Raw genomic sequence first — 1,153,433 nt, forward strand, 5'->3', positions numbered from 1 at the left:
TCTTCCTCTGAGAGGACAAAATGCCTATGTGCTGAGATGAAGTGAGGGGATGATGTAGGCACTACGATGTAGCATTTGGCTATTTATCGGAAGTAGGATCATTTGCTTCTAGACTGAGGTTGACCACAGGTAATGAAACTGCAGAAAGAGAAGCTACAGGCAAGGTGGGGACTATAATATCTGATAAAATATTATCCAAAATATGTAAGGAACACCTACAACAACAACAACAAAAAAAAAAAAAAACCCTAATGTCCCAACTTTCCTTTTTTTTTTAGAGTGAGCTTCACTCCCAGTGTGGAGCCCAGCTTGGGGATTGAACTGATGACCCTGAGATAAGACCAAAGCTGAGATTAGGAGTCTAGCACTTAATGACTGAGGCACCCAGGTGCCCTTTAATGTCCTAACTTTAGAATGAGCTATTCCTTTCTTCTTGCAACATTTTCTTCTTGGTCTTCCATAACACGACACTTTGCTGACGTCCTTCATACCATTCTGGCTACATCCCTTAATTTTCCCTTTCTAGGCTTCTTCTCTAATAAGGCTTCAGATATTGTAAATCTACTATTTGGCACTAGAGCTTGTTCTTTTCCCATCCCTCATACTCTTCCCTGATTCTGACAAATAAATCATGAGTTTCTTTTTCTTTTTCGAAGCCCTGTTTTCATCTCTGTAAACTATTCCATGATATGGAGCTCAACCATTTATTTGAAACCACTGGGGTCTCTGGGAGCATACAAATTATGTACCTTTCAGATGTTAGATAGACCCATATGGGGTTTTATAGAAATTACAACTGGTACATGGAGCAACACCAAGTTTATAAATATTTACATTACGTGAGCCTTACTTTTAAAAATATTATACAGCTTCATATCAATTTAGATCATTTTGCTGCCAAATCAGTTGCTGTGCATTTATGAGAACATCATTTGATTTTTAAGGAACTTTAAATTTCAAAAACTGTAATAAGGATTGTCAATACATAGCTCTCCTTGGATACCCCCCTCAAAAAGCAAAACAAGACAAAACAAAACAAAACCACCACCAAGCACAAAAACCAAATCAACAACAACAATAAATCCAAGAAATTCCAAAGACAAATTCTGAATTATCCCACTCCAAGCTTATCTTCTTTCTCCACCTCAGTTACCAGAACTATTAAATATTAAACATTGAGACAAACCATATATCTACTAGTTGAATTTAAATTTTATTTCTCTGTCATATTCTATGTCTACTTGAGAAGTATTCAGTGTTATTTTAAACATACATTCATACACACAGACTTGCAGTGCACACACACACACACACACCACACTCACGCTCCTATAGCCTCCATTCTTTCAGTTTACCCCATCTTTACCAACACTTTCCATATTCAACTACTGTCATTGTCCAACTGGTACATAACAAAAACCCTCACACTAGTCTTCTATCAACCACTTTTGGTCTCTTCCGAACGATTCCTTTTCTTTAAAGACCTAGTGATCATGTACATGCCAGAGATTCCCACACAATGATATGACATCCCATGGTTTTTCCTCTACCTGGAGTCAAACCTTTCTTTCTTATTAAAATCTACTTAAGATGGGAGATAGTACAGCTGCAAGATGCTGCAAAGTTGCTCTAGAGTTTGATTATCTGGATTTTAATCCATGATCTAAACCAAATTAGTTATGTGATATTTTTTCTTTTATTTTCTTAGCACTTATCAGAATTACAATTTTATATTTTTGTTTGTTATATTTTTGTTCATTTAATAAAATAAAATATTGTTTTATATTAATCTTTATCACTGAACTGCAAACCTAAAGAAGAAAATAACTATTCTAATTTAACTAATCATTCTATTCTTAACAGATTATCTTACATATAGACTACATTTTAAATAGCGTATAAATAATGGATAATGTAAAATGACTTGTAAAGTTTAAGTTGTAAAAATAATTGAGTTGTAAAATGATACAAATGAGTTATAAAAATAATTAAATAACTATTTTTACTTGAAACAAATTCTTGATCCTAGCCACTTATACTGGTAACTTTCAGTATGTTAAGAAATAAAGTTACAATCCTCTGTATAACTGGGTTTTTCAAATGTGTGAAAGGTGATGGGATATACTTTCAATGTTATTTTTAAAGATATCAGTTATGAATTGGACCTATAAGAAAGAAAGAATGTCTCCAAAAACTTATTCCCTGAATAAAGGTTAACTTAAATGCATAACTTTATAGGGCTTTTGTTTGGTCTGATACTCTTTTTAAATGCCAGACTACCAGGCTCCCTCCCTGAAGAAGTTCAGCATCCATAATAGAATAAAAATATTTATAAATATTTTGAAATTATTTAAAATATAATTTTATATAAATGGTAAGAATTAATTTGGGAAACAAAACATTGTAATTAAATTGCAAATTATATTATTACTTTGAATAAATTTTGGCTTTGGTTTATAATAGGAAAGATACAGTTTGCTGTACATCACAAAGTCAAAAAAATCAATATAAATTAAGTTGAAGCTTGAGAGAATAGCTCTGTTCAAAATCAGTGTTGATTTAAAAATCAATGCAAGTTTAAACAAACATGTTATGTTTTATTGATATAGCATGCATAACAGTAGGACAGGGTAAAGAATTTTAAAAAGAAAGAAAGGAAACCTTGAATGCCTCTGTGAGCTACCACCCAATGTGCCTACAAATAGATGAAGACCCGGGGACATCAACACAGGTCCAGTCTGCCCACCAATCGGGAAATTCAAACATGCTTCGCTAATAAAGAGTCTTATAAACCTACATATACAGTAGGAAATATTGATTTGAATTTGTTTCTGTTCTATAAATGTAATACCACTGCTTGTTCATTGTATAAGCCTGTAACTTAATTATTGTTTATAATATGCATCCTCAGCCAAATCAGCATTTGTAAGTTGAAAGGAAGAAAGTTTTCCTCTAATTATTATATAAATCTATCTGCATTTTCTGGAGGTAACATTGTTTGCCTACTGTTTTGTTTTTTTTTTAATCAATTACTCTCAGTTCCGAGACAACATTTAAAGCAAATATTCTTTACAAATTAAATATATATGGGTATTTATACATACAATACAATTTATTTTCTATTTCTTCAAGGATTTTATTTATTTATTTGAAGGACAGAGACAGTGAGAGAAGGAACACAAGCAGGGGAAGTGGGAGAGAGAGAAGCAGGCTCCCCATTGAGCAGGGAGCCCAATTCGGTGCTTGATCCCAGGACCCTGGGATCATGACCTGAGCCAAAGGCAGAGGCTTAATGACTGAGCCACCCAGGAGCCCCTAATTTATTTTCCACTTATAGTTAGGTTTTTAAAGCCCCAACAATATTTCTAATGAAAAGAAAAAAAAAAGTGTTTCTAACTATAGCTATGTCTCTCTACCTTCAAAATGAAGTAATATTTTGTTATTTTATATGGTTGCATGTTCATGTGTTTCTTCAAGTGGATATGAATGAAGAATATTTAAAACAATTGCAGATAAGTCAAATTCTCCAGTCCTGTATTCCAGGAGGTGACTTTAATTATTAGTTTCCTGTATTCCTGTCAAAAACTCTGAAGTGTCTGAGACTTTACCCTACTTACAAACAAATATGTTCAACTGTGTAAAGGAATAACACTCCTTGTGTGCCTTTTCAACACTCAGTACTGCTACAACACTACTTCCCTTTTGACCTTCTAGTTCCCGGATGTGTGAGGGGTTTCCCACACCAAGCAATTCTGCCACACCAGCTGACTCCTACAATTCAATTCATTTCTGACACTCTATGGAGTTAGTGTCAGATCCCACAGGTTAAGAGCTCAGTCACACAAGACTGTACCCTTCCCACAGTGCTTTAGACCTATTAACTATAAATCAGTGTCCCATCACCATCTCCTTGCATTTGATTAATTGGCTGGAGCACCTCACAGAATTCAGGAAAACAGTTCACTTACTAGATTACCAGTCATTATAAAAAAAGATGTAACTCAGGAACAACTAGACAGGAAAAGATGTATAGGTCTAAATATGTGGGAAGAGGTCAGGAGCTTCCATGCCCTCAGAGCAGATCACCTAGCATCTGCACATGTTTACCAACCTGGGAACTCTCCAAACCACATCCTTTTGGCTTTTATGGAAGCTTCTTACATAAACATGATTGATCAAATCATTGACCACTAGTGACTGATTGAGCCTCCATCCAGTCTCCTGGAGAGGTGGGGGTGGGACTGAATGGTCCAATCTAAGCCTGTGGTTGGTTCCTCTGGCAACCAGCCCATCCTTAGGGGCTTCCAAAAGTCACCCTATTAACATAAACTCTGGTGTGGTTTTAAAGGGTTTCTTTAAATAACAAAAGACACCTTCACTGCTTTTATCACTTAGGAAATTTCAAGGATTTTAGGAGGTCTGTACTAGAAGTGGAGATGAAGATCAATACATGTTTCTTATTATAAATCACAGCATCACAGACTGCCATTCTGTGATGTTGTGATTTATAATAAGAAATATGAAGAAATATGAAGACCACAGTTTTCATAGATCCCAGCAGGTAATAGGTGACTCCTGGGTCAGAGGCAAGGAACTGGATAAACTGCGGCCCAAAAGGCAGCGTGAACATGCTGTCCACACTAGGTCTACATCCCCTGGGAGTGATGCCCATCAGACAGGTGAATGCAATGTGATAAAACCCAAAGATATAAGATACACTTTGAGCACTAAAAAAACTCTAATACTTAATGATTATTTTAGTCTGCAAGAAAGAATAAGAACAAATTTGCTAGGTGAGTTAGAAGTAAGCCTCAGTGATGTTGTGTTATAAAAACAAGGGAGTGTTTGGTTGAAGTGTCCCATAAGATGAGTTGTTTAAAAATATTCATTGACCATAGCAGAAAGGAGTGCACTGGTGAATATAGACATTTTTTTTTTTTTGAAGGAGTGATGAGAACACAGACTTTGTTGGGATATATAGTTTGTAAGGATGTGAAAAGGTATGACATGATTTTATGAAGTGTTCATTTTCAAATAAGCAGGGAGGACAATATATTCTGAGCATTTAAAATAAGGTAATTGACAGAAGGAAGTCAATTATACAAGGGAGAAATGGACTGTTGGTGAGCTTAGAAAAAGTAAAAGACCCAATGCACAGAAATTTCCAGTGAAATTAAAGGACTTCCAAAATAGGATTCTCATACCAGCTGGAAACAGAAATGTATGAATTAATAATCTTGGACATAGAGCAAATACAGTTGGTAGTAAGGCCCAAGAAATCATGGGAATGAGTGACTTAGCTAAAGGGAAAAATAATTTCTTAGAAACAAGAACAAGGAATTGAAAGTGTAGAAAACTGAGAGGATGACATATCAGCACATTAAAATTATTCAAGATTGCGACAGGATGTGAAATGGAAAGGAAGACTGTTAGCTACGTGTCAAGTTGTTAATAAATAACTGCATTTTGGTAGATGTTGGAAATGAGATCAAGAAAAAGATGGTATAGTGAAATGCATAAGTCAATAACTGGGAATTTTTTTTTATCATATAATACATGTAAGTATATACTCATGTACACACCCAATATATACAAAAATTGATTTATAATAGTGAATATCTTAACATATACTATATATAATAGAAAAGTAACCATTATTACCATCTTTATTAAGTGATAGTTTGTAACTCACATTCTAATAACTTAGTAGAGAATATTCACAATAAAAGTATAAAAGCCATTTACCAATAATTTTCTTTTTTTACAGATTTATTTATTTATTGAGAGAGAGAGAATGTGGAGGGAGGGAGAGGGAGAGAGAGAATCTCAAACAGACTCCCCACTGAGCACAGAGCCTGACAGGGGCTGGACCCCGAGATCATGACCTAAACTGAAATCAAGAGGTGATGCTCAACCAACTGAGCCATCCAGGCCCTCTGAACTCTTTAACAATTTTCTAAATAATGTTATCTGGTGTTTTTTTAAAAAATAAATATTAATAAAACATTAATAAATAATGTTATCTGGGGGTGCCTGGGTGGCTCAGTGGGTTGGGCCTCTGCCTTCAGCTCAGGTCATGATCTCAGGGTCTTGGGATCGAGCCCCACACCAGGCTCTCGGCTCAGCTGGCAGCTGGCTTCCTCCTCTCTCTCTGCCTGCCTCTCTGCCTACTGGTGATCTCTCTGTCAAATAAATAAATAAAATCTTTAAAAAAAAAAATAAATAAATAATGTTATCTGGTGTTTTATATTTCTTCAGTTATAACATATCTCTAATACATTTAAATACTAATATGCTACAAGAAAATCCATTCTTGACATTATAATTTGAGAATATAATAAAACAATACCTAAATCTAGTTTCTTATTTTGTCTGAAATACATTTAATCAAAAAATACCATTTCAAACATGGAAGGGAATGAACTCTCCTTATCTGTGCTACTTAATTATTTTTTTTTATTTTGATGAGCTTTTTATTGCTCAAAAGGTAACCTATGACTCATCTCTTTTTGAAATATTTTCAATAAATGCAGATTAAGGATAATTTTTTACTGTATCTATGTATTTTGTCCTTCATTATTTTTTTCCTTACATGCACTTGAAGTCTTAACACAAAGTCAAGCAGTGCCTGGACGACTCAAGGAATGGAAACATTTCAGAATTTTTTTTTTTGCTCAGTCTTCCCCCCCAAAATATTTATAAACAGTGTATTTAGGAAATAGGATCCCATCATTCTCACACTTCAGTGATCAGAAATTCATTTATAAATTCTCAGAACATTAAGTAACTGTAGTGTTAAAAACAAAAAAATAATAAAACATTAAGAGGGAGTTATTATTGTTAATGTTATTCCAGTGGAAAAAAGGAGGATAAACGTAAACTGACTCACAGTCACATTGCCAGTAATGATGTGAACTCAGGAACCTGAGTGTTCACTCTTACTAACTGTGCTGATCTGTCTCTATCCACTGTCTTCCCCAATCCCTCATTGTATGGCAGTGGTTCACCTTCCCATTTCTCTAATGTCTTCCAAAAGGCTTCTATGAACCTTATATTTTCCTGGAAACTCTGTCAGAATCCATGTTTGGTGAAGCAGATGACCTCATTTCCTTAGGTCAGTCCTAGTCTTCAAATATTTTTTTTAAGTAATGCATTTTAAGGGGCGCCTGGGTGGCTCAGTGGTTTAGGCCACTGCCTTCGGCTCAGGTCATGATCTCAGGGTCCTGGGATTGAGTCCCGCATCGGGCTCTCTGCTCGGCAGGGAGCCTGCTTCCCTCTCACTCTCTCTGCTTGCCTCTCTGCCTACTTGTGATCTCTCTCTGTCAAATAACTAAATAAAATCTTTAAAAATAAATAAATAAATTAATTAATTAAGTAATGCATTTTAAGATCCTAGGAGATTTGCACCAGCTGAAAGGTGTTATTTTTGTTTTTGTTTTTGTTTTTGTTTTTTGCAGCTCTTTTACTCTGTAATGAAACTGATATCAAACACTTAGTTTATTCTACCTTATGGCACCTCCCCTACATCTGTTTACCTTTTAGAGGAAGATGTGAGCACAGAGGCACCTGGTAACAATAAAATAATCCATATTATTACTGCTTTTTGGTTAGAAGTCATTGGCACTTCAAAACACCAAACATATCTTCCTTACCTCATTTCAACATGGACAGATATTTTTGTGTTCTTCAGTGGTAATATTAGAATTATGAAAATTTTGGATAGAATTTTTTAAAATTTTAAACACAGATTTTTGTCTTTTCTCTTCTCCCTTTTTTCAAAATTTCCATCCTGGAAACAATGGTTCAGTGTGAGGACTTGATATTCTGAAGACTTTCATATATATATGAGTGGAAATGAGCTTAAGAATATTATCAAGGAAGGATAGCAAGACCCACAGACACAGAAAATTATTTTTTTATGTGATGACTGCCATATACTCTTCACTGATGAAAAGTTGCTTTTTGTATTGATAGGCCACCAACTAAATCTTTTGTACCCCATCTTGGATGCTCTTCTATGCATTTGGTATCAGGGAAAAAACATAGGTGCTCCTGCTTTACTATGCCTAGATAATATACACCATTCTTACTTCTACCCTTGGCTAGGGAATGTATCACTGTGGATTCTCTGTCTCTCTTTCTCTTTCTCTCTCACTTTTTCCTCTCTCAGTGTTTCTGAAACTCCCTTTGTCTCTGTCCCTATCTCTTTTTCAGTCTCTCTCTCTCTCTCTCTCTCTCTCTCTCTCACACACACACACACACACACACACACACACACACACACACACATGCACCACCACCACCACCACCAACACAGAGGTTGCCCTGAATGGGAGACCTCTCCTTTAAGGACCTTCCTGATGCCTAAATACCTTGTCTGCTCTACAATTCCCTTTTCTCCAGTCTACTTTCCCTAACTTTGGAAATAAGAATATAGTTCCTGAAATACAGACAGGAATTTCATTGTAATTCTTTTCACAATGTTCCTTTCTTATAACCAGCTCAATGATCTAAGAATTAAAATATAATAATTGCCAGTCATTTTTCTTGGCTTCTACTATGACACTTCTCTTCAGATAACATCAGGACTCATGGCTTAAAGCTCAAAGGAGGGAAACCAGTAGATTTATGTAAAGTTCTGAAAAATCTACACTGCAATTAACACTTTTCATATCATATGCCAAATTCTCATTCCTTTTAAGACAACTATACCAAGGCATTCTTTTATTAAAGTTCAATGTCAAGTCCCACCTAGGTAATTAGCATTAATAGAGAGCAGTAGAAGGGAAGACTGGCAAAATGTCAAAGAATTTAAGATCTTACAGTAAGTATTTTCAAACGGTTTACACCTGTGACAACACATGAACAACAGATGAATTTGAAATACATGCCACTGTGAATCCACAGAGAGCAGCTTATTATATCTAATTGGGTAGAGTGTTGCATAATTGCACTTCCCCAAATCCAGTGACTAAAAAAGATAATTTCCTTCTACATGTAGAAGCGTATCAGAAGTACGTAGCTCTGAGGTCTAAAGGTAACATCCAGATGCTTAAAGGCTTGCAAAGAGACATGATAAACTATTGCTATAAGTGAGATAATTCAGTCTGAAGCATTGCAGCTTCTAGAATTTTTCTGTAGTCATTTTCAATATTTAATGAGTACCTAAAATATGATGGATCCCCAAAATATTCATTAGATATCCAGAAGGATTTTCTTACATTGAGTATGACTCAACAAGCACACAGAGCATGCAATTTTCATTTGCATTTGCTAAAAGACATCACTCCAACCAATTGGCTAAATGAATAAAAAGAAGTTATTTGTTCACATAATTGAGAAGTTCAGAAGTGGAAGAGGCTACATATAAGGCTTTATCCAGTCAATGATATCATCATTTCCACAAGTGGGAAGAGAGACTTTTTTTCATTAAACATTTAAATCTTTACACACATAATCTTGAAACTTTCTCTGTGGACAGGAGGATTCTGTGCACTGAAGATTTTAATTGGATGTGTAGTCCCGAGCTAATCACTGTGAAATGGGATGAGATGATATAATTTTTACAACTAATCAGGGACCACCCTTAATGCTAAGGACACTATGATTCCCTCCTAGGTTTTCAGCATAATTAGGCAGGGGAGGACTGAATTTTCAGAATGTAAAAATAAAAATACCCATTGAAGATACACAAATAAAAAAATGCTGAAAAGTCCTCTTAATTAAAAAAAAACAGAATTTAGGGGAATATGTCATTATAATTCTGATTGATAGCATGGTTGTTTCTTGTTGTGTTAACAGTAACAATTTTTGAGTTGCTCTTAGCCTTTGTCCTTTCTGATTTTATTCTTGCCTTCTCAGGAAATATGCATAGGTAGCATTGGGTCATTTGGTAGAAGTAATAAGATTGCTGAAGAGCTATAGACCCTTTGCTAAGCAGCTCTATGAGTGCCAGATATTGATCTAGCAATGTACTGGCTCAAATCCATTTTAATTTGCTTTTCCATTTTTATCTTCCTATGGGGGGCTACATTTCTGCCTAGTATGCTAGAAAATAAACTCGTTGTTAATTATAGTGCTTGTATATCTCCATGTAGCTAGCAAGAGCAGCACTGACATTGAATTCTGCGCTATAAAATAATGCCCACACAGAAAATTAATATGATTAGATTTTTATTCTTGAGCCATACTCATGTCATTTATTTAATTGCAGAGGAAATTAAAAATAGCTATATTGTATAGTCCGGAACACAGCAAGTCAAGATGGTCTTGGATAGCTGTTCTGTATTATAGCCCATAGAATGTTACAGAAGCACATTGCTGGTGCGGCATTTGTTAATGAGAAAACAAGGCATATAATTATGGCACATGAATCCATACCACTTAAAAAGAAAAAAAATCTTTTTTTTAAGTTTTTTTTTTTTTTTTTTTTAATTTGACAATGACAGAAAGAGAGAGCACAAGCGGGAGAAGGGCAGGGAGAGGGAGAGGGAGAAGCAGGCTCCTGCTGAGCAGGGAGCAGGTCCTGAGATCATGACCTAAGCTAAAGGCAGATGCTTAATAACTGAGGCACCCAAGTGTCCCCCCACCCACCTCCCCCCCCCAAAAAAAAGATCTTAGCAAGAGGTAAAGTTAAGACATTCTTTTTATTTTAAAGTTATTATTAAACTATAAATAAAATTCACTATCCATCAATACATTAACCACACTTGAGGGTCATTAAAAATTTAAGAATCATTACATTTTAAGAGTTGCTTCTGGATATTCCTACAACATATTGAACAGATATTGGCATTTTAAGTTTATTAGATGGGAAATGGGAACTCCTGCTGAATTTATCTTTCACCAGTCTCATTGTTAGCTTAGTCGTATCTATATAACCTGTTAGGCACTGCACACAATATACAGCAGAAATCTCATTAAGGCAGAAAGTGAAGTGATTAGCAGATTGTCACTGGTGTCCAAAGAGAAAAACATGAGAGGGTTAATATTAATTTCTTCCAGGAGTATAATGGCAATTATATTTTTTTAAAAAATCAGATCAGTCTATTTATTAATATACTATATAACTTATGACTTCCAGTAATATTTAAGAATGTACGATATTATGTTGAATTTAGGAAAGAATGTTACTTTTGAACATGACAGATTAATTGGACTTTATAATAATAAAAATTTTGTGGAACATATTTACATTTAGTCATTAATTCATTGACTGCTGTCAAATAACAGTATTTTGTAAACTGTAGTTAACTGCAAAATAAATAATTTAACTATGTTAAAGGAAGGGAACTTTGTTGACTCAAAAAACATTTTAAATGGGATCGTACTTGTGTGTTATCTATCGTGCATTGTCTAAAAAGCATTGTTGTAATATCTTGTGCAGTTTTTTGTTGCTTAAGGAGGAAGGTAAAACTGATCTAGATTATTCCATTGTAGCCTTCCTTTCATTAACTTTAAATGTGTGTGAGGTTTACTCACAAAAGCTGTTAATGAACTGCTAAGAACACCAACTCTCTAAAAATATGTCATGATAATGAAAACCACAGAACTCCTGGATTAGTTCTTCTCATTCTTACTCAGCAGTTAAATAAAATGTAATAAAATGAATCTGCTCTATTTATTCAAACCCAAAGACAATGAGAATTACGTCCTTCAACTTAACTTGCAACAAACAGAGCTGTTGCTTTAGAGAAGCGGTGCTAGAAACCAGCTTCCAATAGCACAAGAAGCAAGTGGAAAAGTAAGCTCTGGAAAGTTTTTGTTTTTTTTTTTTAATTTCGTGTGTGTTTCCTGCTCATTGTATATTGATGTATATATGTAAGTACATAATCAGTACTTCTGAGGACAGCATTGCCTCTTTTTATGTATATAAAATAACATACTTAGCTAACACCATATGGATACATAGTTTTTTGCCATATTCATAAAAATAAATGTCATAAACACCCTTTGATGTATTCATATGCATATTTGTGAATATTTATGATAAGGATAAATTCTGAGAATTGTAATTGTTCATGATAACAGGCACATACATATTAACACAATTGTCAAGTCCACCAAAAAGTTATTCCAATTTCTAATCTTATGAACCATTATATAGAAATACTAATTTCTCTTATAATTTTATATTTTAGGAATTCAGAAAAGATTGGCATACCTTCTTAAAATGTTAAGTAACATCTTGTTTTTAAATGGCTTGGAAGCTTGAAATTGAATTCTTACTTGTGTAGACTAAAATTAATATAAAGCATTTAGCAAATATTTTATTTACTTGTTTAACATTAAAAAGCCTAAAAATTATATCTAAAAATCCTTTTTTTCCAACAACATCATTGGAAAACTATAAAATCTTTCTTGGATTAAAGTGTAACAAATAAGATTATAATGTGTTACAATCTGAAAGTGTTACTAATTTCCACTTTAACATTTGTTCATATAAGATGCTATAAATCCAGGGGCACCTCTGTGGCTCAGTCAGTTGAGCATCTGACTTTGGTTCAGGTCATGATCACAGGGTCCTGGGATGGAGCCTTGCATCTGGCTCCCTGCTCAGCTGAGAGCATGCTTCTCCCACCCCCTCTGCTACTCCCCCTGCTTGTACTCTCTCATTCTCTCTCTCTCTCTCTCTGTCAAATAAGTGAATAAAATCTTTAAATCCATACTATAGTGGCAGATTTCTTCAATTTAGCTACTTGAAGAAAACTCTAATGTGTTAAATATTCTGTGTAAGCCTCGGAGGTAATATGGTTCTCCCTTTTCTGGGGAGTGCAGTTTACGTCTGAGGTCAGAACATCCTGGTATTCAAGTTGGTAAAATTTGGAATGTTCTGCTTGATGTCATTAACTGTAGGAGTAACGAGACACAGACTTCTTGTGATATATGGGCTATACGCATATCGAGGTCCTAATATGTGATTTTCCTTCCATATGATTAAATAAAAACACTGGCAATTTCTTCTTGTAGTAATAAGACATTCTGGCATTCACAAATCCAGTAAATAACAAATGCCAACAAATTGATTTGTAATGATTTCTTTCCCCACTCCCTCATAGACACACACACACACACACACACACACACACACACACACACAAGGTAGAGAGAGAGCCAGAGAATCACTTTATTCTTTATTATTGTATTGACCAAACCAGTTGGGCATGCTTTCCCTGTTAACATTTATATTTTTTAGAACAAAAGTAACACATTGAACCTACCATACTCCAAGAAACAGACTCAGTTCTTTTTTTTTTTTTTTTTAACTCAGTTGGTTTTCAAATATATGTGTTCAGCAAAAGTCTTTAAGAGGGCTGATGAGGTATTTGCTAAGTCCCTTTGCCATCACTTCAGCCAAGATTTGCTTTCAATTTCTAAGGCATCCTATAGCTTCAGAGGAACTGGAACAGCACAGTATGGACTAGGCTACTTCCCCACGGGCATGCTGACATTTTACCTCAGAGGATCAAGATCATCTTGTCTCTCTGTGTTTTGCATCAGTGTAACAAAAAGACTTCCTAATCCGTCACTCACATTGAACTGAGGTGGATTCAACCCCATTGTTCAACCATCTAATCCCAGTTTAAAGAGTAATCGCACCCATGTTGTTTACGATTAACAGAACAATCATATTTGTATATTAAAAAGTGGAAATGTTTATTTGGACACTACCGTTATTAATATTCAGTGTTATATTTGGTTTTAGATTTCTGCAGGACAAATATGGATATGTCGGAACCAATTTCCACTCATCTTTAACATGTCACCTAAACATGCCTGTGTAACTGTTATCTAGATAGCACTACCTAATATATTATGTTCAGTTTTAACTTTTATTTACAGAGATGTGTATAAATAGGCTTCTGGATACAGGTGTATGGAAAGATTTTTAAAGGTGTAACTTAAAAATAATTGCATATTTTTTCTTTTTACACTGATAAAAGCACTCAGTTCAAGACGTGATGATACAGCCTGGAGAGTAGAGAAAAAGATCTAATGCATGGGATGGTACCATCAATGACTCAGCTGGATGTGGTGATAAGGAGAAAACCTATTGACTTTGGAGAGTGTTATGGAAAGCATTCACCTCTTGCTTCCTGATGTTATTTCTATAAATTATTAGTACTGGGAGCACTCTAACACAGAATAGGGAACTCTCACATTCCTTTGACTTATCACAGGCTCAAGCTGTGATGACTAACCCTTTTACCCCTAGATGGCCGACAGAGAAGTTCTCTGGCTGATTTCAGATATTATTTTTTTCACAGTAAGAATGCCAGTAGAATAGCTAGGAAGAATATAATGAAGTAAAATTCTGTTCTCTTTTCCTCCCCTCTAGGTATTTTCCAACTGGCAGGTTTTGTTGTGGTTGCTGATAAAAATAAGGTATAGATGCTCCAACCCAGTAAGGGGTCAAGATATTAGAGACATAATAGAAGTTTTTGGTCACATATCACCGTATCAGTGAGACCCAGCCTGACCCCTTTGACCTCACTACCACACATGTATGCATTATAATTCAAATAGTTTCTTTAGAACTCTGGATCGCCTTTTCTGTTCTCTATTTTTATAGTATGCTATCATACTGGATAATGCATTATATTATTTGCTTATTTGTCAGACTCTTTTTTAAATTATTACTTAATGGACAATGTTTTTGTTTCTTTTGTTCACCTAGAAGAGTATATGGCACATAGTAGCCACTTAATAAATACTTGTCAAATAGAATAAACTATTTTGTAAATGTAGAACTCCCATTTGGCTGGACAAAGTTTTGGTGTCTCCTTTCCATCTCTCCAGAGATGGGATAAAATCAAGCAACTTCCTGTCACTGAACCGCAAGAGGAGAAGCTATGGTAAGAGAAAAAGAAGATGGGTGGTTAGAAGTGAAACCATACAGTATCTCATCTTCACTTCCTAATCATATAATCTTGAAAAAAATTGCTTGATATCTCCATTGCACATTTTTTTCATCTGACATCTTATCTCACACTTTAACTCAGTTTTCAGGATATCATGTGTATAAACTGTTTACATAATAAATCCTATATGGTTCTTATTATCAGGACAGATAATCTGGCTGCTTTTCACAAAGAGCAGGAGTGCAGGAACTAATAGAACCATTAGACTATGGTGTCCTGGATTTTTTTACTCTTATGATTACTTTTTTGATTTGGAGATAAACATATGGTAGGAAAATTAGTCTAATAGGAAAGAATTCCCCCTAAATGATACCAAAGTTATTAGACTCTAAAAAATGGTATGAATTAGCTTGCAATTCAATGAACTAAAACAAAGCTGTTTCTCCTTTCCTTTTATTCTTTACTTATTAAAATTGACATTCCTTCCCTGGAGCATATTAAAAGTCAGGTAGCAAGAAAAGTATTGACAAACTCCATGGTTAATTCTGCGTTTTTGAATTGTCATTTTCATTTGGAAAGTAATGTGTGAGGAATTTATATGTAGAGTGTAAACTGAAAAAATGGTTATATTTAGTTCTGAATTTTTCTTGTGCTTTGTAAATTTTGTAGATGAAAGACTCATGATGTAATAGTTTAATATAGTCTGTGACTCATTGCAACTTTGGAAAGTAAGGTACTTGAGAGCCTTTGCATTGGAAAGTTCCACTTTGGAAGTTCTTAGGAAGCTAGTTAAAGGCCTTATAGGAGAATATGACAAACTTGTATCAATTATATTAGGAACCCATATACACACAAATCTGGTTTGGATAAGACATAGGAAAGGGGAGATAATATAACAACTAGATTTTATTTATAAAATTAAAGTGAGACAACTCATTTTTTGTCTTTTTTTTTTGCCCCCTCCCCCAATGGTAGCAAAATATTCAGGAAATCTCTCTGAACATGGAAAAGAGATCCCATCAGTAGTGTTGTGACATATTAAATTATTGCCAATTGAATATTTGCTATTATATGGAACTCATTTTATAACCTTGTCTCATAAGCTTGGGTAAACAAAAGAGGAGAAAAAGGAGTATAATTTGAGGTGGAAAATAGAATAATGACTTCTTGATAATGAAAGTAGTTTTAAGAATGTGTTCCACAGACACTTACGAGTTCATTGACAGCAGCTCTTTGGTACATGAAATCATGTCACACAGCTTTATTTTTACATATTTTAACTAATTTCTTCAAAAAGAAATGAGGATGGAGAAGAAAGGTGACCATCTTCCCAGGCTAAGTATAGGCATTTAGGTAAGGATTACATTCACATTGCCAAGCAGAAGTCATCTTATTATTATTATTATTTTTAATTTTATTTATTTGTTTGACAGAGAGAGACATAGCTAAAGGGAGAACACAAGCAGGGGAAGCGGGAATGGGAGAAGCAGACTTCCTGCTGAACAGAGAGCCCAATGCTGGGATCCATCCCAGGACCCTGGGATCATGACCTGAGCCTAAGGCAGAGGCTTAACGACTGAGCCAGGCTTAACGTTAAGCTGCAAGGTACCCCAGAAGTCACCTTATTTTGATATTGTATTTCTTTTTGTTCTTTCCTATACTTTTTGTTTCTCTTCTCAAATACCCCATCTATTTTATAATTATCCACTTTTCCCCATTATCTTTTGTAATGTATTTAACAATGTTATTTTTAAGTCGTGATCTGCTCATCTCAACTTCTCAATTATCTGTCACCTTCATTGATCTTGTTTTTGCTTTGTTTTGTTTTTTTCATTGACATTGGGTTGCCTTGCTGTTTTTTTTGCTAATTTTGCTTTATTTTTGTATTTTAGACATTTTGTATAAAACAAGAGTGGAGCTTAATGCAATTAAGTTTTATCCCCAGAAAAGAGAGAAAAAGAGACTGCACAATGGTGAGGGAGATAATCAAACATATAGACAAGAGTTCAGCATGGGATCTAGCAAGCAGAATTCCAAGATGGTCACCATGATTACCTCCCCTTGGTGCACTGGTCCTGCTTGTTCTTCTCCCCTTGAGTATAGCTAGGACTGTAAATATGATAGCGAATCTCTCTTGGAGTTAATTTCCATTATGACAAACGGGAAGGGTTTTTGTAGATATAATTAAGGTGATAAAAGAGTTGATTTTGAAATAATCGAAGGAAAGATTATCTTAATTTTCCTTCTGATTCATTCAAATGGGAACCCTTCAAAAGGGTCAAAGATTCAAAGGGAGAGAGATGTTCCTGATCCCTTTGATGAGTAACCTGCAGTTTTGTGACATTTGGGGAGCCTTCTTATTGTTGAGAGCAGGCCAGACAACAGGTAAGAAAACAGGGACCTCTGTCTTAAAACCATGAGGAACTGGATTCTACTGAAAATTAGGTGGGCTTGGAAGATGACCCTGAGCCTCAGATGGAAGCACAGCCTTAACCAACAGCTTGATTACAGCCTTGTGAGATCCTGAGCAGAAGACTCAACTAACCCACCCTCAAACTCTTGACCCAGAAATACTTAAAGATCATAAAGCTGTGTCCCCTGAAGTACTAAATTATGATAATATGTTCTACTGTGCTAGAAAACGAATACACTGCAGTTTTGGCATCATTAACTTATTTCACCATGGCTTACATGTTTTGAGACTGGGATCAGGACTCCTTCAGCCCAAACACCAGCTTTCTGAACTGTAGATCTGTCTCTGCTTTGCAGCCCACCACCAGCTTTTAGTTTTCTGTAGAGATCACTTGGTTCCAAGCTCTGTCCCTGGTTTTCTGTACGTCTAGAAATTCTTTCTGTTTTGCTTTGCCTTGTCTGAGACTGAAAACCTTGGGGGAGCTCTCACAGTGATTTTGTCACTGCCATGTAATTGGTATAGTTTGTACCCCTAAGGGGCATTTCTTCTAATGCTTCAATCCTGCCGCAGCCTTGGTTGGGCTGTGGTGGCTATACATCAGGAATGGTCCTGTTGGCTGTGCACGTGGTATCAGTCAGCGTTCCTGCTCTGCCTTTAGTCTTTTAAGAGCCACAGTGATGATGCATCTCTGAAAGGCCCTCTTCAGCTTACATCTGTCATAGTTTTTCTTCCATGTCCAAAGATTTTGACTGAGGACACATTCTGAGAGAGGTTCTTGAATCCCATAAGGGAGATTTCTCACAATCATTTTGTCCTGTCTTGAGCAGTGGCAAACACAAGATCACTACCAGACACTATATTAGTGTTTCTCAAAATTTTTAGACTTTTTTCCTAATAACCTCCATAAAATTTTAATGCCACAAATACACAAATAAATTGTACATGTTTACAGACTGTGTGTGTTTCTTTGTTTTACACATAAGAAGAGTAAGATTTTTTTTTTTTTTTTTACCACGTGGTGACCAGTTTTTACCTCCTTACGTGTGATGGCATTGCCTTTTGATAATACATGTATGAGGTCAAAACCCTATGGAAGAAAACTAGTGGGTAGGTCACCTCCTCTTTGTCCTTCATGACAAAGGGATTCCAACTCTAAGGTTATGAGGATGACTGACCATACAATCCACAATAGACAGATAGAACTGAGAGTAGTTTATTAGTCAGATATAAGCACTCAGAGAGGATGATCTCACCTGTCATTCAAGATCACTCTGGAGTTGCACTCTGGAAGAGAGTGAACAACCAGGGACTGTGAGAGGTTGGCTTTGTGGTGTCAAGAGGGTGAGGTGACCCTAGTTTCTTATAGGGAGATATGATTGACTTAAGTTGAACTGAAGACCATTGCTTATTACTCTGGGATAAGCAGATTAGGAGGTCTATTTGGTCTATTGATAGGGAGGATTGTTTTCTAGGACACTATATCTGTGGGAGTAGAGTAGAGAGGAGAATTTATAGTTAGATCACTCAAGTCCCTTCTGATTTTATCAGATGTCAAGGCAGTATAAAACATGAACTATAGTGTTAGGTCTCACATCACAGTGAAGGTGGGTCGCCTTATGGCTGGAGTTCTTTGAAATTCCAATCCTTTAAGCTAGCTTATCAAAGCAATGAAACTTTGACATTTTCCATTTACCCCTTCCATAGAAAATTCATACCTCCACACTATGGAAGACTAGAAATGATATTAATGAAAGATCTTCTCATTCCTTGAGGCTCAACCTTTTTGAGCCTTAGTTAATTTAAGTTTCTTTTTACCTCTAGGTCCCTCGTAGATTTAAAAACAGCTAGTATTTGTATTTATAGTTTATTCAATTTATCATTATTATTAGCATGAGAGCAATGATTTCTGGTGCTTTTTATATTCTAATGAATCATAACAGATATATCTCAGGAAATTCATGAGGGTATCTTTCTATATTATATTACAAATTTTATGTATTTTACTTAAAATGATGGTAGTCAACATGGAAAATTGTTCTAATAGAAATGTTTCATACAATTCTAGATGTGTTTCAAGTAACTGAAGATACTTTACCAATTTTTAATAAGAGCAAAATTTCCTGTGGATAATATTAATGAGAGATGTGGTAGGCAGAATGGTGTTTACTCCCTCCTCTAAGATATCCATTTCTTGATCGCTAGAACCTGTTAATACGTTATTTTCTCTGGCAAAAGGAACTTTGCACATGATTGAAGTTATAGATTTTGAGATGGAGATATTGTTTGGGATTATCTAGAAAGTAGAAAATCATTCCCTGCTAGGATTGGCAACAGAGATACGACTATGAAATAAAGGTTATAAATATGCAATATTGGTTTTGAATATGGAGGATGAAGTCATAAACCAAGGAATACAGATAACCACTAGAGAAAAAGATTATGAAAGAGATACTCACTTAGAACCTTGGAAAGGGAATGCAACCCTGCTAATACATTCATTTTAGCCCAGTAAGACACATGTTGAACATCTGACTTCCAGAATTGTAAGAAAATAAATTTCTGTTGTTTTAAGCAAGTAAAATTGTGGTCATTTTTTTATGGTAGCAATAGAATATACATACAAGAAATGATAGAAATGTTTGTTCTTTCCTATAAAATGCTAATTATAGACCCTATATATCTTTCCCTATAAAATGCTAATTATAGACCACAAAGAATATCACATCCAACTTTTTTAAAAGCTTTTAATTTATTCCAATTAGTTAACATACAGTGTTATTTATATTAGTTTCAAGTGTAGAGAATAGTGATTCAGCACTTCCATACAACACCCAGTGCTCTTCACAAGTTCACTGCTTAATTCCCATCACCTATTTCACCCGTGACCCCACCCCTCTGGTAACCATCAGTTTGTTCTCTATAATTAAGAGTCTGTTTCTTGATTTGTCCGTCTCTTTCTTTGTTTTCCCTTTGTTTGTTCATTTTGTTTCCTAAATTCTACATACCAGTGAAATCGTATGCTATTTGTCTTTCTCTGACTGACTTATTTCGCTTGGCCTAATACTTTCTAGCTCCATCCATGTCATTGCAAATGGCTAAAATTTCATTCTTTTTTTTATGACCAAATAATATCCCATTGTATATGTCTCTTTATATCTATCTCTATCTATACCTACCACTTCTTTATCTTTTCATCAATCCATGGACATTTGGACAGCTGCCATATCTTGGCCATTATAAATAATGCTGTTATAAACATAGGGGGACATGCATCCCTTTGAGTTAGTGTTCTTGTATTCTGTGGGTAAATGCCCAGCAGTATGATTCCTGGATCATAGAAAAGGTTCCATTTTTCACTTTTTGAGAAACCTCTATACTGTTTTCCACAATGGCTGTGTCAGTTTGCATTCCCACCAACAGTGTATGAGTGTTCCTCTTTTCCCATATCCTCACCAGCACCTGTTGTTTCTTGTGTTGTTGATTTTAGCCATTCTGACAGATGTGAGGTGATATCTGATTATAGATTTGATTTGCATTTCCCTAATGATAAGTGGTGATGAGCATCTTTTCATATGTTTTTTGGCCATGTCCTCTTTGGAGAAATGTCCGTTTATGTGTTCTGCCCATTTCTAATTGGATTATTTGTTTCTTGGGTGAGGATTTTATAAATTATTTAAATATTTTGGATACTACCCTTTATTGGATATGTCATTTGTAAATACTTTCTCCCATTGCATAGGTTGCCTTTTGTTTTGTTGATTGTTTCTTCTCTGTGCAGAAGCTTTTTATTTTGCTATATAGTCCCAAGAGCTTATTTTTCTTTTTTGTTTCCCTTGCCTCGGGATACACACCTAGAAAGAAGATGCTGTGACAGATGTCAAAGAAGTTACTGCCTGTGTTCTTGTCTAGGATTTTTATGGTTTCCCGTTTCTTTAATCCATTTTAAATTTATTTTGGTGTATGGTATAAGAAAGTGGTTATGTTTAATTTTTTTGCATGTTGCTGTCCAGTTTTCCCAATAACATTTGTTGAAGAGATTGTCTTTTTCCCATTGGATATTCTTTCTTGTTTTGTTGAAGATTAGTTGACCGTATAGTTGTGGGTCCATTTCTGTGCTTTCTATTCTGTACCATTGATCTGTGTGTCTGTTTTTTGTGCCAGTACCATGCTGTCTTGATTACTATAGCCTTGTAATATAACTTGAAGTCTGGAATTGTGATGCGTTCAGCCTTGCTTTTCTTTTTCAGGATTGCTTTGACTATTCAGGGTCTTTCGTATTCCATACAAATTTCAGGATTCTTTGTTCTAGCTCTGGGAAAAATGCTGTTGGTATTTTGATAGGGATTGTATTAATGTGTAGATTGCTTTGTGTAATATAAACACTTTAATAATATTTGTTCTTCTAATCCATAAACATGGACAATCTTTCATTTCTTTGTGTTGTTTTCAATTTCTTTCATCAGTGTTTTATAATATTCAGAGTACAGGTCTTTCACCTCATTGGTTGGGTTTATTCCTAGATATCTGATTATTTTGGATGAAATTGTAAATGAGATTTTTTAAAATTTCTCTTTCTGCTTCTTCATTGTTGGTGTATAGAAATGCAACAGATTTCTGCACATTGATTTTGTATCTTATAACTTTGCTGAATTTATTTATTTTTCTTGTAGGAGTCTTTAGTGTTTCCTATATATAGTATCTTATGATCTACAAATAGTGAAAATTTTATTTCTTCCTCACCAATTTGGATGTCTTTTCTTTTTGTTGTCTGATTGCTGTGGCTAAGACTTCCAGACTATGTTAAATAAAAGTCATGAGAGTGGACATCTTTATCTTATTCCTGACTTAATGGGAAAAGTTCTGTTTTTCTCCACTAAAGATGATATTAGATATGGATTTTTCATTTATGGCCTTTACTATGTTGAAGTATGTTCCCACTAAATCTGCTTTGTTTAGGGTTTTTACCATGAATGCATGTTGTACTTTGTCAGTGCTTTTTCTGCATGTATGCAAAAGAACATATGCTTCTTATCTTTTTTCTTATTGATGTGATGAAATCTAGCTTATATTTAATGGGGCAAATGTTCCTTTCTCTTCACAAACCCTTGTGTCCTTAGTGGAAGAAAGGCTTTATGTTTTGTGAAGCTTTCACAAAGACTTTCCAAGTTTTTGTTGAGTTTAGGTAGTTGATCTCCCGTCTGCATTTGTGTAATTATATTTTAAATATATAACATATATTACAATTATTTTCACCAGCAGACCTGTAGCATTTGTTCCGCCTCCATGTGATATTCAAAAGTACCATATGCTATATCTTGAAAATTATAAAATCATGTTCTTTTTCTATAGAAAGAGGTTTAGCATTTGTTGGATACAAACATGTATGTCAATAACCTGCCCCAGGGCACACATAACCCTTCACAATCAGGCATATCTATAGATTACTGGACACAGTTCCACCCCCTGTCATCCCTGGAGTAGGGCGAGGCCAGTTCTCCACATGACTGAACTGGCTTCAGAACTTTGTCCAGAATTTCAATTCAGGTTGCCCTTGATATTTTCCAGGGCCCAAGTTGGGAATAAAGCATATTCTATTAACTTGCATATCCTTAATATCCACATGACTGGCACCTTTCCCAATGCAGGGCTCCATATCATTGCATATACCAAAGTGTCTATTTTCTAAGACAGAATTTTTATTTTCTTGAGGCAACACACTGTGCAAGTTCATTTTGACAGGGACTAGTTACAAGACAAAAATCTCCTCAAGCACTGTAATCTTATCTTTCAATGTTTAGCTTAACAAAATGACAGAGCTTACATTTTCATTCCTATTTCGTAACAACAAAAGAAACTTATGAAACTACAGGGGTTAACAAGGGTCCTTAGGCCTTATATACTCATGGCCCTAGGTGATCTGAATTGAAAGGTACATGTAGAATTTGATGGGAATCTGTGGGAATATAAAGAGAGAGAGAAAAAGAGAGAAAGAACAGAAGTCTCTAAAAATAATAAACAGAATTTTATAAATGGCATAGCCAATTTGGATTGGGGAATTTAAAAAAAGTATATTTAACACTGCTGAATCTTTAAATCACATAAGTCAGAAGGAACTGTGATATTCACCATAGGCTTGAGTATTTATTTTTTGCCTTATAAGTGGATTCCTGAGTGGAGATGATAACTGAAGAAACATACTTTATCCTAGGGAAAATTGTCACAGTGAAATCTGGGTACTTAAAAAAGAGAAAGGAGAAATTATACTTGGTAAACTTTAAACAAAAAAACAAACCAGAAACTTGAAATACTTATCTATAAGATATCTATTTACGTATTTGTGTTTTAACTTTTCTACTCTATGGTGACATTGAAGTATCATTTCTCAGGGACACGATGTTGAAAAGCAGAGAATTTTGTCTGGATAAAAATAATTCATAAGTTTTCTTCCTAATTACCATTAATTTTATTAAAATTTGGTATGTAATAAAATGTCAGTTGTTAACATATGCTAATCTTACATTAAAATGGCACCAAACTAAAGTGTTTTTTGGATACACATTTATCTTTATAAAACACTTATGATGCCGACTGGATGGGTCTGAGCACCAGGAGGGTGTCCTGTGGGGTCCTTGGCTTAGCACAGGATAAAAATCAAACATGAGCTGAAAGGAAGTGAGAACAGAGTTGATTAAAGAGTTAGAGAAAATGTAGATACTGATAGAGCATCCAGGAGACTCAGAAAGTTTAAGAGTGAATCTTGTCTCTGCTTAGGGTCTGGGGGTTGGGGATCGGTGCATATATGTTCTCAGGCATCCAGAAACAAAGATGAGTGTTTAGGTGCCCTCCATAAGTCGCTTATGGCCTGGAACCAGGGGTTTTGGAAAATGTTCATGACAACCCCGGCCAGTCACTCCTTAGATATTATTCATTGTGCTGACAGACCCCAGAGAAATCATTAACTCTTGAATCTCTTACAAGGAGGACATACCTTACTTGTAAAGTGTATTAGACGAGGGTGCATATCCTAGCAAGAACAGAAGCAAGAAAAGGAACAAAAAGCAGTTCTTTCATGGGGTCCCTTCACTTTCATTGTTTCACTTTCAATCCCCAACACAACCAATAGTTGTGAGCTAGTACTGCTGAGCTTAACCACGAAAGAATTGTAGCTAAAGTTGAAATTGTGTTGTACAATCAGTATTTCTTGGTTTGTGTTTGGAACATTGTTTTCTCTCCCCTCATTTCCTTTTTTCATGTTAACTGAACACGGATATCTCTTTCGGTAAGCCCTTGCCTACAGACCAGCATTCAGAGCTTACCTTCCTGAGCATGCACCAGTCTCCAGGCTACCCTTCTCCTAAGGGTACTGAAGGAGTCATTTCAACCACAGGACACACACTGGCATATCAGTAGTGTTCTTAAGAAAATATGTTCCTTTCTAAACCCACTATCAAGTCCTTGAATGCTTCAAAAAATAAGGTAAGGTAACCAAGGTGTTTGCCACTTCTGACCAGATCCTGTGGTTATCAGAAGTTTCTTCATTCATCTTCAGGGATTCTAGTCTCCAGACCATATTTTCTATTTTGTTCTTACTAGTTTCTTACTTCTTAGAGATTAGGATCTGTATGCATTCTACCCTATGGATTTACAACTGCCCCAAAAGTTTACTCAGCAAAGTGCAATAATTGAAACTTACTATGGTCAGGCATTCTTCCAGGCATCTGGAATCATTGTGGATGGTCGGGGGGGGGGGGGGGCAGTGTATGTGTGTGGAAATGAACAAAAACCCCAGACAAAGATCCTCTGAGAAGAAGGGGACAGACAGCAGACAATAAAGATAACACATAATTTAATTATTTAATTACATGTCAAAGAATCAACTGTTTAAAGAATGGGAAATTTTTAAAAAAGTCAATTTGGGTGTGGTTTGAAAATTCATATTAAGCAGGCACATTTTTATGTTGATATTTAAGCATGTATTTAGAGACTGCCTCTTCACTGCCGTTGCCCTTTATTGGGAGATGTATATATGCAAGGTAATATTGATCCTCATACTGGGTTTCATATATCTTTTTTTTAAATTATTTTATTTATTTTAGAGAGAGGGGGAGGCACAGAGGGGGAGGCACAGAGGGAGAGGGAGAGACTGAATCTTAAGCAAGACTCCCTGAAGACCACAGAGCCATGCCTGAGGCTTAAACTCACAACCCTGAAGTCATGACCTGAGCTGAAAACAAGAGTTGGATGCTTAACCATTTGAGATACCCAGATGCCCAGTGTTTATTAAGATTAAACACACACACACACACACACACACACCTTTTTTAAACCCTTCTAGATAACTATCCCAACCTCATATGATGTGCCCCAGTCAACAATTTCCTAGTGTATGCATTCCCAATGAAATTCTTCATACATTTAATCCTGGATTTTCCCTATGTATTAGCATTGTTGGAGACTATCAACATATCTTGTCTGCTTAATTTTAGTCTTGACGGACGGAGATGAATAGAGCACGTTTACTGTTGAAAGGTGACACGTCTTACTAAAAAGAGGAAACAAGTCAAGAAAAACTGGCACGTATAGAATTTCAAAAGGACTGAAGTATAAAAAGTGAAACTAAGTAGAGAGAGAAGGTAGGAAGAGCTAGATCCTTTGAATTTGCCATTTCAGGAAATCATACTACGCAGAGAAAACTTTCCTAAGCATGGTGGGAAGTAAAGGAACTACTCAGGAGACTATTCTAATGGTCCAGGTAAAATATCATAGTTAAAAAGTTTAATTAACTGCTTGTTCTCTATAGTTAAGAGTTTGTTTCTTGGTTTGCCTCTCTTTTCTCCCCTCGTGTTCATTTTTTATTTTTTAAATTATTTCCACATATGAGTGAAATCAGGCGGTATTTGTCCTTCTTTGACTGATATATGCTGGATGACAGAATACATTAAATGGATGATGGGGATTAAGGAGGGTGTTTGTGATGAGCACTGAGTGTTGAATGTAAGTGATGAATCACCAGGTTTACACCTGAAACTAATATTGCACTATATGTTAAGTAGGTGGAATTTAAATAAAAACTTGGAAAAAAAAGAAACATATAAAAAAAGTTTAATAATTGTTGAAAATGAAAGAAAAGCAGTGAGACAAATGCGAGATGAGTGAAGTTATAACATATAAAAGAAATTAAGAATCAAAAGTTACAAATTTAACTTAGGATTGAATGGAAAATGCACTGGATTCTCTGGACAGTACAAAACAAAGATAATAATGTTATAGTTACTGGGAATAAGTAGATTGTATATATAACTTTTGTAAGGATATGATGCATGAAATATCAAGTGTCAATTGTGAAATAAATAAGTGTTCAATTAAGGAGCTAAATGCAAGATAAAACCAAATACTTAAAAGTCAATAATAGTTACAGAGAAATTCTAATATTTTTAGAACACTATTCCACTCATACTTGGAATAAAACAAATATTTAAAATGTATAAACATAATTTCATATAATATATAAATACTAATTTGATAAAATCACAAATAGAAATATCAAATATTATAAATACTATTTTATAAAAACACATTTAATGCAATTACTATAAAATTAAAATCTAATCTATATTTAATTTAATGTAACTAATCCAGAGTAAATAAATATTAATGAGTAAGAATAGCTAAGGTATTTAAACAGGCAGGCAAAATTTTGTACATACGTATATTAAAATACATCATGAAATGAAAGTAATTAAAATCTATAGCCCTGTATAAGTTTAGGGAAATAATTGATAGACACATTGTTTTAATATATTTTATATACATCAAATGATAAAGTTAGTAGCATAAATTTATGATGTAATAAAGTATATTAATTCCTGATATTGGGCTAAATGATGAGATATTTAAGAAAAATTTAATGAAGTTATACTTTTTTCCCCACAAACATAGACCACATTATATCCCAGGTGAATCAAGGAGTAAAATGTCAAAAATAATTTATGCATTATAAGTGATTATAGGTTAATAAACAGCAAATCTGTGTGTGTGAAAAATTTTTCAACTTTTAGAAACATACTTTTAACTAAAGAATAATTTTAAAAATAAGCAAAATATGTGTGAAAATTTTTGTAACTAATGTGAAAGACAAATTAATAACATTATTAACAAAAATTATCTCATATACATCAAGGGCTAGGTACTAATAAGCAAAATGATAAATGTAAAGAGTCATAGTTCACATTAGAGAAAGATATAAAATTAGTTAAAATACATTCAGATTTGGGGGAGATAAAGAAATTCAATTCACTACAAAAAAATGGTAAAACAGTAAGATTGTGACTTATACACTAAAATTGAGAGTATAGAGGGTGCCTGGGTGGCTCAGCGGGTTAAAGCCTCTGTCTGGCTCTGGTCATGATCCCAGTGTCCTGGCATCTGGCTCTCTGCTCAGCAGGGAATTTGCTTACCCTCTCTCTCTCTGCCTGCCTCTCTGCCTACTTGTGATCTCTGTCTGTCAAATAAATAAATAAAATCTTAAAAAAATAATAAAATAAAATAAAATTGAGAGTGTATATTGTTAGAATGTTTTCGAGGAAAAAAAAGCTTTTCAAACATGCATATCAAAATTTATTTTAAGTTTTCAATAATTACATTTTATTTATAAGGTATCTTAAAATAAGAAACAGATTTATCTACTAAGAATTTCACTTCAAATATGGCTAATTTCATATGGAGGTAATTATATTACAGCACATTTTTGGATCTGTAAAATAATGACTATGGATTGTATAAACATTAACTAATGATTGAATTGAGAATCATAAGTGTATATATACACCATAAGAACAACTGCATTCAATTTAGGAGGGTTAAAAAAAAAAAATGTCATGCATTTGGAGGATGTAGTAAATACCAGTTCTTATTATTTATTTATTTTTATTTATTTATTTTTTTTAAAGATTTTATTTATTTATTTGACAGAGAGAGATCACAAGCAGGCAGAGAGGCAGGCAGAGAGAGAGGAGGAAGCAGGCTCCCTGCCGAGCAGAGAGCCCGATGTGGGACTAGATCCCAGGACCCTGAGATCATGACCTGAGCCGAAGGCAGTGGCTTAATCCACTGAGCCACTCAGGCGCCCCCAGTTCTTATTTAATTGGCACAAAGTTATGTCTTCAACAAGGCATTTCCTCTAAAAATTAGATACAAAAATTGGCTAAAATAAATATTTGACATTACTGTTTAGGGTTCCATTATCATTCTTTAATTCAAATTTCTCTTGTCAAATATTTTTGTATTGTATTTTTAAAACTTACTTTTGTGTGAAGGAATTTAAAAGATACATGGTAAAATCAAGATAGCATATGCCATAATATTACCGACAGATTCTACAAACTTGTTAAATAAATGAATTCCACGAGTAACCCAGAGAAGTGATTTTCTGAGTTACAGAAGGCACCATACTCCTCTAATAGCCCAGAGAAATTTTGAATGCCCTTTAAAAATGATCACAATTATTATTTTTAGTACACAGTATTTTAGAAAATTTTCCCTATGTTATTAAATGTTTATATGTAAGTAATATTTCATGGCATTTAGTCATATACTTGAAACAATTAAGGTTTTAATATAAATGTGCTTAAGGAGATCCAGGGAATTGTTTTATTTATTTATTTTTAATTTGATGTATTTTTTAAAATTTAATTTAATTTAATTTTTTTCAGTGTTCCAACCAGGGAGTTATTTTAGACAGCAACAATACGACTTAAGTTTCCCCTCCCTAAGACTATTGTTTTGTCTTATCCTGTTTGTATATTTCTATTTTCTCTTTTCTTTATTTTTTCTTATCATTCTACCCCATTACTCAAGAAACACTGATTTACGGCACCTGGGTGGCAACTGCATTCAGCTCAGGTCATGATCCTAGACTCCCAGGGATAGAGTCCTGCATCAGGCTTCCTGCTCCGCGGGGAGTCTGCTTCTCCCTCAGAACCTCCCACCACGTGCTCTCTCTCTCTCTCAAATAAATAAATAAAATCTTCAAAAAGAAAGATAGAAGGAAAGAAAGAAAGAAAGAAAGAGAGAGAAAGAAAGAAAGAAACTGATTTAGGAGTGCATCCCTGGATCAGTCAGTAAAGTACGTAACTCTGGATCTCAGGGTTGTGAGTTCAAACCCCACGCTAGGTGTAGACATTACTTAAAAATAAAACCTTTAGGAAAAAAAAAAAGAAACATTAACTAATAATAGGTGTTTAAAAGAGACGACCTCATATTTCTCTATGAGGGATTACAGTGGGAATTTGGTTAGAACCAAGGATATCTGGCTATGAGGCTTGTTGGAAAGGACACTCATACCGCTTGCAAAGGCCTATCCACATACCTGTGTGTGAGTATGTGTGAAATACATCTCAAAAACACTGAATCTTCTTTTAAGTAACATATTATAGGTATAGAGATAATACTTTTGAGTGCATACCAGTCATTTTCTTCAGCATAATCACTTACACAGCAAATATTTATTCATATAAAGCAGACAGTGGTACTAGCTTTCTTTAGTTTCCATGACTAACAGTCGGCAAGACTTCCATGAATTTGTCTCACTCTGTTCATCTTCTAAACATTGCAGTACTAAGATGACCACAGGAGCACTATGAAGATATAACAACAGTAAAACAATGTGGTCAATATGAAACTGAGCTAAGAGGCTACATGAGAACAGCAAGGAATTCTTGCAAGATATGTAAAAAATTGAATCAGCAAAGAGGGTAGACAGTTGATGGCAATTGCTTTGGAAATAATGAGTGTAAAGAGGTTGGGGCAACCTGAGGGTTTTGAAGGGTCAGGGGTGGGAGGTTGGGGGAACAGGTGGTGGGTAATGGGGAGGGCACGTTTTGCATGGAACACTGGGTGTTGTGCAAAAAGAATGAATACTGTTACGCTGAAAAAATAAATAAAATGGAAAAAAAATAAAAAAAATAAAAAAAAAGAATTTGAAATGTGAACAATGCATAGGGTATCTAATTGGTGACAAGTTAGAAAAGTCCAAAATATAGGATGTTGCCAGTATGAAGAGGGCTTTTTTGCATTAAAATTTTGGACTTTGTTATATCTTCCAAAAATACTGAAACCATACACATTTGAGGTAGGCTATGCCAGTAAAAATGACATCAGAAAGCATCTATTTTATGGAAATAGGTTTAAAATGTAATAAGGAAGCTGAGAGGAAAGTTAGTGAATGAATTGATACTTTAAGAGTGGAAAAGTAATGTTTAATTTCATTCATTTGTTTTTTCATGCATTCATACATATAACAAATTTAGGCAAGGTGGCAGATATTCTGAATACAAAGATACGTGAGATTTGCAAATGTATTCAAAGGGATGACAATGAAATGTTTTAGAAACGTTAATTATATTATATGATGTTGACATCTATGGTTAAGAGGTTAGAAAAGAGGGAATAAGTGAGGATGAAAAGTAAGGTAAAACATCACAGAAGATATTAAATTTGTATATCACAAAGGATTATTAGAGTTTTTCCAGATATGCAATCTAAAAGTTAAGTGTTGAATCGTAACAAGGGTGCAGAGAATATCTCACTTTCATCTCATTCAAATTTTGAAGAAGTGTTTTATTACAGAAAATAACCTAAGGTTAATGTTGTACTAACATCATAAAGTCTTCAGTACATTGGCATAAGACTGAAAGGGGAGAATTTATGTTTCATAGCTGTGGACCAAACTCAATTATGGAATGTACTAGACTTGAGGAACAGGAATCCAGAGCCCTGAGATGATTCTAGTAAAAATTCAAAGACACCTAAGAATTGACCTGTAATTCACTCAGGGTTGTTTGTGCAGACTACCAGATCACCAGATTTCTAGAAACCATTGGTAGATGCTAGGAAGTTTCTATGTGATAAGCCACATGAGCTCTGAATTGGCAAAAGTGTGCTTCTACTGGTCTGACAAACCTCATTCTACGTCAGCAATAGCTATCTATTTTTTTAAGATTTTATTTATTCCTTTGAGGCAGAGAGATACAGAGAGAGAGCATGAGCAGGGGGAGAGGCAGAAGGAGAAGGAGAAGCAGACTCCCTGCTGAGCTGGGAGCCTTATGTGGGGCTCAGTCCCAAGACCTGGAGATCATGATACAAGCAGAAGGCAGATGTTAAACCATCTGAGCCACCCAGGCTCCCCAGCAACAGTTATCTAAAGCAACAAGGGATTTGACAAAGTTGAAACACTGTCTTTCCACCTATAAGTATTTTTTGTGTTCTTTTGTGTCATGAATTTTGTACATACATATTTTATCCTTTTGTTGTGTCTGCTGACATTTTTAAATCAATCACATTAATTTCTTCTAATACTATGTAGAAATATAAATATGCTATATTTTCTAAGCTATATTGAATCTAAGGGATTCAAGATAGGAAAGAATAAAATATCTCCTAGGAACAATTGTCATTTATTACTGATGTTAGAAAACATTTTGAAGATTTTCTTACTGCATGGTTACTGGCTTGCTGTATTGCCTCTTTGAGGGGTGTTTATGTTGTGGCTTGTGGAAGGAGCTGGAGAAAGGGTAGTTCTGTCCCTCGAAAATTAATTCTCATACCTGAGAGATCAAAATGTTCTGGGTACTTGAAGAGGCATTTTCATATACAAATTCCATTTTTTATGTTTAAACTTCCTCACTTCAGTGTGTATTTTTAATAATAGTTTATAATATGAACACTCCAATTTTTTAAGATTGTATTTATTTATTTGAGAGGGAGAGACAGAGAGAGAGAGGGAGAGGGAGAGAAAGAAAGCATGAGAAGAGAGGAGGTGCAGAAGGAGAGGGAGAAGCAGGCTCCAGTTGAGCAAGGAGCCCTCACGTGGGGCTTTACCTCAGGACCCTGAGATCATGACCTGAGCCAAAGGCAACTGCTTAATTGACTGAGCCACCCAGGTGCCCCTGAACACCCCAAACTTTAGCATTATTCATTTATGTAAATCATTAAGATTTCTTATCCCTAACTTAATCTTCTGTATTGCATTCAAAAACTTAAGAACAAAACAAAACTTAAGGTACATAAAGAGGTAAAGTGTTAGAATAACAAGCTGATATGGATAACACATGATTCTCAAGACAGTACACACGCAAACACACACACACACACACACACACACTCACACACACACACACACACACACCCAGGTCCCTGGGATTACTACCACCATGATGGTAGTATCATGATCCCATGATTCCCTGGTAGCCTGCCATCCAAAGACTATAATTTCATATCCTAGAAATTCACTGCTGATACCTGTGTTATAGTTATGGAATATATTTATAGCATTTTTTATATCACTGAATCCCCAATATGGTTGGCCTAAATTTTGAGATTACATATCTCAGCAGCATAGATGCCTGGCCACTTTAATAATATAACTGTGTATTATTATTCCTCTACAAGGTTTGTTAGTTACTCAGCCATAACAGGATATGGGAATGGCTTTGGAATAGAAATGAAACATGTATCCTGAACTTAAAAACTAACACCAGACATTAAAAGGAAGCTATAACTGTAGTCTCAGCAAAAAATGTCCCTACATCTTTCCAGATACTCATTTTTGCATAAACAGGAGCACCCTAGGTAAGGATATGATGAACTTGATGAGCTTTAATTTAAAAACACTGGTCCAAATCTCTTAGAGGACACCATTGACTAAGTATAGTATTGGTGAGGAAATTTGGAGTGGGGGAATAAAATTATAACCAATCTTAGTAAAGAATATATGTGAGATTGGATATTTATAGAAGTGGGGGTTGAGACTGATTATGATAATAAAATATTTTTACATTTCTAGAAAAAGACTGTATAGATTCTTCAATAACAATGGTACAATTAGGAAATAAAAAACAGATTTGAGACATGTTTAATTGATCAGTGACAACCAACCTCAGTTTGATTTGAATTGTTTATCCCTAGAACAGGCAGCCAACAACATAAAGAAACTTTTTTAGTTTTTTATATTAGTTTTTTTTAGTTTTTATATTAATTCCAGTTAATTAACATTTTTTTGTTTTTCTATTAATTCCACTTAATTAGTATATCAGGTAATATTAGTTTAAGGAGTACAGTATGATGATTCAACACTTCCATACAACATCTGATGCTTATCATAAGTGCACTCCTTAATCCCCATCATCTATTTCACCCATATATCCCCCCACACCTCCACCCACTTCGCCTCTGGTAACCATCGGTTTGTTCTCTATAGTTAAAGAGTCTGTGTGCTGGTTTGCCTCTCTCTCTCTATTTTGTTTTTGGTCCCTTTGCTCATTTGTTTTGTTTCTTAAATTCCACATATGAACATCATCATGTAGCATTTGTCTTTCTCTAACTCATTTACTTCGCTTACATAATACTTTCTAGCTCCTACCACATTGTTGCAAATGACAACATTCTTTTTTTATGGCTGAGTAATATTCCATTGTATGTCTATGCCACATCTGAACCTGACTTGAAAGTTGTGAATCCTAGCAACATTTAGTCATTTTTCCATATAAAGAGTTTAATACCCTTTTATCTAGTTCATACATAGACCTTGGTCAATGTCTTCTTTTTTTTTTTTTTTTTTAAGATTTTATTTATTTATTTGACAGAGAGAGATCACAAGTAGATAGAGAGGCAGGCAGAGAGAGAGAGAGAGAGAGAGAGAGAGGGAAGCAGGCTCCCTGCTGAGCAGAGAGCCCGATGCGGGACTCGATCCCAGGACCCCGAGATCATGACCTGAGCCGAAGGCAGCGGCTTAACCCACTGAGCCACCCAGGCGCCCGGTCAATGTCTTCTTAATACATATTTCTCACATATCTTTTCTTTATTTCTCTCCTAATATTTTATGTCATATTTTATACAGAAAAAATTTAAAAAGCCAACAAAGACTCCACTGGTCTCCAGGATTTGAGCTATACAATGGGAGATGGAAGTCCCTCTACAGAGCATATTAATTACAACTGTATCCCTTTATAGGTCTTTTGAAATACTCTCACCACCTCAGTTATTTTTTTCCTCTCTTTATACAGCTATTTTAACCATTTTATGTGTTAATGGAGACATCTAATTGAGCATCTAATTTTTCAAAGGCTAAACACACTTCTTTCCATGTCCAATTGGTTCGTGTAGTTATTGCTTCAAATCTGATTTCATTGCAGCATCCAGAGCATTTTGTTATGCTGTGGAATCATGATTATATAATATTAATATTCACTTAATTTCATCAGTCAACTGGCAACCTTTTGTTACATTATATAGCTGTGTCAGATTAAATTTATGTTTGAAAAATTATAAATCAGTTAAAATTACAGTTTCACTTTCCATTCTTTTCTAATAGAAATAAACTTTTTCCATTTCTTACAAATTCCAAATGACCAGGACTATGACCAGAGTACATTGCTCAGCCATTTCCAGACATTCTATCTTGTTTGTGAACATAATCATTTTCTAGATACATAATACAAGTTGTTACATCCATGGGCTTCCAGTTGTCATTATTTAACACTGCCTAACTTACCCTCCCCCAGTTATGGATGACACAATGATGTTCCTTCATTTGACCGATGTCAACCAGTTGCACAGCAAGAAGAAAAAATTCTCATTTTTGTATAGTAACCGAGACATTAAAGAACAACAATAAAACATAGATTTCTAGTAAAACCCTAATTATTGACCTTAATTTTTCCATAAATTCAGTTCTGTCATTTTGTTCGTGACCACAGGCAGTCCCTGTTCTTTAATAATGGGAGATTCTAAACTGATTTCATTTTTCAATAGTTATTCTTTTTTTTTATTTTAAAATATTTTATTTATTTGACAGAGAGAAATCACAACTAGGCAGAGAGGCAGGCAGAGAGAGAAGAGGAAGCAGGCTCCCTGCGGAGCAGAGAGCCCGATGTGGGGCTTGATCCCAGGACCCTAGGATCATGACCTGAGCTGAAAGCAGAGGCTTTAACCCACTGAGTCACCCAGGTGCCCCTCAATAGTTATTCTTGAATGAGAACATAAGTCTTTTTCCAACATGTCCATGGGATGGTGCTTTTATAAAGCTAATATTCAGTTAGTTATTCAATTTGAGGTGTGTTTTCTCTTCATGTGTATCCCAGACGTAATCTGTATCCTATCAGAGAGTTTCCCTTTTCCCCTGCAAATCTTTTTTATTGAGAAGTCAGGGCTCTTGGGTCATTATTTTGCCTGACTCAGTATTCTGAGACCAGATGCTAACTTCCCAAAAACATTTGGTAAGTTGGGATAGTGCTGATCAAGCCACCATATATGTCATTGCCATTAAATATTAATTAAATCCATGCCATTGGAGAAATATACTGTACCCAGAAATATGCATTTTATAAGACTGTCCATTTAATATATTGTACCCTTAAATGCACCTCTGTCTTCTTTTGCCATTGACTTTACATTAATGTCCTTTGTGTCCTCCCACAAGTGAGTAATCTGCAATATTCAGGCCACCAAGTTGCACTCAAATCAGCCCATGGATGACTGGATTCCATATCTCATTTCATTCAATGAATTACTTTCACATTCACATTTTACAAAGGGGTGTATTATGCTATGATATAACTGAACAGATAGCCATAATCTGATTTATATCACACCCAGGATGCTTTCTTAGCAAATGTCATCTTAATTTATGTCCATAACACATGCAGAAGCATGTCGTTTAGTCTTCTAATGCCTTATCCTATTAATTGGTTGTGCTTCTTCCTGAGCATTTATTTATATGAAAAATAAACAAAATGGAAAACAGCTTATAAACTGCATACTAGCTAAATGATCGTTGTAGTTGACTACCTATAAATTGAGTCACCTGAGAATGTTTTGTCACTTTTTTTTTTTTTTTTCCTTCAGATTATCGGCAAGAAGTCTTTAGATAGAAGGAGCTTGCTGGGGCACCTGGGTGGCTCTGTCATTAAACATTTGCCTTCAGCTCAGGTCATGATCTCAGCGTCCTGTGATCAAGCCCATTAGCCTCCCTACTCAGTGTGGAGCCTGCTTCTCCCTCTCCCTCTGCCTCTCTCCCTGCTTGTGTTGCCTCTCTCGCTGTCTCTCTCTCTCTCTGTCAAATAAATAAATAAAATCTTTTAAAAAATTAATAGAAGAGCTTGCAGACCAGTAGGGATAAAATCTTCTCTCCTCAGAGACATAAGATGTCTCTAAGTACTGGCCATTAATCCACACTAGACCTCAAATAGATACCTTCGAGTTTCCTTCTCTTGCTCTAAATCACTTTTGTGAAAATCATTAGGTCCCACTTTGAAACTCAAATTCACTTAAAATCTCCTTTATTGTCTTTCTTCTGTGATCTTACTTGTTTGCTCTTATTACTAGTTGGACCTCCACACACCTTTCTCTCTGTAATCATCATTTCAAACGCTACAGAGCTAATGTTTCCTCACAGGATTTGACAGGTGAAAAAGAAATCACAAGACAGTCCCTGCCACTTTGGATGGAGCCACAATCGTGGGTAGTCCTGACTCAGTTAGTGTGTGATGCAATTGTGTACTACCTTATAGAACCATTAGGAATTTACACTGTTAAATTCAATGATAGTAACCTTGTGTCATGGCCCTTGATACTGTTTAGAGACAATTCTCTATGGTCTCTCCTGTTTATGCATCTCTTGAGAGCAGAGACATCAGCAGCCATTCATTCTGGTCCAAATTCTTAAGGTTATTTTTATAGCAAATGGACATTAAAATTAGAAACAATGTCTTCTTAGGGAGCAATCGGTAAGTTTGTTTGTTCTACTGTATATAATAAAGAAATTGTCTCCACCAGGGAAATGTTAGTTAGGTTTGTATGCTACCCAAAAAAGATTGGGATTTCCTAAACTTGGGACTCCTCTCCTATAACTCAGCCACTGTGTGTGTAATTCTCATTGCTCTCTTTATGTCTCCCTATGAACATTTGATCTCAGATGGTATAATTGGCCTAAGATAATGTGGATATTCTAACTGCTAATTGCATAATGAGAAGAAAGCCATACAAAACCCAAGAATCTCATGGTTTTTACTAGCATCCATAAAACTGTAGCTGGTAAAGTTGCTAGTAAGTGGGCTAATAAAATCTAGGAAATTTAACAGCTCTAGACAAATGTCATCTTTCTTGGATATATGCAAATTTAAAGCCAAATTAAATACCAAAATAGAACTTATGTGAGGTAGGAAACAATCATAAGGTATATCTGTGTCTTCTGAAAACTCTTATTCCCATCTCCTGGTGCAGTAGACTCTCTAACTTTTTCTCATATTCAATTTTAGGATACATTCTTTTAGCTAATTAAGTTAAAACTTACAACTTATTTTTCCATGTATTTTATGGAATATGTATATCAGTTGCCAGCTTTGCTTGCTGAGACTCCTGCTCTGATGTTCATCAGAAATATGAAATATATATATAATTTTATATTTTCTTTCTCATTTCTATATATTGATAGCAGTGCAAATATTTACCTTGGTTCAAAGAAATAATGATTGAGAACTCACTCTTCTAAATTTTCAACTATATGCTCTGAGGTAGACTTGGTTATGAAATAAGCAAAATTGCTTCTCATTTTCAAACAACAGTGAAAGAAAGTCACTAGTGATGGCTTTTGTCTCAAACTGTCTTTTTGGGGATACCTGTATAGGTAGGAACCTTGAAAGGTAGACACTTGTTCCTTACTTTGGACCAAATGACAGGTTCATTTACTTTTCAGTATCATGAAGATAATGCCTCCCTCAGAAGAAAATAACAATCGTGCTTAATTTACATTAAAAATAATTCAAGTTCCATAAACTTGGCACTCTTCTTTCATAACACAATCTGTCATGTGTAAATATGTCACATGGATTTCTTTGGATCATTCTGTTGGAATTGGGAGTCAGGAAATAGGCCCAAATGCTGAAAATCTGGCCACTTCTATTGCTGTAATAATTTGTCCTTTGTCTCTGATCCAGGAGCCACACATCGTCTGCCAACGGTCATGACGCTTGTAAGCTAACTTGCTGGTTGATAAGTAGGGTAAAAAACTAAGACCCTATGCAGTTCTTGACACAGCTTAAAGCCTTCCTCTTCAGCTCCCTTTCTGGATCCTCTAGGCCCTTATAACAGATGTCCTTTGCCACACAGCAAGTGGGTACTTACATTGCTGGGTTAATTTTTTAAAAAATACACCAAACAGATGCTTTGCTATATCAGTATGATAATCAGTCAGTAAATATTTATTGAACAATCAATAAAAAAGACTTAACATTTAAAGAAATAGAAAGTAACAGAGCATCATACACTCTAAGAATTGCATGATATAATAGAAATAAAATTTATAATCATCATTGTCATCACTGATTAACTACTATGCATCAGACACTATGTTAGAAAGAGTATCTTGATGTTTTTAGAAGTCTATGAGTTATCAACTTTTATTATACAGAAATTTTAGATAAGGAAATTGATGCTCTAAGGTATTAACTGATAGATATCAAAGGCTTGTAAATGTGGACTTGATTTAAACATGAGAAGTTCCATATACCATCTACCCAGTGTACTCTATATTTGAGGAAAACAGTAACAAATATAAAACTAACAAAGTGAGGTTGCACAGTCAATTGCCCACCTTTTTAAAATAATGTACTATGATTTGTTATTTGCACACATATGTATATTATATCAAAGGCCTTCTAAAATAATGGTTTTGATAAATAGCTTAAATTTGTAAAAATCATTAGTTATTAGAGGTCAAATATTTATTATCTTGAAGTGATATTAAAACAGTTTTGTATCTTCTTTTATGTCTTCTTTACTCAAAAGATCATTTATACAAAATGTACTAATAGGAACATTTTTATTTATTTAATGAAACAGACAGAGTAAACTGACCCCAGTTTTCATCTCAAAGGTAATTGGTTCACTCAAATATAGAATTATAGGTAAAACAGAGTTTCTCAGGGTGAAACATATGCATATTTATACATGTGCATTTAAATTTCTAGCAAGTAATTGATATGTAGTTTACTAATACCTTGTTACATTCATATTATATTACCTTTGTCCCCAACTTAAGTGTAGGTTAATCAAAAACATTTAGAACTTATATTTTGGGGGCACCTGGGTGGCTCAGTGGGTTAAAGCCTCTGCCTTTGGCTCAGGTCATGATCCCAGAGTCCTGGGATCGAGCCCCGCATCGGGCTCTCTGCTCAGCGGGGAGCCTGCTTCTTCCTCTCTCTCTGCCTACTTGTGATCTCTGTCTGTCAAATAAATAAATAAAATCTTTTTTAAAAAAAGAACATATTTTGGAGTAAATATATGCTTGTTGTGTGTTTACTTTTAAGTAGAAAATAAATACATTTCACATTCAAGCCTTATATAAGACAGTACTTTTGACACCAAAGCTTAAAGAAGAGATTATAATATTAGTTTATTATCAGTAGGTTAAATTGTACACCTCCAAAACAAAACACAAAAAGTTATACTACCAAATATGCCTGTCATTCAAAGGCCCAGATCTCTTCTGCAGCAATAATGGGGCACAAAAAAGACAAAAATGCATCAATAAGCAGTGAGGAATTAGATATATTCCTACAATGAAAAGATCTTCAGAGTCAATGGCACATAAACACATAACAAACAAAACTAGAAATCACATAATTTTCTGTCCAAAAGAATCACCAAAAAAGTCAATTGTTATCTACCTTCAGACAATATTTAGGGAAACATACACATTTTGTTCATTGAATTATAAGTTGGTAAGATTTCACTCTAACCCTCAAGGAGGGAGAGAGGTGAACCAAGTACTCCCTCTCCTATTCACCTTCCAGCTACATGTGTGTGTTTTTCTTCCAAACACAGTAGCCACGGACAACGCACATACAGTTTATTTATTGTCAAAACTTCTTCCCCACTTGACCTACCTCTAAAGTTTTTGGCTAGTTTTTTTCACTCTGCCTTTATGAATGTAAATTTTTGCATTCTCATCTCCCTCAGCTTGCCTACTGGTATGTTCTATGTATAATATTTATGTCTGCAAGGTACATTTCCTGATTTAGAAAACTTTGTAGCAAATACTTCATTGTTATATGAAAATTGATTTATTTTTACTGCTTAATGTCGATGGTCTTCTAATATATTCCATTACTCTCTTCAGTTAATCAGATACTCTCAGTGTGCATAAATCAAAGAATGCTCTCTGTTCACATGACTTTGCTTTAAACTTTTCTCCCTATCCTCAACATTCTAAACTTAAAGGCCCAAACACAATCAGGTAGTAAAGTCCTAGTGAGGGATCCAGTGTTATTATTTTATCTTTAATGAGGAATTCAGTGTTTCCCATTCACTGAACTTTTGTGATTCTGGTCTTTTATTCAAGGACATGTCATTTTTATATGCACCCATTTCACAGATCCACAAATTCCTGAGTGGAGCTTAAGAAGTCAACACTTCTAACTCAATCATAGAATGAACACTTATCTGTAAATATTATAAAGACCTGAAAACGAACTTGTCTCTGACTACATGATGTGTCCATTCTATAATCCAAAAGCTTTTAAGGAAAAACAACAACAATAAAAACACAGAACACTTTTTTCCCAGCATAAGGCTCTTAGTTCATTGTATTGAAATTTAACAAAACAATGAAGTCAACCAAATAAAACAAATTAGTTTTATCCTGTAAAAGCTTTGGGAATATCTGGGTCAGTTCTCAGTTCTGATGGAGCATTAAAGCAAAGCAGAAAAACAGTCTCAACTCAAATAGGACAAAGAAGCCTGGGTTGGTTGAAGAAGATATTTTTAATGTGAAGTAATAAGCAATGACAAAAGACTCCACTTAATGCAATGGGAAATGAACAGGCAGAGAATAAGATAAAAGAATTTGGCAAAAGAGTGCAGTTGGTGGGTCATAGGGTAGCTCTATTTTAAATTTTTTGAGGAACCTCCACACTTTTTCAAAGTGGCTGCTCCAGTTTGCATTCCCACCAAGAGGGTGAAAGAGGATTCCCATTTCTTGACAACTTCTCCAGCATTTGTTGTTTCTTGCATTGTCGATTTTTGCCATTCTAACTGGTGTAAGGTGATATCTCAATGTGGTTTTGATTTGAATTTCCCTGATGGTTATTGGTGATGGACATTTTTTCATGTGTTTGTTAGCCATTTGTGTGTCTTCTTTGGAGAAGCGCCTGCTCATGTCTTCTGCCCATTTTTTGACTTGATTATCTGTTTTTTGGATGTTGAGTTTGAGAAGTTCTTTATAGATCTTGGATATCAGGTGTTAGTGTCATTTGCAAATATCTTCTCCCATTTTGTGGGTTGCTTCTTTGTTTTGTTGACTGTTTCCTTATCTGTGCAGAAGCTTTTTATCTTGATGAACTCCCAAAAGTTCATTTTTGCTTTTATTTCCCTTGCCTTTGGAGACGTGTCTTGAAAGAAGTTGCTGTGGCCGATGTTGAAGAGGTTACTGCCTATGTTCTCTTCTAGGATTTTGGTGGATTCCTGTATCACATTGAGGTCTTTCATCCATTTGGAGTTTATCTTTGTGTATGGTGTGAAAGAATGTTTCAGTTTTGTTCTTCTACATGTTGCTATCCAATTTCCCCAGCACAATTTATTAAAGAGACTGTCTTTTTTCCATTGGATATTTTTTCCTGCTTTGTCAAAGATTATTTCACCACAGAGTTGAGGGTCCACATTTGGGCTCTCTATTCGGTTCCATTGGTCTATGTGTCTTGTTTTTGTGCCATGCAGTTTTGAAGATCCAGCTTTGTAATATAGCTTGAATCAGGCAACATGAGGTCCCCAGCTTTTGTTTTTCTTTTTCAACATTTTCTCAGCAATTTTGGGGTCTTTCTGGTTCCATAAAAAAAATAGGATTGTTTGTTCCAGCATTTTGAAAAATGATGTTGGTATTTTGACTCAGATGGCATTGAAAGTATAGATTACTCTGGGCAGCATAGACATTTAAAAAATGTTTTTTCTTCCAATTCATGAGCATGGAATGTTTTTCCATCTTTTTTTTGTCTTCTTTAATTTCTTTCATGAGTGTTTTATAGTTCCTAGAGTATAGATCTTTTACTTCTTTGGTTAGCTTTATTCCAAGGTAGTTTATGGTTTTTGGTGCTATTGAAAATGGAATCAATTCTCTAATTTCACTTTCTACAGTTTCATTGTTAGCTTATAAGAAAGCAACTGATTTCTATGCATTGATTTAGTATCCTACCACATTAATGAATTAGCTGTATGAGTTCTAGTAATTTGTGGCTAGAGAATCTTGGGTAGAGTATTATGTCATCTGCAAAGAGATGAAAGTTTGACTTCTTTGCCAATTTGAATATATTTTATTTCTTTTTGCTGTCTGATTGCTGTTGTTAAGACTTCTTGTACTATGTTGAACAATAGTGGGAAGAGTGGGCATCCTTGTGTTCCTGATCTCAATGGAAGGCTCTCAGCTTTTCCCCCATTGTAGTAATATTTGCTGTGGATTTCTCATAGATGGATTTTATGAAGTTGAGGAATGTTCACTCTATCCCTATACTCTGAAGAGTTTTAATGAGGAAAGGATGCTGTATTTTGCCAAATGATTTTTCTGCATCAGTTGAGAAGACCATGTGGTTCTTGTCTCTTCTCTTATTTATGTGTTTGATTTGCAAATGTTGAATCACCCTTGCATCCCAGGGATAAATGCCACCAGGTCATAATGGATAATCCTTTTAATATACTGTTGGATCCTATTAGGTAGGATCTTGTTGAGAATCTTGACATCCATATTCATTAAGGATAATGATCTGAAATTCTCCTTTTTGCTGTGGTCTTTGCCTGGTTTTGGGATCGAGGTAATGCTGGCCTCATAGAAAAAGTCTGGAAGCTTTCCTTCTGTTCCTATTTTTTGAAACAGCTTTAGGAGAATAGGTATTATTTCTCCTTTGAATGTTTGGTAGACTTCCACAGGGAACAGGTCAAGCCCTAGAATCTTGTTTTTGGGAGATGTTTGACCACTGCTTCAATCTCGTAATTGATTATGGGTCTATTCAGGTTGTCAATGTCTTCCTGTTTCAGTCTTAGTGGTTTATAGATTTCTAGGAATGCATCCATTTTTTCCAGGTTGCTTAATTTATTGTCATAAATCTGTTGATAATAATTTCTGATATCTGTATTTATTTCCTTGGTGTCAGTCATGATCTCTTCCCTTTCATTCATAATTTTATTAATTTGCATATTTCTCTTTTCTTTTGGATAAGTCTGGCCAGTGGCTTATCAATCTTATTAATTCTTTCAAAGCAACAGCTTCTAGTTTTGTTCATGTTTTCTACTATATTTCTGGTTTCTAAACCATTGATATCTGCTCTAGTCTTAATTATTTCCCTCTCGTGCATGGGTTAGGTTTAATCTGTTGTTTAGTCTCCATATCTTTAATGTGTAAAGATATTTTGTGTATTCAGGATTTTTACACTTTTTTGAGTGAGGCTTGGATGGTTATGTATTTCCTCCTAAGGACCACCTTTGTCATATCCCATAGGTTTTGGATCACTGTGTCTTCATTCTTTCTGTTTCCTGTGAATTGATTAATTTCTTCTTTGATTTTCTGATTGACCCAAACATTCTTGAGCAGAATGGTCTTTAGCTTACAAATGTTTGAATTTCTTCCAAATTTTTCTTGTGATTGAGTTCCAGTTTCACAAAATTGTGGTCTGAGAATATGCAGGGAATAATCTTAATATTTTGATATCAGTTGAAACCTGATTTATGACCCAATATGTGTATTATAAAGAATGTTCTATGTGTGCTCGAGAAGTAAGAGTATTCTGTTGTTTTAGGGTGGGATGTTCTGTCTATATCTATGAGATCTATCTGGTCCAGTGTGTCATTCAAAGCTCTTGTTTCTTTGTTTATTTTCTGCTTAGTTGATCTATCTATTGCTGAGAGTGGAGTGTTGATGTCTCCTTTAATTAATGTTTTATTATCAACATGTCTCTTTATTTTAACTAACAGTTGGCTTATGTAGTTGGCTGCTCCCATGTTGGGGGCACAGATATTTACAATTATAGATCCTCTTGTTGGATAGACCCTTTAAGAATGATATAGTGTCCTTCTGTATCTCAAACTACAGTCTCCAGCTTAAAATCTAATATGTCTAATATAAGAATTGCTACCCCAGCTTTCTTTTGAGGTGCGTTGGCATAAAAGATAGTTCTCCATCTTTTCACTTTCAGTCTGGATGTATTTTTGGTCCAAAATGAGTCTCTTGTAGACAGTATATAAATGGGTCCTGTCTTTTTGTCCAAGAAACAACTTGTGCCTTTTTATGGGAGCATTTAGGCCATTACGTTGGGAGGGATTGTTGACATATAAGCTGTTATTGTCATCATGTTGCCTGTGAAGTCCTTGTTTCTATGGGTTGTCTCTGTATATCTCTATTCTGTATCACTCTTGGGTCTTTTTCCTTTTATAGAACCCCCCCCCTTCCTTAATATTTCTTGCAAGGCTGGCTTAGTGGTCACATATTCTTTTAGTCTCTGCTGGTCCTGGACACTTCTTATCTCTCCATCTATTCTGAATGACAGCCTTGCCAGATAAGAATTTCTTGGCTGCATATTCTTCCTACTTAGTACCCTGGATATGTCTTGCCAGCTCTTGCTGGTTTGTCAGGTCTCTGTGGACATACCTGACATTATTCTGATGTTCCTTCCACTGTACATAAGGAATCTCTGCCCCCTAACTGCTCTTAAAATCGTTTCCTTGTTTCTAAGATTTGTGAGTTTTACTATAACATGCCTGGGTGTTGGTCTTCCCTCACTGATCTTTCAAGGTGTCCTCTCTGCCTCTTGGACACAATTGCTTGTTTCATTCCCCAGAATAGGGAAGTTCTTGGCAACAATTTGGTCAAATATACCTTCTGGCCCTCTCTCTCTCTCCACCCCTTCAGGGATCCCAATAATTCTGACATTGGAATGTTTCATGATACCATTTATTCCTCTAATTCAGTTTTCATGGATTTTAAACTGTTTGTTCCAGGTCCCCTCTTGCTCCATCTTCTCTATCAGTTTGTCTTTAAGATCACTAATTTGTTCTTCTATGTCATTTACCCTAACTGTTAAGAGTAACTAGATTAGGTTGTGTCTCACTAATAGCATTTTTAAGTTCTAACAGATCTGCTGTCATTTTTGCCCTTAACAAATCTGTATTGCCATTAATAGTTTTCTCCAACCTGACTATTGTATTCATAACTCCTACCCTGAAGTCTATTTCTGACATCTTGCTTATATCCATATCCATTAAATCTGCTGGAGAGGCTGTTGTCTCTGGGTCTTATCTTTATTGGGAGTTCCTCCTTCTTTTCATTTTATTGAGTTGTGGTTGAGGGGATGTACAGCCAAAAATATCAACCAGTATATGCTGTTTTCCCTTGGTGTTGGGGTTTTACAGTTTTACGGGGACCCTGGTTTTTGTCCTCTTGTTCTTTTAGCTTTCTTATGACCCAGCAATTGCACTACTGGTTATTTACCATAAAGATACAGATGTAGTGAAAAGAAGGGCCATATGTACACCAATGTCCACAATAGCCAAAACGTGGAAAGAGCCATGAAGCCCTTCAGTAGATGAATGGATAAAGAAGATGGGGTCCATATATACAATGGAGTATTATTCAGCCATTAGAAAGGATGTATACTCAACTTTTGCCTCAACATGATTGAGACTAGAGGAGATTATGCTAAATGAAATAAATCAAACAGAGAAAGTCAATTATCACATGGTTTCCCTTATTTGTGGAACATAAGGAATAGCATGGAGGACATTAGGAGAAGAAAAGGAAAAATGAAGGAGGAGAAATCAGAGTTGGAGATGAACCATGAGAGATTATGGACTCTAGGAAACAAACAAACTGAGGTTTTTAGAAGGGGAGTGGTGGTATGGAGATGGGTGAGGCTGGTGATGGGTATTAAGGAAGGCACGTATTGCATAGAGCACTGGGTGTTATACACAAACAATAAATCATGGAACACTACATCAAAAACTAATGATATACTGTATGGTGACTAATATAGCACAACTATAAAAAAGAAAAGAGGGGCACCTGGGTCGCTCAGTGGGTTAAAGCCTCTGCCTTCAGTTTAGGTCATGATCTCAGGGTCCTGGGATCGAGCCCTGCATCAGGCTCTCTGCTCAGCAAGGAGCCTGCTTCCCCCCCCCCACTATGTCTCTGCCTACTTGTGATCTCTGTCTGTCAAATAAATAAATAAATCTTTAAAAAATTAAAAATAAAAATAAAAATGAAAAAAGGAAAGAAAAGAAATAGATCTAATACACAAACACACACTCAAAGAATTTGGCAAAAGAACTGAATCAAAAACAATCTGCCAGTTTCCAGGACATTTTAAAAGTAAACAAAACCTCCCTTTTCTTATCTACTTTTTAATGAGACTACAGTGTCTTCATGAAGGATGGCCATATATGCCAGTTTAAAATAAGATTATACATTTAAATGACTTCTTACTTGGAAGGGTCTTATCTGCTAGTTTATTTATATGAATTGGAATTTAAACTGTTTAACATACTGGACTCAACACCAACTTATTGCACTTGTGTATATATACTTATATACATGAATGTATTTATATGTACATATATACTTGTTTATATATTTATGTATTATATATTAATATATCATATACAGGTATATTATATGTGAATTATATATTAACATATGCTATATATAAATATTTGGTAAAAGCTTTAATAACAGCTTTATGAAATAACTCTTGTACTTAAATTATCCCCTTAAAGCACAGAATTTAATAGTTTTAGTATAGTAACAGAGTTGTCCTACATTAGCAAGATCTAATTTTAGAAAAATTTAATTATCCCCCAAAGAACCCTGTACCCATGAGCACTTACTTCCCATTGCCCTTATCATTAACACTACCCACTTACTTATTTTTTAATGAGTTTTTTAAAAATTTATTTTATTTTTTTTTCAATGCTCCCAAATTCATTGTTTATGTACCACACCCAGTGCCCCATGGAATATTTGCCCTCCATAATATTCACAACCAGGCTACCACTTTCTGTTGTTTTCATTATAACTGTGCTAGGGTGGGTGAACTCATTGCAGTCTTGATTTGCATTTCTCTGATGAACAATGATGTTAAACATATTTAAATGTCCTTATCTTCTATTTGCATTTTTTCTTTGGAAAGTATCTATTCAGATTCTCTGCCTATTGTTTAGTTGGATTATTTGTCTTTGCTCTTGCTATTGAATTGTGAGTTCTTATAGAGTCTAGATACATGTTCCTTAACAGATACATTATTTATAGATATATTTTCCATTCTATGGCTGGATATTTTACTTTTTTGATAGCGTCCTCTGAGGAAAAAAAATTAAATCCAATTTATCTATTTTTTATTTTGTTCCTTGTGATTTTAGTGTCATATTTAAGAATCCCTTGTCTAATCCAAAGTCATGAAAATTAACTTCTATGTTTTCCTTTAAGGTTTTCATAGTGTTAATTATTATGTATAGTTCTATGATCCATTTTGACAAATTGTTGTGTATAGTGGGGAGGAAAGTGTCCATCTTCATTCTTCTGCATGTAGATATCCATGGGTCCCAATACCATTTGTTGAAAAAAAAATTTAAGGAGCTCCTTTCCCATTGAATTGTCATATAACCTACTCTACAAAAAAGAATTTCATTGACTGGGGCACCTGGGTGGCTCAGTGAGTTAAGCCTCTGCATTCAGCTCAGGTCATTATCCCAGGGTCCTGGGATCAAGCCCCACGTTGGGCTTTCTGCTCAGCGGGAAGCCTGCTTCTCCCTCTCTCTCTGCCTGCCTCACTGCCTACTTGTGATCTCTTTCTGTCAAATAAATAAATAAAATCTTTTAAAAATAAATAAATAAATAAAAAAGAATTTCATTGACTTTTATGGCTGGATTCCGAGACAGCTTTTAAATCCATGAAATTTACCAAGTTATAAGAATGTTTGGGTTACTTATGGTGAGCCCTGATAATTTATGCTTTCATGGTGACTCAGGATGGTGGATGACCACAGCAGAAAGATCAACCAGATGATCAGAAGACAGATGCTTGGAGTCATGTGATATCAGAGCAACCCCAGGGGGCATGTGGGACTGAAGATGAGTTTAGTTATGTGATCAATGATTCTATCACTCATGTAATGAAATTCCAATAAAATCTCTGGATGCCATACTTAGAAAAGTTTCCCTTTGGCAGTATTCTGTGTATAATTTTATATGGCAATGTACTAGAAAGGCGATAATGTTTTTGCGTGTTTGAAACCTTCCCAAACCTCACCCTATGTATCTCTCACTTTTGCTGGTTCTATTTTTATCCTTTTGCTATAATAAAGTTATCCATAAATAAAGCATTTTCCTGAGTTTTGTGAGTTGTAAGTTATTGGACTTCAAGTACTTTTTTAAAGATTTTATTTATTTATTTTTAGAGAAAGGGCATACACGGGGTTTGGGAGGAGAGGCAGAGGCAGAGGTAGAGAGAGAATCTCAAACAGCCTCCACCTTGAGCAAGGAGCCTGCCACAGGGCCCAATCTTACAAGCCCGAGATCATGACCTAAACTAAAATCACGTGTCTGATGCTTAATTGACTGAGCCACCCAGGCACCTCAGGACCTGAAGTATTTTTTTTTAAGATTTTATTTATTTATTTGAAAGACAGAGATCACAAGTAGGCAGAGAAGCAGGCAGAGAGAGAGGAGGAAGCAGGCTCCCTGCTGAGCAGAGAGCCCAATGCGGGGCTCCATCCCAGGACACTGAGATCATTACCTGAGCCAAAGGCAGAGGCTGTAACCCACTGAGCCACCCAGGTGCCCCAAATTGAAGTATTCTTGTTAGTATTTCTTATATGTCTGTTTTTAATCTGGTAATGTCTTTATTTCTCTTTTATTGTTGAAAAATAATTTTACTGGCTATGGAATTCTTACTTGATAGTCTCTCACTTTTTCTTTTCTAACACATTTGAATATGTCACCTCACTGACATCTGTCCTCTGTGGTTTCTGATGAGAAGTAAACTGTTAATTTTATTGAGCACTAGCTGTAAGTAATAAATCTTCTTTGTTATTCTTTTTGAGACTTTCTCTTTGTTTTTAGCTTTGAAAACTTTGAACAAAGTGGTTTTAGGTATACTTTAAGTTTATACTATGTGGATTTCTTTGAGACTCAGAAATGTGTGGATTAATTCTTTCCATCAAGATATTGGAATTTTTTGGCTAATTCCACTTCAAATATTCTGTCCTTTTCTCACTTTCCTCTCTTCCTGGGGATCCATAATGTTGCTATGTTGTTGGCAAGTTGGTTATTTTCTTGATTGCTTTTTCTTTCTAGAGCGTAGACTGGGAAATATCAATAGACCTATCTTTAAGCATGCTGATTCTTTTTCTGCTAAATCAAATTTCTATTATGTACCAGTAGTAAACTTTTCATTTTAGTTGTAATATTTTTAACTCCAGAATTTTTATCTTTTTTCTTTTTACCATTTTCTATCTCTTTATTGTTTTCTATATTAGGAAGATATTATTCTCATACATTCCCTTACTTCTTTAAACATGATTTCTTATAATTCTTTGCAAATATTAGTAGTTTATGAGTTTTATCTCATAAGTCCAACTTTTGGACTTTCTCACAGGGAGTGTTTCTATTTACTATTTTCCCCTTTGTCTATAGGCCATACTTTCTCTACATGTTTTATGAATTTTAGTTGAATCTGGACATTTTAAGTAGTAAAATATGACAAGTCTGGAAATCTGTACTCATCACACTAAAATTTGTTGTTTTCGTAGCTGTTTTTTGTAGACTTCCCTGGACTATGTCTCTAAACTATGCATCCTTTGTTGTGAGAAGCTACTGAAGTCTGCTCATGATGGTCTTTAATGGCTGGACAGAGGTCACTCTCTAATTCTCTAACCACTAAGTCTTCTACCCTTTGCCTAGTAGCTTTGTGTGTGTCTTGGGAATAATGTTCAAGCATTGCATAGCTTTGCCTTAGTCTTCACTTTCTGCTTATATAGAGCCACAAGTTCAGCCAAATGTATAAAAAATAGACCTTCTAGGTATTCCTTGGGTATTTGCACACTCTTGCACATGGCCTTTTAGAACCCAAGAAATATGTCAGAGCTTTTCAGCCCTGTCTGTGGTTATACCACTTCCCAAATTTTCCTTTTAATAGCTTTTTGTTTGTTTCTCCTGGTATTACAGGCTTAGGCAGCTATGATGTTAAACAATTGCCACCAATTTCTTTGACAAACAACTGGAGGGTAGGATTTTTCTCATTGAGCAAGCCATGTTGTAAGGTCAAATAATAGCAAACTGCCATATGGATCAAATATTGACACTACTCTGTTAATATGATTTTTGAGAGAGCTCCAGACCTCTGCACATCTCCCCTCTGAGACTTTTAGGTTGCCAGTTTTCATAGATACTTTTGTTAAAGTAGATTTTCAGTGGTACCCTGGAGCTGGAAAGAGGAAGTGGGAAAGACAAGTTAAAAAGCTATAAAGCTCACTGTTCATGATAGCATTCAGATGTTTGTTTGTTTGTTTTCTCCTTGGATAAATGCTTATGAAATTTTTACAAACTTTGGTCAATTTCCAGAATTATGAAAATGTTGATTTAGACAATTGGCCTGTGTTCTCATTGCTTATGTTGAGAAGCAGATTTTAAGTTTGTATTCCACCATTTCAAGGGTGTTTTGTCCCCTACACAATTTTCTTTCTTTTTAATTTAATTTAATTTAATTTAATTTAATTTAATTTAATTTCTTTTCAGAGTCCCAGCATTCATTTTTTAATGCACTAAACCCAGTGCTCCAATCAATACATGCCCTCCATAGTACTCATCACCACACTCACCCAACCCTCCCACCCCCCTCTCCTCCAAAACCCTCAGTTTGTTTCTCAGAGTCCACATTCTCCCATGGTTCATCCTGCCCTCCAATTTCCCCCAACTCCCTTCTCTCCATCTCTCCATGTCCTCTGTGTTATTCCTTATGCTCCACAAGTAAGTGAAACCATATGATGATACTTGACTCACTCTGCTTGACTTATTTCACTTAGCATAATCTCTTCCAATCCCATCCATGTTGATACAAAAGTTGGGTATTCATCTTTTCTGATGGAGGCATAATACTCCATTGTATATATGGACCATATCTTCTTTATCCATTCATCCCTTGAAGGGCATCTTGGTTCTTTCCACCCTACACAATTTTCTTAGTAAAAAACTCTATTTCAATTTGACACATACACCTACCATTCAAAGAACCTGAGCAAGTTCCATATACCTCCCAAAACTACAGAGGCTGCCCTACAACTCCCAAAATCATGTTTTCAAGTGGATAGCATTCTTTCATTGTAATGATAAGGTCAGGAGGTTTTCTGCTTTGTTTTGTTTGTTTATTTACTTGAGAGGGAGCATGGGGATTGCAGAAGATAAAGAGGGGCAGGGGACTGGGAGAGGCAGGCTCAATCCCAGGACCCTGGGATCATGACCTGTCTCAAAGGCATATGTTTAACCCACTGAGCCACCCAGGTGCCCCAGTAAGATGAGAGGTTAAGAAATTTCCCACATTTCTCATAGAAGGAAATTGCAGGGCAATGAATGATGGTATGGAGATTTTGTTTCTCCCTCATCTGGATATAGTCATTACAAAAATTAAATTCTTTTATTTAATTATCAGTGTTATTAGAAGCATCACAGCCCAGTTCTGCCCTTCTCTGTTCCTATAATTTAGAAAGTTTTTTTTTGGTGCTTTTCATTATGGAAAAAATACTATAAATCCCAGCACATTAGTTTTCTCTTACGAACATAAGAGACACTTAGTGATTTACTTATGAAAATAACAAATTACTGAAGCAGAAATTTTAGAAGGATATCATACTGAACTTTTATCTGTTTTAAAAATTATTTTCCAATATTCAAATAGGACATATCATTTGACTTAATATTAACATAAGAGGTACATTTCTATCAAATCTTGTATAATAATTATGATGAATGTTTTTAATATATTTTCCAGACGGATCCCTCCTTTTGTTATTTTCACACCAAATTTAATTTGTTTCCAAATAGAGATATTCTTTTGAAAGTATTTTGCTTTTGTATATCACTTGTCTTTCTCCATTTGAATAAGAATCTCTCATGATTCTGAGCATTTTGATATGCTATAGCTTTAGGCCGACACACACACAAAAATGTAACTACTTTTAAGAAATGTTGTCTCAAAAATATAGCCTTGTGTAGTCAATTATAGAACAGGCTTATTTATACTTAATTTAAGTTTAACTTTGGCCTTTGATATTTATGTTATACTTTACTGCATAGCTGAGTTTGCAGACTGGTTTCCCTCCAGCTACTTCACTATGATCACAAAATTAATTATATATGTACCAGCAGATGCCAACAATATGCAACTGAAGAATGTAGTAATAAATCTAAACTTGTCTACAAATATAATTCTATTAAATATCATTTCATATTTACTCCTCCTTCCTAAAGTAGCTATGAGCATAATCACATACAAATGGCGTTGATATGTAAACTTACCAATTTAAATAATTGGGAGCCTTTAATCACTTTGTTGATTTATTTTGATGTTAGAACTAATATTAACTGTGATTACTACAGGAGACAAACAGGTCAAATAAAAAGTTTCCCAAGTTAATAGTTGAAGAATCTTAAGTTTTTGTGCTTCATGTATTCATGTAAGGGTTCTGGTTACAATTGCAGATTATACTTATACAATTTCAAAAATATATATCAATGATAAAATGTGCACTCCTCATTCATGTCTTCAGGTCATTAAATTTCCCTATATATTTTTTAGAGTTGCACAAAAGAAACCAACTTGAAATGAACTATGACTATAATTTTTAAGGAAGATTGTCTTAAAACGGTAACCATAAAATATAGAAGATATTATATGTTTGGTTATACTTATTTATAATTGTATGTTGGGTTAAAGAAGTTACAATTACATACAGATACAAACACACCTACATATACGTGCCTGTTCCATTACTACTAATTTATTCCAAAATTTTACTGTAGGTATCTATCTCTTTTTAAACAATACACTACACACATGGGACAATTTACATTACTACCAATTTTTCATAACAATTATTTGCAGATATTAGTGGACTTCTGCTTTCACTGTTAACTTCGGATGACTTTTAATTAATTTTCCAAAACTAGATGCTTTTGGAAGTGAAAAAGACATTAATCACATTAGAAAAAGAGAGTGAAACTGGGATATATTGTCACTTTTCAAACCCTGTAATCTTATGTATGCCTAAATTCACCCTTCCTTCTCTCTATTTCTGGGTGACCTGATTAGGTGTCATTCCTCCTGTCAAACATGAATTGCTCTACATAGACACTGGATTTCATAACTCCCTTCACTTACTATGTGCTCTGATTAATTATCTGCTTGGGATTCTTTAAACATTCACCTGGCTTTGACTTTCCCCTTTGAAAGAATATTTTCATTCGTGGGTCATACAAATTCTTTTAAAATGTACATCAAATTATTTCTCTAATTTGCTCAAAATTTCCTTATTTTCTAACTTCATTTTCACTAAAATTTACATTTCTTGGCCTGCCCTACAAAACTGAAATGAATTTCCTGCCTTGCTGCCTCTCCCATCTCATTTCCTACCAATCTTTTCTACTCTACTGCTACTGCAGCTCCAACAGTCTATCTGCTCTTCTTGAAACCTGCCAGGGCCACCTCATTGTCTTTGTATGTGCTGCTTTCACTCCTTCCATGCTGCTGCCCAGATCAGCTTATGGCATGTTTCTCATTTCTCTCATTACTGTCTGAGTAATGAGAGTACTGCCATCTCCCCTGAGAGGCCTCCTCTGACCATCCCATATTTAGTAGCAGTTCCATCACTGTCCTTTTAACTGAGCTTTCTTTTCCTTTATCACGTCTATCATAAGCTCATGTAGTATTGAATATTACTTTGATTGCGTATCCCCTCCCGTTAGAATGTAAACTAGATGATATGCATTTTTTACTTATGTCATTCCACAGCTTATGCAGAAATATATTTATTGAACTACTGACTGAATGAACGACTTGAAAAAAATGAATTATACAGAATCGTTCACATCATTTCAGTTCTCATATATCACTACCCGCATTTAATCATATCTTTTGATTTGCTGAGTCTTACACCTTGCATTGCACCCCATTTGGTAGGCTCATTCTTCTTTGAATCCAGACACTTCTACTTCTTCCGGAGCATTTCACTTCTGCGACTATCCTCTTTCCTGTATCGTCTCTTTCCCCTCTCTTCTGGATCAACTCTATCTGTATAAAATCCGTCTAATATTTTCCTTTTCCTTATTTATTTTTAAAAATTTTCAAGATTTAGTTACTTGTTTTAGAGAAAGAGCAAGAGCAGACAGAGGGGCAGAAGGAGGGAGAGCGAGAGAATCCTCAAGTAGACTCCCCCCTGAGTGCTGAGCAGGATGCCGGCCTTGATCCCAGGACTCTGAGATCATGATCTGAGCCAAAATCAAGAGTGAGATGCTTAACTGACTGAATCATCCAGGCGCCCAACATTTTCCTTTTATAAAAGAAAAAAAAATTTCCTCTGTCCTATGGTGAAGTCATGATATCATACAATTACTTTTACTAGTCTTCATGGCGAAACTTTGCTGTATTTTAGTCTCCAATTGAACTTCTTATTCCCATACATTCAACACAATGGTACTTCCATCAGGCTTACAAAGTTACCAAACACATCTCCAGTGTAAATTCTAATGTTCAGTCTTGTGGGACTGTACAGCAGGATTTGACACAGTTGACAGATTTGTTCTCCTGAGGAGTGTCTTCTCTCTTACGAAGTAATCCAATCCTGCCTTTCACTTTTTCCTTACTAGCTACTCTTGTTCAATCTCTTTTTCTGAGTGTTACGCACTAAGCATTAATCATGAACTCTAATCTTTTCTCAATATAAACCTCCTCTCCAAGTGATCTCAATCCATTTTTCTGCCCTTAAAAAAATATCTCTGTGCCTACACTCCTCACCGAACTGCTTACTCCATATACCCATTTGCTCAGACAACTTTTTTTTTTTAAGATTTTGTTTATTTGACAGAGATCACAAGTAGGCAGAGAGGCAGGCAGAGAGAGGGAGGAAGGGAAGCAGGCTCCCTGCTGAGCAGAGAGCCAGACACAGGACTTGATCCCAGGATCCTGAGATCATGACCTGAGCCGAAGGCAGAGGCTTTAACCCACTGAGCCACCCAGGTGCTCCTTTGCTCAGATATCTTAAACTTAATAAATTCAAATCAAAGCTACTCGTGTTCTGCAGCTTGTTGCTCCTCTAAACGATCCCTTCTGTTGTGTTCTACATATCCAGAGCTTCAGTCTTTTTGTTCAAACCAAAAATATAGAGTAATTCTTCATTCTTCACTTTACTTCAGCTGCAGTGTCAAGTATATCAGCAGGTTTTTTAGGCACTTTGGCTATATGTATTCAGTAGCTTCTAATTTTTGCTTATTATTCTCCTTTTGAAAATTATCATATCATTTTTCCCAATATAACCGTTTAAGTCTAATCTCAAATATCATTACATTAGTGGGTTCTCCAACTGATATCTTTCAAATACCTCCTTCCATAACTCTCCATTGTACTAAATTACCTTTTCCCCATTGGAGTTATCAATATCTAAGTACATTGCATTTAACTTGTTTCGTCTATATTCTGGTTTCTCACACTAAAGTGTAAGCTTTATGAAAGCAAGAATTTGTCCATATTATTCATTTCTATATCTTAACATCAATGACAGTCTATCAAGTAGTAGGTTGTTGAATAAATGAATAAAGCTCCCAAAATGTCTTTCATCTAGAAATATATTTCTTATGATAAACAGAAAACAGTTTTAGTTAGATCTGTTTGTTACATTTTTGCCACATGGAGGTCTGTCTGGGAACCAGGAACTGATGTCCTAGGTTCTAGGTACAGATTTGCCATGTGACTTTAAAAACTTTACTTAGGGGGCGCCTGGGTGGCTCAGTGGGTTAAAGCCTCTCCCTTCAGCTCAGGTCATGATCCCAGGGTCCTGGGATCCAGCCCCTCATCAGGCTTTCTACTCGGCAGGGAGCCTGCTTCCTCCTCTCTCTCTGCCTGCCTCTGTGTCTACTTGTGATCTCTGTCTGTCAAATAAATAAATAAAATCTTTAAAAAAAAAAAAAAGCTTTACTTAACCTTCCATTTATCATTTTCAAAAAAAAGCTTTACTTAACCTTCCATTTATCATTTTCAAAATATGGTTCTTGCTGTCTACAATCATTCTAATAAAATTAAATGAAAACATTCTATAATATTAGCTTTCTTTTTCACAGGTATTTTAACATTTTTTTTTCCAAACACAGAAAGAAGCATGATAGGTCTACTTTAATTAATGTTAATCCTCTAAGAAAGTGTAAAGAGAAAAAAAAATACATGGACAATAAGAAAATAATCCTCATTTTACTGGTCTTTGGCATACAATAAGAACAGTGTGATGGACGCACATTGCTGCTGCACATGAGAGTTAATGACTGAACCTTGAGATCTGTCACTTGCTTTCACGGCTAAAAGAACAGTTTGATTTTTTTCATCTAAATTATTATTTGGGGGCACCTGGGTGGCTCAGTGTGTTAAAGCCTCTGCCTTCGGCTCGGGTCATGATCCCGGGGTCCTGGGATTGAGCCCCACGTCGGGCTCTCTGCTCAGCAAGGAGCCTGCTTCCTCTTCTCTCTCTCTCTGCCTGCCTCTCTGCCTACTTGTGATCTCTCTCTGTCAAATAAGTAAATAAATAAAGTATTTAAATTGTTATCTGGTCTTCTTAATAAAATTACTCATTTTACATTATCTTACCTATTCACTCCGAAGAATGGGAGAAGTAAGTAAAAAAGAAACTGCTTTTGGTTTGCTATTGTGATTCTTTTCTCCCTGTATTTGGATTTGGAATGAAAGCTTTTTCATTCCAAGAATCATTTCTGTAGTTGGAAAAATAAATTAGAGTAGGAAAGAGAATAAAGAATAATAATGAAAATTTGTTAATAGTTTGAAACAGTAATTACATTTTATACTACCCTTTTTTATAAAATATTATAATAATTTAATGCTGTGCTCTAATAAATATGACTCATTTGATTTTATAATAAAATATCTGCAGCACGGCTAACTCTCATGACCCCATTAATTTACTAAAAAACTTTAAATTTATTTTTACTTTGTGAAGGTCACTGCATACAAACATTAAAGAGGATACTTGTTAGGGTACACATTTATTCCTCTTTTTATTCACATAGACAATAACAACAAAGTCAGTACAAATTAATACAAGAAGCTGGTAGACATGAATTACACATTTCCTGTTGTTTTTGATGTTTATTTGCTGATTTGTTTTCTTGTCACATTTCCTAAACTTCATTCCATCCATTATCAGGGATGATAAAATTTTGGCTTTAATCTATTGCCTATTGTAAGTTAAGAGACTAAAAGTACTTTTGTGTCATAATATTATTTTCCTGTCCTCACTAGATATATGATTTTAATTTTATGCATTGTTTCAACAATGCGTTATTTTTAAAATTTTATATGCACTATGTAAAGGTGCAAAATAAAATTTAAAGTATCCAATTTAAATGACAATATCAAAATGCTTTTGTGAATACATATGATGTGCTCAACAGTTTGCATATATTTTCAGAATAATCTTCACCGTAACTTTGAGTTACAGATAATGAAACTAATATTCAAATTGGTTAAATCGTTTTCCTAAGGTCACACAGCATGTACAGTAAAATGAAAGCAAGTAAGACTTAATCCTCTTGTGGTAGAATTACTTTGTACATGCAGCATTGTAATAATGAGAGACTTAGACTTAGTTCTAGCCAAACTCTTCTCAAGGACAGATTCTTTCATTTCTATGACTCTGTTTTTCAGTCCTTTGCCCTGACAGGCACAATATCCATTTCATGTATGTTATCGGGACTTTTAAAATCTTAATTTCTATAACGTATATGATTATCTGGATAATTATTTTTTTTTAGATCTCCAAGTAAAGATCTGATGTTGTGGAAAATTTATACAGGTATGTTACAGAAATGTCCATAACAGACTACTGACCATGCAAAAGGATCTTGGAGTCCTTCGGAGATAAATCTGTGTAAAACACAAGGCTCAACATAAATCCATTCATGGAGATTTAGGGAATGTCAGTTTTGACGTCCAATTTGAGGAAGCCTTGAGAAAGAACTACTACAAATGGCCATATTTAGGATTGAAAGCAAGGGATAAAGTAAAGCCAATAAGACGGCCTGAAAAAGCAAGATGCTTTACTAAAATTAAGACAATAGTATATGTTATAAATTTCCTCAGAGCTGTAATGTCTGAAAGTAAAGGAGTTTTATAAATCTTAGTCTCCCAAAATAAATAAATAAATATATATATATATATATATATATCAATAGAATTTTGCATTCCATGAAATAAAATATAAAAATCTATTTTAAGATTACCAAATTACTAAGTAACTGATGCCCAAAACTCGACATGCAATGAAAGTAAACTGGAGAGTTTGAGCAACACTCTATCACACAAAGTGATAGATCTGCCTTAAGATTAGTTAAGATGTCTGACCAGAAAGTGTTGTTATTCTTTCAGGATCAAATTTGATCTGGTATTAAAGTGTGAGTGTCTTTAAAAAAAAGCGTGTTAAATTTTTTTTGGTAGTATAAATAATCAAAGGGTAAATGCAGTATGTTTAAAAGGGTTTGGTAGCAAAATATCCTGAGAAGCCACCACACATCAAAACTTGATGAAAGTGGAGAAGATAACCAGGAAGAGTGCAAATACACCCATGCTGGAGAGACAGGCCAGGGAAAACACTCGTTTTAATTGCATGTGGAGAAGGATTTGTTGAAAGAGTTAATGGTGGTCTATAAGACGAAATTGTTGCTCTCATTCTTCCCCCACTTGCAATGGCTTTATATGCTCACACTCTTGCTGGGAACCCATGATGCACAGAGGGCACCACCCAGATCATTACCTTCTTGGGCTGGACCTTATGAATTGAATTATCCAGTGTTTTGGTAGCAGATGTAACATAATCAGGGGTTCATCCTGTTGTGTTCTAATTCCCTGTCAGAGGAGGAATATGCCCGGGGTAGTCACTGTCCATCATTCTGTGCTAAGAATAACACACATGAGGGGCAGGATACAGTGTCTGGATAACTGCTGGCACAGGTGATGAATGCAGGGCAGATCTGAACCTGGTGCCTAAGAGTCTTTTCAGCCACACTGGCCAACAGACTAATGCTGATCACCAGATGTGAGACTCACGGGTAACTGTTTTCAGAAACTGAAACTGGGGTGTTGTATCACAAAGCATTGTTGTGGTAAATGCTAACTCTTACACATAGAAATAAAAAAAAAAAAAAAGGACGGACATGGGATCAGATAAAATTTATACTAACTTAAAAATGTGTTAACTAGGGACGCCTGGGTGGCTCAGTTGGTTAAGCGGCTGCCTTCGGCTCAGGTCATGATCCCAGCGTCCTGGATCGAGTCCCGCATCGGGCTTCTTGCTCCGCGGGAAGCCTGCTTCTCCCTCTGTCACTCTGTCTGCCTGTGCACTCTCTCTCACTCTGACAAATAAATAAATAAAATCTTTTTTTTTTTTTAAAGATTTTATTTATTTATTTGACAGAGAGAGATCACAAGTAGGCAGAGAGGCAGGCAGAAGAGAGTGAGAGGGAAGCAGGCTCCCTGCCGAGCAGAGAGCCTGATGCGGGACTCGATCCCAGGACCCTGAGATCATGACCTGAGCTGAAGGCAGCGGCTTAACCCACTGAGCCACCCAGGCGCCCCTAAATAAATAAAATCTTAAAAAAAAAAAAATGTGTTAACTAAAAAACATGATAAAAAAGATCTTCAAATTCATATAGAAAAAGAATACAGACCATTTTGTCACCTTGATGGAGAAAGAAATCTAATTAAAAGGTTTATAAAATTTCATCTTTTGGGTTTTAAATTTCATTTAATTAAAATTTTTATTTACAAAATGTCAGGTTTTAATATTTGACATAATTTGGGCTAATTTTAGAAGATATATACGTAATTTGAATTTTGGAAGAAGTAACTTAATCAATATAAAGGGTAAATATGAATATGTTCAAATTAGAAAGAAAGTGTGCTAATGCTTTAAGAGTATTTGGATCCCTGATTATGAAGAAATGTAATATATTCTGGGTTATTTTTACCATTTTCCCCCTCTCTTTTCACTGTTCCCCCAAACCCCAGGTCCCATTCTGTCTCAATTTCTTTCTCTTACTGTTCACAGTAGATTTTTAAAATGATCCCCAATGACTCTTGCCATTGTATAATCACCCCCAATTGAGGATAGAACTGTGGGTATGACCACGTATCACTCCTATGATTATGTCACCTGATCTAATCATACAAACCCATTAAAAACAGAAGGTTTTCTCAGGCTGGTGGCAGAACGGGAAAGCTAAGAGATTTAAATCATGAGAAGGGTTCCTAGACTATTAATGACTTCAGAGATGGAGAGGGCCATTTGCAGGGATCAGAGAGCACCTTTTTTTAGAAGTTCAGAGCAATGTTTGATCAAAACCCAGGAAGGAAACAGTAACCTCAATCCTATAGCCATACCAGACTAAATTCTTTCTACACCTTGAAAGAACCTGAAACAAATTCTTATCCAATGCCTCCAAATAGGAGCCTTAACCACCTGAAAACTTGATTTTGACCTTTCAAGACCCTACACAGATAACCCAATCAAACCGGCTTGGACCTTCACCCATAGAACTATGAGCTAATAAATGGATATTACTGATGTAAAGTGTACAATTTATAGGCACAAAAGTGTGCATGAAATCCAGTAAGTGCAGTGTCTTAGTTATTATTACTATTGTCTGTACATTTACTTGTATCATCTAGACATGAGTAAAATGTTTCATCTAGATTTAAGCTAGAGAGATTTAAGAAATAACATTCACAGAGTTATGTAACCATTACCACAATCAATTTAGGACATTGTCGTCACCCTCAAAAGAACCCTGGAGCAGTCACCCCCTCTTCCTCCAACTTTCTCCCACCAGTCCTAAGAAAGCATCCATTTTCCTACTGTCCCTGGGGGTTTGCCTATTCTGGACACTCATGTAAATTTAATTATATAATATGTAGTCTTCTGTCACTGGCTTTTTTCAACATAGCGTTGCATTTTCAAGGTTTCTCCATGTCTTAGAATATGTCAGTATTTCATTCCTTCTTATGGTTGACTAATATTCTATTATATGCCTATGCCCCATTTACTTACACATTACTCTCTTGATGGACATTTTTTTTTTCCACTTTTGGCTTGTATGAATAATGTGGCTATGAATATTTGTGTTCAAGTTTGTGTGTGGACACATGCTGTCACTTCTTTACAGTATATATTCAGAAGTGAAATTGCTGAGTCATATAATAACTCTATTTAACCTTTTGAGGAAATGCCAGACTGTCTTCCAAAGTGACTGCCCCTTTTTCCATTCTCGTCTGCATTGTGTGAGGGTTCAAATGTCTTCACATCTTCACTAACCCTTGTAATTATCTGCATTTTTTTAATTATAGCTATCCTAATGCATATGAAGTGGTACTCGTTTCGGTTTTGATTCACATTCCCCAGATGGCTAAGTATACTAAGCATTTCTCAAGCTTTCTTTGACTGTTTGCATATCATCTTTTGAGGAATGTTTATTCAGATCCTTTGCCATTTTTAAATTGAGATACATATCTGTTTTATTATTGGATTGTAGAATTTGTGCTATATTTTCCAGATAAAATTGTGTTAGCTATATGATTTCCAAGAGGTTTTTTATTTTTAATTTTTTCCACTTTTAACAGATGGTTTCCTTTGAAATGCAAACATTTTAAAGTTTGATGGTGACTAACGTATCTATTTTTTCTTTTGTTGCTTTACTTTTGGTATCAGAAGTACTTACTTTTGACACTTATGTCAAGATATCTTTTCTAGGCGGTGGGATCTTTAAAGAGGTTAATTATGTCAATAGTGCCCAGTAGATAGTCTAAAATAAATTTCTTAGTAGAAAGATTAAATTTAAATCAGAGATCTAAGTCAATTATTCAAATAATTCACAAAAATTGTTTAGAGAACTTGCTTACAGAAACCAACTTCTATTTGATAGTAGAGCTGAGTGTTAAGGACAATGAAATTGGAGTATGATATTCTCCATTTGAATCATGGCCTGACCACCTTCCAGCTGCATAACATAATATATATGCATCTCAGTTTCCTTCATTTCCAAAGCTGTTAGCATAACAATTCTATCTTCAAAGTTTCTCATGAAAATAAGTTAATATAGAAAACCCACACAGAAGTGCCTGAAACCTCATTGATCCCAGTATGTTAGAAATCATACTTTCACTTCTATACTTGTTTATATATTCTTGGTGTGACAGTAAATGTTTCAATTCAATTGAACTAAGATGATTTAAGAAATAATATGTATTAAATTGAAATGATTAGAAAAATATTAATATTATAATGATGCCAACGTAAATATTTGCTGCAGCATCTATTCTTATAATTCATGATACCAAAAATACTTTTCCATATAAGTAGAAAATGCCACGGTCATATCGATGAGTAAGAATATCTCATATTATCGAGCTAAAATTAAAGCTTTAAACTGAATGGATAGTAAATGTTTGGTTTATAGAGTTCCTTATTTTTAAGTAATGGGATATTAAGAAATTAATTTGATATTTTTCTTGAGACAAAAAAAAAACCTTACAACCCATATACTTTATTTTATTCTGATAAAAAATGAATTTGCACTTGTTTTAAATATAATATCCAGAAACACATGAAAACACCAAAATTATTTACATTTCACTAACAGTATTTACTCTTATATTTTATGTATTTATTTCTGGTCTCTTATTTTTGCATTCTGTGAAGGTGTGTGATGTATATATTAAGGGATGTTTTGGTACAGTAACTTACTTTCTTTAGGTATAATGTTGACTTAGAATTCTAATTTCTTAATTCTTGTTAGTTTTCTACATTTTTTCATTAATTTGGTTTCTAATACTTTGAGCTCAATGTAAAGTTATCTAGATTCCACCCTTTTTTAGTGGAGAATTGTTATTAGTATTTTACCTTGGTTGTATATAATATTTAAGATGTAGAAGTTACAAGAGACAGTGGATTCCACCCTAATTACAGCAACAATATAAAAAGCTGAATACACTTCTGGTTGTTGTGGGGATGTATTCTGTCTGTGTAGTTGGTTATTCTGTTTTGTGTCTGTTTTTTTTCTTTTTTTTTTTTTTACATTTTATTTATTTGACAGACAGACCACAAGTAGGCAGAGAGTCAGGCAGATAGAGAGAGGGGGAAGCAGTCTCCCCGCTGAGCAGAGAGCCCGATGTGGGGCTCGATCCTAGGACCCTGAGATCATGACCTGAGCCGAAGGCAGAGGCTTAACCCACTGAGCCACCCAGGTGCCCCTGTTTTGTGTCTGTTTTTAAGAATAATTGGATATCTGAGAATCCTACAAAGTCTACATAAATTAAGTTCTGGAAAATGACAGTTTTTTAACATTAGAAAGAAGAGATCTATGTCTGCTCTTAACCCTATTGTCGCTTGGGGAAAGAGCAGAAATCCCTCATAGGAGATAGGAATAAGGGGAAAACAGCTAAACCTGAACAAATATTTAATTGCTGCATTTGGGATGGCGTCCCACGTAAAAATTCTGAGGTCTTTGACCTACAAATCAAGTGTGCATCTAGCCGCCTATTCATCCCCAAGGTCCCCTATGGAGGATAAGGGTACAGGACTGAGGACAACCAAGATATACAAGATGTCTAGATTTTCCCGATAGCGCCTAGCCAACTGGCTGCAATCAAGAACACTTAACAGCAGTACAGTGTTCTTTCTCCAACTTACTACCAAGGAGATACCTCTTTGGATTTAAAATGACAAGGAAATAATCTTTCTGTGTGACTTTAACTTGATATGGGAACACGAGACACGATTTTGCTGCCTGCCTTTCAAATAACAGGCAGGGGGTTAAGCAGTCAACAGTCTAGTTGATTTTGAAAATTTTCTGTTGTTTCATATCTCAGAAGGTATATTTTTGGGGGAGCAGTTCAAGATCAATGAAAACTTAATTCTGTGATTAGATGAGAAGACTTGATAGAGTATCATGAGTTTCTGAGTATGTTTGCTAAACGCATGTCTAATATTTGTTGAATTCAGAAGAGTTTTAAGGGGAAAAAAGAAGTTAAATGTATGTACTTAGAAAACCAAAAATTATGTATTGACAATTTGTTTAAAATCTCGATGGACACAGATGGATACTATCTAATAACATTTTAGTACTATAAAACCAAGCTGCTACTAAATTGAAAATCGTGATTAGTAAACACTTATACTTTATTACTACATAAGATATGAACAAAATTAAAAAGAAAATAGAAAATGCATATAGGCCCAATTAAAGAAGAATTAAATTAGAAACACTAAAAATTATAATTTGATACATACCCTTGCAGAGATTTTCTTCTATATATTTGTATTTAAGTGTGTGTGTATAGGTGTATATTGATATAGAGAAATTCAAGTTGTAAAAGCCATTTGTGTAAACAAATTATTTTTATCTTCTCTTCTTCCAGGTCAATATTTCCTATCATAATCTTACCTCAAAGACAATTTTTATTATCAGTTCTCTATTTGGGGATGTTAAATGTTATCCAATATTAATTATTATCAACTCCATGTACTTACACATCTCCATATATGTCAGCTTCTTAGTAATATTAGCTTATATGGAAATGTAAGCCATAACAATCTCTCTGCTCTTAGCTTTTCACTCTTACAATTTTTCAATGTATTGATTAATGTTTCTAAGATTATGTCATCATTGTATACAGTTCTAATTCTTCAATAATTCTCCCAGTGATAAAATCTGAGAGTGCCTCCAATCTTTGGTTAAATAATTAACATTGTAATGAGAATCATCATATATGTCTTTATTTTTTTATTTATTTTTTAAAGAATTTTTTTTAATTTATTTGACAGACAGAGATCACAAGCAGGCAGAGAGGCAGGCAGAGAGAGAAGAGGAAGCAGGCACCCTGCTGAGCAGAAAGCCCAATGAAGGGCTCCATCCCTGGACCCTGGGATTATGACCTGAGCCAAAGGCAGAGGCTTTAAAGCACAGAGCCACCCAGGCACCCCATATCATTGGTTTTTGATGACTCAATATTTTTGTACAACACTCAGTACTGATCACAACACGTGCCCTCCTTAATACCCATCACCCAGTTACTCCATCCCCACAATCCCTCCCTCTGTAACCCTGTTTGTTTCCCGAAGTCCATAGTCCCTCATGGTTTGTCTCCCTCTCTGATATCTTCCCATTCAGATTATTTTTATTGAAGTATAATTAACATACAGTGTTATATTAGTGTCAAGTGTACAATATAATGAGTTAACAATTCTATACATTACTCAGTGTTCATCAGGATAAGTGAACTCGATCTCCTTTATCTATTTCCACCCATCCTCCCCTCTGGCAACCACCAGTTTGCACTCTGTATTTAAGAGTCTGGGTGTATTTTGTTTCTTTTTGTCTTTGTTTATTTGTTGGTTTTGTTTCTTAAATTCCACATATGAATGAAATTATATGGAAATGGTCTTCCTTTGCCTCACTTAGCATTATGCCCTCTGGGTCTATCCATGTTCTTGCAAATGGCAAGATCTCACTCTTTTTATGACTGAGTAATATTCCACTGTATATTTATACCACATCTTTTCTTTCTTATTCATCTATGGATGGACACTTAGGTTGCTTCCATATCTTGACTATTGTAAATTATCCTGCAAGAAATAGAGGTGCATATATCATTTTAAATTAGTGTTTCACCTTTCTTTCTTTCCTTCCTTCCTTCCTTCATTTCATTTTCTTTAGCATTTTCATTTCTCTCTAGTGGAATTTATTGGATTTTATGGTAACTCTTAAAAATTTTTTTGAGGAACCTCCACACTGTTTTCCACAGTGGCTGCACCAACTTGTCTTCCCACCAACAGTGTACAAGAATTCTTCTTTCTCCTTGTCAACACTTGTTATTTCTTGTATTTTTGATTCTAGCCATTCTGAGCAGTATGAGGTAATATCTCATTGTTGTTTAGATTTGCATTTCCCTGATGATCAGTGATGTTGAGTATTTTTTCACGTGTCTTTTGGATATGTATGGGTCTTTTTTGGAAAAATGTCTATTCATGTCCTCTGCCCATTTTTCAATTGGATTATTTGGGTTTTTTTGGTGTTGAATTGTTTAATATTTAATATTATTTACTATTTAATCATTTAATTAATTAATTAATTAATATTTAAAATTTATATATCTGAATATTATCCCCTTGTCAGATATATCATTTGCAAATATATTCTCCTATTCACTAGATTGTCTTTTAGTTTGGTGGTTGTTTTCCTTCACTATGTGAGAGGTTTTTGGGGTTTTTTTGTTATGTTTTGTTTTGTTTTGTTTTGTTTTTTCCTCTTGCTATAGTCCCAATTGTTTAATCTTGTTTTCACTTCTCTTTCTTGAGGAGCCTTTTCTAGAGAATATATTTCTATATTTCTACAGGTGATACCAAAGATATTACTGCTAATGTTTTCCTCTGAAAGTTTCATGGTTTCATATCTCATCTTTAGGTCTTTGAGACTCAATTTTAAATTGCCTACTTGATGAAAAAAGGTAATGAATTAAGTTCTTTACATTTGGAAAATAACTTTTTAGACTAGCTGTAACCATATTAGTCATTGTGATAAACTATTGCATTATCTGGAATATTTGGTGTTTAACGTTCTGGAGATGACAAAGGTTTGAGAAGGGGTCAGGTCAAGTAGATCAGAAAATAAAACGTTTTAGTTTGAACAGACGAGCATCATTGCCTCTCATACTTTCTCAAGTCAGAGTTGATACCAGTGTCCTATAACATTTGGCTTCTTCATTAATCACTTTATTTTCAAGTTGCTTAACCTATGGACTAAGTTTGTACACTATAAAACACTGGCCAGATAATTTGTTAGCTTAATTGCTTAGTTACTAAGATCTTTTTTACTAAATAGCTAACCATTTAGTTGCCGTGATGGGTTTTCATCATATATAGGATCAACAATTTTAGAAAAAGCACTTTAAGTAGTTTTTCAATAATAAAATATAGTATTGGAATTTATTATGATAATTGATTTCCATAGACAATAATATTTTTAAAAGATTTTTATTTATTTATTTGGCAGACAGAGAGAGAGCACAAACAGGGTGAGCAGCAGATAGAGGAAAAGGAAGAAGCAGTCTTCCCACTGAACAGAGAGCCCGACATGGGGCTCCATTCTAGGACACTTGGATCATGACCTTAGCTGAAAGTACATGCTTAACTGACTGAGCCATCCAGATGCCCCATAAAGAAAATAGCATTTTAATAATATTTTCAAATTATGTGAATTTATCTCAACTTAAACTGCAGGTAGCTTTCTCACTCATTATTAGCACTATATTAGATTTACCTAACTTATAACCTGACATTTTCAAGTATAAGATTAAGTGTTTGAAAGTTTTTTCATTCAGTTTAAGTGTTCAGAAACAATGTGACCCTAGAGAGTATGGAAAGATTTCTTAATAAAGACTATTTTCAATATTTCTTTATATCCAAATATAGACATATTGCAATCAAAATGCAATGCACACAATTGCAGGACTGGATTTTCTTCAAATGAATCTGTCATAGGCCTGGGATGTTTAGCCTACTTGGATAATGATCAGTGAGATGGGTCCTTGGAAGAAACCACTTGAACTCAAAGAAATGGCAGTAACTAGTCTTATCAAATATCTAATCTCCTTGCTTGTAAAACCTATGTAATCAATTTTTTCCTTGCTATAGTGCTTCAGTGTGTTGTGTTTGTTTGTTTGTTTGACACAGAGTACTATATGTATATAATCCGTGGTCATGATGTGATTGTATCAAAAAGGTTAAAAATTGACTTCAGCCCTGAATCAGATGAGGTATGCAATTGATCACCAGTTGGTGCCTTTGAATAATCAATGTGTGAAATGCATTTTGTTCATTTATTTGCACAGAAATGTCTCACTTTGCCTCTCAACATAGCTGATGCTCTGTCGACCGTAGTCCTGAAGCATTTCTTTTGAGAGTTGACCTACAGCTCAAAATAATGCCTAATATAGTAAAAAAATCTCTTCCTTTAGGAGGGGTTTCAATGATAAATATAAACTTTGTAGAGTCATTTCCTTTATATGTGACATACACATATGCCAAGAGTTGATTCATATTCTGCACATCAGTGGATTTATTAATCTATAAAGTGAAATACCTACCACCATGGCCAAATGATGGCAATTGCTCTTCATGTTTTGTCATTTATATTATAAAATGTCTAATAGTATCATTTGAGGAAGAAACACTAGCAAACATACATTGTCTTTTCCTTCAAAGCACACATTATGGCATTAATGTTATGTTTATGTTATAATGTTATGTTTGACATTATAAATGTCTTGGTAATAACATTACATGTACTTATCTTTTCTATATAAAGGCATGACTTAAAGACTTACTCTGGTTTTGTTTAATTTTCTGTGTTTAGCCTATTTTGGTTCTTACTGAAAGACCTTAATGCATTCAGTGAAATATAAATATATATAAGTATATATATATAAGTATATATATATATATCTCCAATTAAATTTGCCACTAGATTTGTGTAAAACTGAATATTAAATTTTGATGACCTCATTACATTAATTTGACAGAATCTGATAACAGAAACCACAGAGGAAATTAGGGACCAAGGGATTTCTGGACCAATAAAATCCCAGTCAAATGTTTTTCCATATCTCTGTGTGCCAGAGTTACACTTGTTGATTTATACAGATCCTATACAGATCAAAAACGTCAGTACATCGTGTTTAATATAATGTTATTCTGCAGTATCACTACACAATGTTTCACCAACATCTTTGGGTTATTAATTCATTTTAAGTGGAATGAGGATATAATATCTCAAAACTAAAGTAAAATTTAAGTTTAATAGACACAAAGAGTAGTACATAATTGATGTGTAAATGTACAATTAATTTACTCTGTTAACTAAATTTATTCAAGACAAAGTACTAAACTTTCCTTTGTGTTATGTTTAAAAGCATAAGGATGGCTTTTACTATTTTACATATGTATATGTGTATATATATATAATATGAATTAATATATGGCTTTCACTATTGTATATGAAACATAAATTATATAATATATAAATATATAGTGGCTCTTGCTAGTGTATGTAAATAATAAATATAATAGCCATAACAATATTTTATTTAATATATAAGTAATATAATAATAAATATATTACATATATGTACTTTAAGGGGACTCACTTAATGAAGTAATAAGAGAATCCAACTTAGGAAGGTATAAGGAATATTGCAAAGCCAAATATGTTAAGAGTAGAAGAGAACTAATATCGCTTAGACCTTACATATTGATGCATTTGTCCTTCTTATGTCTTTTTTCCTGACTGGATATTTGCAATTACAAATTAAAATCATAAAATACTAAAAATGAATACATAAATCAATTAACTTGCATTTTTAAAGTTGACAGCTGAAGCTAAATAAAGTTACGCCCCCAAAATATCTCAGCTAAAAGCGTAAAATAATAAAATCCAATAGGTAGTATACAGGGCAAATAAAAACAGACTTATTTGTATGTTGCTGCAAACCAGTGGTAGAATGATAGCCTGTATTTCATTCTTGGGGGCTCTAAGAACAGATCTACTTATGTGATATCCCCAGACAGAAGGAGCAGAGGACCTCCTTAAATAATTGGCTGCAAACAACAGAAAGCCTCTGTGTTATTTTTTTTCTTTTTTTTTTTTTTTTTTATTTTTATTTGTTTATTTACAGCATAACAGTGTTATTTTAAGCAAAAGATTTAGTTGAAAAATACCGAGGCCTCCTAGACTCATTAGGATGATAGGAGATTGGATTTGGGGAAGCAGCAGTTCCCAGAGGAGCCCTGGAGGATGAGGCAGCAGAGACACCAGCAAAGGTTGCTCAGATAACAAACTGGTCCACAAACTGCAACTGTCACTGTAATGAAGGAATTCCCTGACCCCTGTGTTGCAGTCACAGAAGTTCCAAAGCACTGAAGGAATTATTGACTAAGCCTACATCATTTCCCCTCCATTGACTGTGCCCTTTGACTGTCTTAGCAAGAAATATACACTGAATCCCATGAAGAAGCCACATTTGGGGAGAATTTTCCTCAAGTGAGATTAAAGAGAAACAAGAAAGTGGGAAGACTCTTAGATTAGAGAGGAAAAATTCTTCATGTTTTCAGATCATGTTCATTTATACAGGACTATTCTCTGTGTGTGATTCATGCAATGGACACTGCAATGGTAATAAATCCTTTAATATCTTATCAATTAAATTAAACATTTTAGGTTGTTGTCAACCCAAAATGAATAGAGATTTTAGAGTTTTATTCAAGGCCAAGGGAGACAGCTACCTGGGCTTCACAGTCTTCACAAAGAAGAGAGTGATCCAGGAGAAAGAATGTTTAATACAGGGTTATATATGTATTTTGTCATATCAAGAGTCACAAATGATCATGACATAGGGCATTCCAGAAAATTACAAACTTTTATCTTATACTTTTAGTGTGTGCAAACTTGTAGGCTTCAGAGGTATAGGAACTTAGGGAGATTTTTACTTTTATCTTAAGTTTGAAAAGTTTCTTTTAGGTTATTTGCTAACGAAGTAGATGTACAATGTGTGCTCAGGGCAGAAATAGAACCCATGCTTTGAAGTTTGGTTAAGTCATTATGACCTCAGTAAAAGTTAAAGTGTAGCTTCCCTAGGAGCCCAGAAGCAGGGTCTACAAACATTAAGAGTGAAAATTTCCTTTATCATTGTTCATATTAATAATATTTCAGAGGCCTGATATAAAATAGAATCAAGAGATATAATTATGCCATATTTCTACGAAGTTTTGCTGCAGTATGTTAAAGGTTCCCTATGTTTTATTCATTCTTTCACCACCTATTGGATTTCATTACTTTATACTTTTTAGAAGGGTAGAAAAGGAGATGAAAACTTAGGCAAATTCTGTCTCTCATTAACTGATTTTTAAGATAAGTTACTTTAAAGGCCAGATAGTTGTATAATAACTATATTTTTTTTCTTTGTTTCAAACTTTTTTTTTTTTAATTTTAAATACCTTTCTTCTTCTTATCATCTAGAGATCTGTTCAATTATGGTCCTGGAATCAAGACTCTTAAAAAATTTAGAAATATTTTAGTTTTGCTTACAACATCACAGACTATTCTGACACAAATAGTCACCATCGTTCAAGAGACATAAAAAAAAAAAAAAATGCTCCTGGAGCAAAGTACAAAGATCAAAACAGCAAGCATGTTTGTCTCCCTCAATGGGTTTCTTCCATTCAGCCTTCCTCATGTGAGTGAATGGAGCTATTTGCAAGAAGGACTCACTGTTCAAGCAGAGATTCAACCTGACCCTTTGTACAGGTTTTTTTTTTCCTCTCTCTCTTTTTAAAAGATTTATTTATTTATTTAAGAGAGAAGGCGCATGAAACAGAGGAGAAGGGAGAGAGAGAAACAGAGGAAGAGGGAGAGAGAGAATCTCAAGCAGACTCTACATTGGATGCAGAGCCCACGCAGGGCTAGATTTCATGACCCTGAGATGATGATCCTGACATCACAACCTGAGTGAAAACCAAGAAGGTGCTGCTCAACCAACTGAACCACCAAGGCACACTTGTACAGACTCTTTCTGATGATGATTCTGAACCTGGGATTTTATTCTGACTCAACAATAGACAGTTTGCGTCAATGGACAGCATAGACTTTTATGAATTTTATAGCAATAATTTGTACATTAAAATTGTATGAAAGCAGGTGTGATTAAAAACTTTGCTTTTAATACTTTACTTCTTATTTAAAAATAATTTCAACACAAAGATGAATTGTAAAAGTGAAAATAATACAAACAACACCTGTATATCATTTATCCAGATGTGGCTATTGTGGAAAATTTAACCTTTATTTTATCAATTGGTTTCCTCCCCATTCTCTCTCACTCTCTCTAAACACATCTTTTTCTCCCTGAACAGTCACATGTACCATAGATCTTTACACCTCAGTACTTCAATGTGTGTTTTTTTCTTATATGACCACAGTACAGTTATCAGCTTCATTAAATTTAAAATGAATACAATATTTTTATCTAATTTCTTGTTCATTTGCCAACTTGTCAACTAATGTCCTTTATAGTATTATTTTCCCCATACTGTGTTGAATCCAACCAAATCTGTACTTAATTTCTTGAACATCCTTTTATCTGTAACATTTTCATAGCCTTTCATTGTTACTTCTATCATTGACCTTTCTAAACAATACAGCATTCTCTTTTTGCAATTGGAAAGTCCTCATTTTGTGTGTGTTTTTTTTTTTTTTTTTTTTTTTTTTAGTTGTCTCTTCATTATTAAGTTCACATAATGCTTTCTTGGCTACTATACTGCATAGATGGTGTTCCTTTTTCAGGGTGCTGCATTTCAGACATGAATGTCCAACTGTCCTTCACTGCTGATATTAATGTTGATCACCCAGTCAAGGTGATGCCTGATTACTTTATAAACTGTGTGTGTGTGTGTGTGTGTTTAATTTTTTTTCACTTAGCATAAGTAGTTTGTGGAGAAGCACTTTAAGACGATGAAAATTTTCTTCTCAGTGAAATCTCCCCCAAATTTAGCACCAATTGATTATTCTTTTCTGATCCAATGGTTACTATAATGGTTACAAATGTCAACTTTGTAGTACTTCTTCCACATTTGTCTTTGGTCTTCAACATAATACCATAACCAAAACCCAGAGACTGTCTTTCCCCCTAATTAGTTAATTATTGGTATGAAACCACAGATTTTTATTTGTCTCAAATTAAATAATTCTTGTTATTAATTATATATGTGCTCAAATTATCCAGGATTTGGCCCTTCAACACTGTGTCCTATGTTACATATGCCCATAAGGGTTGATCTTGTTTTTGCTTTATTTTATTTTCTTTGGCATTTCTTACTTTCTATGATAGCTACATACTTCGGACTCATCTCATATTGAACTTGTTCAACGTTGATATTTGCCAATTTCTAATTTTGTTTTAATGGAGATGGGTTTAGAGATCAGCACCTGGTAGCTAGGTATGCTCATTTTTACTGAGGTACATTTTTTTTTTCTATCTTTGTTTTGGCCTTTCTATTGGACAAAACTAGGAAATATACACAAGAATATGAACATACATGCATGCACATATGAGCAAATATTCATACACATACACATCCATGTCCATGTGCAGGCGTACACATATAATCACATACATATTTTAGGAATCATGAGTTCACAGAAAAATCTCAAATTTAATCCATTCCCTGGAGTTTTTCTTACTCTGTCCCATTACATGCTAGTATGTCCAGTCTTCTGCAGTGAGAACGCTCGATCTTGATGTCAATGTAATTATTCACTTCGTTACTCTTATGATATTTATTAACTGAATTTAATGTTCTGATTATGTAATATGTAATATATTTTCCAAAGCCAAAAAAAATCTATATACAGAATAGTATCACTCCCTCTTAAATGTTTTTTACTTTTCTACTCTCCATTCCTTATATATAACCAACTCCAATATTTTTTGGTTATCTTCTCTATTTTTTCTTTTTGTAAATTTATGCATATTTTGTCACTTTCCCTTCTTTCTTACTTAAAAGAGTAATAGATTATACACGATCTTTCACATGTTTCTTTTTTCATTTACTATCATCCTCTTCAGAGACATTGTTATTGATAACCTTTGATTTTTTTGGCCAATTTAAAGGGTTAGAAACTGTATTCCACTTCTAATTTTGTATATTAATTTTAATTTGCATTTCTATCATGAGTTCATATATACAAAGGCCTTTTACATCTCTCCTGTAGATTTTTCATGTCTTTTGCCCATTTTTCTATAGAATTTTTCTTGTTTTGGTCAGCTTCTAAAAATTCTTTCCCTTATAAGCTTGAAATATTTAGGCCATTACCTATAATATTTGTGAACAATATTTTCTTGTTACTTACCCCTTTTTTGGTCTTTGTTTATGACATTTTTCTCCCTTCAGACAATTATTTTTTTCTAATTTTAGTTAAATTTACAAATCTTTTCCTTTATTTCCTCTTCTGAAAACTTTTCCCTACACTAAGGTCATAGAGGAAGTCAACACAAAATACCTTGCTTTGAGGTTAAATTATTTGCCTTTAGCCCAGAGATGTAGTGGTGACTGATCTCAAACTTCACATCTGAGTGACTACAAAAGCTGCAAGTGGATGTTCCCTTCAAGAAGATGATAACATGATAAAACAACTCTGCCTAGGGGATGAGAAGTTATAGAACCAAACAATATGAAGCATAAACAGGCATTTTAGAAAGATGTGGCATTCTACTTTCTCAGCACCAAAATCTGGAGATTCTTACTCAGTTTTGGAGGCCATGAGAGGTATAGAAGACAGGAGAAAACACCTAGAATCCAAACTCGACATAATTCAGGCAATCTCTGAACAAAGGTGAAGATCTCAGATAACAGTGCTCTCACTGAAATGGTAAATAGGTGGAGAAAAAAGCCAAAAAAAAAAAAAAAAAAAAAAAAACTAACCCCCAGCGGGGGGAAAAATGACAAAGGAAGATGTTTATGTTTACAAAGAAAGAAAAAAATATCAAAATTTCTGACTTCATTCACATACAGTTTTAGCACAAATTAACATGTGAAAATGTAGAAAGCCTCACATCCATCTTCTACTGGGCAATAGTTTGGGGATTGCATTTCATTGGTTTTCAGCGGAGTTATTTTTATAGATTTGCTAATAATCATTAGCCCAGTTCTATCCTATGCTAACTTGAGAATGCAAAGATGTTTGAGATTTTTAAATTATATTCTGGAAGTATTCTTTTTGGACATTCTGTTTGCAGCATAGAAACATGTGGTGGATATATTAATCCTCTCTTTGTGTTGTACTAGTTGAAGTGTAGGGTTAAAATATTACAAAGGATCATTTCTCTCAGCTTGCCCCGATGAAATAATAAAATGATAACAGTACTAACCTTGGGTCTTCCTTCTTCTTTTCATTATTTTGCAGGCTTTTACACCTGTAAGAGTTGCTTGAGAATGAGTTGTTCTAGTCAGTAATGGGAAATGGGAATGTGGGAAGTGGATATTAAGTTTTATAATCATTTTAGCACTTCTTTCTAGCTTATTTCTTAATGTAATAATTTCATGAATAGAAAAACTGTAAAACCATGAGAGCATCCTCAGTAAGAAGAGGAATTTATATTATTCTAGGCTTATTTCTTGCAAATGGTTTTAGAAAAGCCAGAATCCTCTGTGTGCCCCTCTGGGAACTTCTGTTTCTCAGTTATGGTAGGATTTAGAACAGAGCTTTTTCACTGAGACATTAGGGAAAAGACTAGTGTTCTCATTCCATTTCTGATAAAGCAAAAACCAGTGTGTAAAAATAAAAGTTTAAAAGTATAAATTATATATTAAAATCATACCTTCTAGATTGAAGGAGTACTTTTAATAAAATAAAGCTGTAGAACTTATTATGACTTAATACAATAATTTGTAAAGTCAATGTTGGCAGCAGCATCAGAATAAATGTAGCTATACAATTAAAACAATTACCTGTGCCAGAGTTTTAAACATAGCTGGAGAATTTCCTCAAAGCCATTATTTCAATATCACAATTAGAGTCCTGAAAAAGAGAAATACAACTACGGCAGTCCTTGAAATATATTAGGTCTTCAATAAACATGATTTTTCTTCTTTTCAACATTGAAATTTAACTGTCTATACTTCATCAAGACATTTCCAAGTACCAACTCATTAGAAATCCCGCATAGTAAATAGGGAAAGATAAAAATACCACTTCTAATTATATAGTACTTTTTAAACTTACAATCAGGGGTTTCTATGAACTGCTTCATGGCAGAAGGGAATACACGTTATGGCTCAATTTCCTTCTGCTTCAGAATGGAAATACTAAATAAGTGTTATAGTAAAGTGTTTTCTGGGAATCAAGATTGCTGAGATAGGTGAAGGGGAGCAAATTTACATTTACAATTCGCACAGGTTTGTATATGGCTGCCCAAATACAATCCATCACCTCATATTTTTTTTTTTTTCTTTCTTTCCTTTTTTTTTTTTTTCCCCTTTTTATTAATTTTTTCAGCGTAACAGTATTCATTCTTTTTGCACAACACCCAGTGCTCCATGCAAAACGTGCCCTCCCCATCACCCACCACCTGTTCCCCCAACCTCCCACCCCTGACCCTTCAAAACCCTCAGGTTGTTTTTCAGAGTCCATAGTCTCTTATGGTTCGCCTCCCCTCCCCAATGTCCATAGCCCGCTCCCCCTCTCCCAATCCCACCTCCCCCCAGCAACCCCCAGTTTGTTTTGTGAGATTAAGAGTCATTTATGGTTTGTCTCCCTCCCAATCCCATCTTGTTTCATTTATTCTTCTCCTATCCCCCTACCCCCCCATGTTGCTTCTCCATGTCCTCATATCAGGGAGATCATATGATAGTTGTCTTTCTCCGATTGACTTATTTCACTAAGCATGATACGCTCTAGTTCCATCCACGTCGTCGCAAATGGCAAGATTTCATTTCTTTTGATGGCTGCATAGTATTCCATTGTGTATATATACCACATCTTCTTGATCCATTCATCTGTTGATGGACATCTAGGTTCTTTCCATAGTCTGGCTATTGTAGACATTGCTGCTATAAACATTCGGGTACACGTGCCCCTTCGGATCACTATGTTTGTATCTTTAGGGTAAATACCCAGTAGTGCAATTGCTGGGTCATAGGGTAGTTCTATTTTCAACATTTTGAGGAACCTCCATGCTGTTTTCCAGAGTGGTTGGACCAGCTTGCATTCCCACCAACAGTGGAGGAGGGTTCCCCTTTCTCCACATCCTCTCCAGCATCTGTCATTTCCTGACTTGTTAATTTTAGCCATTCTGACTGGTGTGAGGTGATATCTCATTGTGGTTTTGATTTGTATTTCCCTGATGCCGAGTGACGTGGAGCACTTTTTCATGTGTCTGTTGGCCATCTGGATGTCTTCTTTGCAGAAATGTCTGTTCATGTCCTCTGCCCATTTCTTGATTGGATTGTTTGTTCTTTGGGTGTTGAGTTTGCTAAGTTCCTTATAGATTTTGGATACTAGCCCTTTATCTGATATGTCGTTTGCAAATATCTTCTCCCATTCTGTCAGCTGTCTTTTGGTTTTGTTAACTGTTTCCTTTGCTGTGCAAAAGCTTTTGATCTTGATGAAATCCCAATAGTTCATTTTCGCCCTTGCTTCCCTTGCCTTTGCCGTTGTTCCTAGGAAGATGTTGCTGCGGCTGAGGTCGAAGAGGTTGCTGCCTGCGTTCTCCTCAAGGATTTTGACGGATTCCTTTCTCACATTGAGGTCCTTCATCCATTTGGAGTCTATTTTCGTGTGTGGTGTAAGGAAGTGGTCCAATTTCATTTTTCTGCATGTGGCTGTCCAATTTTCCCAGCACCATTTATTGAAGAGGCTGTCTTTTTTCCATTGGACATTCTTTCCTGCTTTGTCGAAGATTAGTTGACCATAGAGTTGAGGGTCGATTTCTGGGCTCTCTATTCTGTTCCACTGGTCTATGTGTCTGTTTTTGTGCCAGTACCATGCTGTCTTGATGATGACAGCTTTGTAATAGAGCTTGAAGTCCGGAATTGTGATGCCACCAACTTTGGCTTTGTTCTTCAATATTCCTTTGGCTATTCGAGGTCTTTTCTGGTTCCATATAAATTTTAGGATTATTTGTTCCATTTCTTTGAAAAAAATGGATGGTATTTTGATAGGGATTGCATTAAATGTGTAGATTGCTTTAGGTAGCATAGACATTTTCACAATATTTATTCTTCCAATCCAGGAGCATGGAACATTTTTCCATTTTTTGGTGTCTTCCTCAATTTCTTTCATGAGTACTTTATAATTTTCTGTGTATAGATTCTTAGTCTCTTTGGTTAGGTTTATTCCTAGGTATCTTATAGTTTTGGGTACAATTGTGAATGGGATTGACTCCTTAATTTCTCTTTCTTCAGTCTTGTTGTTGGTGTACAGAAATGCAACTGATTTCTGTGCATTGATTTTATATCCTGACACTTTACTGAATTCCTGTACAAGTTCTAGCAGTTTTGGAGTGGAGTCTTTTGGGTTTTCCACATATAGTATCATATCATCTGCGAAGAGTGATAGTTTGACTTCTTCTTTACCAATTTGGATGCCAGATGGACATCACAGATATATTCAGAACATTTCATCCCAAAGCAACAGAATACACATTCTTCTCTAGTGCACATGGAACCTTCTCCAGAATAGATCACATCCTGGGTCACAAATCAGGTCTCAACCGGTATCAAAAGATTAGGATTATTCCCTGCATATTTTCAGACCACAATGCTCTGAAGCTAGAACTCAATCACAAGACGAAAGCTGGAAAGAACCCAAATACATGGAGACTAAACAGCATCCTTCTAAAGAATGAATGGGTCAACCAGGAAATTAAAGAAGAATTGAAAAAATTCATGGAAACAAATGATAATGAAAACACAACAGTTCAAAATCTGTGGGACACAGCAAAGGCAGTCCTGAGAGGAAAATATATAGCGGTACAAGCCTTTCTCAAGAAACAAGAAAGGTCTCAAGTACACAACCTAACCCTACGCGTAAAGGAGCTGGAGAAAGAACAAGAAAGAAACCCTAAACCCAGCAGGAGAAGAGAAATCATAAAGATCAGAGCAGAAATCAATGAAATAGAAACCAAAAAAACAATAGAAAAAATCAATGAAACTAGGAGCTGGTTCTTTGAAAGAATCAATAGGATTGATAAACCCCTGGCCAGACTCATCAAAAAGAAAAGAGAAAGGACCCAAATCAATAAAATCATGAATGAAAGAGGAGAGATCACAACTAACACCAAAGAAATACAGACAATTATAAGAACATACTATGAGCAACTCTACGCCAACAAATTGGCCAATCTGGAAGAAATGGATGCATTCCTAGAGACATATAAACTACCACAACTGAACCAGGAAGAAATAGAAAACCTGAACAGGCCCATAACCAGTAAGGAGATTGAAACAGTCATCAAAAATCTCCAAACAAACAAAAGCCCAGGGCCAGACGGCTTCCCAGGGGAATTCTACCAAACATTTAAAGAAGAACTCATTCCTATTCTCCTGAAACTGTTCCAAAAAATAGAAATGGAAGGAAAACTTCCAAACTCATTCTATGAGGCCAGCATCACCTTGATCCCAAAACCAGACAAGGATCCCACCAAAAAAGAGAACTACAGACCAATATCCTTGATGAACACAGACGCAAAAATTCTCGCCAAAATACTAGCCAATAGGATTCAACAGTACATTAAAAGGATTATTCACCACGATCAAGTGGGATTTATTCCAGGGCTGCAGGGTTGGTTCAACATCCGCAAATCAATCAATGTGATAGAACACATTAATAAAAGAAAGAACAAGAACCATATGATACTCTCAATAGATGCTGAAAAAGCATTTGACAAAGTACAGCATCCCTTCCTGATCAAAACTCTTCAAAGTGTAGGGAAAGAGGGCACATACCTCAATATTATCAAAGCCATCTATGAAAAACCCACTGCAAATATCATTCTCAATGGAGAAAAACTGAAAGCTTTTCCATTAAGGTCAGGAACACGGCAGGGATGTCCATTATCACCACTGCTATTCAACATAGTATTAGAAGTCCTAGCCTCAGCAATCAGACATCACCTCATATTTAAGCCTGCAGAATCTCACTGCATATAAGGTTGGCAAAACACAATATAGGCCTGCCATAGAGCTGTTCTTCATTTAGGGAAATGTTGTTATACCACTATGCTGTGTTACCTCTTTCAGAGATAAGGAATAAATGTGGGTATATTTTTTTCAAGCTTTCAAGAAACAGGTAATTCTCTTGTTATATAAATATTCTGAGAACAATTAGACTTCCTCTCCAATTGACATTGCCGGACTTCCTTTATAAGAAGTCCAAGAGCAGGAGATGTTATTCTATGGTATATAATTCAAAATTTGGCATGAGGCTTGAGCAGAGAGAGGCGTAAAGAAACTTTGTCAGACAAGAGGAATACTCTATTTCTTTTTATTTGCACTGTGGTTACTCTGCATGCATAATTGATAACACTCTTCAAATTAAATAAGTTTGATTTTAAAATTTTTTTGCATGAAAACTATATCTCAACAGAAATTCTCTCTCTCTCCTCTCTCTCTCGCTCTAGTTATCCATGATTTGCATCTGTTGGGATCCCACAAAAACAAAACAAAACAGAAAAATACCAGAGACTTCTTTAACTGCTTCATTTGGGAAAGAGCGTAATATTCAAAGGTCATTCAGTATTTACAAAGCTGCTAAAAGTCTTGAAGGGGAAAAAAAAAAGTTATGAAACGGACTTCTAACTCCCCATTTCAACTCTTTCTTTCAGAGCCTCAAGAGGTTGCAGAAAAAAGGAAAAAACCTATAATGCACTCAGTGGCTCTGAAACTAAGCTGGATATTTTGTTGTTATGCTTATGGAGGTCAGCTTACATTTGCTTCTCTTCTATCCTATCAGTTGTGTAAGATTGGCTTCCACTGATGTAATATAACATTGAACCCTGTTGGCAGAGATTCTGAGAAATGTAAATCCCAAGAGAACACACAGGAGGCAGAAATTGTGATGAATTGCCTATTATCTATCATCTATCATCCATCTATATATCTATCTGTCTACCATGTATCTGGAGAGAAAAAGAAGGAGCAGGGACAGAGGAGAGAAAGAAAATTAGGCATTTTGTTGCAAGCCAATCTATGTTTCATTTCTTTTATTGCTCATCAGTATTCCATCACATGAATATATCACAATTTTTCTGTTAGTTATTTGGCATTTTTCCAAGTTTATTGTTAAAAAAAAAAATGCTGTTGTTTTGCAAGTTTTTCCAGAGAATCAAGTTTTCATTTTTCTTGGCTAAAAACCTTCAAACAAAACCTTGGTCTTGTTAGATATAGCAATTTTTTCAATATCAGTGGGTCTAAATAGTGTCAGACATCATTTCTTTGCCTACTGATTTTTGTTCTACAGTACTTTGAAACTGCTGAAAGGGAAATGTTAAAATCTCAAAGTTTGATTATAGATTTCTCTGTTTCTTCTACTCCTCATTTTTTTCTTCATGTATTATTTTTGTAATTTTTAAAAGATTTATTTAATTATTTGAGAGATAGAGAGAGCAGACACACAATCATGGGGAGTAGAACAGAGGGAAAGGGAAAGAGAATCATAGGCAACCTCCCCATTCAGCATAGGGCCCCCGCTGTGGGGGTGTTAGGGGGTGGTGGTGGAGAGTTTGATCTCATGATCCTGAGATCATGACCTGAGCCCAAATCAAGAGATGGATGTTTAACCAACTGAGACACCCAGGTACCCCATTTCATGTGTTTTTAAACTCTAATCACATGCACAAAAATTTAATATTGTAATCTTTTTGATTATTTTTCCTTTTTTATCTTTATGAACTATGCCTCCTTATCCTTGTTAATAATATTTACTAAAGCATATATTTAACTGATATAAATGAAATCACACTGTTTCTTAGGTTTAATGTTTGTAGTGTATAATGTTTTCATTCTTTTGCTTTATAGTCATGTGTTTTTACTATTTAAAATGTGTTTCTTATAACAAACCTACCTTTAGAATTTGCTTTTTATCTATTCTGAGAAACCCTTCCTTGTAATACATGTACTTAGTATGTTTACATTTAATGTAGTTATTGACATTTGCAATTCAGTAGAATATTTATTTTCTGTTTCTTTTTTCTCTTCTGTTTTCCTTTGTTCCTTCTTTCTGGCCCAATTTTGGGTAAAATGAGTGCTACTAATAGTCCATTTTGTGTTTTTTTTTTAGCTATCTATCTTTGTGACTTTTTGTGGTTGCTATAGTTTCAAATATAAATTTTCAAATTTATCATGCCTTACCCTTAAATAACATTAGTTTGTGAAAAAAGTTTAAATCTTTCAGTAGCATAATGATCTCTTTCCTAAAACTCCTTGCAGTTATTCTGTCATATATTTTACTTTTAAATATTTTATAAAACACATAGTATATTACAATTCTTACTTCAAAAATATTGGTAAAGTTTTAAGTTGATTTACATTTTCACATGCACACTCTTTTTTCTTTGCTCAAGTATTTACCCTCTGTGATGCTCCTTATTCTTTGCTACAGATTTGAAGTTCCCTCTTAGAGTAAATTCTTTCAGACAGAAGAATTTCTTCTAGCATTACTTGTAGTGTAAAGTTGTTGGAAGTGAGTCCCTTCAGCTTCTATCAATTTAATAATGCCTTTTTTTAGTTTTCACCTTTGAAGGATATTTTCGCTGCATACCAAATACTAGATTGATTGCTTTATTTTTTCTATTAGTACTTTAAAAGCATATTTACATTGTCATTTCAACTCTATTTTAAAAAGACAGCTTCCATACTTTCTTTTATTCTTATGTATATATAGTGTCATTTTCTCCTATCTCATGGAAAATATTAAGATATTATCTTTGGTTAGTTTGCAGTTTGACTCAGATGTTCCCAGATGTGGTAGTTATTTATTATGATAACCAATATTAGCATTAGCTTATGAATTATGCTTATAATACTCCTTAAACATAAATTTGAATGATTTAAAGAGCATTGTAAATACTTATTGAGTCCAGAAAGAATATATAGTACATAGTGTAAACCAATTTTTTAAATTTATTTTTTCAGTGTTGCAAGATTCATTGTTTATGCACCACACCCAGTGCTCCGTGCAATATATGGAGCATATACCCACCACCAGGTTTACCCAACTCCATCCTCCCCCTCCAAAACCCTCAGTTTGTTTCTCAGAGTCCAAAGTCTCTCATGCTTTATCTCCCCCTCCAATTTATCCTAACTCACTTTTCCTTTCTTTCTCCTAATGTCCTCCATGTTATTTCTTATGCTCCACAAATAAAAGAAACGTATGATAATTTACTTTTTCTGCTTGATTTATTTCACTCAGCATAAACCAAATTGTTTAATAATAAGAGGCAATTTATAACTTTGATTTTTTCTTCCAAAGATGTGATCATTACTGAAAATTTGACAGCTCCGATATATGTTCTTTCAAATTTATATGTATATATATTTATTTCTGCCAGCACCTTTCTGTTTCAAAATCTTAAGAGAAACTTAAAAGTTTTGAAATCTTTTAAATAAACCCATATTTTGAAGAAGATATAACAACTTCTATATTCAATGTAAATAACACATTGTTTCTGTTTTTTGTTTTAAATATTTTATTTATTTATTTGAAAGAGATCACAAGTAGGCAGAGAGGCAGGCAGAGAGAGGGGGAAGCAGTCTCCCCGCTGAGGACAGAGCCTGATGTGGAGCTTGATCCCAGGACCCTGGGATGGTGACCTGAGCCGAAGGCAGAGGCTTTAACCCACTGAGCCATCCAAACAACACATTGTAATATAAACTATATTTATGCTTTGTTTTCAAAGGCTACTCTGAAAATTTATGAACATTAGCTACTGACATGATTTTTGTTTTGTTTTGTTTTTACCATAAAACAATGTCTCTTGAAGTTGCTTCTACTCACCACTTAGTTCAGAATCACCTCAAGTTCTTGTTAAAAAGGCAGCTTGGGGCACTTGGGTGGCTCAGTGGTTTAAGCCGCTGCCTTCGGCTCAGGTCATGATCTCAGGGTCCTGGGATCGAGTCCCACATTGGGCTCTCTGCTTGGCGAGGAGCCTGCTTCCCTCTCACTCTCTCTGCCTACTTATGATCTCTGTCAAATAAATAAATAAAATTTAAAAAAAAAAAAGGCAGCTCTCTGGAAGTTACCTCAGGCTAGGTGAATAAGAGAGGGTAAATGACTGGTGGGCATCAGAATATGCATTTTTATAAGCTTTTCTCTTCACTTCTAGGCAGAATAATGTTGAGGAATCATTTTTCCTAGACATATATACAGAGGGATATTTGTAGAATAGTGTAGCCCAGCTCAGATAAAACAGTAAACTAAGATTGTGACTTGCCGTATGCATTACACTATTTTATAAAGATTAACTTCAAAGACAAAGATATTTTAAAAACAGAACTTTAACTTTGCTCTTGTGTTCAGGGCTACTGTACCTTGCTGTAGGTCGCTCTAGAAATTATCATTTTCCTCTCTATTTCAGGCTTGTTGTTACATATTTTTGAATAATGTATAATTTTAGTAAAATCTGTATTATATTTCATGTCTGAAAAACAAAGTACTTCACAGTTACTTGTGTAGGAACAAAACACAATAGTTATTGCTTACACCATGCAAATGGTAGTCGATTAACCTTGATGGGAACATAATCACTATCAGTTACTAAACACTTTATATTCTGTAAGCTTCTTTACCATTTTCAGTTTGGGCTTAGAATAGATGAAATGGTTTATATAAAATTTCTGGCACAAAGTGATACCTTAAAAAAGTACACTTTTGTCAGTTTACTTTTCATCAAAACATGGAACTTAATATCTACTTTATGCACAGAAGTTTTGTTCAAAGGAAGTCATATATAGGAGCTCAGAGTCTCACAGAGAGTAAAGCCTAGCAGATCTGCAATTTAGAGCTGCCCCAGAGGCACTTTTCCCAACACTGAGAGCTTAGCTTAACCATCGTGTTTAATCACTGAACAGTTATAATGAATCTAACCCTGGTAAAGTCACAGAATTCCTTATTTTCTAAATATTGCAGCTGAACTCAAATCTCTCAACCTTGACTATTTCCACATTTCCTTTTTCCTGCTTATTACCTCAAGTATCTTATATCTTATATCCTGGCCTAAAGTATAAGGTAGAAGGGTCAAAGTGCCAGAAGGATTAGATTGCTATAGCAAAAAAAAGATCAAGGTAAGACTGCTTAGCCGATCTAATCAGTAGTATAGAAGGAGACAACCCAAATACATCAACGAGCAAACCACAAAAGTGCCAAAACAAAGAACAAAGGCTTGAGTTCCTGTGAAGGCTCTTTCCTTAGCTTTGATACCACTCACTGGATTCTTGGGGTCTAATATATCCTGCATATGTTCTTGTGTGTGCTTGGCAATCAACTGACAATGCTTGCAGTAAAGACAGATTTCATGGCATCATCGTAAATTTGTGAAAACTATACCCACAGTTTACACCTTGAAATCTGCTTATTTATCTGGTGAATATTGTGTAGCTCAAAATTTGGAGTCACTCATTTACTACATGGAAATGCTTGGCCAGATTGTAATTTTTTAGCATCTTTGGATAAAGAAGTCTTTTACCTTGAGGTTCTTGATAATAATACTGGGAACGGTACATGTCTTTGTTTTCTCTCATTTGTATGCCAGGTGGATAGATAATTCTGAGAGAATTAATGGTTAATGTTACCCACATAGATTTGAAAAATGTCCTTTCTTCATAGAATACAGGTGTTCATTTCATCATAGCTCCCCCTTCCAGATTGGTTTCTACAAACAGATATCGGCTTAAATATCCTTAGTAGAGCACTGTAAAACTGCAATAGATTTTTTTTAAACATACACTTAAAAGGTTTAATGTATTTATTTGTCTATTCTAGCCTCAGTAGCAAAAGGATTAGAATTCAGAATCTCTTCAACAAATTAGCTAATGACTATACTTCCCGAGAGACTTTACTTTTGTTGCAAAGTAAAAGCCATTAATGTTACCTTTTTTTTTTTTAAGAAGACTACTTATTCTTCTAATCATTTTTCTTTCACTATCACTGTAATCCAACCAGAAAAAAGAAGTATCTTGCACTATACATAAATTAGCCATTTGCCTTTCTTCATAATTTTACCACCTATGTATGTATCTGTAAACTATATGCTTTTTTTTTCTTTTTAAAAACATTTTGTAAATGGAACAATGTAATTTCCAATATACATTTTTTATTCTCTCAACATCTTTTTAAATGAAGACATGTTTATTCATCCTGTAAATTAAACATACATTTACATGTTCTAATCTTGAAGGATATTTGAGTTCTTGGTTCTTCCAAAGGAGCAGAAAAGCTATATGAAACTTTATAGTGTACGTTGGCAAGTATTCTTTCTGGAGTGCCTACAAAAGGGTGAAGTTGATGGGTCATGGGATGCACATATTTTCAACTTTAGTGTAAATGCCAAACTGTTTCCTAAAGTGTTTTTACCAATTTATCCTCTGACCAGCAATGAACGAGTTGCTCATTGTTCTCCACGTCCTCACCAACACTTGGCATTTTCTGATATTTATTTTTTACCAATCTACTGGATTTTAATGAAATAAGATGAGTATATGCAATTAATAAGCATTAATCTATTCATGTGGTTATTAACTCTTTAGTCCTCCTTTTGAAAATGGCTATTCAAGTTTTTAGTCATTTTTCCAATGGACTATGGATGCTAATCCTCTGTAGGATTTCAATTTATGATTCAATCTCTATGGTGTTTTTTTAAATAAACACATATTACTTATTTCAATGAAATAATTATCATTCTTTTTCTTTATGATTTGCCTATATGTTTTCAATATAATCTTTAGGAAATCCTTTTCCTGTCACAAGATTATACATTTATTTCTCTATATTATTTTCTGTAATTTTTATAGTCTACATTATTTTCTGTAATTTTTATATTTTTTTCATTCATCTTTTAAGTATCAAATCCACATGGAATTGATTTTTAATATGAGTATACGGTAGTTACCTAATTTCATTCATGTTCCCTTAATAATCAATTGTTGTGGACTCCTTTTTGATTACTCAACATTTACCATACTGATATGCAATGTGAACAGTTAATTACAAGAATATGAGGTTTTGTCCATTTATAGATCTGTTTTTGGTCTCTTCATTTTGTTCCATTGACTTTTTGGTCTATACCTGTGCCAAAACCATACTGTCTTATGCATATATGCATATAATTTCTGGTCTGTGTGAGACAAGTCAGGGTAAGATGTGTCCCACTTTTATTCATGATTGTTCTTTTTTTTTTTCAAGGTATATTTTGGTTTTTCTTCATTTGAGTTCTCTGTGAATTCTTTCTCACGTGACAGGTATGGAAGGGTTAATGTCATACATCCCAAATGTTTTCATCTTGGGGCTCACATTGACACCAGTAGAATTAGTAAAATATACTCTGGTTAAAAAATGAGATTGTGCCCATAAAACATGAACAGTCTGAGTAGGAGTGGGGTGTGTTCCTGGCTTCCCCCCAAACTTTCACAATCCCAAATCTAATTGATCATTGTTTTTACCCACTTGTAACTTATTTTCACCCACTTGTAACCTGTTCATGGCACAGACCTGTCATATGACACAACATTTAATTTGAGAAGCTATTTATTTATTTTTTTATTAGCTAGCATCCAGGCATTTTAGACTACAGGGTAGTTTTGTTATGGTTGGAAATGTGTTTCTTTTCTAAATGGCGTTCTACTTATGCTATTTGGTTTTGATGAAGTCATTGGAGTTATGGATGTCGCCATTCCTATTAATTTTGTTTGGTTTTTAGTAGAGTGTTGGTTACACCAAAGTTTTTAATAACAAATTTGTGTAAATCTTGATTTTTGGACCATATATCTAAATACAGAAACATTATAGAAACCCTACAATAAGAACCGAAGCCTTTCTTTCTCTTCCTTCCTGTTTCTTTTTAGCACTATTTATATATTAGTTCTAAAATTTTTCAAGTGCTATGGGCACTAGATCATGGTTAAAAGAATTATATTTTGAATGCTGCTTTGAGTCTGTGGGATGTAACATTCTCTGTAACGATTTTATTATTGCTAAAGGCAAGAAATACTTTATTTCCAACATCAAAAGTAAATAAGATGTTGCTCATCTGAGGAGCCCAGGAATGTATAATAGGACCAGGATTACCTCAGGAGATAGAAGTTAACATTTGTAAACTCTGAAGAGTTTAAAGTTGTTATTCTTTCTACAGACAGTGCATAACTTCCTCTGAAACAATATTCTAACTTTTTAATCCCTTCAACTGCACAGCTGTACCTGAACTGTTAGAACAAAAAGTAAATAGCCCAGGATAAACAACAGCTGCAAGTCTCTATTCTTGGATGGAGACCCAAGTTCAGTACTTGAAGGATTAAAATATAAAATTTAAGAAAAAAAACTACAGGAGGTAATAAGTATATTATCTCACAAATAGATGGAACACTTTTTTTTTAAGTCAAGTTTCATTATTCTGCTAGGGTTTTTAAATATGTTCTACCAACTGCAGTGAAGGGCAACGTGAGAAGACTCAAAAGCCAATGGTTGTTTTCTTAATTTCTAGCTCTTTCGTTATTGTTCTCCTTAATGTTTACTTAAACACTTTGTATTAGGTTTCACCTACTGACGATACTTTTTTTTCACTTGCAATCATTGGTAAATTGTAAAAGGTGATACATATATAAGAGGAAAATATCTTTTACAGAATATTTATGGGAAAGCTAGGGTCATGATTAATGTTTCTTTAAGAATAGAATGAGATTTATCTTTCAACTATGCACTCGTAGGTTTTCTTCCTTCTACTACTACTACTACTACTACTACTACTACTACTACTACTACTTCTTCTTCTTCCTCCTCTTCTTCTTCTTCTTTTTAATTTGAGGGGGAGAGAAAGAGCTCAAGTAGAAGCTGGGAAGGGAAGGTTGGCGAGTGGAGGAGTGGAAGGAGAGGGAAAAGCAAACTCCCTGTTCAGCAGGGAGCCTGATGCAGGGCTTGACACAGGCTCCATGTCAGGCTGGATCCCAGGCCCCATAGGTCATGACCTGAGCTGAAGGCGGATGCTTAACCCACTGAACCACCTGATCACCCCCCTTCTTTTCTTATTTCTGAGTGTTATGGTTTATCACATTTTTATATCACTCGACTTTCTTCTATGGAGTGTCAGTATTTTCTAGTTAGAAATGTAAAGTCTATCACTAGTGACTGCTTGTAGTTTTCTGCTTCAATATAATTCAGCTTGAGAACTTCTAAGAACACAGACACTTCTTCATTCTCAACTACTTATGGACCATTAAATTTGGTTCACATATGCTAATGGCATAATTGAAGCAGACATAGTTTTCTGCCTTATAATTGGTTTTTATATACACTCTACTTTTACCCGAATACTCCTTTAATATTTATATCATAATAAAGGTATACATATTTTTAAACCATTATTCTAATATAAATTAAAATTAAATTTCAGAGACTTGGAACCAGGTACCATTATCTTCTCCAGAATGAGTGCTTACAGAAATTCACTAAACAAGCATGCAGCCTTCATTTTTCCGTGGGAAATTCCTAGTATACACAGGCAATTAGAGACCAAGGTGTGCATATAAGCCTTACAACGCTTCGACTTTTTTTTTTTTTCCTAACATGACAGAGTTGCTACATACTTGTGCTGTATTCATTATCGACGAAAAAGAAAAGGTGGATATTAGGAAAATGGTCAAGAAAATTGTGAGGAGCTCCAGATGAGTTCTGATTTTGAACTCTCGCACCCAATACTCCTATGTTTCTCAATCTTGTCTAAGTAACAAAAGAGAAAAATCAGTTGGTAACTTTGTATTAGAACTGAAAACAAGTTCAGGAATCATCACATGCCACAAACTTTAAGATAAGTAATGCAGAAATGACTGATGGGAGCTACTGACTTATTATTGATTTTCTGATAAATAATTTCCTACCATATGTATTTATTCAGTCATTCTACCAATTTGCACTGAGTACTTACTAATTTCAGGCACTTTTTAAGATACTGTGTTGAAGTAAATATCTGTCCTCAGGAGAGAGATAGCTGTAAATATAGGTAAATAGGTAGATGGACTGACAATAGCTATTGAAAAAGGCTAGAAAAAATGGATAATTAAACAACTATAAAGGGAGCAAATCTAAATACAGGATACAAGAAAAAATTTTTAAGAATTTATCAACAACTGGGGTGAATGGGTGGCTCAATCAATTAAGCATCTGCCTTGGGTTCAGGTCATGATCCTGAGGTCCTACAATGGAGCACAACATGGGCTGAGCAGGGAGTCTGCTTCTCCCCCTCCCTCTGTCCTTCTTCCTGCTTGTGTGCTTGCTCGCTCGTTCACTCTCTCTCATAGATAAATAAATAAATAAATAAATAAATAAAATCTTAAAAACAAATAATATACCAACAAAGCTGAAATATACTCCACTAAAAGTAACCAGACAGTGTAAGAGGTTATACAGAAAAGATTACATATTACATGATTTTAGTTACAAAATGTTGAAAGCCATGAAACATGATCTACAGTGATGGAAGTGAAAACAGTGATTATTTTGTGGCATAATGACTGGAAAGGGACATGTAGAAGCATCCAAGGACTAAATAATACTGTAAGTGAAGTTACATAGTTGTGTGCACTTTATGAAAATTCACTGAGTAGCGCTGTGTACGTTTTTCTGCTTTACATTCTTACACAAAATTTGCACATAAAAAAGCCCTCTGATGATTGAGGACTTAGGGACAGCATGGTTCAGATATCACAACAGCTTGTAGAAAGAAAAATCCAGGAAAGAGAGCAGCTCTACATCTTCTTGAAGAACAAGGGCCAGACTGGAGCCCTGGAGCACCAAAAGACAGAAACATCTAGTAAATATGGTCAGGAAGGATATTGGAGCAAAATCATGTGGGAAGTGAAAGACCATAGGACAGAACTGAAATCTAATTTTTTTTCTTTTAAGATTTATTTATTTATTTATTTATTTGACAGAGAAAGAGATCACAAGCAGGCAGAGAGGCAGATAGAGAGAGAGGGGGAAGCAGGCTCCCTGCTGAGCAGAGAGCCTGATGTGGGACTTGATCCCAGGACCCTGAGATCATGACCTGAGCAGAAGGCAGAGGCTTAACCCACTGAGCCACCCAGGTGTCCTGAAATCTAATTTTAAATGTGAAAGAACGCTCAGGAGTTCTGAGCATCAGAGTGAGGAATAACTGAGCAGTAGAAAAGGAACTTCATATGGAGAAGGAAGTAACTGATCGTATTACCCAGTGAGGAAGGTGAATCAGCAGTTTAAAAGTTTAGAAGGTAACCATGAATGCTAATACCTTGGGGAAATAGCAATCCTGAAATAATACCAAAAGAAAAACACTGGAGTTTTCTTTCTAGCCATGGGAGATCCTTTAGTACTTAAATTTCCCTTCCACTAAAATCAATTAGAAAATTGGATTACAAAATAAGGAAGAATACTGTCTAGGTATTAAAGGACAGACATGGCCTGGCTGCTTTCCTTGGCAGGATGTAACAACTGAGCCTCACCACTGCTTGGGGTCACTTTCTTTCTTTTTTTTTTTTTTTTTAAGATTTTATTTATTTATTTGACAGAGAGAGATCACAAGTAGGGAGAGAGGCAGGCAGAGAGAGAGAGAGAGAGGAGGAAGCAGGCTCCCTGCCAAGCAGAGAGCCTGATGCGGGGCTCGATCCCAGGACACTGGGATCATGACCTGAGCTTTGGGGTCACTTTCTTGATGGAAGTTCAGAAAAGAAGAAGAAGAAGAAAAAAAAAAAAAAGTCCCACACTGTTCTGCGTAAAAGAGAAAGAGACAGAAAACAGAATCGGAGAAGACAGAAGTATTTGCAGTTAGTGGGACAAGGTACTGCGAAAGTGCCAAGGAAAGGATTGCCAGGGAGCTGTGAGCTGAAAGATACTGAAATTCTGGCCTGCCAAAGTTAAAAAAAAAAAAAACAAAAAAATGTCACTGAACATGGGAGCATCCAGTAGTGATCCCAGAGTATCATACTTTCTCTGTGGGGCTGAACTAGTCAAAAAGTTTACTTTAGACCCACCCTCACAGAGATTAAGAGCAGGACTTAAGGGCACCTGGTGGCTCAGTCAGTTAGTGTCTGCCTTCCGCTCAGGTCATGATCCCAGGGTCCTGGGATGGAGTTCTGAGTAGGACTCTCTGCTCAGCAGGGAGACTGATTCTTCCTCTGCCCCCCACCCCCCAAGCTTGGTCTTCTCTCTCTCTCTCTCAAAAATCAATAAAATCTTAAAAAAGAAAAAAAAGGCAGACATTAAAAAAGATTAAGCTGGTCTGTAAATAAAAAACAGCTGAGGATAAATTGAAAATAGTATTTAAAGGAAGATCGCCCACTCTGTAATTTAACAACATAAAATTAATCCAATAATAAAAAGAGGCAGAAAAATATGACCCCAAACTGGGAGATTAAATAGAGCAAAAGAAATTGTCCTCAAAATCACGGAAATGATACAATAAATAGAAAAGACTTCAGAGCAGTTATAAATATGCTTAAGTATTGAAAGGAAATACTGACCCCCCAAAATCAAGAAATGGATGCCATATAAAAGAACAGAACAAGGTACTTCTAGAGCTGAAAAATACAATAGCAAAATAGAAAATTCACTGGGTGTGCTTAACAACAGGTTAGACATTGCAGAAGAAAACTCAGGGGACATGAAATCATAGTCCTCTAGACTGAAGCAGAGAGACACAAAGGCTGAAAAACAGGACCGCAACTTCAGGAAACAATGGGACAATATCAAATAGTTAATTATATTTGTAATTGTAATACCAGAGAGAGGGGTCTGAAGAAAAAGACATAGCGTACACAGATTCAAAGGTAAAAATCCTATTGAGTTCTTCTCAGAAAACAAGAAGAAGGAAATATTTGTCAGATTTTAGTACAGGCTTGTAACATAAGATTTGATAGCTTCAAATCTATTTCCTGAAAAGGTTGCCTAAGGTTGGTCATGTTTCTTCCGTGAATATTTGCTAAAAACTCATAGTGAATTAACCTGGGCTGAAAGTTTTCTTTTGGGGAAGTTTTTGAAGGACAAATTCAAATTCCTGTATATGGGCTACTGAGGTTTTGTAGTTTTTTCCAAGCAATTCTGGTAAGTAATGTTTACCAAATTTCTTCTAATTTTTAAGCTTCAATGCCATGACATTTTCTTTTTTTTTTCTTTTAAAGATTTTATTTATTTATTTGACAGAGAGATCACAAGTAGACAGAGAGGCAGGCAGAGAGAGAGAGAGGGAAGCAGGCTCGCTGCTGAGCAGAGAGCCCGATGTGGGACTCGATCCCAGGACCCTGAGATCATGACCTGAGCCAAAGGCAGCGGCTTAACCCACTGAGCCACCCAGGCACCCGCCCCATGACATTTTCTTATTAGTCATTTAATATCTATGCAATTTCTGTTGATAACTCCACTTTCATCCCAGATATTGATGATTCTGTACTCCATTTTTTCCTTGACTGTTGGAGCTATTAGTTTGACAAATTAAAAGAAAGCTTTTGAAAGAATGAAATCTTGGTTTTATTTAATTTCTCTGTTATCTGTGCTAATTTCTATTGTTCTCTGTACCTACTTTGGGATTACTGATTTTCTTTTTCTTTTTAAGAATGAATATTAGACCACAGCTTTCAGGTGTTTCTTCATTGCTATTTTAGGCTCTAAAAGCTATATGCTTTCAGCTAGGCACTGCTTTAGTGGTGTTGCATAAATTTTCATATATTACATTCCATTATCATTCAATTATAATTATATTTTATTCCTCCTGTAATTTAATCTGTGATCCATTAATCATTTAGAAGTGCACTGCTTAATTTCCACATATTTAGGGTTTCAAAAATAACTGTGAATCCTTTTTAATTTAGTTCTGTTGTTGTCAGAGAATGCACTCGGTGTGATTTTGATATTTTTAAATATATTTGGGAATCATTTTAGCCCAGAAAATGTTCTGTCATTGTGAATCTACCATGTGTTTTGCAAATTTCATTTAAATCCTTTGTGACTTTACCAAATTTTTGTCTACTTGTTCTATTAATTGCTGAAGTATGTATGTTAAAAATCTCCTATCATCCTTCCAGTTAAGTCTGTGAATTTTTGCTTCATAAATTTTAAGGCTCCATTAAATGCTTGATCTGTATTTTTTAATGGATGTTCCCCTTTATCATTTCAAAGTGTCCTTTTTCTCTAGTAATATTCTTTGTCTTGAAGTCTATTTACCCAACCTTCCAAGATCCCTTCCAGTTTTCTTAGGTTTATTGTGTTTGCAGTATGTCTTTTTGCATCCATTTATTTTGATTAATCTGTATATTTAAATCAAAAGTGTGTAAATTATATAGCAGTGTCAGGCTTTTTTAATGCACTCATTAATTTCTGCCTTTTAGTTGGTTGTGTAGACAATTTAATGTAATTATTTATAAAGTGAAATTTAGATGTATAATTTAATATTTGTTTCTGTAGGTTCCTTTTCATTTTTAAAAAATATTTTATTTATTTATTTGACAGAGAAAGACACAGTGAGAAAGGGAACAGAAGCAGGGGGAGTGTTAGAGGAAGAAGCAGGCTTCCCGCCAAGCAGGGAGCATGATGTGGGGCTCAACCCCAGGCCCTGGGATCATGACCGGGGCCAACGGCAGATGCTTAACAGTTAGCCACTCAGGCATCCCAATTCCTTTTCATTTTTGCTATTCTGCATGCTCCCTCTTTTTCCCTACCTTTTTTTTTTTTTTTTCTTTTTGGATTATTTGAGTATTTTTGGCATTCTTTTAATTTAAATATTCTCTTTTTAGACATTTTCTAGTGGTTATTCTAGACATTATGATACAATTACTTAATGTTTCATGATGTGTATATAGGTAATAATAATATAATTATATACGTTATTATATAACACATATTAATATAAAAATATAACATACAATAATAACAATAATAGGTTCTTCACAGATAATATAGAAATCTTATAATCATATAGCCTCCTAAATCCTTTCCCTAATTTACATTTGACTTAGTTATCATATATATTATTATATATAATATAATATATATTATATTTATTAAAAAGTTCACCATTTTTATATATGCATACATTTTTAAAGAATCGAACACATTTTAAACAATTTAAGTGAGCAAAATAGTATGTTACATTTATCTAGACATTTCTTATTATTGTTACTACTTCATTTCCTTCTAAGGATCTGAATTTACATCTGGTGTAATTTTCTTTAAGCCTAAAGAATTTTTTTTATAGCACTTTCTGTAGAGCTTGTCTGGTAAAAAAACAAACTTCTTAGATTTTCCTTAATCAGAGAATCTTATTTTGGTCTTTATTCCATATGTGAGCCATTTCTCCACATTTGATTCCCCAGGATAGAGTCCTCAAATAGTATTTTTATTATTATTACTTGGTTCAGAGTTTGTAGTGAATGGGACGGAGGGTCTGTACATGAATTCTGCCATAGTAAAATAGGCCCCTGTTCTAGCATCCCTATTTATTTCATTAACTATTAACAAAATGTTCTAGTGCTGAACCCAGATCCCTACCATCCTATGCCATAAATTAAAGGATGTCTATAATTTATAAAGAATGATATATTTTCTCTACTCCTTCTTCCCAAATAAATATTTAAAATAATATCTCTTCTCTATTGCTATTAATCTATAATCATTGTTGTTCACTTTTATATTAATATATACTACATATATTAATATATGTTATATATATTAATGTATACTTATTAATAATATGTATTAATATATAGTCATTGCTATGTATATTTTGATTGGCTGAACAAATATGTCTTGTATCCCTTTTTTCTGGAAATAAATTATTTTTAATGAATAATAAATATATTCATTTTCAATTATGTAAAATCTGATGAAGTAAGGTTAATATTGCCAAAAGATTTTCTGTTAGGCCACCATTTTCAGGCACGTTAGCTTAATGAGGTGTATCTATGCCAATAACATAGACATTTAACAGCTTCCAAATTATACATACATCCTTTTTATGTTGTGATTTTGAAAAGTCTGAAAAATATTCGTTATTTTCCATTATTTTCACTCATGGTGCATTATTTCTTCAGAAGTCTAGTTATACATAAAATCTTAAATTAAACTACATTTTAAAAGAAATTTTAAAATACTAGTAGCCATTGCTTTATATAACCATATGTAAGAGGAGAATATTCTTTGCCTATTATGGATTCTTGGCAACTTGGTTGAAGACCAGTTGGCCATATATGCTTGGGTTTATTTGTAGGTTCTCTTTTCTGTTCCATTTTTGTATCTGTTTTTATGCCAGTATCATACTGCTTCAACTAGTGTAGCTTTGTAATATATTTTGAAATAAGAAGTGCAATGCCTCCAGCTTTGTTCTTCTTTCTCAAGGTTGGTTCGGCTATTTGGGGTCTTTGGGGATTCTATGTGAATTTTAAGACTTAGTTTCTATAAAAAATGTCATTGGTACTTTGATAGGGATTGCATCAAATCTGGATTGCTTTGAGTGGTATGGACATTTTAACAGTATTTCCACAAGCAACAGAATGAAATTTGACTTATATTTTATACCATACACAAAGATCAACTCAAACTAGATAAGATATATATATATATATTTATTTATTTATAGATAAGATATTTAAATGTAAGATATGAAATTAGAAAAATCCTAGAAGAAAACAAAGGGGAAACTTCCATGATATTGATCTAAGCAAGGATTTCTTGGATATGACATGAAAAACATAAGTAACAGAAGCAGAAATAGACAAATAGGACTACCTCAAACTAAAAGAATTTGTATAGTATAAGAAACAATCAACGGATTGTTGAAATATAGAGTAAATACAGGTTTCTGAATCAGAAGGAGACTGAGTAAACTGAGTATTTACTAACAGAATACCTTAGTGCTGATTCCTCACTCCCCAGTTTCTACTCAGGGGAATATGATGACGGCAGATGACGTCCACTCCGGGGTGAGGGCACTCGGTAGTAGGTAAGAGGAACCCCAAAATTATTAATCTCAACTCTAATGCAGAGAAGCTTGCATAACAGCCTCTCCTCTTCACAAAAAAAAAAAAAAAAAAAAAAAAAAGCTGAGGAAGAGAACTTCCCTTTCTAATGTAAACAAATCCTCTTGGAGAAAAGGAGGTGATTACCTCTGGATTATGAAGAAAGGACTCCAGGAGCATTAAATCTGTACATCTCTTTGGAGATCTCTATATTTACATTCGGAGACTTACTTACCTTTCCCTTACCCTTTGACCAACATAAGCTGTATTTTTTACTCAAAAGCAACTTGACCATGCATAAACATAAAAAGTTTCACGCAGCACATGAAGTTTCATGGAACACAATGAAGACTCACAGACTTCTAAAGATAATCCATTTTCAGATTCAATTAGTTTGTGTGCCTTCATTGGTAATGAAGACATTTCAAAAGTTCTTTCAAGTACAGCATAAAATTTTCAAAAATCACAGCTCTATATTTTTCCACACCCTCACTAATGTTTTGTGAAATTTATAAAATTTAGATCAAAAGCTACATACAAAATTTAACTCTAGGGAAATTGCAGACTCTCGGGGAAAGAACAAAATCATAAATTATACCTAGAGAGAAAAAAGGAAGGTATTTTAAAAATTAAGGTCACTCAAAACCCAGAAATGCATGGAGAATGAAAGGTAAATTTTTGAAAATTTATTATATACAGTGTAATAACTGAATGATAAGTTAGTCAGTATGGCTAGCATATATTTGTTATTACATTTAAAATTCATTTACTCAACACTTGGATTGGGACTTTAGATACATAATCTCTGCTATAAGTACTAAGAATCCAAAGATACATAAAATACTTTAATTGCTGGTGGTAAGGTGCAAAGGTAGAAAACTGAAAAGCCAATTATATGCCATGGTTCTTTCATCTTACAGATAGTTGGGGTTGTTTTTAGGGCCCTTAGCTCTAATACTTCAGCAAAAACTCTTAATAATTGTTGAATATTTTAAGTTGTTTTTTCTTTTATTTTACCAAACTCAGAACTTGAATGTGTATTTTCCTCAAAGGTGTTTTCTATGTTATGTTTTCAGTAAGGATGATTTGTGGTAAGTTTCCTTCTGCCTGAATTCATGATTTTTCTGTTTATAAAATGAGAGATGGTGGCCAACATTTCTGTGACCACCTCAACTGTTTGTTTGGTAGGTTTGGTATTCTACTTTCAGAACACTGCATCAATGTTTACCCTCTTAACTGGAAAGAGAAACAAAATGATCAATCTTTTGATGTCCGCTATGGTTTCCCCCTTCACATTTTAGAATAGACTGTAGAATATTCTGTGAGAAAGAATGTTGAGGAGAAGGAAATGAAAATTTACACAAATGTTTATGAGAGACAGGTTTTCTTTTCTTTTTTTTTCTCTTTCTTTTCTTTTTAATATCATCTGCGTGTCTTTGTATCAAGGTTATACTAACCTCACAAATGCGTAGAGAGTTACTCCATAGTCTTCTATTTCCCAGAAACTGCAGAAAACTGGTTTTAATTTTTCTCTAAATGTTTGGTAGGATTCTGCAGACAAGCATTTTGAGCACAAAGATTTTTTTTCAGGATTTTTAAAATGCTAATTCAATATTTCCAATGGTTATAGAACTATTCACAGTATAATGGTTAAGTTTTGACAGTTTATAGTTTTCAAGGAACTATTTCATTCTTCTGAGTTGTCAAAATTATAAGTAAAGTTTTTCTTAGTATCTCTTCAATAATTTCAGTGGCTTCATTGTATGGTGATGTCTCTATTTCATACTAGTTATCTTCTAATTGTATTATTCTCTCTCTCCTCCCCCCCCCTCTGTCTCTCTCTCTCTTTTACAATTTATTTATTTGAGAATGAGAGGTAGAACAGACAGGGGAAGGGACAGAGGGAGAGAATATCCAAGCAGACTACCCTAGAGCACTGAGCCCAAAACAGGGTTTAATTTCATAAACCATGAGATCAGGACCTGAGCAGAAATCAAGAGTTGGGTCCTCAACCTACTCAGCCATACAGGCACCCCTGTATTTTTCTCTCTTTATAGTTGTTAGTCTTGATAAGGGTATATACATTTTCTTGTTCTTTTTTTTTTTCCCAAAGAAAAGCAAAAGCAATTTTCCCCCTCTGTTGTTTTCCCTCATCAATTTCATTGATTTCTGCTCAATCTTTATTATTTAATTCTCTCTTCCTTCTTTGGACTTATTATGTCCTTTTTTTCTAGTTTCTTGAGGAAGAAACTTAGATTGTTGAGTTTTTTAAGTAATATAAACATTTGTGCTATAAATTTCCCTCTCTGCATTGTTGTAGTGTGTCCCGCTTATTATTTGTTATATTTTCATTTTCATTCAATTCTATGTACTTTAAAAAATCTCTTTTGACATTAACTCCTTGACACATGTATTATTTAGAAGCACAGTGTTTAATATCTAATTGCTTAGAAAGTTTCCTGTGGTCTTTCTGTCATTGATTTCTAATTTGATTTTATTGTGGTCTACTGTATAATTTCAGTTCCTTTAAATATACTGTTTAGACTAGATTAGATTCTGTTGTTTGGTTCTCTTGTCTGGTTCTTTCTTCCTACAATATGGGGGCAGAAGTTCAGCTCCCTGCTGAATCTGGTGCCAGGGGAGGTGGAAAAAATTAAAAGTACCATTTAGCTCCATCTCCCATCTTTTCATTATACATTTTGTGATGCTGGGTAAGGAAAGAGGCTCAGTTCTCCTTGCAATGAGCTGACAACAGGTTTGGGCCAAGTAGGTGGTCTGCCTAACCCTAAATCATAGAGCCCTGAATTCAGTCTTGTTGATGCCAAGTGGATGATAAGGCTCAAGGAATTGGTGGAGTCTGCTGACAATGCCCAGTGGGTTGGGAAGTGGATTGGTAAGTGGCTTCTCACAATGTTTCAGGAAGTCTCAGAGTGGGGGTGGAGGTTCAACTCATCGCTGTAATCCAGGCACACAACCTTGATTTGGGATTAGAGTAGGAGCCCTTTACTTCCACAGGAAGGTCAACCTAGTGGGAGAAGTTGACTGTTGCCTTCTACCAAGAAAGTGGGTGGGGCTAAAAAATCTGTTACATGTGTGTGGCCCTACCAAAATCAAAAATAGTTGTGACTGTTATGTTGGTGCTTGGATGAAGTAAGGTTAATATTGCCAAAAGGTTTTCTGTTCGGCCACCATTTGCAGGCACTTCAGCTCAGAAAGAAAGACTAGGACTTGTGTGTGTGTGTGTGTGTGTGTGTGTGTGTGTGTGTTGGTTCCAGGCTGCCCTTTATAGGACATGTGGAAAGGGAAAACAAAACCCAGGGACTTCACTACTGTGTGGTTCCTCAAGTGTCTAGTTCCCTAAGGACTCTACATTTTTCTTTCCAACTTTCAGAATCTTTCTATGCTTGTTTATTATGTTATATCCGGGACATTGCAGTTTATGAGGGAGGAGAACCAGGAAGCAATGGAGCTGATTTATCTTGGTTGAAATCTGATGTATATGGATTGAATTTTAATGATTTTTTGTATTGAATGAGATTTTCAAGCTTGATGAAAATGGCGGTTTATTTTGAATAAGGGGTTTGTTTTACTTTTTAAAAATGTTGTAATGTTCCACACGTTTTGCAAAACTAAAATTCTCTCAAAATTCAAAGCTTGCAGTTTTGACATCTTTTCTAGCCTTGCCCAAACAGAAATATTACATGTGGGACTTTGAGAATATTAATTATGCCATTTTCTTCATTAATATTCTTGAGATCAACTCTTGCTGTGTTCTATGATTACTTTTCTGGAATTTAATATCATCTACATGAACTGATAAGAAATCTACTCCAAATTTTTTGTCTTGCTTTAAAGATTTTGATATTTTATAGTGTGTATATATTAACATTACAATGAAAATGTGGTGAGCTTTATTTAAATGTTTCAAAGCTTATCAAAGAATCATAAAAATGACTAATAACTAGTTCAGACTGTGTTCACATTAATTTTTCTAATATTCCTTAGGATTTCAGAAAATATTAATTTAAAGATAATTCAATTTTGTTTCAATTTACATACATTTTTTTACATAAAAATCCAACCAATTCATAGGTTAGCAGTTTAGAGATAGACTACTTTACTTCTAACCAGAGCATTCCTCGTATTTCTAAGTTCTGCAAACTTTTCCCATTATAATAATTGAAAACAAGTTGTGATCAATTAATATAACTGTATTATATGTTTACTTTATGATGTAGTCAGATTTTTAAAAAGATTTATTTTATTTTATTTATTTGACAGAAAGAGAGAGAGATCACAAGTAGGCAGAGAGGCAGGCAGTGGGGGGGGGCAGGCTCCCTGCTGAGCAGAGAGCCGGATGTGGGGCTCGATCCCAGAATTCTGAGATCACGACCTGAGCCGAAAGCAGACACTTAACCCACTGAGTCACCCAGGTGCCCCCAGATTATTTTTTAAAGAAAAAAACAAAGCAAAACAAAAAAAGTAGAGTGTGAGTTTCAAACCTAGTTACCCAGCTTTCCTTTAATATAATAAGCAGTACTGAGCACAGGACATTAATCTCTAAAAGACTCTCAAACCCAATTTCACACCACCTAGATAATTTCTCCTCTCTCTCTCTCTCGTTGAAGAATGTGTTTGTGAATATTTGTGTGATCATCTCTATATTATAGGGTTAAAAAAAATAAGAAAACAAAAAATATCTGAGAAATCTTAATTACTGGGTGTAAGATTATACAGAAGAAAGCAGTTTCCTATATTGGCTCATATGGGTCCAAAGTAGTATTTTTCATGATGTGGGTCTTCTTCTTATCAAAGAATATAGCCGGCAACAGATGTAATAGTGGTGACTGTTCTTAGATCATATCTGGTCTTCTGCAGAGTTCCCCTATTTTCAGTTACTTAATCACATAAAAAAGAATTTAGTAGAGTATCAGAACATAACAAAATTACATGTGTGTGCACCATGCATGTGTGCATGCGCATGTGTGTGTGTATGTGTGTGTAGGGGTGTTTCGATAGACCAACGATACTTTATAATTTTTCCCACAAAAGCAAAGCTCAAATGCCACAGAACTCTCTCTACAGCAATGTTTACATTTTCAGTAAAGCCATCCCTTTCTTCCTGTTCTCCATATAGAATTATGGTTCTATTATTATTGACGTATCTCCTGTATTGTATTTGGATTAAGAAGTTTTTTGGTTTTTTTTTTAAGATTTTATTTATTTGACAGACAGAGATCACAAGTAGGCAGAGAGACAGGCAGAGAGAGAGGAGGAATCAGACAGCAGAGAGCTTGATGCGGGGCTCAATCCCAGGACCCCAGGATCATGACCTGGGCTGAAGGCAGAGGCTTTAACCCACTGAGCCACCCAGGTGCCCCTTAAGAAGTTTTTTTAAGGTTAGGCATCATATTTTTTTTGTCATGGATACATTTTGTCATCCTGTACAAATCTCATTTATTTTCAGGATGCTTGGGTGGCTCAGTTGGTTAAGCGTCTGCCTTTGGCTCCCGTGGTGATTTCAGAGTCCTGGGATTGGACACCCCCCGTCACCGCCTCATGTCAGGCTCCCTGCACAGCAGCTCAGCAGGGAGTCTGCTTCTCCTTCTTCCTCTGCCCCTCCCGCTGCTCATGCATGTTCTCTCTCTTGCTCTCTCTCTCTATATATATAATTATCAAATAAATATTTTTTAAAATTTCACTTATTTTCTTAAGATACCTGCATTTAAAATTAAAATTTAAGAATATATATTTGGGGCTTTCTCATTTTTAGCTTCTCAAAAATAAAATAATCATAATCTTTAGTGAAGAATGCCTCCAGATTCATGTTAAAAATGTTCACTTTTGCTATTCTGCTAAAATATTATCTTAAAAAACATGAATAAAGGTCATATAAGTAATTACATTCAGTTACATACATTTAAGCAATGGAACTAGGGTTCAAATCTAGTGACCTTTAAAGTTCTATCTCATGTAAGTCATATTATATCTATCATATAAATTCCCAAATCATGGAAAGTTTAGCATATTCCACAGCTTTCAAAATTAGAGAATAAACACACCTTTTAAAAAATAGTATGTAAACATCTCTTTCCCTCTTGCTCTTTCTTTCTGTGGACTTGGGCACACCCCTCCCCACATATTTTATATAATTGTGATAGCCTACTTAAACTTAATCTCCCCCTTGTCATTAATTATATTTAATATATTCATGTATACCATTTGTTCTAAGTACTTAAATATTAACCCAGATTAAATTCATTGTCTTTTTTTATAATATCTACTCTAAATTAATGAGCTCTCTATCACGAACATGTGAACTCAAGTTGATGCTGTAATTAAATTTATTAATGAATGGAACAAGATAATTTTTCTTTACCTCTCATACAAATAATACCTGATTTTCTCAATAACTTGACTCTTGCTAATGTGTGAGAGAAGGACTCCATACTTTAATGCTAAGTTTTATTCTTGATTGATAGATGCCCCATAATAACAGTAGACAGAGCAAAGAAAAGTGAAATTCTTAGTATAACTTTATTGTGAAAGCCTATGATTTAGAGACTAATACAGTAGAGCTTATTGTGCAACTTATTGTGAAATTTCATGATTTATTATGCAGTTCTCAGGAGCTTATTGAGTGTCCTTATTGTCACACTTCATGATTTACTGAGCAATACAGAAGAGCTTATCACATAACTTGATAGTGAAATTCTGATTTACTGTGAAATAGTTGTTCAATCTGTTTCTACAACGGGAAGTTTATCGAATGTTTCCTAATTATAGACAAGCCTCATCAGACACTTCATTTTGAAAGCAAGTATTATCTCTAGCAGAGCTTTGAATACATCTTTTGCAAGAGGAAAATTTCTTCTCGCAAAATGATCATTTATTCTAATTTCTGGAAGCTTTCAAGTCTGTAAGCCAGCCCTAAGAAAATGAAAGGCTGATTCTACTTTATTTAATAATATGACAAGATAACACATCAATTGATGATACAGTTATTTTTCAAAAGACTAAAGCTCAATTTTTCTAAAAACAATAAAGTTGTTATCTTTGAAAAAATTGTTTTTAATTATTTTTATAAGAGTTGATTCATCTGTTTCTCCCTCTTTTACTTATCATTAATCAAAATCTTAAGGAATCATTCTGTAGCAAGCAGAAATGAATATTTATAAATTGCTACTACCATGGTGCTATGCTTTTGTAATATGTGTGGTGGTGTGTGTCAGGCTTTTTTGTTTGTTTGTTTCAACTACATGAGGAAATGTTACAACATGGACTGATTTTCTGATATGTAAACTATTTATTTTTTGAAGTTATTTTAATTTTTCAACTTTATATAAGCTTAATAGCTATTAATTATCTTTAATAGGGAACATGTGATCTTTGAAAGAACCTATAGTCTTAACATTTAATTTCGCTTATCTGAAACTGCACTATGCAAATATGACTTCTATCAGTCAAGCCATGCATATGCACCGATGTAAAAGTCATTAAATGTAGATGGTATCAAATTATGAAAATTAGTGTATGCGCAGATACAATGCCATTCATAGTTTGTGGAATTCCCCCCAGGCATCATGCAAGATACAGAGGCATGTTTTTAAACAACAGTATGTCTACAAAGAAAGTATTAGATCTTTCAGCATTAGGGAGTAAAGAGAAAATGTGAGATCTCTGAGAAAATTTTATAGCTAGGAATAAAAGAAGTAAAAACACTGACTAAACACAACAGACAAATAATAGTTATGTAGATCCAAAGGCCAGAATCTAGAGGGTATAGTGTCTCTTGCCACCTTAAACCTAGAATGATTTTTGCTGTTTTTCTGACCTCTGCCAGACTTTTTCTTTACCTGGTAGTCAACAGGCAATTTATGCAAAGCTCAAAAAATTGTTACATAATACAGCTGATTTTCTGGCAGATAAATTTGAAGAAAAAAAGTAAAAAGCAAACCCAAAACAATCAGATCCAAAGGATAGCATTACAAACACCTAATGGAATATCCTCCCCGAAAATGCAGTCAGTAGACTAGTTACATAAGATAGAGACAATGGCGTGAAAACCATACTTAGTTTTCTTAACTAACAATGGCATGAAAACTATAAGTAGAATATGTATAGGAAAGAGTATGTAAAATAAAAATGGATAAAGGAAAAGAGGAAATTCAGTTCGATTTTTAAGAATTGAATACATGACACCAGAACCTTAACCAGCAAAACTTGAAGAGAACTAATTTGAAAACATAAGACTAAAAACCCTTAAAATAGATGTGGGATAAGGCAACCACCGAGAAACAAGATGGCAGAAACCGGGGTGAAATCTTGGCCAACACCACATCTGTGATCTTTTATGAATCCTTAATGAGAATGGGGGTGTGTCTATAACCAATCATGACCACACATTATGTATAAGAGTTATTTCTACTAAAATGTTTATCAAAGTCACTTAGAATGCGTATGTGCTTTTGTAAGTTTGGAACTTTGGTTTTTTACTTGGTATATGAATTCAGGGAAATGTCATTCTGTCCCAAACATACAAACACATGCAAACACATATATTAACACACACTTTCACATGCATATTCACACACAAGTCCTCAATGAAAAACATTTAAAATTTGAGTTTTGATGTTTGAAATTCACAACCTTTGTCAAATATTGAAGCAGGGGTGGGTGGAAACTCATTTATTCTACTTCATTTCTCTACACTGCCTGGAGCCAAAAGTTTGAAAGGAGCTGATATTCAGAATACCACCTATATTTGTGCTATATTTGATTCAATCGCATTTCATTCTCCTATTCTTCCCTGATTGTTACAATTACCTAAATAATTGACTAATACAGAATAAAAGAACTTTTTTAGGAGTGTTTAAACCATCTAAAGTATAAATAAATAAAATCTTAAAAAAGGAGAGGCACATGGGTGGCTCTGTCTTGGCTCAGACCATGACTGGGATCCAGTCCAGCTTTGGGCTCCTTGTCAGCAGGGAACCTGCTTCTCCCTCTCCTTCTGTCTGCTGCTGCCCCTGCTTGTGCTCTCTTTCTCTATGTCAAATAAATAAATTAATTAATTAAAAAATAAAATATAATATAATTGTCCTAGAACTGGATCCTATCCAGCTCCCACTGACAGGCTCATACTGCAGTATCACATGCAATATAGATTCTGTCAAAGAACACCTTCCTCTGTCTCAACACACAATTCATCCTTTGTATACCTGCATTGATAATATCGCTCATCCAGCCCCACCTGTAGAAAAATGGGCTTCGGTATAGGTTTGCTTGTACTTTGTTTCTTTAACAAAGCTTTCAGAAGTTATTTTATAATTTCAAATTATTGTGACTATAATAGTAGGCTCAGTAGTAGTCTGTTTATAATGAAAATGATGGCCTCAAGGGAATCATACACTCAGCACTCAAGTGGTATATTGGAAAAATAATGCCTTTATTACAATAGTAAACATAGTCAACTACACAAATACCTTCTTATCTCATTTCAAATGTGCACATTGCTCTATATCATGGATTTTACAAGTGCATTATTTTCTCTCACAACAGAGAAGTCATGTAAAGAGCTAAAACTTTAAAAGCTTTGTTAGACTTGTACTGATAGGGTATGCATTATTAGATGTATATTAGGGAAGCATATTTTCATGAAAAGAAATACGTATTCTATTCAGCAGAAATGTTCTCTGCTTCTCAGACTCTATAAGATGTTTGGCTTCCTGTGGTAGGCTTTTTAGACAATTTGTTGGAGACTTTCCAAGAACAGTCAAAATGAAATCTGAGGTTGTAGCATTTTAATGTCTCCTCTCAGATATCTGCAAATTCACCAGCACTCTTCTGGGCCTTTGCAGAGTGCTGGTAGTAATAAATTGTTTCCTAACAATGAACTTTGCAGTGATAAGCAAATGTTTATTTTATTAATTTTAACAAATGTTGAAGGAAATATTAACCTGCACTATATGCTCAATTCAGTTTAAAATTTTTATCTCATTTTAACAGAAATATGTAAACACAAATCATAAAAAGTTCATCTAAATCTAGTTCTGAGAAAAAGAAAGTTTAACCAGTAGGATAGTCAGAAGTACATGTAAAGATTAAAAAAAAAAAAAAAACTATGGATTTTATATATTACTTCAAAATCAGTAATAGAGTACATAACTCAATCTCTGATTTTACTTGAGGGCCCTGGCTATATGACATAATAAAATAACATATTTTGTGAAGGAACAAATGTCTACAATTGTGTAAAGGGACATATTCTTTAATTAAAAAAGTGTTTGCTCTTTTCGATCTTACTAATACAATTCAGTTGCAAAGAAGTGTGCTGTCACATGCCTTCTTTGGATATAAGAATATCATACATATTTTCCACAATTAAATGGATAGATGGATGGCAGTGACCTCTGACATAGAAACAGAGTCAGGGAAACAGAAATATCCTCAAGCATTTACTATGGTCATGTTCCGACCTAGACTTTTTGCATATACACGCCTTCCACATCCACGTCTACAATTCCACTGTACTGAAAAAAGTAACTCCTAAGGAAGTGAGCTTTCTCTGTGTTGTTCATCACTCTAGCTCTATCACCTGGACCCATCCCTAGAAAACATGAAAAAGCAAATAATTAGATAGCTGATAGATAATCGATACATAGATGACAAGAGATAATTGAACAAAATATTTTGGTGAGTGAATGATTTATATTGTTTGGTCTTTACAGGAGCATCCCCACCCCAGTCAAATCTTTTATCCAAAATTCTACAAATAAACCAAAACTAAATGTTTTACTCAAGGCAAGTACCACAATAAATGTCAATCCAAGTTCTAGATTATCAAGCCCAAACTTAGTAATATATGATCTTTTATTAAAGCATACTGCTTTTTATTGCTATTATTTTTATGCAAGTGTATGTGAATATATTCTACTTTAATAAAATATTTACAGGTATAATTATAGTTTATTTGGCAACTGTCTTTAGTCTTAGCCCCTCTTTTATTTATAAGCCATATATAAGCCAAACTCTCTGCTTTATGTATGACTGTGTCATTTAATATGAGAGAGAGAGAAAGATTTAGCCACGGAAAAGAAAATGTTCTATAAATTGTCAAGGTTACAAAGTTAGAAAGTAGTGAACCTGGGATTTGAACTTACAAAATCTGTTCCAGAGCCTATATGGTTTTAGTCACTAAGGTCATTATGCTCTACTACCTCCTGGTGAAATAGATTTTTAAGAAGTTTTCATAGGAAGCCAATAATGCAATGCTATTATACTAATGAATAAACCAAAAAGAGAGGATCATGATTAGAACACACACACACACACACAGGCATACATACATATGCAAAGGGCTCTAGAGAAAACTAAAAATATTAGCTTATTTTGGAAAGAATATTTAATCGATGAGAAAAGTCATCAACAAAATATTAGCAAATCCATTCAGCAATGTATAAAAAGAATTATGCAATGCAGCTAAGTGAAATTTTTTTCAGATACGCAAGACTTTTTCGACATTTCAAAATAGAAGTGACAATGGAATAAAGAAGAAAAATCATATATTCTTATCAAGTTACATGGAACAAATTCCCACATCCATTAAAAAAATAAAACTTCCTAAAAATTAGGAACAAATGGGAACTTTTTAATTTGATGAAAAGTAGTTCCAAAACTTCTACAGCTAAATTCATTCTTAATGGTGAAAGATGAATGACTTCCTTCTTAGGGAACAACGCATGAGTGTGGACATCTACTCGTCAATCTAGTAGTAGAAATTCAAACCACTACAGTAAGGAAAGAAGAAATAAAGTGCATACAATTTGGAATCTACAATCTGCATATTTTTGCAGATGACGTGTTTATTTGTCTATATAATTCCAGAGAATTCATGTGTGTGCACACACATACACACACACACACCCACACTCACACACACAATCCCCTAGAACTGGTAAATGAGTTAAGCAAAGGCATAAGATATATTGTTGATAGGAAGATTTCAAAGATTCTTCTCCTACTCCAGAATTATAGCAATAGAAGATGTTACCAGGGGAGGAAATTGGGTGAAGGATATATAGATTTTCTCTGTATCTGTAATTATTTCCAAAAAAACAAACCAACCAATCCTTAACCCTACTAACAACTTAAGTTCATTCCATATTTCAAATATCATATTTCACATATCTACTGTATTTTTGTTCTTTAAAAAATGCATGTTGTTTTATTGGGTGTCAATTTTTCTTTTTTTTTCTCTCAAATATGAATTGGTGTGTGTAGTAAAATTATCATAATTATTTGAGGTGAATGACATCATTTTTATCTTTGACTGAAGATCTATTTTATTTTCCTGTTGAGGGGACCTTAAGCTTTTTTTACTTTCATTCTGAAAGAATTTTGAAATGAGGTCAAGTTTAGATGAGATGTTCTCTAATTAGATATTACAGTAAAATTAATTCATCAGAAAAGATTTATAAAGTTTATATTACCAGTATCCCTAGAAAATGTGAATTAAGTAAGTCCAAATCTTAAAATATTAACAGTGTTGTTTGTGTTATGTTGTTGTATTATTTTATGGTTAGTTGGTGTTTCTAATGCTGGAGACAGGGGGATGTCATAGCTTTATATTATTTTGTGAATGAGTGATCCACAGTGTGAGGACATTAACGTGCTTTGAATGCAAATGACAAAACTAATTTCAAATGCAAGAGCTAAATCATAAGTTCAAATTATGTTTACTGTTTGTTAGTTTTATTTGGGATTGGTTCTATCAAGGGAGTTGAAATTTACTTGTATCTAAAGGAAATAAAGAAATTAGGTTTAAGAAATAAATTTTTAAAATGCCACATGATTATAATTTAGATCGAAACTCATAAACCATTTTGTATTTTTTGTTTCAAAGGTATTCTCTAATTTGTATTGCAATACTTTTACTGTGAAATGGAAAGTGGAATGCATGTTTCTATGGTATCATTGTGTGTATATGTATGGAAATCAACTGTGACCTTTCACTAATATTTCAGATAGCACATTTTAACAGGGTTTTATTTATGATGAGTTCTGCAATCATCTGTATAGTTATATTTAAAATATGACACTAATATATAGTATAAAATAAATCATTATATTTTCTTAAAGACCAGGTAGAATATTTCTCCCAGATGTGGAAATAATCTTTAGTCTTAATGAAACTGCATTTTTCTTTTGCTCACATATTTATACTACCGTCCTCAAACTATAGAATTTCTTGTGCGTGTATCAATTTTTAAGATGTATGAAGAAGTGTTCAATGCCAAGCAAAAAAATGATTATGCAATTGGAACTTATTAGCTTAATTCAGCGAACCAGTATAAAAAATATAGGCAGTTTATATAACTTAAGAAATGTAAGAAGGTAGCTCACTTCCCCCCACAAATAGCTTTCCCTTCAGCAAATTTTAATCCCTTGTACCTATTGAAAGCAGAATCTTTATCTTTATTATAAACTGAGTGCTTTTCTAGCTAGATAAATTTTGCCATTATACTGCAAACACCAGAGCATTAGCATACGTTAGACAAGGAAGGGCCTTCTGGGGAAAGGCTATAGCCCTGGGTATGGTAGAAAGATAGGAGAGTTCAAAGTTAACCCGTAGGACTCTTGCATGCCAGGCGTGGGATAAGTGCTGGGGCAATGTACCAGAGACAAGATGGACCCTATTCATTCACCTGCTTAAACATGATGATCTGCTGGTAAACAAATTCAGAAAAAAAAAAGAAAAAAAATTAGAGTATATAGAGTTTAAAGCAGAATAAATAAATTCACAAATTAAATGCTCTGATTTTTCTGTGAATTTTAAAATTAATTATCACCAAAAATGAAGCTAGTGAACAGAAATTGTTATTGCAATTTTAGGTAATTAATTTCAGGTAGAGGAAGATCCATCACCCTTGACAGGAACTGGCTACTTAGCGATCTAAGTTAAATTGTTTAAAATCATTATATTCACATAAAGCCCAGGAAATAAAATAAACATGAACATATTGTTCTGATCAATATGTAAAGAGGCAAACTGACAAACTTTCTCATGCATTTGGGCAGTTATTGCCAACCTTTGAATAGACAGGATGAAGTAAGAAGCAGTGTTTTGTTTTGTTTTTTCAATCTATTCTAGATAAGCTTGTGTGTAAACATAGTGCTTTATTAATAAAGTGGTGCTAACATTCTGTCATTTCAGAAGTATATTCTTTGATAAGAAGAAGACCCACATCATGAAAAATTCTACTTTGGACCCATATGAGCCAATATAGGAAACTGCTTTCTCCTGTATCACCTACACCCAGTAATTAAGATTTCTCAGCTATTTTTTGTTTTCTTATTTTTTTTACCCTATAATATAGAGATGATCACACAAATATTCACAAACACATACTTCAACGAGAGAGAGAGAGAGAGAGGAGAAATTATCTAGGTGGTGTGAAATTGGGTTTGAGAGTCTTTTAGAGATTAATGTCCTGTGCTCAGTACTGCTTATTATATTAAAGGAAAGCTGGGTAACTAGGTTTGAAACTCACACTCTACTTTTTTTGTTTTGCTTTGTTTTTTTCTTTAAAAAATAATCTGGGGGCACCTTTTGTAAAGTCCAAATCTCCAGGTTAGAAGTGAAATTTAAACTAAGTGGTTCAGATGGCCCTGAGCTAAATCATTGTACCAACAAAAATTTTCCAGTTGGAAGACTCTAGATTTAATCACTTGCAAGTGTTAGAGCACTCTTAAAGAGGACTAAAGATAAGTCACAAAGAGTCAAAGGATATTTCACCCTGCCCCCATTTCTCAGCTGTTGTATTTTTTGCTACTAATATAGACACACGCACAGCAAAAATTTCAGGCTTATACTTGCCTTGGTTAGGCTGAAAAGATGTTCACTTCCTCTGTGTTCAGTAACATCTGAAATCCTAGAACCGGATGGGAGCTTCCATATCACTCCTCTTATGGGGATAATTGCTTATCCTAGTCGTTTGGAAATTTGGGTTGATAAATCACTTAGGAACATCCAATTATCAACAGTTAAAACATTGGATGATTGGGGGGCTCCTGGGTGGCTCAGTGGGTTGGGCATCTGCCTTTGGCTCAGGTCACCATCCCAGGGTCCTGGGAGGGAGCCCCACATTGGGCTCCCTGCTCATCAGGGAGCCTGCTTTCCCCCTCACTCCTCTGCCTGCCTCTCTGCCTACTTGTGATCTGCCTGTCAAATAAATAAATAAAATCTTTCAAAAAAAAAAAAAGAACATTGGATGATTGGGTATTATACTATACCACATGATTAACACTCAGAAGTAAGTCTTATAATAGACATGTTTTTCACTTGGATCCTTTAAATGTTTTATTGCAGAATAAAGCACGTGGAAAAGTGCATAGACTAGAACTCAACTCTACAATTCAGCCAACAGATTTTATTTTATTTATTTATTTTTAAAGATTATTTATTTATTTGAAAGAGAGAGAAAGAGCATGAGAAGAGAAGGGTCAGAAGGAGAAGCAGACTCCCTGCTAATCGGGGAGCCTAATGCCGGACTCCATCCCAGGACTCTATCCCGGGACTCCAGGATCATGACCTGAGCCAAAGGCAGTTGCTTAACCAACTGAGCCACCCAGGTATCCTGAGCCAGGCAACAGATTTTAAAGCATACATCTATTGTAAGTACCATTGGGTCAGAAGCTTACTTTATATATCTTGTCAATTACAACTCATCATTCCTATCCTCAGATAACTACTGTGATGGATATATTTTTAACATGTAGTTTCTCTTCTAAGAATAATGCCACCTGGAGACATGTACTTTCAAACAATATATATAAATATGAATTGCAAATTAAACACTAACAAGCTAGTAGAGGCTAAATTACTACATCATTTTATAAGCTAGACACATTCTAGAAAGAAGTACTATTTATCCCAATTGAACCATGATGAAATTGAAGTTGTTTTCCATAAAATATTTTAATTTAAAGAGTACTTAACTTTAGAACCAGGTCTGGAACCCATTCCTCATGTCTCTCTCACCCATTTTTATTCCCTGAGAAACTAGAAAGGAATCTTGTTTGTAAAAAGAAGCTGAATTAAGAATTCAAAGGCATGGTACTCTTCCAAGGTAGACTCATTTTAGCCTCTGTACTGCACAAATTACTTGATATAGAAGTGAATATAAAATATGTTGAGTTTGTAGGCAGCCACGGACTGGGCTGGAGTCATGAGACCAAACCAGGCCCCAACTCGTACCTCCTAGAAGCCCAGGGATTAATAACCTTGTGGGTGGAAAAGTTGAGTAGCGCTTGAGAAAGGGCCTGAGCTATGGATCCTAGACTCGCTGACATGGTTGCCTGCAGGTGCTTCTCTGGAGTGGGCAAAACAGGCCTGGTCAATAAATCATTGTGGGTTTGTGCTGTACTCGCCTGGATCATAAACTATGTCTTGAGTCACTTTGAAGTCAGTGCAGCTGGTTAAGGAGTTATCTGAAGACAGAGACCACTGGCCTCGGAGGGTCTGCATTTAGACCTTGAGAAGTAGATAATGAGGAAGTCTGGAGTGTTTTATGCGCATGTAGCAAATTCTTTTGTAATCAGTTAAAAATAGTTACTGTTGGCTATATAATGCCTTGCTGCCTTGAATAAAATTGGCATTGTTCGGACATATCCACTTTGTCCCTTCTGCTCCCATCTCTTTGTATCTTAACTTCTTTTCACCATCCTCTTACCCTCTCGACCCTGGTCATGTTGTCCTGCCGGCCGCAAAATGAGTTATATCAAAGGACCTAGTAAATTAATAATTATAAAGGGTAGGAAATAGATTATTTTCTTTTTTTAATTGAAATGCTAATCATGACACAAAATAACTGCTAACAATGGCTGATAATAATTATCATTTATTAAATGTTTACTAATTGTCACACACACTAAACACTGTGCAGGTAGTTTCTGATTTAATCCTGTTAATTTAGTGATAGAACCAAGAAGGAAATCCAAATTCATTTGATCCAGAGACCCCGCTCTTATCAGCTCTCCAAAACCTACACATGCAAACACAAAGTTCTACACAACAAAGTGAGAAAAACCTAGCACAGTTTAATTTTAAAGTTAAGATAATAATATACATTGGATATGTGCCCACACATGTGATTTTTAATGTGAAAAGCCACCTTTTCTGGCTTATTATTTATGTCAAGTATTAACACCTGGTTAGCATATGGAAAAGTTTGAGAAAACAAAAGAAACAGAACCATATCAATTTAAATGATTTTAGAAATGATACTGGAAATCCTTATTAAGAAAGATATTCGGGGGGCACCTTGGTGGCTCCGTGGGGTAAGCCTCTGCCTTCAGCTTGGGTCATGATCTCAGGGTCCTGGGATCAAGCCGCAAATCAAGCTTTCTGCTCAGCAGGGAGCCTGCTTCCCCCACTCTCTCCCTTCCTGCCTCTCTGCCTACTTGTGATCTCTGTCTGTTAAATAAATAAATAAAATCTTAAAAAAAAAAAAAAAACAGATATTCGGGGTGCCTGGGTGACTCAGTTAAACGTTGGCCTTTGGCTCAGGTCCTGATCCCAGTGTCCTGGGATCCAGCTCCTCTTGGGGCTCCCTGCTCAGTGGGGAGCCAGCTTCTCCCTCTGTCACTCCTCCTACTTGTGCTCTGTCTCTGGCAAATAAATAAATAAAATCTTAAGAAAAGAAAGATATTCAATATTACTCAGACAGAGATACCATCTTTCATGTTTGTATTTCAAAGACTTCTTCAATATAGTCTGAGTGATTTAATTATATGTCTAAAAGTCTTTAGACTTATGTAAGAGTTTCATTGTTGACCAAGTCTCTATCAAAAAAGCATATGCTACAGAATAATTTGCTCATACTGCAAACAGGAGGCATATTTTTTGCATTTATAAGTTTAAAAAATGCTAAATCTTGATAAGAATGATCTATGTAAAATCATACATAGAAATATTTATGATTCATTTTATTAAAATAAAATAGCAACTCAAACCAAGGATTCAAAATTAATTATTTAAATTATTATTGATTCATTTAGTTGCCTTTATATACTGTTTAAATACAAGTTGATAGTTTACATTTGATCTGGTGAAACTGTTAGTATTTTTATATTTTTATATTACCCATAATAACCCTGTGTTTTCCTCCTTTTCTTTCCTCCCATTTCCTCTTTCCCTTCTTTCTCCCCTTCATTCTCTCCTTCCTTCCATCCTTCCTTCTTCTATATGGATAGAACATAATGGTCAAACTTAATTTGATTAACAAGAATTGTAAAACCAGGTAATGTTAACTCAACTATCACAATGATTTGACCCGACACTTATCAATATAGGACTACAGAGAAAATGACTATAAAAAATATATATGATATGAACCTATTCTCAAAATAGAATGATTATGAATTTGGAAATATCATTCCCTGAAGGAACACTTAAAATTAGGGGGAAATGTACATCATTGGTTTTATTTTTCTCCATTATTTTTCTAGTGATAATATTTGAACTTTCATTATATTATGTCCTTAACCATAAGTATATATCAAATCAAATGAATATAATTAATTGTCCCTGGTTTTATTTATTTTTAAGTATATATCAAATCAAATGAATATAATTAATTGTCCCTGGTTTTAATAAATGTTAAATTGATGAACTATACTTTTTCTTTAAGTTTTTTTTTGAATGTGACAACAGTTAAGAAGGAAAAATACAATAGCTAAATTTCTTCTAAAAGGACAGCAGAAACAGAGATAATAACTTCTGAATTCAAACCTAAGTCTACTTGGCAACTGAGTAAAATTCAGAAGGTTGTAAAATCACACATTTGGAAAAATAAAATTCGAAATTCAGTATAAGGTAGACTCATTTCAGAGTTTGTCTGTCCAAATATCAGAAACTATTTTATAGAATTTAAAAATTCAAAACATTCAAGAATGACATTAAGAGACAGACACATATCTTAGATCATCTTAGACATTATATTTACAATCTCATAACATCTTACAAATGAAATTAGATATAATAAACTTTCCAAATGTTAGTACATAAAGCTTCACCTAATTTATTTATACATTTAATCTTTTTTTATATATCCAGGTAGACTCAGTTTATAAAATATATGTACCATACAGGATTTATGAGATTAAAAAATATAGGATTGGGGTGCGTGGGTGGCTCAGTGGTTTGAGCCTCTGCGTTCTGCTCAGGTCATGATCTCAGGGTCCTGGGATAAAGCCCAGCGTTGGACTCTCTGCTCAGCAGGGAACCTGCTTCCCCCTCTCTGTCTGTATCTCTGTCTATTTGTGATCTCTCTGTCAAAGAAATAAAATCTTTAAAAAAAAATAAAAATATAGGATTTATAGGACTATAGAATTATAAAATAAGGGAAAGTATAATCATTTGCCTGCAAAAGTCAATTTTTCATTAAGGGCAGATTTTGCTATTCAGGAGAAATTAAATGCTCTCTCCATTTATTTGTATATTTATTTTCTTTGAGAAAAAAGATCGCCTTGTGGCAGGATAAGTAATTTCTATCTCAACTTATTTGAAAAGCTATTTTTGAACTTCATATGGCAAAACATTTCATTTCATTGTTATCCTTTAAATCCATAAATCAATGTTTATATTTTATAGTCTACTGAGAAAATGAATCTTTGAGTTTAGTCAAAACTTCCACTAAATTTTGAGACTCTCCAATAATATACCTTCTGAAAAAGATTAGAGAGAGAAAGAGGTATGTTGGTAAATAGAGAAATATAAATGTAGATATATATTATAAAAATCAAATCTATACACTATATAGTATATATCAATATTCATATGAGATATGAGTAAAGGTCAACTACTGCAAACCTACTTTCTAGAAAAGACACTGACAGAATGAAGAATTAATTTGTGCATTATGTTTTATACTAAAAAATAGAATTGATTAGTAAGATTCTCTATGAAGTCTAAATTTAAACTGGTTTTGACATCATAACTTGGACATTTTTTTCATTAAAGATATCAAAATTATTTTTTGTGGAACATTCTGGGTCATTGATTGCCAAGTAACACTTGTTTGATATCCCTCTAAGAAACATGTTTGTTTTTTTGTATAAAATTTGCTTGCAGTGTTTTGCGTCAAAAAAATTCTCAAATTTTTTTATCTAGTTCTACCAGTTCAATATATCAGTTGTGGATGTTGAAACTAACAAATAACTGTATCCCAAGCTTTATAAACATATGGCTTTTCGGAAGCTGTGTGCTACCAGATGGGAGATTGCATGTTATGTACATGGTAATTAGGTCCTAACATCTCCTGATAAGGCAGACATTTCCTATAACCAAAATTACTCATCGGCAGTTTCTTAAATAAGCCATAGAGTGCATTTGGGGCCATCTAGCAAGTCTTTCCCACCTGGTTTATCTGCCAAGAATAGAACAGATCACAACTTCTTGGCTGAGCCCACTATGAAGTAGTTTGCATTTAGGAGGCAAGTGAAAAATAATTTCTACTGTGTCTTTAAATACCAGAATCACACTCAGGAGAGTGAGAATGTCACACGGTGAGAGACATAGGGGACCAAGCTGAACAAAGGCAAAAACAATGTTAACATCTCCCATCTCATTTCCTATTCCATGGCATATGTTCTTTGAATAAAATAATCCACCAATCACTTTAAGTACATGTCTACATTTCTATTACTATTGCATTACAATTGTCTTGCTTCTCTCCTTTTCTTGTCTCTATCCTTCTCCCCCACCCTTTTATTTCTCTCTTGTTTCTTGGTACACATCTTAAAAATTCTACTTTAAGTGTATGAATCACCTGGTCTTAAACTAAGCTATTACTGTTGTTGCTGTTTTAAACCCATGGTATATAAACTAATTCTTCATTAAGTCTTCTTTTTAAAAATCTCTTCTACCTGGTGCTTAACTCAATACTGAGTTCCTACATCATTGCCGTATGGTAAAATAGGCTCCCATTACCTAAAGCCTGCCTTTTAGGTTAACAAATTATTTTTTCTTCAATCAGTAAACATAGATATTAATGAACTAAAAAAGAACACATGGTTTATGTATCAATATTTTCTCTCAGCACTACTTCCTTTCCAACCAACACTTCCCACAATGGACAGGGAGGCAGCTGGGATATAAACATTAGGGGATACAAGGAATGGTGAGAAAGAGAATTGAAAACATTAGCTGCACAGACCATATCTTTAGGCAGGTCTGTGAGGATCTCACTGAAACTGCCTTATTGTTTCTCTCACCACTAATTCCATTACAAAGCTTGTTTCAGCACTTTTCGAAGCCTATGAGCTGACAGGAAGCTATAAGACACAGGAGATTCTCACTTTAAAAATTTTTGAGGCAAAAAGTTCAAAACATGTTTGTTTGATACTTCTAGGGACAATAGCCAGAAAATTATCAAAATAGATATTTTGGTATTTCGTGGACAATTACTCAAGTTCCTAACATTCTTGTGAAAAATACACTTTTCATTAGTTCAGTAGCTTTCATGTCTGAGAAAATATTTTTTTCTCCTTGTGGGAAGAAACAGAGTACATGCATGGGCTATCACTTCCACTTTGAAATGGGTTGATAAATTTGTCCAAGCCAGAATGTGGCGGAAGGCCAAATCCGTATTTCTTTAATGAGAAAGAAAAAAGATCAGGAGATGTTGGGTTTCTATCCCTGTGGTGGATATTCCTATGGCAGTAACTTCGGTTCGCCCTCTTTCACCCTCAGCAGGTGTCTCAATGTGCAGCCATGATCAAAAAATGTATGAGCTATTCTTTTAGTTTTTTTACAAAGTCCATCTCTTTATCTTGTATTTGCTTAAATTGCTTCTTGCTCGTTTGGTAGAAACAGTCTGACTTGTCCACATTCAGAAATTATTTCCTCTCTCCCACCTGTTATGTTTTTGTTAGCTCCACTGACATGCCGACTTGTGAAGTTAGTCTCCCCCGCCCCCCAGCTCATTCCCCATGGTTCTTCAAGGGCTCAATGCTACATTCTAGAATTTTCATGTGATGGGAGAAGCTTTCTTCATGCAATATATGTGGTGTTTCTGGTGTTTGGTGGAAAAATGTGCTGTATATATCAAACCTCTAGGTCTTTTTTACGGAAAAGAGTTGAAAGTTGATTCTACTTCTCAAACATAGCATTCTTTTCATGCCTCTCCTCTTTCTTCCTCTGATCTGGAGAGTACCTTAGTGACAAATCAAATTACTGAGCTGGGATTTCTTCCTGAAGTTCTTATCTGGACAGAAAAAAAAAAAAAAAAAAATGTATCAGACAGAGCCTGGAAAGGTATCCTATAGCTCCTTTCAGGAAATACTGTTGCAGGAGTGACCGAAGTTGCACCCATGGTTGATGGTCACTGGGTCTTCTAGTAATCCTTGCCAAATGGGGCAGCTAGATTCCTCTTGGAGATCTGCCAAGGCTGTCACATGCCTGGAGCCATGAACAAAGGTAGTGGCTGAGGTAATGCTCCCTTCATCAGGGCCTGTGTCTCAGGAACTCCAGATTGTGAGAAGTGTACTTCCCTCAGACCTCAAAGGCTGACTAGCTTCAGGCTTCACTGGCCTGTCATGCTGGTGGCAGACACTACAAGTCCTCTAAGTTTTGGAGGTAACAGCCAAGAAGTATACACAGCTTCCTGGCCCATTACATATTTGTCATATAAAGTTAAGTTCAGTGACTTTCTTCTTCCAGAAAGTAGCTCCAGTCCAACCAAGGGATCCATCATTGCTTTACAACATAGACATGCGGAGAATAGCACCTTCACTAAGGACTAACTGACCACCTGGGGCAGGTAGCTCAGAGGCTCAGGCCCTAGACTGTGCAGGAGTCTCTGGGCTGCATGAGACAGAGCAGAACCCAACACATTCCTAAGCACTCAGGCCCTCCATCAAGAGTGCACACTTGTCCCCTGAGGCAATTAGTATTTCCTGGAAGTGGCCACTAGAGTCTTTTGAAGAACATCATAATGCACATGCACATACACAATCTAACAGAAGCCAGCTATTCCCTGTAGAACAGAAAATGAATTCAACCACAACCTACAGAGAGAGGCCTTTCCCCACTGCTTTCATCCTTGCGCTGCTTCGGTCTCTTTCCAAAAATAAGCTAGATTAATTGAATTAAACATTGCATTCAATCCTCTACAGCAGTGATTTTTAAAAATGTGGTCATTGACTATGGACTCTGAAAAACAACCTGAGGGTTTTGAAGGGGCAGGGGTGGGAGGTTGAGGAACCAGCTGGTGGGTAATAGGGAGGGCACGTACTACATGGAGCACTGGGTGTTGTGCAAAAACAATGAATACTGTTACACGGAAAAAAATAAATTAATTAAAGTGAAAAAAAAATGTGGTCATTAGTCCAGCAACAATTTCTGGGGTCACCTCCCAGATATTTTGAATCAGAAATCCTGGCAGCAGAACTCAGCAATCTGTATTTTTATATTCCCTCCAAAGTGTTTCAGATGTACCTAAATTTTGACAGTCACTGTTCTACACAAAACCTTACAATGACTTAGTCAGATGTAAGGCCAACGTCCTTGTGATGATCTGAGTCCTAAGAATACTTCTCCTATGCCTTTTTCCAATTTGTTAATCTCTTCTACATGGGTCTCCTGGATGTTCCTTGAATAAGCCATATTTTCTAACATCTCTTTACATTGTACTGTTTCCTTTCTTTGCCTAATGTCTTCTAGTGAACCACATACTTCAATCCCCCCCTCTTCAGTGGATTGTCACTCTTACAGTGAACTCTTGATCCATTGCCTAAATGTATGTCCTTCCACTGAGACTCTGTACACTTAATATTTATTCCTCACATTGGAACTTATTAATGATTTTCTCTCGTAAGTCTCACCATTGATCCACTTTTACAAGTTTATTGTAATCAGAAAGAGAGAGATGTTTCAACTTATCTACTCTTCTATCAACTTGGATTCAAATTATTTTCTTGCTCAAAATTTGCCGTTCAGTGTCAGAACTCTATTATTCTCAGTGATGCCAGCATATGTACGATCTTCCTTTTCTGGTTTTCCCCCCTTTTGTTTAGCTGTATCACAGAAATTTCACAGCAAAACGTCTCTTTAATAATTAATCTGTCACAACGACCTCTTTTCTTTTAATTGTATTCTTGGAATAAATGAAGGGACGAATGAATAAAGGGATGGATGGTCAGTTTCATTTGGGACAATAACACTATCTTGACAAATACCAATCAAATAAAAATAACCATGGTACATGGTCAGATAGCCATGAGAAGTACATTGTTTTAAAAATTTTCGATGTTAAGAAAAAAAATTCTAGGTGGTTAAATATTTTAACAGTAAGTTTAGGGAAAGAGAAAACCTTTTATTTGTTAAAAATAAAGAATAGCCCTTTGTTAATTTATTATGAAAATTTTAACTGTAAATGATTTTCTTTAATTGGGATGATAAATGGAAAAAAAAAGAACAGGCATTTTATATAGCTCTAGAGCCCTGAGGTTTCAGTTATATAAACAAGGATTGAAATAAATACTGTATTAAAAATGTATGAGTTTTATTTATTTATCAGAATTACTTGGTACTTTTTCTTTGTAACTTCAATATATATATATATATAGTTTATTTTCTAGTCTCAGGGTCAACTTTCCTCTAAGGGCACCACAGAATTTCTAGAAGTGTTGCTATTAGTTGCTACTACCAGTTCTTTTTTTTTTTTTTTTATTACCTCTGTAGATCTTATCTATCTGCAGTTCTCTACTTAACTTAAAATGAACCTTACTGTTTTATCAACTCTGGATATATCTGGGAATATATCTGGGTGTATCTGAAGTAAAAAGAGGGCCTCAAAATAGGTAATATGAAAATTTTCTCCCCATCCTCTGACTTACTCAGAATGTTGTCACTTATAATCCAAACAATCATGATATTTCCCATGTGGCTAATTCTCTTATCACTTCAAAAATATTTATCTCTAATAATTTTATTTAACAGACAACATTTTCTAGAGAAAAATATCTAAATAGTCTCATTTTTCATCTATTTCTCTGCAATGTATTTGTATCTGTGAACCACCTATTCTCTCCTACTGCTTGAATAATTATGTGCTAAACTATTCCTTAAATAATTATGTGCTAAACTTGATGAACTTATTTATGACTTAGACTTTCTGACAACAGAATTTCTATCATGAACAACAAAGAAAAAACCCCAACAGATTACATATCTATTTTTAAATACATAGACTCAATTCTTACTATAGTTAATGGTGGTCGTAATAAATAGACTGACTGTAACTTCTTTATCTAAATGGAGCTTAACATTTAGCGCACACTTTGTGTTTGTTTAGAATTGAGTTTTAAAATGTAACCAGATTCTTTTCCTGAAAATAGAATTATTATCCTACCTATAGGTATAATTGCTAGACCTAAGCAATTCATGATATAGTTTTCTTTTTTTTTTTTTTTTTTTTTTTTAGATTTTACTTATTTAGTATATATAGAGAGATCACAAGTAGATAGAGAGGCAAGTAGAGAGAGGGGGGAAGCAGGCTCCTTGCTGAGCAGAGAGCCCCATGTGGGGCTCAATCCCAGGACCCTGAGATCATGACCTGAGCTGAAGGCAGAGGTTTAACCCACTGAGCCATCCAGGCGCCCCATGATATAGTTTTCTCAAGAGCATTGAATGTAGTTACTTTAGAGAAATAGATTGAGATCGCGGATTGCATGAAAAACAATGGAGTGATATGAACTAAAATGACTAAGATCATGCACAGGCCACTGAATGAGGACAGTTAGCATCTCCTGAGAGCTAATAACCAATACATGAGGAGTATGACAAGCCTAATAGAATGTACCCCAGTTACCAAAAATGTAAAGAGAGGAAAGACTGCATATAGGGCATTTTAATGTTGGTGTTCAAAGAAAGCTTTTTGAAGAGGTGACATGTAGGACAATAAGGGGATAAGGACATCTGACACCATGTGACTCAGAATCCATGAAGACCCAGATTTCTGGAGAAAGGATTTTGGGCAGAGAAAGGAGCCCATGCAAAGCCTAAGTTGGGGAGGATTCTAATTATACATAATACTGGAGTTTTTTTTAGCATGGGGAGATGAATAATTTATTTTAACTTCCCTTCTTATACTTTCCTATTTGTCATTTTTTGACATTGATTTGAAGACTCATTTATTTTATTCTTACCTAATAATAAACATTTGAGGATATTATTTTTATGTGTGAACACAGACTTTACTAAGTCACATAGTTGCATTATTTAGTAATTTTAAATATTTCTTCTCATCTATTAATTGGAGATAACAGCATGCATTTTCTAAGATTATTCTAAGGATTAAATGAGTTAATATATATAAAGGGCTAAGAAGAGGGACAGAAATATAATAATTGCTCAATATGTGTTAACTACTTCTCCTTTATCTTTCTATCATTAATATCCATGTTTTGTGCATTATGCACACATAATTGTACATCATTTGATTTTGTCTAGTGCACCTTATTGGCTCAGATCATGTTTTTATATTTCTATTTCATAATTTATGAAATCTAGGTTGCATTTTTACTCCACTATCATAACCATAAAATATTAGAACATATATTTCCTTCTTGCACATCACTCATTCTATATTATTTCTTATTATTACCTCCACCTTCACCATCCATTTTAACTCTATATGTGTTTATAGAAATTGTAATCTGTTCTGTAATGGAAGCCATGTAGCATTCTCTCTATAGTTAAACAGTTCCTTATTTTTAATCACTGGGAAAACAAATTATTCCAAAACTTAGTTACTTAACACAGCAAACATTTGTTACCTCGGCTCCTAGGGGCCCGAATTCCGAGTGTTGCTCTGCTGAGGGCATCCTGCCTCTCCTTTATGCTCCCTCATGAGGTTGCATTGAAGCCGCGGTTGGGGGCAGTCTCATCACAAACAGGATTCTGCTCCTCACAGGCTGGTGGTCTGAGGCGCTCAGGTTCTCCTGGATTTAGCTCCTTTCTCTGCAGGCATTTCTCAGTGCAGCTCCCGTCCTAACAGCTACAAGGGAGGGAGAGAGAGGTCCATGAAGAAAGCCTCTGTCTTTTTTTTTTTTTTTTAAGAAAGCATCTGTCTTTTACAACTTAATCTAGGAGCTGATGTCTGCCATACGCTACTCCTTAGAAAGAAGTATACCGAGTCCAGCACACATTCAGTGGAAGGAATTACACAAGGGAATGAAGACCAGGAGGCAAGGACCTTTGGGGGACCTCTTCCAGGCTGCCTGCTACAGATAGATTTACTGCTCATAACCTGATCTTTTAGAGTCACAACTTCGCACTATTTCTTTGGAATCATTTTCCATTTGTTCCAATTTCCCAATATTTCATAGATTCTATTATTCTAAAACTTGTGACTTGAGTTCTGGATTTTAGGGTTTGTGCTTTATGAGTTACATTTTGCCCCCTCCCCCACAGTAAGAGGATCCTAGGTGTTGAAATTCTGGGATCTTTGCCTTTTTTGAGATGTCTCTCTGTTGCCTTCACTTAAACAACTATTCCCCCGGTGTCAAATTATTGGCTTTTACTTTCCATCCATTAGGACTCTGGAGATGTTGTATCACTGTGCTATGGAGCTTTATGTTGTGGAAAATACTATTTCAACTCAGCCTCATTTTCTATTGTAGATTTTCTTTATAGACATGGACCAATGATATCTTAAAGAAGTAGAAGGATAGCAATGATGTGGGACAGCTAAAAATTTCAAGTTTTTTAGAATATCTCCTACCAGTTCTTCACAAATCAGTTGTGACTTTTACCTTAGGAGCATATTAATGATAGCTAACATGAACCGAGTGATAATGAAGAGATGCACATTGAAGTCCTAACTATTCTACATTATTTTCATTGCCATAAAAATTCTATGTAAAAGATACTATTTTCTCCCAATTTTATAATTGAAATAAGAGGTTTGCAATCTCTTAGGCAGACATTTTGAGCCAGATGTGCTTTAGTATGCAAAATATTTCATAGAGGTAATATGATCCATCTACTATGTTTTTGCCATAATTCCAAGATTATCTACAGTATTATTCTAATCAAACATAACGATAAAATACTAAAATAGCTTTAGTAAAACATTTAGATATGCATAGTAATTGGAGTTAATAGAGCTCTAAGTGTCTTCATGGTCATCAGATTAAATTTTGCCACCAAGTAGGTTACACAAAACCTACAAAAATTGTCAATTGTCAGAGTTTTTGAATTTTGGAATTGCAGGTAAGGGGATGTTGACATGTGAATTTGTAGAGATGTTATGCCCAAGGCTAGTAGTTTGGCAAGTTGCTTCCTGGAATTTCAAGCCATGTAACCAAACTCTAAGACAATATTCTTAAGTGCTACGCACCGTTACCTTAATGACTTATGACTCTGAGTTTGGAGATTCTCCCTTCTTCCAAGATTCCTGTCACCCGAAATCACATACTGATTCAGACACTTACTAAATGTGATTTTGATCAATTGTTAGCCCTTTTGAAGTTTAGGGATTTTTTTTTCCATTTGGCAAATGTGAATAATAACTCTTTTTGCAAATGATTTTCATGACATTAAATACGGTAATCCATAAAAAAGACTTACTTGAATTTCTGCTCTATGGTTCATGTTTACCCACAAATACTTTTTATGAGTTGTATGTTTAAATGCTGTATAATTCTCCTAATAAATAAGTATTGCTAGTGTATCTAGAATTCTTCCCTTCATCATATACATGCTTTAAAAAAGGACTGAATTTAGTGGGTTGTGTTAAAAAAAAGGTTTTCTATGAATCCTGTATGACGAAAGGGTTAAAACATGGCATATAGATGTGGAATCTTTCTCTCTTTATATATATGAGAGAGACGAACCTTTTGGCATTGAAATCGCCAATAAAATAACCAGAAAATCAATACAAAATGTTCCATTACTAAAAGGAATCAAGGGAAGCATATGGTGTCTGATATATACTACTGGACAAGAATAAGAAGGCCTTCCTGGCATGGTGTAGATAGTTGCATGTGACTGATTAATCGGGCAGTTTTGGATTCCAGTCTGTGAGAAGATCTCCATTGTCTTCTTTGACTGCATGTAAGATAGTAGTTGAATACTAATTAATTAAAATTAAATTAATTAATTCCATTAAAATTAATTAATTCCATTCTGGGACTCACCACTACCCTAGAGTACTCCTTATCAATGTGAGGTCAGGGGCCACTTTGTCAGGCTTCATGGGGCAAAACTAATTTAAAAAAATAAGTCAACACTTTATACATTTACAATATCTCAGATCAGTGAATCAGGCCATGAAATCCTGTGTAGACTTATTCATTGAGTCTTGACAATGATGGTTTTGAATCCTTAGCCATGCATCCACTGCTCTGATCATCCCCAAACTCCAGATTAATGATTTCTCCTTAAATGCTACAGTTGAAAAAATATGGTCTGCAGGAACGAAGCTGGGGTAATTTTTCTGCTGCTGGACCATCCCTGTATGAACAGATATTTAAAGGACAGTTTGTAAGCTATTTTATTTGTTTGCGGTGTGGGGAATGAATGTACAACAAAAGAAGCAAACTTATTTTCACTCACCCACTCCCCTGGCCAGGTTTGCTGCCATTACTAACAATAATGTTAGTCTGACAAAAAACATTTAGCTTTTGCAGCCCAAACAAAAAAATTATTCCACTTCGAGCCATGTGATGATTTGTGGTAACACACACACACACACACACACACACACACACACACACACAATATTTTTATTGAGTGCCAGGCTTTGAGTTCTGCTCTTTGCTTCCTCTGCTTTAAAGTCCAACATCTTGTATTGACGAATATTTGGGATGACCATAGTGGCAACTGCCACATTCCATTATCCTGCTATATTCAACCAAATCTCTTAAAACTTTTATTTCAGGAGACAAATGGTCTGAATCCCAAGATACCCTAAAACCAGATGCTTCCATACAGTCAAGTTCCTGCCCAAGATAAAGGGAACTACAACCATTTCTCTTCCACTTGGAGTCAGCTAACATGCCATATTAAAGACAGTCATTGTGTTATTTCCAATTCCTGGTTAGTTTTAATAATAGTCAGGATACCTGGATGTAAGTTAAGGATGTGCCATTAAAATGCCTGTAAATAGTATGGTAGGGAAATCAGTTTTAAACTAGTTTGAAATTTTAAATATTCATTGTGTACAATGATCTTTATATTCTTGTTTTATTTCTCTTGCCTAAATTCAAGTATAGTTAAAATATGAGAAAATAAATGTATTCTACTGACTGAAGTAAGAGCAACTACGACCATTCTTATACATTTCCATTTTCCTTGAGAGGAATACTTTTGGGAAGCTATTGTTTACACTTCTCAATCACGGTTCTATACTTTTACTACATACATACAAATATATTACAGCGTTGCTTATAACTGCAGATTTTGGAAATAACCTACATGCTTATCAATATGGAAATGGATATCCCAAATTTAAAATATATGCACATAATAATGGTAATCATACATATTTATTATTAATGAATGAATTCGTTTTGTTAATGAGTAAGAATACCTATTATATTGTGATATTAATGATTAATAATTGTGATAATAATTTATAATCTATAAAGATCATATATTATTATATTACATAGCATACAGTATGATTTTAGAATAACATGTAATGTAATTTTATTCTAAAAATAATATTATGGTAATATGAAATTAATGTGATTACAGATAATATTCATAACTGATCATTACACAGTAATGACTAATGTTGACATTATTATTACTGTTTTACTATTGTGTCAATAAATATATATACTTATATATATTACAAACATATATCTAATTTTTAAATGTTCACAGTACATATAGCTTTGACCTCTTAAAAATTCTTTAGTACCGATACAGGAAGAATGCTTGATAAGGTTGTCTGCATTATCAAAGTTTGGTTGGAAGTTTTTTCAAATCAAAAAAGTTTCCTGTAATGTCCTCAGAAAGTATTCTTCAGAATGACTACTGACTAAAAGCTACAACATTATGTAGCTAACAAAAGAAGTACAATTAGAAAACGCTGACAGTAATACAACTCTGCCATAGGGTACAAAACATTTTTTTTTCTTTCTCCTGTGATGTAAATTATGCTGACAGGGAAGTATGGTAGCAACTTTTGTCAAGTGTGAATTTATTTTTTGCTTAGCAAAGCTAGAAGTCATGTAATAATGTCCATCTGGCTGACCTGTGGGTTAAAGTTTAAGTGTATCTTGCTAAATAAGTTGTCTACTGTTCAATGCCGCCCATAGATTTTACAGCTCTCTGGTTTTAGTTGTAAAATCTCAAAGAGGCATGAAATAAAAATTAAAGAAAACATTTTCAGTAAAGTTTTCTGTTATTTACTGTGTATTTCCCAATTAATTAAAGGAGAAAATTTATAAGACTCATGATGTCAAATTTTAATTAAATAGAAAGGAACACATTCATATTCACGAGCCTAGGGAAATCTTGACTATTTGTAATCAATGAATTCCTATACCACAGAGAAAATCATGGTGATATACATAAAAAAAACCATTGAGTTGACTGCAGATTCCAAATAAATGTCCTTTAAATCTTTATAAATAAAAAAGCACGGGTTCTGTGATTCAATAATGCTATTTTTTTTTTCAGCATACCCAGTGGCTGGTAAAATTATGAAATTATCTCGTCCTGATTTATTTATATAAACAAAAAGCCATTCTACATTCAGGTTTTCAGCCTGCTACTTATTTTCTTTTACTATCTCCTCATAAGCGGAGCTTCCCTGGGCTGCTAATTGTGTAGGGTTGTCTTATTTAGGTTAAGATTGGAACTTGACCAAGGTGGTCAAAATCTAAATTGCAGCCAGACTTTGTCTAAGAATTGCAATTTTTTAAAAGATTTTATTTATTTATTTGACAGAGAGAGAGAGATCACAAATAGGCAGAAAGGCAGGCAGAGAGAGAGAGAGGGAAGCAGGCTCCCTGCTGAGCAGAGAGCCCCATGTGGGGCTCCATCCCAGGACCCTGAGATCATGACCTGAGCTGAAGGCAGAGGCTTTAACCCACTGAGCCACCCAGGTGCCCCGCAATTGTAATTTTTATTGCTTGATCTAATCCGATTCTTACTTTCTTTGGTCTTCCATGAATATAATGTAGAAGCATGAATAGAAGGAATTTTCCATTTTGAAGCAGAACAATGAAAATTATTTGAGCTATGGTAAACAAGAACTAGTGAAGATACTGTAGCTTAGGGCCTTACAATTGTGTTTTCCTTTGACATATATTTAATTTTAGGGTGGACTGTACTATTTTCTATATCCTTGTAGTATTCATTCTTGAAAGCCAGTATATGAAGTCAATCTCTTCCACAATTAACGCCACTTAAACTCATACGACAGAATTAAACTTAATACTAGAATACTTTAGGATAATTCTATATATGAAATTATATGCTTCCATATGAAAAATTATATGCAGAAAAAAGCAAATAATATATATTTCATAATGAAAATTAATAAAAAAGTGAAATTTAAATTAAATTTAATTTAATTTAAATGAAATTTAAACTGAAATTTTCATAGATCATTTTTTTAAAGATTTTTATTTATTTATTTGACAAAGATCACAAGTAGGTAGAAGGCAGCCAGAGAGAAAGGAGGAAGCAGGCTCCCCACTGAGCAGAGAGCCCTATGTGGGGCTCGATCCCAGGACCCTGGGATCATGACTTGAGCCGAAGGCAGAGGTTTTAACCCACTGAGCCACCCAGGCGCCCCTCATAGATCATTTTTGCCCTTAAGTAGTTCTCATTGTTCTTATGTCATAAATTCCAAAGTAAAGGATTATTTAGTTTGCTGTCTCATTAATAATTATTAAGTCACAATGTCTCTTTTCTACTCTATTATACAGAAAAATAAAGAAATATACTTGGAAAAACTGTATCATAGCATGATAACGCATTGTGACAGTTAATTCTAATTGTGTACCAATGTTTTCTTTCCTTCTTTAGAAGGAATCTGGAAATTTTACTTGGGCATTATATAATCCAGAATAAAATACATAGTTAATTATCAATATCCCTTTCAGCTATAACTGACCAGATAACCACTTCTGGCCGATGAAATAGAAGCTTAAATGTTTTATGGGATTTCAATAATGTCTCATTAAAAGTGGGAAGGTGTGCCCTTCTGCCTTTTCTCCCTGCCTGCTGAGTTAATTTAAGAAACATGGCTACAACAGAAAATAGATAATATAAAGAGCTCAAGTTAATGATAAAAATATGAGGCCATAAATACCATTCCTACAGGTCTAGATCAAGAATTTATTTTTGTATAAAAGAAGTAAATGTCTATCATGCTGAAGCCATTGTAATTTTGTAGTTGCTAGAAGTAGGATGCAATTCTTAATTGGCCCAGAATTGGGAACTAGAAGGTGGGTTCTAAAAGTAACAGAAGGTTAGAGGTGATGTACTGTGGTGAAAGAGACAGACACACGTACTGAAAATCCAGAATTTGCAGGATGAAAGCCTAGTAATCCTTCTAATGTGGTGGTCAAATTCCAGTTATAAAGTAAAGAAGTCACAGGGATATAAAATATAACATAGGGAATGTAGTCAATAATATTGTAATAACTTTATGTAGTGTCATACGGTAACTACACTTATCATGGTGAGCATTTTGTAATATATATAAATGTCAAATCACTCTATTGTACATTGCAACTCACATAATATTGTAGGTCTACTACACTTCAATTAGGAGAAAATTTGTTAAACTTTTACCCATTTGTTCTTGTAAATCAGATAAATTACTGGCTGAGATAATAGTATTAAGATAATTATAATGAGATATTTAGAGTGTTAGTGATTACTCATTCTTTCTTGATTATTATTTATTTTTTTTCTTTTTTTTAATTTATTTATTTTTTCAACATAACAGTATTCATTGTTTTTGCACAACACCCAGTGCTCCATGCAAAACGTGCCCGCCCTATTACCCACCACCTGTTCCCCCAACCTCCCACCCCTGACCCTTCAAAACCCTCAGGTTGTTTTTCAGAGTCCATAGTCTCTTATGGTTCGCCTACCCTTCCAATTTTTTTTTTTTATAAACATATAATGTATTTTTATCCTCAGGGGTACAGGTCTGCGAATCGCCAGGTTTACACACTTCACAGCACTCACGATAGCACATACCGATTATTATTTATTTTTAATTTACTTATGCGTCTTCTTCTAGACTCTCACAAGGGAATAGGATGTACATTAACCTTCTTGCTTTATTTTATAAAGTCTTGTAAGAGATGAACTGTGACTTTAAACAGCCCATGGGAAGGAATGGAAGGAAGTTTGCATTATTAAGGGAACTGCTCTCAATTTGTGGCTTACAGCCTAGGATGACTGAGTTCCAAATTTGGTCTTATAGGTTGAGAAAGCCAAATGCTTCTGCATAAAATTATGCATAAATTCTGCATAAAATAAAGCAGTTAGAAATGATGACCATGAAATGGCAGGCATAGAAGTAATTAAGATTTTTTCCTACTATATGAAATCAAGGAATCTTCAGAAAAAGTCAACTGAAGATATGAACAGCCTTTCTGAGATGATTGTTTTAGTATTCTTATATTATCAGCCCTAATTTAAGGATTAAGAACATAGGAAGACCAAATAATACAGTAAGTAAGAGCCAAGTTCATTCAATTTTTAACAGCCATATATAGGTCAGGGCCTTAACTGTGGATTTTCTTGTAACAAGGCTTAAATACTAAAAATCCACAAATTTTTTTATTGTTGTTGTTATGGAAATTTCACACATACTCAAAAGGAGAAAAAAATGTAATGATTCTCCAAAGTATACAGCATCTCACTTTTTTTTTCCCCCATTTTATTTATTTTTTCAGCGTAACAGTAGTCATTGTTTTTGCACAACACCCAGTGCTCCACAGCATCTCACGTTTAACAACTACCTGTGGTCAGTCTTTCTATCCCTGTGTGCATACACTGTGGTTTTTGGTGCGGGATGTATGGGTGGTAGTATTCCTTTTTTTTTTTTTTTTTTTTTAGATTTTTTTATTTATTTATTTGACAGAGAGAGAGAGATCATCAGTAGGCAGAGAGGCAGGCAGAGAGAGAGAGAGAGAGAAGCAGGCTCCCTGCTGAGCAGAGAGCAGGATGCGGGGCTTGATTCCAGGACGCTGAGATCATGACCTAAGTCGAAGGCAGAGGCTTTAACCCACTGAGCCACCCAGGCGCCCCGGGTGGTAGTATTCCTAAAGCAAATCTAAGACTTCTGAACATTTTACACAAGAAAATCTCAGCTTGTTTCTTTTACAGATAGAACTTTGCTTTAACAACCTGTGTCATTATCCACTAAAGAATGTTACAATATTTTGTCAGTATCACCTAATAACCAATCTGTGTTCAATTTTCCTTAATTGATTTAGAAATGCCTTTCTATAATTGGTAGTTTCAGATCAGCATGTAGTCATACCTGCACTCTGCATTTTGTTTTTCTCTCAATCTCTTTACCAGGTCATCCTGATTTTATGTATTTTCTCCTGGTTCATTATGTAGTTAGAGAATAAACTGCTATTTGGTGGTCTTATAGGACTTAAGAAATACATTCTGGATTCACTGCTTATATTGTTTATCAACTTCCTCTATCCTCTGTATTGATTGTACTATAGGTACATCTAAAATTTGATTAGATTTTGATTTACTTTTTCTTTGGGGGGGGGAAGCAAAACACTTCTTACGTAGTGGTATGCCATTCCTATTATATCATTTAGGAAGAACAGATGTTTGATATTGTCAGATACCTGATGCCTCTTTTGTTAAAAACATATGATATCCGACTTTGGAAAATTTTAGGTTGGGTGTAGGTGATATGTGCTAGATACAACAAACATAAAACCGGTGATTATGTTTTTATGAAATGGTTTTAGCACACGGTCATGATTATTACCTAAATCCATCACTTAATTTTGGAATGCAAACTGGTGAAGTTTGAACTCTGTCATTCTTTCTATATTTAAGGCCTATAATGCTTCCATAAAGATAAATGACCCTAAGGAAAAAAAAAAAAAAAAGATAAATGATCCTAATCAACTACTTGACTATCCTGAAGTGCAGTCAGTAGAGGAAAAATAGAATAAATTATTCTATTATGTCTTTTTTGAAATCAGTTTTTAAATCATAAGTTGGTGTGTTAATAATCCATATTTTATATACCTTTATGAGATCAAAGATTTTATATATGTGATGAGCTCCAGCTCATTACAGAGTTAAGTAATTTTGCTGAAAAATATTAACAACTGTTCAGTTAGTCATCACTATCTTTGACTATTGACCAAATGGCCAAGTCACCCTGAATTTGATTGTAAATATACAGAATAGGGGAAAACAATTTGTCACCAACTCTTAGCTGGATGTGGTGTTCCGTATTCAAAGAATTCTACAGAATTAAAAAGGTAAAAACATTGTCTATTTTTGGAATGGATAAAAGTGAGAATAGAATGAATTTAAACTGAGATGGGAAAGGACTCCATCCACCGACCTCTGAACCTGCAAAAACATGTGACAAACCCATAGAATGGTGAAAATACTAAAACTTGAACTAATTATATGATAACTTCTGGCTATTCCTAATGAGAATCCCCAATACAGTAAATGAGAAAAGTAGCGATGAATGGAGAAGCTTGAGTTGTCTCCTCGATGTGACCCTCTTATTGGGAGGACAGAAGAAAATATATAAGGTTATGGAAATCAACTGTCAGGCACCTGGGTGGCTCAGTCGGTTAAGTATCTGCTTTTGGCTCAGGTCATGATCCCAGGGTCCTGGGATAGAGTCCTGCGTTGGGCTCCCTGCTCAGTTGAGCATCTGCTTCCCTTTCTGTCCCTTTCCCCAGCTCATGAACTCTCAAAAATAAATGCATAAAATCTTAAAAAAAAAAAGATCAGCTGTCAAAACCCTCATGCATAAGGTTTGATGGGTAAAATATGGAAGTTTTTTACAAGAAGAAGAATAGATGAGAAAAAATAAAAGAGATAGTAGGAGAACTAACTATACAGAGGAAAAGACTAAGTCAGATGTTCATATTTAGACAATTGACAAAGAATGGGATAAAGATGGAGGTGAGTCACGATATTTCTGCAACGACTTAGTAATTATTTCTAGATGGGAAGAGAGAGACTCACCCCAGATCAGGTGGTCATCTTGGCTATGGGGCATTTTATATTTAGTGTTTTAAGTTCCTGTAGGTATATTTAAATTCAGAGATGTTGTCTTGGATTTTGAGAATTGAGAAGTAGTTTTTAGAACAAAGTGATACATTTATTTCATTTCATGAGGGAAAGGAAGACAAACATAATGGGTATGAGGTCAGTGACTGGAAGCAGCCTGGGAAGAGGTCACAGTGGTATCAGTGCATGAGCCTATTTTGAGGTGCAGTTTCTGGAGACTTTTTGCCAACCAAAAGAAAACTTTTCAAGTTTTCTTGAAAATGAGCTGAAGGGTACAATTCCAGGGAGACTGTGAATGGATTAAAAAAAACAAAAAAAAACAAAAAAAAAACTATTGCCCAGAAGATCAGCATTCTCATAAAGTTGTCTTGCAAATATCAAGCAACAAAAGCAAAAATAGGTGGGATTACATCACCCTAAAAAGCTTCAGTACTAGAAAAAAACCCAACAGAGTGAAAATACCACCTACAGAATGGGAAAATTTTATAAACCATACATTTTTTTTCAAAGATTTTATTTATTTATTTGACAGACAGAGATCACAAGTAGGTGGAGAGGCAGGCAGAGAGAGAGAGAGAGAGGGAAGCAGGCTCCCTGCAGAGCAGAGAGTCTGATGCAGGGCTAGATCCCAGGACCTGGGATCATGACCCAAGCTGAAGGCAGAGCCTTTAACCCACTGAGCTACCCAGGCACCCCATAAACCACACATCTGATTAGATCTTCACCTTCAAATATATAAGGAACTCCTTCAACTCAATAGTAAAAACAAATAACCCTATTCAAATGAGTAAAGGACTTAGACATTTTTCTAAAGAAGATATACAAATGACCAACTGATATTTGAAGAGGTGTTCAAGATCACACTAATCACTAGGGAAATGCAAATAAAAAACACAGTGAGATAATAACTCACAACTGTTAAAATGACTGTTATCAAAAAAATCAAAAGATAAGTATTGGTGAGGACATGGATAAGAGAAAACCCTTGTACCCTGCTGGTGGGAATGTAAACTGGTACAGCCATTATGGATAATAGCAGGGAGGGTCCCTAAAAATTTAAAAATAAAACTACGTTCCGGTCACCCCACTTCTGGGTGTATATTCAAAAGAAATGAAATCAGCATCTCAAACAGGTGTCTATACGCCATGTTCATTGCAGCAGGATTCACCATAACCAAATTATGGAAACAACCTAAATGCCCATCAATGAATGAATGAATGAATGAAGAACATGTGAGATATAGATGTATATTTTTTACCATTAAAGAAGAGGGAATCCTTCCATTTACAACAAAATGGATGGATTTAGAGAACATTATGCTAAGTGAAATAAACCAGATACAGAGAAACAAATACTGAATGATCTCAATTATATGTGAAATCTAAAATAATCAAACTCACAGAAGAAAAGATTAGATAAGTAGTTGTCAGGGTCAGGGGAGGGGCTCATAGGGAGATATGGTCAGGCAGTATAAAGTTTTTGTTAAGCAAGATTAATAAATTCTGGAGCAAGACCTTATGTACAATTATGGAACTACATTAACAATATGGTATTGTATACATGAAATTTGCTAAAAGGGAAAATCTCAAGTGTTCCTGCCCAAAAGCGTTGGGGGAAAAAAAGAATGGTACATACTTGAGGTGATGGATATGTTATTTATCTTGATTATGGTTATTTCACAGTGTATACATATATCAAAACACTTTAAATACATACTTTTTTTTTTTTTTTTTTGGTCAGTTATGCCTAAACAAAGTGAGATATGGGAAGAAAGCTCCTTTCTATTGCTAGCTTACCACATATTTTTTGTTGATTTCTATAAGCCCAAAGCGTCTTTGTTTTCACAAACTATTCTACACTCAAATAAATATGCATGTGAGATTTGTTCAACATTCTTTTAATTTTCTTAATGTTATGGATTAATTTTCAAATGATAAATCATGTTTGCATTCCTAGAATAAAACTCATTTTATGGTAAGGTATTATTCTTTCATTAACATAATGTAGATCTTTAATGTCCTTAATGTTCTTTCCTAACAGAGCTCGTTAACATTTTGCTTAGAATTTTGCACTTATGATCATGAGATACTAGTCTCTAATAGCTTGTAGACTAGTTTATAATCCTTGATATAATTTGCTATCTGTGTTCTGTCCGACTCCAAATGTGACTTCTATTTTCTGGAAGGTTATTGTCTCCTTAACTCCTTGAAAGAATTAATCAGTGATATCCTCTGAACCTGATGGTTTATTTGAGGGAAAGAATTATGGATTCAGCACTTTTTTTAAAAGATTTTATTTACTTATTTGAGAGAGAGAGAGAGAACAGGGGAGACGGCCAAAGGAGAGAGAGAGAACAGGGGAGACGGCCAAAGGAGAGAGAGAATCCCAAGCCGTCTCCTCGGTGCTGAGCATGGAGCCAAATGAAATCTGAGAGATTTCTATATTTTAAGCTATTTTGCAGTCTGTGCTCTAAATATTTTTAGATTATTCTATTGTATGCAAAAAACACTATGATTATTGTTTGAGTTTTTCTTAATTTTATGAAATCCTTATCTCTGGATATGGTTTCTGCTTTGAAGTCTGCATTGTCTGATATGAATATAGTTATACCAGCTCCTTTTTGTTGATCTTTGCATCATCTATTTGCTTCTATCTTTTGCCCTTCAACCATTCTCCTTATTCTACAGCTTTTTGATAATCAAACATATGGTTAGATTTGTAATACCTAATTTGATAATCTTTGCTTTTAATTATAGTATTAATCCATTTACATTTTATGGAATTATGGCAATTATGGTTTAAATATGCCACCTTACTATTTATCTTATATTTTTGTACTGCCAGATAAGGAAACATAAATACTAAGGTGGTATAATTCTCATCTCGTGAAATATTTCTCTTTTTATGGAATAATCAAATATATACTATTTCTTTTCCCCTCTCTGTTCACTTATTAGTAGACATTTATTTTATTTGATTTAATGACTATCTACATATGATAATCTATGTTCTTGATTTTTAAAATTCTATAACAAATTACTATTTTCATTCCATAAAAAAGTCAGTATGTGCCCTTCTGTCTTTAATACTCATATTCTGTGTATTTCATTTCTGCATATATTTTAAACCTTGTAAGACATCACTATTATTGTTTTAGGTTAATGCTATTATATTTCCACTCTTCCGGTTTGGAAATTAACTGCCAGCCTTTCTTTTTTTTTCCTTTTTCTTTTAGTATCTCCTTGAAGTTGTAGATTTACTTCAAGTATTCATAAGTTTTAGAATATTATTCATTGTCCACATTTTTTTTAATTATTGGCTCTGAGTCTTTGTTTTTGTCTCCCTTTCCTGCAGCTTGATTAAATTCTGTCACTGTAAACTATATGTCTTTTAAAAACTATTATCTTTTAAATCCATTTTAGCACATCAATCCAGACAGTTCATCTTGACCTAACTTTCAAGTGTATTGTCCTTTTTCTTCTATCATATATTTTTAAACAAATCAATTGTATTCTTAATTTGTTATTGCATTATTCAATTCTAGAATTTCCATTTGACTTATTTCACATTTTCTTTGCTCAAATTCTCTTTTTGTTAATATTCTTGAATATCTAAATCATATTAATTTTCAACTCTGTACCCAATGACCTCATTTGTTCTGGGTATGGACTATTTTCTTATTCATCTCTGCTGATGTTTGTTTATTTGGTCCCCTTTCTGGTCAAGCCTTTTGTTTTTTAATTAAATTCTTCAAACTTGTATACAAAAACTTGTAGAATACCTGGATGTTATTTTCTGCCACAGATGATTTCCTTTTTGTACCATCGCTTAGAGAACAGGAAAAATGTCCTTAATCCAGATGGATGGAAAACATAACCGATCTATGCTTACACCTAGGGCTTCAGCCTTCCTGATTTTCCTACCTGCAAACCTGGGGTGTTTACAAAGGGCCCTCCTCCTGGGGGGCCACTGAACAGCGTATTCCTTTCCTCAGAACTGCGCAACTACTGAATCTCTGCTTCGCTCTTTAGGTTCTTAGCAGCTGTTTTATGCTTTGCTTTCTCTGAGTCAGTACCTGTGCTTGAAGAGTGTAAAAGTCGAAAAATGTCTTACAGCAATCCTGTACTCAGAATGTCTGGGTCATTTCTCTGTGGTTTTCTTTTCTCCTAGGGTATTGCCCTGCATTCTTCGTTGTTGGGAAACATAAATCGCAGTGATTGCTTTCTTAGCCCGGGAAGTGCTGCAAACACAGGGTCGCTCCTCTCAGTTGGCCCCAGTGTCTTGCACCTAGGATCAGCAAAAAGCTAAAAAGCAAAAAGCAACAGGGAATGCAGGGCTCATCAATGCCATACCCTTCCTCAAGGATTTTGACCCTCTAGTTCCAACAGCCTTTGTTGTTTTATAAATGCCTTCAGTGATGTTTAAATATTTTATTCCTCTTTTGTAGTTCTTTTCAGCTGTAGGTTAGCCTCATGCCTGCTACATCCTGCTGTTTCTGTTGTCAGCAGCTTTCGCACATTAATTGCCATGCACATGCTTATATGTGGATGTGTGTGAACATATGCACACGTGTATATAATTTATACATATATTATGCATAAATTATATAGTCATGTGTGATATACAAATTATATGCACATACAATTTTAGAACTACAGCTTCTACTTTTTAATTGTGCAATGGAATAATTAACTTTTGGATGTAAATCTGAATTAAGGGCACTTTACAATCAATTCTACAACCATTTCTTTCCCATGGGTTTGTTAATTTAATAAGAATCTGGTTGTTGGGGTATTTCTTAACCCACCAATACTCTGCTGTGTTAAAATTTGGATTCATATCATTACTACAAAGCACATAATTCATACATTATTAAAATGTTAACTGAATGTAAAAAAATGTTAACCGAATATAAAGTACCTTCATAATAATGAGTATTTTCAACCTTGATAAATAAATTTTTAAAACCTTCACTTTGATTTCATAAATCAGATGATATACTCAAAGCATTAATATTCTTGCTGATTTTCACTCTGATGTCTCTGATAATATTGATATAAAACTGAAATCATTGTACTGTTTGGATACGTTTTCTGATTATGAATCCCATACATTGTTAATGGTTGTTGCTTCAATTTGCCTCTCTGTGAAAGGAAACTCAGAATAGGAGCAGCGGGGACTCAACAGCCATGACTGCATTAGGATGAAAGGCATGGTCCACAGAGCCATGGGAAATGGGCCCTCTGCAGCAGCCCGAGGGAGCTCCCCACCTTTGGGCATATTTTTTTTAATAGAAATTTTGCTTTGGAGGTAGATGCTAGCTTTTCTTAATTAGTTTAGTCACTTGGTTTTCATCTTTCAGGATTATCAGCTCAGCCCTAGAGTAAATGATAACTATCTCAAATATTTTGTCTCCATTTACAGATTCATAAAAAATAAGTCAATAAGAACCTGCACTTCATCATTCGGTGTTCCATTAATTTCCATTCTTTCTTTTCTTTTCTTTCCTCCCCCCCAACCTTTTTTTTAAGAGGGGGAAAGAGGAAGCAAAGGAAGAGGGAGAGAGAGAAGCTTTTTTTTTTTTTTAAGTGATATTATTTATTTATTTGAGAGAGAGAAAGAGAGAACAAGCAGGGGGAGAGGTAGAGGCAGAGGGAGAAGCGGACTCCCTGCTGAGCAGGGAGCCTGATGTGGGGCTCAAGCTCAGGACTTTAAAATCATGAACTGAACTGAAAGCAGATGTTTTTTACTGAGCCACCCAGGCAGTGAGAGAGAGAGTGTTAAGCAGGTCCACCCCAGCATGGAGTGCAACATAGGACTTAATCTCAAGACCGTGAGATAATGACCTAAGTCAAAATCAAGAGTCAGATGCTGAACCCACTGAGTCACCCAGGCACTCCCATTATTTCTTTCAATTTAAGTTTCTGAAGTTTTGCCAACCAAAAATAAATAAATAAATAAATAAATCATCATCATCATAGACAAAAAGAGCATAATTAAATAATAAATAATATAAGAGGATTTTGACTCACATTATATATAAAAAAAAAAAAGACATAACCACTGTTGTTGTAAACCTTCGGACCTTTCTCAATGGGCTCTACATACTGATGCTCTACTTTTATTTCTTGCACAAATTTCTTATGCACATAGCCATTCATTTTCCCGGCTTCCCAAAGACCACAGTGACTGGAGACCAGGCAGCTCTTTTCTTCTGACTGTTTTTGTATAGGCCTGGACATAAATCCCTGAAGAGGGAACATCATCAAACCTCTAAGGCTTCCTCATCTACTGGGTCTGGTTAACTCTCCCTGTTGGTTTGTGTTTGAGTACACATTAGTTATCAGTGAGCACCCTGTAGTCTGTCTGTGCAAAGAGAGGTTATATATGATGCTTCTGGGGATGGTCAATAAAAGAAAGGCAGGTGTTTGCTCCTTTGCTTCAGGTTTAATGATCTAATACCGTGAGGGTGTTTTTATTGCACATGCAACTCATCCACTAATAGATGACACCATATTAAAAACTGAAAGTGAAGATGGGAGCTATCGCAAAATCCTCCCAGCTTGTTTTATTGCGAACATAAATAAAATCCTTTGCCCAAAATGACAAGTATTTGACAAATGTTAAACTGAGGGTGTAAAGGACAAGGTATAAACCAGGACTCTCTCAGGCAAACCGTGATATATAGTTAGTTATTCATGATACATAAAGCAAAATAGAATCGATCTTTTGTGAAATGTTTATCATAATTCCCATAATTGTTCCAGATAAAGGTGAAAACTCATTCTATTCTCTGTGCTGGTATATGATATAAATAATACACATTTAAAGATAAGAAATCGGTTCAAAATATCAACTGGGCAGGTACGTGCCTCTGTCATAGTGTTTGTTGAAAATGTTACTGAAGAACTAATAAATACACTTACATGAGCCGATCGATTAAAGTCAATATGAGACCTGTCTTTGGCAATGTGTTATAAAAGGACATTTTGTATACCAATCTGTGTCATAGCCAAAAACAGAGAATTTAATGAGCAGTATAAATGCACAGGAACAAACAAGGCAGAGGAAGTCCACAAAAGAATAATGTTGCACCCTGGGGTTGGTAAAAATGCAGGCTAAAAGGGTGGAAGCAAACAGAGGAGCTCAGAAAAAGAGCACCTGAGGAAGGCAGTCTTGTAGGAGCCATTCTTGGTCAAGGGATATATTAAGCACATGGAGAAAAGAGTGGCTGCATAAATACCCTGCCCTCAAGCTCCTCTTCCTCCTGACCTCTCTCTGGGGCGACCCATGGATGGATATCCCCTGGAGGACAGAGAGCAACCATCCAGCCTGCCTCCTGGGGACAAGAGGTGGTCAAGGATAAAGAATAGTTCTGGAGGGAAAAGCAGAAGATGACCAGCAAAATGTTATTTCTCCCTTTTAAATAATGAAAATACATAATTGATTTTACTTTGATTTCTGTCTTTGCTGCCAGGAAAGTCTAATTCAAGTGACATTTGTGTCTTATTAATTTATCTCAGGTATCATGTTTGAAAAGCATTCTCAAGTCATTTGAAGAATGAGGGAGGAATGATTGATTTTTTTTTAGAAGGATCAAATAATTAAAAATTAATACTTAAAATGTTTAACATTATCCAGAGCTACTCTTATAGACATTTTCCTTAATCATTATTCTTGTATTCTTCATAAAGAGAGAAAGAAAAAAAAAAAAAAAAACACCAACCAAAAAAAAAAAAAAAGGTTTTTGATGATCACAGCCTGACCTGGCCCTCTCAGCTAAGCCATGTGATTCTATTACACATCACAATGCCACACAGCACCAACTTCAGACAGAATCTAAGACCATGATAAAATGAGGCAAACAAGACCACATTATACAGGTGTCTAGGCAACAAAACAAAAGCTAGGTTGCTCTGCAACCCACAGATTAGCAAATATCCCACTCTCACTAAGCAAGTGGCAGCTACTTTTTAACCCAATCATAAAATTGTGACTGCTTTTGAGTATCATCCAATCTCAGATCAATTCCCAATTTCTTAGACCTTCCCACAAATCATCGAACCAGACACCAAATCTTGTAACAGTTTCTTTTTAAGACCCTGTTCCTGAGATAGTCGGCAGTTCCCTCTAGAAAGCCTTCACCCTTGCAGCAAGGAGTAATAAATGGAATTTGTGTAACCACAGCTGTGCTCCTCATGGTCTTTGGTTGAAGAGCATTGGCAGGAGCTAGCTATCCTTGGAGAGATACTTTGGTGCACCTCACTCATTACTTGCATTCCAGCATGATTTTCTTAAAATAATTCAATAGATAATCTGAAAAGGCCAAGTCATTACAGCTTTATTAGGATCAATCATATCGAGTGTCAAAGGAGGGACATTTTTTTCTGTAAGTAAATTATCATCAGCAGCAAAGCTTTTAAAATGACAATCGCTAAACCTTTTTATAGCTAAATTGTATGTTAATTATTAAAATTCTTTGATGGTATTCATTGATTGTAGATACGTTTCACTTCAGTAGAAAGTGGTGTTAATTTTAGAACAAGAAGATGACAAGTGATTAGATGTCTACCTAGACGAATTTATCAGGTCAATCTTTATATCAAAGTAGATTCAAGAGAAAAGAAATATTTGAGAAGATAGTGAGAAATGTTTTTTAAATGGTTAATCTGATGTATTACCAAAAATGACTTTTAGACTTCATATATCAAAAACATCCATGAGTTGTAGAAAATGTGTATGTTAGATTTTCTTTAAGACTGGAATAGTTTTCAAAATTTAATTTTCAATTTCACATATAAAATCAATCACATAGTGGCACATATTTTAATTAGCAACTATATAACAATGTAACAGACCACAACTCTGGAAATAGCTGCTTAATGCCTCTCCATTACCAAAGGTAAAGTAGCTCATTTTATTTTTATTTTTATAAAATTTTATATATATAAATATTTTATATATTTTATATATAAATATAAAATTTTTATTTTTATAAAAATAAAATGAAAGTTTCAAACTTGTGCTTTTTAACTTTGTCTCCCAGTGTTAATAGAAAAGGGTACATTTTTGTGAAATAATTTGTTTTAATCATTAAGTTTTATTTTCATAAAATGATTAGTCTCCCTGAGAAGCCAAGCATGTTGAGTTAAAAATATCATCATCCTTAATGTAGCATTTTGTGTCAACTATTGGTGTTCAGTATTGGTATTCAGTATTAATCAGCAATTATTACTGAAGATACAAAATAGTGTATATGAGTTTGTTAATCTAAGCTTAGTGATGTAATTTTCTGTAGAATATAACAGCATAGGCAAAAAAAAAATGTTGATAATTTTCTATGCCTCCAAAAAAGACAAAATATAAGCACATGATTATTAATTTACATGCAAATAAAATCTTGAAATAGCAGTGAACTAAGGGTTTATTTAATTTTAATTCTCATAATAACACTGTGAGGTAGGGACTGGTGTCTTCAGTTTGTAAAATGGATTTAGAATTCAGTGAATCTAAAGATTAGATTTTTCATATTTTATCTCTTACCACATACGTCAAACTGTTCTGGCTAGGATTTGAATCAGGATGTCTTGCTTAAGTAACACTGAACCATTGGACTACACAGCTCTATTCACTATGAAAACTTATAAATATTTATAATTTTCATTAAATTGCTTTCCATTCTGTTTATTATGTGCCTGTTTCTCACAGTAAGCTATAATAATATTTATATTAGAGCTGGTCACACTAACGTAACAGTAACATCATAACTGCTTTTTGAGAAATGAATACACAGACTTGGTTTTATATCAGTTAACTGTGAGTTCATACAATATGATAGGGTAGAGATAGGAAGAAAAATGGGAAGTGCTACATGTAAAATGAAGAGAGGACCACCCCCAGTGCCTTTTCTAGTCTCTGGATTATATCCCTCCAAAATCAACTTCTCAGTGTTCTTGAGCAAATCAGTTGACTAAGGGCACAAAATGCCCCCACCCCTTTGCAAATATAATTCATTTTCCAGAAACAAGAAAAGACTTTGTACTCTTGTAAAAGAAAAGGTAATACATTAGAAAACGAACTGAGAATTCAATATTGAATTGAGAATTCAAAATTCCCTTACGGAATTTTGCACAGCACACTATGTCTTTTGAACAGATGAACAACAAAATTATTCTTATAGTTCTCCAAATTCAGTAGTTTAGTGTTAATTTTAAATTCAGGAACTATAAAGACAATATTAATTTTAAGTTTTTATATTCCTTATCTTTTCTTCTGACAGAGCAGTTTTGCTTCTTTTTTTTTTTCTCTCCAGAAGTCTTTTACAAAAATGAATACCCATTTTGCATTAGCATAACCTTTAAACTTCATAAGCTGATAAAGTACAAAGCTTGGTTTTATGCTGACTTCAGACATAGCTTCATCTTGAGAAAGTTTTCTCAGGGTTCTCTAGGGTTTCACGACATTTGAGAGTATGTACTTCAGTAACTACCAATTACAGGCTTGTTATTTAAGAAAAGTCAATTAGCAATAGAGCATGAATAACATAAGAATATAAACTTTAAACTCTTCAATCACATATTAAGTGACATATTATAGTTGGGTAATATTTTGTGCTCTTTTATCTTTAATTAGCATGTGTCCCTCCACAGTGGAAAATCTAAATATTTAATAAATATCCTTAATTCAAATTTAAAATTAATAATTATGGTCTTTAAACATAATTTACTTGTAACTCAAAAAACATATCTCCCTGCTTGTGCTTTCTCTCTCTCATACTCTCTCAGATAAATAAAATTTAAAAAAAATTAAAATATTGTAATGTATATAAACAATGTCATTTTTCCTACTGATGTTGTCTTTTAAAGCTCTCACATATTTATTTTTATTTTTTTCATTTTATCATTAGGAACATAGTGCCATTTTAAATAATCTCAAAATTCATCTATTGCAAAAACATCTTGATCCCTGCTATATCATAATATTAAAGATTCTACCCCAAATAATCTCATCACTTTTAATTACCTCTGTCATTTATGAAAATGAAAATAGCAAGGCCTTAAAATTAGGAAAATTTATAACTAAATAATAATTAGAGATAGTTTGGTACATGAGTAATTGTTATATAATGTTTTATAGTTAAAAGACAGCAAAAAGTTGAAATTTTCATTGAGTCTTTAAATATTTATTTAACTTAGACTATGTGTAAAGTCTTGATCTTTGAGGGGTTCACAATTTAATGGAGAAGATGACATAAATGATAAGTATAAAAGAACATATGAGAGAGTTCAACAAACATACTCTCTTAAGTGCCTGATAACAAATATTTTCAGCATTGCAGAACATATATTCTCCATGATAGCCACTCAGCTCTGCTGCTAAACACAAAAGCAACAGCAGACAATATGTGATTGAGTTGGATGTGTTCCAATAAATCAATTTATGGACATAAATTTGAATTTCATTCAATTTTTATATGTCTCAGAGTATTATCCTTCATTTGATTTTTTTTCAACCACTTAAATGTATAAAAATCATTTTTAACTTGCTAGCTATACAAAACCAAGCATTTGGCTGAATTGAGCCAAGAAATCTGTATTATTTTCCCATTGCCATTGTAGCAAATTACCACCTACATGGTGTTTTAGAACAACAGAAATGTATTCTTCTACAATTCTGGATGCCAGAAGTTTGAAATAAATTTCAAGGTGTTGGTGGGGCTGCATCTTCTCCAGAGGCCTCAGGGTCGGCTCTATTTCCTGCTCTTTCCACCTTCTGGTACCTTCAGCTACCTTCCAGTACCTTCCAGCAGCTGCTGGCACTCACTGCAATCTCTCTATGCCTTCCCGTGCACATTGGGGTCCTCGTGTGATCCTGCTGATTCTCCTGCCAGCAAGTTCTAGCTTGAACCAAGAGTCTTCCTGGTGATCACTCTGGTTTGCTTTACACAAGAGAAATAATGGAAGTTTTCTTGTTGATCTGATATATAAAATTATTTATTTTGGGTAAAGAAGTAGTTCAATATTCCAAGGAACTGGATAGTATGAGTATAGCCAGAGAGGTAAAATTAAGGTAAGCAGATAAATATAATTTTAAAAAAATACATTATAGCTATGGAAGAATTGTAGTGCTTCTGGAGAATAAAGTAAATGGATGAGATTGATGAATTGTGAACGGGTAAAAATGTCAAAACCATAGTGATAAGCTAAGACTTTATTCAACTGCAGTGATTTGGGTGGGTGGGAGGATGAATGGTGGGTTTTGCATTTTGAGTTTTGTTACCATGGCTGCAGTAAAGAAGACAGATTTGTAGGTAATTCAGGCTGCATGTAATATCTCTTTTCAGGGGACCAGGTGGTATAAATTGAAGACTGAATTTAAGTTGTTCTTGACGTGTTCAAGAGGAAAGGATGTATTTAATATATACACTACTTGGAAGCCAGGTGGAAAGAGCTGGATCACTTGGTAGTGTGTTGTATGCATTTGGGACAGACTCAAATACATCTCCTAGTGTCTAACTTGGGTGAAAGTATACGATGGTGCATAAAATGCAGTAAAGGCTGTAGGTGACTGATAGGAGCTCAGCTGATCTGGAAGAGAGAAAACTGAATTGTCAAATGTTGAAGTAACCCATCAAAGCCAAAGGCCCAAAGTGAAAGTGTATGAGCAAGAGCTTAAAGTGGGAGGAAGCACGCGGTGACCACTGCCATCCATACCACCTGCCCTCGTGTTCCACCAGTGGAGGGTCAGGAGGGTCAGCATGGACTTAAGGGTCTTCCTACTTTTGAGAGAGCTCAAACAAAAGGCTTTAGCAGTCTTATGGACCTTGGGGTGAAGGGGGGAATTTAAGAGAGGGCTCAGAGCAGGAAAGCATTGGGAATTGAGTCAAAGTGGGGTAACCTGTCTGGTTTTTCCATTCGAGGCTCCCCCCTAATCCCTTTGTAAAAGGCCTCAACAAGGATTCCCCAAGAAGACCTCTGCCCAAAGCCTCAGATAAAGTGACCTAGGAATGATGGTGCCCCAACTACCATTGTAAATATGCAAGGAGCATGAAGGTCAGGGGTCTTGAGCCCTTGGTTGCAACTTTCTTCAGTGACCTCAGTGCTTGGACTGTGCCCTCCCACCTGGGTGGCAAGGGCAGCTTCTCCCCTGAAGCCTGCAGGTAAAGTCCATTGCATTGCCTGTGATCAGACCTAAAAAATCACATGTAGGCTTTTAACCAGGAGGAGCCTGACTCCTCAGTGACAAATACTGTTTGTAAAGAAAGATCTTTTTTAGTTTTATAAATGCTGTTTTTGATGAGATTGTGAGACAAGAAATTGTAAATATCTAGTGTAAAGGTGAGAATAACTTTGAGAAGAGTCAAGGTAGAGATCTGGGAATTTTCACCCTTTATTGTTAATTGAAACAAACAAAACAAAAAGATGGGAGAACAAAGTCAAGACTGTGATGAACAGAAAGAGTCAAACAATAATCAGAAGGAGATCATTCAAAAGATAGACAGATGAGATAAATAAGTTTCAGTGTAGACTGAAAAGAATCTTGTCACAATAGAACACAAATATGTAATTTTGCAGAAAAAGATTAACATACAGAGAAAGAATAGTGGTTTAGTTATAAGTAAACAAAGTCAAAACAACAGAAACTACATCATCTTTCATGCTACAAACTCAGCTATAAATTTGTGCAGGTTGAAAAAGTTTGATGGGTTTCTATCCAAGGTAATAAGTAGAGCATCTGTGCATTGCAAGACACAGAATCCCACATGCTACCTTCACCTCTGAGCCTCACGGGATCCAAGGGGTTAAGCATAAGTCCTTTTTCAAAAGATTTTACCCCCCACCCAGCAGGAAAGACTGCCTACCCAGCTAGTTCCCATATCAGAGAGACCACCTGTACCCTATGTAGTCCTCAACCTTCCTGCCAGCCCAAGAAACTTCAAGCAAGTCAATCACATTCTCCTGTAGGAACTAGATGGTACCCCTCCTTCCCATTAATGCAAGGCACACCTTAAAAGCCCTGTCTGTTCAACTCTGCTCCTTAATGCAAACCTTCTGGAGCCTTGCATTGCATGTGGTGTCCTCCTCCTTTGGGGTTTAAATATATGCGACTAATAAAATACTATTGACCACATCTTCCCAGGGCCGTGTGTAGTGTATTTGGCCATCTTGTACTATTTAGGGTCAGGAAACCTCTTCACCAAGAGAACAATCTTCCTCTGAAGGTTTATCTAAATGACAATAGAAATGAAAGAAGGGAAATTAATTTCAGTTGCCTTAGAAACGACTGAGTGGAAGTCATCTATGATCCAAAGATTTGGGAAAATATTAGGAACAGAGAAAGATGGTAGAAAGATACAGATGGACAGAACAGAATGGGTGTCGTTACATCCCAGAAAACACAAAGGAGATGTTATAGGAATGATTCTTCCTGAGAAATTCTTCAGAGATATCCAAAACAAAAATCCCTTATAAATTTGATCTGAAATGGCTGCACCATTCACCATGACCCCCCTCTCTCTGGAACACGTGCGCGCATGTACGCGCACACACACACACACACACACACACACTTAGATTTGCATTATTATCCTTAGGAGAAAATGAAAATATCTCAAAATTATTTACTGATATTTGTGGGAGACTTTTTTTTTTTTTTTTTTAGTATGATAAACATAGAAACCAGGATAAAGCCTTCCTTATTTGGCAGTGGAATGGACGTATGTGGATCTAACTCACCTGCTCACTCCTTATTCATCCTGAGGTCCAGTCGGTCCATCAACACCCTTCCTCCACGGCCGAGTATACTGTCCTCAAAGTCAGCTCATAAATTCAGGGAAAAATATTTTTCAGGGATCCAAGACTATCGAAGAAAACTGCAGTATAAAAAAGAAGAACTAGCTGGAAACAAAAATGAAACACAACAGACAAACAAAAACAACCAAAAGTAACAGGGACAATTCAGAAAGAATTTAGAAGTTAGTCTATTTGACTTATCCTTCACAAGCAAACCATGTTTGTTTGTTTGTTTGTTTGTTTTTCCCCTCTGAGTTTCCTTTCTATCATCATTATACTGAAATGTCATAAGAAAGTTACTAGGCATTATTTACAACTCCTTCCTTCACTGGTTGCTCCTTTACACTGATTTTCATCTGGATAAGTACACTAGAATCCCTAGTATCCTTCAAGTCTTTATGCAAAGCTACCCTCTTTGTGAAGAGTTCCTTGACCACCCTACCTAAAATATCAACCTACTTCCTGGACATTTTGTATCCCCTTCCTTGATGTCACTTACTCTCTTTAGAACATACCACTCTTTAATATACTACATTTATCTTATTTATATTGTTCTTCTCCTCCATTAAATTGTCTGCTCTGTAAGTGCAGAGATATTAATTTCTTTTGTTTTATCATTGTATTCGCAGTTCCTAGAGTATCTGGCATATTATAGTTGTTCAACTAATGTTTACTGAGGGAAAAAATAACTCATTTGGGGGGGTAAAACAATATATTATTTTATTTTATTTTATTTTATTTTAAGCACAGGCTTTTTGATAGTTGGGGGAAGTGGTTGAAAAAAAGGAACTAGAGTTAGTAGAATTAGGAAGAGGGGAGATGAGATGTGAATGAGGGGTGAAATTTCTGGAAAGATACAAAATAAGAAAAAGAGTTGGAAAATTAGATTTTAAAACCTGAGATGGAATAATATGAGGAGGTAACAAGATCCATGAGGAAATCTACTGTATCATAATAAACCCTGAGGGCAAGTAGACTGCAGGAGCTCCAGCAGAATTGTTGTTGTCTTAGAATACAGTCAAGATGGCAATATTAAGAAATATATCGTGTGGGGCGCCTGGGTGGTTCAGTGGGTTAAAGCCTCTGCCTTTCGCTCAGGTCATGATCCTGGGATCGAGCCCCGCATCGGGCTCTCTGCTTGGCAGGGAGCCTGCTTCCTCCTCTCTCTCTCTGCCTGCCTCTCTCCCTACTTGTGATCTCTATCTGTCAAATAAATAAATAAAATCTAAAAAAACAAAAAGAAAAAAAAAAAGAAATATATTGTGTGTAGGCAGATCTGTTAGCCAGGGTTCTCCAGAGAAACAACCAATGAGATCCATATAGATAAATGGAGAGAGCTTTATGATGGGATTGGCTTATGCAATTATGGAGGCTGAGAAATCCTATGATTTGTTGTCTGCAAGCTGGAGGCCCAGGAAAGCCAGTGGGATAATTCCAGTTCAATAACAAAGGCCTGAGAATCAGGGGAGCCAAGGTATAAATCTCAGTCTTAATCTGAAGGTCCAAGAGCTGGAGGCTAATGGTATAAATCCTGGCCCAAATCTGAAGACCTGAAAATCAAGAATGCAGTATCTTAGTTCAAGCAAAGAAGAAACTTGCCCTTTTTTTCTGCATTTTTATTCTATCCAGGCCCTCAGTGGATTGCATGATACCCACCTGCATTAATGAGAGTGATCTTTAGTCAGTATACTGATTCAAATACTAGTCTGTTTGGAGAGACCATCAGAGACACACCCAGAGTTAATGTATTACCAGCTATCTGGGCATCCCTTAGCCCAGTCAAGTTGACACATAAAATTAACAGTCACAATCTATAATCAGACATGAAGAAATCACAGTTTTAGTTTATGGTGTAACATTGGTTAAAAAGGATTGACAAATGCAAAGTAAGACTCCCTTTGTCAATGGCTTCATGTTATCCGTATATCAAGATCAAATCTTCAAAACATGGATTCTAGATAGAAATCAAATTACCATACACTGGGAAGAAGAGACAGCTTTAAACTCAGAAATAAGGGAGACTGTGTTGCCAAACTTGGATCACAAGTTTGGAGCTGGATACACCATAGTAATGCCCTGTTGGTCACCTGCCTATGGGATGGTACAAGCACAAAATTTTGCATAGTTATGAAAGTTCATCGAGTAAGACTTCACTTACTAATAAATTTGTAAAACACTGCCTAACTAATCTCATTCTTTGACTATCATAACACAGTATTGCAAATTAAAAGCTATTTGAAGTTTGACAGTAAAGAAACCTGCTTTGTTGAACCTGATTTTCTCTGACCATGTTTAATTAAAGAATGCATTATTCACAGTATGTCTGTTAATTTCCTGTGGAACTGGTGAGAAATGCTTTCCTAAGGCACAGGGTGAGGCTGGGTCTATCAGCAGAGATACATTGCATCAAGTTGCTGAGAAAATTAAACTATTTGGTCAGAAAACAAAGCAAGTCAATAATATAATGTGGCATTATTTTATTAAAAATCAATGTGGCATTGATCCATGGACATGTACTTTCCAAATTTTATTCCTGACGATTGACTACATGTGTGAGAAAGCAAATACATCATTACTAGAAAGATAATTTAAATAACTAAACAATAGACACAGTGTAAACAACTGCAACACAATGATATTACTGAACAAGTCAAAGCATAATCTTTTATGGCATTTTTGCAAAAAAAAATAGATACCTTATGGGGTACTTTATATAATATTTAATTTAATTTTAATTTTTAAAAAGCTTTATTTATTTATTTTTGCAGGGCAGAGGGAGAGAGAGTGAGAATCCCAAACAGACTCCCAGCTGAACCCTACTTGGAGCTCGATCTCACCACCCTGAGAACATGACCTGAGCTGAAATGAAGAGTTGAATGCTTAAGGACTAAATAACCCAAGCACCCCTGTAATATTTCATTTTAAAAGAGATAATATTGGGGCACCTGGGTGGCTCAGTGGTTAAGACCTCTGCTTTTGGCTCAGGTCATGATCCCAGGGTCCTGGGATCAAGCCCCACATCAGGCTTTCTGCTCAGCGGGGAGTCTGCTTCCTCCTCTCTCTCTTTCTCTGCCTGCCTCTCTGCCTACTTGTGATCTTTGCCTGTCAAATAAATAAATAAATCTTCAAAAAAAAAGGAGATAATATTGTTATCAGTGTTGTTGAAAAGTGTCCCCCAAAACCCATGTTTGCCTAGAACTTATCAAACTATTTTGAAAAAGGATTTTTATAGATGTAATTAGTTAAGATTGAAAAATGTCATGGAAAAGTATGTTTGTGTATTTGCCTTGCTGTCCAGTGTAACCCTTAAATATATAAGGGTATATCTAAAGGGCATGATAAATGCATAATTTATTTATTTATTGTTCTACTTGTTATTTTAAGGTCCATACATTTCTCTAGTGACCTATGAAGTATTAATTCCTCAAATAACATTAAGCATATATTTTCCATACCATAGCAAACTCTAGAAAGTTTCTCTTAGATTTTTTTTTTAAGATATTATTTATTTATTTGACAGAGAGAAAAAGATCACAATTAAGCAGAACAGCAGGCAGAGAGAAAGGGGGAAGCAGGCTCCCTGCTGAGTAGAGAGCCCAATGTGGGGCTTGATCTCAGGACCCTGAGTTCATGACTTGCCGAAGGTACAGGCTTAACCCCCTGAGCCACCCAGGTGCACCAGATTCTGTTTTGTATTAGAGTTTGTAAACACAGCGAATTTATTCCACTGCTTTATGTGTAATTTCCCAAGCATGGAGGTAGAGACTGAAGTTCAGCTTGTCATTTATTCACTCCTACTTACAATTTAATTGATTTTATGATTGGTCCCAACAATCTACACAAAGTTGTAGTGAAATTCTCAAGAATTACCTTATTTGGGTACAAAGTATAATAAAATGTATGCTTCTTAATATGATCATTAAAAACATAAAACATAGGTTGATACGTTGTTCCACATGATTGACACACTACTGAGACACACAAATTTTTGTTGTCAATTTTTCCTTTAATTTCAAGGAGATTTGAGAATTATAATAACATGATTTTCAAAATATTTTCTTGGTTTTAAAGTTATTGCTTTCCCGGTTTTAATACGTAAACAAAAACAATACATGTTTTGAAAAAAAAAATATTATGTCTCTAACTTGAACTAGAACATTTGAGAGTCTTTATAAATAGCAGTTGGGGGGCACCTGGGTGGCTCAGTCCCTTAAGCTGCTGACTTATGATTTCGGCCAAGGTCATTACCTCAGGGCCCTGACATGGAGCCCTCAGTCAGGCTCCACTGTCAAAATGGAGTCTCCTAGGGATTCTTTCCCTTTCTCTCTGTCCCTCTTCCTGCTCACACACCACTCTCTCTCTAAAGTGAACAAATAAATAAGAAAACAAATAAATAAATCTTTATACATAAACAAATAAACAAAAAAGTAAGTAAGTAAATAGCAGTTAGGGTTATTTTTTGGTTTTTACCCCTTACCTTTTGTGGCTTAAATATCATTTAACTAGAACTAGTAAATATTTATCATATTTTCCATCATGTATTTAATATATATTACTTCAACTTGTATGTTCGTAATTGCCACCCTATAGACTTATATTCAAATAGAATATGAAATCCCAGAGGCATAAAATATTTATGAAGAATTTGATGTATTTTCTTGGTTCCTTAAACTTATTGTTAGCTTTAATATGAACAATGTGGACAATATATGTTTCATTGAGGAAACATAAAAAATGATCATATAATGTGCTAGAAAGAAGTAGAAATTGAAGGTAATGTTAAATTAAAGATGGAGTGTGAGTTTCTCTATGTGAAGACATTGTTCCATTAAAAGGAGATGGGTTTCAATAATATCTCTGTTTTAAGAAGAATAGTAATGAAAATAGGTTCATGGTATATGGAAAGACATTTGTTTGACAGGAATCAAAAAAGAGAACATTCAAAGAAAATGAATAAGGGTAAAATGAGATTAATATTGAGCAAAATAAATCTCAAAAATTATTACTGAAAAGTGTGAACTTTTTATTCCTTAGAAGCCTCCAGAACTGTGAGAAATAAATTTCTGTCTTTTAAGCCACCCAGCCTGTGGTTCTTTGTTACGGCAGCTTGTTGTTACTCTTCTCTTTCACAGTCTAGGAGATAACTGATAAGACAAATTAGTTTCTGAGTGACTTCTATCTGTTGGAAATCATAGGTACTATTATCTGCTGAACGTTTATAGTAGGAATGATTGTGTATAAACATTTCTGTGTACTAAATCATTTCATCTTTAAAATAAACAAGTGAGTTAGGTGACACCATTTCCTTATTTTGCAATGATAAAAATGGGGCACAAAGTGCTTCAGACTAAAACTCAGACAAGGCTAAGTGCATGAGTTCAGGAAATCTTGAATTGATACTTCAACCCAAGTAACGTAACTTTATAGTGTGTGCTTATAATTTCGGGTAACTATCCTTTAATAGAATCAGATACTTGGACTGGCTGTACAGTCTTTTTCTCACCCAAACTGGTAAGTTGTGTGTATCAATTTGTATACTTCTGTCTACTCTGGTGAGTGAGATATGCTTTTTCTCAATAGTTCGGCCAAATAAAAATTTGTAAGCCACGCAGAACCTTGAATCATTATTTTCACATTTTTATCACATAATTCAAACCCATTGAAAAATAGTCATAAGAATGCCAAAAGCATTTCCCTTTATCAAAGAAGAAAATGGATTTTTTTTTTTCAATAAACAGAAACTGTCAAATTGCTTTCTAAAGTTGGTTGTACCATTTTACATTTTTTATCACTGGTATAGGAGAGTGTAAGTTCCTCCACATTCTCACCCACAGTTGTTATTCTCAGGCTTTTAAATTTTAGCCATTTTAATAGGTATGTGGTAGTACTACATTTTGCTTTTAATTTGCATTTTCTTAATGACTAATGGTTTTCAGCATTTTTTATTGAAGTCTAATTGACATAAAATATCCTACCATTTTCAGGCTGTTACAGACTGTAAAGAGCAACACACTGTAAAGAGGACATCATAGTGATTAAATATTTTTATACATAATGAAATGACCGTCATGATCGTCATCTGTCACCATACAACATTATTACAGTATTATTGACTATATTCTCCATGCTGTATATTATATCCCAATGATTTACATTTTTTTTCAAGATTTTATTTAATTATTTGTCAGTGAGAGAGAGAGAGCACAAACCAGGTAAGTGGCAGGCAGAGGGAGAAGAGGTTTCCCCGCTGAGCAGGACCCCAGCATAGGACTCAATGCCAGGACCCTGAGATCATGACCTGAACAGAAGGCAGACACAACCAACTGAGCCACCAGGCATCCCCATGACTTACATATTTTATAACTGGAAATTTGTATCTCTTAATCCCCTTCATCTGTTTCACCCAGTCCCCTCATCCCTGCAAATCCTTCCCCTCGGTGGTAACCAATAGTTTCTTAAATCTATGAGACTGTTGCTGTTTTACTTTGTTTGTTGTTGTTTTATGTCATTGTATCTTTTTTCTTCATTTTTAGAGCAATTTTAGGTTCTTAGAATAATTGAGGGGAAAGTAAAGAGATTTTCCATATACCATCTTCCTTCACACACATATAGTCACCTCCATTATCAACATGGCCCACAAGGGTGCTCACAGCTTCTATTTTGAAGTATCTGTTCAAATAGTGCAAATTTTATATTGAGGAATAGTCTTTTATTGAGTTTTATGAATTCTTTATATGTTATAGATAAAGGTCTTTATCAGACATATGGTTTGCAAATATTTCCCAATGTCATTTGTTTTCATTCTCTTAACATTATCTTTAGAAGAGCAAAATGTTTTAATTTTGATTAAGTCAAATTTATCACTTGGTTCTTTAATAGTGTGCTTTTAGCATTGTATTTTATATATCTTTGTGGGGCCCCTGGGTGGCTCTGCTGGTTAAGTGTCTCACTCTTGGTTTCATCTCAGGTGATCATCTCAGGGTGGTGGGATCAAGCCCTGTACTCAGCGTGGAGTCTGCTTGAAAGAATCTCTCCCTCTGCCCCTCCCCCCACTTTCATGGGCTCTCACTCTCTCAAATAAATAAACAAATATTTATTAAAAATATATGTATATTGAACCATGAGAGACTATGGTCTCTGAAAAACAATCTGAGGGTTTTGAAGGGGTGGGGGATGGGAGGTTGGGAAGCCTGGTGGTAGGTATTATGGAGAGCACGTATTGCATGGAGCACTGGGTATGGTGCATAAATAATGAATTCTGTTACACTGAAAATAAATTAAATAAATATATATATATGTATGTGTGTGTGTATATGTATATATACATATGTATATGTATATATACATATATACATATACATATGTATATATACATATGTATACACACACACACATATATACATATATCTTTGTAATCCCAAGGTAAAAATGTTTTGCTCCAGTAAATTTTCTCCTCTAAGTTTAATAATTTATGTTTTATGTTTAGGTGTCGTATTTATTTGGGTTGCTTTCTTTCTTTTTTTTTTTTTTTAACACAGTACAAAGCATAAAGAAAATATATTTTTAAGAAAATATTTTAAAAGTAAATAAAAACACAATTTGTCCAGAGACATTTATTAGAAGTCCAACCCTTTGTGCATGAAAATTGGCTTTTTGCTTTTGTTAAAAATTAGTTAGCCATAAATATCTGTGGGTGTATTTAGTTATTTATGGATTATTTATTTATTTTTACACCAACATGGCACTTTCTTGATTAACCTACCTTTATAAAGGTCAGTACACATAATCCTATGCTATGATCCACCCATTCCACTCTTAGGAATTTATACAAAAGAAATGGAAACATATATTCACACAAATACTTGTATATTACTATTAGGAACGTTATTAGGAACGTTATTTGAAATAGTTATTTCAATATAGTTTTCAAAATAGTTATTTGAAATATACAAAAGAAATGGAAACATATATTCACACAAATACTTGTATATTACTATTAGGAACGTTATTTGAAACGTTATTAGGAACGTTATTTGAAATAGTCTAAAACTAGAAAGCTGATCAACAGTTGGATAGATAAACAGAATATTGTGTATCTATGCAATGGAATGCTATTCAACAAATAAAAAATGGAGTATTGATAAAAGTTACAATGTGGATGACTCAAATAATTATGTTGCTTTAAGGAAGCTAAACAAAGTGGACTACATTCTATCTGTTCCATTTACATAAAATTCTAGAAAATACACACTAATATATAGTGACAGAAACAAATTGTTGACTGGAGAGGAGAGGAGGGGGTCTGAAGGCATGATGAGAAGAATTACAAAGGTTCACAAAGAAACTTTGAGGTTGATAGACACATTCATTTTCTTTATTGTGATGATGATTTCACCCGTGCACATTTGATACATACATCAAAATACTTAAAATTTCACATTTAAAGGCGCCCATGTGGCTCAGTGGGTTAAGCCTCTGCCTTCAGCTCAGGTCATGATCTCAGGGTCCTGGGTTTAAGCCCCACATCTGGCTCTCTGTTCAGTGGGGAGTTTGCTTCCCCCTCTCTCTCTGCCTGCCTCTGTCTACTTGTGATCTCTCTCTCTGCAGATAAATACAATCTTTTAAAAAAAAATTTCATATTTAAGTAAGTGCAGTTTATTGTATGTGAATTATATCTCAATAAAACCTTAAAAATACAGATGAAGAAAGATTATCCTATATACTTCCACTAATTGTTCTCACCCATGATTTCTTCAACCACCGTAGATAAGTTGAGACATCAGTTGTAGTCTTCAGCTCACAATCCACCTCGTAGCTAGACAGCCATATGTTATGATTTACTGTACCTCTGCTACTGAGTATTTCATTGCATTGAATTCTTAAATTAACCACTTTTTTCTCTTAGTAGCTCCATTTGTCTCAGATAGAATTAGTATAGAAGAGACTTTTTTTTTAAAATATCTTATTTATTTATTTGTCAGAGAGAAGGTGAGAGAGAGAGAGCACACAGGCTGGCAGAGAGGCAGGCAGAGGTGGAGAGAGAAGCAGGCTCCCTGCCGAGCAAGGAGGCCATGCGGGACTTGATCCCAGGATCCTGGGATCATGACCTGAGCCGAAGGCAGTGGCTTAACCCACTGAGCCACCCAGCCATCCCTAGAAGAGACTTTTAAGGAGAATTTCAAATCCTTTCTCTTCCATGTACCAAAAATTCCCAATATCTGAGTTTTTACATAGAAAAATTTCAGGACCTTACTCTCAATCTTCTGCAATTATGTCTTTCCCCTAATTTTATTTTCAAAATATAAGTGAATGCTTCCTTTCCGAACTAGCTAGGCTCTTTCATGTCACATAGTTTCATACATATTGTTTCATTTGCCTATAAATCTGTGGCTTTATTGTTTATAAATCTTAATCAATGGTAACATCTTTATGAAGGCTTTTTTTTTAACTCCCCACTAATGTAAGAGTTCCTTTTCCTGTGGGTTCACTGTATTAAATAAACAACTTCATTGCATTAAATACATCATTTCATCATATTTGTTTAAAGTTAAACTCTAAACTTGGGAGTGGGAGGTGAGATAGGCATTTTAATTTTTACATTCTTAGGGATGAACACAGTTTCTGGCACATGCTTGGGATGTAATGAATTGTATGATATGAATAAATGGACAAGATAATTGACCATCAGGTACAGTGTTCTTAATTTGCCTAGAGAGGGACTGCCTCACTGGAATATTTTTTCTCTTCTGTAAGCATCAAAAGACAGGTTTCAGAAAGCAGATGGCACATCTATTTATTTGGCAAGATATGCCAATCTTGTTGGTACCACATTTCACTGAGTATTCTCCATAAAATTTGTGTAATAAATACTTATTGATCTAATGGATTATAGTGAAGAGTTACATAGAGCAAAATAATAGATCTGGTGTGACTATTGATTTGGTGGGTGGTCTGACTAACCAAGGTGGAACAGGAGGAGATTTCTGAATCTGGATTAGGGGAGAAGTTTTGCCCCTCACATTTCATAGGCAGGAAGGCACTGCCATGTAAATTTCACTGGTTTACATAACCACTGAAGAATGAAGTTAATTATGTATAACTAACATTTTTGAATTAGCTTGGTGGGAAAGATGTTCAATAGATAGAATTATGAAAATCATGGACCATATCCACTTTTAGGGATGGTGCTGCTGTGTTAAATATTCTGCATGTTTCCTATGTAATTCCTTCCTTTTTCAGCTTCCCATGATAACTGAGAAATGTTAATGCTTTCTATTTCTAAGTTGTGTATTGGAAATTGGTAAATGAAAAATCACAAAGGGCATTTTAACTTGCCTATTAAAAGTGTTTCTCCTCCTCTTTGTTCTCTTCCTTTTCCTCATTGCTCCTTCTCCTCCTTCTCATCGTTATTAATGTTATCAATCCATTACCTTAAAATTCATGTTCTCTCAAGTTCCCTTCTATGCATCTATTCTTTTTTTTTCCATTTTATTTATTTTTTCAGCGTAACAATATTCATTGTTTTTGCACAACACCCAGTGCTCCATGCAAAACGTGCCCTCCCTATTACCCACCACCTGTTCCCCCAACCTCCCACCCCTGACCCTTCAAAACCCTCAGGTTGTTTTTCAGAGTCCATAGTCTCTTATGGTTCGCCTCCCCTTCCAATTTTCTTTTTTTTATAAACATATAATGTATTTTTATCCCCAGGGGTACAGGTCTGTGAATCGCCAGGTTTACACACTTCACAGCACTCACGATAGCACATACCCTACCCAATGTCCATAACATCCTCCCCCCTCTCCCAACCCCACCTCCCCCCAGCAACCCCCAGTTTGTTTTGTGAGATTAAGAGTCATTTATGGTTTGTCTCTCTCCCAATCCCATCTTGTTTCATTTATTCTTCTCCTATCCCCTAACCCCCCATGTTGCTTCTCCATGTCCTCATATCAGGGAGATCATATGATAGTTGTCTTTCTCCATTGACTTATTTCACTAAGCATGATATCCTCTAGTTCCATCCACGTCGTCGCAAATGGCAAGATTTCATTTCTTTTGATGGTTGCATAGTATTCCATTGTGTATATATACTACTTCTTCTTTATCCATTCATCTGTTGATGGACATCTAGGTTCTTTCCATAGTTTGGCTATTGTAGACATTGCTGCTATAAACATTCGGGTACACGTGCCCCTTCGGATCACTATGTTTGTATCTTTAGGGTAAATACCCAGTAGTGCAATTGCTTGGTCATAGGGTAGTTCTATTTTCAACAAACATTCTTGGAGCATTGCATTATGTGAATTTAAGTGCAGGTGCACTGAAGACAACTCAGCTAGATAATATTAGTCATAGGATAAAATTCTGAGATTATATTATTCACTGCTTTTAGATCAATATACATCATTGAGCACAAAATATTTTAAAAAGAAGAAATTTACTATAAAAAATAACTTGAGGGGCACCTGGGTGGCTCAGTGGGTTAAAGCCTCTGCTTTCAGCTCAGGTCATGATCTCAGGGTCCTGGGATCGAGCCCCACATCAGGCTCTCTGCACGGCAGGGAGCCTGCTTCCTTCTCTCTCTCTGCCTGCCTCTGCCTACTTGTAATCTCTCTCTGTCGAATAAATAAATAAAATCTTAAAAAAAAAAACTTGAATCCAGTGAGGCATACTGGAACTTTCCACCAAGCAGTCCATCTACAGCCCAAAATATAGGTCCTATCTTCAAGTCAGGCATGGTACCCTTGATCATAGGCCTGGCCAAGTGACTAGCTTTGAACAAGGGGTCATGAATAGGTACTGTCTTCTCACCCTTTGGTAATTGGCAGCCTTCTAGAAGTGGAACAGCACTTCAGCTAAGTACATTGTAGAACGCCTTTGTTTCTCTGCACCAACTTGCATTGGTTTCATCCTGTGAGAGACATAAAATATTTATTGTGCTAAGGTGCTTCATTCTCACTGTTGTTTTCAGTGTTATTCAAACCTGAATAATTCAATCAGAGAACAAGGAGGGTGCTTCATCTTTTTCCTTCTATATCTTTAAGCAACTATGTGAAACCACCTGCCTGCAACAAATAATTTTTGTAGGATTTGTTATGTTGCTTTCTTTTTGTTGTGATTTGATGTAGGCATTTTAGAATGAAAATCTAGCAGATATACACGTGACACATGCACCCAGATTATGAACTCAGGTATGTGGACAGGTGCTTTCTTCAAAACAAAACAGAGATGAATAAAATCCAGGGAAAATATGACCACTGGTTTAATCATTTGCTATCATGAAATCACTCTCCTTGTCGCCTCCCTGTTAAATGGGTATGTGAGGGTTGGCACTGAATATATGAAAAATAGAGTAGTGGAATAGGTTATTATAGATTATAGAATGTTTTAGCCCCCTTGTAATCTTATTAAATGTTTGCTAATCTAGAAAAATACAACAATTAGTAAGTTGTCATTTTTCTGGGCAAGTTGGAATAATAAAGTCATATATTCATAGCCTGAAGACCAAATCAATTTCACATGAGTTTGGTTTGAGGTGGACAGTTGTAAACCAAGCAATATTTTTAAGTAAAGAAACAAAAGTATTGCCCCACATTTTAAAAATATACATACCTACTTTTCTACTAAGAAAACATTTAAGTGTAAAGCACCTACATCCATTTCAAAGGGCATAAACTCTTCATCACAATGGTCTTCAAAATTTACTTTTCATTCTTATACCCAGCTGGTTTTATGTCTCTCTTCTGCTGGGCAAGTGAATATTTTTATCTGCTGATATAGAAAATAAGTAATGTGTGTTATTAATAATTTACATGATTCATTGTGACAATTAGCAATAGTAGCACAATTCAGTATTTAATATTGGGTCCTCTAAGTCTAAGGAACTGTATTAGATACTACAGATGTGGTTTAAACTTACAACTTATTTTGAGATTATACCTTTCTGTTAAATTGACTCAACAATATAAAGGAGGTGGAGAAAGATGAAAAGACTGAACATTTTAATTAAAAAATGGGAACCAAAGACTCAGAGATCTGTTTCAGACCATAAATCCGGATAATTAAGTCTTTGGCTGGATGATTGTTTAATAACTTAATCCAGTATCTATGCATATTTAGGTATACTTTTCTGATGACTTTAAGTTCATCAAACAGTGTCTTAAGTCTTCAACTTGTATAGTTTTAACATTAAAAGCAATAGAAATATAAATAAAAACATTTCTTATATTCTAGAAATAGACTAAAATCCCTCTGCTCATGAAAAATAGGAATGAAAATGTTAATAGCTGGTCTTGTTCATTGCCTCAATCAATTCCTTCATTCACTCAAATAGCTTTGCTTATTCTTTGTGTGAAGGCACTATCCTAGCAATATGGGTACCATCGGTGACCAAAAGGGAAAATACTACATATATGTCATTGACTCATACATATTCTTCTGTGCAAGGAGAAATCACAGAATACATATAATGAATAAATAATATAGTATGTTAAATATAATAAATATTTTGGAAAACTTGATGAGGGTTAATTGAATCAGGAATGCTGGGATGAGGAGTTAAGATGAGAAGCAGGTTGTCATTTCCTTTTAAATAGGATGGAAAAGGTACATTTCATTAAAAGGTCACATTTAAGCAAGAATTTGAAGGAAGTCAGGATGATAGCCCAATGAATATCCAGAGGAATATTCTTGACAAAGTGAACAGCCTAAGCAAAGGGCCTCAGAAAGGATTACTCTTGGATTCTTCAAGGTTATTAAGGTGGTCCAGGTGGCTGGATGAAGTAATCAGTAGGAAGGAAGGAAGAACTGAAATTTGAGAGGTAACACAAGGCCAATCAAATAGTATCTGTAGCCCATTACAGTGATAATGCTGCTTGTCTGTGTAAGATAGGAAATCATTGGCGGGGGTAGGGGGTTGTGTATAGACAGAAAAATGGCATTGACTGGCTTACAGTTTCGAAGTTTCACTCTAGACACTCAAGAATTTAGGGAATAAAGGCAAGAAGAAGGAGGCTCCTGTGATATTCAAGGACAGCCTTCTACTGACTTAGAACAAGAAAATTGGAGTGATGAAGAGTTAGGGTTAGATTAGAGGCTAGGTATATTTTCATGGTAGTGACAATAGCATTTGCTGTTATATTTATCATGCTTATGAAAGAGAGAAAATGAGGATGACTCCAAAGTTTTATACTTAAATGAGAATAAGAATGGAGCTGCCATTAAGTGAAGGAGAAAACTTCAGGTGAAGGAACATGACGCATGTTCAAGAAAGACAGCCCTGAAATTGGGTTGTGGACATCGATGGATATCTGTTAGATGTGGATATGAATTGGTTTGATGGATTGGAAATTCCAAACAGTTGTCTGGCCTAGGAGAAAGGTTGGGCAATTATTGGTACACAGATGTCATTTAAAGACAAAATTTGGTGAAAGCATAGAAGGAAGTTATTTAGATAGGCAAGAGAAGAGGATCAAAACTGAAAACTGGAATAGTTCAACCTTATCAGATGAAGAATTCACAAAGTTATTAAGAAGAAGGCATGATTCCAGGTAGGCATTGAAGTAGTTTTTTGTGACTGCCATAACAAATTACTATAAACTCGAAGGTATGAAACAGTAGAAATTTATTCTCTCACAGTCGTGGAAATCAGAAGTTCAACACGAGTTTTATTGAGCCACATTTCTTCTGGAGACTCTGGAGGGAATCTTACCTTGCTTTCTATAGCTTTCCTTGGTTCCTCTACTTCTCTGCACAACACTCTAATCACTTCTTCCGTCCTCATGTCACCTTTCCTGTATGTACCAAATACATCTTTGCACCCCTATTTATAGGATAATTGTGATTGAATTTGGGGCCTACTTAGAAAATCCAGAATATTCCCATGTTTAGATACTTGACCTGATCACCTCTACAAAGACCTTTATTTTTCCTTACAGGTTAGCCTTTATAGGCTTCAGGGATTAAGAATTGTTATTTTGGGGTAGCTGTTATTCAGCATAAAAATACAAGTGTGCTGATCAATTGCAACAGAAAACCTAAAAAAGAAAATCACGCATTAAATTTATCAATATTGAGATTATGTGTTCTTGAAGAGAGCAGGTAAAGTGTAGTCATGTGAGTAAAGTCCTGAATGAGGTGAAATTAAGAAAGAAAGGGAGAATAGGAATCAAACACTATGTTTTCAAAGAATTCTGCTACAAAAAGGAATGAAACAATCAAATATAAACTGAAGGGTAAATTTAGACCAAGTTTTGTTTTGTTTTGTTTTCGTTTTTTGTTTTTTGGTTACTTTTTTAGGATTGAGGAAGTGTGATGGAGGTAGAGAATGGGGATTGATGATGTTTTAAAGGGAGATGCAAATATCAGGGTTGATGCTGTTTATTTGGTGATTTCCCCAGAAACACACCTTAACATAAGAATGAGTTCAAGTACTATATTTGAGTAATGGGGAGAGACAAGGAAGGGAAGGAAGCCAGTAAGTGTGTGTTATGATAAGATGAGCGCTGTGGGGAATTGCTGTTCAGTTCCACTGAGATTTGGGGATACCATGTGGAACACAACTCAGGGTTTTATCTGTCAAGGAGCAAGAGAGTTAAGGTACTTTACTCACTAACTCTTGTCTGTCATGGGACTAGGGCTGCTCTGAGGAGTCTTCATTCCAGAATACTTCTGACCCAACCTGCGCTTAGTCTAAGCATATTCCTACAGAAGAAGTCCTTTTGAAGAGAGTCATAGGTGTTGGAATAGGAATTCTTCACAGTATAGGAGCAAAACTGGGCTATAGACAATAAGAACTGCTATAAAAGGGGAGGTATGTGAGATTAAATCTCAAAGATCAATGTCGTTCATTTGCATATTTTGTTTAAAAGCTTTCACGTTGCCTACTGGGTATCTATATATATGAGTCTATATGTATATATTTAAATTGAGTGCAAAGGAGAAATTAAATAAATTAGTACACTGAAGCCTAGATGAAGATATCCTTACAATTCCAACATCTATCACCTTTCAAATAAATGTTATTGATGGCAATTACAAAAATTGTTCCAAAACCTAATGAACTTTATATGGTGGAAGTGACTACTGCATGACTTGTATTTCTATAAATATGGAAAGCAGAATATTTGCTTCATTGAAACAGCAAAAATATTTTTTGAATGTGTGCCAAAGAAACATTTGAACCTTAGAGACATGGTTCTTAATTTTTTAATATTTGCCTTGATGATTTAACCTTTGCTGGAAAAGAAATGTTTAGTTTCTGTTCAAGCTATTTGAACAACGGCATTATGGCCCATAGATAAATTTAGCATATAATGAGCACAGGAAGATGGACAGATTTTTATTACCATCTGTCTTTGGGAATTACAAGAAATTAAATATTGTTTGTTTTCTCTGATAAACTTACTAAAAAAGAATGTGAGGAATTATCTATGGCAAAATGAAATGTGTATATTAGCTGCTTTCCATTTCTGTTGTGTTTTTGTTTATTTTATATGTTGACAATTTCCTCGAAATTGATTATTAAAGAACTAAGTATATCGTGGTTTTATAAATCTACCGAAAGGAAAGTCATTACATCCTTCTAGACTCTAATAGATTTAAAAATGGCAGACTGATTCTATTCACAATATTAAGATACTCAAGCAATAACTATATTTAATATCTAAGCTTTGCCTTTCATATTTTTAGATAAGATAATATGTATCTTTGTGACCTTGAGAACATCTTTTAAAACACGATAGTCAATATCTCTAATGTCAAGAAATACACATCTATTCATAACATCCTTCCTCTCTGCCTTTTGGAATTTAGACCAATCACCACCAAAATCACAATATTTCTGGTTGGTTTTAGCTTCTTGCTGTAACGAAAAGTTGATTAAGCCCTGAGAACACCACTTTATCTGCAAATCTCTTAGTTTCTGTATTAGTTTCAGTAATAAACTGTCAGAAATTACATAGCTTAATCTTTTTTTTTTAACTTTTTTTTTTAAAGATTTTATTTGTCAGAGAGAGAGCGAGAGTGAACACAAGCAGACAGAGTGACAGGCAGAGACAGAGAAAGAAGCAGGCTCCCCGCCACGCATGGAGCCGGATGTGGGACTCGATCCCAGGACGCTGGGATCATGAACTGAGCCGAAGGCAGCCGATTAACCAACTGAGCCACCCAGGCGTCCCAGAAATTACATAGCTTAAAACAATAGAAATTTTTTCGGAATTCCGGAAGTGAAAAGTTGGAAATCACAGTGTGGCCAGAGCCACACTCCCTCTGACTGCTGTACAGAGGAATCCTTCCAGCCTCTTGTAAGCTTCTGGTGGTTGGTAGCAATCATGGCATCCCTTGGTTTACAGACACATCATTCCAGTTTCTACCTCTGTCATCATGTGGACTTCTCCCTATATGTCTATATGTATGTGACTCATTTTATAAGGAAAACAGTCATACTAGCTTCAGGCTCACCCTAGTGACTTTGTCTTAACACAATTACATCTACAAAGGCTCTATTTCCAAATAAGTCACCTTCCCAGATACTGGGGGGTCAGGATTTCACCTATCATGTTGGAGAATACAATTCAACCCACAACATACTGACTACTTTTTATAAGTTTAATTTAATGAGGACTAGTATAGAGTAATATAGATTTTTTGTTTGTTTGTTTGCTCCAGCTCTAATAACACTGGATTGGGAAATGTTCTCTTTCTGAAAGTCACTTTCAAAACATTTTGCATTTGGCGTGCCAGGGTGGCTCAGTGGGTTAAAGCCTCTGCCTTTGGCTCAGGCTGTGATCCGGGAGTCCTGGGATTGAGTCCCACATTGGGCTCTCTGCTCAGCAGGGAGCCTTCTTCCCTCCCACCCCACCGCCTGCCTCTCTGCCTACCTGTGATCTCTGTCTGTCAAATAAATAAAATCTTAAAAAAAAAAAAAAATTTTGCATTCAACGTCCATAAAAACATTTGGCCTTGAATCTTGTGTTTTCTCATTATGGCAACTAACACCCTCTCATTTTTTGATGAATTTAACTCACTCTAATATATTTAAATCTATGTTAACCAAATCTTAGTGGTTTCCATTCTATCTGTGGAAGATCCCTTAGCAATATGGACACTTGACACCTTGAATATATCTCTCCCTATGATCTTGTCGTCCATCCTTCTGGGGCCAATTACTCCATGGTTATGCCTAAAACCTGTGTCTTAATCAATGGCAACATGCTATCCATAATCAAAACTCCATGCATGGCACTTGCTGATTAATGTGTCCTATATTTTAAGCATATATTCTCCAGTTTTCTTACTCTAAAGAGTTCCTCCTACTTTTCATTTTGACTATCTGAGCTCCATTAATTCTATCAACTGTACATTATCTTCAGTTTGATGTATTCACTTCACTCTTTCAAAAGCTGAAATTCCATAGTCAATCATTTTTATGATTGACTCTCATTCTCTTCAGCTCAATTTCTTTCTCCACTTTGTAGTGCTCATATGACAAAGTAGCCCCAGTTAAATACAAATTTCTGCCTAACAAACATCCAAATCTCTGTAGTAGAACGTGGCTGAATACATTATGTAACGGTAACCATGTTTTATTATGCTTTTAGATTTCTTAAAATTATTAAATATTTAAATTTTCATAATTTTCCTGAATGTCTCTTATACCTCTTTTTTCAAACTTTTTCAAAATTGAAATGTGTATATGAGTTTTAGGTTTCTAGCATAGTGATACAATATTTTATACATTATGAAGTGATCTGTTGGTTATAACTACAAAACTGTATCCTTAATGTAATTTGCAACCTTAAGTGTGCCCTTACTGCTGTCCCCAAATCTTACTTTTTGTATTCATTATTCACTCTACCTCTCTCCTTGGGGACTATTTCATAACCCCCTACATTCTTCTTGACATTAAATTCTACCTCTCCATCCGTCTCATTGGAATTGATTGACTATATTGCTTCCTATTTCACAAGGAAAACGAAGCAGTAGAAGAGGGCTTAATGAGAATTCTATCATCTTACCTATGGAGATATTTGCATGAACAACCACATAATATGGGCTCTTACCAAAATAAGGAAGATGAACATTTGTATCCTTTTGAGTTCTGTTTGTACATTTGTTTTACATGGGCAAGTCCCATTTTATCTTGTTCCTGATTTTAGAAATGAAATAATTTCGAGAGAAGACTGACAGTCTTTGTGTATATGTTTGTATATGTATGTGTGTGTGTGTGTGTGTGTGTGTGTTTTCTCAGAAAGGGTGTTCTACATTTTAGCAGATTCAAATCTTTGACCTGCATCGATGTCATAAAAGATTGCAGAATTCTTTGCATAATTTGTTGGATAAAATCTACACTGATCAAAAGAAATTAATCAAAGATTCTTAGCTGTGAAATTGTCTACATTTGAAATCTGCATTGGATGTTGTATGTCACAATATTTTGCCTCATTCGTTTTCTCTCCTTTTTATGTGCTATGTTTTCCTCCTCCTGCTAATAAATTTCAATTAACTAATTCAGAATATTTTTTATTTTGTATAAGGACACAGTTTAATTATTATATGGAGGATGGCTGGTAAAAATTGAAAAAAAATAACACATTTTATAAATGAAAATATTTGTTTGTATTTATTACTTTGACATATAAATATATACACATTTTAAAAAATCTACCTTAGTGACTGGAAGTTCCATAAGGAAAAAAATTGTGTCTTTATCTTTGTATACTTCACGTAAGCTAGCAAATGTCTGGGTCCATTGGTTAAAATTTTTTCAATCCATGATTTACCAAAGAAAGGAATATAGCCATTGTTTAATGAAGATTTAAACTCAACTGTGAATGATTTCCTTATGATTTTTCATGCATTCCTAAAACTCTGGGATTCTATAAGATCATGCCACCATATTTCATCAAGATGTCTTTTTACGTAGTTTACTATTGATTTTTTAGATGAAACATGTGGTTCATGGGAATAATGGAAAATATAGCTGTCTTGTCTATAAGCACATGAAATACAGTGAAAGTAAAAGATCTTCAGAAACATGTTATTCAGAACTAATTCAACATGGGATTGCTCTATTCTAACATTACATGTGATTAATGGGTAGTATAATCCCATGTGCGTTGTCACATTAAAGAGTTCCATCACTCCAAAATTTTATTGTTAATGGCAATGAGCACTGTGTGTAATAGCTGACACATTAGCACAGAAATGCTTCTTTTTTTGTCACAAATGTATTGTTGAAGCTGTTTAATACTTGTTTGCTTACCCATAATGGTACAAAATGCATCTATAATTACTGTCACGGGGCTGAGACTATACCATCTGGTATGAAATGGAAATGGTTGTATCTAGGCTTACCAGAGCAGAATATATGTTCTGAGCCATTATTGTAAAGCCATTCATTCTATCTAATAACTTCTTCACTATATGAGCACAGACTAATGAGTATAAACACAGTTGGGGCTGAAAACGTTTAAGAAAATATTATGTTCTATAGAATGTGCTTGATCTCTCAGGAAAAAAAATTACAGTGTATCTTCAGCACCACTTTTGATGCTACTTGATGTCCAAAAACACATTTGTTCCCTTGTGACTATCAGAACATCCTAAGGTTAAATAAGACATCATTTTTCAACCTGAGTATTGCTTATGGATTCCTTGTTTTTATTTCAATAATTATATTATCTTGGGTTTACACTATTTCTCTTTCCTCTTAGTAAAAAAATATTGAACTCCTTTTGCCTCTTCCATATATTTCCTGTCTATAGAACATCTTATTATGGTGAAAAGGAGTCATATTTTTTTTTAAAAGCACGCCAGAACAAAACCTATACAAAGAAAATCATAAGATTACCTTATCCAGAGATGTATGTGACATAAAAGAGAAATGAACAGATAGAAAAGCAGTTTCTTTTCTTGAATAGAAATGCTCAAGAGATATTAGTTCTCCCTGAGGTAATTTATGCTTTAATGTTACCCATTAAAATAACCATTTGTTATTCTGGAGATAGATAAATTGATTATAAAATTTATTTGGAAGAACAAGCAAAAAAAAAAAAAGTAAACAGAAAAATACTGGGGAAAGAAAAAAGAGTGAAGAGAGAATAATTAGTCCCGCCAGATATTAAAATATATTTTAAAGTGTATATAATTACAATGGTGTGTTATTGGCACATAAGAAGAATGATCAGCTGATGACAGAATAGAAAATTCAGAAAATGAATTTCCCCATTTGTGGGTCTATGTGGCCACAGTGGTTACATTTCAGACCAGTAGAGGTATTGACAGACTTAAATAATTCATGTGAAGATAGTGGATTAGCCATAAACAATTAAAAAAAAAAGAAAACAAACAAAAAAAAACCCCTAAACTCATTCCTGTGTATGGATGAATTTCAAATGGGGCAGAGTTAAATTCAAAAACCAAACCAAAACAAAACAAAACAAAAACATAAAAGAACTGGAACAAAATATGAATAAATTCCACTTGGCTCTTCTGCTTGGCAGGTTTTCTTTCCTGGGCTAGCCTTCACTGATCTCAGTTTGGCTTCATCACATGTCTGCAGTCAGATGATGAGTTAAGTGGGGGTAGGGCTGGCTTCAGATGGCCTTATCCCTAACTCTGAAAGTAGCTGGGGTGGTATGTCTCTGAGCATCAAGCCAGCTAGTCCAAACTGGGCTGAGTCTCGATGCAGGAAGGCAGTAACTCCCAAAGTGCAAGCATTTTTCAGCCTCTGCTTGCACCTGTCACTCTTATCAGAGCTTCACTGGCTACTACATTGCAGGTCCCCGAGTCAACCCAGCTTAAAGTGGTGAAAAACATACTTCATTTTTTTTTTTTTGAGAGGAGTGAAAGCTTGTGATCAGTTTTACAATCTACTATACCTGAAAATGAAGAATAAACCATCCTAACCATGCATCAAATCCAGAACCACTAAGGGAGAAAGATAGATAAATTTGATAAATTAACATTTTTTTTAGTTCATATTAAAATAAATCATAAGCAGAGTAATGAGAAATCTAACTGGGAAAAGAAACATTTTTCACATATCACAGACAAGAAGTTATATTCCTATCACAGAAATACCTTCTAAAAATAGACACATAAATATCACCAATCTAATGGGGGGGCATTAAATAACGTGAAATACAGAAATAAAAAGACAGTTTGCAAAAAAAGAAATACAATGCAAATGGTTCTTAACAGTATCTAATCATGCTCAGCCTTTTAAGAAAAGCAAAAATAAAATTATATTGAAATATCAATTCTTACCTATTGGATTGGCCAAAATTTAAAAGCTTAAACTCAGCTTCTGTTGGTGAGGTAGTGAGAAAATAGTTCTTATATGAAATATTGGGAATCCCAATGTTTCATATCCAAGGAAGAGACTTGAGTAATATTACCAGCATAGCTTATGTTCCATTTGATGCAACATCTCACTTTAAGGAATTTATCTTAAACATAAAGTGTCCAATATATGAACAGAAAAATGAACAAAGCTCTTCATTGTTGAACTGTTTTTCATAGAAAAGATGGGAAACAACCCAAATGCTTATCCAATTGATTGAATAAACATCCACACGGAGTGAATTCTGTAGCCATGCAAAGTAATGAGAAATATTTTTTATATCCTACTATTGGATGATTATTTGGATCTGGACATTAAAAAAAAATAAGCTATATTTAAACATTAGTGACAGTTAGGGCCACTGGGTGGCCCAGTCAGTTAAATGTCAATTCTTGGTTTTGGCTTGGGTCATGATCTCAGGGTCTTGAAATTGAGCCCATGTTGGGTTCCACACTCAGTACAGAGTCTGCTCGAGACTCTCCCTTTCCCTCTGCCCCTCCTCCACTCTCTCATTCTTTCTAAAATAAATAAATAATTATGTATATCAATGATTTATATTAATTATTAGTGATGGTTATGCAATTGGAAATTGTAATGCAGGATATTTTAAATTATTAAAACATATTAATAATTATTTTTAATATTTAGGGGTAATAATGGTAACCTGGCTATTTTTATATTGTCCATAAATTTAAAGACACATAATGCAGTATTTAAAGTTCAGATAATGAATGTGGGATTTGTTTTAATAAAAAATGATGGAAGAATGTGAATGAAGATATTGATAATTGACTGTAATTAGTAATTTTTGAAAATAGTGAATGGATAAGTGTATCGATAATTTTGTGTAGGTATAATTGTTTGTATGTATAATTTTATATAACATAATGTTAAAACAAATAAACAAAACAACAATCATATTTACTTTCAAATATCATGGAGAAGCAAATATTATGAGTATCGCTATACCAAAATGACTCAACCAATATTTCAAATAAATGTTCTGAGATAGATTTGCTAGGAATTTTATCTTGGGAATTTTGTTAGATTTTTTAAAACAAGCTAGAAGTCTGGAAAGTTTCGCATTCGTGACCATTCATGCAAGCTTAATGTAAGCCTCTTCTATTTACCCCTGGACCTTAAACATTAAAAAAAATAATAATAATAATGGTGGAGTTATTTAGAGAATAACTGTCAACAGGAAATTTTGCCTTAATTTAAAATTTTATGTTGCATATTTTCAAACAAAATTGGATAGAATCGATAATTGTATTTCAGAGTTATATCAGATATTTTGAAAGTTTTAATAGTATCTCTTGAATAATTCAAAATTTATTTTTATAATTCCACAAGAAAAGTATGGTTATGTTAAGAGCATTCAGTACTGGAGAAATAAAAGAGGAAGTGTTTCTTTTTTTTTATATATATTTATTTTTATTTGTTTATTTACAGCATAACAGTGTTCATTGTTTTGGGATCACACCCAGTGCTCCATGCAGTACGTGCCCTCCCTATTACCCACCACCTGGTTCCTCAACCTCCCACCCCCCCCACCCCCCTGCCGCCCCTTCATAACCCTCTAGTTGTTTTTCAGAGTCCATAGTCTCTCATGGTTCATCTCCCCTTCCAGTTTCCCTCAACTCCCTCTCCTCTCCATCTCCCCATGTCCTCCATGTTATTTGTTATGCTCCACAAATAAGTGAGACCATATGATACTTGACTCTCTCTGCTTGACTTATTTCGCTCAGCATAATTTCTTCCAGTCCCGTTCATGTTGCTACAAAAGTTGGGTATTCGTCCTTTCTGATGGAGGCATAATACTCCATTGTGTATATGGACCACATCTTCCTTATCCATTCATCCGTTGAAGGGCATCTTGGTTCTTTCCACAGTTTGGCGACCGTAGCCATTGCTGCAATAAACATTGGGGTACAAATGGCCCTTCTTTTCACTACATCTGTATCTTTGGGGTAAATACCCAGCAGTGCAATTGCAGGGTCATAGGGAAGCTCTATTTTTAATTTCTTCAGGAATCTCCACACTGTTCTCCAAAGTGGCTGCACTAACTTGCATTCCCACCAACAGTGTAAGAGGGTTCCCCTTTCTCCACATCCTCTCCAACACACGTTGTTTCCTGTCTTGCTAATTTTGGCCATTCTAACTGGTGTCAGGTGGTATCTCAATGTTGTTTTAATTTGAATCTCCCTGATGGCTAGTGATAATGAACATTTTTTCATGTGTCTGATAGCCATTTGTATGTCTTCATTGGAGAAGTGTCTGTTCATATCTTCTGCCCATTTTTTGATATGATTATCTGTTTTGTGTGTGTTGAGTTTGAGAAGTTCTTTATAGATCCTGGATATCAACCTTTTGTCTGTACTGTCATTTGCAAATATCTTCTCCCATTCCGTGGGTTGCCTCTTTGTTTTGTTGACTGTTTCCTTTGCTGTGCAGAAGCTTTTGATCTTGATGAAGTCCCAAAAGTTCATTTTTGCTTTTGTTTCCTTGGCCTTTGGAGACATATCTTGAAAGAAGTTGCTGTGGCTGATATCGAAGAGGTTACTGCCTATGTTCTCCTCTAGGATTCTGATAGATTCCTGTCTCACGTTGAGGTCTTTTATCCATTTCGAGTTTATCTTTGTGTACGGTGTAAGAGAATGGTCGAGTTTCATTCTTCTACATATCGCTGTCCAGTTTTCCCAGCACCATTTATTGAAGAGACTGTCTTTTTTCCATTGAATATTTTTTCCTGTTTTGTCGAAGATTATTTGACCATAGAGTTGAGGGTCCATATCTGGGCTCTCCACTCTGTTCCACTGGTCTATGTGTCTGTTTTTATGCCAGTACCACGCTGTCTTGGTGATCACAGCTTTGTAGTAAAGCTTGAAATCGGGTAACGTGATGCCGCCAGTTTTGTTTTTGTTTTTCAACATTTCCTTAGCAATTCGGGGTCTCTTCTGGCTCCATACAAATTTTAGGATTATTTGCTTCAGCTCTTTGAAAAATATCGGTGGAATTTTGATCGGAATGGCATTAAAAGTATAGATTGCTCTAGGCAGTATAGACATTTTAACAATGTTTATTCTTCCAATCCAAGAGCATGGAACAGTCTTCCATCTTTTTGTGTCTTCTTCCATTTCTTTCATGAGTGTTCTGTAGTTCCTCGAGTACAGGTCCTTTACTTCTTTGGTTAGGTTTATGCCCAGGTATCTTATGGTTCTTGGTGCTATAGTAAATGGAATCGATTCTCTAATTTCCCTTTCTGTATTTTCATTGTTGGTGTATAAGAAAGCCACTGATTTCTGTACATTGACTTTGTATCCTGCCACGTTACTGAATTGCTGTAAGAGTTCTAGTAGTTTGGGGGTGGAGTCTTTGGGGTTTTCCATATAAAGAATCATGTCATCTGCGAAGAGAGAGAGTTTGACTTCTTCCTTGCCAATTTGGATACCTTTTATTTCTCTTTGTTGTCTGATTGCCGTTGCTAGAACTTCTAATACTATGTTGAACAAGAGTGGTGAGAGTGGGCATCCTTGTCGTGTTCCTGATCTCAACGGGAAGGCTGCAAGCTTTTTCCCATTGAAGATGATATTTGCTGTGTGTCTTTCATAGATAGATTTTATGAAGTTCAGGAATGTTCCCTCTATCCCTATACTTTGAAGCGTTTTCATCAGGAACGGATGCTGGATTTTGTCAAATGCTTTTTCTGCATCAATTGAGAGGACCATGTGGTTCTTCTCTCTTCTCTTATTGATGTGTTCTATCACACTGATTGATTGGCGAATGTTGAACCAACCTTGCAACCCAGGGATGAATCCCACCTGGTCATGGTGGATAATCTTTTTAATGTGCTGCTGGATCCTGTTTGCTAGGATCTTGTTGAGAATCTTTGCATCCATATTCATCAGTGATATTGGTCTGAAATTCTCCTTTTTGGTAGGGTCTTTGCCTGGTTTGGGGATCAGGGTAATGCTGGCTTCATAAAAAGAGTCTGGAAGTTTTCCTTCTGCTTCAATTTTTTGGAACAGCTTCAGGAGAATTGGTGTTATTTCTTCTTTGAAAGTTTGGTAGAATTCCCCAGGGAATCCATCAGGTCCTGGGCTCTTGTTTTTTGGGAGGTTTTTGATCACTGCTTCAATCTCATTACTAGATATCGGTCTATTCAGGTTGTCAATTTCTTCCTGGTTCAATTTTGGGAGTTTGTAGCTTTCCAGGAATGCATCCATTTCATCTAGGTTGCTTAGCTTATTGGCATATAACTGTTGGTAATAATTTCTGATGATTGTTTCTATTTCCTTGGTGTTAGTTGTGAGCTCTCCGTTTTCATTCATAATTTTATTAATTTGGGCTTTCTCTCTTTTCTTTTGGATTAGTGTGGCCAATGGTTTATCGATCTTATTGATTCTTTCAAAAAACCAGCTTCTAGTTTCATTGATACGTTCTACTGTATCTCTCGTTTCTACCTCATTGATCTCTGCTCTAATCTTGATTATTTCCCTTCTTGCATGTGGAGTTGGTTTGATTTGTTGTTGATTCTCCAGTTCTTTAAGGTGTAGAGACAGCTGGTGTATTCTGGATTTTTCAATGTTTTTGAGGGAGGCTTGGATGGCTATGTATTTTCCCCTTAGAACCGCCTTTGCTGTATCCCATAGGTTTTGGACCGAGGTGTCTTCATTCTCATTGGTTTCCATGAATTGTTGAAGTTCGTCTTTGATCTCCTGGTTGATCCAAGCATTCTTAAGCAAGGTGGTCTTTAGCTTCCAGGTGTTTGAGTTCCTTCTGAACTTTTCCTTGTGATTGAGCTCCAGTTTCAAAGCATTGTGATCGGAGAATATGCAGCGAATAATGTCAGTCTTTTGGTATTGGTTGAGTCCTGCTTTGTGACCCAGTATGTGGTCTATTCTGGAGAAGGTTCCATGTGCACTTGAGAAGAATGAATATTCTGTTGTTTTAGGGTGGAATGTTCTGTATACGTCGATGAGGTCCATCTGGTCCAATGTGTCATTCAATTCTCTTATTTCTTTATTAATTTTCTGCTTTGATGATCTGTCTATTTCTGAGAGAGGCATATTAAGATATTCTACTATTATTGTATTCGTATCAATATGACTCTTTATCTTGATTAATAGTTTTCTTATGTAATTGGGTGCTCCCATATTGGGGGCATAGATATTCCCAATTGTTAGATCGTCTTGGCAGATAGTCCCTTTAAGAATTATGTAGTGTCCTTCTGTATCTCTGACTACAGTCTTTAGTTTAAAATCTAATTTATCTGATATGAGAATCGCTACTCCGGCCTTCTTTTGAGGCCCATTGGCATGAAAGATGCTTCTCCATCCCTTCACTTTCAGTCTGGGTGTATCCTTAGGTTCAAAATGGGTCTCTTGTAGACAACATATGGATGGGTCCTGTCGTTTTATCCAATCTGCAACCCTGTGTCATTTTATGGGCGCATTTAGGCCATTCACATTGAGAGTGATTATTGAGAGATAGGTTTTTATTGACATCGTGTTGCCTTTGAAGTCTTTCTGTCTATAAATTGTTTCTGTATTTCTTTTCAATGATATTCTTAGGATTTTTCCTCTCTTATAGGACCCCCCTTAATATTTCCTGCAGTGTCGGCTTGGTGGTTGCATAGTCTTTTAAGCCTTGCCGGTCTTGGAAACTCTTTATCTCTCCATCCATTTTAAATGTCAGTCTTGCTGGATAGAGTATTCTTGGTTGCATGTTCTTCTCATTTAGTACTCTGAATATATTTTGCCAGCCCTTCCTGGCTTTCCAGGTCTCTGTGGAAAGGTCTGACGTTATTCTAATGGGCTTTCCTCTGTATGTAAGAAGCTTCTTTCTCCTAGCTGCTTTTAAGAGGGTCTCTCTTGAAACAAAATTCCCCATTCTAACGATAAGGTGCCGTGAGGACTTTCGGGAATCTAAAATCTTGGGAGGAAATCTTTCTGCCTCTAGTACATGAATGTTGTTTCCATTCGTGAGATTGGGAAAATTTTCATAGACAACTTCTTCCACTATATCTTCTAGACGTCTTTCTTTTTCTTCCCCTTCAGGGATTCCAATAATTCTGACGTTGGAACGTTTCATGGCATCGTTTATTTCCCTGATTCTGTTTTCGTGGCTTCTGAGCTGTTTGTTCCAGGCTTCCTCCTGATCCTTTCTTTCTATCTGTTTGTCCTCCAGATCACTAATTCTATCTTCTGTCTCAGTTACCCTAGCTTTTAGAGAATTTAGATTGGATTGGAACTCATTGAGAGCATTTTGAACATCATCCCTGGTGGCTTTCAGTTCTGCCCTAATCAATTCTGTTTGGTCATCCATGGCTTTCTCCAACCTAGCTATTGCCTGGATAATTGTTAGTCTGAATTCCTTTTCTGACATATTGTCTATGTCGATAGCCATTAGCTCTGTTGCAGAAGGCCCATCCTCTGTATTTTTCTTCTGTTGGGTATTCCTCCTCCTAGTCATTTTGGTAAGAGATGACTAAACAGATGCAGCTGGACTTATCGATTGTGGTGCAGTCAATGTGCACCCTGGAACGCTTCTGTGCAATCAGGATTCCACACCCAAATGAGAGAAAAACGAGAAGAAAAAGAAATAGAGAAGAAGAAAGAAAAAAAAAAAGAGGGAAAGAAAAAAGGAAAAAAAAAGAGAGAGAGAGATAGGAAAAAAAGGGAAGATAAAAGAGAAGGCTCAGCCCAAATGGGCCACAAGGTAAGATTTGTGGAGTATACAAACAAAAACAGACAGACAAAAAGAGTGATAAAAGTATATGACAAGAGAAAAAAATATGTATATATAAGCAAAAAAAAAAGGGGAGAACCTCATCAGAAAGAACCCCAAGTATAAGGTTTATATATTAACAGGACAAACACAAATTCACAGAAACACTGACAGAAGGAAAAATTGGGAGAATGGTTATATTTCTCAGTGTGGGTGAGGAAGGTTATTTTGATTCTTCCTGAAGGTATCTTGATGTTTTTGTTAAGGGACTCAACTTTCCTAAGTTACAGGGGGATTAGAAACTGGTTTGCCTATAGGGGTAGCATTGATTGGGGAAAGGGGATTACCTTGAAGTTTAACTCTATATGTATAGTAGAAAATAAAAATTAAAAAAAGAATAAACTAGACTAAACTAAGTTAAAATTAAAAAAGAATTAAAAAAATAGAAAAACAAAAGAAAAACATGGGTGTATGTATCAAAAAGTTCAGGTTAGAAGGTTATTAAAGAATTTGATGTACTGGACATCTCGGTGTGATGGTAAATAGGTTAAAAAATTATCTGTATGTATAAAAAAAAAAGAACCAGAATATTGGTAAAGAGTTAAAAATAAAAGTTGTATTTATGAAGTAGTGGTGATTGTTCTCTTGTAGTCTTTTTTTTTTTTTTTTTTCTTCCTTCCTGGTTGGTTTTCTGGGGGAGGGGCCTGCCACGTGGGTTTTCAGACAATGATGTTCCCTGAGTTAGGTCCTCCCGCTCCCCTCAAGGTGGTGAGCTCTTTTTTTTTTTCAGGAAACTGTTTTTTTCAGCCTTTTGTTCTCTGGGGGTTTTTATGTTCTTTCATCTGCTTTCTCTCACCTTGACAGCTTTTGATGGTTTTTGGAGGTTTAGAGGAGAGCAAACAGCACCCCAACCTCCCTCTCAGAGAGAAGCCTCAGACTGTTTTGCAAAAGCTGCTGGCAGAGTCGGTTCTGAGTCACTGTCCCTGGGGATGCAGGAGCTCCTCGTTGTACCCAAAACCAGGGCAGCGGTGGCTGTCTAGGCAGCTCCAGACCGCCAGAGAGGTTCTGAGCAGAGATCGCGCACTGAGATTTTCCCGCTGTCCCGGGCTTGGAATGTCTGGTTTTTCTGGCTGCCAGAGCGCCAGGCTAGCGCCTATGAGCACCTTTCCCAAGGGAGGGTGTGGGACGCGCGCGTTTCAGGATTGCCGTCTGGCCAGGCTCCCAGCCCCTCACGGGAGCCAGACCCCACTCGTTCTCTGGCGAGCTGGCGTTCAGGTGCAGTGGCCGCTCAGGGACGGAGACCTGATTTCTCCGCCGCACTCTCTCTGGCTCCGCGCCAGGGGAGGCTGTCCTGGGTCCGGGGACTTAGGTCCCTGACCCTAACTGCCCAGGTTCCCACTATTACCCCCCGCGATCCTTTGCTGTTTGTTTCTTGAGTGCTTTCAACCAGACTCCAAGTTAATGCTGGTCCCCAGACACAGAGCACTCTCGTGTTGGGGTGTTACTTTCCAATCGGTCACCTCTGGTGGCTCCCTCCCCCTTTTGTTTATCTTCCGATATCAGTCCGACGCTCCCAGTCTGCTTTACCTGCCACTGGCGTCTTCTGCTCCTGTAGAGATCCAGACGTGTATAATTCTGATCTCAGGCTGATTTCATGGGTGGTCGGAGTTCTTTGGTAGGTAATCAGCTCACTTTAGGGTACAGGTTGAAATGGTGCCTCCTCCTACTTCCCCGCCATCTTGACTCCTCTTTTTTTTTTTTTTTTTTTTTTTGAGGAAGTGTTTCTTAATGTTGCCTAGAACGTAGAGGCATAGGCCTTTTCTTAAAGGTCAGTAGGGCCCAGGTAAAGGGTTGGAGAGTTGTCAGTTTCTCAAAGGAAGAAAGTGAACAAGGGCTCTAAGAAAAAATAGTAGCCTTGCTACAGTGCCAAAACCTGACAAAGATTGGCAAAGAGGTAGAAACCACAGATCGATATCAGTATCATTTATAAATATACATATGAGTACCCTACATAACGTGAAAGTATAGAGGTTCATGTTTTAAGAAGGATTAAATATGAGGAAATATTTAAACATATTTTATAATAATAATGGATCTGAGGACTAAAAGCATGAATTTCCTGAATAAACATCTAGTAATTTTTTTTTTTAAGATTTTATTTATTTATTTGACAGATAGAGATCACAAGTAGGCAGAGAGGCAGGCAGAGAGAGAGAGGAGGAAGCAGGTTGTCCACAGAGCAGAGAGCCCGATGTGGGGCTCGATCCCAGAACCCTGAGATCATGACCTGAGCCGAAGGCAGAGGCTTTAACCCACTGAGCCACCCAGGCGCCCCATATCTAGTAATTATTTGACAAAAATCAGAATACATCTTAATTAAAAAATAAAGCCCTTAAGTAAACTAGAATTAACAAATAATTTTTTGCATTATATGTATGTGTGTGTGTGCAGAGATATGTATGCATAAATTTATACATATGTACAAGTATGTATATATGTGTACATGTAGGTGTGTGTAAATGTATGCCTAAATATATATGTGCATGTATATTCAATCTAAATTACACATCATGTGGGTATGTATATGTTTATATCCACACAATACAGACACATACATATACATTTTACATATATAAATGCAAACATCTGTGTGTGCCTTTCTATGTATGTCCGTATTAGTCCTTAAGCCAGGATCATATTTAATTTGGTTTAATTTTAGGCAGTCCCACTAACATCAGGAACAAAAGAATAACCAACATGTTTCTATATTTAATATTGGAGATGATGGCCTATAGACTTTTATCAAGTAGAATGATGTGATGTGTATAAAAGTAGACAAAGGTTTTATGACTATCATATTTAAGGACTTGTCAATATCAAATTTTAAGTATTATTTTATTTATCTACTCTAAGAGGATCATTTAAAAATTGTGACTACAAATAAATTCAGTAAATTACTGGAGTGTAAAATTATTATGCAGACATCATTAACTCGCCTATATAAACTTAATTTGAAAACGTAATGGAGGAAAACACTGAAAGCTACAACATCTAGACATAACTTATATCTAGACATAAACTTCACAAGAAATGTTCTAGATTAAATAAGAATTCACTTGGGAGGTGGTCAGGGGATGGGCTAAATGAGTTGGATATTAAGGAGGGCACTGGGTGTTGTACGTAAGTGATGAATCACTAAAACCTACTCCTGAAATGAGTATTGTACTATGTGCTAACTTACCGAATTTAAACAAAAAATTTCAAACAAACAAAAATAACTTCAGTACACCTCTGAATAACAGAAAATTAAATTTGAATATAGGAAAAGCTACTTAATAATTTTCAAGAGAAAAAATAAGCATCACAAAAATATCATGTAGGTCTTTTATTAATGCATTCAGATGTAATCTAATACATTTCTGAAATTAGACAATTTTAAAATTTATAAGAAAAATAAACAAAAATACTATAAAAATCCTCTGAAATAGTATGACAAAGGCGGTGCAATGTCCTCATCCAAATTAGTGTTTCATGGTACAAACAAATGAATAGATGATATTTTAACAAAATATAAATTCCAAAAACAGACACAAAGACTTACAGTAATTTAGCATATAATGTTAGAATTTCAAATCAGTGGTGACACAGATGTAGTTTTAAATCTGGTTGCAGTAAAACAAATGTATTAGAAAATAAAACCATAAAATCTAATGCTATGCGAATTGTTAAATAAATTGGAGTGGCTCCGGTATTACTAAACATTACTAAAAAAAACCAGAAATAACAAAATATTCATATAGCTGACTACAGAAAATAATATATTTCCCCTTTAAAAAAAGACAGCATTCAGAAACAAATATCATATTAGGAAAAATAATTTAAAACATGTATCACAGGGGCGCCTGGGTGGCTCAATGGGTTAAAGCCTCTGCCTTCAGTTCAGGTCATGATCTCAGGGTCCTGGGATCAAGCCCCACATCTCATCGGGCTGTCTGCTCAGCAGGGAGCCTGCTTTCCCCCACCTCTCTCTGCCTCCCTCTCTGCCTACTTGTGATCTCTGTCAGTCAAATAAATAAATAAATATCTTTAAAAATAAATAAATAAATAAATAAAACATGTATCACAGATAAAGGGTTTTTTCAGATTCAGATGGCTCTTAGACATCAGTAAGACAAGAGCACACATCCCATTAGTAAAAAATCACATAAAGGAGATATACAAGTCTTAAAAACATATAAATATATAAAATATATAAATATATAATATATAAATATATATGTATGTTAATAAAACATACAAGAAGGTACTCAGCCTCACTCATAATACAACAAATATAAATTAAAACTACAAGTAGAGACCATTTTTCACCTATGTGATTAGCAGACATCCAAACATTGACCATGTATTCTATTTGCGAAGTCGTGGAAAATAAGACACTCTTGAACATGGCTTTTGGGAATGCAAAATGATTTAAACCTCAATGTGGGGATTTTTGTCACCCATTGTAATTAAAATTAAATTAAATTTTCCCTTTGATTCTGTAAGTTATCTTGTGTTTGTACATCATTATTTGTTACAGCATTCTTTCCAGTAAGAAATAAAAAAAGGGAAAAAACACAAAATACTAAAGACACAAGCAAACCATAAAAACAGACTTTTAACCATAGAGAACAAACTGAGGGTTGCAGGAGGGGAGGCGGACAGGGAGATGGGTTAAATGGGTGATGGAGGGCACTTGTGATGAGCACTGGGTATTGCATGTAAATGATGAATCACTAAATTCTACTCCTGAAACCAGTATTATGCTACGTATTAAGTAACCGGAATTTAAATAAAAACTTAAGACAATACTTATCTTTGGGGATCTTATAAAATAATTTACGCTATATTCACTTACTGGAATATTGAAGAGCAAGACAAAAATAATGAGAAAGATGTCTCTACTTAGAAATATTTCCAGGATATATTGCTAAGTGGAAACAGATGATGTTGAACAGCACACATAATACAGTGCCTATTGTGAAAGAAGGAAGAAAATAGAAAATTTTCTCATCTGTATAAAGAAACATTAGAAAAAATTCCTGAAACTTGAAAACTTATTCCCTTCAGGGTTTAGAAAGTAGGTATGGGATTAATGAAAAAGTGGATAGGGGAAATAGTTTTTGCTCAATACTAGCTTGTATTATTTTTATTTTAAGTTATGTAAGTGTTTTAACAATATATTACCTCTTTGAAAAAATAACTTTTTTATTTTTTTAAGATTTTATTCATTTATTTGGCAGAGAGAGATCACAAGTAGGCAAAGAGGCAGGCAGAGAGAGGGAGGGGATGCAGGCACCACGCTGAGCAGAGAGCCCCATGCGGGCCTTAATTCCCAGGACCCTGGGATCATGACCTGAGCTGAAGGCAGAGGTTTAACCCATTGAGCCACCTAGGCACCCTGAAAAAATAACTTTTTAAAAGACACCATCCCAAATATTGGATGACATGATAAAAGGTGCATAGTTTGGGAACGGCTGGGTAGCTCAGTCCTTAAGTGGCTGCCTTTGGCTCAGGTCATGATCCTGGGGTCATAGGATGGAGCCTGCCTCCAGCTCCCTGCTCCTTGGGAAGCCTGCTTCCCCCTCTCCCACTCCCCTTGTTTGTGTTCCGTCTCTCACTGCGTCTCTCTCTGTCAAATAAATAAATAAAAAAAGGTGCATAGTTTGAAAAGAGCCCCTGAGGATACTAGTAATTATTGAACATTGGGAAAGGGTAACTGTGGATATAATTAGTTAGCCTGTTGCCTGTGTAGTGATAGAAATTGTTCTTCTGCCAATTGTAAATAGTTCTGTTCTGAGCATAGCCTTACTCTAAAGGAGTAATTTTGCAGTGTCTTATTGTAACCAGCTATCGTAAGGCTCAGCACATTTCTTAGGCCATCAATTATGGATGTACCAAAACCAGAGATGACTTCTAATTTGCTCTCATGAACAATGGTGCATGGGGATTTTTATAATTACTTTATCATTTGGAGGCATATTTTACCTAACACTATGAAAATGACAATGCTGCTGCCTTTCACGGGCAACGGATGCCGAAGATGACAAGGCCTAGTGATTCAAATTGATAGGATGCTTGTTTTTACGTCATTTTGATAAATTCTGAATGTCATTTGTTCTTTAGGTCGGTACTTCATCTTTAGAGTCAGCTTTGTACATCCTGAAATCTGTCCATAATGAGTGCCTGTCGATCATGTGAGTGAAGTCGATATTTCTAGACTGTTTTAACAACTAACCCAAACCATTTCCTGCTACAGGTGTAGCCACTCGTGCACAAGAGGAAAGCTGTAGAGATTTTCTAACTCTACTGGGTGTTCTGTATCTCAAAGTAAGTAGTAAGCAAAGTCTCAGTGCCAAGCCTGAGTAAAAGATGATTTAAGAAACATTGTTATAAACTCCAGGATTGTAATAGCTGATCTCAGGACTTGACATAGTGGTTGGAAACCTCTCCCAATCCAGTATATAGCCATGCACATATGTGTGACAAGTGTGTAACATGGAGGAAAATGTTTGAAAAAAGACAATCTTCCTTCTGTACTATGCTTTTTTGGAATCTCTGAGCCATTAAAATTCCCATTTTCTCTTGGTTTTATGAGTACTTCAGCACCAATCCTTGAAAAATCCAGATTCCTAGGAATCCTTTTTAAACCTATTATAACTCGGGGGCACCTGGGTGGCTCAGTGGGTTAAAGCCTCTGCCTTCGGCCCAGATCATGATCTCAAGGTCCTGGGATCAAGCCCCGCATCCCGCTCTCTGCTCGGGGTGGGGAGCCTGCTTCCTCCTCTCTCTCTGTCTCTCTCTGCCTGCCTCTCTGTCTACTTGGGATCTGTCTGTCAAATAAATGAATAAAAATCTTAAAAAAAAAAACTATTATAACTTAATTAGCAGCAAAGTAAAAGAAAAAAGCAAAGTTCTCTTTCTTTCTGAAGTTATTTATATGCTAATATTAAGTATGTTGTCAATAAAATTACTATAATTTAATAAACCTGCTCTCATTAAGTCTATATTCTCACTGCTCTAGAGTAGGTCAAAATTATAATTTATACTTTAAAAAACTATTCAGTTCTATAATTATTTTCCTCTATATATTTTCTAAATTTCTGTATAAGTCCTCCTTACTTTTTCATGATTATTAGCTAGAAATCTATCTTACTTTTAGTTTTCATGTAATCTAGATTTCTAGCTCTCAACTATCACAATCTTTCCTAACTCATTAAGTTCTTCATTTATATTTACTATTATGTCATTCTTATTTCCATCCATATACTTGTGTTCTTTTTTTTTCAATAATTGGAGTTGCATACTAAGCCAGTTGATTTTAACTCTACCTTTTATTGATAAAACCCATACAAGATAGAGAATTTTCTCTGAGCCTCAGGGTATCTGCATCTCAAAGTTTCTGATATTAGTATTTCAATTACCTCTCTTCTCTAGAAAACATCAAAGTGCAGTTTGTATTCTTCATGACATAACAGAACAGCTGCTTAAAAATCAAGTTATAAAAATTCCAGATGGAAGCCGGTGTTTGATTTCTGAGTTTTTAAAATTAATTTCTAAGTCTACTGCAATAGAATCAGAACATATTGCTGTAACTACTATATAACATTTTAATTTACTTGTGATTTTTCCTGATAGTTATAGTATACACACATATAATCTTTTAGATCCACAGTATCAATAAGGTTCCTTAGATTTTCTAGTTTTTCTCTATTAATTTTTGTTCTTGTCCTCTTGATTCATACTGGAGTGAATGAAGTGCATTAAAACCTTTTCTTGTTGTTGTTGTGTTTCTATTATACCCCCATTTCCTGCTTTAAGAAAAATTTTTTCTCATATCTGCTTCATAGCTATGTATGTCTATTGTGTTTAATTATAATATTTAGGGGCGCCTGGGTGGCTCAGTGGATTAAGCCGCTGCCTTCGGCTCGGGTCATGATCTCGGGGTCCTGGGATCGAGCCCCGCATTGGGCTCTCTGCTCGGCAGAGAGCCTGCTTCCTCCTCTCTCTCTGCCTGCCTCTCTACCAACTTGTGATCTCTCTCTCTGTCAAATAAATAAATAAAATCTTAAAAAAAAAATTATAATATTTAGCAGTATGATGTGCAATCATTGTCTTATGCAATGTTTTGGTATTAATTCTATCCATTATTCTTTCTGCTTTCTTTATCTTTTCATGTGAATACATATACTTAATCTTTTTTTTTCTTTTACTCTCTTAGAGCATAGTTGAGTTGTATTTTTTAGAGATAAGAATGTAATTTTTTTAGAAACAATTCTCTTAATTTGTTTTCAACTTTAAATATTTTGAATTGTATTAAGATAATTATGATTTTTAAGAATTTCTTTTGTGTCCATATTTTTTCCTTGATATTTCTAATTTTGCTTATTTATGCTCCTCTCTTTCTCTTTGATGACATTAGCAGGGTTCACCAATCTTATCAATTTTTTTTCACATTATTGTTTTTTCTTCATCAGCGCTTTAAATTATTCCTTTTTTAAACCCACAGGGAACATTTCTTCTGATTTCCTTCAGAATACCAATCCTATACCTGTGTCCCATGAATATTGCTCTGTTGGAGAGGGATGACGCCTGTAGCTTGCATGAATCTTGTATGGGAGGTTGTCTATAAGGGTCTACCAGATGCCTGATGGCTGCAATAGTAGCCTCTGGCTAAGTAGAGCTCATTGATGGAAAATATGTCCACTACATATCAGATCCTCTACATCTTCCTGCCTCAGTAGATCTTTCTCTCCACTCTGATTTACTCTTTCAGTAGTTACTCTTCTTACCCCAAATTAAGTCACATGTGGTGTCTGGGAAGAAACATCTTTGCAAAAACATAAGTATTTCTCTCTCAGAAGTTCAGTTGGCCACTTCTTTCTTTGAATCTTTGATCTGACATATAAGTGTGCATTAGGCCAGGAATATACATCAGGATTGGAGCTGTAGTGAGAATAGAGAGCAAGAGGAAAACAGAACAGGCAATCACGGATTAATTCTTCATGATATAACTCTGCAACTTTATTCCAATACGAATTTATTCACCCTTTACATAATGCATTCGTATCAACTTCAAAACAAGTTCTATATAGGTCAGAGCTATTATTAGTGTCATTACTGATGTCATGGGGTCTATCTAATAAGTAGCATCATGATGTTGATGTTCCTCGGGTGTCTGGATGAGCATTCATTAGTTCCCACTAGTGCCATCTCACACTGATTTTTCTTCTTTGGCTATGAGAACTTAGGGTCACCTTAAGGGAATATGCCCTTTGTGGCTCAATAGCCATTAGTGTAAACAGGTAATTTTGAGAAGAATCCATGCTGATGAAATGATTAGGCTTGCAAAGTGGGGAAGACCATTATGTATGCAGGAAGTGCAGAGATCCTATGGTTCACAGTAAGTCATTTTGTATGTGATTATGTTGCCTCTGAGTCTCTGCTGAGTAACATTAGTATAGAATTTTAATGAAAACAAAACACAAAATAAATGACAAAGTTTCATTAAAGACCTACTTATTTTTGTTATCATTTCTCTTCTTACACAATACCATTAGTGCTCGCTTCGGCAGCACATATACACAATACCATTAACCATATTCAAAAAATATTAAATGACCATCATCAGCTGTGTGTGCAATAATATGCCGGAACAACAACAAAAAAATCTTGGTCCAAAAGGGATTTGGAGTTAATATTTACCAAAGCCCACTTTCATTTTATAACATAATGTTTCTGATTTAAACAAATGCCTGTTTATGTATAAAATTCATCATTATATGATTGCATGGAGAAGCAAAAAGTTGTATACACACAGATAAACATAATTTGGTCTTTTTTTCAGATTTTTTTCCTAGAAATGCATGTGTGTGTGCACACACTCATATTTGCATATAGTGTTTTTATCATTCTGCCTTGAATTTCATTGTTCTTATTTTTTTAAAAAAATAACTCATTTTACTAAGTCACATATAAATACATATCAAGAATTAATCTAGATAAACTGTGTTCCATGCTTGCAGTGTTTTTATTTTTGAATGATGTGTTGAACAAACATCTTACAAGTACATAAAAGACTTAAAAATATTATACTTTCTAGGAGGATGGCTATCTATATCTCATGAACAACTGAATCATCTTTGTTTAAAGAATATCCACACGGTATTAATTATAGAGGTTATATAGGATGCATGGAGGATGTAATAACCATTATGACTATCAATAATATATCAAAATAGTTTGCATGTTGATTTCATTAAATTGCAGAAATCATACAGGCTTTATATTTCTGGTAAGGAGTTTGTGGCTAGAATGAATAAGACAGTTAGTGAATGAATGTAGGTCTCGTAAATATGTGTTAAATAAATGAATGGTGTTGCCTGTCCATAATTTTGCCGCTCAACCACTCATTGTAATGATTTTCAGGAGGGGCAGATCAGTTTTGCCTTATTTTATGGAACAGTAGGGCTTTACTGAACACTCTTTGGACTCTGTCTTTCCCTCTGTCTGCTCTAGCTCACTATGCTTCTGTAAAACTTAGCAAAAATGAGATACATTTACCAGATATTCCCCTTTAGGAAGATTTCAGCCAAACTTCAGAGACCACCTTAATGTCCTAGAATCCTTAGAAAACAAAACAACAACAACAACAAAAGTCATAGGTATTTTCCCAGGGAAGATTTATTCACAAATATAATAGGCAGAATCAACATGCAATTTTAGCTGAACTAGAAATAAGGATCTACACTTTCTAGACAAAGAAAGAAAACTATTGTATTTTCTTATTTATATGTGGAATTTTAAAAACCTGAAGTCACAGAAATAGAGAGCAGAATGGCGGTTACCAGGCTGAGGGACAGGAGAAATGGGGAAATGTTGATCAAAAGGTACAAAACCTCAACTAGATGATGAATGAGTTCTGAGGATCTGGTGTACAACATGGTGACTATTGTTAAAATTATCGTATCCTCGAAAGTTGTTAAGAGAGCAGATCCAAAAGTTACCACAAATACAGTGATTTTCTGGGGGATAGAAGTGTTAACTAACCCCGTGCTCTTATCAGGCTTTTTCTTTCATGTTATGACTAGACCCTTTTTCCTGATAGATACCGAATCTGCAGTTTCATTTTTATCACCATCATTGTTCTCTTTTTCCCTTCTAGTATACAAAAGACAACAAAAGATATCTACAATTAAATGAAATCCCTGAGGGAATTCTTATCAACTTTATTCAAAAGTATTTCAACTTGAGGAGATCTTGAGCACTGCCTTTCCCTGGAAATCACAAGAGGTAGGAAAGAGGGGACAAGAGAGCAATTCTTTAAAATGGTAATTGTGGCTTAGCTTATTTCATACCAACATTAATGTAGGAATCAAAGTGAATACCTGAAGAAAAATATCTAGTTTTAAAGGTGCTGGAGAGCTAAACAAGCAGACAAAGATGCCAGAGAAAATAAAAGTCATTTTGATAGTAGATTAATACTTTTGGTCCTTGAGAGAGCCATAACAAGAGAAGCCATTCAAATGCACAATGAATACATGAATACATTCCCAACTTCATTGGTCATCAGAGAAATAAAATTTCAAACCAAAATACATTATAACCTTGTACCTAAGGCAAACGCTATGATAAATAAGATGGATAATAACAAGACTGGTATGGAGGTAGAGCAATTCAAAATCAGACATTGCTGTCGAGGGGGTAAATTGGTACAACTGCTTTAGAAAAGTGCTTAATAATATTTACTAAAATTGTATATATGCATACCCCTGCAATATATTCCTCAAAATTACTGACATACATACCTATGTACAAGAAATGACATATCAATAATGTTTATATCATGAATTATAATAATCTCAAATTAGAAAAAAACTAATAACTACTATATAATAACTACTAGGATAAGTGTAGTATATACTACTAGTATAATGAATAACTACTAGTATTATAACTAGTATAATAACTACTAGTATAAAGCAAATGGACAGATACAATGGAATAAAACTTAACCATGAAAACTAAAGTTCTGCTGCACACAACATTGATGGCTTTCATGAGTATATTATGAAAATATTATTAAAAATAAAATATAAAAGGGGTTCCTGGGTGGCTCAGTGGGTTAACCTTCTGCCTTTGGCTCAGGTCGTGATCTCAGGGTCCTGGGATCGAGCCCTGCATCTGGCTGTCTGCTCATCAGGGAGACTGTTCCCCCCCCCCCCCGCCTGCATCTCTGCCTACTTATGATCTCTCTCTCTCTGTGTCAAATAAATAAATAAAATATTATATATATAATCAATTATAAAATTTATATTATTTATTAAATAACAAAATATTATAGAATACTTATATATTATTTTATAATTAAAGATAGTGACTTCTACTGGGGAGGAACTGTAGAGAATGGGGTAGCATGTGACCTGGCCGATGGGATGCTGGTGATGTCACAGCATCATTGCCAAGTGAACAACGCATAATTTTGTGTTATGTATCTGTTTAAAAATACTTTGTTGAACCTATACCTTGAATTCATTAACATTGAACTTATGTCGAGCACTGTAATTCGTGCTTTAATGAACCTTACCTAACACAACGGTTTTATCTATAACATGTCTCACAGAATTCCTGTGCCTGGGTAGCCCACAGAGCACCTCATCAGTATCTTAAGAATCAATTTTAAACATTAAACAAAATTTATGTAAAAAATAACTAACAAAAAGCCCAAGAATGTGAAAGACACAGCACTAACTAGGAAGCAAAAATGACACTTAAAACATGAGAGCTACCTCAAAAAGGCAGTGTGTGACTTGGTTGGAGCTTGAGTGGGAATGTGCGCTTGGGTGCTCCAATTTTTGCTGCTACGCAAGTGTCTGAGAATGGCCGTGAAATTACTGGGAGTTTGGTTTCGGGGATCACACATCAATTTTAGTGAATAGCTGAATTCACTAATACAGAATCCATTAAAAATGAAGATAGGCTCTGTGCCCCTATGTGAGTGTGTAAATATATGATACATGACATGTCACATATATGTATTTTTTTTTCCGATTGTATATATGATATTGATTCCTGAACATGGACATTTTCTAACAAGTTTAACTGGTACTTTTCATTCTGACGCAGAGCAGATCCTAGCCATTTCTCACCAATCTCATCCTGGAGAGGGATGATATACTCAGAGTAGTTCATTTTCTCACCTCCTTCATGCCTGGAAGCAAGCCTTTGGGGAACCTAAGACTCTTAACCAGCAGGAAGTCCCATGGTGCTGACTTCTATGCCAATGCCTGTGTTGCAAAGTTTTCTTCCACATTCAAAAACAAAATTCTTGCCCCTAAACAATACCCAAGATTGTATTACTATTCCTCATTCTCTCTGTCTTTGACCATGATAGAGTGTCAAGGCTTGCTTTTTCTACCTGATCATTTCAGTTGCATGGAGTTACTCAACCATCTGCCAATAACAAGGACTAGAATTTACCTCTGAAACTTTACCCTTTTCCTTGTGTCCAATATTTCTTCTAATTAAAAAGAAAAGAAAAGAAAGAAAGAAAGAAAGAAAGAAAGAAAGAAAGAAAGAAAGAAAGAAAAGACCGTGACATTGCCATCCTGTTGCCTCTTACTTTCTGTGTCAGCAGAATCAGATTTGTGCTCTGCAAGGATGGCCCCTAATAGCTCAAAGAAAAGATAAGTTATTTCCTCAAGAGTTTTCCCAACAAGTTTGTTAACTAGTCATCAGTCATACAGTATTTAGTGTTAAGTTTAGACAAGTAAATCTAAAAAAAAAAGTAAGAAGTATATTCTAATCCCTGATGTTCTTGGTTTGTTTGGTTTTGCTTGTTTTGTTTTTAACTGATGATGCCAAAACAGAGCAATTTGATAGCCTTCATGTAGACCATCTGTCAACTGGTCATTAACTGGCCCAGTCCCCAGAGAGATGACAGCACTTTGTTTCCTATTTTCATCCCTTTTCTACTTTCTAAATCTGTCCACTAAATTATGCTTTCACATAGGCTTTGGCCAAGGGTGATGACTCTTTTCTCAAAGGGTAGCTATAACCAGAGACATTGCCTTTCTTTGATGTCATATAGTGCACCAGGTGCTGCTTGGGAAAAAGCTTTGTTATCCGAGAGACTTGTGTATGTTGTGTATGTGAGACTTTCTTGTGTGCCTGGGTAACTTAAGGACAGGAATTCAGGTGAGAAGGAAAATAGGTGAGGAGGCACTGAGGAAGAAATATGGAGATATTACCCCTGTGACCCATTGTTACTAGAGTATTCTAAAATTCTTGCTTGCATGCTAACATGTGAGTTACAGAGCAACAACAGTTGACATGCACCAGAACACAGGCTCTATTTCTTTATATCTGTACCCGTGACATCACTGAAATGATGTAATGTTGAGGCCATGCCTTGCAGGATGGCCAACGATGAGAAGGAAGCAGTGGTCAGGACATCAGCCCACCTGTGGCTCAGGGGCTCCGACCCGTCTGAGTCTGAAACGTTGGTTCTCCCTCCTTGCCTGATTCCCAGGCCCATGTAACCTACTGGCTTCTGCATTAACCCAGGAGTGCCTCACTTGTGTCTGCATTTAGCTGGGAACTTGCCCACTATAATGAACTGAATAAGCTGTTTATACACATAAAAAATGAAATAGAAAATGACGCTACCAAAACAATTGAATAATTTCAGCTGAATTCATTTTTGTGTCTATTTAATAGACATTTGTGTTTCCCTTCTCTCTAAATTTGCATTGAAAGACCCTGCCCAAGCTTATATGAACATTCATTACATTTACTTCCTAAAAATTCTATATGAAGTCCAACTCTTTAGGAACACTCTCCTACCTCAAGAGACTTGGCAGAGTTTTTCCTATTCTTGCATTTGTTTTAATGACTGGACACTAAAGTTTATCATTTCTACAATAACAAATATAGTTCCCCAAAACTAACGTTACTACTTGTGGGCGGTGGTTTTCTGAAGGAAGAATTGGCCGAAAGAATAAAATTAATGATGGGACAGTATTCAGCTAATGTTTGTGGAATCCATGTGATATTCGATATGGAATATATGTATATATACAAGATATACTCCATCGTATGGAATCCATACGATATTCGATCCTCTGTTTTACACCACAAGTTTGTTTAACTCTATTTTAAGTACATGTTTCTGCAGTACTTTCACTTTCATATTCTACACTCAAGATTTTTCTAAATCATCTTGTTTTTTACTCTCCTGTTCTGGGCTACATATTGTCTTCGGTTCTTCTCTTTGTTCTTTGCCCTGTGTCAGGTTCCACAGAACTTTGCAGCAATTTATAGCTCAGTGAAAGGTAACTGGAGTTTTATGACCATTAATTAGGTAAAGAAGTCAACCAAGATATTTGGTACCTGCGTTCACAACCACAACCTCTCACTGAACCTCGCATCTCTACAAAACAGCTGTTCTGGAGTAAAGCGGTTCCCTCTATCATGGACTGACTAACCTCCATTCGTGTCCCAGGTCTAACATCTCAATATAAAATCTAATTTGTTAGATTGCTATTCTTGTGGTATTCTCTGGATTTCCCACTGAATTCATCTCTTCATTATTTTCTCTCATATCACTTTACTTTCTTTCAGGCACTTCTCATCACTGAAAAAGAAAAAAAAAAGAAAGAGATTTTTTAAATACTGGTACTCCCACTTGGATAAAAATTTCATAAGGACAGAGATTATTCACTGTGTCTTGTCTATAAAGTCCTGTTTCCAAGAACAGAATACCACAGACTAGGTGGCTTATGAACAATAGTAATTTATTTCTCATAATTCCGGATGCTGAGAAGTCCGAGTTCGGGGTACTAGCAGATGAGGTGTCTGGTTAGGGCCCATTTCCTTGTTCACAGAAATCTCCTTGTGATATCCTCACATAGCAGAAGGGACAATAGAGCTCTTGAGGGTCCTTTTATAAGGACGCTAACTCCTTTCATGGGGGCTCCACCCTCATGACCTAATCACCTCTCAAAGACCCCGCCTCCTAACACTGTGACATTGGAGATTAGGTTTTGAACATGTGAATTTAAGGGGGCATAGTCATTCCATTGCATTTTGTGTATGGTTTCATTCACTAAGGTGCACCCATGTCTGGCACAGAGCCTGCCCAGTGCCCAATGCTCAGAGACTATTGCTTCAGAGAATTTAAAAACATAGTGTTGATGAAATATCTCTAGATGTCCATATGTGCTTTTCAGGACACTCATCTTTTTGCCCTTCATGCTCTCTTTCAGTTACAGTCTCTCCTGTCCCCTCTGCCAATGAGTCTCCAAGGTACCACAGCAAAAGACACGCCCACCAGCATGCCCACGTTCCTAGCCACAGTGTTCGTGAAGAATCAAGCTGAGTGCAAGCCCCCGTGGAAGAAATAAGGTATGTTGCCTTCTATGTGTACATGGGTGTGTATGTAGGTATTATTTAGCTGCAGGTGGTATAGCAAATGAACCAAACTAGGCAGCACCCAGGCCCTAGTTCCTGAGCAGTTGTCAAAGGACACAATTAAGATGAGTGAGATTGACAGAAAGAAACATCTTTTGTCTATTTATATAAACTAGCATAGGATTTAGCTGTCTTTCAGCAAAAGCTCTTGGAGGCCCAGATGTAGGTTTTTAAGACTGAAATGATATTTCGTGACAAGAGTTGCCTCATTCTGCCCAGCCTAGGTCAGCTCTACACCCCAAGAGCTAGATGGAGAGAAAGAAATTGTCCTGCATGGACATACTCAGCTTTTACAAACTGTCCTGGCCTCTCATAGTGGATGGAAGACAGCCATATTTCAAGCTGTTGATCTTGGAAAAGGTTGATTTCACCATTCCTAATTTTAAATCTATCTCCACCTAGCAGTTCTCATCAATGGTATGGAATGTTAGGACTGAGTTTGTATTCCCCATTCTTCTTTTTTTTTTTTAAAGATTTTATTTTATTTATTTAACAGATAGAGATCACAAGTAGGGAGAGAGGCAGGCAGAGAGAGAGAGAGGAGGAAGCAGGCTCCCCGCCAAGCAGAGAGCCCGATGCCGGGCTCGATCCCAGGGTCCTGGGATCATGACCTGAGCGAAAGGCAGAGGCTTTAACCCACTGAGCCACCCAGGCGCCCCTATTCCCCATTCTTTATAGTTCCTAATTTCCACTGGGGTTTGTGAATTCCTCTACGTAGTCGTACTTGATTGTGGGGTTTAGGAGAAGGAAAAGTCTGCTTGGGCCTGTCCTCTCTTTTAGATCCTGCTGCCTGAAGATAAAGTGGAATATATTAGCTTGCTCTTTGTGTCAAGTTTATGAAGGCGATTCTCCCTGGCAAAGGCATTTTGCATACCTGGTTTTGTCAGTGACCCTTTGAGAGAATGTATCACACGAAAGAAATACATTCGCCTGCCCATTGACTCTGTAGCCAAAGCTGTGTCTCCAATCTGCTTCATGAGTACTAAAGGATATCCTCTCTCCCTCTATTTTCTTCACCTGCTTTTTTCTCAGTTAGTTGTGAATGACAGAAAAAAAAGAAGGGGTGCAATATATTGGCCACTCAGAACTGCACTGTGTAAGGAGCAAGGAGAATAATAAATGTGCAGGGGGAGAATCTGCTTGGATAAATAAATTCATTGTAAGGAAGGTGACCATTGAGTAGAAGGTTAAAACATGAGTATATTTTCACTAAACAAAAAAGCAGGTTGGGAATAAGGCACAAAAATCAGAAACAACAATGAAGTAAACTTTCATGTTGTAAGAACCAAAGTTAGTTTACTTATGGCAGACTTAGATTTCAAGATGATGAGAAAAAGAATGCAGTGGGAAAGGCAGACAGTGTGCATATGATATCTGATACCCTGAAACCCTGGTATTGTTATTGTTATTATCATATTATAAACCTCATATCAAATGTGTTGTAATGACAGGTATTGAAAACTTCAGGACCTTATACCTGAGGGGTAGCTTTGTGGTATTATTGATTTTTTTTTTCCATTTTCCACCTTTTATTGCAGTATATGGATTTCTTTTAACCAAATAAAATTACACAATGTTAATAATGACAAGAGGACAGGGGACAAGGATTTCAATCTACTGGTGCAAGAAATAAAAGCTTAGCTTTAGGGGCGCCTGGGTGGCTCAGTGGGTTAAGCCTCTGCCTACGGCTCAGGTCATGATCTCAGTGTCATGGGATGAAGCCCTCCATTGGCTCTCTGCTCAGTAGGGAGCCTGCTTTTCCCTCTCTCTCTGCCTGTTGCGCTCCTCGCTCCTCCCTGCTTGTGTTCACTCACTCTCTGGCAAATAGACAAATAAAATCTTAAAAAAAAAAAAAAAAAAGCTTAGCTTTTAAAGAAGAGCTGATGGTTGAAAAACCAGTAAAGTCTCTGGGTTTGGTCTGTGTGTTTGCTTCTGTTAAACATATAAGTAAGTTGAGTGGTACTAACCTCCTAAGGAAGGTGTAAGTCAGTCGGCGTCCAGTGGTTCCAGACAAGTCGATGAAGACATTCTGAGAGAGAGGTTGCATAATTTCACTTAAATTTCATTTAAAAAACAGAAGGTGAAACCAAACCATAAACCAAAGCCTGTTATTCGCAGCTATCAGAAAACACCACTTTTTTAAAGAAAAAAACCTGGGGAGTTTTTGTGGAAAGGATCTATAGGTATTAGGTGATCATGGTTGGGGAAGAATAGGGTCTATAGGAATAATGAATTTGACAAAATGACTTTAAGACCCGATGAGTTATGGGAATATAATTTATTTTAAAATAAGTTCTCTAGTTAAGAAAACGATGAGAGATGCTAGCATAGCTGATCTAAAATGCCTCTTAAAAAATGCCTCTTAATAAGCATCAATAAAACACAATGAGCAAGGACAAGCAAATAACAGCAACAAAAGTTCAATTTCAAACTTTAAACATTAAAAAAAAATCAGAAATTAGGTATCTCAGCATGATAAAACAAAATCCCTAAAGGAAAACATATTTTTATGTCTATGTTGGTAAATATTAATGCTATGCTAATAAGCACTATTTTCGTTCACATACTGAATCTATTTTCAAAACAAATCAGAACAAAAATATTTTTCAAAATGAGTGAGTATTAAATTAAATATAAACACAAAAATTCATTTTGTTTTTTCTTTTTATATTAAGAATCTATTTTTTCTCCAGTTTTCCTGCATAATCTAAATAACAATGAAATGTCTCATTTATTTTTAAAAACAAACAAAAAAATCTCTGAACATAATTTGCTAGATAAATAAACCTGTTGGGGTTGAGAGTCTCACTGAATATTAATACTAGGACAGAGACATGTTGGAAAATGTCTCCATCTATTGAGAGCTCCTTATACAAGACTGACATTATTACTTCTCCAGGTAATTTATTATCTAGCCATGCTTTCTTTCTTTGTTTTTTTTTTTAAGATTTTATTTATTTATTTGACAGAGAGATCATAAGCAGGCAGAGAGACAGGCAGAGAGAGAGAGGAGGAAGCAGGCTCCCTGTTGAACAGAGAGCCTGATGCGGGGCACGATTCCAGGACCTGAGATCATGACCTGAGCTGAAGGCAGAGACTTAACCCACTGAGCCACCCAGGTGCCCCGTAGCCATGTTTTCTTACACAGAGTTTTAAACATAATGAAAAAATTCTTATTTCTTCAGTGTAGTTTACGTACTCTTCTGTGTGTAGCCTAACTTCTCCTATATAAAAATAGGCTATTTTATGCTTATCTGGTATCCCCACTATATTGAAAACCATATAGGTCAGAAACAAATTATTAATGTTCTATTTTTAATACTGAGCAAAGAACATGAGACATAGCTCTTAGTCAAAGATGATTTTGTTGAATTAAAGGTGTGATTAATATGTATTTGATGTTCTACTTCAGACACTTGAAATAAACTGGATATTTTATTGTACAATAAGGTATATAAAATAATTTCACTGGGGCTCCTGTGTGGCTTAGTTGGTTAAGCATTTCACTCTTGATTTCAGCTCAGGTCATAATCTCAGGGTCCTGGGATTGAGCCCCACGTTGGGTTCCATGTTTAGCCAGGAGACTGCTTAAGGATTTCTCTTCTTCTCCCTCTGCCTTTCCCCCCCACTCACGCTCTCTTTCTTGCCCTCTAAAATAAATAAATAAATGTTAAAAAATAATTTCATCAATGGCCTACTTTTGAAAAGATAGTAATTGGTATATTCAATTTTGTTACAATTATATTATAAAATCATGATCCATTATCATGTGGATAATTAAAGACAATGAATAAATTATTCATAAAGGTCAACAGTAAGATTAAAGGAATTTAACTATAGTCAAGTAAAATATTCCCAAATAAAGGTTTTATTTAAAAAAAATACTATTGCTATCCCAAATTATATTACAGTAAGTTTGACTTGGAAATCAATTTCTATCTTAACTGTATTTTATTTACAACACTTTTTAAACATACATTAATTACTTATTTGCTATATATCACAAGTTTACATATTCTCTTAGAAAAATAAGTCAATATATAACAACCAAAAATTATATTACCTATTCAAATAAAAGACATTCTTAGAGGGGAAAAATATATATGTATATTTAGGTTTGGTCTTTTTAATAATAAATAATGTTAAAATTTAAAAAGTTAAGAGGGCATGGTAAAAACTCTAGAGCTAACACTGAAAACAATACAGAGGTATAACTAAAAGCTAATAGAAAAATTTAAAAGAATGAAAAAATATATTCAAATAATCCATGTTGATACAGGGGAAAAAATACAGAAGAATGAAAACCAGAGAAGACAAACAGAAACAAAATAGGAAACAAGTGTTCCTAAATCCAAATACAGGAATGATTACATTAAATACTACTAGGCTATACATTTGAATTAATAGGTATTATCAGAATGATTAAAACAGTGAACCCCAACTCTATGCTATCTACTAGAGATGCACATGATTGTAAGAACACAGACACTTGAAAAATATCTATGGAAACAGAGATATAACATGCACACAATAAATATTAGAAGGCCAGATTTGGATATTAATATCAAAATACAGCCCATTATCAGAAAAGATTGAGGATTTTTCATAATGACAAAAAAGTGAATTATTTAAAAACACCAACTCTAAATAAGCATGCTCCTATTAATACTGTTTCAAAATATATGAAGCAAAATTGACTAAAACTATTCACTCCTGAAGTTATAGAAAAACTGGACAAAAAAATAAAAACAGGAATTATCTGGAAAATAAATGGAAAGACATTGAATTCAATTATAAATGAAATGGATTATAATATTATGGAATGCAGCAAAAGCAGTGCTTAGGAGGAAATGAACATCTTTAAATGCTTAGTGTAGAAATAAACAAATGTCTAAATTTTAATGATCTTAACTTTCACTTTAAGAAATGTAAAATGAAATAGTGATTCAGAACCAAAGTGAGTAAAAATAAATAATAAGGAGAAAATCCATGCAAATAAAACAGATGAACAGCTAAATCAATAAAGCCAAAATTTATATTTTAAAATAATTAACAAAATTTATTTATAAAAAATGGAGAAAATCTTAAATTATTAATACCAAGAATGAAAGAAGGGATGTTGCCATAGATCCTATAGAAGTAGAAAGAGTGAAAAAATTTGATGAATAAACCTTGACAAATTTGACAACGGACAATACAATTTTTTGAAATTACTGATACAGGAACAAAACAATCCATTTACAACCATGTGTGTACACACACATGTATGCACAGATTGAATTTTTTAATCAAAATATATTTTCAAAAAGAAATCTCCAAAACTAGGTGCCTTCCTTCATGAATTTTGTCAAACTTTTTTTTTTTTAAGATTCTATTTATTTATTTGACAGACAGAGACTACAAGTAGGCAGAGAGGCAGGCAGAGAGAGAGGGAAGTAGGGTCCCCACTGAGCAAAGAGCTCGAAGTGGGGCTCGATCCCAGGACCCTCAGACCATGACCTAGCCAAAGGCAGAGGTTTTTTTAACCCACTAAGCCACCCAGGGACCACTCAGACAAACATTTAGAGAGTAAATACCATCATTCTTTTACACAATCTTTCAGGAAATAGAAGAATAATTTTTTGACATTTTCCCCACAGTTTTTATTTAAATTCCAGTTAGATAACATACAGCATAATATTGGTTTCAGGAGTGGAATTTAATGATTCATCCCTTACATACAATACCCAGTGCTCATCGCCACAATTACCCTCCTTAACACCCATCCCTCATTTATCCCATTTGCCACTCACCTCTCTCCATCAACTCTGTTTTTCCTCTGTCCTTAAGAGTTTCTTATGGTTTGCTTCCCTCTTTTTTTTTCCTTCCCCTATATTCACCTGCTTTGTTTCTTAAATTCCACATATGTATGAAATCATTTGGTATTTGTGCTTCTCTGACTGACTTGTTTGACTTAGGATGATATACTCTAGCTCCATCCACATCATTGCAAATGACAAGATTTCATTCTTTTTGATGGCTGAGTAGTATTCCTGTGTTGGTGTGTGTATGTGTGTGTATACCACCTTTTTTTATCCATTCATTAGTATTCTTTCCATAGTTCGGACATTTGGACTCTTTCCATAATTTGGCTATTGATAATGCTGCTATTAACATCAGAGTGCATGTGGCCCTTCAAATCAGTATTTTTGTATCCTTTGAGTAAATACCAAGTAGTGCAATTGCTGGGTCTAGGATAGTTCCATTTTTAACTTTTTGAGGAACCTCAGTACTGTTTTCTAGAGTGGCTGCCCTATTTGCATTCTCACCAAACTGTAAGAGGATTAACATTTCTCTGCATCCTCACCAACATCTGCTGTTTCCTGTGTTAATTTTAGCCATTCTGACACTTGTGAGGTGGTCTAAATTATAAGTTTTGATTTGTGTTTCCCTGATAATGAGTGAGGTTAACCAGCTTTTCATGTGTCTATTAGCCATCTGGATGACTTCTTTGGAAAAATGTCTATTCATATTTTCTGCCCATTTCTTAACTGGATTATTTGTTTTGGGGTGTTGAGTTTGATGAATTCTTTATAGATTTTGGATACTAACCCTTTTTCAGCTCTATCATTTGCAAATATCTTCTCCCATTCCATAGGTTGCCTTTTAGTTTTGTTGACTGTTTCCTTCTCTGTGCAGGTTTTTATCTTGAAAATTCCCAATAGTTCATTTTTAGTTTTGTTTCCCTTGCCTTTGGAGACATGTCCAGTAAAAAGTTGCAATGGCCAAGGTCAAAGAGGTTGCTGTCTGTGTTCTTCTCTAGGATTTTGATGGTTTCCTGTCTTACATTTAGAACTTTCATCCATTTTGAATTTACTTTTGTGTTTGGTGTAAGAAAGTAGTCCAGTTTCATTCTTCTGCATGTTTTAATAGTCCATCATAACCCTAATAACAAATATGATAAAAACATTACAAACATCAAAGTACTGAACAGAATATTTGCAAAACAAACCCAGGAATATACAAAAAGAGTCATATATTGCAGGATAGCAATTTTTTCCATAAGTTCAAATTCAATTTGACATTCAAAATTCAAACAGAATATTTTACATACTAACAAATAAAAGATAACCTATAAATCATTTTGATAGATGCATAAAAATCATTTGAAACATTAACACCGTTGGGATATCTGGGTGATTCAGCCAGTTAGGTGTCCAAGTCTTAATTTTGGCTCAGGCCATGATCTGGGGGTTCCAAGATTGAACCCCGCATTGGGCTTTGTGCTCAGCAGTGTTGGGATTCTCTCTCTCCCTCTACCCCTTACTCCCTAAAATAAATAAGCTAATCTTTAAAAAAAGAAAATTTAACATCCATTCATAATAAAATAATGTCAGCAAACTAGGTTTAGATTTTCTTCATCTAATATCAAACATCCATGAGAAATTAATAGCACACAGTAGGCTATGAATGTTCCATTTCTTTCACCAGGAATGACGCACAATGTAGAGTGCTGATACTCACCTATTTCAAAATTTTTCTGGAGTTTATAGTCAAGAAGAAGATTAAAGTGAATAAAAAATCAAAGATAAATCTCTCTCTATTTGCAAATGAAGTGATGATTTCCAAAAAACTTATAATAGAATCTGTAAAACAGCTATCAGAAATAACAAGTTAATTTAACAAGGTAATAGACTGTAAGCTTTATATACAATATTGAATTTCATATTTACATCATATTTATATAGTAATATAGAGTTATAATATATTTTTATATATTATGTATATATAATATATATTTATATTTTATATTTATATATATAAATATGTGTATATTTATAATATATTTACATCATATTATATAGTAAATTGTTTACAGCAGTAAACAATTGGAAAATAAAAGTAATTTACTATTGATGTGGCAGAATGGGTCTGAGGACCCAGGAGAGAAGTTCCAGGGGAGAGGTTCCACGGGACCCTCTAAGAGGGTAGTTGGCTACACACAGAATAGAAATCGAACATGAGCTAGCAGGAAGTAAAAGGGAGATAGAGAGAGAACAGATACAGTGAGGGTGTCCAGGAGGCTCAGAAAGGAAAGGAGGGAATCTCATATTTGTTTGAGGCCTGGGTTTTTTTTTTTTGTTTTTTTTTTTGAGGCCTGGGGGTTTTTACCTATGATGGTGTTATGGTGTACACAGATTCTTAGACATCCAGGAACTGGTTTGAACAAAGACAAGGGTTCAGGTATTATTCCTTGGTGCCAGGGGCTCCTAACTCCAGTGGTCTGGAATGTACATATGATAGATTCATCAGGTCATTCTCACCTGGTCCTTCCATAGATGTTATTTATTCTAGAGAATCATTGACTCCTTGTTCCCTACAAGGAGGACATATGTTACTTGCCTTACAAAACATGTGTAGAATGGGGTGTGTGTGCAGGCCCTAGCAAGAATAGAAGTTTGAGGGGCGCCTGGGTGGCTCAGTGGGTTAAGCCGCTGCCTTCGGCTCAGGTCATGATCCCAGGGTGCTGGGATTGAGTCCCGCATCGGGCTCTCTGCTCAGCAGGGAACCTGCTTCCCTCTCTCTCTCTCTCTGTCTGCCTCTCTGCCTACTTGTGATCTCTCTCTCTGTCAAATAAATAAAATCTTAAAAAAAAAAAATAATAGAAGTTTGAAAAGAAGTAAAGAGAAAAAAAAAAAAAGCTTTTTCTCTCATGGGGTCCCTCTGGTTTTCTGTCTCAATATTGTAAATAAATAAAAGTAGTGCATCACTGTAAGTTACCAAAGACTTTAAAAAAAAAAAAAAAACCCTTACAGTGAAATTTAACAAAATATGACCAAGATCTCTACATTGAAAATTACAAGGTGTTGATGAAAAGAATCAAAGACTCTTAAAAGTAGAGAGATATACCATGATTCAGATGCTAATTTCACCAAAGGGATCTAATAGTCTGATGCTAGCTCAGTCAGAATTTTTTTGGAAATGCATAGGATCAAGAATGTCTAAAGAAATCCTGAAAAATAAGGGAAAAATTTGGAAGACTTAAAGTATATGATTTCAAGATTTAATAGAAAGCTATGTTATTCAAGGTAGGATAGATATATAAGAATTATTAAACAATTTTTATTTACTGACCACTATAATTTTATCAATATTTCCATGTTTTCAGAAGTGTAGCAGCTTTATATAGCTCAATGCCATCATTTATGCTGCAAAATAGAACTATATACACAATGATATTTCCTCTCCTGTTTGTGTACTGACATCTCCTCTTCTTCCCTTACAGATTTTTGTTCCCTGCTTCTCTCAAAAAAGTCTGTAAGACTTTTTCTTTTTCTTTTCTTTCTTCTTCTTCTTCTTCTTCTTCTTCTTCTTCTTCTTCTTCTTCTTCTTCTTCTTCTTCTTCTTCTCCTTCTTCTTCTTCTTCTTTTTAATGTTTTGGGATGATTAGAACAGTGGTTGTTCAAAGGAGACAATACTTATAATGCATTCATTTGTCAATAGACACAAAACTGGTTAGGAATTTCAGTGTTTAGGCCACCATTATTTAGTAATAATTTGGGAAGTAAAGTAATCCATTATAGGACTAGTATGAAACAGACTTTCTACATTAAAACATATTTGTGAATATATATCACATCTTCTTTATCCATTCATCTGTTGATGGACATCTAGCTTCTTTCCATAGTTTGGCTATTGTGGACATTGCTGCTTTAAACATTAGGGTGCACGTGTCCCTTCGGATCACTACATTTGTATCTTTAGGATAAATACCCAGTAGTGCTATTGCTGGGTCATAGGGTAGCTGTATTTTCAACTTTTTGAGGAACCTCCATGCTGTTTTCCAGAGTGGCTGCACCAGCTTGCATTCCCACCAACAGTGTAGGAGGGTTCCCCTTTCTCCACAACCTCACCAGCATCTGTCATTTCCTGACTTGTTAATTTTAGCCATTCTGACTGGTGTGAGGTGGTATCTCATTATGGTCTTGATTTGTATTTCCCTGATGCTGAGTGATGTGGAGCACTTTTTTTTTTTTTTAAAGATTTTTTATTTATTTATTTGACAGAGAGAGAGGTCACAAGTAGGCAGAGAGGCAGGCAGAGAGAGAGGAGGAAGCAGGCTCTCTGCAGAGCAGAGAGCCCGATGCGGGGCTCGATCCCAGGACCCTGAGATCATGACCTGAGCCGAAGGCAGCGGCTTAATCCACTGAGCCACCCAGGCGCCCCTGTGGAGCACTTTTTCATGTATCTGTTGGCCATCTGAATGTTTTCTTTGCAGAAATGTCTCTTCATGTCCTCTGCCCATTTCTTGATTAGATTATTTGTTCTTTGGTGTTGAGTTTGTTAAGTTCTTTATAGATTTTGGATACTAGCCCTTTATCTGATATGTCATTTGCAAATATCTTCTCCCAATCTGTCAGATGTCTTTTGGTTCTGTTGACTGTTTCCTTTGCTTTGCAAAAGATTTTGATTTTGATGAAGTCCCAATTGTTCATTTTTGGCCTTGCTTCCCTTGCCTTTGGCTAAGTTTCTAGGAAGAAGTTGCTGTGGCAGAGGTTGAAGATATTGCTGCTTGTGTTTTCCTAAAGGATTTTGATGGATTCCTTTCTCACATTGAGGTCTTTCATCCATTTGGAGTCTACTTTTGTGTTTGGTGTAAGGAAATGGTTGAGTTTCATTTTTCTGCATGTGGCTGTCCAAATGGAATACTATGCAGCCATCAAAAGAAATGAAATCTTGCCATTTGCAAGTTCCATGGATGGAACTAGAGGGTATTATGCTGAATGAATAAGTCAGCAGAGAAAAACAATTATCATATGATCTCCCTGAATATGAGGAAGTTGAGAGGCAAAGTGGAGGTTTGGGGGAGTAGGGAAGGAAAAAATGAGACAAGATGGGATCAGGAGGGAGATACCATCAGAGACTCTTAAACTCACAAAACAAACAGGGTTGTGGGGGGGTAGGGAGAGGGTGGTTTGGTTATGGACATTGGGGAAGGTATATGCTATGGTGAATGCTGTGAAATGTGTAAACCTGGCAATTCACAGACCTGTTCCCCTGGGGCTAATAATACATTATATGTTAATAAAAAATTTAAAAATTTTTAAAAATGTATTGGTGAAAATACAATTCACTTATTAATTAAAACTCAGCCTCCTTGGCTTATGCAAGGAAAAAAATCCTCTTTTTACTATATGTGCAGTAACTGGGCAGTATATTGCAGATGAGCTCATACTGAATTCCTAATGACTATTTTTCTCCTTTGGCCTTATTTAAACAGTATTGTTATTTTAATTTTCTGTGATATCATCAAGGTTAAGTTTTCGCTTACATATCTTGACCACTAATATGAACTTGCTAATGCTTCAATTCCATGCTAATTATGAATGATCTAATTAAGACTGAAATTCTTTGAGATATTCAAAACAAAATGTATTGATTAACTTTTGACCTATGCCACAGGAAATGGTGAAGAATCCAATAATGATTAATATACAGCAGTTACTCCTACTATCTGTTGATAGAATTTCCTTAAAAAACAAAATAATAGGGGTGCCTGCGTGCCTCAGTGGGTTAAAGCCTCTGCCTTCGGCTCAGATCATGATCTCAGGGTCCTGGGATGGAGCCCCACATCGGGCTCTCTGCTCCGCGGGGAACCTGCTTCCTCCTCTCTCTCTGCCTGCCTCTCTGCCTAGTTGTGATTTCTCTCTGTCAAATAAATAAAATATTAAAAAAAAATAATAGAGACAGAACTGGGGCAACTTGTCCTGTTACACTAGTTCAGCCATTCCACTATTGATATTCATAGAAAACATTTGCTCATGCAGGAAGTGAACACACCATAGAGACCAGCCTGTTATGGTTTTGAGGATTACTTTTATATTGCCAAATGCCAAAATACTAGGATTTATAATGTGCAATTAAGCTTTTACTGCCTAAACTTTCCATATTAAATTTTGCAAATATTTTCTCTGTTGTTGTATTTTTGTTAATTTAACACATTTTTAATAGATTGGAATGGAAACTTATTTTAAGCAGATTAAAATCACAATGAAAACCCTTATTTAATCATGCTGAAAAGTAGGGTAGGGGATGCAGTCAAAAAATATTAGAAAGCACAACTACAATTATTATAAAAGCTTAATAGAATTCTTTCTAAAATAAGCTGCCTGTTTCATTTTTATGCATGATTATATACAAAATCTTTATGAATCTATTGTGATAATCTATGAGGTATATACATATTAAGATCTCGGTGGTTAACAGAATTAGATATTCTCCCACTTGTATTCAGTAATATACATTTTTGTCTTCAATTTGCATATAAATTTTATAGAATACGAATTAGATAAAGACCCTTCCATTTATATTTGTCCCATTACTTTAAATTCATAAGATTCAATTTAATACTTGTTTCAAATTAGAGTATTCTAACATTATGCATAATTTGGAATTCTACTTTCCTAATTACTGCACTGACTGGATGTAGTAATAGCAGAACTTGAATAAGAGATTCTCAAGCCAGACACTGTGGGTTTCAATACTCTCTCTGGCACTTACTGGCTCTGTGGACTTGCTTGGGTAATCTATATAACTGACTCATTTTACTCTTTGTTACAATGGAGATCATAGCTTCTCATCCACAGTGTTTTTATGATGATGATATAATATAAAATCCCCCCAGGATATCATAAGTGGCAGCAAAATTATTTTCCACATTTTTTTAGGTTTTTTTTAGAGTCAAATATGGGCTGAGCACATTCTTTTTATTATTTGTCTAATTATCTTTTTAATCCTTCTAGGTGGGTTAGGAATAAAACTGAGCTGTCTACAGTAAGCAGGAACACAGAGGAAGAGGACTGGGGCAGTAATAGGAAATGTTGGACTGTGCAAAGCGGAGAACATAAGTCCTCTGTAAGGCAGGTTGGTATTAGTTCCCGGTGATACCTGTCATGTTAAAATGCTAACCCAATGTTGTCAAAGTTTCTTATTTTTTAGAAGAAGCCAGTGACCTGTATTTGTACTTCAAATCCACCATTGTTTAAAGTCAGGAAAAATTAAAATAATTTCAGACTTTGAAGAAGCTGGCATCATATGAGACAACAAAAATATGTGATGGCTATGTGTTTGGTACCTGGGATTGGCATGACTACCTCAACTTCACAATGGAGCAAGAGAAAACTTCCAGTTTACATAAGGTCATGAAGCATAGAAATGACTGAGCCAGTATTTTAAAGTACCATCCATTTCCACAGGCTCTTTTTATGGTGTCATGGCCTATGGTGTCATGATCTCCAGGCCAAAGTGCAGAATTCATAGCCACTTGACAACATTCTCACCTTTATTTACCACAACTCAGAAGATGCCTTTCTAAAAAAACTAAAAATCAGTTTCAAAACATTAAATTTTTTCCTTACGTTTTTATTTCAATAACATCTAGAACTACTCACCATTATTAAGTAGAGCTTCTTTGTTGAATACTTAGAAGAATCGGCACCTTTGTCTACTTTTCTACACAGTTACTGCAACCACTTGTATGCAGGACCAGCGATGCAATTTGTAGGGCCCAGAGCAAAATGAAAGCGTGTGGCTCCTTGTGCACCCACAAACTGTCTATGACATGCAGTGAGATGCCGTCTCCTAATTGAGCAAGTACCACACTATCCACAGATAGGGTTCAAGGCTCATTAAACTTGGCTTAAACTTTTGTTTTTTGGCTGATACATTATTTTTTCAGTTTTGTTGAGATATGCTTGGCAGATACCATTGTGTAATTTTGGGTACAATTTGATGATGTGATATATTTATATATTGCAGTATTAGACTCCACATCCCCCTTTTATGTTTTCAACATAATATGAACAAGTTAACATGGAAGAGAAAAAAAACAAATAATGTAAATGATTAACAGTGAGATAATGGAAAATACTCAGGAATATTTACATAATTGAATATTACTATATAATTTTGAAACTAACACAAAACATTAGAACTATTTACGCTGTGACATTTGATGGAAGAATTAGGTATGCAATAATATAATAGATGTAGGACTATCTACATTTAAACCATAAACAAAATATACCAATAAATATACCAATATATAATGGTCTATGTGAAAATACAAGTAATAATTTAGTAATTTCTTTAAAAGAGATTATTATTTATCAATTACATTATTTTTTTTAAAGATTTTATTTATTTATTTGAGAGAGAGAGAGAGAGACAGAGTGAGAGAGAGCATGAGAGAGGAGGTCAGAGGGAGAAGGAGACTCCCCATTGAGCTGGGAGCCTGATGCGGGACTCAATCCTAGGACTCCGGGATCATGACATAAGCAGAAGGCAGTTGCCCAACCAACTGAGCCACCAGGCACCCCCAATTACACTATTTAAATAAAAACTTTAAACTACAGAAAATATTGTTGATAAATTTGAAGGGATGATGTCTTTTGAAACATATTTTAGGATTATCATTGAAAATTAAATATATTTCATTTAACTTTAACATATTCTTCAGGAAAATATTTTTTTTTCTTTTTTAAATATAAGGGAGGTAATGATAACCATATCTTAATACTTATAATATTTCTATACAAATTTAAAATCACACAAAAAATCTCTAGTTAATAAGCTAAAATTGAATGTGAGTTGGTTCTTAAATATGTCATACAGTTAATGTAAATTGGAATGAAAAGGTATAGTTTGTCTGAGCTAACTGACATTCAGTCTTCCTCACCTCTATTCTTTCATGTCTAGAAAATGTGCTCAAAACTAGTCTTCATAAATTCTTGGAACCCATTGTAGTTTTAGGGTATGTACACAGAATCTTAGTAATGAACAAAGTTAGTAAACCACTACCAAAGAAGAAGGGTCAGTCAGCATTTCTTTTTGACATGGAATTGTATTTATAAAATAATTATATTTTATATATATAAAAAATTTTATATATGTAAATCGTATTTATAAAATAATTATATTTTATATATATAAAATTTTATATATATAAAAATAATTTCTAGTGAGGAAAAAAGAATAAGAACCTTTTCTAAATTGATATGGAATCGATATCCTTTTCTAATACAAGGAAACTACTCATCAGTCTAAATTCACCCCCTTTGTCTTTCCATAAATTACTCTCATAACACAAAAAAGAAACTACTAGCCAACCTGAAAGTTTGGCAAACTGTGATTTTCTCTTTTTATTTATTTTTATAGTTATGACATGGCAGGCAAAATGAAGATTTTTAAGGATGTTTAAGGATATGGCCAGACAGACATGTGTTCAAAGATACAAGTTACCACCTAGCAGTTGTTATCCTAAGTCCTTGTAAACTTTCTAATTAATAAAATGAGGATACACACATATTAGCCTAAAGGGTAAGCTGCTACAACCAAAGTAAAAATAATAGCAATAATAATAATTAAGAATAAGTGAAAAACAAAATAAGCTAAGGGTTAAATTAATATTTATTTATCATTCCATCTGATACTGATTGACTTATTAATCAGGACCATATGTATGCTCTGTATCTTGAAAATGTTAGTAACGAGTTTCTTAAACTAATAAAAGGGGGAGAACGGTAAAGCATGGAGAAAGGAAAAAGAACAGAAAGAAGAAAGGAGTAAATAATAAAGGAGAAAAGTGGTAAAGGAGAGTGGGGGAAATTTATCTGCATTTTTCAAAGTAGTACTATTAATTCTGCTCAATATTGAGTTTGATGAAACAATAATGCCTGTGGTTCAAAAATATTTTCTCTAGTTTTCTAATCAACTGTGCTATTCAACTCCTTACAAAGGATGGTTGATGATCAATTAGGCCACATTCTTTCACAATTTCACTTGATGGAAATAACATTCAGGATATGGAGAACCTATGTTACTGTTCCATTTTAGTAGCACTGAAACTATGTATCATTTTCTTTAGTAACATGTATTTTAATGGGAAATTAGGGACAGGAGTAACAAGGTAAGCTATTTCTAACATAAAAAGTTTATATGAAACATTTTCTTTTCAGATTAAACACTTAAAAGCAAACAGAGAACAAAGTTTACATGCATACAAAGACACAAACACAAAGAGATAGTCAATAAATTTAATTAAAAACAAGCCAATATTTTTGTATAGGAAACTAATATTTTGGGGCTGCTTGCTTTGTTTTTCAGATAACAAACCTGCATTGTTCAAGGGAATGAAATAATTTATCTTACGTATTAATGCTATGATTAATCAGTGGGTTTGGCATAATATGTTATTAATTAGTACTATACTTAATGTACAATTGGAAGATTATTTTAAAATCAGCTGAAAATATGGCTTGAAAAATATTTATTCTATATTTACATAAAATTCCACCAATTTGTAAATGGATAGATAGTCAACAAACTGGCATTTCTACATTCTTTCCATGTGTTTAGAATTATATTTTGTTTTGAAAAATGTGAAAAATCAATCCTAAAATAAATTTTGTATTATATTATTGTTAGGAGTATGTCTGCATTATATGAATGGAAGTCTCTATTGGATATGTCATGAAAAGATTGACAGGGGGATCCACTCTCAAATACAGACAGCCCGAAGGAAAGTGGCAAGTACAAAGCAGTTTATTAAACTGAAAGGGCACTCTCAAAGTGGGAGAACAGAGTGTTTTGGAGTTGGATATTAGTGGGTTTCTGGGCTGGGAGGACCTGTGAGATATAGTGAAGTGATGTCTAATGGAGGGTGCTTCCAATCATTTTGGAAACTCCTATCAAAGGTTGGGAGGGGCAGTTTTGGACCTAGAATGTTTGTACCTCTTGGCAGCCTTTCTGCATAGGTGCGGGTAGAGGGATTGAAATGCCATGCAAATGTATTATTATGAGTTTAGGTGTTACTACCTAGACTCCATGAGGTAAAGAAATAAGCTCTCATAATAAATGAAAATAAAGAATAATTGAAAAGACAAATAGAGACCTGTATAAAATTAATCAAAAACCCAAACAAAATAATTAAACAAATTAAATTGAACAGAAGAGAACTCTCTACCTGAAAATGGAATATAAAATATGGGGGAAATAATCATTGGATAAGCTTAAGAGTGAATGGAGATGACTGAGAAAGTAAGTAAACCTCCTGATTGATCAACAACAACAAAAAAATACAATCTGAAGAAAAAGACCCCCAAAAAAGGATTAAATAAAAATAACAGAATCTCAGAGTTGTGTAGGATAGTTTCAATATATTAAACACATTTGAAACTGGAGTCCCAGAGGGGAGGAGAAAGAGAGAATGGGACTGAAAAATTAATTTAAGTGATATTGGGCTGAAATGTTCTAAATTCAGTGAAATACTTAAATTTATAGATAGAAGCAGCTTAGGAAACTCCAAATAGATAAAATCAAAGGGAAGAATGAATTGCCATATTATAGTCAACTGCTAAAAAGCAAAGATAAAGAAGCAATCTTGAAAGCAGTCAGAGAAGAATAAACAACATGGTTTCTCTGGATGCTTTCCATTTCTTCAAGCCCTCAATACAGTGGGTTCTCCATATTTAATGCTCAAAATAACAGAACTCAGTAATAATTATAATAATTTCACACATGCTATTTAACTATCACATATTCCCACTTTTACTAAAGAAGAGATGCATAGGATACATATTAAGCAGGGGACATTATTATAGGGGTGCCAGGGTGGCTCAGTTGGTTAAGCCACTGCCTTTGGCTCAGGTCATGATCCCTGAGTCCCAGGATCGAGTCCTGCATCAGGCTCCCAGCTCTGCAGGGAGACTGCTTCTCCCTCTCACTTTCTCCTCTCTCATGCTCTCTCTGTCTCTGTCTCTCTGTCTCTCTCTCTCAAATAAATAAATAAAATTTTAAAAAAGAACATTATTATAAGTTCTTTCTATAGATTCAGGGACAAATTCAGGATTTTCCTCTTCTTTAAATCTAAAAATGAAGAAGAGAAGATGAAGGAGAAAAAATGAGAAGGAGAAGAAGAAGGAGAAGGAGGAGGAGGAGGAGGAGGAAAGAGAGATGGGGCTTTTTCTGCATCCAACAAAATTCAAGGTATAGATTCTTAAGTTGTAAGTGGTGAAATGTGAGCAAGCAGTTATTGAAATACATGTTAGAGTATAAATGGGTCTTTGGAATTTGGGAAGACTGAGAGGTGAGTGTCCAGCTCTAAGTGACTCAAAACAAGATTAATCAGCTTTTGTAATATTGTCCTTTTCTAAATGCTCAACATTACTTGGCATCAGGGAAATACAAATCAAAACTACAATGAGATACTACCTCACACCAGTCTGAATAGCTAAAATTAACAAGTCAGGAAATGACAGATACTGGTGAGGATATGGAAAAAGGGAATCCTCCTACATTATTAGTGGGAATGCAAGTTGGTGAAACCACTCTGGAAAACAGTATAGGGGTTCCTCAAAAAGTTAAAAACAGAGCTACTGTAACCTAGCAATTGCACTACTGGGTATTTAGCCCAAAGATACAAATATAGTAATACAAAGGGGCACATGCACCCCAATGTGTGTAGTAACAATGTCCACAATAGCCAAACTATGGAAAGAGCTCAGCCATCCATTGATAGATGAATGGATAAAGAAGGTGTGATTATATATATATAATCACATATATTATCACACATGGATAAATAAGATGTGATTATATATATGTATATATATTATATATTATTATATATATTATCACACATGGATAAAGAAGATCTGATTATATATAATATATTTATATATAATCACATATAATATATATTATTATATATAATAATATTATCACATATATTATCACACATGGATAAAGAAGATATGATTATATATATAATCACATATATTATCACACATGGATAAAGAAGATGTGATTATATATGTAATAACAATCACATCTTCTTTATCCATACACACACATATACATATATCTCACATATATTATACAGCCATCAGAAATGAAATCTTCACATTTGCAATGACATGGATGGATCTAGAGGGTATTCTGCTAAATGAAATAAGTCATTTGGGGGAAGACAATTATCATATAATCTCAGTGATGTGTGGAATTTGAGAAACAAGACAGAGAATCATCAGGGAAGAGAAAAAAATGAAACAGGAAGAAACTACAGAGAGAGACAAACCATAAAAGGCTCTTAATCTCAGGAAACAAAGTGAGGGTTGCTGAAGTGGAGAGGGATGGGAGGGATGGAGTGGCTGGATGATGGACATTGGGGAGGGTATGTGTTATGGTGAACATTGGGAATTGTGCAAGACTGATGAACCACAGACGTGTACCCCTGAAACAAATAATACATTATATGTTAATATGAAAAAAAGAAATAACCACACACACACACACACACACACACATACAATTGTCCTTTCTGTGAAATACAAGAAAGAGGGTTGGTTGGAGGTCACAGAAGAAGGGAATAGATATGGTCAGGTTGGGAGAGAGACTTCCATCATCATTAGAATCACCAATATTGTTATAATTACCCTCAGCATATTTTCCTTCTTATCATTATTCTTCCTTAGTGAGAATCAGTTGGATGATATAAAGGTAAAAGGATGGGCTAAACCTTGAACCTTGAAAATTGCAGGTAATAGTAGAGCAGCAATCGTTTTGTTTATTATTTTAATCCATTGCTACTCTATTACCTGCAATTTCGCAAAGAATGTAACTTTGTTCTCATAGTTCTCTAAGTCTTTGTTCTAAGTCATGGTTGAAATTTCTTTTTAGACTTTTTTTAAAGGTATTTTTTCAGGCATTATTATGTTTCAGAACATTTAATTTTAGTAATTATGAAATAATTATAATGTAATACTTGTAATTCAAGCTAATAAAAGTTCAGATTCAGATTAGGAAAATTTTTAACTTTTGGCTTTTTGTTTAAAACCTTCCGTTGGGGCACCTGCGTGGCTCAGTTATTAAGCATCTGCCCTCAGCGTGGGTCCTGATACCAGGTTTCTGGGATTGAGCCTGGCATCGGGCTTCTGCTTGGTGGGAAGCCCGCTTCTCCCTTTCCCACTCCCTCTGCTTGTGTTCCCTCTCTCCCTGTGTCTCCCTCTGTCAAATAAATAAATAAAATCTTAAAAAAAAAAAAAACTTAAAATGACAGGTCTCTCATCTTAACTTACTGAAATAAAGAATTTATTATAATTGGAACCTTGCTGGTATTTCAGCCCCGTTATTGGTTTAGTCTTTGGTTTGAACTGTTTAATAGATTTTCAGTTATTTCAACTCAACATAAAATTTCAGCTTTGTTTTCCTTCTAAACTTATGTAAATCATAATAAATTCTCCTGGACTCTTGTGACATATTATCAATATTCCTTTCACTATTTAACTTTACAAACAGAATAGCCAGTCTGCTGGTCAGTTATCATATTGATCAACTATACTGCATTTTAGAATATTTATTCAATTCTTGCATAACCTATTAGCCACTCACACGAAGCTTATATTTTGTGTTATTAAATTATTCAAGCCAAAGACTACACTAATAACAGGACTGAAATACCAATAAGTTTCTGATTTTAATAAATTTTTATTAGTAATATTATTATAATATATAATATAAAATATTAATATTATCAATATTTTATTATTAATATATACTATATAGTATGTATATTTTAATATATAAGTATATATTTACATATATAAATAAATAATAAAATAAATATAGATAAAATGTTTAAAAATATATATACTATATATAGTATATATATTTATATATATCTTTAAGATCTATATAGTTATATATAGTATATATATTTATATATAAATATATGTATATTTATATATATCTTTAAGATATATAGATATAAATATATATCTTTAAAAATATATATATACTATATAGTATATATATTATATATTAATATAAAATTATATATTTATATATAATAAATAATAAAATAAATAAAATCTTTTAAAAATATACACATATACTATATGTATATATTTTATATATATACTATATGTATATATATTATGTATATACTATATGTATATATATTTTTAAAAGATTTTATTTATTTATTTGACAGACAGAGATTACAAGTAGGCAGAGAGGCAGGCAGAGAGAGAGGAAGGGAAGCAGGCTCCCTGCTGAGCAGAGAGCCTGATATGGAGCTCGATCCCAGGACTCTGGGATCATGACCTGAGCCAAAGGCAGAGGCTTTAACCCACTGAGCCACCCAGGCGCCCTAGTTTATATATTTTAATGTAAATGTTTCAAAAAGCAAATTATGTTTTATTTTAATCCATTTCTTTTATTTTAATCATATGGGTTGGCATGACCCCAGTTCACAGAGCTTCATTTATTGGAATACGGTTCTATTGCCATATCAGAAGCACTCACAATGCCACATGCTGACATAAGCTCAAAACAAAACCGTGAAGTAAGATATACGATTCTTGGAAATTCATATTAAAGTAGTCTTTAATTTTACTTTATTCTTCGGATAACACCTTACTCATATGAAGGCATCCTATTTTGAGAAATCATGCTTCTGAGCTCAAAATACAAGCCCAAGAATTTCTCAGGTAACGATTTCGTAATTTTGAGATAAAACATCTGAATTCATTGCTCAACTTCATCGTTAGTCCAACTACAACAAGAATACGCATAAAGCTAAAATCTAGCATAGGGGACAGGGAGACTCCAAATTATTCCGTTATTTTCTTTGCCTCTCAGGCATCTTATCCTGAAGTTGTAGATGATCACTGTAGATGATCCTTTCCAATTCCGTATGTTAAAGGTTAGAGAAAAAAGAACATCCAGTAACTTATGGGTTTGCCTCTTGTTAGTTCAGAAGGCCACTGCTGCAACTCAGAGAGGTCCTTAGAGAATGAGGATTTTCTCTGACAGCATAATTTCCCCAGTATCAAACTCATTTTGAGGAAAGAGTGTCACTTTCCAGTTGATCAGGGGTCACAGGTGGAAACAGAGACCTCAGAGCATCATAATCATTCCCTACAGGTGAAGACTCAGTTGGAGTGTGAATGGCAATGGTAACAAGACAAAGAGCTTCACCACTAAAATTCCATCAGAGAAGTTATTACAGTGTTTGGCTTTATGGATTCTGTCGAAGAGAAATGACTTTTGCTGCTGCCGACTGCTAGCTGTAACCCCTGCCAAGTTCTATATACAGGCTAGTAGAACAGCTTGTTGAAATTTCAATAGAGCCTGACTCAGGGGGAAAAAAAAAAATACTAGCGCCATATACTCTTCATCTGAGCTGCATCATGACATCAGAGAATTAAATATATAGTCTGTGTTTATTTGCAAGTGTAAATCCAATTTGAGAAATCCCCAATTGTATGGCTCTCCCAGGCATTTGGCTTGGTACAACTTCACAATCATATAAAACTTGCCTAGTAAGTAAATATTTAAATCTAAAAGAAAACTATTTTCTCTGTGGTAGCAGCGGTGAGGTGCCCCCCCCCCCACAACCGCAGTTTCATCAGGCTAGTTATTCCTTCAGAGAAAAGAACAAGGAGTCATGTCATCACTTTTTGGTGTGCAAATTTCAGAAAAAAAAAAATCCTTACCAATTAGAAATGGATTAAAGAACATTGCAAGTTGCCAAAATTGGAGCATAGAAGAATCAATATTTCAGAATGCATAAAATGCACCTATAAGACCGTACCTGGATAGTAGTATACAAGGAAGAAAGTAGTCAACCATCATGGAAGCTCTGTGTCATCTCACACACGAGGTATTGACTGGTTAAAACAGGCATTTATACAAATTTCCATTTGTGAGATACTGTTCTTCAAACATTTTCAGGCCTCTAGAGGAAAGACAGTTTAAATTTTGTTAAGACTATCAGAGAATGTAAGGCCATCTATCTCATTGAATTAAAAGGTTTTCACTGAAACTAAATATATCTTTGCTGTTGATCTTATCTTCAAGTTAAAATCTTTGCAAATGAACACCATTGAATCTGATCCTGTGCCAGAGAAAAGCAATACAATTTTATTACATTTTACCAAGAAAGAGGAAAAATAGCTTTATTTTTTAGGCATTTATTCTATCAGTCAATATCCTCAAACAGGGTAATATTTATACACTTAAAGAGTATTTAAATACATGAAAATAATTTAAAAATAACATTTTTGCTTATATGTCATGATCTTCTGAAGAAAATCTTGAGAAAAGAAAAGAGAAAATAACTTACTTATAAAAAACTCACTACCTTTTACTTCGGATATGGGTTAAAACAGCAATTCTAGATTTCATTAACAACATATGATGAAAGCATACTATAAGGAAATCTGATTATCCAATCTAAAATTATTTATTTAGGTTTGAGACAATAGGCAACGATAGCCACCTGCTTCCAGGAGATAATGGCTTAGATCTTCCTCTGTTAAGACAATTAAAATGTTTTCTTCCTTTCTATACATTGTCTTTTCATTTTCTTGAATCTTTCTTTTGCTGTGCACAAGTTGTTAAGGCTGATGTAGTCCCACTTGCTTACTTTTGTTTTGTTGCCGATACTTTTGGTGCCATATACAAAAATTCATTGCCAAGACCACTATCAAAGAGCTTTTCCCCTATGTTTTCTTCTAAGTTTTTTTTTTCGTTTCAGCTTTTGAATTTAAGTACTTAATCTATTTTCAATTAATTATTGTGAAGGATGTAAAATAGGGTTCAAAACCATTCTTTTTCAGATGAATATCCAGTTTTCCAAAACCATTTATTGAAAAAAATCTTTTTCCCCTTGTGTATTCTTGGATTCCTTGTCAAATATTAATTGACTCTGCAGGTGTGGGTTTATTCCTGGCTCTCCATTTTGTTCCAATATTCTAGGTGTTTGTTTTTCTGCCAGTAACAAACTCTTTTCATTACTGAACCTCTGTAGTATAATTTGAAATCAAGTGTGATGCCTCTAACTCTGTTTTCCTTTCTTTTGGTTGCTTTGTCTCATGGAATTTTTGTGTATACATATTAATTTTAGGGTTTCTTTTTCTATTTTTCTGGGAAATACCATTGGAATTTTTATAGGGATTACATTGAATCTATAGATCAATCTGGGTAGTATGGACATTTTAACAGTATTAATTCTTCCAGTTCATGGGCACAGGATATCTTTTTATTTGTGTGTGATATCTGATAAGGGGTTGTTTAACACCTAAAATGTATAAGGATCTTATACAGCATAGTAACAGAAAACAATCTGATTAAAAAATGAGCAAAGGACCTAAGAGACATTTTTCCAAATATGACATACCAATGGCTAACAATATATGAAATGTTGAGCACATCACTAATTATCAGAAATTTGAAAATCAAAACCACAGTGAAATATCACCTCATACTTATTAAGATGTCCATTATCAAAAAGATAAGAGATAATAAGTATTGGTGAGGATGTGAAGAAACAGGAACACTTGTGTGCTGTTGTTGGGAATGTAACTTAGTATAGTCATTATGAAAAACAATATGGAGTTTCCTCAAAAAATTTAAAATGGAATTACTATATGATCCAGCAATTCCACTTCTGGGTATATATTTGAGGAAATGAAATCACTATCTGAAAGAGATGTCTTCACCTCCATCTTTATTGCAGCTTATTTATAATAGTCAAGATATGGAAACAGTGTAAGTCTCTGTCAATAGATGAATGGATAAAAAAAATGTCAGGCATATATACAATTGAATATTATTAAACAAAACAAAACAAAACAAAAAGGAAGACGGATATTCTGCCATTCACAAGAACATAGCTGAAACTTGAAGGCATTCTCCTTAGTGAAGTAAGTCAGAGAAAGATAAATATTGTATGATTTCAGTTACATGTGGAGTTTGAAACAAGTCTGTCTCATAGAAACAGAGAAGACTGGTGATTGCCCTGGGCTAGGAAGTGGAGGAACTGTAGAGATGTTTGTCAAAGGGCACAGACTTTCAATTATAAGATGAATAAATTCTGAGGATCTAATATACAGCATGATGACTATATTTAACAATACAATATTGTGTTTTATGCTTGAAATTTGTAGAGAGAGTAGATTTTTTTTTTTCTTTTAAGAGAGGGAAGAATAGAGGGAGAGAAGGAATCTTAAGCAGACTCCATGACCCGTGCGGAGCCCCACTTGGAGCTTGATCTCACAACCCTGAGATCAAGACCTGAGCCAAAATCAAAAGTTGGATGCTTAATCAACTGAGCCATACAGACACCTTAAGAGAGTATATCTTAAATGTTCTCATTTAAGATATTTAAATATTTATATTTATTAAATATTAATAAATAGTAAATATTCTCATATTTAAATGTTCTCACACACACAGAATTGGTAACTATGTGAGGTGGTAGATGTGTTAATTAACTTGATTTGTGGTAATCATTTCACAAAATACACATATATCCAATTAATACCTGTACACCTTAAATGTACACAATGTAATTTGTCATATCTCAAAAAAGCTGGGGAAAAAAATACCACTTCCTGTGTCTTTTGACATTAGAAGAAGAAAAATATAAAAGTAAAAAACCTCATTAACTAGCATTTCAGTTATATTTTATTTTATGTGTATAATCCATTGGGATTTGACCTAAAAAAATTCAGGATGCATCTTTACATCCCATTAGACTGAGATGGAAAAGAGATCATAAAAGGCTATGGAAAATAGAAATTGTTTGCTTCTCAGTGAAGTTGAAGAGCATAAAGCTCGGTAACAATAACCTCTAGGTACTCAAAATGAGAATGAAAAATACAAAGCAAATTCAGTGAACTGCATCAATCTGCCCTCAATTACAATAAAACTTAACTTGAATGTTTCTAATAAATATACTGACACCTGCTTTTTCCATTGGTAGAATTAAATTCAGACATCATAACTTCATAAATGGCAAGCCAAAAACTTGAAAACGTTATAAAAAGTTATAAAAAGATCCTAATTGCATTCAAGCTGGAGATGCTTCCCCAAATGGCTGGAAGTAGTTTATAATTCAATTCCCTCTAAAGTTCCAAGTTTTAGTCATTTGTCAAGTTCATCCCTAAATTGGTAACTTCTAGTAATTATTTTGTTTGGAGGTTAGTTTTGCTCCTTGTTGGGTTGGTTACAGACTTTTTCCCCACCAAAATATCTTTCATCATATCTAAGGCTGAACTATTCCAGCTCCAAAATTATCAGTTGTTTCTCTTTCCAATAGCACAAGATTATTATAAGTTCTCATCAATACTAACAATAATTTTGGTAAGAAACACAAGCATATCTTGAAAACTAAAAAATATACATACTCCTATCCCCTTCTGTGGTAGTCTTTGCTAGATGAAATTAATACTTTAAAAACTGTAATACATATCTTAATGCAGAACATTTTTGTTCATTCCAGCTGTAAATCAGTATACAATTTAGTGTTATCCAGGAGGAGGGAGAGGCAGAAAATAATTTTTCTGGATTGCTAAACTTGTCAATTGTTTTAGATTCATGACAAGTGAACTCAAAAACACTAATGGCAGAAGCTTCCTATTGAAATATTAGCTATGTCCTATTTGATTTGTTATGAATTCATGCCTTTAGCATAAATAATCTCATGGTTATTTAATCCCTGCATGTTCATTTCCATTGTTTCACAATGACCGGCCTTCATGGGCCACGGAGCAGTGAACATTTCTATTACTCCCAAATCTTCCTTTTGCTGAAATTTTTCATGTTTTCACAACAAGAAGAAAGGTAACACAGATATGCCTTTATATACCTTTATGTTTCCTATATACTGATCACAGAAAAAAAAAAATATATATATATATATGACCAGTTCTAGTATAATGATTCTTTTGAGAAAGTAAATTTGTTCCAAGGAAGCTGATATATTAGGGAACAATTTGAGAATAATGTATTGTGTTTGTTAATGCATGATTTCATCTGCAGAACATTAAATAAATGCAACAAACTGCACCTGATTGAACCTTGAGGAATAAGAATGTGCAAAATACACACACAAGCATACACCATAAATGTCTACCAGGAACCTCAGTTCGGTGTGTGTTTTGACTTGGATCCATCCACGTGTGCTGTTACAACTTATAACTTTGTCTGAATGACAGATAACCCTACTTCCACCTCTTCACCCTCACTCACAAGATACAAGTTTTCAGAGTCTATTTTTTTAAAGATTTTTTATTTATTTATTTGACACACAGACACAGAGAAAGAGCATAAGCAGGGGGAGTGGAAGAGGGAAAAGCAAGCTTTCCACTAAGCAGGGAGCCCAATGTGGGGCTCAATCCTAGGACCCTGAGATTATAAACTGAGCCAAAGGCAGATGCTTAACCAACTGAGCCACCCAGGTGCCCACAGAGCCTATTTCTATAAGCAAACTTCAGTTTTCATGCAAGGAAAGATACCACATACATCGGAGTATCCTATTTATGTATTTCTTAACAAATTAACATGTCTAAAACTGTGCTACACCTTTTTATTAGTTTCCTGTTTTGTTTGTTTGTTTGTTTCCCTGAAGAAATCTTGACTATTGTGCCCCAGAACCATTTCCCCCATAAATCCTGTTGCTTCATTGTGCAATTTTGGATAGCTTTGATAATTTTGCAGAGTGGGATGATTTATAATGAGATGTATAATTTTAGACCTCAAAATTTGAAATTCTAGATGAAATAGAGGTATTAAAAAAATTGAATGTACTGAAGGTGACTCAACAGGAGAAAAAATATAAAGGTTACCAAAACTCGAACACTAAAATAACAGCAAAATTCAATGGTTTTATATGTAACCTCAAAAGCACTGATAATTACTAAATTATGAAAATGATTCTAGAAAATAAAAATGCAAGAATAACTTTCTACCAAAATAATAAGTAACTGTGCAGTTATTATCAAAATTATACTAATTATATCTGAAAATCATTCCTAAATTGACTATACAGAGAAATAACCATAAACAACATTAAAAGTGCAAATGATAGACTCAGAGTTTTCTCACTACTTTTAAGAGACAAAAGCATCTCCACATCAATAACTAGAAGGTAAATAATCCAGCGGAAAAACTGGTACAGGCATTAGTAAAGTTTATAAGATTAAAAAAAAAAATCCTTCAAATTATAATCAACTTCTCTACTGGAAGGAAATAAACTCAAAAAAATGTCATTTTTTCCTATAATGGATGTAAAACATAGAATTGTAATTTCTACTTTTGGTGAAAATATGAAAGAGTTGTCACTAATCAGTGTTTACTGTTGCTTGGGGCATAAATCTGTACATTTAGATTGACTTTACCTAATAATATTAGAAGTATGAACTATCTATAATTCTGCTCTCCTACTTTCAGGAAACTAGCATAAAAAATAATCATTTTAGGGGATAAATATGTATGCAAAAATATAACATTTTATGTCTCTTTTCCAAAAATAGGTGGCAAAATAAACAAAATATCTCTAACTAAAGTATAGGCTAAATAAAATATTTTATATCCATAGGATGTCTTACTTAGCAGCAATGAAAAGAATAATATAGTATTATGTACATTTCATATTTCATAAAATGCATAGAATATAATCTGATATTAAACAGTGTGTGTATAGGGGTCTGTGTGCGTGCATAAATATAAACAACTCTCTGGAAAGATATTCTCTCAACTGTTAATGGATGGAATTGGATGGAATTGAAGAGATATGTAGAGGTGAAATAAGGAATTAGAATTCTTACAATAGATTCTTTTAAACAAAAAAGCATTGTAACTTTTAAAAAAACTCTATCATTCTCTATTTCCCAAATTATTTGAAAATTGAAATATAAAAAAGCCCATTAGGGAGAATTGTAATTGGGCTTTTACAAAAGAAAGAATTGTCTCTCTCAATGTTACTTTGCATACAATAACTAGATGTGTTTTTCAGTTCTTTATGGCTCAGAAATGTAGCTTTGTATGATCTGTAGCTTTATATGATCACACACAAAAGGCAATCTTTCACATTTTATTTACTTATTTGACAGAGAGAGATCACAAATAGGCAGAGAGGCAGGCAGAGAGAGAGAGGAGGAAGCAGGCTCCTCAGCAAACAGAGAGCCGATGCGGGGCTCGATCCCAGGACTCTGGGACCATGACCTGAGCCAAAGGCAGAGGCTTTAACCCACTGAGCCACCCAGGTGCCCCTCACATTTTACATATAGAAGGGAAAAAATTATTCAATTATCAGTAGGGTGAGACAACCAAATCTCTGTTTCCAGCCCACCTGATACAGTAAATGATGGGGACCGAGTCAGAATCTAAAGGCAGGTATTCAGGGTCATCAAAATACAATGTATCTCATTCTTCAATATTTACACTGACAAAGAAGCTGCTGGTGATAGGTAGTGACTGGTTGAGATAAGCCTTGATTATATAAAGACAGAACAAGAGATAATATTGAGTAATATGTAAGATTGGGGAAGAGAAAATTAAGAAAGATCATGTAGATACTCGGTTTCTACCTTTTTGACTTTCTTCTCACTGAGACTTTGCACTTTGAAGTCCATGAAATTAGCTTTTCTATACATTGATTCTTCATTTATCTGAACGAACTTGAGTGAGTTTCAGTTTATATCAACCAAAAGGTGTTTAATTAGAACATTCGTTATGATTTTTCTCTAATTCTACAATTTGAATGATTGCACTTACCAAACCACAAATTCATTTCTACTAAATCCAAATACACAAAGTACACAAATTCTGAGCCTAATGAAATAATTATTTCATTTTTTTCATAATATCAGTGGAGCCTATTATTTTATATTTAAGAAGTTCTTCCAGTGAAAAGGTGTCAAGAAGTTGGGAAGAAACATACTGAATATATTATTTAAATGTGTAACCAAAATACTATTTAGAAATGGGTTTACTGCATTTTCTAGGCTTTGTACATAACCTATAATTCTACTCAATTAATTAATTTACTGACGTTCTTTGTTTGACAGGCTATAAATACTTTTTTGAAAAACAAAGCAATAAATGAAGACATTTTACTGAATTTAACATCTGGATTGCAAAGATAATTTAAGAACATAATCTACCTTTTAGTTACTATAATTACTGATCTTATTTATGGATAACATGGCCATTTATGTTTGCATTTAAACTTCCTCTGAATTTCTTGTAGGCAAAGAATTTCAATACCAGGTGTGTGCTAATTGGCTATTATTGTATGAAAAAGCATGGACAATAAACAACACAAATAAAATACTTCCGTATCCACAATTGATAGTAATTCAAACCAAGAAGACTCCAGAAGAATTATGAAGACATCAGTACTCGTGGATGTGATAATCCTTTAATGCTTCTCTTTCTGTCTCCATCTTTTATGTCTGCCAAGAAAGAGTCTAAAAGAATATGGTTGAAGGCACATTTGAATGAATACATTAGTCGATTTCTTTTCTTTCTTTAAGGATATTTGTATTTAAATCTTTTCCATCTACATTTGAGTAATGAAAGATGATGCATTGCTAAGAAGAGTGGCATGAACAGTGAATAGTTAAATGCAAGTTTAAGTGAGGGAAAAGAACTTCACGGTTATCTATTGAGTGAAGTGGGTAGATCAGTCTTCCACCTACATCCAAATCAATCTTTCTTACTCTTTTTATGTACCCATCCTGTGATTTCTAAGTACTTTGCTACAATTATCTATCTGTGACTCTCTTCTGAGGACTGCCCTTGAGCTATTTAACTGCTGTGTTGGCAAGTACAGGGAGCAGGAGGTACCTGTGTTGGGACTTTGCCAAGTCATAATTTTGCTCAGCTATTTCCCCTGTTCTGCTCTGTTTCCTTGACTTCTTTATCAGTCTTGACTCCATCGCTTCCTCAGTTCTAGCTTGAGTACAAATTCTTATTTAAGACCTGCTTGTGGAGCACCCAACCTAAGACAACACCTTTTTATCTCTCATGCAAGAAAACACACAGCACACCTGCACACACATACACACAGACAGCAACACAGTGATAATTATGGTGCAGCAATAAATAGACTGATGACTAAGCCCTATTATAAATGACCTTGCTTTATTCATTTCAGCAATATTTTTTCTTTTGAAGCAATATTTCCAGATCACTTTCACCACTATTATTTCATATGATTTAAACAAACAAACAAAAAAATGAATGAAAATATCTTACGTTACAAATTAGGAATCAGAGTTAATATAGTTCACTGTAGGCCTAGTTCCCTTGACCGTATGATTTTAGAGTATAAGAACAGAAGTATCTTATCTTACTGACAATTTATCAGTGTACTTATCTATTAAATGAGCACCACGGGTGGACTAATTAGAATAGGGAGTCTAACTTTATTTTTTTCCTGTTTGGTTTGGTTATTTTTTTTATTTTTTTTTAAGATTTTATTTATTTTTTTGACAGACAGATCACAAGTAGACAGAGAGGCAGGCAGAGAGAGAGAGAGGGAAGCGGGCTTTCTGCTGAGCAGAGAGTCCGATGCGGGGCCCGATCCCAGGACCCTGAGATCATGACCTGAGCCGAAGGCAGAGGCATAACCCACTGAGCCACCCAGGCACCCCTGGTTTGGTTACATTTAAGAAATATTTTCAATCATGTAATAAACAAAATCTTTTCCTTTAAACTATCAGAGCTGTACCTAGTAGAGCCTCGGTTCCCAAAGTATTGGATTTGGAACACCGGTAATTATTAAAACTTGCTCCTCAATGGAATCATTTGAATACAAGGAGTTTATATAAATGGATTTGATAGGGTTAGAATGGGACCCAAGAATTTGAGTATTATGTATTGCCAGGATGAATTAGTACCCAGAATACTGTATTAGCCTCTCTTGGCCAGAGTCTTAATTCTTTCCTTCTTACCCAGTCTGAATAAAGATCAACCCTTCACTTCTAAATCATCATTTTTATTCTCTCTTTTTTAAACCTCATGGGCCTTTATAATCTAGACCAGTGTAATCCAATAAAAATATAATATAATCTACATTTTTAATTATAAATACTATGGTGAACACATTTTTCAAAAGCAAAATTAAACATGTAAAATTAATTCTCATACTGCATTTTACATGGTGTCCAGTATATGCAAAATACTGATTTGACATAAAATAAATACAAGAAATTACTAACTAGATAGTTAACATTGGCATTTTGGTACTAAGTCTTCAAAATGTGGTGTGTCCTTTATACATACAACCCATCTCAATTTGTATTAGTCACATTTAAATGCCTGAGAACTATCTTATGGACAGCTGTGGAGCCTTTTTTTTTTTAAGACTTATTTGTTTTATATTAGAGAGAGAGAGAGAGAGTGTGTGAGCACGGTAGCAGGAGGGGCAGAGAGAGAGAGAGAGAGAATCTCAAGTAGACTCCATGTTCAGCTGTAGCTAAGGTGGGACTCAATCTCACAACCATCAGAACACCTCCTGGGGCAAAACCGAGACCTGGCTACTTAGCCCATGGTGCCACCCAGGGACCCCTATGGAGTCTTTTTTTGCACTTGTTTTGTTTGTTCTTCACTAATCATTTTTATGTCACATATGAAGTGTATACAGTTTTAAAAAAATGAAGATGAGGGGCTCCTGGGTGGCTCAGTGGGTTAAAGCCTCTGCCTTTCGCTCAGGTCATGATCCCAGAGTCCTGGGATCGAGCCCCGCGTTGGGCTTTCTGCTTGGCAGGGAGCCTGCTTCCTCCTCTCTCTCTCTCTCTCTGCCTGCCTCTCTCCCTACTTGTGATCTCTGTCTGTCAAATAAATAAATAAAATCTTTAAAAAAAAAATGAAGATGAGAGGATCCAATTAGTTACAAATATTGCTAACTCAGATTCAAGGTCTATTCTTCAAATGCATGTGCCTCTCAAAGTGTGTGTCTGTGTGGGGGAGGTGCGTGCAAACACTTGTATTCTCCCAGTTTCTATGGGTCAGGACTCCGGTGTGACATAGCTGGTTGCCTCTGGATCAATGTCTCTCAGGGGGCTGCACTCAAGCTGTCACCCAGGGCTGCGTGCAGCCTCATCAAAAGATTTAACTCGGGGAAGGTGATGGGGTTTATTGCCAAGCTTACTAACATGATTATTGTCAGGCCTCAGACATTCACCACATTGGCTTCTCCATGGGAATGAATGTACTACACACATGGGCAATTCAAGATAAAACAAGAGAGTGCCCAAGGCGAAAGCCAAAGTCTTTGATAATCTAATCTTGAGAGTGAAACCCATCATTTCTGTCTTTATCTTTTGGATTGAAACAAGTAAAAAATCTCATTCCACTTTCTAGAAGATGAGATGAGATAATGGCAGGAACACCAAGACTCAAGGATCACTGGAATCATGTTAGAAGCCACCTAACCTGGGCGCCTGCGTAGCTCCGTGGATTAACACTCTGCCTTGGGCTCAGGTCATGATCTCAGCGTCCTGGGATCGAGCCCCAAATCGGGGGCTCTCTGCTCAGTGGGGAGTCTGTTTCCCCCCCACCCTGCCTGCCTCTCTGCCTACTTGTGATCTCTCTCTCTCTGTCAAATAAATAAATAAAACCTTAAAAAAAAAAGAGAGAGAAAGAGAGAGAATCCACCTAACCATTGTCCTCTTCCTGGTCCCCAGTGACCCACACTCCTTCCACATGCAAACTATACACCCCTCTACTTCAGGTCCCTCAAAATCTCTTCTCATTACAGCATTAGCTCAAAGTTCAGAATCTTGCCTTCTGGTTCAGACCCAAGTGTGAATGTCACTCTAGCACATCGAGCACAGTCCTTCTTGATGTGTACCTATCACCTTAAAGGATCGGGCCAGCTTTCTGCATGTAGAATCGTGGGAGTTCAAAGACTTCTCCTTATTCTACAGTTATTTCTCAGCACACTCTGGGATTGTTTCTGCCATATAAAGCACTTTGAAGAACTTTGTGACTTTTCTGAAAATCTTCTTGGGATCCTCCATTACACCAAAGACACACCCACAAATCTCCTCCAGATAAAACTTTCTCAAAGGGGTGCTTTGAGGAGAATGATGAGGCATACCCTTGATGGCCTTAAAGGCACACAGGTCTATGTGGCGGAATACTGTTCTGAGATACCAACTGATGGCATTCTGAAAAATTTTAAAGAGATTTCATAGTCACACTCAGTTTCCCTTTAGGCCACATTCTTCGGGTAGTATTCTGGATTTGATTTTTCCTCTTAAGCCATTCATTAATTTTAGCATTTGTTTTTTCTTTCTGGAGGGTTTGGAATTTTCAGAATCCTTAAGTCCTAGTTCCTTTTTATTTAAGTGTCCTTCCCTCAATCTGTCTCATTCCTCACACCCGTATCTCCACCCAGAGATCTTCCACTGCCCCCCCCCCCCCGATGCATATAGTGTCCATTTCTCTTCATTTTCTTGGGTGCTGTGTGGCTAAGTAGCAACATTTAACTCACTGTCAATCCTGTAATGAATAGCTAGATAAACCTAGCAGTTTGCCAAGTATAGTGGGTCGCATTACCTTCAGACTTTGATTATAAATGCTTTTCCTGGACCAAGTGATCTTCCACTTCATTCCCTCCCCCCGCCCACCCCCGGAGTAAATCAACCTTCTTCAATTTATAAGATATACTGGGATTCAGGGTAAATATCATAAAACAGATTGTCAGGACTGCTGTTTATTTAGGCAAGATGACTTATTTCAACTTCTAACAACCAGCTGGGCTCATGAAGCAAGAAATCAAATACAGATTTGTGGAATTGTTAGATTATTAATATGGAGTCATTGAGTCATCTTACCTGAAGACCAGTCTGGAAGATAGTGTTAGGGTAACGGTTCTGAGTTCAGGCAGATTGCCAGAAAGCTCTCCCAGATACAATCCATATATCATTTGAACAATTTACATGGATGGTGCCCATAAACAGGGTTTCACAAGTTACTTTTTACAGGGAAATTAAATGATGCACCTTCCACCAAACAGACCAAACCCTACAGTGTAAATTAAGCAACTATTCTCAGCAAGTGCAAGCTTATTTCTGCTAAGTTGGTATTCAATCTTCAATCTGTACATACAGGAATTAATGTACAACATGTACTGGCCGATCTATGGTCAATGGAAATCAGCAAAGTATGAGAAACTAGTTACCAAGAATAAATTGTTAATATTATCTGGGCTTCCAGCATTTTAATAAGCCTATCTAGGATCTGGCTGGTCTGTAATATCATGTTATGCAAATGAAAAGAGAACTAAGAACGGGGGGGGGGGGGAACATCTTAAATTGCCATAAGTCAGCCCTACTGAATGTTTTTTAAGTGAATATTCATTTATTTCCACATAGATTATATCTTTATGTATGAGTGTAACTAACACATTCCAGTTGCCTAGGAAAGAAAAACAGGTAAATTCAAAATAAACACAGAAAATATGTGTTATTTTATATAATTAATATAATTATATAATATAATTAAGGGCATATAATTAATATTGCATGCTTAACATAAAGGAACAAATAATGTTAATAACAAGTCAGTTTTTTGTTTCTAAAATTTGGATTCTCTCAGTTCCAATTTTTGGAAACTCGAGTATTAAGTTCTACATTTTTAAAAGATTCTTGTGTATTTGTTTAAGAGAAAGAGCGAGCATGAGCAGGGAGAAGGGTAGGGAGAGAAGGAGAAGCAGACTCCTGTCTAGTCAGGGAGCTGGATGTAGGGCTCAATCCAACCCAGAATCCTGGGATCATGACCAGAACTGAAGGCAGACACTTAACTGACTGAGCCACCCAGGAACCTGAGTTTTACATTTTGAATTGTACATTATTTTAAATTGCATTTGTATTATCTCAAATTGGACAGCATTAACCATTTCTCTCCATTTTCTTGGGTGCTCTATGGCTAAGTAGCAACATTTAATTCAGGAGTTCTGATCTTGGTTTAAATTTGTTTACATCTGTTGCACATCTAACATTTTATTGCATGTTGCAGAAAAAAGTGTCTTTTTTTTTTTTTAAGATTTTACTTATTTATTTGATAGAGATCTCAAGTACAGGGAAAGGCAGGCAGCGAGAGACAGAGAGGAGGAAGCAGGCTCCCCGTGGAGCAGGGAGCCCAATGTGGGGCTCAATCCCAGGACCCTGGGATCATGATCTGAGCTGAAGGCAGAGGCCTTAACCCACTGAGTCACCCAGGGACCCCATAGAAAAAAGTATCTTAACACAGGAAGCAAGTTCATTCAGGGCAATACAAGTGGAAGTATAATTACAGCTCATAATTTCAGTCCCTATGTGGAAAGAGAACAGTACGTGTACAAGGTCCTCTAGTGGTGATATCCTCAATGCACAAGCAAATGCGGCATGTACTTCAAGGATATTCCATCTGGAAGAAATGCTTATTAATGTTTGCAGTCATGGTCTTAGTCAATTAAATCTTAGTCAAGACCACAATTCACAAATGTATTTATCGGCCTGTTAAGCAAAGTGAAGCAAGGAGGAGCTGATTTTATTGGGGATAAGGGAACATTTTTGGAACGAGACCAAGCTCACCTCAGACCTGACAGAATAGAAACGTACAGCTTTTGAACAAGTGCAAAGTATTGAGTTTGCTCTTCCAGCGACACGTTCCCCTTGGTCACGTTCCTCATCGAGGACTGAGGGACAGGCCTATTAATTCAGAGGGAAGAACCCGTCCCACATGGAGCAGGAAGGGTAGTGGCAGAAAACGATGTGTATTGTGTTTGCAGTATTTCAAAAGCTAGGAGGAAGTGAGGTTATTTGGATGTGCACTGGAAAAAGAATATATTATTTTTCATTGGGTCCCTGGAAAACACACTTGAGAAGCACCCGTACCAGTCCCTCCGAGCAAAGCAAACCTTGAGATCTTACTGGGGTCGAAAAACACACTGATAAAAGTCGAGTGACTCCGCATTCACATCAATATTGCTTAGGGGGTTGCTTTTGCTTTTTTGTCTGTTTGTTTCTCTTTTTTTAAACCTGGAGTCTGTTTGGAGAAAACACTGGCTACCATCACACTTCTTCTCATAGCAAGCACACATCCTACTCTGGAAAGGATTACTAGGAGATAAAGATGAATGCAAAGAAAAATAAAGACATTTCAACTATTGAAAATATGAAATAGACTATGAAATGTCTAAATATTTCTGCCAAATACTGAGAAGTGACAAGACTGAACATTTAAAAATAAGCAAAAACCAAAAGAGACTTAATGTTACATTCAAAGAGAAAAAGAAAAGTTTTCCATAGATAATAGCTCCTCCTCCCAAGATGTTGCATTTTAGTACCATAATTAACATTTTAAAAGATCGTTAAACATTTTTTTTCTTGTTATTATAACAATAGTGGCTCATTGCATCGAATTACAAAATAGCCTCCTGATGCAAGTGTTCTCTAAGTTTTAATTTCACAGGTGGTAGAGTCTGGACAGCTGCCATGGATCAGGGAACAGCCCGTCAAAGCCAAAACTATTAAGTCTAATCAAGTTCAGGTTATATGAACTCATAGTACATCTCCCAACACTGCTCTATTACAATATATTACAGTTTCAATGGGTAGTAGAAACTTGCACCCTTGAGAGAACCGGAAACTCAAAGATCTCTATCCTCAGTTTAGAAGGATTATAGAACTGTCACCATCTCAGAGAAAGGGCACAGGAGCACAGTCTCCATTTTGTGCTTTTGATGGGTAAAGCCTTCTGAGAGAAATCAAAACCTTAAGGCAAAGCTTCGTTTAACTATTAACTATTTCAACTGTTCAGAGTGGATGGGAATCCACATGCCATAAACAAACATAAAAATCTAGTTGAAATTGATTAAACACTTGAAAAACCCGGCAGGAAAAAAATACTCTGAATCTTCAAAACCATGCCACATTAAGTATTCTCCCTGAAAACAGTCTTCATTGAAGATTGGCTAACAATACAATAAGTAAAATGTAAGTTAGTAAAAACAAACAAACAAACGCTACTGATCCTCAGTGAAAGTTAACAAGAAAACAGTGGAGTACCACATTAAGACCTTTAATAAAATTTCACTTCTGGCAATGTTGGACTTTGTGTTTTACAAACCCTCTCACCTAGGACAACAGGCTAAGCTGAATGAGTCGTATGAGTTGTGTGTGTGTGTGTACTTTTTGAAATGATGTTGGAAGGATCCCAAGGTTGAAAGAATTTGAATGGCTCAGATCCAGGAGTGAAGTTATACCAAGAGTGAGGAGCTCGGAAATTGTATTTTCTACCCTCCATAGTATTATATATTTCAAAATTGGTTTTGGAGAGGTTGAATTTGCTTTAAGCAGTCTCATGGGCTGGGGAGATTAAGAAAAGAGAAATAAAAAAAAAGGTTACGGGGTGCCCGAAAAAGGAGGAACTGGCAAGTGCTCATGATTTCACAGGGCACAGCCTGGTAGCAAGATGCATTGTAAATAAATACTCCAATTCAGCAAGAGAGGAAGCCCTGCTTAAATTCACTCAGTCATTTATTGATTTAAAGTGAACCAACTCTACCACAGCACTCTGTCCAGAAAAAAAGTGAACCATTGTTGGAGGGAAGTGACTCAAAGTCTCAAGTATCTCCCCGATATATCATGTTGCATATCTGGCAATTGTTAAAAATAAGCAGAATTGTGTGATGAAAATATTTAATTTTTAAAAAAGCAAAACTCAAACAAAAGATATAAGTGGAAGAGCAGATAATAAAATCATTAGACACGGATTCTAAAATAATTTTATTTCTGGGACACTTAGGTGGCTCAGATGTTAAGCATCTGCCTTCCACTTGGGTCATGATCCCTGGGAGTCCTGGGATTGAGCCCTTCATGGGGATCCCTGCTCAGCGGGAAGCCTGCTTCTCCCTCTCCCATTCCCCCCTGCCTGTGTTCTCTCTCTTGCTGTCTCTCTCTCTCTCTCTGTCAAATAAATAAATAAAGTCTTAAAAACAATAAAAAAGTAACAATTTTATTTCTAACTGTTAGGTTCAAGGAATGGTCAGGATTTTTTGAAGCAATAACTGCATATTACAATAATCATACAATTTTGCAAATAAAAATACAGTAAGCAAATAGAAAAAAAAGACATACGGAACAACAGATTAAATACATCTAAATCAGTAATAAGTGAACCGGAAGACAGGTTAGAAGAGAGTATCTGCAGTGAAGTTTCTACATGCAAAAGGACAGACATCACAATTAATGCTAACATATCTGCCATTGTATTATCATAATGGAAGTTGTGAGAAAGTGGAAAAGAAAGTTTATATATATATACATATAGAAGGGTAGCTGAAATTTTCAAGCTGCACAGTCAGTGCACAGTCAGAATTCACTATAAACCTCAAGCAGATGACTAATAAAAGGGGGGAAAAAGACCACATCTTGGCATATCATTTGAGCCAGAGGGGAAGAAAAAGAGAAAACAAATTTTTAAGATTGACAAATATAAATCACATATTGTATAAGGAAAAAAATGGTATAACCACGTCCAATGATAAGGATGACATCTGATTTCTAAACAGAAATAATGGAACCCAGATGAGTTAATGAAAAATTCAGAATGCTGAAAGAAATAACTGTTGATATAGAATTGAAATGTTGAGAAAATATGCTTAAAAAGAAGGTATTTTCAAACAAATAAAAGGTTAATTTTTCTATAGCATATCTATTTTTTTAAGATTTTATTTATTTATTTGATGGAGAGAGAGACAACAAGGGCAGTAACACAAGCAGGAGATTGAGAGAGGGAAAAACAGACTTTCCCACCTAGCAGGGATCCTAATGTAGGACTCGATCTTGGGACCCTGGGATCATGACCTGAGCCAAAGGCAGATGCTTAACACCTGAACCACCCAGATGCCCTAGCAGACTGATGTTAAAGGAAATAATAAATAAGGTTTCTTAGGTACAAGGAAAATAAATCAGATAGAATCCTAGATGTGAAAGGAAGACATGAACAGCAAGAAGGCATGTGACGGTACATCTTAATAAATATTGGTTACATAAAGCGACAATGAAAACCAACATAATAATTAAAACAACAACATATTGTGTATATAAAACATAGAAAAAATATGTCAAAAGTAGTGTATTGCTACTGGCATAAAGATACAGAAACATACCAGCGGAACAGAGTAGAGAGCCCACAAATACATCCATTTATGGCAAAATGATTTCTGACAAGGGTGTTAAGACTACTACAATGGGAAACAGAGTCCTCAAGAAAATAATATTGAGAAAACTGGACATTCACATGTGAGAGAATGAAGCTGGCGTGCTTCCTTACACCATGTGCCAAAATTAATTAAATATGGATTAAAGACTTAAATGTAAGACTAAAATTATTAAATTCATTAAAGAAAACAGAAGAGAAAAGCTTCAGGGCATTAGATGTGGCAATGACTTCTCGGGTAGAATACCAAAATCATAGACACCAAAAGCAAAAATAGACAAATGAGACTCTGTCAAACTTAAAAACTCTGTGCATCAAAGCAAACAGTCAGCAGAGTGAAAAAGCAACCTATAAAATGGAAGAATATAATAGCATATCACATATCTAATAAGGGGTTAATATCCAGCATATAAAAGGAATTTCTGCAATTCAACAACAGTAGTTATAAATAATGCAACTAGAAGATGGGCAAATGACTTGAATGCACGTTTTCCCAAGGATATACAAATAGCCCATATGCCCACACAAAAGTACTTAACATCACTAACCGTAAGAAAATAAAAATCAAGACCAATGAGATCACCTCATAGCCTCAGAATGGCCACTATCGAAAGAACAGAAAATATATTGTTGATGAAGATGCAAGGAAGAAGAACAGTGTGCTTTTGGTGGGAATGTCAAATAGTACCAGCACTATGGAAAAGAGTAAAAAAAAATAAATAAATAAAAATAGAATTACCTTATTATTCAGTGGCTCACTTCTGGATATGTATGTATACCCAAAGAGCAAGTGATGTGAAATAATCCAGCCACAAAAAGAAATATACTGCACAATTACACTCATATGAAACATATAGAATAATCAAAATCACAGAAACAAAAAGTAGTAAAATAGTTGCTAAGCACTGGGAAGAGGAGGGTGGGAAGTTGCTAATTTTTGTGCGTCGGGTTTCCGTGGTACAGGATAAAAATGTTCTAGACATCTATAGCACACATGAACATGCTAAAACTCTACACTTGAAAAGGGTTATAATGGTAAGTTTAATTATGTTTTTTATCACAGTAAAAAAAACTGTAGTACTTCAGTTAAAAAAAGGTGACTAAGTAAAAATGTTCTAATATGTTTGAAATTGTAGAGAAGTATTAAAATTACTAATTTTTATTGTATTTCAGTAAGTAAACACATGGTATTCACTAAATAACCACTAATCAAAGAAACTAGGTAAGATGGAATAACAAAATAATAAAAAGAAATAAGGGTGTATAAAGCAGAAAGGAATAATAGAAATAAAGTACCAAAATGGTAGGTGCAAATATCAATATATCAAAGGCACAAGTCAGGCATAACTGCTAAGGACTCAGTTGAAAGACAAAATTTTCATACTACATTAAAAAACCTTCTGGTTATTAAAACAAAACAAAACAAAACAAAACAGATTTAAACATAAGAATACTGAAAATTTCATTGAAAAATGATAAGTTGTACCATACCCGCACAAAATAAAAGTTGATGTAGCTATCTCAACATAAGACTTTAAAGCAAGAAAATTACTAGAAACAAAAAAATTCAATTCGTAAGTAGAATTTTTAGTAGGAATAATGGAGAATCCAAATAAAGGGCAGATTTTCTACATTAAAGATTTGAAAGGTGCAATACTGCAAAGACATCGGTTGACTTCAACTTCCTGTAGAGATTCAATGTAACCCCAAAGAAAGGATAGGATAGGATTATTGAAACACTATTTCTAAAACACATATAGAGCACTGGGTGTTTTCTACAACTGATGAATAACTGAACTCTACCTCTGATACCTCTGATAGTAATACATTGTATGTTATTTAATTGAATTTAAATAATAAGAAAGTCAAACCCATTACCACATTACCTTACCTAAAATACCCTTTAATGATTTTAACTGAAGAAGAAAAATAAAATTCCTCCTCAAAAAGTTCGTCATCAGTAAATCAGAAATGAGAATCATTGAAAAAGTCTCAAGAGCCTACCTTTCAAAAATGCTCCAGCTAATTGTAATGTCTATTAATATTTGGCAATCACTGCTTTAAAGAATCTTGTATTTTGGGGCACCTGGGTGGCTCAGTGGGTTAAGCCTCTGCCTTTGGCTCAGGTCATGATCTCAGGGTCCTGGGATCGAGCCCCACATTGGGCTCTCTGCTCGGTGAGGAGCCTGCTTCCCCCTCTCTCTCTCTCTGCCTGCTTCTCTTCCTACTTGTGATCTATCTCTGTCAAATAAATAAATAAAATCTTAAAAAAAAAGAAAGATTTGGTATTGGTATAAGGTCAGGGAAATGTGCCAGCGGAATGATAAGGAGATCTGAGAAGTGGTTACCCACAGGCATGCATGATTTATATTTATGATGAAGTTGGCAGTACAGGGAGCAGAAGAAATGAAAGACTGGAAACACATGAGAATAATGCAATGGTTTCAGCAAATATAAATGTTATATAAAAATGTCAGAGCTTTGTTTATATGACAGGATATGCTTGACCCAAGTCTTTAGGAGTGTTCAGGGGAATTCACCAGGTTAAAAAAAATAAATAAATAAAACTCAAGTTGTACCATGTTCAAGAGCATGAAGGAATGGGAACCTGGGAAATATTCTGTAATGCGATAGAAGGGGTTTTGTTGAAGGCGACTGAAAATGAGAATAAAATATAGATTGTATAAAACTAATAATTTTAAGATTTTAATTTTAGACAGCTAGGAAGACCATTCAGTTTGTAGTGTGCAATATGAGATTTTACCTACCGAGAAACGAGGAAAGGATGATGCCCTTAGGATATTCTGTCCATTTTTCATAAGGGTTGTCTTGGTAATAATCTAGTAGGACTTTGTTGTTTCTCCACCATTAAACTGAAAGAAATATCTGTGAAAAGCAATATACTATTGAAAACAAAAAAAGAAAAGAATAGTGTTACCATTAGCCATCCATGAAAAAAAATTGGTATATGTGTCTACTGTTCAAAACACTATCTGAATTGGTATATGTGTCTGCCATTCAAAACACTATCTGAAACCTTAAACCTCGCCTAGTTCATGGTGTACCCTTTAGTACTTTAAGTGTTTTCCTCAGACTCTGGATTACTGTACAGTTAGCATCTCAACGACTATATCACCTTGATATGCCACACCTTCTGTAGAAATGAGAAGCAGATTTAAGAAGACATGTCAACAATAAAAAGCATTAAGTTAATTTATCTGAAGGCTTTAGGGGAAAATAATTCCACATTTTCTGAAATGCTTCATGTTTTTAAACCTGTTGTCACTTGGTCAGAAAATAGTATGCCTCTGAAATTTGGGGTATTAACATTTAGGACTAGAGAATCCTGAATACCAGATCATTTACTGTGAATCTTGACAATTTAATTCCATTTTATCAATAAGATGTAAATTGAAATCGAGAAAGGTATAAACACACGGTTGAGTGGACATATTTATCTTACTGCTACGATAATTTAGACTAAACCCATTAGCAGAAATCCCTTGGTAGCAATGGATTTAAGGTCATTCATTTTATAATCAGACCTTATAAAAATGCAAAACTCACTCAGCAGGAACAGGAGTGTGAAACAAGAGTATCATCAGCAGGAAACAGAGCTCTATGAAGAGTATTTGATTCAACACAGGATTTGGAGCTGAAAACATACTTACCCACTCTGGAAACAGCCAATGCATATTAAGAGTATTTTCCCTCTGATCTCTAGTTTTCATTCTTCTTTCTGTGCCCTCTTCTCTTTAGAGTCCTTTGATGATTTCCTCTGGTTCTCACCCTTATCTCTTATCTCTTATCCTCTCAAAAAGACTAAAATTGGCAGTCTTCCTGGGGAAGACATAATCTACCTTAGGTTGCTGTTTAAAAGCCACAAAATTCCAGGGTTTGAATTGTACACAGAAAAGCAATCAAACACATCAACTGGAAACCACCCCTCCCTGTGAGAGGATAGACCAGCGCAAACAGCGTGTTCCACTTACCCTCCTGGCAAGGCTGTAAAAAGCGAAGGCAATGCAGGCATAGCCTGTCGTGTGGCCCTTGAAAGGGTGTTTACTCCTGTATAGAAAAATAGGTTATACTTTTTGGGGGGCATGGAGTGTTTGAGAATTGTTAAGTGGTTTCCTACCCTCAAAAGAGGCCGATTCTTCTCCTGGAGAAAAGCAATCTGAATCTTAGAAAATGTATCTTTTCCACATTACGAGTTCTCATCAATTTAACTGGTAGTTTTGGATTTAACTGGAAACAGACATTATAGGTATAATCTGTAATTTGGTCCCAAAGTAACTCATTAATATACACATTCATCATTTTTTGTATAGTGCATGAGCGCCTGCATAACACAAATAAGTCTCTGTTTTGTTTTGTTTTTTCTTTTGTTTTTTATCATATTACAAAAAAAGAGCTAGAGAGATTTCTCCCAGATTTTGGAAGATCTGTTTGACATTGTGTACCTCAAAACACAGTGCAGGCATCCCCATTCTTCCGCGCTTCACTTTATTGGGCTTCAGGGATACTGTGTTTTTTACATATTGGAGGTTTGAGGCAACCCTGTGTCAAGCAGGTCTACCGGCACCATTTTTCCAAGAGCGTATGCTCACTTTGCTTTTCTGCGTCACATTTTAATTATTCTTCATTATTTTATACTTTTTATTCATATTATACTTGTTATGGTCATCTGTGCTCCGTGATTATGACTTCGTCGACGCTGAGGTGATCGGTAGCGTTTTGAGCAATGAAGAATCCATAACTAAAGTATGTATCTTTTTTAGACCCAAAGATGTTGCACACTTAATAACTGAGTACAGTAGAGTGCAAACATAACTTTTACATGCACAGGAAAAACAAAAATTCATTTAACTCACTTTGTTGTCCTATTCATTTTGTTGCAGTGGTTTGAAACCTGCCTGCATTTGACATCTGCAAAATCCATTTTGGGGAGACTCCGAAGTGTACCTCAAAGCAACAAGTATTTATCCATAAGAATCGTGACGAACATCGATTTATTTTTGCCGTTAAGCATTTTGATTGAATTCTAAAATAGGAACAATGGTTTGATTGAAGTACAACATACACAAAAGAGTGCATAAATAAACTCTAATTGCATAACTTCATGCATATTCTGTACAAACACAGATCAGGAATAATAACATTTCCAACCAAGTGGAAACCCAGCTTCCCATTTGTTACGCCTGAAAAGCTCATTAATACATTGGCTTTGGTTACCGTATGGTAGTTTTGGCTATGCAAAATATTATCCAAGTTGAACATAGAACATATACAAATGGAACAATTAGAGCACTTTGAGGAGATTTTTGTGTTTGAATCATCATTTTGTTTGTGTGATTCATCTACTAGCTCTGTATTGCAATAGGTTGTTAATTCTCATTTCTCTCCACAATTCAACGCAAGAATATACCAAAATTTATTATATATCCTTGATGAACATTTGGTTTTGTTCTTGTTAATGGTGATAAGGAGTAGTAAGAAGCAATAAATAGTAAGAAATATTGTGAACATATTTCTGTCTTTATTTTCCCAGGACTCTTTTTTTGTATTAAATTTTTGCAACATCTTAAGATGTGTAAACATAACATTTTTTTTAGTCTTTTTTCTTTTCTGTCACAGGCCTTCAAGGCTATTAATTTCCTTTTCATCACAAATAACAAATTATTAAACACTGTATTTTTCTTATTCAGTTCAAAATATTTTCTATTCCTCATTGTGGGTTCTTTTCTGTCTCCTGGATTGCTTTGAAGTATGTTTCATTTTAAACATTTGTGAGTTTGCGTGTTATTTCTCTGTTCATGACAGCCAGCTTAATTCCACTGTGGACAGACAATAGTCTCTAGTTAGTTATCATACTTGACGATTTTCTGAGACTTGTTTTCTATCTTATGTTGTGGTCACTTCTGAAAATGGTCTAGGTAAAATTGGAAACAATGTATGTGTGGTTGTTTTTTTCATTCAGTGTAATGTTGAATGTGTGTCAGTCAAGGCAAATTTGTCAGTTGTATCACACAGATCTGATTTTTTTATTGATCTTTTTGCTGGTTTAACCAATTAGAGATTGACAGAGATGCTTTAATTTCACCAATATCATTCTAAGTGTATATATTTCTACTTTTATTTTTGTTAAACTTTATTCATATGTTTTGAAGTTATGAGTAGCATGCAAATTATACCTTCTAGGTGAATTTCCCTTTTACACTCACGATATTTCTTTTTTTTTTTTTAAAGATTTTATTTATTTATTTGACAGAGAGAGAGAGAGATCACAAGTAGGCAGAGAGACAGGCAGAGAGAGAGGAGGAAGCAGGCTCCCTGCGGAGCAGAGAGCCCGATGCGGGGCTCGATCCCAGGACCCTGAGATCATGACCTGAGCCGAAGGCAGCGGCTCAATCCACTGAGCCACCCAGGCGCCCCTATACTCACGATATTTCATTCCTTATTTCTATTTATGTTATCTGCTACATGTGATATTTAAAAAGATACACCAGCTTTCTTCTCATTAGTGTTTAATTATGTTTAATTTTCCATGTTTATTTTAAGCTTTTCAGTTTTCCTATTCTTAGGGGCTATGTCTTATAAAGAGTACATAGTTGGATTTTTTTCTACCCAACTATATGCAAGAAATATGTGAGAAATTGAATTGTACTACATCCTCACCATGAACTACTATGGTCAGTATTTTGATTATAGCCATTTTAATAGGTGTAGTAATATTTTGTGATTTTTATTGGCATATCCCCTATGTCTAATCATGATGAAAACTTAAAAAAATACTTTTTTAAAATCGCTTTCTGATTTATACCATAATGTGAAGTAAGGTACAACGATTTCCCAAATACTCCCTTCCCCCACACGTACATAGCCTCCCCATTATCGACATCCATCACCAGAGTGGTGCATTTGTTACAATTGATGAACTTACATTGATACATGATTATTACCCACGGTCCACAGTTTGCCTCCTGGTTTACTTTTGGTGTTGTACATTCTATGGGTTTGAACAAATGTGTGACATGTATCCATCATCATAATATCATACTGAATATTTTCACTGCCCTAAAAATCCTCTGTGCACTGCCTATTCATCCATCCCATCAACTCCAACCTCTGGCAAGCATCGATGTTGTTACTACCATCTCCATCATTTTGTCTTTTCCAGAATGTCATAGAATGGAAATCATACTGCATATAAACTTTTTAGATTGATTTATTTCACTTAGTAATAAGTAACAATCTATTGCATAGATTGTTGTGCAATATGAATAATAGGAAGTTTCCTCCATGACTTTTCATGGTTTAGTAGCTCATTTCTTTGTAGCACTGAATAATACTCCATTGTCTGAATGAACCGTGGTTTATCCATTTACATACTGAAGGGTACCTTGATTGGTTCCAAGTGTTGGCCATTATGAATAAAGCTGTTTAAACACCTGTGTGCAGGTTTTGTATAGACATAAATTTTCCAGCTCCTTTGAGTAGATAACAAAGGAGTATGGCCACTGGATCCTGGTGGTAAGAGCATGTTTTACCAACAGTGAGTGAGAGTTCCTATTACTCCACATTCTCATCAGTATTTGGTGTTGTCAATGTTCTGGTTTTGGCCATTATAATAGGTACATAGTGGTATCTCATTATCGCTTTAATTTACATTTCCCTAATGACATATGGTTATAAATATATCTATAGATATAGAGATAGATAGATATAAGTATATATAAATATATAAATTATAAATATAGAGAGATTATAGATATAGATCATAAATATATCTATAGATATAGACAGTGAAATATATATGGTATGGATACCTGTCTCTGTGTCTCTGTTACATTTTGATCTACAAATATTTTCTCCCACTTTGAGTCTTGTCTTTTTTATTCTCATATGAAAAGCATTTCCGAAAGCTAGTTAGTTATTAAGTTTTTTTGTTTATTTGGTTGCCTTTGGTTTTGTTTTTGATTTTCCTGCTTGATGTCATACTCTCCAACTATATATAGCTCAAAATTCAGCAATTGCCCTCAGGGGGAAAACTCTGAATACAGGAAATCATTTTCTACTCTGCTATAGAAGATTTTTTGATATCTTGATTTTCTTTCTTCCTTATTTTGTACTCATATGTATGTGTGGACATACACAAATAATTCCTATTAAAAATGTATGGAGGGTTGTTTTTTGAATATTGATTCAAAAATATTTTTATTCTTACACTAGGTTGATAGTGAAAATTTGATAGCTAAAAATTTCTAGCTTGAAAGTCATTTTCATTTAGGGATCTTGGGGGCATTTTTGTTTGGATTATTTTCAAGTTTCTTGTGTTAATAAATTTGATCTTTTTTTTTTTAATTGTTGAAGTCACATATTTGGCCTGATAGAGATATCAACATCCTCTAGCATTCGTTGCTAAGATCAGATGGAGATTGTCACAGGTTGAATTTTCCAGGAAGTGAGCTCTGAGAGGAAGATCTGCATACAGAAAGATACTGAAGAATGCTTTCTTGTTCAAAATCTGTTGGGAAAAGAAATAAGCCTTATACTGATCATGATTGAATGCAAGCTGCCTCCAGCTTATAGAGTAAGGTGAGAGTAATAAGGAGATAAGGTGACTTACTTTGGTAAGGTGGCTCTTCTTACTGCCAAGGGCAATGCCAAAAATTGGAATTCTATGAGCTGTCAGCTAGCCATTGAGAGAATATATAACGCAGCCTTGAAGGGAGGGCTGATCTGGGCAGTGCCCCTATTACAACGTACTTCAGTGTATGTCGGTTTTTGTTCAGTATGCTGGGAACTTGTGGCATTTTAGTTTTGAAACTCATGGTTTCACCTGAGGAACATATTATTAAATTCGTTGTCAGACCATTTGGTAACCTCTCAGCTTCCATTTTCGGTTTTTGGAATTGTATGAATAAATCCTCTAATCTTCTGATTTTTATTTTTATTTTCTTCTTTTTTTGATATTTTGTTCCACTTTTTAAGAGAGAGAGATCTTCCTCATTTCATTTGCTACCCCCATCTCTATCTTGTCGGAATTTTGCTAATGAGTTCTTAAAGTTGCTTTTAAAAAAAAAAATGAGAAAAAGAGGTTTATGTTTTAGTTTCATGTATGCACTTCCTTCCCTATCTGTAATATAATAATATTTTTCCTATTTCTTTTCTTTTTATTTATTTGTTTGTTTGTTTGCTTGTTTGTTTTTGCTTGCTTCCTGAATCATCTACGTTTCCACCAGATTTCTGTTGTGGTCTCTTTTTCAAGAGCTAGTCTTTACTGTAATGTTTGATGATTCTCTGCTGTCAGCATGCATTTATGGGAATTCATGAAAAGGAGATCAGGAAGTTTATGCTTAATATTGGGAACGAGAATGATTGGTCTCAGCAAGGTGATGGGGCACCAAGTGGTATTTATTATTAAGGGAGCCCCCCAATGCTGATACTTATGGGTGTTTTCTCAAGGGCCATTCAGGTTCTTCAGGGATTTGAGGGGTAGTGTACTCTAATCTATTCCTAGATGTGTGTTTGTACATGAGTGGATGAACACAAGCATTTGTGTAAAGCTGGTGGTCAGAATTCCAGACAGGAGAGGATACAAAGTAACCTGTAGGATTTCCATGAAGCAACATGCAGATTGACTCACTTTCCACTGTCCTGTAAACTGAGTGAGAGGCTCTTCCATTCAATTTCTCAGGAAAAATACTCTTTTTCTTTCTAGGATAAGGAGGATGGAATCTCAACCTGAGGATGCTCATGGCCTTTTTTTTCCCTCACTGCTTTTTATCCATATTCTTGTCCAGACTTTTATAATCATTCTGATTTATATGCCCCTGGATTTCCTACCCAGCAGCCTTCTTGAGTTCTAGATCTTGAGGGGAGATTTGTCTTACTTTACGTATTTCCATCCTCTAAGAATCTGTCAATATTACTAACTCATTATTATTTTTCCTTTAAGGGTATCTGTTCTTGCACATTAATATTTTTTTATTCCTTCCTATAATTTTAATGAACTTTCAGAAAGGTGTGAAAATGCACACATGGGTGCAAATTTTTAACATGAAATCAATATTTTATAGAGCTTTACTAATGATTTTTGTGCACTTCTAATTCATTACCAGTGTTCCCTCTAAATTTTGTATAGAATAAGCTAATATATTGACAAAAATACTACTGTGTAGTAATGTTATTTTTTCTTGTGGGTAAGGAGGTAAGTGAAATCAAATTATCGGGATTTAGAAATGGTAAAATCTAGAGACTTGGAAATAGTTTAAAAGTATTGATGGATTGCTATGTAAATTTTATGGTTGTGAACCAGAATTTTATTTTTCAATATATTGATACTGTAATTCATAGAAAACTTGTTGGGAAATCAAAACAAAAATGCTCCTCTGAATGGCCCTGTATATGCAATCCATTCAACAGAACCAAATTCTGTTTAAAGACTTCCATTAAATGCTATAATAAATGTGCATTTGTTGAAGTTCTGAATTGAAATAGCAAGTGTGTGAATGTATATATATACTATATGGACTATATGTATGTGTATACTTTGCTTCCAAAATTTCCATACAACTATTCCCTGATATTAATTTGCTTTTATTTTTATTTTTTTAATATTTTATTTATTTATTTGACAGAGAGAGATCACAAGTAGGCAGAGAGGCAGGCAGAGTGCCAGAGGAGGAAGCAGGCTCCCCTCTGAGCAGAGAGCCAGATTCGGGGCTCCACCCCAGGACACCAGGATCATGGCCTGAGCCGAAGGCACAGACTTTAACCCACTGAGCCACACAGGTGTCCCTTAAATTTGCTTTTACTAGTAAATATTTCCACTGTCCAGAGAATAATAAAATCATAGAAGATACTGTAAGGGCCTATTTAGCCAGAGTGATTGCATCCGGTTAAACAGTGATTTTGTTGTTTATGCAGTAAAACTTAAACTGACCCTTCCCCCCATCAGGGAACTTATTTAAAAGCAAGTCTGGGAAACCAGTCCCAGGTAACAAGCCCAAATACAAGGATGGGCCAGGCCAGGTGGAGGTATCCAATCAGTGGGGGCACATACTGTCTCCCTAGTTACCAAGGAGTATGGGCCCCACCCTTTGGGCTCCTTTTGGGCACCGATTTTGACCAAGGTGATAGGCTGGTTCAAATATCTACTAGGGTAAATTGTAATTCAGTTGGCCACCCGTGTGTAAACTAGCATGACTGTGCAGGTTTCTCCGTGTGTTACAATCTCATTGGCCACCTGTGTGTGGCCAGGCCCAACCACATGGCCCTTGCCCTTTAAAAGTTAGTCGGTAAAGCAGGGAGGAGTCACCTCTTTGTAAGAGACGGTCCTGTCTGGTCAGTTTGTTTCTCGATGCTTGGCGCGAAATAAAGCTTTGCTTGACCTTTGCTTTGTATCAGTCTTGTTCCTTGGACCATGGACCCAATAACACTATTCCGTTCCTAATGTTTCTGAATCTCTCATCATGATATTTATGAACATAATTAGAAAAACAAACCAGTAATGAAAATTTTCATTATAAATAATATTTATACAAATAAGAACATGAAATTATTTCCAGATTTGGGGATAAGTCTTCAGTTAAAAGAATGTTTATCTTTGATTTATATTTCTTTCTATCTGTAAAGCAATTGCCAAGAAAAAAAGTGTCAAAGTTGAACTGCCCAAGTAATTCAACTACAGAAAATCTAGGGAACAGACAACAAGGTTACCAGCAATTCCTAATCTGGGTTTCCATTAGACTGGGGAGCTCCATGTGAGTGCTTACAGGCAGGCAGGCACACACACACACACACACACACACACACACACGTGCATAAGCTATTAAAGAGATTAAAATTGGTGGGTAGTTTATAGGGAGATAGATAAGAACTATTGTTCTTCTAAAGTATTGGATCTGTAATGCTTATTCAGAAAATGTGATCATCGTGTGGCCTTTGCATATTATTGTAATTGTAGAACTGCTTGCTACATCCACAGCTAGAAAATTAGAAAGCATTCCTTAGTTAGTTCTTTAGTTATCCGGGATGGCAAGAGAAGAGAGTGTCAGTCTCACAAAAATGTGAGAGAAAAGCAAAGGTTGAAAGGTGAGAGTGTCCTACACAAGCTTCCCTCACTAAATTTTTCCAAGATTTTCAGAATGAAAACTTATCACTGCATATTTTAAAGCAGTTTTCCTTCTTCTTCTTCTTTTTTGTTTTTTGTTTGTTTGTTTTGTTTTGCTTTTTAATTTTCTCCCTAAGAGTCACTGCTGCTTCACAAATTAATGGAGAAAACAGGTTCTTATCTGACTCGCTATGGACAGAGAATTACGGCAGTTACTGACTGCGATGCCCAAAGACATGACAACTGGGTCTGGGTTATTAGAGAAAATTAGAGGTAGGAAACATTCCAAAACATTCCCTGCTGAACTTTTGACTTCGGAAGTGGTAGTGCTTCTACCCTGTTTAATGGGTTTGAAGTTTCCAACCTGCAGAGTTGTAGCAGCGTCCTGTGGTCAGTTGAATGGACTCATGCCGTGTACTTTGTGCTAGAAATCCTTTCATTTCTCTGGAGTATTCTTTCTCCACATAATGGGAAACAATCAAAACCAGAGAAATCAGTTCCCATTTAAGAACATTAACACATAAAATGGACATTTATACAAGTCTGCTCATTTTATTTGATTTTTATGTGATTCAAAGGACAAAGAGCTCCTTGTTTTGCTTCAGTTGAATCTCTGTCAGAATTAGAAGCTTGTGAGCTAAACAATTAGATTATATTCCCTTTATTTGTGTGGAGATATTAGATACTTTGTTAGAAACATTTTGTTCGTGGTAACTCCAGGTGCAAAGATGAAGATGTATGAGACACAGCCAGAGAAACCTGTGAATTTGCTGGCTCTTCCAAATAATGATACATTATTTTTTTCTTTTATTTATTTATTTTTTGGCGGGGGTTGGGGGAGGGACAAGAAAGGAAGAAAGGGTAAGAAGATCAGAATCAGGTTGATCCCCTGTTACTTATTTAGGCCTTTTGGCTGAATAACATTTACTTATTCATACTCTGTGGTAGTGGACCCAAAGTTTTGCATGACATTCACAAATCCACTCTTTTGCTTAAGTTAAACTCATCAGTCAAATAAATATTGATAGGTAAGTTAGTAGCACATTCCGATTCCATTCCTGTACTTTGTTAATTAACATAGTAAAAAAAAAAAGGAAAACAAAAGTAAGAGAAAAATATAAATTGCAATCCACATATGGATTTCTTCTGATTTCTACACAGCGTAGGTGTTCCTGGCTTATTTCCTACATATATGTACAAATTTATACCTTCCCAAATGCCTTTATATCTCTACCAAGTATGTACATATTGATTTATTCAGCAAATAATTATTGACTATCTGCCTCTTAGGTGACAGACGCTTTAGTATCCATGTTTCAGGATTCACATCAAATGTCACCTTCACCACAAATCATATTGTACAAATTAATTATAAATAATCTGTGTATATTTCCAAAACACACATTCATTAGTTTAGTTCATTGAACCTTAGAGAAATGTGATTTATGCTCTTTTGTGCCCGGAATGACCAGAAATCCCTGTACCGACAGATGAAAGATTACCCCAAACTTTGCTGCACAAGAGAGGAGAAGGCAAGGAGGTCAATGCTCAGAGGTGAAGACCCTTTTGCTCTTCTTTGCTCCCACTTTTATTGGTTTTTCAGGATAGTCACAAATCCTTATCACTGTTTCTCAAGCTCAGGTTGTGAGAGAAGGGGTCTTCTGAAACTAAGAGGATCTGTTTATGGGAAAGATAAGATATGCTAATATGTGTGCTCTACTAAACACAGCCCAAGGGACAATGCATACAGCTCTTAGATCTTGGGACCATTTGGGCTAAGAAAGCTTGTGGAAGGCAACTCTCTGCGGCATTCCAAAGGCAGGGTGGTCCGCAAGCCTTGGAATTCCAAAGGCCCACATCCTCCCCAGAAACCTTAGTTCACCCCCAGCAGCCATTGTGTTACATTTTAACAAGCCAGATATTACGTCTAATTTCGTGTTCTACATTAACCTCAACAATTTTGAGCTGTTGGGATTTATTGAAATTTTATAGCGATAGAAGATTAGGATAATTGGATGTATAATACATGGCCACTTGAAAAGGAAAAAACAAAACAAAACAAAATAAAAACAAGCAAAACAAACAAACAAAAAAAACCTATCCCAATAGAAAGAACCACATAGAGGCTGTTTCACCTCTTGCAAGATAGCCTTGCAAGTCACACACTGTGTGCCTTGGTAGCAGGTGAGTGAGTGGCTAAAGCCAGCAAATAGTCAAGGGACGGTAATATCCTTGATGAAAGGAATATCAAGTGATTTATTTAAATACTTGAAAATAATCACAGTTACCATTCTGACCACAAATTACTCACTTTTCTTCCATATACATATTAAACCTCCCCAAATCCTCCAAAGTCTCCTTTCTTTCTTTCTTTCTTTCTTTCTTTCTTTTTTAAGTGGCAAAAGGAGAGGAAGAGAGAGAATCCCAAGCAGGCTCTACGCCCAGCAAGGAGCATGACAGGGGACTTATCCCACAACCCAGAGGTCATGACCTGAGTCAAAATTAAGTGTCTCCTGCTCAACCAACTGAACCACCCAGGCACCTCAGTTTCTATAAATCCTACTGGAGTTCATTAGAAGCTTTATGAATTAACGGAGATTTATGTGGCACAGCCTTACTACCTTTACAAACTTGTTGTCTGTTTCAATGATTTATGATTTATGTAAATGTTTCTAAGACCTTAATCAACCACTTTAGTATCACACCCTTGGCTTTATCTTTATACCACATTTTCCTGACAGCAAGCTGAATGTGATTTTGCTTGGAAACCACTCCTTAATTTGAGAATTATTTAGAGATTCTGAAGAAATCTGGAAAGATTCGGAATAGTTCTATTTTTGAACCCACTCAAGTCTTGGTTTTGTTGTATACAACAGTGTATACTTTAGTCTCTGGGTTTCTTTAACCCCCAAAGCAATCCTGCCTGGGTTAATAGATAAAATATCTTATATCATCTCTCTGAAGATACTGATAATGTTATTTATTATCTCAAATAGTAATTTACATACAAATACATATGTATTCACACAGATGGCACATAGCATTTGCCTTGTCTCTATCTTTGTTTAAATCTTCTATTTACATAGTTTAGTTTCCTTTTTTTTTTTTTTTCATGCTGTAGGTTTCCTGAAATAGTTTTTAATTTTGGCCATCAGTTTAAGTGAAAAATCACTTGGAAAAATCTCTTGGAAAAGAATTATGTTTTAAAGTGTCTGGTCTAAAGTGGGAAATTTGGAGGGAAATGAAGCTGGGTATACTTTGTATTAATTTATATATGGAGCTATAATTTTGGAACAGCTGGCTCCTTTCCTATCATGGCAGCCAAATCTTACTTAAGACTCTATCCTAGTTTTCCCTCAGACATGAAAATGCACTCTAGAGTATCCAGGACAATCATCCTATTTATTTACCAAGTTAATCTCAGAGTATTAGTCCACGTTTAAATGCATGAGCCAGACAATTTGCAAATAAGAAATTGATACACAAGAGAAACCTTTTCTTAAAGCTAATTGCTCTTGCAATTTCTGTTAGCAACATCTCTTCATAGCCGTGCTTGGCCCTGATTTGGATTTTTCATTCACAGCCTTGATGTAAGAATGATTTTTGGTTGTGGTTGGTTCTGTCTTATGTCTGAACCCACTGAGAGTTTTTCAGGTTTTTCCAACTTTGATTGGAACTGACTGTGTGTGTGTGTGTGTGTGTGTGTGTGTGTGTGTGTGTGTTTGGGTTCTGCAGGAAATAGTTACCAAGACTGAGTAAGGGTTTACTGAGCCCTCCTATAAAGTGAGGAGAGGGCGCCTGGGTGGCTCAGTGGGTTAAGCCGCTGCCGTCGGCTCAGGTCATGATCTCAGGGTCCTGGGATCAAGTCCCGCATCGGGCTCTCTGCTCAGCAGCGAGCCTGCTTCCCTCTCTCTCTCTCTCTCTGCCTGCCTCTCTGTCTACTTGTGATCTCTCTCTGTCAAATAAATAAATAAAATCTTTAAAAAAAAAAATAAAGTGAGGAGAAGTGAGTTGGGGAAAATCGGGGGGGAGACAAACCATGAGAGATGTGGACTCTGAGAAACAAACTGAGGGTTTTGGAGGGGAGGGGGCTGGGAGGTTGGGTGAGCCTGCTGGTGGTTTTTAAGGAGGGCACGTATTGCATGACGCACAGGTTGTGATATATAAACAATGAATTTTGGAACACTGAAAATAAAATAAAGTTAAATTAAACTTTTTAAAATACTATTATATTGGGGGGAAAAAGTGTAAAGGGGAGAAAATATTGAGGTAAGTAGGGGAAGCCTTTGAACATGATTCAGGTCTGGCTCCACTGAAGAGAAATTGGGAGGGAAGGAAAGGACATGGAGAGTCTCAGACTCCAGTGTAGCTCTGAGAAGTTTGCCCAAGCTGATGGAGAGATGCCAAACAAAGATTGCCCATGAGAGAAGTCTTGCCTTGGTCAGGAAGGGCTGAGTTCTAGAATATCCACCATTTTTAGTCATTGGCTGGGAGCAGCCAGGGATAGCCAGGCCTTTGTTCCAGTGCTTCAATGAATCCTGAGGCCATTGCAGCTGGGGCTGTCAGCTAATTCTGCTTCACACAGCAGCTTCTCTCTCTAAAAAGATCTAAGCAATCTATTCCCAGGTCTCTGCCACAAAACATTTCAGAAATTCTTCAAATGTTATGGGCTCTTCATATGGTCTTTAAGCAGAGCCAAGTATTTAAAATATTATACCTTTCTTCTATTACTCTTTTGAGGACAGAAGGGTAAATACTTAAGATGTGTCAATTGTATTAAATATAAAAAAATAATTTAGATGGAGATATTACGGTTGAGTTAATTTGGTATCAATTTCCATGTAACAGATTATATAACCGGTATTTGCAATTCTAACCTACTTAATGGCAGAAGTTTCACTCTTCTTAAGACCTGGTTTTTATGTCTGAAGTCTAACCATAAAAGAGTAGAGAAAATATTTTCTAATGTATCTCAAACAGGAGAAATAGGAAACATTTGAAGTTAGTGTTCTAGTACTTTTTTTTTTTAAGAAATAAAAATTCAAATGAACACTGATAAAAGTCACAGTTCTTGCTTCTCCATGTCTTCATATCAGGGAGATCATATGATAGTTGTCTTTCTCCGATTGACTTATTTCACTAAGCATGATACGCTCTAGTTCCATCCACGTCGTCGCAAATGGCATGATTTCATTTCTTTTGATGGCTGCATAGCAACATGGGGGGGTAGGGGGATAGGAGAAGAATAAATGAAACAAGATGGGATTGGGAGGGAGACAAACCATAAATGACTCTTAATCTCACAAAACAAACTGGGGGTTGCTGGGGGGAGGTGGGATTGGGAGAGGGGGAGGGGGCTATGGACATTGGGGAGGGTAAGTGCTATCGTGAGTGCTGTGAAGTGTGTAAACCTGGCGATTCACAGACCTGTACCCCTGGGGATAAAAATACATTATATGTTTATTAAAAAAAAAAAAATTGGAAGGGGAGGCGAACCATAAGAGACTATGGACTCTGAAAAACAACCTGAGGGTTTTGAAGGGTCAGGGGTGGGAGGTTGGGGGAACAGGTGGTGGGTAATGGGGAGGGCACGTTTTGCATGGAGCACTGGGTGTTGTGCAAAAAGAATGAATACTGTTACGCTGAAAAAATAAATAAAATGGAAAGTCAAAAAAAAAAAAGTCACAGTTCTATCTCCTCCATTCTAATTTGAACTCTGAATAAACATTTCTATTCTATATTTCCCCTCACTGATTACTCAGTTACAGAATACAAAATTATGTTCTTTGAATCAGTATGTGCACATTGCTAAAACATGGATAAAGATGCTTAAATAGTTTCTACATTTTGCTGTAGAATTGTTTTTATTTTCTTATTTGTCAGGAAAATTTTTATTTTATTCCTTTTTCTGCTTTTCTTCTCTTTTTTTACTTGTTGCAATTTAAGCTTAACTGTTGGCAGAAAGCAAAAGGAAGTGCATCTATTTTTGTATTTTTTTTGTTTTTTTTTTTAACATCACTGAAATTTAATGGTTGAGATTGCATGCTGCCCTTTTATACCCCCCACTGTTCTACTTTGTGTTTGAATTGCTTGACCTGGTATAAAATTTACATTTACATTTCCAAAATTATAGCTCCCTCTTCAAATTACTATGAAGCCTGGCCAGCTTCATTTCCCTCTGGATATGCACTACAACTTTACAATGGAAAAAATAGTTCAAAAAATAAATTCAGATTTCTGCCAACTACTATATAACATAAATGATAAACATTTCCAAACCAATGTACTCTAAAAGATCGATATAAAATATGCTTTACTAATTTGATGTTCAATATTTATAATATTAAAAAATAGATGTGTATTATTAAATAATATATTAATGCCCAATGTCTCTTTACTTTTTAATACCAATGTCTCTTTAGAGAAATAAATTCAGTGTTGATGAGTGAAAGAAATCAAAAGAAAATACAGTTTTAGTTGGCTATGTAATGGGTTGGGATCCATGACATGGGTCCTGGACCTATTTTACCACTCAATTAACTCATGACCTGAGGATGTGTACTCAGAATTTCTGTCTTTTTCTTCTTCTATAAAATAGAAAAGGAAGGGGGCGCCCGGGTGGCTCAGTGGGTTAAAGCCTCTGCCTTTGGCTCAGGTCATGATCCCAGGGTCCTGGGATCCAGCCCCTTGTTGGGCTCTCTGCTCGGCAGGGAGCCTGCTTCCTCCTCTCTCTCTCTGCCTGCCTCTCTGCCTACTTGTAATTTCTGTCTTTCAAATAAATAAATAAAATCTTAAAAAAAAATAGAAAAGGAAGTATGAATGGGTAACTTCAAGATTTAGAGTACTCTATTGCTTTTTGCTGTTCCTCTGAAATAGCTAATATATTATTTTTTATCTAATTAAGAGCATTAAATTTCTAGAAATGCCCCATTTTCAAAATAAAAAAAGAGAGAAGAAACATTTATGCTTAATAACTAGAGTTAATTTTTATTATTTATGTTATTTAACAATTTGAGGTAGTCAAACCATAAGACTCCTTGTTTTATGAATATTAAGAAATCTAGGGCACCTGGGTGACTCACTGGGTTAAGCATCTACCTTCAGCTCAGGTCTTGATCCCAGGATCCTGGAATGGAGTCCCTCGTTAGGCTCCCTGGTCAGCACGGAGCCTGGTTCTTCCTCTGCCTCTGCCTCCCTCTCTTTGTCTCTTGTGAATAAATAAATAAAATCTTTTAAAAAAAAATCTAGAAAAAGATTCAAGTTACATCTGAGGATATATTTGACAACTGAAGCAGTGTGAGAGGTTTATATGCTTAATATTTCTTCACACTCTTATGGAAAAGGCATACTGAATATAGGCATTTAATTTTTTAAGTGAATGCCCCTCTCATGGTTAACTATAATTTCATGCACCTTAAATAATTCACTAAATAGCTGCGTCTCATCAATGTTGACCAGGTATCTGTCATTCTGTTTCTGTTCCAAAATATATACAACATAATTGAAATCACTTATATGGTAAAGATAAAAGTAATATATAAAAAGCCATGGATAAGTGTAGTTATATGACACAAATAAATTTAAAAAGCCTCAGTTCAATAAGAATATTAACAATTCTGAAAATGTATGCACTCAAAATATAGTTCAAAATTATACAAAGCAAAATTCAACAGAAGGAATAATGAATCTGTGATCTTAGTTTAATACTTTATACAATTCTAAAATAGCTGATAGAAAAAGCAAACAACCAACCAACAAGTATGTCTACCTTAAAAATACAATTAAAATTTCTAATAAGGTGCTAAAATTCATAAACAATATGGAAAAGCAAAATAAAGGCACAAATATCACCACGTAGGTGATATTATGGTGTTCTGCTCAGATACCCTAAGAACTGACAAATCCGTCTTTCAGCTTCTGGAGACAGTCTGGCCCTTTTCTTCAGCTGAGTCAGCTCTGAAGTGTCAGCCAAACCTCACAGCTTCACATGGGATTTAAACTGTGCACCAGCTTCTTCTTCTACCTCATCCTGCATTCCTAATTTCCCTTTAGGTATTGTCTCTTAAGAGTACTCTCCAATAAAGCTCCTGTATGGTATTTTCCATAACAAAATTTGTTTCCAGGAAACTTATTTTAAAATAATTGGTACCAGATTGGGCGATCTTAGGGAAAAAGTTTACAATAGGATTTTGGGACTGTATCACTTGCTGGCTTGCTGATGAGAACTGAAGTAGGCATAGGGTTTCTTGGCATGGTCTAGCCATGTTGTTGTTACATTTTTCAATGGCAGAAGGAAAAATAACTGCCTGGTGAGATCTCTTCGACACTGGGTAGGTATGGAGGAATGGTAATTATAATGACTATGCAATTTTTTCCCTGTTGGTGAGCAGGATGGATGCACTGAAAAGGGAGAAAGGCAGGTTTAAGATGATTAAGCATCATTGTAAGGACAAAAAATTGAAAGCCAAAAAGCAACCCTGGAAGGATTTTAGGAAACCCTAACCTTCTCTAGCCAGAAGACAGACAGAATGGAGTTCCCATCTTTAGAGAACGAGTCTGAACTTGAGAAATGGCTAAGGTCTGGAAACCAATCAAGGGGTTATGATTTTAACATCGGTATCCTAATTATCCTCTGTGTTTTTTTTATTGTATTAAATTAAGTAATATCCTTGATGATGATTCATGTATCATATTTTTGAGAAAATCATATTCTATTAATTTTCTTCATAAATTTCTATGGGTTGTGATTCTGACTGCTACTTAGATTTTGCCTTTGATTGCACTACCTGGCTTTATCTTTTTCGGGATGGTATTGTTCCACTTGGATTCAGAAGCTCAGATTCTATAATGCCATTGCCTACCATCAGCACTGGACTACAGAGAATGATCGTAACTTAGTTTCATAACAAGGCTATTGCCTTCACACCAGTGCATTCTTTATTGTTTTGATTAATGGAATGTCCTCTTGGCCCACCAATGGAAAGCTGTAGACTGTTAAGTTTTCTGGCATTTGGTAGAATATCCACGCTAGAATACACAATTTTTTTGACTTTAACTCCATTTTCCCCCTCCACTGGGCAATTCTAGCATTTCTACCTCATTTACTATGGACTGCCGTCCCCTCCCAAAGTCTCTCATAACTATCTCAGCAGTATATCAGCACTTCCTCCCAAGGCCCTTTCCAGGATATTAAATCGTGTATCACAAAAAATGCTCCCCCATTGTTAAAATCTCCCTTATCCACGTTTATAGTCTATTCTTTGATCCAGCACCCTCTGGTACACTCTCATCCTTACTCTCTCTGAAGTAGCTGGTGCATAGAGAGATTTTGCAACTCTATTGGCATATAATCCCTTTTCACACTATATTCAGACTACACTAACATCTGATCCTTATTCCTGACCAGTTACCAACATGGGGGATGAAGAAAAGATTATCTCATGAAGCGCCTGCCTTATTTGAGGCTTGTGCATGGTGTTTCACAATGAGAGGCTACCCACATTCTATCAATACAGAGTGGACACTGATATATCAAATTCCAGACTGAAGATCCCATCTCTCTTTCCTAGGTCCCTGATCTGAGCTGAAGACACTTTGCAGGGCTGAAAATTCAACTTTGTCTGAATCTCTGCCACTCATAAATTTAATTCGTAAGGCTGGATCTAGAAACCAATAGGATAGAAGTAGGAATAAGATTGGTCACGGTCCTTTTGGTGACCCGTTGGGGAATTGTGCTTCTGATTTGCTATAGACTGAATGTTTGTCTCTCCCCAACATCCATGTGATGAAATCTTAGCCTATTAGGCAGTGTGGCCTTCAGGAAATGACCGGTTCATAAAGAAGCACATGAATGGCATTAATGTCCTTATTAAGGCAGCCTGAGCAACTCACTTGCTCCTTCCACCTTGTAAGGTTCCTCAGTAAGAAAGTGGGCTCTCATCAGACATCAAATCTGCTTAGCCTTGATCTTGGACTTCTTAGCCTCCAGAACCATGAAAAATAAATTTCTGTTTTCTATTAGTCACCCAGTTTGTGGTATTTTTGTAATAACAATTCAAACAGACTAACACAGCCTTCTGAAATCCTGGGCAATACAGTTCTAGATACCTTGCTTCCCAAAGGGGTCATGTTCTTCCTGGAAAGCATATTAACGGTATCACTTACCTGTAAGCTCTAGCTGTGTCTGGTCACTTCAGTCTCCTCCTGCCAAGAGATCATCAGGTAAGAAATGAAATCACAGTAATCTGCAGGGATAATGACTGTTATCATCAGGGAAAAGCAGGGTTGCTGCTACACAATGGTAGAAGGGAGGGATGTTTAGTTCAGGTGACTTATATTTTGAGCTCATGAGCCCAATTTTAACTGTGAATTCACACACAAATACAACAACCATGGTATGAAGAAATGAAGATATTCCAAGGGTTATACTCCTCAAGGCTGTACGCCTGAGTCTTCCCAGTAGGCCTTCCACCTACACTAGCCTGAAGTGCTAGCTAAGGATGAGAGAAATCTAGACTCAATGATGGAATAAGGGATGATAAATTTTAGTTCCTTCCTTGTAATCAATGTTGTTCCATTAAGTGTTGTAAGGTTCTCAGAAAAAGGACCAGCAAGAATCCTGTTTACAGCTGAGGTCAATTTACTATGAGAAGCAAATAGATATGAGTGGGGCCAGAAGGAAATTATAGTGGATAATACTTCCTTGTGCTAATATGCACATGCCTCAGTTGCTGGATCTATAACCTGCAAATGATTCATGGCTGTGTCTCTCGCTGAGACTGGCTCTTGATTGCTTTCTTTCAGGTGTCCTTCACCCAGTGATTGAACTAGTGATAAAAAGACTAATTTCCTTGCCTAATTTTGAACAACTCAGAACTGCTATTCCCATCCCAGAGCTGCTCATGGAAGGCATGAGAAACCAGGAAGTCTGAAAAGTTGGAGTAGGAGAATATTTGAACGATTTATATCTCATTTGAAACAATCGATGGTCATCAAAAGGTGATGACAGTTTTCTCGGGAGTTGAGGAGGTGGATATGTAATTATGTTATGAAAATTATGCATCTACATGGACATTTTAGTATTTTAACACCTGACTGCTAGGACAAATATCAATAAACTAAACTGAGGAAAAATTATTACTTATGGAAAAATAATTGTGACTATTTCTAGAGTGCATAGCTTTTTTCATACATATTAAAATAAGTTTACACATTTTTTTTCTTATATTGTCTTTAGTTTGGGCATCTACATAACATCAACCTCATAAAACAAGTTTCTCACTCTTTCTACATTCTGCGGTGACTAATAGAAGATAATGAATAGTTCCTTGAATGTTTAATAGAACTCACCCACCATCTTGACTATTTTTTTTTTTTTTTGTGATGGAGAGCTTTCCTTGCCATTTCAAATCATTCAATGCTTATTCATCTATAAATGTTTTTATTTTTTTCCAAAAATTGATCCATTTAATTTAGCTTTTCAAAGTTCTGAACATAGATTCAAAATAATATTTAAAAATTATTTTTAGGAGCCACATGCCATCTTCATTCTGTATTTTATTTTCACATTTGTTTCTTGATCAGCATTTTTTTAAAAGATTTATTTATTTATTTGAAAGAGAGGGTAAGAGAGAGAAGGGGGAGGGGGAGAAGGAGAGAGAGAGAGAGAGAGAGAGATTCTCATGCAGACTCTGCTTTGCAGGTGCTCACTGGCCAGTCTAAAGAAAGAGCATCTATCTATTATTGTCAAAGATTTTATTTTCTTCATCCTGTTTTGTAATTCTGCCCTCATTATTCTGCTTCTTTCTTGAATTTGGATTCACTTTGTGGATCTTTAACCCAACCTTTGATATTCAAATTTTCAACACGTTTTATGTTTATGTGTGCTTCTTGTAGAACTCATTCTGTTGACACTGTGTGTGTGTGTGTGTTTGTGTGTGTGTGTATGTGTGTGTGTGGTATTTTAATGAAATCTAAGACAATCTGTCTTTTCATTCATTATGTTTTAAGAATATACACATAAACTGAGTTAGATATATTTTCCCTCCCCTTTTATGCTTTCTGTCCTTTATTTTTATACTCTCAAGTCATTTGATCACTCTTGCTTCCCATATCTGTTGTACATCTATCTCGACACTTTTTCTCCTCAACAATGTCTACAAGGTGGTTTTTTGTGGTGCGATCTTTCCCAGACATTATATGCTTGAAAATAATATACCCGTCCACTTAAATGACAATTTGGCTAGACATAAAATCTTAGGTTCAAGTGTTTTTATTTTCAACATGGAAACAATTATGAACCTGTTAATTTTCTCCCAGTATCATTATTGAGAAGCTTGAAGCAAATCTGATTTCTGTTCATTTGAAGGTGAACAATTCTTTTTCTCTGGCAATTTATAGAATTTTGTCTTTATTTTTGGTATCTTGATGATTTGAGAATATTCTGTTTGCATTTGCTCTATGACATTGTTACTATGATCCTAGGATATACAACTATTGATGCTTTTATTTTTCTGTACACCTACTCTTATATTAATGATTATGCTCATTTTGTATTTTATATCACATTTGCTTTAAACACTTTTAACTTCAGAAAGCAATAAATGTCTATGTTAAATAACCCAAATTCTGTAGCCATCTTCGACACTCTGAGTTACTTAACCTGTACTGCCAGGACTATGAAAATCCCAACTGAGCTATAGTGAAGACACTACTTGCCATATCAGCAGAAGTATAACCCTCTGACTCCTGGGAGCTTTCCCTTTCTCCTGTTTGAGCAACCTGAACCTGAACCAGCACATATTTTGGCATAAGTAACATGTGAGCAAAGCAGATGCTGTAATGGTCCCCTCCTGCAGAAGGAGGATTTATTGCACTGTGAAATTTTTAAGCAAGTCCACTGTGCTAATTAGCAAGAGGGCATATACTTACACAGGCAAATATTAACAAGATCTCTAGACTGTTCTTTGGCTCTATCTTACTAAATTGCTTTCCACTGACGATCCCTACCAAAGGCCCTGTTCTCCATATGCACGGAAATCATGCTGGCCAAAAGAACACAAGTAAAAATGGTACTAAAACCCTAAATCTCACGGGAAGACATAGATTTCCCTCATGTATATATCTTCCTGATACCACCCAGAGATTAAATAAGCCATCATCTAGGGCACCTGGGTGAATCATTTGGTTGGGCATCTGCCTTCAACGCAGGTCATAATCCCAGGGTCCTGGGATCAAACCCCACAGCAGACCCTCTGCTCGTTAGGGCAAGGAGTCTTCTTCTTTCTCTACCCTGACCCAGCTCATGCTGTGTCTCTCTCTCTCAAATAAATACATAAAATCTTCAGAAATAAGTAAATAAGTCAATAAGCCATAACCTAGTCTTTACCTTTCTAATCCATAAAATCAGGAAGTTAGAAATTAGACCGTATGCTAAATAAATGTAGAAGTTATAGCAAAATGCTAGTTTCAGTGAGTAAAAAAATCAACAACTCAAAAAAGATCAGCTGATGGTAGCCACTGGTTAAATTGCCATATCTATGTATTATAAACTTCAGAAAGAACTGAATATATGTATACTTTCTGTCAACTGGCAATTGTTCAATAAATAGCTTATCAGTGGTATTATTCAGTTTTAAAGCACTTACATGAACTATGTGTCTTACACACATTTACATTTACTGTATTAGAGAAATAGAAGCAATTTTACATATTTGAAATGCAAACTGAACCCAGTTAAAGTCATTCACCTTGAATCTTAATCTCATCTAAATCTATTTGGTATGTGGTTTGGGGCAGATCTCAATCTTTCTAGACTTCATTTTCTTATAATGTAAAAGAGGTATTATTAAAATCACTTCAGTACTTAAGAAAGTAATTGAAATTTGGAATAAGCACTATTCATGGGGTTATTATAACGATAAATAGAACAATTCCTGAAACTGCAAAGTTATACGTACTTAAAAAAAACTATTTTTCCCCCTTCAGACTCACTGAATATGCTTTCTTGACTGCCTTTTCTGAACATTGTAGATCTTCTCCTTAATAGTACCCAGTGAATTTCTTTAATATGGAAAATTAGAATGCAACAGAATGATAAGTTGCAGAATGAAATAAATATTGACAGTTAATTTACAGTTTACTTAAGGAACATTTGCTACAGCAACTACCAGTATACTGAGGCACAATTCTGGTACTGTTCTAATGTTAACCACCTCATTTTACTAGGATCTGCTGATGTACATGAAACCTTTGATCTGAATCAGTAGCAGATTTATCTCATTTAAAAAACCTGTGACTCATTATTTTCAGTTTCCATCCACAGACTTCTATGTTCCACATATTGGACTGGCCCATAATGGTGAGCGTGTCACAGTTCTTCTCTCAAAGATACCAGATTTTAGCTGGAAATCTAAGTAACTTCAATGAACCAAGTATTATAGGAGTTATAGGAGCAGAGAAAATGGAGGATCCATTCGGCAAATGCTTTAGAAATATTATCATATGAGGTTATGTTAGAGCCTCATGCAGTTCACTAGGAGATTGGGACCATAAATGTCAGTCTAGGCTGGAGGAAATTAAGTGCAAATTCTCAGATACGTAAATGTGGAGTGTTCAAAGAATTACAAAGAGTTGTGAAGTCTCTCAGGAAAAGCAAGTCCACCACTAGGTTATGAAATACATTCCCACTTACCATTGATTTTTATCCTTGCAATCAATGCAGTAAAGTCCCTTTCCAAATGGACAAGGCAGTGACTATCACATACTAATCAGTGCAACTCAGGTTGGTGTTCGACCTGGTGGGAAAAGATAGAGCCAAGTAGAATATTATGTACGAAAGAATAATTTTCACACAAAATATTTTCTGTAAAAAAATCAATCCATAAAAAATGAATAAGAAATTTCAAGCAAAGAAGACTCTGTATTTATAAAATTCATTTCTGGGAATCTTGTATTGAAAACATATTCTAAAGAACTTTCTCCTGAGAATGGTCTTGACTAAGAAAATAAGACCAGCTTTTTTGGATTTCTTAGATATTTAATGCAGACATAATTGAATAATCAGCAAGACAAAAACACTTGGCATGGTACTACTTTATTTTATATTAAAAAAAAAAAAAAATTAGGCTTGGGGCACCTGGGTGGCTCAGTCAGTTTAGCAGCTGCCTTCAGCTCAGGTCATGATCTCAGGGTCCTGATTCAAGTCCCACATCAGGCTCTCTGCTCAGTGGTGAGCCTACATTTCCCTCCCCTTCTGCTGCTTCCCCTGCTTGTATTTGCACGCTCTGTCTAATAAATAAATAAATAAATAAATAAAATCTTTTAAAAAATTTTTTGTTAGGCTTTTTTAATGTCTCCAACATGTAGGGAAGTTTAAAACTCTAAATATGTTTTAGACATAAACATATGTTTATGTTTCTATGTTAATGTGAGTAGTTGAAAGAGGAATACTTATTACTTAATGTTATATTTTAGCTGTATTTTTTTTTTTAAGATTTTATTTATTTACTTGACAGAGAAAGAGAGAGAGCACAAGCAGGGGGAGCAGCAGGCAGAGGAAGAAGCAGGCTCCCCGCTGAGCAAGGAGCCTGGTGTGGGACTGGATCCCAGGACCCTGGGATCATGACCTGAGCTGAAGGTAGCACTTAACTGACTGAGCCACCCAGGCATCTCTACACTGTATATTTTTCATACTAGGAATATTTATTTTTATTTTGTTTTAATCATGTCATCGCTAATCTCAGAAAAACATTAGTAGAGCAAACGCATTTGGAGTTTTCAAAAAGAGAACCGAAGTGAAAAGCTTACACTTAAGAAGAATACATCTGGCTGTGTATCAGGTAGAGTAGAATAGGCTGCAATAACAAATAGACCTAAATACCATAAACATGAAGTGTGGTGAAACACAGGTGCATTCCATCGATAATCCTGGTAAATGGCATACCTCATAGGTCTTCTCCATAGGGGGTGGGGGAGGTGGTCAGATCTTGAGGCTCTTTCTACTTTATGGCTCTGTCAACCACTATTACTTTGTCCTCAGATTCATCTGCTGGGAGAAATAAAGAGAAAATTTGGAGACACGACTTCTGCAATGCCTTACTCTGGTAATCTCATCCAACACATGCTACATTCTCTCACTTTGGATTCCGTAGCACACTCCAACACGACTGTAAATGGGACTATGTGCCAAGAAAAAAGAGGAGCATAGGTATTATGTTGTGTCGGTGTCCATATCCACCACAGGCTGCCAATCATTACCTATGTGGGACCTAACACTCATCCCCAAAGTGAAGTCCAGACTAGCAGCAGGACTACACCGCAGGTTCCTTGAATTTGTAATGATGTCTGAAATGTATAAATATTTCTCAGTTAGGATTATCACAGAAATTATACCATGCCAGGAGTAGAAGTAAAGTGTCATAGTAGTAACAACCAACTAAGGTGTAACCTTACCTAACCTAACCAACAACAACTAAGGTGTAACTTAGTACACAGAGTTTGGAATTAATTATATATTTGTAATATTTATATATTTTTATGCATAATATAAAATATATTTTACATGTTTCTCAATATATATATGTCTCAATATATTTGAGATTTCTCAACTTCTTATTTAATGGGGGTAGTTGAATTTCTCAATATATTAGTCTCATGCATAGCTAATATATTTGAAAAAAAAAACTAAGGTGTTAAGTTTTTCCCTGTTTTCCATTATTTTTCTCATGTCTTTATTTGTATTGGAAAATGATGTGATAAAAACAAATTACTGTTTTAATAAAGCAGATAAAATTTATATAAAAAAGAAAATAATATACTTTTAAAATCCATTAATATATGGTAACAAGCCCATTTTTATTTTTAGGTTAATCCTTATACTAAATGATTAGACCAGGTTCTGTCTCTGTAATTCTCCATGCTTGTGCATTAAGCTGCCATTCGTTACATCTGTTTGCATTAGTCATTTTGACTCATAATGCATGGTAAAATAAAGAATAACTACAGATAAGCCAGAAAATGTGGTAGGAAAGTATGATGAATCATTACGTTATTTTTTATTAGTCCATCTGGATGGTAATTGTACTGATTTGTGTATTCTTTTTAAGGTGTAAAATCACGGTACAATGATCTTTTCAGACGATTAAGTTAGTTTTTGGTGACACCTCACTTGAAAAAATACATATTTACATGATTTCCAAATGATTTACACATTTCCAAAATGTAAAATCTAATAATACTCATGACCTTAAAAATATTCATTATTGACATAAAATTCTAAACAAAAATGTCAAGATTGCTAGATATAATATTCTAGTTTACTGATGTAACTTATAATTCTTCCGCAAGGCTTTTTTGCATTGTGGCACAATCAATCACACATCTAGAAAATTCCTTGTAGCTAGAGTATAAAACAAATGGCTGGTTATTACAGCTGTAGGTTTAGAGGAATGTAATCTATAAATCAGCATTAAATACAACTTTAGTATCAAATTTCATTTACTATTATTCATTGACCAGTTTAGTTTTGTGGTACAGATAGGATGAGTTAATTAAATTCTGTCCTACATTTTTCTAAAGAATTAGAAGAGCTAATGTTTATTTGGGAACTTGGTAATATACAAGGATTATCTCATTCTGCAGACACTAATAAAGCTTAGTGTGACATTGACCAATGGAATATTAACAGGAGTGGTAAGTACTACTCCCAAGGGTTGCCATTAAAAGGAATGTGTATGATTTCCTCCTCCTACTTCCTCTTGCAGGTCAGAATGGAGGTAAGGGAATTTGAAGTTGGAGCAGTCATCTTGGACCCTGAAGGGACTTTAGAAATGGAACTTAGGGATGGTGGAGGAACCTATGTCTGCCATTCTACAGGGGAAAGAAATAATTTTATCAAAGTCATTTATATTTCTATAACAGCTATATTTCTTTAACAGCTGAGGTAAGTCCTAATCACGGAACATAGTACACCTTGCTAAGACAGAGCTTTTAAAGATTTTATTTATTTGATAGAGAAAGATCACAAGTAGGCAGAAAGGCAGGCAGAGAGAGAGAGGAGGAAGCAGGCTGCCCGCCAAGCAGGGAGTCCAATGTGGGGCTCGATCCCAGGACCCTGAGATCACGACCTGAGCCGAAGGCAGAGGCTTAACCCACTGAGCCACCCAGGCGCCCTAAGACAGAGCTTTTAGGGTAACCAGGAAAGTTGTACCAATTATTTGTTTAATTACATACAACTAGTCGTTAGGACAGTATGTGAAGCCATCTTAAACAATTATTGAAAGAGGGGGAAAAGGAAAACTTATAAATCAATGATTTTTCTTTTACCATTAGTGGTCTTTGAACAAATTGCAAAATTTTTGAAGTTAAGCTGAATATTTTTATTAATTAACTGCATACCAGGACCCAAACACATAGGAATGTATAAATTAAAAGGAAACTGCTGATTCTGTCCTAGTCTTAATGAAATACATTGGTTTACCTTCATCTGTCATGAATCTAAACCTCTTAAGTAATATTGCCAAACACTATACGTTTCCCTTATTGCATGAGGAGTGAGGCAATAATGTCTTTTTTTTTTTTTTTCTATCCTTAGCTCTAGGCTACTTGGACATTGTTAGTTGCTAAACATACTTTGGAGTCACAGTATATGCACAAGAAGGTAAATTTTATAAAACTTTAAGTTATGAAGTAAAAATAAAGATTCATGCTTGCGCTATTTTTTTTTTGACATTTATTGCCATACATTATAAGTTTTGAAATCCTTAATGGTAATCACTGGTTTGCTGTGATTTATAAACACATATATTTTTAATACTTTACTATCAAAATGAAACTTTGCTGGGGAAACAAGAGATTACAGAAGGGATGAAAGAGAAGGCTGCACTTATAAATTTAAAAAATGAAGAAGAATCTAGAAGAATTCCTATAGGACACCCAACAAGAGGAAATATTGATTATGGTGGATTTAAGTTTTCCACTTACAATTATTATTATTCATTATGGTCCAATCAATAATTTAGCATGTCTAGAAAGGCAAACCCATAGACATATATACATACTTATACATGTACAAATATATGTGTATCCCTAGTATCACAAAGGTTTGGAAAAGCTTACAACAAGAATGTGTAGGTCCAATTATTGTCAAAATATGCATAAGAATTATGACACAAGACTCGGGAAGATAATGATTAGTGTAAAAAAGTAAATAATGGTTTGAAAAATATATACTCTACTTATTGAAGACATCATTGAATTATTAATTTATAATGTTAATTGATAAAGTACTGATCTATTAATATTTTAAATAAAAGAATGTAAACTCTTGTCTCACTTTCCCAGCCGTGGCGAGATTTCTGGAACCTGCTTTCATCTGACATACTAGCTGTAATAAAGTTTAAGTCTGAAAAGCGCTTGATGGACGTGGTATAGATGCAGGTAAAACATCATTATTAATGGGATGCATTAAAAAGGAATAAAAAAGGATAAGGAGGAAATATTAAAAACCCAGAATGAATTGCAATCATCATCCATTATAGAACAGAAGAGGAGTCAGGGTTTCCAATTATAAAATTCTCTGATAGAAGATGACTTTTGTTAAGATTCTCAGCTTTTTTTCCAACTGAATTCCTTTTGTCTTTTCCTTGATTTATTGTGTCTTTCCACTAAATAAAGGGTTATCCACTATTTTTAGATGAGCACCCGGGGCTTTTCAAAAGCTAATTGTCAATTGACCTCTTGGTGCCTTTATTTTTGCATATGAAAAAATAGATCATGATACATAACTCCAAAGTTTGTTGTGACCGCAAACTACAGAGTGGGTGTTTTCTAAAATAACTAGATTGTGCCTGCAATGGAGACTCAGTTACTGTTAGAGTCCCTGTTCTTCCCCTGATATAAAAAAAATATATCTAGTTTAATTTTATATAAGGATAAAGTGTCCAGGTCAGGTGTCTTACATTTGATACTAATATAATGCTTTTGAATTCTGAGTTTTGAATTTTATGTGTAAGAAACATTAGAATATGCTGATATGTAACAAAAGCTCTAAATTCAGACAACATAGATTGAAGTCTGGTCTTGATCACAAGCCATCAATTTGATGTTTAAAAAAAAAAATAGAGGGGCGCCTGGGTGGCTCAGTGGTTTAAGCCTCTGCCTTCAGCTCAGGTCATGATCTCAGGGTCCCGGGATCGAGCCCTGCATCGGGCTCTCTGCTCGGTGGGGAGCCTGCTTCCTCCTCTCTCTCTCTGCCTGCCTCTCTGCCTACTTGTGACCTCTCTCTCTGTCAAATAAATAAATAAAATATTAAAAAAAAATAGAGCTTCCCCTTGAACAACACAGGTTTGCACTGTGCACGCATATGGACCTGCATGTAAGATCCACTTATATGCAGATATTTAATAAATATGATACAAGACTATAAACGTGTTTTATCTTTACGATTTTCTTAACAACATGCTGCTTGTTCTAGCTTACATTATTGTAAGTATAATATATAGTACCTACAACATACAAAATATGTGTTGATTAACTGTTTATGTTATTGGTAAGGCCTTCAGTCAACAGGAAGCTATTAGTAGTTAAATTCTTGTGGAGTCAAAAGTTATATGTGGATTTTTGATTGTGTGGGAGGTCAGCACATTAACCCCTGCATAGTTCAGGGGTCAACTGTATTACTTAGTCTCTCCAACTAACCCATTTCTTAATCTAAAAGTGGGGTTAATGAGAATTCCCCTGATATATTACTAAGAGTTATATAAGACCCCCAAAAAGGAGTTGAAATTGTTCTAGCATAGATATAGATATAGATATAGATATAGATATAGATATAGATAGATATAGATATAGATTTAGATTTTAAATATATATACATATATGTGTATATATGTGTGTATATATATATATATACACTTAGCTAACTAATATCAGTGGTAGTAATTATTAGTAATCATAAAGTCTTATTAGGTAATGTTAGCAATAATAATTATACCATAAGAAAATACTATTTACTGAAAGAAGGACAATAAAGAGTGTCCTCATGATAATAATTTAAAAACTACCAGATATAGGAAGAAGGAACAATAAAATGATAATATGGATGATAATAAATGATAATAAAATGATTACTTTGGATGCTCAGACCAGCATCCACCCTGGAATAGCTCTTGCTTGAAAGGAGGAATAGAGACTCCTTCCTTTAGAATCAAAGAATGAAATTCTCACACCAGAATCCTTACAAAATCCTATTTAACTACCTTCTACTTTCTCAGGCAAGTCTGTGTGTTTCCTTTCATTGGAGTATATGGTCATTGAATACCTGCACAGTTTGGGTTACATGGGTGCTGATTTTTTTTTTTTTAATTTGCTACTGTTTTCCAGTTGTTTGAAATATCTTACCCCAAGTAATTATGATAATCACATTAAAGAAAGGACGGGAAGATAGTATGGAGAGAGGAAAGAATGAAAGGAAGTAAAATAAACATAATTAGATAAGATGTAAAAATGGCCCCAGCACAGACCACTTAATTTACAAGGCAGAGAGCACAACAAAGATAGAGGGCGTCCTGTTCAAAATTTATTCAGAATTGCAAGATGGCAGGGTGCCTGGGTGGCTCAGTCAGTTAAGTGTCTACCTTTGACTCGGGTCATGATCCAGCGGTCCTGGGATTGAGCCCCGCATTGGGCTCCCCTAGCAAGGATCCTGTTTCTCCCTCTGCCTACTGCTCCCTTGTTTGTGTGCTCATTCTGTCAAACAAACAAACAAATAAATAAATAAGTAAATAAAATCTTAAAAAAAAAAAAAGAATTGCAAGATGACAACATCAAAGCTTTGAATTCTATGTGACTCAGTATGTCACATATAACCTTACCTGGAATAACAGAAAAATATAAATTAATTATCTTAAGGTATTCAAAAATCAGAGAGAAAAATAATATTATTGTCAAATATATCCGTATTTTAAGTACAAAATGTATTCTGATTTTAACTTAATTTAAATTATTTTAATTTTATTTACGTTTGGAAGTGTTTTAAGGATGCCATATTTTGCATTCCAATGGTGTTCATCAAGAACTACATATTTAGTTGTTTATAAGTTCTATCCATAGAATATACATCCCAATACAATGATTGTGATATACCTAACAAATCTGAAATTAACTATTTTTTTTTATTTTTTGCTCTATGCCTGTACTTGCTCATTGTCATTTACACATCTTGCATCCTAGACATACTATATTAAACTTTTGAACACGCTCTGCCAGAATTTTTGGCTGTGGAAGACATATAGTCTCCAATAAAAGAAACAGATAAATCTCCAAGGAAGACTTTTACAACTGAGGGGATATGGTATTCTTAGTTTCTAATACCTTTTCTTAAAGCCCTACAAGCTCAATTTAGAAAAATTATATTTTGCCATGAATCTGACAATCGTTTTCCACCTACAAACATATTGGTCTTGCTTCCCCTCAGAAGTTTTCTCCCTAATGTAATTATTTTTTTTGCTCTACTTGTTCTAGTCTTCTCAAGAAAACTTGTTTTGGATTTATTGGTTCTTTATTATTTGCCTTCTCTATTAATAAATCACACCTAATTTTTTTTTAATTTTTTTGCCTTTTCCTAAGATTAATCGCATCTGTAATCTGTGTCACTGAATCAGTTACACAGTTGCAAGGCACCAGTTCTGTTGTCTTGCAAACATGCCACAGCTTTTGCATTTCCTTTCTTTTTTTCTTTTTTTTTTTATTTTAAACTGTACTCTCTCTTTCTGGTATCTTATTTTGTTACCCAAACATTGTTGTTAGGACTATACGTTCCAGTTTCATGGGGACCTATTGTTCTCTCATTCTGTGGTGGGAACTAAAAATTTGTGGAATTTTCTTCTGCATTAGTCAATAAGTCTTTTCAGATGTATGCCATTTTTTGGTTTGTGTATCTTCATATGTCTGTCCTTTCATTATTTGTCCTTATTTTGAATTGAGTTGGATTCAACGAGTATATGCCTCATGTTTTATTTGTCTCCTCAACTAATATCTTTGAATGTTCAATATTAGCCCAATTTTAAGGTTTTCTAAATGATTTGTCTGAATGGATTGCCCTGCCTTGACACTATGTATGGTTTTCTATGTAACTGTCCACATCAAACCAGACATCAGATTGATGTCTAAAACTTCCTTTCAAACTCTTACCTTCCAGAGGCTTTCACCCAGTGTACTTCCTCACAGAAAAAGATAATGGCTTCTTAAACTAGTATATTGTTATCAAGCAATTTGAACTGATGGAGAACATGAATGAAAGATCTAAGGTATGCTCTGCTGAAAAGTTTTGCCTTTCTGTCCTCATTAGTACTTCAATTTTTTCATTTTTATTTTATTATTATTATTATTACTGTTATTATTTTTATTATTATTTTTGTGTGTGGAGACTCCATCTTCCAGGATAGAAATCACAACTAACTAGTATCCTGTCTTGATACTTATTTTACTTTCTGCTTTGAATGTTTTGGAAGGGACTACGGTCTAGTTTTCTGGTATGGGACTTATGTCTGTGAGATATTGAGTACAGAAGATATGGCAGTGAGTCTTTCTGACTCTACCCTGCTATCTGCTTTTTTTAAGTTATAATTTTATTATAATATTGGACAAAAGAAATAAATTTTCTTTCATTTTGTATTGCTTTGATCTCGATCAATTCTGTTTAATATATGCTGAGGATACTAAAGTTTTCTCTCATTTTCTTATCTGATGTCATTTTCTTTGTGTAGGTCTATTTTCTGTCATCTTTGGTATTTTTAGGAGATGGTGGTATGTGTTTAACTTAAAGTTCCTATATTGACTTCATTATGACTGGTGGTCTCTAGTTCATAAGCCAAAAAATTTTAATGCAGGTGGCATTCACTTGAATGAACATGTAAGGGTAGTTTCTAACAGTACAGTCCCCAGAAGAGTATATGCATCAGTTGTGAATCATTTGAATCAATTTGATTATTGCTAGTGGCTACTGTTCAAATTAAAATCTTTGGAGATTTTCAAGTATGAGCATGACTTAATCACAGTAAACATTTAGAAGTATTACAATGGCAAAAGTCTGCAGATTAAGGAATAGAAAAAAACACAGGTGGAAAATTCTGTTAGGCTGTATTGGATCAACCCAGAAGATGAGGGTCTGGACAAAGACAGTGGTTGACAGCAATAGAAAGAAAAGATAAATTAGATATTAGTAGGATTTTATGATTCATTAAATATGGGAAATGGAAAATATGTTTATAATAACAAGTTTTTTTTTAATTCTAAGTGATATGTGGGATTAAGTAATAAAAGCCCATATAATCAAATATTTTATCATTGAAACTTTAGTCATTATATCTTCATTCAAACTGCTATACACCAAAGTACAGAAGGTGGTTTATAACCAACAGAAATTTATGTCTCACTGTTCTCAAGGCTGGAGGTCCAAATCAAGGAGTCAGCATGGTCAGGTTCTAGTGAGAGCCATCTTCCTAGTTGTAGACTGCAGACTTCTTGTATGTCCCCAGGTGATGGAAACAAACTCTTTTAAAAGGGCAGAAATCCCACTCCTGATAGCTCTGTCCTCATGACCTTATCTATCTTGATTACGTCCAAAAGCCCTACCTCCTACTACCATCATACTGAGAGAGAGGGTTTTAACCTATGAATCTGGGGAAAGGGGACACAAGCATTCAGTCCATGACATATTAATTTTATAAGAAGAAGTATTCAAGAATATAATTACAAAACATCTTTGGAGAGCTATGAAATTCATAAAATCACATCAAGAGACAAAAATAAACTATGGATATATAAAATGTATGATATGAGTCATGGTTCCCTAATGGCTGTATAAAGCAAAATATCTAGAAGTTCAGAAAACACACTAATTCTGGTAACAAATTCTCCAATTATTCTTAGGAAGCTGGGAGGTTAGTTTGAGAGTTAAATACTTAATCATTGATTAATGATGTGATCAAGGATTAAAAGAACCTTTGGGCTTTGTACTATTTAGTTAATAAAGGAGAATTTTTTTCCCAAAGTTTATTCTCATAATGTATTTTAGACTCAGTCCATGATACAATTTTTTGGAATGCTTTTTGACTTAAAATAACAACCATGGCTTAATTCCCATCATCCCTAAAGTAAATCCCATGTTTGGTGATGGAAGATGAGTTTTTTGTGTGTGTCATATGGTTATTTTTCTTTACTTTCAATTTTCTAGCTTAATAGTTTTCCAGAATCTAGAGATATAGAAGTTATACTTCCAATATATTCATTTTCTAGCCACACAGTCATGCCTAGTACAATATTGTTGGGATTTAAGAAAGCTCAGTTAATAATACAATACTTTTCACACTACCGGGTGGATTTGTCTGTGATATTTCTTTGCTCCTCATTTTTTTTTTTTAAGATTTTATTTATTTACTTGACAAACAGAGATCACAAGTAGGCAGAGAGGCAGGCAGAGAGAGAGGAGGAAGCAGGCTCCCCGCTGAGCAGAGAGCCCAATGCGGGGCTAGATCCCAGGACCCTGGGACCATGACCTGGGCCAAAGGCAGAGGCTTTAATCCCCGAGCCACCTAGATGCCCCTTCACTCCTCATTTTTGCATGGAGAGAGTGTTCCATTGAAGTATTATACTGGGCACATTCAAGCATTTTCACTCACTTCTAGTGGGGAAGAAATAAATTATCTAGGGAGTGAATTTGGTAAGATGAACAGAGAATTAATATGCAAGCCCTTCTGATTCTTTTTGGGATCTGTCCTCTGCAAATAATTCTACAATCCCACGGTCTAATTTTTGAGGTTACAATTACCAAAGTGAATTGGCCAATGACTAGAGGCATAATTCTAATTCGAAGATATTCACAGACCTAAGCCATATTTTTCAAATACTTAGGTGATCATAAAGTGCTATTTTCATTTCCAACTATTCTTCTTGTTTGATTTTAAACTGCATGAGGAAAAAAGGAGGGAAACATTATTTATTAAACTTCAAAACTCCAGCACATGGCATTAATTCTAGAACAAGAAATCTGTTCCTTTTTTTGTAGTCCCTTCTCTTATTAATATATACTACTGTTCAGTATAGTAAGATTAGAAAACAATAAAAGGAGTACCACTCTGTTCAAAAAGGCAAATATCAAGGATTTAAAAATATGGGTCTGTCACTTGGTTGTGTCACCACTGAGTAAGTATTATTTATGTTTTCTGATTATTGTTTCTCTGATAACTTTATTGGTAAGTTGATGGAGTTAGTCGAGACGACTGTTGGGATTTTGTCCTTTGAATTCTTTTTTAAATCTCAATAAAGTCCTTTCTTGAAACAAAACTGAAAGAGCACCCCCCCACTGCAAACAAAAGTGAATAAATGATTATTTGAAAATTTAAAGATCTATAGTTTAACAGATAATACCACCAAAGTTCTTGATATCTAAAATTGTATTTTTAAAATGATGTCCAAATTAATTTTTAAAAATCTATTACATGCATTTAACCCATCCAATATAAACTCATTTTCAGAAGCATGATCATATCCATCCATGATTTGAACATTAGCAAAGTGAGATTACATTTCTAACAACTAAGAGGAGTTTATTTGAGAGCCAAGTAAATGATCCTGAAAATAGCTTTACACCAATGGCTTCTAAATGAAATTTAGGACAGTAATCTTAATTTCACCAGCTGTTCTTATTGGAATAGGAAGTCTCATGAAAAACACAAAGCTGCAAGCAGGGATTTACAAACACATGTTGTAGGTGGTCAAGCAAGATCTTAAAACAACAAACTTTCTAAATTGAAGCCATATTTTTTTTTTAAATCTTAGTACATACCACTGCTTTTCAAAGGAGAAATTGTTTGTGACAGTGTAATTCTATGTACACAAAAACTTATAGACTAATATTTAAAGGACCATTAAACATGATTTATAGTTCAAAGTACCATCTTGTATTTATTTTTCTTTTGATACTATTTATTAACCATGAACCAGATGCTGCAATGATCTCAAGCAAGTAATAATTTAAAAAAAAAAAAAAAAACTACGGTCAGATTTTTGCTACTTATTTGAATCTGTTCCAAACATATAAAAATGTAACTATGCTTGAATATTTAAATAAGGAAACTATTTAATATTTTCTGATCTCCCTTTACATAATCAGAATTCCTTAAGCAGAAGCCAGGATATACAGGAAAGCCATACTATAAGTTTAAAATATTAAAAAAGCTATAAGACTGATTTCTCCTACGTTTTCACATATTTAACACCTTCAATTAATACTTTATTTTGTGCATTTTAACGTTTCCTCTATTGTATCCTATCAACAAACACATTAAACTGTAGTTAAAATAAATCAGAACACCTTAAACACTTACCGTTCTTTATTCTAGCAATTGTCCTGTTTTGGATTCTCCTTCTCACATGATAGTTTGGAGAATTATCGTCATTTGATGCATGTACTTCATCACTGTCTTTCACTCTCTGAGTAACCCCTCATCACATCCACTCAAGACAATCAAACAAGAACATTTTTTCCAAAATAAATAATGACTGTCATGTTCCCAAACACAATGACCGTATTTAAATATTCATATCATTAACTTCTCTTTCTCATTCATTGTAAATGGACTTCTCACTCTCTTCTTTTAGATTCTGAGACTTAACAGTGTCCACTCCCCATCCATAATCTCTTTGACTTTAATTTGTGCCTTGACTGTATTTTCTATATAGCCTAATGTCTATGCTGTGACTTTGCCAGGGCAAATTTCTGGGCCCACTGTTTGCCTATCTCTATAATATGTCTCCAATGAATTTTTCATGTTTTATTCAATTTTTTATTTTGTATTTTTAAAAATATTTTATTTTTATTTATTTTTGTGTGTGAGAGGGAGATAGAATGTGTATAAGCAAGGGGAGTGTGTTAGGAGGAAAGGGAGAAGGAGACTCCCTCCTGAGCAGGAACCCCAATACAGGACTCCATCCAAGGACTCTGGGTTCATGACCCAATGCAGTTGCTTAACTGACTGAGACACCCAGGCACCCCTAATTTTCTATGTTTTAAACTTTCCTTTCCCATGTTTTCAATGGAGTCCTTATATTAGCAAAAAATATATATATATATATTTTAAATCCAAATAAACTTCTCTCTAAACATCAGACCTATAAGTGAGTCATAGATTTTAATACATTTCCAATATGAAATACTTGATTCTCCTACATACTTAATGCTTCTTAAGTTCATTTCAATAAGTGGCTCCATTATATACCACATTATTCAAGATTGTGTCAAGGGAATATTTCTGCACATCTTTAATTTTTCTCATAATAAAAGCCAAATACTTTAACAGGGAATACGATATCCTGGATGTTATGTCCACTGCCTAACTTAATACCTTAAAAATGTGGGGCACCTGGGTATCTCAGTCAGTTAAGTGTCTGCCTTCAGCTCAGGTCATGATTTCAGGGTTCTGGGATCAAACCTGCATCAGGCTCCCTGCTCAGTGGAGAGCCTGCTGCTCCCTCTCCTTCTGCTGTTCCCCCTGCTTGTGTGCATGTGTGCTCTTCCTCTCTCTCTCTCTCTCTGTCAAATAAATAAATAAAATCTAAAAAAAAAAAAAAAAGACCTTAAAAATTTGCTACATTGAGAAGTCTATCTCCACAAAAGTGAAGTAGACATGTTTTCCCTGTTATTTTTCCTAAGTACAACTACAACACTTGGACGTTGTATATTAAACAAATATAAGAAAACTTGGACAGAGAGAGAAAACACTAGAGAACTTAGGGTCCAAAGTACAACTCAGTGTGTTTTCTTTTTGCCTCATATATCTTAGACTTGGATATGAAGGAGCCAGCAAGCCAGAGACATCAATAGATACAGACAAAGAGAAAAAAAGAAAAGGAAAAAATAAAATCTCAGTAAGAGCCTGTTCTCTCTAGCCAAAGGACCAGGAAAAAGAAGCTTAACAAGACAGAGACCTGTGAGGCAAGTAATGCTCATTCCAGTCAAATGCCATGGAAATATGTGTGGTCCTACCTTTGTCAGCAAATACCAAGTGGGAAGCGTCTGGATCCCCTCTTGCGAAGCTGTAATGAGGTACTCCAACACTTCTGTCATATTGGTGTTGAGAAGGCCAAGCAGGAGTCAGGACGATCATCTTCACTGGCTGCTAACAGATACTGGTCTTCCACAGTGTCGCAGCAAACACAAGAGTAGCCCAACTTACCACCCACCCTGACAATAATGAGGTGCCTCTGTACTCCACTTGTCATACCAAAAACCAGGGAGATCTTAAACCCAATGAAAAATGACAATGAGTAGATTAAAAACCTGAGATAACAGAACTGTTAGAATTAAAGCTGTCATGATAATAATGTTTTAGTGCAGGGCACCTGGGTGGCTCAGTGGGTTAAAACCTCTGCCTTCGGCTCCGGTCAGGATCCCAGGGTCTTGGGATCAAGCCCCATGTCGGGATCTCTGCTCCACGGGGAGCATGCTTCCTCCTCTCTCTCTCTGCCTGTCTTTCTGCCTACTTGTGATCTCTGTCTGTCAAATAAATAAATAAAATCTTAAAAAAAAAATGTTTCAGTGAGCAATTGTGTGCATACATGAAATAATAAAAACTAGAAAGGATCAGAAAAGAAATGTTAGATGTAAAGAAGTACCAAACAGAAAATTTCAAAAAATTTCAAACTGAAAAACACAATTATCAAAATAATTTTGACAATAAAACCTTAAAAACCTTCATAAATGGAATAAACAGGATATTGGAGGGAACACAGGAAAGATTTGATGAATGGGCAAATAAAGGAAGAGAATTTAATCTGAGCAACAGGGTGCAAAGAGAATGAAAATAAGTGAATAAAGTCTTAGAAACCTCTGAGAATATAACAAAAGGTCTAACATTCATGTTATTGGAGTCCCAGGAAGAAAGGTGAAAAAAGGCAAATTTTAAAAGTACTTGAAGAAATGATGTCTTAAAACTCCCGAAATTTGAAAATGATTTAAACCTACAGATTCAAGAAACTAAACATCAAGACACATTTTAGTCAAATCTTGAAATCTGAAGACAAATGAAAAACATTCTGGAAAGCAACACACACACACACAAATGGACACTTATCCTACAAGAAAAACAAAATTTGAATGACAGCAGATTTCTCATCAGAAATCAAGAAGACCAAAAAGAATAAGAACAGAACTTTTTTTTTAGGACTGAAGAATAAGTACTATTCACTCAGAATACTATACTCAGCAAAAATATACTCCAGAAATGAAGGGGACATCAATATATCTGTTGTCTACCCTGAAAGAATGACCAAAGGAAGAAGTTCTCTAAAAAGATAGGAAATGTTTCTTTTCTTAAAGGTACATTGGAATGTGAAAATGGAAGAAAGAACATGGTAAGCAAAACTATAGTTAAGACCAAGAGAATTCACTTTTTTTTGCCTTCTACATTTTGTTTGACAACTGAAGTAAAATTGCAACACTGTGTGATGCAGTTCTAAATATATGTATAAGAAATATTTAAACAATTATATTGTAAAAGTGGGAAGTTGAGAAAAGATATGCAAAGTCTGATAACATTTCTACACTTTTGTCACACTGTTAAAATGACAATACCAGTAGAAAAGCTGTATGTCTAGTGTATACCTAGAACAACCACAAAAATCACTAGGTAAGTAAAAAATAGAATCCCAAAAATGTATGGGCAAACCACAACAAAGCAAGGGAATGAAAAAGAAAAAATATATATATAATGATTTAGCAGAGAACAGAAAAATAAAATGGCAGATGAAAGCACTAACAAGGGGCGCCTGGGTGGCTCAGTGGGTTGAGCCGCTGCCTTCGGCTCGGGTCATGATCTAAGGGTCCTGGGATCAAGTCCCGCATCGGGCTCTCTGCTCAGCAGCGAGCCTGCTTCCCTCTCTCTCTCTCTGCCTGCCTCTCTGTCTACTTGTGATCTCTCTCTGTCAAATAAATAAATAAAATCTTAAAAAAAAAAAAAAAGAAAGCACTAACAGATCATTAAATGCAGATGGTCTACATATAACAATTAAAATACAGAAATTGGCAAAAAGGATTAGAAATCATAATCCAACCATATGCTGCCTACAAGAAACTCGCTTCAAATATACTGATATAGGCAGCTTAAAAGCAAAAGCATGAAAAATGTTATATCATAAAAATACTGATTAAAGCAAAGTAGAAATGGCTATATTATACCAAAAAAGTAGGTTTCAGAACAAACCAAATTACCAAAGAAAAAGAGAAACATTATTTAATGATGAAAAGGGCCAATCTAGCAAAAAGACATAACAATGTCTAGAGCCAAAAATCAGTTGATCAACCTGGGCCTGAAGTTAAGTCTCACACCTTACTAAAAAATTAACTCAATGGGGCGCCTGGGTGGCTCAGTGGGTTAAAGCCTCTGCCTTCAGCTCAGGTCATGATCCCAGGATCCTGGGATCGAGCCCCACATTGGGCTCTCTGCTCAGCAGGGAGCCTGCTTACTCCTCTCTTTCTGCCTGCCTCTCTGCCTGCTTGTGATCTCTGTCTGTTGAATAAATAAATAAAATCTTAAAAAAAATAACTTAAAATGGATCATTGGCTTAGATAAAAAATATAAAATTATTAAAGTTTTCAATATTAATATATGAGAAAATCTAGGGGTAAGGAAAGAACTCAGACCCAATACAAAAACACTGTCCACTAAATGAAAATTTAACCACTTGGACTGCATCAAAATGTAACATTTTGGGTCTTCAAAAGATGTTGCAGAGTGGGGGAAATATTTGCAAACCACATATCTAGCAACAAACTTGTACCTAGAATATATAAAGAATCCTCAATACCCAATAGCAAAAATCAATTAAATTTAAGTTGGCAAATTAGTGTAGGAAAAGATGTTATATATCACTAACCATTTGGGAAATGAAAATTAGGACCACAATGAAATGGCACTATACACCTATCTGTATGGCAAAAGAAAGACAAAAATAATAACAACTCTTGTTGTTGTTGAGGATGTGGGGAAACTAGATAACTCATTCTCTTGCTGTTTGGAATGTAAAAATGATACAATCCTTCCCAAAACAGTTAGGTGGGTTTGTTTGTTTGTCTGTTTATTAAACTAAACATGAATTTATCATATAGCACAGCAATTGTATTCCTGGACATTTATCTGAGAGAAATGGATATCTTCACACAAAAACCTACTCACGAATATTTATAGAGTTTTTACAAGAACAGCAAAACTTGAAGATAATTCAGATGTACTGGAATGAGGGAATGGCTAAATGAATTGATACATCCATAGCATGGAATACTGTTTAATATTAAGAAGGATGAGCTATTGATGCATGCAACAACCTTTCAGAATCACCAGAGGATTATACTCAGTGAAAAAAAAATTTGCAAAAAAGGTTACATATTGTATAATGCCACTTACATGATGCTTTTGAAATAACAAATTATAGAAATACAGGACGAACCAGTATTTGTCAGAAATGAAGCAGGAGAGTGTGGGAAGGGAAGTAGATGTGATTATGAAAGGGCAAAATCATTGTGGTGATACGGTATTTTCACCACGTCAAAGTCAATATCCTGATTATGATATTGTAGCAGACTTTATTAAGATGTTGCTATTATGGGAATCTGTATAAAGGGTATATAGTATCTCTTTGTATTACTTCTTTCAACTTCCTTATGATTTTTTTTTTTTAATTGCAAGGAAGGGAGGAAGGAAAAGAGACAGGGAGCAAAAAAATGATTACATACCTGAAAAACATTGACTTGGAGCATTTGGTTTTTAGTATTTTAAAATGTGTTATTGTTATATTTCACATTCTATTTTTCATATTAAGTCATTGAACTGCAGTGTGTATATTACATTTGTGATGCCTAATGATTTAGACCAGCCACACTTCAAGGGCTTAATAGACATATGTAGCCAGAGGTTACTTATTGGAATGTGTGGAAATAGATGCTTTTTGAATATTATTGGGAAAAAGAGGTGGAAGCTGGGAGAGCAAATGAAAGGAAAAGATGAAAGGAAGAGAGAAAATATTTGTGTAGTGGACGAGATGGTAGATACAACAATTTAATACTAGCCATCTGAAAATATTAATCAATAGAAAGTGTATGGCATACCTAATACAGCAATATATTCAAAATATACAAGGAATTCATCCAATTCAATGGTAAAAAATTTTGATTTCAAAATGGGCAGAGGAATGGAATAGACATTTTAAAAGAAAAATGTCCAAACAGCTAACAGATTAATGAAAAAGTATTAAACATTACTAATCATCAGGGAAATGCAAATCAAAACCATGATGAGATATTATCTCATACCAGTTAAGATGACTATTATCAAAAAGATAAGCAATGATTGTTGGCAAGGGTGTGGCCAAAAGGAAAGCCCTGTGCACTGTTGATGGGAATGCGAATTGGTACAGCCAGTATGAAAAATAGTATGGAAGTCCCTCAAAAAAATTAAAAATAGGACCACCATGATCCAGCAATTTCAAATCTGGGTATATATCCAAATGAAGTGAAATCAGGATCTAGAAGAGATATCCATACTCCCACATTCATTGCAGTATTAATCAAAATGGCTAAGACAGGGAAACAGGAAATCCTGATTACGATATTGTAGCAGACTTTACGAAGATGTTGCTATTATGGGAATCTGTATAAAGGGTAACTCAGAAACAACCTGTTTATGGATAAATGGACAAAGAAAATATGGTATATATCTACAATGGGATATTATTTAGTCAGAAGAAAGAAGGAAATCCTGCCATTTGTAGCAAGATGGATAAACCTTAAGGGCATTATACTAAATTGAATAAGCCAAACAAACATTGTATGATCTCACTTGTATGTATAATTAAAAAAAAAAGCCAAATTCATGGAAACAGAGAGTAGAATGGTGGGTTCCAGAAGGTGGAGAGTGAAGGGGAATGGGAAAATTGTTGATCAAAGAGTACAATCTTCCAGTTATAAGATGAGTAAGGTCTGGGGATCAGATGTATAGCATGGTGTTTATAATTAATTATACTGTATTATATACTTGAAAGTTGCTTAAAGAGTAGATCTTAAATATTCTTATTACAAAAAAGAAAGGATAAATGTGACATGATAAAAAAATGTGACATGATAGATGTGTTAACCAGTTCTATGGTGATCATCATTCTACATTATATAAATATATCAAGTCAACACATTGGACACCTTAAATTTACACAATATTATATGTTAATTTCATCTCAATAAAGCTGGAGGAAGAGAGACAGTACTAGCTTTCAGGGACATAAAATGTGGGTATTAAGTCAATTGATTATGTGAATTTTAATAGTCAGTTAATAAAGCAACGTTTTATCTTTTGAGAATTAGATAAAATATTTACAAAGAACAAAGGTAATATTTACAAAGAACCTAGTACAATGTCTGTGATATAATGATCTCTAAATAAATGTTGGCTATTATTAGAAAATTTCCTAACTTTGATCAGTAGGCATTTGTTCCTACTATAAAAGGAAAAACATAAATTGTCCAGCAATACTAATCAAAAATTACATTTTCATATTTTGTGTTACAGAACTTTTTGGAAGTTGAGAGTAGTTATCACGTTTGACAAAAAGACATTAAATAGAAACAGTTAAAAATATGTTGGATTGCTTTTTTTACCAAGTAAAGACAGAAAAATTCTGGAAAGCAAAAAATAAATAAATAAATAAAGGAACTAAATGTTTTAAAAAATCCCAGAGTTTATTTGGGCAATACCGTATATCTTCCCACACACCAAAGGAAAGAAATGTGTCTCCAAAGCTTTAGGAAAGAGTCAGGAGAGAAGGTATTTATCCATAATGTTCCAAATTACCCTTTTCAAGTGAAGAACAGTGAAAGTCATTTGTAGATATTGGATAATTTTAAAAGCATCACCATCCTTGTATGTTTTCTAAATAATTTGTGCAAGGTTGATCTTCAAATCATATTTGATCATGTTCTATTAAAAATAAAATTAAAATAAATTAATTAAATAAAAATAAAATAAAATAGATCACATGCCCTATAAGAATGTATTTACTTAAAAAAAAAGAATGTATTTACTTAAAATTACATATGCATATACTTTGCATAGATTAATATATATTCTGTGCATATAAATTACACATGTTATATATGCATATGTATAATCGTTATAGATTTTTCATATTTTAAATCAGCATAAATACAGTAAACAATCTAGATGAACAAATTTGATTATTGAACGATATTTCCAATCTCACTATCCCTGATCTCAGGTTCTTGTTTTCCATAACCAAAACAAAACAATTGTATCATCTATCTTAAGTAAATTCAGAAGCATGTTATTGGTGGATATTTTTCATTTTAGTTTGTGTTACATTCTTCCCACTTCTGCCCCTTCCTTTCTTCATTTTATCACTTTGTTTGAAGGTATGTTTATACCTGGTACCACCTTATGTCAGTCTAGACCTGATAATGCATGTTAGCTTTCTTATTGTTTATCCTACCAAGACTTTTAACCTCCCCAGTTTGCAAACATGTAATCAGATCCCACTACCCTTACTAAGAGTATTTTATTTTACTGTATGTCTTTAATCAAAACTCAAGAAAATATTTACCACAAAAAATTTATCCAAAAATACTAATTTTTTGAAGTTTTTAATTTTAATTTCAATATAATTAACACACAATGTTACATTAGGTTCAGGTGCACAATATAATGGTTCGATGATTCTGTATATTACTTGGTGCTCATCATAAGTGTCCTCTTTAATCGCCATCACCTCCCCTCTGGTACCCATCAATTTGTACTCTGTAGTTAGGAGTCTGTTTTTTGGTTTGTCTTTCTCTCTCTTTTCCTCCCCCTTGCTCATTTATGTGTGTTTCTTAAATTCCATATGAGTGAAATCATATGGTATTTGCCTGTCTCTGACCTAGTTCACTTAACATTATACCACAAAAAAAATGGAACACTTCACAAATTTGCATGCCATCCTTGTGCAGGGACCATGTTCGCTAATCTTCTCTATATCATTCCAATTATAGTATATGTACTGCTGAAGCGAGCACTGTAATTGTTTTTTAAATAAACCAAACTACCATATGACTTCATGTGTAGTCCAAGTAAACAGCAATGAAAGATCATTGTATCTACTTCATGTCTTTATACACCTAGATTCATTCTTGTACTATAAAGCTTTCCTCTCACTAACACATATCCAGAATCACTCATGTTCTGCAATGATCTCCCCACGGCTATTTATTGTTTGGCAGTCACTTTACAATGAAGTAACTCCTCAGCACTTCCTTCTATTAGAAATCTGAATCTTCTCCTGCTTTGAACAGTGCTTTCCTCCTACATGATGTAGCAGCTGTTCAGAGAGCATCATAAACCATGCTTGCATTTCGGAGGGGAGAGGAATGATCCTGGGTACTGTTTTCTCAATTTTCCTGGCGATGGACAAGTGGCCTTGGCCTCTGATGTTTTTGAATGCTTCTATTTCCCTCACCATGATCTCCTCACCTGTCACAGGATCTATGCCTCTGACATGCAGTACCTCGTGAGCATCAGGTGCTGAGGAAACTCAGCATGTTTTCAATTTTGGCTGTCAGCAACCACATTAAGGAAAGAAAACAATGACAGTCCAGAAACAATTTGGCATTTTATTTGTCCACTTTTCTTATGTTCTCGTATGAAGTCATTAAGTCTTTGTCAGAGAAAATGTCATCACTCCTCACAGAAGAGGGCCATGTCAAAAGGGCGTGAACAGATTAAATAATTATTTCTGAGAAAAGGTGGAACACTGTCAATCGCAGGGTTAAAATTTAAATATGTGTTGCATGTATTTAGTTTTGTCTAATGGTTAATGATATTTTTCTGTGGAAAAAAATCATTCATGAGAATGTTTCATTCTTTTATTTTCTGAAGACTGGCCATGTATCCTCACAGTTCCTCATTTAATATCACAGACTTAGAGGCTATGGGGTAAGGCAGACATCTACTCTTACAGTCCCATTGGAACTTTAATTCCTTAGAGGCTTCCCTAATGAGAATAGAAGACACTGAGTTGAGTAGACTGATGAGTGGAGAAGTGGGCTTTCTCCTCCTGGATAATATGGACACCCAGAGTGGTACTTCTTCCCTCTGACCACACCACCACCACACATGATGCCCATATGCGTTGAATGAGACCCATGAATGTGAAAAACAGTTTTAAAGAAGAATATTGTTCACTAGAAAACTCAGCTCACATCATGACAATGAGCTGTCTTTGAGATTTAATCTCATAAACTCTCTTCATGTCAAGCTTTAAATAACACTGAAATTGTGAACCTACTTTTAAGGTGGTTTCTTATAACCATTGTATAGGCACAGAATTCAGAAGCACATATAAACATATATGTGTATTTTTAATACTTAATTATTATAAAGTGCTTAACCATTCCTCTCTCTTTTAAGAGAGCTATCAATATCTTGCCTCTCAAAAGGTTAATCTACTATGTTAAAGTGATTGATCCTATTATATTGTCTACAAAATTAAATCTATATCCCTCTGTATTCTTCAGCAGAAACTATGATTCCAACAATCTTCCCCATTTCTTCTTTCAATACTTTCCTATATTTCCAACATTTCTACAAAGGTGGAGTATTTATTATTCCTTGAATGTGTCCTGTATTTTCAATGTCATTTGAAGCTTTCCTTAAGCTCCTTACTCTGCCAACAGTGTGTTTCCTCTCTCCTTTATTTTATCTCACTTCTCAAGCTTACTTATTTTCAAAATGTCTTTGGGACCGATGACTTCTGGAATCAAGGCTTGGGGGAACTCTGTGGCCCTTCCCTGAAGGAATAATAATAAGAGGTGAAAATTAGGGAAAAAAAAAAAAAACAAGTAAATGAGCTAAGGAACCATTTAAAATCTCTGTAAATTGGCCAAAGGACATGAAGCAAGGTTTTTTGAAGAAAACCTACTAAGTCTCATAAAACTGAGTCTATGACAGTTGGGTCATGTCCCTCACTCCCAGCAACAAGATGGCAACTACATTCTGAATGGGTGACCAAGAATCCCTTCCCTAGATTCCAGTGTAGGGCAGCAGTTTCTCCCCACAGAAGGCAAGGTACAGCATTTCTCATCTTCCAGCTCACTGTTTCAGGGATCCCCTTCCTCTGTGCACTCATAGGATAAAACCTCCATAGTAGACACAGTAGTTAAAGAAAACAAGAGACCCCAATCACCCTCCCTTCAGCTCACTTGTAGCGTGGAAATTCCATACCCAGAGAAGCAAGCCTCGAACAGAGAGAACTTCCTGACCAGCTCATTGCTCACAGAACAAGGGCATCACTCTGAGAGGAGAGGGTCCTTGAGCTTAAAAATTGCCAATTCTGCAAGTATCAGTAATCAGTAACTCATGTTAACATGAGTCAGGGAAATAACTAAGTATTTTCATCAATTAATTCATCATTTTCTGTATTTCCCTAAAATTATAATTGCATAATTGCTGTTTCCTTAAAATCTATAGATTGTTAACTCAGAAGTGACAATATAATACAGATTTTATGTGTCCTAAAATAACCAACCAAAGAAAATACTTACACAGCCACATCAGACATGATAAAAAATACATTAAAAAGTATCTAGGCTCTATGGGGAGAACATTAGAAAAATATTTTAAAAACCATAAATCTTAAATAAAAACCTTTGAAACGTAGACATGAAGTAAGATAAAATAATTTAAGTTGCAATAACATGTATAAGTTATATTTATGAGTAATGTTAAATTATATAAATTTGTTTTTAAGGTATATATTTGTTTTTAAGTTATATAAATTAAATAGGTGACTTACTGGTCCTACTTTAAGGTTTATACATGGAAATCATGACTCATAGATGTTTTAGTTTCCTGGTTTGTTTATATTTTTAACACTGAAGGAAATATTTTCCAGGAGAAGTGATGATAATCACATGGGTGTACTATATTTAGCAAGGCGTTATATAATGGTTTTCATCTGACATAAAACATCTGGAGACACAAATCAGCAAAGCCTTCTGTTTCTTACTTTGGATAATTATATATAAATCTTCATTCATATAGCTTCTGCTTGTTATGGGATAGAAAAAGTAAATCGGATAGTGTGGGGAACGAGATGTGCATCTGGAAAAGAGATAGTAAAATAAGAATCTTTTAAGAACTCTGAAAATATTTGGGAATGCACTATATATATCACTTTTTAGATTTAACAATTCTTGCCAACCATGAAACAAATTAAATATGAAAAAGTGGCAATATATAGAGTTATAACAAAACATCCTCAGGTGCAGGGTAACTGGGTTTGCAAATCATTGCACTTTCCTCAACAACCTTTAATGAAGATTTTTGGCTGTTAATCTCACATGGAACTGTCTTCCATATCATAAAATTGCATCACATATCGTTAGGCCAGAAAGAAAAGCAGTAAAGCATATTAACTTGTTTTTTATGGGTGTATGAAACTGTTATAATTAAAAGAGGAAAACAATGCTTGGCTTCTTTTAAGCAGTAAAGAGAGTAAAATACAAAACTGATTTTTATATCTTTGTGTTTTAATTAGTATATGAGCTATTACTAGAGAATTTTAATAATGTTATTAAATTTTGGGTTTTCCATTAAGATTGACCTTAATGAACTACTTTTCATAAGAACTATTCAATGTGTCTTTCAAAATGTTATCACAGTTTCTTTTAAATCTTTTGAATTTTATTTGACAGTCTAGCCAGACTACTCAGATGCAGTCATATTTCAACCCAGAAATGTTCAGATATTTCCCAGTCATTTTTTAAGCCATATTTTTTTCATGCCCACATTCATGGTCTCAGTCCTTAATTCTCCTTACACTAAAATTGTCTTCAGTCTTCAATAATATAATATAATACTGGTACTTGTGCCCTTACTAATGCTAATGTGCTGTTATTACTGCTACCAATAGTAATGGCAATCATAACAATAAGAAGATATTTTTCTATTGCTTCTCTGGCCATGATATATGCCCATATACATTGCACAGGCAATAACATATTTCATTTTTATAAGATGCTGTTTTTTAATCATAATCATATTAATCATTTTTTACATACCGGGAATTATAATTACTTACATTCATACAAGCAATATGTAGTTGAATTCATTTTAAAGTCTTTAGATTCTGGATTTTTCAGTCCAGAGATAAGGAGGTTTTTCTTATTCCTGGAATATTCTGATAGAAATCACCTGTTTAGTGCTTGTATGCTCTCCTTTTTCAGTATTTGCATAATTCCCTTTCCAGAGTTTAGATTTCTGATTCATTTGGTAGTTAACGTTGCGTACAGCGTGACATAAGCATCCAACTCTACCTTCTTTCCCAAATCACTGTCCAGTTAGCTCCACATGATCTATTTTTAGATCATCTCATTTCTCCATGAATTTGAGATGCCGCTTTTAGCCCATGTGAAATTTCTACATGATCAAGTCCATATCTGAATTTCTATTATGTTCCAACATATGCTCATACTTCAGCAGATAATCATTTAAAATATAGAAGTTTTATGATAAAGTTTCCTAGCTGATTAAGCTGTGCACGATTCAGGGTTCAATCAGAGAAGCTGACTTCCCTGTGCACTTGTTACAGAAACGTGTGTGAGACTTTAGAGATGAGTGAAAAGAGTCTGTCTTTTGCCTTTTGATGTGATGCTGAACGCTAAAGCATGAAGAGGAAGCAGTCAAGAAAGGAAGCTGGTGCATAGTGGAGGAGAGCAAGGACCCGTTGCCACACACAGCAAATAGGTGGATACTGATTGTGTTGTCTCTCATCACCTCCCAATGTCATGATGTTGGTGTCCTGCAGGGAACTTGGCAAACCCACACAGACCTCAGCCTGTATCTCACTGCACATTCGGGGAAGGCACAATAGCTTCTGGGGCACTGCTGTCCTTTGCCCATGAGGGGAGCCAGAAATTAACTACCAACACGTGGGAGCTGAAACAGCACCTGGTGCTTCTTCACTGCCTTCTGATTATGAAAAAGACACGGATGCTGCCTCATGTTCACCTTCCAAATCACACAGAGTATATCTCTCCTGGCCTCCCCTACCCGGAGTATGTTGGGAAGAAAAATTTTCAGAAAGGTAATTTAGCAGAGTCGTGCAGATGTACCGTAAAGCCACTGCAGTGCAACTCATAAACCCAGCATCCAAACAGGACTCCTCAAACCATATGTAGCTTCTTAATAAAGCACGAGTGGAGTCATGTTCTACCAGCTCTGGTACAACTGCTGTACGTGCAACTGAAGACAGGCTTGCTCTTATCCCCACAAAAAGATAGGAAAACCGTTTTCCCCCTTTAACTGATGTTCATGGTTTTTCCACGTTGGGTCTCACTCCCCTGCTTACAACATAGATACTGAGATGTAAAGTTGACTACCATTAACATACTTTGTTGTCATTGATAGGGGAAGGTTAAAGGGGAAATGCTTATACATGCATAATGTCGGGACTTTAGCTAAGCTACTCCATGTTATTGCTGCCTCAATCTCCATTTTCTTCGGCCAGGCAACCCGTGGGGGCCTCACACTAGCCCGTCACACAAGCACATGCTCTAGGTAGGAGTCTGCAAAGTCACAGCCCTTCTGGTAAACAGTCTCTTCTGCCTCCCAAGCCCTTTAGATAAAAGCCCATGGAGATTACCAAAACCCCACGTTTTTTTGTTTGTTCGTTTCAATTGCCCAATCTGGCCATAGCCTGGGAATCCCAAAGCACTCCACCCATGGACTCTAATAAAGGCATTCGACCCAGGTTCTATCATATGCTTTGCCTGCACCTTTCTTCAGTCTCCCCTTGCAGCCCCTCCAGGTATGCCATGGACTTCCTCCAGGACCCACGAGGGACAAACTTCTCTATTTCAATTTCTCTTGTGCTCTTTTCTTAAACCTTGGTTCACCATCCAATACCCCGAGGCTTTACTTAAATGTTCATTTAAAAAAGCCGTAACACATACCTACACAAACAAATCTACTCGTATGAAAGGAAGGACGGACTACTGACAACTATGTAGTTTTGTTTCTGCAACTCTTCTCATAATTACAGCTGGTATTTGTCATTACCTTCTCCCCCTAGCCAATCTATATGTCGTTGGTCTTAGAGAGAACCTCAGCTGGTTGTGTTTTTTGTTGTTGTTGTTGTTGTTTTGTTTTTGCCAGCTGGGATGACCTAAGCCTTAGTCCCTAGGGCATGAACAACACTGGGATTTCTGTTGTTTCCCAGTGATTTCAATCATAGGACATGGCCTTACTAAGGAACACCCTGAGGAGATTTCCTACCTTCCAGACGTATTCGTCATTCCTCTTTCCGCATGGTAGCAACCCCAATTTGGCCTCAATATGAGGCACCCAAAGTGTTTATGTGGTAGTCTCCACTTCTCCATGAAAGGAACCACTGTTTGTGCACTGTGGTGGAAGTACCCCAGATCTGGATTTAAGAACTTGACGTCTCCAGAGCCCAACACTGCAGGGATAAGAAAAACATTTTGCCATTTGATTACTACGTGATTATCTCCATAAATATATTGCCACTGCATACCCCTTTAGTGCTAGAACAGAGTCAACAACACCTTAACATATAATCACATTAGAAAAACAACTCCAGATAACTAAGAATCAATTCACAGAACATATCCATTAAGGTTTTGTTTTCTGAAAACATTTTTAGTAGAAAATTGTCTGTCAGTTCATGTTCAGTCAAAAAAGCAGAACCACTAGAAGGGAGATAAAAGACTGTTTTTAAGGCTTTTGTCATTGTATCTGATACTGCAGCTTGAAATCTACAGAGCAGGCTGTCAGGAATAAAAACCTTTCGTACTTTCCTTTTGTTTTTAAATTAATATTGGAAGAGACAGTGCTTCTCCCTTGATAGTTGCAAATATTACACATGCAAGTTTATACTCATTTTGTAAATTATTCAATTATTTTCATTTCATCTGCAATCAATCCTTCTCAAGATGGGTTTGTTTAAATTTTTTTTTAATTTACTTTTATCTATGTTTATTTTCTTTTCTATTTACTTTTTTTCCATTTGGTAAGCTTATCTTAGCTTGAGTTCTACTTTTGCCATCTTTGTCTCTTTCCATACTTCATGTTTAGTAGTTTTTTAAGTTGCCTCCATGCTGAGGATGTGCTCTGAAATCCTGAAGAAATTACTTTATCTGTAACTCCAGACTCCTGCCCTGTGGTAACATGGAAAACACACAGACTCAGACCTCAACCCAGCAGGTAGGCCTATGTAGTTTTCTTTGCCCCCTCAAGTGTTGTTTTTTTCTTCCTGTTGTTGTTATTTTGTGTTTTGTTTTGTGGGAGGAGATAAGAGTTTCATCTTTATGTAAACATCTTAGAATAGGCAGTTCATGTCATAGTTTTTCATGTGAAATCTCCTATGAAATTTCATTTCATGGGCTTGGGAGCACAACCATCTCCCATTTCTGAGCTGAATTCAGACTCCTGGCTTGCCTTCTCATCATGCATTTTATCAGACTTAAGGGTTAAATCAGTGGTACCGCATTTCTTTTTTCTTTTTTTCCCCTTTTTTGGGGGGAGAGTGTCTTTATTTTTTTATTTTTCAATTTTATTTAAATTCAATTAATTAATATAAAATGTATTATTAGTTTCAGCGGTAGAGTTCAGTGATTCATCAATCTTAATAATACCCAGTGCTCACTGTATCATGTGCTCTCCTTAATGTCCATCGCCCAGTTACCCCATCCCTCCATTTCCCTTCCATTCTGCAACCCTTAGTTTGTTTCCTATGATTAAGAGTCTCTCATGGTTTGTCTCATGTTTCTTTAAAGTGCCCATTAAAATTCCTTACCAAATGCTCTAAAGATTTTACACAACTTAATTTGGAACTTAGCAGGCCATAGATGAATTTTCAAGATAGGTACATGTGTTAAAACCACCTTGAAATGATTTGTGAGGAATATGCTGAGTTTAAAAGGTAGGATGTAGAATTTTATTTCAAGACCTTTGCTTATTGGTGAAGTAGAGAGCTGTTGTTGGTGTCAGGAGGAAGAAAGGATAGAAGATAGAATCTAGAAGGACATAATGACACTGTAGGCAGAGAAAAATGATGTAGTAAATATAATAATGTGTCATTTATTGAACACTTACCATGTGCCAGAATTTTAAGTTAAATGATTAAGGTAAATTATTACCCTAATCCTCATCTTATTGAATAGATGTTATTACTATTATCATTGCTATTATTGGTAAATTCAAGAAATAATAAACTTGATAAATTTGAGAAAATAAGACATTAAGTCACTTATCCAAGATTATATACTTATTAATTTAATACAAATAGAGGCTATCTGAATACAGAGTACCTGGAATCTTAAAAATTTTATCCTATGAGGAAGGGGAGTGACGAATGAAATATCATTTGCTTGATAGAGGCAATCCTTTTCCTCACTCATACACATATCACATATATAATGAGCAAGTTGATCAAATATGAGACCAACTAGAGTAGCAAGAGCATGCAACCAAAGTTGAAGCAAGGTTAGTACAGAAGTCTAGCATCGAAAAGCTAGAGAATTCAATTTTATTATTTTCCTATTTTGATCTTCTATTATAACTTCCTAAAAATATTTAAGGAAGGAGCAGATCAAAAATAGCAAATAAACTGATATAACTGAACATGATCAGGGATAAGATGACAAACCAAATTTCTGTTCCTTTGTTGGAGGAGGTAACAGAGAGGACATGAGCCTCAGTTGCCCCATGAAGTTGGAGGCACCTCACCTTCTCCCCTGTGCTTGAAATGTACTCTCGCCACTGCTCCCACAATGGACGCTGATTCAAGGACCAGACTTGAGAGAGCAATTGTTGAGACCATCTGTGTAACCATCCCTCAGAACAATGTAGTGCTTAAAATATAACCTATGAGAAATTATACTAGTTACCAAACATGCTTAGATATAGCCTTAAGAAAAACATGTACTGGCAACAGGTCTCTGGGGGAGAGGACGATATAAGTCCTTGAAGACGAGCAGCTGGGGATGCACGACTCGTGCCCGGTTCACTCAGGATGGACTGCTGCCTGCTTCATTTTTCCTTTATCTCCCCTTCCCCAGAGAGCATCAGCAGTTAGTCAGAGAATCCTTTCATTTGGGTTTGCTCACTATAGGTCATGTACTATGTAACCAGACATATTTTGCCTTTCTTCTTATGTTTCTACAAGACTCATGGCCCATGTGTAATCTACTCCAGCTTTGTCGATTGTTACTCACTTTCTAATAAATATGAGACTGAGAAGTTGTTTGGGGTTGACAGTCTTCTTTACTGTAGCCCCCTGCTCCCATTCTCTTGCATCTAACTTGTTTGTGCCTCATTCTCCCATGCACTGTCAGGAGTCACATCTGGGATTGTACACTGTGACTGAATCCAGTTAAGATTCTATATAAATCTTTACATCATGGCAGGTGGGTGCAGAGATCTGTGGCTACCCAAGACAAGCCTCAATGAATATCATCCTTAGTAGGGAAAAGTTGACAACCTTCGTTGTCCTGATCTTTGAGATCAGGAACACGACAAGGATGCACACTCTCACCACTCTTGTTCAACATAATACTAGAAGTCCTAGCAATAGCAATCAGACAACAAAGAGAAATAAAAGTTATTCAAACTGGCAATGAAGAAGTCAAACTCTCTTTCTTCGCAGATGACAAGATACTTTATATGGAAAACCCAAAAGACTCTACTCCCAAACTACCAAGACTCATACACCAATTCAGTAATGTGGCAGGATACAAAATCAGTGTACAAAAATCCGTTGCTTTCTTATATGCTAACAATGAAAACACAAAAAGGGAAATTAGAGAATCAATTCCATTTACTATAGCACCAAGAACCATAAGACACCTGGGAATAAACCTAACCAAAGAGGTAAAGGATCTGTACTCGAGGAACTATAGAACACTCATGAAAGGAATTGAAGAAGACACAAAAAGATGGAAGACCACTTCATGTTCATGGAGAAGAATAAACATTGTTAAAATGTCTATACTGCCTAGAGCAATCCAAACTTTCAATGCCATCCTGATGAAAATCCCACCAGCATTTTTCAATCCTAAAATTTGTACGGAACCAGAAGACACCCCAATTTGTTAAGGCAATGTTGAAAAAGAAAAACAAAACTGGGGGAATCACATTGCATGATTTTAAGCTTTACTACAAAGCTGTGATCACCAAGACAGCATGGTACTGGCACAAAAATAGACACATTGACCAGTGGAACAGAGTAGAGAGCCCAGATATGGACCCTCAACTTTATGGTCAAATAATCTTGGACAAAGCAGGAAAAAAATATACAGTGGAAAAAAGACAGTCTCTTCAATAAATGGTGCTGGGAAAATTGGACAGCTATGTATAGAAGAATGAAACTCAACCATTCTCTTACACCATACACAAAGATAAACCCGAAATGGATAAAAGACCTCAACGTGAGGCAGGCATCTATCAAAATCCTAGAGGAGAACATAGGCATAACCTCTTCGACATCAGCCACAGCAACTTCTTTCAACATATATCTCCAAAGGCAAAGGAAACAAAAGCGAAAATGAATTTTTGGGACTTCATCAAGATCAAAAGCTTCTGCACAGCAGAGGAAACACTCAATAAAACAAAGAGGCAACCCACAGAATGGGAAAAGATCTTAGAAAGTGACACTACAGACAAAGGGCTGATATCCAAGATCTGTAAAGAACTCCTCAAACTCAACACACACAAAACAGATAATTATGTCAAAAAATGGGCAGAAAACTTGAACAGACACTTCTCCAAAGAAGACACACAAATGGTTAACAGCCACATGAAAAAATTTTCATCATCATTAGCCATCAGGAGATTCAAATCAAAATCACATTGAGATACAACCTTACAGCAGTTATAATGGCCAAAATTAACAAGACAGTAAACAATAAGTGTTGGAGAGGATATGGGGAAAGGAGAACCCTCTTACACTGTTGGTGGGAATGTAAGTTGGTGCAGCCACTTTGGAAAACAGTGTGGAGATTCCTTAAGAAATTAAAAATAGAGCTTCCCTATGACCCTGCAATTGGGTATTGACCACAACGGTACAGATGTAGTGAAAAGAAGGGCTAACTGCACCCCAACATTCACAGCAGTAATGGCCACAGTCGCCAAACTGTGGAAAGAACCAAGATGCCCTTCAATGGATGAATGGATAAAGAAGATATGGCCCATATATACTATGGAGTATTATGCCTTCAACAGAAAGGATGAATACCCAACTTTTGTATCAACATGGATGGGACTGGAAGAGATTATGCTGAGTGAAATAAATCAAGCAGAGAGAGTCAATTATCATATGGTTTCACTTATTTGTGGAGCATAAGGAATAAAACGGAGGACATGGGGAGATGGAGAGGAAAAGTGAGTTGGAGGAAATTGGAGGAGGAGAGGAACCATAAGAGACTGTGGACTCTGAGAAACAAACCGAGGGTTTTGGAGGGGTGAGGGGTTGAGGTGAGCCTGGTGGTGGGTATTATGGAGGGCACGTATTGCATGAAGCACTGGGTGTGGTGCATAAACAATGAATTCTGGGACACTGAAAAGAAATACAAAAAAGGAAAGAAAAAAAGAAAAAAAAAGACAAGTCTCATAAGTAAGTTCCCTTGCTTGTTTAACCTGTCACCTACCAGTCTGGAATGGCTGCCTCTTTCTTTGGTCTCCCTTCCCCTCTGTGTTGGGTGGATAGTTTGTGAACCAACATACTTTCATTATATTTGCTTGAGGACATATATCAAAATCTCCAAGTCTTCATCAAAGAGTTATACTAATTTTCTTACTAATGAAAGAAAGTGAAGGACTACCTCTAGATTGCTTTCTATCTTACTCAATCCACTGGTATCAAAGATGCCCTTGAAATAGTGGAGCTGGTTTGAGTGTGGGGAAAGAATGGGTAATAGTACAAAACCACAGAAAGATGAAAGGAGACTAATGCAAGCAAGGAGCTTGAAGAATAGTACCGAGGACTCAGTGAAGCACAGTGGGAAACAATATAACAGAACTCCCTACTGATGAGAAGTGAGACCTTCCAACATCCCATGCAGTCATGCTGGTGTCTGAGACGGAGCAACTCAATATAAGCAAAAACCTCATGCTGTGAGTGAGGAAAAGGAGTGTTGCTGAAAAAGATAATGTGAGCCATGATCAGAGTGATGATTAAGCTGTTTCTCGCTCAGTCTCTCCCTCTCTCTATATATATATGAATATATATATTCATTCAAAAATATATTCAAAATGTATATAGTGTTTATAAATTCTATAAATGTATATATGTATACATATTCAAAATGCATATAAAGAATGAAAATAGAAGGACTATCCAAGCATACTGAGGATTTCACATACAGTTAAGAACTTATAAGTAATACATTTGTTAGGAACAGAAAATAAGGAAAAAAGGAAAAGAAATAATGGTCTAAGCTTTTAAAAACGTAATTTTTCCCTCTATTCTTTCTGATATCCATTCCTCATTATGACTTTTGCCAGATTTTTCTTTAGCAAAAATAAGGTGTTCAAATGCATATAGCCATTTCTGGCAATTCATTTTGTCGGATGAAATGTTCACTCTTGACATATATCTCTTTCTCAAGAATGAAGTCAGAGCCTATTTCACTTTCCCCAATTCATTTTTTTTCTCTTATAAAGAAAGTGTATTTATTTATTTGAGAGAGAGAGCACGAGGGATGCAAGGGCAGAGAGAGAGGGACAGAGAGTCTCAAACAGACTCCCTGCTAAGCAAAGTCTCCATCTCAGGACCCTGAGATCGGGAACTGAGCTGAAACCAAGAATTGGCCTCTTAATTGACTGAGCAACCCAGCTGCCCCTAATTCATTTTCCTCCTGACTGCACTTCCCCCGCTGTTTTTCTTTTTCTCCACCTGCCCCCTCATTCTTATTCTCTCATCTATAAAAGGATTTCTATAGATTTATTTAAACTTTGATGATATGTTTATGTGACAAAATATTCCCTGAGCACCAAGTAATACAAAAGATGACTTTTTGAGAAATAAAAGATAACAAATATTAATCCCCTCTCATATTAGAGCATTGATAGAGTCATCCTTTGCTTCCTCTCATCTCCCACACCTGGGGGTTTATCTCCTTCTCTGTACACACAGTGTGGCATTGCATAATCAAAACCCTCTCTGAAATCTCTTGCCTGGTTAGGATACCTCCCATTGCTCAGCACGGGCATGGTCTCTCTCCACAGGCACGTTAAATCTCTATTGTGAATGTTCTGTATTCCTAGAATTATTTTGGCTGTTCTTTCTGAAGGCGACCATTGGCTGACTGTCCTACGGAGCTGGGGTGCTAATGGGCTGCTGCTCTGAGTCAAGCAGGCTTTCTGACATGAGTGGGCTTTCTGTATGTGTCTAGGCTGTATCAAATGCCACTCTTCTTCTGTGTACCGGGCCCCTGATAACAGGTTGAGAATTTACCTGACATTCCTTCCACATCTGTGGCCTCTTGTCATTTCCCTTTTTTCACATTAGTAAGAGTTGAAGATATAGAAATGTATTTCTATAGAAATATAGAAATGTATTTTTATAGAAATATAGAAATGTAGAGCCCTTGGGGCCATGCTACCCAGACCCACTGTCAGCAAGCTCTTTTTTCTTTTTTTTAAAAGATTTTATTTATTTATTTGACAGAGAGAGATACAAGTAGGCAGAGAGGCAGGCAGAGAGAGTGAGAGGGAAGCAGGCTCGCCACTGAGCAGAGAGCCTGATGCGGGACTCGATCCCAGGACCCTGATATCATGACCTGAGCCGAAGGCAGCAGCCTAAACCACTGAGCCACCCAGGCGCCCAGCAAGCTCATTTCTTGATTTGATGGTTCTCCTCTTCTCTTCTTCTTGTATCAGGAAACTGATCATATGCTTTCCTGTCACTCCATTTTTAACTTAATTTTGATGTATTTATTTTATTTTTTTAAATTTTTTTAAATTTATTCATAAGAAACAAAGAGAGAGAGAGGCAGAGGCAGAGGCACAGGGAGAAGCAGGTGCCCCACAGAACATAGATCCCTATGCAGGATTCTATCCCAGGACCCTGGGGTCATAACCCAAGCCAAAGGCAGACGCTTAACTGACTGAAACACACAGGTGACCTAATTTTACTGCATTTAAATTATGTTGTAGATTATTTACTTAATTTATTCAAATCACTTCATACAATGCAGTACAAGTTATTACTATATGAAAATTACTGTATATAATATGGTTTAAATTTTTACTGCATTTAAAACAGTTAAACTGCATTTAAAATAAAACATAGAACATAAAACTGCATTTAAAATTAAAGCTATTTTGGTTAATTGTCATTAAGGTAGTTAAGCAGGATCTGGGTATAAATACAAAGTTTTATTGTTAGGTCCCTATTCTGCATTTTTGATACTATCAAATGTAGTTAAGTAATCATATATTATAAAATCACTCAGGGTAACTAGAAGAAAATGTCATTTTTTTATTTGTATGTTCTTTCATGTCAACCTTAAAATATAAATGAGAAAGATGTAAATGATTAAAAGTGGCATAATTTGCAGTATATAATTCAAAATGTCTGCAGAGCGAAGCACTCAATAAGCCAAAATTGAAGAAAAAATTGCAATATGTATTAACTTGTTATTAATAGTCTATGGTTCTAATATTGTTCTTTTGTAGGAATAAATTGCCATCCCTTTTTTGGAGGGCACTTTATAATCTAATTTTTTTTTGACAAAACAATCCCACTTGAATGAAACTAAACCTGAAGAAATAATTTACAATCCTGCAATTCCACTGCTGTAAGTTTTTCCTGGGGAAATATCTGAAATGGATATCATCTGCAATTCTTATGTATTATTTAAAATTGCAACCAATTAGAAGCAAGGAAACTAAATGTCCAATGAAATGGGAGAGGTAATAAGTTTGTCTCATACAATGTAAGGTAGTAATATGCATGAATTAATACTATTTGGGAAAATATTTAATAATGAGGAATCATAGACGTTGAACTGTAGCAAAAATTTCATTTCTGTTCTGTTGGGCTTTCTGAGCAAACTTTATTAAAATTTGGGACCTGGGTTAAAAGTTGACCCTTAAAGCTAAATTATGACTGTAACTAGGGAGATCTGCAGGGAGATTTACCTCCCCTGAAGGTATGTGATTACATTTCCAGGAGAAATAAGAGATGGAACTATTGAAACCATTCCTGAGAACTGAAGAAAAGGGTTTCACTTCCTGGAGGAGGAATTTATTTACATTTTAAAGAGTAAAGGGTCTGGACCTTTCTTTTTTGTATTTCCAAGGAAAAATTGGAAATTTCTCTAGGGAGTGAGAGACCTCCTACTCAGGAGAGAAGAAACAGCTCTCCCTCTTGTATGTAATTACCCAGCTTCGTTTTCCATGAGCTCCTCACCGCAGTAGACTCAGTTATGTGTAAGATGACATCCACCTCTGATCAAGTTGATCAGGGGCTACACAGGGCACTAGGGTACTGGTGTGGTGATTACTATGAGTAAGGAAGAATGATCTGTTCCGCTCCAGAAACCTCATGTTGACATTTGGGGTAATACTCAGAAGTATAGATTCAAAAAATCAGAATATACTAGTAAATGAAAACCTATGTCTTGATAGATAGTATGATCCTAGTTCCAGAGCTTTTATTTACTTGTGCCTGTCTATCTACAATTCATTTAGTTAGCATATACAAACATAATAATACAGATCAAAAGCTAAAATATTTAAGAATACACTAATATGCAATGTTAGTTTGAGTAAAATGTGCTCTAGTAACCATTTTTAAATATTTAAGTACACTTTACCAAGACTTAATTTATATACAAAAAAGACATCCATTTAATTCTAAAATATGATATAAATGTAATTATACAATAGAAAGTCTCTTGGGTCTGGCATTTTTTTGCTTTGCAAAATGCTTTTAAAAGTCATCCCTGTTTTTTTTGTTTAGTTTGTTTTTGTATATCAGTAATTTGGACTCTTACATTGCTGAGAGGTATCACAGGAATATACCAAGATTCGGTGATCCATTCATTTGTTGACGGATGTCTGGCTTCTTTCCAATTTTGGCTTCTGAAGAAATATGATGCCTGGCTTCTTTCCAATTTTGGCTTTCAAAGAAATAACTATGAGCATCTTTTGTATAAGTCTTGATGTGAACAAACGTCTGTTTTTTCTTCAGTAAATATACAAGAGTGGAATTGCTGGGTCATTGGTCAAATTTATTTTCACGCAATTAGAAACTGAAAAATTATTTTCCAAAGATCATGAATATGTTTTACTATTTTTCTCTAAGAAGTTGTTTAGTTTTTATGTATGTATAGATAGATGACCCATCCACATAAGGTCCTTTTCTAGGTAGCTTTTTCGTACAGTTTGAAGTAAGGTTAGAGATTCACATTTTTATTCTATTCATTTCAACATTATTTCTTGAAGACATTATTCTTTCTGCATTGTCATCTTTGCCGAGTATCAACTGGCCATAAATGTGTAGGTCCATTTGGAACTTCCTATTCTATTCTGTAATCCTAATTATCAGTTTATACTAAGTCTTGATACCAGGTAGCATAATCCTCTATTGTTTTCCTTTTTCAGACTTGTTTCATCTATCCTAGATCCTTTGTATTTTTAAATAAATTTTATTATCAGCTAATCAATTTGATTAAAAATTAATAGGATTGTTAATAAGTTTAAAGTTATTTGAAACCAAATGTCATCTATAAGCATGTGTATGCAAAAGTATGTTCATAATTGTCTTTTCCAATTTTGAGAGTAGTTCTGAGTATAGATTTTGGCTTTCAAACAGTGTATTTAATAATATATAGTTGTTAAGCAGTATCACTCTACATACCTCATTTATATATGCCTATGTATTAATTAAAAACATCTTTCCACTAATTGCAATTAATATATTTTACATTTAAAGAATTTTCTTTTAGAGAACTTTTATCCAAAATCTTTCATTTCCATTTTGGGGATTCTGAAAAGCAGATAAATTGACTCTATTTCCCTAACAGCTAATATATGAAATATATTGAAAAGTTTATCTATTTGAAATATGATTTTGAACAAAAATGCCTTTTAATCTCTTTTTTTGTGAAGGAATAATAAATCAGGGACAGAATATATTATACCTGTTTGTCATCTTACAAAAGAGGAAGTATTTTGTAATTATGCATTTTTGCATTAAGGGAAATGTATTCTTATGCACAGAAATCTCAGATTTACTTTGGTTGTCTATGAAACTGAAAATATATCCCCACAATTTCATGTAATTATTTTTATAAAATTATGTCTTTACATTATTAGTATCTACTGGAAATTTTACAGGTGTCTAAATCTGTCATCACCCAGTATAAAAATAAATTTAAATGTTTAATAACAGTGTTTCCTTTTTTAAGAAAGACTTGTGCATATCCTTATTATTCTCTACATGTAATATTGCTAATGTCCTGTAGCTCTCATCTCCTTTAACTCTCTTATAACTCATAATCATTATTAATAAAAAGTATATGTCAAATCTTTGAATGTGGTATATTTATTTTAAAGGATACTTATACAAAGAAGGACTAGTAATTAATTTACTCATTTAACTTGTGATAGAATTAATAAAATGCATTCTGATTTTGCTGAGTGCCGGTGAACGAGAGGTTCATTTAAACACGAGTTTATTTATTTATTATTTATTTATATTTAATTTTTTTTAGTGAGAGAGAGAGAGAGAGACTGCGAGAGTTGGGGAGGGCAGAGGGAGAGAGAGAATTTTAAGTAGGCGTCCATGTTCAGTGTGGAGCCCATTCGGGGCTTATGATTTAACCACCCTGAGAACATGACCCAACTTGATATCAAGAGACTGTGGTTTAACTGACTGAGCCACTGAGACACCCTTAACCACACTTAAATGATATAAAAACAGAATATGTAACTGGATATCACATAAATGTTAAACAAAATAATGTTTTTTAATGAAATCACTGTCAATTAGAATTAGTTGATAAGGATTTATGAGAAAGGTCTGTTGGTTGACATTTGGCTAAATAGATGATAAAGAGGTTAAGAATGAGGACAAACCTGATTACTAGACATTTGAACCAAAGTATGGGGAAATAGTCTTTTCACCAATGATTCACCTAATGGTATTTGCCAATGGTATCTGTTGTGTGTTCTTATGCTGTGCAACAAAAATAAAGAACAAAAAAGATCTTCCTGACTTCATGGAGCTTACAGTCTAGTAAGTCTCAGCTAAGTTTTTCAATAAATGGCCAGATAGTAAGTGATGTGAGTCTGTGGACCAAAAGGCAGTGCAAGGGATGTTATAAATGTGCTCAACTAACATGACAGAAAATAAATATCCTTAATGTTTTATAGATGATATATAAAATATGATAATAGTAATTAAGATGAATATAATGCATGAATATGGTTGAGTTGGAGGAGAAAGGAGGCAGAGGGAAGACCTTGAGGGTGTGGCAGGCAGAGAGCACCAAAGTCAAGATGGCCTTCTGGGAGAGAAGAGAATGCAGTCATGTCTCCAGTGGAAGGGAATTCTTCAATGTTCAGTTATGCTCAGAGACTAAGGGGGATGGAAATGCCTGTGGTCAGTGGGTGTGGAATGTAAAGTTGTCTATATAAGAGGTAAAAACATAAATTGGACAGCAACAGGTGAAGTGTGTGAGGACCTGTTCTGATCTCTGATGCAATTACTCTGTAGTTTGTAGCTTGAAAGCAGCTACAGACAATACGGAAATGAACAGGCATGGCTCTGCCCCAGGGAGGCCTTATTTATGGACACTGATATTTGAATCGGAATCTTATACCATTTTGAATTGTGACAGATTCTTATTTATTTACCCATTTAAAAATGCAAAAAAGCATTCTTAGCTCATACATGAATGGACCGTGGTCCACAGTGGGCTCACAGTCCACAATTTGTTGACTTTTGGTTGGAAATGGTGTATGAAGGGATAAAGAAAAATATGCAGTTTGCCTTTGTTTTTCAAACTAGCTAGCTAGCTAACTCTATATAACTATATATATGGCTAATTGAGAAGCCAATTAAGATATATTTTATACACCTGCTTTCCACCAATTTCTTTTAAATATTTTATTTATTTATTTGACAGAGAGAGAACAATCACAAGTAGGCAGAGAGGCAGGCAGAGAGAGAGGGGAAAGCAGGCTCCATGCCGAGCAGAGAGCCCGATGTGGGCCTCAATCCCAGGGCCCTGAGATCATGACCTGAGCCGAAGTCAGAGGCTTACCCCACTGAGCCACCCAGGCACCCCGCTTTCCACGAATTTTAAAAGAAAACTTTAGGGTCACCTGGGTGGCTGAGTCAGTTAAGCATCTAACTCTTGGTTTCAGCTCAGATCATAATCCCACTATCCTGAAATAAGGCCCCACCTTAGCCTCTGTAATCAGCGTGGAGTCTGCTTGGGATGCTCTCCCTTTTTCCCCATCTGCACTACCCTCTGGCTCACTCTCTTTCCTTCTCTCTCCCTAAAATAAAAAGAAATAAATTAAAACTTTAAAAAATAAAAAAATAAGGCTTTATGAAAAAACATAAAGCCATAAAATAAATAAATGCATAATAACATAAAGCTAAAATCTTCAATAATCAATAAATACTAATACTTTACCATTTAATAGAAAATAAATATATTGACTGTAATCAGTCATCATAGAAATCTATACCTAACTGAATGAAGTAAAACTCAAAAAGTTTGTGTTGCGCATCCATGTTTAAAAATGTGTTCATTATTCACACTAAATTAATAATCTCAAATCACATTATTAGTGTTCAGTCTGACCATTTGGGAAATCAATGACCACATCACACTAAATAGCTGCAAGATTGATACATGAGTCTGGGAGATTCTAGTGAGCAGATAACAATTCTAGTCTCCAGCACAAGGCATGACATTCTCAGCACAACAGACAGTGCACAGATATGAGAGGGAAGTTCCTGAAACCTGGAATGCATACAGGGTGGGGAGGAACATTTCATTTACTATAAAAGTTTGTTCCACATGCCATTACTTGGAAAGGGAGATGGGGTCCTGAGCTAAGAGAGTACCAGGTAAAGGCTTCAGGGAGGGCACTGTTCCATAATAAATTGAAGGTGCTTTGAGTACCTTCCACATTCTGTTTTATTCACAGAGAATTCTTTTTTTTTTTTTTTCCATTTTATTTATTTTTTCAGCGTAACAGTATTCATTCTTTTTGCACAACACCCAGTGCTCCATGCAAAACGTGCCCTCCCCATTACCCACCACCTGTTCCCCCAACCTCCCACCCCTGACCCTTCAAAACCCTCAGGTTGTTTTTCAGAGTCCATAGTCTCTTATGGTTCGCCTCCCCTCCCCAATGTCCATAGCCCGCTCCCCCTCTCCCAATCCCACCTCCCCCCAGAATTCTTGCAGTAAATAATATACCAGTAATGTTGATTGGAAGCATGAAAAATATCCTATGTTCTGATTCACATATCCCAGCCTTAAACTTGGTAACTACCACACTGCTGATTATAGGCTCAGGTTTTTATGACTTACTTTTTAAAACCAATCTTATTCCATCTCTGCAATGACACCCTCAGGATACACAGACTTAAGATTCTCATTATATCTTTTTTTTCTTTCCTGTATGTACGGACATACACCCTGCTAAAGCAGAAATGTGAATTTAATCAGATGCAATATAGCATCTTTAAAAAGATAGCACATCTCTAACACCTGTCAGCTCATCAATGTCTGGTCTACTATGCTACAAATTACTACATATATCATTCCTGACACCTAAACTGATGTAAAGAATAAAACACAACTTATAAATTTTCTAAGACACAGAAGCAAAACATATGCAGCCGAGTATATGTTCTCAAGCTTGGTCTTAGACACTTAAAAAGTAATGACAACCTAAAACCATTTTTGTTTATCTGAGATATGTTATGCATATGCATAACAATTCAACTGCAATTGCAAAATTTAAAAATACACAGAGAGGCAAGGCATGAAAGACAGTTATATAAAGCAGGGAACAATAGATCACCCAATTAAATAAGACAGTTGTCTAGGGTAAATGCATTGAAAATGCAGCCTGGAGCTTCTGTGCTTCTCAGTGCAGAGGCCAAGGCAATCTGTAGGCACTTGAAAGACCAGAGACACAAACTGAACACCCCAGACACACAAAAAAGGCTTTGTGATGCCAGCAGTTATTTTTGTTGTTGTTCCATTGCATTTTAAAATGTTGTATTGTATCATTTGAGAATCTTCTTGAACTTCCTGGATGAAAGCTTGAAAATCTGACCATAAACTATCTTAAATGCTTGAACTTTGTCAGCTTTATAAATGAGGATATCTAATGGATACATAAGAACATTTTTCCACTTAGTTGTCAGATGCTATCTGTCCCACATATTTGTCCCCCCATCCTTGAATATTTGTATACTTTACTTGTAAATCTCAATCACTCAAATATCAGGGAGTTTAAGTTAAAATATTTTAAAGAAGCTACATTACTGAATTTCAATGTCAAAATTTATTTCCAATATTCTTTTTCAGATCATTCATTAAAATTAAAATAAAAATGTAAATCTCTAGAAGATGACATATGAAATAAACCAAAATGAATCATATTTGATTCTATTTAACCAAATTATTAAAAATGGACAACTCTTTTGGTGATGAAATAAATGAGAATGAAATCAAACAACACCATTAAAGCATTATTTTAAAAACTTAGATTGCTGTAAATACTGATTAATCTTTCAGTTAGTACAATCTTATTCTCTTTAAAAATGGTTAGTAGACACAGCTCAGCTCACTGAAAATATGCATCAAACATTCAGAAGCATGATCGGAAGGGGCACGTACACCCGAATGTTTATAGCAGAAATGTCTACAAGAGCCAAACTATGGAAAGAACCTAGATGTCCATCAACAGATGAATGGATAAAGAAGAAGTGATGTATATATACAATGGACTACTATGCAGCCATCAAAAGAAAAGAAATCTTGCCATTTGCGACAATGTGGATGGAACTAGAGGGTATCATGCTTAGTGAAATACGTCAATCGGAGAAAGACAACTATCATATGATCTCCCTGATATGAGGAAGTGGAGATGCAACATGGAGGTAGGAGAAGAATAAATGAAACAAGATGGGATTGGGAGGAAGACGAACCATAAGTGACTCTTAATCTCACAAAACAAACTGAGGGTTGCTGGGGGAAGGAGGTTGGGAGAAGGGGGTTTGGTTATGGACATTGGGGAGGGTATGTGCTATGGTGAGTGCTGTGAAGTGTGTAAACCTGGCGATTCACAGACCTGTACCCCTGGGGATAAAAATACATTATATGTTTATTAAAAAATAAAAAATAAATAAAAAATTTAAAAAACCACAAAAAACAAAAAAAATTAAGAACCATTTTATGAAAATTTGAATCAAAATTTAAATGATAAGGTAACAAATTTTCTAATTCAATGTGAAAATGAAAATATTAGCTATGCTATTTTTAATATTTACCTGAAAGGAGAATATGATTTACAAAAAGTGCATATGAATGCTTACTTAAACAATACTTAATAACATTTCCTAGCATATTTTTCATCTCTCTATAATTCTAACATTTAATAAAATCAATAATATATTGCTTGGCTAGTTTTCTCCTTTATGGAGCTAGGATAACGTGTTTCTCAATATCTATATATAGAAAATTTTAACAAATGATTTAGTAGGGCTCAATATGCCCTAGCATGAGGAGCAAAGAAATTCTGGAAGCCACAGACTTGAGAATTAATCACTAGTCATAGAGGGGTAGAACATTTTACTCACAATGCACTTCCTTCTTTTCACAGAAGAGGCAAATTTGGAAGTAATTTTTTTCAGTTAGAAATCATATTCTATAAGGTTAGAATTTCACACATGTAATTCATTTAACTAAAATAGTAACATCAAGTAGTTGAAAATAGAAGGGAGTGTCAGTGAGAAGTTTCCGCTGTTCTGCATATGGTAACACTGTATGAGGGAATTTATGGACCTGCTATTCCAAAAACATCTTTAAAAGCAGACTTCTGGTTAGTTTCCTGCCTCTTCTAATATAACTCCATTAGCATTGCTGTTTTATTATGCCTTTATTATGATGGATTGCTGGTATAATGTATTTTATATTGGATTTTGTTTTCTTACATGGGTTGATTTTAACATGAGACCCTCTTCTAGTCTATCTCCTGTAAAAGTATGAAATAGCCTTCTTCTTTTCAGTTAAGTAAGAACTGCATGCATTGTAGTTTGTGTTCTTATTTCCTGAAATACAGTTATTTGCCAGATTAATTCTTACTTTATTAGTTAATCTTAGAAAATAATAAATGTTGTGAAGACAACAAAGTGGGGTAATATGACACAGAGATTGGATCCGGAAAGTAATTATTTTAGGTATCATGGATTTAAATCCTATTTGCAGGAGCACCTGAGTGGCTCAGTTAGTTGGGCGTCTGCCTTCTGCAAAGGTCATGATCCCAGGGTCCTGGGATCAAGGCCCACATAGGTCTCCCTGCTCAGCAGGGCATCTGCTTCTTCCTCTTTATCTGACCTCCCCCTCATTCATGCTCTCTTTCTGTCAAAATAAGTAAATAAAATCTTTAAAAAAATTCAATCCCCTTTATGTTAAGACATGTATTATACAGACATGAAGACATTATTTGTGTAAAGATGAAGAAAATGTTTGAGAGAGAAGCAAGAGCAAGCATAATGATCCCAAATTATGAACACATTTGCTGCCTTAGTGTGAGGAAGATGCCTGATATGAGGTCAGGGAAGCAGTAGAATGGCAAATTATGTAGGATCTTAAAGGATATGGTAAACAATTGCCATGAGAATTTACCCCACTATCTTCAAACAATGGAATTAACTATGGAAGCAGCCTCTATTTGATTATAAAATATAATAACCTATGCAAATGTCCATGCCCTAATTCTCTGGACATGTTATATTCCATGAAAAAGAACTTTGCAAATGAAATTGGGTTATAGATTTTACAGTAAGGAGATTATTCTGGATTAACTGGATGAGACCAGGTAATCACATGGGCGCTTAGAATGGAAGAAAGTAGAAAGATAGGTCAAAGAAATGTGTGATTTCATTTATATCACATTCTGGAAAAGACAAAAGTATACTGATAGAAAATAGATTATTGGTCGCAAGATGATGGGAGTCTGGGGAAGAGTTGACAATAACAGCCTAAAGGAAAATTGGGGAGAAGTGAAAATATTCTACATCTTGATTTGTAGTGGTTGCATGACTGTATGCATTTGTCAAAAGTCATGAACTCTTACCAAAAAAAGAGTAAATTTTACTATTGGTAAATTATATCTCAATAAAACTTTGTTATAGAAAGTTGCAAATATTTTACTCAAGTGTTTAGAAGAAGACTAAAATAGCACATAAAAATAAAATAAAATAAAATAGCATAGAAAACAAATAAAAATGGGAAGTAAATGAACAACAATATAAACTAACTACCTGAAAAATACAATAAGAATTTAAAGATACTGTTACATTTTAAATTTGGCTTCTTTAACATAGCAAAATGTGATGAAAATTCATCTTTATAGTTTCATGCACCAGTAATTTTCCCTTTTATTTTTTTAATATTTTATTTACTTATTTGAGAGAGAGAGAGAGAACATGATTGGGAGAGGGACAGAAGAAGAAGCAGTCTCCCCTCTGAGCAGGGAGCACAATGCAGGGCTAAATCCCAGGACCCTGAGATCATGACCTGAGCCAAGGCAGAAGCTTAACTGACTGAGCCACCCAGGTGCCCCTCCCTTCTATTTCTAATTAATCTTCTATTGTATAGATATATTGTATTTTTTTCTATTTCTCAGTTGAAGGACATTTCAATTTTTTCAAATTTGGGGTGATTATGAATTAAAGTGTTATAAACATTCAAGTACATACCTTTGTCTGAACAGAAGTTTTAATGTCTCTTGATCAAATTCTCAAAATTAGAATTACTAGGTCATACATGAGGCTTTTGAATATGTTTATAAGAATCTAGAAAACTATCTTCTAAGTAGTTGTAATAATTTTTGAACCCACCTGAGATGGAGGGGATTGGCTACCACTACAAGAAAGTCACAGAAAGCAGTTTTAACCAAACTACACAAGCTTTCATACCTCCAGGGCACTGGGAAAGACCCATTGAGTTGAGTCTGGGAGAAGGAAAACAAAACAAAACGAAAACAAAACAAAACAAAACAAACAAACAAAAAACCCTCCAGTTTCAAAGGAGTGCAAGAAATCTATTCTGTGTCCATACTATTAGTAGTTTCCTATTTTGAGGGATCAACATAACATTTTACTGCATAACATCCACCAGATAACAAAGGACAGAAGTAGGGGGTCATGAAAAGGAGAGGCAGGGTACTGGCAGCTTTATGGCTTCTATTTTTCATGATAGATTGTAGCTTCATGCTTGGTAGAAGTTTTGTTTGTGTGATCATTTTCAGGAAACTTTTTTACTATACATAATCTCAAGTAGGCTTGCTTTTGGGAAAGTGACCCTCCTGTGTAATTTTTGTACTTGCTTCTGTTATCTGCCTCAAGAGTATCATCAGCTTTTAAATTGCTGAACCATTTGTTTAATTGGACGAATTATAGAATCACTGTATTATAGACTTTTATATTTCAAGTGTATAGTTTTTATCTGTTAATGAATCAGAGTTACATTTTCTTCTTTTTCTAAATTACAAAGAAGTCGTTTCAGCCATTTATACAGATCAATGAAAGATTTTTTCAATGTAAAAATTTAAGTAACAATTTCATGATTAATTTTCCTTTATTTTGAAAATCAATCATATTCTAGCTGTTATAAGAGCGTGTTACTTTTTTCCATTTCACAAGCTTTTATTGAATCCTAGTTAGTGAGTATACAGTGTAATATTTGTTTCAGGAGTAGAATCATCACTTAATATAACATCCAGTGCTCATCACAACAAATGCCCTCCTTAATACCCATCATGCACTTTGCCCATCCTCCCACCCATCACCCACCTCCCCTGCAGCAGCCCTCAATTTGTGCTCTATTGCTGAGAGTCTCTTGTTTTGCCTCCCTTTTCCCCCCTTCCCCTATGTTCATCTGTTTTGTTTCTTAAATTCCACATAGGAGTGAAATTATATGTTGTCTTGCTCTGATTGACTTATTTTGCTTAGCATAATACACTATAGCTCCATCCACATTTTTGCAAATGGCAATATGTCCACTCTGACCATTGTTACTTAACATATCACCGGAAGGCCTCACCTCATCAATAAGACAACAGAAAGAAATAAAAGGCATTCAAATCAGAAGGAAGAAGTCAAACTTTCACTATTCACAGACACAATACTCAATATAGAAAAGTCCAAAGACTCCATCAAGAAATTGCTAGAACTGACATGCAAATTCAGTAAAATCACAGGATACAAAATCGACATACAGAAATCTGCTGTATTTCTATACATCAATAATAAAGCAGCAGGAAGAGAAATCAAGGAATCAATCCCACTTACAGTTGCACCAAAAAGATGTCTAGAAATAAACCTAACCAAAGAGGTAAAAGACTTGTATTCTGAAAAATATAGAACACTGAAGAAAGAAATCAAACATGAAACAAAGAAATGGAAAAACATTCCATGCTAATGGATTGGAGGAACAAATACTGTTAAAATGTCTATACTACCCAAAGCAGTCTATACGTTTAATGCAATCCCTATCAAAATATCAACAGCATTTTGGAATAAACAATCCTAAAATTTGTATGGAACCATGAAAGACCCCAAAAGCCAAAGCAATATTGAAAAATAAATGCAAAGCTGGAGGCATCTCAATTCCAGACTTCAAGTTATACTACAAAGCTGTAGTGATCAAAACAATGTGGTACTGGTACAAAAACTGATACATAGATCAATGGAACAGAACAGAAAATCCAGAAATGAAATCACTATATGGTCAATTAATCTTTAACAAAGCAGGAAGGAGTAGCCAATGGGAAAAAAGCACTCTCTTGAAAAAATGGTATTGGGAAAACTGGACAGCAGCATGCAGAGGAAAAAAACTGCACCACTTTCTAACACCAAACACAAAAATAAATTCAAAATGGATGAAAGACCTAAGTATGAGACAGGAAACTGTTAAAATCCTAGAGGAGACAGCAACCTCTTTTATCCTGACCACAGGAACTTCTCACTAGACAAGTTTCCTGAGGCAGGGGAAACAAAACCAAAAATGAGCAATTGGGACTTCATCGAGATAAAAACCTTCTGCACAGGGAAGGAAACAATCAACAGAACTAAAAGGCAACCTACGGAATAGGAGAAGATATTTGTAAATTACATATCTAAAAAGGGTTGATGTCTAAAATCTATAAAGAATTTATCAACCTCAACACCGAAAAGCACATAATCCAGTTAAGAAATGGGCAGAAGACATGAATAAACATTTTTCCAAAAAAGGCATACAGATGGCTAACAGACGCATGAAAAGATGCTCAATATCACTCATCACCAGGGAAACACAAATAAAAACTATCATGAGATACCACCTCACACCTGTCAGAATGTCTAAAATTAGCAACACAGGAAAAACAGGTGTTACCAAGGATGCAGGGGCAAAAGGAACCTTCTTAAGTGTTGGTAGGAAGGCAAAGTGGTGTAGTCATTCTGGAAGACAGTATGGAGGATCCTCAAAACATCAAAAATTGAACAACCCTATGACCCAGCAACTGCACTATGAGGTATTACTCTATTACACAAATTACTTTCCATACCTAGGCATGTGTGTATATATGATAGTAACTTCTATGAAAATGTATCCTATACAAAAGACTATCTTTTTAGAGAGACTGCCCATTTTATCCCTTTCTCTGCTATATTCTATAATCTTATGAAAAGATAAACTTAATTGAAAATAAGGATGAGAGTGTATTCTTTTTTTTTTTTAAAGATTTTATTTATTTTTTTGACAGACAGAGATTACAGAGAGGCAGGCAGAGAGAGAGCAGGAAGCAGGCTCCCTGCAGAGCAGAAACCATCCCCCCCCAACGTGGGGCTTGATCTCAGGACCCTGAGATCATGACCCGAGTGGAAGGCAGAGGCTTTAATCCACTGAGCCACCCAGGTGCCCCAATGAGAGCATATTCTTAATAAACCCTTCTATCCAGAAGAAATATTCTAGGATTTTCTCTACATTCTCCATTTATTTAGGTCTGAGGATGTTATCCTAAAGGCAATACTATATAGCAGACAAACAAATGTACAAAAAAGAAGAAGAAATTAATAAAATCCCAGATGTTAGCCTTTAAAATTCTGTTTATTTATTTAATTTAGTAAGAAAATTTTAAGCTTTAGAATGCATAAGGATTGTTTTAGCATTTATATACATAATGAAGTATTTCAAAATTGCATTATATATATATATAAACAAACCTGCTTATTTAGTCTTCAAGACCATGTACATCAAATGTGAATAGGGAAGTTTATAATGGGGTATCACACTGACAGTAATTAAAGATAACAGCTGGCATACTGATAACAGAGAGAGAGAATGACAAATAACATCCTCAAAAACGCACAAAGTTAAGAAGTCAAGAAAATTTAGCAGTGTGAGCTATCCTTATATTTACTTGGGTTCTGAGGATATATTGTAACACAAGAGGATGTAGAATTAACATTCTCAAGGGTCACCTGAAATCACTTGAATCTATTTTGAATATTTGTCTTACAGCAGTGGGGAACTTTGCCCTTGCCTATTCCATCCTTGGGTCAGGTTTTGCAAATGACCAGTTGTAATAAAAAAATGTAAAGTCACTGTATTAAAAGACACCATTCATTGGGTGTACGCATTCAATTAAATAAAAATAATAGGAAAGTATGCATTCAATAAATTTCAATTACTTTCTTTTCTTTAGTTCCTAGGGGTAGGTCTCCCCAAATTATCAGGGTTATTTAGACCTGTTCTCTAATACAAGAAGTGTATTAGACACTTAGTGTATTAGACAGACAACTCACTAAGTTCATATTTATTATTTATATAATTGGATAAATTAGAGGACTGATAATTTTACAAATATATTGGATAACATATTTTAAATATCACATTCACAATATTTTTAAAAATTAATGTGGATACTGATAAATGTTATTAGACATTAATTTAAAATATAAAGAGTTTATGTCCAGATCCAACATACTTGAAAATATATTTTTCGCCCAAGTCCGAAATGGTGGTAATACTATTCAAAACCCTATAATGTAAGTTTAATGGTGAAGACTATAGTTTGTATTATTATTTAGTCTTTCCAGATCAAATTTAATTGCAAATTTCAAATGAGTATTATTTCTTCAGCAGATACACATACTTTTACTGTTTTTTAAAGAAATATTTTTTTATATCCCAGAGAAGATATGTCGAATGTTCACCAAAACAAAGACGTAAGTCAGCATTCTTAGCTTTCAGTAGATTATAATCTTGATCCTTGATCATTTGTTTTTTAAGCATATATAACTCTGTCAGCCTACAGTAAAGAGTATTTACACCTCAAACACTTTCCTGTTTAACGTATCTTCTTAAATATAATCTATTGTAGGAAGTTATCTCCCATATATTTTTATGATAGGTCAAAATATATATGAAACAAAATTAATTATTTTATCTTTAGAGCTACTAAAGAAACTTAGTAGCTCTTAAGATCAAATCTATTTTACCAAAAAAAAAAAAAGGAAGATAAGAGATGAGCAAGATTATATATGAGAGATGGAATTATCAGCAACTAGCAAACTACCTTTGTTCATTTCCTATGAATAAATTGACCTATTTTATTTCCTGGTGAGATGTTGTAAGAGGGAATCATAAAAGGTAATTAATGATTTAATAATAGTAACAAACTATGCATACATTGACATATACTTCCCTTCTAAAAGTGACATGAATGTACATAAAAATATGGGGCCCATGGCTTGGGATAGGAAAGGAAGGAGACAGAACTATAGTAAATATCTATTTTCCTTTTAATTTTCTCCATACTGCAATTAAAGTGACATGATAAACATAATTAGCCTATGCAAATACATAAGGCAGAGTTAAAATTGCATTGTTACAACTCTTAAATCTACTTAAAAGCTACCTACAAGACATAAGAGATCATACAAAGGACATTTTTGCATTTTTTAAATTCTTTTAACTCTTATATTTCTATCAAGTTAAATCTCCTAAACTCTGTATTTGGTTTAAAACTCTATAGCTTCCTATAGTGATCTGTGGGCATGGCTACTTCCATATAATATGCATTTGAATTGATGAAATTCATTATAAAGCATGTGTATTTTATGCATGCACTGCAGAAATAAAATTGAGGGGAATGTTTATTACATTACCTTATGATTTTTATAAAATGATCCATGTGCTACATTTTTAAAAGAATTCAATGCTAGGAAAATTTTTGTCTTTACAAAAAAAAAAAAATCACTTAAAGTAAAACACTAAACAAGAAAATACAAGAAAAACACTAAAACAGTTTTATTTATAACAAAAATGAGAACCAAACATCTTTGCAAGTTTTTTTTAATGTCTTGACTTCCAGAAAGCTAACAACATAAATCTTCTAACTTGATTACTTTGTGAAATTTTACCTGATAAAATAGTTATTTATGTAATCATGATGCTGTGTTTTATATTTATTAAATATGTACATACATTGTGTATTTTATATTACTTTACCTAATGTTCTGTATGCCAGAGAAATATGATTTATAAGGATATAATCTCTATTTCAATAAAAATATGGGCCTTTTTGTTCAAACAACAAAACACTTAGTAGTTATTAAAGCCATATTGGTGTATTCTTGAATATTATATAACCTTGATAGTTTATGTAATGATACAAAAGTATTTGTTAATATATTTTTTTTCCTCTTAGTGAGTCCATCTTTCTTTTAACACTTTATGGTTCCTAGGAATACAGTTTGAAGATATCTACTACATACTAAAATTTTTAATATTTTAATAATACATTTATTAATAAATTTAATAAATATTTAAAGAACATTTAAGAATGTATTGATTTTTCTAGACATAACAATCCATTCCATATTTTACATATTTAAAAATATACATCTTTATTAATGCTCCCCCAAATTTTGCTTTATTTTTATTTAGATAACTTAGAGGCAAGTTCATTAACTTTTTACTGTAATTGTAAGAGAGAGCAATCCACACTTGTGCACATGTGTACATATAAATTTTAAATTTTGCAAAAATAGTGCAATCATTTATTTCTTAAATAAGAAAGCTCACCTATATCAAACAATTGTATTTCATGGCTAACTTCAAAAAATAATCTGATTAAAACATATTAAATTACCAATTTGGTTTTTTTTTAATTAATTTATTTTTTTCAGCGTAACAGTATTCATTGTTTTTGCACAACACCCAGTGCTCCATGCAATACGTGCTCTCCCTATTACCCACCACCTGGTTCCCCCAACCTCCCACCTCCGCCCCTTCAAAACCCTCAGGTTGTGGTTTTTTAAAAAAAGTTAAAATTTAGAAATTTCCCTTGGTCCAATCTAATCCAAAATCTTGTGCAATTAGATTTTATTAGCTCTGTGATTACTATTCTTTCTGAAAAGGGTTACACACTTGGGAATTTAAGCAGAAGTTTATAGTTAATCTGAAAAATATAAATAGCTCAACCATAATTAGAGAGAGCACTTAATTATCTATTTTTTAATGTTTTGTTTTGTTTTGTTTTGTTTTTTGGTTAACATATAATGTATTGATTGTTTCAGGGGTATAAGTCTGTGAATCATCAGTCTTACACAATTCACAGCCCTCACCATAGCACATGCCCTTCCTAATGTCCAATGCCCAGCCACTCTATCCCTCCCCCAACTATCCTCTCAGCCAACCCTCAGTTTGTTTCCTGAGATTTAGAGTCTTTTATGGTTTGCAACCCTCCCCGGTCCCATCTTGTTTCATTTTTCTTTCCCTTCCCCCCACGTACCTCTGCCCTGCCTCTCAAATTCTTGCTATCAGAGAGATCATATAATCATTGTCTCTCTCTGATTGATTTATTTTGCTTAGCATAATACCTTCTAGTTCCATCCATGTCATTGCAAGATTTCGATTTTTGATGGCTGTATGGTATTCCAGTGCGTGTGTGTGTACACATACATATCACATCTTCATTATCGATTCTTTTGTTGATGGACATCTAGGCTCTTTCCATAGTTTGGCTATTGTGGACATTGCTGTTACAAACATTCGGGGGGCACTTGTCCTTTCAGATCACTGCATTTGTAACTTTAGGGTAAATACCCAGTATCAGCACTTAAGTATTTAATCTTAAATAATGGCTCTCTCCCACTGGAATGGTTTCTTCCTTCATATTCTACCTGTGGCCCCTGGAATATAAATAGTTCCTAACTTTTTGTACTTCATATTTGAGGGTATTTTTCAATACAGTATTAGATTATTTTATCAAAAAGATTATCATTGTATGTTTCTGATCAAATACAATTGTAGTAAGTTCCTAAACTGAGATCAAAGAGATTATGGATTTGTAGTAATCATTTCCATACTTGCCAGAAAATTCATATATATCATCAGGTCTAATTTCCAAAGTTATATCTCTTTTGTTCAACATATGCCACCATATATATTGAGGAGCAAGATGAAGAAAAAGAAACAATGCTAGAGCTCATTCATTCATTCCCAAATATTTCATTAACATAGTAACAGTTATTAATCTTTCCATTATAAGCAGAGTAGTAATTGGACACCAAATCTTTCAAACAAAATAAAAAAAAAAAAAGATTTGTTTATTTGTTTAACTCCCATAACTCAAGTGTTCAGTGCAAGTGCAAATTGTTCTAATTATAAGACCAGAATCTATTATTTAAGTCTGTGCCCTGTAAATTGGTTTTATACCCAGAGTCTACTTTGAGATCTCCCAAATGCTGAAATTTAGCATTTTTTTTTTCAATAGTCCTTGGCCTCATAATCTCATACTATCAGTATATGTGTTCTCATTAATTAAGTGATTCAAGGTCTATGTAAGGTTTTGGAAGCTATAAAAAAACAAGATGGGATTGGGAGGGAGACAAACCATAAATGACTCTTAATCTCACAAAACAAACTGGGGGTTGCTGGGGGGAGGTGTGATTGGGAGAGGGGGAGGGGGCTATGGACATTGGGGAGGGGAGGCAAACCATAAGACACTATGGACTCTGAAAAACAACCTGAGGGTTTTGAAGGGTCAGGGGTGGGAGGTTGGGGGAACAGGTGGTGGGTAATGGGGAGGGCACATTTTGCATGGAGCACTGGGTGTTGTGCAAAAAGAATGAATACTGTTACGCTGAAAAAATAAAATGGAAAAAACAAACAAACAAAAACCCAACTAAAAAAAAAAAATCATGATGAAATAATTAAAGTTTCGGTGCTTGTATAATTTACCACACTCCTCTATTGTGGCCCTGGTTGACATTAACACATGATAAATGTTCAATAAATATGGAAATAGGCTTCAGAATTACTATGACTACTTTTTTATAATTGTTAAAAGTAAACCACGGATACACACACACACAAATTACTGCATCAATAAAATGTTTTCTGCAACTCAATTGTAAAATCTGATTTATTTTGATCACTTGGGACCATTACAGTGCTTTGTTCTGTAATTTGCCGCATGGTCATAACTCAAGAAAGTAATGTCCCTTCTATGTTCAGAATCTTTATCAAAGAAAAGTCACATTGACTGCAGCCTTCTGCTATGGGGTGACATTAATTTCTTCCATCTCAAGCCCAGTTGACTCTAACCTGGCACAAAATTATTTCTAAATGAAAAATTTCTAGTTTCACCTTAGCCTCTGTTGCCTCCTACATGGTGCCTCTGCTGGTGAAAAGTACCTACCATGATGTGAGAATCCAGGTGCGGAAAGCTTCTTCCACACCTGGAAATTTTGCATGGTATGCTTGTGTTGGATACGTCCAGTATCATAGTAATACAGCACTATATGGGCTATATTACAGCACTATAACTGGATCCAATTTAAACTAGCCCTATGTTCCCAATAGTCTTATTTTAACCCTTATGAGGCCGAATTACAGATGTTTATTCTGCTTTTTCAGGATTTCCTAAAATTATTTTTACACCGCTGTGTTAGTTTTTGTGATGGGAAATGAGTCAGACATCGATGCTTTCTGTCAATCTGATTCTACACCTCGATTAAAACCAAATCCTTCCCAAGACTTAAAGATGCCATAGAATCTGTCCTGTTGTTAAGTCACTGGCTTCATTTCCTACTGCCCATTAGGCCTCGCATCCACTTCAGCTGTACAGGCCACCCGTTACGCCAAGCATATTCCCATCTCAGGGCATTTTTGCTTACTGTTCTCTCAGGTAAATTCATCTGTCAGTTGTTCCCAAAGGTTACTCACTCGCTTTAGTCAAATCTTATCAAGACTTCTCTTTAAGTTATTTTATACTTTCTTCATATACATTGAACACTATTCAACATTTCATATACGCATATGTGTGTGTAAATACATTGGCATGTCCACGTATTTTTTTCCCAAATAGAATGTAAAATTCATCCACGTGGGATTGTCTTTCAGTCTTATTGGTCTTGTCCACACTTTATGCTCACTGCTCAGAATAGTAACTGGGCTGTAGTAAGACTTCAATAAATATTGTTTGAACAAATGGAATAAATAAGTGAATAGATCTGAATCTAAGGAATATTATTAAAAAGTTATAAAGTCATATAAATATGAATATGAATATAATTCAGTGACGCTAATGCCAGCCTGGTAAGTGATGGAGCTGTGCTCTTATCCAAGTTTGTAGTAGCAGAAGTTTTTCATAAACACACCGTATTTTCCTAAACAACAGGTCTGAGTTCAATTATGGCATACATTCTGATAAACAGTGTTTGAATTTTGTAGCACAGCCTAATTTGAGACAATAATAAGATCTTCCGATTAGTTTTAATTCTTCCAATGTGCCCTATTTGTAAATTATTCTACTACAATGGTTGTTTCTCTCAATTGTTTGTATGTTTCTAACTGAGTGTTTTGAGTAGTTTTCGATAGACATTCAGTCTTGGTGTTTTTACTGTGTTTTCTATTTCCTTTACTTGTTTTTAATTCCTTTAAATTTTCCTGCCATGTTGTAGCGAAACTAAGTATGTTTTGTCTTAATATCTAGATTTAGCAACATGCTAATAGATCTTGCAGCTGTTTCCAAACTTTCTTCTACCTGCCCAGAAATCCCGAGATATCAATGCATTTTTTAAGAAATAACTGTCATCCTGTTTTCTACCATTTACAATTTGTTAGATATTTTTTCTCTATGCCCCAGGACCTTTTCCTACTTGCTTCAAACAACAACGTTACCAGTTCCTACAAAAACTGTCTTTTGCAGAGGTTTTGCCTTGCAGGGCTATGAACAGATGAGTAGGGTAGGGATTCACACAGGCCTGCAGAAATCCCCACCTTGGTTGTCTCTACTGGCACTTTTTATCTTTGGTCGTAATAATTTTAAGCTTACTTCTCCCTTTTCAGTTTATCTCCGAAGCTGACAAAATATGTTTCCAAGCAACAATACGCAATCCCCTTCTTCAGTCTTTCCAAGGTAAAGTTACTCATAATGCTCCATTTGTACAGAATTACAATTGAAAAGAGTCAGAGATCACTACACCCCCAAACTATCTAATCGTTCAGTAACCATGTGATTCTTTATGATATATCTTCTGAGTTACGTATAGTTTTATATATAGGCAAGGCACTAAGTGAGAAAACCAACGCAAGGAAAGTAAGATTGACTTCATGTATCATACTCTAAATGGGTGTGGTATACATCTCAGCACTGTCTCTCCATCACCATCTTCTGATACTCTGGTGATTAGTAACATGAAAATCAAGGCACTTTCTTTCTCATCGATGTAAAATGATGCTTGGGCATGTGCTGTTCAAGGTGATGACTTGCTTTGCTTGAAGGCATCAGAAGCTTTTAAACAGCTGTCATAATTCAAGATGAAGTCAATTTATTTAAAGCTGTAAAACATATGTCATATACAAATGCATAAAATAAAATACGTGTTTAGGCAGATAGCTATTTTTGTGTTATTTTAGAGGAATATGAAAATAAGATGTCTTTAAAAAAATTTAAGCCCTGGACAATATTAACATGACACACTGGTATGTAGTTAAGACAGTAATAAATGGAATCTACTGGTCTGGTCGGCAAAGTGGACACAACATAATAACAAGAAGCAGTCTGTAATTCCAGATAATGACTTCTTTGGTTGGCATACCTTTTGTTGTATCTATTTTATTTATTAAGTTAACAAGTTGCATAGTTCAAATGTTTGACATATAGCATAAATACAGTGCTTTTACATCTAATGTAGGATACTGGTTATTATATTTTATGGTGCATTTCTTTTCAGATTTTCTGAAGACAATGTAGAAATGCTTTAAACGCTTTTTTTTTTTTAAGTTTTGGAATGCAAAATAAAAATTTCTTTTCACCAGAAAAACCAGTTACTATTAGTAAAGTCAAATATTATGAGAGTTATAAGTTCTTCTTTTTTAAGATTTTTATTTATTTGACAGACAGAGATCACAAGTAGTCAGAGAAGCCCACAGAGAGAGAAAGGAGGACGCAGGATCCCTGCTGAGCAGAGAGCCTGATGTGGGGCTGGATTCCGGGACTCTGGGATCATGACCTGAGCCGAAGGCAGAGGCTTAACCCACTGAGCCACCCCCGGTGCCCCAAGAGAGTTATAAGTTCTTAAAGCACAGATACTTCCCCAAGAAAGAAATATATGTGTTATATATATACATATATATATATATATATATATATATATATATATATATACCTTCAAAAGAATCACTTCTGGGTTTACCAGTGTTCACTTTATTTTTCCCTACATATTACATTTATGTTATAAATTACATTTATGTTATAAATATAACTTTATATATGCACAATAAAAAATGTAAAAACAGAAATGGGTTCTAAGATCCAGTTGCAAAAAGAGGTTTTAGAATTACAGGCATATTTGCAGATCTAATGCAATATATCTTTTTTCATAAGCTGAATGAGGAAAATGTCCAGCTCTGTACTATTGTATGTATTATTTAACATTAGCTGGTTCCTTCATCACTATTCCAGAAACACTGGAAAGGAAGAGGGAAAGTACATTTTTATTTCAGAGCTACTATGTGTCAGGCTCTGTTTTAAATTCTTTAAATATTGTTAAAAGAATCACCAAAAATTTTAGAAATAACGAACAGATATTTATTAAAATCCCTTTTTTTCCATTGACTGAACCACCTTTTCCCACTTTCCATCATTAACCACTAAGAAATAGGCTTTATCTGTGTAAAACTATTGCCTTTACTATTTTCATCTCTACAAAAGCTGTAAACATTGTGTTCTACACCTTCATAGGTATATATGCTTGTTTTCCAAAACTGGAGATTACCTTCTAGTTCTGCAACTACATTTTGTTACCATTTCATTACCCTGACATTTTAAGCTTTATGTGGGCAGAAAATAAAATGTTGATATTTAAAATATGAGTCATCATTGATATCTTAGAGTGCTTTATAACTTTTTTAGCATTTAGTCTATCTTATAACACATTTTTCTTACTAAAATCTTTATCAATTCAAATGAAAATCATGAAATATGCTATTAGAAGAGTAAAGCAATCACCCAAATATCTTGCATCTTTATGCTGTGCCTTGTCATTTTAGTTCTATATTTTTGATATGTAAGGAAAGGATAAAATTTTCTTTCTTCGAATATTGTCTTAGGTATTGTCTCTGTCTGTGGTCTTAAAAATGATACTTTTATATTTAAAAATAAGTTATGTTTAAAAATTAAGTACATTCCCACTTCAAAAAATTAGTTTGAAACAATTTAGATTATAAATGAATATATTGAAATAAACATATGTAAATGCATATCCAGTTATGGATACAGCAAAAAAAGTCTTAATTTCAGTTTCACAATTTCCTTTAATAACACTGTGTTCCTTTGTTCATTTATTCCTTCCTTCCTTCCTCTCTTTTTTGCTTCTTCCCCCTTCCCTCCTCCCTCCTGTCTGTCTTTCTTCTTTCTTTTTCTTTCTTTCTTTCTCTTTCTTTCTTTCTCTTTCTTTCTTTCTTTCTTTCCTTCCTTGTTCCTTTCTTTCTTTCTTTTTTTTTTTTTTCTTATTTGAGTATATTGGACAAAATGTTACATTAGTTTCAGGTGGACAACATAGTGATTCAAAAGTTTATACATTATACTCTTAGGTCAAGAGGAGCTAACTAGGTGTTTATTTTGCAATCAATTTCATTAAAAGACACAATCAGTCACACTAAAACATGAGCAAAATAAGTGCAACATATAGACAGTTCAAATGTTTGAGGAAGGTTTTAATATTCCACATCCAAAAGTATTAAGTATTTGTAATATTGGCATTTCTTCTACAAAATGAGTTTTCTTGAGAGAAGTTGGTAGTTCAAAAAAATTAATTAAAGAACACTGTTGCACTTGCCTAGTAGTTAAAATAAATTTTCAGTCTTCAACTAACAAAAGTCAGGATTCTTGCTGCAAGTAGATAAAGAAGCTCTTACCCTCTAAAGAAGGCAGATTTGGTTGAATGGTTTAGTGCTTCGTTTATCATAACAATGGGTGATAAGGCTAATAAGAAGTTGTGTGCTGCTAATGGTTGTGATAAGAAAAGACAGGACATTACTCTCGGGTAAATCTAGATAGGATCAAATTCTGGATTGGTTCAGTGTTGCTGCTTAAACCCAACCATCCACTCTAAGCACAACGGAGAAAGAAAACAAAAAAACAAAAAAACAAAAAAAACCCAAACCCTTAATGTAGAAGATCTTTAGGGAAAATAACTCAGGAATCTTAAAATCTGTACTTCCTCATCTACTTTTCTACACTGAGCCATTATTATTGTCATAATACGGTTTTTGATAATTTGTTTCTTGTGAACATGACAGCATCTATTGAACATCTTACTTTTATATGAGGATATAAAGAACTTAGCCTAGAAGGCTAGGCATTCCAAATTAGAGATATATATAAATATAAATATATATATCATATATAAATATATAAATATAAAGGAAGTTTTGTTTGAATGCAAAGAATCACCATTCATCTTCATTCGAGTTGGTGTTAGGAGACTGAGTGGGTTTTTAGATAAGTAAAGTAAGACTATTTCAGGGGGCGCCTGGGTGGTTCAGTTAGCTAGGCTCTTGATTTTGACTCAGGTGATGATCTCAGGGTCCTGGGATGAAGTTTTGCTTCAGGCTCCAGGCTCAGCAGGGAGTCTACTTGAGGATTCTCTCTCTCCCTCTCCCCCATGCATGCACACTCTCTTTCTCTCTCTCAAATAAATCAATCTTTAAAAAATAAATAAATGAAAAGAATATTCCAGTAAAGGGAACATAAAGGTCAAAGGCAGATGTGAGAAAGAATGGTTGTGAGTGAAATTCAGATAATACGTTACAAAAGGGAAAGGTTGGAAATGGGGCCAGAAACAGTAACTCATTGGCAGATTGCATTGAACTCAAGCAGATGGCTTTAATCTCAGAATGTGATTTTCTGTAGTCCAGAGACCATCTATATCAAAGCCACCTGAGGGGCTTGTTAAACTTTAACAAACCCCTTGATCTTATGCCCAATAAACTTTAAGCTTCATTTTTTATGGATGGAATCCAATGTGAAATGAGCATACCTGGTGCATTGCCCAAGATGAAACAGTGATAAATGAGTTAAGAAGACAGCATTAAAATTCTGCTCGGTTTTTGAGAGGAAAGAAAGTGTGTGTGTGTGTGTGTGTGTGTGTGTGTGTGTTAGAGAGAGAGAGAGAGAGAGAAAGAAAGAGATGGAGGGAGAGAGAAACAGAAAGAGAGGGAGGGAGAGAAAGATGCTTCGTTATTATGTCATGTAAGTAGATAAAGTATCTTTCATTTGGCCCAGATATCACAGTCCAGTGTGTAATACATCCTCAGAGAAGAGATTTTCCTCCCATACCCATTTCCTTTCAGTGTGTTGGGATGTATTACAGTTTAGATATGATGGATTAAATTGTTTTATGTATTGGGCGCCTGGGTGGCTCAGTGGTTTAAGCCGCTGCCTTCGGCTCAGGTCATGATCTCAGGGTCCTGGGATCGAGTCCCACATCGGGCTCTCTGCTCGGCAGGGAGCCTGCTTCCCTCTCACTCTCTCTGCCTGCCTCTCTGCCTACTTGTGATCTCTCTCTGTCAAATAAATAAATAAAATCTTTAAAAAAAAAAAAAAAAAAAAAAAAAAAAAAAAATTGTTTTATGTATTATTTTATCTCCCTTTAACTGAACTTGTGTTCAAGCTTACAGTTAAATCTGCCATTTGAAACCACATGTTTTTATGAGCTGTTTCAACCATGAAAACCATTAAAATAAATATCAAGCAAATTGACTTCAGCACTTCCTCAAAATGCAAAATAATAATAATAATAATAACAATAATAATCACTTTGAGAAGGAAAGTATATTTATACTATTAATACATATGTAGAAATTAAACTCATGGAACTACATGTTACTATTAAGCCAGGAGATATTTCATATTGATAGATCTTCCTTTTATAAAAGAAATGTTGTGATGAACAAAATGACAGCATAAGAAAGGCCATGAAATTGGACAATTCTTTTTTTTTAAAGATTTTGTTTATTTATTTGACAGACAGAGAGAGAGAGATCACAAGTAAGCAGAGATGCATGCAGAGAGAGAGGAGGAAGCAGGCTCCCCGCGGAGCAGAGAGCCGGATGTGGGGCTCGATCCCAGGACCCTGAGATCATGACCTGGGCTGAAGGCAGAGGCTTAAGCCACTGAGCCACCCAGGTGCCCTTGGAAAATTCTAAAATACAAACTATTATCTTGCTTAAGAATTTTAATAGCTCCCATTGCCTGTGACAGTGACCTTCAAACATTTTTTTTCTTTTGATCACAGAATCATTGTGAATAATTGTAAGCACAAACACCGTGGTTGTCTGCTTTTATTTCTATAATAGTCCATCCTATATTGCCCTATTATAAATATGACAAAACTATTTCAGAAATAGAAATAAAATGAAGGGAAAAAAACAGTTAAAAAATCAATATTTAAGGGGCGCCTGGGTGGCTCAGTGGGTTAAAGCCTCTGCCTTCGGCTCAGGTCATGATCCCAGAGTCCTGGGATCGAGCCCCACATCGGGCTCTCTGCTCCGCAGGGAGCCTGCTTCCTCCTCTCTCTCTGCCTGCCTCTGCCTAGTTGGATTTCTCTCTGTCGAATAAATAAAAATAAAAAAAAAAATCAATATTTAAAAACTGATAGTACCAATTTCTTAACTTTAAGTATTAATAGAAATTGTGGAAAATCAGGGCAATGAAAGGCATATGGTAAGTACTTAATACAGATTAGGTCATATTATCATCGCTGCTATTAGTGTTCATGTCCTTACTGGCTTGAATGTCTCTTTCTTAAAATTGCAGGACCCAACAAATTTCCTTTTTCATTCTCATCATTTCTTAACCCTGGGTTTATGATTTTATGAAAAAATATGTGCTATTAAAAATAACTTACACTTCAGATAGTGTATTTAGCTCTTTTCCTCCCTGGCTGCTTGAAGCTTGGCTGCCATCATAAACCATCTGGACAGTAAGTGTCTGGACTCGGAGGTTCATGACCAACAACTATTTCAGCAGATCTAATAGTCACTCCCACCCTGGGAAGGTGACTGCCTAAGACAGAGAGTCAGGGAAAACTAGCCAAAATGCACAAGACCGCGCCACTTTTCATCTTTGTATTTGGATTCAGAACCCATTTTGGTGGGGCAAGAAAACTGGCTCTGGCATGATTTATGATTCTTTGCACAATGCAAAGAAAAATGAACCCCGATAAGATTTTTCAAGACATGACCCATATGAGAAGAAAAATTCCTCAAAGAGAGAGCAAAAGGAACGCAGGAACAGCATGAAGAAAGTCAAGGGGAACGCAAAAGCCAATGTTGGTGCCAGCAACAAGTTAGCTGGAGAATGGACAACAGGAGTGAAGATTCTGCATGACATCATCTGTGGTGATTGTACACATTTCTCATGAGAGGACTAATAAGCTAAGAACTTGTGTGTGAAAAAAAATCGTATATTTAGTGTGTATTCTAAACGGATTTATTTCATGTAAGTCAATGGTACAGATGAATAGGTATAAAATTGCTTTAGATATTCTGGGTTCTTTTTGTTATCCTATACTTTGTATCAGAATGCAGTTTTCCATACCTCAGCACCTCGCTTCAAAATACAAAAGAAAGCTCTGATTCTGTCAGGTACACTAGACATGAATTCAGGGCTTATAGCCACAAAGTAGTTTAAGCTGCACTTATAATTTTTTTTTCTGCACTTAATGAAAGAAAAGTTATGTTTTTCTTTTTTCTCCAGAGGTTGCATTTAATGTCACTGATATTCAAAAAGTTTTCTTTCAGAAAAATGCAGAGGCAGTTTTCTATTTCTCTTTGATTGTATTAAAACTTGTCTTTGGGTAGTGAAGACTAATGAGACAAACATACTTCTCACAATATACATCTGATATGTCTAATACACAGTATTAGGTATACAGTATTTTAAAAGTAGCAATTGAGGGTGCCTGGGTGGTTCAGTGGGTTAAGTCTCTCCCTGCAGCTCAGGTCATGATCTCAGGGTCCTGGGATCGAGTACCGAGTCAGACTCTCTGCTTGGCAAGGAGCCTGCTTCCTCCTCTCTCTCTGCCTGCCTCTCTGCCTACTTGTGATCTCTGTTTGTCAAATAAATAAATAAAATCTTTAAAAAAAATAGCAATTGCTAAGTTCCTTATAGATTTTGGATACTAGCCCTTTATCTGATATGTCGTTTGCAAATATCTTCTCCCATTCTGTCAGTTGTCTTTTGGTTTTGTTAACTGTTTCCTTTGCTGTGCAAAAGCTTTTGATCTTGATGAAATCCCAATAGTTCATTTTTGCCCTTGCTTCCCTTGCCTTTGCCGTTGTTCCTAGGAAGATGTTGCTATGGCTGAGGTCGAAGAGGTTGCTGCCTGCATTCTCCTCAAGGATTTTGATGGATTCCTTTCTCACATTGAGGTCCTTCATCCATTTGGAGTCTATTTTCGTGTGTGGTGTAAGGAAGTGGTCCAATTTCATTTTTCTGCATGTGGCTGTCCAATTTTCCCAGCACCATTTATTGAAGAGGCTGTCTTTTTTCCATTGGACATTCTTTCCTGCTTTGTCGAAGATTAGTTGACCATAGAGTTGAGGGTCGATTTCTGGGCTCTCTATTCTGTTCCACTGATCTATGTGTCTGTTTTTGTGCCAGTACCATGCTGTCTTGATGATGACAGCTTTGTAATAGAGCTTGAAGTCCGGAATTGTGATGCCACCAACTTTGGCTTTCTTTTTCAATATTCCTTTGGCTATTCAAGGTCTTTTCTGGTTCCATATAAATTTGAGGATTATTTGTTCCATTTCTTTGAAAAAAAATGGATGGTATTTTGATAGGGATTGCATTAAATGTGTAGATTGCTTTAGGTAGCATAGACATTTTCACAATATTTATTCTTCCAATCCAGGAGCATGGAACATTTTTCCATTTTTTTGTGTCTTCCTCAATTTCTTTCATGAGTACTTTATAATTTTCTGTGTATAGATTCTTAGTCTCTTTGGTTAGGTTTATTCCTAGGTATCTTATAGTTTTGGGTACAATTGTGAATGGGATTGACTCCTTAATTTCTCTTTCTTCAGTCTTGTTGTTGGTGTACAGAAATGCAACTGATTTCTGTGCATTGATTTTATATCCTGACACTTTACTGAATTCCTGTACAAGTTCTAGCAGTTTTGGAGTGGAGTCTTTTGGGTTTTCCACATATAGTATCATATCATCTGCGAAGAGTGATAGTTTGACTTCTTCTTTACCAATTTGGATGCCTTTAATTTCTTTTTGTTGTCTGATTGCTGAGGCTAGGACTTCTAATACTATGTTGAATAGCAGTGGTGATAATGGACATCCCTGCCGTGTTCCTGACCTTAGCGGAAAAGCTTTCAGTTTTTCTCCATTGAGAATGATATTTGCGGTGGGTTTTTCATAGATGGCTTTGATAATATTGAGGTATGTGCCCTCTATCCCTACACTTTGAAGAGTTTTGATCAGGAAGGGATGCTGTACTTTGTCAAATGCTTTTTCAGCATCTATTGAGAGTATCATATGGTTCTTGTTCTTTCTTTTATTAATGTGTTCTATCACATTGATTGATTTGCGGATGTTGAACCAACCCTGCAGCCCTGGAATAAATCCCACTTGATCGTGGTGAATAATCCTTTTAATGTACTGTTGAATCCTATTGGCTAGTATTTTGGCGAGAATTTTTGCGTCTGTGTTCATCAAGGATATTGGTCTGTAGTTCTCTTTTTTGGTGGGATCCTTGTCTGGTTTTGGGATCAAGGTGATGCTGGCCTCATAAAATGAGTTTGGAAGTTTTCCTTCCATTTCTATTTTTTGGAACAGGTCAACTAATCTTCGACAAAGCAGGAAAGAATGTCCAATGGAAAAAAGACAGCCTCTTCAATAAATGGTGCTGGGAAAATTGGACAGCCACATGCAGAAAAATGAAATTGGACCACTTCCTTACACCACACACGAAAATAGACTCCAAATGGATGAAGGACCTCAATGTGAGAAAGGAATCCATCAAAATCCTTGAGGAGAATGCAGGCAGCAACCTCTTCGACCTCAGCCGTAGCAACATCTTCCTAGGAACAACGGCAAAGGCAAGGGAAGCAAGGGCAAAAATGAACTCTTGGGATTTCATCAAGATCAAAAGCTTTTGCACAGCACAGGAAACAGTTAACAAAACCAAAAGACAACTGACAGAATGGGAGAAGATATTTGCAAATGACATATCAGATAAAGGGCTAGTATCCAAAATCTATAAGGAACTTAGCAAACTCAACACCCAAAGAACAAACAACCCAATCAAGAAATGGGCAGAGGACATGAACAGATATTTCTGCAAAGAAGACATCCAGATGGCCAACAGACACATGAAAAAGTGCTCCACGTCACTCGGCATCAGGGAAATACAAATCAAAACCACAATGAGATATCACCTCACACCAGTCAGAATGGCTAAAATTAACAAGTCAGGAAATGACAGATGCTGGCGAGGATACGGAGAAAGGGGAACCCTCCTACACTGTTGGTGGGAATGCAAGCTGGTGCAACCACTCTGGAAAACTGCATGGAGGTTCCTCAAAATGTTGAAAATAGAACTACCCTATGACCCAGCAATTGCACTACTGGGTATTTACCCTAAAGATACAAACATAGTGATCCAAAGGGGCACGTGTACCCGAATGTTTATAGCAGAAATGTCTACAAGAGCCAAACTATGGAAAGAACCTAGATGTCCATCAACAGATGAATGGATAAAGAAGATGTGGTATATATACACAATGGAATACTATGCAGCCATCAAAAGAAATGAAATCATGCCATTTGCGATGATGTGGATGGAACTAGAGCGTATCATGCTTAGTGAAATAAGTCAATCGGAGAAAGACAACTATCATATGATCTCCCTGATATGAGGACATGGAGAAGCAACATGGGGGGGTAAGGGGATAGGAGAAGAATAAATGAAACAAGATGGGATTGGGAGGGAGACAAACCATAAATGACTCTTAATCTCACAAAACAAACTGGGGGTTGCTGGGGGGAGGTGGGATTGGGAGAGGGGGAGGGGGCTATGGACATTGGGGAGGGTAAGTGCTATCGTGAGTGCTGTGAAGTGTGTAAACCTGGCGATTCACAGACCTGTACCCCTGGGGATAAAAATACATTATATGTTTATTAAAAAAAAAAAATTTGGAAGGGGAGGCGAACCATAAGAGACTATGGACTCTGAAAAACAACCTGAGGGTTTTGAAGGGTCAGGGGTGGGAGGTTGGGGGAACAGGTGGCGGGTAATGGGGAGGGCACGTTTTGCATGGAGCACTGGGTGTTGTGCAAAAAGAATGAATACTGTTATGCTGAAAAAATAAATAAAATGGAAAAAAAATAGCAATTGATTAATGAAAAATAACTAAACCAATTCATTCCCAATATCATACCCCATAGATTGCTCCTGTTAACATTTTTAATTTACATTTTAGATATTATTTGATTACAAAACAATATACATGATGCTAGTCATATCACACATAATTTTGTACCATATGTTTTGTTTTAAAATGATATTGATTTTAGGGCATCTGGGTGGCTTAGTGGGTTGAGCCTCTGCCTTTGGCCCAGGTCATGATCTTGGGGTCCTGGGATCGAGCCCCGCATAAGGCTCTCTGCTCAGCAGGGAGCCTGCATCTCCCTCTCTCTCTGCCTATTTGTGATCACTCTCTTTCTGTCAAATAAATAAATAAAATCTTAAAAAAAATAATGATTTTACACCCAAAGGTCACTGAAAATTCTTTATTAACAAGAATTGCAAAGGATGTATCATATTCTGTCATGTATGTTAGGTTCAGACCAAATACCTTGGAGTCATTTATTATTCCTCTCTTCTTCCTTAACTGCAGCCAATCTATTGGCAATTTCTGTTTAGGGTAATCCTTCAAAATATAATCAAAATCAGAATACCTTAACCCTTTTTATTGCAAATAAAACAAAATCCTGGGGTGCCTGTGTAGCTCAGTGAGTTAAAGCCTCTGCCTTTGGCTCAGGTCATGGTCTCAGGGTCCTAGAACCTAGCCCCACATCGGGCTCTCTGCTTGGCAGGGAGCCTTCTTCCTCTTCTCTCTCTTCCTGCCTATCCCTCTACTTTGATCTCTGTCTGTCAAATAAATAAATAAAATCTTAAAAAAAATCCTAAATTAGACAAGGCCATGTCCTCACTTGAAATCCAGTGATTTCACATTGTGCAAAGATTATGCTACAAGTACATATAAACCAGCCCAAAGTGATAATGAAGTAATGTGGAGGCGTTGGTTATTAATTTGGCACACAGTAAAATATTAAAGGCCTATCACAAAAGGTGATAAAAAATCCTAATTAATTAGTTAATTGTATAACTATAAAATATGTTGTTCAAGAAGACTTTAGAAAGATATAATAGCATATTGAGAAAGAATATTCAAGTTAATATAAAAATGAAATACAATAACAGAAATGCTTGTTTTAAATAAAATCTTACATAAGGTTAAATTTTGTGATAAAGGAAATCTCCAATTGAAAATAGTGGAGCAAAGGGATTGTTTTCACCATAAAAATGAAAAAAAAAAAAGCACAAAGAAATAATGTGGCATGACATGTGGGGAATATTTTATTTTATTTTATTTTTTTTAAATATTTTATTTATTTGACAGAGAGAAATCACAACTAGGCAGAGAAGCAGGCAAAGCTAGAGGAGGAAGCATGCTCCCTGTGGAGCAGAGAGCCCGATGCAGGGCTCGATCTCAGGACCCTGGGATCATGACCTGAGCCGAATGCAGAGGCTTTAACCCACTGAGCCACCCAGGCGCCACATGTGGGGAATATTTTAAAAAATATTTTTCAAAAAAAGGAATAGTCAAACCCCAAGGCAATAGAATAGTGAATGAATTAATTAATTAATTCATGAAAGAATGAATGAATGAATGTTCCAAACAGTGAAACAGTAATAGAAGTGATAGCTGAGGTTTTCATTGTCCACTCTCCCCAAACTGTATGTCAAGGATAAGCAATAATAATTTAAAAAATTAATATTGGTTTTATTTATAACAATTAAGGTACCAGACAATGAATAAAGAATATTAAATGAAGTATGTCCCAAGAAAACTGAGTTTAGACAGTGCACCATAGGTTCAAAAAATTACAGGCCATATATCTAGCAAGTTCAGAATTCAATGTGGTAGGAAATAAAATACAGAGTTAGAAGTTATTTTAGAACTAATAGAAATAGAATAAACATGATAGGAAATCCATCGGAGACGTGGGAAACAGCGTTGAGGAAATCATACAAAAAGATGAGAAGAACAAAATTCTAAAACTGATTGTGGAAAAGATGGGATAGAAGATAGAATATACTGTGTGTGAGTAATATGCTCCTGGAAATAACAGGGAGAACAATTAAAATGGGGGAAAAAATATTCGCAAAGACAGAAGAACAAACCTGAGAAAGAAGGACTAAAACTGCTGAGAAGGAGGAAAAATAACATTCGAAGAGACCTTATTTCAGCAAGAACATTTTCTAGGGAATTTATTCACACAAGAATGTAGGCATCAAACCCAAAGTAGTCACCTGCTAAATGGTGGTATGTGGCATTTGTTAAGCAGAGTAGCACAGCAGAAGTGTGCTGGGCCCATGTGGCATTTGTCAATAGTCATGGATGAGGATCCACTGTCTGGGCATTTGCAGGTTCAAGTTCCATCTCCTGTTAGTAGATTGGCCACCGTGAACAGTTTCTCCATCTGAACACCTCTTTTCTAACGTTTAAATGGATTTAACAAAATGCCAGCATAAAGGCACCTTCTGTACAATAAACTAGAGAATGTGTAAAGGGATTTAACAGATCCTCAACAAAACATAAGCTTCCTCCAAGGTATTATACACAAAACTTCAAGAACTCTGAGAGCACAGCACCCATGCTTGTTCCAGGCTTCCTAGAAACAAACAGAGAGTAGACAAAGTTCTCACAGAAATAACAATATGAAAATAAATAAATAAATAAGTAAATAAATGAAGATGTTAAAGGAGTAGTGGTATGAAGTCCACTAAAATAAGTTGAATTGTTTTTAGCTGTAGCGCTCATGGCAACGTAACATGTAGAAATATTATAAAAGCTGACACTGTAATATTAATGATACAGTCATAGGAAATGAGAAGACAAGTACTAGAGTTCAGATGTTTTGCACTAAGGAGTTGCTAGATGTTGTTGAATCATCCAAAAATCAAAAGTACTCCAACTGCTTCATATTTGTCTTTATACATTTTCTGAAGTTTAATTAGATTTTAGAAACTATTATCGCTTGTTATGAAGAAATGTTTACTAAAAATTAACAGATATCCTTTACTTTGTGTCTGTTTTCTTTATGGTAAATTTAAATAAAACTTAGTGTAATATGTTTTATTTTGAATTAATAAGTATTTCATCACATTTTCTAAAATACTTCCCGTTCATGAACTCTATATTATCTGCTACTTATCTGATATCTACATTTACATATACATATAGAAAGAATGGGGGGTATTGTTAATGATTCTTTATGAGAGATGAAATTCATAGTCGGCTTTTTTTACTAAAAATTTTCCTGATTTCTTTGTGTCATGAAGAGCATATATCCTTTTTCTATATTATAGTTGTAAGATCTGTCCACAGTGTGTTGCATAGCATCCCATTACATGAATATACCATATTTTACATATACGTTCTGCAACTGATGGACATTTGGGATTTCATCAAGTTTTTTCCCTCCTTCTGGATAACACTGCATAAAAACATCCAGAAAAATCTCAGTGGCTTCCAACAATAAATGTTTAGGTTACACTTATGTGTTTACAGATTGGCTAAGATTTGGGCAATCTTATTTTGGGCTACTATGGATTAAATTGGACCCAGGACTCAGTTTAGGTCTGCTCTAGGGGACCAAGACTAAAGGAACACCTAATATCTAGGGGTCAGTGTTTCTGTTTGTTTGCATTTGTGTTAGTTTTTATCATGGGGGATAAGAGTGGAGGTGGACTGGAAGTTATCGACCATGTCTCTTATAAGCCTCAGTTCGGACCTGGTATACTATCATATGCTAATATGATATTAGTAAAGCAAATCATTTGGCCAAGTTGAAAGTAAATGGAGAAGAAACAGATACAGGATTTAAATTACTTGGGAGCACTGCAATGTCACATTTTAAAAGGAAATAAATAACTTTATCATATATGTAAGTAGGGAAAAGTTAGAAACAAAAAGTATACTGTACTATTGAGTTATCTCCAAACTTCGACTATTGCCTACTATGAATAATGGTAATGTGAGCATTCTTATACAGATCATTTGAAATGAAACCCTAATGCCTTTCTGTTCAGTATGTAAATAGGAGTTGAAATGTTGCATAGTAATTTACTCAGAGATTCCCTATAATTTGTAATGTCAAACAGTTTTCCAAAGAGGTTGTACCAATTTATACCTACAGTTAGAGTTAATATTTTAAAAATATTTTTGCTTAATGCTCAGACCAGTCTATACTTTTATGGTAAGATAAATCTTTGTTTTTTTTTTTAATAAAGGTTATGTTGAGCTCATTAAAATAATGGAGAAGGTACTCTCTGGAAGACTTTCTGTAATATTAGTCATATTTCCAATCACCTGTCTTGTCTTATTACCCCATTAACTGGATAATGTGTAGATCTCTACCTTTTGATTTTCAGTTTTAGGGTCCTTGTATGACTGGTAATTGCTAAATGAATGCTATATATTATTTATGAAAAGATCTAAATTATTTATTTTCTTCAGGGAGGATCTGATTTCTCTATGGCTGGTGGTTAGAGAATATTCAAGCATCTTGATTCTGTCAAGGATTGTCATGTTTCAAGAGTAGAATTCAAGCTTTCTAAAAGCTAATCATTTCTAGTTTGCCTTTGACCCTAACCTGGGTTATTTTCCTGAAAAATTTCCTGGGATATTTTCCTTGCTGTGTGTGTGTGTGTGTGTGTGTGTGTGTGTGTGTGTGCATACATATAATCTGTATACACACACATATGCATATATATACACACACACCTTGTCTTTTTAGAATTGTGAAATTCCTAAAATTCTGTTGAGTTTTTTAGCATCTTAGCTATCTTAGCTGATGCTATGAGTTTTTACTCCTCTTGCCATGTGCATGCACAGCTCAGGAAATGGTGAAATCCTCAAAGGAAAGCTGCACATAAAACTTCAGGTTCATATCTCGCAGGATCCCTCTTCTCCTGGATCTTGGCCTCTTGATCCCAGATGCCATGCAATCCAGAGTTGCTACTGAGTCTCCCGCAGCCAACAGAGATGGATACGAACTCTGAGCTGAGGCTTTCAGCCTGGCTTTTATGCTCAATGCTGAGTATGTGTGCCTGACCCAAGAGGAAAAGCTTCAAAAGTAGGACTACCTCAACACATCTCTTCATTTTCTCTCCTCTCTGGTAGAATGGCTCAGAAAGGCTTGGTTGCCTTAGTTGCACTCCAATGACTTCAAACACCTTTTTCCCCAGGGCCCTTATGGTCATTGTTAGAAGAATTATTATTTTTCTTATTTTATAATTATACTTTATATATTTATATGTGTAAATTATATATAAATTATAAATATATTATCTGTATATAATATAGAATTATATTACATTATATATTATATATAATAATATGAATTATAAACATAAGTCCCAATTATAATTTAATTTATAAATTATTATTATTATTTTTACAAGTTATTCAGACAACTTGAGAAAGTGGAAATTAGAGAATACATTAAAGTTTAAATTAAGAATATTTTTATTTGAGGGCGCCTGGGTGGCTCAGTTGGTTAAGCGACTGCCTTCAGCTCAGGTCATGATCCCAGGGTCCTGGGACGGAGTCCCACATCGGGCTCCCTGCTCCATGGGGAGTCTGCTCCCTCTGACCTTCTCCCCTTTCATGCTCTCTCTCACTGTCTCTCTCTCAAATAAATAAATAAAATCTTAAAAAAAAAGAATATTTTTATTTGAAAATACAAATTCCCTGACACTAATTGTGAAAAAAAGGTGATTCAAATGAATGCTTACAGTGAAAAATAGTTATTAACTTATTATTTGTTCTCCAAGGCAGAATAAAGCTATTGTACTCTTAGATTCAATTATTTTTATTCTCACCTTATTTATGATTTATTTTAGAACTATGGGGGAAGTGTTTATATAACATGTGTGTATAACATGTGTATGCATGTTATAATGCATTGTTTGTGTCAAGTTTTCAGTATATTTATTTATTTAAAGATTTTATTTATTTGACAGACAGAGATCACAAGTAGGCAGAGAGGCAGGCAGAGAGAGAGAGAGAAAGAGGAGGAAGTAGGCTCCCTGCTAAGCAGAGACCCTGATGAGGCCCAGGACCCAGGGATCATGACCTGAGCAGAAGGCAGAGGCTTTAACCCACTGAGCCACCCAGGCACCCCAAGGTTTCAGTATATTTAATTAAGAGTAAATACTTGGCAAGGTTATCAACTGTGAAAAAATAGATTCTCCTTTCTAAGCTAATGATATTTTAAACATTTCAATCATCTGTTCTAACCTATTATAAGTATCTCCAGAATATATGTTGTTTCTAATGCAAAAAGAAGAGCTTATTTTTTCATATGCAATGTGATACATGCATACAAAACCTACAACTTTAAAATCTTTAAATAATCAATTACTTTACCACCAATATTTCAAATCCCTACTGCACTGGACACTTCAAATATTTTTGTTTCAATATTTTTTTCTGTGAATAAGGAATTACTATATTTCATATACATGATGAGGTGTATATTGCAAATAATAGTAATTAGTAAGAATCAATACCATTTATCGTTCCTTCAGTGTCATCTGCTATGAAAACTCCTTTATAAACCTGATAAAATTTTGTTCCCCAATTTTCAATTTTGAAAAATTGCAAATCTAGGAAGCCATCTTGTCTTCTAAATCCCATTATCCGTTATGATGAGCTGGACTCACTGGAGAAATGGCTGATTTCAAAGCAGATGTCTTGAATAAAAAAAAAAAAAGTAAGTCAGCTTGAAACAACTTGTGTCAGAAAGAACTGTAGTGTTGAAAAATACGATTTGATTTTATTCACAGATCAACTCTATAAAAATGATTATTCCCCTTAATGAAACTGAAGCTCAAGTACCTTCCCTAATGACTTATTCAATCCCTAGTCTGATTTAAAATCTAGCTTTTTCCCTCTAATCCATTTACTCGTCCATTTATTCGATGAAATTTATTGAGTATTTTCTGTGTGCCAGGAATGACATTATACTTCGAAAATATAGAAGGTTAGGCTACTCTAGAGATACTCAGAGGCAATTTGTTCATTTTGGAATTTCTTACAATATATTACTGTGGCCACTTCTGTGTCTGGACAGGACGCAAGCCATCATAACATCAGTTAGTTCAATATTTGCTGGAATGCTATGGGGCTATTTTAGCTTGGGTTTTTATTGTGAGGGAGGGCATTCTACTAGAGAAGATAGGCGTTATCAAGCAACTCTGAAAATATCTGACGCAGGTACCACATCCCGACAGTCGATGGCCCCGCCCCCTCATTACCTCGCCCTGGCTAACCCTGACCCTTGAGATCCTCTTGCCCTTAGGCAGCTGGAGTTCCCACGCCCAACCAGGTCCCACACCTGAGGCACTTCACTGTCTTGCCCTGGTCACCTGTAGGTAGGATAGTTAAAATACATAAAGAAACAAAAAATCACCACAAAACTGGGGATATTGGGACTGTCTTATTTTTTATTTTATTTTAATTAATTAATTTATTTTTAAGAAATATATCTTAGATGTGGCTTATTGTGCCTAATTAGTAAGTACTTTGTTTAACTGATGATTTTAAAATATGTTGTTCAGTAGCCAAAAAACTTGATGAAAAATGTTGGAGGCTATTTCTTATTTATCTAGAAATAAGAGAGAAACTGGCAAGTCTTTCAGAATTAGTATATATTCTAGCAGCTGTAGGAATACATTAATTAAACATTTAAAAATATTGTGTTGAATTTAGGCTCCATCCAAAGTAATTCTAGCCTCCAGTGGAAATGATTCTGGTTATATCCTGTTATGAGAACTTAAATATGTTAAGTGTAAATCACTAAAATTATACCGTTATTTTAAAGTACTTAAATTTTATAGTGTCAACACTGATGAAGAATTAAGTCTACTAAACATAAATATGTTCATGGTTTCACTTATGAGAGATAGCTAATTCTCTCCATGTGGTTTATACCTTTTGAGGATTTCTGTGACTTCTGCTTTCCTGATCTTATACTTGCCTTAGACAAGACTGGACATTGACTCATTCACTTATATTATAGCCTCTAAACCTCAGACCATAGTTAATTGTATCAGAAATGGCCACTAATCAGGTCAGGACAATCAGATTCCTTTTGCCAGAATTTGGAATTGGGAAAAATAATTCATTTTAATCATTTTTATTTACTTGAGGACATGGAATTCTGGAATGATGAAGTTGTCATGTTTTCAACAGGAATTTTAAAGACATAAAAATTCAGCTTACAGAGAGAGGGGAATGATTTAGAGACACAAAAAAGCAGAGATGTGAGTCCATGTAAGTTAAACATAAGCAAGTCAGACACGAATAAATGTCTCTCAAATTCCTGAATATTCCCCTCTTCCAAGGTGCCAACCTATAAGAATCCTGGTGGCATTTCTTGGATCCCCTGTGCTTAATTTCATTTTCTGCTTCTGCTTTTTAAAAATTATTTGCTGTTACTTGGAACAAAGCATCTTAACTATCCAGAGACTAGTAAAGGATATGGGAAGAATTGTTATCTAATAAAGCATCCTAAAACTAATTAGTGTATTATTAACATACATAATAATGGATTAAAATAGCTGTAGATAATGTTTATTTGAATCAAATTATGTTATTTGAAGTCAAATATTAAACTTTATTACTAAATTTCAAGTCATATAAATAATTTTGATCACATCAACTCTTAACAGTCACAGACAACATTTCTAAATAAATTTATTCAGATGATTTTTTTTTTTTAATTTGACAGTAACAGAAAGGGAACACAGCAAAGGGGAGTGGAAGAGGGAGAGGCAGCCTTCCCTCTGGGCAGGGAGCACAATGTTGGGCTGTATTCCAGGACTCTGGGATCCTGACCTGAGCTGAAGGCAGACACTTAAGGACTGAGTCACCCAGGTGCTTCTATTCGGATGAATTCTTAATGCAGTGATACATTTAGAATGAAAATCTAGGGGTGCCTGGGTGGCTCAGTGGGTTAGAGACTGCCTTCTGCTCATGATCCCGGGGTCCTGGGATCGAGCCCTACATTGGGCTTTCTGCTCAGCGGAGAGACTGCTTCTTCCTCTCTCTCTCTCTGCCTCTCTGCCTACTTGTGATTTCTCTAGGTCAGATAAATAAATTAAAAAACTTAAAAAAAAAATCTATATTCAAGTAAGTAAAATTATGAAAGAAATTTCAGAGGTACAAATGAATTTGTCAAGTATCAATAGAAGATATATTTTAATTTTCTGTAAAATCAATAAACTCCAACTAAACAGCAAGATGAATTAGATAACTTACAGGATATTAAAGTAAAATAGAATCTATACTTAGAAGGGAACAATACGTATAATCCTCATGGAAAACATTATAATGACTAAATGAAGTGTATGATTTGTACGTTTCCTTTTAACATTTTGAATAAAGCTTCTGTCCACTTTTCTTTTTTTAATAAAATCAGGGCTTGAATAATTTCTTCAGACTTTGGCTGTTTCTCAACCCCTCTATTTTAATTAAAGTTCTATAACCATTAATGCTATATCCTAATTAAGAAATCCATTAAGTCTCTATAATAGTTGCTTTAAAGATAATATTAAATTTACTGGAGTTTTACATAATAAATTCATGTGATGGGATTTTAATGTGCAATAAAGGAGTTATTAATATTTGAAAGAAACAGTCATTGCTTCTGTGTTCAATCAATACTAAGTTTTTGTCATATACTTAGTTATCAATTTTATCATTTCTAGTATTTCATGAATACTTTTAAGTGTTCACGGAAAGGGATATCTTACTTAAGTGAACTTCTTGGCTGAACAACTTATATTCATTTATCTAAAAAAAAGGAAAAAAAAAAGGTGCCTGATATAGATTAGTTCTACCTCTTTGTGAAACGTAAACTACTATGACTTTTGCTCTGTCAATATTTTTTCATTCTTGATCCCCCAAATGAAAATTTGTATACTGTATAGTTTATACTTGTAAAGAAGATGATGGGGAATTTTTGAATCATAAACTACCCTGACGGGACACCTGGGTGGCTCAGGTCATGATCCCAGGGTCCTGGGATCGAGTCCTACATTGGGCTCCTGCTTCTCTCTCCACTTCTCCCTGCCTCTCTGCCTACTTCTGTGCTCTCTCTCTCTCTGTCTCTGACAAATAAATAAATACAATCTTGAAAAAAAAAAAAAAAAACTACCCTGACAATCTAGGGAGCTAAATGGAAGCCCTGGGACTCTTGCAAATTACCTCAAACTCTTCTTTGGGCATCTGTTTCTTCATCTGTAAAATAAAGAGTCCCTAATAGAATGAGCTACGTTTTATCCACTTAAAAAAAAATCTATTTTAGCTCATATAGTTGAGTAGATTTCTAGGCTGTTACAAAAGGCACATATAATCAATTCAATTGTGCTTTGAAATATTTTATAAGTCATAAACACACTCATGTTTTTTGACATTAAAAGTGAAAATATATTTTAATTAAATTGATTATATACTAAGCTTTTTGTGCAAATGACAAATTAAGAGGGGTAATCTAATACCAAGATAATGAAAAATCCAACTTATTTTTAAAAATTCAGTTGGTTCATTATGTGATTTTATCACTTAAAAGAGATTGAAATAAAGCTGAAGGGATGGAGAAGGAAATACATTAATATTATCATAAGGCAAGGTACTCAGTAGATAATTTATGTTCAAGAACAAGGATTTTCAAAGCCTTAAGATAGGAACAAAGAGCAAAGAAGGTGCTTGCAACCAAAATATGCAGGAGTGAAGAAGAGAAGGAGATAAATCTCATAGTACAAGGGCCAGAAACTAGCGCTCTATAGACCAGGACAGTGAGGTTAGAAGTTGTTGTGAATGCAGTGGGCTGCAATGGCAGAGTTTCAGCAGGAAGCATTGTAAAAATTATTAATATTATTTTAACTTTTTAAATTTGAAATAATATTTGAGGTACTGAAAAGCTATAAAGATAATTCAGGGAATTCCCATATGCCCTTCATGTAATTTCTTCTACTAACATCATAGGTAACCATGCTACATTGAACAAAATTAAGAAACAAACAAAATTGCAATACTATTAAATGATTCTCTGGATTCAACAGTTTTTCCACTTACGTTCTTTTCTGTTGAAGTATCTAATTTGGGATGTCATGTCATCACGCCTCCTAATCTTTCCTTGGTCCATGACCGTTTCTTAGTCTTCCCTCAATGTTCATGACTACTCGAGTATCATGAAAAATATTTCTTGATTTGGGTTTCTGTGATAGTTTGTCATGATTGGACTGGTTTTGGGGGGAGAATGAATACCAGAGAAATGAAATGGCCCTCTCATAGTATCATCTGAAGAAGGATGGCATGGCATCAACACAACTTAGTACTGGTGATGTAACCCTTGATCCTATGAAGAAGCTGGCGTCAGGTTTCTGTATGATATTTCTTCCCCTTTCTGTACTCTAGTTATTAGACAGAGTAACTAAATCCACTCCTTACCAAAAGGAAATAACATTGAACTACACCTCTCTGGATGGAGTATCAAAGAATTTCTAGATATTTTTAAACCACCACAATGTTTAATAAATGCTTTGGGGGTGATAATTCAAGGTTATGCCACAATGCTGTTGTTCCTTCAAGTTTTGCCTGCCAGTATTAGCACATACCTGTAGATGTTGCCTTTGGGAATTATTACTATGCTACTCTAATGATGATTTTCTATTTCCACATTTCTTCTAAATTTATTGTTTGGAATTCCTTAAGGAAATCTGTGCCTTCCCCTGCATTTATTTATCTATTAAGTCACTTATTTATCTGGATGGGTTCGTAGATATGTATTTTATCTTTTGGCTATAGTCCATTGCTACTATTATTTAAATCATGGCTCAAATTACTCCAGACTTATCTACCAGGAGAGTTTTCTGCTTGGTTCCTGTGTCCCTTGGTTCAACGTGGCCCTGTCTCTTTTACTTTTCTGCCAATACAATATGCCATATATTCATCTTCTATTTCTCCTACCACAGCCTTAGAATCAGCCATTTCTCCAGTGATCCCAGGTTCCTTTTCGTGAAGAATTGATTTCAGATATTGAGATAAGAATGCTAGGTATGCTCACTGCTGTTGGACTTGTGCTGTTTCTAGGCCATCTTGGTACACAGAGCTAAGAAATACATGTGTGCGTATTATCCCATGTCTACACACATGGGTATAGTTACTTCCTCTTCTGTCTATGTCTATAGAAAAGAAACGTGAGTTCCCACTGATACTCCAAAGCTTAATCCAGGACCATAGGATTCATGCACCTGCATTTATCTAGCCTCCTTTAATATTTATAACTTCTTTTTTGGACAGAGAAAAACAGGGCTCCTAGTGTCAACAATTTAGTTCTTCAACTCCAATATTCAAGTAAACAAGTTGTAAAATTGTTAATCCCTACACCTGGAGAAACAAATTAACCAATTGAAGTATAGTCTTTATGTTCTTTTGTTCTTAACTGTACAGTATTCAAAATGTTCTTTTCCAAAGTTGCTTGAGTTAGTTCCCTTTTTCCTCTTTCCCCTCCTCCTTTGGTGCACTTATGCCATACATTTGTAACACAGCTAGATTCAGTTGTCACAGTCTGCATTTCTTCCTGGAGGTCCCTCGATATTTGGGTAGATTTTTAAAAAAGTAAATTTCACTCTTTATAATGTACAGGTTCTTTGGGTTTTAACAAATGCATAGTGATTATTATTTTCTGTATCATTGTTGCTCTCCTTGAAAATCAGTTGGAGCAAGGGAGAAGCATTGTGGGCAAAATTGATAGCAATGAGAATAGTTTTAAAGTTATTTCTGTAGTCTGTGGGAGAAATGATGGTGATTTTAACAAGATGGATTATTTCTGGATTTCCAGTGTGATTAATATTATATTCTCTTCCAGACAATCAATGTTCTTATATTTTGAGGTAGAGTTTTAAAAAACTCAATATAAAAGAGATTTAGTTTTCTAGTTTGAATGTAAGGAAAACTTTAAAGTATATGCTAGATACAACCTCACGTTACCTCTTTCTTATGATACATGGTAAGATGTGTGTTTCAAAGTAGAGCTAATATGCTTCACTGATAAACTAGGTGGGGGTCTTGATGCAAAGAGATGATTTAAGAATAACTCCAAGGATTTATCATCAATAAATGGTGGCATCATTTGAAAGAGGTATTGAATACCTTTACTAATTGGATGAAAACATTTTATTTTCTAAAACAACAAAAACAAAACCAAAAATTATATAGATGAAATGAATGATACAAAATTTAAATGATAAAGGTTTATTCTTCTAACTAGATATATTAAAAAATTGTGATTAATTTTAAACTCAAGAAGTTTCTTCTGTCTTCTAAATGTACAATGTAGGAGAATGAGCTTGCATAGAATACATTTCCATTAATACATTTGTATCAGTGAAAGGTTCTCTGACATACATTCTTTACAAATCTTGCTCTTATAAATCTTGTAAAATAGAAGTAATTTGTTTATTCTGTTCCTTTACCAGAGACTGTAAAAGATACCAGTATAGTAATTTTTGAAAATATAAGATTTTCTTAACATTCTTTCCTCAAAGACTACACAGATATTATCCTGATTTAAAGCAAGACTGAATCAGAGATGCATGAGTTAGTAATTTCTCCTTTCAAGTTATAACCACAAAGCCATCAGACAAAAATGGAATATCAGAAGTCTATTTGTTATCTGGTACCTACCATTCCCAACTCCCTCTAGTAGGCTACTGCCCACTTTTTTCATTCATATATCATCTATAACTATTTATCTTGCATACCTGACAGGAAACTTCAAAATGGGAAATAAAATGTCATCTTTCTGCCTGCCTTGTTCTTTTAATTATCTACTTTAATTTCTATTACTCTTCACTTTTTTTATATCATAAATGTTTGCAAATGTTTTTTTCATTTGGTCTTTTATTGAAATAGTTTTGTTAATCTAACCAGGAGAAAAACCCAAAAGGTGCTTATTCCTCTAAAAAACATTAAAAATATATTTAAAAATAAATTAGCAAGTCTCTGGTTTTACTAAGCCTTTGAGCTGTTTAAACTGCTTGATTTTTATGTAAAAAAAAAGTATTTGGCTGTTCAACAAGGTGAGTTATATCAGCCAGTAAAAGATAAACAGAAGAGAGAGAATTTAACATATAAATGACTATATTTTTAACATTTTTTTTTGAGGTCTGAGAAAATGGTTTGATGTTAGGACTTTAAGTGAATAGCTAAAGATTATCACTCTGTTTATGTAACTAAAGTCTGCACCGATCCTTTAGAAATCAAAACCATGTGAGAATACACATTGATGATAAACATTTACCTCTGAACCAGTGTGCTGACCACTTGTCATCATAATCAGATAATGAAGTAAAGTTTGGAAAGAACAATGAACTGTCCCAAACAGGAGAATCATGCTATTTTATATGGATGGGAAAAAAAAAAGAGGAAATTATATAAAATAAGGAGGATTTTGTAGTTTATGCTATAAACAGGTCATTCAAAATGTCATTTTCAAGGCGAAAAAATCCCTCCTGCTAATTAAATACAACATAGAGATATATTCCGGAAAAATAGGTAATGCCTTTTGCCAATAATTGGATAAAAATACAGCACCTTTGATGGAAAACTGAAGTTAATTTGAAGGTGTATCTAGTATAACTACTATTACAAATTACTTATATTCAAACTAGAAAATCATACCTGTTGCATATGTTATTTTTTTTAAATCTATCTCCTAAATTTAAACATAAATCAAAAAGTCATGGATATATAACATGCAGCATGGTGACTACAGTTAATAATATGTATTTAGGGGTGCTTAGGTTGGCTCAGTCAGTTAAGCATCTGCCTTCAGCTCAGGTCATGATCTCAGGGTCCTGGGATAGAGGCATGAGTCAGACTCTTTGCTCAGGAGGGAGATTGCTTCTTCCTCTCTCTGCTTGCTGCTCCCTCTGCCCGTGCTTTCTTTGACAAGTAAATAAATAAAATCTTAAAATATATATATTGCATTGAATATTTGAACATTGCTATGAAAATATATCTTAAAAATCCTCATTACAAGAAAAATATTTCATACTATGTATGGGTAAGATGTTGACTTAGTGCGGTGACCATTTCACAATATATACTGGAATAATGAAATCAGTTTGTGTTTAACGATGGCAGTTAATAAATTCATTTTCTGTGATTAATATTTGTTGAGGGACTATAATATGCAAAGCTCCATGAAGTTATATTTTCAAGTAAAGGGGAAAGCACCAAAGGAGAGTGAATAGTGGCACTTCCTGCCCCCAAATATGCTACTTTGGCATGAGGATTATTTTGAGCTAAAGGCACTTTAAAAACAGCAAGTACAGGAAGGACATTCTAAGTACCCCTTTTCTTCCTGAAAATTCCTAGGTGAAAGATGCCCTACCTGTTTGAGGGGGGAAAAAAAAAGAAAAAAAAAAAAAGATATGTCTTTGGCAGGGAGCTGAAACTAAGAAATTCTGCACAACAGATTTTGTTAAAATATTTCTTAATCTTCTTTAGCCGCCCATATATTTCAGTTACTTTCCCACAAATGCTTCATTCCAAGTGTAAAATGTGAAAGCCACTGGGTTTTCATTCCATAATTATGGAGGCTCTCATTTCATGTAGAAGTTAAATACACTTGCATGCCTTTCTCTTGTTTATCTGTTTAGTATCAGTTTAATTTTCAGGCTAGGCTGAAAAACTCTAAGAAGGTGGAGGGAAATTTTTGCCTCGTCTACAAAAGAATATGCTTAAGACTAATATAGTGGTTATTAACATATTTGGGAATTTTGCAATTTAATGCCTATCTAATATCTGCATAAATCTGCTGAACAAGTTTTATTAAAAATTTTTTTCCAGCTTTTCATCTTTATTATTATTTTTTTAAATTTCTTTTCAGTGTTCCGGAATTCATTGTTTATGCACCACACGCAGTGCTCCTTGCAGTATGTGCCCTCCATAATACGCACCACGGGGCTTACCCAACCCTCTTCCCCTTCCCCTCCAAAACCCTCAGTTTGTTTCTCAGAGTCCTAAGTCTCTCATGGTTCCTCTCCCCTCTGATTTCCCCCAGCTCACTTCTCCTCTCCATCTCCCAATGTCCTCGGTGTTATTCCTTATGCTCCACAAGTAAGTGAAACCATATGATAACTGACGCTTTCTGCTTGACTTATTTCACTCAGCATAATCTCTCCCAGTCCTGTCCATGTTGATACAAAAGTTGTGTATTCATCTTATTAAAATTTTTGATAGTCTAAAACTATATAATCATTTTCAAACAGTCCTAGGTCACATTTGGCCATAAAATAGATTTATTGCACCCAAATAGGAAAGGAGAATCTTGTTTGTTTGCTTTCTATCTTTTACTAATTTTGTTACTGTCTCTGGGGTTCTGCTCCAGATTCAAAATATTTTTAAGTTGCTTCCTGCCTAATGGATCATCTCTCTTTTATACCTGAAAGAGACATGTACTTTCCAGTATAAGATATACTTATATCTTGTTTTATCTTATATCTTTGTTTTGTGCAAAACAAACAAACAAACAAACAAAACTTAACATCTCGTCACATTCCACTTACTTATTCAACATTTATATAACCACCAGACTTGATGTTCCACCCTCTGGGTAATTTATTGAGCAGGACAAACAAGATACCTGCTATAATAGAGGTATACTTTAGTGTAGGAAACAGAAAATAATACAACAAATGACTCAAATAAATATAGATTATTTAAGTGCTATGAAGGAAATGCTGTGATTTTGTGATGCGGAGAAACAAGGAGCATGAGCATGATACTCTCGCTGAGGATCTTCAGCTGAGACCTTCAGGAGACTAGGCTCCAGGAATGCCCGGTAGCAGGGGAATATAGTGAATAATAAATGCAACAGTTTTGCAATAGGGAGAATGTGGTACGTTTGTTCTTGTAATTGCCAAAAGCTATTGTGATCATAATGAGAGAGTGAATAAGTTCTCAGAGATGAGGTCAGCAAAGTGGACTAGGAAGGATTTATAGGTTCTGGGAAAGGGCTTCAAATACTTTCTAAGCATAATGAAAAATCACTGACTTTAAGCTGGGAATAGTATAATTCCATTTGTAAAAAGATTTCTCTATCTGCTAAGCGGAGAGGCTGAAGAAAGAAAAGAGGGAAGCCAGATAGGAAGCCAAGGCCCTCACCTAAACAAGCACACGATAATGACTTTACTAAAATTGTGCAGAGAGAAAAATGAAGATGCATCAGACATACAAGTTGGAGGTGACTTGAACAACATTTGAGGACTGATGAAACTTGAGTGTCTATGGATTTAAGGATGAGTGCTTTGTCCGATTATACTAATTTCGAAGATGGAGTCTTCTTTTTCCTAAATTGTATAATCATTTTTACTAAATCCAGGTTTTCCTGAGAAGGACAGCACCAAACAGCATGAGGAAAAGGTTTCATATTCACCATTACTTACTAATAAATACAAAAGATAAAAGATAACCAAACCACTTTAGTTAAAAGTTGGAGCAAAATATAACCGCCAAGGAATTCAAATAATTTGACTGGGTGTAGTACTAAATGAACGAATCAGGAAAAGTTAGCAAGAGTTCAAAACAATTTCCTTGCATGGGATAATAATGACCTACCTCAGGAAGAAAGCAGAAGGAATTCTGACAAACCCTATGGATAGCCCATAAAAGTTCAAAATGGATCATGTGGTCTAGCCACGGAGAAGTGGGAATCTCTTTTCTGGGAACCTCTTTCCTCATCTCAGAGCAGCATATTACGGTGATTCATGGAAGACTTTCAGTATTATACTGAATATAATTTTTTAAAAATATTATCATGGGTTGCATTCAATTAAAAGAACCCCATTTCCCCCATGTCTGTTATCTGACTTTTGTTTTCTTATTTTCTTCTAATTTTGTCTATATTAAAGTTTCTCCTTTTCCTAGATTATCTTTGTTGTTGTAACTTTCAGCTTTTTGAGTGAAATGATTAGTGTATTTTTATTATTTAAGTAATGGAATTACAAGTATAGATTGGTCAATTCACACAGATTTTTCTGTGTACTTTTCTCATGACTGGTATTTTCCAAATATTTTGTTTAAGTCACTTTTATGGGGTGCCTGGGTGGCTCAGTTGGCTAAGCGTCTGACTACTGCTCAGGTCATGATCTCAGGGTCCTGGGATGGAGCCCGGTATCAGGCTTCCTGCTCAGCGGGGAGCCTGCTTCTCCCTCTCACTTTCCTTCTGTGCTCTCTTCCTCTCTCTCAAATGAATAAATAAAATATTACCTGGGTGGCTCAGTTGGTTAAGCATCTGCCCTTGGCTCAGGTCCTCCTGGGATTGAGTCCTACACTGGGCTCCTTGATTGGCAAGGAACCTGCTTCTCCCTCTGCCTGCTGCTCCCCTTGCTTGTGTTCTCTCTGGCAAATAAATAAATAAAATCTTTAAAAAATTTTTACTTTCTACATGTATATTATTAGATGATAGGAAAACTAGAAGTTTTATCAAATATTTTTCAACATTCAATTAGATAATTGGTTTATATCTTTATAAATGAATAAAATAGAAGACAAGATAATAGTAGTATTTTTAAAAAGTAGAAGAAATTAAAGCCAGAGATTTTTTTCTCTGTAAGGATATGCTATCTGTTCATATACAATAAATTTTAAAACACATATAAATCATTGATTTCTTGAAAATAGAAATCCATTATATACTCAAAATGTTCAATTAAAATAGTAACTTTTGCAAAGTAGGACATTTTAGCAAAAATTATGTATACTTAAGGTGTACACATGATGATTTGGTGTACCTATACAGTGAAAGTACATACATACACGTGTGATGATTTGATGTACAGATATATAATGAATTAATATTTCTCACTTCACATAGTATCCTTTTTTATTGTTATTGTGGTGAGAGCACCTAAAATCTATTCTCTTATCAAATTTCCAGTATTCAAATCAGCATTATTGACAATAGTCATTATGTTGTACATTAAATTTCTGACTTATTCATTATACATAAATAGATTGTGTGCTCTTTGATCAATATCACCCTATTCCCCCACTTCTCTGCCGCTGGTAACTAATGTTCTACTCTCTACATCTGCATATTTGGCATTTTTAGATTCTACACATGAATGAGATCATGCAGTTTTTTTCTCTCTGTCTCTCACTTACTTCACTTAGCACAGTGTTCTTAAGCAGTGTTGCTTAAATAAATAGTAGGTTCCTTTTTATGGATGAATAACATTCTATTGTACATGTACACCACATTTTCTTTATCCATTCATATGCTGATGGAAACTTAGGTTGTTTCCTTATTTTAGCTATTGTGAATAATGCCACAGTGAACATGGGGGCACAGATATCATTTCAAGGTTCTGATTTCATGTCCTTTGGGTGTATGCCACAAGAAGGATTGCTGAGTCATGTGGTAGTTCGATTTTTTAAACTTTTGAAGAACCTCCTCACTGTTTTCCAAAGCAGGTGCACAATTTTTACAATCCCACCAAGACTGTGCAAGGGTTCCCTTTTCTCTACATTCTTGCCAAAATTTGTTATCTTTTGTCTTTTTGAAAATAATCCTAATAGGTGTGAGGTGATATCTCATTGTGGCCTTGATTTGCATTTCCTTGATGATGAGTGATGTTGAGGGCTGTGAGAGTTTCCCCTATTTCATTGTAGTCGCAACCCTAAGAAATAATTTTTGACAGAAATATTAGTTCCTAGTTCTGTAGTTGAACAAATGAATGTAGTCTATAAGCTATGTCCTCTATTTTTAATCAATTTGGGGCAAATTAATGAAACATCAAGAGATCTGCTGAAGTGATAAAGGGATTAATTATTTCATGGACAGAAAGTCACTTTTTTTTTCAATTTCATTCCTTTATGGTAATACCACCTATATACATTTTTCTTTTTTTTTTCCATTTTATTTATTTTTTCAGCGTAACAGTATTCATTCTTTTTGCACAACACCCAGTGCTCCATGCAAAATGTGCCCTCCCCATTACCCACCACCTGTTCCCCCAACCTCCCACCCCTGACCCTTCGCATAGGCAGCTTGCTTTAAAGCATTAAAAAAGTGACTTTCTCACCAAGAGAAAGTCACTTTTTTAATGCTTTAAAGCAAGCTGCCTATGCGAAGCTTTGAAAATGATCATCAGTATAATTGAAACAATTTCACTAAGAAATATATGCTTAAATTCTAGAAAATGTAAATTCATTAACTGACCTAATGGGAAGTGTGCAGATAATTTCACAACTAAAATAATAATGCTATGCATAGCAAACTACAAAATGACAGTAATTAAAGTAGACAGACTATCTAATAACTGAATAAAAGAATTTTGTCAACAGTTTTCGAACAATCAAAATTAATGTCTAGAGCATTTGAAACACCATTGCCTTCATTTTATAAAGCCAAAATTAATAATCTTTGTCAAATTATGAGTTTTTACAGTCCTTATAATATCCATATAACTTGGGGCGCCTGGGTGGCTCAGTGGATTAAGCCGCTGCCTTCGGCTCAGGTCATGATCTCAGGGTCCTGGGATCGAGCCCCACATCGGGCTCTCTGCTCCGCAGGGAGCCTGCTTCCTCCTCTCTCTCTGCCTGCCTGTCTGTCTCCTTGTGATCTCTCTCTGTGTCAAATAAATAAATAAAATCTTTAAAAAAAAAAAAATATCCATATAACTTTAATTGGAAAATACATGGAACACTTTGGGGGAAAAATAAAAGAATAATTTCTGGAAGTTCAATGCAATTAGAACTATTTAACATCAAAAAGATTTGGAGGAAATATAATTAGCTGCCTATAGTTACTGCTTGATAATCATAATTATTATATAACAGAAATGATTCTCATTTTATCTATATATGCTCATATTTTTAATATATACATGTAATTATTATATGTATCTAATGGATCATAACTTACATCCTTATTTCTCTTAATGGATACATCATATTTGAAATATGATATGATAAGTTGTATATTGTCTCCCCTATCCTAAGGCATGCATATCTTAATCTTCAGACCTGTAAATTTGTTACCTTATATGGGAAAAGGATTTTGCAGATGTGATTAAGTTAAAGATCTTGAGATGGGGAGATAAGCCACATTATCCATGTGGGTACCATGTAGTCATAAGTGGCCTTATAAGAATGAGGCAGTTAAGTGAGAGGCAGAGAAAGAAGACAATGTGTTGACGGAAGGAAGGAGAGGGAGCAAAGGTGACCTGATGCATGGCCACAAGCAAAGGATGAGGACAGCCTCTAGAAACTGGCTAAACAAGGAAATGGATTGACCTCTCCAGAAGGCACTAGCTCTGCTGAGATCTTTAGCTCAGGCTTTAAATTCTGACTTCTAGAATAGTAAGATAATAAACTTAGGTTTTTTAAGCCACTAAATTTCTATTCATTTGTCATAGTAGCAGTAGGACACTAGTACAGATTTGGTATGAGAATAAGTAGTACTAGTGCAAGAATGGGATTTTAAAGTAGCAAACATGTAAAAATGTGGAAGTGGATTTGGAATTGGGTGAAGAGTAAAGGCAGGATGAATTTTGAGAAGATCGGTAGAAATGTGAATGTTACAGGCACTGTTAATTAGGAATCAGAAGGAAATCAGGAACATGTGATTAGGTATGGGAGCAAAGCGGATTGTCATTATAAAGTGACAGAAAGCTTGGTTGTTTGAGTCCTACAGTTAGTTGTATAAGAAGCCGAATTTATAAGTGATGAACTTGGATATTTTGCTGAGACTTCTCTGCAGTGCTGAAGGTAAAACTTGGTTTTGTAATGCCATTTATAGTAAAATGCAAGAGGAGAAAAGATAAACTGAAAGTAGTTGTGTTAAACAAAAATAATCAGGGCTTCATCTGGGAAACTTTTAACCTATCCACATTGCAAAAGAACTAAAATTAGGAGGTTCCTGGAAGGAAAGAATTAAGAGAAAGCTGCAGGTGTGCCTAATGCCCCAGAAGGAACAAAGATGCACCTCATTTAGTGACACAGAATATTCTTTGAAGATATCAGGCATTTGACTCATAGATCCACTCAGCCATTTTAGTGGAAACCAAAAATAAGGTTGAGATTATCTAGGAAAGACCTTTGCAGAAGTCTACTGTCTAATGGAGTGACTCCTCTGGATATACCCAGGAAAGCCATAAGATTCCTGAAAATGTAGTATCAGCAGAAATGTCACTGGCTTGGACCAAAGGAGACAGAGAGAGGGCAAATGACAGAAGGCTATCAAACTCCCAAAATTCTACTGGCAGGAGACAGATTGATAAAACCACTCAGCTGTAGGGGCGCCTGGGTGGCTCAGTGGATTAAAGCCTCTGCCTTCGGCTCCGGTCATGATCCCAGGGTCCTGGGATGGAGCCCCACATTGGGCTCTCTGCTCAGCAAGAAGCCTGCTTCCTTCTCTCTCTCTGCCTGCCTCTCTGCCTACTTGTGATCTCTCTCTGTCAAATAAATAAATAATATCTTTAAAAAAAAACAACAACACTCAGCTTCAAGTACAAGCTACCTTTCATGAAAAAAGAAGCCTGACTCATAAGGTAGAACTGAGGGTTCAGACACGGAGCTGAGGGATCAGAGGGTAGAGCTTAAAGCCAAATGGACTACTCCCAATCCTTGAAATTCAACAGAGTGTATACAGTTAAATTTTGAATTTTCTGGGAACTGATGACTTTTTTTAAAAGATTTTATTTATTTATTTGACAGAGAGATCACCTTAGGCAGAGAGGCGAAGCAGGATCTCTGCTGAGCAGAGAGCCTGATGTGGGGCTCGATACCAGGACCCTGAGATCATGACCTGAGCCGAAGGCAGAGGCTTAACCCACTGAGCCACCCAGGTGCCCCATTTTCTTCCTTTTGAAAGGAACTTACTGATGTCTTATGTCTATCACTCTCATATTTTGGGAGTAGATCTATTGATTTTTAGTCCAGGTATACATTTGGCAAGGAATTTTGACCAGTGTAGATCATGTGGATGGACCTAATGATGCAGAACAATAGTAAATTTATATATGTACCAATCTTTTCTGACAGTGCCCATCGTGATCACCATCAACAATTATTATTAACTGTTTACTAAGCATGTTGAGTAACAGAGACTTTCTTAACATATTCTTATGTCTTGGTAAATTGTTAACATTATTTTATTTAAAATCCTGTTAAAGATGGATTTCATCATTCACAGAGAGGAGGACAGGAGTTCTCAACTACACATAGGTATATGTAAGAGAGCAGGTTTAGAAGAGTTGTTATATTTATATAAATCAATGAGATCACATGGTATTAAAGGAAAAATAGGAGAACAGGAAAATACAAAGACCCAATATAAACTTTAAACAATATGAATATTAATTAAACATTGGGTAATAAGGATAAAATCCAAAAATGACTGAGTTACAGGAACAGTTGGTAGGATGAAAAAAATAGCATTGTTTAAAAAATTCAAGAAAAGAGAAAGTTTTAAAGGAATTACCATCTAAAGTAACAAATATATGGATAACTCTGAATCTGACAATTAGAAATTATTGATCACGTATTTCAAGAGAAATGTATTAAGCTTGCCATCAGATGCCTAACTGTAACAGTGGAAAAGGATTTTCCTTTTAGTTTGTATATATAAATTAATGTCCCAGAAATCATTTTCCCCATGTGATATACTTCCAAATAGTAAAATTTTGTCTAAAGAAATTACATAATAAGGTGTAGATAAAAAGACAATTTTAAAAACTAGTTGCAAAATAAAGTGGATAATGGGTCATGTTTTCTTTTGCCTTGATTTGTTCTTTTGTGTTATGTATTTCCTGACCAATATGTGATTGACTTCTAATCTATTTCTAGGAAAAGGAAGAGGGACAATCTAACACTGAAATTATTACATTTCACAGCATTTGCATAAAATATATTGAGTCCACAGATGATTTATTTGATAAAATTTATTGAGCTTCTACTAAGCAAAGGACAGTTAACAGAAAATGCCATATAGAGCCTTTAGAAAGTTTTCCTAAGATGACTGATGTTAATTTTGGAGGTTCATCAAATAAATATAAAATTATCACTGAAATAACTTGAAATAAAATAAACATCTAAGTTACTGTGAGACCATTTGACGTACCATCCCTTTTCTCATTAACAAAGCTACAAGAGCTAGAGAAAAGAATACTTTAGAATGCAACTAATTTATAGATATGGTCATGTGTCATTTGAGAAGAGTATCATGTTCTTTCATTAAAATCTAGTTAGGGTTGTCTGGTTGGCTCAGTTGGTTAAGTGACTGCCTTTGACTCAAGTCATGATTCCAGAGTCCTGGGATTGAGTCTTGCATCGGGCTCCCTCCTGAGCAGAGAATCTTGTTCTCCCTCTGACTTTCCCCCCCTCTCATGCTTTCCCTTTCAAATAAATAAATAACATTTCTGTAAAATAAATAAAACATAGAATATCTTGTCAAACATAAATCTTTGCATTGATTGTTTTATTTGATTGTCATTTACTTTTATAATTGAATGTAATGGGAAGATAAATGCATCATATATAATTTTGCAATATAGACAAAAATTGAGCATTGCCCTTTAAAACTCAACAAACCTGTATTGTTGTCTGAACTGTGATAAATATTATTACTGTTACAAACTGCAATAATACCTAAAAATGATTCCCATTTGCCAAACACTGTTCATTACACATATTTAATAATTTAATTAAGTAATTAAGACAAAGATTTTTTTAAATTATGTTAGAGCCCACGTCGAGGTATTGTGAAATAGACTCACCCATCCTTTCTTGAGAATCATTTCTCGAAATATGAAGCAGCAAAATAATCCCTTGAAAACTGGAATCAAAGATATCTGGAAGCTTATTTCATTATTAAATGTTATAAAAAGGCAGTTGCCAATTGAATAATGATGCTTTCTTGTCATTCAAAGGGCAAGAAATTTTACCTGACATTTTAAAATGATACTGTAATGAAGTATCTCTGTCTTTTTTTTTTTTTAAGGATTTTATTTATTTATTTGACACACAGGGATCACAAGTAGGCAGAGAGGCAGGCAGATGGAGGGGGGGAAGCAGGCTCCCCACTGAGCATTGCGCCCAATGCAGGGCTGGATCCCAGGACCTTGGGATCATGACCCGAGCCAAAGGCAGAGGCTTTAACCCACAGAGTGACCCAGGCACCCCTGAAGTATTTCTTTTCTGAAAACATCTATAGCTATCTTCTTTGAAGACTGTTTTAGTTACCTCTGATTTTCCACAGCTAAGAAATGAAAATCACTAAAGCATGTGAATCATTTTAAAGTTAACTTTTAAGGTAAATAAACATAAATCATTTTAAAAATATGACTATTAGGTTACAGAGGAATCAGGCAAACTTTTCATTCATGTTCACCCATTTAATGAATATGAATCATATATGATGTGCCAAACATGAGGATAGTAGGGATGATGGGTTTGGCAAGAGTCCTCCTTCCTCAAAGAATTCATAGCTTGAGATAAGAAATAAAACAAAAAATGTGATTCTATTCCAACTCTTACTCTGGGGATATGCATAACCATAGGTATCTTTTGGAGCTACCAACTAACATGAAGCATGAAGAACCACTAATTAGCAAGTCAAGGTAAATGGGATTCGAGAATAATTCAAAGATATGATAAATTGCATGTTGGATGCTTCACCCATGGCATTCACATCATGTTCAGTGTCTATGTAATTCCTCTTCGTGTACTCTCATGTTGTGGTTTACTCTCAAGTTATACATTTATGGAAGTGAGGAGTTCCTTTTAATTCTAGTATCTTTTGAGCAGTTACATTCAGAATAATTAAGTATGCTTTAACAACTAATGTCCTCAGAGCCTCACCTTTAGATGTTCTGATTTATTGAGTGGATTTTTTAAGGTGGAGAATTGGTTGGTATTGGGCAAAATTTATGACATAATTATGTACGATTAATGGACACAGAGAGACTACACTCTTAAAGAAGTCTATCAGTAAAATATTGTCTAAGAGAGCTGTTTGAGCAGAAGAGATTTTACCCAAATGAACAAACTCTAAGATAGATGGGCTTGCAGAAATTTTGTGAAGCAATGAGAGAAATTATTTATTGATTTATGGTTTTATCTTCTGGGATAGGGATTTCCTAGAACCAAAAATTAAGTTACAGTGACACAAACAACTTCAGTTCTTCATCTTTATTGTTATGTGGATGCAAGTGGTCTTAGCTCTTAGCACTTGGAAAGTATTTTTAATTATTGCACAAAAAATATTTTTATCAATGTCTTACATTCTCAAACCAATTTTTCTGAGCAATATAGTATATTGCCTACATGTGTTTTATCATGGTATTATATTTAAACATTTTTTTTACTTGACCAAATTGCTTGATGTGTTGATTCACCAGGAGTGTGTGAAAATTCCCATTTCTCTATATCCTCTCTATATCTCAAGGTTTTATGTTTGTTTCTATGATTGCAGTCATTCCTCATATCTATTGACCTTTTATAGTTCTTTCTTTGGGAATGTGTTTTTATATATATATATTTTTTATTTATTTGACAGAGAGAAATCACAACTATGCAGAGAGGCAGGCAGAGAGAGAGGAGGAAGCAGGCTCCCTGCGGAGCAGAGAGCCCGATGTGGGGTTCCATCCCAGGACCCTGGGATCATGACCTGAGCCGAAGGCAGAGGCTTTAAGCCACTGAGCCACCCAGGCGCCCCTGGGAATGTATTAGTAATAGCATTTGCATGTATTTTTTTTTTTTTTGCATGGTTTATTTCATCCATTTTTAGGGCTTCTAACAATTTTGTTTTTCAGGTATCGGGTTGAATATGAAGCTCTGTGTAAAGTAGAAGCAGAACAAAATGAATTTATTGACCAATTTATTTTTCAGAAATGAACTGAAAATTTTAGAGGAGGGCAAAAAACAAAATCAAACCCCAAAAAACCTCTGTACTGTCCCAGTGACTTGACTAATGGCCCATGTATGTCCTGAGAGATGGTGTGTAAGGAACGCAGCATCTCTGAAGGCAGTGAACAAATCAGGGAGCTTGTCGCAGATGTCCGTGCGCAGCTGCTGGCAAACACCTGTGGCCACAGTGATCCAAGCTCTCACCTCTTGGCATTCTTAACCTGACCTGAGCAGTCTGTAAACTCGATTTTTTTTTTTTTTTTTTTTGGTAATTTCACAAAGCTTTGGAAAGGAAGAGCAATAAATTATTGTTTTCAAATGCTCTGATCTCCCTCTTTTCCTGGTGCCCTTGAAGTGTACATTTAACACCTTGAGAGAACCCTGGACTCTCGCGCCCCTCCCTCGGCCACGAAACAAATCAGGCAGTGGTCAGCAGGTGCCTTTATTTGGATCAGACACATGAGTCAGATGATACTCCCAACAAGCAGACCAGCATGGCCTGTGAGCAAAACAGACAAAAAGAGGGAACCAGACAGGATCAGTTCTCATTTCCAACGTGTGTTCACAGGTATGTGTGTGTTTTGAGTTGACCCTGAGTATGATTTAGAGAGCTAGGAACCCAATGAAGCAAGCCAGCATTTACACAATGGACATGGCATGCCTTGCTGCCCTTTTACTCAGAGAACAAGCCAGGAAGGGTGACGAAATCTCAGGAAATGTGCAGTTATCCAACAGGAAGCACACTCCACATCAGGTGTGAGGCACCAGACCTCAGAAGGAAGGGACTTAATTTCAGGTAGTCTGTAAAAACATAGAAGATTAAGGTTTGAAAAGAAGGAATCAGGAGATTTTAAAAAAAGTCTTTTCTGGGATGATCTGTTGAATACAGAAACAAAACACCTTCAAGCTTATTCCATTTCTGAAAGTCAGGCCAGAGCTGAGCCTTGAGTAAAACTGAGTTTAGGCCTCTTGCAGAAACTTTCCCCCAACCAAGGGTGGAGGCAAAAAAAATAGAAGAAAATTTTCTTCTATTGGAGGTTTTTAAATATATTTTTATTCTGTTATTGACACTTTAAATTTTTCTTAAGCTGTTTTTTTTTGTACTTATATAGTATTCAGTTTTATAAATTTTACTTTTGATATAATACAATTTGCTATTCTTTGGTTACTCATATATTCTGTTTCTTCTCCTTAAAAAAAAATTTCCTACTTTACTGTTACTTGTTTTTCATTTTCTTTTCCAAGTTTTAAAATGTTGTTTCATGTATTCAATGTATTTGTTTACTTTTTTTTTTCACAAGTCAGGGATATTATTTTATTTTAAATATTTTATTTATTTATTTGAGAGAGAGAGCATGAGCCAGATGGAGGGGTAGAGAAAGAGGGAGAAGCAGACTCCCCGCTGAGCAGGGAGCCCAGTGAGGGACTCTGTCCCAGGACCATGGGATCATGACCTGGACCAAAGGAAGGTGCTTAAATGACTGAGTCATCCTGGTGCTTTAACATTTATTTGAATAAACCTAAAGCTATGCATTTTTCCTCAAATACTTTTTGTTTTCATTCCATAAATTTTGATATGCAGTATTTTTACATGCAGTCCAGTTTAAATATTTCAAAACTGCATTATGGTTTTCTCTTTAATTTTTGATTTGCTGAAGAAAGTGTATATGAATTTAATTCTCATAGATGTTGTTTTATCTTTTGTTGTTATTGCTATTGTGATATTTCTGTTTATCTTTTTACTATTGGTAATTTTTAACTCAGCAGCCCTGTGGCTCCTGATATGGAAACAGAATGTTTATCTATGTTTATCAAATTTTATGTAAGTCTAAATTTATTTAATATTTAATATTTTCTATTCACTCTCAGCTTCTAAGAATTTTATCAAGACTTATCTCCCTACTTAACTATATTGTCTCTCTCTCTTACTGTTCATTTCATTTCTGTATGGCCACTGTTTTCATTTGAACCCTTCTTTAAACAAAAAGTTGTTATGGTATTAATATTTATGTCCTTCAAATTCATATGCTGAAGCTCTGATTTAGCTATGGCTATAATTAGAGATTGGGCATATAAGGAAGCAGTTAAGGTTAATTAAGGTCATAAGGGTAGAACCCTGTCAATGCACTTACTGTCCTAGGAAGAGACACCAAAGCACCAAATTGTTCTTACTGATATGTTCACTGAGGAGAACTCATCTTTGAGAGGATGACTCTCCACAAATTAGAAAGAAAGCTCCTGCTGGAAACAAAATCATCCAGAAGCTTGGTCTTGGACTTCTGGTCTCCAGAAATGTACAAACAGACTTCTCAGTCTTAGTGTCTCAAATTATTACATCTTCACCGTTCTCTCAGAGGGCTTTTTGAAATGCTACTAGGTATATGTTAAAGTCACTCAATGTTTATCTCTTAACTTCATACTATAACTGTTTAATTCTCTGTCTTCGTGTTTGGTTCATCCACTTATTGCACCCCTTCTGTTAACTTGTTGGTTGTGTGGCTTGTGTTCTGTCCTGTTTTGTGTGCTTTGTCCTGCTTTGTGTTAGAAGTCTAATTTAATCACATGGTGAATTGCCATTGAGTTTAGAATCCTGAACCCACTGTATAATTGTGATTTAACTTTGCTTTATGATTGAATAGAGCTGACGTTATGGAAAGACACAACTCGTGTGTGCACCTTCATGGAGTGCTCACGACAACTCACAATCGTGTGTTCTATTCCACATCTGAAACAGATGTGAGTTTACTTTGTTTTGAAGCAGCAATCTATTGACTTCTTCAAACAACTGAAATTGCTATGGGTTGTGAAAAGGTTATTTTAGTTACGTGTTTGTTTTATCATTGTTAAAGCGTGGACTCTAAGTGTATCTTGATGTAGATGAAGGTTCACCACCTTTCTTGGAGGACAAAAAGAAAATAAACCCTCCCTCTCTATCTGAGATGTTCATAAGCTTAACAAACAAAAAAATCAAACATGAAGTACACCTAGAAAAATGTAGACAAAAAAGAGAGAAGCTGCTGTCTTCTTTTATCCTGTGTAGTGATTTAATTTTTCAGAAAGGAGTAAGATAAGTTATTTATTCATGTGATCATTAATTTAATGATATACAAGGGGATAGGTACTAAGAATCTATGAGCAATGTATTAAATTTAACTGTCCTTTTTTATAATTAATAATCTCTGGAACACATAGTAAGCCTAAATACCTGAATGACTTTATATTGAGGGTCATGATGTTAAATCTCCACGATAAATCTCAGTGAATTTATAACAAGCTAATGAACATACTATGTAGTACAATTATCTCTTAAAGTATTATGACTGACAGATGTTCTGTTTCCAATCCATAACACCATAAATTGTAGTTCAAATGAAATTTTGAATGTTTAAGCTGTTTTTATTTATGTCTTGATTTTATTACAGTATTTTTTAATGATTCAAAATACAAAGAACTTAAAAAGACAGTTCTAAAACAGCTTGACATTTTGTGAAATTTTAATATTCTGAACTCAGGCTCAAATTATTTCTAAGATTATGTTTGAATTCATGTGTAAGTTTTTACTGTCCTCTGGAGGCAACTCCTTGTCCTTCTATTCCATAGAACCGAATTAAACTATAAACACCTCTTGTGAAAGACCCTAAATAAGAATAAAATGGAGAATTACTCAGTTTTCTATCTACCATTGGCAAATATATGTAATTTCTGTCAAATGTTTAACTCTAAACTATACAACTTTAATATTTACTGACATATTGTATACTAAAATGAATGTATTTGCATAATTATGCACATATTATCTTATAAATACAAGAAAAAATAAAAGCACTTTTTTAATCCCACCTACCAGAGAATAATATTGTTGACACAATGCTGTATTTACATTTATTGTTTTTTATTGTTTTTAATGAACATATCAATATATGTATATCCAATTTAAAAATAAATATTTGTTTATTTTTTGACTAAATAATTCCTCATGCTGTGAAATAATTGCAATAATAGTGTTAGTAGTTTCATAATATTCTGGTCTGCAAAATTATAGTACAATTCTGATATGTAAGAATGAAGTAAGTGACCTATGATTGTAAATTTCAGTTGTTGTCTTGGAAAAAATATCGCTTTTCTTTTTTAAATCCTAAATATATATTATAAGTATTAATGTATCTATCTTTTCTCTAGTATATGACACAGAGATTCAATAAATATTTGTTGGAAGCTTGTTTACAATTGTTCTGTACAACTTCTTTTTGTGGAGTTCAAATATACATGATCTGTGTTTTTATAAATAATTGAATGATAAGTCTATGATAACTAAGTTCATCATGTTTTCCAATATTCATTTCAACATTTATAGTGAATCTTTCTCAGGAATAGCACTTGCTTAGATGTTTTATTTATTTATTTTTTATTTTTTTTTTCCCAAGGCAGTCAAAACCTATTTATTCAGCTATTGTGTTCTATTGTCTCTTACACTTGAACTCCAGATGTTTTATTTTTGAAAGGAGTCCCTGTGTCTGAAAACAGTTTCAGGCTTCCACAAGAGAGCTGGGAATAAGGATCACCACACTCAGAGAAATTCAGAGCTGTGGGTAACTAAAAGGTATTTGCTGTTCTCCCAGGCCAGATGCAATATTCCCATCAAATGTCTTTTTACATAGACAGTGCTTTCTTAGATCACACAGCACCTCATCAGGTTATCAGAGGAACAAAGCTAAGTAGTTAACCAAAGATCAGCTACATGTAGAAGAGGAAGGAATTGTGTTAACTCTTTGCCCACATATAAGGCGCATATCTTGCCTTGTATACATTTTGGTTTCTACACCTTTCTTGACAAAATGTCTTTATACCATTTATGTATAAATCATTTATAACATTTATATGTAAATTATATACAAATGGCATAAAGTATATATGTATACATAAGTGGTATAAAGAAATTTGTATATAAATATATAACCTCATTGTTTAATTCTTGTGTATATGTATTATATATATATAGTGACATCTTAGAATATGGGCAGAGCTTCATTTCCTTTTTCTCCCTCTAGATTATCATATTTATGATAAAATCCCCTCTAGATTTATCAAATTATGATTGACAACTAAAAATTATATATATTTAATGTTTACAACTTGACAATCTGTGATATCTATACATTGTGAAATATGACCACAATCAAGGTAATTAACATATCCATCACCTCACATAGTTACCATTTTCTTTACTCTTTTTGTGTGATGATAAATAACACTTAAGTCCTGTTCTTTTAGCAAATTTCAAATATACAAATTACGTTAACTATAGTCACATTTTTATACACTAGATCTTCAGAATTTTTCATTTTCTATAACTGAAACTTTGTACCCCTTGACCAACATCTCCCCATTTCCCACTCCTCCTGCCCTTCATAACCATTAGTCTATTCTCTATTTCTATGAGTTTTACTCTTTTAGATTTTACATAGAAGTGAGATCTTGCAGTTTTTGTCTTTCTGTGTCTTTCCCTTAGTGCAATGCCCTCCAGGTTCACCCGTGTTGACACATATGGCAGAACTTCCTTCTTTTTCATGGCTGAATTATATTCTATTGTGTATATGTGGATGGTATGTATATACCAAGACTGATTCCATATCTTGGCTATTTTGAATAATGTTGAAATGAACCTGAGAGTATAGCTCTAATCAAGATCCTTACTCACTTCTTTTGGCTATATATCCAAAAGTGAGATTGCTAGATGATAAGATAGTTCTTATTTTATTCTTTTTCCCATATTCTTTGCCATATTAGCCGTGGCTTAATTTTATTTTAGCATTTTCTAGAAATAATTTCCTCTTATTGTTTTTATTTTTGATAATTTTTTTCAGCACAGAAACATAAATTCAATTATAAAATTCATAGGATCATAAAAAATATGTCTCATACCTTTCATTGCTATTTCATTGTTTTAACACATCTGGAATGTTTGTTTCTAAATATCAGTTCTTCATGGTTATTTATATGCAACATACTTTTCCTCATTTCTAGGTCTTTGCCACAATTCTGTCCCTCTGTTTCCAAAGTAATGTATTATTATTACAATTCCTAGTTGTCTGCTGCTTCCTGACAGCACACGGGAGAAGAATGAAGCACAAACAAGGCAGCTTCAAGAGAATGGGAGCAGAGGGACAACAGTAGAAAAGACTGTTGCGCCGAACAAATTCTCAGTCTCATATTTATTAGAAAGTGAGTAAAATCCAACAAAGAAGCCAGAGTAGATTACACATTGACCATGAGTCTTGTAGATACATAAGAAGAAAGGCAAAATATGTCTGGTCACATAGTACATGACTCAGAGTGAGCAAGCCAAATGAAAGGATTGTCTGACTGTCTGCTGATGCCCCCGGGAAGGGGAAATAGGGGAAAAATGAAGCAGGAGGCGTTCTGCCCTGAGCGAGTCGGGCATCCCCAGCTGCTCGTCTTCAAGGACGTATATCGTCCTCTCCCCCAGAGGCCTGTTGCCAATACATATTTTTCTTAAGGCTATATCTAAGCATGTTTGGTAAGTAATATAATTTCTCATAGGTTATATTTTAAGCAGTATGTTGTCTGAGAGGCGGTTATAGTTGTCCTTCATTGGCCACTTTACATTTTGCTTGTATAAGAAATTTTGGCTTCTCATTTTTATAATGAAGGACAAATTTAAATAAACCCATTGTTCTTCCATATTTAACATTATTATTTTAATTATTTTGACTTCTTATTATTTATTCTTATCATCATCTAGTTGTTTTTTGTTTTTCTCAGTAGATCTGGTAAACCTGATATCAGTCGGTGGAGATCCACATAAAACTGATTGAAAATCCTGTTTCTACCTTATGGAGACTCCAAGGTCTCACTGAAATTTTCTGTTGACTTCCTGAGTTTGTATATTTTGAAGGATAATTCAATCTTCCTCCTTCCCCACCCTCCATACACACTAACTCTGCTTTATATTAAGTTAATACAGAACTATTCTTGGCTATTTTGCTCTAGCTACCACCCACCACTCAAACAAACAGACAAACACAACCCATAGCACTGACATAATTTGCATTCGAGGTAGTGAAATTTAATCTTTTAAATAGCATGATTTTAAAAGGTGATGTGAAAAAATAGTAAAAAATAAAAGGTGATGTGTTCTGTTCATTTTGGTGATGGTAGTAGATTATATACAACATTAGAGAATGGTACTGGAAACCAAGATCTGGGTGCCAGATTTGTTCATTTTTATTGGGATGTCATTGCATCTAGGAATCTTAGCTGACAGAGCAAGGAGAGGGAGGTTACATGAATGTATACTAACCCAAATATATATACTTATCTACAAATATTTCTATGCATAACCATCTGTATCTATATAAAGCTAAAGATGAGTTCATACTAATGTCTCCAACTGTCATGCATTACCACAAGGATCATTCTGTCCTCTTCCCCTTGCTTGTCTTCACCTCCCACTTCAACAGCGAAGAACCTGGCTCCCGTTTATCGCCATTCATTTACTTAATTGTTCAATTCCAGTATACATGTTTAGTAGTTTCAGAATTGTTAATCCCTATCTGCATGGAAAACAATGTTACCAAAAGTAAGGTATGCATTTGATTTTGAGTTCTAGTTCTGTTAATTTCCACCATCATTATCTCACCCTTAATAACTAATGAACATAAATATTTTTACTATGACAGAAATATGAAAGGAAACTAGAAGAGAGAAGCTTATATATGTATATATACATATATATTTTTATCATAAGTAGACTATACATCTATTTATACATATAATGCATCTACAATAATAAAAACAGATGGATGATAAAACATACCAGTTATTACCTTATTTGCACATCTAGCTTAAAGTATGTGTAGGTAAGATAATAACTTAAAGTAATAAGCTTAACTTAAAGTAAGATAATAACTCATACGCTTTACAGTGTAAAAGTCATTATCTTATTTACACATCTAGCTTCAAATATATGTTAAGTAGTTGTTTGTTTTAACTAAAGCTAAGCTACTGTATTTGTGCTTATTATATGCCTACTAAGGATACTCTGTGGTGAAAATTTATCCCCAGGAAAGAAAGAATTTGAGTCTTGACCCATGAACAGTTATAAGGTATTGAAATAACTTAAACAATAATGTGTATATTATTGCTCAATTGATTGAGTGGAGGACTCTTGGTTTTGGCTCAGGTCATGAACTCAAGGTCCTGGGATCCTGCTTCCGTGCTCAGTGGGGAGTCTGCTTCAGGATTCTCTCTCTCCCTCTGCCCTGTGCCTCTACCTGTTCACCCTCTTTCTCTCTCTAAAATAAAGAAATACATCTTTTTAAAAAAAACAGCAATGCATATGTGATTTAAAAAAATAACTCCTTTGGAAAACAAAATGGTTTAATTAAAAAACACTAATAATTTTTCTCTTCTACATATTGAACCTGCTTAGCAGCTTCATCTCCCTTAAGAACTCTGTTGGTGGGTTAATGACCTCACAGTTAGTTTGGACAGAATCCAGTGACTTGACTTCAATATCTTTCATTCAGAACACTGCCTACATTCACATGTTTAATTGTTTTCAAACTTCATAGTGTTGAATTCCTGCATAAACTAAAATACGATGCCCTCTCTTTAGTCAGAAAAATTACATTTGAGAACATCTATTAATTTTGAGTCCTGACACACAGCAGGATAGAAAAAATATATATAATAAGTAAGCTAGATATAGTCAGGGAAAATGGAAACATGCACTCGTTTGATAAAAAAATTCTGAACTTTAGCTGTTGTCAGCTAGTTGTTGGCTATTTTTTGTTAACCTTTAGCAAGTGTAAAATACTGACATAATAGGTGCTTACCTATGAATAAAGACATGCCTTTGGTTTTCCATCACAGTGACGCTTGCTACCGTCACTAATGTCCCCCTCCTTTAGTAATATGGTATGAATCCTTTTGAACATTCCCAGTCTCTTTCCTGACCAACAACTTGCAATCCAAAAGAAAATTTTATAAATAGAGAGGACCAATTAGTACACCGTCTTTCAGTGTGACCTTTGTAGAAAGCGTGAAGGTCTTTATTAATTTATGTTTTGGGAAAAGCTTAATATTATGTAACAAGTGAGGTATAAATCATTTTTTGTTTGTGAATCCTTAAAGAACTTGGCCCAAAAAGTAGCTTAGTAGTGATAAATGCATTTGACTCTTTAAGTTAGTTGGGAAAAATAGCGAACTGCAGCTCAGGAGTTTTTTGTGCTTGTACACCTCTGGGACTTAAAGTTACTATTTCCTTCTCTCTGGGAGCAGAACCTGTCAAAAGGAAATTTATGGAGGATTGCCATTCCTGTATAATTTATAAGACCAATAAAGAATCTTGGACATTGCTGAGTTCTAAAGAACATTTAGCAAGACTTTTTTTCTTTGTTTTGTTTTTTATTTTGTTTTATTTAAATAGGAGATGAATATATTGGAATAGGAAAAAAATGAAAGATAGGAGTGTGTGGAGAGAATGAAATAATATTAGGAAAGGAAAAATTGTCCAAATGAGAAATTCTCTGCAGGTAGAGGAGTTCAAGTTCTAATAAAATTTTAAAGAAGTGAAATTGTTTAGAGACTGTGCAGTTGTTATGGTCTCAGTTTATCCCCAGATAATTAGGATAAAGGAAAACCTAGAACCAAGTTACAAAAATGCTTTATGGAGACCCTAAAGAAAATGAGTACATTGTGTATCTGTCGCATTGCATAATCTCTATCAGATTATGGAAACATATAAGTTAAAAAGAGATATAAGTTAAACATATAAGTTAAAAAGAGAGGTCCGTCTATTTATAGGGTAGGTTATGGTGAACTGGTCATTCCCTAGAATAGCTTTGGAGGGGAGACAATGTGTGAGCATTGCACTATTTTAGGACTCAATCCTACAAGTCTACCAAGAGTAGCCAGATTTTTTTTTAAAATTTTATTTATTTCTTATTTTTTTATAAACATATAATGTATTTTTATCCCCGGGGCTACAGGTCTGTGAATCGCCAGATTTACACAATGGAATACTATGCAGCCATCAAAAGAAATGAAAGAGTAGCCAGATTTAATGGACTAGCATCACCCCATTCAAAGTTGCAGTCCACTATGATGTGCTATAACCCAGTAATTGGTAACTACTTTAGACTGAACTGCACATTTGGTGCATGCTGGAAAACCAAGAGATGAAGGCTGCAGGCAGAAAGAGGACATTTCTCTCTTCACCAGCTGATTATGCCTTACAGGTAAAAGACAAAGGGACTGATCTGAACCACTTTAACTCTTACGATTTTTTTAGTGTCTACAAAATTTTAGCTGAGGACCATTTTTATTCTTTATTATTACAATATTACACAGGCTATGCTAGAGTGGTAGTTACATCTAATATTTGTGAGGCTCCACAATTATTGGACAGTTGTTCTGTAGTAATTATTTCTGTCAAGGAAAGTCAATTATTTGACGAACTTGATTAAAGAATTACTAATTAATAGCATTATCTCAAAGTACCAAGCTCATGTTAATTGTGAATTGTGGTAGAGCAGAAGAAATGAGAGAAAATTAATATGTGTGCAGATTATCACAAAAGATTGATTTATTTAAATTCTGTGTAAAGAATGTCCTAGATTGCTTAGTAGCAAGCTAGTTTAGTTTCAGACTAGCAGATATTTTCAGTTTAGGAAAGTAGATAAACATGGTCTTTTGGCCAATAGGATATATATATATATGAATTTGAGAATGCCTTAGAAAAATCTCTGAAATTTAAGCTTCCTTGCAAACACTGATGTGTCAGGATGTTCCACTATATTCAGAAATATGAATTACTGACAGGTGAATTACCTACCTATATTTAGATAGCAATTGAATAGAAAGAGGTTTGGCAAAGCATGGTCAATGAATTTGGGAAAAAAAAGATTCTAACATAGCACATAGTAATTTTGTCATATTGTAGTGGAGTATTTTGGATCATAATAACAAAATAAGCCATAAAGAACATTAAAAAAATTAGCCTTCGCCATATTTTTTAGCCCTACCAATGAATGTGAAGGAATTGAAAGTGTTTGGAGGTTAGTAATTATTTTAGGCAGTACGTCAAAGAATTCCCTAAGATAAAAAGAAAATCTCATATAAAGTTGGTGTCGAAAAACCATACGGCAATGGATTAGCTCGGCGTGGGCCCAGAACGGATATTCTGTGCCCCTCTCCCCCACCAACAACACACCGTTGTGGAAGAGTTTCTCCTTAACTTTTGCTCCTCATTGCTGTATTTATTTTTATTAGTTCTATCATGTGTTTATATTAAATGTTGATGCTGTATCTGGGTTTAGGGTGTAGCATATTTCTATGGGAAAAACATACCACATTTTCTCATGGATATCTGACTATGAAACTGTATTTCTCAGCATTCTTATTTGACAGCTACAGAAAATAATGGGCTAATTCAAAACAAAATATGAGTTTTGTTTGATGATTCTAGTATGTGAAGTTATTTTCATGCAGCCTATCCTTAGTATACAAGGGAACTGAATATTGTATTTTCTTTACAAAAGTGAAATTGCTGCCAAAGCTAGCATATTTATATCTATATATTGAGAGAAAGTTTCAGAAGTGTATTATATTAAGGCTAGAATGATAAAACAATAGAAATATATCTATTCACAGAGGCTCAGTCGCAATTTTGCCTGTAAGAAGTGGTAAGCTTAGGGGTGTCGTGGTGGCCCAGTGGGTTAAGTGTCTGCCTTTGGCTCAACTTATGATCCCAGGGCCTTGGGATCCAGCCCCATATCTACTTCTCCTTCTCCCTCTACTGCTCCCCCTGTTTGTGCTTTCTCTCCCTCTCTCAAATAAATAAATAAATCTTAAATAAAGATTTATTTACTTAAAAATAAATCTTAAATAAATAAAATCTTAAATAAAGAAAGTGGTGAGGTTAACAAATTTACAAGACATGTAGAGGAGACACTACCAGTGTTTTCACTGTTGTGTTTGTGGGTTTGATTTGTATTTGGTGATGAAGAAGGAGCCTCATGTGCTGAAAGTTTCTACTTCATTGTGGATGTCTCGGGCCATACGTCCAACTTTAAAAATCTTTTAATAGTGAGAATGTATATATCAAATATAAGACATTTCTTTTGCTACCCAAACATAAGTGATGTTAGTGGTATTTGGCTCACTGATGATGCTGAGCATATTCAAACTAGTGGTAGACTTTACATCTTTAGAATTTGAGCTGGGAGTCATTAAAGGAAGCTGGTATGATGATGACAGCATGAATAAGTGTTTTCCCAAGATAGACTTTTCTGTTTCTGGTCATTTTTGTCAGAACACAGTATGCCTCCCCTGTAGACCAAGCAATCACAATTCTGCCCTGGTACTCCTCCGAAAACTTTGTGTCTTCCTACATGAGTCACCACCATGAACTACCAGTGTGCCAGGTCTAATTGGACAACTACATTGTTAGATCTGCAGTTACTCAAACGTTGAGCACTGAAAATTAGTTTGGTGAGGTTCACTGATCTCCATTCAATAATTTTGTCAGAAAAGGCAACATCACTTCAGTGGTCCCCATTCTCTATCACTTTTAACTGCATTGGGACATATCTTTGCAGAAATATATGGTTTCAGGATCAGGGACAATAGCAATCTCATTCAACATGTTTGCTGAAAAGATGGAACTTTAGTCTTTGGAGAAATGTTTAGATATTGGTACTGAATACAATAATTACCAAGGAACAAAAAATGATAGCTTTGTTCTTTAGTATCACTCTTGTTTTGGGTAGTAAATTTTATTTTATGTATTTTTCCAAGGTTTTGTTTAAATTGCAGCCAGTTAATATTCAGTGCAATATTAGTTTCAGTTGTAGAATTTAGTGATTCACTCTTACATATAATATTAGGTGGTAATTTTTTAAAAAATGGGTTCCTCACTTTTGTAAACCTAGAAGTCCTTCCAGACATATTTTATGGTACTTCTCAGTGACTTCTGTAACACATGATAGGATACTTAGCGATATCAAAGATAAGACTGACTTAAATACTATCTTGATGTAAGTATCTCATTTGAAATTACTACATGTCTGTTATATACAAAGCATTGTATATAATATATAATAGATATGACAATGTAGTTTTCCATTTAGACCTGGCACACTGGTAGGTCATAATGGTGACTCATGTAGGAAGACACAAAGTTTTCGGAGGAGTACCAGGGCAGAATTGTGAGTTGCTTGGTCTACAGGGGAGGCATACTGTGGTTCTGACAAAATATTTGGTATTTTTAAAAACAGGTTAATGTGTAAAATTGTAATGTATAATATTGTAGATTTAAAAAAAAAACATAAAATTAGTAACTGGTGGAGCTAAATTCAGATTTAGATCCACATAATGCCAAATACTGTACTTTTTTTCTTCTATAAACTTTTAGCTCTCAGTGTGGTATTTGTGTCTATGTCTAGGCACCAAACTTAGTTAATACATACCCTGTGTGCTCCCTAAAATCTAAGGGAGTTTGTGTTCAAAGGAATATGAAGTTGTTCAGACCGAGAAGAAAAGTCCATAAAGAAGATCATGGGGATAAAGAAAAGAGGTCTCATATGTGCAAGTCACACTGTGTGCTGTTGGTTTTTCATCAAATACACAGAATTTCAAATAATATGCTTCAACATAGTTATATATATGTTATTTATGTGTGTTTAATTCCAATATGTCATAAATCTTACTCTCATTCTGCCATATCTCATCCTAGGATGCCTGAGATGGTCCCTGAATTTTATTTAGCTCTCTTCCTTAGTAGGCCACATAGCTCTGTTTCAAACAATTTGACACATGTTTAATATTTTCTCACTTCTTAGCTCACATTCTATAATTAACCCAAAATGTGGAACAAGAGAAATGATATGTGATGACATTGTGTGATATGGTATCACATATTACATTGGATTATATATGCTATATTGTAGTTTTTCACATCATATCATATTATATTATACCATTGACCTCTTAATGATTCAACTCTGGCCTAAAATAAAGAGACAGGTGTAACTAGTTCTATATTATCAAATTTCAATATTTTTATGCTATAAACGTCTCACCAGCTAATGAAGTGATAGAAACAATCATGTAGGCACGGTATATTATAATAACTGTTTTAGTCACCTAAAAATGAGCGGACAGGGGGGCCTGGGTGGCTCAGTGGGTTAAAACCTCTGCCTTAGGCTTGGGTCATGATTCCAGGGTCCTGGGATCAAGACCCACATCGGGCTATCTGCTCGGCAGGGAGCCAGCTTCCTCCTCTCTCTTTGCCTGCCTCTCTGCCTACTTGTGATCTCTGCTTGTCAGATAAGTAAATAAAAATCTTAAAAAAAAATAAATAAATAAAATACTAGTCACTTATCTCTTAAAAAAAAAAAGAAAAAAAAATGAGAGGACATTATCATACTTCATTCGAAAGAATAATATTGCTTCTTACTTACTTGATAAATTTTCTTTTATTTCCTGTTTTGTTCAACTACGCTAAAATTGGTCTCATAATATGTAGAGATATATCTGTAGCTTAAATTGCATTTGGAAGTAAAAAAATTCCAATAATACAAATTCTTACCACTCAAGGGAAACATGCCAAATTTTCTAAAACTTTCCCCACACAGACACTCATTTGAGTCTTTCTGCACAAACAACAACAAAGTGTTCATTTTCCTCGCTAGCTCAAAAGAAAAGAGAAGCCACAAAAGACACTATCCTTCCAGTTCTCACAGGCTTCAAATACACTTTTAAAAGTGCTCTCTATCATAAAGGTGAACTTCAAGCTTCATACAAGTATTTATTTAACCTACAAAAATATTCCAAAAGAAATATAATTTAGCCATTGACCAACATGTTATTCCCTTTTCCAAGCAGATGAGTGTTTTTTTCCCCCAAATATCATTGTTTTGAGGAATTGTTTTAAGATTAAAAAAAAAATTGTTTTCCCCTTTTCTTGAAGCAAAGAAAAAGCAAATATTTTGTGATTCTTCCTTATCTAGAGTATTCCATTCAGTTAGCAACCAACTTTCATGTTCTTATACTAATAAACCAGCCCTTTCTTTATTTCATCAAATGCAGTTCACATCTGGCTTTGGTGATTGTTAATCCATGCTGTCATGAGCAAGGCCACTTATGGACAGAAGAAATACTGCCACTAGGAGCTTTTGTTTGGGATTTTTATTCCTTTCTTCTGTTTGTTATGAAAAGACACATACAGGGCATTTTTGATTCTACAAAAACATGTTGTAGATAAACACTTATTCCTACTCAGACATTATCAGTTTTTAACAGAAATGAATTCTTGACACAGTGTTTTGTAGGTAATTAACCAATTCTGTAATCTGCAGAAGCAGAAAATAAATCTGTACCTAAGGGTGAGTGGCCAATATTTGAGATACTAAGCACTTCCTTTTTGAAATATACAGTTTATATTTAATATGGGAATTAAAATTAGTCCCTGCCAATAGACTGGAAGGAAAGACAAGAACTCATTAAAAATTAGAGAAATTTAATCCTTTTTTAAAGCCTTCATTATTGGTATCATTCTTATATATAGTCTTAAAGGTATACAGATGCAAGAAATTATTTTATGTGATTCTTATTAAACATTCCAGATATTAACCACTATAATCAAATTTATTATATTATACTAAGACATGATTATTCTCTTTGTTGACATGTGTAGAGAGAGAATATGGTTTTCTGTGCTTCATGATTACTGACATTCTTTCTGGTTTATGCAAAGACAGAACACAGTTTGAAGAGAGGAAGGTCCAAGGGGGAAACTAATGCAGGAAATATTTTATTTTATGGATGAACAAAGGCAAAAATGGCCTATTGGAGAGTAAGGTGGTATAGCCATATTACACAAAAACAAAAAACAAAAAAGCCCAAAACAAACACAAACAAACAAACAAACAAAAAAACAAACAAACAAACAAACAAAAACAAAAAAACCACCTGAGAGAGACCAGCTTCATTAAAAAACAAACAAAAAAACACCCACAACTCAATAAAGAAAAGCCTTTCAAAAAAGAGGTATTTTTTAATAATGATTCCAAGCAATTGAACCACATAAGGATGAATTGTGACCTCTGGATATAACACCAGAGAATTAGGTGGATTTTATTTTACGTGTAGATTTGTGAGTACAAAGAAGCTAGACTTGGGGAGAGTGTGTTTCTCTTTCCATTAAGTCTGGTATGGTCAAAGGACTTACATGAAGAATAAAAGCAAACCATAGTATTTTTTGTTGATGATGTTGTTTTTGTTGTTTACAAAGAGACTTTAGTCTAAGACCTCTACATTGCATGTTCTGCCTAAATATTAGTGAACCAAAATGTACATTCTGACAGAGGAAGCTACAGGAAAAGGGGATTTTGAAGTCCATCAGTGGAGGGAAGGACAGAAAATACAGCTAGTTCTTAGAAGAGTAAGAAAGGAATGTGTTGAGAGGACAATGAAAGAGTAGGGAAAGGCCAGCAGTATGAGAGGAAGGTATAAAGTCAACAGTAAGGATGATAGAAAGTTATGGAATTCCAGGTGTAGGGAACATGCACCAAAGGGGGAACATGTCTGCCATGTGGGGTTTCCTATTTAGATTTTAGAAGATTTTAGATTTTAGACGAGGTTTGTAGAAGAAAAGGAGGTTAAGTCCAAATCAAGTTTATCAGTAGATGAGACTAAATTGCTCTCACAGCTCAGCGGTGCTACCACCAGGAGAAACACTGAGCTATCTTGCAGTTGGGAAGGGAAGTCCAGCAAAGCATATATAGAATTTGAATGAGGGCACAAAGTTCGATCTGACAAATGAACATATTTCACAATCCAGGGAATTCCCTAATGTTATTGTTAGCTTTTACTTTGAGATTATATGTAGAGAGTGAGGTCTCTGAGGAAGAAATGAATGCTGTGCTATGGTGGGTAAGTGGAGGTTTTGTAAGCAGGATATTTATGCACATTTACATGTCAGGGGTTTCTGACCAAGACAGAGCTTCTGCTCAGCATACAAGCTGTGCCCCTACTACCATTTTCCTGTACACAAAGTATCGTCTTTTCACCAAGTTATCCAGATGCAGGGCTGAACCCATCCAGAAAGGGGACTTTTGTTTTGTTTTGGTTTTTTGTTTCTAATTTATAGAAAGGCGACTTACAGGCTATACACAGGTCTTGAGCAGGAGCAATCTTTATCTCTTTCATAGAGAATATGAACTATTTTGCTTTCTTTTTTTTTCTTTTACTATGTTCATTTAGCCCACATATAGTATATCATTAGCTTTTGATGTAGTGTTCAATGATATATCATGAACTGTTTTCTTAATCATAACTTTTTATATCTGATAAGAGTCATTATGAGTCCTGTTAATTTTATTACTTCATGAAGTTAGACATTAAATATATATTTAAATTAAATATGTAATATGAATCCACCATAAATGTACATAAAAGACCAATAAAAGACAAAAGAATAAATGTGTGAAAGGGCATGAGAGGTACAGGCTTCCAGTTATGGAATGAATAAATCAAGAAGATAAAAGATTCAGATTTAGTCTTAGGGACTATAGTCAATGGTATCATAAAAGTGTTTGGACAGATGGTACTTGTGGTGAGCAGAGTATTTCGTATAGACTTGTCAAATCACTATGTTGTACACCTGAAACTAACATTGTGCGTTCACCACATTGCAAAGAAAAAGAATAAAAGAATAAAGGAAGTTAAAAGCTGAACCAGAAGAACAAAATTACCAGAAAATATTAGATCCATGAATATATAAAAGGAAAAGAGTAAGGTGTAATGCATTACCTACAGTTATGTTTATACATTTAAAAATCAGATCAAGTAAACTGAGTTCTACAGTGAATGGCATGATGCATAGAGACAAAAGCAACATGCCCGTACTCCCTCCTGGAGGCAACAGTGAAGAGGTTTCTGCAGATGAAATCAGGTCACCCCCCTTTATTTTTTCCCCAACTTATCAAAAATAGTTCCTTGGCATATGAGGTCCTCAGTTTGGGGGTGCTCAAGGGAAAGTTCTTTATATTCCATCCCTTCTCTTTGTGTGTTTCCAAGCTGAATCTGTGTATTTAGAATTGGAAGAAATTGTTTGGGATGGGCTGGGGTGGGCGTGGGGGTGGAGCAGGTGGGAGAAGAGTTAATTAATCCTTGCCAGGACATTTGGGCTGCTCTGTCTGCTGCCCCAAGCACTTCTTAAAGCTGACCCAGGCTAAAATTAAATGCAACTTTAACACCATTTCATTTTAAATCAGTTTTTAATAAATTGTAAAAAATACTACATAATGATTTTAGGATAGCTTTCAATCATTCCAAAATAACTTACCTGCACATAGTTTAGCTCTCAGAGACCAGTGTCTGGGTATCAGAAATACAATTCCAAAAAGATAAGTTGACAAAAGTTTATCGATACTGTGGTGTCAAAAAGCCGAGAGAAAATATTTGTAAATACTCATTGTATAAAATAGCAGATGCTAGCTTGGATATGAAATCAGTTGATCTGAAAAATCACTTGTCTGTTTCTCTAACTGATGAAGATCATTTTATATGCGTATTCAAATAGAGAAAATTACCAATAATATCAATATTAATATTTTTAGAACTGTTGTTAAGTATTTTGTGTACATACGATTCCTTAAATGCTAAAAAATATTTTGTATAGAATTATTCTGCCATTATTAGGCTCAGAAATTGAAATTGAGCCATGACTTATTGTCTCATCAATGATAAATTTCTACCCGAATCTCTTTGCAATTTTTGTGGGATTATCTGCACTATTCTTTTTAATTACAATGTTCATATGCATTACTCTGTGGCTATTTTACTTCTAATTAGGTTTATTTGAAAAAGCTAATTACACGCTACTCATTTTCTTTCACTTACCACTTAATCACAACAGATTCTCAGTGATCCAAGAGGCAGATACTCTGTTAATAAATATATCATAAAACATAAAAATAGGTTTTGGCAGTGTATTTTCAGTGTACTATCAGATTTATGTATTATTTTGTTATCTTTTTAAACCCTGTATATAATTTATAAATATTTTTGCTCATATTGTATAAAATAGTGAACACTCGTGTTGAACAAGCATGTACATTCCATATGGTTTCCTGTTAGATTCATTTTGTTGCTTTGAGAGATTAAAGCACTAAGAAATGATTATTGCTGTGTAAATAATAAAAAGGACATCAACCATCATCATAATATCCATCAACACAATAGCACACTGAGCTTCTATAAATATGTGGTGCCCTGCTGGCATTCCATAAACCAAATTATATAGCCTAGTCCCCAGTACTCTATAAATTTACGATCACTGACAAAAGCATGCCCTTATAACCAACCAACAAACATGAGAAAAGATAAACATTTAGAACATACATAAATATCAATAATGATCACCACTAAAAAAAAAAAAAAGTGTTCAGTAGGGGAGAATTATTTATTACAGCTGAATGTAAAAGAAATGAAATCAAAAGCCAATGCCATTCTATTTTTATGAATTCCTTAATTAACTTTATGAATTCCTTAATTAACTTGACGGGGCATTTTAGGATGAGGAAAGCAAGAATATTCTGGTTGCATAAATGATATAAAGTGCTTTACATTTTTTTCTATTCAGCTAAGATGCTGTCTGATTATCAAATAAAATCTGCACCTCAACAAAGCTTTCAAGAATTCTCCTTTTTTTCCATTTATCTTTTGCAATTGAGAGAATAAAAGCCATGCCAGCATACTCTCCTGCATGAGGAATAGCTGCCTTATTTGGCTTGTCAGGCACTTTCAAAGAAGCTGAATACTTAGAAATGTAAATAATGAACACTTCTCGCAAACCTAAGGTATCTTGATACGTGGATGCTTTTGTTGACTGATGCAGTTCCTCATGTGAAAATGAATGTTCACAGCTCATCAAACAATCCAGCATTGTTGTTTTAAGAAGATAACTTTGCATATTCTAGATTTATCACTAGGCTTCATTTATGAAGATTTATGAGCTATACCTAATGTCAAAAAGAATATAAGCATTCATGTTTTATAATTATATCAACCATTGCTAAAGAAACCAAGTAATGTGTTTATAAGAATATGTTTGTAGCTGGCACACCCATGGGACAGCAGAGAACTAGGTGGGTTTCCTCCTTTCTCTCCACCCCAAATCTACCTGATCTTTGACACAAGCTTATATTTGGAAAATAAAGTCCCTTAACAGATCAGATCAAAATCTTCAAAAAATTAATAATAATAATCAGGCCTACCAAGAAAAGAGAGGGAGAAGAGATCCACAGGTTGTAAAGACCTAGAATCCTATGTTGGAAGATAACAAACCTCCTCAGGAACTTGGTCCACAAAAAAAGTTTTAGAGAAAATAAACTTTGATTTGATTTCATGCAGAGATTAAGAGTTTTGTTTTTGTTTTTGTTTTTGTTTTGTTTTTCAATTTTTAGCAAGCATTTAGTCTAAGGAAGTGGCACAGGGAATGGTTTGGGATAAAAGCAACACAAGTTTTATTGAAGAAGATCCTTAGACTCAGAATGAGCAAAAGGAGGTCAAAGTGCAATATAAAAGACATTTTTTTTAAAGATTTTATTTATTTATTTGGCAGAGAGAGAGATCACAAGTAGGCAGAGAGGCAAGAAGAGAGAAAGGGGATAGCAGGCTCCCTGCTGAGCAGAGAGCCCAATGCATGCGGTGCTCGATCCCAGGACCCTGAGATCATGACCTGACCCGAAGGCAGAGGCTTAAACCACGGAGCCACCCAGGCGCCTCTATAAAAGACATCTTTACGTAAATGTTCTTAGATATCTAAGGTGAAGAAATTTGGGAATTTATATAATAACTTTATTTGGATTCTCTCTGCTTTTTTATATTTTTACCCCCCCAAAAAGATTCATATAGATAGGATTTGTCATTTTCATTTATTTATTTATCTAGAAATATTTAGTTAAGTAATTATTTTAGGAATAATTAAGTATAGAGTAAGAAACTATTACAACCCAGATCATGGTTCACAGAACAAAGGTAAGCAACTTTAATTAAAGGAACCTATGTAGTTACCTAAAAATCTAAAGGCCATAGGAAATAGAATTATGAATGATAAATAAATTATCTTCTAGGTATATATAGTCTACCAGGGGAAATGAAGTATGTGCTTAAGAAATATAGTAGGAGTTTCAAATGATGTTTCTGAGTGTAAAGTTCAGCTATAACTTGTTTTAAAAAAACATCGTTTTGTTCTAGAATGATTGATGTATTAGGGATGATTTGAGCATAATGTAAATTTCACGTTTGCTTATGTGTTACTCTGTTCATGAAAAACACCAGGTGAATGCAGAAAACTCCACCTAGTTACACGAATCAAGACATGTGGGAATATATAAAATTCACAGAACACACACACACACGCGTGCCCCCCTCAGACACCTGTTAAGAACAACTTCAATTCTGAGCCTGTTTCATAAAACCCTCCTGTCACCACTTCACCACACCCACCCAATGCCCAGTCCATACTGGGTCTTTTTCAAGACGAAGTGCCTTTCTAGTATTTATCTAGCTCTTAATCATCTAACATTGGTAAAACCGTGCTGCCATATTTATTACACTCGTATCTTTCATTGTGTTTGTATCAAGGAAGTTTTTTAGTATTTTGTCCTAACCTTACTTTTCCCGTAAGTCCCATGGATTTATCGGACAGTTCTGCGTAAGGCAGTGCTATTTAGCAATGCATGGGGCACTTTATAATAGGTCGGAAGAAATAGTATAGTCATACACAGAGTCAGAAAAGTTTACCCTATTGTATTTTTGCAAAACTTGAAGAAATGTAGAGAAATTAAAAACCAGAGGGGCATTTCAGCATTTCCAGTGGCAGAAAGCCAGAAAACAAAACGCACTAAGAGGGAAAGAGAGCACGGAGCACCCGTTTTGGAAAACAAGGAAATAAGCTGGTTTGGGCTAAAGGTTACATCAATTGAAAAAGAAGTAAGGATGTATCCTTAGTGAAAATATCTTGAGAAGAAGATGTACTGTATCTTAATTACAACACTAAAATGCACCCTTTTTCCCTCAAAACATGTAAAGCAAGGAAGATGAAAGCATATCTTTTCTGTGTCATAGTGAATTATTTAAATAGGCCAAACTAAGATTATTTCATCCTTTAAGATCCCAGATATCATGGAGTTTAATGTAGAATATTGTTTGTTAGAGACTTAAATATACAGTTAAAAGATAATCTAAGATTGTATTTCCCTTAGGGACTATTTTAAAATTTCTGAAGGAACTGAATCATTCTTAGGTTGTTTAGCTTAGAATTAGTATGATGAAACCTTTTTTACATAAGGGTAGCCTTTCATTATCAAATTCAGATAGTATGTTTCCTTCTGTAGGTTTCTATTTCTGCCGGGGGGGGGGGGGGGGGCTCTAGAACAGTAACATTAGTGGTTGCCACATGTTAATCATGTCTAACAGGTGGAGAAGCTCTTTTTGGTTAGTTTCCTGGCTTTAGTTAATGGTATTTCTTTTGAAAATCAGCTGTAATTTACTCATTCCTGTTCTATCTTTTCTTCATTCCTTGGAAGGAGGCTCACTTCAAAGGCAAGAACAGGATGCTAAAACAGGTTGGACCAGCAATCAATCATACCACATTCCACCTGAGACCTTTAGGAAATTAATGAATTTAATTTATATGAGTTATTTTGACACATATGAAATGAGTGTCTGCAATGTGATGGGAAATGTGATTAGGATAGTGGTTTTCACACTGAGCATAATACAATTTTCTATTGTCAAGGATGGTATCTGTAAAAGGATGGGACTGGATCCTTCCTTAGTTTCCTTTAAATTTGTCTGATTGACACAGCATTTGTAACAGACTCACTCATCTGACTGCTATATTTGTCTTAATAACCACTTATTGCCCAGTTTAATAATGATAATAAATTCTAGTTTAATTTTTTGACAAATTATAGACTTGAACATAGATTATGTACTGGGACTATTATAATTAATGCAATTCTAGAAATAATAGATTATTTTTTAAAAAAGATTTTATTTATTTATTTGAGAGAGAGAGAGATCACAAGTAGGCAGAGAGAGAAGGGGAAGAGGGCTCCCTGCTGAGCAGAGAGCCTGATACGGGCTCAGTCCCAGGACCCTGAGATCATGACCTGAGCCAAAGGCAGAGGCTTAACCCACTGAGCCAAGCAGGTGCCCCTAGAAATAATAGATTCTTAAGAAGGTATTGTATAACACGTGTTTAAAGGAATCTATATTCCTTTAAATCAAAGCTATGACAATTATAATTGTATAAAAATAAATTTGTCATATATTTCTACTATTTAGGAAGATGTATGGTGAGTACTTACAATTTGCATCTTTATTTAAAATGATTTATATTAAGGAAGTAAAAAAGATCCATGTTGAATATATCAGTGTACAATTATATTTTTAAAACAATCAAGAATAGCCCATTTTTGCTTCAAACATCCTGCTTCACATCTGTTTTTGTACACTGTAAAGTACCATGTAATATATTGGATTACTAATGTCATTTATACTGTCAGATCTGTAAAAAGCTTCATATCACTATTTCTATCACTTTAAAACACATGCGAAGTTATAATTGTTTTTAATTTATGTTATTTGATTAACAGATTTTTTCAAAAGCACGAACTAAGTATTAAAGATTCTTCTTGACTTTGGGACTATCTTGGTGAACAGAAACCGGTATCAAGAATCTAATGATTGATCAGAAAAATGGGTACCATTCAATCAGATGACTGCTCTGATATGTGCAAGCACAGATTTCTAAAGGAATACATAGGAGTGACAACTAACCCAATCCTGGGAAGGGCTTTTAGGATGTCACAGAAGAGTTCCTTTTAAGCTATAGCTGAAGAAAGTCATCTAAGGAACAAAAGAAACCCCCAATTAGATGAAGGCATAGGAACCCAGAGATGAACATTATCAATGGACTCTTGCAAGGTTTATTTTATTTACTTAGTATTTTATCTTATTTTAAATTTCTATCAATTGACAAATTGTCTACGTTGTCTTATTAAGCCAAAAGCAGGGTCAATACTGTTTCCTCATTGTCTTATGATTTTGCAAATGCTGCAGAATGACCTGTGAGAGATGGCACGATCAAGATAGTTTTGTTGAGATGCTGGTGAGGATGTGGAGAAAAGGGAACCCTCCTACACTGTTGGTGGGAATGCAAGTCGGTGCAACCACTCTGGAAAACAGCATGGAGGTTCCTCAAAATGTTGAAAATAGAACTACCCTATGACCCAGCAATCGCACTACTGGGTATTTACCCTGAAGATACAAACATAGTGATCTGAAGGGGCACATGTACCCAAATGTTTATAGCAACAATGTTCACAATAGCCAAACTATGGAAAGAACCTAGATGTCCATCAACAGATGAATGGATAAAGAAGATGTGGTATATATACACAATGGAATACTATGCAGCCATCAAAAGAAATGAAATCTTGCCATTTGCAACGAAGTGAATGGAACTAGAGGGTATTATGCTTACCAAAATAAGTCAATTAGAGAAAGACAACTATCATATGATCTCCCTGATATGAGGAAGTGGAGATGCAATGTGGTGGGGGTGGTATGGGGGGTAGGGAAAGAATAAATGAAACAAGATGGGATTGGGAGGGAGATAAACCATAAGAGACTCTTAATCTCAGAAAACAAACTGAGGGTTGCCAGAGGTAGGGGGGAAAAGGGTAGGGAGAGGGTGGTAGGCTTATGGACATTGGGGAGGGTATGTGCTATGGTGAGTACTGTGAAGTGTGTAAACCTGGCGATTCACAGACCTGTACCCCTGTGGCTAATAATACATTATATGTTTATCTTTTAAAAAGATAGTTTTGTTGATTTCATAATTTAATCTCTAATGTAAACATCATCCATCTTTAAAAATATTTTATTTTTTTTAATATTTTATTTTTTTTAATTTAAAAATAATCAAAACAGTATAGATGCCGTCCTGGAATTTTGCATATTGTCTGATGATTGATTTGGTATGTTTTGCACTGATATCCTAAAACTTTCTCTGATTGTTTCAGGTTTAAATAAAATATTTAAGCAGACCACTAGTTCATCTTTTGTGTGTGTGTGTGTGTGTGAAGGCATTTGGGGTTCCATATTTATGAAATTACTTAAGTATTCAGTTACACTTTGCTGCAGTTTTAAATAAATTAACCTTCTGTCTGTTTTTCTTTTGCTCATCACTGAAAAAGGCCTAGGTAGATTTTTAATAAGTTTGGGCAATATGCTTTGGCGGATATCCTTTAAATGTATGATTTGAACATGTGAAAATTTTATCAGTGTTGCAGCCCAAAGACAGAGACAGTCCTCAACTTAATCACTTCATAAAAAGTGATTTATAAGATAAAATGCACGTGTGAGATGATCAGGAGACTCATCATATGTTTTAAGTTAGTGGACAGAAAAAAAAATCAACACTCATTTTGTGATAGGAATCTTGAATCAAAAGAAATAGGACAAATTCCTCTAGACTTTAGATATTGATCATTTTTATAACTGCTTCTCATATACACAACTCCATCATTTTCTAAGAAAAAGTAACAAGGATTTTATGTATCGTCCTGTGATTAATCATTCCTTATAGGCAATCTTACAGAAAGATTCAGTTACTTTGTTTAAATAAATAGAAAATAAAAGTTATTGAATCTGTTAAAAAAAAGAGGATTATAAATCTAATTCAGTTGAAACAAATTTATAAACAAAGGTACAAAGAACTTGAATTTCATCTTCAGATGAAACATTCATGGGACTTCAGCTCATCTGCTTTATATGTGAGTATTAAGACAGAAAGTAGGGCACCTGGTTGGCTCAGTGGGTTAAGGGTCTGCCTTCAGCTCAGGTCATCCTGGTATCCAGGCTCCATCAGGCTCCCTGCTCAGTGGGGCATCTGCCTCTCCCTCACCCTCTCCCTCTGCTCCTGTTCTCTTTCTCTTAAATAGAACAAATATTTAAAAAAGAAAGAAAGAAAGAAAGAAAACAAAAACTAAAGACAACGTCTAACTATCTAAATTCCACAGATTAGTTTTATAACTATGACTCACTGTGATTTAAATTCCCCTTAGATATGTACAATTCGACAAAAATTCATTCCGTTATTTAGAATGCATTATTAGGAATATACTGTGTAAACAAGTAAAAATTGACACTAGATTTTTGACATACATATCAAGCAGAACTTTGACACGGGTGAACAGAACCACAAATAAGATGCCCAGCTTGATTTAAGCTGCTGAAATAGTGATTTTATTGCCAAGACATGGGCTGCCTGCTGTTTTGAGTCAAGTGCCAAGGATACTCTGTGGCAGGATAGTTTCCATTTTAGACATTAGCTATTTCTTTAATTATAAAAGAGCATCTGTTTTGTAACAGAATTGGTGATGAACCTGTACTCCAAAAACCTGGATCTAGGGGAGGGGAATGGTGTAATTTCCTCATTATTAGACATTAGGTAAATTGTATAACTTCTTGATTCTGCCTTCACCTGCATAAAATGGTATGTTAATAATTGTGCTGAAAAGCTGCTAAAAATAATTCAATGAAATCATTATAAAAAGGCACATGGGAAATATAAAATGCTATCTCCTACCTTCTCAGACTGTTTCTTTGCTTACAGTTCTCCAAGCACACTGACCTCCCTACTGTTCTTTGATGATCCCAGGTTGTAGACAGCAAGGTTTTGGCATTAGCTTCTCCTTCTGCCTCTAACAAATGTGTATCCTGCAGGTCTTTACTCCAAAGTCCTTTACTCAGTGTTGCTTTTATTGGTCACTCTAAGATTCCCCCACCACCTCCCCACACGTTCCTTACCATCCTTTCATGCTTTCTTTTATCTTAGAGTTTACTTCTCTTTAACCAATTAATATCTTATTTATTCATCTATTCATCACCTCCCCAGTTTGAATGTAAACTCTATGAAAGTAGTGAATTTTGTGTATTCGTTGACTGTCAGAAACCAGTGTTTGGAGAAGCGCCAGTGATGGGTAAAGGCTTAATATTTCATTCAAATGAATAAATGCTCCGTGGGTGCTAACATCTTCTGTTTTTAAAAGGAAAAGAAAGAAATTCCACATTTTCGAGGGAGGAACTGCCTCTTTTTATTTTTCTGTTTATAAGGTAAAAGTGAAGGATATTCATTAAGGAAAACATAAAGAATTTGTATGGCCAAGCAAAAATGACAAGTGCTCTTTTTATCATTCTGTCTGCACTCTTGGAGGCAGCTTCCTGGATCATTATGCTGAAGAAATTTGTTATCCTAGATACGACAAAAAGACTTTAATCAGTTAAAACGCCTGTCTTTGTGTCTGGGGTTGGGGATGGGTGTCAAACGAGTGACAGTCTCTGTGGTACATATGTACAGATTACATAGTTCAGGAAATCTTACCAGTAGATATTTGCAAATGTAGTGTAACAGATTAACTGGTTTAATACCATCCATCTGAACTGGTCAAGTACCAGTCACTCAGGTTCTTTAAATCAGTGACAAATTTTAATTCCGCTGTCGAGAAAGATGTCCACTTACTCAAAGATCCAGTTAAAGCCCAGTAGAGCCCCTAAAACTTTCACAGGCCATCATATAAAGGAAATTTAACAACAGAACTTTTATAAAGCATAAAGTAATTGATGCAATAAAAATTGTGGGTTCTCAGAATTCACATAAGTTTTTTTGGAATCATTTGAGCAGTTCGATGTTGTGAAATAAAACATATGCAATGCCCAGAGCTAGAATAAGTTGTCGGTACAGTTAGAACATCAAGTTTATGGAGGTTTTTTTGTTTGCTTGTTTGTTTGTTTGTTTTTCTGTTAAAAATGAGAGGCAGGTAGACTGGAAGAAACTATTTGCAAAAGTCATTTCTGATAAAGGACTGCTATCCAAATATACAAAGAACTCTTGAAACTCCGCAGTAAGAAATAAACAACTCAACTAAAAATGAACAAGAAACCTGAAAAGAACTAGCAAGAAGATATACATATAGTCAACAAGAAAATGAAAAGATGCTCCACATTATATATTCTCAGGGAAATACAGATTAAAACAGTGAGATAAAATTGTGTACCTATGAAAAGGGGTATCCAAAAAATCCAAAACACTGTCAAAACCAAATGCTGGTAAGAGTGTGGAGCAATAGGAACTCTCATGCACAGCTGGTGGGGATGGAAAATGGTATAGTCACTTTGGAAGACAGTTGGCAGTTTTCATTTTTTTTCTTAATAAACTAAACATATTCTTACCATATGGTTCAGCAATTGTGCTCCTTGCTTTTACCCAAATGAGTTTAATTCGTGTCCCATAAAAATGTGTACACAGATGTGTAAAGCAGCTTTATTCATAACTGCCAAAACTTGGAAACAACCAAGATGTCCTTCAGTAGGTGAATGGATAAATAAACTGTAGTACATTAAGGTAATGGAATAATGTTTAGTATTTAAAAGAAATGAGTTATCGGGGTGCCTGGCTGGCTCAGGGGGTTAAAGCCTCTGCCTTCAGCTCAGGTCATGATCCCAGAGTCCTGGGATCGAGCCCCACATCTGGCTCTCTGCTCCGCAGAGAGCCTGCTTCCTCCTCTCTCTCTTTCTGCCTTTCTGCCTATACTTGTAATCTCTGTCTGTCAAATAAATAAATAAAATCTTTTAAAAAAAAAAGTGAGTTATCAAGTCATGACGAGACAGAGAAGAACTTTAAATGTATCGCACTAAGTGAAGGAAGCCCATCTAAAAATACTACATACTCTGATTCCAAATACAAGACGTTCTGGAAAAGGTGAAACTGTGGAGATAGTATACAGAGTATTGGTTGCCAGTGATTATGGAGGAAAAAGGAAAAATAGGCCGAATATAGACGGTTTTTAGGGCAGTGAAACTATTCTGAATGATGCTGGGTTGGTAGATACTTGTCATCATACTTCTGTCAAAATCCATAAAATGTTCAACACCAAGAGTAAGTTCTAATGTAAATTACAGATTCCGGGTGATAATGATAAGTCGGCGTAGGTTCGTCAGTTATAACAAATACCTACTGTGGTGTAGGATGTTGATAGTAGGGCACGCTGGGGTAGAGAAGAGTAGGGAGCGGGGGGAGTGGGAAACCTCTATACTTTCTTCTTAATTTTTCTGTGAAACTAAAATTGCTTTAAATAAAGGACCTATTAAAAAAATCATCTAAACCCCATTTTTTATGTTTGCGTCAGAGAATGTATGTTAAGAAAAATTGGCCTGGCAACTGTTTTTTTTTTTTTTTCTTCCACTTTTCAACTCATAGAAAAACTTTTATATTTCATTTAGACCTCATGACCTCATTAATTCAGGTCTGCTCATTTCAAATGCATGATATTCAAGCTGTACTGAAGACTACTTTTGTAGTCCTACCCTATGCCCCTCAAAAAAGGGATTTTCTGGGGCGCCTGGGTGGCTCAGTGGGTTAAGCCGCTGCCTTCGGCTCAGGTCATGATCTCAGGGTCCTGGGATCGAGTCTGCTTCTCTCTGCCTGCCTCTCTGCCTACTTGTGATCTCTCCCTCTCTCTCCCTCTCTCTCTCTCTCTCTCTCTCGCTGTCAAATAAATAAATAAATTCTTTTAAAAAAAAGGGGGGGTTTTCTAAGGGAAAAGAAAACTTGAATAGAGAATTCTTATCATTCTTAAAATATTCATCTGTTTTCAATTATTTTAAACACTTTAAGAGAATCATTTACACATGAATGGCTGAAACGCTAGAATACAAAACTCTTATCTATATAAAAATACCTATCTGCAAGTTTTTTTCCCTTTGAAATTTTTTCTTTATATAGCAATACAAATGTTTGCTTTTTAAAATATCTAAAATTGACTTCTTTTGCTAAATGTTTGATTCCCGCCTCCTAAAACTTTTCAAAATAAATTTTGATGCTATTTGTGTATAAATGCCTATTTCTGAAAAGTTTGTTTTTTGTTATAATATGAATAACTTCTAACTTTTGCCTTATTTAGTTTTAAATAATGTATATTGTTCTACTAAGTAGAAAAAAAAATCAGGCCTTCAGATTTGTAAATGCATTCCATACATCAAAGACCAAATTCCATTCATGAAAATGAACTTTAAAAAGTACCCCCCCCAAAAAGTAAAACACAAATAGATAACTTTAAAATAAACAGCAAGTCTAAAAACAATATAAACAGGACAGCATGTATGTTCATCTGGGTGCTTTTTCTGGATGAGGTATCTTGAAATACGAGTCCAGTGAATTTGAGATTATGATTTTTTTATATTACTGTCCTTAAGTATCTACTTTTTTTTTTCTGAAAACACTTTTAAGAAGCTCAAAATTTGGATTATCTAACCTAATGTAAAATTTTTGTTCAAAAATACTTCTGAATGCCTTTATTAAATGTCACAAACTTGCCCCTTCAAACTCTAGCTAACATTTCTTAAAAGTTACTTAATGATTTTGGATCAAAATTAGTACCATACTCTAAAGTACCTTTTTATGTTAACTTATTTATTTCCTATGTCATACAATAGCTTTCCAGCTTTCTTAATTGTAGGTTTGTGTTGTTTTTTTTTCCATGAAGTGTCAGGTTATTTTTCTGCAACATATAAAATTTTGTTTAGTTTCATTTACTTCACCTTACATTTTAACTAAAAATGCTTTTATTTTTAATCAACATTAATAGTATAAACCCAACACCAACTGAATTTTTATCTAGGTCAAGACCATATTTTAAAAATTGTACATGTGTGTTTGGTAATTTTTAACTAGATCTAGTTACAACAAGAAAAGAAAAGTTATTAGTTAGGGTTTGAAGAAAATATAAATTATTTGTTAATGCAATTGTTGTCACTTACTACATACAAAATATTAAGCAAAGGAAATGATCATGTGGAGCACCTCTTAAGGAAACATGACTAAGTCACCAAACTTACACACCTGAAATTTACACTTCATAGTTGCAGGACCTTGACAAGAAAATTAAGCTTTTTTCAAATATATATTTAAAGGTTTTTAGAATATTGTGGATTCCATGTGATAATAAGCAAAGGTACCTTAGCACACCATCTGCTATAAAATATGAGCTCCATTAATTACTACCTGAAATGAAATAAATGAGGAAGATGCAGTGGAGACACAGGAACATTTCCACCAAGTTCATGAGCAGGAGTTAGTTAGTTATGGTCTATATTATAAAATATGTCACTATCTTTCCGAAGTTCATTGTGTGGACATCTCACATCTTCAATATGTCTAAGCACTAATAATAAAGCAAAAATGTTACTAAATACAGAAATACATTTGTCAAGAGTGTACATTGGGCTTTAGGGATTTTATTCATGAAAGTCTGTTTTAGTCTTGTCTAGACCTCTGACGTTCGTTTTAAAAATAATGACAGTATATTTGTGAACACATATAATGTCCACATGGAGACTACAAATCGGGTGTGGGAGGAAATGGCAGCAAGAAAAGATAAAGAAGTAATATTAATAATACAAAAAAGAAGAGTGGAAAAAGTGGACACATTAACTTAAGAAAGAACAAACAGTATTCTGTAACCAAGAGATGCAGAGCTATTTAATACAGGGCTATTAAAAGTCTAGACATGATAATGAATGCCCAAGACACCACCAAATAACTGTACAACACCTCAGAGAAAACAACTCCCTTCCTTATGGACACAAGAAAGTCTGTGAAACCATTCATCTAAAGTTTTTGTCTAAGCAATTAAAGAGATAATGTGTGTGTGTGTGTGTCTTTGTGTGTCTTTGATATCAAAGAAAAACCTACCGAGAAAACTTTATTAGCTAGAAATTCTCAATCTTCTGAAAATACCAGATATGAAATATTTTAGTGTGGTTAAACATTCCTAAGTTTTGACTTTTAGAATGCTGTTTTTGATAAAACCCAGGGCTGCTGCAATATCTAAATCTCACCCTACTTCATGAAAATATGAAGTTTTATTCCATCATTTGCAGTAGGAAAATGAGTATCTGATCATCCTTAGAATAGAGTCCATGAAATGCCTTAGCTGGCAAAAGAAACAGAAAAAGATAGGCATATAACTGAACTTGAGACAAATAGAAGAAAGCTTCCGTCCGCTCTGTTTTTGTCAGCAACTTCGAGCAGTCAAGTTAATAATAAAAAAATGCATATTGCTCAGCAAAATCCCCATGTATATTAGGTGTGTGTGTGTGTGTGTGTGGTGTTCAGGACACACTATGACATAATATGGTACTTTGGTATATTGGATATTTTAAGCTGAGGGAGTTTGAGTAAACTGCAGGAAGCAGAAAGTTCAGGCTGACATCGTCCCAGCCCTCTTCCTCTGAAACAGGTCATAAAGCTGTCATGTGGAAGTTGCCCTCCCTTTACCTGGAACAAAGGGACACTGAGAAGAACCTCAGCAAAAGGTCTTGTTCTTTCCCCAACTGTACTACACCTACCCCACTCTCCTTAGCCTATCATGTTCCTCCACGACTGCCTGCTCGCATCAAACTTAGTATCAAAATACTCTTGGTCTGTTCTTTTGGTTTTCATTTCCTTATGAAAGCTCCAGAGTCACATAAAACTCACATTAAGTAGATTTTTATGCTTCTCTCCTGTTAATCTGTCTGTGTCAGTTTAATTTTCAGACCCAGCCGGGGACCCTAGGGATCTAAGGAAATGTTTTCCTCACCTACAGTCTGTTAGCCTGAGTATGTACATTTTTAGATCATAGCTTTCTAAAAATTGTGTGGTAGATATGAAATGAGGCCAAATTTTTAAAATACATATAAAAATACATCACGGATTGGTACTAATCATTCAAATGAGAAAAAAAGAATATTAATGTAAAAGTTATTGCATGGATTTTTTTTGATTTCTGAATACACAATATCAGATTTTATTTTTTTCCATCCTTCACTATAGTGGAAATTTAAGGGTGAGTTGGCAACACTACTGAAATCATGCCAATTCTTTTAAATGTTACTACATTAAGGTGGACTTCTACAGTAATGCCTGTTGTGATTCTCCCAGGCAGAATCTTTAATTACTAATCTATACAACTAAGGTCTTCCCTTATGTTCTCTCATTATGACATTTACCATGTTTTATTGCAGTTATTGACTTTCTTGTGCTTCTCTTCATTGCCCTGTCCTTGAGGAAAAGTACGTCTTTTTGTATGCCTAGTCCTAGGGCTTAAAATAGCAAAAATAATGGTTAACAATAATTGAATGCTTACATTGAAACTATGAATTTGTCTATCCATCTGAAAATAAAACAGTCTCTTATTCTAATTGTTATTGGGTTTCATAATTTCTGTCCATCTTCCTCACAATAAAGGGAATAGCAGATTACTTGTATGTTTTGGGACTATCTAGTATAAACATTGAGAATAAAAAAAAGCCAGAAATCAGAAAAAAAAAATTCTGATTCCCCCCAATTTTTTCCTGAGAGCATATAAAATTTGTTTATAAATATGCCTTATAATGGGTTTTCTTAATCTTCAGAAGACTTGTGTTTTGGTTCCCAGGGTAACTTCTACACTTTTTTATTTTTTTTAATATTTTATTTTTAAGTCATCTCTATGCCCAATGTGGGGCTCAAACTTACAACCCCTGGTATCAAGAGTTGTGTGTTCCATGTACTTAGCCATCCAGGCAGCCCTCTTCTGCTCTTTTAAAGAATTAAGTATATAGATAGAAATTTATAAGATTTAAGAAAACAAAACCAAGATTAAAACCTTAGTGTTGAAGATGATTAAATCCACTAACATGCTAATTATTGAAAAACATTAATTCAGAGATTAATAAAAAGGTCTTTAAAATTTCCTGCATTCATTTTCTGGCAATTTTTCAGAATTATGTAAAGCTTTAAAAGGTCAGCGTAGATACTCACAAACATAAGACAGCTAATATTACTGGAGAGATCACCATGGGTGGTAGATATTTTGTGAAAACAGTTTTAAGTTAAATGAGTTGTGATGTTCAAATAAAGGTTCTGGTTTAATTTAGTTCTCTCTTTAAAATATAAGAATACAATAGTTGTCTTGATTGCCTGTTTTGTTTTTTATTTTTTTTTTGTAGTAATTACAAGACAATTTCCTTTGAACAGTGTCTGTTTCTTAATCACAAGTAACAGCAGGTACTGAGCAATTGATATGCCACACATCTGATTCTGAAAAACACCCACAAAAAAGCTATATTAAGATAAACACTAAAGAGCTCCAAATTAAATAATGATGCTGCTTTTTTCCACTTAACAGTTGTAACAAACTTATTAGAAATGCGTTCAGAATTCATGTATTCCCATGTATATATGTTATTGTAATGGGGTTTTCTTGCTGCTGTTGTTGTTGTTGTTAATTCATATTAAAATTTTAAGAAAATTTTAGAGAAGTAATTTTTTAATATTGATCATACTTTTATTTTTTTTGTTTTTAGTTTTTAGTTTTTTAAAGATTTTATTTATTTATTTGACAGAGAGAGAGACACAGCAAGAGAGGGAACAGGAGCAGGAGGTGGGAGAGGGAGAAGCAGGCTTCCCACCAAGCATGGAGCCCAATGAGCGGCTCAATCCCAGGACCCTGGGATCATGACCTGAGCCAAAGGCAGACACTTAATGACTGAACCACTCAGGCATACCTGATCACACTTTTAAAAGCATATACTGTTTGAATCAGCATTTCCAGTTTTACCTCATAAAAATAATTTCTTATGAAGTATGTTTTCAAATATACTTTATATTGTATAGGAAATCAAAACAAAATAAACAACCACAAACACTGACCACTCATCTATCTAATAATAAAATAGTTGCTGAGTAAATTATGGACGAATGCATCAAAGAATTTCATGGACAGAGTTAGGAAGTCAGGCAAGGGAGACTTTATTAAAGACTTTTGTAGTAAGAGTCAAGACTATTTCAATAAAAGAAACAAATTGCAGTCAATTCCCCTGAAATAAAAGATGAGTTTTGATGTGCTAATGCGAGGTGGAAAAGTACTAGAGCACATTAGGATTGATTAATGTGGTTGTGTGTGGATTTATCAAAATTAGGCTCCTACTTCCCTATGAAGACTAGGAGAGAGGGGTCTTACCTTCCCTGATGATTACATTACAAATGGATGACTCCTGGTCCCTTGAGAAAGACAGTCCTGGGTTGTAAAATTGGCAAGAGGCTGGGAGAAGGTTTATATCTCAAAGGAGCAGAGAAAGAGTTTACATTTGCACGTTTTCTAAAGTAAATGCTCTAAGAAAAGAGAGGGCAGGTGCTTGGAGTGAGAATAAGCCTGTATAAAGTTTAGTATCCAGGGAACATTAAGGCTATCCTGAGCATCATACAATAATACATGATAACTATTGACAAGGAGATAGCATGCGGTACTTTTTGAATATGCCCTAATCCCCTCAGGGAGAAAAGAGAAACTACGGTGGAGAATGAAAAAGCTTCATAGAAACTAGGGAACAGAATACCACAAACTGTATAACGAATGCCAGTGGGGCCAAATGACCGGTGGCAGGAGACATATATATATATATATAAAAATCCTAAGAGCAGTAGCCAGAGGAAGAGAGAGACAAGAGGCATCCATTGGTTCTAAGAACCAGATAACCTAACAATCACCAACTAGTTCACACATTGGGAAGAACACTGTCACACAGGTAGGAGGCCCCAAGTGCTGTTCTGTGAACAGCAGATAAACTGCACAAGGGGATTGCAAGAGATTTATAGGGGATTCAGAGGATCTAAGGGATTGTCTGGATTCTCAGAACTTTCAGGAATAGTAAATTAAAAAAAAATAATAATAGACTAAGTCCCATAATGAGGTGAAAAATAGAACACACATATGAAAATAGATCAAGGCAGGCAATTCTGAGGTAAAGGAGAGAGAAATCACTAGTAGTAAATGAATGGGAGGAGGGACAGAGGAGTCATAGATTATAGAGCATATGACAAGAGGATATTTTAATTACTTTTTGAGAACAAGAGTAGAAGGGATACTACAGATGTAAACCTTGAAGTTATTCTGATGTATCTTGGCCCAACAGAATTTTTTTTCCATTTTCTTGGCTACCCCAAAGAAGTTCAACTCATTTAAACATGAGAAATAAAAAAGATGAGCTTTTGAACTCTATTCAATGATACTTCAAAAGAAAAAAAAAAAAGAAGAAAAAATGTGAGTGGCATTCTTGAAAAAAACACCAGAAATACAAGGCAAGATATAGAGGCCAACTAAAAAAAAAAAAAAAAATGAGTGAGGGATATAAAGAAAATGATACAAAAATGAAAAACACGTAAATCAGAATTAGTAATATTTAGAAGTAAGATACCTGGTCAATAGGAGGAAGTGAAAACGTACATTGTTTGCTCAAGAAAAAAACTAGTAATACCAGGAGAAGATTTAAGAAATCAGGACCAAACTAGAAGTAACACAAGAATAAACAGCTATCTTAAAAATTCATATATTGAAACCCTAACCCCAGTGTGGCTACACTTAGAGGTCTACAACTTAGAGAAGGCTCCATTAAGGAGTTAATTAGGGTTTAAGTGAAGTCATAAGTGTGGGACGCTAACTCAATAAGACTGGTGTCCTTAGAAGAAAAGGAAGGGCCACCAGCAGCTTATGTGCATGAGGCAGAGACCATGTGAGGACATAAGGAGAAGATCATCACCTGAAAGACGCGGAGAGAGGCCTCGGGAGAAACCAACCCCGTCAGCATCTTCACCTTGAACTTCCAGCCTCCAGAAGTATGAGAAAATAAACTCCTGTTGTTTAAGCCACCCAGTGTATGATATTGTGTTAGAGCACTTTGAGTAGGCAAATGAAACATTTAAAGAAAAATATATCCTATAAATGAAAACAAATTAATTGCAACAAAATTTTGAAAAGAGATACAAAAATTTTTGTAGGACAATTTTAGATATAGAAGACAAGCAAAGAAGACCTATTCTCCAGATGATAGTAATTCTCAAAGAAAACAATGAAAATAAGAGAAAAATATAGGCCGACTTTTAAAAGGCACATTGTTTAACTGTGGAAATTAATACAAAATGGGTAATACTGAGACAAATCTAGTAATAACGGACTATAACGCAAAGGAACAAAAAATAATTTAGCCACACAGGCAAAAGACCAGATCACTTTTAAGGGATAGGAAATTAGATTAGTGTCAGGCATTTTTGGTGGCAACATGTGCCCCCTCCCCAAAAATAAGTAAATGTGAAAGAAAATGTGAATCAGGGATATTATATGTACTCAAATAGAACTTCAAATATAAAGGTCATAGAACAACCTTTAGGATCATGTAGAGATTCTAGAAACCAAGATATAATTGGAGAGGCTTTCTCAAAAGCCAAAAGAGGTATACACACACACACACACACACACACACACACATGCATATATATATATATATATATATATATATAGTTTTTTACATATAGACAAAAATAGACATAATGGTGATTGAAGAGTTATAAGTGATTCATGTTCTGACAACATAGATCTGACAGAATTATTAAAAAATGTGAGGGACGGGGAGGGAATGAGAAAGTTGAATAAATTCACTGCTATAAGCAGAGGTCAATAAATTAAGCTTTGAGACAAATCCAGCTTGTTGCCTACTTTTGTAAACAAAGTTTTATTGGAACACAGCCATCTTAATTTGTTTCTATTTTGTCTGGAGTTCTCTTATGCTATGAAGGCAGATTTGAGCAAGTGTGAAAGATTGTATGGACCACAAAGGCCATACAATGTCAACCTTTACAGAAAAAAATACTGTGTACCACTTCTTAAAGGTATTAATTGAGAATGAGGAAACTGTATGTGTGTGTGTGTGTGTGTGTGTGTGTGTGTAAGGGTACTTGATGCCTTTTTAATGAATTCCCTTCCTAATTCTATATGCAGAATTATTTTTCTTTTGCTTGTAACTGCGATCCCAAATGGATAAATGCTCTTCAAAAATCCCTTGCCCTGTGTCCATAGTATACAAAAATATGAACACCTGGAAGAGTGATTATTAATCAACTTGAAGTCAAAGGTATTTCATCCAGTCTGTTTCTAGTCAGGGAAAAGTAGTAAATATAGTAATCTTCACTGTCAGGCAACCGACTCCATTTATCCTTTGTAATTACAATTTAAACCAAACAGTTGAACAGAAATTGAGATAAAATATACTAAATTTCCAAAGGCAAGTTATCCATTAATTATAGAAATAGAAATACAGAACAAAAGGATAAAGTCTCTGATGCCTTTTCCACATAAAAGCTTTTGCAAAGGAAAATACTACAGTAGCAATTAACCATGAAATATGAGTATGTGTAATGGCACTTCTGAATTAAAACTACCCAAATCATTCAACTAATTTAATCTTCTATAAAGTTAGTTGTAGTAGATTGGCTTCCCTGGACATAGGCTCTGGGAAGGAGGTTTACGTGCAGGCAGATTCTTGGAGAGTGGAGGACATAGACTTGCTCAAAGGGAGGAACAGGAACTGCAATGTGGTCACAGCAGAGGACTTGCCAGTCAAGACCATGAGAGCTCCTGGAGCTGGCATGTCTCTTCAGAATTCAGACCGTCTTTGAATGCACACTGTCCCAGAGCCATATTGTAAACTTAGGGAAGGAGGCTTTTTTTTTAGCCAAAGGCAATTCCTAAAGCTTAATTCCACTGAACTCTCAGGCTTATACTGCTCCCAGCATCAGGGGAAGGAGTGACTTGGTCTTCAAGAACAGATCTTAATGGCACAAGGATTATAATCCATTCCTGCTTTATTCCATATTCCTTTTATAAATAATTCTTACAAGAGCTGCTTCAAAATTGTTGTTTCTTTTCTTAGGGAAATTTACAGGAGGACAGGCGGTGGAAACAAGCTAGAGGCTACAAATGATGTTCATCCTCCTCCTCCTGTACTCATTCCAGATTTCCATCACTACCCGGGTCACTTGCCTGGTGGGGAGACCCAGAATCCCATCCTTGGTGGATCTGAGATCTTATCATTATGACCCATACAGTCTATGAATGCTTAATTTATTATCAAAACTGAATAAAGTAATACCAAGAGCTTCCATGTAAATTCCCCTATGTGTTGAAGATATTAACTGCCCTCATTTGTTTTCTCTTTTGCACTTCTATTTTTTTTTCTTTTTTACTGTGGTAAGAACACTTAATATGAAATCTACCCTCTTCACGAATTTTTATGTGTACAACACAGTACCGTTATCTATAGGGACAATGTTGCTCAGCAGATTTCTAGAACATTATCTTGCATAACTGAAATTTTATACCTGTTGAATAACAATTCCCCATTTCCCCCTCTTCCTCGCCCTTAGCAACCACTATACCACCTTCTGCTTCTATGTGTTTGGCTATTTAGGCCCCTTATGAAATTAGAACCATGTAATATTTGTCCTTCTCTGATTGGGTTATTACACTTAGCTTAGAGCAGTTATTAAGGCAAACAGTATGGAAGTTCCTCAAAAAAATTAGAAATAGAAATATTGTATGGTTCAGCAATCCCACTTTGGGTTATTTATCCAACAATATTGAGTTGAAGATATCAGAGATATGAGAGATATCTCCATTCCCTTGTTCATTGAAGCATTGTTTACTGTGGTTGAGACATAGAAACCATTTAAATATCCATCAATGGATGAATGAAGAAAATGTTGTATAAATGTATAATGGAATATTACTCAGTTAAAAAAAAAAAGAAATCCTCCTATGTGAGGCAACATGGAAGAATGTTGAGGATATTATGCTATGTGAAATAATTTCTCCTTCTTTATTTGATGACACCCTGCCAATCTTTGGCTCAGCATGGGTTGTACCATCAGCATGATCAGTTGTACCAGGATTGGGACTCCTTTCCTTGTCTGCTAATGTCTTAACATAAAAAGCCCAAAGTAGGGGCGCCTGGGTGGCTCAGTGGGTTCAAACCTCTGCCTTGGCTCAGGTCATGATCCCAGGGTCCTGGGATCGAGCCCCACATCGGGCTCTTTGCTCAGCCAGGGAGCCTGCTTCCCACTCTCTCTCTCTCTCTCTCTGCCTACTTGTGATCTCTATCTGTTAAATAAATAAATAATTTTTTTTTTTAAAAAGCCCAAAGTCACTAAGTGGAAGCCATAGCTTAAAGTTTAATTTTACTCTTGTTGTATTGTCTTATGGAAATGTTTCCTCTTTGGAAATCGGGACCTCAAACATATATAGCCCAGAGTTATGAGAAAGAAAACCACAAATTCTCCAAAATCAAGTCGGATATATGCAGCAGGCTTCTCTTTTTACCTATTGTTTCCTAGGTTGAAGCTTTCCACCTCATTTCTTCATGGCATAATTGTATTTGATTTATGGTGGATAGTGCATTCTGAAAAATGACACTCTATCCTTGAAGAACATCATTTCCAAACTGGTACTATAGTTGTGTCTTCAAAAAGCCAATCAATTACTTTTTCATGCTGGCATCTTCTGCATGGTTCAGTTTATAAGATCTGTGGATCCCATGGTCATGTGCCAACAGCTATACCTCCTTTGCTATAAAATGAATTCTTAGTCCATTGTAATACTCTATGGCATTCTATCTTGGTAGATCATGTGTTCAATAAATCCTTAGGTAATTGTGCCTATGAAAATGTGAGCAGAAAAATCAAAACATGTCCAGAATATGTGCTATTTTCAGTTAAGGTATATCATTGTTCTTACAGAGTGGAAGAAGTATAACATAATCACTTACCACAAAGTTTTTGCTGTGGGTCTCCTTTTGTGGCAGTGCCGAAATGGAGACTCAGCATGGATCTCATTCTGGGAGGTTAGATATGCAGTAGCAACAATAGTTCGATCAGTTTTCATGTATAAGAGTGCACAATGCTGGGCCAGTTCATAGCCTGCATCTTCCACCGCTTGCATCATGGCTACCATCCAATCAGAATTGTGCTGGTCGTGGTCATTTGGCAAGGTCATTTTGCACGCTTAGTTGGTTATTGCCTCTTTAACAATGTATATCCTTCAGTGAACACTAACATGCAACACAAAGCCCTTTACGATATGGGCTCACCCCCATAGGTCAACCACATTCTGCTTTCCTAGACTGACATGCTTCTGAACTCCTAATCTTCCTGGGTTTCTGACCAAGCAGACAAGCCATTTGCCACCACCCATGAGCCCATGTGTATTTTTATCAGCCCTTTCTCTTTCCACATGAAGTGGATCACTAGATATACATTCCAAAACTTTGTCTACTGGAAGGAGTTCTCTTCTTTTCTGCCATTCACAGCCATCCCAGAAAGAAGGGACTGTAACATAAAGCAGCTCATTTTCAGAATGTACCCATATACTGACCATGAAACAAGGCTGCCACTTTTCTCGTCTGCATTCAGGTCAAGAAGTACCCCATCATTTGGCTGTGGGTGGGAATGAAAAGGTGCCAGTGCATCACCAGTAGATGACATTAGAGTCAGGGCCACTTGCTCATACAGCTGTCCTGTGGCTTTTTTGTGCTTGCTCTTGTCCAATCCCAGAGGTATCACTTTCAAGTTATGACGGACTGTGTGGGTGAATCTGCAGACCTGACAGGATGAAGCCACTGTGGGACATTTCTGATCACATGATCATTGATATTCCATTTCATGTGTTCCCTCTTTACCAAGGCTCAGCTGCATGACACCAGCTGTTTGTAAAATAGTACATAATTATCTACTGCACATGGCATTATATTGCTCAAAAACCCTAGAGGCCTACGTTGTGATAGTTCAATTAGAGCTTGTTATAGACTCCATGCATTATAGTTTCCAAGGTACCTTTAATACCATAGGGACTGCAGATAGTTTGGACCAATCAATGATGCTGTTTGCACTGCTGCCTCGGCCTGCTTTTCTTAACCACTTTCAAAGCTTATAGCCTATTGTGTGTTACCCAACAGAAGAGGAAGAGAAATGTTCTAACACGTGAAAAATGCTTCCCCAGAAGAGGTCTATTATGCATTATGCTTCCTTCTTAGAGGTAGGAAGTGTGAGATATACAAATTTGTCCTTCATTTTGGAGCAGATGTACTGATGTGCCCCAGACTCCAGCTACTCCTAAAAATGACTTCTCAGACTCTGACGGCTTCACAAATTTATTTCCCATCATTTGGAGCACATCTTTCTTACCACGTCCTCCAACTTACTTGCCACTTCTTGATGTACAGTTTAATTTCCATAGTATTCTTTAGAATGTCCAGAGAGTCTCAAGTCCCCATGGCCTATAATTTAACAAAGGTTAAAATACTAGCATAGCACTAGGACAAGGCAATGAATGCAGACTGTTAGTTGGATTATTATGTGATTTGACTTTTTCTATAGGTTTTGGCCGAGATCAGGGATAAAATTGGGGTAGGGTGTCTTGTCAAGCATTATCTTTTGTATCAAGTCTAACAGAAAGAAGTGGGAGGGCTTTGCTGCAGATTCAAAGTGTCCATGTCTTTGGAGGTTTCAAGGCTTTTCAATTGGCTTGACCCAAACATTGCCATCCCAAGTCAAAGAATCTCACTCCTTCCAATTAAGCCTTTATTTTTTTTTTGTAGGTAACTAGCTAGAGATGAGAATTCAACCTTCTCTAGGGTTCAACTGTTTTTAAAATTAAGTGTAAGGTTTTATCATTAGCTCTCACCCTCTTCCTACAGAAATAAGTCTTTTTTACACACTGCAAAGGAGGCCTTCTGACTTTCAGCATTGACTCTCATTTAATAAATTGATCATTCTCAGCATTTTACTCTATTTCTTCAGTGCATCAGTGTTTATTGTCTTTGCAATTACTACTGTATTTGAACCTCTCTAAAGTGACCTATCATCCATTAGTGCATTCTCTCTCATTGATATCCCATCCAAATCCACCACTATGGGGAGGGGGCACAAGAAGAAGAGGAGGAAATTTAACAATTGCACATGATATGCTAAGATCATTGTGATGTCTACCATCATTGCTGGAAGAATTGTCAGCTTCCAGCAGATATTGGCTCCAAAATCCCATGTTAGAGTCTATTTCCTTGGACCTTGTCAGGTACAAATTCTCTTAGGTAGGGTTTTCTGACAAACAGACTCAGATTGATATTTACCTGCAGGGAACTAATGGGGAGAGTTTTGGGATCAGCTACTGTGAGGCAATGAAAGCAACGACTGATCAGATGGAGACCTTGCCTGCAGTGCCGTCATAACCAAGGTCCCAGTCAATTCCACAGAAAGCTGGGAGCTCAGATGGTCCCTAGAGTTGTTCCAAATTCAGGCAAGGAGGCCAGGTCATTATACATTTGATAATAATCAAACCAAACTTTACTGAGTGAACTATGTTAGAAAAAAGGATAGCTAAAGAGTGTCAGAGCTGCTGTGAAATTATGGAGTAGAGCTAAGATCTAACACACATTGGTCACTTCTGTCTACTTCTCCGGTGTAAGCCCTGACCCTGACACAAAATAAGTAGGAAGATGTGATGGAGTCAAGTGTACAAATTTGGCTCCATTAAAACTTGAATACACTGGCATCCTTTTTTCCATTCTTACCTCTCTGAGGGATATGGAAAAACTCTGAACCTCAGAACCCCAGTGTCATCTTTCCTAGGTGAAGCTGAGGACAACACAGATGCCCTCACAGGAGCTGAATTAGGAGAAAGAGGAAATAGATCCATATTTTAATTCCAGTTTTAACCTTCAAATAATGGGCAATTGGTTCTGGTGATTAAGAACATTTCAGAGGGAGGGGCGCCTGGGTGGCTCAGTGGGTTAAGCCGCTGCCTTCGGCTCAGGTCGTGATCTCAGGGTCCTGGGATCAAGTCCCGCATCGGGCTCTCTGCTCAGCAGGGAGCCTGCTTCCCTCTCTCTCTCTCTGCCTGCCTCTCTGCGTAGTTGTGATTTCTCTCTGTCAAATAAATAAAATCTTTAAAAAAAAAAATTAAAAAAAAAGAACATTTCAGAGGGATTCTATTCTGTTCTGTTTATTTGTATTCCCCTTCTCTCAAAAAGAGAGGAACATTTTAGTAATCAATAACATATTATCCTTAAATTTGTATAGATGTGTTCTAGACATGAATTACATAAAGTCTAACATAGTTTTCATATAGGAAATTAGATGGATATTGGTCCACAGAATTATAAAAATCAACTTTGTCTTTTATTAAACTTTAAAATGCTATTCAGAATTATTCAGAATATTATAACTTAATTTTATTAACTAGAATTTGCATTTAAATTTTAATGGACACTTTAAAAGTTTTGAGCAAGATAATCTTTGCTCAACTATGGAAATAATAAAAAAATCTTTTCTTATTTTGTATTTAACTTGCATGTTTCATAATATATTTATCAGATAACATTGTACATTTTATTATGTAACACTTTTGGTGATTATTGCCAATAATTATATCTTACATCAAAATTTTGATTATAGGAACATGATACATAATTATTCTAAATGAACCCTAACACATTTCTATTTTATATTTTATTACTTAAGAATGTAAAATATAATTAACATGTTATTATTCAATCCCTGTATTATTGCTCCATGACTTTAAAGTCTCACAGATTTTACCCTACTTGCAAACTAACTTGTTAGCTGGTCAAAGTCTTATGGTTTCTGTTAAAAACCCTTGATTTGGAGACCAAAAGCATTTTATTATTCATAGCAATGATGGTAGAGAATTTACATTTTCATGGTGGTTACCCAAGCCCACGTCCCACAGTGACAAAAAAAAAAAAAAAAGCCAGTGGGTTCCGAAACCCCAATCTTTAATAATGGGATAAACAAACCTGTCATTTGCTTTAGTGAACAATATTATTATACAAGGCTGTTCACTATACAAACATTCTTGAACACAGTCTGAAATAAACCTGAAACCAAGGTTAGTCAGTGACTTTGCTTACAGAGTATAGAAGAGACCCATGAAAGATTGTCTCCCAACAATCATTACTGCAATCAAATATAAATTATGTGAGAAGCTTGATTCTAACAACTTAAGTGTTTCTTTCTGGAACAAAACTTAAAAATTTTAGAACAAAATATTTTAAAACTACTTTTTTTAATTGCTCATCCAAATGTTCCCTGATCATCAATAGAATATCTAGATGTTTGTAGTATTAAATTCAGCCATCTTTTGCATACTTTCATTCATGTAAATGCCATAACTTTTCATATATCTTTTGTTTTAAAGTTTTCTAATTGTAAGATATGTATCTCATGGTAGGATATATTTTACTTAACATTTGTGGCTTAATTTATAACTCTTAAATATTTAAATGTATTATACTTGAGTTTCCATTTGTATTCTTGTTGAGATGTCAATAGTATTTTTATGTTAATTCAACGTTTTGCAGCATAATATTCCTACGTGAAATCAAGTTGTCAATAATACGTTTTAGAGACCTCACTGAAATGTAATTTCATTGTCCAGTTGGATATATTACCTGAGCTACTCTTGACTATTGCTCAGGTCATTGTTACAGTTTCATTAGTCCTATGACCATTTAACATCATTGAACTAAGGTCAATTTTTGTTTAGTAAATCAACAATTTGACTTATGTCATGTGTATGTATCCACAGATCACTATTCCAAATAATAGAAATAGTCATGTTGGGCAACATTAGAAACAAATATAAGGTTCAAGACTGGCACAGATCTCTCACTAAATGTATACAAGAGCAAAAGTTTAAAGTCCCTGCATTAAACAGAAAAAATGAGGGGCACCTGAGTGGCTCAGTGGGTTAAAGCTTCTGCCTTCAGCTCAGGTCATGATCCCAGGACCCTGGGAGAGGGCTCTCTCCTCCACGGGGAGCCTGTTTCTCCCCCAGCCTTTCTGCCTGGCTCTCTGCCTACTTGTGATCTCTGTCTCTCAAATAAATAAATAAATAAACAAACAAACAAACAGAAAAAATGGATTGCTCTTCCTTTGCCCAGTGACTTAAAGGCAATTTTTAATTTCTCTGTATTCCCCATTTGACAAACAATTATGGGAGACACAGAGAAATTGCCCAAATCTCAGCAGTCCTGCATTATTAAGAATTAATATTAGCATACAGATGCATATCAGAGACAATGAGCAAACCAAGATACTGGAGGCACTAGTGTCTATGAAACTTAGTGGTTAATATCTCAGGGTACAATGCATAAGCCTTCAGAGTTAATTTATAATTGCAAATTGTCAGGTGGGATTGAACACTGAATCAAAATCACAGTGACTTGCATGAAATTGAATTTATAATTAAGCAGAGCTTTCCTTAAAGAACAGAATTGCTTTCAAAGAGATCATCAAAAACTAATGCACTTCAATGCACGTATTTCTCGTAGTTTTCAGCGCCACAACGTCTTAATATATTCAATAGAAGGCTACTAAATATATACTCTTATTTTATAGAAATAATTCATTTTCTGGGCAGTGAATTTTCCCTTAGTAATTTGAAATGCAAGTTAGTGTGCCCCTATGGAAAATTCAAAGTTGTAATGGTGTGTTTCATGGTGTATTTGATAAAGAAAATCATGTGTATCAAAAATTTAAAGAATGCTTTTTAAACTGTACTCTTAAAAAAATAGTGCTGAGGGGCACCTGGGTGGCTCAGTGGATTAAAGCCTCTGCCTTCAGCTCAAATCATGATTCCAGGGTCCTGGGATCGAGCCCCGCATCGGGCTCTCTGCTCAGCACGGAGCCTGCTTCCTCCTCTCTCTCTGCCTGCCTCTCTGCCTAGTTGTGATTTTTCTGTCAAATAAATAAAATATTAAAAAAAAAATAGTGCTGATACCATCAATTGTTACTTGTTCTAAGCTCTCCCTGTAATGTATTGTTTGCACTAAAATATGACCTGTAATTCCAACCAATTGTAGTTCCAAGGCTTAATTCCAAGAATTAATAGGGTAGGTATTTAGCAAGTTGCCTCACAGAAGCCATATTTGCAGCTTTATGTAACTAACAAGAAAATTTCACTTCACAGATTTTTTTTACAAACAGGTTAAATATTAATTAATTAATTGTATTTGTTTAATTCATCTCCACACTGAATAATAAAAATAGTTATATAAAATATAGCACATTCACGATTGAATATTTATTTATGTAACTAATGACATATGCAAAGACTCCAATGAATAACCAATAATAATAGCAATAGCAAAGCAGTATAAGTATACAAACATTCCATGTAAAATTATGTGAAAATACGAATAAACAAAAGTAGTAAATAAATTAAAAAAGTAAAAATAAAAAATCGTGTTTAAGAAGTAAGCATATGAATACAATCCTCTTGGATCAAATATCTTTTAGGTTACTATATCAGTATTTAAATTATAATAAATATTAAATTATAATAAATATTAAAAGGTATTTATGTAGGGTAGCAGAAATTCAAGCTCAAATTATATCAGTTTCCACAGCATTCGGGAAATTAATCAGTGTAGGTAAGTTTGCATATTTTTTATCATCATTATAAAAATATAAAAGAACAAATCTAAAGGAAAACTATGTTTCATTATATACAGTATATGTTCACCATTTCAGTTGCAGTCAGCATATACGGTGAGCATGAATATAATGTATAATTAACTTTGTTTACCCACCCTAGAGCACAGGGTTGCTTTAAGTAGTGGAGAAATAAAGATAAAGATAGAAAACACCATTTTAGCTTGTATCCCCTATGAGATAAGTAATTCTCACCCCTTTCATTGATGAAAAGACTGACATTTTATAATAACTTGATAGGATTTCCATAACAAAGTATTATACACTGGGTGGGTTAAGGAAACAAATTTATTCTTTCAAAGTTCTGGAATCTAGAAGCCCAAGGTCAAGGGGTCAGCAGGGTTGTTTTTTTCTGAAGCCTGTCTCCTTGGTTTATAGATGGTCATCTTCTCCCTACATTCCACATGGTCTTCCCTCTGTTCATGTTTGCCTCCAAAGTTCTCCTTATAAGGACACTAGTTATAATAGCATTAAGGCGCTCCTTAATGACTGCATTTAACTTCATTACCTCGTTAAAGATTCTATATCCGACCACAGTCACAGCTGAGCTCCTGGGCGTTAAGATTTCAATACACGAATGTTTGGGGACACAATTCAGCTCATAACACACCTGGTAAGTTAACCAACTTTTCCAGGTTCCATAGAAAATCTTGTATTCTTGAATTCCAGAAGATTTTTTTTTCCATAAAGAAAAGCTGGAACAAAATATTCTAAAATAAAGAAAATAACATGGAATGTCTTCTTTACAAAGCTCATAAGATCCATCCTCACAAAATGTTTCATCATAAACTGGAACATATATAAAAATAAATTGATCATCTGTGCCTCAGGCTGACATTATACAAACAATTTGCTTAGACTTTTTTCTCCCAGAAGTAGTCATCTGTATACCAGTTATATGTTTATACAAATATACTGTTTGGAAGTTTTCTCTCATAAATATTACTCTTTTGTGGCTTATTAACCCATATCCTAAAGGTTTCAATGCATGTACTTCCAATTTCATCTACTTTTTAAAAAATATTCCTTTCAATATTGCCCATTTAAAAAATCATATAATTGAGTATATAGATAAAAAGCACTTTAAGCAGCAGATAATAGAGATTAAGTATGTGTTGTAACAGTATTACATGATATGACTGATATCTTGTCTGTGTTGTAAGGCAGTTGAATTCATCTTTTCTTCTTTTCCTTGTGTCCTTTATCCACGATGTTGTGTTGCTCATTAGTCTCCCTTCTTTTTTATTTGTTTATTTTTATTATTAACAAATAATGGATTATTTGTTTGAGGGGCACAGGTCTGTGACTCATCAGTCTTACACAAATGTTCTCACCATAGCACACACTTTCTTCAATGTCCATCACCCAGTCACCGCATCCTTCCCACCCCTCTCCAGTCCTGCAATCCTCAATTTGTCTCCTGAGATTAAGAGTTTCTTATGGTCTGTCTCCCTCTCTGATTTCTTCTTGTGTCATTCATTGGTTGCCCTCCATTCTTTTCGCCACTTTGGGCCTCAGAGCTGCCCCAGGAGCTAGCCATGCCACCCTTCTGCCCACAGCACTAATCTCTTCCATTCTTGCTTTCTATCATGCTTGTCCTCCTTCAGGTTCCTGTTCTCACTTTTTCCTTCTCAGTTAAGAAATCTTTTTATTATAAATGGTCAAGTTAGGAGGCAGATCATCTGCTGAAATAAATTGGTCCCTGACGGCCATCCACTAATGACTATTTGCATTTTATACTTTCATACTTTTTAACAAAACACACTTCTTTCCACTTAGTAACTTTATAGATTAATTAACAAAAGGTAATCTAAAAATCTTCTTATCCTTTGGATGAGGTAGGACATTTATAGTTACTCTCCCACTTCTTGGCTAATGAACCATAATATTTTTTAAACAACAGTGATGCCCTCCATGATATGACTCACGATTAATCTAAATCCGTAAGCTAGAGTAAAATATGTGTCCCGACAGTGACCTCTGAGACACAGGGAGGCCTATTTTGCATTGGTGAGGCAAACCATCAAGGAGTCTGAGTGCCCCTGCCCATTCTTGCTGGATACACAAAAAAGCAAGGCCCTGATTGCTCTTTCCCTGGGCTGATTTTCAGGTTGTGTTTGTAGGGATGAGTCTTGAGGGCTGAGATAATGTCTCCTTCTGGGAAAGACACAGACTTGCTTATGGTTTACTTGCTCACATAAAAGAATAGCTTTTCCAAAATCAGTGCACGCACAACATTCATTAGGGCCCACACTGCATCCTCCCCATGGGACCTGGTGCAAAGGGAACCAGAGCAAATGCTGATGGTCCTACACTTACACTGTAAGTTAAAAGGCCTATGACTCTGGCCTAGAAATCTTATGTCTATGCCAAATCCGTCAAGACTGACGTTTCTAACATTTTATTGTACCCTACTTACAAGTTAATAAGTTGATCTGTTTCTTTTCCTGGATATTACCAGAATACCTGAGAAATATTTATTTCTTGTTAGGAAAGAGGCATGTGAAAAACTTACTTGGCTCTTCTCAACCCTGTCCCTCCAATAGACAACTTGTTAATTTTGAATGCATTTTAAATGTCAAAGGAATTAAATGAAGGGTGTGGTAATGAAAACTGGGGACAAAAATGAAGGGGAAACCTCAGGCAAAGTTTAAGATTAATTTCAAGTGTGGGATGCTGGGAATGGCCAGCAATCTCTGTACCCATGGATGGAAGATTAGTCCAAACTTTGCTGTGAAAATAGAGGGAAAAGCAAGGGGGTTCAACACTCAGAGAGGAAGACCCTTTGCTCTTCTTTGTCCTTGCTTTTATTGGTCCTTCAGGATAATCACAAATCCTTATCACTGTTTCTTAAGCCCTTGATGTGTGACAAGGGGTCTTAATGTAACTAGGAAGATATGTTTACAGGAAAGATATGATATGCTAATCTGCGCATTCTGTGTTCCATGAATGTTGCTAAACATAGCCTAAGGGACAATGCATACATCTCTTAGATCACAAGGCAGCTGTTTGGGCTAAGAAAGCTCCAGGGAAGGCAAATCCCTTGGAGTTTCCAATGCCAGAGTGGTGACGCATTTCAAAGGCCTATGCCCTTCTCAGAAACCTTCCATAGCCCTCAGCGGCCTCCATGTTACAGTTTAGAAAACCAGGTATTATGGCTGATTTCCTGCTCTACATTAACCCCAACAGTGGGGCACCTGCTTGGTGCAGTCAGTTAAGCATCTAACGCTTGTCTTTAGCTGAGGTAGTGATCTCAGGGTCGTGAGATCAATCCCTGCATTGGGCTCCAGGCTCAGCTCAAGTGAGATTCTCTCTCTCTCTCCTTCTGCCCCTCCTGCTCATGCTCTCTCTCTCTAAAATAAATAAATAAAAGAATATTTTTTAAAAGATTAATTTCAAGTGAATTAAACTTGAGTACAATTTTAAGTGCTGATGTCAGTAGGCATGACAATGGCATAGGCCACCACAGTTACTTAGGTCAATGAGCACAGCTGTCCTTATTTATTGTGTATTTTGGAACCTGTCACCACATTACATCTGTGTGCATTACAACCCATTTGTGTATCATTTAGTGCCTACATTTTAAAGAAAGGAGACACATCCTTTTCTAACACTTGTTCCTTTATCAGGTTATCATATTTCCCACGTTAATATTGTTTGGCTGCAGTTGACAGCAAAACTGATTAATAGTAGGTCACCTAACAAGTCTGGAGAAGATTCTATTTTATGCAGCAAGACTCAATTTCTTGCTCAACTTCCCTACAGCCTATTCTAACATGTTTGCTTGTTTTCCTTAGTTTTCTTTCTCACGGTTACAAGAAGACTCAAAGTTCCAAACATCATATCCTCCTATAAGTATTTCCAAGGGGAAAAAAGACAAGGACAGGGCATCAATTTTATCAGGAAGGAAATGCTTATACACTAACTGCAGTGGAGGCTGGGAGAAGAAATTTGCATTTCCTTAATAAAGAACAATTTTGACTCCCTCTTCATGCATCAATATTCATATCCCTTCTTAGATGAAATGTAGATTCAAATTATTTATTTTTAACTGAGTCATTTCCTTTCTTCTTATTGAATTACAAGAACTTTTCATAAATTCTGGGTGCAAATTCTTTATCATATCTGTGTATTTCAAATGTTTTGTGTTAATCCATAGCTTACCTTCTCATTTTCCTAACAGTGTTTTTAAAACAGAGAATCTTAGTTTGCTAAAGTTCACATTATAATTTTTCCTTTTCACATTTCATGTTTTTTGTGTCATCCATAACTAATTCTACATAACCACACATGACAGATTTCACCCTACTTCCCCAATAATTTTATAGTTTAGTTATTACATATAGCTCCATGATTTATTTCACATTTTTTTATATCATGGAAATCAGAGTCTAAGTCATGTGTCTTCTATGGATAGGCAGTTAATCAAGCCCCATATGTTGAAAAGAAGATGTTTACGCTATTGAACTGTAGTGTTTTTGTTTTTGTTTTTGTTTGCTTTGTTTTGTTTTGTTTTGGAAGATCAATTGTCCCTAAGTAGGTGACTGTATATTTTGATTCTTTTTTCCAGCGATCTATGTTTCTGTCCTTTCGTCAGTACCAAAATGTCTTCATTGTATGACTTTGTGATAAATTTTAACATCAGATAGTATAACTCTACAAGTTATTTTCTTCATTTTAAGACTGTACAACAGTTCTAGGTTTTTTATTCTTCCATGTATGTTTTATAACCCAATTGTTGATTTCTAAAACAGAAAAAGAAACAGTTGAAATTTGTATTGAGATTGCATTGAATGTATAGATCAATCTTTTTTTTTTTAAGATTTTATTTATTTATTTGACAGAAAGAGAGGGAATACAAGTAGGGGTTGGGAGAGGGAGAAGGAAGCTTCTCTCTGAGCAGGGAGCCTGATGCAGGGCTCCATCCCAGGACCCTGGGATCATGACCTGAGCCTAAGGCAGATGCTTAACGACTGAGCCACCCAGGCTTCCAGATCAATTGATATCTTAACAATATGGCGTATTGTGTCTTCTCTTTTCTTAGGTTTCTTTATTTTTTCCATCCATGTTTTTTAATTTCAGCATATATATCTTGTGCATGTGTAGTTAGATTTATTTCCAAGTATTTCATTTTTGTTGATATTTAAATTTAATATATATGCACATTTAATACATGTAATAAATTAAATACAAATATTTTCATTTTGCAAATGTTTGCTACCAGTTAATAGAAATACAATTTAATTTTGTATATTGAATTTTATTTTTGGACCTTGTTACATTCACTTATTTAAAAGTACAAATTTTTAAAGAACTTTTAGAATTTTATATATAACCAATCATGCTGCCTGTGAATACAACAGTTTTTCTTTTCTTCCTTTGTAATCATCCAGTATGCCTTCCAGTAAAATGTTAAACAGAATGTTATTGGCTTGTTATTAAGCTTAGAGGAAAAGCATCCATCTTTCACTATCAAATGTGATTAGCTGTAAATTTTTATGACATGAGAACAAAATTTGTTGCAGTTTTCTACACCCTAACTGGAAGTCTTGAGGGACCTTTTTGATTGTCATAATGCCCTGGGAATACCATTGCTACCTAATATGCAAGGGCCAGAATTGCTACAAAATGCCAGTAGTGATTCCCACTGAGCCAGTGCTGGGGCCAGGAAGAAAAAAATGAGACTTTGCTGAGAAATAATGAAAAAAAAATGGGCTTTTTTGAGGAAAATTTTAACGTCTTCTTCATCTCCTTTTTTTATCCAAATAGTTGTAATTTCTACAATATTTCCAACATTTTGTATTTATTTATGAAGTAAATGCCCTTGTGTATATTTACAAATACTATTTTACAAGAATATTACAGTTTCATTTAGAATCTGTGTTTCACCAAGTTCTTAATATTTTTCATTCAGTGGTTGGATTATCAAAGATTATATACACACACATATGATATACTTTATATAAATTATATATATAATTTTTCCTAAACAGTTCATTGTAGGCACTAAGATGGCATACTAGAACTAAAATATATGTAATATATGAAAATGAGACATATACATGAAATAAGATCTACAGTGCAATATTTAAAACTCAATATGGTAAATGTAAAATTAAAGGAACGCACTGAGTTCTAGTATTGCAGCACTCAAAATATTTTCAACTTTTATACCTTTATTGTGGATTCATATTAAATAGAGCTCATATAATGAGAATTGGAGTTCTTCCAAAAATGTTTCTTACTTAAATATAACAAGTATTTTAGACAGGGAGTTGTTCAGGATATCTTTTGAAAAAAATCAGAATGAACAGAATATTAATCTTATAAGCACTTCTAAAAAACAGAAAATAAACAATTTGTAAATACTGAAGGCCATGCTTTGGGAAGCAACCAGAAACAAGAATTATGAGTTGAATTTTACAGGGTAATATACTCTACAGAATTGAGATTTGTAAGTCATTATCTAAGAAGAAATGTATATCTACATTCAAAAAGCAAATAAGAATTGGAACTGGATTGCTAAAAGAGTTAATGGTAAATTGACAACAACAAAAGACAGGAGAATTGCTGTTTCAGAAATTAGTTAATATTCACTTAAGTTGCTGAATCTAGTATCAGTCATGCTAACTTTACAACAGCGTATTTAGAAAGGATTCTTCATGGACTATCAAAAATGAATGCCAAATCCCTGATTCATTCTTTTTTTTTTTAAGATTTTATTTATTTATTTGAGAAAGAGAGAGAATGAGAGACAGAGTGTATGAGAGAAAGAGAGAGAGCATGAGAAGGGGGAGGGTCAGAGGGAGAAGCACTCCCTGCAGAGCAGGGAGCCTGATGCCAGACTTGATCCTGGGACTCCAGGATCATGATCTGAGCCAAAGACAGTCACTTAACCAACTGAGCCACCCAGATGCCCATCTGATTCATTTTTAAGGGGAAAATGGAATGAATTTAGCTAAAAGGAGAGCGGATTGGGAGGAAAGAGAAAGTGTATTTCACTTTTTGAGATCATGGGAAATGTTTATTTCACTGAAAATAGACTGTTCTTATTGACTTTATTCATCATGGCTGCAATACTTTGTCTTTCATATGTGCTCTGCCATATTGAAGTAGTTACAGATGTCAGACAAAATGGGCACTAGGAAACATATAGCAATGAATGGCTTCTGGACTACACTGCACCCTTACTTATCACCAGATGTGGTTAGAAAACAAATGGTAATTTCCAATTTCAGATTAGATTAAATGACCAATAAATATTCTGTAAAACTCCTGATATACCACATTAAGAAAAACATTCTTTGAACAGTTTTGATTTGCATCCCCTGTTGGTCCCGAGAGCTTCACAGACCACTGGCATTCAGCTCTAACAGATGTCCTAACCCCCAGGGAATTTCAAGAACCTACTGAACTATTTATTATGCACCTTGTGAAGGTTAAAATATTTCATGTTGCTAACTGACTTTCCTTCTGTTTGATACCTGCCTCAGATCCTTTCTAGAACAGAGGGACACATAGACTCTATAATAATGGATAGATAGATAGATAGACAGATAGATATGATGGATAGATGATAGATAGATAATAGAAATATAGATGATAGATAGATAGACAGTTTATATACCTATCCCCTCTACACAAAAACACTCATATATATTTACATGTCAGTTCATTCAAAACTATTAAAAATGAATTACACCTGAGACCAGTTAGCTTCAAGTTAGAATAAGCTTCTTGATTTGAAATAGTATTTTAATTAGCTTTGAATCACCTATATCAAGTACAATATTGGACTGTAAATGATCAAATAGCAAACCCAAAATAGCAACAAAAATGAAATGAACTAATGAAGAAAATGTTGTAAGTTTCAAGTGATAATATTATATACAAACACCCCAAAGAATACTTGATTAGTAGATAAACTGGTTATAGACATCCTACAATTTCCATTGCATAGGAGACAACTTATCACACTTAAATAATCACAAGAACTCAATGTACTATAAAACCATCAGTAAGGAAAGAATTAAGGCTGCCATTTGAGGGTGAGGCATAGGAACAAAGTGTGGGAGTCTTCAATGAAAACTGAGATGGTTACCTCTGCAGGAGGTGGCTCCTCAGTCAGGAAAGACTGAGCTAGGAGATATCAGCATCCCGTCTTGAGAGCAGCGAGGGTCCATTTAAGATGGAGATACTCTATTTCAAGGGCGTCTTCCATCATATTCAGCAGCATTGTGGTAGGCATTGTCTCGGTGAAAAATTGGACTTAAGTAGAATGGAAGCAGAAGAGTCGATGTGTATGCAATAGAATGATTTCAATGATTTATCATGGTACTTAAAAGCTAAGAGATAGCATCAAGAGATCATGGGAAGTGAAAATAGCAGGACCAGTGGACTGAAGAACCCACTGGAAGACAAAGGATTCTTTAAGTTGAGGTTAAAAGGGGGGATGGTGAATGGAGAGTGATAAGTGAAAAATTTAAAGCAGGAGAAGAAGGATTGTTGATAAGAAGGTAGTGGCTATGGGAGACAGAAATTGAGGTGGGGGCAGATGTAAAGATCATTAGAGAGAAGTCGAAGAAATCGAGAGCCTTAGACATTAAATGTTTCACCTATATGGATCTGGAAATCAATTAAAAAAATAGATTAGAGACCTACAGTGAACTATAATCACTCGTTTACTGATGATAGATGATTAAGTCTTTCATTTAACAAAATTAAAATTGAAAATTAGCTGGGGTTTATAATTCGTCAGAGGTCAAGCAATATGTAAACTATAAAATACATATGATTTTGTGAAGAGTAGGAATGCAGTTTCTCCAATTTTTAAGAATAATCTTGGCAACATAATACAACTTATTTTTAATGGAGAGTATGGTTTTACTTTGAGGGAAAAAAGTAGCAAAACAAATCTTTGGAACATTAACTTCCATAATAATAATATAATAAGCTAATTTTGAAAGACAGTGGTTATAATATCTGAAGTATATTCATAAATAATAACCTTGTTATAGAAATGAATATATGTTATTTAGGATTCTTTAAACTTAGGAATATTTTACAAAATAAATACAGTGAATGTGTTCAAGATCAAAATAATTTACAGAATATGAGAGTATTTATATGTATATGCCTTTACAGCAGTTTGAGGAAATTTAATTTTAAATCTTTTTTTTTTTAAGATTTTGTTTATTTATTTAACAGACAGAGATCACAAGTAGGCAGAGAGGCAGGCAGAGAGAGAGGAAGGGAAGTAGGCTCCCCGCCGAGCAGAGAGCCCGATTCGGGGCTTGATCCCAGGACCCCGGGATCATGACCTGAGCCGAAGGCAGAGGCTTGAACCCACTGAGCCACCCAGGTGCCCCGAGGAAATTTAATTTTAAAACTAATATTTTATTCTAACTTAATTTATATTTACCCTAATAAAAATGAGTCACTTAGAGGGCACCTGACTGGTCCAGTGTTAGAACATGTGACCCTTCAACTTGGGGTCATGAGTTCAAGCCCTATGTTGAGCCTAGAGATTACTTAAAAAAAAAAAAAAATTAAAAAAGACTAATTTACGTGGATGGAACTAGAGGGTATCATGCTTAGTGAAATAAGTCAATCGGAGAAAGACAACTATCATATGATCTCCCTGATATGAGGACATGGAGAAGCAACATGGGGGGTTAGTGCGATAGGAGAAGAATAAATGAAACAAGATGGGATTGGGAGGGAGACAAACCATAAATGACTCTTAATCTCACAAAACAAACTGGGGGTTGCTGGGGGGAGGTGGGGTTGGGAGAGGGGGAGGGGGCTATGGACATTGGGGAGGGTATGTGCTATTGTGAGTGCTGTGAAGTGTGTAAACCTGGCGATTCACAGACCTGTACCCCTGGGGATAAAAATACATTATATGTTTATAAAAAAAAAATTGGAAGGGGAGGCGAACCATAAGAGACTATATATAGACTCTGAAAAACAACCTGAGGGTTTTGAAGGGTCAGGGGTGGGAGGTTGGGGGAACAGGTGGTGGGTAATAGGGAGGGCACGTTTTGCCTGGAGCACTGGGTGTTGTGCAAAAACAATGAATACTGTTACGCTGAAAAAATAAATAAATTAGAAATTTAAAAAAAAGAGTCATTTAGTAAGTATACTGGGCAAAAATGGGTCATTATTGGAAAATAAGTCAAGTGTGTTCACTCTAAGCTTATGGAGGAATAAAATATATACTGATATAATGAATATGCAATTTCACTTTTATTTTCAAAATGAATTCCCACCACTTATAAAAATCTATAGATCTTACCAAGAAGAATATACCCATTTAAAATAGATTTCAAGTAGTACATTAGTCTCGTTTTTAAAAAAAAGTTTTAAGGGTTTCCTGGTGGCTCTGTCGGTTAAGCACCTGCCTTCAATTCAGGTCATTATCTCAAGGTCCTAGGATTGAGCCCCACTTGGAGTCCCACAGTTGGCTCAGTGTTAAGTGGGGTGTCTGCTTCTCCCTCTCTCTTGGTGTGAACTCTTTCTTTTTCTCACTCGCTCTCTCTCTGTAGTCAACAAATAAAATCATAAGAAGTTTTGATAATATAAAGGGAATTGAAGATTATGAAGTTAGATAACTGCTAATGTAGCTGCCTACAGATTTGAGACTTACTTAATTACATATATTAAATGTTTTCATAATGTTTTATTACCTTTAAGTAATCATAACTACATTCAACTAAAATATGTTGCTAAATAGTCTACAAGACATGCACTCTATTTAATAGATAAAATATGTCAGGATTACACTTCTGGTTTTGGTATTGATGCATCTTGTAATCTTATTCTCTCTGAACTAAAAGTTTTTCATTAATAAGATGGTAGATTGACCAAGACTATTTTATATCATTAACACCTTTCAAATTCGACATTGTATGAACAATTTAGATGTAATTAGATTTCTGCTGTGTGTGCATATAGTTAAAAAGAGCTTTGAAGAAAAATTAATTTTGATCTTTGTTAACACTATCAGCAACTCAAATGTAAGTAATTGGTCCCAAAACTATTCAAATTATAAGAGATTACAAATTAGGGAAGTTACAAAAGTGAAAAAGTTCAAAAAAGTGACTTTTCAGAGAGTCATGGTGATGAAAAGACACAGTTATATTCAGGTAAAGAGAACAGAGAACTTGATTCATTTGGGTTCACTATGCATGGTAATATATTTAAGGTGACTATTTATTTATTTATTTAGAACATGATCAAGGAGGAGGGGGCAGAGGGAGAGGGACAGAGAATCTTAAGCAGGCTCCAAACACAGCATAGAGCCAGAGGTGGGGCTCAGTCTCACAACCTTGAGGTCATGACCTGAGCCGAAATAAAGTGTCAGTTGCTTAATTGACTGAGCCACTTAGGTACCTCTTATAGTGACCATTTGTAAGCTTGATATTTTTTTCAATAACTGGACATTTCTAGATATGTAATCTGAACATTAGTGGGATTGAACTTTTCAATTTTTTTTATTTTTAATAAATGAACTCAGAGAAACTAAGGAGCATCTACTATTTATTTTGGTGTGCTATGGATCACACTTAATAAAATCACATGCTCTTGACTTCTGCTCCTATCCCAAAGATTACAGTTAACTGTTTTAAAAAATAATAAAAAGATTGTTTCCTTAAATATTTAAAAGAAAAAAATATTAATGTATTTTTTTTGTTTTTATTTAAATTCCAGTTAGTTAACATACAGTTTAATATTAGTTTCAAGTATACAATATAGAGATTCAACAATTTCATATATCACCCAGTGGTCATTTTAGCAAGCACACACCTTAATCCCCATCACCTCTGGTAATCATATTTTGCTGTTTATTCTTAAGAGTCTGTTTTTTGGTTTGCCTCCTTGTCTGTCTTCTTCCCCCCGTTTCACTTAGCATAATACATTGTAGCTCCATTTATGTGGTCGCAAATGGCAAGATTTCATTCTTTTTAACCACTGAGTAATACTCCATTATACATATATATCACATCATCTTTATCCATTTATCAGTCCATGGACACTTGGGCTGTTTCCATAATATGGCTATTATAGATAACCAGGGCATATGTATCCCTATGAATTAGTATTTTTGTAAGTGTAATTATTTTTAAGCAGAAACAAATATTAAGTTCTAGGAAGTAAAATTAAGTAACATCTACAAACACACAGATTATACATGTACACACATTTAACTCTGTTTATTTTACCAGTAATCCAAACCTAAACCCAAGTTTTAGCTTTATGAATACAATTAAACAATAACTTTTATTACAGTCAAAATTTTCAAAACCAATAAAAACTGTCACTGAGATAATTTAACAGAATGTTTTTCAAGTTTTAAAATTTAGAGAAATAATCTTTAGATCTTGTTAATATTTTTCAGAATATACTGTACAACCAGGATCTACAATATGTCTTAGACCATATAATGTCACTGCATGAAAAGACATTGAAAAAAAAAAGAATGCCTTGAAAGTTAATAAAGCAATGTAGGAATGATGAATTCTGCTCCATTATTTAAGTAGCCTAGGTCCAACATTGCATTAAGAACATAGATTAGATGCTTAACTTGCAGTTTTGTTAAATTCTGACAAATTAAATTTAAAAAAACTTATTGTACTTTACACATTTCTGTAATTAATAAATAAATTAGAACCTTCATATATTTAAAAAAAGTTTTGATGCAAATTGGCAAATTGCTTATCCTGATAATTAATTTACTTCAGACTTCAGGTATTCATAGATTAAGCTATCATGGACCATATTTTAAACAAGTATCACAATAATTTTGAATGGGCATTGTGTCTCTTATCTCCCTTTACCCATTAGTTTATTTTAGATAAATTATCCATATCTGCTTCCTATTTCAAATTGATTATGCTATTACTTAAAATAATGTGATGATTTCCAAGATTAAATTGCAGAAAGAATATTGACAACTGGGCACAGTCTTTTTGAGAATGGTCTTTTTAGAGACTAGCGATGGTATTTTTTTTTTCCCATTTTATTTATTTTTTCAGCGTAACAGTATTCATTCTTTTTGCACAACACCCAGTGCTCCATGCAAAACGTGTCCTCCCTATTACCCACCACTTGTTCCCCCAACCTCCCACCCCTGACCCTTCAAAACCCTCAGGTTGTTTTTCAGAGTCCATAGTCTCTTATAGCGATGGTATTTTATTATGATTGTGCTCACTGAATGGCAAAGGAATTTATCCTATTAGGATGTGTGCAAATCAAGAACAATTTTCTTTTGGCATTATCATTTCAGACCAGTAGAACCCTCATTGTGTAAAATGTATCTCTGATTAAAAATGTAGAAGCATAGTTTAATTAAAATGCATACTTCTTACTGAGATTAGGATCAAATTCTAAGAAACAAAAACTAAATACTTCAATCTAACATCAATTAATGGGAAATCCTATCACTGCTTGGAACATTAAGATTTAAGAATGTAATAAGAGACTATGGACTCTGAAAAACAACCTGAGGGTTTTGAAGGGTCAGGGGTGGGAGGTTGGGGGAACAGGTGGTGGGTGATGGGGAGGGCACGTTTTGCATGGAGCACTGGGTGTGGTGCAAAAAGAATGAATACTGTTACGCTGAAAAAATTAATAAAAGGGGGAAAAAAAAAAAAAAAAAAAAAGAATGTACTAACCAAAGAATAACAGTGACAAAAGCACAATGAAACAAAGGAGCAACAATAATATCTCTGTGAATGCATGTTTGTATGACCCCTTAGAGAGGTAAAGTGAAGAAACACCAGGAGATTCATCAGTCCCTTCAGTGGAATGACAATGGAAGGTGTTTACTTTTTTTGTCCTTAAGACAGCCTTGCTTGTTTTAGTAGAACCAAATTTACCTAAAAAGGAGTTTCACACTACAGGAAAAACTCATAATGTAGTATATGCTGGCTAACCGAACATAATAAAAAATAAAATAAAATAAAATAATGTTCTGTCTTTTTCTGTAAGTCAAATATTCAGATACTATGACACGTTATTCTATCTACAGTTTCAACACTTCTATTTTTGTATAATAGAAAATTTATGTAAAAATGACATCAGTGGAATTTTAGGTTATTTACTCTCCTTGTTTCTCTTTTGAATGTAAATATACATATCATTGTGTTTAGGTTGATCTCATTTTATTTAAGGTTAACATTTATATTTCATTACATGGATATTGTATTCTTTATGTAAACAGTATTCTGTTGTTGGATACTTAGTTTGCTTCATTTTTTGATATTACAATGCTACAGTGAACATCTTTCCACTTACAAATGAACTTGCTTTTGTAATAATATCCTTATAAAAATTTAAAGCAAAAAATGTGCACTTTAAAGGTTTACCAATGTCATATTGCCGACCAAATATCTCCTTAATTATACTCCTCTAATTTTTACCATACTGCTATCAAACTTTAAAAAGGGTTTCTTTTTGCATATCATTAGTTACTAATAAATGCAGTATGCTTTCTGATGCTTATTTTCCATTTATTTTTCACTGTTTATGAAACTTATTAACATTTGTATCTATAGTTTTAAAAAATGAGGGGCACCTGGGTGGCTAAGTCATTAAGTGTCTGCCTTAAGCTTCCTGAGATCCAGCCCCCCATCAGGTTCCCTGCTCAGCAGGAAGCCTGCTTCTCCCTCCCTCTGCTTGTGTTCCTCTCTTACTGTGTCTGTCTCTGTGAAATAAATAAATAAATTCTTAAAAAAAAATTGTTGCTCTTTCTTACTGATTATTGATATTTATAAATTATTCTTTGTTGTATTTGGTTGCCGTTTTTGTTTTAGAAAAGTTTCAATTATTATATGTAATGCAGTTAATATTTGCCTTATGGCTTCTGCATTTTGTTCACATTTTGAAATCATCAGTAGCAACTTCCATTTTCCAGATTTTTGAGGGGACAAAACACATATCTATAGAATGTAACAGGAATGGAAATTACTCTGTTCCCCTTTTCAACAAGTGTCATTTAGATATCAATGTTTGCTATAATAGTCATAACATGTGGCTATAAAATGCTTAGGTCATCATTCAGAAGTCCTCCATACTAAATTAAAGGTGACATAGAATTGAGAAACAAAGTATCTTCATCATATCATATATGTGTGTATAAATACATACATACATATATATAGTGTATATATATACACACAGTATATATATGTATAGTATATTTTACATATTGTATGTACTTACATGCATATGTCAACTCTAGTGAAAACATGATAACAACACTTAACTTACTGTTTTCCCTTAGAAGACAAAGTGTTGAATGTGCTTCTTATTAGAGGAATTAGGTTCTTGCATGTTTCCCCATCAATCTTACAATCACTAGCAGCACAATTTCCATTGTTTTTATACATTTCACCAGAAATACATCTTACATTTTAGTTTAAAACATCTTATAGACTTTAAATCATATAGGCTTCTGACTATATTTGTTTTTTGTTAAAATTAACATATAAAAAGCAGTAGGTACTTATTGGATTTATTGTAAGGATTTCTTTTTTTTTTTAAATTTTATTTATTTATTTGACAGAGAGATACACAGTGAGAGAAAGAACAAAAGCAAGGGGAATGGGAGAAGGAGAAGCAGGCTTCCCCACTGAGTAAGGAACCTGATTCAGGATTTGATCCCAGGACCCAAGGGTCATGACCTAAGCCAAAAGCAGACACTTAACAACTGAGCTACCCAGGTGCCCCTTCTGAAATAGTAATATGGAAAAAGTGACCTTTAAAAATTTCTATACTAATTTTGTTTCAGATACACTTAAAGATTTAAATCAAGCCAGCACATTTTATTTTTAAACCTAATTTTTAACACATATAATTATGTAAACTATCTTGCTGCCACTTTAAGCAAATCTGTTTTTCTTGCTATGTATTTGAATAATGATTTATGCAAACAGTGACCTTACATTTAGTTTTTCTCTTTCTAAATTTATATCATTCCAGACTTCACACCTCCATGTCATTTCTTACCTGCATATTCATGTTTTTTTATGATTTTTAGTATGAAAAACATCTTTCATTTTTGTCTAGACAAGTAAATGACTAAAGAAAATTATGCATACATTTTTTCAATTTTTAAAAAAATATCATTTATTTTATAATTATGTTTCATTTGTGTATTTTTTCTAAGTTTTCTCTCCCATTTTGTCCCACAGATATTGTTATATTGTGTAATGCAATCTAAGTTGAGCTCTATGATAGCAATCTTTATATTGAATTGAAATTCTTTGTTTATGGCGCTCTCTCCTTCACCCATTTAGATACCAAGTAATTCAGAAGTAAAAATAACCATAACATATTTCATAAAATGTAATAAATTTTTGTTGGTTATAAGATCAGCTCTATTAGTTAATTTCTTTGGCTTTTATATAAGAGAAAATGATTCTATATTGCTTTAATAAAAATAAATAAATAAAGGAGTAAAACTGAAATAGCATTTGCAAAGGTACCAATAAACACAGTGGAAAAATCTGGAAATAGCTTAAAAAGTTGTAATGCTTGACTGATGAATCAAACCTGAGAAGACCAAGAAATAGGCCTGTTCTGAGGATATCAAATAAATTCATTAAGATTCCTTTCTAAAGGCCAGTCATCAAGTCATACGAATCTAGGCTTTGAATGCCTTGGATTAATATTCTACTTCAATGCAGAGGAAAAAACAATGATAGTCATGGTGCAGTATAAATTTCTCCTTTTAAATTATCTATATTTCTATTTTATCCATACAGTTGAGAAATAATGGCTAGAGGCACTTTCTGGTATATTAAGAGTGATTCCCAAAGAAGATGAATTTGGAATTAAATAAGCAGCCAAACCAAGATATGTTTAACACATAATTCCAGTGTTTGCTTTGAGGATTATTAATTATAATACTAATCACAATATATTGAGACCATAGTCCGTGCCAGATGATAGGTTGGAAACAATATCTTCCTAAATCCTCAAAGCCACCCTGCAAGGTAGGTATTATAATAATCCCCATTTTATAGGTAATGAATCTAAGGCTTAGATGATTTCATTAGCAGTGTTCTAATATTTTCCCATGTGCATATTTTCCCCTCTGTTGTCACAATTACATTAAAAAAAAGTTTCACATTTATTATGATGTATTGGATTTGGTCATCTTTCAATAATATCATTGTGTGGTGAATGATTAAGTAACTGACAAATTTATTGAAAATAAATACACGAAAAAATTATAAAGGCTATACTTATTCCTAATAATGGAGAAATGCACAAATTTACTTTGACAATAATTTTAATGATGACATAAGAATATAATTTTACAATGAGTAAGAATCAATGTATCAATATTTGTATCTATGCCTAATGTAGGGGAGGTAATTTTTTCTCTCTACTCTCTTAGGGTTTTTCAAGTGTGCTTGAGAATTAAATTGACATAAGGTGGGTTAACAGGAGAAAAACATATAAATTTACGTATGTATTTATGGGAGCCCTCATAAGAAATGAAGTTTCTTTTTTAGTAGGTCAGTGCTTTTATAGTAGATATAGTCAAACATAGGCAATTGGTCTTTTTGAATGGAATTCTCTGTGTTTACTTCTCGTACTTTATGGGAAGAATGTTAACTTTCCTTCTGGTACCAGGAGGACATCTTTCACATGGGAATTTCATCCTCTGTTTCTAAGAAAAAGAAGGAAGATCAGAGTGATTTTTATGCAATTGTTATTTTTTAAAGTGCCTTTAACTCAAAATAATCTTTATGCCAAAGTAGCATTACTTGGGGTGGCATATTCTGTCCCCCTTCCCTTATACCTATACTTACTATGGCCATGCTTATACATATGTCTTATTTAACGTCTATGTCATTATCTACCTATATGTCTATATCTACATCTATATCTATCTGTATCTATATGTATCAACTTCTATAATTGTATCTTTATAATTTACTACAAAACAATAAAAGTAACTTCATACGTTTTTTTCTTGGATCAGAATTATTTCTTGCATATTTCTTGCATCAGAATTGCATCAGAATTATTTCCAAAAAAATAATAATAACAGGGAAAAACTTGAAGAACTTTGGGTTAAGATTATCATAAAGCAAAAATTTTATATCAATTTCTGTTGCTTTCATATATGATGTTAGGCATATGTTAGCAAGAAGTTTATGTCCAAAATTGAATATTATCAAAAAATACTTTAAATTATGTTTCTTAGTCAGAAAAAGGACTCTGTGTGTGTGTGTGTGTACACGTGAACATGCAAGTTTGTTTGTTTGTTTGTTTAATCTAGCAAATGCAGAATGACATTTTTTTTTAAAATCTCAAGCAAACCCTTAAAAGAATAATAAACCGGTATGAAATAATGGTTGAAAAGCCCACTCTCCAGAAAGTTCTATTTGCATGGACTATTTGTTTTCTTTATTATTATTTATTTATTTATTTATTATTTTTAGAAAAAAATAATTTTCTCTTAAAGATTCGTGTTTTAAAAGGCAAAGATATGCCCGAGTCAAAAGTTGTGTAGGTTGGCCTCATTGTGAGTTTGCGTGAATAAAGTAAAAAATTCTTCAATTGCTGCTAAATCTTCCTTTTGTTGATGGTCAACTGCCCCTTTTTATTACATAAATGTTCATGTTTAAGGCTGTAATTTGCATTTAAGCAGCACATCAACGTTGTCCTTTTCTGGAGTTTGGGCATTCTAGTTCTTTTAATTTGTGTTCCTCCTCCTTCTTGCCTATTATATCCTATACTTCCAGATTGTGAGTTCATGCTCAAAGTGATTTTTTAAGTGAAAATATTGAAAGCCCTGGGTTGAGGGTGTGTCCCTATAGACCTGGCCTGTTTGTACAGTATCCTAAGAGTTTTATTGCTTTGGAACCAATTTACAGGTGGTGGGAGGAGGGTGGATTAATTGTTCGGGGGCTTTCTGGAACATATTTAGTATAAATTCTGGCCTCAGACCCCTTAAAATCCAATTTAGGAGTTATAAATTCTAAGAATGAAGAAACGTTGTACCCATGCATCTAGCAAAAGCGGTGAATGTTCTTTGTGCCACTGGGCAGATTCTTTTCCTCAAATATAACTTTTACTTTAAGGTGCAGCTTGTTTTAAGGGTCATAGTCCCAAACCTCCATTTATATTTTATCTCTTTTTTCATGAGAAAGTGTGTAAGATTATACCATATATACTTGATTACATATACTTCTATTTCCATAAAAGAGTGTGTGTGTGTGTGTGTGTGTATGTGTGTCATATATATATTTTTAACATAAATTATAATTCTGTTTTAGTAAATGTTGGGGTTTGATAAAATTAAAAAAGAACAAGTAATATGTCATTATAGCTTTTTTCTATGAATATTGCAATTTTCATCAAAAGAAATGACTTAATAATGTGTATGTATGTATAAGTAGGTAGGGGTGTATATATATATACACACACCCCTACCTACTTATACATTTCTTTTGATGAAAATTGCAATATTCATAGAATATATATATATATATATATTTCATATAATCCCATACCCCAAGGTTTGTGATAGCTCAGAATCCTTCTTTTGATTTCTGTGAGTTCCATGATGTCATTCATCAGGTATTTTCTACTTCCACACTGAGCAATAAGGTAGCAATCCCAGCGTAAATTGCACTCCATCATCAGTGCCCACAGACAATCCATTCAAACTGAGCACTTCTTTAAATTAACTGCACCAGAGATTTTGCCTTTCCTGGCAAAGATTCAAATATCTCAGTGGGCAGGCTCCCAGTTATCTTGCAGGTCTCATTGTCCTACATCTTCCTTCATTCTTTCCAAGTTAGAACACATCCTCATCACCCACTGCACGCTTTCCTCCATCTAAGAATTCTTTTCACACCTAGGTCTCATGCAGGACAAGTTTATATGTCCAAATGCTTTTCAGGATATTTTACAAACAAATGCAGATTCTTAAGAGGCATTCTAGTGGCAAATATTGATGGGAAATGATTTCGTACTTTTGGCAAGTGTATATACAGCTATTTTTTTTTTCTGCTTCCTCTTTTCTTCCTAAGAGCAAAGAAAGGAAAACTCAATAAGATGAAGTTCATTGTGAGTGATAAATTTCACTTTACGTCAATAATATATTTCATTAAGTGGTGGTGTTCTAAGGCTGATGTAATCCCTTGCTTCCTTGGATACCTGATCTGTCTCAACTGGTGATAGTAGCAATGTTTTGGGATAGTGAAAATGTCTTTGTTAAGAGAATATTACTCTCAGGCATTATAGTAGACAAATGAAGGAGGCTTTTCCCCATCAACATACAGACTGCAACTCGGAAAGCTATTGCAAATGTGCAAATAGTCAGGCTAGTAAACCCCCTCCAAATGTGTGCTGATAACAGGGTGAGATTAACATTTGCTCCAGTTGTATTGCTGGATATGCAAGAACAGAAGGCAAGTTAAGTCAAGCTAAACTTTCTAGGATAATTTTGTATATGAAGAAGTATAACCCATTTCTGGTTTCCTAATTTATGATTTTATTTTAATTTGGGGAGACATATTTTTCCCAAATTTATCATGTTTATTTAGAGATGTATTCTGTTTTAAAAATACATAATCTTCATTTATCTTGTAATGATTTCTTAAAAGAGTGATGCTAACAAAATAAGTAAGTAGAAGTTGCTTCAGCCATCTTTTTATAGACATGGCTTTCTTAGAATTGCATTCCTGTTCCAGAAGTCCATATAACTAAATGCTTTTTTATCTGAAGCAGTAAGAAAATAAGGCCCTGGAAATTGTAGTTTCTTTATCAACAATGTCATGTATATTATGAAACCCAATAGAAGAATATACATGCCCTACCATGATCCTGTGATTTTTTTTTTAAAGAAATGGTTCTATTTGCATTTTACTTTCTGAGCCAAATGTTACCGCTTGTGGCCAAAGAGTGTCCTCTGAAAGGTGTCATTGTCAGAGAAAATTAATTCATGGCTTACACTCTGCAAAGTCAGCATCAATTGTTATCTTTCTCTTCCTCCCTGTCATTCAGATTAATAACATAAGTGGCGCTATATGCTTACAGCTTTCTTCCCCTTGTCATTTGACTCAGAATCTCCTCGGTACAGGTAATTTTTCTTCAGCAAATTTAAATGTGTTGCAATGTATCTGCGTTTAGTTAAAAGTGCTATACGATCGGGGCGCCTGGGTGGCTCAGTGGGTTAAAGCCTCTGCTTTCGGCTCAAGTCATGATCCCAGGATCCTGGGATGGAGTCCCACATCAGGCTCTCTGCTCAACGGGGAGCCTGCTTCCATTCCCCTCTGCCTGCCTCTCTGCCTACTTGTGATCTCTGTCAAATGAATAAAAATCTTAAAAAAAAAAAGTGCTATATGATCGTTTCTCTTCTGACTACTCTTATTAAAACTAACTTAATAGACCTCTTTCTGTTGTAGGTTTTTATTTCCTAAACACTTGATTGCAGAATAAATTTGAGGTCTTACAACAATTTTTTGGTTATTGTCTGGGACTAACATTATTTTAATGTTGTCTATGATGCCTCTTAAAGCAAGCTTTTTATTAAAAATATTAAATCACTAACAATATACACAATGTAGTCACTTTTCTTAAGTCTCATGGTTATATGATTCTTGCCAGCTATTTATGGAAATCATCCACACAATGTAAATTTATGCATAAATGCAGTGAAAGTGGTAAATTATCTATATTCAAACATAAATGTAATCAAAGAAGTGTAATGTTTAAATGTGCAAGTTTTATGTTCAAAAGAAATTAAGTGCATGTTCCACTGAACAAAGAAAAGACCAGAAACCTTGGAATCATCTTCATTTATAAACCAAGAAGCTATCAAAGCAAGACACATCATTTTTGAAAGATTTATAGGATAGACTTACATTTTGAAGATGCTTATACAAGTTTTAATGCAAAAAAAAAAAAAAGAAAAAAGAAAAAAGAAAAAAAAAAAAAGAAAAGAAAAACCTGCAACAAGTATTTCACATTTTAATTGTTGGAAGATTTGGAAGATATCAGTTTGAAGTCAGGTCATTGTCACCAGGCTTCAAGTTCATGCTGTGGCAGCTATTGCTGCAATCCAGAAGTCATCAAAGTCTCCTACCAACCACTCAGGCTTCAGGATGCTGCATAAAATTTGCTACTTTCAGAGCTGCCCTGCACCGTAAAGCTTGTTCTTGCACATTGAAGCACAGAGGCTTTCTGTTCTACAAACTCGTATCAGTCTCCACTGCAGCTTAGGGGTGAATAGATCCTGCCTTCCCAATCGTGCATGGGCTCATTTCCTCCTATCAACCTAAATCATATCTCACACTTATGTAGAAAGAATCTGGGATTGTGGTTTTTAGTCTTTCAGTCCTTCCGGTACGGTGAGAGCGGGATGGAGAGTAGGAATGAATGCAGGGTGTGTGTGACAATAACCAGGACAGAAAGCATTCACTGACGCACAAGGCACTGTTATTGGAGGTGTTGAGTGTCTCCACTTTGCAGCTTTAGAGATCGGGGACAAATAGAGTCATAGGATGTGTTCTTCAGCATTGCAGTGACTTATCCTTCTGACTACCTGCTTCAACTTTATGAGAACAATCTTTCCTAAAGAAGGAAATGAAAATCTGAACATCTAGGTTATGTCATCAAGGTCCTGGAGAGAGGGAGAGGTGGTGTGTAATCTTTACAGCTCTCTATTGTGTCCTGGTGAACCTGAAGAGCTCTGGGTTTCCAAAGCAGGGGAGAATGCCAAGGGACTTGTCGATCCCTCCCATATCCTCCTCTGTGACACTGGCATATGCAGAGACACGTGTTGGTATTCACTCTAACTCCTTTGCAAAATCTTCATCTTTGTGTCGGCAGAATCCGTGACTTTCTTTTCACCAATAGAATGCAGGCAGAAGTGATCAGATGTCATTCCAGTGACTACATAACATCACATACCAAAGGCGATGGGATATCCCATGATTGTTATGTTGTATAAAATACCATCTTGCTAACTGACTTGCTCTACAATCTCTTTCTCCCTTCCTCCATTGCTCACTTTGAAAATTCAAGCTTCCCTGAACTTTTCAGCTGCAGGAAAATGAATACAACCAACAACCTGTATGAGTGGGAATTGTACCCTTTTCTAATCAAGCCTTCAGTTAAGAACCCAGTCCTGAGGACCATCCTGAAGAAGACACAGCCTAGCCACACCCAGACTGGTGACCCACAGGTACTGTGTGGGATGTTTTAAGATGCTAAATTTGTAGTGATTTGTTATATACCAATATAAATCTAATTCAGGGGATATGGAGAATTGTAAATAAGCTAAAAAAAGAGCAATTTCAGGAGAAAAAAGCTTCAGAAGATCTTGCTATCTTAACAGTAAATAATTACAGTGAGTAAAAGAAATATTATATAGTGCCCAAGTTTGTGACATTGTGGATTGCCAACTCCTCACCCTTTTCCCACAATCTTTTCTTATGGCAAGATAGGGATCAGCTATTTTGACATCAGTGAAAGGGATGCTAACATGGTCTTTGCCCTTAATGAAAGAACAAGGAATCATTTGGGGGAGTATAAATCTAAGTGTGAATATTATCACAAAATATTAGGGCATTAGCATTGACTTGGTAATTGCTCACTTGCTATAATTTAAGTTAATTTAATGTTCAGTCTCATGAAGCATTTAATCTGTGGTGATTGAGTTTAATAAAAATAATGACAGAATTATGGAAAATATGTACCATTTAAAGGTATAAGTGCATCAGAAAATATTTTGGGGTATTGGAAATAATAGCTGTCATGTGTTAAAACTATATTTACTTTCATAGTTCAAATCTTAACGATAAAAATGATGGTATCATGCCCATTTAAAAGATGAAGAACGTGAAGCTAAATAAACTCATTTTTTAAAATAAACTCATTTTCTCCGATATAAATTTAATAAGTTCAATCTTGATTGCTCTCCAAATTATGCTTTAAACTGTTTCTGTTTGTGTGTTTGGTTGTGTGTTGATGAATTTGCTGTTGAATTATATATTTGGTTGTTTTACCTCCAACAAAGTTCTGTGAGCCTTGACTGTGATGCAACAAGGATAAGCTCTTGGAGCATCTGGTTATCTCAGTTGGTTAAGCATTGGCTCTTGATTTCATCTCAGGGTCCTGGGATTGAACCCCACAAGGGGCTCCCCACTGAGCGGGGGAGGGTCTGCTTGTCTCCCTCTCCCTCTGTACATGCAATCATTCTCTTTCTTTCTCTTTCTATAAAATTTAAAAAAAAAAACTTTAAAAAAGGATAAGTTCTTATAAAGATTAATTTCTCAAATTTATTTGACTACAGATGGCATTGATCACAGAACACCTAATATTATCTAGAGCCAGAATTCACCAAAAACACTTTTCATGAATCATTTGTCTAGAGAAATATATAACAACTAATTCCTTCCAAAATTCCTCAAAAAGCTTAATGACTTAAAAAATTTTATTATATCCTATTTGCCTAATTAAATATAGAGGAAAGCAAGGAAGACTTACTCTCATATACATTGAAGCTATATGAAAACTATACATTTTTATTTGGTTACATTTAATGAAAGCCATTTATGCTATGAAGATGTGAAATATGTTGCATATGTGTGAAAATTTCAGCATATGGATTATAAAAATATAATGCAAGTTATTTTCCACATTTTCTATATATGTAGAAAATTAAGTATTCTTATAACAACAATATTCCTATAGTACAACAGTAAATTTATTTTAATAAATTTGGGATTCAAAATAGAGCAATTCAATAGAATGTATTAGTTCAACTATTGCCTAAAACATGCTTTCGATGGCATGATTCAGCTCAGTCTATACAGATATTTTAAATAACAAGTTCCAAAAAATAAAATAAAATAAAATAACAAGTTGCAGCATATATTTATTTCCTTCATTAATTACTTTAGACCATTCCGAGTTTTGGTAAATTTGAGATTTTGTGCCTTAAATAAATAAGAATTCAAGAAGCAATATATGTATTATAGTATGGCTAACTGAAATTGAATATTACCTCATGGTGTTTTGTGGAAAAAAAGACTAAGTATGAAGGAAAAATCCACATAATGAAAAAGATATAAAAAATCGAGAAGAGGAATGGGTGGCCATTATGAATAGTTATGGAAAAATCAGATCAATTTTATAACTATAATTATACCTGGTCAACCTTAAAATTAAAGCACATATGAACATTTTCCAGTTCTCTGTATTATTTTTCTAGGTTTTATAATATATTGGTTAATTCTGAATTGTTTTTAACAACAACAGTAACAATAGAAGTTAATCTCCACACAGGCCATTAATAAATTTCACATAAGTATATTTATATTGAAGACATTTATCAATGAGAGAAGTTTCCTTTCAGTAGAACTAAGAAGCCAACAGGAAGTTTTGTTTTGTTTTTTACTAACCAAATATGTAGTTTCGCATATAATCCAGACTCCCAGATCGGCATTTTAAGGAGAGCAGGCTATACAGAGTGTGGTATGACATTTTATTGCAAAATATGTCTTAGATATTGGCACTAACAATCTCTTAGGAATAGCTAAGTGTATGGGTTTTTAAAATAGGAAGATACTATTGAGTGAGAATCTACAATAGGTAAAAGACAGTTTTGAGTAGGAGGAACCACTGAATTCCCTTCAGATTGTGTCTTCCATTTTTTATAAAATATTGGTCCAATTGAGAATATTTCTACATCTGAGACTGGTGACCATTTTATTCAAATTAGATGCAACTCTTTAATTGCCTGGAGTTAATACTCAGTATCGACATAGTGAGCATATTAGGAAGTTTTAAATATTAACATAATACCAATAATAATAAGGACATTAATATATATTTCACCATATATGATGTAAGAATATTTCTAATAGCATTGAATTGGTGAATTAGTGATATTTCTGATGAGTTTTCTTTTGAAACATTAATTTAAATTAAGACTGTTTTGCATCTAATGATGTACTGAATGGCAATTGAACTCTTAAGACAGACTACCTGTACTATAAACTCTCAGTTACCATTTCTGTTTCATCTTCCATCTTTTCATTTTTATGGGGTAGACCCATACCTAGCAGATTGGCCTGTGGTTTATGAAAGAGACTGTGATAAAAATTTCTGTGTAACCTCAATAGACTCTGTATTGAGAATGTTGATTAAGGAACAACGAGGGAACCACGTGGATGGAACTAGAGGGTATTATGCTGAGTGAAATAAGTCAGTCAGGGAAAGATAATTATCATATGATTTCCCTGATATGAGGAAGTTGAGATGCAGTGTGGGAAGGGTTGGGGGATAGGAAAAGAATAAATGAAATAAGATGGGATCAGGAGGGAGACAAACCTTAGGAGACTCTTACTCTCACAAAACAAACAGGGTTGCCTGTGCGGGGGAGGCGGGGAGGGAGAGGGGGGTGGGGTTATGGACATTGGAGAGGGTATGTGCTATGGTGAGTGCTGTGAAGTATGTAAACCTGGTGATTCACAGACCTGTACCCCTGGGGCTAATAATACATCATATGTTAATAAAAAAATTTAAAAAATAAAAAAAGGAACAATAAGGGAATCTGCTGCATAGTACTGGGATATTAGGCAAGAGTAGCTGAGCCACATTAATAGTGATGTAACAAAATCATAATTAACGAGTAACTTCTAGAAGTGTCCTCTAGGGTGCCCTGATTTCAGTTACTGTCTCTGTGAAACCACAACCACTGCCCTCAAGCTCCAGTGAGAGACTTGTCTTTAGTAATAAATACCTTTTTTTCTGTAGCTAGCATGATGCTTAGCCAAAAATGAAGCAAAACCCACAGAAAAACAGTTTTAAATTTCACAATATCCAATTACCATGGGATTCTTGTCAGCAATACACGCTATGTTGTCCTTCCGGGCTACCAAAGAGGATGATACTAATTTTTAAAGTTCTTGTCTGATACTGGCTTGAAAAAAATAAAATACATTGAGAATTCACTGAGGAAAGATTTTAAGAATTGAACATTCAGTGTGGAGATCTGTAAGACACATTTATAAGATCAAATTAGTGGAAGTCTAGCACACTTTACTTTGAAGCGAGTGCTTTGTCAGACATGCTTATCTGTTATATCAGCACAGCGACTGTCAAACAGTAGGCATTTTGGTCACCGTATTACTGCTAATGGGAAAACATCCAATTAACATTCCAAGGAAATGTTTTTACTGCTATCAAGAGCTAACATAAATGTCTAAAACTGAAAATAATTTTTCAAGATTTTTCTTAGTCATTCTGTCTCTGAAGAGGACAGAAATCACCTTGCCGTATATTAATTCAGTCATTTCAGTTCCCCCTGCTCCTGGTAGTCATTATAATTTAAAATTCTAGTTGAAGCTGATTAGGTTAGGTGGCTCAGAGCCAGCAAGTTCTATGAGTTCTGATTTTTCCTAGTCTCAGTTTGATTCCTCGAGAGTTAAGTAGGGAGACCTGATGTGTGTGCTCTCTAATGGTACATTCAGAAATGGTACTTTTGAGAAAATCAACCAATCTAGTGCACTACATTTTTAAATTTAATTCTGTTATCCCTTCCGTTTAATAGTTAAGAATTAGACTTGTGTAAAATGGAATCCTTGTCTGATAATCAGTAAAGCAACATCTCAAAAACTCATCAACCAAATCTCATGAACTGCTCATCATGATCTATGTATATTACAATTTCGCACATTTACAGGCTGTGAACGAACAGAAGATGCCCAGCCAAATACTTTATTTCTTCATAATGCATTAGGAGATTTAGATAAGATAATGTATGCACAGCATTTCGAAAAGCACTTATTTAGTAACTATAAAATAAAAGTTTATTCTCATTTTGTTTTTATCAATATGCATCTTTGTTATTATCTACTTTAGCTGAACTCAGTAAAGGAAGATGCTTTGTTCAAATAAAAACGTTTTTTTTTTAAGATTTTATTTATTTATTTGACAGAGAGAGATCACAAGTAGGCAGAGAAGCAGGCAGAGAGAGGGGGGAAAAGTTATTTTTATCACTGTATACTTACTACTAGCTTTCCCTTTAAACCATCTATTTTTATGTCATCACTAAATATTGTACAGGTGTGATCTCACGTGCGGTTTGGATTCAGATAAATTGGCATTGCACTCTGCTCTGCTACATAGAAACTGTGACTTTGAACCAGTCATCTAATTTCACTGACCTCACAACCAAACTCAAAGCAAAAGTAGTAAATATTAAGAGGATTATTATAAAAACTGAATAAAATGAGAGAATACAAATAAGGTACTGAACACATTGGCTCTCACAGTAAAGGCGCCAGAAGAATTTTCTACCTAATGTTCACTTTACTTGTTCTCTTAATTCTTCCAGTATACTTTATCTCCTTCCCTTGCTTTATTTTCACCATAGCTCTTAAAAATTTCCTTCATACTAGATATGCTTATTATAACTGAATTTGTTGTCTGTTTCCTCCCCATATGAGATCTACGCAGCAAATTGTTGTGTACTGTGATCTTTGCTGTGTGTCTACCACCTAGGACAGTGTCCAAACATAACAGATATTGAATAAAGAGTTATTGAATCAGTGGGTAATATTTCTTGTTTTTTTTTTAGATTGATTTATTTATTTCAGAGACAGAGAGAGTATCTGAGCGAGCAGGGGGAAGGGGCAGAGGAAGAGGGAGAGAGAGAATCTCCACCAGACTCCCCATTGAGTGAGGAACCTATTCAGTGTTCCATCCCACTACCCTGAGACTAGGACCTGAGCCAAAATCAAGAGCTGTATGCTTAATTGACTAAGCCACCTAGACACCCCAGCAGGTAATATTTCTGAACATCATTATTATTATTATCATCATTATTATCAAACAAAAATTGCTGGATTTTTTTTTTCTAAAATACTTTATTTATTTGACAGAGATCACAAGCAGGCAGATAGGCAGGCAGAAAGAGAAGAGGAAGCAGGCTCCCCACAGAGCAGAGAGCCCAATGTGGGGCTCGATCCCAGGACCCTGGGATCATGACCCGAGTCGAAGGCAGAGGCCCCAACCCACTGAGCCACCCAGGCGCCCCTGTTGGATGAATTTTATTTATGTGTTTACCATTCTCAGCCATCCAAATTGACTAAATGTATAATCCAAAATGCCAATCCTTTTTTAGACAAAAATGATTAAATAATTGCAAATTTCCTTATTAATTCGGGAGTTCATATAGGATATGAGTTATGATTTTTAAAACTCTTGATGTAAATAATAAATGCCTAAATCCTATTTGCCTTTATTTGAGTTTTGAATAGACGAAAAGATATGAATTTTAGTATATAACAGCAAATATCCATGCACTCTAAATTCATACAAGGCTTTCTTGCAGGTGCTGGAGATGTAGTCGGGGCAAAAGAATTCCCTCTCCTTGCAGAGTTCACATTTTATGTAGGGAGGGAGGTACACAATAAACAAGTTAAAATAAAAAAGAATTAAAATAAGCAAATACAATAGAAAATTTGGGGGAGTTAGTAGTGATGGTACAAGAAACAGTTAAGTAAACACTGATCAGCGACTTTTTTATATGGAGTGTTCAGAGTTGGTCTCTCTGAAGAGGTGACAGCTGAGCCGAATCCAGAGCAAAATGGCAATGTTATCTCTGTGAATAAATGGTGGAAATGCTTTCTGGATAGAGGGATCAGTCTCTGTAGAGGGCCTAAGGAAAAAAGCAAAATAAAACAGTTGAGAACATTAATAAAATTATTTTGATTATAAATGAGAAAAATCAAGTTCAAAAACAAGATTTTTAGGCATTGGGAATAATTTCAATATTTTTTAGTATAGTAGGAAGTCAATGAACATTTTAGTTCTAGAAATGAAGTCATGTTTATTTGTTAAGAGTATAGATTTTAGGAGACAAGGGTAAAAACAGAAAAACTAGCAGGAAATCTATCGCAGTTGTTTCGGTGACAGATGACCATAGCTCTTTGACTTAGAGACGTAGACTTAGATTGTACTGATTGTGACAGGTGATGCGAAGTCACTGGGTTTGAGATAGATTTAAAAGTAGGGTTGAAAGGAATTACAAATGAATTGGATGTAAGCACGAGAAAGGTAAAGGAATAGTGAGAATGCCCAAGGTTTTTAAGGCAAGCCATTCTATGAAGAGTGTCATAACTCACAGAAGATTAAAGAATGAATACGTGTGTGGTGGTCAGGAGCAGTGGTAGTTGAAATCCAAGAGTTCTTTTTGGACATACTAAATTTGATAAGCTTTTAAAATTTCCAAGGGAGTTGTCAAGTATTCAGGTGAATATATTATTCTGCGTCGAAAGAGATGGGGGCTAAAGGTTAACGTTTTGGGAATCACTAGCAGAGAGACATGATTAAAGCTGTGGAAGTGAATGCTATCACCTAGGAAGTGAGCGTAAATAGAAAAGGCAAAAGATCTAAAGAGTGTGTCTTAGGCTATGGCAGCATGTGTACTTTAGGAAGAAAAGGAGAGACCAGCAAAGGAAACTGAAAAAGAAAGGCTGGATGATGGTGGCAAGACAGATGTATGTGTTCTGTAACCCAGTGCTGGAAGTATTTCACAGAATAGAAACTGATCCAGTTTGTCACACTGGTGAAAGATTACATTCTATGGTGACTAAAAATTAATGCTTGAAAATTTAACATTTAGGTTAGCATGATAGAAGGAATGCACATTTAATTGGAGTAGGTTAATAAAGGGTCATGTGTGATTAAGTATAGACATTGATGATGAATTATAGTTTTGTTTTGGGTTTTTTGTTTTGTTTGTTTTGTTTTGTTTGGGCTGGGAAGATGGGTAGACATTGGGCAGAAGGTATATGATGACTTAAGTGAGTTCTTTTTTCCTCTTAACATGACATATAATCTACTATGTTTGCTAAAGATAGTTGTTGAACAAATAAAAATATTATAGAACATAAAAAATAATAACTACATGCTTTTTGTCCTTACTGTTTGGAACTAAATAGAATCCAGTATACCTTAGAAAGGTTGTCTTTGACTAGAAACACTGACAGGTGAATGAATTTATAAAGTGGGTATATATATATATATATATATATATATATATACACACACACACACACACACACACATATATGTTAGTGTATATGGACACATTGAAATTCAAGTTGCCTCATAAATTTAGAAAAATGATAAGCATGATGATGATAATGATGATAGGCACTACTCTACTTTTCTAAGTGAAGTGAAAGTAAGAAGTAAGTGAAGTAAGTGAAGTAAGAAAGATAATTCTAAGTGAAGTAAGAAAGTGAAGTAAGTGAAGTAAGAAAGATAATTCCCTGAAAGTGAAGAAGAGAGAATTTTATGGTGGTATAAGGAGTTAGAGATTCTTCAGTTTATTAAATGAGTAGGAGAGTGAATATGATCATAATTTGAAACATCAACAACAACGACAACAAGACAGCACAGTTAACTTTTCCCAGCCATTTTTAGCTATATGTAGGTAGAAATTTGGGTATAATCATGGCCAGAGTTTTTAACCAGGGAAGCATATGGAAGACAATGACAAGAGAGTTTTGAACATGTGCTGGAGTGAACTGGGCTTTGTAATCTAACATGGATAAGAAGAATAGAGATAGACATAGAGCAAGGGAAGATGGAAAGTCAATTGATAGGATATCGAAGTAAGGTCGAAGAATCTTTGGAGAAGAGTTAATGATGGCAGAGATCTGGGGTTCAAAGAAAATGTTACTATGATCTCAGTATCAATAACAATGCAGTAGTTGATGTCAACAAGGTCTAGAGTATAATTTCTTGGCTGAAGTCCATTGAAGAAATAGATAGTGTGAGGAGGTCAAGGAATTAAAAACCAAGGGTTTTGGATCAACTGACCATGTGACTGACTACAAAGAATAGGCTGTAGGAGCATGTAATAAATATTCCAGCATCTATTTAGGAAAATTCGATGTTTTTGGAGAGAGACCTAAGCTTTTCTATAAATCATTCTCGTTTTCTTACACTTCTTTATGTACCCTATTTACTGTAATTCTTAATTCCTCTCCCTCTGCCTCCCGCTCTACCTACATGTGCTCTCTATCTCTCTGTCAAATAAATAAATAAAATCTTAAAAAAAAAGATCTACAAAGAAGAAAGAAAACTTATCCATAAGCCCACTACTCAGATAAATATTATTGAAGAATATCACTTCTATGTACAGTGTTTAAAAGGAAAAGCACAGAAAATATATGCAGATTTAATAAACATATACTATTATGCAATATGAGTATTTTATTCACTATTTACACAATTCTACATTTTTCAACCTACAGTTTCTCTTCAAAATGTTTATATCTTCTTCATTATAGAAATAAAAATAAAAACTCATAAAAGCCAATTTATAGAAATGAGAGTCCTCAAAGGCAAATTTCTATTTCAAAAGACATAGAAAACTTTGTTCTCATCTCTAAATTTTTTAAAGAATTTTGTAACAATCTATAATAGTATGAGCTAAATCAGACAAATCTAAATCAGACAAGGACTCCATGAAAAAAGAGAACTATAGGCCATATCTCTGATGAACATGGATGCAAAAATTCTCAACAAAGTACTAGCAAATTGAATCCAATAGTATAGTACGAGAATCATTCACCATGATCAAATTACGTGTATTACTGGGCTTCAAGAGTGGGTCAATACTCACAAATCAATCAGCATAATATACTACATTTATAAAAGAAAGGATAAGAACCATCTGATCCTCTCAAGAGATGCAAAAAAAGCATTTGACAAAGTACATCTATACTTGATAAAAACCCTCTACCAACTAATGATAGAGAGAATATACTTCAACATAATAAAGCCCATATATGAAAAACCCACAGCTAATATCATCCTCAATGGGGTAAAACTGAGAACGTTTCCTCCACAATCAAAAAGAAGGGGATGTCTACTCTCATCATTGTTATTTAACAGGTACTGGAAGTCTTAGCCTCAGTAATCACACAACAAAAAGAAATCAAAAAATAAATGAATAAATAAATAAAAGGCATCTAAATCAACAAGGAAGAAATCAAACTTTCACTATTGACAGGTCACATGATACTTTATATAGAAAACCCCAAACACTTCACCAAAAAACTCCTAGAACTGGTATGTGAACTCAGTAAATCACAGGATGCAAGATCAATGTACAGAAATCTGCTGCATTTCTGTACACCCATAATAAAGCAGCAGAAAGAGAAATCAAGGAATTGGTCCTATTCACAACTGTAACAAAAATGATGAGATATTTAAGAATAAACCTAACCAAAGAGGTAAAGAATCTGCACTCCAAAAACTATAGAGGACTGATGAAAGAAATTGTAGATGACACACAGAAATGGAAAAACATCCCATGCTCATGGATTGGAAGAACGAACTTTGCTTGTCTATACTACCCAAAATGGTCCATATGTTTACCTTGTGCCCTGCAACTTTTTTTAGTGGATTTATTAGCCCTAGAGCTTTCTTGTGGATTCTTTTCCACCTTCTATATATAGGACCATGCCATCTGTGAGTAGAGATTTTTAAAAATTTCTTCCTTTACAATTTGGAAACCTTTTCTATCTCTTGCTTGTCCAATTGCTCTGGCTAGAACTTCCAATAATATGTTGAATAGCAGGTGGTGGAAGAGGATATTCTTGTTATATTCTTGATATTAAGGGGAAATTTTTCAGTTTTTCAGTGTTGAGTATGATGCTAGCTATGGGTTTCTCATAAATGTCCTTCATGATTTGGAAGTTCTTTTTTTCTTAAGCTTCTGAGTGTTTGTATTATGAAGTATTGTTGAATCTTTCTTTCAAGTTACTTCTTCATCAGTTAAGATGATCAAAAGTTGAGACTCTTCCCCCCTTCATTCCATTAATGTGATATATCACATGGTATTAGTTTTCTTACATCAAATTACCCTGCATTCTTTTTTTTTCTTTTTTTTTAAGATTTTTTATTTATTTATTGGACAGGCAGAAATCACAAGTAGGCAGAGAGGCAGGCAGAGAGAGAGGAAGAGAAGCAGGCTCCCTGCAGAGCAGAGAGCCTGATGTGGGGCTCGATCCCAGGACTCTGGGATCATGACTTGAGCGAAGCAGAGTCTTTAACCCACTGAGCCACCCAGGAACCTCTCACACCTGCATTCTTGGGATAAATTCCACTTAGCCATGGTATATAATAATTTTTTGTATCGTTTTAGATTTGGTTTGCTAGTATTTTTTTTTTTATCATTTTTGACTCTGTATTTATGAGGGAAAAGATCTGTACATTTCTTTTACTGGATAATGTTGTTCTTATAAAATGACATGTTTCCTCCTCTTCACACATTTTTGGAAAAGTTTGAGAAGGATTTCTGTTAATTTTTCTTTAAATGTTGAATAGAATTTACCAGTGAAGCCATAGGGTCCTGGACTTCTCTTTGTTGGGAATTTTTGGCTAGTGATTCAATCTGTTTACTTATTTCAGGTCTGTTGAAATTTGCACTTCCTCTTAAGCCAGTTTGGGTAATTTATGCATTTCTCAGAAGTTTTCCCATTTCATCTGGTATGTCTTATTTGTTGGCATACAAATCTTTATAAACCTTTCCATGGTGTCCCACAAATTATTATCAATTCTAATTTTGTCATTAGTTCATTTCAGAAAATTCTTATCAATCTGTGTTTGATTTCATTGATCCTATGTTCTGTGTTCTGCTGAATTCTATTAAGTCCTAACAATGATTTCTTGGTGTCAAATTTTTAATTTTTAATTATGTAATGTCCTTTTCTCCCAGAGGTATTTTCTTTGTTTAAATGTATCCTTTTATTCACTCTTTCTTATATCATCTAAATTTTTTTGACTAATTCTGACTTGGCTATCTTTGAGCCTACTTGTGTTGTCACATTTATTTCTGTTGATTTTGAATCTCATTTATTTTATTCTTTATATGTTAGCTTTTCCATATAAAAGAACCCTGACATGAAAGTTTTTTCTTTCCACAGAGAAAGCCAGCATTGTTTTCTATTAGAAAAATAGCATAAGAAAACTGAATAGTTAGATCCACTTGGAAGTGAACTAGGTCAGGGCTGGGTTGTATGTTTTGTTGACCCAAGTTCACTTATGGCTTTAAAAGTCTTGATGAAAGAACTGTTGGATGATTGTCTCTGCTTCTTCAGCCCAATACCCCATCCACAAGTGTCACCTAAGCCCTGAACATGCTCAAGGGTCAGAACATCAGATGGGGAAACCAGTCATGTGTTCTAATCTGGTCACAAGGCCATTAAAAGCTTCCTTTCTTTTATTTTCACCAGCAGAGTCCTCTTACAGATGGCAATCCTGATCTTCTATGAGTGTTCAGAATCATACATGTGCATAAACAGGAAAATAGCTATTGTTTTCACTGTGTGCAGGAGTCTGGTGCAAATTTCCACATCCTAAACAGAAGCAAACATCCTCTTTAGTTTTCTAATGTCCATTTTTTTCTCATATTTTAACATCTCTAACAATGGAATACATCCGAATCCTTGATATTGCACAACTACAGTTGGTTATCATTCAAACATAATTATATCAGCCATGCATGTATATGGACATACAAATTTGGCCATGGCTTTTCATATTTTTGACATTTCAATTGAACTATTATTAATGTTATATATCCGCTGTACTTAATTGCTTCTCAAATGTCTTTGAAATATGGCATTATAAATTGGATTGAAATACTAAGTCATTTTAATTCAGAAAGGTACTAAAACAGAGTAGGGGCAACAACTTTTACTAATGAATCAAATAATCATCGTCAGAATAATGACTACAATTTGGTAATTTATTTCAAGGAAAAAAACCAAGTACTTAATGAAAACCAAGGACAAGGGTGCCTGTGTGGTACCATGAGTTAAGCATCTGACTTGGTTTTGTCTCTGGTGGTGATCTCAGGGTGTGAGATCAAGCCCTGCACTGAGCTCCACACTCAGCACTGGGCTCCTAACTTGGCTTGAGTTTCTCTCTTCCTTGCCCCGCCTCCTCGTGCTCTCTCTCTCTCTCTCTCTCTCTCAAATAAATCTTGAAAAGAAAAGAAAAGAAAAGAAGGGAAGGATAGGAAAGGGAAGGATAGGAAAGGAAAGCCAAGTAATGACCACAATTAGGTAAAACTTTATTTTGTTACTGAGATATGTGAAAAATATGGACTATTACAAACTGAGCAAAGCAAGTCAAGAGAATTAGTCAAATCCTACAGAAGAGATGATAGATATTTTAAAGTAATATGAGGCTGATCACATTTTGCTTAGGACTGTCATTAAAACATGAACATCAAACATGTCAGTGGCTCATTGTCCCTTACACAAGAGGGATTTAAAATTTAGATAAATGTGAATCTATTGAAGGACAAATGGAAATGTGATTTTAGAAATAAGGAAGATGGATACCTGGGTAGCTCAGTGGGTTAAAGCCTCTGCCTTAGGCTCAGGTCACGATCCCAGTGTCCTGGGATCAAGCCCTGCATTAGGCTCTCTGCTCAGCAGGGATCTTGCTTCTCTCTCTCCGCCTGCCTCTCTGCCTACTTGTGATCTCTGGTTGTCAAATAAATAAATAAAATCTTTAAAAAAAATAGAAATAAGGAAGAATTGGCATCCAGATTTATAGAATAGGGGGTCAGTGTCTTGGAAAAGACTTCTGGGAAAAAAATAGTTGAAGTAATATTTTAAGATAAAAACAGATGGGACAATATTTCAAGAAATGCTATATCACCAAGAGTTTTTGGATTGTGCCAACAATCCTTTGATGGCATAAAAGATCGTATTATGTGGGAAAAGATGTTATTGATGACAACAAGTAGTAAATGACTAAAAACAGCCAATTTAAAGAATTTACTTTTTATGTATATATGCACAAGAATTACAATGTTAAAAAGCTAAGCACTTTTAAGTATAAAATAAGTATAAAATGAATTTTAAGTAATAAAGGATAGCATTAAATTTTAATTTATAGACATTTCTTTCTTGATGTATAAAATAATGTTAATTTTTAATATTTATATCATCTTGGAACTGACTAAATGCTGCATAAACTAATATGTTAAGTACCTAAAGAAAGTTTTCCCAATATCCTTGATAATGTGAAATTACCTGTTAAATAAATAATAATGTGAATATATGAATAATGTACATATACACTTCATACTATCTTTTACAATTAAATTTCCTATTTTAAGTCACATTTTCTTTCTTTTTTTGAAAGATTTTATTTATTTATTTCAAAGAGAGAGAGAGAGTGTGTGAGTACAAGCAGGGGGAGAAGCAGAGGGAGAGAAAAAGGAAGAAACAGACTTTGCTGAGCAGGGAGCCCAGTCTGGGCATCCATCCCAGGCCCCTGGGATCATGACATGAGCTGAAAGCAAATGCTTAACTGACTGAGCCACCCAGATGCCCTTAGTCTTTTTTTTTTTTATTAATACCCATCCCAATCATATTAGCACCAGAATTTAGCACCTTGCTGGTACATTGCAGTTGCTTTGGAACTCTGTATTTAGTGAATGAATACACATAGTATGGAGGTTTGCAGAGGATGGAAAACCACTCAGATGGAGAGAAGAGTGAAAGTAAAGATATGTGTCTTTCATGTACTGGGTTGAACTCTAGAAGAACCTATAGAGTTCAGAACCTCTAGAAGATATTGACATGATGACTAAAAGCTGCAATTAGGAGACTGTGTAGAAAATGAGAGCTTAAATCAATATTTAGTTTTTTTAATTAAAAAAAAATATTTCCTTGAATGTAATATGTATATGTTATCTGTATTATTTTATAACCCTGTTTTTCCAAAAAAATTAGTAGTAAATTAAAATCATTAATCTATACTCACCTCACTATAAAAATTCTCTAATTATTATTGCCTCAGAATTCCTTAATAGTTTCACAGTATTTTAGTGATTGTGTGATTCCATAGAGCTACCCAAGGAGGAAGACTTGTTCGGACTTCTAAAATGGAGGGTTTTTTTTAAATTAATTTTTATTTCTTGGGGCGCCTGGGTGGCTCAGTGGATTAAAGCCTCTGCCTTTATCTCAGATCATGATCCCAGGGTCCTGGGATCACGCCCTGCATAGGGCTTTCTGCTCAGCAGGGAGCCTGCTTCCTCCTCTCTCTCTCTCTGCCTGCCTCTCTCCCTACTTGTGATCTCTATCTGTCAAATAAATAAATAAAATCTTTAAAAAAATTAATTTTTATTTCTTTATTAACATATAATGTATTTTTATCCCCAGGGGTACAGATCTGTGAATCACCAGGTTTACATACTTCACAGCACTCACCATAGAACATACCCTCCCCAATGTCCATAACCCAACCACCCTCTCCCTACCCTCTGTTTTGTGAGATTGAGAGTCTCTTATGGTTTGTCTCCCTCCCAATCCCATCTTGTTTCACTTTTTCCTTTCCTACTCCGCAAACTACCCACTTTGCCTCTCAACTTCTTCATATCAGGGAGATGATATGATAATTGTGTTTCTCGGATTAACTTTAAAATGGTGGTTTTAATATTGTTTGAGTCAAGCACTTCCATTTCTTATTTGATGAAGTGCATCCAACTTAATTTTATGAAAAACCATGATGCATTTGCATATCTGAATCAGCTCATGTTTCATTTGTTCAGTGGGCTTTAAAAATTAATTCAACCAATATTTGTTTATACTTATTTCAAGCAAGTACCAGGAACTGCTGTTAAAATGGAAAATAAGGAAAACAAAGTTTCTCATTTCATGGTAGTAAGACAACATCAATAAAGTCATAAAAGTCATGGTACTTTTTATTTTAAAGGTAACTAAGTATCTGAGAAAGATAAATGGTGAGTAGGAGTCTACTTTACTTAAAACGTATGCCAGGAAAAGTCTCCCAATGAAATTTCATAATTCAGCAGACATCTAAAGGATAAAAAGCATAAAGCTACAGGAAGGGGCAGGTATGGAGTCGCTTCCAGCCTCACATGGATAAACGTCCCAATATGAGAAAAACCTTATATGTTCAGAGAACTTCAAGAGGATCAAGCTAAAGAACAATAAGCTGAGGCGACCATTGCAAAAGTTGGGTTACCGAGAAAACGATCACAAAGCAGAGAGAATCGGATGTTAAAACCATCGTACGGATTTTTGCAACATTCAGTAGCACTTCAGCTGTTCCTTAATAGGAAAAAGTCTGAAAAGACTAAAATATATATCGTTGAAGCAGATTTAAGTAGAAACAATAATCGTTTGAATACAACAAACAGCTTCCAAAGCAGTCAGATGTCAATGAGAACAGAAGCTCATCGAGCTAAGTGTAATTTTTTTGCACACCACTTCTCCTCTTGGGCATTTACTGTTTCTTCTATAGAGAAATAAACTGATGAGAATCTGGACAGATAAAGGCTTCTGGGAGACAGAAGCTAGAATTGTGTCTCCAACGGGAGATACAAGCTGCAGTGTAAGGTTATCAAAGCAGCCTAGTCCTAAGTGACCAAGATATAGGAGGTAAGGGAATGCAGAGAAGCAGGCCTGATACTCAGTATCGGTTTTCCCCTTCAAAGAGTTAGCTGATTAAGTTGCAACGACAGAAAGTTTACAAAGTCTAGAATAGTTAAAATAGCTAGGGTTTGGGGAGTAATAGTTCAATTTCTAAGGATTATTTGCACATTTATTAGTTGACATATCCCTCAGTTGTATACTGATTCAGACAGAACCTCTGTCCCATATCCTGTAATTTTTTTCCTTAAGTGTAACTTGTCTGACCACCCTATTTAAGATGACAGCCTTTTTCCTTCTGTGCTTTATTCTCTTCACGGCAATTAGCATTATCTAATACGCCATATATTTCACCTATTTTGTGTATTACTTCTTTTCATCCATTCCAGAGTTTTTGTTGGGTTGTGTTAGTGCCTGGCAAAATTCATGTCCTTCCTGGAACTTTAGAATGTGGACTTACTTAGAAATGCAGTCACTACAGATATAATTAGTTAAGCAAGATTAGGTTGTGCTAGCGTAGGGTGGATTTTTAATTCAACATCCTCAGAGGAACAGGAGAAAAGACACAGGTAAAATGCCCAGTAAAGAAGGAAGCAGATATTAGAGTCCTACTACAGAAAGCCAAGGCATGCTGAGGCTTGCCAGCAACCACTGGAAGCTGGGAGAGAGGCATGGAGCACAGTATTCTTCTGAGACCCCAAGAAGGAATGAACCTTGCCAGCATCTTGATTTCACACTTATGAAAACTGCGAAAGAATATGTTTTTATTATTTTAAGTTACTCAAATTCTGTTACTTTGTTCCAGTAGACCTAATAAACTAATAATGTGGTATAAGTTCCTTGAGGGCGAAGATTTTTATCTTTTTTTTTTTTTGTGGCTGAGACAGAACCTTCTAGTATGGACTGTACTGTTGTTATTACATACCCTTCACTTCTTGAGAAATATACCATGAATTTATTGATGCAGGCTTTTTTTTTTTTTTTTTTTTTAAACACAGAGAGAGTGAGACAGCACAAACGGTGGGAGCTGCAGGCAGAGGGAGAGGGAGAAGCAGGCTTTCAGGACCCTGGGGTCATGACATGAGCCTAAGGCAGTGGCTTAACTGACTGGGCCACCCAGGCGCCTCATACAGACTTTTAAAATTCACACAACACCTACGAACTACTTTCAGATGAGGAAATATTTTTTTGTTCTTTGTTAAGTCACATAGTTTAATGTTTATAATTCATATTAGAGTTTATATTTTTTCAAAGTCTTTATTTTCAAACAACGCTGCATTGCAACATTAAAGTTTCCTTTGTCTTTCTTCCCATTCTCCCTCCCTCCTCTCCTCCCTTCTTTCCTCCCTCCCTCCTTCCTTCCTTCCTTTCCTCCACCTTTCCTTCCTTTCTTCTTCCTCCCTTAACTCTTCACTCTCTCCTTCTGTCTCAGTCCTGAACTACAACCTCTAGCTCTGCAGATAAGCTGCAGTACTGAAACTTTCCTCAATGTTTTTGTTTTTAGTCAAAATGGATGTTATGTTTCCCCTTTGCTTTTGTCAAATGACCTTCACCAATAACTTTCTACATAATGAAAGATCCAGAGTTTTAAATTGAGTAATTCAGTTCATCACCACCTCAATTATGTTTTCAAGTAATATATTACCAATTCTTACAAATTTGCTATTTGAGTACATGTTAGTGTGTCTGTATTATGTGACTCTGCCATAGGTTATGTTTTGAATTCCTATATGTCTTTCCTAGAACCAACATTCACATTGTAAGAAGCCCAATATTTAATTTTTTCACTTTATCAACACCCCATCTTCTGAAGAATGCAAATGTCTTGTAAGATGAATGGATGTTTCTTCCAAAGTGTTAATGAATGATAAAATCATCATCTTGTTTAAGTAAATTACACTCATTTTATTTAACAACATTGAGTATAATTTTCCAAATTTCTATTATGCCATGGTCAACCGACATTCAAATATAAACAATCAAATTTATCTTCAAACACACTTAAAACTACAGTAGAAGCAGTTGACTAAATATTTAAATTGGCCCGAGTGTACATTTAGCAGACTTCTATTTTATCTGGCTAAGTTCATTCCACCCATTATTAGAAGCAAGTGCTTAGACATTATGTGTGTTTAATTTATTTTGGGGTATTATTTTAGTTGCAGTGAAGCTGCTCTGTGAAGATAAACTTTGGACATCCTGGCTTATAATGTGCTCTTCCTGATTTTTGTATTACCTTTTATGCCTACAGAGATTTGCATTCATTATTACTGTAGAAGACCTACAGATTACCTTTGAATATCTAACAGTGACATGTGCTTTTGATACATTATGGGTGTGAGATTTAATAGTCTTGGGAAGCTTAAATTGTATTAAACTTTTATTAACTAAGGATTTTCTCCATATAATTGAATAACTCAAAGCTCTGACAGCTAACATGACTTAACAAAGATTAAATCTTCACATTAAGTTAAAAATAACTTTCATATTTTGAGCTAAGAAGGTAAATAAGTGGAAAAAAACTTCAGTAAACTTCATTTATGTTTGTTGCTTAGTTATATTTACTTACATCACTCATGACCTAAATGATTCTTCATAAATATTAATTTAAAGTACTTGTCTTTGAATATAGTTTTGGATTATAAATCCTGATGCACCATAAGCAATAAAAATTCATTTTTATTTCCTATCAAAGCATTTTTGCAATTTTTTTTCATGAGCAAATGATACTTGCATATTTTGATGCAAATTACATTATCATATTTTCAAGATGTTTAGTTTTCTGGTATTAGCTTTTAAATAAACTAAATCAAACATATCACTTTATTATGTTCATCGACTTACTTCCCTTGATGCATTTTATGTTACTTAAATTCTTAAATTGTATTTCAGTGAGACCAGGAAAGCCTTTGGAAAAGCTTAATGTGCTTCATTGCCTGATTAACTTCTGAAATTTCATATTAAGATGTAATTTTACTACAAGTTAAGACTTCTTTATTAATTACTAATTGCCTTTTATGGATGAGGTAATATAATTTGATACGTAGTTTGATTCAGGAATTACGCATATCCATGCATATTATATGTATATAAAATGATGAAATAACATTAAAACTACTTTTGCATGCTTTTTAATGGATTTAATTTTCTTTATGTAAGATGAAATCCCCCTTTTTATCCTCCTCTTTCTCAGTCTCCTCTTAATTTTCATATTTCTCTGTTTTTCTTATCCATTGTTTTTAATCTCTTAGCATTTAAAAATTAGCCAGTATGGGGCGCCTGGGTGGCTCAGTGGATTAAGCCGCTGCCTTCCGCTCAGGTCATGATCTCAGGGTCCTGGGATCGAGTCCCGCATTGGGCTCTCTGCTCCACAGAGAGCCTGCTTCCTCCTCTCTCTCTGTCTGCCTACTTGGGATCTCTCTCTCTGTCAAATAAATAAATAAATAAAACTAAATAAAAATTAGCCAGTATTAGCACAGGCATTGATTCAGACAGTCCTGAGCTGCAGTCTTTTCTCCACCAATACTTTCCTGTGCAAACTTGGAAAAGTGACTTTTTTTCCTATAGAATTTAAAGTTCTATAAAATAGGAATAATTACAGATTCTAACTCAAGGTTGCTGGAAGGAATATTATAAAAATATAGAGAGACTATACACTATCCCACACACATAACATTAATGTATTAATATACATTTAATACATTGCATATTAAAATTAATGTATAATAACATTAAGAATCTACTTATATGCTACCTAGGTTCTCAATACCACTTATCTGATATTGACGTTAGGGCTGATGAGAGTAATCATTTTATAGTATCATCTATGAGGCAATAAGTTGACATATACTATCCAGTTCCATGTTAATGTTACCCTTAGAGGTATTTTGTTATTTTGTGCTATTATGACCATTTCGCAAATGGAGCTAGAGAGGTAGAGGGACTCCCTCATGTTATACAGGTATTAAGTAACAAAGCTGATTTTAAAAATCATACTGTATTAAAAATATCATGCTATTTCCGCCTCATGAAGGATTTTTAATTATTTTGAAGTAAATAACAGTTGGAAGATGAAGAAAAAACTGTATATGTATCATCATGCGATATATGCCAATATATTATCGGGCAGGGGCCATGTTTTGAGTTCTGAGTGTTACAGAGAATACAAAGACAATCAAGTTGTTTGCTTCTTTACTGAGGAGGATTCGTGGAGTCATAGGAGCAGTAACTGGAAAGAGACTCAGTTCCAGTGATGGTGTGGGCACCGGAGATATACCCATGGAAACGAGACCCCTACACAGGGCATAGTGTTTAAAAACAGGATAGTGACAGTAGAAAGAAGAAAGGGAATGGGGTTGAGGAAAATAGAAGGGTCAAACAGAAGATAGTGTGTTCCCTGGCAGATGAGTCACCCAGCGGGCAATGGGACTCCCTGTGCCATTTTAAAATCAGAGATCCAAAATGACAACTCTGCATTTGGAGTTTAGGAAAGTCCTTTAGATGTCAGCAGAGATTATACTACATGGTGGAAGACACTTTCCATATTTTTGAGGGAGAATAGCTTGAATTTAGGAAGTACTAGAAATAAACAACTAGAGCACTTCACCCACATGAAGAAAGGAGCATGAACATGGGCAAATGAGGTCTAAATACATCAACAGACTCAGAGCAAAAGATGGACATCCTGTGACTTGAGCAGATATGGATCTAGCCACTGTTTGGCCTGAAAGCTGAGCCTACCCACAGAACTACTTTTCTTTGTGTTTATACCATATTAACCAAATAGAGGGTCTACTATTCATTCATTATTTTCTCATTCATTTACACACTCATTTATTTATAAGTATGGGTTGAACAACTTCTTCCAGTCAGGCATTGGTTGACACACTAGGAACTTATAAATGAATTAAATGCCGTACTTGCTCTTAAGAAGCTTATTATTTAATGAGGTATTCAGAGAAGTAAACAAACTATTACAATATAGTATGATGTATTTAAGTACATGTTTTCGAGAAAACACAGAGGAAAAGTTACTTAGTCCAGCATTCACGTATGGCAATGTTATTTGGAGAGGATGACGCTTAATTTGTCTTGAGAATAAATTATCAGTTTTCTACTTGAAAGGACTAGAGAATGCAACCTTTGAAAACACCTAAAAAATCAAAGAATGTACTTATTAGGGAACTCTCAGATGTGCGCTGAGACAAGATAATGGTCTGCTAATGATCAAAGTATGGAGACTGGTAAAATACGAGGCTAAAAATGATCAAGAATCCAAAAATGCCATACATACCACACAAGTTAGTTTTCAGTCTAACTCAACACAAGGGAGAGTAGGTAAGGTAGGGGTTTTAGGAAGGTTGCTGGGACTGACGCATGAAAGGTCAACTGAAGAGGAATAGGATTGAGTAGCAGAGCAAAGAGTATATAGTTACCATCTTAAAATGGCATTTAGAGCAGATGCCAGTACATGAGAGATAGAGAGATAGGTAGGTGACTGATAGATGGATGATTGATAGATGGACAGACGCTGCCTATACAGAGACGTCATTCCTCTGTGGTGAGAAAAACAAGATCCCATTTCCTTTCATAACCAAGATACAAATACTTGAGCCTCAGACAAGCTACTTGTCAAAAATAATTTCACCAACACTTTTACCCAGCAATTTGGGAGAGGTTTCAAAGATATAGCCTCATATATGTGTTTAGGGGGGAAAAAAAAAAACCCAAAAACCTTTCAGGTTATTATCAGGCTTTCTCATTGTCCACCAACTTGACATTTTGTTGTTAGCCAGCAGCCTAATCCCAGCAACCTCATCTCTGTAACTACCGCTTCTGTTTGTGGGAAACCAGAGCGGACACTGCCCTCTTCTGTACTTATCAGTACAATCAGAAGTCTCAAAATTCTCCAAAGCACAAACTGATAGCTGCATATAAATTTTAATGAGTATTTTCTTATAGTCCAACAATAATGAGGCACAGTGCAATAAGGACCAGTAGTTCAAGGTCAGCTTGCATAAGAATTGCCTGGAGAGCTCGTTAAAACAAACATGTCCAAACCCCTCTCCCAGGAGTTTTTGTTCAGTGGGGCTGGAGTGGACTCCAATGTACTACATTTCTAATAACCTTCCAGGTAATGATGATAATTCTAGTCCACAGACCTCACTGTGGATAACAGAGATCTATAGAACTGCCCAAACTAAGCCATAACCTCGTCTCTTAAAAGATCTTGTTCTCTCATTTTTATCTGCCTTTAAATTTGTACAGGAGTTGCTGATCCCATTTCTAAATGTAACTGACCCTATTTCTGAGAAATCTTTAAGGAAAAAAAGAGCAATCCCTGGTCTTGAAAGTTTTCCTCTGATTTCATGTAAAGAATGTGTCCTTCAATTCCTCACATACTGTCCAAGATTATGACTTTCTAAAGATAAATTCTAATAGAATATTTAGTTTCCCTCAGGAAACCTTCTTAAAGACGTGGTCTGCTGTCATCAGGACACTTTTTATCCCATTTATTTAAGTATTTGTTAATACCTACATAGAACTTACTATGTACTTCTAAACACTATACAAAGATGGATTCATTTAACCTTTATAAATTTATTATAAATTATAAAATGCTACTAACCCTCTATACAAATATGTAGACTGAAACATAAAGGGTTTAAGTAAATTTCTCATCCTCACCATGGCTAATGACAGAGAATGTGGTCTGGTTATAGACTATCCTCCTAGCTATTATTCTCTGTTTTCTCTCCATTTCTCTCTACAGCCACTAAAAATCTGTATTATTTTACCTTTTCACACCTACCTTATTTGTACTAGACGGTAACTTAAGTTTGTGCAGAAGGTGGAAAGGCAATGGCATGAGGAACAGGGACCAAGATGTAGAACGAGAGGTAAGGCCACAAGTTGCAAGTTGCGTTTCTACTGTATTTCTGGCATTATGAATGTAGAGCTTGTCTTTAAAAGGACCATTGTGACATAGGGGATAGAAAGGAAGGTTGATCTCAACTTCAGACAAATTAACACAAGCAAAAGTCAGAGAATGAAGTATGAACCACCTCTAGAAAAAAAATAAGGAATACCTTGGGGGCTGGATTTCAATCATAATAAGAAGAAATAACAGCACAGAACAGAAAAAATTGGAATTTTGATAAAGATTACACGAATTTGTACATTGTTTTGGGTAATATGGGCATATTTTTAAAAAGATTTTATTTATTTATTTATTTCACACACACACACACTCACAACACACACACACACACACACACACACACACACACATACACAGAGCGCACAAGCAGGAGAATGGCAGGAAGAGGAAGAGGGAGAAGCAGGCTCCTGACTGAGCAGGGAGCCCCATGCGGGGCTTGATCCCAGGACCCTAGGATCATGACTTGAGCCAAAGGCAGAGAGTTAATCGACTGAGCCACTCAGGTACCTGTTTGGACATTTTAACGATATTAATTTTTCCAATCTGTAGGTATGGAATATCTTTCCATTTATTTGTGTCTTCTTCGATTTCTTTCCTTGATGTCCTATAGGTTTCAATTATAAAGATCTTTCACCTCCTTGGCTAAATTTATTCTTAGATATTTTGTTTTTTTGGTGCAATTTTAAATAGGATGATTTTCTTGATTTCTCTCTTTGATAGTTCATTATTAATGTATAAAAGCACAACAGATTTTTGTGGATTGCTTTTATATCCTGCAACTTTGCTGGATTAATTGACAAATTCTAACAGTTTTTTAATGGAGTCTTCCGGGATTTCTGTATATAATATCATGCCATCTGTAAATAGTGACAATTTTACTTCTTTCCAATTTGGATGCCTTTTATTTTGTTTTCTTGCCTAATTTCTTGGACTAGGACTCCAATACTATGTTAAATAAAAGTGGCCAAAGTGTACATCCTGGTCGTGTTCCTCACCCTAGAGGAAAAGCAATTTTGGCTTTTCACCTTTGAGTATGATTTCAGCTATGAGAGTTTCATATTAAGTTTTTCTTATGCTGAGGTATCAGTTTCTTTAATTTATTTAGAAATTTACTTTCTAACAACGTATTTCTAAGGACTTATACTTCAGGGATTTTTCTTATTTTATAAATTTTACTATAACAGTTTCTCTTGGTTAATGTTTCTTTGTAATATATTTTTTCCAATTTTTACTTACAGTCAATATATATCCTTTGTCAGAGATGAACATATAGTTGGAAATATATATCCAGTCTAAAAATGTCTTTTTATAGAGAATTTACAACATTTTTTAAATGTACTGGTATACAAGTATCCAATAGTATCTCAATGCATTAACTACTTAGTTTAAGTAATAAATGGTGATAGCTGAGAGGGTGGCAAAAAAGATGGCAGGAGGGGCGCCTGGGTGGCTCAGTGGATTAAGCCGCTGCCTTCGGCTCAGGTCATGATCTCAGGGTCCTGGGATCGAGCCCCGCATCGGGCTCTCTGCTCCGCAGGGAGCCTGCTTCCTCCTCTCTCTCTGCCTACCTCTCTGCCTACTTGTGATCTCTCTCTCTGTCAAATAAATAAATTAAAAAAATCTTTAAAAAAAAAAAAAAGATGGCAGGAGATATCTTAAAAGTTCATCTGACTTTTTTTTTTTTTTTTAGTTCTGATATTTCAAAGCCAGACTTTGAATAAGGGTTCAGATGATGAAAAATCAGCTTATTTGGTTTCAACTACATTTTTACTAACTGATTTCTTCTTGGTTTAACATTTTGATATTTCTATCTCCTTTGTATTTTTTGGGATTCGTATTTTTTGTTGTTGTGGAGTTCATTATGGTATTAGTACTAACTTTTTTGTTCATAGTCTGTATCAGGTAGAGGGTTTTCCTTCTATCCTTAGGTTTCTGGGGATTGCTTTGTATTGTTTTGTTTTTTCTAATTATGAATGGGTTTTGAATTTTGTTAAATACTTTTTCTGTTCCTTTAAGAAATTGTATCATATACATTTTTTTCTCTTTTATTTACTAAGTGATAAATTATACTGAAGGATTCTCAAATGTAGAAAACAATCTTTGCATCTAAGAGATAAACCTACTTGGAAAGTAGCATCATATTTCCTATATATAGCTGGAATTAATGTGTTATATCTTACCATTTTTGTGTGTTTCTATGTCAGGGTTATGTTGACCTAATAAAGTAAGTCTAGCATTGCTCTCTTTACCCCTGTTTTTCTAAAAAAATTTATATATTATTTCTTTCTTCAGTGTTTTATAAAATGCACCAGTGAACCTGGAGTTTACTTTAAAAGTTGTTTTTAATTCAATTCAATTCAATTCTTTAATCAATATAGTGGCATTCAATTTTTCAATTTCTTTAATTCAATTTCTTCAATCAACATAGTGGTATTTAGATTTTATAATTCTTCATGGTCTTAGCTTCAGTTGTCTTTTCTTCTTCCTTAGTCAGTCTAGTTAAAGTTTGTTAGTTTAATTGTACCTTTCAAAAACTAACTTTTCATTGCTCTGCGTGTTTGAGTGTGTGTGTCTATTTTAATTTCTTTTTGTTTGTTTTCCAGTTTATTTATTTCTGCTACTATAATTATTGCCTACTTTCTGCTGAGTTTGGTTTAATATGCTCATCTTTCTCTAATTTCTTAAGGAACTCTTGGGCATTATCTTAAGCCTTTCGTCTTTTGTAATATAAGCATTTATAGCTATAAATTATTTTAAACATTTTTAGCCACATCCTACAAATTTTGACATTTTGCTTTTAATTTCTGTTTAAAATATTTTCTAATTTTATTTGTAGTTTCCTCATTTTTTATTGTTTCATGTTGAATTATTTGAAGATTTTTTTTAGACACCTTCTGATTATAGATTTCTAATTCAATTCCAGTGTGGTCAGAGTATACACTCTTCATATTTTCAAATGTTGAGATGCATTGGGATTCTTTGTTTTATGACCCCATCATATGGCCTATTTAGTACACTTAAAACTTAGCACAATGCACTTGAAAATTATGTGCATTTTGCTCTTCCTGAGTACAGTGTAGTATTATTTATGTCTCCAATATCTTACTGATTTTCTGTCTACTTGTCCTATTGCCTGCTGGGAGGAAAGTAGTGGTATTTCCAACTATAATTATGAATTTATCTAGTGTCCCTCATTTCTATTTATTATTATTATTATTTATATGACAGACAGAGATCACAAGTAGGCAGAGAGGCAGGCAGAGAGAGAGGGGGAAGCAGGCTCCCTGCTGAGCAGAGAGCTTGATGCAGGGCTGGATCCCAGGACCCTGAGATCATGACCTGAGCTGAAGGCAGAGTTTTAACCCACTGAGCCACCCAGACACCCTTTCTGTCTGTTTTTGCTTCATATATTTTGAAGCAACATCCACGATCATGTCCATATCATTTGTTTAATTACTGTAATTATTTTCTTATAGATTTTTTTAAGATTTCTTTTTTCATTTATTTGAGAGAGATAGAGAGTACAAGGAGAGGGGAGCAGCAGAGGGAGAGGGAAAAGCAGGCTCCCTACTGAACAAGGAGCCCAGTGCAGGTCTTGATCTCAGGAACCCAGGATCTTGAACTGACCTGAAGCCAGGAGCTCAACCAACTGAGCCACCCAGGCACCCTATTTTCTTATAGTTTTAATAGTTATTCTGGTCAATAGAATACTGGCTTCTCAAAGATACCCATGCCCTCATCCCTAAAACCTATGAATATTTTAATTTACATGGAAAAAAGGTACTTTGTTGATGTGATTAAGGTTAAGGACCTAGATATGAGGAAAGTACCCTGGATTAGCCTGGTGGGCCCAGTGTAATCGCCTGAGTCCTCACTATTGAGGAATTTCCCAGCTGGTCGGAAAGCTGCAAAAATGGAAGAAGAGTAAGAGTAATTGTAATTGTGGCCTGAAAAGGACTCACCTTTGGACCTCAAGAATGTAGGAGGAGAGCATGAGCCAAGGAATGTGGTGGCCTCTAGAAACTAGGAATGACCCTCAGCTGTCAGGAAGAACATGGGAACTTCTATTCTACAACCACAAAAAACTAAATTCTGCCAACAACCTAAATGACTAGGAAATGAATTCTCCCTTAGAACTGCAGAAAAGAATGCAGTCTTGTTGACACCTTGACCTTAGTCCAGTGACACCATCCCAGTCTCCTAGATTAGACATGTAATACAATAAATGTGTGTTGTTTTTTAGTTTGTAATTTGTTATGGGGACAATAGAAAATGAATACATCATGAATTTAAAATGTACATTTTTACCTTATTACAAATGATATTATAACACTTCATATATAACAAGACCTTCCATTTGTGTTCTTTCCATGCTTTGTCCTATTTTGTCATATATTCTACTTCAACATACTTAAACCTATGACACATTCTAATATTTCATTCTTGTTCAATCTATTTTCTCATTCTTAACTTACTTTTCATATTCCCCAATGTCTAATTCAAGTTCACTTTTCTTTTACATTTCAGGATTTATCTAATATGTTCTTACGCCCTTGTGGTGAGTTTATAATTTCAAGTATCTTTTTCCTTTTAGTTTAGAACTCCTACTTGGTTTTTTAAAATATAATTTCCACTTTTCTGTGATATTCTCTTCCTTTCTTTGTCTTTATATTATCAAACACATTTAGTAGAGGTTAGAAGAGTGAAAGTCCTGGTGATTTCATTCCACTGCCTCTGACACTTCTTAGTTTTCCCTATAAACTCATTTTCTCCCTTGTTTATTGTCTTGGGTTTTACATCTTTGCACTGTCAATAATTTATGACTGAATGGTGGACATTATGAACATTATGCTATTGAATGTTTGGACTTTATTGTCTTCCTTAATAGAGTGTTTGATTTTGTTCCAGCAGATGGTTAAAGCCTGATGGACCATATTTTATAGCATATTTTGAAACTTTGTTCATACATGTCTTGAGCATCTTATAAGCCTAGATTAGTACTGCCCTTAAAACACAGCTTGTCTTTAAATTTACTGAATGCCCAGCTTGTTCAATGTTTCTCATATGTGGCTTTTGGACCCATTGGCCCTATGCCAGCTCCTGTAGTTTTGTTGTTGTTGTTGTTTTCTTTTCTTTTCTTTTCTTTTCTTTTTGCTCTCATGTTCTAGTATTTATTCCTTCCCCCGTAGTTGTTTTTGTCTGGTCTCATGACATTTCTCATAAAGCATGTTCAGTTTAATAGCTGGCTAAAGACTGGAAGGAACCCACATGCAGATTTCTGCAGCTTCCTTGCTACGGAGTTCCCTCTTCTCTTACACCCAGCCCACCACATAAATTCTCATCACTTTAGTACTTCAAATGTCAATCTTTGTTTCCTTACTTCAATGAAACCCTATCGTTGGGCTTGTTCTCTCTGCATTGCTGCCAGGAGAGCTTCCTGTAAGAAAACTGAGGCAGTGATGGATCTTGCATTGCCTGCTTCCATTTGCTCTCAGGGATCGTAATTTTCTGCTTTTTGTTCTTCAGATTTGAAAATAGTTATTCCGTTTGATTTTCCAGTTTTTACAGTATGTTTAGCCACTTATCCTGCGATGGTTAGAAATGAAAATCACCGCACGCACACTACAGAAAATTAAGTTTATTATACAGTGGACATTGACTTAGATTTACCCAAATTCGCTAAATGTTTCATAGCTCTTTGTCATTTCCTGTGTCTCTGATATTCCATTTTGGATACATTTTTCTTTGGCTTAAAGAATAACCTTTAGTGTTTCCTTTATTATGGTTCTATTGGCGACAGAATCTCTCAGCTTTTGTTATCCTGATGATGTCTTTATTTCATCTCCATTTTTGAATGTTGGCTTTCACAAAGGAGGAAAAATGAGGCTATGAATTAAATGAATGGTTATTTCTCAAGTTATAGGATTAAACACAAGTTTAGTTTTATTGATAAAATGGCCTTCCAGAGATTACATAAAAGGTAGTTTTAGGGCAATCTATAGCTTCACCAAACATTTTGAAGGCTTATATTTTTTATTTTCTTTCTGTGAGCAGCCAATTTACACATAAAGCTTAATAGTATTTATTTTTACCATAATATTGTATTGCAACAGTCATTTGGTCTTGCATCATGCAAATAAGTTGTGCTAATTTACTTTTAAGTTTTAGTTATTTTCCAATATTTTTCCAATAAATTTTTTAACCATATAGAATTTGAAATTTGAGTACAATGAATAATGATGTATTCCCTAAATAGGTTCAGCTGATTTAACAATTTTTGCTCTCTTTACATTATGTATAATAAATCAACTATATATAATTGTATATTTAAGTTTTTAAAAAAATTGTATTGGTGTTGCAAAATCATGCGAAAGTAAGATATAGATATCATGATAGTTCACTGTTAAATACCTCAGAATGGTTATGCCAAAAGTAAACCATTTTGCATAATCACATTACTATTTTTGTTCATCCATCCATTTATGTTCATCTTATATCATATAATAATATAATTATCTGATACCTAGTTCATTTAGAAAATTTTCCAATTTTTATAACTTCAATATTATGAATCATTTTAGGTTCATGCTTTTCAATTATTTTACTTCTTGTGTATCTTTTAGTGTGGAAGGATTCTCTCATTTATTTTTTCTAATGGCAATACTTTGAGTAATCCAAGTCAGCTGTCTTCTGTGTTTTGTATGTATCTGATTACTTTATTTTAAAAATATGTGACTTACTCATCATAACCTCTATATTTTCTCTAATGTAGATTTTAGAAATTAGAGGCTTGATTAGATTAAAATATAGTTAAACATTTTGAAGTAAGAATATTTCAGATGATATTCATACTTCATATTGCATGATTCACCTACTGTTAAGTAGTATGGTGGATTAAAATTTTCATAATCTTTTGTGATCCTCCTATCAGTGCAGATGGTCTGTGCAGATGTTGTAACTACTTTAAATAATATTATACTGCATAAAGATTTAGTGTTGGTTTCTCTCCCCAAGCCTTAAGAGACTGGAAACTTCAAATTCTTCTGTCTGTGACAGCTGACATGTAAGAAATGTGTCCACCCTGAGGCCACCAGACAGTGAGAAGCTTAAAACCCATAAGGAGAAGCCCAGGATTAAGAGACACTATGTGAAGAGAGAAAGAGTGGTGGGGAAGGGGAAGGAAAGAGAAGGAGAGGGAAAGTCAAAGGAACACCAAAGTGTCAAACATGTCACTGAGGAGACCATCTTAGAACAGAATCGTTGTCATGGATTGGACAGTATTCCCCCCAAATTCATGCATACCTGGAATTCCAGAATGTGACAAGATTAAATCCCAGATGAATGTGGGCCTTAAATGCGATGACTGACATCATAAGAAGAAGAGAGGATACGGAGAAAAATACCATGGTGAAGATAGAGGCATGGAGACACAGAAAGAGACAAATTGCAGTGATAGTGCTATAAGCCACAGCCTGCCAAGGATTTCCAGGAGCCACTCTCACAGATAGGAAGAGAAAGTGAGGGACTCTTCCCCAGAGTCTTCAGAAGGAGCATGGTGCAGATGGATAGTGTGATTTTGGACTTCTAGCCTCCAGAACTGTGAGAAAGTAAGTTTCTAATGTATAAAGTCATCAACTTGGTGGTAATTTGTTATGGCAGCCTTAGGAAACTAAGACAATCTTTTAGTTCAATAAGGTGCATGATGTTGATGATGTGTGAGTCACAGATGAAGTACTGAGCTGAGCCTTCCTGAATTTATGCCCCCCAAATTGTGAACAAAATAGAATAGTTGTTTTAAGCCCTAAGCTTTTGGATGGTTTGTTTTGCAGCGATAGATGTTTACAGCAGAATTTTCTACCTGGAAGTGAAGTACTTCCATACCAGTAACAAAACATATGGAACTGACTTCAGGATGAGATAGCAGGCAGAAGTAGAAAGGGCTTTGAGGAGATGATTAGTAAATGCTTGAAGGGCTGTGATCCAAATGTTACTAGAGGTTGGAGATGGAAGATGCTTATAGTAGCACAACATTTTAATTGAAAGATAGAAGACCTAATTGACTTGGGGAAATGTTAAATCTGGTCAGGCTGTTGAAAGGACCTACTGGATTCCTCTCACTGCCTATAATAAAATAGGAGAAGAGAAGATGAACCCTGTAAAGGAATGTTCAGTTTGTAAACAGGATTAATTGGCAATAGAGTCTAAAACAACCTGGCCACAGAGCAAGCTGTCCTTGAAGGAAGTAGGGTCTTCAGGCAAACACCAGTTCTAGATCATGAAGATTTAATTTAAAGGTAAAGAAACTAAGAGTGTAATACAAAACGATGCTCAACCTACAGAAGATTTCAGATGGAATTCCATTTACCATCTGAGTTACATGAAGCTTTCTAAGTATCATAAGAGTGAAAACTTATGGACTAGCTCTGTTAATAATAAAACTTCTAGGAATTTTAAAGGTGTCATATCATCATTGATTTTTAGGGTACCAGAGGCACAGAAAGGTTTTGTTTGAATTGATTTGTGTGTTTGCCTTTTTCTAATAGAGTCCATTATAGTTTGATATTAGGGAATTACTAATATTTTTGAAGCCAGTACATAATAAAATTGGGCTGAAAATGACAAAGGTTTGAAATCAAAAGAGCCTTTGTACATACAACCTATTACAGTTAAAATGCAGATTGAAATATTATGTATCTGCAAAAGAAAAAGCCAGAAAGAAATAAAGAAAGAGAGAGAGAGATAAGAATTTTTCTTATTAAACGATGATTTAGAGAATAAGAGAAAAAGCAGAGAACAGAGCCAAAATCTCCAGCTTGCCCTTCATCCTTCTTTTTGAGTAGAATCATGAGTACTCTCAATTTCAAGTTGATATGTCCATTTCATAATTAACATCCTAAAGCTTTTCTTGAACTTTCAAAAATTTATGTTTGCAGTTTGTTTCTATTACCTTAAAAATCAAGTTTCAAAGAAAGACTTATCTCTTAAAAACTTTAACTCTTGGCATTTGTTTATAATAAGCATAAACATTTTCAAAACCTGTAATACCAGTATTTTTTGATTCTAGAAATAAAGTTCCTTGGTGAAATTCAGTATTTCTTTGCAGTTGCTTTTGTGTGTATAAAACATCCTGGTTAAAAAAAAAAAAAAAAAAAAACTCTACTTAAAAGTTATTTGAAAAAATATTTTCTATTTGATTTAGAGTTAGGTATATTCTCCTCCATGTTCAGTTTTAGGATTGGATTTTGTTCTTAATTAATGTTTAATAAGTTATTTGCATGGATCCAAATCAAAGCTTTGTTAAAAAAAATTTAGAAGTCTTACTCGCATTCCTATTTTCTCCATTGAGTTCAACACCATTAGGGAATCATTTGATTAGGCTTTGGTCTGCTTTTCTATATTTTGATGACCTAAATGAAAAAAAAATTAATTATTTAAAACATTTTAAAATATGATTTTTAATTATTTATTTTAAAATTAGTCCTGTAGGGGCAGCTGGCTGGTTTAGTTGGTGAAGCATGTGGCTCTTGGTCTCAGGTTCATGACTTCAAACCCCACATTGGTGTAGAGCTTACTTGAAAAACAGTCATGAAACAATAAAATGAATAAAATTAATATTGCACTATTAATACATTATATTAATATTATACTTTAATATTTATTTTTTTATTTTTTAAAAAATTGTATATATAAATAATTGTATGTACATATGTATATGAGCATGTTATGTTGTATCTATATAACTATATACTTAGAAATACATCTTTTTTCTAAAGGGGATTAATAGGTATTAAGAAAGTAAATACTTGGCCATGGCTTGTCATGAGCGAACACTATAAAATCCCATTTTTGTAATTACATTTTGTGAAGGTTACAATCACTACTACTTTCATATCTAAACCTACAAAATGACTAGTCTGAAGGTTTATTTTTTTAAAGAGAGAGAGAATGAGCTGTGGGAGAGGGCGGAGGGAGAGCAGAACAAAGAGAGAGTGTGTCTTAAGCAGGTTCCATGCCCAGCATAGAGCCCAACAAGGGGCTCTATCCTACTGACCCTGAAATCGTAATCTTAGCTGAAATCAAGAGTTGGAGTTTCAACAAAATGAACCCCAGGTGCTCCTGAATTTTTCTTCCTTTTTAAGAGAGACAGAAAAAGAGAGAGAAGGGAAGAGAGAGAGAGAGAATCTTAAGCAGGATCCATGCCCAGGGCAGACCCCGACTTGAGGCTCAATCTCACAGCCCTGAGATCATGACCTGAGGCAAAATCAAGAGTTGGACACCTAACCGACTGAGCCACTTAGGTCCATATCCTTAAGGATTCCACCAGAAAATAGAAAACACTTTAAATATTGATGGACAATATTTTTTGATCAATCGATTGATAATCTCCTTTAATATGCATATATGTATGCAATTATTTAAAAATGTACATATGGAGCAATTCTCAAATGTTTGGTCCCTTACATGCAACAGGGCCCAAAAAGTTTTGAACCTGGGCACCTGGATGCCTCAGTCACTTAAGCATCTGCCTTTGGCTCAGGTGGTGATCTTAGAGCTCTGGGATACCATAGGGCTTTCTGCTTAGCAGGGAGTCTGCTTCTTCTTGATCTCTCTCTGTGCTCTCCCTCTCACAAATAAATAAATAAAATCTTTAAAAAAGAACTTTTGAACATGTTAAGTTTCAATGTGTGAGTTAGTTTTTCTATGTTTACTGTACTAAAAATAAAACTAAACGTTTTTAATATATTATTCATGTAAGAATATAAAAAATAAATACATTAGATGTCAATATAAAATGTATTTTTAAGGAAAATAACTGCATTTTTTAAAACAAAAAAAGGAGTTAATGAGAAGAGTGACATTGCTCAGCATTTTAGCTGATCTTTTTAATGTCTGACAAATAGAAGGCAGTTAGATAAAAAAGAAGAATATTGTAATAATTTTCAGGTAATTGTTAATATTTTTAGTACTACACCATAAGGTGACTGATGGTAGTTTCTTAAAGTTCAGCTATAATGTAGAATCTGAGAATATAGCAATGAACTTTTTCTATTCTTTTTTTTATTTAAAGATTGTATTTATTTATTTGACAGAGAGAGGGATCGCAAGTAGGCAGACAGGCAAGCAGAGAGAGGGGGAAACAGGCTCCCAGCTGAGCAGAAAGCCCGATGTGGGGCTCAATCCCAGGACCCTGAGATCCTGACCTGAGCTGAAGGCAGAGGCTTAACCCACTGAGCCACCCAGGTGCCCCTAAACTTTTTCTATCCTTACACATTAAAATTCACTGGACTAATTTTAACTTTGAAAAGATCTTTTCCCCATACATACTTCTGTATCTTCATACATTGGTCATTTGTAATATATCAGTTCACGGAGTTATGGAGATGTTCTTAAAATTTGACATATGTAATTATTTAATACAAAAATATTGTCAGTCTCATTAGAAGTTTCTTAAGTATTACGAATCTGTAAAAGTTATAGTGGCAGATACAAGCTTTATGGAATTCTATTATTCCTCAAAGATTGGTTTTTACAATTGGCACCAAATACCATCAGCTTTCTTGAAGTGGGTGGCTTACTTTGTTTATTTTTAAGAAACTCCCTAAAACCCCAAACTGATAGCTATATTTGTCACTCATTCTTTCAAATAAAACTGGTATTTTGTGAAAAAAGCAGCTACTTCAGCTTATAACTCAATCACCAAAAATGCTTTTCCTGAACACAATCATTGCAATTTTATAAGTACTTATCTTTTGTCACACAGAATATTTTTGTAAAGTACTTCAGAATCAAGATGTGAGAAAATAAATAATTTCACTGTTTCATCAGAGAAAGACTCCTGCGAAACCAACTCCTTCCCACCCTTCCACCAGTGAGTGTATGGTAGTCCAGAGTATAAACTATTAATCCAGTTTGGAAAGACTTCCTTTATTAATGCCAAGATGGAGGCAGTTTTATCCACAATTTCATGACAGTTCTACAAGAGTCAACATAGTGAAAAGGCAAATATTGTCTTACCGTTAGTATGAGAATGATCTTGACCTTTAAAAACCTACAAGTATCTCAGGGAGTTTCAGAGTCGCTTAAACCATATGATGAGATCCCATGATTTACTGATTATTTCTGTGTGTGTGTGTGTGTGTGTGTGTGTGTGTGTGTGTGTGAAATCCATTTTTCCTATATAGCACACTTTCTAATTTCAAACAGGTTGCCTTATTTGATTTATATGTAGCTTAAAGTTTCACAAAGCTTGTAATTTTTAACTTAATTACTATCATTAATGCTGACAGTGATTTGTATAGATCAGTTAACTGGCCCTTTCCAAAATATTTCTTTTTTTTTTTTCAAGATTTTATTTATTTATTTGACACAGAGACACAGAGTACAAGCAGGGAGAGCAGCAAGGAGAGGGAGAGGGAGAACCAGGCTCACTGCTAAGCAAGGATCCCGATGTGGGACCTGATCCCAGGACCCTGGGATCATGACCTGAGCCAAAGACAGATGCCAAACCAATTGACCACACAGGTGCCCCTCCAAAATATTTCTAATCTGTAAAAACTTAACTACCTATGGCCTGTTTGAAAGTGTTACTAATCGGTATTCCAATAGCACAAATTACTGTTGTTTTAAAATAATTTAGAATTCACAGAAGCAAATTGAATTTCAAATTCTCAAGGTTTCTGCTGAAAAAAAAATTATGAGCTATCTTTAGTGAATTAAGTTCATACTTCTCAGTCAGAGTTATTGGTTTACATCTCATTCTATAATGTTATTACTGTATTTATTCACAGAAAATAAATCAGTGGAGAATATTTTTATACCGTTTTAAACAAAATACTTATGAGAATTAAATCCTTGGGTACATATTTCTCTAACATTAGTCTGGGAAGACGTGTCATTGCCTTTTTTTGTTTTGTTTATTATTATTTTTATTATTATTAGTTTATTGTTAATTTATTATTAGTTTATTATTACTATTTGTTTATTATTAGTTTCTTATTAGTATTATGTATATTTTAAAAGGATGTGGTTCAATTGAATAAATACATGAGAAGAGAGTTTAGGAGAGGTTTATTTTATTGCCCTATCCATCTTGATCACAAGTTGTTTCTGCATGAAATATTTATCCTCCTATTTTCCGTTAAGTAAACAAAAATTTTGAATGGTAATGGGAAATATGGAGGAAATTTTATTAAATGTTTTTTTCACATTATTATTTATTTAATGACTTTTTTATTAATGAGTCATTCAGTTATTTTTTGAAGTCTTCATAAAAATATTATATTCTAAAAAATATTATATTCTAGCACTTTAGAATCTCAGGATTGGTCTCCAGAAAATATTTAGGATAAACTTTCTGCTTTTTATTTTAATAGTTATTTGTTTAAAAATACTATTTATAATATTAAGTTTTGATATAACCTAAAAGGAAAATGTTCCCTAAGACTTTGTTCATAAATTTTTAAATAATTTGTACCCTATAGTACCTCAAAGGTATTCAAAATGAACTTAATTGTATGATTAAATTTACATTCATAGCTTAGATCTAATGCTGATAGTAATAATTTATTATGTTTATCCTAGATATTAACCTCTTACCTGATACATAATTTGAAAATATTTTCTCCCATTCTGTAGGTTGCCTCTTTATTCTGTTGATTGTTTCCTTTCCTATGCAGAAGCATTTCAGTTTGATGTAGTCCCACTTGCTTATTCTTGCTGTTGTTGCTTGTGTTATTGAAATTATATCCAGAAAATCATTGCCAAGACCAAATGTCAGGGATCTTTTTTCTATGTTTTCCTCCTGGCATTTTAATGTCTCAGTTCTTCTGTTTATGTATGAAATGCATTTTGAGTTTGTTTTTGTGAGTGGTGTAAGACGAGGTCTAATTTCAGTCTTCTGTATACAGTTATCCTGTTTTCCCAATACCATTTATTGAAGAGACTAAACTTTTGCCCTTGAGTATTCTTCGCTCCATTGTAAAACATTAGTTGACTGTATGTGCGGGAGTTTATTTCTGGGCTCTCTATTTTACTCTGTGAACTTTGTGTCTGGTTTTATGCCAACACCATGCTATTTTGATGACAATATATTTATAGTATAGATTGAAATTAGAAAGTGTGATTCCTCCAGCCTTGTTCTTTCTCAAGATTGCCTTGTTTACTCAAGGGTTTTGATGATTCCATATGAATATCTGTATTGTTCTTTTCTATTTATGTGAAAAAATGCCACTGGAATTTCAATATGGATTGCACTGAATCTGTAGATCATTTAGGGTAAAATGGGTGGGCATTTTAACAATATTAATTCTAATCTATCAACATAGGATATCTTTCCATTTATCTGTGTCTTCTTTAATTCCTTTTAAGAATGTTTTATTGCCTTCAGTATAGATATTTCACCTCCTTGGTTAAATTTATTCCTAAGTATTTTATTGTTGTTGGTGCTATTATAAAGGGATTATCTCTTTCTTGGATGATTTGTTGTTAGTGTATAGAAATGCAACTGATTTTCATATATTGATTTTTATATTCTGAAACTTGATTTAATTAATTTTAGTTCTAATATTTTATTGGAGGAACTTTTAGAATTTTCTTTAAACAAGATCATGCCACCCACAGAGACAATTTTACTTCTTCCTTTCTGATTTCGATGCCTTTTATTTCTTTTTCTTGCCTAATCCCTTTGGCTAAGACTTTGTGTACTATGCTGTATAGGAGTCGTGATAATAAGTCTTCTCTTATTCTTGATTTTAGAGGAAATGCTTTCAGTTTTTCAGTATAGAATATGATGTTAACTGTGGATTTACCATACATGGCCTATGTTATGTTGAGGTATATTTCTTCCATACTCAGTTTGTTTAGAGTTTTGTTTTTGTTTTTTTTTTTTCCCCAAGAAAGGGCGTTGAATCTATTTCTGCATCTATTGAGAGAATCTTTTTATTTTTATCCTTCATTTCAACATCTTGCAAATGTATGTAATGTATAAAACATTAAAATGTCTGTAATGTATAATGTATGTAATAGTAATGAAAGAATATTCAAGTTTATTGTTGAAACAAATTAAATTAAGCAGTCTATAACAATAATAGTTGATAAATTCTGAGCAACAGTGAGACATCTTATAATAGATTTCTTTTTAATAAATGAACAATCTTGAAAAACCCTCAAAGGGGATTCTGCATATTTGCTGTTAATGGATGTTCACTTATAATAAGAAAAATTTTAATACTTCATAAATTCTCTAAGAAAAGAGTTGTCGGAAATTAACAAAGTATCCATATAACAGCACACTGAAGAATTTTATTGTGAAGTATCAAATATGAGAAAAGTCAATAGATGAAATTCAAAATGTTATTTTGAACTTCAAACTTTAAAACTTTAAAATGATATTTGATTATTAATTAGTGGGTTATAGAGTAGAACATTACACTGTGCACACAGGACAAACGTTTTAAGCACAGCAAAAGGTACTGACTGAAATAAAGAATAACTGGGACACCTGGGTGGTTAAGTCTGTTAAGCATCTGCTTTGGCCCGGGTCATGTTCCCAGGGTCCTAGGATCAAGTTCCGTATCCTACTCCTTGTTCAGACAGGAGCCTGGTTCTCCCTCTGCCTGCCTGCTGCTCCCCTTGCTAGTGCCATCTCTCTCTCTGACAAATAAATAAATCTTTTTAAAAAAATAAAGAGTAACTCATTAGCACAGAATATATAGATCATCTTTAATGGAATCAAAAATTGTCAGTAAAATAAAGCACAGTTGCAAAGATTTTCATGGTTTGAAAGAGAAGCAATCACCATCCTCAAATGTATCTTTACATTTACATTTACACATTTACATTACTAAATGTGCTTTAACATATCTATCATTTATGCAATAATTATTTTTAACTAACAGTAATTATGTTCAATGTTGGAATTTGAAGCTAAATATATTTGAATAATTTGAATATCATATAAATTTGATAAATATAACTATAACTTTATTATTATGCTTTATTCTAGTGATATTAAGACTACAAATGTTCATTTTTCCTGTTAGGCAACGAGTATGTCAAAAATATAATCATTAAAATATCCAGCATTTAAATGATAAAAGAGGTTAAAACATCTTTGAAAAAGACAGATTCTACTGCCACAATGTAAAATGAATTGAAAATTTGAACATGAGGTGAATTATAAAATGTTAATTCTTTCTGTTTTACTGATACAGTTAAATATAAAATGTACATGAAATTTTTTTAGAAGAATCAGAATTACATAAATGTTAAAATGTATTCTATCTTGTTTCTCATGACAAAATTCCTTACGGCTATGTTGAGAAAATCTATTTTTGAAAATAATTTCCTTCAAAGGTGAATCCACAGACAAGAGATCCTTACTAGACTTTAAGAAAAGTTAAGGAGGTAAATGGAGAAAGAAGAAAAAAGACATTCCAAAAGAGACATATGAAAGTGGAAATGCTTTATAAAAGTTAGGTTTCCTGATCTAGTGTAGGCAAGTTTTATGGGCCTCAGGGGACATTTCTTCAGCCAAAAATGTAGTGGCCTTAGACTTTATGTCTCTAAAATGAGGAAAAAAGAGAGCTAATAAAACTGACACTTTTCTTTCACAGACTTTGAGACTCCATTAAGTGTGTATGTATATATGTGTTTTAAGACTTCTTAAAGAACACACATAAAAAATCAAGCAAAATGGGAGAAAAACAAAGATCAAGGGAGAACAAAATTAGTGTTTAAATAAACTTACCACGTTACCTTTTCCTACTGTTAACATAGTACTATTAGCATATTTTGAAGTAATAAACACTTTCAGAAGTTTATTCCTTAACAAGAACAACAAAAAAGACCAATGCAGAATGATCAATAGGATCACTGCTGTAAAATTTGAATTAAAGGCAAGCTATAGATAGTGCTTATCACTGTTCTCTATGTGAGCACTAAAGATAGAGAAAGAGTGAATTCTGAGCAAATTAAAGGAACTCTGGGGAAATGATAAAGGAGAAATGGACATAGGTCATATTCTCTTAAAACTTTTTCATTAAAGCAAGGGACTTTTGTAAGAAAAATCTATATTTGAGAGACACTAAAAAATACTTGTCCTTGAACTTAATATTTCAACAATGAAATTGGAAGAAGAAAAAGTTTTAACATGATAACTGAAAAAAATCCATAAAATTCTGCTTCAGAGATACAGTATTAAAAAACAATTTTGAATTTAAGATCAGTATACATGAATTCTCACATGACTTATATAGCTTAGACAAATACATTGATAACTCATAATTTGTCTACAAAACAATTCTCTTTTAATTGAATTTTAAAAATTGGAGATGATTTAACATGTTTTTGCAAAATTTTGAGTAATCTGAAGGCTAAAGAAAAATAAATTCACTTACCTGAATATTTCTAGTATTTAAATGTATTCAACCAACAAAAATTCTTACTTTATTATTACATTTACATTATTGTTAGTTACTATCTTCTAGGTCCTATAAATATAAATAACAGAATAAATAACTTCCCTAGAAGTCCTACAATCAGCAGCAGCATAGCACAGGAAATTACAATGATCTTTGAAACCAAAAGAACTTGAATTCAAATCTTATTTCTTAAGTTAAATAGATATGAAAGTTTTGGTTTACCTAAATTTACTGAGACTTAGTTTGCCTTCTGGTAAATTGGGGTTAATAATATGTATCTCTTAAAGTGATAAAATTATGTAAAAAACTCTCCTGTGCATAGTAACTATAACAATACTATTTCATCAAACTACAATTGGCTTTTACTAGGTTGTGAACATCTTGAAATAGGAACCAGGTGATCTTTATTATCCAAGTATCTAAAACTTTGTTAGAATATGGAAATTGTTTGAACTTAATTATGTTCTGTATGCATTTGTTGAATTCAATTATTCACTGTAGCTTGATTTTACATATTACTGGAATATTGAAAACTAAGTAAACAAAACCAAAACAAACTCCAAATGCCACGAAATCTTGGTAATACCACAAATACTACAAATTATTTACATAAATGTACACTGGTTATTCTAGTCGCCTTCCCATGTTTAACTACAATACCACAGAGAGATTAGGATAACAGTATTATCAGGAGCTCTCTCAGCTTCTAAGTCCCTGACTTCCTAGCAGCCAGCGTATTACCACATTAATAGAGTTTACAATTAAATAGTGACTTGTCTCTTAGAGGAGGGTGGTTTGGAGATGATTGGCTATCACTGTTAGAAATGTATTATTTTCCAGTGTGGAAGCTGAAGTAATTATGGGTGACTAATAAATTATATTCTTGGTCTTGAAATTTAGTCTGTACTCTCCAAGAGTCTAGTTAAAGTGGTTCTTGCATCTTATCTGTATATGAAAAATGTCTGGGAAACTTTAAAAAGTAACTTTGCTTCCTTTCAGATCAATTCAGTAAAAAAGTTTTAGGGCTCTGATAACAAAAGTTTCACAGATGGTTCCAATGGAAACCCAGGTTTGAGAATTACTGTACTGATACAATCATGTCTTTTTCAATTACCCCTATTTCTTTAGGTGAGCTCAAGATCATCTGGAGAAATAATTTAAAAACAGGTATGTTTATCTTAGTTACCACTTGGTAATTTAACTCTTAATCTTTACTACCATGTTTACTGAGTCTCACAGTTTGCCTGGTTCCCACCTCCTTGGTTTTCTTGGTGTTCTGCTGAACAATGTACTGGTCACAATATCGATGTTATCATTTTCATTGAACTTGGTGACCAGAAAGTAGCAGGTACATTAGATTTCTGAGTAAGACACATGTATGCCAGGGGCTTTCCACAATGGTGAAATTTTTAGGAATCAATGGATCTGGAACATGCCAGGACATTTCCTTGAGGGTAAAGGAAGAGTTTTTGTATCTTGTACCTCCCACCACTAAGGATGCCCAATTGTCCAAGGGTAACTATTTTAGGAGCAACATGATAGCCCTGGAAAATAGTTCTGAAGTCCATTTGTCAACTGAAGTCTGAAAAGCAGGATTTGCAGCATATGTAGGCTAAGGGAAAAAAGACTTTTCCGTTTATGCTGCATTACCTACATATACAATTGTTTAAGAGCCCCTGATGGGTAAAAATTCTTCGTGGGGAAAAAAAAAATTCTTTGTGGAATTTCTAGTAAGTCCTTACAGAAGAGATATACATAGATCCCAAAGACTCTAGAACAATGCTAGGCCATCTGCTGTGGAGAACTGCACTCCATCAGAAAACCAGTTTCATAGTATCATAGGATAACAAGTGACTATATCCAGCCATTAATGAGATAAAAGTTGAGCTAACCATGATTCAGGAAGTCCAATCAGGTCAATTTCATGCCATCCTGAGCTGGTCCAGAAGGTATGAATAAAGTGTGTGAAGAAATGGCTTAGACTCCCACATCACCTATCTATGTTATACTGACAATTTTTCTCAACCCAAGTCTATGGCCCCACAGGTGATTTTCTGTGACAACAAGGAGGAGGAAAGAAAGTGAGCATGGCTTAAAGGCAGGTGGTATAATTCATTGGCAGTAGCTGAAACTACACAGTTAACCACAATATAGCTTATTTACCTGCTGAGGTGAACCTAAAGAGATGTGATGAAGGGGAATTCTCCTCAGTGGGTAGAAGAATTCTTGTCAGTAGGTAGCCATCCAATTTGTGTAAGTGGCATGTGGCCTGAACTGGGGATATACACTGACTCTTGTGCAGGAGAAAATAGATTGGCTATAGTTCAGGAGTCTGAAAGGAATAAGACTAGAAAATTCAATGTCAAGGCCATCTGGGGAAGTTTCATGTGGAAAGAACCTGTGGGAATGAGAAAAAAAAAGTAGTACTTTCCAGAAAATATCTATTGTAGTCTTGTCAATGCAGTGGACATATTAACTCTTTCCAACAAATCAACCATCCTCCCTCCAAAGAAAGTGGCCATGATAACAGAAATAAACCCAGAAGTATCAATTTCTTCCCACTATACCTTATTTAGCTAAAATAACTGTTCAAAATCTCTACTTGTCAGTGGCAGAAACCAACACTGAGATCTCATTATGGTCACATTCTTCATGTTAAACTGCCAGGAACCTGAAACAGGTTGATTATACCAGGTTTCTTCCATGTTGGTGGGGGCAGTAATTTTTCTTAACAAAACAGTATATGCTGTAGACAGGGGTTTGGTTTCCTTGTGGACTAGGCTTCCACCCTACACTACTATTTGTAGACTGCCTAATGAGTTGACCTAGTATCCCATACAATTGGCATCAAGGAAATGGACCCATTTTAGAGCAAAGAAGAAGTAATGGAAATGACCATATAACTAAAAAATTCATTCCAATATACACCAATACCCCAGCACTGAGCAGTTACCAATGTATGGTTTGTGTTTGGAAGTACTCAGAGTTTGGAAACTGAAGGGTATGACTGACTCATCAACATTCCCAGTGCATTGTTTGTGAAAATTTGTGGTTCTCATCTCGACAACCTTAAGTCCTATAGTGAAGAGTACCTGGTTCTTCTTTGGTAAACTGTCTTTCCAGAGGAAAGCACAGAAATTTCACTGAACTAGAAGAGGCAAATACAACTAGGACATTTTAAATTCTTTCAGCCAGAAGACTAGGATGCAAAGAAAGGCATTATGGTACATGCTGGAGAAATAAAAGCTGTCAGTGTTTAAGTTTGCTGATAAACAGCAGGAGTTGGGAGAAATATTTCCAGAGCATACACAATGTTCTTGGGTATGTTTTGGTACTTTTTATGCCTCACAGTAATGATAAGGAGGAATGGCAGCAAACATGGCTTAACAAGCGCCCGGCAGATAGAGGTCTGGGACATCTAGCAGAGGTGAGATGATAAGGAACTTTTAAGTCCGTAGCAATGGTTGTTGATTAGTTTACTCATCCATTTCAGTCTTTCAAGAGAATACAACTGGCCTTTATGTTGAAGGATTACACTTCTATGAACCCTCTTAGGAAGGAAATGAGGGATTTTTTGTTCTCATAGGACATTCATATATTATAAAACGATGGGAGTGGATACAAGCCCAAGGAGAAACTGTGATTCACTCAAGAGATGCGCTTTCTCCAGTTTTGAATGCTGGGTGGCTGATATCTCCCAAAGGGTATTACCTGGGACTCATTAAGCTTCAGGGTCTTCACAGTCACCAAGTGTCTGTGGCTGCCTCCAGCTGTTACTAACCCAGGATCTGAGCATTCTACCCTCTATTGTGGGAAGACCTCTCTGCTTTTTCACTTACTGGGCATGCATCAAGGAAGAGCACGTGACTGAGAAGCAGGGAAGAGTTAGTTCCCCAAGGATGGGGCTTTAATGTCCAGGAAAAAAAATTTCTAGGGATCTGTGACTTAAATTCTTCCCTCATTTTCCATTTAGATAGACAGTTCTAAGGTACACTTGGCTTCTGTGGAAATGTGGTCTGAGCCCAAGCAATCATTCGTTACAAAAAATAAAAAGACAAAAGCACTTTTTTCCTCATGTGTTCTTCATTTTCCTTTTGCTCTGTATACTCTGGTTTCCAGGGAATTGGGTACCTCCACAGAGTTTTCCATGCAATTTCTTCCTCAGATTCTGTTTTCTAAAGAACATGACCTAAAACATCAATCATGAACTATCTGCAAAAACATACATTTATGAATAACTTGTACACCAAAGTACAAAGAAGAGACCAAAGAAGTAATTGAAATGTATCTTATCATTACTTCTTGTATTTAGTCGGTGGTTTAAAGTAGACTAATATATCTGGATTTAATTTAAAAAAAAAACTAGGAAATAAATCCTCTATAATTAGAATACTTTGTTTTTCCTCCTCTTTATAATCAATATTCATTGCAGGATATCACTCTGCTCTCCCTCTCTCTCTCTTTTTCTAAATAAGACCACATCCCTCCTTCACAACTTCATCACTAGAAGAAAAATATAGGGACCCCCAAATACTGAGTGACTCTGATAAGATCACCTCTCCTCTGTACCCTTATCATACACATCAATACTGCAACTGTTAGTACCAACATCTTAATGTCAGTGATCACAATAATACTGGTATCCTCATTGCTGAGACTAGTTACCATGAGGTCATGCACAACTCCTTCTCTTAACCTATTTTCCAGCCCCAAATGACTTTGAAACCTTATCAGTGGTTTCTGGAACACCGAGTTGGTAATTAGTGAATTCCCTTATAACCTGAAAATCTCTGAAAATTTCCTTTGCGTTCTTGTTTTAACTGAAATGTAGCTTTTCCCCAGATACTGTTTCCCATTGTCTTGCTAGGGTTGGATGTTGTTACATACACCCTCATATAGTTGTGTTGCCGGTTGAACCCTGGAGACCCTAGGCCCTGAGGACTCGACCCAGCCTGTTCTAAAGATGTTGAGGAAGATTCTTGGTCTCCTTATGAGAAAGAACTCAAGGAAGACATGCAACACAGCAGACAAGCAACTCAAGCAGGAAAGTTTATTAAAGTGAATATACACTCACAAGATGTAAAAGTAGGCTAGCCAGGGGTAGAGGATGCAGAAAGAGAGAGAGAGAGAGAGAGAGAGAGCACACACAGAAGTGAGAGAACTATGTGCCCTGGGGTTTGTGTTTCTATCTTTTACTGAGAGTTATTAACTAGGGGGCAAAATATTCCTTATTTGGGGGCGGAGATTTCTTGGAAGCAGGGTTTCCAGCCTTTCCTTCCTTATTTGGTCAGGGGTTTCCTATCATGGCATCTGCCTTCTCGGGCCTGTTTGGTTTGATCTTCCTTCTTGTGGAGTGTGGCCTGGATGGGCCTCTGACTTTCCCAATAGCTGGCTATGGCTACATCTTTGCTGGCCTTCAGGTATCCTTTAGAATCTAATGAACTGCCTACTTTAAACTTGGAGTAGGGTTGGTGTCTTCTTTCATCTTCACAGCTACTTCTAGGCTATTCTTCTCTCTCTTCCCTAAAAACTTAAGGTTTGAATTCAATGGTATTAAAATATTCTGTATTTTATTAAGTTAAAGTAATCTGTCATCCCCAGAACCTCTCCTTTTTTATTCCCCAGCCTATAGCTTCTGACTTGTAGTCACTCTTTCAATTGCCAAGCCTACCAACGTCATTTGTGATTTCAGTTTGTATCTAGATTCCCACAATAAGCAAGTCTCTCAGTTCTCTGAACACCTAGATAATAATAGTCTCATCCCCTTTCATACTTCATCCATTTACTTCTTTGGTCATAACCTAAGACTTGTCATTATTTACATATTTTTGTCATTATTTATAAATAAAACTTCGTGATTTTGATTTCCAACATTCCAGTTTCAAAGCCAATATTCTAGATTATCCAGAAGTAAATAAACATAATGATGTAAGGATTAAAGGGGAAAAAAAGCAAAAAAAATCATCTTTGATCCCAGATGATGTAATTTTGTTCACAGAAAATCCAAAATGAAATCTATCAAAAAAAAAATCTACAAACAAATTGCTAGAATTAATAAGGAATTTAGTCGGTTGGAAATGTGATCTTAAATTTTTTTTTCTTTCCATTTGCAAGAGAAATTAGAGAATACAGTAAAAATAATACATATTTACAATAACATAAATATAAATATTTAGAGAAATTGTTAACAATTTATGAAGGAAATTTATGGAGAAAATTTAGTTTTTTTGAAAGACATTAAAGAGGGACACCTGGGTGGCTCAGTCTGTTAAGCATATAACTCTTGTTTTCCACTCAGGTCATGGTCATAGAATTGTGAGCCTGGGCTCCACACTGGGCCTAGAGCCAGCTGGAATTTCTCTTTCTCTCAATTCCTCCTTGCAACACACCACCCTACCCCACGTCCTCCACTTACACATGCTCTCTTTCACTGTCTTAAAAAGAAAGAAAGAAAGACAGAAGAAAATTTATATATGAAAAGATTTTGTCTCCACCAAATGAGAGGCAATATTGTAAAGATATTTATTTCACCCTTATTTACCTAAGAACTTACTTTAAGTTGTAGATCTCATGGAAGTTGTCTATATTGTTTCATTTAAATTTTATCCCAAATTTGGCCAGAAGACCAAAATTCCATTAAAAAAATGAAAAATACAGTTTTGGGAGTATAACTAACAGGCTACCAGAAGACCTTGAGTTAGACACCAGGATTGTAATCATGAGAATTTTATCACTGGTAGAAAATACAACTCCTGGGGAAGAACTGTATATCTAATACATTTCTATTAGTTATAACTGATTTTTTTTAATTACTTGAACAAACTAAAAACTCAGATTATCCAATAAGTAAATGTTTTATTACTTTCTGAGCAATTGATGTAGTAACTATAGGTAAATAATCTTCCAATTCATAAAAATAAAACAAAACAATAAACTTGAAATGCAATTAAATGATTTCTTCAGGAAAAAGAGTATTTTTCAATAATTTTTGCGAATTATCATTTTGATAGAAAGGAATTCAGTCTGCATAGTTACAAAGCATAAATAATTAGTTTAATAAGGATGTATTGTCTTCCTTAATTTTTTTTTTTACAGTCAGTTCAGGTCCATAAGAAATTATATGCATTTTTTGTCATATTTTATTTACACTGCTGTGGAATATACATGCAGGGAAAATAAAATATGAAGTGATACTGGTTTCAATTTAACATAGTTTAACTGCTTGTCCTTGGAAGATACATTATTTAAATAAATGGCATAAATGAATGTTTGCATTCCTAAAAATGGGGACAAGCTCCATATATAATGTATAATTTTTAATATTGCAAATGACCAAGTCATTCTTTGGCCAATTTCTATTCTCTATCACTACTATGATGTAGCACCTTAATAAATCATTACTGGGACACTGCTCTGAAGATATATTAATGCATCATCAGAGCTACTGTGATAAAGGCTGCCCTTGTGATGGTACATTGGTCTGACTCATACATGCACATTTAGAGCATACTTACTAGAAAATTAGACTCTTCAAAGGACCTAAATCAGCAACACGCATAGATGATAAGGAATACTGCATGTTTGATTGCTATACAATTATTCATCAAACAATAGCTGAGTAGAGAGATGGCTATACAAGAGCCATTGAAGAAAGATCTCTATCGTGTGTTTTCTGAATGAGTCATATTTAATTTTTTTTTTAAATTTTAAAGAGTACCAATTAAAAGGAAGAGGAAATGTTCACTGAGAAGATTTCCTAATGCCTGGAGTTTCTAGTACCTAGGAAGTCTAATATATATATATAAAATACTACATATAAATAAAGGTTGACTGATTGAATGACAGATTTGTTTCTTCCACAATACTTCAATTAGTTAGTAAATCGTTTGTCAGTAGAAAAGTCATGGTTCAAATAATGGTCAATCTAAATCCAAAGCCAATACTTGAAATTATCATTCCCTAAAACCTGTCAGCAGTCATGTAAAGGAACTTAAATTGTTTTTGTTTTGTTCTTCCCAATGGAATGCTTTATTGGTGCAGTCTCTGAAGGATGTTATTAAATGCACTATCTCAGCTTATTAGAAACCTTAAAGCATCAACTACTTGCTTGATGAACTTCTTAAATACCTTTGATTGTTAACTCAACTTCTTGAGTAGTAAGAAGTAGGGGAAGATTCTTATGTTATCCTTTCTGCTTAGATGTCCCATCTCTGTAGGGATTCTTTCAGCAAGATTAAAGGATAAGAAGTTTAGGAAATTTGTCAGTTTGCTGAGAGGTTAATGTCAGCCTACCTCACAGTAAATCCATTCCCTCCATTTTTTTCTGATAAGTTTGTACTTTCGGATTGAATGAATGATTGTCTAAATCCTTCCTTACTGCATCTAAAATGATTTTGAAATATTTTCTATATGCTTATAACTATGCTAAAGGTTGAAAATAACAGAGTGGAAAAAGGGTCTCACAGCCTATAGGAGAAAGCAGATAAATAATTCTAGCAAAGTCAGAAATTATAGAATAAACACTTAAACACTAACTAATAAAAAATTTTTACTTTTCAAAATTTAAATTCAGATTTTTTGGTAAGTAAAATTATAACTTATTCTTTATTTCAATGTAGGATATTAATTTGGCTGTTTCAAGATGGGTATTTTTTTTCCTCTGTAAGAAAATTTTAACTTTCATATTTTTGACAATTTGGTTCTAAATTTCTACAGACATATTAAAATAGTAGTGTGTTTTCCACTCTTACCATAGGATGTAAGGTATTCAAAGTATCAAGTCAGTACGAGTATAGGAATTGAGTATAGGAATTGCCTCCATTGGATAAGAAAAAGGACAAAGCCTACATACCTTTTTCCAGTTTATTTGTTCTTGTGCTTAAGATGTTCCTGTTTTGTTCCAAAATAACTCGTCTAAATGTATACAATATGTTTTTGTTGCAGGTATTTGTCCTTACCTATAGACTCATCTTCCTGTTCCACTCATGTCCTTCATAGTCCTTTTTACACGCAGCAGCCAGAAATGTTAAAATGTCAAGTGAAATTTTAAGAGTGTCCTTGGCTCACAATCCTCCACTCACTCAGGTTAAAACCAGTACTCTGTGGTGGCCTAAGGCTCCATGTGACCTCCTCCATCTCTAACTCTTCTCCAGTGATACATTGCAGTGCCTTCAACATGCAATTTGAATGCAACAGGAATACTCTCCCCTTCCCCCTTCATCATACAAAGTGAACATTTTTCTCAATACCTATACCCTTGCTATTCCTTTGAACAGGAGGATGATTGAAAAAACTTGGTGTTTTCCATAATCAATAGTAATCACAATTTAGATGACACTACCAATTACATGTTATGAAACAAACAAACAGAAACAACACCTTTCTACACTGGCAATTAAAAACAAAAATGAATTTTGACAAACTATACCAGGGAGAAGACTGAATTATTTTTCTACCTTTCAAGAAAATTCCATAAACTCTATAATTGGAATAAAATGTGTGCCAGAAGTATAAGATCCAATATACAAGGAGTATACAGTCAAAAAAATGCAGAGAAGGGGCGCCTGGGTGTCTCAGTGGGTTAAAGCCTCTGCCTTTGGCTCAGGTCCTGATCCCAGGGTCCTGGGATCGAGCCCTGCATCAGGCTCTCTGCTCAGCAAAGAGCCTGCTTCCCTTCCTCTCTCTCTGCCTGCCTCTCTGTCTACCTGTGATCTCTGTCTGTCAAATAAATAAAATCTTAAAAAAAAATGCAGAAAAAAAATTATAGAGATGCACCAAGCAGTTAATTATAAATATTATAAATATAGATTATGTTTGCATGCATATCTATTTATAAAACTCAAATTCATCAATATAACATGTTACTTTTCTGGATTTTGACATGTGTTATTTCCAGCTTATTTAAATTTATGGTTGGTTATGATTTATTTTCTCTATCTAAATAAATGTTTACTTTCATGACTAATTTTGTATTATTTTTCTTGAAAAGAACTCTGTAATTGCATAAACTTCAAGTTCCACAAGACTGGGACCTACCCTGCTTTTAGCTCACAAAGAGGCAATAACAATCTCTTCAATTCTTTCTTAAGGTTCCCGAACAGCCTAAGTCCAAAACGTCCCTATCTCAATTTCGTGCTTTCTATCTCAACCCTCATTTTCTTTTTCTGTTACTTCTATATTTGAAAATCCTATAAATCCAATATGTGGCATATTATTGGAATTGAAGCTGACAAATACTTTCATAAACTGTGTAAAACTTACTCATAGATAAAAGACAAGAAAGAGGGCCCAGCTAGTCTAGCCATATCTGTTTTTGAGAAAAAATGAACATGAATTAACTCACCATCTGTTTCTTCCCTTAAACCTTGTTGTCCATATTATGCTATATTTGACATAAGAAACACATGTATGATTAATATTTTAGAGGCAACATATTTACTCTTTTTCTTCATTGTAATACTGACTTTACTAATAATTGCCAATCATGTCTTTATATTTTGTCAATTACTTTCAGAGGGCACAGAGTTCTAGTCAAAGAGATTATTTGTTTTTTTTCAGTGAAACATGGGTATACCATTTTGTCCTTAGTTATGAGGCATTTGCATGGTCACATTAGTCGAGCCCAATTTCCTAGAATAATTCAAAAAAATTTCCATGCTAAGCCTCCCAAAGAAAGCTAGCTAGAGGGAACAGGGATTCATTCAGTGGCAATATATTAAATGTTTGCTTTTTTTTTTTTTTTTTCTCATTTTATTTATTTTTCCAGTGTAACAGTATTCATTCTTTTTGCACAACACCCAGTGCTCCATGCAAAACGTGCCCTCCCCATTACCCACCACCTGTTCCCCCAACCTCCCACCCATGACCCTTCAAAACCCTCAGGTTGCCCCAGCCTCCCACCCCTGACCCTTCAAATGTTTGCTTTTAATTAAATTTTGTGTCACTTAGCATTTATGGAATGAAAAATGCCATGGCAAGTATGAATCAATAAAAATAAATTTTTTTATTCTCTTCCAGGATACTCATTGCTAAATTAAATAAATATGAACTAGAAATAAAGTCTTAAAAACACATTTTGCTATTTAGAGTAAAGTCAATTCATCTGGCCAATGAGGAGAAAAAGTTTTGTTGTTGTTTTTTTAATATATTTATTACAGCTGTCTAACAAAATGCTGGTTTTAGCATTTGATTCTGTATTTATAAGAAATAAAAATGTTTCCATGATATCATATTATATTGGTGTTTTGTTATTCCCTCAATTCTTATTTGAATAAAACATTAGTTCAACTACAAAAAGTACCTTTTTCTTAAGTTTAAAACTCATGTTGAGAATTTTATACTAATATCTACTTTTTATTGGTTTGCACTATTTTTCTTAATTCTTCTCATACTGTAGTTATTGACAATGTTAAACTTTACCTAAGCTCTGTGATTTTGGAAAACAGTTATGGTTAAAGTGTCTCCCTCCCACCACCCTTTTGTATTCTGGAAAATGGCTCACCATAAAGAACCACCTGTCCTCATAAGACTTGGATAAAACTTAACTATGACAAGGCCAGGCATGGTTTCCTAATTCCCATTTGCACCTTATAAACTATTATCTGAACAGTTTTGTACCTAGTTATCAGTCAGCACCAAAGCCAAAGTTCAGTTAAGGATTTTCTCCTTCCATTGGGAACCCTGAAATTTGGTCCACCCTCAGACTGATCCAGCACAGAGCCTTTCCTTAAGAGCCACTCCTGGAGAGAATGTCTCAGCATTAAATTTTTTTTTTTCATCTAATCTCCAATTATACACCACTCTTTTATTTTACCCCTCCACCCCTAGTTCTTTCTAGCCTTGTTTATTCCGTATAAGAGAAAAACCCTCTTGCCCAACTCTTATGAAAGATTATATATTCAGTGTTTTTATTGCAATTGTCTTTTCTTTTTAAAAATTTTTTAAAGATTTATTTATTTGAAAGAGAGAGAACACTAGTGGTTGCTGGGGTAGAGGGAGAGAGAGAAACTCAAGTAGATTCCTTGCTCAGTTCAGACCCTGAGGCAGGGATGGATTCTACAACATTGAGGTCATGATCTGAGCTGAAGTCACCAGTAGGTCACTCAACCAACTGAGCCACCCAGGTGCCCCTGCAACAGTCTTTTCAAATGAAGTCCCTCCTCACCCAAGTCCAGATAGATTGTTAATTTAATTTTATATAATTAGGAGAAGTTCTGTGGAGGCATATGGTGTCAACCTTAAAAGTACAAGCAGTTATTTTTCCAGCAAAATGACTTATTCAGGAATAGTAGGGGAATGGCAATTTGAGACATGCAAGCTAGGTAAAAACACAGGCAAGTCTGGAGATCAAAGGAGAGAAATAATAACATCAAGCAAAGGAGGAAGTTGTGAAGAGCTGTTTTGAATGCAAGTCCATTGGTAGAAAGGGAGAGTTCAGGATGGTGACATTTTCTTATTGGCTGAGTTGTGGTATTATCTTATTGGCAGTGCTTGTTGCTAGGCACGGAGAAACCCTTCCTTCCTTCCTTCCGCTGGAGTAGTAATGCAGACTTCTTCCTGCTGAGACTGTAAGGTGTGTCTTCCTATTGGAGTCTGCAATTGAGGAAGAGGGGTGGTGTGTAAGAGCTTTTCCTCAGGCCTCCTAACTTCATTTTGAGTGAGGTTTCCTTTATTCGGTTTTACAGTGGGGAATGAAAATCCCCTGTACTATCTTTATATTTCTTATGTGAAGATTCTTGAAAATAAAAGTTAACGAAACCAAAGATGTTTTCCAGTGTACCTTCTAAATGTTTGGAAATTGTTTTATTAACGTGATAAGTTGATAATTCCTGAGGGGGAAAAAAAAAGACAGGAAATGCAGAGAGTTTGAAATATGACTCTATACTGACTCAGTATCTACATGAAGACATTGATTAGGGGAGTGGTCATAAGCAGGCTTCTTGATAAATTCCTTCTTGATATATTTGTATTACAAATTCTTTTCCACATGACAACCCATGATTGCTCCCACTCCTTCTCAGAAATTTCTTTTGATTAACAACTTTCAGGGGTCTTGTACTCACAGATAACAAAATTTTAGGAGGTTATTTTAAAAGGAAAACTGATCATGTATAAGTGGGAAAAATGGTAAACAAAAATGGGGTTAGATTTTTTAGGTATTGGACAGGGGTTATATTTGTTCAAAAGAATGTATAACACTAAGTATTTTTGTTTTTTGTTTGCTTTACTTTTTAACTGAGTATTATGACCTATCCATCTTTTAATTATGAAGGCTTGAATTCTTTACTTTCTTTTCGAATACAAATATTATTTTCCTGGGACTTTTTTGACATATTTTTCTTCCTACTTCTCCAGACATTCCTTTGTCCCATACTGGCTATTTCTCTTTGTTCTTTCTCTCATCCCTAGATGCCTCCATTTCTATACAAACTATACATCAATGTCATCTTCTTCCCCCACTATATTTATTCCCACATAGCATCTTACTTTTTTTGTTTGCTTGTTTGTTTGTTTTAGGGCATATCTGGTATTGTTTTACACATACGCCTTGTAGAATTTAAAAAAAAACTCTCTATGGTAGGAATGCAAATTGATATAGCCATTTTGGAAGACAATTTTACATTGTAGGGGAGGAAAAATAATTTTCTTCTACACTTCATTCCTCTTGGCTGAGACCTTTTCTATAAAAAAGATAGACTAAGAACAGGAGAAAAAAAAAATCGCCTGCCTATGTATGTACAGGAGCAGGATAAACTGTGGAAGATTTGGACAATGAAATATTATGAAGCACTTAATAGAAATGAGCTAAAAAGCTGTGAAAATACCTGGAGGAACCTTAAATGCATGTAAGGAATGAAAGAAGCCAATGTGAAAAGGCCACTTGGTGTACTCTGAGTCCAACAGCAGTAGTTTGCCCTTATCTGCAGTTTTGCTTTCTGAGGTTTTAGTCCAGAAGGAGAACCTTACTGATGTGTAGTAAGAAAGTTAGTAGCTGCCAAATGGTGGGTCACAATGCCTGTGTCACTCACCTCATTTCAGCTCATCATGTGGGCATTTCACCCTCTCACATCATCATAAGAGAAAAACACGAGTACAGCAAAGATATTACAAAAGAAAGAGAGGGAGAGACCACAATCACGTAACTTTTGCTATAGTATATTATTACAATTATTCTCTTTTAGTAGTAGTTATTGTTATTAATCCCTTGATGTGCTTAACTTATGAATTAAGCTTTATGATGGATATGTATGTAGTCCCAAAAAAAACAGTCTATATAGGATTCTGTACTCTCTGTGGTTTCAGGTATCCACTGCGGGGTCTTGGAACATACCCCCCAGATAAGGGGAGACCTACTGTATATGACATTCTGGAAAAAGCAAAACTAGGGAGATAGTAAAAGATCAATGGTTACCAGGGGGTTCATAGGGAGGCATGGGTAAATAGACAAAGCAGAGGATTTTTTAGGGCTGTGAAAGTACTTTGCATGATTCTATAATGATGGAAACTTGTCATTATACATTTGTCTACACTCATAGCTTGTACAACAGGAAGAGCAAACATGTAGGTAAACTATGGAATTTGGGTGATAACGATGTGTCAATGTCAATTCATCAGTTTTAATATATGTGCCATTCTAGTGTAGGATGTTGATTATAAGAGGGGCTGTGCATGTGTGAGAGCAGGCTGTATATGGGAAATCTCTGCCTTTTCCTACCAGTTTTGCTGTGAACTTAAAACTACTCTAAAGATAAAGTCTTTAAATATGAAAAAAAAATCAACTATTTTGAAAGCAAGAAGAATAGCAAAAAAGTTCCAACCAGTGCTATGATGATAGCATTTGTATTCTGAATATTTCTTAGCTGCAATTTGTTTTGAAATTTAGGTGATTTTGTTATTGTTATTGTTATTGTTCAGAACACACGTGATAGATGCTTGGTAAATCCTCTTTAATACAGACCAGATAAAAATTTTTATTATAAAAAGAATGTAAAGAAATTGTTTGAATTTGAAAAGCTTTAAAATGTCATAGTTTACATGAAATTACAAAAGGTGATTTATATTTCATTATTGTTACATCACTAGTCACTTTATTTGCTTAATGAAATAGAAGGATTATAATAGCAGAAGATCTACAGGCTTGTGACTGCCAAACAAGAGGCAAGTTGACAATAAAAATGAGAAGTGGATAGCAAACAGAGTGCCTGAGGCCAGGTGCAAATAATAGCTGAAGTGAGAGATTTCAGAAAACGTTATTTAATATAGGCAGGTCTGAGTTGAGAGCCTCTAGAGGTATGCTTTTATGTCACGCCTGAGGTACTTCCCAAAGGAATTCCCTGAGAAATGTAACAGTATTTTTAAAGCCTAAAGTGGTAGTCATTTAACTCAAATGCCCCTTAGCCCTTCTGGGAGAGGTTTAAGAAAGCCACAGGTACATAGTGGAAGGCAACTCAGGAATTAAAACTTTAAAATTTATTGAAACCAATCTAGCCCTGATCATTGCTCAATTTAGGCTTCTAATTAAATAGCAACGATTGAATTCCAAAACATCTTTGCAGGCTATGGAAACAGGAAAAAGGCAAGAGGTTGTCTGGCCAGTGAAGGGTAGTAGACCCCAAAAGGCCACCCCTGTAAGCCTGTGTCAATTCAGGAGATGCTAAAACATACGACTTTGTCAAGGTTGATTATTTGGAGCTATAACCAATTGAAAAACAAGAAATGCAAGAAGAGGCTTTCTCTGAACTCCCCTTGTCTGCCTAAAAACAGATATTCCAAAAGGAGCTTAGTTGTCATAAATCCCCTCCCCAGGAGTTTCATTAGCCAGAGAAGATTGACTTTTATCACAGAAGAGAAGGCTAGACATCTGTACCACACCTGGACAGATTGTCCCAGCCCATCCTACCTCCCATCTTTTCTTCGTCAGGCCCATTCATCTTCTCTGAAAATCATTCATTCTCCCTTAAAAGACACACATCCCTCCCCCTTTTCCTGTTAAAATGGTATTTAAGCCTGAATTCTATGTCACCTCGGGGAGTTAGTCATTTCCTCTGCGTATCTTACCATGTGAGGTTACAAGGTAATAAACTACTGTTTTTTGTTTCTGGTTTTGGTTTTGTTTTCTCTTGTTAAGTTGTCGTTTAGTACAGTGGTCTCAGCTAAGAACTAAGAAAAGTAGAGAGAAAATTGTTTCTCCTTCTCCACACCATCGATCATATTTAAAATCTAAAATTCTAACATTTTATTCACAATTTAAAACTAAGTGTATGGGACAGGGGAGAATATGAGAAAGAGAAACACATATATCAGAGGGTAATTTTTTTAATCATACAAACACAATATTAAGTACCACTGAAAAGAAAAATTGGAGTGAGACATTTTTGTGTTTCTAAGAGTTGCAAGCTGAATAAAGTAATGTGAAACTATTAAATGAGATGACCTGACCCGCTAAAAGCAATTTAAATCTCACTAAAGGAAACATTCAGCACTTTTCACATGTAGATGGAAAGAGTTGTCTTCCAAAGGGTCAGTTATGTTAGAAAGACTAAAACATATGGGGGAATATCAGAAAATTGCCCTTTGGATACTTAATGGAGAGCATTATAAATGACCTTGTGCCTGGTGAATTGAGTCTGAAAAGATTCAATCAGCTTGCAGTGGTGAGCATAAAACAATTTTTTAAAACTTTAATACCTAGTTATTTTCAGCCAAGAGGCAATTATTTTTTTCCCTAGTAGAGTAGGCATCTTGTGGGTCCTGTTTTATTTTGTGGCTTCAGAATATATCAGTTTTTGAATCCTTAATTTGAGCAAAACCTGTCTTGAATAAATACCTTTATATATTTACCCTAAATATATTATAGATTATACTAAGAAATATATATGATGCACAATTGTTTTGCTTTCTGTCGAGTAATATATTGATAGTCTATCTTTCAAACTATCAGAAAGGAGTAGTCTCCATTAAAAATTTATTCTAAGGGAAAGGTAAAATAATGAGTTGTGGTTGTAAAATACATAATAATATAGCTACTCAGGAAAAGAATCCGAAGGAAAAATGAGAGTAACAGAAATGGAAACATTTTATGACAAATATCTATTTCATAAAGTATCTGCAAAGCTAATTGTAAACAGCAAATAGAAACACCCTAAATAGCAAATATTGAGTTTCTCTATTTTACATATTCTTGTATTTTACATACAGCAAGGGACGCAATTTGAAATATATTTACCACTCTGAGGCATATCTTGCTCTTTAGAATTCAAACTTGCCTTCTATATTATGTTTCTGAAAATGTTAACTGTTTAGGAATGATCATGTGATAGCTTAAAACAAATACAACTATAACCTCTGTCAAGGGCAGGGATTTTCGTGCATATCCAGAAGATGGGACTGGTAGGCATTTAATATTTATTGGTTGGATGTATACAGTATAGGAATTAATGTTCAAATATTTAAAGATTTTCCTATCATATTAATGTTTCTATTTTTACTCTGAGAGTTCATCTGAGAAGATATATCATCATGTAATAATAGAAAAAATGAATTTAGATCGTTTCATTTCTGATAGTTATTAACTGAGTGACATTGGGCGTGTCACATGGCCATCTGAGTCTCAGTTTCCTCATTTCTAAAATGTAGTTCATATTTATTTTTAAAAATTCTATTCTATCTTCTCTGGGTTCCTACAGGCATATGTGTAAAGTTACTTTATTAACCTAAAGCTCTAAAAACTGGTAAAAATACTCAATTTGATGATCTTTGAAATTTAAAAAGTACATTTTTTAAATCTTCCTGTTTATTGCACAAAATAAATATATATAATTATATATATGCTTATATACTATATAAGATTTTGTTTTACCAACTATATTGCCTGGCATAATTCTGAATATAGTTATTTATAAAAAATATGCCTGCTTGGCATCTTTTCAAATGTTTGCTGAGATTCAAAAGTCTTTTTTAGAAATAATTAATTTTATATATTTTCCCACATTTCTCATGATCTTCGCTCTGATGTCTTTAATAGCAGTATCCACACTTTGGAGAAATAATGCCATATAAATTCTAATATTATTATTCTGCCAAACTGTTATTAGTACAGTTTACAAACAACCTAACATTACAAATCGTGAAGTAACCTATTTAACTTTACATCCATAACTTTACCTACATGATTTTTTTTACATTCATACGTAGATAAAAACAAGTACATGTTAATTCTCTTTATCAAGCTCTGCCTTTAAAATAAAGTGACTGTATTCTTCACATAGCACTGTGATTTTCTGTTATATTGCTATCCTGTTTGACTCTCAAAGGCTTTCACACTTAATAATCTGATTTGTTTCACAATTTAAGCATGCTTGTATAGGAGTTCAATGGAAGGAAAGAGAAATGTCTACATCATAAGAACAAATTTATCCATATATCAATGAAGTCTTAGAATCGTTAATCTGAACAAAAGCATCTTTCCCTTCTTCTGCTAGTGGTGAAGCTCTTGGAGACTTGGAGGGGGTTTCATTGCAGTGCTGGCTAAAATAGTACATTTGACTAATAATTATTCATATAATTCTATTTCTTGAGTATCCTTATATGCCAGGCATAGGGCTAGCTGATAGGAATAGAGCAATAAATGAAAGAAACCTGATGGCTACCTCGAATGGTAACCCATAGTTTCCTGTGAAAGACAAACATTGGGTAAATAATTAAATAACTAACTGTAATTATAATAAATCCTATAAAAGACAATATAAGGTGCTTAGAAAATGTGTATCAGGAACACATGGCCTAGTCTTAGCAGAGAAGGTGCTTTTAGAGAAATGGCAGCTATGTTAAGACATGGATTGATTCTTATTTTGTGATGCAGATTATCACAGATGTTTCCTTTAAGGTGATATGTAATATTCTTCCTCAGTTTTAATTGTAATTATTTTATTGAAATTTGCTTGTAATAAACAATTGAAAAATATTATTTATGTAAACCTTGAAGGATGTTACAATAGTACTTCACAAAAATATTAAAACCTCCATACTCAGGAGCAAACCAAACAAAGAAATAAACAACAACAACAGCTATAACAAAAATATCAAACAAATAAACTCCACCAGATTTGGTGTTTCATTAGAATAGTGGACTTTGGAAATACACTATTCCTGGTTGTGAATTCGACTACTAAACAACACAACAATTCCATGCTAATAATCAGCAGAAAGACATATATTTACTAACTGATTCATTTAAATATGTGCGCCATTGATTTTACATAACATTTAAGATTATTTTTCTTTATATCCTCAAAATTAATTCTAGTTCCTAAAACTTGCAATTGTATTGTTTATGCACTCTGTTTATAAATTGTTCCTTGCAGAAAACATATTTTCTGCCATTTTAAGTGGATCATTCAGTTATACTGTCTTTAGATTTGCTCTTGAATGTTTTATGATGTATTTGTCAGTTTATATCCTTTAGGACTATATGTAGACTTCATGTATTTAAAATGAAAATTAAAATTTTAATTCTCTATTTTATTTACTCAATTACTTGGAAATATAGCCATTATTTCATCATATGGATTTATTATATTCATAAAGATTTGAACTCATTAAGTATGAGTAAAACTGCATTAACATTTGGAAAATTTACAAATCAATTGTATTTCATGTGCTTTTTATTTAAGAATTTCAATGTAAAAAGTACTGGAGAGAAGCATAACTTTGAAAAATAATTTATTTGCTATTATTTTAGAATAATGTAACTGAAACTTAAAAATATCATTCTGTAATTATGAAAGTCTTAATATAATGAATTGTTTTAGCTAATGGGCATGAATGACTGAAAGTATAGCAGTTAGGTGCAGAGACAGGAATAGCTTGAAGCACGTTTGCATCTGGGTGGAGAAAAAATTGATTCATGTTCTGGGCACTTGTTCTAATTCCTCATTTTCTCCTCATCCTATATGAGGTTGATTAAATTATGCCCTAGTGACAAATAGTCTCTTTAAGTAGTCATTCATTTAATGGAATGAAATAGCCCTAATAGGGGATATGGGTCATTTGTCATCTTCTCTGAACTCCCATCTGTGTGAGGGGCTGTCTCATAGGATCTGCATGCTTGGGAGTTCTGTGATGAAGGAACAGTGCAGGCTGGTAAAGGGTTCTTGTGGACTAATCTTAGCTGGTTGACAGGGCCCTATTAGAGAACATTAGTGAACATGACCAGGTTCAGTGGCAACCCTAAGAAAGACGAAGTCTCTTATCATGCAGTCCATCTGTTTGGGGGCTCTGCCTCCAGACCAAGAGGCTGGGAGCACTGCTTTAGGAGTCAAAGCCACTGCATGGATTCGAGATATGATTTTCAGTGAGTGAAGAGGGTGGACTTAGAGTTTATTTCGAAACATACTTAAGATAATATATATAGGATAAAAGAAAAGCAAAGAACTACCAGATATAATGAGAGAAAATTAAAAAATCAGTGGCAAATTTTGATGACCTATTGTGTTCTCTGAATCAAGGCCAAGAGATTTTGAATTCAAATTAATTTTCATTGAGTGTATACTATATACAAACAATTATAACAGACGGACTTCCTTAAAACAAACAAAAAGGTATGAACACTCATGGAGTTTATGATCTGCTGAAGAAAGCAGACTTACGGAATAATTGTTAGGCCAGAGTAAGAGCTTTAGAGATATACACACAGGTCATAAACACCATGCTTACAGGAAGCGCGTCTGTTTGGTCATCAGTGTATCTGGGGCCTAACACATTATTTGCACATCGTAGATTTATAATGATATTCACTGAGGTAGAATGAAGATATTTAGGCCACATTATACCAGTCCTTAAATATCATGCTAAGGAGTAATAATAGGAGGGCTGGGGATGGATGCCAGAGGTAGTGTTTATTTTTTTTAGTATCCTGTCAACTCAGCAGTGGCTTTTAAAGTCTTGGCTGATACTGCCCTGCCCCAGTTAATGTTTGTTGTACGGACATTGCATTCCATGTTGACACACGCCTTCTTCCTATGATGTGGTGTCACCACAGTCATCCCTGGATTTATTCATAACCTAGAATGGACCTTTGTTGTTTGTGGTTTCATAGTACCATGCCCTTACCATGTTTGGCTACACACTTTAATATATCTTATAAATATATTAATATATCTATCACCATAACAATTTTACTAAGATGACTTCTTTTTTCTCATTTTTGTTAGGTCCTGTTGCTCAAGCTTATGTTCTTCAAGGGCTAGAGGAAAAGAGAAGTGATAGAATCACAGCCACGAAGAGCAACACAATCTGAAATCAGGTGTTTCTTTGAATCCTCTTTGGTGTTGGGCCACTCTATTTTATTTTATTTTATTTATTCATTCTTTTATTTACTCATTTGTTTATTTACTTTGTTTTTCTAGGACAAAAATTATTTATTTTGTCACCATGGGTAGTCCATAGATGGTTCACAAACACTTTGAAAGATATAAAGATGAATACAAATATTTTATAGGGAAGAATATATAAGGATTTTGTAAATTTCTCAGGATTTCTGTGGTTCAAAATTCAAAAGGTAGAAGAAAGGAAGAAGGGGAGGAAAGGAGGAAAGAAGGAAGGATGAAAGGAAGGAAGGAGTGGTCAAGGAAAGAAAATAGCCAGAGAGGATTAGAAGGCCAATACAGGATAAACATTTAAAAATATGATGTGATCAGTTATAGAAAACATCTCAAAGTTTTACATAGATCTAAAATAAGAAAGTTATTTGTGAAATTGAGAGCAATTGTAGCCAAAGGAGAGAGGAATCTTATTGAAAGGAATTTAGAAACGTAGTTATTAAACCATTTTAAAATATCCTTTTAGTCACTTTTATTGTTCAGAAATGGTTCAGTTATGATCAGATAATTCTCATTTTGTTTATAGGAAAATAACATTTTAGAGGAGTTTAGAAACTTGTTCAGGATATATATGAAAATACGAAGTCAGAAATAGAACTTTGGTCATGTGACCATTAATTTCCTACTCATAGCACTATAGTCTTCATCCTTTATTATAGTTAGATCTGGTTTATTCACATTTTTTTGTGGTTTAATTTACTTTACTTAAATTCACAGTAACTTTCACTATTGAGGATATGTGCCAAAAAACACTCTATTTTTTTGGCTGTATCCATATGAACAGACTGCTTCTTTGATAAAACAGAACAAATCAAAAGGAAAAAAAAAAGCACTACTTGATCAATGTACACTTGGGAAAAGCTCACAGTGCAAAAATATAACTTTAAACTAGGTATTCAGACTTGTACAAATGAAACCTCAATAGCATTCATTCCACTGAAGATAAAAAATCAATAAAATATGTTTAATCTGGAAGAACTGTGCCTCTTTGATTGTATTACTTCAAAAGGTGTTGGAATTATGCAGAAGCAACAGTTTCATACATTTTTTTTTTAATATTTTCAGAAGTTATCATGCTCTGGGATTATCTGTTCTTCTTCAGATTTTTTTTTAATCATTATCCAAAATGTTTAGTGGTCTCCATCTTTCATCCTCCTGCCATGACAGTTACTTTATCACATAGTAAGACACCTGCTCCAGGCATGACTTTCCTCATGAGTAAGCTGACACCTAAGACTTATTTGAAAGGTAACAGGTAGGCCATCTTCATTTAAAAACAAAAATCTCCTCATTCCTTGTGACAAATGCTTGGATTCCATTAAATCATTTACTCAAATTAAACATTGCTAAAAATGAATACTGATGGGCACATTTATAAGTCATTTATCCGCTAGCATGAGAGAGTATATTTTTCCCCAAAACTTATCTTTTATAAGAACTGGAAAGCCCTGCATATGGGGAAAATGGAGTTAGAAGTCATTTCAAGGTCAAGTGTGTCTTTGAAAGCTAGGGTATATCCATCAGCCATAGACACACACACACATTAATAAGAAATTAACTGTATGGCACATGAAATAACTGAAAATAAATATGGAATAAGAAACAATATTTTAATAATCATATTATCATCTTATTAACATTTTCCTAGTCTCCCCAAAGTCCAAAAATTCATTTCTTAAGAGCAGTAAGCGAAATCAACACTATGGAAATTAGCAGAAAACCAAGAATACAGCCGACTTTGGATGCACCCAATATGTCAGCGTTAATCTAGTTTTATATAACTTGTCAATTTAATTCATACACATACGATATTTTTCAGAAGCTGCAGAGTTTACAATCCATATTACCTTTGCATTCTTCATGACATTGCTGCAATGCTGGTGTCATACCCAGTTCTTTTACTCCTTCAGTATTACCTTTATTTGGGTGTTATTATCAGTCAGGAAGCCTTTAATCACAAGTCACAGAAGAACTAACAGAAACTTACGCTTTTATCATGTAGGAGAAGAAAAACACTTTTTCCTCTACCCTTTTGAATTGTTAGCGGAGACTCCTATAATAAAAGACAGATTAACAAGAGAAAAACAACCAGAAGTGTGTTAACACAAGTACCTCATGTATACATGGGCGATACCCAGGAAAAAATGAGTAACTCTCTGAAGTGACTTACATTCAGGTTTCAATACCATCTCCATGGGGAAAGGGGGGTGTAGGAAGTAGGCCTCTTGGAGGATAGCAACTGATGTTTTAAGAAAGATGAATGTGCCCCTAGAAGAACAGATGGGAGGTATGATAGTTTTTGACAAAGTCTATCTAGATGTGGTGTCCATTTCTAGTCTCTGAGAAGCAGACTGTGATAAAAGTCAATTTTCCCCGGTTGATGAAACTCTTAGAAAGGGGATTTATGACAACTGAGTTTCTTTTGGAGGATCTGTTTTTAGGCAGATAAGGAGAGTTCAGAGAAAGCCACTTGCTGCAATTTTTTTTTTTTTTTTTTTTTTTTTTTTTGGTGCCTACAGCTCAAAATAATCAATACACCAAAGCAGTACATTCTGGGGAGGCATATTTTGCTACATTTCACTCACAAAATTTGTAGGCAGGTGTTTCTAGTTTGGATGAAGCAGCCTTGTGAAGTAGTTAATGTACCAGAAACCCTCTATGTATTTATTCTGAAATCCTCAAAGACTTGGCATTTTGTCCTATTATTTCACGATCACATGAACATTATAATTATCTCCTGTTATCGCATCCTTAAATCATGTTCAAAGAGGAGAAACAAAGTGGGCAGCAGAAATTAGTTATTCCCATGATATGTCTGCTATCAGAAAGCAATAACTTCCCCACAAAACACTCTCCATACCCTGCAGGTTTCCCTTTATGCTATAGTTGCCAAAAGTTGGTTACGTGACCACCCCTGGCTATATAAGGAAAGCTGGATACATGAATATCTGGCAGAGGAGAGTGGGCTCACCATAATTGCTTAAGATTAATCAGGATATATCCCTGTGATGAGGGACTTAGTGGCCCTAAACAAGATTCGGATTTAGTTGGCAAGGAGGGAGAGAGCAGCTAACAGTGCTTACCACAAATGAATATAATTCTTCAGGGAAAACATGATTTTCCATGCTAAATATTTGTGATATATGACTCTGTTCTCTTGAAATGAATATAAAATGTGAATAAACATATTGTCACTGTCAAATTTTAATGGTAAATAAAGCTGACCTAGTACCTGAGGCTGTGGTAGGAGTGTTCTACCATATCATTCCATCACATTCCTTCACAGAGTTTTATTTTTCTGAGATGAGGAGAGAGCTAGATATATGCATTTCAACCAAGAAAAAAGAATGGTATGTATTTGCATCTACAATTGGGCAGCCAGTATAAATGTAACTTTTATGTATGTTTCATTTAATTCTCAAAATAAAACGTGAGTTATCTGTGATAATATACATTTTGCATAGCAATAAGTTTAGATTCAGAAATGTTAAGTAAGGCATCTTTATATAATGTTTTATGAGTAAAAACATCAAGAGAAACTTAGAAGAGGGGCTCCTGGGTGGCTCAGTGGGTTAAGCCTCTGCCTTTGGCTCAGGTCATGATCTCAGGGTCCTAGCATCCAGCTCCATGTTTGGCTCTCTGCTCAGCAGGGAGCCTGATTCCCCCTCTCTCTCTGCCTGCCTCTCTGCCTACTTGTGATCTTTCTCCTTTGCCAAATATATAACTAAAATCTTTAAAAAAAAAAAAAAAGAAAAAAAAAGAGAGAGAGAGAAAGAAAGAAAGAAAGAAACGAAAGAGCTTCACTACATGAGTTCTTCTCACATCATTTGGAATACTTCCATATCACTGAATAAGATTTCACATTAATATAGATCATTTTTAGATCACACTTTTAATGATGTCTTCCAAATGAATTAAGGTATGACAGGGTATTGGTGCATAAACATACAAAATATGCTCATCTGTTCATTCATGCAATAAATGACTTTTGAGCATGTAGTAGGCTGTGTTAAACACTCAAGATATTAAAAGCAATGAAAATATATTAGATAAAATCCCTTTTCCAAGAAGCCTTCAGGTTAAAGAGATAGATAGACAAAGGACACCATCATTTTCTCATAAATGTTACGGAAGGGATGTTCACATGGTAGCATCAAAATAATGAGAGCACCTCCTAAGCCTGCCATACGCTTCCTGGATATTTATGTATCTGAACAGAGTCAGCTCTGTGTATATCAGGGGGATGGGAGGCAGAGGTGGGGGCAGTGTTTGAGGTATGTCCCTGGCAAAGGCAAGAATATGTGAAAACAGTAAAAGGCTGGAGATCACATGGTCTAGATACCAAGGAATATTTGGATTTAAGTACAGCTGAAGTATAAATAGTATAAATATGGACATGAGTAAGGACAGGTATGAAAGATCTAATATGCTATGGAGAGACTTTGGACTTTTTGTTCAAGGATCACAGGAGTGAGCTCTATTATATTTGTGTCTTAACTAGATCACTCCTGGTGTAGAGCAGAAAATGGGTTTATGGTTAGTAAGGGTGTAGGCAGGGGAAACCTGGGGTAGCTTCATCAATTGAACATCAGAATCTTGATTTCAGCTCAGGTGCTGATCTTGGAGTCCTGGGATAGAGCCCCTCTTCCAGCTCCCAGCTCAGCAGGAGTCTGCTTGTCTCCTTCTCTCTCTCTGCTCCTCCCCCCCATCGTGTGCACTATCTCTCTCTCACTCTCTAAGGTAGTTAGATGAATCTTAAAAATAAATAAATAAATAAAAGAATGTAGGCAGGGAGACCAGTTGCTGAAAACTGGATAAGAGTTGATGATTATTTGAGCTAAAATAATAGAAAGAAGGATTTGGAAATGACACGTGTGGATGGATTTGGTGAGGGCAAAATGTCTGGATATGAGACTATCTACATAGCTCTATTATGTTTATATTTATTATGATTTTAAAATATGTGTTATGTGTGTGTTGGTAACTTCATATTCTAGCACTGTTGTTGCTCTTGCATTAGCCCTAGCTCACTGATCCTGCTCAGGATCCTAGACTGTAACATAAGCAGTCATATCTTCGTAAGTTCTGAAAAATTCTCAGCCTTTAATCTTCGAATGTTTTCTTTCCTTCATTCTTTCATTCTGAAATTCCTGCTCAGCAAATATTTAACAGAGTCATTATGAGACTTTCCAACCCTGCAGTAGATTTTCATAAGTATACTGTGAGAAGCACCGAACTTCCCAAATTATTTTGTAATTGTCAAGCTGGTGACTCTTGAGAGTGGTGAATATTTTAAGACTTTCTCTTCTTCCACCTTAGGACATTTTAGGTCCCATATAATTTGGAGAGACTTCTAGAAGAGTTAGCTTTTCCACTTATATTAAGAATTGGATTAACACAATTTCAGGGCTGTGTAACATATAAATAATGTGCCCTATTATTATTTTAGTTTCACATAAAGTATATAGATTAAGAAAATCTGCTCCGACTTCCTATCAATTGTCTGGGGGAATAGCTTCATATGTAATATAATACATATATAATACAAATATTACATATATGTTATCAGTGTGGTCGTCCATTTTATTCTACTTGGGTTTAAGACCAGGTGCCAATTCTGATCTAGTGCTGAGTGTGTGGGTTCCTTTATATTCACTTATTCATATCTATAAAAGTCATTCACAAATTTCAAGTTAATAAATATCACATAATTAAGATACATGCAGATTTCTCCACTTGCAATGAATAGTATCAATCTACACAAGGATTATGATGAAATATAGATTAAATGATAGCCTTCAAAAAAAGTTTCTGAGTGCTCTGCGATTCAACACCACTGATATGTGCTTCACCAAGCCATGAAGTCTAAGGGTTGGAACGTTCAACTAGCATGAGTTTATTTTTGTGAGCACCAGTCCCCTTTACCTCTTCCTGAGCTTTCCATAATTTTCTGCAACCATAGGAAGTTTACATAGTTTTCATTATAGCTCTAATATGTTTGCATATAATCTTTTGGTTATATGGGTTAATTATTTTTCCCAGCTCTCTGGGTGTAAGAGCTAGAAAAAAACATCTCCAATCCCTCCTTTCCCCATCTCCAAACTCACATATCTTTTACTCTAAAGCCTGTAGAGCCATGGGCATAGTTTCCAACCACTGAATTAAGTCCTCTGTAAGAGTCCCTGTTCTCCAGTGGTACATGACAGAAAGTCGATGCAAACTAGCTCAAGTTCAAAATGAGATTTATTGGTCCACACATCCAGGAAGGGCAAGGGTGATACTTAGGTCGAATGGAATTAGGAAACTGAATGTCTTCAGGATTCTCTTTACATTACTCTTTTACAATTTTCCTCTTAGGTTATTTTAGTTACATTTTAGAGCAGTCAGGGCTATCTCCATGAAGGATATGTTGGTGGTAGTTCTGGATTCACACTGACAATTTCATGGCCTGTCAGGTAAAACCTTTCCCACTCACACTTAGTAAATTCTTGAAGAATGAATCAAGTATCCTGGTTTGGACCATGTCCAGCTCCTGATTTTAAGAAGTGGATTGGCATGGGTGCCTGGGTGGCTCAGTGGGTTAAGCCTCTACCTTCAGCTCAGGTCATTATCTCAGGGTCCTGGGATCCAGCCCCGCAGCTGGCTGTCAGTTCAGCAGGGAGCCTGCCTCCCCCACCCCACCCTCACCTTCTCTCTGCTTGCCTGTATTTCTGCATATTTGTGTTCTCTCTCTCTGTCAAATAAATAAATAAAATCTTAAAAAAAAGAAAAAAAAATTTTTAAGATTTTGTTTATTTATTTGACACACATAGAGAGAGAGGTCATACATAGGCAGAGGAGCAGGCAGAGAGAGAGGGGAAAGCAGGCTCCCTGATGAGCAAAGACCCTGATGCAAGCCTCGATCCCAGGACCCCAGGATCATGACCTGAGCGGAAGACAGAGGCTTTCACCCACTAAGCCACCCAGGTGCCCCTGGACTGATATTTTTTAACAGAAATAGAATGAAAGACATTTGAGATAAACCACACAAAGACACACTAGTACACACACACACACACACATGTTCTTCCATGAGTGCAAGAAATACAGATCTCTGGCTCCATACTTCCAGAATTATCAAAGCTTTTATGTGGTCAACTTATATTCCCTTGTTTGGTTTTCGTCGTTTATTTACCTTTTGCATCTTGTAATACAAATACCATAAAGGCTGTCTGTGGTATGGAAACTTTTTTTTTTAATTAAGTGTACTTTTCAGGAGTACTGTTGTTAATATTAATGCTTCTTTGAACAATCCTTCCTTTTCATACCATCATCTGTTACAGTGTCTTTTACCTTAATACAAAAGAGAATTAATTTGTTTTCCCTACCCTCTTATTACCGACATTTCTACATGAAGAGGTACCACCTGCATCTGTGCAGGTTGGAAATGCCACATATCTAGGCTGTGCTTTTCATCTAGACTACCAAGTAATAGTTGGTTTTAGCATGAATTCAACTATCATCAAATATTTCCCCATTGTTACTGAAAATTGTTTACTACAGGAATATAGTTAACTCCCAGTGTTGGATATTAAAGCATTCCCTTGAACATTCTTAGCTTTTAATACTCCTGATACTCAAGCTAAATTGAACAGTTACATCACTTATTGCCCAGTATTACATCCCTGATTCTTAGAATACGCCCATGTTTAAGGTCCTTACGGCCAAGGTCTTGGGTTATACCTGTTAACAGATACAAACTTTATAGAAATTAATATTACAAGTATGAAGGCTTAAAAATTCTTCCAAATCTTTCCTTATTTTCTTAAGTTACCAAAGAACAACTAATATCATCAGGAAATCCTACTAAGGCTGTGTTCAGTCTTTCTGTATGCCTGAACATTCAATGAAACCTAGGGGATTTAACCTATGCAGTTTTTGTTTTATTTATTAGCAACTTCAACATTTTTCAGTGGTACTTTAAAGCTAATAAATAACTCAAAGAATGCATCTGTTATGGGATATTTGTTTTCTCTATTACTATTGCTTTCCTACTTAATTCCGTTTTTGGTAATTAGTATGCAGTGAAGATGTGCACCATATAATTTTCAGAAAATTCTAGATTAGGACCTTAGACATATCTATAAAAAGTTTTCTGATCTAAAGATTAAATATTTCCTTAATATTTATTTTAAGGAGTTATGCTCTCCAATAATGTCAAATTAACAAAAGTCAAGTAGATGAAAGATGTTCAACATCACTACTTATCAGGGAAATGCAAATCCAAACCACAATGAGATTTCACCTCACACCTGTTAGGATGACCATTACCAGAAAGATAATAGATAATAAATGGTGATGAGGGTAAAAAGAAAGCAAAATTCTTGCACACAGTTAATAAGAATGTGAATTGGTACCACCACTGTGGAAAACGATATGGAGGTTCCTCCAGAAACTAGAATAGAATTGCTATATGATCCTGTGACACCACTTCTGGGTCAACATTCACATGAAAAGAAATCATGTCTTGAAGAGATATCTCTACTCCCAGGTTCCTTGCAATTGTTCATAACAGCCAAGTTATAGGAACAACCTAAATGTCTATGGATATATCAATAAAGAATAGATAGATAGATAGATGATAGATAGATAGATGATAGATAGATAGATATAATGAAATGTTATTCAGCCTTAAAAGAAAAATATCTTGCCATTTGTGACAACATGATGGAGATTATGCTAGGTGAGATGAACCACATAGAAAAAGACAAGTACTGCATGGAACTATCTATGTGTAAAATCTTTAAAAAAAGAAAAATACATGAAGTGATGGATGTGTTAACTTTCTGAAAATAATCCTTTCATAACATATGGGTAGAGCAAATCATCATGTCGTAAACCTTAAACATGTTATAATTTTATTTGTCAAATACATCTTAAGAAAGCTAAAAAAGGGGGGAAAAGGCATGGTAAGTAAATCTGGAGAATTTTATATCTAAAATGTCTCCATTCTACCTTAATATTCGATCAATAATATAGTTTACAAGTATTTTGGGAGGTCAGGGAGGCTAAGTATGTCTGTCCACTTATTTGGGTTAGGAAAGGGTTTTATTTGCTCATGTGGTAACAGGAAATGATGGAGACCTGCGGAACTCCTAATTTACAGCTTTAGAGGGCTTGCAGGAAGACTTCTAGAACTTTTCAGTCTGGAATATTGATACGATCTCGGTTGTTCTTAATTTGTCATTTTGTGTTTCAGGACCTCTCTTTAATAATTTAGAAAAATATTTTTCCCCCTACAGTGGATGATTATGAAGTAAGATCATATGAAGCACAAACATGGCATAGTTGAGGGTTAGAGCATATTATGGTTAAGAACTTGGGCTGAGGAATCTGTATCTGAAACTTGGCTGAGTCATGTGCTTGCTTATGTGAAGTATGCCAAGTTGTATAACTTTTCTAAGCCTCAATTATTCACTTGTAAAATTAGGATAATAGCAACTTCCTCATAAAATTATTGCAAGGTTTGCATATGATATAGAATCATTGGTACAGTATTTAGCACAGTTCTGGGCACAAAGTAAAGTACAATAGGTATTACCTGCTATTACCATTTATAAAGACAGTATACTCAGAGATTGATGAGATTGACATAATCACTCAAAAATGCAATTTTTTTTAAAGTTCTCACCATTTCATTTGCTAATCTTTTAGGAATCCATAGCCAAAACTTAGCTAGGTAATTCAAGACTTTTTTCAAAATAATAACACTAATTGAAACACTACTGTGAACATCCTTATCAGTATTTGATGTGGAATAATGTTCAATGAATAGACCATTTTAAATATGAACCAAATACAACACCAGGTAGCTACATTACACATATATTGCAAGCAAACTGTAGAATTTCATGAAAAAGCATCATGGAACAACTATGAAACTGGTTTTTAACTACCCATCATTATATAGTTCTTTTTCTAGGAAATTGAAGACTGACAACCTTGTTTCCATCTGGAAACATCTAACATCTGTGATTGTAAACATCAAAACACAGCTGTTGTAGCTCTGAGTAACCACTCCAATTTATTTATTTTTGACTTAAAAAAAATCTTGAGTTTTCATCAAACATCACAGTTGTTAAGCCATGTTCTTACAGCAGGAGGAAAAACAATTAAGAGAAATCATTCTATCAAAGATTTAAAAACAATACTTGAAAAAAAAAACAAAATGTGTTTCACTTAAAGGAGATACGATCTAGCATCAATCAAAAAATATACTTTGCGGGATGTCTTTTTTGGAAACCACAGAATTTAAAGCTATCAGGATGTTAGAGATCCTGAGTTCATTTTATAGTTAGAATATTATAAGAAGTTTTCGTCAGGGCAGATTGGGCTACTCAAAGTTACTCAGGCAGGTGATGACAAGACAAGGTACAGAAGAATCATATATATATATATATATATATATATATATATATTTATTTCTATAGAAAAATATATTATATGTGTAGATAGGAGAGATAACACCAAAACTTGAATTAGTTTTACAATTCTTAATCATATTTCAAATTCCATTTTAGCTAGATGAGGTCCTCATCTACAGCCAGGGAGACTAGAGAAATGTCCTTCAGCTATAGTCCTTCCTGGATGCTCACTGGGTTTAATTCCCCACTCTCCCATCAAACCCCAGAAGGCATGAGGTTTCTGATTCCTGAGTTAGGCGTTGCTTCCGCATTTAAAGCCAGGCTCTTCGGATGGGGTCTTCGTTTGGTCTATCTGCTTTGCTTCATTCGAGCATACCATCGTCTCAGGCTCTGTTCTCTACAGTCCACAGGCAGGTACCACCACATCCTGAGCTCAGCCTACATCCCGGTTTCCGGCTCTAGGCTGCCTATTACCATTTATTTGTCTGGAAGGGAGAAATGGGTAGAATTTTCTTAACTTCAAGAACTTGAGATCTTGTGATTGATTCTGTATTGAGGACACAGTTGAAACAGCAATACCAATCCAGTAAAGCTGGGTTCTATTCACCGATATTATTGACTTAGATGTGTTTGGGAATTATTTGCATATTCTCCAATGTGGTTTAAGCCTCTGTCCTAACCTTCGAGGCTCCTGAGAAACCAAGTTCAAGGCAGAAAGTTTTGTCCTGCGGTGCAAGGGTGCCTCCAAGCGGCAGAAAATTAAGGTGCGTTGGGTAGGCCTGAAGAGTAAAGGCCATGCTAAGGTCACTCCGTGCCACCAGCACCTGGGCAGTCTTTACTCCTGACACAACTGATATCAGAGAGAGTCACAGGTGATCTAATAATATTTACCCTTTTTTTAGGGCTTATCTCAGGTTTTTAACTGTAAGCTTTTTTTGGCATAGGAAATGAGAACTATATGGTTGGCATAACCCTTCTCAATCTTCATCTGCAAGATTTAACAATAATAGTTCCTAACTCATAACATCATTGTGATAATCAAATGAATTAAAACACATATGCAAATGTCTAGTATATATAATACGAAATTTATAATGTATAGCGTATTATATGTGGTATAGAATATGTTGTATACACTAAGTAGTATGATATGTATTATATATTCCATGTGTAAATATATAATATTAAATACAATCCAGAGTAATGATATTCAGAATTTGTAATGTGGAATATAATATTAACATTTAATTGATAATATTATTATAAGCTGCAAAAATGTGTTTTTTCCTCATTTCTATCTAGCTGGAAGTTGTACTACAAAAACTTTACCTTTTCTTTGAGACATGTCCAAGAGAGCTGTCCATCAGCAGAGAGAGATTCAGGGACCTAATAAATTATGGAGTTTTTTGGCATCTTATCATGGAAACTAAGTGACATTGTTGAAACTTCCCTCTCAAATCCTCAAATTGAACCCCAATATGATACAATGGCAAAGATCCAGAGCCCTTCCTTTCTGTAGCAACATTCCTGTGGACAAAAGGAATTTTCTTAAATCTGTTGAAGATATGTGGCACTCCCTGTTTCCCTACTGTGGCCACAGATAAATGGAAATATCTGAGGCTACTTGTCTTTCCCTATTACCCAGTGGCAGCCATACAGCAGGAGACAGCTGGACTGAGCCATTATGCTATTCAAGTTGACTGGGGGTTGTCATTAACACATGGGTGACCAGTTTGTGAATGGCCAACTCACTCTTCCAGGTGATACATTTGCTCTTGTCTTATACAGAATTCTGGTTCTCAGTTCTAAGTATAGTATCTGTGATAGAGTAAAACAGCTATTTTGTGACTTACGGGAAACTGAATTGTTATTTTGGATTGAGACTATAGTAGCTCTACAGGCTGCGGATATTATTATCTAATTCTGTACACTAATGTTCCATAACACCCCAGAATTCAGCCTGTGTAGAGTCCTAATTTGGCTCACTGTTCTGAAATCCCAGTGGATTGAGATGATCCTATTCTTTATGTTTTTAAGAGCTTTGTATTAAAGCCATTTGATTTCATTGGCCTATGTGTGTAGCTTGATTTCAGTAGGAACTCCAAGGCTAAAAGGAAGATATGGAATTTTGTCTTAGGACTTTTAAAGGTTACCACTGAAATTCTGTTTAATAAAAGAAGATGAAACATTTATATGAGAGTAATAAACCATAAAATTATAAAGCATAGCCTTCATTTTAATTGTGTATTTTACTTGAAAAATATGTTTGTTTCATTGGAATAAGTTGTTGTCATAATTCAATTTCAAATATTAAAACTTTAATACAGGTATGTCCTTCTTCTACTAACACTGATTCAATAATTTTAAAAAACAGAAAATGAAGAGAAGGTTTCTCTTGTCAAAAAAAAATTTTGCTTCACAAAGAATTCACCTTGGAATTCATTGTAATAAAGGATGCAGCCTTTAATTTAATCTTCTTTGTAGTAATTTAATAAATATGTACTATGGTTTCCCATTTTATACACTGAAGAGCAGTGATGTGTGAAATTGAAACAGATGTTGGATATTAAATAACAATCCATGATATACTTCTCAAAGAGGGGAAAGAAATAATATTTATTGAATGCTTACATGGTGCCACATACATAGCAGGGCCACCTAAATCTCACAACCCTATAAAGCATATCTCATTATCTCAAATTTTCAGTGAAAGAAACTAAAATCCAAGGAATGAATGTAATTTTTTCCAAGGACAGTAAGGAAATTTGAGATGGCTGAAGAATCCCTATCATCTGTCAGTTGTCAAAGTCTGTCCACTACATCCTTCTATTTTATCTCAAAAGGGAATGTTCTTTTCTAGGATAGTACCACAAAGGGTAATAATGAGAAAAATTTTTAGGCATGTAGCCCGAAGAATGTTGCCAGGAGGTGTTTTCTTTGGTGGTATGCTGAGGAAAATTTGGTTGAAATGAAAATAGTTTCCCAGATACCAAACTACTAATTTGGATGCTGCTTCCATAGGAGTAATGAGAAAATTTGGACCTTGGAATTCAACTTTTGAATTTATTAGTCAAATGAATACCTCTGAGCTTCATAGCTAAGAGCTTATATATTCAAGCCAGTCTGCCCCCATTTAAGTCCTAATTCTACCAAAAACTACCTGCATAGCTTGGAAAATTCACTTAAAAATGTCTGGAGATTATGAAGGACATATAAGTTATTATTCATAAGAATGTAAAAACTTTGTTACATGATAAGAACAAAATACATCTATAAATACTGCTTATAATATTTTAATACTTGGAGGCAATACCCTCTGGTGTTAGTTCTTGGATGGAAGGAATTAGTTTAATATAGGCATGGTTCTACAAAGTAGTGAAGTTGATTTTAGCCTTGGCTAATCTGCAAAATGTCTATCATGAAAGAAAGAACACAATAAAGTAGATAACACAGTACAGCAGAAATCACAGGTCCAGAAAAGACAGTAAATGCCTAAGGGGGAAGTTGTAGGATAAGCAAGTAATAGATAAGTTTTAAGGTACATATTAAAAACGTTAAGAGTAATTTATATAGAATAGTTGATTTGGCGAGACATAGTCTTAAAATGAATACCAAAAGTAAACTTCTGAGCGTTTATAGGCAAAAAACTCTGAGAGTTTAGAAATTTAGGACGAAAGCAAAATAAGTCCATCTACCCTTCCCTGTTGAGTGTCAGAAGACAGAGAAGCCTGGCCATCTGGCACACTCTGCAAGCATGTGCAAGGACCCATGATGGACTGCCTCCCCAAAGAAATCATGTTTAGTGCTTATTTTTGTAACTTTCCTGAAGTGGGGAGTTAAATAAGACCCCCTCTAAGTGTTGCCACAGCAATGCATCAGCACGGATGGAAACTGCAGTTAAGAATCTTGTTCACAGCATGGGAAGAAAACCACCAACTCCCCAAATGTGATTTAATGGAGACTTATTTTGCCTTTAGTGAACTACATATTACACAGAGAAAAAATCTTGAGCTTTAGCATAATTCAATACCCAAACTGATTATGCAAAAATCAAACAGTGGCCCTAATTATATTTTAATGATTTATTCTTGTCCTTATTTTACTACATATGTTCTATGATTGGAGCAGAGGCTTGATTTGTATTCATACTCTATGAAGAAGTAAAGCCTTTATAACATGCAATCTATTTTCAGAACCCTGAATTTTTAGGACCCAAAGGAACTTAAACATCTCCCACTGTCGTCTTCTTTTTCATTCTTTGTGATTTGTTAAAAATATCATTACAAACTTTTGGTGCACATCCTTTCTTCATCCCTTATAATTAAATTGTCTGGAAGGGAGACAATTAATCAAATTGAAAATCACATCTTTGGGCTCAGCATCTAGTATCCATCCTTAGTACAAATAGCATGGCAGTTATTTATGTGAAGATAATATATTCAGTAAGAATCACTCACTCTGGGGGCGCCTGGGTGGCTCAGTGGGTTAAAGCCTCTGCCTTCGGCTCAGGTCATGATCTCAGGGTCCTGGGATCGAGCCCCGCATCTGGCTCTCTGCTCCGCAGGGAGCCTGCTTCCTCCTCTCTCTCTGCCTGCCTCTCTGCCTAGTTGTGATTTCTCTCTATCAAATAAATAAAATATTAAAAAAAAAAAGAATCACTCACTCTGGTCATAGAAATCTACTTATTTTGTTCAAAGATTATGAATGCAAATGTACATATTTCGATGAGCACATATACCACTATAGGACAATTTTAGAGCTTAAAGAACATAATTCATAAAATACTTAATTCTAAGAAAACACATATGAGGTTATTGTGAATAATGACTCCAAGGGAGGTAGGAAATACAATTTTTGTTAAATTATGTAAATAACACCATGTCATAAATTGCATTGCCATAATTTGTATAAGTTGCAAAGATTGCAAATATCATTGTCATTTCCATTGAAAAAAATTAAAAAAAAAATAATATAGTAACTCAAAACATTTTTAGTGTGAATCCTAGTTCAACTTTTGTTAATGGAAATATGTCTAAGTAAGTCATGACAACAGATATTACTGAGAATCTATTATTACCTGAGAAATCTGGAGAATCAAATTTTGTACTTTCTATAGCCTTAAATACATTTTAAAAATACATATTATACATAGAAAAAATATATATTTACTATATACTTACCATCAATAACATGGATTATACTAATATAGTCAATTAATGATAATGATAAAAGTAATAAAAGTACTATTAAAAGTAATAGTGTTAACCATTCATAGATACCAGTAATATCAATAATTTATATTCTTTAGAATAATAAAAGTATAAAATATTTCATATTGTATTTATACCAATATAAAATATAATTCTAAATTTATATTAATATCACTAAGAATTATGATCTTTACATTCTGTTTTCTTCCCCCCCCTTCTTTTTAGACCCTTTCTTCCCCATCAAAAAAACAATCATTGACTTCAGAGTATACTTAGAGCAAAAATTTGTGCAATAGAGATGTTTTCACAGGTACTGAAAGTGGTGTATTGAGTGGTCATTACAGACAAATTACTGCCTTAAAAGAAATCACCTGAAAAGTTAAGGATGTTGCTGGGTGTCCCTAACATTTCTTGCTTGATTGGCTCATGTTCTTAATCACAGGATAGCAACTTTTCCATAATATTTAAGAAATGTTTCCCTATTATAATTGTCATAATGTAAAAATAAGTATTGCTTCATATTATTCCACCTCATAAACAGATTTATATTACATAACTGGGTATATTATGAATTATTTTATTTATATATTTACTTATGGCATTATTTATATGACATTAATATCATTAATGTCATTTATATTAAATGAAATATTATCTGTTTATGTGAAGATGATTTTATTTATATTACATTCAGGATATATTTAAATTGCAATATAATATACTATTGAATTATAATAGTTTATTATATTAGTAATAAAAACTTATTTTAAAAACTTATTTAACATAACTAGTAGCTTTGATGACTTAATATGCCTAACAATTTCAGAGTAAAAGAGTATTTACAATGAACTTAAATTTACTTTGTTAGACTTGCACATTGTGTAATATTCTTAGTATACTGTTTTGCAAATATGGAAGTTAAGAAAAACTGCAGAATAGCACATCATGTTGTTTAGTGAGATTTATTGTTGATGAAATTGCATTAGGAGGAACAGTGATTCTTTTACTAAAAATGTAATGATTGCTAATGTAATATATTCATTCTGAAAATCAGATTATTGTTGTATAAAATGGAGAAAACAATCATAGTCTTTTGAGATTAAAAGTATTGACATAATATATTGAAATGATTTCCTTCATTTCATGGAAATTAAAATATAGCACTTTTAAAATAAAAACGACTACTTATAGAAGTAAAATACAAAACAATGTTAGCCTTAATAAATCATGTACCAGGGATCTAAACACATACCAGGACTCATTGTAACTGCCTTAATATGCCTATGGATTGTAAAAAATATATATGATCACTCTCTCTACTGAGAAACAAAATAAAGGAAAAAATAAAAGGATAAAAGGAGAAGACTGAAAATACAAATGGATGTTATTTCAAAATGACATTAGAACCAAATGTGCTAATGAAACAACAGAAATCACTATCACTGGGCATTAAATTGGCACCAATTACTTAAACTGTGAGAATTATTTCTATATTTAATCCACAAATAATATGCCTTCGAAGATCTAATTTTTATGAAGTTTTTGAATAATTTTTCTCTGCAAAGACATCAAATACCAATAGTTTTTTCTCCATATAGTAATGTTCCAGGTATACCATTATGGTTGTCCTTATTTTTCTCTCTTGTAGTAATCAATAAAATTGCATAAAGAAAATGTTGTTACATCCCAATTAAAAATAATTGTATTTTTAGCTAGCTGGTAGAGGAAGTTATTTTTTGAATATTCACGGGTTCTATTTACTACATATGTATTCCTAATTTTCAAAGAATTTTATTGCTGTAAATAAAGTACATTAAATATTAGATATGCACTGTACTGAATTTTATATCTTACGGATTTAAAAAGTACTTATCTCAAAACCATTATTTCAAAATTGACTTCTTACTATGGATATTTCTTGCAGGTCTCACTTCCTTAGACAGAGATCTTTTGCACATGAGCAGTTTTAACTGTCACCTCTGTGTAAAATATTTCCACATCAATATAGTCTATCTTGATCTTTATTACAAGCCTAGTCCTGCATTTCTAACTGCCATGATTTCTTACACCTAAAATTTGACATAAATTCCTCAAATGACAATCATCATTCTTATCTCATAAAATATGTTCTCATCCAGGGAAGTTGATCAAGGCTGTCATTTTAAGCTGAACTTTGAAGACCAAGAAGTGTACCACAAGTGGAGGAGAATCAAAAAGACATTCCAAAAGTGAGAAAAACAGAACTACAAAGATAAATGGGATAAAGCAGGTATTAAAAGTAAATGGCGTATTTAAAAACATGTTTGGGATTTTGTGTAATTTAGACTGTCTCTCACGCTTTCCCAATAGCCTACTAAAATAGAGTTTGAAAAAAAAATAGTTTGAAATTGCATACGATTTACCTAAAACTGTAGTGCAAGCTCTTTAAATAATGTGTGTGTGTGTGTGTGTGTGTGTGTGAATTACACTCACTTTTAAAGCTCTAGTCTTCATGTACTGGCTCATAAATTTGAGGCAGGATCATCTAGTGCCATCAGAATTCTTCCAAAGAAATTGTTTGCTAGTTCTTAGTTTTAGGGAGGGTATGAGTAGACAGTTCAGAGAAGACCTGGACAAAATACCCAAACAAACAAACAAGCAAAAACCCTAGCAGTTCAAAATTACTACTCAACAGGCAAATTATAAAAATCAACTACACACTCAGTATGGTATTATAGTCTTCAGAGAGGCAGTAATTAGAATTATTAATTTAACATTCTTTTCTGGCATCTATGGGAGGAAAAGGGATATATATATATAATGGTACAACTTGGATGGATTGTTGCTTTTCAGAAGGAAATTTGTTCATATTTCTTGAATATTTAATAAAATTAACATGTTAATAAGATCATATTGTGCTATTAATAATATATAATATCACATTATTATGTGATATATATGTTGGGGTTAATGTAGAGCATGAAATCGTCTGTAATACCTAGCTTGCTAAAATGTAACAAGGAGGTCACTGGGGCAAGGGAAGATTTTGGAGAAGAGTGTGGGCCTTTGGAATGCCAAGGCCTGCACGACTACTCTGCCTTAGGAATGCCTCTGGGGCATTCCCTTCAGGGAAGTTGCCTTTGGGGGAAGCTTTTTAAGCCAAAACAGCCCCCCCCCATGTAAGAGTTGTACACATTGTCCCTTAGCTCTGTTTAACAGACATGCAGATTAGCATATTTTATCTTTTCTGTAAACAGATCCACCCAGCTTCAGTAACACCCTTCCTCATACAGCTGTGCTTGATATGGATTGTGATTATCCTGAAGGACCAATAAAAGTGGGAGGAAAGGAAGAGCAAAGGGTCTTTGTCTCTGAGTGTTGACCCCCTTGCCTTTTCCTCTCTTTCACAGCAAAATTTGGAGTAATCTTTCATCCATCCCTACAGGGATTGCTGGCCATTTCCAGCAAAATACATATAAAATTGTTACGTGCTTATATATATAATTTCCTGGGACCTGGAAATCTCATACATGGGAACTATCACATAGAGAGAATCCTGATATTCAGGGATCTGTGTAGAAAGATATTTGTTGAAGCACTATTTAAAGTTTCTAAAGACTGGAAAGTCTCTCACTCCCACTATCTAGCTTGAGAATCCAGTAATAGAAATTCTAGAGATTATCTTCTCACTCTCTCATTTTAAAGCTCAAGAAATGAAGATGAGATATTAAAGTCACACACAGCTGGTAATTTGCTCAGTCATCTGGAATAGAAATACATTGACACACAGTTTCATTTTTACTGACAAGGAATTTATGTACTGACATAAAATTCTCTTTTCAGAATTAATCTCTGAAGGTCGATGAGACATATTCTCTAAGGATTCTTATCAGCATGCTCTATAAGAAGAGAGAAGATATTGAGGGGGGCCATGTTTCCTCAGTGTAAGTAAAAGCATTTATTTTTCATACTGCATTATTAAGATGCACAGATCATGCTTTCAGAAAATAGCAAAGAATAAACATTTTTATTATAAACACTTTATTATAAAAATAATATAGTCAATTAGGAATTTTGAAAAATGCAACAACACTAGGAACACATTTTTAAATATCATTTAATGATATTTGATTAGAGATAACATCACAGGTAATTACTGCTAAAATGCTGTTAATGTATGCTTGTATGTTTTATTTAAAAATGGGCTCATGTGGTGTCTACCAAATTTTTCAATAAATTCTGAACATTTCTTCATGCCATTAAATACTTCAAATATTTTACATGAATAGTTACATAGTATTTTATTGAGTACCTGAAGTTGATTTATTTATTAAATAAATTATCCATATTTGGAATTTGGCCTTTTCCCAAAGTAGTTCCCAAGAATATTTGCACCTATCCATTATTTAGTCAATATGTACCCATAGAAATAAAATTTAAGATGAGAAATCCAGAGGTTGTGTAAGTTTCTTTTGTTTAGTTTTTGTTAATTTTAGTTTTCTAATTGTTTAGGGTATTATTTCTTTTTCCTTGGTTATTATTAAACAAAAACGTGTTAGCAATTTGATAAATGAAATGGATAAATCATTATTTTATTTTGCTATGTCCTGAGATTGAACACTTTATTTTTTTTTTTTTAAGGATTTTATTTATTTATTTGACAGACAGAAATCACAAGTAGGCAGAAAGGCAGGCAGAAAGAGAGGGGAGGAAGCAGGGTTGCTGATGAGCAGAGAGGCCAATGCAGGGCTGGATCCCAGGACCCTGAGATCATGACCTGAGCCAAAGGCAGAGGCTGAACCCACTGAGCCACCCAGGCACCCTGAGATTGAATACTTTAAAGTGATATATTTATTAGTAGCTGATCTGTGCTTCTTGTGATTTTATTTTTAGTAACTATTTTAGGCCCTCTACAATATTTCATTCTCATTTTAAAGTCTAAAATTCATGTTGGGTTTTTTTCTTTCCATTGAAGAATTCACATACTCTCTTTTCTTGACATTGGTGCTTGTCTAGTATTTATTAAGAATCATATTTTCTTTCTTTCTTTCTTTCTTTCTTTTTTAACAAGGAGTAAGACAGAGAAGTTCCCTGGCCTTCAGAAACTTTTATTATTTTGAAGAGTCAGAGTTCTGTTGTTGTTGTTGTTGTTGTTGTTGTTGTTGTTGTTGTTGTTTTGTTTGTTTGCTTTTTTTTTGACTTTTTTAAAATTTATTTATTTTTTCAGCATAACAATATTCATTGTTTTTGCACAATATCCAGTGCTCCATGCAAAACGTGCCCTCCGTATTACCCACCACCTGTTCCCCCAACCTCCCACCCCTGACACTTCAAAACCCTCAGGTTGTTTTTCAGAGTCCATAGTCTCTTATGGTTCGCCTCCCCTTCCAATTTTTTTTTTTTTTATAAACATAATGTATTTTTATCCCCAGGGGTACAGGTCTGTGAATCGCCAGGTTTACACACTTCACAGCACTCATGATAGCACATACCCTCCCCAATGTCCATAACCCCCTCCCCCTCTCCCAACCCCACCTCCCCCCAGCAACCCCCAGTTTGTTTTGTGAGATTAAGAGTCATTTATGGTTTGTCTCCCTCCCAATCCCATCATGTTTCATTTATTCTTCTCCTATCCCCTAACCCCCCATGTTGCATCTCCACGTCCTCATATCAGGGAGATCATATGATAGTTGTCTTTCTCCAATTGACTTATTTCACTAAGCATGATACCCTCTAGTTCCATCCACGTCGTCGCAAATGGCAAGATTTCATTTCTTTTGATGGCTGCATAGTATTCCATTGTGTATATATACCACCTCTTCTTTATCCATTCATCTGTTGATGGACATCTAGGTTCTTTCCATAGTTTGGCTATTGTAGACATTGCTGCTATAAACATTCACGTACACGTGCCCCTTCGGATCACTATGTTTGTATCTTTAGGGTAAATACCCAGTAGTGCAATTGCTGGGTCATAGGGTAGTTCTATTTTCAACATTTTGAGGAACCTCCATGCTGTTTTCCAGAGTGGTTGCACCAGCTTGCATTCCCACCAACAGTGTTTGTTTGCTCTTAAAGATTTTATTTATTTATTTGACAGAGAGAGATCACAAGTAGGCAGAGAGGCAGGCAGAGTGAGAGGGGAAGCAGGCTTCCTGCTGGGCAGAGAGCCTGATGTAGGGTCTAATCCAAGGACCCTGAGATCATGACCTGAGCTGAAGGCAGATGCTTTAACCCACTGAGCCACCCAGGTGCCCCTTCTTTATTCTTAATGAATTATTTTGTCTTCATAATTCAGCTATCAATCCCTTTTATTCATTTTGCCATTTATTTTCTCCTGGCTTCAGAACACTACTTAATTCATATTCATGATTTGATGATAAGCAATATTTTACCCTATAGTTTACTCATGAATTTAGCATTGGCCACATTCTCTGCATTTCAGTGTAATACTGTGTTTACTTTATTTTATTACTATTTTTTAGTATTGTGTTTATTTTTAAATGTCTACATGCTTTAATTTTCTGCTTTAAACAAGAGTTAAGTAATATAAAATGCTCTTTCCTCCATACAACCTTATGTCTCACTCTATATTTTTGCTGTAATTTGCCTAATGAACACATATCCATTCTTTGCATTATACATATTATTCTTGCAAATTTTTTTTTCTGTTTAAGAGAAAAGATTGTCAAATTGCATCAGTCAGTGTTTCTGTCCTGGAAAACACACACACACACACACACACACACACACACACACTTTAGAAATTTTAAGTAGGAAAGGAATCAATAGCCATGATTAACTGCTCAGAAAATTATGGGAGCACTTGGAGGATCAAGGATTCATGATGACCCTGAAGGACTATGTGAACATTTTCATCGTGATTATTAATGTATGACTCTGATTCAGAACCACTCAAATCAAGAAGCATTAAATCATTGTCAAGGATGTTTTCTGGATACATGAACTTTCTATGATGCTGGAAAGCTTATGTTAGAGGTCTTATTCCAGTGGGCAGTGCCTCTTTTCTCTCCCCATGAGACATGCGAAAGGAATGGTGTCTACGTTGTTACCCAGTCCGGTTTCATACGGATATTTTCCTTGTATGTGAATGTGTTGAATTCATGTCAAAACCAAGTATTTATGGGACTCTTGAGTATATGAAGGATGTGGCATTTGGTAATAACCTACCATGCAGAAGAAGAGACACCAAGAGTTTCATGTTTCCCCAGGAACCTGTGAGCTAAGGAAAGTTCTGCTTAGTGGAGTGCAGTGGCTCCCACTCTTTCATCAGTCTTGGATCTCACAATTTCTGTGGGTTTAAATAAGCAATTTAGTTAGACATTTTGGAAGTGTGCATATGTGCACGTGTGTGGATCTCTTTATATCTACTAAGAACAAACTAAGCAAAGAATAAAACCAGGGTGTTTTTTTTTTTTCTTTTCCTTAAACTCTGTAAAAAACACCATACTGACTCCAGTAAAGAAACACACATAATCTTCCATAATCAAAACATGCAGCAGTTTAAACCAAGAAATATAACTGTGTATAATATATATATGAGGGGCAGAGAGAGAGAAAGCAAAGACATTTTAAAGAAGAAAGATCTTAATAAAATTATTCCTGCCTTAACTTTATAAATTGAGTTTGAGTTTGCAACTGTCTGATTTCCTTCTCTCCCATTCTCTCTCACATATAGCACACACAAACACACATACTTTCCCCCCATATAATTTCATTAAATCTTCTCACCTTTCTATTCATTGTTGTTAACTATGTGCCTCATATGGAGTCTGGGGTCTGAGATAGTACCGTCTAGTCTGTGTATCTCTATCTCAAAGTGAACTTTTTTCCAGAACTCATGAACCCAAATGCAATGCATTCCATACACACTTTCCCAAATATAAACCACTCATACCTGCAGAAACACATGCCATTGACAGTTGCCTGATTCCATGATAATATGATAAATACTTTTGAGCTGGATATATGCACATAATAAAATGAAAAACATCAAATTAATGGATGAAAGATGGAGCTTATGGACTGCATATCCAAGGTTGCTTTAATCAATGAAATATTGTCAGATTATATAATCACAACATATTTGGTAAATAATTTTTAAAATGTAGAAGATAGAAAACAATGTTTGATCTTTCTTAGAAATATTTTTTAAAAAGCAATAGGGAGGGGGTAAATCAGGTTGAAGTATGCCAAATATTTTATTGACATTACATAAAATGTGAAAGTAAAATGATCAAATATAATTCGCTCTCCCTCTCTCTCTCTCTCTCTCTATATATATATGGGAGTGATCAGTGATACCTTAAATATGTCTAAATTTAGACTATGTAGCCAAAATGATAAGCCGTATTACAAAGAAATTATTATTTACAGTTATCTTTGTTAGTTATACTCAGTAAATATTACAACAAAACCCAAAGGAATATATCATAGTTCAAAATACATAAAGGTAGTGTGTTCCGATTCAAAAGAAATAAGACAAATATCCTTAATTTAAAGAACGTCTAGTCTACAATATTCATAGTACGAAGTAGTAGGAGACAGGTGAATAAACCCAAAATTACTACAGCAGGTAGAGAAAAATATATATAACTATGCTAAGAAGATACAGAGAAGAGAATTTAACTTATCTTCAGTGTTAAGTAAACTCTTGGACAAGTGAGTGTCATAGATTCTAGAGTATAAATTTCATTTACATAAATTCATTTTCCAGGAGTTTGCTCATTTTAGGTCAGCAAGGTCATTGAGTTGAACAAGATATTAACCTGCTACAGGCAGGGGCGCCTGGGTGGCTCAGTGGTTTAAGCCACTGCCTTCGGCTCAGGTCATGATCTCAGGGTCCTGGGATCGAGTCCCGCATCGGGCTCTCTGCTCAGCAGAGGGGAGCCTGCTTCCCCCTCACTCTCTCTGCCTGCCTCTCTGCCTACTTGTGATCTCTCTCTGTCAAATAAATAAATAAAATCTTTAAAAAAAAATAAAAATAAAATAAAAAAAAACCTGCTACAGGCAGTGTATAACAGTGATACATTTCCACAGAACTGTGAAAAGTGAGGGTGCAATTCTGAATGGTGTGAGTTTCAGTGAACGCAGTACTGTGCAATGTGAGAATTGCTTGTACTTAATAATAGATGATTATTCCATATTTTTGTTATATAAAATTATTTTGTAGCTAGAAACTTCCCTTTGGTTTGTTAGAATCAATATATATTATGTGTATGAGTGTATGTTTACTTTTATGGACTCAAGGACCACATTGTCCAAAAATAGTACTCTGGAAATTACTTTAAGAAAATTATCATTATGCTCTCTAGCTTGCTATTATTCTGAAGAACATTATGCAGAAAATTGTCCTATCCATTTCATGGATATTATGAATAATTGGAATCTAACCAACAATAACAATGATTTCCGTAGAAATTTTGTGTAATAGACTGGTAAGAACTAAACTGACCCACTTTCAGCTTATGTCATGTGTGGCCAATGTCTTCCAGGGTTCTGTATTAGCAAATTTTAATAAGGCCAAATGTGATGCTCTGCTGAATATTCAACTAACGGATGGGGCATTTTAAACACAGCATAGCTTAATATTATTTAGCCCAGCAGCCAGGATTCCACAAGTGCTGTGCCAGAGAACTTTCTCGTCCATCGTGCTGCCACCAGATGGTATTCACCCTGCCATATGTTTCAATGCCTAGATAAGCATAATGGTACAATGCCTGCTACTTAATTCAATACTGAAATCGTGTGAATTAATACACGCTGAGGGTAAATGATAGAAGTGAAATAATGAATACGGGAAGAGGGCAATAAAATCCGCTGACGGATAATTTCAGTAATTTTTTTCTACTTTCTGTGGCTCTATTTAGGGGAAACAAGATTGAAAATATAAATTAGAATTAGTGGATAGGATAACATTTTGTGCTTTGTTAACTTCTACATATATATATCTATGTGTGTGTGCATATACATATATGACTTAAATACTCAGCAACTAAATTTTTCAATGTATAAAATGAAGACAATATAGATGATGACTAGCTTAAAATATTACCTGATGCCTTAAATCCTACAAAGTTTCTGAGTTTCTTTAGCCAAGGTCTTCCAGTATCTGACATGACTTCTGCATAACAAAATTAACCTGGGTTTTCATCAATTTTTCTAATACAGGTACAAATAGAGAAGTACATTTTTTTTCATTGTAAATACATTGGTTATTGCAAGGAAGTTATAATATTCTTGTCACAGATAATTGTTCAAATTTTTATAATAGAGTGAAATAATTTTATTATAAAAGATTTAATATACAAAAGAGTTGTAAGTTAGTAAAACACATATCTGATTTAATGTCTCATAATAAACTCACATGTGCCTGTTGTTGCTTAGACCCAAACAGCAGAAGCTATTCATACAAAATAATATTTATTTTTCCACTGAGGATATTGGGTTTGCATTTTTCAAGCCACATTCTTTCAAAAGTCCTCTTTTCAGCCAATGACATGTCTTTGCAGGTAAGCTAACCTTGAATCCTAAATATTACTCATTAAAAAGTGACATCAGCAAAATGGTGGAGTAAGAGATCCCTTCATTTTCTCACAGAAAAGCAGCAATTGCACAGCTATCCACAAATGAAAATCGCTTTGTGAGAGTGCAGGCGACCAGTTAAGAAATGATAGCAACATAGTGTAGTGAAAACATGGAGAATAATTATAAAGAAAGGGTAGCAAGAACAGTTTCACTTGGCCTGCATCATCCCCCCCCCCCCCCCCAGGCCTGCACAGCTCCTGGCCAAGAGGAAATCGCAAACCTGTGAGTGCTCCCTCACAGGGAAAAGGAAAGCAGGGTGAGCAACCAGCTTCCCCATCTTTTCAGATGGGTAAAGGACCCACTTTGGTTTCTCCATACCCAGATTGCTCAGGAGATCCTCATAGCTGAGATGTCTGGAGAAGGCTAGGATTAAAGAAGAAGGTGGGAGCTCCCTGCCCTGCAGCAGGTGCCACCATGGGCCACAGTTCTACAGAGAACACCAACAGGCTGCACTGCTGAGGACCTCAACAGCCAACACAGCTGCCATAGACCCACAAAGCAGGAGATGTTTTGTACAACCCAGGAGAAGGAGTTGCTGCTGGGCTGTCCTTGGTCAGTCATCTTCCCTCCATGACTCTCCCTCCCAACTGCACAGGCAAAATTCCAGATCCATGGTTGCTCTGAATGTGTCTGTGCTCCAGATGCTAACTTCATAGTCACTTCCCAAGAGCCCACCCTTCAGAAATTAGCATATGCATAGGCATACTTGTGCCTTAGACACTGGCATTACTCCGCCTTGGGGCAGGCCAGAACCCTGAAACATGGGGCCATGGTCACTTTCTGGAAGTCCGTGCTTTGGCCACCAGCTGCATAGCACCTCACCATTGCCAATACCTGGAACAGCTCTAGAGTAGGCAAGCCTCTGTCCTGGACACTGGTGCCACCATGTCAGGGGGAAGCCTGTGCCCAGGCCCTAGAGCCACAGTCACTCAGTGTGGGCCTGCACAGGGACACCCCAGTTCCATGGCTGGTCCGTGAGTGCTCCTGCTTGACACAATTCTCCACCATCACAGTGAGTTCATCTGTTCACTGAATACTGCAGCCACTGCTGCAACGAGCATGCCTGCATGCCGGACCTAAGGCCAAGAGGAATGCCCTTGGTCATGACTTTCCTCCATGGTGGAAAAATAGAACAAAAAGACCCCCAGAGCGCTTGCTGGTGTTGTGGACACTGAGGACCTGCACCGTTTTTGCCAATGCTGACTTCAGCTGATGGATCCACATGGAGACTCTCCCATGTCCCTTCCCAGAGCTAGAACCACTGCACCTTACCCCCACAGCACTTCCACCCACACATAGGTGAAGGTCTTTCCGTAGTCATTCTGTAAAGTCTGGAAGAGGTAACTTACTCCTCAAATGCACAGACATAAATGCAAGGCTACAGAAACATGAAAACATCATGGAACCAATGAAACACAATTAAAAAAAATGGAGATCTTCAAATGGCCCAGCAAATATTTTTTAAAAAATTAATCTTTAAGTACCTGGGTGACTCAGACAGTTAAGTGTCCAACTTGTAATTTCCGCTCAGGTCATGATCTCATGGGTCATGGGATAGAACCTTGTATTGGGCTCCGTGCTCAGCGTGGAGTCTGCTGGAGATTCTCACCCTCTGCCCCTTCCCCACCTGCTACATGGGCATGTGCTTGCTCTCTCATTCTCTCTCAAATAAACAAATAAATCTTTTTTAAAAAAAAACCTTAAACATTTTAAAAAAATTTAAAAATCATCTTAAAGAAGCTCAATGAGTAAGAACAAAATTGGATATATCATACTCCTTGATTTCAAAATATATTACACCAGCTATGTAATGATGAAAATATAGTGTTGTCATAAAAATATTCATACAGACCAATGGAACAGAATATAAAGCCCAGAAATAAATCCATGTATTTATGGCCAAGTGATATTTGACAAGAGTGCCAAGAACACATGATGGGGGAAAGTCTAGTTCCTTCAATAAATCGTGCTGGGAGAACTGGATACCCATATGCCAAGGAATGAATTAGACTCTTATCTCATGCCTCATAGAACAATCAAAATAGATTATAAGCTTAAACATAACACCTAAAACTGTAAAACTTTTATAAGAAAGCATAGGGAAAAAGCTTCCCAATAATGGTCTGGGCAAAGATTTTTTTTGGATATGACACCAGAAGTACAGCTAAGAGAAGAAAATTTGCTAAATTGGATTGGATCAAACTTTAAAAAGCTTCTGCAAAGCAAAAGAATGATCAACAGAGTGAAAAGGCAATCTACAGAATGGGAGAAAATATATGCAAGCCATATGTCTGATAAGAAATTAGTATTCAAAATATATATAGAACTCATGCAACTCAATAGCAAAAGAAACGAATCACCCAATTAAAAAATGGACAAAGGACCTGACACAGATGGAGCTATGCTAAATAATTCAGAGACAAATAGCATATAATTTCATTCATATGTGGACTTTAAGAAACAAAACAGATGATCAAAAAGAAAAAAAAAGGGGCGCCTGGGTGGTTCAGTGGGTTAAAGCCTCTGCCTTCGGCTCAGGTCATGATCCCAGGGTCCTGGGATCAAGCCCCATATGGGGCTTTCTGCTCTGCAGGGAGCCTGCTTCCTCCTCTCTCTCTGCCTGCCTCTCTGCCTAGTTGTGATTTCTCTCTGTCAAATAAATAAAATATAAAAAAAAAGAAAAAAGAAAAAAAAAAGAGGGAGAGGAAGAGAAAGAGAGAGGCAAACCAAGAAACAGACTCTTAACTATAGAGAAAAAAATTGATGGTTACCAGTGGGGAGGTAGAAGGGGATGGGTTATAAAGCGGACGGGGATTAAAGAGTGCACTTGTGATGAGCACACAGTGCTGTATGGAAGCATTGAATCACTGTATTCTACACCTGAAACTAATATCGTACTGTATGACAATTGACTAGAATTTGAATAAAAACTTAAAAAAATGAAGCCATAAAGATAATAACAGGTCAATGAAAAGGTACTCAATCATGCGGGATATGCAAATCCAAATCACAATGACATATCTCTTTGCATAAGTTGGGATGGCTGCTATTAAAAATACAATAGGTAATAAGTGTGGCTGAGGACATAGAGCAAAATGAACTGCTTCTACATTGTTGGTGCCTTCATTATAGAAAACTATATGGGGGATCCCCACAATATTTAAAATAAATTATCATATGATAGCAATTCCACTTCTGGGTGTATATCCAAAAGATAGGAAATCAGTATGTTGAATAGATAGATACCTGCCCTCCCATGTTCATTTCAGCATTAACAATGGCCAAGATAAAGAAAATGTCACACACACACACACACACACACACACACACACACAGCGTGAAATACTACTCAACCTTAAGAAAGAAGGAAAACCTGCCATTGACAAAAACAAGGATATACCTGGAGGATCTCATCCCAAGTGAAATAAGCAGACAGGGAGATGAATACTACATGACCTCACAAGTCTAAAAATGTCAAGACATCTAAAAATGTCAAGATCATGGAAACAGAGAGTCAAATGGTGTTTACCGTAGGCTCAGGAAAAGGAATATAGGCAGATATTGGTCAGTACACAGTATCAATTAAGCAAGTTAAAAAATTGTGATGATCTAATGACAGTGTGACTATATCAAATTATCAAGTTGTACACTTTAAATATATATAATTTTTAATTGACAACTATACCTTGATAAAGTTAGAATAATAAATATAAATAAACAAATGTATTTATTTGCCAATTATAAAATGAAGATATAAGTATGACCAGTCATTGTCATATATTTTGCCAATATATAATTATTGAGATCTTGAGATTATTCCTTAATAAAGATGATTATTTTATAACCATAGGTGGATACTATGCTTATCATTTCATGGTTTTGCATGAAATCTTCAGTCCATACTACATTCTTTCACTTTTTTCATTCATCTTTCATTAAAGAAATGACAAATCTATGATTAGCATGCAAATCAAAACCAAAATCAGTACACTGTTGGAATGCCCTTTTTTTTTTAATTAAATGTACTTTTCAGCAAGAGTTTGTCAAAGTGAATGTGATACTCTTTCGGCAATGGTAGTTATTTGCAAGCAGTGAAACATTAACATCAAATATTCAAAGGAGACTTTTCACAGCTGCCAAGTTAATCTCCTCTAAACCTAAATTCTGTTCATGTTACTCTCTTGCTCAGTAACCATGATTTCCTCCCCCATTGCTTATCAAATTAATTAAAATTAAGATATTTTTATATTTAAGCCTGGATACAATATGTTCTCAATCTGCCCTTCCCGTGTTCTCTATCATAGTTCCTCTAAATTGTAGTATACACTTAAGATAACTAGAGTAGTTATCAACTATAGTCTTTAAACATCTGGATTTTCCTAATTTTGAGTGTCTTTAGGTTGTTCATTCTTTCAACTGGAAATTCTTTTGGCATCATTTACTGTCAATAGAAATCTCTCTAAAAATATCTGAAATGTTACTTCCTCCAGAAAATCTTTGTTATCCTACCCATGCAATGTCACTTCCTCTCAGGACTTTTGATCGTCTGTTCTGCTTAGGTATGTAATGACTTTAATTTATACTGTATTTCATTCTGTAAGTTTTGCTCTCTATACTCCAATACACTATTCTAACATCGGATGCCTGATTAATTACAACTAAATAAAGCCATCTGAACCTTCAGCTATAACTTTCTACTGCAGATCAACTCTGTGTCATCAGCCTAGTTGACTCTACCTGACCACCTGCCTGTGTCAAGGAGACAATGCTTTCACCATTCTCTCTTGCAAGATTGTAGATAAACATTGAACACTGACGTTCTCCTTCATTATTAACTGGATGTCTTCCTCCTTTTCCTAGTTCTTGCATCTGATATATCCTGGAGAGTCATGGATTTCCTCCTTGATTTACAGCCCAAAGGAAACTAATATGTCATTGCTTAGGATCTCATGGCTTGATGCAATCTCATGAATCAAACTCATCACATATATATATCAACCTGCATTAGATGAATGTATTTTATTATCCCTTGGTAGATTTGTTCATTTGCACTGCTGAACTTTCTCTTAAAAGGGATGATCTTCTCATTCTGATCAATTTTCCATCTCTATCCTTTATCTATCTCAGTATCCACTGTGCCTAGAATTTCACTAAACATGACAACAGATTTCAACTGAGAGGCCATTTATTTATCCTTTGCCTCAATAGGAACATCTACTTAAAAGGTATTTTATAAGGACATAGAACCCTGGCACAAACTCATATTAAACTGATATTCCATTGGGATGACACATGCACTATTACTGTCTTTAAAATTGGCTGCGTTAGAATCAGCATCTGTGTCACTATAGGATTGCTCTAGTTTTTCCTTACTTTCGTGGGTGAACAAACTGTATGATGCTAAAAAATAAAAGTTATGAAGACTGTATTACAACTTCCCTGCAACTGCTACTGAAATGATTTTTACCAACCCCTTTCCCTGACCTACTTAGCTAGCTCCCAGTAGCTATTCAGAATTTGGTTAATTATCATCTCCTTTAGGAGTCCACCATGATAATTTTATCTCAAGAATCTGCATACACAGTTTTCATCATGGTAATCTATAATAATAACTCTATTATTATTATTATCATTGCCACTTTGGTCACCTATATTGTTTTATTCATAGGCTTAATCACTTCCTGAAATTAATTGTTCATATATTTATTCACATGTAGGTATTCTACAATTATTACTTAAATAAATGTAGAAGTTGACCATTACGCTATCATTATAAATAGCATTCTATACGTAGTTATTAATTCTGACTGGGAAGGAGAAATATTGGGAAATCCTTGGAAAGATGTTAGGCATTCAATTTGACCCCAAAATGGGTAAAACTTGTTCCATGTGGATAATATTTAAATATTTTAAAATATTATTTGTATTGGAACTGGCTTTATAGGTACACAGACTGGGATATAATGTTGTTTCCACATTTTATATAATTTTTTGATCACTTTTCAGGAAATGTTTTTTATAAATGTTTTTATAAATGTTCCTTATAAATTGTCAATAAATTTGCAACTATGAAATGTGTTTTGGGTTCCTTAATCCTATCATAATAAAGTGATTCAATATCACTACAAAACCTTTTCACTTTAAACCCACCCAGTTATTTTTTGTGATTTTTATCTCTTATATATCATTTAAATATTTTATCATATATTTAGATATTTAATATTAAGAGAATAAAGAGTATATAGATGTGAGATAAAAATTAAATTTCTGGGGGCACCTGGGTGGCTCAGTGGGTTAAAGCCTCTGCCTTTCGCTCAGGTCATGATCCCAGGATCCTGGGATCGAGCCCCGCATCAGGCTCTCTGCTGGGCAGGGAGCCTGCTTCCTCCTCTCTCTCTCTCTCTCTCTCTCTCTCTCTCTGCCTGCCTCTCTCCCTACTTGTGATCTCTATCTGTCAAATAAATAAAATCTTTAAAAAAAAAATAAATTTCTGAACTCATTCTTATATTGAGAAACAGTAATTCTCTCATCATTTCATGTTTGCTTCTATTTTTGCAGGTCTGCTTTTTTATTTCTAGCTTTGATGATCGCCAGAAGTCTTTGTCACATTTTTGTCCTACTTTGTGATTACTTTAGATAGACTGCAGCTCTGAGAAAACAATCTGTTTTCTTCTCTTCTCCCTTATTCCTTCCACCCTTGTTCAGCTTCTCCACTGTCTAAGATGAGAGGTCAATGTCATTTCTAAACCTAAACTCATCCATTCTATTTCACATGGCAGGGTGGCTTTCATTTTGTTTGTGGCCATTATTTCTCAATATCCAGTCAAAGAAACAGGAAGATAATGCTCATGCTTTTATCACATTTTTATTTATTTTGAACCTGTCACTCAGTTCTTGCAGATTTTTATCACAGCCTTTGACTTCCTGTCAATGTTTTTCCTCCCCATGGTCAGATTTTTTAAAAATTAATTTTGGTCAATATCAATTTTGGCAAAGATCTTTCAAATTGAAGTTTTTTTAAGACAACATATAGGGCAGCCTATGCTGGGTGATGTGTCATAAGTTATTTTTTGCAACATACACATACACACATTTACACACACTCAATCGCTCACTATTTTAGTTTTCTTTATCTGTATTCCATGAATATAACCAAGAGGGAATGTAAGAATTAGAACAGTGGAGAATATAAATCTTACTGTCCCGATGCATACCACAGATCCTATTACCTGTGTATCAGTTAAAAATTAAGAGAAACAAACAATAAATTAAGGTACAGATGTATGTCTCATATTTATCATCTCATACAAAGAGACATAAGAAGCAAATGAGAAGTTACCAACTTACCAGAGTTAACAGAACCATAATGTGAATCCCATAACCCCACAGTAGACTCAGCTGAGTCCACTGATATCACGCACACACACAAACAGAAACAGTTTTATTTAAATGACATATTTATTTGGATAAGAGATTGTTGAACATGGTCATTCAAAATATCAGGGCCACAGTGGTTTATTATTAGCACTTTTATTCCTCTATTAATGTTTTATTCTTAATATTTTTTGTGGTATATGTTGAAATGATTCACAGTACAGTTAGCGATTATATTTTTATTCATTGAAAAAGTCAATCTTTTTATAAATGTTTCTAGTTAATGTGGAATAAAATCATGAGTAATCAAAATCTGGTTTTTATTTGGAAAACAAAATGTTTAAAAAAAATTTTTTTTTAATTCAGTTAGTGGCTTGAGTTCCTAATTCTATCTCTTCTTCCTTTGATAGAAACATATACCAAAGACGTATATTAGGAAGAGCAGGGGAAGGGCAAGAAACAATCTTTCAGAGGGGTTGTGGTTTTTGCCTTTGCACAAGGTGAGCAAGGAAACATCTTCAATAGATTGTTACTTGATAGAGTCCCGAGGAATATGAGGGTGTGGGAAAGATTATTCTAAGTAGAAGGAAGAGCAAGTGAATAAGGTCTGCAGAGGAATTTTCTCAGTGTTGTCAAAGAAGGTAATAGTGCCCCGGATGGAGGTGAATGAGAATGACCAAGATTTCTAGACTGAGCAGCTAGAAGTATTTAGTTGCCATTAACCTGATTGAGAGAAGAATGTAAATGAAACAAGTTTGGGGGTGGGGGTCAGCAGAGTAAAGATTTGGACATGTTAAGTTTGAGATAGGAGATCAATATTAAATGAAATGTCCAGCAGAAAGAAACGTGTAGTTTAGAAGATCAGTCAGAATTGGAGATATAAATTTGCAAGTTGTTATGGAATCTGGACAAAATCACAAAACAAGGCTCTATAGAATGAAAATAGGTGAAGGCTAAGGCCTGTGCATTTGGGAACTCCTCCAAAAATAGAATAAGTGGAAGAACCAGCCAAGAGACTAGAACTGAACAAGAGGGATATAAGAGGCCAAGGAAAACCAAGGCAGTATGCAATCAAAGAGGAGAGAGACACCCCTTTGAAATAGTGCTGATATGTTGTCATTGACTGGAATGAGCAATGGGAAAGTAAGTTGGAATGCAGATTCAAATCAGACTGTTGCAGTTTCTGACAGGAATTAAAGAGTATTTATAGATGATCCTATATATATATATATATATATATATATAGGATATATATGGATCCTATATATATATATATATATTTTTTAAGGAACGGCAAAGAAATGGGCCAGTAGTGAGGCAAATGGAATTTTAAAAGTTTGCAGATGTTATTTGTTTCAAAAGGAAGAAATGATATTGTTTTGATATCGACAAGGTTATTTTAGAAGATGGGAAACAGGAGATATTCTAGAAGAGAAAGTGTGAACAAACACAAATGGAGTGGTGTCCTTGAGTAAGGCAAGAAGGTCTAGGGCCTGATGCACTGCACGGGTAGAGATGATTGCTCATTTATGGTTATAGGAAGAAGAAAGGCATGTGGGTACAGTCGCTGGTAAGAAAGTACCATGTGCTACATTAAAGGAGAGTAGGACCTTGAGTAATAGAGCACCAGGAATCATCCTTCTCTTAGGTGCAATAACATTGACCTGTATGATGTCAGAGTTAAGAGGACATGGGATTTGTAAAACCCATGTGATTTTTTGGGTCACTTTCTGACCATTCCTCCACAGTGTGATTTTAACTGTATAGTTAGTAAAATAGCTAGGATTCTTGTTACTGATAATTTTCTGCCTTACAACACTAATGAATTAATTCACTAAACAACACAAAACCTTTTAATATAAGATTACATCCTTCTAGTTGTTTTTATTAATATAACTAATGTTTATTGGGACTTAAAATATACTAGGCATAGTTATAAGCACTTTACACATATTATCATTTAATATATAACTTTTTGAAAACCAATGTGCATTTATTAGCATTCATTTTGGATTAAGGAATGTAGTGCCTAGGTTAAATTTTTTTTTTCTTGTATGCTGGGATTTTGAGAATTAAAAATGAAAATCCTAGCCATTGTCACGTCAATATTTCTCTTCTACCACTCTATACAAAGAAAAATGTCTACTTCCTTTCCTCACAAATCATACAAAGATTAGGGGGGAAATAAAAAGAGTTTGGTTTGGTTTAGTTAAGAGAAGACAATGAGTTCCCATTCAAATAAATTGTTAAATCGCAGAAATATCTAAGCCAGCACTTTGATTTTAACTGAATGCTGTAACTCTGAATCTTATCTTGCCATATGGCTTCTTGTGGATTAAAAAAAAAAAAAGAAAACACAAACAACTTTATGTGTTATTACTTTTTAATACACCTTTCTTCTTGATTCTTTAATTTTGTTCTATTTTATTTTTAAAGATAGTAGTATATAAAAATTTAATTTAAAAAACTGGATTTATACACTAGTTTTTAAAGAATTTGATTGGATTTAAAAAATCATTAAATGAAATATCCCAGTAAATAAATGTGAACAAGGGAATAACAGTAGAATTGAACTCTTTGTATAGCATTCTGCTGAGTCTTCTGGGTTTTTAGAAATCACATAGTTCACAAACATACATTGATATTGGGATGCCTTGGTGGTTCAGTCAGTTAGGCCTCTGCCTTTGGCTCAGGTTATGATCCCAGGGTCCTGGGATCTGGTCCCACAAGGGGTCCTTACTCAGTGGGAAGCCTACTTCTCCCTCTGCCTGCTGCTCCCTCTGCTTGTGCTCCTGATCTCTCTCCCTCTCTCTTTCTCTGACAAATAAATAAAATCTTTTAAAAAATACATCAATATTTAATATTAAATTCAATACCCATGCAATTTCAAAAATAATTCTGCTTGTATAGTATATTGAAATCAATATACAAAAAGTTAATGATATATATAATGTTTTAATGTGTTATAATGTGATCATTTAAAATCCTACCCAGGAAATATTTAATTTTATTATAATATTCATAATGTTTTTAACGAGAAATTTTTGCATTTGCTTTGATTTTTTTTAACCTGGAGGAGGAGAACACCTGGTAAATAGACTGTAAGCAAATTGTTTTTAATTCTTTTATATTCGTTATATTCCATAAGACAAATAGTAAGATTACTTGGATGGACTAGAAACAAATATTATTTCTGTATTTATGTTTAATTCTCATTTCTAGCAATTCAGTTTGGTTACCATGATCCTGATGAAGACAACAGAAACTGATAAATACTTAAAATACCTGGAATTTCTTGCTTCTAAAGAGAAATCCCCCAACAAATGGTCATTAAATAAAACTCTCTGGAGGTGCCTGGGTAGCTCGGTCCATTAAACCTCCAACTCCACTCACTCTCTCTCTCAAATAAATAAATAAGTAAAGTCTTTAAAAACAAAAACCTCTCTGGATTAGCTACATGGAATCTGCTCCAGTCTGGGGACAAGAGCTTGAATAACGAGTATATACAGAATTAGTTCACAATAAAAGGGCAGGGATTGAGTGAAAACTAAGGATAACTTTTAAATCAGACTGGAGTTATCTGGGTTGTATGAAGGTACTGCTTTTCTCCATCCTAAGAGAGAATGAAGGAACAAGGGAAGTGGAGAAGAGAAACTTGAAACTAATACAAAAAAGGAAAACATTAACAAAATATACCAATGATGTAATTCAAGAGAACTTTTACATCTGGTTGACTCTGTGTGTGTGTGTATGTGTGTGTGTGAGTGCATGTGTGTGTTGGGGGAGGGGCGTGTCTTCTTTGAAATGTGTCTTAAAAATCAATGCTAGCCAGTAAGTATTAGAAATGGGTACTTCAGTGATGTGAGTGTGTATATCTTTGTGTCTGGGTCTTGGGAAAACGTTACCTGCCATGAAAGATACTCTATAAGGAACTGAGAAAACAAAGCAATGCTAGTGTGTTTTAAGATTGGTACTGTAATGATGCTCAATGAATCATGCAAGGAAAGCAGAGGGAAAAGGAGGCAAGGGCAGTTTCTGGATATGAATCATGTGAAGTTCTTATTATGATGACAGTTATTTGTATACAAGGAAAACAGTAAACTTTACCTTCCAATATAACGTAACTTGAACTTCAGGCCTCTGATGTATTGCAAGTACCAGATGTTTTAGTTCTGGAAAGAAATATATATCATTAGTCCCCACAAATAACTATAATTATTAAATTAAAGTGCCATTACATAATCTGTAAATAGAATGCTGGGAGTGATTACATTCTGTGATTATTTAGTTCTATGCCACTGTTTCATTGTAGTCTTAAAGAGGCTAAAATGTAGAGTGGGTGAGAGTGTGGGATCCCCAGCCAGGCTGCTGCGGTTCTCCCCCCCAGCTATGAAACTGACTGGCCATGCTACCTGACACACAGGTCATAGTCTTCTTTGGTCCCTACGACTTCATCAGTAAAATGAGTACAGAAATGGTATCGATTTCATGGACATAGTGTTAAAATTAAATACACAAATACTTGTAAAGGGCATGAAAAGTGCTTGACATTAGAGAACCCAATAAATGTCCAATCTCATGAATATTGGTGAGTAAAAATGTGATTTCGATGTGAAAGGTAGAAAAGAAACCCTTTTGCAAAGTATCTATGCAGTAATTTCAGCTAAAGATTGGAGGAAATTGCTATTTATGAGAATCTTCTAACTATCAAAATAAGACTTAAGATTTTTTCATTTAAATATCATTTCCATTTCTGCATAGAATGTAATGATTCTTAATACATAATGGTATGGAAAATTTTAGCTTGTACAGAAATTATCGATGAGAACTATTTTATCCCTAAATAGCAATTTGCTATTAGTGATAGTGAGATTCAGGTTAGGTTATCTAAAGCGAAATTATTTTTTATCTTTTATTCTCACATGTTAAATTACTATGATATTGCTACATAGCACCTACATATCCTTGGGATTTCATTTGTAATCCTAGAGCAACATTAACATTAAAAGATTAGTCAATAAAGTCATTTTGACCCAAATAACCCAAAGTTTGAAATAAAGGAACAGGTAATCTCATTTCATTTAAGTAAGACAATTGTAATGCAATTTTTTTAAATGTGTATGTTAGGATTTTTTTAAGATTTTATTTTTAAGTAATCTCTATGTCCAAGATGGGGTTTGAACTTACAACCCTGATTTCAAACGTCTTATCCCCTATTGATTGACCCAATGAGACACCCTTATATTAGGATTTTATATAGACCTTGGAATTCCAGTTTTTATTATTATAACTTTATGGTGAGCTTTGATAACAAAAGTTTAAAATCGCTTAATAATTATTTTATGAAAGGAAAAGTGGGATATAATAGTAAAAGAAAAGATATAATGTACTTTTTAGCAATACTGAGTTCTTTCACACCACATTTCCATGGCAAGATGAGAAAATTGGACCAGAAGAAGAAATAAACCAAAAGTTTGCTTTATACAGTGGTAATTAACATTTATTATATTGTAGTTACCTTTGGTATTTAAGGAAAGATAAGGTAAAAATAATTAAATTAGAATTCAGAATTCAGAGATATATATATTTCAAATATATTGGGACAATAAAGGTGAAAAATATGATTCAATCAGAGAAAGACAATCATTATATGATATCTCTGATATGAGGAATCTGAAGGGCGGAGCAGGGGGCTTGGGGAGTAGGGAAGGAAAAAAATGAAACAAAATGGGATCAGAGGGAGGGAGACAAACCATAAGAAACTCTTAATCTCACAAGCAAACTGAGGGTTGCTGAGGGGAGGGGTGTGTGGAGACGGCGGTTGGGTTATGGACATTGGGGAAGGTATGTTCTATGGTGAGTGCTGTGAAATGTGTAAGCCTGACGATTCACAGACCTGTACTCCTGGGGCAAATAATACATTATATGTTAATAAAATAATTTTGAAAATATGATCCAGGTAACAAATACATAAGAGAAATGGCTGAAGGAACTGATTTCTAGATTGTTGGTAAAATGTAAACTGCTATGTCTTTGTTAACATATATTAAAAATTTTAAAAGCTCGGCATCAGGGAAATACAAATCAAAACCACAATGAGATATCACCTCACACCAGTCAGAATGGCTAAAATTAACAAGTCAGGAAATGACAGATGCTGGAGAGGATGTGGAGAAAGGGGAACCCTCCTCCACTGTTGGTGGGAATGCAAGCTGGTCCAACCACTCTGGAAAACAGCATGGAGGTTCCTCAAAATGTTGAAAATGGATTTCTACTTTTTTATTGTAAATTCTAACTTTAGAAACTTTTTTTAAAAGCAACATATAGAAGCATGATCTCTTAAAGGTATAATATTCCCCCTTTTCTCTGTAATAGAAACCATTTAAAAAACAAAGACCTAATATATTGTGAAATACTCATATAATGAACAAACATAAAGCTATTACAAATTAAGTCGTGGGGTGTCTGGATGGCTCCCCCGCTTGAGCATCAGACTCTTGGTTTTGGTTCAAGTCATGATCTCAGGGGCCTGGTATCAATGGCAGCCCATGTAGGGCTCTGCACTCTTCACAACATCTGCTTGTCTCTCTCCTTCATCCTCCCTTCCTCCCCAAGCCCAGGAGTGGGCTCTCTCTCTTTCTCTCAAATAAATAAATAAAATCTTGCTATTTTTTAATTTTTTATTTTTTAATAAAATCTTTTTGAAGATAAATGGAAATATTAAGTAAAAATCTTCATATTCTAAAAGATGACCACAGAATAATCTTTCACACTAATGAGAAAATATATTAAGATAATTGTTTTTATTATAGGATTATTGGGTGGTTAATTTTCTTTTGTGTGATTTTTTCTTTTCCTTCATATTCAATATATATTTGAGGGATACAAAATTCCAAGGATGTGTAAGAATGTCCTCAATCCATTTAGAGTAGGGTTGTTCAACCATGGTGCTATGGTCTTTCTTTCTTTCTTTTTTATTAACATATAATGTATTATTTGTTTCAGGAGTACAGGTCTGATTCATCAGCCTTACACAATTCACAGCGCTCAGCATAGCACATACTCTTCCCAGTGTCCATCACCCAGCCACCCAAACCCTCCCACCCTCCTCCCTTCCAGCAACCCTCAGTTTGTTTCCTGACATTAAGAGTTTCTTATGGTTTATCTCCCTTTCTGGTTTCATCTTGTTTTACTTTTCCCTCCCCTCCCCTATGATCCTCTGTCTTCTTTCTCAAATTCCTCATATCAGTGAGATCATATGATAATTGTCTTTCTGTGTTGACTTATTTGGCTTTGTGTAATACCCTCTAGTTCCATCCATCTCATTAGAAATGGTAAGATTTCAGGTTTTTTGATGGCTGCATAGTATTCATCTTTTTTGTACTTTCTAAATATCTATGAAAAATATGTTATCTTCATGCTCAAAAAATATTACCATCAAAAAGTAAATTAGATAACCAAACATTTACATTTATTTCACATCAATAAATTTATCAAATTAAAAATAATCTCAGAAAGGCTTTAAGAGATTTTTTCCTAAAAAAACAAACAACAAACAAATGAAATAATATAAAATAAAAAGAAAGTTGATTTTTCCATAACAAATCAACATTTAGAAAACATAACAATAGAGGCACCTGGGTGGCTTAGTTTGTTAAGTGACTGCCGTCAGCTCTGGTCATGATCCTGGAGTCCCAGGATTGAGTCCCACATTAGGCTCCCAGCTCTGTGGGGAATTGGCTACTCCCTCTGACCTTCTTGCCTCTCATGCTATCGCTCACTCTCTCTCTCTCTCAAATAAATAAATAAAATCTTTTTAAAAAAGAAAACATAACAATATACTAAAAAGAAAATTCTAAAAGACACACAAGTTAAATGGGAAAAATTATATGTTTGTAAGGAAATGTCATTTAATGTATGAAAATTTTTTTAATTTACAAAAAAACCCACACACAATATCCCCTATCTGCTGGGAGAGATGGGCAAGAAAAAGAACACATAGTTAATACAAATACTAGAAGCTATAAGGTACTGTATTTATAGGAAAACTATTTTCAATATTACAAATGAAAAATTGAAGTTAAGACAATAAAATATCAATTTTATGTCAATTATTGATTTTTTCCAAAATGATTTTACATATTTTGAGACTTATATAAATTAAATATTAAATATATTTTGAATTTATTAAAGTATACATGTGTATCAGAGAATTAAAGAAATATACACAATATAATAACATATTTTTCTTTTTATATTTTGATATTTTCTAAGGTAGCTGCAATAATCATACGCTTTTAATCAGAAAGCTACAGTAAGAAAAGAATATATGTAATTTTAAAACACAGTATTTATCCATTTTGAAAAGTAAATAGTTATTCAAGAAAATTTCTCACATTGGTTATTCCTGAGTCTAGATTCCAGCCTAGAAATATCTGATATGAATATTTTCCTTTTTACAAACTAATTGTAAAATACCACAACACACACTAACTGTTTTCACCTGGTATCTTGTAAAATTGTGGTATATCTTCCTCTTCCTGTTCTTTCTGATTTTTTTTTTATTGTTGAGATACTAAAACATCCCATTTTCAAATACGACATTAATATATGTTAAAATTACATTGCATTTCATTACTTTTGGGGTTATTTACTCCTGCTATATGGTGCTTGTCAGTTCTGGCTGCTATAATGCAATTCGGTATAATGGGTGGCTTAAACGGGGATTTATTTCTCAAAGTTCTGGAGTATTAGCCAATTTGTCTCCCCAGTGAGGAGTATCTTCATGGCTTGTACACAGCTGTCTTCTTGCTGTTATCTTTACGTGGCAGGGAGGCACATGGTCTGTCTCCTCTTTCTCATCCTATAAGGACGCTGGTTTCATTAGGGGGCCCACCCTCACAACATCATCCAAAATTAATTACCTCCTACAGGCCTTTCTTTCCAACACCTTGTGGGTCAGGGCTTCAACATATTAATGTGGGGGGAATGCACACATTCAGAACTTGACACAGACCTAATCATTTTCCATAAGTCTTTGTGTAATTCTAGGCTTTTGAATACAACCAGTTACTCTGCTTACTTTCAGTGATTAGATATTCATTTATACAAATTTATTTCTGAGTATGCTAAATATTTGACCTACAAATACAGGGTATCTTAATCTATTCTAATTGTGCTTTTTAAAATTCTTATCTCAACTGATGAGAAAAAATGTGGGAAACTATTCTAAGACAAATAATTATCTTTGTAATTTCACTTATTGTCTCATAAATAAAACAGTAAACTATTCAGCTGGAGGTTGTGTTATGCTGGTAGAAAATCCTACAGTATGAGATGTTGAGCTTCCCCTAGAAACACAGAAAGTAGGGGGCCATGTGGCTGGTTCAGCAGTAGAGTATGTGACTCTTGTTTTGGGGTTGTGAGTTCCAGCCTCACATGGGATGTAGAGATTACTTAAAAAAAAAAATAATAGAAAGTAAGAAACACTGCGCACATCTATTTTTTTTCTCTTTTGAGGACAGGATTATAAGTGGAAGGGTAAAAAATGCAGGGACTATATTAGATTCATGTTGTAGGGCACAGTTTGAATCTTCCTAAAATAAGACCTGAGTTAAAAATGAATTTTAAAAATTAGTTATATTAATGTACTGAATTACAAGGCATTTAAGAGGAGGGGTTGACAAGAGGATACTGTTCAGTTATAAAATAGAAGGAAATCCTGCCATCTGCTACAACATGATGGACCTTGAGGGGATTATGCTAAGTGAAATAAGTTAGAAAAAGACAACTATTCAGTGATCTCACTAATATCTAGAATCTAAAAACAAGCAAAAAAAAAAAAAAAAGAAAAACTCTGAAAATTAAAGAAAAAAAGAGTTGGGATTGCGAGTTTGGACTCTGATGACACAGGTCGGGGCAAGAAATGAATTTTTCCTGAGTTTGTTAGCTACCTCCAAAATGGGAATTCCAGCAGTTATCAAAGTTAATCTTATCATTTAAGAATTAAAGATGCACTTTAATTAAAGGGGGGACAAAAGAAGAAGGGTGAGAGTTAACAAGGAATTGATAGTTATTATTAGATTTATTTCGCTGGTAAACAACTTTAAAAAAATGAATTAGAATTGTTAATTATCTTTAATTCCCTACCTATTTAAATATGTATAATAAAGAAATGCAAATCCAGAAAATGTCCAGGGCAATCCCCACAACTGAAATCTAACTAAACAATATGACTAGAACAATAGGTGTCTGATGCCTGTTCCTTTACTTATTACAATAACAGCGATAACAATGCTGATTATATTAGGCAACAACGAATGTTTATTATGAGCCAGATACAGTTCTGTGCCCTTTATAGGTATTAATTCATTGATTCATTCTCATAATAACCCAGGATGTCAGGATTTTTTATTTGTTCCATATTTCATTCAGTTATTATACAAATATGTTTTCCTTTGTAATTACTTTTTATTTCATCCCATCTCTGTCAAGGAATAAAATAAATATACCACACTTCATAAAAAGCAAATATTTTCAATAACTGAATAAGTAGGTAATGCTGACATTTTTTTTTCATTCTCCAGAAATTCACCTGGAGCTTAAACTTACCCAATCTTTCAAATATTTTGCTTTTCTTAACGACTTCAAAAATGTCAGAATATTGGGTTATTTTCTTCTGGCTTTGGATTTCTGTGCTTCTCTGAAACAGTTCCTAGTTCCTTTGCAGAACTGAAATACCAAATATTGATCCTTTTAAAAATCATGAGAGCTTTCAATGTTTTAAAATTTGCCATTCTAATAATTAATATTATAATAATATTATAGAACACTTAAACTCGGCCTTTCTCAGTGAGCTGAGCTTTTTTTTTTCTTAAGAAAAAAAGAAGCTAGAGCCTTCAAAGTTTTTCCAAAAAAAAAAAAAAATCCATCACCTCATTATTTTTTTAGAGAACAAACTTTTCTTGATTTTAGTTATTAAAATATTATTTTTAATTATCCTCTCCCCCACACACTACTTTTTGGTTAATGATCGTGGTTCCGTTTGATATCATTAGAAAATACATGGATCATTTTCAATAAATCATGACAAATAGAATACAAAAAATATGTAAAAAGTTACCTACCATCTGTTTTAAGGTAGTCTGCTGCAAAATGAAATGTCCATTGAGATCAACACATGAGTAATAAGTAAGATTCAGAAGCGCTCTTGTGGATAGCACACTGAGGGAGGAATGTCCTAGTTTCCCAGATCCTTGCTCACTCTTTAGAACATTCTGCAGAGGCAGGATGGAACCCACTCAAAATCTGGTTTGTATGTCAAAATTGATGATGCCAGCCAAACACAGGGAAGAAAGAATGGAAAAGTTTATTACTAGCAAAATAAGAGTTTGGCGGAGGAAGAGTAAGCCTCCTGAGTGTGTCTGAAATGGTTTGTGAGAGGAGGGAAAGGAGATCTGCTTGGGGCTTTTATTGTGTGTGGGGATGGGGTGGGGGGAGTACGACACTGGCCACAACCTTTCCAGTTGTGGGCACCTGTTTCCCATTTGTTTCTGGGCTTGGAACCTCACACCAAGTGAGGGAGCTCGTAGACTTTGTTCACTGCCTGTCCAAAAGAGGGCTGGGAAGGGAGGAGGAAAAGCGAAACTTGAAAATATATAGCACCCAATATTAAAAACTGAAGTCAGACTAGATTACATTTGTTATGTAGGTATTTTTCTCCAAGTACTGTCACATTTGTTATTAACACAGAAAAATCTATCAATCTTTATAGATTTGCTTTAATAAAAGAGGAAAACTGTATAGATGAATCAAATCTGTCAGCATCCTTATTTAAAACGACTCCTCTCCAGTTTGTGATTTGTGTACTAATGGTAGATCGAGAGTTATGTATGTCAGTAGATATTTTAATAAAGGTGATATCCTCAAGGAAAGGAATTTAGTCTGTAAAATGAAGATTATGAAGACAAAGTAGAGGGTTTAAATGATGGAGAATGACAGGTCAAATTAAGCAAGGTGATGAGAAAATAAATTTCATCCACAAAGGGAGGAAGTAGAATACTAGTATTTAAAATGTAAATTTTGGTAAAATAGATTGGAAATTTAAATGTAAATCATGAAAAGCCTTATAATAAAGACTATCCAGTTTCATGGAGGAGTTGGGTGTCATAGGTTTTCCTGGGGGCTGACAAGAATATGAAAAAGGTAAAACAAAACAGCAGGAAAAGAAGGGATAGGTCTTCTCATACACACAGACATATATATTCTTTTTTTTCAGACATATATATTCTTTCTATAGTATTTTTATTTTGTTTTTAATAATCACATTGATTCATTTTTTGCAACTCTCTCATATTGTACACTAAATGAATCTTTCTTCTTGTTATTAGCAGAATGCTATATTTTCTGAAGTTCATTATTATTTTCTGAACTTTTTCCTTAAAATTCTGCTCTAAGTTCCCCGTACCTTCATGTTTATGATTGGTTTTCTGAATTGTCTTTTCTTACAAGTATCAACTACTCATACTTAATTGTCAGTAAAGTACTAACCTTATTCCCAGCATTTTTTGTTTTATTAAACTGTCAGCCACATTATGCAAAAATATTTGAAACAGATTGTGTGCTATTCTGCCGTGTTTTCAGCAGATGTCTAGTAATTGGAATTTCTCATAGGTGGACCAATTGTGCTAGCTTCCTAGAAATATAGAAAGACCACTACTGTATACCTTTTCTGTTGGAAGTAAGAGACAGTTTTTCTTTTTTTAAGTTCCACATGGACTGTCCCCCAGTTGCATGCGTTTAATTAGTTATACATATGTCTCCTTTTACTAAAAGTAAAAGACTTCATTGGTTGGAGCCTTCAATATTCATGTAGATAAAAAGTGGTCAAGCTCTGAAGGCGAGTCATGGACATACCAAAAGAGACGACACTCGAATAAACGATATGATGACACAGCAAAAAGTTACCCAAACTAAAATCTGTTGGTTTCTAATAAGCACTGATTTGTGGAATGGGAAAAGCAAATAATTGAGCTCATTTCTTCTATGCTAACCTTGGGTATAGAGAAACCATGTTTATCGAATTTGTAAATGATACAGCTTTCTGACATATTTTTACAGAAATCAGAATTCAGTATTATTTGATGACCTTATATAATGACATAAATAGAATTTAATGAAATGTATATTTAATAAAATGAAAAATATAATTTAAAGTTGTAGCAGGTTATATTATATGTGTATGTGTGTATGTATGTGTGTGTATATATATATATATAAATTTTTTTTTTCCCATTTCAGACCTTTCCTTTGAATTCCAGATTTGTGTTTTCAGTTGCCTCCTCTTCCCCATGTGGATATCACTTTTTTTTAATTTAATATTTTATTTATTTATTTGAGAATGAAGGAAAGAGAGAGAGAGTGCAAGAACAAGGGGGAGGGGTAAACAGAGAGGAAGAAGCAGACTCACCACGACGCAGGGAGCCCCACTAGGGGCTGGATCTCAGGATCTTAGAATCAAGATCAGAACGGAAGGCAGATGCTTAACTGGCTGAGCCACCGAGGTGCCCTAGGATGTCACTCTTCCGTTCAAACTCTTCCAGTGGTTTTCCTTTTCACTCCAATTAAAAGCCCAATGTATCACAGTACCCACAGGTTCTATGCCATTAGATGTCTGTTATCTTTTGGGAGCTCTTATTGCTCTCCCTAGCATATACAGTTGTCCTTCATAGTATTAAACATGTACGTGTATTTGTGTTTGAAGCAAAACAATCTCAATTTTCCAGTCAACCCTGTATCCATGTGTTTTAGAATGTGACTTTGCAGCTTCTCTTTAAAAAGTAAAACCTGTTTCTCCATGCCTTGCATCTGGACTGGTCCTGTGATTTTCTTTCACTTAATAAAATGTGTGTGTGGGGAGATGGTTTGTAATATTTTTTTAAGATTTTATTTATTTAAGAGAGAGAGAGAGAGAAAGTGAGAAATAGAACATGAGCAAAGGGGGAGGGACAGAGGAAGAGGGAGAAGCAGACTCTATTGGGCCCAGTATGTGAGGGATGATCCCAGGGTCCTAGGATCATGGCCTGAGCCAAAGGCAGATGCTTAAGCAACTGAGCCACCCAGGCACCCAATGGTGTGCAATTTTTGAGGCTATGTCTTACATGCCTTGCCCACTTCTATCATTTCTTTTGAGTACCTGCCTCTTTTATGAGAGGACATTAATCTAGGATGATGGAAAATAAGAGATCATTTGGAGAAGAACCTGTTTGCCCTAGCCAAGGACTTCTAGACCAGCCTGCAGCCAGCCAAGCCCCAAATGTGTGAAAAACAAAAACAAAAATCCCAGACACACTTCACAGCACTCACGATAGCACTTACCCTCCCCAATGTCCATAGCCCCCTCCCCCTCTCCCACCTCCCCCCAGCAACCCCCAGTTTGTTTTGTGAGATAAAGAGTCATTTATGGTTTGTCTCCCTCCCAATCGTGTAAACCTGGCGATTCACAGACCTGTACCCCTGGGGATAAAAATACATTATATGTTTATTAAAAAAAAAAAAAATTGGAAGGGGAGGTGAACCATAAGAGACTATGGACTCTGAAAAACAACCTGAGGGTTTTGAAGGGTCAGGGGTGGGAGGTTGGGGGAACAGGTGGTGGGTAATGGGGAGGGCACGTTTTGCATGGAGCACTGGGTGTTGTGCAAAAAGAATGAATACTGTTACGCTGAAAAAATAAATAAAATGGAAAAAAAATAAAAACCCAGACAAATTTACCAGAGTTGCTTACTTGATCCACAGCCAAATGCAGACATGGGTGAGTCCAGCCAAAATTGGAAAAGCTACCCAAATGATGCATAGATTCATGAGCAATAGAAATGCTTATTGTTAAAAGGTTCATGACAGTGCTCGCTTCGGCAGCACATATACTAAAAAAAAAAAAAAAAAGGTTCATGACAAGTTTTTGTTTGGTTTATTTGTTTTGATTGGTTTATTTGTTTTGATTGCTGTTATCACTACTATTTCTCAGCATATAAATAATATCTGATTCATTTGAAGTGCTCAATTATTTTATATGCTTCGGATCCTTTTAAAATCTAATTGAAATATTTTTTTGGTAGAATATGTGGCTTCTAAATGACTTTTGGTATCCATACTGAGACTTGTATTTTTTTTTCCTGAATATATTTTGAGCACACAGACTTCACTGTCAGGAAAAAGAATGCTTTGTATAAATTATAGAAGCTTTAATACATACCAGAATGGTAAAAAGTAAAATTTCATAATGTAAATAATTTTGATGAAAATAAATGATACTGAATCCCCATTGTTTGCTGAAATGAGTATAGACTGATGCAGATATTCTGGAAAGAAGAATGGTGGTAATAAGTAAAATTAAATACATTCATTAGATACCCCAGTATTCCTTCCGGGTATATATCCAAAAATAAAATTGTACATAAGTCTCTAAAGGCAAATTTACTAGAATGTTCACCATTGCTCTGTTTTGTTGGTTGGGTGGCTATAGAGGCAATGGCGATATACTCATCAGTAGTGGAATGAATTAGTAGCCTGCGGTAAATACACACTTTTGAATGATATGGTATTTAGTAGCAACATACAAGGTGAACAGTTGTAAACATGAGTAGAGCTTAAATCATGGCTCCTAATGAACAAAACTAGAAAGATAATAAAGTCTATATCACATTACATTTTATTTTGCATATTAAAATCTAAAACCATAAGACAAAATAATACATCGTACAAGAACACACACAAGTGAAATGATTCTCATCAAATACATTCAAATCGTTTCTTATGCTGCAAGTAGGGGATGGAAGTAATGAATGGAAATAAAATGGCATGAATAAATATATAAACAAAATAAATGAGGGTGTTGTGCAGACCGGTGCAATATTGTACCATATATAGATTATGATTAATTCTCTGTATCTGTGGTTTAAAAAGACATGTAATAATAATTAGACTAAATAGAAGGATAATGTCATCAATTGTATACATTACAGATCTCTTTTTTGAGAAGAAGTAACACAAAGAGAAACTGATAAATATTTCTACAATATTTGTTGAGATTTGAGGTAGAAAAATTTGAGACTCCTTAATGTTTTGTAAGAGCAATTTTTTTTTATTCTTTGGCTTTGTAACTTTAAATTGTTGTACATTATTAACCTTTGTAATTAAGTGTGTATGTGATTCTGAACAATTAATTGATTGAAGATTTAAGGAGAAATCTTTACTACTACTTGAGAGAAACATAGGATTTAAGCACCTTCGAATATTTCAGAACCTCTTATTTGATTGTCAATATTTGATATTTAATTTCAAGCAACTGCTCTCTGTCTACTATATTTAATATAAAATTTTCTTGGACTGATTTATGTTCCTCTGATGGTGCTTATTGCATTTAATCTTGATTTAATGGTATTCTCTATTTCAAAATACTATAATTTAAAATGTTCAATTAATTCCATTTGTGCTATCTTCATCATGCTATTGATTTTTTTCTTTCCATGCTTATCACCGTATTTTCAATATCCAGAATGTTTTCTCTGATCATTTTGTTGGTCTACTCACTTGCTGTCAACGTAGTTGATTCCCTATTGTGGTTTTTTTTTTCCATTTTATTTATTTTTTCAGCGTAACAGTATTCATTCTTTTGGCACAACACCCAGTGCTCCATGCAAAACGTGCCCTCCCCATTACCCACCACCTGTTCCCCCAACCTCCCACCCCTGACCCTTCAAAACCCTCAGGTTGCCCCAACCTCCCACCCCTGACCCTTCAAAACCCTCAGGTTGTTTTTCAGAGTCCATAGTCTCTTATGGTTCACCTCCCCTCCCCAATGTCCATAGCCCGCTGCCCCTTTCCCAATCCCTATTGTGTTTTGAAATACCTTCTGATTTCACTCTGACGTCATTCAATGCTCTATTGAATTCTTTCTATTCTTTTTCTTTAATGGATTCCCTTACTCTCAACTTCTCTAAATATTGGTGGGTTCAAGATTCAGTTCTGGGTCTTTGCTCAATATATTTTTGATATCTCTAGTTAGATTTTGCATAGGCATTTCAAGCCTAAATTCAAATGGATATTTGGTTACTACCTGTATCACCCATATCTGTTAGTAGACTTCTCTCAGATAAAGTTATTAGTATTTAATGTTTCACAGTCCAGTGATCTTGACTTTGATCTTGTCCTAAAACCTGCACATAAACAATCTTGACATTTCTAGTTCCAAATCATATTTCAAATGCATTTGCTTATCTTCATCTTTACTACTACTAATATATCCCAAGTCTCTATCATCTCTAGTCTCAACTATAATACTCTTCTAATTTGTCACACAGCCTCTTCTGTCTCCAAACCCCCAATTCATCACACTTAATATAAGTTAATTCTCTCTTAAAACTATTAATGGCTTTCCCATTGCTCCTCATCAGCACTATTAAGAAGCTGCATGATATGGACTCTTTCTTTCCTTCAAACTAACCTATCCCATTCTTTACAGTTTTATTATTTACCAGCTATATTGATATATTCTCTTTTCATCAAATACACTAATTTACATTCTATCTATTATTTGTCTATTCAGGTTTTCTCATATAAATGGAATCATGTAATATGTGCTTTTATTTTGGTTTTTTTCACTTAGAATATTTTTAGAGTTTATCAATGTTGTATGCATCCCTTTATGCACACATAATATTTAATCTTTTTGAGCCAATATTCCATTCCAAATAAATTACTAGCATGCTTATATTTGTTTAAAAAATAAAATAGTATCCAATGTTTCCTTATTGTATTTTAAGTCACGGGAAACAACTTAAGTGTCTATCTCAAAGGAGGTGGAAAGAAACCACTTCTTTGAAGGTGTAGTAAAGATCTCAGAAAATCTCATCTTCCATAAAAGTAACATGAATCCTGGAAAAATTTTTTTTAAATAAAGTTTTTTTTTTTAACTCTGGAAATTAATGAAAGACTTGTGAAAATCTGAGAAGTTATTTAAGAAATATATCTGAATGTCAGGATGAACAGCCAGTTTCCAGGTTTTTAACTTGCACTATTACACTTACCTCTTCCCAGCTCTGGGAAGCTTTGAAAACCAACAGTTAGTTTTACAGTGAAATAGCTGTGGAAACCAGCAGCCTAATATCCACTGAAGAGATGAGAATGGGTGTGGATGTCCCCCAGAACACTTTTCCCAGATAGTTATGACTCTCCGAGTAGTGAAGCAAACATATTTTAGGGCTATGAACCCAGTTTGTATGATACTGTAATGGTGAGGACATGACACTATGCATTGTCAAAACCCATAGGAAGATACAGCAAAATGAAAGAAACCTAGTGTATAGAAATTTAAAAAAATGAATTAGGAAGATGAGTTTTTCCACAATGGAATACAGATGGACCAAAAAAAGAAGAAAAAAAAAAAACAAAAAAATTTATTTTAGGTATTAAACAGATAAATGGAAAGGGTGAGCAGAAATGTCACTGACCTATGCAATTCTGGAAATGAGTGGAAACTGTAAGACTAAAGACAAAATCATCTTAGACAGGCATTGTACTCTAGCTGGCCAAGTTGTTTCTCAGTGGGTCAAGTTAACAGTTCTGAGCCACTACACTTGTGTGCGGGGATTGAACAAATATGTAAGTGGATGGTGGATGGTAAGAGCTGGGTTTCTTACTGTTGGAGGGAGAAGTTATAGATAAGCAGAGTTGGGAAGACTAAAATGAACCATATGTTGGTGGACTGGAGTTGGAGGCATGAGTATGGACTCATATTTAGTTCCATATAGACACAAATGAATAATTATGAAAGTGAGTTATATCCCCCCAAACACATACACATTTCCAGCTGCTGTTTTCTGAAAGCCTGGAAGTGTTGACACTCTAAGGACAAGTAACCTAACACTCAGAAGCTCATATCTTGTCTTCAAATACTATTGCCCAGTAAGAGAAGCTAGGAATCCCTGAGGAATTACAGATACTGAGATTGGGCCAGGAAATATAAGTTCTGAACCTGGAGTCTTCTGAAAATAAGGATGTGCTAAAAAACCAAACTGGTATAAATAGGTCAAAGGGGCACAGGGTGCAATTAAAAGGGCTTCCAAAGGTGAAAGCTAGAAGAATTTAAGCGACACAATAAATAAAGAAATACTGAATTACAAACTAAATCCAAAATTAGTATCTACAAGTCCATTCTGATATAAATGATTAATAAGTTAATAAATGAGGAAGGATAGCCAAAACCCTCCCATTCAGAATTCTAAATAATTTATATATATATATACTCTCCTCTCAAGAAAGTAGAATGTAACTCCCCACTTATTATGTGTGCGAAGCACATGGTAACTTTTTCCCAAAGAGCATTGGATGGAAAGGGTGGACAATGAATAACTTTATAGTAGACACCTGACAAATACCACCTCAGCTAGGTGGCCAAGGTCAACATGAACAGTCATAAATCATTTCCATGGTATGTACTCTGGATAGTATTTGATGAGGATCGTTCTTTTACTCTGTGTCTTCCCCATAAAAACCCCAAACCACAGTCTATTAGAAAGACCTCAGAAAAACTTGAATTGAGGGAAATTATACAAAATACCTGACTAGTATTCATTAAAACTGTCAGAGCTCTTTAAAACAAAGAAAGTCTTGGGGCACCTGAGTGGCTCAGTGGGTTAAAGCCTCTGCCTTCAGCTCAGGTCATGATCCCAGGGTCCTGGGATCTAGCCCTGCATTGGGCTCTCTGCTCAGCAGGGAGCCTGCTTCCCTTCCTCTCTCTCTGCAGGCCTCTCTGCCTACTTGTGAACTCTGTCAAATAAATAAATAAAATCTTTAAAATAAAGAAAGAAAAAAAGAAAGAAAGTCTGAAAAACTGTCAAAACTGAAACTAAGATGATTTGTATTATTTAGTATGATGACTAAAGGCAATAATGGTATTCTGAATGGAGTTCTGGAAAATAAAAATATATATATGTATTAGTTAAAAATTAAGATATAGAGAGGCGCCTGGGTGGCTCAGTTATTAAATGTCTGCCTTCAGCTCAGGTCAAGATCCCAGGGTCCTGGCATCGAGTCCCACATTGGGCTCCCTGCTCAGCAGAGAGCCTGCTTCTCCCCCTCCCACTCTCCCTGCTTGTGTCCCCTCTCGCTCTGTGTCTTTCTTCCAAATAAATAATTTTTTTTAAATTAAGGATCTAAGAATAAAGTATGAACTCTAGCTAATAATAATGTGTCAACATTGTTTCGTTAGTTGTGTTGAATATATCATAGTAATCTAATGAAACAATGTTGAATTGAATATTGTGTTAAATATATCATAGTAATGTAAGATCTTAATGAGAGGGGAACCTGGGTATAGGATATATAAGAATTCTGTGCTAACTTTTAAAATGTCTTTAATTCTAAACTATTCTTTTTTTAAAGATTTTATTTATTTATTTGACAGAGAGAGACACAGTTAGAGAGGGAACACAAGCAGGGGGAGTAGGAGCAGGAGAAGCAGGCTTCCCGCTGAGAAGGGAGCCTGATGCGTGGCTCTATCCCAGGACCCTGGGATCTTGACCTGAGCTAAAGGCAGACATGTAATGTCTAAACCACCCAGGCGCCCCAATTCTAAACTAGTCTTAAAGAAAAAGAGTATCTGAAAATATCACAAGATTGAGAAAAATAGAGATAAATAAAATTAAAGAGAATATAAAAATGATTAGATAATATATCCTGGGATTTATATATTTATATATATAATATGATATGTAATAATGATATAACTATATGATATAATACAATAATTATGATAATATAACCATGTATAGAATACATACACAGATATATAGAGAGAGTCACGCTATCTTCTTGGGTAGATATATAGTAATAAACTCAGATCTCAGGCATAGGGGGAAAATGCTCATTCAGCATCGAACAAAATCAAGGAAATAAATAGAAAACATGTAACCTGATAACATGTTTGAATTTCCAGCATGCAAGGAAATATAAAGATAAATTATCTCTGTGATACTGGTAATGTCTTAAGTGTTATAGAGAAAAATACTATTATTAAATATTCACTGAATCAACATATTACTCATGTACAAAATAACATGAAAACACTTTTTTTTCATGCACAAATGTTGGAAGTATTTCAATGAGAGTCTTCTCTGATTTCTCTATCATCAGTCATAATTTGGCCATCTTCTCATCATTGTAGTTAATATTTGAATGCTTATCACATAGAAGTCCTTTCCTAAACTTTATTATGTATTCTTTTGTTCACACTTCTGGGCATTCAGTTCTTACTATCTCTGCTTCACAGAAAAGTAAAATGAGGCTCGGAGTTTAGTAACTAATACCAAATCATGAGACATGTAACTATTTAAATCTACTTGTATTTAAGAGACACTGTAGAAAATGAAAGAATTTATAATATTTAAATATTCAAGAATTGAAAAACAGCTATAGATCTATAATCAGTTAAATTAGAGTATCTGAATAGTATTTGATAATAAGACTTTAAAACAGCAATATTAAAACAATGATTTTTTTTTAATTTGCAAGATTCAAATAAATTGAATCTGCACTGCTGACTGCTGAACATCATTTTTTTTCAAATGCGATTTTTTTAAAAAGATTTTATTTATTTATTTGTTAGAGAGAGAGAGAGAGGGAGAGAGAACACAGGCAGACAGAGTGGCAGGCAGAGGAAGAGGGAGAAGCAGGCTCCCTGCCCAGCAAGGAACCCGATGTGGGACTCGATCCCAGGACACCAGGATCATGACCAGAGCCAAAGGCAGCCACATAACCAACTGAGCCACCCAAGCGTCCCTCAAATGGGATTATTTTTATTATTATTATTATTTAGGTCACATGATCATGTGTTGGGTTTTTTGCATGGGCTGCATTCAATTTCATGTTCTATCTCACCTAGTTGAGAATGCTGGAAGATGAGAAACCCTATGGCCCAAACTCTTGCAGCTAGGGATTTCAATTACATATTTTACGTACTTTTTTTGAGACTTGGAAGCAAAAATTAGTTATAGGTCACTTTACTGCAGTATTTGAGTGATGCTGGTGAGATCAAGGACAAGGGGGTATGAGCCATCCCTGGGACATCCTTCCACTCCAGTTTGTCTGCTGGGTGTGAGGAGCAACTATGGAAACAGCAATGATATCCTGCTTCTGGCTGAGCCCCGTGTCAGCAAACCAAGAGGCAGTATGGTTCACTCACTTCTGTTAACATTCTTGCAGGAGCCTTGGAATAGAGCCTGCTTTTCTGTTTTCCCATCTATTCTGTAAACACTTGAGATGAAATCCCTTACTATATAAAATGCCTAGACTGTTTTCTTTCCTTCACCCATATGATACACCACATATGTTATGTTATACTGCTACTAATGCAAATTAAAAAACAAAGGTATGTATCTTAATGTACACAGCAAAATCCCCTTAAAATATTTACAGATCACTATCTACTTTTCTTTTTAAAGATTTTATTTATTTATATGACAGAGAGAGATCACAAGTAGGCAGAAAAGCAGGCAGACAGAGAGGAGGAAGCAGGCTCCCTGCTGAGCAGACAGCCCGATGCAGGGCTCGATCCCAGGACCCTGGGATCATGACCTGAACTGAAGGCAGAGGCTTTAACCCACTGAGCCATCCAGGCACCCCTCACTACCTACTTTTGCCTACTGTTGAAGAAGTCATGCTGGAGATGTACCCTTAGATTCTAGTTACAGAGCAGAGGCAAATAATTATGCTTTTGAGATTCAGAAAAAATGGGAACCTTTTACTGAGCCTTGAATGCCTGCTGGCACAGGATGACAGCCTAGTTCCATCTTTAATGTGATTCACAGAATCAAAGCACTTGGGACAGTTGTACCATTTCTTGTAAGCAATTTTATTTTCTCAAAATCATTCCGGCTTGGAACTCTCCAAAGTCTCTAACAAGTTATGACATGAACTCCCTCTGATTATAACAGTCACTAAGTTTCCAGTAGTTTCTGGATTTCTGGAATGTCCAGTTTGATATTCCAAGTGCTACTATGTATTCCTCATAATACCTGCTATTCACTCATGAAAGTATGTGAGAGTTGAGTGAGAAATGGAATTTTCTTCTATCACTTCTCAAAGCTTTGTGAGTGCAGGGGTTACAATAAGCCCTGTATAGAAAGGAAGTGTATAGTGTCCCAAGGTGCAAAGGGGAGATATAGACCAGGGCCATTCTGCCCTCAGACAAGTAAAAAATGCCTTTGATCACAGGCTCAGACACAGAACAAGAGAGAAGGTCAGGTATATATTCTTTCAGGCCACTCCATATTCTACAGAAATTCTGTCTTGGGTTTTAAATATATCTCTCACAATCTAAATACCCCTTCCTTTTCATATCTCATTGCCATACTTATACAGAGAAAAAAATATGTCTCTTAATTTGTTCCTGAATGGCTTAAAATAATTATTTTTACTTGTGAAAACTTGTCTAAGAAACCATTTGGCAAATCTAAATTTGTATTACCTTAAAACTCATTCTTCTGAATAAATAGGTATAAGCTATTTCAAAGAAAAATAAAACTTAGATGTCACTTTCTTTTCCTACTGTCATTAACCTAAAAATAATATTACCAATATGTATATAAATTTCTTAGAAAATAATGATATTTATTCATATGTATTGGCTGTAGTTTTGGTTCAGGTTTGTCTTGGGATATGTGTTCATTTTGTATTTTTATGATAAAATTCCCTTTCAGTTCATTATGGAGAAATTCTTTTGACACAGTGATAGTATCATTTAAATGACAGAATTTGCATCATAAATTATTATGGAAATAATTCTTATTGTGTTTCCTAGTCATTTTTAAGGGGTTCAATGTTAAGAACCTCAGTGGTTTGTTTTTTTTTTTCAGTTGGTTGATTTTTAATTTTTTTTTTCAGCATAACAGTATTCATTGTTTTTCACAACACCCAGTGTTCCATGCAAAACGTGCCCTCCCTTTACCCACCACCTGTTCCCCCAGCCTCCCACCCCTGACCCTTCAAAACCCTCAGGTTGTTTTTCAGAGTCCATAGTCTCTTATGGTTCGCCTCCCCTTCCAATTTTTTTTTTTTTTATAAACATATAATGTATTTTTATCCCCAGGGGTACAGGTCTGTGAATCGCCAGGTTTACACACTTCACAGCACTCACGATAACACATACCCTCCCCAATGTCCATAACCCCCTCCCCCTCTCCCAACCCCACCTCCCCCCCGCAACCGCCAGTTTGTTTTGTGAGATTAAGAGTCATTTATGGTTTGTCTCCCTCCCAATCCCATCTTGTTTCATTTATCCTTCTCCTATCCCCCTAACCCCCCATGTTGCTTCTCCATGTCCTCATATCAGGGAGATCATATGATAGTTGTCTTTCTCCGATTGACTTATTTCACTAAGCATGATGCCCTCTAGTTCCATCCACATCGTCGCAAATGGCAAGATTTCATTTCTTTTGATGGCTGCATAGTATTCCATTGTGTATATATACCACTTCTTCTTTATCCATTCATCTGTTGATGGACATCTAGGTTCTTTCCATAGTTTGGCTATTGTAGACATTGCTGCTATAAACATTCGAGTACACATGCCCCTTCGGATCACTATGTTTGTATCTTTAGGGTAAATACCCAGTAGTGCAATTGCTGGGTCATAGGGTAGTTCTATTTTCAACATTTTGAGGAACCTCCATGCTGTTTTCCAGAGTGGTTGCACCAGCTTGCATTCCCACCAACAGTGTAGGAGGGTTCCCCTTTCTCCGCATCCTCGCCAGCATCTGTCATTTCCTGACTTGTTAATTTTAGCCATTCTGACTGGTGTGAGGTGGTATCTCATTGTGAAGAACCTCAGTGTTTTTAGAGTAACATCACTCAAAATGATTTTAATCAAGAATCTCACTTTGAATGACTGGTCAACCTTGATGATTTTTATAATAGTTGCACATTTCAAAAGGAGTTGATGGATGAAACTTTCCATGATATTTCATGTTTTAGCCACAGGTTGGGAATTTTCTAAGATGGTCATTGACACTTTAGGATCAATGATATAAATTTTATTTTGCACTGAAAGGTAAGGTGAAATAATCAATGTACTTTTAGTGTGTTCATTTATTATATTTATTTTGAAAAATTTTACCAAAGTATTTCCTATGATCTTCATTTTATGTGTGCAAATATAATTCTAGTTATTTTATGGTTTTATACTTTATGGAATTCAATTTACAACAATAATTTCAAACAACTTTTTTCACAGAATTAGTAATTAAAATATTTTTGTCATATGAAATTGGAAAAAAAAACTAGGAAACACAATGAGAATTTGAAACTACTGCAGGTAGAAAAGAATTTATCTACATATAGAAACAGACCTATACATATCATGTTCTAATGGGAGTTACTTAACTATCACCTGCTTTATAACTGGAGAATGACCACAGCTGCATCATGGTTAATCATCATTACGGTTATAACTAGGAACATGTTTTTTGATTCTTATAACATTATAATTTTCTCTGTAGTATTTTGTTGCATCCTCCTCCTGCCCCATTTAAGAAGAGTAAAATAATGGATAAGAGCATTAACAGTTTGGTATTTTGTATGTCAGTATAACCCCAAACTGAGGTGTCCTTACTGATGATAAACTCAGGGTCACTCCCCCTAGGCCTGGCAACATTGTTCAGTCTTCCATAATAGTAGTGGCTAATCCAGAATTTCTGGAATGGAAAGGAATATGACTAAAAGGGGCAGGAGGCCCAGGGAAGTGGTTTGCATGAAAGCATTATGTCAATTTAGACTATGCATGTTGGAGTATCCTGGTAGGGAGAGAAAATTACCTCTTTTATATAAACCCATATAAGCACAAAAATCAGGACATTGTATATATATTATTTATTTGGAAGAGTAAAGATTCAGGTTAATGTAGATGAGGGGTAGGGTGGTCCAGCTAACTTATTTTTTGACTATCCTTATCATGAGAAGAGAAAAATAAACACTAAGAAAAGGTAACCCTTAGACAATTGGAGTCTCCTGGTCAGTGGGATAAGCAAGCTACATCAAGGGATCTCCTTTTCCTCTTCCAGGGCAAACGTACTTTATTGTTGCAGAAATGAAATATCTGATACCAGAATGAATTTCTTCACACAGAATGTATCAAAATTCAACCCCAAACACATGCAGATTAAATCTCCCTTCAAGAGGTGATCTACAAAATAAACCCTCTCCACAGGCTAGTCCTGATATGAGGTGATTACTTTACATACTAAAACAGTTGTATTTTCATGCTGACTTTTAAAAATTTCCCCATTTGTAACATTTTCTATACTCAGTGAATTGATTTTTTTTTTTTTTTTTTTTTTGAGCGTCTTTTCACAACGTGCTGATTGTATCCAAGCCTGGAACTGCCTCATTCATTTTTATACGGCAGCATGTGGCTAATTTTAGAGCCTCTGGATATACTTTTCACTGGATGAAAGACTAAAGTATAAAGGGGAATAATAAGAAGAAAAATAATAGTAGATGCTACCAATAATGCAAAAATCGCACAACTTTTTAGCAGTTATTTAAATCTTAAAATAATATGTATTCCTTGTCACACATTACAATAACAAAATTCAGAAATCTCAACACAGTGTAAAAAGAAACTAAAGAACATTTGTACTCTTTTCACATATAAACATCAAATTTCAGGCTATATTTTAAAAATAATGTTACATGCCATGTTGATCTCTAAATGCATTCGTCTTTATAAAAATCAAGCGTCCCACTTTTTTCTTTGGATCATCTACACAGTGGACTTGTGAGGAAACACACCAGAACATGGAAAATATTAAAGAACCACAATAACCATTCTTGATGTTTGCTTTGGAGTGATTAAGTCTTAAAAACGAAATATATCTTCTAATCTTGAATAATTCTTTCGTGGCCAGTCTGCCAGCTCAGCCTTCACTTTGTTCCTGCAGGCCTCAGGCAAACAATCTGTGTCAGCATTTCTCCTCAGCCCACAACACACACTGCTCCCACCTGGCCTCCTGTTTTGCTGGAGCCTGCAGCAGACCAGAATCCGTGTCCTCGGCTTGTCTATTTTTTATTAATTTGTAAAGATAACAAAGAGACCGTTTTAGTTTAAACCAGTTTACTATTAATTCTAGAAAGAAGAGAGGGAAAAGAAGCAAAAATAAACTAGGTTAAAATATAAGAGATACAAAAAGGGAGATTTTTAAAGGGCCCTAACATTTAACAAAACTCTCACTGTTTCTTTCTATAGCCTCTAGCCCCTGCCTCACTTTTATAGTCAGTGTCCTGAAGGTTTCAAATATTTCTTGAGGTCACTCTATTATAATAGGTTGCTATTTCTTTCTCCCCCTTCAGTACTGCGCAGGCAGAATTCTAAAGCTCTTCCTCTCCCCACAAGATGGCTTTGCTTGGCCTTTGTTATTAGAGAACTCATCTAGGTACTGTCCCCAAGGGAAGGAACTTTGCGGATGGAATTATGGTTAAGAGTCAGCTGACAACAAAATGGGGAGATTATTTTTCAATAATCTGGGTGGACCTACTATGGTCACAAGTGCCTTTAAAAAGCAGACAGGAGGGCAGAGGAGTCAGCTCCAGAAGCAGCTCTGGAAGTTAGGAGAGATGACACAGGGAAGGAAGCTGCCATTGGAGGAGGGGAGCCTGTGGGGAGGCTTGGAAAGGAACAGCATGCTGCCTTTTGAAGCACACATCAGTGGGGGTGGAAACCTCAGTCCTGTAACAGCACAGCAATCTGGTCACCACCCTGAATGAGCCTGGGGACAGATTCTCTCCAGCATCTCATGACAGGAGTAAAGCCAGTTGCTGCCTTGATTCTGGCTCGTGGAACCCACAGCAGAGAAACCAGTTACACCAACTCAGAAGTCTGCCTGCAGAATTAGGAGACAATGCATTTGTGTTGTTTGAAGCCTCTAAGTTTGCTGTAAGTTTTTAATGGCGGCAGGGGAAATCAAATACAAATCCCAAAGTCCTACATTTAATTCCCTATAAAACTATGTGAGCCCCTTGGCCATGCATTCTTTTTTTTTTTTTTTTAATTTTTTTTTAAAGATTTTATTTATTTATTTGACAGAGAGAGATCACAAGTAGGCAGAGAGGCAGGCAGAAAGAGAGAGAGGAGGAAGCAGACTCCCCGCAGAGCAGAGAGCCTGATGCGGGGCTCGATCCCAGGACCCTGAGATCATGACCTGAGCCGAAGGCAGTGGCTCAATCCACTGAGCCACCCAGGCGCCCCTTGGCCATGCATTCTTAAGTATTAGACACACAAACACAGTGAACTAGAAACATTTAGTTTAGAATTTGTAGGTTTAAATATAATTGTTCATTTATTCAACAAGATAGGAGGTTGCTGGCAGATGGCACAGACTCATTTCAAGACAACAGATGTACATTTTTAATACCCATTTTTTATCTTATTTTTAATTAGAAAGTGACACTTCAAACTGAAATTGCTAGAAACCCCTATTAAGTCAAGGAGGAAAAGAAACAAAGCGATGGCAAATTTGTTGGAAAACAACAATTAATTCAGTACAACATGATTTTTTGGATGTGTGTGTGTGTGTGTTTGTGTGTGTGTGTGTGTGTGTGAGATGTTGTAAGCCAAACAATGACCCCCCCCTAAAACACATGTGTCCTAAACCCCAATGAAAGTTAATTTATACAGCAAAAATGATTTTGGAGATGGAATTATGTTAAAGGTTTTAGGATGGGGAGATAATCCCGGATTATTTGCGTAGTCTTAATATGATCACAAGGGTCCTTGTGAGAGAGATCCAGGTGATCAGGGTGAGACATGTAACAACCAAAGCAGAAGGTTGGTGAGATGTGAAGGAGCCATGAGTCAAAGAATGCAGACAGCTTCTCAAAGTTGTTCCAGAAGGAACAGCTCTGTCAACACCCTGACTTTAGCCCAGTGAGACTGATTTTGGACTTCTATCCTCTAAAAATATAATAAATTGTAAACCACTAAGTTTGTGGTAACTTCTTATGATAGCAATGGGAAATGAATACAGCAGACATATGTGTGACCATGAGCATAGAACTAAGAGATAGGAGTGGTTCATATCCCAATCTCCTGTACCCCAGCAGCAAATCTCCATCACAAGTGTGGTAATGTACTTCACGGTACAAATTTATGTTCTACCAAACACCTTTGATTTATAAGCAGTAAGTCTTCTTTCAGGCCCCTTCTCCCCATGACACCCTTCTCCCTAAGCAAACAAACAAACAAAAACAGAAGTTACTTGAAGTCAGCAGCTTTTTGTATTCTTCCATAAAACCTAAATTCTTTAAAGAGATTATGCTAAGATGATGTGCAGAAACAGGGATACCGTGCAGGGCAGAAGATATAGAGTCTTAAGGACAACAGATAGGAGACGGTGGGTTCCAACAGCTGTGAAAAGTGTCCAAGAATATTGGAAGCATTCACAAAGCTCTCTGAAGCATCTTGAGGAAGGAACAACAGTCCACAGGGAAAGGCTATGCGGTATATCTCTGGAGAGGCTAGTGTGTCAGAATTTTGAGACTTGGCAGTTTCCTAACCATTACATAGAGCATAAACAGGAGTTTTCAAGGATCCATGCAGACTGGAGAAATAAAGGGGGTGCTTATAATGGGCTAGGGACTTGAGACTCCTCTTTTTAAAAATATATATGTATATTTTAAAATATATATTTTTAAGATTTTATTTGATGGAGAAAGAGTGAGCGAGTGAGAGAAAGAGAGAGAGAAAAACATGAGAGGGGGAGCAGAAGGAGAAGTAGAGAGAGATAGACTACCTACTGAGAAGGGAGCCTGATATGGGACTCCATCCCCGGACTCCAGAATCATGACCCGAGTGAAGGCAGATGCTTAACTGACTGAGCCACCCAGGAGCCCTGAGATGCACCCCCCCCTTTTTTTCTTTTCTTTACTGGAAAACGTATAAACTTTCCAAACTTTATGCAAGTAGAAGAAGAGTATAGGAATGATGACAGGAATGGTTAAGATTACATATTCCTGCCAGCTATTTGGAATAGGGAATAGAATCAGGGTTTAAGGATAATTTGAAAATATTGAAATTATAGTAACTCTTGCATGTCTTTTCTTGTGAAGTAAGGTTGTCTGCATACAGAACAGAAAATAATATAATAATTGATATAATTATTAAAATTAATAGATTTCAGCAGATTGATGGACATAGGATGACTGTATAAATCCACTGAATTTCTATATACTAGCAATATAGTATCTTATTTAAACAATTGATTATAAAATTGTTTTACAAATACTGAAATTTACAAAGGCAAAAAAGCATTTGGGATTTGAGGTATTGAGGTTTACAATGAATAATTTATTTTTAGAGAGAGAGAATTCATTAAAGACATAAGATCAATGTAGATGTAATATTGATGTATAAGAAAATTCAGTCTCCTAAAAAAGATGACCATTCACTCCAAATTGATCTGCTAACTTAGAGGAATGTCAATAAAAATTCCAAAATTGGTCTTCATGGAACTTGGAATATATAAGGAAACACAAAAAGCCAGTAAGAGTCAAAATGTATTTCTGTGAATATTATCTACATGAGGTAATTTGCTGTACAGATACCATGATTAATTGTAAAGCTACAAAATAATATAGATTGAAATGAGGATGCATAATTAGTACAATGAAATAGAATAGAGAGCAAATAGACCCAAACATATATAAACACTTTATTTATGCAGTGGTGGTTTATCACTGAAGACTATGAATTAATCAACCAATGTTCACTAGGTGATTGATTTATCCAGTTGGGAAAAGAAACTAAAAGGCAAGTCCCACTTCACATCACACACACATTTAAACAGAAAATGACTCAAGACAGATTAATCACTTAAATATAAGGACAACATTAACATTTTTTAGAAGATTTTATTTATTTATTTGACAGAGAGCACAAGTAGGCAGAGGCAGGAGGAGAGAGAAAGGGAAGCAGCCTCCCTCCTGAGCAGAGAGCCCGATGCGGGATTGGATCCCAACACCCTGAGATCATGACCTGAGCAGAAAGCAGAGGCTTAACCCACTGAGCCACCCAGGCACCCCAAATATTTTTTTTTTAATTTAAGAGCATATGTATATGTCCTTAGCATAAAGAAGCATTTCTTAAATAGAACACAAAAGTAAAACTATAAGGAAAAGACAAATAAATGTGGCTGCATTAATATGAAGAACTTCTGCTTCTCAATCTAATCTCAATCAAAATCCCAGAAAGTTATTTTGTGGATACTGACAAACTGATTCTAAAGTTCATATGGAGAGGAAGAAGACCGAGAATAGCCAACACAATATTGAAAGAGGAAAAACAAAGTTGGAGGACTGACGTTATTTGACTTTAATACTTATTATGAAGCTACAGTAATCAGGACAGTGTGATACTGGAAAATAGAAAGTAGACAGATGGAACAGAATAGAGAACCCAGAAAGAGAGCACTGTAAATATAGTCAGCTGATGAATTAATGGGATGATTGTGATATGTCAATGTAAGTTCATCCTTGGTAGAAAATGTTCCTTTCTGGTGGTGATAACGGGGAGGAGGCTATGTGTGCCTGGGATCATGGAATGTATGTGAAATCTCTGTCTTGTTCTCTGAATTTTGTTGTAAACCTAAAATTGCCTTTAAAAATGAAGTCCAGGGGCGCCTGGGTGGCTCAGCGGGTTAAAGCCTCTGCCTTCGGCTCAGGTCATGATCCCAGGGTCCTGGGATCGAGCCCCACATCGGGTTCTCTGCTTGGCTGGGAGCCTGCTTCCTCCTCTCTCTCTCTCTGCCTGCCTCTCTGCCTACTTGTAGTCATATGTAAAATAATGATGCAGCTTATAATCAATGGCATCTTAAGATTTGAATGAAATATGGAAACATATTTGAAGATATATAAATTGTACATTGCAGAATTTCTGCTTCCAGTTTCATATCCATTTTGCACATCATTTTTACTTAACTACATTAGTCATATCCAAAAATGTAAGCAGAATATGATAAATACCATCATGCCATGGAAGTAAAAAAAACAAACAAACCTACCTTTCAAGAATGACAGACAACTTATGTTAAAAAAGTGATGAATGTTATCCCTCCATTGTAGTAAAGCATTTTTTTCCTTCTATGTGTTCACGACATTAATCAATAAATCACTTATATTTAATCTAGTGGAGACAGTTATGAAACAGGTGCCCAAACTGGCAAAGTGTTATACCTATAGACGGTCTCTTAGCAAATGACTTTCAATCAAGCAAGGATAATAAATACTTTATAGGGGATAAAACACAGATAGCTAAACATTAAAAAAAAAAACAATGTATTTCTGTCAGATTGGAAGGTAAACTATACTACTAAATATACAGAAAGGTAGTGAGAATTCAGGTGAATTCTTTTATACCTGTAAAATTTTATGTTTTTTTTTTAAATTTAAAAATAATGGATCAATGGTGGTTTTCATAACTGTTCTGTAAGGACTCTGAACACAGCAAAGTTATGTTATGAGGGGGCCACTGAAGGAGAAGATGGGTTTGGAATGGGGGGTGCTCCCCTACTTCAACTGCAGTGGTGCTTTAGATTTTGTATTTTTCTACTGGAAAAATGTGAGCTATGTATATTGGGATCAATATCCCAATATTTATCTAAGAGTTTTTATAAAACATTAACATAAAAAAAGAAACTTTTTCTTTACAGTTTCCATTAAATGGATTTTTATAAGGATTCTTTCTATTGCAAAAGGCAGAGGAATGCAATGAAACTTGGCTGGAGCAAATGGAGAATTCACTGTCTCAGTTGATAATGTTCAGAAATTTGGCCAACTTCAAAAGCAGCCTGTTCTAGGAGCTCAAATGGTGGATCAGGAACCTGTGCAAATCCTGCCTCAGCTCCACTCTCCTCTTGGTGCTGGCTGGCATCTTACCGGGACTTTTTCATCATGGCCCCAAGACGACTGTGTCCATTCCAGATCTAAGACCCCTTTAGCTTCTCATTCAAAGGACAAAAGCAACTTCAGAAGTGTCAGAATACTTCACAGTTAAGACGAAATCAGCATAGGCCTGACTTTTACTCATGATTCAGACTGATGTTCTTATGAATCTCTCCCTGAATTCGGATAATATTATTATCCAAAAGGCCCAAGACAAGTCAGGGCCCATTCAAAGGAGAGGAGGCTGTATGCTTCCCCCAAAATGTTAAATGTGGTATCTGGAACAGCTGCACAGTTTAGGGGGGTCAAGTGCAAAATGAAATTGTAGGGTTCTTTTTTTTTTTTAACGATTATTTATTTATTTATTTATTTGACAGAGAGAGACATCACAAGTAGGCAGAGAGGCAGGCAGGGTGGGGGAAACAGGCTTCCCGATGAACAGAGAGCCCCATGCAGGGCTCGATCCCAGGACCCTGGGACCATGACCAGAGCCAAAGGCAGAGGCTTAACTCACTGAGCCACCCAGTGAGTTAAGCCAAAATTGCAGGGTTCTGCTTTAAAAATATTTAAATTTTTAATTTAAAATAAAAAATATTTAATATTTAAAAATATTAAGGATATTAAGGATTTCAAGACAGCAACAAGAAAGCATAAAACCAAGCATGGTGCCCTTCTAAGCACAGAGCCCTGTGCTATGGCACTGGCCATGTGCCCAGGAAAGCCCCATCTGCTGCATATTGTTTAACCAGAAGAAGGGTAAATAGATTCTTGGTGGAAGAAAATAACATGTGTCCAATACAGAAACTGAATTTAAGCTTGGACTCGCCCTTCACAGTTTTAATTTCAAATAATATTTTTGAGCTTTGGAAAAGTCTTACACTTGAAAAAAGGAATTTTAATAATAGAAAAAGTGCAATGCATTCTTTTCTTTCATAAACTTTACATTGTTATGCCTTGTATTTTAACTTCCATATTTTGGGGGATGTATTCCCATTTGTCCTTCATTTTCACATGTATATACCATTACCTCCTCTTCTCAAGGAAGCAGAAAAATACTGCCCCCTTAATATATATTTTCCTGCTTGTTTCCCCTTGCCTTCATTTCGTACTTTCCAATCCTTAATTATTCTTATCTCCTCTCTTTTCCCAAAGCACTCCACATGTTCCTCATTTTTGTCACCTATAAAATTCTTTCCCAGTGACAGGTTTCAGTTTTAATTATCTTTGAATCTAACCATGATGTACGAAGTATGGAGCTCAATGCCTTTCACCTAGTAGGGTCCAATCAATATTTGATGAGTGAATGAATATCATTATTTTCTTACCCACTGTTATGCTTCTTTACATTCCTCGCTCTGTTTGAATCCCCCTATTTAATTAGATAATATATAACAGAGCACCGGCATAATCCTAGGTACTAGTTAGTTCTCAATACAAAATATAACGTGATTTAAATTTGTATGATTGTATCATTTATTTAAATGTACATAAGCATACTGGGCATAATGTTTTATCTTAAATAAAACTTGTTTCTATAAACGTAGTCATATTCTGTAATTTTCCAAACTCAGAATTCTTTATCTACAAATTGTATTGTTTCTTAAGTTGTGTGTGTGTGTGTGTGATTTGCCTTGTGTTATCTTAATTATGTCCCAAATGCCATTATATTTTAATTTAGGAAAGCATTATACAAACATGAAAAAGACTGGCTTGTTGGATGACTTTATAATTGTTTCATATACCAGGTTGTCATGGCTAATTAATCACTTTTATACCTTAAAATGAACACCAAGTTAATGACACCTCATATTCTTAAACAAAATGATATTAGCACAACACTATTTTCTGGTTAAAGAACTTACTAGAGTACAAATATGTTTGCATACTTTATCTGTAATTGCAAGTGTTACTGTGGTAAGAAAGATATTAACATTATGCAGTGAACATTTAAAGAAATATTCATAGTCAAAGAGATAGTATTAGGCAGATAATTTAATTATTAGTGTGATTGCTTTTTAATCTGACTCATCAGCCTTCTGCTTCGGTGCTTATCGTAATTTCAATTCTTGTGGTGAAATCTAAGTAAAATGACCAAAAACCTCAATATATTTTCTAAGCTGTAAGTCTAACAACATCCAAAAAAAAAAAAAAAAAAAAAAAAAAGCCCAGATTAGATTTTATGTTGATTGGATGAAGCTTTGCCTTAAAAATATATTATTTTATAATTGGGATCATTTTGTATGTCTATACATGTAAAAAAAAAAAAAAAGGAAAGAAAATAAAAAGAAAAAAACCACCTTTTACTGCTCAGTTTTTGTTTTCTTTCATTAAGAACCTAATCCATGGGGTGCCCAGGTGGCTCAGTGGGTTAAAGCCTCTGCCTTCACCTCAGGTCATGATCCCACCCAGGGTCCTGGGACACCTCAGGTCATGATCCCAGGGTCCTGGGATCGAGCTGGCATCGGGCTCTCTGTTCAGCAGGGTATCTGCTTCCTGCTTCCTTTCCTCTATCTCTGCCTGCCTCTGCCTACTTGTGATCTCTGTCAAATAAACAAATAAAATCTTAAAAAAAAAAACAATATTTTCAAGAAATTGGATTGTAATAACTACTTAGTACTAAAAAAAACCCTCTATATGTTAATTTACTATGTTCTATTTATGTTTATTATATGTTTATACTTACATCTACCTGTTACATATCTATGTTCATCTACTTGTAATAAGAAGAATTAATGATATTATATACATAGATCTACAAATACATACACAGAAAGAGGTCAAAGAACATGTTTTCAGATCATTTCCTGCAGTAAGACTCTGTAATCATGAAACCACTGATTATATCCATATGATCTAAGTTCAACTGCAGGCAGGTTAATTTTATAAGTTTTCCTTAAGGGCTTAAATGTTGGGACTATAGGTTAGTCAATAATGTGACAATGCACTTGATGAAAAGTTGAAACATATTTGGCTGTTCCCAAGGCTGCACATACTTTATATTGTGTTGGAAAATGTTTGACTTTATTACAAAGTGATCTTTATGTTCATACTTTAGAACAAGAAAGATTGTAAGCAACTTGAAGAAACTGACAAAATGTCTGTGGAAGAAAAGAGGATTTGGCAACCAGAACTTGTCATGAACATTGATTTAATTCAAGTCTGTAATCACACAATAATAATCAAATGAAGAATTAAGGAATTATTTCGTCGGTTATACCAATCTGGATACTCCAGGACAAAAATCCTTCTTGATTTTCAATAGCCTGAGAGGATTTCAGACATCTGTATTTTTCATATAATTGCCTTACTGCTTTCTTTAACTTTTCCTTAATATTCAAAGCTGAACTTATCTTGCATCAAAATTTGTCCTTCAAATGTATGTAACAAAGTGCTCTGACATGAAATAAGTGGTAAAATTAATATTTTAAAATTAATTCATGAGAGTATCAGAAAAGCAAAGGGATTAACACAAATGTTCCTTTTGGAATGATAGGGAAACAGATGTCTCCTTTTCTGCTGGTGATAGAAAAATATTTTCCCATGAAACCTACTTTATTTAGAATTTTATTGTTCAGTGGAAGATCAGTAACTACCCTGCCTCATGCAAATTCAGCAAATATAATGTGGATGTGTGTGTTTGTGTTTTTAATTGGGAACATTTCTACATCCCAATAACAGTAACTGCAAAACACTATGTATGGGTATATGTATGTAGTACATTTTAAAGAACAATTTTGTTTCTTTAGGGAACTGGCAGATCCTAAGAAAACCAGTTAAATATAGTATACTTGTTACGGTAAATGCGTTACATAAAAGGGACAAATTAAGATGTTATAAATGTGATAAGCCATCTGTTTCTGCTTTTGTTCTATTCGTCACATGCATCTGTTCTTATTCAGCTATAAGGAAGCACTTTGTACTAATTTACACATCAAAATATTGCTAAAATATCAATTTGTACACATAAAAACTTCTTTTCCTGAAATGAATACTAAAATCAAGGAGTAAAAAATATTCAAATTAATACTCTATCTTTAAAATGAAATTTAAAAATTATATAGATGACTAGGTAAGAGAGATCCAAATCACTTAACTAAGTACAGTTTGCTCCAAATTACTTAAATTATATAGGCATCATTTGTATCACTCATTCTGGACAACAATGAAAACTGATCTTAGAAAGGTGAAGTAAAAAAGTTTTCTCATATTTGATTGTGTTGGTATCATGAAGAATATAAATGTGTTTTCTAATAATGAGATTTTATATACACACAAACATATATATATATTATTATTTCAAAGTTTATCTTAAGGGATCATCATCCTAATGCTTTATTTTGACTTAAAATTATCTGATACAACCTTCATATTCTGAAAACTAATGGAATCAAATGAACCTACCTGCATTTCAAGTGAATAAAATAATGGCACAGGACAAAAAAGGAACATTAATCCAAATAGGTTTAGATTATACTATTATGCTGACTGCATAATTTCAGGGTAAAGATAAATACAATCACAAATAAATCTTAAAATCTAATTGGAGTTTTGCTGTTTCGAGTGGTATTCGTTCAGCAATATTGTAACTTTACGAGTATTGTACCAGTAACAAATGAATAAATGTTTGATATAGTTAAGAGACAGGGTTCTAACACTGTAGAGAGATGGAGAAGGAAGGAAGAACCCTGTACTATTGAATTAGCATGTAGAGGTATGAAAAGAAACTCACGCATGTATATACATATACAAATATATTTTTTAGTTATTTCTGCATCAGTGAGTACAAAAACTGTAAGTCTTGGTTTCCAAATACCTCATTAAACAAAACCAGTGTTCCTGGGAGTAATGGTTGATTCTAGCACTGGGGTAGGGTCAGTCTCAGATGACCCTGGAACTTTCTGTGTTCAAAAAATAAGGAAATGATTTAAAAAACTGAGATAATAAAAAAAGGCAGAATACAGGTTGAGGTGAATTTCACTGACCAATTTGTAACAATTGAGAGCATTAAAATGGATATTAACTAGAGTATAATATATTGGATAAAATTAGACTGATTTCACAATGGCACTTCATACATATGTAACAGAAAATGTTAATTAATAAATACTGGAAGAATGACAAAGTTGGAAAAGTCAAAATTCATAACAATCATTTAAATAATTCAGGTAAGTACTGTTAATAAGTGTAAAACTGTGAGTGAAAATTAATGGAATGCAGGATAATTTCATAGTCGACATTATTTAAAAATAATGAATTTATAAAAAACAAAGACCATATTAACTAAATGCAATGGATGATACTAGGAAAATTCAACAAGTGGTATTATTGAAAACTAACTTAAAACTATGCAAAGAGATAATAAAGGAATGAATCATAAGATTTGTATTTCGTGAAAGTAGGAGACATTGAAAATTATAGAAAAAAATCAAAGCGTATCATGCTTAGTGAAATAAGTCAATCGGAGAAAGACAACTATCATATGATCTCCCTGATATGAGGACATGGAGAAGCAACATGGGGGGGTAGGGGGATAGGAGAAGAATAAATGAAACAAGATGGGATTGGGAGGGAGACAAACCATAAATGACTCTTAATCTCACAAAACAAACTGGCGGTTGCTGGGGGGAGGTGGGATTGGGAGAGGGGGAGCGGGCTATGGACATTGGGGAGGGGAGGCGAACCATAAGAGACTATGGACTCTGAAAAACAACCTGAGGGTTTTGAAGGGTCAGGGGTGGGAGGTTGGGGGAACAGGTGGTGGGTGATGGGGAGGGCACATTTTGCATGGAGCACTGGGTGTTGTGCAAAAAGAATGAATACTGTTACGCTGAAAAAATTAATAAAAAGGGAAAAAAAAGTAGCATCTGAAAAATAAAATCCTAAAAATTAAAAAAATAAAATAAAAAAATAAAAGAACTTCATTCATTTAAAAAAAAAAATCAAATGAAAGAACAGTGAGTAATTTGTAGATCGGGGAACTGAAAACTACAAATCCACAGAAGGAAGAACAGAGAAGTCTGGCAGTTCAGTTTGACTATGTCATTAATTTCCAGGAATTGGGTGCACCAGCTACCATAGCAGGTGGAAGAGAAGCAGAATGGGGAAATAACCACTGTTTCTTTATAATCACCATTTCTTTAAGTCTTTCTTAAAGCAGGGAGCCCAGTGAGGGGCTTGACCCCAGGACCCCAGGACCATGACCTGACCAGACGGCAAATGCTTAACCAGACAGAGCTACCCAGGTGCCCTCTTTAAGTCTTTCAGTGACCTCTGGATATGCAGCATTACCCGACAGGATCCCTGAATGTTGTCTTTAAGCAAGACTGTTCTGAGATTAGAAACCCAAGGCGCTGATGTAGGGGGTAAAATGCCAGTCTACATTTGGGGGATTAAGAGGATGTCCTCATACAAATGTTGAAGCTTCTCGGTCCTTTCTTTGCTTCACATCTAAAACTCTCCCTCCCAAGTTGGTGATTAGCGGGCTCCACAAATACCTGAGAATTCAGAGAGAAAATTGACTGACCACTTTACTATTCTAGAGGAAAGTCAATCTCTTTTACTCTCCTATTTCCTAATCATTTAGGCTATAAGTTTATAAAATGTATTAATCTCAAGAAAACAGCACTTTGGGGCGCCTGGGCGGCTCAGTGGGTTGGGCCGCTGCCTTCGGCTCAGGTCATGATCTCAGGGTTCTGGGATCCAGTCCCGTATCGGGCTGCTCTGCTCAGCAGGGAGTCCGCTTCCCTCTCTCTCTCTGCCTGCCTCTTTGTCTACTTGTGATCTCTCTCTGTCAAATAAATAAAATAAAATAAAAAAAGAAAAGAAAACAGCACTTTGCTCCATTTTATCTATTGTCATTTCATTATTCATTTCTCCTTTTATCATTAATTATCCTGTTTCTTCTGCTTACTTTGTGTTTCATTTGTGCTTATTTATGCCATATATTAGGGTGGAAGCTGAAGTCATGATTTGAGAACATTCTCTTTTTGAAATATGAATATTCAGTATCATAGGAATCTACCTAAGCGTTGCTTTCGAGGTATTCCACAAATTCTAATCTATCATATTTTCATTTTTATTCAATTCATAATACTTTTTGATTCATTTTTTAATTAGCTCTTTAACCGTGTTATATACATATGTGTTATTTAGTTTCCAAATAGTTCAAGATTTCTCCTGTTGTTAATTTCGAATCTGATTCTTTTGTGGTTAGAAAACATACTGGGCTCAGCTCAAAATCTTTGAAATTTATTGACACTTGTTTTTGTCCCTGAATATATTTTATCTTAATAAATGTCCCATTTACACTTCAGGAAGAATGCACATTTGGCTGCTATTGGGGGAGCATTCTAGTGCCAATCCATTCACACAGATTGACAGTGTTTTTAAAATCTTCTGTATCTTTTCTGTCTACTTGCTCTATTAATTAATTAAGAAGGGTTACTGGATCTCTTGACTATAAAGTACATTTGTCTCTTTCCCTTTGAAGCTCAATCAATTTTTGTTTCATGCATTTTGTAGATCTATTATTAGGTAAGTAAATAAATTATAATGGATGTGACTTTTGATGACTTGACTCTTTTATCATTATAGAATAACCCTTGATCCTTAATAATATTCTTTGTACTTAAATCCACTTAGCTGATTTTAGTATAGGCATTCTTACTTTCTTTTAACTTGTGATAGCAAGATCTACTTTTTTCATTATTTAAAAAAATCTTGTATTTATATTTAAAGTGCAATTCGTATAGGTAGCATATAGTTGGGTCAAGGCATTTTTAATGGCAATGGTTAAAACATTTACATTTAATGTGATTATTGATAGAGTTAGGTTTCAGTCTTTCATTTTGCCACTTGTTTTCCATTTGTCCCACCAATCTTTTGTCTCTGTATTTTATTGATAGTTTAGAATGAGTTTGAGAATATATCTTTAATTTATCACAGCTTACCTTAAAATGATGTTATATAAATTCACATGTATAAAAATCTTACAGTAATATACTTCCATTTTTCCTCTCCTGAACTTGTTGCTATTGTCATGTATTTCATGAATACACATATTTTAAAGACTTATTTATTTGAGAGATAGAGATAGTAAATGGAGAGAGGAGCTGAGGGAGAGAATTTTCAAGCAGACTCCCCAATGAGCACAGAACTCAATGCAAGGCCTGATCTCATGACCCACAAGATCATGACCTGAGCTGAAACCAAAAGCCAGATGCTTAACCAACTGAGCCACCCCGATGCCCCAAATGTATACATATATTTTAAATGCATAATATATTGTATTTGTTAAAACAATTATATTTTAAAACAATGTATAATAAGAAAATGATCTTTCAAAATTACAGTTTGGTTACAATTTCTTGTGCTTTCTTTAACATTTCATATAGTGAAGATTTGATGATAATGAAGTCTTTTACCTTTTGTCTGAAAATGACTTTATTTAACTTGAAAAATACATGTACTGAGTATAGAACACTAGCTTAGCAGATTGTTTTCTTTCAATACCTTAATGATTTTGTTTTGCTCTCTTCTCCATTGCATTATTGTTGATGAGAATTTTGCTGTCATCTTTGCTTTTATTTCTCTGAAGATAACACATCATTCCTTGGTATGGTTTAATATTTCTATTTCTCAGTTAGAAAAAAATTTTTTGCTTATGGTGTGTTTTGGTATTGTTTACTTCAAGCTTCTTGTAGTCTTAACAAGGTAAGTAATCTTAAAAAAAAAATGGGGGGGGGACACCTGGGTGGCTCAGTTGGTGAAGTGGTGAACTCTTGATTTCAGCTCAGGTCATAATCTCAGGGTCATGAAATCAAGCCCTGCTTTTGGCTCAGCGTTCAGCAGGGAATCAACTTGAGATTCTATTCTCTCTCTCTTTCCCTCTGCCCTATCCACCCATGCATGTGTGTGCCCTTGAGTGACCTCTCTTTCTAAAATAAATAAATAAATCTTTTAAAAAATCTTTAAAAAGTTCTGTATATAGGATATGCTCCCTCTCTCTCTCTCTTTCTGTATGTGTGTGAAAGAAAGAGAGAGAGAAAGAGAAACCAAAATAGAGGCAGAAAATAATCAACTACATACCAATAAATAGTGCTGATATTCAAGCAGGCACCTGGCACTTTCCCTCAAGCAAAAGAAAATCAAAAGCTTTCCCATACCAATCTAACTTATACAGAAAAATACAGAGAAGCCCCCTCACCCCAACCCACACACAGACACAAAACACAAATCCTCTGAAGTTGCATTGTTACTCCTAAGACATTAAAAATCCTTGCAGTTCACAAAGTTTTAGTTGTGTATCATTCTGTGAGGGTTTTCTGCCTTATACCAGTGATTGTGGAAATGTCAGGGGACTCCTGTTCAACAGTAAATAAGCAATACCTACAATGATAACAGTTCCATTTATCTACCTCCTAAATAGCCCTTAAATTTAACTTCATATTGGCTTCCACGGCCTCAGTTCAATCTTTTATTTCTCACCTAGAAAACTGTAATATCTTCCTAACATGGAACCTCAATTCCACCTTATCATCTCTGTGGTATTGCCACAAAGATTTTGTGTTGTTTGTTTTAAAACTTTTATCTTCTTATAGAAGTATAGTAGATTTTTGAAAAGTAGTTTATGTGGAGTTCAAATCCAGACTTTATACTATCTGCAAAAATGAACCTTATTTACCTATTTCAAACTTATTCTCATCTGTAAATGGAGATTAATAGGAACTCCCTTGTGTAATTTTTGTGAGGGATATATTTGACTTGCATGTCAAGTACTTCTCACATGGCACAAAATCTAGGAAATCCTCAATGAATGTTAATTTTGTGATGTTGTTGCTGCCTATAGCATATAATTTGGCAACTTAAGAAAAATAATAATGAAAGTAGTAGTAAATAATACTTACCAATCCATTAATCCTTTATAAAAATTTTGTTTTGTTTTCTGGTCAGTGCCTGTAAATGATGCACTGATCAGAGTTAATTCTGGGGCCTGCAGATTGGATTTTTATTCTCTTATTTGAAATAATACCTTTTTAAGAATAAATTTGCAGGCCCATTTTGATCAAGTCATCAATTTTTAACCAAATCTTATAAGTGCTAATAGGTTAAAGTGAGGGTTGATATCTGATACTCCTCTCCCTCTCTTCCCCCAACCCTCTTTTCTCCTCTGCATTACTTACTAGCTAGTCTTTCACATCTTCTTTTCCAGATGAAATTGAGGAGAGTTGACATATTTGAAATATTCAATTTCTTCCTCCAAAAACATAATGTATATCTTATTTTATTCAAGATGCTTTTTTTAGTTTCCAGGACATTTTTTAGCTCTTGTTATTTGGGTCTTCCGTAGTTTTCTTTAGGCCTACACCTAATTTTTGTATAGTGGTATTATTATGAAAAAAGTGATTTCATCATTAAATATTCTAAATTTGAATTTCAATCTTCTAACTATAGACTGTAAGCTCTCCAGGTGATTCTGTTTAATATTTTGGTAAGCAGCCATATCTCCAAATTTCACCAATTTTGCTGCTTTTGCTTTTTATAATACAAATGAATTCCAAAAATTATACTGAATTCTATTCTTGAATGTTAGTGGTAAATTGTTTGTGTAGTAAAATCCAGGTTCAAACTAATCTTTGCTTGTAAATTTGAGTTGTTAATCTATTAACTTTTAAAGAATGATGATATCAAAATATTCTTATTCATGCAAAAATAATCTGTTTATGTCTTCTTTGAAATCTTTTAAAAAAATCTCCACATATTTTGTGTTTTTCTAGATACATGGGTAAGAGTATAAGGGTTCTCTTACTCATTCTTGGAAATTATAATAAGACCTTTCTTTTTAAAATGGTCTTTTTATAGAAAATTGATAAGAGAATAGTCACCTGCCTTCGACCAGAAATTTTGTTGGATTTTGCATCTAGACTATTCTACTTTTCTTGAATAAACACTCCATACAAGGTGAAGTTGGAGCTCCTGAAAAACTAAACCTAAACAAATCCCAAAGAATTGAATTGAAATTTTTGGAAAACTTTTTTGTTATCTGCTTATAAATCTTTTTATCTCTGGCAGAATCCTGCTTGAGATTTTTTTTTTTTTCTTTTTTTTTTATGACATACTCCCTGAAGGGACTATTGTAGTGAATGCAGCCTGACATCCTTCATTTACTTTACTGGAAGGTTATATTATACACCGAGAACAATTTAATGATTCTGAGTGACCAAAATGATCTTTGTTTGTTCACAATGGCATCTAAAACTAATTGTCTAAAACCTGTTTCAGAGATCCTACTCTGCTTTCAGATTTCTCTACATCAATACATGGAAACTGTTCCACTCTAGCTACAACTGCACCACAACTCTGAAATAGAGCTGAAATGTTTCCATAACTTTGTTTTTCCTTGCTTCTCCTTTGTCTCTTCTATAGACTATTTTCCATACAATAGCTGAAATGATTAAAATGTAAAACAAAGTATAATGCTCCTCTGTAACAAATTTCCTAATAGAGTTTCCCAGTTAAGGGTTTTATTCATAGTGTTTTTTTCCATGATCTGTGAGGCTCTGATATATAATCTTCACCAACACCACCAACCCCAGACACATACACACACACACAAACATCACACACACACACACACACACACACACACACACACACACACCACACTACTTTTCTTACCTTTATTTTCTACTATTTCTCCTCCAAACTCTATATTCTAGCTAGTCTGGCATCTGTGATATGCCTAAAACATACCCATTTCTTGCCACAGGTCCATTGCACATCCTATTCCCTCTCATTAGAAATGCATTCTCCAGATATCTTTACTTTAGGTGCTCTTTTCCTTCATGTTTCTGTTCAAATGTCTATGTAATAGAGATATCTTCTACATAAAATAACAGTCAGGGATACCAGCATGGCTCAGTTGGTTAAGCGTCTGTCTTCAGTTCAGGTCATGTTCCCAGGGTTCAGAGATCAAGCCCCATGTCAGGCTCCTTGCTTAGCAAGGAGCCTACTTCTTCCTCTGCCTGCTTTTCCTTCTGCCTGCCACTCCCCCTGCTGGTGCTCTCTCTCTCTGACAAGTAAATAAATAAGGTCTTAAAAAAATCAAATATCCCAACTAGTTTCCCCTTATTATCCACGTAATATCTATTACAGAAAGAAAAATAAATAGGTATTGGATGGATAAATTAAGTATATACAAACTGTTGAAAGAATTCGAAAATTTAATTGACTTCTGTAAAATAAAAAGTGGTTTCTTACCATCACAATCGAACTGCAGAGTCAGGAGTGTTAGGTTGAGAGTTAACTGCATTTTTCTCCTTACAGTCCAATAACTGGGCTTCTGTTTAAGTAATGAAGAAGGCTGTGGATAAAATTCAGTAGATCAGTGAAACTGAATGGGAAAAATTATTACATTTTTTTAAAATTTTCAACAACCTCTAAAGTTTAACATTTTCTTCAATTATGAATGTAAACAACACAGTGGAGTAGTATTAGTAGTGCCTGTGAATTTGTCACCAATACAAATCATAATAATTTCCTATTATATTGTGGTCATGGTCTTCACAAGGTAGTTATAAAAGTTTTTATGCTCTTAACTTCTGAAAAATCATGGTACTTATTAAACTTGCCACTGAATCACACATGATTACAACAGTATCTACATGACTCCCCCACTTTTGAAACAAAACTGTGTTTGGGAATGTTGTGTGGCTTTATTTCAATTTGAGTCTTTCCCAATTTTCTAAGTAGGATTTCTCCAGCATATGCTAATATCTGTGCCTATTGCCACTGTGGATTCAAGTGTTTACCTAATTCAATATTCAATATTCCCTTCATCCTTCTAAATATGAATGTTAAAAGTGTGTGAATTTCTTGGGTGTGGGGTGGAGACTGACATATCAATGCCCAGAGTTCATGATGTCATCTTACATAGAACTAATAAAATGATCTATCTCACCAATTTGATCAGCCCACTCATGAATCCATGCAAAAATGGTTGTACATTCCCTTCATCACAAAGTAGAAAAGGCTCAACTTGGTACACAGAAAACTTCTTTCACTCACCTCTGCTCATACAATGTAACTTTTCTGTTTGTTATATTATCTTGCAACAAAGATGAAAATAATAATAATCATAATAATGATAACACTTTATTGAGGCTAATATACATTCTTCTATATACTAAGTTAAGTGTTTTATATAAATTATCTCATCTATTTCCCATAACAACATAATGGGGGTACATACTGTTATTATCTCCAAATCATAAGTAAGAAAACTGAAGGTTATGAGATTAAGTAAGTTAATCAAGGTCACACAAGGATAATATTTGAAATTTAGGATTTGGACCCACACTGGTTGACTTCAGAGCCAAAGATCTTTACCTAGTACATGACAGTAACTCCTGTGAGTCCCTATGCATCCCCACAATGCTCTTGGGCAATCCTAATTCTGCATTTACCACATTGTATTCATAGAGTTTTAAGTTTGCATGCATAATAAGAAAAGAAGCTTATTTGTTTCTTTACAGCAGTATCGGGTGGCTTTCTATGCTCTGATTTTCATATCCTAAATACCTTAAATTAAAAATAGTTCTATAATTTAATAGGGAAAATAATTTTATCAAGCGTACATTCTTTCAAGTTTGAATTAAAAGAAGGGACAGAGCTCTGATTCTTAAAGAAAATAAAATGAAGCTATACTAAGGTTTAGGTACATTTCCAGCTGCATTTTTAGAAGCCTGCATTTTAAATTAGAACAAAGGGAAAAATCAAGCTGTAACAAGAAAATTGTTTTGCCCCCAAAGATCACCTCTCCCTTAAGGTTTCCCTAAAGCTATTTCTTATTTTAAGTAGACTTCTAGCTTTGCTACTGCTGCTTCTCAGGGGAACAAAGATGCAACATCCTGATAAATTTAACATTTCTTATACTGAGAATGTCTCCCAAGAGACACGACCACTTGCAGCATTGGATACAGAATCTTGGTAAACATGTTGTGAAAGCAACTCTTACAGGAAACCAAAAGCAGCAACATAAGCCACTTCCCTCTCCCCTGAAGCCAATATTTGACTTCCAGAAGTCATCCTGTTAAGAGTTTCAGAGGATTCACCTGTCTATATAGATCAATTTGCAAATTTTAAATAAGACATTAATGATAAAACTTTTGATAGCTTTTACTTATTTTATTCAATACTTATTAGTATTGAATCCTATTAGAACAATCGTGAAGCATTTAAAAATGCAGTTACCCATTATGCCTTACTTCTGAATCAGAAAGACTCTCCAGGTGGGTCTTCAGAGACCATCTGTAATAAACAGTAAAACTTTTAAAATTCTAGGCTCAGAAGGATCTTAATTCACTTCTGTAGCAATCTGATGGGAAAAGGCAGAAGCAGACTGTGGGGTATTACAGCAGGATGTAGAGCCCAACCATGTCTCCACAGCATGGAATTACTGTGGTGAATCAGCCCAGCTCAAAAATAGGATTCTAAGTAGTCAGAAACAATTATGACTGCAAATTCAGCATTTATTCATCAACCAGGCAATCACTGAGAGCCATCAAGCTCATAGGCAGCACGTATAAAGTCAGAATACCAACAGACATGTTTACAATGAGACACAAGCCAGTCAAGCTGGTATTCCCCTGTATAAATAGCAGGAGATACATATCTAAAGGTCAGTAATAATCATAGCAGCCATTTATTAACTTAAGTGGCAAACCACTACCCCAGAGGCTGGATGCTCCAACCCTACAGAGAGTACCCTCTCGTGCTATGCATGTGTCATGTGGGAAATCAGATTATCCTCAGACCTATTTTGATTTGATATGAAAACTGTAGTGTTAAGAATCATGTGCTGTGCAGTTTTCTGACACACGTCCCTCTCCACTTTAACACTCCTGGCACTGAGGCATAAAAGTCTTTGTTCTCAGGCCAAGGCACCTGCACCATACTTTGAATGTCTGCAAGGAAACTCTTGATATTTCCCTCTGTGGCTCCATTGTCCTTTTCTGTGGAAGAGCTGCCCCTTTCTGAGTGAGATTTTTAGAAAATATTATATGAATTTCTTCACATTAGTTTATAGTCAAGTCTTCTGAGTCTATAAGTCTTAAAGTTTACAGTTGTTTGATGTATTACCACTCTGATCCAAAGTGTATATGGTTTAAAATCCAACTTTCCTTTGAAAATAATATTTTTATTATTATTGAGTTCTTGAGGTCATGGGTGGTACAATTCAATTTTCCCTCCATTTTTTCCCTAAAATTTTATCATGGGTCATTCACATATTTTAATTGGAAATGTGTATTTCAAGAAAACATTTGGTAAAGGACTGTAACTTATTGGTTTTGTGGGGGCCTACTTAGCCAGAGCGACTCCATCTTGGTTAAACAGCCATTTTTTTGTTTATGCAGTAAAACTTAAACTGTCCCTGCCCCCCCCCCCCAGGGGAACTTACTTAAAAACAAGTCTGGGAAACCAGTAAAATATGGTCAACCAGTTCCTGATAACAGAGCCCAAAAACAAGGATGGGTCAAGTCAGGTGGAGATAACAGAGCCCAGAATGCAGGAACGAGTCAGGCCAGGTGGAGACAATTTCATTGGCCAGGCTCAACCACATGGGCTTTGCTCTATTAAAGCTAGTCTGTGAAGCTGGGGGTGGTCACTCTCTCCGTAAGAAAAGGCCCTGCCAGTGGGTTTGATTCTCCGTGCTGGCGCGAAATAAAGCTTTGCTTGACCTTCGCTTTGTATCAGTCTTGCTCCTTTGATCATGGACTCCATCATTTGGGGTCTCATCCGGGGTCAAACGACAAGAACTGAGCCAGCTTCAGAATTTCTGGGAAAAGCCTCCGGAGGTAATATCTCAAGCTCCCATTCTGCGAGATCCTGTCTGTCTGGTTGCAGAGCTCTAGGGGTCTAGCCCACCAGGGAGAAACTGGACACAGTATTGCTCCCCAGGGCTGGAGTGGATGCGGGAACACCCCATCCTTCCACTGGTAGATCGCAGGGGGTTCGGGTCCCCCTAGGCGGTCAGGGGACCGAGAAAATACACACCAGCGGCAGGTTCTGGGTAAGGGCTGCTGGGTCTGCGGTTGTCTTTGTCTTGTCTTTTTGTTGTCTGTTGTGTTCTTTGTTGTGTTTGAAGGAATGGGGCAAGCAGAGAGTAAGGGAACTCTGACTTTTATCCCTCCATTCCTCCTAAAAGATATGGGGCTTCTCTCTCACTCATTTCTTGTGTTAATGGCTATAACTGGAGCCAAATGTGGTTAATCTAACTCAAGACAGAGATTTTTAGGATTATTCCCAAGCAGCTTCCAAAACTCCCTTTGTTTCAGGGAAGTCCCCTGTCTTCTCTGGCCTGACATGGACTGCCTAGCCCCTCCCCCCTTGCTGGTGGGAAGGCATGCATCTGCTTCTCTGTTGGGGCTGATGGGCTCTGAGGCTGGAAGCCCTTTCTCTGCCTTCTGGAGGCACTTTGTTCTTCTGTCTCCCCATTCTGTTTCTGCACCAACTTGGATGCAGCCTAAATAACTGGCCTCTAGACCATCCTTGGTGCTTCCTGCATCATGCTTCTCTCTTCACTGTTGGGAAACAAGAAGATCACCCCCTGGACCTAACACCCCCTGACTCCGGATCTTCCCATCCGTGTCTCAGGTAAACATTCAAAGTGGAGTGGGCCCAGGTGGAACGTAAATCAGTATTTGAACTAAGTTAAGTTTGTTGGTTTAATTAGGATGAACATGTCTTTTGAGTTAACAGCAGTAAATGTAAAACCTCAATAAAAAGTTTACTGAGGGTCAAATAAGCTCATGTTATTTGTTAACATCTGTTAGCAAAGAGATGACTAAAACTGATGGTTAATTTTCTGTATCAAAGTTTTAATGGGTACTTGTTAAAGTAGCTTTAAAGTCTTTGGTAACCTGAAACTTTAAAGTTTTGTTTGGATGACAAATGGAATTAAATTTGTTGGACATCTAGGTCTTAACCAAATGGGATAAAATGCTAAAGCATTGATTACTGGAACTAGGTTTGTGCTTTTGAAACCTGTTAGTAAACATGTTTTGTGCTTAATATTTGTCTTACTAGAGATTGAGATGTTTCTAAGAGTACAAAATTCTGCTAACTGTAAGACTGAAGTTCTCTCTGTTCAAGAAGGGCAGAGTTTTCTTGGATTGGTTGATCTGCTGTTAAGAGGCTGAGACTGGGAAGTACCAACCTGTTCAGGACTTGCAGGATGTTAATAAACAGGTTGAAGATATCCACCTGACGGTGCCTAACCCCTATACACTACTCTCCCTCCTGGGCCCCAAAAGAACTGTCTATACCATCTTAGATCTCAAGGATGCATTTTTCTGTATACCTTTAGCAAGGGAGTCTCAGCCCCTTTTTGCTTTTGAGTGGTCTGACCCACAGGAAGGATTCCAAGGCCAGCTCACCTGGGCAAGACTTCCCCAAGGATTCAAGAATTCACTCATTACCTTTGATGAGGCCCTACACAAGGATTTGCATGAGTACAGAACCTCCAACCCGGGAGTTACTCTGTTACAGTATGTTGATGACTTGCTAATAGCTGCTGAGGACTATGAGTCATGCTTGTGGGGGATGAGAGCTCTCTTACAGACTCTGCAGGAAAAAGGGTATCAGGTGCCAGCAAATAAAGCACAGCTTTGTCAGAGCCACACTACTTATTTAGGCTTTGATGTCCATGAGGGAGTGCATTCACAGTCTGAGTCCAGGAAACAGGTGATCACCCGATTACCCCCACTCCACCATGCCCCGACAAGTGAGGGAGTTTCTTGGGATGGTAGACTACTGCAGACTGTGGATACCGTGGTTTGCAGAGATTGCCCAACCTCTCTACGAACTAAGGGAGGACTCACTATGGAAGAGTGGACAGCTGAGGCCGAAGGAGCATTTTGGGAATTACAAACAGCCTTGCTGAGTGCCCCAGCATTGGCCATTCCAGATGTTACCAAGCCCTTCCACTTGTATGTGGACGAAAAGGCAGGGGGGGGGGGGGGGCCAAAGGATATTAGCAAGAAACTAGATCCAGTAGAGGCTGGGTTTACCCCTTGCCTCTGCATAATTGTTGCCATGGCCCTCCTGGTCAAGGATGCAAGTAAATTGACTTTTGGTCAATATCTCATATTGACCACCACTCACGCTATCGAGGGCCTTCTCTGGACTCCACCAGACCAGTGGATGACAAACGCCTGAGTGACGCGGTATCAGACCCTCCTCCTCAACGAACCAAAAGTGACTTTCTGGCCCCCGGCGGTGTTAAATCCAGCCACATTGCTGCCAGAGGAGCTGGCTGACCACCCACATGACTGTGGGGAGGTCCTAACCCAGGTCACAGGAATAGGGCGGGATCTCAGAGACACTCACTTCCAGATGCAGAGATGACTCTGTTCACAGACGGGAGTAACTATATGGTTGATGGAAAGAGGTATTCGGGGGCTACACTGATTTCTCCTGAGCAGGAGCTCTGGACGGGAGCCCTGCCACATGGAATCTTGGTGCAAAAAGCAGAGTTGATTGCACTCACCAAGGCACCACAGATGGCCAAGGGTAAGACCACCAACATCTATATGGACAGCAGGCTGGGTAGAGGCTTTTTCCGCCAAACATGAGATGGCAGGAGTGGTAGCCAAAAAGCTACTAGAAGAGATAATTCATAGGTTTGGGCTGCCTCTTGCGATCGGGTCAGACAACGGCCCTGCATTTGTGGTTCAGTCTCATAGGCATTGGCCAGGCCATGGGCACTAATTGGAAACTACATTGTGCCTACTTGCCCCAGAGCTCCGGGCAAGTAGAGAGAATGAGCCAGACTCTTAAAGAGACCTTGACAAAGCTAATTCTGGAGACTGGTGGTGGATGGGTGGATCTCCTTCCTTTCGCCCTCCTCAGGGCACGATGTACACCCTACTTAAACAAGGTGACCCCATTTGAAATAATGTTTAGGAGACACCCCCTTCCGCCCCGTCCTGCTCTGCCCTCAGCTACAAGAGGTTGCCCTAGCAGAAATGACTGACCAGTCTCTACTCCAGTCACTGCAGGCATTACAGTTGGCCTTAAAAACAGCCCACACAGAGATCCAAACTGCCCACACTGAGACGGAGATGGAGGAGGAACCACATCCTTACCAACCTGGGGACTTGGTTTGGATACGCTGCCACCAAGTGGGAAACTTGGAGACTCGCTGGAAGGGACAATTTACTGTCATCCTGACCACCCCCAGGGCAGTAAAAGTAGAAGGCATCAGGGCCTGGATTCACGTGGATCATGTCAAACGAGCTGAGGATGAGGACGCCCCCCAGAGATGGATGCCACTGCCAATGGACCCCACCAATCCTGGACTAAAGTTAAGACTGAAAAAACAATGAGTTCACTGAGTTCATTGTTGTTCCTATTGTTAAATGTTACATTTTGACCCTTGTATTATAAACGCCCTAATGTCAATTGTACAAAAGAGGACATAGAACTGGCTGGAAAGTCAAGGATTTGGCTAATCTCCAAAGAAAAGGGGGGAATGTAAGGGCCTGTTTAGCCAGAGCAGCTCCATCTCTGTTGAACAGCCATTTTTGTTGTTTATGTAGGAAAATATAGTCGACCAGTCCCTGATAACAGAGCCCAAATACAAGGGCGGGTCAGGTCAGGGGGAGATAACGGGTCCCGAATGCAGGGATGAGTCAGGCCAGGTGGAGACATCCAATTAGTGGAGTGCACATACTGTCTCCCTAGCTACCAAGGAGTGTGGGCCCTGCCTTTTGGGTGTCAATTCTGACCAAGGTGATAGGCTAGTTCAAATAGCTACTACAGGGTGAATTGTAATTCAATTGGCCACCCGTGTGTGACCTAGCATGACTGTGCCGCTTTCTTTGTGTGTTGCAATCTCATTGGCCACCTGTGTGTGGCCAGGCTCAACCGCATGGCCTTTGCTCTATAAAAGCTAGTCTGTGAAGCTGGGAGTGGTTGCTCTCTCTGTAAGAGGCAGCCCCAGCTCATCTGTTTGATTCTCAGTGCTGGCACAAAATAAAGCTTCGCTTGACTTTTGCTTTGTATCAGTCTCACTCCTTTGATCATGGACCCCATCAGGTTTATCTACAATACCAGTCCCTTGAGAATCTTATTTGCATTTAAATTTCCAAGAAGAAAAGGAAAAAAGATAGTAATATGAAAAACTTAATTCAAAAGAATCATAGCAGCGATGCAATACTCTGATGTATTATATGCTACTTAAAGATCATTTATTTCCTCATAATATAAAAAAAGGAATAAGCTCTTCCAGGGAACCGTTTCATAAGTCCCACTTCTAATCTGATTAATTAATTATATGCTCTTGGATTCAGACAACAGCCTGTGCTATGAATGATCCTGCTGGTTCAGAGACCTTTCATTTAATATCCAAAATTATACATAACTAATACTTGATTCGTTGTAACTTTGAGTTAATCCACCAATATACAAATAAATATAGTATCATCTGAAGATACTTGAAAGAGCTTCTGATCTTAAATTTCAAATGCAAAAAAAAAAAAGGTTGAGTTAAAAAGGCTGAATCTATACCATAATGAAAATTGCATGTGGCTCATACTGATGTCTAAGTTAACACTTGCTATTTAACAAATACCTCCAGTTCTATTGGCTCAAGACAACAATCATTATTCAACTTATTATTCTGATATTTCTGGACTTTCTAATCTCATCAAGGGTGCCCTCACTTGTGTGTCTAGTGGTTGGAAACTACTGTCTTGGGAGCTTCACTCTTTTCCATCTCACTTCTCATCATGGAGCACATTAGCTAATGCACAGATGGTGACCTCAGGCTTCCAAGCTCAGCGGAGGAGGGATCACCTCAATGCACAAGCTAAGTCACATCTCCATTTATGTTACGTATCCTAATGTTCCATCAGTCAAATCAGAATCAAAAAGTCTTAACAATCAACTCCACCTCGCGAACGGAGGAGCTGCAAAATTGCAACACAAAGGAAGAGGAAAAAAATGGGATGGATTTGTGGCCATTTTAGAGTCAATTACAAATTACATATTTTATTTGTTACAGAAAGTTCTAAGGATACTTTTTTTTTTTTTCTAAACATTTATTTGACAGAGACAGATCACAAGTAGATAGAGAGGCAGGCAGAGAGAGAGAGAGAGGGAAGCAGGCTCCCTGCTGAGCAGAGAGCCCTATGTGGGACTTGATCCCAGGATCCCGAGATCATGACCCGAGCCGAAGGCAGCAGCTTAACCCACTGAGCCACCCAGGCGCCCTCTAAGGATACTTTTGTCTAAGACAGTGGTTCACAAAGCCTAGACATGACACAAGCAACCAGGAACTCTACTCATCACCCTTTCTCATACAATTCTATAACTCTCCCATGGGATTTTAGTTTGTTAACTTGAAAAGTATCCTTATGTCTGGCTAAAAAATTCTCTCAGGACCTGAAATGTGGATGAACAGCTTTCTAACTGCTGCATGGGCAGATAGGTTATATATTTTATTTGCTGACATGTTCATGATGATACTGGAAATGATACTGGAAATCTTTTTTTTTTTAAGATTTTATTTATTTATTTGACAGAGAGAGATCACAAGTAGTCAGAGAGGCAGGCAGAGTGAGAGAGAGGGAAGCAGGCTCCCTGCGGAGCAGAGAGCCTGACGCGGGACTCGATCCCAGGACCCTGAGATCATGACCTGAGCCCAAGGCAGCGGCTTAAACCACTGAGCCACCCAGGCGCCCCGATACTGGAAATTTTAATCCATAATTACTCTTCCTTATCTGGTTACTCCTTAGACATTTTTGACGTTAACCTTGAGCCAAACTGCAATGTAGGTTCATTCCTGCGAGACACCTGATCTGGGTGCTAGTTATTTCCCTGCTTGGCTTCCACGGCTTCCCTTTCAGCCATCAGAATTGTTAAATAAACCACAATTACTGACCCTTCTAAAAAGTCTTCCTGTGCATGGCTGCACACTCGTGCCACTCAGAGACACTTAGGGATGCAAAAAGAATGGCAATTATAAATGGCGAAGAAATGAGGGTAAGTGATTTGCAGTAAAGAGCTTCAGCCTGTCAAACTTCAAGAACTCCTGAGCAAGTCTATCACTGAAATATGTTTAATATGGTGTTTATTGTGAATGTCTTGCTTTTCTTATTCCATATTTACTTTAGCAAATACTTTTTTATGGGAATTTTATCCTTTATTTTTTATTTAGGCCTTAGCCCAATAAGCTGCAGAGGATTTATGTCAGATTATTTCATTTCCTGTCCTAATTTATGTTAGAGAATGACAACAACCTTAGAAGAAGAAAGTTCTGTGGCATCTTGTACTTCTCATTAATCAAAGTAGAAGCTCTGCTACTCCCCAGACATTTGACTTTCCAGTATTCTGTGAAGAGCTATGACATGCAAAGTGGGGCAAGGTGAAGCATGTTAATTAAAAGAGCCTGCAAAGCAAGATATAGGTGATTCATCTCAATTGAGAAGTCAAAAGGAATTTTTAAAACACTGAATACAATAGGTGCTTAACAATTGCTTGTTGTATCAAGATACCCTATTGAATACATGAAGCTATCAGCCCAACACACCTTTTCCAAGAGCTTTCCCTTCCGAAGCACTTGGTAAATACGATGGGTAACCTTATATTTTATTGTTCAAAACTGATGCTTTTGAGAATAACAGGGATGCTGTTTATGATCCCATGATGAAACAGGCATAGACATCAATTATTCTGGGCAAAACTGAATGCATGAGTTACCTATAAATATGAGGTCCATTCCAGTCATCTAAGTTTTGGTTCCTTGACACATGTTAGGTCAAGAAGTTCCAACAAAACAAAACAAAACAGAACAACAGAAAACCAGTTTTGGGCAGAGAGAGCTAGAAGGAAATTGCACTCTGGTAGCCAGAGATAAAACACAAGTATGCTAGGTTGAAATGCAAATAGAAAGGGAATGGAAATGAAACCATTATAGGAAAGATCAAACAACCAAATAAAAAACAGACCATAATCAGAGATGACCAGATTGAGCAAGGGCTGCTTCCTATGTTCTTCAATTCCAAGTGAATACCAGCTCTTTCCATGGTTGTGTTTTTTAAATCCTCTTTTGATTCTTGTTTTCCTTTTCTGTAATAGTTTGAGTTATTTTCTGTCATGTGCAACCAGAACGATCTAAATAAAAATATGACTGAACAGACAATATATTTTATTTTAAATAATTACATAGAAGCACTGAAGATTTAGAATTCCCTATACACTGAAAGGAAAACTCAAATGTAAAGATATTAGCTGATCTAATATTATATCATGATTTATTAATAAGCATCAAATATTTAAAACCTTCCTTTGTGGTCTCATGACCTATGAAGTCTCACTTCCACTTTTTTTAATAATAAAGTTACACTTTTATAGCCATAATTTGTTATATAACAGGGTATGCAAAATATAGTTTGAAGATATTATTTTGGTCAGAGAAATGTTGGGCCATTTCATACCTAATGTCTAATCTAGCCCAAGAATTAAAAATCTTTGTCACGAATTAAAAAAAAAAAGAAAGAAAGAAAAAAGAAAAGAAGAGAAAGGGGAAAAAAAAGAGAAAGGCTGTGTCATGAGTTCTTAATTCTTCCCAGAGAATGTAAGGTCAACAAAGAGGCCACTGCTTACAGTATGAGGTTCATAATTGCTCAAGAGATTTTTCATGTGCCATTATTTATTGAATCAAAACCTAATTAATTTTTTGTACACTTTAGAAGCTAATATTGTTAGGAGAATATTTCCTTCTGATCATTCCTGCCATATATGACACAAAGGTGCTATATTGGAAGCACCAAACACAGAAAGTAAATTATGTCTTGAAACCCAAAAGGGGAATGTTGACAAAATCAAAAATATTTGAAACTAGATATAAGCACCTAGGAAAATAGCATCTGTGGGGATTGAAGTGGGAAGATTAAGGGAGATAGGTTGTGTGCTTTGAAGTTAATAAAATATTAAATAGTAAAATATTAAAATATTTATCTTAATAAAAATATTAAGTCAATATAGAGATTAATAGATTTAAGTCATTAGAGGGATTAGAGAGACTTCCAGTAAACTTGAAAGTCATTTTTTAGGACTACTCAGTTTTAGTTGATATTCTTGTAATAGGACAAAATAGAACAACATTATATCAGATTTTTGATGAGGAAGTCAGTATCATCAAAGTAATTAAAAACATACCTCATCTTCCTTAATTTTAAGCAAGTGCATATACATGAATAATAGACCTGCAGATTGCATTTCTAAAAGTGATCGATGGAAGAGAATGTAATTTTTATCCATATAACCAAAATTATTATCAGTTATAATATTTGAAATTGAACCATTGATTCATTCTTATGAGCAAGAGTTACCATTAAAATGGAGAAATAACCAGGACAAAAACCATGTCTTACTTATATACTTATTTCCAGACTCCACCAGAACTGGAAAATACATCATGCTTAATAAATATTCGTGAATGAATAAGGTTATAAGTTCTATGTCAGTTTTAAAGTTCTTAGTGCTGTATTATGCATGTGACTTAAGATCAATATATATTTCATATTAATGTTAAATGTAATGCCAGAAGAATATAATGAGTAAAGCAGTGGTTTTCAATTTTAACTGTGCATTAAAATTACTTACGCAGGGGTACCTCGATGGCTCAGTTGGTTAAGCAACTGCCTTCAGCTCAAGTTATAATCCTGGAGTCCCTGGATTGAGTCTTACATTGGGCTCACAGCTCTGCAGGGAGTCTGCTTTTCCCTCTGCCTTCTCCCCTCTCATGCTCTCTCTTACTCACTCTCTTTCTCAAATAAATAAATAAAATCTTCTTTAAAAATTACTTAGGCAAATTTTAGAATATTGACCAGGGATGGAGCGAGGATATTGTTTAATTCTTTAAAGTTTTCTAGCTATATTTACTTTCTGTACATGGTTGAGAACCACCAATTAAGAGTTCGATTTTTAAAAAGAAAAGGATCTGTGCTCATTTTTCCAAAACTGCCTTTTACCAACTCTATGGATTTCTGAAGGTAATTCAGCTTTCCAAACCTCATTCTGCAATTATAACGAGGATAATAATGCATTAAATACAAAAAGTCCTCGAAATGCTGTTGTTGTTGTTACTATTGCCACTATTAAGTCTAATTTTATTTTAAGAGCATAAATTCTGGGTTGCTGGGGTAGTTCAGTCAGTCGAGACTCTGACTTTTAGTTTTGGTTCAGGTGATGATCTCAGATCAATGAGATCCAGCCTGCATCAGGCTCTGTGCTTAGTGAGGAATCTGCCTGAGATTCTCGCTCTCCTTCTCCTTCTGACACCCCCTCCCATAAAAATAAATCTTAAAAAAAAAAAAATTCTTCTCTATTTACATAGCTGCTTCCTGATCATTCTTCACATTTCAGTGCAAAGATTGCTTAGAGAATCTTCCTTAACAACCATTTTCAAAACAGAACTTCACTCTTCATCTCAGGTGAATCATTGCTTACCTCTCTGTTTATTTACTTTTTAACACTTATTAAAACCTTTACTCACCCTGTTTGGTGGCTCTCTCTCCATTCCACTCTCTTTCAAACTATGTAAGCATCAGGAAAGCAGAAATTGAGTCTCTGTTATTGACCTAAGTGCCTGGCACTTTACAGGTGCTGAGTATTTATTGAACACTGGCTTAGCAATGTTATAACCACAGTTTCCATAGGTTGGCCTGAAAGGAAAAAGACCTAATGTTAATATGTTGTAGATATGTCTAATTCCTTTGATTTCTAGTTTCATAGCTGTTGATAGAGCAGTTGAACAAGCGATTAGTGTTGCTTTTCATAGATTGAAATTTGTCAGTGCCAAGGAGGTGAGGGAGGAAACAAAAAGAAATAACCCTTCAATAAAACAGGAATAATGCTTCATTAATATTTGATTTTTATTTGACTGTACCATCACAAGAGAGGTTGGATAGGTCAACAAATATAAAGAGACTAGATTCCATATTCTTTTTCTACATTTGTTTTGAATTTTCTCTTTCTGATAAGTGAGAAGATTATATTGGGTTTCAGTTGGAAGCCATATCACATACTGATTGGGATTTCCAGAGCATTGTGAAGACAAGAATTATCATGATAAATGTAAGATCTGCAGAAGAAACTGCCATGATGGAGTAACATTTTATCTGGGAAAAGATGATTTGCTGGTGAAGTGTGCCATATATCTGCAAACATTTGCAACATTTTATCAGAATAGTTAAAATATTGTGAAGAATAGAGTAGATGAATTTGCTTAATGGTGTACTCCATCTCAACCATTTTATTGAAAATTTTCACCCAAATCTGTAAGAATACAGTTTTTTTTTTCTCATTTTATTTATTTTTTCAGCGTAACAGTATTCATTCTTTTTGCACAACACCCAGTGCTCCATGCAAAACGTGCCCTCTCCATTACCCACCACCTGTTCCCCCAACCTCCCACCCCTGACCCTTCAAAACCCTCAGGTTGCCCCAACCTCCCACCCCTGACCCTTCAAAACCCTCAGGTTGTTTTTCAGAGTCCATAGTCTCTTATGGTTCGCTTCCCCTCCCCAATGTCCATAGCCCGCTCCCCCTCCCCCAATCCCACCTCCCCGCAGCAACCCCCAGTTTGTTTTGTGAGATTAAGAGTCATTTATGGTTTGTCTCCCTCCCAATCCCATCTTGTTTCATTTATTCTTCTCCTATCTCCTACCCCCCCATGTTGCTTCTCCATGTCCTCATATCAGGGAGATCATATGATGGAACTAGAGCGTATCATGCTTAGTGAAATAAGTCAATCGGAGAAAGACAAAAGAATACAGTTTTTATATCTGACTGGAAAATTATGTGGTAAAGATAGTTATATGATTTAGATATTTATGTCTTGCTTTAGAAAGTAAAAAATCACTTAATGACAAGTAATAATCATTTAAATTTTGATTACAGCATATTCAAAGTAAGGTCAAAGAGCAACAATTAAAAAAATTAAGCATAACATTGAGTAAAATGAGTTTCATTAAAAAAAGAACTTCATTCTCATATAGAGAGGATTTCTAATTTAGAGATGAGGGTTGGGACAATAGTTAATTCCTCCGATCTCAAATATGACAACAAAACTTCAAATATGCTTAAGAAAGGGTGTTTCTCTTATTTATATGTGTGAAGAAAGGATATCATGAGAGAAAATAAGTTACTTGCTTATGGTAACATATTATCCATAACATTTTATCATTCAATGATTCATTCCTGAGGACACACTGGAAAAAAAAAATACTCTCTCCAAACATCAAGTCTCATAACTGATTTAAAATCATCACAGTTTACCTGTTAAAATCTAATTCTGATATTTGTATCTTAAAATATTGTAATATGACTGATTTCTCCTACTTTTTAATATTTATATTATAGTAATTCTTGATAATTCCGCATAACATGTTATGGTCAGTTGTGAGTCAAATAAATTACTGAGAAAAAGAGCAGGGGTACAGAGTAAGGAAGGGAAAGAAAACTCAGTACCTTTTGGGATAGGCAAGAAAATGGTGATGGGGTAGGAGAAACCTAAGCTCACCTTATCCCACAAAAAAGACTAGATAGCTATCAAATCACCCAAATATCCCAGAAATCAACCTGAAGTCTGGCAGAAAAACTCCACAATTAAAAGTAGAGAAGAGGCCACATAGAAGAAGGTAGAAAGTGCAGAGACATGGTTTGGAAGTAAAATGGACCATGGCCACTTTTGTGGTGAGGGAGGGACAGTTGCTGAAAAGTTTAAAAGACAGATTAACACACAGGGGAGCCCAAAGAGAAAAGAGAAATTCCCATAGAAATTGGCTTGGAAAGTAGGAAGGCCCAAATTTCATGAGTTTGCAAACAGCATGGCTTAAAGCCTGGAGTTTTAAATATGAGAGGCTTGGCTCTGGGAGAGCTCAGGGGGCATTGTGTTTGCTCTTGGAGAAAAGGCAGGGCTAAACAGCTAGTGGACTTATGGTACTGGAACAGTGATATGAAGGATGCTGGGGCACACAGTGTGGAGGTTAGTTTTTCATCTTGGAGCATATCTCAGAGACGCAGCATTCATGGAGTAACCACTCTTGGACAAAAGGAACTGGCAGGTGCCATTCCCCTCCTCCCCCACCTCTCACCATAAAAACAGAGCCATCTATGGGAATGGTACAGTGCCAAGACTCCCTACCTAACTAGCCTACAAAAGAAAACCAACCCCCACACTCTGGTGAAACTATCCTTTCCAATCATGGTTCTCTACTCCTAGTACAGCAGGCCCTCTCCCCAAGAGGACAGCCCTAAATCCCAGGCCATATTCCATCTTCCTACCCAGGATTTTCCTGAGATTGCAGTTCCAGTGACAGTGGCAACAGATCTCATTTCATAAACAAACTTGAGCACACCAAGTTAAAATATACCACATTCAGGCCAAGGACCAAATACTCACAGCTCTTGACAGGCAAAGAGAGCCTCTATGGACAACTGGCCTAAAGGTACAATAGCTAGGACACAACAGCAAAGCACACATTGGAGACAATCCCAGAGAGCCAGGCCCTGGGGAAAAAGGGACACTACATGTTAGAGCACCACAAGACCTCTTCTTCCAAAAGCCATTGCTCTCAAGAAGGGGAGATGAAACTGACTTTCCTAACAGAGAGAAACAACCATAGGGAGGGACTTAGACAAAATGAGAAGACAGAGGGATCTGTCCCAAATGAAAGAAGAGGACAAGGCCACAGTCACATATCTAAGCAAAAACTGATATTAGTAACATGACTGATGAAGAGTTAAAAAAAAAAATAGTCAGAAGACTCACTGGAAAAAGTGTGGAGAACATCACTGAGATTCTTAATATGAAGATAAGGAATATTATAGCTGAGATAAAGGGCTCAATAAATGAAATAAGAAACATGTTGATGGAATGAACATCAGGCTTAGGAAAAGCAGAGGAACAATTTAATGACCCAGAAGACAGAGTGGTGGGAAGTAATCAAGCTGAAAAAAAGAGAGAAAAAAGAATTATGCAAAACAAAAATAGACTTAGGGAACTCAGTGGCTCCAGCAAATGTAATAATATTTGTATTATAGGAGTCACAGAAGAAGAGAGTTAAAAGGGGGCAAAGAAGTTAAGGAAATAACAGCTGTAAACTTCCCTAATTTGGGGAAGGAAACAGATATTAAGATCCAGGAAGCATAGAGAATGTCCAACAAAATCAACAGAAGCAGATCCACACCAAGTCATATTGTAATTAAAATGGCAAAGTATAGATAAAGATAAAAATATTATATGCTGCAAGACAAAAAGAAGACAGTTACATAAGAACATCAGCAAATTTTCTAGCAGAAGCTTTCCAAGTCAGAAAGGCATGGGATGATATATTAAAAGTGCAGAATGGGGAAAAACCTACAGCCAAGAATACTCTATCCAGCAAGGTTATCATTCAGAATAGAATGAGAGATAAAGTTTCCTAGATGAACAAAATTAAAGGAGTTCATGACCACTAAACAAACTCTGCAAGAAATATTAAAGGGGACTCTTTGAGTGCAAGAGAGAGACCAAAAATGACAAAGACAAAAAAGGATCAGAGAAAATCTCCAGAAACAACAAAACAAGTAAAAAAATAATGACAACAAATACATATCTGTCAGTAATTATGCTGAATGTAAATGAACTGACTGTTCCAATCCAAAGAGATGGGATGGCAAAATGGATAAAAAAGCAAGACCCCATCTATGTGCTGCTGATAGGAGATTCATTTTAGATAAAAAGACACAGGAAGATTGAAAGTGAAAGGTTGGAGAAACGTTCATCATGCAAATGGATGTCAAAGAAAGAGAAGAAATACTTATACCTGACAAAATACACTTTAAAACAAAGACTGTAATAGGAGATAAAGGACAGTATATAAGAACAAAGTAGACAATCCAACAATTTTAAACATTTATGCACCTAACATAGGACCACTCAAACACATAAAACAGTTAATAACGAAGATGAAACAGGTAATTGATAATAGCACAATGATAGTAAAGGACCTTAACAATCCATTTACATCAATAGACAATTATCTAAACAGAAAATCAACAAGAAACAATGGCTTTGCATCACACATTGGACCAAAGGAACTTTACAGATATATTCAGAGCATTCTATCCTAAACTAGCAGAATACACATTCTTTTCAAGTGCACATGAAACATTCTCCAGAATAGATTACATAGATGTCAACACATCCAAAAAGAATAAAATCACACTATATACCTTTTTGGAGTGCAACACCATGAAACTAGAAGTGAACCAAAAGAAAAAATTTGAGAAGACCACAAATGCATAAAGGTTAACCAACATGATACTAAGCAATGAATGGATAAACTAGGAAATCAAAGAAGAAATTAAAAAAAAAAAATTCTTGGAAACAAATGAAAATGAAAACACAATGGTTCGATACCTTTGGGATGTAGCAAAAGAGGTTCTAAGAGGACAGTTTATAGCAATATAGGCCTACCTCAAGAAGCAAGAAAATTTCAAATAAACAATGTAACCTTATAACTAAAATGTAAACTTATACCCACAGGAGCCAGAGAAAAGACAACAATCAAAACCTAAAGCTAGCAGAAAGAAGAAAATAATAAAGATTAGAGCAAAAGTAAATGACATAGAAACTTAAAAAACAAAAATAAACAGAGCAGTAAAAGAAAACAATAGTTGAATAAAGCTAGGATCTGATTTCTTGAAAAAAAAAATTGATAAACCTTTAGCCAGACATAGCAAGAAAAAAGAGAATGGACTAAAACAAATAAAAATCACAAATGAGAGAACAAATAACATCCAACACCACAGCAATACAAACAATTATAAGAGAATATCTGTGGGGCACCTGCATGGCTCAGCTGGTTAAGTGGCTGACTCTTGATTTCAGCTCAGGTCATGATCTCAGGATGTTAGAACTGATAAACAAATTCAGTAAAGTCACAGGATGCAAAATAAATGTACAGAAATCTGTTGCATTTCTATACAATAATAATAAAGTAGAAGAAAGAGAAATTAATAAGACAAGTTCATTTATAATTGCACCAAGAATAGTAAGATACCTAGTAATAAACCTAATCAAAGAAATGCTGTACTCTAAAAATACAAAACACTAATGAAAGAAACTGAAGATGACACAAAGAAATGGAGACATTCCATGCTTATGGGTTAAGAGAACAAATATTGTTAAAATGTCTATACTACTCAAGCAGTCTACAGATTTAATGCAATCCCCATCAAAACACCAACAGTGTTTAGGTGCCTGGGTGGCTAATTTGGTTAAGGGTCTGACTCTTGATTTCAGGTCAGGTCATGATCTCAGGTTCCTGGGCTGGAGCCAATGTCAGAGTCTGCTTCTCTCCCCCCTCTGCCCCTCTGCTCCTGCTTGTGCACACGCTCTCTCTCTCTCTCTCTTTCTCCAAAATAAATAAGTAAATATTAAAAATAATTACCAGCAGCATTTTTCACAGAACTAGAACAAACAATCCTAAAATTTGAATGGATCCATGAAAGGCCCTAAATAGCCAAAGCAATCTTGAAAAGGAAAAGCAAAACTGGAGGCATAATTTCACTCTTCAAGTTATATTACATAGCTATAGTAAACAAAACAATATGGTACTAGCACAAAAACAGACGCATTGATCAATGAAAAGAATAGAAAATCTAGAAATAAATCCCCAATACTATGTTCAATTTATCTTCAGTCAAACATGAAAGAATATCTAATGGGAAAAAGACAGTCTCTTCAACAAACGGTGTTGGGAAATTTGGGTAGCAACATATAAAAGAATAAAATTGGATCACTTTCTTACCCCATACACAAAATAAATTCAAAATGAAGTAAAGTCCTAAATGTGAAATCTGAAACAATAAAAATCCTAGAAGAGAGTTTAGACAGTAACTAACTTCTTTGCCATAAATCATAACAACTTTTCTCTAGATAGGTCTCCTGAGGCAAGGGAAACTAAAGCAAAAATAAACTGTTGGGGAAAAAATAAACTATTAGACTTCATCAAGATAAAAAGCTTCTGCACAACTAAGGAAACAATCAACAAAATTAAAAGGCAACCTATGGAATAGGAGAAGATACTACAAATGGCATAACTGATAAAGGGTTAGTATCCAAAATATATAAAGAACTTATAAAACTCAATATCCAAAAAGCAAATAATCCAATTAAAAAATGTGCAGTAGACACAAACCGACATTTCTCCAAAGAAAACCTACAGATGGTCAATAGACACATGAAAAGTTGCCCATCATCACTTATTATCAGGAAAATGCAAATCAAAACTATAATAAGATATTACCTCACAATATTCAGAATGGCTAAAATCAACAACCCAAGAAACAAGAGGTGTTGACCAGAATGTTGGCAAGGATGTGCACATTTCCTTGCACTGTGTATGGGAATGCAAACTGGTGCAGCCACTGTGGAAAATAGTATGGAGGTTCTTCAAAATGTTAAAAATAGAACTACTTTGTGATCCAGCAGTTCCACTATTAGGTATTTATCCAAAGAATACAAAAATACTAACTCAAATTAGATTTATACACTGCGATATTTATGGCAGCATTTTTTACAACACCCAAATGATGGAAAGAACCCAAATCTCCTTTGATTGATGAATGGATAAAGAAGAGGTGGTATCTATATATACAATGGAATATTATTCAGCCATTAAAAATGAAATCTTCCCATTTGCAACACGGGTGGAGCTAGAGAGTATCATGCTAAGCAAAATAAGTCAGTCAGAGAAAGACAAATACAGTACAATATCACTCATATGTGGAATGAGCATGGGGGCGAAAAAGAGACAAACCAAGAGAAGAGACAAACTTTTAACTATAGAGAACAAGCCAATCATTACCAGAGGGGAGGTGAGTGGGGAGATGGGACAAATATGCAATGAGGATTAAGGAGTGCACTTGACCTAATGAGCACTAGGTGATTAAAATAAAACTATAAAACTAAAAAAGAAAAAGAAAAAAAAAAAAGCTCGTGACTTTTTGTAACAGAAAGTCACTGGGATTATTTGAGCAATTACTTTTTGCAATTAGAAAAAAGATTGTCTCATATGAAAATATAGAGATTTTGAAAGGTAGAGAAAAGTTTAAGCAACAAAATCAAACTTGCACTTAATCTCACAAATAAAAGAGGCCCTGTAATGATATTTGGCTAAATTTATACTTGCTTATAAATTTTAACTTAATGTTGTACTGTAAATATTCTTCACACAGTAAGTAGTTTTTAAAAATCATTTTAATGGATAGTCAATTTTCTGTTTTATAAATTTATTTACTTAGTCTTGTTTTAGTAAACCCTAATTTATTTTTCAGTTTTCATTTTTATAAATAATATTATGATGAAAATCCCTACACATAATTCTGCTAATATTCCTCAATTTGTAGAGAAGAGTTATGTATATGCTAGTTCCCTTATTAAGTCATGAATTCATTTCTAGCAAATGTGTTTACCAAGAAAAATTAACTTACATAATCAACATCTTTTTAAGGAAAAGTGGATTTTTGCTTTCCTTCACAAAGGAAGATTTTAAGTAAGAAAATAAAAATAATACTTAATTCTGCCAACTTGAGATAAATAATATTAGTAATTTGATGTGTTGCCATACATAAAATCTTTTTTATTCAACATACAAAATACTTAATGTTAAAATAGAATCAAGTAGACTTCAGAAATAGCATTTCATGTATTCCATACCATTATTTACTCAGCTGTACAACACATTTTATGACCTCTTTTCTGAGTAACTAGGAAGTCTAATTTAAACAGTTCTGTTGGGGCACCTGGGTGGCTCAGTGGGTTAAAGCCTCTGCCTTTGGTTCAGGTCATGTTTTCAGGATCCTGGGATCGAGCCCTGCATTGGGTTTTCAGCTCAGCGGGGAGCCTGCTTCTCCCCTCTCTACCTGCCTCTCTGCCTATGTGTGATCTCTGTCTATCAAATAAATAAAGTCTTTAAAAAAATAAAAAAATAAGCAGTTTTGTCTATAGGGACATGGTTTCAATAATTGCTACAATCCCCCACTCCCTTTTCTTTGTTCCTACCATATTTTTCATCCCAATTTTCATTCACTGGTTTATCTTTCTCACTACACTGTGAAATTTTTGAGTGGAGTTACTATGGTTTATTTATTATTTAAATGGTACCCAACAAGTAAGAGTGTCTTGAATAAAATTTTTTTTAAAAAATGAAAACAAAAGAAAAAAAAATTGTCTTCAACCTTATGTGACTCCATTATTTAACTGATATAACTGCCAAAATTTGCTGTATAAAATAGTGATTTATAATAATACGCATAATAATACATATGTATAATATAACATATAATATATTATATTATATATTATATAATAATAATATTTTATATTAGATTAGTACAATACTTCATAGTTAAGCAATTAAAATAGTATTTAAGAAACAGGACGTGATTTAAATTAACCTAGAAACCCAGCATATTTTTAATTTAAAAAATCTTTAAACATAGCTTCTTTCATGAAGACTTCATACAAATAAAAATAAAAATTGAAGCCTTAAATCATGGGGCGCCTGGGTGGCTCAATGGGTTAAAGCCTCTGCCTTAGCTCAGGGCATGATCCCAGGGTCCTGGGATTGAGCCCCAAATTGGGCTCTCTGCTCAGCAGGGAGACTGCCCCCCCCCCCCCCGCCTGACACTCCACATACTTGTGATCTCCATCTGTCAAATAAATAAATAAAATCTTAAAACAACAACAACAACAACAAAACCTTAAATCATATTGTTAAAGGCTATATTAAGTCCAGTAAAAATAAAGGTTTTTATTTTTTTTAATTTTTTTAAAGTAAAACAAATAGCTATTAAAGTTTTTGACCCAAAGCCACAAAAATGAAGGTTTTTTCCAACCATGTAATAAAATTTGTATCACTATATGACAGAGTAATTTAATTGAAAAGCAAAGTATGTCATTTTATGAAAACAGCTAACATACATGTCTAACAATCATTGTTGATACAATGGACCAATCTAATTCCTTTCCTGGCCAATTATATATATTCATTTGGGGTTATAGAGCTTTGAAGTAACCCTGCATTATTTATGGGGAATGGTGAGTTTGCTGAAGATGTTTTAGTCCGGAAGTGTGTTGGAGGAACACAAATTCATAAAAGCTCATTAAAAAAAATATTTGGAGGAACACAAATTCATAAAAGCTCATTAAGAAAAATATTGTCATAATATGTATTCCTCTCTTAATGAATTGTGTTTCTTATTACTTTCCTTAGAACTTCATAGTGACTCTTCCACCACCCCCACCAATAATCTAAGAAAACCATAGAAATATATTTTAAATATAGATAGTTGTATGTGAAAATTATGAAGTTGCGTATTATTTGTATAGAAATAGCTCTTGGTATACACGAAAATATAATTTCTTATAAATGAAACTAATTTACACCCAAATTCCCTTTCTGATTTGAACAGAAGCTTAAGGTCACGTTCTCCAGGGATTTTTGGTTAATCTTGATTTCACTCGCCTCTTTCTCTCTGGCCTTCAGGAGTTCCAGATGACTCTACAGTGCATGGTACCAATGTAACAAGCGCTGGGACACGGGACAAGCCATCCTTGGACTCTTCCAATTTGGACAAATTTCTGGGTGCTTTAAATAATGCAGTTCATTCTTATTGGGTCTCTGTTTTTTTTCTTCTCATCTCTGCAACTTTTTCAGGGCTTCTTGTTTGTCCTGAATCCATTCCGAAAAATTGTTTGGCACATTAAAATTTGTTGTTGTTGTTGTTGTTTTTTAAACCACCCTGGGACAGCAAAAATGTTTGTGAACTTGTTTTGGTCTTTTTCTACCTGAACACACTATGAACTCATTTCTATTGTCTGTTGCCCAGTATGACTTCACAAACAGTAATTCTTGCCTTCCCAGGGTCCACCCCAGAAATCAGGAACCCAGTCCTCTGCAATTTCTCAAGCTTCTCTGAAACTGCTCCCTCCTCCTCTTCTCAGGATTTAGACTCCAATGGAGGAAGGGCCAGCTCCTTTCTCCAAGACTTACCCAACAGTTATTTGCTTTCTTTTTGTCTTTACTTTTTTAAAGTTTGACTTGAATTCTTGTTTTATAATTGAAGTATATCTCCTACCCCCCCATGTTGCTTCTCCATGTCCTCATATAATTGAAGTATAATTAATATACACTGTTATATTAGTTTGAGATGTACATTACAATGTTTGAACAAGTCTATACATTACTCAGTGTTCATCAGTAAGCCTATGGTTAATCCCCTTTATCTATTTCACCCCACCTTCCATCCAGATCCTGCTTTCTTTTTGATAGAAGAGCTGGAGTGGGATTGTATTCTAGCTGTCATGGATTATTCCATCCATATTTTTAAGGTATAAACCTTACTTATAGACTATTTTAAGGCTTAACTGAGTTTTGGGTATAACATTTTTTTCTTCTAAAATTTTGTCACACCTGTAAATTTCAAAGAACTATTTTGAAGTTTAAAATATATGAAATGATTTCTTGTTTTGCTTTCTCTTACTTTATCATCATTCTTTTTCTTGAGGTAATGAATGCCACTGATAATATTTTAAAAAAAGAAAGGACACAAGTTATCAGAAACGAAAACTTTAACGGTTAATTTATGAAACTGCTACTACTGAATAATAGAATTAGCAAGTAATATCCTATGTGACATAAATAGGTTCCTTTAAGTCCCTTAGAATGATATCTCAGAAGTGTATTCATTAGCGTTGGGCTCCTCAGGCATGCTCAAGAGGTAGGCTAAGTGCTCCTTGAGAAAGCAGGCTCTGCTGTCAAAGAGAATTCAAAGAGCAGTGGCAATTCTAGTCAAAGTAAAGTCAGTAATAACCAGATAATAATACGCCTCAAGTTGTGGGGGAAAAAAAAAAATCTGGGAACAACTGTCTGGCTCCATCTGACAGGATAGATGTTTATAGATCAAGGCCACTTCTGAAGGACTCTACTCTCTCACAAATCTAATCTAGGACCCCGAAAGTATCTGTGAAGCTACCTCTTACCCAGGGAGCATAGCTGCAGTCCCAGAGGGAGGGTTCAAAGGAAACAAGGGAGATATATCAAGTCGTTTCATAGCTGCACCAATCTTGCATTTGAATGTATCGTATTCTGTTATATAATGTCAAAAAATATTTTCCTAGACTTTCAGAAACTAAGGAGTCAACATTTAAAAATAGATAAGAAAATGCAACACGTGTTTTATTTTATTTATTATGGCCACAGAAATTTTTTCAGGCATTTATCATTATCTGAAAAATGGAAAAATTTTAAAATATTCAGGGTGAATTTAAAGACATTGAAGAATAGAAAATGTACTTGCTGCTATGCCATATTCAAAAGACAATTTGGACAGATAATCCCACTTTATACTTGCCCAGACTTGACTGTTTTAAATGAAATAAAGAATATGGGAAGAATTGTAGCTAAGCGGGAACAGGACAGTTGCTCATTGTGAGCATGTTCATGGTCATGGTACCTTTTTAAATAAATGGTATATTTTAAGGGAAATACGTTGGCATGACCCAATGTCATGTTCATGGAACACATTTAAGAAAGCAGTGTTAAAACAAGTCCATGATATTCATAGGGAAGACAGGTGTGAGGGAGTGGTATTTTTACATGCTCCTTTTCACACCAACTGGAAACTTCAAATTATATTCAGTTATGCTTCCCACTCTGATGTTAGAAATTGTGTCTTCTCCTGGGATAAACTAATCCACATCAAACCCAAAAAGCTGGATTAAGGCTATACTTTCTGTTGAATATGTAAATATAGTCTTGGAAGTTTGACTTCTTCCTTAACAATTTCAAGATTCACTAAAAATTACTAAAACTATGGCACTCACAATTCTGCTCAGGGCTAAGTTCATTTCTGCTTGGTGAAATATAGAAAGGAAGTAACTTTCCTAAGAATGATGACAACAATAATGTCACACTTGAGTCTCCATAATGTGAGAAATGGTAATGAAAGCCCTACAACAAAACAGCAATAGTTTAGTAAGAATCAAGCTAGGTCTTTCAGGAGTTTCATCATTATATGCTTTAATAGCTGTCTTATTAAGTAGGAGTCCTAATTATAGTGTAGGTCAGAGCTCTTTCATGGCGATACACTGCATCCCACAGGCGAACCAAATTTCTATTCTCACACTTGTGATGTAATATATTGCTCATCAATAGCTCATCAAACTTCTTGTCTTTAAGAAAATGGTGCAAGGTTATTACCATGTATCTTATTGTTGACCTCGCTATGAGACCAAGGGGAGAAGGGAAGGCTTATCATAACTGAAAACTAAGCTGTATAGCCCAGTGCTTATTAACACTGCTTCCCAGGTCACAGCAAATTGCCAATTAAATGTTTCTGGTCACTGACACATCAGTAACTAAAATATCATGTCCAACATTAAAATAAGTATAACCAATCCCCTCCACCCCAGAAAAAAACAAAAAAAACCCCAAAAAAACCTAAACTAAATTCCAAATCATGTAGAAGTTGATTTATAACTTATTCTTTCCCTCCCTCCCCCAAATATCTATAACAAATTCTTTGAAAAAATAATTGAATCTAAATAATAGTTAAGTACATGCCTTAACAAGATACACTATTTCTGGATGACAATAGGCATAGCCATAGATTTGTTAACCGAATGAGGTAGGTGAAGGCTGCTTCTCAAAAAATGGGTCTGAGTCATTTACATGCTTTTGACAACTGACAACAAGCTCTTTTGAGTTTGTCTCATCGAGCTGGACAAAATTGTCTTCACACTGGGGTACACATTTCTGTCCATGGGGTCATCAGGAAGTACAACAAAAGGCCTCTTCCCTTTCTTAATAAATGCAAATGTGAACTTCCCAGGTACTTCCTCAAACTGTACATGTTTTATTTCAGAAAAGTGGCTTTTTAAAACACCTCTTATTTGTGGTGGTTTTGGTTTTTATGTTTTGTTTTGAGGTAAACAGGACTTCTTTCCTCTATTGCACGTAACCCAATAATCAGTTTAGGGCCATGACAGTCCTAAATTGAGCTCAAAAGGACAGTGACTTTTTAACTCACTCTCTAAAATTTACAGAGATGGCAAAGCAGTAGAATGGCTTGCTTAAAATTTTAATCCTTGTCTTGAATGGAAGAATTTTAGATGGTCTGGTGGAAGCTTTGTATTATGCAAAACCTGTCCTTAAGAACAGGATGCTTTACAGATCTGTTTCATTCATTGCATTCCTCCATGTGGAAAAGAGGATCCCACAATCTCTTAATTCAGATTGTACCTTTAAAAAAAAAAATCTACCTCCAAAAGATGGAAATTAAGGCTTCAAGGCTTGCCATTGTCATTTTAAGGGAAGAAAAACAGAAAATTTGACTGGATAAATATTATATTAAAATCAAGGAGAAAGTCTGAGGAAACAGAAACAGTGACAGTTTTTTATTATTAAAACTATCTCTGCTTTATAATAATGTCCTTGAGACTTCTTGGGAATCAACATTATCTTGGACTTTCACTCTATTCAGGCACCACCATAAAATCAATGTGTCATCTTTGGTGCCTTAGTGAAGAAAAACAATGGTTCAATTACCCTGGAGCCAAAACAAACTTGGAAAGTGGTTGGAGATCAAACAAACACTACTTTTAAGGTACAGATATAAAGATAGAAAGCAGAGTTTGAGTGCCTTTGAGGCATTAAAACTGAAGTCTAGTAACTACCAACAAAAATCACCCTTGAGAAGGCAATTTTCTTTTTCCTGGAAGCTGGAGATGTGGTTGAGTCTTGGCAGACTGCTTCCCAGGACCATTGCCAGTAACACGACCTTAATGAAGTTCAAAACATTTTCCGTACGGAGATAGGAAAGGAGACAATCAATGAATCCAGCCATCAAATGTATACCCATACTTGTACTAAAATGGGTTGAAAATTGGTCCAATCTACCAGTAATTAAATGAAACGTGGGATGTCATGCTTGTTTGGTATATTGCTCTCTCTAGACTACAGTCATTTAAGCATTAAGACCTAAATCGTAAGGACGCCAGAAAAGGAGGCATTTTATTGAAAGTTTGTTATTATTTACAGTGGAGAGAAAATTTGAAATTTTACTTTAAATATCACTGGAACATTAGCAGTCAAACTTCAGTCTCATGAAACCACCAGCTCAGTGCAAAGTGTCATATATGAAGTCATATATTATTAGGAGTTGTTCACTCCTGCATGGGGGAGCTCATGGTTCCTAATCTGATTTATACATTCACTTTGATATTATCTGGCTCACTTAATTATTTTTTTTGAATAACAAAGGCCATGAGTAAAAGAAAAAAATCAAAGCATATTTCTCAGCTGGGGCAAGGGGAAGAGAAAAACACGGCACCTGGTGGATACAGACACAATGTGAATCTTCATGAATGGAAACATTACTATTTAAATTATCTTTCAAAATTGATATATTAATACTCTGTAACCAAATGCTGCAGTTATGTTGAGCTCTCATTTCTAGAAGAAAAATAACAGGCTAGAAAAAAAAATACAAAAAAAGTGTAAAAAAGGAACATGGAGACTGAATATTCTATTAGAAGGCAGAAGTAGCTGGCCCCTCAGTGCCCACAAGGCACAGACAGAAGGAAGCCTGTCCTCAGAGGTATGTCATGACAGACTTCAAACACAAGCTATCTATCCAAAAACTAAATGCGGAAAAGTTTGAAGTACTTTTACTTCTAGTTCTGGCAAAATGGATAACCATGAGTATGCCCCCCCCCCCAAATGAAACAGTACTAAATACCCAATATAATAAAGGTGAAAGAATTAATGCATAATTGAAGAAACCAAGAGAAACCTATAGATGAGAAGTAAAATGTCATAAACCTATAAACAAATGTGGGAACAGCACTGGGAGTGGAATCAATGGATTTTGTATTGGTGAGGGTCTTGGGTGTTTATGATTACAAGGAAATTGGAACTAGTACTAAGTCTTATAAATACTATGAGGCTTGAAGATGGAACTGAGACTTTCTGCAAGGAGTATAGAAGGGAGAATGAAGTAATTTCTGACTACAAGCACAGTGATATGAAAACCAGACTTGTTTAAACAGGTGAAAACGCTTGAGAAATTCAGGCTTCCAGTTATGGATTGAAGAAGTCATGGGAATAAAAGGTACCGTGTAGAGAGTATAGTCAATGATGTTGTAATGACATTGTATGGTGACAGATGGTACCTACACTTGAGTTGAGCATAGCATAATCTATAAAGAAGTTGAATCACTATGTTTTACACCTGAAGCTAATGGAACATTCTATGGCAACTTTACTCAAATAAAACAATTTTTTTTTAAAGCAGGTTTGCTTATGATTAGACTTCGGAAAAAGACTAAATATCTTCCCTGAGGTAACATTTTCTTGAGTATGTGCTTTGTATCTGCTTACAGTTTGAAGTCATATATGCTGCAGTGCATGTAACTTGAGAAGTTAGCATGGGAAACACTGGTCTGTCTCCAAGGAGAAAACACAAAATGCTGTGGAGAGTCTATTTCACAACTTGGGCAGCATGGGCTTAATACAGATCTAAGAAATATCTCCAGTGAAGATCAGCCCAGAATTGAAAAGTTAAAATTCATGAGAAGACAATTAACTATGAGTGACAATCAGCAAGTACTTTTAGTGGAATGAGTCACAATTGATTACATGAGATAATAGATAATAGAAAAGTTATTTGAAAAAGAAAGCAAAAAACAAGTTTACAACAATAAAAGATACAAACAAAAATCTCAAAGGTAAAGATCAAGATTTATGAAAAAAATGTCAAACTTGAAAATCATAAAAAGAATTTCTGAATATTAAAAATACATTAATTTTTTTTAAAAAATTAATGGACAGAGTAAATATTGGATTAAACAAAGCTAAATGAAGAATCTGTAAACTGAAAGATAATTTAGAAATATGTCAAAAGGTACAGCTGAGAACGATGAAGAGTTGCAAATTATGAATGTAAGATTAAGATATATTCAAAACGTCAAAAATAATTTCAAGTAGAAAGAATAAAGAAAAAATGCACTACTCAGAATTATAATGACTGAGGATTATAAAAACATAATGCTTCAAGAAGCAGAAAGTATTACCAAGAGATGATAAAATAAATGCAAATGAAGTTATGTCACCATGAAATGCACCCCCCCCCAAAAAAAAGAAGAGCACAGAGAAAAATATTTAAATTAGTCAGGGGAAAAGACAGATTATTTACAAAGAAAAAACTTTTTTTTTTGCATAGCATTAATAAAGGCCAGAGGATATTACCTTTTAAGCACTGCATGATAATAACTTACAATGAGTAATGGTTGACCCAGATAATTATCAACTCAAGACTACGACATATCAGATAAAGGGCTAGTATCCAAAATCTATAAGGAACTTAGCAAACTCAACATCCAAAGAACAAACAATCCAATCAAGAAATGGGCAGAGGACATGAACAGACATTTCTGCAAAGAAGACATCCAGATGGCCAACAGACACATGAAAAAGTGCTCCACGTCACTCGGCATCAGGGAAATACAAATCAAAACCACAATGAGATATCACCTCACACCAGTCAGAATGGCTAAAATTAACAAGTCAGGAAATGACAGATGCTGGAGAGGATGTGGAGAAAGGGGAACCCTCCTCCACTGTTGGTGGGAATGCAAGCTGGTGCAACCACTGTGGAAAACAGCATGGAGGTTCCTCAAAATGTTGAAAATAGAACTACCCTATGACCCAGCAATTGCACTACTGGGTATTTACCCTAAAGATACAAACATAGTGATCCGAAGGGGCACGTGTACCCGAATGTTTATAGCAGCAATGTCTACAATAGCCAGACTATGGAAAGAACCTAGATGTCCATCAACAGATGAATGGATCAAGAAGATGTGGTATATATACACAATGGAATACTATGCAGCCATCAAAAGAAATGAAATCTTGCCATTTGCGACGACGTGGATGGAACTAGAGCGTATCATGCTTAGTGAAATAAGTCAATCGGAGAAAGACAACTATCATATGATCTCCCTGATATGAGGACATGGAGAAGCAACATGGGGGGGGAGGGGGATAGGAGAAGAATAAATGAAACGGGATGGGATTGGGAGGGAGACAAACCATAAATGACTCTTAATCTCACAAAACAAACTGGGGGTTGCTGGGGGGAGGTGGGATTGGGAGAGGGGGAGCGGGCTATGGACATTGGGGAGGGGAGGCGAACCATAAGAGACTATGGACTCTGAAAAACAACCTGAGGGTTTTGAAGGGTCAGGGGTGGGAGGTTGGGGGAACAGGTGGTGGGTGATGGGGAGGGCACGTTTTGCATGGAGCACTGGGTGTTGTGCAAAAAGAATGAATACTGTTACGCTGAAAAAATTAATAAAAGGGGGAAAAAAAAATATATAGCCCTATGATCCTCTCGTATGTTTATCTCTCAGCATTATACAGAGAAGAAGAAATGGACAATGCAAGAGGTTTTGTAAATTACACAGAGAAAACCAGCATTGCAATATTTATTATATATTTATTTCTATATAAATAAATAAAAGCTTATGCTATCTTGGCTTGTAATAGTATCACTTAATACATTTGAATTTAATAAAATCACTTAATATAAAAAAAAAAAAAAAAAAAAAAAAAAAAAAAGACTAAGGCATAAGGAAAGGAATTTTTGATGTAAAAGACTGAGTTTATGTTTGTAGAGTTATTAAATAACTAATGAATTACATACTTCATTAAGATGTAAATTGAACCCACTAGGAATGATGAGTCAGGGAAAAACTAAAAAAAAAACTTAAAATACTTTGGTAATCTAAATCAAAGTTGAATCAAAGTGCAACACCATAGCAATCAGATGTAAGACTAATGGATTGATTCGAATAAAGCAATCCATTTTAAAATTTGGATTAAATAGGAAATTCTCCTTTAAAATAAAAACAAAGAGAAAGAAACAAAATCAATAAATATTATTATATAAATTGAATCAGTGGTTTAAATAAACTTCCAAGAAATTGTTAGAATGACAAATTCTAACAAATCTGCAGGAGGAAAAAAATAATACTTGAAAAAGCTCCCAGAAGATAAAAGAACTTATATACCAGCATAAAAATCTAACAATGTATTAAAAACTAAATAATGTACATGTAGGGCTTGTTCCAAGAATGGCAGATTGAAGTTTATCTTAACATAGTTTAACATTAAATTTGGTAAAGAAGTAGTTTACCATATCAACCAATTAAAGGAAAAAAAAAACTCTGGAGACTTAAATATTTATTGTACAACTACTTTGAGCTGTTCCCAATCATTAGGGAAGAGCAGTGATCAAAACAAACAAAATATGTATTCTTAATGCTTTCTTTATCATGTAGGAAAGAGTCAGGTAAGCCAATGAATAAAATTCAACATTAAGGGGACGCCTGGGTGGCTCATTGGGTTAAGCCTCTGCCTTTGGCTCAGGTCAAGATCTCAGTGTCCTGGGATTGAGCCCTGCATCAGGCTCTCTGCTCAGCGGATAGCCGGCTTCCCCCTCGCCCTCTGCCTGCTTCTCTGACTACTTGTGATCTCTCTCTGTCAAGTAAATAGATAAAATCTTTTTAAAAAAATTAAAAAAGAGCTTTCCTTTTAAAAAAAATCAACATTATGTTGAGTAAGAGAAAATATAAAAGCAAGATGGTAAAATGAAATGTAAGTATGTAGAAGTGGATGAGGAAAATACCAAAGATCTTCATGCAAAATTATTGTGGAAAGAACAAAAAGAAGTTTTACTTTAAAAAGCACAGAAGATTGAAATATTTATAAAGATTTGTGAAAAGTCAGGAAATTTTGGTATTGTAATGATATAAACTCTCCCTAGATTGGTCTATAGATCAATGCAAAACTGTAATATTAGCTGCAGGTTTTTGTAGATGACCTTTATCAAGTTTAACAATTTCTCTTCTATTCCTAGTTTGCTAATAGTTTTCATTAGGGGTCAATATTGCATTTTTATACAAGGTTTTTTCTATTGAGATAAACATATTTTGTTTTTACTGTTGATGATGTTGTTATTTATGATAACTTACATTAATGGTTTTTTGCATGTTAAATCAATATTGCATTTGTGGGGCAAATTTCATGTTTTCGTGATGCATTATTTTTATATGTATTATTGGATTCTTTTTGCTAATATTTTGTTTAGAGCCTTTGCATCCATGTTTGTTGGGAATTTTTGTTATATTTTTCTTTCCTAGCAGAGTTTTCATTTGGTTATGGTAAATAGGGTAATGTTAACATGATGGAATGAATTAAGAAGTATTTCCCTCTTTTTAATTTCCTGGATAAGTTTGTGTGGAATTGGCATTCTTTTTTCCTTAAGTCTTTGGTAGAATTCGTCGATGAAGTCATTTTAGCACAGAACATGGAAATGTTTCTAACCATAAATTTAATTTATATAATAGCTATTAGACTATTCTTTTTACCTGTTTCTCTGGTTAAAACAGCTTTATTGAAATGTAATTTACATATCTTCACATTTGCCCATTTTAAATGTACAGCTAGTTCAATATTAGCATATTTACAGAGCTGGACAATTATCCCAATTTAATTTCTCAGAACATTCCAGGACCCTAAAAGTAACGGAATTCTTGTTATTAGATAATTCAATTTCCATATACTAACCCCAGGCCTAACCAACCACTAATCTACTTTATTTCTGAAGATTTGCCTTTCAGATATTTCATAAAAGTGGATTCAAATGACCTGTGATCTTTTGTGTATAACATTTTTCATTTAACATAAGGATCTTGAGGTTCATCATGTTTTAACATGCATGAGTCCATTTTTATTACTGAATAATGTTTTGTTGTATGGGGATACTACTTTTTGTTTATGTATTAAATAGTTGATTGACATTTGAAATGTTTCCACTTTTGAGTATTACAAATAATGTTGCTGTGAAGATTCATGTACAAATTTTTATATGAGTATATTTTTATTTCTCTTGGTTATATACATAGGGATGAAATTTCTGGGTTATATGGTAACTCTATGTTTAACATTGTTCAAAATTAGCCACATGATTTCCCAAAGCTGCTATATACCATTTTATATTCTTACCAACAATTCATTGGTTCCAATTTCTCCACATCCTGATCAATATATTAACATCCATTATTTTTATTACAATCACTCCAGTTGAGAGGTGATTTCTTATTGTGGTTTTGGTTTGTACTTCTCTAATAACCAATGACATTGAGCATTTATTAATTTGCTCATTGACTGTGTATCTTCCTTCATGTTGAAATTCCTTGCACATTTAAAAAATTGTCATATTCATCTTCTTAATTTTCAGTTGTAAGAATTTTTGTATATTCTTTAGTCAAGCCCTTTATTAGATATATGGTTTACAAATATTTTCTCTAGTATTTAGGGTGTCTTTGTATCATTTAAATTATTATTAACTAGTGATTATTATTATTAATTAGTATTATTTTATTCAGTTAATAACTTACTTATTATTTCATGTCCTTTTCATATATCTTTTGTTCGTGGGTTTTGGTACTTTCGTTTCAAAACTGCCTGCTTTATCTAAGTTGTACAATTGTTAGGAATAATGTTGCTCATAATGATCCCTTTATTCTTTACTATCTGTAGAATCTCTAGGGATGATTTTTCTCTCAATCCTTGTAAATTATACATATCTTTTGGGTTTGTTTGTTTGTTTGTTTGTTCTGATCTTTTGGTCAATTTTATTGATTTTCTCAAAGATCCAAGTTATGGTTTTGTTCGTTTTCTGTTTGTTTTGGTTTTCACATTCTTTGATTTCCTCTTAGATCTGATTACTATGCACGTATTTATATATTTTTCTTCAGTTACCAGTCTTAAGTTGGAAGCTGAAGTCATTGATTTAGTTATTTCCTTATTTCTTATATAGACGTTTAGAAATATATTATCTCCTACTACTTAGTATTTTAGCACTCTCCCACACATTCTAATATGTCATGTTTTTATTTTCATTTGTTTCAACATTTTCTAATTTCCTGTCCTATCTTTTTTGACCTGTCACTCATTTAGAACTAGTTATTTGCTTTCCACATTTTGGGGGATTTTTTAATAGGATTTTCTCTTATTGGTTTCCAATTTAATTTCACTGTGGTTAGACAACGTCATTTATATGACTTAAATCCTTATAAATTTATCAAGCGCTGATTTATGGCCCAGGATGTGGTCTGCAAAACTCTGTCAAATGTCCTTGAAAATAATATGTGTTTTGCTGGTAGTGGGCAAAGTGTTATTATATGTAAATATTATTAGGTTGGTAATTAATAAAGGTCAGGTCTATAACATTTTTGTAGATTTTTATGTGTTCTATCAGTTATTGAAAGAAGAGTGCTGAAATTTCCAATACAATTTGGGATCTCTCCTTAAAATTCTATCAATTTCTGCATCATGTATTTTTAAGCTCTCTTAATTAAGTGCCTATTGTTTGGGATTCTTATGTTATTAGTGAATTGTCACCTCTGTTTTTAAGAAATGATTATTTTTTTAACAACTAAGCTTCTTTTTTTTTTTCAAGATTTTATTTATTTATTTTTCTGGAGAGAGAGGGAGAGAGAGGAGGGGAGAGAGAAGCAAAGGGAGAGGGGTAAGCAGACTTTGCATGGAGTGAAGAGTCCAAGGCAGAGCTCAGTCTTACGACCCTGAGTTCACAACCTGAGTCAAAATCAAGTCAGACACTTAACCGACTGAGTCACCCAGGCACCCCAAGAAAGTTAATTTTTTTATCTCTACCAATATTCTTTGCGTTTAAGCTATTTTGTCTTCTGACATAGCTGTATTTTGATTAGTAGGATATAAGACATGACATATCTTATAGTATTATTTTACTTTGAAATCCAAGCCCTTGTATTTAACATGTATTTCACGTAGACAATGTAAAATTACATCATTTTTTCTTCTTTCTGAAAAACTATGTTTAATTAGGATATTTTAGTCATTTGTAGTTAATATGATTATTGATATAGTTTTCTAATTTTGCTATTTTATGATTCTGTTCTTTCTTTTGTTGACTTATTTGTGCAAATCTGTTAGGTGGTGGATGTTTTAGGGTTTAGTGGATACATAGCCTTCGAATTCAAGTGCCTAGAGGTCTCCCCTTAGTTTTCTCATACCTTAGCCATGGCCTAGAAACTCTTTCCTGATAGTGTGCTAGTATCGTTTGAGAGCTCATCTCAGTTTTTTCCTGTTCTTCAGGAATGATTTTTTGTTATTGCCTGATGCCCAATATCTAATCAAAACAAAACAAAACAATTTTATTTATGTTGTCCATGTTTTTCTTTGAGTCAGATGGGAGACTACTTGTGGTTGTTCTCAATCTTGGCCAGAAGCAGAAGTCTTTTAACACTTACTGAATGCTTACATCGGTCCCTGTAAATTGGGCACCTTTATGATTTTCATTTTTCTGCTAAATCAATATGGAGTAACAATAATTTTGCTTAAAGCATTTATTGCTTTTAATATTGCAAAAAATTCTCTATATAATACATATATAAACTACAGCTAATCTGAAAGTTGGAGAAAATTTAGATTTTGATGAATACTGCCTTGACTTCAAACATAGGACTGGCTAATTTCAATCAATAGTGACAAATTAGCTTCCATTGAAATCACATAATTGCTGGCAGCCTCTTGTCAACAGAAGGAGAGACTGAGGTTGAAAATAAAGTTACATTTTCATTCCTACCCTTATATCCTCTTTCTCTATTGTCAGGTAATTAGGTCCATTTGAAGTTTATTTTTTGCTCCACTGAGAAAAAGAGGTCACTAAGTGCCTCCTACTATAACTTAGAGAAACCAAACTTAAAATTGTTTTATTTCTATGGGTTCTTGTATGTAACAGTTTAAAATAATTTTTAACCTTCTGCCTAAACTTTCAGCATTTGTTTATCTAAGTTTTGCTTATGTTGCTACCATCCTCTGTATGCTGTATGACTAAAAATGTACTATATGCATATTTGATTTGCAAGAAATTTGATTAATTTCACCATGTTGATGAATTTGCCCTATTTCAGAAGAGTGAATCTTTTTCCAACATTGCAAACTGTACTTACTATTTTTCCTTCAGTTTCAATGAGTGATATTCTTTTTCAAATCAGTCCTCTTTGCCAGTGATCATGAAAATATCTTGTCCATTATTTTATGGAATCTCATTGTATCTGTATTTCTATACTTTCTATAAGTATTTTCTATAGTTTGGGGGGTCTTTCTGTGGATTTTTATTGTTCTTGTTCTCTGTGATTCTTCACATCTGAATAAACAGCTCAAGTTTCTCCTATTTTATAAGAACCCTACATGAACATTCATTTACCTCTACCATAATATCTTTATAATTTTTCCTTCTTTCTTTTCTTTCCTTTTCTTTCTTTTCTTTTTCTTCTTTCCTTCCGTCCTTTCTCTCTATCTTTTTTCTTCTCTTTCTCTCTTCCTCCCTCCCTTCTTTCTTTAGATAGATTGTGAGAGCAGGGGTGGAGGGGGCAGTGGTAGAGGGAGAGGGAGAGAGAATCTTAAGGAGATTCCACAGAGTCCAATGAGGGACTTGCTCTCATGACCCTGAAATTGTGGCCTGAGCTAAAATCAAGAGTCAAACACTCAACTGACTATGCCACCCAGACAACCCTCTTTATACTTTTCTTTAAATCATAGACCCTAGAGTTCAATTCTTCCCTATGCCCTTATTACTAACTTCCAATTAACTCTTTACAACTATATAATCTAAATTCTTTGTGAAATTACTTGGTTAAAGGAAGCCAACATTTTTCATGTTGCCAAATTTAATAAGCATATTTAATCATTTTGTTATTAGACACGACCATCCATTGAGTATGTTGTGTGTTCAATCTTGCATGTCCATTCTTTCCCAAACTAGAAGGCTTGGCCTAGTAAATACTGTTTCAAAGGATATTAATATTCCAGTTGGGCACCAAGCATCATGCTCAAGTAAACTGGAGAAAAGCTATGTAATAAATCTAGGCAACTTTATCAAGGATAAAGACTGGGGATATAACATAAACAAACTCAAGTGCAGTTCTAAAATTATGTTTTAATACATATAATATTATATTTTAATCACAACTTGAGTCATGCAACCTTACTCTCTTGCTTACCCCAGGACTACTCTGTCTTTAGTGTTTTATTTCTCTGAAATTTAGGTATCTATGTGAGTCTATTCTCTAGAGCTGACCCTTAAATATTAGTTCTTCCTCTTCCTACTATTTTTAATCTTCTATAGTGATTCCATATAATATTATCATTTCAACGTGTTCTTATCTTACAAATACATATCTTTAGCTTTGATGTTCATACTTTGGTAATCTACACTCAAATATCTATCTGCCTGGGGGCGCCTGGGTGGCTCAGTGGGTTAAAGCCTCTCTGCCTTCGGCTCAGGTCATGGTCCCAGGATCCTGGGATTGAGTCCTGCATCGGACTCTCTGCTCCGCAGGGAGCCTGCTTCCCATCCTCTCTCTCTGACTGACTCTTTGCCTACCTGTGATCTCTGTCTGCCAAATTAATAAATAAGATTAAAATATATATATATATCTATCTGTCTGTGAGGTAAGTCATTTGCATGCCTGCAGCCACATCATACTTAATAATTTTAAAAAAACAGTTATTAAAGTTTTCCCAAAATTTGATCTGCACTCTTTATTCCCTATATCTACGAATGTGATCACAAACAACTGAGTAACCCAAACGAGAAACTTGGACATTGTCTGAGATAGTGTATATGCCTTTACAATTTGCACATCCTACAAGTAATTTATTGCAATTTGAAGTCAATATTTGCACTTAAATTGTTCTCAAGAGAGTGTTGGCTAGCAAGATGGAAGTCAGTCTTTGTAATCTAACATGGGAGTGACATTCCCTCAACACTGCCGTATTCTGCTAGTTAGGAGCAAACTATACAAAGAGAAGAGATTATACAAGAGATTATTGGGAGTATCTCATAGGCTGTCTGGAAAACATTCCATTAATCATCAGGGTTTCAAGACAAATACTATGTTGAACGATCAATGTTATTTTATTAAGGTTGGTTTGGAAAGTGCATTTTGGACCCAGGGTCAAGGCAGTCTTCCTACCCCAAGTCCAGTGAAATGAACCTACTCCCTCATTGGCACGTTTATACATCTGCCCCTTTGAGGCAGGGCCAGGCCCAGTGGGCTTAGAAACAAAAGGGGTGGGGGAGAACGTGTTGATGATGTATAGTTCTGAGCGATATCAGTAAGAGGATGCCCTGTCAAAGAACCCAGTGATCTTATTTCTCCTTCCACAGGGAAAAATTTAAAAAAGGAAGACTCTTTCCCTCATCAGCTGAAAGAAATTTCTTGTTATAAGGAATTCAAAAAAGGAAGAAAATGTTTTTTCCTTGACATCTAAAAATCTACATGTGACAAGCATATTGTCATAGAAGAACCATTATTGTTTTATGGGATTAGTAGATTAATCTATGGAATTAATAGCTCTGTATGGAGATCTCATCCTTTCTTGATACCCTATAACATGGAAAATAATAATTCCAGCCTTGGAAAATCGGTGGGTTCAGTTATACAATTTTCTCTGACAAATCATCATTTCATACCAATGGCCAATTTTATATTTGTTAATATTAAAGAGAGACACAATCCAGAATGACCCTCTTCCTGCATTAGTTGTGGACACTTTACTGTCAAAAATTTTTTTTATTATTGAACTGTGGACTCAGTTGTTTATGAGTTCTAAAGGCTAATATTTAAGGTGAAAAATTTGCTAACCAGAAGGAGTTTCTCAGAGGTCTTTGCACTGCACCAGATATCTGCTGCCCCTTCATTTACTCCTTATTTCTCTGTTATATTCTCAAATAAATCCACACTGATGCAGGAACTCTAACTTCTGTATATGTCAGCAAAAATTTCATTACTTTCAACCACTCAACTTCATAACGATCTTAAGATCACATCTCACTCAGATCCAATTATTTTATAGAAAATAGTGATCTGTTATCCAGTTCTCTCATCCACAAAATACAAAGGAATTGATTGAATCATGGAGGTGAGATTCAGGTTAGGTATAATAAAGAGCTTCCTTATAAATGTGGTGATACCCACTGGGATGTTGTCATTTTAAACTTACAAATGATTTACTTTGAAATTGATCAGAAATAATATCATGTATTACATTTGAGAAGATACTGAAATTTACCAAGAATCCTGTCGTTATGTTAAGTTCAACATTTTAATTATTTTATAATCTCTATAAACTAATTTATCTGTTTGGCAATTACTTTCTTTCAAAATTTTTCTTAGCCAACCTCTCACACTTTGCTGTCTGTCTCCCATTACGTGCAGATATTTCTTCTTAAAGTCACTGCTTCACTTTGCATTGTGAGAAACTACAATGTATTTTAATGTAGTTTTCTTGTTGCTTGTTTATTTCCAGCAAGGTGTCAGATTCTCGATTTTAAAATGAATATGTTTAGACAGTTATGTGCCAGATAAACAGTCTGATTCCAGATGGTTTAAACAAATTCAGTAGACATTTTTAAAAAGTTAGATTGCCCTGTGCATCCCACACTAAAAATCTGTTGCTTAACTTTGTGTCTAAGATATCAAATATTACAAAAATCCACAAATTAACAACTTATGTATAAATGATTATGGATAAGAATATATGAATATTTTAGGCTGTATGTTTTCTTAATTTTATTTTTAATCAACTTTGAGCATTACTTGTTTGAAGTCAAATATAATCTTGAGAAAAGCTGTCCAGAAACAATTTGTAGAATGTGTGTATGTTATTTCTATACAGAAGTATCTATTTGTATATGTATTTCTATGTTTGCCTATTTCTATATTAAAATAAATTGACACATTCATTTTAAGAATTAATCAGTATCTAAGAAGTCAAGATGAAAACTACTAGAAGAGATCCAGAAAATTCCTGTTTCATCAGTCTAATGATAAATTTGCTTAATCGCACAACTGCCAAAATTTCCATTTTCAAGCACTGTTTTAGGTACTGAAAATATAGAGTAAACCAGAAAAGCTTAATAACTCTAAAGAGTATATATTTTAATGAGGTAGAAAGTGTAATCAGTAATTTAAGAAGAATTTTTAGATTGTGATCAATGTTATGTAGGAAATAAATAGAGTGATGTAATGGAAAATTCTATAGGTGGGAAGGTTAGCCAGGGCTATTAGGCAGAGCCTCAGTGAGAAGATTATATGTAACCCAGGCCTAGAGGTAAGAAGGACTGAGTCACATGACTGGAAGGGAAATAAGCATCTAAATTGTGCATTTGAAATATGACAAAATTTGCATTGCATCTGTTGTCAACGTGACCAAGGGGCAAAAAGGCAACTAGTGTCTTGTGAGCAAAGAAGACAGAGGTTATAGATAAGACTGAAGTGTGAGAAGGAGAAACCTACAAAATGAGTGCATTAATAATAGTAGGTAATTCCACATATTTTCTGTATATCTTTTAACTTTTAGCAAGTTCAATTCCATAGGACCTTGCAAATCTTCCATTATGGGATAATCATAATGATTTTTTTTTTCTTAAGTTTTAGTTTAAGTAATGAATCATTCACAGTAAGGTTTGTCTGCCTTGTAAAATGTATGATTACACTTCTGCCGTCTCTGGGTGCTTATTGTGTGTTAGGTTCTGAGGTAAGCTCCATATTATATTATTTAATTTTCATAATAAAACATATTTAGAAACATGTCAGTTTTATAATTGAGAAAACTGAAGATGATAGAAGTTACACACCAAAAAAAAGGGTCTGCATGACTCCGTGGAATATACACTCCCTACTGCAAAATCATTAATGTCTGATGGTCTTTCCAGCCATCCACCTCCTTCTGTCTCCAACCCCTGGATTCCTGGCCTCCATAGGTTGCTGGTTTAAGTTACTGGAGAAAGATTTCTGGTATCTATTTTTTGAAATTGTAGGAGACTATTGATTCCCATGCTGTAGCAAAAAAAATAACTCAAGCCTGGCTCAGAGAAGTTTATTTTCATAAAAGTAAATATGTATGAAGCACCTCCCCATATTGTACTATTATTGACCACCACCTCTAAATTCAATTTATTTTTCTATCACCTAACAACCTATATCTTACCATAAAAATTTAGATCTCATAATAAGCAGTGGGCACAGATACACTGGCTTGAAGTAGGAAAAAATGAACATATCTCCAATGAATGAAATAAATGCCTTCCACTCCACTGAGTTCACCTAGAAGTAGCATCTCTCATATTTTATGTGGACTTCTTGGGACATTTGATGAATTAGATTTAATTATGCTACAGTGTAGGGATACACAGTTGCCCAAATATGTTGTAATTCTTATCCTAATAATTACACGGATCAGGTTCAGTTGGCAGAACAGGAAAATAACAGCTTATGTAACCCAAAAAGAGGATTCCAAAGTGGTAAATACAAAAAAGAGAGTCCAAGCAAGCAGTTTTGTTTTTTGAGTACATGTTTTAAACATCATTACACTTCAGTCCTAAAGCATCAGGATATAGTATATAAAATTATATTATTCAAACAGTATCAAAAACATAAATTGTTGTGAAGTGAAAATAACAAAGTGCTTCCATAATATTCATGAAGAGGGCTTTTGAAAAATATAGAGAAAACATAAATTAGTGAAATGATAACCATGCTTATGGTAGGAAGAATCAACATAAGTTTTCATTTCTCTCCCAAAATAATCTAGGAAATTAGGGAAATTTCAATCAAAATGCTGAGAGAGTTTTTCACAGAACTTGAAATATTGATTCTAAAACGTATTGGGAAAAGCAGAAGAACAAGAATAACTAATCATGTTTTGAAGATGTACAAGGTTACAGAATTTGCCTTACCAGAGAACTAGACACATTACCAAAGTACAGTCAGGAAGAAATGTGCTATTGATGCAGGAAAAGATAAATAACCCATGTAGCACACTTGAGACATTATAAACAGGTCCACATATATATTGTAAGGCATCAGGAAAATCACGGTATTTTTATGAAATAGTGTTGGAAAAATTAGTTACCTACTTTAAAAAAAAAGCAATATAATTATTTATCCAAACACAAAAATTCAGTTACTAGAGAAAAGGCTTTGTTTCAAGAATTCCATGGAGTACTGGGTGTAATTCATTGTTGCAAACAATGAATCCATGGAACACTACATCAAAAACTAGTGAGGTACTGTATGGTGACTAACATATCATAATAAAAATAAATAAGTAAATAGAACTAAAGAACAGTTGATTTTATTTTTTTATTTTATTGTTTTAAATTTATTTATTTGACAGAGATCACAAGTAGGCAGAGAGGCAGGCAGAGAGAGAGGAGGGGAAGCAGGCTCCCTGCTGAGCAGAGAGCCAGATGTGGGGTTCAATCTCAGGACCCTGGGATCATTACCTGAGCCATAGGCAGAGGCTTTAACCCACTGAGTCACCCAGGCATCCCAGAACAGGTGATTTTAAACTTTCTTAGTATTCTTCTAACTTTCTCTCCTTTTGGGTTATCTCTCAAAATATTTCCTCAATTGTTGAAATAATTTTTTAAATAAATTAAAATTGAGACAGAGTTTTAGTGAAGGCATTATTTCCTAGTCTTCTTGTGACCAAAATTTTATTAGTGGTAATGATGACATCTTTGCTACTTTGTGCCCTGTGTGGCTATATTTATATAGACCGTGTTAGCGAAAAATTTTATCCATAGTATGAGAAGTCCGTGACATTGGTGGAAGATGAAAAAAGTGCTGAGAAGAGCTGGGTTTTTTAAGAGAACATATTTTCTTGGTCTTCTACTTGAATAATACTCTATAAAACACATATGTTTAATCAGTTTGGATTCACCCAATTTGATTTGTTACTCATGTACATTGTGCCTGAATTTTGCTCCTTTTTATTACCTTCATTTCATAACATCTCCCTGCTGATTTGTGTAGTACCAGGTTTGAAGAAAGGGGAGGACACAAGCACTAGATGAAGAAAGGCTAAATATTTTTCAGATTTATCACTTGGTACTGACCATATGGAGCACTATGACACAAAATGGGTATTGAAGGTTATTTGAAAGGATGTGAGGAGGTGGAAGGGAACACACCCTCCTAAGGCGGGTCCTTGGGTGTCTTCTCCATCACTGATTAAAAAGTATTCTCTCAGTTTCCAGGAAACTCACTTTTGTTATACAGCCCATGATGCTACCCCATGAGTCTAATCATTTTGCTGTGCACAGAATCCCTATTTTCCTTGATTGTCATGTGACAAAATTTCCATAGTAATCATTCCTTATCAAAACTCCCATTTCAAAAATTTTCTGCCTGTCTTCACCTGCCACCAAATGCCCCACACATCTGTTCACTCAGCAACCTTTTATTTGTACTACTATAGCTCTCAGCCCATGAACTTTTTCGAGGAACTATCAGTCTATATCCCAGGCTCTCCCTCAACCAGTCAAATAAATCGTATTTATTCACTTCAATTTTAATCTTTCTTAAGATGAAAAAGTGTGGTCAGCATTTCCTTGTTTCCAAATATCATTCCAAATAGTTCCATCCTCTTTGAAATCTTAATAGCTCCCATTACTCCAAAAAGAATATTACTCTGAGATTCATGCTCCCTCACTAAACTATCTTCTATCACTTGCCATTGTCATTACATAGGTAGATGGATGTCTTCCATAAATGTGAAAGCGGCTTGCCAAATACTAACTAAATCTTGACACATTAATTTCAAGGTGTAAAATCAAGAAGTATGTCTCACTTTTTTGTCTGAAGACTACCTCTGTGAGGTTAAGCATGAGGAATTTTATCATATTTAACAATGAAAAGACATAATTTCTATGCGTGGCAAACATGCTTTGAAAAACCCATTGTATTAAACCTAATAGTGAAAATTGAGTTATATATAGGATTTCACAAGCCTTAGATAAGAGGTTCATGACCACAGAGCCCTGTCTATGTAGCTTGCATGTGAAATGGCATTTGCAGAGTACCATACATAGATTTCTGTAGCAGGAATAAATTGGATTGATTTAAGAAGATAAATTAGTACATGGGTGGTTCTGATGGAATTTTCCTCTGCACTTCAGTGAGTTATAAAATATAAAACATTATTATTTGTTGGTCAAACCCTGGAAAACAGGAAGAATTTTGATAAATATAAATGTAGAAGACACATTATTTCAAACAGATAATTGTAGGAGAAATGCACAAGGAAGGGAAAACATGAAACATGTTTATGTTCACAAAAGTTATAAATAATGAGTGCATTCTATGAATGGAAAGTGGTTTGAATCCCATTTTGAAACACTGGAGTTTTTTGTTTGTTTGGTTTTTCCCTTAATTGGATCACAGGATTTTGAACAGAGTTGTGTTTTTGGGAGATCAGTCTTTCAGTGGAACTCCAAAGGATGAATCAGAACAGAAGAAAACAACTGGTTTTGGCAAGCCAATTATCAAGCCTGTACATGGGTCAAAGTGAGAGGTACAAAAAAGCTAATTTAGGAGGGTGACAATGGGGAAGGAAAAAAAGAAAGAAAGAGCATACAGGGAGTCAAATAATTGAATAACTGATAAGCAATTAGAAGAGTGTAAGAAAGATGTGTTTTTATTTTTAACTGAAAAATGTAAACTCATTTAGCAGATTTTCATGTTTATGTCACAGTTCTAACCTTCACTGCAATATGGTGGTATTTAGATGCCAATGTGCTCAATTAGGTAAAAACATTCACAATTAAAGATGCAATTTGATAGTAGCTTGGTCTACCTAAATGAAGAATCATGATGACCGGTATATGTACATGATAGTATCTGCAAAAAGCAAGAGGTTGACAGCTCAGGTCACAAACAAAACCACTTAATTCACAAGAATACACCATTTCCTAAAATATACCCATGTTTCTCACTTGATGGCGTGAGGATTTATTTCCCTTCTTCCGCTGTCCTCTCATTGGACAACTGAAAAGATTGGTTTTGAACATTAGCAATTTTCCTTGGTCATTACTTGAAATATAATTTTTATTTTAATTATCTTGTATCATCGCCAGGTAAAACTCCACCTGATCCTCCCCTGACATTCCACAAATAGAGACAAACCACAAACTGAATATCTAACTTCTCTCTCCCCATCTCTCTCTCTCACTTTAGCCCCCATTCAGACATTCAGATCAACCTTCGAAAACAGAGGGTGAGGCACTGCAGAGGAGAATAAGAGTAGTTAGGTCTAAAATATTAATATATTTAAAAATTCTCTCACAGAAGAAATTACTGACACTTGTTCATGTGGACCATGGTTATGCTTTGGGCTTTGTCCCTCCCCCCAAATACATAGAAGTTCTAATTCCAGGAAACTGGGACTGGGACCTTATTTGGGAAAAAATTCTTTGTAGATGTAATCAAGTTAAGATGAGGTCATACTAGTTTAGGGGAGGCCCTACTCCACTGATTATTGTCCTAATAATGAAGGGAAATCCGTACACAGACACACAGATGAGAAAGCCATGCGAAGATGGAGCAGACGTTGAGTTACCCCATCTACAAGCCAAGTAGAGACAAGGTTTGCTGGCAACCACCAGAAGCGAACAGTGGTGAGGATGTTACTCCCCTAGAGCGTTGTTTTTTGTTTTTTTTTTTAAGATTTTATTTTTTAATTTGACAGAGAGAGATCATGTAGGCATAGAGGCAGGCAGAGAGAGAAGAAGGGAAGCAGACTCCCTCCTGAGCAGAGAGCTCCATGCGGGACTCCATCCCAGGACCCTGGGATCTCCCCTAGAGCTTTTAAAGAAAGTATGGTCCTTTTAATAATTTGATTATAGATTTCTAGCCATCAAAACTGAGAGAGAATAAAGTTCTATTGTTTTAAGCCACCCAGTGTGTGGTGCTTGGTTAGGCAGCCCTAGGAAAGTAATACAGCCAGTGAATGGCATTTGTAGTATTCTCAAAATTCCCACATATTTATACCATATTTTCACAATGTATTTTGTAAGGTCACAGTTCTTTTAGTATCTCCTATTTTTATTGTGATGTCTCATGTAGTGCAATAAGTGGTTTTATTTGTTCATTTCTGTACATTTAAAGCTTGGTATTTTTTTGTATACTTTTTTAAAAAAAGATTTTTATTTATATATTTGACAGAGATCACAAGTAGGCAGAGAGTCAGGCAAAGAGGTGCGGGGGGGGGAGGGAAGCAGGCTCCCTGCTGAGCAGAGAGCCTAATGCGGGGCTCAATCCCAGGACCCTGAGATCTTGACCTGAGCCTAAGGCAGAGGCTTAGCCCACTGAGCCACCCAAGCACCCCTGTATGCTATTTTTTAAATTGAGCACTGTGACTCTAATAACTTAGTGGATTTCAAATATGGTCAAGAGATGATAGACAGATAGATAGATAGATAGATAGATGATGTAAATGATCTTTTTATGACTGCTACCACAACCACATATCGTGAATAGAGTGATGTGGCCTTGTAACAGGTCTGTCTCTTCTCTACCCTTTAAAAAAAGAACAGAAGAATCCCATGACTCCCACATTCTGAAAAAAGATGAAAGATAATGAAGATAAAAAGATAAGGTGATTGATTCTGCAAGACGAAGTAAAATTTTATGTAATTTTAGTATGGTTGATGGATAAGTAGGAGTTGGGGGCAGACACTGTGATATTTCCCATATCAGAAATACTCAGTAAAACAAATCAAAATGTTGTTGAGGAGAAATTTGCTATATACTTGCTATATACTTGTTATAACACAGGTAAATAGCTTTATTTTATTTAGAATATAAAGGAAATAGATTTTCTGATAATCACTTTATTTCTAATAGTTTATGATGTAGCATCTCCAACTCAAATATTTAAGGACATAAAGTGAGTAAGTAAAGTGCTAATACTAAGATGAATTAAGAAGGTCCTTGCTTTGATGGCATCCTAAGTCACAGCTGTGAGGTTGACACTTTAGAAGATACACAATCCTAAAAATAAGACAAAAATCTCAAATGAAGAAATGTTCCTAGATTTGAGGACATTAAATTACTAATTTGATTTATATCTTCTTTAAAATCATAACCCCATCTCCTGCCATTATAACATTTATGTAGTATTGCTATCTGGGAAGAATATAACATCACTTTAAGTATTATATTCCCAAATTCATGCCTAACTAAAAAATTAGTATAAGCTTAGATATATTCATATAAATATAATACAAATCATTTAATAAATATTTATTGTCTGCTGTATCCTAGGCACATTCCACATGCTTAGAATATATAAAAGAACAAAATATACATAAAAGTATATGCCAATGGGCAATAAACAATATACAGAATAAATAAATATATTACATAGAAAACTTAAGATGGTATGAAATATACATAAGATGAAATATGCTTAAGATGATATGAAATATACATAACAGAATAACTGGGATTTTAAAATCTACGTGTCATTGTGCTTTAAATAGTGGTGGCAAGATAGTTTTCATTGAGAAAATAACAGTTGAAGAAAGTCTCTGTTAGGCACATGGTAAGATCTAAATGAACTAAAAGCTGCACTTGATTTTTTAAGATCCTAAATGGTACAGAACAGTTTGGGACCATTTGGAGATTGTGTTAAGTTGTCAAATATGAGGATATAAATTAGTCTTTTCTGGCATGGCATTGGATCTATCTCTAGGAGTACTATTTAGAATACAGAATTAAAGCATTAGGCACAGTTTTGGGGCACCTGGGTGGCTCAGTGGGTTAAGCCGCTGCCTTAGGCTCAGGTCATGATCTCAGGGGTCCTGGGATCGAGCCCTGCATCTGGCTCTCTGCTCAGCAGGAAGCCTGCTTCCTCCTCTCTCTCTCTGCCTGCCTCTCTGCCTACTTGTGATCTCTCTCTGTGTGTCAAATAAATAAATAAAATCTTAAAAAAAAAAGCATTAGGCACAGTTTTATGAGGAACATGGAAAATGCATTACCTCACAAGTGATCACATTCCCTTTGAGGTATTTGAATTACAGAATTTAATTAAAAGGTATCACAATTAGATAATCAATAGTCTTTGCCACTGAACTGATTATCATGCAGAAGATGCAAGCATTCCATTCCCTCTGAAAGAAAATTTTCTCACTGTGCTGCTTAATTTCAGCCATTTTACCCTCAAACTTCCAACATTCTCACAAATGAAGTAAATGATAAAAGCAAAGGAGGGTTTTAATGATGAATGCACTTCATAATTTAAAAAAAAATCCACAGTGCATTAAAATATATTGAATATCAAGTTTCAGATAAAAATATGTAAATTTCCTCTGCCACAATGATCGTTAAAATATCATTTAAACATTCTTAATTTTTAAGGAAGTGAGGTGTTAGGGACATACGTAGGATTAAGTCAAGCAATTCATTCTAACACATCTACATCTCAGTAGAGTATGCATTCTGCTGATTATTTAAACAAAGTAGCCAAAACTGTAACTGCATAGAGTTTCTAAAAGACAAAAACAGCAAATACCTCGTAACAAATCAGTATTTTATGTGTCTACAACTAATTGACTTAATAAACAATTTTGTAACTGTTACGCCCCCCAAAATGGGTCTGTGATTACAGGAGTGAGACTGATATAAAGCGAAGGTCAAGCAAAGCTTTATTTCGCGTCAAGCATCAAGAATCAAACTGACTGGCCAGCGCCATGCTTCTTACAGAGAGGGCGACCTTTCTCTGTTTCACAGATTAGCTTTTAAGGGCAAAGGCCAGTGGTTGGGCCTGGCCATGCATAGGTGGTCAATAAAACTGTAACACAGATAGGAAGCTGCAGTCATGCTAGGTGACCAACTGAATTACAATTTACCCTAGTAGACATTTGACCCAGCCTATCACACTTTGGTTAGAATTGGCACCCAAAAGGCTCCCAAAGGGCGGGGCCCATACTCCTTGGTAACTAGGGAGACAGTACGCATCCCCTCACTGATCTGATGTCTCCACTGGCCTGATGCACCCTTGTATTTGAGCTTTGTTACCTGGGGCTGGTTTCTGAGACTTGTTTTTAAGTAAGTCCCCTGGGGGAAGGGGAGCAGGGACAGTTTAAGGGTTAAACAACAAGGTTATTGTTTAACCTTAATGGAAGCCTCTTGCTAAATAGGTCCTTACAGTAATGTAGTTTATTTCTTCACCCCTTTCTTTCCTTAAAGATTGTTCTCATTAATTTGTTATATTAAGCAAACCTTTTTTTAATTCATTAACTGTAACATTGAGGGCTTAAACAATCAAGACAGATGTCTTTATTGTAAATTATTTTCTACCAAGCATTAGATCTATTGTTGACCCATATACATTTTTATGAACAGTGTTGTCCATATTAGGTATTGGAGAAAACTGGCTATTAAATTCCACAGGTTTGAATACATAAAATTTTATCTTTTTTTTGAGTTCTTCCTTCTTTCCTTCCTTCCTTCTGAAATATGACCATAGTCCACTGATTTTAGTAAATTACATTTTAGAGAAGTCAATAAGGGTCTTCTGATTCTTTTTCTATCCATAAGATTTGAACTGGACATTAGGAATATTTTAGTAGTGTAGATAGCTATCTAATAGGATGGGTGTTCTGCCACACTTAACAACTTACTGTGAAATTCAATAATATATGAAAATACTTTGTACATTTTAATGCAAAATATTAGTCTTTTTTTCTACTAAGCTCTTCTACAACAATAATTTACTATATGATTTGAATTTTTCTAAATAGATTCTTTCTTTTTTGCATGCATATTACTCTTTAATCATCTTTCATTTCTCTTAAGTATGTTCTGTGTCAATAAAAATAGATTCTCAAATTTTTTTTCCTGTTTTATATCTGAAGTTAGTGTTAATAGACATCTCTCTCTGTGTATCTCTTTGTCTCACTCTTTGTATGCATGTGTGTGTGTAGATGATGGGGGTGTGTGTGTGTGAGTGTGTGGCTGGGTGTGTGTGTGTGTGTATGGTATTGCTAAAGAAAGATAAGGCAGTGGTGTATTTACACAGTTTATTCATGTGTATCTCATAACTAAAAGTTATAGCAAACTAACTGATCAGAAGAGTAGGTCAAATAATGTCAATTTCTACACTGAGAAAGTAAAAATATAGCATAATCAAAATATAGGAAAACTTAGGTAACTTACATAATTTTGAAAATTCAGCCCATTTTCAGTTTGTTAAAAACCAGTTTATGTTAGGAAAGTAAGAGATATATGAAAAAGAGACAATAATATTTTGCAAATAACACTTTAAAATTCAGTTTTGTCATACAGAATTTAAAAATGCAACTGGCTGTTAAAAAGTATATTTCACAAATAAGTATGCCTTATTTTTTCTATATTAGTCTTTTCTTCTCCCAAATAAAAATGTTCCTTCTAACAAAGAATATCACAATGTTGTAAGGTGCTTATCAGTTAGATCCCATTTTATTAACCAGCCCTATTTAATAATGGCCTTAATAAGTTATGCTGAATTTGTTCAAACCATCAACTATTGAAATCTCTTCCAGAAAAACATATTATAGAATATATTGCACTTTGAAACTTCATGAATTACATGAAATACATTCTTTTCAGGTAATTCATGATATGAAATTTGTTCTAATAATTCTTTTTCATTTTTATTATGTTCTTATGAGAGGAAATAAAAATAGTGATACCATTTTAAAAGACTATTAAAGCAGTGGTGCAATCAGATTATTAAATTGGGTTCTGAGACCAGACAGAAATATATGGAGAGTTGCCTTTTTCCTTATTAGCTTTGTTACTTTGAGCTTCAGTTTCCTTATCTCCAAAATGTATGATAATAATAATATCTTATTCATAATGGTGTCTTGAAGATTTAATAAAATAATGAAATTTCTTATCTCAGTAACTGGTTCACAAGGCTAAATAAATTTTAATGGATGATATTGTTTTCATTTGTATTATTGATGATAAGGATCACTTAAATGTCATCTTTCCAATTCTTCCTTTTTCTTATTAGAGATGATTTGCCCTATTAGAATATATAATTGTTAATTGACAGATCATACCCCTTTTTTAACCTAGTGGTCACCTAATTGTCCTTTTATTATTTTCTTTTAAATATTTATTTATTTATTTGACAGAGATCACAAGTAGGCAGAGAGGCAGGCAGAGAGAGAGGAGGAAGCAGGCTCCCTGCTGAGCAGAGAGCATGATGCAGAGCTCCATCCCAGAATCCTGGGACCATGACCCGAGCAGAAGGCAGAGGCTTTAACCCACTGAGTCACCCACACGCCCCTAATTGTCCCTTTAAAAAAGTTTTCTAGAAATGAGAATAAAAGTTACGAAAGGTATCGACTGCCTGTGTCACTGTGGCCTTACCTTAGGCCATGGAGGCAAATATAAGGCTCTTTGAACATGGCAGAGAAACTGTGTTTTCAGTTCTCTTCCTGAGAGTAAGAAGCGGGGGAGGATATTGTGATAGGAGGACTCTAAGGACAATGACCCCTTTGTTACACAGTACTGTCACAGAGCCCCATTTGTCAGTGGTCCCTGGTGTAAGGCACTTCAGATGATCGATTTTTCACCCCCAAATTGAACAGTTTCAATCTTTCACTCACTGGCCTGCTCACTCTCTCTGCATGCTTTGTATGAGAGCCTTGTATCTGACGTTTCAGACACAGAGCATTTTTGCCAAGAAGAGTGTTCTTTGTGTATTCATGCCAGAGCCTCATGTATTTACGACTATTTTTCTTTCCTCAATCTCTGACCAAGAAGTGAACAAGAACCTGATGAATGTCAAGTAACTCAGAGATATGAATACCAAGTTGGTCTGAGTGACACAAGAGAGGTGAATTATTGAACATAAATGGATCATGTCAGCACAGACTTGTGACTGGAATATGGAGAAGTTTATACTTCTTTTCCTTTTGGGTAATCAGGAATGGAAAAAAAATACAGATGCAATGATTAAATTATACTCTGAGGTAGAAAACTAAATAATTTCAAACAAAATAAAATAAACACTTAACTGGTATATTCTGAATAATTAAAATGTGGCTGTCAAATGAAACACAGACTGTTTCCATTTAGTTTTCTATAAATATTTAAATATTGACTGTATGACTACCCAGGTAATTAAGTCCTGTGAGTAAACAAGACGTTACTGACACCATCAAATGGAATATATATTTACATACATGAAATGGTCTTGTAGTTTTAGTAAAAAGTGGTTGGGTTTTTGTATAAACGATTAAAACTAGAAAATAATTGCTTTTCTTACACAATGAACATAGATATATTTATTTTAAATACATCTTTATTCATCTATGGCTAACTAATTAGAATCAGTATGTTCTCATTCATTCATTTGACAAAGTGCACATATAATTAACAGGCTTATGTGGGGCTTTAAAATTTCTGTTAGTGATTATCTCAATTTAGAGGATGAAGCAATAAGAGCTAACTGTTAACCTATTTCTGGAGAATTTCCTACATAAATTATGTCTCACCACCTAATGAGAGAATTGGACAGAAAAAAAAGTATTTAAAAGTTGGTAATTTTGAGTGAATAGAAATGCTGGCTTTACTGGTCAATACTTGTCTGTACTTTTCCTTTTTAAATTCATTAGTTTCTACTAACTCAGTTGCCCAAACAAAAGAAAACCAATTGAACTGATAATAGTTATGTGTCAATCCTCTAAGTGATTCCTTGAAAGAGAAAACAAGGAGTTGACAGCTCCTTCTTCTGAAGTAATAGCCTTGAGAGAATGAGATCAGTGTGGATTTTACCCAGTCATCATCGATGTGTCTGGAGGAAACAGATGATGCCCATTTGGACGCATCATCACGAAACAGGGCTGTTAATGGTTATCTTATATTTATCCTGTTCAGAAAATACCTGAAACACATTCTCTGACTTCTCTTCTGAATAAGAGATGAAGTCTCCAATGGTTTAATATAGACAACACATTATGTTTAATAGGGGCCTATTAAAACCATATTTCATCATTAAGCTCATCCAAGTGCTTCATTTGGCAAGAGCAAGGGAAAGGAACAAGAGAGTTGGCACTACCGATTTACCCCTTCCTTGTCAGCTGTTATTGAAGTAGTCCTATCACCACTACCTTTAACCCTTACACTTCCCCCACATACAGAAACATGCTTCCCTAAGAGTATGCTGCTCTTGTTCAACTTGACTTCGAAAATATAGTTTTCGAGTTAATTTCAAAGGTATTCTGAGATAGTCAAACACTGGGTAAAAACACATACATTATGGTGTTAAATAGATATGTCCCATTATTTAGCTAGTAGGGGGAGATAATTTTACTCAAGTCAGTTTTTCACAGGGTCTCAACTGGGGAATTAAAAGATTAAAAATCACTAGATATAGAATCTTGATATTTTATGAAATTGCTTTAGTCATTTAATTCACTGTTAGATAATGCAGGAGACTTATAATTCAGAGTAGTTCTAATACAATGTTTTCATTGATGGAAATATCACACAATCTGTGACATCTAATATGACAATAACTAGCCACAGTAACGTATTGAATATTGAAGTATGGCTTACGTGATTGAAAATTTTAAATTTTATTTAAACAAAAAAAACAAAACAAAACATAAAATTAAAAAAATAGAAAACCTAGAATTAATGTCAGACTATCCAAAAAATTCTCATATCCATTCCTTTATGTTAGTAGTTGTCATTAAGTTCCAGTGAAATTAAGGTCCTCTTCCATTTTGGTATTGTCAGTTGTTAACTGGACTATTTTCGGTAAGAAAAATGTCCATGGGTTAAAGTTAAGAATATTTTCATATACTTGCTCTTTTAAAGCCCATCAATCTCTCGATTATCTCCTCTGTTTAAAGATAAAATAAGAGGCAGGGCACCTGGGTGACTCAGTTGGTTAAAGCCTCTGCCTTCAGCTCAGGTCATGATCTCAGGGTCCTGGGATAGAACCCCGCATCGGGCTCTCTGCTCAGCGGGAAGCCTGCTTCCTCCTACTCTCTCTCTCTGCCTGCCTCTGCCCACTTGTGATCTCTGTCTGTCAAATAAATAAATAAAAAATCTTAAAAAAATATAAAATAAGAGGTGAAATTCCAGTTACAAGAGCACACTCTCAATATCAATGGTGGTGAAATGAGTTGTTTAGGAGAAGAATAAATGAAACAAGATGGGATTGGGAGGGAGACAAACCATAAATGACTCTTAATCTCACAAAACAAACTGGGAGTTGCTGGGGGGAGGTGGGGTTGGGAGAGGGGGAGGGGGTTATGGACATTGGGGAGGGTATGTGCTATCGTGAGAGCTGTGAAGTGTGTAAACCTGGCGATTCACAGACCTGTACCCCTGGGGATAAAAATACATTATATGTTTATAAAAAAAAAAATTGGAAGGGGAGGTGAACCATAAGAGACTATGGACTCTGAAAAACAACCTGAGGGTTTTGAAGGGTCAGGGTGGGAGGTTGGGGGAACAGGTGGTGGGTAATAGGGAGGGCACGTATTGCATGGAGCACTGGGTGTTGTGCAAAAACAATGAATACTGGGGCGCCTGGGTGGCTCAGTGGATTGAGCCGCTGCCTTCGGCCTTGGGCTCGGGTCATGATCTCAGGGTCCTGGGATCGAGCCCCGCGTCGGGCTCTCTGCTCCGCAGGGAGCCTGCTTCCTCTTCTCTCTCTGCCTGCCTCTCTGCCGACTTGTGATCTCTCTCTCTGTCAAGTGAATGGATGGAATCTTTGAAAAAAAAAAAACAAAACAACAATGAATACTGTTATGCTGAAAAAAAAGTCAAATTTTAAATTTTTAAATATTTAATGACATACAACATGTTCAATAACTAATATTGAATATGTATAAATCAACATTTTGAAATTTCCTAAAATATTCAAATATTATTGAAACTAAAGAGAACACAGTGAGATTTTTAAGATTCTTACAAAGATATCTCATCATTTGAGATATGTGGAAAATCTCAAAATGAAAAAGTTAATGGGGAAGAGAGTACAACTGCAGTATTATAAATACAAATAAGGATGTCTGCTCAGTTTCTGTGATAATTCCATCTCTTTCTCTATTTCTTTCTCCTTTTTATTTTTTGCCTGCTTTATTTTCTAATTGTACATACACATATAGCAGAAATGCACATATATCTGCTTACTATCTAAAGCTTTTCTTAAAACATATTTAGTCTAAACTGGATGCTCTAATATTCTTTAAATACTTTTGTCATTAGTACATTATTTATCTAAATGGTATTTTATTCTATTTTCAGGAGTAATGCATAATTATAGTCATATTTGTAAATTTAGAAGTGAAATTATATAACAAAATATTATTTATTTTATTAATTTATTAATAATATTTATTATTATTAACAAATGTATAACATTAAACTATTAACAATAGTGTAATTACTAACTTCAGATTATATTTACCAAAATGTAATCACAGGACAAAAGGTGATTTAATACATAAGATGTTTGAAAACTATCATTTAATTTTTTTCTTGAGAAAATGTGATATAAACAAAGTAAATAATGATGTGAATATTTGACAACTATTCAGTGATGCAACTTAAATAACCGGGCATACCTACCGAAACACTAAGTGTAAAAACATAGATTACAGCAATCCATATTTCTTGCCTGGATTAGTATAATGTTTAAAGCGATCACATTTATGTGTCAGGAGCCTTTATGATGCTCCTTGATCTCTAAAGCTTTAGAGCTGAAAAGATTTGGGAGTCATCGCCAGCAATAGCAGAGCTGCCATCTTATTTGTATCCCTTTGATATTTGGCCTCTTTTTAGTTCTGTGCATTCAGAAGTCTTTTTTGGGTCATGCATTAAATACAGTGGACAATGCTATTGTCTTTGAATCTAAATGAAAATATTTTAAAATATTTTTTAATATCAAAGTTTCTGTGGTTCCAAATTATCAGGAATCTAACATAATTTAAACTAATTTGTCTTGTGCCTAGGGCTTTTAATCAACCCAGAAGCAGGATAGTAGTTCTCTATCTCAATTCTAGTTTTGTTACAATCCCAGGCAAAGGGATTGAACTTTATCATTTTTCACTGAATAAACAATAAGATATATAAATAAAAGTAAACAACAATGTAGTAATAAAATAACAATGGCCAAGCAAATTTCCTCTTAATTTTATTTCTCTATTTCATTTAAAATTGATAAAAGGTGCTATCAAATCAAAAGTTGAAATAAAGATTTTAAAGTGTCCTATCAAAATTATCACTAAAGTGATTATTGCTTTTAGCATTCATTAAGAAATGAAATGGAAAAGAAAAGTAAATGATTGAAAGTTTCTTTGAATAATAATTTATTTTATTAATTTTATTAGTATTTTTATTTATTAAATTAGTATTCTTATTTATTAAATTATTTAGTCTATAAATTTTAATATTCATTTGTTAATTTATTTTATTAATTTTATTTTTGAAAGACATGTTTTCTCTAAGATATAATCAGACCTATTTCAGGATTTCTAAGTAAAATAGTATTTATCAGAGTTATACTTGCTAAGCATTAACACTTAAAATTTGTGGTCACCTGGGTGGCTCAGCTGGTTTAATGACTGCCTTCAGCTCAGGTGATGATCCCAGGGTCCTGGGGGATCGAGCCCCACATTGTGCTCCCTGCTCAGTGGGGAACCTGCTTCTCCCTCTCCCTCTGCTGCTCTGCCTGCTTGTGCTCTCTCACTCTCTCTGTCAATAAATAAGTAAATATCTTTTAAAAAAAAAGACTTAAAATTTGTAAAGGTAGAAAACAGAATTATATCTTCACTCCTACTGAATTTGAATGTCAGGAAAGATGACAACATTCTGTGCATTCAATACATTTTAAAATGTGAATAGAAACAACTGCTGCCAGAAATATGATTTGCATAAAATGCATGTCTAAATATTCTTCTATGCTCTTTTCGAAAACTAAATGTACAACTGCACACCAATCTACTCTTTGTTGTATAATTTTCTTCATACATTCTGTCCGTATAAAATTGCTCACAACCTTCAATCAATTGACTATTTTCACTTTTTTCATTGTCAACCAGATCATAAAAATCTTACACGTTATAAATAAACTGTACATTAAAAAATATTTGCATTGTACAAATGCATACAAAAGTGTGTGCGTGTGCACATGTGTGTTTGTGTGTGTATGCATAATAATAAAATAAAACCATGGCACCACCAGTCATGAATGAAACCACTGCTCATCTTAAAAACTACATCATCAAAATCATGGTATTTAATAATGTATCGCACTTCATTCAGTCCTTTCTCCTGACTCAGGAGGCAGCCACAATATTGAATTTTGTATTTGGCATTACCTTCTTTTATATTATATACATTTATCACCCATGTGTGCATCCCCACACAATATAATGTTTAGCTTCGGTTGTTCTAAACTTTGCATAAACTTTTTAATATTCACGCAAATTGTCTTTTCATGCAACATTAAATATAGTAGATGTGCCTACATTGTAGTGTTTCATTATAGCTTATTCTTTCTTGACTTGGATAGTCTAAGCTAATCATAGCTACCTCATTTTTTTAGATACATTTCTATATTCTCTCATGATAAGACCACTAATAGTATAAATTCACTTTTTTCCCCACTAGATCTTCTTATGGTGTGAGTAATTCAGCTTTCAGAATCAGACACAGTTAAATACATTATTTTTTAAAATGTTTTTGATTATGGGTAGCATAACTATGCTTTACCTGAAATGTCTGAAGTTAACTTTGGTAGTCACTGATATTTAAATTTTTTTCTTCCTAAAATATTTACTTGTTTTCCCCTTTGGCTCTCCTGAAATCTAAGAGGTCAAGTATTTATTTTCCTTGTCTTAGGCCAAACTGTTCGTTTTGGGGGTCAGAAGCAAACCAATAAAGTAATTTCAATATTAAACGCTGCCTAACTTCTCAGGGATAGAAAATTACATCAGATCAGATTCTCTTATTTCAGCTAAAACGATACTTCTCACAGCTATCTTTCCTTGGTATTAATGCCTAGTGACAAGTACTTCTCTGAGGTTTTTAGATTCTGTTGGAAAAAGCAAAATCAATCAGTTCTTCAGCCTAGCTGGGTGTTCACCAAAATACCCATATAACACGCACAAGTTTTATCTAAACCTCTTTTGTCTTCATGCAACTATTTTAAAATTGTTCTAGAGAATGAACAGGAATTAACCTTCTTGAGTACTGATTGAATATCATGCTAATAAGACAACAGTTTACAGACTACTTTAAGATAAAAAAGTAAAGTTTTAAAGAGCTCTGACTCATTACTTTTACTATAGGTAAATGAATGCTTATTATTTCTACTGTATGGCATTGCTGATGTTTCTCTAACAGGTGAGAAAAGAGTGAATTACTTCTCAGCTCTTCTAGATTCTGCCTGTTTGGAGTTGTACTAGAGGGTCTTCAAGTAGCTTTTTTTTTAATTTTTTTTCTTTAAAAGTTTATAATTATTATCTGAAACCGTATTAGTTCAATGTAAGTTACTCTGCCATTATTGGAATTAAAAAAACCCTTCCTGAAATGTAAGCTTTATCTTCAAAATAGAAAGTCTTTAGAAAAAAATAAAATAACGCAAATTTCTTAAAAACACTGGGAAAATAGATTTAAATCTGAGCTTTTTAACTCAAACTATTATTTCTTAGGAAAAAAAAGAGCATATGACTATTGATCTCAGGGTCATGAGTTCAAACTCCATGCTGAGTATAGAGATTACTTTAAAAACAAGGTTTTTTTAAAGAAAAAAATAAGGGTAGTTTGAAAAATGTTGTAAACTAGAAATTTTAAACAATCACTTTCTGATATTTACAAAGAGAGCAACCATTGTATATTTACAAGCAATTAAAACATTTGCTTTATGATTTCCTAGTTTTTATACAAGCTCACTTCATTTTTCAAATGAAAGATACTGCTACAAAGCTTTACTAAATCTATGAAGCACTCCAGATGGCAAGATACGATCACGTGATTATCAGCATCAATATTTTAATGACATCTGATGGGGCAAATGCAAGCAAAGCATTAATGTTGATATGGAAAAGCATTGACTATTTTCTACTATTGCCAGGGAATAATTAGTTGAGCTACACTCTCTAATAAGAGGTCAGTGAAATCTGGCTTCCCTGAAAACAAAGCAACAAGAGCAAAAATACCTACCTAAATTATTATTTTAATTCCACAGGAAATGGCTTTAATTGTAATTTTATGAAAGTACAACCACTCAATTTGTTGGGTATTTAAGAAGTTTTAAGAAAATATAACAATTCCTCAAGACTCCTTTATAATTGCATATATTAAGTATAACATATGTAACATAAATAATCCTTTGCTATTTTTCTCTTCCTTGAAACAGAATGTTCATATTTTCTGGGATTTTTTTTCTGGTACATTTGCATATTATCATATAATTTAATCCAATTTACAGACGAATATAGTCAATATCACGCAACTGATTCAAGTTACTAAAATTTAAGGGTCATTTACTTATTAAATACAAGGTCACGATATTATTGTGTCCTCTTAGTTTATGACATATTCCATTAGCTTTTCTAGGTGAAGATTGATCTCTATCCTCTGCTTGCTGTCTTAGATTGTCAGATATATAGTTTTATTAGGATTGACCTGTCAACCATGAGATGTTGTCAGATGCAACCCTGGAAAATAAAAATAGTTCATATTTTTCCAGAGTTCCAAAATGTGCTCAGGCAAATTTTCTAATATGTGTGCCTATTATAAGAGGTTACTCAATGAGCATTCATTTTACTTCAAAGCCAAGACCCTTAAATTAAAATGAATACATGTGATACATCATATTTGGCAGGTAAGTAAATCTTTGTCTAGGTAAGAAAAGGCTTCTTCTGGAAGGTAAGTTGCCAAATATCACTTGAATAACTCATTTTATGTGATAAAATTCCCAAAATAAGTACCAAAAGTTATTACCCATAGGTTTGGATATATATTTTTTTATTTTCTCCTATTGCAAGTTGTTTGGACCTTGTAGAAACTGCTGTTTGCATTTGATGAAAAATCTATTACTTATATTTCTAGGTTTCAAATGCACTGTTTTACTGATAAGTTAATTAGTTAATATATATTGGTACCACATGCAAATAGTCATGCTAGACATCATGATACAAAAATAATTAAAATGATAAATAAAGCAGAATCCCTGCTTATGGAACTTACAATTCAACGAGTATATATTTCCCCAATGCCTCTTAAATCTACCTGGCCATAACTGATCTTTAAATCTGTCCCATGGGGCACCTGGGTGGCTCAGTGGGTTAAAGCCTCTGCCTTCGGCTCAGGTCATGGTCTCAGGGTCCTGGGATCAAGCCTCGCATTGGGCTCTCTGCTCAACGGCGAGCCTGCTTCCCCCTCTCTCTGCCTGCTTACTTGTGATCTTTCTCTGTGTCCAAAAAATAAATAAATAAATAAAATATTTTTAAAAATAAAATAAAAAATAAATCTGTCCCATACAACAAGCAGCATCAAAAGTCTATAACCTTGTCCTGCATCTTACTATGTTTCATAATTCCTTTCTGATATCTTTAGCATCCAACTACTTTCCATAGTCCCTTGTACATGAAGTCACATTCATTTGGCCTAGAGCCTAATGCAGTCCCTCTTCCTTTGTTTTTATTTTTGACTAAGAAGACAGATTGGTGTCAGTTCCTCACTGGTCTCTAATGCTCAAGCATTCATCACCCTGGTCCTGACTCCACTTCTACCTCCTGGTTGGCATCCTGGAAGGGATCATTCTAAGCAAACGAGAATAAGACACTTACGATCCATTTTTAAAAATTATTCTTTCTGATTGATATTACTTTTTGTAAACCCTCAAGAAATATAAAACATTTTATGCTTATAGGAATATGTAACTAAAAGGTCCCCCTCCAACATTTACCAGTCTCATGTCTCTTCTTTCATTTATCTTTTAATCTACTTTATTTAATACATGTAAAAAGAATCTCTGACTGAACTATATAATTTGTGTCCATGTGTTGTGTAGGAGTCCTGTTTCAGGGTGGTCTGGAAAGTCTGCAGAGTTAGGACATCACCAATGAAGGTCAAACTATTCCTGTTTTTTAAAGAGAAGTAATGGCCGAGTGACCAGAGTTCATTGTGCCTTCATTTTCTAAAACAATTATGCCTGATTTGAAGAAATGTGTGATGGAATAATCATGAAGCGACCTCTGCCTATTATTTGGCTTCTTATTTTGCTGCTTTTTACCACCTTCCACCTATCTTTACTTGCATATACTTGCATTCTTGGATTATCAGATTGTTAATACTTTCTCAAAGACATTCTGACGTTCCATATCTTTCTGAACATACACTTATTTTTGTCACTTAACCAGAAGCCCTTCTTACCTTTTTTAACTCAAAGACCTTCCATTTAGGTTCTGATCTTAGCTTGGAAATTGTGTTTTCTATAGAGCTTTGTCGTTATAGTTTCCACTTTAATACACCCATTTTATATTTTGCCTATGCTTCTAGTTTTACATATGTAATAAATTACTAAAAGTTTTTATAAATTAATTTATATTATATAAATATAAATAAATATATATCCATATCTATAAAATGGTTTAATTAGTTTATTTATATGGCTGTCATCCCAAAAGACATTCTTAAAGACAGAAACTGTATTTTATTCAGCAATCTATCTTCTATTAATAGATGTTGATATACACAAGATGTTCAATAAATATTCAGTCACCAGCAACTGACTGACCAAATGAGTGAATGGAATTGTAGTTTTCATAGGTATGAGGACTGGAAGACAATAATGTTGATTTAGAAAATGATTACCTTTCCTTTCCAAATGGAATATTATCAAGATGGTACTCTCTTGCCCCTAAATTATGAATTTAATGTATACACATTTATTATATACAGTATATATGAATATAATTTTATAAAATGTACATATTTTTAAGAAATATTCATTCAGAGACAACAGACAGCAGACTTGGCTCCTCTTTGGCTGGGAACAATCTCTACTTTTGCTGGGTAGCAAGCCATAGTGGAAGTTGCTACAGGTGGTAAATGTCACCAGTATAAACTGTACTTAGGTGGCCACAGCGTTTGAAAGACTGAACATTTACTAGCCTTGGTTGATTTAGAGCCTTCAAAATAAAAGTAGTGGTCTTATGAGATTCAAACTAAACAAATTCATTCTAAAATATCATGGCCATCTGGCTCCTCCCAAAATGTTGATTCAGGTCCTGGGTCACGAGATAAATCTTCAGATGCTTCTAAGATCCATGCAGATCAATTAAATGTGTGAAGGTGTTGCGTGGTGCATGGAATATGCTTAAAGGCTCTGCTAAAAGGGTGTATATGCCCTTCTTAAAAGCACTGATATTAAGAAACAAATCAACGTATTCTTTAAAAATCTAACACAAGAATATTTTGCATTGACTAAATCAAATCAAACGTCTGACTAAAGCAAAACAAGACCTAGGTAGGGTACCATGATGATCACTGCTAGACCAAAAGCAATGTATTCTTATAACCTCCTTACTTCCTCTACTCTCAACTTGTCTTATTTGATTCTCCTTGGAATTCTTAGTTTGGCACAATTGCTTCACTCCATGATTATCATCTTCCTCAGTTTTCTTTTTTTTTTAATTTTTAATTTATTTATTTGACAGAGATCACAAGTAGGTGGAGAGGCAGGCAGAGAGAGAGGAGGAAGCAGGCTCCCCACTGAGCAGAGAGCCCGATGCGGGGCTCGATCCCAGGACCCTGAGACCATGACCTCAGCTGAAGGCAGAGGCTTTAACCCACTGCCACCCAGGCGCCCCTCTTTTTTTTTTTTAACCTTTAAAAAGTTTTATTGAGGTATAATTGATACACCAAAAAATGTGCATTTTAATGTATTGTATTTGATGCATACACTTGTGAAACCATCACCAAAATCAAGGTAATAAATAGCCATGCACATCACTTTCAAAATTTTCTTGTGTCCCTTTGTTTTTTGGGTTTTTAGATTTCATTTATTTCATTTTGTTTTCTTGTTATTTGTTATGGCAAGAACACTTAACATGAGATCTACCTTCTTAACAAATCTTTTCAAGCACAATATTGTTAACTATAAGCATGTGTTAATACACTAGATCTCTAGAACTTATTCATCTTCTATGGCTGTAACTCTATACCCATTGAACAATAGCTCCTCTTTCTCTTTCCCCGTGCCTCAGGCAATGTCCTGCAAAGTTCCTCTAAGTTTGAGTATTTAGATATAGAAGTATCATGCAGGATATGATCATCTGTGGTTAACTTATTTTGCTTAGTATAATATGCTTTAAGTTCATCTATGTCTTCATAAACAGCAGTATTTCCTTCCTTCCTTCCTTTCCTTTCTTTTTCTCTCTTTCTCTCTCCTTCCTCCCTCCCTCCCTCCTTTCCTTCCTTTTTTCTCCTCCTTCTCCTCCTTTTTTTTATTCTTCTTCAGTTTGGCTGAATAATATACCATTATAGGAATACATCACATTTTTTAAATCCTTTCAGCCATCAATGAAAACTTACATTTTTTTCCATATCTTGGCTATTGTGATTAATGTTGCAATGGATATGGAAGTGCACATATCTTCTTCAAGATTCTGATTTCAATTTTTTTTAATATAACCCAGAAGTGGAATTGCTGAATCCTATGATAGTTCTATTTTTAATATTTTGAGACACCTCCATACTGCTATATTTCCACAGTAGCTACACTATTTACATACACACCAATGGGGTTCAAGATTTCAATTTCTCCAGATCCTCACCAATATTTGTTCTTTTTTTTTTAATAATAGCAAACTTAACAGTTGTTAGGTGATCACTCATCATTTTCTGTTTTTGGTTTTTTTTTCCACATTTCCCCTTATAATTCATGATTTTAGAGCAGTTTCTTTAACCTGTTGGCCATTTTTATATCTTCTTTGGAGAAATATCTAATCAGGAACTTGACCTTTTTTTTTTTTAAATCAAGTTATTTGATTTTTTGCTATTGAGTTTCATGAATTTCTTTTACATATTTTGGATATCAGCCCCTTGTCAGATATATTATTCACAAATATCTTCTCTTATTTTGTAAGTTGCCTTTTATTCTGTTGATTATTTCCTAAAATCACATGATTATCTCAAGATACACAAAAACGTTTGACAGAATTCAACACACTTTTACGGTAAAAATGCTCAACAAACTAGGTACAGGAGGAATGTATCTCAATGTAATAAAGGACATATGTAACACAGCTTCAGCTGAGATAATACTTGATGAAAACAGAAAACTTTTTCTCAAACATCAGGAATAAGGCAAGGGTTCCCACTCTTGCCATTTCTATTCAACATGATACTGAAGGTTCTAGCCAGAGAAATTAGGGAAGAAAAAGAAATAAAAGGAATCCAAATCAGAAAGTAAGATGTAGGGGCACCTGGGTGGCTCAGTGGGTTAAACCTCTGCCTTCAGCTCAGGTCACGATCTCAGGGTCCTGGAATCGAGCCCCGCATCAGGCTCTCTGCTCAGCAGGGAGACTGCTTCCCCCTCTCTCTCTGTCTGCTTCTCTGCCTACTTGTGATCTCTATCTGCCAAATAAATAAATAAAATCTTTAAAAATTAAAAAAAAGAAAGATGTAAAACTATCACTATTGCAGATGACATGATCTCTTATATGTAGTAATCCTTAAAGACTCCCCAAAAAACCTGTTAGCAATAATATTTAGTGAAGGTGCAGGATATAAAGTCAACATATAAAATCAGTTGCATTTCTATACACTAACAGTAAACTACCCAAAAACAAATTATGAAAACAATACCATTTATAACAGTATCAAAAATAATAAGATACATAGAAATAAGCTCAACAAAAAAGTGAAAACTTGTACACACAACCCTATAAAATATCAATGAAAGAAATGAAAGAAGACACAGATCACTGGAAAGATAGCCTATGTTCATGGATCAGAAAACTTCGTATTATTAAAATGTCTCTTTACAGATTTAATGTTACCCTCATCAAAATCCTGATAGCATTTTTGTAAGGAAAGAGAGGAAAAAATCTTAATATTCGCGTAGAATTACAAAAGACTCCAAACTAGCAAAGTGATCTGGAGAAAGAAGAACAAAGATGCAGATAGCACACTTCTTGATTTCAAAATGTGTTTATAAAGCTCCAGTAATTAAAACAGTATAACACTGGCATAAAGATAGACATGTAGACCAATGGAACAGAATAGAGAACCTAGAAATAAACATATGTGCATGTATGTTTAATAATATATATAGTAAACTGATCTTTAACAAGGATGCCAAGAATACACAAGGTCAAAAGGAGAATCTTTTCAACAGATGATGTTAGGAAAACTGCATATATGTATGTGGGGAAAAGTGAAATTTGCCCCCTGTCTTATACTATATGCAAAAATCAGTTCAAGATATATTAAAACCGGTAACATAAGACATGAAACTATAAAACCACTAAAACAGGGGCACCTGGGTGGCTCAGTGGGTTAAGCCTCTGCCTTCGGCTCAGGTCATGATCTCAGGGTCCTGGGATGGAGTCCCACATTGGGCTCTCTGCTCAGCAGAGAGCCTGCTTCCTCCTCTCTCTCTCTGCCTGCCTCTCTGCCTACTTGTGATCTCTCTCTCTGTGTCAAATAAATAAATAAAATCCTTAATAAAAAAACCACTAAAACAAAACATAGAAGAAAAGTTTCTTGACATTAGTCTTTCCAATGATTTATTGGATATAATACAAAAGCACAGACAACAAAAATAGAGAAGTGGGACTACATCAAGTTAAAAAGCTTCTGCACAGCAAAGGAAACAATCATCTCTCAGTTTTAAATATTTCACTCTGAATTGTTAGCTTTTTGACCTCAACATTCCAGTACAGCTCAGCTTGAAATTGTATCTTGTCTTCATAAGTGTTAAAACTAATCTCTATTAGCCCTAAGCCATCAAAGGACCTCTGTCTATACTGGACCAGTCTTTCCACAATAATCATGGAAGAGAAGGAGAAAATATTAGAATATTTGGATTCCACACAAAAAAGTTATGTTAACAAGAACAACTTTATGTGGAATATTCAGGAGACTTTCTTTCAATTATTCTATGTCAGCAGGCAAAAAGATAACTTCAAATTTCATGATGCTTCTTTTACAGAGAGTTACACAAAACATTCTCTATGTCGGATAACACCATGAAAAAAAAAATATATATATATATATATTTGCTCCATATCCTGTAAGCTCCTGACACTTTGCTCTCAAGTTAACCATCAAAATTGACAACATATATCATATCACCTTAGAGGAAATACAGTTATACTGATCTTTAGCTGTGTAAATGATTTCTTGAGGGGCGCCTGGGTGGCTCAGTGGGTTGAAGCCTCTGCCTTCGGCTCAGGTCATGATCTCACGGTTCTTGGATAGAGCCCCACATCAGGACCTCTGCTCAGCAGGGAGCCTGCTCCCCTCCTCTCTCTCTGCCTGTCTCTCTGCTTACTTGTGATTTCTGTCAAATAAATAAATCTTTAAAAATTTAAAAAATATATATATACCACATCTTCTTGATCCATTCATCTGTTGATGGACATCTAGGTTCTTTCCATAGTCTGGCTATTGTAGACATTGCTGCTATAAACATTCGGGTACACGTGCCCCTTCGGATCACTATGTTTGTATCTTTAGGGTAAATACCCAGTAGTGCAATTGCTGGGTCATAGGGTAGTTCTATTTTCAACATTTTGAGGAACCTCCATGCTGTTTTCCACAGTGGTTGCACCAGCTTGCATTCCCACCAACAGTGGAGGAGGGTTCCCCTTTCTCCACATCCTCGCCAGCATCTGTCATTTCCTGACTTGTTAATTTTAGCCATTCTGACTGGTGTGAGGTGATATCTCATTGTGGTTTTGATTTGTATTTCCCTGATGCCGAGTGACGTGGAGCACTTTTTCATGTGTCTGTTGGCCATCTGGATGTCTTCTTTGCAGAAATGTCTGTTCATGTCCTCTGCCCATTTCTTGATTGGATTGTTTGTTCTTTGGGTGTTGAGTTTGCTAAGTTCCTTATAGATTTTGGATACTAGCCCTTTATCTGATATGTCGTTTGCAAATATCTTCTCCCATTCTGTCAGCTGTCTTTTGGTTTTGTTAACTGTTTCCTTTGCTGTGCAAAAGCTTTTGATCTTGATGAAATCCCAATAGTTCATTTTCGCCCTTGCTTCCCTTGCCTTTGCCGTTGTTCCTAGGAAGATGTTGCTGCGGCTGAGGTCGAAGAGGTTGCTGCCTGCGTTCTCCTCAAGGATTTTGATGGATTCCTTTCTCACATTGAGGTCCTTCATCCATTTGGAGTCTATTTTCGTGTGTGGTGTAAGGAAGTAGTCCAATTTCATTTTTCTGCACTATGCAGCCATCAAAAGAAATGAAATCTTGCCATTTGCGACGACGTGGATGGAACTAGAGCGTATCATGCTTAGTGAAATAAGTCAATCGGAGAAAGACAACTATCATATGATCTCCCTGATATGAGGACATGGAGAAGCAACATGGGGGGGTAGGGGGATAGGAGAAGCATAAATGAAACAAGATGGGATTGGGAGGGAGACAAACCATAAATGACTCTTAATCTCACAAAACAAACTGGGGGTTGCTGGGGGGAGGTGGGATTGGGAGAGGGGGTGCGGGCTATGGACATTGGGGAGGGGAGGCGAACCATAAGAGACTATGGACTCTGAAAAACAACCTGAGGGTTTTGAAGGGTCAGGGGTGGGAGGTTGGGGGAACAGGTGGTGGGTGATGGGGAGGGCACGTTTTGCATGGAGCACTGGGTGTTGTGCAAAAAGAATGAATACTGTTACGCTGAAAAAAAAATAAATAAATAAAAAGGGAAAAAAAATAATAATAAAAAAAAAAACACAAAAAAAAAAAAAAAAAAAAAAAAAAATTTAAAAAATATAAAAATAAATGATTTCTTGAGCAGATATTCATACTAAGTTCCTTGAGTATCAGAAACCATTAGAGACTCTTAACTATGGGAAAGAAACTGAGGGTTGTTGGAAAGGAGATGGGTGGGGGAATGGAGTAACCAGGTGACGGGCATTAAGGAGGGCACGTGATGTGATGAGGACTGGGCATTACAGGCAACCAACGAATTACTCAACTCTACATCTGAAACTAAAGATGTACTATATGTTGGTTAATTGAATTTAAATTTTAAAGAAGAATTGATAATTAGCAATGTATATCTATAGTAAAAAGCAAAGTAGTTCTCAGAAAATTATTTCTTATAGTAAGTTACATCAACAAGCTCTAAGGGCCTTGAATCAGTTCTTTTTTAAAAATTATTTAAAGATTTTATTTATTTATTTGAGACAGAGATAAAGAGAGCACACATGTACAGGGACACACGCTTAACTGAGCCATTGAGGCATCCCTCAAATCACTTCTTAAAGCAATTCTTTGATACTTCAAGATAATTTGATCTGAGTAACAAGTTTCTCATGTGATTATTGAATAATTAACCCCAGACTATCATGAATGGATAAACTTTCTATTGCTTTTAATTAGTAAAGTCCATATTCTTATGTGAAAATCAAAGAGCCTGGGAGGCCTGGGTGGCTCAGTTGGTTAGGCAACTACCTTTGATTCGGGTCATGATCCTGGGGTCCCGGGATCAAGTCCTGCATTGGGCTCCCAGTTCCATGAGGACTCTGCTTCTCTCTCTGACCTTCTCTCCTCTTGTGCTCTCTCTTACTCTCTCTCTCTCAAATAAATAAATAAAATCTTAAAAAGAAAAGAAAATCAAAGATCCTAACAAATGCTAGATCTAATCTAAATTATAATTTTTCCATTTTGATCCCCAAAGTAGGGATTAAATTAATTATATTAATGTAATGGTGTAAAAATGAAAATTGGTTAATGATTAAATAGTTATTTTTCTGTTATTCTGTAAAGCAAGAAAATACTCCTATTCTGTCCTATTTCCAATGATCTAATTTTCTTAAATATAAAAAAACCCATAATAACATCATATATTAGGCAGAAAAAAGGGAATAGTGTTTAGTGTATTTTCCATTTTTCTATTATAAATGTAATATGCTCACCTTCTTTAGTAGGTACTTTTGGCTATTTTAGCTTTGCATAGTGAAATTATTAATACTTACTATGCATTTTTTCAAATGTATTCGGTATCATAATGAAGATAAATTAATACTTCTTCATTTTCATGTATTTTGGGGACAACCACTAATGTTATGAGATGATATGACATATCCACATAACAATTTCTGCTTCTTCAAGGCAGACAGTGTTTTTAAGCAGTTACTCAAAGGTCTTTGGGAAGTTCATTTACCTGTACTTCGAAAGAATAAGTTGAATATACATATCCATTGCTTAAAACCTCTTCCCTTCCCTTGTTTGGCAGGAATCCCACTAGCTTCTTTATCATTTTCATAGTTCAGGAAGAAACATGCCCCTATTTTACCCTAGGTAAGGAAAAGAGAGGTTGTCATTGTTTTACCATGTCAAGGAAGGAAAGTCATAGAAGTGTCTGACAATCTCTCCTCACTAAGTCTTGTCCTGCACTCCCTAAAGTGGCTATTAATCTGAAGGCAAATGCATCTCCCACACTCCCAGGGACCCACAGAGCAACACTGGCACTGGGGCCTCGGGCTGCCTAAATAGTATTTCCATCCTCAGGCAGAGCCCTGAACATTATGGGTGGACTTTATCCTGCATGTGGTTTGAACACTTGGTAGATTATAAAGAGATTATGAAAATATATTCTTGACTTCTATTTCTGGGCATTCTGAAATTTCTAATTTTTCCTGTGTTATAGCAGATAGAATAGTTTGCTTCAGAGAAAATGAGGTAGCCATGATTTTAGGAGTCATTAAGTTGATTCCTAAGATAAAATGAAATAAAAAGATTTCACTTACTTGGCTGATTGAGGATTCATATCCTCAGGTCCCTACAATTTTGGTGAGCTATCAGCAAAGAGCATAATGAGACTTTTTCCAAAAAACTTTTCATAAACCAAAAGGTAATCTTGTTCAGGATTTTTCTATTTTTACTCTCATGTATTTTTCAGAAGAGATCACAAAATCTGATGTGATATGTTATCCTTTACTAATTTTTTTCAAATAAGAAAGCTATTTTTTTAATATTTTATTTATTTATTTGACAGACAGAGATCACAAGTAGGCAGAGAGGCAGGCAGAGAGAGAGAGAGAGAGGACGAAGAAGGTTCCCTGTGGAGCAGACAGCCCGATTCGGGACTCGATCCTAAGACCCTGAGATTGTGACATGAGCCGAAGGCAGAGGCTTAACCCACTGAGCCACCCAGGCGCCCAAGAAAGTTATTTTCTTAAAAAAAAAAAAGTAAAAGAAAGAAAGAAAATTATTATCTGTAAGTAAATTAACAAATTTTACCTCCTCTCCTGTGAACATCCACAGTAACATGGTCAAATCTATATTATGGTGCATAACATTTAAAGAAATTAATACACCTTATTTTTCAGAACAGTTTTGTAGAAATAATGAGCAGAAAGCACAGATTTCCCTTATAGCCTCTCCGTCTGTATCACCCTCAAATAGTTATTTTTAACATCTTGCATTCACGTGTTGGTACAGTATTATTAACGGAAGTCCATATAATTACATCAACATCTACATTTTGTGTTATTTTCTTTGGGTTATGACAAAAGCATAATGTCATGCATTCACTCTTACAGTACCATACAAAATGGTTTCACTTCCCTGAAAATGTCCTGACTTCCACCTGTTTATCACTTTTGCCTTTCCCCCAAAATTCTGACAAGCAATTTTTTTTTTTATGGTTTCCCTAGTTTTACCTTATCCGGAATGTCATGTAGTTGAAATCATACAGTATGTAACCATTTCATAGTGGGTTCTTTCACTTACAATATGTATGTACTGTTGTTCCATGTGTTTTTGTGGCTTGATAGCTCTTTTCCTTTTATTCCTGAATAATATTCCATTGTATGAATGCATTGCAATTTGTTTATCCACTCACCTATTTGTTGCTTACAGTTTGGGGCAGTTATGAATGAAACTGACATAAACATGCATATAAAGGTCTTGTGTGGACATAACTTTGTAACTCATTTGTTAACAATTCCTGGAAACATCCAGGGATGTGACTTACCAGCTGATGGTAAAGCTAAGTTTAGTTTCAGACTACACAGCAAAGTAGCTACTGTAGTCACATCAGCAATGAATGGCAGTTTCTGTTAATCCACATCCTTGTCAGCATTTACTGTTACCAGTTTATTTGAGTTTTAATCATTCTTGGGATGTAGTGGTATATCATTGCTTTAATTTGTAACTCTGATATATGATGTTGAACATCTTTTCATATATTTTTTTTGCCTCTGTATAATTTGGTAAGATGTTTATCCACAACTTTTGCCTGTTTTTTTTTATTTATTTATTTTTATTTGTTTATTTACAGCATAACAGTGTTCATTGTTTTGGCATCACACCCAGTGCTCCATGCAGTACGTGCCCTCCCTATTACCCACCACCTGGTTCCTCAACCTCCCACCCCCCCCCACCCCCCCCCACCCCGCCGCCCCTTCATAACCCTCTGGTTGTTTTTCAGAGTCCATAGTCTCTCATGGTTCATCTCCCCTTCCGGTTTCCCTCAACTCCCTCTCCTCTCCATCTCCCCATGTCCTCCATGTTATTTGTTATGCTCCACAAATAAGTGAGACCATATGATACTTGACTCTCTCTGCTTGACTTATTTCGCTCAGCATAATTTCTTCCAGTCCCGTCCATGTTGCTACAAAAGTTGGGTATTCGTCCTTTCTGATGGAGGCATAATACTCCATTGTGTATATGGACCACATTTTCCTCATCCATTCATCCGTTGAAGGGCATCTTGGTTCTTTCCACAGTTTGGCGACCGTGGCCATTGCTGCAATAAACATTGGGGTACAAATGGCCCTTCTTTTCACTACATCTGTATCTTTGGGGTAAATACCCAGCAGTGCAATTGCAGGGTCATAGGGAAGCTCTATTTTTAATTTCTTCAGGAATCTCCACACTGTTCTCCAAAGTGGCTGCACTAACTTGCATTCCCACCAACAGTGTAAGAGGGTCCCCTTTCTCCACATCCTCTCCAACACACGTTGTTTCCTGTCTTGCTAATTTTGGCCATTCTAACTGGTGTGAGGTGGTATCTCAATGTGGTTTTAATTTAAATCTCCCTGATCTTTTGCCTGTTTTTTAATTGTTTTCTTATCATTTCTTATTAAATCTTAAGAAACATACTTTAATTATATAAATTTATATTCTTAAGACCTTGTTTCTGTAACAAGAATTTTCTGAGGTAGAGCACAGATTATACAACATTTAAATAAATAAATAATTATATGAATGGATGATATCACAATTTTCTGGATATTTTAGATAAATAATGCTTATGTTTTAAAGATGAAATTTATGCCAAATTCTGTGCATAAATTGTGCTAAACCAGTTCAAGCATGATCTTTGCAGACTATCCAGATATACTAATTTTTTGACAGGACAAATTAAGCTCCACATTTAAAGGATTGGCAGTTTTGTATATCAAAATTTTGTCTATTAACATGTATGTTCAGTATTTCAACATGCAGATATGGAACTTACACTGTTCAAATAGAGATGCCTTACATTTTAATAATATCATAAAATTGGGTCCAGAAATCACTTGTAAATGTTCTGAGTAATTGAAACCGGCCTTACATAATTTAAAATGCTTCTGAATGAGGCAGCAGAGACTACTTAGAAAGATAATTCAACAGTGTATGGGAGCTAAGGGATTATGGAGCAATCCTGATTGGAACTGACTTGTACTAAAATCTGTATAGAATAAAACATAAGAGAACAGCAATTTTTTGATATCAAAAGCAACTTAGAAGGTCATAAAAAGAAAAATAAGCATAGCATGAATATAAGGTCCTTGAAAAAAATTAAAAATTTAAACATTGAGTTCAAATCCTATTAAATTATTTGTTTATTAAATGTATGTCAGGGGAAAATATTCATCCAATTTTATGTTTTATTTTAAGTTGTAACATTCAGTGTATTCATGGTCAATCTAAAGTGATAGTGTATTTTACAGTCAGAAAAAAGTTAAAGTCATGTTTTAAAGAGAGGAGATTTTTCTTCTGAAACTAGTTTTATAAACCTGAGTTTTTCAGTATAAAGAAATGTAATAGCATGAACCAACATGTTTAACACAGAGTTTTAATTCTGAATAAAGGTTCAAGGTATCTATGGATACTTTTTGTCTGAAATTAGACTGTAAGAATTTGTGTGTTTGTGTGTATTTTCATAAGCCATAATCTTTGAATTGACAGAGGAAATATTAACAAAATTCAAGTCCTTTGAAATCTAACAGTCTAGGGATTTATTTGTTGCTTGTGTGTTCCTTTTCCATGGATGTATTTCCTATATGAAAGTCATTTTGTGGACGTATTATTTTGTATTTCTAAGTAAATACATCACACCAATAATATTGAAATTTTAATTTTTGACAGGGCAATTACACTTCTAGGAATCTTTCTCAGGCATAAAAAGATGTTCACTTAAAGCATATGAAATACAAATAAGTATAAATGTCTATTGATACTGAAATGGTTAGATACATTGTAGTACTTCCATATTTTGGAATATTATTTACCTATTAAAATGTGTTAGACATATAATTATTGATCTATAAAGAACTAGTAAATCTTGTCAAACTAAAAAGGGCAACGTAAAAATTACATATAGTATAATACGCTTCTGTAATAAGAGATTGCATAAAAATACATTCACATTTACATACATTTTTAAATGTCTAAAAATACCACCAGAAATGATTACCTAGACACCAAAATCATGTCAAGTTTTATTTCTGGGTATTGAATGTTTACTTTATAAATACTTAAATTGCTTTGTTTAAATTTCTCCTCTTATTGTTAATTATCAGAATGCAAAAATATATGCATTTTTTCCCTCTTTCAACTATCTAAAGAGAGCAGAAGTTCTTAATCTCTTTCCAGTTCATTCCCATGCTGCCAGGCCCACTTTCTGGCCTGACCCAAGCATGCACGCGCGTGCGCGCGCGCACACACACACACACACACACACACACACACACACTGCCTACTCCTTTTCAGGTAGAACATCTGTAATCTCTGTATTCATTTATCTCTGAATGTGGTTTGAGTCCTAGCTTATACTAGTTACTCCACTACACAGCTTTCAAATCTTTCTTAATGTCTCTCAGTGAAAGACATGTATGGTCTTTCCATATATGGTCTGTCTAGATCAGCCAGAGGTATCATCATGATTTCTCTCCAGCTATTCTTACTGTTACCAAGGGAACTGTAACGGTAAAAGTGCTGGGTTATCATAATTTTACATCAACTAACAATTCTACGTTTGCTCGAAATGATGTTCATGAGCTATGACTTTCCTGTATTGCATGGTAAATCTCGGTTTAAACATTAATTTGGAGCTTTACTGTTGTTTCTATCAAATATGGACTTGATAGTCTTGTTATGTCCTTAGGAATTCTGATTCTGAACCATCCTCACCTTGTCATTTTCACGGAAAATGTTATTATCAGTTCATTATGTTTCATCTTTAATCAAGTAATTTACAAAAATACTGAAAAACACAGGCCCCAAGACATAACCCAGGGACACTGTGATTTTTCTTCACACTAACTTTTTTTTTTAATAATCTACATGAATTCAATTAGCTATAATTAATTTATATTTTAGTGAGGCCCTTTCGTTTTCAAGAAACAGACCCCAGTCATAATAAATGAGAGTTGTGTGATTTTATTAAAAGAAAAAATGTGGAAAAAATAAGGGACTAAGCTGCAGTAGCCACTAGCCGTATGTAAATATTAAGTACTTGAAATACAGCTAGTCTGAATTGAGGTATGCTATAAGTAGTACACATTAGTTTTTTTTGGGGGGGGGAGGAATGTAAAATGTTTCAATTAGTAAATTTCATTTTGACTACATAATAATAAGATAATATTTTTGATAAATAAGTTAAATAAAATATATTAAATAAATTTTACTTATTTCCATTTACTTTATTTAATGTGGCTATTAGAAAAAATTAAATTATATACATGACTTACATTATATTTCAGTTCAGAATTTCCTTTAGGGGATAACATTTCCCAAGTTCACAGACAGTACATACAAGTCATGGGCCCTGGAAGATTTAAGACTGTTCTAACCCAGTAAGTAACTGCACCAGTTAATAAATCTTTCCCCTAATGTTCCGCTATTAATATGACTCTGCCCACTGCTATCTGTCTGCTTCTTTGTCATGCTGCTGCTGTAACTTGTCTCTACCTTCAAAGTTCTCCTTTCCCTTTTGGTGTCTGCATTCACATAGCATTCCTCTCATTTTATTTTCATGCATAAATAAAATCATAATATTTCTTTTTACCTTAACATCAGAGTTTATTGCTTATTTTCAAATACTTAATTTTTTTTTTTATTTCAAGTATCCAGAAAAGAAACTTGAAATTGACTGTTACACCAATGTCTTTTAACTAGGTAGACATCACAAGTTCCTGGCCACTCAGTAAATGAAGATTTCATGAGAAAGTGGTAACATTTTTGACTTAACTATACCTAGTGATATTGCACTCATATTTTTACAGATAGCTTGAAAAATTTAGACACAATATATTTATATGAACTTTATATGTTTTATCCCAATATGATACTATATTAAATCTAAAATATTTGCATGTACACACTATTGGTATGCATGCTTTAATTCACAAAATAATGAAATCAAAACATTGTTTAAAAAAATGTACTAACTCCTAGTTTCTGTGAATCAGGAACTCAGGTTTGGCTTAGTTTTGTTCCTTTGATCAGAGTGTCTCATGATATGACAGTCAAGGTTTCAGACAGAACTGTGGTCTCATCTTATGCCTTAACGGGTGAAATTAACTGAGCTGAAGTCTAAGGCTCAAAGGAACTCAATTCCAGGATCATTTACATAGTTATTGTTAGAATTCAGTTCAGGTTTTCGTACTAAGGGCCTTTCCTCAGGTCATCACTATTGACCAGTAAGCTCTCTCTATCCCATGCAATGTAGGACTTTCCAGAGGAGAGCTCACAACATGACAGACATCTTTCTTAAAAGCAAAAGAGGGGGCGCCTGGGTGGCTCAGTTGGTTGGGCCGCTGCCTTCGGCTCGGGTCATGATCTCAGGGTCCTGGGATCGAGTCCCGCGTCGGGCTCTTTGCTCAGCGGGAGCCTGCTTCCTTCTCTCTCTCTCTGCCTGCCTCTCTGTCTATTTGTGATCTCGCTCTGTCAAATAAATAAATAAAATCTTTAAAAAAAAAAAAAAAGCAAAAGAGGGAGAGTTTACAAGATAAAGCCACAGGCTTCTTATAACCTAATAGAGGAAGTGCTATCTCATACTTCTACTGTATTCTAAATCAGTGGAAGCATATGTTTGTTTTTTCTTTTTCTTTTTTTAAAATTTTTTATTTATTTCTTATTTTTTTATAAACATATAATGTATTTTTATCCCCAGGGGTACACGTCTGTGAATCGCCAGGTCTACACACTTCACAGCACTCACCATTCTTTTTCTTTTTCTTTTAATTAAGTCACTCCTCTGCTTAAAAAAATACAATGACTTGTCATACTTAAAATGTGATTTTTTTTTTAGACTGGCTCAAATCCTGAGGTCAACCAAACTCTACCTTCTTCCAGTTGCCTGAGAATGCCATTTTATGTTGTTGTTTATGACATTTCCATTAGCCCTCCTCTTGTCCCAAGATGATTGCTGCCTCTGTCTTCATATGTCTGGGTCATTCCTGTCACTCAAACAATAGATATAATTTTGCTTCTAAGAGAGGCTTTCCTCTTTACCTCATCTAGAATAACTAATGTCACTCTGCATTGTACCATCATTTTAGTTCTGCAGATAGTCCTTACTACCACAAGATAGTTTTCTCCACTACTCTATATTTGATTATTTGATGACTTCTCTAATGGCATACAAGGGGATTTCATAAGATGACAGGAATGATCTATTTAATGCAATTTATATTCCTAAAGACTCGAAATGTGATTATTACATAAAAGGCACCTACTTATTAATAAAAATGGGAGACACAGAATGCTGAATAAAAAGCATTCTGTGAAGTGAAGGAGAAAACGTAAATGTAAGGAAAGAGAAGATGACAGATTAGCAGGTACAGGACAAAGAAGTGTTTGTTTTTTCCTTAATCAAAGAAAGAAGTCATTGTTTCGTTTCTTTTCAATTTCTGCTTTTGATTGGTCTTCCAGGAACAAGAGTAGCAGACAGAGGCTGCAATGGTCTTCAGCAGCATCAGGCTATTGAATTTTTACTCAATAGCAGTGCTGTTCTAACCCAACCATTGAAAGTGGCTCAGTCCCTGATATCCAGAATATCAGGGACACAGTCATGCGTCTGAGCTAAGGTACAGAAGGAGCTCCTCCTCCATTCTTGTCTCTCATAATCCTCTTTCTCCTTGGCTCTGCCAATAAACATTTTTGTCCAGCACTTATGTAATCAATTTCCCATAATAAATAAATATGAAACCTTTAAGTAATGGGAATTTCTGATGGAAATTTAGAACAAATGTGTTAAAAACAATGACCACTGATATTATGGAAAAAAAGAAAATACTTCTGGACAGAAGAAAAGTCAATGTTTGGAGCTTGAAAATGTTTGCTATGTGCCAAACTAATTTAAAGGTGGTTATATGTGTTTGGAGGATTGTCGTCCAGAAGACTTGGTCTGGCTAGTAGACAATTTACATTTTATTTTCAATATATCAATTTATTCATTCAAAAATGGGTCTTGATCTATTAATATTTATAAAGAAATAAAAATTAATATTTTAGCAATAGCAAAATTGACATAGTTCTCACTCTGGTGGACCTTAAATTTAAAAAGGAAAAATTCACAATTATACATACATATGAGAGACACAAAGTTCATTTTTTCTTAACAAAGAAATTCCCAGAAATGTTAGTTTAAGGATTTGAAGCTGATTAAAAGATTAAGAGGTCAAGTAAGAATTCTAATAATGGCATACTAACATTTTCATCATTCACCAGGTAAGACCTTGCAGGCTATTAACTTAAATTACTCCCCTGGATTTACTTTGCTTTCAAATTAAAAAAATAAAAAAAAAAATTAGGTGAGGAGTACTGTTTGATAAATAAAATATTAAATTAAAATTTGTTTCTTGTAATTCAAAATTATTCACATTAGCATATTGATTACTTTCATGAACATGTAGCTACTGAAAGAGGATGTTGTTGGGCAACAATTTGTTAACACCACCAGAAACTGGATGTACATTGTATTTGAGAATAAAAAGTGCCTCATAATAGCAATGTATGTAACTGACTTTCTGATAAACATATTCAGAACTTCAGGAATTTAAGAATTGAATTAATTGTCACTTCATGCTAGGCAGAGTTCTAAGGATGATTTTTCATACATACTAACATGAACAGGATGAGCAACAAAATTTGTGGAATCCACTGCCATTGGAAATGGAAGGCTCTTTGTGTAAAAAATGTTAAGAATTTCAAGATAACAACAGCAGAGGTTTAAAGAGACCTTTCTAGAGAGATATTAAGAACTGTCTTAGATCATACAATGTCTAAGTGGACAAGGTGAGATTTGAGCTCAGGTAATTTCTGACTAGAACATGTGCCTATATTTATTAGACTATAATACTTCTTTCTCCCACCAAATGATAGAAGATCCAGGTAAAAATGCATTAAATGAGAAAAATCCTTGATGTAGAACAAATATGTAAGTCATTTCCATTTTATAAGCACATATTTAATATAAGATCAAAATTTAATGCCATCAGTTTCAACATACTCATAAAATAGATTTATATGTGAAAATTATTTTCTATTCTCTTCCAAACCACAATGCTTTAGGTTAATATGTTCTAACTCAAGGTAAGCAAATAGCTTTTCTCCTTTAAACTGAGGTGAGAAGTAATAGCAAAACTCACACTACATTTTCAGTGGAACAATATAATCCATTACCTTAAACAATTTATAGTAAACAAGCTATTTAACAAAAGCTTATAATTTCATAGTAGAAAATATATGCATGTCTTTTATATATTCCATTATTATTATACAACATATGAAACACTTGTTTTCATGAAAGATTTATTTGCTTTTTTTTTCCTTTTAGCATTTAAATTTTTGGCATGCATTTATCATATATATGTAAAATCTCACAGTTTTAATTAGATCAACATGGTATAATGTAATTAATTATTAAACATGATAAAATTGGTGTACAGCATTAAATAACAAACTGATCATACAGTTACATAACAGTGCCAGATACTAAATCAAAAACACCCCCCAAATTTTTGAAGCCAAACTTTGATAGGACTTTACAAACTCTATTATGTTTTTTCAAAAAGATACTTTGTGTTCCATGAGAATACCCAGAGCAGATGCTATATGACCATAGCACTCTTGATGTCATTAAATCATGTGGTTTATTGCCCACATACTAGTTTTTAATTTCTGCATAACAAAATTAGCAGAGACTAAGTGGTCTAAAACAACACTCTTTTCTTTCTCTTTTCTTTTTTTTAACACTTTCTTATTTCCTAACAGTTCATTCTTTTTTCCAACTAACAACTTTATTTATAGAGACAGAAGCCCTTTTTAAATTTAAACTTAATTAATTAACACATAGTGTATTATTAGATGTTTCAGAGGTAGAGTTTAATGATGCATCAATTGCATATAACATCCAGTGCTCATTACATCAAGTGTCCTCTTAATGCCCATCACCCGGTTACCATCCATGCACCCACCTCCCACCAGCAGCCCTCAGTTTGTTTCCTAGAGTTAAGAGTCTCTTATGGATATGGTCGACTAATCTTTGACAAAGGAGAAAAGAATATCCAATGGAAAAAAGACAGTCTCTTCAGCAAATGGTGTTGGGAAAATTAGACAGCCACATGCAGAAGAATGAAACTGGACCATTTTCTTACATTGCACACAAAAATAAACTCAAAATGAGTGAAAAACCTAAATGTGAGAGAGGAATTCATCAAAATCCCAGAGGAGGACAGGGCAGCAACCTCTGTGACCTCGGCTGCAGCAACTTCTTGCTAAACACATCTCCAAAGGCAAGGGAAACAAAGGCAAAAATGGCATCAGGACATCATCAAAATAAAAATCTCCTGCACAATAAAGGAAAGAGTCAACAAAGCCAAAAGATAGCCTACAGAATGGGAGAAGATATTTACAAATGTCTTATCAGATAAAGGGCTAGTATCCAAAAATCTACAAAGAACTTATCAAACTCAACACCCCAAAACAAATAATCAGGTCAAGAAATGGGCAGAAGACGTGAAAAGACATTTCACCAAAGAAGACATACAAATGACCAATGGATACATAGACACATGAAAAAATGCTCAACCATCACTCAGCATCAGGGAAATACAAACCAAAATCACAATGAAATACCATACACCAGACAGAATGGCTAAAATTAGCAAGTTAGGAAACAATAGATTTTGGTGAGGATGCAGAGAAAGGGGATCTCTCTTAACTGCTGGTGGAAATGCAGACTTGTACAGCCACTCTGGAGAACAGTAGGGAGGTTTCTCAAAAAGTTAAAAATAAAGCTACCCTAAGACCCACCAACTGCACTACTGGTATTTTTTCCAAAAACACAAATGTAGTAATCCAAAGGGCACCTGCATCCCAATGTTTCAAGCAGCAATGTCCACAATAGCCAAACCTTGGAAAGAGCCCAGATGTCCATGGACAGATGAATGGATAAAGAAGAGGTGATATATACAAATAAATAAATAAATATATTTATATATATATATTATATATGACATATATATATTATATATATATATATATATATAATTCACCCATCAAGAAAGTAAAATCTTGTGATTTGCAGTGATTTGGATAGAACTAGAGGGTATTATGCTGAATAAAATAAGTCAATCAGAGAAAGACAATTATCATGTGATTTCACTTATATCTGGAAGTTAAGAAACAAGACAGAGGATCATAGAGGGATGGAGGAAGAATACAATCAGACAAACCTAATAGTTCTTTTAAAATTTTATTTCAGAAATAAGAAAACATTCTGCAAGCTCTAAATGATAAACCTAATTAAACTCTAACACAGATTATTGAATAGATGATTGTAAGCATTTACAAAAAAAGAAAAAAAAGATTTTTACTGAAAGTCACCATATGTCAACCAACAAAAAATCTCCAGAATCTAGCAGTCCTAAAGATAAGAATTCTGGTGAGTTTCACTGAGTACTTTTCTTAGGATCTCACAAGGTTAAAGTCAAGCTGTCACCAGGCTGGCCTCTATTCTGGGATCTCACTGCAAGAATTTTATTTGTCAATCATACCTCAATAAAGCTAAAAAAATAAAAAGTCCTAATGGATTTTTCCAGGCTGGGTTTCAGACTTGCTTAGGACTCATGTGTCTTTTCCTTCAATTTTCTCCAGTTTCGAATGAGTATTTCCATAATTATGTCTTACGCCTGTTCCACCATTGTATTTTTAAAGCTAATGACTTGTTTTCTAGATTCACAGGTCAATAGATATGGAGGAATTGTGCCTCAGGATGGATTATATCCAGAACTTTTTCTGAATCAGAATCAATTTGTTTAGATAATGAAATTTGGGACTTTGGAGCTGATGGGATTTAGATGAGATAGGGACCTTGAGTTGATTGATGGTGTGATGGGTTGCGACTTTTGAAGACTATTGAGATGGGTTGAATGTACTTTGTATGTGGGTAGAGTGAATTTTTAAGGGCCAGAAGGTGTATTGCTATAGGTTGAATAATGTCTCCCACCCACAAAATATGTTCATGGTTTAATCCCTGAAAACTGAATATGTTATTTTATATGGAAAAAGGGACAATGCAAATTTGATTGTTAAAGGTTTTTTGATGGGAAAATTATCCTGAATAATGTAGAGGGGCCCAATGAAATCACAAGAGTCCTTATATAAAAGCAGCCATAGGGTCAGAGTTAGAGAGAAGGTAATGTGACCTCAAAGCAGAGGTCAGAAGACAATGTTGAGGGTGTTATGCTGCTGGCTTTGAAGAGAGAGGCAGGAGCCCCAGGTTAAGGTGTGTAGATGGTCTCTAGACTGAAAAAAGCTGGGGATCAGATTGACCCCTAGAGTGTCCAGAAGGAGAACAGCCTTATCTACCTGTCAGGAGCACCCTATAAAGGCATGTACATGAGCTGTGTCTTCCCACAACGTCAGCTTTTTCAATCATAAAGCAAGGTTACCACACTTGTAAAGCATGTTCGGAATTCCAAACATAGTGACATTTCACTACACATTTAACTTGGCTTCATACACGTAACAGGAAACCAAGTACAATACAAAGTCACACAACAAATAAAATACAATTAAGTGTAAGCAGTTAACAAACCAAACTTAAAGTTCGTCTCTGAGCTTGCAGTTCAGATAAGGACTCGGTCTGGTCCAGGCCAGCTGTCACACTCACTGCTTATTATGTTCACACAGTAGAGGATCTCTATTATGTTTAGAGATCAGTCGCGCAGAACTTTCAATGACAGTTGCCATTCTAATGCAGTCAGATGTGAAAGAGTCGGTGTCTGGAGAGTCTGACAGTTGGCTACAGAGTCTTCCCTTTTTAAAGGAGTTTAATCAGTCTTGGGTCTTTGCAAGCCTCTTCTGGATCTAATTATTTCAGCTCCTGGTTCTTCCAGTTTCCTGGGGTCTTACCTGTTATCAGTCCTTAGTCCTGCCGGCCTGTGCTGGTCTTAGCTGCAATGCCGTTGGCTGCTTAAGTCACTGCTTGACATGAGTGACACCACACCTTGACAATAAATTTTCGATACCCACAACCGTAAGGTGAAAAATTTGTGTTGTTTTAAGCCACTAAGCTTGTAGTAATTTGTTGCAGCGGGGATAAGAACATGCACTGTCTGCATCCTGCCCATAGATTTGAGAAGTGGGAGCTTGGAAGCTTTCTTTTATTTTATTCTCTGGTCTCTGTAGATCAAAATGGCCTATGGTGATATAATTTCCACAAGAATCTTGTGAGGTTTGCATAGAGTTCATGTGGGTTTACTCCATTTGGGACGGGAAAAAAAAAATCTTATCTAAAGATGTTACTAAAATAACACCTCTGTTTCTGGCTTCTTCTACTAACTGGAGGAAAGACAGCACTTTTCAGCTTCCTAGAAGCCCTCTGGTTTTTTTGTTTGTTTGTTTGTTTTGTTTTGTTTTATTTATTTGACAGAGAGAAATCACAACTACGCAGAGAGGCAGGCAGAGAGAGGAGGAAGCAGGCTCCCTGCGGAGCAGAGAGCCCGATGCGGGGCTCGATCCCAGGACTCTGGGATCATGACCTGAGCTGAAGGCAGAGTAGCAGCCCTCTGGTTTGACGGAGATCTGTGGGGCACACCCTTCATCTCTTGTGTATAGACTTTGACCGTTCTATCTTTCAGTGGTTTCAGTTTGTACAGGAAGACACATGATTTTTGGGAAACATTTTCATAGTTTAACATGCTTTACCATCCGGGCAGGCTGAGAAGTTCCCAAATCATCAAGTTCCCCTTTGGTTGTTTTTTGTTTATTTGTTTTGGCTTTAACAGTTCTTCTATCAATTCATCCCTCCCATCTCACATTTTATTACAAACAAGAAGAAACCAGACCACATCTACAATACATTGCTTGGAAATCTCCTCAGCTAAAAATCCACGCTAATCATTTGTTAAATTACGCTTTCCACATAAATGAATGAGACAATTCCTCTAGGCTTTCTGTCACGACTTTATAAGGATCTCCCTTCCTTCAGGTACACGTGCCCCTTCGGATCACTATGTTTGTATCTTTAGGGTAAATACCCAGTAGTGCAATTGCTGGGTCATAGGGTAGTTCTATTTTCAACATTTTGAGGAACCTCCATGCTGTTTTCCAGAGTGGTTGGACCAGCTTGCATTCCCACCAACAGTGGAGGAGGGTTCCCCTTTCTCCACATCCTCTCCAGCATCTGTCATTTCCTGACTTGTTAATTTTAGCCATTCTGACTGGTGTGAGGTGATATCTCATTGTGGTTTTGATTTGTATTTCCCTGATGCCGAGTGACGTGATACCTAGGAATAAACCTAACCAAAGAGACTAAGAATCTATACACAGAAAATTATAAAGTACTCATGAAAGAAATTGAGGAAGACACAAAAAAATGGAAAAATGTTCCATGCTCCTGGATTGGAAGAATAAATATTGTGAAAATGTCTATGCTACCTAAAGCAATCTACACATTTAATGCAATCCCTATCAAAATACCATCCATTTTTTTCAAAGAAATGGAACAAATAATCCTAAAATTTATATGGAACCAGAAAAGACCTCGAATAGCCAAAGGAATATTGAAGAACAAAACCAAAGTTGGTGGCATCACAATTCCGGACTTCAAGCTCTATTACAAAGCTGTCATCATCAAGACAGCATGGTACTGGCACAAAGACAGACACATAGACCAGTGGAACAGAATAGAGAGCCCAGAAATCGACCCTCAACTCTATGGTCAACTCATCTTCGACAAAGCAGGAAAGAATGTCCAATGGAAAAAAGACAGCCTCTTCAATAAATGGTGCTGGGAAAATTGGACAGCCACATGCAGAAAAATGAAATTGGACCACTTCCTTACACCACACACGAAAATAGACTCCAAATGGATGAAGGACCTCAATGTGAGAAAGGAATCCATCAAAATCCTTGAGGAGAACGCAGGCAGCAACCTCTTCGACCTCAGCCGCAGCAACATCTTCCTAGGAATCTCCCTTCCTTCAGTTACCAATAACATGCTTACTGCTTCCTTCTGAACCCTCAACAGCAATGTCTTTAGTGTCCCTATTTCTACTGTTCCTTCAAGGAAATCTAGCTTTTTATCATGCTCCTTAAATTCTTCCAATGTCCACCCACTGACCACTTCTAAACAGACTCTCATATTTTAGGTATTAATTAAGGCAGTATCCATTTCCAGACGTGAAAATCTGTTCTAAATTTCTATGGGGGTGCAATAAATTCCCACAAATTTAGCAGCCTGCAAAAACACTAATTTGTTATCTCATAGTTCTGTAGGTCCTAAGTCTGGTGGAGTTAGCTGGGTTTTCTACTTTCCAGTTATAGAAGGTTAAAGTCAAATTATTGAGTGGGTTAGGCTCTTATCTTGATGGTTTAAGGAAGAATCTTCTTTGAGCTCATTATGATTACTGGAACAATTCAGTCCCTTATGATTATAGGTCTGAAATACCATTTCTTTGCTGCTTGTCAGCTGAAGTCTCTTCTCAGCATCTATTAGCTCTTTGCACTTGTTTTTGTAGCAACAGTGCATTGAATATTACATACTTGTAATCTCTTGGATTTTTGTCAACAGCTAGAGAAAACCTCTGCTTCTAAACGAATCAGGTAATTAGATTAGACTCACTGGCAAAATCTATCTTTTGCCATATAATACAATATAAGCATAGGGATAATACCACAGGGCAAAGGTCATCCAATGGTTTTTAATTTGATTATTTGTACTGTGACAACATCTTAGAAAAAAAGAATTTAAACTTTATTAAAGGTAAAATTTACGGACAGTTGATCTTGATGCTCACCTGATTAGATGACTGCACGATTAACTTCATTATCACTTGGGTTCTTGCTCACCAATGTTCAGTTTCTCCAACATTTCCTTGCTTCACCGAGTATTACACACTAACACTTTCTTCACCCCAGTGACCAAGCCCTCCCACAAAAGTACTTATAAGAAATAGCCTTTTAAGTTAAAATGAAGGCTACAGCAACTATTTTAAAAGGCAGTTTGTAAGTCCACACAAAAACCTGCCCATGGATGTTTACAGCAGTTTGATCCATAACTGGCAAAACTTGGAAGTAACCAAAATGTCCTTCAATAGGTGAATGGATAGGTAAATTGTGAAACATCCAAACAATGGAATATTATTCAGCACTAAGAAAAAACAAACTATCGAGTCATGAAAACACGGGGCTTAACTTCAAATACATATTATTAAGTGAAAGAAGTCAAACTGAAGAGGCTCTATACTGTATGATTTCAACTCTATGACATTCTGAGAATGACAAACCTATGGAGACTAGAACAGTAGCTGCTGGGTGGGGGAGGTAAAGAGGCAGAGAACAGAGGATTTTTTAAGGTGGTGAAAGTACTCTGCATGGTATTATAATCGTGGATACATGTCATCATACATTTGTCCAAAACCACAGACTATAGAGCACCTAGGAGTATACAGTAATGTAAATTAAGGACTTTGGGTGATTATGATGTATCAGTGCAGGTTCATCCGTCTTAACAAATATACCATTCGGGTGGGGGATGTGGACAACAGGGGAGGTTATGTATGTGTGGGGCCAGGATGTTTATAGAAAATAAGTAGAAAATTTCTGTATTTTCTGTCTTTTCCTTTCTTTATTTTTCTGTATCTTCTTTCCTCTCAATTCTTTAAAACTGCTCCAAAAAATTTTTAAGTCTTAAATGACAACAACAACAAAGGGAATTCACAACCTGTCTCTGCCTAGTCCTAAAATCAAGCTTATTCTTAATATCAAACTAACTGGTGTAATTTTGATGTATTATTAATCCCCTCCCCAAACAGAACTGTGTTATATTAAAGAAAACATTGACTTTTGTGCGAGTATTCCAGCAATGGCATGTAGAAATATCAGATATTGGTCATGGTGAGTGAGGATCAACTACATTCTCCACAGAATTCTTAAAAAACTGGTCAAGCATCATCATTTTCAAGATCATCTCCAAGGGCCTATAAGGGACTGATGACAGCATGTGTGGGATCTGTTGTCTTACAAGACTGTGTCTGAATTCTAAATTATAAATTCTAAATTTCATCTTACATGTTCTGTAACATCGCACAATGATCTCATCGAAGTGAAGCTTATTTGTAAAATTAAGGGTTAACAGTGGAATTGCTGTCAAAATATGCAATACACTTCAATAATCTTCTTCTTCCTTCATGATCCATTTCAAACATCTATGATTGATTTACTATTTCAGAAACTGAGAACTCTGGCAGGGAATGAAATAACTATGCCATGATTGATACTTGCTTTGTATTGCATTTCTGTCTCTCCTATTATGATTCTGGTTAATTATTGTTATAATATTGGCTGTTTCAAGAGACTGAATTGAAAAAAAATCCTTCCTATGAGGAAATTCTGTAATGTGCCCAGATTATCTGATGTCACCTTAGAAAACTATAAAATGTCTTTTCACTTCTGGTGTCAGAGAACAGTCTTAGAATTAGCTTCTAATTCACACACACACACACACACACATACACACACACACACACACACATATATATCTTTATAATATTAAGTTTAAAAAGATAAAATACCATGCTCAGAAAAAGCATAAAATCCATATTAGTAGGACCTGCATTAGAGTGGATTAAGAGACCAAGAAGTTGCTTTTTAGTTGTTTTCTGCAAAGGAAAGAATAAGATGAAATATATTTCACAAGACAACGACCACAAAGATTTTTAGTCTATAAGAAAACAGAAAGTCTCAACTCCTCAGAAGTAATGTGAAATTGGACACACTTTTCAAAATATCCCATGGAAGTGTTAGAAATTTTGAAAGCAGTGGAAATTGATAGGGTCTAGTCTCCTGTGAAATTGAGCAATGCATATTCCTCAGCTTACAAAGAAGAATAAAATAGATCAGTATCAGTCAGAACCTAAAGTCTGCAGTGCTATCAGCCTAGAAGAATAAACAAAATATATTATGCTGTTACTATGGGAACCTTAGTATTCCTCTTGGGTGTAAGGGACTTTTTTAACAAAACTTTAACTTGAACTACTAATATATGAACAACTATAATTTTCAAAGAGGAGAATTAGTAGATATAGATATTCATTTGAAGAAATTTCTTTTCAATTTGGATTTTGTAAGTGTTGCAACTTGAAGCCTTGAGCCTTATCAACTACAGTTAGGAAACTGAGCCACTTTGGGCAGTTAGTAGATAATTTTCCTATATACAAGAGAAATGTCAAATTCAGAATACTTATTAGGCAAGTCATTCGTGAAAACTGCTCTTTAGAAACCACACTATCATTAGGATAATATAACTCCAAATGTTATTAGAATTTCTTTCTTCAAAACACACAATTACAAGAATGGAAATGCAAGCCACTAAATGTGAGATAATATTTGAAAAACATACAACTGATAAAAAATTAATGTCCAAAATATATATGAAGATTGTGTAAATCAAGAAAGACAACCTAAAATGAAAAATGGACAAGAGATTTCAAGAGATACTTAGCCAAAAATGTATGTCGAAAGATGTTCAACTATATTACATGTAATCATGCAAATGCATGTTCAACAAGAACAATGAGACATAGTTACACACTCACTTAAGTAGTTATAAGGAAAAGACTGGCAAAGTCCAATATTGGTGAAGATACAGATCTACAGGAACTCTCATACACTGTCGATAGGGGTCAAAATCTCTCAGTTGGTAAAATTCTTACGAATATTATGGTTAAGTTGAACATGTTTATAACCAATGGAAATGTGTGTAAATATTCATCAAAATTATGAGTGAGAATTCTAATTAAAAATTATTATAAGGGGCACCTGGGTGGCTCAGTGGGTTAAGCCTCTGCCTTCAGATCAGGCCATGGTCTCAGCATCCTAGGATCCAGCCCCGCATTGGGCTCTCTGCTCAGCGGGGAGCCTGCTTCCCCCCCCCCCCACCCTGCCCACTGCTCTGTCTACTTGTGATCTCCGTCAAATTGGTAAATAAAAAAAAATCTTAAAAAAAATAAATAAAACGTTATTATAAGCAATAACATGGAGGACATTACTAGAAGGAAAGGAAAAGTGATTTGGTGGAAATCAGAGGGGGAGATGAACCATGAGAGACTGTGGACTCTGAGAAACAAACTGACAGTTTTGGAGGGGAGGGGGTGGAGGATGGGTGAGCCTGGTGGTGGGTATTAAGGAGGGCATGTTTTGCATGGAGCACTGGGTGTGGTGCATAAACAATAAATCTTGGAACACTGAAAAAATAAAATTAAATTCAAAGAACATTAATAAATACCAGAAATGAAAAATAACCCAAATTTTCACCAGTGGTAGAATGGATAAGTAGTGGTATTTGTGCTGTAGAATACTACACATCAAATTAAATCAGCTAACTACAGATGTTAACAACATAAATAACTTAATCAATGAAGCTGAATTCAGAAGAATACACATTATACAGTTCCTTCATATACAGTTTTAAGTCATGCAAAATGTATTATGGAATTAGAAGTCAGGAAAAGATTACCTTGGGAAAAATGGAAGTGACGTTGGGAGGTGACATGAGGGAGATTCCCCAGGTGCAGATAATAGTCTGATCCAGGATCTGGATGAGGTTTATAAAGGATCAATTTACAAAAATACATTGAGAGGTATGCTTATAATATCTGCACTTTCCGGTATGTGGGTTTCAAGTTTTAAAATATTAATTAGAAAAAAAATTAAAAGCATCCAGAAAGAACACATAAAGTCACTCCGTTCATTTCTCTCCTTACAAGAAAGAATACAGCCAAGAAAATAATATTCTATGGCTGCTGAATACCCTGCAAATAAAGGAACGGACATTAGAAACTTCCTTTAAATATTATCTACAATGGTAACGGTGAAATAATGAGCAGGCGCTAAGTCAAAGTACTCATACAGTGTTCTGAACTTCATTTTTCTTCCTAGATTAATCTTTGACACCAAAAAGACAAACATTAAATATCTATGTATATCAGCTTGGCAAGTGCTGGCTAGTCCATCAAACTTTAGTGACTTCTGGGATACTGCTGGTAATTTTATATTTTGAGATGCTTTATTACATAATTGTTGAAAATTTGGGGTTTTCAGTCAGAAAGTGAGACTCGGCTTCAAGCCCTAGTTGTGACGCTAACAGTTGTGTGAACTTGGCCGGGTTGCTTTACTACCTTATGCCTCACGTTTTTATTGGCAAAGAAGTTATTGTACAGTGCTCATTTTGTATGGTTCCTCTATGATTAATGCAATAATACAAATAAAACACATCTCCATTTCATGATCCATGGCACACTGAAAATGCTCAATAAGTATCATTACAGTGATTTATAAAATAAATAAAAAAATAAAAATATATCATTTCTAATAAAATAAGAAAAACATTAAATATCAGTGGAAATCTACTTATCTCACAATTGTACTGTGCTATATGTTCTCTCTTGAGTAGCTCAAATATTTTAGTTTCCAATTTCTTTGGAGTTTCCGGGTTGTTGTTTGGATATTGCATTGTACTAAGTTCCTTTTTCATTAAACACATTGAACTTCAGCTGAAACTTGAGTGACTCAGTAATCAGTACCAAACAGAAGGGCAAACAGCTAACCCTCAAGGATGATTTTAGGGTGAAGGTTCACTGACCTGCTGAAACTTTAAAGGCAATGAAGATGAGACTGACATTAGAGAATGGGACTGTAGTAATCTTGGGCACAAAATGTCAAAACTGTCACTGAAGTCATAACCTGTAGTTTGCCTGGAATAAAATGCCATGGAAGGGAAGGCACAGCTATGGGGAACCAAGCACTGGCTAACAGAAAACTTGTACTGGGCATATGCAGAAGACCAGTGTTCCGAAGCCCTTCCTTCTCACAGCGTGAAAAATCAAAGAGAGAAGACAACAGGCTTTTTTCAGTTCAATGCTTAAGGTACAGAAAGAAAACCAGTAAGTTTCTATGACTCTCTCAAAATTATATCAGATTGCCAAAAACCATACAGTGAATTTCTTACTAGTCTATAATAAATTGTTACATAGGTTGAATTCACAGACTTCCTAGATTTCTTTGGTAAAGTTACTCATTGAAAAACAAAACAAAACAAAACAAAAACAAACAAAAAGTCCCCTGAAAGTTGGAATGATGACATTTAAGTAATTCCAAGGATCACAAATTGCACGTTCCACTGAGCCTTTCTAGTCAGCAAAGCTAGCTCTTCTTCCACTGTCTGATGAAATCTGTCTTGCATTAATTGGAAGTCCATTAAGACCTTAATTTAGGTACTTATCTTTCAAGTGCCTGTCAATTTTCTTCATTCCTACCACTCAGCAATGAGTCTTGATCTATAATTATATTCAGACGCCAGCCTATCCCAGGGTGCCAGTTAAGAAGTTGAACCTGAGGTGTCAAAAGTGTTCCGTGGTTTTCAATTTGATATCATCAAACCATGGGTACTTTGTGAAAGAGTTTGCTAAACTAAGAGGGGAGGGAAAATGTGTTATGTTCAAAGTATTACTTCTAGCAACTAGCAATGTCTCCCTCTTTCTCTCTCTCTTTCAGCTAGATCTCTGAAACAGATTTAGGGCCAGTATGCTCAGCATGAGATCAAATTACCAGAAATTTCTGGGTATAGTCAAATACTGTTGTGTCTGATACAGTAACCACTACCTAAATGTGTTTATCAAGCAAAGGTGTCTCATCCAAATCAAGATGTGGTCTAAGTTTAAAATACACATCAGATTTTGGGGATCTAGTGCAAAACAAAAGTAGAATATTATTAATAGATGTTCTATTGGTTACATGTTGAAGTAGTACTTGTTTGAATATAGTGAATTAAATAAAACACATTATTAAAATATTTTTGAATGTTTCTTTTAATGTGGCTACTACAAAATCTAAAATTATATTTGTGGTTAATATTTGTCATGGACAAATAATTCTGTTTCTTCCATACCAATGATTTTTAGTTCAGGTATCAAAAAGGACATGCAGGAGAGGCACAAAACTTTTGTTTCTAATTTATAGGTGTTAGCATGTAATGTAGAAATAATTCCATAAGGATTCATCAGTTAATTGGCCTTAACTTCCTTCCTTTCAGCTAGACTGAACTTTACACAGTCTTTTTCCTGACTCTAGGCTCTAAACTCCCTTCCTTTCTTCCTTTCTCTTTCTTTCTCTCTTCCTTTCTTTCTTTTAGCATTTACTTTAGACAATTTGCAATTGTTTATTCTTAAACTGTTTGCAATATAAAGCCTTTTTAAAGACTCTTGCCAGATTTACAATCCAGGAATGTCTTTGTCAAGGAACTGGGAACAATCTCTTTGAAATGTGGTTATCAAAGGAGACAGGGCCCATTGTCTCCCAGTTTCTGTGGGAATGTAGAGGCCTAATTATGATATGCCAAACTGTAAAACTCCCTCTGTCATGAAAATAGCAGAAAGTTTATATTGTCTTTGAATAAAGCCAGTTAGCAAATGCAAATGGCTTATGATTCCTCCCTACTCTAGCTCTTAAAATCTCATTGACCTTTTGATTTTTTTAAAATTTAATTTTATTTTATTTTATTTTTAATTTAGTGGAGTTAAGCTCAAACTGAATTTTGGGTTCTCTCCCCTATAGGAATAGTTTTGAATAAAGTCTCCCTTGCTTTTTAACTTTGTTGAGTATAATTGTTGTTTGACAGGGTATTCAACAATGCTTCCACTGCTAGAGGAATATAGATGACTATTTGTCATTGTAGTCTTATCAGACCATAAGACTAATAGGCAAAAAAAGAGAAGTATGGTGTAGACTGAAGTGGTTATTTTTCTTATTCAACTCTGCTACATTATGCATCTGAGGGAGATTTTACCAGGAATCTGTCGTGTATTCTGCTCTGCCTTATAGTACTAGCATTCCAGTCACAAAGTTAATGAAAAACTACAGCAATCTCTTGCAAGCAAGGCTGCCAAAGCTAAAATTACCCCAAAATGAAGATTTGAGCCATGCTACAAATGAAAAACACTGACCACCCAAGCCGTGCCATGGTAATTAACCAGAATAGCTGAAGACAAAAGGAATATAAGAACAGAAAAAATAAATGTGGGAAGAGTAATGGAGGAAGGCTTTAGTTCATTTTAACTACAGTCTAGGGACAAGATAAAGAAACAAGGGCAGTATTAGCTATCCGTATTTTCTCACTTGCTCAGATTCACACTCATCCTTCCATATTGTACAGTTCGTTCCTAGTTGAGTTCTTTCTGTCTATGGGAGACATTTATGGAGATTGAAAGGGAATGGGAGAAATCATGTTTGCTTTCTTGCTTCTTGCTCTCATAAGGGGCCATGTGCTTATAAGAAGCATGAACTGAAAGCACATTTAAACACAATCTTACAATCATGAACCTATCTCACAAATAAATGTTAATATCCTAAATAAGATGCTACTAAATTAAACATGGTAACAAATTGATTAGTCAAATCTGGTAACATATGACTTATGCAAAAGATCTAGCATGTCATAATAATAATCTAGTAAATGGTCTGTGATTTTTAATATAACTCATTATATTAAAAGATAAGCAGGAGACATTCTATTAGTAAAAAGGTGATGTTAAATCACTCTTTAGGAGTAAACTTGTACTGTTTGGGGGAAAATAACTATTTAATTACTTGGGATACAAGATGAAACTTCAAAAAATTGGGTATGTATAGAACTACCAGGATGGGGAAAGACGGACACTTTGAAGTCCTGAAGAAAGCCTGGGTGGCGATATCAGACAGCACAAGGGAAAGATGTGGTTAAAAGCCAGAGAAAATAGAGATGCTCCTCAGGAATTCTCCCAAACTCTGGACTCTCAAACACTGTGAAATCATATGGGATTCAATTTAACTTAACTTTGTCTTACTGGGCTTATATCTAAGTTTATAAATTTTATGCCTGGGTTATAAATTTCCTTGGCTCATCACGGTTCACTTGAACTAAGGTACAATTCCTGGCTACAAGGCAAATTAAATCAAAACCCTAGAATTCTTCATGGAAGCAGAGATTAATTCTGACTTGATCTAAACCACCCATTAAAGCTACGAGGTCTGAAGAAATTTTTAAAGTCTTCTTTAAAATTGTCTTGTGGGGGTGGGGGGAGATAAGTGTTCCTGTACCCTTGCACTAGTACATGAGTGTGACTAGCACTGTTGGAGGGTTTGTTCTGGATGAAAGTCAAGAATGCCTAATACATGATGAATTTCAATAATATTTATGATTCAAGTATGTGTCTAAATACACATTTTCAACATTGTATTGAGGTAAAAATGAAATGTGTATCAAATATGCTTAGCTGTCAAGAGAAAAACCACCTGGAGTCTTGGATTCCCACTGTATGATTTGTGATGGTACCTGCACTGCTTCTTCTCCAGAGGCTATATATATATGTATGTATATATATATATATATATATATATGTATGTATATACATACATATATATATATGTATATATATATATATGTATGTATATACATACATATATATATATATATATATATACATATATATATATATATAATACACCAAAAACTAACAACAGGGGGCGCCTGGTTGGCTCAGTGGTTAAAGCCTCTGCCTTCAGCTCAAGTCATGATCCCAGAGTCCTGGGATCGAGTCCCACATCGGGATCTCTGCTCCGCAGGGAGCCTTGCTTCCTCCCATCTCTGCTTGCCTCTCTGTCTGCCTACTTGTGATCTTTATCTGTCAAATAAATAAAATAAAATCTTTAAAAACAAAAACAAAAAACAACGGTCTTGGGAAGTGCAGTGTCAGGGAAGGGGAGGAGAGTTTTAAATTGTGGTTCAACCTACAACCATAGAGGACTTTCACTCCTGAAGGCAAATACAAGAAAGAGATTGATAAACAGTTTCCGGGCCTGACAATAGTAGTTAAATGTTGTTTCAAGGTTGCCAATGGCTCAGAGTCCTGGTAGACTGTCTCATGGAAAGTCAAATGGATCTTCTCTATAGTGGAAAGGCATAAGTCAATTTTTTGATCATGAACCAACACTTAGGAGAAAACACATACGTTGAGATGAGATACATTTTGCAACAGACAACACATAAAGTTTCTTTTGAATGTAGTATGGTTTAAATAGCTTGGCTACAAGTAATTGTTCACTGGACCATTTTGTACTGGACTCCATAACAGCTTTCTCATGAGAAGTGAAAATCCCCTAACTTCTCTATGTTAGTGAAATTATTTTAGTATTAAGGAGAGAGGAGTCTTATGGTAGTGAATGAATGGACTCCTTTATGCCTTGATTTTGAGAGAAAGACATTTAGATTGAGTTCTAAAGAAAGAGAAGCATCTTGCCTCTGATGAGAAGAAAAATTGTGCATTACAAATCAGAGGTGGGACAAAATGAGCTTATTTGAGGTTCTGGAAAACAACCTGTATGTTGAATGCTTGGTGACCAAGAAGAAGTTCGAGGTTGCAAAGGTAGGTAGGGGCTTGATCATACCAGCATTGGAGTTTAGGTTTTGTTCAAGATATAATGGGAAGCCATCGAAGGATTTTTTAATAGAGCAGCTGAAATTGTCACTACAAGAAGGTGGGGGGTGAGGAGCCGGAGCTCAAGAAATAAAAGTAGTGACCTGGAGAAGAATACAGAGCCAGTGGGACTGGCCTATTTGTGGGAGAGAAAAGGCCTTGGAGACCATACCCTCCATAACTGCAGGAGCTTTAGGGCTTGGGATTTGGGGAATTGCCTACTGAGTAGACAGCAGGAAAAACAAATCAAAACAAAAACAGCTTTAGATTGAGATAAGGTTTTGAAGGGATAGGGAAATTTACAGCTAATGAATTGTCATACCAACCAAACATCACAATTCTTCTGTAAAAAAGTAAAAATTTTAAGATCAAAACTCAGTTTAAATAGCAACTAATGGGATCCTGTTCCAAATGCAAGGAAATGTCATGAATAAATCCCTCCTTTTATCTCATTAGGCCAGTTGTGAGGGTATGTAGTCATCTTGATTGCTGAGAGGCAGCCATTGTGAAAAACCAACCAACCAACCAACCAAACCAACCAACCAACCAACCAACCCATCCTCTGTTCCTCTGTCAATATTCTGTAGGAAGGATGCTTCACAGTTGTGTATAATGCCAGTACCGAAACTAAGAAAAATACAGTTTTTAATTTTAGGATTTTATACATGAAGTTCAGGGAGAGAAGGTGATGATTCACTCACAGCCTCACATTGACCTTCATTTTATCCTTTATACAGCTATGGAATAAACTCTTATGTAAAGTGATGTTAAAAGGCTTCAGGGAACCTAGAGAGAGACTAGTCTGCTTAGGGAAGTGAATAAAGTAACACATGGATACACTTGAGTCTTGCTGCCATTTTGTTCTCTACAATTAATCTTGCAAATCTATTATCCGGTTCATTTTGTTTTGAATTTATTATGGCTTTTGCATTTCTTATTTAGAATTTCATGATAATGTCTCTGCTTAACCAAATTTCAAATAAAGACAGTAGTATTTCTGCTAAGCAAGCATATGCCCCTCAAAAGCATAAATTGTCCTTGAGCCATTTTTTCCTTAAAAACACGAAATAAAATTTGTAACCAGTTTAACAAATACCTCTTAAATTAAACGGAATCCATTTTAATACGTCATTCTAAAAATTACTTTGGAAATTTTCTTTCCTGACATGGTATCAAGGTAATCCACTATGTATCTTCAGAAATAAATATGCAATTTAAACAGAATGATTGTAACAACTAATTTCCAGTGGAGACTAAAGCAACAATATGCAAGGAAAAAAGTGCTTAGTTATATGAATCATGAAACAATGCCTACTGACACGATTATAAAAGTTGCAGCATTTGCGGTAGCTCCATTTCAATTGTAGAACAAAATCAGAGCTAATGTTCAAATTTGTCTCATTTTTACTTGATGAACTTTTTCCCCTCTTATTTTAAATAACCTGAGCTTAGAAATGAGATATTGATTTATGTTTAATCAAGGATTAATGATTGCTTTCATTAAAATGCTTTAATTAATGTAATTAATTGAGAGTTTTATGGTCTACTAAAAGTCCTTAAGTTTCAGATTCTGGGCTGCTAAAATTTAATAGAAATTAATTTTCTTGTTGGAGGCCCTGCTTTCTAAAGAGTCCTTAAATTCCTTTGGGGTCCATATCTGTCCAAAGCCGCTGTACCTGAGGGTGTGATTTAAAAAACAAACAAAACAACAACAACAAAAACAAACTCCACAGCAGGCTTGGATTGGTTTTCCAGAGTGTGTTTTATTACTTTAGTATCAATTTCTGTGTCGTAATTAGTGGAAGTAGTCAGAGGTCCCTTATGAAATATTATATAAATCAAAACAGATGATAAAACCTATGGCAACTATTGGGGCACCTGGGTGGCTCAGTGGGTTAAGCCTCTGCCTTCAGCTCAGGTCATGATCTCAGGGTCCTGGGATCGAGCCCCACATCAGGCTCTCTGCTCAGCGGGGAGCCTGCTTCCTCCTCTCTCTCTGCCTGCCTCTCTGCTTACTCGTGATCTCTGTCAAATAAATAAATCTTTAAAAAAAAAACAAAAACCTATGGCAACTATTTGCAGTCATACCTTAAGAAATTTTTACATATTAAACAGTTTAATTAAAGCAGATCCTTGTCAGATTATTAGGAAGAATAATTTTTCTCATTATACCTCTCTTTAGAAATTTTTAGTAAAAAAGAAATTATTGATACAAGGAAATCTGAGTGATGCTATGTTGTTGTGCTTTATTGTTGTAGTATGTCCTGTTTATGAAATGAGGTTATTAAAATCATTCATTATCACTAATGATTATTTTTAACAAGTGGTTTTGTACACATTTCTCAAATCTATATGTGTATTCTCAACGAAGATCGCAAAAATGTCATCCTTGCTTCTCATTGTGAATTTCCAAATGATTCCTCCTTTCTTTTTTTTTTTTTTAAAGATTTTATTTATTTATTTGACAGAGAGAGATCACAAGTCGGCAGAGAGGCAGGCAGAGAAAGAGGGAGGAAGCAGGCTCCCTGCCAAGCAGGGAGCCCGATGCGGGACTCGATCTCAGGACCCTGAGATCATGACCTGAGCTGAAGGCAGAGGCTTAAACCACTGAGCCACCCAGGCGCCCTGATTCCTCCTTTCCAAAAAATTACTCCTGTAGGAAAATGTCAACTCTACCTAGAAAATGTCATTTACACCATCTTCTCTGCCTCTTTCTTGCTGCCACTTGTTGACTTCTTGGTGATTTACTCTCCCTGAATGAAGACTTTTGTTCTTAAATTAAACTTGTTTCTTTTTAAAAATTATTATTCTGTATCATTATTAGTGATTTTACACTAAGTAAAATGAACATGATAAGTCATCTAAAAGCCTGGATGGATTCCGTCTCTCACTGATACCCACTCTGATTACCGTATTCCATAATTATGCATCTCCCCTCCTCCACCTCCACCTCCCACCCACCTGGTAAAACCATAAACCTATTCAGTTCTCAACCATTTGACATAACCTTTTGGAGCACTATTCATCAACCCTTTTCTGGCTTCAGAACTTCTTGCCATGATTCATTGCTCATCATAAAACTCAGTCTCCAACCAATGTTCTCAAATAACTTGTGCACCCCTCACTCCATTTTACCACATAGAAAACGGTTCTGGATTAGTCATAAGAAATATCTCTCTATTCTGCAACCAAGACCATGAATATTGGTTAGTAAAACCTATACACATGATGAGACTGTTTTCTCTTTTATTTCATGAGAAACTCCATTGTTTCTCCTTTTTGGTTAGATTTTCCATCTTTTATATGAAATTTTTATACTTCTGTGCTTAGTTGCAATCTCCTTATGTTTCCACCATCAAATCTAATGTATTAGTTTCCTATTACTAACAAATTACTGCTAGGTAGCTTGAAAAACCACAAGTTTACCCTCTTACAGTCCTCGAGATCAGAATTCCAAAAGTGTGTCTTAAGGGTCTGAAATTAAAGTGCCAGCAGTGCTACATTCTTTCTGGAAGTGCTGGGAGAGAATTGTTTTTGAGCTTCTAGAGGTTGCTTGCATTCCCTAGTTCATGGGCCTCTTTCAACAACAGTACTCTGATCCTGCTTCCATCTTCCTTTCCTTTTTTATCCTGACCCTCCAAGGACCCTGTGATGACATTTTAGGTTAATCACCTCATCTCAAGAATTTTAACTTAATCACACCTTCAAAATTCCTTTTGCTATGGGAGGTAAGATATTTAGAGGTTTTGGAGAATTTAGTGGGGACATTATTCATCCTACCATACCTATGATCCTACCCAGATCTTCACCCATTCTCTTTCTTCTCTTCTAATAGAAAAAGAAAAAAAAAATGTTCCTTCATTTATCCAAAAAATCATTCCACTTGTATTCTGTTCTTTGAATCTCCAGTTCTTCCAGATTTCAGAAGAGCATTACTCCTTAATTTACTCTCACTTTCCTTATAACACCAATCATCATTTCATTGAGAATTAGTTCACCAGTCACAATTTTGGGTATAGAAATCCTCCTCTCCCCACATCAACTACTTCTCCTATAATATATTTGCATTCACTCCTTTTTTTTTTTTTTTTTTTTTTAATCCTAGTCATTTGATCTTCTGGTGGGTTTGGTGATTTTTTAATTAAATGCCAGCAATTCAGTTTAAAAATAGTCTACTGTTGTATCAGTCCTTTTGATGTTGTTTTTATTTAAAGATGGTTTTTAAAATCTTCAACTCTTTGACTCACCTCGAACTGACTTATGTTTCCCACATTTCTGTTGATAATCTTAATGGTCTACAAAATCCACCATTTATTTCATGATACTCAACTAACATAAATTAACATGTCAGCTTACTTAGCCAATTAAGAGGAAATTGGCTTTCTTTGATTTTTAAGATAGCATGTCATACTACTTCCTATTCTTAACCAATTAGGAAGAAATCAGATTTTTTTCATTTTAAGGTAGCACTTTCTACTGCTTCCATTTAAACTCACTGCCCACTTAACCTTAACTTCCTTTTCCAATTCCTTTCTTTTCTGCTTGATCCTAAATCATTCTCTAATTGGTCTATAATGTTTTGTCATTGGCTTTTTCCTAAAACTAAAATCTTTCCCCAGGCGATATCATCCAAACCCAGGGCTGAGGTCTTACCAATTAAAATCTCTATCCTTATCAAGATTTTTATGTTGTAGTCCTCTGAACTTCAACATAAAATTATTTGGCATTTCTCATCAATGTCCAAACTTTATAGAGATTATTTTCAATATGGTTCCAAAGTTTTAAACACTTCCATCAGTACTATTTTTGTGTATGCAACTATATTTTGTCTCTCAAAATATATTTGGGATATATATATATATATATATATATATATATATAGCCTACTTATCTCACTCCTTCTTCCATCCCAGTTGCACCAATATCCAGTAGTGATCCTTTTAAGATATGTTATGGCATGTCATTTCTCTGATCAAAATTATCTCATGTCTTCCTATCTCAGACTACACTTTAAGTCCCCATTATGATTTATAAGACCAGGCCACACATTATCTGTTGTCTCATCTAATTAATTACCATGAGAGTCTTAATGCTGTTTTCTTGCATTTTCATTTTCCCGACCCACATGCCTTATACTTGCTAGTTTCTCGGCAGCGAATGTCCTTCCTCCTCATATTTGTAAGGTTTGTTCACTTAATTTCTTACCTCCTCTTTACTTTTTTCTTCTTGCCACCTATCATCACTTGATCTACTATTTACCAGTTTACTGTAGAACGTATAATGAACAATCAGTGAGGGTAAGACTTTGCATCTTCAGGGTTCTGGCACCTGCTTAACTCGCTAGTTGAGTGAATGAATGTATTCAAATCCCAAATCTTAAAAACTTACTAGGTATATTACTGTTTACATGATATTTAACATGTATCGTCCTAGCCTATTACATCTGAAATTTAAATAATAGCAAAGCTGAGTACCAGAGGGTTGGAAAAAGGATTATATAAGATAAACCACTCAGCTCAGTTAATATAAAGCATTTGGTTTAGTTAATAAATGTTAGCTTTTATTACTTTATCTTATCTTTCTGGCTTCCTCCTCCAAACATGATTAATGTTATCCTTACTTAGCATTAAAAAGAGAAATATTCCAATTTCTTATGTGCAATTTTCTCTTCCAAAATTGATGCATTCTGGTCTATTAATCTAGTCTCGGGGAATTTAAAATATGCGGATTGAGGAATGCACTTACAGTGATGAGCACCCAGTGTTGAATGGAAGTGTTGAATCATTATGTATTGTACACCTGAAACTAATAGTACACTGTATGTTAACTGGAATTTACATAAACACTTTAAATTAAAAAAAAAATCACTGAGGATATTATACATGGTGGAACTCAAATAGTTCACCCCCCTTTTCTCTCTCATTCATTTCCTCTCCTTGTCATTCATGTAAATCCTGTAAAACATAGAACTGTATATTCAAAACATATAAAAACCTTAAGGGAGAATCTTATTTTATTTTATTTTTAGAATTCCATAATCATGTAAGGTAACTACACATTTCCATTTTTACTTTCAAAGTTTAAATTATTCCTTTCAAAATGACCTGTCACCTGAAACTTCCAGATGCCTGACATCTGTTTATGTCTTTTTTAAAGACTGCTTGAAAATGATAGATGAGTAGCAAGTAAGGTAATTCTTCTATTACAATGTGCATATTGCACAATGAAGCATTTGAACTGATAGTCCTCTCACTTGACAACTAATTTAATTCATGGCAGCATGATGGAGTGTAAAGATTGATTGTTTATATCCCAAATTTCTAAGGAAAAAAATATATGATCAAATTAAATTTTTCATAACCAAAGTAAATAAAGATAACTAGAGATCCATGAAAGAGCAAATAGAAAAACTATACCTCTTGTTGTATAAACATAAAATGAAGTCAAGAGTTAAAGTAATGTTCACACTATATCTCTATTTATCAAGAAAAGGAAGTTCTATAAATTCTAGAGCTGATGAAAACTTACCATTTTATTTAATACTTTCATATTCTTAACATATTTCTACACACATTAAAATAAGCATGCAATTAAAGGCTTAATTAAAGTATACATATTTGATTTATTCTTCTCCTATCCCCCTACCCCCCCATGTTGCTTCTCCATGTCCTCATATCAGGGAGATCATATGATAGTTGTCTTTCTCCGATTGACTTATTTCACTAAGCATGATACGCTCTAGTTCCATCCACGCCGTCGCAAATGGCAAGATTTCATTTCTTTTGATGGCTGCATAGTATTCCATTGTGTATATATACCACATCTTCTTGATCCATTCATCTGTTGATGGACATCTCGGTTCTTTCCATAGTCTGGCTATTGTAGACATTGCTGCTATAAACATTCGGGTACACGTGCCCCTTCGGATCACTATGTTTGTATCTTTAGGGTAAATACCCAGTAGTGCAATTGCTGGGTCATAGGGTAGTTCTATTTTCAACATTTTGAGGAACCTCCATGCTGTTTTCCAGAGTGGTTGGACCAGCTTGCATTCCCACCAACAGTGGAGGAGGGTTCCCCTTTCTCCACATCCTCTCCAGCATCTGTCATTTCCTGACTTGTTAATTTTAGCCATTCTGACTGGTGTGAGGTGATATCTCATTGTGGTTTTGATTTGTATTTCCCTGATGCTGAGTGACGTGGAGCACTTTTTCATGTGAGACAAGAAAGATAACTAGATGATTAGTACAACAGAATTTCTGTATTGTCTTAGTCAAATGTGTGTGTTAGTCAAGTGTGTGCTCAAATAAAGGATTCACTTCAGCCTAATGTATAACCAGAAACTCCATTCAGACTTCAAAGTTGAAGATTCACCACATGAACATATTTTGAATTTTTTAAAAATGTTTTATTATGTTATATTAGTCACCATACAGTACATCATTAGTTTTTGATGTAATGTTCCAAGATTCATTGTTTGTATATAACACCAAGTGCTTCTTGCAATACATGCCTTCCTTAATACCCACCACTGAACTAACCTATTACCCCACCCACTTCCCCTTTAAAATCTTGAGTTTGTTTCCCAGAGTCCACAGTCTCTCATGGTTTTTCTGTCCCCCCCTTATCTTTCCCTTCCTTCTCCTAATGTCCTCCATGCTATTCTTTATACTCCACATATGAGTGAAACAATATGAAATTTTTCTTTCTCAGCTTGACTTATTTCACTTAGCATAATCTCCTCCAGTTCCATCCATGTTGATGCAAATATTGGGTATTCTTCCTTTCTGATGGCTGAGTAATATTCTATTGTATATATGGACCATATCTTCTTTACCCATTCATCTATTGAAGCGCATCTTGGCTCCTTCCACAGTTTGGCTATTGTGAACATGGCTGCTATGAACACTGGGGGCATGTGGCCTTCTTTTCACTACATCTGTATCTTTGGGGTAAATACCCAGTAGTGCAAAGCTGGGTCATAGGGTAGCTCAGCAATTCAGTAATGTGGCAGGATACAAAATCAATGCATAGAAAGCAGTTGCTTTCATATACACTAACAAAGTAACTGTAGAAAGAGAAATTAGGGAATTGATTCCATTTACAATAGCACCAAAAACCATAAGATACATTGGAATAAACCTAACCAAAGAGGTAAAGGATCTATACTCGAAACTACAAGACACTTATATAAGAAAATTAAGAAGACACAAAAAGATGGAAAAACATTCCATGCTAATGGATCAGAAGAATAATCATTGTTAAAATGTATATGCTGCCCAGAGCAATCTATACTTTCAACACTACCCTGATCAAAATATCAAGGCATTTTTCAAAGTGCGGGATCAAACAATCCTAAAATTTGTATGAGACCAGAAAAGACCCCAAATCACCAAGGAAATGTTGAAAAAGAAAAACAAAGCTGGAGGCATTATGTTGTCTGATTTCAAGCTTTACTACAAAGCTCTGATCACCAAGAGAGCAAGGTATTGGCACAAAAACAGACACATAGATCAGTGGAACAGAATGGAGAGCCCAGATATGGACCCTCAACTCTATTATCAACTAATCTTTGACAAAGCAGGAAAAAATATCCAGTGGAAAAAAGACAGTCTCTTCAACAAATTGTGGTTGGAAAATTGGACAACCACATGCAGAAGAATGAAACTTGACCATTCTCTTACACCGTACACAAAAATAAACTCTAAATGGATGAAAGACCTCGATGTGAGAGAGGAACCCACCAAAATCCTAGAAGAGAACATTGGCCATAACCTCTTTGGTATCAACCACAGTAACTTCCTTCAAGACACATCTTGAAGGAAAGGAAACAAAGGCAAAGGAAACAGAAGGGAAATTGAATGTTTGGGACTTCATCAACATAAAAAGTGTTCTGCACAGCAAAGGAAATAGTCCAACAAAGTTCCAACAAACAGGAAACCACGGAATGGGAGAAGATATTTGCAAATGGCATTACAGATAAAGGACTGGTAGCCAAGACCTATAAAGAACTTCTCAAACTTCACATCCAAAAAACAAATAATCAAGCCAAAAAATGGACAGAAGGACATGAACAGGCACTTTTCCAAGGAAGGCAGCTATGCTCACCACTATACCACCAACGCAGACCGCACTTTTCCAAGGAAAACATACAAATGGCTAACAGACATATGAAAAAATGTTCAACATCATTAGCCATCAGAGAGATTCAAATCAAAACCACATTGGGATACCATCTTACACCAGTTAGAATGGCAAATTGAGAAGGCAAGAAACAACAAATGTTGGAGAGGTTGTGGAGAAAGGGGAACACTCTTTACATTTTTCGTGGGAATGCAAGTTGGTACAGCCACTTTGGAAAACAGTGTGGAGGTTTCTCAACAAGTTGAATGTGTTCTTACATAATGCTTACAGTCTATATAATTGCTCTTCTAGTAGTAAAATTATGAAATTATTAACAAAATGGCCAGTGACTCCAAAAGAATATTGTTGGTTTAGTAACAAAAACTGCAAGCATTTGGTATCACTAGTACCATATTTTCTGTAAGTAAATATTTCAGATAGGAAGCGCTTCCTGTTTCAAACAAAGTAATTAATTAAAGAATCTTCTTTAGAAATATTCCCCAAATGTAAATCATCCTGCTGAGTTTCTTAGATGGGATAAATTTGAACTGTTATAATAACTTTACCTTTCTTTGTTTCACTTTAGTACTGAGTTCATTTTGGGAATCCATGTCTCTATGAATTTGGTAAAATAATGTTTCTACATGTGTACTCAAATTTTGTATACAATCTGAGTATATATATTGACTCTTTGGAATTTGATCCTTGACACAAAGAAGACTATCAGGCTCTTGGTCTCTACTTATAACTGCTTCTTTATCAACACTTTTTTTTTCCAAATAATCTTCTCCATTTAAATCTTTGTGGTTAAGAAAATCAAACCATGAAAAATTATTAATAAAGTAGGATTGATATATTCTTCCATGAATAAAAAATGTAAAATTAATGACACGTACTTTACTTTTTCCTCTACATATGTTTTTCAGTTCACTTCTCGATGTTCCTATCTAAATAGAGAACTAGCGATAGCTAGTTATGTGAAACAGACTTTTTATGTTAAAATTTTATGTAATAATTGAAAGGGAAGTTTGGGCAGGTAAAATAATGGAAGCCAAAAGATGTCCACATGCTAATCCCCCAAATCTGTAAATATGCATCTTTTTTTAATAAAGGAATCCAAACGTAATTGAGTCAATAATCTTGAAATGGGGAGATATCCAGGATTGTCTGGGTGAGTCCAATGTAGTCACAAGGGTCCTTATAAAAGGGAAACAGGCAAGGAGGTTAGCATCAGAGAAGATATGATGATGGATGTATGAGAAAGAGAGAGGTCTGAAGATGTTGCTGGCTTTAGAGATGAAAGAAGGGCCATGAACCAAGGAAAGTAGGAAACATCCAGAAGCTGGGAAAGGCAAGGAATTAGATTCTCCTCTAGAGCCTCCAGAAGAAACACAGCTATGTTCACTAATTGATGACTTCTGACCTGCAGAACAGTGGAATAATAAACTTGTGTTAGTTTAAGTCACTTAATTTGTGGTAATTTGTCACAGCAGCAATGGGAAAATAATACAGAAGTTGTGAGTAGATTAAATAGGAAATTAATTATTATACATAAACATGTTAGAAAATGATTTCACTTTTAATCATACCCTTTCATTATGGCAAGTAAGTAATTGAATTAATCATTGCATTAATTTATTTTTATCACTAATACTATAGAAAGTAATTAGCAGGGAAGTTTAAAAATCTAGACAGAAGTGAGTGAAAGGAAGTTTAGTATTTCAAGATCTGATTTCACAGAAAGGAAATGGGAAAAATCTTACAATGATATTTTGATGAGGCAAAGAAAAGACTACTAGTAAACCTAAAACTTGGCTTTCTAGAAGAAATTATTTGTTAAATTTTCTTAGCTGTGAGAGAAGAGAGAGCACAATACAGTGAAAGTAGCTTCATTTACATCACACATATTAATATATAACATACATATTAATACTTTTATCTATATTTTATTTCTTAAAATAGAAGAATGTAGAAGAAAACATCTTTTTCATAACATCTTAAGCAATCTTACTTTCTAGATATACACATGCATTAGGAGAACAGGCCCTTAAATTCTCTTTAAAATAAAATAATTTTCTTTTGGATCCAGAGGATAAAATAGATAATATTTATGATGTAGTTAAAAATCATTAAGGGATTTCATAACAAAATTTTACAGATATTTTATAGGAAAAGTGAAACAATTTATACTTTTTTGTCTATTTTTATGAACAAAACAATTTCTGTGAAGCTGACTTTTGATGATTCAGGACCTATTTATTTTCAAGGCACTTCTGCTGTTCTGAAGGTTTTTGGCAGCAGGAATTCCGAGTTGGTTTTGGCTCTGGCTCTTGTGCCTTGGGGTGATAGAATGTGGGTGACTACCCAGCTGCATCAGCAACATCTGCAGCCCACATCCCACTGAGGAGCAGCAGCAGGGCAGGGCCGGCAGAAATGATGCCGGATGTGCTGTAAGGATTGTATTTGCAAAACAAGTTGGTTTAATGCACCTCATCACTTATAACACTTTTTCTTAAAATATGGCAAAAATTTGGAGCTTTATGTAGGGTTGTTGGCAATATTAAAAACCTATATGAATTCACTGGTAAAAATGAAAAAAAAAGAAAAAGAAAAAGAAAAAAGAACTTTGCTATCAGTGTCCACATTCGGAAGAGAAACCTGACAAATAGCAGAGTGTTTGATATCGTTTAACTCAACAAACGATTCAGAACCACTGCTAAGGAGAACTGATGACATGGTCTCCCTGTTCCTTTGTTTTAAATCGATCATGGTTAATGCCCAAGACCAGAATAGGAGGGTGATTTTTAAGATAAAGAACAGAAAAAGGGATCCAATTTATAAACAATTCAATAGCACTAGGCACAACCACAGAAAGATAAGTTGGCTACCGTGCGACTGTCCTCACAGATTGCGGGAGCTAGAAATAGTGAAGCATACATAGGAGATACCACGACAGGCACAAGCCCATTATTTGGCCAACACAGGTTTACAAGCCCCCTTCTCCACTTCATTCAAAGCGACAGTATGCCCAACTTCAGCTAGTGAAATGTAAAGGCAAGCTGGCTGGGAAATGTTTGGCAAAACTTCTACTTTCTTATAAAAGTGCAAGATCGGAGCTTTATGTTACTAACTTTATAATCTATTTCATCCTACCTGAAGTATAGATTTGATGCTCAAGATTGTGGCAGTCCTACTGTAACCATGAGGTGACAAAAGGAAGGAGAAAAAACCCAAAGTCTAGGATTATAGAGGAGAACAAAAGGAAAAAGAATAGATCCTGGATGATTTTGTGGAGCAAATTGATGCCAGCAGTCACCTCCATCTAGCCTTCTCGTTAAGTGGGATAATAAATCTCTGTATAGTTTAAGCCCTTCTTAATTAGATTTTTGTTACTTGCAGCTGATGGCTTTTTAAGCTGATAAACAAAATATAAATACAGTGTAGTAAAAAAGAGACTAAAGCAATTTATCTAGTTTGTAAGTATTAGTATTATATAAATTAATGAAGTAACCCAAAATATATATGTATTTTGTATATAAATCTTAAAACATGATAAGAATTAGGAGGAATATTTGATCATGTAAGGATAAAGAATGATGAGAGATGCCACTTTAGATGGGAGTTAGTGGAGACTTTTCCGGAAGTACTGATGCTACAGTCATATGGACGAATAGTTCTGCACCCTTACATTCCCCTTTTCATCTTTAGATGAAGAAATGAATCATGAGGCAGAGAGTGAAGCATTTTTTAGGAAAGGTGAAGAAAATAAGAAATACAGAAAATATAGAAAGAAGGAGTATGATATAAAAGCTGTTGAGAAAAAGAAGCCATAACATGGAATAAAAAAGAAAGCAAAAGAACTAGAAGCTTTTTAAAGGATATTTTGAGGGGCTCCTGGGTGGCTCACTTGGTTAAGCATCTGCCTTTTGTTTCTTCTGTGATCTTAGGGTCCTGGGACTGACCCTCATATCAGGTTCCCTGCTCACCGGAGAGTCTGCTTCTCCCTCTTCCTCTGCTCCCAACTCCTGTTTGCTCTCTCTAGTGCGCTCTCTCTCTTGCAAATAAACAAATAAAATGTTTAAAAAAGAATGGTTTGAAAATAAAACAGTATTTTATCTGACTACTGTGCATTAAATGGATGAAGCTATGTTTAGAAGTTAATATCATAAATTAATATTACTAGGACTAATAATATGAATACAAATACAAATATAAACATAAAATATAAACATAAACATACTTATTTCTGGATTATTTGCACCAAATGACACACATATTTGTACTTCACGTTGTGTATATGTAAAACAAAAGTTTGTATTCAGTGATTTCAGATTCTCTGTCTTCTTAATGCTGTTTTGTTTTCAATAAACTATTTTTGATGGAAACAGATTAATAATATATATGTTATAGAGTCTGTGCTTTCTTCTATCCAGGTAAATAGAGAAAAATGCTACAATTCCCATACTTGGATATACAATGAATTTACTCTTCATTAAATTTTGTCCTTCCTAGAGATAAAACTATGTATGCCTTAGTTATAAACACTTCTTTAAATGAAATGAAATGTCAAACAGGTTTTTGTCAGTAATTCTACATGTAATAATATAATTACCTAAATAAATCTTCATTGCATGCATAATAATCTACCAACATTTCATAACAGACAACATTTAGCAATCATTCAACAATTAACACCCTCATTGATAGAGTAAAATTGAGTTATGAAATATTAATAAAGATAATAGTCTATATTTCTATTCTAAATGCTATTTGTTTTTATTTACTGTCATTGAATCTGACACAATAGAGAGGGAAGTGGATCTTCTGGTCTAGGGCTAATCTGTAGGGTTCTGAGTTTGTTCTCCATACCTTTATTTGTAGTCTTTGTGTTCTATGATTAGGGTTCCAGTTAAGGTTATTTTCCCACAAGTCACTACTGCTCAAGGTTATCTTCTTCTTATTGCTCCCTTCTTTATGGTAAAGCTGACTATTCCTGTCCCTCACTCCCTTAGTTCCCTGATTTTTGCTAGGTAATTAATTAACAAAATTATTTTCAAGATCTTGTATCTATTACATAGAATGTGTTGCAATTGTATTTGCAGAAGTTCCTGGAGAGAATGCATACATCTAAAGAGTGGTAGGAATGTCAGAAAATATGGAAAAGCAAATGCAGAATATATATTATGGAAGCCATAAATATATATAGATATATGCTACATGTGACAGCAAGAGATTTTCTAAAAAAACAGTGACTAAACAACAACAAAAAGTATAATCTGAACCCTTCTCTGACTGAATCACAGTTGATGATTACCCATTTGCTCCCATTTAGGGATACATTTTTATGATGTAGTATTCTTGAAAATGATCACTGGTTATGCTAATGGTCATAGTAACATGCCATTTTGTCAGCTTTCTACAAATTAGGTGGCATGTTTATGTACCCTACATGGATTATGTCACTGATTCCTCAAAGGCACCGTACTCAAATAGATGATATCTTTATTTTCAGTGAGAAAATTGAGGTATATAAAAAGTGACTGGGAATAGGGTTAAAATACATTCATTGTGATTCCAAACCCTCACCATTATCTTCATATAGGTCTGCAACATTGCCGTAAGTGAAGGGGCAATACAACATACGGAAAATGTGCATGGGGATCATGACAGAGGGGAATGGTTTTGTTAACTTAAAAAAAAAAATCCTACACATCCTTTGGTATTTGTTTAGTGCTCACTAAAAATTTTCATAAATATATGATGAGACACATGAGCATGAGATATGTCAAATTACAGCAATCAAATTTACTTTTGTGTGCTTTTTGCTAACTTGGATTCGAGTCCAGAAAGGGGTGGGGGAGAGGACAAGAGTGTTAACATGGAACCATCATCACTCAGTTTCACCTAGGGTTATCTCCAAAGTTTTATATGTCCTTGGCCTAAGGAAGTGTATTATTCATATAATAGCTGTTTTCTGCTTTTCAGCACCTGGTTTATTAGCATTATTTTAACACTAAGCCCCCAGTTAACTATGGGTGGAAATTTATATCGCTCTTTCCCTTTTCCCATTACATACTCAGAGCTCACTACACTGATGAAGCAGCCATACTATCTCCTCCTGGGTAGCCGGTGGGGGCACATTTTTAATTCAGAACTCAGGGAGAAAGTTTTAAATGACTATAAGAACTATTGCCCAGTGAATGGCGTTATGCTTTCTTATGAAAGCAGGTTAAAGCCAAAATCACTATTAGTGGTTAAAGAGAACACAATTTCTTCCCTCTCTTTCCTGTCATTTTAATATGAAAATGGAAAGTGGAGTCACATAAGGATCCAGATGTTTTGAGTGTCAGCTTACAGGATAGAAATACCCAAAGGCTGACCAGGGGGAGAAAAGCTGACAATAATTGCTTATATACCAGTACAATATATTACGGCATGAAACAAGGATGTCCCACAATCACCAGAGAAGTTTTGAGAGACAGACAAGAGCTAGGCTAGTTAGGAACAGCTAGAATTTTGCACATGAAATACATGCCCCCCCCCAAAAAAACTTGAAAAACAGATTCTAATTCCAAAGTCTCATCTCTGTGACACATTTTAATACACACACACACACACACACACACACACACACACACACACACACCCCACCTTTGGTTGTTCATTTTACTGAGTTGCTTCCTAATTCTAGGTTTGCTATTCATTCATCACTTGCTTTACCAAGATTGCAATGATAAAACTCACATACATTCTTTCCAAAACTACTATTAACAGTTCCAAGTTTCTGTGTAATTGGATAGATCTCTAAGTCATATTTATAAATGTTTTACTATAATTCAATACAGTTTTGCTATGTTCACAAGAAATACCATTCTAGAATATTACTCTTATTCTATTATTTCTTCTATAAAAATTTTAGTAGCTTCCAATCACCCAAATGACAAAGCTCCAAAATACTAAAAGCCTTCAAGGTGCTTTGATTACCTGAATGCAGACACCATTCCCAGCCTCTTTTCCAACAAAGAATCCCACTATCTTGTACCCTCAATGATTTCAAACATATCACTGTTCTATAATTCACTCACGCATTCATTCACTTATTCATTCACTCCGTAGACATTCATGGGACACCAACTATGTGCAAGGTACAGTCAAAGAAAAATACAGTAGAGATACAAATTTTCTTTTTGCAGTTTTCATTGTTGTCAGAGTAAATAGAAAGTTGATTATTATAAATAAGCAAATTGCACTGTATTAAAGGGTGAAGAATACTAAGAGTAAAACAAAACTAAGTAAGAACATGTGAGAAGTTCCAAGAATGAGCATGTTGAGAAAAATATTTTTCTACAAACATTTAACCCTAAAGGGGAATTAATGAGTCTATCCCTTCCAGAGCAGAGAGATTTCACTTTGAATACACTGCTACTCTTGGGCAACACACACTGAAACTTTTGTTTCACCCTGCAAACTGTTCTCAAATTTGAATATTGCATTTCCTTTTTAGTGTTGAAGCCCTGATATTTAATGGTATCACTCCAGTCTCTCTTATCAAGTTGTCTAAATTAAATTATAATTATCCTATGAAAGTGCCAGCTCCCCCAAAATACTGGAAACAAGTGCTGAAGTCCAAGCCAGACAATGTGAAGCCCTTCATCCACTTCTTCTTCCTCTTCCTCTTCCTCACAAGCCATAGTCATGGCACAAAGTGCAAAGTCAGACTTTCTTGGCCATTTCAGTGGCTGACCATGTACATTCCTCATGCTGTTCTCTGTTAAATATACCCTGGTCTTACTCATGAAAGCAGAAAACATTTTTCTTTATATTTTAATTTTATTTTTAAAAATATTCTATTTATTTATTTAACAGAGAAAGAGATAGGGAGAGAGGGAACACAAGTAGGGGGAGTGGGGGAGGGAGAAGAACGCCTCCTGCTGAGCAGAGAGCAGAGAGCTGGATGCCAGGCTCATCCCAGGACCCTGGGATTAGGACCTGAAAGAAAGGCAGAGGCCTAAAGACTGAGCCACCCAGGCAACCAGAAAACATTTTTAAACTGACCATTTTAGCCATTTTTTAACATGTTTCTATCATGTTCCATTGCTATTTGGATAAAGAAATAATTTCTTCAAAAGGTTTGGATGTGATGTCATCACCGCCTACCTCTCTATCCTGATTGGTTACCAAGCTGCTCTTGGTTCCATCTGCTCAGGTCACATGACCTTGCTTCAGTTCCACCATGGTTCCATGTTTTCTTGAACCTCAGGTTCTTTAATATTGTTCCCTCCTTTCTGTACTAGTTCTTCCTTTAAGCCAAATCTTTGATAACTAATATTATGCCTTCTAACATCACTCAAACAGCAGAATTTAAGGCAGCTATAACTTTCCCTCAGATGCTTTTCCTCACTCCCCACACCCTATTCAAAAATCAAGATATTTTTCTAACTTATTTTTCACAGAACGCTTTTGCTTCTTTTAGAACATATCTCAGTTTGTAACAGTGTATTTATTATTTGTTTTTCCCCATACTGGTTATCCCTTAGACCAAAGTCCCACAGCAGAAGGGACTGTATTTCTTTTGGCTCACAGTTGTATTCCCCTTATCTAGCAGTATTGCTGGCACATAGTAGGAAATCTCATAGTACTGGTTAAATGCATGAGTGAATAGCCAAGTCTGCCTCTGCTATTTTGTAAAAACAATTTAAAACATCTTCAAAGTTCCCTTAATTTCTTATTGCAAATCTCTGTATTAATTAGGAAGGTATCATTTCTATAAAATTGAGTTAGTTGCATGTGGCTTCTAAATAATCCTTAACTATTAGACTAAGTACAGGAATAATTTGCAAGTTAAGTTACTCTTACACATTTTTACAACTTGATCTGTAATTGTGTTTTGAAAAATATAAAATATAACAGAATATAAATATGAAAACAATATAACAATATAAATATAAAATGTATATAAAATATTAAGATGACAGAATTTTATTGATTGAATTATTATTTATTGTGACATTCTGGGTAGACTTTTCTTACTTTAGTCTGTATTACTAATGAGTCCTACCTTAGTAATACTATCACAAGAACTTTTTTTTTAAGTAGAGGTTATGAGGCATCTATAACTCTTAGAACTTTTGTGATTTTTTCTTCAGAGTAACTTCTGAAGTCAAAGGTCTCCAAAAGCAAAGATAGAAGCTATAGATGAACTCAATAGGGAACAAACCACAGAGGATGAGTTGAAATGTACCACGGGAGCTGTGTTTGAAGACAGACTCTCTGGGTCAGGTTGGAGTACAGTGTTAATGTCAAACAACTAACTATCCATACAAACCAAGTTCCCGTGCAACTTCAGCAGTGATATATGCTCTCATTAAAGTAGTCAAGTATGCGTTCTCAGAATGATTGAGTCCATTTCTATAGTTACCAACCTATTCCAAAAGAAAGTATACTAGTTAACGATGAACTTACAAAATAACTTTACAAGGGATCACACTACAACTTCTGTATACTCTGTATTGCACATTTCCATACATCTTTCCAGTCTATAAAATTGCCTACCATAGAATCATGATTGTGAATAAAAAATGAAATTCTAGTGTTGAATGGGCTGCTGAATGTAGAAATAAGCCCTATATTTTCTTCATAAATTTTTTTTCTATTTTTATAATTTTTTAATTCTTTTATTTATTTCTTATTTTTTTATAAACATATAATGTATTTTTATCCCCAGGGGTACAGGTCTGTGAATCGCCAGGTTTACACACTTCACAGCACTCTCCATAGCACATACCCTCCCCAATGTCCATAACCCCCCTCCCACTCTCCCAACCTCCCTCCCCTCACCAACCCTGTTTGTTTTGTGAGATTAAGAGTCACTTATGGTTTGTCTCCCTCCCAATCCCATCTTGTTTCATTTATTCTTCTCCTATCCCCCTAACCCCCATGTGGCATCTCCACATCCTCATATCAGGGAGATCATATGATAGTTGTCTTTCTCCGATTGACTTATAATTTTTATGAATTGAGTTACTTTTACCTAACCTATTCCAAATAATAAAAACAGATGCTATCAAAGTATCATATTTCCAATCCAAATAAAGATGAATATCCAAGAAGGGAAGGAAGGAAACTATTAAATTCTTTATAAATTACAAGGATGTAATTATTTCATGGTTCAATTAGCTAATGACTAAAGTTATTTGAGTCCTTAAAGAAAGAGTTCAGTATGAATGCAGAGAGTTATAATTTTTATAAACTAGATAACTCATATTAAGAAAACAATTTCTAAGAATTAAATAATATTTTATCAGTTTTAAAATTATAGTGGTATAGTAGTACATAATTTTAGCGTAACTAGGAAAGGGAGAAAAATTAATTATGCTTATTAGAAAAGCAATGGAGATAATATTTTTAGGCTAAGAAAAACAATATAGGATAGAAAACTCATAAAAACATGATATATTTTAATGCACCTACACTGTTATTCTATCCCTGTGTTCCATAATTGTTAAGTCCAATTTCCCAGTGCCAATGATCCATCATATAAATTGACTTAGAATATAATTGATGTTCTCCTTATATCAGTAAACTTCAATTTATGTTTTAGCTATTAAAAATATATACGCAGTTTGGGCACCTTGGTGGCTCAGTCATTAAGCGTCTGCCTTCAGCTTGGGTCATGATCCCAGGGGTCTGGGTCATGATCCCAGGGTCCTGGGATCCAGCCCTGAATCAGGCTCTCTGCTCAGAGGGAAGCCTGTTTTCCCTCTCACATTCCCTCTGTTTGTGTTCTCTTTCTTGCTGACTCTCTGTCAAATAAATAAAATCTAAATAAAATAAAATAAACATATATATGCAGCATTTTCTCACTGATTAGATACAATAATAAATGTTTTTACTGAAAAAAATCAATGCAAATTTATATATTTTTTAATTGGAATGCACTGTATTTATTTGAATTCCTTGTTTTTTAAAGAACATTTGGAAATATGAAAAGCAAACAAACCAAAAATTCAGTCTAAAAAAATATCTGTGTATTTTTCCTTGAGTATTTTTTGACATTTTATTTTTTTTATTAACATATAATGTATTATTTGTTTCAGGGGTACAGGTCTGTGATTCATCAGTCTTACACAATTCCCAGTGCTCACCATAGCACATACCCTCTCTGTTCATTTACAGAAATAAACTCTCTATCCTTGGGAGTCTTGCTTTTGTTACCGAGAATTTTCTTGAGATGCTTGGGAATTTTTATTAAGTGAATGAGTTAATATCTCACTTGATCATCATCCTTGAAATACGTCTATTACTGTTCCAAACCACCGTCATAAATAAGCAGAGAATATAAAATCTTGCTGTTAGGCCCCAGGTTTAAAGTCTGGGTATTTCCTTCTATCTGCCCAGTACCCATTGCATGTAGACTACATGCCAATATTTTGACATAGTCAGGAAGACTCCACTTAATTATGATGGTTAGTTTTATGTGTCAACTTACCTAGTATATAGTAGGTTATTTAACCAAACACTATTTATTATTTATTTAACCAAACTCTAATATAGGTGTCGCAGTTAACCTAGATGGTTAGCATCTACAATAAGTTGGCATTAGTAATTACCCTCATTTATGTGGATGGACCTCATCCAGCTAGTTAAAAATCCATAGAAACAAAAATTGAGATTTCCTGGAGAAGAAATTCTGCCTCACGGTTATAACATCAACTTCTACCTGAATTTCCAGCCTGCTGACTTGCCCTACAGATTTAACCCTGCCAGTTTCTATAACTGCATGGGCCAATTCCTTAAAATCAGTCTCTTCGTGTGTCTATGTGTGCGTATGTAGACGTATCTGTATGTATACATATGTGTGTATACATGTGTGTATACGTGTGTATGTACGTATGTGCATACACACACATGCATAGCCTATTGATTCTGTTTCTCTGGAGAACCCTAATATAATGATCAAGCTGTGTCCTCTCTCTAGCCTCATTTCCCACTACTCTCCATTACTCCAGTCTACTGGAGGGAAAACCAAGTTGGATTTAACATTCTTGAATTAGAACTTTTGTTTTTTGTTTTTTTTTTTTCTTCCGGTGTTCAGTTTCCTAATTTGGTCATTATTGTACCATGGTTCTCTGGCTCTTTTAGAATTCCAATTTTTTTCCTGAAAACTATTGGCCTAAAGTCTTATCATGTGGAATTTACTTATTATGACATGGAGTTAGGAGTTTAAGATTTTCTTTTGCTTTTAATTTAAATTTTTTTTTAATTTAAAATTTTACCTATCCTTCAGATATATTAGTATTTTCATTTCAATTATTGTAAATATATTTTTTACTTAAGGAATTGAAGATAAAGATTTCATAAGGAAATTGCGTTTGGAAGAAATTTCCTCAAAAACATGATCTGTGACCTCAATTGATTCCCACCATCTTTTTGTGTTTTTCATCTATCATTTATCTATCTATCCATCTATCATCTATCATTATATCTTCTCTTTTTTTTGCAACATTATTTGAAAACTAATAATGATCTAAATTAACAAATAAATATTTGTGTGGCTTGGGTCTTGAATCTACTCATTTTTGTTTAATCTGTTTTATATCATGATATGGGTGAGGTGAATATTTTAAGATTCTTGATGTCCACTTGTTTCCCATGCACTTTAGCAGAATTTTCATTCAACTTCTTGAATTAAGTATATTTAGCCATTTAAAGTTAATAGTTACATATATACTTAGCCTTTTTCAAAGTTTTTAAATAATGTTTTACTCCTTTGGTCTTCATCATTTTTGCCATGCTAAAAACATTTGATCCTCTTTCCCTAGAGAAAGAATATCATCTTAAAATTACAATGTTCTAATTTTTTTATTATCAGTGGATCATTTACTTAATAGGAATATTTTCCTGGTTAAAAACTAACAATATAAAAATTCATAAGTGTTTATAACTGAGTCTTTTTGTTCTCTCTTGTTCCCATTTCTTTCTAATTGCAAACCATACTTCTCTGGAAAGAAGATATTTACTCCTTAATAGACTTTCTCTTCCTGCTGTTTATTCTTTAGCTAAAGTCATAATCCCACATTTGTGACACTATAATCATCTCTACAGTCACTAATTGTTCTAAAATGCTGCTTTAGGTGAAGATATACAGCAGGGAGTCAGTGAACTACCAAAAAACAAAGATGCTATTTTCAACTCTGCACATTTTTTTGTGTGAGGAAGGGGACAATTCTCAAATAGAAGTTGATTACCTGCAATTGTTTCAAGTTATGTTGCTTTATAAGTTTAAATAATTGTCATGATTCTTAACTTAGTTACATTTTCATGCTTATTATGATAGATGTTTAATAATTTTATCTGGTGACCAAATATAAATAATCATTATGCATTTCTTATGTTTTGTAGAGTACAACCTATGTTTACGTTGGCCCAAAGGTATGAAATTCCTAATTACTTTCTGAAGATAGTTATTTGGAGCAATTTTGTGTGGAAACATCCAGGTGAAAATAAATTATAAAATAAAGTCTTTGGAAATCACTTGGATTTTGAAATTAGAATTATATATGAAGAAAATCTTTTATAAAATATTAGATTCCTCTTTGGTTCAGTCTCTATGTGTTGTTATACAAATTTATATACATTTAATATAATTTAATACAAACACAGATCTGACTCCAGAAACAATAAAGGATGACTTTTATTTTTATTTTATTTTTTTTTAAGATTTATTTATTTATTTGAGAGAGAGAGAGAAAGAGTGACAGTGTGAACCGGAGAGAAAATCTCAAGCAGATGTCCACTGAGTGTGGAGCCAGATGCAGACCTGGTTCTCATGACCCTGAGATCATGACCTGAGCTAAAACCAAGAGTCAGATGCTCAACTGACTGAGCCACCCAGGCACCCCCCCAAAATATATGTATTTTTAAATTAAGTCTTCCCTAAAAGGACCTTCGTAGGTTTTTTTTAAAGTTCATTACTCTGAAAGCTCCTTAGAATTCCTCTCCAGAATTCCTTGTCTCCTTCCCAAATCCTACAATTTTGAAAATATTTATTATGCTCCGATCTCTCCTATCCATGCGCTTCTTTCAGTTATACCTCTTTCCCTTTTTCCACTTCCTTTAGCTTCCCATTTCATATGACTGTCCAACTACTGGAATTAAGTTCTATTTGCTATCTGATCTAAGTGACCTAAAGGCAATTTTTCTCCTATCATCCTGTCTTCCTGTGTCATATGTTCTTACATATATTGCTTTCCTTATGAAAACATTCATGGACCATTTCTGATGGATAAAAGTTTTACCTATTTTCATAAGGATAATAATTCTTTCCTTAGTGCATTATTAAAATAAATAATGTACCATGTTACCAATGTTATACTTAGAGTAGGATAGCAAAGAATGTTTATCCACTCAACTATTTGATTTATCAGTTTATGAATAACTCCAAACCTAACCTTAACCCTACTCTTTTAAAAAAACAGCAACAAATTAATCTAGAAATAGAATCTCACAAAGTGCCTTTCTCAAAGGTATGGTGGCCCCTTAGCTAGCTCCTTAAATAATAGCAAATATTTTCTCCAGTAATTATGTTCTTTCCCATATATTGAAATTTCTACTTATTCAACAAGTTACCATATCATATTTATATATAGGTCTGTACTTCCAAAGAAATTAATCACTCTAGAGTAGGTTTAAGTTTCCAACCCACCATATTTTCCATTATTGGAACTCCCAATGGGTTTTTGTAGAAACCACCTTGCACTGCCGTCTTCAGTTTACTCATTTGTTTTCTGAGGAAATAATCCTATTAGACTGCTATAATTCTATTATAAAGCTATAAACATTTCAAAAATAAAATGAGAATTCCAGGAATAAGAGGAGGAGACTAAAGATATTTCACAGACTCAATAATTTAGGATTGGAACAGATATAAGAGGTTCAATCACACAGTCCCTCACTATCCCTTTTTGATTGAATTATCTCAATAAGTGGCTGTTCAGCCTCTGAAAGTTTCCACTGACAGAAGAGTTAAAAATTTCCAACCTGTCCAATTTCACTTATGGGCATCTAACAGTCCTTTCATATAATTAATTAATTTCTATGTTGTTCAATTATGATTTTGAGTTCCTCTCATTGAGGCAAGGTGGTCTAATTCCTCTCATTGAGGCAAGGTGGTCAAGGACATTTATTCAACCACTTGAGTATAATTATTATAGGCCCTACAGTATTTCTCTTTTCCAAATTAAACATTAGCAGTTTCTTCAATTAATTCTGAAAACACATGCCTCTAGATTCTTGAATTTATCAATGATCATCTAGGATTCAGTCCCCACAAATAAACACACCACTCAAGTGGTCGAATTTAATCCCAGGTCAGGTGAGACTTTATATCCTTTGAATGGAAATGATATTTCAATTAATTTTGTTCAATGTGAAAATGTATTTTTCTAATAGCCCAAGCATATGTTTAGTTTAAATACAGGTAATTCTAAGATTTGAATGCAAATAAAACCATCATTCAAATCATCTGTATTCTTATTACTTAGTAAGAAGTATTTGACAATTACTGAATGTAGTTTTAAAATGTCCATGTTTGCATATGTATATGAATGCAATGGAAAGATAACGATTAATTAAATTCTGAAGAGACATGGATTGAGAGAGATTTGAAAGAGGAAGGGAGTTCTTAGACCATGGGTAAACACAATTCAGTTACAAAGCTAAATGAAAGGCAGAGTGTAATTCAAATATATGCTGTAATAGGGAAATATTATAGAAAAAAATGGAGAATCCTTGTACAGATTTATTTTCTAACATGATCAACTAAAATGGAAAGGCTTGCATTGCTGAGTAAAAACATGGGTACTAAAGAAGATATGACCTTTGAGTTGAAGATCATCACACGATCTAAGGGATAATCTATTTACTCTTATTCCCTTGAGTTCAGTCTCTGTGGTATAAACTGTTCTTCTTCTTCTTTTTTTTTTTTTTTTGTTCCACTTTGTCCATAAGAACTTTTTAAAAAAATATATTTTATTTATTTGATGGAGACAACAAGAGAAAGGAACACAAGCAGTGGCAATGGGAGAGGGAGAAGCAGGCTTCCCACCAAGCTGGGAACCCAATGTGGGGCTCGATCCCAAGACCCTGGGATCATGACCTGAGCTGGAGGCAGACACTTAATGACTGAGCCACCCAGGTGCCCATAAGTACTTTATTTTTAAATTTTTTATAAAATTAATTAACATATAGTGTATTATTAGTTTCAGAGGTAGAGTTCAGTGATTCATCAGTCTTATATAATACCCAGTGCTCATTACATTAAGTGTCCTCCTTAATGTCCATCACCCAGTTACTCCATTCCCATCTCGTTCCTCTCCAGCAATCCTCAATTTGTTTCCTATGATTAAGAGTCTCTCGTGGTTTGTCTTTCTCTCTCTGCTTTTCTCTTGTTTTATTTTTTCCCTCTCTTCCCCTGTGATTCTGTTTTGTTTCTTAAATTCCACATATGAGTGAGATCATATAGTTGTCTTTCGCTGATTGATGTATTTCACTTAGCATAATACCCTCTAGTTCCATCCATGTAATTGCAAATGGAAAGATTTCATTTTTTGATGGCTGAGTAGTATTCCACTGTGTGTGTGTGTGTGTGTGTGTGTGTGTGTGTGTGTGCGCGTGATATACACACCACCTCTTCTTTATCCATTCATCAGTTGATGGATAATCTGGGCTCTTTCCAAATTTTAGCTATTATAGACATTGTTGCTGTAAACATCTGGGTGTAGGTACCCCTTCATTTCACTACATTTGTATCTTTGGAGTAAGTACCCAGTAGTGCAGTTGCTGGGTCATAAGATGGCTCCATTTTTAACCTCTTGAGGAACCTTCATGCTGTTTCCAGAGGGGCTGTACCTGCATTCCCACCAGCAGTGTAATAGGGTTCCTCTTTCTCTGCATCCTTGCCAATATCTGTCATTTCCTGACTTGTTAATTTTAGCCATTCTGACTGGTGTGAGGTGATATCTTAATTGTGGTTTTGATTTGTATTTCCCTGATACCAAGGAATGTTGATCATTTTTTCATGTGTCTATGTATCTGTTGGCTATTCATCTGTCTTCTTTGGAGAAATGTCTGTTCATGTCTAATGCCCATTTCTTGACTGGATAATGTGTTTTTTGGGTTTTGAGTTTGATAAGTTCTTTATAGATTTTGGATACAGTCCTTTATCTGTTAAGACCTTTGTAAATATCTTCTCCCATTCTGTCAAAAGTCAACTCTTCCCTTTGCTGTGCAAAAGCTTTTTATCTTGATAAAGTCCCAATAGTTTTGCCTTCATTTGCCTTGCCTTTGGAGACATGTCTAGAAAGAAGTTGTTGTGGCTGAGGTCAAAGAGGTTGCTGTTTGTGTTCTCTCCTAGGATTCTGATAGATTTCAGTCTCATAAACTGTTCTGACACAGGGAAATGAGATAGAAATAGTGCAAAGTTCTAATTCACAATCTAATGAGGATCATTAACTCATTAATTTACTATAACAGATCCCTGGGATAAAAATTGGTCTATCAAAATGCTGTGTCTTGATATTGATAAAAGTATATTTTAAATACATCCATATAAGGGGCACCTGGGTGCTCAGTGAGTTAAGCCTCTGCCTTCGGCTCAGGTCATGATCTCAGGGTCCTGGGATCAAGCCCCACATCAGGCTCTCTGCTCGGCAGGAAGACTGCTTCCCTCTCTCTCTCTGCCTGTGCCTCTGCCTACTTGTGATCTCTCTCTCTGTCAAATAAATAAATAAAACCTTTAATAAATAAATCTATAAACAATTTTAGGGTATCTAAAAATAGAATATAATAATATTAAAAATACAATAAATAAACAAACAAATAAATAAAATGGCTTGCAGGAACAGCCATTTTGGGGGAGAGCATTAATAAAAACGAAAATATTAGTCAACACCTTAAACATGAATGCTTTCATTACCTTTTCTGGGGAATCAAATTGAGCAAAGCAAAATTTATATCTTTACTATTTACAAGAAATTCACCTAAAAATAAAACGCCACCCGAAGGTTGAAAGGAAGGAAAAGAGTATATATTTCAATTAATTAATGTGAATGAAGGCCAAGCGTAGTAATCCTAGCAACAGGAAAATCCACAGCTATGATTCTCAAAGCTTGAACAATAAATTACATAAAAATGTATAATTTCTCTGGTTACAAGTTTGAGTGGGTATACTGAATAGGCTGATGATATTGGCAGCTCAGAAAAGTTGTAATTCAAAATTTCCATTTTTTTTGTTTGGGTTTCAGTAAGTTAACAGAGCACTTTGGAGATATGCAATTGCAGGCCAGGAGTCTAGGGATGGCAGAGCTTGGCCTGCTCAAAAAATTAGGAAAGAAGAGGAGAGCGCCACATTCTGGATGATGCTGAAATTATCATCTGCTGTGCTCAGCCTTTCTCTGGAAGCCTACTACCTAGAGGGGACCAAAGGTAGTGGTGGTCTAGAGAAGCTAGAACATGTGGCTCCCTCCAGTGTGGCTGGTAGATGGGTGGCAGCATCAGAACTATGGAGGAAAGTAATTGTAACATATAGATCACATTAGGAGACTAAATCAAAAGTGGACCAAATAGATCGACCAGAATCAGAAAATACAGAACTAACTTAAAATGGGCTGACTTGAAAAAAACAAAACAAGCAAACAAAAACAAACAAACAAACAAAAAACCCACTGTGAGTCAAAATTTTCTCTAAATGTTCTAGGGAGAGAAGAATCCTTGCAAGTCTATGATTCCTTGTACCCAAGGGAAAGTGTACTGGGAGAAAAATGATGGTGGTGGCTGACTGGAGTTACAGACTTAGACGAAAATAGTTTTCCTTAAAATATATTATCAGCAGGTACAAAAACACTACTTCTGAGGGTCCCTGTCTCAGTTTCCTGGTCAGTCCTTCTCTTTAGTAAAACATTAGACCCCTGGACTCTGTGATTTGATAGTTGTCACACACATATATACCCTATCGATCCCAACAGAGAATGTCCATAAAAACTCAGTTTATTTCTGCCATTGCAATAGAAAGAGGAAAAGGACTAACATAGAAAATGTTTTGCATTTTTGCTGATTATTCAACTACTACAATGTGAAGTCTGCTGTTTGAACAAATGTTCGTATCTGAGTTCCAATTTAAAGAAATTTACTTTTGCGTTTTTAACGAAACCTCTATGAACATGTGTCACATTGTTTTGCCTTATTTTATGTCACATCACTTCTTTTCGACCATTGTATTTTGACTCAGAATAACTCTTTCTTTCCCTTGAGGAGAGGATCAACCTGAACTATTTTATTGAACTGCCATTTGAATTTGAAGGGATTTTCCATTTTGAAAGTTGAATTTTTCTAATGAGGTATTTCAGTAAAACGTACTCTGAAAATTAAACAGTTGAGGTGAACTGGTTATATACTGAATTCATTATACAAATATTAATAACAAAAACAAGCAAAAAAATTTAAAAAAGATTTTCATCATTTATCACTATCCGCACAACTTCAATAAAGCTAATTAAAAATCTCATTTTCACAGTAGGTAATAGGTTTAATCAAGGCTCTAATAATTCTTTCCAAAAATAATAAAATACAAATATGTCTTTATGCAAAGTATCAATTTTCAGGTTGAGTTAGCCACAAAAAAGTATGATTTTAAGTATAAAATGTATTATTCATCAAGTAAGTTATATTAGAGGAGTCTAAACACTGCATCTTCTAAATAAAATATATTTACATATTTATTATAGCATTAGAGATAATTAAAAATGACACGCATAGAACGCAGGTTTGAAAGCTCTTTATCTTTGCCACGGACACATCACCTGCTAGGACACATGCTATCATTTTGGCTAATACGAATTCACTGCCACTGTGAACAGCTAGGTAAGAGGAAAGACCACCTGCCAACATGCACCTCCCTGCTGGACTTTGGTTTTGTCTACATTGTTTTCAAATACCTATTTTAACACAGAGTTTCCTTGTCCACTAAATTTGAACAGAGCTTTTCAGCCTTCTGCTAAATGGGTAGTTCTTCCTCTGTGATTCAGTGTCTAAGCTCAGATAATCCAACCTCTTTTATGAAAAGGTCATTGACTTCTAAGACATCTGGTTTCATATTAAGACATTTTCTTATTTTCAGACCTTTTTTTTTTTTTTTACATTGTGCTGAATGTCTTCCATACGCAGCAGCTACTCTTCTCTTTTCTGCCCTGAGTGTTGCACTTTTTCTGTATTTAAAAGCACTCATTACTCTAAAATGTGTATATCAAGGATGTACTCTATGCAAGGTACTGTATAAAGAACAACTCCAAATAGTAACACAGAACATAAGTACGTGACATCTTTTCAAGTATTTGGAAATATATGCCTTTTTTTCCAGGCTAAAATTGCAAGTCTGTGTCAACCATTTTTCACTGATTTTTACCTCATAAACATTATATATTTATTTTCATCTTCACTGCCATTCTGTTAGTCAAAGCTTCCTAATTGACCATGAATATATTAAGCTTCATGCTAATTCTGTGTTTACAGGGTTAGTGAGCCCTAAAATATGCAAAATCAATTCACTTTCTGTTTCGTTAATATCTATTAAGCAGCTTCTCATTTAAACACGAACACAATTTTAAACATTTTGTACATAAGATATGCAATATAATTATATAATATAAAAAATTATATATAATATATTTGTAAAAATACAAATATCCTGCTTGGTCTGTCCTTGCATACTTTTCCAACATCAATTTTCACTATTCTTCCTTTTAGTCATGCCATATTTCAGTTTTGAAACATTCCAAACTCTTACCTGCTTCCAGACTTCACCATACACAACTTCTCTTCCTGGATTTCACTTCAACCTACTCTCCCTAAGAAAATTAGCTACCATTCTTTACTAATGACCTGGAAGGAAACTGAGTCTAACTATCCTGCAGATGAAATTGCTTTCAGCTCAACAAAATCCATTACGTGTACTTCTGAACTGTATTATTCAGACATGTAACCAAGTGAGATGAGGGCAGAAGTGATGTGTACCACTTGGGTACAAGACTTTAAGAAGTAGTCTACATCCTGCAGCTCGAGCTCGCACTCTCTCTCTCTCCTTCCCCCCCCCCCACCCCTTCACCTCTCCCTGAACTGATGTAATAATAAGTCCCCAGGGAACTGCAAAACTGCTTGGAAACTTTGTTATAACATAAAAGAGAGTTATATCCTAACAAGAATATTCTCCCCAGACTACTTCTCCAAGTTTAGTGTTGGATTTTTTAGTGATCATCTTCTGTTGTTTACTTTCTGCTTTGTTCTCTTCTGGATCTGCATGATTATACCACCAGGGCCAGATAATGAGCAAAATAAAATCAGTACATGCTGTTTCATTTTTGGATGGGTAAGGAATGCAATAAATAAATAGATAAATACATATTTTGTATATTTGCAGGTAGAGAGTAGTAAGGGGTTAAGCATGCTAATTCTAGAGCTCTGTTCCTCCCCAAAAGTAATTAATGAGCTGGCGAATGTGTTGGAATTGACTTTCAGAACACCAGAATCTGTTCAACACTTGCAATGGGCAGAGGAAGACTTGGAGAAAGAAGCTGATGCTCTGTGGTAAGAATGAACTGTGTGCTCTAAATGGCCTGTTATCCCCCAAACACAAGATTGGCAGGAACAGTGAGGATGGTTCGGATGGCCCTGAAGTCCTGGTTCATTCACTGGTGCCAGAGGAAGTGGACTCGTCTCGAAGGACTGTAGTTGTCCTTCAGCCTGTCTAGTGGTTTATTCAAAGATCTACAGGAAGGTTTCCCTTTCTTCTGCCTCACAAGGAGTTGTCCCAGGGCTCGACAGAGCTCTGGGCAGATTCTGCTGAAAATGTTGAAAGGCTATAGAAAGTGATCTATTAAATATATGAAGCATAATAATTTATTGTTTATGTTTATCCTTTACTAATTTCCATAGAATTAACTTATTTATGGAGAAAATCATTTATTTATTGGAATTATCATCTTGCTGCATGGTGAATCTTTTTAACATTTCCCATAGTGAAAGTATGATGGAAATAAAAACCCTTATTTCTCTAAAATATATATATTTTACCTTTATAATTGAATTTTTTTCACTGAGTATAGTGCACTGGATTTAAGGATTTTGTTTTGTGTTCTCAGGATTTTCAAGATGACATTCCATTTTCTGCCTCTTTTCATTTCTTTTGGATTTCCCCCAGAGATGATCATGTCATCTCTGAACACTTATATTTCTTCCATCCCAATCTATATACTTTTATTTCTATTTCTTATCTCATCTCATTAGTTAAGACTTCTAGTATATTGAAGAGGAGTGAAAAGAGGGAACATCCTTGCCTTGTAGCTGATCTCAGTTGGAAAACTACAAGTTTCTCACTATTAAGTATAAGGTTACCTGTAGGGGTTTTTTTTTGTTTGTTTGTTTGTTTTTTTTAGCTATGGTTTATCAGTTGAGAAAGTTCTCCTCAATTCCTTACTGAGAGATTTTATAATCAATGGGTGTTGACTTTTGTCAAATACTACTTCTTTTTTCTTTTTCTAGTTCCCTAAGGTAGAAACAGAACATTGTTTTTGGATCTTACTTCTTGTCTAATATAGACATTCAATGTTATTAATTTCCCTCTATTGCATTTCACTGCATCCCACATATTTTGTTTGATAAGTTGCATTTTCATTTTAATTTGATTAAAATATTCTTAAATTCTCTTGAAATTTCTTATTTTGATTCATGTGTTATTTAGAAGCATGTTGTTGAATCCACAATTTTGGAATTTTCCAATTATCTTTCTGTTTGATTCCTTTGTAGTCTCAGAGAAGACAAATAAAATTATGATTTCTACTATTTTATTTTTTTAAGTAAGATTTATTAATTTATTGATTTATTGGTTTGAGAGAGAGAGCACACACAAGCAGGAGGGACAGAGGGAGAAGGGGGATAAAAACTCAAGCAATTTCCATGTTCAGCATGAAGCCCAAGGTGGGGTTCAATCTCACAACCCTGAAATCATGACCTGAGCTAAAATCAAGAGATGGAAGCTTAACCTACTGCACCACCCAAGCTCCTCTCTTTTTAATTTCTTTATGTATATTTTATAGCTCAGAATGTGGCTTACCTTGACAAATGTTCCATGTAAGTGTGAGAAAAGACGTGATCTACAGATGTCAATTATATCCAGTTGATTGACGGTGTTGTTAAGCTCAACTATATCCTTACTGATTTTTTGCTTGCTGAGTCTATCCATTTCTAACCGAGGACTATTAAAGTTTTGAACTATGATAGTACATTAATCTCTTTCTTCTTGCAGTCTTATTAGTTTTGCCTCATGTATTTAACACTCTATAGTTAGGCACTTACAAAGTAAAGATTGTTATGTTTTAGAGAGTTGACCCCTCCACCATTAAACCATGCTTTTCTCTATCTCTGAAAACTTTCCTTGCTTTGAAGTATACTTTGTTTAAAATTTATATAGCTATTCTTCTTTTTAAATTAGCATTATCATAGTATGTTTCCTCCACTCATTTACTTTTAATTTGTATGTCTTTATATTTAAAGTAGGTTTCTTTTTTTTTTTTTAAGATTTTATTTATTTATTTAACAGAGAGAGAGATCACAAGTAGGTAGAGAGGCAGGCAGAGAGAGGAGGAAGCAGGCTCCCTGTGGAGCAGAGAGCACGATGCGGGACTCGATCCCAGGACCCTGAGATCATGACCTGAGCTGAAGGCAGCGGCTTAATCCACTGAGCCACCCAGGCACCCCTAAAGTAGGTTTCTTGTCAACAACAGATAGCTGTTTGTGATTTTTGTTCCATTCTGACAATCTGTGTCTTATCATTGGTACATTTAGTCATCAACATTCAAACTTATTAATATAGTTGGATTAATATTTACCATAATCATTACTGTTTTCTGCCTTATTCTTCATTTCTATTTTTGTCTTTCTGTCTTTCTTGTTTTGTGTGTGTGCTTTTAACTGAGAATTCTGTATTACTTCTTTTCTTTTTCTTTTTTTTGTAAACTTTTTTAACAGTTGTAGAGTTTGTAATATACATTTACAGCTAATCAAAGTCTACTTTCAGATAACATTATACAACTTCACAGGTACTGTAGGTACACATTAATAACAAAATAATCCAAATTCCTCCCTTTTATCCCTTATATCATTGATGTCATTTATTTACTTATATATTATTAACTTATATATTATTATATATTATTTATATGTATGTATTATATATAAGTATGTATTTATATTTATATATTTATTTATTATATTTTATTTTAGTTATATAAATTTATTTTATTATATATTATTTTAAAAATACTTATACATAAGTAAATGCATTATATATTTAATTATTTAGTTTTAATTTTTAAATAATTCTTAATTTATTATTTAATTATATTAATTTTAAATATATTATATATTATTTACTTATATATTATTATATAGTATTTACTTATGTATTAGCATAAAAAGAATATATATAATGTTATATTATCTAATCTTATACATTTTAAGATATATACATGAGAATACATAATTCATATTGCTCATATTAATTGAAAAAATTATTATCTGTGACATCAATTAAGAATAAGAAAAATAGGGGCCCTGGGTGGCTCAGTGGGTTAAAGCCTCTGCCTTCGGCTCAGGTCATTACCCCAGGGTCCTGGGATCAGCCCTGCATCAGAGCCTGATGCAGGGAGCCTGCTTCCTCCTCTCTCTCTCTCTCTCCGCCTGCCTCTCTGCCTAGTTGTGATTAATCTCTGTCAAATAAATAAAATGTTAAAAAAAAAAAAGAATAAAAATAAGCAGTTCCTGGGTGACACAGTTGGTTAAGTGTCTGACTCTTGGTTTCAGCTGACTCTTGGTTTCAGGATCTCAGAGTTGTAAGATCAAGCCCTGAATGGAGCTCCTTGCTCAGGATGGCATCTGCCTGAGATTCTCTCTTCCTCTTTCCTCCCCCTGCCACTTGTGCTCTTCCTCTCTTTTCCCATCTCTAAAAATAAATAAATAAATAAGTAAATCTTTAAGACTAAGAAAACAAGTTTTTATTTTATTTTCACTTCTTGAGTGCTCTTCTTTTCTTTATTTAGATCCTAGTTTCTAATGTATATTATTTTCTTTCTGTTAAAAAAAAAAAACCTCTTAACATTTCTTGCAAGGCAGGTCTACTGATAACATCATTCTCTCAAGTTTTATTTGTCTGAGAAAGTATTTATTTCTCCTTCACTTCTGAAAAATATTTTGCAAGGTATAGAATTCTAGGTTGGTAGGATTTTTGTTTTATTTTTTTTTAATTTCACTCCACTTTCTTCTTATTTATACGGTTTCTGAAAAGAAGTCAAATGTAATTCTTTTTTCTTTTATTAGTAAGATGTTTTTACTTCTCTGGTTTCTTTCAGGATTTTTTCTTTATCTTTGATTTTTCTGTATTTATAAATTATATGTGGGACTAAATCTTTTGGTGCTCACACTGCTTGACATTCTCTTAGTTTTCTGAATCTGCTGTTTGTTGTTGAACATTATTTTTTTTTAATATTTTATTTATTTATTTGACAGACAGAGATCACAAGTAGGTGAGAGGCAGGCACAGGGGCTGGGGGCAGTGAAGCAGGTTCCCTGCTGAGGACCCAATACAGGGCTTGATCCTAGGACCCTGAGATCATGACCTGAGGTGAAGGCAGAGGCTTAACCCACTGAGCCACCCAGGCACCCCAGTCTCTTTTTACATTTATCTGTCTTTCTTTAGAAGTTAGGCCATCCCGTTGCTTTGTAACTTCAGATATTTGATGGGCGGGTTTAGGAATTTTTTTTTTTTTTTAAGATTATCTTGCTTTTGTTGTGGAGTAGGTGGTAGAAGTGACAATATTTCTTCTTTCTAGGCATAAGTGGAATTGGTATTTACATTTTAAATTGTGTCATTTGTTTTATAATGTGCTTCTCTTTATACTCCCTAGGGGGCCCCTTTACTGTAAACAATGTAACTTAAATTCCAGGTCTACCCAATTGTCAATTGTTCAAACAATCAAACAATCTTTTACAACTTCTTATGTGTCAGTATGGCCCCAGTAATAAGGTGATATATCAATCCAAATACAACTCAGTCACTGATGTGTTTTGTTCCTGCCTGACACCTTCAGTAAGTCTCACCTTCCATATTCCTTGATCAAGCATCCTAACTCCATAAATTTCCCAGGCATATGGTATAAGGAAAGTGTCATTTATTCTTCTCAAACTAGAATAATTGTATACATTTTCAATCACTGATAAGGCATGAAATAGTCTATACTAATCCTCTCAAATCTGGACATATCAGTACTGAGTGGTTTTCTGACAACACTTAGTATTGATTCTGCCATGAAAGCTTTAAAAAGTGCTGTATGATTTTTGTCTGGTCTATTCCTGAGAAAATATTTTTCATTGGTTCACAGCTTCTTCCTGTCTCATTCTCTCTCTGCTGAATTTCTATGTGTTCTGCACTTCTCCAAGATTTCTTGTAAGTTAAAATTTGACCTTTATGGAAACTGCTTCTTTGTAGAAGAAAGCAGGCAATATATGTAGAAGCAAGGTAGAGCTGGAACTAGAAAAAACTAAATTTGGCAACCCCAATGTAAAAGTTGACTAAGGTTCATATGGCAAATGGATATAAAAACATGTTAGTGTAAATTTATTGGTAATAATATATTCAGAAGGGAAAAAGCAAACTTATACAATGAATAGTCATGACCTACTTCAACCAAGGGTTCAAAGTTAAGTATGATCAATAGCTATAAATAATAGAGAAGATTGCTCAATTGATAAGGGAGCATTTTGGCAGTCTTGCAATTTTGAAGAAACTATAGTAATTTTTTCAAATAAACAAACATACTAAATAATCATTTCCTCATGCAGGAAATGATATCACCACATAACATCTCCCAGAGCAACAACTTCTGTATTGCCTTTTATGGCTTTAATATCGGAGGGTACAGATTCTCAACCTCAGTTGTTATGCATCAACAGCAAGGAGAGGGCAATTTAAGGTGAAGCAATAGCAAAGTGGACATAATATTATAATGTTGGTCCATATTTTTATATCTATATTTGTGTTGCAAGGTATATTGTTGAGTTGAATAACAGAATTAAATTTCATAACAGTACTAAGTCACATATGTAGGTGTGTATATACACATGCATACATGAAATATTTTACTATTATATATGCACACATATATACACACATATATATGTACATATACATATATATGCACATGGTTTATAAAATATATATGTAATGTACACACATAGAGACTTTTTTTCAAAATCACAAAATAGAAAGCAAGCTAAAAAATTGTTTAAATTCTATGAGCTGAATCTGAAAATTTATCTAATCAAATGTGGGGAAATTAAAGGAGTTGTATCTTCAAATTATATGACACACATCTTTATATGTGCATACACATTTGTGTACATATGTATTTGTGCATATGTTTATATGTATTTATGTGTGTGTATAGATAGTGATATGGATAGATGATAGATAGGTAGACAGCTAGATGTGTGTGTGTGTGTGTGTGTGTGTGTGTGTGTGTGTATACACATAGCTCTGTTTTTATTGACAACATGTTTTCTTTTTGTTTTTCACATTGGGCCATTTCTATTGTGGTACTTTCAAAATTACTTTATCTTCTCCCATACCATCTCTTTAAACTGTTAATATTATCTAATAAACTTTTTTTTTTTTAAACTGCAGGTGTCATATTTTTTTTTCCATTTTATTTATTTTTTCAGCGTAACAGTATTCATTGTTTTTGCACAACACCCAGTGCTCCATGCAAAACGTGCCCTCCCTATTACCCACCACCTGTTCCCCCAACCTCCCACCCCTGCAGGTGTCATATTTTTCAGGCCTAGAATTTCCATTTGCTTCCTTCTTATCATACCTATATGTCTGTTGAGAATACCTCTTTCCCTTCATTAGGAGTATATTGTGTTAAACTTTTCTTCAGCTAAGTATTATATCTACTTTACCACGTTTTCTGATACTTACAATATCAGGATCATCTGGTTTCAGTTCATTTCCTTTTCTTTTGAGAGTGTTTGCCATTCACCTGGCTTTTCATATATTATTATTATTTTTTTTTAAAGATTTATTTATTTGACAGAGAGAGACCACAAGTAGGCAGAGAGGCAGGCAGAGAGAGAGAGAGGAGGAAGCAGGCTCCCAGCCAAGCAGAGAGCCTGATGCGGGGCTCGATCCCAGGACCCTGGGATCATGATCTGAGCTGAAGGCAGAGGCTTTAACCGGCTGAGCCACCCAGGCGCCCCTGGCTTTTCATATATTAGGTAAGATGGGAGGAGGCGGTGGGAGGAGATGGGAGATTATTTTTCTCTGTTAAGAGTTGTTTCTTCTGCTTTATCTTTCAATTATCTTAATTGGCCTTGAATCAAAAGTTGTTTCATGGGCCATATCTCTGGTCTCATTTCAGATCCTTTCTTTTTAGTTGAGGTTTTTTGGGGGGTGTTTTTAGTTTTTTGTCTAAAAAAGGCATTATAGAGAGGAGTTTTCTGCAAAAAATCAGTCAGGTCCCATCTTAGTCATGAATAGAAATTTAAGTCTGGTCTATACTCTTTTCCAAGTAAATAATACACCACAGTTTTGTGTCTCAAACTCTTTTAAGTGCTGTTTCTTTCCCCTGAAATGCCTCATCACCTTCAATACCTTACTTCAGGTTCCTAACTTGAGCGAATCTTCAAATATTGGATTTTTCTCTTTCAATGATCTGCAATAGCCCCCACTGCACTTCAAGCATTGTTTCATAATCATTGATTTATCTATTTATCCTATTAAAACATACATATCTTAAAATCTATATTCATATTTTAATATTTCTTTATATCATCAAGGCTTATCTAAGTCCTTTATCCATAACAAGTACTTTTATATATATTTGCTGGATGAATGAAAAGGTTGAGCTGAGTAAAATTAAACTAAGTCAGTCTTTATTCCTCAACATTGCCTGTTCTTGATAGGAAACTTATTTGGTGTGTCTTCCATCTGGACCTGAGGGAATTTTCAAAATTACCACAAGAAAATGGTCATGGAGGCCAGAAGAATCTTAAGATTAAGTGGAAACACATTGTTAAGCTGAATTAAGGGGGAAAATATGGGGAAGTTAGTATTTCTGAAAGATAGTCAAAACTTGCAAAATTTTACTAAATGTCACAACAAATACTTCAGCTGCCAGGAGAAGTACCACTAAGATCACTTCAAGAGCTATGCACTGTCCAATGGCTCTATTATTCACCTTAGAAGGAACAAGTCAATGAATAAATCACAGCGCAGAAATAGGGTTTTAAAACACTTTATGATTTAAAAAAAAATTCATATATATTCTGCCCAGCATTACTCAAAATCTCTGACTCACTGCCAGTTCTACTTTCAGCCTTGAGCAATAATACAGTTCTTTGTAGACTCATCTAATTATAAGTATAGTTTAAAGATTACTATTGCCTCTAAAAAATACAAGATTTTTAGATGACACCTCACTTCTAATACTCTCAATGAGAAACTTATTGAGTTTTTAAAAGATGATTAGTATTAGATAATAATGTTAATTTAAAATATATTACAAGAAATCTTTCTGTCCCATATTAAAATATAGTGAGAAAGAGGAATAATAGATTCTGATATAATAATTTAGTTTGTACTAGACACTATTATAGATAGAGATAGTTTTAAAATATCATCTTATACTCAGGGAAATTATTGTTGCTTTGGATAATACAGTGTATATAGTAAACAAATAATGTTCAGTTATGGTAATAATAGTGATTACACTGAAAGAAAGATTGGAAGGTTGAAGAATTTCATAAGATAATGGATATCAGCTGTAACCTATCCATAAAAAATTTTAGCATTATAAATCATTTTTATATTAATGCTTTTAGATAAATTATATTTGGAGTTTACACTTATTTATTTTTTAATTTATTTCATTTAGTTTTTAACTTTAGTATCTATAGTGAGTAGAAAAGTGTTAACTATATAACTTTTGTATTAGAATTTTGCTTGTAATACTAGTTCTGTTTTTGTAATTCATCTGAAAAAATCAGAAAAGTATTAACTATACAGCTTTTATATTATGAGATTTTTTGGCAATACTAATTCTGCATTTGCAAATTATCTGAAAATATCAATAAGCACAGTGTATTATTTGAAATATAGTAGCAATTAAGTTTCATCAACACAATTATATTTTCACTGATAATTATAACATGTAAGAGACAAAAATGACTTCAAACATATTTGTAAATTAGACACTCATTAAAATAAATCATCTAGTCATAAGCTTTATTCTTTTCTAGATTCCATTGAGGATAAGAATTTTACCTGGTCAGGGCACCTGGGTGGCTCCATGGATTAAGCCTCTGCCTTTGGTTCAGGTCATGATCTTAGGGTCCTGAGATCAAGCCCCGCATCGGGCTCTCTGCTAGGAGGGAAGCCTGCTTCCTCCTCTCTCTGCCTGCCTCTATGCCTACTTGTGATCTCTCTCTGTCAAATAAATAAATAAAATCTTAAAAAAAAAAAAAGAATTTTACCTGGTCTACTCGGAGGTCTGAAAGCTACTGTTTCTGTCAGTAATCACACCTGATCCAATTTATTTTTTTAATTAGTTAAAGATTTTATTCATTTATTTGACAGAGAGACAGAGATCACAAGTAGGCAGAGAGGCAAGCAGAGAGAGAGAGGGGGAAGCAGGCTCCCCACTGAGCAGAGAGCCCCACGTGGATCCTAATCCCAGGACTCTGAGATCATGACCCAAGCCAAAGGCACAACAAGCCTACACCACTGAGCCACCCAGACCCTCCTCCAGTTTCTTACCATAACCATACAAGGCTGCTTCAGGGAACTTAAGTAGTGTAACGCTAGAGGTTATGTTCAAGAGAAGATGTCATCATAACATGGGTGTTTGTCTTAAGAAAAAACAACAGCTAGGACATTTTTTTCAAAGAATTTAGGCATGAATACATGTCAAAAAAATTTTTCCCCTTGCTCTAAGGTAAAAGCAGGTAAATTCAAAGACTAACTCTCATTGGGACGGTTTTATAAGCACACCAATGCCGTTACTACAATTATCCTTCTTACCAAAAAAAAAATAATTTGGACTTTATGTTTCAGTGTTTGTAGCAACTATGTGAGTGACAAGATTAAAGCTGGGAGCCTGCTGTAAACATAGACTTTTTGGTCATCCTCTGAACTTCTATTTTAAAATAGCAAATTAAGGTGTATCATTCAGGTCCTCTTGCTTTGTAGAGAAGCTATTCTGGGAAAACAAATCCGACAATTGGAGAGGTATGAAAACATTGTACAAAGAAGGGGTGTAACAATGTTCAAATCCCTGAGTGTAGTTTCCTGAGAGGCAACTTCACTTCTGGTGGTCCTGACTTTCCCTGACAATCACTGGATCTCCAATTCCCTTTTGTTTTGTTAACATGGGCTTGATTTAACTTCCTGCAGTTTGATACAGAAGTCTCCTGACTCACAGAAAAGAAAGTTACACGAAAAGTTCTACAAGTTGTACAAGGTTTAACAGCAAGTTTGGGATACTGAAGCAGAAAGCCTAAAGCAGTGAAAAGAGAATGGAAAGGTGAAATCATGGTATTTGCAACAGTGCTTCAGTGACATTTTTGAGAATCAAGAAGAAGAAAGAAAGTTTTTATTTTCACTGGGAAGGAAATGAACCATCCTCCCCTCACCCCCACCGCCCCCCACGCCTTAATTACTCTCCTCAATACTATAAGGTCAGTTCGGATTATGTACAAACTCAACAAAATTTAAACACATTTTAGATACCAGAAACTGTGACAAACATTGACATGACAAATGAATATCCACTAAATGGTTAGATTTAGTGTTCATAGCAGTTGAAAACACCTGTGTAGAGGTAGTGTCCAAAAGACTGAAATAGAGGTGCCTGGGTGTCTCAGGAGGTTAAGTATCTGCCTTGGGCTTAGGTCATAGATCTAGGGGTTCTGAGTCCCACCTCCGGCTCCATGCTCTGTGGGGAGTCTGCTCCTCCCTCTGCCCTCCCCTCTGCTTGCACACCTGCATGCTCACTCCCTCTCTCTCTCTCTCTCTCTCGAATAAATAAAATCTTTTAAAAGATTGAAATATCATTGTGCCCAATATAGGCAATAATACAAAAGTACTGATGGTTCGAATGAATGACAATGAAATTTTTTTTTTTTTTTTACTTAAGTGCATGCTTTAGGCTGAGAAATATCAGGTAGGTTACAGTCTCATGATTTGGAGTTTCTTTGAGACTACTGCATTGTCAATTCTCAAAATCATCCTAGAAGTGAAATAAATCAAGAGTGAAGACAAGGCAAGCCATATTTAAGATTACCTAAATATGAATATTTATTAAAAAAAACTATAAGAATTTAAAAATTAAGTTTGCATATTAAACTCAAATATTTTTTAAAGTTTATTTCTAACTATAGCAATTTAAGTCTATTGTGACCTTTAAAAAATGTCTTTAAAATACAATTATCTCTGATAAAAAAAAAAATACCAGTCTCTGTTGAGGTTCAGTTTAAAAACAAAACCAAAAATTGTTTGTTTGGTATGCTGACAGGTGATCTAGTAGAAGTTGCTTTCATGCCAACTTAGCGTTTACTGTTTTAATTAAGTTAGTTTCTTAAATGTTACACTTACACACTCTTTCCTTTAAAGATGTCCTTAAATTTGGGTTCATGGAAAGGTCACTCGTAAGGATTATAAACTTTGAGTGCCTCACTGATGGATTTTTCTTCAGTTGTTCATCACCAGGGGAGTTCTATATCGAAAAAGAAAAGAGCAGTAATTAAGAGCACAGAATTCTTTAGGGTTTTTAGTATGTCTAACTCAAGCTTGGTGGGGATTAATGCAGATTCTTGCTGAAATTCCTAGTCTCCTAATGCACCCAATTACTTAGTTAGTGCTAAAATATGGCAGAATAATCTTTATGCAATTTTTCTAGCAAACTATATTACAGCCTATTAGTATGTACAGATAGAAAAAGCAATTTTGAACATTGGTTAATTGCACATTCTGTGAAAAGCTCTGGCTAGTTTCATGACAACCATATGCATACAAATTTGTGAACATATAGTAATGTGATGTAGTTAAAAAGTTCATGATAATATTGCTTCTACATTATATTAAAATATTCAGAAGTAATAATAAGCAAACATTCATTTGATATTCAAAGGAGTTCAATATAGGGGAAATAAAAATGATACATTTTTAAAAATGCTTTAAAAACTCTTTGTACATGTTATAGGAAAACAGTATCTTGAAAACTTGGTGATTATATATCTAAGAAAAAACTCCTCAGAATATAATTTGTGTATGATATTTGAATAAGAAAGTCATATACATCAATTTTGACTTACATGCCAGTACTTATTTATTTTATTTATAAACTTTGGGGCACTTCAAATTTATGTTTGTGATCACAATTTTATAATAATTTTATTAAAATGCATATAAAAATTAAACATTCCTTCAAATTTTCTTGCGGCTTCAGGGTGCATAGTTATAATTATGTTATAGTTTTTTTTTGAAAGTTTTCAATTGACTCAATCATGATATTCAAGCATAAAAACAAAAGTTTATTAAAAAGTGGCATTAATATGGTTTTATGATATAGGTCTTTTAAAATATCAGATTTAGCTTCAATATTAATGAATACTCAGTGACAACTTATACATCATAAACCTCCAATAAACATTGGAGTTGTCAGTACTTCCTCTATATTTTCTCTTACCATCGCCTGAATTACCTACACCAGACTTTTATCCCAATCAATACACATCAATTGTTCTTCTCATACTACCAGTGTTTTCCCAGATGTTAAATCCATGCTTATTTTCATGTCTTAACCTCTTGGAACCATCAACAAGTAACCTAGTTAACTTAATTAGGCCATCAGCTAAGAGTCCACCATGCGCAATCATTTTTCCCCCTCTGTAACATTTGGACCTAAAAATACTACACTTTCCAGCTTCCCTCTGTGGTAAGCAAAATGATGGTCTCCCAAAGACACCCATGTCTTAATCCCCAGAATCTGTGAATACGTTATGTTACATGGCAAAGTGGAATTATGGTTGTGAGTAGAATTAAGTTTGCTAATAAGTGGACCTTAAAGTAGAGAGATTTTCCTGTATTGTCCAGATAGGCCCAATTTGAGAGCAAGGGTCATTTTAATATGGAAGATTAAGACAGAAAAGTCAGGGTCAGAATGATAATATGTGGGAAAAACTTAACTAGCTATTATAAACTTAACTGCAATTATAGCTATTGCAATAGTCCCTACTTATAAGTAGGAGACATGTTCTAAGACGCCCAGTGGAGGCAAGAAACACAGACAGTACCAAATCCTATATATACTATGCTTTTTCCTATATATACATACCTACAATAAAATTCATTTTAAAAAATTAGGCATAGTAAGAGATTAACACCAATCGAACAATAATAAAATAGAACAATATATTGTAGTAAAATTTATGTGAATGTCATCTCTTTCTGTCTCAAAATATCTTACTGCACTCTACTCACCCTTCTCTTGATGATGTGAGATGAGAAATGTGTACGTGATGAGATGAAGTAGGTGAATGATGTAGGCATTGTGACATAACATTAGCTACTACTGTTGACTTTATGATGTGGGATGTGTCAGAAGGAGGATCATCTCCTTCCAGACTGCAGTTGACTGCGGGTAACTGAGACCACGAAAAGCAAAACTGCAGATAAGTCTGGGGGATTACTGAATTAGTTTTAAAGATAGAAGAAAACTATGAGTCAAGTAATTCAACATCTAAAAGCTGCAAGAGACAAGGAAAAAAATCTGCCCTTAAATTGCCAGAAAAGAATACAGCCCTGCAGATACATTGATTTTAGTCAGTAAGACCCATCTTCGACCTCTGACCTCCAGAACCAAAAGATAATAACATGGTTATTGTTTTAGCCACTAACTTGTGGCCATTTGTTATAGTAGCAGCAATATACCCTCTTACTTAATAACCACTCTCTCAATCTCCTTTCCTGATTCCTTCTCTCTTCTGTGTGCCAGATGAGAATCTTTGGGGCACAAATTTTCTTTACCCAAATCTGCTTCCTAAGTGTTTTTTTCCAGAACTATGGCTTGGAATATCCTCAGCACTCTGAAGATTACTGTCATGGATTAAATTGTTTCCCTTCCCCTCCCCCCTCAGTACCACTGAATGTGTGAATATGACCTTATTTAGAAACAAGGTCTCCACAGATGTGATCAAGTTAAGATGGACTGTTAGGATAGACCCAACTCCTTATCCTTATAAGGAGAAGAAAATACCTTGAGAAAACACAGACGCAGAGGAAGAATTCATGTGATGACAGACACAGCACGCCAAGGATTGATGGCCACCACCAGAAACTGCAAGACACAAGGAAGGATTCTACCCAGAGTCTGAGAAGCAGCCTGGCTCTGATGACATCTTGGTTTTGGAAAGCCTCCAGAACTCGGAGATAATTTTTTTTTTTTTTTTTTTTTTTTTAGCCACTCAGCTTGTAGTACTTCATTATGGCAATCTAAGAAACAAGGACAGCAATATGTAATTCTTTTTTTTTTTTAAGATTTTATTTATTTATTTCTCAGAGAGAGAGAGCACGCGCGCAAGCAGGCAGAGTGGCAGGCAGAGGCGAAGAGAGAAGCAGGCTCCCTGCTGAGTAAGGACCCTGATGTGGACCTCAATTCCAGGACCCTGGGATTATGACCTTAGCTGAAGGCGACGGCTTAACCAACTGACCCAACCAGGCTTCCCACAAATATGTAATTCTAATACTAACTCATTCTCTGAAAAATCGACTCTTCTATCCAAGTGCTTTCTAGATATTTTAATTAGGAATTGTATTGGATTATTTTTTTTTCCAACTTGGCATCATCAATACCTCCTTCTAAGCTCCTTTCTGCATGGTGAGGAACTGATAGGAACTACATTTTTTGGTATCTATTTCCTTCTATGGTTCTGGTGTAGTGTTGCCATTGAGAACTCATAGAATATTTGTATGGATGAAGAAAAGGAGGGTAATTATGGGAATGACATCCAGATGTATCCAGAATCACAGCCAGAGAAGTGATCACCTGCTTCTTTGTTACAGACTGAGATAGTGGGAACTTTATCAGTAAGTCATGAAAATTTCCTGGTGATACTTGAAAATTACAGCTATGTGCTTTAGCCTTTGTTTTCCTAACCTTTTAGCAATAACTTCCCAAACCTTCAGTGATGATTTCCTTAAATAGTGTACCCTCTCTTCTCATCTAATGGAACAACATTATAAATTTTAACTTCAGTATCAAATTTCTGTTTTCCTCAATGAACCCAAACACACTGAGGAGGAAAATAAGCATCTCAACTTTTGCATGTCTACAACTAACTCCTGCCCTTTTCTGCCCCATCTCCTGACTCCAAAAACTATTCCTTCACCGTTTCCCAGTTCAACTGATGGAAACTTCATCCCTCCAGGCAAACAGGCCACACATCCTGAACCTGTCCTTGATTATCATCTTTCTCACACACTCCATCCCCAATTCATTATCAAATCCTCCTGAAAAATACAATGGAATCTTACCACTTCTTGCCACTTTTTACCATCACCATTTTGAACTATTAAAAATAGTCTCTATTCTGATTACTGTAATAGTCTCTCTCTCTCTCTCTCTCTTTTTTTTTTTTTTAGATTTTTAAATTTATTTATTTGACAGAGAGAGAGAGATCACAAGTAGGCAGAGAGGTGAACAGGCTCCCTGCTTAGCAGAGAGCCCAATGCGGGGCTTGATCCCAGGACCCTGAGATCATGACCTGAGCCAAAGGCAGAGGCTTAACCCACTGAACCCCCCAGGTGCCCCACTGTTTCTTAAATGGTTTTCCTTCTTTGCTCTTATTCCCCTGCAGTTTATTCTCAACAAAGCAGTTAGAAGATCAAGATTTGTTCAACTAATATAGAAATCATCAATAAATTAACACTTTCAAAGTGGTATATACCTTTATACATAGAAATATAAGATCATATTACTCTGAGTAAATTGAAATGATGCTGTATAAAGGCTAAGAATACCCTCTCAATTTTTATTCCATCTATGGTACCTATTATGTGGGTGATCTTTGGCAAGTGACATAATCTCTTTAAATACAAGTCCTTCTTCTAGAAGAGAAAGCTAATAATACTTTCCCATAAAGTCATTAGCAAAGGACCCAGCAAAATGTGCTCTGAAAATGGTGGCAATAATTATTATCATTAGAAAAAAATGGACTCCTTTATTTTAAAATATGACTAAAGTTCATTGTTATCAGACCCCATGAAAGTTTATTTCTTCATGAGGCATAAATATAACAACATATATGCAGACGCATTTTCATTCCCAGGCAGAAATGTCTCTTTTGATTTGGCAGATGGTCCCTGAACAAGCTTGAACAATTATTTGGGATCATTAACTCTGAATTGTGTTAAGAAGAATAAGCAAAGCCTGCAGGTGAAAAACTAGTTCATTTACCTTACAAAGCAATCAAAGCAAATTTCTTGTGGGGAAGGTATTTGGACTGGCAGCAATGTGACATAATAAGAAAATACACTGAACCCAGAAAGAGAAGATCTTAGTCGTTGTCTGTTCTCTGTCTCTGCTTCTGTGTCTATACCTATATCATCTATAGAAAGATAACCTTATATCTATTAAATGTTATATAGATAAATTATTAATCTATTTATTTACATAGATTGATCAATAGATCAAAGGATCTATATATATTTTCTGGGGAAAAAAAGAGAAGTAACCTTTCCATACTTTATAAGATATCATTAATTATAAAATATTATCACTTTTAATGAAGTGCCTCCCAAAGAATGCACTGTAAGGAAAACAATGTAACTTAACCAGTTAAACTTTAACTTAGACAGTTAAAGTTAAAAAATAATTTTCAGATAGTTGAATGGCTGCTCTCTTTCCAAATGCTCTGCTTTCAGTATCGTATGGTATTGGGGCATCTAGCGGTATATGGAGAAGACTGACTGATGGGGCTTGTTGTCTATCCATGTGGTACAATCACCAGATGTGGCCACCTTTTATCAGAGTCCTAAATTATAGCTACAGGCGGGTTACTGACATTTAATTCCTTCTTCTATGAAACAAGTCTTCTTTATAATTTTTGCCTATTTAAATATGTCAGTTTTTCTTTGTACTTCAGTGGGCATTTGGTACCTAGAATAATCAGGTTGCCCCAGGGTCTCATTGTGCCACAGGAAATTGGCTGAGACTGAGGCACTTAAGACACTACCCACCTTGTGTCGCCATTTAGACTTTTTTTGTTGTTGTTACAGGATTTTTTCATCTATCATGTGTTAAAATGGGAAGTTTGCACAAAGCTTTTGTACTGATGCTTCCTATGCTAACGGATGCAATGGTCCCATCTAGGGACCTACCAACATATAACATTTTATTTTTCTCTTCTGATTCCCTAGCTCTACCTACCTGGAGAAGACTTAACAGATTTGGAAAGTTTAGGTTGCATTGTAGCCATCAGGCAATGTGCATTGAGTTCCCTCAGCCTTGATAACTCGTATAATACAAAAGCACTGTTCTTAATGTTTTTACCACCTATTGCCTGAGGCAAAAGACTCTTTCTGTGTGATATAGTTATCTGAATGTTATAACCAGCAAGATGGAAAAAAATCATATAATATTCCAAAATATCATTCTACTAGACTTCACATCATGTTCAGTCTTTCAATTTGACTCTTGTGTTATTAAAATATGCCTTCCATGTTATGTTGACAAATAATTCCGTTTTCAGGGCTCTAAAGGCTGCTTGGGTTTGGAGTTGGCTTCCTAGGTCTTATGACTACATATAGACATCTTAAAATGAGTGTTGCAGTTTACTGGCCATAGCAGGTAAATCATTCTATACTACAATAATGTTTAAGGTCCTCAAAAACTATTGAACTTTAATAAGTGAACTATCTTATTATTCTAATTATTAATGTTATCTAATTAAGATGCCTTTTGGAATTCCACACTTCAAAGGATTATAGCAGTACAACTCACTGTTTTTTTTTTTTCCCTTGATAATGTATAGGGAGAAAAAAGCAGACAAAAAATAGGCAAAAAAATCCATATTGAAAACCCTCAGATGTTTAAACTTTTTGTACAAGTATATTTTAAAAAATATTTTCTTAAAATTTTTCTAAGAGTAGGAATTTAAATTGTTTGGAAGTTTTTGTTATCATGAACACTGCATATACTTATACAGACATAAAGAGAATCATATTAAATCATATTAAAAAATAAATTCATAGGAGCACATATTCCCATTTTATATATGTGTCTTCCCAAAGACACATATATAAAATTTCAACAGATAATGCCAAAGTATTCCTCAAGTGTGGCAACAATCATCTTCCATCAAAGGTCATCTATATCCCAAATTTAACAACTGGCTTTAAAAAGTCTTAAATTTTGGGACACCTAGGTGGCTCAGTCATTAGGCAACTGCCTTCCGCTCAGGTCATGGTCCTGGTGTCCTGGGATGGAGCCCCGCATCGGGCTCCTTGCTCAGTGGGTAGTCTGCTTCTCCCTCTCCCACTCCCCCTGCTCATGTTCCCCTGTCAAATAAATAAATAAAATATTTTAAAAAAATAAATCTTAAATTTTTCCAATATAGTTGAAAAATGGTATTTTATTTTAATTTTTCTTGTAAGTTTCATATATGTATTGGCTTTTTAGACTTTCTTTTTTGAGTTGTCATTTTTATTTTGTTTCTTTCTAAAAATTTTAAAATATAGTAATCCTTTGCCTATTATTTATATTCTAATCATTTTCAAATTTATTATATCAATACATTTCATTAATCATTTCTTTAGATATTGTTTTAGATATTGCAACTTTAAGTTGCTCTTTTATTACAGTGACTATAGATTTTATTTAGTAGTGATTCTGTCCGGTACTCTTTCAAATCTAGTTTCTATTTATAATATTGTGAATTCTAGTAATTTAGGGTCTACTCATTTTTAGCCATGATATTTTGTATCACTGTATTTTCATTTCTCCCTCTCTCTCTCTTTTTAATGTCTCTGAGGGCATTTAAGCTTAAAAGAATTAAATCTCTTTCAAATTGTTCTATTATCTTTAGTTCCTGGGGTGTGGATTTGCCAATTCAGTGATGAAAGATCCTAGTTGTAACCAAATGCTCATAATTACTAATAACTGACTCAGTAACTTGGCTTAACAAAACTTTAGTATATCTTCAGAAGTTTTCTCCCCACAGACCCCTGATTTTTGCCTTGACTCCAAGCTTCAACAATCAATAAAGTATAGAATATCCCCCTTAAAAACTCATTCTTAGAACTGGCCAGCCATAGAGAGTGTATTTTTTGTTAAACAGGTCCAATGATACTGAAAATTCATTTCCTTCTGCTTGCCCATTTCCCTACAAAGTTCCTACTTACCTCAATTATCCTTTCCTATTAAACAAAAACCATTTTCTCTTTGATACTGAGGTCAGACCGTTCTTTTTATTTAATTAATCTTTTCAAACAAAGTCTCTCCTTACCAAAGTCTGGATTTTCTTTTTAATTGGCCTTTGGCAATAAGTTTCTATATACGCTTTGTGATTGCAGCATGTGAACTCATTAGCAACGGTTCTCTGTTCACAGATATGATGGCTTTGTTCAGCTCCCAGCTTTACGATGTTTTATCGGTTCTGGTTATAACCATGCATGTGTCTGATTTCCATACTAATTTTAAAATCCAAGCCACTGGGGCGCCTGGGTGGCTCAGTGGTTTAAGCCGCTGCCTTCGGCTCAGGTCATGATCTCAGAGTCCTGGGATCGAGTCCCACGTCGGGCTCTCTGCTCTGAAGGGAGCCTGCTTCCCTCTCACTCTCTCTGCCTGCCTCTCTGCCTACTTGTGATCTCTCTCTGTCAAATAAATAAATAAAATCTTAAAAAAAAAAAAAATCCAAGCCACTAAGCATATATCCAGTTAAAATATACTGAACCACTAATGCAACTTTAATTCCAGCTTACCACTATGGCTTTGAGTTCTCTTTTTTGTTAGCTCTTGGATCGCCTCCTTTCTTGTTTTTAAGCTTATCTACATATTAAAATTCTTTTGGTACTCAAGATTTCTTTATGCTTGAGGCATCATAAAATATCACTAAATAAGATATAAAATATCACTTAAATTCATCATAAAGAATTATTCTTTTGAAAGTGTGTAAAGTAATGAATTAAATAACATGTGGGTGTTAAAATAGTACAACTGCACTGGAAGAGCAAAAAATATAGTCCACATTACTGTACTATTAAGTGAAAAAAGTAAGTTAAAGAGTAGTATTTATAACATGATTTCTTTTTGTTAAAATATCTTTTGATGGTATTTGCATAGACATATATCTTGGATGAATACATATGACACTATTAAGAACAGTTAGCTTCAGGAGGTAGGATTAGAATAGGATTAAGAGCTTTTTTCTCAGAATGCCTTGATTGATGGTCCTTTAGGTGGTTGAATTTTCTTTTCTTTATTTCTTTTCTCTTACATATAATGTGTAAGTGGGCAATTGTGCAAGTACTTCTAAAAGAAGAATTCATGGGTAATACTGCCTCAATCATAAACTATAGAAGTATTTTAGTAAACTTTATTTTCAATGTGTGCTCTCTAGAGGACTTTTTAAGTTTTGTATTGTTGAATTGTATTTAAAATATGAATATGTTTTGTGATTAATAATGAATATTTAAGGCACAACCTAGTGATTATAGTCCATAATATTGTATTATACACTTTACAATTACTAGAGGACCAGATTTTAAATGTTCTCACCATAAAAAAGAAATTGTAACTATGTGACTTGATAGAGTTGTTAGCTAATGTTACAGTGGGAATCATATTGCAGTATATAAATGTATCAAATCAACACCATATACCCTGTAAGCTTACACAAAGAAATGTGCCAATTATATCTCAATAAAAATAAAATTTAACTTAAAAATGAATATAATTTCTCTTGATTTTATTTTTGTGCAAGAAAACAACATGGTTCAAGATCTTTAAAGAAATCATAAGATTCTGGTCCCCACAGCAATGAGAAATTAAGAACAAGTTGCCTTAAGGTAGGAGAGACATGTTTTGTTTTGTCTTTTATTTTTAAGTTTTGCTTTATTCTTAAGTAGGCAGGAAAAGACTTTTTTTATACTTAAATTACCTGTTTTCACCAGTGAAACATTCCTGGCCTCAGAATACTCCCAAATGAAGGATTAAGAAATAGTCTACAATAGTGTATAACTCCTCAGGTCTTGTGAATGGACTACTAAACTTCAGTGGTCAACTCACATCAAGCAGAGTGAGTGACTGAGATGCATGTAGACACAGTGAGCATTGCCCTCTATCTTCTACAAAAAGAAAAGAAAGAAAGAAAGAAACAGTGCTTATCACTAACACTCAAGGATGACCATGCACGTTCACATTGTGTCATGATAATTAAATGGAGATTCTTATATAACTTACTCCCTCAACACTTCCCTCAATAAGAAGAAGATGCTTCATCTTATTCTCACCACCTATAGGGGTCTATGAAGTTTTATAAACCAGGTGATATCTGAATTGATGTTTCAGGCATAAGTCAAGCTTTGCCAGAGGAACTGTAAGTCCTTCTAAGAAACGAAAGCTACTTGTGCAGATGAAAGATGGATGAGATGAGATGAGATGGAATCTTTAGGAATATAGAAAATGCACAAAGTTCCCTGAAGATGGGGAAATGGGATTAGCTTAGAATTTTGGACAATCCAGATGATAAAGAAATACAGGCCAAAAGGTAATCAACCAGCAATGACATGCTAAGAATCTTTGTACTTTCTTCTGAAGGGTACTAGTACTAAGAAGATTAATGTGTAGAAAATGGGTACTGGACATTTTCAAAGTTTCTAATTCAGTGGTCTAGGGTAGAAACTAGAAATTTAGTATTTGAACAACTTTTGTAGATTGAAAAATATACTTGATATTTGATATATTTGATAATACGATAAAGCAAACTCAACACCCAAAGAACAAATAATCCAATCAAGAAAAGAGCAGAGGACATGAACAGACATTTCTGCAAAGAAGACATCCAGATGGCCAACAGACACATGAAAAACTGCTCCACATCATTTGGCATCAGGGAAATACAAATCAAAACCACAATGAGATATCACCTCATACCAGTCAGAATGGCTAAAATTAACAAGTCAGGAAACAACAGATGCTGGCGAGGATGCGGAGAAAGGGGAACCCCCCTACACTATTGGTGGGAATGCAAGCTGGTGCAACCACTCTGGAAAACAGCATGGAGGTTCCTCAAAATGTTGAAAATAGAACTACCCTATGACCCAGCAATTGCACTACTGGGTATTTACCCTAAAGATACAAACATAGTGATCCGAAGGGGTATGTGCACCCGAATGTTTATAGCAGCAATGTTTACAATAGCCAAACTATGGAAAGAACCTAGATGTCCATCAACAGATGAATGGATAAAGAAGACGTGGTATATATACACAATGGAATACTATGCAGCCATCAAAAGAAATGAAATCTTGCCATTTGTGATGACATGGAACTAGAGGGTATCATGCTTAGTGAAACAAGTCAATCGGAGAAAGATAACTATCATATGATCTCCCTGATATGAGGACGTGGAGATGCAACATGGGGGGTTAGGGGGGTAGGAGAAGAATAAATGAAACAAGATGGGATTGGGAGGGAGACAAACCATAAGTGACTCTTAATCTCACAGAACAAACTGAGGGTTGCTGGGGGGAGAGGGGTTGGGAGGGGGGAGTGGGATTATGGACATTGGGGAGGGTATGTGCTATGGTGAGTGCTGTGAAGTGTGTAAACCTGACGATTCACAGACCTGTACCCCCAGGGGATAAAAATACATTATATGTTTATAAAAAATAAGAAATAAATAAAAGATTAAAAAATATGATAAATGATTTGATGTGAATATTCATATAATAAAACTAAGCTTTAGTTATAAAGACCTTTGTAATATTTACATTTTAAGACCTAAATAAGAATAGTTAATTATGAGTAAATATGGCTAGGACCGTTTAGGAGACAGAAAAGTAAAAATTAATACAACCATGTTCCAACATTCAGTGTGTTTAATAAAAGTCATAATGGGTATAGAAATCAAGGTTATTGTTCTAAAGTAACTTAAAGCACTTTCATGCCTCATATTACTATCTCTAGTTCAATTTAAGAAGATCTGTATTTGGAGAACACAGACAGTAATTCTGGTACTTCAATGAAGGAATAAAAAATTTCTCAAATTTTACAAAATATGATCCACAAGTTTTTTTATTTTCAGAATCAAAAGGTGTTTTAGTGAGATTGTGCCAGGATATTATGCTGAATGACATTGACTCTTCTCCGTCTGAGTTTCTTTACTTTCTTCACTTTTTTTACTTCCAAGCAATAGAAAGAAAATGAAAGACATAATCTTTAACATCCCTTTCAACAATAATGTTTTACTTCCACCAAATATCCAATATGAATTACCTTTGTATATGTAAATTCATCATTCGGTGACCATGACATAGAAGGAAAGGAAAATGCAGATGACTAAACAGGAATATGTGATCCAGGGGGGACGTAATGCACATTGACTTAGAAGAATATATTAAAGACACAAAAAACACTTATGAAGTTATTTACATATTGGGAACATGCTGAACCTAGCATACGCAGACACATACCCAACCTTATTTTATCATATACTACCATGCTGAATACAAATACTAGAAAATGTTAGAAAAATAATGTATGGCAATGCAGAGCAGGAGAAGAAAACCCATGAATTCACTGGAAGAGAGGATAGAAAAGCTATATGATCTAATTGCTACACATGGAGTTTAATAAAGTACTTATAAGAGAGAAAGAGGTGTGACCTTGGGCCTAAACAAGGTCAGAAACTAGAACCAAAATCAGTACTACCAAACATAATGCAAGACTCATGAGATTACACTAGAGAAAGACTGCATATGAACCTAGGAAAGTACCAGAAGTTTGCCCTGGGCCTTAATGCTGGAGGTGGGAGAAATGTCCTCTGTGAAAAATTTAATTCCCAAATTTGTTCCATGTACAATTGAGGGAGCCAAGTTTAAGGGTCTGCATGTTGTAGGAATTCAGGGAGGAGGAAAATAAATCAAAATCAGGTCCATTAACACTAAAGACACTGTAGGTCCCCTCCCCGACAACAAAAGTCCACAGTAGCACTGATTGTTCTAGAGAGAACCCGGGATTCCAAGAGTAAAAAATAATAAAGCAACCACATCTGACTCTGTTGAGGATGCCTGCATTATCTAAAATTATAAAAGACACGGAGAGTAATCATCCATGAGGGGGTACACCAGAATTAACAAAATTGAGCCATTAGCAACAAAATAATTTATGATGATAAAACAATCAGAGGAAGCCCACAACAATATCTGCATCAAGTATATAAACAGATGAAAAATCAAATCATAATTAAAGCAAAGGAAAAATATTAAGGGGCAAATTTTTTAAAAGTTATAAACCGAACATAGAAAATTTTAATGTAATTTAAAAAATTTCTTAGAGAACTTAAGCAAACTTTAGAACAGAGGAAGAGAGATTTCAAAAAAAACCTGGAAGGTAGGTTTAAAGCAAGTGGCTAAAACAAAGCACAGAAAGATGGACAAAAGATTTTGTATTATTTAATTAAGGGCAGTACCACTAGAGCTCTTACATCTAAAAGGCCAATTTTATTGAAAAAAAAAAAAAAACAAAAAAAAAAAACTAAAGATAATATAGTAACCTTCCTTTCCAGGCTCATCACATGAACAATTCCAGGGCCACATTTCCTATTAGAGCATATATAAATGGTGCCAGAGGAGTTGTGCAATCTATCACATGCATGGGCTTACTTCGTTTCCTCCCTCATATATTATTTCTAACATATATCACCTAGTTTTAATCCACAGGACATTTTATTTTCACAACTACTGTTATCAAATTAAGTTAGGTCAAGATTTCAATCCAGCTCCTACAAAATACCTGCTTAGGAATTATCTTAGAACATGAATAGGAATTTTTAGCTACTTTTAGATGCTTTAATTCCCACTAAAATTATTTCAGTAAAGTACAAGTTAACGTTAAGCTTTCTACTTCACTAATATTGAATCCAAGAAGTATTCATTTGAGAATAACTTGTATGTCTTCAGCCAATACTTTCAGTCAAATGCATTGTACGTGTTGTCATATTTTCTTCCTTATAAGAGGATTCCATGAAAGAATCCCTCCCCCTCTCTGTATGCAGTTCCAGGAAATATCAATGTACCCCACCCCACCTCCCAAATAGATATATCCTTTCTTTTGTCAGGCAGTGAACTGTCTGAATTGGGAAAATTAGTTACCTCTTTCTGTCACTCCAGCCAGCCTTTAAATCCACTACTTTTTATTATGAAAGCTCATTTCCCCACATATTTTAATGGAATTCCAGAAATTATAACAATAACACTTCACATTTGATATGATAGAATGATGCTGCCTTCTACTTTCTGCTTCAGTATCATTCAATGAATTTAAACCTTAAAAAAAAAATGTCTTCAGTGTGGTAGGAAAGCACTTCAGTAGGACTGTTACTAATGTCTAGTAGACATCCTAATAAATACACCTTTCCTTATTCTCCAGTGTGGTTTTTATTCAGTGTTACTATTCACAGTAAACAACAGACTGGTAAAATAGACAGTACAGGTTTAATGATGAATTAAACTGCATTGCATTGACATTCTCTAAGCCAGTAAGCTCTATATAATTGATTTTCTTTCAGAGGTCAATGTGAAACAGCAGTTTGAAAGTGACATCCCCAAATAAATTGTGATTGTTGACCCTTGCCATCACTGTCTTTCTGTATATCATTAGCTGAGGCATTAAATCTGTAAGTTTCTTCACCTGTATAACATGGTAAGAATAATGATTTTCTACCAGAGGATTATGAGGGTAACTGTTGACAACACAGCTTTTAAGACATTATAGAATATTGATTCCTAGTATTTTTAATGCAGATAAAATTAACATATGCCAATTTGATGATCATTATAAATATATTTTATCTCACTGTATATATATATATACATATAGTATTAAAAATTATATACATTATTGGGGTTCATTTCTAAAATGTCAAAGCTTAACTGACTTTAAATGTCAAAAAATAACCTTTCTGATTGATAGATAATATATTAGAGTATTTTAAATGAAATGCAGCTTTCTTTCATCCTTAGGGTTTGCATTTACCCTGTAGTTTTTCTGTTTTTACCAAAAATGTGGTTTGCACTCACCACATTTTTTTCGAAGTAAGCATGATTTATATTTTATTGAATATTGAGGTTTTAAAAACTGACAGTATGTTTATAATACTCATGACATTATTATTTTAATGGTGTGTATGAAACTGAAGCTCTGTAGTATTTTTTTCTGGGACAATTGTGTAAGTTGGAACAATGAGGAAGTCCCAACAACCTAGAGAGATGTGCCCAGGGAATTAAGAAAGGAAAAGGGAAGAACAAGCTGCAACTTGGGTGTCCCATTTCCTGGCTTCTCCTTAAAGAAGAATAGAGCAGAGGAAGCTGGTTATTCCTCTTAGTTCTAGGGGAAGGAGAGGACAACTCAAGCAGAAAGGACATATATTGGGTAAAGGGAAATGTTCCACTCACTGATTTAAATCTCCTTCAATGACCGTTTATAGACTATGTTAGACCTGAAGGCACCAGGGTACATGGTCTGGGGTGTGGTGCATGAAAAAATTTCAAGAAAGAAAAAGGAGATAGTAGCTTCTCCATGAGGTGATCCAAGAGTGAATATGGTGAAAGGATATCCAGATGGTGGGACTACGGCCCTACCTGCAGACCCTTTCACTGTGTGAAATGGAAGGAGGGAGGAGAAAAGAATTCAATTTGCACCTTGCATTTGCCTAAGTCATTCTACCTGGCTTTATCTTTAGAGGCAAAGATGAATACCTAAATCCATCACTGAGACTGGGATAAGACTTTTTAACACATTTCACTTTCATGAATTTTAATAAAAATTTATAATATGGAATACAGATGTATTTTTTTCCAGATTAAAGAGATATAAGTGTATCTTTACGTAACAAAAAATAGTTGTGATTAAGTTATTGCCATTAACATCCCCAACCAAATGATGATGTGTCTGGCCATGGAAAGGATAGCTGTTGACACTTCAAATATACCATCTATGATTCAGCAAAAAATAAAATGCAATAGAAGCTAAGTTATATAGCATGATCCATTAGCCTTATATATGACTAGATCGATCATACAACTCCAGTACAAGAAAATGTGATCCTGGAACCTAGAAATTGTGTCCAGATGGGGTGGCATAAAAGGAGTAACATTGGTCACATTTTTGACAAACATGTAGATCTTTGTACGGGGCATTCCTCCAGCAATACTCTTCCTCTCTATACACACATATCAGAAAATGTGATAAAAAGCTACATACCAAGGTTCTAAACTCCTTTAACAGCCATGATTTTAGGCTTCTCTAACTTTCTTTAGACTGCTGAAGCCACAAAATTTCAGGTGTGTTTTTAGGAGAAAAAAATTGGGCTCTAGAGAATGTGTGAAACAACAGTATCATTTCTCAGATGAGGCCCTCTAACAATACTTAAGGAAGGGACTGAACTTATAGTACACACTACATTCATTTTTGCCAAACTATTCAACATGGGGTATAAGTGACAGTTTTATTAAATTATGAAGTCAAGGGGCACCTGGATGGCGCAGTCATTTAAGCAGCTGACTCTTGGTTTTGGCTTAGGTCATAATCTCATGGTCTTGAGATCGAACCCAGTGATGAGCTCTGCACTCAGTGTGGAGCCTGCTTAAGATTCTCTCCCTCTCCCTTTGCCCCTCTTAATTTCCATCTGACCAACTTCAAGTTATCAAAATTATACTGTTGTTTATATACCTGTGAGAAATGGGCTACATTTGAGTTACATTATTACCAAATACAAGAGACTGAATTAAACATTTTAGCTGCTAAAGTAAGCCAGTGACATGTATGTAATACAGATATTTATTATCTAATAAAAATCTATTTTAATGAGATTCTTTATTTCATCACTATTGTTTTTTCTCTATATTTATACTTCTAAATATTTATAATTAAGAATAGCTTATATTCTTGTGACCTCAATTTTGCCTTTATCTTACTAGTCCATTCTGAGTTTAAAAAAGTAGTTATTGCAGAAGCCATTTATGTGAATAATTCACACTCTATTATATTAGAGAGGAAATATGTGATGCTAAATACCTTTTTTGAAACTTGTTGTGGGAGAAACATAGAGGAGAATAAATTAACATAATTTTTACATGGCTCAAACTTTGTCAGTCAGTCATCAGGATAGAACTTAGATGATCTTATCATGAAATACTCTGTTTTCTTCTCTTACCAAGTTCCCTAATGAGGTAATAATTTCCAAAAAGCTCTTCAAACAAGGGACTGTCTTTCCTCTTTTGGCTTACTCCACCCTCTGATATAATTTGAAACATAATATGACAACCAAACCATGATTAATTCTGAGTCACTAATTCATTCCAAAGTTATAGGAAACATGTAATCCTCTCTAACTATAGTAAGTCTCAATTGGCTTTTTATGGTGTTTCTTAAATTCAGGGATCCTTTTGGGAGGAAAAACTTTATAGGACTCTCCATGTTCTCCATAGCTTTGAGACAGTTGGCTTTTAATTTAATCTATGGACAACTAGGTCTATCGTCCATTGTGTGTATGTTTGTATATGGTACAATCCATAGATGTTTTCTTGCACACGGATATATAATTGCTCCACCACCACTTGTTAAACAGTATCCTTTCTCCCTTGAAATACCTGTATATCTGTCTGAAAATTAGATGTCCAAAAATGTGTGAATCTTTTTCTTTTTTTTTTTTAAAGATTTTTTATTTATTTGACAGAGAGAGATCACAAGCAGGCAGAGAGAGAGGGAAGCAGGCTCCCGCTGAGCGGAGAGCCCGATGCGGGGCTCGATCCCAGGACCCTGGGATCATGACCTGAGCCGAAGGCAGCGGCTTAACCCACTGAGCCACCCAGGCGCCCCGTGAATCTTTTTCTTGATGTTATTCCATTCAACCGATACATGTCTTTTTTGATACTACTACTCAAATTAATCCTAAATTTCAAATTTTGCTCTTTTTAAAAGTTACTTTGGCAAGTTAGGTTCTTTATGTCCTTATATGAATTTTAGAATCTGTTTGTCACTATCTGCAGAAAGCCTGCTGGATTTTAAGATTTCATTGTATCTCTAGAACAATGTGAAAGGCTTTGACACCATAACATTTTTATATCTTCTGAGTGATGAACAAGACATATCTCTCCATTTATCTAGACCTTTAATTCCTACCAGCAGTGGTGTATTTTCAGAGTAACAGTTTGGTATTTTTTGGTATATTTTGTCAGGTTTTTCTGTGTCTTATAATTTTAGGCTATGTAGATAACATTGCTTTCTCAGTTTCTTTTTTTTTTAAGATTTTATTTTTATTTATTTGACAGAGAGGTCAAAAGTAGGCAGAGAGGCAGGCAGAGAGAGAGAGGGAAGCAGGCTCCCTGCTGAGCAGAGAGCCTGATGCAGGGCTAGATCCCAGGACCCTGGGATCATGACCTGAGCTGAAGGCAGAGGCTTAATGCACTGAGTCACCCAGGCACCCTGCTTTCTCAATTTCAATTTCTAATTCTTTATGTAAAGATATGAAAACAAAGATGATGCTTGTATATCCATCTTATACTTAGAAACTAGCTGAACTAGTTTTAGTAGCTTTTTTTTTTTTGTAGATTCCTTTAGATTTCTACACTTCTTTCTTTGTTATTGAATATCTTTAATTTCATTTCATGTTTTTAACTTGTTATACTGCCTAGAACCCTCAGTTCAATGCTGAATAGAATAGTACAAGTGGACATCTTTTCATTTGTTTCAGATCTTATAGGAAAATTGTTCAGTGCTGCACCATTACATTGTTATTAAATATAGATTTTTCTGTTTTTACCAGGTAAGATTGTGCTTTTCTATTCCGAGTTTTTGACAGTGCTTATCAAAAAATAATGTTGGATTTTATCCACTGAGTTTTCTTACAACCTCTGAGATAACTATGAGTTTTGATTTTAGCTTTTTTAAAATATGGCAAATTACATTAATTTTTGAATGCTAAATTAAACTTACATTTCTAAAATAAACTTTCCTGAATCATGATATAATTTTTATAAATTGTTGGACTTAAATTGATTTTCAAAAATTCCTTTTTTTTTTTTTTGATTCTATGTTCTTGAGGTATATTGATCTAAAGATTGACTTGTTTGGTGATTTTTTTATTTTTTGTTTTTTGTCTGGTTTGGTATCAGTGTAAAGATAGCCTCAAAAAATCAGTTAAGGAGTGCCTGTGTGGCTCAATCATTAAGCGTTTGCCTTCAGCTCAGGTTCTGGTCCCAGAGTCCTGGGATCAAGTCCCACACGGGCAGGGAGCCCTGCTTCTCCCTCTCCCACCTCCCTACTTCTGCTCCCTCTCTCACCATCTCTCTCTATAAAATAAATAAAAGCTTTAAAAAAATGAGTTGAGAAATATTCTTTCCCCTTACTTTTTTGGAAAAAAGTTTGTGTAAGATAGGTGTTATTTCTTGCTACTAAGCAAGAATTTTCAAAAAATTCACCAGTAAAGTTTTCTGGGCCAGAAGTTTCCATTAATGGGAGAATTTAACTACAACTCTACTACGTTGAAAGAAATAGTGTTATTTATTTTTTCTTTAATGAGTCTTGATAGATTTTTATCTCAAGGACTCTGTACACCTCCTCTAATTTGTCATATTTTTGGCACACCATTTTTATATTTCTTCATTACTCTTTCACATCTGTATAATATTACAGATATTGGTAATTTGTACCGTCTAGTTTTTTTTTTGTTTTTTTGTTTTTTTTGTTTTTTTTTTTTTTCTGGTTCATTCCAGCTAGACACTGATCAGTTTTACCTATTTTCTCAAGAAAAAAGTTTTTGGTTTTATTGATTTTCTTTATTATTTTTCTATTTTGTAGTTCATTGATTTTCTCTCTAATCTTTCCCCATTTCTTTATTCTGCTCAAATTGAGCTTCTGCCTCTTTTTTTGTTTTTAATCTTTTAAATGTAAAAACTGAGTTTATTGAGTTGAGGTAATCTTGCTATCTAAGAATGACTTTACTGTCATAAATATGTGTCTAAGCTCTACTTTACAGGAATCTCATAGATTTGGTATGTTGTGCTTTCATTTTCATTAGATCAAAATACTTTCTAATTTTCATTTTTTTTAATTTCTTCTTTGACTTGTGGGTAATTTAGTAGTGTTTTATTTACTTTTTGCATATCTGAATTTTCCAGATATCTTTCTGTTGCTGATTTCTATCCATATCAATATGATCAGAGAACATATTCAATATGACTTGACTGTTGTGAAAGAAATTATTCTATGGAGCAGAAAATAGTCTTGGTATTGGAAAGTCTTTTAAAAATATCAATTAAGTCAAGTTGGTTCAGAGTGTTCAAATTTTCTTAATTATGTTCAGTTAACCAACATATAGAGTGTTCAAATTTTCTATATTCTTGCCGATTTTCTATTTCCTCCAACAATTATTGAATGAGGGATCCTGAAATTTTTTACTGTGATTATAGATTTATCTATTTCTCCATATAATTTAATGAGGTTTTGTTTCATTTATTTGAAGCTCTGTTATGAGGTGCTAACTTCTCTTGATCAATCAACCACTTTTTTTTTCTCTTTTTATTTCATTTTATTTATTTTTTCAGTGTAACAGTATTCATTCTTTTTGCACAACACCCAGTGCTCCATGCAAAACGTGCCCTCCCCATTACCCACCACCTGTTCCCCCAACCTCCCACCCCTGACCCTTCAAAACCCTCAGGTTGCCCCAACCTCCCACCCCTGACCCTTCAAAACCCTCAGGTTGTTTTTCAGAGTACATAGTCTCTTATGGTTCGCCTCCCCTCCCCAATGTCCATAGCCCATTTGCGACGACGTGGATGGAACTAGAGCGTATCATGCTTAGTGAAATAAGTCAATCGGAGAAAGACAACTATCATATGATCTCCCTGATATGAGGACATGGAGAAGCAACATGGGGGGGTAGGGGGATAGGAGAAGAGTAAATGAAACAAGATGGGATTGGGAGGGAGACAAACCATAAATGACTCTTAATCTCACAAAACAAACTGGGGGTTGTGGGCTATGGACTTTTTTTTTTTAAATCATGAAATCACCTACTTTGTCCCTAGTGATATTCTTGGTGATATTTTGGATGATATTAATAGAGACATTCCAGACTTCTTTTGACTATTGGCATGGTATATTTTTTACATCTTTAATCTTTAATATTTTCATGTCTTTATATTTACAGTGGTTTCTTATGAGGAGCACATAGCTAGGTGTTGTATTTCTGTCCCATCTGATAATATATCTCTTCCAATTGTGGTGTTTAGAATATTTTTAATTTAATGTGAATATTGATATGTTTTACTTTAAGTCTATCACCTTGTTAGATTTTTTTATTTAATCCATCTCTTTTTCTCCTCCCTTTTTTCCTTCTTGCTTTTGTCTTATTATAATATTGTTACTCCATTTTATCTACATTTTTTGGCTTTTTATTTAAAAATTCATTTTTATATCTTTACTTCATTTCCCTAAGTTTAAAAAAATATATTATTTTTATTTATTATAGCCTACCTACAAATGGTATTATACCATTTTACATACAGTATAAAATACCAGGTATTTATAAAAATTAGTTTGGAATTACTTTTTTATGGGAAGCCCAATTTTTCTAGTTGTAATACCAAAAAGTTAAGGAAAGGGAAATGTCACCTGTAGTATAATGTTATGTTTAAAATTTTCACCAACAGCAAAGTCTTAAAATTCTAACACTCATTTTTTAAAAAAACTACTTACAGGTTATTTCTCAAGGCAGGGAACAGTTTCCATGGGAATCGAATCAAGTACCTTCAACAAGAGGTTTCAGGAGTCTGTTAAAATTCAATGTCTGAAACTTAGCACTCCTCTAATAACATAATCTAATTACTAAGTGCTAAATTCAGCAACAACTTCTCAAACATACTCCTAAAGTGGCTGTCATGATTCTCTAAATAGTGACTAGCTGGAAATGAATAATCATAGGGCGGTTTTTAAAATTGTGCTATTGAAAATTGAGCATTTTTACCCTGCACAAAACCAACATGTTAAAGAATTCACAACTCAGTTGTATGTTTAAATAAAATACTTTAAAGGTAGTATCATTCTTCAGTAATGAAGATAAAGCAATTGAATTCTCAGTGGCAGCTTAGACATATAGGGTCTGTTATTTGTCATCATAATTTTGGGCTTTTAGGTTTAGGAACCAAATCCTTTATTTATCAAAATGCATACTTATGATCTCCTGATGTGATCAAATTATGATAGAATAGTAAGTTTGTATTAGTTCTACTTTCACTTGACACTGTAGGCATAATTCCCCAGAAATATTTTATTTACATATATGAACAAATTTTAGTCTCTATTTTATATTCTTTTGGGTGAAAATACATTTAAAAAAATTTGTATGCTCCAGCTTAGTAAACTTTATCCAGATGGGCAAAGTAAAGAAAGAATGCACCAATTAGCCCTGTTTCAGTAATAAGAACCTATAACAAGGCATTTGGCTGAATTATTTGGGTGTGTGTGTGTTTAATTTCTTTATGTATTTGAGGTAGAGGAATGGCAGAGGGAGAGGGTGAGAGAGGCTCCCTGCTGAGCACAGAGCCCCATGCAGGCTCCATCCCTCTACCCTGAGCTCATGACCTGAACTAAGATCAGAAGTCAAATGTTCAAGTGACTGAGCCACCCAGGAGCCCCAGAATCATCTACTTATTTATTTTTTTCATTTTGGTTGAAAACATTTTGGGGGGAATAAATAAATAAACACAACCTTCAATATACTTCTTTAGAGAGAGGCAACAGGTATAAATCAATCTCCCCCTTTACCATTTTGGATTAGATGCCCTGTGTTTATCTAATTTTCATGGTTCCCTTACAGTACATCTGAATGCAGGACTCAGTTCTGACCACCAACGGTTAGCAAATAAAATGAAGAAGCTGACCCATATTCAGTGAGTGAGAGAATTTAAACAAATCTAAAATAAATGTTAATTATAAAATTATAAAGTAAATAGATGAGTACCAAAAATAAGCCAACATTAGGAAAAAACTATATCCAAGTCAAATGTCATTTCCTTGGTAAAGTCATCTCCAACTTCCTAGAAGTACTGGGTTATTTAAGAGTTCCTTCATAACATCCCTTTGATAATATTTACCTCACTATAAGAAACATAAACAGCTGTCTTTTCAACTTAATATACTTATCAGTCATATACATCTTACATAAAAATTACATGTATTCTAACATGAAAAATCCACAAAAAATTAAGAAAGGTAATTTATCCTTTCCACCTCTCTCTTCCTGTCACCGTGTTTCATCACCCTGTGACAATTATGTTGTTAATTTCTTATGTTTTCTACCAGAACTATCGACATATATACACATACCTGTGCATTTATATTCATTTTTATATCACTATGTGATACAATGTATCATGCTACCATGCACACTTTTGAGGACCTGTTTTACCTGAAAATTACACTTTAGAAGAAAATGTAAAGCTTTTTCCTTTTAACACCTCCATAATACTTCATTGGAAATTCATTATTTTAGGGTGAATGTTTAGCATATTTCATTTTTTGTGCAATACACAAATAGAATACAGCCTTAAAATAAATTATTGAACAATTACCATATGTTGTATTTTGAAACAAATGTTTGTAGGAGTATTTATGATCCTACCTGCCATTCCAAAAATGTACCATGCCCAATCAAAAAGTGAAGCCTACTTTCCTTCTGGTTGCAAATGGCTGTAACTTTGTAAACGTTTCAAAATATAGGATTTGATTTAAGTAATAATGTAGTTTATGTCACTAGGACATAAAATGTGATGAAGCTTTAGTCTGGCTACAACTTTTGGGATACTTGCTCATAGGATGCACTCACCATGCTGCAACAAAATTCTGCAACATAGATAACCACTCCCAGTTATTCCATCTAAGATCCCTAAGTATCACGTATACCTCTTATCAGTCTAAATCCACTATCAGTTGCCAAAAATGTGAGAAAGCCTGTAGATAATTTTAGCCCTAGCCTTTGAGCTACCCCAGCTGAATCCACGTTGAGTAGAGATAAGATATACTTACTGAGTGCTGCCCAAATTAAAGACTCATGAGCAAGATAAATGTCATTATTGAGTTAGATCACTAAGTTTCAAAGTAAATTTTGACACAGCTATGGTAATCCGAATAGTCATGATGAAGTAACTAGTACTGGATTGTGCCTTTCTGCAATAAAAACTGTAAAATTAGGGGCACCTGGGTGGCTCAGTGGGTTAAAGCCTCAGCCTTCGGCTCAGGTCATGGTCTCAGGGTCCTGGGATCCAGCCCTACATCAGGCTCTCTGCTCAGCAGGGAGCCTGCTTCCCCCTCTCTCTCTGCCTGCCTCTCTGCCTACTTGTGATCTCTGTCTGTCAAATAAATAAATAAATAAATAAATAAATAAATAAATACAAAAACCTGTAAAATTAGAGGCGCACAGGTGACTCAGTCCATTAGGAGACTGACTTAAGATTTCAGCCCAGGTCATGATCTCATGGGTCCTGGGACTGAGCCCTGTGGCAGGCTTCACACTCAGCACAGAGTCTGCTGGAGATTCTCTCCTTCTGCCCCTTCTCCCACTCACATGCTCACTCATGCTCTCTCCCTTTCTCTCTCTAAAATAAATAAATATTTAGAAACAGTTGTAAAACTAGACAATATAAAGAACAAGAACAAAGTAAAGATAGCTCTTTACTAATTTTCATTTAACATTATTTTGGAATTCCTAACCAATGTAATAAGGCAACGGAAGGAAACAAAAATCAAATTGTGCTTATTTTATAATTAATGATTGTATACAAAAAAAAAAAATCTTAAGGAACCTACAAAAAGTTACTTAAAAAATCGAATCTTTAAAATAATTAATAATAATTTACATCAGCAGCAAGAATCATAAAATACCTGAGGATGAAGGCAAGATTATATGTGCAATACTTGTTCAGTGACAAATATATTTCTGAGAAAGATTAAAATTCTAAATACATAATGGATCTGAAGGCTCAGCATTTTTAAGATGACAATATGTCCTAAAGTAATCTATAGATATAAAATAATCCCACCAGATCTCCAGTGAATTAGTGTGGAGAAATTAAGAACTGAGTCTAAAATCAACTTTAAAATACAAAGATCTATAAGAGAAGAACAATTCTGAAAAGATCAAATCTAGGGGTCTGTTATTACCTGTTTTTTCAAAATTAACTATAAAGGTACTCTAATAGCCTGAAAAATGAATAAATGAATAAATCCACAGAATGAATTCACATCCTATTTTCTCAAACCTGTAAATTTTACTTCATTTGGAAAAGGGATCTTTACAGAGGTGATTAAGGATCCTGAGATGAGGAGCTCATTTTGTATTATTTGGTTGGGCTCTACATGTCATCACCATTATTCTAACAAGAAAGAAACAGGGAGATTAGACAGACCACAGAAGGAGAAGGCAATAGGACCACAGAGACAGAGGCCACAAGTCAAGGAGTATCAGGAGCCACCGGAAGCTAAATGAAGCATGGAATGAATTCTCCCCAAAAGACTGCAGATGGAGCATTTCTCTGCTGACACCTAGATACAGGCTCAGTAAAACTGGTTTTGGACTTCTCACCTCCAGAACCGTGAGAGAATAAATTTTTGTTGTTTTAATCCACCAAATTTATGGTGCTAAAAAATTCTCTTGATCAATCAACCGATTTTTTTTTTAAATCATGAAATTACCTTCTTTTTTTTTAAAGATTATATTTAATTATTGGACAGAGAGATCACAAGTAGGTAGAGAGGCAGGCGGGGGGCGGGGGGGGAAGCAGGCTCCCTGCTTCTCCTCTGCCAAGCAGAGAGCCCGATGTGGGGCTCAATCCCAGGACCATGAGATCATGACCTGAGCCACAGGCAGAGGCTTAACCCACTGAGCCACCCAGGCGCCCCTGAAATTACCTTCTTGATGCCTGGTGATATTCATTGTTCCAGAGTTTATTTTGGATGATACTAAAAGAGACACTCCAGACTTTTGACAATTGGCATGGTATATTTTTTATATCCTTTAATTATTAATAATCCATACCTTTATATTTAAGGTAATTTAAAGTATATAAAGTAATATCTTATAAGCAGCATATAATTGTGTGTTGTATTTATATCTCATTTGACAATATCTCTCTAATATCTCTCTTCCCTCTAGTACTTTTTCTCCCTCTCTCTCTCCTAAATAAATAAAAGATTTAGAATAGTGTTACCTATCTGGGAATAGATATTCTGGCACTGAAAGTCTTATTTCTTCCTTTCTGATATTTATGTCTTTAATATTTGTATACCCTACTATAATGTTAAACAGAAAAAATATGATATTAAACCATTTTTTCTTCCTAATTTTAGGATCAAAGAATTATTTCTCATTGTAATAAAATGTTCACTCTACAATTTTTGTAAGTATCCATTATCAGATTGTTTCATTTTTGTGATAGCTTACTTATAATTAATTGATAAATACAGAATTAATCAGGTTATCTTTTCTTCAGTGGACTTAGTTTATGTCTTAAAGGGAATTTTCCCATTACATCCAAGGTTTTAATTCTGTTGGCTTAACATTCTCATATTTTTATTACCTATTCAGGTCTGTAGGATATGTAATTTCTTCTATTATTGATTGGTGTTTTCTTTCTTCAATTAAAGGCTTATAATTTTTGTTAACTTTTCAGTGAAGCAGGTTTTAGATTTGTTACTCTGTTATATTTCAGTTTTTTGTTTGTTTTGGCTTTTATCTTTTTATTTTCTTCTTTCTACTTTAGACATGCTATGTTCTTTTTTTTCTCTTCCTGTGAGGGACTCTGGTCATTAAATTTTAGATCTTTCTTCCTTTCCAATGTAAGTTTTTAACTGTATACATTTCCCTGTGCATATAACTTTAGCTGCATACCTGCACACACACCAGTAACGGGCTCTCACCTGCCACAAAATTTGTTGGCACCTTCATTATGGACCTTAAGATTCCAGAATTATGAAAAGATAAAGTCTGAGGAGTTTCATGGTAGTCTGAGCTAGTCAATGCATACGGTCATATGTTTAAAAAAGAAAAGAAAAGATGTTTTATCTGCATTTGCTTAAAAACCGTTTCTTTCTACCCTTATTTGATCTTCATTTGACTTCCTCTCTTGTTATGTGGTGCTGGAGTGCTTACAGTCATTTTTAGGATCTGGCCCAGAATAAGTTGAGTAGGTAGAGTTTGAATTTTGTGGAATAAATGTTTTTGTTTACCACTGGCACCTCTAATGACAGTAAATTTTTGTTATCAATCTTGGAATAGAACTAACTTCCAGAAGTAATGGTACTCCCTACCATGCCTATTCATTTCATATTGTGCCAAAGAAGTAAAACTTGAAATGACATTATGACATCATCATGATACGACAAACTGCCTGGCATCAGATGTGAGTAGAGGAGTAATGAGATTCCAGAGGTTTGGAGCCAGAAACTACTCTATGGGAAATTATACTGCCTGGCATCAGATGTGAGTAGAGGAGTAATGAGATTCCAGAGGTTTGGAGCCAGAAACTACTCTATGGGAAATTATACTATCATCAGGAATATAAAGTTATGTGAAGAAGACTGGTTCTCATTGATGTCTATTTATTTTTTTAAAGATTTTATTTATTTCTTTGACAGAAAGAGAGAGATCACAAGTAGGCAGAGAGGCAGGCAGAGAGAGAGGGGAAGCAGGCTCCCTGCTGAGCAGAGAGCTCAATGTGGATCTCATTCCCAGGACCCTAAGTCATGACCTGAGCTGAAGTCAGAGGCCTAACCCACTGAGCCATCCAGGCACTCCTCATTGATGTCTATTTTTAAAAAAGTAATGTTCTTCCAAGAATATAAGCATTAATGTGGCATATACAATGTAAGAAAGTAATTTTTCACTTGTATTGGACTTGTGTGAAGCAGAATGAATAATCCTGGGAGTACCTCGGTGTCTCAGCCAGTCAAGCACCTGCCTCAGGCTCAGGTCATGATCCCAGGGTCCTGGGATTGAGCCCCATGATGGGATCCCTGCTCAGTGGGGAGTCTGCAGCTTCCTCTACTCCTGCTCATGCTTTCTTCCTGTCTCTCAAACAAATAATATCTTAAAAAAAAAAAAAAGAAATCCTTTATTTGTAGGGCTTGAGCCTACAGCACTGAAACAAATATTGAGTACTTAAGTGTGTGGACTGAATGTTTTATATCCTACAACTTATCATTGCATTGTATGAACTCATTGGTCATGATCTATTTGTTTTTGGTTTGATACAAAATACAGACACTGACAAAGGTAACAGGAAAACTCCATTACATAAGTAATGCTGTAGAATCATCCATGATAAACTAGTTAATTAGTAGCATCAGTTTAGCCAATATTTAAGACATCACAGCAAATGAAAACTTTCAATGCCCTGCATTTTTGTAGTCTAAGTGAAAGACTCTTGTTAATGGTTTATCCAAATTTAACAATAAATCTGAATATTTCCATGATGTTTCCAGTATAGAGTTGTGAACCCACGTGAACTTTTTTCTAAACCTGATTCTCTTTAATAATAATAATTTAAGATAAATTTTAATTAAGCTAGAGGAGAGAGCAAACTATATTTCCATAAAATTGTATTATGAAATCACTGTACTATGAAAAAGTTATCATAAAATATGCTAGTGATATTTTAGGGAAAAAAAGATATTCTTTAGCTGTGTTGAGCTGTTCATGAGTAAAATTATTTTGTTATTATTCCTGACTTTGTGAAGTTTGCAGTATCTATAATTTGTGATTTACTTTCTCATTCTAAATTTGTATTCTTATGCAAATTGGTAATTGCAATTTACATTCTTTTCCTAAGAGGGCTCCACAATTTGTATCAGCTTTAGGTACCTCAAAACCTAGATTGTCCTTTGCCTGTATCTCTGCAAAACATCAATAGCAATGATTAGCATTTGTTAAGAGCCAGAGAGAATATTATCTTTTCTATTGTTACAGTTGAGTGGACTGAGTCATAACCACATTTACACAGATAATAATTGAATTGGCTTTGGAATGCAGTCCATATCTGTCTAACTCAATAGTCTTAACTATATTTTCACTATACTCTATGGTGTCTAACACAGGAGAAGACCTGATTGCTTTCTGTTGATTAGGGTCTCCATTTTTTCAACCTGGCATTTCCTCTGCTCCATGTACTCTCTTGCTCTTAGTGCTCTGGTCCTATATATTCATTTACCTGACTGGTTTATTTCCCTCAACTTGAGCCATGTCCTCTCTGTCACCACTAAATTTTGAATATATCTTTCTCTCACTTACGTGCATGGGAAGAATGATTTCCTTCATTAATTAAATTAAACACATGTTGGTTCTTTGTACTATGTCTTACTTTCTATTACATTATTCTCTTTCCTGTGTGACTAACATTAGTGTATCTTTTCCAGTGTTACATACTAACACTGTGTCCATGGTGTTTGGCTGCTTATACTCCTTATTTTGATAAATATGAGGGAACTGTTTATGATATAGATAAGCTTGCAATTCCACAAACACATGAAGACGATTACGTATGAAAGATAATAAATTATTATAAAAAGTGGGGAAAGCCATAATGTATATATGTTGATAGTATTAAGAACTTGCAAATTATTTAAAAAAACAGCAGTAATTTTATTAGCATGACATGAAATTTCTTAAAACTACCAAATAGGAAAAAACTAAATGTGAATTGTTAAAACTCCACTGAAAAATTCTTGTATCGATAGGAGACCATTTTCCTTAAGTAAACCTTCCTATTAACAGACTGTCACAAATACTTCTCACCAATACTTTCCAATACCAATTATTAATAGTTACTCTCTAATTACTTCCTAGACCAGAAATGATTTTAATTCACACAAACTGGAGGAGCTATCACTATCCCCATTTGACAGATTATGAAATCTAGAACTTGACATATTCAATTACCTTGAAAAATTCTATCTTAAGTGTTAGGATAAACTGTCAAGCATGTGTTTGACTTTAATTACCATGCTCTTAACCACCATGATATGATGCTTTCCAGTTACATTTAGTGTTCCTTCCCTTTTAAGGGAAACCAGTAGGCACAGATAGAGCTTTAATGTTTCAAGTGATACTGTCTACTGTAAATGTGAGGTTGTAGTCATCTAAGTCTGCTGCTTGGTTTATTTAGGGGAGAAATAAAAATTCACAGGGAGTATGAATCATTCAAATATAACAAAAAAAGCACATAATTCTATTGCAAATCTATGCTATGTTGAAGACAATGAGTAATCTTTTTCATTAAATATTTTATAAAAAGGGCTATGTAATTAAAATCAAAGGAGGAATCAAAGGAAGAATATCAAACTTGGTAAGAGAATTTAAACTTGATCTTTTCCTCATCTTTCTCCCCATGGCACTTTTAAATTTCATGGAACCATATTTAATGTAAATGTGTTTTTAATATAATAGGTTTCACATGCACTGCAGGTTCTGATTGTGCAGCAAAAAACTCTGGGCTAGAAATAAGATGCATGTCACTGCAATTATGAATAAAGGCATGTACACGTGTGTTTTGAAGACAAGGCCTTTACTCCACTGGATTAGAATCTTCCAGGCTATGTGTAATAAGGGATCATTGTCCTCATTTCTTTGCATTGCTGAAAATGCTCAGTTGAGAGGCTGAATGCCAAGAACTAATAACAATTTGAAAAAGTGATTGTAGGTTATTCAAGGTTCCATGAAGTAAATTAAAAAAAAAAAAAAAAAGTTCTAGTTTCATTTTGGAAATTCTACCAGAACCAGGGTTTTATCAGGTAGATTTGGCTAAACTCAGTTGCAGGAATGAATATATATGTAGTATATATATATTTGTGATATACAAGTGTATGTGGGTATTACTTGACACCCTTCTCTTTTTCCATTAGAATATATACCCCTTTGAAAAGTATTTGATTTTCTATGCTTTATTAAGCAGCTGTATATTAACATCTATAAAACTATGCATACATTTTTATTGGATAAACTGTAAAAAAGGAAAACCTTTGATACTCTGTCTCTACTTCATTGTTTTCAATTTTATTCATTTACATAAATTAAAAGATTAAAATTATTTAAAATTTTAAATTAATGCTCAAGGTTGTTTTTACAGATTTTATTCATTTATTTGAGAGAGAGAGTGAGCATGAGCTAGGGGGAAGGGCAGAAGGAGAAAAAGGCTCCCACTGAGCAGGAAGCCCAATGAGGGACTAGACCCCAGGACCCTGGAATCATGACCTGAGCCAAAGGTAGATATTTAAGTAACTGAGTCACGCAGGTGCACAATATTAAAGGGTTTTTTTGTTTGCTTGTTTGTTTCGTTTTTGTTTTTGTTGTTTTTAAGATTTTATTTATTTGACAAAGAGAGACCACAAGTAAGCAGAGAGGTAGGCAGTGAGAGAGAGGGGGAAGCAGGCTCTCTGCTGAGCAGAGAGCCTGATACTGGGCTCGATCCTAGGACCCTAAGATTATGACCTGAGCCAAAGGGAGAGGCTTAACCCACTGAGACACCCAGGCACCCCAATTATTAAAGATATTTTAAGTACATTTGAAAAGTTGTGTTTTTTGTAATTTATGTTTAATAATATTACAGACCACATTTTAAAAACATCTATACAGACAGCAGGTATGCCTTTGCTACTCTTCATATACATGGGGCTATTTATAAAGAAAGGGGACTATTAACAGCAGAAGGAAAAGGAATTAAAAACAGAGGAGAAATATTGGCTCTCCTCCAGGCTATTTGGGACCCAAAAGAGGTGGCCCTTATGCATTGCCCGGGACACCAAAAGGGGACTGATCTGATTTTAAAAGGAAACCAATTAGCAGATTGAGCTGCGAAGCAAGCAGCCCAAGAAATAGTGCAAGAGCTGGTCACACTTCCAGCTCCAGCCCTACCAGAAATACAAGATTATTCAGAGGAAGACTTAAGTTATTTACAGAAATGGACTAAATTATATTATGAAGGGCATTGGGCTAAGGCTAGAACAGGAAAGTTAATTCTTCCTCGAAGACTAGGAAAAAAATGAGTAAGCCAAATACATCAGGGCACTCACTTGGGGACACACAAGCTTAAGGAGCTCATGGGCAAGCAGTTCCAGGTTTCTAAATTAGGGTATATGGCTCAGGATGTGGTTGATAGATGTGCTCAATGTCAGGTGGTAAATGTGGGAGGAACTAGAATGGGAAGAGGGAAAAGAGAAAGAGTTAAGGAACCAGGAATTTATTGGGAAATAGATTTACAGAGATGAAACCAGGAAAATATGGACACAAGTATATGTTAGTTTTTGTGGATACCTTTTTAGGCTGAGTAGAGGCTTTTTCCACCAAACATGAGACAGCAGGAGTGGTAGCCAAAAAGCTACTAGAAGAAATAATTCCTAGGTTTGGGCTGCCTCTCACGATTGGGTCAGACAACAGCCCTGCATTTTTGAGTTCAGTTTCACAGGCATTGGCCAAGACCGTGGGCACTAATTGGAAACTACATTGTGCCTACTGGCCCCAGAGCTCTGGGCAAGTAGAGAGAATGAACCAGACTCTTAAAGAGACCTTGACAAAGCTAATTCTGGAGACTGGCGGTGGATGGGTGGATCTCCTTCCTTTCGCCCTCCTGAGGGCACAATGTACACCCTACTTAAACAAGGTGACCGCCTTTGAAATAATGTTCAGGAGACCCCCTTCTCCCGCTCTGCCCTTGGCTATAAGAGGTTGCCCTAGCAGAAATGATTGATCAGTCTGTACTCCAGTCACTGCAGGCATTACAGTCTGTCTTAAAAAGAACCCTCGCAGGGATCCGAACTGCCCACACTGAGACGGAGACGGAGGAGGAACCACATCCTTACCAACCCGGGGACTTGGTTTGGATACGCTGCCACCAAGTGGGAAACTTGGAGCCTCACTGGAAGGGACCATTACTGTCATCCTGACCACCCCCATGGCAATAAAAGTAGAAGGCATCAGGGCCTGGATTCATGTGGGTCACATCAAATGAGCTGAGGACGAGGATGCCCCCCAGAGATGGATGCCGCTGCCGATGGACCCTGCCAATCCTGGACTAAAGCTAAGACTCAAAAAACAATGAGTTTACTGAGTTCATTGTTGCTCCTATTATTAAATGTTACCTTTTGGCCCCTGCATTATAAATGCCCTAATGTCACTTGTACAAAAGAGGACCTAGAATTGGCTGAAAAGTCGAGGATTTGACTAATCTCCAAAGAAAAAGGGGGAATCTAAGGGCCTGTTTAGCCAGAGTGGCTCCATCTCAGCTGAACAGCCATTTTTGTTGTTTATGTAGTAAAATATGGTCAACCAGCCCCTGATAACAGAGCCCAAATACAAGGGTGGGTCAGGTCAGGTGGAGATAACAGAGCCCGAATGCAGGGGTGAGCCGGGCCAGGTGGAGACATCCAATTAGTGGAGTGCGCATACTGTCTCCCTAGCTACTAAGGAGTGTGGGCCCCGCCTTTTGGGTGCCAATTCTCACCAAGGTGATAGGCTAGTTCAAATAGCTACTACGGGGTGAATTCCATTAGCCACCCGTGTGTGACCTAGCATGACTACGCAGCTTTCTCTGTGTGTTGCAATCTCATTGGCCACCTGTGTGTGGCCAGGCTCAACCACATGGCCTTTGCTCTATAAAAGTTAGTCTGTGAGGCTGGGGGTGGTTGCCCTCTCTGTAAGAGGTGGCCCTGACTGGTTGGTTTGATTCTCGGTGCTGGCGTGAACTAAAGCTTTGCTTGACCTTGGCTTTGCATCAGTCTCACTCCTTTGATCATGGACCCATCAATTTCATTCACTAAGATGAGGATAAAGCCATGGGAGGAAGTAAAACCACTTTTCTCTTCATTGACTTACTGTTCATCCTTGTTACCTGATAGGTTTTCTTTGCCAGAATTAATTGACAAGAATGGCACAAGAAGCATAATGCAAATTCCATCTGGTGGCTCTTCATAAACTAGATTGATAGCTATATAATATTGTTTAAGCGTGTAATTCCCCAAATAGAAATATCCCAAAATTTACTCAGATTTCAGAAGCATAGGAATGTTGTACAAACAATTTTACATGGAAAAAGTTCCACATAAAACCTTTGATTTGCTTCTAAAAGGAGCATTTTCTTATGGTGGTCCAAGAGCAGTTTTGACCAAAATATTATACTTAATGTCATGGCATATGAGCATTCATTTTGTATTGTCCTGACAACCTTAATGATGTTTATGCAAACCAAGAAAATACCAATTTCCCAATTCTGTGAAAGGCACATTCATTTTGCTAGGCATGCTTGCGAGGATATAGTTATGATGTATCTAGCCATAGCCATATTGTCCTATTAATAATCTTTCCGTATATAACTGTTGTGATCTCATTTAAAACTCCAATTTTTCCAAGTGGTTTGGTATAAATTTGAAAGGTGTGCTTTATTGTTTTCTAGACCATTGTTTAAAGATAATATTTTAAACCATAATTATAAGATGATGTATATCAAGTTAAAGTTTTATAATTTTCTTCCAATCATATATAGTTTTTTAAAATTTTTATTCTGAATATTTCTGCTCTGCATCGTCTCTCTTTTTTTAAAGATTTTATTGAGAGAGAGCATGAGCAGGGGGAGGGGCAGAGGGAGAGGGAGAGAAAGAATCTCAAACAGACTTCACACTGAGCATGGAGATGGACTAGGGCTCCATCTCACTACCATGAGATCATGACCTGAGCTGAAATCAAGAGTCAGATACCTAACTGACTGAGCCATACAGAGGTTCACCTCTGTTTTTTCTATTAATCCTATATTATTTGGGCGCCTGGGTGGCTCAGTTGGTTGAGCGACTGCCTTCGGCTCAGGTCATGATCCTGGACTTCCAGGATCGAGTCCAGCATCGGGCTCCCAGCTCCTTGGGGAGTCAGCTTCTCTCTCTGACCTTCTCCTCTCTCATGCTCTCTCTCACTCATTCTGTCTCAAATAAATAAATAAAATCTTAAAAAAAAATCTATTATTTTATTAATGTTATTTTTCTACCTTTACTGAGTCTATAAATCTTCACTCACACTCTATTTATTTTTTTTTAAACACAAATATTTTTCTAAACTCAAATGAATTAGCACCTTCTCGATTTGAACATTAATGGAAATAATAAGCACAAAATAATAGCAATAATAGTATTTATTACATGTATTAGGTGCATATATGCAAAATTTTATTGAGTCCTTACCTCAGTCATATAAAATAAGTAATTATTATCCTTATTAGTACAGATTAATAAACTGAGATTTAGTAAAGTTAAATAACTCCTTCATGGTATAGTAATTCAGACACTTGGTTCTAAATCTATAATGTTAATCAGCATGCTCTTTTGTACTTATCACTTTATACTCTAATTCTTTTTTTTTTTTTTTTTTTTTTTTTTTTTTTTTAAAGATTTTATTTATTTATTTGACAGAGAGAGATACAAGTAGGCAGAGAGGCAGGCAGAGAGAGTGAGAGGGAAGCAGGCTCCCTGCCGAGCAGAGAGCCCGATGCGGGACTCGATCCCAGGACCCCGAGATCATGACCTGAGCCGAAGGCAGCGGCTTAAACCACTGAGCCACCCAGGCGCCCCTATACTCTAATTCTTTTGTGAATGTATTGTCCAGTGTCATCTTGAATGTCTGTAGTGGGTGCATAATAAATATGAGGTGAACCAATTATAAATGAAGGAGTGAAGTATTTTTCTGTATATAACATGATTAGTTAATGATGCGTGAGATACAAGGGCTCCATCTGCTTAAGGAACTTAGTAAACCTTACTGGGAAAAAGAGCTATTTGGGTAACATACGTCACTGAATTTATCACATGACCATTGTGGGACCATGCTGAAAGAATGCTGAAATTAAAACACAAATAAAGCCTAAGAGAACTTTTGACTAAATTCTGGCAGTTCTATCAGCAGATTCAGTACTTATAGAACCATGACTTCAGTTGTGATGAAGAAAGATATTCACAGCCTTATTTCATGTTCAGTAACTTAACAGAAGTTCACAGTTACAGGAGCTCTTGATACAGACATCCTCTCTCAACTATAACTGCACAAGATTTATGATGGCAAATTTCAAAGAATGTCTGAGACGATCAAATCACATCGAAAAGAATATTTTGGAAACTGACAGAACTATATAGAGAGAAATTTGAGGAAGCTGAGAATTCTGTAAGGGAGAATTGGTGGGAGTTGAGAGAGCTGGCCCCTCCTTTTTTTTTTTTTTCTGTCTCTTTACAGTTATTGTAATCAACTTCCCTCATATTTGAGAAAATGTAAGTTGTAGAATTAATGGACAATTTTCATTGACATAGTTGAAACATCTAACATCTACCACATAGATATTAGAAGAGTTAAAATTTTATGTTTCCTACTTTAGACTAAGGTATGCTAAGCAAAAAAATTTGACAAATAAAAATTAACATGATGAAAAATACTTTTAGCTCTTAAGATTCTTCAAAAACTGATTGTAATTAAAAAAGGATAGCATATGTCTAAACATATGTGTTCTTTATTCATACAACAAAATTGTCTGCCTTGCAATAGTTTATGTAAGTTGTTTTGAGAACGTTACAGTTATTTGGCGATTCAACTGTTCAGTAAATCTCTAGGGTTTCACAGTGAAGGATTCTTCATTGTTCATACGAATTTCTATATTTTAGACTTATGAGATGTCTTGGCATCAACCAAAACAGCCATTATTTCCAGAAAGTGAAATGTCTAGAAAAACAACTTTGGGAATTATTTTTGTTTGTTTGTTTTAGTGTAAATAAGTGAACATAAGATTTTGATATGCTTCACAAAGTCTTTTACTTGAGTTGGAAAATACAAAAAAATTTTACAAGTAAATATTAAAGTAATTTTACAAATGAATTTGGAAATTTTTATTGCTTTTTAGAAGCATGAAATCAATAATAACATTCTTCAAGTTTGATGCTGTTTTATTTATATAATTTCTCACATGTAGAATCTGAGGAGGCCAAAAAAATTGCAAAGACCCCATATTACAAACCCAGTAAATGGAAGTTCCTTGAATGAAGCTTTTTTTCTAACTCTAGCATCCATCATGTTTCTCAGATGGTTATTTGTTAATCTGCTTTTGCTATTTTATAACTATTTATAAAATAGAGAGGAAATCATTTAAAATTGTAGTTCCTGCACATATGAAAAAGAAAACGTTGTGCTGATGATCTCTAGAGTTCTCTCAAACTCTGGAAGAATACTAAGATGACACTGATTTATTTGTATCTCTTTGTTTATAGGCCTGAACAAAGCCTTATTAAAATCAAAGGTTTGCAACATGAGTAATAACTATGTTATGTTCACTTATTGGGCTAAAAATTCTAATAAGATCAGTGAAATAGAGGGTCTAATAGGAAGTAAAAGGACTTAGAAGCATACTAACCCACACACACACACACACACACACACACACACACACACAAAAATTGTGCTGAAGAGTACAGTTATGTTGCTAGCATTGAGAATTAGTGATCAGACTGGAAAAACAAAAACAAAAACAAAAAACATAACTCCTTTACTTTACTGAAAATATTTTTTTGCTCATGTAGGCTCCACACCAGACATGGAGCTCAGTATAGGGCTTGAACTCATGACCCTGAGATCAAGACCTGAGCTAAGATCAAGAGTCAGATGCTTAACCAGTTGAGCCACCCTTGCAAACAAAAAATGTCTTTTTTTTTTAATATTTTATTTATTTGACAGAGAGAAATCACAACTAGGCAGAGAGGCAGGCAGAGAGAGAGGAGGAAGCAGTCTCCCCGCGGAGCGGAGATCCTGATGCGGGGTTCGATCCCAGGACCCTGGGATCATGATCTGAGCGGGAGGCAGAGGCTTTAACCCACTGAGCCACCCAGGTGCCCCCAAAAATGTCTTTCTTAATGAGGGTTTGTTTATTGAGTTTTCCATACTTAGAATTATTTTTAAATATCTATCTCAAACACTTTCTAGAGATAATATTTATAAACTGGTTTTCATTTTCAAAATGTTCTCACATATTTTATCTAATTTCATTCTATTATAATACTCTGAATTAAATTGAACAAGGTTTAACTCCATTTTGCAGGTGCTGAATTGGATACCTGAAAAAGAATGTGTGCAAAATATTCATGGCTGTTTAGTGAAAGATGGTCCTGTAAAAAGTGTGTCTTACAACTACTAGAATCTCATCTCACAGAAAAAAATAGAACACAATTTTTCTTTGAGTGATAGTTCAGTATTTGGTAATTATGACGAACATTGTACTTTTACACATCAAAGAAGATAATAGTTAGCTTTGTGTGGAAAATTGAAAACCTTTCCCCGAATGGAACACTTGTATTGTTAATACATAATGCTTTTATAGTAACTACATTTTAAGTCTTATGTTTCTGATTGTTACACTAACACATTTAAGAGTATAGAATTCTTATAACCATTATATCCACAAGGTTCTTATAACCATTATAGCCACAAGGTTCTTATAACCATTATAGCCACAAGGTTCTTATAACCATTATAGCCATAGGAATATAATGATTGGATAGTACAAAAGTTGCTGCCTACTACTTTAGAAAATTAAATAAAAAAAAAAAAAGTCTTGATTTAACAAAATGAACCCTAAACTGACTGACATAAGTTTAAGAGATGATTAACAAATTCAGAGAGTAGGTTGAATTTAGGAAATATCTGGCTCCATATGCTAATATATTAAGATCTTTGACAATTTAGTCGAATAGATAATTCTCTCAGTGAAGCAACTCTTCTCCCTTCTTTACTTTCAGTGGGAGGATCAACCACCATTATTTCTACACGGTTTAAATGTAGGGAAAACACATTTCATTTACACCATTTCAGAGAAACCATTTAGCTCGAGCTTTTTCTTCTTATCAGCCAACATCTTATCAAATAGAATGAGTAAGTGGCTGGGTAGAAATGCCTGAGGTATTTTATTTAAGGTCACCGGCAGAGCATTGTTACACTGCCGTGTTGTGCTAGGCAAGGTTTTATTTATAATCTAGAGCATACACATCCACAAACAGCTTAAATCCCTGCTGTGCTCCCAATAAACATTTAACATATTCTGCTCCATTTACTATGGGACTATAATCAGGGCTATAGATGCTGGATCACCCGTGCTGCGTAGTTAGGGCAATACAGAGATATTGACTCCACCATAGGTGAAAAACATGATTACGGGTGTTTGCAGAAGACTGGATCCCTTGTCACTCTTAATGAAGCAATGATACATTGTACATAAGCTTTGGAGAAAAGATGTCTGTGCTCAAATGTTGGTGTTGCCACTGACTATTTCAGCATAGGCGTGCCAGTAAGCTGAGTGTCATTTTTCTCACGTTCAAAAAGAATGATTCCAACAAGATTATTCCTAAAATCCATGTAAATTCTAAAACTCAGTAACTTCCTGTATCTTTAAATATAATATTATAAAATGAATTACTTGTTTCTAGTTATCCTATCTTTCAATGTTCAATGTACTTTAGTAAATGTTATAGAACACTATATAATGAAAATTTTTTTCCCCATTTTATTTATTTTTTCAGCGTAACAGTATTCATTCTTTTTGCACAACACCCAGTGCTCCATGCAAAACGTGCCCTCCCCATTACCCACCACCTGTTCCCCCAACCTCCCACCCCTGACCCTTCAAAACCCTCAGGTTGCCCCAACCTCCCACCCCAAAAAATATAATTTATATTCTCTTCTTTGATCAAATTTAAGGTCAGGAATTACAACCAAACCGTTCTTGACCAGCCGTTTTTGCAAGCAGTAAGGCTGAAAATACCACCACTGTAGTCATTCATTATCATTTATGCATCAAAATTTCTAGTATTCACATATATACACACAAGCAAAAATTAGTAAGCAGATAACCAAGGTTATTATTTTTTAAATTATAGAAAGCATTTGTCACATCATAGAGATTTTTAATATGAATGCCTGCGTTGCCACTTAGATAGCCTGGCCAAAGAAAGTACCAGGCTCTGCCACTTTTGATATAACAAATGCGTACAAAATCTTAAGATCTATGATGTTGTAGGTGCATGTGAGTTTTGAATAAACAAATGGAAGGAAGATATTTAAAAACACAACAATCTATACATTTAGCTTTGACTCATATAATGCAACTTGATGGTTTGATTCATTTTTGTTCATTTTTCAACAGTTTAATAATCAAAGGATTTAATCCAAACTTCTTTGCTTGTATAAATATTAATTTAATCAGGTGGAACTAAAATGAGCTAAAGACTTCAGGACCATATCCTCTTCCATTGCTCTATAATGTTCCAAATCAATTTACTACCAAAGCAAAGACTAGCAAATTTGAATTATGCCTTCATCTCTCTTATTAACCTTCTAAATGACCTGTAATTCCAGTTCAATTGTGTAAGTGGCATGAAAGCTTGAATATAGAAAACAGAAAATAAGCACTCTGTTACTTAAACAAATAACTTCATAATGTCAGAATATGAGAAAGAAATATATGTATATATATATATTTTTTTTTCTAAGTTTTCATTTACTCACCTTTCACAGAACATTTCCGTGGCTCCCTCTCCCACCCCCAAGTGAATTTTGGATTGCATGCACCTTTTTAAAGAATGCTAATTTAACACAAGTTCATCTAGGTGTGATTTTTCCCTTCAAAACTCTTCTGAAAACTCATTTCTAGCATTGTTTAAGACAGTAAGTAAGAAATTTGTAATCATGAATATCAAGGAGTTGGTGATGTCAGAAACCGTGACTCAAAAAAGGCTGTTAAGGGCAGGCAGTCATGTTTATCAGTAAATCAGGCAGTCAGATTATCAGGAAACAGGGATCTGTAGATTCTGTGATAAAAGTATTGCGTAAGCTCTTCTTAATTCCTGCCCACCCCTGTCCCCGCAAATGGCTGTTCTAGAGCTGGGCTCCTCAATGCCAGCATGTGATTCTTTTTGCCTGAGGCTTTCTTTTGCTACATTCACATACTCACAGCCAACCAGATGTGCTAAGTTTAAGGTTCCAGAGGAAAGCCCTCAACCAATGAAGGATGGAAATTTGTTTAACAATATTCTGGATTCCTCACTCCCATGGGAGGAATAACTCTGAGGTGCCTGTTGTATGCTTGCTCTCAGAATTCACCAGCAAGACTAAGCTCCAATTATCCTCAGCAGGAGCTTCCTTGATAATGCACCCAATGTTGGCTCTGTTCCCTTCTTTGCCTCACTTCCACATTCCTTGCCAGAGTTTCTTGGCTCACCACTCAAATAAACTACTTGCATTCGAATATTTGCCTCAGGATATGCTTCTAGGGGAACTGAAAGGCAAACTATCTGTCTGAATGTGTTTGAATTAAAATAAATAAACAAAAACCTGCAAAACAAGCCAAGATAAAACACACATATCTCTTTATCATAATTATACAACACTTTCTTTTCTTTTTTTTAAAGATATTATTTATTTATTTGACAGAGAGAGAGATCACAAGTAGGCAGAGAGGCAGGCAGAGAAGAGAGGAGGAAGCAGGCTCCCTGCGGAGCAGAGAGCCCGATGCGGGGCTCGATCCCAGGACCCTGAGACCACGACCTGAGCCGAAGGCAGCAGCTCAATCCACTGGGCCACCCAGGCACCCTACAACACTTCCTATGTCATTACTGAATCACTTCAACCAGGACCTACACACATAGTTCAGTCAGTAGTCGTTAATTCCATGATTAACCGTGGTCACAGAGGAGGTCGAAGCAAATCAGCCCAATACGATTCCAGCTGGAGTCATTTTTAGGCTAGTATATCCCCAATTCTACTTTTTTTTTTCTTTTACACTTCTGTGACTGAATGCCTGGGAATGAGGCAATTCACGAAACTGCTTTGCATTTTAGTTTATACACCTAAGAACAAAATGTATTTCCTCTGTATTTTTGAGAAATCAAACTGATCTTGATTTTAAGTGTTTATTTCAAACAGGGGAATGGGACATTTAATCTGCACCATGATTATCAATAGTATCCTTTAGCCCTGAGGGTAGAACCTGGTTTCTTGGGGCCTAAGTGCAGAATGGTCCCTTCCAGTTGTCAATTTAATAGTTACTGATGATATCCTCTTTATTCCAGTCCCTATGTCCTGTTCAGGTCAGCTACTACGCATGTTTGGGTTACCAAACTGTTAGGCAAAGCTCAGAGTTCTAGAAACACCGCCCCCCTCCATACATACCACAAAGACCCTCTGAGGTCCTGTCAGATTTTCAGAGAGCAGCTGAACATCAGGGAGAAGTCCTAAGGAGTTTTGGGGTGTTTGTGGGAAATTTCCTTTTGGTCTGAGGAAAACTCAAAGTGTCTCACACACTTTTTCTCTTTCTTCTTCCTTCCTTTCCTCCTCCTCTTCATCTTCATCTCCCACTGAGCCTCCTTTGCCTCCCATCTCCCATAGTCCTTGCTTCCATCACTGTACTCCCTCTCATTTTAGCTTCTTTCTCCTATAAGCAGCTTATAATTAAGATGTAAAAGGCAGACAAGAAAGTATCCTAAAGTACCTTTTTGTATTACATGTGCCCACAAACTCGCCAGTACATTTACCAACAGGTAAAAAAGATATCAAAGAAAAAGATCTTAATTCATATTTCAACGTTCTTTTCATTATAAAATTAAATGGAACCCAATCTACATTAGAAATTAGTTTTGCTGATTAGTTTATGCTGAGTGAAATAAGTCAAGCAGAGAAAGTTATCATATTGTTTCATTTACTTGTAGAGCATAAGGAATAACATAGAAGACATTAGGAGAAGGAAAGGAAAAGTGAACTGGGGAAATCAGAGGGGGAGATGAACCATGAGAAACTGGACTCTAAGAAACAAATAGTGGGTTTTGGAGGGGAGGAGGATAGGGGGATGGGTGAGCCTGGTGGTGGGTACTGAGGAGGGCACTTATTGCATGGAGCACTGGGTGTGGTGCAGAAACAATGAATCTTGGAACACTGAAAAAATAAAATTAAATTAAAAAGTAAAAGAAATTAGTTTTTTTAAAAGATTTTATTTCTTTGACAGGAAGAGATCACAAGTAGGCAGAGAGGCAGGCAGAGAGAGAGGGGGGAAGCAGGCTCCCCACTGAGCAGGGAGCCCAATTCGGGGCTTGATCCTAGGATCCTGAGATCATGACCTGAGCTGAAGGCAGAGGCTTTAACTCACTGAGCCACCCAGGCACCCCTAGTTTTTGAACTTAGAACTGTAGCAATGTTATCCAAAGTGGGGTTATTATGATAATATATTGGTATGTTGCACTTAATAAGAAAACTTGCTACTTCTATTTAGTTTTTATTTTGTCATTTTTATTGCTTTTTAAAGACCTGTATGATAATATATATTATATGAAGGAATGGTATTCTGAGGAAACATGATCAATTTTTTTGTTCTTACTACTAGAAAATACTACGAAGATAAAGACAAATCTTCAGGAAGCTAAAAACTTATTTTTCCACCATGTTTTATCCCAGATTTCAAGAGTAGGGAACACAAAGACTACAAATTGAGCCTTACTACTTACAGGCAGTCATACAGATAACTTTCTGTAAGTAGATCGTCAAATATGTACACTGAACTGCTACCAAGATACCTTGGTTACTCCACAGTCGTGAGCAATTAAAAACAGACCCTAATTACCGTGATGATTCTTTCATTCATAATAGTTTTGTTTTTCTTTTTTTTTTTAATTCATATTTTTGTTACTATTTTGCTGAGTGATTCCATGGGTTAATTATTCAGAAGCATTGCATGTCTAAAAACATATTTTTTTTTCCCACGCTAGTTGTTTACTCAGGCTAGGAATTGAATTCCAGATTCAAAATCCTTTTATCTTACCACTTTACTAAGGCAAGTTTGAGTTTCTTTACTTTTGTTCTAAGGCTCTGAAGTTTTTCTAGGGTTTCATTGTTATCCATCATGAATGGAATTATTTTCTTTTATCTCTATTTTTATCCTTAATAAAAACATATGATTTAGTTTGGCTTACCTTAAATGTAGAACCTAAGACAGAGACTGAGATAGAGCTAGTTTATTTGGAAGATGGTACCATAAAGCAAGAGTAAGGAAGCAGAGAGCATGAGACAGAAAGGGGGAAAGGCAAAATAGGGTAGATTACTGAGAATGCTGATGGACCCATTGGGTAGTCAATTCTATCAAGACCTCTGTGAGGAACACAAAACTGACTCTCATGACTGTTCATCTGTAGGACAAGAGGCTGGGATATCTCCCCACAGCTTCTACTATCTACTGATTGAGGACTGTCTCTAAGTGTTTTAATTCCTCTGAATTTTCCAGATTCTCTAATATGGAGGACAAGGGCTCCTAGAACTTTCAAGAAATACGGACATAGAGAGGAAAAGAGTTAGAGATGTACATTCTTGAGGTAGGACTTGTTCAGCATATGAAAAACTCTAACTGAAATCCTAGGTGAGAGCTTGACAAAGAGAACAAAATATATATATAGTTCAGTATGTGGTTGAAAAAGTAATGTGAAACTGAGACCTTATTGACTCTCATATCTTGCTGGGCTCAGGAAAACAGCACTAACAAAACTTCAGCACTAACTGCTGAGGGCAACACTTATCCGTCATCTTCAACCCATCCCCTGCTTTACTTTACCTCCATTTCCATTCACTAGTACTTGTGGGCCCACTCTGCAAATCTGATCATTTAGTCATCTATACTTCCAAAGTCCTATTCTCAGTTAGCATCATTATTCACCTGCACCCCCCCATAACAATCCTGCTCAGATCTCCCAGGCTTCACTTCTAGATCCCACATCCATTCTCCACAGGATGACCACAGTTATATTTTCAAGGAGTACATTTTTAAAAGACCTTGCTCCAGCTTAAATTCCTCCAGTATCTACCCACTGTAATCAAAATAAAATCCTGTGTGGTCCTTTCCTTGATCTGGCTCCTACCTACCTCTCCAAATCGACCCTTCGACCAGTTAACCCTCATTGACTATGCTGCCAACATCTGATCTTTCATATGCGTCAAGCTCACTCTACCTTTGTCTTTGCTGGCACCTTTTTTTTTTTTTTAATGTGATCCCCTCAAATCTTTGCAGGGTGCCTTTGGTCTCCATTCAGGCCTTCTGCAGTCAGGCCTACCCTGATTTCCAGGCTCAAAAAAAACACCGCATGTTCTATGTCTATCTTCGTATTTGATATTCTTCCATGCACTTAACAATTCTGATAGTAGTTAACTTATGTATGTGTTTGCATGACTTTATAGTGGTCTCTCTAATAAAACACAAAGGACACACTTCCTGTTCATGTTTTATTTTAGTGTCTGGTCTCTAACAGGCAATTAATATGTTTTAAGTAATTGATATGTTTGTGTCATCACAAATCGAATTCCATAGTCAATCACTATAATCATTCTTTTGCTTAAAACTTCATGACTTTACCTTCTTTCCATTCATCGTTCCTCGTGCTTACTTGTCTGAAACATAAACCTATAACTCTCCACCAAGTTCATACAAGAGCTATTGCGCTTTAAGATAGAGAAAAACACCTACATGCTGACCTGACTCAGTGAAATTAATCAACATTACTCCTGCATGGACCTTAACAATGCCTAGAAAAAGTGCTGTATTCTTGGCCTTTATCTCCCCACTCTCCTAGGTGACCATTTGTGATCTTAGACTTTGGCACTTCAAAAATCACATCTTATCTCCCATTGTTGCCTCATTTCTTTTTATTGCCAAGAAAAGAAAAATAACCAAGAGAGTTTCCATGAGTTCTCACCACCATCTCTACTGTTAAAAGAAAACTGATGCATATGGAAAATTTTAAGAGTTTAAGTGAGCAAAAATTGATTCGAATCAGGCAGCATCCAATCTAGCAGAGAGAAAGGAGCTCCAAAGGAGCTGTACAAAATTAAAGACTTTTATAGGCTGAAGGGTATAGGACGAGGAATTTGCATTAGGCAAAAAGCAGGTTGGTTATTGCAAGGATGCGTTGGTTATTGCAGGGGTCTATCAGGTGGATTGCCTAACTAGAGCTGATCAGGTGATTCCTGACTGACTGGAAAATGCCATTTCTAGGAGAACAGAAACTCTAATTACCCTAAGTCACAGTTGGGTGATACGGTGCATGGGACAGGGAATTTCCTTTTGGGGCCTGCTGTCCTGTCTTTAATATGAAATATCTGTCTTATTTGTGGCCATAGATTGTACCTTCTCTCTTTCCATAAATATGGACCACCTCAGCAACTAGCTAAGGACGATCTCAAAATTTCCTGCCAACCCAGAAAACCTCTTCCCAAAAGAGGCGAAAGAAAACAATTTTATTATTGAATAAGCATTGAACCAGAAAAGGAGTCCACTAAAGACAGAAAAAAAAAAAATCTCCCAATTATGTAACTCAAGCAGATACAACCATTACATACATGTTCTTAAGTAGAGGACTTGACAGCACGGTTAGTTACACGTAGTTCATCCTAAATTCACCTGTAATTCTGACCATCTGTGTTAGCTAAATGGCTTTATCCAAAGGAAAAATAAACCTCAATCTTTATGACAGAGGGTAGTTTTCTTTTGGCATGAGGCACCTACTGAACTGAGGCCCCTATCTTCTCTCAGAAACTGTGAAATAAAGGCTTTAAATTCCTTTCAAAGGGAAGCTTCCCAAGTCCTTGAGAAAAACATTCCTGGGCTATAAGACCAGCAAGAGGTTTATTTAGCTTTTAAATTATTTGTATACATATATCAAAGAGGCAGAGAAGGAATTTGTAATTGCCTAAAGAAAATGCTATCTGAAGAAAATGTTCTAAGAAAAGTTAAGAGACGGGGTGTCTCCCTTTTTACATGGGAAAAGGATTACTTTTTTCTTTAAATTTGTATTTACCGTTACAATACCATTCTTTCCTTTCTTCAGTACTATCAAATATTTCTATTCACTGGATTATTTCCATAAATGCACAAATGTGCTATAATTTCTCTCACTCAACCAAAAAAATTAAAAAATAAAAAAATTTGTCATTGGGGTGCCTGGGTGGCTCAGTGGGTTAAAGCCTCTGCCTTCGGCTCAGGTCGTGATCCCAGGCTCCTGGGATTGAGACTCACGTCCGTCCGGCTCTCTGCTCAGCGGGGAGCCTGCTTCCTCCTCTCTCTCTCTCTCTCTCTCTCTCTCTGTCTGCCTCTCTGCCTACTTGTGATCTCTGCCTGTCAAATAAATAAAATCTTAAAAAAAATTGCCATTGACTGCATTTTCTAACCATTTATAGCCTTATTTATCCTTTTCTTTACACAAGATTCCTGTGTAAAGTGTGTCAAACTCTTTCCAGGCTCCCTTGAACCCACTCCACTTACAATATCCATGTTGCTGTATATTCATCTTTCTTTACTTATCATAAAGTTATATATACATACACATATAATCAGACTTCACATTACATACACACACACACACATATAGATATACATTATACATATAAAATCGCATTTTTCCTGTCAGTTTAATTTCATCTTTGTATATTCATCTTTCCTTACTTATCAATAGCATTTAACACACTGACTACATGTGTGTGAACACACTCATATATATCTGTATATCTGTATATGTGCATATATATATATATATATGTCTGATTATATGTGTATATATATGATTATATGTATATAATCTTCACATTATATATATACACACACACATATATATACATTATACATATAAAAATCACATTTCTCCTGTCATTTTAATTTCTCTTCTCATTGGAACTCATTTCTTCACTGGTTTCTAGTTTGCCAAATGAAACTTATTTTCCTTCTTTCTCTAGCCAATATTCCTCAGTAAGCTCTGCTGGATTCCCCTCATCTAAATATCCCACCATCGTAACACTAGAGTCTGTTCTGTCCTTGAACTGAGTCTCCATCTCTATTTGCTCCTTTGGTAATATGTTTCCCTGGTTTTAAGTATCATATACTATTTATTTACAAATTTCTGTTTCTAGCCTAAATCGCTCCTTTGAACAACAGACTCATGAACCCCAGTGAAAATCAAATACACTTCAAAAACTTAATGCACCCAGAGCTGATCTTCTGATATTCTCCACAAATTTGTCTTCTGCTTTTTTGTAAATGGTAAATCTGATCTCTAGCAGCTAAGGTTCCGAATTTGAAGCCTCTCCAACATCTCCTATTCTCTTTTCCCTACTTTATCTTTCTCCTTTGTTATTATGACTAGACAATGTGTTGGACATTTTACCTATTTACCTTGATTATTTTCAACTTCCTTCGGTAAAAAGTAAGCTTTATAAAAAAATATTCTCTTCATCACTATATTCCTGTGTCTGTTCTAATGGGTACTCAGTAAACACCTGTTGAATTAATGAATACAAATGAAGATTTTCTACATTAGACAAATTTATTTTTTTAAAGATTTTATTTATTTGACAGACAGAGATCACAAGCAGACAGAGAGGCAAGCAGAGAGAGGGGAAGGGAAGCAGGCTCCCCACTGAGCAGACAGCCCAGGACCCTGGGATCATGACCTGAGCCAAAGGCAGAGGCTTTAACCCACTGAGCTACCCAGGCACCCCTAGACAAATTTATTTTTAATTGCCTGAATACTAGGCTATGAAGGAGTAAGGAGAAAATACGTTTGGTTACTGATAGATAAATCTGAGACTGAGAAATTCCATTTAGTGGGTTCAAAAGTAGACTCAGATAGCATTACCAATGAAATTCATTCAGAATTTAAAATGTCCATGCCTGTTCTTGTACCTTGAGTTTTTCATTAGTTGGATTATAACAGTAATTGACCAAAAGAAATTTTGATATAGAAAATTCAATTTCATCAGTGAAAATAAATTAAGCTTACTTAGAGATATTTATATCTTTTTTATAGTGGGTCATTTGCAATATTTCATAAATAATGTGTCCTCACCAGTGTTTTTCTTTTTCTCCCCCACGCCTCTGCTTGCTAACCTCTCTTCTATTATAGCTGCAGGTAATCTTACTGGCTCTGATAATTAATTTTTTCCCAATTCTACCTCCCTTTGTGATAAAAAAGAATTGAGCTTTACCTGGAGTAAACTGTGAGTGCTTCAGAGAATAAACTGTCTTTACTTCAGACATGGGTTTGCTCAGAAGCACTCTCATTGTGTCAACATGATTGTAGAAGCTTCTTTATAAATCTGTTTATGTTCTCTTTGCCAAACAAAGGAGGCATAATCATTACTATCTAAGTAGAGAAAATAATATTTATGAATCACTGTGTTTCTTTTGGCTTGCACATCAGTTCAGCTCTCGAAGTTACACTTCTCTTGATCATAAACACCTAATAGGTAGTATTTTTAAGTATGTTTTAAAATGGACACACTCTAAAACATCTAGTCTTTCATTTTGCTATAAAATTTTTGCTGATGTTATTAAATAATAATGATATTAAAGTGGATAAGAACTTCTTTATTTTATTATAATTTTGGGGGTAATTTATTTATTTATTTGACAGAGAGAGAGGGACCACAGGTAGGTGGAGGGAGGCAGAGGGAGAGGGAGAAGCAGGTTCCCCATGGAGCAGGGGAGCAGGACACAGGACTCAATCCCAGGACCTCGGGATCATGACCCAAGCCAAAGACAATCACCCAACCACCTGAGCTATCCACGTGCCACCAAATTGATATGAATTTAATTAACTCACTAGTAACATTAAATTAAGCTACACTTTTGATTACTTATATAAGCTGAATCAAATGGTTTGTACATATGTAACTTACAAAAACGCTTTTGTAATATTACACTAATTTGATCCCCATTTTGCAAATGAATAAAGTGAGCTATAGATATTAAATGTATTGTTGAACCGTAAACCAGCGCTAAGTATAGGAACATGGGTTTACAAATTGTGGTTGTGGTTTCCGTTTACAAATATAACCAGTGAATTCTACACAAGGGCTTGAGGATAGAAGCAAACACAAAGTCACTGTGCACATATGGAGACTTTGTACTTTATAGCTCTAGACACTATGTGTACATAGACTAAGATGTGAAAGGTACGTACTGAAGTCATGCAATGAAGCGGCCCTAATTGTAATTAGAATCAACAAATTCTGTTTGTTCTTCCTTGTGGTAGGTAGGATTCAAAAGTCATTATTAACTAGCATAACATAATTGTTAACAATTATTTACTAATTTCAACTGAAGAATATATTACATATATAAATTATAAATTTTATGAACCTAAATTTACCAACTAAAATTATTTAAACATTTGGTTAATATTTTTATGTTTACAGCAGAGTTATAATTTTTCTAGACACTTGTCTTTTCTATCCATATTTAATTTGCCTTGATATTAACCTATTTTGAAATAAGTTTGGGTGACTTGCAGGATCCAAAGAGCTATATAGGCACTTTTATTTGTGGAATACATACTCTGAATTTTCATGTTAGAGATTTAAGGAAAGACAGTAGAAATATTAGGTAAAAATACTGAAGATGTATATATACATATGTGTGTGTGTGTACACACACTTACACACATATATCACATTGAAAAAATAAGCATTAAATAAAAATAAATATGGCTTTAAATATTAAAATTTGCATTAAAAATCTAAATTTCTTTTGTATTAAAAATTTAGACTGTGACTTTTATTTTTCATTATGCATTACAGTCACAATTTTTCAACTGTATATCTAGGAATAATTCCAAATATGTAATTATTTCTCTGATAATTATATACATGTTACCGCCACTTAAATGGAAAATAATGTTGATTAGAAAAACTCATAATTTTATATTTAAAAATTGTATTTTAAAGACTATTCCTGTCATAGTTTAAAATGGGAACATCCAGGGGTGCCTGGGTGGTTCAGTCAGTTAAGCGTCCAACTCTTGGTTTCGGTTAACGTCATGATCTCATGGGTCTTGAGAGCAAGCCTTGTTGTCAGGCTCTGTGCTCAGTGGGGAGTCTGCTTGGAGATTCTCTCTCTGCTCCTCTCACACTTCTGCTCTTCTCTCTTGGGTAAATAAATAAATATTTTAAAAATAAAATAAAATGGGAGCATCTATAAATATGGATTACATAATAAACTATCATCATTTTGAAAAAAATATCCCAGTCTCTGGTCATGCCATTTACTCCCTCTCTCTCTGAAGAATCATGTGGGAAGCCATTTCTACCTTTTCACTGAATTTGTGTAGACAGTTGCAAGCATGCATGAATTCACTATCTCCTGCGAAATACATAATCTTTGTATGGTAGTAAGAAATAGGCTTGTGTCATAGGGGATTGAGAATCGCTATGTCAACTCTTTCTCCACAAATGATATATGTATTCTTTCTGGCCTCTAGCATAATTTTTTAATTAGTGGAACCATCTTGGAAATAGAACAATCCATTGTTTTGGTTAGCTACTGAAGAAAAATGAATAGGTTTCATAATATACAATTTTATCTTGGGACTTCCATGCTCAAATTTATTCATTCATTTTGTTGAATGAATAACAATCCTGATAAAAAACAAAACAAACAAACAAAAAAAAAAAAAAACCTTTTCAAATTAAATGTAAAATATCAGTCTTTAGTGCATTAATCTTTGCTAATTATCTAAGTTTTAATGAAAGAATAGCCTATATTTTATGTTTCTTTTTTTTTTAAGATTTTTTTTTTTTAATTTGACAGACAGAGCTCACAAATAGGCAGAGAGACAGGCAGAGAGAGAGAGAGAGGGGAGAAAGCAGGCTCCCTCCTGAGCAGAGAGCCCAATGTGGAGGTGGATCCCAGGACCCCGAGATAATGACCTGAGCCGAAGGCAGAGGCTTTAACCCACTGAGCCACCCAGGCGCCTCTCAACTCTTTTTTATGTTTACCATATTTTCTGGTGTTTAGAGAGAAGAAATGCTAAAAATATTTGCTGAATGAATGTATTCATTGATCAATGGTAATTTAAGTTTAAAATAAGAGAAATAAATACAAACTGAAATAGACAATGATGATATTTTCTACATAAGTTTTTATAAAGGAATAGTTAAGGTGATCTTAGAAAGTATGCTTTGAATAATAAAAATTAAGTTGTCAACATTGTAGTATTTGGTGGCAAACATATATAATGTAATACCTATAAAGTCTTCACAGTCTTTTCACATTTTTCATGATTGAAGTGAGACTAGATATAATGTTTAAATGTTTACAAGCATTTGAATAATATGAATGATAACTGCATACATAGAAATCCTTTTAAGTGAGTATAAACAATGTTGGTATCTCAAGGCAGTCATTAAGAGCTTCGTGGTGTCATGAACTTTCTGAATGGATAGCAGTAATCTCTTCCATCTGCAGGGAACTCACCCTGAGTGGATGCCTAAAACCACAGTTAGTACTGAATCCTATATATACAATATATATATTTTTTTAAGATTTTATTTATTTATTTGACAGAGATCACAAGCAGGCAGAGAGGCAGAGAGAGAGGAGGAAGCAGGCTCCCCACTGAGCAGAGAGCCCGATGCGGGGCTTGATCCCAGGACCCTGAGATCATGACCTGAGCCGAAGGCAGAGGTTTAACCCACTGAGCCACCCAGGCACGCCTACAATATTTTTTTCCTATAACATACCAACCTATGATAAAGTTTAATTTATAAATTAGGCACATTAAGACATTAACAACAATAACAATAAAATAGAACAACCATAACAATGTACTGTACTAAGAGTTACCTGAAGGTGGTCTCTGTCTCTCTTAAAATATCTTACTGTTTATGTATTTACCCTTTCTTTTGTGATGATGCGAGAGGATAAAATGCCTGCATGATGAGATGAAGTGAGGGGAATGACATGGGCATTGTGACCTAGCTATTAGGCTACTGTTGACCTTCTGACAGTAAGTCAGGAGGAGGATCATCTGCTTCAGGACATATCTGATCCTAGGTAACCATAACCATGCAAAGTGAAAGGGAAGATAAGGGGAGCTGGGTGGGGACTATTGTATTATTAAAGTGCCTGTTATAATACATTCTTTAGAGGAAGAATAATCCTCAATTTTTAAAAAATAACATTTTCCTTAAATTTGTTTTTACAGATTGTTATAAATCTTAACTCAGCATGAGAAAATCAAGTGATAAATAGACTGCTTTAGCAATTTACATTGAATTTTTAGATGTATTCAGACTGAAGTATTACACGGAAAATAAAAGAAGATTTATTTTAAAATATGACTTGACCTTGAAAGTTTTAACTCTAATTTTGTATGGCTTTCTTGTTTAGGTTTCAGTTTTTCTTTATTTCATAATACATATACATATATACATATGTGTTAATATATATATAAAATAAACGTATATATTAGAATGTAAATAACTTAAATTCCAATATTAATATATTCAAATAGTTACTTATAATAAAAGGTCATGACTTACTTATCTGTAGTTTCCCTTTATGTAAAGATTTATTTAATTATTTATTTGAAACAGAGAATGAGAGAGAGAGAGCATAAGTGGGTTGGGTGAGGCACAAGCTGACTCCTTCCTGAGCAGGGAGCCTGATGTGGGTCTCAATCCCAGAACCCTGGGATCATGACCTGAGTCGAAGGCAGATGTTTAACCAACTGAGCCACACAGATGCCCACCAATCTGTAGTTTCTATTGATTGTTCATTGTTGTGCAAAGAAATTTTCTGTAATTCTAAGATCCAGTTGATTGTAAACTAAAATATTCATATGATAACATTACAATATTAAATATGCTTATTTCAACAACAAGAACTTGTTAAAATATCTATATGTCTAAGTAGGAAAATATAAATACAATGAACCCAGACATGTTTAACATTTGTTGGGGTCGATTCCACATTAAAACCTGTTAAATCCCTAGGGCCTACTTAGCCATAGTGACTCCATGTTGCCTAGGTAGACATTTTGTTGTTTAATAAAGCCTGAGCAGTTACTGATAGCAGTTCCAGGTAACTGTTGCTAAAACAAGGCCATTTTGTTTAATAAACGCCTCAACAGTTATTGATATCAGTTCCAGATAACTGTTACTAAAACACACACCTAAAACAAGGCCAGACAGGTGGAAACATCCAATCAAACAAAGCCACATATGTAGAGGTCTGGGGTTGTGCCCTATAAAACTAGCCTGTAAGACCAAGGGGTCGTCGCTCTCTTTGGAGGTGGCCCTGGCCAGTCAGTCTAACTTCTAATGCTTGGCGTAGAATAAGGCTTTGCATAACTTTCACTTTGTCTCAGTCTCGTTCCTTTGATAACGGAACCAACACATTGATCATCCTTCCTATATTGTAGTTGTTCAATAATTAACTTGCTGTAACACAGAGGATTTTCTTTCTAATTTTAGCCCTGATTACCTGTGTGACTATAAGCAAATGATGATCTTTGCTTTTCTAATCTATAAAATAAAAATATCACTAGTGTTTTATTTTATATTTATTGTCCTTATTAGTATTGTCCTACTGTAGCTGGCCATCCAAATATAAAAATTCTATAATATCTGTCTGAAAGTACATTTCCAAACACACACACACACACACACACACACACACGAAACTCATTTTTTTAGGATTGCATAAATGACAAGGAAAATAAACAAATAATTATGAGCAACGTGGGGGAAAAGAAATGTGTTCCAAGACTGAAAAAATTGAGCTACTGCTGTTAACTAAAAAGTAAAGCCTAATCTCATCTTAGAAGAAATAAACTTAAAACAAAATGTGTTAGTATTTTAATAAAGAAAATGAATGAGCCTATGTCAGGTATTCTAGACATAGAATATTGAGTTTATGTGCACTAGGAAATGTGTTTCTGAATATTCATGGTAGCTTTGTTTTTAAAAGGAAAAACAAAATCAGCCAAATCTTCATTAACTACAGATTGGCTACATATATTCTGGTACAATTAAGCAATAAAACACTGAATATTTAAAATATTTTTACTTATGTTAAAATAAGTGAATCAATCACAAGTTCAGTTCAAGATGAGTGGGTGACTGTCAGAAACAAAATATTGAGAAGGAAAAGAGAGTTATGGAACCGATAGTAAAATAGCATTCATAGAACTTCTAAAAACATTAAAAATACAAGAATGTACTCTACTGGGAAATATGCATGTCCATAAAACTATTACCAATGGGAGGAAAAGCTTACAACAAAATCTATAGGACTAGTTAGTTCTGTGGAATGAGAGACATAGGCATTTGGGGAGGAGTATGACCCAAGAAATGTTCTATTTTTTTAATGAATTATTTATATTTTACTGAATTGTATATAGTTATGCAGGACAAACATAACTTTTGATTTAGTCATAGTAAAAGCTATTTTATCTTGTAATCTTTTAAAGTTATTCATGGTAAATTTCTACTTCTCCTTTCTTCCCTAGTAGTAAATTTCTGGTTGAAAACTTGGCTACTTCAGGAGTTTTTCTGTTTGCTCTTAGATAATATCACCATTGAAGAAACTTTATTTCTGGTTGAAAACTTGGCTACTTCAGGAGTTTTCTGTTTGCTCTTAGATAATATCACCATTGAAGAAACCTTAAGTTAGTAACATGATTTCAGTATAAGAATTAAAATCTGCATGCCTCAATCTTCATAAGTAGCTAAGCATTCCCCTGCTCTTCCTTCTGCTAAGGTCTATTAATGAAAGCCTATTATCTGGAAAAGTTTTCTGGTTAGCTTGGCTTTTTTCACAGTTTAACTCAGACCCAATTTGCTACTTGATATTTTGTTTCCCTTTGGGGGGGATGAAAGAGATTTCATTTCAGGGGACTGGTTACTTCTTACCTGGAGGAGTGATTTCTCTAGGTTTCAAGACAGTATAAAGTAACACTTTTCTGAGTGTAGAGAACTTTCTTTGTGTTTTTAGTTTTACTTTTTCTTTTTCCTTCTTTAATTTCTTTTTGCTTTTGGGGAGATTCCTATCACTGGTGACTGCAATGTCCTATTGTGGACAAAGCATCTTTTTTTGGTTCACCAATATCTACCTATAAGAACAACGTCTGGAGACTCTTACCTACTAGCATAACTTCTCTAGTGTAAGATCCTTTTAAAAATCACCTTCAGTAAACACTTCTACAAATTCTACGTCTGTTTTGGAATTCATTTATCCTAGATCTATTTAAAAAAGAATGTGAATATATCCACTCTCCCTATTTCCCTCCATCTTCCTTCTTTCCTATGGAAGCAGCTTTCCAATTCTTCCATTTGTCCAATATTTTTCCTGGCCTAACTCCAAAATCAGCCTAGTGTCCCCCACATTCATGGGTCATATAATAAGTGTTCTAGCAACTCGCAGGAGTGATCTCTCAGTCACTCACCTTGGAGCAGGAATTTAGGGGACAGCAAGGCTTTCTTCAAAGAAATACTCCAGAATTTAATTCTCTAACCTCTGCTCTCCTTTTGATGTTTTTGAACTTTCTGAGAACTCTAAGAATTATAGAATTCCTCAGTTTTAGCTATAAGTTTGACTTATGAGGATAATTTTCACACCCATTTTTGTAATTGATATCTATTATATTCATGCTGTACTTAAAAGCAATGAAAATGGGTGCTACCTTAATATTCTAATGCATATATTTTTATATTATAAAATATATTTTATATTTTAGTCTTATATTCTAACTGCAACAAATATCACAAATTTAGTGACAACACAGGGTTATTATTTTACAGTTCTTTCTTTTTAAGATTTTATTTATTTATTGGTCAGAAAGAGAGCATAAAAGCTGGGGGAGTGGCAGGCAGAAGGAGAAGTAGGCTTCCTGCTGAGCAGGGAACCAGAAATGGGACTGAATCCCAGGACCCTGGGATCATGTCCTGAGCTGAAGACGCTTAACCAACTGAGCCACCCAAGCATCCTTATTTTATAGTTCTTAAAGGTCGAAGATAACATAGGTCTCAGTGAACTAAAATCAAGTTGTGGATAGGTCTGTTCCTCTCTGGAAGCTCTAGAAGAGAACCCATGTCCTTGCTCATTCTGATTGTTGAAAGAATTCAGATCCTTCTGGTTGTGAAACTGAGATCCATACAGGCTGTCATCTACACATGCTGCCTGAATTATTTTTTTTTCTTATTATTCTTGATTTAAAATCAATTTAGTTAACATATACTCTATGATTAGTTTCAGGGGTAGAATTAACTGATTCCCCAGTTACATATAACAGCCGGTGCTCATTACATCAAGTGTCCTCCTTAATGCTCGTTACCCAATTACCACATCCACTTACCCAATTACCACATTCCCTCACCCACCTCCATTCCAGAAACCCTAAGTTTGTTTCTTAGAATTTAGTGTCTCTGGGCGCCTGGGTGGCTCAGTGGGTTAAGCCGCTGCCTTCAGCTCAGGTCATGATCTCAGGGTCCTGGGATGGAGTCTCACATGGGGCTCTCTGCTCAGCGGAGAACCTGCTTCCCTTCCTCTCTCTCTGCCTGCCTCTCTTGTGATTTCTCTCTGTCAAATAAATAAATAAAATCTTTAAAAAAAAAAGAATTTAGCGTCTCTTAGAGTTTGCCTTTCTCTTTATTTCCATCTCATTTTAGTTTTCCTTCCCTACCCTTATGTTCTTCTGTTTTGCTTCTTAAATTCCACATGAGTAAAATCATATTGTATTTGGCTTTCCCTGACTTATTTCACTTAGCATTACATACTCTAGCTCCATCCATGATGCTACAAATTGCAAGATTTCACTCCTTTTCATGGTTGAGTAATATTCCATTGTATATTTATACCACCTCTTCTTTATCTGCTCATCTGTTGATGGACATCTGGGCTCTTTCCATAGTTTGTTATTGTGGATATTGTAACTATAAACATTGGGGTGCACATGTCCCTTTAAATCACTATGTTTATATCCTTTGAATAAATACCTAGCAATGCAATTGCTGGATTATAAGGTAGTTCTATTTTTAACTTTTTGAGAAACCTCCATACTATTTCCAGAGTGTCTGCACCAGTTTGAATTCCCACCAAAGAGTGTTTGAGTATTCCCCTTTCTCCACATCCCTGCCAACATGTTTCCTGAGTTGTTAATTTTAGCCTTTCCTTTTAAAGATTTTATTTATTTATTTGAGAGAGAAACTGAGCAAGAGAAAGAGAAAGTGAGAGAGAGCATGAGCTGGGTGAAGGGCAGAAGAAGAAGCAGACTCCCCGCTGAGCAGGCAGCCGGTCATTAAGCTTAATCCCAGGACTCTGGGATCATGTACTGAGCCAAAGGCAGATGCTTAACCAACTGAGCCAACCAGTTGTCCCTAACTTTAGTCATTCTGACCAGTGTGAGGTGGTATTTCATTGTGGTTTTGATTTGCATTTCCCTGATGGGGAGTGATGTTGAACATTTTTTCACATGTCTGTTGGCCATATGTATGTCTTCTTTGGAGAAATGTCTGTTCATGTCTTCTGCCCATTTCTTGACTGAATATTTTGGGTTTGGGGGCATTGAGTTTGATAAGTTCTTCATAGATTTTGGATACTAGCCCTTTATCTGATAAGATATTTGCAGATATCTTCTCCCATTCTACAGATTGCTTCTTAGTTTTGTTGACTGTGCAAAAATTTTTTATCTTGATGAAATTCCAATAGTTCATTTTTGCCTTTGAATATGTGTCTAGCAACAAGTTGCTGCAGCCAAGGTCAAAGAGGTTGCCATCTGTGTTCTTCTCTAGGATTTTAATGAATTCCTGTCTCAGATTTAGGTCTTTCATCCATTTTGAGTTTATTTCTGTGCATGGTTGTAAGAAAATGCTCCAGTTTCATTCTTCTGCATGTGGCCATCCAAATTTCCCAGTACCCTTTGCTGAAGAGATTTTTTTCCACTGGATATTCTTTCCTGCTTTGTTGAAGATTAGTTGACCATAGACTTGAGGGTCCATTTCTGGGTTCTCTATTCCGTTCCATTGACCTATGTGTGTCTGTTTTTGTGCCAGAACCATACTGTCTTGCTGAGTACAGCTTTGTAGTACACCTTGAAGTCCAGAATTGTGATGCTTCCAGCTTTGGTTTTCTTTTCCAACATTCCTTTGGCTATTTGGGGTCTTTAGTGGTTCCATATACATTCTAGGTTATTTATTCCAGCCCTGTGAAAATTTTGATGATATTTTGATAAGGATTTCTTTAAATGTTTGGATTGCTTTGGGTAGCATAGACATTTTAACAATATTTATTCTTCCAATCTACAAGCATGGGATGTTTTTCCAGTTCGTTGTGTCTTCCTCAATTTCTTCTAAAAATTTTTCTCTAATTTTTAGAGGACACATCCTTTACCTCTTTGTTTTATTCCTAGGTATCTTATAATTTGGGGTGTGATTGTAAATGGGATATATTCCTTGATTTCTCTTTCTTCTGCTTCACTGTTAGCATATAGAAATGAAACTGACTTCTTTGCATTGTTTTTTTTCCTGGGACTTTGCTGAATTCCTGTATCATTTCTAACTTTTTTTTTTTTTTTTTTTTGCTGGAGTCTTTGGAGTTTTCTACATAGAGTATCATGTTGTTTGTGAAGAGTGAAAGCTGGACTTCTTCTTTACTGATTTGGATGCCTTATATTTCTTTTTCTCTGATTGTTGAGGCTAAAAATCCCAGTTCTGTGCTGACTGTGCTCTTGTCTCTGTATCCCTTCTTTCATCTTCCAAATCAGCAAAGGTGGGTTGAGCCCCTCTCATGCTTGATCTCTTTCCTTTCTTCTGTTGAATCTCTCTGACAAACTCTGCCTTCATCTTCCACTCTTAAAAGCCCATGTGTTTACATTGAGACCACTAGGTAATCTAGCATAATTTCCCTATTTTAAAATGAGCTGATCAGGAAATTCAATTTCATCTGCAATTTTGATCCCCTTTTCCCAAGTGATATTAAGATATTCACAGTTGTAGCATCAGGGTTTAGGGTGTGTACCTCTTTGATGAGACAGTAATCAAACTATTATTGATGCATATGGAATATTTCATAAATAAACAACTTCTTCAAAGATGCTAACAACATGTCAGGCCAATATAAACAAATGAGTGTTATTCATATCAGCCAGTCAAGAATTTAAGCAAAATGTATTTTATGAAATGGAGGATCATTACGCAGAGGTAGAAGGGAGAATTCTTAAAAGGACTTTAATAGCCCAACTTTTAAATTATGAATAGCTTGCAATCTTTTTTTTTTTTTTTAAGATTTTATTTATTCCTTTGACAGGAAGAGAGGGAACACAAGCAGGGGGAATATGAGAGGGAGAAGCCAGACTTCCCACTGAGCAGAGAGCCCAATGCAGGGCTCCATCCCAGGACCCTGGGATCATGACCTGAACCAAAGACAAGATGCTTGACAAGGTGGCCCTTGCAATCTCAATAATCATAATTTTTCCAAACTATGGCAGAACTGACAAAAACAATTTTGATAGGGAATTTTAAAAAATGTTTCAACCTGTGTCAGATCAGACAAATAAAGTGGGAAGACACTAAGAATTTGAAAAATATAAAATTTACCTGAGAATCATCTACAGCTTAAATATTATTCATTGCTGGTAATTGCTGGTTAGTTTGTAAAAGATTTTCCCAACATGGTTCAAATGAATTCAAACTGCATGATGCATTTAAGGAAAGAAGTGGAAAGAGTGAATTTCTGTAAAGGAACATCAAAATCTGGTCCTTAAGAGTTGTATAACCAATCCAGACTATCAGATATCACAAATTAAACAGTAAACCATAGCATTTAAGACAAAGCTGTGAATCTATACATCCGTTGCCACATCCTGAATCAGATAATTACCTCTACTTTTTGTCACATCACTTAATTTTCCTTGTCCCAGTTTCATCACATATACCCATTCTTGTGAAGATTAAAATAGCTAATAGTAGTGTGAACTTCATAGAAGATTGCTAGGCTTCTAGAAAGCCTTCAGTCAAGTTTGGTAATTAGGTCTAAGATCCCAGGAGAAAAAGAATAGCACTAGAAATTGAGGGAATTTTTTTCACTCAAATTATATCTGAGTCCCAAATGCCACTGTTTATTGCTTAGGTGTATTATAATTATACAACACTGAAGTTTTATGTATCTGAACAATTGTGCAATAGTCTTCACTTCAAGCTGAGTTAAGATTTAGAGTTGGGTTCCACAAGTTGCAAGAAAAAATATTCTAATTTTTCATACTTCTTGAACAAATCCATGTTGAGGGGCTAATTCTTTCCCTTTTCTTGGATAGAATTCTAGGAATTTGTCACTATTTTTGTGGTTACTCAAGACAACAAAAGCCCTGTCACTTTCAGTTTCATCGAAGATTTACATAATAAGTACTTAAATTATCCTGTGTAATAGCAGAACTGAACTTTATTTAAAGTAAAGATTCTTCATTTCACTGACCTGAGCCCACTTCAAGCTGGAGACCTAAGTGGGAAAGGGATGTTTGGCAGACCTTTTCTCTTTTCCTACCTTACTCTTTTATTTTTCTCCCTTGCTTTTGGAGCATGGAGTATGATTTCCCCAGGGAAACAGCGAAAGAGGAGGAAGCTTAAAGGGCAGAAACATTTTTTTTTACTCACCTCGTTGTATAATGGCTTGATTTTGGCTCTCTTGGTGTTTGGAATGCAATCAAGACAACACTCAAGTACAGTACATTTTCAGTTTCTTCACTTAAAACATGACTGCTTAGAGAATATTGAAATTCCATTTTCTTGACTAAGGCAGTGAATTTTCTTAGGCTGATTGCTTATGATTTCCTCCGAGCCTGCTCATCCGGACGGCCACCTTGCTGGCATTATATGACCCCTCCAGAGGGTCCTTTGAAGCAGCACTGTCAATAGCATCAGCCTGATTTTTTCTCTGCTGGTACATGAGAAACAACCCAGTTACACAAGTGTATCTAGTCCCAGTAAAGTCTTTCTCTCTTCCTGTTTTGCCATCTCAGGCAGATACAAAAACTTCAGGCTGTTCATACATGAACTACACATTGTTTGCTGTTCCCAAATTCCAAGGAGATCTGTCAGCATGATGATGGATTCCCTACTTCCCCTTCCACTTCCCTCCTGGTGATGGGAAGGAAAGCGACAGGGAAAATCTCTTTTTCTTTCCAAATGTATTTTGTTCTATCCTCTTTAACTTCATTCAGCCTCTTTATATCCTCAAGAGGGTAGGTTAAGGGTAGAAATAATTAAGAAAATAAGACTTAAAAATAAAAAAATAAAAGAGTTTGAGTATTTCTTAATTCCCTGTAGGACAACTGGTATCTCATTTAGAGTATAGGAATGCTTGAGACCTAGCTTCCCCCCTCCCAATCTTTTGAACTCCTGTTGTGGACTGAACATTTGTGTTCCCTCAAAATTCATATGTGGAAGCCCTAACCTTCATTGTCATGGTATTTAAAGATGGAGTCTTTAAAAGTAAGTAGAGTTAAATTTGGTTATGAGGTTGGGGCCCTCATGTGAGATTAATGGCCTTAGAAGAGGAAAAGAGAGAGAGAGAGCTCACACACACACAGAGCACATCAAGGAAAGACCTTGTAAGCTTTTCTCTACAAATACAATGTTTATATGTTTATTTTATCATTACTCAACACAAGGCAATCATAGACTCTGAACAAACTGTGAACAGCTCATATTTTCTTCTCACATTAAGAAAAAAGTGAAACCTGTCAAAATTATTTTTCACTTTTTGGATTAAGTTTGAGTGTAAGAAAATATTTACAAATGTTCAGAATTTTTGGTATTGCCATGTTTCCAAATTTGCTGATTTCCCCAAACAAATATAGCTGCTTTAGATGTTTCATAAGTTAGGAATTAATTTTTTCTTTTATATGTATTCTTGCTTTGTATAATCTATTTTCCATAATGTTACCCTCATGTATGAAATGAAATAAGTTCTCCTTTGCAATGGAGATGAATTTAACTTGTTAGAATTAAAATACTGAACAGTTTATTATCAAAATGGATGGGTCTTTACAAAGAATTGAAAGAGATGCTCTTTGATAACCTTCCCTGTTTCCCCAGTGAAATATGAATGAGGGCCCACTCCCAAGTGAACACTTTTGGAGTCAGTTACATCTAAAAAAGAAATTGACTCCAGAATTTTATTATGTGTAGTAAATACACATTAAATATTGAACCTCCCAATAAATAGTGATAACCAAATGGAAGATTTATATAGAGGAAGGATTTTTTTCAAAGCCTGAAATATTTCTTACTTCTTTGCACTCTTGGTAATTATTTTCTAATTAGATTTTCTGGACCTTTATTTTAATGGAGCAGTTTTCCCTTAAGGTCTACATGAATAATATATGATTCAAATCCAGAAGTATGTAAATATAAGCAAAATTTTGGTACAGCAAAATCTTGGGAACAAAACTTAATTATTGAAAAAGAACTAAAAACATTTTCTTCTTTTTCTGTTTATGATTTTATGTGCAATCCTGGAGAGGTTAGTTTAACAATAGGCATACAGTAACTTTGTAAAATAACCATTAATGATCAATGTTTTAAAAATTTTTTGAGAATCTAAACATCACAAATAATGCACATTTAAGTTTGTTTTTCCCTAAGCTTCATTAGTAACTCTGAAAATTAAAACTATACCATAAAAATTGAGAAAAGTTAAACATTTGAAAACATGCAAAGCCCATGACATGGGTAACATGAAGGTTAACTAGGTTAACTACATTAGACTGATTGACAAGCATTATCTTTTGGAAAAAGATTGAGTTTGAACTTGAGCCTATAAATAACACTAAACTTACTGTTTTCTTTGTTTCCTTATTTAACTTTTACTATAAAGGTTGAAGAGGACATATAAAAAATCAACTTTGACTCTAAATAGCAGTGGCCTAGAGTAATAAAAACTACAATTCTCTTTTCTAAAGTAGTATTAGCCTTGTATAAAAGTGAGTTCAAACTCAGAAACTAATGTGGGTGTTGTTTCTCCCCAACACTGTTTTCTGTTTACACTCATGAATTTGGTTTTTGCACCCAATGCCCACTTCAACTTTGGCATACACTATGTGCCAAGATGCAATATTTTATTGAACACGATCCTTAAGCTAGATTCTCAAATATGAATTACTGCTTTTAAAGATGTTTAATTTGAACATATTGAGGCTCAAAAAATTGTTTAAGTTTCCAGGATGACATATACAATATAAAGTTCTGTATCTCTACACTGAAGTGTCATGCTCTATGATATATAATCTTTTTCTTCAAGTACCACACTGTAAATATTGCTGTGTACATTGTTTAAGAACTCTCAGGAATTGTTCTTTTAAGCACTTGTTTAAGTACATCTGCTTTTAAAAGTCTTTCCTGGCACTTGGCACTATTTTTCATTGAGGTTCATGTTATATGAAATAAAGTACATACAATTAAAGGAACAGTTTAACACAAATAGATTACAAAACCAGATACAATAATAATGCAATTCTTATGTTATCAATACTTTAAAAACACTTTTAACTGCTGTATAAAAGTGTTGTCATTGTATCAAATTATAATTTATAACTGTTCTATAAATTAACTGTAGTTTGGAAATCTGGTTTATTCCTAGTTGCCCATTTTCTATTTTAATCTCTTCTATATCATCCATTCTTCCTATTAGTCTTGCATTAAAGTTGATAGATTATTTTCAGTCTTTTTGATCTTCTACCTCCATTGATACTTTAAGGTATAGGGCTTTCATAAACTTTATAAGGCTAGCTATTTTTTTTCACTGTTTACCACTTCATATATACAATGCAAGAAGTATGATTCTTCTCTATAAAATTATCTTCACATTGTGATGCTTGCTTAAGGGATTCTCTTAATGAAATAAATTTGTTTCCCATATGTTTTAGCCCATTCTCACTGTGTCCTTTCATGGTGAGAAAAAACAGGAGAGTTCTTTGGAATCTCTTTTATAAGGGCACTAATCACATTCATGAGAACCCATTCTCATGACCTAATCACCTCTCAAAGTTCCCATCTTTTAATACCATTACACCAGGGGTTAGGAGTTCAACATACAATTTTTTTTTTTTGGAGGGGGCACAAACATCCATTCTATAATACCATGTTTTGATAGGAAATGTGTTGAGGGCCATGTAAAAATGTTTAATTTTCTTATTCTACAGATATTTCTAATTTAGTAGAAAATTTTGCTTCAAGCAGGAGCAACATAATGTAATATTATCGTTTTATTACCTCTCAATTTTATTGTTTAAGTCTATCAGGTCTATTTAGATTTGTTTTTCCCTTCTAGTATTTTAATGGTCACAGTAATGTCCACGTCACTCACTTAAATTCTTTGCCATCAAATTCCAACTCAAATACCCCAATTTTTGGATCAACCAGTTCCTCAACCTTTTAATATGAACAGAACTCTTCATTTTACAATTCCAGAGAAAGTAATTTCACACTAATTTATGTAGGCCTAATTTTTGAGAAATGTCTTATGTTCACATTTTGCTATTCTTTTGATATAAATTATCTCCTAATTCAGACTGTTCTTTAATTTGTATATTAGTCTTGTTTACATAGAAGGACAGTTTGTTCTGTAATAGAAGACACTCAGTTTTATCTTCTTTTAAAAATTAAACAACATCTTGCCTTTTTAACTATATGTTTTTAAAGATAATATTTATTTATTTATTTGAGAGAGAGCAAGAGAGCACAAGCAGGGGGAGCAGCAGAGGGAGAGAGAGAAGCAGGCTTCCTGCAGAGCAGGGAGCCTGATGCAGGAACCTGGGATCATGATCCAAGCTGAAGGCAGACACTTAATTGACTGAGCCACCCAGACGCCCACATCTCGACTTTCTAAATCATTTGTTGTAGGACAATACTTATTGACTATGCTGTACTAAGTACTATTTTTGGTACCTAAAATGTGACACAGAAGAAAGTAAGCATATGTTCTGCAGTCAGGACTTTTTGCATGTGATCATTTTAGTACTTACCACAATTAAAACTGCATGTTTAATTACACCTTCATTTGTTTACCATCTACCTCCATAAATTCTGTAAGCAAATGAGAACAGACTCTTTAATTATCGCCACATTATCAGTGCCTAGGCTGTATGAAGTAATTAAATACCAATATCTGTTGAATGAATAGGCATATAATATAAGCTTAATTTTCTGGGGAAAAGAGGTGGGAGTTATAGAGAAAAAGGAAAAAAATAGCAAGTTAAATATATTTTTGAAGTTCAGATCCTTGTGGGAAAATTTAGTCTTCATTTGAGAGAAAACATATTTGCTAAATATCGCTTGTTCTAACAAATTTAAAAATATCATTGTAATACATTAGAGGTAGGCGGTGCTAGATATGGCACCCTTCTCAACATTTTATGGGGCAACTTATTTTTAAAGATACTTAATGCTAATTATGATAATCCATACTATTTTGTAATCTCAAGAAGTGGGATTGTGCTGGTTATGTACCTGTTGCCAATCAAGTTCATGGTCCCTTTTATGCCCTGCTCTCTGATACTGGGCCTGAAATCTGGTATCTATTTTCAAACTCTTTTCCTATTTGCATCTTGGGGTTATGTCCATGCAAAGCATTGGTGGGCAGTTGGAAGGCAAGGGGGATAAGGGACCTTACAACCCTGTTTCTACATCTCTCAGCATTTCTCCTGCCTTCAGGTTTGCTGGGTGTTCATTATGCTCTGCACTTAGAGCATCAGCGCTCTAAGCCTCCTCAGTGGTACCTTAGCATCAACCATCTCTGCCCCTCAGCACTCTGAATCTAGGACATGAATCGAAGGGACCCTTCTCCAAGCTCCTAAATTTGGCAACCCCACTTCTTCCCTTTAGTAAAGGGGCCTGTAGATGGGGCCTGTTTGCTGCTTCAGTGTTCTATCATACTTGAGCTTTCTCAACAACAATAGAACCCATTCCCCATATTCCAATCATTGATAGGCAAACCAGACCTGGACTTCTTCACTACCAATATAGTACTTTGATCAGAAATATTTTATTTTTTACATCTGCAACCTTAATTATTTGGTTTTGTCATTGAGATATTTTTATAAATGATACATTTTTATATTATATGGAGCAGGGATTTTTTTCAGTACAAAAAGGTAGATTTTTTTCATTACTGAAACAAAGCAATTATGATAATTCATATATTCACACTTCTATAGATCTTGCTAACTAATTTATCACGGTATTTTAAACATTTCTCTCATTTGTCCATCAGTGCTGACATTCCAGATGGAAGCTGCTCTTGACAGCTTCCTGTGTTCTGAAGGCTGCTCTTGCTTTTCTCTCCCGGTTGGAATGTCTTTTCTCTTGTACTTTTTGACCCTTCTCAAACTCAAAGAAAGTTAGCCTGAGGCCTGAACATGAGGCTTCACCTTTGATATTAAGTTTTTCAGAACTGCAAAGACATTTTGTTACCCTTTCTGGCAAAATGTTCATTTTTCCTTTCATTGTATATATTCCAGTTTTATCATAATTTCTATAAATTTGGCATAGACATGGTAGAAACAGGGACCCATATATTCACATATTTTAATCTCTAAAATCAATAAACGTGGTATTTCATATGTTAACTGAATTTTACTGAGTGATACAAATATAATAACTATGAACTTTTTTAAAGAAACATTGTAGAAACCAATATCACAAATATTTTATTGTCAACAATACCTCATCCAAAACGCAATAAAAAGAAATCACCTCATTAAGACGAATTTATGAATAAATGTTAAAGTTTTTTTAGTTAAATTCTTAAATTTTTTCACCTTTCTATAAATATGTCAAGAAGTTGAAAGTCACTCACAAATACACTGCTAAATAGAAACTTCCACCACCTAACCTCTATGGAATTCAATTTCTATAAAATGAGAATCTGTAATAACCTTTTGTTATTTCTAAAATTTTATGAAAACATAATTCCCACATGTTTATTAGCAAACTATTTTATATAAATTTTTGATGTGGGTTAATGCATTTTTTTGAATAAACAAAATACAAACAAAATAAACAAAACATGGTTTCTAGGAAATAGGCCTGACTGCAGTCTTATAGGTATTCTTTATTTCTGGCTGCAACAGCAAAAGTAATTTGAAGTTAAGGAAACTAATTAATTTCTGTGACAATCAACTGGTTCATCTAAAAAAATTAACAAAAATAAATACAAAGAAATGTATTGTAAAATTAGATATTAATATAAGGGCCTAATATACTCCTGGAACTTAGTAAGCATATAATAAAACCCAGCTACAAGAGTGACATTTTCAGTGGTTTTAAGATGATGTTGATTTAGCTCTAGATCCATGAAATTTTTAAAGAAATATTATGATCAAATTATTTAACTCTACAGCCATAATATTGATAAAATTAGAAAAGTCTTAATATATAATCTGTGTAATACAGAAAAATGGTCAGATAAATGTCATTTCAAAACATTTTATGTCATAAAGACAATGTAAAATGGTAAGCATATATGCCATTCATGTTTTTTATGTGATTTGCAGAAACCCAGTTACTAGTGATTTATATTTCCAGAATAATATTTTATAAATTGTTCAATTTCTATTATATGCTTTATCACTTAATTATATAATTCTAATTCTGATTTATTTTTTTAAAGATTTACTTATTTATTTGAGAGAGGGAGAGAGAGAATTCCCGCATGAGCAGGGCGGAGGGGGAGGGGCAGAGGGAGAAGAAGAGAGAATCTCCAGCAGGCTCCCCACTGAGCATGATGCCTGAGTCAGGGCTCTATCTCCCCACCCTGACCTGAGCAGAAATCAAGTGTTGGATGCTTAACGAACTGAGCCACTCAGGTGCCCCCCTAATTCTGATTTATGTAAAACTTACTAACCCAAAATAGTTATGCCACTCTATCATGAAAATATAATGACTCTTAGTTTATCAAATATGTTGCACTAATATTCTAACAGCATTTTATGCACATATAAAATGCATTTATTAAAATTTAAAAGTGACAAGAACATGTATGACCTACTCATATACTCTTTTGAGCTTATCTATAAACATTCATTTATTTTGTAATTTCTGGGGGAAGTTCCTACCGTATGATGCTGTGCTGGATGTACAACTTCAGAATATACAACATTTGTATCTAAAAGAAACACAATATATTAAGAGATAAATGCCAGTTGTTCTAAGATATGAAATATCCTATAACACAGGGATATTGCGAAGAAAAAAGAATACACATCTGTCAAACTGACTCATGGAAGATTTCACAATGGAGAAGCATGCAATGCAATTTTAAAAATGAGTTCACTAAAAAAAAAAAAAAGAAAATGTGTATAAAGAAAGTAATTTAGTGCATAGGGGTGGGGCATTACAGAGACCAAAATGATGATGGAGTAGTGAAGGAACAGCAATTCTTTTAGTATAATAGAAGACTATATGTGGGCACATGTAATAAGCATGAGAAGCAGCAAAGAGGTGAGGGTGGACAATAACAATGGAAACTGTGGGCAATCATAAGCCATTCAAGTGTTGGGTTTTTTTGCTGTTGTTTTTTGTTTTTTCATTCTAACACCATTCATTCTGTATTTTTCCTTTAGATGGACATTCAAGTTTGCATTTAAGTATTATTTTATGTTTTAGGAACATATTCATTGCTATAGCCAACAGTCATGTGTCTGTGTGTGTGTGTGTGTGTGTGTCTGTGCACACAGTTATCATTACATATATTCAAAAATAAATTTCAGATTCATGTACTGCACACTGTGAAATTTTTTGGTGATTATATTTTAATTTATCCTGACAAAATTTTATCAAGGTGAGGCGAGTGATTCCACCTCAGTTAACAACACTAATAGAAACTCTGACATTATGTTAATGGAAAATTATAATAATTCAATTAAGGCAGGACTAAGTTACCCATATATTTGAAGAATACAAGTTTTGGTTGTCCCATATGCAAAAAACTATGACCAGTTGAAATAATTACTGAGGAAAAAGAGACTATGGAATGGGTAGTGAAAGAAGATACTTATAAATGCAAGCTATGGCCATGTAACCAGCTGCAGAATTGGGACTATAACTACAAGAGTACTTTTGTCATGGCAATATGAATATACTAGTTATGAATATATTTATATATATGGCACATATTTTTTCTTCCCTATCTTATCCTTATATAAATTGACATAAGACATATTAATTCAATTAAATCTCAGTACTTAAGTTGTGGGAAATCAAGTATTTAAGCTGCAGGATATTTTAAGTTTTATGACACTCTATAAAGTTTTCAATAAAATACTATATATCAGGGGTCCTGAGTTCGGTTGAGCATCTGACTCTTGATTTCAGCTCAGGTCATGATCTCAGGGTTTGGGGATCAGCCCCTGAATCAGGCTCCACACTCAGCACAGTCTGCTTGTCCCTCTCCCTCTGCTCCTCCCTCCTTTCATATGCATGCTCTCTCTTTTCGTCTCTCTCTCAAATACAAAAATAAATAAATACTAAATAAATTAATTAATTAAATTGCTATATAGAAATAAAATTTTCAAAAATAAGGGAATAACAATTGAACCCATCAATAGACAAAGAAAACAACTGTAGGGCTAAAGTAATAAAAACAAAATAATATTAGTTTCCACAAAAATAGACAAAACCCTGGGCTAGGAGCAAAGAAGAGCCTAGACCCAGTAGTAGTAGCTCACTGTAGAAGAATACTTAAGGTTTCATATTATAGCAGTTGAAATAGATTTTCCTAGAATGTAGGTCTTCTCTTTTGAAGAAAATAATGTTACCATACAACCCAGTAATTGCACTGCTAGGTATCTATCCCAAAGATACAGAGGTAGGGAAAAGAAGGGGCACATGCATCCGAATGTTCATAGCAGCAATGTCCACAATAGCCAAACTATGGCAAGGAGCCTAGTTGCTCTTCAACAGATGAATGGAGAAGATGTGGTACAACTATACAATGGACTATTACTCAGCCATCAAAAAGGATGAATATCTACCATTTGTATAGAAATGGATGGAATGGGAGGGGATTATGCTAAGTGAAATAAGTCAAGCAGAGAAAAACAATTATTATATGGCTTCGCTTATATGTGGAACATAAGGAATAGCATGGAGGACCACAGTGGAAAGGAAGGAATACTGAATGGAAGAAATAAGAGGGGGGAGAAACCATGAGAGACTCTGGACTCTGGGAAACAAAAAGGGTTACAGAAGAGTAAGGAGGGGGGTGGAATGGATGGGATAACTAGGTGATGGGTATTAAGGAGGGCATGTGTTGTGATGAGCACCAGGTGTTATACACAACTAATGAATCATTGAAAACTACATCAAAAACTAATGATCTATATATGTTGGCTAACTAAACATAATAAAGAAAAGGAAAAAAAGTTAAATCCCTATGTATATCACATACCAGCAAAAATTATGAACAGATGATTAGAACATACTTAACAATTTTGCCTTTTTTCCCCCCATATCTTTACTTCCCACCATCTTTTACAATGGAGTTGGGTAGAACTTATTGAAAATTTTTAAGATAATAATGGAATATGTCTTTCTTTTAAGGTTTTATTTATTTGACAGAGAGACAGCCAGAGAGAGAAGGAGAAACAGGTTTCCCACAGAGCAGGGAGCCCAATGTGGGGCTCAATGCTAGGACCCTAGGATCATGACCCCAGCCAAAGGCAGACACTTAAGGACTGAGTCACCTAAGTGTCCCAATAGTGGAATATGCATTTTTTTAAAGATATTATGTATTTAGGGTGCCTGGGTGGCTCAGTGGATTAAGCTGCTGCCTTCGGCTCAGGTCATGATCTCAGGGTCCTGGGATCAAGCCCCGCATTGGGCTCTCTGCTCCGCAGGGAGCCTGATTCCTCCTCTCTCTGCCTACCTCTCTGCCTACTTGTGATCTCTCTCTCTGTCAAATAAATAAAATAAAAAATTTAAAAAAAGATATTATGTATTTAATTTAATTGACAGAGAGAGTGAGAGAACACAAGCAGGGTGAACATAGGAAGAGGGAGAAGCAGGCTCCCCACTGAGCAGGGATTCTGATGTAGGGCTCAATCCCAGGACTCCTGGATCATGACCTGAGCTAAAGGCAGACACTTAATGACTGAGCCACCCAGGTGCCGGAATATGTTTTGGTGATATATTCCTGTTATGAACTTAATGTGTGTTCCCTCAAAATTCATATGTGGAAACTCTACTCTCTAGTATGACAGTATTAGAAGATGGGTATTTGGGGGAAAATTGAGGCTAGATGAGTTCATAACAGTGGATTCCTGATGACCGAGATTTACATATTTATAAGAATTATGATAGTGCTTGCTTCCTCTGATATGTTCTTCACCATGTGAAGATGTATGAAGTTGGCAGCTCTCACCAGAACCCAACTGTGTTGGCATCCTGATCTTGGACTTCTAAATATGAGAAATAAATTGCTGTTGTTTATAAGTCACCTGAACAAAGTGGTGCTTTGTTATAGCAGCCTCAACTAACTAATATAATGTGAAAGGTAAGGATAAAGAGAAGACTATAGCATCAGATCTCATGTAAGTCCACTACAAGTTCATTTTCCTCAAAGTGATGACTTGGTTCCTAGAATAGGCAAGAGGCCCTGATCAACCGGGTACAGTAATGGGTGGTGTACAAGAGAAATCCTAAAAATGACCTGGAGTTTTGAAATAAATTGCAAACTCTCTGACTGCAACCTTTACTGGTATTTTCTATGTTGCTGATGACTTTAATATTATGTGTTTGTGTATTTTTCCAGGTTAGAAACCCTACATTTATTCATTCCAGTGATGTGTTTTCATGGTTGAATAGATTCTTTCCTGTTTCTTGCTTTGCTATCAAAACGGATTTCCCATAACTTCCAAGCTTCCAAGATATATAAACAATGACTCCACACACACACACACACACACACACCCCTCTTTAATATTTCCCTTTCTTTAATTTCCCTTCTAAGTAATCTGAGCTGCTATTGTGGCTTATAACCACAGAACTCAATAGATAGTGGTTTTTTTTTCTTTTTCATTAGATAATCTAATTTTTCCCCTCATTAATACAGTGAAAAGTTTTACAGCTACTTTGATTAGTTCTATATTTATTATTACTATTCATTATTAAGTGCACTCCTTTGAAGTTGTTATGAGTCTCACTTCAGCTCTGTTAACTTTTCTTTAAAATTATAACTCTTCTTTTTGTTAGTAAACTTGGAAATGTATTGGCTTATACTGTAAAACCTGAATATTCATCGATTCTACCTCCTTTGTGGAGTAGTAAGCTCTTGAGGTCCACTAAATCTTTATTGTTACTTGGTCAGTGATAGTTCCCAAGAGAATTCCTTCTGGAGTATAAGAATTGAATATAATTTTGATAACCAAATTACTACATAAAAATTATAAAATGTAACACTTCATTACTCATGTTTGTTATATGTAAAATTTTCCTTCTTATGAAATAATTTTTGAAAAAACTTGATCCAAATATTTACATATTATTTCAAATCAAAATGTTGGGAGCCATAGCTCTCACACCTCAAAACATGGTTTGTCCAGCAGCATTTGATGGAATAATCCAATGCATGCCTGTGGCATAGAATGGGCTGGAGTCAATAATTTAAAAACATAAATGCTGTCCCCATGCATATTAAACTGTACTGGTTTTTATACCTGATAGAAACTTAAGCTGTTTTTATAGATATAGGGGGGAAGCAATGAGATTCAAGATTTACTTTTATTATATATAGCAAAATGGTAGAACTTGTACTACATCATTGCGTTCCTGGGAGTCTGTGATGTTCCTTATTGGGAAAATAGAATGAAATCCTTGTCTATACAACTGGAATAATATTGATGTATTTACCCTTCCTGCAGCTATTGGAGATAGAAAATGACATAGAAATGAGATCACATTGATTAGAAGATACTATTGTTTGCTATCTTATTTATACTTTTTAAAAATAAATACTGGAGGGGTGTCTGGGTGGCTCAGTGGTTAAGCCTCTGACTTCAGCTCAGGTCATGATCTCAGGGTCTTGGGATCAAACCCCGCATCGGCCTCTCTGCTCAGTGGGGAGCCTGTTTCCCCCTCTCTCTCTGCCTGCCTCTCTGATTACTTGTGATCTCTCTCTCTCTCTGTGTCAAATAAATTAGTAAAATCTTGAAAAAAAAATACTGGAATGGATCAAAACCATTTAAATAATGTGAATAAAAGAAAGGAGAGATGATAATTATCATGATTTGAGAGTTATATAATACCTTCTGTTACATATTCTATCATTTCTATTCTCTAAGTATATTCTCTCCTGCTCTTGAGGCCTCTCCATGTATGGTTAGCTAAAACTAGATTTTAGTTTCCCTGATGGTAAACAAATTAAATAATACATGTGTTGCTAAATATTAAATGAAAGTAAACAAGTAAGTTAGAAAAAAAAGTAAGAAAAATAAAGGAAAGGAAAATATCACTAAAATATTACAGAACTGAGATCTAACAAATCTGACATTTCAATAAATGTAGGTGAGTTTAACTCATCTACTAAAAAGGAAAATTTCCAGTTCACCTAGTAAAATAATATTTGTCTTCATGTTGTGTACAAAAAGCACATTAAAATATAATGCTTTACAAGAGCTAAAAAATTTAATGGGTCAGAAGTTAAATAAAAATGATTTAAGGGGTGCCTGGGTGGCTCAGTGGATTAAGCCGCTGCCTTCGGCTCAGGTCATGATCTCAGGGTTCTGGGATCGAGTCCCGCATCGGGCTCTCTGCTCTGCAGGGAGCCTGCTTCCTCCTCTCTCTCTGCCTGCCTCTCTGCCTACTTGTGATCTCTCTGTCTGTCAAATAAATAAATAAAATCTTAAAAAAAAAAAAGATTTAAAAAAATGAAACAAGTGACCTGATTTCAATACTGGATAAAATAGTTAGTCACTAAATATTTTTAAAAAGATAAAGAGGAGGGGCACCTGGGTCGCTTAGTCAGTTAAGCACCCAACTCTCATTGCTGGCTCAGGTCATGATCTCAGGGTGCGAAATGGAGCTCCACATTGGGCTCTGCAGTCAATGTGTAGTCTGCTTCAGAGATTCTCCCTCTCTCTGTCCTTCCACCACTGCCCCTTTCCCTGTCTTTCTTAAACGTTCCCCCTCTATCTTCAAAAAAAAAAAAAAAAGGAGAGAGAGAAATGTTGTAACTACAATTTACATTAAATATATAACATTTATCTATATCTATGTAATATATAATAAAGTAAAACTTTCATTAAGCAGAAACTATTGGGAGATGTCCATGGAGACTGATACATGAAAAGTAAATTAGATTTTTAAGAGTTCTCAGATCTAGACAAATCTGGTGGATGCAAACAACCAAGATTTACACAAGATAGGCAGTATAATCATAGAGGTAATTTAGACATACAGACTGATAAAGAGATACAGATAGAAAGAGATCTACATCCTGAAAATCAGATCTTACATATATTTTTAAAAAGTGAAGATGAAGCATTTTTAAAGTATTTTATTAGACCATCTGTATAGCTAACATTAGACACCCAAATATAAATAATACAACATTCACCAAAATTTAATGAATTAACAAAGTAATAAATTTCAATGCTGTCAGTTTGGAAATTAAAACAAACAAAAATCAAAAGGACCTTTTAATATCATTTTGTATAGTCAAGATTGAGCTGCATGGACCTCCTTCAACTCTCCATGGGTTGAAAATAAAGTTTCCTTTCTTGTTGATGGCACATCCTCCTAAATTTTCCCCATAAAGAACCACAGCTGTCGGGCTCCCCAAAGGAATTAGATCTGCAGGACCACCATACCGATGACACTGCAGTGACTAGAGATGACCCTCAAGGTAGAGGTCTGCTTCCATACAGGAAAAGCCTGACAAAAAATTGGTTCCTGACCCCATTAAGACCACTGAATCAGGTAGTTAAGGGAAGTGGGAGGGGAGTATTGGAGAATAAGAGAAAACCCTGTAGCCTCCTTCCACCTTACAAGGAAGCCAGGATTCTATTCTACTAGTGAGGAGTAGAATGAATGCTGGAAGACGGATGACTTGCTGCCAGTCATAGAAAACTGCATCTTCTTCCTCCTGAGCTAGACTACTTCTGGGGTTGCTTATCAACACACCCTCTACTCTGCACTTGCCATGGTTTACATGCCTTTGGGTCCTCTTACATGAAGACCATGAAGAGTTTCTAGGGACACTCTTCTTACCAAAGCATCTGCTTATTTTATAGCCTGTCAAAAAGTAGTTGATAAATTTCTGCTTCCTGAAACATCCCAGGACTTTAATGACCACCTATGCATGTCATAGAAAGTTCTCTCCTTCTACTTTAGAGAAAGAAAAGCTACTTTCTTCAATTCATTCTCAATCTCTCTCTCTCTCTCTCCCTTCCTCCCTCCCTCCCTCTTTGAAGGGGTTATAATATTGCCCTTGCCCAAGCTACCTCCTGGCTACTTTCAGATTTTATACTTTGGAAGGAATTAACACAAGCCATTTAATTTTCCTCATTCCTCCTGTCAAATACTCACGTGTTTACTAAGGGCTGATAATTTAGTTCCAGATATCATAATAAAACGTTGCTTGCAACTCTTTTTTTTTTTTTCCACAAAAGCTCCAACTTTTCAAGAATTAGTTATGTCAGTGTAAATAGTAAATTGCTGTAATTTAACATTTGGACCTTTTGAGTAACCTTACGGAACTGAAATTTGTTACCACTGGAACTTAACTGTTAGCTGAGAGTACTCAGCTTATGAGAACTCGAACAAAAAAATCTAAATTTCATATGAAGTGTCATGGATTTGTGTCATGGTACATGTGATGATAATTTTTAAAGATGTGCTATAATTACATATCCCATGGGGGATATTGAGGCCCTCTGTTTAAATACATCAGTGCTTGGGGTGCCTGGATGGCTCAGTATGTTGTGTCTGCCTTCAACCCAGGTCATGATCCCAGGGTCCTAGGATCAAGCCCCACATCGAATTCCCTGCTCAGAAAGCCTGCTTCTCTCTCTCCTTCTGCCTGCTGCTCCCTCTGCTGTTCTCTCTTTATCTCTCTCTCTGTCAAATAAATAAATACAATCTTTAAAAAGTAAATAAACTTCTTATTAAAAAATAAAATAAATAAATACAGCAGTGCCATTCCATACATTGGAAGTGTTCTGTCATATCAGGTTTCCATTATATTTTTGTGACAGGTAAAAAATAAGCAATAAATAAAAAGGCTGATAAGGTCACACACCTGTAATACTGTTTTCAGTTTGAGACACTTCAGTGTCATAAAGATGCTGACAAATGGAAAGGGCTTTGAAGAAAACTCTGAAGTATGATTAAGGAGCTCTGAAGTTAGACTTAAAGTGAGAGCTTAAAAGGATGAAATATGTACACCCTCACTCCATTGTGATGAAGTAGAATGAGTCAAGTTATCTGCTTTAAAAAACCTTAAAGTTATAAATGATAAAGATTGCAGTGCTGTTTAGTGTGTATGTGTGTGCATGTGCACATGCGTCCCCATGCACACACACACACACACACACAAACACACACAGCGTTTCCTGGAATAATTGCCATGATTTCTCTGGTAAGAGTTTAAAACAAGACATTTTTCAAACTTGATGCACCAAAAATAGATTATTCATGCAATTACTTGTATATTTCATTATACTTTCTAAATATTGATTTAAAATTATGAAACAACAGTGTGCAAGTGGGGACAGCCACTAGGGAAAACAGTATAGAGTTTCCTCAAGAAGTTAAAAATAGAATTACCATATGATCCTGTAATGCTGCTAATGGGTATTTACCGAAAGAAAGCAAAAATACTAATTTAAAAAGATATAAGCACCCTTATATTTATTGCAGCATTATTTACAATAGCCAAGATATGGAAGCAATCCAAGTGTCCATTGGTAGATAAATGGATAAGGAAGATGTGGTATAGAAAGACAATGGGATACTACTCAGTAATTAAAAAAAAAAAAAAAGATGGAAATCTTGACATTTGTAGCAACATGGATGGATCTAGAGTGTATAATTCTAAGCAGAATAAAACAGAGAAACACAAATACCATATTTCACTTATACGTAGAATTTAAGAAACAAAACAAATGGCCAAAGGAAAAAAAAAGAGACAAACCAAAAACACAGACTCTTAAATGTGGTTACCAGAGGGAAGGTGGGAGGCGATGGATGAAATAGGTGAAGGAGATTAAAGAATACACTTACATGTTAAGCACTGAGTACAGTATTTTAAAAAAATATATTTATTTATTTTTCTTTTCAGTGTTCCAGAATTCATTGTTTATGCACCACATCCAGTGCTCCATGCAATATGTTCCCTCCATAATACCCACAACCAGGCTCTCCCAACCCCCCCAACCCCCATCTCTCCAATCTCTCAGTTTGTTTCTCAGAGTCCACAATCTCTCATGGTGTGTCTTCCCATCCAATTTCCCCCAACTCACTTCTCCTCTCCATCTCCCAATGTCCTCTGTGTTATTCCTTATGCTCCACAAGTAAGTGAAACCATATGATAATTGACTCTCTCTGCTTGACTTATTTCACACAGAATAATCTCTTCCAGTCCCATCCATGTTGATACAAAAGCTGGGTATTCATCCTTTCTGATGGAGGCATAATACTCCATGGTATATATGGACCACATCTTCCTTATCCATTCATCCATTGAAGGGCATCTTGGTTTTTTCCACAGTTTGGTGACTGTGGCCATTGCTGCTATAAACATTGGGGTACAGATGGTCCTTCTTTCCACTACATCTGTATCTTTGGGGTAAATACGCAGTAGTGCAATTGCAGGGTCATAGGGAAGCTCTATTTTTAATTTCTTAAGGAATCTCCACACTGTTCTCCAAAGTGGCTGCACCAACTTGCATTCTCACTGACAGTGTAAGATGGTTTCCCTTTCTCCACACCCTCTCCAACACATATTGTTTACTTTCTTGCTAATTCTGGCCATTCTAACTGGTGTAAGGTGGTATCTCAATGTGGTTTTGATTTGAATCTCCCTGATGGCTAGTAATGGTGAACATTTTTTCATATGTCTGTTAGGCATTTGTATGTCTTCTTTGGAGAAGTGTTTGTTCATGTCTTCTGCTCATTTTTTGACATGATTATCTGTTTTGTGTGTGTTGAGTTTGAGTTCTTTATAGATCTTGGCTATCAGGCCTTTGTCTGTACTGTCATTTGCAAATATCTTCTTCCATTCTGTGGGTTGCCTCTTTGTTTTGTTGACTGTTTCCTTTGCTGTGCAGAAGCTTTTGATTCTTTTTTAAAGATTTTATTTATTTATTTGACAGAGAGATCACAAGCAGGCAGAGAGGCAGGCAGAGAGAGAGGGGGAAGCAGGCCCCCAGCCGAGCAGAAAGCCCGACGTCGGGCTCGATCCCAGGACCCCGAGACTATGACCCGAGCCGAAGGCAGAGGCCCAACCCACTGAGCTACCCAGGAACCCCAAAGCTTTTGATCTTGATGAAGCCCCAAAAGTTCATTTTTGCTTTTGTTTCCTTTGCTTTTGGAGGCATATCTTGAAGAAGTCACTGTGGCCGATGTCGAAGAGGTTACTGCCTATGCTCTCCTCTAGGATTTTGATAGATTCCTGCCTCACGTTGAGGTCTTTTATCCATTTCAAGTTTATCTTTGTGTGTGGTGTAAGAGAATGGTTGGGTTTCATTCTTTTATACATAGCTGTCCAATTTTCCCAGCACCACTTATTGAAAGAGACTGTCTTTTTTCCACTGTATATTTTTTCCTGCTTTGTCGAAGATTATTTGACCATCTATATCTGGGCTCTCTACTCTGTTCCACTGGCCTATGTGTCTGTTTTTGTGCCAGTACCATGCTGTCTTGCTGATCACAGCTTTGTAGTAAAGCTTGAAATTAGGCAATGTGATGCCCCCAGTTTTGTTTTTCTTTTTCAACATTTCCTTAGTAATTCAGGGTCTCTTCTGGTTCCATACAATTTTTAGGATTGTTTGCTCCAGCTCTTTGAAAAATGCCAGTGGAGTTTTGATCAGAATGGCATTGAATGTATAGATTGCTCTAGGCAGTATAGACATTTTAACAACATTTCTTCTTCCAATCCATGAGCATGGAATGGTCTTCCATCTTTTTGTGTCTACTTCAATTTCTTTCATGAATGTTCTGTAGCTCCTCGAGTACAGATCCTTTACCTCTTTGGTTAGGTTTATTCCCAGGTATTTTATCATTCTTGGTGCTATAGTAAATGGAATAGATTCTCTAATTTCCCTTTCTGTATTTTCATTGTTAGTGTATAAGACATCAACTGATTTCTGTACATTGACTTTGTATCCTGCCACATTACTGAATTGCTGTATAAGTTCTAGTGGCTTGGGGGTAGAGTATTTTGGGTTTTCCATACAGTATTGATGAATCCCTTTATTGTACACCTGAGATTAACATAACGCTACATGCTAATTATATATAATTAAAAAGTATGTAACAATTTTTAAAAGTTTTAAAAGTTAAATTCTAACTCAAAAAATATCTCTGTATGTTCATTGTCTGTGTATAATAAAATTATTTTATTATGATTCAGTTTAGTGTTTGAGCAGAGTACAAGGCTGGACAAATGATATTCTGTTCTATAATTTCACATCTGCAATGAACTAGCAATTGTCTCTTAAACTGTCCTAGTTTTAGTTTTTTTCATCTGTAGAATAGAGTTATTGCACTGTATGTCTTAAAAATTTCATTGGCACGATATTCAAATTTTTATCAAAATAAAATTTAAGCTAACTCTTGGTGATGTTTCTTTGAATTAAAAAATAACAGAAGTATAAAATATTTTTAAATATTTTTAAACAGAACTCTTTAATAAAATACAGTGGCCTCCTTAAGGAGGTCACATGCTATGATGAGCACTGGATGTTATACACAACTAATGAATCATTGAACATTACCTCAAAAACTAATGTGTGTATATATACATATACACACATATATGTAGTGATCTCAAAAGCAACAAGAAGGTCAAAAAAGATGTAACCCTCTTTTTTCCAATTTCTTAATTAAAAAAGATTCAACAAATTAAGCATTCTATTTTAAGGGAGATAGAATCTAAGCTTGTCAAGGGATTGTCTAGAGGTGAGCATCGGAGTGCTTTTCATTACCTGAGAAGGCAGGAAACCAGGTGGGTGTGGAAAGGACATAAATTTATCAAGCAACATGAGAGTTTTGGCAGGTGTACTAAATCCCCTTTATGCTATGTTGAGGAGGGTGATGCTGCCTATGGCTTTATGAGTATGTTTGGGAGGCTAATTTATGAAACACTTACACCAGAAGACTTTCTTTTTGAGTGAAATAAAACTTATCCTTTCTGTATGGACAAGATTTCCTTTTCCTGCACTTGTTTTGGAGAAATAAATAAGGAGCAAAATAATTACAATTTCAAAAATAATTAGAAATTTCAAGGTGCTTATTCATTTCCTAAATGGATATTTTTCTGCAACATGACTAGAGAAACCCCCTGCTGTAGTTAGCTTATATTTTGTTAGGGGAGTGGAAAAAAAGCAAACCAATAAATATTTAATATGGTAAGAAATATATATATAAATGTTACTAATAAAAGTAAATATTAGAAATCGTTCTCAACATGACTGCAAGAGAGATGGAGTACTTTTATAGATAAGGTGGTCAGGATAGTGTCTCTGTGAGATTGGAACTTTGATAATCAGAATCCTCAGTAGAGCTAAAGAAGAACCTGGAAAATTATGTTAAATAGGAGAGAAAACGATTTCAAGCCAAAACAACTTTATGAAACTAAAAATAAAACAATGTCATACTTAAAACTTTAAATATAAGAAATGAATGAAAAGTCATTTCTTAGAAATGAATTAACCCTATGGATATCAAACAAATAAAATGTTTCACAACAAAGCAAGGATATAAAGAAATAGAATCCAAAACTGAAAAGAGATGCTTTGAAACAAAGATCCTAGAGACTTACTGAGAAGTAAGAATGTTAGAATGATGAAACAAATGTTGGACTAATACATCCTAATAACTAACAGAAAAATATCTCTTAATGAAATAAATATTGGAGTGTTAAAATTGAAATGTAGCGTGAGTTCTTGGCATTTTATATAGAAAAGATATATGTCCAGATGAACTTTGGTGACATTTATGAATCTAAGTAAGAAATAGAAAATCCCAAACAATAATGTATTTTTAAGAATCTTATCTAGAAAAGACTGACTAATAAGTTTTGGCCTTTTTATCTTCAACACTAGAAACTAGTAGACATTTCAAAATTATATACAGATATTTGCAGGAAAATTGATTGCGAGCTAAGAATTATATGCCTCCTCTTTGGAGACGAACAAAAAAGACAAGTTCAGATATCTAACAGTTCAAACAGTAGGGTTTCTATAACCTGTAGGAAAGAGAAAATTATTTAAGGAAAATAACAACAAACATTCAAGACAAGAGAAGACAAAAGGGAACTTAAAGTGGTTCACATGAATCTTTGTGATATTTATAAACACATTAAAATGTATGATAAGAAGATAACTATTAGTTGTAGTATTGATATTAATTTCAGATTCTTGGAATAGAAAAAATAGGACTACTGTAAAAATTAAAAAGAAAAACAAAAACAACACCTTTGTAGTCTGGTATTAGCTTTTCTAACTTATTTTTGCAAGACATAGTAGTGCAGTGAGGAAGAAAAGTATTCAGTTCTGTCAGTAGTAAAAAGTCAAAATATCTTGGTGCTATGAAGGTATGTATAAATTAATGGCATTTTTACAATAATAGAGGAAATCACATTTGATTATACTTATGAGCTCAGTAAGTTTAGGTGAATTTATTTACTTGATTATGATAAATATAATGTTATATTTATAAGCACTATGTAGTTAGATGTATATTTGTTCTAGAAAGACATTTTAACTTAATATCCTTCCTCTTCATATTCAGTCATTGGGTTTTTTTTGCTTTTTATCTTTCTGATTCATCAGTGTTCATTCTTACATAAACAACACTTGTTTGACTTATTTTTCCAGTAGATTTAATCCTACAACTTGACTATCAAACTTATTCATTTATTTTAATTTCTACCTTATTTTACTGAGGGGAGATATATATCGATACATAATATAATACATAACAGAGTATTAGCAAAGCTTTTAAAAGAACATAATAAAATCTTAAAGATAAGCAAATGAATAATTTTTCTCTAATTAAAGAATTATGCTTATGAAATCAATTCTGGCAAGTTGAAAAATAAAGTATTTCTACCGAGTAACTTGAATGTGAAAAATTTGGAAGAGTTGTGTAGTATGAAATTGTAATTGGATAAACCATTTTGTTGTTAATTTGTGACTTTTATTTGCTCTAATCCTGATACACCTGGTAGGTCTGTCATTACCATTTACATTTTTCAATTGACCTAACACATTTCAATAGAACATTTGTAAAATGTGAGGAGGCTAATGGTTCATAAAAAGCATATAGCAAATTGACTACTAGGAATTGAAGACAATTAGAAGTACAATATTAAAACAATTTTATTTTGTAGTCACTTATTTTTTTTAATTTTTTTAAAAGATTTTATTTATTTATTTGACAGAGATTACAAGCAGGCAGAGAGGCAGGCAGGGGCGGGGGGGGCGTAAAGGAGGCTCCCTGCTGAGCAGAGAGCATGATATGGGGCTCGATCCCAAGACCTGGGACCATGACCTGAGCCAAAGGCAGAGGCTTAACCCACTGAGCCACCCAGGTGCCCCTTGTTGTCACTTCTTAAAGTACAAAAGGAGAAGGAAACTGTGCATGAGAATTTATATTAATAAATATATTTATACTTATAAATATGTACTTACAAGTTTATTTTTACAAATTCATACTTATAAATATATTTATTATATATACAAAAGACAGTATTTTTGTAAGATAATGTTATATCATCAAGCAACGTAATCTTTGTCTTAAGCCTGAAATGTAAGCCCTTAGTACTCTAGATTTGAATTCTAAAAATTAAATATTTTAATGACTTTATTCTTAAGGTTTCAAAACATGCTTATTAGTTCACTACATAAAACAACCACACTACAGAGTAACATAAATATCATTTTCTTGTCTTGTGCATTTCAGTTAAAATAATCTCTCCAGCTTACTCTAGCAATTGTTTACATGGATGGATGCATGGAGAGAGAAGGTGGTTGCTTTTGGATGGTTGAAGTATGAATATACAGAGATTGGAAATGTTAGTACTCACCCTTTCACCACTAATGTATTAATTTTAAGCAAATTTCATATTCTGAAAATTTCCCCTTTTATGGAGAATAATCATATTCAAATTCAATTAGTTCCTGTATACTAAGAGGAATGCAGAGTCAATTAAATCAGAGTGTAGATTCTACACAGAAGTGGACAAAAAATAAAAATAATACAGAAGATATAGAAAACCTATTCTTTCAGAATTGCAGAATTATGGACAGAAGAAAAAAAGGGAGAGGAACTAATTGCCAGACTAGAATCCTGCACATTCACTGAAATATCAAAATGGAAAACTCAGAAGAGATTGAAGAGAACACTTAGGATCACTGACAGGTACATATAACTAGGGAGACTGCTCAAGCAGGCCCTTCTGAACCACACTCAATTCTCTTGTGGCTTGAAAAGTTCCCAGAGAGACCATTCTCCTTGTGAAGACTCCTTAAGGTGCTACCAGTGTGTTAGGAGTAGGCTGTTTGAGGGAGAACCTGAAGTGTTCTGCGACTGGGAACTCAAGAACAACTTGCTCTATCTGAAAAACAAGTCACTGCTAGAACACAAACTCATACACAGAACAGGGAACATATTCATGGGGCTAAGTACAAAATTAAAATATGATGCTTCTTTAAAAATTTTTAAAAGCATTTCAAGTTGGTTCCAGCAGAGCATTAAATGTAAAGTACCACCCTTGTGAATTGGGCCTTGTGTGACTACACACATCCATGAAGCTAGCTCAGCACAGACACAGAGCCACTGAGAACTCAGATGGGACCATATCAATGCAGCATGTGTGATCCTCCCTACTAAGAACTGGGCAGTCAACAACAAAGCAAAGAAAGAATATCCTAAAGGACTTAAAACATAATACAGGCACTTGTAGATATATCCCAGGGTCCTCTTCTGCAACACCATCACACAATGTATATCCCTCCTAATTTCCAGATGCCATGTTAGAAAAATAAAGATCAGAGGGAGCCAGAAAACCTGAAAGACTAGATATTCATCCTTATGTTGATTTAACCATATGCTAAATGTGAGCTTAGGGGCATCTGGGTGCCTCAGTCCATTGACTGTCCAACTCTTGGTTTCAGCATAGGTCATGATCTCAGGGTCATGAAATCAAGCACTGCATCAAGTTCCACCCTCAGTGGGGGAGTCTTCTTGAGATTCTGTCCCCTTTGCTTGCTCTCTCTCTCTCAAATACATATATAAATCTTTTAAAAATTGGGAACTTATAAAGAAAAGTAACTCAACTGTATAACAAAAAGAAATTGCAATTATTTGGTTACATCTGAGTGTTATTTTTGAAACATTAATGAAACTAAATCTTACTGTATCAATTTAAGGAAAATTTAAAACTTCAAACAGGTTTTAAGTACAACTTACTATTTTTCTACTTAAAGAAAAATGACACCCTTTATTTTTCAAAAAAAGTGTGAACTTTCCCTTTCATCTGAATTTCTTTGTTCCAAAAACTTTAGCATATTTAAAATTAACCATGAAAAACCCTCAGTTATTATTTTATTAGTTTTCATAAACACATATTTCTTTTACAGATTGAGAAAAACAACTCTGATTTCAATGATTTTATTACTTTGAAGATATTAGACATAAAGTCATTGCAAAATAAAAAGTTTCAATAAAATGGAAAAAATTTAAAAATACAAGAAATAACATATAGGAACTGATATTTACAGTACAAAATGCACAAGACCATTGACAAAGAAAGGAGAAAAGAACAGCACCTTATTTCAAAGTAATTCACCCTCCACATGTGCCAGAAATGAGATATTCCCTTCTAACACAGTTCATTTTTCTTCAGAAGTGTTCAGACTAAAGAATAATGGTGGAAAAGGAGTTAGCAAGTGAAGAAGAGTTAAACGAGGATTCTTTCCAAGAGTAGATTGATAAAAATAGTTATATCATCAAATAGAGAAGGGTTCAGTGAGCAATGGTGGTTGGTAGCTGTGATATGACAAGAATAAGCTGGCAACAAATGAAGTTATATGCTGAAATTCACTTTTTGATGTGTCATTGTGATATGCCCTCTTTGTCCCTCACAGAAGACTTCATAACTGTCTCACTACACATTTCTTTAGTCTTTTTGCATTACTACAACTATGACTATAATTTTTGGCAATTCAGTTGGTGACATTTTCAGCCAAAGTATATATTCCACTGGAAGTCTAAAACTATATTGGATCATCTCTTTGTTTTTCTATTATTTATCTATTCCCAAAGATGAGAATTTTTTTTGCCAATCAGAATTTTTTTTTCACTTTTAAAATGTGTAGCATGTTAAAATACTTAAAGGGAAACATATAAAGGAGCACAGGACATTTGAAAATGTGTAAAGGATCAATATATCTTTAATGTCCTTGATTAGAAGTCCTTTATTTTCCAGATTTAGAAATAGTATGATTTTGATGTTAAAAGTAAGTTGGATTTTCCCATGAATAATGAGTACCTTCACTGAGTTGCTTTAATATTTAATAATATTGAGGTTATAATTAATGAAACATCATCATTTTAATTAGAAGCATAATAGTGGGAAATAGTGCAATATGTAAAGTGGAGGAAAGTTTCTGTACAGAAAAATGCATATCATGATTAAATGAATCAAAACTATGTCTACAGAAAAGTGTATTAAATGTATTTTAATGGATATTTAACACTGAAATCTGTATGTCTTTTATTCTTGAGAATATCTAGATTTACTTCAAAAATGATAATAAAACTTCATTATCTAGATATGAATTTTAGCTTCTTATGATATTCAGATGTGATATTATTGGTGAATCCAAAAACCATTATTTTTCATAGAAGATAAAATAATTCTAGAATTTTTATTTTCTCTTTGAAATTATAATTCTAATTGCCAACTGCTTTCTTTTCACTCTCAAAGCATGCTAATGATATGTTATACTTTAATAATATGTTCAGAGGAGAAAGAAAGATAGAAGTGGAGTAGGAGGACCATAGGCTCATTTTGTCCCACAAACACAAGTAGGTAGCGATCAAATCGTCTGACAGAACAAACTTCACAGCTAAAGGGAGAGAAGAGGTTACACTGAATAAAGTAGGAAAGTATGGAAGCATGGTTTAGGGGAGAAACAGATCCCCACTGCTGTGAGGGAAGGAGCCACAGTCACAGAGAAGTGCAAGAGAGAGGAGCACACAGGGAGATGAACAAGGAAAACGTTTCCCCAAAGACATTGACTTGGAAAATGAAAGGGGCTGAATTTCATGAGTTCTTACAACCAATAAGCCACCTGAGGGAAGGAGTTAGTGCAGACATTGGCTACCTAACTTGCTTACACCAAGCTTCACCCCATTATGCTCTGGCAGGCAGGACTACCCTTCTTAGTTAAACTTGCCTCAGTCCAGCATGGTGGGCCCATTCCCCAGAAGACCAGCACAAATCCTTTCCCACACCATGTCTTCTGACCAGAGAGTTCTAAAGGATCCCAGTTCTGGTGGAATGAGTGTCAGGTCTTATTTCACAAGCAGATCAGAGCACACATAGTTAGAAATTCAAGATTCAGGCCAAGGACCAAACACTGCCCACAGAAGGCAAGGAGAACTTCTGAAGACAACAAGCCTGAATGACAGAGCAGTGAAAACACAACAGTATGTTCCACACATACCAGAGACACTCCCTGGAGCACGAGGCCATAGGCATTACATGACCTCTTCCTCATAAGGCCATTACACTCAGAAGCAAGATACATAACTGTCTTTTCTAACACAAAGAAGGAGGCAGATACTTTGACAAAAGGCCAAGAAGGGGGAACTTATTGCAAATGAAAGGACAACATAAGGGCAAGCCAGAGATCTAAGCAAAGCAGATATAAGTAATATGTCTGATGGAGAATTTAAAGCAACAATCATAAGGATACACACTGAGCTTGAGGAAAAAATAGTATACATCAGGAAGGCTGATATATATATCCCAGATACAAAAGATGAAGAATTCACAGATGAAGAATGCAATAAATGAGATTAGAAACAGGCTTGATGCAATGAACAACAGGCTGGAAAAGCAGAGGAATGAGTTAATGACCTAGAAGACAAATAATAGAAAAAAAAATGAAGCTGAACAAAAGAGAGAATAAAGAATTATGCAACACAAGAATAGAATTAGGGAACTGGGGCACCTGGGTGGCTCAGTGGGTTAGGCCTCTGCCTTCAGCTCAGGTCATGATCTCAGGGTCCTGGGATCAAGCCCCACATCGGGCTCTCTGCTCAGCGGGGAGCCTGCTTCCTCCTCTCTCTGTGCCTGCCTCTCTGCTTACTCGTGATCTCTCTCTCTGTCAAATAAATAAATCTTTAAAAAATAAAAAAAAGAATTAGGGAACTCAATTATTTCATCACACACATTAACATTTGAATTATAGGAGTCCCAGAAGAAGAAAGAGAGAAAAGGGGGTAGAACATTTATTTCAAAAAAAAATAGCAAAAGCTTCCCTAATGTGGGAAAGGAAAATGGGCATCCATATACGGAAGGCATGGAGAACTCCCATAAAAATCAACAAAAGAAGGCAAACAACCAAGATATTAAATTTGCAAAATAAAGGACAAAAATTTTAAAAAGCAGCAAGACAAAAATAGTCCTTAACTTACAAGGGAAAACCCAAAAAGTCAGCTGGAGATTTCTCAACAGAAACTTGGCAAGCCAGAAGAGAGTGGCATGATATATTTAAAGCTCTGAATGGAAAGAATCTGCAACAAAGAATACTCCATCCAACAAGGCTATCATTCAGAATAGAAGGAGTTGCAAAGAGTTTCTCAGACAAAAACTAAAGGAGTTCATGACAACTAAACCAGCACTGCAAGAAATATTAAAGGGGACTCTTTGAGTACAAAGGAGACACTAAAAATGATAAAGACAAAAAAGGATCAGAGAAAATCTCCAGAAACAAAACAAAGCAGGTAATAAAATGGCAAAATATACATATTTGGCAATAAGTACTTTGAATGTAAATGGACTAAACTCTCTAATCAAAAGATACAGGGTGTCAGAATGGAGATATATATATGTAAAAGACCCATATATATGCTATCTACAAGAGACTCATTTTAGACCTAAAGATAATTGCCAATGAGAAGTGAGGAGGTTGTCCTTTATCCACCTCCCTGCTCAGCAAGGAGCCTGCTTCTCCCTCTCCTTCTGCCCACCACTCCCCCTGCTTGTGCTTTCTCTCTCTGTCAAATAAATAAATAAAATCCTTTTTTTAAAAAAGTGAGGGATTGGAGAAATATTTATCATGCAAATGGATGTCATAAGAAAGCCAAAGTAACAATACTTATATGGATAGAGTAGACTTTCAAACAAAGACTATACAAAGAGACAAAGAAAGGTATTATATAATCATAAAGAGGACAATCCAACAAGAAAATAAAGCAATGATAAATATTCATGCACCCAACAGGGAAGCACCCAAATATATAAAACAATAACAAACATAAAGGAACTAATTGATAGTAACACGATAATAGTAGGAGACAGACATTAACAGCCCACTTACATCAATGGGCAGATCATCTAAATTGAAAATAAACAAGGAAACAATCATTTTTAATGACACACTGGACAAGATGGACTTAATAGATAAATTCAGAACATTCCACCCTGAAACAGCAGAATACATTCTGCAGAAACATTCTGCAGGGATCGCAGCACCTCACCAGAAACCGCCCCTGCAGCAAGCGAGCGAGAGCCGAGGTGTCGGGAAAATGGCAGACAGTTTTTCACTTACTGATGCTTTATCTGGGTCTGGAAACCCAAACCCTCAAGGATGGCCTGGTCAATGGGGAAACCAGCCTGCTGGAGCAGGGGGCTATCCAGGGGCTTCCTATCCTGGTGCCTACCCTGGACAAGCTCCTCCTGGCAGTTATCCTGGACAGGCCCCGCCTGGCGGCTACCCTGGACAGGCCCCTCCTGGCGGCTACCCTGGACAGGCCCCTCCAGGAGCCTATCCTGGACAGGCCCCTCCTGGCGGCTATCCTGGACAGGCACCTCAAGGAGCGTACCCTGGCCCAACAGCTCCTGCTTATCCTGGACCACCCGCATCAGGAGCCCACCCTGGGCAACCGAGTGGGCCCGGGGCCTACCCGCCTCCTGGACAGCCAAGTGCTCCTGGAGCCCAGCCCGCTGCTGGCGCCTTTGGCATCCCTGCTGGACCACTGACTGTACCTTATGACCTGCCCTTGCCCGGAGGAGTCATGCCTCGCATGCTGATCACAATTCTGGGCACAATGAAGCCCAATGCAAACAGATTTGCTTTAGATTTCAAGAGAGGGAATGACGTTGCTTTCCACTTTAACCCACTCTTCAATGAGGACAACAAGAGAGTCATTGTTTGCAATACAAAGCTGGATAACATCTGGGGAAAGGAAGAAAGACAGGCGATTTTCCCATTTGAAAGTGGTAAACCATTCAAAATACAAGTGCTGGTTGAATCTGACCACTTCAAGGTTGCGGTCAATGATGCTCACTTGTTGCAGTACAATCATCGGATGAAAAATCTCCAGGAAATCAGCAAACTGGGAATTTCTGGTGACACAGATCTCACCAGTGCTTCACACGTTATGATACAATCTTAAAGGGAAAGATTTTGAAAAGAAGAAATTGAATATAAACCCTTACACATTGAAACTTCATGCTTCCTGATTGAAAATTTTCACTTTTATTCATTCATCCTTCTTGTAAATCTTCCATTTAATAAACATTCTAAGAGTTAAAAAAAAAAAAAAGAAAGAAACATTCTGCAGAATAGATTACACATTAGGTCACATTACAGACATCAACAAATTTAAAAAGATTGAAATCATACTATGCATTCATTCTGACCACAATGCTATGAAACTAGAAGTCAATCACATGAAAGAATTTGGAAGACCACAAATACATGGAGGTTAAACAATGTGCTACTAAATAATGAATGGCAAAACAAGGAAATCAAAGAAAAATTTAAAAAAAATACCTGGAAACAAATGAAAATGAAAACACAATGGTCCAGAACTTTTGGGATGCAGAAAATCATTCATAAGAGGTAAGTGTATAACAGTACAGGTCTACCTCAAGAAGCAAGAAAAATCTCAAGTAAACAATCTAACCCTACATCTAAAGGAGTTTAAAAAGAGCGACAAACAAAACCCAAACCAGCAGAAGGAAGAAAATAAAGATTAGAGCAGAAATAAATGATATAGAAACTAACAAACAAACAAAAAAGTAGAACAAATCAATGATACCAGTAGCTGTTTTTTTGAAAAACTTAATAAAATTGATAAAGCTTTAGCCAGATTTGTCAAAAATTTTAAAAAATGACCCAAGTAAAGAAAATCACAAATGAGAGAGGAGAAATAACATCCAACACCATAGATATAAAAATAACTGTATAAGAATATGAAAAACTATATGCCAACAAATTGGACAACCTGGAAAACATGGATAAATTCCTAGACATATAAACTACCAAAACTGAAACAAAAAGAAATAGAAAACTTGAACAAACCAATGAACAGCAATGCAACTGAATCAGTAATCAGAAAATTCCAACAAATAAAATTCCAGGACCAGATGCCCTCACAGGTAAATCCTACCAAACATTTCAAGAAGAGTTATTACCTATTTGTCTCAAATTATTCCAAAAAATAGAAAAGGAAGGAAGGTCCAAATCAATTCTATGAGGCCAGATTTATCCTGATACCAAAACTAGATAGACAATAAAAAATAAAAATAAAAAAAGAGAGAGAGAGAGATTTATAGGAGAATATCCTTGGTGAACATGGATGCAAAAATTCTCAATAAAATACTACCAAATTCAATCCAACAATACATTCAAAAAGTTATTCCCCATGACTGAGTGGGAGTTATTCCTGGATTGCAAGTGTGGTTCAATATTCACAAATCAACCAATGAGATAAACCACATTAATAAAAGAAAGGATAAGAACCATATTATCATTTCAATAGATGAAGAAAAAGCTTCTGAGAAAGTACAACATCCATTCATGATAAAAACCCCAAACAAAGTAAGTTTAGAGGAATCATACATCACCATAATAAGGGCCATACATGAAAAACCCACAGCCAGTATCATCCTCAATGGGGAAAAACTGAGAGCTTTTCCTCCACAGTTAGGAACAAGACAGGGTTGTCCACTCTCACAATTGTTATCTAACATAGTACTAGAAGTCCTGGCCACAGCAATCAGACAACAAAAAGAAATAAAAGCATCCAAATCAGCAAAGAAGTAAAATTTTCATTATTTGCAGATAACGTGATAATCTATAGAGAAAACTCAAAAGTATACATATGTTTTTCATTTCCAGTCAGGTCTGCATAGGTAAATAGCTAATTCTTACAAATATATTTGAAAAAAAAAAGTTTACTACAAATTACACAAAGCAAATGAATTTTAAGTTCAAAATATTTTGTATGAAGAAAAAAATAGTAAATAAAATCCATTAAAGCAACTGAAAATAAGAATCCATCATTTTTTAGACATTCTCAATTATTTTATTGAAAATTCTTTATAAAATAAATCAGACAAATCCTGGCACTTGATCATTTCCTGCTACCACCATACATTACAAAGTCATGCCCAAAAGCCCAGCCCATAATATGTAAGAGTTTGCTAACATATCAAAAATTGGGGTCACACGTATTGCTTTGTTGTTAACTTAATGGGCAACTAATTATTACACTGAGACTTTCTTAAGTGCCTTGAATCAATAAGTCTCACACATTTTTACAGTGGCCGTGTTTGCACTTTGAGGCATACCTTAACTTTATGGCAGTTTAGCAACCTGTCTTAGTTTTCACTTCCTGTTTTTACAGATAATCGGCCATGGGTAAAAATCAGGCCCTACTCATTTCCTTCTTTGTCATATTCACATTTCTGTACATGTGGGTTTTTTTTTTTAAGATTTTATTTATTTGACACAGAGAGAGATAGAGATAGAGAGAGAGATCACAAGTAGGCAGAGAGGCAGGCAGAGAGGGAGAGGGAAGTAGGTTCCCGGCTGAGCAGAGAGCCCAATGTGGGGCTCGATCCCAGGACCCTGAGATCATGACCTGAGCCAACAGCAGAGGCTTTAATTCACTGAGCCACCCAGGCACCCCCTGCACATATGTTTTTAATCAAAACCATGGGTATAGGACTTTTCTCACTGAAATTGTTCTGAGTGAGGTTGATATGGGAAACAAAGCAGAAGAAAAATTATTAAATTTCCTTATTACCTATAGCCCTCTGACAAGTCCTTGAAATGGGCAGAGTGACATTCCTCTAGGGATTCAATTGCCTTGGTGTTAATACTTTGTTAAGGGCAAAAGGCAATCCTAGCTAGACCAGCCCTCCTCTCCAATCCTGTAAGTCTACTTTAATGTATAAAAATTCCGTTGGAAACTTCATCTCTAAACCCCCCAAAATACATAATGGTAATCATCCCCCAAGCATATGGCCCACTGATATACATCTGAAGGGTCTCATGACTAAGGTTTTATTAGATGGTAATAAATTACCTTTTCCCAACAATAGCTAGCCCCCTCAAGTTCCTGGAAACCTTGCTTCCAAGATTCCTTAGAGACTTAGCTATCCCTAAACCCCCTCCCAACTTGAAAGTATATAATGGGCCACTTCTCATGACCCCAGTGCAGTTCTTTCGGCCATGCGTCCTATCCCCATGTTTTAATAAAATCAACTTTTTGCACCAAAGACATCTCAAGAATTCTTTCTTGGCCATCAGATTTGAACCCTAACATTCTTACATCAAAGTCAAATGAAGACAAGCCCTATAAATGGATGTTTTCTAGGAAGTTTCCAGACATGTTCAATAGAGAAAATTCTTGGCATGGGGCTTTTAGGAAACTACAAACTCAGTTATCTCCCTCCAACAGGTGATTTTTACAGCATCTGGTTTGAGGCAGGTGGATGTGAAGGCAATGGTGGAAGAATGAAGAGAAGCAAGGCAATAAGGCAGGGGAAATGTCACAAATTATGCTATTCTTATAGAGTTCAGCCATTCTTCCCGAATAAATGCTTGTCCCACTGTTGCAGGTCTCTGGTTAATTCCATAGTTAAGAAAAGGTTGATTTTTTTTTTTCAATATTTTGTAAGTGTTCTTTATTTTTTTTTATGAAAGAGCATATTTTAAAACACCTTTATTTCTCTGTTGCCATGAATTCTGAATCATATATTCCTTCTTTGTCCTGATTGGCAGCTGAATTTAACATCTGATATGACTCCAGTTTTCATAGTTCCTATCTGCTAATATTGCATTACTCATATTACAGATATTCTTCTTAGGGTGTGTTATGCAGTGAATTCCTCACCTGTTCTCTCAATAAGGTCTAGTGGCTACAAGCTTCTATCACTGAGGGGCCTGATGCTGAAACAAGAGTTCATCACTTTATGTGAATTTGGAATACTGCATAAGAATTTTGTATTATTAGATTATTTAATTGATGAAAATCACAATGTTACTATTCAAAAATGTATAGAATAGTGATTTTTAAAAGATGATTTTTGAATATGTTTCTAAAAATATTTGGCAAATCATAAAAATGAGTTAATCTGAAATTTCCAAAATATTTGACTATTTTTCTCAACTCTGAGGACTTGAAAGTTAACTAATATTCTGACCACACATTTTCAAAACAATAATTTTTGCAGATTATATCTAATTATATTATGAATGCCTGGGTGGCTCAGTGAGTTAAGTGTCTGCTTTTGGCTCAGGTCATGATCCCAGGGCCTAGGATGAAACCTTGCATCAGACTCCTTACTCAGTGGTCAGCCTACTTCCCCTCCACCTGCCACTCCCCTGCTTGTGCTCTCCCTCCCCCGTCTCTGACAAATAAATAAAATCTTTAAAAAATTAAAAAATAAATCTAATTATATTTGGAATGCTTATTGCTATCAGCTTTGAGATTTTTTTTTTAAGATTTTATTTATTTATTTGACAGAGAGAAATCACAAGAGAGGCAGGCAGAGAGAGAGGAAGGGAAGCAGGCTCTCCGCTGAGCAGAGAGCCCGATGTGGGACTCGATCCCAGGACCCTGAGATCATGACCTGAGCTGAAGGCAGCGGCTTAACCCACTGAGCCACCCAGGCGCCCCGCTTTGAGATTTTTTTATGCTCTAGCCACTAATTATATAATTTAATATATTTATATTTTGAAATAAGTAAATGGTATATAATATTTCTAAAAGTTTTATCAAAATGTATGGATATTAAAAATATCAAAGAGTTATACTATATATTATAAACTTTTGATGTAATTATAAGAGTTGAGGATTATTAACCCCATAATTAGGAGACATTTATCTTTAACCTAAATGAATCAAATACCCATGGCTTTTATATCATTTTAGGATTCTTATGACTATGATGCTTTAAGTTTTTATAACATGTTAAATCTATTAGGTGTTTTAAACATAAAAACTGTATGCATTTACAACTTCATGTTTCTTTGTCCTCCTTTCATTAATATTTGTCCTCCTTCATTAATATTACCTTGCCATTATATCTATCGTTATGTCATATTTCATTTTTATCATAAATTGGCTGCAGCCAAAGTATAATTTAAAAATATAAAAATAGTCTAATCACTTCCCTTTTAATATTCATTATTGACTTCCCAATTCTCACATTGTTTACAAGGACTTTATAAGCTTTACATTGCAGGTACTCTGATAAAATTTCATTAAGTACTAAAACAACAACAAAAAACCTACCAAAACTAGTCCCTCTGTTTTGCATGTCCATGTGCCATGTTCACGGTTTAATATCTGTTACACAATAGACCAAAATATGATTTCTGTGACTTTTCCTATTTTACAGACTCTCAAATTTTTGGAATCCATATTTGTTCCTTCCATGTAGTATGTTACTTAGTCCTGGTAAGTGAATGAGGACTAACAGATTCTATCACTTCACTTAAAAATATATTTCTTAGAGTTTTCTCATCAAAATTGTTTCAGTTTGCTAGTTTCTCTTTCACACTTCATTGCGTTGTTGTCATGTAAAGATATTAGATGAATTCTGTGATGTAGAGCTATAGAATACAAAGATAAACTATTAATCCTGATTTAATATTATAAAATGACATCAAGTATTTTAAGGACAAATCTTTCAAAGAGCAAAAGAAGCTTATGATGAAATAAAAACGACTTGAACTGCTCGACACATCAGGTAAAAATACCTTAGTATCATTTTCCCCTCCCAGTTAATTGGTTGAGCTTCCACCTGCTCCATTAAGAGGAAATATAACATATCCCTTTTGGGCTATAAAGTCTTCAAAATATCTCAAGAATGCTAGGGGCTTATATGTTCAAAGAAGTATCAGAATCTGGTTTCCACCTCTAAGAAAAGAGAAAATAGAAACTTCATCAGGTTGATAATGCCATGGATTTTGAAAAATAATCAGAAAATCATAATGTTTTATTATTTTCGCTTCTTGAAATGTGAACATTTTTAACACACATAAAAAGTAAAGAAAATCACATAATGAGCATCTGTGTACCCATAATTCCATTATAACTATCATCAGCACTCTGCTGGACTGATTTTATCTTCCCTTATTTTTGGAAGAGTGAGGTAGCTAGAGTATTTTAAAATAAATTCAAGACAGCAGATAATTTCACTATTAAATGCCTCACTACACATCTTTACTAGACAATGACAATTTCATTAGTATCACACTTAACAAAAGAAAAATTAATATTATTACTGCCTATTCTATTTCAATATTTTTCTGATCAGCTAAAAATATGTCTTTATAAACAGTTTGTTCTAATTAAGATTCAAATGAGATGTGTTCATTAATGTTATTGCTTTATGCTGTTATGTATTAAAATTATTGGAGATTGGTCTAAAATAGTCCAGCTAAGCTATACAACCAACATTAACTGCCCTCGTTGGCATCATGATCTATGAAATGCACCAGTAGTTCACTGTGTCATAGGCCAATAGATGGGTCCTTTGCACTCTTGGTTATCTTTCCTAGGGCCTGAACAACTTCCCTTTTGCATGACTCAAGCACAGAGGGTTTGGCTATATACTGTGCTGCCCATGCAATGTTAATCAATGCAATGCGAATCACACTGTATTTACCTTCTGCACGCCTCAAACTGATGTATCATTCTTTTTTTTTTTTTAAGTTTTTATTTATTTTTTTGACAGAGAGAGAGCACAAGTACGCAGAGCAGCAGGCAGAGGGAGAGAGAGAAGCAGGCTCTCTGCTAAGCAGGGAGTCTGATGCGGGGCTTGATCCCAGGATCCCGGAATCATGACCTGAGCCGAAGGCAGCTGCTTAACCAACTGAGCCACCCAGGCGTCCCTGATGCATCATTCTGAAGAAGACTTTGCAAGTGATTACTAAGTATTTCATACTGCATCTACTTGATTTCGCAGCATAGAAAAAGCCCAAATTTAATGCCTTAAAATAATAGCATTTGTCTAGCTTATAATTAAGAGGGTTAACTACTTGAACAGAGCTAAGTTGGGCACCTCTCCTTCCGGTTTTGACTGGGATGGCTCAGGTATCCACTCACCTAGGATTTCGGACGTGGGCGCTTAGCTAGGGTAATACAGAAAAATGAACCATGTATGTTTTTAATTATACATATAAGCTTGAGATTCTTTACATGGTAGTAGTTGAAAGTTTCCAAGGGAGGTAAATTTCCATTGTGCAAAGATGTTTTACCCTTCTGTTTGCATCATGCTAGCTATCACTCCATTGGTCACAACAAGTCACATAAGCAAGTCCAGAATCAGTATAAAAGACTACCTAGAGGTTTAGGCTAGATTAAATACATTGGCCAACACTAAGTTTTCTGTTAATGTACCATATATCTCAACCCTTTCAAACAATTATTTAGGGTATATTTTGGCACCTTCATTAGCAAAAAGTAAAACAATCCCATAAACATCATTCCAGTTAAGCATTCCTTACCTGATTAAATATAACTTTGCTTTGAGAAAAATAATAATGTTATATTCACAACCGTAATAATTTATCTGAACTTATAATTAAGTAGCATTGATAATGACCCTTGATGGCTTAGCTTGACTTCCTTTAAATAGGAAAACATTAGATCTATCTATTCTCTGTCAAAATGGCATTTTCAATTGTATCATCTCTACCAGATAACCACAAGACTCAAATCTGACAGAATTGTCTTTCAATACATAACAGTGGGAACTGACAATGAAGCCCTGGGAAACTGATGCATTTTCAATAATGAAGGGATTATTGTTTGTGTGTGTGTGTGTGTGTGTGTGTGTGTGTGTGTTTTCTTTAAACACACCATTTTCCCACCACAGGGAAGTTTAAAGCACTCAGTGAGGAAGAAAAAAGCTATTTTATTGGGTTTTTTTTAATGGTTATGTCTTCAAACTTAGAAAGTTTCATGTCACTTTTAAGCACATTATTAAGAAAGTCAGAGCCAGATCAGATTCAAACTTTCCTCTCTCACAGCCAAATCTTCTGTAATTGAAAATGCCAGGGTGACAAAAGGAACTGCCATGTAAGAATAAACTATTCTGTCTGAGAAGCTCCAACTCTCCCAATCATTCTGACGTTACCTGTGTTATTTCATAGGTGTTAACTTAGATAGAAATAGTACAATCAAATTGAAAACTAATCGCACCTCAGGAAAAATGTTAGTATTATTTTTCAATGATCCTTATTATTTGTGAGAACCCAACAAGTGTGGTGTGCATGAAGACTGACACAGATTTCATAAGCTGAGCTGACTGACATTATAAGCTTGACCAGGAAATTAAATACCTTATAAATGATAGGACAGAAAAATCACTAGGACCCACTCACGATTAGCTATGGGTCATCTCTTTTCCATTTGGCCCCAATCATTGAAGCCAGTATCGATTTCCTTGCATCCTGTGGGATTTTGTTAGTTTACATAGACTTATAAGGAAGCAGGAGAGAAACTGGAAGAAAAAAGCTTAAGTTTCATCAGTGGCTCAGTTCTTATCTCTTCCTGACAAGATCAGCTACTTTTCTGAAATGTTACAAAAATACAATCATTAGGGGGGAAAAACCCTAAAAATAATTTCTACTCTTATATTTAGGGCTAAATTTCTTTAAAATAATATTAAGGATCCCATTGTAAAGTTTAAATGAAACAATCTAGAGAGCACAGAGCCAAGATATTTAGAGTATATCTGTTCTTTTCCCCAAAGTCAGCAGCTTTAATAGTTATTTAAAAAATAATTTTAGACTTACAAAAGAGTTGCATAAGAATAGTAGAGAGTTCCTGTATGTCCTTCACCTAGCTATGCCTGTGTTAATCTATCAAAACTAAGAAATTAAACTTGCAACAATACTATTAATTAAAGGACAGAAAATAATTGTTTGTAAGGATGTGAACAAATTGGACCCCTTTGCACTGTTGGTGGACATTCCTAAAAAATTAAAAGTAAAATTACCATATTATCTAGCAGTCCTACTTCTGGGTATTTATCCAAAAGAATTGAAAACAGGATCTCAAAAGAGACATCTGCAATTCCATGTTCAGTATGGCATTGAACAGTACCCAAGTACATATTTAGAAACAAGCTAAGTGCCCACTGATGATGAATGGAGAAAGTATGGCAAAAGTGTATATAGAATATTACTCAGTCATAAAAAAGACATAAATGATGTGATATACTACAACATGAATGAAACTTGAGACAATTACACTAAACAAAATAAGACAATCACACAATGACAAAAGCTGTATAACTCCACTTACATGAGGCATGTAAAGTAGTCAAACTCATTTAAGCAGAAAGTAGAGTGGTGGTTTCCAGGGGTAAGGGGAGAAGGAAGTGGGCAGTTGTTGTTCAATAGGTAGAGAGATTTAGTCATACATGTTGAAAAAACTCTAGACATCTCCTGTTCAACATTGTGTTGGTAGTTAATATTATACTCCACACTTAAAAATCTGTTAAGAGTATAGATCTAATGGTATGTGTGTTTTTTTTATTTCTTATTTTTTATAAACATATAATGTATTTTTATCCCCAGGGGTACAGGTCTGTGAATCACCAGGTTTACACACTTCACAGCACTCACCATAGCACACACCCTCCCCAATGTCCATAACCCCACTCCCCCTCTCCCAACCCAGCACCCCTCAGCAACCCTCAGTTTGTTTTGTGAGATTGAGTCACTTATGTTTGTCTCCCTCCCAATCCCATCTCGTTTCATTTATTCTTCTCCTACCCCCCACACCCCCCATGTTGCATCTCTACGTCCTCATATCAGGGAGATCATATGATAGTTGTCTTTCTCTGATTGACTTATTTCACTAAGCATGATACCCTCTAGTTCCAGCCATGTCGTCGCAAATGGCAAGATTTCATTTCTTTTGATGCCTGCATAGTGTTCCATTGTGTATATATACCACATCTTCTTTATCCACTCATCTGTTGATGGACAGCTAGGTTCTTTCCATAGTTTCGCTATTATAGACATTGCTGCTATAAACATTCGGGTGCACGTGCCCCTTCGGATCACTACATTTGCATTTTAGGGTAAATACCCAGTAGTGTAATTGCAGGGTCATAGGGTAGTTCTATTTTCAACATTTTGAGGAACCTCCATGCTGTTTTCCAGAGTGGCTGCACCAGCTTGCATTCCCACCAACAGTGGAGGAGGGTTCCCCTTTCTCCGCATCCTCGCCAGCATCTGTCATTTCCTGACTTGTTAATTTTAGCCATTCTGACTGGTGTGAGGTGATATCTTACTGTGGTTTCGATTTTTATTTCCCGGATGCCGAGTGATGTGGAGCATTTTTTCATGTGTCTGTTGGCCATCTGGATGTCTTCTTGCAGAAATGTCTGTTCATGTCCTCTGCCCATTTCTTGATTGGATTGTTTGTTCTTTGGGTGTTGAGTTTGCTAAGTTCCTTATAGATTTTGGATACTAGCCCTTTATCTGATATGTCGTTTGCAAATATCTTCTCCCATTCTGTCAGATGTCTATTGGTTTTGTTAACTGTTTCCTTTGCTGTGCAAAAGCTTTTGATCTTGATGAAATCCCAATAGTTCATTTTTGCCCTTGCTTCCCTTGCCTTTGGCGATGTTCCTAGGAAGATGTTGCTGCGGCTGAGGTCAAAGAAGTTGCTGCCTGTGTTCTCCTCAAGGATTTTGATGGATTCCTTTCTCACATTGAGGTCCTTCATCCATTTGGAGTCTATTTTTGTGTGTGGTGTAAGGAAGTGGTCCAATTTCATTTTTCTGCATGTGGCTGTCCAATATTCCCAGCACCATTTATTGAAGAGGCTATCTTTTTTCCATTGGACATTCTTTCCTGCTTTGTCGAAGATTAGTTGACCATAGAGTTGAGGGTCTATTTCTGGGCTCTCTATTCTGTTCCATTGATCTATGTGTCTGTTTCGTGCCAGCACCATGCTGTCTTGATGATGACAGCTTTGTAATAGAGCTTAAAGTCCGGAATTGTGATGCCACCCACTTTGGCTTTCTTTTTCAATATTCCTTTGGCTATGCGAAGTCTTTTCTGGTTCCATATAAATTTTAGGATTATTTGTTCCATTTCTTTGGAAAAAATGGGTGGTATTTTGATAGGGATTGCATTAAATGTGTAGATTGCTTTAGGTAGCATAGACATTTTCACAATATTTTTTCTTCCAATCTAGGAGCATGGAACATTTTTCCATTTCTTTGTGTCTTCCTCAATTTCTTTCATAAGTACTTTATAGTTTTCTGCATAGAGATTCTTAGCCTCTTTGATTAGGTTTATTCCTAGTATCTTATAGTTTTGGGTGCAATTATAAATGGAATTGACTCCTTAATTTCTCTTTCTTCTGTCCTGTCGTTGGTGTAAAGAAATGTAACTAATTTCTGTGCATTGATTTTATATCCTGACACTTTACTGAATTCCTGTACAAGTTCTAGCAGTTTTGGAGTGGAGTCTTTTGGGTTTTCCACATATAGTATCATATCATCTGCAAAGAGTGATAGTTTGACTTCTTCTTTGCTGATTTGGATACCTTTAATTTCCTTTAGTTGTCTGATAGCTGAGGCTAGGACTTCTAGTACTATGTTGAACAGCTGTGGTGATAATGGACATCCCTGCCGTGTTCCTGACCTTAGTGGAAAAGCTCTCAGTTTTTCTCCATTGAGAATGATATTTGTGGTGGGCTTTTCATAGATGGCTTTGATAATATTGAGGTATGTGCCCTCTATCCCTACACTTTGAAGAGTTTTGATCAAGAAAGGATGCTGTACTTTGTCAAATGCTTTTTCAGCATCTATTGAGAGTATCATATAGTTCTTGTTCTTTCTTTTATTGATGTGTTGTATCACATTGGTTGATTTGCAGATGTTGAACCAACCTTGCAGCCCTGGAATAAATCCCACTTGATCGTGGTGAATAATCCTTTTAATGTACTGTCGAATCCTATTGGCCAGTATTTTGGTGAGAATTTTTGCATCTGTGTTCATCAAGGATATTGGTCTGTAGTTCTCTTTTTTGGTGGGATCCTTGTCTGGTTTTGGGATCAAGGTGATGCTGGCCTCATAAAATGAGTTTGGAAGTTTTCCTTCCATTTCTATATTTTGGAACAGTTTCAGGAGAATAGGGATTAGTTCTTCTTTAAATGTTTGGTAGAATTCCCCTGGGAAGCCGTCTGGCCCTGGGCTTTTGTTTGTTTGGAGATTTTTGATGACTGTTTCAATCTCCTTACTGGTTATGGGCCTGTTCAGGTTTTCTATTTCTTCCTGGTTCAGTTGTGGTAGTTTATATGTCTCTAGGAATGCATCCATTTCTTCCAGATTGTCAAATTTGTTGGAGTAGAGTAGCTCATAGTATGTTCTTATAATTGTCTGTATTTCTTTGGTGTTAGTTGTGATCTCTCCTCTTTCTTTCATGATTTTATTTATTTGGGTCCTTTCTCTTTTTTTTTTTTTTTTTTTTTGATAAGTCTGGCCAGGGGTTTATCAATCTTATTGATTCTTTCAAAGAACCAGCTGCTAGTTTTGTTGATTTGTTCTATTGTTTGTTTTTTTTTTTTTTTGGTTTTTATTTCATTGATTTCTGCTCTGATCTTTATGATTTCTCTTCTCCTGCTGGGTTTAGGGTTTCTTTCTTGTTCTTTCTCCAGCTCCTTTAGGTGTAGGGTTAGGTTGTGTACTTGAGACCTTTCTTGTTTCTTGAGAAAGGCTTGTGAAGCTATATATTTTCCTCTTAGGACTGCCTTTGCTGTGTCCCACAGATTTTGAACCGTTGTGTTTTTATTGTCATTTGTTTCCATGAATTTTTTCAATTCTTTAATTTCCTGGTTGACCCATTCATTCTTTAGAAGGATGCTGCTTAGTCTCCATGTATTTGGGTTCTTTCCAAATTTCCTCTTGTGATTGAGTTCTAGCTTCAGAGCATTGTGGTCTGAAAATATGCAGGGAATGATCCTAATCTTTTGATACCAGTTGAGACCTGATTTAGGACCCAGGATGTGGTCTATTCTGGAGAATGTTCCATATGCACTAGAGAAGAATGTGTATTCTGTTGCTTTGGGATGAAATGTTCTGAATATATCTGTGATGTCCATCTGGTCCAGTGTGTCATTTAAGGCCTTTACCTCCTTGTTGATCTTTAGCTTGGATGATCTGTCCATTTCAGTAAGAGGAGTGTTATAGTCCCCTACTATTATTGTATTATTATTGATGCGTTTCTTTGATTTTGTTATTAATTGGTTTATATAGTTGGTTACTCCCACGTTAGGGGCATAGATATTTAAAATTGTTAGATATTCTTGTTGGACAGACCCTTTGAGTATGATGTAGTGTCCTTCCTCATCTCTTATTATAGTCTTTGGCTTAAAATCTAATTGATCTGATATAAGGATTGCCACCTCAGCTTTCTTCTGATGCCCATTAGCATGGTAAATTGTTTTCCACCCTCTCACTTTAAGTCTGGAATTGTCTTCGCATCTAAAATGAGTTTCTTTTAGGCAACATACTGATGGGTTTTGTTTTTTTATCCATTCTGATATCCTGTGTCTTTTGATTGGGGCATTTAGCCCATTAACATTCAGGGTAATTATTGAGAGATATGAATTTAGTGCCATTGTATTGCCTGTAATGTGACTGTTACTGTATTTTGTCTCTGTTCCTTTCTGATCTACTACTTTTAGGCTCTCTCTTTGCTTAGAGGACCCCTTTCAATATTTCCTGTAGAGCTGGTTTGGTGTTTGCAAATTCTTTCAGTTTTATGTTTGTCCTGGAAGCTTTTTATCTTTCCTTCTATTTTCAATGATAGCCTAGCTGGATAGAGTATTCTTGGCTGCATGTTTTTCTCGTTTAGTGCTCTGAATATATCATGCCAGCTTTTTCTGGCCTGCCAGGTCTCTGTGGATAAGTCTGCTGCCAATCTAATATTTTTACCATTGTATGTTACAGACTTCTTTTCCCAGGCTGCTTTCAGGATTTTCTCTTTGTCACTAAGACTTGTAAATTTTACTATTAGGTGATAGGGTGTGGACCTATTCTTGTTGATTTTGAGGGGGATTCTCTGCACCTCCTGGATTTTGATGCTTGTTCCCTTTGCCATCTTAGGGAAATTCTCTCCAATAATTCTCTCCAATATACCTTCTGCTCCCCTCTCTTTCTTCTTCTTCTGGAATCCCAATTATTCTAATATTGTTTTGTCTTATGGTGTCACTTATCTCTCGATTTTCTCCCCTCGTGGTCCAGTAGCTGTTTGTCCCTCTTTTGCTCAGCTTCTTTATTCTCTGTCATTTGGTCTCTATATCACTAATTCTTTCTTCTGCCTCATTTATCCTAGCAGTGAGAGCCTCCATTTTTGATTGCACCTCATTAATAGCTTTTTTGATTTCAACTTGGTTAGATTTTAGTTCTTTAATTTCTCCAGAAAGGGCTTTTACATCTCCAGAGAGGGTTTCTCTAATATCTTCCATGCCTTTTTTGAGTCAACTAGAACCTTCAGAATCGTCATTCTGAACTCCAGATCTGACATATCACCAATGTCTGTATTGATTAGGTCCCTAGCCTTCGGTACTGCCTCTTGTTTTTTTTTTTTTGTGGTGAATTTTTCCGCCTTGTCATTTTGTCCAGATAAGAGTATATGAGGGAGCCAGTAAAATTCTAAAAGGGTGGCAAAGACCCCAGAAAAATGCGTTTTAACCAAATCAGAAGAGACCCCAAATCGTGGGGGGGAGAAAGGGGATAAAAAGAGGTTCAGAAAAAAAAAGAAAAAAAGAAAACAAAGAAAAAATATAAAAAAGGAAGAAAAATATATATTAGATAAACTAGTTAAAAACGTTAAAAAAGAAAAGGGTAAAAGTTTTAAAAAATTTAGCAGAAGAAGAAAAAAAATTGAAAAAAAAATTCAATTAACTGCAAGAGTAAAGAATCAAGGGGAGAAAGCCATGAGTTCCATGCTTTGCTTTCTCCACCTCTGGAAATCTGCTGCTGTCCTTGGTATTGAACCTGCTTTCCTTGGTATATGAACTTCGTTCTGGCTGGATTTTTTGTTAATCTTCTGGGGGAGGGGCCTGTTGTAGTGACTCTCAAGTGTCTTTGCCAGAGGCGGAATTGCACCGCCCTTACCAGGGGCCGGACTAAGTAATCTGCTCGGGTTGGCTTTCAGGAGCTTTTGTTCCCTGAACGCTTTCCATAGAGTTCCCGAGGATGGGAATGAAAATGGCGGCCTCCCAGTCTGCGGCCCAGAGGAGCCAAGAGCCCGGGGCCCCACTCCTCAGTGTGTCCCTAGAGAACAGCGCCCAATCACTCCTGTATCCCCGGCCTCCGGCCACGCTCCAAGCTCACCCAGCCTGCAACCGGTACCCCGAGCTGAGAGCTCAGTCCTCGGCTCTGTCTCTGTAGCCGGCTTCCCCGTTCTAATACTTGCAAGCTCTGTAACACTCCGACACCCTCGATCCTTCTGTGACCCTGCGGGACCTGGGGCCATGCTGAACCCACGTGGGCTTCACCCTGGTTTACCCTCTGGAGCGATGTCCCTCAGTGGAACAGACTTTTAAAAGTCCTGATTTTGTGCTCCATTGCTCCACCGCTTGCCGGGAGCCTGTCCCTCCCCCCATGGCCTATCTTTCCGTCGTTTTGGATTCACTTCTTCGCCAGCCCTAACTTTCAGAAAGTGGTTGATTTTCTGTTTCTAGAATTGCTGTTCTTCTTTTTGATCTCCCGTTGGATTTGTAGGTGTTTGCAATGTTTAGATAAGCTATCTAGCTGAACTCCTGCTAACTGATGTAGTCTCAGCCTGCTACTTCTCTGCCATCTTGACTCCTCCTCTCCAATGGTATGTGTTTTTTAACACAATTTTTAAAATGCAATGTTATGTGTACATAGGTTTTGTTCCCAGTGATACTTCTAAACACTTTTATTGGTTCTTATAGCATATTATTATGACTTTTTTAGTATTTAATATAAACAGTTGTGCTATCTGCAAGTAGAAACAAATTTATTTTGTCTTATCCACTATTTAGTCCACTTGAGTTGCCATAACAAAAGTATGATGAATTGGATGGCTTATAGAGGTACAGTGAAGTAGTAACAGAAGTCGAGCTTTGCCTTTATTCAAATAATATGGTAAGGCCTTCAGTCTTTCACCTATCCATATGATGCTAGTATTTTTCTGTTTTCAATTGCATTGATTTATTTCCCTTTTTCTGCTTATTCCAGGTTATGAGTTAACATTTAGCATTGACCAAAGTTCCAAAATGCCTTGATTTCTTATTAGAACAATTTCTTGGATAAAGCTGGTTTAACTTGTTTTTTCATTTTTAGGATGTGCTCTTTTGGTTGCTGATGAGGTACTGATGACCTGGGAGTGCCTCTTTCCCCATAACTATAGAAGAAAACAGATGCGATTCTAAGTTGAATCTCCCTTATGATTCCTATTGTGTAAAAAGTGAGCTATATTTTGAAAATCAAAAATGTTTAGTGGAAGAATCTTTTATTAGTACTTTATGATAAAAGCTTACTTTGGAAATACAATTACAAAATGTTCACTATCATGCATTTAGCTACTAGCCTATTAGGTCTCTTCTATTTCTTCTATACTTGAATTAACTTAACAAATCAAAAGTGTTAGTACGTTTAATATCTAGTCATATAAATGAATAATCAAAATAAGGAGTTCAGTAAGGAGAAGCTGTGTCACATGGAATCATGGTGAATAGTAAATCTTGGAACATATACCAAGATAAAATTATGAGAAATTATATCCACAAAACAAAATGCAAATGTTGTAAATTCCTTAGGTATAAAAGCGACAAAAATCTTTGGGCAAGAGATGAGAAGAAGTATAAGGATGCTGATCTCCCTCATCTTTTGGCAAGTACGTTTTTACTCTCTAAATGAGATCCACAAAACTCAAATATATTAATTAACTATAATGTTCCTAAAGGTGTTATAAAAGTTTCTCTCATTATCATTAGGCATCAGGGAGATTCAAATCAAAACCACATTGAGATACCTTGTACCAAAAGGTATAAGTCAGAATGGCCAGAATGGCCAAAATTAACAAGACAGTAAATGACAAAAGTTGGCAAGGATGTGGAGAAAGGGGAACCCCTCTTACACTGTTGGTGGAAATGCAAGTTGGTGCAGCCACTTTGGAAAACTGTGGAGATTCCTTAAGAAATTAAAAGTAGAGATTCCCTATGACCCTGCAATTACACTACCGGCTATTTATCCTAAAGATACAGATATATTGAAAAGAAGGGCCATCTGTACCCCAATGATCATAACAGCAATGGCCACAATCACCAAACTGTGGAAAGAGCCAAGATGCCTTTCAACAGACAAATGACTAAAGAAGATATGGTCCATATATACAATGGAATATTATGCTTCCATCAGAAAGGATGAATACCCAACTTTTGTATCAACATGGATAGGACTGGAGGAGATTATGCTGAGTGAAATAAGTCAAGCAGAGAGAGTCAGTTATCACATGGTTTCACTTACTTGTGGAGCATAAGGAATAACGTGGAGGACGTTAGGAGAAGGAAAGGAAAAGTGAATTGGGGAAATCGGACAGGGAGACGAAGCATGAGGCACTGTGGTCTCTGAGAAACAAACTGAGGGTTTTGGAGGGGGTGTGGGGGGAAAGGTGAGCCTGGTGGTGGGTATTAAGAAGGTCAGGGATTGCATGGAGCACTGGGTGTGGTGCATAAACAATGAATCTTGGAACACTGAAAAAAATAAAATTTAATTTAAAAAAAAGTTTCTCTCAACATTTAAGATGAGTTTAGGTATTAACACCTTGTGAAATTCCTTCACTTTCACTTCTGTTTGTTTATTTGCTAAAGAAGTGAATTTAGATATTTTGTTAAAATTACATGGCTAGCATCCTTTTCTGATGAAGTATATATCTGTCTTTTTATAGCATTTTTTTCTTTTAGATTATTGTTTAATAATTTAATGTGGTTCAGTAGGTACTTGAGGTTTAGAAAATAAAATTTTCCCATAATATTTAAACTCTTAAACCAACAAATAATGGATCAGCAAGACTCCTAGTAAATCCTAGGACAGAAATACCATTTGCATTTAAAGACAAAGAGGCAACTATTGCCTATACCCCTGAAAGGGCCCTCCAGGGAAAAGGTAGTGTGCTCATTCAAATTTATTTACCCTTTCTTATTCCTTCTTTTTTAAAGATTTTATTTATTTATTTATTTGAGAGAGAGAAAGAGCACAAGCAGAGGGAAGGGTGGAGGGAGAAGCAGACTCCCCACCAAGCAGGAGCCCCTTATAAGACTCAATCTCAGGACCCTGGGATCATGACCTAAGCCAAAGACAGATGATTAACCGCTTAACCAACTGAGTCACTATCCTTTCTTATCTTTTCTTTACTCCTAATACAGAAGTGAATAGGAAAGGGTGTAGGCCAACAGACTTCAACCATCGTGAGTCCCCAGTTATCTGTGCTGTTAGATGTCCTCTTAATTCTCAGGGGACTGCTAGTAGCTGGGTGTTATTTTTCTTCACTCTGGATCTGTTGTTCCTTTTATATATCATCTTCCTTGTTTAAGCACTACAGATTTTACTCTTCATACATTCACTCCCATTAAGTACAAAAAATTTGGGAAGATTACAATCTTAACTCTATCTTGCATATGTTTGTGCCACAAACTATATTAGATAGAAAAACAGGGATTTCTTTTACCTCAACAGCTAACATATGTTTAGTTTTCAAATACACCCACTCTCCATCTCCAAATGGACATGAGTTTGGTTATCCTGGTAGATACCGGTAGCTGTCCATGGAGACAAATTGGAAATGAAAATGTTGATATGATCAAAATTAATCATCTTCCTAAGATCAAGAAATGTTTATTTACCTTGTCAAGTTTGACATACATCACTTTATATTTGGGAAAAAGAAATCAGTCCTCTGTTAAAGGGATGTTGAATAGGTTTATTCCTCTTTTAACCACATAGATCCAGACATAGTAGTTCCAGTTTCAGCTGTGGTTATTCCTCCCAACCTATATGCATGACATCAATAATTAGTGCCTCATATGACTAACAAATTTCCCCTTATAAAAAAAACACATTGAACAACTCCCACATGCAATTAAACAATTTAGTGTATAATGCAAAGTTCTAAGATACAAATAAATTTTCATATTTCATGAAATTTCTGAGAAGGGAAGTCATAATCATATGTGCATATATCAGATTACTCCTACTCGATGTTTAAAAAATTATTGCCTAAAGTACTGTAAAATGATTTTTAAATGCTCATAATATTCAATAAGAATAAAATATTTATATCTTATTATGAGGAAAATCATGTTTTAATATGAGGTATGAATGTACTTGAGGTAGTTATGACCTATTAATTATTAAAAGTTCTAATATCATATATGAAAAACTTGGTGAATTGCTTTTCAATATTCCAAGTGATTTAAAAAATCAGTAGCTGTATCATTAATAAATTTTGGTATCCAGGTCATTACATTGCTTCTCTAACTTTCACTAGTGCTCTAGGCATGGATTTGAATGAATTGATATCTAATACAACATGGTGTTCATTAGTCATATTAAAGAAATTTTGGCATAGCTTTTATATGAAATATCCTAAAACAAATGTAGAGCTCCATCTCCTCTTGAAAAAAGACTCAAATTCTGGCCTTCAAATTTAAAATGTTTATGCCTTGGGGTGTCAGTCAGTTAAGCATCTGACTTGATTTCAGGTTAGGTATTGATCTCAGGGTCTTGAGTTCAAATCCCACATTGGGCTCTGTGCTGGACATGGAGCCTAATTAAAAAGTAAAATAAAATAAAATAAATAAAATAAAATATAAAGTTTTACCTTCATACCTGAATTGCTACAGAGCATATAAAAATTCAGTTTTAATAATATATTTAGAAACCCAAACATAACTTTTTTATATATAAAAAATAGGAAATGTTTCTTATGTTATTAAATGCACAACCATTGGTAATTATAAAGCATCAGTAAACTGTAACTGAAATTTATAGTAATCAACTTCTATGAGGAATTTACTTACATTAAGAAGCCATTTAGATGTAATTTTTAAACTTCATATTCTAAATGATATAGTAAAAATGCTTTCTTCTACCTCTTCTTAGAAAACATGTGAATATATCAGGAAAAGTGTAAAACAGGAATCCAAGTTCTGCATGTAATTGAAATAGAAACTATCTGAGATTGAATAACCATTAAGAGACAGTAGTGTCAACTGGGGGAACGTTCATGTAAAATATAGTGGGCTCTCAGAAATGACATCATAAACTGCAGAGCATAGGCAAATATTGCAAAAAGCCATGCTCTAAGGTAAGTGACATCCTATAAGGAAAAATAAGAATTCCTTCTTTACAACATGAAAAAGAAACAGATGCATGCAGGATCTATTCCACTCTAATTTTTCTTGCTAGAATAATTCACTAACATACAAAACTCTGTACTGAGGATTCCTATTAGTCTGGATCTGTGCTGAAAACTTTCTGAAAATAGGTGTTCAAATTAAACAAACGCCAGTTTTGGATGAATAACAATAAAAGAGAAACTCAAATGGGAGCTACACAAGGATACTACATGAAAAAAAAAATGAAAAGAGGAAGTAGAATAAGGAAAAAATAAAAGATCTTCACCAGAAAAATTTACCACAGAGCAAGCAGAGTTGTGACTAAACAGATTTTCATGAATTAATGAAACAAAAATCCCAAAGCAAAGTTTCACAAACTCAAAAGACCATGATGAGAAACAAAAGATAACTATATTGAGACACATAGACTCTGAGTGACATGGGAAACTTTGGATAGTTATTGAGCAGAAATATAACACAATATAACTTATAATTTAAAGATATATTTTCTGGCTGTCTTGTTGTAAACTGGATGAAAAGGGAGAAAGAATGAAAGCAAGGATAGCAATGAAAACTGTTACAAAATATGGCCGTTGCATGCACAAAAGTGGAAGAAGTAAAGCATAACATGAGGATATCTGTAGAAAGAGCAATCCAGGTCACATAAGTAAAAAGTGGAAAGTTTTTGAGATGAAAGCATGCTTAGTATTTTCCACAATGAGACAGGATGGCTGGAGCAAAGAAAAGTTAAAGTGAACTGTAAAAATTTGGAGATGGATGTACACTTAAGAGAAAATTTTTGTTTTTTTCTTTGTTTTGAGAAAGGAAAATTATATCATGTGTATGCTGATAGGAATGATTCTGAAGAGACAGAAAACTGGTGATGCAGAAAGAGAAAAGAATTTCTCGAGAGTGTTAGTAGGGGGGCGCCTGAGTGGCTCAGTTGATTCAGGGTCTGCTTCTGGCTCAGGTCATGATCCTGGGGTCCTGGGATTGAGCCCATGTCCTGGGTCTTTACTCAGCAGGGAGCCTGCTTCTCCCACTCCCTCTGCCTGCCACTATGCCTGCTCCTGCTCTCTCTATCAAATAAATAAAATCTTAAAAAAAAATTAAAAAGAGTCTTAGTGGGATGAATATGATATATAAGTGGAAGAGATGAGGAAAAACACCAACAGTATTGTTAGAAAAGAATGAAACATTCATAGGCTCAGATCAGATAAGTAGGTTGACAGGGTGTTCACAGTAGAATTTCCCTCATGACTACTTCTGTGAATGAAGAAGGGAAAGAAAGTATTGAAAATCTGAAGAAAACAGGGAAGATATGAAATATTAGGAGTGTTCAGTGAATTATCCAGATTAGTGGTTCTCAAACATGGCTAAACACTGAAATAACCTGTGAAGCTTTACAAAATCAGAATTGTGGAATCATGCAATTCTAATGGGTCTGGAATGTGTCTCAGCATCACAATTTTAAAAACATACTAGGTTGGGGCGCCTGGGTGGCTCAGTGGGTTAAAGCTTCTGCCTTCAGCTCAGGTCATGATCCCAGGGTCCTGGGATCAAGCTCTGTGTCAGGCTCTCTACTCAGCGGGGTGCCTGCTTCCTCTCTCTCCCTGCCTACGCGTGATCTCTGTCTGTCAAAGAAATAAAATCTTAAAAAAAAATACTAGGTAATTTTAATGAATATGCAAGGATGAGAGTCACTGGCCTGAGGAAGAATGCTAGTGTTAGCTACATCCAAACACTACAGTGAAGGGCCATCTAGAGGTAAGTGGTTCCATATTTTTAAAGTAACTCTAGTCAGCATATTTGTGTGTTTTTCTCTATTCTTCTGTTTTTACTTTGTTGGTGCCATGTAGGTCAAGAGTATTTAACGAACGTTAGGCTCAGCCAAATTTGAATGAATAAAGGGAACACAGCAAAGGATAGTTTAATTATAACTAAGGCTCATTAGAATCTAAAATGAGAAAAAATGAAGTGAGGTAATGAAGGTTATTAATGGCTGCAAAGGCTGCATTGGGCTCCCCCACCAAATGCTGAGGTCCTAACCGCCAGTATCTCAGCATGTAATCTTATTTGAAGATAGGGTCTTCACAGAGGTAATTAAGTTAAAGTGAGTTATTAAGTTGGGCCCTAATCTAGTGAGTGGTGTTCTTACAAGAGGAGGAAATTTGGACAAAAATACACACAAAAAGAAGGTGACGTGTAGATTATGAAGAGCATGGCCATCTTAAGAAAAGAGGCCTGGAATACCTTCCCTCACAGCCCTTAGAAGGAACCAATGCTGTGAACACTTTGATCTTGGACTTCTAGCCTCCAGAACAGTGAGGAAAAAGGAAAAAAAGTTCTGTTTTTTTAAGCCCCCAGTTTGTGGTAGCTTTTAAAGTACAGACAGCGTGAGATACACTGAAAATATGTAACAAATCTGGGTCTCAGTGAAGGCGCGGAATTATTCAAGTAAAAATAGGATTGAAATAAAGCGATATTAGCAAATGAGTAACTAAATTAGGATTATGAAGGAGCTGCTCCCTCGAGAAATGACAAGAACTAGGGAAAATGGCAATGGAAAATCAATGATTGTGATGAAGTGGAAGACAATATTCCTGAAAAAGAGATGAAAGAGTAGGATATCAGAGTTTTACAAAAATTAATTAAGCAATTATTAAATTCAGCAATAATTTTGACATAGTGACAGTGACGTCAAGAACTAGGTTCTTTAAGGAATTAAAGTGGGTGCTATCTAGTAGCATCAGTAAAGTCTGATGCTATTCAGTGCTGTGTGTTTTTTAGAGAAAAGGAGAGAGAATCATCTGGATGTTATAAGAGGTCTGGTTGGGATAAATCAGTTATCACTTGATATCTGCAAGCAATGCAGCATTTTAGGAAAAAATACTGGAGTTAGAGCAAAAAAAGACTAAGCATTGAAAAAGTTAAAGGATATATCTGTCAACCGATGGTCATTTTTAGAGAGAACATGGAGAAGGTTTTAGGTGCCAAAGGCGGTTGGAACACGGAATTGGAAAAGTGGGTGTACAGAGCTACATGAAGGTATGGAGTTTGGAGCAAAACGACTTGAGAACCCTGGGTTTCTCGTGATGATTTGTGAAAATAGACAGCCAAGATATAAAGAGGTTATTTGTGATTATAAAAGGAAGAAAGTGATATTAAGCTATTATTTCACATTTTCATTATATGTGATTTACATGCATACATGTATTCTCTAATATCTCTAATATCTATAATTCTCTAATATCTAATATTAACAGAATATCTTTGCTTGTATACTTAAGCCTGGGTGGTGAGTTACTGGTTAAATTGCTGTCATAATTATCTATATGATTTCTGTGTGTTTAAATGTTTCTCAGTGTATGTTCATCATCAGAAATTAGTGGAAATTAATACATAGTTGACTCGAAAAACATGGGTTTGAACTGTGTGGGTTCTCTCATATATAGAATTCTTTTTGATAAATACAGTATACCATTGGAAATGTATTTTCTCTTTCTTATGGTTTTCTTAAAAACATTTTTATCTAACATACTTTATTATAAAAATATAGTATATAACACATATAACATACAAAATATGCATGGATCAACTATTCAGATCATGAGTAAAGCTTCTAGGCAACAGTTGGCTATTAATAGTTAAGTTTTGGTGAAGTCAAAAGTATTATGCACAGATTTCTGAATGCACAGGGTTCAGCATCCCCAACCCTCCAATTGTTCAAGGGTTAACTGTAATGTACAATATCCTGGCTGCAGATACAATGTTTGTATGGAAAATGATGATGCTTAAAAAATTAAGTTGTTGTAATTTACTTTCTTAGATTTTTTGAAATAACAGAAAATAATGTTTAATAAAGGACTAAAAGTTAACTTGTTTCCAAACCAGGAATGTTTGGAATGGATTTCTAGTTTTTAATTGAAAAGAAAGTAATTTTTGAACATGTAGCCAGTGAAGGAATAGGTTTGTAATTGGAAGAAATGCACAGTTGCCCTTTTGAAAATAAACTGAGGTCTGTCTGGACTATTTTGGTTAACAAGGATAAGGGCCCTCCAGTCAGAGCATAATTTATACAGTTCCATGATAAAACATATTATTCAAGGTCCTACTTGAACTTAAGGTGATTTATTAGACTTGATATAAAACTGTGTTAATGACTCATACTTAGGTGAAGTCTTAAGGTCTTCAAAATTAAGGGTAAATATGACAGAGCTCTAAAATGAAGATATATAAATCATCTAATCTTTAATGACAATTTATGTCCCCAAAATGACTATATGCTCTGCATTGATTCCTACTTTCACTCTGAAAGCAACATCGTTGAGCTTCTAAGAATCAGTTACCATCATAATTGGAATGAATGATTGAATGTATGAAGAAGTGAATTAATGCAGATACCTTCCAATCCATTATTGCATTTGTAATTATAACATGATATGCTATGATTATGCAAATATAGTAAATATACAAGATACAAGACATGGCTTTCATGGAAGCTCGTTTCCTGAAATTTATGACTGCTTGTTTTCCCAAACTGTGAAACAATCCTTTATAAATAATGCAAAGATGCTGTAATCTGGCAAACTTTATAAGATAAATTATGTGCTAACTGTACTAGTTTTTCTCTGCTTATTGCCTTCATTCCTTTATTTAACAAGGATTTCTGTTTAGTAATAGAAATGCAAAACCATTTAAAATGGATTTAACTGTAACTATTTAACATAATCTATTGTTGGCACAATTACTCATGGATTATTACAAATCACATTTGACCTTGAAAAGAATGGCCAACAAAAGATAATCATATGAATACTATTTTCCCTTAACAAAATGTAAGTAGATACTATTCTTCAAATTTTTTATGTAAAGATAATACTACTGTCTTTTTTGAAAAGCTGTGTTACTAATTTGCTTTTTGTTCCCCTTGTTTCGTTAGAAAAATACGTGCAGAATATGTGTGGTAATATCCAGCAGGATAGAGTAGCATGTCATTATTCCCATTGTTTTAGAATGTGAAGAACTTTAATTTGTATAGTGAATATTCGGGATTTCAACTGCTAGAAGGAATTTAAGCACAGTTAACAACCCAGACCAAATGGATAAGCTCCTGTTGATATTTTCAAACCTGAGCCAGGATCAAGGAGGGTGTTAATAAAAAGTCATCTATTTCACACTTCCAAATATGATGCCAAATAGTCACTGTTCTTGAACTTTGGAATGATGATTTCTTCTTCTATTTTTGGTGAGGGATTACTTTATCTTAGCTGTGTCAGTTGCTGATTATGCTTCCATTATATTAAAACTGTGTATGAATATTTTGTAAAATAATAATGACAAAACAACAATAAAAACCTATACAAAACTAAGTTGGAATGTTTATATTGTGTTCTATAAAATTTTTCAAACAACAAACATAAATATTTTGATTTGGAGCTCTTATTTTCTCTCTTGTCATCCAAGGTATTGCACAACAAATATCATTTATATTTTACCCATGTGCCTTATCTCAACTTCCCACTACTCCAGAGCTGGAAAATATATTTTAAATTGGTACACAATGAGCTACACAATCAATTATAAAGATTTTACATTTCACTCTTCTTGTGATATCTATATTTAAAGTGAAACCTGGAATCTGATAGGATTGATAGGATTCATAACTACAGAAATTAGAAGAAAAAACTATTTTCAAGATGGGAGTTATAAAATTTTCCCTCAAATCACATAATACAATTAATTGTTAATTTGATCGATGATGAGACCAATTTGGTTAAGTGTTTCCAACTTCCAAATATTTCACTTGTTCCCTTTTAAATAATGGTATAAATAATAAAATTAAAATATGTTTAAATATATATTCAATAATATACACATCATTTATATTTGTGTATATCTATGCATATATATATATACACATATATATAATAATTACCAAGAGAAACTATTAATTACCAAGTAAAATATAAAGTATATTTAATGATAAACACACTCAGGTATTTGGAGAAAATTAATTTACTGTTTTCTTTCTTTTCTTAAAGGATTTATTTATTTTAGAGAGAGCATGATTAGGGGAAGGGGTAGAGGGAGTGACTCTCAAGCAGACTCCACACTGAGTGAAGAGCCCAAGGCAGGGCTCAGTCTCACAACCATGATATCATGACCTGAGCCAAAATCAAGAGTCCAACACTTAACCAACTAAGCCACTCAGGTGCCCCTTTCTGTTTTCAAGCACGCTTCAGTATTTGCTTATTTAAAGCATGTTTGGGGATGCTGCATGGCTTCATTGGTTAAGCATCTGCCTTTGGCTCAGGTCATGATCGTAGTCCTGGGATATAGTCCCTCAATGGGCTCCTTGCTCAGCAGGGAGCCTTCTTCTCCCTCTGCCTGGTTCTGCTTTCACACACTCTCTCTCTCTGGCATATAAATAAATAAATAAATAATCTTTTAAAAAATACATAAATAAAATAAAGTATGTTTGGAACGTATTAACTAGCTTTGAAACTGTTTTGAATTGAACAGGAATACACTATGTTAAACCATCCCTTTAGAAGGAATGAATACATAAAGAGAAACTACTCTGTGTGAAGTAGGTCCACTTTAAGATAAAGATCCCTAAATAGACCAAGGGCTCCTTAAGTGGACCTAGAGACAGAAAAGCAATATAGTCAGGAATTTTCAATTATTATTATAAATTCAATTAAATAGATCACATTACGAGCTACTGAAATTTCTTTGGGGCTTTATATTTTTTAAATGCTTTTATTGTTTTGTTTTTTAAGATTTTATTACTTATTTATTTATTCGACAGAGAGAGAGAGAGTACACATAGGCAGAGCAGCAGGCAGAGGGAGAGGGAGAAGCAGGCTCTCTGATGAGTGGGAGCCCAACACAGGGATGGATCCTAGGATCCTGGGATCATGACCTGAGCCAAAGGCATATGCTTAACTGACTAAGACACCCAGGTGCCCCTAAATACTTTTATTGTTAATTGAAAAACAAGTACCATTTAAAATATGGATATATGTATATCCCTCAAATTCTCGGTCTCTGTTTAGAAGTTTTGCTTTGTTTTATTTCCCACCTGCTCTTCTTTTTCTTTATATAGATGTACAATGAAATCAAATGTTCAAAATTTAAATATATGTGTGTATTTGTGTGTGTGTGTGTGTGTGTATCACATATACACAAGTGATAATGTTCAAATCCATTGAATTAACTAATTTTTATTTGGATAACAGACAATGCCCTATTCAACCAAGGTCTGGGTCATGTCAGATAAATCCTAGTATAGCTCAAGGCAGAGAGAGATCTGATGTTTAGCTTTCCTGAACTGCTTTCTATTTCTGTGTTTTGTATGGATCCCCAGAAGAGCTCAAAGTCCCACTTTTTAAATTCCAAATTGTAAAAGCATGGAGAAACAGAGGTAACACATAGCAAAGGGAAAAACAAAAACAAAAACCAAAAAAAAAAAAAAGAAAGTAAAAACCTGTGACTCTCGGCCTGGGCCAATAGTCTGTCTCAGGAGGGCAATGGCCCAAACCTAAGAGCAGTCAAGCTGAGTCAGCCAGGAAGTAGTGCTGTGCTCCAACCAAGTAGAGTGAGACCAGGCTATATGGAAGGCCCTATGATTAACTTCCTTGAGAGGCTTTTATCTTGTCAATACCAGAAAAAAGGAGGGTTCAAAAGACAGACCATGTAGAATCACGTGACTCCATGTGGATCCAAAGAAACCTTTTCCAAATCATGGGGCAATCTTGTTTTCATTTACCCTACCATCAAGAGATCATCAAGCTCCACAGAGAAGAGCTGTGAATAGTGGTGTGGATGAAACTCTGAGAAACTGAGCGTTTTTACCTAGAGATATTGAGTGTTACTTTAGGGACTTTAAACATAATTGCACTGATGAACTATACTGAATGAAACTGCTTTCTGGTTGATGAATTTAGAAGGAAGACAAATAAATTATAAACAAAATAAAATAGCTCCATTTTCTTATACGTCAGAGCTGTATGAGAATATATTCTAGGCCATCACAATATTTGGATATGGTATACTTGACCATCCCTTTCAAATAGTGGCACAATTAATTTAAATGCTAAAAGTGGACAATCATGGCTAGTACATTTCATCATTTACGTAAAGACTGAAGAATAAATGAAACAAGATGGGATTGGGAGGGAGACAAACCATAAATGACTCTTAATCTCACAAAACAAACTGGGGGTTGCTGGGGGGAGGTGGGATTGGGAGAGGGGGAGCGGGCTATGGACATTGGGGAGGGGAGGCAAACCATAAGAGACTATGGACTCTGAAAAACAACCTGAGGGTTTTGAAGGGTCAGGGGTGGGAGGTTGGGGGAACAGGTGGTGGGTGATGGGGAGGGCACGTTTTGCATGGAGCACTGGGTGTTGTGCAAAAAGAATGAATACTGTTACGCTGAAAAAAATAAATAAATAAAAAGGGAAAAAAAAAAAAAAAAAAAAGACTAAAGTATAGGGAGTAATTACATGGGCACAAACAGTGACTACATTACATATATCATAATATTCTGATCCAAATTCATTATCCTCTTCTGTATACATCTTAGACCTCTCTATACTTATGAGATATATAGTGTATTTGCAAGCTGATGTACAAATTTTTTTTATTCATTTGTTGCCCAAATTGTTATTTTGAAATAGCATGTCTTACTCTACTATTTAACTCTTTTTTTGGAAACGCACCAATGCTTATTTCTTGTATTTGTTGCCTCTAGAAAAAAATTAATAAGCTTTATCTAGCACGAAAACACAAACATTGTGCACAAGTATTCAGGAAATGCATGTTTAATCATGAATAATTTTATGAACCTACATGAGTGTAAACTTTGCTTCTTGTTTGTGAACTTAGATTAATTTGATTTGAAATTAGAAAATGTCTTCATTGCTGCTATATATGAAGACTTTTTAGTATATCGGATGAAAGAGGCAGACAGTAGCAGTAAAAATCTTGTCAACAATAAGATACTTTTTCTTTTTATTGCCATTCTTCAGAGATGAAGGATTTCAAGTATACACATTTACCTGCACATATATACATGGCATGCAAAATTAAGAAATCTAAGTTATTATGCTATCTATATATCCAATAAGTCATCAAACACTGCACAAAGGTGGAAAAATGAAAGAATATGGCCCTTTTATTTAAGAAGTTCATAATTTACTTACAAAGCAAAGATATATATTTATAGGAAATAGAAAATGACGTATGGTTTCACTTACTTGTGGAGGATAAGGAATAACACAGAAGACACTGGGAGATGGAAAGGAGAATTGAGTTGGGGGAAATTGGAGGGAGAGACAAACCATGAGAGACTGTGGACTCTGAGAAAAAAAACTGAGCATTTTGGAAGGGAGGAGGTGGGAGGTTGGATGAGCCTGGTGTTGGGTATTAAGGAGGGCACATATTGCTTGGAGCACTGGGTGTGGTGCATAAACAATGAATTCTGAAACACTGAAAAGAAATAAAATTAAATTAAATTAAAATAAAAATAAAAAAGAAAATGACATATGAGATTATAAAATAAAGAACAAATTGTTGGAGTTGCAGAATTTCAAAGAATAATAAAATAAAGCTTTAAGGGGAATAAGTAAGTATCATAGATAATATGGCTTATGTTCTTTTTTTTTTAAAAGATTTTATTTATTTATTTATTTGACAGAGAGAGATCACAAGCAGACAGAGAGGCAGGCAGAGAGAGAGAGAGGGAAGCAGGCTCCCTGCCAAGCAGAGAGCCTGATGCGGGACTCAATCTCAGGACCCCGAGATCATGACCTGAGCCGAAGGCAGTGGCTTAACCCACTGAGCCACCCAGGCGCCCATGGCTTATGTTCTTATCTCGCTTTTTCTTTATAGATAACTAAAGGTTAGGTACATGTGTTTGTCCCTCCTCATCTTAACATATCCCTCTTCCTTCTTGCTAGATGATTATTTCTGCTAAGTAATCTATTGTATCTTTAACTGCCCATATCTTTTAGGTCTTTGCTCTGTCAGTACAAGGACTTTTTAGTGTCAAGGAATTATAGCAGGAAGGTCAATGTTGTTTCTGTTGATAATCTTTCTGATTGTATCTTTACACATATTTTTATTAATACCTGTGGCACTTAAATAAAGGCATCATTTTTCTCTTAAAAGTATATATTTAAAGTGTCATTTGGCCTTTTGGACAAATAGTCTCTCTATTCTGTTCTTATCAAGGATCTTTTACAAAATGCTCTGATTAAGCAAGTGGTAAGTTCAAATGATTTATACAATATGAATCTTAACAAGCATTAAATTATAAAATGCAATTCGGGTAAGAAAATTCTACCTATTTCAGAGTCAATTAACAGTTATAAAGTTAATTCATAGACGGTGACAAACCATAAGAGACTTAACTATAGGAAACAAACTGAGGATTGCTGGAGGGGAGGGGGCATTCGGGGGTTGGGGTAACTGGGTGATGGGCATTAAGGAGGGCTCATGATGTGATGAGCACTGGGTGTTATATAAGACTGATGAATCACTAAACTCTACCTCTGAAACTAATGGTACACCATATGTTAATTAATTGAATTTAAATAAAATATATATTTTTAAATCATAAACTGTAGATGAGGGAAAAGGATCCTATCAATCACATATTTTTGAAGAAAGTTAAGCTATGTCATAATAATCTCAATCACCTATGAAATTCTATCCATACAGATATATAGAAAAGAGTTATATGATTCCAAAGTACATATGTTCATTAACAGGTATAATATTCTAAGGGCAGTTAGAGAAAAAATAATACAAAACCAAATATGTCCATAATATTAACTGAACAAAAAATATTTTGGGGTTTAAGAATCCCAACTTTTTTCTTTACTTTCAAGGGCTAACATTTTAGAACATTAACTATGTGTTTTAGAGTAAGAAATATTCTTTAATCTAAATCTATAATTTATTGACATTTCAGCCCTGCTTGTATTTTCCAATTTCTTCATCTATAAATAAAGAACATAAAATATTAATTTAAAAGATTTTATTTTTTCTGGAATCATTTAAGTTGTGTTGTTTTATGATTTAAGATCTGTACTTGCTCTATTTGTAGGAACAAAAAACTGTTCCAAATGATTTAGCTGTATTTTGTTGGATACAACAATGCAGGCAAGAACATATGCTTTTACTTATTATGAGAAGTTTTTATACTGAATTATGTAATTTTTAGAAAACAAATTTACCCACAAAATGATAGAGGAAGATTGAATTAGCTCTGCCTGAATGCTTAGACTAAGAAATTGCTCTTCTGCCGTTGGTGCTCCTGGTTCTCAGGCCTTCAGACCCAGACTAGAATCTATACCATCATCTCTCTGGCTTTCAGGCTTTTAAACACAGGTTTCCCTTGGTCTCCAGCTTGTAGATTGTAGGACTTTTCTACTTCCATAATCATGTGAGACAAAACCTTGTAATATATATATTACATGAGTTATGTGTTATAAAATACTATAAACACACACACACATACATATATATATACACATACATATATATATACACATATATATATATATATACATATTTGATTCAGTTTCTCTGGAGAACCTTAACTAGAACACAGATGCAGTTTCCATATTTAAGATATCAAAAAGTACATATTTTTATATTTACTTATTTTCAGCGTAACAGTATTCATTGTTTTTGCACCACACCCAGTGCTCCATGCAATATGTGCCCTTTCTATTACCCAACACCTGCTTCCCCAACCTCCCACACCCCCCGCCCTTCAAAACCCTCAGGTTGTTTTCAGAGTCCATAGTCTCTCATGGTTCATCTCCCCTTCCATTTTCCCTCAACTCCCTTCTCCTCTCCATCTCCCCATGTCCTCCGTGTTCTTTGTTATGCTCCACAAATAAATGAAACTATATGATACTTGACTCTCTCTGCTTGACTTATTTTTTAAATAATAAGCTTATGTGTAGTATTTATAAAAGTTTACATAATCAGTCCCTGTCGAAATATTATTAGATTTTTATTTAGCATACTTAATCTTACTACATGAAATGTGTGTAAAATTTTGAAAACAGAAATTGAAATTATTATTTCATGGATTGACAATAATTGCCAAGATCTGGGTAAGTCAAAAGTCAAGTTGTGTCTCTATATCATGAAAATGAATCTGTTTTTACAATCCATTTCATATACCAACTAGATCACATTTGATACAAGATTGGAGAATATTAGGTTAACAACAATCACCAGAGTATCCCCTGTATAACATTTTTTAAATAGAGCCCTTGCATTGTTACCATTTCTAGTATTAAAGTTGCCCATTTTCCTAAAGGAAACCAGAATATGTTACCCCAAAATATTCCTCTTTGACACAAAAATTATTTTAAACTGAAGCAATTGGGAAACAGAAAAAACAGAAAAAGTCCCCCTCTTCTGTCTAAAAGCAGAACATAAATATTCCTTTTACTGGAGGTAGACTCATAGGCCAAAGATGGCACCAAAGGAATCTGCAAACAAATCTTACTATATTAGTTCCCCAACCCCCATATATGTACTTTTCCACAGTTTGCAGCACTTGGAAGGCTGGAACTGATTTTCTTTGTCTGTCATTTCTTTAGCAATTTACAATTTTTTTTGTTGAAGATGTTATACAGGCTAAAATTCTAAGCCACATTATTTTTGTTTAGGTTTTTCCCACATGATGTGTGCTATATGCATTACTGAACTGTTTTTGTTGTGGTGGTGGCTGTTGTTAACCTTTTTGTTACAGAGTTTCAGCTGAAAACCTAAGATGGACAGAAGTCAAGTTTTTGTATATAGCATTAAGTAGGGAACAACATTCATTTTTACCCATACAAACACCAAACTGATCCAACATCCTTTGTTGAAACAATCAGCATCTTTCTATGGAAAACAAAATATCGAACAAAGGAATAGATATGTAATATTCATGGCTTGGAAGACAAAATACTGTTAAGATGCCAATTAAATTGTCTGTAGCTTTGCTGCTATCCCAATCAAAATTTTATAAATATGTGTGTGAATAAATGAATAAGATATTTTCAAATGTTTATGAAAATGCTGCAAGGAACATAATAGTCAAGAGAATCAGGAAGGAGAATTCAGGTTAGAAGATTTACACTTTTGTATCTAGAAAAAGGTTATTTCGTGTATGTGTGTGTTGCACTTAAATTCAGTGAATCCACTAAATATAATTATGAAATTTAATCAGTTGTTTTTAATGATTAATATGTTTCTAGATACCAAAAGACATCATATATGTGAATAGTAAAAGTTTTTCTTTTCTAACCTTTAAACTATCTTTGTATTACTAGATTGCATTTTTTAGTGTAACTGAAGGGGTTTGACACTTGGGATGCGTCCAATTGAACACAACCCAAGGCAGTACTGAAAGCAAACAGTTTTTATTACTTCTTGAAGTAAAAAGACAGCGAAACAGCTCTCAAAGCACTATCTCCCCATGAGGTTAGTACAGGGAGCTTTCATTCAGTGTATGTGGGGGCAGGAACAGGGAGCTTGCATAGGAACTTTTGGTTCAATTACACATGTCAACATGCTAGTGCATACATCATATACTCCAAAAAAATGGCAAAATACTCCACCCAAAGGAGGAGATCTTAGTATTACAATGAGCTAAATGTAACTTCAGACAACTCAGGGGGTCTTTTGCACAGGTACTCAGCTCTAATCCAATTCAAACTAGCTCATGTTTGGCTATCAACTGAGACACATCAAGCGAGGGGGAAGAAGAAGACATAAAGGAAGAGGGAGAGGAGGGAGAAGAGGAAACCCCTGATCCACTTTAAGGACATTCTCTCTCTTCCTTTTTATTCCTACTTTGTTGAAAGGGTTTTGTTGTTGTTGTTGTTTTTCCCCCATCATGTACATGTATTGAATTTTAGCAAATGCTTTCTCTTGTTAAGTTTATGCATTATGCTGGCTGATTTTAAACTTTACAGCTATATTTGCACTTCCTAAATAAATTCCACTTATTCAGAATGTATACTCATTTTCTACATCATTGGATTCTACTTGTTGTTTTGGTTAGGATTTCTGTGTCTATGCATTTAAGAGATACTGGCTTACAGTTTTCCTTCATTGTAAAGTCCTTGCCAAATATCTGTAAAAAGATTATGCAATTATTTCATGAAGAGTGGGAAAATATGTTTCTTCTTCCTTTTTTCTTTTATCTGAATCTTTTCAGATTTTTTTTCTACATTAATGTTTGCAAGTTTTCACTAGTGACATCAGTCTAGTTACACATATCTGATGTCTTTTTAGTGTTTCAGACGACTGAGTTCTAGACTGAATTTAATTCTTGTAGAGATTAAAATTCTCTGTTGAAATATCCCATCTCACCCATTTTGTTCATATTTTTCTTTGCATTATTTGTCAGATTAGTTAGTCTTGTCAGCTAACTTTAGTATCTTGATTAACTGTGGTTTTTCTTCTATGGTTTGAGCTTTTCTCACTTAATTATCAGTAACGGTTTTCTGCTTTTTCATGTTGTTATTAACTGTTTTCTCTTATTCTGAACATCGCGTGTAATAGAATTTTGGGAAATTCAGGGAGGGAGGGTGGATGAGGGCTGATCTCATTAATTCCTTAAGAATTGAACTGGCACTATAGTTTCAGTGTTACTAAATATGTCTGATTCTTGTGCATTGATACCCCTCTCAATCTCTCTTTCTCTCCTCCCCTCAATCATGAAGGTCTTAAAACTTTTGTTCTACCTTTCAGAATTTTTGTTTAGTTCTCATTCTCTGCCTCACTCAAAATCTGGCCAATAAATTGTAGAAGGAGGCCGTCATAAGCTTATAGCACAGTGCTTGCTCCTAACAGGTTCTTGTCTCTACCTGTGAAACGCTGGGAAACATCATTGAACCTTTTATTGAGGTTTCCCACCCAACACCCAGCCTCCTGCCTCTTCCAGGAATTCAGCAAACAGCCTTTGGCAAAGACCAACTACGTATTTTGAACCCTTCTATTTTCCCATTTGTAATGCCCACCCCATAAAAATTTGAAAGTTCTGCTGGTTTGTCTTTCCTACAGTAGAGACCTTTTGCACTGACAATATTCAGCATTAAGAAACATCCCCAGGGAAGTAAAAGATTAACAATTCTCAGGTCACCCTGGAAGGATGCATTCATTTCCATAATTTTAATTACTTTTTTTTATTGTTTCTACCACTCACCATTCCTTTCATTTATTAGTTGTGCAATATAGGTATTTTTATTTATTTGATATATATAATTTTTTAAAGATTGTATTTATTTATTTGACAGACAGAGATCACAAGTAGGCAGAGAGAGAGGAGGAAGCAGGCTCCCCACTGAGCAGAGAGCCTGATGTGGGGTTTGATCTCAGGACCCTGGGACCATGACCCGAGCCGAAGGCAGAGGCTTTAACCCAGTGAGCCACCCAGGCACCCCCAATCTGATATATATAATTTTATCTACAAAAAAAAAAGAAGACATTTTCAGTCAAGTAGACCATTTTATATACTTAGACATTTACAAATATTTGATTAGAAATATTATATTATCACTCAAAATACAAGCAAACTTTCCTTAAAATTATATTTTGTTGCTCCTAAGATTATTTATTTATACCTGCTATACTTTCCAACGGATGACAAATATTATTCAATAGCAGGGATCACCAATTTTTTTTTTCTGAAAAAGACAGTAATAACTTGACATTGGTAAATAGCCACAAACAATACAAAAATAATTACTATGACTATATTCAACAAAAATTGTATTTATAAAAACAAATGATGGATCAGATTTGAACTGCTGATTGTATTTTTCTTCCATCTACTCCCCAGCATGAAAAAATCCCAAAGATTCATTTTCTAAAAATCAACTGGCTTCTGATTCTGCTCCTACATGTAAAGATCTTGAAAGTCATAACTTCTGTCCGTACTAGAAAAAACCTGGACAAACTGTAAATCAATTGCTTTTCTTGGACTCATCAGAAAACTGAAGTCACAAGGAAAACCTCCATCCTGAAACCTGTGGAGAGACAGGTGCATCAACACAGTTACAGCAACTAAGATCTGGAGCTGGAGCCATAAAGTAAAATGAGCAATTAAGTGACAACTTTGATAAATTGCTAAAAATTGTGCATGAATTGTCAAGAGAATGAGAAATTCCTGTGGACTGCAGTTCTTGAAGGTTCCCTTCAGGAACCTTACCAGGTTCTCACAGAGAAGATCAGAGAAAGAGTCCATCATGACTCTGAAAGAGGTTGGAGAAGAGTAACAACCATTGTGCAACATGCCCAGAGCCTTCATCTTAAGAAAGTCTACCCTTCAGGAAAAACAGATCTTGCCAGAGTGTAGTTGTAAAACAAATTGCTCTCCAATTCAACACTCTCCAACTTTCCTATTGTATACAAGGGAGAAAAAAAAAAAAAAAGCATGGTGAATATGAGACAAAGACTTTGAAAAATATACTGAAAATGTTGCAACAGGTACTAAGAAGAAAAATCTTATCATCCCATCAAAAGACAGATGCAGAAAAATAACTTGACAAAGACCCAATGTTCATTCATAATAAAAACTCAGAAAACTAGCAAAACAGGGCAACTTCCTCAAGTAGATTTAAAAAAAAATCTACAAAACACCTTGTTAGGATTAATAAGTATAGCAATACTATGAGATATAAATTAAGATGCAAAAATCAATTGCCTTCCTATATACCAGCCATGAACAACCAAAATTTGTTAAAGAGAAACATCATTTACAATAGCAGCACAAAAATGAAGTATTTAAGTTATATATATATATATATATATACACACACACATACACACACGCACACACACACACACACACACAAAAGAAAAGATCTAAATGAATGGGTTTGTTTCTATGTCTTTGTTGTTGGTTTTCAGTATTTTTATTCTATTATGCCTTGGAGGCATTTTAGTGGAATTCAACTTGCTTGGATTAGGTAGCACCTCCTATCTTTGTACATTTTCTCTTTATTCCATGCACTTCAATTTAAGTGTATATACATACACTTCAATTGTGTATATATAATGAATTTTCACCCATTTTAATGATTTTTTTTTTCTTTTTCATCATTTCCCCCACTGCGCTATAATATGGGAATTTTCTTATGTTGCTTCTATTACATTATACCCACTTTATTATGATGTGGACTCTAAATTCTCACAAAATTGTCCAAATATATATTCTTGAATGTAAGTTTTCCAGCAATTTAAAAAGTTGACATATAATTGACATATAACATTGTGTAAGTTTCCAGTGTACAGTGCTTTGATCTGATATATTTATATATTGCCATATAATTACCACCACCACAGCATTAGCTAATACCTTTATCATGACTTATAATTATCATTTCTTTTTTGTGATAAGAACATTTAAGATCTAGACTCTTGGCAGCTTTGAAGTATGTAACACGGTATTGTTGAACATAATCACAATGCTATGCATTAGGTCTGCAGAACTTATTCATCTTTTTTTTAAATTTTTATTTATTTATTTATTTATTTATAAAGATTTTATTTATTTAACAGAGAGAAAGTACAAGCAGAGACAGCAGGGGAGGAAGAAGCAACAATAGTGAGGTAGGGAATTGAGGAAGTGTGGGGCAGAGAGTATAAACTTCTTATTCATCTTTTAACTAGAAGTTTATACTCTCTGCCCCACATCTCAATTCCCCTACCTCACTTCCAGACCCTGGTAATAACCATTCTACTCCATTTCCACAAGTTGGCTTTTTAAAATCCTACCTATAAGTGATATCATACAGTATTTGTCCTTCTCTATTATCTTGCTTAGCATAATGCCCTTATTATGTTCATGGATGATCCATCCATTTTGTTGCAAATGGTGTAATTTCCTGCTTCCTCTTTGTTGAGTAACATTCTCAGTAATTTAAATAATTAGATTACTTCTCAGACCAATCTGTTGTGTTTTATTTTATTTATTTATTTATTTATATATTTTGGTTCATGGTCATTTATTTTCATTTCTCTGCCTGGCTGTTCTTTTTAATAGAATCTAGAGATTGTGAAGTAGAATAATGTAGAGTTTGGGTAATATCTTCTTCAGAAATAGTTTGACCATCTCCGTGGCTAAGGAGATCTAATGGGGATTAATCTCTTTAATTAGATACTGAGCAGACTGCAAGCCTACTTGTAATGATTCTAAGGAGCCCTCTAAGGTTTTAAACTGAGAGCCTCTGGTGAATAATTACTTCCAAATGTGATCTTTTTCTCTTCAGAATTAGAAGACTCTGAACAATACTGATTTTATATACCCTCTTAGCATACTACCCCACAGCTGAATTAGAGTATAGGAAAATGTCCTGAGGAGAAATGTTGGCTGGGTGGGTCATTCATATCTTCTCCCTTTTCTTCTTATCAGGATCTTAGTGCTTCAAGAAGTCCCCCTAGGCTGCAAGAGATTGCTTAATTATCTGTTCACATTTCTACTTCTTAGGGTTATCCTAAGTATGGATTTTCTGGCAAGTTCCTTTACTCCATATCTAAACACCATGAAAAAATAAGCAGTTGTAAATTATAGACTCTTCTTTCTGGAATTTTGTTCCCACAAGTACTGACCACTTTTAGCAATTCTTTTCAAAGCTCATAGATACAGATATGGATATAAATATAGATCTACAGATATAGATAGATATATCTGTTTGCATTTTATCAGGCTTTCCTACTTCTCATTGAGATTAATAATAATCTGTCTCAAACTACTACATCAAATCCATAAGCAAATGCTCTTGAAGGATAGTTTTAAAAAAGAAAAAAAAGTGAATGAATATAATTTGGAAGAATAATCTATTCATGATATTAAAAAATGAAGATTGAATTCAGTTTATTCATTTATCTTAAATTATTTTCATTTGTTCCAAAATGTATGCTTGGTAGGCAAGGGGAAATCCCAATCAAAGATTAAAGAAGCAAAGAAGTAAGTTTAACAGAAAGGATCAACAAGGGGAATTAAATGTAGTAGTGGGAAAGACTAGGAAATAAGATAATTATTTCTGACAAAACAAAACTGACATTTGAGTGGAAGGAGTCAAGATGGCAGAGGAGTAGCAGGCTGAGATGACATCAGGTAGCAGGAGATCATCTAGATAGCTTATCAAACCATTCAGAATACCTACAAATCCAACAGGAGATGAAGAGAAGAAGAGCAGCAATTTTAGAAACAGAAACCACTAGCAACCACTTTCTGAAAGGTAGGACCTGCAGAGAAGTGAATCCAAAGTGACAGGAAGACAGAACGTGGCGGGAGGGGCCAGCTCCTGGCAAGTGGTGGAGCAGTGGAGCACAAAATCAGAACTTTTAAAAGTCTACTCCACTGAGGGACATCACTCCAGAGGCTAAGCCAAGGTGAAGTCCATGTGGGGACAGTGTGGTATCAGGTCCTCCAGGTCACAGAAGGATCAGGGGTGTCTCAGTGTTGCCGAGCTCGCAGGTATTAGAGAAGGGAAGCGGGCTACAGAGACAGAGCTGAGAGTGAGCCTCAACAGTGACCTTAAACCATGATCCGTGGCACAGTCAGGCTACTATGGGGACCCCACAAGATCCAGGGAGACCCCCCCCCCAGAAGAGTGCAGGGATCTGCTGGATTTGGAGACTCAAGGGAGGGTTCTGTGCCAGAGAGAGAGATGGTTAGTCACAGGCAGGGTGAGCTCAGAGTGCAGCCGGAGGCCAGGGAGATGGGAATGTTTGAGCACTTTCCTCCAAGAGTGCACTGAGGAGTGGGGTCCCGATCTCTCGGCTCCTTTGCACCGGAGACTGGGAGGCCGCCATTTTCATTCCTATCCTCCTGAACTCTACAGAAAGCATTCAGGGAACCAAAGCTCCCGAATGAGAACCCGAGCAGATTATTTAGCCCAGCCCCTGGTAAGGGCGGTACAATTCTGCCTCAGGCAAAGACACCTGAGAATCACTACAACAGGTCCCTCTCCCAGAAGATCAGAAGAAATCCAGCCAATGCCAAGTTCACTTACCAAGGAAAACAATGGAATTCCAGAGGAGGAGAAAGCAAAGCATGGAATTCATGGCTTTCTCCCCATGAGAAAGTTTAATTTTCTTAATTTTATTTTTTCTTATGCTAATTTTTTTAACTTTTACTCTTTCCTCTTTTGTTTTTTAACTAGTTTATCTTAACAATATCTTTCATAAAAGAATCTTTTTGAACCTTCATTATTATAGTCATATTTTATCCTTCATTGTATCTAACTTTATTTTTTGTATACACATAGGGTATTTATTTCTTCTAAAAAAAATTTGGGATACAGCTTCTTCTAATAGATCAAAATATACCCTAAATCTAGCACAGGGCTTTGTTCTAGTCTCCAGTCTGAGCAAATTCTCTCCACTTTCTTTTTCTTTATTCCCTCAACCAACTTACCTTATCAACTCCTTTTTTAGAAATTAAAAAAAAAATTCATCTTTATAGTCATATTCCATTCCTGCATCATGTTTACCCTTATTTTGTGTGGTGTGTGTATGTGTGTGTGTGTGTGTGTATATATATATGTGTATGTATATATACATATATATGTATATGTATATATATGTATGTATATGTATATATATATATACATACATACACATATATATGAAGTTTTTCATTCTTTAAAATTTTGGTAGGTACTTCCTTCTAAGAGATCACAATACTCCCAGAATTAAGTGGGTGACTCTGTTCTATTCATCAGTCTAATAAATATATTTTCTTTTGTATATTTTTTCTTTATTTTTTTCTTTTTTTTAAAATTTTTTTTCCTGAACTTCTTTTTATCCCCTTTCTATCCCCCACAATTTTAGGTCTCTTCTGATTTGGTTAAAGCACATTTTCCTGGGGTCTTTGCCACCCTTTTAGTATTTTATTCTCTCCTTCATATATTCTTATCTGGATAAAATGATAAGGCAGAAAAACTCACTACAAAAAAAAAAAAAAAGAAAAAAGAACAAGAGGAGATATCACAACCAACACCAAAAAAATACAAACAATTATAAGAACATATTATGAGCAACTCTGCGTAAGCATATTTGACAATCTAGAAGAAATGGATGCATTCCTAGAGACATATAAACTACCAAAGCTGAACCAGGAAGAAATAGAAAACCTGAACAGACCTATAACCAGTAAGGAGATTGAAGCAGTAATCAAAAATCTCCCAACAGGGGTGCCTAGGTGGCTCAGTGGGTTGAGTCTCTGCCTTCAGCTCAGGTCATAGTCTTGGGGTTCTGAGATCAAGCCCCACGTCTGGCTCTCTGCTCAGTGGGGAGCCTGCTTCCCCCTCTCTCTCTACCTGCCTCTCTGCCTACTTGTGATCTCTGTCAAATACATGAATAAAATCTTAAAAAAAAAAATCTCCCAACAAACAAGAGCCCAGGGACCAACGGCTTCCCAGGGGAATTCTACCAAACATTTAAACAAGAAATAATTCCTATTCTCCTGAAACTGTTCCAAAAAATAGAAATGGAAGGAAAACTTCAAAACTCATTTTATGAGGCCAGCATTACCTTGATCCCAAAACCAAAGGTCCCATAAAAAAAGAGAATTACAGACCAATATCCTTGATGAACACAGATGCGAAAATTCTCACAAAATACTAGCGAATAGGATCCAAGAGTACATTAAAAGGATTATTCACCAGGACCAAGTGGGATTTACTCTAGGGCTGCAAGGTTGGTTCAACATCCACAAATCAATCAATGTGCTACAACACATTAATAAAAGAAAGAACAAGAACCATATGATACTCTCAATAGATGCTGAAAAAGCATTTGACAAAGTACAGCATCCTTTCTTGATCAAAACTCTTCAAAGTATAGGGATAGAGGGTACATACCTCAATATCATCAAAGCCATCTATGAAAAGCCCACCACAAATACCATTCTCAATGGAGAAAAACTGAGAGCTTTTCTGCTAAGGTCAGAAACACGGCAGGGATGTCTATTATCACCACTGCTACTTAACATAGTACTAGAAGTCCTAGCCTCAGATATCAGACAACAAAAAGAAATTAAAGGCATCGGAATTGGCAAAGAAGAAGTCAAACTCTCACTCTTTGCAGATGATATGATACTATATGTGGAAAACCCAAAAGACTCCACTTCAAATCTGCTAGAACTTGTTCAGGAATTCAGTAAAGTGTCAGGATATAAAATCAATGCACAGAAATTAGTTGCATTTCTTTACACCAATGACATGACAGAAGAAAGAGAAATTAAGGAGTCAACCCCATTTACAATTGTACCCAAAACCATAAGAAACCTAGGAATAAACCTAACCAAAGAGGCAAAGAATCTATACTCAGAAAACTATAAAGTACTCATGAAAGAAATTGAGGAAGACACAAAGAAATGGGAAAATGTTCCATGCTCATGGATTGGAAGAACAAATATTGTGAAAATTTCTATGCTACCTAAAGCAATCTACACATTTAATGCAATCCCTATCAAAATCCCATCCATTTTTTTTTTCAAAGAAATGGAACAAATAATCCTAAAATTTATATGGAACCAGAAAAGACCTTGAATAGCCAAAAGAATATTGAAAAAGAAAGCCAAAGTTGGTAGCATCACAATTCTGGACTTCAAGCTCTATTACAAAGCTGTAATCATCAAGGTATGGTACTGGCACAAAAACAGACACATAGATCAATAGAACAGAATAGAGAGCCCAGAAATAGACCCTTAACTCTATGGTCAACTAATCTTCGACAAAGCAGGAAAGAATATCCAATGGAAAAAGACAGTCTCCTCAACAAATGGTGTAGGGAAAATTGGACAACCACATGCAGAAAAATGAAATTGGACCATTTCCTTACACCACACATGAAAATAGACTCCAAATGGATGAAGGACCTCAATGTGAGAAAAGAATCCATCAAAATCCTTGAGGAGAACATAGGCAGCAACCTCTTTGATCTCAGCCGCAGCAACTTCTTCCTAGGAATATCACCAAAGGCAAGGGAAGCAAGGGCAAAAATGAACTATTGGGATTTCATCAAGATCAAAAGCTTTTGCACAGCAAAGGAAACAGTCAACAAAACCAAAAGACAACTGACAGAATGGGAGAAGATATTTGCAAACGACATATCAGATAAAGGGCTAGTATCCAAAATCTATAAGGAACTTAGCAAACTCAACACCCAAAGAACAAACAATCCAATCAAGACATGGGCAGAGGACATGAACAGACATTTCTGCAAAGAAGACATCCAGATGGCCAACAGACACATGAAAATGTGCTCCACGTCACTTGGCATCAGGGAAATACAAATCAAAACCACGATGAGATACCACAGAAAGTCAGAACAGCTAAAACTAACAAGTCAGGAAATGACAGATGCTGGCGATGATGCAGAGAAAGGGGAACCCTCCTCCACTGTTGGTGGGAATGCAAGCTGGTGCAACCACTCTGGAAAACAGCATGGATATTCCTCAAAAAGTTGAAAATAGAGCTACCCCAATACCTAGCAATTGCACTACTGATTATTTACCCTAAAAATACAAATGTAGTGATCTGAAGGGGCACGTACACCCAAAAGTTTATAGCAACAATGTCCACAATAGCTAAACTATGGAAAGAACCTAGATGACCATCAACAGATGAATGGATAAAGAAGTGGAATATATGTGCAATGGAATACTATGCAGCCATCAAAAGAAATGAAATCTTGCCATTTGTGATGACGTGGATGGAACTAGAGGGTATTATGCTTAGCAAAATAAGTCAATAGGAGAAAGAGAATTATCATATGATCTCCCTGATATGAGGAAGTTGAGAGACAACATGGCAGGTTTGGGTGTAGGAAAGGAATAAATGAAACAAGGTGGGATCGAGAGGTGGACAAACCATAAGAGACTCTTAATCTCACAAAAAAAAAACCTGAGGGTTGCTGCGGGGAGGGTGGTTGGGAGAGGGTGGTGTGGTTATGGACATTGGGGAGGGTATGTGCTATCGTGAGTGCTGTGAAGTGTGTCAACCTGGTGATTTACAGACCTGTACCCCTGGGGCTTATAATACATTATATGTTAATACAAAATAAAAATTAAAATTAAAAGAAAACTGACAATTGGTCTTTAGACATTATTAGTTAAAAAATGAATATATGAAGCAAATTGTCACAAGAGAGATATTTTGTTTTATTTTTAATATATGAAACATATAAATCTACACTTTTCTAAATGATTTTTCCCTCAGAGTATAAATATTTTTATTTCTTTTTATCACTCAGTTATGGGAGAGTAAATTATCATTCATTAATATATCATTTCAGTATCCTAATCAAAAATACTGAGAGAAATTGAAAGGACTGGATCCTCTCTGCTGTTTCCCTGGTAGGCCTTATTAAGTCATGTTCCATTTTTAATCTTGCATCTGAGTCAACCAAAGAAGTTATGTTTCCACTCCCAGGGGTGAGAAGAAAGTTAATCTTTCTCTGAGTTTTGTCCTAAATCACCATACACCTGATAACATCTAAGAACCAGATCCTAACATATTTTGGGACAACAGCTTCAAAACCTTGGCTCACACTGGTATCAATACCCCCTACATTTGGTGTTTTATGGAAAAACACTTATTGTTCATTTGTCACTTGTCTTTGATTGGATCCTACCCTGTATTCCTAAAGAATCACAATTCTGGACCTATTTCCAGTATAAACTTCATCCCAAGTGATGAAGAGATTCAAACTTCTCCTTTTCTGAATATGCCAGACATTCTATCTTCTATACTCCATCATTTATGCTATTCAATAAATTCTGCTCAAGGGGTGCTTGGGTGGCTCAGTGGGTTAAAGCCTCTGATTTTGGCTCAGGTCATGATCCCAGGCTTTATGCTCAGCAGGGAGCCTGCTTCCTCCTCTCTCTCTACCTACCTCTCTGCCTACTTATGATCTTTGTCCGTCAAATAAATAAATAAATAAATAAATAAATCTTAAAAATAAATAAATAAATTCTTCTCAAACTTCCTTCTGGATTGCATTTGATTTCTCTTCTGCATGAACCTTCCTGTGGACCCTGTTGGCTAGTCAAGCAGGACCCACCTGTGGGTCCTCGGCCCTAGCCTGCCTACATCTAAATGATTGAATGAGACAGAATTTTTAAGTATTTTGCATAGAATTATGACTAATTAAAACTGGATGAGAAATAACAACCACAAAAAATTAGCTCAGTTTGAGAAATGGGTACACTTTGTTCCTGTCTTTGGTATATCTGGGTACATAGAGGAGGGAATTAACTTGATGGGAAACAAAATGAATTCAGTATCTAGTGACAAAGTTAAGTACATTCTGTTTAAACCAATGCCATAACAAAAAAGACAAGGAAGAGGTGTTTGAAATATGCAAAATGTATGTAGGCATGACACAGAAGTTACAATTTATGTAGTTCTATACTTAAAACAACAGATGCCTATAATTTGATCTAGTTTTACGATAAAGTAGCAATGGGAATAATAGTTCATATCTCATAGTTTTGTGGAATTTAAAAGAAAGAACAAATTCATAAGTACTTCATAGAGACACTAAAATATATTCACTACAAATATTGTTTTTTCTAAGTATCTTACATAAAGTTTTGAAACTATTCTGAAAAGAGATTAACATATGTTAAAATGATCAGAATATGAGAATTATGAAATATTCAAAGTGTTTATCAAGGTGTATGGTAGTTTATTTCAACATTCACAGCATGGCTTGGTAACAGATAAGGAGATAAAGATTAATTTTATAAAGATTTAGGTTGCATCTGAAATTATTTAAAACAAACTCCAGCAACTCCAGCCACAGGAGGATCAATTCTGCATGGATTTTTACAGCTAATAAATTGGCCTTGTTTATAAATAGACATAAATAAACCTGATATAAGGCAAAATTGGGGAAATTGATGAAACTGAGTCAATTTTACATTACAATCCCTTGGAAAATGAGGTTGTTTTGGAAAAAATAAAAACCTACAAATTATTACCTACAGGGCTATGTTAACTGAGTATACTGCTAAAAAGAAATACACAAAAATACAAATGTCCTTGCATTCTTTTTTTTCCATTTGCTATAAGTGAAGTTTTTGATGAAACATAATGGGTAAATATAGTAACAAGATAGTATAGCAATATTTGGTAATATTTTTCCTTAAATATTAAATATTAAATAAAGGAAAAAAATTTCCTTTCCTTAAATTTTCTAATGCATTTAGAGCAAGTTATATTTTGTTATGGTCCAAGCATTCCTTAGACCCTTGGACCATGTCTATGACAGTAGAAACCTCTGGATTTTTTAAATCTTGGCCTAATACTACATATACACCTAAGGATATCTTAACTGTATACTGTAATATAAATTCTTTCTAATTTTGCATTCTTTATTATTTTATTATTTTCCTCTGCTTACAAGTAACAGTAACTGACTAGTCAAGAAAGTAATACTTATTGGAATAACTGGAGTTTAACAAATAAACAGTGGACTAGCTCAAAGACAGACTGTAAGAAACAAAAATCAGTGTGACTGATGATCAGCAAGTGCTTGTGTCCCCAATGTGAACAAAATGGCCAAATAAATACTTTCAGTTACATTTACTTTTAGCTAATAAAGAACATATTTTACAAATATTTTAAAATGCATGTATGTTTTATGAACAGATAAAAGTGTATATAATTTACAAATAAATGTACATATATATGGGGTATTTTCTCACAATTTATTTGTGGATATGAGAGCAGAAGCTTTACCATTAGAAAGCATGGCACTAAGACAGTGGCATCGAGTGAATGAACATCACTGTATTATACTGTTAAGTGTCTGTGCTCAGGATTCACACCACTAGGAAAGAACTCTTGTTTATATGTCAATTACTAGGATGGGAAACTGGCAAGAAATGGGGTTTTCTGACACCACAAAGGAAAGAAATTCACTAAGCAAAAAAAAAAAAAAAGCTATTGAAAGGAGATAATTTACAGTGAAAGCAATGAATTGTCATGCACCAATTAGTATTCTATGAGAAGGGCTAAATTAGTAGAAATGCTAGTAGAAACAAAAGACATATTTACAATTGGAGACTAACATAATTCAATAAGAGATGAAAAAAAGCAAGAATATATGCTTAGTAAACAGAGTACATATATATACATACACATATGTACGCGTGTGTGTGTGTGTGTGTGTGTGTGTGTGTATATATATATTTGCCATTGCCTGTGACATCAAATAAATAAGGGAAGGGGACACAGAAATACAGAAATACCTAACTCAATTTTACCAATATTTATTAGGTAGGTTTTATATACCAGGCACTCTGTTAGGTAAAGATAATATAATGTTGAGTAAGACATTTCTTAATAATTAGTAAGAGGCTGGGGCGCCTGGGTGGCTCAGTGGTTTAAGCTGCTGCCTTCAGCTCAGGTCATGATCTCGGGGTCCTGGGATCGAGTCCCGCGTCGGGCTCTCTGCTTGGCGGGGAGCCTGCTTCCTCCTCTCTCTCTCTCTCTGCCTGCCTCTCTCCCTACTTGTGATCTCTATCTGTCAAATAAATAAATAAAATCTTTAAAAAAAAATAATAATTAGTAAGAGGCTGCCATTATTTGTATGAGTGTGTGCCTGTGTGTGTGTGTGTGTGTATACATACACACTATATATAGAGTTCATAGAGAGAGTTCATATAGAGAGAATATATATATATATATATATATATACACACTCAACATATTCTCTTTGTTTTTCTCCATATATATGTGTCTTCATTTTTGTATAGTAGTTATCCTTGGAAATTTGTAGCTAAGAACACAGGATCAGGCTACAGACATCCTGTCGCCATTGCAATTTCACAGTCACAGCATTATCTATGGCATCATGGAAAATAAATCCATTCTTCCTCATGCTATATATTTTTCCAGGCTCTATGCCCTATATCCCTATTCAGCATTTTAAATTCACAGACTTAATTTTGTGGCACACTAGTGGTATCCTTGGTAGGTGGATGGAATTTGGCAAATTGCACTTGGCTCTTAAAGTCTCACTTATTAAGGTGTTTGAAGTGCTTGAAACAATTAGATATATTAAATTTGTAATTGTAGTCTGAAGTGTCATGAGAATTTAATGAAGTTTATAAATGGTGTTGGATGGTTAGGAAAATTTAATCTATCAAAATTAAAAGTTAATTGAGCATAAACCAGAGAACGGGAAAAATTAAGTGTTTTTAATTCTAGCAAAAAACTTATTTCTTTGAAGACCTGTTTTAGCACCAACCATGTGATCGAACTCTCAAGTGACTTTCAGCGAGTAGGAAGGGCATTGGCTTATATCCAGGAAGCCTAAGCACAGGATTGCAGTACACAGAGGATGTGCTGTCCGGAAAGGTGTCAGCTGACAATACTGTGGGCTGCTTCTTGATGAATCTGGTTAAGTACCCAAGTACCCAAGATAGTTCCCCATGACTTTGAAAATGTGCTCAACAGCAACATCAATAGCCCACTGATGATGACCTACACTGCTAATCTCATGCAGTCAGTTTGTTTCCCTTAATGAGAAATTTTTAAACTTGCAAATGGGCCCAAGCAGAACTCCTGCCAGTCTGGGCTACCGGAGGACTCAGAATGGAGTGAAGTGGGATGGTTTCCTTGTGGTTTGAGTCACACTGAGTCAATCAACCTCTTGTGACCTTTTGTGACTGACTGACTGAATGAATGAATAATAAATAAATAAATAATAAATAAAATGAGATCTGTAGGTAAAATATAAGGCTTAAGAAATAAATATTAATGGGGCGCCTGGGTGGCTCAGTCGGTTAAGCGTCTGCCTTCGGCTCAGGTCATGATGCCAGGGTTCTGGGATCAAGCCCCGCATCAGGCTCCCTGCTCTGCAGGAAGACTGCTTCTCCTTCTCCCACTCCCCCTGTTTGTGTTCCCTCTCTCACTGTATCTCTCTCTGTCAAATTAATTAATTAATTAATTTTAAAAAAAGAAATATCTATTAAGGGGCATCTGGTGACTCAGTTGGTTAAGTGACTGCCTTTGGCTCAGGTCATGATCCTAGAGTCCTGGGATAGAGTTCCACATCAGGCTCCCTGCTTAGCTTCTCCTTCTAACCCTCCCCCTTCTCATGCTCTCTTTCTCATTCTCCCTCTCAAATAAATAAAATCTAAAAAACAAAACAAAATAAAAAAAGAAATATCTATTAATAGTAACCATGAGAAATTAAATATTAAATTACAAGTAAGCAAAAGCATTATCTTCCTTACATAATAATATATTTTTTAAAATATCCGTTCACACACATCTCTGAACTCCAGGATGGAACATTTGGAGAAGAATGTGAGAATATCTTTATATCCAAGAAATAATAGTGAAACTGAGCTAGAAATGTATATAAAACAGCAGTCTTTCTACTGCTCTGTCCCCACACTGAGGTCACATTCAGCATATGGTCATATACCTCAAAACAGACATTGAGATATTATTAAAGATCTTATAGGGACACAGACTAGAACATTTTAATAGCATATACCAAACCAGAAATTCAATTTGCTACCCATCATATATCTTTTTAAAATCTCAATGTCTTATTTTTTCCAACCCATAACATTTCTTCTCTCTTTCCAACAGACTGTACATTTTCACTCTTATCAGGAAAATGTAATGTTCTCCTTTATTTAAGATAAACTCTCTTTCAAAACCAAAGCGAGTACCTGACAGGACATTGAATAACTATTTTTTATTAAACATGGCCTTAGGAGAGACTTGTTCCCACATCATTATGCTGGTCAAAGTATTCACCTTATAAAATACGCCATTTCCTGTGAGGAGGGAGGATTTGACAGCTGATAAGGGATAATTTTTCTATATCAGGAAAGTTTGAGCACCCACTCCCATAGAGTGATAGGCCTTAATGTCAGGTTTATAGTGTATTGGGCGCCTGGGTGGCTCAGTGGTTTGGGCCGCTGCCTTCGGCTCGGGTCGTGATCTCAGGGTCCTGGGATCGAGTCCCGCATCGGGCTCTCTGCTCCACGGGGAACCTGCTTCCTCCTCTCTCTCTGCCTGCCTCTCTGCCTACTTGTGATCTCTGTCTGTCAAATAAATAGATAAAATCTTTAAAAAAATATATATAGTGTATTGATAAGAAATTTTAAAGAAATATTTGCTTTCATGCCAAATATAAATCTAAAATGCTTTGAATTAGTTCTATGAAATGTATATTAAGTTGTTAGCAGCTATTAGGTACCACATGAGTTGAAGATAGGAGCTGATAAGGAGTCTGGGGATTACTGATGAAGTTAAGAATAAATACTGCAGTTAACAGAGACCACAAAGAGAAGACACAAATAAAAATAAAATTTGTTTACCACTTTCAGATGGTCTGAAATACATTTCTATAAAAAGTGAATGGTATGAAGTCTAAATGAAGTATCACTGGTCAGAAAAATTAACTGTAATACAGATTTTGGGTTGTAGATTAGTCAGACATTGAACGTTACATGTACTCAAATTATTTCACATGATAGAAAAGTTCTTATGAAGACACTAATATATGTGGTATGATAACACTATTTAATTTATTACCCACACACTTCTCTAATACCCAAAAGTATTTGTAAAAGTATTTACAAATTGTTTATAGTTTATTCATAGCTTATAAACACATCTATATGTGCATTAGGCAACACTGTATGTATGATGTAACAAATTAAAAATAAATACATGACAAAACAGGTTGAGGGGAAAATGAGAGAAAGTAAACCAAAGAAAATGTAAATCCATAAAACACATGGAAATTTTATCATCTAATAAAAATGAAATAAGAATGATTTGGATAAAAAATTTTCTTTGCCCTTAATTCTTACAGTTCATTCCAGGGCAAACTGGAACATGAAGCATGCCTTAATGAATCTTTGCATAAATACAATTAGAGCAATTCCTGTGAATGGATTTTATAAAGGGGCAAATAATGTTATCCAAATATTCAGCTCATTGATGGCACAGCTTGATTCAGTGTTAATGTTTAGTTTCAGGAAAAAGGAGTAAACTGAATGTACAACTCTATTTAAGATAACCCCACATTATGTCTCTTAAATAATAAAAAAAAACACTAATAAATTAAAGGCAATAAACTAGACTTTTGATGGCAGTATGTTTGAGTATTTAGATGGATGCATAATGAGTGTTTTCCTCTGAGTTTGTAACCATCTGGTGTAACTGAGATAAAGCAAGTTTCTTTATGAAATAATTTGCTATCCTTGAGTATACATAATAAAACACCAGATGTATTGATAATTTATAAAAATGATTTTTTTGAGTAATTAATGCAGAACTTTTATGGCAGTAATTGATAGTTTAGCTACTTGTAAATTATACCTCTCACATCTTATCATCTATGTGTAAGCATATTAGGTAGCAGAGAGTGGTACATAAAAACCCAGCTGGGAGGCTATCACCCCAATCTCACTACTTGCTAGCAAAATGACTTTCTAAAACATAAATTGCTCTCAATGTCTTGGTTCCTCTTTCTTTAATATTAGTACTTTATTTTTAGAAGTCTTATAACAAATAAAAGGTTTATTACAGTGGTTAAGTCAATGTAAACTAGTGGATTAGTTTGTAATATATAGTAGGCAGTTTGTTCAAGTTAATTATTATCTAAAGATAATATTAAATTAATGAAAAATATGCTTTTTTCATCCTTAAAGTATCTTCATTATTTTCACGAAATGAATTTTATTGTTATACTAAGTTAGTAACAAAGAACAAATGCAAGAGTATAAGAAAACAATGCATCTTAACAACATCTTTAAGGGCACATACAAATTAGTCTTATTTTTAAAATATTTTTAAATAATATCAATTAAAACCTGATTAATGGTTATAGCTGAAGAATAGAATTAGAATGGGTTCAGGGATACTAGTTTTTTTTCACCTCCTAACATGTAATTCAAAAAAGCATTTTATTTTTTATTATTTTTAATTTATATTTTGTGTCTTTTCCTACATTTTTCCTTGTCAAAACTGTAATATACATTCTGTGTGTGTGTGTGTGTGTGTGTGTGTGTGTGTGTGTGTGTGTGTGTTTGGAGAGAAAGAGAAAGAGAGAGAGTGTATCAAATCTTGTGCTAGATACTAGGGAAACTGTAATTAAAGAGACCATATCAAATGTCCTGTCTTGAAGTCATAAAAATCCAATTATGTAGAACTGAAATGCTTTGCAGCAATTTTCTTTTCTTTTTGCACACACACACACACATACACATCATAACTTAGTTCTATTTGGGTCTACAGACAGTGCTTTCTTCATTCTATTAACATGTCTTCATTTGCTAAACTCAGGAATTTTTGCCAGGGGTTTACTTAATGTTCTTTTAGAAGTAGGGCTCCATAATCTGAGGAAGTAAGAGAAGAAATGTTTTATGGACTGATAATGTGTTCAGGTGCTACTCTCCCACAGACAGCATTGAATACATAATCTGGTTTTCAATCACTGGGGCAGCATCAGCACCGAATCATTCCCTGAAGGAAGTTTGCATTTCTTTCTGTCCCTGAAAGCATATGGCCTAGGTGGGCTGAATAATGTTTATCTCCAAGGAAGCTCACAATTAAAATGATTAAATGACATGCTCAATGTCTTACCAAGATTGGAATCAGGAAGAGAATGCAGATATTCTGAAACCTAGTTCAGTATTGAAGATCAGTTTGTCATGACAGCAGTTTCTATGCAAGTGAGGAATTATTTTCTCATTCATAGTTTCAGGGGTTCTGAGTGTTAGCAGGAAAGCTACAGGACCAAAAGGGAATCACTTGTGTCACTTAAGGCCCCACATCAGCGAACTAAGACTTAATTCCTAACTTAACTGCACTTTCAACCACCTTCCACCCATAAATGTCTTCTTTAACCAGTCCACATGGAATTTCCTAGTCAGCACTAGGAAATTTACTGGTAGACCCCTTCTAGATCACTTAGGAAGGCGACTTTGCCTAAGACAATGCATTCATTGCTAATAATTTCCTCTTTTCTGCTTCCTCTCTTCTGTTTTTCCTCTCTTCTGTTCCTCCTCTTTTCTGTTTTTAAAACCCTTTCTTTTCTTCAGGTTGATGGAGCTCCTTTCTATTTGCAAGATGGGATGTCGCCAATTCATGAATCATTTATCAAAGCCGATTTGAACTTTTACGTTACTGGAATTTTCATTTTGTGTCATTTAATAGATTTAGTAGTAGAGGCATAACTGAAGGAGAGGGCTTCAGAGACAGTGAGAAACACAGGCATGGTACCTGCAAAGCCCTTTCTGAGTTCACTGTTTTTCTCACCATTTCCAAAGTCTGTGGGTGGGTTCCCTTGTTGTTTTGAGCTCTGCTTTCTTTGTGTTGAGCTACAGATTTAAGATTTAATTGGCTTTCCAGTCCAGGGTTCATAGATCAGTCTAGGATGATTGGAGGCTCTAATAGAGTGCCAGTTAGCCTTTGGTTCAGTCTGCAATTCCTCATTGGAATCTCTTCCTCACTTCCAGTCCACATCCCCACTGATTAAGATTTGCTGGCTTAGTCCTTGCCCAAGGTCCATTCTTCCATCTCCAATGGAGTCTGCTGGTTTCCTCCACACTAGGGATTGTTGATGGTGCATTCAGGGCCTTCTGTTGGCCTTCTGTCTGCTCTAACTTCTAAACCCTGGCCCTTGGTCTGTTCTCAGATTCTATGTTGGGAACTTCTGGTAGAAGTTACAATTCTCCTTTATTTTGAATTCGTCCACAGACCCCATTCTTTGAGGTCTGCTGGTTCAATCCTTTTCTGAATCCCTAGTTCTTTGGTTACTGCTACTGTCCACAGTTCTCTTTCCTTAGTTACTGTGGGTTTCAGTTAATGTGCACATAAGCTAAAGGCTAATTGCTTACTAATGGGGATCTCAAAGGCCAAAAAGCTGCAAAAATTGGCAGGTATAGGTTGAACATTTAAAAGCCATCAGAGTGTTATTCATAGTTAACCCAAAGACTTTTATATTAGGAGAAGTTGGTCAAGGACTGGGTAAGATAGACACTAAGTCATCTAGCAACCTCAAAATTTCTGTATAATTAAGGTACACTGTGAAACACCACACTATCCCAACTCTACATCACATCTCTCTTAGATACTCATCTGGCTCCAAGAAACCCAAAGGCTTAGCTAAAAACAACAGCAAAAATAAATAATAATAAAGATGGGAACTTTAATTTCTAGAGCCAAGCACACCACCTTCCAATACACATGCTTATTTTACATCTAAGAACTATGGTCTCAGAAGCAATAAATAACTACAAAAACGGCATGATCTTATTATTTTGTGTCCTAAGAGAATTTGGATTGGTAACCCTCATGCTGGGGGCCCCAAAATAAGGCATGACAGAAATATGATTTGCACCCCATTTGTGGTTTTATATGGCAAGACAGAAATGTGAGTTAAACTGTGTAGCCAGGGCTCTATCAAACTGCTGCTAGCCCTCAGTGAAATTTAACCTAAAATTACAATAGCCATTATGAGGAACATTTCAATTAGGCAGGTTCACTTAAGAAGTGCACCTAAAAGAAAGACTGAAAATTCCAAAAATAGCTTCATTGAAAGTTTTGTTGCAAAAAGCTGATAAAAAATTAAAAACACATAAAAGTTACCTAATACAAAAGATTAGAAGACTGATGAAAGTTTTACTGCTTTCCTCTGCCCCCCTTTATTTAAATACTCATTCTACTTCTCTTCTATCAGAATTGCTATTACATGACCGTAAACAAAAGTCCACAGATTCAGGTATTTTCTGGGGAACCACTATGCTACTCCTTAAAACGGCCAAGGGAAAACTAAAATTTAAAAACAAAACAAAAAACTTGCTGAACTGTAGTGAATATCAGAGTTAACACTCCATTTTAAACCCCACTCAAAACATCCAGATGGGATCGTAGAAAAACTGATATAAGCAGGCTAAGTCCTTCTCTAAGCTAAATGTACCCAGAAGGAAAGTAAGACAGTCTAACATAGGTCAATGGGTATGTTAGTCCTTCAACATCCAGGCTACAATCCAATTCTTTGAGGAATTAAAAGCAACTGTCCTCATCTTACAAATCTTTACAAAACTAGAAATGCAGCTTTAGAGGCAATTCACAGTTTACCTATGGCTTTTACCAGTCCCAAAACCTCCCCCATTTATCTCAAAAATCTTGTAAATTATTGGCCTTAGGAAACCAAAGTTCTTCTTGTAGAAACTTGCATTCTTTCCCTGTGCCTTTGAGATAAAAAGATCTGAGATTAAAAGTACAAACCTCAGGGAGGTACCTCTCATCAGAAGTAGAACTAAAGGGGTAAAGGTCCTTTGAAACTTAGACAAATAAAAAACTCTGTGTCTTCTCCACAAATATTGGTAGAAAAAATGTAGCCATCTGAGGCTACCTTTACTTATTCCATCCGCCAGAAAGAATAGTTTGGATCCAAATGTTCTTTTTATTTTATTTTAAATATTTTATTTATTTATTTGACAGACAGAGATCACAAGTAGGCAGAGAGGCAGGCAGACTGAGGGGGTGGGAGAAGCAGGCTCCCTGCTGAGCAGAGCCCAATGCAGGGCTCGATCCCAGGACCCTGAGATCATGACCTGAGCCCACTGAGCCACCCAGGCTTCCCCAACTGTTCTTTTTAAACCAGTGAGTTTTATATTATCATAACTGTCTGATGCTTAAAAATTTTTTAAACAATATCTCTAAGGTCTCTGTTATGTATTTATGTGAGGCTATACAGAAGGGTGGCATTTTCTACTTATGAATGGTAATTCTTAAAAAAATGTAAAAAAGCTAATTTAATAAATGAAAAATAGCTGCTTGAAAATTTTGTTAATATTGTAGGATACTTTGTCATGAAGGCTGTTTCTATGTGCAAAACAATTACTTTCTCATTCATAGTTTTGGGGATTTTGAGTGTTAAAAAGAAACTACCAGCCCAAAATCAAATCACTTACGTCACTTAAAGCCCCACATCAGCAAACTAAGACTTAGTACCTAATTTAACTGCAGTTTCAACCCCCTTCCACCCATGAATGTCTCCGTTAACCAGTCAACATGGAATTTACTGGTTGGCACTAGCAAATTTACTGGGAGACTGCTTCTGGTCCCATTAGGAAGGTGACCTTGCCTGAGACAATGCATTCTTTGCTAATAATTTCCTCTTTCCTGTTTCCTCTGTGTCTTAAAAACCTTTTCTTCTCTGCAGCTTGACGGAGCTCCTTTCTATGTGCAAGATGGGATGATGCCCAATTCCTAAATCATTCAATAAAGCCAATTGGATCTTTTAAGTTACTCAGCTGGATTTTTATTGTTTAACATGAGTAGAAGTGTTTGAACTAGAAGAAATACACATAACATACATATGTTTTGGTTTTGGGTTTGGGTTTTTGGACCAAGAACTTCTTTTTATCTAGACCTTTTATAAAGAATATTCTCACTTAAATAAATCATACTCTGTCAAGTTCTTATAGCCAAACTGAAAAACTAGAATAAGAGAAAAACAACTTATTATCTAAAGAAAACTCTTTTGGAGATTTTGCTATGTTTTGAAAAAAAAATATTATGGTAGAATTCATCACTTAGTGATAACATATTTTACACTTTTAATAAAGTTTTTACTCACAATTCGTTTCTACTTATTTAAATGTAATGGACGATATCAATAAAAGATAGATGTTTATTGAGAGATTCATGTAATAATCTTCTCTTTACAAGGGATGTCAGCCAAACTCAGAACTTTCCAATATTTTGACAACAAAGACTCTATAAAGAAATCTAACACAGAATGAAAACCCACTTCTGGAGAATAATTATTTCTATTCCTTGATTTCACTTTAGTGAATGCAGGACAGTAAGAAGGACAATGCATTCCAGAATATTGATTGGAAAGTATCAGAAAGTATTTAATTTTTCCACACTTCAGACAACAGTAATACACATTTAAGGTTTGGTATTAAAAAGATGAATGACAAAAACCATGGACTCCAGGTTTTTCATTTATTTATAATGTAGTGCAGTTCTCAATCCTCTCAATGTATCGCAACATTCTTTATTTTACATTTGTGTATAGAGAAGGATGATCATTTTCTATGTTATTATTCTAGTTCTTTATTTACAAAGAAAAAAACATAGAACTCTGTCTGTCTAATAGAAAAAATTCAATATCTAGTTGCTATTGCTTCTGGTGATTTTTATTTCTATTCTTTACACTGTAACATTGTTCTTCATGAAATCCCAAAGTCTACACACTGAACAGAAAATTATGACTTTCAGAGTATTAGTTTTGATATAATATTACATTTCCTTTTTTACTGACATAACTATATTTCAAAATACTAGCAAATTGAACTTATTATGTGCTATTGTTTATCCCATTTTAACTTATTATTTTATTTCCTTCAAGATATGTGATGTAGCCTCTGATCTTTTATGTAATATTTTCTTTTGAAATGAGGTATTTTGCAATTTTATGCAACTCACAGTTATAATTATTTTTAAGTATGAAATGTCTGTAAAAGGAACCAATTCTTAGTTGAATTTTAATTTCCCTGATCTTTCAACAACATATTATCATTAACCCCTACTTTTGTTTTCCAATATCTTTCACTAAACCACAGAAATATTTGCCACTGGCCAATATTTTAGGATTGCTAAAATTGCTAAAAATGCAATTTTAGGAAAGCTAAAATGTGCGTACAGGCTTAGTCCTAGAGTGATCAATTAAACAGTAAAATAAGGTCACATCAATGCCTTCAAATATATCAATTATGCTCCATTGTTTCTCTATAAAATCTTAAATCCTACAGATTATATAGTCTCTACCAAACTCTGGGCCATGTCTCTTCATATACTTGGATTTGCTCCAGAAATTAATGCTTGCAACTCTCAACAAACAATCCACATCATTTTTGAGAACTTTGCTCTTACCTCTGTCCTTATTATCTTTCCACACCACTGTGTCACTGTATTGCCAAATTTAGTGGATATTACTTTCTCAGGAAACTTCTTTGTTAGTTACCAACTGCTGTATAATAAATCACCCTCAAACTAATTAGGTTAAAACAACCACTATTTATAATTGCTAACAATGTAGTGGGTTGGCAATTTGAGCAAATGTCAGTTGGGTACTACTTCTGCTAGTCTTCTTTGAAATCACTTGTGAGGATGCACTCACGTGGTGCCTTGAGATTTCAGCTTGATGGTCCAAAATGCTCTCCCTCATATGCTGGAAGTGGCACTGGCTGTTGGCCTGAGAAACTCAGTTCTTTCCATCAGCCTTATGTCCTCCTAGTAGGCTACACTGCACTTCTTTATATGGCCACCTCTGCATTGTGCTCCAAGAAGGCAAAAGTGGAAGACACAAAGCTTCTTAAGGCCTGGGCTTTGGACTCCTAAAACCTCACCTTTTCCATACTCTATTGGTCAAGACAAATCATAATGCCAGTATGGAATACAAGGGGTAAGACATAGTCTCCACCATTTACAAGAGGAGCAGACAAATCACACTGCAAAAAAGAGTGCACAGAAACATTTTTGCAAAAAATCCTTGGTGTTTCAAAGTTACATATAGTTTGTTCTTTAACAAATGAAATTTAACATTGCTTCATAACAATTATAAGTACATTTTCCTATATATATTTTGTGGATTCTGATAACTAGGTTTCATGAGAAAATATATTTATGCATGATATAACATATGATCATTTCAACAGACGGAAAAAAAAAAAAACCCATTTGACAAAGTACAACATCCATTCATGATAAAAACCCTCAATAAAATAGGTTTAGAGGAGGGGCGCCTGGGTGGCTCAGTGGGTTAAGCCGCTGCCTCGGCTCAGGTCATGATCTCAGGGTCCTGGGATCGAGTCCCGCGTCGGGCTCTCTGCTCTGCAGAGAGCCTGCTTCCCTCTCTCTCTCTCTCTGCCTGCCTCTCTATCTACTTGTGATCTCTCTCTGTCAAATAAATAAATAAAATATTTAAAAAAAAAGAAAAAAATAGGTTTAGAGGAGATTTACCTCAGCATAATAGTTTTTCTATGAAAAACCCACAGTGAATGAACATAGTACTCAATGGTCAGGAACAGCACAAGGATGTTCACTCTCACTATTTTTCATCCCACATACTACTGAAAGTCCTTGCCACAGCAATCAAACATAAGTAAATAAGTAAGTAACATCCAAACTGGTAAGGAAGAAGTAAAACTTTCACGATTTCCAGATGACTTGATATAGAAATCCTAAAAGGCTCTACCAAAAAACTACTAGAACTGATAAATAAATTCAGTAAAGTCACAGGTTATAAAATCAATGTACAAAAATGATGAATTTCTATACACTAATAATAAATTAGCAGAAGGAGAAATTAAGAAAACAATCCCATTCACAATCACACCCAAAATAATAAAATACCTAAAAATAAACTTAGCCAAGGAGGTAAAACACCTGCACTCTGAAAAATATAAAACACTGATAAAATAAATTGAAGATAACACAAGGAAATGCAGAGACATTCCATGTTCATGGATTAGAAGAACAAATATTGTTAAAATGTCTATACTATTCAAAGCAATCCCTATCAAAATACCAAAAGCACTTTCCCCAGAACTAGAATAAATAATCCTAAAATTTGTATGGACCCACAAAGACTCTGAATAGTCAAAGCAATATTGAAAAATATAAACAAAACTGGAGGTATCACAATTCTAGACTTCAAGTTATATTACAAAAGTGCAGTAACAGTATGGTACTGGCACAAAAACAGACATACAAATCAACAGAGCAGAATGGAAAACCCAGAAATAAACCCACAATTATATGGTCAATTAATCTTTGCCAAAGGAGGAAATGATATCCAATGGGGAAAAAACAGTCTCTGCAAGAAATGGTGTTGGGGAAACTGGAAAGCTAATTGCAGAACAATTAAACTGGATCATTCTCTGTCATCATACACAAAAATAAACTCAAAATGGATTAAAGACCTGTGAGATCTGAAGCCATAAAAATCCTAGAAGAGAGCACACGCAGTAATGTCTCTGACATCAGCCATAGCAACATTTTTCTAGATAAGACTCCTTTTTGCAAGAGAAATAACAGCAAAAATAAACTATTGAGACTACATCAAAATAAAAACTTCTGCACAGTGAAGGAAACAATCATCAAAACTAACAGGTAATCTATGGAATAGGAAAAGAGATTTTCAAGTGATATATCTCATAAAAGTTTAGCATCCAAAATATGCAAAAAACTGATACAACCCAATACCCAAAAAAAAAAATCCAATTAAAAATGGGCAGCAGACATGAACAGACACTTCTCCAAAGAAGACATACAGATAACCAACAGAGACATGAAAAGATGCTCAACATCACTTATCATCACGGAAATGCAAATCAAAACTATAATGAGATACCATCTCCCACCTGTCAGAATGGCTAAAATCACAAATACAAGAAACAATAATTGTTGGCAAGGATGTGGAGCAAAAGGAACCTTGGTGGATTATTGGTGGAAATGCAAACGGGTGCAGCCACTCTGGAAAAACAGTATGGAGGTTCCTCAAAAAATTAAAAATAAAAATACCTTACAATCCAGTCATAGTACTACTACTGGGTATTTACCAAAACAAAACTAAGCAAAACAAAAAAACAAAACAAAACCAAAACCCACAAAATTCACTAATTCATGTACACCTATGTTTATTGCAGCACCATTTTCAATAACCAAATTATTGAAGCAGCCAAGTGTCACTGATAGATGAACAGATAACGAAGTGGCATATATATATATATATATATATATCATAGAATATTTATTTCATTCAGCTTATATTTCATTCAGCCATGAAAAAAAAAAAAAACAATGAAATTTGTCATTTGTGACAACATGGATTGAATTAGGGAGTATAGTGCTAAATGAAGTAAGCCAGTGAAAGAAAGACAAATACCATATGATTTCACTCATATGTGGAAACTAAGAAACAAAACAAATGAGCCAAAGCAGAAAAGAGAGAAAGACTTAACTATAGAGAACAAACTGATGGTTACCAGAGGCGAGGTGGGTGCAGGGATAAGTGAAATAGGCGATGGAGATTAAAGCATACACTTACCATGAGGAGCACTGAGTAATGTATAAAATTGCTGAATCACTATATTATACACCTGAAACAAATATAATAATGTACATTAATTATACAGAAATTTTAAAAAACTTAATTAGAAAAAGATTTATTTCAGGTAGTTAGCATTAATATCAAACTGTAGTATCATTATATTTGTCTACTCAGTATATGGGTTTAAAAATAGATGACTCAGGGGCATCTGGGTGGCTCAGTGGGTTAAAGCCTCTGCCTTCGACTCAGGTCATGATCCCAGGGTTCTGGGATCGAGCCCCACATCGGGCTCTCTGCCTGGCCGGAGCCTGCTTCCCTTCCTCTCTCTCTGCCTGCCTCTCTGCCTACTTGTGATCTCTGTCTGTCAAATAAATAAATAAAATCTTTAAAAAAAATAGATGACTCAATAAATAAATGTATTCTTACTTAATAATATATGCAGTATAAGCAATATGACTTTAATCATGGAACATTTATTTCCATTTTTGTACTTAAAACAACATTCAATTCTTGATTTAAAAGACTATTTGCTATGATTATGATTTTTTGTTTGTTTCTTTGTGTTTTGTGTATGTGTGTGTATAAAAATATTACATTTTGAATATTTACTTAAGTTGAAATTTGTGCACTTTTGTTTTTTAACAGAAATTTAACTGGAATGGGCAAAGCGCTATGCTAAGCATAAGAGATTCAAGGCCATTACAATGTTCCTACTCACAAAATATCTCCAATTTACTGAACGACTACTATTTGTTTATTTTGTTCTGCCTTTTTAAAAGTATTCTATTACATTTCAAGAATGAAAACATCTTGGGCACTCAGTGAAGCAAAGTACATTATGGCTGTGTTGAGCACATCTGGCAGTAAGACCATTAAAATCATTTATAGCCACTGAATCAAACTGTGATAATCAGTCTGCATGCAATTGCCTATTGTATGTTATTTATGGATTCTTCTGTTGAGAGAATGTGCATTTCTGAGTTGTTTTACGGAAAGTTCTATCTGGGATAGAGCGCTATATATTAAGTGGACATAGCCTGTATTATCACCAAATGAATAATTATACTTCTAATTATCAGCCTATTTACTGAATAAATGTCATGCTGAGAAAGGGGAAGTGATATAACTAGTTTTAGCCATTATGTACTTATACAACATAAAGAAATGAATGACTCATTGCTAATATATGTTGCCCTGTGGAAAGTGGAATTTTCTGGTATTATATTTTAGATAAATGGGTATGATATTTATCTTCAAATTTTTAAATTTAAACAAATTAAAATTACATCTACTCAAACTATTCATGACACCAGAAAATCATTACTATTAGCATTTTCTTGGAAAAAACATATAAAATGGTTTTGTTTTTAAAAATATTTTTGGTATTAGATTTATAAAACACTTATCATTATAATTACAATATGACTTTTTAAAAATTTTGTTTATTTATTTGATAGAGAGAGATCACAAGCAGGGGAAGTGGGAGAGGGAGAAGTAGGCTACCCACTGAGCAGCGAGCCCAATATGGGCCTCAATTCCAGGACCCTGGGGGTCATGACCTGAGCTAAAAGCAAACACTGAACAGACTGAGCCACCCAGGTGGCCCCAATATGACTTTTAAAATACACTCTTTCCTTTTTTTATAGTTCAAAAGTTTTCTGTGCAATTCAAACTTTAGAAAATTTACCTAAGAGATATCCTGGCTAGACAGTCCTATTTTTCCAGAGGGTTGTAGGATAAATTTAGCACAATCCTGGCCCCACCAATTAGATACCGACAACACTGCCCTCTTTAGTGTGACATCCACAGCTGACTCTAGATATTGTCAAATATCCCTGTGGGTGGAGATTAAGGTGTAAAATCATCCCTTGTTGAAAACCACTGCTTTGGGTCATACACTGGATTTTCTTTCAATGTCCATAGAACTTTTCTCCCTAACTTTATTAAGGTATTGTGCACTTTGCATTAAGTGGTGGAAGATACTGGAGTTTTAACAGACAAAACTGGAGAAGTCTTGCAGAACATCCCATGCACCCACTGAGAGCCATAAAGGCTGTATATTATAAGACTACATTTGCCCTAAAGTAATGATATAATGCTATACTTGCCTTAGCAAGCCTGAACTCAAGTCTCAAGATGATAAACCAATCTGCCAATTAATTATCTATCTGCTATAATAAAATTCAACATTTTTTAAAAGACACTCAAAGCTAGACACATAACATCTACAACATGAAACTTATAATGAAAATTAAAAGATGTATAAATAAATACGAGAATGAACATATAACTAGGAAATAAAGAGTCTTAACAAAAAAGACGAGAGGTCACAGGTGTCAGAATTATCAAAGATTTAAAATAGCTATTCTAATTGTGTTCAAAAATTTAAAGAAAAAAGCAAAATGAATGAAGAAATGGTGAATCTCAGTAGACTAAACAAAATCATTAAAAGGAACAAACTGGAAATTTAAGAATTGAATATTACAGTGTATGAATAAAAGATCTACTGATTAGGCTCAATTTTACACTGGACACCACAGACTAGAAGGGGTGGGAAAAAGGACTAAAAAACAGACAGTTTCAGTAAGTTGTGAGATAATGACATGGGGTCAACATATGAGTCTTAGAATAAGATAAAAGAAAGGGGATTATCGGGACAGCAAAAATAGTTTGCATAAAGAATGATTAAAATTTCCCAGTTTGGGGGCACCTGGGTGGCTCAGTGGGTTAAAGCCTCTGGTTTCCGCTCAGGTCATGATCTCAGGGTGCTGGGATCGAGCCCCGCATCAGGCTCTCTGCTCAGCAGGGAGTCGGCTCCCTCCTCTCTCTCTGCCTGCCTCTCTGCCTACTTGTGATCTCTGTCTGTCAAATAAATAAATAAAATCTTTAAAAAAAATTTTCCCAGTTTTGTGAAAAATATCAAGCTACAAATAAAAGACCTTTTACAAAATACAATGGAGTAAGTAGTCACAAACACTCAAGTGACTGAAAACCAGACAGAAAAATAATTATTGAGTACATCAGAAAGAAATGATGCATTATATTCACTATATTCGGGAATGATAGTAAGATTGATGGTAGGAATGATGTCTGGTTTCTCATCAGATAAAATGGAGGTGAAAAATCAAATTAGTTGCTATCTGGGCAAGAGTCAGGCACTACCTGAAAAGGGGACCCAGGCTACATTCTGGGGAGATGAAAATATTCTATTCTTTAATTACAGTGTTAGATTTGTCAAAATTCATTGACTTCTACACACCAAAATCTATGCATTTTACTGGAAATAAATCCTACTTCAAAAATTATAAAAATAATAAAAATGTGATAAAAATTATATAGATATATGGGAGTCATAGAAATATTAAGAATAGGGGATTGCCAAGTTTGAATTACTACTAGGCACTGTTTCAAAATCAATTCCATATTAATCCATACAGAAAGAGGAGAATTTTTACTTTTCAAAGAAATGTAGAAGTTTATTTTCATGAATGGAATTTATGAATGGTTTCTCAAGGAAAAGCAAAAGAACAAAATGGAAACTATGAACAGTAAGTTTGATATTTTGAACCATGAAAAATTTTAAAAATTCAATTCATCGAATAATTATACAAAGTATAAGCCATGAATTCAGAATAATGTTTGTTACCCATATAAATTATTAATAAATATATAAATAAATTATTAATATGAATTCAAAATGAAAGAAATTTACACAAAGCCTAATAGAAAAAAATGAGAAAATGATATGAAGGCAATTCACATAATAGTAATCTATATTGACTAATAGCCCATAAAAATACATTCAACATAATTTGTAATCTGGAAAATGCAAATTGAAACACACTGATAAAATACATCATCATGTTTTTAAAAATTAACAAATCTGACAATACTAAGTATTTAACAATATAAAGCAACTAGAAATAGAAATTCCATGCATCAGCAGTGACTGAAAGGCCAAACAACTATGGAGATTTTTTATTCTAAATATTAAATTATTTATTTAACATTTAATTTTAAACTAAAAAAATTGTAAATCAAAACGTTTTTTAATTTTTAAGGAAATCTTCAATACCTTTAATATTACACTCGTTTATAAATTTCACTGACAAGAATAATGACCTCAGTGCCCATGTTTGAATACATTGTTACCTACAGACTTTTAAAATAAAAGTAAAAATTAAAAACGTATGTGACTGGCACAAATATAGGCATATAGACCAATAGAACAGAATAGAAAGACCAGAAATAAACCTACACTTATATGGCCAATTAAGCTACAACAAATGAGGCAAGAATATACAATGGAGACAGGAATTTTCCATAAATGGTGCTGGGAACACTGGACAGCTGAATGCAAAAGCATGAAACTGGACCACTTTCATACATCATACACAAAAATAAACTCAAAATGAATTAAGAACTAAATGTGTGATCCAAAACTGTAAAACTCCTAGAAGAAAACATAGCCAGTAATCTCTTTGACATGTCTTACTATCACTTTTCTACACATGTCTTCTCAGGCAAGGAAAACCAAAGCAAAAATAAACCATTGGGACTACACCAAAATAAAAAGATTTTGCACAGTGAAAGAAACCATTAACAATATAAAAAGGCAACTTCCTGAATGGGAAAAGATATTTGCAAATAACATACATGAGGGTTATTTCCAAATAACATACATAAAGGGTTAAGAGTCAAAGTATATAATGAATTTACACAACTCAACAACAAAAAAACCCAAATAATTCAATTGAAAAAGTGGTCAGAGGACCTGAAGAGACATTTATCCAAATAAGACATACAGATGGCAACAGACACATGGAAAGATGCTCAACATCACTAATCATCAGGGAAATGCAAATCTAAACCACAATCTGATAATCACCTCACACGAGTCACATCAGCTAAAGTAAAAAAGGCAAGAAATAACTAGTGTGGTGAGGATGTGGGGAAAAAAGAACCCTCATGTACTGTTGGTGAGAATGTAAACTAGTGCCACCACTGTGGAAAACCATGAGCTTCCTAAAAAAATTAAAAATAGAAATACCACATGATCCTGTAATTCCACTACTGAATTTTTTCCAAAGAAAACAAAAACACTCTTTGAAAAGATATATGCACCACTATGTTTCTTGCAACATTATTTATAATCACCAATATATGGAAGTAACACAAGTATCCTTTGATAGATGAACAGATCTCTCTCTTTCTTTCACACACACACACACACACACACACACACACACCTTGGAATACTACAGAGCCATAAAAAATCTTGTCATTTGTGACAACATGGGTGAAACTAGAGGGTATAATGCTAAGTGAAATAAGTCAGACAGAGAAAAACAAATACCGTATCATTTCAGTATATGTAGAAACTGAAAAAAAAAAACCAAAAAACAGAAACAGACTCATAAATACAGAAAACAAACTGTTTGCCAGAGGGGAGGAGAGTAGGGGTTGGGCAAAAATGGGTGAAAGGGAGTGGGAGTTATATGCTTCCAGTTATGGAATGAATAAACAACAGGGATAAAAGATACAGTATAGAGAATACAGTAAATGGTATTGTAATAGTGTTGTATGGAGACAAATGGTAGCTACACTTGTGGTGAGCATAGTACAACATACAGAGTTATCAAATCACTATGTTATACACATGAAAGTAATGTATCATTATGTGTCTATATAAAAAAGAGAAGATATAGAAATAAAAGTATTATCGATTTAATATTATAGATTTTCTATTTGGTATTAAAAAGAAAAAGAAAATTTTCTGTATTTTAAAATCTGTATCGTTTATCTAGTTACTTCTAATTTCCACAGGTATCTTGATATATCTTGTCTACAAATTGCCCTTCCTAAATTGACTGATTACACTAAAGACCACCTAACTTATGTTCAAACGACCTGGGCATCTTCTTTGATGTTTTTGTCTTAGCTCCCACATCCAGTATTCTAGGACATCCTATGAAGGCTATTATCAATGTCTAACCCAAGCCAACAACTTTCTCTTTTCCTGCCTTGACCATAATAATCCCCTCTTTCTTTTAATTAGGCTTCTGACACAGCTTCATCATTTGCAAAGAGGCTCCCCATAACAGTTTTATGAATCAGCCAAGGGATATATAAAAGATTAATCAAATCATGCCATTTATTCTACAATAATAATTCTCTAAATATTTTTTCACAGAATATTATTCCCTTAAGATTTCTGTGAATAAACCTGTCCTGTATTCAGGTAAATTTAAAATCTCTTCACTACACATTAACTATTCAAAATATATGTTCCAATTTTTTAAACATTAAGTTATTCTACATTAAATATTCTTTTTTTTTCCCCACTCAATACCTCTCAATATGTGATGGTAAATGGTTTTAGGAAATATTGCCCATCTGTGCAGTCATCTTCTCTAGAGGTTTTTTAAACTATGGAAAAATTCAAAACTAGTATAATAAAACATAGTACTTCTGTGCATTTATATATGTATGTCAAAGTATATACATATGTATATGTGTGTATATGTAAATAGATTTCTATCTTCATTAGTTTTTTCATTAGTTAAATAAGTGAGGGATATTTTACTCATTATCTAGTTGATAGAGATCCTTTTTTGTTTATTCTTATGAAAATGAGAATATTTATTTATGTAAAATGCAATAGCTATTTTAAAATATGTAAAGTAGCAATACATTTTACAAAATATGATTTAACAACGCTTTGCATCTATAAGCTTTAATAATATTTGTGTTGTATAAAGAGTATATCTAGGATTGATAAAACTTACTTAAATCATATAGTTTCATATTTTAAAATCTTAGTTCCCTTATATTTTGGTTAACTTGCAAGACCACGTGAATTAATCTATATTACAAACTGGAAATTTTAACCTTCAGTGTACTCTGAAATGATGTTTAGTTGATTTTAACTTACATTGTTAGGTATACTGGCAAACATAACTTCATTATTATTGTAAATAATTAATTGTAGAGCCAACCTATAGCAATGATATTACATGGACCAGACGGTAATGAATAGCAGCAATTCATCTATTCAATTAACAGTTATTAAGCCCTTATTCAAGGGCCTATTCAAATGTCATATTCTATCCAAAGTTCTCAGATTACTTATGTGTTGTTACTAATGTTTATAATGTTAAGTATGATGACTACGAGGTAGTGAAAGAGAAGTCATTTGAAAGAAAGGGAATTTAACACAGTGAATCGATTATAGTCTTGGAGAAATGTTAATTGAGGGACTGAAAAAATAGACCCAAAAAGCAGAAACTGCTGGAGCTTCGATCACTCTCAGGGGACCACACTCATCGGCCATTGCTATTGCCATTGCTACTTGTATGGCCATTTAAGAACAGTATGTTTTTTTTTCTGAAAAAAACTTTTCATAGCCTCTTGCCCTCCATTCTGCCACAGCACTTCCCCTTGAAAGAACATAGGATATTGAATCTGAGAAATGCAGTTTGTAGTCATCTTGCTTCAGAATTAGGGGAAAATGTATAATAATGCAGGTATGGAGCTGAGAGACACCTGGCACCTTCTAGCACAGTAATGAGAATAATACTGATAACCCTTTCTCGGGAATTTAATGTGCCTTTAAGCTGACTGCTGAAAACCTCAGCATATACTATGAATGTTTCATTCCATGCTTATGTTTATGTAACAACAAAATTATTCTAAGCTGTACAAAAATAGACCAACTACATTATATGTTGTCCACTTAGCATAATAAATGCAAAGAACGGATAATCTTATCCAAATCACCTAATCTCTTTTAGTTTTTATTCTCTCACTTATATTACGGATTATGGATATCATTCAACTTGGAAATTAGAGAATTTTTTTGGGAAAAAAATTAGCATTATGTTAGCTGTTAACATGTACTGAGCTCTCACTGTGCCGCAGGGATAGTGGAAATACTTCAGATGTGCATTCTCTCCTTTAATTCTAGGACAATCTAGCACAAAGTAGGCATGATAAAGTTAAAAGCTGCCCCAAACCCATGTAACTGTTAAGAAAGAGACTCAGCGTTTGGAATCTCAAACTGAGAAATCAAGTTCATTAAACACCATATCACATTGCTTCTACACCTGGCCAATGCACAAATATTAACAGTATTTGTAGTATTTGTAGTATTTGTTAGTAACAAATACTAACAAAGGCTAACAGTTTTCTTGGTTATTTTTCCTTATACCTAGATCTTAGCTGACTCTTTCTTTCCACATAACAGTGTTCATACCCCTGCCAGTGAATTATGTCTGACCTGAAGTACCACCTAACTCTACCCTATTATTTGCTTCTACTTATTCTCCCTTATGCAGTCTGTTTATAAATGTGTTCTTACACCAAATATGACGCTTTTATTGCATTTTACTTACCAAAAGCAATAACGAACCAATTTTCAAAGGAATAGAAATTAATTCTACGTGTATTCATTGGGAACGAAATCTGTATGTGTTAAATTCTGATTTAAAACAAAACAGAGTGGTGCCCCCTTATCTGCAGGGGATCTGTTCCAAGATCCTTCCAGTGAATGCTTGAGACCACAGATAATAACAAACCCTATATATATGCTTTTTTCCTGTACATACATACCTATGATAAAGTTTAATATATAAATTAGGCACAGTAAGGGATTAACAAGCAATAATAAAATATAACATTTCTAACAACCTACTATATTAAAAGTTATGTTGAATGTGGTCTTTCTCTCAGAATATCCTACTGTACTGTGTTCAGCTTTCTTCTTCTTGCAATGATGTGAGATGATCAAATTTTATGTGATAAGATGAAGTGAGATGATGGCATAAGCATCGTGACATAGCCTTAGGCTATTACTGACCTTCCAACTCTATGTCAGAAGAAGGATCATCTGATTTTGAATCTCGGGTAACTGAAACCATGGAAAGTGAAACCACAGATTAAGTGGGACTACTCTACTGAATAAACAGACTTGAAAAGGGAAAAATAATGAAAAGAGAATGTACCTGTTGAGCAGAGTACTGTGCATCAGTTACCATTCGCAGGGAAATATTAAACACTTTTCTATTGCATCTTGGTATGGGAGTCACCAAAGAAAACACAACACAGTTAAGCAGTGGATAAAACATTGTTTTACTCAGAGAAGAGACAGAGCAAGACGAGTTTCGGGTAATAGGTATTGGTCCCATGACAAGGGAGTGTCTCCCTGCAGACCACACAGGGCAATTGATCCATGCACACATTTCTTGTGCCACAGGGGAAGACTTCAACCTCTCTTCATAGGACAGATGTAACAGTGGGGTTGGCTAGGTACCACATGAGGCACATGCTTCAAGCAGAGACAAAAAGCATTCACTGAGACTGAAGCAGGAAAAGTACTCCCACGCAAGCTGATAAGCTCAGCACAGGCTGTGTGAGCCTTTCATCTCTCGGTAAGGAGGTGTTCCAGGTTCAAGACCCATTCTTTCTCCTCCTCTGGAATTGCTCTGCTGTCTTAGGAATTGAATCTGCTTTCTCCTTGATAGATGAACTTCGTCCTGGCTGGATATTTTGTTGATCTTCTGGGGGAGGGACCTGTTGTAGTGACTCTCAAGTGTCTTTGCCCGAGGCGGGATTGCACCGCCCTTACTGGCGGCCGGACTAAGTAATCGGCTCGGGTTCGCTTTTGGGAGCTTCTGTTCCCTGAACGCTTTCCGTAGAGTTCCGGAGGACGGGAATGAAAATGGCGGCCTCCTAGTCTCCGGCCGGAGGAACCGAGAGCCTGGGGCCCCACTCCTCAGTGCGCCCCCAGAGGACAGCACCCAATCACTCCCGTATCCCCAGCCTCTAGCCCCACTTGGAGCTCACCCAGCCCGCGACCAATTCAAGGTAACCCCGAGCTGAGAGTTCAGTCCTCGGCTCTGTCTCTGCAGCCGGCTTCTCCGTTCTAATACCTGCGAGCTCTCCGACACTCCAACACCCCGATCCTTCTGGGACCCTCCGGGGCCTGGGGCCACGCTGGCCCCGCGTGGGCTTCACCCTGGTTTAGCCTCTGGAGCAATGTCCCTCAGTGGAACAGACTTTTAAAAGTCCTGATTTTGTGCTCCGTTCCTCCGCCGCTTGCCGGGAGCCGGCCCCTCCCCCCGCGGTCTATCTTCCCGTCGTTTTAGATTCACTTCTCCGCCAGTCCTACCTTTCAGAAAGTGGTTGATTTTCTGTTTCTAGAGTTGCTGTTCTTCTTCTCTTCGCTCTCCCGTTGGATTTGTAGGTGTTTGCAATGTTTAGATAAGCTATCGAGCTGATCTCCTGTTACCTGATGTAGTCTCAGGCTGCTACTTCTCCGCCATCTTGACTCCTCCCTCAAGACCCATTCTTATCCTGCCCAGTGGGGGGTCAAAAACTGAATGCATGTTTTAACAAATTAATTTTAATTTTAGCAAATACAACTTACATGTTCTTTAGGCTCATATTATTTTTTTCCTTTAATCATTACATGTTGAAAAAGGAAACTAATTAATTTTCTTAATTCCAGACAACATCATGTTTTGTATTCCCTTTTCCTCTGTGTCTTTTTCTGTTTTTGTGTATTTTTTCTTTCAGTGCCATATGAGAAAAATAAAACTTTTTCAAATTCATAGGCAGATTTTTAAACATTTATAGGGAGTTGTTTTACTTTTTCTTTTGATTCAGCCAAATGGCAAGAGCTTATAAGACAAAACTCAAAGTTTCTCAAGTAATTAATTTTTTTTTTTGATTTGTCATGGTAAGCATCTTCTTGAATCAACTTCTGATGTTATCAACAAAGCTCTTTCATTTTCTGGAAAAATAAAATTGAAAATGGTCATTTGTTCAAACTTCCGTTACCAGAGCTGTCTCTTGTTGTCTGTCTGTAACATATTTTATTTTCAGAAGTGTGGGGGGAAGGGGTGACTAATATAAAAATGTATTTGTTGGTATAACCTGCGAGAATTTAGAAATACATAAAACCAAAATAAGAATAATCATTACTTAGGTAAAATTTTAATTTGAATGACTTCTACTGCAGTTTATATTCCTAATCTTCAAGTAAACATTTAAAAAGGAGAGTCATTTTAGTGTCAGGTGCCATCATCTACAATATGCTTCATTTTACCATTCAAACCGTCATAAGAATGAGAAATAACAGATTACTAAGTAACTTTTGGTAACTCAGGGCCTTCATGAATATAGCTCAGAGTACAAAAGATAACTTGTGGCTTGCAATTTTTTTTTTTTTGCAATATCCTCTTAACAATATCCTATAATTTTGGTGCATATATAAAAACTAAGTAGAATTAAATATAACTAAAAGTTAATTTGACCTCTCTAATATATAAACAAATTAAATTCTAGAATTTAAGTGAAAATAAAGTCTTTTTTATTTATTTACTTTTATTTTTTTTAAAGATTTTATTTATTTATTTGACAGACAGAGATCACAAGTAGGCAGAGAGGCAGGCAGAGAGAGAGGAAGGGAAGCAGGCTCCCCGCTGAGCAGAGAGCCCAATATGAGGCTGGATCCCAGCACCCTGAGATCATGACCTGAGCTGAAGGCAGAGGCCTTAACCCACTGAGCCACCCAGGCGCCTTGAAAATAAAGTCTTAAAGAGTCGTTTCAATGTCAAACAAACTAAAGCAGCACCAAAAATACATTAATTATACTAATAGATGTAAATGAGAATATGAGTAGAAAATGTGATGAAAAGGAGATTAAGGTAGTAATTTAATGTGGATGCTCTGTATGGTAGTCATAATATGAAATGATTTATTTCTTGCACTGCATATAATAAGCATCAATATTAAAAATATTTTTGAAATATCAGCATGAATCATTTCCTTAACAATGAATGATCTCTTTAAAAAGGATGTGGACATTTTTGAAATGTACCATATACCTATTTTTTTTTTAATTTCACATTTGTTTAATTTTTCCTTGACTTGTTTTGTTTTATTTTATTTTATTTTTCATTATATTCATAGCAGACTGTAACCGTCCCTCAGAACAATGTACTGACCAAACATGCTTGAACATGTACCAGCAACAGGCCTCTGGGGGAGAGGATGAAATGGGTCTTTGAAGCTGAGCAGCTGGGAATGTCCAGCCCACTAAGGGTGGAACTGCCTGCTTTTTTTGTTGTTGTTGTTATCTCCCCTTCACCAGAGATCATCTGTAGTTAATTAGAAGAGTTCTTTAAATGTGTTTACTCAACCACAAATCCTATACTGCTTGATCAAGCATATCTTATCTATAATCTCCTTTGACTCCTTTGTTGATTGTTATCTTGTATCTAATTAATATGGGACTGAGGAGTTGTTCTGGGTGGTAGTCTTCTCAACTGCTGACCCCTACTCCCATTCTCTTGAAGCTGACTTGTTTGTGCCTCATTCTTCTCCAGAGGGCCATTGGAAAGTAGCAAGCGGCTGTTGGAAAGCAGCAGCAGACTATCTGGGTGTAATATAATAAAGGTGTACTAGGAAAAAAAAAAAAAAAAGACTAGCCCAAATTTCTCCATCTATTTCTCATATTTTTATCTAACAAGAATTCTTCCCTAGGATAATGATTGTGTCTTAATCCAGTTTTTTTTTAATTTAAATTCAACTAGCCACCATATAGTACATCATTAATTTCAGATGTAGTGTTCAGTAATTCACCAGTTGCATATAACACCCGATGCTCATCATATCACATGCCTCCTTAATGAGCATCACCCAGTTGCCCCATCACCCCACTCACCACCCTTTTCACAACTATCAACTTGTTTCCTAGAGACTCTTGACTCTATCTCTCATAGTTTTTCCCCATCTCTGATTTCTTCCCATTCAGTTTTCCCTCCCTTCCCCCATGGTCCTCTGTACTATTCCTTATATTCCACCTATGAATGAAACCATGTGATAATTGCTTTTCTCTACTTGGCTTATTTCACTTAACATAATGCCCTCCAGTTCTATCCATGTCATTGTAAATGGTAGGTAGTCATCCTTTCTGATGGCTGGGTAATATTCCATTGTGTATATAAACCACTTCTTCTTTATTCATTCATCTGAAATTCATCTTGGCTCCTTCCACAGTTTGGCTATTGTAGACACTTCTGCTATTAACATTGGAGTACAGGTGCCCCTTTGTTTCATTACATCTGTATCTTTGGGGTAAATACCCAACAGTGCAGTTGCTAAATCATAGAATAGCGCTATTTTTAACATCTTGAGGAACTTCCATACTGTTTTCCAGAGTGGTTGTACCAGCTTACATTCCCACCAATAGTGTAAGAGGGTTCCCTCTTTCCACATCTTCGTCAACACTTACTGTTTCCTGTCTTGTTAATTTTAGCCATCCTAACTGGTGTAAAGTGGTATCTCACTGTGCTTTTAATTTGTTTTCCCTGATGCTGAGTGATGTGGAGCATTTTTTCATGAGTCTTTTGGCCAATTTTATGTCTTCTTTGGAGATGTGTCCATCTCCCATTTCTTGACTGGATTATTTGTTTTTTTGGGTGTTGAGTTTGATAAGTTTTTTATAGATCTTGGATACCAGTCCTTTATCTGATATGTCATTTGCAAATACATTCTCCCATTCTGTCAGTTGTCTTTTGGTTTTGTTGACTGTTTCCTTTGCTGTGAAAAAGCTTTTGATCTTGATCAAGTCTCAATAGTTCATTTTTACTTTTGTTTCCTTTGTCTTTAGAGACATGTCTTTTTTTTTCCCTTTTTATTAATTTTTTCAGCGTAACAGTATTCATTCTTTTTGCACAACACCCAGTGCTCCATGCAAAACGTGCCCTCCCCATCACCCACCACCTGTTCCCCCAACCTCCCACCCCTGACCCTTCAAAACCCTCAGGTTGTTTTTCAGAGTCCATAGTCTCTTATGGTTCGCCTCCCCTCCCCAATGTCTTGCAAGAAGTTGCTGCGGCCAAGGTAGAAGAGGTAGAAGAGGTTGCTGCCCATGTTTTCCTCTAGGATATTGATGGATTCCTGTCTCACATTGAGGTTTTTCATCCATTTTGAGTTTATCTTTGTGTATGGTAAGAGAATGGTCCAGTTTCATTCTTCTGCATGTGGCTGTCCAATTTGCCCAGCACCATTTATTGAAGAGTCTGTCTTTTTGCATTGGATAGTCCTTCCTGCTTTGTCAAAGATTAGTTGACCATAGAGCTGGGTGTCCATTTCTGGGGTCTCTATTCTGTTCCATTGATATATTGTCTGTTTTTAGCCAGTACCATGGTGTCTTGATAATCACAGCTTTATAATATGGCTTGAAGTCAGGCATTGTGATGCCTCCAGCTTTGTTTTGTTTTGTCTTGTTTCAACATTCCCCTGGCTACTCAGGGTCTTTTCTATTTCCATACAAATTTTAGGATTGTCTCTTCCTGCTCTGTGAAAAAAATTCAGTTGTATTTTGATAGGGATTGCATTGAAAGTGTAGATTGCTCTGGGCAGCATAGCTATTTTAATAATATTTATTCTTCCAACCCATGAGCATGGAATGTTTTTCCATCTCTTTGTGTCTTCCTTAATTTCTTTCATAAGAGTTCTATAGCTTTCAGAGTACATAACCTTTACCTCCTTTTGTTAGGTTTATTCCTAGGTATTTTATGGTTTTGGTGCAATTGTAAATGGGACCAATTTCTTAATTTTCTTTCTTCAGTCTCATTGATAGTGCACAGAAATGCAACTGAGTTCTGGTGCACTGATTTTGTATCCTGCCACATTGATGAACTGCTGTATGATTTCTGGCAATTTGTGGGTGCAGTCTTTTGGGTTTTCCAAATAAAGTATCATGTAATCTGCAAAGAGTGAGAGTTTGACTTCTTCTCTGCCAATGCTAATGCCTTTTAATTCTGTTTTCTGATTGCTGAGGCTAGGACTTCTAGAACTAGGTTGAATGATGCTGGTGAGAATGGGCATCCCTGTCATGTTCCTAACCTTAGGGGAAAAGTTCTCAGTTTTTTCCCATTGAAAATGATATTTACTGTAGGCTCTTTGGAGATGGCTTTTTTGGTATCTCCATCCCTACACTGTGAAGAGTTTTAATCAAGAAAAGATGCTGTATTTTGTCAAACGCTTTTTTTTTTTGCATCAATCGAGATATACAGAACATTTCATCCTGAAACAACAGAATAAACATTCTTTTTGAGTGTACATGGAACCTTCTCCAGAATAGTTCAAATACCACGTAACAAATTAGATCTCAACTGATATCAAAAGATCGGGATTATTCCTTGCATATTTTCAGACCACAATGCTTTGAAATTTGAACTCAATCACAAGAGGAAATTTGGAAGGAACTCCAACATTTGGAGGTTAAAGAGTATCCTACTAAAGAATTAATGGATCAACCAGGAAATTAAAGAAGAATTTTTAAAAAAAATTCATGAATCTGGGGCGCCTGGGTGGCTCAGTGGTTTAAAGCCTCTGCCTTCGGCTCAGGTCATGATCCCAGAGTCCTGGGATCGAGCCCCACATGGGGCTTTCTTCTCTGCAGGGAGCCTGCTTCCTCCTCTCTCTCTGCCTGCCTCTCTGCCTAGTTGTGATTTCTCTCTGTCAAATAAATAAAATATATATAAAAAAAAATTCATGGATCTTTAGGGTAAATAGAACTAGAGGGTATTATGTTTAGTGAAATAAGTCAATCGGAGAAAGACAACTATCATACGATCTCCCTGATATGAGGACGTGGAGATGCAACATGGGGGGTTAGGGGGATAGGAGAAGCATAAATGAAACAAGATGGGATTGGGAGGGAGACAAACCATAAATGACTCTTAATCTCGCAAAACAAACTGAGGGTTGATGCGGGGGGGGGGGGCGGGTGTTGGGGGAAGGGGAGGGGGGGTTATGGACATTGGAGAGGGTATGTGCTATGGTGAGTGCTGTGAAGTGTGTAAACCTGGCGATTCACAGACCTGTACCCCTGGGAATAAAAATACATTATATGTTTATTAAAAAAATTAAAAAATAAAAAAAAATTCATGGAAACTAATGAGAATGAAAATACATCTGTTCAAAAGCTTTGGGATACAGCAATGAGGATCCTAAGAGGGAAGTACATTGCAATACAAGCCTCTCTCAAAAAATCAGAAAAAAAGGGGCACCTGGGTGGCTCAGTGTGTTAAGTCACTGCCTTCAGCTCCAGTCATGGTCTCAGGGTCCTGGGATAGAGCCCCAAACCGGGCTCTCTGCTCAGCAGGGAGCCTGCTTCCCTCCCTCTCTCTGCCTGCCTACTATATCTCTCTCTCTATCTCCTTTTCTGTCAAATAAATAAATAAAATCCTTTCTAAAAAGCAGAAAAAAATCACAAATACCAAGCTAATCTTAACTGCAAGGAACTGGAGAAAGAACAGCACACAAAGTCTAAACCAAGTAGGAGATGAAAAATAATAAAGATTGGAGCAGAAATCAATAAAACAGAAACCAGAAGAATATGAGAACAGATAAACTAAACTAGAAGCTGGTTCTTCGAAAGAATTAGTAAGATTGATAAACCTCTAGCTAGACTTATCAAAAAGAAAAGAGAAAGGACCCAAATTAATAAAAACATGACTGAAAGGGAAGAGATCACAACTAACACCAAGGAAATACAATTTTAAGAACATATTAGGAGCAACTATGTGCCAACAAATTAGGTAATCTGGAAGAAATGGATGCATTCCTGGAAACTTATAAACTACCAAAACCAAAACAGGAAGAAATAGGTAATCTGAATAGACCAATAACCAGCAAGGAAATTGAAGCAGTAATTAAAAACCTCCCAAAAAACAAGAGTCCAAGGCCAGATGGCTAGAATTCCCAGGGTAATTCTACCAAACATTTGAAGAAGAAATAATACCTATTCTACTAAAGCTGCTTTAAAAAATATATATGGAAGGAAAACTTCCAAACTTGTTCTATGAAACCAGCATTACCTTCATCCCAAACCTGACAAAGACCCCATCGAAAGGAGAATACAGAACAATATCTCTGATGAACACAGATGCCAAAATACCAAGATACTAGCCAACAGGATCCAACAGTACACTAAAAGATTTATTCACCACAACCAAGTGAGATTTATTCCTGGGATGCAAGGGTGGTTCAACAAATCAGTCAATGTGATACGTCACATTAATCCAGAATTTCAAAAGAGTGATAAGAAAATCATGTCCGCAAGATGTCACTAAATCAATCATCCATCAGGGATGGTTGGGAGGAGTTAGAAAAAACTAAATCTAAAACTTTATCTTCTATTTAAAACATATAGATATGAATAGGTCACATTTTCTTGGGGCTGAAGTTATCGGTACATCATGGGCATTCTCCAATTGGTATATGTGATGCTTAAATGGCAATTATTTATAGATTTTTTTTTTTTGCCTAGTCAGCTATACGTAGCACACAGTCACACAGTTTCACAATATCGAATGATGATTCTAATGGAAAGCAATTTAAATTTTTTCCCTATTTGTATATATTTTCAAATACCATTATTAATGTTTCACTGGATTTGTGTATATTTTGTCATTTGTCTATAAAATGTTGGCAGAAATTCTTATTTCTTATATCACCTATATGATTTCTTTTTTAAGAAGGAAATAGGATTTTTGTTTTACATGTGTCCATTTACTATTACCATGCTCAGTGATTATTTGCAATAAAAAGCTTTAATTCTTGAATGTCATTTTGTGTATTCAGATTTCATTTATGATACATTAATCATGAATTAATCTAAATAGTGAAGCCTGTGATTTTTTTTTCTTCATTATTTATTTATTTTTTTTTATTTTCATTTTATTTATTTTTTTCAGTGTAACAGTATTCATTCTTTTTGCACAACACCCAGTGCTCCATGCAAAACGTGCCCTCCCCATTACCCACCACCTGTTCCCCCAACCTCCCACCCCTGACCCTTCAAAACCCTCAGGTTGCCCCAACCTCCCACCCCTGACCCTTCAAAACCCTCAGGTTGTTTTTCAGAGTCCATAGTCTCTTATGGTTCGCCTCCCCTCCCCAATGTCCATAGCCCGCTCCCCCTCTCCCAATCCCACCTCCCCCCAGCAACCCCCAGTTTGTTTTGTGAGATTAAGAGTCATTTATGGTTTGTCTCCCTCCCAATCCCATCTTGATTCATTTACTCTTCTCCTATCCCCCTACCCCTCCATGTTGCTTCTCCATGTGATTTTTTAACAGGAATTTTTTAGTGAATTTTCAAAAAATTCTATTGGGAAATTCTAAATTGTTTTTATTGATTTTATCTATCAAAATAGGTACTTTCATAAACAACTTATTTCATCTTAATTTTTCTGTTAGCATAAAATTCAATAGGTATTTAGATTTTTTACATTTCGTTTAGTTTGCTATCAAATCTTCACTTAAAAATGTTAACACTTATTACATAATGTTGTTTATATGCTTTGAGTAGTTCCTTGAGTTTTGTGATTATCTACTCTCTGCTCAAGTGGAAAATGAACCTTTCATTAGAACAGGTTACATGTTATGTTCTTTTTACCTTCAAAATAATCACATGATGGAGAGCTACATTTTTAAATAAATCAAGTTCCAGGAAGTCCTAAATCACATAGCTAGATGCATGGAGATCAATTCAGGCCTTTCTGATTCCTAAAGACAATGCTGTGTTGCCTTCTTGAGAGTGGTCCCTCAGCACACAGTGTATCATTTGAAAAGTGTCCTTTTTTTCATTAAATTTTATTAAATTTCATCATGACAGTATACCCCTCACACATAGCACTCTTACCATCAAAAGGCTGTAATAGTTTAGTAATGGGATTGACTGCTTTCTATTGATTTTCTTTTCAAATGTACACATTCAGCTATAGAGATTACAGAAGGTAAGAATTAGAGGGAGAAAGCACTTATCACAGTAATAACAGATCCACAATGCCACAATCTCATTGTATCATTATAACTCAAGTTCCTTACCTAAGTTTGTCTTCACATGAAGTATGGATACATAAATTCTACACATCAGACATTCTTCCATTCCAGGAAGACCCTTATTTTCTTTCTCTATTAATAATCTTGTCCCACCTACTTTCTAACTTCTAGGAATTTGTCATTGATGGAACCTATGTTCGTTTTAAGGTACTATCAGTTCATTCCTTTTCTATAGGATTTATCATCTCCTTCTGTTATGTCAAAAGTCATCTGAGAATGAAGGAGAGTGCTCTCAGGCTCCGTTTTAAACTAGAAGCTTTTTGTAATCTTTAAGATAACCTTTGTGGGGTATTCTCTTCTTTTTCCTTAGTCTTAGGTGATTCATATTGGAGTATGAGTGAAACATTTAGATTTAAGGAAAGATTGCTACTTACTGATGTGAATTTTTCAGTGGTTACTTACAGTTAAATTTATAGCAAAAAAAAAAAAAAAATCCCTCAGCCCACTGTGTGGGATTGAGGCTGGGGCAGATGCTGCAGATGATTGTAGTAGGACCATAGGGGTAGGCGTGGAGGTGATGAGAAGAGGTGTGGCCTGTGATGCATTTTAGAGGAAGAACTAACAGGAATTGCTACTAGGCCATACAGGTCTACAAAAATGTCTTTAAGAATCTGATTTCAACTATTTTAGCTATATAATCAGAAGTGACATTGCTAGACATTATAGTAATCCTATTTTTAACTTTCTTAAGAACCTCCATATGTTTTCCATAATAGCCGCACCATTTTACATTCTCATTAAAAGTGCACAAGGTTTCCAATTTCTGTAGATCTTTTCCAGCACTTGTTATTTTCTGTTTGTTTTGGTTTCCTTGATAATAGCCACCCCAATGGGTATCAGATGATATTGTGGTTTTGATTCGCATTTCTTGAATGATTAGTGATGTTAAGCTTATGAATATGCTATACTTCTTAGCCATTTGTATGTCTTCTCTGAAGAATATCTATTCAAGTCCCTTGCCCTTTATAAATGTGGGTTTTTTTTTTTCACATTTTTTGCATTGTAAGAGTTATTTAAATATTCAGGATATTAGCCCTTTATTAGGTATATGACCCACAAATATTTTCTCCCATTCTATGGGTTGCCTTTTTATTCCACTGAATATGTCATATGATGCACTGAAGTTTTAAAATTTGATGCTGTCGTACTTGTTTATGTTTGCTTTTATTACCTGTGCTTCTGATGTCATGTCCAAGAAATCATTGACAAATCCAATGTCCCTCTAGGTTTTCTTCTAGGAAGTTTATAGTTTGTGGTCTTATAGTTAGGTCTTTAGTTCATTTTGAGTTAATTTTTGTATACGGTGTAAGGTTAGGGTGCAAGTGCATTTCTTTGTATGTGTAGATAGTTTTCCCAATGACTGTCTTTTCCCTATTCTGTGGTCTTGACACCCTTTCAAAGATCATGTGACCATTACACAGAGGCTTGATTCTTGGCTCTATATGATGTTTTTAAATTATCTCTTTCATGTTACCTCACATTTCTGAAGCTTTGTTCATTTCATTCTTCCTGTTTTTAGATTATAGAATCTCTACAGATCTGTCTTTAAGTCACTGATTATTTCTTCTGTTATGTCAAACTATTGTTGAGTCCTTATCATGCCCTTTTTACTTCAGTTACCCAACTCCAAAATTTCCAGTTAGTTTTTATAGTGATTCAACAATTCTATACATTACAAAGTGCTCATCATGATAAGTGTTCTCTTAATCCCTTCACATTTTTCAGCCATCTCCCAGCCCACCTCCCTTCTGGTAACCATCAGTTTATTCTCTATATTTAATAGTCTGTTTTTTTATTTGTCTCTCTCTCTTTTTTTCCTTTGTTCATTTGTTTTGTTTCTTAAATTTTGTATGAGTGAAGTCATATGGTATTTGAGAAGATACACCTTAACCACACATACCAGAGTGGAGTGACAACTGGTTTATTCAAGACCATCCTTACTTGTTCATGTAAGAGATATTCCTTAAAATTTTAATGGTTCCTTTTGCATCTGGCAAAATGATTTTTTACATTGGTAATTAGAGAAATTAGTTATATGTATTTATATTACAAACTTAATAATGATATTAATAAAATAATTTAAAGTAACATAGAAAATGCTTTTAAATTTTACTCCTGAAACTCACTATGTGATAAGCTGGAATTTAAATAAACTTGGAAATAAATAAAATGTTTATAGAGTGCTTATAATGTAGAAGACATAGATCTACAACTCACAATTTATTACTACATTTCATCCTCATAGCAATTCTATGATGTAAGAATTAATATGATTTTAATTTACATTAAAATACACTGAAGTATAAGGAATTTAAGTAACTAACTCATAGCCTTATGTACACTAGGTCAGAGCAGGAATTTTATACCTGCTGTCTGTCTCCAGGTCAGATGACATTGATCATTACAATGTTGCTTCTGTAATAATGAACATTTACACCAAACACTATTCTAGACACTTTACTTGTAGTATCACATTTAACTTTCACAACACTACTAGAAGCTAGATACTATTGTTACCTTCAAATAGAGATGAGAAAAAAAAAAATCCAGAGTCTTGAAATATAGTTAGTGCACAACATGCAAATTTTTTTTTAACTGAACTGATAAACTTTAATTTTATTTCATTGCTTTTGTGCGAAATGGAAGGACCATGCTCTGGGTTGAATTTTCATATCCAAAAGGCTTGGGTGAGGACTAAATTCAACAAAGAAGGGACACGTGCTAAAGAAGTCTAGAGAAGTAGTTGTAGTCTAGAAGGTCTGGGGCTTTACCACATAAGCCTTTATTTTAAGAGTAAATAAACATCAGATTTTAATGACAGGATCTGGTCTGCCACCTTCCCCCTTGCCAAATCATAAAAGCAAAAACAAAAGAAAAAACCCCATCATGACTGCATCGTAAAGAATGACTGTGACACACACTGTACAAGTGTGCAGATCAATTAGAACTCTATCCATGGCAAGGTATTACAGAAAGTTAAAGATTTGTTTGAAGGGCTGCAGAGGAGTAGACCGATTCAAGAAAAAATTAAAATCATTATGTTTTAGTAAAAGATTGGATTTGAAAGTATACAGGTTAAGAAAGAACAAAGTGTGAAGGATTTGTGGCATCCAAAACATAATGAATGATTTTTCCATTTCTGAGATAGAAAACAATAGAAGCGGTACTGATTTGAAAGGAAGTTCAAAAAACTATTCAAAGTACTTGGTACATACAAGACATCAATAGAAATTAATCCCATTTCATAACTTTATGTAAGTTTTGTCCTAGGAGTGTTGTTTGAAAGAAGAGAAAAATAAGTATTTCTTCTCAAAGTCTTAAAAGAAATTCTAACTTATGGAATAGAAAAAACCAATTTCATAGGTTTTCACAAAATGTATCATAAAGAAGATTTATGCTATCTAAATGTTTTACATTATTCTTTGGAACTCTTTGTTTCATAAACAAAATGTCTTATGACAACAAAAACATTCCCTGTTTATTGGGTCTTCCATTTCATGCTGTCTGTTGTATTATTATGGCTTATATAAAAGGTATGACATATTCCATTCAGAGTCATTCTTGACATTTCCAGGATTTATTCTTCACAAAACATTTCATCAAAATCTACCTATTTTCATTTACAATTCTTTTTCAACCCTGAAATATATATATATATTTTTTACCTTAGAGTTCAGGTGATCTCCAATCTAGACAGATTTAGAATTTTGTGTTGTGTCCATCATATGTAAACTGAGACATCTATGGGTCGTTTCCTAAATCAGTACTCATTTAATTGACAAGTTATGTCCCTGAAGCTCCTTATTTTTTTATGATTCCCTAAAATATTTTGGCAAATGTCAATATTTATAATTAAGCATCTACTTTGCTAGGAAAGAGACAGAGGAAAAAAAAAGTGAGAGTAAGAGGAACAGCAAAAGAGAAAGAAAATTCATTGCATTGTTAGGCAAATAATCTTGGATATATTGCAAAACACAGCTTATAATTATATATTACTTCTGAAAACTTAGAAAAACTTTTTTTCTGGGAGATTATTGCTAATCATTTCAAGGAAAAAGCACTAAATCTTTAATAATATATATCACAAAGAGCAAGCCTTAATAATATGAATATATCTTTGATTATGATTCATTATTCCTATCGCATTATCCAATTTCAAAGTACTCCATGATGATATTATAACAAAACCTGTGAAAGTATATCTACAGCATTATCCTTAAATCTATTTATCCAGTTTGACAAATCATTTTTATCACTTACTAGTGAAATAGAACTGTCTTTATATTCTTTTTTTCAGTCTTTATATTCTTAAAAATGATTATAACATTTAAAGTAATAAATGAAGATAGTTTATTTTTTCCTGCTTAGAAATAATACAAATTAACTTAGATTCTCTTGAACACAATTAGGGATAATGTGTCAAGGTTAGATGAAAATACAGCCCACATATAAGTAGATTATAATACTACAAATGAAGTAAGTTTTTATTTGTTTTTGTTTTGCTTTTTCATTGTGGAAATATTTTTTAATAATTAACATTTTTAGTAACTGTATTTCATATACCAAAATTCATGTCAATCTCATATTTCTGCTTCTTTATTACAGAAACAAAGCAAATAATCAGGCATAAGCAGTGGCAGGAAATTCTCAAATGCAGTTTTGCAAGACATTTAATGGTAGGATCTGAATTTTTAGTATTTCCAGAACTTGCATTAACAATTGCATTAACAATTTCATTAACAATTTGCATTAACAAATTCATTAACAACTTGCATTAACAATTTCATTCTGAGATTCTGGAAATATGAGCACAGAAACTACAGCTTAATGTATAAATTATTATCTTTAGAGGGGTACTACAAATGCAGCTAGTACATAATTCAGGAGTTAAGTATAGATGAGCAGAGAATTCAAAAAAGTACTAAATGATTTAAAAATGTTGATTAATACAAAAAGAATTTAGTCAACACTGTGTAGACATATTCACTTACCCACTCCTGAACAAGAAGCTGAATATGACCTTAGTGTGGACTTGTAATACCAAAAATGTGGATAATGTCAATAAAAATAGCTAAGGAATATTAAAAGTTTACAATGTGTAGGGTATTACCTTAATAGCTAATATGGATTTTCATATTTAATTCTTACCACAATGCACTAAGGTAAGCATTACTGCTAAGTATATATTAAAGATAAGGAGACTAAAGAATAAGAGATCAAATAAATTCTTTCCATTACAGGAAGACCTAATGTGAAGGCAAAGTCTGCTCCAAAGTCTGTGCTTTTACCTATGACATAAGACTTGAGTAGGTATATATGGCTATACTGCAGTGCCTCTACTACTGGTTACTTTTAGCAAACAAAAATGGAGAAAGTTCTTCAGAAATAATCTAAAAAGTAGCAATTATAGTACACTGTGAAAAGGGAAGTCTAGAATCCCCTGGAAAACTTCGTGAGATACAGCCTTAAATCATGTTCAAAGATTTGTGGATTTTCTCAGAACTTCATTATAATATACAACATTATCAAATATGGAAAAACTGTTATTAAAAATCACAGAAAAATAGCAGCTTAATGCTATACTGAAGATATCCAGGATTCCACAAATGTTTATGCTTATTTTTGTGATTGTTTTAATTTTCTAAGGACATATAATATAATGGCATCAGCTGGAAACATTGATGGAAGACAAAAGTTTGGAAATATGAAGAGAAAGTAGAAAGTATGTTAAAGTTTCTAGAGGAGAAAATAAATCAATGATCTAGGGAAATACAGTATGATTGCTCAGGAATAGTAGATTTATCATTATAAATTTAAAATGAGATCACCCATTACTGGAAAGTTGAGCATTTTCTCCAGCCACACTCAGGTTTGGTTCCCTGGAGCAGTCACAAAACTAGTGAAGAGCTGATTTAAATAGCATTAGGACTTTGCCAATCAAGTAGGAAAATCTAATAGAAGAGCAAGTTATTTGGTGTTAAACGTAAGAGAATAGTTATAAAGATTCACCATGGAATTTAACCCGAGTGAAGTGGGAAGAGATGACCATAGGAAATAAGAGAAATGAAAGACAGTGCAGAAAAAGTGTTAATTTAATGGTAATAGAGAGTGAGCAAAAAAGACAGGACATAGTGGTCAGATAGTGGAGTGCTTAAGTTGATACCATACAGGGGTTGCATTTACTGGTAATGCCAAAGTCTGAACAGAAGTGAACCTGAAATAAAATGGACAAGATCAATGGAACAGAAAAGTCCAAAGCACTATCATGAGGTTTGAAAGTTTCATTTATGTGTATTTAAACTACAAAGAATTAAATTTGAAGTAGTTAGAGAGAAAGGGTAGTGAGACACTTGCAAAAATAATTAAGAAATATCTACTACTTTTAGGCTCTCTCTTTGCTTAGAGGACCCCTTTCAATATTTCCTGTAGAGCTGGTTTGGTGTTTGCAAATTCTTTCAGTTTTTGTTTGTCCTGGAAGCTTTTGATCTCTCCTTCTATTTTCAATGATAGCCTAGCTGGATAGAGTATTCTTGGCTGCATGTTTTTCTCGTTGAGTGCTCTGAATATATCATGCCAGCTCTTTCTGGCCTGCCAGGTCTCTGTGGATAAGTCTGCCGCCAATCTAATATTTTTACCATTGTATGTTACAGACTTCTTTTCTCGGGCTGCTTTCAGGATTTTCTCTTTGTCACTAAGACTTGTAAATTTTACTATTAGGTGACGGGGTGTGGACCTATTCTTGTTGACTTTGAGGGGGGTTCTCTGCATCTCCTGGATTTTGATGCTTGTTCCCTTTGCCATATTAGGGAAATTCTCTCCAATGATTCTCTCCAATAGACCTTCTGCTCCCCTCTCTGTTTCTTCTTCTTCTGGAATCCCAATTATTCTAATGTTGTTTCGTCTTATGGTGTCACTTATCTCTCGAATTCTCCCCTCATGGTCCAGTAGCTGTTTGTCCCTCTTTTGCTCGGCTTCCTTATTCTCTGTCATTTGGTCTTCTATATCACTAATTCTTTCTTCTGCCTCATTGATCCTAGCAGTGAGAGCCTCCATTTTTGATTGCACCTCATTAATAGTCTTTCTCTTTCCTGGATATATATGTTAAGCTAAACAAGGCCCAACAGCCCTAACATTAACAAAAACAAACTGTATAACCAACAAGAATAATAACATCTTCCAAATTAGCCTCATTTATAATAATTATCAAACTTCATAGTCATACAAGCTAGAAAATAAAATACTCATCAAATGTGTCTGTGGTTTTCAAAACTTAGGCTCTTGGGGGAAAATGTAACTTGGTAAATACTTTAGGCATTAATGAAATATTTGAGAAAAAACAAAACAACAAAAAATCATGATCATGGGGAAAAAAACACTCTGATGCACATTTCTTACATTAGGACAATATTCCTATTGCTAAAAGGGAGAAAAATGGTAAATAAGTAACAAAAGAAGTTATTAGTTTCCATGATTAGGGGAATTTGGCTCACTGGAGCCAGAAACACTGCAGACTAAGTCTAGGAAGATAACCTAGCATGGATTTATATGCTTCATGAATACAGAAGCAAAAGACAAGTTCTCATGCCCATAGTGTGACAGAGAAAGAGAAGATAGATTCAGCAGAAAGAAAGGATAAAATCAACAGATAATAACAAATGATTTATTAACAGACACCCACATGAACAGATAACCAAGAGCAGATAGAATAGGGACCTCTCCAGGAGACCTAAAAGGAGAGATGAATTTAAAGTCCAAATGTGTCACCTAAGGTATATAAGTTTTCCTGAAAATATGATGAAGCTCTAGGAAAGGACAGGGTATATTTGAATTGATGAAAATTTGGTATCTGCCACCAGAAGGAAAGGAAATAAATAAGGTATTAAAATGAGTTATGGAAAAACACAATTAGAATTAGTTTTGGCACCATCAGAGTGTAGACTGAGAGTTAAAGCTGATGGAACTTTAGGGGATTGAAATTTGCAAGTGCTATGCCAGATAAATAGCATGTATTGCACTGTACAGTAATTTAACTTAATATAGATATGAAGACCAAAATTGTAATGAGATGGAATTTTAGTTGCGGAACTACAATAAAAATAATAACTAGTTTTGCTTAAATAATGGCTTATTGAAAAATCTTAAATAAACTCAATTGTGTGAATATAGTTCACTGATAAATATTTCTATGGAAGTCCTTTCTCATTTCATTTCTGTATGTTTTTTAAGATTTTATTTATCTGACAGAGAAAGATCACAAGGAGGCAGAGAGGCAGACAGAAAGAGAGGGGAAAGTAGGCTCCCTGCTGAGCAGAGAGCCCGAAGGGGCTGGATCCCAGGACGCTGAGATCATGACCTGAGCCAAAGGCAGACGCCCAAGCCACTGAGTCACCCAGACACCCCTCATTTCTGTATGTTAACCCTAAAACTGCAACTTAAATTCAACTTGTCAAAACCTGAAGCCATATTTTGAGATAAATATATATTTTTGTCAATCTCAAATTACTCCACTCTTTCATTTTTCTCAAACAAATCTTTTTTCAATTCTTGTATTCTGATAAAATTTAGATAGGCACTCTCAACTTCTGAACCAAGAGGTTTGATAAAAACAGAGATTATACTTAAGTAGATTTTATCAACCAAAAGATCAAATGTAGATATTTGGCAATACCATATTTTAATAAATATTTAAAGTAAAAATATTTTATGCCACTATTTTAACATGGGTGAATTAATCTAGAGACCAATAGATTATAAATTATTGATAAACAACTAATGAAAAATGTCAGAAAACAATTTCAATTACTTTTTACTCCTTTGTGTAATGGTGAGGGGTGAAAAATATAACAGAATTTTTTTTTTCAGGATGATGATCATTTTACTTTTTTCCAACTTTTAATTTAAATTACTATTAGTCAACATACAATGTAATATTAGTTTCAGGTGTAGAATTTAGTGATTCAACACTCAAATACAATTCTCAGTGCTCATCATACCAAGTCCCATCCTTAATTCCATCCCCTACTTTACCCATCCCCTGCCCACCTCCCTGCTATAATAGAATTCCTTAATATGTTTTTAATATCTTAGTATTATGAAGACTAGTCTAAGCTATTTTCACTGATTAAACTAGATTTCCTAATTACCTTAAATATGGTTGTGGTAAGAAGTTGGAGTCAATTCATTTATTTTGTAATACCAAATCATCACATGCCCTACCTGCTCCTTTTGTTTTTCTTCCAAAATTTCAATCAAATTCTGTAGTCAGTTAAAACACAACTTCACTTAATATCAAAATTCTTTTAAAAACTGTCTGAGAGGTACTGAGTGTTAAAAAGTGCTTAAAATTCCTCTATTGATTTAATTGATTTATTTTTTTATTTCAGACATTTTACTGAAAATATATATGAATTATACGCTTTAAAAATTGTTCTTTAAGACAATAATTTAATAGAACTATACATTTTTTAAAAAGGATATTACATAATAGAGGTTTCTTATTTAACAATTGGAGTTATTTTATGTCCAATTTAAACATTAAAAATTTTGCATAGTTGATTTACTGATAGTTTTGAGTTAACAGAATCTGTAATATATATTATCCAGTTTATTTGTTTTCTAATCATCCTTCCTGCTTTTCAAGTCTATTTTATAAAGACTTTTTAAAGCATTTCAAGTAAATAACTGAACATTTACCATGAAAACCATGCTGTAAGGTTATGCTTCCTTATTTAAAGCAATATGTTTACTGAGATTTAAGTTTGGCTTCTCTTAAGAAGAACTCTGGATTATTAAATATATTATTGATATTAAAAAGCAATTGTATTTTTTTTTCAGTTTCAAAAGTAAGAACATTTGACAGCTAAGGATACATTTTATTTTTTTAAGAACAGACATTCAACCTAGGGCATAGTGGTGGTAGCCATAGCAACAACAACCTTCAGACCTACTCCAATTTCTAAACCTAGATTATCTCAAACACCTACAATAAAGCCCTATCAGAAGGAAAGCCATGACCATTGTGGGACATAAAAGCTTTTCAACTCATCTCTACTATCCTGACAGGATGCCTGGATTCAAGAAAATTGCAAGGTATATGAAAAGGCAAAGAAAGACCCACTCTGAAGACATGAGGCAATCATTAGAACCATACTTAATTTATGACAAAGTTATAGTAATTGTGTGATAAAAACTATAAAATAACTATTATTAATATTGTATTACTATTACTAATATTGTGTTAAATGCTCTATTGGAAAAGGTGGTTCAATGTGCAAACTTAAATAGATAATTTCACCAGACAGAAATTTTAAGAAACAATGAAAGGGAAATGCTAAAAATAATAGAGTAAAAGAAACAAGAAATGTTTTTGATATGTGCACCTATATTCTTAACACAGTTGAGGAAAGATTCGATGAACTTGAAGATAAGTCAATATAAATTATTCAAATAGAAACATAAAGAGAAAAGTGAATGAAAAAATACAAGAAGAGATTATTCAAAAGTCATGGGCTATTATCAATCCATCTATGTGCACATGCACACACACACACACACACACACACACACATTCTTTCTCCCAAAGAGAGACAATGGGATGCAAGAGACATTTGAGAAAAAAATGACTATAAATTTCTTAAAATTAATGACATATATTACATTACAAATCTAAAGAGATAGACAACCCCAATAGAATGGATATACTAAAGTACTAACCAAGACACTCATTCATTGAACATTGCTCAGAAATTTATTTATTTTTTCCATTGAACATTGCTCAGAAATTAAAAAAAAAAAGAGTATACCAAAAATTGCTGCAATAGCAGATATGAATAATAAGTTAATTTTTTTTCTTTTTTAAAAGATTTTATTTATTTATTTGACAGGGAAAGAGAGAAAGAGAGCACAAGCAGAGGGAGCAGCAGAAGGAAAGAAAGAAATCTTCCCGCTGGGCAGGGAGGCTGAAGTGGGGCTTGATCCCAGGACCCTGAGATCATGACCTATGCCTAAGGCAGACAATTAACTGACTGAGCCACCCAGGCACACCATAAATGCATTTTTCTAAGTGAAAATTTCTAATATATTTCTAAGTGGTTCTCCTAGATCCAAAGGCTAAAACTATATGCTTCCTTTATCTAACACTCTGGTAACTAACTGCAAAACTATAGGGACTAAAAAAAGATTAGTTCTTGTCAGAATTTGTGGGAGAAGGGAGATGGTTTTAATACAAAGGTGTACAATGAGACAATTCTGTTTTTAATATTACATTTTGTATGGAACCATAATTGTGTATAAACAACAATTTGCTTTTGTTTTGTTTTGTTTTTTTGAAAACCATAGAACGGTATATCACAAAATGTAAGTTTTACTGAATGGAAACATTTAAAAAATCTACCAGGATGTTGGAGGGGGAAGGAAATGTAGACTGTGATAAATGAATCTAACTGTATTACAAATGAATCACACAACCACACTGAAAGGGATGGGGAAGACAGGATCTGGCTTGGGTAAATATTATAAGCCTAAAGGCAAAAAGAATTTTATAAACACGCTGTATTTCATGCGAGTATACTGAATAAACAAATAAATAATAAAAATGTCATAAGAATCAACCTGAAAGAGCAAAAATATGAATCCATAATTGAACAAATAAGTAACTTAATATATAAGTACACAGAGAAGTGACAACTCTTTTTACAGAAGAATTTTGGTTCATAGATATAAAAGAAAATAGAACACCACTATTAGAATAACATAGGAGTAATTGCTACAGGCACTGATGGATGATAAATTTAGAAGGTGAATGTTCAAACAGAAACAAAGTATTTACATAGTGTCAAAATATCTCCTCAACTGCATTTGATCATTTCTAAGAGAAAAAATAGTAAGTTCATATTGTGGCAGACACCACCTTAAGCAAAGGACAAGGTTAGTATCACTTCTAATATATATAGACATAATGTACCCCCTAATATGAGGTATGTGTTACCAATGAGGTAACACAACTTCCCTAAGTATCCTTCTTAATAATGTATAGCTTCAATTTAATAATGGGAAAGTCATCAAAAAAAGCCGAATTGAAGGGCATTCTATGTAACTTGTGTTTATATTTCAAAAGTTTCAAAGTATTGGTAAAATAAGAGAAGACTGAAGGTTGTCAAAACTGTATTCTGGCTCAGGATCATAAATACAATTTATAGTTATTATCTGGTTTAAAGGAAATGATACTTTGAACTCAAATACCCAGAGTCTGTCTGTGTCTACTCCAAAAGAAACAGCTCTATTGTATGTGGTTAAGAAATCTGATTGCTGGGGTGCCCTGGGTGGCTCAGTCAGTTGAGCATCTGCCTTTGGCTCAGGTCATGACCTTGGGGTCCCAGGACTGAGCCCCATGTTGGGCTCCCTGCTCAGCAGGGAGTCTATTTCTCCCTCTCCCTCTGCTCTCTCCCTCACTACCACTTATGCATGCTCGTTCTCTCTCCCTGTCTCTTTCTCTCAAATAAAATCTTAAAAAAAAGAAAGAAATCTGATTAGTGATGCAGGGCAGACACTCTGAGCCTTAGGGAAAAGAATAAACAAACACAACACTTCAAAGGCCCAAACACTACTTGCTAGATGTTTATGAAATAGCAATATAGAATTTTATACTCTGTAAGGAATTCATCTAAATTCAATTAAGAAAAATAGATATGCATATTCTTAATATTAAAGAAATTTAATCCACACCTAAAATCTTTCCTATAAATGAAACTGTAGATGTACATGACCTCAACAATAGATTTTACTAACTATTTAAGAAAGAAATAATACCAGTTCTGCAAAATTATTCCTGAAAATAGATGGGGTAGCATTGATATTACCCTGGCAGAGTAATACATCATGTGCAGAAAGAAAACCAAACAAAAACTACATAATATTTCATAATATGAATAATATTAATACATAATATTTCATAATATGAATTAAAATATTGTTTATAATATCCAGAATCTGGAATAAACCAAATGTCTAACACTTGAAGAATGGACAGAAAGACTGTAGTTTCTCCATTGACTGGCATAGTACTCAGCAATAAAAAAGAATGATCTTCTGATACATGGATGAATCTCAAAAGCATTAGGATAAGTAAAATAATTGAGATATGAAAGACTCCAAGTCATTTAGTTGTATTTTTATGACCATCTGGGAAAGGCAGTATCTGTGTCAGATGTGAGAGGCTGAATTAGGAGAGACATGACTGCAAAGAAGCAGGAGTAGCCATTTTAACTTGACAGAAATGGTCTAATTACAGTGATGTATAATTGTAGTGATGACTGTATGACTATATATATGTTTTAAAACTTTTTAAATTGGGAGCGCCTGAGTTGCTCACTCAGTTAAGCTTCCAGCTCTTGATTTTGGGTTGGGATGGTGATCTCCGGGGTTGTGGGATCCAGCCCTGCACTGGGATATGCACTTGGCCTGGAGCCTGCTTGGGATTCTCACCCTCCACCCCCACAACCCACACGTGTATGCATGCATCCAAGTGTTCTCTCTCAAAAAGGAAACATAAAATAAAACTTTTTAAATTGTACAAATATAATTAACAAATAAGGTTTTATTATATGAAACAGATAACTTTAAAAATAATATGCCTGAAGGAGTTTGCTTGATAAAGCGTTTAATTTTCTATGTAATCTGACTTGGAAAAACTTGAATCTGAGTATTTGAAGTTACACATAGCATCAAAGGTAAGGCAACTAGGTTAAGAGTCTCTCCATTTCCCTAAACCTAACGTATTCCAGTTTAACATTCTAATACCTGGTCAGAATAGTTGCTCAGAAAAAAAATAGTGGAGGGCTTTTGTATTTTATTCATAGAAAAAGATGTGGTTCTTAGCCAAATAAATAATGCTGAATGTTAAGTCCAAGGAATGAAACAAGGGGTTTTTCCAAGAGACCATATCAAAGGTTAGAAAAAGTTGATTTTTCTAGGAGAGGCGCAGTGACTAAGTGAGTTTGAACATTATAGCTACTATATTTTGTATGTATCATGAATGTAGTATTATCTAACCCCTTTGTAATTTTCCTAAAAGCAGATTAGTTAATTTATGCCCACAAGATGCCAAAGGAAAGTCTGTAGTAAACAGATACAATTCTCACTGTGCTTTGGTATTCTTCCACATTTTAGCATTTCAAATATTTTAACATTTTAATTACATGAAATTTAAAAAAATATATTGAAATTTGATTTTCCTATGTGGAAGAACAGATTCTTCAAGAAGAAAAAAAAGCAACTATAAACTCTGAGCTGAAACTGATTGCATATTTTGATTTTTGCTCCCAATGCAAGTGGTAATTCCTTCTGCCTTCCCCACATAACAATTAGTGTCATTATCCACTGCTTTATCATAATGTTATGTATACCAACCTGTAAATTATCATCCAAATCCTCTAAAGCTGCAAAGTGGCTGACTATAGTAAAGTGCAATTTATTGATTATAGTTTCCAGCTTTCATATCCTACTGACAAACACAAGATGAATTCTCATCCGACTGATGAATTCAGTCTTTTGCTCCACTGAGATGTCAGATCCTGCAGGATCTTGTGTTGAGCTAGGAAGATCTAAGAAAGGAGATGATTTGAATGAATATAGCATTGTAATTCTTGCACATTTTTCCTTGCCAATACTGTGCATGAGGACTTAGAGTTAAAAAAAATAAAAACTGTTTGTCAATTTTATTAAGGACAAGACTAAATGTTCTATTAATGACACACTGAGATAATGAAAAAATACTCAGTCAAGATCTGTACACTGAAAAATCTAAAGTTACCTACAGATTCCTTTAATTGTGTATTTAAGGCCATAAAGATATAAGAAATATATAATCTTCATGTATCAAATAAACCATATGTTTTTTTTGTTTTTTGTTTTTTTTTTAATTTTTATTTATTTATTTGACAGAGAGAGAGACAGATCACAGGTAGGCAGGGAGGCAGACAGAGAGAGGAGGAAGCAGGCTCTCCGAGGAGCAGAGAGCCAGATGTGGGGCTCGATCCCAGGACCCTGGGATCATGACCTGAGCCGAAGGCAGAGGCTTTAATCCGCTGAGCCACCCAGGCGCTCAAATAAACCATATGTTAAGTGAATGAAGAATAATGCTGATAATGTTACTTGTGCAAATGACTTAGATGGCTAAAGAGAATAGACCAAAAAAATGAAAATAAGAGCATTGTACTATTCAGTATGCAGAAGTTAAGTATAGTAAAAATTCAATAGTGCAAGGCATGGGACCTTCTGTTTTACTCTCCTAATAATAAAAATAAAAAAATAAAGTTGTTTTCAGAAACCAATTTCTTTTTGCTGATGAGTCTAGAGAGGCAATTATTTAGATACCACTGCCCACAGCCCAATGAAGTGGCTCAGATTTTTTATTTTTTTCAAACAAAAAGCACCTTAAGAGTCCAACATTAAGATCATCAGGCATTTGCGACAGCCCTGAGGAAGAAATTCTGTTTATATACAAGCCTCTTGACCTTATTTATGAATAAGAAAATGAACAGTTGTATCTGTCCTAAAATTCTATCCCTCTCTCCCTCTCTTTCTCTCCACCACCCTATTCTCACCACCCTCATTATCACAAGATGGTTGCAACAGTGTCAGGCATCATCCTCTCACAACGCAATGTCTAAAAGTTGAAAGAGGGCATTTTTAAAATGTTCTTTTAAAATGTCAAATGTTATTCATGGAATATGTTGAAAGGCTATCTTATCCTAGAGACTAAAAGCTATTGAATGTCAAGTGTTTTGCTTTCAGAATATGAGCTAAAATTAAGTGTTGATACATTTCCAAGAGCTAAAATATTCCCCAAACCAGAACTACAACAAAATATCAATCATCATTGAAAGATTTGTTTGTAAATCATTGCTAGTGTTTCAGAAAGTGAACAAAAATTCTTTAAAAAGATTTATTTATGTCAGATAGAGAGCACAAGTGGGGGAGGGAAAAGAAGGAAATGGAAAGACTCTCAAGCAGACTTCACGCTGAGCACAGAGCCCAACATGGGGCTTGAGCCCATGACCTGAGCAGAAATCAAGAGTTGGAGGCTTAACTGATGAGCCACTCATGCATCCCTAAAATGTGTTTTATATAATTTTAAGTATAAGCAAGAAGAGAAATGTTTAAAAACTAATTTTCCTCAAATGGAAGTTTAATAAATACAAGATATATTAAATGTTCCTGAAAAATAATTCCTTGTTCAATGCAGTTTGAGAAATATAATTCATAATCACTTATAGAGAACTCTTGGTAGCCCTGCTGTAAAGAGCTTCTTGTATTTTCAACCCACAGAAATAGTGTGTGTTTGTGTATGTGCACAAAACTGTTAACAAAATGTTGCTTCAAATTATGAAATGGTAATTTTCTGCTCTATTGAAGGATAACATTTCTACAAATCATTGAATTCAAATTGTCTTAATCTAAATTGTCTTATGATGATGACTTACTAAATACTGCATGCATTCCACCTTCATTACATATTTGGTAGGCTGGTATTGAAAGAGATTATAGAAGACAATCATAACTGGATTAAATATATGAATGTATATTAATGAACACCTTATTAAAATCAGATTCAAAATTAAGATTAAAAATTTAATACTCAAGTTGTTAGTGAGCTAAACCATGTAGCTAAGGACTTTCTTATCTTGCCAATAGTTTTTTAAAAATCAATGTATAAAAGCACACATTCATAATGTTTTCTTGAATCGTGTTTCTTTTTTTATGATTTTATTTCTTTCTTAGAGCACATGGATGAGAGTAAGAGAGCAAGAGAGCAGGGGCAGGGGGAGAGGGAGAAGCAGATGCCCTGGTGACCAGGGAGCCCAATGCAGGGCTTGATCCCAGTACGCTGAGATCATGACTTGAGTCAAAAGCAGGTGCTTAACCAACTGAGCCACCCAGGTGCCCCTGGAATCATAATTCAAGAAGTGTTTTAATGTCTTCCATTTTTTTTTAAAGATTTTTATTTATTATTTATTTGACAGACAGAGATCACAAGTAGGCAGAGGCAGGCAAAGAGAGAGGAAGGGAAGCAGGCTCGCCGCCAAGCAGAGAGCCTAATGCGGTGCTTGATCCCAGAACCCTGGGATCATGACCTGAGCCGAGGCAGAGGCCCAACCCACTGAGCCACCCAGGTGCCCCAATGTCTTTCATTTTTTAAAGAAAATTAGGAATAATGAAATTCAGAATTTTCTCTCCTTAAATCAAATTAAATCAAATTAATCAAACATTAATAATGTTAAGAAGAAATGGAAACCCTAGAATTGAGAAATAGAATTTCTGAGATTAAAAATTTAGTAGGTAGACTTTGCCAAATGAACAGGGCAGAAGAGTAAGTGAACATGATGGTATAAAAACAGAAGTAATCCAACATGAAGAACAAAAAGAAACAATATTTCAAATAATAATATGTGGAGCCTCACATGTTAAATGGCACCACAGGGTCAAAAGTGCATGGAACTAGAATGACAGAAAGAGGATAAGACAGGGGGAAAAAAATTACTTAAAAGATGTAATGGCTGAAAGTTTCCCAATTTCTTAGGAGAGGTTTTGTAGATAAATGTTGAAAACAAAACAAAACACGCAAATAAACCTGAAGGCCATACCCACACCTCCTACAGTCAAAGTATTTAAAGTTGGAAATAAAAAGCAAATTATGACAGCAGCAAAAGGAAAATTACATTTAACATACAATGAAACAATAATCCAATTAATGAGTCAATCAAAAATGATGGGACATAAAAAGAATGGACATTTTTAAACTGATGAAGAAAAATAAAAAGATGTCAGTCCCACATTCTAATTTCAGTGATAATATAAATCATGACTGAAGGAAAAATAAAGACTTTTTGATAGAAAGAGAACAAAAAGAATATTTCCAGAAGAACTTTACTAAAAGAAAGCTAAAGAAAATTGTTCCAGCTGAAAGGGAAATGATACCAGATGGCCTCCTAAGTTCCCATAACAGAACAAAGAGCATAAGAAATGGTAAATATATGTGTAGTCCAAAAACTTTTCTGATATGTTTTCCTTATGTTTTATAAAACATATAATTGACTAAAACTAAAATTGTAACACTGTCTTGGAGATTTATTGTGTAAGTTTGTATTATTACATGTAATCATTATAATGTAAAGACAGTTTATACTTTTACCAATTTTAAGATTGTAATATAAGCTGAAGCACAGCACAGAATAAATGGAAAACTCTCCAAATAATTTTATGGAGTTTGTATCAAAAGTGTTCAAAAATGAAATTATATTTAAAGTGTACTTCTTATAACCACATAAACTTGGCCTTTGTTCTTCATTCTGAAATTTCTGCATTTGTTTATTATATGTATGTAATAATGCATACACACATATGTATAATTATTGATATGATTGGGTTAGTATTTAGTTTGTTTTCAAATTTTCTCGTTTTTTTCTTCGTTGTTTCTCTGACCTCCCTTTGCAGTCTGTTTTTCACTATTTGAATGTTTTCTTAAATAGATCTGTAATTTGCATGTGTATTTTTGTAGTAGTTACTCTGAGGTTTATAACATATCCTCAGGAGATGTCACATCCAAAGATATTCTGTACACCAAAAATATAGTAAAATAAATCAAGTTATTTAATTTTGTTTCACATGCATAATAATACACAAAATGTGAGGGGAAAATGCATATCCCATAACAATATTCATCAAAATTATCTTTTTTGAGGGGCGCCTGGGTGGCTCAGTGGGTTAAGCCGCTGCCTTCGGCTCAGGTCATGATCTCAGGGTCCTGGGATCGAGTCCCGCATCGGGCTCTCTGCTCAGCAGGGAGCCTGCTTCCCTCTCTCTCTCTCTGCCTGCCTCTCTGTCTACTTGTGATCTCTCTCTGTCAAATAAATAAATAAAAAAATCTAAAAAAAAAAAATTATCTTTTTTTCTCATCAACATTCTTTACCCCACCAAATTTATTTTATACTTCTCCATTTATTTATTTATTTATTTATTTATTTAATTTATTTTTAAAGATTTTATTTACTTACTTGACAGAGAATGAGAGAGCACGGCAGGGGGAGTGGCAGAGGGAGAGAGAAGCAGATTCTCTGCTAAGCAGGAAGCCCAATGTGGGGTTCCATTCCAGGACCCTAGAATCATGACTTGAGCCAAAGGCAGATGCTTAACTAACTGAGCCACCCAGGCACCCCATACTTCTCCTCTTATATACAAAAACCAAAAAGTGCCCTCAAACTTTTTTCTTTCCCCCAACTTGTTTTTTACCTGTTATCTATTTCTGCCACTTCTGATGGTACCTCATAAAACCCTCAAACAACTTTGCACTTAAAGGATCCTCTTAGAATTGGACTGTAGTATATAAAGAAAGAATAGGAAGAGTATGAGCCTGTTCTCCTTAGACTAGATGACAAGGAAAGGGGATCACAACTAAAAACAATCCTACATCAATTATTTTTGCATTCAGTTCTAATAAACATTTGCACAAACATAGCATGGAATTATTTCAGATATAATTAGTTTCAGTTTTTACCACCCATTCTTTTTATTCTTATTTCCCATCACCCACTTTTAAGCTCTTTATCTTATTTTAGTAGAATAACATGAGGCTAATGTCTCCAGCTCTAGATTCAAAGTGTCTGAATTCAAATTCAATATTTATCATTTATCAGGTGTGTAACCTTGGGAAAGCTACTTAACCACTGTATCTTTGTTTCTTAAACTATAAAATGAGGGTAAGAATAGTAACTCACTCTTACAGCTGTTATATGCAGTCCATTAATGCATGTAAAGTTCTTAGAAATGTGATTAACATTTATTATGCAGGAAATGATAGGTATTTCATTTAGTTGGAATCCATCTTTAAGAATATTTTTATCAATAGTGCTTCAGGGGAGGTCTATTTTATAAGCCTTTCCATAAGTAAAATATATTTTAGTTACCTTTACAATTGAATAAGCAAAAATAAATTGAGGAATCCTCAAAACTGGCTCTCAAAACTGTAAATAATTCCTCAAAATTCCATTTTTACTAGAATTTGGTATTGCGGCACTGTCTCAGATCAACCTGAATCTCTCTGTATGTAATTTTATCTACCTCAATTTTTTGTGGTTATAATCCAGTCATAATTTTAGAGGGCATCTATTTTATTTATTGGCCTTTTGATTATTATTGCTGCTTGAATTGTAGTAATCTGGCACATAGTTTGCATACAATTTTTATATGAGAAAGATTCAATCCAAGCACATTGTGAATTTAATTTTTTCAGTTCTCCCTCAAAATATAAAGTTTTGTATATGTTGGGTCCTGTTTTCTGTTCTTGTGCATAATTTTCTTCTCATCATGTTTGACCCTTTGCACTTCACTTCTGTATTCTGGGACTGCTATTCAAGTTGCCTTCCATATCACTGATCTGATTTTTCTGTGGAATCAGTTCTCTTCTACCCAAAGACTAGTTTTCTCATTTCTAGAGTTCCCATTAAATATTATGCCTCAGTTCACTTGCAAGCCTTCTTCATACCTTCCTCATTTTTGTTTCTTAGCTTATTATCTCTTTACAGAGGCAAAAATTTTTTATAGAGATCTGAATTATGACAGTCTCCTGAAATTTGATCCTGCATCCAAGTGATCTTGCTTTTACAAGTATCTGCTTCTTCTAAGCCTCCTGGATTTATTTACTTTTCCCTTGTATGTATTACATTTTTCTTTCTTTCTTCTTTTTTTGGCATTATATCCTTCTAATTAACTTTTTTCTAACATCATTACTAATTCCATGAAATGGTGAGCTATGTCCAAGTGATTATACCACAGACCATTTTGAATTATGTGGTATATAATGCAAGACAATGACGTAAGGCCAGGATTACAAAAATTGACAAATGTGTGGAGGGTAGAAGATGCATGAGGAAAAGGAGAGCTCCTAAACTCTTTGTATCATAAAATTCATGTTGTATGTGACTTGGACATTTAAATCAATGCAGGAGGAGCAACTTAGATCAATGTTTGTTATATTACTTAAATCACATTCTCACCTTGACAGATTTTAGTATCTCCTAGTTTGCTGTTTATTATATAGCTGTGTCAACCATAGGTCCATTGACTTATGCATTTTTTTCTATCCTTACTTCATGGGTCATTTTTATTCTACATAAGCAGAATATGTAAAAGATATTGATATATAGCTTCTACTGCTGCTTGAGTTACCCTTCCATAATTCTTACATCATACGCCACCAACTGTCCTTTCCTCAAAATATTCCTATAATCACACAATGCAATTTTAACTACTAGACATTTCCCTAATACAGTTGATCAGTTTTGCATTAACTGAGTAGGTGAAGTTATTTTCTTTTGTTACAAAAATATTTTGTTTTCAAATATTCTGGTAGCATTTGAGGTGGTAAAGAAAGCAGTTCTCTGCCTCACAAAGTAATGAAGGAGGCCAGGTTTTCTACATAGATAGACTGGATATCAGAGTCAGTGGACAGATGGTAGGAGAGGCAAGAAGTACCGTCTTATCTATTTAATATGGTCTCTCATTCATAGAGTAAAGCCTATGTAAGACAAAAGCAAAAGCCTAGGTTGGTTTTATCTCAATCTCATTCCATCTGCTTTTTAATTAGTATTAATCCATCCCAGATTTTGGTATTAATTGCTTATCATTTTTAGCTTCCAATGCTATTGAAAGTGTTTGTTTTTTCTATATATGCATACGCTTCTTTAAATGATGAGTCAGGAGTAGATGACTTAGATTCTGTTTTAAACTTGAGCAAGATGCTTCTTTTTTTTTTTTTTTTTTTTTTTTTAATTTGACAGACAGAGATCACAAGTTGGCAGAGTCACAGGCAGAGAGAGAAGAGGAAGCAGGCTCTCCGCAGAGACCCCGATGCGGGGCTCGATCCCAGGACCCTGGGATCATGACCCGGGCTGAAGGCAGAGGCTTTAACCCACTGAGCCACCCAGGCGCCCCGAGCAAGATGCTTCTAGATTTTAAAGATTGGATAATGAAATGAAGTGGTACAAATTATTGATTAAAAATCCACCTCAAAGTCAAGGTGACTTCATCTTTCATTCTTCCAAAAATGCCTACCATCTTCCAGGCATGTTGTCATTTTTAATGGTGGACCAAGAATCAAAACTGTTTTCAGCATCATGAGGTACAATATTTATTGAGGAAGCAGACAACATATAATCACACAAACATGAATTTAACTCTGATAAGTACAACAAAAGAGGATGGTGGATAGTAGCATATTATAAGTGGTAACATATTATAGTTTGCCATCTCAGGGTAGAGACAATAAACTGACATCCAAAGTTTAAAGAAGAGCAAATTATCACAAAGAAGAGATAAAATTACAAGTATTGATGGGCAAAGGTCTTGAGGCGCAATGGACCATGGTGTGCAGCGAGGTGAAGAGTTAAAGTGGATAATACTTGGCAAGGAGAAATATCTGTTAAAAATACTTGATGATGGGTGTCTGGTTGGCTCCGTCATTAAGTGTCTGCCTTCGGCTCAGGTCATGATCCGAGGTCCTAGGATCTAGCCCCGTCCTGGGATTGAGCCCTGCATCATGTTCCCTGCTCAGCGGGAAGCCTGCATCTCCCTCTCCCACTCCCCCTGCTTGTGTTCCTTCTTTCACTGTGTCTCTTTCTGTTAAATAAATAAAATATTTTAAAAAGAAGAAGAAGAAGAAATGCTTGAGGAGTCTCACTGGTTATGTTAAATGCTTTATTCTTTATCTGAAGAGAAAATAGATGGCATGGCATGGCATAAGAAGAGATAATTAAATTTAGTTCTTGATATGATCACATTGCCTAGAACTCTTCTTTCCAATAATAGCTGCTGTGTTTGCCAAGAAAGTTGCACTAGTCATTTTCACTATTCAATACTCATATGGGCTGTTGGCTACCACACTGGACAGCACACATATATTCTCATCATTGTAGAAGGTTCTACTGTATAGTGTTGATGTAGAGAACGCAATGTGAATTATATAGGAGCCAGAAAGGGAAAGTTAACCCAGCAGCAAGGAATCTGCTGTCCAGTAAGAGACCCTAGGAGTTGGTGTGGGTATCAGTTTACTAGAATAGCTGTAACAAAGTGCCATTGACTGTGAGGTTTAAGTAAAAAAAAAAAAAAAAAAAAAAAAAAAGTCTTTCATAATTTTGGAACCTAGAAGTCTGGAATTGAGGTGTCCATGCTCTCTCAGAAGGCTGTAGGTGAGAATCTGTTTCATGGTTTTTTCTTAGGTGTCAGCATTGCCAACAATCCTTGGCATTCTTTGGATTATGGCTCCATCACTCCAATCTCTGCCTCTGTCATCACATGGCGTCCTGTCTAGGTGTTTTGTGTCTTTGTTAAATTCAGAGTTTACCAATGCAATATCTGACACATAGACATATAACACACTCTCTGGCATGCCAAATTTTTAGAAAATTTGTGCTTAGAGTTTATAGAGATCTTCCAAGTTTGATTTGATGTCCATCTATCTCTTGCCTTACAAATCTCCATCTTCTACCCATCTGGGAACAGGAATGCTAACAGTTGGAGCCATTTCAGGTTGGGAAATAACAAACTTTTGTCTACAAAATACAATACGTCTTCTACTCTCTCTTTTTTTGTTTTAATCAATCGGTTAAACTGGAACTACACATGTTTTATCTAGACATCACTTTTCACTTGCATCCCTTATCAATTTCTGAAAATTTAATGTGGAGACCCAATCTGCATTTGGCTACGAACTGGAAAAGCACTTGTGGCATATGAACTCTAATATATAGTGCAACGAGATAGATACGTTCTAGGAGATATTTGAAGTACCCTGCCTTCCATTCAATAATCTGCCCAAAACATATTTATGTATCTGAATAATCCAAACCAAAGCAAACAAAAGAAAGAAATAAACCTCTAAATTCTTTTAGTATTCACAAGTAATCTGGAGTGATATGAAGCAGAATAATGTTCTATTTCTTATGAAGACTTATAGCAATCAGTCCCTATTATTCATTTACTCAACTCTTAGTTAACAAATGTTTATTAAGCAACTATCATATGTCATGCACTGATTTATTCAGTGCATTCCTCATGGGCATGTTGATCACAAGGACTTTCTTTTTTGTTTAACTCTCAATGACTTTCATGGAAGTGTCCTGTATCCTATTGCAATGAGCAATTTACTTGTTTATTTCTAGGTAACATGCCTTGTATGCTTCTGCAAATTTAGTTTATATGCCTTGTCAACTGCATTCATATTACAGTTAATCCTCAAAATAAACCCATTTGATAAAGAATAATTATATTTAGAAATATTTAGAAATGGGCACACATATGTCCAAAAAGGCAACTGATTTTCTAAATACTGGTAAGAAGTAAAGCAGAGGTTAGATACAGTATAGATTAATTTCATGCTCTTCATTCTTAAATGTTCATGTAATACCTTAATGTTTTTGATCTGCTCTAATTTTGACTCTATCTTGGATATATACATTCTAACTTTTGTGACAGTAACTCCTCCATTTATGTTAGTGTCTGATCCTTGCTTTAACACTCAGGGTCAATCTGTCTGTGTTTGCCTCTTTGTTTTCACACTTTGGAGAGACTGCCCCCTTATTCTTCATGTGTCTTATTTTCTTTGATGTGCATTTCCATGGCCATCTGCCATTATCCTATTCAATGCTAATAAAGCAGTTGAAGGTATGATGTACACTCAGGTCTTGTGGATTATTTGTCACATTTGCCACAACAAAACAGGAAGTGTCCCAACCTAATAATGGATAATTTTTCAAGAAAAAATACTGTTAAACCAAAGATAAGAAACAAATATAGCAAGATTTAAAAAGACACGTATATAAAAGAAATTTTTAGAAGCTACATCATACTTTCTCATTATTATTACTTCTACTCTTAGTACCACATAATTTAGAACTTAATACTGCTTAGACTTATTTTCTTTTGTTTCACTGTTGTTACTCTTAGCTCCCTGAAAAGGTTACAAATAATATGAGACCTTTAACTTAACTATATACTTAAGACAGTGCTGAGTATCTATGAAACATTCAATAAATATTTGTTGATTGATTATCACAATTAAGTGATAATGAAATAATACAATTTATTCTTTGGAATCAATTTCACAACAAAAGAATTTCATCAATAAATATTAAGTAAATATTCAGAAACCAAATGAATAATATCAAATGGGATCCATATTCTTAGATTTGAATTTCATATAACAATGAAAACATTTCATGTTTTGTTAACTTACAACTATCAAATTTTTAAAACAAATGATATAAGATGCATATATTTGACAAACAAAAACTACATCAGTGTAGAAATTAAAATGCCTGCTTTTTAAAAGCATTTAGAGCTTTAGAATAATACTTTTCACTTATGACAATGTGAAACTTTCATGAAAGTATAAGCCAAAAAGCAGCTGCTCTAATCAGAATCATCAAAATGTCATGGAATTCGTAAAAGAGGGGATTTATTGACAATATGTGTCATGGTCTGTTTTAACACAGCTGCAGTTGGAATTTTCAAGCTGACCCCCATCTGGAGAGCACTATGGTGCCTTCTGAAGGATTCTCAACAGAGCCCAAATAACCAACAGAGTAGATTGAAACAGAAGGACAGATGGCAAGGTAAGTGAACAAGATGATAATTTTCAATTATGAAAAAAAAATCTTACTCCCTTGATTTCCTAAAAATATTCTAGCATTTGAAATTAATATCCAATAATAAAGAACTTGCTTGAGGTTTTGAGGAAAAAGCATCTATGTGTGAATCAAAGTGTTGGAAAGTTGTTCTTGTTTTATATTTAGAGAGACTGTGTTAAGGCATTTTTCCTGACTTTAGAATCTGATTCTAGAAACAGACAGAATCATTAAGAAAATCCCCCTAGAAGTCCATTGTTGGTCTATGGATAAGAGAATTTTCTCTTCTACAAATTATAGGAAATTAAAACATTATATTTCAGGGGTTTTTGTGTGTGTGTGTGTGTGTTTTTAATTTTTTTTCTTTTTTTTTTTTACATTTTTTTTCCCTGGGGGGGTAGGGGGATAGGAAAAGAATATATTTCAGGTTTTTTTGTTGATCATACAGTATAGGATTGTTTTTGTTAGTGGCAACCAGAACCTACCTATAAAATTACTGGAGTTTTTATATATTATCAGCATAATTCAAAATAATGGAACTATTCAATTTAAAATACTTTACTTGAATCTCATTTTATAGGTTATCTTATATAATTTATACTTTAAAAATTTCAGAATTACTAAAATAAATGCCCTAAAGATGAAATTTTATTTCCTATTTTTATAGATTGTAAACCTGTTTATGATCTAGTTTTATAACATTCACTGAATTTATAGACTTTAATACTTATATGACATTTCAAGTCATCTGCATTGAAACAATGTACCTATATGAATTTGGAATAAGCTATAAGTACTGATTTATCATTTTCATATTTTGAAATATCACTAGAATATACAAGGGTATGTTTGTTTCCACAATATTATTATTTCTCAAATAGTGATTGTTTAAGTACTTGCAACATATTTTCTGTTTTCAATAGTTGCAAACATTTACCTTTTGATAAAGCAAAGAGAAAAATATCATCAACTCATTCACAAGTTAAAACCAGAAATTAAATATTTGGTAGAGCATGGAATTTGAGACATTTTAGCTTTCTTCTAACAGATTATTTAGATTACTCTCTTGGCATTGTTTGAGTTTCTGTTTCATTATTAATGTAACAATCCTTGTTTTAAAAACTTAGAATAGTAGTACTTTGGAAATTGCTATTATTTTTGTTTGCATTATGTGATTACAAGTTAATGAGAGGTATGTTTTTAAATAGCTTAAATAAACTCAAAACTAAAGCCAATGTGAAAGGGAAAATTCAGAAACATACTAATCAACAAAGGACTTGTGGCTTAAAGGCTGTCACAGTCATCAAAGTCAATGTAAAGTTTTAATATAACACGGAATTAGGTAAATGAAAAAAGGCAAGACACAGACCATCTAAAGAAAGTTGAACAAATACAAAATACAGCAATGAGGTCTGTGTTATTATTAAACTTCGGCATTGTATTATCTGGCTGTTAATGCCAAATAAAATACACATTTTTTTATTCTCTAACCAAAGAAAATATATAGATTAATTTTATAGAAAACGCAGGTGAAAATGTATTATGCACACATTGTATAGAAAAAATACTTAAATATAGGTTAAAAATTCATACATGTAACTATCATGTTAAAAATCAGTATAAAACAAATTATACTGACTTATTTTTCTTGGTATTTATAATATATATCACTTGAAGTCTCTGTTATGTGAATTATTCCATTAATTTACCCTTAAAATTATTCTTATTAGCATTTTCTCAGATAAGTGAAGGGAAAAACACTACCTGAGTATTTTCCACATACTCAGTGCCTTTGTATCTGCTACAGGGCAATCATTTTCCATTACCTAGACACATTGCATACCCAGATCTGAGGCACTGAAAATCCCTTTGGAACACAGACTCTGCTCACCACACACAGACTACCCTGATTTTCCACTAAGACTTTTTACTGATTCTTAAATTCACCAGCAAGTGCAAAAGCAAAATTAAACTACTTCCAGTCCCCTAAACACAATAGTATTTATCTTGTCCCCCAGCTTTTTCATAGCACATGCTCCATATCTACCTGGATGTTTCTCCTTTGTGACCTTAACTGGTTCTCCTACTTCTTCCAAGATTAACTTTTTTGTTTTTAATATTGGAAAATTTCTGTCACCTTCCATATCTGAGTTTCAAGCATGCATGGGCCACCTTAGAAATGAAAGCATCCTCTTCTACAATTCCTGTGCCTATAATCTGCAGCTTACGTGGACGGAAGGCCGTATCCATTGTGCATACTCTTGATCTCTGGAGTTTAGTTTAGAACTTGACAAATAGAAGGTACTTTACAAACACTTGCTAAAAATGTACATGATTTCTAATAAAATACATTAAGTGGAGATTTACTCTATATTGAACTTGCGGAAGTGTTTCAATTAAACAGAATTAAAATATAAGTGAGATGGAAGAAATGGTGATTTGATAAGCAAACAAATGCATGCTAAATGTTTTTGTTATCACTATTTATAGATTCTATCTGATTTTTTTGTTTTTATAGCTATGTGTGTGTGTGTGTGTGCTTACTCAGCACATAAAAATCTTTTGTTATATTGTAAAGTGATAGTGTATTTTGAATGACTATTTCATATTTGTAATTTCATGGAACAACCATTTTGCAACATTAAAAATTATATTTATATTATCCACAAGGTATATGTGAAACTCCTCTAATTAATCACTAATAGCAGAACGGAAAGATAAGAATGAAAAAATAACATAAGGGGATTATTATCTTTTAAAATGAGCAGAACTGAGGCACCTGGGTGGCTCAGTCAGTTAAGCGTCCAGCTCTTGGTTTCTGCTCCAGTCATGATCTCATGGGTCATGAGAGTGAGCCCCCAGGGAGAGTCTGCTTGGATATTCTCTCCCTCTGTCCCTCCCCCAACCCATATGTGCTTACTCTCTCTAAAATAAATAAATAAATCTTTTAAAAAATAAAATAAGCAAAATCACCATTCTATTAAAATGTACTATACCACAAAATTTTTCATGACATTCTACATGAATACTAAGGATGTTTCTCTTAACACATGAATTCTCACATAATATAACCCAATATATTTACTGTTTAGATCACCAGAAATTATTGTCCAGATCCCCTCTTTAAAAGTTTCTCAGTTTGTAACTGAGTTTCTCAGTTTCTTCCATTCCCCACCCAAAAATAAATTAATTAAATCAATGATCAGGAGAATATATGTGTTACCTGAGACCAGAAGAGCTTTTTTATTTTAATTTTCATTAGTTCTATATTTGCAAGTTCTTTGTTTAATTGCATGTGTATATGATTCTCACTATTATCTATCTAACTAATACATGAGCATCTATAGTGGGCAACAGTATAACTGAATGACGTGTAAGATTTGTTAAAATACAAAAGAAGAAAATATAATAGTGAATTTTTCTAATAATTGGGTGGATGGCCAATGAGTGTTTAACTATTTAACAATACAGAAAAACTGAATTACTAAATGTGTATTAGGATATTGAAGTTCAGGGGCACCAGGGTGGCTCAGTTGGTTAAGCATCTGCTTTCAACTTAGGTTATGATCCCAGGATCCTGGGATTGAGGCCCACGTTGGGCTCCCTGTTCATAGGGAAGCTGCTTCTCCCTCTGCCCCTCTCCCTCCTCATATGTGTATGTGTGTTCTCTTTGTCCCTCAAATAAATAAATAAAATCTTTTTTTTTTTAAGAAAAGGATATTCAAGTTCATATAAGTAGCTTCCAAATTGATCTAGTTTATAGAAGTACAGTTAGAAAATGTATTATTATAGTTTAAAACATAGTAAATAACTATGTTTGTCATATATTATCATAATTGTCGCTTTACATTGAAGAAATAGAGTTTTATTAAATAATTTCCCCAATTTCAAATAGAGATTAGTAGCAGAGCAAAGACTAGAATAGTATGCTTTCTGAGTTTAACTTACTGTTCTTTCTATTGTACAGTGTTACCTAAAATGCATGTTATATGTAATTTCAGGTTGGGAGTGGTTTGCAGAAGAATGAGAAAAGGTTAAATTTCTCACAATTGTGAGATAAAATATTTTACTGTTTCATTTATTGGTAGAAAATTATTCTAGCCAGAATGATGATAAACATTCAGGTTTTCTTTAGTGTACAATATATATGAGTAGATAATTTCTTTCTTTTTTTTTTTTTGCTAGTTTCTTATTTGGTATATTTTACAAAATGAAAAAAAATCTGCTGAATACAAGTATCATGGAATTAGTACTGGGTAATGGGTGTAAGAAGAATTATGTTATTTTATCTATCAAAATTTCAAAAGAAATAAGTTTCAGAAAGGTATCACATTTTCCTATGAGTTACTGAAACTTGGCTTTTAATTTGACAAAATATGGCAGAAAATACTTTGATGTAAAAATATAATCACCTAACCCTTAGAGAACTGCCAATTGTACCTTCCTTTTCAGAACAGTTTCAATAAATTAAACATATTTATCTCAAGTTTATATAAATTTCATTCCAATGGAAAAAAAATAATGGACTCTGTTTTAATGTAGAACATAGATAGAATATAGTTATTCTCACTAAACAAACATGGTGAATAACAAATTGAAATATCATTTACTTTGATTTTTTTAGTAATAAGTTTCTATATTTTCTTCCATTCCATCCACCAACTATTATTTATTGAAGGTCTGCTTTTCATCAGACACTATGCTACCTGTTGGGGATAGAAAATGTTTAGGACACAACTTCTTTTCCTCTAGAAGCTGAAAGTAAATGAGCAAAGAGGCAGAGGAATGATTTTAAAACTAGATGACCTGAAGGTTCAGGGTTCATAGTGTTTAAATTTTCAACCCAGAAGTCCTATTCCTCATCCTTTGTCTAATTCCTTGACCCCTCTCTTTCATGGCACTTATTTTAATAACATGGAATTATTTACTCTTTGTTTATTTCCTCTATCTCATTGAGTAGAATATAAGCCACAAAAATGGAGGCAATCTTTGTCTTTGATTTTCACTTTTTATAACAAGTTGCTAGAACACTGATGACTTGTTGAATGAAATTATACAATTTTACACCCCTTTGTCAATCTTTGTATGGAAGAGACAGCCCTTTTCTTCCTTAAGTGTGGCTTTAAAGACTGGTGGTCTGCATAATCTTTCTTGAATGAAACTCACCTATACTGTGCCATTTAAAATTTGGGATTTTAATTTTATTTAAAGCAGAGAAATGAGACTGAAAAGAGAGTCTACAGTAATATATCTATGTGGAAAATACATCTTAATAGGGTTCCTGAACAATTGGAACTGTGGGTATATTATTATTATTATAGATGTTTCTTTAGGAAACAGACCTTAACCTTAGGATGTGTTACTCCCAACACATATTAACACATCAATCACAGGAGAACATAGCTTATATAAGGTCAAAGAATCCCACATAAAATCAAAGCAGAATAATAAATGAATTAAATATTTTCTATTTTCCCCAGGCTTTGGGAACATTCTACCATTGTCACAATGACATACAATGTGACATATTTCCCATACTTACGTTTTTCCAGAGCACTGAGGTCAGATTTTTAGAGGAAGAAAAATTATTTTTATATTCATAATCCATTCATAATGTATAATAGTAATCATATTTTTGCTCATTAGATAAATGTTTCTGTCCTTTGTTCTATAACACTTCTGCATTTAGAAGTCATAATAAATATAATAAATTCTTTTTATATACCTGAGTGATAATATCTATTATATTTGCAATTAGAAAATGTAAGTATAACTAAATTAGACTTGACTAAACATACATGCCAGGGTTAGAAGTATTTGGCTATAACTAGACAGAACACCTTTATATCTCTCTTATTACAGCAGATAAAGATCTTCTCTATTGTATCAGACATAAATTTATTTTTAGGAAGAATTCATACCATCAAAATCCACTTCTGAATTATGCCAAAAGAGAATAGAATAATGTATTAAAATGGAAAACTTTAGGATGACTTTCAAAAAAATAAATTGTTATTTGGTATTCTATAGTCATTGTACCAAAGGTGAACTTTTAGAAAAAAGGTCAATGACATCATTTGGATTTTACTCTTTGGATGATTAACAAGTTAGATATCAGTATATTTTCTATTATGTCTTCCTTTTGTGGAATGACAAAAATGCTCTTAATTTCAATACTAGGATTTTTTTTTCCCCCTTGAGTAAATGATTTTTTTTTTCTTTTGGAGTTTTTGTAGATAGGGTGAATAATGGCTCCCAAAGATATCTAGATTTTAATTCCTAAAGCCTGTACATATTATCTGATATGGCAGAGGGAATTTTGAAGATGTGCTTAAGAATCCTGAGATGAGGAGATTATTCTGCATTATCCCAGGGGACCCTAAATGTAATCAATCATATGTGTCCTTATAAAAAAGAGACAGAAAGGAATCTGACCACAGAAGAGGAGAAAGGGAAATGATCACAGAAGCAAGCAAACACAGAGATTTGATGATACTGCATTTCTGGCTTTAAAGATGTCCAAGAAAGGGATTATGAGCAATGATTGGTGCTCTAGAAGCTGGAATTGACAAAGAAACTGATTCTTCCTCAGAGCCTCCAAAAGGAGTACAAGTCTACCAAAACTGGTTTTGGACTAGTATATCCCATTTCAGACTTCTGACCTCCACAGCTATAAGACAATAATACATTTATTTTATTTTAAACCATTACGTTTGTGGTAATTTGTTATAGCAATAATAGGAAATTAATGAACATGGTAAATCATGTAACTATTCATGCTAGCTTTTTTGCCTTTGTCTTTAAAATGTTAGAATCAAATTGTTATCACAATTTTAAAAAGATATTTATTTATTCATTCATTCATTCATTCATTTGACACAGAGAAAAAGACAGTGAGAGAGGGAACATAAGCAGGGGGAGAAGCAGGGTTCCCACTGGGCAGGGAGCCAATATGGGGCTTGATCCCAGGGCTCAGGGATCATGACCTGAGCTGAAGGCAGAGGTTTAACAACAGCTACCCAGGCACCCCTGTTATCACTATTTTAATCATCATAGTTGGTTGGTCTTAATGGCATTCATTTTACTCATGGACATTATTCTCAGTTCTGCCTCATTTTCCCTTCATTGTCTATCATTTCTGATTTTCAATACTATCCAATAATAAATATTTGCTGTATTGTGTGCATTACATAAGGTCAGCCAAAGGCATCCAACAATTTCTTTTGCTTTCTTTGATCTTCTTTCTTATAATTTTCATCTTAAGGATCTGGAACTTTGTAATGGATTTCCTACAATATGATGGTTCTTAGTGACCTCTGAAGTATCACACCAAGGGGATTTTTATCTCTCAGTGGCCCGAGGCACTGTCTGGTAGTAAGTTAAGGACTTAAGAAGATACTTTAAATCTTATATACTCTAGAGTGCTATTAATGACACTGAAGCAGTAGTGCACTAAATATACTGTTTTATATTCAGCACAACACAGCAGGTTTCATGATCTATATATTTTACCCTTCCTGCAAAACAGTATTGTGCAGAAGGAATATCAAAACAAATACCCATTGCTCACATACTTCGTATATATTATAATATTGTTAAGAGAAAGAATTTTATGTTTCTGAAGCATGGCTTCAGCATATGCTTCTAAAGGATGGCTATGAGCCTGTGCTTACGTAGAGGAGATCAGACACCACTCATAAATTTTATCAATTTTAATAAACCTCTGCTCTAAATGTCAAAAATATGTATGAGATTCCCATATCTACCTACAGTTCGATTTTTTTTTTAAGTAGTTGAAACTTAAAAACCAAATAAAACTTCTTTTATGAGAATATGGACATTTTGCCATATTACTTCTAACACCCTTGGATTTTTCACTGTTAGGACTTTAATACACACATGGAGTCCCCCTTACATAGAGTAAAGAAATCCAATGATGATAATTTTTCTAAATAAATATTACATTAGTGAATTTAAATGAAAATTGAAATAGCTCAATTAAATTTATCATGAAGTTATTTTTAAAAAATATTTTTGGTCTGGATTGGCTCATTCAAAATTTCTATTTTTGTGTTCCTTGCATGTATCTAGTTATTGGAATTTTTATTCTTAATCTTCTGAAGATTTCTAGAAAAGCAGCTAACTTTTCAAACTACTTTCTTGAGTCACACAATAGCATGCTAATTCAGTACCACTGTAAAAACTATCACGTAGGATAAATAACCATTTAAAAATTGAAGTTTTATTTTTCTTCATTATTTTAAGTAAAAGGAAAAAATATGAATAATTCTAACAGTAAAATGCTATTAAATTATTTTGAATGAGGAGAGGGAAAGTAAGAGGCAGAGGGAGAGAATCCTCAAGCAGACTCCCTGCTGAGTGCAGAGCCTGAGATGGGACCCAATCCCAGGACCCTGAGATCATGACCTGAGCCAAAACTAAGTGTCAGATGCTTAACCAACTAAGCCACCTAGGTGCCCCTGATAAATTGTATTTTAAAAATACTAATTAGCAATATGTTTTCTGTAGTCTGTAATTTACTTTTTTTTCTCACAGTGAAACATGACAATAGAGAAATTAAGTAATAACTGAAGTGAAGAGTAATTCACATTAAAATTAAAGAATATCTTCATGATGGGTTGGAAAATTAAGTAAACCTTTGGAACAAGAGGAACTTTGGAAACTCCTTTAATGCAGCAGAAATTGGATGTTTATTCTCCATAGACAACATCCTAAGTGTATAATCTTCAAGGTGTAGGGATTTCTGCCTACTTTATTTTTGTTGTATCTTTAGCACCTGGACTGCAATGGGTACATAAAAAATGCTCAATAAATTTGATGACTAGTATAATATGTAGCTTTATGGATGAAAAGCTGGATTGATGGTTGAGTAGAAGGACTATTCCTTTAAACTCTTTAATTTTATTGATTTTTATATAATTTATATGTTTCTATATAATTTCTATTCATAAAATCTAAAGGGATGAGAGTTCGGGGAACTCAGCAGGATGGCTGAAAACAGTATGTTATAGAAATCTGAGGATCTTGGTGAATGTGAATGTCATTGACTTTTTGATCAGCAAAAAAAGTTATTAATATAAAAAGAAACATTGACAGTTGAAAAAATAAGAGGAGCTATACAGGGAAAATTATTTGTTGTCTTTTTAAAAAAATTTATAGCACACACTAACTCTGGCAAAACTAGGTTCTATTAAAAAATTTTTCTATTATCTCTTACTAACCTTGATAAAACTCGGATATCCTGTCTGAAAAAATTACAATCTTAGAGTCTGAGCTGTGTTTTATTTCTCTAGATGAAGAGATGAGTAAAACTATATGAAAATATGTAATACATATGCATATAAAAATATGTAAGTAGTCACTCAGTATGTAGTCATGCCATAAAACTGGTAAGATACATGAATTATTTAATGTTATATAATTAGCATTTCAGAGCACATACAATTTCCTTGGGAGGACCTTTCAAATATTAAGTATAATTTCTTTCCTCAAAAAAAAAAAAAAAGGACAACCTAATTATTAGTTTATACCAAGATGGGGGATTACATGATCTATTTGAAATAGGAATTATTCATCAGAACAGAATTTAAGAGAAAACTAGAATTCACTGAGTTTAATATCTAAGCAGGAGCACAACAAACATTTTGAAAATAAATATTACTTAAAGAAAAAAAGAATCATATAATCTCAATCAATTAAAATTTAACTAGCCAATTGTTTTTTCATCCTTTTTGATAAAAATGTATAAAATGGGGTGCCCGGTGGCTCAGTGGGTTAAAACCTCTGCCTTCAGCTGGGTCGTGATCCCAGAATACTGGGATCAAGCCCCACATCACACTTTCTGCTCAGTGGGGAGCCTGCTTGCCCCCTCTCTCTCTCTGCCTGCCTCTCTGCCTACTTGTGTCAAAAAAAATACCTCTGTCAAATAAATAAATAAAATCTTTTAAAAAAGAATGTATAAACTATCTATTGATTTTTTTAAATAACTGTTTAAGACTTTATTTATTTATTAAATTTTATTTATTTATTATTTATTTATTTATCTTAATTTAATTTTATTTTTTTCAGTATTCTGAGATTAATTTTTCCTTCATTTTCAAAATAGCAAAATTATTTGCAGAGGTGTCAATAAAAAATATCCAAGATTCATTGCTTATGCTCCACACCCAGTCCTTCATGCAATACCGGCCCTTCTTAATACCCACCACCAGGCTCATCCATCCCTCCACCTCCTCCCCTCCAAAATCCTTAGTTTGTTTCTCAGAATTCACAGTCTCTCATGCTTCATCTCCCCCTCCAATTTACCCCAGATCATTTTTCCTTCCCTTCTAATGTCCTCCATGTTATTCCTTATGCTCCACAAGTAAGTGAAACCATATGATAACTGACTCTCTCTGCTTGACTTATTTCACTCAGCATAATCTGCAGTCCCATCTATGCTGATACAAAAGTTGGGACAGAATGGGAGAAGATATTCGCCAAGGACACTACAGACAAAGGGCTGATATCCAAAATCTATAAAGAACTCCTCAACCTCAACACCTAGAAAACAGATGATCATGTCAAAAAATGGGCAGAAAACATGAACAGGCACTTCTTCAAAGAAGACATACACATGGCTAACAGACACATGAAAAAATGTTCATCATTAGCCATCAAGGAAACTCAAATCAAAACCACTTTGAGATACCACCTTACACCAGTTAGAATGGTCAAAAATAAATAACTTTTAAAACAGTTAAGGTATGAAAGCATTAGTCAGCTTTCATTTCAGTTTTCTTATTCTTTGTCTATCTGGGTCTGCCTTTCCCAAAGCTCTGTTCTTTTATTAACATTAAGTTCAATTCTCTGATCAAGACGGTAACTTTAAATTCGCCTCAGCCAGCTATATAAACAATTCAATTAAGTGTATTGACACAAACAAGCAAACAGAACAGGACAACAAGAAACATGAATGAAGATTCACATTATAGGCAGATGATGGGTACTACTAGTTATAATCACTGTTCTAAGAATTGTTTCACTTGAACCAGTACAAGCTTTATATGAGATACAATAAAATTATTACTAATTTTACCATATTTATAAGTTAAAAAAATAAAACATTTAAATTTTACCTAACTATTAATACCAAATATGCATAACTAAATTTCTCATCTTTTTTGTAATATCTTTGTCCAATGTTTCATTATGATCTTAGAAATGTGCTCTTAATTCTAACATCTTTTTAAATATTAAATCATTAACATTTTAATTGATTAAGAATAAACCTTCTTCTGAATACAAACTGGACTAAAATTATGGTATATTACGTGCCTCTGCCCCAGCATCCTCTCTTCATTAATGAAATATTTGTGATCCATTATGTGCAATCCAGCCCTTTATGGATTTAGCATGCACAGGTTTAGCCATTGTGGGAATATAATTTCATGATATAAAATTCATCTATTCATTCATACATCCATTGAATAAATAGTATTGAATATGTATTAAGAGTGCTGGATGAGTGTACAAAGGAATAATAGATACTAATATACTTTATGGAATTTATAGTCTAGGAGGAAGGGATATATACTAAGCAAATAATCCTACAAAAATGTATATTACAAATGTTTGTGGCTAAGTGCCACAATTAAGAAAATTTTTAAAAATAAATAAGAAAATTTTATTTTAAAGATGAGAGAAGGTGTATGGTTAGGTTAAAAAATCAAGGAAGAGACAACCCATGAGACATTGTGGACTCTGAGAAACAAACTGAGGGTTTTGGAGGGGAGGGGGGTGGGGTTGATGAGGTGGGGGGTTGGGTGGTGTGTATTACGGAGGGCACGTATTGCATGGAGCACTGGGTTTGGTGCATAAACAATGAACTTTGGAACACACACACAAAAAATTAAATTAAAAAAATCAAGGAAGACAGTCTGATATTTAAACAGATAATTATGGGTGAATAAGGGTTTTAGTCATCAAACTTAAAGCAAAGAGTATTCCAGACGCAGAACAGATTGCCTGTTAAAACCATAAACACCAACAACAGCAACAACAACAACAAAAAAAGCTTGGCATTTGCTGAAAGTGTGACCAAAATGTGTGACCAACTTAGTCACCAATTCAGAAGTACATGTTGTAGAACTGCATCATATGTAATAAGTTGTAGTAGTCTACTCAGGCTACCATGACAAACTATTAGAGACAAGGAGGTTTAAATCACAGAAACTTATTTATTTTTTTTTTTTAAAGATTTTATTTATTTATTTGACAGAGAGAGAGATCACAAGTAGGCAGAGAGGCAGGCAGAGAGAGAGGAGGAAGCAGGCTTCCTGCAGAGCAGAGAGCCCGATGTGGGGCTCGATCCCAGGACCCTGAGATCATGACCTGAGCCGAAGACAGCGGCTTAATCCACTGAGCCACCCAGGCGCCCCCAGAAACTTATTTTCTCACAGTTCTGGAAGCTGGAAGATTGAGGTGTTTTCAAGGTTTGGTTTCTCCTGAAGCCTCTCCCCTTACTTGAGACAGCTGTCTCCTCCCCTTATCCTCACTTCTTCTTTTCATTGTGCTCTGGCATGTCTCTCTTATGTTCAGATTTCTTCTTAAAAGGGCACCAATCAGATTGTACGAGGGCCCACTTTAATGGCCTCATTTCAACTTAATCACCTATTTAAGTCTCTCATCTCCAAATACAGTCACTTTTGGAGGTACTGGAGATTAGGCTTCATTCACCATATTAATATTGGGAAGAGATGATTGAACCCATAATGTAAACATAAATTAAATTTGGCATAAAACTAAGCCAAATATGTTAGAATAATTTCAGAGTCCTACTCTCTCTCCCCCAAACTTCTCTCAAACATGGAAGACAAGGAAAAAAGAGATAAAATATAGAAAACAGCATGTAGCAGCTATAAAAAATAAGAGAAAAACAGAACATGTTAATCATGAACTGTATAAGGATGTATAAGGATGTAACTGTATAAGGATGAAAATAATGAGATTAGCAAAACCACCTGTTTTCAGTGGAAACAGGATGATAGTAGGGATGCAGTTGAAATACTTTTACATACACAAAACAGTGGCAAGCCTTTTAATAAATCTCCTTGCTGTCACAAGACTTTTTTTTTTTTTTTCATTTGGAGTCAGGGTTTTTATTCATAATTCTGAGAATAAAAATATCTGAACTAACACATAGATTCATGTAGCCCACAGAACTCAGAACATTCTTTAATACAAGAATATGAAGTGAAGAATGCATTTATAAAAAAATAATAAATATGTATAATCATTTTGATTAAGAGATATGTAAAATAAAAAATAATAGTCTAAGTAATTTCTAAAAATGAAAAATTGATTTTGGTCTGGTCAAAACAACTACAAATATTGACAAATTTTGCATGAGAAGTTTCTTTTTAATATAGTTTAACTTTATCTCAAAGACTCAGTTTATAATCACCAGTTGAATATAAAAAATATAGAGGAGAGTATTGAGATTAAGAGTTTCAGCAGGACAATATCAAGTTTAATATTAAGTGAAATTAATCTAGCAATATACTGATGATGAACATAAAATTTATTCATTAGATTTAATCTTTGGGCCATTGCTGTGATGAATAATATAGGGTATCAAATAAAATATAAAAGTAACATTTATGTTGTCAAATCTCATAGTTCACTAGAAAAATCTAATAAATATAAAACAATTAAAAATAATTAAAAATATGAAAAATTTACAGATATTAAATAAAAAGGTCACCAGAAAAAAGAACCTTCCTTCCTTCTATCTTTTCCCCTTTCTGTTTCTTTTCTCTTTCATTTACTTCCTTCTAACCTCATTCATCTAATACTATGTAAGAAGCATTATGGTAGAGACCCAAAATAAAATTTGACCCATATAAAACACCTTGTTCTCAAAAACTTATATTCTAATGAGGAATCACAGCAATCTTTATCATATGGTAGCTGTGCTCTCTTATAATTGATACTTAGATTTCTTAACATCCTCAATTAGAAAAAGTTCACATTCTAATGAGTACTGATATATATATACACACACACACACATATATTTTATCATAAAAACTGAAAAATGTTGAGAGAGCTTATTCTCAAGTAGAATGATTGATTAATGTACCTTTCTTATCAGGAAGAATTGGGATAACAATATATTTTGAGAATATGTCCATAAATGCAAATTGGAAGTGTAGGAGATATTTTAGGGAAAAAGGGAAGGAAGAGTTCTATTTATATCAACATAATCAAGAAACAGACCCAATAAAATAATATTAAAAGATATGTAATTTAAAATGTATTTTTGAAATAACAGGTGATAAAAAATACATATGTGAGTAAAAGGGAAGGAAATACAACAGTGGAACAGAGAAAAATAAAGTACTGACATGGTGACAGCATTGACTTGTTGGAGTGGGTATATTTGGGTAACCAAAGTCCTTGAGTTTATAGCCCACAAGAAAAAAAAAAGGGATCATTTGGGCCCATATAAAGTGAGAAGTGAACATGGCACTCTTGCATCTAAGTATAATATATAATTGAAGGGCTACAACCTCAATGAATGGTTGGATTAAGAAAATAAATTTACTGGGGCGCCTGGGTGGCTCAGTGAGTTAAAGCCTCTGCCTTCAGCTCAGGTCATGATCTCAGGGTCCTTGGATGGAGCCCTGCATCGGGCTCTCTGCTCAGCAGGGAGCCTGCTTCCTCCTCTCTCTCTGCCTGCCTCTCTGCCTACTTGTGATCTGTCTCTCTCTCTGTGTCAAATAAATAATAAATAAAATCTTAAAAAAAAAAAAAGAAGAAAAGAAATTTACTTAACAGCACAGAAAAAAGCATGGGAGATTTGTCTCTCTAGTTCTAAGACCCAATATATAAAAAGTTTCCATATTCTATTCATAACAAGACAGCAAACATCCTTTACATTAGAGGTTTGCCTCTATATTCTCTGCACTTTTCAATAAAACTTAGAAATATTAACCTAAAACATAATTACATTGGGTTATACCCTATGGGTATTTGACAGAAGTAAGCCTAAAGCCACCATAGATATTGTCACATAAGATTCCAAAGGTTTGCCATAGTTAAGGACTGTTTAAGTTTAAAAATACATTTAAAATAAAAATTGCAAACACTCAATAATATAATCCTTCAAAAGTGAAAGTCAGAATGGACTGAAAAATTAGAAAGCCCAATACTCTAGAAATAGAATTATCTGACAGAGAATAAATTGATTATGTTTAAAATGAGTGCAGGTATGAAAGAATAAAAAAGTCTTCTGTGAAAAAGATAAGTATGAAAACAATTGAATGAGGGGTGCTTGGGTGGCTCAGCCAGTTGAGCATCTGCCTTCTGGGAGGGTCATGATCCCAGGGTCCAGGAATGAGTCCTGCATCCGATTCTCCCTGCATGTTCACTCTCCTTTTCAAAAATAAATAAATAAATAATCTTAAAAAAAGAAAAAGAAAGAAACAATTGAATTAAACATAAATCTTCAAAATTAAGTTGTAACTAGAATATTTAAATATGCATATTTATAAATGTGAGAAGACACAGTTGATTTATTTTTCTCTATCTCACTAATCTATGTATGGTCATATTACACATAAAATACATATAAAAAGACTCTGCAAGGTAGAGAAAAAGCAGTCAGTCTACTCATTAGGATCTGGGGATTGACACAGTGATAAATGCCTTGTGTTTTCTGTTTGCCTCATATATCCTAAGGTTAGAGCTGAAGAAACTAGCAACTTGTTTAGATGAGTTCATGATGGTGGGGCCAACAGTTGTAAATAATAAAAGCTGCACCAAAAGTCTTTTCTCTCTATTCAAAAGACCAGAAAAGGAGCAGCCTAGAAACACAGAAAATATTTCAATAACCACCATTCTGCTCTAGCCAAACACCACAGAAAAAAACATTGTCCATCCCATTCCCATACGCATACCAGCAAAGGTGGTGAGGGAGATAAGACTTCACTCTCCACATTGTAACAAGATATGCAAAACCTCTGCCATCCTACTCCCAGAAGAGCCTGAATAGGGACCCAGGATTTTTACTTCCACCTATATAAGGTGATATCCCATTCCACGATGGGGCGGTGCCAGAGGCAAGCCTAGTAGAGAAGCTTTTGCTACTGCCCAGCTGGAACAAAGCCACACAGAACACAGTGAGAGAGGAGACCATGTGGGGACCTGAACTCCAGGCCTTGCTCAACAGTTAACAGGAGCCCCCCTCTCTTGGGTGTCAACTGAGGACAAGTGAGGAACCTGGACTTCTATAAAAGTGATGAGGTAACATCCTCTCTCCTCACTTCCACTACTGGAGAGGTGTCAGAAAAATATAATAAATATAAGTGCTCATTTTTTTCTGACTAAAACACAATTACTGTGAGGGTCTTGTGGAGCCTTTTATATACCTAACTTGCTTTGGGGACTACTGTTAGAGACAATGGAAATGCCCCATGTGTTGTTTTTTTATGGTGATATAGTCAGAGGTAGCAAACTTATACCTAACAAATAATTATTGAAGAAAAGATTCTAAAAGTACATTTTTACACAAAAAATACAAATCAAAAATATTAATTGTTCATCTTTTAGTTATATTTCTAACAAATTGTTACTAATTAAGCACAATGAAAAAGCAGGAATTGGTACCATAATCAAGTGACACAATTTATATTTTGAAAAGAGATGACTACTTAAGGAAGAGAAGAAAGACCATTTATTAACATTTCTTATTTTCCTAGTAAGATCATCAGAGTGTTACATGGGTATGATTTAAGAGATGTGTGAGCTACCAATGTATATGGTTAACCAGCATTATAATTCAATACAATTCTGCCTAAATGAATACTAAGGTACCTCATTAAGATAATCCAACATGAGATAGGTGGATTAAGAGTGAATAAAGGTAAGTCCTCTATTTTTATTTGCATGAAAATTCATGTGTTAAACAGTAAATGTAGGGAGAAATCAATTTTACATAATGGTCATTTCCTCGGTGTTTTAGTCAACTTTGTGCTATAACAAAATACCATAGACTTGCTGACTTAAAATAACAGGCATTTATTTCTCCCAGTTCTCCCAGAATGTCCAGGCTGGGACATTCAGGATCAAGGTAGTACTGACAGATTTGATTTCTGGTGAAAATCTGCTTCCTGGCTTGCAGATGGCTGCATTTTGTTCTGCTTTGTGTCCACATGGCAGAGAGAGCTATCCCTTCCTTTCATAAAGATATTAATACTAGGGGGGCCCCATCATCATGAACTCATCTAAACCTAATTACCTCACAAATATCCCACCTCCAAATACACTGGAGTTGAGGCTTTGACATATGAATTCTGGGCACAGAAATATGGGCACAAACATTAAGTCCACAACACTCAGAAAGCACATGTAAGGGTATGATTACAAAATAGTTACTATCACTTGGAAGAGAACATAATAACTAATGAAAGAAAAAATCAATTTTCATTGATTTACCTCAAGCTTTCTGCTGATTTTGAAACATAAATAATTATGTTGGGTTTTTTTGTGTATTTGTGTTTTTCCTGGTAGAAAATATTACAGTGCGTTCATGAGTATTGAAATACTAGGGCACAGGGTGTGTATCAATCTTTTTTTTTTTTAACTCAAAAAACATTTTTTTCATTTAAAAAAGTATTTAGAACACATAAAACAAGGCAACATTTATTCTTTCTTCTCGTCTTCCGGGGCGGGGTCTCTTGGCGGCTCCTCCACCGTGGCACTGTTCCTCTCCGAGGAACCGAGCCAGTGTTACTATCCCTGGTCCCTTCCTCAGCCATACTGTCCACCCCTTCCTGCCCGCTCTCCTTGTCCTCAGGAGTAGATGTGCCTTCTTCACCATTCTGTTGGCTTTCCGTCGCTTCTTCGAGGTGTGTCTCCTCTGTCTCCATCGGGATGCTCTCGTCGTCCTTCTTCTCGCAGCTTGCTCTTCCTCAGGAACCGTGCTGCTCTGACTGCGTTCAGCTTGCTCTGCTGCCTCTTTCTCTCTTTCCTCCTGCCTTTTTCGAGCCTGCTCCTCTGCCTGTGCAATTTCAGCAGCTATTTTTTCCATATCCACTTCTACCTTGAAACTGCACAACCTTTTAAGTTCATTGTTAAATGAATCTGTGCTTTCCAGGAATTTCCTCTTCTTTTCCTGGTGTCACTCCTCTATTTGAAGCAGCTCAGCTTCTAGTTTTCGCTGATGAACCATTAAAGACTGGACCTGTCGTTTGAGGACCTGCATTCTAGCTGTTGTGACAACTGACCGAACATCTGGCACCTCACTCTCACTGCGGATTTCACTGATGAGGCGGTGGTTTCTCTGGAAACGGGCGGTGGCTGTATGCTTCATTGAAAAGCCATCATCATAATCATCTGGATCTTCAGCAGGCTGGATGCTCATGTACGGCTCTCCTTTCTCCATGCGAGACTGTCTCTGTCGACTTTCTTCCTCTAAAGCAGCTTCTGCATGACTTTTTGCATTTATGTAAGCAAGGTATGTGGGGGAATTATGATAGGCCTTCATAGATTCATTGTACTCTATCTTTTCTGCTTCGTATTCGTTTAAATATTCTTGTTTTTCTTCATCAGTGAGATCTCGCCACATGCCACCAATAATCTTGCCAATCTCCCACAACTTTAGGTCAGGGTTGGAAGCTTTTACTTGGTCCCAGACCTTTCTGCTGTACCTCATGTAGGGCATCAGCGGCTTATCTGGTGGCCTTCGGGGTTTGGGAATCGTAATACCAGAGGATGCCGTGACCCGGCTGTTGGTGCCGGGGTTCCCTCCCAGCCTGTAGTTGTTGTAGGCGAGATGACTGTATGGATTGTATCCCACAAACCCTGGTGTGCTGGGCATTTGTGTTGCAGGAGCTGGGGTGGGAGGTGGGGCATAAGATGGTCTTTTTGACATTTTGTAAGATTAAGTTCTCAGTTCCTTAAGAATGAATCTGAGACACCGCGGGTGGAAAAAGCACCCGCAGCTCCGGCCTCGTTTCCCTTTGTCGTGTCTCAATCTTTTATATTTTTCCTTTAGTCTTAGTTTGCTTTTCTCAATGATTTTAATAAGTGTGGTATATATAATTATACTATATAATATATAACTTTAGGTATACATAATTTTCACAGAAAACATTTCTTAATTTTCTGTATTTACATTCTCATTATTTACTTTCATAGTATTAACTATCTTGCTTTATTATTTTAGTTTGTACATTTTAATCTGCTTGTATTTTGGAAAGTTTAGGGGACAGTTTTTCCTGAGCTCAACAATTTTCCAATTAATAACCCGATATTATGAAATTCCTGACTCCTAAATTCCTGACTCCACTATGGCAATACGATCAGTTATTTTCATAAATTAGTAAATGGTCAGAATCCCAGGATAATAGGTCTAGACTTAATGCACATGATTCTGGATCTAATTACCATAACTGACATCCCATGTTGGTATTTTAATTAAATTAAAAACTGCCTACTCCTATATGGTGTAAGAAATCCAAAAGATACTGTATGACAAACATAAAGTGTGTTTTAAAAATACACTGAGTAGTATTCATCTTAAGGATTTCTGAAAAAGATAGTGTATAAGATACTAATTTTTAAGAAACTGTGTGATTTCTATACCTAGTCATTATGTTAGAGTAGACCGAGATATTCTTCTACCTTTGTCTTTGAAATTTCCAATCCTTAACAGATAAAATGGCCAATACAGCTTAACAGATTCAATTTTCCAACTCTACCCTCATTATCCCCACAGAAAGGACACTCTTCTGTTTTCAAATATTAAAATCCATTCGTATAACTTATTGAATCTTCATTTTTTTTTAATATTTTATTTATTTATTTGACAGAGAGAGATCACAAGTAGATAGAGAAGCAAGCAGAGAGAGTGAGGGAAGCAGGCTCCCCGCTGAGCAAAGAGCCCGATGTGGGACTCAATCCCAGGACCCTGAGATCATGACCTGAGCCGAAGGCAGCGGCTTAACCCACTGAGCCACCCAGGCGCCCCGAATCTTCATGTTTTGATTATTCAAAAAATATCTGAATTTCCAATCAATACTACTTTAATTTAGAACGTCTCTAATTTACCACTCCACTTTGCTCTTGTGTAATTTACTACATCTAGTTACTTTGGTTCTTCTGTTATCATACTGCACTGCGATCATTTTGATCTTTCTCTTTATTATAATTTCCTTGAGTTCTTCACAACTGAAAACAAAAGAGTGTCAACATACGTGGACACTGAGGCTAAAGATGAAAATTAGGAGCAGCCTGAAGGGAAAAACAGTGCCCAGAATGGATACTGGGAGCAAAACAAAACAAACAAAAGAAAGCAAAACATGGAAACAAACAAAGAACAACAAAAAAGGAAACTTTTTGCCCAATCATCACTTGCCTCTAAGTCTAATGATGCTAAAAGAACTTGCATGTGCAATTCTCATTTTAGAGGACATGATAGATGTTTGGTTGAGCAATGCATTCAAATTAAGATGCACAGAGAATCAGCTAAAATGGTAAAATGAACATAGCTGTACCTCCTCCAAAAGCTCAACTAGTATTACCAGAACAGCACAAAAATGAGACAGAACTGTTAAGCAGTTAGAAGAGACACTGGAAAGAACATTGATAAATATTAATTAATTTAGCACAGAAATATAAAGTGACAGACTAATTTTTTGCAAAATACCAATATTTGGAAATTGGGGTGAGATCACTGAACATAAAAAAGATTTTTTTTTTCTGCAACTCTGTTTAAGAAGCAGATGGTTAACTAGATTTATTGTGGGGATCATTTCATAATGTGTAAAAATATTGAATCATTACAATGTATACCTGAAACTAACAGGTATTTCAAATTTTTAAATTTAAACATTTAAAATAAATAAAAATTTAAAAAGATAATATTTTGTACCTTTCACAAGAACCCTCTGGATTCTCGAGAATAGTTCACAAACACATGCAGGAGAATAATGAATCAGGGTTTCTAATAGACTGCTACAACTAAAAATATATATAAAGCACTTATTTCATCATACCACATTCCTGTTCCTCATAATCGGGTAACCACCTAATCTCAACCAGACAAAACATTAGAAGCTAATTCTTCAGAGAGTGAATTAGAGGGATTCAGAATAGGTAGATCCAAGGCAAAGCTGAGGGCATTTTCTGGAGAGGGAATTTAAGTGAAATTCTGGATAGTCAATGTTGAATTCTTTCAGCCATTTTCTCTCATTAGAATCCTAGAATTCTGAAAAGTTCTCAAAAGTACATATATTTACACAGAGAGAGAAGAGTTACTTTTATAATAATGTTGATTATAAATGAGATGAATTTATAGTGAAGTATTTCCAAATTCACAGCTCTGTAGCTACTTGTTTACCTGATATTATTTGGAGTTGTTTCATATATCCAAAATTCAATTATGATTAAACACATTTGCAATAATGCTTTGTTTAGTAAGATTCTGAAATTAAAAGACACACCGTGCTACATATCACAATGTAAGACTGATTATCCTTGTAAAGTTATCTTTAAGATGCAGATATAGCTCTGGTAGCTCTGTGTAGAAATGAAACTGTCTCCTGCTAAAACCACCTGAGGATGAAATTAAACATATTTTAACTGAGCTATGCCCGCAGGAGGTCTCTGGAAGAGTCTGTTTGTGTAGGAAATGTATGACTTGCTTTTCTTACCTCCTGAGGTGATCCATGATGATGACCTCTATTGAAGAAATAAGTGCTTTATAGCTTCCCCAAAGCAGAGAAAGTACCAAAAAAAAAAAAAAAAGGCAAAATAAATAAAAACTCAGTCTCCAAAAAGATTTCAAATGATAAGAGCTCCTCGAATAAACAATTTTTCGGTCATTCATTCCATTAACTATTAATAAGGGAGCATGTGTTCTATAGAGGGGTTTGTCTTGTTCCTGGAAATTTGTACTTTTCAGATTTTTTTTTTTTAGATTTTATTTATTTATTTATTTATTTATTTTTTTTTTAAAGATTTTATTCATTTATTTGACAGAGAGAGATCACAAGTAGATGGAGAGGCAGGCAGAGAGAGAGAGAGAGAGAGAGGGAAGCAGGCTCCCTGCTGAGCAGAGAGCCGGGTGCAGGACTCGATCCCAGGACCCTGAGATCATGACCTGAGCCGAAGGCAGCGGCTTAACCCACTGAGCCACCCAGGCACCCCTGTACTTTTCAGATTTTTGAATCTTTGAAGACATTTGCCTAACCTATACAGCTTTGGCTATTAATGCACCAAATTGTGAAATAAAAACAACCTACCACAGGGGCACCTGGGTGGCTCAGTGGATTAAGCCGCTGCCTTCGGCTCAGGTCATGATCTCAGGGTCCTGGGATCGAGCCCCGCATCGGGCTCTCTGCTCCACAGGGAGCCTGCTTCCTCCTCTCTCTCTGCCTGCCTCTCTGCCTACTTGTGATCTCTGTCAAATAAATAAATAAAATCTTTAAAAAAAAAAAAAAAAAAACAACCTACCACAGATTAAGGATAAAAGTTAATCATCAGGGTAAAGAATATGGTTATTTATAGTAAGATAAACACTGAAAGAAAATTAACCTAAAATATAATATGGTAAGGCTCATTAGAATGTTCATTACACAGAATTTTAAATTTTGTTTGGGCACTAAAATGAAAGTGTTCTCCACTACGTAATTCAAAGAAGTAAAGTGCTGGGTATATTATTTCATACTAGTCACTATACTATCATAGAGAAATCATGAGTAGTATTAACTATAAAAACTCTTCAGTAAAATAAAGCTTTATTATTTTATCCTCCTATTTAATCTATTATTTCACTTAAGTATATGAATATTGGGAACATAAATAATCTTAATGGATTAAAATTTAATGGAAAAGCCTAATCAACATCTAATGGCTATAACAATATATAATGCTGTGAATTACAAATTTTAGTATAATTGGCTATAAAATGTCTCGAGTGGAAATTTACAAAATATGTATTTAAATGTGTAATAAATTCAAAGAGCTGAAATATGTCAAAATTTATAAAATTTAATTCCTGCATATTGTTCAAATTAAATCAAATGCAATCAATAAATATAGTACATTTTCCATGTAGTCCCAAGGCAAAAGCACTGAAAGGAGCCTAAAGAAGAATAACAAATACGCTTAACTAGAATGTACTCTACCTGAAAGATTAAACCTAATAATTGAATCAGAGCTAAAAAAAAAAAGAACAAAAGAACAAAATTTCAAATACTAGCAGAAGACCATAACAGATGAGAAGTTGTAAGGAAAAGTACTGTTTCAACTTCATTTGAACTATACAGACAATATCTGCTGTAAGAATTCAGTGTCTGACCTGTTACTCCAGGCTAGGCTATTATCATAATAGGAATGATAAGTTGTATAGATGGCACCTGAAGATCACACAGAGCAAGTGGTTGAGAAGGCTAATTGAATAATAAAAAAAAGTAGTAGATTTAGTTTGGCCATTACCATCAAGAATGTCTAACCAATGATAGGGTAGAGGAGGGGAAATTGAAGGAAAATGGTCATATGGTACAAACTTCCAGTGAAGAGGCATCAGTCTGGCTCAGTCAGTAGAGCATGCAACTCTTGATCTTGGGGTTGTGAGTTCGAGTCCCACACTGGAGGAAGATTTTACTTTAAAAAATTAAAAATATTTCTTTAAAAAAAAAAGGCACAAATTTCCAGTTATAAGATAAGTAAGTCGTAGGGATGTAATGCACAGTATGATGACTATTGCTAACTACTGTATAAGAAATAGGAAGTTACTAAGAGAGTAAATCTTAAGAGTTTTCATTACATAGGGTGCCTGGGTGGCTCAGTCATTAAGTATCTGCATTTGGCTCAGATCATGATCCTAGATTTCTGGGATCAAACCCCACATCAGGTTCCCTGCTCAGCGGGAAGCCTGCTTCTCGCTCTCCCACTCCCCCTGCTTGTGGTCCCTCTCTCTCTGTGTCTCTCTCTCTGTCAAATAAATAAATAAATAAAATCTTTAAAAAATAAAAAAAAGTTCTCATTACAAAGAGAAATTGTTCTTTTTTTTCTTTTTCTTCATTTCTTTTTCTTTTTATTATACCCATATAAGATGATGGGTGTTAGCTGATCATTTGTGACAGTCATTTCACAATATATGTAAATCAAAACATGTTGTGAGTCTTAAACTAATACAATGATGTATATCAATTATTTCTCAATAAACCTGGAAAAAAAAGTTTAACAAAAATATCCAGGGGCACCTGCATGGCTCAGTGGGTTAAGCCTCTGCCTTTGGCTCAGGTCATGATCTCAGGGTCCTGGGACCAAGCCCTCTCTGCTCTGCAGGGAGCCTGCTCCCCTCTCTCTCTCTGCCTGTCTACTTGTGATCGATCTCTCTCTGTCAAATAAATAAATAAAATCTTTAAAAATATATCCAGTGATAAGCAACTCAAGGACTCCTTGACAGCCAGAGGAATTTTGCATTAAACAGTGTCCAGCTATAAGAAAATAATACACCTTTAGGGATATTTTTCTCAGTACAAGCACCATATATGATGTCCATAATGGCAGAGACTTTTGTTTTTTTCACTGCTATTCCCTTAGTACCAATAAAAATAATCAAGAACAAAATATGTACTAAGCATAGCATTTATTGAAAAATGAATGGTATAAACTGCAAACATAAACAGGAAATAGTTGAGAGCAACACAGGACTCTTACAATTCAAGACTAGAAGACAATATCTAGAAAGATTTGGGAAATGTAGAAAGTGTGGAACTAAGAGTGCCTCTGAAAGTTTTAAACAAGATTGCCACCTGATTCTTAGAACTGAGAGTTCTAGTCCATCGTGAAGCTAGCTGAAAGGTTGATTCTCTAGTTAATTAACTATCAGGGACAATTATAGTAGGGAAAATTAGAATTAAAAAGCTTAAGTTCAGTCCAAGACCCTATAATAGTTATACAGATGCTTCAGCAGAAATTTCACAGTCACATGATTTTGAGTGAGATCACATGTTTTTAGAATAGCTTTCATCAGCTTTCCAAAGGGGAACTTGATGTCTTTTGTTGGTTAAGACCAGCAACTTGCATTCCTTCTGACAACACAGCAGTGTTCTTCAGACCTTGGATTCAGAGTTCTGGCTGGACTCATTAAAGGTAAGACCGAAGTTAACAGGTGGTGGGTAATAGGGAGGGCATGTATTGCATGGAGCACTGGGTGTTGTGCAAAAACAATGAATACTGTTACGCTGAAAAAATAAATAAATTTAAATACTGGAAAAAAAAAAAGAGTAGAGGACTTGGGAGCACCTGGGTGCCTCAGTCAGTTAAGCATGTGACTCTCAATTGTGGCTCAGGTCAGATCTCAGGATCATGGGATCAAGTCCACCACCTCAAGCACCATGCTCAGCAGGGAGTCCACTTGAGATTCTCTCCTCTCCCACCTGCCCTGTGGTGTGTTTTCTCTCTCTCTCTTATAAGTAAATAATTTTTTTTTTTAATAGGGGAGGACTTGGGTTTTCTCAAATAAACAAAAAATTTTTTTTCTAATTAGATAAAATTATGTGAAGAAAGTAAACATGTTGGAAAGTACAAAACGTATTCAATATCAGAGATTAATGTACCATATTAGCAGAGAGAAAGAAATCATGTTTTTTAAATAATTCAATAGACTCTTAAGCCCTAAAATTCAGCTAAATCCTATTGAAGAAATATCCTATTTGAAGCAGTCTCAAAGAAATGGAAGCCTGAACAATCAGACTTTTTACCCACACTCATGTGGAATTCCTCCCAAAGCTACTTATTTGAAATAAAACTTTTGAATTAAAGAAAAGTTCAGGAGGACATTTTCTATGATAAGAAAATAATTCTCTACTTAGCTGAGAAACATTTTATAAAGTATTATAATATTATTTATATATAATTGGTAAATATTTTCCTGACTATATAATTTAGACTGTCAGACTGTGAAAAATTGAAAAAACCCAAGGAGAAATATGAATGGATCTATCATATTTAAAGGGACAATAACTGATACAGATTTTGTCACTGAACAAACCTAGTCTTCTGTGTTCAAGGAACATCTAAGAACACAAAATTGTGTTATTTTTATATTTAATTTTTTGTTTCTTTTAAGTCTGTACTACATTATAAAACCAAAATAAAACTACCATAGTACAAGTTTTAATGCTAAAAATCTATTTGACAGTTATAGTTTCCTTATATTTTAATCATAACAAATATAATTGCATTTTTCATCTAAATTTACACTTGTACAAAAAAAATGTATTTTCTTGAGACACTATCCTGTCAGCACTAGGAGCCATGTGAGCTACAGAGAGATTCAGGGAAATCTAAAGTACTATCTACACAATTTACCAGAGGATAGGTATCTTTAGGGGAAAAATTGAAATAGTTCTCAATATTAAGGGTTTTCTTTAAAGGGCTTAAAAAAAATAGTAAGTATTTTCGGCTCCTTGAGCCATATGGTCTCTGTTACAACTACATGACTCTGCTACTGTAACACAAGAGCAGCTATAGACAATATTTCGAAAATAGGTGTGGTCTTAATTTCTTAATTAAGTAGAACTCATGTTAAATGTTCTTATCACACATACACAAAACACAATAATGGGAAACACAGCAGGAGGGAACTTTTGGATGAGATGAATATGTCTGTGGACTTATTGATAGTGATGGTTTCACAGGTGCATACTTATCCCCAAATTGATAGAGTCATTTATAGTGAATATGTATAACTTTTTACATATAAATCATTGCCCAATGAAGTGTTTTAACAAGTAATATTAAAAAATAAGTATGGCTGTGTTTCAGTAAGACTTTAATATAGTATGGATTTCACCCATGGGGTACAGTTAGTCTGTCTCTGACCTACATGAATATTTCCAAGTGGATTGAATACTCTTTAAATAATTTTTAGTATTCCGTGAAAGAAAACATTGTTAATGGTAAAGGCGGGTTTCACTTAGATTATGAGCTGAAGCAAGTCTTTAAAAATTGAGATTTGTCTGGGAAAGAAAGAAGAGCAAAGACTCGGGTCTAAAGAAAAATTAACAAAATTGTGGTGACAGAGATCAAACCACGAAACTGGTCCAGTTGCCAAAAAGAAACTTTTGATGAGGAGCGAAAGAAATAAGAACTGGTTCTGAGTATTTCTTTCTTTCATTTTCTACTTCTAAGTAATAAGTTATGTCATCCCTGCCACTGGAACTTTAACAGTCACACTCTTTTCAAGAGTTCTTTCTCCCTTTTCTGAATAGCATTTCCTACTAAAAAAAACTACAGCTTCCATGTCAGTGGACAATTGTGGCCTACATATGAAGACCAACTGCTTTATAATGGAGAATGGTCTAGTGATTACTCAAGAACCATCAAAGCATCAAGGATGCATTCTTTTCTCAGGTCTTAATCTGGAATTCTCCCTTTACAGCAAAAAGAAAGAGGATAAAAGCCCCCACAGCAAAAGGGACAGAACAGTGTTTGTTTAGCCCAGGTAACAGGGAAGAGCTAGCCAGGATACAGAACACTGACATTAGATCAGCACAGAGAACTACAGCTGTTCAATCACAGCCAGCGAAAGGTCACCCCCCAGGGTAATAAGTAACCGGCAACAGTGTGATTTTTTGGAGGAAGTAACCTTTTCTAATACAATTGAGAAAATGCTCATCTTTACAGTAAAGTCAATTGCAGAAAAGAGATAAGTAAGTTTTACCAAACAGTAAGTTATCTGCAAAAAGGCACTGGCATGACAAAGGCTCTTGACCTGTGTTAGGAATCTCATGGGGTATATCAAGAAGAGCAGCAGAATAAGTGGTTGAAAAAAGAGTCTGGGGCACACCAAAAAGAGGTATTTTTCTTAATCACATGAGACAAGATTTTCACAAGGCCCTGACCAAGACAGTCTGAAGATTTCCCTGAGCTTGACTAAATTTAGACAGGTTTCTTCCAGACTTTAGGCCCTGACCTCCCTTTTCTTAGAGCATTTTCTTTAGCAAACTTGTAATTGCACTTTCTCTGATCCTTTGAAAGATAAATCCTTTTAAAAAACTCTTGCCAGTTTTATAACTCAAGAACATCTTTCTCAAGGGCCCAGGAGGCAGTTCTTTGAAATGTAAACATGAAGGAAGATAGAGCTGCTATCTCCCAATCTTCACTGGGCACCTATCTCCAACTTATAAAATTACTTAATGTCATGAAGTTAGAAGAAAGTTTATATTCTTTCAGATAAAGCCAATTAGCAAAATCAGATGGTCTATGATTTCTGCACCCCACTTATTTTTTAAATATTTATTTATTTAAAAGAATGAGAGAGAGAAAATGAGCCAGAGGAGCAGAGGGAGGAGGAGGGAGCCCCAAGGAGACTCTGTGCTGAGCTGGTAGCCTTTATGCAGGACTCAGTCCCACAATCATGTTTTTTTTTTAAGATTTTATTTATTTATTTGACAGACAGAGATTACAGGTAGGCAGAGAGGCAGCCAGAGAGAGAGGAAGGGAAGCAGGCTCCCTGCTCAGCAGAGAGCCCGATGCGGGGCTCGATCCCAGGACTCTGGGATCATGACCTGAGCCAAAGGCAGAGGCTTTAACCCACTGAGCCAACCAGGTGCCCCGGAAAAGTTAATTTCTTAAGATAATAATTGATGTCTAATTTCTGCCACATTTTCCTATTTATCTGAGTCACCATGGAAACTGTTGGCTTCATTGCCTCAGGAACAGTTAGCCCTGATTGACTTGATGCAGAATTCACCTGAAACTGGCTTTCCCTGCCTCAAACCCTAAACTATATAAAAAGTTTATACTAGGAGCAAAGGAGAGGGGTGGGTACCCATTTGAGAAGAGAGGCAGAAGCAGAGAAAAAAGGGAAAGTTAAGATTCCCCCACACTATGTAGGAAATGCAGTTCTGGGGCTCAGTGAGAAATGATGAGTAGACTTTGGGTATTTTATTGTACTCCAGGAAAGTGATAGGATCTGGAATGCAGTGGGCAAATAGAAGACCCAATTTTAAACAAACAAAAAATACAAGAAAGCTCTTCAATGAAGGATGCCCAGTAATGTCAAATAATCCTAAGACACCAGCCTAGCACAGAAAAAAGAGATCAGATATCCTCGAGGCACTATGTGACATTGAGCAACACACACTCCCATAATCAAAATGTGCACCAAAGACCAGAGAGACCAGTTTCTTTTTTTGCTCTAATATTCTTCTTCCAAAGATCTTTGTGCAGTTGTAGACGAAAGGAAGAATCTTCAGTGCCTGAAGTTGTATTTCTCATAGTTCTGGCAGAATAGTGGTTTAGATTTTGATTCAACATGACCTAAAGAATGTAAAGTGACATTTCTGCACAGCTCAGTTTGTGGATTCGAGTTTATATCCCCTATAATGACAGTAATTTCAAAATATTAAGATATTTTATGATATTTCACATGCATTAACATATTTTTACCAGGAGGTTGTAAAGTAGGTATAGATTTTACACTATATAGATTTTACAGATAATTAAAATGAGGAATAGAAAAGTTAACTAACAAAAATTATGGTATAGAACAGTGTTTAATCTATAAATGGTTGTCATTTCATCCTACAGGCTTAGTCTTTCAGAGTTAACATTTTAATTATTTGTGTTAAAAATAACAAGACAAGACCACAACTAAGAATTTATTTGTAACCTCTATTTTTATCAAAAAGAGAATATGAAGCAGTATATCAGTCATGCTTATAAAATTAATTATAAATGATCCAATGTCTATGGTTCATTGGGTGCTCCCCACGTTTATGCACGCATGTGCACATGCACGAGTGTGCATGCACACACACACACACCGTCTCACACACACACACACACACACACACACACACACACATCCCTTACTGGATTTGTGCCTCTAGATAGGAAACATCCATTACACCAGTGAAAGAGGTTAACAGCAAAAGCAGGGGGAAAAGAGCTCTTAATTTTCCTAAGTATATATCTCAAATGCACTGTGCCAGGTATAAAGTTAATTAATAAAGGACACAAGAAAGAAATGAGGGAGAGAGGAAGGAAGGGAAGGACGGAGGGGACACAAAGAAAGAAAAGAAAAGAGGGAGGGAGGGAGAAAGGAAGGAAGGAAGGAAAAAGTTCACTAAAGGAAAAAGTGTCCTTTGTTCCTCCTTCCCACGTCCTTCTGCTGGGCTAAAGAAAGAATCAGTGGAGGAAGGGAAGAGAATCAGGAACCGGGATGAACCTAGACCATGCTGTGATGTCTCTCTTGCTGCCACGAATGCATAGGCAGATAAGACAATGTGACCATGTGCTCTGCAGTACAGCTGATTGGCTTCAGAAAGCCTCTTCATTTTGGGGGGTTCCCAAGCAGGCCAAAGCAAACAGCTAGAGATTTGCCAGTGTGGACAGTAGTGAGATAAACACAGACTATGAGTTTGCAGAACTACAGTGTGCTTCAGTGTCTGCCTCAGAGGAAATGGTGTGGACTGGATGGATCTCAGATCAGAAATCACCCTTAATGACATGATATTCAAGCTCAAGAGGGAGATGTCACCGAACAAACAAGTGACTGTAATTTACCAGCTATATTCTCCAAAAGTCTGTAAATGACTAGGCTAAACATTAATAAACAAGATTGTGTTTTCTACCCAGAGCATCCAACAAATTCCAGGGACTAAAACAAGATTATCCAGACAATTTTCCTAGAAAATAAACTGATGGCATCGTGTCTCAACGGCCCCAATAAAAAGGTTTGGGGTGAAAAAGAGTTGGGAAAGACTAACAATATACATCACCGTTCTGAATTTATTGCCAAAAAATTAAAATTAAGCAAGAAAAATGGGAAGATTCTTCTCTAACATTTCATCTATTGAAGTTCATTAAGATATTCATGTGAGGAACAGTTACTACATATAATTCACCTGATATACTTAATCTTATTTAAATATAGTCTTTCAGAAACCATTTTATTTACAAATTTGTCCACACATCAGAATATGAAAAAAAAAAAAAGAAAAAAGTGGACCCTAAAATAATATTATTTAAATAAACATATCACTGGCCAAGTTATTGCTTTAAAATAAAATAATTGACAAATAATATAGAGAAATAGCACAATTTCTGTAATATATTCTTCATTTTTTCACTCCTTCAAAGTCATATTCATCTAATAATTTCTTTCAGGCAATATATAAATAATTATACATGACATGAGAGTATTCTTTCATGTAGGAGTGTGTAATGTAGGTAAAATGACTATTGTTAATATTTCAAATTTAAGAATATGTTGAGAGACTGGTAAAAAAAACCAAAATCATCTTGATTTTTTAAAGTTTTTATTAAATTCCAGTTAGTTAACATACAGTGCAATACTGATTTTTTAATAAACATAACTTGCAATAACTTTTAATACAGATGGTCCCCAACTATTCTAGTCCAACTTAGGATTTTTTAACTTTACAGTGGTTCAAAAGCAATATGCATTCAATAGAACCTGTACATCACATTTAGAATTTTACTCTTTTCCTGGGCTAGTGATACACCATACAAGGCTCTGTGATGTGGGGCAGTGGCAGTGAGCCAGGGCTCCCAGGCAGCCTCCTGATCATGAGGGCAAACAAATGATACACTTACAATCACTCTGTGTCTATATAGTCATTCTGTTTTGACTTTAAGCACCGTATTCAATAACTACATGAGATAGTCAACATCTTATTACAAAATAGGCTTTATGTTAGATGATTTTGTCCAACTGTAGGCTAATGTAAGTGTTCTGAGCATGTTTAATTTAGACTAGGCTAGGCTGTAATGTTTGGTAGGATAGGTGTATTAAATGCATTTTGAGGGGTGCCTGGATGGCTCAGTTAGTAGAGAATGTGGTTCTAGATATCGGGGTTGTGAGATTGAACTCCATTTTGGAGAGAGTTTATTTAATGAAAAACAATGCTTTTTTGACTGATGATATTTTCAATTTACAATGGATTTATTGTGATAGAACTGTATTATAAGTCCAGGAAGATCTGTATATTGAAAAAAAATCTGAGATGAGTGGCAGAATAATATATAAAAATAAGGAAAGAAAAGAAGAGGAAACCCTCTCACAATTCAGATTGGGTTTACTCCAGCAAACAATATTGCTACATAGAGACCACGAAATCACCGTCATATGCAAAAGCACTTCACAATTATACAAGGTAAGAGTATAGTCATCACTTTATGTGCACATCAGAGTATATAATATAGAATAAAAGCTATATTTGTTAATAATGGAATGTGTTAAATATATTAAACACATCATAATTTTAGGAAAATGTGAAGTTATAAAATGCACAATTCCTATAAAATGACAAGATAAGTTAAATACAAAAAGAGCAGCAATTTTAAATCAAATCCAATCTACTCATTTGATGATTCAGAGAAGGAAATCAAGTCACTTAAAAGTCAGTTTTATCACAACAAATTTATGAGGCCAGCATTAGCTTTATACCAAAATCAAACAAGACAGTAGAATAAAATGAAACTGATCTCTTATGAATTGAGATTAAAAAAACCTCAACAAAATTTGAGCAATTGAGTTCAGTAATTTATAAAAAGAATAGTACAACAAGACTAAGTTGGCTTTACTTCAGATATGCAGGATTGATTTAATATTTGAAAAACAATAAATGTAATTTACTATATCAATATCCATTTATTATAAGTACCTTCAGAATATTAGAATAGAGTAGATATTTTCTCTATATCACAAAGAGCATGTACAAACAACCTATAGTTAGCACCATACATACGGTACAATTCAGTCATTCTATTTTAGGCATATATCCCAAATAAATAAAAACATATTTTCAGACAAAAAGTTATACATGGATATTCATAAAACCTGAATAAAAGCCAATGTCAGCCTATGGGTGCCGGGTGGCTCAGCGGGTTAAAGCCTCTACCTTCGGCTTGGGTCATGATCTCGAGGTCCTGGGATGGAGCCCCGCATCAGGCTCTCTGCTCAGCGGGGAGCCTGCTTCCCCCCACCTCTCTCTCTGCCTCTCTGCCTACTTGTGATCTCTGAGTGTCAAATAAATAAAATCTTTTAAAAAATGACACAGCCTGCATAGTTGCATATAACTTTCAATAAATAATATAATTCTAAAAATGAAGAGCTTATTAGTGGTTTTCAGGTGTTAGGGCTTTAGAGGGGCAAAGTCAGTGTGACTATAAAGGGATAGTAAGACCAAGTCTTACAGTAATGGTACAATTCTTCTGTATCTTGAGTTTTGTGGTAATTATAGGAAGCTACGCATGGGATGAAGTTACATAGAACTACACACACATCCACGCACAGGAAATGCATGTATAACTGGTGAAATCTAAATAATTCTAAATAAATTGTATATCAACATCAAATTTCTGGCTTTGATAATTGTACTATCATAGGTAAGATACTACCACTGACAGAGGTTAAGTGAAGGGTGCATAGGATCTCCCTTAAATTTCTTCACACTTTCCTACGAATCTAAAATTCTTTAAAATAAATTGTTTATAAAAATCAATTTTAAGTAATAAAATATAATGTAAAAGATAAAATATTTAGTGTTACATGCATGTTTGAACAATTTAAAATGTATATGAAAAACACACTTGAGATTATGAAATAATATCATTCCATCTAGAAATATGTCAATATTTGTAAACATTTCTAAATTGATTCTAGCCTCCCAAATATAGCAAGCATGAATAGAAGGATTATTTCATCAGACAACGGACTTCACTACAGATTTTGAGTTTAAGTTTTCCCTTAAAAGAAAAAAAAAAAAACCTGCTTTACCCTGGTCAGAATGGAATTTCTTTGGGAGTGGTAAAGGATTAAAATTTCAGAAAGAGCAAGTCCTTTGGTGTATATGTTGAGAGGAGTGGGAAGTGTATGAATGTGGAGCTGTTACAACTCAAAACATAATGCCAATAGTAGCAAAAAATAAATATTTTTCAGAAATCCTCAAAATGAAATCATACTGTAGAAAATGTATGTATTCCTATTTTTCATTAGCTTTCTCATGTTACGAAGAATGCTTGGAGCTGACCCAGTAACTAAAATAGCTTATTCCTTCTAAAGAATAAATATCACATGCATTATTGCAATATATTTTCCTTCTTCTGTTGCCAGTAAGAATATTTTTATTCATTTTAATTTGGCAGCACCAGGAATAAAATGTAATAATTTTTTCATAAAATATTTCAACTAAACAAATTCTGTTTTCAAAGAATGTACAAGGAGTTAAGTTGATAATTTTAGATTAAATACCAAGATGACTCAATGTATATGTACATATTCATTTATTATGATTCATTTATTCACTATAATACTAATTCTCCATTATCCTAAAAATATAAGTAGTTTGTCTCAGTTGCTCTAATTTCTTAAGCACTATTGCAATTTTTAATTACATATTTGTCGAACAAAAATAATGCACAAGTGGAGAAAATATCTGAAGAATATACCAAAATGTATGAAATGGAGAGAAAGACACTATTGTTTCCATAGTAACAGCAGGCTTAACTGGTTGCTGTAGCACCATGGAAACTGAAGAATAAAGAATATGGAGTACAGAGAAAACATAAATTTCCAAAATTAAAAGATTCATATTGGTAAATTTGGCATCTAACTATGAAGAGCCACCCTTTCCTAATTCTACTTGGGATGAGGACCCTGCTTAGTCTTAACAGACCTTGGCTTAGGAAAACTAGAAAGAGCTATTGTTCCAATTTTTATAAGGACTGCCCTAGTTCATTGTTAAAATGTGCCTGGCTGATATTTCTGAAGTTTGTAAGGATTACGTAAAATGAGATAATATATGAGAAAGTGCTTCATAAATTTTAAGGAGCTATACAAATTCATCACTGTTATTCTTCCAAATCTTGATAACTAAAGTCTGTCACTTCTCTTGTTAGTAATATCACCGATTTTTATATGTGTCTGCTTAAAAAAAAAGAAAAATAAAAAGGCTATTTATTTTATTTTGCACAGAAAGTTTATTTCTTTAAATTTTTTCCCAAATATTTAAGTCTAGCTTTCTCTTTTTACACTAGGATAACTAAAAATTAATACAGAGATTACATGATTAATGCACTGGATGAAAAAATAGATTGAGCTTCAGACCTGTGGCCAATTTTCTTAGAGTAGAAAAAATTAATTGAATCTGATGGTCCAGCAACATAACATATAATTTCTTAGTTTTTTACTTGCAAATCTGATCTAATGGAATACGTTTTAGATTAAGTTTCTTTACATGATGATTAAATTTAAATAAAAAAATAATGTTTGGGCATTGCTTTACATCTTTAATTTTAAATACAATGTTTCATTATACTTTTTCTCCCACTATATAAAAAGCATAGGGAATTTTATGTGAGTCTGAGGGACATGGTTAAATGTTACTTTTACCTGTAGTCATTTTGCTTTGTATGTTGATGTCAAGAAGCCTGAGTTAGGGGCACCTGGGTGGCTCAGTGGGTTAAAGCCTCTGCCTTCGGCTCAGGTCATGATCCCAGGGTCCTGGGATCACGCCCCACATCAGGCTCTCTGCCCGGCAGGGATCCTGCTTCTTCCTTTCTCTCTGCCTACCTCTCTGCCTACTTGTGATCTCTCTCTGTCAAATAAATAAATAAAATATTTTTTAAAAAAGTCTGAATTAATTTTCTCAAAACAATAGAAAGAGTCATGTTAAAACCACTCTATTAGTTTTAATGATATGGAAATAGAGAATAGTGGTTAAGCAATTAGAGTCTGGAGATACATTGTGTGGCTACCAATCTATCTCTGGTGCTTACCATTTCTGAGATGGGATAAATACTTTTGCTCTCTGCCTCATTTTGCCATTGAAATTAAGGGATCATAGTAAGTACATTATAGTTGATTTGCAGACTAAACAAACTAAAATGTCAAACATTATTAGAAAATAAAATGTCATGTGTCTAGCATGAAAAAGGCAGAGTGAGTGATAATTATTATTAGGGAAACAATTCATCTTTATTTATAAATATTTCAGTTTTGCTGGGCAAGAAAATACACTGCTAAAGATGAAGGATAGAGAGAAATAATAAATATATAATGTTTTATAATATGTCCTCTCCTTTTAGTGTATAAACATTTTATTTTTTTATTTTTTTCTTTAAATTCAATTAGCCAACATATAGTACATCATTAGTTTTTGATGTAGTATTCATTGATTCATTAGTTGTCCATTCCTTTTTAATACAAAGGTAGGAAAGATTAGGTTCTCAGATATATATATATAACAAGTCACAGAAATAATATCTATTTCAGCCAAGTCTATCTACTCTTTTATACTAGTGAAATTTCAGATCAGCCATTTTAATATGATTCTCATAGAATTTTTCCACAAAGTTCAGTTTATTCATACCTTGTTTTCTTGTATTTTAATGTGTATTATTTCGTCCTTAGTATTTTGCATGTCCTAGAATATTGTTATCTATGGGTAAAGAATAGAAGTGAGGTTTTTTTTTTTGTTTGTTTGTTTTTTGATTCTTTAAAGAATTGTTAATCTTTAAGCAAGATATTCAGCATTTACCAAATATGATGTTAGGTTATGAGACTACACTTGAGGTTACTGGCTATATGTAAATTATTTTTTCAGATAAAATGGAGAAGATACTAAAAGTAGTAGAATAATGAAGCAAACACAGTATGCTTATGTATAGTAAATAATTTGATGCCTCATAAACCTAGGCTCAAAGCTCTACTTTTGTCTATTATAAGTTATGCAGATATGGCAATTACTTGAAACATTTCATTAGTAAAATTGTGATTTAAAAAGCCTAAATTTCAGAGGAAAATAATAAATAGTTATTTTAAAATGTATAATGTATATAAAATGATAGAACGATAATAGATATTTATTTAGTAGTAATAACAACATAGTAGATATATATGATTTTATAGAGTTTGAATAATTTTTTGGAAGTTATGTCAAGTTTCTTAAGCTAAATCATCAACAAACTGTTATTAAATTCTCAGAGTGTATTAGTATCGTGGAAAGACTAGAATTAACTTAGTATCCAAAACTTTAAAACCATATAATGAGACTTTGTTCTCCTTCCACGCATGGATGCCTTTACCATGTTAGGTGTTTCTTTGCAAGTGAACTTATCACTGGAGCCAGGGAGATGAAATTCCTTGGCAAGTGCAGGGTAACACTGGCTGCCATTAGTTCTAATAGAAAAAAGCAGGTTGGGGTGCCTGGGTGGCTCAGTCATTAAGCATCTGCCTTCAGCTCAGATCATGATGCTGGGGTCCTGGTGATCCTGGGGTCCTGGGATCGAGCCCCACATCGGGCTCCCTCCTCAGCAGGGGACCTGCTTCTGCCTTTCTCACTCCCCCGGCTTGTGTTCCCTCTCTCTCTGTGTCTCTCTTTGTCAAATAAATAAAATCTTAAAAAAAAAAACAAAGAAGTAGGTTGAGCCCTACCTCCCAAACTATAAAAAATGCATTTTCTATAGTAAAGAGAGGTTCTGTTACTAAAAATAGTGACAATAATGTTGGTTGATTAAAAAATAGATACCTATTATTTATGGGAAATTTTAGATAAAGTATATCAGTCATTTGGTAATTCATAAAATATTGTTACTTATTACTTGCAAATAGCCATTTGTTATAGAACGCTGTTATAGTTTGTTATAGAACTATAACATTGTCTATAATTTGTTATAGAATATTTCTAAAGCAACTGGGGAAAGCTAACACTGATGTGTACACTAAATTTTTTTTTATCTCAATGTGCTATTTGTCAAGGCAAGTGAAGGAAATAATCAGAAAAAAAACTGGCAACTTTACAAACAAGAAACAAAAGGGAAAGAGAGTTTCCAAGTTTTAAGAGTTGGAGGAGACAACTTTCTCATCTTTCTCATCCCCAATACTTACAAATAAAACTGATAAAATCTGTGGTCAATAAAAGCAGATTAAAACCCATCCTTGTGTTGAGAATGAAATTAAGAGAATGATCAATATACATGATATCAAAAGTTTTAAGATGCCTCAGAGTGAAAGTCCATCTAAGTGTTTGGAATCAAGTAAATCCTTTGAGTTGGATAAAAGTGTTCAGTAAAAAGAGGAGAAAAGTGTAGCTACACCGTCAAGCCTGATAAATTGAAAGTACCTTCAATTAATTTGAGAGGAGATAAAAATTATTAGTTTAAATTGACAGAGTAAATCCAATATTCAAAGGCAGAAATCTGAACAACATGTCTTATTGTAAAGTTTCAAAAGAAAACTATATAACAACATGCTATCAGAAAAAAATTAATGAGAATTGTATTATATCTAATTTCTCATCAATAATACAATTTAACCAAAGAAAATAAAATATTAGCTAAAAATTGTGAGCAAAATATTTTTGGGGTCTACAACTATAGTACCATCAAAATATCCACCAACTATAAGAATAACATGAAAACAATTTTAGATATACAAAGATTCAGACAGTATACTTCTTTCATAATGTTGCTTAATGAAAAATTCACATGAGAACACATTATGGTAGGAAAAAAAAAAAGGAAGAAAACATGGCATCCAAAAAGTGTTATATTTTCCAGAGTATAAAGAATAGAAACACTATGAGGAGGTTCTGTGTTTTAAGAGATTGGTAGCCCAGCAAGTAAAAAGCTGAACAGATTAAAAAATGAACAACACTCCTTAAATCCCAAAGAGAGGGGAGAACACAAAGCAAAACACTGTCCCAGGATTGAAAAGTGCATAAAGTGAGTCATAGCTTACTGGAGCAGAGACATACAGCAAAGACCACTATGAGAAGCTGTGCTGGGGAATGATAACCTAAACTGTAATTGACAAATTGCTGAAGGCTCACAGTAGACAAACCTAAGAGTTAAAAGCTCTGAGAGGTTCCAGTCATCAAGTGCCCTCACAATTTTATGAGATTTACCTCCAGGAGTTCTATTAGATTCCAATGGTAAATATCAGAGAAAAATCCCTTCTTATTCTCAGAATAGGGAGAGAAAAAGGGACCATTGTGAAATACATCAGAGCATTCTGTTCTTCTTAACAATACCTGCTTTCAGGAGAAACTAGTTAATCAGAGCCTAACAACCAGGGAGATAGGGAAATACCAACTCTAGCCATCCTGTCCCACCTGGCAGGCAGGGGAGGAAAACCTGAGAAATGTTTGTGAAGTCTAAAGTCCAGAAGCATAGGTTTACAGGAGACTGAGTCTTAATAATAGTACTATACAGTGCTTTCAACTCCCTCCACCCCCTCCATATCACTGAAGGCCTGTTTACAACAGTTCCTTTTGCTGAGTATATCATTTCTGGCTCTCAAGAAAAAATTTTAAAAGTATACTAAGAGGCAAAAAAGCAAAGCAAAATTTGAAGAGACAGAAAGTATCAGAACCAGATAAGGAAATTTAAAACCATTATGATTATCATACTAAAGCTCTAATAGATAAAGTAGATCACATACAAGAACAGATGGACAATATAAACAGAGATGGGAATCCTAAGAAAGAACCAAAATAGTGCTAGAACTAAACAACCCTGTAACAGTAATGAAAAATGTCTTTATGAGCTTATTAGTAGATTTTATATAGCTGAGGAAAGAATCTCTGATTTTAAGAATACCTTATTAGAAACTTCAAAAAACTGAAAAAACAAATAGAACAAAGACTGAAAATTAAAAAAGCAAAAATATTGAACAGCGGTTGGAGAACTACAAAAGGCACAACATACATGAAATGGGAATACTGGAAAGAAAAGAGAGAAAGAGAAGAAATATTTGAAATAACAATGACTGAGAATTTCCACAAATTAATGTCAGACACCAAACCACAAATCTGGGGAGCTCAGAGAACACATAGGAGAATAAATATCAAAGAAAACAATAAACAAAAAAAACTATACCAAGAATATTATTTTCATATTAGCAAAAATCAAAGATTAAAAAAAAACCTTGAAAGAAACTGGAGAAGGGAATAAACTTATTTATAAAGGAAAGATAAAACTTACACCTGACTTCTTCAAAGAACCTGTGCAAACAAAAAATAAATAAATAAATAAATAAATAAATAAATAAATATTTAAAGTGTTACAAAAATTTAAAAAAACTTACCAACACAGAATTCTTTACCCTGCAATATTATCCTTCAACACAGAAGGAGAAATACTTTTTCAGATAATCAAAATTTGTTGGAATTTATTGCAAGTAGACCTGCTTTGCACAAGTGTTAAAAAGAAGTTCTTTAGAGACATGGAGAGTAACATAGGTTAGAAACTCAGATCTACATAAAGAAAGGAAGAGCACTGAAGAAGGACCAAGTGAAGGTAAAATTAAAACATATTTTTCCAATTCTTAACTGATCTAACAGATAACAACTTGTTCAAAGTAATAATATCAACAATGTGTTTATTTATGCTTATACATATACTACACATACAAACATACACATATGCTTATATGTGTTTACACATAAGTGAGATGAATGATAAGAATAATATGAGGGATAGGAGAGAGGATTAGGATTATTTTATAACTATAAGGCACTCACACTATGTATGAAGTAATATAGTGTTATTTGAAAATGCAGTTGGATTAGTTTTAAATTATATTGCAAACTCTAAGGCAATAATGAAAAAAGTAAACAAATTCAACAAATAAGGTAGGAAAGGAGAGAAATGGAATCATACAAAATTTTCAACTGAAACTGTAAAAGGCAGAAAAAGAGTAGAAGAGAAAAATAGGAATAAAAATCAAAGGCAACAAATTGAAAACAGCAACAGATACTTTATATATTAAACAATATCAGAAATGCTTTAACAATGGTCTAAATGCATCAATTAAAAGAGATTATCAGAATGGATAAAAAAACAATGCAACTATATGTTTAAAAATCCATTTTAAATATAAAGACATATATAGAGTGGATGGAGAAAAACAGGCCATGATAACACTAGTTGAAAAAAATAGGAGTAGTTGTATTAATTTGAGAGAGCAGACTTCAAAGCAAAGAAAGTTATCATGGATAAAATAGGTCATTACATAATGATAAAGGAGTCAATTGTCTAAGAAGATATATAATCCTTAAGTTGTATGCATTTAACAACAGAAAGTCAAACTACATGAGGAAAAAACTAATAGAAAGGCAAAGAGAAACAGAAGAATCCACTATCATCCTTGGAACTTTCAACACCCCTTTATCACAAATGGACAGATTCAGCAAGTGCAAAATCACTAAAGACACAGACGAACTTAATAATATTATCAACAGGATATATCAACAACTATTAGCTACTTCATTCAACAAGAACAGAATATGCATTCTTCTCAAACCTACATGGAATATTTGCCAAGACAGACCACATTCTGGGCCATAAAAACCCACCTTAACAAATTTTAAAAAATGAAAAACATATAATGTCTGCTCTTGGACCACATGGAATTAAACTAGTAATCAGTAACAGAATAATAATTGGAAAATCCCTGTATACAGGGGGATTAAACAACACAATTCTATATAATACATAACCCAAAGAAGAAATCTCAAAAGAAATTAAGATATATTGTTAACTAAATGAAAATTAAAACACAAGTTATGAAGATTTCTGAGATGCAGTGAAATTAATGCATAGAAGGAAATTTATATTAAATACTTACATTAGAAAAGAAGAAAGACCCCAAATCAGTCATCTGAGTTGCCACCAGGGAAACTAGAAAAGGAAGAGCAAGTTAAATCCAAAGTAAGCAGAACAAATAAAATAATAATGAGAGTGGAAATCAATGAAATTTAAAGATTAAATCAATAGAGCAATCAATGAAACCAAAAGCTGATTCTTTAAAAGATCAATAAATTAGATAAATCTTTAGCAAAGCTAAGTAAGAAAAAAAAAAAAAGAGAGAGGACATGAATTACTAACAGCACAAATGAAAGAAGGGACATCACTAGCTACCATAGGTATGTTAAAAAGATAATAAAGAAATATTATAAGCTACTCTTTGACCACAAATTTGATAACCTAGATGAAATGGACCAATTACTTGAAAGAAACAATTTGCCAAAACTCACACGCAAAAAACCCCAATATTTTAATGATTGTAAGCCTATTATCTATGAAAGAAATTGAACAAATAATTAACCTTCCAAAATTGAAAATATGCCCAGATTGTTTACTGGTCAATTCTACCAAATAATTAAGGATGAAACTATATCAACACTTTATAATCTCTTTCAGAAAGCAGAAACAGACAGAATACTTCCTAATTCATTCTTTGAGGCCTGCACTATCTTTATTTCCAAGTTAGTCAAAGATTTTATAAGCAAACTACAGACCAATATCTATCATAAATGCAAAAGTCTTCAATAAAATATTAGCAATTAAATCCAATAGTATATAAAAAGAATTATACACCATGACCAAGTGGGATTTATCCCAGGTATGCTGGAATAAGCATGCAAGGATGGTTCAGTGTTTGAAAATCAATTAACCATAATCCATCAATCAACACACTAAAGAAGAAAAATTACATAATCATTAATAGATACAGAAAAAGCATTTGACAAAGTCCAACCATGATTTATGATAAAAACTCTCAGTAACTAAGAATAGGGAATTTCCCCCAAATTGATAAAATCTGTCTACCTACAACCAACATCACATTTAACAGTGGACAACCAGAAGCTTTCCCAAAAGATCAAGTATAAGGTGAGGATGCCACTTACCCCCTCCATAATTCCCTTTAAATATTATACTGAAGGCTCTGGCTAACACAACAAGAAAGTAAAAGGGGGGCACCTGGGTGGTTCAGTCAGTTAAGTGTTTGCCTTTGGTTCAGGTCATGATCTCAGGGTCCTAGGATCAAGCCCTGCATCAGGCTTTCTGCTCAGCAGGGGCTCTGCTTCTCCCTCTCCCTCTGCTCCTTCTCTCTGCTTGTGTTCGCTCTCTCTCTCTCCCCGCCTCAATAAATAAATAAAACTTTAAAAAAATAAAAAAGGAAATGAATATATACAGATTAGGAAGGCAGAAATAATGCCATTTACAGATGACATGATCATCTACGTGAAAAATCTGAAAGAATTTAAAAAAAAAACTCCTAGAACTATAAATTTTGGCAAGGTTGTAGGATACAAGATGAATATAAAAATCAGTCACTTTCTTAAACCAGCAATGAAAGAGTAGAATGTGAAATTAAGAACACAGCACCCTTTACATTACCAACAAAATAATGATAATAATAATAATAATTAGGTACAAATCTAACAAAATATGTATAGGATCCTGGGGTGGCAATCCTTATATCAGATAAATTAGATTTTAAGCCAAAGACTATAGTAAGAGTTGAGAAAAAAAAAAAAAAAAGAGTTGAGGAAGGACACTATATCATACTTAAAAGGTATGTCCAACAAGAAGATCTAACAATTATAAATATCTATGTCCCTAACAAGGAAGCTGCCAATTATATAAACCAATTAACAACAAAATCAAAGAAACACATCGACAATAATACAATAATAGTAGGGGGCTTTAACACCCCCTTCACTGAAATGGACAGATCATCTAAGCAAAAAGATCAACAAGGAAATAAAGGCTTTAAATGACACACTTGACCGGATGGGACACCACAGATATATTCAGAACATTCTATCTTAAAGCAACAAAATACACATTCTTCTCTAGTGCACATAGAACATTCTCCAGAATAGATCACATGCTGTATTTATGTGAATGAAAGAATACATGAGTGTGTTAATAAGAGCCAGTTCTTCTAGAAATGTACTCTCTCACTCTAATCAGTAGTCCTTTGAGTTAAAGAGGTCTGCAATTAAGTATAGAAAATTAAAGAAACAATTCACTAATTTTCATATATTTGAAGTAATATGATAGATAATGCTGAATGAATTTAATACAATAATTTTGGAATGTAGTTTGCTATTAAAAATATATCAGGTCTTTACACAGAATTTAAAATTCATGATAAATAGTAAGTTTTCACTTACTGACAAAACTGAAAGCTGCAAACGTTTGAATCAGTAAAATTAATTTGACAGTTCAGCCATCATTCTATAAAGTGAATAGCCTTTTCAAAGCAATTAATTAAAGGTGCCTTGTAAAAGAGAACTATATCTTTGAATTCATAAATAAATTTATAATTAAACCAAAATAGCTTTATGGAATATTGATGTAAAATTAATTTGTGTTTTGTATTTTTAAAATACTGATCATATTTATTTTTATTAAATCCCAAATTTAACATGTTATCAAAGTGTATTTTATTCTTTTAGGTGCAATAATAAATGGAATAACTTTCTTCTCTTTCTGCTATTTTGTTATTAGTGTATAGAAATGCTACAACTTCTGGGTATTTCATATCCTGCAACTTTACTGAATTCCTTTATTACTTCTAGTAGTTTTCTGATTGAGTCTTTAGGGTTTTCTCCATATAATTTAATGTTATCTGTACATAATGAAGGTTTAACTTCTTCCTTACCAATACGGATGCCTCTTTTTTCTTTTTCTTTTTTTTCTTGTCTGATTGCTATGGCTATGACTTCCAGTACTATGTTGAATAAAAGTAGTGAGAGTTGACTTCCTTGTCTTGTTCCTTATCTTAAAGTAAAGTAAAACCTAAAAGTAAAGTTAAACCTAAAGATAAAGTTCCTTTATCTTAAAGTAAAAGTTCCTTATCTTTTTTTTTTCTTGTCTGATTGCTATGGCTATGACTTCCAGTACTATGTTGAATAAAAGTAGTGAGAGTTGACTTCCTTGTCTTGTTCCTTATCTTAAAAACTCAGTTTTTCACCATTGAGTATGATGTTAGATAGAGTTATGTTCCCTCTACACTTACTTTGTTGAGAATTTTTATGATGAACAGATGTTGAATTTTGTCAAATGCTTTTTTTGCATCTATTGAGATAATTATATGATTTTTATTCTTTGCTTTAGCGATGTGGTATATTGCAATGACTGATTTACAAATATTGAACCACACTTCTATCCCAGAAATAAATGCCACTTGATCATGGTGAATGATTCCTCTAATATATTGTTAAATACAAATGATATATCTGATAAGGAGTTAATATCCAAAATATATAGAGAGCTTATACAACTCAACACTCACACACACACACACAAAAATCCAATTTAAAAATGGACAAAATACCTGAATAGACATCTTTTCCAAAGAAGACATACAGATGGCCAACAGTCACATGAAAAGATGCTCAACATCATTAACCACGAGGGAAATGCAAACAAAACCACTGAATCCTATCAGAATGGATAAAACACAAGAAAAACACAAGAAATAAAAAGTGTTGGCAAGATGTGGAGAAAAAGGAACCCTCATGCACTGTTGGCAGGAATGTATATTGGCACAGCCACTGTGAAAAACAGCATGGAAGTTCCACAAAAAATTAAACATAGAACTATCCTATAATCCAGCAATTGTTCTACTGGGTATTTATCCAAAGAACACAAAAACACTAATTCAAAGGAATACATATGCCCTATATGTATTGCAGCATTCTTTATAATAGCAAAGATATGGAAGCAACCTAAATGTCCACTGAAAGATGAAAGAATATATATAAAATTCCATATGAAGTGGAATATTAGAAAGACATAAAAAAGGATGAGATCTTGCCATCTGCCATAATATGGATGGACCTAGAGGGTATTACACTAAGTGAAATAAATCAGACTGAGAAAGACCAATACCGTATGATTTCACTCATATGTGGAATCTAAAAAATAAAATGAATGAACGAATAAGCCAAAAGCAGAATCAGACATATAATTACAGAAAACATTTAAAGGTTGAAGGGAAAGGGGGAGGAAGTTATGGGGATGGACAAAATGGGTGAGGAGGGGAAGGAAATATAGGCTTCCAGTTACGGAATAACTAAGTCATGGGAAGGGTGCCTGGGTGGCTCAGTAGGTTGTGAATCAGACTTTTGATCTTAGCTCAGGTCTTGATCTCAGGGTTGTGAGTTCAAGCCCTGCATAAATAACAACAACAACAACAACAAGTCATGGAAATAAAAAGCACACTATAGTGAATATTGTCAATGATATTGTAATAACATTTTATGGTGACAGATGGTAGCTACACTTGCAGTGATCACATTATAATGTATAGAGAAATTGAATCACTACATTTTGCACCTAAAACTAACATAACATTGTGTCCACTATATACAAATTTAAAAACAATTAAAAAAAATTAAATGTGTTTCCTATAAGATACATGTTAGAAAGAATAAATATTAATACAAATTGGACATTGCAGAGAATTCTCTTTTTAGGAGATTTATTTCACAAGTTTAGTCTCTATTCTCATCTTAGTTTAACTTCACTTTCAAAATAAATCAATTGACAAAAATCAAAATTAAATAATTCAAATTCAACAGCACACAATTAAATGTTTACCCTGTTATTGTAGTTATCATTATCTTTACTATCATAAAAAATACTGAAAGGATTATCTGAATTTTATTATAAATCTCATTTTTGCTTTTTTTTTCTGAAAAAGATGAAATAATGTCAAAATATGAAGCATTTCTTCATCATCATTCCTTATTTCTCCAGGTTTTTAAAACTAGCACCAATGCCTTCAATTAATCATTTTACCCAAACAGAAATAACAAAATCACATACATCACTGGTTCTTTCATTATGCCTACATACCTGATTAGTATTTTTTCTATATAGTTATCAATATCAATACATTAAATTTCAACACTGTAAATAATAATTTAAGAGTCCTATAAAATCTCATGTTATAGGACAGACAGAAACTTTACACCTCCCTGTTATTTGAATAAGCACAAAATATTGGAAGTACAGTTTCAATTTTGGTCTTCTTCTCTGTTGAGGGTTTTTGTTCTTTTTTTTTTTTTTTGCATTTTTATAGTAACTCTAATTCATTTCAAATTATGCTCTTATTCTAAGTATATTTTCCCCCAAGAGCCACTTTGTTTTCAAGAGACCATTTCATAACTACAGGAAAGTTAACTGGGTAGATGATGTATATCCATTTACTTTAGTTATTTGCTTGATGAAAACCAGTGCTTAAATCTGTCCCCAGCCTATCCTCCAATGTTGTAAGCCACTACCACTCCGAAATATCACCTATGATATGACCATTCATATTTTCCTCATAGGATGGATTGCAGTAGAGTGATGTCTCATTGTGCCCTTACATTGTCATTGATAAAATGCCTCTTAAACCTAAATTCATTCATTGAAGAAAGAGCCAACCTCATATTCATAGTAAGCGTATTTCCAAAGAATTTAACATTGATGTCTGATCATTTTATTACAGAATCAAAACACAGGTTTTGATCTGATTTGGTTAACTCCTTAAAAAATAAGAAATGACCATATCCATAGAAAAGATAACCTACAATTTATGGAACTACTATTTTACTGATCTTTTTCTAGTTGCATTCTCACCATTCTGGTTTTTTTTTTTTTAAGATTTTATTTAGTTATTTGACAGAGAGAGATCACAAGTAGACAGAGAAGTAGGCAGAGAAAGAGAGAGAGAGGGAAGCAGGCTCCCTGCTGAGCAGAGAGCCCGATGTGGGACTGGATCCCAGGACCCTGAGATCATGACCTGAGCCGAAGGCAGTGGCTCAACCCACTGAGCCACCCAGGCGCCCACACCATTCTGTTTTAAAATTCAGGGCTGATCCATGCCAGGATTGAGACACGGAATAGTATTTTCCACTTTGAGAAACAGGATGCTATTTTAGAAGTCTGTGTATCTTTTGCATTGGTTGTCTTCCTCTTCCACCTGTTAAACCATACCTAGTGTTATGAACTGAAATGTGTTGGCTTAAACTTTATAAGTTGAAATCCTAACTTCAATGTGATACTGGAGGTGGTGTCTTTGAAATAATAATTGATTATGAGGCTAAAGCCCACATGAATGGGATCCTTATAAGAGATGTGAAAGCTTTCTCCCTGCTCTCCACATGAGAATACAAGGAAAAAAGGCTACATGAAAACGAGGAAGTGGGTCCTCATCAGACACTGGATCTGCAGGCACCTGATCTTGGACTTCCAAGCTTCAGAACTGTGAGTAATAAATGTTTGCTGTTTAAGTTGTCCAGTTTGTGGTAATTTGTTTTAGCACCGAAACTCATACATCTAGTATTCAAACCTAGGTCAAACATTGTATTTCTCCTGAGGCTTTTTCTGACTTTGAAGAGCTCATTAAATTTCCTTCTGTTATGAAATTTTATAAATTTGCACATCTCATTTAATACCTATAATAAATCTATTCTGTATGTATAAATATATCCCACTTCACAGATAGAAAACAAAATTACAGCAATTCTAGAACTTTCTCAATATCATTCAACTATTTATATATAGAAGGCTGTTTTTATTTAAACTAGTTTCACTGAAAATTCTCTGCACTTTCCATTATCCTAACCTGCCATGTTACCTTCCTCCCTTCCTCCCCTCCCTCCCTCTTTTCTCTCTCATTCTTTCTCACTTCCCCCTCCTTCCCACCCTTCCATTTTCACATCTATGTTTAATGGAATGCTTTTTAGTTATATATTAACGTATCATTCTCAATACCTAATCAGTGTACTATTTAAGGGCAAAAAACATATTTTGTAGTATCTGTAGACAAAGCATTTAGCAAATTTCCTGGCACACAGTAGGTGCCAAATGAATATTTATTAATCTAACCTGCAAAAAGACTATGTTTGTTCAAGGAACTCTACACTGTTTATTAGGAGCAAGTGTCTTTTGCTTTTCTCGAAGACTTTCCAAGAAATAAATTACTTTTGAATGCACACATTATTCCATTTTGGCCTGCCTGGAAGGATTATTTGAAGCCCTGTAACTAATATAATCAAGGTAGTGTGACTTGAAGGATGCATTTTCTAGTACAGCTCAAGAAAACATTTGGCACCTTAACTTAGCTCACTGATATGAACTAATAGGTTTAATAGTTCTGTCAGGATGCCGAGGTACTTCTCTGAGAGATGCTACAGGAATTTTTGCACATTAAAAGTAAAAGATATAAATTATTATTGTCTCTATCATGTCTTAAGAAGTCTGATCTACAGGGATTCTTTTTAGTTGTTGCATTCAAAGGTGATTCCCATGCAAACAGTAAATACAAAAAGAGCATCACTGAGTATACTTGAACTCCACAGTTAGCAGCATATCAAGTCATTTACACTTTTTGGCAGCTTCCTGGAGTATAGCAATGCTGTTTCCTGCCATTAACAGATGGAGTCTCAATATGAGCACTACTACTGTAAAACCTGCAATATGTCAGGTTAAAGATTAAGTGAAATCAGTGTTACAATTGTGTGTACAGTGCCAGTTATAAGCTTCGTGAATTTACTTATTAAAGATCAAGATTTGTGACAAAAACTTCACTATAGGTAAAGTGCACTATGGAAAACAAACTTAAGTCCCTGATGTGAGTGACAGGTGCTATGGAATCTGCAGAACATCATGCTTCTCTGCTTTCCAAATTAAAGATACACAAAACAAGAACATTTTTATAGGTTGCTGTTAAGGTCGATGGACCAAGAAATTGACAGCTTCTAAAATGTTTTAAATACATATAATTGCATACATCAACACCAAGAATTTCCTCTTTTTCCAGGTAAACGGTTTAATCGCAAGCAGCACTGTTTCAATATTCATAAATTTCACTGGATATGTTGCTTAAAATATGTGGACTTGAGATACTTATTTTCTATTTGTGTTTAAACTCAAATGTCTTGTAATAATGCAAAGGATTAGGTTGTCAAATCAGACTCAAAAAATCAGAGAACTTGACCATTATCAAGATATATTAAGAGTTTTGGGCACTGGGTGTTATATGCAACTGATAAATCACTAAACTCTGCCTCTGAGACTAATCGTACACTGTATATTAAACTTTAAATAAAATTTTAAAAAAGATTTATTAACAGTTTTAATGATCTAATCAATAAAGAGGCACAGGTGAAACCTGTAAGAGGTCTAGGCATTCCTTCCTTCGTATATCAGACATATGATCTTTGGCCCAGTGTAATGAATGGGATCCCTAACAAGGTGTTGGATTATTACTTCACAGCAGGAAGCAGATAGGTTATGAAACAGCTCTATTTATATTCCAGATGTTGTAGAGCTTATGTAATATTGTACAGAAAGCCATATGTCATAATTTTGTTGATCCGAGGCTTTTTGACATAAATAATACTAAACCAAGGGTATCCTGCTCAAAGCATTTCAAAAAATATCTTTGCCTATTTACAGGAGGATGATCATTAGCAAGTTCGTTAAGAGATTAGGTTTGTCATCTGCCTTCTTCCCTTCCAGGTAGCAACCCTACTTTGGGTAATCAAAGAGAAAGAAATGGATCAGTGGTCTTGAAGAATTCCATCTAGTACTTTGAAGTCTTCAAAACACTTGATTTGGTTTCACAAATGCCGGTTATTTCTGAATTTGCAGTACATATTTCCATGATACCTGAAATTTATGTTAATCTTTCATGTTAACACCTTGCGATTAAAATGGTCTCATGAGGGGGCACCTGGGTGGCTCAGCGGGTTAAAGCCTCTGCCTTCAGCTCAGGTCATGATCCCAGGGTCCTGGGATCGAGCCCCGCATCGGGCTCTCTGCTTAGCTGGGAGCCTGCTTCCTCCTCTCTCTCTGCCTGCCACTCTGCCTACTTGTAATCTCTATCTGTCAAATAAATAAATCTTAAAAAAAAAAAAAAAAAAAAAAAAAAAAAATGGTCTCATGAGCAAAAAAAAAAAAGAGAGAGAGAGAGAAATGCATCAGAGACTATGTGTGTTACATCTCTCTTCAACTGTAGTAAGTCAATGTTATTTTTAAAGAATTATGTTATTATGGAAAACAGAAAGTTACAACCTATCATGGGATAAGTGATCCCATATGTTCTATATTCAAGAAAAGAGAAAATACGGGACACCTAGGTGGCTCAGTGGGTTAAGCCTCTGCCTTCGGCTCAGGTAATGATCTCAGGTCTTGATCTCAGGGTCCTGGGATCGAGCCCTGCATCAGGCTCTCTGCTCAGCAGGGAGCCTGCTTCTCCCTCTCTCTCTGCCTTTCTGCCTACTTGTGATCTCTGTCAAATAAATAAATAAAATTTTTAAAAAAGAAAGAAAAGAGAAAATATATGAGATTACATTTAATACCCGAATTTATTTAAATTTAAATTTAGTAAAAGTGATTCCACAGTACATTAAATATCTCATAAATTTATCAATATATACATATGCAAACTTACTTATGTATAGTATCATGTACTTCTAAAATCCTTATAATTTTAAGAAAATAAAAAACCTGCAATTTATAGAACCATTCTGCCATTGAGCCAGATATTTTGAGGAAATGATTCTGTTTTTTCTGGAAAAAAATTACCTAGTACAAAACACATAATTTATAGAAACAATTAAAAAGTTAATCAGACTTCATCCACTCATCCTTATATTACAGACTTTAAAAGTGAGCAATTTGCTTTCATTATTAGATAATAATAAATGGGGAACCTGTGTGGCTCAGTCGGTTAAGTGTCAGACTCTTGATTTCAGCTTAGATCATGATCTCAGGATCCTGGGATTGAGCCCGACATCTGACTCCGTGCTCAGCAGGGCATCTGGTCAAGGATTCCTTCCCTCTCCCTCTGCTCTTTCTCTCACTTTCTCAAATGAATAAATAAATTTTTAAAAAACAGTAAGAACAATAATAAAGGGTTTCCATTTACTTTGTCACTATACAGAGCCCACATCATGTGTATGTCACCACTGTCGTCACACAAAACCCCACTTAGGAGTTTAATGCTCTGTGATGACCATCTTGAAATTCTTACTAAATGTATCTTTAAATTTGTGCTCTGCATGTGACATTGGATGGAAAAAAGATGACTATCGCTGGGGTTTGTATACTTAGCTCATACATAAACCTGTTCCCCACTGCCTCTCTGGTTTCCTTGGTCTGATTCTAACCTGCTTATATCTTGATCCTGGTGCTCAATGATCCCTGCCCAGTCTCCAAGTGTACAAATTTCAAAAATTCAGGAGTAGAATTCAATACTCTCATGTCTTGTTCCCCATACTTGCCACAGTACAACAGTGGGAGAATTTAAAAAGCATACATTAGTCACTGATTCAAATCATATGCTGTCTCTTTTTAGAACGTATCACAAATGGTGTGGTAATTAGTCCTTAACAATCTATTACACTGGGTGTACATATATAGCACACCATTTTAATGTTGTGGATTCAAACTGATTGATACATTTGTTTTTCTTTTTAAAGAATATTTAATTCAAGTTGGAGTATTACACTACTTTTTCTGCTTTATGTCAGTTTTCTTATTAGAATTTTTACCAGCTAAAATTTTCTAATTTTTTATATTGTTTCAGTATTATCGCAGTTTGGTTAGTACTTTGACTATGTTTTCTGTATTCATTTAAAAATCTTTTGTCTTTTCCTGAATCAGAAATAACTGATGTGTCTAGGTGAAAACTGAAGGTTATAATAGCATTCTATGGTTTTTAATTCATGAGTGCTTTTTCTGTTAATAAAGTGAGGTGCAATGTCTTTAAATGATGGTGTCTTTTGAAACAGAGTGGGATAGGGAATGTTTTTAATTTAAAAATTCATTATGTTCCCGTAGTGTCAATTTTGCTTAGTGGCTTCTATTTTCCCTTTTTTTCCCTAGTCCAAATTGTTTCACTCCAATCTGCTGATCAGTAAAAATTCAATTCTAAGATTATTTTCTCTAGGTTGTGGTATTTTTGCTTTATTATTTAATTTGCATGGTGTTCTAGAGGAAATGTTCAGAGATTAGGATTTAGGCAACCACCATTATGCTACAGAAACCTAAAATCTTACATACATTGTGAATCCTATAAGCCATTACTACTATTTAGATTTTTTTGGGTTTTGCTTTCAGTCAACATTTATTTAGACTTATGCATGTATGTGTTCCTTTCTTGCTCATCAATCTTGCTAAGATTTCTATATTTTTATTTGGAATGCTCTTTATGCCTGAAGGAATTATTTTGGTATGGATTTCACGGCAGTTCTACAGGTATCAAATTTTTCTCTTGGAAATGTCTTTAACTTTCACTTTCAAAAAAGTTAATTTTCACTTTTGAGGGACATTTCCATTAAATTTAAACTTCTATGAAGTATTGATCCAGTGTTTCCCAGATTCCACGCTTTCATTTGGAAAATCACCTCTTAATTTTAGTGTTGATCCTTTGAGGTAATATTACTAACACTATATTTAAGACTTTCTCTGGATCATGATTTTAAATTTTAATAATTTGGTATGGTATGCCAAGATGTGGTTTCCCTAAATTTTGTAAGGAATGCAAAATCTCTTGGTTGATCTTTTTCATTAATTTTGGAAATTTCTCAGATCTTTTCACTGTTCCCATGTGTCTCATATATTCCTAATATTTTGCTCTCTATTTGGACATTTTCCCCTGATATTATTTCCAGTTCACAAAACTTTTGCAGTGACTATTCTTCTGTTAAACCCATATATGGAATTTTTGATTGGGTTATTATATTTTGCAACATTTAAATTTATAGCTTAACTGATCCAAATTTCTGGTGAAATTTCCTGCCTTTTACATCTTTCATTAAAAAAAAAGTTGCAGTTATTTAAGTATCATATACAATAACTTTAATACCCAAATTACCTATATTTAATTTTCCCTTTGCTGCTTTCATCTAAGTTTATGGACATTTGAACGAGGCATATCTGGTACTTTTCATTTAGTAGCAGATCTTATGAATATAAATACTTAAAAGTTCTAATACATATACCTTTATTCTGAGAGTATTGATTTTGTTTAATGGAATACTCTTAGAATTAAGACAAATCATTTGTTTCTTGTTTTATTGAGATATAATTAATATATAGCATTGTCTAAACTTAAGGTGTATTTGTTGATTTGATATACTTACTTTTGCAATATGATTACCAGCATAGAGTTAGTAACACCTGATCAGGTCACATAATTACCATTTCTTTTTGTTGTGAGAATATTTAAGATCCAAATTTCAAGTATACAACACAGGATTGTTAACTATAATCACAATACTATATGTTAGATCCCCTGGATTTATCTTCTAACTGGAAGCATGTACTCTTTGACCAATATCTTCCCATTTCCCCCACCCCCTAGCCCCTGGTACTGATAACCATCCAGCTATTCTCTATTTTCACTTTTTTTTTTATTCCACTTATAACTGATATCATATAGTATTTACATTTCTCTGACTCAACTCACTTAACATAATGCCCTCAAATTGTTACAAATGGCAGAATTTCCTTTTCTCATGGCTGAATTTTTTAAAAAGATAAAATGTTAGTAACTATATGAAGCCACAAAAACTCCCATGCATTGTTATTTGATATTTGAAATCCTATGTTTTTGAAGGTTTTTTTTATGATACTGAAAATTATATTTTACATTAATTTTCTTACTGTTTCTGCTCATATATAAAAATTCAACTGACTTTGAGGGCACCTGAGTGCCTCAGTTAGCTAAGCATCTGCCTTCAGCTGAGGTCCTGATCTCAGGGTCTCCAGACCAGTGTAAGCATAGGGCTCCCTGCTCAAGAGGGAGTCTGTTTCTCCCTCTCTACCCAGTACTTGTGTTCTCACTCTCTCAAATAAATAAATAAAATCTTAAAAAAAAAAAAAAAAGAAACTGATGTTTAAATACTGAGCTCACATCCTGTAACCTTGATAAATTAACATAATTTCTGAATGTAGATTCTTTTTTTTAAGATTTATTTATTTGAAAGAGAAAGAGTGTGTGCATGGAATGGGAGGAGAGGCAGGGAACAGAAGAGGAGAGAATCTCAACCACACTCCCCACTGAGTGCACAGCCAAAACTGGTGTTTGATGTCACAAGGCAAAATCATGAACTAAGCCAAAATCAAGAGTTGGTCGTTTAACACCCCTTGAATGTAGATTCTTTTGGATTTCATAGATACATGATCATATCCCTACAAATAACATTAGTTTTTTCCCCCTTCCTAACATTTATACTTTTATTTTATTGCCTTATTGCACGGGGCAAGAATGCTAGCATAATGTTAATTAAAAGGGGTAATATGTGCCTTGTTTTTTAGCTAATAAGAAGGGCACAGAAACAATCTTTTTTCTATTTTAATTATGCTCATTTAAAAAATCATAAAACAGGTGTTGAATTTTGTCAAGCGATGTTTTCTGTATCTACTGAGATAAACCAAAGGCCTTCCTTTGTTTTTAACATATTGATACATTTAAAACACATTAACACATTTGGGATTTCATTAAAACACATTAATGCATTTGGTATTAACATATTAATATGTACTAATGAGGTAAATCATACTTATTGAATTTCAAATATTCAAATAACCTTACATTCCTAGAATAAACTTTACATATTTCTTTATATATGGATGGATTTATTTTGCTAATATCCTGTGTTTTAATATTTAAAAGATTCTTTACACCTATATTCATGAACAATATTGGACTTTAATTTTCCTAATTTTCTTGTATTTTAGTGTCCTTGTTTTTTGTGCTATCTTTTTTTTTTTTTTCCTGTCTCATAAAATAAATTGGAAAAATACTCTTTGAATTCCCTGGAAAAACTGCATAAAATTGGTGTTTTTTTTTAACTATTTTAGATAAAGTTGCTGGTGACCATATTTGGGCCTGGAGTTTTCTTATAAATTTTCTTCAAAATGATACAGAAATGTTCCTATTTTAATTTTTACTTTTGACCAAGTGAATTTTTCAAGAAATAAGTCCACTTCATGTAAACTGGAAAACTTCCTGTCATACAAGTGGCAATAACACAAATGTTTCTCAACTGATTAACTGATAAACTAAGGTATAGTCACGCAATGGAATTCTACTCAAATAAAACAGAATAAAACATATTTGCAATAACATGAATCTCAACCATTACGCTGAGTGAAAAAATGCACACTCTAAGACTACATCTTGCATAACTCCATTTATGGCACTCTGGAAAAGACAAAACTATAGCGTAGTATTTGTGAGGGGATGGGATTGAGGAGAGGGCACATACAGAACTTCAGAGACTGATAGAATTGTTCTATTTTGTATACAATTCATGATGACATGATTATATACAGTTGTTAATTACATATTGCAAAAGCGTGTATTTTGCTGTATATCTTAATTTTTTAAAAAAAATCTAAAGAAGAAAAATAAACTGTTGCTTTCAAGTTATTCTTAAAATCTTATCAACTATAGTTTCTGTATTAATAGTTCCATTTTTATTCCTTTTAGCCGCAATGCATGACCCTGTTTTTTCTTAAATCAATTTGGGTTATGTACCATCTATGACACTTGGACACCATGAGGGCTATGACAAGTATAAGAACTGTGAAGTTGCCTGGATTTGTTTACCTTCTTTGGAGGGGAGGAGGGAAGGGAGGGGAGGGGAGGAGTGGGGAGGGGTGGGAGGGGAGAAAGGAAGGAAGGAAGGAAAGAAGGAAGGAAGGAAGCAAGCAAGCAAGCAAAAGTGAAAGAAGAGGAGAGGAGAGGAGAAGAAACAGAAAGAGCGAAGTAACAGGTTCAGGTCCATCAACTGTTAAATCACAGCTCCCTCTAAAAAGCAGAAGAGTTCTTAGCAGCATTTAATTCTTGAATTTACTCTTGACCTAGAGTAAGGCCTTAATAAGGTTTGAGAGAGTAAGGAAGTACAGATACTAATTTTGATGTGAAGCCAGAGAAGCCACCATCTGATTATATTCCTTGGTAGAGGAATATCCTCTGCAGAGGACACATTTGAAAGGCTATTTGACTTAGCCTAAGTTCTCCTCCAAACCTAGCTGCCATGACTAGTTCATTCATGATCCTTTTCTGTCAGCACTAGACTACAGGGAGGGGCTAGCTAACATTCAGCAGAGCCAATCCTCCTATTCTCTCAGCTGTTACGTACCTTTTTTGTAAATACTTCCTAGAGAGCAAAAACTCCATATACTTAGGGCTTGAAACTCAGGGCTACATATGCTATTTATCCCAAAATTTTCTTGCCTCTTTCCATCTCTGTTTTCATTCACCTTCCAAGACCCTGACCAACCAAACGACATATTTATTACTGCATAAGACTCTATCTTTTCCTAAATTTTGGGACACTTCATGAATTCAAAAATAAATATCTATTGTTACCACTCTCCAGCTCTGCCTCAACACTTTGCAGCCACATTTTAGGCATAGTGCTTGAATAGAACCCTCCCTAGAATCAACATATCATACTAATCTCTTGGCAAGTCATTCAGGCTTCACTTTTTCCTCTTCTGATGACTGGTGCTAAGAAAGTCATCATGTGTCCATAAGTGAGATGAGAAAGAGGCATCAGTTCAACAAATAGGTGCTATGGGAAATTGGGCCACTAATTTATTTTTTGACTTCTGGACTTTTGGGGGCCTTAACCTCGATGTATCTTTCTATTACACAATAGATTATTGCTACTCTAACCCACTATGGACCACATATTTGTGTCCCCCCCAAAATTCATATGTTGGTTGGGAGCCTAACCTCCATTAGGATCATAAATGAAGTTGGGACCACTGGGAAGTAATTAAGTCATGAAAAGAGAGTCCTCATGATAAGATTAGTTTCTTTATAAGACAAGAAAGAAAGTGAATCTTTTCTCTCTGTGAGATTACAGTAATAAGATGGCCATATGAATACCTGGAAGAGAACTCTCACCAGAACCTAAGAATGCTGGCACCCTGATCTTGGATTTCTAGTTTCTAGTTCTGTGAGAAATAAATGTTTATTGTTTAATCCATCCAGTTCATGGTAATTTGTTATAGCAGCCTAACAAAGACTCCACTAAAATGAGTAATTCAGTGGATCTGTGAAAACCCAGCTCATTCTATGCAACTCCAATCATCACTTGATTCATAGACTCTCCTAGACAGTAGTAGCTGTTTTTAACAGTTATTGGTTCTCTCATGGAAAGCATGGTTTTGCTACAGAACTCAAGGGGTCTGTATCAGAGATCTCCAGAGTAAAGGAAGAAACAGAATAGATAAAGGCATAGGTATAGATATTTAGAAAGAGATTTACTATGAGTAACTGATACATAAAAAAGCCAGCACAGGTTCTTCCTGCCACTTCTTTACTGGCCTGGAAGAGATTCTACTTAGCATCCCCATCATCCTTGGATACCTCTTGCATAAAAGGCCCAAGTAGCAGAGCACATTTCAGAGCAGTCTGGAACTCCTCTAGTGGCCTCTTACCAATTGAGGCCTACTAAAATAGGTTCAAACCCAAGCTCTGCTGCTGCTTAATCATGAGATACTTGGAAAATTATGTTCTACCAAGGCTTTGTTTCCCAAATATAGTTTTCCCAAAATATTTTAAATATTTCCCATAATATTTTAAAGAAGCATACTCCACTTTCTTAAGTTATTGGGAAGAAATTTATATGAGTAGTTGTCTTAAGGGATGTTTTACTACTAACATGATCTAAACAATTTAAATGGTTAAAAAAAAGTAAAAAAAAAAAAAAAAAAAAACAACTAGACCCAATTCATGTCTAATTAGTGAATCCAATTGATATTTTCCAGCATGTACTTATTTGAGTTGACCTCTCAGTTAATTCCTACTTTCTCAATATTGCCCTTCCTTCATTTTTAAGGCTCTCTCATCTTATGTGATATAAGGCAAGTTTGTTTTCTTTCTTTTTCTCACCAAGTTGATCTATAGGGTAATGGCAAAGCCTTAGTTTTTAGTTCATAACATTTTTGGTAGTTTTTCCTTCTCACATTTACAAAAAGAAGATATTTCTGAGGTTTCTGTCTGTGACTTTTTTCAACTATGATCTACTTCTCTCGCTTCGGATGATTTAACTTATGCCTGTTTTACTTCTGTTTTACTTACGTACTTACTTACTTTACTTACATAAACTTACTATTTATGCCTGTTTTACTTCTCACCTGTATGTTGATGACTGCCAAATTTATATCTCTGTCCAAATGTCTCTTCCCACAGAACATTCACATATGTGGTTCAAAATCTTTATATCTTCCTCTCATATACCTTCCACAACACATTATTATGAAATTTAATCATTTATACTACTTTTTCCCTGTAAATAAGAACACATGTATTATTTTTTCTAAATCAAATAACATTTATTATCTATGGTGTAAGACATTACATCTCAGTCCTTCTGAGGACTCTCTACGACCCTGAGAAAGTTTAGAGAAAACAAATCTTTTCAAAATACTCTTACTCAGTCCTATACCCCCAAGCCACACTGTGCCCTGCAGACATATTTATTGTCGAGGCCTCAGGTTTCTATGCAGGTGGTTGCACTGGCTATTTCTGGGCCATAACTTGATACAAGGAATTTTGACCAACTAAGCAGTATACAGTCTAATCAGCCTTCCTGGGGAGTCTGCCTCCATTCCTCTCCAAGATCCTGGCTATTTCATGTAGTATTTGCAAACGAATGTGCTTAAAGACCCTAAATCTATAAAATTTAAAATCTAGTCTTCCCACTTTGACTGTTAAGGACTCTCCCTCTATCATTGTCAGTAGTTTGTTCTTTCTTCTGCCCATCATTTTCTTTAACACCATACAACTCTGAAATTCTGCATATTCTCCCCACCACAAACTATGGAGTGAAGATAGAAGAATCAGAAATGCTATGTCATCTTTTGTTTTGGTTTGTTTCCTTTATAACTCACTTTGTTTCCAGTATATGATGCTGCTATTAATTCAACTGACTGTGAGACACAGGAATCATTCAAGTTTCTTCCTTCTCAGTTTGCCATCAATTCTTGGTGATTCTGTCCATAGATTTCTCAAACCCATTCCCTGCTCACTGTCTTTACTACCATTACCTTAGCATCTTATTCTATTTCCCTTACTAGTCTCACTACCTCCAATGTCAACCCCCTTCAAACAATAGTCTAATCTCTTGACAGGGTACTATTTCTAGAAGCAAAACTCATCTTGCTATCACCCACTCTAATTTAATCTATTTAGACCTCTTATTAGATCTTGTAAGAAAAGTTTAGTTAGTTTGTTTGTTTTCAATGTTTTCTTTGCCTGGCATTTAAGAAATAACCTAGCTAATGATAGCTGCTATGAACAGGCTTTATAACCCTTATCTCTTCTGGTCTATAATACCCTGTAACATACTTTATTCTAAGATGAGAAACCTGAACTTGACTAATTGGTGGAAGTCACCTCCTTTGTTACTGATGGAGTGAAGACTTCTACCCAGGTATTAGTCATTTATCCTTCATGTATAGGTCTTTTCTATTTCTTCATATCCTTGCCAATGCCTGCCATACCACCTGTACTCTAGTTAAAACAAAGTACCTAGGTCTTTCCCCCCAAAAAACCTGCCATGACTTCATTTCTTTGAATATACACCTCACTCTACTTGCAACAATTCTCTTCTTGGCCCAATTCAACTTGTACTTATAGCAGCAAAAGTATCACTATCAATACTATCACATATCAGACCATTAGTGTGCATGTCAGGTGCCTCTCTTTTTTGCACCTGAAGAATCCTATGCATATCATCATTATACCCCCACATGTTTACCATTTTATTCTTGAATATTTTTTGTAGTAAAAAGGGAGGTCCTTGAGAATGAGGACTGTCTCATATTTATACAGCACAGAAAGATGACAAATTGTGTTAGGTGTCTGGACACAAATCAAGATGCATTTACTAAGTGAATGAATAAATGAATGAATAAATTTATTTTAATGTTGTTCAGGCCATAGTGAACATTTTTTTCAAGATTTTATTTATTTATTTGACAGACAAAGACACAGCAAGAAAGGGAACACAAGCACAGGGAGTGGGAGAGGGAGAAGCAGGCTTCCCACCAAGCAGGGACCCCAGGACCCTGGGACCATGACCTGAGCCAAAAGCAAACACTTAACCAACTGAAATACCCCAGGTGACCCCATATTCCCAATTTGCCAGCTGCATTAGTGAGGACATCCATCATATCTTAGTGATATATGTTTGGATCATGAGGCTTTTTTTTCCCTAAAAGATCCACTACTTCTGATTTAAGTGTGTACACTTAATGTCAAGGATTCTGTATAGATTGTGAAACTACAGTGCTACAATTTTTTAATGTAATTTTCTCTCCGGGATACCAATTCTCCCCTACCCATCTCACCCACTTTAAATTCTGCCTATTTTTAAGAATTATTAATGCTCTAATATTTTATTATTATTCTTTCTATTCATGAATTATTCATCTTCGATATGCTGGATAAATAGGATATTTTCTAAGTTTTCTCACTCAAGGCAATATTAATTTTGTAGCTCCCCATGGTCAGCAGAATTCTAAGATGGCCCTTAAGATTCCTGTCACCTGATGTACATATTCCCTCTGTACAATCCCTGTCCCTGGTGTAAATATTCACCTCTGTACAATTCTGTCTGCTTGAGTGTGGGCAGGACCTCGAAATATAAGGGGATAATCACCTCTGTGATTATCTTATATTATATAGACCCCATCCATCGTAACAGACTAGAGGTTCTTCTGCTGGATTTGGAGAAGCATGTTTCTATGTTGCAAGAAAGGTACATGGCTAGGACCCAAGGGAAACTTCTAGGAGCTGAGAACAAGCCTGACTGACAACTATCAAGAAAACAGGGAGCTCAGTTACAACCAAAGGGAACTAAATTCTGTCAAAAACTAAATGAACTTGGATATGGAACGTGAACTTCAGAGGAGGTAGTAGTCTCTGACAACATTCTGAATTTAACTGGTGAGGCCCTGAACAAAAGTCCCAGCTAACCCATATCTGAACTTCAAACCCATGAAATTCTCACATACCAAATGTGTGTTCTAAGTTTCTATGTTTATGGTGATTAATCTGTAATGCCATAATAGGAAATGAATGCACCCAGTACTCATTCTTATCAGCAACTCTGTGGAAACTGCTGGTAGACTATCTCCTTTCCATATTTATTGATTAAAAGTGAAGTATATTTTAGAGACAGCATATCATTTCTTCCTTTTTCTAATGGATATTAAACCTCAAAACTTTTTTTTGTTTTTTGCTTTTTTTACAACTGTTATCTCCATCAGAGCTTAGAATTTTTGCTTCACAATCCTTTTCCTCTGCTCCACTGACTAGATACAATACTGTCTGCTTCTAACAAATTGCCACCATTTATCAGCAATTAACGGCAGCCTAAAATAGAAGAGAAAGAAACCTCCAAGGATTAGAGAAGAAAATTTCACTTCCTGACCTTCCAATCTGTATGTAAAAAGCAAGCTTTGGATTTGTGTGTTCTTAGAGCATTAGTAAATGGAGTTCTTAATTTAAATAATGTAAGTTTATATTTGCATAGTAATTTAAAAATTAATCTCCACAATACAATTCTGAGAATCACGGGACATATTATTATCTTCATTTTATCATTTATTTGACTTCACCAAGGTTATTTAAAGGATAATGGTAAAGTTAATCATGGAGTCAACGTCTTTTTATATACCATACTTAGGCATGCTGGTCATCTGCCTATTCTGCCACATAAGGAAATATAAACACCCACTTATAATTTTTTATTTCAAACTTCATACTGTTTACAAAACTCTTATTGAGCTTTTGTCTTTAAAAAAAAAAAGCTTATTCTTTTCCCAAATATTTTATGTATATTTTTAAACATATAACTGAGTTAAAAGAATTTTACCATATCCACCCACATATCCACCAAGATCCCACCATTAACATTTCACTATACTTCATTTATTACATATATATCCATATTCTATCCATCCACCCATTATTCCATCTAATTTCTGATCTATTACAAATGAAATGCCAGATATCACTATAGTTTTCCATTAATAGCATACATATCATCAGAGTTCACTTAAAATTTTTTTCCTTTTGATATAAGTTTTACATACAATTGAAAGCACAGATCTTTTTTTTTTTTTTTTTTATTAATTTAACAGAGAGAGATCACAAGTAGACAGAGAGGCAGGCAGAGAGAGAGAGAGAGGGAAGCAGAGAGCCCGATGCGGGACTCGATCCCAGGACCCTGAGATCATGACCTGAGCCGAAGGCAGCGGTTTAACCCACTGAGCCATCCAGGCGCCCCGAAAGCACAGATCTTAAGTATACAGTACCTCAGTTTTGACAAAGACATGCACCTGTTTAAGATACTAAAAACAAACTGGCAACTTGTTTTAGGTTTATGTAAAGATTAGAATCTTTTGTGTAATCCCAACCTCAATATGCCACTAACCTAGAGTTCTTGCTAAAACCAAAACTAGTTTAAAGTGTCAGTTTTCCTTGTTAAACCATCTAACCTGCAGAATATGCTTCCCCAGCCTTGCTTACCCTTAGGCTATTTACTTTTGAGAACTGCTTTGCTTCGCACAACATATTCTTATTTCTTTGTACCTTTTACTCAAGATCAACCTGCTTTCCTGAGTCATATAAAACCTTTGCTCATGGCCAGAAGGCAAGGAAGTCTTGTTTTCATAATGACCCTCCTACTAGCAGTAAATAAAGACTCTTTGTGGTTCCACTCTGGGTGGGGGAGGGGGCTTTACACCAGGGCATTTTGACAAATGGACATTAAATTCCTTGCCTCAGGTTACAAAATAGTGTCAAATTATTACACACTGAGTGGAAATGCATTTCCAATTTACTAAAACAAAGACAGATGACTGACGGTCTTAATTTGATACATTTTTTGGTATTTTTATTTTTTTTTAATATTAACTCTCCTGCTGGATTTTTATAAACACTTATAAGCAGGGAAGAATACAGGAAGAGTACAGCACCATTCCTAAAGCAACAGGGGCTTTCTGCAAACTGAACTTTATCTTGACAAAAACCCTCTATCAGAAATTAAAATAACCCTCAAATAGATATCTGAAGGTAAAAAGAAATTGCAAATGGGGAAGTAAAAAATATATGAATATAAGTATGTGTATCATAGTTCTTTTTCAGCACCTGGATCAATCAACATACAGTTCACAAAACAAGATTCTAATTACTTTAACCAGTAAGAGATTTATTAGAAGGAGTTTGCTACTCATATAAGTTATAAAATATTTGAAGGACCAGACCCTTGGCTGAGCCTTGAAGATATTTCACAAAATATAAAGAACCAGCTCAGTTCTAGTTTACGCTTGGTGATATACTGAAAGCAAGAAGTCATCACAACCCCCAATGCTAATAAAGCAACTACTACTTTACATCTAGGAATCTGAAGAATGGACACTGTAATTCCAATGCAAGGATTAAAAGGCTGTAATAAATAAGTTGCCACTATAACTACTTCTGCCATTGCTGCTATTGTTTTTGAACACCTAAGAAGCACAGAAAATTGTCACATATTTTCTCAAGCTCAAACAAACAAACAAAACCCAGGGTGGGTAACAGCCAACTTCTGTGGAAAGCCATCTAATTAGTGAAACTAGATCCCATTTACAACTAAACAGGTGTCAAGAACAGGCTGAGTGATCCAATCTATATTATTACCATTGATGCTGTGACCTAGTTAAGACCAACTTGCTGTATATTTAAGGTTGTGTACAGAAATATTCCATTTTTTTAACTAAGAAAAAAGCATCCTTCACAAATCAATTTTCTTATTTGAGCAGGTCATATTCACATAATTTAAATGAATTTGAAATTAAATTGGAGAAGTGGATGGCAAAGCAAACGATAGAGAACTAAAATGAGCGCTCCTTTTGAAGTGAAAAAATATGTAAAGTAAAATATGTTTCCAATGAATTGGTGTAACAAGAACTTACCTAGTACAGAGGCAAAATGGTTTCTATTAATTAAATTTAAAAAAAAAAAGAAATTGCATGAAACAACTGAACAAAAATGATCACACATTTCCCCAGTAGTTTCAGTTATAGTCTTTGAAATCAGGTCTTCAGAATACTCCATGCTTATCCTTCCTTTTTAGAGTTAGCTGATGCCATTTGGCAGAAACTGAGAACAAAGGGGTTAACCCAATTTCAAGTTTGTCTTTGATGCACTCCCAAATCTCCTCCTGTGAGAAATGAAAGTGAATTGCCTTAAGTGGTTAAAGAGTGGAAATAGATCAGAGCAGTCAATAGCTGGCCTTGGTAAGAGGGTGGTTTAGCTTCTTTCTTCTTTAGAACAATGTATCTTGGTTATTGTCAGTATCTTTTTGAAATAAAATGACCAGACTGATTTCTGAAGCAAATTCATCTTTCAACAAGCACAGTTTTCTCCAAAGAAAACTACTAATGAGATATTATATGTTAATCATGTGCCATAAAAGCTTTAAAGTTTACTAGAGAGGGTTCTTGTAATTTAGTACGTTGTTTCATGTGCTTCTTTATTTAATACTAACAGAGGACAGAAAAGGCAACAAAACTGTCAAATCAAATTAATTACGCTGAGTTATAATTGGAAAATACCCAAGTTTATTTCACAGTAGAAAGAAAACTTCGGTTTTGCTTTTGAAATTAATAAATATCTAATTTCTCATAAAAATGATTTCCTATTAGGCATGACCCAAAGTGTACACAATATCCAAAGAGTCCCTAAAGACTGTTTAACTCAATCTTTTTCAAATATGATCTCTCTTTATCTCAAAAGAGGCTTGAACAGCATGGTAGCTCATTATTCCCAGCAGAGCATATTTTGGTGCAAACCACCATGATGGCAGTTAAGGCACACTATGCCCTGTAAGTCACTATCATACTGCCTGATTTTTCATGTTAGCTCACATAGCAAATAACTTCAAAAACATGCAGCAAGTAGAACAATTATAGTACCATCAACATTTATTTATTTAAAAAACTCATATGAAGATTTTTAAGGACAACAGTAGAGTAGTTACTGCATTCCCCATATCCCTTCAACAAGTATAGTACAAACAAAACCTACAGGTAAAATCTGCAACTAAACTAGAGAACAAGGTATATCCATGAACTCTAAAGCATGAGCAAATGATGAAAAGCCACTGGCAGTTACAATACCCCTATGGTAATGGTATCCGTTTAGGAGGAAACAGCACTAAGGCAACTGGGCTTCCATTGGCATGAAAATAGGATTTTAGTTTCCATACATTAGAATACTTAAAGTATGTCTAGATCCAAGAGTTCTTACATATACTTTAAAAGGTTTAACCTTGGAGAATACTAGGGAATCACCTTGTTATTTTGAAAGATAATAAGTAAATGTCAAAATATCTAGCATATTATTGTCTTCTCTTCATGCATTGTACTTCATGGAACCAGATGATGTGAGCTATTTCAATTCTTAGAAGTAGTGCAGCTAACACATGAATAAACCATGACAGAATTACACCATTACTATTTTGCAACCACAATGAAGAAATGAATCTATATAATAATTACTATTTTAAAACATTGTAAAAGAAATAACGTTACTTGCTTTTTAAAATATGTCACCTATAAAGTATTCTTGTCTCTCACTCCCCCCAAAAGCTTACCTTAGTTTCATCCAAACTCTGTGTCTATATATATATAAAGAACAGAGAAAATACTTTATGCTACTACATAGAGACTATCAGAATTAGATTATGAGTAGTTTCACAAGATAAATGACCTAGAAATGTTCTGTAAAACTTTGATCTACAATCCAAGAGGCTAAGGATACACACAGCAGGATAAATACAAAGAAAATCTAAACTGTGCCTACCATAATCACACTCAAACTCAAGGACAAATTCTCAAGAGCAATCAGAGAGGTTAAAAACAGGTTGCAAACACAAGAAAACAATTATAAGATTAACGGCTTACTTCTCATAACTTTGGATGCCAGAGGCAAACAAAGGATACTTTTTCAAAGTTCATGAGTGGAGTTGGGGGGGGGCAGGGAAGGGATGAAGGAGGTAGTTAATTCAGAATATTATATACAGTGAATCAATCTTTCAAAAATAAGGGTGAAAAAGACATTTTATGATAAGAAAAGCTAATAGTTCTACACTACGAGAAATGTTAAAGTTCTTCAAGTTTAAAAGAAAAATTTACTAGGTAACTCACATCTATTGGAAAAATGCAGGATTTCACAAATTATAAAGATAAGGATAAATTTTTCATTTTCTTTTCTTCAATTCTATATAGTGGTGTATATAGAACTAAGAAGAAAATTAAATTTAAAAAATACCCTTTGCAATAACATAAATACCCAGAAATACTTAGAAATATTTTTTTAAAAGACATGCAAGTTGTCTACATTTAAAAGTTCAAAAACATTATTGAGAGAAATTAAGGAAAACAAATGGATAAATAGATATAATATCATAGACAGGAAAATATATGTTAACAGTGTTAAGATGTCAATTATCTCAAAATCAAGCTATAGAGTCTATGCAATCCCAACCAAAATAACAACATATTTTTGAAGAAACTGACAAAATGTTTATAAAATGTATACACAAATGAGAAAGACCTAGAATAGCCAGAAAACTTGAAGAAAAAAAAATACAAAGTTTTTTTTTTCCTGATTTTCTGACTCTACATAAGGCTACAGTTATTAGGGAAGTGTGTGACTGATAAAAATAGACACCACAATTAATAGAAAAGAATGGAGAGTGCAGAAATTATCCCACCTATAAATAAAACACTGACAGAGTCACCAGAGCAATGCAATTTGGGAAGAAATATCTTTCTTTTTTTTTTTAAAGATTTTATTTATTTATTTGACATACAGAGAGATATCACAAGTAGGCAGAGAGGCAGGCAGAGAGAGAGAGGAGGAAGCAGGCTCCCCGCTGAGCAGAAAGCCCGACACGGGGCTTGATCCTAGGACCCTGAGATCATGACCCGAGCCAAAGGCAGCGGCCCAACCGACTGAGCCACCCAGGCGCCCCTACTGCTATGGATAACATTGATAAAGTAATCCTTAATCACTACTACATAGCATAAAAAAATACTAATTTAGAATTTCCACAGATCTAATAGTAAAAGTTTAATTTTTTAATTTTCTAAAAGAAAATATAATAGAATATCTTTCATATCTTTTAGCAACCTGTGATTTCTCAGAGACTATAAGAAACACTAACTATAAACACAAAAATTTATCAACCAAGCATCAACAAAAATTTAATCATTTTCTCATCAAATAATACCATTAAAAAAACAAAAAGCAAGCCACAAATTGGGAAAAACACTTCCATATCTCTAGTTGGCATAATTCTTACAAAGGACTTTTATCCTAATATGTAACTTGATATAGAACATAGAACTGTATACATATGTAATATTATATATTTAATATTGTATTATACTAGGCTATATTACAGTGTATATTATACTTAGACTATATTATAGTATGTATTGTACTTTATATTATGCTTTATATAATGTATAACACATTATATTAACACCCATATATGTATTTATACACATATAATCCTATTTATATTATCCCTTACTGTGGGATATATTTTATATTTTTGTTTAATGTATAGTATCTATATTTTATATATATTATATATTGTATATCATATAAAATTGATATATAAGAAATATAACCTTCTATATATCAAAAATAAAAAGCCAAAAACCCTATTCGATTTGGACATAATTTGAAGGAACTGAGATGTTTCTGCATTGCTGATGAGAATAAAAAGTAAAAAATCCACACTGACAGGTTTTTTTTTTAAGATTTTATTTATTTATTTTAAAAAGAGAGAGAGATAGAGAGAGCACACAAGTGGGGGTAGGGGCAAAAGGAGAGGGAAAGAATCTCAAGCAGACTCCACACCAAGCATGGAACCCAACACAGGATCTGGTATCACAGTCCATGAGACCATGACCTAAACTGAAATCAAGAGTCAGGTGCTCAACAAACTGAGCCAACGAAGTACTCCAACAGTTTTGTTTTTAAGTCAAATTTTATGACCAAACAATTCCAAGTATTTAACCAAGTGAAATCAAAGTATCAGTACCAAAAAGTCATTTTACATGTAACATGTTTATGGAAGATTTATTATAGCAAAATATCAAAAGCAACTCAGATGCCCATCAATATTAGAAAGGAAAACAATGGGATATATTAATATAATGAAATATTACTCAGCAATTAAAAACATAATATGGGAAACATGGCTGAAGCTCATAAACATTTTGTTGAGAGAAATAATCTATCACAAAAGAAGACGTTATGCATGGTAAACTTATGAATTTCTAGATAAGAAATTCAATGTATTATGGAAAAATGAGAACAATGGGGTGATGGCAATTGACAGTAGAAGGTACAAGGAAAGTTTCTGGGATCATGGAAATATATCTATTTTGACTGGGGTGTTGTTTACAGGGATGTATATATTAATCAAAACTCAGAATTATCACAATAACTGTGCATTTCATTTTACATAAATTTTACTTCAATTGAAAAAAGATATAGATTAACATTAAGAAGACATGCTATCACAATATATGATCCTTCTTTGTATTCAGATAATGTTATAATCACCTATAAGGCACCTTGAAAAACGTGAATATTGAGCAAAAATTGGGAAATTACTGTGTGTGAAAGTGGTATTATGTTGTGATTTTTAAAGTCCATATATCTTAGGAAAATACTGACATATTTTTGTATCTGATATTCTGATATTTGTGAAGACTTAGTGCATTGGGAAAAAAAAACAAACAAGATTTGCCAGGTATGAATATTGGATGTCATGAGTAATTTTATTATACCATATAATTTTATGTTTGAAAAGTTACACTAAACAATGTTTATTCTTCCAATCCATGAGCATGGAATGTTTTTCCATCTCTTTGCGTCTTCCTCAATTTCTTCCATAAGTGTTTTGTAGTTTCAGAGTATAGATCCTTTACCTCTTCAGTTAGATTTATTCCTAGGTATCACAGTTTTTCGTGCAATTTTTACATAAATGGGATCAATTCCTTAATTTCTCTTTCTTCAGTCACATTGTTAGTGTATAGAAACACAAATGATTTATGTGCATTGATTCTGTATTGTGCCATGTTGCTGAATTGTTGTATGACTTCTAGCAATTTTGGGGTGGAGTCTTTTGGGTTTTCCACATAAAGTATCAAGTCATCTGTGAAGACTGAGAGTTTGACTTCTTTGGCAATTTGAATGCAATTTGTTTCTTTTTGTTTTCTGATTGCTGAGGCAAGGACTTCTGGTACTTTGTTGAGTGATAGTAGTGAGAATGGGCATTCCTGTAATGTTCCTGACCTTAGTAAAAAAGCTCTCAGTCTTTTTCCATTGAAAATAATATTCAGGGACTCCCGGGTGGCTCAGTGGGTTAAAGCCTCTGCCTTCGGCTCAGGTCATGATCTCAGGGTCCTGGGATCGAGCCCCACATCGGGCTCTCTGCTCAGCGGGGAGCCTGCTTCCTCCTCTCCCTCTCTGCCTGCCTCTCTGCCTACTTGTGATCTGTCAAATAAATAAATAAATAAAATCTGAAAAAAAAAAAGAAAATAATATTCATTGTGGACTTTTTATAGATGGCTTTTATGATGCTGAGGTATGTTCCCTCTATCCCTATACTGTGAAGAGTTTTAATCAAGAAAGGATGCTCTACAATGTCCACAATAGCCAAACTATGGAAAGTGCCTAGATGTCTATCAACAGATGAATGAATAAAGAAGATACGGTTCATACATACAATGGAATATTACTCAGCCATCAGAAAGGATAAATATTTACAGCAACAAAGTTGGCACTGTTATTATGCTAAGTGAAATAAATCAGAGAAAGACAATTATCCCATGGTTTCACTCCTTTGTGGGATATAAGAAATAGTGAAGAAGATCATAGGGGAAAGGAGGGAAAACCACAAGGGAAGAAATCAGAAAGGGACACAAATCATGAGACTCTTGACTTTGGGAAACAAACTAAGGGCTGCAGAAAGGGAGGTGGGAGGGGAAAAGGGGTAACTGGGTGATGGGTATTAAGGAGGGCACATGATGTGATGAGTAATAAGAGTTATATGTAACTAATGATCACTAAACGCTACATCAAAAACTAATGATGTACTTTATGTTGGCTAATTGAATTTAAATTTAAAAAAGAGGAAAAAAGATTAAAGCCAACTGAAATTATTTCATAATAATTACTGCTATATGGTAAAGAGATTTTTGTGGGAAGACCAAAGAATGCTTATTAACTGAAATCTGAGCAAAAACAGAGAGCACATTTGATACTGGGTGGGACAGGAAGTTGGGAAGTATAGGCAGAAGAACCATAAAAATATGGAAGTCAAACAAATGGTGAGAAAACCCAAGTTTCATTCTTCATATTTTGCCTTAGCCTAGATCTGCCAATAGGGAACCAGCTAAGGACAAGCCCTATGTTGTTCATCATTGCACACACTTTGCCTAAGACTGACTTTGTTTAGGATTCATACTCCATAACATGACTCAATAAAAAACAAACAACAGTGAAGCCCTGAGGGGTGGGCAGAATGCATAAGAGGGGAAATAATTGTTTTTAATAAAAGGAGGCACCGGGATTTGAAAGGCTATGGAGAAAAAACCTGCACTGTAAACAAATGGAGGAAATTAGGTCTTGGGAGTAAAGGAAATCATCCATTAGTACTGAAGTCAGTATCTGGAGTTTTCCCTTTGTCCTCATTCAGAGCTATGTTTGCTCAGCAGATAGACACTAGCCCTGATGCAGAAAACATTGTATAAAAAATAATTCCTCCAATCAATTTATCGTGACATGCTGAGAAGCCATGAGTGGGTTAAAGGTACCCCATGAGTGGGTTAAAGGTGCCCCAAGATTGCAAACAACTGTTCATGGGATCACTGAACAAATCTCAAATATTACCATGTTCTATTTTGCCATGACATAAGAAGCACTGTGAAACCTTGTTCTAATCTAAGACATAAAAAGTTCCAAAGAAGACCTGGACGACTACGTCATCTTTTGCACTCTAAAGGAAAGTATCAGAGGCACTCATGTAAGTATGGCCAAGAAAGAATCAGCCTAGGTCCTATTCAGTTTTACTCTCCTTCAACAAGATGCATTAATTCCATTTTGGTTGCTGGAAACTAATGTAAATACTCCTTTACCAACTTCTAGTTTGGTATCTAGTGCTTGTGTTTGAGTGATGCTCCAAGGAAACATAAAATATATAAAAATCTCATATTAGCAATAATTGTGTATTGTGTGAAAGTATTCCTACTTTTCATATTCTCCTGAGTAAGTGTGCCAGTCTTTCAGGACATCGGTGAAGTAAAGCCAAGCAAATCACCAGCAATTCTTAATAACACTTTCTATCTACTGTATTGTATACAAAAGCACCATACAAAAGGACACTGTAAGAAAATTGAACACATTATTATAGTTCTTATTTCATCTTTCTCTTTTGTCTTTTGCATCACTTTTAAGCAAAAACAGTAGAAGGCACTACTGGTTGGTTGACTAACCCAATCTATAACCACCTTTTCTAAAGTTACCTTCTAAGTCTAAGGGTGCCCATGCAAATCTGTCCTGGCCAATGGGGTGTACAAAGGTTTCATGGGATGAGGCTTCCAGGGAGGTTTACAGGGGCAAAAAAGTCTTACAGATGTCATGCCCTTTCATCCTTTGTTGATACTGATACAGGATGTCCTAAAAGATTTTAAAGGTGAGGCAGGCATCTTATAATCACAGGAAAGAAAGCTATAGTCAAAAGATGACAGAGAAAGAAATTTTAAGAGATCCCCAAGTTCCTGATAGCACTGCCAAATATTTTATAAATTCCTCTACATGTATATTTCAATCATACGCAGGAATAATTTAAAACAGATAGAAAATGCATTTTTTTAATTCCCAATAATCTATCCAAGTTGTATTTTAATAGTCAAGGAATTTTATGAACTTTATTATGCAGGACCTATATTTTTACTCTAGAAAAGGATTTATTCGTTACTTATCAAATAGATATCAATAAGTTTTATACAATGGTTGTTATAAAGGGCTCTTTTATGTCATTACGTGTTTAACATTTTACCTTTTTTTTTCTTTTAAGATTTTATGTATTTATTTGAGAAAGAATGACAGAGAGATATGAGCCAGGGGGGAAGGGTAGAGGGAGAAGCAAACTCCCCACTGAGCAGAGAGCCCAATGTGGGTCTTAATCCTAGGATCCTGGGATCATGACCTGAGCCAAAGGCAGACGCTTAACCAACTGAGCCACCCAGGTGCCCAACATTTTACTTTTTAATTGATTTTGTAGTTGGGCTCATTCTTCCATTATTGCTATTACTCCTGTCATGATACCTTCAGGGCATATATTTAACTACCTTATAAATTACAAAATAAGGCTGAGAACTAGAGGAAGAATTTTCTTCCCAACAATTATTAACACAGATGCTACTATTCCAGGCGAATTTTTGAGTTAAGGTAGTCTGTTTTTCAGCCCACTCTACTTAACTCCATTAAAATTAATTTTAACAGTTGAGACTATAACAGTTTGCACATTCCCTTCCAACAGAACAAATGGATTAAAAGGCAAATAAATAAGGACAAATGGATCAATTTATTTCTAATAACAAGATGCATGCAGAAATTCACACTGTTTATGCACTTACTTGTTATTTTTAAAATATACATTGAGATCTAATAAGGGACAGGAAATATGTTCAGTTCAGGTAATGAAATGAAAAAGGAAAAATATCAAATATAATAAGAAACCATTTCAGGGCTGTACATTTTTTTCCCAACGCCCATAAGTGTTGTAAAACCTGATAACACAATGTAAAAAAAGTGTTAAGACAGAGGTATACATTTTGTGCCATGAAGCTAATGTGCTAGAGCTAAAGAGAAGAGACAAGAATAGCGAGTGGTACCATTAAACAATTTTCCAAAGAAGCGACAAAAGCAATCTTGGTTTTTATTAGACTAAAATTGTCCTGAATTTATGGCTTAATAACTGTGCGTGCTCAAAAAGGAAATTAATAAAATGTCATACAAAAGCATACAGACACAAAGAACCATTTTATTTTGTTTTTAAGATTTTATTTATTTATTTGATGGACAGAGATCACAGGTAGGCAGAGAGGCAGGCAGAGAGAAAGGGGGAAGCAGGCTCCCTGCTGAACAGAGAGCCCAATGTGGGGCTCGATCCCAGAACCCCAAGATCATGACCTGAGCCGAAGGCAGAGGCTTAACACACTGAGCCACCCAGGTGCCCCAAGAACCATTTTAAAAAACATACATGAATTAGAAGATATTGGAATCTAGTTAAAACAACTTTTCTCACTAGTCACAATATTGCAGAGTTTATCATAATAGTTCTGGGTAGCACTCAAGTTGCACTGAGGTTCAATTAAGTCGATCACATTTTAACGGGTATTTGTAACTTTCTTCCCATTATCATGATGTATTAACAGCAACAGTACTATAAAATCTTTTGCAATAGGTGGATTTAAACAGTAGCACATTAAGGTACTCACATTAGAATATCATTCCCTGTATTTCCTCTTTATCGCTCTTTATTCCCAAGTATGAACCAGATCATTGTTTGGTTAGCTTTGACTTTATAACATCCACAGTTTAAGAAAAATTAGATGCAAAGTCTACTCAAAATTTTTTTGCTTCACTTAAAGATTTTTTTTTTTCTGATAGGTCTGCTTTCTCACAGAACTTTTTATCTCATGTACTTTCTTTAGTCAAAAAATATGTTCTATAACAATTGAGACTTAAAATGTGTATTTTTATATAGTAAGAGAGGCAACGCCCTTTTCAGTTAATGTCATATTCATTCATAAAGAGCTCATAGATCTCTAATAAAAATTTGAAACTGATCAAACACAATCAAGTTCACTATTAATATTAATGATTCTGATTAAAACATTAATAAGAAAAAACTGCAAAAAAGTTTGTGAAAACAGGTAGCTTCATTTGAAATGATTTAGATTTAACATTGATTTATACACAAAACCTCTCATAGTATAAAAATATATTTTTATGGACTTACTGATTTTGAAATGTAAGCAGGCCTTACTTCAGGTTTCCTATTAAGACAAGAGAAGAAAGGCAACATGGTTAAACCAAAGGGGATGTTAAAAACCATAGATGGGTAAGTTTTATTTTGAAGACTTTTATCAAATATTTACCACAAATAAATACAATGAAGGGATCACAGAGTTATAACACTCAGATCCTTCAGTTGCCAATCTCCTTCAGAGTTCCCTTCAGCCTCTCAAGAGAAAGTTACACTTCAAAGGAAAGGTGATGAAGTTCTCATCAAACAGTTAAAAACCCCTGCAACTCTCCTTGACTTTCTTTTCTCAAGATGGTTTAGTAGTGATTGAAGTAGGTAACATTCTGTCAAAATAATGTTATCTGAAAAGAATTTCTTAAGAAAACCTAGCTGCTACACATAATTTTCCCACATAGTTTCCATCAGCCTTTGTATATAGCACTATTTATTCAGGTAGGATTTATTGAATTATGAACATCTTTAATCATCAAGATTCTCTATGAGATATAATTTTAAAAACTATAGTAGTTCTTACTTAAAAAAAAAAACCTTTCTGAAACCAAACCACACCCATGTTAAAATTGAGATTTTCTGAAATATGTAATTTTCGGTAATTGTCAGGTAATTATTATTCATTATTTGTCTTCAAGAGTTCAGCATTAAGAAAAGAAACAAATGTTTCACCATTTCAGTTTTAATTTTTTGATATTTCCAAAGGCTGAAAAATGATATATATTACATGGTTGACTGGTTATTTTATTCAAACCTCAAGGTGTTTGTTTATCATAAACACCTCCTCTGTTAGTTCAGTAAGTAATTACTTACTTTTTTTCTTTTTTCTTCCTGGAAAAAATGCCAGTAGACTGTTAATTATGACAGAAACATATTTGTGTGGGAAATTAGGTATTACTCTTCTACTGAAAATTATTTTTCCCCCCAAACTAGCTAAGTATTGATTTCTAAGACGGGATTATTGGTGCTCTTGAGATTGGAATAGAAGCTATATGAGACTTAGAACTTTAAGCTTCACCTCTGTAATTCTTTGAACCTAGTTATCATACTACCTCTAAAGGATAAATAAGAGAAACAAAACAGTCTATTACACTTTCACAATAACTTTTTTCAAACATATTAGTTCTTCTTATTATATCCAATACTCCAACATCCTCTTTTTAAATAAAATCCTCTATAGTGGTTCTTGGAAGAGAAATTCCATATGCTTGTATTTTAGACTAAAATTTAGATTACATTCATAATTACTTGAATTACATGCTGAATAGTATGCACTAATATACTACCTGCTGGCCTGAATATTATCCCAAAGAGAAATGCCTCTTTGAGAAGTAGATTTTTATGGTAGCAAACCCACACATTTTTACTTTGAAGAATTGTGGTCTTTTTTTTTCTGCTCAGTCTTCCTTATTTTCACATCTTTTGTCTCTAAAAAAGGCTTTCTACAACAATCTTAGCTTCTGTTCAGTCATAACGATTTCTTCAGATAACTTTGAATTTTTATACTTTCAACTGTGGCTTGCAAGCATCTTGTATATTGGGAGCAAAAAAATCTGAAGGCTAAGTTAAGGTGGTCCTTCAAAAAAAATGCATTTTTTTTTTTAACTCAGTGCCCCTAGTATTCCCTTTCAGTGCTATTTATAGTCACTGTGGTTTCCTACTGGCCTCATTTCTCTGATCCTAGTGAGCATCTAGATTAATTGCAAGATATAAGACCTCCTTTAAGATGTCTTCTTACTAGGTAGTCTCTTTCCATATCTTTCTCTCTTGACTGCATGGTCTTTTTTTCTGCTCAGTCTTCCTTATTTTCACATCTTTTGTCTCTAAAAAAGGCTTTCTACAACAATCTTAGCTTCTGTTCAGTCATAACGATTTCTTCAGATAACTTTGAATTTTTATACTTTCAACTGTGGCTTTATTTGTAAGTGGTCTTTAATTTTATTGAGCACCCATGATATTACTTACATCTCCCATGCCACCTCAAACTCCAGGACAGTTCAGGAGCTGTGACCATTAATGGCTGACCTAATGATTGACTGTTGTAGCCTGGAGAGCCTACATATATACACATGTATATGTGTGTATATATAAAATTATATATGCATTATATATTAATATTAATTATTATAATTATGTGTATTGATATATATATTTTACCTATATATAATATTCTCTCTCTCTCTTAGGTATTACTTGGTTTATAATGTTGTTCAAGTCTTCTGTTTCCTTGTTGATCTTCTCCCTAGCTATTCCTTCCATTATTAAAAGTGGAGTATTGAAGTCTACAATTATTATTTGTTGAATGATCTGTTCTCAGCCCCACCCCACAGCTGAGCACAACTCTCTTGAGTTAAACTTTTAAAAAACCATCAGAGATAGAGATTTTGTAGGAAGTTGCAAGTTTGGGCAAAATAGTGACTGTGGTGCTTTTTTTCAGGAAGCTGCAGAAGAGGTCAGACCCCTTCATTGTCCACACTAGGTAATGAGTCATTGAGCTGGAGAAGGAAGGAGTGATAGGAATAGCCCAGAGTTAATAAAACATCTGAGGCCCTAATGTCTTCATGATTGTCGGTACTTTCTCTAGGGTAGTTTTTTCTGTATACCTCTCCACTAAGACCTGAATTAAGTACATTAAGTGAGGAAAAAAAAGTCTCTACTTGAGAAAGCTGAAGAGAATGGTATTTTCAGTAGAAACTCATTTACTAGGGAAAGAATGTGAACATTTAATGCTCTTGTTCTCAAGAACACACGATCCTACAAACATACTACAAACTACACTAATCAAGGCTGTATAGTATTAATATATGAAGAGACTGATTATTTTTTTCACTTTATACTATTAACTGTGATGTTGAATTTGATCTATAATTTAAAATGATATGCATTCATTTATTTTTCAGTATGCTTGCTTCTTCTTTTTATTTAACTTTATTTCTGTCTTGATTATTATTTTATCAGAATGCAAACCAGTACTGTTACTGGGCCTTATTTTATTATCACTAGACAAAAAAATCATGTACATAAAATTCATAAAACAAATAAGCCAACTTAAAAACAATGATCATGCAGTGTGCCTGGGTGGCTCAGTCTGCCTTAAGCTCAAATCATAATCCCAGCATCCTGGGATTCAGTCCTGCATCAGGCTCCCTTGATGTTCTCTCTCTGTCCAGCTTGATTGATTCCACATGAGACTTCTGATCTACTGTCTCTCTAAAGAAAGCTACTTAAATCAATAAACTTAATTTTATGAACAACTCTAAAATCCTATATATCTGGAAAGGAGTTCTGTCATTCTCCCTTTAAATTGTGGGACAAAGAGTGCTTTAACCAAGCCAGTTTTCCTTATTTCTAGCCATGTACCTGAACTCTAAACACCAAGTTTAAAGGTAGTCTTTTTTTGATAAAGTGGAAGTAACTACATTTTTTAATTAGCAAAAATAAAAATATTTCAAACATTTAAAATAAAATAATAAATAATATTTAAATATTTAAATAAATAAATAAAATAATCAAATAAAACATTTAAAATATGTAAAACATTATGCTTTTGAAGAAGAAAACTATGGCAGTACTGGGATGTTTTTCTGACTAATAATTTAATACTTGTGAAAATTCATGTCTTTGAGAACTCTGAGTAAAATATAGAAGAAATACAAAATAAAATAGATATTGAATGCTACTATCCTAGCAAACACTATTGAAAATTGTAAAGAATAAATTGTTTAAAGATATTGTTACTGATAATTGCCTTGATTTTTTAAAAATATATGATTCTTGTATGACATAAGACTACTAATTTTTATTTAAACTTTTTGTCTTAGGTGATTCATTGTACCCTCCCATCAAACTAAAGGGAATCATCTTAGAATAATTTGACTCAAGGAACCACATTAGGAGTATTTATGGTATAGCAGCTTTCAAATTTGTGTAACTAAGATCTTTTCTTTCTTAAGCATAAAGTGGTTTTCTTTATTTTAGAACTAAAATAGTTTGTCTTAAACACAGTGGCGATTCCAAGAAATTCCTGTTTACATCCTTATAATCAGCTATATATTTTTTCCTGTATTTAAGTTTGTTTTTTTGGCTTTTGTTCCCCAAGCAAAAATGCTTTTTCACTTCTAAAAAGGGGAGGTGTGTGAGAATTTCTAAGAATAAAATCTTTATATTCATTCTTAGTGAAATGTAGTTCTATATTCTTATTTATTGTTAGTCTTATGTTAAGGAGAGTGACAACTTTAGCAGATGTTAGGATAACTAAGAAAATCATGCAAATATTTCAACTGTAAATGGAAAATCATGTCGAACATGGGAAATATTCATTGGTGTATAGCTTTAATTGAATGGTATACAACTTTCATTGGATGGCGTACAACTTTCATTTTAAAGGTTTATAAAGACTGATGCTAGGACTTGAGAACAAATTGGATTATCTCCTGAAATTCTTTAATGAATTCATATTGTTGATATTAAAGACAATCCTTCCCTACTATATGTCATTTAGCATATGTTTATATGATGTTAGTTTCATTAATCTTGAAATGCTAATTCTCTTTCCTATGTATATATACATATAACCAAACTAACTTGGTTCAAAGCTGTCATTTAGATGGGCATACATATATTACTGTTGCAAAGAATTTCTGTTTTCCAAAGGAGACTTGCCATTTGCCATCACCTATAAAATCAGTCCATTGCCATCACTGACAACTAGGGCTCATTCGAGTTCTTGACTTTTCTTGGTATACCAAACCTTCCTGATTTGTAAGTCAATTTTTTCTGTAATTTTTCTTTGTCTTTTTTATTTTTGTACTGTTATCAATGAAGATGAAGAACAGCTGCCACAATCCTTTCTTTAAAATGCATTTATAGCCTGAGAAGGGCCTTGGGAGATCATTGACCCTTTCCATTTACAGAGAAGGTGCAGGGTAACAACAAAGGTCACCCAGCAAATCCATGGTGAGGCTAGGACTGAAGGAGCAATCATGTGACAAGCCTGTGTTCTCTCCAGGCTTCAAATTATCAGGTCACCACAGGGCTTTTTCTTTGCTAATTTATGGAACCATTAGACAGACATGCAGAAAATAAGCCAATGTAGTCAAACTTCTTTAACTGGTAAAAAGAGAAGCTTAACTCCTTATAAGCTGGTTACCTCCTCAGATTAAGTCTAATAGGGAACTATCATTAAATACAGTATAAGTATCTCTTTCAGAATAAAGAGTTTGATTGATACTATAGTTCATGTATATAAGGCTTATTGAACTAAAGCCATTATAAAATAAATGATCAGGAAATTAGTGAATCATCTGTGTATTTGGTGTGGGTTGGTTTTAGCAATGGAGGAGAAATAGCCTTATTTCTAAACATTTTCTCCTTTTTACTAAAGAAAATTAGATCATTCAAGCAAGTCTTACCACTAGTAAAAATATTAACACTTTTACTTCAGCAGTTTCTAAAATTAAACAGAGATAAACATAATAAATGCATTTTATGTAAGTGGGTATACTTAGAACCTTGTATTTATACCAAGTTCCTAGATAGCAAATAATTATGCTAATGATAAAATTCACTAGTTTAATATACAGGCATATCTTGGAGATAATCGTGGGTTCAGTTCCAGCCCACCATAATAAAGTAAATACCACAATAAAGTGAGTCAAATGATTTTTTTTTTTGGTGTCCCAGTCCATATAGAAGTTATGCTTACACTATGCTGTAGTCTGTTAAACATGCAATAGCATTATATTTTTAAAAAAATAATGCACATATCTTAATTAAAAAACACTTTATTGCTAAAAAAATGCTAAACATCATCTGAGCTTTTAGGGAGTTAAAATCTTTTTGCTAATGAGGGTCTTGCCTCATTGCTGATGCCTGCTAACTAATCAGAGAGGTGGTTCAGGTGGCTATGGGAATGACAATGAGGTTTTCTGGGACTGTTGTAGCTCATTGGGTTAAGAGTTTGCCTTCAGCTCAGATCATAATCTCAGGGTCCTGGGATCAAGCCCCCCATCAGTCTCCTTGCTCAGTGGAGAGTCTGCTTCTTCCTCTCTCTCTGCTCCTCCTACCCACTCATGCTCTCTTGCTCACTCTCTCTCTCAAATGAATAATTTAAAAAATAAATTCTTAAAAAAAAATGTTTTCCACATTGACTGACTCTTGCTTTCATGAATGAGTTCTCTGCAGTATGTGATGGTGTTTGACAGAGTTTTATCCACACTAGAACCTCTTTCAAAATAGGAGTCAGTCCTCTCAAACCCAGCCACTGCTTTATCAACTAAATTTCTGTATTATTCTAAACGCTTTGTTGTCATTTCAACAATCGTCTCAGAATCTTCACCAGGGGCAGATACCATCTCAAGAAACCACTTTATTTGCTTATGCATAAGCAACTTCTCATCCATTAGTTTTATCATCAGATTGTAGAAATTCACTCACATCTTCAGGCTCCACTTCCAACTCTGGTTCTATTATTCAGTCCACATCTGTGGTGATTTCCTCCACTGAAATGTGGAATCCCACTAAGTCATCCTTGAAGGTGGGAATCAACTTCTTCCAAACTCCCATTAATGCTGGTAAGTTTTGACTGCTTTCCACGAATCACATATGTTCTTAATGTCACTTAAAATGGTAAATCCTTTCCAAAAACTTTTTAATAGATCCATCAGAGGAATCACTATCTATGGTAGTTACAGTCTTACAAAATGTATTTCTTAAATAATAAGACTTGAAAGTCAAAATTAATCCTTCACCTATTAGCTGCAGAACAGATATATTAGCAGGCATGAAAGTAACATTAATCACATTGTACATCTTCATCAGAGCTCCCAGGTGACCAGATGCATTGTCAATAAACAGTAATATTTTGGAAGGAATCTTTTTTCCAAGGAGATCTTAATAGTGGGCTTAAAATGATCAGTAAACTGGGGTGCCTGGGTGGCTCAGTGGGTTAAAGCCTCTGCCTTCCGCTCAGGTCATGATCTCAGGGTCCTGGGATCGAGCCCCACATCAGGCTCTCTGCTCTGCGGGGAGCCTGCTTCCTCCTCCTCTCTCTGCCTGCCTCTCTGCCTAGTTGTGATTTCTGTCAAATAAATAAAATATTTTTAAAAAATGATCAGTAAACTACATTGTAAACAGAGTGTTGTCATCCATGTTTTATTGTTCCCTATATAGTGCATAGGCAGGGTAGATTTAACATAATTTGTAAGGACCCTAGGATTCTCATTGACCAATGAGCACTGGCTTCAACTTAAAGTCAACAACTGCATAGTTCCTAATAAGAAAGTCAGCCTGCCCTTTGAAATTTTGAAGATAGGCATCCACTTCTCGCCAGCTATGAACATCCTAGATGACATTCTTCCAATAGAAGAAAATCTGTTGTTTAATGTAGCCACTTTAATTATCTTAGCTACATCTTCTGGATAACTTGCTACAACCTCTACAACAGCACCTGCTGCTTCACCTTGCACTTTTATGTTATGGAAAGGGTTTCTTTTCTTAAAACTCATGAACCAACCTAGCTTCAAACTTCTGTAACTTCCTCATCTCTCTCAGCCTTCAAAGATGAGCGTTGCCCTGGATTTGGCTTTGGCTTAAGGTAATATTATGACTGGTTTGTTCTCTCCAGACCACTGAAACTTTCTCTATACCAGCAATAAGGCTATTTCACTTACTTATCATTCATGTGTACAATAGAGTAGGCCTTTATATTTCCTTCAAGAACTAGCCTTTGATTCATAATTGTTTGGTGCAAGTGGCCTAGCTTTAAGCTTAGCTCAGCCCTTGTTTGACATGCCTTCCTCACTAAATTTAATCATTTCTAGCTTTTCATTTAAAGTGAGAGACATGTAACTATCCCTTTCACATGAATACTTATAGGCCTTTGTAGGGTTATTAATGAGTCTTAATGTCAATATTGTTGTGTCTTAGGGAATTGGGAGGCCTGAGGAGAGGGAAAGAGATGGGTGAATGCTTGATCAGTAGAACAATCCAAACAGTCCATTTATGATTAAGTTTTCTGTGTTATATGGGAACAGTTCATGGTGCCCCAAAACAATTACAATAGTGATGTCCAAGATCATTGATCACAGAATACCATGAAAAATGTAATGATGAAAAAGTTTGAAATGCTACAAGAATTAACAAAACATTACACAAAGACATGAAATTAGCATATTCTGTTAGATAAACAGTGCTGATACTTACTCAAAACAGGGATAGCACAAACTTTCAATTTATAAAAAGCACAATATCTGAGAAGTGCAATAAAGTGAAGTGCAATAAAATAAGGTAAACTAATTTTTTTCCTTATGCTAAGACATATGTATTAAACCTGATTACTTAACACATTTTCTGATTAGGAATTTATTCCAATGTTATGCACAATGCAATATTTTTAGATAAATTTTCATTCATAATTAATTTTTCCTAATTAAGATAATTTATTACATTATGTACACTTGAGGGGATTTACCTGTTACTATTATAATTACATCAGTTAGACAACTGAGCCTTTCAGAAGTTAATAACTATAAATCATACAGAGACTGTATCCCCATCTAGATTTTTTTAAAACAAAAATTAAAAGGATACCAAGATCCACTGTGTTTTTTAATTAAAATAGTTTAAATTTTGAAAGTCTACTAATAGAAACCTACAAAAATATCACAGGTAAGATGAAAAAATAATAACACTTTGCTACACGGGGCGCCTGGGTGGCTCAGTGGATTAAGCCGCTGCCTTCGGCTCAGGTCATCAGGGTCCTGGGATCGAGCCCCACATCAGGCTCTCTGCTCCGCGGGGAGCCTGCTTCCTCCTCTCTCTCTGCCTGCCTCTCTGCCTACTTATGATCTCTCTCTCTCACTGTCAAATAAATAAAATAAAATCTTTAAAAAAAAAAAATAACACTTTGCTACAAAGAAAGAGGAGATCTAATTTTGTTAATTCTGGTTTTTTTAAATTTATGAAATCTTTCAGATTTCAGATTTCCATACCTCTCTCCTTCCTTCCTCCATCTCTCCTGACACATACATTTGTAAGTGTGCATATATAATTGTAAACATACACATGTATGTACACAAACATATATACACACACATATACATACAAATATTTTCTACTAGTCTTAAATGCCCTGCTTGTAAGGTTTTCTTCTGTGTCCCAAGACTTATATCCTAGAAGAAACCAATCTGAACTGTGAAAATCCTCATTTCCACTGGGAATTTTATTTTTAGATTTTTCACTCTCCATCCATCTGCCTTTGAGCAATTTTCTGTTCTTCAAGCATGAGCAAGCAGTATTAATCCAATTTCTAGTTTCTGTGGAGCACATTATGTTAGATCATATGCACTTCAGTGCTTCTTCTTAGAAACTTTGTGTTTACTTAAGTATTTCACTGTTAACCTTTATAGATGAGAGATGCAAAGAATACAAAAATCTAGGTAAAAATGTTATTAAGTTTACTTTCCATCTAAAAAAGAATCCACTGATTCAAAAACAATGGAATCGTAACAATTTACTGACACAGCAAAATTACACATTAGGTGGCTCAGTGGGTTAAGCCGCTGCCTTCGGCTCGGGTCGTGGTCTCAGGGTCCTGGGATCGAGTCCCGCATCGGGCTCTCTGCTCGGCGGGGAGCCTGCTTCCCTCTCACTCTCTCTGCCTGCCTCTCTGCCTACTTGTATCTCTCTCTGTCAAATAAATAAATAAAATCTTTAAAAAAAAAAAAAAAGGATTTGAGCAAATAGAAAAAATCAACAAAAATAGTTTGTTTTAATGGTCAGATGTTTTAATTACATCTGAGGAAGCATATGAAACTTTCTTTAGTATTAATAAGACAACATCATCTTATATGAACTCACTAGGATTTAAATGAATTTATTTCCTTGTCTCCAAAATTATTTTGAGATATTAGAAAATGCAATATGTCTAATATACAAAATTATCATAGAAATTAGGTAATATGAATATAAAACCTATATTAACTCTTAAGAGTCAAGTGAAAACATTGTGCAATTTATCCTTTGTTATTTTCCAAGTGTAGTCACTGCCCTCCAAAACAGATTTATTATGTATGATTCAAAGTTTTGAATATAAAAAATTTGATTAAACATTAGGTCACATAGATGATAAATTTGAAATGAATGAACCTTTCGGTATTCCTCCAAATTTCTGGGTAATTCCAGAGATATTAACAAGGCTTATTGTATTATCTAAAGGGAGTACCATTTGAGCATATGGCGTCAACCTATCAATATATTAAGTGGTACTACAAATAAACAGTTGACCCTGAGAATTTCATGTTACAAAGGATTTAGAACATATGTTCTTCAACTGAAAACAAGCTGTAGAAAATTTAATTCAATTTCACACATTCTAGGTAACAACTAAGTAATAGGCACTGTAGTATATTCTGTGTTAGTCAACCCCCTCGAAATTTAAAAAAAAAAAACCCTGCATGGTAATAAAAAGATGTTTTTAAAAATTAAATCCTAGGGCACCTGGGTCACCCAGTCAGTTAAGCATCTGCTTTCCGCTCAGGTCATGATCCTGAGATCCTGAGATCAAGTCGCACACCAGGCTCCCTGCTCATTGGGGAGCCTGCTTCCCTCTCTTCCCCCACCCCCCTGCTCATGCTCTCTCTCAAATAAATAAATAAAAATCTTTTTAAAAATTAAAGCCTAACACAGAAGAAAGAGAATAAAACAAAATACATTCTCTTCTCCCCTACTTTATTATTCTTTATTAAAAAAAATATATATATATATATCTAGGTATGCATCCCATGTTTTGATACACATATACACTGTGAAATGAACCACAAACTAACACCTATCATCTCGTAGTTATTTTTGCCCTCTGTGACAAGAACACTTAAGATCCACCCTCTTAGCAAATGTGAAGTACACAATACAATATTATTAACTATAGTTTCCGTCGCTATGATTAGATCTCCAAAACATATTTGCCTTACATAAATGAAAACTATACTCTTGGGGCACCTGGGTGGCTCAGTGGATTAAGCCGCTGCCTTCGGCTCAGGTCATGATCTCAGGGTCCTGGGATCGAGCCCTGCATGGGGCTCTCTGCTCCACAGGGAGCCTGCTTCCTCCTCTCTCTCTGCCTGCCTCTCTGCCTACTTGTGATCTCTCTGTCAAATAAATGAATAAAATCTTTTTTAAAAAATTTAAAAAAATTAAAAATTTAAAAAAAAAAGAAAACTATACTCTTTAACCACCATCTCTCCCTCCCCTAGACCATGGTAACCACCTTTCTAGCCTCTGCTTCTATGAATTAGACTATGTTAGATCTCATATATAAGTGAGATCATATAGTATTTGGCTTATTCTACTTAGTATAATGTCCTCCAGGTTCATCCATGTTGTAAATGACAAAATTTCCTTCATTTTTAAGACTGAAGAACATTTCATTGTGTATATATCTGTATTCCATTTTTTAAAATAAATTCATCTGTCATCAAACATCTAGGTTGGGTCCACATCTTCGCTATTGTGAATAATACTGCAATGGACATGGGAGCATGGATATCTGAGGTATTGATTTCATTCCCTTTGGGTATAAACCAAGAACTGGAATTACCCAACCAAGTGGTACTTCTATTTAATTTTTTGAGGTACTTCCATACTGTTTTCCATAATGGTTATCCACATTCTTACAAATTGTGTAAAAGGATTTCCTTTTCTCCCCATTCCTACCAATACTATCACTTGTCTGTTTGATAACAGCCATTCTAACTTGTATGCATTGATATCCCATTATTATTTTGATTTGCATTTCCCTGATGATTAACAATATTGCACATTTTTTCATATACCTGTTGGCCATCTGTATGTCTTCTTTTGAGAAATATCTATTCATTTTTTAATAGGGTTAGTTTTCATTTTGCTATTGGGTTTTGTGGGTTCCTTATATATTTTGGATAATGCCCTTATCAGATTATGCTTTGCAAATATTTTCCCTCATTCCATAGGATGCTTTTCACTCTTGATTTTTTTTCTTGCCGTGCATAATTTTTTTTTTATTTTGATATAATCCCATTTGTCTATTTTTGCTTTCTTTGCCTGTTTTTGGGGGTTCATAAACAAAAACTTGTTGCCCAGACCAACGTCAAAAAGCTCCCAGCAGTGTAATGCTTTCAGGTCTTACATTAAAGTCTTTAATCCATTTTGAGTTGATGTGTTTTATATGACATTAGGGAGGGATCTGATTTCATTCTGTATGTGAATATTCATTTTTCCCAGCACCATTAGTTGAAGACATTATCCTTTCTCCACTATGTGTTCTTGACACACATCTTGAAGATCAGTTGAAAGTAAATATATAGATTTATTTCTGGCCTCTCTATTCTGTTACACTGGTCTGTGTGTCTGCTCTGTTTTCTCAGTACCATGCTGTTTTTATTACTTCCACAGTTTTCCAAAATAGCTGTAGCAACTTGCATTCCCACCGATAGTATAAGAGGGTTCCCCTTTCTCCACAACCTCTTCAACATTTGTTGTTTCTTGCCTTGTCAATTTTTGCCATTCTAATAGGTGTAAGGTGGTATCTCAGTGTGGTTTTGATTTGAATTTCCCCGATGGCTAATGATGATGAACGTTTTTTCATGTGTCTGTTAGCCATTTGTATGTCTTCATTGGAGAAGTGTCTGTTCATGTCTTCTGTACATTTTTTGACGTGATTATCTGTTTCTTGAGTGTTGAGGTTGAGTTCTTTACAGATCTTGGATATCAGCCCTTTATCTGCAACGTCATTTGCAAATACCCTCTTCCATTCCATGGGTTGCCTCTTTGTTTTGTTGACTGTTTCCTTTGCTGTGCAGAAGCTTTTTATTTTGATGAAGTCTCAAAGTTCATTTTCGCTTTTGTTTCCATTGCCTTTGGAGATGGCTCTTGAAAGAAGTCGCTATGGCCCATATCAAAGTCATTACTGCCTATGTTCTCCTCTAGGATTTTGATGGATTCCTGTCTCACACTGAGGTCTTTCATCTATTTCTAGTTTATCTTTGCGTACAGTGTAAGTAAATGGTGCAGTTTCATTCTTCTGTATATAGCTGTCCAATTTTCTCAGTACCATTTATTAAGAGACTGTCTTTTTTCCATTGGATATTTTTTCCTGCTTTGGCAAAGATTATTTGACCATAGAGCTGAGGGTCCATATCTGGGCTCCCTATTCTGTTCCACTGGTCTATGTGTCTGTTTTTGTGCCAATACCATGATGTCTTGGTGACCACAGCTTTGTAATATACCTCGAATCAGGCAAAATGATGTCCCAGCTTTGTTTTGTTTTGGTTTGTTTTTCAACATTTCCTTGGTGATTTGGGGTCTTTTTTGGTTCCATATAAATTTTAAGACTGTTTGTTCCAGCACTTTGAAAAATGCCGATGGTATTCTCCTCGGAATGGTGTTCAAGATATAGATTGCTCTGGGCAGCATCAATATTTTAACAATGTTTATTCTTCCAATCCATGAGCATGGAATGTTTTCCCAGCTTTCCATGTCTTCTTCAATTTCTCTCATGCGTGTTCTGTACTTCCTTGAGTATAGATCCTTTACCTCTTTGATTAGGTTTATTCCAAGGTATCTTACAGTTTTTAGTGCTACTGTAAAGGGAATCGGCATTGTAAATGGAATCAATTCTCTCATTTCTGTTTCTACAGTTTCACTGTTAGTGTATAAGAAAGCAACTGATTTCTGTACATTGATTTTGTATCCTGCCACATTACTGAATTGTTGTATGAGTTCTAGTAACCTGGGGATGGTGTCTTTTTGGGTTTTCCACATAAAGTATCATGTCACCTGTGAAGAGAGAGTCTGACTTCTTCTTTGTCAATCTGAATACATTTTCTTTCTTTTTGTTGTCTTATTGTTGTTGCTAGGGCTTCTAGTACTATGTTGAACAATAGTGACAAGAGTGGGCATCCTTGCCCTGTCTCTGATAGTAAGGGAAATGCTTTCAGATTTTCCCCATTGAGAATAATATTCACTGTGGGTTTTTCATAGATGGATTTTATAAAATTGAGGAATGTTCCCTATACTCCTATACTCTGAAGAGTTTTAATCAGGAAAGTATGCTATATTTGATCAAGTGCTTTCTCTGCATCAACTGAAAGGACCATGTGGTTCTTCTCTCTTCTGTTATTAATTTGTTCTATCATATTGACTGATGTGCGAATGCTGAACTATCCTTGCATCCCAGGGATAAATCCCGCCTGGTTGTGATGGATAATTCTTTTAATGTTCTGTTGGATCTTATTAACTAGGATCTTGTTGAGAATCTTGGCATCCATATTCATCAGGATATTGGTCTGAAACTCTCCTTTTTGATGGGGTCTTTGCCTGGTTTTGGGATCAGAGTAATGCTGACCTCAAAAAGAGTCTGGAAGTTTTCCTTCCCCTTCTATTTTTTGAAACAGTTTCATGAGAATGGGTATTATTTCTTTTTTGAATGTTTAGTAGAATTCCCCAGGGAATCCATCAGGTCCTGAAACTTAGGAGGTGTTTGATCACCAGTTCAATCTCATTACTGGTTATTGGCCTATTCAGGTTGTCAATTTCTTCCTGCTTCAGTCTTGGAAGTTTATAGGTTCCCAGGAATGCATCCATTTCTTCTAGATTGCTTAACTTATTGGCATATAGCTGTTGATAATAATTTCTGACTATTGTTTCTATTTCCTGGTGTTAGTCATGGTATCTCTGCTTTCATTCATAATTTTATTAATTTGAGTCCCTTCTCTTTTCTTTTGGTTAAGTCTGTCCAGTGATTTATTGATCTTATTAATTCTTTAAAAAAAAACAAACAGCTTTTAGTTGCATTGAGTGTTCTACTGTATTTTTGGTTTCTAATTCATTGATCTCTGCTCTAATCTTAATTATTTCCCTTCCTATGTATGGGTTAGGCTTAATTTGTTGTTGATTCTCCAGTTCTTTACAGTGTAAAGATAGTTTGTGTGTTCTGGCTTTTCTTTCCCCCCCCTCCTTTTTTTTTTTTTTTTTTTAAGTGAGGCTTGATTGGCCATGTATTTCCCTCTTAGGACCACCTTTGCCATAGCCCACTGGTTTTGGACCAATGTGTTTTCATTCTCTTTGGCTTTTATGAATTCTTTAAGTTCTTCTTTGATTTCCTGGTTGACCCAAACATACTTGAATAGGATGGTCTTTAGCCAAGTGTTTTAATTTCTTCCAAACTTTTTATGTGACAGAGTTCCAATTTCAAAGCATTGTGGTCTGAGAATATGCAGGGAATAATCTCAATCTTTTGGTATTGGTTGAGATCTGAGTTGTGACCAAGTATATGGTCTATTCTGAAGAAAATTCCATGTAACCTCGAGAAGACTTAATATTCTGTTGTTTTAGGCTGGAATGTTCTGTATACATCTGTGAGGTCTATCTAGTCCAATGTCATTCAAAGCTCTTACTCCTTCATTAATTTTCTGCTTAGATGATCTGTCTATTGCTGAGAGTGGAGTGTTAATGTCTCCCACAATTAATGTATTATTATCAATATGTTTATTTTCATTAACAATTGGCTTCTGTACTTGGCTGCTCCCATGTCGGGGGCATAAATATTTATAATTGTTGTATCTTCTTGTTGGCGAGATCCTTTAAGAATGATATAGTGTCCTATATTTCTGACTATAGTCTTTTTTTTTTTTTAAGATTTTATTTATTTATTTATCAGAGAGAGAGAGAGAACACAGACAGACAGAGTGGCTGGCAGAGGAAGAGGGAGAAGCAGGCTCCCCGCCCAGCAAGGAACCCGATGTGGGACTCGATTCCAGGACACCGGGATCATGACCTGAGCCGAAGGCAGCTGCTCAACCAACTGAGCCACCCAGGCGTATAGTCTTTAGCTTAAAATCTAGTTTGTCTAATATGAGAATTGCTACCCCAGCATACTTTTGAGGTCTGTTGGCATGAAAGATGGTTCTCTATCCCTTCACTTTCAGTTTGGATGTATCTTTAAATGAGTTCAAAATGAGTCTTTTGTTGACAGCATATAGATGGGTCCTGCCTTTTTATCCAATCGGCAACCCTGAACCAATTCACATGAATGGCCATTCACATTGAAAGTGATTATTCAAAGGTATGGTTTTATTGTCATCATGTTCCTGTGAGGTTCTTATTTCTATAGACTATCTCTGTAAATTTCTGTTCCATTATCACTCTTGGGTTCTTTCTTCTTTATTAGAACCCCCCTTAATATTTCTTGCAGGGCTGGCTTAGTCTACACATATTCTTTCAGTTTTTGCTGGTCTTGGAAGCTCTTTATCTCTCCATCTATTCCAAATGACATCCTTGCTGAATGAAGTATTCTTGGTTGCATATTCTTCTCATTTAGTACCTTGAATATGTCTTGCCTGAATATGTCTCTGTGGATATGTCTGACATTATTTTGATGTTCCTCCCTCTGTAGGTAAGGAATCTCTTCCCACTAACTGCTCTTAAGATGGTTTCCCTGGTTTTAAGAATTACAAGTTTTACTATTACATGCTGGGGCATTAGTTTATTCTCCTTGCTCTTGGGAGGTGTTCTCTCTGCCTCTAGCACAGGAATTCTTGTTTCATTCCCCAGATTAGGGAAGTTCTTAGCTAGGATTTGCTCAAATATATCTTCTAGTCCTCTCTCTCGCTTACTTTCTCTCTCTTTCCACCCCCTCAGGGATCCCAATGATTCTGACATTGGAACATTTCATGGCATCATTTATTTCTCTAATTCTGTTTTCATGGATTCTAAGCTATTTGTTGCAGGTCTCCTCCTGAGCCTTCTTTACTATCAATTTGTCTTCTAGATCACTAATTTGTTCTTCTGCCTCATTTACTCTAGCTGTTAGAGTATCTAGATTAGATTGGCTCTCATTGATAGCATTTTTAAGTTCTGCAAGATCAGCCCTCACTTCTGCCCTTAGAGAATATATGTTGCCACTAATGGTTTTCTCTAACCTAGCTATTATCTGCATAAGTGTTACCCCAGAGTCTGTTTCCAATGTCTTGCTTATATCCATAACCATTAGTTCTGTTACAGAGGTTACAGTCTCTGAATATTTCTTATGTTAGGGATTCCTCCTTTTAGTCATTCTGTTGAGGGGTAGTTGAGGGAAGGTACAGAGTGCAAACTATTGACCATAACCAAAGAAAGATGCATCTACTTTATAGGATTTTAAGGTTGTTGGCCTCTTATTCTTTCAGCCTGTTTTCTGGGGGAGTGGTCAGCCATGCTGTTACTCAGGCAACCCTGTTTGGGCAGAGTCTCCCTGCCCTACTGTTGTTGGGGCATGGGCTCAGTGAAAATTGGTTTGGGGAAGATTTTATTCTCTGGTGGCTTTCCCTGGCGGCTTTCTGCTTCTCTTCTGAGAGTCAGAGCAGAACTGACCATATCCAAATCTCTGTTTCAGAACAGAGAGATCACAGTCTATTCTCCAGAAAGCCCTCCAGGTTTTTTTTGTTTGTAACTCCATTTTTGTTTGTAATACTAAAACCCAAAGTATCCAGTGTTGGATGCCCCACAGCAGCACTCCTAAGCCTCAATTCCAGGTCCAGTCATGTCTCTGCCCTTTGTGCTTTTAACACCACCTGCCCCAGTTCACATGTATGCCCCCATAGTTCCAGGTTTCAATCTGGGGGGCTGCCCTAAAGTCCTTTTCCCACTGCTACGAGTCTGCAAGTCTGTGCCTGGTCCCCAGCATGGGAGGTTTTTGAGCTCTGGCGGTGCACAAGGTCCCAGAGGCTCTCTCTCCCTTCCATTTATCTTCCAATATCTGCCTGCAGTCGCGGCTCCCCACTTCATACCCTGAAACTAACTCTAGGAGACATTCTGTTGGTATAGATCCAGATATATCCTCTTACATCTCAGTTGATTTTGTGGGTCTTCAGAGTGGTTTGGTAGATATCCAGCACAATTCAGGGGACTAGTTGAAATAGGGTCCCCCTACTCCTCTTGAGATTAGGTTCTTCTTCTTCTTCTTCTAGGATTTTATTTATTTATTTATTTGACAGAGAGATAGAGAGCACAAGTCAGCAGAGAGGCAGGTAGAGGGAGAGGGAGAAGCAGGGTCTCTTCTGAGCAGGGAGCCTGATGCAGGGCTCGATCCTAGGACCCAGGATTGTGACATGAGCCGAAGGCAACCACTTAACCAACTGAGCCACGCAGGTGCCCCCGGGGATTAGGTTCTTAAGCCTAATCCCAGGCTTGGAATGCAGCCAGCACAGGGTTTCTGTTAATACTTTCCAAAGGTGTTGACCCCTGATTCTCAAGTGGGTGAGGAAACCAAAAGTGGATGGGGTAGGCAAGTAAAAAAAAAACAACCACATAATCCATCTAATACTCACATTCTGAAGGTTCACCCTGAAGAAAAAGAGTAGTTGGCCTTTTATATTTTTATGAATTCACTTAAGTAACTATAAATGATCTAAAATGCTCATTTCCAGTTTGGAAAATCACTACTACTCCATGCCAGATGTCCAATCTTTGGAAGACAGAAGCACAACATCAATGGCATTGTTGGTTTAAAACCAAAAGATATTGTAATTTGGGTAATATAGATTGCCATGCTTCCCCACTTTCCTCAATTGATTCATATTTAATTTCATCGTTTAGTTCTTATTTCATTTAATAAGGTAATTTTAGGCCCTACATAACTTAGTAACTTAGTGGTAAATACATTTTATTTTGTAAAACCTTTGCTTATAGACAGAAATTTTAAGGGAATCGAATACTTTCTTTTTTTTTTTAACCTTTTGGAGACATTCACATATAACTTGAATTTTTTTTTTTAAATTTTATTTATTTATTTGACAGAGAGAGAGATCACAAGTAGACAGAGAGGCAGGCAGAGAGAGAAGGAGAAGCAGGCTCCCCACCGAGCAGAGAGCCCAATGTGGAGCTCGATCCCAGGATCCTGAGATCCTAACCCAAGCTGAAGGCAGAGGCTTAACCCACCAAGCTACCCAGGCACCTCACAACTTGAATTTTTAAAAGTATGACTGTTACATGAAAGGGAAAGACTATCTGAACTCAGGAATATGTATATTATATATATTACTCAAGCTCACAAAGACCTTTAAATATGAAAATTGTAAACTATGTCTTGAGAATGAAGAGAGCCATGGAGTGACTCCTTTCCAACTTCTACCCTGCTGTTAATACATTTTAATTGGTATTATTTATATAAGGACTTAATTTAAACTATTTAAGTCTCTTTCAGTGGTAGCTGGATTAATACAGCATCAGAAACATACATTAATTTTTTTCAGATTTTAAAGTTAAATTAATGATGCCAGGTAAATAGCATTGTATCTGAACTCAAATCCCAACTATTCCTCTCTTTCAACTCTCTCCCACATTCACGAAGAAACACTACCACATACTTTCATTTTTCCATTCCAATTTTGGATTAGTGCAATGATAACAATACTTGGAAGGGAACAGCTTCATCTCCCTTCTGAGATTAAAGCAAACATTGTTAATCCGTGAGGATTCCCTTTTATTGAATAGAGATATAGCCAAAGGTTTCTTTTCATCATTTCTCTGCAGCCAGAATAAACTGACAGTAGTTACAAAAAAGTTGAAACTTACTTATCTTTCCTGAGCTGCTTATTCAACATTTTAAAATTCTGGATTCTTCAGTGGTATGCTGAAATTAACATACCTTTATCTCAGATCACTTATTTATATTTTGTATGATGGTATATACAAAGTATCTGACATTTTACAGGTACTTTATAAACATTAGTTTAGGTCCCACTTTTTCTGTCTACCTTCATTAACACCATCAAAAATAGCTACTTATTACAACTCAAAAAACTCCAAAACTGTCTAGTTAAAAAATGCACAAAAGATCTGAATAGCCATTTTTCCACAGAAGACCTACAGATGCCCAATAAGTACATGAAAAGATACTTTACATCATTAATACCAGGGAAATTCAAGTAACAGCCACAATGAGCTATCACCCCACTCCTGTTAGAATGACTATTATCAGAAAACTAGAAATAAGTGTTGGTGAGATGTAGAGAAAGAAGAAAACTTGTTGATGGAAATATAAGTTGGTGCAGCCACTATGGAAAACAGTATGGACATTTCTCAAAAATTTAAAAAAAAAAAAAACCTATCATATGATCCTGCAAATCTACTTCTGGCTATTTATATCTAAAGAAAATGAAAACGCTAACTCAAAAAGACATATGCATCCTCACGTTCACTGTAGCATTATTTAGAATAGTCAAGATATGAAAATAATGTAAGTGTTCATTGATGGATGAAGAGATAAAGAAGATGTGAGATACACACACACACACATACAGAGTGAAATATTATTTGGCCATAAAAACAGAATGGAATTGTATCATTTGTGACAATATGGATGTATCTTGAGGGCATTATGCTTAGTGAAATAAATCAAAGAGATAGATACAATCTAATAATCTCTCTCATAAGTGCAGTCTGTAAATAAGTAAATAAATAAATAGCCATGACCATAGATACATAGAAAGGAGTAGTGGTTGACAGAGGTGGAGGGTGAAGGGTTGGAGAAAGGAGTGACCTGTTCCTATTTTTGTTTTAGTTAAATAAATTGAATAAAAAATAGCTACTAAAAAAAGATAGCTATACTATTTCATTATCGCCTTACCAGGTTACTATATAATTTTTGTGTTTACTATTAATGAATTCCACACTACCTACTTTTCACATTTAATTTTATATAATTAAATTTACCTAAGTTAATATAAAATTTAGTGAATGACTAATTCAATGCATATATGTGTATGTTTAGTTCAACAATTACTAACCATACAAACAATATCAGATCTCCCTGGAAGAGACAATGATGTTAAAAAAGGACTAATGCAAAATGTTTGCATTCTAAGAGTTCAAAAATTTGAAAGAGAAAAGAGACAAACACCTAAATTAAATATACTTACTACCTTTATTGATGTCTGCATTGTTTTTTGCACTGGTTGTAGCAAAATTTTCTCCTACTACAGTCAATCTATAGAGACTGATCTCATCTCAGATTAAATGTCACTACCCTAGTCATATTTGGGCTAGAATAACATGTGTCTTAATGGAACACTCAAGAACTGCCTATTTATCAGAGCTCCTTCATGCAACCCAGGAGCAGCCCCGAGCACTTTATTGTACCCTTCAGTTGTTTCCCAAAGGTCAGAAGGCATCACCTTCTGTTCTCCCAATTTCCAATAGTAATATATTGAAAATCTCTGTGTATCTCTCTCATATGCACTCATATGCATGCATTGTCTTCTACAACAGTGTCAAATCTGAACAGAAAAAAATAATTTTCTACTTGCCTCATAACTCACAAGTTCACATACCTGTAATGGAGTTAGCATGGTCTCATAATTATGCAGTGCCATGATGCTCCCTTTCCTTTATCTTCCCACCCCCACTTTTTAAATGTGCTATTTCAGGTCTATGTGGAATAATAAATGAGCTAATGCTGACCCATATACTTGTTATAGCCTGCTACCTTTGCTACACTAAGACCAGGTGGAGCCTTTGAAATTACTTCTTATAAGTACTTGATTAAATTCTTAGCCAAGGGCCATTTTTCTTCCAAATCTCTCTATGGGGAAGAAATAGTCATTTTCTTCTTCCAGTTATAAGAGCTTTTCAAGAAGGAACAAGTGGTCTGTGATTTTGATTGCCGTGGAGAGGTCTAGTCAAGTAAGGGCTTAGAAGAGACCATTGAATTTGTTAATTAGTAGGTCGTTGGTGAATTGAGCTCTCAAAGACAGTAGTTTCAGCAAATTGGTGGGAGGAAGAATAACAAAGAGTAAGTTGAGACTGGAAAAAAAGGTAGTGGAAGCAACAGTACTATTTTAAGAATTTTGACAGTGAACAAATTAAAAGAGAATGGAGAGTGGAGAAATACTGGTTTCAAAAGATAAAATTTTAAGTTTCAAATTTGAGGATGTTTACTATTTGTAACTAATGAGACATAGTTTTTTAAAGCCTGAAGTTCAGAAAAATTTTATAAACAGAAGCAATTTGTGCAGAAACCAACTTCTCTTCTGGGATGGTTAGATAATTAGCATATTTTTGTCAGAGAGTAAGTACAAAATATTCTGAATGTTGGCCTAATTTCTTCTTAGGACTTCTTCACACGTCAAAACCATAATCAAACTCCTAGAACTGCTTGGGATATCTGCCATACCATTACCCCTTCACTCTTAGGATTTAAAGTATTCCCTGTAGAGGAGATTGAAAAATTAGCATGTTCATAGTTCTGGCAATAGCCAGAAAGTGAGGCTATTAAAAGGCCACCCCAAATCTCATAGAATGGGGACTCTATGTTCATCTTATCTTTATCCTAGTTCCACTCCACATAACAAGATTTCCTCATGGACAAGACATGGAAGCAAACTGGCAACTCAGGAGAGCTTATATGGTGGCAGTGAACTGGGCAACAGGCATCCTCTCTCATCTCTTCAGTGGTTTTCCTCTAGACTGGAACCTCTCTAAAAACCTAACTTACTACTGAGGTCCTAAATCAATCTGACTCTAAGCAGGGCTGGTGTGAGACAACCCTGCCACTGTTCACCAGGGAGTGTGAGCTCCAGGGTCAATTCACATCAGTCTCAGTTCTGCTCTATTGCTTGCTAAGAAGCCACAGTCAAATTACCTAATCTATAGCGTTTTAAGTTTCCTCAAATAAGTCAAGCAGAAAGAGTCATTTACTTGTGGAACATAAGGAATAACACGGAGGACACTGGGACATGGAGAGGAGAAGTGAGTTGGGGGAAATCACAGGGGGAGACAAACCATGAGAGACTGTGGACTCAGAAACAAACTGAGGGTTTTGGAGGGGAGGGGGATGAGAGCTTGGATGAGCCTGGTGATGAGTATTAAGGAGGGCACATACTGTATGGAGCACTGGGTGTGGTTCATAATCAATGAATTTAGGAACACACACACACACACACACACACACACACACACACGCAAATTTAATTTAACTTAAAAAAAAGAATTTTAGGGGCGCCTGGGTGGCTCAGTGGGTTAAGCCGCTGCCTTCAGCTCAGGTCATGATCTCGGGGTCCGGGATCGAGTCCCACATCGGGCTCTCTGCTCAGCAGGGAGCCTGCTTCCTTCTCTCTCTCTCTCTCTCTCTCTCTCTGCCTGCCTATCTACTTGTGATCTCTCTCTGTCAAATAAATAAATAAAATCTTTAAAAAAAAAAAAAAAGAATTTTAAGTCTCCTCATCTATGACATGGAGGTAATGGTGGCATCTTAGCCCAGGGTTCTTATCATAAGATAAGATCATGTAAGTGATTCACTTGGCAAGGTCAATAAAACAGAATGAACACTCAACAAATTAAAAAAACTCAACAAATTAAAAGCTATTGATATTATCTGTCCTCTTCATTTTTTTTCTATCTTCTATCTACATTAAAAATAAAGTCATATATATTTTCCTAGTGTTCAGCAAAATGAATTTTATATTTGATCACTAAACAATTGTGAGTTCATTACTCAGATCACATGAAAAGCAACTCCAAATTCTTTGGGCAAATCTACAGAAAAATTATCCTCGCTAAAATTAGTAATAACCAAGTGAACAATGGAAAAACATATATGTGCATGTAAAGTGCTGTACATCTATTCTTCTAGTTGTATTTCTCAAAACAAAAATTATACAAGATCAAACAATGAGAAAATCAGCAGTATTATACACTAAAAAATGAGATCTTTTTGTTTGTTTCAAAACAAGATTTATTACATTCTATAAAATGTTTGACTGGAGTTGTTTAAGAAAATTACATCATTAAATATGACTGAAAATGGAGTTGCACTCTTTCCTCCTTTGGAAAGCACATCATGTTAAGTAATCTAAAAAAAAAAAAATTAAGGAATCTGCTTAATTTTATTTAAAATTTCCTCCAAAATACCTAAATCTTACAATACTCATGTTTTAGGCAATGTAACCCATAAAATGCTGATGTAATTTGAAATAATATTTATTTCATCTTTTTTTTTTTTTAAAGATTTTATTTATTTATTTGACAGAGAGAGATCACAAGTAGGAAAGAGGCAGGCAGAGAGAGAGAGGGGGAAGCAGGCTCGCTGCTGAGCAGAGAGCCCGATGCGGGACTCGATCCCAGGACCCTGAGATCATGACCTGAGCCGAAGGCAGCGGTTTAACCCACTGAGCCACCCAGGCGCCCTATTTATTTCATCTTTGACCAGTCTGATAAATTTCTAAGTATGCAAAATCTATACTCCTGCTGAAAGCTAGCAAGGATGAAAATACAGAGAAGATAACAAAGAAAAGGACAAAGAGAACAAAACCAGTCAAACTGTGCATTGTGCGGACAGTGGTCAGACCTATGGTGAAAAGCCAACTTGTTAGAAAGTTTAGTTTCTTTATTTTTCTTTCTTTTCTTTTCTTTTCTCTTTTCTTCTTTCTTTCTATAAAACACAAATATGCTCTGCCATTCTGCCTCAGAAAACATTTCATTTTCTGTAAAATCCATTTATACTTTTCCACTCTTTCAGCAATCTTTAAGAGAAGTGGGTTAGGGGGAACCAAACCCATCAACTAGCTCTTAGCCCTCTGACTCCACAACTTTGGTGAAACTGACCATCAGAGATGTCTTCTATGTAGTGTTATTATACTGCAATTTGACACTACCTTGTTGGAAAAGAAAAACAAATCATTTGGCTGTACTGTTTAGAAAACAGTATTTCCAGATAAAATCTCCTTTGATGTCTTCTCTTCCATAGTAATTGAAACATTTACTATATCCATTTTAAGCCAAAAGCTGTTGGTCATGGTTTCAGATTGAAAGTGCTTTTAAGACCTCAAAAAAATTTAGATTAACTTTTAGTTTTCTGCTAGTATGTCATCTTCTAAAGAGGCCTTTTATTCTCCAACAAAAGGTAGATCTAGATTGTTCTCTTTTTAAAAAGAGAAACTGGTTTATTTGCACCATTATATTATTCATTCTTTTTATTGCTCTGCTGTAGTATTAGCAAACCAAGCTTCAAAGACAAAAGGTATATTTCTTATCTTCTGAAAATTTACAGATTACTAAAAGAAACAGACTTTTAATCAAAAGAATTCCAGTTAAGTATATAGTATCAAAACGTGCCAAGTACCATTGTGCCATTGAAGTGGCACAAATGGCATTTTCTGCCATTGACGTGGCACAAAGGTTGAAATAAGCCATTCCCTTTAGCATGGAAGAGGTAAAGAGTGAAATAGACCAGAGCTGACCTAAGACAACCTTCACAAAGGAGATTACTGGGATAAGGTTTTATTTATTAACTTAGGTTGTTACATTTAGATGTGGAGATTTAGAGGAATTGTTACATAATTGCTTCTATTTAATCTGAGAAACAAAAGGCAAAGTCATGTCTTGAGAGTAAGGAGGTAGCGTCAGCACAGTTTGAGACAAGAATAGAGAAATTTTAAAACAGATATTATAAAACTATGATAGTGACTCAACAAGGAAAATACAAGTAATATGTGACATTGCTGAGATCCAGTTGAGGTTGGTGATGATTATGGACCCGATGCTGCAAGTTATATTAATTACTCCCACCACAGTCAAGCTGCCTGGGTGCTATCATAATAGTAGCTAATAACCAGGTACATATAATTTGAGAATTTCACCAATGAGATGTAACACAAGGAAATCATGTAAGTGAGTTTAGGATATTAGAAAGCAAACAACTGAAATGATTCACCATAGGTCTCAACATTTTAGAGAAAAAATGGCATTAGAAGTATTGTTCAATAATCAGAAAGTAGAGATCAATATATATTAATGGGGCTCATAAGATCAAAGTACAGGTGAAAAGGGATTCAGCAGACAGGCTGACCAAGGAATGATCTATAAATTAGTGAATTAAAGATACAGGAGTTTCTGATGAAAAGAGGAAGTGTGATGATTTCAGTAACCACTACCATTCTGCAACTCACCAGCTACATGGAACTGGGCCAGTTACTTAGTATTTCTGACCTTTTTTCTTAACAGTACAGTGATATAAACCAGTGTTGCTCAAGTTTTAGTTTAAAAGACTCACCTGGATAACTTGTTAAGCCACATATTCCAGAGATGCCAGTTTTTGTTTGGTTTACATTTTTGTTTTGTTTTGTTTTGTTTTGTTTTAATCAGGATGTGGCCTGAGAATATGCATTTTCTACCAGTGTACGAAAAATAATTCAGGCCACAATTTGAGTAACACTGTAAAGGGCAATGTGATCTCACAGAGATAATGAGATAAGTTATATAAATGTCACTTGGTATACAGTAGGCAGGCAATCAAGTATCAGTTACTTTTCTCATCAATGAATACTTGCTTGTTGCTGTCATCTGAACAAACGTAAAAGTGTAAGGCACGGTCCCGAATTTCAGAAGGAATTCCAATTACCTGAGTAAGTTGCCTTTGAGTCATTTTCAAGTTCTAACATTTAACATTCCCTCTCCCTTAATCAAGTAATGAGAACCTAGACTAGAAAACAATAATGCAAAAGGAGACTTCACAAACACTTCTGAGGAATTTTGATCTAAGCACTGATTTCATATATCATTAAAATGAGATGGCTTTTGTAATTATTCTGTTAATATCTTCTAACAATTCATCTTGTGATTCCTTTACCAAACACCTATTCAGTCTGATAATTCCTATATAACCATTTTCACCAATAGTTAAATAATCCTTATTCTGCTACCATGATCCCACAGACTCATTTCAAAATTCTTTAGAACTCATAAATTATTTCAAGAAATATGAGCTAGGCTTTAAAGAAACAACAGAAGAACTTGACTAGTCCTTGTTTTCCTTGAGCTACATATATTGTTTCTAGGTTACTTTCTTCCAAAAAGATCTTAAGTGATATTTAAAAATATATTCAAACAATAAAACTGCTAATATAGAATGTTTATAAATACCACTATGTAAATAATGGGGAACCACAGATAACATCATATATATGAGTCATATATATATGTGATACTATATATATAGCCACTGTAACTGAGCAGTTAGCTCTCAATTTAGGAACAGATAAAATGATAATGGTTTTATATAATTTTATTGTGTAATAAAAGACAAAAATTAATTCCTCAGGATAATTAGTATTATTTCTTAGAAATGACTTAAAAGGAATTTATCACTTGGGACCTTATTCAATGGATATTGAACAAAACAACAGACAGTGCAGTTTAAGTTACTTTTGCAGTTAAACAGAGTTTTAGTGGTCACATAAAGTGGTGAATATTGAATTTAACTTGGGCTCTATACTCTCAGAGATTAGTGATGGTTAAGAATATCCCTCCCACACTTTTGTGTTCCAGAGAGCTAACCTCAAAAAAAACCACCCTTCTCTAGAAAACTTACTGTCCATGGATTCCTATAAGATTTAAAGATAACTCCCTTGTTTATCTACCTCTATAAAACCCCAGCCCCCTTTCTTTTCTTTAAGGCCTTCCTCATTAAAGAGCATTCTTCCTATGCAGTAAGGCTGAATAAAATCATCATCTTAATCATGCAGGGCATTTTGTCTTTCACATTATCTTGATGCTGCATAGAAATTGAGCAGGACAACATTAAAGTATTTTTCTTTTCAAGGTCTCAACCTTGTTCACTTAGCTAACTTCTTTTCCCTATTAAAGGAAGTTTAGAAAATACGTCAGACACCTCATTCCTGTTACCTTTTTAAAAGTTTAATTTTTATACATTTATTTTGTAAGTCTTGAAGTTTTAAGCATTCCCAAGTCCTGATGATTCTATCCGTACATACTTAGTGTTCTAAATCAGAGAGAAGAGCAAAGCAATTTTTGTAAAGGTGAAGGGATAATGAGGTAAAACTGAAGAAAAGAATAAAGAAAAAGAGTAAAAGGATAAAGGATAGCTTCAGGTTTTTGTTCTCTCCAGGTCTTTAGTCTTGACTTGCTAATTTTTTTCAGAATCTTCCATCTATGAGCTAAACATTTTGTGGTGGCCATTTCCACAGAAAAGAGTTCATTGTGACACTCCTATTTGCATATTCTGGCTTACTGCCTGTACTGTCTGTCCTTTTCTGGTGATAATGAACCACGAAGTTCTGCTTTTAGCATTTATGAATTTGAGTGTTGGCACTTTCTGTCCTTAGGTTTAATTTTCAAGTCCCTCTTTACTTCATTGTCCAACTTACTTATTTTAAACACTTTTTTTCCCTTCAGAAAATCAAGATTTTCTTCACTCTATTTTCCTTTCAATCTGAAACTGGGGTATTCTAGAAAACAGAGGCAGTAGTCTCCTAACATGAAAAACACTTTAGCCTATAATGTTAGTTGGAATTCTACTCTGGTGCTTTAATCAGGACCTCTGCAGACTCAGTCCTAAACAGTCCCATGTTTTCTCTGAATTCAGCCTCCAATCCAAGTACTAAATATTTGATTAATCATACATAAAATTTTATGTAACAATGATGTAAGCTAAGAGAATGTGACACCCATACAATATGAACTATTCCAGAGCACCTGTGTGGCTATCAGTTAAATGTCTGCCTTTGGCTCAGATCATGATCTCAGAGTGCTGGGATCCCCGCTCAGTGGGGAATCTGCTTCTCCCTCTCCCTCAGCCCCTACCCCCACTCACTCTCTTTCTCAAATAAATAAATAAAATCTTCAAAAAAAGAATATGACCTAATCCACTTGTTTACAGATATAGAAATTAATTTGTCATAAAACTCTTTGGTATAACAGTCAGAACTTTTGTTTTTACTTCCTATTTTTACTGTTGTCATTATTATACACTCTTATTCTCATAACTTGTTGCGTGACAGCAAGTTTATTTCTTAAAATATTTGGCGAATTTTATTTGCTAAGCTCAAAGGACACCTGGCCTCTGTTTCATCCTAACACATTCTTTATCTTCCATAGTGACTATAGTTATTTTAAGTGATCCTTCAACAGCATTGAAAAAAACAAAAAATGTATTATCTTTTGAAATATTGTTTCCATTCATATTACAACTAGATCTCAAAAATACCATTTTCATATTGCTTAACTATGTTATAAATGATAATGCAGAAAAAAGATAAAAATTTTAGTAAAATATTTCAAATCAAGCATTTGCAATACTGCATGTTAATGTCCTCATGAAAATTGCTATATTTCATATAAAATTTTCATTAAAATGCTGGAAGAGATGTGAAAATATTTCCTCCATTCTAACCGCAGGCATTTTTATTAGCCACTTTACCATAAACAGATGTTCATTTTAGGTCTAATATTTACTTGTCAAGTTGGTAACAAGTAGAAATTACGATTGGGTAAAATATATCATCAGCTTATAAATATTTAGTTAAGTTTGAGTTTATTATAGGTTTGATGTTCACACTGATGTAGGAAGAAGCATTTAAAACATCAGATAGTTGCCTATTATAGGTATTCCTTTAAAATGTGAATTTCTACTAACGTCTGGTTAGATGACTGTGCTGAGAACTTTTTGTTCAAGGTGTTCACAGTTAATCTCCTTAGAAAGTATTCAGGTTGCTACAGAATTAAAAAAAAAAAAAAAGGAAGATATGTAATTAGTAAAATGGCCTCTGTAGGAAAAAGAGACTTATGAATAGAAATCTGTCATTAGGAAACTCTATTGATGGGTTTATTAGTAGACTTAATTTTAGAACTCAAAAATTTTTTAAAAAGATGAAAAAATTAACTAAAAGATGAAAAAAACAGCACAATAGGTAAAAATCTAAACAGTCCTCCTTATTTAATTGAAAATTAAAAATAATTTTCTCCACATACGACTTGGTTTAGATTTCAATAGGTAATTTTTGACTACAGAAAAATCAGTAAAAAAGAGGGGCACCCAGGTGGCTCAGTCATTAAGCATCTGCCTTTGTCTCAGGTCATGATCTCAGGATCCGGGGATTGAGTCCCATAGGAAGTCCGCTTCTCCCTCTCCCACTCTTCCTGCTTATGCTCCCTCTTTTGCTGTGTCTCTCTATCAAATAGATAAAAGCTTTTTAAAAATTAGTAAAAATGAATGTTCTTAATAAATTTTGGTAAATAATCATTAGTTTTTTATTGAATCTGGTACACTATCTAATAGTTATGAATACATACTCCCCTTGGCCCATAATCCACTTTTCCTACAGAAATAAAAGGAGCAGTTAGTAAGCATCTCATGATATGGTTTGTGATAATAAAAATAGGAAATGCTCTTAATACTCATCACTAGGAAGATTGTTAGGTAAAATACACTGTATCTATGCTATAAAACACTGAGAAACATTTCAAAAGAATGATGTAGATCTATATGCACTAAAATGGAAATGGGAACATGATGATTTAAGTGAAAAAATCACAAATGCTATAAATACTATATTCAATATTTAGAAGAAAAACAAGTGTGTGTGTACACATGTGTATAGTGTGGATACAAATAACTACTTCAAACTCGAGTATGCAAAAACATAAATTTAAAACTTTTCCATAATTTAATTTAATCCTTAAATTGCCAGTTGGTGGAAATTTAATCTCAATGAATTTAGGTGTTCATCAATCAGTTTAGCCTAACTTTTCTCTCTCCAAGTGCTTCACTTAACCCTAGGATCTTTCATATGCCAAGGTACTGATGGAAGAGTGAACATCTAACCCTTTGTTCCTTGGCATATATACATGTTACCACCTGCTGGGATTTATTCATTATTATTTGATCTTCTGTTGTCACTACACACAACTGGAATTTATTGTTCCCTTGACTAATGAGAGCAATGCTCTTATGAATAAACAGCTTTTGAGTAAGAAAGTTTAGAAATGCTTGTGTAGCAAAGTTAACTGTGGAGCATGTGTCTAGGTAGTCACTCTTCTCCCAGGATTAAGGAATAAAACCAGAGTAGGGGATGAAATATAAAATCACTCTATTCTCTACAATTTAACCTCAGCCCAAACTGGCTCAACCCAACACAGGTTCAGGATTAAAATATAGAAAATTCCAATTAAATTTGCTACTGAAAAACCCTTCATAATGAATACACCTTTTAACATAAGGCAAGATTTTTTTTTTTCATTTAGAGCTCAAGAGAAAATGTGAAAGGAATTCTTTCAAAGCATTTGCCAAATTTACGTGGGAGCTGGAAAATCCAGCAGAAGGTAGCTGATAATGGACTAAGAAGCTGAGCACAAATTCTGGCTGCCACAGAGTACGGGTGATGGAGACAAAAGTGAAAGAACATTCCAACCAGATTAAATTACAGAAAAACTGAATAGTCCTATATCTAGTAAAAAATAAATATGTTAACTAAATATTTCTAAATTATCAAATCCCACATGTCTCCTCTGCCAAATTATATACACACAGATTTTTCTTTCTCACCTGGTTTTATGAGGTCAGCAATTTTTAAAAAAAAGATTTTATTAATTTATTTGACAGAGAGAGAGATCACAAGTAGGCAGACAGGCAGGTAGAGATAGAGGAGGAAGCAGGTTCCCTGCTGAGCAGAGAGCCTGATGAGGGTTTAGATCCTAAGACCCTGAGATCATGACCTGCGCCAAAGGCAGAGGCTTAACCCACTGAGCCACACAGGTGCCCCAGAGGTCAGCAAATTTTGATTCCAAAATCTGACTAGGATATCAAGACAATGACAGTCAGCAGAGAGAATCTATGGTAATCACAGATAAAAAATCCTAACCAATAAATCAGGAACTCAAACAAGCTATATACGAAAAGAATAATGTAAGTACCATGACCAAGTGAAGTTTATTCCAAGAAAATGTAAGAGTCAAAATCATTTAATTTACCATATAACCAGAAAAAAAAAAATCTCAAAAGATAAGGAAAATTAATTTGATAAAGTTTAATAGTCATTAGTAATAAAATCTTTTAGCAAACTAGACTAAAACTAAGTTAGGACTCTTTAAAAAAAAAAAAAAAATGGGAGGTGTATGTATATCAGGGGCCAGAAATCCTAGGGCCATTTTAAAATTCTGCTTTCCACAGGTACCAATCAAAAATTTTCAGCATTCAGTATTCTCAGTGTAAAGTATTTTTTCCTGAAGACTGGAAAGGAAGAATAAATGTCCATTCTCATAGCGTCTACTCAAAACTAACTCATAAAATGAAAGACTAAGAAATGAAGAACGCAAAGATTAAAGAGGAAGAAATAAAAACATCATTTTTGCAGACTCAAGATAGTATATATAAAATTTCAAAAGAATTTTCCCCAAAACAATTAGTGTCAATAACTGAATTTCTGAACTGTGCTGAATGAAATATTAATATACAAAATTCAAATGTAAATCAATATATCATTAAAAATAATTAAAAATGAAATAAATGAAACCATTTACCATAGCGTCAAAAAACTTCAATACCTAGAAATACACCTCATGAACACTGTTCAAACATCCAACTCAGAAAACTACAAAATACTGAAAATAAATAAAGCCCAAGTGCTTTCACTATCTATGTTCATATATTAGAATACTGAATGTTTATAAGTGTCAATTCTCCAAAAATGTCTCTATAGATTTAAGGCCTTCTCAAGATCACAGAATTTTGTTCATTTTGTTTTGGAATCTGGCATGTAGATTCTAAAGTTCATATGGAAATCCAAACATTTTGAAATCCAGGAAGCAACAGCATCAGCAACAAGGCAATGTTAAAATTGGCATTTGAGAAAAAAGAATATGTAAAAATCTTTGAGACATGAAAAAGTTGCTCAAACTCATTAGAATGAGGAAAATTCAATTTAAATCCCAATGATAAACCACACCAGCAGAAATTACTAAAATTAAGAATCCTAACAAATAATAAGTTATGGAGATAATAGCACTACTTATGACAAACATAAAAAACTATTTTAGCATTGTCAAACATAAAACATGGTAATTTAATTAAACAAAGGTGATTTTATTTAGGAGAAGCAGAGAAATTGCAATTTAGGACAAGCAAACTATGGCAAACCATAGAAGTCCAAAGAGACAAACTGGAGGCCAGATTTTGCTAGGTTCTTGGAGGAAAGTATAAAGGGTTGTTTTGAACATTAAGGGAGGAGAACAGGAGTTTGAGGTTATGGCAGTTTCTCACTGGCTGCAGGTGGTGGGCAGTTTGCTGTTACTGAGGCATGCAGAAACCTTCCTTCTTCCTGCTGGTTCCATAAGTTGAAACAAATGTTACTTGCATGAGACCTTCTCCCTTCATGGCTTCCTGACTCCATTTTAAATCAAGTCTCTTTCACTCATTTTCATAGCAGTATCTTTAAATTAGATGATTTGTATCTTCTAGAACCGGCAGTTCTATACAACACCCCCAGCATGTATAAATCACATATGAGTAAAAATGTGACAAAATGATATATATGTATGTTTATAGAAGAACTATTTATTATAGCCCCAACGTGGATATGAGCAACTCTCCTGCAATAATAGAGCACATACACTTTGGTATGAGGATACAATACAATATTATATATTAATATAAAGGAAAAAAAGAAAACATGTTCTACATAGTAATGTGGTTGAATCACACACACATAATATTGCCTAAAAGAAGCCAGACCCCCTCTCCCAAAAAAAGTCAATACTGTAAAATTTTAATTATGTAAGTGTCAAAAACAGTAAAAACTAACACATGTGCTAGAAATTAGGATAGTGATTACCTTTGGAGATGAGTGTGAATAGGACTGAGACAGGCCCTGAGGGCTGCCACTGATGTCCTGGGTTTCTTGATCACCATGTTGATTGCATGGACATATTTGGGCAAAATAAACTCCACACCTAAGATTTTTATAATTTGTTACACATTTTGTTCTTCAATTTAAAACTTAAAAATTCAGGCTATACTTACCTAGACATCAGCAGAATGCTCTTTCTATGTTTGAAGGTAAAGTTCAGGTTTAACATATTAGCATTATTCTGCTATATCATATTATTTAAAAAAAATAGGCATCTGCCATTGAACACCTCTTATACTTGTATGCAACCCAACCATACATCTTCCATGGCACCCCATGTAGGAGGAACAGTATTCCAGCTCTTCTTTGCCTGTCAGAAATCTAGTCCTCGGGGCGCCTGGGTGGCTCAGTGGTTTAAGCCTCTGCCTTCGGCTCAGGTCATGATCTCAGGGTCCTGGGATCGAGCCCCGCATCGGGCTCTCTGCTCAGTGGTGAGCCTGTTTCTCTCTCTCTCTCTGCCTGCCTCTCTGCCTGCTTGTGACCTCTCTCTCTGTCAAATAAATAAATAAAATATTTAAAAAAAAAAAAAAAAAAGAAATCTAGTCCTCAATCTATTCCAGCTGGATTAAATGCAAATCTAATTTTACAGAGATGACGCTTAGAAACAAACATTAAAGTCTTAAAATAGTGGCCAGTAATGAGACCCAATAAATGGAAGCTTACTTTATGTATCATCCACCCTTAAATTAGTGGATAATCTGGTCATATATACAACAAATTATTTCTAAGATATTACAGTGCTGTATCCCAGAAGCTTGTGGTCACATCTGCACTGTGATCAAAGTCAAAAGTCCTACATCTGTATTACATTCTGTTTGACATATTCAAAATGACTCTCTCACAGTAATAAATTAAAGGCAGCAAAAATGTTTACAGAGATGGTTGGCAATGTACTGTGGAAGGAAGAATGTGGATATCAAAATTTCAAAGCAATCTGCCATCGAGTGTATTCACGGATGATTCTACCTTACCCCATCCTCCACACACATTTGTCAAGTATTCCTGTATCTGTTGATTTTGTTTATAAATCCCCCTCCCTAAAAAGCAATTATTTCACCGGTTTCAAGTTGGAAGATGTTGTTTTATCTCTAGGGTCAATTTTGTCTGCGCATAGTAAACAAATCCTAAGGCCACAGAGTTAGTAACAGTTGACTGTAAATAGGCTGATTTTATATTTTCCATCCTTAACAGTGTATTACATGACAGAGCATACATATATATGTGTGTGCGTGTGTGTGTGTGTATATATATATGATTAAATAATTAAATACAGTTGATGTAAGTGCTAACGCCTTCTTATAGCTTTTACTGTCCCTGTTTCCCAAATGAGTGAAGGGCATTTTACACTTCTCTGAGTTTTACTGCAAAATTATTGATCCAACATCATCCCCCCACGTTTGGTGATTATGTCATCTTGGTATAGTACCTTCTCCAAACCTGTATCTTTGACCTACTATTCTCAGCTTAAAGAAAATGATTCGGGGCACCTGGGTGGCTCAGTGGGTTAAAGCCTCTGCCTTCGGCCCAGGTCATGATCCCAGAGTCCTGGGATCGAGCCCCACATCGGGCTTTCTGCCCAGCAGCAAGCCTGCTTCCTCCTCTCTCTCTGCCTGTCTCTCTGCCTACTTGTGATCTCTCTCCGTCAAATAAATAAATAAAATCTTTAAAAAAAAAAAAAGAAAGAAAGAAAATGATTCACTCCTTTTCTAGTTGAAGATTTTCTTGGCGACTCACTTTCCTTTGACTATCCCCGGCGTTCCATCGACTGTTCTGTAAAGCAACCTTGTGGTAAACGAGGAGACACAAACAACTGTCCTCCAGATTTATTATTTTTAAATATGTTTTAACATGATATACTTTGATATTTACAAACACAAGCCTCTGAAATCTCCTAAAAAGATGAAAAGCCCAGTCCAGAGCAGACTCAATTCCAAATGGCATCTGCAGCCGTGGATTGAGCAGAAGCTACCTTTTTCAGTAGGGCACACACCCCGAGTTAGCAGCACCATTATGACTGCATAAGCATTTATTCTGGCCACACCTCATTTATTTATATTACCTCACGACCATAATGGGCATTTGAACTGATAACCCCCGTTAAAATTCCTAACGGGCTACCTAATAGCTCTTGTAATTTCCCTTGAAATTTAGAAATTTCTCTTGCCTCTTAAACTAACTCCTTACCAGGATAAATAATCATTATTTGTCAATTAGCTATTAAAATCTCCTTCCAGTGTATTCTCGCTGAGGGGCCGAAGATGTGTCCTCTCTCCCAGGTTTATTCTCCATGATTCTCTTATTTGAGAGTAATCTGATAGAAACTAAGCAGTTGATTACTTTTTTTAAACGTCGTTTCTTTCACTGAAACCTGCTGTTAAGCATGTTCGCTACAAAATATTTTAGAAAGTTATCTTTTCATTTCTAGCCTGATGTCATATATATATTCATTTTCTATTGTGGCATAAAAGTTCCCCAAAATTTAGCCACTTGAAACAGCAGACATGTATGATCTTACCTCTCCTGCGGGTCAGCAGTCTGGGCAGGGCTTACCTGTTATCCTCTGCTTAGGATCTCACAAAGCTGTCATCAAGGTGTCCCCTGACTGTGGCTTGACTGGACAGGGTCCACCCCCAAGTTCACGGACAGAGACTGCTGGCAGAATTATTTCCTCGCGGCTGGGGGCTGAGGGCCCCGGCTTCTTGCTGACAAGTGACGAGAGGCTACTCTCAGCTCCTGGAGGCCACTTGCTTCCTGCAGTTCTCAAGACTGTCCCCTGTCCTTGGGGGCATGGCCTTTCCCAGGCTGGTCGCCTGCCACTAAACCAACAAAGATCTCTCTGAAGTGGTCCGCTAGCAAGACAGAGTCTCAGAGGATTTCACACGTCGTGGGAGTGGCGTGCTGACGTCACCCTGGTCTGTCGTCTTGCGGAAGAGAGCCAGGCAGCCATGATGAACTACTTCAAGCCCTTGCCGGACCGGCTCCTCACCGAGAACGGAAGGCTCCTTTTTGGGCACCGGCAGGGTCAGCTTTCTGGGCTTGAACCTTGAGGAGCAGCAGGTGTGCGCGGCCAAGGGGCGCTGCTCCTCCCCGGCCTCACCCTGCTGGCGGCCACCTCAGGCGTCACCCTACGGTGAGCATCTGCCACCTCAGACCGCGCCGGCCATGGCGGGCACAGCTTGGCTCTGAAGTGGAACTGAGACACTCCCGCGACGAGCAGGCTGGGGGGCCGGCCATGACGCATCAGCCTGAGAGACTGAGACGTGGCCTCGTGGCCTAGTACTCTGGCCAGCTGGTCAGACACCACGCCCGGGCTCCCGGGCTCTGCCAGCCGCTGCCCTGGCTGCTCCAACCCCGCCCCTCTTCCACCCCGGCTTCCGGCCTCACCGCCTCTGACGAGAATCCCTGCTACAGACCAGGGTCGTGGGGCCTTTCGGCCCAGTGACGGGTCTTGGGGCCTGGTGTTCTCACAGACACAGAAATTTGTTGTCATTTCTCTTAAAGATTTTATTTACTTGATACAGAAGAGAGGGATCATCTGTAGGCAGAGAAGCAGGCAGAGAGAGAGGAGGAAGCAGGCTCTCCACCAATAGAGAGCCTGTGCGGGGCTGTATCCTGGGACCCTGAGATCATGATCTGAGCCGAAGGCAGAGACTTAACCCACTGAGCCACCCAGGTGCCTCTTGTCATCTCTTAAGGAATGAAGAACTGCATACAAAAACTTTACATAAAGTAAAAAAATGAATAATAGGTATAAATGCAAACCACCACTGAAGGCAAAGCAACACCCCAGCGTGTTAGGGCGGGAAAATACCGCCTAAGATAGCAAACTGTGTCCTCACGCTTGGATTTAGGGGCCCCTCAAGGAGAGGGAATTGCGTAACCGAGTGGACCCCAGGAACCTGGGAAGTCAGTCCCTGCGGAGGCTTGCCATAGAATATGGGGGTTTTCCCCAGATTTATTGAGGGATACTCAATAAATAAACTTGTATATGTCTAAGGTGTACAATGTGATGTTTTCATATATGTATTCATATGTATTCATTGTGAACTGATTATCAATTAACCTAATTAACATGTCTGTGTGTGTGTGTGCGCGTGCGCGTGGGTGGTGAGAACACTGAATCATCACTGAAGATGAACTCTCAAATTTCAAGTATACAATACAGTATTATTAACTGTGTTCAATATGTTTCTTGGTCTAATCCTTTCTAGCATTAAAATAAACTGCTACTGCATTGGTTACATTGGCTTCCCACAATGTTGAAGAAACGAAATTAATGAGCTTTAAAATATCTGTCTGATGTAAACTACAACATTTCACAAACCCTTATTTTTTAAATGAAAACCAGAGATCCCAATTTAGGGTATGATCTTCTGGGTAAATTAATTGGCAAACTATTTTCTGCATATAATATGCCAACATTTATTTGTGTAAATAGTAAAAACAGTCATTGAAAATAATGACTGACTTAGACACCATTGCGGAAGAAACAAAATGCCTACTAGTCTTCCACACAGATGACTAAATGTAAATACATAATTAATAATTAGTAGAGTCAGGAGAGTCAAATAAGAAAAAACTGAAGCTTTAATATAGATTCACTGAAAAACAAAGAATTGGGTAATGTACATCCAGTCAGGATTTATGCATAGAAATTCAGAAAGCTTCAAAAAAGGAATTTTGGGCAGTAGATTTTTATCATTGAATTTTGATAAATAACCAAAATATATAAACAACATCTAAAAACCACAAGTGTAAATACTTCCAAGTATATAAAACAGTCTTTTAGATTCTAAAAGATTACTGTTCCGTGTGTGTGTGTGTGTGTGTGTGTGTGTGTGTGTGTGTGTGAGAGTTTGAGGGGTAGGGTGGGTGTGAGAGGAGTTGCCAACCCCATTCTCAGAGCTGCAATTCAACACGAGTTTTAAATTAGTAACTAATTTATTTAAATCTGTTTTTTTCTCTCTCCCTATTGAAGTTAATAAAATATAGGGTAGTGGATAATAACATGGCCTCTCAATTCAAACTTAACAAATCTAAACCTTCACCTTAAATATACTATATCATGGTTTGATAATTAATGAGATAATACACCTATTAGGATGTAAAACAATACCTGGAAAATACAAACTGCCCAATACATCATGGATATTTTTATTGGGGAAAAAATGCACATGTATGTGCATGCAAACAGATGTTTGTATTTACATGCAGGTATATGTGTACACAAGGCATCCCAACTACCATATATTTGCAAATATATAATTACTAATTTTCTTCCACATAAAAATTAATGAAAAATTATAGGCCAATATATAGTTATTCTTCAGCATTTCATAGTAACTAAAAACACAAAATGTTGAATTGAATTAAGTATTTAAACAACAGTGGGACTTGATAGCTTCCAAAATTCAAAGTAGAAGAGAAAAATATCACTGGGGAAACCATACTGTGGACTGCCTAATCTGCTTTGAAGTTAAAGAATTCTTAAATTTTCAAAGATGAATAATTGCCAAATGCTTACTTCACTCTATGTTGTTGAGATAACACTACAACTCCCCTAGCCAATCAGATTTTAATTGACTTTAGTATTAACTCCTAGCTTGATATTCTTCAATTTTTGAGACTATTAAATTATATTATAAACTTTCCAAAAAATAGCAATTTTATTTGTTCTAATGTAATTCTGCAAATTGTGCCTGCGCACTGTCAATTATGTTAAAAGCATACACAACAACGCATTATAATCTGAAGATTAACACATTCTTCTATTTCACTTTATAATATATTTTATGCACAAATTTTGGTATTTTAAATTTATCATTTATATAAATATCAATTCGAATAATATTTTGTAAATGCACTGTTAATATGACCTAATTCACAGAATGAGGCTAATTACTTCATCATTAACTGACATGTGTCAGAAAATGTTGGCACGGATACAAAGAAATCATTCTCATCAATTGGTGGTGAGAATGTAAAAAGACACAATCACTCTGGAAAATGGCTTTGTTTTGTTTTTTTTCAGTTTCATAGGAAACAACAACAATGAAACTAAAAATAGCCTTACCACATGATTCAGCAATCTACTACCAGCTATATATCCCAGAAGAAAGGAAATTTATGTTGATACAAAAACATGCATATGATATTTTATTTGTGATAATCACAAATCGAAAACACCCTAAATGTCCTTCAATAGGTCAATGGTTAAACAAACTATGATTCATCCATTTCACGGAACATTGCTCAAAAATGGACAGTAATGAACTATTTATAAGTGCAACAATTTGAACTAATCTCAAGGGAATTATGCTGAAAGAAAAAAGCCCATCTCAAAAGGAAACATGCTGTACAATAATACTTACCTACATTCTTTAAATGACAAAACTACAGGGATGATGTTGGGAAGAGGTGTGGAAAAAAAGGTGTAACTATAGCGGTAGCAAGAGGGACCTTATGGTGATAGAAAAGTGAGGTATCTTTTTTGTGGCAGTGGTTATGTGGGTCTAAATGTGATTAAATTACATAAAACCTCACACACACACACACACACACACACACACACACACACACCAAACTGATAAAATCTGAATAAGGACTGTGGATTGTATCAATATCATTATCCTGGCTTTGATACTGACAATGTCAAATATAGTCAGACACTAGTTAAATGGTAAGGACAGATTTTAATTATTATGTGCTATTGCAATGGGGAAGAGTCCAGCATGAACTGGACTGAACATCAGTTTTTTCAGAGGTGACTAAGTGTTTTAAAGGAAGAACAACAGATAGTGAAGGAGATAAACAAGCACTCAGAAGAGTCAGAAAAGTAAAAAATTACAAAAAGCTGGTGAGGGATGATCTATCAGAAACCCATCTGGGTTTGCTAAGCAGGCATATATCAAAGTTAGGCTCTTACTCCCACCCTCACCAGCACAAGAAGACAAAGACCCTATCTTCAAGTGTTGGCTGGAACAAATAGTAAATTCTTTTGGCAACCTTGAGTTTTCCCAGGCAGGCACTAGCTAGCTTCCTCCAAGGAATGATGCCTTTACCTGTTAGAAACTATGCTAGTGTTCATTCAAGTCTTTAAAGGCCAAAGGTTGAGGCCTAGTTCAGAAGAGGGCTCAGAGGAGCCTGGCAAGATTTTGGTCAAGGATAATCTTTGTTGACTATCGTTATATAAGGAAAAACTAAGTTAATGGTACATAGGACCTGTCTGTACTATCTTTGCAACTTTCTGTGAATCTACAATTATTTAAAAAAAATATGCAATGTTTTATATTATCATAATTTAAGGTTGTTAATTTTTGAGATGTTTAGAATTTACCATAACCATTAACAGTATATGGGATAGAGAATTTCCTATTCGACCAATATTCATTTTGAGATCCATAAAAATGCTTTTTCTCATCAATATATTCACAGTTCTAGACAGTGTCCCTTCCACATTTTAGATGCTTAATTCTGTATAATAAATGAGCATATGGATGCTTAGCTTATACGTATTTACTAGGACCATCCAATTCTCTTTAATCTGACTCAACATTCATCAAAATTTCATATTAGATCTGGTGCAAGAGGCCAGGGGTTCTGCTAGACATCTTACCATGTCCAGGGAAGTCACTAAAACAAAGAATTGTTTGACTCAAAATACCAGGAGTGTCAAGGTTGAAAACCCTATTCCAAAGCCAACCGTGTGGATTTAATACTTCTAATACTTCTAAGACAACCAAATATGTAAAGTTGACCGAGACAGAACAGATATGAAAAAGAAGGTTACTTGTCACAATTCATTTAATCCAAACTCTATACTGGGAATTAAGATTACGTTTGGTTAGGATAACTTGCCCAAGGCCATTAAGCCCATTCTGATTATCTGTAAACAAATCACTAGACAAGAACTCAGATCTGATTTTTAGTCTACCACACAGTTTTTAAAAATAAGATATTTCAGAATGTGGGTCATTGCACTCAGAGTTGATATCCTATGTAAAAAGATAATCAAACTGTATTCTGAAATTCTTGATTTGGATGATGGTAGCCTCTTCAGTAACTTTTTAAAATCACATTCTGAAATGGAATTCAATTTTGAACCATGAACGTATCACTTTGATAAGGTTAAACATTGTCAAAAGAAGTTGTTTTAAAAAGTAGTTAGAATAAGTATGCCTGGGTATCTCAGTCTTAAGCCTCTGCCTTTGGCTCAGGTCATGATCCCGGGGTCCTGGAAAAGAGCCCTGCATCGTGCTCCCTGCTCTGCAGAAAGCCAGCTTTTCCCTTTCCCACTCCCCCTGTTTGTGTTCCCTCTCTGACTGTGTCTCTCTGTGTCAAATAAATAAATAAAATCTTTTTTAAAAAAGTAGTTAGATTAAGTAAAGCCACTTTGCATGACGTTTTTCAAAGTAGGTATTTATTGTATGTTTTCATAGTGCAAATACTAGCATATTTAAAAATAATTTGACATTAATTACACCCAAGTATGTATAGTTAGTATGACTTTAATCCTTTAGTTTTTGCCAAGCTAATCTTTATTGTCAATAACCCTATTGTTAACGCTGGCAATTTTGTCCTTTTAAAAAATTTCCTCTTACAGCTCATTACGTTTCAGATAGAGAAAATATGTTTGTCATAGACCATACTGCATAAAATGCTTTATAAATGACTTAAATAACTTATTTTTTCCTTTTTTTTTTAAAGGTACATGTTACTACTCTTTAGGAAGCTGTGATTACCATAGTAAAAAGCAAGATGTTTCTTAAGAGTTTTAAATCAGGGGCGCCTGGGTGGTTCAGTGGCTCAGGTCATGATCTCAGGGTCCTTGGGATCAAGTCTGCATCAGGCTCTCTGCTCAGCAGGGAGCCTGCTTCCCTTCCTATCTCTGCCTGCCTCTCTGCCTACTTGTGATCTCTATCAAATAAATAAATAAAATCTTTTTAAAAAAGAGAGTTTTAAATCAATCTTTCTCTGGTTTAATAACTGAGCATTTAAGGTGGAGGGCTGTAGGAAGTAGCATCCAGTCTGCACGATGCTGAAATGGGGCAGGCAGTCAAAATGAGCCAACCAGGGGAGGAGGAGAGGGAGATGAAGGAAACACTGTGTTATTCAGAACATACATCTCAGTAGGAATTGTATTCAGTCAGACTTGACCTCACGTCATTCAAATAGGAGACTCACATACAATCAAATCTCTAGCCTGCTGTGGAAAATTCCTGAATAAAGTTTACAACATATCAGGTCTTCTCTCTTGCATTTTTTTTTTCTTTTGTGAGGTACACACACAATGGCATAGAGTCCCAGCCCCTCACAGGCAGAGCTACATGTATAACCCAAGATTTGTACCTTGGCTCCACTCCATGTCAGCACACTGTCAAAATAAGTAATGACGGAGAAATCTATACACTGTGCCAACAACGGCATATAAACTACCTGGAGTTCATCCAGCTCTGCGTAGAGGGCACCTTTATGGAGCAAGCTCAGAATATTCTTATGATGTCATGTTAGTGAAGGACACTATCAAGGGTAGAGATTTGTGGAATTTTTTTCAATGATATTTGGCAAATTCTTCTAATTGTTTATATTCTATATATCTTTTGTGTTACAAAACTAAATATTTAGGGTCTGTTCTATAGTTTATTCATATGACTGAATTGAATAAAATTTAAATTCATAACACATGGAGATATACTATAGAATATATCAGAGATATTAAAAAGCACTTGATGTTGCTGAAAGCCAGGCTTATGTACATGGAAATAGATTATCACAATGAGAATTTTAAGAAAATGAAGAAGGACTTGAGAGGAGGACAAAGACTGAAACAGGCTCCGGCGCTTCCTAATTTTGCTGCACATAGAATGAATGTCGCTACAATTTTGGGTTACTAGAAACTATCATTTCAGAAATTTCTACTCCTTACTTGGAAGTATTTCACTAAAAAAATAAATTGATGGAACTGTGAGAAGATGAGTTCTCTATTAAGGATTGGGTCTGGTAGCAACTCAAATATCTCAGAAAGACGGATGGAGAAGTTAATGATATAGCTGATCATAGCAGAACTCTGCAACTATGGTTGTGACTTGAGATTTTCCACACTCTACTAAAACCTGATACCATTTCTGTGTACAATGGATAGACACTTGCCTCAGCAGGGATCTCTGGGGTGGGAGAGTGGGGGAGGAAGGTGAATGGAAGGGCCTTCAAGGAGCAAAAATCAAGGTTTATACTCAAAAAGATAGAAAAAACTTTAGTAGTGAGTTGCTGCTGGAGGTAAGAAAATCAGGAGAGATCTGTCTGAAATGTCCCTTTTCTTTTCCTCATACCCACTTTCTCTGAAACTAAGACTGAGACAAGCTGAAGATAATAGAGTGCTCATTCCCGAAAACCATTTTTTTTTTAAAAGAACAATAATGCCAGGTTATTTTGACCCTACTCATAATGTCTAGAAGCATTTTTCTTTTTGATATTTTAAGAATGGAACTTAAAAGAAGGCAGGTTTCATATTCATTCAAAATATTCATATTTTAAATATGAAAAAGGGGAGATGCTATATATCTAAAAGTGAATGCTTTATACTGTAGAATGTCATACCCCATGCTCTGTTCCAATTCCAATTATACAATCACTAATAGGAACAAAGAGAACAACAGTACCATTTCAATCATTGCCATCAGGATGTAAGTTTTTCAGATCCATTCTTGTCTAGTATAAAAAAGTACTCTCTACTTGCCCCTAACTTAGGAAAACTCCATTCACTGTTTTGCTGTGTATACAGAACCATACCAGATAAAATGTCCTTTCTGGATTTAACTTGAAAACTTCCTGTGTAGATTTTTAAAGTTGAAATTGGTTTTATAGCACTGTGATTCATGTCAGAAAGTGATGTTTACTCTATGTCTCTATTGTTTCACAGAAAAAAAGAGTTCTATGATAAAATCTGAGCTTATTTATTTATTTATTAGTAGGACCTTAGTGTTACAGTATTAACTGCAACAAGATGATTTTATACCTGATGGAATTTGATGCCAAGCTTATAGCTTGATGCCTCTGGCTAGATTTACACACCATACAATTTTATTCAGTAAGAACAGTGATTCATTTCTAAAACTACCTTTCAAAAGTTCTCCCACTAGGGAAAATTAGGCATGTTCTTTTGCATCAACTACTAACAGGTCTCTGACAGTACTTTTATATAATTTGCCATATCCTAATAAAGACACACTAGCTTTCCCATGCTTAGTTTTTTACATAAGCCTGTCTCCATCAGTTAATCTTCAAACTATGTCTTTATACTTATTTCACTCTTTCATCTTTTATACTTTTATTTTGAAACACTCTCAATCTTATGAGAAAAATTGCAAATGCATTATAAGGAAATTGTTTTCTTTAGCCATATTTTCAGACCTGAGCAAGGTCTTTTGTACTTCTTGTTATTAAGCCAGTCCTACAATGACCTTGCAGTATGATCATGGGAGCAACCATTCATCCAAGAGCTGAATGCTCTTCAGTACTTTCCTGTGTATGGTCCCCCTGCAGTCCCCTCAAATAATAACTTTTGCATCATATTTGGAGTCTGTTAACTACGAGAGGGTTATTCCAGTAAAAACTACTGTGTTTTTACTAGAACTGGATAAATTTCACTTTAAAACCAACAGTCTTAAAAGCAAAAGAATAATTCTAATACTGAAGTCAAGTTTTACACATTTACCACACTTAATGAGAAAGTTAGAAATTGATAGCTTAGCTTTCTGTGTGAAAATAATTTGATTCAATGAGTATAACTCATAAGAATTTAGGCAAAAATGACCATTTCAAATACTGGTATTGTTTACATATATAGGAGTCCATAAAGTGAGCAGAGAAGGAAAAATCCAGGTAGGGAGAGATGAGTATCATCACCTTTTAAATTTTTTTTCTTCAAAGGGGAGGGAAAAAAATGTCTTCCAAAAATATTTATCCCACACTGGTGTTTTATATATATATTATTTTAGTTAATCCTCAAGACAGCTAAAATGTCTTTAAAATAACTACTACCATTACATAGATTTTATAGAAAAAACAATCTGAGTTTCAGAGAGATGAAATGACTGATTTGAGATCTCAAACTTATTTATTTAGGGGAATAGGATTTGAATCCTGATTTTGCTAAGTCCACTGGCCACAATGCCTTAAGACTTAATTTTTTAGTATCATCCATCCTATGGACAAAAGAGATAAATTCCCTTTTGATAAGAGCAGGGGAAGGTTTAGTAATTTTCAATGGAAAATATGTCTCTTATATCCTTCAAAAGATATGAAATTATTTTCTTCACCAATTTACTTTTATTCATTTGTTTTCTTAAGATTTTCTGCCTAAAATGATGCTTAGCTAAAGGCGTATAGTTGTATTGAAACATGATTTCTGTAGTCTAAAATTACTAACATTCAGCATTTTTTGAGTGAAAGTCGGTAACTCAAAACTAAAAACAAATTATTTTTCATATAATCAGCTTTGTCACAGTCACTATAGAAATATTAAAAAACACAGTGACAAAAAGAAAAAAAATGAAAACATCCGTGATCTCACCATGCAGAAGCAGTAATTGGTCATAATTTTTCTGTAGCCTTCCTTCAACTAAAGTCTTTAAATGTTTTAGTTCTTTCAGAAACACATTTCTATTATATACATTATGTTTTCATGTCAATATGTTTATTTTAGAGAGAGAGAGAGAAAGAGACAAAGGGAGGAGCAGAGGGAGAGAGAGAATCCTCAAACAGACTCCCTGCTGAGCACAGAGCCCCATGCGGGGCTCAATCCAAGGCCCTGAATCATGACCTGAGCTGAAATCAAGAACGAGCCATTTAATCAATTGAGCCACCCAGTGCCCCGAGAATTTCTTCTTTTCAACCAGCTTCTCTCAGTGAAAAAGGTATGGAAATTAGAATATTATGTAGAAGTTTTATAGTGTTTTTTCCTTGTATTTATTAATTTTAATTTTTAAAAAATTTTTATTTTAGAGAGAGAGAGAGTATGCATACAAGTGGAAGGGGCAGAGGAAAAATGAGAGAGAATCTCCCACAGACTCGGCACTGAGAGCAGAGCCTACATGAGGCTCCATCTCACCAATGACCTGAGCCGAAACCAAGAGTCTGACGCTTAACCAACTGTACCACCCAGCTTCCCTTATTTTATTTTAATTTTTTAAACAATCTTCTTTTATTATGCCTTGCTGTTTGGTTCATTAATTATTGAGCCAAGATGATGAGGAGGTACTGCAATGTAAGTGGTTAAGCAGATAATTTTCTCTTGGTTGGATCTAATTTTCATAAATTTGTTACAGATAGATATAATACTATGGAGATGGAGGCACATGTTACTATTATCACAGTAGGCAAAGAAATATTAATATATTTCATTGTTTTTACTTTTCATAATATTTGGTTTTGTACTTATTTCAAATTCTTTGCACTAACTGATATTTTTGACAAAATTTAAATGAATCACAAAACCAAGGTGTTTAAAAGCATCAGAAAATTTGCATATTATGTAGGGAATTTTGATAGCCCATCTTCCAAATTTGGAGCATAACTAGAGTTACAGAAAAGTATATATGGGAATGCTAATATGTACTATTTCTGTAAAGTTTTGCAAAATGTTAGTACTGTTGTTCTATTAAAAAGTGAGTATTGGGGTGCCTGGGTGGCTCAGTCAGTTAAGAGTCAGACTCTTGATTATGGCTCAGGTCATAATCTCAGGGTCATGAGATGGAGCCCCCAGTCCAGCCCCACATTGAGCCCCACCTTGGGCTTTCCTCTCAGCACAGAGTCTGCTTGAGATGTTCTCTCCCTCTTCCCCCAACCCCTCCCCCAGCTTTGCACACTCTTTCTGTAAATAAATAAATAAATAAATAAAACCTTAAAAGAAAGTAAGTGTTAATATTAATTGAATGGGGCCCCACATGCATATGAACAATTTAAAATGCCTCTAGAAAATTAATAATGAGACTTAATTTTTCAAAATTTTTTCATATAACTTTATTAGATTGTAACTACAACATAAAGGAAAATATATAAAATGCCATAACCATAGTACCTTAACATAGCTATTTGCTTTATAGTTACAGAATTGTATACCTCAGTATTAAATTAAGAAGTTTATAATTTTAGACTCATAACATTTCAGTTGTCTAAAAAAGATAATTTAATCTCATCAGTTTACAGATGAAAAGAGAAAAAAAGATTAAAAATAATTTCTATAGAATAAAGTAACTTGCTTACAACAGCTAAACTTAGCTCAAAAACCATAGAAAGATAGATGATTGATGGATTCTCTAAAATTTATTTCTTTTTTCTTCTTTATATGTGTAATATTGGGACAAAGTATTTCAACAGGCCAGATTACATTTTAAATGGCAAAAACTCAACTTAATGTGTCCAATTGCATCATTTAGAAAATATTCTTCTAATGAAAGTTTATAAGAAAGAAATGCAACCAAACCATGGTTCATTTTGATCTGTCCCCATACTTTTTTAGGAAAGGAAATAAAGAAAAATGTAATGCCATTATATATCTTGTTTAGCTATTCATTTTTGTTCTTCTATTTTCTATATACTTGTGAATTACAGTATATTTAAAAACTTTAAAATAAACACTGTAAATATCACAGTGTATACTATTTATAAAATTACAGTTTAAAGTCTGATAACAATATTATACTTTAAAAACCTTCATGTTTAAAATTATTATATTTTATCAATTTTGAAGACAAAAAGCTATAATATATACTATTTCACATTGTCATGTAAAATTATTGAGTAATTTTCAGCATATCCAAAAGTATTCACAGATATTTACTGATTAAATGTTTCTGCAGCTAAAGCTTCTTGGTTTAAAGCACTCATTTTGCTTCAAAAAAAGTTATTTTTCCTATTTTTCAGAAATAAAATTGAAAAGAAAAACCTGGCTTATAAATTGAAAATTCTTTTTCTTTGAGTTCAAATGAGGCGTCTTCCACAATCTAGATTTTGAGTTCTGTGGAACATTCAGATGTGTTACTTGAAAAACACTTTTAACTTAAAAAGGGCTACTGAACTATTTAGTTCATAAACAAGCAATTTGTACATTTACTTAAAATATTTAAAAACCAACTCATGTATTAATCATAAAATGGAGAGGTGCAGTCTCATTACATGCTTGAAAAAATACGGCTCATCTACCTCAAGAAAATTTACGTTTAAATTGTACTTTTACCCGTGCAATTCAAATAAATGATCTTCTTAAATCTCACAAAAGTATTTATACGTATTCTTAAAATCTACATTAAGCAAACAAAAAAAATGTGTCCTGTTTTGATTCCACGGCTATTGAACTGTAAGGTACAAATAACAAACTCATTATCCCACTTCAGTATTTTTTGGAGAACTATTATAACCTAGTGGAGTGAAGACTATCAATAGAGGAATAACGTGTAACCACAAAATGTAGCACAGAATATGTAAACGGAAGAATATAAATGATAGGTTACCATTGTTTGTTTGTTTGTTTTTCAATTTACTCTTATCTCAAGAAAACTTTGGTGTGCCATTTCAAACGCTGTAAGTTCCCACAATTTATCACTTATGGATTCAGCCCAGAAAATATGCCATATTATGTTAAATCATTAGGAATTTCCTCCTAAGAACTTTTAAGTACACTGTTTTTGCAGTTAAATGAACTAAATAAAGATTTATTGTTATGTTTACTTTGCCTGAGGCTAAAAACTGGGAATGGATTAAATGAAATTATTTTCCTAGTGTAAAATTTTACTACTCTGATTAAAATTGTTTCTTCTCTTCATTACAATAGCATAAAGTAAGAGAAGGGGCATTCATTAAGCACCAATTCTTTTCTAGATCCTCTGCTAGGCTTTTTTATACATATATATATGTATACATATATATAAATGTCTTTTCAATTTCTATCAATAAAATCAATCATTTATTATAAACATTGTATGTTCATTTCTATTTCCTTTGCTCAATACAATATAGCTAATAGGAAGCAAAGGTTTCCCATTTTTACTTCAGAAAGGAGATTCTGTCCAGTATAACAGAGTGTGTTTTGGGATGTATTTATACAATCTAGAAAAATCTAAGCATTGCAGGAAATTAATACTCACATAGCAAATTAGTAGAGATTATACTCTTTAAATACATTTTTAATATTTTAATAAGAATTAAGAAATTTTAAATACAATAGGAAATATACAATAAAGTTCCCAAATCAACTATCATTGTTATAAACTTTGTTGTAAACTTCAAATGTTATTTTGCAAGCACTAAGTAAATTTTAACAACATTTTTGGCAGTTCTTTTTAAGTAATAGGCACTAGCCTTAGGTATATTCTTATTTTTAATTTAAGTAGAAATATAAAAGCAAAAAATGTCCTTCTTAGGGAACACTGTACTACTTTATCTAGTTGTACATTATCATTAGAAGGATGGGTCACGACTGGCCTTACGAAATCTTCATGATAAAGGATCTCCTCTACAACTATCTACCTCATGCCAGAGAATAATAATCCCCATGAAATTTGAAGATATGCACCATATTTGTTTTAAATCAAAAACATTTTTAAAAATGGAGATATTTTAAAAGGGGACCTAGTGTGTGGTTAGCAGCCCCTAACAAGTTTTTTTGCAAATCACCACTAATACACCTATGACAATTCAGAGAAAAGCTGTATCTCATGAAACAGATTAAAAAGTTACCCTAACAATAAATAAGACTATTGCTAGAACCCAAGAGTTTTCTGGGCAAATCTTAGAAATGACTACAGCTATTCTCAAAATTTTAAATATTAGCTCCTAAAATGTTGGCCCGTAATACAGTTGTCACTGTTTTTTTTTTTTTTTTTTTTTTTTTTTTCCACAAAATTAGTTACAAAGAGATTTTAACACCCCTAAGGTCTCACTTTCTAAGCCAATCTGGACACTGGGTAGGCAGTCCTCTCCTACAAACACAGTCTATTCAGATGCCCTGAACCTCTTCCCTCTCTGGCTCTCCTTGGATAGTTAGCTTTTTTTTCGAGGACTAATTCTAGAATACACATGGTATGTGTCATTCAGCTTTACAGTTAACATTCAGCCCATCTTCTAGTGCTTCATGATCTCATGTCCAATTCTCCAGGGGGGAAAAAAAGACAATAAATTAACAAAACAATTTTAAAAATAAGTAAACACACAACCAAACAAACCTATAGAGAGATCTCTTTCACAATTTACATTGATCGGATAGCATTTTGCTACTGATCTGCAGTGTAATTGATCTAAAATCCTTGTTTAAATAGTTAGTAGAATGGAATGAGATTTGATGATCTCATTGATATGGCAAAGAAAGGGTTATACTCTTCCAACAACAATAGAAATGAAAGTTTTATGGAAAAAAAGTTGGCCATGTAACTTATGGCCCTGATATGAAGGAAGCTAAAAGGTGACATGACTTTATGAAGTTAATAGAGTATTAAAGATTGATTCCAATCCATCTTCTCTGTTGGATTTATTTCCCGAGAAAGAGTAAGTTTTAGAGGAAGCTAATTTTGCATCCTCTACAGGTTCAATAATATCGTTGTTCTGGAGGTAATATTTGCATTACTAGACTGTAATAGAATGTATTTATGACCTTTTGTTTTTCAGAATCAAAGAACATGAAAAAGTATGCTTATATAATGAAATGCAAATGTGATAAGTATTGATATACACAGAATGATGAGGCTGATGAGCCGAGAGGAAGTGGGAAGGAGAAGCAGTACTAATTTTATCATTTTGTATAAAGAGAAGTCAAAGTACACTGTCCAAATATGGATCAAAACTACATTTCAACACAGAATTAGGATTTATAAGAGTGATTAAAAAAGTAAAACAAAACCAAAAATAAATCTCACAATGGCTGGAAAGAATGGGAAAGTAGAAAAAAAACAAATGTTCAAGTTCGTCGTCTGTCTCTGCTCTAATGGTAAACTGTAAAAAGACAGGATTTTTGTTGATAAATTGGAAATAATGTACAAACTTACTGCTTGCAACTATAGAGGTGAACACCAGAAGAAGGAAGAACAGAAATCATCAAATATCATTTACAAGAAATAGATTTAAGGATTAAGGGAAGTTTTTTTTTTTTTTCCATTTTATTTATTTTTTCAGCGTAACAGTATTCATTCTTTTTGCACAACACCCAGTGCTCCATGCAAAACGTGCCCTCCCCATTACCCACCACCTGTTCCCCCAACCTCCCACCCTTGACCCTTCAAAACCCTCAGGTTGCCCCAACCTCCCACCCCTGACCCTTCAAAACCCTCAGGTTGTTTTTCAGAGTCCATAGTCTCTTATGGTTCGCCTCCCCTCCCCAATGACCATAGCCCGCTCCCCCTCTCCCAATCCCACCTCCCCCCAGGGAAGTTTTTCAATACTGTTTTGTTTGCTTGTTTTTTTAATTTTTAAACACATACTAATTTCAGAATTTAGAGAAGGGGGAAATGAGTAAGTACTGAGTAAGTAAGTACTGAGTTAATAACAAACCTATAAGACAAATAACATAATAACATAATAACAAACCTATAAATATTAAAGTAATGCTTTCTTTGAATTTATGTACTCTGTCCCTTAAGTGATAAAATAGAGTATATAAACTGTGAGTAGCCAGTTTTTAAAAACTGTAACATTTGGTTCATGTTGTTTGTTTATATCTCTAATCATTAGCTATTGAAGCTGTTAACTAGGGTTAAATAGGACATAGTATGCCTCTCTAGGCCAGGATTATATTCATAAAAACACAGAGCCATGACGGACAGCAGTACACAAAGGGTGCCCAGGACAGCGAGACAGCCACACCCAGCTGGCTACAAGAGTGTCAGATTCTCAGACAAAATTATTATACGTAGATGGAATAAATGTTTTGTGCACTTTGGGAAACACTTTCCAGGTATGACTCAAGTCTAGATATTGTTTTCTTTCCCATAAATCTAGGTCAATCTTTATATCCCAAACCCCTGCCCTGGCATTGGAGCATAAAGATGAAATCATTCCTTTGAGGTCAAAGACAATTTGTGACAGGCATAGTTTTATCAAAACTGGAAGAGAGACATAGGTCCCTGTAAGTTTCCAAATAGGATGAAATTGTGCAGCAGATAATAGGGGAGAAAAGGATATAATCAGAGCTCTAGAAAATCAGATGATGAAGAACTTGAATTAACACTTGAATTTCTTGTAATTATAGTAATAAATTGAGAAAGTTTGGTAAAAAAATTTTTTTGCTATAAAAAGTAAGCAATTCCTGATAAAGACTGGTTTGAGATAAATAAATGTTTCAAAATTTAGAACCAAGAAACAAAAGAGAACAATAAACATCAGATGGGAATAGTACTGTGACGTTTCCCCTGATCACAACTCCCAAGAAGAGAAACATCAATTCCCAGGTGAGGCTGATTAAAATGAAAATCACATCCTACTTAGATCTGCGTATTAATTTTAGGCATGGATGAATGGATGTGAATATGTGTGTGCTTGTACATGTATACATCTTTGTGTGTGTGTGTGTATTCTGATACTAAATTATATATTGTTCATTGCCTAGTGTTAATGCAGTCAATTTCCAGTAATGCTTCTGTGTACTTGATTCTATAAAAAGAAATGGAACGCATACTATCAGAGACATGGAAAGTTAGAAAATATTCTAAAGTGATATTCTGTCCGATTCTTTATGTAAAAGTTGTATAGCGTTCTTAAAGAACATTGTCTGTGATAGGGGCAGAGGATGTCTACAGTCTCATCCCCAGAACTTAAGAATATATTAATACACATAACAAAAAAAGGACCTTGCAAATGGAATTAAGGTTACAGACCTTACAAACACACAGAATATTGTGGATTATCTAGGTGGGCCCAGTGTAATCATGTAGGCCTTTACAGGTGAGAGAGGAAGGCAGGAGAGTGGGTCAAGAGATTTCACACATTCAAAGTGTGAGAAAGAATGAACCCTTGCTGCAGGCTTTGAAGATGGAGAAAGGGACCATGCACCAGGGAATGTGGGCAACTTCTAGAAGGAGAGAGCAGCTCTCAGGTGACAAAGAAATGGGGACCCCCTACCTATTACAAGAAGGAACTGAATTCTGCCAATAACTCAAATAAGCAGGGAAACAGATTCTCTCCTAAAGCCCCTAGGAAAAAAACCTCCCCAATATCTCTATTTTAGTCCAGATGAAACTGTTGAACTTCAGATATACAGAAATACAAGATAATATATTTGTGTGTTTTAAGACACTCAGTGTCTGATAATTGGCTTAATATCAACAGAAAACTAATCACTTCTAAACTGTTACTCTGTTCAAATTATGTGCCTGATTATACGCTTATACAAACTTACTATGGGAGCAGTGCTAGTAAAGGACATCACTTAAGTCTGATCTTCACAAAACTTTATGGTTTAGATATTATTATTTCCATTTAACAGATGAGAAAAACTGAAGTAAAAAAAAAAGGAAATTTCTAAAAGCAAAACATCCGTCAAACTCTGTGACTACTAGTCAAAAACAGGGTTTCAAATCAGATTGTTTTAAACTACTATGACCTATATTTATATATTTATGTACATACATCTCTATACATACCCACTGTATCTCCATAAATGCACTAAAAAAATCTTTGTTTTATAAAATATGGATCAACTTTTTTATTAGCGTTCTCTATTGGAATAAAAACTTATCTTGTAATATATATTTAAATAGGTATAATTTATTTTGGTTAATCCCTTTGAATACATTGCTTTATTAAAAAGTTAGTAAAAGTGTAAAAACAGTAAACATGTTTACTGAATTTAAAGCTTAACATATATTTGTATAAATTGTAGAGCTACCTTAGATTAAAAGCAATTGTAGCAGTGTATATAAAGTATGTGTATTTAAATATATGTAACATAAAATCAGGCCCAAAATTAAATGAAGTTTGACAACCAGTTATACAAGCAATAAATAAAAATACTTTAGGGTTACAAAATCATAGAAATTACAGGGAGAATTGGCAACTTTCATATAATTACTTGAAGCTTAGTTTGCATCTTAAAATGCTCCATTGAAATTCATTTTCTGATTTTTCCTATTCTACCTTAGTATTGCCACAGTAGTACCTTCCATCATTGCCCCTTTCCCTTAAAAGGGGATTAGATAGTTCAACTCATACTAGGGAGACAGTCTAAATATGGATTGAGGTCTTGAGGGCCAGAGTGGAAGCAAACACTAGCTCCTTAAAATGAGGCAAGATAATAGGTTGAAGGGTACAGGAGTGAACTGAGCCCATTTGTGGGAATAGAGACAACATCTAGAAATAAAGGGCATATGGACAAGAATATATATATATATATATATATATATATATATGTGTGTGTGTGTGTATTTTTTAAGTAAACTAGATAAACTCTGGTCAACTTGATAAGAACAACAGTATGATTCAGGTAAAATGGTCAGGGAATGCTCTAGGACAATGAAGAAATAGTCACACCAACACGGTGATAAGTCTCAAATGTAAAGAAAAAAGAAGTGTAATAATCTTAGTGTAAAAATGAAAACTGGCTAGAAATGGTGGGGAGAGTAATAAGAGATGATACTGGATATAATGTAAGTAGGGACAAGACCACACAGAAACTTACAGAACATGATAGCTTGAATTTTATTCTGTAGTCTGTCACTGGAAATTGTTCAAATTTTCTTTATTTAATGATCTGATTGTATTTTAAGATATAGTTAATGCATTTTGAGAAGATACTGCTGGTAGATTTTAAAGAGTCAAAAATGAAGAGGTGGATCTTCTGGCTATTGCTGTTGTCATGAGAGATGATGTTGGTTGGATTAAGGGTTTGTTGAACATAGGGCCTGTTAACTGATTGTATAGTGGATGTAAGGAAAGGAGAGGGATTGAGAATGACTTTTTTGGTATTGATCACTAGGGTGGATAGTGCTATTTGCTTGTTTGAAAATAATTTGAGTAGGGCATAGATAACACATATCAATAATACTGACTTTATAGCAGGATTCCTACCAAAGGGAACAGTAACACCCTTGGAAGGCAAGATGCTAACAATTGTTGCTATAGCCACCTATGGTAGAAAAAGCTCCCATTTCCAATGTACGCATTCTATGTAATTCCCTCTCCTTCCGTGCGGGGGTTAACAGCAATGAATACTCCAGGATATCACTTCCATGATTAGGTTTCCAAGCATTTAACTTTGAGGGTGGCTCTAACCCTTTGATCTAACCAGGTGAGATTTTTTTTTTTTTAAGATTTTATTTATTTATTTGACAGACAGAGATCACAAGTAGGCAGAGGTGGGGGAGGGAAGAAAGCTCCCTGCTGAGCAGAGAGCCTGATGCAGGGCTCCATCCCAAGCCCTGAGATCATGACCTGAGCGGAAGGTAGAGGCCTAACCCACTGAGCCACCCAGGTGGCCCCCACGTGAGATCTTTGAAAGAAAGTGAAGTAGCACTGAAAAGTTTTCCTAAGGGCCTGAACAAAAGTAAATAAGATTATGTTGCAAACTACCTATGGAGGAGGACACAAAGCTCAGAAGTGAAGGAAGTCTCTAGAGTTCTCTAGGAGCCGAAAACCAGCAAGGAAATAGGAATCTCAGCCTGGCAACCATAAGGAACAGTATATTATCAACCATCTGAATGAGATAGATGAAGACCCTGAGCTTTAGATGAGAAAAGTGCCCCAGCTGTCACTTTGGTTTTAATTTAGGAAGGTCCTAAGGAGACAACCCAACTATGTCATTTTTGAACTTCTAATCTACAGAAACTGTGATATATAATTTTGTGTTATTTAAAGCTGATAAATTTGTGGTTTATTTGTTATAGAATTAAAAGAAAATTAATGCAAATGTTGGTATTGGAAATGGGATGCTGCTGACAAAAACACCTAAAATTTGGAAGCAGCTTTGAAATCAGACAATGGATGGAGGCTGGAATAATTTTGAAGAGCACAAGAAAGAAACCCTAGATTGTCTTGAATAGACTGCCATTACAAATTGGGGCTTTTAGGATGCTACCTGAGAGGGCTCAAAATGAAGTGAAAAATATGTTGGAATTTGGAGGAAAGGGGATCCTTGTCATGTAGTAGCAGGAAGCCTAGCAAAACTACACTTATATTGAAAGCATAATTTTGCCATAGTGAACTTAGGTAAGGAGATTTCCAATGGAAGTGTTAAAGGGACCACCTGGTGTTTTTGTGCTAATTACAGTAAAATCCTCAAGGAGAGAGATAAATTGAGGGAAGAGCTGTTAAACAGGAATCAGGAATGAATGAATTTTGACAGCATTTAAACCCTTTGGGTGGCAGAGGTTCTAAAATTCAGAAATGGCTGCTGGAAACTTGACATAGGAAAAAAGCTGATGCATTACTATGTAACTTGTTGCCAAAATCTCAAACAAAATCTAAACAAAGTATTCATAACAGAAGGACCCTTTCAAGAGATTAAGGGTGAGATTTACTGATTCTTTCAATCAAACTAGAGGGCCTCTAGGAAGCTTAAGGGCGTTGTCCCTCAGCCATCCCACTAAAAGCCAATGATAGAGAAGGAATTATCTCAAAAATCATTTAAGTATACCTTTAAGTAAAACCTAGTAAAATTCACACAAGATCCAGAAAGTTCTTGAGAAAATTGTTTCAGTACAAATAATGCTTGTTTAGACTGGAAGAAACAGAGTAAGCTGTTTTCTGAATAATATTGCGTTGCATATATATTTACCACATCTTTATTCATCTGCTGACAGACACTTAGGTTGTTTCCATATCTCAGCTACTGTGAATAATGCTACAGTAAATATGCGAATGCAGATGTTTTATACAACATATTTTCACTTCCTTTTGTTAAATATCCAGAAACGGGGTTGCTGGTTCATATGGTAGTTCTATTTTTAATTTTTTGAGAACCTTTTACACTTTTTTTTCCATAGTAGCTGAACTAATTTATATTCCTATCAATACTCTACAGGGTTCTTCCTCATATCCTTGGCAGTACTTGTTCTCTCTTGTATTCTTGATGACAGACATTCTGACAGGTGTGAGATGATATCTCGCTGTGATTTTGATTTGTATTTCTCCAGTGATTAGTGATATTGAATATCTTCTCATGTCCCTGTTGGCCATTAGTTGTCTTCTTTAGAAAAATCTCAATTCAGGACACCTGGGTGGCTCAGTCAGTTAAGCATCCAACTCTTGATTTTGGCTCAGGTCATGATCTCAGGGTCCTCAGATAGAATGGTGCATGGGGCTCCAAGCTCAGCATGGAGTCTGCTTGAGATTTTTCCCTTTCCTTCTGCCCTCCCCCTGCTCACTCTCACTCTTGCTCATACTCTCTTTCTCTATAAATAAATAAATAAATAAATAAATAAATAAATATGACTATGTCATTCCCTTGCCCATTTTTAAATTGGATTGTTTATTTTGTTGTTATTGAGTTATATTGCTTTAGGGTACACATTTGAAACTAATAGATAAATAAATTCTGGAGATTTAATGCACATTGTAGTGATCATAGTAAAAAATGCTGTATTATAAATTTCAAAGTTGCTAAGAGACACACTTTAATTTTTCTCACCACAAAAAATTAAATGATAACTATGTGATATGTTATAGGTTTAGCCAATGCTATGGTAGTACTCATATTGCAATATATAAATGTATCAAATTAACCACGATGTATACCTTAAACAATGTCACACAGCAATACATCTCAATAACAAAAAAGGTAAGCTGTCCAGCTCCCAAAATTCTAATGACAGGAAGAAAGCTAATAACACTGCTCAGCTGCAAATATGTGTTGTCTTCCACGTAAAGGAAGGAAAGGCAGAGTCAAGAACCAGAGGGTTAAGACATAAGCTATACATAATTAGTTCCAGGCCTTGCAAGCTAACCATAAAAGTGCTGGAGTTCCCCTGGCCAAATTTCTGAACTGATTTGAATGAATGTTCTTTCCTTATTTCCTCCCCCAACCTATTTTTTTTTTTTTGGAAACAGAATGTATATAACTATTAATCTATGCCTGTTCCACTACTGTACATGGGTAGCATTGAGGATTCATTGGGAGCACTGAGGACATGTTTTATTTCACATGTCCACAGATGGAGAGGAATTGTTCCCAGAAGCTTTTGCTTAATGAATTACATATAGAAGCCTCATCCACATCTAACTTAGATGATTTAGGTGATGAGAATTTAGGCTTTGAACTGATGCTAGCATGGGAAGAAACTCTTGGAAATGTTGGAAGTGGAGGATGGGTGAATGTAATTTCCTTTGTGGCAAGGACATGAAACATTGTTGACCAGGAGATAGACCCTGGTAGGCAGAATTCTAGGATGACCCCCAAGATTCCCACCTTTGATATACATGTTCTGTAATGTCTTCTCTTTCACTGTAGGTAGCATCAATGAACATTATGGTGTATCACTCCTGTGATTAATCTATAGAATATAGAAAAGCGTTTTGGGTGTGTGTGTGTGTGTGTGTGTGTGAGCACAAACGCACACTTGTTTTAGATATAATCAAGATCCCTACAGAGTTGAGTTTGAGATAATTAAATAGGAGACTAACCTAGGTATGCTTAATTTAATCCACTGAACTCCCCAAAAGAAGGTAAAGCATCATCGAAATATTCTCCTTCTAGCCTGGAAACAAGCAAATTGATCATATGATAAACTGTCTATGGGAGAGGCTACACAGCCAGGACCTGATGATGGCAGCTGGAGGTGAAGAGCAATCCCTGGCTAAAACTAGCTAGCAAGGGACACCTGGGTGGCTCAGTCAGTTAAGCAGCTGCCTTAGGCTCAGGTCATGACCCCAGGGTCCTGGTATCAAGCCCTACTTTGGAGTCCCCGCTCACCAGCTGCTTCTCCCTCTCTCTCCCTCTGTCTGCTGCTCTCCCTACTTGAGCTCTCTCTATGAAATAAATGAGTAAAATCTTTAAAAAAATAAAATAAAACTAGTTAGCAAGAAAACATTCCAGCACATGCAAGAAACTATATTCTGGAAAACAGACAGAAATTGGAAGAGGACCCCGAACTCCAGGCACAAATTTACCCTTAATTGTCATGTTAGCTGGCACTTTGTTTTCAGTCTCTTATAAGACCCTGAGCAGAGAACCTAGCTATGCAGTGTCTGACCTACAGAGACTGCATGATAATGAATTTGTGTTTCTTAAAGACTCAGCTTGTGGGCCTTTGTTACACAATCATCAGAAATGAATGCACTATCAATGTGTGTTTGAATAGGAATTGCAATGTTCCTACATTCCCACATTCTGGGCCATTGACCCACAGTAGGCCATTGCTCAAACTCATCCCCAGGCAGAGTGATTGCTGAAGGTCATATACCTCAACCCAGCTAGATACCTGGCATCTTTTTGTGGATTTTTTGCAATGGAATAGATGCCTCTTTTCCACATATTGGCCTCGTTTCCCGCTGGATGAATAAGGCTATCATAGAGAAAGAATGCACGGAGTCAATAGCTAGAGAGAAGCATAAATAAATGACAGAAAGAATATGAAGATGGATATTGTCTATGTTCCTGTTCTAATCCTTGTTGGCCTCTGATTTTTCCCTGGATCATAAGTTGCCAAGATCTGATTACCTTCCCCTTTAACTTTGTAAGTTACTCTGATATATACCCATTAAATTCATTTCTATCATTATTTTTGAGATCCAGTTGGGACTTTGTTACCTAAAACCAAAAGCATCCTGGCTAATATAAATTAAACTATTATAACTGTGTCTATTGATGGTCACAGTCAGTGGTCCAAATTTACTACTCTTTCAAATCCAGATCTTTTATTCATTTTGGCAGATGTTCATCACCTTCTTCAAAGAAAATTAAATTCCTCAATCTTTTCCCCCTGTGTTTTCTTTTCTCCCTTGAAAATTTCCCTGTATCATTAAACTGCTTTTTACCTGTTCCTTTTTTTCCCCCTGCTTGTAGGAAAGATGTCACTTCCCTTGGTTTTCAGACTAATAACATCTCCTTTATCCATTAAACTAAATGACTTCTATTGCCTCTGGGACCTTCAGCCTCATTCATTCCCTTCATCTCATCAGTTCTCAAGCTTTCTTATTCCACCAGCATCTCCCTGCTGCCCCCAAACATCCTCAGAGTTTCCATATGCCTTGCATCTTTTAAGCCATGCCTGTCTCTCTTTATTGCCAAGTCACTTCTGTCCAACTGTATTCATTCTCTATTTATTTCCTCCATACATGCCCCCCCTCTATATTAGCTAGAGTCCAGTCAGACAGCAGAATCCAGCTAGTTACTGGAACAGAGAGAATTTGATACCATAATTTTTACTTGGGTGTTAGTCATTAAAAAGGTAGACAGAAAACTCCAATGTAGCATGGATGTAGCAACTGTAGAAAGTAACTGTCACTACTAGGGCTGCGGGAACCAAGAAAAGATGTGGGAATTATGAAAACTTAAAAACTTAGAAGAGGATGTCTGCAGAGATGAAAGGAAGAAACCAGAGAAAGGAGTAGCTGTCCAGCTGCTGATAGACCTTAGCTTGGAGGACCACCCTTTGGGAAGGGGTGCTGCTTAGGTGTTGGTTTCTAAGAGATAGTTACCATGAACTGGTGTGGCACATTTTGGGAAAATTGTCCTATGGGTTCAACTGCTGCTACAAAAAGGCTTACTTTCTTCAAGAGTGAACAGGCTATATTAGGGTGATGTTCATAGAAATTGCAAACCTAGGAAAGTTCCCAGTGTGAAGACAGAAAAGGAACAAATCCCTCCTTCCTCTTCTAGCTATGCAGCCACCTTCCAGCATCCCCTGTTGGCATATCCTAATATATGGTGTTCAGGATCCCAGCTACAGCGTCACAAAGCCAGTACAGAAGGCTGAGTTTGGTGCTGAAAGACAATACCTTAAATCCATTACAACTTGGCTTCTAGCAATACTTTTCATTTACTTAAAGATCACATATAAGCTCATAAGGCATATATCCAAAGATATTTTATCTGAATTTTCTCTTGTGTAATTACTCTTCTTCTTAAAAGAGCCCATAATTGCCATCTCTGATATGTGACTCATAGTTTACCTAATATATATCTAGGTATTAACTTTATAGCTTCTAAATGGATTCATCATTATCTCTTATCTCTTTTATATATAATATATATTTATTCTTTCAACAAATATTTACATTAACAAATATTAGTTCAAAGCCCATCTTGGGCCAGCCACTGTCCTTTTTGCCAAATGGAAAATGACCAAGATTCATGTAGTTCTTCCTCTGTGGGTTTTATCTGTAAAAACAATGACATCAATAATTATTCAATGGCAATTTTCAACAAGGACTAAAAACTAAAGTGCACTGTAAAAGATAACAGATGCACACATATCAATATGTGTGTATGCATGTATTTATACATGCAACACATGTACTATGTGTATATATGTACATATCCTCTTTCTGTGTATGTATGCGTGTATATTTACATATAGATGCTCATTTACATATATTCTAAGACAATGTATGTGCGTGCGCATGTGTTGTAATAAAATTACCTGACTTACTTAAGGATCAGGCAGGGCTTTTCTGTAACAATTTTATTTTTAACTTTAAGAAGGGTTAACTCTGTAAAATAGTGTATGGACTTGAGAAGGGTTTTCAATAAGTGGGTAAACAACAAGAAGCTGGGTGCTTAAAGTTTTAAATATCCTAAATTTATTTAGACTATGATTTTACTTTTCAGTCAGTTGCCTTCGTTCACTGTAATTCTTCAGGAGTTTAGTTCTAGATTGTTTTTCCTTTCCTTTCCTTTCCTTCTTTTTTTTTTCTTTCTTGTGCCCACCCGTAATTTTGTCCTCTCCTTTCTTTCTTTAAGAATCTTTGATTTTCTGTTATAACAATTCTAAAGGACAGAAAAATACCTGTGCCCAGCCAGCTAATTAAACCTAGAACATTCATTTTTCATAACCTATGGTTTATCCCTAATCATATGTCTAATTTAACATTTTGAAGTTTATATATCTCCCTTATTTTGAAATAAGCTTTTAAGTGTTTTTTCATATAACAGAAACTTTTAGAAAACATATTTCTCAGTGTGTAGTAAAGAACTGAACTTGCCAAGAGATAATTCTGCCCTTTGCCTGTGACTTCTGGGAAGTGATATCTATACCCTTACAATGTCCTGTGTGAAATGTCTTTGTTGGGGTATTTAGACAATGCCAGCTAATTTAACAGTGTGGTTTATAGTAGGTGGCTTTGAGAAACAAGGTATCAATACCTGCTGAGGGACTGGGGACAGAGGTCAGCCATGTGGACAGTTTGCTAGGCTACCTGACAGAATCCAGTAGAGATTCTAGACTCGAGAGAGCTTCCCAGACTGGCAGTCCTTTAAGCATGGCATCATGCATTTTTCTAGGAGGAATTAATGTTGTCTACAACTCAATAGAAAGAATAAAACTGGATATTGTACATCTGTAATCTCTATCATTTTGTCCCATGCATCTCTTCCCTTGACTGATTTTGATCTGTGCATTTTCAGTGTAATAAACTATAACCATGAATATAACAGCTTTCAGTGAGTTCTGTGAGTTTTTTTTAGAAAATTACTGAAATGGGGGCGATATTTGGGAGTCCAAAACTTGCTATTGATGACAAGTGAGAGTGTCTTCGGGACTATTCCTTAACTCATGCTTACTATATGAAAAAAAAAATTGAAATAGTTTTAAAACACGGGAAAAAAATAGCACTTAACTGTTAATGTTAATGTGGCAATATTTTAAGATAGCAATATTTTAGCATGGTAATATTTTAGTATTTGTTTTAATAAAGGAATTGGAGAAGAAAGTATTTGTCTCCACTGATATCATTTCAAATATTATCTTTATGAATTACTAAAGTATAACTCAAAAAGAAACATTGCTAATTTTAGACACCAGAAATTTTCCAAACAGTTCAGAATTATGATATTGTTAATACAAGGTAAGAAATAAAAAATGAAATCAATGAGAATACTAGGCACTGCCCAATACAGAAGTAAGGCATGAGATTTTCAGACCTAACTCTTCTCCAACTGAACTCATAAGGCCTTCAGAATAACACTTAAGCCTTTTCTCCCCTTTTCTAATATAATTTTTTTGAAGAATGAGTAGTGTGTAACAATATAAGGCATAAGAAAACTATTTTCTTTAGGGACGTTTTTATCATAATGCTTTCACTTCTATGAATTTATTTTTTTAAACCAAATTAAATTATGTAGAAAAACATTAAGTAGAAATGACTGTCTATCATAAAGTCTAGAAAGAAAATGGTAGTTGCCTATATAATACATGAAATAAGTCAAAAGCATCTGAGAATGGATTGTTATTCATGTAGAAATATCCACTTATATTATGAATGTCTCTTCTGAGCCAGGAAATCATTTGCATTATCTTCAAACTCTACAAAATTTCATTCAGATTATATATCCTGTTTATAGATAATAAATCACCCTTACATTCTTCTCCTAGTGTTTTGGCCATTGCTTATTGGAAATATTTTTAATATGTTTTCTTTGTAATAGAACAGATCTCAATTCCATTCCAACAGATTATAAACTGCTCCTCACTGAGGCTTTAGTAGTCAAAGGACCCTCTTTATCCCTATTGCCAGAATGGAGAGAAATTGGATAATCCAATTTACAGTGATTATTGAACTTTAGTGCTATGAATGGAGACTTCTTAAACAAAATTCCTTGTTCAGCTCATTAGCTAAGCCATATCCTGAGGCTAATTACAGATTTTTATAGTTGGACCCAATAGTGCCATTGTCAAAACTCTGAACCAGCATGAAGAATTCCAATTCTAATACTGATTTCCCTACTAATTTATTACATGCGTTGTAAGAACCAAGTACTTTCACACAAGTTACACTGAATAAACCTCCTCTACATGCCCTGGTCTACAGTATGTCCTGATTCTGCATTCTGATTCTAGTCATCAGTCCAGGTCACCAATCTTTTCCCAGAACTGATTCTCTCCAGTTCATTCTCTAGAATTGAAGCACTAGCTTGCATTTATCTGTAGGAAAACAAAATAAATGGCAAATGACAGCATTTCTGCACATATATATCTCTTGATGTTCTACTTGCCTGATGGGACACCATTAACTTGTCTCGAATTCTTTGATGTTGAACACTTTTCACGTCAGGTCCTCTGTTATATTGCACACTGTGCCCCAAATAAGTATAACCTACCCTTACCATCTGAAATGTGCATGGCTTCCCTACCATTTTTCCTGCTCTTTTAGGCAGTATATCTCAACAATGTTCTTAAGACATCATTAACATACTCCCTCATCCCACATATATAGATTAACTGCCACAAATAATTGATACATCCTGAATTATGGCTATTCTTCATCAAAGGTGGAAGTTGGTATATCCATCATAATAATAAAATAAAATTTAATGTAATACTTTTTCAGTACTTGATAAAGTCTATGCATATATCATATCATAACAATTTTTCAGGAACTTTTTTTTTTACTTTGATTTCACTCTCACCAGTACTGATCAGTGTGAAATCTCAATTCTCCTAGAAATAATGAAAAAATTCAATTTAAGACATGGAATTTAGCTAGATCAAACCCAACAGAGATTATAACACTTATACTGAAAATGGGGGAAAATCAATCAAAAAAGATGTAATGCTTATATAGAGAGATACAAATCTCTAGGAACATCAAAAGAAAGTGAGATGATGAATTAGTTTGATTAAAGTAACATGAAAAAGTTTGGGTTGGAAGATACCAATGAAAGTAATACATAAGTTGCTATCACGCTCACTGGAAAATATGTTTTAAAAACACTGATACTAAATCAAGTGAAAACAAATAAAATATTCTCAATCAGATGCAGACTCTCCCTCATTTGCAATGAAAGTGCCCCTGAATATATGTTTGAAAGCCAAATATTGAAAGTGTAAAAGTAATATTACATAGTAACTAAGGTCCTCTTCCAAGGAAGCCAGTACATAATTATTTAAAGCTAGTGTAATATTTGCCTTTCCTGTTGTAAGCAAATTTAGCAGATGAGGGATAAAATTTATGAGAACTCAGATATCATGAAAACAGAGATGATGTAAGAAGAATGACATTTTAACTCTGTGATCTTCTTCCCCCAAACCCATAACAATAGTCTTAGTATGAGAACAGCATCAGACCAATCCCAGCTAAGGATAGTCTACAAGACACCATACTAGTATTCCTGAAAATTGTCAAGGTCATCAAAACCAAGAAAATTTGAGACATTGTCACACTAAAGAGGAGCCAGCCTAAGGAGATGCAGTTACAAAAAGTAATGTGGTAACCTAGGTGGGGGTCTGGATTACATAAAGACATCAAGGGAAAAACTGAGGAAATATGAATAAAGTATTGATTTTAGGTAATGTATCAATTACCACTCACATATGTATCATTGATACATAAGGATGTATCCATATCAGTTCACTAATTGTGACCAATGCACCAAAGTAATGTTAACAATGGGAAAAATGACGTGTGACACAAAAACAATTTTCTCTAGAATCCTTGCAACATTTTTATAAATTTAAAACTATTCTTAAAAATGAAGCTTATTAAATGTTTAAATAATACATAAAATAACGTGCAAGACAAAATTGTCAAAATCAATGAAATAAATTCATTTTGTATTCTACTAGATAAAGCGCAAAAGCCATATTCTGTCAAATGTCTGCAAGTGCTCATTATAATGCACACAATGATAGAATGCACACAATGTCAGAGAGATGCTATGAAAAAAGTAATATCAAGGATTAAGAATGACAACTACACTAGACAAGGCTTTTGGCTTATAAGCAACAGAGCATCGACTCGGGATGCCTTAAGCAAAATGTTGAATGAATTGGAGAGCATAGCCAAACTACAACCAGAACAGGGATTGATATAGCCTTATGAATTACTAAAATCAGTGATTCTAGTACCACCTGCACTCAATCTCTCACTTCTGTTGTTTTCAAGATACTGACCTTACTATTTTAGTTAATCATTCTCTGTGAGCCTTAACATCTTCATGCATATCTATAGAGACTCAGCAAAAGAACAAAGAGGACTCTTTCCTGCCAAGCCTAATTGAAAGATCTTAGGCAAGATCACTGGTTGATAAGTCTTGAGTCATATGTCTAGTAGAACCACTCACCTTATCCTGAGTGGTGGATATGTGTCTATACATCAGCCTGTTACTGAAGCCGGGGAATAGAATCATGAACAAAAAGACAGCTGCTCTTCAGACAACACGGCTACTGTGAAGGGAAAAGGCTGTGAACGGACCCTTTCCCAAAGTAAGGAAGAGGTGGTGCAGAAAAATGTTTATAGCAGAAGCAAAACATTTGAACCAGATAGTCAACATAAGTTACGTTCATGCTGTAATTTGTGTAATTTATTCCTCTTTCTCCAGATGTTGGGAATTTCAGAGTGAAATTTGAAAAAAAAAAAAAAGAAAGAAAATTAACTTTTTTTTTAAATAGTCTTTTTGCATGTTTTCCATTTAAAATATTTTACTTGGTTCGTAATTGCATATTAGCCAGAGTCTCCTTGATCCTTACTTTCAGATCTATTTCTCACATTTTCTTTTTTAAATCTGATTTTGTATGTGCTTATGTTTTTCTTCCTTTTTTAATGAGCCATATCAACTGCTTCTTAGGATTAGGAAATCCATCAGTTTGAATTCAGCAAGAAGCAGATGCTAAGACAGGATTAGAAATGCAAGCAACTTATATTGAGGGAAATGGCTGTGAAGGAGAGAGCGGAGGAGGGAGCAGGCATCTGCAGAGAGAGCCTGTAGAGTGCAATACAGAAGAGGATTATGCAGTTACAAACTCTCAATATAGTTTTATGAAGGTTTCTGTTGGGACAGTGGGGAGTCCACAGTCCACATCACCTATTAGAACTGTTCTGGTCTGTGGACTACAGGAACAGGCCAGCACTAGAACTGGGAGCATGACCAGGCATTGGGTGGCAATAATCTGGGGAAGTGGGATCCCAAGAGAAATCCAGTGCTGAATTCCCAGAGGTGACGGCTGTTACTGTCAATCAACCACAACCCTTTCTACATGAGATCTGAGTGGCACATTTTTATGGCCACTCTGTGGAGGGGAAAAATTATAGACAAAATATGAAGTCCTCCAAATTCAATAATAGTATAAAAAATCATTAAGCGAAAGGTGAAGATAAACACCTATGAGTGGATTCGGGATACAGGCTGGGACTGTCACAGAGCAATAAATAGAGTCAGGGGAAGAGGTATTCACAGGGACAGAATGTCAGTCTCAGTGGGACCAAAGTCAAGAGTGTCCATTTTAGGGCGCTTGGCTGGCTCCGTCATAGAGCATGTAACTCCTTATCTTAGTTTCAGATTACTTGAACCTGGGTGTGGAGATTACTTGAAAAGAAAGAAAAAAGAGTGTCCATCTTGCTTGGTTTAGAGGTGATCATCTCTCCTCTTCTTAGCAACTGGACAGCCTATTAGAAAGAGTCCCTGGGTTGTTCACGAGGCATCATCTTTCTCTTTTCTGGTGTGATTCCTTAAAACTTTTAAACCACAAGTTTAAGACAAGTAAAAGGAAGTATGTTACTTCCACAATAATAAATGTTAATCCAGAGCTTGATAGAAAGCAAACTTTAGAGTTTCTGAGTACACTTAGAACAGAACATAGAATTTAATACAGCAGAACTCATGTTTGCAGCTGAAACTTCCCTGTGCCCTCCTGGAGAACAGACTATCCATTATCAAGAAGTCACAAGAAGTGACTCCAAAATGTGAACTTCTTAATAAACTGATTGCTTTAAGCAGGTTTCTCCAAAGAAATAGAACCAATAGGAGATACACAAACACACACACACACACACACACACACATATGTATATACATACATACATACATATATATGAAAATATATATATATATATATATATATATATATATATATGAGAGATTGAGAGAGATATATTTGTTACAGGAATTGGCTTAGGCAATTATGGATCTCAAGAAGGCCTGTAATCTGTCATCTGCAATGTTGGAACTAGGAAGCATGATGGTATAAATCAGTCCAAGTCCAAAGGCTTAAGAACTGATTTAAATCCAGGAGTCTGAGGGTCAGAGGACCAGGAGCTTTGATAGCCAAGAGCAGGAGAAAACAGAAGTCCCAGCTCATGAAGAGAGAAATTTTGTTTTATTCATTCCCCAACAGATTGGATGATGCCGACATTGGTGAGGGAGGATCTCTTTATTCAGTCTACTTATTCAAATGCTGATCTTTTCCAGAAACACACTGCTACCTGGGCATCCCATAATTCACTCAAGGTGACATAAAATTAATCAACACTAATTATGATACATCTGTGGTTTTCAGTAGTGGAAGAGGCAGTGATGAATGATTAGAGGAATCATCTCATGAAGGGCCAAATGCCAACACCGGTTCTTGGGCTCTACACAATAAAGAATAATAAGAGCAGGCAGTGCATGCCTTGCAAGCACGTTATTAACATCATAATAAAAATAACATCCTAATCTTTCATCCTAGTTTTGCAAATCATCTTTTTATGGCCCTGCTTTTCAAAAAGGATGGAAAATGCAAGAGCGTAGTGGTGGGGGTGGTTTATTTCCTTTTGTACCTGTAGGCACAATGATAACATCAGAGCCATTTCAGAATAAGCAGAAAAAAAAAAAATATATATATATATATATATACACACACACACACACAGTACAGACAGCAGGTGGTATAACATGTGCCAAATTAACTTTGTCCAAATAAATCTTTTCTGTATAATCCCCAGCTGTGTAGAAAAGTAGAAACTTACGAGAGTCTCCCCATGACAACATTTAAAAGGAAGATGCTATTGGTGGTGTCTTGAGTAAAGCAACAAGTTTTCTGTTTGAGTGTTAGGGAGCCTTCCCTTTTTTTCTTCTCTTTTGTTTCTGCCACAGCATCTGTTGTGATTTCTTTCGTCTTTTATTAAAATTCAATGCTGGTAGTTACAGAATAATCAGGATCAATGATGGATAATTTCCTCCTTTCTCTGGCTTCCTTGTTATTATTTTTTTAGTATGCAATAGGCGCAGAAATATATTTAGAAATCAAATGTTAAGAATTGCTGAATTGGGAAGGACATTAAAGTTTATATATGCAAAAAAGTTTGTATATGTAATAATCTCAGAGGGGCTTTATGGATTGCCCAGAGTAACAGCTATTGGAAACAAGGGTTAGATGGAGTATCTTCATATTTTCTGCCAACAGCTCCATTTCTCTACAATATACTTGTCTTCACTTTTTTCGGTTATACCTTCATTAATTTTTTCAGTAACTTCCTTTTCCCTTGAATATTCTGACCTCTTTTTTTTTTTAAGATTTTATTTATTTATTTGACAGACAGAGATCACAAGTAGGCAGAGAGGCAGGCAGAGAGAGAGGAGGAAGCAGGCTTCCTGCTGAGCAGAGAGCCCGATTCCGGGCTCCATCCCCGGACCCTGAGATCATGACCTGAGCCAAAGGCAGAGGCTTTAACCCACTGAGCCACCCAGGCACCCCTATATTCTGACCTCTTGCAAAGGCATGATCGACTTCTCCAGGTAGGCCTGGCTCTAAAGAGAGATACAAGGAAAATTTTTTTCCACTAAGGGTTAGTTAGTTTCTGAGTAATTACCTTTGGTCCCTGAAGCTAAACAAAATGATCTCAATGATTTGGTAGTCATAATTTTCATGGAAATAATAAAAAAAGATGAGAAATGAAGATATATGTTTGGTTCTGAGAAAGAAATATTGAGAAATATGTGTAAATGGTAGGTGTAAAATGAATTAAACATTGACTTTTTTTTTTTTTTAAAGATACCTCTTCTATCTGACAATATAGGTGGTTGCCTCTTTGACCCAAGACTGAAGCATCCACAATTTGGAAGTAAAAGTGATCTAAAATAGGAATGAGGTTCCCTAAAGCTGGAAAAATCAATTTATTTCAACAACGAATTTGTTTTTTTTTTCTCTCTAGGTAAACATCAATAAAATGTGTCAAGGGAGCCAATTTAGTACAATTGAGAAATTGAAGAAAATGAATATAAAGTCTAGGAGATAGCATAAAATTGCAATCCAGTACAAGACATCTTTTATATTCTAAAAAAAAATCAAATAATCCAATACATTACATTCAAATAATTACTTACAGAATATTAAGGTGACAATTAGATATATTTCTTAGAGTTGGTTATTTAGGTGGGTGAAAATAAAGCTGCAATTATGTTTCTCTTTGAACACCAGAAGCACTCTAGGTTTGTTAAACTGAATTGCATTAAATGGATAAATATTGTGAGTTAAAGTTAGAGTTCCTTGTTGGTAACAACTAATGCATTTTGGAGATAGTTTCAGTGACCAATGCAATGATCTAGTCCTACGGTTTCCTTTTTCCCTAAGAAATGAAAAACAAGACAAAGGCAACTATATGTGCAAATGCAAACTTTGAGCCATCACAAGAATATCATGACAACCATAAAGGAGTCAAATAATTTTACATTTCACTTGGAAAGAAAAAGAAGAACACAGTTCAACAAAGCTACTATGCTCCCAGCAGACAAACACATATTTATATGCATATGCACACGTAGGTATAGTTAGAATTAATGAAATTTTGCCTATTGTCTATTCTAGTTGTCCATTCTTTGTTTCTAAAGCTTCTATAGGAACTCAGTGAGATTGCTGAGGATCATGAACTTGTGATGATAAAACATCTTTTCCTTCTATCATGAATCTCAGTGCTGTTGAAGTAATTGTAATATTTTAAGTATGTGGGGTTTTTTTTCTTTTTATTATTTATTTGTCAGAGAGAGAGCACAAGTAGGCAGGGCGGCAGGCAGAGGCAAAGGGAGAAGCAAGCTCCCCGCTGAGCAAGGAGCCCAATGCAGGACTTGATCCCAGGACCCTGGGATCATGACCCCAGATGAAGGCAGCTGCTTAACCGACTGAGCCACCCAGGTGTCCTTAAGTATATGTATTTTTAAAAAGATTTTTTTTTATTTGAGGGGAAGGGGCAGAGAGAGAGAGAGAGAGAGAATCTCAAGCAGACTCTCCACTGAGCATAGAGTCTAAACTGGGGCTTGATCTCAGGACCCTGAGATCATGACCTGATCTGAAATCAAGAATTAGACGCTTTACTGACTGATCTACCCAGGCACTCCATGAGTACACTTTTATTAAGTTCTGTTCTATGGGGAAAAAACTGCCCAAATATCTTTACCTGGAAATTAAATGGAGATACCGTCCTTTTTTTGATTTCCTGCTCCTAAACTCCAGATCTTCCTTTTGTTTCTCTTATACAGATAAAGACAACATTACACTCAATAAATTTTAATTAAAGGATCTAAATTACACAAGTTCATTGCATGATGACAGATGTCAAAATTTTAACTGAAGATAATATTATTTATATCATGTAAAGAAAGATGTTGATTCATGTTTTTTTCTGTTATGCTTATATATAAACAGAAATGTTTGTGTAAGTTAATATATTTGCTTTTTAAAATTAAATGACAGAGATAAGTCATCCAAGAACACAGCAGAAAGAGCAGACATTTTCACTCTGACACTTCAAATGGCATTTGCAAATGTGACTGATCATAATGTGATAAAATGGCTTCCTTCTGTCGGTCTCTATGTGAGAAGTGCAATTGGAAATAGTGTGAAAAATGTTCCCGTGTTATTTATGTTTCCATTCAAAATCAGAGAACAATGGAACACATTTTCTATGCATAAAAATGTGTTGAAGCAAAAAGGAAAATGCAGTCCCTGAGAATTGGTATTATTAACTACTATTCAGTAGAATATAGGTAAGAACCTTACATTTCCAGTCAGATGACCTGAGCCCCACCACTGCCTGACTACTTTCCAGTCATGCCACCTCCATCAAGTTACCTACCTTTCTAAGTCTTGGTTTTGTGATGTAGAAAAGTGAGATAATTGCTTCTCAGAATTTGTTATGGACATGAACAGTGAAATAGATTTAGCACCGGACCTGGCATATATTAATGAATTAACACTAGTTTTAACTTTTTCTTGAGAAATTAGAGGATAGAACATTTGTGTTTTTAATCCAGCAATGATCATTGCTAGCTATGTCTATTATTTATATGAGATTTTTTAAATGTTTCTATGGAACTTGTTTAAAAGTATCTATATCCAATAACTCATACCAAGAAATGATGCTTATTAGTCAATTCACATAGTTTATTTTTCTCTCAAGAAAGAGTCAGTCACTACTGGAAAATCTAATGCAAACTTTACACAAAACATTGCAAAATATAGAAATTTGAGGAGTAAAATCATTCCTTTTCATTAACAATATTGTTTATATGTAAAATTACTTCTTCATCCTAAGGTCAAGTATTAGTGTGTCATGCTATGTAACTGATATCTAAGATATATTAAATTATGTAAAAAAAGAAAAGGGAGGAGAGGTGTAGACAAATTTTCTACTTTCTAGGAGCTTACCTCTTAATTTCTGAGCATGCTAAAGCATATAATTAAGTGATTTACAAGAAACAGGGAAAGATAAAAAAAACAGCTATTAAGAGGAGTACTTCAGATATTATTAAAATATATCTATTTAAGATTCTTTAACATGAGTTAAGAATACACTACTTAAAGTCAATTTAAAAATATATTAATCATTTTTTGTTTGTTTTCAACACAATTTATTACCACACAGAGCCCTTAACAAGTCAAACACACTATTCTGACCTGTATGCCGTTATATACCTATCAGGGTTTTATAGATCTGTAGTGATTTCTATTTTTTTTTAAAGATTTTATTTATTTATTTGACAGAGAGAGATCACAGGTAGGCAGAGAGGCAGGCAGACAGAGAGGAGGAAGCAGGCTCCCCACGGAGCTGAGAGCCTGATGCGGGGCTCGATCCCAGGACCCTGAGATCATGACCTGAGCTGAAGGCAGCGGCTTAATCCACTGAGCCACCCAGGCGCCCTGTAGTGATTTCTATTATATTAAGATAAAATTTCCTTGCATTAGAACCAAAATAGTTCACAAAACCACCATTATATCTTTGGTTTTACTGGGTGGTTGCTGCATGAAGGCAGATTTCATATGTATTTAAACATTCATGGCACAGATGTTCTGTGGCTTATACATCACACTCCTGGAAAATCCAGTACTGTTTGTTTTGTCTAGCTGTTCAGACCTTTATAATCATTTTTATAATTTTCACAAAGGTCATAAGGAACTTTCAGCATTTGCAAATATATACTTATGGGTGCTCTGCAATATTAAAATGCCTTTGACTACATATTAACAGAATGTTCAGATGACTGACTAGATTATATAAAGATTTTTGAAAGTATAAAGTATAACATGATTGAAAGGTTGGCTCTATTGATATTTAGTCAAATGGAAAACATGAGTAGAAATTAAGTATTTAGATTTCCCTAAATTCAAAGACAAAAATAAAGGTAAGAAAAATGGCATAGTCTATGCAGAAATATTTACTCATGAAATTGCTTTCGGACTACCTCAAATATCAAAGCCATCTTTAGATTGTTAAAAAGAATGTTTCTTCAAGTCTTAAAATAATAAAAGCAGAATTTTATTAAAATAATCTAATGGACTATGGAAGTATATAGTGGAGAGATGAGCAATTACATAGAGTAATACAAATAATTAGTAATTTTGAATCCTCCCTGAAATGTCTTTAGTATCTGGGATAACATTTTCTCTAAATAATCTGTTGGCTTCCATGTTATTTTTCTTCCACATATGTATTTTTTAAATATTTATTTATTTTGCAGAGAGAGAAGGAGCACAAGAGTGAGCACATGGGGTGGGGCAGAGGAAAAGAGGGAGAGAGAATCTCAAGCAGACTCCCCACTGAGCATGGAGCCCAACACAGGGCTCCACTTCATGACCCTGAGATCATGACCTGAGCCAAAATTAAGAGTCAGATGCTCAAAAGATGAGCCACCCAGGTAACCCTAACCCACATATTCTTAAAGCTAATGATAGATTCTAAGTTTTTAGAAAATTCAAGTGTTCCAAATATAAGTACAAATATGTATAAGTACAAATATGTAATTATTATGTAAAATAAGTACATATATATATATGTATTTCTAGATATATGTGTGTATATAAATATATATCCCCAGAGTTCAATGCACAAGAGATTGCCTTGCCATTGCTGAATAGACATGAAAAATAAAATATATGGTGTATTTAAACCCTGAAGAGAGTTATCAGTTTAATCCTAAGTGAAATTCTATTGAAAATATTTAGCCCCTATCATGAAAACAAAGATAAATACGTTAAATACAAATTCAGAATTTGTTGTATTTGTTTTTGCTGAAATTGTTATAAAATCATACTCCTTGTCACTTTACACACTGTAATGAAATTTAAGATTAATTGTCCCAAGGTTTGAGTGCCACAGACACAAAAGACTATGGTCACGGAGCATCTGGGTGACTCAGTGGGTTAAAGCCTCTGCCTTTGGCTCAGGTCATGATCTTAGGGTCCTGGGATCAAGCCCCACATTGGGTTCTCTGCTCAGCAGGGAGCCTGCCCCCCCCAACCCGCCAGTATCTGCCTACTTGTGATCTCTCTCTCTCTCTCTCTTTCTCTGTGTCAAATAAATAAATAAAATCTTTAGGGGGGATAAAAAAAAAACAACTATGGTCACTTCCAATCTATAACAGAAAGCAGATTAAAATGGCCCTGGAAGGTTTATCTTAGACATAGGAGTAACCCCACAGTGAACTCTTATGACCACATAGAAGTCTTGTTAACCTTGGCCTGAAGCTAAGGACTGACACTTAAAAACCTGCAGGAGCTCCTGAAAGAAAATACTTCTACCACAAAGGTAAGACTTTGACAGCACTCCTCCCCCAATTTTATTTAATCACAAAATCATAAATCCAGAAAAATGGAATAAATCAAGATATTAAAGTGGACTCTAAAATACTAAACAAAAGAGAGAGAGAGAGAGAGAGAACAAATACAGAAAACAGAAAAGGCTCATAAATAAGAGAACAAACTGACAGTTGCCAGAGAGTTAATTGTGCGGGACAGGTAAAACAGGTGTAGAAGATTAAGAGGCATAAAGATAGCATAGGGAATATAGTCAATAATATTTTAATAATGTTGTATGGTGATGGTTACAGATGGTAACTACACTTATTGTGGTGAACATTGGGTAAGGTATAGAATTGGTAAATCACTGTGTTGTATGCCTGAAACTAATACAACATTGCATATCAACTATATGAAAAGTCATATCCTAAGTGTGGTTTTATTTCCAGAGATTTTGCAATATAGAAATAAACAATAACTTCAATATCACACCGATTGCTTTAGAATTTATTTTAATGCTCTCTATGGAATTCAATGTCACTTCTTTAATTTCATCATTTTTCTTCAAGGTTGAATTAATAGCTAACTAATTTAGTTCCAAAAATTGTCCATTTGAGGCTAACAATTTCAGATATGCCAAATGAATTTCAATTTTGCTCTACTGTGACAAAGATAAATAAACCATGCTTTAAAAACTGGCATTAGAAGAATTTTTTATTTGTTATTTTACACTTGTTTTATAAAGTTATATGAAAAGAATAAGTCATTCAAAACCACACATATACTGATATGCAAAGTTGTTGACCTTGACAAAACCGATTTGTCAGAGTCAATAGGCAGCAGCCTCATGTAATAGTTCAAAATATTCTTTCACTAGCTGAGGTATGAAAATCTGAATCTGGCACACAAAAGGAGATAAGGGCACCAAAGTGCAATGCATGAAAGTCATGTGAATGTTGGAAGGATGTAAATAAAGAATATTTTACTAGATGAGCTCATCCCCTCTCTTAAAGTAGAGAAAATTGTATTCACATTTATAAAGAAAAAAATGTTAATCTAAATTACTAGATGGTAGAATACAATATTCCATGAAAGAAATAATTCCAAATGGTTTAAAATGCATTTTCTTCTCCATGTTTTCTTGCCCTCTATATTCACTGTATATGTTTACTATTTAGAAACTTCTATAAATTAATATTTAACTCTGGTATACGTCTGTCATCTTCTTGCTATTATTTCTTCAAATATGATAGAAGGGGTATAATTTGCACATAGATAGTTAACTCTAGTTAAAAATGAAATTATTCCCTGTTATTATATTTCTATATATTTCTGATTTTTTAGTTCCTTATATTGTATGAAAATCATTTTCATATGAGAGATACCCCATTACTTTGAGACACAATATTTTCCTGGAATAGGAGACAAACTTCAAATTTTACTTTAAAGACATTTTTGTATTCTTAGAATTTTTTACCTCATTGGATCATTCCTTTATTCTTTTGTAGAATAAAAATTGAAGCTAAAAGCTAGGAAATTATAATTCATGTTTGAGGGACAAACACCAGTCAGATGACCAAGAATGTAGACTTTATATGAATAAGGAGTAACAGATAATGTTAAAAGGGAAAGCTGAGGGGCATGTTATGACAAGTCTTAACTATGAAACAAAGGAGCTTGATTTAGTACAATAAGCAATAATCACTGAAAGTTTACTGGGCAAGAGTTGATATGATTATGGAAGCTGAATATGACACAAATGATTGAGAGTTAAGAGTAAGCAATTCAGAAGCATTTTTAGTAATTATGAATAAAACGAAATGTGTATGAATTAAGTTGATACAATTACAAATTATAAGATAAAAAAAGAAAATAGAGTGCTTTTTGCACCGATTGATGATGAGTCTAGTGACATTAATTGAAGGCTTGAAATATTTACTTTTTCTATAGAAGTAAAGGAGAGTCTGTATTTTCCTAAGTTTCCAGATGATGATGATAATGGCCAAAAACCAAACTTTGATTAATGTAGCTTTAAACTATACCATGTAAGCATATAATTGACTTGGGAAGCAAAAGAAAAAAAATTTAAATTTCCTTACAACTTAAAGCCCGTTGAAAAATTCCTGAGATAGGCAGAGTGACCTTCTTCTAGGAAGCTAGATGCCTAAGTGTTGATACTTTGCTAAGGGCAAAAGTCCATTTAACTTAACGTTATCCCAACCTCCAGGATCCCTTAAGTCTCCTTTGATATATAAAAACTCCTTTGGAAACTTCCTTTATCTCTACGCCTAATATACACATTAGCAATTGTCCTCCAAGCATATGGCCCACTGATAGACACATGAAGGGTCTCATGACTAAGGTTTTTTTATTAGACAGTAATAAATGACATCTTCCTAACAATTGCTAGCCCCCTCAAGGTCCTAGAAACACTACTTCCAAATTCCTTAGAGACTTAGCTATTCTTAAACTCCTAACTTGAGAGTATATAATCAGTCACCCACCATGACTGGTGCAGCTCTTTCTGCCCATGGGTCCTATCCCCTTGCTTTAATAAAACCATCTTTTTTGCCCTGAAAACGTCTCAAGAATTCTTTCCTCACCGTTCACTCTAAAACTTAATATTTCCACATCGTAATCATGCGTTTCACTTACTTAGAAAAACAAAACAAAATTCAAAGCATTTTAACCAGATCTCTTGATGATTTGTTTGCACATTAAAGAGGAATATTTTCGGGGGCGGGGGGCAAACAACCTTTCTCTTGAGAAAGGAAAGTTGTACTTGTCCTTATAAACATGGTAATAGCTTGCTTGATTTAAAACCTGAAAATTCATCTATCTATGTATCTATCTATCATCATTTGTCTGTCTATCCCTGTTTTCTACTTTATTTCAAACCGAGGCCTTTTTAGACTTTTTTCTTTACTGATAATTGAGGGGAGGTTTGGAAAAAAAAGGTAATAAAACAATCAGTAAGTTAATCATCTGTCCTAAACTGGATGGAATGTAATCATGGAAGCTAAAAAATAAACATCTCACTGCAAAAGGCTGAAAATTGAGTATGCGCTGTGAAATAAGGCAAACAAAACTGCTCATGAGAACAAAGGCAACATTCAAAGGTAGCAGTGAAAAAAGTAGTCCCATAGGTATTTATTTGAATGAAAAGGGAAGGCAATTTGGTTCAGAAGAAAATTTCGGTGTTAGAACTTCAGAATTTTAAAGAGTTTAAACTACTTGAAGGTGATTACAAACATGGAAGTCATTACACTGAGAAACTGGTTCTAATAATGTGATCTGACACTTCAAAAACTACATTGTTTACTTAGCAGAACATTTTCTATCTGCCTTTCTCATAAAGTCATGGTGGTATATAACACGATCTGTCTTTAAGGAACTGATCAATTTAATTGGGGGAAGAAAAACCACAAATATAAAATACAGATTCATTAAGAGTAATTCACAGAGTATACTCCAGAGGGTTTGTAAAAGTCAGTTTAGTCCTTCAAAGTCCTCATATTTGAGGACCCAAATCCTGTTTGTCCAAGAAAGCTACTTCTGTTTCAGATATTTGTTTTAAAAAAAGAAATGACTGGAGATTAAAAAATAGACTAATTTGGACTAAACAATATTTTACTATTATATCTAAATTTTTATTATGAATACACATTTATTATGAGCATCAAATTAAGCCTATTATTTTTGTTGTCAAATCTAATTGAATACTTTGAATTCTAACATGCAAACGTGATTATTTCAAAAAGCGAGACATTTTAAAATAACATACTCTAGAGTCCTATGATTCTTCCAAAGATAAATTAGTGCATATAAAGAATATTCCAAAATCAATGTAATATTAGTTTCAGAATGCCTTTATATAAAGCAAGAGTTTTCTATTTCTTAAATTTTGGAACATACTATAAAATTTGGTGGTTTTATAAATATATTTCTTAATTCATATCTTTGTTTTAAAATTTAGTGTTTCATAGCAGGTAGTCAATTCACCTTGAATTAATTTTCAAAATTTATATTTTCCTAGAAAATTTTCTATTTAATGTAGGATTTTAAATTTGTTGGTGAAAATATTCTCTTTTGATTTTCTACTTATGTCATGTTAGCTTATAGTTATTGAATACACACATTAGTGTATTTTCATGGGATAAGCATTAAGTACTTAAATGATGTAATATTTGCATAAGTTCTCAGAATTAGTGAATGTTAACTAACAGGGAATGTCCAGGTTATAAATGAAGAAGTTAACAGAGTGGCTAAGTTACATATCATACGGGTGTTAAGACACTAAGTTGAAAGTAAAATCCAGGTGAAAAGTAGGAAAGCAAATCTTTCAGCACTTCTCACCTGCTTTTCTTCAACTAGCCTTGTTGTTTTTATTCCAAATACTGTTTAACTATACATTAAGCTTTAAAAAATATTTTGAACATACTTTTTTAGGGTTTTATTTCTCATTCAATAGTATTTTAGCTATTTTCCTTAGCTTACCTTGTTTATTCTTCAGATTACTCATTATTTTTAGTTTGGTTATAATCTGATCTCAATTTCACTAATATTCTACCTTCTATTTTCCTTATTCATTTTACTTTGAGTTAAATATGTGACTTAATTTCCTCTTGGTGGCAAAACTTAAGATCTACTTCACAAATTTTAATTATGTAATACTTTATTACCAATTATATTTATTATGTCATACATAGGTCTCAGAGCTTATTCAACTGGTAACAGAAAGTTTGTACTGTTTACATTCCTCTTTCTATTTCCACCAAACAGCAGCCCCTGGCAACTACTTTTCTATCTCTTTCCACTAGTTCAATTTAAAAATATAATATTTATTTATTTGACAGAGGTCACAAGTAGGCAGAGAGGCAGGCCAGAGAGAGGGTGGGGGAGAGCAGGCTCCCTGTCAAGCAGAGAGCCCGATGTGGGGCTCGATCCCAGGACCCTGAGATCATGACCTGAGCTGAAGGCAGAGGCTTAACCTACTGAACCACCCAAGTGTCCCTAATTTTTCTTTTTTAAGATTCCACATATAAGTGCTTCCATGCCATATTTGTCTTTCTCTGTCATCTTATTTTACTTAGCATAATATCTTCCTGCTTTATCCATGTTGTCATAGCTGGCAGGATTTCCATTTTTTTAAGGCTGAATATTATTGAATACAATATATAAATCATATTGTCCTTATCAATACTATATATTGTCAATATATATATCAGATTTTCTTCAACCCTTAATCCATTAACAAAGACATAGGATGTTTCCAGACCTTGCAGTTATGAATAATGTCACAATGAACCTAGAAGTACAGATGACTCTTAAAATAGTGACCTCATTACCTTTAGCTATATGCCCAGAATTGGAATTGCTGGATCAATTTTAATTTCTTGAGGAACCCACATCCTGTTTTCAGTAGTGGATGTGGCAGTTAACATTCTCACCAACAAGAGAAGGGAACACTTTTCTCCACATCCTCGCCAACACTTGTTGTTCTTCATTTCTTTTTCTGATAGTTCATTGTTGCAATTTAGAAACATAACTGATTTACATATGCTGGTTTTGTATCCTGAAACATTACTGCATTCATATATTAATTTTAACAGTTTTTGGACGGAGTGTTTAGGATTTTCCTAATACAATATCATGTTATCTACAAATAGACAATTTTATTTCTTCTTTTCTAATTTGGGTGCCTTTTCTTTTTTCTTGCCCATTTGCTCCAGTTATGACTTCCAGAGCTATGTTAAATAGGACTGGTAATAGTGGGTAAACTTATTTTGATCTGAAAGGAAAAGCTTTGAGATTTTTAGCATTGTGACTGATGTTAGCTTTAGACTTGCCATCTATGGACTTTATTATGTTGACCTATGTTCCTCTATACCCAATTTTTTGAGATTTTTTATCATGACAAGATGTTGGATTTTGTCAAATGCTTCTTCTGCATCTATTGAGATGATCATATGATTTTACTTTTTATAAGGATATCAGCCTTGCTTTTATTTATTTTTTTAAAATTTTATTTATTTATTTGACACAGAGAGAGTGAGCGAACACACATAAGGGAAGCAGCAGGCAGGGAGAGGGAGAAGCAGGCTCCTTACTGTGCAGGGAGCCTGATGCAGGGCTTGATCCCAGGACCATGGGTACATGACCTGAGCTAAAGGCAGACACATAACCACTGAGCCACCCAGGCATCCTTAATTTTAAAATCTAAGGCATAGAGGCACGTGGGTGGCTCAGTGGGTTAAGCCTCTGCCTTTGGCTCAAGTCATGATCCCAGAGTCCTGAGATCGAGCCCTGCATCTGGCTCTCCGCTCAGCAGGGAGCCTGCTTCCCCTTCTCTCTCTGCCTACTTGAGGTCTCTCTCTCTCTCTGTCAAATAAATAACTAAAAAATCTTAAAAAAAAGAAAAGAAACATCTTAAAAAAAAAAAAAAGAAAAGAAAACCTAAGGCATAAAAGCAAGCATTGAGTCACAATTTTTCTTTTGTAGATTTATTTTATCACAACCCAAACCCACCCCAAAATATAAGAATATGGTAATAAGAATATTTATTACATCATTATTTTGGATTTTTAAAAAAGACATAATATTAAAGTCCATCTGTTGAAGCATAATTAAGTTAATTGTCATTCTTTTGTAATACAAAAGTCTACACTTCTACTTTAAAATTTTTTTGAGATTTTATTTATTTATTTGAGAGACAAAGACAGTGAGAGAGAGCATGAGTGAGAAGGTCAGAGAGGGAAGCAGACTTCCTGTGGAGCTGGGAGCCAAAGGCAGTCACCCAACTAACTCAGCCATCCAGGCACCCCTACACTTCTACTTTAAAATGAGTAAGTTTTGTATCAATTAACTTGGAAGAATAACCATGATATTTAATCAAGTAAGAAAATCAAGTTGTTAAGTTGGTACTGAATTTCAGGTCTGGAAAATTTATTTAATATAAGCCTACTACTTTTCCTCTAGTAAAACAACACACTATTACACAATTAATCAGGTTTCTCTACTCTTCTCGATATTAAAATCCAAAACCTGAAAATTAGATTATCTACCTCTATCAATACTGCACAAACTGGCTTTAAAAAGTAATCTTGTAGAGGGGGAAGTTTGGTTGGTGGAGCAACTGCCTTTGGCTCAGGTCATGATCCGGGAGTTTTGGGATGGAGTCCCGCATTGGACTCCCAGCTCCTTGGGGAGTCTGCTTCTCCCTCTGAACTTCTCCCCTTTCATGCTCTCTCTCACTGTCTCTCTCAAATAAATAAATAAAATCTTTTTATTAAAAGGTATTGTTGTAGAAATTAAACCATTTTCTTCCAAACCTTAATAAACAGAGGAAGGTGACGATACTAGAAGGTAAGTCTACCAGGCAGCTATTAGTTCTCTGTCTGATTAGCAATTACATGAAATACAAGTTGCACAACATTCACCCATAGATTATTGCATTATTTATATATTACCAAGAAGTACCCCCATAGAGGGGATAAATGACTTTCATATAAGTATAAAAGAATCATCTCATGGAAAACCTATTATTAAAATGTTCCACACAGAAAATGTCCAGAATATATCTAAGGAAGGCATGTTTCTTTCCCATGTACTTCCCAGCCCTCTTGAAATGGCTTCTTCTCAGTTCTACCTATTAAAATTCTGAATATCCTTTATTGCTCATCTTGCCAATCAGCAGCTCTTAAGACTTCCTTGGTGATCATGGCACTGGTTTCCTCTGCTATCTCTCTCTGAAAACAGGAAGCATTTCTTTGTTCCTCTTTATCCCATGTTATACTCTCTGTTTATATGTCATATGTTTTTAGCTGATAGAAATATAGGCCTTGGCTTTGGGGTAGCCATGTAATATAGTACGAAGAACATATGCCACAGAGCTAGGTACATGTGGATTCAAATTCTGTTTCCACATTTTCACTCCAACAAGAACTCAAGTAAGTCAAGTACTTTCTCTGAGATTAATTTTCTCAGCTGTGATTGAATAAATATCTCATATGTTTAACATTAAATGAGAACAAGACATATAATAAAAATGGTGCTCATTCTGTTCCTGCACTGCCCTACTAGACTTAGTTCATTGAAGTTAGGGACATGTTTTATTCTTATTCATATCTATTATACTGTTTATAATACAACTATTTATAAAACTTTTCAATAAATATTTAAGGATAAATTCAGTGGTTTATTTCATCTGAACAATAGAAAGCATTACTTTCTTGAGCTACAAAATGATATGTGCAAGGTAACAATATTGATATTATCCAGGCAAAATGAATTGAATAGAATATATAAACATTCTAAAGGTATTCTGTAATATTTTTGCAGTAGCTATTTGTAATCTCTGTGTCATGATGAACTCTATTTTATATTAATTTTTCAATCTTAGGTATTTTCTGTTCAATGAGTTTACTCAGTTTGATACTTAAATGCTGTCTTAAATATTAAATAACAAGAACTACAATCAAAGTTTTACAAAGGCTTATGTATATCCTCTACAACAGTGTGAATTCTAATGTAAAACTTAATTTGATAGCCACATCACATAACATATATTTAAAGTTTATTAAGCCTTGATATCTGAAATGGTTAAGCTCACATCCGTGACTCCATTTCAACTGTTTATATTTGATCTAGAAAGAAAATTATTTAAATTGTCATTTTTAATGTTAATGACATGACTTTTCCTATTAACATTTTATCTCTCCTACTTTATTCAAGTGTTATAGGATAGTTATTTAGTAAATACCTCTTGAATAAGTAAAAAAAATCAAATATAGATACAGATAATTTCAGTTACAAATTGGAAAGTGAGGGTTTTTAATGAGCATAATAAATAATTGGACAAAAATATCCTAAGGTTACTTAAACTATTCAAAATGAAATAGAAGTTCAAAATAATTTCATGTCTGATTATTATTTTTTTATAAGAAAACAACAACCAGAGCCAATGTCCATTTTCATTAGTGGAATATTCAGATGAAAGTATCTTGATATATCTTGTTCATTCAGTTCATCCCTCTGGTGTGGTCTCCTCTCCACCTCTGAATCCACAGCCCTCAATCTTCTTCCACAACTATCTCTCTTTATTTACTAACTTTCACTGTGCAGTCAGAGGATTTTCAATCTTTCATAAGGCTTGGTTATCTTAAGCCGTTCTCAACCTACACATAAATACTTGCTTTTTAAAAAATGATCTTCTATAAAGATATATTTTATTATTGTAGGGATATCTGAAAGAATGCATTTCAGAAAGAAAATTACAAACTGTAGTGAGGAAGGGAAATATATATATATATATATATATATATATATATATATATATTTGAATTAGGTAAGATAATTAAGAATAACTTTAAATGACGGAAGAAGAGAAGCTTTAATTGCTCCTCTCACATATCCAATGTCATTCTGCTCTACTCCCTGTAAAGACCAGGGTGAAAGTGAACACATCTACTGCTTACTCTAGCCTTCACACAAGAAAAGTCACATATCTAACAACTCACATGGATATTTCACTGGTATTTGATACTAATATGGCATAGGTTGCTAACTCTTTAATTCTGATTGTATCATCTTTTGACCTGACTGAGCCCAGAGTGATAGAACTCATTTTTCTGTCTCTATGTACTAAGCAGCCTCATTGGGAGCTATTCTGCAAGCTGTTTGGCAAGATTTCTAAAATTCACAGATTATAGCTTTCTGCCTGCAAGTGGGTAGATATGTGAAGCTGACATTAACTTGTGAATCAAGATATCATCAGTTCAGGGTGGGAAAATGAGGACTTACACACCGATACTATCCACTTATTATATATTCATATTTGGAAACCTAAAAAGCCATTTCTTGTCTATCTATTGAATCAATGCATTGACACTCACTTGGTAATTAGTTTACTACACAAAGAGCTAACAGGATATCAAGATCATATCAAAGATATGAATACCAAGTTTATGCATTACATCAATAGCTTGATTCTCATGAAGTAATCTTTAGCTATGTATTCTTTAAGCAAGACACTGAACCTCAAATCCAAAATATGGCTGCACATATATAAAAATATATATAAAGATTTTGATTCAGAATAAGCTCACTATGAATAAATATTTAAAAAGTGTTATCTTAAATGCTGTTATACAAAAATAACTTGTAGGATGAGTAAAAATATTTTCAAACATTATCTTGTGTTCTAGTCATAGTATGCTTAAAATGTTAAGTTTATCAATACAGTTATTAATTCATGCTTTCATTGAACAAGTCAATGCATTTTTATTGTGATCTTTTATCTAAGAGACATCAAGGAATAGACATGAACAAGACAGAAAAGCAGACACTTAACAAGAAAATATACAAAAAAATAATTGAGTATACTGATAATGATTAAAAAGGAATCAGATGAGATAATTGTAGAGTCTGACAGACATAAACCTAGAGGTTTGGGGGACAGTATACTGAGATGGTGACAATCAACCAAACAAGTCTGAGAATAAGCCAGCTTGGGAAAAACAAGGAAGAGCATTTAAGTCTCTGAGTGAAAATTTAGAATTAGGAAAAAATGTAGCAGCTTAGAGAAATTAAATAAAGGGTAGGCATTGAGTCTAGAATGCAATGAGTAAGGAAAAGTGAGAATAAGACTCCATATTTAGGCTTAGGTCATGACCTAGGGTTGTGAGATCGAGCCCTCCATTAGGCTCCCTGCTCAGTGGGGATTCTGCTTAAGTATTCCCTCTCCCTCTCCCTTTGCTCTTGCCCCTGATCTCTCACTCCCTCTCTCTCTCTCAAATAAATTAATAAATCTAAAAAGAAGAAGAAGAAGAAGAAGAAGAAGAAGAAGAAGAAGAAGAAGAAGAAGAAGAAGAAGACATAGAGTCCAAATCATGCTGTGCCTTTTTCCTTTTGGCAAGAATAATATTGAATATTTCCTGAGCAATTACTATATGCCAGGTACTATTCTAAGTGCTGCATATAAATTAGTTCATTTACCCCTCACAACAATCTTTTTTTTTTTTTTAAAGATTTTATTTGACAGAGATCACAAGTAGACAGGGGGTGGGGGGAAGCAGGCTCCCTGCTGAGCAGAGAGCCTGATGTGGGGCTCTATCCCAGGATCCTGAGACCATGACCTGAGCCAAAGACAGAGGCTTAACCCACTGAGCCACCCAGGCACCCTGCACAACAATCTTTTGAGAAAGGAACACTTATCTGTATTTAACAATGAGAGGATGAAACGAAGAGTTAAGTAAATTGTTCAAAACCCTAACACCCGTAAGTCTCTGAGTCAGGATTCTAAACTAAGCAGGCTTATAGAGAACATTCTTTCTTAACAACTATGATACGCTTCTTGCAATCAGTTAATTGCATAGGTTTTATTAAAGAAATAATGTGATATGCTTCAAAGGTCATAAACAATGGATTAAATAGGACACAAGGGTGATGTGGGTTTGACTCTTTTCTCTTTAATGTTTACCATAGCTAGTATGCAAAAAAAAAAATGGTTTAGAGGACAAGAATTAAGAATATAAACAGAGAGATCAAAAAAGATGCTGTCATATTCATTCAGACCTAGAGTTGATGGTGGCTTGAACTAGATGGGGGAGGGGGTGGTCCACGGCCATGTAGACAAGAGGAAGGATAGACCTGCCATATTTATTTCAGACTAGAAGTGACAAGACTTCTCAATGTGAGAGAGAGTTGGGTATTCAGGAATGTTATTGATGATTATGGCTAGAGCAATTGTATAAATGATGTTTCCACTGACTAAAAGAATAAAAACTAGAAGCATTCCAGACTTACAGAGGGCAACTGATTATGGGACTTTAAAGTTGTCAGTGGTTTATGAGAATTATAGTCGCAGTGAAGGGCTAGTAGTTGAAGGGAAAAGGCATAGCTTAAATAAATTCAGGAGGCTTTTTTTTTAATTTATTTATTTATTTGACAGACAGAGATCACAAGTAGGCAGAGAGGCAGGCAGAGAGAGAGGAAGGGAAGCAGACTCCCTGCTGAGCAGAGAGCCCAATGTGGGGCTCAATCCCAGGGCCCTGGGATCATGACCTGAGCCGAAGGCAGAGGCTTTAACCTACTGAGCCATGCAGGCGCCCCCAGGAGGCTTAAGCTGAGAAAAAAAGGCTCAAAGAGAAATACAATAACAGTATGAAAGTATTTCATATAAAAGAATTATTCCTCCATATATATCGACACCATTCAATATGGTAGCACTAGCTAAATGTAGCTATTTTACACTTGAAAATGAACTAGTATGGGGGCACCTGGATGGCTCAGTTGGTTAAGTGTCTGACTCTTGATTTCAGCTCAGTTGGTGATCTCATTGGTCATGATATCATGGGTCCTGAGAAACCTCACATCAGTCTCCCTAGTCAATGGGAAGTCTGCTTAGAACATCCCTCTCTGCCCCTCCCACTTGAGACCAAGAGACCTCTCTCTCTCTCTAAACTAAACGAATAAATCTTAAAAAAAGAAAAATGAAAGAAATTAGCCAGTATGACAAAAGAACTGAAGTTTAAATTGTATTTCATTTTCATTCATTTATATAATTTAAATAACAACAGGTGGCTAGGGGATATTGTATGAATAATAAAGACATATTTGGTCAAAAAAGTATGAATTTAGATACTGGCTGAGCCTGAGGTAGACATTTCTAGGGAACTGGGATGGAATGTCTGAAAAGATAACAAATCATCTTCCTATATGAATGTTGAGATTTCTTTACCTGCTGAAATTTGTGTACTGTGAGACATTCTTTAACTCTTGAAGATGATATAGCCTCTTGTTGGAATTGCTTCCACTTTTATAATCTGTTCATTTATCTTCCCACAGTCTTTAACCCAATCACAGTAAAATTCTTAAGCAGAAGAATATAATGGTTGTGTAATTGTTGCTGAGTTATATATCATTGTTATAGGGCAGAGATTAAAATGATTGTGATAAAGAGAGGGGAGGTAGCTATGATATCTACTGAAAAGTCCATTGACACATTGCCTTTCATCCTATTCTCTGATACCTGGATCCACTTTATGCACTAGAAAAGAGCACTGCAAAGTCCATCCAAGTACATGAGTGCTCTATGGATGCGTGGCCCAAACACTCTAAGCAAATCACAAGTACACAACTTTAAGTTATTCGTTTTGCTTAGCCAAAGTTTAAAACTTAATCTTCAAGGAGGGTCCATATATTATTATTTTAAGTGTTTACTTAAATGTATGATTTATTTAATTTATTATTTATTGTCCATTTATTATCTATCATTTGTATTTATTTCAATGTATTATATTTACCTTTTTAAATTAAAAGGATGTATATAAATGTAATTGTCTGAATTTCAGCATATTTGAGAGTGAGTTATTTTTCACATTCAAGCTGATTCTAAATACCACACTGAATCTGTAGTGCAGAGAAAATTTTTTACCATAGGCTCATTTTCTTAGATGTGATCAGGCTCTTGGTGGCAGAATTGATAAGCAGTGCAGAGACAACACAGATGGAAACAAAGACACATTGACTTGTATTGCTCTTGTAGACTACAGCTAAAGTAACTACCATATAAAAATGCCTGCACTAGAATCATTTCTAATCATATATATCCTGAATAACATTATCAATCTACGCTGAAACCCATTATTTGTCTTCATACATCCGCTGGTGTTGATAACATCTTTCACTAACCAGAATATTTTTGGTACCATATAAATGTCTGGCCATAGGTCCATAACCTCTTAGGCTCCCTTATCATGATATGTTCACACCACTCAACCTCAACTACTCACATGAATTTTAGGTAAATAATCTATCAGTTTGGTCATAACAACATCTAGCCTTAATAGTGTATTCAACTAGGGCTCTTTGAGACCAATTTATAATTCACTAGCTATGTAAAAATATAGAAATGGCTCTATGTTATTATGACATCAAGTAAATATTTTCTATTCTTGGAAATAACAGAGCTATAATATTGAAAGCATCAACCGAGTGATCAGGCTCAAAGGATGAAATATAAAAAATAATTCCCAGCAAAAAGAAGCTCTCTAAAAATATAGGAAAAAAACAGAACCCATGTAAGGCTATTAAGCTTTGTGCAAGTAGAATGACTCTAATGAGATAAAATAAGCCAAGTCAAATAACAAGGTTATTTTGAGTTCAATGTCATACTTTATTCCATAATTCATTTAGTCCATTATTTGTTCCTACTACCTGAGTATTACAGAGTGATCTGAACACATGACTAATCATTTTGTCATTAGAGAAAGGAGTAAACCTTCACTTTATTTCAAAAAGAGGAAAAAAAGGCAAAAACATACAATTTAGCATGTTTTTAGTATTATGATGAAAATAACAACTTGTTCAAAAGATCGACAGCTAAAAATAAATATGAGCATCCTCTTCAATTTTCACTTAATCAATGCTATAAACTTTTGTACTGCACATTTTTGGATCTATTATTCTTTTTAAATTGAAAGACAATGGTAGATTTTAATATTAAATAACATATTTATAACACTACTAGATTAATTGATAAAAAATGGCACAAGCAAGTGTAAGGTTGTAAGCATTAGTCATTCATTCACTTTGGAAATTCAATATATCTAGTTATCAGGGGTTATATTGTCTTCCAAGGAAATAAAAAAAATAGATTATTTGTTTCTAAATTATAATGCAAGGGAGAGCCCTGCTGGCGGACTTTTATAGATGCATCAAATGGATTCATAATTGAAGCAAACTATCTTAGGAAAAACAACAGTGAAATGTATAATATATTTGATTGTTTTTTGGCTCCATTATCTTCTATATTCTAGAATTGAATCTCATTAGGTTTTAACTCAATGCGCACCTTACTTTTGAGGGAATACAGCACATTCTCTGCAATTTGCCTCACTTTCTATGGGGATTTTATACAGTTAGGAAAATAGAATACATGGTCTATTTTCAAGAATGACAAAGCAATTCTACTGAAATATAGAACTTATTAAAATATGTTACTCACTAAATGAAGTTAAACATCTTGACTTCTTGATTTGCACTGTTTACTTCCTGTACTTAAAAGCTCCTTGTAACTACCTCTAGAGAATTTAAAATATTTTATTTTTATTTATTTATTTGACAGACAGAGATCACAAGCAGGCAGAGAGGCAGGTAGAGAGAGAGGGAGGAAGCAGGCTCCCTGCTGAGCAGAGAACCCGATGCGGGGCTCCACACTGCACTAAGTTAAGAGAAAAGTAGCTTATTTCCTATGCAAAATCACATTCATGTAAGCATTGAGTAAAGGAGAGCAACAGGACACTAGAGGGAGTGCAGTAAATCTTCTATTCTTTAATGGGAATTACTTTACTTGTTATTTATTTGTTTGAAGTCAATGTGCAGAAACAGAAAAAAATGTACATATTTAAATATAAATGGAAACATTTTTAGGGTCAAGATTTTAATATTATCTACCACATTGCACTGCACTCTTTGCTTGTCTTGATACTTGAATGAATATTTGAGAGTTAATTATACATTTAGGAAAATGGTAGTAGCAACATTTCATACTGAAGTATATAAAACTGAATAATGTATTAAAGCCTGAGGCATTGTCTTAAAAAATGGAAAATTGAAAGCCAGCAAATATATTAATACAAAGTCAAAAAAAGGACATAAGATTTCTACCATTAATCAAAATTTTAGATTTGCTGGTATGGTAACATGGTAAGCAAAATTTCACCATAGAGGAACTGGTGAGCTACCATATTAAATTTTTCTATTGTCTTAAGATGCTAACCTATGGAAATTTCGAAACAAGGTGCTTGAGGCAAAATAGTTTTTGTAAAATGGAGGAAATGGGTGATCACTGTGAAAATTGAGATTTTATTTATGCTTAATATTTATTAAAATAATTTTAATTATGTATTATAATGTCATATTACTAAAATATAGAGGGTAAATAAGAACATATACTTATAGTTACAAATAATACAATATAAGTAATTATATTTTTTCAATGTCTTTGATGCTGTATGTGCAATAAGGAGGCTGTAGTGTATGCATAAGAATGGTTTGATATGAGCGTAGAGGCCTTTCTCTTTCCAGAAGTTGCTTTAATTTAGTGTTATACACAAAGACATAACCTGGATTGAGGCACTAGAGCTTCAACGTCTCTGATGGCCTAGAGGAAGAGGAGGGTTGGTGAGAATTTAGTAATTCAAAAATAAAGCTAACTCCCGAGCACTCTTTAGAGGAGATTATATCTCTTTATAGGCAGACCCTGTCATTTCAGCCTTCCACTTAATACTTAATATCCAAAATAGGCTTTTAAGTACTCAGACTTAAGTCCTTTGTCTCTTCCACTGATAAGGCAAGGGGAAGAAGGAGTGGGAGAGAAGGCAAAAAAGATTAGAAGGAGAAGAACAAAAAAAAGGAAAAGACTAGGAGAAGGAGGAGTACAAGAAGGAAGTGCAGGAAGGAGGAGGGAATGAGAAGGGAAAAGGGAAGGAGAGAGGAAAGAAATGGCAATCGGGGGGCGGGGGGGGGGGGACCATGTGGTGCAGTCAGTTAAGCATCAGACTCTTGCTTTAGGCTCAAGTTGTAATCTCAGGGTCATGAGATCAAGCCCTGTTTGGGGCTCCATGCTCATCACAGAGTCTGCTTGAGACTCGCTCTCCTCTAGCCCCCCCACCCCCCGCCTCCATCTCTCTCATTCTCTCTGTCTCTCAAATAAATAAATAAATCTTTAAAAAAAATAACAATCATGGGGCACCTGGGTGGCTCATTCAGTTGAGCATCTGCCTTTGGCTCAGGTCGTGATCTCAGGATCCTAGGATCCAGTCCCATATCCGACTCCCTGCTCATCGGGGAGTCAGCTACTCCCTCTGACCCCGTCCCATCTCTCCTGCTCACCCTCTCTCTCTCAAATAAATAAATAAAATCTTTAAAAAAATAACAATCAAAGTGTTAAGGGCCGCTATGAATGGCCAGTTCATGCTGTGCCAATTCACCTTTTTACATGGTTTTGTCTCTTTGTTGTTGCTGTGTATGTGTGTGTGTACCCGCACATGTGCATGGACAGTGAGCACTGTGTTAGAGCGAAGCAGCTATGTTTATGGGAAATGAATCAGTTTGTCCCTCCACACCATCTGTAGCCACACCCAAGCTTGAACCAACATCACCCCAGAGGCAAACATCCGAGGAATAAGATGAATCATAACATTTTTGCAGTAAAATGCCTGGTGTGATGCTGGCTTTACCTTTATAAAATTCTAAAACAGTTGTTTAGAACTCTCTAGAAATATGCTTCTTTTATACATATATATTATATAGTAGATACTTTTTTTATAATACATGTAAACTTTAAGTATGAGTTTTTAGTTCAAGTGTAATATATGGCAATTATAATACCAAACATATCAGTGAAAGTTTGTAAGAGAGTATGTTCAGAGAATCTGTTTTTATAATTATAATCAGAATAATTTATTGTTAAAAATAGGATTGCCCTGTACAAAATTAGAAAATGACATAAAAATTTTCATGCATTAGACATTCACATTAAATTATGTATTATAACAGTAGTATTCTTTTGATTATACCAAAATGTACTCTGAGTCTCCCCACATAGGATTTATGTGAAATACATTTTCCTCTAGACAACTGTCTTTGTCCATTCAGGCTGTGATAATAAAATACCACAGATTGAATGGCTCATAGGCAACATAAATTTATTGCTCACACTTCTGGGGTCTGGAAGTCCAAGACCAAGGCACTAGATGATTCTGTCTGGTGAGGACCCTCCTCCTAGTTCATAGCTAGTATCCCCTCACATAGTGGAAAGGACTAAGGATCTCTATGGGGTCTCTTTCATAAGAATACTAATCCTGCTTGTGAGAGATTTACTAGCCTGACTTAAGGACATCCCAAATGCCCCACCTTCTAATCTTTGGGTGTATAGAATTTCATCATATGAATTTTGGAGGGACAAAAATATTCAAACCATAGCAGCAATCAAAGGGCATAATAGCAGCACTGGGACTCCTTGTAAGTATTGAAGATTATACTTTAATTCTACCTTCTCCCTTGCTTTAACTAACATTGACTGAAAGGAAAGATCAACAACTTCTAATTAACATTTCAGAAATGGAATTAAAACTACTCAGAATATAGCTTCCCTGCGAACTTTAGTAATGTTTTCCTTATCCCTAAAAAAGGATTTCTTTTCTTTTATAAAGTAGCTAAGATTTAAAATTATCAAGTCAGAACTTTCCAAATTGACATGTATCTTATCTAGTTAACACTGATTTTATTAGGAACATTAAATGTCAAATCATATAACAAGGACTTTTTATCCTTCTTACCAAAGATTATTTTGAATGCTTGAATGAATGTTTAATTTTTGAAAAGTAGCATATCAGAATTAGCCATTACTAACTGAATTAATTAGCCATTGCTAAATTAGAATTTGTCCCTGCAAATATATCTCAGAAATATTGATTTTGCTATTCTGAAAGAATCTATAGCTATTATTACTTCATATTATTATAATAAGGTATTAAAATGGAAGTTTCATTAATGCATTGAAGTGCAATAGAAATCACATTACAAAGTGAGTTGGTAGACTATGATAAAAATTTCTAAATTATCAGGTTGGCAACTGGTTACTAATTGCTGAGATGACACACAGGTCAAATCTATAAAAATTTTCTGAGTCCAAGCTGAGAAATTAAAAGATGAAGGGTAAGCTGGTTAGTTGTTGAAAAAGAAGTGGCCTTGCTGGGCAGAGGATGCCTCCTGTGGCCATCCATAAAAGAGAGGAACGTCAAGTTATCTTGGATACCGATCTTAAGAAATTAAGAGACTTAACTTGAGAGAAAATCAAGAGCTCACAGGATTCTTCATAGTTGTGAAGTGATCAGTCAGGAGAGAGTTGCATTTGGCTAACAAGGGCGAGTGAGGGATTCTTGGCGACACAGGAGCCAAATTCTGAAGAAATCATGACAACACAAAAGAAAAAAAACTGCATTAAACCTGCCAGTCCCCAGTGACACAACTAGGCTGCCTTCCTCAACTATAATCCTCTTCACCCTGGTCCATCTCAAATCAACTTGTCCTATTCTTCCACACTGGCTAACCAGGAAGCGAGGAGAGATGAGATCACATGCACATGCTCTCTTAGTGCAGACTTCTAGTAAATAATAGGCCAAGGCTGGGAGATAAAGCTTGATTATAAGATAAGTGGAATCTTCTTACTACTCACCTAGAATATCTTACATTTCCTGAGTGTGACCAAAAACGTCATCTCATAGCAGGAAGAACATCTCTTCTCTTGAATAAACTTAAAGGACAGTGGGAGATAAAACAAAGTTGTTTTATAAATAGGTCCCATTAATAGTACTTCTTTCAATGAACAACATACAAAATTAATGAATTTATAAAATAACATTTCTGTAATCAATATTATTTAGAATATAATATTCAATCATATTTCATATATAGTGTTTATACAAAGACAAAATTAATGTTTTTTTTCTGATTTTTTATGCAATATGTATGTACCCTCCTTAATACCCACTAGACTCACTTATCCCCCCACCCCCTTCCCGTCCAAAACCCTCAGTTTGTTTTTCAGAGTCCACAGTCTCCCATGCTTCTCCTCCTCTGCTGATTTCCCTGAATTCACTTTTCCTTTCCTTCTTCTAATGTCCTTCATGTTATTCCTTATGCTTCACAAGTAAGTGAAACCATATGATAACTGACTCTCTCTGCTTGACTTATTTCACTCTATATCTTCTCCAGTCCTGCCGATGTTGATACAAAAGGTGGGTATTCTTTCTAATGGAGGCATAATATTCCATTCTATATATGAACCATATCTTCTTTATCCATTCTTCCGTTGAAGGGCATCTTGGTACTTTCCACAGTTTGGCGACTGTGGCCATTGCTACTATGAACATTGGGGTAGAAATGGCCGTTCTTTTCAATGCATCTGTATCTTTGGGGTAAATACCCAATAGTGCAATTGCAGTGTCATAGGGTACTCTATTTTTAATTTCTTAAGGAATCTCCACACTGTTTTCCAAAGTGGCTGCACCAACTTGTATTCCCATCAACAGTGTAAGAGGATTTCCCTCTCTCCACATCCTCTCCAACAGTTGTTGTTTACTGTCTTGTTAATTTTGGCCATTCTAACTGGTGTAAGGTGGTATCTCAATGTGCTTTTGATTTGAATCTCCCTGATGGCTAACAATGATGAACATTTTTTCATGTGTCTGTTAGCCATTTGTATGTCTTCTTTGGAGAAGTGTCTGTTGATGTCTTCTGCCCATTTTTTGACATGATTATCTGTTTTTTGGAGTGTTGAGTTTGAGGAGTTCTTTATAGATCTTGGGTATCATCCCTTTGTCTGTACTGTCATTTGCGAATATCTTCTCCCATTCCGTGGGTTGCCTCTTTGTTTTGTTGACTGTTTCCTTGGCAGTGCAGAAGCTTTTGATCTTGATGAAGTCCCAAAAGTTTATTTTCACTTTTGTTTCCTTTGCCTTTGGAGACATGTCTTGGAAGAAGTTGTTGTGGCTGATGTTGAAGAGGTTACTGCCTATGTTCTCTTCTAGGATTTTGATAGAGTCCTGCCTCACATTGAGGTCTTTTATCCATTTCAAGTTTATTTTTGTGTATGGTGTAAGAGAATGGTCAAGTTTCATTCTTCTATACATAGCTGTCCAATTTTCCCAGCACCAATTATTTTCAACATTTCCTTAGTGATCCAGGGTCTTTTCTGGTTCCATACAAATTTTTGGATTGTTTGTTCCAGCACTTTGAAAAATGCCAATGGAATTTTGATCAGATGGCATTGTAAGTATAGAATTCTCTGGGCAGTATAGACATTTTAACAATGTTTATTCCTCTGATCCATGAGCATGGAATGCTTTTCCATCTTTTCATGTCTTCTTAAACTTCTTTCATAAGTGTTCTGTAGTTCCTCGAGTACAGATCCTTTACCTCTTTAGTTAGGTTTTTTCCCAGATATCTTATGGTTCTTGGTGCTATAGTAAATGGAATCAATTCTCTAATTTCCCTTTCTGTATTTTCATTGTTAGTGTATAAGAAAGCAGCTGATTTCTGTGCATTGATTTTGTATCCTGCCGCATTACTGAATTGCTCTGTGAGTTCTAGGAGTTTGGGGGTGGAGTTCTTTGGGTTTTCTATATAAAGTATCACGTCATCTGCGAAGAGAGAGAGTTTGACTTCTTCTTTGCCAAACTGAATACCTTTTATTTCTTTTCATTGTCTGTTTGTTGTTGCTAGGACTTCTAGTACTATGTTGAACAACAGTGGTGAGAGTGGGCATCCTTGTTGTGTTCCTGATCTCAAAGGGAAGGCTGCCAGCTTTTCCCCATTGAGAATGACATTTGCTGTGGGTTTTTCATAAATAGATTTTATAAAGTTGAGGAATGTTCCCTCTATCCCTATACTTTGGATTGTTTTAATCAAGAAAGGATGCTGTATCTTGTCAAATGTTTTTCTGCATCAATTGAGAGGACTATGTGGTTCTCTCTTCTCTTACTGATTTGTTCTGTCACGTGGATTGATCTGTGAATGTTGAACCACACTTGCATCCCAGGGATAAATCCCACCTGCTCATGGTGGATAATCTTTTTAATGTACTGTTGGATTCTATTAGCTAGGATCTTGTTGAGAATCTTGACATCCACATTCATCAGGGATATTGATCTGAAATTCTCCTTTCTGGTGGGGTCTTTGCCTGGTTTGGGGGTCAGGGTAATGCTCACTTCATAGAAAGAGTCTCAAAGTGTTCTTTCTCTTTCTATTTTTTTTGAAACAGCTTCAGGAGAATAGGTATTATTTCTTCTTCAAATGTTTGGTAGAATTTTCCAGGGAATCCACCAGGTCCTGGGCTCTTGTTTTTGGGGAGGTTTTAGATCACTGCTTCAATCTCATTACCAGACATTGGTCTATTCAGGTTGTCAATTTCTTTCTGTTTCAGTCTTGGAAGTTTATAGGTTTCCATGAATCCATCCATTTGTTCTGGCATATACCTGTTGATAATAATGTCTGATGATTGTTTCTATTTCCTTGGTGTTAGTTGTTATCTTGCCCCTTTCATTCATAATTTTATTGATTTGTGTCCTCTCTCCTTTCTTTTGGATTAGTTTGGCCAGTGGTTAATCGATCTTATTGATTCTTTCAAAGAATCATCTTCTAATTTCATTAATGTGTCTACTGATATCTCTAGTTTCTATCTCATTGATCTCTGTTTTAATCTTGATTATTTTCCTTCTTGTGCATGGTGTTGGCTTAATCTGTTGTTGATTTTCCAGTTCTTTAACACGTAAAGAGAGCTGGTGGATTGGGGATTTTTCAGTTTTTTTGAGTGAGACTTGGATGGCTATGTATTTCCCCCTTAGGACCCCTTTGCCATATCCCATAGGTTTAGGACCAATGTGTCTTCATTCTCATTGGTTTCCATGAATTGTTTAAGTTCTTCTTTGATTTTCTGGCTGATCAAATATTCTTGAGTGGAATGGTCTTTAGCTTCCAAGTGTTTGAATTCCTTCCAAACTTTTTCTTGTGGTTAAATTCCAGTTTCAAAGATTTGTGGTTTGAGAATATGTAGGGAATAATCTCAGTCTTTTGGTATCAGTTAAACCCTGATTTGTGACCCAGTATGTGGTCTATTCTGGAGAAAGTTCCATATACACTTGAGAAGAATGAATATTCTGTTGTTTTAGGATGGAATGTTCTGCATATATCTATGAGGTCCATCTTGTCCAATATGTCATTCAAAGCTCTTGTTTCTTCATTGAGTCTCTGCTTGGATTATCTGTCTATTACTGAGAGGGCATGTTAAGATCCCCTACAATTAATGTATTCATATCAATATGACTATTTTGATTAACTGTTGGCTTATGTAGTTGGCTGCTTTCATATTGGGGACACAAATATCTACAATTTTTATATCTTCTTTGTGCATAGACCCGTTAAGATTGATATAGTGTCCTTCTGTATTTCTGACTATAGTCTTTAGTTTAAAATCTAAGTATCTGATATGGGAATCGTTACTCCAGTTTTCTTTTGAGGCCTGTTGGCATGAAAGATGGTTCTCCGTCCCTTCACTTTCAGTCTGGATGTATCTTTAGATTCCAAATGTGTCTCTTGTATATAGCATATGGACAGGTCCTGTTGTTTTATCCAGTCTGCAACCCTGTGTCATTTTATGGGAGCATTTAGGCCATTCATGTTGAGAGTGATTATTGAAAGATAAGTTTTTATTGACATCACGTTGCCTGTGAAGTCCTCATTTCTATAGATTTTCTCTGTAAATTTCTGTTCTATGTCACTCGTGGGTTCTTTCTTCTTTTATAGAATCCCCCTTAATATTTCTTGTAGTACCAGCTTGGTGGTCACATAGTCTTTTAAACCTTGCCAGTTTTGGAAGCTCTTTATCCTTCCACCCATTTTTAATGTCAGCCTTGCTGGATAAAGTATTCTTGGATTCATGTTCTTCTTATTTAGTGCCCTGAATATGTCCTGACAGCCCTTTCTAGGTTTCCAGTTTTCTGTGGACAGATCTGAAGTTATTCTGGTGGACCTTCCTCTGTATGTAAGGATCTCTTCCCCCTAGCTGCCCTCAGAAGCTCTTGTCTTAATGTATGAATAGTTGGTCTCACAATCAAGTGCCTCAAGGTCTTTCTAGACTCATTGATCTTGGGGGGGGGTGTCCTTTCTGTCTCTAGTACACAAACACTTGTTCCATTCCCCATATTGGGGACATTTTCATCCATAATTTGTTCAACTATATCTTCTAGTCTTCTCTCTTTCTCCACCCACCCAGGGATCCCAATAACCTGACGCTGGAATGTTTCATGGTGTCATTTATTTCCCTAATTCTGTTTTCACGGTTTTTAAACTGTTTGTTCTAGGCCTCTTCTTGTCCTTCTTTTCTATCAGTTTGTCTTCTAGATCACTAATTCTATCTTCTGCCTTGGTTACCCTAGCAGTTAGAGTATTTAGATTAGATTGGATCTCATTGATAGCATTTTTAACATCTGCCAGATTGGCTCTCACTTCCACCCTTACAGATTCTATGTTGTCACTAATGTTTTTATCTGATCTAGCCATTGCCTGGATAATTGTTACCCTTTCTGACATATGTCAGAAAGATATGTCCATATCCAATAGTTCTGTGACAAAGGGCACAATCTCTGAATTTTTCCTCTGTTGGGTGTTCCTTTTCCTAGTCATTTTGGTGAGAGGGGATGTATAGCTGAAAATATCAACCACTATCCAGGCAAGGTGCACTTGCAGTAGAGACACCACTGAAGGAGAGCTAGGGTAGGAAATCCTGAAGTGTAGTTGCTGAGTTTCTAGAGGCTCAACACAAACAACTCTGAGAGTTAAAAACTCCTGGACGAAGAGTCACAAAATGGTCCCACAAGATTTACTTTCCTTTTTCTAATTTTCTAAACTTTATTTACATGGGTGATTTGAAAACCTTTCAAATCATCCACTTTCCTACCATTTTGACAGATAAATTAATGAAATTCAGATAATAAAACTTCTGAGGTAGATTTGTTTACTCTGTGCATTTGATGAAACATCTACTATGAATAGAAGACCTATTTGTTCTAAGATTATAAGAATATCCAAAGCATATTCTTTGTTTTAAAGTAGGTAATTTATAGGTTTGGTAATGACAAAGAAGAAAATTGATGTCAAAGTTTGTGACAAATGTTAATCATTTTTATCAGGCTTTAATGTAAGGAGAAATCCATTAAACACCTATTGTGTGCCTGCTTTCCTTGAGATAAAAAAACTATTAAGATATAAATGCTTCACTAAGTAATGTGATCCAGGAATTGGGGGGGGGGGGGAACCAACTTATAACTAAACACATATTAAAAATGGGCTTCATACACTTGATTCAGACACTTGATATTTTTTACTATATTTTTCCCTTTGGAAAACTCTGCCCCTTTAGTTATCATAATTCCTCTATACACAAATTTTCTTCATAGTTTTCCAGCTTCTCCTCTTTGATGATCATTGTGGACTCTTTCATTTCTACTTGCCCCTTACTCGATGGATTGCCTTTCTCACCAGTCAACCCTTCTCTGGTTATGTGATCCATCATCCCTCCAAGGGGTAGCTAAGATTGCTTAAAATTTAAGTCTTAAATATTTACAAAAACATGAAGTAAAGTAGTTAAGACAATTTTAACTCTTGGTTTAAGAATGGCAACAACAACAAATAAAACATTAAAACATGGACATTAACAACTTAAATTGCACACACAGAAATTAAAAGCTTCATGTCTGAAACATGCACCTGACCTCAAAATGGAGGTCATCTAGTATTTTGCACCAAAGGGACATGGCTCTGTAACAGTTCTGCTTTGAATGCCACATCACCAGATGACTATAGTCTATATATTCTGTTAAAAACATTCAGCAAAACTTCAGATGTGCTTAGCTAACTTCTTACCAAGTAATAACAAAATAACTTTATTTAAAAAAATCAATGGACAGTTAAACCCAACTTTTCCAAAAGGGAATTAACCTTTTCCTCCCACCCCAAACTGAACTCCTCTTGAGTTCTTTTTAAATTGCAAGTTCTATCATAGTATAAGGAACAGCCATCCAACTTCCCATTTAAGCCTGAGGCCTGTAGTCATTCTATACTTCTCATATTTACTTCAGTTCATTCATACAAAGCATCCTGTGATCTTTCTTACCACAACCATCATTGCATAATGCTCTAATCACTTCTTACTAATAACACTTTGATAACCACACTACTTCTAAGGTAGCCTGCCTCCACTTCACTGCTCATAATGTTACCAGATTGAAACCCTTCAAAACAAAGATCACCATGTTTCTCATCTATTTAAAAACATCTATATCAAACACATTATCTTAGTCACAGAGCCCTTTATTTATACCTGCTCCTACTTTCTGTGCTTGTCCCATATCCTAGGTTCTCCCATTTAAAAGTCATCTCACCCTCCCCCAAAATGGGGTTTTACCATTTTTAATCTTTTCCTTTCCATCAAATATCAGGTTTTCTCTGCTTGGAATACCCAACTTCTTTCATTAGTGGCTAACCCCGTGTCTTTTGAAGTCATACTCACTCGGACAGTAAACACATTTATCAATTGACCTGCTTTGTGTTCTGGAACATATGTTTATGTTATGTTGACATATGTTAATTCTCTGAGATTCAGTTATCCATCATGTAAAATGAGGATAATTACAATATTCTCATAGAGCTGAGGTCAAGAAAATTTTTCCATAAAAAAACATATAGTAAATATGTTAGGCTTTGTAAACCTATAGTCTCTGTCACAACTGCTCACCTTGACTATTCTAACATGAAAACAGTCATTAACAATATGCAGTGAATATGTCTGCATTCGAATAAATGTTTACAGAAACAACTGAGGGCCAGATTTGGTCAGAGAGCCTTAGTTTCCTGTCTTCTCCCATTAAGTTATAGCACTGTCATTTTCATGATATTCCTATATTAAATGCAAATACATAAACCAAACATTTTATGTGAGAGTTGTGCAGCAAAATGAATTCAGAAAAATATACTACTATGAATATTTCAACACATAAAGTATTTTCAAATAATATTGTTTAAAAGTTTTTCCTTCGTATTTCAAGATGTAGAATAAATTTGGAATTTACATATCAATTAGTGAAATGAACAAAAATTAAATTTGTATGCATTTTTCTTTAAAGGAAATCACCTGCACTGTCTACTTTAGAATACTTGAAACAAAGATCGAATATCCTGAATGCATTTTTAAAAATAATTTGCTATGGAAGTTACTCAAAAGTTAAAAATAGAACTACCCTATGACCCAGCAATTGCACTACTAGCTGTTAATCCCAAGGATACAAAACACTGATTTGAAGGGACACATACACCCTATTATGAATACTAGTATGCCAGCATTATGAATAATAGCCAAATTATAGAAAGAGCCCAAATGTCCAATGACTGTTGAATGGACAAAGAAGAGGTGGTATATTTACATAATGGAATATTACTCAGCCATCAAAAATAATGAAATCTTGCCTTTTACAAGGCCATGAATGGAGGCAGAGTGTATTCTGCTAAGTGAAACAAGTCAGTCAGAGAAAGACAAATATAATATGATTTTAGTCATATGCATAATTTAAGAAACAAAACAAATGAACATAGGAGAAGAAGGGAAAAAAGAGGCAGGCAAAGCACAAGGCAAAGCACAAGAGACTCTAAACCATAGAGAATAAACTGAGGGTTGCTGGAAGAGAAGAGGGTGGGGGTGGGCTAAATGGGTGATGGATATTAAGGAGGGCATTTGTTGTGTTAAGTACTGGGTGTTACATGTAAGTGATAAATCACTAAATTCTACTCCTGAAACCAATATTATACTACATTTTAACTAACTAGAATTTAATAAAAACTTGAAAAAAATTAAAAAATAATATAATAAAAGTGAAAATACACATAAAAATAATTTGCTTGACAAAAAAAGTAAGCCTGAGTCATTTACATTTTATGTTGATATTTTGAAGTGTTTATTTCAATGAGTACTAAAATACTGGCTTTGATTTATATTTGACTATTTCCTTTTAAGCTGCCTCTATTTTTAGCTAGACAAAGCTTTAGCTCAATTGCTTTTTTATTATGGAAAAAAAAAATGTATGTAGTTGACTTGGAGCTCATGTGGGAGTTGTTTCCGTAGTTAAGTTTGAGAGTTCAACCCATATATTGCTTCTAATCTATTTAAAATATATTAGATTTAATCTATGCTTCACAACTACATACTCTCTTGGTAATTAATCTTCTTCACAAATGTAGATTAATCATTTTATTAATCTGAAAAATCCAAGGGAGTAATAGGCATTGAAAACAGCTATATTGTACATTTAATAAAGGGAAAAATTAACTGAGATGTATGAAGTGTCTTTGAGTGTGGAGACTCCATTAGAATCATAAAACACTAAAAAGCCAAACAGAGAAGAACAAAAACACAGAAACAAACCAGATGGCATTAAGTACTAAAGAACTTATTTTCTTATTTTTCCAGAATTGATAGTCAAGAACCACAACTAAAAACAAAAGGAATATGTCCCACATTTTAAGTTCAGAGACTCACCACATGTTGAGGATTACAAGTATTCTCTACTTCCTGAGAAGTGCCATTTTAACAAAACCTGGATAACAAAACATCTCCAACTTAGCACTATGAGAAGAGCTAAGTCTTTTCTGGAGAGGAGGGTAAGTTTTTGAATAGATAAACACAACCTTTCCACTCATCTTTCCTAGTAATGGAAGAAGAATATAGCAGGCTCCCTTCCTTAATCCAGGGGGAAAACCTTAAATGAATAATTCAAAACTGTCAGGAGGCTGTAAAGAGAGGTTTGCTTACCTGGCCGTGAATATAGAAGACACTGGGGAAAGACAGCCTGGAGGAGTAGGCAGGCAGAGAAGGATAGGGATCATCCTCTTGTTTAGCTATCCTCTGTGTTGTGTGGAAAAGAGAATCTTGTTCATACCTCTGGAACTTAGTGGGGAAACATTTGAAACTGGGCTTGCCAGGGTTGCAGTGTGAGTCAAAGAAGTTCCTCAATCAGAAGTAAGTCAACATGAGGTCATCTGCCTGAGGATCATCTGGGAAGGATTTCCAAATTTTCCAAAGGGCTACCAATATCTAGAGAAGATGCTTGGGACTGTACCTTCAACAGAAAAGCCTTTAATTGCATGGAGCACTGGGTCTGGTGCATAAACAATGAATTCTGCAACACTGAAAAGAAATAAAATAAAATGAAAAAAAAATAAAGCAACCACTTATTCACATTAAGCCCACAGACGCTGGGATAAATGCTTGTTAATTCTTTACTGTAATTATTTTCAGAACTATTAATATAATAATATATACTGTGAGCACCTGAAAAGAGAAAACCGCATACAGCATTCCCCAGTCTTCTGTGAAACATGATTTAGACTTCATTGATACTGATAAGATTAAAATCTAAGACTGAAGTAAATAAATAAAATTGTAAAACAAAAAAGTGATGCAGAATAATTGAAAATTAAATTGAAAATTAGAAAACTTGAATAACTCAATACTATGAAAAACTATTCAAAGTTATCCAAATAACTTTACATCTCAGTATTTTTCTTTCCATATGTTCCAAACCAGTAAGTGAATGATAAATTCTATGAAGATCCTTCTAATGAAATAATATATACAAGCCACATTTTTATGATTGTCCCTATTATAATTATTATAGAAAATGTCAGGTCATATTTTGAATTTGGACCTTATAACTTTCCTAAATTGTACAAAAGCAAAAATCAGTATGAACAATTCAATAAACCATTAAGCAAATTTAGTAGGGAAAAAATCAATCAACCTTATTGTTTCTCTGAACTAAGTTTCAAAGGTAAGAATCAATCTAGAAATCCCTAAGAATACACAGTCAATCATTGGGGATTAATGGAATCACTTATGAAAAAAAAGAGAAAGACACCTGAGAATTGTATGGGAACATGCAGCAATGTGTGTGAAAACATGTCAAATTGGTAGACAAGGATGACTCACATGGACTCAATAGTTGAGATTAGGCAAGGGATTTAATCTTTCTGGACTTTGTTGATCATAGGCATAGTAAGAAAAAATTTAAAATTCAGTGGTTCATTATTTTCTTTAACTTTTTAAACATTGGCCATCATTCTGTAATCGAAGAATTACAGGAAGCCAAGTGTTAGGCCTTAAGTGAGGATATTTGGTATAGACGCATAGGACAAAATGTGGACTTACCATTTGTTCATTTCCCTCTTGATTTCCTTAAGGAACACCCTTAACAAAATACAAGTAACATCCATACAAGGTCAATGTAGAAGTAAATATTTTGATTATAAGGTTCTGTGTAAAATCATTTTATTATTTTAATAATATAATTATGTATAGCATTAAATTAGTATTTCTATTTTCATGCTTACAGCCTCATTGTGTGTACATTGTATTTCAAATAATCAAGTGAACTATTTAATAACTGCTACAGATCACTTCAGTGTCATGTTAAGATGTATCTAATTCTTCTGAAAAATGAGTTAGTAGAAAGCATAAACACTCACTGGAACTTTGTAAAGTGCAGATATCAGATATTTTTGTACTTACAGTTAGAAAAATTATCATCAACTTTTGTGTATGTCAAGGGAAGATTCATATAATATGTGCCTTTGATCATAATTCAAAATATTGGTGTTTGTCAAAATCTGACTGCCATCCGTGTACAGTTTTGACTAAAGCATAATGAATGCTTAAAGAAAAAAAAAGCCATCTCATTTCTAATTCTGAAGTCTCATAACATGAATTACTTAATTTTCTTTTAGTTCCTTGGCATCAGTTATCTTTTTGTAAATTTTGCATTTACAGCAATTATTCCAACAAGGTATCTGCATGAAGGCATTTTAAATTTATTTCCCAATTAGAACTACCCTAACTGGCAAAAGAACAAGGGAAATGGCAGATTGGAGTTTAACATGATTTCATATTCATCTTGGTTGCCAAGGCTAAACTTGTAATTAAGGGATAATCCCACAGCAAGATCAGACACATAAGCAAGTAAACACAATGCAAGCCTATGTTTATGTGGCACCTTTATTTAGTTCTTGATTCAGAGAAAGAAGGTTATGAAAATAATTACCGTAATAACACACTGCACTTTAAGTGGCAGATTTTATGCTGGGTCTGAACATATTACCTTATTCATTCTAAAAGGAATCTTTAAAAAAATATATGAGAACAGTTTCTAAATCATAAGTATAGTTAAAACAAACAAACAAACAAACAAACTAAAACCAACCTTACAAAAAGCTAGGCTTTTGAGTTTGGGAATCAGACAGACTAGTTTATTGACTAACCCTCTCATGTAACTTCTTTCTTAGAAATATTTCTTAAGCTACTATATAAAGATTAAATAAAAGATAACATACTGAGCTTTGGTCATGAATACCCATTTCTGACTTAGCCTCCTAACATAAATACAGAAGAGCAAAATATATATGAACTAATATTTTAAGGTACTGAACACATCAGGGGGCTGAAGCTTTATGTAACAAAAACAAATAAGGCAAACTTCATATTCATTATGTAATTCCAAATGGGGGCAATTTCCAAAACATGGCAAAGAAAGATCAAGCCCAAACAAAAAGCAATGTTCTCACTGGATGGAGGAAATCCAGATCAGAGAGTTGTCTATGGATGTGACTGGAGGGGAAAGCTGTATAGATAAGGAATTCCAGAAAGCTGGGGAAGAGTTTCCTTGAAACTGTGATTAAATGATAAGCCCTACATGTATCTTATAAGACTCCATTAAGTTAGGGTCAAAGAACAAGTGGACATCAAGAGTTCGTCAGAGATAACATAGAAATTTCAGTGCTAGATTATACTGTAGTTCCAGCCAACCACACTGAAGGAAATTTGCTGAATATTTAAAAAAGATCTCCAGAGAAATGAAGCCTCGATTTACCCACAGAATAACAGCTATGTAAGGTGTGAACTAACAAATCCTAAAGCCAAACCTCAATAATATCAAGCTCATTGGTAAATAAATAACTACTCAGCACAACAAAATTCAACACTATCTAAAGAATGATATCAGCAAGCAGACTTAATATCATTGTATGCACAATACCCAATATTTCAAAAATTACCAGGTGTGTAAAAATTACAAATACATGAAACGTAAGCCTGAGAAAAGTGAGTCAATAGCAATAAACCCAAAGATAAACCAGATGTGATAATTATCAAACAAGGACTTAATGATAGTAGTTATAAATGTGCTCCAAAGTTAAAGGAAATGAACGTAATGAATGAAAAGATTGAGAGATTTCCAATAGAAAAAGAAGAGAAGAATATCAAATCAAAATGCTAGAAATTATAAGTAGAATATTAGAAAAGAAAAAGTTCACAAGATATCTTTATTGTAAGAATGAACATTGAAGACCAAAGATCAATGAACATGGAAACAATTCAAATAGAAACTAAACTGAAACACAGATAAAAGACAGAAAAATAAATGCATGGAGTCTTTAGTGATATGTTTGCCTACATTAAACAGTTTAATATATATTTAACTAAAATTTCAGAAGGAGATAAAATTGAGAATGGAACAGAGAATTTATAAGTAGTGACTACAATTTTGATGAAAATATCAAGCAACAAAACTAAGAAGCAAAACAACAAAAAACAAAAACTAAAAAAAAAAAAACACAAAACACTCAATCAGTAACCCCCCCAAAAAAAAACCCAAAACAAAAAGGCAACCATATCTTGGAACACCATAATTAAGTTGGTGAAAATAGAGGTAAAATAAAATCATAAAACTAGCCAGAGAAAAAAGATACAGACTGGTCATCTAAGAGAAGAATAACTGCAAGCTAGAAAAATGAACAGAAAAAAGGAGTAATTCTTTAGTGGGGTGAAATAAAAATGAAATGAAACTTTGTAACCTATAAGTATAGAGAGTAAAATCATTTAAAAAATGGGTAGTAAATAACTATGTTTTATTCCTATAAATAAAAGGTTCAAAAGAAACTTCTTTAAATCAAAGGAAATAATGCTAGATAAAAACAGGGACATGCATGAAATAATGAAGAATAACAAAAATGGTAAATATACAGCAAAATTAATAACTGAAAATACAAAAGTTTATTAGTAAAATCCAATTAAAGAAATAAAATAAACAAATGAAAAAATATTTTTTAATATGAAGGCAGGAAATGTATAAAATAAAACAAAAAGAACAATCACAGAAATAGAAAGCAAAAAACTAGATGATCAACAAAACCCATAAATTACAAATACTAACTTAATGTAAATGGTCTAAAGGCCTCAGTTATAGGTCAGGGATTGCCAATTTAGAAAATAAAACAAATAACAAATACATTGTGTAAAGTAGCCATGCTCTAAAGGAACGTATATTACATGTTAATATTATGAGAGAAAAAAGTCACAGTTAGCAAAAATAACAAAGCTGGAACAGCTATATCTATCTATATCTATAGCTATATCTATAGACAGAACAGAGAGAAGAAAGAAAAGAAAAGGAGGGAGAGAGAAAGAAAGAGAGAGAGAAGCACTTCATATTGATAAAAAGAGTCCATTAAGAAGGCAATGTTAAATATTTAATGACAGCTTGAGAACACCTGAAGTTTGGCAGCATCAAAGGAAGAAATAGACAAATTGATATCATAAGTGGATATACTAACAGCTACCAGTGAGTGGTAAAACAAGTAGACAATGCATCAGTAAGGCTATGTAAATATCTGAAACATATAATAACAGTTTTTTTTTTTACGGTATGCTAAATTAGCCAGATATGAGTTGAATTACAAACAAAACAAAATCTACAAAATCTGAAAATAATGTGACAACTAATAATCCCACTTCTAAATAAATCATAAGTCAAAAAGGCTTTAATGAAAAACAAAATATTTCAAACTGGGTAATAATAAAAATATGAATTTTTAGAATGCAGTGAAGATAGTGCTTACAGGAAAAATTATCAGTGTACATATTCATAATAAATAATAAAGAATATTTAAAATCAATGATCTAAGGTACCACCTTAAGTAGAGAAAAATAGGAGCAAATTAAATTTAGAGTAGAAAAAACAAAATAGTAAAGAACAGAAATCAAGAAAATTAAAGGGGAAAAACAAAAGAGAAAATAAAAAAAAATAATTGCTTTAAAAATGTCTATAAATTGGGGCACCTGGTGGCGCAGTTAGTTGAGCATCCACCTTCTTAGTTTCAGCTCAGATTATGGTCTCAGGGTCCTGAGATTGACCCCACATTGGGCTCTGTGCAGAGCCTGCATGAGATTCTTTCCCCCTCTTACTCACTTCCCTCCATTCCACTCTTGCTATCTCTCTCTCACACTCTCTGTCAAATAAATAAATAAAATCTTTTTAAAAGTCTGTGAGTTTTATAAATTCTAAGCTGATCTGATCAAGAGGTAGAGAAAGCATAGATTACAAATTTTTGTGAATGAAACATGAGGTGTCACTTTACATCTCACAGTTTTAAAAATAATTAAAGGAGTAACAATTTTATAGAAATTAATTTTACAATTTGATGAAATGAGCAATTTCTTAAAAGAATTGCTAAAATTTTGTAAGAACTGTATAAGCCTGCTTCTAAATTAGACAGGGAAATTAGAAATAAAAATTATAGATGAATACTTTTCAAAGATAGAGATGCAAGAAAGTGCTCAGAAAAATACTGGCAAATTGAATTCAGTAAATCATAATCATAATAACACATCTTGAACACGTAGTATTTACCTAGGGAATACATGGTTAATTTAATCTTTACAAACAATGTAATTCATCATATTAATTGAGTAAAGCATAAACATAATCTAATCATTTGCAATCGATGCAAATGACATTGATGAGAAAAGAAACAAAAAAATTCAGCAAATTGCAATAGAAAAACTATGTTCCATTCTGATAAAGGAATTTCCACTTCTGGGAATATACCCAAAGGAAACAATAACACCAACTCAAAAAGATTATCTTCACCACATGTTCATAGCAGCATTATTTATAGTAGACAAGTCATAGAAACAACTTAAGTGCCCTTCCATGAAGGAACAGTTAAAGAAGTTGTAGCATAGATATACAATGAAATACTATTTAGCCACCAAAAAAATGAGGAAATGATACCATCTTCAATAGCATGGATGGACCTTGAAGGCATTCCACTAAGTAAAATAAGTCAGACAAAGACAAATACTATAGGATCTCACATGTGTAATCAAACAGCAACAACAACAATAACACATACACACTAAACAAACTCAGAGATTAAGAGATCAACTTGTGGCTACCCGAAGAGAAGGGCAGAAAGAGGGGGAATTAGAAGAAGGTGACCAAAAGGCACAAAAGGTACTGGAGATGTAATTTACAACATGATTACTGTAGCTAACACTGCTGTATGACGGAAAAGAAAGCTGTTAAGAGAATAAATCCTGAGTTCTCATCACAAGGAGAAGAACTTTTTCCTCTTTTCTTTGTATTGTATCCGTACCAGAAAATGAGTGTTAGCTAAATCTAGTGTGGTAATCCTTTCATAATATATGTAAATAAAATCAACATCATCAAACAGATACAGTGGTATATATCAATTATTTCTCAATAAAACTGGAAAAGTAAAACAAAATAAAAAGACTAAGTTTTAACTACCCCAGCCAAAAACCAAATTTATGGGAAAATGAAGTTATTTATCACATTTAATGGTGATAGAATGAACACAATTTATTTTCCTTAATGTTAAACATAGAACAAGGATATCCTTTGCCATTATTTGTAGTCAATATTTATAGCTAATATTTACAGTATTTATTTTATATTTATATATATTTATATTTTATATTTATAGTTATATATATTTATATATATAAATATATATATTTATATTTATGTATAAATATACATAAATATAAATATAAATATATAGTTATAGTTATAGTTATATATAGTTATATAGTTATATATAAAATATATATATTATATATATAAATAAAAATATATAAATAAATGTATATATAAAAAATAAATATATAAAATATATATAAAAATAAAAAATATATATATAGTTATATAGTTATATATAAAAGTCAGATAGAAAAAATAAAACTTTATATTCACAAATGACATGATTATATAAAGGAAAATACTAAAGAATCTATTGAGAGAAAGTAAACTATGGTTAGGGAGATTCAATGTGTTAAAGACAACAGCTCTCCCTAATTTGATCTCTAAATTCAGCAAAATTCCAGTCAAAATACTGGTTGTTTTTTTCTTAAAGGAATTTGACAACTGATTCAAAAATTTATATAGAAAATCCAAGGACCTAGAATAGCTAATGCAATCTTGAAAACAGGACAATTTTGATGGATTTAAAATATCTATTTTCAAGATTTAGTATCAAGGCACAGCATTAAAAAAAATATATGATATTGGTATAAGGAAGAAATTTAGTTCAATGTTACCAAATAAAAAAGCCTAAAAATACAACTTCACTTACAAAATCAATTGATTTTTAGAAGTTTGATTCATTGAAGGTATAATTTACCTACAGTAAAACCCATCATTTTCAAGTGTATGTTATATATAAATGAATGTTTGCGTAAATCCATTCTTAAAATTACTAAATTGCTCTGTGAGTTCTAGTAGTTTTGGGGTGGAGTCTTTTGGGTTTTCCATATAAAGTATCATGTCATCTGTGAAGAGAGAAAATTTGACTTCTTCTTTGCCAATCTGAATACCTTTTATTTCTTTTTGTTGTCTGATTGTTGCTGGTAGGACTTCAAGTATTATGTTGAATAACAGTGGAGAGAGTGGACATCCTTTTCATGTTCTTGATCTCAAAGGGAAGGCTGTCAGCTTTTCTCCATTGAGGATGATATTCACTGTGGGTTTTTCATAGATAGATTTTATGAAATTGATGTATATTCCCTCTATCCCCATACTCTGAATCGTTTTAATCAGGAATGGATGTTGTATCTTGTCAAGTGCTTTTTCTGCATCAATTGAGAGGACCACGTGGTTCTACTCTCTTCTCTTCTTGATTTGTCCTATCACAATTATTGATTTGTGAATGTTGAACCGCCCTTGCATCCCATGGATAAATCCCACCTGGTCATGGTGGATAATCTTTTTAATGTACTGTTGGACCCTAATTGCTAGGATCTTGTTGAGAATCTTGGCATCCATATTCATCAGGGATATTGGTCAGAAATTCTCCCTTCTGATGGGGCTTTTGCCTGATTTGGGGATCAGGGTAATGCTGGCTTCATAGAAAGAGTCTGGAAGTTTTCATTCTGCTTCTATTTTTTGAAACAGCTTTGGAAGAATAGGTATTATTTCTTCTTTGAATGTTTGGTAGAATTCTCCAGGGAATCTGCCAGGTCCTGGGCTCTTGCTTTTTGGGAGGTTTTTGATCACTGTTTCAATCTCATTACTAGATATTGATCTATTCATGTCATCAATTTCTTCCTGATTCAGTTTTGGAAGTTTATAGGTTTCCAGGAATGCATCCATTTCATCTAGGTTGCTTAACTTATTTGCATATAACTGTTGATAAGAATATCTGATGATTGTTTCTATTTCCTTGGTGTTAGTTGTGATCTCTCCCATTTCATTCATAATTTTATTAATTTGTGTCCTCTCTCTTTTCTTTTGGATTAGTTTGGCCAATAGTTTATCGATCTTATTGATTCTTTCAAAGAATCTTCTTCTAATTTCATTGATGTGTTCTACTGTATCTCTAGTTTCTATCTCATTGATCTCTGCTCTAATCTTGATTATTTACCTTCTTATGTGTGGGGTTTGCTTAATTTGTATAAAAGACCTCAACATGAGGCAGGAATCTATCAAAAGCCTAGAGGAGAACATAGCCAGTAACCTCTTTGACATCAGCCACAGCAACTTCTTTCAAGATATATTTCCAAAGGCAAAGGAAACAAAAGTGAAAATTTTGGGACTTCATTTAGATCAAAAGCTTCTGCACAGCAAAGGAAACAGTCAACAAAACAAAGAGGCAACCCACAGAATGGGAGAAGATATTCACAAATGACACTACAGATAAAGGAGTTCTATAAAGAACTCCTCAAACTCAACACACACAAAACAGATAATCATGTCAAAAAATGGGCAGAAGACATGAACAGACACTTCTCCAAAGAAGACATACAAATGCCTAACAGACACATGAAAAAATGTTCATCATTATTAGCCATCAGAGAGATTCAAATCAAAACCACATTAAGATACCACTTTACACCAGTAAGAATGGCCAAAATCAACAAGACAGTAAACAACAAGTGTTGGAGAGGATGTGGAGAAAGGGGAACCCTCTTACACTGTTGGTGGGAATATAAGTTAGTGCAGCCACTTTGGAAAACAGTGTGAAGATTCCCTAAGAAATTAAAAATAGAACTACCCTATGACCCTGCAATTACACTACTGGGTATTTACCCCAAAGATACAGATGTACTGAAAAGAAGGGCCATCTCTACCCCAATTTTCATAGTAGCAATGGCTACAGCCGTCAAACTGTAGAAAGAACCAAGATGTCCTTCAACAGATGAATGGATAGAGAAGATATGGTCCATATATACAGTGGAATATTATGCCTCCATCAGAAAGGATAAACACCCAACGTTTGTATCAACATGGACAAGACTGGAAGAGATTATGCTGAGTGAAATAAGTCAAGCAGAGGGAGTCAATTATCATATGGTTTCACTTACTTATGAAACATAAGGAATAACACGGAAGACATTGGGAGATGGAAATGAGAAGTGAGTGGGGGAAAATCAGAGGGGGAGACAAACCATGAGAGACTATGGACTCTGAAAAACAAACTAAGGGTTTTGGAGGGGAAGTGGGTGAAGGGTGGAATGACCCTGGTGGTAGGTAATATGGCGGGCATGTATTGCATGGAACACTGGGTGTGGTGCATAAGCAATGAATTTTGGAACACTGAAAAAAAATTAAATTAAATTAAATTTTTAAAATAGAATGGCTAAACTTAAAAATATTAAACACACCCAATATTGGTAAGGTTGTGGGACATCAGGAACTCACACGTTGTTGGCAGATTTGTACAATAGCATGACCATTGCTGAAAACTTCATGTGATTTCTTATAAACAAACACCTATACTACAATTAAACCATTCTTTCCAAAAATATAAACCCAAAGGAAGTAAAAGCTTTACCCAAAAACTCTTATGAAAGTATTCATAGCAGTTTCATTTACAATAGTTAAAAACTAGAGACAATACCTAACAGGAGAATTACCATAAACAGGAGAATAGACAAACAAGTTCGGAATATATCTGTACTATTAAACAGCATTGTTAAAACTCAAAACCACTATATTGAGGGTAAAAAGCCAGACTCATAAAAGCACAAAGTGCATGATTTCATTTACATACAATTCTGAAGCAAGCAACACTAATCCAATCCGTGGTGATAGAGATTTGCATGGAGGTTGCCTCTCTAGGAGTGTAGTGACTGAAAAATGGGCTCGAGGGAACTTCCTGAGTGATGAAAATGTTTTTTATCTTGGAAGAAGTACAGGTTACAAGGTGCTGCTTTTTTCAAAACTCAAAGAATTTACACATTAAATGTGTTTGTTTTGATGTACATAAGCAAGAATTTGATAAAAAAGGAAAGCAATTATGGTACATTAATAAACTACAGGATATGGCACCTATGAGATATTCAATATAAGTTCTCTGCATATGTATGTGCCTGTGTGAGTGACTGTGTGGGGTGTGTGTGTGTGTGTGTGTGTGTGTGTGGCTTGAGAGCAAAAATGATGTATGATAGAGTGCTTCTCTTTTGTTTTGCAGAGTTAACATTAAAGAAAATTTGTACCAGAGTGAACTCAGTATCAAAACAAAGTATGTATGTGGTAATACTTAAGATGTAGTATATCCTCAAATTCCTGTATCTCTTTACCCAGTTCAATATGCTTCCTGCTGTAGTATGAGAGATATATCCTGTCCCAGTTATAGATTAATGAATCTTCCTATGCAGATCAAGGTAGCACAAAATAGGTTTATTAAAGCAACTCCTAAATATCTCTTACTATGTATAGTTTAGGTCTCAAGCAGTGTTCTAAACTTCCACACCTCTGCAGTATTTTCTTCCTAGCTCATTTTTGAGCTGCAGGTTTTTATATCATATTAGCAAGAAAGAATCATAGCTCAGTCAGAGTTAAGGGAGTGTAGGTTGTATATCACCACTGACTGTCTTGATCTCTTTGCACTGCTAAAACAAAATACCACACACTGGGTGGATTACAAACAACAGAAATTTATTTCTAACAGTTCTAGGGACTGGAAGTCTGAAATCATGGCATCGAAATGGTCAGGCGAGGGCCCTCTTCTGAGTCATAGACTTCTCTTTGTATCCTTACATGGTAGAAGGCAGTAGAGAGCTTTGTAGTTTCTCTTTTATAAAGGCATCAATCCCATGCATTTGGACTCCACTCCCAAGATCTAATCTTCTCTCAAGAGCCCCACTACTAATACCACCACTCTTGGAGTCAGGATTTCAACATATGAACTTTAGGAGGACATAAACCCTTAGACCATAGCGTTGACATTATAAGAAACTGTAACAAAAGTGTGGGAAGAAATTCTAAGAGAAGCAGGGAAGATTTAGTACATGGGAGAGGAGTAACCTCTGATTCATACGGTGAAATTGCAAAGACAAAAAAAAAGATAATTTTGTGGAGAAATGACCCATGTTGTAACATCCCGTGTTCTGTTTTTTTTGGGAAAGTAGGAGCCTATCTTCAGTGGGTAACTTGCTCCAAGTTGTAAAACTACTTCTGGAAGAATTTACTTTTCCTTTGGGTAAAGCCAATTAGCAAACAGAGGCCTGTGACTGGACTATGGGAGACTAGGACTCCATCACTACCTCCACCTCAGCTATTAAAAACCCTCCAGCCCTCCCATTCAAGGAGTCCATTTCCTACTCTTTTTCCTATTGCAATAGTCTTGAATAGTCTTCACCTGTTTAACTTGGCCCTGTGCAATTTTTACTTTGACATCTGGTTATCTTCCTTGAATTCTCCCGGAAAGCTGTACTTCTCCTGACTTGCCTTTATGCACCGGGAGGTCTAGCTTGCTGCTTGGAACACAGTGTTAAAATGTTCTTACAGAGAAGGACGATAAGTTGGTTTATGGCAATCAGCTAGAGAAGAGGCACTTATTCTTTGGGAATAAAAACCTTCCTAGATTAAGCAATGCTTAAATAACAGTCTCTGTTTTATCAGTACTGAATGACATCTTTTCTCTCCAGATGCTGACAGGTTCTATTTGAAGAACTGTGTAAACAGGTGTGACTGATATTTAATGAGGCTGCGTCTCTAAGCCACACATAAATGCAGTGTGCATTCATTTATGAGCACAGCTTCATGGTTGTAGCCATCGTAGGAACCCACATTGCAAGATGAAACAGAACTTCTTCCTTCTTAAATAATTCTGCATTGTCTAGGCAGTTGGAGATTGCTGCTTCAGGTGTAAGTCAGTGTCGTTCCAAGTTTCCTACTGATGCTATGAAGTTTCCATCAATGCATATTATTCTCTAACCGGAGCTGAAGTATGCTGTTTAAATGTTTTAAAGTGGAATATTACCAGTTAAAGTCAGTAGATATCCCTAGAAAGTGTGTAAATTTGCAAGTGCATCTATCTTTATCCATCTTTCACTTTTTCAAAAATTCTGATTTTGAAAATCAAGCATACCAGAGAGCAAAATTTCTAAGTGGTTTAATTATTCTATCTGCTTTGAAGAAATAGAAAGAGACAATGCTTCAGATAACCAACATTCAAGTTATTTAGAGATATACAGGATAGATTCATCTTTTTGAATTGCTCTTGACACAATAATTTTTAGTTTGAAGTAATTTTACTTTCTTTGATTTTCGTGCTTTTAGATTTTTCCAAAAGTCTGATATATTCAATTACATGAGATAATCTCTATTATTAGGATGATTTACAGTTTTCAGATTCTTTCAAACTTTTATGTTTTCTCTTACTACCCACTATATTTTTTCTTACTTTGAGAACTCTTTTTCTATTTATTTGATTTAGGCCTACCATCTAACCGCTAAAAACTTAGATTATAATGTTTACACATAAACCACTCAGATATATTTAAAATATTAAGTTAAAAAACAATATTTGACCTATTTTTTTCCAGTATCTAATTTGCTTACTTATAAAATGTTTTGTTATAATTTTAGGTTAGTTGGATAAATTAAAAATATATACCAAAATCCTGTTTAGATACCCTCAAGGTCCAAATGAATTCACAAGTCTTCATTTTTTTTTAAAGATTTTATTTATTTATTTGATAGAGAGAAATCACAAGAGAGGCAGGCAGAGAGAGAGGAAGGGAAGCAGGCTCTCTGCTGAGCAGAGAGCCCGACGCGGGACTCGATCGCAGGACCCTGAGATCATGACCTGAGCCGAAGGCAGCGGCTTAACCCACTGAGCCACCCAGGCGCCCCTTCATTTTTTTTTTTTTAAGATTTTATTTATTTGAGGGAGAGAGAGTACATAAGCAGGGGACAGAAGGAGAGGGAGAAGCAAACTCCCCACTGAGTAGGGAGCTGTATGTGGGACTGGATCCCAGGATTCTGGGATCATGACCTGAGCTGAAAGAAGACACTTAACTAACTGAGCCACTCAGGTACCAACAAGTCTTCATTCTTGACACTCAAAGAAAGGATACCAATAATATTTAAGCCTCATGAACAAAACTAAACCTAAGTTTAAGGACGAACCAAGCTATTAACACTCTATTTTCCCACCCCTAATCCTAAAGGAAAATAATCTGGAGATTCAGATTTTTATCTTTGTTTCTCATGATGGATTGCTAGTAATTAATGTGTTGTTAATATCCCCTATAGGAACCTCAGTTGTTTGTTCTGGGTCCCACACAGATGGATTCGTAGGTTCCTCAGCTTGAACTCATAGGGGAGGTCGGGAGTTGTTGACTTTTGTTTCAGAGCATCACCTGAACAAGGAATTCTTTTGTCTGGAAACTAACCCTTTTGTATTATTTTCCTGAGTATCCATCTATGTCATATATCTGTTACATCAAAAGTTGGAATTTCTCTTTCATTGCCCTACTTCACACAAGACCTGATCATAGAAACAAAGGAAATTAAATAATTGTTGGCCTTCCTATTAAGGGAAACAAGTTTTCCTTATACATAATATATAGAAAGCACAGGACAGTTAAGGAATGCTTTCACTCAGTCCACTTCAATAGGGAGAATGTTCATTTATGAGGAATATCTCCAAGGAGAAAAGGATCACTAGGGCTTTAGAGAGGTAAACAAGGGAACCATCAAGTTTTAGGATAGTCACGTGGAAGAATGGAAGTGGGTGTTATCTCAGAATGTGCAGAGAGTGAGGGGAGCCTTCTGGTCCTTTGTGGTTAACCATTTCCTGAAATGCAAATGAGCACACACATTACTTAATCATCTCACTTTCTCAGGACTAGGGACCAGATAAAGTTCAACATTGTCAAAAGATATTTACAAAGATCATGCAAAGTTACCTCCTGCTCATCATGTACATGAAGACTAAAATTATTTACTATCTGACTTGTTAACATAAGGTGATTGCTTTTCAACGAAAGAAAGTGTAATTGTCCTCCCTTTCACTTGGGTTAATGACACCTAAGTTTGTCTACCCTCCAAAAGAATGATACTTAGGCTTTGTCTACTTTCCAATAGAAATATTAAGAAACAACAAGCATGACTTATTTCTCAGAGACATACACACGATTTGTAGAAAAATGTCTCATGCTTTTGTCAATTCTTCTGTTACATGCAATATAAATTATTTTAGGGGATTGGAATCATTCAGAATTTGTAGTAGTATACATGGGAAAAGTAATGCCAGGTTTATAGGCTCTACCTTTTCCAGCTGACAGAAAAACTCTCATGGAAAACAGCCAATAGTTTTGTTATAAGAAGCAGGATTTTCCAAGGTTCTCTACGTATGGTTGTCTCCTGTATTCATACGTGGCTCTCTCTCTCCCTCCAATTTACAATGACAACTTATTTATTCTTAATGATTAATATTTATTGAATATTACCTAACTATAAAATTGATGAGCATAAATGAATGCTCTTGAAATTGTTCTTCTTTTCTCTTCTGCCAGTGATATTGTTCTTCCTGAGATTATTAAAAAACATTTTTTCTTCTGAAATTTCCTTTCTTTTCTCTTCTTTCAGTTCTTATAAATGTTCATGCTACTATTGATCTTTGAATATCTGATGATCCTAGGATGACTATTCATTTTTAGGAATGAAGGACTAAATCAATTCATTAATATTACTGGAAAGGGCTTCCTGTTTGTGTCAGCTTTTCCCACAACTGAAAGAATTGGACATATGTTTGTATTACTTTGGGATTGGGAACACAATTAATATGCTTACTTTTAGGACAGGGATAAGAAGCTGGCAGACAGGCTGTTATTTGTCCTATGCTGAAAAAATAAGGAACAGCTTGATCCTGGAAGCCAATCACTATCTTCTCTTTGAAAGGCCCCCAATTTCAAGAATTTCTCTTCCAGTCTGGGAGAAACCTCTACTGCCACTTCTGCTGATGAAGAGGGATAAATGGTGAAATTATCAAACATTAATTAATCACATTCTTTTTAGATCGATTTGTTTAAGCAATTAATTAGATGACTAATGTTTCATGAAGTTTGATGCTTCACTAATTCAATGTTTGTTTATCGACTGTCACTGTCCTAGTTTCAAAAAACAACTCTTTGAAGAAATTGTACATCATCCCAGGCTACCAAGTACTCAGATCTGGTGGGATTCAGAACACTGAATAGGTCATAGCAATAGACGGTGCTATGGTCAGCAGATGAAGTAAAGGAAGCTAGGGAAGCAATAAGAAGGGCTTCTAGTGCCAATTTTGAGGACATTGTCATAGAAAGCTGAGGCATAGAATAATCAGGAGTCACAAGGGCAAAGAGGATGGGCTAACAGAGGAAGAGTTGTATTGAACAGAAAAGGAACCACACTCACATGCAGGGAAATTACCACAGCACAGTAGGGTCAGTGAGGGTAAAATCAGGGAGTACTGTGAGCAAAAGCCATACTGAATGCTTAAGAACTGAAGATGTAAAGACAGTGAGGGAAAGCTACTGTTTGATGACTTTGGCTGTCATAAAGAGCATAGGTACCAATTGGTGTTGGATAATAGACCATAGAAAATGATTTCTCCTAGCTCTAAGTCCTTTCATTCTGACTATTGATCTACACTCAAGTTTCTGGATTTACGTACAAATAAAAAGTTAAATAATTATCAATATATGACCAGGAATTTCATGGTATATGCCCTAGTAAGAGAAAGAAAAACAGTTTAGGGAGATATTATTTATCTTATTAAATTAAATTAAATAATAAAATATTATTTATATTATTTATCTTATTAAATGTAAGTGAATTACATTTAGAAAAAGCCAATTTTTATTGTATAAGTAAACATACAGTGGGGGATAGCTCTGAGACAACTATCAGAGTAGGATGGCAGACCCTTTGCCAAAGTGTCCTTCCTTCCAGATGGAGAGGGATGTGGGATGGAGAGATGGGATGAAAGTCCACTGAAAATGTGGTTCAAATGTCAAGACCAATAATGCCAAACATACATGATGAAGGTAAACTTCATTATTTAACTGGTAATACTTTCTGGAGGGGGCAGAAAAGGCCTCCAAGTAGGTCTGAAATGGTTTGAGAGAGCAAGAAGAGGTGACTGGATTTGGGTTTTATTCTTGGGTGGGGTCAGAGAGAGTATTTCCTCCTATGGGACCATGACTTGCATGGTTTCAACTTATTGCTTGCACCAAAAGAAGTGTCCAGGCTTTCTTAGCAGTTTTCCCAGCTGTGGGGCTCAAAGGGCTAGCAGAGTGATGGACTTGAAAACTGTCATCAGGCAACACAAAAAATGAATACAACTCTTTAAGGACGGAGAAATATTTCTAAAACTCAAATATGACCAAATGTTCTATGACGTTATAGGATACTAAAATAAGATTTTAAATAACAGAAAATTTAACCGGAAGAATTCTCTGACTATTTTCTGAAATGGGGGAATTCTTTATCTATGAACCACATTTCAAGTAATTACCCCAGTCTAAATGCAATCATCTATTAACTTGTTAGACAAATTAATTTTAGTTGAAAGAGCTGAAACTGTCTGCTGGGATGACCAGCCTGAGCTCTTCCCAATATATAACTTTTGCCAAAGTTGTTTGAGTCAGGTAAGACAACCAATAATCCATCAATGACATTAAATCCACAAGAAAGAGGTCAAATGTGGGGCCATGGTACAGAGTGAATGGGAAAAGAACTTGGTCTAGCTATGGAAGATCAAGAAAGTTTTGTTTACATTACTCCAAAGGGTCAATGTGTCTTTTTGGAGAAGACATCATAAAAATGATCTAATTATTATGATCTAATATCTGAAGTTTGATGAAGTAATCTTTCAAGGATTCTCAATTCAACAAAAATTCTAACTGTTGACACCATTCCTCCTTATTGAGATGCACAAATAATCATAAAACAACCAAAGAAACTGCTGTCCATATGATCACAGGATCTTACGCATAAAGATAAAAAGTCCTTAAATTGCCAGAAGAAAGTCACACCCAGTTTCAATTAGTCTTCAGCAAACCTTACATTGCTTTAACACTCATTGAAATTGTCTGCCTTATTCTCATTAAAAACCTGGGCAGAGACAGAATTGACACCACTTTGGAAAATATTGCTGAGTGTAAATATTCATTTCCTGTCTGGTTTTAAAAAATATGCTTCTTCTGGGGCACCTAGGTGGCTCAGTTGGCTGAGTAGCTGACTCTTTATTCTGGCTCAGGTCATGATCTCAGGGTCCTGGGATCCAGCCCCATTGGGGAGTCTGCTTGAGAATTTTCTCTTACCTTCTCACAGAAGGGCCCTGCTCTCTCTCTCTCTCTCTCTTTCTCTCACACACACACACTCTCTCTCTCTCTCTCTCTCTAAAATAAATAAATCTTGGGGCGCCTGGGTGGCTCAGTGGGTTAAGCCGCTGCCTTCAGCTCAGGGCATGATCTCGGGGTCCTGGGATGGAGTCCCGCATCGGGCTCTCTGCTCAGCAGGGAGCCTGCTTCCCTCTCTCTCTCTCTCTCTCTCTCTCCTTGCCTCTCTATCTACTTGTGATCTCTCTCTGTCAAATTAATAAATAAAATCTTTAAAAAAAATCTATAAAATAAATAAATCTTTAAAAATAAACAAAATGTGCTGCTTCTTTTTAGAGTCTTCAATGAATCTTTGGTAGAACAAATTTGTAATACATGAACTATTCCATAAAGAGATATGGAGGAGTGTTAATTCAGACCCAAAATTATTGAGTATGCAATAATATGTTAGTAATAAGTTAGTGCGGCCACAGATGGTTAGTGATTCATTCCCATAGAACAGTAGATAGTTGGGAAACCAGAGCATCAGCCACACTCAGAAGAGGCAATGAGATGCAAGAGATCTTATTTTGGTTAATAGCACTATAAAAGGAAATTGCCACTAAGCACAGACATTATTTCAAAAGCAGATATATTTCAATATATTTTACTATGGACTTAATGAAAAACAACCTTGAAAATCAACCAAACCTCTTAAAATTAAAAGCCAAAGCCAGTAACTTCCTCCAAAAATATGGCAGAAAAAATAATTTTCTGTATTTGGATTGGCTAATTTATGGACTTACACTTACATAAATTTATTTTGACTTTTTTTCTTAAATTGTATTATTTAAATGAGAAGTATTAATTCCAGCAGATTCGTTATGAGTGTATGCCAAGGATCCTGAGCCTGGGTTTAAAGTCTACTGCTGTTCTTTGCTAGCTATATGAAATTGGCCATATGAAATTCATGTTTTTGTGCATTAATTTCTTCATCTGTAAAATAGGAATGATATTATACTTATCTCTTACAGTTGCTGAGAGGACTAAATGTGTAATGCATGATACATACAAGAAGTAGTTGGTCATTCATAAACTTCCAATATTAACTTTTTAAAAAATCATATTTTCCCTTTAACATTAGGAAGACTCAGGATCAAAATACTGACTCTTCTTATCATACAACTTATCTTCACTGTTTCCCATGCTGCAAATAACTGTCTTGAGTTCTGTATATATGGTTTTTCAGCTATAATACTATATTTAAGGTCAAAGATACTTCCCAAAAAAGTTGATCTTGTCATGTAGAATATACAAGGAAGACTTAATTTCCTTACTGATAAAATATGATAATGAGAGAATTATAATCTATAGCCAAATGATGGATTTTCTTTCCTACTCAAATCTTTATTTGGCACATGAAAAGCACAGAAAAATTGTTGTCTGTGATTATTTGATCATAAGTACTATTTGTATTTGTGATTATATAAATAATTTTTAATTATTTGACAGGTTGCAGAGGTAGACTGGATGCTAATGTCTATGATTATGTTTTGTTTCTTTCATCTCTCCTTTATTTTTAACAATTGCTATTTACATGCTTTAATGCTAAATTCTTTGGTTCAGAATGAGTTATGACTGCCAATTTTTCAAGCTGAAATTTAACATATTAATAAAAAAGATCCTTATATGTTCACATAATGTTTTACTTTTCTGCTTCTACTTGTGTATGTTAATCTTTCCTGCATTGCTTTTAATGCAGGAACTGTGTGATATACATTTCATCATCCTTTTAATTTCTCAATCCTGGGTTTTTAAAATTAGCAAATTTATTCTTGAGATTCATATATTATGTATTTTTATTAATTATTCATCTCTGCCAACTATGTTGAATTCACTATTTTATTCCTTATTATATATCCTTTCCACTTTTTATTTTCTAATGTAGTCTGGAAATTGAGACTCATAATTATAATATTATTGCTTTATATTACACCCTTTACATTTCCACGTTGAAATTTATGTTTTATAGTTAAATTAAAATAGCCATTTGTGAGTGTGTGTGTATGTAGCCTATATTGCTCATTAGAATATAAATTCACAATGCATATATACCCCAGCACATAAAAAATAACTAAGTCATACAGAATTATTAGATAAAAACTTTTACTCCTTGAAATTTTCTAATTCTAATATCACTGCCTCTTTTCATTTGTTGATGTAAATAGAACTTGATTTCTGCCCAGTTGTTGGTTTTCGATGTTTCTCTTTCTTTGTTTGGCAAGAAAGCATTCTGTTTCTTGTTTTGTGTTTGACCCCAGTTCCATTCCAGGAAGTAAATGTGGTCCTGTTTGGTCTACGCCCCAGTGTTCTGACTTACAATGTCATTGAAGAATAACTGGTAAAGTCTAAAACTCGTTTTCCTTTTGGTTTGCTCACCTTTGTCCTTAGGTCTTCCAAGCACAAGGTTAAGTGGCTCTAATAATCTGGAAGGCCAAAAGCAGTTACAAGTGGCCTATTTTCTGTTTGAACTTTGTCTACCCTGGATTATTTGTAACTGTAGATGAGATTTAGATTTGTAGCAAATTCCCTTTATGTCACGTCATAACCCTTCAAATCACTAAAATTTGAGCATTACTGTAGTCAAGAGCTTTGAAACTCTATTGCACACACCAGCTCAAGTACCCTACACAGTGTCTCTCAATTCTTCTGCTTCAAATTTTTCCCTAAAATTTAATGAAGAATGCTAGGCCCTTCAAAATGCAGTTAACACTCCTGGGTGCAGTTCTTAACAAATAGGGAAAGGGAGTTGATCTATTAATGTCCTGCTTCCAATCCCTTAAGGGATGATTTTGATTATTATTATGTAAGGATTCATTTTGTGTTTCCTTCCTTCTGTATCGAACCCATTCCTTCCCTCCACTCCATGGGATTGACTCTCAAATAAATTACTAGCTCTGAGGTTTACACTTCAGGGACTGCTTTTGAGAGAACCCAAATTAAAACCAGGTCCTTCAATTTTTTTTTTCTCCTAATTACTACATCATGCTATTTTCTCACAGAAGTAAGTTTTGAGTTAAGCTTTTATTTTCCTTCAGTATAGTACTGAATGTATTCTTACAGAAATTTCTTGACGTTTCTGGCATGTAACAAATATGAAGGTGAATTACTTTTATCATTGCCATTTTCAACTTATTTGGTCATATTCAATATCAAGAATATAAAAAGAGGTGGGAAATTCTGCTTCCACCCAAGATGGAGTAACAGATATCATATTTACCATCTATCCTTAAATAACCAAAAAGTTCAAAAAATAAATTAAATAGGCAGCAGAGCACTGATCCCTAAGACATGGGAAACATGAAAGCCCCCAACGTAATGCCTAGGGGGGAACAGGCAACAGTGTCATAGACAGAACCAGGGTATCCTTGAGTTGAGGGTTAGATGAAGCCAAGACAACTACAACCTAAAGGACAGGGCATCAGAAAGAAAAGACATGCACAGGATGAGAACTCCAGAGGTCTTCAGGGAGTCCTTTTTAGCAAAGTGATTATCAGTGCATGAATGAAAGTAACTGAGCTGAGGCAATAATACAACAAGAAACAGAAATAAACAATGTAAGATTGTAAGGAAGGCAATAAAACTAACTCTATTTGGAAACCACATGATTGTCTACATACAGAATTTCTAAGTACCTACAGAAAAGCTAAGAACTAATGAGTTTAGCAAAGTTGTAGGATGCAAGGTCAATATCAATACAATATGAAGTAAACATGCAATTATATTCCTAAATACTAGTAATGGACAATAGGAAATTCAACTTTAAAAATAAGACCATTTGCAAAAGCACCAAAAAAACATGAAATACTAGGTTTTCATCAATAAAATATATGTAAGAACTGCGTGCAGAAAACAACTAAACACTGATAAGAAAAAAGAAAAAAAAAAAAAAACAAAGAAGACCTGATGAGATGGAAAGATGTGTCATGTTTAAGGACTGGGGAGATACAATATATAAATATGCAAATTCAAAGAAAAATGCAAATTCTCCCAGAAATGGCATAAGGTCAAAGCAACGCAAATCAAAATCATTGCAAGGTTTTGGCAGAAATGAATGTTGGTTTCATAATTTATATGAAAAAGTAAAAGAACTAGCTAAGTCAAATAATTCTGAGGAAAGAATGAAAGACACACCACAAATCCGTAATAATCAAGATAACATGATATTGGCAGCAACGTAGGCATATAAATCAATGCAACAGAATAGGAGGTCCAAAATACACCCATATATGTAAGAACAATAAATTTCTGACAGAAATTCAAAGGCAATTCAATGCAGGACAGGTTTTTTGTTTTTATTTTTTATTTTCTTTTTTTAATTCTAGTATAGTTAACATACAGTGTTATATTAATTTCAGGTGCACAATATAGTGATTCAACAATTCTAGATATACTTTTTGCTCATCATGATAAGAATACTCTTAATTCCCTTCACCTATTCCACCCATCCCCCTCCCACCGCAAAGCCCCCTCTTGTAACCATCAGTTTCTTTTCTATAGAAGATAATCTATTTTTGGTTTGTCTCTTTTTTTCTTTGTTCATTTGTTTTGTTTCTTAAATTTCACAGTATTTGTCTTTCTCTGTGGTATTTGTCTTTCTCTGACTTATTTCACAGCATTCCACTCTCTAGATCCATCTATGTTGTAAATGGCAAGATATCATACTTTTTAAGGCCTGAATACCCCCCTTTTTCTTTATCCATTCATCATTGGACACTTGGGCTGTGTCCATAATTTGGCTACTATAAATAATGCTGCAATAAGCATAGGGGTGCATATATCTATTTGATTTAGTGTTTTCATATTTTGGGGAAAAATACCCAGTAGTAGAATTACTGGATTGTATGGTAGTTATATTTTTAATTTTTTGAGGAGACTCCATTCTGTTTCCCACAGTGGTTGAAAAGTTTACATTCCCACCAGTAGTGCACAAGGGTTCCTTTTTCTCCACATCCTTGCCAAAACATGTTTGTTGTGTTTTCTATTTTAGTCATTCTGACAGGTGTGAGGGGATATCTCATTGTAGTCTTGATTTGCATTTCCCTGATGATGAGTGATGCTGAGCATCTTTTCATGTGTCAGTTGGCCATATCTATGTCCCCTTGGAGAAATGTTTATTCATGCCTTCTGCTCATTTTTAACTGAATTATTGCATTTTTGGCATTGAGTCTTATAAGTTATTTATGTACTTTGCATACTAACCTTTTATCAGATACATCAGACATATATCATTTGCAAAAATCTTCTCCCATTCAGTAGCTTTTCTTTCACTTTTCTTGGCTGTTTTCTTCTTTGTGCAGAAGTTTTTTATTTTGATGAACTCTCAATAGTTTATTTTTGCTTTTGTTACCCTTGCCTCAGGGGACCTATCCAGAAAAAGAATCGCTATGGCCAATGTCAGAGAAATTACTATCTGTGCTCTCTCCTAGGATTTTTATGGTTTTGGTCTCAAATTTAGGTCTTTAATCCATTTTTAAACCAAGTCTCTTGTAAGCAACATATAGATGTGTCTTTGTTTTTGTTTTTGTTCTGTTTTGTTTTATCCATTCCATCACCCTATGTCTTTTGAAGGGAGCATTTAGTCCATTTACTAATTATCGATATTATTAGTAATTATATTTATAATTATATAAATATAATTATATATAATTATATAAATATAATTATATATAATTATAATATAATTTATATATAATATAATTATATATAAATATAATTAGTAATTATTGATAGGTATGCACTTATTGCCATTCTGTTACTTGTTTTATGGTTGTTTTTGTAGCTCTTCTGTAGTTCTTTTCTGTTCCTTTCTTCTGCTCTCTTGTCTCTTGTCTCCTGCTCTCTTGGCTTTTTTTGATGATATAGTTGCATTACTTTCTGTATTTTTTGTATATCCATTACCGGCTTTTGATTTGTGGTTACCATTAGGTTTGTATATAACATCTTCTGCATATAGCAGTCATGTTAAGTTGATGATTATTTAAGTTTGAACCCATTCTTTACATCTATCTCACCCCACCCCCCACATTTTAGATACATGGTATCATATTTTACATCCTTTTATTTTGTGAATTTTTTGACTGATTTTTAAAAAAGATTTTATTTGTTTGATAGAGAAAGAGATAGAGAGAGCATAAGCACAGGGAGAAGAAGAAGGTGAAGCCAGCTCCCTGCTGAGCAAGTAGTCCAGTCCGGGGCTTGATTCCAGAACCCTGGGATCCTGTCGCTTAACAAATTGAGCCACCTAGGCATCCCTTGACTAATTTTTATAGATACACTTACTTTTTCTGTTTTTGTGCTTCCTACTTTTCTTACTCCTATTTATGGTCTTTCCTTTTTAAAGTGTCCCCTTTATCATTTCTTGTAGGGCTGCTTTAACTATTGTTTGTCTGGAAAGTTCTTCATCTCTCTTCTTATTCTGAATGACAGACTTGATGGATAGAGTATTCTTGACCATAGGTTTTTTTCCTTTCAACGCTTTGAATATATCAAGCTGCTCTCTCTGGCCTGCAAAGTTTCAGCTGAAAAAATCTGCTGACAGCCTTACGGAGTTTCTTTTACATATAACGGTTTATTTTCTCTTGCTCTTTTAAAAATCCTCTATCGTTATTTTTTAATTACTTTGTGTCTTGGTGTGGACCTCACTGAGTTGATTTTATTGGAGGCTCTCTGAATCTGGATTTCTGTTTCATTCTCTAGATTCAGGAAGTTTTCAACTATTATTTCTTCAAATAAATTTCCTGCCTTCTTTTGTCTCTCTTCTCTTCCTGGGATCCCTGTAATGCAAGTGTTATTAGGCTTGATGGTGTTGCTGAGTTACCCCAGTCTATTTTCATTTTTTATTGTTTTTTTTTTCTCTCTCCTGTTCAGCTTTATTGCTTTCCATTACTCTGTCCTCCAGGTTGCTGACCTGTTCTTCTGTTTCCTCTACTCTACTGTTTATTCCATCTAGCGTATTATTAATTTTAGTTATTGAGCTCTTAATCTCTGATTTTTTTTTAATGTTTTCTATCTCTGTTAGGGGTCTCGCTGAGGTCCTTCCTTATTTTTAATTCTGGGGTGTATCTTAACTCCAGTAAGTCTATTACCTTAAATTCTTTATCAGGCATACTACTTATCTCTGTTTCATTTAGGACTCTTGTGTGATATTGTCCTGTTCTTTCATTTTGGACATACTCCTCTATCTCCTCATTTTGTCTGACTCTTGGTGTCTATTTCTATGTGTTAGGAAATTCAGCTACATATCCTGCTCTTAAAAGTAGCAACCTTATAAAAGTTGCAATGTCGCTGTAGTGAAATGTCTCCTGTTCATGAGAACCTGGTGTTTTCAGGGGTGTCTCCCTGTGTGTTGCATGTGACCAGCTGCTGTGGCTGAGCTACATTTACCTTTACTCTGGTCATTGGCTGTGGCTTTTTGCCTGTTGTGGGCAAGGTTTGGTCTCTGTGTTGTTAGTGAGTTAGTCTGGGGCTGCCTTGGGCTTGAGTCAAGTCACATCAGATGTTTGCCAGAGATGTAGTAGCCCTCAGCTGTAGGGTGAGTTCCTTGTTTTATCCCCTGGGAATCTATAGTCAAATGAGATGTCTGCTGCCAGCCTGCTCTTGGGGCTGCAGACTAGTATATTTGGTTCTCTTTCTCTCTCCCTAGGACAGGAGTCACTTTGGAGGTGTGCAGGCCCTGTCAGGCTGGCTGCTTACACATGTTAAGCTTGTGATAACTTTTTGCTAGCCCTGACCAAGAGTGTACTGGAGGGGGCAGGATCATAGAAGAATACAGGGGCAGCATGGGCAATATTAGGAAGGTTTCTGTGGATCTGCTGTGGAGGAGACCAGAAGAAGCTTGCCTGGAGGGGGCATGTCTATAGAGGAATGTGTACATGTGGTGGACTGTTAGCAGGTTCGGTAGTGAATTTCAGGGCCACATTGGTTCCTGTAGGTGTCCATGTGTCTAAGATGGAGTGGGGGGGGGGGGTGATGCCCACCAGCTCTTTTGTTCCTGGAGAAGTTGCCCAAGGATCTCTGCCCCCCCAGCACAAGCTCTGAGATTAGTAAACAAATTTACCTCCTGTATACCCTGGGTATTTTTCAATTGCTGTTTCGACTGCTGTTTCTCCAAGGGACTGTTTGTTCTTTGTTTCTTTAAGGGTGGGAACACAGTTTCTCTCCCCCTTCAGGCTCTCCCAGAGCTGAGACTGTCAACAGGTTAAAGTTCTAGGTGTTAAGTCCCACTGATGGTAATAATAACTCAAGAAATTAGGCACCTTGCTTTTCAAAGCCAAATGTTATGTAAAAAGAAAAACTAAAGCTTAAAAACAAAAAAGAAGCAAGCAATGTGGATTCTTCTTCCCTATGTGGGCTTCCTGGTATAATAGTCTGTTTCCTCCCTTCCTCCTGCCTGGACGGTGCCTTCCTATTGCAGACAGTTCCATGGGTCCCTTTAGCTCCTGACTGCATCTCTGCCCTTCCTAGCCTCTTTGAGGTGGCCTCTCCTCTACATTTGGCTGTGAAGAGTCTGTTCTGCTAGGCTTTGAGTCATTTTCTGGGTTGCTTACACTGATGTGAGTGTTATCCATTTGTATCTGTGGATGAAGTGATATCTAATTCTCACCCAGAGAAGGTTGTTTTCCAACAAACTGTTTTGGTATAATTAGAATTCCACACTAAAACAACAACAACAACCACCTTCATCCACGTCTTGCATCATATTAAAAATGAATTCAGAAATTAATCATAGGCCTAATGTAACATACCATAAAGTTTGAAGAGTACAAGACAATATCTTTGTGACCTTGGGTTAAGCCAAGATTACTTAGGTATGACACTAAAAACACAGTACATTAAAATAAAATCATAAATTGGATGTCATCAAAATTAAAGTCAACTGATTAGCAACATTACTTCCAACCATAGGATCTCTTCTGCTATGTAAGATCACATAATCACAGGTTCCAGGAATGAGAGTGTAGATATCCTTGGAGGACCATTATATATTTGCTACAAATCTCAAATGAAATACTAAATTTAAACGTGAGAGTCAAAGGCTACAGGCTGTATGATTCTGATTACATGACATTCTGTATGAGGTCAAAAAGAAGTACTGAAAGTAGGTAAGTAATTTTTAGGTTTAAGAGTAAGCAGAAGAAATTAACAACAAAGAGCCAAAGAGGAATTTTTGGTACTGATTGAACTTTTCTATATCTTGATTACAGTAATGATTCTACAACAAATTTTGTTAAATCTTGCAAAAGCTATATGCCAAAAATTATGAACTTCAGAGTATATTAATCATAACTTAAAAATAAAGGAGGGGCGCCTGGGTGGCTCAGTGGTTTAAGCTGCTGCCTTCAGCTCAGGTCATGATCTCGGGGTCCTGGGATCGAGTCCCGCGTCGGGCTCTCTGCTTGGCGGGGAGCCTGCTTCCTCCTCTCTCTCTCTCTCTGCCTGCCTCTCTCCCCACTTGTGATCTCTATCTGTCAAATAAATAAATAAAATCTTAAAAAAAAATAAAGGAAATTATGAAAATAAAAGGCACAGAGAATTAGTTTCCTATGTAAATTATCATCATATGTAGAAGGAAATATAATATACATTAAAAATAAATGTATTATAATAGAAAAAAGATAAAACAAAAACAAAATGGTTTTAAAAAGTAGGAATGAGATGTCATCAAGATCTTCTCAACTTTAATACCTAAAGAGGTCTTATTCAAGATGTGAAGTGGTTCTTTAGAGTAGTACAGTCCTTAATCCTTACTACTGCCTTGTAGCTCAACATTTTGAGACACAAGGAGAAGCTTGTGCAATTTGTGCACTGACATTCTTTTTAAACGCTTATGCAAAGTTGTCAATTAATTAGAAATTATAGGATACTCATGCCAGCAAACCCCATCTTGTTCCTTAAAAATTGTCCTGGATAATATCCTATTGTGTGTCACTATTCAATTTAATATGGTAGGCTTTCACAGTTTTCCAACCTGAGTTATATAATAATAGAGGCAGCTTTATCATTTTAATTATTTTTTATTTTCATTAATTTCTTAACACCAATAAATTTATTATAATGCAAGGATCAGCACAGTTATATATTACCAGTGGAGACAGACTGAGCATACAGTGTCAATTTGATTAAAGTAATAGCACTGCACCTAAAATGCCCTTGTGGCTTTTCTCAGTACACTCTTTCCTTTTAATTTGTTCTTTCCTGGAATTTAGCAAGTATAATTTGTTCTCATTGTTTAAATTGTGAAGAAATAAATCTCATAATTATTACAATTTTTTCCTTCCATTTACTATGCCTCATATGCTCCACAGGAAGCAGTACACACAGAGGTCACTGCCAGTATAAAAATCATTTTGAACTCCACTTGTTTTTTTATTAGATTCCCCTAATTTACTCCAAAGAAAGGGCAAGCAATTTTCATTATCTTTTCAGAAAAGTACTATAATTCCATAGATCATTCATTTAATTTTAATTCTATTTTTTATGTGACTATTTAAATGCCTTTCCAAAGGATAGGTGGATCCTTTGGTTAAATGTTTGAACCATGTAACTTGAGTGAGAGATAGTGAGGCCAGATGCAGATCAAGATGAAGAAAATGAAGAGTTTTACAGTTTTATTATACTCACAGTTTCCCAGGGAGAGTACAGTATGCCATGCAGTGCCACTCAGAAAAGCATGTGATCAGTCATGATGCAGAGAGAATGAAGCTGTAAGCAAGCACCTTTTTTGTGGTCTCCACAGGAAAGAAGAGTGAGGCAGGGTAAGGGAGTTTAGGACGGCCTACCTGTGTTTGAAAGTAGCTCCCTGGAAACTTCATGTTCACTATAACCATGAGAGCTTGTGGTTTGGGACTATCTAAAATCTCCAGATGTTTAGGGTGAACCAGGATTTACTTGGGAAGAGCTATTCTATAGATGTTAAATTTTCAATTTGCAGAAATTAAAAGTAAATTTAATATATTAAGCCCAAGAGAAATTTTTTTAAAAAGTAAGATCATATTTGGATGATTTTAGTAAATTCAATAATAAAAGATGAATTTATATATATCTTGCTTTTTGCTTTGCTCAATAATTTTTACATTATAATGCTGATGTTCTAGTATCAACAATATACATGAATAAAAACTATACATTTTGAGTCCATGTTTTAGAATTAATACTTGTGGCCAAATAAAATTCTTAAGTGAATAGATAATATTAGAATATACAATGTCTAAGACTATCCTGTCTGAAAAAAATTAAAATTTTATAATAGAGCTCATCAAAATAAATGCATGCTGACTGATGTCTTAAAAGCCATTAATCTAAATGGACCAGATCTTGAACAAAGTAAAACAAGAAGCTATACAAATATTAATATTTGCCTTATAGACTTTTAAATTAAAAATTAGCATTTCCAACTTAATCTTTATAATTAAATATTTGAATCCTATCCAACACAACAATAAAAATAAAAGGCAATAAACACATAATGTGGACAATCTCACTCTTGAAACATAATTTATCATGTAACACATTATTATTCAAGAATTTTCTGAATAGATTTTAAGAGTGAATTGGGAACAAACAGAATTACAGTATCTGTTGAATATACTTACCCACGAACTTTACTAACTTCATTTTGTATAATGTTCATTGTTTAGTGCGTGATAGGCAGTTAGCAAAAATTCTCAGAAAAGCTGAATAAAACACAATTGAAGGAGAATTCTAAAGGCAAAGCTAGTGTCTCTATAGCCCTCCCTGTCCCTTCTCCATTTGTGCACATAAATATATACATAAGCTCTGCTTACTGTTGGAAGCCACCTTTACCAATCACGGAAACCTGTCTCACTTCCTCTGCTCCTCCTTCTCTCCATAGCTTCCACATTACTCCTTCATCACTTCCCTCCCTTCTCCACACACAATGTTCCTACGTACAGGGCCTTTCTTATGGATAATAAATTGTGAGACTGTCCCCACAAATATCTCATCCACAGGTTTTTTTGTCACTTTACTCCTTTAACTCAAATGAAGTGTATCACCTGGAAAAGGCAACTTCTGTTAAGTCCAGTGCAATCATCCTAAGATTGATAGGGAATAAGCTCTTGGATGGCACAAAGGACAATCTATCTTTGCAACTGGCAATGAAGATAGATAGAAGAGGAGCTGGAAGAAAGAGATGGAAGAGACTGGAAAAAGTGTGATGTCATCTCAGGGATAACCTAAGAAGTAAGAATCAATTGGGTGAAACTTGTTATCTAGAAAGGAGAGAAGAGCTTTCACATTTTTCAGAATATTGTATATACCATTTCTTCCCTAACTGGAGCAGAAATTTCTCTAAGTCTACACTAACAATGCATGATGGTCAGTGAACTACTGATACCAGGAAGTAACTGCTCTCATTTGTACAATCATAGGGTCCAGAAATACACGGTGCTGTTCTAGCATCCAGAATCAGAAAATGAAGCAAAAATGCAATCTGACCTAGACAGAGACTAGAGTATCCTAGCCCTTCTCTACTCAAGGGTTGGCCAACATTTGGTGAGAGAAGCCTATAGCTACCCTCAGAACCATATGACAATTATACTAAAAACTTCTTATAACCTACTACTATGTAAAGGCTACAGTGAACTCTTAGCCAATGACATTTAACATGACTTTACTAGAGAATATAAAAGTGGAAAGAATGGCCAGACAAACAACTGAGATCTGAGTAAATAACATCACGAGGGGAACCAAAGGCCAAACTCTGGCAATCAAATGAAATGACTAATGGTATGTGGTGGGGAGGTGGGGGAGCACACTATGGAGTTAAGAATCTTTCTGCCAAAACTGGGAGAAGTTTGTGAGGGACACCTTGGCTGTGGAATGGTGGTGCCATCTGCAGAGTTCAGGATGGCCAGCTGGACAAGTAACGTGCAACACCGTGAACATTAGGGAGGTTTGCTGCAAAAGTGCTCCCAGATAAAAGCACTTGCTGTATGTTCAGGCATGCCTTACATATTAAAAAGTGCAGGAAAAAAAAATACCTTGAAAGCTTGATATTATAGTGAATGGGAATTGAATTTCCAATTTTATTCCTCTCAAATAAATGCTCACACGTTGTTTCATGCTAGCCTGCTGCCTAGACAGATTCCCTCTTCTGAACGTTGACAGATAACAAAGTTTTTAGAGAAGACTTACTTCTGCAGCAAATCCTTACAAGAATGCCATGCTCTAGACAACCATGCCATGTCTGGAGGTGTGCAGGCTTGAGCATTCTGAGCACCAGAACAAGGTTTCCTGGAGAGCAGAGAGCTCCTCCCCACAGCCAAGGCTGTTTAAGAAAATAAATAAATAAATAAATAAATAAATAAATAAATAAAATTTAAAAATTAAAAAATAAAAAGGAGTGTCTAGTCACTGAATTGTCCTCTAAAATACAAATGATACTTTAGCTAGTTTCCTGGATTAAAGACAAGCAGTCATTTCTGTTAGAGATAACTCCAATGACTGCATGTCTTTAATCCAGAAGACCAGCTCAAAAGCATTTGTATTCTATTGGACAATTCAATGACTAGATACTCCTTTTTAATTCTTTTTAAAACAGCCTTGATTATTTGTGCTGAAAGGAGCCATACCACTTTATCCCACATATCCTTTGTCCACTTTATCCCACACATCCTTTCTCCTTTGAAATCTTGTAAGGGAAGATACACAAAATTAGATCCTTCACTTACTGAAATTTCCACACAATAGAAAATCACTTCCTGCTTATTTGCCCAAATGTATTTTCTGCATCAAGACAAAACACTACTTGTCCAGTGCTCTACATGTTTGTCTGTATTTAACCTATATCATAATTTGGTTTTATGAAAAATGCACTATTCTTTCAAAGAGCTTATTTTTATTTCATTGCTATACTACATATGCACACATGTAAAAGGTACCTTCAAATTATATATCTATATATACACATATATATGCATATATATGTAATCTATAAAATTTTTCCAGTTCATGAAAAAAACCTTTAACATATATTTCTCATTAAAAATTTAGAACAACCATGTGATTCTTATGTTATTATCACTCTCTCAAAGATGAAGAAACTAAAATTCTAAGAGTTGAAATCTACTTGCTTGAATTCAAATGAATTGAAACAACTTCTGAATGCCAGCCTCAGAAATTAAACCTCATCTTTAAAAAAAAAAAAAACTTAAATTCTTTCACAAAGACATAGTACTTTCATTGCTTAACTTTCTTAAAATCTTTTTAGGTCCATCTTCCCCTACATGAATATATTAAATCTTTTCTAATCCTTCCAGTTGTGCTATCATAAATTCTGCTTACACGGATTAAATTGGACAGCCACATGCAGAAAAATGAAATTGGACCACTTCCTTACACCACACACGAAAATAGACTCCAAATGGATGAAGGACCTCAATGTGAGAAAGGAATCCATCAAAATCCTTGAGGAGAATGCAGGCAGCAACCTCTTCGACCTCAGCCGTAGCAACATCTTCCTAGGAACAACGGCAAAGGCAAGGGAAGCAAGGGCAAAAATGAACTATTGGGATTTCATCAAGATCAAAAGCTTTTGCACAGCAAAGGAAACAGTTAACAAAACCAAAAGACAACTGACAGAATGGGAGAAGATATTTGCAAACGACATATCAGATAAAGGGCTAGTATCCAAAATCTATAAGGAACTTAGCAAACTCAACACCCAAAGAACAAACAATCCAATCAAGAAATGGGCAGAGGACATGAACAGACATTTCTGCAAAGAAGACATCCAGATGGCCAACAGACACATGAAAAAGTGCTCCACGTCACTCGGCATCAGGGAAATACAAATCAAAACCACAATGAGATATCACCTCACACCAGTCAGAATGGCTAAAATTAACAAGTCAGGAAATGACAGATGCTGGAGAGGATGTGGAGAAAGGGGAACCCCCCTCCACTGTTGGTGGGAATGCAAGCTGGTGCAACCACTCTGGAAAACAGCATGGAGGTTCCTCAAAATGTTGAAAATAGAACTACCCTATGACCCAGCAATTGCACTACTGGGTATTTACCCTAAAGATACAAACATAGTGATCCGAAGGGGCACATGTACCCGAATGTTTATAGCAGCAATGTCTACAATAGCCAGACTATGGAAAGAACCTAAATGTCCATCAACAGATGAATGGATCAAGAAGATGTGGTATATATACACAATGGAATACTATGCAGCCATCAAAAGAAATGAAATCTTGCCATTTGCGACGACGTGGATGGAACTAGAGCGTATCATGCTTAGTGAAATAAGTCAATCGGAGAAAGACAACTATCATATGATCTCCCTGATATGAGGACATGGAGAAGCAACATGGGGGGGTAGGGGGATAGGAGAAGAATAAATGAAACAAGATGGGATTGGGAGGGAGACAAACCATAAATGACTCTTAATCTCACAAAACAAACTGGGGGTTGCTGGGGGGAGGTGGGATTGGGAGAGGGGGAGCGGGCTATGGACATTGGGGAGGGGAGGCGAACCATAAGAGACTATGGACTCTGAAAAACAACCTGAGGGTTTTGAAGGGTCAGGGGTGGGAGGTTGGGGCAACCTGAGGGTTTTGAAGGGTCAGGGGTGGGAGGTTGGGGGAACAGGTGGTGGGTAATGGGGAGGGCACGTTTTGCATGCAGCACTGGGTGTTGTGCAAAAAGAATGAATACTGTTATGCTGAAAAAATAAATAAAATGGAAAAAAAAATTTGGGTTTTTGATGTCCTGTAGCAGTTAAATTCAACTAATACACAACATAGACAGAACATTTCCAAGACAGAAATTCACACTGAACTTAACCTTAGAAGGGTTAATCTCATTAGAATCCCTCCATGTAGGTTTTCATGTAGGTAAATAACCCAGTGGTAAAGGGAGATGAGAATGGCATATATACTGTATTTCAAGGTTTTAAAAAAGAGAAGAAATCTTCTCTCCAAAGAATAATTGGTCACCAGAGATCCCAGTAGTCAGCTAACCTGTCTATTAACCTACAGGGTAACTCAACCTGTAAACTAAAATACCTCTTTACTAACAACTTTGATGTTTGGGGTTGTAGATAAATGTTTGCCTACTGAGTATAACACTAGAAATTGATTTTATTTTCCCTAAAGGAAACACTGCAAAGACTTTCTGTCTAGTAACTGTATTTATTTCAAGCTCTAGGCGCTGATCTTAGGGACAGCAATTGTTCAATTTTTGTTGTTGTCATTGTTGGTACTTTGTTTTGGCTCTGTAAATTTTAGATACAAAAGATAGAGTTAATCAAATTCCAAAGCTATCCACACTATTATCAGAACCCCTGCTGGGCTCCTCTCTTATTTCATTACTTCTGCATATCCCTGTTTTTCACTCCCATTTGTGCAAATATATTCATTCAAGGAAATATTATTCTGTTTTGACTTCATTTTATTTTTTGCTTATTTTTACTGAGAATCTGCATTCCAAAATCTATCATGCTTTCTGTGAATATCTAACAAATTGCTTCTAACTGCTTTGCATGAGTTTTTTTATATGTATCTGCCATTTTTCACCCATTCACGAACTATCAAGAAATTGAACAGTTCCTAAGTGACTACTACAGTCATTTGGAGGGACTGCAAGTGTGACATAGATTTGCCCAGCAAGGAAAGGACACAATAAGCCCAAATACACACACAGCATAAGCAAGATCAACAGGGTGTCAGTTACTTGTGGCCCACAGGTGTCACTGAAGTAGAGGCCAGATGTTAGATGATAAGCACTGAGTCATATGGAGGATCAAATTCTTGACCATAGTTAGGTGATCTTATAGTCTGCAGATGCACCTAAGGGGCAGTGGCAAGGGGGCATACTCTATGCATTGCGGGAACCAGGATGATGCATAAGAAATTGTGCTTTCTGCAAAATAAGGTATCTCTCTGGCACACACAAGGGCCTTGTGGCAATTGCTCGCAACTGTCTACCTCTGTATATTCTGGGGAAGACCTAGGGACAGTCTGCTGAGGCTTTGGTCAAACGGGGCTGAGCTTGTGAATACTGCCTATGTGGTATTACAGATGGACACCCCATGGATGGACACCCAGCTTGACTACTACTCCTCACATCCTTGTTTAGGTCTCTTAGAGACATGTGAGACTCTCCCTGGAAAAATTCAAAGATATGTATATACTTCATTTGACTGAATTGAACCAAATTGTCTGTGGCATACCTATAGCAGGTTATATACTCAGCATCCATGTGTAAAGGTTTTGTGACTCTGCTACACTCCTGCTAACACATAACATTGTCTATATTTCTAATTATTAACAATTTAACAGGTGTACAGTGACAATTTTCCTGTCATTAATTACTAATGAGTTTGTGCGTCTCTTAATATGCTGTCTGTTCCTAAACATTCTATTTTATGCTATTAAGTTATTTATCTCTTCTTATGCCAATACCACGTATTCCCCCCAACGCAGGGCTTTGTTTTACCTTTCAATCGTGTTAATTTTTCTTCCTTTCTCCTCTTTTCTAAGGTTGAATTCCTTCTTGAAAAATACTTCTATCAGTTTCTATTTCTAACCATTCATTCTTTTTTTTTTTTTTAAAGATTTTATTTATTTATTTGACAGAGAGAGAGATCACAAGTAGGAAGAGAGGCAGGCAGAGAGAGAGGAGGAAGCAGTCTCCCTGCAGAGCAGAGAGCCCGATGCGGGGCTCGATCCCAGGACCCTGAGATCATGACCTGAGCCGAAGGCAGCGGCCTAATCCACTGAGCCACCCAGGCGCCCCCTAACCATTCATTCTGCAGGTGTTTCAAACCAGTCCAAGAAACAGATGGGACAGATGTCAGAATGATGTGTCCCATGTCTTTTTTTAAATTTTTTTAAATTTTTATTTATTTGACAGACAGAGATCACAAGTAGGCAGAGAGGCAGGCAGAGAGAGAGGAGGAAGCAGGTTCCCTGCTGAGCAGAGATCCCGATGCGGGACTCGATCCCAGGACCCTGAGACCATGACCTGAGCTGAAGGCAAAGGCTTAACCCACTGAGCCACCCAGGTGCCCTTGATGTGTCCCATGTCTTACTCATCATTTCCACAAGGCTAAATACTAAACATCTCAAAAATGCTAAGTCTAATACTATGTTCCCTAACATTCTCACTGCAAACATGGTCAACCTACAGTCCTTATATTAATAAATGACTATTCCAACATTACAATTCTTAAGGCAATGAACTTTGAAGTTATCTTTGTCTTTCCCCTGCTCTCTTACTACATGCAATTGTTTCATTAGCAATTTCTATTAGTTTATGCTCTATCAGTTCTATAGTCAATTCCCGACAACACATTGTGACCAATGATCTCCTTCTTTTTTTTTTCCCATTTTATTTATTTTTTCAGCGTAACAGTATTCATTCTTTTTGCACAACACCCAGTGCTCCATGCAAAACGTGCCCTCCCCATTACCCGCCACCTGTTCCCCCAACCTCCCACCCCTGACCCTTCAAAACCCTCAGGTTGTTTTTCAGAGTCCATAGTCTCTTATGGTTCGCCTCCCCTTCCAAATTTTTTTTTTTTTAATAAACATATAATGTATTTTTATCCCCAGGGGTACAGGTCTGTGAATCGCCAGGTTTACACACTTCACAGCACTCACGATAGCACTTACCCTCCCCAATGTCCATAGCCCCCTCCCCCTCTCCCAATCCCACCTCCCCCCAGCAACCCCCAGTTTGTTTTGTGAGATTAAGAGTCATTTATGGTTTGTCTCCCTCCCAATCCCATCTTGTTTCATTTATTCTTCTCCTATTCCCCTACCCCCCCCACATTGCTTCTCCATGTCCTCATATCAGGGAGATCATATGATAGTTGTCTTTCTCCGATTGACTTATTTCACTAAGCATGATACGTTCTAGTTCCATCCACGTCGTCGCAAATGGCATGATTTCATTTCTTTTGATGGTTGCATAGTATTCCATTGTGTATATATACCACATCTTCTTTATCCATTCATCTGTTGATGGACATCTAGGTTCTTTCCATAGTTTGGCTATTATAGACATTGCTGCTATAAACATTCGGGTACATGTGCCCCTTCGGATCACTATGTTTGTATCTTTAGGGTAAATACCCAGTAGTGCAATTGCTGGGTCATAGGGTAGTTCTATTTTCAACATTTTGAGGAACCTCCATGCTGTTTTCCAGAGTGGTTGGACCAGCTTGCATTCCCACCAACAGTGGAGGAGGGTTCCCCTTTCTCCACATCCTCTCCAGCATCTGTCATTTCCTGACTTGTTAATTTTAGCCATCCTGACTGGTGTGAGGTGATATCTCATTGTGGTTTTGATTTGTATTTCCCTGATGCCGAGTGACGTGGAGCACTTTTTCATGTGTCTGTTGGCCATCTGGATGTCTTCTTTGCAGAAATGTCTGTTCATGTCCTCTGCCCATTTCTTGATTGGATTGTTTGTTCTTTGGGTGTTGAGTTTGGAAAACTTCCAAACTCATTTTATGAGGCCAGCATCACCTTGATCCCAAAACCAGACAAGGATCCCACCAAAAAAGAGAACTACAGACCAATATCCTTGATGAACACAGACGCAAAAATTCTCACCAAAATACTAGCCAATAGGATTCAACAGTACATTAAAAGGATTATTCACCACGATCAAGTGGGATTTATTCCAGGGCTGCAGGGTTGGTTCAACATCCGCAAATCAATCAATGTGATAGAACACATTAATAAAAGAAAGAACAAGAACCATATGATACTCTCAATAGATGCTGAAAAAGCATTTGACAAAGTACAGCATCCCTTCCTGATCAAAACTCTTCAAAGTGTAGGGATAGAGGGCACATACCTCAATATTATCAAAGCCATCTATGAAAAGCCCACCGCAAATATCATTCTCAATGGAGAAAAACTGAAAGCTTTTCCACTAAGGTCAGGAACACGGCAGGGATGTCCATTATCACCACTGCTATTCAACATAGTACTAGAAGTCCTAGCCTCAGCAATCAGACAACAAAAAGAAATTAAAGGCATCCAAATTGGTAAAGAAGAAGTCAAACTATCACTCTTCGCAGATGATATGATACTATATGTGGAAAACCCAAAAGACTCCACTCCAAAACTGCTAGAACTTGTACAGGAATTCAGTAAAGTGTCAGGATATAAAATCAATGCACAGAAATCAGTTGCATTTCTGTACACCAACAACAAGACTGAAGAAAGAGAAATTAAGGAGTCAATCCCATTTACAATTGTACCCAAAACTATAAGATACCTAGGAATAAACCTAACCAAAGAGACTAAGTATCTATACACAGAAAATTATAAAGTACTCATGAAAGAAATTGAGGAAGACACAAACAAATGGAAAAATGTTCCATGCTCCTGGATTGGAAGAATAAATATTGTGAAAATGTCTATGCTACCTAAAGCAATCTACATATTTAATGCAATCCCTATCAAAATACCATCCATTTTTTTCAAAGAAATGGAACAAATAATCCTAAAATTTATATGGAACCAGAAAAGACCTCGAATAGCCAAAGGAATACTGAAAAAGAAAGCCAAAGTTGGTGGCATCACAATTCCGGACTTCAAGCTCTATTACAAAGCTGTCATCATCAAGACAGCATGGTACTGGCACAAAAACAGACACATAGATCAGTGGAACAGAATGGAGAGCCCAGAAATCGACCCTCAACTCTATGGTCAACTAATCTTCGACAAAGCAGGAAAGAATGTCCAATGGAAAAAAGACAGCCTCTTCAATAAATGGTGCTGGGAAAATTGGACAGCCACATGCAGAAAAATGAAATTGGACCACTTCCTTACACCACACACGAAAATAGACTCCAAATGGATGAAGGACCTCAATGTGAGAAAGGAATCCATCAAAATCCTTGAGGAGAATGCAGGCAGCAACCTCTTCGACCTCAGCCGTAGCAACATCTTCCTAGGAACAACGGCAAAGGCAAGGGAAGCAAGGGCAAAAATGAACTATTGGGATTTCATCAAGATCAAAAGCTTTTGCACAGCAAAGGAAACAGTTAACAAAACCAAAAGACAACTGACAGAATGGGAGAAGATATTTGCAAACGACATATCAGATAAAGGGCTAGTATCCAAAATCTATAAGGAACTTAGCAATGATCTCCTTCTTATATCTTAACTTTATATATGATGTCTGATACATATTTTCCCAATAACTCATTTTAATTTCATTCATTTTTGTTCTTTATGTTATTACTATTCTATACTAAACAGAAGCTAGTTCATTATACTTAATGGAGAAAATTTGGAAGCATTCTCTTCAAAATCAGAAACAAGAGAAAGATACCAGGTATTACAACCATTTAACATATCGTTTGTGGTTTTGGCCAATGTTGCGAGGGAAAAAATAGCTTAAAATATCAAAAGGAAAGAAAAAAAATGTCATTACACGTAGATGTTATGACTACCTTATTCAGAAAAACATCAAAATTTATGACTAATGCATAGTAGTAACAAGAATTAAAAGGAGAGTTCCTGCTGGAGGTTTAAATTAGGGACTCTTTTTTAAATTATGAAAGTTATGTCAATCATGGAATTGGGTGTTTACAAAGGGAATGATACAAATATAAAAGAAGGAATCCAAGACTTAGCCCTGAGTCACTCAAACATTTAGAAGTGGAGAACATTATAAAGTAGAAAAGTTTATTAAGAACATGAAAAGAGGCTAAAACAAGTGCACAAAAAATCAGGAGAAAATAGCTTGAATGTGGTCCTGGAAACAAGAAAAAATAAAGTCTTCCCAGGAGAAGAAATTGATCAAATATGTCATATGTTATTGCCAAGTTAAAGAAAATGGAAACTGAGGGTTGACACTGGATTATCTTTCACAGCATCAGTGACCTTGAGAAGAGCCATTTGGTTAACGGTAGAGGAAAAAAAAGTAATTGAAGTCATTATGAAGTATAAGAAAATTATACACATAAGTATAACAACAACTTTGATGAGTTTTCTTTGTTTTTAGTTTGATAAAAAGGGCAGCTTATTTATTTGTTCATAAAAAATAATGCAGTAGGGACATCTGGGTGGCTCAGTTGGTTAAGTGTCCAATTCTTAATTTCGGCTCAGGTTAGGATCTCAGGGTTGTGAAATTGAGTCCTCCATTGGGCTCTGCACTGGATGTGGAGTTTGCTTAAGATTCTCTCTCTCCCCTCCTTCAGCGCCCCGCCCCCCCATTTCTTTCTCTCTCCCTCCCTAAAAAAATACAGTAAATAGGAAAGAACAGTTTTAATAGGCGGAGAGACTAAAGAGAAATATTGGAGATATGTACCTATTGCACATTGGTGTCTCTGAGAAACACACACTGAAACATGCATTTTTATTTATTTTTTATTTATTAAAGTTCACTCAAGATTAAGGCCTGTGGGCAGGGTAGGCTTTACACGAAGGTTACCTCTACAGAGCCTCATATTCAAAAGGACCCCACTCTTAGTTTTATGCTTTGCTGTCACCATTCTGGAATTATTAATCATTTTTGAACAAAGGGCTCTATAATTTTAAATTGCACTGAACTCTGAAAATTACATAGATAGCCCTGTCTATAAGAGAGCAAAAGATGCAGGGCTGGGCAAGACCAATCTAAAAAGGACCTTTGAATCTGTGCTAAAACTGAGTGAGGGAGCGAGACTTTTGCAACTTTTATTGGCTAGTCACTGGAAACTGGCTTCCCTGGAAAGGGGGCACAGCTTTGTATAAGAAGCTCTCTTCAGCAGAAGGTAAACTCTGGACAGAGATACAAATATGGCCAAGTCAGCCATCAAGATTTCCAGTCACCAGGGGCTCCTGGGTGGCTCAGTGGGTTAAAGCCTCTGCTTTCGGCTCAGGTCATGATCCTAGGGTCCTGGGATCAAGCCCCACATCGGGCTCTCTGCCCCGCAGGGAGCCTGCTTCCTCTTCTCTCTCTGCCTGCCTCTCTGCCTAGTTGTGATTTCTCTCTGTCAAATAAATAAAATATTAAAAAAAAAAAAAAAAGATTTCCAGTCACCACACCAAGAGTGCTTCAAGCGTTGGAAGGAAATCAAGGCAGGAAGCAAAGAAAACCACTATAGTGTTTGAGGAGAAGATGGGGGCTATAATGCACAAGGTCATGACCTTGAATAGGAGTACAGAGACTTAATCATTACAGGAGAAAAGCCAATATTGTATGCTAATTAAATGGGTAGAACTGGATATGGCAGTTTTGTTTTGTTTTGTTTTGTTTTCGTTTTTTTCTGATTGCTTCACTGTACTCAATGAAATACCATGCTAGATAATCAGCTGAGACTAGGGTAATGAGTTAGAGCTGGGGTTTAAGAGAGATAGCAGCAAGAAATATAAGAAATGCTAAATTACTCCTGAAAGTCCAGTGTTATTCTAACAGAATTTCTAAAAACAGGATAAGAATTATTGGGTGGATGTTTTGTGGGATGAAGTAAAGAAAACAATAAAAAAAAAATCTAAGAAGGACGTTTACCTGAGCTTAAGAAATTAAGCTTAAGAAATTAATGATAAAAAAAAAACTCCTTCTAGACAAATGTTTATAAAATTTCTGTGCTCTAAGAATAAGATATAATCATAAAACCATGGAGGAAGAAAGAAAAGAGATTACCTACAAAGAGACTATGAACAGATGGCATGCACCTTCTAATTAGCATCATGAAACTCTAAAAAATGTCAGACAAGTGCTTCAAATACCTCAAGGGACATTTTTAGAACCTAGAATTGCATATTCAAAATACTTTTCATCAGTGAAAGAAAATAAATACACTTTCAAATATTCAATTACTAAGATCTTTTTTCTCCCATGCAGTTTGCTATGAAAGTTGCTTGAGAAAAGCCTGCAATAAATGGAGAAGTCTCAGAATGAGGAAGTCCTGGGGCTCAGGAAACAAAGACTCTAAACCCCAAAAACATCTCAGAATGGCATAGCTAAAAGAAGCCTGTGGAACAAATGTTCTATTTTGGAGTAGTAGTCCAAGGAATTCTAGAAGAAATATTCCTTGGGAGAAGCACTGATTGATTGGTATTATTAGAAACCTGAATAGTTATGAATAATGTGTAAATTCACTATTCTTCAACTAATAAGGGGGAAAGAGAAAAAAATTCCAAAGGAAAAGTTAAAAAAAATTATCTACAAGAAATATAGATTTCAAATATGAAGTGAATTATTTTAGGACATAATTTGAGCAGCTGAAGGTCAAATAAATCCACGTGACTTTGATGGTATGGACAATCTTCACTGAGAGGCACAGATACCTTGACTTCAATATCCAGATAAAGCAGAGGAGGAAATGTAATCATAGAACATTTGATTTTACAGAAATAAATAAATAAATAATTAATTAATAAAGTGATAAAATAAATGACCTAGTCTCATATTCTGTTTAAAGATTTACAGTTTTTAGAACCAAGGGATGACAAAAAATAAAACAAAAGTAGAACTACCAATAAGAATATCCACAAGATGCTTCTGGATAATGTAAAAGTCATGGTGTAGCTGCCAGTCACAAAGCCAAAGGAGACGTGAAAGAAGAGACTAAAGTATGAATATTTCTCTTAGGGTGTGTCAGAAGGCAGATAAAGGAAATGAAAGAACAAAAATAAGGTAACCATGGCATGGATGGCAAATTGAATATGTAGACAGATGGAAGATGATAAGTAAAAAAAGGTTTAACTCTTATCTAGAATTGGAAAAATCAGTGAATAAAGGTGGCAAAAGATTCTTCAAAGTTGTCTCAGCAATAGGAAGCAGAAATCCATTTTGAATAATTATAATTGGAGGAAAGAAGGTGAGAAGGGCAGCTCTTCTGTATGGAGGACAATTATAATATTTCTATATTGTTGTTACAAAATGTTTTGTTTTGCTTTTTTTAATTTAAGAAGCAAAGCAGAATTGCTGAACCATATGTTAAATTCATGGTTAGCTGTTTAAGAAGCTGACAAACTACTTTTCAAAGTTGGGTACCATTTTACATTCCCACACAATGCAGGGGTGTTTCCGTTTCTTCCCAATGTTCCCAACATTTGCTTTTGCTCATCTCTGATTGTAGCCACAGCAGGTGGGGAGTGGACTGTTACTGTGATTTTAATGTGCATTTTCCTTATGACTAGTGATATTGAGCATGTTCTCATGTGCATATTGGCCATTTGAAAATTTTCCTTAGTGATATACCTGTATAGATGTTCTGTCAAATGTTTCATAGGGATATTTTTTATTACAGAGTTGTAAGAGTTCCATATATATTAATACAAGTTCTCTAACAAATATACAATCTTCAAATATTTGCACCCAATCAGTTGCTTGCACCTTCGTTTTTTTAATGGTGTCTTTTGAGGTACAAAGGTTTTAATTTCAAGATAGTACAATTTATCTTTTTTTTTTTTTCTTTTTTACCTGGATTGGACTCTGGTGTTGTACTTAAGAACTCTTTGTTATCCATGGTCACAAAGATTTTATCTTGTTTTCTTCTAGAAGTGGTATAGTTTGGAATCTTATATTTAATTCTATGATCCATTTTGAATTACTATTTTGTAAGTGAGGTAAAGATCTAAGTTTACTTCTTTGCATACAGGTGTCCAATTTTTTCAGCATCATTTGTAAAACAACAGCAGCAACAACAAACAAACAAAAAACACCTATCCTTTCTTCACCAGATTGTTTTGGCACCATTGTTAAAAATAAATGTAAAGGGGCGCCTGGGTGGCTCAGTGGGTTGGGCCTCTGCCTTCGGCTCAGGTCGTGATCTCAGGGTCCTGGGATCGAGCCTCGCATCGGGCTCTCCACTCCGTGGGGAGCCTGTTTCCCCATCTCTCTCTCTGCCTGCCTCTCTGTCTACTTGTGATCTCTGTCTGTCAAATAAATAAATAAAATCTTTAAAAAAAAAATAAATGTAAGGATTATTTTCGATTGTCAATTTTATTCCACTGACTACATGCCTATCCTTATAGGAACACTACATTATGTTGTTACTGTAGCTTCATAGTAAATTTTGAAATTGGGTAATATAGATCCTTCAATTTTGATCATATTTTCAAAATAATTTTGGGTATCATAAGTTATTGGAATTACTATATACATTTTAGGATGAGCTTGACTTTTTTGCAAAAACTCTGTTGAATTTTCATAGAGATTGTGTTGACTCTATAAATCAATTTAAGAATTGCCATCTTGATAATAATGAGGTTTCCAATCCATGAAGGTGATTTCTTATGTAACCTTGCTTTACTCAGTTACTAGTTTTAGTAGAAGGTTGTGTGTGTGTGTGTGTGTGTGTGCGTGCACGCATCTGTGTGCGTGTGTGTGTGTGTGTGCGTGCGTGTGTGTGTTCCTTTGGAATTTTCTTACAACCAAATTATGTCACCTGCAAATAAAGCTTTATCTTTCCTCTCTAAACTAGATAACTGGAAGTCTTTATTTATTTGGCCTAAAACTTCCAGTTAATTCTAATTAATAATATTTTACTCTATCATTTGAACTATCATGAGAACACATCCTGCTCTATGAAATCTTCTGTCATATTTGGAGAACTGTGAATATTTCATCATATGTGGAGCTGATGACGTTACTGCTGAAATGATAATAATCTGCCTTGGTCCAGAAATGAGATATTAAATTCAAGACAATATAGCTATATCTTTATCTCTATATACCTACATTTATATAGATAGATAGATATATATTAATGTCTTAACAATTACATGTCATCCCAAACTCAGAGTATATCTGAGATATTCAATTTATAAATTTAAAATTAATATATAAACAACTGCCTTGTAATTCACCTTGTAATTATATATTAATTTCCATCTTTATTGTTATGTAATAGCAGAAAGGGAGAGTCCAGAAGTGCTTAACAAAACTACTAAGCATGTCACTATTTGAACAGAGCTTCTTGTCTAGCCTCATGTCCCCTGTACAGTCATTGCCTCCATATAAATTCTTTATCCAATCACAGAGATTTTATCTTAAGTATTCTTCTTGAAGTTGTATAGTTTTGGATCTTATATTTAATTCTATGATCCATTTTGAATGAATTTTTTGTATGTAAAGTATCATTTAGTAAAATTTGCAACCATATAGGTTTCCATGTTAGTACATTTCAAGAACTTTACTATCATTGAATATTAAATATTACATTAGATATTAATTTCTACATGTGATAAATATAATTTCTACATGTGATATCATATGGATTTTATATCTGTAAATACTCAAATATTTCAGCTATTCTCTTAATCAAAGGCATTAAGGTTATTTCCAAATTATAAATGCTATCATAAGCAATGTAAATTATATAGCAATGACATTCTTATATAGGTCTCTTTTGCACATAAACACTTCTATTTTCAGTGTATATATATTATAAAGGTGTTACCAGAGTGACACATATACACTTTGTAAATCTTTTCTAAAACTTTATTTAGATATACGCCACATTTAAACTTCAGAAAGTGTGTGTGTGTGTGTATATACCTGTGTGTGTTTAAAACTTTAGAAAGAAATCTGAAAATATATCCACCAAAATCACAAATGTGATTATGTTTGGGTAAATAGGCAGGGAGTCCTATTAAGGATGGTAATCAAAGGAATTTTAGCCTTGTCCAATGTACATTTACAGCCCTACATATAAATTCATCATTGTGAAAATAGTTTAAAAAATAAAAAAGACAAAAAGTAAAAAATGTGTCTTTAAGCATCTATCCTCTTAAAGGAAAACAAAAAACCGTGTATAACAAAATTTCTGGTGCTGCAGTTGTCTGGAGCATATTAGATTTGCTAGCTTTAAGAGAAAGGGAACTGACCAATCATGACTAAATGTGGCCACCAGAAATATTCACTAATTTTCCTGTTCCTGAGAGTATTTCTCATCACTGCACCGATTTTCTTAAGTGTTTAGGAATCTGGTCATAACACTGACCTGTATGCAATTGTTGGTGTGTTACTAGACCACATTTTTGTGGGTGATGAGTTTAATATCCATGAAGCCCTCATTACATGGCACTGATTTAAAGGCACGACATTGGCAATAAAAGATGATGTAGAACCAAACTCAGATACAAAGCAGTGCATATCCTTAACCTCGGTGTAAATGATGAGAATTTCATTAAGGTAACTGCCTAGTCTTTTCAGATAGTTGAATACAAATGTGAACATTATAAAGAAATGCATATTAATATCATTATTAAAGAATGTATAGTTCGATAACTGGAGTTATTAGGCTATTTATTTCAAGGAACACTATGCATCTAGGAAACGAGAATTTTGTCCTCAACTGTTGTCTTTGTGGACCAGTGCTTGGCTACAGATTACTGCCAATTACACATGTAATGGAGTACATTTGCAGTTATTACAGGATTAAGATTTGTCATTACAAGTTGCAAATGATCAATTTCCCTTCACAATTGTGTAGTAATTATTGTCAAAACGGAACATCAGCACAACCACTTAAACACATTATATATATATTTTTTTCCTTTTCACAGAAAACAAATGATCTCTAAAATCAGCTATTACCATGGCTAATGAACACTCTGTCACAACATAAAGATCCCCTGAATTTCCCTCTGGACCAATCTCATTAAGTCCAAAGCATAATATAATTTAAATATCTGAGTTATGATCCACCAGCATTGCTTTCTACACGGATGGCCTGTCAGAAAACAGTAAAGGGCAGAGAATCAATTCTTTAATTTCACCATTTCTCTCACTCTGTACTCTCTATATTTACTAAGTTATCAAATGCTACCCATTCTGTTCTCCTTGCCCATCCTCCCCATGCCCGCTTTTAGTATCATCACTCATGCCTTCATTTCTCTTGAGGGCAAAAAGCCTCCTATGGTTTTTTCCTATGCTTAAGTGTTCCCTTATCTAGTTACAAATGTACTACCTTAGAGAAAATAACTTAAAACATAAAAATTTCCAACTTAAACTTCTTTTCATTAGTGTTTTCCATTTAATTTGTGGATAGTATTGTCAAGCTAGATTCACAAGTTGGGATATCTGTTGATTCACTCAATTAATATTTATTAAGTACCCTTCCTGGCTAATTTTCTTTCTCTATTTAATCCATGGTTTACTGTTGTGTTTACATATTACACTTAATAGGTGGCCTTCTTAAAACAAAACACGTTTATTCAGAGGTAAGATTTGAATTTGATCTACTATTGATTGCCCCACTCTGAACTTCAGAATCTTCATTTCAGAGACGCGGAATCTTCGCCAATCAGTATGTCTATGGCCATGCATATTTTATGGCTATATGTCACTGCACAGACTCATTTAAGCATTTGAAGTGCAACTCTAGTTCAATCATGACAAAGTTGTTTGCTCTAACTTCCTTTGACTGCTTGGGTGATGCCATCCTCATTCACCTGTGACAGGCCCTAATTCTGCCACAATAATGGGTGAGAAGTCAGGAGAGGACAATTGGTCTTAATGGTCCTTCAGCCTCTTGAATTACTTTCTTTTGTAATAAACTTAAAAAAATTAGAAACAGTTACAGATTTACAGAGTTGCTGTATACACAGAACAGAATATGCTCATATATTACACATCTAGTATCCTCAATTATATATTAGCATCTTATGTTAGGAGAGTAAATGTAATTAGGATGCTTGTGTTAGTATTATTTGGGGTCTTTCGAATATTATGGATACATGTCCTTCATTAGACATCTATTTTATAATATATTCTCTCAGTTTATGGCTTGTTTTTCCATTCTCTTACTGGTGTGTTCTATAGAGCAGAATTTAAAATTTTAATAAAATGCAGCTTATGGATATCTCCTTCATGGATTATGCTGTTGGAATTACAATCAAACTCAAAGGAATGTAGATTTTTTCCCTATTTTTTAGAGAATTTTCATAATAGTACATTTTATGTCTAGGTCTATGATCCATTTTGAGTTAATATTTGTGAAAGACGTGAGGTCTGTGCCAATATTTTTTTCTCCATACAGATGTCTGCTTATTTCAGCACCATTTAGTAAGAAATGACATCTTAACAGTATTGAGTCTTCCAATCAATGAACAAGAATCTCTCTTTATTTAGATCTTCTTTGATAATTTTTCTTCAGTGTTTACAGCTTTTCATATGCAGATCCTAACATATCTTGTGAGGTTAATACCTAACTGTTTGATTTATCAAGCTGCTACTTTAAATGATATATTTTCTTTCAAATTCTAATTAGTTGTTGCCAGTATATAGGAAAGCAGTTGATTATGTACATTAACTCTGTATTGTGTAATGTCTTTATGCTTTCCAGAACTTTCACTTTTATTGTTGCTATTCTTTTGGATTATCTGGATAAGAAATTATGTCATCTGCAAACAGAGATAAGTTTATTTCTTCTTTTCTAATCTGTAAAGCTTCATTTCTCTCTCTCTTTTTTTTTTTTTTGGTCCTATTGTACCAGCTAAGAATTCCAGTAGGATGTTGGTAGGAGTGATGAGATTGGACATACTTGAATAGTTTCTGATCTAAAGGGAAATTGTCTATCTCTCACAATTACCTGCAAAGTCAGCTATGGTTTTGTTTTGCGTTTAAGTTGTTTTTTAACAGATTGGGGAAGTTGCCTTTCTTTCCTAGTTTGAAGAGAATTTCGATCATAAATGGATGTTAGGTTTTGTCACATGCTTTTTGTGTTCATTGATATTATCAGTAAATTCTTCTTTAATCTGTGCATGTGGTTGATTACACTGATTAATTTCTGAATGTTGAATCAGTCTTGTAGAGTTAGAATAAAATCCCTCTTGTTCATTTTGTATACTTCCATTTGTAAATCTTTAATTCAATATGCTAATATTTTGTTGAGGATCTTTGAGTTTATGTTCATGAGAGATGTTGCTCCATAGTGTTTCAAGTTTGTAATGTTTTTGGGGAACATTGAAGTTTGAAGTCTTGGAAGTGGTGGCTCACATGGTCTATTAGGAATTTCTTTCTGCTTCTGTTTTGTGGAGAATTGTTGTAATTTCTTTCTTCAACGAACTCTCCAGTGAAATTTTATGGACCAGTTGATTAGTTTTTTTGAAAGTTCTTTATAAGTTAATTATTGATTAAACCTCTTTAATAAATACAGAGCTATTGAGGTAACCTATTCATCCTTGTATGAGATTTTGGTAGTTTGTGTTCTCCAAGGAACTGTTCCATTTCATCTAAATTATTTGTGGGCATAGAATTATTCCTGACATTTCTTTATTATCTTTTTTTATTCTTGTTCATGAGATCAATAGTGATGACTGTTCATTCTTTTCTGATATTGACACTTGTGTCTTTGCTGGATAGCTTGACTAGAAGGTTATCAGTTTTACTGATCTTTTCAAACAGCTTTCGGTTTTGTTGATTTTCTCTATCGTTTTCCCGTTTTCAGTTTTATTGATTTCTGCTTTAAGTTTTATTATTTCTTCTCTTCTACTTGTTGTTAGCTTAAGTTTCTCTTCTTTCTTTAATTTCTTGTCATGGAAGCTAAAATGATTTAGCTTTGTGTCATAGAATTTAGTGATTTCAGATCTGTCGCATTTCTAATATATGCATTTAACATTATAAATTCCCCAGCACTGTCTTCCTGCCTTTGCTATCTCATATAGCGTTGTACCTTGCATTTTAAATTAGTTCAAAATATTTTAAATTTCTTTTTGGACATTTTCTTTGGCCCATGTGCTATTTTGCAACATGTTTATTAATTGCCACATACTTTGGAATTTTCCAGCTATCTTTCTGTTGACTTCTAGATAATTCTGTTTTCTGAGAATGCATTTTGCACAATTTTAACTTCTTCAAATTTGTTAAGGTGTTATGGCCAAAAGCAGTTCTATCTTGGTAAATATTCTCTCTATGTTTGGAAGTAAATTTTATTCTGCTGTTGTTAGATAATATGTTGTATAGATTTCAATTAGATCAAGTTGGCTGATAATGCTCTTCAAGTCAACTATATCCTTACTGATTGTATGCCTGCTTGATCTACCAGTTACGAGAGTTACTGAATTCTCCAAGTATAACAGCATATTTATCTATTTTCCCTATAGTTTTATCAGTTTCTGCCTCCTGTATTGTGATCCTCTGTTATTAGGTGCCTACAGATCTAACACTGGTATAACTTTTTGGAGTACTGACAACCTAATCGTTATATAGTACACTTTTCAATGTACTGGTAATTTTCCTTGCTCTAAAGTCAGCTTTTTCTGAAATTACTCCAGCTGGTGTTAACATGTTTACTCTTTCTCCATTCCTTTACTTTTAACCAAATGAGAGGAATTCCCTCCCCTCACAGTTCTGGGCAGGGTTCTGATGAAGTGTTCCCTCCCGGGAGGCAGACTTTTGTTGTGAGTAGGTTCTGGTCTTGTTGTTAGAAAGATTATTCTTCCCCTGACCTGCCAGAATCACCAGAATATCTTTCTTGGCTCTTAAACACGAGCTCCTACTGGGGTTCCTGGAGATAAAACCCATGAAAGTACAGGATACTTCCTGATTGCAGCCCCTGAACTGTCTATTTCTCAGGCTAGTCCACACAAAACTTGCAGCAACTTGTTAAAGATTCCGTATCTCTACAAATATATTGTTCCAGCAGCTTGTGCTCCAGGGAAGCAGATGTTGGTTATGACTCTCTGGATTATCCTGTCTCCAGATTTTGATGTCAGATTTTGCCCTGCAAATTCAGATATCTAATAGGTCTGTTTGTCCAAATTTTTTCTTGTTGTGAAGGTGGGCACGTCGACTGCCAAGATCTTTACATGTTGGAACTAAAACCAAAAGTTCAACCAATCCCTTTTTAAATGACTTAAACTTTTTTAAAGATCTTCTATAAAGACACCCAATTTGTTAAGCACATGCTGGTGAATTAGTAAGAATAAATATCTTCATAATGCTCTTATGTACTATGTAGGAAGCTTCACTCAGTGGTTTACTAAAATGATGTAAAATAATGTAATACTGCTTATGCTTAGAACATATTTGGAAATAAATATTAACTCAAACATTTTTACTCTAGATTTTATTGCCTTCAGTTGTGAGTTTAATCCATCTTCCAAATAAGTTTTAAGCTATCACCCTATACCCAATATAAATGATAAATAGTATCATGGTTACTGCATATGCCTTGGAGTTTTTGAGTCTGCAATATTTTGGAGTCACTATGTGTAAAAGTTAATTTTATGTGTCAACTTGACTGAGCTAAGGGGTGCCCAGAGAGCTGGCAAACATTATTTTAGGGTGTGTCTGTGAGCGTGTTTCCCGAATAGACTCGCATTTGAATCAGTAGACTGAGTAAAGAACATACACATTCACCAATTTGGGTAAATACCATCCAATCCATTGGGGGCCTAAATAAACAAGAAAGTGAAAGAAGGCCAAATTCTACCTCTAATTTAGCTGTGACATCCACCCATGTTCTCCTGCCTTCAACATAGGAGCTCTGGCAGGACTTTAGACTAGGACTGAACTATGTATCATTGTTCCTATTTCACTGGCTTGTAGCTCTCAGTCTATCTGATAGGATATAATGTATTAGCTAACGTTTCTCTGGGGAACGCTGACTGAAATACCATGCAATACACAAAGCAGTCTGAATGATTGGAAGTAATTTTTACTATCTGTGGAGAAATTAATCTTTGTTGATATAATTTTTATATTTTCTTTTTGCATACCTTTTAAGAATTAGCTTATAAGCAGAGGTATGTGTATTTTTGGTAGAACACACCACTTCTTTTTTGTTCTCTCTTTTCTTTTTTGTCCTAAACAAGAGTAACAGTATGCATTCATATGTTGTGTAGTATTCAGAATGATTTTACACATTACCACAGCATGATGAAATCCCTAAATATTCAGTAAATTGTGTATTAAATTAGTGCACTGCAGTGTTTATAGATTATGGAGAACACCTATGTAGTCTACATTGTAGTATTCAGTTCAAACATAATCACTTAAAAATAACATACAAAGAATCAAGTATGCTACTTTCCCCTGAAACTAATGGTAAATCTTAGCTAATATTCACTGGAAAGTACAGTTACAGAAATGATGCTAATAAGACCAACATAAAGCAAATTAATTCAAAATTGCTTTTGAAAAGTACATTTCATAATATAGATATTATCTGAATATACTTCAGCTTAAATCATATACTTTTTGTGGAAACCGAAGTTTTATAGAATGTAGTCATCTTGTTAACAATTAAAAAAAAAACTGTTGTGTTTATAATTGGAAAGACAAGGGAAAATGTGTTCTTACCTGGGGTATTCTGCAGAAAGACATCTCCTTGTGATTGACATTAATAGGAGTTCCACATGTGTATTTGGGAAAGATAGTCTCCCTAATTAGTGTTTTCCTCCCATACATTTCATTTCTCATAAGGTTTAGTTGATGAGCTGTATCAGCAATACAGTTTTAGAAATGTTTACCAAAGAAAGAATGAATCATGAAAACATTTCTTCCTTTGCATTTAGCAAGAAATCCAATATAATTTCATGCATAATTAGAGTTTAAATGATGCCATTAAAACACAGAGTACAAAAAAGTAAACATATACATTTCCCATCCCAGATTTCTAAGCCTTGGCATTTGAAATCATGCTCTTTGCAGAGCTAGAAATTAAAATAAATAAATAATGATTAATGAAAACAGACGGAGACTTTTTAACTTTCCAACATCTATAGCTTCACAAAGCATCCTAAAATTAAGTGTCTGTCATTATAAAGCATGGAATTATTTGAACTTATTCTATACAATCATTTTGCAAAATGTTTTCAAAGTTTTACAGATCCAATAAGTTGGAAATGCCTCATTTTTTAAAAATTATAGGTTATTTTATTTATTGATGGTATTACTATGTCTTAGGTGTATTTTTTAAGAAATGGGACTATAGTGTTATGTTTAATTGCTTTTTAAGTTGCTGTAAAGCTTCACATTCTACTTACTTGGAAATTATTGAATATATCTGTTCTGAGATAGTTACTGATCCATCCTTTCTTCCTTTCTTTTCTTTCTCTCTCTTCTTTCTTTTTCATTCTTTCTTTCCCCTCCTCTCTCTCTCCCTTCCTTCCTGCCTGCCTGCCTTCTTCCTTCATATAAAACAGTAGACATTATTAGAGAAAGCTGGATACTGTAGCATTTATCAATTTCATCCCTCACTCCCTGCCCATATTATTTGTCCCCTCCCAACTCTAGTTATCATTTTCCTCAAGATAATCTTTTAAATTAATGATGTATTTAATATAAGAGCTTTATATATAACATGCTTCTTTTAGGCAGCATAATGACTCCCCAAACATATTCACATCTTAATCCTAGAATCTGCGGATCCATTATGTTACATGGCAAAGGAAATTAAAGTTGGAAATGGAATTGAGGTTGCTAATCAGCAGACATGAAAATAAGGGAATTATCCTTGATTATCTGGGTGGACTCAATGTAAACACGAGTCCTTGAAAGTCAGAGGGAGACAGCAGCAGCCTCAGAAATGTTACGTAAAATAGACCCAGTTAGCAATTCCTGTCTCTGAATAGAGCAGAAGTCATCTGTACAGTCCCTTGAAACTGGAAAAATAAATAAATAGATTCTTTTCTCCCTAGGACCTCTGGAAGGAACCTAGACTTGCCAACGCTTTGACTGGAGTCCAGTGAGATCCGTTTAGGACTTTTTTTTTTTTTAATTAATTTCTTTTCAGTGTAACAGAATTCATTGTTTATGCACCACACCCAGTGCTCCATGCCATACGTGCCCTCCATAATACCCACCACCTGGCCCATTGAGGACTTTTGATACTCGGAAATATAAAAAGGTAAGTCTGTTATTTTTAGCCATCAAGTTTGGCAATATTTTACAGTAGCAATGAAAAACTAATATAATATCTAAAATATAATTAACAATTCACTTGGGCATGCTGACAATAAAATGAATTGATAAAGTCCTTCTCCTTCTCTTACTCTTTTCATTAATTTAGTTACATCTTCCTACACCTGATTTCAATTTTTAAGATTGTCTATCTCCATTCCATACATATATTCAATTTTTAAAAATTCATTTATTATTATTATTATTATTTTTTTTTTTTTTAGTGAGAGAGCATGTGTGAGCTGGGCAAGGGACAGTGGAAAGACATGGGGGAGTGGGGAGAGAATCCTAAGCAGACTCCCCCCTAAACATGGAGCCTGATATGGGGCTCAGTCTCATAACCCTGAGATCATAACCTAAACCAAAATCAAGCATCAGATATTTAACCAACCGAGTGGCCCAGACACCCCAATTATGTATCTTTTGAAAATCCTTTTAGTTTGTCTGGTTTTGCATTGCCATGTGCATTCTTGACAATCTGATTCTCACTTTCCTGCATCTAGACAGAAGCAATGGCTTCCTGAAACATCCTCATGGCTTCTTTCCTTCTTTACACTAAAATGTGCTTCATATTTCCAACAGAAATATAGGGAGCTTAAGTGAGGATTTGATCTTTAATACAGCTCTTCTCACAAACATATTTCCTAATTCATAATATACTGCCTTTAAATCTAATGAAATTATAGTGACGGTGATAATGGTTAACTCTTGTTTGGACGTAACACTGAATAAATAATAGGTACCAGTCTAAATGTTTTACTTTTATCATCTCATTTTTGTTCTCAGATACCTTACTAATTACTTAATTTTCTATATGATGAATGAAGACATTAAAGTTCATAAAAGTGAAAAAATTAACCAAAAGTCATTCATCCAGGTAACTGTATAACTATTGTATGAAATTAGAGACCTATAAATCTAAAACAATTACATTTAACCTACAATATTATAGAGAGCACCAATGATGAGTTAGCCCCCAAATCATGTAAGCAGTTCCCTTTTCCTCACTCTCCTATAGCCATAGAGATCTGTCAGCCTACATTTAGGCAATTGGTCTATTCGTTTTTAGATTTATTTATTTGAGAGACAGAGAGAGAGAGAGAGAGTTGGATGAGAGGGGGAGTGAGAGAGAGAGGATCTCAAGCAGATTCCACTCTGAGTGAGGAGCCCAGTGCAGGGCTGGATCTCATGACCCTGAGATCATGACCCAAGCAGAAATCAAGAGTTGGACACCCAACTAAATGAGCCACCCAGCTGCTGCAATAATTTTATTATTTTTAATTGGATAAAAATGTTTTCAAAATAAAAAGATGTATTCATGTATTTCCAAAAAGAAGTCTTCTTGCTTTACCCTTTCTCACCTGTTTCCCATGTGTCCATCAACATTCTCTTCTAATTTTTATGCAGATACAAGAAAACACAAACATGTATTCTTATTTTACCTTTCTTTTGTTAATTTCTTTTTTTTTAAGATTTTATTTATTTATTTGACAGAGAGAGAGAGCACCAAAGAGGGGAGATGCAGAGGGAGAAGCAGGCTCTCCACTGAGCAAGGAGACTGATGTGGGACTCGATCCCAGGACCCTGGGATAATGTCCTGAGCCAAAGGCATTTGCTTAATGACTGAGCCACCCAGGCAACCCTCTTATTTTACCTTTCTTACACAAAAAGCATATCATACATAATACTCAGCAACTTCTTTTTTGTGTGTGAAAAATTCCAAAACTACACAAATGTGAAAGATAGTACAGTTGTCAGTCACATACCCTTCATTTAGATTCATAAATTGTTTTGTGCAAGATTTGAAACTGTTGTGAATAGTGTTACTATTAATAACACTTCTAGTACCATGTATTAGGACACAAAAGAAAGCAATAAAAAGAATGATTAGAAAAGCAAAGAAATAACTCCATGTTATGAAAGAATCAACTGTGCTCCTGTTATCTGGAGGTAAAATTCATCATTTTAATAAATTTTCATATGTTTACCTAAGTTCTTCCACTGCTCAAACACGTATTATTTTTCTAGGCAGTGTTTATTCTAGTATCAACAGCAGCATATCACAGAAGCTTTCAAGATATAACCACCTGTGGAGGATGTTACAGAAGCATCCTGAGCCTGAACAGTGTTTGTGTGATGCATGACCTTCTAAATGTTGGGATCTAAGAAAGAGGCTCTTCCTTCCTGGACTTAAAGGACGTACTGAGTTTGAGAAAGAATAATGATGTTTTTGTTTTTTTTTTTTTTTTAAGGAAAGTTTCTGTTTAGAAAAGGGCAAGTAAAGCTTCTAATGTAAAAATAAGAATAAGTCAAATTAAAACAACAGACAAAGGCAAAATGACAAAAGAGAACTAAACTGAATTAACTGACAGAAAAAAAAACAAAAACAAAAACAAAAACCAGTGGGCGAATCAGAGAAATTGAGCATGTTTTAAAAAGGAAAATAAGTTCTAACCATTAAAAAAAAAAAAAAAAAGTTTTCTTCTGACTTAATGATTACTTGTAATAATACTAAGTAATAAGCACAATAATGGAAACATCAACAACTTTTAATCTATTTGAATTAATATGTTTTTTTGTTTTCTAACTTCTCTACATTACACAGCAGTTATCAATGCATCAATAACTTCACAATTGGAAGAAATGCTTTATTGTTTAGGGTTTTCCAGAAAACAGAGCCAATAGCATATACATAAATAAATATATATATATATATTTATCTTAAGAAATTGGATTATGCAATTATGAAAGTTGACATGTCCAAAATCTTCAGTGTGGGCCAGCAGTCTGAAGACCAAGGAAGATCCATGTTACAGTTGAAGTCATCTGCTGGCAGAAATCCTTCTAGCTCCAGGGAGGTTAGTCTATGTTCTCTGAAGACCTTCAATTTTTGAATGAAGCCCACTCACCTTATAGAGGGCAATCTGCTCTACTCAAAGTCCACTGCTTCAAATGTTAATCTCATCTAAAAACACTCTATGGAAGCATCCAGAATAATATCTGACTACATCTGGGTAACATTGCTCAATCAGATCACCACATAAAAATAATGCTTACAACACAGTGTGGCCCAAATCTAATTATCATTTACACAGGTAAATAACAAGATATTATGTGAAACTCAAAATATACACATAGGTTATAATAACTTAGGATACGGTATTGTCAAGTCAGTAAAAACCATCGTTTCTCCAAGATACCCCTGTGCACACATGCGCATGTGTATTTTTTATTTTATGTGCCAACTTAGCAGCTTGGCTAGGTTATGGTGCACAGTTGTTTGGTCAGACAACAATCTAGATGGTATGGATTAGCGTTTAAATTAATAGAGTTTGAATCAAGCAAATGACTCTATGTAATATGGGTAGGCTTCATCCAATCAGTTGTAGGCTTTAAGAGAAAAGTAGAAGGTCTCTTAAAGAGGAAAGAATTCTGCTTTCAGACTGACTTTAGACTTGGGACTGCAACAGTAACTCAAAGAATTTCCAGCCCCTACCATTCTGCTCTGAAGATTTCAGACTTGCCAGCCCCATGATCATGTGAGCCACCTTCTGAAAATAAGTCTACTTACCTACCTACTTATCCTTTTTTCTATATTAGTCTAGGTTCTCCAGGGAAATGAAATAATCGGATGTATAGATATGAATATTAATACAGGTAGAGATAATGATACAGATATTAACAAGAAACTCCAGAAGAGCAATCAGATTATGACTTCTGACATAACTTGACAATGTCATAGTCAGCCAGAATATATGATTACAGGGAAAGCAGAGTGGAGGCAGAGGAAAAGAGGAACATTATCAAGAAATATGAGACAATCGCCATTTCAAGTATAATTATCCACATTATTTTATCCGATCCTTCTGAGTATTTGACATTCTAGGATAAACTCAGAGAATAGTTGTTATCTATTAGAAATAGCTTGGCTACAAGTGACACAAAAGCAAAAGACTGTGGTTTAAAACGTATCTGTACACTTCTGTCATCTAACAACTAGTCTGGCATTAAACTTAAGTGCTAATTTAGAGAGTCAAAGAGCTCTCAACACCTTAACCTATTTTTGCCATTCTTTTCAAACATTCTCAGTGCATTGGCTTTTTGAACTCCTGCTTATAACTCTCTGGTCACAAAATGACTACCCCAGCTCTAGAAACACTGTCCAAAATCTAGACAAAGAGAACAACAGAAAGGTCAGTACCTCGTATTACCTGTCCGTTTTTATAAAAATAGACAAAGACATTCAAGAAGGTCTGCAGAAGATTTCTTCTTGAATTTTATTGGCCGAAGTATCAAATGAAGTCCCAGTACTGGCAAAGGTAGATTAATTTGCACTGGGCCAATCTTCCTTCAGATCAAGAATATTATAAATCAAGCCCCGCTCTTTGAAGGTTTTGATCAAATAAAATTTCTTACTGCAAATGGATTTATCCCTTGAGGGAAAAGAAACAAAACACACATACTAAAGTGCTCAAATCAGAGAGAAGCTTGAAATGACGTGGAAAGGCGCTAACTTATTGTCCTAGGGAGGCAAGATCTGGAGTTCAAGCTGACCAAGACTGCCGGGAAACTGAGAACAGACATGTTACAGTGGAGAGGAGTTCCAAGTTTTTCCATAAATACTCAATTTCCTGTATGACATTAAATTATACAAACACAGGTAAGACTGCAAGAGACCCCGTTTAAAGCAAAATTTGGAAGACAAATTGCTGAGCATCTATTTAAGCTGCTTCCCACAGTGGGGACACAGTTTGGAGTTGTACTTGGAGGGGTTAAATTAAAAGAACTAAAATTTAAAACCCATTGACGAAAACAGAATGGTCACTTCACAGCGATAATAATCATCTCCCAGTCCACTTTCTTGAAGTATTAGTTTCTAACCTTCCACAGAAAACAGAGGCAGCTTCCTGGGTTTAAGACCAGGGTAATCCATTTATGACCACATGCTCAGAGGGAACATGCTCTTGGAAATAAATGCTCTTGTGTTCCCATCATGAAATTTTTTAAAAAAATATTTTATTTATTTATTTGAGAGAGAGAGAGAATGAGGGCATGAGCATGAGAAGGTAGAGATCAGAGGGGAAAGCAGGCTCCCCACCGAGCAGGAAGCCCGATGTAGTATTTGATCCCAGGACTCCAGGATCATGACCTGAGCCGAAGGCAGTTGCTTAACCAGCTGAGCCACCCAGGTGCCCTCCGCCCCATCATAAAATTCTTGATAAACCTATCTTGGAGCATGGTTAACACATGGTATCCCTCCTAGCACCTCCCTGCCTTTCTGGAATGTATTACAGAATATTTGCTGCTGTTGCCCTTGGCACCCAGGTCCTACCCACCCCCCCCCCCCCCCCAGCAGTTACTGCTGCCCACTGCCATCCCCAGCAGAAGTCTGGGTGTGGAGAGGTGCAGTCAGGAAAGCATGCTCCCTGTTGTCTCAGGTTAGAGCATAGCAGCAGCTGTACAGCACCATGATATATTAAGCGGGACATGTGGCAGGATCAAATCTATTTCCCATTTCTAATCTAGGTATCAAGTATGTCCCAGTCAGACATTACAAACCTTTGGCTGGTCACCCATTAAGCAAGAGTTGGAACAGAAACCTTACAGAAGAACACATACCAGGCTTTGCTTCCTCATCCTTACTGGTCATGGCATGGCAGTCCAGTTCAGTGGTTGTACACACAGGTGTGAATCCGTCAGCCAGACGATGGAACCCTGATGCCTGCAAGGATCTGTACTCTTTGGTGATTATCTCCATGCTGCATAACGCAACATAAATTGCCAGAAATCACTGTGACAGTTTAAGAGAGAGCCTGTGGAAGAAAGAAAGAAAAAAAAAAAAAAGGAAAAAAAAAGGAAAAAAAAAAAAACAACCTTTCACATCATAATACCCTTAATAGCAATTTCTTCCTGCTATCTGAACTAAAGGAACCACATTTTCATTTTGCACTGGGCCCTACAAATGATATATCTGGTCCCAAATTAAAAGGATCCCTTAAATATCACCAGTACCTCACACTTTTTGTCAAACCCAAGGGGAAATCATTTGTCCTCATTTAACTCAATTTCACGGAACGATTTGACATGGCTGACTGATCCCCTCTCATTTTTTGAAAGTCTTTCCAGGTTCCTCCTGGTTGTGTCCTGGTTGTGTGAAATCCACTCTGGAAGGTCCTTTCCTCCTCTGCATAATTGCTTGAAGTCGCACTGACCTGAGCTTTAAAGACTTCTTTTTTTTCTGTAGACAGGATCTTCCAGGTTGAGCTCATTGACACTCACACTATCAAATACCATCTGTATGTTGATTGATTCTCTGATTTACATATTCAGATTTGACCCTTCCATTGAGATGGTGATTTGACCCTTCTGCACGAATTTCTAATAAGCATCTCAAACTTGTTATGTCCACAAAGTTCCCTTCCCTCAACCTCAGACCTTCTCCACTGCTTATACTACTGAGAATTGTTACGGAGTTATGAGGTGAGAAATTTGATTGAATTGGTACTTAAAATATAGTAATGGGAATCTAGGATTATTTGTGATGAACTCTTAAAATTAGTATGGAATAGGAAGATAAGTGCACTTTTCTACTTCAAAACCCCTCAAAACCAAGGATGAACAGGCTTCTAATAGCACATATCTATTACTGAGTATACAGAAGATGATCAAATTTATTTAACCATTATTTATAGAAATGATGTATATAATGGAGTTGATGTATTAAAAATGTTTAAAGTCTATAATTTTTGAAAACTGTGAGCAATATCCAAAATGAATATACTTTAAAATCTGAAAGACAAACATAATTACATTTACGTTTTGGAAATTACACTGAATCGTTAAACATTATGTAAAAGTAATTGAACTTATTTTAATTAATTAATTATTTTATGTTATTTTATTTGAGAGAGAGATTGAGTGGGAAGTGGTAGAGAGAAAGGGAGAGAGAGAATTTTATGCAGGCTCCATTCCCAGTACAGAGCCCAAGGTGGGGCTCAAACCTACCATCCTGAGATCATGACCTCAGCTGAAATTGAGTCAGATGCTTATCTGATGAGCCACCGAAGTGCCTTAAACTTATTTTAAATTAATCATTGGTGAGTCCACTTTTTTCTTTTATTATAAAAAATTTGAGTCAGAAATCATGTGTTGGTTGAGACAACAAATCAAGAATGTCCAAAGCAAATAAATTTTATGCATTTTATGGAAATTAACTAAACATGCAATTATGTCAACAATAATTTTTTGATTAAACTACTGCTCATGAATTTGCCAAGTCATTATGAATCATTAAATTTTCAAGCACTTGTGAGAATCTGTAGTCACTAGGATTTTTTTTTTCATTTTCTAACTTTTTACACTGGTTGTCATTTAGGGATATTATATAAATTTATTACCCATAACAAGACAAAAAATGAGGCTATGTCTATGAAAGAAATATGTAATTGAATCTAAATTAGATCATTTGTTTATTTTACAAATAACACACAAACCTAGTATTTTCAACACAAAATATTTTGATCAAGAACCAACAAAACATGCTTGACAATAGTTTTATTGTTTTGGTAATTTGCTTTTAGCTATGACTTTGCAATTATCAAAACGGTAATCATTTTGCTCAATGACTTAAAAACTCACCCATAGTAGGTTAAGTCAAATTGACTAAGGCCATCATATATAAATCATTCTACCAATCTTTTCAGAGAACCACTTAAATATTTCTGGAAGTAAGACATAAAACTGTACAATAAAATGAGTACTACCTTTAAATCAATAATACCTTGAATTTCAGGTCAACGGTCTCTTCTATGAAATTCAAAATCTATTTAGAAACTCACTATGAAAAAATATTTCCATGTCTCACTATCATTGGGTAAATAAATGTCTTCTGAGATAACTAATTGCACGGACAATTTGAAAAAAATAAAATGATAGTAATATTTTAAAAATTAGCTGATATCTTCAAATTTTACCATCCACTTTAATTTTATGTTATCCAGTACATTCCTTCAACACCATCCATACACAATTATTACTTACACTTATTCCATCTCCATTTGAGCTCATGGGAGACAATGGCAGTTGGTACACTCTTTTCTGAAACCAAAAGCATAAGTTCTAGGAAGTTTAATGTAAATGAGAATTTAAAATGTCTGGCAATGGGACAGCTGGGTGGCTCATTTAGTTGAGAGACAGACTCTTGATTTCTGTTCGGGTCATGACCTTGGGACAGTGGGATTGAATCCCTCGTCTGGTTCCACACTCAGGAGGGAGTCTACTTGAGATTATCTCCCCTGCCCCCTTCCCCTACTCTTGCTCTCTCTAAAAATAAATAAATAAATCTTTAAAAAAGAAAGTCTGGCAATGATCTCAAGAACAATATACTTTTAGAGCTGGTATATATTATTTATTGTATTAAAAACACTAAGAGCATAATTATCTGTAGTAGATCATTTTGATTGGCTGTCTCAATGTGATTCAACTATTCTGTGATTTTTAATGACTATTGAACACCTCATTTCCCTGTCTATCCAGAGTTTCAGATGTGAATTAAATTCTGCTAATTAGAAGCAGTCTTGAGATATTTGGAAGGCAGAAGTGGGATATTTGTATCTCTTCTGTTGCAGCCATTAGTTCTTAAATGAAAGTTTCCTATGGCAGCATTCTGATGTCATGTCCATTCCCAAGTTCCTTGAATCAAGAGATTGTTGCAATTGTTCCAGCATTTTAATGTTATTATCTAATTTCTGGCCAATGACGTTGGAAGTCCATAATCCCATAATCTAGTCTAGTCTTATAAATATGAGAGATCTTCACACTATGGCTTAGTTCCAGTGACAGTTTGAAAGCAAGTTGTTCCCCTAGAGGATTAGTTGTGAAGTGGTCACTCAAAAGGCCTAGATTAGAGTCCTTCAAATAATTCCTTAAGTACCCAAGTCCCGTATTAAAATAGCTAGAGTAGTTTCTGTTTATTTTAATGAATTCTACTAATTGAATAATAAAATGAGAATGACAAAACTGGCTAAAAACATCTTATCATACATAATTGATTGACCAAGGGAGCGAGTCACTTCAGTCCATGCTGAGAATGCAAAAGCTGGCATGTTCATGGGAAAATGTCAGTGCTACTTCATGACAATTAGGTATAAAAAAAAGTCTAGGAAAGGGTATTTCTGAAATTAGGGGATATATGATGCCTATCTAGATTACTGTGCAGATAACAACTATCAGCATCACCAAAATAAGAATGATAATGGTTAAAATCTGGAACATAGTTCTATATTATGGGCAAAAAATAATGAAATAAATGAATTTAGGAATTTAAATCTAGAGTAAATGCTCCTGAAGTTCTAGGATGCAAGGAGAAATTACATGTCATGGAACACCCATAGCCAAGATCACCTCTCAGAGCAGACATCAACCCATAATCAAATATCTCTGATAAAAATGTTTCTCTGAATTTGGGGCACCTGGATGGCTAAGTGGGTTAAGCCCCTGCTTTTGGCTCAGGACCCTGAGGTCAAGCCCCCCATTGGCATGGGCATTGGGCTCTCTGCTCAGCAGAGAGCGTGCTTCCTTCTCTCTTTCTGCCTAATTGTGATCTCTCTCTTTGTCGAATAAATAGATAAAATAATTTTTAAAAAATGTTTCTCCGAATTTGGCAGACAGGAAAAATTTATATTTTTAGAGGCATTAAAGGAGAGATTCCAATTGATAAGTAATTCTGCAACACACAACCTTAATTTGGAAGTATTACTTTTAAATCTCAGTTGGGGGTGCCTGGGTGGGTTAATACCCCTGCTCAGCAAGGAGTCTGTTTCTCCCTCCCCATTGCTCGGTCTCTCTCTCTCTCTCAAATAAATAAATCTTTAAAAAATAAATAAAAATTTAAAATCTCAGTGAACACATATAGAATAAATGGAATTCAATGCAAGAAAGACCAACAGGAATAAAAGTCCATTGAGTTGATAACCTCATTGCATTGAAGGAAGATTGGTTTTGTTCAAGCAGTCAAGCCTTTGACTATAGGGAGAAATCTACATACTGTCTTCCATCAGAATGAAACAAACTGAGGGTTTTGGAAGGGAGGGGCGTGGAAGGATGGATGAGTCTGGTGGTTGGTATTAAGAAGGGCACATATTGGGGCACCTGGGTGGCTCAGTGGGTTAAAGCCTCTGCCTTTCGCTCAGGTCATGATCCCAGGGTCCTGGGATCGAGCCCCGCATCGGGCTCTCTGCTTGGCGGGGAGCCTGCTTCCTCCTCTCTCTCTCTCTGCCTACCTCTCTCCCTACTTGTGATCTCTATCTGTCAAAAAAATAAAATTTAAATTTAAAAAAAAAAAAAAAAAAGAAGGGCACATATTGCCTGGAGCCCTGGGTGTGATGCATAAACAATGAATCTTGGAACACTGAAAAAATAAAATTAAACTTAAAAAAAGAACGCTGCCCATCAGCATATATCTGTCTCTACTGATCGATGGCATGCTGTGAGATGTCATGGAAGTGCTGCTGCATGAATTACAGCTCATTGAGATCATGACTGTCCACCAGGAGGTCAGTAGAGCTGACTGAACAAAAATAAACCAATGGCTAGGTTGCAATATGCTCATGATGATAGTATGTTGATACTTCTTTTTAGCTGTTAGCTTGTATGTTATGGTTGATGACCGACAGGGCATGTACAGTAACTTTTTTGAGTGTTCTCCAAATGGATTAAAAATTGATGCTGATATATGGGTAGACCTCAAACAAGAAATGTTGGGAGATTAACAGGTATAAGTGTAAATGGCTGGAAGAGTAAAGGGGGCTGCTTTAGGAAGCATGCTCTGGGAAGCATGTCAACTAGAAAGGAACTCTACGAATATCAGAACAGCTGCAAACATAAATGGAAAGAAATTTATCAGAGTGAAATCTAACCCAAGTTAGATCATTCTTAGGAATGATCAGTATTAGTTATTGGGCTGTGACATTTATGTGGAACTGTGTGTGCCCACATGTGGAAGGCTGTCAGTGAATCTCTTAGATTTCCCAGGGAAGTCTGAGCCAATTTTCACATAAGCATCATAATGTATATCGTTTCTCCTGATGTGATTGATCTGAATTACCTAAAGAGAGAGGACTCCACAGAAAATGGCTTTCTAAGAAAAGAGTTTGTGGGAGGGAGGTCAGGGCAACTAAAGTAAATCTAAGAGGAGTGACCTAATTTGGAAGCAGTATAGAGAACTATGTATGTGTGACATTATATTTAACATTTCTTTAAGATATTCGGATTATTTCAAAATATTTAAATCTTTATAAGTTAAAAACCATTCAACTGTATGAACAGAAACATAAAAATAACTGACTTTAATTAGTAATCAATATATGATATAGATAACAAAAAATCAGAGATTGGTGATCTCTGGTAGATTGAGATTGGTGTTCGGTAGTTTTAAAATACAACTACATCTCTAGAATTCTCACAGTGTTGACTTTTTGTCTTTTGACAGCAAGATGGCCATTATATCTCTAAGTGTCACAACTGTATTCAAAGCCAGAAAGCAGGGAAATCCAGTCAGGATGCAAAACCCCTTTCTCTGTGACTCATTCCTTTCAATAACAGAGAAACTGTCTCCCAGAATCTCTCAGAAAAATTTTTATGCCTACACTGTCACAACAGAGCTACATGAACCTTTATGGCTGCAAGAGAGGCTGGAAAAGAAATAATATGACTTGACAATTGATGTGGTAAGATCTAGGCAAGGGTGTCTGCTACAATGATTATGCATATGTTGTTTTTATAAAATTAAAGTTTTAGGGGCGCCTGGGTGGCTCAGTGGGTTAAAGCCTCTGCCTTCGGCTCAGGTCATGATCCCAGGGTCCTGAGATCGAGCCCCGCATAGGGAATCTCTGCTCAGCAGGGAGCCTGCTTCTCCGTCTCTCTCTGCCTGCCTCTCTGCCTATTTGTGGTCTCTCTCTGTCAAATAAATAAATAAAATCTTAAAAAAAATTAAAGTTTTAAATACCTCAGACTATTAAAAAGTATAAAAGTAATGTAACACATTGTATTAATAAAGTAATGTTAATGCATACCCCTAGATATATACTTAGTTTTTTAAAAATATTGCATATATATATATAGATAGATATGCCAAGCAACTTATCTCCAGAGTCACACTCCTTCATGCCTATCACAAGTAAATGCTCACTTGAATGTAATGGTTATTATCAGTCTAATTCATTTGTTATTTTTATTGTACATACTACACATACAAACACACACGTATGTGTATGTATATTCTATATATAAAAATACAATTATATATGCGTATACCAAGGAAATATAATAAAACAGATACATTTTCAAGACACCAGATGGAAAAAAAAAACAACAAAATCTAATAATACCCATGTTGATGAAGATATGCAGAAACAGGAGAACTCACATGCAAGCATAAATGGGTACAAATACTTGAGACAACTATTTGCCATTATCAATTAATTGAAGATGTGTATAAATCAAATCCTGTGATTCTAGTTCTATGTATAGACACTAGGATAACTTTTCCATATGAGCACTATGAGGGATGGATAGTAAGAATCTTACAGCATTATTTATAATAGAAAAATTTGGAAATAATTTTAATTCTTTCAAGTAGAACTGATAAATAATACATATTATTTTCACCCCTTTGAATGTGAACAAACAGCTATCGATATTTATAGATGAATCTCACAAATATAATAGTGAGTCAAAGTATTTAATAGAATATGGCTTATAAAGTTTAAATACATGGAAATCAATACTATGTATTATATTATTAGAGAAAAGGGATGGAAAAGGTATTATCTGAACTCTGTTGGGACAAGTTCAAGAAAACCATGATTAGGAAGAAGATGCAGAAAATACATATTTTTTTTCCTATCAGAGATAGCTAAGAAAAGCATATGGGAGATTGGGGGAGAAATATTATCTCTGGGGCATCACTTGTGGTTTCTTCTAATAATCTCCAACGCTCATATGTAGACATATTGATATGAACACATATTCTATCCATAATGAAGCCTTTAAATCAAGGAGAGAAGGCACACACACCTGTACACACACACATACACACACAATCCTGTAAGGTTCTATTAATTTACTGATTTCATTTAGTCAGAATTACTAGAAATAATCATGTTCCTGGGACACCTGGTGGTTCAGTAGATTAGGTGTCTGCCTTGAGCTCAGGTCATGATTCCAGAGTCCTGGGATAGAGTCCTGCATCGGGCTTCTTGTTCTATGGGGAGTCTGCTTCTCCCTCCCTGCCCCCTGCCTGTTGCTTTCCTCTCTTGTCCCCCCAACCTTTGTCAAATAAAATAATTAAATTTAAAAAAAAATCATGGTCCCTGAAAGCAAAAGGAAATGAAGGATATTTTTGTGGTCATTATTAAGTGTAAATTCTTTAAAGAAAACTCTTTTAAATTTTACTGTACATTACTATAAATCATTTTGGTCTTTATTTCAGTTATCTACTACTTTGTAACAAATGTTTTCAAACTATAGAGGTTCAAAATATGATTTTCTATTTTTTATTTTGATTTTATATTTTTAATTTCACCTACATTAAAAAAGTAGCAAATCTCATTTTCCTTATAAACTAAAAAAAGAAAAATGGTCTTTTTTAGTTTTAGTTTTTACTATTATTTCCATTCTATGCCTGGTCCCATGTAAGAAAGCATTCACAATGTAAGTTTTCTCCAGCTGTGATTTCAAAAATATAAAAAGATGAGCCATCTTGAGAATACGAATTATTCTGAATTGCGTATTTAATGTTTCATGGAGAAAATCTGTTCTTCACATTTTATCCAAATACGCAAGATGTGCCTGGATACAGTCTCATCACGGGGGAATTACTCCTCTAGGTTGCCTTTCTTATCAGAAGTGTCTCCTCTTTGGGGCGCCTGGCTGGCTCAGTCGGAAGAGCATGCAACTTTTATTTTTTCTTTCTTTCTTTACGTGTTTGTTCAGAGCATGTAACTCTTCATCTCAGGGTTGTGAGTTCAAGCCCCACGTTCGGTGTAGAGATTACTCAAATAAGTCAATAAACTTAAAAAAATAAAAAAATGTCTCCTCATTGCATTATCCGGATCAATTTTGTTAATAGAGGAGATAATCTCTTTAACTTACTTGTTCCTCAATCTACTTTATAAGTAATGGAGAAGTTGGTTATTTTTGCTTAGCTTCTTTTCCTTTCTTTACATGATACATTTAGTAATTAAAAATATTAATTCCCTGCATGTTCACATCCCACTGATCCATTATCCTGATTATTAATATTTGTGTTATATTAATATTTGCCATTCAACCCTAAATTTTCCATCTGTTTTCTTTTGCTCAGTTCTAAAAGGAAGATAATAACAGCAATACTATTTAGAAAATTCCATTTATACCATGGAATTAATACCTCTTCTACCAGCACCAAGAAACTATGACGACTAATAAAATTAGAATGGAAGGAGTAGGTTGTGCTTTAGCGTCTGTGTGTAATGGGGGAAACTAGTAGTCAAAGAAAACACATGAAAGGACCAAAAATGGGAACAAGAAACAGTCACAAGTCATAAGAGATTGCAATAGTCAAAGACCAGGAAAAACATGCCAAATTCCCTTAACCTCCGTGGTTACTTACAGTGTGATTAGGCCACATGCACCTTGTAACACCAATAGCTCCAGCCTCTATTAGAATGTTAGCTTCTCCTGAAAGATGTGTGTCTGTAGGACTCACACATCCAGCACAGTATCTGAACTATACCAGCACTTAAAAACCGTTTCTTTAATTAGTTAATTATGGTTATACCCAATCTTTGCAATTTATTGTGTCTCACCTGGTACCTAGACCACAGAAGAACAATATCTTTCATATCTCATAGTCTAAAGGATTTTTTAAAAGGTCTTACTTGTTTAGACTTAAAACAAAAAAAATATTTACTTATTTGAGAGGGAGAGATAGCAAGAGAGAACATGAGCAGGGGGATGAGCAGGGGCAGGGAGATGCAGAGGTAGAGGGGGAAGCAGGCTCCAGCTGAGCAGGGAGCCCAACTCAGGGCTGGATCCCAGGACCCTGGGATCATGACCTGAGCCGAAGGCAGACACTTAACAGACCGAGCCACTCAGGTGCCCCACACTTGTTTAGATATTATTCATATTATTGCCCTAATGTTTTCAAAGTTCGTCAATTCAGGCCACTTCACTGTCCAAGCAATAGGAGTAACCCCTAAGTCAGATTCCTCATCCCTAGCATTTACCAGCCTATGGGATTAAACAGTTCAATAGCACTTTCCTATGCATGGCGCTCTGACTTAAGAGTTTTATGCTAAAAGGGGAGCAGCGCCTGGCATGAGCCAACAACAATATTGTCCACATGATGGTAATAACGCAATAAGTATTTAAACACCAATGTGTTTGCGTGGAAGACAATTTTATACCAAACAAGATTGTTTTGGGCAATTTTAAAAGTGCAAAAAGAATGAATACTGTTACGCTGAAAAAATAAATAAAATGGAAAAAAATATATAAAAAAAAAGAAAATAAAACCAAGAAGTATTTAAAATATTAGCTTACTTTTTAAGGCACCATAATAAATGCATTACTTGTTAGCATAAATAGCGTTATTTTATGAAAAACAGCTATATTTGCAAAGCAAAAATAAAAAATAATCAGCGAAAAAAAAAAAAAAAGTACCTGTCAAAACAAAACTCAAATTTTCAGACAAGAACAAAATCTCTCTTAAATATCTAGTCTTTCAGTTCATCAGAGAACCACATTCTGGTTCCTTTTGAGAATGTCAGCAGCACTTATTATTGTGTGTGATGGACTTAATTACTCCTCCTCCATGGGTCATAACTCTGTGACAAAAACGCTTGGCTATTAATAGTAAAGCATAGACTTGTTTTCCACATTGGAAAAAGATAAAAGAAAAAAAAACCAACCCACTATTTATAAGCAAAATTTTTTAGCAGACTGAGACTTATTTTCCAGTCAATTGATAATTATCTGTTTTAGTCAGTAAGTTTTAGAAAGAGTTCTAGAGGTGAAAATCTTTCCCAACTACAACTGTTCTGTTAGAATCTTCTAAATTGGAATGTCCTCACAAATGGAAATTCAAATTCTTTGATACACATTTTTCTTTACTAAACTTTTGGATTAAAAATTCCAATCTCCTTTATTTCTACATGTATTCATTATGCAAAACCAATATTATTTTTCCCACATGACGATTAGGTAAGTGCAGAAGAATCGTATCTGTGGAAATATAAAATTCAATGGTATGACTATCAAAAGAAGTTTGGACAACTAACTTTCTAAAAGTAGAAAATTTTGCTCTATGCCAGGCATTAGCAGACTATGGTCCACGGACAAAATCCGCCCCCACCCCACCTCCACTCCCACCTGGTTTCAATCATCCACCAGCTAAAAACGTGTTTTTAAAAAATACTTTAAGTGATTACTAAGTATCTACACAATATCCTAAATTGCCTCTTGGCCTGTAAAATCTGTAGTACTGCTCTCTTACTCTGTGAAAAATTCTGTCCACCTTTGTTCTGCATATGCTGTATGCATTTTTTTGTAATGCATGTGCTGTGTGCATTATTACCCTAGTCACTAAAGGTATCAACATATCTAACCTCGGTCTCTTCTTTCCCAAATGATAACAGGAGAATTTCACCACCTAATTTTTCAATAATCACAGAACTAGACTTTGATCTACAATCTTACTTTCAAATTTATGAGAGCATAGTAAGAGACTTTCTATCAATACAATAATAACAATAGTATATTAAGTTCAGTAAGTTCATAAAGTTCAGTATATTGATTTCATACATATTCCAATATACAATACTGACAAAATTCGTAAATCACACAGAGCTATCTCCATAAACCTATTTTATAGGTGGAAAGGAAATTAGTCTGAAAGAGGTTAAGTGATTGGCCCAAGGCTGTAAGTCTCATAATTGGGAGGGTTCTTCTGTAACACTCTTTTTACATAGATTCATGATGCCTCTTCAAATTAATCTGAACTCTTAGCTCATTTAGTTAATTATGCAAGAAAAATAATCATAAACTAGTTATGCATATAATAGTAAAGCCAAAAGATAATGGGTATAATGCAATTAGCAGTATTTTGTTGCCGTTAATGAATAAATCATAACAATCAGGTCACCTCGTAGACAGACACCCTAGTAAAATGAATAAAAGAGTTAACTATATAGCATGCACTATAGGAGATAAAATAGATTAATGGATTAATTAAGCAATCTAAAAGTACTGATCTCAACTCTACCAATGAGAATAAAACCTTTAAATCAGCTACCTATTTGCATTAAATCTTTGACAAATTTTAACAGTGTAATTTTTGCAACAATCTCTCCAGTTACTAATAACTTCTATGTTAAATTTCAATTTCATTAAGCAATTCCAAGTCAAATTAACAATTGATTTGTATTTCAATAGTATTTGCCTTATACAAATCCAATGTTGTTATTACAATTACATATCCATAAATTTAGAGAATTTACTTTTGATTTCCTAGGAATATCTAAAGGTACATGATTAATCATAGAGAAAGACATCACGTGGAGTGAAAATGGGGTATTAAAGCTCACTGTTGTAAAATGGCAGGAACAATAAAAATACAAATTATACGTATTTTGTTGGAATGCTGTTATAAGATTGAATTAAGGAACAACATCATATTTAAATTTTTTAAAGATATAATTTTATGCTTATGTTTTACATAGGATGATAGGCCTATAAAGGCCTTATGTGAATTCTTGATTCTATTTGGCATTTATA

The 1,153,433-nt window shown here is 34.9% G+C and overlaps 1 protein-coding gene, 1 long non-coding RNA gene, 1 other non-coding gene and 1 pseudogene across 3 annotated transcripts; 1 reads left to right on the forward strand and 3 right to left on the reverse strand.

Annotated features, from left to right (window-relative positions):
• Nucleotides 1-283,231: 283,231 nt before the first annotated feature.
• On the reverse strand, nt 283,232-283,342 carry LOC123925352. The gene has a single exon (XR_006814959.1). It is a non-coding gene; the product is annotated as a U6 spliceosomal RNA (small nuclear RNA).
• A 228,603-nt stretch (nt 283,343-511,945) lies between these two features.
• Nucleotides 511,946-533,942, reverse strand: LOC123925142. Its single transcript, XR_006814920.1, has 4 exons — nt 533,848-533,942; nt 533,333-533,452; nt 526,829-526,893; nt 511,946-512,051 (listed from the first exon to the last, which is right to left on the reverse strand). It is a non-coding gene; the product is annotated as an uncharacterized LOC123925142 (long non-coding RNA).
• Nucleotides 533,943-795,681: 261,739 nt separating this feature from the next.
• Nucleotides 795,682-796,551, forward strand: LOC123956090 (galectin-3-like). Its single transcript, XM_046028329.1, has one exon. The coding sequence runs from the start codon at nt 795,682-795,684 to the stop codon at nt 796,549-796,551; it is 870 nt and encodes a 289-aa protein (XP_045884285.1).
• Nucleotides 796,552-920,249: 123,698 nt separating this feature from the next.
• Nucleotides 920,250-921,537, reverse strand: LOC123925119 (annotated as a pseudogene).
• Between the last annotated feature and the right edge of the window lie 231,896 nt (nt 921,538-1,153,433).

Source organism: Meles meles, chromosome 14 (genome assembly GCF_922984935.1).
Source record: "Meles meles chromosome 14, mMelMel3.1 paternal haplotype, whole genome shotgun sequence".
Lineage (NCBI taxonomy): Eukaryota > Metazoa > Chordata > Mammalia > Carnivora > Mustelidae > Meles > Meles meles.

Bases quoted from the DNA above. Each gene is read 5' to 3' on its own strand.
- LOC123956090 (XM_046028329.1), top strand. From the start codon at position 795,682: ATGGCAGACAGTTTTTCACTTACTGATGCTTTATCTGGGTCTGGAAAC.